This window comes from Astyanax mexicanus, chromosome 14 (assembly GCF_023375975.1).
Source record: "Astyanax mexicanus isolate ESR-SI-001 chromosome 14, AstMex3_surface, whole genome shotgun sequence".
Classification (NCBI taxonomy): domain Eukaryota; kingdom Metazoa; phylum Chordata; class Actinopteri; order Characiformes; family Acestrorhamphidae; genus Astyanax; species Astyanax mexicanus.
Window position 1 is genome coordinate 6,549,084 of NC_064421.1, and position 1,123,417 is coordinate 7,672,500.

The window sequence follows — 1,123,417 nt, forward strand, 5'->3', positions numbered from 1 at the left end:
TTTCAAGTCACTATAATATGTTAAGAAAATTAAAAGCAAAACAAAAAAATAAATATTTGAAAAGCACAGTCCCTGCTTTTAATTTGAATTTTAACTGTGTGAAACTTGACTTGTACTGCCTTCATATTGCCTTTTATTTTATTTTCTTTTATTAGTTTTATTTTGTTGATGCATGCAGCTTCTCACAATCTCGTTTTTTTTGTATGTACACTTATGCTCCATTTCTTGTTTTGAATATTGCCATATTCATTGAATAATAATAATAACTATAATAAAAATAATAAAAAAGGCATAAACACTAAGGTAGTCATGGAAGTTGTGTATAATGTTATCATCAAACAACAGAATCATCATCAAAAAACTGTGTATGTTAGGCCTCAAATAAATAAATAAAGATTTTTCATTCTTTTGACTAAATTTAGAGGGAGCTCTCATAATTTCGCTGATAAATCATATTTTATGAAATTAATCACTTCATATTTTCAGGTGCATGCATTTGTCCACCCTGTCATGCCAAGCTGCATGACAGGATGGACAATTTCAGCAAAAATGTTTTTTTTTGACAAAAATGTGGTTGGTCTATAGGTGCAGACATGTGGAATTGTCAAATGATTTTAATGTATTGTACCGCAACAGGGTGAGCAGCTTAAAGTGACAGTCAGTAAGTTATTACTTTAAATGAACACATTATTGCAAATATTGTTCACATTTTATACAGTTTTCTTTGATGTCAGGGTGTTTTTTTACAATGTCCACAGTATGTTGGCTGGTTTAACAACACATTTCTTATTAAATAAAGTTTAAAAATAAATATTTCCTCAAAAATTAGATTAAAATGATATTTGGCATATTAATTTTTTTTATGAATTAAATTTTTGTCCACAAATTCTCTGTTTACCCTATTATCTTGGGAACCTCTAACATCAGTGACTTCACAACTTTTAATACTGTTTTATACAGTTTTCATACCCTATCACTAGTGATGCCACAACACAAGGAGGGAGAAGCCTAGCACATGCCTCCTCCGACACATGTGAAGTCAGACTCCGCCTCTTTTCGAGCTAGTGCTGCGAGTAGCATCACAGCAGCTTTCGGAGGAAAGTGCAGCGACTCGGTTCTGATACATCAGCTCACAGACGCAGCCTTGTGCTGATCCACGTCACCCTAGGAGTGATGAGGGGAAAGAGCACATCTACTGTACCCACCCAGAGAGAGCAAGGCCAATTGTGCTCTCTCAGGGCTACAGTAGCTGATGGCAAGCTGCATGAACAGGATTTAAACTGGTGACATAATGTTTTATTTTAAAGGCACTTACGACACTTGCTGCTGCATGTTCAGAAATTAACAATATTAATTTAACTTAATATTTCTCTTATTGTCTCTATACTTAGCTTAAAGAGGTAAAGCTTAAGTTTTACCCTATAGTGGAAGAGAGAGAAGGAAAGGAGGGGGGAAGGAAATGAGTTTAGAAGCAGTTAGTTTGTTAGGGGTGTTAAGTGAGTACAGGATGCTGGATGAGATGATCACCACCCCACATCACACACCCCTGCAAATCCATAATTCATCCCATTCAAAAGTATTGGATGGAGCTCCATCATTCCAGAGATCACAGTTTCAGTTCTCCACAGCTTAATGCTGGGGCTTCATACCCCTCTAGCCCATACCTGGCATTAGGCATGGTGCCAATAGATTAATATTTCTCTGCTCCAGACAGTCCTATACTATTATACACTGGCACTTCTTTACTTCTTTTGCACAAGCTGTGTATGTTTACTTGCACATCTGTGTCAACAGCAATGGGCCCAGCTTATTAAATTAAATGCATTCATTAGAAGGGGTGTCTGTAAACTTTTGGACATACAGTATAATATATGATACAGTAACCTGCTTCTGTTAATCTGCCAGGCAACACGGCACACTGGCCATGTTTGAACAGCGCTGCAGGATTCTGTGTTTGCATTTGTTTAATTTGCTAAAATGGGAAAATCAACATGGTCCACATTAAAATTCATAAGATCTCAGTACATACACCCTGTATGCCCAATTACTTGTAGACACTAAATCTACTGTAGAACTAATGAATGTTACATTCAGCCACTTTAAATTGCACCCATTGCTGACACAGATGTGCAAATGCAAACACACATCTTGTCTATTAGCCCCTGTGAAGAAGTGCTTCCAATAGAATAGGACCTTCTGGAACAGATAAACCTAATGAACTGATTGAGACCTTGCCTAACACCAGGTGTTGACTAATAAGGTATAATGAGCTATACTTATAAATATGTTTTTATAGTAGAAAACTTTTCTGGACAGTGGAAACGACTTACTAGTTACTACAATAAAAGCACAATAAACTATTTTAATAACCTTGATTTCAGTATTAACAATAAATAAGCAGGTGTCCCAATACTTTTGTCCATATAGTGTAAATGACATTACATTATATATATAGAGTAGGGGTGTGCCATATCGTATCAGACGTGATCATTTCACCAACATATTTGAATATCGTGAACGATAATATACCCTGAAATATCGTGCCATATAACTCACCCTTAATTATCACATCAGGGTGCTACTTTTTTGCTGTTTTTAGCAAAAGAAAAATTCACACTGTTCTCATTTCCCTTTATATATTTACTAGATACAGATTATATCTGTCCAGTATCATTTATTTTACTTTAATTCTGGATATATGGCGATATTTGGAGTGTATTATTAATATTATGATATTCTGAATCATTGACTAATCTGATAAAATTATTATTATTTTTTTTTTATATCTCAGTTAGGGGTGTGCCATATCATATTGTATGCAATAATAAAATATAATATTCATTTTGTTGCAGTAGTTTATTCTTGAAAACTTTTCTTTAGTTTTTTTGTCATATCGCCAAGAGTATCATTATCTCGAAAATACCATATCATGATATTATTTTAGGGCCATATCGCCTACCCCTAATATAGAATATAGAGTATATGGAATTCTTCAGAGTGACTCACACGTGAACCATATTACACAGGTAGGAATGTAGTGTTAGGACTCCCCCTACAGTTGGGGAGTGTAATCCACTTTTACTTCACTGTCGTAAATACAAATCGTGCTATGAACACCCCCTCATGGACAGCTAGACACTCTCACACTTTTCTGGGCAAGCTGAAAGATCCAGATGCAGCATTTAAAGTGAAACAAACATGTGGACTGAGGTTGCAGAATAACATTTCAGTTTTTTTATTTATTTCTTGGGTTTGCATAATCCTGAAGCTGATATTTTAAGGGAAAAATGCTACATAATGTTGACATGCCAAAAGTCATGGAACAGGTATCATGTCCCATAACTCTGCCTTGTCCCTTTGAAGCTAATTAATGCTGCACTGACCTGTGGATGTGATTTCTTCAAGAGTCGCTTATCTTTTTTTTTTTTTTTGTGGATTGATGAAATAGCATGTCCATTGCCATACTCCAGCTCCTTGTTGATTTTAATTGCCTTGCCATGAGCACACTGGCCAGTGTTCTATTCTCATTTACATACTAGTATACTAGTAAATACACTAGTATTTACTATTTTTTACTAGTAAATACTAGTGTATACTAGTGTGGGTGTTTCCAAATCATTCTCGAGGAAACACTTCACAAACCATTTACATACTGCTATCCCTTGACTTTTGGCCCTCATTGAGGACACATCAAGCAATAGTTTGACTACTTGACTTGACTAGTTACTTAGATATTTAAAATGTGTTTTATTACAAATATAAAAAATACTAAAACTGCAGTCGAACATGGGAAAAAAAGAACATTTCTCTTAAATCACATGAATTCCAGGAAGCTGATCTGTACTGAGCAGTGGCCTGCAGGCTGAAATGAGCTCCAATAGCCTGGTGGTGGCCCTCTAACATCATCTATCTACAGCGTCCTTATCTACAGCAGACTCACTCGGTCCGGGAGCTGTGCTTCCCAGTCCTAACGGCCTGTGTTTGCTTTGGAGGAGCTTCACTGACCCCCCAACAAAATGCACAATCCACAATTAAGCCCCTGTGCATGGACGTGGCTCTAAATTACCAGCCCATCCCCACCTCCGTCCCTCGAGGCGAGGCCCTGTTTTAACATAATGGGTTCATTGTCAGTGTGAACTTGCTGGAGAAAGGCCTAGGAAGAGAAAATCACACGTCCTCCTGCTGCCAGGCCGAGATAAGGTCCTGTTTAACTTCGCATGTATTAAACCACGGCTGCCATTATATTTCTATTTGTGTGTTAAATGATTTCTCTTCCAGGCCGCTGCTCCTGCAGAAAAGACATTAAGGCCCAGTGTACGTCAGCGACGTGCGGGACGTTCATTTGAAGTACAGGCAGGTGATTAGAGGTGTAGGAAAAAATCTATATCTTATTGTATTGTGATATTTTGATATGCAATACTGTATTGGATCATCATCAGTGTCACACAGTGGTTCATTTAGTGTTGAGTTTAAACGCCACCCACTAGAGGGCAGTGTTTTACTCTGTCTTCAGATCCTGATGTTAGAGAAGAGGATGGAGGTGTGAAAGCACACACGATAGATGGATGGATGGATGGATGGATGGATGGATGAGCAGTTTATAACTTTTTAATTATTGGTCTACATGTAAAAATAAGTGTCAGTGGTTTAATTAGTCTTGTGTTTAAACCCTGCCCACCAGAGGGCAGTGTTTTTACTCTGTCCTTAAATCCCACTGTTGAAGGAGAGGATAGATAGATAGATAGATAGATAGATAGATAGATAGATAGATAGATAGATAGATAGATAGATAGATAGATAGATAGATAGATAGATAGATAGATAGATAGATAGATAGATAGATAGATAGATAGATAGATAGATAGATAGATAGATAAGGCAATTGAGCGGTGTAATAAAATTACTTCAAATGTAAAGAAAATCAAGAAAATGTAAAACTGGTGTTAGACAGTGGTTAATTTAGTGTTGTTTTCAAGCCCCGCCCACAATAAAACAGTGTTTTACTCTTATTAGACCCCACTGTTGTGATTGTTTGAAGGCAAAAATTTCTTTTATTTAGATTTTTTTTTTGTCATATGGTAGTGTGTGTTTTTTATACTATGATATTTTCTAAAATTTGATTAAAACATATTTCATCTTGCTTACAATATCACAATATATCCTGATATAATATAGTGAATCGCAATCCCTGTATCATTATATGTTTCACATTGCCAAGCTCCTGCCAATACACAACTCTATAGGTAATATGGTATCATATCATGATACATATTCTTATTGTATTGACAATAAATACATTTTTATGCATATTCAGGATGTATATCATCAGTGCTCAAATAACAATGACGCAACTGTACATAATTACAGAGAGCAGAATGAGTCCAGTTTAACTAAATGAACTGCAGTATATTTAGAATAAAAATCACTGTACTCAGTAAAGGAAAGTATTTGAAAGATGTTTTTTAATAGTCTATCACTGATGCATTTTAACTGATTACATATATTGTGATAAATATAGTTAATCAGGAAAATAAAAAATTCAATTTTTTAAGTATTGATGTAATTTTTTTTTTACATATCGACCAGCCTTAATTTGAACTTGATCTGCAGCTTGTTATCGGACGGTTTGCTCAGATGGGATGGGACTCTGTACAGCTGTGCTGTTCTGGATATGGGCTGTTGGGCTGTTAAGGCCGGGGGCTGTGAGCTGTGTGTGTTATTGGATATAGCCGACACGACTTTCCAGAGAGCCGGATCAGATCAGATAAGACCTCTTAATCCTGAGTCACCTCTGAGCTAACATTTTGTGAGTGTTCAGCAAAATCATACACTAACCTAAGATAATAATAACATTTAACTATATTAATAAACAGTAATACAACAAAAAGTCAAGTATTATTATGATTAGCAGAAATATTACTTTATATTTTACATTTTTCAATTGAACGTTTTAATTTAGGATAGATTGTATCCAATCAAATGAGAATACAATATTGAAAACATTTATTATTAATAAACTATTATTATTATAATTATTTATTTTATGAATCTTTAATGAAATTATGCAACCTCATTCTAAAAGAATATTTGCTTTTATTTGTTTATATAATTTACTATGTTATATATATATATTTACTTTTATATTAAAATATTTTCAATGTGTAAAATATTTGATTTATTATTTATATATTTCACTTGTTGAATTTAGATTGACTTATTTTTCCTATTTATTATTTATTACAAATATATTTAAAATATATATACAGTGTAAATAAAGTGTATGTGTTAAGCAACATCAACAAATAATTATAATACAAATTACATTTATTTGTAATATGATGTAATTGTAAGCAACAATTAACAAATAATGTATTATTTGGTTATATTTATTTAATTTATTTATTGCTGTATGCAATTTTCTTATTCTTTCCTTTTTTAATAATAGCTTCCCCAGTATATATTATTAATATATATGAATAAAATATGTGTTGCGTATATGTGTTGTTTACATGTTTCACTTATTGGATCATTCCTTTATTAGCAATGTATTTAAAAATATACAGTTAACAAACTGTAAATTAGTTTGTAATTAGTCCATTATTATTTAAACTCATTAAAAATTGTTAATAGGTTCCATAATAAAAATAACAGCAATAATAATATGAAATGTATATTATATTTTACCTATTAACATATACATAACATGATAAAATATTAACAAATAATCATTTATCTATTATTCTTTTTTTTGTTTGTTTATTTGATTCATTACTATATGTGATATTTTTTTCTTTTTTTCAGATTATGTTGCCAAATGATCTTAAGAATATTATGTTAAACAAAATGTTTGGTTTATTATTTTATTATTATTTGACTTGCTGGATCTGTTCTTCTTATTATTGATTTACCAATGCTGTATATGGGCAGCAGAACTAGTAACCTAATACTAAATAATTAATATAGATATATAGATAGATTGAGTGGTGTAATAAAATTACTTCAAATGGAAAGAAAATCAAGAAAATTGATTTTCAAATGTAAAACTGGTGTTAGACAGTGGTTAATTTAGTGTTGTTTTCAAGCCCCGCCTACTATAAAACAGTGTTTTACTCTTATTAGACCCCACTGTTGTGATTGTTTGAAGGCAAAATTTTCTTTTATTCAGATTTATTTTTTTTTCATATGGTAGTGTGTGTTTTTTATACTTTGATATTTTCTAAAATTGTATTAAACCATATTTCATCTTGCTTACAATATCACAATATTAATTATTTAATACTAAATAATTAATATAAAGTACTGTACAAACAGCACTAGATACAATTCACAGACAGTCTTCTTGTACGAATGTACTGTTAGTTTGGCATAGACTGGATTTTTATTTGTAGTGGAGCATCACCTGAATCCTGTAAGAGTTAAACTGCTCATCTGCCTGTACTTCTTTCACTCAAACTATAAAGAATCCAGATCTTTTATCTCATATTCTCCATCCTCCTCTCTCTCAGATCTGTGCTTCATTACAAACTGAAAAACAGACAGAGAAAAAGAAGAAGAAATGGGGGGATACCACTGCCCCTGGCATCTCTGCTCCACTCAATCTGCTGGTGTATGGTATGGTCTGCTCCCGCGGATGCTGGGTCGGGGTTTATATAAGCGTTTGGGTGGAATGTGAGTGAAGGAGATTGGTGTCAGGCTGATAAGGCTGCTAAGTGATGGTAGCTGAGATCTCACCACCTAATTACAGAGCCCCTCACCCGGCCTGCAGCTGCCGGCCTGAGATAAGAGCCGGCAGCTGATGGAGGAGAGAGCGGCTCTCAGGAAGGGGAGAGGAGGCTGCCGGCCGGGCGGACCAGCCAGGGATACACACAGCTCCACTGCACTCTGTCTCTCTATCTCTCTCTCTTTCTCTCTTTCTCCCTCTCTCACTCTTCTTTCTCTCTCTTTATCTCCCTCTCTCTTCTTTCTCTCTCACTTTTTATCTCATTTTATCTATTCTCCCTTTCCCTCACTATCTCTGTCTCTCTCTTTCTTTCTCTCTCTCTCTCTATCTATTCTCTTTATCTCTATCCATCTCTCTCCATACCTCACTCTTTCTCTCCCTCTCTCTCTGTATCCATTCCTTTACCTTATCTATTCCCTCTCTCCTTTTCTCTTTCTCACTCTCTCTCCTCCTTCTTTCTTTCTCACCCTGTCTTTCCTCCCTGTCTCATACCTTATCTTTTCTAGCTGTGTCTCTCTCCATCTTCTCTCTCTCACCTTATCTATCTATCTATCTATCTATCTATCTATCTATCTATCTATCTATCTATCTATCTATCTATATTGATTCAAGTCTGTCTCTCCTTTCTCTCTTGTTATCTCTCTTGCTCTCTTTCCATCTTCTCACACTCTCTCTTTCTATTCTCTTTAAACCTCTATCTATCTCTCCCTCTTTATCTCTATCCATCTCTCTCCATCCCTCACTTGCTCTCTCTTTCTCTCTCACACACACTCTATCTATCTATCTATCTATCTATCTATCTATCTATCTATCTATCTATCTATCTATCTATCTATCTATCTATCTATCTATCTATCTTCTCATCACTGACCTCAGCTTCATCATTGAAACACTCCCCCAACCCACCCCCACCTGTCCACCTCTCCCCCAACCCACCCCCACCTGTCCACCTCTCCCCCAACCCACCCCACCTGTCCACCTCTCCCCCTCCACCCCCCACCGTCAGGTGCTTTCACTGTGATGTAATGGAAGTGTCAGGCCTTAATTACCTCTGAGAGTTATAGCCATCCAGTTATGATGCTGTTATGAATTAATAAGTGATTGCTGCACTGCTGATGAGTCGGGCATGAGTCCCACATAACTGCTGAACCAGTATCAGAATCAGTATCTAAACCAATAGGAGTATCAGAATCTGAACCAGAATCAAAATTAAATTAGTATTAGTATCAATATCAGTCTCAGAATCACCTATTACTCAGTATCAGAATCAGAATCATAGCTCAAATGATCTGAGCCAAAGTTAGTATCAGAACCATAAGAACCAGTATTAAAATCCAAATCAGAATCAAAATGAATATTAGTTTTAAAATGAAAAGAAGTAGAAAAAAACAATATAATTATAACTTTACTGTTATACAACAATGTATTGATTCACTGCATAAATATTAAGAGTTTTCTGTACTACTCATATCAGCAACTAATTCCTCATTACTACAGCCCTTCTTCTTCTACTATGGACTACACTACCCAGATTCCCACTCCCTCTCACACCAGAGTCACATGCCCCCCTTCAACCAACCATGGGCAGCTCCCAGCTCTTTTTCACCTGACTTTTAATCCCCTGCTGTGACTGATTAGTGATTCCTTTCACCTGTGCTTGATTGTCTGTGTATGTATATAAGGCCTGTTTGTCTCCTGTGCCCATTGCCAGGTATTGCCGAAACTTTGTAAAAACATACTAAGCGTATTTCTGTTTGAATTTTGTGTTTTTTCATACTCTTTTTCTGTTTTCGCATTAACCCTTTGGATTTGCCCCTTTTCTGTGATTTTCTGTGATTTTTGAACTTTTGCCTGATTTTGACCTGGTCTCTGCCTGATCCCTATGTGCTTGTTTTTGCTTTGTGTGTTTTGACCTGGCCTGGCTTTTTGACCACTCTTTTGGATTACCCTTCAAATATTAAACCTGTTTGTGTTTGCTGGTTTTACATCTGCGAGCGACTAGTCTGTCCTCAGATCATGACAGAGAGTATGAAGTTTTTAGTTTCATGATCACAATTTTCCTTTCACCTTAAAATATGTTACACTGAGCCTGTAGTATATGCTAAGTGCTGTTTGAGTTTTAGACACTTCTGCTTAAGTTGTGCATAACTTACAAACAGTTAATATAAAACAAAAACTGGATTCTTATTTAAATGTTCTGTTCCACCTTAAAATCTGCAGACTAAAAAACGTATCTTCAGCCTGTGTTACCACAGCAGCTTAAGGAAGAATAGTAAATGTATTTACTGAAGGCAATAAAGTGTATTTTTAAGAAAGCTAGATAGCAAGTTGTGCTACAACATTGTGCCGTCACTTCTGCAGGTGCTACCTTAATGTGGATGTAAGCCACGTGGCCAATAATATGAGAAAGGTATGGCAGACGAGAGGTGAAACTGCCAGACATGGATACTACAAATTTATTGTAATATTTAATATTGTTGGTTAGAAGGCTATACGAATTGTATATCCTTCTTATCTATTATTTGTACTACTTTTATTTGCTCGTTCCCATTTGCTTCCACTGTGATATAATATCACTGACAGTTGGCTGTAAAATATTTAGTAATGTCTGGACATCCTATCATGGGACCCATTCTTTCGCTAATATTTGTAGAGGCAGTATCTGCATGACTGGCTGATGCTTTTATTATTATACACCTGTGGTCATGGAAAAGATTTGGAACTTAAACATAATGATTTGGATGGTCGAGCGTATACTTTTGACAGTATAGTGTATGAATTCCTGTCCCATGACATTTGGCATATCAGTGTACTGTACTAAAGTACAGTGATTTTTTTGGTCATTGTAGGCTGAGACACGGTGCTCTGTGGTTTTGCTCACTCTGCTGCAGTCAGTGATGTGGTTTGGCAAAAGCATGTGATAAAGGAATGATGAGAATCCTTTACACGCACACACACACACACACACACACACACACACACACACACAGCTGTCTTATCACACCACCGGGTTACTCCTCCTCCTACACATGACATGCAGCATGAGCTCCTCCATTTTGAGCCCTGCTTAGAAAAGCTATTACACATGGAGGACTCCCTCCATCAGCACCATTTCAGCACAATCTTCAGCTTATGTTATCAAAACACAGTAGGGTCCATATAAAAATACAGTAACATGACTTTGTTACCTTACTTAATTAGAAATGTTGGTTATCAGTACTGTACTGGAGTAAATCATTTCTACTCCTTACATTTACACACAATTATCTGAATACAATTATCTGAACCTTCTCTATCTATCTATCTATCTATCTATCTATCTATCTATCTATCTATCTATCTATCTATCTATCTATCTATCTATCTATCTATCTATCTATCTATCTATCTATGGATTGTAGTGTTGCAGCATTGCGAGCATTGCAGCATTTACTGTTGAAGCACAGCGAGACAATGAGAGCTGTGCTCCAGTGATGAAATTATATAAGATATGTAGATATTTTATATAATTTCATCACTGGAGCACAGCTCTCATTGTCTCGCTGTGCTTCAACAGTAAATGCTGCAATGCTGCAACACTAAAATCCAATTGACGTCGCCTTTATTATCTGTTTCAGCCTTTTGTCTGTTGGCCCTCTGCTTTGTTTCAGGCCCTTCGCGCCTTCTCCGCCTTTATTTCGGCAGCTCTGCGCTCCTTTTCTGCCTTGATCTCAGCAGCCTTCCGGGCCATCTTAACCTTCTCTGCCTTCATTAGTCTGGCCTTCTTCCGCTCCTCAGCTGCTTTCGCTAAAGCCCTGATCTCTATTTCATCCTCTATCATTGTGGCCCTCCTCTGCTGCATTTCAGCTTTCTCTCTCTTTAAAAATGCAGCACTCATCTTCCTCTCAATTATTACATATTCGGCCTGCTTAGCTTTTATAGCTTTGACTTTCTTGTCTTGTCGCTTTTTGATTTTCTCTATTTCTGCAGCCTTAGCCTTCTTTTGGGCCTTCTCAGCCTTCAGTGCTGCAGCCCTCTGCTCCTTTTCTGCCTTGATCTCTGCTGCCCTCCGTGCCTTCACAGCCTTGATCTCAGCAGCCTTTCGGGCCTTCTCGACCTTCTCGGCCTTCATCAGTCTGACCTTCTTTCTCTCCTTCCTGGCCTCCTCAGCTGCTTTCACTAAAGCCCTGATCTCTATTTCTTCCTCTATCATTGTGGCCCTCCTCTGCTGCATTTCAGCTTTCTCCCTCTTTAAAAATGCAGCACTCATCTTCCTCTCAATTATTACATATTCGGCCTGCTTAGCTTTTATAGCTTTGACCTTCTTGGCTTGTCGCTTTTTGATTTTCTCTATTTCTGCAGCCTTAGCCTTCTTTTGGGCCTTCTCAGCCTTCAGTGCTGCAGCCCTCTGCTCCTTTTCTGCCTTGATCTCTGCCATCCTCCTCTCCCTCTTTGCGGCCCTCTCTGCCTTTAAGTCTTCGGCCCTCTGCTTCTTCTCGGCTTCTATGGCTGCAAGCCTTTGCGCCTTGATGGCCTCTTGCTTCTCGCCCTTCTTCTCAACGGACCCAATGTCAGAAACCCACTTTTTCAGGTTAGCAAACACAGGCATCATGTCCTCTATGTAGATACTATGTGTATTCAATAATATCTGTTTGACACAGACGTTCCAAGCACTTGCGCCGATGACGTAAGTGCTTAGAATATGAGCGCACTCCATATTTATACCCTGGGGAATATGACGTCATTAAGCCACGCCCAGGCGCAAATTGGGGGAGGAGCTTCTGCCTGAATAGAACGCGCATTGAATGCAGCACTAGCTGAGACTAAGTGACTTGGTTTGTTTACATGAATATGTGGGTTAGACTTATATTATATTATATTATATTATATTATATTATAATAGGGTAATATAATGTATTCCTACTCAGAATTATAGGCTTTCTGCGCTGATATTTAACGTGTAATAATGAATAAGTCATATTTTCCTCAACAGAGAGACCATTTACTTCATTTAAACTATGGCAAAACAAATGATCAAATGTGGCATGTTCAAATATTACATTTTATTTTACAGAAAAGACGTACAAAAAGACGTACAATCTAGTTTAAAGTTATACATCATGCTAAGAAGCACACAGATATCATATAAACTAAACATATACCCTCCTCTAATCTTTTAGGTTAGCTTATTTTAAATTAGTTAATGAGTCAGCCTAAGCTCCCTTATCCTGTCACACATTTTAGTTAAAGAAAATTTAAATTATAGCCAGCTTGCTTGTTATAAATTAATTCACATGGGAATAAAGGCATTGATAAATGGATTAATTCAGTGTATACGTAGTAAATAAATAAATCAGTAGTGTTCATATTTTTGTACACTGAACGTATTTTATGTAATTTATGTTACTAATTACTCTAATTTATTTTAAGTCTAAGTCTAAGTATTTTTATTGCTACATTTATATATATTCCTCAGTTATTGTTTCTGTATAATTTAATTTACATTTTTATTAATACAATGAATATTTAGTACGTATATTTCTGTGCATATATATTGATTATTTATTTATTAGTTTGTTTGTTTCTGTATTTAGCCTTACTTAACAATAAGGACAGTACACACAAAAAAAATAGTTAATCAAAAACATTTAATGGCCACAAATTACAGTTCTACATGTGGAAAAAAAAGAAAAAATAACACAATTCACAAGTATCATATAGCTAATATACACCCACCTGTTACAATCTATATCTACATTAGCTAGCATTAATGATTCATCCCTTAATTTGCTAATCTTGACCATATGCTAGCTATACACGAGTTTCAACATATAACCATATAGCTCTATTTTAGCTTGGCTTGTTTGTGTCTTGATTTAACTGCAGATATTTCTCAAATGTATTTATTTAGCTGTTTAATGATTGTTTTTTTTTTTAAATAAAAAGAATATTTGACCAATTTTACCAACATAATTCTGTTAGCGTGAGTATTTTAGCTTGCTTGTTGACTCATTAAAAATGTTCGGCCCGGGTGTTCTGTCGAGTTGTGCTACCTTGTCAAACCGTGCTACCCAAGTGTATATTTAAAAAAAAAAACAGGAGAAACAATTAAATAGTGTAGATCAGCGCATGCGCAGTGCCTTTAGGAAGCACGTATCGATGGGTAGCATAACTCGTCAGAACACCGGTTATGTTCCGTTTTCTCGCGCTTTGAGCGGGAAAATCAATAAACGCGAATCCAGCGGCTAAACTCACCCAGCTAAACTACCAGCCCTGTGGAAATAAGCCAGCAGAGATTTAATAAAGGAATTAAACTAGTAAAATAATACCTTAAACTGGATTTATTCCAAAGGTATGACCGACCAGACTAAACCAAGAAATATTTGGACTAAAGAGATTATTTAGTCCTCTTAGTGAGAAATATATAAATATCTTTATACTGGAAAACTATCACAACTTCTTCTTTGGTCTTTCACACGCAATATTGACAATAATAAGTAAGTTACTAAGTAAAAATAATATAGTATAAATATATATTTTTTTCTTAATATGTCCATTATATAATAGTAGGCTATATGTTAACATCTTGCTAAGTTCGTCTGCACTTCTCTGACAGACTGCACTTCTCTGTTTTAGTGAAGAAAAAGTTTCTTATCTGGACAGTGAATGTTTATTAGCACAGTAAAACACGAGCATGACAATAAATACAAACATCAATTTTACAAAAAAACAGTGCTTTAAAACATCTCCTAATCTCTCCTCCTCATCTGAGTTTAATAGAGTTATTTCTAGTTCTCATCCTATTAATCAACACCTGGTTTGGTAAATTGGTAAATATGGTAAATCAGGTGAGCTCCTGACAAGGAAACATAAAAACACTGTTTTGGTGAGTTTACAACAAGAATATATTATTAAGAATATAAACTGCCAAATATACTTCTTCATATACATATTTTTATTTGTGACCCACTTGTACGTCTTATTGTATTAGAAGTAGATGTGTCTCGTAACATTATATGGCAAATAAAATTTAATAAACAAAAGCATAAAAATAAAGTAGGGTATGATATAATAACCAAAAAAATTATTGAAGTGCAATTGAGGATTGACAAGACTACTCAGCTTTTTTAGAATAAATAAATTACATCTTGCTGGAATGGTTGTCCAAGGACACTGATACCATTAATCAGAATATTTTATCCCGTCTAAGCTCAGAAATACTACTGATTTTAATTTAAAAGAAATAAATATTATAGGGACTGCTGCTCTAAATACTACAAATTTATGGTAAAGTAAATAACAAACAGGAAAATTAGTCAAAAGATTCTAATTTTAGACACTAAAGGAAATGCAATAATTAGAGTATTCCACTAAAATAACGTTTCACTTGGAGTAGATGTTCTGTACATCACAACTGAACTTACTTACAGTATAATCTCCTGTGCGCTGGATCTACAAACTGAGATTATTAGATAATTTATAATATTGTAAAAAATGAAATAGTGTTAGTTTGATTGACCCTTACGTCATCAATATAAACACGTAGTATGTTATGGCACTTTAGCACCGCACCGCGATGATCCCCGCACCACGCATCACGCATCGTGGTACCTGAACGTACCGCGAGCCCCGCATTTATGTTGGGTGGTGCGGTGCGGTGCGGTGCTAAAGTGAAAGTAGAGCCGCTTCGGACCAAGCAAAATTTAGATAAGGATCCCTCCTACCTGAACTCTGAGCTAAAATGTGTCATTTTTTTACAGACTTAAGAATAGCACCTGCACTCTAAAAAACAGAGGTACGATATGAGTACTTTTTTGTACTCAAAGGTACACTCTTCATAATTGTACCCTCAAAGGTACAATACTGGTCTTTACAGGGTCAGATTTGTTCCCTCTGAAGTACAAAGTCTTTTTCTAACAGCAATAAGTACAAATTTGTACCATTTAACCAGCCAAAAGGTACATTCAGTATTCTGTATCACAGCAAATATATATTTTAATTGCATTTTTTTTTATTTTGGATCATTAGGTTTTTGAGCTATATTCAGTTGATGATAATGTTTATAATCTTTATAATTTCTACTGGCACAAAAAACATGGGTACAAAAAAGAACTTTTACTGAAAGGTACTAGGTACAGCCCCAGCGACAAGCTTTGTACTCTTTTAAGTACAAATCTCTATTTTTCTTAGTGTGTGTAATTTATACAATACTGTTATTAATTGTATAATCTAATTTCTGTTTTGCTCATCTAAGACATAGAGAATGTTGACTGGCTTGGCTTAGTTTATTTTTAGTTTATTTTCTACATTCATATTAATATTGAAGATATCAAAACTATGAAGGAACACATGCAATTATGAAGTTAACAAAAAAGTGTTAAACAAGCCTAAATATGTTTAATACTTTACTATTTCAAAGTAGCACCTTTTGCACCAGTATTTTTAGGGAATACTAATAACAAGTTTCCGATTTTTTTATTTATTTTTAACTTATGGATTAAGGCAATATATATATACATATATCAAAAGTTTGGAGACACCTAAGTGGTTTTTCATTATTTTAAAATGTTCTGTATTAGCAATTAGCAAAGTCATCCAAACTATGAAGAAAACCATGGAATTATTTAATAAAACAAATCATAAATGTTTTCTTTAATTTCTTCAGAGTACTTCTTGCTTAGATTAGACAGCTTTGCACACCTCGGCTGGATTTTCTCAGTCAGCTTTATGAGGTAGGGTCACCTGGAATTCAGGCTTTCAGTTAACAGCTGTGCTGAACTCGTCAAGAGTTAATTACTTGATTTTCTTGCCTCTTAATAAAGTGTTGGAGAGCATCAGTTGCAAAGTTGTGAAGAGGTAGAGTTACAGGTATACAGTGAATAGTGAATATTTGAGTAATGTTCTAATCTATATGATGGCAAGAACTACTCAACTAAAGAAAGAAAAAAATAAGTGCAGTCACAAAGACCATCAAAAACGTTATGATGAAACTGGCTCTCATCAGGACCGCCCAAGAAAAGGAAGAGCAAGAGTCCCCTCTCTTGTACAGGATAAGTTCTTCAGAGTTACCAGCCTCAAAAATAGCAAATTAGCAGCTCCCCAGATAAGAGCATCTAAACGTTATACAGAGGTATTGGTTTGCTTAACACTTTTACGTTCCTTCATAGTTTGGATCACTTCAGTATTCATTCATCATGTATGGAAAAAAATAAAAACATTAAACGGAAAGTTTATTGTTATCTGTGTTTGACTTTAAAACAACATTTAATTGTTTAATTTAAAAACAGCTAAAATTCAATATAAGCATTAAGCAACACTTATTTTAGGTCTTTATCACTGAGGCCTATATGGAGTTGTGCTACATGCCTCCTGACCTACAGGTGGCACTGGTGGACTTCAGGACCAGATAGAACATTATTTATTTCAAATAATTGGAATTTATCCAATCCCTTTTGCCACATAATAAAACTATACAATCTAAGCTAAATTTTTAACTATAGGTAGGACATTTGTAAAATAATTATACCAGCAATAATTTAACCTTTATTTTTTAATATACTGCAAGATATAGAGTTAGAATTTATTAAAGTGTCTTTAAAATGATAAAATCTCGATAAATGATGATTAAAATCAGCAACAGAAAACAGTAGGTTAAAAAAAACTAACACAGTATATTGTTGCTGTTAATGTTGTGTAAAAGCATAATTTGAATATGACAGTTGTTCTTTGGATTGTGTAAGTTTTTGTTATTTTGTCATTATTTTATGAACAATTGACCAATAGAATTGTTCCAGAATTACCTAAAAATAAATCTCTTTATTTGACATTCATTAAACATTAAAACAACGTTTTTTTTCCTTATCCTTCCTTTATAAGTTGTCCTATGTAAAGTATAATATTGAACAGACACAGTTGTACAAAAAAAACTTAATTCCAAGCCATTTTGGATAATTTCTGTTAAAATTGTGAAATAATCAACTTGACAACTGGTGGTTGCAGAACAAAATATTTTAAATAATTTAAAAAAGTCATTTTAAAATATTACAGAGTCACAGTATTCCTTTCTAAAACAAGGTCATACAAATAAGTATAATAATTTTCCTATCTTAAATGTTATTGTTCATCAATGCAATGTTGCATAAACAAATATATAAGATCTATAAGATTTATTTATACATACAATTATATAATACTTTTATAATATTCTACAGCTGTGGGCTGCAGCCCCCCAGTGGGCCACTGTGGTACTACTAGGGGACCAAAATATTTCAGTTTTGCTCATCTTGAGACATAGAGCATATTGACTAACCTGGCTTAGTTTATTTTTTTATTATTTTCTACATTGCATATTAATATTAAAAACATCAGTTCTCCAACTGTATTAAAGCAGTTCTGGAGGTGCTGAACTCTTGTTAAAGGCTTTTCCTTTGGGTTTATGGGTTTTTATATCAGGTGTTTGAGAAGCCAAAAACATTTTTGTCTGCTACCTAATTGCATGAATTCCTTCATATAGGCTTTCATATTATTGCATTATTATACAATGCAGCAAATAATACAAATAAATACATTTTTATTAGAATGTGTGTCCAAACTTTTGACTTTATTTATTTTTTAGTAGAAATATCAAGCTATTTAAATGTGTAAATAATTTAAGGTATTTTTGCGATAATGACAGGTGATATGATAAAACACTGAATTACCAAAAAACTGAATTTCCAAATATCTCCATATATCCAGGATTAAAGTAAAATAATGATACTGGACAGATATAATCTTTTTATAGTAGATATAGAACAGTGTGAATTTTTCTTTTGCTAAAAACAGTAAAAAAAAAATAGTACCCGATATTTAAGGGTATAATATCGTTCATGATATTCAAAAATGTAGCCAATATTATCGCGCACTATACGATATGGCACACCACTCCCCCGTCTACCCTGTCATCATGGTAAAAAAAACACCCCATCTGTACATAACAAATCACTAATTTACTAATATTTAAATATAATGATATTAAATTTTCTGGAAAAAAACATCTAAATAAAAGGTACCAAATTAGAACATCCTAGGACAGATTAAATAGGTAAAAAGTTAACCATCAGGAGAGAATAATAAACTTTAGAAGCAATGTTTTTATTTTTAACAGCAGCGGCTTCCTCTGTGCTGTCCTCCCATGAACACCATTCTTGTTTAATGTTTTCCTTATTGTAGATTTGTCAACAGAAATGTTAGCATGTGCCAGAAATTTCTGTAAATCTTCAGCTGACACTCTTCCTAGGATTCTTCCTCACCTCATTGATCATTCTGCGCTGTGCTCTTGCAGTCATCTTTACAGGACTTTACCACGCCTAGGGAGAGCAGCAACAGAACGTCTGTCTTACCGTGGACACATGAACATCAAGGCTTTTAGAGATACTTTTGTAACCCTTTCCAACTTCATGCAAGTCAACAATTCTTGAATGTAGGTCTTCTGAGAGCTTGATCTTTTGTGCAAAGCATGATTCACATCAAGCAATGCTTCTTAAAAACAGCAAACTCAAAAATGGCGTGTGTGTTTTTTATAGGGCAGGGCAGCTTTAACCAACACATCCAATCTCATCACATCCAGGTTGTACTCAATAAAACCATGCAAACATATAATTTGTTTGTGTGGTATTAGTTTAAGCAGACTGTGTTTGTCTATTGTTGGGACTTAGATGAAGATCAGAACACATTTAATGACCAATTTAAGCAGAAATCCAAGTAATCCCAAAGGGTTTACATACTTTTTCCTGCAACTGTATATAGTGATGGACCTCACAGGTTAAATTAATGTGAAGATGTGTGAAGAGTATTTGCTGTTCTTCAGTAATACCTGCTGTATGTAATATTATGGAGATGTGGTGTAGCTCTGCGTGGATGTGCTGGCTGTTCTGACTTTGTCTAACCTGTACACAATTACCGGCCCGGGAACAATTACGGGCGCTTGTCTGGCTACTCAGCAGATAGAGTTGCCATGGGAGACGGAGTGATTGAAACAGAAAAATTACAGGCTGCCAAAAGGCTCTGAGAGAGAGAGAGAGGGAGAGACAGACAGACAGAAAATAAGAGAAAGAGAGAGAGAGAGAGAGAGAGAGAGAGAGAGAGCGCTTTCTACTTTCTGCTACTTTGATGATTTTATATACATTACCAGTCAAAAGTTTGGACAGACCTCGTCTTATCTAATGTTTTTTCTTTTTTTTATGATTTTTTTTACATTGTAAATTTTATATTGAATACTTTTTTATTAAGGCTATACAGGAACACATGCTAAATTATTCTGTAAACAGTAAAAAAAAAAAAAAGAGTTAAAGAAACCCGGGAATGTGTTTTTTATACTTTAGATTCTTCTAAGTAGCACATTTTTGTATCATCTTTGAGGACAGTTCTGCACACTCTTGGTATTTTAATCTCAGTGTCTTAATGAGAGAGAATCACCTGGAACAGTTTTCTCAGCTTCTTGAAGGAAGGAGTTCCTGGAGGTGCTGAACGATAGTTGCTGCTTTTCCTTCATGCTGTGAAGCTCCAGCTCACCCCAATTAAATCCCAATTTTTTTTTCTAAGTCTGTAATATTAATCTACAATGTAGAAAATACATTAAATAAAGAAATAAAGAAAAACATTGAATGAGAAGGTGTGTCCAAACTTTTGTTGCATATTGTATTGTGCAATAATACAAACACAATCATTAAGATCAACAGACTGCTCATATATGCTAAATTGTCTTTGAAGGACACCCTGCTGAAAATTCTACCTCAGGACCAGGTGTTGCTAGTAGCTGGTTTCAGATAGTTCATTAAAGATTATGATTAGTTTTGGAAAGGTGGTAGCAAGACAAGACAAGACAAGACAAGATCAAACAAGACAAGACCAAAAAGACTAGACCAAAAAGACTAGACCAAAAAGACAAGACCAAATAAGACAAGGCAAGGCAATACAAGACCAAACAAGACAAGATAAGACCAAACAAAAAAGACAAGACAAGACAAGATAAGACCAAACAAGACAAGATAAGATAAGACCAAACAAGACAAGACAAGATGAGACCAAACAAGACAAGACCAAACAAGACAAGACCAAACAAGACAAGACCCATCAAGACAAGACTAAATAAGACTAGACAAGAACACCATAGTGACCAAACCTGTGTTGGGAGCACAGATGGAATGTGGCCTCAGCCATTAACTATCCACCATGTGCACCAGTCTCCATCTTTCTTTCTTTCTCTCTCTTTCTCTTTCACACACGCACACACACGCACACACACACACACACACACACACACAACAAGCAGCTCTTCACAGTTCTGGCGTCAGCACTGACCGCAGTCTGTAAGTGGGGCAGCAGTAAACACACCAGTGCATCACACGGCCCCCAAAAAAGCAGCGCCCGCTGCCGGTGCCATGGGAACGGGGGCAGGCCAATTAAAAAAAATGTCGGTGCAAATAACATAATGGCCCATAATCAACACACCGGGACGCCAGCGGTTCTGCCCGCTGAAAACCCTCATCACCATAACAACTGCAGCTGCTGCTGCTGTTCTCTCAACATCTCTCTCTCTCAGTATCTCTCAACATCTCTCTCAACATCTCTCTCTCTCTCTCAGTATCTCTCAACATCTCTCTCAACATCTCTCTCTCTCAGTATCTCTCAACATCTCTTACATCTCTCTCTCTCAGTATCTCTCAACATCTCTTACATCTCTCTCTCTCAGTATCTCTCAACATCTCTCTCAACATCTCTCTCAACATCTCTCTCTCAACATCTCTCTCTTTCTCAGTATCTCTTAATCTCTCTCTCTCTCTCTCTCTCTCTCTCTCTCTCTCAGTATCTCTCAGTATCTCTCAACATCTCTTACAACATCTCTCTCACTCTCTCTGTGAATATCTATATCTAAACATCTCTTTCTCTCTCTCTCTTTCTCTCTCTCTCAACATCTTTCTCTCATTTTCTCTCTCGCTCGCAACATCTCTCTAAACATTTAACATATCTCACCTGAACTAAAGAACAGAAGAGATAGAGGGTGAGAAAGAGAGAAAGAGAGAAAGAGAAAGTGAGAGAGGGAGGTGCAGAATATGAAAAGGTGAGAGATAATAAAATGCCATGAACAGAAAAAAAACAGTGATAAAAAGAAGGGGATAAAGACATGGATAGGGAACAAAATTAAGAGAGAAAAGAAAAAGGTGAGAGGGAGAAAGAAAGTGAGAGAGAAAATGAATGAAAGAGAGGAAAGCATTGGTACAGAAGATAAGAAAATTATAGAACCAGAATATATGAGCAAGAGAACAGAAAAGAGAGGAGAGGTTAGAGGGAGAGAGGAGAATTAGAAAGATAGAACAGAAAATAGAAGGAGGAAAGCAAGAGAAATAGGAACAATTGAGAGTTAAGGAAAGCGAAGAAGGAAGAGGGATAGGAAGAGAGATACAGAGAAGAGGAAACAGGAATTCTTACATTATATACCTCTGAGTAACAGTCAATATATCACTACAGCAATTGTTGAGCTTAGGACACATGCTAAAAAGATGAGCCAGGGTGCCTTCTGCACCTTTACATCTGTCACATAATGGCGATTTGGAAGCAAAAATATGATGCAGCTTTGTTTTAGAGTAGTGAAGTCTATGTATAACTTTGAATTGTAGAAGCTGATATCTAGTGTTTATTGAGAAAGAGTTAACTCTTGTAAGACTTTGCTTCCAAACGGAGTGTGTTATATAGGAAGGGGGTCAGGAAGTGTTTAGCAGTGCAGGCTGTTCCCATAAGCCTGAGTCCTGCATCTCAATGTGAGCAACAGCAATTATGGGTAATGGCAGTGATTACAACTGTGACACAGCAAATGCAATTTTGCCCTGATTTGCAAAGCTAATCTTCCCTAATTAGTTGCTGAAACGAGGGCTTTTGAAGGTAAACGCACTCTCTACATCTTAAGGACGCGTCATCTGTCCCTCTCATCGCCACTGAGGATATTATCGTGCAGCATGAAGATGCACGCTGGAAGCATGCATTAAATTAATCTTTAAATTCAACTTTATTTCATTATACTTGTGCAGAGCTGTGAAGTGCAATGAAACACATTTTAGTCATTTTACAGCAATGTCCAGTTCTGGAATGACAAAATTTCTAACACACTTTTCCTTTTTGTAGCTTATAAACTGACTGAGACTATTATACTACATAACGTAATGGCTCTAAAACTATGTATACTTATTTTTACTCTTTTTTACGTACTGCAGTTTTGTTCATTTATTTAAATATTGAAAAAAAAAATGTAACACCTACTGTGATAAAGAATAACACTTTATTGGTAGTGCAGGGTGAATTTTCATAGGCTTGGAACTAACTATTACCATTAATTATGTGTTAAAACAAGGGTACTCTACATAAGTATATACAGCTCTGGAAAAAATTAAGAGACCACTTTACATTCTGAATTAATTTCTCAGATTTTGCTTTTTATAGGTATATGTTTTAGTAAAATGAACATTGTTGCTATATAATATAAACTACAGACAACATTTCTCCCAAATTCCAAATAAAAATATTGTCATTTAGGGCATTTATTTGCAAAAAAATGAGAAAAAGCAAAAAAGATGCAGAGCTTTCAGACCTTAAATAATGCAGAGAAAACAAGTTTATATTTATAAAGTTTTGAGAGTTCAGAAATCAATATTTGGTGGAATAACACTGGTTTTAATCACAGTTTTTATGTATGTTGGCATCATGTTCTCCTCCACCAGTCTTACACACTGCTTTTGGATAACTTCATGCCACTTTGATAGCTTGTGATCATCCATCTTCCTTTTGATTACATTCCAGAGCTGTATATATGTATACGTATACCCTTTTGTGTTATTAATAGACACATTATATTTGTCAATACCCTTGACTTGGATGAAGGTCAGATCACATTTTTTGACATACATTTTCTTGCCACTGTATGATCTCATATATGACATTTCAGTATATAGGGCCTTCATAATAACTTAATGGAAACAAATGTATATGCTATCAAACTCCACTGGATATCCAGTCAAAGTCCAAGCTATTATTCATACGGCACCGTGTGAAAATGAGCAGTCAAGGTCTAGTCTACGGCGAGAGATTAAAAAAATGGATAGAGGTGCTGAAAAAAAAAATGCCTTGATGCAAATGGAGCACGCTGTAATCTAACGTTACGCTCCTTTCTGCACGGTGATGGATCTGTGTAATTGACTTTCCAGTAAATTCCGCAGTGAAAGGAGCTAAGCCGGGGCGATGTGCAGTCTTAGTGGTGTGGAGGTAATTTAGAAAGAAGCCGGGAAGGAAGGAGGCAGGCTTTGCGCTCATGAACCTGCGCCCGCCCCATTGCTCGTACCTGTCAATGACGGGTAATGACAGAGTAATGGGGGTCTGGTGCGGGGAGGGGGGAAGCAACAGGGCAGAAACATGGCGCCAGAAGGAAGAGCAGATAAAATGGCAGCAATAAAAATTATATGACTACATACATCATCCTGACAGTGTATAATTTTATCGGCGAGGGCAGGGCATTTCTGCCTGCTTTGAAATGGATGTCCTACTGAGGCCTTGGCTGCGGCGAGTTTTCTTGAAGGTGGCAGAGAGAGAGAGAAAATCTCAGAGTTCTGTGATTAGTATAAATGTTTCGATACAGTTTTTGGTCCCCTACCCAATCTGAGTACCATTAATCAAAAAACATTATGCAGCAGTTTTACCTAATGCCTGTCCCACACTACAACTTTAAAGCTGATTTGCTCTTCCTGACAATCGCAAAAAGTCTCCAGATTTAAGGATGATTGTGTCACAAACGCCAGACACGGGTGAGACACTCGCGGATTAGAATCCGAGAATTTATTATTAATGATGGAACAGTACTAAAGGGCAGCCGAAGTGGTTGAAGCCAAGGGTCAAAATATGGGCAAGGCAGAGAGCAAGGTCCAAAAACAGGCAATGGTTTAAACCTGAAAACAATACTAAACAGAGGGTATTTAGCAAAACATCAGTATTTAGCAAAGAAACAGGCAGGGTCATACACGAAAGGCAGAGAAGATAGAGAGTACGCAAGGTAGAAGAGTTAGGAACTAGGTTTAATATCAGGCACAGAGAACAGGAAATAAGAGGTATTTATACATGGAAGCACAGGTGAAAACAATCAGACTAATTAGTATGACGGAGAGTTTGTGAGATGCAGTGGCACATGACAGGGAGAGTCCAGTCCGGGGGAGAGAGAGCACAGGGGAATTCTGGGAGGTGTAGTTCTGAGTCACTGAATTAGAGTGCATGGCAGGCAGACAGGAAGTGGCTGGCCTGACAGATTGTAGTGTGTGATGTTTATGATCTACCAAAATAGGGTTGCACTGGCCCGACTCTGCTTCAAATCTAGACCCATTTCTGGCCCCAAATGCTCGGCTTACATCTGGACTGAGTATCATAATTGTAAGTGTTGTAACACCCCAGCTGCAGTGTATAATACAGCAATCGGTCTGATCAACCCTGCTCTGTCATTCTATGCTGACGGAGTAAGTTGCTTTTGTTTCCAGCTGCTTCCACTTTGTCATAATAGCACAGACAATGGTTTACTGTGGAATATTTAGTTGTGAGGAGAAAATTGCACAACTGGATTTGTTGCACAGGTGCTGCATCCTATCACGGTACCACAGTGCTGGAGTTCACTGAGCTTCTGAGAGCCTTAGACCCGTTCTTTCACTAATGTTTGTAGAAGCAGTTCAAGTCACTGAGTTCAGTGATTTGGATGTGTGAATAAATGCTTTTGGCAGTTTAGTGTATGATATAGAGCAGAGGTCACTAATAGGCAGACTGCAATCTGGGTCTGGACCCAGTCGTTGTCCAATGCGGACCCAAACCGATAATCTACTAAGAAGGATTTAATTTTGACATCGTCTATTTAAAGCAGCTGAACTTTTCTTGTCTTTACGCTATACAGTACGTGCTTTGCGGCACCGTAAACTCACAGACCAATCACGGTTGCTGTAAGATCACCAAACGCTCTCCTCTGCCAATCAGATCTGTGCAGGTGCGGGAGGGCGGAGCCACACAGGCAAAGTACACAGTAGAGAAGCAGCAGTCGGAGAATAAAGCGAGAATTCAAATGGTGCGCACCAGAAAAAGAGATTAAAATACTACATTTATAAAACATACTAACAGTATTTTTTTTTAAACAAAGCTGGTATTCTGGCCAAGTTCATTCATGTAATTAACATGACAGGCAAGGCTAAATCTAATATAAATAAAATCAAATAGAATAAATATAGCATTTTAAAACAAAGTTGACAGTCAGATTTACATTAATAGATATTAATAGGTGTTTCCATTTATTGTATGATAAGTCGATAATGTAATTATTGTGACAGGCCTATTTAAAACAATAAATGTTGTTGAAATATACTAAATAGTATTAATATTTTGTTTTGTCTTTCAAAACTACTAGGTTTCTTCAGTATACGGGATTTAACATTGAATCATAACACAAGTTAAAAATGACGACGGCCCGGACTGAATTATAATTAAATACCCCTGATATACAGCAACACTCTAGTCAAAATCTAGTAAAAAGTCTTCTCTGGACAGTAGAGACAGTTACTCAATTAAAAGCAGGATAAACTATTTTTAATACCCTTAAAAAACAACAATTGAACAGGCTTTCCAATATTTTTGCTGCAAAAAAATGTTTCCACGATTGATTTAAGGTATAAGACAGACTGATTGGCATTATATTTACCCAGAGAAAGGCAGGACTTCTTAATAGTTGTTTTTGTCCCGCTGTATTTTTCTGCAGTTAATGGATTTGCTGTTTGTCCTCCTCATTTTATTTCGAGCCATTCTCTAAAGTCAGATTTTCTCTGAAGTGAGATATTTCTGCTCACAATTTTCCAATAATCACCCCACCCAGTGAATACAAATGAGAGGTAATTACCCCAGAGCTGTACTTAATGGACTCCAGCCTGTGAAGGAAAGCAGCATTACTAATCAAATCATCACTGTTGTCTCCAAGTAAAAAAAAAAACAAAAGAAAACAATCACACACTTTTATTTTATGTGCTTATAAACTGTTGGAAAACACACAGTTACGACTGTTCCCTACAGAGAAATATGAGAGAAAAATTACACTTATTTATACACACTTTTAAAACAACGCTGGAACAAAAGCACAGGGTGAAATCTAAGACTGACAATCTGTTCCCACTCATAACAATAAATGTTTTTTGGATTAATGCTAGAGAAAAACAATTGCCACTAATGCCATATTTACCATAATAGAGTGAACTACATCCTTAACTTTACACTTACAGCCCATCAGTTGCCTAAATGACTCCCATAACACTTTACAATGAGGGTAGATTAATTTGTAGTACTTACGACATAATGTCTCAACTAATTATTAATTGAAACAAGTTAAGACATCATTTATAATTACAATTTATTTATATTTACAACATTTTTAAATGTAAAGTGTTTCTAATAGTTTTTACAGCTCTACTGACAGAATGAAGACATTCAAGACCAAAATAAGAAAAACATGGCCAGTTTAAATAAGTTATTAAATAATATATTTTTATTATTATTATCTTTTAATGAAACTTGCTTTAAACTGTCTAGAAATCTTTACATTGTAAGATTATATATATATATATATATATATATATAATTTTTTTTTGAAAATCCAACTTAACAGTAAGGGCGTTGCATATTGTATTGTACACAATATATAATGATACACACTAATATGATTTATGTTTGCAGTTTGTAAACATATTCTGCACTTTAGTATTTGGCAGATTTATTAGTTACATTACATTATTTCTCTGTTACATTATTCATTTTGTTGCATTATTTTATTAGCTTTTATAAATTACTGTTGTTTATTTTACATGTATTTGGTTGCAGTAATATACAGCTCTACAAATTAAGAGATCACTTCAGTTTCTGAATCAGTTTCTCTGATTTTGCTATTTATAAGTATATATTTGAGTAAAATGAACATTGTTGTTTTATTCTATAAACTACAGACAATACTTTCCCCAAATTCCAATTAAAAATATTGTCATTTAGAGCATTTATTTGCAGAAAATGAGAAATGGCTGAAATAACAAAAAAGATCCAGAGCTTCAGACCTCAAATAATGCAAAGAAAACAAGTTCATATTCATAAAGTTTTAAGAGTTCAGAAATCAATATTTAGTGGAATAACCCTGTTTTTCATGCATCTTGGCATCATGTTCTCCTCCACCAGTCTTACACACTGCTTTTGGATAACTTTATGCTGCTTTACTCCTGGTGCAAAAATTCAAGCAGTTCAGTTTGGTTTGATGGCTCGTGATCATCCATCTTCCTCTTGATTATATTCCAGAGGTTTTCAATTTGGTAAAATCTAAGAAACTAATATAACATTTTTTGGTGTTTTTAATAATTGTTTAATTATTAATAATTATTATTTAAGCACCATATCACCCACCTCTAGTTAAACAGTGACTGTTGTTTTGTCCAAGGCACTGATTGTCTTACATAAAGTAACTCATAAGTGGGTTAAGCAATAAGCATTTTTACTGGAAAGCTGTAAACGTTCTTCTACAGTGAATCATCAGCTCCAACAATGGGAGTGAAGACAAAGCAAGTCAAAAGGAAGCTTCTAAGGAGCCAATCTCTCAGCCTCCTCCATCAGAAGCAGCCCGTCTGACAGGAGGAGCTCATTGCCTGGGTAACGCTGGTGCCTCCTGTCCAACAGCACAATGGCCCTGTCAGGCTGTGTGCCTTTGGGGAGCTTGTCAGAGCCAATCTCTCCCTGGTCCAGACACAGGGTGACCAGATTAAAGAGATGATATGCCATCTCTCCTGCCTTTCCCTGAAGGTCAGATCTGTTTAGTGTTATTGGCCAACCAGCAAACATGGCAGCCGCTACAGAGTGGCCAGCGCGTTGGCACGTCCACCGTCAGGGTGGGCTGAATGTCACTCCTGCTTTATGAAGTGCGAGCTGATGTGAGGAAAGACGAACATGACAAGTAACCAAGAAGTCTTATCTTCTGAGGCAAGAAAACATGATGAGAAGATAGAAACCCATATATTTTAGACATAATGCTGATAAACAGTTAGACTGGTCACGATAAGTACATTATCAACTTATGGAAAAATGAATAGACATGACCTTAATAGTATTTGATAATGGTGATAATGTCTAGTGTGTTTATGTGTGTGTTTGTTCACATATATAACAGTGAACAGTATTTAACCAGTCATGCAATACCAGACCAATGCTTCAATAACTGTGGCTCCATACACACAGTAAGTATATTTCCCAAACTATAAACTAGAGGTGTGCCACATCGTATCGTACAAAATAATATTATTGTGAACGATATTATACCCTGAAGTATCACTCACCCCTAATTATCACATCAGGATACTACTTTTTTTTTCTGTTTTTAGCAAAAGTGATCTCAATTCCCATTATATATCTACTAGAGACAGATTATATATCTGTCCAGTATAATTTATTTTACTTTAATCCTGGATATATAGAGATATTCTAAGTGCATTATTATTAGAATCATGACATTCTGGATCATTGCTTAAATATATATATATTTAATTTAGCATTTTGTCATATCGCCAAGAGTATCATTATCGCAAAAATACCATGAAATATTGTAATATTATTTTAGGGCCATATCGCCCACCCATGCTATGAACAACTAAAATTTTGGTTGTCTTTAAATGGGTATAACTGCTTTGTTATGTACTTATATTATCATTATGTCAGTGACATTAATGGTCTTAACATTACAATAATATAATTTATCGCAATAATGTCGTTTACAGAATATATCAGCCACAAAATATTGCTAGTGTGACAGGCCTACAGTTCTTAGTTTATATAAAACAGACAAAAAGAAGGTCTAAAAGATGGTTTATTCACATATTTACATATTAATAATGGTGTATATTAAAATAAATAGCAGTCAACCAAATAACTCCTTCCGTTTCCTGATCAGATATTGCTAAAAACCAAAGACACAATGACCCAACATTCCCCACATGGAACTCTCTCTCTTTCTCTGTCTGGTTCTCAACACTGATGCACCATGCACACTGATCTCAATGCTCTTTACCCAATTTGTGTTACTCTAGACAGTTTTTTTTTTACAGTATTCATCTTAGTCTAAAACAGCCTCTATATTTACTGCACTCCAGAATGTTCTTAAAGTTCTCTCCCATTCCCACAGTTTTACAGTATTGATCTTGATCTAGAACAGGAGTACTCAACAAGCAGACTTGATTCGGACCCGAATTTATATGTAATCTGTGTTTAAAAAATTTACAAATTGTAGTTGAACCCCAGTTAAGGCCAAGCCAATGATTCTGCACTACTGCACCTGCTTTGGTTGAACTGGGTCTACTAAGCAAATCTCCAGGGGTATTCACTTGTCGTTGACGCAGTTGGCTTCGTGTAAACTACATCCATTTTCAGGGACACCTACACCTTTTCCATTGTCTCCTGGCAACATCTGTTTGCATATTGGGCATTTTATTTGTACTTGTGCAATGTATGCCCTTTTATATAATAGTTAACTGGCCTGAGTGTTGTAGGCTGTAAGAGCAAGTTGGTGTGTTGGTGAGTGTATATAGACTATATGCCGGCTGGGTCCAGCTGGTCATATTTGCATTATTGCAATTAGTTCATATGGCCGGCAATATGACATATGTATGTTGGTAAACTAAATGAACAAAAAAAACAAGTGTTAGGCCAAATGCATGAATTTGATTAATGTAAAATGTATAATTTACACTTTTTTGTTGTTATTGCTCCTAAAGGGTAGTTAGCAGACCTCACAATACACATTTAACAGAATTTAATTTAAAAACATAATTATACATATATATATATATATATATATATAAAAAAATGAATTACCTGAACTAAAGGTTTTGGATGCAGAAGTCTGATTTAGCCTCAAAACACAAAAATCTAGTGCAGTAAATTGCCTTAAAAGTTTTAGTTTTCTCAACTTTCAAATTTTTACAGTGTGGGATAGTCTGGCTTTTGAGTCGTTTGCTTTGTAGAACCCACCTGTTTTGGAGAGAGTTCAATAAAGAGCTGAAAAAAAAGGAGGATCTTCCCTCTACCTGACTGCAAAACTTTACCAGAATACCCTTAAATACCCTTAAAGTCCTTTGGAAACTGTTAAGAAATGTTGGGTCAATTTGAGCTGGGCTTAATAAAAGTAAATCAAAGCTAAACGTCAAGAGTCAGCCTCATATCTCGACTCGTTCTTCCTCTTCTTTGCATTCTGAGCTGCATCTTCTGACTCCTCATCATATCCACTCCTGGATTCAGACACTTCTCTTGACTCTCCAGCAGCTGACTGGGTCGTGGGGAAAGTCTGACCTGCTCCCAGTACCTGTCTGACGGTCATATTGACCCGAGATGTCAGGAGGTACCTGGAACACACCTCCCAGTCCTCTTCAGACACGCCCTGGATTATTCCTCCGCTCACTGGCTGCTTCTCCTGCCGCTGGTCCAGGCAGGGAGGTAGCGGTTGGGCAGCAGGGGCCGGTATGATGCAGGGCACGGCGTGGTACAGCAGCCGACTGGAGCCAGACATCACCATGATGTCACCGCTGCGCATAAACATGGCTGTGGGCGGGTCCTGCCTTTTAGTTCCTCCCAGGAGGAAGACCGCTGTCTGTCCGAAGCTGAGAAAACAAGTGCGTGGATGAGAATAGGGGTACAGTGGTAACTGTATTTAAAACTTGGTCTGTTTTTAACAGTGGAGTGCAGTGAATATAGTGGGTGCCCCTTCTGCAACCACCCCCCATACCCCCCACCCCGCCGCCGACCATACGACACATAGATAAATATTACAATAACTACATATTCTCTGTCTGGACGTAGTTATATTAACTTAATTCAAATCAACAGCCCAAAAATACAAACCACAAAAGTACACAATAGACCCAACAATAAATGCTTAATTTTCTTAGAAGTACAGGCGTTCAACAAATATCACTCATTTGTATGTCTACAGTTCGCCAGAGCAGCCAAAACATTAAGTACACACAAAAACTCACCAGTCAGGAGGCCTATTATTGTGAATTAGTTTCACATTGAAGGACAGCCTTTAAAAAGGCCTTTTAAAATAATATGACACAATATCTGTCTCATTTACAGTCACAATTTCATGATAGTTAGCTAACTATTGAACTAATCCAGCATGAGCTTCGTTTATGACTAAGCAACGCGTAGCCCCTTCCGTACAGTACTGAGAAGGGGTTAGACACTCAAGGCCCCGCCCCCGGAGTGAAAATCATGAATCTAATTGGTTAGACTTGCTAATAAATTCATTACTACACCCATCTCAAAATCAAGAGAAGGGGCACGCAGTCACGTGGGGGCAAAAGCCATTTTAAAAAGCTTTGATTGGTTAAAACCACTATCAGACAGATAAGAAAAAAAAAAAAACAGACTAATGCTTTGAAATAGTTGCTGTTTTTTTATTTTAGTTAATTTAAAAAATAAATTCTTACACTTACAATAGCTATGATATATATTTCCTGATTAAAAATTATGTAATTATTTACATGCATTTATTGTCACTCCTTCTCTGAAGGGTTAGAAGGGCCTCACTGCACACCACACCTTTTTATTCAATATTTAAGATACTCCGTGAAGCATTTAGGAGCTCGTATCTGGGCTGCTGTTAAGGCTCATAACTCTGATTAACTTATCCTGTATAACAAAGGTAACTTTCGCTCTTTCTTTCCTTAGGCATTCCTGATAAGGGCCAGTTTCATCATAACGTTTTTGATGGGCTTTGGGACTGCACTTAAATGATATTTTTAAGTTCTTTTATTTTCTTATTACGGATTTACTGACTTTAATTTCTTAAACTATTTTTTCTTTGCTTAGTTGAGTAGTTCTTGCTTCTCATAATAAGGATTAGGACATTACTCAAATATTCACTATTCACTGTATACCTGTAACTCTACCTCTTCACATGTAATCATCTCCTCACAAGTTCAGCACAGCTGTTAACTGAAAGTCTGAATTCTAAGTGATTCTACCTCATAAAGATGACTGAGAAAATCCAGTCAAAACGTGCATGTCTGTCATCTAAACAAGAGGTGCTACTCTGAATCTAAAATATAAAACATATTCTGGTTTGTTTAACACTTTTTGTATAGTAAATAATTTTATTTTTTCTTCATCGTTTGGATGACTATTGTATTAATCTACAATGCAGAATATTGTAAAATAATAAAAATAACACTGTATTTAAGGGTGTCCAAACTTTTGAGTATTAGTGTATATAATGTAGTTTGGACTACTAAAATTTGTGTATAATTTAATAAAAGTAAATAGTATATATACATTAATAAAGCTTTTTATTGAAATTTAAATATACAAATTTTGAATGCTTAGTTTGATTCAGTTTCTTCTTTATTTTGAACTTTACAGTAACCAAAAAACAACAAAAAGCTTAAAATTACTTACCTGTAAGACAGAAGTGGAAAAGTGTGATTGAGTTCAGACTCATCGACGTGGATTCCTAAAGAGGAGTCTGAGCGGTAGTAGTTGAGAATTCCAGCCTCAGATTTAAAGCCAGGGAAGCCACAGGCTGCAGCCACTGTTTCAGACAGAGAGTGAAGGTCCTGAGGGAAGGGAGTGAAGTGATCTGCAGAATATGTCTAGATAGAAACAAAGAAAACATATTAAACATTCATAAATGTACAAATTAATTCACACTAACATTACTGACTGATACTGATTTTTTTTTTAAATAAAACAATTGTAAATACAGCACCAGTCCAAGGTTTGTATACTCGATAAATTAAGTGTTTTTTCATTATTTAAATTTGTTCTGAATTGTAGATTAATACTAAAGTCATACAAACTATGCAGAAAAGAGTAACCTGGAATTATATCTTTCAGTTAACAGCTGTGCTGAACTCGTCAAGAGTTAATTACTTGAATTTCTTGTCTCTTAATAAAGTGTTTGAGAGCATCAGTTAAAGTAAAGTAGTGAAGAGGTAGAGTTACAGGTATACAGTGAATAGTGAATATTTGAGTAATGTTCTAATTCTTATTATGAGAAGCAAGAACTTCTCAACTAAGTAAGGAAAAAATACTTTAAGAAATGAAGGTTTCTAACATTTTTAATATTTTTAAAAACAGTGTGATGAAACTGGCACTCATCAGGACTGCCCCAAGAAAAGAAGAGCAAGAGTTCCTCTGTTGTACAGGATAAGTTCATCAGAGTCACCAGTTTCAGAAACTGCAAGGTAACAAACAGCTCCCCAGATAAGAGTATTTGGTTTGTTTAAGAGTTTTAAGTTACTACATGATTCCTTATGTGTTCCTTCATAGTCTGGATCACTTTTTTCAGTATTTATTTAGGCAGTGACATTGCAAAGTCTTGGGAAATGATACTAGTTTCTGTTGCATGACATCACATGTATGTACATATATACAGAAGTCAGAAGAACAGGAAGAGGCCAGTGGTCTCCATATCTAATAAGAGATTATTGGGAAGCTCTTTCTGGTTTGTGGCTTTTGCTCGTAAGCTTTCGCAGCAGGTCCCGGTGTCGGCGCCGAGGCGTGAAAGTGTAATCAGTAGATAATCATGTGAGCCGTGTCTCTCCAAACAGCAGAATTAGGCAGGCAGGTCCGCAATCCTAACCGAGCCGGCGGATCAGCCGCAGACAGAGGGGAGGGGCGAGGGAGGCGCTGCTTAAAATTCACAGGTTGTTGTCAGACATTTGGCAGTGTCAAACGGAGATCAGGTTAATGAATCCTGTGTGCAACTCCTGACTGATTTAATAGGACAGAAGACTAAACACTTTTATGTAATTAGCATATAAACGAGACAGGTGAGCGTCAGGTCTGTACAATTAGAGATGAAACGTCCTGAAAGGAGGAAACAGTGCTAATAAGATCCAGGACAACGTGCATTCTCTCTGAGAGATACTAACTTAGTAGAACATAGAGTATCTTTGCCATAGGTAAGAGGTGGAGGGGAACAGAATTATATGAGAGAAAAAGTTGACTTTAGACTTGATAATAAAACACAGTGGATCAACACCAGCAGATGACATGACTCTCCAAACCATCACTGATCATCAGTACATTTTACATTTTATTTGTAAATCAAGAGATCAGAGTCTGGAGGAAGAGTGGAGAGACACACAGTCCAAACTGCTTGAGGTCTAGTGTGAAGTTTCCACCAATCAGTGATGGTTTGGAGAGACATGTCATCTGCTGGTGTTGATCCACTGTGTTTTATCATCAAGTCTAAAGTCAGTGCAGTTTTGTTTCCCCACAAAATCTTACAGCACTTCACGCTTCTACAACTTTTATAGAGATGCAGATTTCATTTTCCAGCAGGACTTGGCACACTGCCCACACTGCCAAAAGTTCCAATTAGTCTTATATAATATTCTAAATTTCTAAGATATTGATTTTTTTTTTTTATTGGCTGTAAGTTATAATCAACAATATAAAAGTAATAATAGCTTAAAATAGATCGCTCTGTGTTTTTCGTAATAGATCTATAGAATACATGAATTTCAGATTTTAAACAGAATTACTGAAATAAAGTATCTTTTCAATGATTTTCTATTTTTTTGCAATAAATACAAAATCACACTTTGAGTACACCCTCACAGACAGCTGTATACAGGCATCCACATAGTTCAGAAACTGCCATTTTAAGTACTAAGGAATAAAATAAATAAATGATAAATAAAAGTATGATTTACATTAATGGAAGCTCATGCCACACCAGCAAAACAAAAAACAAAAAAGCAGCAATTTTGAAGTGAAATCATTACAAGATGCTGCTTTAACACAACAATAAATTTGTTTTATTACATTTTATTTTATTGCTTGTGAAGGTCAAATTCTGGTAGGCAGGCAGAATTAAGCACAACACCTGGAAAAGCAAAACGCCAAACTTCAGCAATTTTTTCAAACCACTCAAGGTAAAGTCTTGGGAGATGCAGCTCATGTAGCTGATGATGACACGATGTAGGAAATATATTTAGTTCACCCACTAAATTTACATTTAAGGCATTTAGAAGGCACTTATTTTAAGAGACTTACAAATGTGCTTAGTAGTTTTCTTTGATATAAAAATATCCTTAAGCTAGAGGACATAGCAAGAGTTAAAAGATAAATCAAGCTAGATGCTTCTAAATACAAATGTCTGTATGGATATCTAGAATCAAAGTACTAATTTAGGGCAAGTTTCTCTTTTCTCAATTTCAAACCAGGGCAGATTTTAGTTTATAAAATCAAACCTTAGTGTCCCAGTTGTAGTGGTAGCCCAGAGTCACCCAACGGAGTTTCTCCAGCAGCGTCTTCGGCCTGCTCTTCTCCTTCTTCCTGCACAGCAGATCACAGATCATTCAGACCAGGAGAAACCTCATTTATACATACATTTATCAACAAATGGGGTTAATCTGAGTGAATTCAACCACAAATTAAATGCTGCACACTCAAAAAACTACTGATATTGTTGTATTAGAAAGAGAGATTATAATATTTTTTCCTCCCTATATAGCTCCCAGATAAACTCAGTAACTCAGCACATTACGATATTCTCATTTAAAAAGCATCAAAACTACCCTTAGAAAAATTAAAAAGAATAATCATTTATTCACAAGCAGATGAAACAAAGTGCTGGTCAGCCATAACATTATAATCACCTTCTTGCTTTTGCTTTCCATTAAGCTGGTTTTAATATTACCCTAACAGCATTAATCCTAGATTTTTGTATTAATTATTTGATTAATTGAAATAACTATGCTTTCCTTGTTGTATTGTACATATAGTGTCTCCCATTATTTTATATTATACATCTTATTTCACCCCCCATCACTACTGCACTTTGTTTTCTGTCTCATGTATGTCTATTTGTGTCCCTGCTGTATTGTACACATAGATATAATAAAAGAGAATGGGAGACACTATTATCTGCGATATGGCTCTAAAATAATATCACGATATTTCAGGGTATTTTTGTGATAACTATATACTTGGCGATATGGGAAAACAGAATAATAATTTATTAATTTCAGGAATATAGTATAATAGTATAACAGCATAATAGTAGGGTAGGAGAGTAACGTAATTTGAATTCCCTGTGTGTCCTGTACATATGCAGTATTGACAATAAAACTACTAGACTTATAAATAGAAATAGTGTTGAGCCTATTAAATCGCAGGTACATCATATACCATTACAGATACTTTACTTTAAAAGTACCAAGAAGTCTTGCATCAAGGAACAATAAATCCTGTACAAAAGAAAAGATGCATCAAGATGCTCTTTAATAATTTTATAATCGCATTGCAGAACTCTGAAATATCTTAATTTAATCAAATTGTAAGGTGCCTAAAGATACCCACAATGGAGTAGTAGCATGCTGCCAAATAAATTCACGCAGGACAAATAAATTCAAGTTTTTTTTTCATAAATATTAATGATAAACAATTTAAATATCTACTAATATTATAGAAGAGATAGAACACATTCAATAATATAATTTAATAGTATAATTCAGTGTTCAGTTCTCAGAGCTTACCGAATGCTATCAACACTTCTCTCCCAGATGTTCTCAGTCTCAGCAGGCGACATGTGCATATCTAGGTTACACACGTTGGGTTTCTGTGGATATGCTTTCAGGCACTGCTTTACCCAGTGCTGCTGTGAGCCCGGCAGGAAGGGATTGGAGATGAATAAGAAGCCTACATTTGGGGGGGGGGGTAGAAACAAATTATATTGAAGTCAGATAACAGATAAAGGTCCATATCTGAGGATTAAGTAGCTCATTCTCGTCTCACTACATTAAATTAATACCAGAAGATTTCATACCTGGATGAGTCTGAAGGCTAAAAGCTCTCCAGTCTTTAACAGGCCGAAGTCCTGCTCTAGAGGCAGCTTCATCATGAACTCTGCTGCCGTCCAGCTCAGTAGCAAAAACCTGCAATGCAGAACTCCATTCAGTCCTCTCACTGACTGAGCATTTGGGGAAAAGGGTTTCAATCCTCCTATTTTTTTTTGTTACCTTTCTCCCTTCCCTATGTATTCAGATACCCTGTTTCTTAAGACTGTTGCCCCACTGCAATGCAATGTTTCTGCACTCACAGACAGTATTTCTGCCATTCTCTATAGCTGTGCATATGACTGTATATTTTAAGACATATTTGTCACATAAAAAAACCCTGTATTTTCAAAACTAAAACATTAAAAGAGAGAATGCAGAACAAAAAAAAAACATGCTTTATTATATATTATATATTAACGGAAGTCATGGATGTTAAACGATTTTATTTCAAGTAGTGCAGATCGATAGGGCATAAAATTTATGAGACAATATAGGTTGAAACAGCTGCAGCTGTGATTTTAAGGCATTTGGGGGCCCCTAGCCAAGCAAAATGGACCCCTACACATACCATTGCCTATATTAACATTTATAAGCAATTATATTTATATTTAGTACACAGACATGCACAAGCAGACTTATAAACGCAGGCATAGGGCGCTCGCACAGGGTATGCCGTAGAGAATGTGTTGATTTGACACACAAGTATAAACAAGCCTTTAGGGGTGGACCAGGTTTTCCTCATGCAAAAGACAGTGTTTTAATGGATTTATTTTTTTATTATAAAACTGCAAATTAGAAGTTTTACTTCCAGCTAGTGCTGCATCTTACGAGCGTTTTTTTTTTTTTGCACTAAGGTTAGGAACGACTAAGAGGGATTAAGCATTTGAGTGTACTGTTATGTTAAGTTGAAACATATTGTTTATGAAACAGAAAAATAGTTAATTGCATTGTAAAGCATAGCAAAAGCTTTAAAGTGTGATTTTTGCATGTTTGCATGAAATGTGTGAAAATATAAAACTGGAAAAAAGGAATTAATAACATTTTGAATCAAAGCTAAAACACTGAAATGTGATAGTTCAAACCGCTACTGGTGCTGATGTTGTTCATTCAATCATTAATTTATTTGAATGCTACCCAGCTACTACTAAGTTCAATTGCAATTAAATGAGATTAATTCAGCTTAATCAACCGCAGAGGCTGTAACCAATTAGATTATTATTGTTTTAAAAACCCTGACAGCACTAGTTATTACATCATATTGTTATTGTAACGAACCCCCCTTTTTATCTATAACTGAGGTTAGGATTAAATATAAATCCCTTTTATTACCCCTAGGGGGCTCTTAGCCACTGGATTAAAATGCTGCCACCACCTTTAATTCCCGGTCTGGTCCGGGTGAGCCTGATTCCCACACCAGCATACACAGTAGTCAGTAATTTAAATAATGTAACAATCTTTATTAACAATAATTCATAAAAACAAGTAAAAGGGGCACCAGTTTCACTTAATAGTAGCTCAGGACCAAACTCACTGCAATACGTGTAATATTTTACACCACACCACTTCACATCAAATTCACACACCAATTCACATCAAACTCACTCAAATTCACACTTTAAACTCAAATCCTCAACAACCACACACACACACACATACTGTGATCACTGCACACTATCCTGAGCACTACTTAGTTAAATACTCTAGAAATCCAAATACCCCCTTCTACTCTTCTACAAACACCTACAACATTTACAAAGATACACAATCAACTATCAACCCATACACGCGCAAGCACGCGCGCACACACACACACACACACGCGCACGCGCGCACACACACACACACACACACACGCACACACACACACACACACACTTATAGAAATGATAAAAAATGTCCAGACTTCCCTCGTCGGGTGGCCGTCGAGACCCCCCCGTAAAGTCTCAAGTCCGCTGGTCCAATCCAGGTTCACAAACGGAGTCTTTTATCTTCCAACAGCAGCGTCGCTACAAAGTTCCTCACTTATTTGGCCAGGTGCCAACACATAGTCTCAGTTCATTCATAAAACAAAGGGTATTGCAACGTGTGAGCTCCCAGCGTCTAACTCACGTGTTCCAAACACCCCCAGCAGACTGCTACACACACAGCCTAACCCCCAGCTCCAGCTCCCCGCAATCTCCCTGCCCCTCCCCTTTTCAAACCACCGGTCCCCTCTCTCCCCATGCTCTCCAGCTGATCCTAATTAGCCGATTACACTTCATCACAGCACCTCCTCCCCACCTTCATCACACTATTCCCTCCTTCTTCAAAAGACTCGTCCTCGAGTCACTTAAGCACAAAATCACTTGTCCATCTTGGCCGTCTACGGATCCGCTGAGGCCGAGAATCTCGGACACTCTCTAGTGACGTCCCCACTGATGATGCCACACTGGACATAGGTACAGGAGCAGAAGCAGAGGCGCCGGACGCAGAGGCAGGAGCTGGGACGCCGGACGCAGAGGCAGGAGCTGGGGCGCCGGACGCAGAGGCAGGAGCTGGGGCGCCGGACGCAAAGGCAGGAGCTGGGGCGCCGGACGCAGAGGCAGGAGCTGGGGCGCCGGACGCAGAGGCAGGAGCTGGGGCGCCGGACGCAGAGGCAGGAGCTGGGGCGCCGGACGCAGAGGCAGGAGCTGGGGCGCCGGACGCAGAGGCAGGAGCTGGGGCGCCGGACGCTGAGGCAGGAGCTGGAGCGCCGGACGCTGAGGCAGGAGCTGGGGCGCCGGACGCTGAGGCAGGAGCTGGGGCGCCGGACGCTGAGGCAGGAGCTGGGGCGCCGGACGCTGAGGCAGGAGCTGGGGCGCCGGACGCTGAGGCAGGAGCTGGGGCGCCGGACGCTGAGGCAGGAGCTGGGGCGCCGGACGCAGAGGCAGGAGCTGGGGCGCCGGACCCAGGGATAGGTGTACGAGTCCTCTTAAAGACCCATGTATTCCTGAACCCACGTGTGGAAGATACTCTTCTTGATTGTTGGGGTTTGATGGCTGTTTGGGGGGGTCTCTCCAAACCACAGGGGGGTCTCTCCAAGCCACCATCTTGAGGTTTCCCTCCACCTAGGAATGATGGAACAACGTAAGGTTTTATGCGATTAAAATGCACCACCATTTCAGACCCCGACTCCTCACTCTGAATCCTATACAAAACATCTGACAATTTTTCCAGCACTCTATAGGGGCCCCGATACCGTCTCTGTAACTTAGGACATACCCCTCTCTTCCTAGCCTCATTCTTTACCCAAACCAACTCCCCCTCTGAATAATACTGAAAGTTGACCTTAACATCAAAATTTTGTTTCTGGCCCTCTGAAGCCCTAATCTGGTGCTTCTTAACTGCCTCACAGACGGTTGACAAAATTCCTTCCATCCTAGAAACATACTCATTTGTGGTCTGGAACTTCTCTTGTACACCAGTATTCAAAAGAACATCCACTGGGAGCACAATCTCATGCCCAAAAAGGACCCTATATGGGGTGAAACCAGTGCTCGCATGTACACTACTGCGATATGCCATCATTACAAATGGCAACAGAGCATCCCAGTCCTGTTGATTAGCATCTACAAACAAGGACAACATAGACAAGAGAGTACGATTAAATCGTTCGATCAAACCATCTGATTGAGGTCGATAGGGGGAAGTACGTGATTTGTGCATATTCAATAATCGGCACAACTCACTAAACAAATGGGATTCAAAATTTCTCCCTTGATCAGTATGTATACTCCGAGGAGCACCATACCTACAAATCCATTCTTCTGTTAACACTTTTGCAACAGTTTTAGCTTCTTGGTTAGGTAAAGAAAAGGCCTCTGTCCACTTTGAAAAATAATCTCCCACAACTAGAATGTACCTATTCTTCTGTGGAGTCTCTGGTAAAGGGCCCAAAATGTCTAATGCTATCCGTTCATACGGTCTTGAGGTAACTGATGGCAGCAGAGGTGCACGTGGAGCTGGACCTGATGTTTTCCGTGATGCACAATCAGTACATTCTCTACACCATCTTTCCACATCTTCCACCCATCCTGGCCAATAAAAACGAGTCCTTATTTTTTCCTTTAGCTTCTGAACCCCCAAATGCCCCCCAGTAAGGTCATTATGCAGCATTCTCAAAACCATTGGAACCATACATTTAGGAAGAACGGTCTGTACTAATGCAGGCAAAGATGGGTGCAATGATGTCTTTCGTACTAAACACCCATCCTGTACCTGTAACTGATCCCATATGCGGACATATTTCTTTAATGAGGGATATTGATCAATCCCTTCAACGCCCCCAGTTACCTTTAACTGCATCATTAGACCTATTTCAGGATCGTCCTTTTGAGATGAAACTAAATCCTCCATGCCAGCTTTAAAAGTTCCCTCCCCATGACCATACTGGTTCACTACTTGCACCACTGGGATGTTCCCACCCCCAAGTCCATCTACTCTAATCTCCCTACAACCTGGAGATTTGTCACACTCCCTGCCAGATTCCGTTGCATTCAACAAAGCTGGCGATCTAGAAAGAGCGTCAGCATTAGCATGTTGCCGTCCTGGACGATGTACTATCTTGTATTGAAAGTTTGCCAATTGCTCCACCCACCGAGCTAACTGACCTTCCAACCCCTGAAAATTATGAAGCCATCGCAGTGAATTGTGGTCAGTTCTCAAAACAAATTCCCTGCCTAGCAAGTAGTGCTTAAAATAATTAGTAAACACCACCATGCTCAACAGTTCCTTCTTAGTAGTAGCATACCTCCGTTCAGCTTTAGAAAGAGCTCGACTGCCATAGGCTATGACCCTTTCTATCCCATTCTCCTCCTGTGACAGGACAGCGCCGATCCCAAAATCACTAGCATCTGTATCGAGTACAAAAACCTTTTTTGGGTCAGGATATGCCAGTATAGGGGCTGTCACAAGATAACCCTTTAACTGATCAAAGGCCTTCTGACAGGCCTCATCCCACTTAAAACTTTTCCCCTTTTCGGTCAGAAAGTGTAAAGGCCGGGCCACATCTGCAAATCCACGTACAAAACGGCGATAATAAGAAGCCAAGCCCAAGAAACTTCTAACCTCTGTCTGATTTGTTGGTTGAGGCCAAGTTCGTACTGCCTCCACTTTCTTAGGGTCAGCCATTACCCCTTCCGCTGATATAATGTGGCCCAAATACTGCACTTTAGTAGCAAACAAATCACACTTGGCAGGCTTAACTTTTAAATTAGCGCCTTTTAGTTTTATCAAGACTTCCCCCAATCTGCTCAGATGCTCTCCAAATGTCCTTCCAAAAACAATAATGTCGTCCAAATATACCAAACAAGTAGTCCACTGGAGATCAGCAAGCACTAAATCCATTAAGCGTTGGAATGTACTTGGGGCATTTGTCAAACCAAAAGGAAGAACATTAAATTCAAATAAGCCATGTTTAGTAGTAAATGCAGTCTTATTTTTATCTTTGGGGGCCACTTCAACTTGCCAGTACCCACTGGCTAAGTCCAGGGTACTAAACCACTGAGCATTTGTCAAGCTATCCAGAGCATCATCAATCCTAGGTAAAGGATAAGCGTCCTTCCTAGTTACTTCATTTAATTTGCGATAATCGACACAAAATCGCAGACCTCCGTCCTTTTTTCTTACAGGAACCACTGGAGCAGCCCAAGGGCTGCAGGAGGGTTGTATAATACCCTGCTCTTGCATCTCCTTAATATGATCTGATACCTCCTGTTGAAGATGAAGGGGAACTCTACGAGGTCCCAATTTTATGGGTCTGGCTAACCCAGTATCAATCTCGTGCAGTGTTAAATGGGTTCTCCCCAAATCCACCTCATTTTGACTAAACACTGAAAGATTTCTCCCCAACAAATCTCTTATTGACAGCATCTGGCTAAATGTAAATCCCTTCTCATCTAACTGTAACTGTCTGACTAAGTCATCAATGGCCCAACCATCAACACCAACTTTGGGGTTTACGCCTGCTGTCACTTCCCCAGTCCCCTCCACCCTCACAGCGGTATCAAGGGTACCCAGGGTCATGCCCTGCCTCAATGTCTGAGCACTATCTGCCACATTGAGTACTCTAACAGGAAGAACCCCCCCCCGGGTTTGGCAAACCACCCTAGCAACCATAATGTCGCTCTGTGTCAAAGACATGGGCTCAAACATACATTCTGCACTATCCCCCAACATACCTTCCACAACCCCTGAAATGATTACCTCACTCCTAGGTGGAACGACTACATCATTATGGACAGATACAGAATAAGTATGAGCTCCACTTTGTCTTAATAACAGTGCTATTTTCTTACCCATAATAGTACACTGTTTCTCTCCCAAGTCAATAACAGCCCCATACTTCTGAAGAAAATCCATCCCCAACAAAATCCCCAAAGGTATGTCAGCCACTAGGAATTCTACCACCAAGGCAAGGGCCCCAAATTGACACACTGTCTGCCACTTTCCCAAAATCTCCATCTCTCCCCCATTAGCAACAGCCACTCGACCCTCATAACTTTGAAGATCGGATCCACCCTCTGTAATATCCAACCAAGTCTTTTTAGAAACAATTGACACTTGGGCACCAGTATCTATTAGAAGGTGTTCGTCATTACCCCCAACCTTTGCAGAAATATATACCCCCAATCCCTGGTCCCCTGGAGGAGTCACGAGTAGTAGGCCCTGATCTGTTGAAGGACGGGGAGCTGGCATTAGGCCTGCTGAACCAGCTCCCTCTAGTTTCCCTTCAAATAAGGACAATCCCTCCTAATATGCCTATTGCACCCACATTCCCAGCAAACTCCCCGCTCTGGAGCTCTATCTGTAACCACCCGACCATAGCTACGACCCTCACCTGCTCTGGCACCATCAAACCCCTCACCAGTTCCCAACTGAAGATTTTTAACAGCATCCTGAAGTGTTTTTACATCTTGCCGAAGACCCTCTACCACCCCTAAGAGTGTATGCATTTGAGAATCTAAGCCAGAAGCCGTATTAGCCAACACTTGGGATGATTGTTTAGCCGGAGCCCGTTCTAATTCACGTATAAGTTCCAACTCTGAAGCAATATTAATAGCTTCCTCTAATGTTTGCAACTTTGCAGTGCGTAGCTGGATACGTAACTCAGCTGACCCCACATTAGCAATAAAATGATCTTTAGCTAAAAGGTCTTGAGTCGGGGCACCAACGGATGGATAAGCTTTGACAACTAGGCGTCTAAGGGCATTACCATACTCCCTTGCGGTTTCTTGTGGAAACCGTTTCCTGCCTGTAAAATTTACCCGGTTCCACTCAGCACTATCACATGGCTGAAAGCATTTTGTTAAAGCTGCTTTTAAATTTTGATAACTGCCTTTTTCATCTGTCGCCAACCCACTATATATGTCCCGGGCTCTGCCAGTAAGAAGCAGTGACATAAACTTAAGCTTAAGCACATCAGTCCAGCCATTCACCTCTGCTGCCATCTCAAACTGTTCAGACCAATCAGACCAGTCACGTCCTGACCCTGTAAAGGTCTCTGGCATAAATACAGGACGTTGAACTTGACTTATCTGAGTGGGCTGAACCTGAGGGACATAGTCAGGACTATCAACTGTGTCTGCTGGCTGATCAGGCTCAGACATCTTTATACACTTTTAGGAACAAGACGGATAGCAAAAAAAAAGATCCCACCGCTGCCACCAATGTAACGAACCCCCCTTTTTATCTATAACTGAGGTTAGGATTAAATATAAATCCCTTTTATTACCCCTAGGGGGCTCTTAGCCACTGGATTAAAATGCTGCCACCACCTTTAATTCCCGGTCTGGTCCGGGTGAGCCTGATTCCCACACCAGCATACACAGTAGTCAGTAATTTAAATAATGTAACAATCTTTATTAACAATAATTCATAAAAACAAGTAAAAGGGGCACCAGTTTCACTTAATAGTAGCTCAGGACCAAACTCACTGCAATACGTGTAATATTTTACACCACACCACTTCACATCAAATTCACACACCAATTCACATCAAACTCACTCAAATTCACACTTTAAACTCAAATCCTCAACAACCACACACACACACACATACTGTGATCACTGCACACTATCCTGAGCACTACTTAGTTAAATACTCTAGAAATCCAAATACCCCCTTCTACTCTTCTACAAACACCTACAACATTTACAAAGATACACAATCAACTATCAACCCATACACGCGCAAGCACGCGCGCACACACACACACACACACGCGCACGCGCGCACACACACACACACACACACACGCACACACACACACACACACACTTATAGAAATGATAAAAAATGTCCAGACTTCCCTCGTCGGGTGGCCGTCGAGACCCCCCCGTAAAGTCTCAAGTCCGCTGGTCCAATCCAGGTTCACAAACGGAGTCTTTTATCTTCCAACAGCAGCGTCGCTACAAAGTTCCTCACTTATTTGGCCAGGTGCCAACACATAGTCTCAGTTCATTCATAAAACAAAGGGTATTGCAACGTGTGAGCTCCCAGCGTCTAACTCACGTGTTCCAAACACCCCCAGCAGACTGCTACACACACAGCCTAACCCCCAGCTCCAGCTCCCCGCAATCTCCCTGCCCCTCCCCTTTTCAAACCACCGGTCCCCTCTCTCCCCATGCTCTCCAGCTGATCCTAATTAGCCGATTACACTTCATCACAGCACCTCCTCCCCACCTTCATCACATTATTATTACCTTTAGAATTAGAAACCACACAGACAGCTGCACAAGCACAACACACAGATTATATATCATCCTACAGCAGCACTGTACTGAAAGCTCACCTGCTCATGTTGTACATTTCCGGAGAAATCGATGACCTGGCTGAGGTCGGGGGGAGGATTTCTGCGCCTGTATAATCTGAAGATATTCCTGAACTGGTCTTCTCCATGCTCCAGCACGGAGGCTGCCATCTTCCCCAGCATGCTCCTCCCACTAACACTCTGACCCAGCAGCGCCGGAAACAATAAATAAATAATAAACCCTTATTTAACATTTTTAGCATTTTTATAATTACTTACACAGAGATAGAATTCGACTGATTAGTTTATTTTATATTTATTTCGCCTTAATATTAATATGTATATATATATATATATATATATATATATATATATATATATATATATATATATATATATATATATATATATATATATATATATATATATATATTATTATTACCCGCAGGGCCAGAAACATAATAAATCTGTACTTAACTTCAGAAAAAAACATATTAGCATTTTTATAATTTCTTAAAAAGCAATATAATACGACTAATTTCTTTATTTCATATTTATAAGGCCCTATAAGTAGTCAAATAATAATAATTGTTGTTATTTACTCCTCCTACCACCACGCTCCGACAGCGCAGGAAACAAAATAATTATTTATTGATCCGCAAAAAAAAGAGATGGATTTTTTGTAATCACATACACAACGATAGAATACGATTTATGCGTTTGTTTTATATTATATTACAATATTTTTTATTTTACTGCATAAACACATGCCAGATTATAAATAATCACTTACAAACTGATAAAATACAGTTAAGCCGTATATTATATATATTTCTCGATTTTATTTATTATCAAATTATTATTATTTAATATTTACTCCTGCTACCACCCTGAACCTGCAGCGCCATAAACATCTTTTTAACTTAAAAAAAACATGCCAGATTTTTTATAATCACTTTAAAAGCGATATAATACAGCTAATGTGTTTATTTTATTTTTATTTCGCTTTTTTATAAATTCGAATTATTATTTATTATTATGTATTCTCAGCGTCTACGTAACGTAACGTGACGCGCGTGACGTCAGGGGTGACCCCAGTCACTGACGGTGAGAAACATGGCGGCTCCCAACATGAAGGTGTTCGAGTTGTTCGTGTCTAAAATCCCCTGGACTCTCGCTACCAGTGAGTTTAGAACAGTTGTAGCGGTTGAATGGGTTTGTTAGCTGAGCCGTGGCGCTGCTGGAAGTGTTTTATTTAAACTGGGAGTCTCTCAGTGATCAGAAATGCTCCCGGATTAGCCTGCATGCTAACAGACTCACCATACTCTTAACCAGTCCAGCATGACCAGATGTAGATCTGTGTGCTATTCCTTTATATCTTATTGCTGTATTATTAATATATTTATCTTATATCTCTTACAGAGGAGCTAAAAAACCATTTCGGGCAGTTCGGCACTGTGAAGAAATGTCTCCTGCCTTTTGTGAGTGTCTTCAAAAACCTTATTTAATTTATTAATTAGTTGCAAACATATTTTGTTTAATTTTCAGTCAAAAATACAGAACACAACTTTGAGTGAAATGCTTTGCTGAGAAAACATTAAGACTGGTGTGTATGATATATTTTTTAAAACTCAAAAAAATTGTGTCTTATATATTATATTAGAACAACTTTAGGCAGTGTGGGCAGTGTGCCAAGTCCTGCTGGAAAATGAAACCCGCATCTTCATAAAAGTCATCAGCAGAGGGAAGCATGAAGTGCTGTAAGATTTTGTGGGAAAACAAAACTGCACTGGCTTTAGACTTGATAATAAAACACAGTGGATCAACACCAGCAGATGACATGTCTCTCCAAACCATCACTGATTGTGGAAACGTCACAGTAGACCAAAAATTTACTGATGAATTGGAGAGCCATGTCATCTGCTGGTGTTGGTCCACTATGTTATAACAAGTCCAAAGTCAGTGCAGTGCAGTTGTATATCGTATAATATGCAGTAATATTGCCAAAAATTCTGACGTTGAAAAAAAAACAAATCTCCTTATTGTGAAATTTTCGTTTTGCATTTGTTTTACTATTTACCCACTATATTATATTATATTACTGTATTCCTTTTTAATTGTTCGTTTTTAGTTTATATGCCACACACTATTCAGCACTTTAGTTTTGTGGTAAATTTTCGTTATTACATTATTTTATTTTTGTTACAATTGAATTTTGTGACACTTATTATTGTATACGAAATGGGTCTTGGTAAGTTACTTTTTATATAGACAAATTCTTATATGCGCGAAGTTATTGTGGCTTTCTTGTTATTTGGTTTATTTGTATGAGATGTGCATTTTCAATGTTTTGATTATGTGTAATTTTGTTAATAAAAACAGTGTTAATAATAATCTGCTTGAGCATGTTTTAACACACTGTTGTTTCCGATCGACAGGAAAAGGGAACCGGGTTTCACAAGGGCTTTGCCTGGATCACCTTTTCCTCAGAGGAAGGACAAATCAATGCTCTTCAGCATGATTCTCACGTAATTGATGGAAGCAGGGTGAGGAGTATTGGTCTGACTTGCACACTGTGCTGAGCTTTTATTAAACATTTTAATCAGTCATTTTAGCAAAGTTTTTACTTAAAATTCTCATTAAAGGTGCATCAATAAACTCGTTGGATCAGTTTTCTGCACAGGAATGAACCAAGCCATAGACATTTTTTTCAAAGACAAATTTCTATTCAAAATGCTGTATAGTCCAAGATTATGTTTAAAGTGGGGGTAAAGACATTTTTCCTGAAACTATCCAGAATTAACAGGGTTGTTCTATTGATATAATGGGTAAGGGGTCACTTAGCTTTAAAAAAAAACATATTTTAAAATGCATTGATGTAAATCTAGCTGTTAGATGGTCAGTTTGAGGGAGTAAATATTTAGAACTAGTTGTAACAGTTGTAAAGTTGCTAAATGTGTTTTCCCACATTATTTTTCTGGACATTTACACAGTCAAGTTAAAGTGGCTTTATGTTGTTAGGAATTTGTTTCTTGCTCTTGGGCCCCCTACAGTTGCAAAGTGTAATTTGCCTTAAAATGTTAGGATTTTACACTAATCTTACTGACCAGATTTACGTAGTCGTACTTAACAGCACACAGGGCTTAAATTATTATTGTGTAAATTATTATTATTGCAGTGATTATTGTGATTGACTCTTATAGTATTGGCATGATTTTGAGGCTGATATTTTAAATGAAAGAAATGTATTTACTGTATGTATGTACTGACCAATAATTCATATTTTTTTCCCCCCACATGCAGCTCGCTGTACAGAAGAACAGAAGGCCGTTTTTGCCGACAGGAAGAAACAAAGAAACAGAAGAAATCTGAACAGTTGTGATTTATGTGAAAAGTATATATTATGTGTTTTTTTTTATATTGTTCAGTGTTGCTGTTCTGTAATCTGAGTTTAATTATATGTGAAAAGAAAATGTTATGTATGTCAGAACTACAATAAATACACTTGACAGAAAGGTATTGTAAGTTTTTATTATGTTATGCTTTATTGTTGCATACATACGTTTTGTGTATTATATCATATGTACGATGAATATTATTTGTTTTGTTAATGAATGTAATTTTTTGCTGAACGTTTATTATTATTGGCCTATTAGTCTTCTATGCTTTTGTTTGAAAATTACATTTTTTATTTGCCAGCAAGTGAGATGTTAATACACTGATCATCTGATTAATTCAGTAACATCTGCGCATTTGTTTCAGACATCAAACAACTATTAATATTGAAGTAATTTTTAGAAGTTTCTGTCAGGGAGCTTTAGAAGGCATACGCTTCTTCAGAAACCTTGTTGTACTTTCAGAGCGGGCTTTTATTTTGTAGGCTTTTAAGGAAATGGGACGCAGGCTAGATTGAGATCTAAAAAAACATACTCAAAGCTTTTTTTTATGAACGTTTTATATAGCTATGCATAACTATAGGTTAACTAAGTGTGTTTTATAAGGTTTGCATCTGATTCAGTTCAGGAAGCACTTCATCTGTAGTTAAGACTTAATTTGCAAATAACTAATGCACAAAATAAAACTTAAATTAATGATAAAGCAGTCAATAATAATTACATTTTAATTACAACCAGTGAAAAAACAAAATGATATAAAATTTTCCACATTATAATTCAATAACTATATATATATATATATATATATATATATATATATATATATATATATATATATGAGTACATTCCCAAAAAATATATAATTCAGATTATTACTTTATTATTCGGATTTAGTCACATGATATTGTTGAGATTAGTACAATTATATTTTAAGTGATTGGCACTAATTATACAAATAATAGTTTCTGACACGGATTCTTTTATTCACATTTATATACCAAAAGCTATATTATTAAAATCTTAAGATTATGATTATTCAAAATTATGATTAATCGTTGTTAATCACAGAATTCTGTAATTAATTTTATATTTTTTCAGTAAATTGTCACCAATATATATATATGTATATATGTATATACAAAATATAGAACAAAATATAATGATATAGTGATAACAAACTGGAAAATAATGAAGCTTAAAGTACTAAGCAATAAATAATAATCCAAATCGTAATACGCCTGAAGGAGTGCAAAAACTACAAATCCCAGAATTCCTTGCGGCATGCGACAGTTCAGAGATCACGAGCCAAAGCCGGTGAGTGAATTAGAGCGCGTGTGTGGAAGGTAAACACAGAGCAAACCGCGCTGAAACCGCGAAATAACCGCTTATTTTACCGGTTTCAGCTCCCGTTTAGTGTTTAATCAGCCGTGTGTGTGCCGGTCAGTGTGTGGAGTGTGTGTGTGTGTGGTTAGGGCAGGTTTGCGGACTGTAGTGATGTGTGGAGGTTTCAGTGACTCCTGACAGACTGTAAATAAGATTTATCCAGTATTAACGGGATACAACTGAACACACTGTGTTAAATGTGTTAAACGGCTTAGTTTTGTCTTTAGACACGAAATATTAAACAAACACACTGATACTGTTCCTCAGTAACACCAGTGCTTATTTACTGAGAACTGAGGAAAACCCCTCAGCTCTAAACCAGTGCAAAAATGTTTTTGACTTTGTGTTTATGTTATCTGACTAGCTAATTAACAAACACAGCACTGTTGCTTTGTGGTTTTCCTCTGTGGTCACAACAAAATGAGGAAAACAACAACAAAATCCACAATAACACATCATCAATCGACAGGAGTACCAAACAGAAGAGACTGAAGTGAATACGGATATTTATATTAACCTTACACACTGTATTATTATTATTATTATTATTATTATTATTATTATTATTATTATTATTATTATTAGTAGTAGTAGTAGAGATAATAGTAACTGTAGTTTCATCAGTCCTATTAATATTAGTAGCGTCAATATAGTGTTATGTTTTGTATTATTATTATTATTATTATTATTATTATTAGTAGTAGTAGTAATGTTAGTAGTAGTATCAGCAGTAGTATTCATATTAATATAGTATATATAGTGTCATGTTTTGCTATAGTATTAGTAGTAGAAATAGTAGTAGATTCAGCAGCAGTGTTAATAGTAGTAATGTTGATGTAGTGACATCTTTTGTTTAAGTATTATTATTATTATTATTATTAGTAGTAGTAGTAATAATATTGTTAGTAGTAGTATTAGTTGTAGTAGTAGTAGTAGTAATGTTAGTAGTAGTATCAGCAGTAGTATTCATAGTAATATCGTAAATATAGCGTCATGTTTTGCTATAGTATTAGTAGTAGAAATAGTAGTAGATTCAGCAGCAGTGTAAATAGTAGTAATGTTAATGTAGTGACATCTTTTGTTTAAGTATTATTATTATTATTAGTAGTAATAATATTGTTAGTAGTAGTAGTATTAGTTGTAGTAGTAGTAGTAATAATGTTAGTAGTAGTGTCAGCAGTAGTATTTATAGTAATATTGTAAATATAGTGACATGTTTTGTTGTAATATTAGTAGCAGGAATAATGGTAGATTCACCAGCAGTGTTAATAGTAGTAACGTAAATGGAGTGATATCTTTTGTTTATTTATTATTATTATTATTATTATTATTAGTAGTAGTAGTAGTAGTAGGATAAGCGGTAGTATTAATACTACTATCTTAAATGAAGTGACATTTGTCGTAGTATTTTTAGTAGTAGTATCAGCAGGAGTATTAATAGTAGTATTTTACATGTAGTGACGTTTTGATGTAGTATTTTTAGTAGTAGTATCAGCAGGGGTATTAATAGTAGTATCTTACATGTAGTGATGTTTTGATGTAGTATTTTAGTAGTAGTATCAGCAGGAGTATTAATAGTAGTATCTTACATGTAGTGATGTTTTGATGTAGTATTTTTAGTAGTAGTAGTATCAGCAGGAGTATTAATAGTAGTATCTTACATGTAGTGACGTTTTGATGTAGTATTTTTAGTAGTAGTAACAGCAGGAGTATTAATAGTAGTATCTTAAATATAATGACGTTTTGTTTACTGTTAATAATATACATTTTAGGGCTGTCAACGTTAGTGTGTTAAGCATTCAGTTAATCAGTTAATCTGGAAATTTAACACAAAATTGACAGAGCCTGTTAAAACATTAGCAGCTTTTTTTAGCAATATAACACAGCAGTACTTACTGTTGCATTTAGAAGGTAGATTACCTTTTATTTATGCCGAAACTAGTTGGGATATTATAATACAGTATAAAAAGGTTCTATTCTGACATTTGTATATAATCACACTACACTTTTATTTTTCCCCTTCCCAAAATACAGTTAAGTACCAGCATGTAATCATGATTTTATCAATAATTTCATCACAGAATATTGTTATGATTAATACTAAAGTTTTGTAAGGGGTTGGCAACATAAATACAAATCTAAATGTTTCTAGCACTGATTCTTTTATTCATGAATTTTAGTTATTGCATAAATATTGCACATCCCTAACAGAGGTATTAACATATTTTTTAAGTTTTATCAGATTTGTAATGGAAGTCAATGATCCAGAATGCCATAATACTAATAATATTGCACTCCAAATATCTCCATATATTCAGGATTAAAGTAAAATAAATGATACTGGACAGATATAATCTGTCTCTAGTAGATATATAATGGGAAATGAGAACAGTGTGAATTTTTCTTTTGCTAAAACAGTAAAAAAGTAGCACCCTGATCTGATAATTAAGAGTGGGCTATATGGCTTGATATTACAGGGTATAATATCGTTCACATTATTAAAAAATGTTCATGTATATGACCCTTAATTTTTACATATGTTCATTATTAATCATGTAGAAAATAAAATAAAGAATGAAATACATTAAATAATGAAAAGATGTGTCCAAACTTTTGACTGGTGCTTTATTTTTGTATCTTCAGTGCTGCACATGGCTAGCCGACTGCTAAAAATCTCCGCTGGAGTTTTTGGCGCTGGAGTTTTTTCCTCATCTGGATACTACCTCTACCACCAGAAGATTGAGCTCAATGACCTCAGCATCGTCAGATTTGGCAGGGCGGCTGCGACGGTAAAATAACCACTATTAATAATAATCATCATCAAAGACATCATCATCATCATTACTCAATCTATTAATAAACATTAATCTATTAGCAGTGAGCTGTGTGAGTCTGAGCAGGGGGTTAAAACAATCTTTTGTGTTGTTATGTTGATGGTGTGTATAATTTAAACAGTAAATTTAAACTTCTATTAAAACATTTTTCAGACGGCCGTCATCAGCTATGACTACCTCACCGCTTTCAGGAATCTTCCTTATGGGACAGAAAACTACTGGGAAATCAGATCCCAGGTAAGTCCCATGTCTTCTGTCCAAGTATTTAAAAGCGTCATTGACGTGTTTTTTTTTTGTTTTTTTTTAAGCAAAAATCACAGTTTACTCTGGACCTTTATACTATAATTTAACAGGCATATCAGGAAAAAACGTAAGCTTTTAACTGTTTTTGAGATACTTTATACTCTTAAGCATATGCTCATGTGCGGTTCTCATCAGTTATATGCTGCATATTCTTGTATGTATCCAACCTCATCAGAGACATCAGATTTAAACATGACGTCACACACTACTGCTTGAAGTTTCTTTCTGAAGCCTTTCTGTTTATTTATTTATTTATTTTTGTTAATTGCATGTTCGTCTGAAATTGATTAAAAAAAAATATATATATATATATATATATATATATATATATATATATATATATATATATATATATATATATATATATATATATATAAATATATATATATATGTACGGTCTTTTTTCTTTTTTTTTTTTTTACATTCTTTTTTTCATACATTACATCACCCTACATTGTAAATGAATAGTGAAGTCATGCAGACAATGAGGGAACACATAAGGAATCAAGTGTTAAACAAACCAAAATACTCTATAAAGTATTTAGGTTCTCTTATCTGGGGAGCTGTTATCCTGCGGTTTCTGAGGCTGATAACTGATGAACCTATCCTGTGCAACAGAGGAAACTCTTTCTATTTCTTTTCTTGGGGCATTTCTGGTGAGAGCCAGTTTCATCATAATGCTGAGTATTTCTTGACATCATATGATTTAGAACATTATTAAAATAGAGCTATTCACTGTATACCAGATCTACCTCTTCACAACTTTACAACTGATGCTCTCTTGACGTCACATAATTATGCTGGGGAAATTTATCTATGTAAAACTATATAGTAAAACGAATCACAATGTTCCTAATTGCTTAATTCTAAGTAGGTGTTGGTATTGGTATTCGTAATTCGTAAAAATTCATGTACTCATATTCGGTTAAGAAAAAAATATTTATACATGCCTACTCCACTGCTGTAAATACAAATCATGCTTTGATGATTCAGGAAGAAAAACAATTGTACAGAAAAAAAATCCAGAAGAAACTTAAATCGGGAAAAATAAAATAATATTTAAGAAAAATCTAACAGATTTCACTGTGCTCTGTATTCTACTGCTCTTCCTCTGGCTCTCTTGCTGTCTCTCGGACACACAAACGCACACTAATTTCATGCTCATTTGTGCTGGAACATCATTATAAAGCATGAACTGAAACCTTAAGCTTTCATTTTAGCACTTCAGCCACCAGTGCCAGCGTCTGCCCACGTGCAGTGCTTATAAAAACATGTGGACATGCGTCTTCACAGCAGTGGTCATCTGTAATTACCGTTCCGAATCTGCATCAGGATATTGATCGAACCGTAACGGCAATCTTGGATCTTAAAAACATACCTGAGCGGAGAGTAAACAAGCTGGCAGGCTAATAACACACATAATAACTGTAAATGCCAGGTAATGTTCCCCGTGCCATTTTCACCCTGGTGTGAAAAGGCCGTTTGAATAGCTGGTATGGTGGAGCGTCCAGAGTGAGGAAAGGTCAGCCCCTCTCTCTCTCTCTCTTTCTCTCCCTCTCTCTCTCATTCTTTCTCTCTCTCTCTCTCTCTTGCTCACTTGCTCGCTCGGCTGGCAGCTCTCGCTGGAGGCAGCCGCTGAACCCTGAAGAGCAGCGCCGGGCTGGCTGTTCTCTCCGGCAGGCCTGAGTGTGGCTGATGGGATGCCACGCGCTCCCCCTGGGGGCCTGCTGTCAAGCCTCACTACACACGCTGATTAGAATTAATGCAGGGCCCCAGCTTTAATACAGAGAGGAGATTTGCCTCATAATTATTATAAAGTCGTAGAGGTGATCTAGTTCACTTGATAGTATGAGGGTGTTTCAGATCATTATTAGGGTTTTCAGTGTCATTTGTTTTCCTCTGCCTGCTGCCTCATAAACGCTAGGGGTCGTCAACAAATAAACAGATTATCGCTGTCCGTTCAGCTGCGATTCCAGCCTGATAGACGTGACTCACTTTCCTTTTCAATTGTTGAAGGACAGACCCAGGGGCATCACCTATCTTTTCTCTCACTTTATGATTTTGACACCCAGGGCTAGAGGTGGGCGAAACGGCCCTAAAATTATATCATGATATTTTATGCTATGTTAAAAATTACATTGCATTATTGCATATAATATAATATGGCACACACCTAACTAAGATATCAAGAAATACAAAAATTTGATCAGATTTGTAACAGAAGTCAATGATCCAGAATGTTGCGATACTAATAATGCACTTCAGATATATAAATATATCCAGGAGTAAAGTAAAATGAATGATACTGAACAGATATATGGCACACCCCTACCCAGGGCCCTATTGTACATGCTATGCAAGCTACACCATGATGCTAGTTACTATCTTACACCCTGTCAACAACCATCTATTTTCACACCTTGCACCAGCACTGTTAAAATAGCATCCTAGAGTTTAGGATAGAATAAATCTACACTGATTGGCATGGTGGTCTGGAAAGTAGGTGTGTTCAGGTAAATATCTGCCGTGTTTTTATCTAGGCGGCGAGAAATACAGGTGCGCCACTGTCTGATTAAAATCCTGACAACAGTCAACAGTTAGTCTCCCAATCCTATCTTAACTATGCAAGAGCGTTGTGTGTACTACGTGCCCTCAGCGTGGGTAAACGCCCACAAACTCGACTTTACCTCAACAATAAACAGAATAAAGAATAAAATAACATTGCAGGTTCCCTTAAATGAGCTGTTGGCACAACTTCACAGCGTGGACATGGAGGTCTGTATCCACTACTGAGATCTGTAAGATACCAACACGCCAATCAGCGCGCATCTGGCTCTTAAAGGAAATGACAATTGGCACACTGATTGGTTTATTTCACTTTACGCCCAAAACACACCCATTATTAATTAAGAAAATTAGTACATGCATTTTGCGCATTTTGAGCTTCACAAGGCATATTTTTCGCGACCTTGTTAATCACTACAGATCTCCAAATTCATGTAGCTTCAGATTAGCTCAAGAACAATAGTGTGTACACTGCAAAACCCAATAAGTTCACTAAACTCAAAACTTTTGTTGTAACTGATTACCTAATCAGTTTTAATCAAAGTTCTTGTAATATCGTTTTAAAGTACAGTGAACTTTGTTTTATCAATTGCTTTGCATAATAATTCTACTGAGAATGTGATTGTCAGGTGTATAACATTTGTAGATTTGTATTTAGCCTTCACCTTAACACTCATAGAAAAGTAGACAAAGAAAAAATGCTATAGAGAGAACAGTATTAAGAGCACAGCAAAACAGAGTTACTGCAGCAGCTCAAAAAATAAAAAAAATAAACTCAAATGCAAGTAAGTCAAATACTGAGTAACTGGTCAGTTATGCAGCGAGTTATGATCCGTCAGTGCTGATGGGGAGAGTGGTCTGGCTGGGTTTCAGAAGGACAGGCATGTCTGATTGCTCGGTGAGAAAGGTGCAAGGGTGCATGGGGCCGCTCCCAGCTGTTGTGCCGCTCTAACGACCGATGCGTGCGGCTGCTCTTGTAATGAGGGGCGTTCCACACAGTTAGCTGTCTCTGGGCTCTCTGAAGACCTGGCCAGCTGCTCTTTGTGCCTCTGAAAAGACTTTCTCATAAGCCATTAAATCACCGTTAACGGCTGTATTGTGTTCATCAGATGATGCAAGGTAGATTGAAGACTCATATGAGCCAATCTAGCTTCCACGCCGACCTCCTGCGTCTCGCTTATGAGCCACGGATTACAAGATGCAAGGCTTTCAGAGGGTTTATATAGAGATATAGGAGTTTAGGACTTTCTAGGCTGGACTGAATCACAGTTCTTAATAATGATTTTAATAAAGTAGTGCATGTATACAGTAGTATACAGTATAATGACCCATATACACGTTTTTTAAGCCACTGAGAATATCTGCGTTTTCCACTAGGAGTGGTGTAAGGGAGGCGACAACAGGCCTATGCCTTGTCCTCCTAATGCGTATTCCGTCTTTCCGGTACTTTAGATGAGACTTAGGTGAGATACTAAAATAAACTAATCTGACTCCATTTTATAAATACCAACTAAGTGCAAATAAACAGTTAACAATTATCAGTAGCACACATACTAAGAATTACAATATGTCTAAGCAAAACCAGGTCTGGTTAAATGGTTTAGTGATAGAAGATATAGGCATTAAAAGTACACAACACCCAAAATACTACTTAACGTGAAAACAGCCCAGTGCATGGATTGAGATGTTCAGCGGTCCATAGTCTATACTAGCGGTTACAGGACATAACACTCAATCTTATCTATTTCCCTCAGAGGTTAAAATGTGGCATAGCCTAAAAATACGACATAACATGTGAAAACAGCCCAGCACGTAGGTTGAGATGTTCAGCGGTCCAGAACATATTCTATACTAGCGGTTACAGAACATAACACTCAAACTTATGTTTTCCTTAGTAGTTAAGTGTGTGACATAGTGCCCAGTGAAAACTCACTATATAACTATTGAAGTCTAGAAACTTAAAGAAACTCAGAACACGGACCAATTAGGCCCTAATGCCTACTAAAAAAAGATTCAACAAACACTTACTACAGATTAACAGTTAATGGTTTATTGTGACCTAAATTGACATTTGAAACAATATTCTTAAACAATCCACAAGACCAAGTCAAACAAGATAGCAGTTAAGAATATTGCATAGTATAGTTGAAATAGAATATTGTGTGATATATTTGAAATAGTGGTTACATACAGAGTAGATATGTATCCTGGTTACAGACAAATGTTGGCTACATGCAGAGCATGGGAGGTCTCATACTACCAGACAAACTCAAAGGATATGTCATTGTACTTTCCTTAAATATCCAACCAGAACAATACACTTCAAATTTACATTGAGATTTGAATTTGGCACTATTCACATTTAGATTCCATCCAGGATGGAAATATGTACATGCAATCATTGTCCGATACCGATATAATTCTGATATCATCATGCATCACTATTCAAAATGCTTTCTTGGATTACACTAGACATAATCCCTGTTCAAGTGTGTTTAAGGGTTTATGTCTATGTTACATTGTATATTAACAGATTAAATCATTTTACTACATCCTGTCATTATCAGCTGTGTGGGTGGAGTCTCTCTATACCAGGGGTCGGCAATAGGCGGCCCACGGGCCAGATGTGGCCCGCAAGCATTAAACATCTGACTCGTGAAGATGTTTGAAATATAATTGAAAAATAAATAAAATGCTTCTCTGGCCAGATTTTGTTTACATTCCTCCCCTGTCTCTCTTTTTGGTGCTCGACTCGTTCTCGTCTTTCCACTCGTTTCGGGCTCCCTATCTCCTTATAACAGCTCTTTCCCAATTCATTAGCTGGAGCAGCGGTATTGTTTTTGGACCACAAGCCTGAGGACCCGGGTTCAATCCCGCTCCACGTGATGACTTGTAAAATATCTGGTCCGCAGCCAAACTTAATTGCAGACCCCTGCTCTATACCTTCTATTAATTGGTTTGTACAATGTAGTTATGAGTTGTGAGTTGCTTTGCCAGTTGTTTTGAAGAATTATAGCTCTCTGTCAGTATCCGACTCCCCTTCTAGACCACCTCTCTTGGTTGTCCCAAACTCTGGTGCTTTGGTTTATATCGTGCATTTGTGCAACTTTGGTTCAGACCAAAGAAGAATTATAGATGTTTATGGTTAGGGTTGGTTAGAATTATAGTTAGTAGGTTTATGCCTAGTATTGTTTGAATGAAAGTTCATATGGTTAGGTTTTGAGGGTCAGTAGTGTTTAGGTTTAGTGTTTAGGCAGATCTGCACCAAGAGCTCTTAGAGCTTCCAGTACGGCTCGGCTCGAACCTCCATCACTCAAAACACACAGAAAACAGACATCCAGACTCTTCTCTGTGCTGGCACCAAGGTGGTGGAATGAACTTCCACTGGATGTCAGAATAGCAGAGTCACTCACGGTCTTCAAACGTCGACTGAAGACACATCTTTTCAAAGAGTTCCTAAACTAATAAAAAAAAAAAAAAAAAAAAAGGTTCCTAGGGTTCTTAACATGATTAAGCTCTATGTATCTCTTGATCCTAGTCTACAAACTAGCTTTGGATATCTTAAGTAACTTTGAAGCACTGTTGTAAGTCACTCTGGATAAGGGCGTCTGCTAAATACCATAAATGTAAATGTAAATGTAGGTTAGTTTTTCTGGACAAGCCTGTGAATTCTGATTGGACCCACAATCGCTGCTCCTCATTGAGAGCTTCTGTAATTCCTCTAAGTGTGACCTGCTAGCTGAACTGTTAGGAGAGACAGCTTTTTCTGCAATGTCACAGCAGCCCGTGTGACTGCAGAACAGAGCTCATCAGCCGCTCCAGAGCCACCCTGCAGATTATGCTTGTTATCTCCTTTGGAACAGCCACCGGGGAATAGCGGTGACACCTCCGTTTGATGGCAGGCACATCTAGGAAAGCTCTCACCTGACTAGTGTTTCACTCTCTTCTTCCAAAAGACCCAATTTCACTGTCTGCTGCTGAACGCTTGTGTGAAATGTTGTTAGTTTTAATCCTGTTGTTATTTACCGGAGCATAATAAATAGATGATAATAAATCCACGCAAAAGCGATCGTGATGGGATTCAGGCTCAGTTTCGAGGAAATGGCTGATTCAGATGAAATGCTGCACAACACAAATGTTACATAAAAAATGGCTAATTAATCATTTAAGAGGTTTTAAGAGGTTTTCAGTTTCACTCAGTTAAATGTGGTGTATACGTATATACGTGTTTGTTCTCAGTTTGTTAAATTTTATAGTAGCACACAGTTGTCCACAGTTGGCTGTGTGTGTGTATGTGTTTATAGGGCTGCACCATATTGGAAAAACTTTACATTGCAAATGTTCTTTTTTCGACAATATATATCGCAATATTAAACAGTGCAGGGCTCCTGATGTCACCAGTCCCACCCCCATCCGAGCACTCAAAACCCGAGGAAAACAGCAAAACAACAGTAATCGGCCATTTAAACAGGCATTTAAATGGCTTTTTAAAAGGTAAATAACAGTGTTTTTTTATGCGATTAAAAGCGTGAATTCAGCTGAAACTAGAAATATCTGCACAGCAAAACTGTGCTGGACTGAAGTGCACAGCTTTTCGACAAGCACGTGCCCAGCCATGTGGATAACCATGCGGTTACCTTGTGTTTACTCCTGCCCTCCCACCCCTCGTGCTCCCCCTCCTCCTTGCGCTGCTCAGGCAGCAGCAGCCTGTCACTTACACAGACACAGAGACAGCGCTGTGTATCTACTTCTTGTGTCAAGAATCAAAACATTGCAACATGACGTGTTTGATTTAATTGCCTTAAGTGACATCACACATCCTGTGGTATAACTATTGCGCATTAGTATGATTAGAGTTAGTACGATTTGGTGTTAGTAGGGTTAGGATTAGGGTTAATATGGTTTGCGATACTGTGGTTAGTGATAGTTTAGTTAAGATTAATTTGGTTGGAGTTATTATGGTTAGGGTTGGTAGGCTTAATATGGATAGTGGTGTGCAGAGGTGGAAAGTAACTAATTACATGTACTCACTTTACTGTAATTAAGTAGATTTTATGAGTAATTTGTAATTTTTAAAGTAGTTTTTAAGTTAGGTAATTTTACTTTTTTAAGTTAATTTTGACACAAGTAATTTACTTCACTACTTTGGAAAACTCCCCGTTACTGAGTAAAAAATGAAATGCTGGGAAAAAAACTATTGTCTAAATTAAAAAAAACTAAAATTAGTTTTGTTCTCCGTGGCAGCGCAGCTGAACTTTTCCATGCAGTGTGTATTATGTTTCTATGCCACTTGTGCTTGAAAATGTTTTATGGGGTGGTCTTAACAAATACTGCATGAAAGGCCCAAATTATTTAACTTAATAATTGTTTAAATTATGCTTTGTACTTTTTTACATCAAATAAATAAAAGTAACTATGTAACTTTTACTCAAAGTAAATTTTAAATTAAGTACTTTTTTACTTTTACTCAAATAGATTTTTTGATGGGTACTTTTACTTTTACTTGAGTAGAATTTTAGCAAAGTAAAGATACTCTTATTAATTACAATTTTTCAGTGCTTTTTCCTACTCTGGTGGTGTGGTTAAGATTTAGTATGTTTGGGGTTAGTAGGGTTAGTATTCGGGTTATTATAGTGCTTTTATAGTGCCTTTAATGATCTGATGAGGTGTGGTAGGAGTAATCGTAATCCTCAGCTGCTGTTTAATTTTTGCTAAAGCCCAAATGTTTTTTTTTTTTGTGCTTTTTTGACACCTCCTCCTTCTTCCTCTTCTTCTTCCACTTCTTCTGGTTCTGCTGCTCTACAGAAACAATCATGTAGTCTCTGTTGGAGGCCTCAGTGAGCCGAGGCGCTCTCTGGCCCGCTTTGATTACGGTGCAGGGAACACCTGCCGCTTTAGACAACGGCATCGCTTGCTCGCTGTTTCGTAGCCTGTGTGAATAATGCATGTAGTAGAGGCAGGAGGCCAGGTGTGCCCGGCTCTCCCTCTGTCAGACGCTCATCAGGGCATGTGTATGTAATCTGTTTTTGCTAGTGCTGCGTGGGTATGGGGTAAAAGACACCAGCTTCATCTGCTGCTCCAGATTCCTCACAGTCCGTCCATCCTAACCGCTCACTGTGGAGAGCGTGAAGTCCTGGCATGGTGTACTAAGTGTCCTCCACACATTTACTGTAGCAGAGAGGGGAAACGGGAATGACAGAGCTCAGAGAAGTATCAGACTTCTCTACAGATGGGAAGTAAACCATGTCTAACAATATTTCAGTGTCTGATAACTTACAACTTCAGATACTTTATCTTTATTCAGTACAGAACAGGGCATTTTTAGCATTTCTGTTTAAATTCATTAATGTCCAAATATTTATGGACAACCCTTCTAATAAATGCATTCAGCTTATTGACATTACATCCATACAGTAGAATAGACTCTCTAATGCAGATGAACATTGAGCAGTGGAACAGTGATCTCTGCACTGATGGAGCTCTATCCGAAACTTTGGGATGGGATACGTTGGGGTGGTGATCTTCTAATTGAAGGTTTTGACCCTACCACCACTTATGTTGCTGAATGCAATCAATTCATCATAGCAATGCTCCAAAATCTCGTAGAAAGCGTTTTTTGTACAGTAGAGACCAGAATTTATTATTTTTGACACTGTTGATTTTGAATGAGAGATGATGAATAAGCATACCAATACTCCAATATGTCCATATAGAGTTTTTGTTCAATGTGTAATTTAATATGCAAGATTACTGTAAGGATTTTAATGCATTTAGCCTTTAGAGCATTAGTGAGGGCCGGTACTGATGTCACTCCAGCTTCAACTAATGTCAAAGTTTTAGATCTCGTGCACTTAATCTCTCAGCATTGGGAATGGTTGCACAAGTTGTGTTTGTGCCATTAAATGCTCGTCAGCAGTAGGTGCACCTTAAAATAAGTATCTTAATGTTTTTAGACATATGGAACTATAATTATCTTGTACAGTATCTCACCATTTTTTAAATGTTTTATTATATCTTTAATGGGACAGCACTGAGGATATGAAATGTAGACACAATGTAAAGTAGTCAGTGTACAGGTTGTATATCAGTGTAAATTTGCTGTTTCCTTAAAATGACTCAGCACATAGTCATTAAAGTCCGAAGTGAAAATGGCCAAATATTTTTTGCCGTATTTCTTGGACTTTAAGGAACATTTAAAATCCTTCAATTTTCCCAAAAATGTACAGAGCGCCTTATAATACAGTGCGCCTTGTATGAAGTGTTATAAGCTTGAGTTTTCAGTAAAGTTTCTTCACCACTAAAGCTGGGTGCAGCAGCATTAGCATTAGCTAATTAGCTCTTGCCATTCAGAGGCGTGTATATTGGACTATAGCCTGCGTGTTTGTCGTGTTAAAACAAGCTATGTGTCACGAACCGCTTCCTAAGAACTTGATAAGTGGAGCCATGAAAAAGCAGAAGTTGGTTTCAGCTGGCAAATTTGTTGTCCAATCAGATACTTTCCGACCAGAGGCTAGAGATGTAATGTTACACCTGGCGTCGTAGGGCATCTTCCTCTTCTCTACACTCAGCTCTGCCTGTGATCTACAGTCTCGGGACTACGTTACCCAGAATGTACCTTACCGTTGCATCACACTCTGCACTCAGTACCTTTAGGAAGCTTATCAATGAAATTTTCAACACCTGTGAAGTTTGTGCTCGACTGAGTATTTTGCACTTGAGTTTTGAAAGGGTGGTTTTGACAGTTTGGGGGCGTGGCCGGGGTCACCTCCCTCAGCGAATGCTATTGGCTGATATTTCTGGGTTTGTGACGGACCACCTACCTCCATGAGCCGGAGGAGGGCAGGGAAAGAAGGGCGACAGGAGAGTTAGCTAACTGGCTATGCTAACATCCAAACAACCCGCTCTCCAGCTTGTGGAGGTAGGAAGTCCGTCACGAACCCTGGAAATATCAGCCAATAGCGTTTGCTGAGGACGGCAACCCTGACTCCGCCCCCAAGCTGTCAAAACCACCCTTTTCAAAACTTAAGCACAAAAAACTCAGTCAAGCAGATAATTCACACAGCGCCCAAAGTAAAAAAGCACTCGAGAGGAGAAAAATAAAGCTTGAGAGCAACATTTTCTTAAGCGCGCACACAATTCCCTTGTTTTTGCTCGCTAGTTTTACATTTGTGCTCATGAGAAGTTCATTTTCGCACACAAAATGTTAAAACACGCTGGTTAATTTTTTTCACCTGGTATTTTTGCGCCCCCGACTTGTATTTTTGCGCATTTTTGACATTGATGTGACGCCATACTGTATCTCAATAAAAATATAATACAGTGATTCAATGTATTGTGATATCTATAATTTGTCCCACCTCTACAAATCACAGTGCTATGCATGAAAAGGTATTTGAGTTGCAGTTTTTAAAAAATATACCCACTGCGTATCTAAAATCAGTATCATGATATAATGTATCGCCCAGCTCTAATGCTACCCTTTAGTAGTGGTTTTCACTTACTCAATGGTGAGTTCACAGCAGCTGCCTTTCTCCAGAGACCTGGTGTGTAAAATTGTGTAGGTCTGGAACTTGAACTGTTGTTTAAGTATGTTTGTGTGTGTGTAAGTGTTTGTGTATGTGTGTGTTAGCATGGTCCATGTCGACTCATACGTCCTGCCAGTCTGCTGTAGCCTGAGCTCCTGGAGTCCTTGACCAGCCCTCACGGAGCATTTGCAGAGCAAATTAGACTTCAGCAAGGGCTTATTTCACACGACTTCCCCCAGAGAACCCGAGATGTCCTCCTCGTGCCTCTCTCCAGCCCCAGTGAGCACAGCTGCTGTCTGAGATACTGATTGCTGGGGAGGTGAAGAAGTGCGGAGGCTGCAAGGGCATCTGAGGACTTTTCCTCTCAGCGCTGCTCAGCTACAAGTGTTTTCTCGGGTCACACTTTGGACTCGATCTCTGTAGATAAGGAATTACTCTGGATTTGGGATGTGGTTTACCTCCGATCATGATAAGAGCCACTGTTCCAAGCCTTATAGACCTCTTGAACCAGAGGCCTCAGGGTTTAACCTATCTGTGTGCAGTGAACACACACACAGTTATATTGTGAGCACACATGCCCAGAGTGGTGGGCAGCCAGTTGAACAGGTTGCATGTGTGTCAATGTCAATTTTCACGTGTATGTAATATGGTGAGTTTTTCACATAGTGTGTGTTTATCACATGTGATAGTATTTAAAAAAGTGAGCTGGAGTCGGATGTAGTCCAGTTTATTGTCAAGGGAACAGACGTTTGCCAGAAAGAGCGATGGTATAGCCGGCCGGCTAGGACTAGCCTTTAGCCTCGCGCAGATCCCGGCTCTCTTTCCGTGCTTCCGCTTACGCTCGCACCGCTTGCGATGGCACTTCCGCTGGGCTCCGGCGTCAGGAAACGCCGCGGGCTGGCGGCCTGGGTCTCTTAGCAGGCTAAGCTCAAGTAGCGTCTGCAGAACCTCGTCCGGTAGCGTGTTTTCTGGCTGATTTCTCCACTGTAGCAGGGTCTGGCGGTGGTAGAACATGTGCACGGGTGTTCCGATGCACATATTTGCAGGAAATAAACGGAAAAAACGACAAATAGTAACACAAAAGCACCATTTAACGGACCCGGAGCGGCCGCTGCGTGTTAACGCGCCGCCATCAGCGATCTGCAGAACAAACACCCAGATGGACTGTTTATTATCGCCGGAGATTTCAACCACGCAAATCTCAAGTCAGTGCTCCCTAAATTCCATCAACATGTGGACTTTGCAACGAGAGGAGCGAGCGCGCTGGATCTTGTTTACACAAGCATCCCCAGCGCGTACCGGGCGGATCCCCGCCCCCACCTCGCTTTCTCGGATCACATGTGTGTGTGGCTGACTCCAACATACACACCACTCATCAGACGCTCCAGACCAGTTCAGAAGCAGGTGAAAACCTGCCCGGCAGGCTCTATCTCTGCCCTTCAGGACTGTTTTGAGTGCACTGCATGGGACATGTTTAGGGAGGCTGCTACTGAAGGCGATTCTGTTGATTTGGAGGAGTATGCAGCATCAGTCACTGGCTACATCAGCAAGTGTATTGATGATGTCACTGTCTCCAAGACCATCACTACACGCCCAAACCAGAAGCCTTGGATGACTGCTGAGGTACGTGCGCTGCTGAGGACCCGCGACTCCGCCTTCAGAGTGGGTGACAAGGTGGCCCTGAGGAAAGCGAGAGCCGACCTGTCAAGAGCCATCAGAGAGGCAAAGCGCGCACACGCCCAGAGAATCCACAGCCACTTCAAGGACACGGGTGACGCGCGGCGCATGTGGCAGGGCATCCAGGCAATCACCAACTACAGGACAATGCCACCGTCCTGTGAACGTGATGCCTCCCTCCCTGATGCCCTGAACAACTTTTATGCACGGTTTGAGGCACAAAACAACACGATGGTGAGAAGGACCATGCCCAAGCCGGACGAGCAGGTGTTGTGCCTGACTGCAGTGGATGTGAGGAACACTCTGTGCAGAGTCACCCCACAAAAAGCTGCAGGACCAGACAACATCCCCGGCAGAGTGCTCAGGGAGTGCGCAGACCAGCTGACAGATGTTCTCACAGACATCTTCAACATCTCCCTGTGCAGCGCCACTGTCCCAACGTGCCTCAAGTCCACCACCATCGTTCCCGTGCCGAAGAAGTCCACAGTGTCCTGCCTCAATGACTACCGTCCCGTTGCACTTACTCCCATCATCATGAAGTGCTTCGAGAGGCTAGTCATGAGGAACATCAAGACACGACTGCCCTCTTCACTGGACCCCCTGCAGTTTGCGTATCGTCCCAATCGCTCCACGGACGATGCCATCACCACCACCCTTCATCTCTCCCTCACCCACCTGGAGAAGAAGGACACTTACGTCAGAATGCTGTTTATAGACTTCAGTTCAGCATTCAACACCATCATCCCACAGAACCTCATCAGGAAGCTAAGCTCGCTCGGCCTCAACACCCCCCTCTGCAACTGGATCCTGGACTTTCTGACGGGGAGACCCCAGTCAGTCCGGTTCGGGGGCAGCACCTCCAGCACCATCACACTGAACACTGTTGTTCTGTCTACACTGTGTTTATGTGCACCATGGTCCCTGGAGGAACGTTGTTTCGTTTCACTGTGTACTCTGTATATAGCTGAAATGACAATAAAAACCACTTTGACTTTGACCACCATCGTTGACTTTGAAGATTATTACAAAGGTCTGACACTTATACATGTGTAATTATTTAACCTGTACAACTGTAATGAATTTGTAACTATTTGTACTTCACAGTAGTTTAGGGTGCAATAAAATATTGATCAAAGTATCGCAATACGGTATTGATACTTATTAGCATAGATGTAAAGATTGGAGTCAGAAGTGGTTAATTTTGTGTTGTTTAAACTGTTACCAATAGATTGCAGTGTTGTACTCTGTCGTTAGATCCATACACTGTTCTGACGGGATGAAAAATTAAAAGCTCTTTTATTCAGATTTTATAATTTTTTTATACAATAACAATTTGAAACAATTGCAATATATTATGTTGTTTACAGTATTGCAATATATTGCGATTATATTAAATCGTAACCCTTGTATCGTAATACATGATGTATCACTGTGTTTTTGCCAATACACAGAGCCCTACAGTACTTACATTGTTATAACATGATTGGTAATGTGTAATTAACCAGTTATTAGAGACAATTATTATAAAGTGAGACTATGGTGTCTACTGTGAAATGTAAGTCTTTTTTTTTGGTTTCACGTTTATTTAGCTAACTGGTCCTTTTTTGGCCTCATTTTTAAATTAACAAGTTAAACAAAACTATAGACGTAAACTAATGAAAAGAACGGAAAATGTGCTTAAATTATTTAATTTAGCACAGCCGCTGTTGGCCAGTTGTAGTAACGTGGCCAGCATTGCTTGGTCCTTTTCCAGTATACAGTAAATACATCGGCAAGTATTGGTTTGACAAATCTGTTGATTCTAAAAAAAAAAAAAAACAATTATCAGCCGATATAGATATAAATTACTGATAATCTTGTATCGTGAGATGCCCTGTAATTCCAATCCCTAGTTGGGAATCTTAGGAACATTGTTCACATTACAAGCTGCATTGGCCAAATCCGATTTTTTGCTCAGATCGGATTTGGCTATCCTGACGGTTCACATTCACAAATGTAAGTGATCTGTATCTGTGTGTGATGTGAACTAATCTGTCCCTAAAATGCCTCACATGCGCACATTGATACAGGTATAAACGTCGCCTTCTTCACCAACAACAGAAAACCTCATATTTAAGAGACCACTCGTAGCTTTATGAAGGGAAATGGATGAGTTAGCAGCTCATATGTGCATCATCTTTTGCTGGAGTGGAGAAACAGCAAACAGCTGGTCTGAAGTTCATGCTCAGGTCGAGGAGGTGAAAAAAAAAAGGCCAGGCAGTTTGCTTTTGCTGTTTTTTTGCAGCTATAGCTGCACAGCTGCACCAAGAGATGTGTGGGTACGAGAGAGAAGCGTGTAGTTCTAATTCTAATGCATAAAAGCAGAAAGACGCATGAATTCTGATTTGACCGTTCACATTCGTGTTGCATTTCCATGCATCGGATACATATCTGATTTGATACCACAAAGTGAAAGAGACTCAAATCAGATCTGAACCACATTGAGCAAAAAAAAAAAAAAATATCTGATTTGTGTCACTTCAGCCTGGTAATGTGAACATAGCCTTAGTCATGTGCATAACCTGAAAGTGTGTGGTGTTTTATTCAGGGCAGATTGTGTAGTGTGGGAAAATGTAATTAAGATTCATGCAATATGTCATTAAAATTCTAAGCGTGGGCCAGACATCAGACACATAATTTTTTGTTTTGTCTAAAGTTTCTCACATTTTATTCTCATTTGTTGTAGTGATCATTTCTTTGACCTTTATTGATGTAGGCCTGCTGATGTCTTTTAGAGAATGCTGGGCCAGTGCCCTCTGGTCTGTAATGTTCTACACTTTAGTTTAGCATTCGGAGGCTGATGTTGGTCCTCTGGTATTCTGTAGGTGAGTCACAGTCCTCCTCTCGGCCGATCAGAGTGGGAAATAGATTGAGGCTGATTGGCAGTAATGCACTTGTGTTTGGGTTGACTCATTCGTTTAGCTGGAAAAACAACAGAGAGAGAAAAAAGCATTTTTCCTTCTTTCCACTACCTTTCGACTGCTGATCTCTCCGTCCTTGTCGAAATGATTAATCGCTGCATTGTGCTCGTGACTGTATCTAAAAGCCTGTCTCTTGGCTGGTGGAGATGGACAAGAATACATGCTGATGTTCCTGCTGGCGTTTCTTTGAATCATAAGACTCCCAAACAGAACAGCAGGGTGATGCGTTTTAATGAATGCATGCTGGTGCCACTTTTAGCTACTTTATTTTTGTGTGCTTAGTGAGCCTCCATTCAAAATGGGCCAGAATTGTGTTTGAGGATACTGCAACCTTGGATTTGTTGTAACTACAATGTGCTAGACACATAGGATATGCTGTTACGACTTCCCTAAGCATATTAACCCCCTGGTGTTGATGAATGCACCAGCATGTGTTTCTGAGTATGGAATTTTTTTTTCAGTAATAGCTGATAGAACCACTGAGGCAAGGGGTTATTAAGCCCAAAAAATCCCCACTATTGGAATAAAGGGACCATATTAACCAAATCCTAACTCTGGACGTTCCTCAGGAGTTCTTAAAGGCTTTATATAGGAAATCTACCAGATTGGCTGGTCGGGGCAGATAGATATGTAAGGCAGATTTTTTAGCAGCCAGCAAGAAAGCAATTACTTAAAAATGGCTGCAGACAGACCCCCCTACGATAGAGCAGTGTAAAGATATATGTTAATGAAACATAAGAGATGGAATCTGTTACCTTTGTTCTGCAATTAATACAATTAAAATGAAAAGAAAATAAGAAAAAAATTAAACTACATTAATACCTGACTGCAGCTGGCTGAATTGAATATTGAAGAAAATTCTATTCCAACTCTGGTCTCTTTGCGTGTGTGTGTATGCGCGCGCTCTGGAAACGAAAGAGACCACTGAAAAATGATGAGTTTCTTTGATTTTACCAAATTGAAAACCTCTGGAATATAATCAAGAGGAGGATGGATGATCACAAGCCATCAAACCAATCTGAACTGCTTGAATTTTTTGCACAAGGAGTGACAAAGTTATTCAAAAGCAGTGTGTAGGACTGGTGGAGGAGAAAATGACAAGAGGCATGAAAACTGTAACTTGTTTTCTTTGCATTATTTGAGGTCTGAAAGCTCTGCATCTTTTTTTGTTATTTTAGCCATTTCTCAATTTCTGCAAATAAATGCTCTAAATGACAATTTTTTTTTTGTAATTGACAAAAAGGACAATTTGGAACAAAATAACACTTGAAATACTTTATCACATGGTTTCCTCACTGTCAAACCTTTTTTTCAGGTGTTCTGAGAAGGAATGGCACAATACAGAGAGACTTTTTTTTTTTAAACGTGTTGCCGAAAAATGTTTGTATTTTTCTGCATTGTCTTCCATACTGTCCCACCTATTCTTGGAGTTGTAGAACATATATTTAAGTAATGCCACTCCACCACATTGCTTCCACTGTTTGTTTCAGACCTATTGGAAACACTGAACTATGTACACAATATTATAATATGACATTTCTAATGGTATATTGTAAAGTCCTACCTGATAGAAGTAACTGCCTATAGCAGTACAGTACAGGCGTTTGGGTATCTTGGTGTAAATTGCCGCAGTAACTCATCTGACCCCCTATGAAGGGTCATTTGTTTTCCTGCAGTGTCCCACAGGTCTCTTTGGCCTCTCCTGATCTGACCCTGGCTCGTTAATTGAGGTGTTGTACTGTAATTCATTAAGGCCCACTGCGGTGGCAGGGGTGATGCGGAGGCTGATTATGAAATGCTGGTCAATTTCCAGCTTGATTTATGCTTCAGCTCTCAGGAAAGGAGATGAAGGTCAGGACAGACTTTTCTACCTTTTTGTTATTATTAGCTCAGATTTGCTTGTTTCCCCAGCATTTAACACAGGTGACACTGTATGTTGTAAAAGAGCCAATACGTCAAAGGGTGGGTCCTGATTTTGCTAGTATTTCTGACTGCCTTTATTAAGTTTACAGTGCATTATAAGGAACCAGAAGCTAAGCAGAATTTTTGACTGGACAGTTTTTTTCCAGTAAGTGTAATGTTCCAACTGTACTAGTGCAGTTCATGTATTATTTTCATCAAATTACAAATTACAGTGCTGGAGCTCAGCTCTGTTTGATCTATTGACTGCTGAGACTAACCAAAGCATCTATGATCCAGTTTAGTTTTTTGGTCATTTCTGCAAAGCCAAATATATTTTATACTCAAAAACAGAAGTGTTCTGGTAGGACCAAGTAATTATTCTGACCATGTCAGCCATTTCTGATTACCTGAGCATTTGTTGTGCTGCTAATTGCGCTGATACAGGAGCTACTGCAAACTTGGAGATATCAGAACAGCAAAGTCTACAGTTTATCTGCTCATTCACATAACATTAAATCAAATAAATGCACAATTGGAACTATAGAGAGCTGGCAAGATAAAAAGGAGCATGAGAGAGGGTTTGCTAAATATCACCAGAAAGAAGACCACACCACAATGCACGTTTTAAAAGTACTATTACTTATGCTTACCAGAGAGGTTCTCAAAACTAACAGACTCTCACTTGTTGCAGGTAGTAGTTTAATTCCATCACTCTCTTTTATAGCGCTTTTATTTTGGAGAGTGCTGTCCATGGTAGTGATTTCTGCACTGAATTCTTTTGAATAGGCCAGTAATGATGTAAAACCAGCTCTTTAATTCACAGGTAGAGCTTTTCCAGGCAGGGCTATGCTGGTGTAAAGAAGCTTGTTGTATCTCGGATTAATAGGCTTTAAAACATGAGAGGGACGCTTAGCCGCTGCCTTAAATCTCAGGCCCACAATAGCTGTAGAGTTGGTTCTACAGTGTTCTACAGCCAGTCCATTTGGACCAGATTACAGCTGCAGCATAAAGTATCGCTCCGCTCCTGTGAATAGAAAGGTGTTATTTATCTCCAGGTTGTAATTTAATCCAATGAAAAGACTTTTGGGAATGGAGGGAATGAGGGACACTGCACAGAAGTGGATTGCATGCATGAGGGAACAAAGCTGTTCTCATCAGTTTGCAGGTTCTCTCCAGCTTCACAATGCCTGAGCATATGGAGGAGCTATATTTTCATTTTCCCAGCTCTGGGGTTAGCCCTGATCCTGCTGCCTCAGTTTAATTGTTTCAAAACTTGCCTGTTTGCCTTTGTGTTAAGTTTGTATAGTTATTTATGATTCTGTTACAGCTAAGGAACATGTTTATCTGTGAAAGCTTAGAGCTTAGTTCTCTGTACTGACTCTAGTCAGAGTAATGTTAGCTTGTAATGCTAAGATATATCTTGATTTCCATAGGGTTAACTTAAGTGCACTACATACTCTGTCCTATAGATTGCAATACATTTCACTATTATCTCCTCAAATGGAAATGTGCCACTATACAACACTATTATTACTTCAGCCTCAAAGAAAAACATATTTTTTCAGAGTTTGTGTTCAGTTCTTCAAGAAATTACTGATTTGTCCCAGTGTAGCTCTTTGCAAAGGCATTTATCCTTGGGGACACTTTCTTGAAGTTCTGTAACGCACCTAAACAAGTTTTTCCACAGTTTCAAAACTGTCCTTTAACAGTGTTGTCGGATTCAAATGTAACTCAAAGATCCTCCAAGAACCATAATTTACTTCAATTACACCTAATAATTCTTTAGGAACCTCAATTTAAATTTAAGTTCTCAGTAGAGTTTAAGGTTCTTACATACACTTTTAAAAGCATTGAACAACTTTTAGTCCTTGTAAGAACCTATAGTTTCTTCAAGGTAATACTTCAATATCAAAGTAGCTCCACACTTCAATGGTAGAAGCTTGTTAATGGTGTGTATATATAGTGAATTATTTGCATGGGCAATGCTATAACCCTTTCGCTAGCTTTGTAAGCCTGTTGGGAGCGTCGGCTTGAAGCTCTGTATTAGTTAAAAGTAAAAACTCACCCCAGAGTTTTGTTCCAACAAAATCCCGGGTGGATTTTTACTTTCTGGACCTAGACTACCCATCTGTGTGTGTAACTATAGGTTTACATAGGATCTCCAGTGGATTTTGCATTTTACAGAGACTTTAAGACTAGGTCAGTGGCTGAACCGCACTTAGCAGGGCATTACACGTGTTATAAATTAACATATTTACATTGCAAAGACTGTTATTAGTATAAAAATGTCTTTGTCTTTAAAACGTTTTTCACTGTTGTCTGCCTCACAGTGCTGTTAGCCAATTAGTGACGATATGTTTGCATGTATGAATATTCATGAGCAAGAGCCAAAATCCAATTGTTTCTCCCTGCTCACTCCTCCACTGGACTAAAGCAATGTTATACCAGAACACTGGAGCACTAATTTCACAAAAATCAGCACACATGGCATCATTTATTCTTAAGACCACAACTAGACATTTAGAAATGAATAGAAAAATGATGGAATGAGACCTTTTAAGTTGCTTAAGGATTGTGTTATTTTAACAGTGACATCTCCATTACAAACATGTCTTTTTATGGCAATGAAATTGGTTCTTTTAAGCCATTTTTAGAGCAGCACCTCAGCTTCTACCCAAAGAAAACTGCTGTCCCCAGTGTATTGATGCCTGGAGAACGTCTTCGCTCACCTCTCGCTGTTCTAGAGTTGGTGATCTCGCCGCCGCTGACTTTGCAGATTGAGATAGGAGAGGACACAACACTCACAAACCCATACAGGATAACTCCGGCAGTCTTTATCATAGCATGATTAAGCAAACCTAAACACTTCCTGACTCAGAGGGACTCCAGTGCAGGGAATTGAGAGTCTCCACAGCTATTAGCATATCATTATAGAGAACGTGAACAGCTGATTCGGAAATTAAATGTAGCTTACTTAGTCCTAATGAATAATGCATATCAGATCAGCGCGGACCTGCTGACGGGCAAACATTATGGGAAGAGAGATGGAGAGGCACTGCAATGTCAGACGGGACGGGGCAAAGACGTCATATTTGTCGCAGAATTGACTACGCAGAGCGTTTCCTACGTTCTTATAAGCTTCTCCTCCCTGTGTGGCACCTGCTTTTCACTTTGCGTTTGCGTCAGTCGGCTCGGAGCAGGTCAGATCACACACTGCGCTGAGAGGACTTCAGCAGAGAGGGCGAAAGTGGGGAAAACACAGAACGACTACAGAAGTGCCAGATGTTGGACAGCATAAGTGGCATCAATTGTAATGCTGCAGCAAATGTGGGGCCAGTAAACGTGAGAGCGCAGCAGATGGACACTCGCTTAAAAATAGCCACGCTCTGAGTTGGAGATTGTTTGTGGGCTTTTTTCTGCACTTTTCTACAGGCTATGTATAAATCACGCTACGATGTGAAAATAAGAGCAGTGAGTCTGTTGCCATGACTCCACTGTTGGCAGTATTGACCTAACCATGCTCTGTGCTTCACCAACAAATGGATTTTTGGTAGCAATTGGTGGACACATAATACTAATCCTATTGTTTCACCCAAAAAGAACATAGTCTACTAACTACAATAGTACAATATATTGCTATTGAATTGTTCAAGCATATCATTGTTTTCACACCCATTATCCATTTCTCTGCTTTACTGATCATTTTTTTCTGCATACTTTATTATTATTCTCATTTTACCCTGTTCTTCAATACTCAGGACTTTACAGAACCACCACAGAACCACCACAGAGCAACTATTAATATTATTATTTAGGTAGTGGGTCATTATTCTTTGCCCTGTAGTGATTAACACTTATTAGCATGGTGGTGGTGTAAGAGGTGTTAGTGTGTGTTGTGCTGGTACAAGTGGATAAGATGCAGCAGTGCTGCTGGAGTTCTTAAACACCTTATTGTCACTGCTGAACTAAGAATAATTCACCAACCTAAACAGTATCCTGTGGGCACTAATGAATGGCTAGAGGATGTCCAACACTGTAAACTGTTTAGTAACAGATGAAGAGCTTCTGTCTCTGACTTTACTTTATCTACAAGGTGGAGCTGCTGTATGTAGGAGTGTGCAATAGAGTGGAGGACAGTGAGAGATTAAACACAGTGTTTAAAAACTCCAGCAGCACTGCTGTATCTTGTCTTACCAGCACAACACACACTAACACCTCTTACACCACCATCATTTTAATTAGCCAAATAATAGTAGTTGCTTTGTGGTGGTGTCTCATGTGGGGTCCTGACCGTTGTGGAACAGGGTCGAATGAGGGTAATAAAGTATGCAAAGAAACAGAAGGAGCATTTTGTACATAATATGGTCCATGAGAAAATCTTTGATACTAAAGAAGTATCCTTTGGAGGAACCAAGTCTCTCAAAGAGGGACCGATCCTCCTTTGGTCACATAATGCATAATGCATTCATGGTTAATGACAACCATGTACTGAACTCTCATTATTCACCAATTCCAATGTGTCAACATAGTGCAGTTTTACATGTGCATGATTTAAATGTTGATTTCATCTGATGGAGAAACTGTTGTAATGTAAATAATGTCCTGTTCTGTAGTTTGGTGGTGCTACCTGTTTGCTTTACTCAGTAAATCTTTAGTCTTATGACTGGACTGGATCCTTCAGTGAATGTCAATAAGTAGTTTTACTGCCAGTCATCATTTTTTCCCCTTCATTAGATGATAAATGTTATCCCCGGTCCTAATGGACAAAAGAGGCAATTAAGGCCCTCTGTATGTAGCACGCCTGCAGCATCCAGATTACAGTAAAGAACGGCTCTGCTTTGATTAGGTGTTATCTCTCTTTCCCTCACTCTGTTAGGGAGGGTCTCTGGGGGTCTGGCAGATACAAGAAAAAGGGGGCACCTTTCCTGTTCTTTCTCACCTCTATGTAGAGCTGAGTGGTCCTCCCATCGGACCTGTGTATAGTTGTTTTATATGATGCATGGTAGAGCTGCAGCAATTGGTTAACATATGAAATATAAATATAATATATATATATTTTGAATCTAATTTAATCTTTAATTTTTAACTGCAGCACACTATATGAAATACTGGAGACAGAAATGCAGTGTGGGAAGGGAAAGGGCTCACTCACACTTAGACTTTTACTTACTAAATATATAAACACATTTCATTTTTAGGCCAAATCCTAGTTTTCTTTTGTACCCCTACCCCTTGTTTTCAAGTGTAACCCTTTACCCTGAAACAGATTTAGAGGGCGAAGGGGTAAAATGTCTATTAATTGAAACAACCATTCTCACACCTGATACAGACATTTTCTTTACAAAAAATGGAGACCACTTCAGTTTGTGAATTAGTTTAGCCGATTTTGCTAATTATAGGTATATGTTTGAGTAAAATGAACATTGTTGTTTTATTCTATAAATTATGGACAATATTTCTCTGAAATAAAAAAAAAATATTGTCATTTAGAGCATTTATTTGCAGAAAATTAGAAATGGCTGAAATAACAAAAAAGATGCAGAGCCTTCTGACCTCAAATAATGCAAAAAAAACAAGTTCATATTCATAAAGTTTAAGGGATCAGAAATCAATATTTGGTGGAATCACCAAATATTTTTAATCACAGTTTTTATACATCTTGGCATGTTTACCCAGTCTTACACACAGCTTACACACAGAGTTTTATAATTTGGAAAAAAATCAATATTATCATCATACACATTTTTAAAATAACAATATTAGTGTCACAATATATTGTGTACAGTACAGTATAGCACACCCCTGGTGTTGAGATCCTGTACCCATCTGCAGATTGGTGTTCTTGTATTTTGTGACTGGTGTGAGGTTCAGGCGGATGGTTACTTCAGTACTGAAGGGGCTCGAATGCTCCAGTAGAGAATCAGATAATGTTCTGGCTGATGTGTGTGTACTGCTGTGGGAAAATGGTGTTTTCATCGCAGCTGCTCCGCCACCATCAGATGCCGCTTCGCTTGCTGTCAAGGAAGAGCAGCAAGGGTGCCAGAAGTCACACAGATGTTGCATTGTGCTCATCTTTTTAAAATCAAGCCAGTGAAGAGGCTCTGAAGGCAAGGGAAATGTGCATGGAATGAGGACAAGCAGTGTTGATTTTTTAGATGTTTCCTCAGCTGTGCCATCAAGGCACATATATTTATATATATATATAAATATTTTTATATATATAATAAAGCTGTGTTCAGCTCATTTCTTGTTGGCACAGCTCGATTTACATCACTTCTGGCACCTGTTTAATGCATATGTTCATGTTAAAGCTCCAGGGAATGGAGGCAATAGCTAATTCCAACTCGGGCAGAGTATTTGAAAGCTTGTTTTTGAGTTTAAAGGACCAATATGTATTATATTTTCTGTATGTAATATACCAGGACATATTATGAGATATGGCTAAGGCTGGTATTAAGTGCTGGCATGACTTTACAGCAAAGCTTTATCCAATATAATATTAGTTGTATTCTTCATTATGGATCTGTTTCATGTGTTTTAGCGTCTAATCCTACCCATTCCCTAGTTTTAATTCCACACCATGGGTTACCAGGTATGGACACAGCAGCATGCAGACATGATGTGCTGCAGCCTCAGCATCTGTATAAAAAGCTCAATGAGCAGTGATGGAGTAAAATGCAAGAAGATATTGGCAATTGTTTAATGGAATCAGACAGCTTAGAACCCAAAAGGACTACAAGACAAATTCTGAGCTGGCTTATTTTCTTTTTAATTCAACTAGTCTTTCCTCAGTTTTTTTTTCCACACCCCAGGTTGCCAGGTATGTAAGAATATCTGACCAACTATGGGTTTGATGGGTAGAGACAGCTTAGAGCCCAGAGGGACTACAAGACAGATGCTGAGCTGCTAATTTATTCCTGAACAAGTGAGTATTTGCGATACGTAAAGTGATGCAAACTATTTCTGACTATTGCCATCATGCTACAGCATGCTAAAATAAAAAGAGCATAACAGCAACCATGCTATCTTGGCAACAGGAAACACGGGTGCGCCACTGACTGAATACAACCTAGGTAGACATTAACACTCCATCAGACGTCCATTGCTCTTTTAGCAACACATGCATTATGCACGTGCCCAACAATCATACACCCCTGCTTGTTACACAAACCCAACTTTTACATCAATAATCAACAGAATAGAAAAAAAAATTGCTGTTCCTGTAAATTACCTGCTCACGCACCTTAGCATATGAAACTGACCTGCTATTTCACACTGTTGAGGAAATGTCTGTGTAGCTACACCATTAAAATAGGGAATGGCAAGTGACACACAGATTGGTTTATTTGACGTTATCCCCAAAACACACCCATGACTAATTAAGAGAATTATTACATGCCTTTTGCCCATTTTAACTGTGCATGGTGTACTGTTCCCGTCGTTATGATAGCAAAGACACACTGGCACACCCTTAATCAAGCTGGGTGGTGCATGGTTGCCTGCTCTCCTATAGATCATAAAATAGGGCCCTCATTTTCCTCAACCTGGCAACCTGTGTGTGCTCTTTGTTTAGGGAGGAGTGGACAGGGCAAACAACTCTCTCCAGTGATTTGAAATTAGCCTGCAGTGGCCACTTTACAGGCTTGCTGTCAATTACATTCCTGTCTCTATAAACCTAGGTGGGTTCACGTGAACATTTTCCAATGTAGCAGAAAAATGAAGAGATCTGGCTGCATCATGCTGTAGTGTTTGGAAAGCAGGTTAATAGTAGAACAGCCGAGCAGATATTATTATATTTAGCTCTGAATCACATTGGTTAGAGAGAATGGGTTTGAATTCATTATGGTTTATGAGGGTTTATGAGGGTTTATGAGGGCTGCTGATTTTGAATGCAGTGAATTAGACCAAACTGAAGCATATTTTCATTAAACTCGCTTCACATGATCGGCTCACTGAGACATGCATGATGGATTATTATCACGCTTGACATCAGTCTTTGTAGTGGCATCAGTCGTCATTACAGTGCATGTTAGTGAGGGTTAAGACTGTGCAGGTTCTTCACTAAATGGGTTAGACCTGTAATTTCATTTGTAGACTCTGATGCTACTGGATTTGTGTGGTCGATCTAATGCAAAAAGCCAGTGTAATTTTTTTTCTTTCTTTTTTAAATATTTTTTTACATTTTTAAATAAACAAATGATAGATTTATTTTAACTTATTTTAAAACTATGCTTTAGGGGTGGGCGATATGGCTCTAAAATAATATCTCGATATTTCAGGGTATTTTTGCAATAACGATATACTTGGCAATATAGGAAAACAGAAAAAAAAAATAATTTCAGGAATATAGTATAAGAGTATAACAGTATAATCATAATGTGGCAAAATAAATAATATAGCATAAAATAATATAATGCAGCAAATAATATTGCAGAATATTTAGTGCATGCATATAAACTGCAAACTAAAACAAGTATACAATAAATACACCTAAAGCTTCACAGTAAATAATAGACTACTTTTAAGACAGAACAGCCCTATTATCACGATATTTCTGTGCCACGATATATTGTATATGATATAATATTGCCCACCCCTACTATGCTTTACTGAATAGAATTAAAATAAAATGGGATGACCTGTCTACAAACAAATGTTCTTCCCTTAACTTCCCTATTATCCTCATATGGCCTGTATTACAGTACAGATTACAAATATTCTATTCCTATATTTTCCTATAAGGCTTTGTTTAAGCCTTTCACTAATATTATAGGCCATGTTTCCCTTATTATGATGATTATTATCCTTATCCTCTCTAAGTTTACCTTCCTTATAATTTCAGAAATATGTAAATCTGTATACTATAGTTTTATCAATTTTATAATATGTCTACACACTACGCAAACTGTACTAGTAAGCATTATCATATTGTGTTTTGGGGAGTGTTTGTAAATGCTTGATTTGGTGAATATGTCCTGATCCATATGGAGTATATTGAATACAGTCTATTATATAATTAAACAGAGATTTACTATATTTAACCCTTTCAGACCTGAATTATCTCCAGTGATGGAAAAAATAACGTAAGAATGCTGTTTATTTCTGTAAAGCACAGAAATAAAGACTCTAATATTCTACTATAAAATGTTTTAGTTTATTGCATTTATTTGCTATATAGATTTTATAGTAGAATATTAGTGTTCTTTTCTGTGCATTACAGACAAAAAAACAGCAATCTTGCATTTGTTCCATCAATGGAGATAATAAGGTTTGAAACGGTTAAACAGTAAATTTATATACATTTATATAGTTTATTTATATAATTGACTGTATACCATTTTTTTATAATATGTCTACACAGTATGCAAACTGTACTAGTATGCATTATCATTCTGTGTTTTGGAGAGTGTGTGTTAATGCTATATGCCCTGATCTGATCAAATAAATACATATGTAATATATATATATATATACAGTTGTGGTCAAAAGTTTACATACACTTGTAAAAAAACATAATGTTATGGCTGTCTTGAGTTTTCAATAAGTTCTACAACTCTTATTTTTCTGTGATAGAGTGATCGGAACACATACATGTTTGTCACAAAAAACAGTCATAAAATTTGGTTCTTTCATAAATTTATTATGGGTCTGCTGAAAATGTCACCAAATCTGCTGGGTCAAAAATATACATACAGCAACAAAATTTGTCAATTTTGGTGATGTAGCGAGTTGTGTCAATCAAATTAGCTTCATGTCATGGCCTCTTCACTTCTTGTAAGTGATTCTGATTGACTACAGCTGTTGACTTCTCATGAGCCCATTTAAATAGGGCTCATTTGACCCAGTGATTAGACTCAGCTACAAAAGCTACAATGGGAAAGTCAAAGGAACTCAGTGTGGATCTGAAAAAGCGAATTATTGACTTGAACAAGTCAGGGAAGTCACTTGGAGCCATTTCAAAGCAGCTACAGGTCCCAAGAGCAACTGTGCAGACAATTATAAGCAAGTATAAAGTGCATGGAACAGTTGTGTCACTGCCACGATCAGGAAGAAAACGCAAGCTATCACATGCTGCCGAGAGGAGATTGGTCAGGATGGTCAAGAGTCAACCAAGAATCACCAAGAAGCAGGTCTGCAAGGATTTGGAAGCTGATGGAACACAGGTGTCAGTCTCCACAGTCAAGCGTGTTTTACATCGCCATGGACTGAGAGGCTGCCGTGCAAGAAAGAAGCCCTTGCTCCAGAAAAGGCACTTTAAGACTCGGCTGAAGTTTGCTGCTGATCACATGGACAAAGATAAAACCTTCTGGAGGAAAGTTCTCTGGTCAGACGAAACAAAAATTGAGCTGTTTGGCCACAACACCCAGCAATATGTTTGGAGGAGAAAAGGTGAGGCCTTTAATCCCAGGAACACCATGCCTACTGTCAAGCATGGTGGTGGTAGTATTATGCTCTGGGGATGTTTTGCTGCCAGTGGAACTGGTTCTTTGCAGAAAGTAAATGGGATAATGAAGAAGGAGGATTACCTCCAAATTCTGCAGGAAAACTTAAAACCATCAGCCCGAAGGTTGGGTCTTGGGCGCAGTTGGGTGTTCCAACAAGACAATGACCCAAAACACACATCAAAAGTGGTAAAGGAATGGCTAAACCAGGCTAGAATTAAGGTTTTAGAATGGCCTTCCCAAAGTCCTGACTTAAACCACATTGAGAACATGTGGACAGTGCTAAAGAAACGGGTTCATGCAAGAAAACCATCACATTTAGCTGAACTGCACCAATTCTGTCAAGAAGAGTGGTCAAACATTCGACCTGAAGCTTGCCAGGAGCTTGTGGATGGCTACCAAAAGCGCCTAGTTGCCGTGAAAATGGCCAAGGGACATGTAACCAAATACTAATGTTGCTGTATGTATATTTTTGACCCAGCAGATTTGGTGACATTTTCAGCAGACCCATAATAAATTTATGAAAGAACCAAATTTTATGACTGTTTTTTGTGACAAACATGTATGTGTTCCGATCACTCTATCACAGAAAAATAAGAGTTGTAGAACTTATTGAAAACTCAAGACAGCCATAACATTATGTTTTTTTACAAGTGTATGTAAACTTTTGACCACAACTGTATATATATATATATATATATATATATATATATTATAACTTTTTAAATTTCCATGGCATTGGAAGACTAAGTGTAACATATTTTATATTTAATATTTCATAAATCATTCCTAAACAGTAAAATATATATGTAAATATATATGTATATGTATATATGTAAAAAAGTGTTCTAAAACACATTAAATTAGTAAAAAGTAGCTGTTACTTGGCCTCAATGGCTCTAGTAGTAGTACTGGTTTTCCATGTTACTGTTTAATTAATTTATGAACATGTTTATTGGCTGGTTCATGGTCTATTCTGATGGACAACAGCTCTTAAATAGTGCTATGTGCTACAAAACATTAAAAAATAAAGAAAATACATGATTTGTTTAATAGATGCAGAGTCTGAAAGGGTTAATTAGTTCAGATGTTGTAATCTGTAATCTCCAGTAGAAGCACTAGATGGCAGCACTGTTTAAAGACCATACTTCTGTGAGGATGTGGGTGGGCAGTACTGGCTGCAAGGTGAACTGTGCCGACAATGTCAGAAGCTACCCGTTCTGAGGGACACATGTAAATATCACTATATGTTTAACTCAGGACCTTCACGTGCCTGGGTTTTATACCAGCTGGGCCATTCTGAAGAACAGGCCTGTGCTTCAATCTCTCGGGTGCTGGAGAGAGAAATTGAAGCGTTTAACGTTTTCTGTTCCATTGAGGACTGAATTTGAAGGAATGCTGACACGTCCATTTAAAGGCGTGTGCATAAATACTTAATTTTTCTGTCATGTTCACTAACCTGACAGTCTGAGCAGACTCTGGAGATGATACGGTGCATGAAAAACAGCCCTGCTGCTGAAAAAAGTCATCTAAGACCGAGATGACGCACTTCATAATCAATATCTAATTGAGTTTAGTACCCCGCCTGCGTTTATTAATGGGCAAATGTATTTCAATTAAAGAACACTTTTTTGCATTTGTTTGTTTTTCCCTGTTATCAAGCAAGTGACATTTTAGCTTTATTTTTTAATTTAAAATAGTTCAGAAATCAATATTTAGTGTAATAACCCTGGTTTTTAATTACAGTTTTCATGCATTTTGGCATCATGTTCTTCTCCACCAGTCTTACACACTGCTTTTGGATAACTTTATGCCGCCACTCCTGGTGCAAAAATTCAAGCAGTTCAGTTTGGTTTGATGGCTTGTGATCATCCATCTTCCTCTTGATTATATTACAGAGGTTTTCAAATTGGTAAAATCAAAGAAACTCATAATTTTTAAGTGGTCTCTTGTTTATTTCCAGAGCTGTATATGTGTATATATGCAGTTTCAAAACATTTATGTCTGTCCAGAGTTGCATTCATTTTTCCCTAAGATCTTGTATTGATGTTGGGAGATTTCAGGTCTGGACATACTGTATTTTTTTGCACGATAAGGTGCAAAATTGTTTAATTTTCACAAAAATCATCAGTGCGCCTTATAATCCAGTGTGCCTTATGTACGAATTCTACCAGTTGGTTGTAAGGAGCAGTATGCCACTGATATACAGCGTTCCAAAGGAGTTTGAGTTAAGTTTCTCCAGCACTGAGGCTGGAGCAGCATTAGCATTAGCATTAGCCGATAACCGCAGGGCTAGCTCTTTTTGTCGTTCAGAGGTGAGTATATCAGACTGTAGCCTGTCCGTTTACCGTGTTGAAACAAGCTATGTGGGACGAACCACTAGCTGATAGCACCTTGGCTTACCGAAACACTCAGGGTTCCTCAGTGTGGCGCTATCGAACAACATTAACGAGCACAAGACGCTGCTAACTGCTTCTAGCACTGCTGCTAACAGCGCTGTTGAAATATTGAAAATCTAAGCTTACTGTTAAAAAATGGAAGCGCTTAACTTACCCAAATAAACATTTTTTAGGAGAGAAATCTGTGTAGATTAACAGATTAACATCCAGCTCTCGTTTTACTTTAAAAGAAAGTGTTTTTTATTTAGGAATTACATTTCTTAAAAAACCCCAGCAGTGAGACCTGCTAAATTAGAAGAGAAACATGGCGACACCCATGTTCCTTACTAGTGTCACTTAAAATGTGCCTCATGCTTCCTGAACCTTGCACTTACAACCTTTCACAATCTAAAGGAAATAAAGTAATAGCTAACGACATTTAAAACGCATTAGGAAAAAAGGATGCAGGAATTTTAGAAATAAAAATAAAATACAGTATGTATTAAATAAAATATATTGAATGAATGAATGAAAATGAAAGAAAATGAAAAATAATAATACCAAAAACAAAAATTGAATAGTATATATATTGTCAGTTCTTGAAGGTGTATATTATATAAAATATTTGTTGGTGACTTACTCAGATGTGCAAATGCACATGCACAGTGCAGCATTGCCATTATAGTAGGAGTATTGTCAGCTGTTTTCACCATGCCTAATGCCAGGTGTGTGCCAGAGGGGTATAAAGCTCATCAGAAGGGTGACATCCTGAAAACACAACACAACACAGAGCTGAGTCCAGGATAACACCAGATCTGCCTTTAATCCGGCTCACTGTGCCATCTTGTCTCTTGTTAGTGGACTGTCCCCAGCCTCACAGAGGAAGACAGGATAAATGGGGGAAACCAGAGACTCCTCATCCACTGTCATTACACTGGGCTATTTTTGACGCTTCCCTGCCTTCCCTGCAGTACGTCGATGCGCTTCAGGTGACTCTTTTTGCGGTGATCACTCTGCAATTATCCCCAAGAGACTGTGTGGAAGCTTTTGGCATGTATGTGATTCATCTAAACCTTGCCAAGTATAGAAATTTTATACCGTAGAGATCATCAAATACTGCATTAAAATGCTCTAGAATGTTTTGCTTGATATAGCTGAATAATGAAAGTACAGCACATGGATATGACTTTTTGTGGAACTCAAGCGCTGGTGTTTCTTTTCTAACCATTTTCTGACCATTTCCTAATCCCCAAAACTGTTACATCACAGTCTAGACTTTGGTGTAAAAATTCCCACCGACTAGTGAAAACCTTGGTCAAATAGTTTTCAGGTTCAAGCCGTCCTCCTGTCTCTATAACAGTAGTGTACAGCGACTGAACTTGACTTTACGTAAGTACATCATTGTACATTGTTGCCTTGAAATATTAAAATACCTGCATATTCTCATTATCAGACAGTCAACGTTAGTTGTCTATCAACTTGCCTAAAGCTCGCAAAAGTATTTTCTTTCAAAGTCAAACAAGCACTGGATGTTAATCTACAAAGATTTCCAGATTTCTACTAAGGCTGGGTGCAGCAGCATTAGCATTAGCAGCTAACAGTAAACACCACTTGACAGCACTACACAGAGAAACACTGAGTGTTTTGATAAAGCCAGGGCGATATTACCTAGCGGTTTGTCAAACGTATTTTGTAACATGTTGTAACTGTTGTTGCTGCTCCAGCAGTGATAGCCGGGGTTAGCAGCAGGCTACAGTCCGTTCATACTCACCTCTGAACAACGAAAGAGCTAGCGCTTAGTGCTGTTAGCGGCTAATGCTAACACTGCTGGAGAACTAAACTGAAACTCCTGTATAACGCTGTACTTTAGCGGAGAGGCTTTACTGCTCCTTATAACCTGTCTGTTAAAATTCATACATAAGACACACCAGATTATAAGAGGCACTGACGATTTTGTGGAAAATTAAAAGGTTTTAAGTGTGTCTTTATAGTGCGAAAAATATGGTATATAGATTTGTGTGTGATTAAGTGTTAGCATTTTTTTGTCTACTGTTTTTATCACAGTCATATTTTATATATATATATATATATATATATATATATATATATATATATATATATATATATATATATATATATATATATATAGTTATGTTATGTAAGTTATATACAGCCTATCTGTGCCACGTTTCACAGAAGGGTAGCTCACACTCTGCAAGCAATGTAGTTAAACTGGAAAGCAAATAAGGGGTTGTGCTTGGCTAAAAGCTAATGCTAGCCAAAATAGTTTTAAGATGACTGTTCTCTCCATTTTTTGGCATATTAAAACAAACTGGACTACATTAGCTTAACAAAACTGGATCTAACCACATATTAAAAGGATAAAAGCTAACTAGTGGCAATAGCTTTAGCCAGCTTAAAGCACATCGCACTGAGAGGGCACAAGTAGAGGACAGCAGATCTGTTTTATAGTGGTTTTGTTACAGTTTTCGCGTCTAAAAAGACAATCATTTTGTTTAATTTTTTAGACAAAATAACAGAGTGGGAACTAGCTTGCAGTAATCCTGCTAATCAATCAAAGTTTCTGTAGACCGCTGATTTAATTGTGCTGCTTCCGTCAATAATAATGATCCAGAAGCAGGAGTGCAGTTCCAAGCTATGACTCTACCACCACCATGCTTCACTGATTAGCTTATATGTTTTAAATAATGAGCAGATCCTTTCTGTCTCCACAGTGAGCCATTGCATCTTTGTACTGGTGGGGCTAATCTTGGTCTTGTTGGTCAATAAAACATAAAACATGACCTCTGTATACCCTCGCCCTTGGGTGTTTCTTCACAGCTTGGACTATGTTTATTTTTTTCACAATACCTACATAAAAAGAAAATCAATTTCCTTCTAAGGCAAAACAACAGGGTTGTAAATAGGCTTGTAAAACTGCTTCTGAGCATTTTATACACCAAAGAACAACTTAATAAAAGCGTTGTTTGGTACCTTTAACATGTATTAGTAGTAGGTGTTTGGGATTGCTGGTGTATTTTGAAGTAAAAAACACATATTAGCACATACAGCTCTGAAAAAAAAAATAAAAGAACCACTTTAGTTTCTGAATCAGTTTCTCTTTTTTTACTATTTGCAGGTTTATGTTTGTAAAAGTAAAATGAACTTGGACAGCATTTCTCCCAAATTCCAAATAAAAATATTGTTATTTTAGAGCATTTATTTGCAGAAAATAAGAAATAGCTGAAATAACAAAAAAAATTTGTTTTAAAGGTTTTAAAAGTTCAGAAATCAATTTTTTTGTTGGAATAACCCTGGTTGTTTAAAAGAAAATTGTTAGTTTTTTTTTTGTATGAAAAGAAAACTTGCTTTTTTTCTTTTCTTTATTGTCTTTTTTTAAAGGTTTTCAAAGCTTGTCTAGCATTTTATACCTATAGGCCTGTCACAATAACTACATTATCGTAACATACTTATCGTTCAATAAATGGACATTACCTCAGTCGTTTTAATAATCGTGATATCGTCCTTTGTTTTTGCACTTACAAAATGCCCTCACCCAACACCCAACACAAGCTTAAAGAAACATAGTAACGGCCCAGTGCGTCTCTAGTTGCTTAACTTTAGTGTTTTAGGTTCATGTTGCCTCAGCCTTACATTAAACATCAGCGTGTCTTTAGAGTAAAGGCTGTGGCAGGGTCTTTATGCTGGTTCAACGCGTGCCAGCTGGGACAGACCGGGGCTGCACATCATGGAGTGGGGCAGACATACGGTTCCCCTGCCTCCGCGCTTTGCTATGTGTATGTGTATATATATATATATATATATATATATATATATATATATATATATATATATATATATATATATATATATATATATATATATATAGTACACACTGAAGAACCTACTATAACCTACTTTTGTTCAAGCTGGAACTTTTCAGTTTCCAAATTAGGTGCGTAAACAGGAATGAAAAGTTAATTGTCTTTAAAAGGGTTAATTTGTTTGTTGTAATATGATGTTATTATTTTATTAGTGCCAAATTAGTGGTCTAAAAATGGCACCAATATCGTTTAACGCAATGATTTCTGGCACAAAAAATCGTTTTGCAAATGTTTTTTGTTGTGACAGGCCTACATACATACAAAAAGCACATTTCCAAGCAGAACAAGGATAGGTCAACTCTGTGTCTTGTGTGCATTTGAGAGATATAGAGTAAGAGACTGTGTGTGTGTGTATGTGTGTGTGTGTCATCCATGCTTGGAGAAGTATAGTGTTACATTTCAAGGTCTGATGGGTATTCATAGAGGTGACAGACTGCTAGAGAGCCCCACAGAGGCTCGGTTCCCAGAGGTCTTCTGGCTCCAGCTTTATTACCCCCACACACACTCAGTACACCACACTGTCCATTTAGCCCAGTCCAGCTCAGGCCTGCTGCTTTGATTCTGCATGTTTTCCCAGCCTGCTGGAGGAGAAGAGGAGAAGCTGAGGCTTTCTTTTCTTTCTTTTTTTTTTCCTGAGCATCTTTATGCATGCTGCGCTGCCTGGGGGTGGCGGTGTGGACGCTTTGGCAGGCAGTCTCAGCAGCACGGGGTGATCATTTTCATAATGGACTTTGTTGCTGTTTGTAGCAGTTCTCTCTGGTGGCCTGGAGAAATGTCTGCAGGGCACTGGTGAGATGGGGACCCCAATCACACACTCAGTAATTGGTAGCTTAATAAAAATGAAGCGCTTGTGCCTGCGTGGGCACCATGTGGTGGTCTGTAGTGCTGGACGGTACTAATAAAAAAAAAAAAAATTAAGGACCACAGAATTTTTCACATGCTTTGCAGTATAATAATAATAGTTCATGCTATTTAGGTTGCTATTAATAAAGTTAATGAACTATTATCGTCTTTGTTTTTATGGCCTGTTGTATTTCTTTGTTGTGTGGGCGATATTTTATTATTCATTGTCTTGTGGCTCCATGAAGTGGCTGCCAATCAATGACCGTGTTTCTATAGACGTCCAAATTCATTCTGCTGTCGTTATCACCATGAGTTGCACAATCAATAATGATGATGATTAATTAGCCTGTTCTAGAAGCATTCATGCAAAACCAAGCCATGATACTACCTCCACCATGCTTGACTGATTAGCTTGGAGGTTATGGAGCATGAGCAGGTCCTTTCTTTTGCTACATTTTGGTTACTTTTAAGATTGTTTGCTAATAAAACACAAAGCATGACCTCTGTATTACTGCTTTCATTTTTTTTCAAAATGGTAGATTGTGATACATTTACCCCAGAGTTTATCACCTTTTTCTGGAGACTTCAGAGAGAGCTTTTTGGATTTGGCCATAGTGACATAAACAGTTAAGTTTGTAGGTTTTTTTATTAATTGTGCCTTTTTTTCATTGCCCAATATTGAATGTATCCCTAAACAAGAGCAAACAGGGCAAAGGCTATTTTCACACAGCAGGTAAAACTAGTCCATATTTTTCGCCATATGTGACACAGATGTCACTTTAACGTTAGCTTGTGCTAAAATGCAAAACACAAACGAGCTAGCTCATGCATAACTGCAATAGAAACACAAAACTCATTGTTTGCAACTTATACTTACATCTTCCTCATCTGCTGACTTGCCACATACAGTAGGTACAGATCCCTCCCTCAGACAAAGTCTGCTTACCAATCCTGCTGTGTACTGTCCCCAAGGTTCTCAACCAGCAGACCGAAATTGTTTTTTCTCAACTGATCTAGTGGGTGAGGCTCTGGTGGTTATTGCATAATATCACCCCTGTAACGTTCATTTGGCTGAAGCAGTATATTTGTCAAATTATTTAAAAAAAAAATTATATATTTATATAGTTATCGCAAAAATACCCTGAAATATCGAGAAAGTATTTTAGGGTCATATCACCCACCCTACTGTAGCCATATGTTCCTAAGATTATCTATTTATTATTAAAATAGCCTTCACAGAGGTTGCCAAGCCTGGCATGAGGATCTTTCGATATACATATAGGAAGTCTAATTAAAACCAGACCAATTATTTCATAATTACAAAAAAGTATTCTAATACTTAATATTTCAGAAATAAACTCAATTGCTAAATTCCAAAGTCTTGCTACTACTAAACACACCCCTTCCACAATAAAAGATGGTATCTGCTTCCAGGCTCTGTATGTCTATATTTGCCTGGACTGGATGGTCTTCAGAAGTGAATCTGTCTACACTGAGCCTCAGATTTTACACAATAACAAATAAATGCTGTATGATCTGCCCTGAGGGTAAGTCTCCTGGCCTGAGCTGATCACGCAGGCTAATGTGAGGGGGAACCGCAGGATTATGGGATGGGTTGGGTTGGGTTGGGTTAGGGGGGGATGTGTGTTGGAGTGCTTCAGTGCGCATGCCTAACTGACTCTGAATTACTGAAGCAGGAGAATAAAATGCAGAGCATGAAATTAGCTGTGGTGGAGAGCTAAATTGCCACTGTTCCTTTCTTCCACCCCTCCTCCATTCTCTCTCATATTTGACATTCAGATTGTATATTTTTCTCTCCCTCTATTTGCAAAATGTGGACTCCGCTTGAGTGGTAAAGCTACAGTGTGTAGCATATGCAAGGGGACTTGTGGGGACTATTTTTGGTTTATTTATTTATTTGGTTGTATATTTTGCTGTGGAAAGCATAGCCAGTCTTGCGCTGCACACCCATCCGTTCAACTATGAGTATGTATTAACTCAGTGGTTATCAGAATAAATAGCGGGATAATTGGCCGCAATGACGGAATAAAGCACACATTGTAGTAGCCTGGCTTTTAGCTTCCGTCTAGATTAATTAATGGAGATCTCTTATGATGTGAAACTAGCAGGAGTCTTTTAAAATCTCATTACGAGCTCCTGACAGCAGGCCCAGCAGTGCTGACCAGCGGCGGCTTTGGTAGAGAAAGCAAATGTTTATTCAGACTGGCAGTTGTGTTTACAGCGCTTTTGAAAGTGTGTATATTAGGAGCTATACAGATTTCATTATCTTTGAATACAGCATCTGTCAGGAGGGGAATTGACTCCTGATAAATATGAGCATAATGTTTCATCACTCTTTCTCATTGAAGTGTGAATCCAAATGTTTAGACATAAATTATATCGTTTTGACCAAAACAAGAAATTGACGCATCGTTCCCAATAATTTCCTCATCTGTCTGCATCTAGTAGAGAACTGCGTTGGACAGGCCTTTGTTTCAGATTCATTTGAAATGTTTCAGTAGGGATGTCCCGGGAAGTACAGTGATTCGTGATCAGAGCCAATCCAGGCATATTTAATGGCTTGGATATTGGCTGTTTTAATCCCAATTCAGTTTTTTATTATTTTATTTAATTTTTTGTTCCCCATTTTCTCTCCAATTTACACGGCCAATTACCCAACCCAGTCATCACCCATCCCCATATCACTTGTGATTCCCCAACACCAGGAGGATGAAGACCAGCGCATGCCTCCTCCGATACATGTGAAGTCAGACTCCGCCTATTTTTAGAACTCCTGCTGATGCAGCATTGCCGAGTAGCACAGCACTAACGCTCAGAGGAAAGCACAGCGACTCAGTTCTGATACATCAGCTCACAGACGCAGCCTTGTGCTGATCCACATCACCCTTTGGAGTGATGTGGAGAAAGAGCGCCATCTACCAAGGCCAAATGTGATCTTTCGGGGTTTCGGTAGCCGATGGCAAGCTACATGAACAGGATCCAAATCAGCAATCTCCTGATTATAGTGGCAGTGCTTAGCCCGCTGGACCACTTTGAGCTCCCAGGTCTATGTTTTAATAATATAAGTTTTTATCATGCTCTTTAGAGCATCTTCCGGTGTCCTCAAGGCTCCATTACTGGACATTATTGGCCAGCTGGTGGCTCTTAGGAGAGTTCTCAGAAGGTAAAAGAAAGAAAGAGTTTAGTTAGACTCTGCAGTATGGAATGACGATAGGTAACAACTGTCTTTAGGGAAGTATGTTTAAATTCACTGTTTGTTAGCTCATTTACAGTACAGCTTAATGCAAATTTCTGTCTTGTCTATCTATCTCAGGTATAGTTTAGTATACATAAATTCCTTTAGATTGCATTTAAATTCAGCATGTTTGTGAAGTTTTTCGCTCTGTTATTTAGGCCTGCAAGTAATGACTATTTTAGTTGTGGACTAATCTGACTATTATTTTTTGATTTGTCGAATAATCATGATTATTTTTTATTGTGCCCTCCATTTGTGTTTCCTATTTGTGAGGCTTTTGGCCCAATGCATTTTCTTTTACTATATCTTAATACATATTGCAAAGCATCTAATATTGTATAGAATATTTTTCAGGAAATTCTACTTAAATGTCTTCAATCCAAGTACTATAAGAGGGATATAAATGCTGAGAATATGTTTAAACATATAATGAGCTGATGTACAGTCAGTATGGGTGTGTTCACATTTTTAAAGACATGGAGAGTGGGCTGCCTGTGTGTGATATCACACATTAATGACTCATTGACATTGTCTATTTTAGCATTAGGACATGACCTTAAGTAAAACACCAACAAAAGTAGTGATAGTGTAAAAATCATTTGTTATTCAAAATGTTAAAACATTTAAAAAAGCATTGTTAATTTAAAAAGGAGCTCTTGTATTTTAATTCATATTGGTTTTGACAGTTATGTTTCAGAACTTGATCAGAACTCAAAAAAGTACATCTAACCTGATCTGTACGATCCTTGTTTTTACATGGTAAAGAACCTCGTCTTCAGCTGGTAATAGAGTCAGTTGTGTTACTGATAGACTGACACAATCTTTTATTGCCTATAATGACTCTTCCTTTAAAAATCACAGTTTTACAGACTTCCACACCTCAATCCAGACCTGCAGATCCGAGGAAATACAAAAGATCACACCACTCGTCCATATCTGCGCCCGCTTCAGAGTCAGAAGCAGGAATAACAACTGAAACCATTTCCTCAGTTATAATAGCAGTTCATACAGGCCACTCTCCCAAACAGCTGCTTCGTTCCAGCTATACAGACGCACCCCCAGGCACTCCAGGCTCCACTTGATTGGCAGCGACGCATTTACAGAGTGTCTGGGTTTGAATAAGGCTTTCAGTGCTCTTTGCCCCGTCTACACTCTGAAGTGCTTCCCCGCTTAAATGAGAGTGAGGAGTATGGATATGCTGCTAATTAGCGGAGATTGGTGATGGCATAAGAGGAAAAAAAAGCAGCTAAAGTTTAACTTGTGATGACTCCAGGAATTCAGTTTAAGTTTAATGTGTTTTCCTAGAGCAGTTTTTTCTACTTAAAAAAAATTTATTCAACTGTAATCATAAATAAAATATATACGGTTCAGTTAAGCAGATGAGATGCATATATATTTTAACATATAAGACATTTGATACTTATTTGAATAAAATATCATGATGGAGAAGATTGAAGAAATGTCTTTTAAAATCATGTGTAAAATGTAATTAATAAAAATGCTATTTTATTGTGAGAAAATAGTCTTCCACCACAATTATTGTAACTTGAATGTGCTATATACTAGACAAAAGTATTTTTTATTATTATTAGACATGGATCTACTGTGGGGAAAGTACGTTTTTTTTAAACTGTGACAATATTACACTTTAACTGTGAGCGACAGAATCACAGAAGAAAATCACATTTTATTATTTTTAAATAATTAATTAGCTCTTTATTGCATAAAATAAGTATTTGATACACTGCTGATTTTGCAAGTTTTCCCACCTACGAAAAATAGAGAGGTCATTTCTATCGTAGGTACACTTTAACTGTAAATAACAAAATCTAAAAAAAAAAAATCCATAAAATCACATGGTATGATTTTTAAATAATTAATTTGCATTTTATTGCATGTAATATATATTTAATCACCTACCAACCAGCAAGAATTCTGGCTATTACAGATCTTATAGGTTTTCTATGAAAAGTTTACCTTTTCTGCACTCATTACTTGTATTAATTGAACCTGTTTGAACTTAATACGCGTTACCTGTATAAAAGACACCTGTCCACACGCTTAATTAATCACACTCCAAACTCTCCACTATATACCTAAGAGCTCTCTGAGGACACCAGGGACAAACCTGTAGTCCTGCACAAGGCTGTGATTGGCTACAGGACAAAGGCAAACAGCTTGGTATACAATATACAATAAGTGTGTGTATAGTATGTAATTGAGACATAGCCCTGGTCTTTGTGTAGGTGTTTATTGGCAAAATTTAGTAACGCTAGTAGTCCATTTGTGTATAATCAAATATGGGTACCAGTCTAAATACTAGACATACTAGCCTTATTTTTTTTTAAACAAAAAATCTCCAAATAGTGAGCTGGTTATACTGTATATACTTTATAATCAGATTATAATCAGAATGACTGTATTTCTCTGATTATTTAAGTAGCCATGTGAACAGCATACTCTGATTTATTATTATTTTGTTTTATCTGATTAAAAAATCTGAGCTGGAATTTAGCTCTGTCATAAAATTTCTCAGTGCATTTATTCTCTTTATCAGTGTATTCTGGGATTCCTCAGTATGTGCATGTGTGAAAACAACAGACTGTGTAAGTGAAAATTAGTGAGCAGTTTTTACCACATCACCCATTAAAAGTGCATTCAAAATTGTAGGAAAATATCAGTATATTATTGTATTGTGATATTTTGCTTTGCAATACTGTATTTGATCATCAAATGTAAAGATTGGTGTCAGACAGGGGTTCATTTAGTGTTGGGTTAAAACACCACCCACTAGAGGGCAGTGTTTTACTCTGTCTTCAGATCCTGATGTTAGAGAAGAGGATGGAGGTGTGAAAGCAAACAAGATGGATGGATGGATGGATTGATGGACGGATGGATGGATGGATGAGCAGTTTATAACTTTTTTAATTATTGGTCTACATGTAAAAATTTGTGTCAGTGGTTTATTTAGTCTTGTGTTTAAACCCCACCCATCAGAGGACAGTGTTTCACTAAAACTAAAGGATTTAAATAATGTTTATATTGCAATTGGTTGCATAAAGTATGTGAGGTTTAGATCTGAGAGTTTATTGGCTGGTTGGAAAGCAAAAATCTGATTTATTGCCTGACTCATATAAACTCAGTTTTTCCTATTTCTGATACACAAAAGTCATGTGAATCCATTGATCGGATTGCTTACAAACTCTGACAGTCTGTAGTTATGATATACATTAAAAATGCATTCACTGATACAGTTGCAATATCATTGTGTGTTCCTAATATTTGGCAATTAGGCCACATTACCGCCTATTGTGCCTCCTGGGCTTTAGGTCCATAATGGAGACTCTTGGGCGTCCTGCCTTCTGAGAGAGGGGGAGAACACCTGGGAGGAGCACACAGAGGCAGGGTCTATTAAACCTTCAAATTAAGTCACCCTTCAGTGAATGGTGGGTAATGGTGAGGGGCTTTTGTAATCGCACGTGCAGTCATGCTCATGGGGGCTTGAGGAGGGACTGGGGGATGAAAAGCCACTCTTAGTCTGTTCACCTGGTTAATGCTTGTGCAGATGCTTGGGAAAGCCACTCCACTAGATATTTAGAAATGTGTGTGTGTGTTTGTGTGTGTGTGTGTGTGTGTGTGTGTGTGTGTGTGTTTGTGTGCTGGGGTTGCAAAGGTATGATTGGTATGATTATTATTTGATTATTGTGATGCATTAACAGAATACATAAAACATACATTTAACTGTTTTTTTTTTACCTGTTGTTTTTCTGAGCTAGATTTCTCACTGATAGTTGTTGATAGGCTGAGGGCAACATCCTTAGATAGAGTAAGCCTTGTGGTTTGTTGAGATATTTATATAATGTCTGTAGAGGATTAGTAGCATTATTACTTAGCCATGAACCACATGGCTACAGTGGGGAAAAATAAGTATTTGTTACACTGCTGATTTTGCATGTTTTTTTCACCTATAAAGAGCTCTGTAAATTTTATCGTAGGTACACTTTAACTGTGACAGAATCTAAAGAAAAAGCCAGAAAATCACATTGCATCATTTTTAAATACTATATTTTTTGCACTATAAGGCGCACTTTAAGTGTTGTTTTTCTGAGCTGGATTTCTGAATATAATGTCTGTAGAGGATATTCGGAATATTCTGAATTATGAAGCCTAGAATCGCACCACAATGCTAAAAGACAGAGCAGATGTTGGAGCAGTTTGGCCAAAATGCTAACAGACGGCCTGAGCAGGTTTGGAGCTGGGAGGCTGTTTTTGGAACATAATTGCTCGCTGATAGTTGTTGATAGGCCGAATGCACTGTGCTGCTTTGATAAAGTAAGTTTGATGTTTGCTATTATATGTGTCATGCATACAGCGTATTCTGAACCTGTGTTATGAAGCCTAGTACAGCCACAATGATTAGTCACAGCAGCCTGCCTCTGCAGTGCTAAAGCAGTATAGATGCAACGCTAACTGTCAGTCTCACCAGGCTTGGATTGTGTTAGCTGTAATAATCTGTTTTTCAAGCTGGATTACTCGCTGGTAGTTGATAACCAACAAAAGGCACCATCAGGTTCGATAGAGTAAGCCATGCTGTTTGTCGTGATATGTATGACATGTCTGTAACAGACAGTGGTGTTTAACATTGTTTCAGGTGCAGTGCTAACAGCTGGCCTTGGCAGGCTTGGAATTTTCTTAGCTGCAATGCTACCTGTTTTTCAGAGCTGGATTATTCACTGATAGTTGATGAGCATGTAGATGGAGCCTATGTTTATTTGGGGGGTATCCAGAGTAATTTTCTGCGGTTTGTGTTTTAAATGTGTGTTTCTCCACTGTGTGTATTTGAGTGTGTTTCTCACCTGTGTTTATTAGGTGTGTGTGTGTGTTTAGTGTGTCTCTCTACTCTGTGTGTTTCAGTCTGTTTCTCCACTGTGTGTATTTCAGTGTTTCTTCTGTGTGTGTTGGAGTGTGTTATTCTGCTGTGTGTTTTAGTGTTTTTCTGCTTTGTTTTTCTCTGGGGCTCTGTGTACGTGTGTGTGTAAGTTTTAAAGTGTCTTTCTGCTGTGTGTGTTTGAGTGTTTTTCTCCACTGTGTGTGTTTAAGTGTGTTTTGCCACTGTGTGTGTTTAAGTGTGTTTCTCTGCTGTGTGTTTATTAGGTGTGTGTGTGTGTGTGTTCAATGTGTCTCTCTGCTGTTTGTGTTTGAGTGCGTTTCTCCACTGTGTGTATTTGAGTATGTTTCTCTGCTGTGTATTTAAATGTGTTTTTCTGCTGTGTGTATTTAGGTGTGTTTCTTTGGTGTGTTTATTAGGTGTGTGTGTGTGTGTGTGTATAGTGTGTCTCTCTGCTGTTTGTGTTTGAGTGTGTTTCTTTGGTGTGTTTATTAGGTGTGTGTGTGTGTGTTTAGTGTGTCTCTCTGCTGTTTGTGTTTGAGTGTGTTTCTCCACTGTGGGTATTTAAGTGTGTTTCTCCACTGTGTGTATTTAAATGTGTTTCTCTGCTGTGTGTTTATTAGGTGTGTGTGTGTTTTAGTATGTTTTACTGTGTCTCTCTGCTGTTTGTGTTTGAGTGTGTTTCTCCACTGTGTGTATTTAAATGTGTTTCTCTGTGTGTGTTTATTAGGTGTGTGTGTGTGTGTGTTTTAGTATGTTTTACTGTGTCTCTCTGCTGTTTGTATTTGAGTGTGTTTCTCCACTGTGTGTATTTGAGGATGTTTCTTTGCTGTGTGTGTTTGAGTGTGTTTCTCCACTTTGTGTTTCTCAGCTGTGTGTGTTCAAATGTGTTTCTCTGTGTGTGTGTTAGAGTGTGGTTCATCACTGTGTGTGTTTTAATGTGTTTCTCTGCTGTGTGTGTTTGAGTGTGTTTGGGCATGGAGACTAATTGATGGCAGAGGTGGAATAGAGATGCACATTTCATTTGCAGGTGAGATTCTCTGTTTTCTTGACTTCTTATTTTCACACCAATACTGGTAATAAACAGATGTCTACAGTATGACAGCCATACTGTGAAACACACTCCGTGTGTGTGTGTGTGTGTTTGTGTGTGTATATGTATGTGTGTGTTACGTTGGCAGAGAGAAAGATGGCGTCTCTTGTGTTCTGCGCTGTGCTATGCTAGTTTTTTCTTCATGGCTGCTGCCTGAGAGCACTGCAGGATGCAGGAATGCATTTTTTCTCTGGTATTTTTTCTCTTTCTGCAGCTTTTGGAGGCTGAGGCATTATCTCTGGCCCGCACACCTCGGAGTGTAGCTGTAAATCAGCCGCTGGTTAGGTTGCACCCGTGCATGAAATGGCCACTGTAATGAATTTCCTGGAGAAACATTAGCATGCTCTTTTCCACTCTGATGCAGAGCAGGTGTCTGAGCAGGTATTTCTGTGAATACCCCACAGAACAAACCTGTGAAGTGGTTAACAAGATAATTATAACAGAAATAGACATGAACAGGTTTGTAATGATGCACTTCGAAATTCGCGTCTTGACACAGGTTTCAAAATGTTACTTTGCATCATATAAAGAGGGCTTACATCATATTTGTAAATATTTAATATGCATTAGGAACCTCTACAACTTACTGCAGTGCTATACGTACAGCTCTGGAAATAAATAAGAGACTATTTAAGTTTCTGAATCAGTTTCTCTTATTTTGCTATTTATAGGTATATGTTTGAGTAAAATAAACATTTTATAAACAGTTGTTTTATTCTATAAACTACGGACAACATTTTTCCCAAATTACAAATAAAAATAGTCATTTAAAGCATTTACTTGCAGAAAATGAGAAATAGCTGAAATAACAAAAAAGATGCAGAGCTTTCAGACCTCAAATAATGCAAAGAAAACAAGTTTATATTCATAAAGTTTTAACCAGTAACTCTGGTTTTTAATCACAGTTTTCATGCATCTTGGCATGTTCTCCTCCACCAGTCTTACACACTGCTTTTGGATAACTTTATGCCACTCCTAGTGCAAACATTCAAGCAGTTCAGCTTGGTTTGATGGCTTGTGATCCTCTATCTTCCTCTTGATTATATTCCAGAGGTTTTCAATTTGGTAAAATCAAAGAAACTCATCATTTTTAAGCGGTCTCATTTTTTTTGTATACCTTTCTGGCTGCTATTTTTTTAATGATGATGAGTGTGCATATTTATGGCCAGTGTATTTACTGAAAATTGCAAAAATATAAATAGTTTTCATTTATTTTACCTTTTATTTTTATTTATAGTATGTTTAATTAAGCAACACGTGTTTTTTCCGGTGATATTTAAATTTTTGCACATGGCTATAAATTGTAAAACGTCATGCATACTAAAAATCATTTCAACTAAGTGAGCATATTAGGTTATTGTTAATGTCATTAATAAACCTCCATAGTAAACTTTCCTTTTTAAGAGAAGGGAAAACCTGGTAAAATTATTTGTGGCATTTTCACGCAAAATTAAGAACAACTGTCAGATTCACATTGTGTCAAAAAGTGAAAACAGCAAAGTGGAGATAAAAATGAAGGTTTTTACAGAACTGCCACAGTATGTAAAATCACGTCCACTTGCACAGGTAACGGTAAATGTTGTAGGTCCCCGAATAATTAAAGCTCTCCACCGTTTTCCCTCTTGGCCAGTTCTCCATGTGCTCTGACTTCCTCATGCGCTGCATTAGAGAGAGACGGATTCTAGGAAACCATTTGGCGTTTGCACTTTACAGACTCTGAAGGCTGGCCGCCCGAGCTTCAGTTCTGACCCACAGCCAGAGCTTTAATTACGGCTCTGAGTCTTTACTGCAGGAGGAGATAGGCCTGCCAGCGGACCCTCATAACACACTCGCAGATTAGTCTGAGGAATGATTTCATGCACTTAAAGAGGAGCAGAGCAGGCTGACCGCTCTGCCTGTAACTGCACTGCTTTTAAAAACCACACAGGGTCAGATTTCACACACTTTTAAGGGTCATGGAGTCATGTAAGCTCTGCTGTTTCTAGGTCTATTTTTAATGTTTTTTTTCTCTAGGTTTGGGTTTTGTCACAGCATGTTTCCTGCACTCTTAGCATGATGGGTTTTATATTAATGGTGTAATAATACATATATGCTTACAGGATCAATAATGGATTGGGTCATTGTTATATTTTATGTACAGTGTATTTACAGTAATGTGCAAAGTTTTAGGTTACTGGAAAAGCTACTTATCCGGATGGTAGGTGTTTCTTTTCTTAATAAAACACTGATATACTCTTTCACAAAAAATACCATCCCAAGAAGGAGTTGTTGGAATGTAAAGAGACTGTTCATATGTAAATATGTGTGTAGTAGACTGGAAGGATATGTTTTTTGTGGAAAACTGTACAACTTAATAGATCCTCTAGTACCCTTTTGGGCTCCTCTATATCCTGGATCAGTATTAGTATACAGGTTCTATATGACATCTTGCAGCACATTTACACAGAGATGTTGCAGCTGGGTCTATAGATCCTACTCTACACTCATAGGTTCCTGAGGCTGCCATCACATCTGGTCTCATAAATATTTGATTGATGATCTATCTTGTAACAAGGCAGGCCATGGAAGAGTTGTTGTGTGTGGGTGAGCATTATCCTGCTGAAAAATGCCATTTCAGAGCACTACCAGCACATGTGGCTGCAGTTTGCCTTGCACTTATTGCCGAGATGTAAGTGCCTCTTGTATCACTACTAGGGGTGACTGACTGCTGTATACATTGACTCCCCAGATCAAGAACTTTAAATTATTAAATAACCTTTAAACCAAGTGCAGGAAGGTCTTTTAGAGCACCTTTGTTATATAGAATAGAAGAGTATATTTGGTACCAAAATGGCTTCTTTATGTTAATTACCCTATTTTTTGCACTATAAGGCCTGCTTAAATTCCTTTAATCTTCCCAAAAATCATCAGTGAGTCTTTTAACCTGGTGCGCTTTATGTATGAATTCTATCAGTCCAGTTGTACAGAGCAGTAAAGAACTTTAAACTGTAAACTTAAAACTTTAAACTGTTAAATAACCTTTAAACCAAGTGCAGGAAGGTCTTGAAGAGCACCTTTGTTATATAGAAGTGTCAGGAAATGGGGGTGACCCAGGCAGGGAGACGAGGAGACGGACACAAGTGCAGGTAGGGCGAAATAAATAATTAATTTATTAAATAAATAACAAATAAACACAAAGAAACAAGTAAACACGTAACAAGGATAATAAACCAAAATAAACGAGGGAGACTAGAGAACATAAACAAACAAGAGATAATAAGAATAAACAAACAGGGAATAACAACAAGGAACTAAACTGGATAAAATAATAACTAACAAACAAACCGTGAGTAAATAAACAAAGAAGCAAGCGAGAGACTTAATAAATACAAAACAAAACTGGGCAGGGATAAATACACAAATAACCAATAACCAAAACAAATCAGAGAACCTAAACTAAACCAACTAGAGAATAAAATAATAAACAGGGAATATATACAAGAGAAGGACTAGAAATAAACAAGGAAATAAACAAGAAGCTAAACTAGACAAGGTAAAACTAAACTAAGCAGGGCAAGGGAAACAAACTAGGAATAAACACGGAACTAGGGCTTTAGCAACACAGAAACGCGGAGAGACAGACAACAGTGGAAGGTGCAAAGACCGACGAAGGACAAGAGACAAAGGAAGGCTTTGTAGCACACAAGGAAAGGGAAACACCTGGGGCTAGGGGTGGAGCTACAATAGACACAGGTGGAAAAGTACTGAGACGGGAGACACAGGGGAGCACAGGTCACGTGGGGAAGACACACAGAGACACGAGACAAGACCAGGATGTGACAGAAACCTCCCCCTAAACGCGCAGCTCCCGAGGCGCGTAAAAACGAACCCCGGGGGCTGGCGGCAGGGAGAGGCCGGGGAAAACAGGAGTCGAGACCGGGGACTGAAACGGAGACAGGACAGAGGACAGAGACTGGACGGGAGACTGGACGGCAGACTGGACAGGGCTAGGAGACTGAACAGGGGACGGAGACTGGACAGGGGACGGAGACAGGACAGGGGACTGGACGGTGGACGGAGACTGGACAGGAGACGGAGACTGGACGGGGAACTGGACAGGAGACAGGACAGGACACTGGACAGGGGATGGAGACTGAACGGGAGACTGGACATGAAACTGGACAGGAGACTGGACGGGACTGGACATGGGAACTGGGACGAGGACATTAACAGGGACAGACACGAACTCGGGCAGCGGGAGCTGGTGCTGGCAGCGCGGCGACTCGGGCAGCGGGAGCTGGTGCTGGCGGCGCGACGACTCTGGCAGCGGGAGCAGACACGGAGGCTTGAACAGCTGGAGCAGACACGGAGGCTTGAACAGCTGGAGCAGACTTGAAGGCTTGAAATGCTGGAGCAGACTTGAAGGCTTGAAATGCTTCTGCAGACACGGAGGCTTGAGCAGCTTCTGCAGACACGGAGGCTTGTGCAGCGTCTGAGACGGCAGGAGTCCAGGGGCGTGGCTCAGCAGCCGAAGAGACCTCGGAGATGGGCGTGTGAAGATCCAGCTCTGCAGCCACCATGAAAGCCGGCTCCTCCGCTTGAGGAGCTAGTGCTGCAGCTGCGGGCCTTAAAACTGCGGTTGCCGCAAAAACCCGGACTGGATTAGTAATCCTGGAGAGAGGCTCGGCCACCGCAGCAGTCCCAGAGCGTGGCGTCTCAGCCGCGGGCTTCACGGAGCGCGGTGTCTTGGGCGCGAGAGTTACGGAGCGCGGAGTCTTGGCCGCGGGCTTCACGGAGCGCGGTGTCTCGGCCCCGGGCTTCCCGGAGCGCGGCGTCCCGGCCGCAAGCTTCACGGAGCGCGCCGTCTCGGCCGCGAGAGTCACGGAGCGCAGCTTTAATAATTTAGCTACAATAGACACAGGTGGAAAAGTACTGAGACGGGAGACACAGGGGAGCACAGGTCACGTGGGGAAGACACACAGAGACACGAGACAAGACCAGGATGTGACAAGAAGAGTATATTTAGTACCAAAAATTGCTTTTTAATTTTTATTACCTTCATTTTTATTTGCACAATAAGATGTGCTTAAATTCCTTTAATCTTCCCAAAAATCATCAGTGAGTCTTTTAACCTGGTGCGCTTTGTGTATAAATTCTATCAGTCCACTTGTACAGAGCATTAAAGCCACTTCACTGAGGTACAGCTTTATAAAGGAGCTTCAGTGAAGTTTTTCCAGCACTAAGGTTGGAGCAGTATTGGCATTAGCATTAAACAGGATTTTGGTCATATAAAGTGGCAGTGATTGCCTAACTGGATTGCATAAATGCCAGAGGCTACCATGTTCTTACCTCAGGCTACTGATGCTTAGTTTGCATTCCATGTTTTGCTTTTTAGAAGGGTTCAGAGTCCAATTTGCTCCAGGAAATGACTCGTATATCCATCATAAAAGTGCACTTACTGCCTAAAACGTAGAGAAAACTGAAATATGGATTTTGAAGAGTACCGTTCTAATATAAGTGGGCTCTTATGTGTGTAGCATTGAAGGTAGAGAAATGTTATGATCATGATATTAATAACTGGATCACTCACACTGAAGAATTTGTGCTTTTTAGAGGAACTTTAAAGGTGGAATCCACAATTACAGCTTTCATAATAAACAAGAAATAGACTGCAGATTCACTGAACTGAGTGAAAATCTGCTGTTTGTGTCAAAAGGCTTTAGATTATTGTTACCAGAGGCCTGTATCATGTTTTTTTCAAGCTCTAGGCCAAATTAGCTGGCTAGTAGGTAAGCTTACAGTGGTAATTGGGCACAATATTGTCCGAAAACAGCTTTATATCTGTTATAAAATATTTTTAAACCAAACTAAGAGAAATATGACCAAAATACCAATTCAGGATTCATATAGTGTGTATTAATATAGTTTGACCCCCATGTATATTGTGCAATTTGAACCCACAGTACACTTAACCTAAATTAAGATAAATCTACAAATCAATGTAAGCTTAAACTTAACCTACACCTCAACCGGAACCTAAACTTAACTTAAATCTGTATCTAAAGTTAACCAACACCTTAACCTAAACATAAACTTAACCTCCATCTAAATCTAAACGTAACCTCCATCTAAATCTAAACTTAACCTACATATAAATCTAAACTTAACCTACATCTAAATCTAAGCTTAACCTACACCTCAACCTAAACCTAAACTAAACCTACTTCTAAATCTAAACTTAACCTCCATCTAAATCTAAACTTAACCTACATCTAAATCTAAACTTAACCTACACCTCAACCTAAACATAAACTTAACCTCCATCTAAATCTAAACTTAACCTCCATCTAAATCTAAACTTAACCTACATCTAAATCTAAACTTAACCTACATCTAAATCTAAACTTAACCTACACCTCAACCTAAACATAAACTTAACCTCCATCTAAATCTAAACTTAACCTACATCTAAATCTAAACTTAACCTACATCTAAATCTAAACTTAACCTACACCTCAACCTAAACCTAACCTTAACCTTAATATGTATCTTAACTTAACCTACACCTCAACCTAAACCTAAACTTAACCTACATCTAAATCTAAACTTAACCTACATCTAAATCTAAACTTAACCTACACCTCAACCTAAACATAAACTTAACCTCCATCTAAATCTAAACTTAACCTACATCTAAATCTAAACTTAACCTACATCTAAATCTAAACTTAACCTACACCTCAACCTAAACCTAACCTTAACCTTAATATGTATCTTAACTTAACCTACACCTCAACCTAAACCTAAACTTAACCTCCATCTAAATCTAAACTTAACCTACATCTAAATCTAAACTTAACCTACATCTAAATCTAAGCTTAACCTACACCTCAACCTAAACCTAAACTTAACCTACTTCTAAATCTAAACTTAACCTCCATCTAAATCTAAACTTAACCTACATCTAAATCTAAACTTAACCTACATCTAAATCTAAACTTAACCTACACCTCAACCTAAACCTAACCTTAACCTTAATATGTATCTTAACTTAACCTACACCTCAACCTAAACCTAACCTTAACCTTAATATGTATCTTAACTTAACCTACATCTCAACCTAAACTTAAACTTAATTTACACCTAAATCTAAACTTTACCTACACCTATACCTCAACTAAACCTACACCTAAACTTAAACCTAATCTCAACCTACCTCAACCTAAACAGAACCTACACCTTATTAACCTACAACTTAACCTAAACCTAACCTTCACCTCATCCTAAACATAAGTGTAACCTATTACATCTGCACTTATTTGTTGCTTTATTATTAACCCCATCTAAATATACTCCTCTGCGTAAACCTAAACCTAATTTACAATTTAACCTTAATCTGCACCTCGAACCTGAACCCAAACTTAACATCGATTACTAGGAATAGCAACAACATTATTTTCTCAATTCTTCTTTGAGTACATGGCAGACAGGTTGTGCCACAAGCACAAGTATTTATGTTATAGTATATGGTCTATACTTTACTGTTTACAGTCCTGTAAAATGTTGCACAAAGAAGCCTTTTAGCCCCCTCATATGTAAGAGTGTAGTACAACTATGAGAATTATGCAGTTTAAAGTTTATTAGACATGCTGAGGTATTGGAATAGTGAAGCGAGTGCCTGTGTTGCTCAGCCTGTATCGCTGTATCTGACTGTATCCTCTGATGTCTGATTTCATTAATTGTCTGTGGTATAAACTGACTGATGCTGGTACATTTGATCAGCTGTGGTTAGTGAGCGTGGATCGTCTGTACACAGATCAGGTTCTGTTTCCTCGTTAAAAACTTAATTAAAGCCATTTTTGTCCTGGTGCATCTTTATGATCATTAATAGTAAATGTCCTGAGGTGTAGAGTTTCAGCACCAGCAGGCCACAGCCGAAAGCAATCGAATGGCCGCAGTGTTTCACTTAACTGATCATTCTTACTTAAATGCTTTACACTACAATTGAAAAAGATGGAATAAATGAATAGTTAATTAATTTGATAAAAAAGTAACTATCAGACTTGCTTGTTTGGAGGCCCCTTTTTTGGATGGGAAGTGGGAAGTGGAAGTTTTTTTTTTCTTTCTGCAGAAATATATTTACCAGATTGCATTTCTTCCTCTTTTTTTTTTTTTTTTTTTGCCAATTCAACATTAATGGCATCAGCTACGATTAGGGATGTGCCATATTGTATAATTCATAATAATAGTGGCTACATTTTTTTAATTTTGTGAACGATATTATACTCTGAGATATCGTCCAATATCATCTATCCCTAATTATCACATCAGGGTACTACTTTTTTGCTGTTTTTAGCAAAAGACAAATTCACACTGTTCTCATTTCCCATAATATATCTACGAGAGACAGATTATCTTATCTTATTTTATTCTACTTTAATTTTACTTTAATCCTGGCTATCTGGACATATTTGGAGTGTATTATTAGTATTATGACATTCTGGATCATTGACTACTATTAAAAATCTGATAAAATTCTTGTATTTTTTTAATATCTCAGTTAGGGGTGTGACCTGTATCATATGCAATAATAAAATGTAATGTTATTTTTGTTGCAGTAGTGTATTCTTAAAATATTTTTTAATTCAGTGTTTTTGTCATATCGGCAAGAATATTGTTTTCGCAAAAATACCTTAAAATATTGTGATATTATTTCAGAGCAATATCTCCCACCCCTCTCTACGATGCAATATTTGGCAACCTATTAGTGCACAGTACCTACAGGCCGAGCTGCAACATCTGTGGGTAAAATACCCAGGCTAGAGGAAGTCCAGCATGGTACTAAAGCCATCTTTTCATTTTAGTTTTCCTCTAAAACTTACATACATAACCAATACATTCTCTCTCACACACACATAAAGCTTCATTTTATTCCAACAACACTTTCTTTGAGTTTTTGTTTTGTTTTCTTTGCTTTCTGTTCCTTTGTACCTTTGTCTGCAGTGCACATCGGTGTAGAATTGAATTAAACCCTGTGTACCTGCTCAAGCTGTCCTGGGTTTCTTTCTGTTTTTCTGATGGCGTCGTTTTGACCTCCTGTTATCCTCTTAATCACATCTACTCTTTCATCTGGCTGATCTGGCAAACAGGCAGGTTAACCTCATGACAACAGGAGTTCGCTCTGAATGACAACAAGCTCTCTGAATTCACTTACACAGGAAATCCACCCATTTATCCAAATGCCTGCATAATTAATCATTTGTAAACAGAGTCTTTCAGAGTGCTTTGGAGTAAATAGTTCTGTTCTATATTGTTCAGGGCTGTGGTGAATGGAAGTAGATATCTAAAGAATTTAACAAATTTTAAAAGTTACTTTGTCTGATTGCTAAGATAATGTTTAACGGTAGTTTTAATTTGTGGGATTTGGTCATAAACTAAATATATTTAAAATATTATTTTCTGATGTACCTTTATTACATATAAAACTCGGAAGACACATGTAGGCTCACTGTTTTTTTTTAATAGTAAATAAAATGTTTACATATACATTCTAGACTTATACTGTTAATATATATATATATATATATATTAAGGCTAAGGTTGTTGCTAAGGTATATTTGTTGATTGCTGGGATGTTGCTTTGGCACAGGTGTTCATTTCTAAGGTGTTGCTAAGTGGTTGCTAAGGCGTTGCTATAGTAAATTACCAATGAAAAGTTCGGAAACCCCTTCAATTCTGTGTTTTTTTTATTATTTAAAATGTTCTTATTGTAGATTAGTAGATTGGATTAAACTAGGGAGCATAACCTGGAATGACAGTCAGTTAACAGCTGTGCTGAAAGTTAATTACCTCAATTCCTTTCCATCTTATTGTGTTTGAAAGCAATATTTTGGTTTGCCTAACACTTTGCTTGAGTTTACTATATAGTTTCTTGTGTGTTCCTTCATAGTCTGGATGACTATTCATTTACAATATATAAAAATATATAAATATATATATAAAAACATTAAATGATAACACCATTGGTTCAGTGATTGTGCTTTAATTGGTGGTTGTAGATTAAAAAAAAGGTCTGTAGAGACAATGTATCCAAAGGCTGTATAAAAAAGCACAATATTATTATTGTATTCTGGAGTCAATTGGGTCCGTGTTAACAACTGTAGAAGTAGTAGTGGCATGAGCAAAAATAATGATAAAGACTAAATTTAAAAATAATAAAGAAAGCGGATCTGAGTGGTCCAGCGGTCTAAAGCTCTGCCACTTTGATTTGGAGAATGCAGGTTCGAATCCCGGTCATGCAGCTTGCCATCAAGTCTAAGAGAGCACAATTGGCGTTGCTCTCTCCGGGCGGGTAGATGGCGTTCTTTCCCCTCATCACTCCTAGGGTGATGTCGATCAGCACAAGACATCGGTGAGCTGGTGTGTCAAAACCGAGTCGCTGCGCTTTCCTCCGAGTGCGCTGCGATGCTACTCGGAAATGCTACATCAGCAGCAGCTTAAAAAGAGGCGTTGTCTGACTTGACGTGTCAGAGGAGGCATGTGCTAGTTTTCACCTTACTGGTGTTGGGGCATCACTAGTTATACGGGTCAGAATTCCTAAGGAGTGGGTTGGGTTATTAGAAATTTAGAAATTAGAAATAAATAAAAAATAGTATATAATTATATAAAAAAATAATTTAATTATAGTAATAATAATAATTATAGAAAAATAATTAAAATACTAGTAAAAGGTATGAAGAGCAGTATATATAAATGTAACTACGAATAAATATTCATTCATTGGTCAAGATGAGTCTGTTTTACTGTGTATTATGCGGCTCAGGGATGCTAATCTTCGCTAATCTGTGGTAATCTGTGTGATTTTCGTTCTCTCGTCAGACTAACTGCTGAGATTAGCTCACTCTCCAGTCTGGCCTTTATTAACTGTACACACCAACTGCACATCAAAGCACAGGTACAGACAGTACATCTCCACCTTTGTCTTTTATCTTTTATCACGGCGAGCACGCTTCTTCCGCTCGGTTAGATGGGATCACAACTACAGGGCTAAGTGCATCGACGTTTTACTCGGGCAACTCATTACTTTATGTTAATTTGTTGTCACGGCCAGGAGCTAGCCAAACAGACCCCACGGCCCTCCATCTGGCTCCACAATTTCAAGCTGAGATTGGACGCAGCGGACGAACGGGAGTGGGGGGGGGGAAATGAATAAGAGAGTCTTTTTAATGGTCTAGTTTTCATTTATTGACTGCTGAGAATTCCCTGAGATTGGGCAGCGGCTAAATTGCCCGCTCCCTGGGGTTATTGGTGAAGTCACAATGTAAAGCCGTAATTGCCTGGCAATGCTGGATGCGGTTTCTATGAAAGCATGTCTCCCGTCTTTGCTTACAAAAGGAGTGACTGGCTAAGTCGGCGTGCCACACACAGAGCATCTTTTCAATGCATGCGAAATGGACTGCGGGAGAAGAAAGCTGCCACGTCGAGTCCGTCTCCTCTGGGGCCGCGCGCTGTTACAGGCGTTTTGTCGTCTAATCTGACAGTGTAATGTGATGAAAAAGCTATAAATTGACTGAACAGAGCAAGAACACTCCTGCCATCACTTTGATGATCGTTAATATTTATCAGAACACAAAGCTCAGTCTGTGTACTGCTGTTTATTTCAGGGGGTATTATTAGAATACTGTGACTTTTTGGGCCTCAAAATGTAAAAAAAAAAAAAAAAAAAAAAAAAAATTGATGGTTTAAGATTAAGTTTAATTCTTTCAACTTTTAATATTTAAGACTACACAGACATCATATTTTACAGCTTAATTACTTTTTACTTTTACTTATAGTGAATACTTATACGTCAAATAGTTACAGAGTTATAGACCAGCCGTAAGTTGGTAACCAATGACTTGTTTCCTAAGAAGCGTCACTCTTACACATCTTTACAACATACATTTCATTACATTTATTTATTTTTTGTATATAGATTTATTTTCTTTCTTTTTTTACACTATACATTTTTCAATTTTTTGTTATTTTTATCCCCTACAAAAAACTTGCAGTTTATGGCATGCTTTGTACCATTTATTTAAATTTACTAGACCATGTAGCTACCATTTTTACAATTAACCTATATGACTATTAATTGATTAATTGAATAAAAGTTGTTTAAAGGTTGTTTTACCATCATCAACCTTATATGCAAAAAAAAAAAAAACAACAACAAAAAAAACGTTTGTTCAAAGTTCTTTGCTATGAGGTTGTGGATCACATGTATTAAAAAATGATACAGTAAATAAAATTTGACATTCATTTTACAGTGTATATAATATTACTTTTTTTGCATTTCTTTTGTAATGTACAATGTTAAAATGAAAGCAGTAGTGCTATTTAAAGTACACTCTAAGAAAAGTAAGTACAGATTTGTACTTAAAAGGGTATAAAGCTTGTCGCTGGGGCTGTACCTTAAATTGAAGTACAAAAAAGTATCTTTCAGTGAAAGTCCTTTTTTGTACCCATGGTTTTTGTGCCAGTAAAGATTATAAACATTATCATCAACTAAATATGGCTCAAAAACTTGCAAATAAAAAAATTGCAATTTAAATGTATTTTGTTAATTAGTACAGTGATACAGAATACAGAATGTACCTTTTTGCTGTTTAAATGGTACAAATCTGTACTTATTTCTGTTAGAAATTACTTTGTACTTCAGAGGGAACAAATCTGACCCTGTAAAGACCAATATTGTACCTTTGAGGGAACAATTATAAAGATTGTAACTTTGAGTACAAAAAAGTACTCATATCGTACCTGTTTTTTAGAGTGTAGGATAACACATGTAGCAGCCTATTACCATGATAATAATAATTACAGTACTGTGATGGGTACTGTAATAAACATTAATGATTAAATGTTAAATGTACAGTTTGCATACTGTACTTTAATTTAATACAGCAACTTGCAAAGCTAACTGCTGCCGGCAAGTTCATTTTTACACTGTGGATCGTCTGAAGTTTAGATGCATTGTCCGCAATACGATTAATTAAGGTCTAAACTCGGGTCGGGGTCGCCTGCGTTTGAGTGCCCCTGATTTAGGTGATTATTTATAAGCGAGGCTGTGTTTTTCTCCTCCATGTAAAGGTGTAAGGTGTCGGGACTGCATCTCGCCATCTCTTGCCGTCTCCCAGGAGGTGCAGTACTGTGGTTTGGGATCAATAGAGCTGTAATATGTGTGCTCTCTCATTTACAGCAGGGACACATTAGAGGTCATTGATTAGCGCTTTTACCTCCAGGCCTGCCTGCTATATGAGCAGAAAGTCAATGTAATGCTCACTTAAAATGAGTGGCTCGCTATGCAGTAACAACACAGCCGGCCGCTCTCCAAGACAATAAAGCTGACTGCATTCGACTTTGAGTCACAAAGAAAGCGAGTTTTCCTTTTATTTTAACCTTTAAACTCTTAGTGAAGTGCTGGTCTGTTCCTTTAACCCACTTAAAGAGACCTGGGAGACCTATTGTGCAGTTGGTTAATCTTAAAGGTGCCCTAGAACAAGAGAAATAACAAATAAGCCTCTCACGATAACCAATGTTTTTTAGGATGATAGAATGTTCTAAAAATAATTCAGATCAAAAAATATTATTGTTGTCACTTTAAGATCATTTTATGCCACATTGCATGTATTGTGCAAATGTTCTAGGCACCTTTAACATCACTGTTTTCCTTAGATCTCCTAATCTCTCCTCATCTGAGTTAATAATAATAATAGTGTTATTTCTAGTTCTCATCATATTAATCAACACCTGGTTTGGTAAATCAAATCTTACTGATGTCAAATCAGGTGAGCTGCTGATAGAACTGGACATGCATATGCTGGCTGAGGGCATCCAGGAGAAATGTGGAACTTTGTTCTATAGCATGTTTATTTGCATATGTTTCAATTATATGTGGTGCTTTTTCCGGCAAAAACACTTTATTGCTACGAAATAAATTAGTATAATTTGCTTAGGTGTCCAAAAGTTTTGCACAGTAGTGTGTGTATTTATATATATGTATGTACATATATATATATATATATATATATATATATATATATATATATATATATATATATATATATATATATATATTTATATATACATACATACATATATATTCACATTAATATAAAAATGTGTATATATATATGTATATATATATATATATATATATATATATATATATATATATATATATACACACACACACACACACACACACACATATATATATATATATATATATATATATATATATATATATATATATATATATATATATACATACATACATATATATACACATTAATATAAAAATTTACAACGTATTAGAGGTGTGCCAAAAAATCGATTCACATAAGAATCTTGATTCTCATTTACTACGATTCAGAATCGATTTAAAATGTCCCAAAATCGATTCTGAGGGGCGGGTTTTAGACTGATTTTGGGCTGGGTATTTTTGTTGGACCTGGCAACCCTGGGGATAGCGCTTGTCCCTTTGGAGATCTTCCAGACACACACAGAGCGTAGGTGTTTGAGAATCACCGGTAAGATGGCAGAACAAGCACTATATTACCTTAGATTAACGTGTAGTTTCAATGTTTTATGGCAGAATGCTTCATAACAAGCATAAAAAAGATCGCTAGTAGTTAGTTTCAGTAACTGTTAGCTAGCTAACTAGCTAACTTTGCAGTTCCACCTTAAATAACGCTACAGGTGGCAGCGGGCTGCAGCATTTAAGGCGGAACGGAAAAATAACAATAAGCTAATCAGAGCTAATTTCAGCTCCTCATCACAGAGGAATTAAGGAATGGACCATATGAATTAATTTCTCCACCTCCTGCCCCCTTTCTGAAGAAATACAACCACCTTAAATTAACTAGTTAATCAGCAGCTGCTCCTGACCTTTAGCGCTCCACTGCTATCATCACATCAGCCCAGCAGCGTCACCTACACACCACCGCTAGTAGCCTGGTAATAAAGCAGTGTTATTTATTATTTATTTATTGTTCATTAACGTCATTGTGATATCCCAGTGATTCCTCTGTCACTGAGGACCCACATTCCTGCACATTTTATTGTTTTTGTAACACATTACTTGCTCCAGGACCAGTGTATATTATGGAGGGTTTTTTTTCAATACGATTCATAAGCCAGAAGCAGAAATATTTATAATTCAAATCGTTTTGAATCAAAAATCGATTTTGAATCGAATCGTGGCCCCCAAAATCGGAATCGAATCGAATCGTGAGATAGTAATCGATTCCCACCCCTACAACGTATACAACTTGGTTTTGTATAATTTAATGTTATAAAATGAATAATTTAACAACATAAAAATTGAACGTAATAAAAACACTAAAATGCTGAATATTAAATATCTTTAATATTTTACAATTTTATTTCAGTGTCAAAAATAGCTTTTCTTGTTTCAGAAATAAAAAAAATGCCTGTGCTTTTTGTTTTTGGAAAAAAAAATGGTTAAAACAAGCTAAATTTTAGTTGAGTGAACTGAAACAGTTTGACGAGACAGCATTAATAAATAAATGTAAAATACAGTAAGCTTGAATACATACAATTAATTCTAGTTATTAAAAAGGAAATGCACAATAAACAACTGTTACCAAGCAACCGTGTCCCACTGAAGCAGGGCAGGAACTGCACTGTATTATTGCGTGTACTTGTCACATGGTGCTGTAATTATATAGGAAGTACAGAGGCACTTCAGATGCAGCCTGGCTTTAATACTACTTGAAGCTGCTGTAACCCAGAACACTTCACATGGTTATATCAGTGATGTCATACATTAATCATGTTTAGTTCTATAAAGAAGCATATTTATAAAAGTGTAAAAGAGTGTAACCTTAAATTCAGTGTATTCACACTATGAAGAAAAACATATGGAATTATATGTTAAACTAAAATGTGTTAAACAAACCAGAATATGTTTTATATTTTACATTCTACAAAGTAGCACCTTTCTTGGATAGAGGCAGCTTTGCACATCTTGGCTGGATTTTCTCAGTCAGATTTATGAGGCAGAGTCACATGGAAATCAGGCTTTCAGTTAACAGCTGTGCTGAACTCATCAAGAGTTAATTACTTAATTTTCTTGTCTCTTAATGTGTTTGAGAGCATCAGGTGTAAAGTAGTAAAGAGGTAGAGTTACAGGTATACAGTGAAAAGTGAATATTTGAGTAATGTTCTAATTCAGATTATGAGAAGCAAGAACTACTCAACTAAGTAAAGAAAAAAATACTTTTCAAGAGCTTTTAATAAGTATCCTCAGTTGCAGTTGCAAAAAACATAAAAAAAGTTATGATGAAACTGGCTGTCATCAGGACCATTTGGATTTTGGATAAGTATGGACAGGACCTAAGAGAGGCTCCTGCAATATCCTCCAAACTGTTATTTTAGTAGTGATAAATATGTGTGTCTGAACTGTCCCATCAAAATCTATATTAAATACATAGTACAAATTATTTGCTTATTTATATTACTGCCCACATCTCTCAATACTGTTGATGTAAAGATATAAAATTAATTATCCATATGCTTGTCATATAAAACAAAAATAATAAATCATGCAACTTTAATGTAAAAAATGTAAAAAAAAAAAAAACAACAAAAAAAAAACAGTGTATATATAAAGTATTTTGTATTATGTTTTATATCGCCCACCCCTTACCTCTTAACCACACAGGCTATCCAAAACTGAGTGAAACATAAGTAAGTTACACGATTTTTAGGCGGATTTTGGTCTGAACTTTGAGTTTTGCCTATTGAGCACTGTATTGTGTTATATTTTATATAATTTGTAGCTATTTTATTAAATATAAAAATGAAGTATTTTGTGTAATGAAAGTTCTGCAGTTGATAATTTGCCATTTGTTTAAATCTGGCACTTTTACATTGTGAAATATTGATGATTGATGTTGATTAATGTGTGCTGTCCTTTTTATTTATTCAAACAAATAAAGTCAAAGTCAATTATCTTCCTCATCCCCACCAAGGACACTTTGGCGTCCTCTTGGAATGGGTGTCCTCTTGGAATTGGCCACCCTGCTGCCCTGCTTTCGTCCTCTCAGCAGCGGCGTCCTTCTCTGCGACTCCTTTTGATCGTCCTCCGCGCATACACACACTCACACACACTTACACACAAACATACCGTTTAAATCCCGCTGCTGTTACGTAAGAGGCTGAGGCTCGTTTCTGAGGATGCTTGGCATCGCCACTTCACAGAGGCTCCTAGTTTTTGAGCTTTGAGTGCTCGATCAGTTGTCACGGTCTGTGTTTGCCGAGAGGCTGCCGTGACGGGAATTTCACAGGCCGCAGTGGCGCGGGGTGAGTGGGACGCTCCGTCAGATAGACCGCCACACTCGCGCCAAATTGCCACTTGCGGTGAACTGCAGCTGCCGTAATTCTGTCCTCAGCGCTGATGCTCCTTTTTCTACCTTTTTTTTTCCCTTCCTTCTTGAGCATCCATGCTATCTGTGCTCCTCTGTGGTTCCTTTGATGGTTACCATGAAGAAGAAGAAAAAAGAAAAAAACGGGGCTGGGTTTTGCTCTCCGGCAAGAATCGGTGGTGGAAACCGTAAAGAGGGGATGTTTAAGGGAATGCTAATAGGCTTTATGCTAAAAACGGCAAAAAAGAGGAAAAAAAGAGCAATGAAGAGGGGGCGGGGGGTTTGGTGGCAGGGGGTGCGGCTAGAGGGAGAGGATGGAGAGGACTGAGATGAAGGAGTGCGGCTACAAATCAGCCAATCCCGCGGCGCCTCAGCTTTCACGCCCTATAAAAGGAGACGTAGCGCGCCGGCGTGGGTATTCAGGCTGCAGCGCTGCCCCTGCTGGAGGACGCCTGCATATGCTGCTTATGAAGCCACATGCGGTAAAGTAGAGTAGAGAGACTGGCAGTCTCATGTGGTATGAAGTGCCAGTGCTGTGAGATGACAGGTGGCACAGATTCCACTCCCTGAGGGATTTACCCGAGAAAGAAGTCTTCTACTCTACTTCTACTTTTCTTTCCGTTTTTCTTCATTTTATTCTTGGACGTCAGGAAACATTGCTGCTGTTTTCCTTTGCTTTGCGGTTTAGAAGCAAATGCTTATATTCCAATTCCAGTGACTAATTGTTCATAGTGGTCTAAAGCGCTGCCACTATGATCAGAAAAATGGCTGGTTCAAATCCATCCATGCCATCAGCTGCCGGAGCCCCAAGAGAGCAAATTTGGTCTGCTCTCTCTGGGTGGGTAGATGGCGCTCTTTCCCCACATCACTTTTAGGGTGATGTCGATCAGCACAAGGCATCTGTGAGCTCATGTATAAGAACCAAGTCACTGCGCTTTCCTCCGCTACTCAGCAATGCTACATCAGCAGTTCAAAAAGAGGTGGTGGCTGACTTCACATGTGTCGGAGGAGGCATGTTCTAGTCTTCACTTCACTTCCTCCTTGTGTTGTGGCATCACTAGTGATAGAGGTTATAAAGGTGAGGTGCAGCTGAGTTGGTTGGTCTAGCTAAATTGGGAGACAAATGGAGAACAAATTAGAAAAAAAAAGAAGTTCATTGCATTTTAAAGGAATGTAATTGCATTAATATATTATTAAATGTTTTTTTCATATTTAGTGACACATAATAGTCTTAAAATGATTATATTGTTTATCAAAATTAGTTCTGGAACAATATATGTTACCAAACGTCAGCCATTAATTCAGCTTGGAATCAGTTAGCATTGCCAGTTAGCTGATTTTCGCTTATCTGCCATTTTGAGCTTCATAATAAAAGGTCCCCAGGCTATCTTTTTTTACTTTACCAAGTAAACGTTTGATTTTTTTTTCCATTAAAAGCTAAAATGTGTTCTTTTTGAAGCAATAAAATACCAGTCCTGCTTAAGATTTTTATTTCCTAACCTTTATAAAGTGTTTTTTTATTCCGGTAATTTTCACTTTTGCAGCGCCCTCTCAGATTCAACTGTGCTATAGGCGTGGATGATGTTTCCGTGTATTTTGGTACTGTCATGGTGAGCACAGAATTGCAGACGCGTGCAGATACTGATAAAACAGAATGTTTATTATAAAATAAACAGATGTAAACGTAGTCGATATAGAAAAAATGGGTAATCACCAGTAAGCAGAGCAATGAAGGCAAAACCATACCATAAACGAGAAACAATCCAGAGTTCATACACGAGAGATCCAATGTCAGAGGTAATCCAAGAGGCAGTAATGAAAACACAGTCCGGGTAATACACAAGCAATCCAATAGGCAAAGGCAAAAATCGACGTTGAGAAAACAAAGGCAAGGTCATACACAAGATAAACTGAGACAAGAGATAAAGTAACGCTTTGTAATGAGGAGGACCTACAATACGCGGCGTGGGTGTTTGTGTGGAGGGCTCTTTTATAGTGCCAGTAATCAGTATTCAGGACTTCCTGGAGGAAGCAGGTGAGGTGTCACGTGATCAGGTGAGTGCGTGATGTCAGCGGGTGGTGCATTCTGGGTAGTGTAGTTGTTGACCTGAGAACCTCCGTTAGAGCTGGGTGTGGAAGGGACAGAGGAGCTAACAGCACCAGACGTGACAGGTACGCAGACACACAATATGCAGATCAGTCCATCAATAATACCACCCCCTGCTGACATCCAATCATCTGCTGCTGATGCAGCTCTGCCAATCAGCTCTCCCTCCTGCCCCGCTTCTAAACCCTTACATCACCCAGTGCCCCTCCCAAACTACCTCTCCCATTTTTTTTGTCTTTTTAAATTTGAGCTGAGGGTGGAGTCAGCGAAAATCTAATATTGCATTTTACATTTTAAGCGCGCTAATATTTAATATTTTATTATTACACAGCAACACATTTCAGCTATTAATGTAAAAAAAAAAAAAAGATAAATTTTGTGGTCGTAAAAAGTAATTTACATCATAACAATTTAATTTCTTCATACTTGTAGATAATCTGAATATAAAAAAGTGAAATCCAGTAAACGTGCTGATGGTTGTGAGGATCTCTGTGGGTTAAGAAGAGAGCGGGAGCTGCTGCTGCTGCAGCCGGGCTGAGAGCTCAGGCAGAGATCATTACAGTTATTACTGCTCTCTCTCCTCTCTCATTAACTCAGCCTTCCTCCTCATCTCCTCCTCGCCATCAAAAGCCTGTTTGGGCTGAGGAAGAGAGCAGCACATGTTTGGTATCTGCTGGAATAAAGTGTCTCCTCATCGCCTTCATAATTAGCTCCTCGCTGTCGCATCCTGTTGGCTCGAGAGAGGCAGGGAAAATGGGGCTTCATGGTCCTGGCGTTCATGTGGTGGCAGTGGGGCAGGAAGAGTGGCAGCAGCAGAGACAGCGTTAAGAAAATGCCCACAGGACAACCTTCAAATATCCCACCCACTGCATAGGAGGATTAGCAGCAAATCCTGCCTGAGAAAAAGTGTGTTTACTGTCTCCACAACAAACCCTCGCAAAGATCACCCTGAACATATCACTTATACATATACAGCTCTGGAAAAAAATAAGAGACCACTTAAAAATGATGAGTTTATAATCAAGCGGAATGGATGGATGATTACAAGCCATCAAACCAAGCTGAACTGCTTGAATTTGTGCACCAGGAGTGGTAAAAAGTTATCCAAAAGCAGTGTGTAAGACTGGTGGAGGAGAACATGATGCCAAGATGCATGAAAACTGTTATTAAAAACCAGGGTTATGACGCAGAGTGGTCCAGCGGTCTAATGCGCTGCCACTATGAGCGGGAGGTCGCAGGTTCGAACCCCCGCTCATGCAGCTTTGCCATCAGCTGCCAGTGCTTATAGGGAGCAAAATTGGCTCTGCTCCCTCTGGGGTGGGTAGATGGCGCTCTCTCCCCATCACACTTAAGGTGGCGCTGGGCGGCACGAGGCGTCTGTGAGCGGATGAATCGGAACCTGGCCGCTGTGCTTTCCTCCGAGCGCGCTAGCTGCTCAGGCAATGATTCATCCGCAGCAGCTCGAAAAAAGGGGTGACTGACTTCACACGTGTCGGAGGAGGCGTGTGCTCGTCCACATCCTCCAAGGGTCACGGGAGTCACCGGCGATGGGGACGCACAAAGGGGTGGGACAATTGGAAATCCAAATTGGGAGAAAATAGGGAAAAATCAGAAGAAAAAAAAAAACAAAACAAAACAAAAAAACAGGATTATTCCACCAAATATTGATTTCTGAACTCTTAAAACTTTATGAATACAAACTTATTTTCTTTGCATTATTTAAGATCTGCAAATAAATGCTCTAAATGATGATATTCTTTTTTGGAATTTGGGAGAAATGTTGTCTGTAGTTTACAGAATAAAACAACAATGCAAAACTAATGCAACTGCACTTAAGGATGCTTTCAAACTTCTTGAAATTCTTCTAATTTTATATTGACTGACCACCATTTCTTAAAGTCATTTTTTTCTTTACTTAGTTGAGTAGTTCTTGCTTCTCATAATCTGGATTAGAACATTTCTCAAATAGAGCTATTTACTGTATACCTGTAACTCTACCTCTTTACAACTACTGATGCTCTCAAGCACATTAAGAGAGCAAGACATTCAAGTAGTTAAATTATTTACATTTTATTTTATTATTTTTTTTATTTTATTTTATTTTTGCTCAATGTGCCAAACAACTAAATCAAATTGAGTTTTTGGATGTAATTTTGCATTTTTTTTATATATATAATCCACAATAATTAGACCAATAGAAATGCTCAGAAAAAGTTCTATTGAGATCTTAAGATGTTTTTTTCCCTCCACCTGTAAAAGTGCTGTTTTGGTGATATAAAGTTTTGTTATGACAGTGTTTTTTTTTTTTTTTATATCACACATACACACACACACACACACACACAGTCACTCACTCTGTAACAGTCTCAGCAGGCGATTTGACTCTAATTAGGTATATAAGGCGTTAGTTATTTGAATGCTGATTTGAAGGGGGTGGGGGCTGCTTCCTCTCGCCGGGTCGTTTTGAACACAAAGCCGTGTGTTTTGTTGGGGTGAGGGGTTAAAGGAGCTCATTTCACGCCACTTTATTTGTTCTGGTCCCAAAGGGATGTCCCTCTGTGAATGCTATCAACTCCACCAGCTGGCACCGGGGCCGCGGCAGCACACGCATCTCTGTACGCTGACGTCCTGTTCAATCTCAGTTTAGTACAAATGAGAGGACGCCGTGCGGCCGGAAAACTGCTTTCATTTTTGTTTGTTTTGTTGTTTGTTTGTTTTGTTGTTGTAGTGTTTTAATAAAATACTTTACTTCATTCTGCACCTATCAGACTTTCCCATATTACTCTACAAACAGCATTCTGCACCCTGTACTTTCCACACAACTCAATCTGTACCTGCACTTATATATATATATATTACGTGTTGTAAGTACTGTTTATTGCACAATTGTGGGAACGCATGTATACCTTCACTCTGTGATGTGACAGTAAAAAATAATAAAATATAGAAATATCGAATAATCTAAATGAGTTAAACCAATTGAAACACACTTTTGCAAAAAAAAAAAAAAAAAATCCTGAAAGCAATACGTACCTGAGATATACTTGATCAAAATGCTCTTCATATTCTACTGTATATTATTTTAGATTTTTATACGTATTATTTTTTATTTTTTAAATAAAATTTATATTATATATTTTGTATTAAGTTATCTCTCTGCCTGTAGTGTAAAACATTATTCTTGGATGGAAGTTATTTTTTATTTTTTAAAGGTTAAATATAAAACAAAATACAATACAATTATTATTATTATTATTATATATATTTTTTAATAAACTTTAGTTGTAACACTTTATGGTTATATGTAACGCAGATCATGTCTGGTTATCCATGTGTTAACATTCCTCTTTTAACAAAACAAAAAAAAATCTATCTTAAAATGATGATTTGAAACAGATCTGTCTTTATTACACCTGTGTTGCAGATATATTTTTGGACGTTCTCAACAGCTATATTTTATAATGCCAAGGCAGCAATGATGTGTTTCTGGCCAGATGCCATTAAAGTTTTAAAATGTTAAAGCTTTGTAAACATTTGATGTAAATGTTTGTTTATTATTTTATATAATCTTTATTTCCTTGTACATGTATATGCAATTAACTCCTTGTGCCTTTTTTGGAATGTAGAGGATACTAATTGTAAAAAAATTAATAAACAAAAAAAAAATAAACAAAATTAATAAATAAATTAACAATCTATATGGATTGATGTGTGAGTTTAAGAAAACATCAGGCTGTTTAGTGTCTATCTTACATATGAATCTTAAACCTAATCTTAAAAATGAAAAATCTCCCAGGGTTCTAAAAATTATCAAGCTTTGTGTATCTTTTGATTCTAGTCTCTACAAACTAGCTATGGATAATTTGAAGTAAAAAAACGAAGCACTGTTGTTGTAAGTCGCTCTGGATAAGGGTGTCAGCTAAATACCTTAAATGTATAATGTACATTTAAATGAATAATAATATAAAATCAATAGTCTGAAATAGCAACTTTATTGGTGTAAAAAAAAAAAAAAAAATTTTTTTGATCATTCATATTGGTCTATTCATTATGAAATGTGAACACACCATAGAAAACCACTGCAAGATCCATGTTATGTTTGTCACCACAAAATTACTTATAAAATGTGGGCCTACAAGTATTTGTGCTTTAGAAGATATGTCCTTTAGAACGTAAAATTTGAAACAAAAATAGAATTTAATAAATACACTGGCATGCAGGAAGTCACAATACAGGATCTAGTATCACATACTATCGATATTATAAGAACTATATTAATTTCTTCTTCTAGGTCATAAAAACGCTGTTTTTATCCTGTGTGATAAGGTGTGTGTGTGTGTGTTTTTGTGTTATGCAGGTCCACAAACGCTCGGCTGAGAAGCTCAGGGACGTCTGCTGTGCTAATCGCGGCACCTTCATCAAGGTAGGGCAACACCTGGGTGCTCTGGACTACCTGCTGCCTGAAGAATACACCAGCACGCTGAAGATCCTGCACAGCCGAGCACCTCAGAGCAGCATGGAGGAGATCCAGCAGGTCATCAGAGAAGATCTGGGGAAGGAGGTGAGCTGCTTTGTAACGTTTGACGTTTGAGAAATGCACAAAAAAACCCACACTTTTTCAGCTTGTTATGGCTACTGTGCCTGTGCAGATCTCCACAGTGATGGGAGCATGCTGATGCTTTTCTGCTCTCTGCACAGGCAGCAAGCTGATTGGTGGCTCTTTTCTTGAAGGGTAGGACTTTATCCAAAATCCAGTGCCATGATTTGCATTACGAGAAATCTCAATTATATAGCAGTCAGTTGCCTCCTGCCAGATCTCTTCTCATTAAAGGCTGACTAACCCCCCTGATTTTGTCTAACTCCATCCTCAGCTCAAATTTGAAAAAGTGGATGATGTATGGGTTTAGAGGCGGGGCAGGAGAGAGAACTGGTGAGAGAGAATTGGCTTTGCTTCAGCAGCTACAGTGTTCCTCTGATAGCGGTGAGATGCAGAGGGTTGTACGTCAGCAGTGGTTGGTATTATTGATTACCTGATCTGCATATTGTGATGTGTCTGCGTATCAAAATGCATCATCCACACCTATAGCACAGCTATACTTGAGAGGGTGCGGCAGAGGCAGAAATTACCACAATAACAGTGCTTTTTTAAGGTTAGCAAATGTTTATAACAATTTTTGACAGGTATGTTTTATTTCTTCAAAAGAACACGTTTCAGCTGTTAATGATTAAGTGGCTTTTTAATAAGGCATCTCTGTCTAGGCATGCTGCAATAAGATTGTTTTAATTGGATGATGTATTGTCCCAGACATTGTTGTGATACATGATATTATTATAATTTAAGAACATTGCATGTTATACCACTAATATTATGATAATGTATTAGCATGACAGTGAATTTTTGCACCAGGAGTGGCGTTGTCCAAAAGTTATTCAAAAGCAGTGTGTAAGACTGGTGGAGGAGAACATGATGCCAAGATGCATGAAAACTGTGATTAAAAAACAGGGTTATTCCACCAAATATTGATTTCTGGATTCTGGATTTTTTTTTCTTTGCATTATTTGAGGTCAGAAAGCTCTGTATCTTTTTTTTGTTATTTTGTCCATTTCTAATTTTCTGCAAATAAATGCTCTAAATTACAGTGTTTTTGGGGGGAATTTTGGAGAAATTTTATCCAAAGTTTATAAAATAAAACAAAAATCTTAATGTCAATCAAACATATACCTATAAACTATAAATAGCAAAATCAGTGAAACTGATTCAGAAACTAAAGGGGTGTCTTATTTTTTTTTTCCAGAGCTGTATATTGCAATAGATTGACTCGTCAAATCAAAGTAAATGGAAGAAACTGTGCAGAATAAAGTTACTTTTCTCAGTTCTCTCGTTTTGCTATGTAAAGCATTCACCTCTCAGATATCAGTGCAGATCTCAGGTCAGACAGAGGGAGAGGGAGAGAGAGATGGCATCTGGGCATATCTCTGTAATCGTCTGGCTGACCTGGAACACTAGGGTTAATGTTATCTGAGGGAAATTGGACGGGAGCGGAGTGACTGAAGGCCGAGGCTTCCCTTGTCCTCTCCTGTCAGCACTTTTGTTCTTCTTGTCAGAAGTGCTGTGTGAAAGTGCTCTGCCTCAAGAATGTTTTGACAGGCTTTTAAAATTGGGATCATCGGTTTTGGTGGAGGTAATTGTTCTGTTTCGTCGGGGATGACACTTTCGGGTCCCCTGTCAGTTGGTATGCTGGCGTTTATGCTCATGTCTGCTGGCACGCTTCTTTGTCGTCTTGTTCTTTCATCTGCATTATGGCATTAACTCATATAGCTAATGACCTGTTCAGATGCATAAAGTTCATATTTAGATTGTTTTTACCCAGGTTCACTAGGCCGTAATGTATAGGCCTCTCATTAGCCCTGTATGGTCATGCATACATATCCATATGTAGCCCTATTCAGGAAAGTATAAATAATGTATACTTATATATTACTTTATATATAATAAAGTATATACTTATACTTATATAGCCCTGTTTAGTACCATATGCATATGTATTTTACCTAGCTCTATATAAAAAAATATACTTATCCCTACATATCTCTAAATAGTAATATATGCATGTCTGTATTAACATCAGCCCTATATTGTAATACATACAGTACATATCCTATACAGCTCTAAATTATAATGTAAACAGAATCTCATAGAGCCCTATATAGGAATGTATAAATGTCATTATACAGCTCTAAACTGCTGTAAAATAGCCCTCTATATAATCATATACATACACTAATGTAGCCCTATATAGGAAAGTATGCATATCATTGTATAGCCCAGTATAGTTATGTGTAACTATCCTTATATAGCCATATGCTAGTGCATCTAAAAAAATGAATATGATTTGAAAAGTAAATTTATTTCAGTAATTCAGTTCAAAATGTGAAACTCATATATTATATAGATGTATTACAAACAGAGTGATCTATTGTAAGCATTTATTTATTTTTTTATTATTTAGATGATTATTATGGCTTACAGCCAATGAAAACCCAAAAATCAGCGTTTTAGAAAAATAGAATATTTTATGAGACCAGTTGGTACTTTTGGCAGTGTAGGCAGTGTGCCAAGTCCTGCTGGAAAATGAAATCCGCACCTCCATAAAAGTTGTCAGTAGCAGAGGAAAGCATGAAGTGCTGTAAGATTTTGCGGGAAAACAAAACTGCACTGACTTTAGTCTTGATAATAAAACACAGTGGATCAACACCAGTAGATGACATGTCTCTCCAAACCATCACTGATCATCAGTAAATTTTACATTTCATTTGTAAATTAAGGCATCAGAGTCTGGAGGAAGAGTGGAGAGACACACAGTCCAAACTGCTTGAGGTCTAGTGTGAGGTTTCCACCAATCAGTGATGGTTTGGAGAGACATGTGATCTGCTGGTGTTGTAAGTTTACCTGGATCGATTCTCCGGTTATGGAACACCTGTCTTTTTAGGACATTAGTGGCTCTGTGTTCCTTTTTACTAAAAAGGGAATCACATATTTTTATGTTGTTGGGGTAACAAATGCTCAATGTTTGATACCCATATCACTAATCTCCACTGCTGCTGCTGAGGCATGGGATCAATTCCCTATAAGGGAATGCCTGTTTTTTTTGGACAGTGAGTGGAAAATTGATCAATTGGTTGTGGGTTCGATGTCTGGGTTCACTAAGCTGCCATTTTTTACTCCAGGGAGACCATAGCATGGCTGACCCAGGCATTCTAGGCTCAACAAGTACTGTATATGGGTACGTTTTAACAAAGTGTACAACACGTAAACAGCTCTGCATAGGAAGTCCCATCATATTGTACCCTTATTACAACATATAGCATCTCTGTACGATCTACTGTACCTCGTAGTTTTCCAATTGTTTTTGCAGTTATGATGAGGGTCCCAAACCGGACTTCCACTTCCAGCAAAACGCCCTTGAATGGCAGGACGACACACATTCTGAACCACTGTAATCACTCACAGAGGTAGCGAGTGCTACCATTAGAGAGTGGGCTCAGCAGGTAGCCATTAGAGAGTGCGCTCAGACTCCTCTGACCTTGAGAGGACAGCGGCGCGTATGTGGCGCCGTGGCGAGATGATCGTCACATTTTGTGCTGTTTTATTATTGTAATTATTAGCACTAATAGATCACTCTTTCCCTGCTCTCATCCTTTCTGCCATCACACACACAAACACACACACATGTTCGTACACACACATACACACACACAACGACCCTCCCCGGCAGGCGACAACACCAGCCCTGGCTGCAGCATTACGTAATCTCAGGCTGGTCGCGACTGGTTTGTGGAGGTTTGGGGGAGGTTGTGGAGTATTTTTATTTTTTTCCTCTCTTTCTCTTTTTTCCTTCTTTACACAAACACACACACACACACACACACACACACGTGTTTGTGTGTGTGTGGGGAAAGGAAAGGCATTTCAGACGCTGTGTGTCGGCAGTAGGAGATGGACCCGTCACGGCTCGTTGAGCCCAGTGCAGCAGGAGAATAATCTGTCTGTCTGTGTGTCAAAATAAAAGTCCCTCTCGTTCTTTTTGCACCTCTCCCAGCTTTTGTCTCGCTCCCTCTCTTGCTCAGTCTCGCCGTGCCATGTCTTCCCACTCTGTGGAGTTGTAGATGCAGTGGAGCGGGCGCATTAATGTGGTGTAGAGATGAATTTTCTGTCAGCCAGGTCTTTTCTTTGTTCTTTTCTGTTTTTTTTTCCCCCCTCAGATCCGTCAGCGGAGCTGATTTTTGCGAGGGCTGCCCGTATTAAATGGGCCGAGACTGCGTTTGGCAGTATCGAACACGGCCTGCGCAGGGGGCAGTGTTGCTGCCAGGCCTTTTAGAGCGGCTCTCCCGCGCTCCGGGCTAATCTACAGCATCCCTCTCCTCCCTTCATATTTATTTATGAGCCTTGGCACAGTCGCACGCGAGCTGAAGCTGTTACACACGGCCCTGGATCCATTTAGATAAGGAATTATTGATATCAGAGGGATGTTGGGAGGAATAAAGACACTGGTCCAGGCTTCAGGTTGCTCCCTCGCTATCTCTCTGATTCACTCGCCTTTTAAAGGCTTAAAGCGTGGAAATATTATTCTCTCAGGTTCTCCTCAATTAATAAAGAGGAGCTTCTTCATACTTCTCTGTTCATAGTGCTGGTGGGAGAGTGTGATGTTAGAGGATGGGTGTTTCAACCAAACATTATATATATATTATATTATTTTATATTATATTAATATATACTATATTCTAGAGCAGTTTTAAACAATAAACATATAATTCATTTATTATTAAAAAGAAAAATATTACTGTGGAAGACTATTGTGTCACAAAAAACTATGTATTTTAATATATGTATATATATATATATATATATATATATATATATATATATATATATATATATATATATATATATATATATATATATATATATCCATCTATTTATCCTACAACCGATTAGCCCAGCGATTTCCCTTCAGAATAGTTTTTCGGGCTTCTTTTTAAGTAAGCTTACATTCAATTAAGTTTAATATGTACCATACATATTTCATGTAAAATATACCTATTTTATTGCATATCACTGTATTATGTGGTATTACAGTTGACTATACAATATAATATACACGACACTTAAAAATAAAAATTGCCATATGCAATAAAAGAACAATTTAAAGTGGGTAAAGAAACTTTGGATTAGTTTCTTTAAGTCTGTAAAATGTTCCTTTAATTCCTCTCATTTAAACCACCTTTATTTTTGTGTGGGTATATATCTGTTTTAATATAAGAATTATATCAGTAGCAAAATGTTAATTAAAATGATAAAATATGTAGTTCCAGTATTGACTTGTAATGTAAAATGTAAAAAAATATATAGATACCTGCCTGAAGCTAAAGTTTTTATTATATTATTATCATATTATTACATTCCCATATTATTGACATGTAGTATACTGCACCTTTACATCTATTAAATCCTTTTTTTCATGGAACCAGAACTGTAATAGCTCAAATAATCTTTTATACCATCTACTTATCCACTACTAAGAATTCACATTAATATTATAAAATCCAGGATTGTCATTACATTGTGATTTATTATTGTATTTAGATTTAAGCAACATTTCTAATGATACTTAATGATATGTTTATTGAAACCCATATAAGCAGAGTGTTTAAATGATACCCGACTGTTAATCTTACTTAACGTATCTGCTAAATCTACTAAATAAAGTTTAAATTGCTAAAAAAAAATAGTATCTAGGTGAATTAAGTACCAATTTTCTATATTAATTTTTAACTATTTATATTAATGGCAGTTATGCATATGGAAAATGTCATATCAGTATTGGCCCACAGCTCCCATATTGGTGCATCAATATTCAACAGAACTGAACTGTCACACATATCTTCACCCCCACTTATAGTATATATATTCTATATCTACTTTAGTTTATCTATAAAAGTATAAAAACGTCATTTCATTTTAATGCCTTGTTTTATCAATAACAGACAGTATGACTGCAGTCCTGGTTTAAACTGTAGACTGAACTAAATGATTCAGTGATTTTTGCTTGTCTAATTAAAATGTACTGATCTCATCACTCATGTCTCGGGTAATTTGTGGTGATTGTTGGGTAAAACACACGTCTGCTAACTTTTACTGTTGTCGTGGCTTTGATGTGTATTTTTAGCTCTCCTTTTGTGCTGAACGTTCTTCACTGCGGAGAACAGAACGGGTAATTTGCTGTATGGAGGAGAATGCAGCCGGAGCCCGGCTGATTATATATTTCCCTCTGCATATGGAGCGTTCCGTCTTTCTTTTCAGATTACAGCAGGGAGAAAGGCAGTGCGGAACAGGAGGCCTTTTTTTAGGTTAAGATTTTTATCACTTCTAAGAGAAAAGCTTCAGAGCAGATGCTTCTCTGGAAGCTTTCACAGCCCTGAGTACTCTGTTCAGAAGGAGTTGTACTGTATGTTGTTTTTCTAGCAATTTTCTACCATGTTTCAAGTGTTTTATTGACTACAGTTGATTAGATTGCTTTTACTGTATTAATTAAATTGAATATATTTTCCTCATGGCCTCCTTTGGGCAGATACAACTGTTTAAAAGCAACTCAGTAGTCAGGATATATTGTTCACCAGTAATTAAATATTAATAAAAACTAAGCAGTGAGAGTGTCTACCTGTATCTTACTCAATATAACATTAGAATAAACCCAAATAAACATAGTCAGTGGTCAGTGAGAGTGTATACCTTTAATTAACTCTACATAACATTAGAATAAACCCTAATAAATATTAAGTCAGTGTTCATTGAGTCACTACCATTTATCTTACTCTATGTAACATTAGAATAAACCCAAATAAACATAAAGTGATTGTTCAGTAGGATTGTCTACCTGTAATTAATTTTATATAACATTAGCACACTAAACCCAAGTAAACATAGTCAGTGGTCAGTGGTTATAAAATTGGAATAAAGACAAATAAACATAAAGGTAGTAATCAGTGGATGTGCCAATCTGTAATTAATGCTGTATAATATTAGAATAAACCCTAATAAACAAAGTCAGTGATCAGTGAGAGTGTCTACCTGTGAATAACTCTATATAACATTAGAATACTAAGCTCAAGTAAACATAAAGTCAGTGGTCAGTAAGATTGTCTACGTGTAATTAACTCTATATAACATTAGAATAAACTTGAATAAACAAAGTTAGTGGTCAATGGGAGTGTCCACCTGCAATTAACTCTATAACTCTATATAACATTAAGAATACCAAGATAAATACATCTACATATTAATAAATTACTAAAATATCTACTAGTGTAGTAGTACTCAGGACTATAAATGAATTATGTACTGGTGTATTCAATTCTGTTCCAATACAGAATAAGAGTCCTGCGTCCTTCCATCTTAAGATTATTCACTTGCGAGCCAAACTTACCAAGACCACTATAGTGTTATGACTGGTATTGCAGTAATCTGAGGTCTGTTATATTTCTTTGTGAATTAATTAATGTATTAATATAATTCAAACCTTCTAGAACCAAATCTAAACATAATAGTACATAATAGCCTCTACTGTATTATCTGTATTCATTTGTTTTCTTTCAAGAAGCATAAGAGCATGGTGCTGCTGTGTGCATATCATTCATAACTCACTAACTCAATATACGCACTAAATGTAGTTATGCTATAGACTCATTTCTCTGAGGTTCTGCTTTAGCGTTTTGCAGTCGTTCCTCTGAGAGCTCAGCCCACAGTTTATCTGGTCCCAGCCCAGCCCTCAGCGCCAGGCTCCAGTGGAACTGCCACACAGGCCCAGCAGCTCTGGGTAGTTCAATTATGCAAATATTTATCAGGCGTAATTATCACATTCAGTTGAAAAATTGAGCTAATTACCTTACACTACTTCTTAGGAGGCCCGTAGAGGCTGGGAAGACAAATCTGTTCATGCGGGATGATTTCAGCAAGAACTGGATCTGTGGGCCAGGCCTTGAGCTGCAGTTTCACAGCTGAATTATTGATGCTGTGACAGTCTTAGCTTGTACCCTTTTTTGGTTTTTATGATGTCTTATTTATCAGGGTAGGCAGGGGCTGTAGCCTTCCAGGCATTAATCAGTGCATCTTGTGTTTTTCAGCAGAAGCAATTTAACAGTTATTTTTTCTAACCTATGCAATATATACAGATCGTCAAAAATCAGTTGGATCAGTGTCTGATTACAATGCTATTAGGTAGGAATATAAAAGATACCAGAAACTAGGGGTGTCACAATTTCGATATTTTATCGAAATCGATCAAAATTATGTCATGGTCTCGAGCATCAAAGTCAAAAAGATGATCGACGATCCCTCCCTCTAAGCTACCCTACGCAAATGGCGCAGCACACTGTAGCCGACACCGCGAACATTGTGACTGCTCAAAGAGCAGCCCTTTCTCCAGAGAAAGTGAACATTCTCATCTTCTTAAAGAAAAACTTGAATATGTTAATAGTTTTGGTACCTTAAGCAGCATCTTTCTCTCAGATAAAGTTAATAATATATCTTTGTTAAAGAAAAAAACTTGTCATTCTCAGGGACCGAGTCTTATTTTTTATGTTTAACTGTTATAGTAGGATAGAGTTCAGTTTGTTAAGGCTCTAATTGTTCTATTATTTTGTACATGACTCTTCCTGTATTTTGTATTATTTATTTTGTTATGTTGCACATTGCTGTTTTAATAGTGCACACTGCTGCTATCAAAAAAGCTGGTAGATGGCATTACATATATATCTTAATTAAATTGTTTAAATTTAACCATTAGTGCCTAATGTGGTGTATTACAGAACACTTGGATCACTTTGCATCACTTATATCAAGCCCACCTTTTGAAATAAGATATTGTAAATTTGATGAATCAAACCAATGACTGACCATAGACTAATCTAAAACTGGCATAGGCCTCTCTGCTGTAAAAAAAAAAAGAAAAGAAAAAAGAAATTAGAGAATCGAATCGAATCGTGACCATAAAATCGGAAATAAAATCGAATTGAGGATTTAGAGAATCGTGACACCCCTACCAGAAACAATACATTATTTGAAAATATATATGATTAAAATATATATTTATTGAGCTACACATACAGAAATATTGTGCAATATGTGTGTAACCTACTGAGAAAGAGGTCTCAGCATGGAGAGAGGTGTAGAGGTTCCTAATGGAGTCCTGTGATAGTCCTCATCCAATGCATCTCAATGCTGGAGTGTTAATAGCACATCCAATTTAAGCATCCCACACATTTTTAATCAGGGATAGGTCTGGATATATGTCTGGTCATGGCGAAGCATCTGTGTCCTCAAGGCAAGTTCTTTAAATGGCAGCATTGTCCTCTTTGAATTTCTAAAATCAAATTCCATACTTTTCCATACTTTCCATGCTTGCGTAGGAATCTTTGCACCAGGAACCATGGCACCAGACCTTCTGGACATGTGACAGTCTGGCACAACTACCCACCAAGTTTCATTTCTGTCTGCTGAGTCCTTATACTACAATCTTGACTCTTCATGAAACCCAAATCATTCTTCTATGACAATATGACAGTATTTATCTTTATTGTGACAAATTATAGCACATTAGAGCGCAATATCCTGAGGATCTGAACATATCACGGTAAATGTCTCTGTCAAAGACAAACTGCATTATAATCTTTTTCCTATCTCCATAGTCCCTCTGGTTCATTTAATTTAATTTCCACTGGTTCAGATCTGCCACTAGAGGACTTATGGAGCGTGCATGTTCACACTGCTCACAGCAAAAAAGATGAGAGAGAGCTGTAAGTGTTTATTACTGTATAAAAAATGTGTATTTAAATGTAAATTAAATTTAAGATTGACAAAATAAAAGTATATTTTTATTATTTCTGTTGAAAAAATGTTTCAACAGTACTGATAATTATTGATCATGATTAAAAAAAATGCAAGTACTATAAAGTAGTACTTAGTGCTAAGTGTGTGTGTGTGTGTGTGTGTGTGTGTGTGTGTGTGAAAGAGAGAGAGAGAGAGCTTTAATTCATTTTTCAGCATAAATAAAATGTGATCTACCTTCTGAATTTAACAGTAGTAAAATACCACTAAAAATCCTAATATGTTTGCTAATATGATTAATCTAGGTAAAAAAAAAAGGCTTAAAGTTTCCAGATTAATCACAGTCATAAACTAATAAAAATAAGTGTTTGCTCAGAATATAATTTTTACGTTTGCAGTGTAAAAATTTATTAAATGTAGAAAAGGTTGCAGCATCATCAAGGCTTTGCAGTTTACTGGAAAAAAGTAAATTAATGGCAAAAATGGCAGTCACTCACGCTCCTAAAAAGCATGATTAATCCAGTTGCTATTATTTTTTAGATCTGTGGATAAACTGGACACTTTTACATTTATTATTAAGTCCTGATCAGATGTGTTAAGGCAATATTAGGCTGTGGTACTAATGTTATGGCTTATTAATATAGGATATTTTGCTTTAATACCCACCACTAGTGAATAAGTATAGTATGTCTTTACAAAAGACATACTAAAAAAAAAAAAGTCAAACATTATGATGAAAATGGCTCTCATCAGGATTGACCCAGGAAAGGAAGACCAGGAGTTCCCTCTGTTGCACAGGATAAGTTCATCAGAGTTACCAGTCTTATGGCTTATTACTATACCATGTCTTTACATTAGGGTTGGGCGATATGGCCCTAAAATAATATCACAATATTTCATGTTTTTTTCACGATAATGATACTCTTGGCGATATGACAAAACACTGAATTAAAAAAATATATATATTTCAAGAATACACTACTGCAAAAAAATGAAAATTAAATTATATAAAATATTAGACTTTTATCAGATTTGTAACAGAAGTCAATGATCCAGAATGCACTCCACATATCTACATATATCCAGGATTAAAGTAAAATAAATGATACTGGACAGATACAATCTGTTTCTAATAGATATATAAGGGGAAATTAGATCAGTTAGAATTTTTCTTTTGCTAAAAACAGCAAATAAGTAGTACCCTTATGTGGAAATTAGAGGTTGGTGATATGGAACGATATTTCAGGGTATAATATCGTTCACAATATTCAAAAATGTTGGCGATATTATTGCGTACAATACAATCAATCGACCTTTATTTAAACTCTGAGTACATTGAGGGTGGCCCTCATTATAAGTAATAAAAATACAAAAAAACAGCATTTTAATAAGGTATAACAACTTTAAAAATATAATAATAATTGTAAAAATATTAAGATATAAACCAAATAAGGTAAAAATTATCATTTAAGAGAAGGAATCCTAAAATCATAGGTAAAAAAGTAATAGAACTAAAAAAAAAAAAAAAAAATACTACTACAGATGAATAAATTTAAAACGAAAACAGATGAAAGAAAAAAATATAAATAAGCAATACCTAAAAATAATACAAGAAAAGAAAGAAACTTAAAAGAAATGTTAAAAAAACAGCATTGAAAACTAAAATGTTAACTAAGTAAAAAAATAAAAATAAATGAAAGAAACTTAAAACATACCGAAGATCATAAAAAAAATAATAATACAATATGGCACACCCCTAATTTACATGCCAGTACAGAATATAAATGCAAATTAAACCCAATACTGTGGCTTAAAATCCAAAAGACTAGCTGTATAAGAAAAGTAAAACATGTCCTTAACTTACATTTGGTAAAAAAGTGAATTTATTCTGAGAGAAAGTTTGGATGTGACAGCAGCAGTATTTAAACGTTCTGTGTGGTCAGGAGATGAGAGAAGATGAGCCTCTGTTGAGTGGGCTGTCATGACCCGGCTGTAGAGAGTGCTCTTAAAGACTCGGGTTAACCAAAGAAAGGCTCTGCCATCCATTAGCTAAAAGAGACTCAATTAACCTTTTCTGAGACAATGGGGGCCACACAGGAGCGTCTATAAATGTATTATCTCCACCGCCATTCCACCACAAGTCTGCTAGGGGGAAAAGGACAGCACGCCACTGTATGCTAATGCTAATCTGGGGAGGAACAACCAACCATAAAATAATCAGAGTTTTATTAGCTTTACATTGCTCAAAATAGATCATAAAAAATATCACTCAATACTAGGGCAAAGCAGGAGAAAGTCATCATTAGGGGTGGAAAAAAACACATATACAGCTCTGGAAAAAAAAAAATCAAAATAAGATACCACTTAAAAATCCTGAGTTTCTTTGATGTTACCAAATTAAAAACCTCTGGAATATAATCAAGAAGAAGATGGATGATCACAAGCCATCAAACCATCAAACCAAGCTGAACTGCTTGAATTTTTGCACCAGGAGTAAAGGCATAAAGTTATCCAAAAGCAGTGTGTAAGACTGGTGGAGGAGAACATGCCAAGATGCATGAAAACAGTGATTAAAAACCAGGGTTATTTCACAAAATATTGATTTCTGAATTCTTAAAACTTTATGAATATGAACTTGTTTTCTTTGAATTATTTGAGGTCTAAAAGCTCTGCATCTTTTTTGTTTATTCCGCAATTTCTCATTTTCTGCAAATAAATGCTCTAAATCACAAGATTTTTATTTGGAATTTGGGATAAATGTTGTCCGTAGTTTATAGAATAAAACAACAATATTCATTTTACTGAAACAAATACCTATAAATGGCAAAATCAAAAAACTGATTCAGAAACTGAAGTGGTTTCTTAATTTTTTCATCTAAATCATGTTAAAAAAACATAGGTAATTATTTAGTATATCTTGGCTGGATTTTCTCAGTCAGTTTTATGAGGTAGAGTCACCTGGAATTCAGGCTTTTAGTTAACAGCTGTGCTGAACTCATTGAGAGTTAATTACCTCTTAAAGTGTTTGAGAGCATCAGTTGTAAAGTTGTGATGAGGTATAGTTGGTGTACAGTGTATGGCCTTATTTGAGTATTGATTTTGTTCTAATCCAAAGAACTGCTCAACTAAGTAAATAAAAAAGAATTAAGAACGTGCAATTTAGAAAGTATCCTCAAGTGATGTCACAAAGACCGTCAAAAACATTATGATCATGAAACTGGCACTCATTCGGCTTACCCAAGGAAAAGAAGAGCAAGAGTTACCTCTTGTACAGGATAAGTTCATTAGAGTCAACACCCCAACAGCTCCCCAGATAAGAGCACCTAAATGCTTTACAGAGTATTTTGGTGTGTTTAACACTTTTTTCAGTTACTACATAATTCCTACATGATGTATTCCTTTATAGTCTGGATGACTTTAGCATTAATTTGCAATGTAGGACAAAAAAGAAAATAAAAATAAAATCATTGAATGTGTCCTAATAATCCAGTGCCTTGTAATCCAGTGTGCCTTATGTATGAAACAGACTAGAAAATAGATGTTTATTGATAATTCTGTGCACTTAAGAGAAATATATGGTAGATAAATGGGCTAGTTTCCCAGATTGGGATTAAGCCTAGTTCTGGACTACAGAGCATTTTGAGTATATAAGATAAATTGTGTAGGTTTTGGCTAGGAAATCAATCCAGATTACTAATGTCCAAACACAAATGAGCCACATAAAACTACAACAATGCATTAAAGACAAAATGTTAGGGCTGTGCAGGTCCAGCGCAGTGCTTTCTGAATGTGCATGGTGAGTATTCCTGGTTTTAATGTTATGGCTGACTGTTTTGAATGCTAGGCTAACACAAAGCTAGAGATGTACACCTCAGCCTACTGATGCAACACTGCATTTCCTTTAAAAAAGCTTTGATTTAATACAGATGGTATTTGGCCTCCTGCTTGTGTCCACAGGGCACAGTCAGCTGTGTAATGAAAGAAAGACTCTGGTCCAGTCACTGGAGCCGAGCTAACACACTATTCCAGCAGACGGATCAGGCCCAACACTCACTTAACCTTGTAGGAAGAACCCATCACTGGCTGCCTTGACCCCTATCTTTGTGTTTTTTCCTTAAAAAAAAGAGAAGCTTCCCCATTTCTCACGACTTCTTAAAGTCGGCTGCAGCGCCCTTCACAAGGGCATCCGGGCACAGCGTACTTTTCCACCAACAAAGAGCCGTTTATTTAGGGCAAACTTAGCATATATATATATATACAGTACCAGTCAAAACGTTGGACACGCTTATTCTCAGTCAATGTGTTTTTTTTCTTTTTATGATTTTTTTACACTGTACTGTAAATTTAATATTAATGTCCATGATAAAGTTATACAGGAATACATGCCGAATTATTCTCTAAATAAAACAAACCAGGATCTCTAAAAAAAAAACAGGATATGTTTTATACCTCAGAATTTTAAGTAGCTGCCTTTATCCTAAAGGAGTTCCTGGAGGTGCTGAATAATAGTTGCACGCTGTGAAGTTACAGCTCATCCCGAATCACCACAATTCACCATCTCAGTTCATCAGGTTTAGATCAGGGGATTGGGTCAGGTACTTTTTACTGTTTACTACATGATACCATATGTGTCTCTTAATTATTTTCGTTTCTTTAATTTTAATCTATAATACAAGGTAAAAAAAGAAATTCAATAAATTCTTAAATGAGAATGAGTGACCAGACTTTTGACTAGTAATGCAGAGTGGTATTCATAAAGCTCAATATCACAGTATATTCTTAATACACAATATGTCCAAAGGTTTTTGGACACCCATTCTAATAAAGGCCTTTAGCTGCTTAATTTACTAATTGTATTTCATTCACTGTAAGACATATTGCCAATAGAATAAGACTGATAAAGCTGGTAAAGATGAACCTATTGCCACCAAGCATAATGCCAGGCGTGGGCTATGTAAAGGGGTATGAAGACTAGGGGTGGGACACAATATTAATATTGCATTATATCATATTGTTTTTTTTTGTGATACGTTATCAATAAATGCCATCAAATATCAATATTTTCATTAAAAAATATGCACTCTGAACTCTAGATGATTCGTTACTGCTAAAGTTACTGCTTCATTACTCCACTTCAAATGAATCAAATGAATATGATAAACCTGTGGTGAAGAATATTGGTTGATAAATTCTGTGAAACTAACACCAATAAATCTGTAATTCCTGGTATTTGCTTATTTAGGTGTATTTTATCTTAATCACAATATCGTGGGCAATGTATTTTGATATCATGTTGTGAGATGATTGGTGTGGCGCAGATTGGTGATTGGTGTGGCGCAGTGGATAACACTTCTACCTGCCATTAAGCTACCAAATCATGTAGTCACGTGAGAGACTGGGGTTCAGTTCCAGTTCTGGGTGACTATGCTGTGCTACACCAATAAGAGTCCTTGGGCAAGACTCCAAACACTACATTGGCCAACTTTTTGTAATAGGACTACCGCTGTAGGTCACTCTGGATAAGAGTGTCAGCTAAATGCATCATCCAACATCCTGACCTCACTAGTGCCTTTTATGTTGTTGAATGCAATCAAATCCACACAGCAATGCTCACTCCAAACTCTAGTGTAAAGTTTTCTCTGGGCAGTAGAGACGGTACTTTAAGGAAAGCAGAGTAAGCTGGATACAAGTTTCTACATGCACAGGAAAGTACAGATTGTACACCATATGCCATTTGAATAAGCCAGTGAGCCAAAACATTAAGTCCACCTGCCTAATATGTTGAGGGTCATCTGCGTGCCACCAAAACAGATCTTTCTAGAAGAACTCTGCCCTGTGATGTCTGGCACCAAGATGTTCTTGCAGATCTTGTAACTTCTGTCAGTTGTCACAGGTCTCTGTATTTCAAGAGTTTATAAATGGTAGTAAATTATAAAACAATACTAAAAAGTAAATGATAAATAACACCCTCAAAAGGTATGTTTAGATGAGGTCTGACACTGTGGTTGTTATGAGATGATTAATGGTTCATCTGGTCTTAAAAGTTTTTGTATATCTTTAATTGATTTTATTTATATTGAGACATATACAACAAAAAATACATACATTTTTAACCAAATTTCTTTATAAAGCTCTATCAGACAGGATTGGTTTCTCAGGGGGACGTCTGTGAAAAATATTTCACATTTTTACTCAGTGATAAAACTCTTGCATCCGGACTGCACTTGAAAAACATGAGCACAATTAGCAGTGATTTGTTTGGCTTTCTTGGTCACATGACATCATGTTCAGTAGCTCCTCCATTTCCACTCGCTGTTGTGTTTACGTGAATATCTATGGAAACAGTCGCCCAAAGTGTAATTACAGTGCGTGGCAGTGGACAAATAGCTATTTTATTAAATGTTTTATTAAAAGATGTGGGTCTGGACTGGACTAAATTCAGCCTGTAATTTTCTCAGAGAACGTCTGAGAAAAACACGTACATGGTCGTTCTGGATGGGAATTAAATCACAGAGGACCCCCCATAATAGAGAAAATTACCCCAGGACCCTCTGAGTTGTGTGCACAAATTGTGATGACAATGCTGAAGCAATGTAGTGTATAGCCTTAATGTACAGGGTATATCATTAGTATTATTCTATTATTTTATATACTGTATCTGTATTGTGATATATAAAAAAAATCATTGATTTTCACAAGATTTCCCCAAAAGTCACTGTTTTAAGGATGCAAATAATATTAATAAGCACCTATGTGTTTCAAATATGAGATTAAATGAAATGTAAGATATGTCATGAAGAATGAGAACAGTGTAAAGTTGTTGCATGATGTGTTTGATTTTTAATTTTTGGTACTGTTGCACAGGAACACATTAGCAGGAAATACCAGGAGCATTGCAAAACCTTCTTAACTTGAAGTAGATGTTATTGTGAAAAGGACTTAATTTGAAGTCATTCTGAAGCATTTCTATTGGTCCATTCATCATGAAATTCTGAAAGAATATAAATAATAACTGCCAGCTTTACAGTATGTCATATAGTGAAAAACAGAAAAAAATGATACAAGGTTTTGAATATATATAAGCATATATACACAGTCTGTTGCTTGCAGCATACTGGAGGGGATGTTTTTGTTCTTCTACGATAGCTGTGTGCAGAGATAAAGAGAACTAAAAGCTCATTTTCATATCTTTGTGCTGGAATGCCGCGGCTGTGACTCCTGCATGGCGGATCTGATGGATGGCGTGTGAGGCAGCCAGCCGCTGCTGCTGCGGAGAGCGGGAGTGCCATGCTGATGGGCCTTCATCCATGCCGTCATTACACCACATTACTCCACGCACCTCCAGCCAGGCTGTGACTCCCTGTGGGCGGTCGCTGGAGAAGAGGCACTCAGAGAGAGCTGCGTTTGGATGCATTACTGAAGAGCAGCAAACAACAGATGGCAGACAAGTCTCAGCCTAATAGCAGCGGCGGCAGATCGCCTGACGAGGCTCTGCCTGGTTATGTAAAGCAGAAATGCATGTGCCGGCCTTGCTGGAAGCTGAAGCTGCTGCTTCTGCTGTAGATGCATTTTCAATTACACTGCGGCCGGCTGAGCATGTAAATGTGCATCATTTCCCTAATGATGTGCGGCACGTGCATTTTCCACACGGCACATTTTTTCTTTCTTTCTCTTAAAACTTATCTACTCTCATTATAACCTAAAATCTAAATAGTAAATATGTATTTGTGTATATTCTTGTAATTATGTTTAATAAGTACCTACATATTACTATTATTATTATTATAATTTTTCTCTCTATTGTGTTTCTCAATCTTTTTCTTCTTTCTTTTTTCTGTTTCTCTTATAATTTATTTGGAGGGAAAGTACTTTGTACAAGCCTTTTTTAGGCTATTTTTTTTACTTTCCCTGTATAGTCATTTGTTTGTTTGTTCATTTGATTACTTGATGGCACACTTTATTTGTGCAAATAAAATAAAAAACAACAGGACAATGCTTATCCACTTACGGCTTGTGTTTTAAGAGCTTGCCCTGAAAGACACATGATATCCCTGATTGAAATAAGTGCTACGTGCTATCTCTTTGTCCTATAGCCTGCTGATAACACCAGCTAGCACTACTGGGGCACCATTAACATTAGCCGCTAAACATGTGCTAAGCACTAGCTATTTCTCTATTCTGAGGTGAGTATGTCGGACTATAGCCTATGTGTTAACCATGCGCAAACAAGCTACGTGGGGTGAACTGCTAGTTAATATCGTTCTGGCTTACTGAAACACTCAGGGTTCCTCAGTGTAGCGCTGTTGGACGACTTTTACGTCCTGCTAGTGGTAGCGGTTAGCCGCAAATGATAATGCTGCTGCACATAGCCTTAGTGGAAATCTGGAAATTTGGAAGCTTACTGTAAATAAACTGAAGCACGTTACTTACCCAAATAAATAGTTTTTCAGTAGAGAAATCTGTGTACAGTTTTGTTTACTTATCTTAGCTTTACTTAACTTATTTAACCCAACACCCAGCTGCGAGACCTGCTGAAAAACATGGAAGCACCCATGTTCCTTCCTATTGTCGCATAATGTGCCTTATAATCCACAGATCTACAGATATTATGCCATGGTCAGCCACATCACTAGATCTTTCCCCAATTGAAATATCTAAGCATGTAAATGTGCATCATTTCCCTAATGATGTGCGGCACGTTTAAAGCAAGACGTTTTTTTCTCTTTTTTCCCAGCAGCTTAACTGCTACCGCTTTACCAGCACGGTTTCAGGGGCAGAAGCAGACTGATGCATTAAGTGTGGTGGCAGCTGTGATTAATCTCTCCCTCTCGCTTTGTCTATCTCTCAGTCTCTCTCTCTCACTCTCTCTCACTCTCTGAGACACACCCTCAGTCTCCTCAGGCATGTGATCTATTACTATACCATCTCAAATTGCATCTGAAGGCTACGTGACAGCATTAGTAATGTATTTATTGTTATTTCTGCATACACTGATGTCAAATTATATCTGTGTTTCTCCTTTCTTTGCTAAAATGCACATTAAGAGCTGGATGTTTATGTACTGTATATGTGTATGAGTAAATCTGACTCTGGAAAAAGTCTTTTTTTTTCACAAATTGAACATCAGTATATGTGTGTGTTTTTTCAAATGTAAAAATAGCTACAGTTCATTTGTAAAGGCTATCTTAGGGTGCTTTTACATCTGCTTATTTTAGTAATAATAATTATGATATCATGATACTGTGAATACTGTTGTAGTCAAGACCCCTAAAGCCTAGTCCGAATCAAGACCAATACTTTTTAAGAGTCGAGTCCTAGTCAAGATCGAGGCATTACCACATTAACTGAATCAAATTCTATTCATTTTTATTATAAAATGTAAAACAATCACAATTTGCCCTCAAACAGCTCGTTGCTAAGGTTAGCTAGCTCGTCGCTAGCTTTAGTTCTCTCCCACTTAACATTCGTCACTTAACTAGTTTGCTGCTAACATTAGTTATCTTATATCATGAATTTTTGATGTTAAGTAGCGATAGAAAAAAAGTTTCAGTTTCTAATTTCTAATAGTTTAGAACTTCTATGTTTCAATAGACAAATATTAATATTGTATGCCACGTATCAGTAATGTATCTTAAACAAAACATAATATTGTGATATCGATATTTTGTCCCTAGTCTGGAACTTTATCACTTTTCATTTTTGTTTAAAGGGGCCGTCCCTAAAATATTCCTGCAAAGTTGGGAATATGAAAATTTTCAAAATCTATTTCACTGGAACTAAGCGATCGAGCCCAACTTCTGAAAAACAAACCCACATTATAATCATAATAATCCCCCCCTTAGCCAAACTTTACACTTGGCACAATGCTTTCAGAGAAGTAATTTTTCTATTCTATGTTTTCTTTTTATTAATTTTAAAATGTCTAGTTGTGGTCTCTAATATAAAAGAATGAATGCCAGGTGAGCTGTATTTTTGTGAAAAAAAGTGCTCCAGTGATCTGGTATAACGTTGCTTTAGTTCAGTGGAGAAGTGGGGGGAAACAATATGTTTTCGGGTCTTGCTCATGAATATTCATACATGCATATAACACACAATATATCACCTCTGATTGACTAACAGCACTGTGACACCAGCGAGACAGACAACAGTTAGAAGTGTTTTAAAATAAATACGTTTTTACACTAATAACAGTCTTTACAATTTCATATGTTGCTTTACAACATGTGCAATGCCTTGCTAAGTGCAGCCACTGACCTAGTCTTAGAGTATCTGTAAAATGCAAAATCCACCGGAGATCCTATTTAAACCTATAGTTACACACACAGAGGTGTCTAGACCAGGCAGTTTGGACAAAAGCCATCATGATCCAAGGTGGGCAAGGCCATGACAATAGAGGTTTAGGAACAGTTTAATGTGCAGCATCATATACAACTCAGAGAGACCTACTGTATTTCACAAACAACAAGAAATAGTGGATTTTAGCAGAAGGACACGTTTAATTTGCTTAACCTCCCAGCATTAAATTAGTGATATTGTTTTTTTTGTGGATTTTTAATTTTATTTTAGAAGGTTTTCTTGTGTTACGCTCTCATCTGGCAGATCATATCCTGTCAGTAAATCCTGACGTGTTCCTCTTCATCCCGGACAGCTCCGGTTCTGTTCAGCACAAACCCCCGCGCTCTGTGATGGTCCAGTCAGTGTTTGTTTACAGTGTTCCGGCTCAGTCCATCGTTTCTGTATCTCCACAGCGGGGAGACGGCCTGGCGCGAGCCAAAGCTCCACTCAATTTCCACCAGCAGCTTACGAGCTACAATCTCAGCTGCACACCACCAGCAGGCTTAGAGCAAACACCCAAACACACACAATGTTCTCCGCTGCTTATTGGCCTCAGAGCCACAGCCCTCATTCTAACTGAGCTTCTGGCTGATAAAGGCCTGAGACAAAGCCATTCAAGGGCCTGGCTTCTACAGTATTTCTTCTGTTTTATTTCTTGTGACTCACATTTCTTTGCATTCCACTCTGATATGACAATTTTTTTGGTCATTTTTCATATAAAAAGTTTGTTGGCCTATTATTGGTTGAAATATTTCCGGAACAGCAACTGTGTGTACAAATATGTACAGGGTTTGGACGATAAAAGTGAAACACCTGTTTTTAGACCACAATAATTAATTGTGGTGACGGACAGTTCTGGTGGAAACAGGAGAGTCCCTCCAGACTTCCTCTTGCGTCCACAGTTAATCCTGTTGGATGTGGTTCGTCCTTCTTGGTGGTATGCTGATATTACCCTGGATACCGTGGCTCTTGATGCATCAAAAAGACTTGCTGTCTTGGTCACAGATGCTCCAGCAAGATGTGCACCAACAATGTTCTCTTTTGAACTCTGGTATGTCACCCATAATGTTTCATCGTCTAACCCCTGTATATATAGTTGATACTAGGGATGGGTATTTCCTAAATAAATTTGATTGCAAGGTCCCAATTCGATTTTCAGTTTGATTATTTTATATTATATTTATATTTTTTATCCATGTTTCTGTTGCAATTACAGGTTTTGTTTGGATATAAAAATAGATTTTTAGAGTGCTTAAGTTAGCTTCCAGAGAACTACCCCAAGGTACTTTTTAATGGTGTAACACCATGCCCCTATTGCGAGCAATGTAATCCCTTTTGGGACCATTTGCTAAAAGCGCTGTATTTTGAAATTCTGGGGGTGAACTGAGGTGGACTATTCAACAAAAGTTTGTACACATTCTCATGTTTCACTACAACCCAAGTCCATTTCACACCATATTTCTCAAGTATGGCTTGCTGTTGCTTAAAGGGGCTCTAAACATCTTAATTTTTGCTGACTTCACCCTCTTCATTCTCAGCTCAAATCTGAAAAATGCTAAAAAATGGAAGAAGTAGTTTAGGAGGGGCACTGAGTGATGTATGGGTTTAGACGCGGGGCAGGAAGGGTAGCTAATTGACTGAGCTGCAGCAGCAATATGGTTGAACGTCAGCAGGGTGGGGGGGGGGATTACCACAATACAGGCATTTTTTAAAGGTTAGGAAATATTTTAAGGAAAATTTTAAGCAGGACTTGTATGTATCATTACTTCAAAGAAACACATTTCAGCTATTAATGGGAAAAAATGGTTTAGGGTTTAGTGCCTCTTGTAGATTTGTAGATTTAGGAGGTGGAGCATTTACTTTGTCTAATGAAATTAACACATTCATATAAAGAATTAAAGGTACCACTTTAAAATATGACTACCTTTATAAAGGGTTTATAAATGGTTTATTAATGGTTACTAATTAGGTTGTAAATGCCTTAAAAATAATTAATAATCAGTTATAACACATATATAGAAATGTATGTACACTTGTTGTTTGCCGAATAGTGAACTCACAGCCACATAACTGGTTATTAATGATTTTTAAGGCAATTACAACCTAATTAGTAACCATTAATAAAGTAATTGTAAACCATTTATTAACCCTTTATAAAGGTAGTCTTATTTTAAAGTGGAACCGAATTAAATTATATATATTTACAGTATATTATAAATGTTGTTTTTCAGAATCTAAAGCCTGTAGTCTTTAGTATATTGCAGTTTATGTTTGTGTCCCCCCGTGTTCTGGCAGCAGTAGCAGTAGTAAGTGAGCATGTTGGGAGGGCACTAGTACTTGGCGGTTGTGAGGTTTTTGACCTTGTGGTGTTGGGGAGTCTTCCTGAGCAGTGTAACATGTTCCCAGAGGGCAGGCTGTCCCTGTGCTTCCTGTCCCCATATGGGCTCCTCACCCACCAGCACCCGGCTCCCAGTATCAGAGCCAGTCCCTGCTCTACACATGGCAGCTCGGCCCAAATCCCAGCCTATTAATCAGCAAAGCAGAGCTTTCAGCACTGAGTGAAGCGTAAATCATGAAGTGTATGCATTCAGGCATTTTACTTATACACTGAAAAAAGAGAATTGCTTCATCAGCTTAAAAATACTTCAGTTGGTAAAAGAAATAAATGTGGAATATTTTCTAAATCAAGTTAACAAGTTAGATTAAAATATAATCTATATAATCATTTGATTACTTTCAAATGAACAGTCTGCATCAACTGAGCTTAAATTTAAAGCAAGTCAACTTCTGAATTTTTAATTCATTCATTTAATTTTAATTTAATTGTTTTCAGTAAACCTTATTTTTTCATTTTAGCTTTTTAAAAGTCCATTTCTCTTCAACAAACATGCACAAAAAGTCAAAATGTTATTTAAAAACAGCATTTTCTGCCCCACTATAGACTTAACAACTCAGCATAGTTAAAAGTTTTAGGTTTTAGGTCAAATAGTTTTGCTGTTAATATTGCATATGTACAGGACATATAGAGATTTGAAATTATATTACTCTCCTTCCCAAAAGTTACAGCAAGTACAGAAAATAAGGTTCTAAATATAAAAGAGTGAAAGACACTAAATGAACAATACAGCAAGGTCACAGATATAGACATAGGCGAGACAAATGACACAAGACAATAGTACAATAGTGATGGGGGGGGGGGGGGTTAAAGAGGGAATGACGTTACCAGTATAAACAAAACCCATGAAACAATAGTGCAGATATAGAGTTATAAAGGAAGCTTTAAGGTTGGTAAAGTGAACGAGTGCATAAAGTTCTTTACATTTCACAGTTTTATTAAAGGGGGTTTAAATTGGATATATCCAGTACTGTGTAGGAGGCGAGGTGCGGGGGTCAGGATGCTGAGTGAGTGTGTGCTGGGGGCAGGATGGGGAGGAGGGGTAGAGCAGGGGGAGAGTTGAGCATCCTTACAGCCTGGTGGATGGAGCTGTCCCTCAGTCTCCTGGTTCTATCCCCCAGGGCTTTCAGTTGATACAGTCCACAAAAGTAGAGTGTTATTACTCTATAGTGTTATACTAAAGCCGAAAGCTGAACGATAATTATTCAGAATATGACATTTCTTCAACTACTACTCCAGTACACTTACTGAATATTATCTAAACAAATATTGATATTGTTCATATATATGTGTGATTCACAATTACAATTTAGCGAGCCACACAGCGAGCCCTCCCTGATATATGCAGATGATAAAAGTAACTAAAAATGTAACTTGGAGGTAACGTAGTTATTTTTAAAATCAAGTAATACATAAATTGTGTTACTTTTAAAGGAGTAATCGGTAATTTAATTACTTTTTCAAAGTAACTGTGCCATTACTGTACAACTATACAAAAAACAACAGCAGTCACTAAACTAAATGTTATAAGGTAAAGCTTGCATTTGTTCTTGCAAAGAAACAACCTGTAGCCTACACTACCTACATTTACACAGCAGATAGACTACGTGGAAAATGATAGTGTTTATGGTGGCATATGTGCTCATAAACTGAAAGTCTGGAGTGTGCTTTAGAAACGACTCTACAATCTGCCGGCTCAGCTGAGAGTGGAAAATGCCACCGCACTACACTGAGCAATATGCCGCTCTACAGGATCAAATGTGCTTCCGTAAGGCTTTGCTTCTCTGTATGGAAACTAAACACAAAACACAACTTTTCTGTTTTTTTTTGTTGTTAGTCTGAAGTCTCTTAAAGTCTTTGTGCCTCCAGAATGAAGTGAGCAGTTTAAGGTTAGTATTTGAAATGGGTCGTACACAAATACAGGATGTCAGCTCACAAAAATGGCCACAGGCTTTCGTGTAAAAACAGAAACGCACAGAGTGGGCAGTATTATTCCTTATTCTTCAATTCCTTGTCATGTCAAAACAATGAGAAGCATGGCTTGGGTAGAGTGCTGCTGGTAGACAGGCTGAAATAAAGGGCTTTATTCCAGTATAGATGTCGTATAGAATATTTACAACTAAAAATGAGACAATGTGGATGCAAAGATGTCAGATAAGGTTCGGATAGAAAGAGACTAAAGATAATAAAAAGATGAAAATCGTTAATTTTTAAGAGTTGGAATGGAATTAAAACTTTATATATGTAAATATAACAATATACAGTACCATAATTGTTTGTTTTTTTCCCTACACTGTATATTAATACTGAAGTGATCCAGACTATGAAGGAACACATAAGGAATTATGTAGTAACTGAAAACTGTTAAACAAACCAAAAAATATTCTGTGAAGCATTTAGGTGCACTTATATCTGGGGAGCTGTTAACTTACAGCTTTATGAGGCTGATGAACTCTTGGTCTTTCTTTCCTGGCGTGGTCCTGATGAGTGCCAGTTTCATCATACTGTTTTTTATGGTCTTTTTAACTGCACTTATGTCACGGAACTGCAGGCAGGAAGACGTAAAGATAACATAAACAAGCAGGGAGGAAAACTACGAAACAAACAAGAAACTAATACATGACAGAAAATAAACTAAACAGGACAAGGGAACAAAAACTACAGGAAATAAACAAGATGATAAACGTGGAGTAAAATACAGGAAGAAACGCGGATAGACAAAACAACAGGAGAAGGTGCAAAGACCGACGAGGAAACACTGACACAACCAGACTATATATACACACAGGAAGCACACACCTGGGGAAACGGGTAACGAGAGGGCGGAGCTACAAATTAGACAAAGGTGACTGGAAAATTACTGGGGAACACACTGGAAAATGGAGGAAATAGGACAACAGAGCAAGGGCATGACAACTTAAGGATACTTTCAAAGTTCTTGAATTTTTTGGACTGACTGACCTTCATTTATTCTTGCCATAATATGGATTAGAACATTACTTAAATATTCACTATTCACTGTATACCTGTAACTCTACCTCTTCACTACTTTACAACTGATGCTCTCAAATTCAAGTAATTAACTCTTGATGAGTTCAGCACAGCTGTTAACTGAAAGCCTGAGTTCCAGGTGACTCTACCTCATATAGCTGACTGAGAAAATCCAGACAAGATGTGCAAAGATAAAGTCATCTAAACAAGAAGTGCTACTTTGAAGAATCTAAAATATAAAACATATTCTGGTTTGTTTAACTATTTTTTTGTCTACTAAATAATTCCATATTATTTCATAACATAGTTTAGATGACTTTAGTATTAATCTACAATGCAGAACATTTTAAGAATAACGAAAAAACACTTAATTTAAGGTGTGCTCAAACTTTTGACTGGTACTATATATAGGCAAAGCAATGCTTCCTCACTTCCTGTTAGTAAAAAATGCTTAAGTGGTCAGGTTAATTCTGCCAAATCCACATTATTAAGATGAATATGTAGTGTATATATTGTAGTATTTAAGTGTAGTATGCTTTTGGGACACAGCTTACATGAAAGTCTGAAAGTCAGTTTATTTAACATTTTGTTCCTAAATGCCAGTTTAAAAAAATGCTCAGGTTAATGTATGTACTTTTTAAAAAAGCAAGGTAGCCTAGCTGTTGATTTATGATCTGTTATCACATGCTCAATGTGACCTATAGCAGCTTATTTTAGGTCATAAATCAACAAGATGTGTTTAGTTTACCATAAAGCAGCTTTTAAAAGCCCTGTTTATTCCAAATGCAGGAAATCAGCTGACCAAGAGAGAGGCTGTTTCAGGGGTGTGTGTGTGTGTGTGTGTGTGTACCTGCCCTTTAGACTATAAACACGTTTGTTTGGACTCAGTTTGGCATCATGGGAAATAAGCCTGTGAGAGCTGTAGTTTTTTAACATGATTTTTTAGTAAATTTTGTGGCTTTCAGAGGTGAAGCCCTGCAGTACTGCTCGTCATTTATTGACAGTGTTCGTAGAGGTAGGCGACAGTGAGATAAGCTGCAGTGATCTTAATGTGCTTTATACCTTCAGCCTTTTGGTGATGAATTATATACAGCTGTAGTAAATGTATGTAAATGTGAATGTAAACATCATCAACTAAAAAATCTTCTGATTAAAATGTCACTGTTTTATACATTTAAAAGAAAACATATTCATGTCGACTAACATTCATCATAAAACGGCTGAACATTATTAATATAATATACATATATATATATATATATATATATATATATATATATATATTTTTTTTTTTTTTTTTTTTTAATGTATTAACAATACCGTATTTTTCGGACTATAAGGCGCACCGTATTATAAGACGCACTATCAAAGAACGCCTATTTTCTGCTATTTTTCCATACATAGGGCGCATCGCATTATAAGGCGCGTCAAGTGACACTAGAAAGGGTGCCTATATCAAAGTGAACAGGGGTGGCGCCATGTTTCCCTTCCCCCACCGGGGGTGGTCGCTTGCCGGTGGAGCGTCTCAGTATACAAAATATAGCTCTTTCAAAGTCAAACGAGTGCTGGATATTAATCTACACAGATTCCTCTCCTGAAAACTGTTTATTTGGGTGAGTAACGTGCTTCAGTTTATTTACAGTAAGCTTAGATTTCCAGATGTCCACTAAGGCTTGCTGCACCAGCGTTAGCATAGCTATCCGCTAGCACGCTAGCTAGTCACCTAAACTAGTAAAGTTAACCCAAACTTAAACGACAGCGTTACACTGAGTAATCCTGCGTGTTCTGGTAAGACAGTGAGATATTAGCTAGCGATTCGTCCCCCGTAGCTTGTTTTAACACGGTAAACAAGCAGATTACAGGCTGATAAAACTCACCTCTGAGAGAGTTAGCGCTTAGCATCTAGCTAATGCTAGCCAGGCAAAGCAGCACAGACTTACAGGCCGATAACTCACCTCTGAACGGTGAACGCTTAGCGATTAGCATCTAACTCTAATAATACTGCTCCAGCAGTATTAAAAGTGCTAAATTTAGAAAATACTGATCTCTGAACAGTGAAAAAGCTAGCTAGCTAAGCGGTTAGCATCTAGCTAATGCTATTTATTGCTGCTCCAGCCTCGGAGCGGCACGGCTCTGCACCGGAGTGTGTGTTTACTGCTCCTTACACCTGACGGGTAAAATTTAGATAATACTGATCTCTGAACAGTGAATAAGCTAGCTAATGCTATTTGCTGCTCCAGCCTCGGAGCTGCACGGCTCTGGACTCTGTATATCACTGAAACTCTGTATAACGCTGCACGGAGTGTGTGTTTACTGCTCCTTACATCCTGACGAGTAAAATTTAGATAATACTGATCTCAGTGAATAAGCTAGCTAGCTTAGCGGTTAGCATCTAGCTAATGCTATTGCTGCTCAGCCTCGGAGCTGCACGGCTCTGGACTCTGTATAGCACTGAAACTCTCTATAACGCTGCACGGAGTGTGTGTTTACTGCTCCTTACAACCTGACGAGTAAAATCCATACAAAAGGCGCACCGTATTATAAGACGCACTGTCAATTTTTGTGAAAATTAAAAGTTTTTAAGTGCGCCTTATAGTCCGAAAAATACGGTACATTGTAAACTGATAACCAAAAATACATACTTTTAATGAAGCAATGAGACAGAGCAGTTATGTTAAACTAGTTAAAGTACATGTTGCCTACATCTACATATAGACCCACATCTATTAGTCATGATTCATTATTTTAATGAATGAAAATTTTAATTTCCTCATATAGACTATGTTCCTGCTCAAGCTGGGAGACTAGTGTGACCACATAAACCTATTCTAAAGAAGGTTGTCTGAGACACATTTAAAACAGATACACATTTGATCACTTAAACAACTTTAGAACATGGTCTGAGGCACTCTTGAAACCGATACAAATCTGATCACTTATACCATTTTAAAAGACGGTTTGAGGCACACTTAAACCACTTTAAATGATCGGATTTGTATCTGAGGCGCATTGGTCTGAGACACATTTAAAATATATACAGATCCAGTCACTCAAAACACTTTAAGAGATGGTCTAAACACATTTCAAACAGATAAAAATCCGATCATTCAAACCACTTCAGAAAATGATCTGAGATGCATTTAAAAGAGATGCGCATCTGATCAGTCAAGCTATTTTAGAAGATGGTCTGAGGCACACTTAAAACAGTATGCATCCGATTATTTAAACCATTTTATAAGATGGTCTGAGGCACACTTATAACATATACAGATCCAGTCACTCAAACCACTTTAGGAGATGGTCTGAGACACATTTAAAACAGATACACATCCAATCACTCAAACCATTTTAGAAGATGGTCTGAGGCACACCTAAAGCAGATTCAGATCCGATTATTCAAACCACTTCAGAAAATGATCTGAGATGCCTTTAAAACAGATTCGGGTCTGGTAAATCTTTAGGAGATGGCCTGAGTCGCATTTAAAACGGATACACATCTGACTACTCAAACCACTTCAGGAGATGGTCTGAGACTTATTTAAAACAGACATAAATTCAGATCATTTTGAGAGATGATCTAATACACATAAATTGATACACATCGGATCACTTAAACCACTTTAGAAGATAATCTGAGACACATTTAAAAAACATACAAATATGGTCATATAAACTTATTTTTTAGGACATGGTCTGAGATGCATTTTTAAACAGACACATATCCATATGCATTATCTGTTCAACACAGCAATCAGATTTCTGCCTGATGTTAAAATCTTAAATGCTGTACAATCCAGCTACTAGTCACATGATGGTTTACTTGGTGTAAATGGGATTACAGTGTAAAGTGTAGCATTTAGCATTTTTACACAGGCTCGACTGCACAAGCCGTTAAGTGAGAGTAAAATGGAAGTTACTTGTGCAACTTTTAGCAGAATGAACTTTAAGGAATAAAAGCAGAAACAGTTGGGCGCCGTATCACAAAGAGAGGAAAAGTCTCTCTTGTTGCTTTTTGATATGGTGACACAAAGATGGGAGGAAAGTTTTCAGAATGGTGAAAAAAAATGAAAAAAGCAGTGGTGTGTCAGTTCAAAAGCTGATAAATACCCTTTGGGTTTCTGGTCTATAGCATGATAAGAGATTAGAATATTACCATAAACACAGCACTATCTCACTCTGCAGAATTTCTCCCTCATATCCCCTGCAGCAGAATGTTATCTCTGCATCTCTTCAGCATGAATATCCGCTCCATTAACAAGCTATTCATCCTCTGTATATATTGGCGCTGCGCTGAATAGGACCATAGCATGACTAGAAGTGATTGCTCTTCTCTTTCCTGTGAATGCAGCTCTGAGTGAGTTGACTATTGAGAGCTGGGTTCTGTACAGAGGTTGCAACCATATAAAGAGCTTTTTAATATTTTAGCCCGTTCCAAAGCTCTGCCGATCATTTTTAGGATTAATAATAATTCTCATAAAATATGTATTTTTTTCTACTCTTTCTGTATTTCATCACTAACAGATTCATGGAAGTCATGGCGATTTAAAAATATGTGTATATATACCCTGAAATATGGAATGACACGTTTTTGTGTATTGTTTATTAAAAAAATGCTTGTTTATTTAAAATAAAGCTTCAAACATCTTGTAATTAAGTATTCATAATGTAATTAAGCAATACATATGTAAGAGAGAGTGCTATAATGGTAGATAATGGCACTGGCCTACAATGGCTTTGTAGCCTAGTGCTAAACTTGTGCCTTAACCGTTAACCGCATAGCAACACCAGATCAACCCCCTTGGATACCAAATCAACAACTAAGCCTACACTTAGCTACACCATATCAACCTCCTAGAATACCAACTCAACAAAAAGCCAACAGATTGCAACACCATAGCAACCCCTTTAAGGGGACATGAATACCTTCAAGTATTTAGTATAATTCACAAGATGTATTTTCACTCTAACAAATTTTATAAGTTTAACAGTTGTCAGTGAAGCAGAATTAAAATAATAAGCAATCTAAATGTCATTTTTTTAAGTAAGGGCAGCGCCATCTTGTCCCAGCGCTGAAAGTGACGTCACGAGGTTGGTTCTCGAACGCCTCACTACTATAATCTATGAGAATACCGTAATTTAGCTCCTCAATAGATAATAAAATCCAAATCAAAACTCAATGCAGAGCGGGGGGGCACTTTTGTATTGTCCCTGTGTGTAGTAATACTGGGAGTAGTGAAATTTAATAGGGTGAGGAATGAGAAATATTTACTTTCACTTTCATACCTTCAGCGGGGCTCGCAGCGCTGAAGCGTGAGAATCCTCCGGTTAGCTGCAATGCTAGGGGTTAGTGGCGAGCACTTTCTAGACCAGGACTATGTGAAGGAGAGGGGTTTGAGTCAGGAGCATTAGCGCCGGATAAATAAGCTGCAGTCCGAGGCTTTTTTCCTCCATTTTTTATTTTTCCTCTGATCAGCTGAGATGTACAGACCGTCCGACTGATGGTAACGTTACTATGAGAGCGGCAGCTGTGAGCCGCACGGAACGAGAACAACGCGCTCACCCAGCAGAGCAGCGAGAGGTACCGTTACCGAAAGTCTAGATAAACTGACAATTTAAAGATAACATAGCTAGCGTTAGCTACTTAGCTAGCTATCTTACCATAGCTAGCCAACGCTAGCTAACTAGCTAACACTAACTAGATGAAGCTAAGTACCCAGTAAGCTTTCTAACTTCTAAACTGAACGGTTTATCAACCAAACAGTGCCTTGGTGTTTCAACATCCACTTAAATCATGTTCGTTTCATTCAGTCTTAATGAACTCTGGACTTTACATGTTAAATAGCTAAATGTATATAAAATAGCAGGTTAACTGGATGGTAGTACCTGCTGTGGACGCGCTGCAGGGTTTCTGCACAGCTCCATGTAGAGAGAGAATAAACACTCCCAAAACCCCTTTCTCTCAGAAAAGCATCTGAAAAGTTCTGCTCAGGTTTCTGCAGGAAAGATCTCTGAGTAAATGCTCCATGTTAGCCTAGTTCAGCTTCATCTTCATCCATAATCTCCACAAACAAGAAGCTGTTTTCCTCTAGCTATATGCCTGGGATCTTAAACCAACCAACCTCGTGACGTCACCAGTGCTGCACGGGCAACATGGCAGCGCCCAAGCTCAAACGTAACAAACATAAATATATTATAATTTAGTGTGTAAACATTTTATATAAAACAATTCCCCCCCAAATAAATTCCATTATATTTAATCCCTTAGAAAACTTGCACAAACTGAAATGTTTCATGTCCCCTTTAAGATAACAAAACAACAGCTATGCCAACACTTAGCAACACCATATCAACCTGCTATGATACCAAATCAACAACTAAGCCTACTTAAACTAATTAAATACTATGTTGAAATGCCATAGTGCAACTGAATAACCACATAGCAACACCATAGCAGCCATAAGGAGTACCCTACATTGGAAACCTGCTAAAAATAAGAGGAATTAGGTATCATTTAAGGCAAAGTGGTTGTAACACATTTGCAACCACTTAGCAACACCATTGCAACCCCTCTCAACACCACAGCAACCACCTAGAATAACAAGGCAAAACTTAACAAGCACATGGGGTGCTCTACTTGCTTTTTTATTTTATTTAGTATAGATATAGTGTTCAACCACTATATCAAAAACCTAGCAACCACTTAGAAACACCATAGCAACCATGTTGAATAACATGGCTAAACTCAACAAGCACTAGGAAACCTGCTTAGCCACTATATGAAAAACCTAGCATAGCAACCGTTTAACAACACCATATCAACCAACTGGGGTGCTTTACACACTCTACACACTTTTTTACCCTTTAGCTTGGAAACCTGCCATTAATAAAAGGCTGCAGTGTTTTTCTGTCCTCTTCACCTTCTCTCCAGTTTAGAGAAAGAGGAATACGGAATTAATTTAGTGCAAAACACATAATCAAATATCACCCGAGGCTGTTTTTCCTCCTAATCAGCGTCCTGAAGGAGCGGTGAAAGGGAAAACAGGTGATATGAGAAAGCACGGAGTCAGAAGTTCTTCCCTTTTCACTCCTGGCTAAATGAGCTCTAAATGCGTGTAACTTATCTCACACTGAGAAAAGCTAATGTTTAATCTTTAACATGTGATTTTGTAAAAAAATTCTGCGCTCTCTGATTATAAGCAGCCCCAGCTGTGTCTGCTTCCTTATTCATAGCGCATCTTGTTTTGCAGTTCTCTCTCAGCGTGGTTGAGCTCCTAAACAAACCTCGTCCTCTCTCTCTTTCTCGCCTGACTCTTCCCTGCTCTACATGTGGAGGTCAAAAGCGTTTTCCACATCCTCCCTCGCCGAGCCGCCACCCTCAGCGCTCTGCAGCTTTTCATTTCTCCTCACTAATCTGATCTGTTCCTCTGCGCAGGGAGACGAGACTGGCACAAGATGTGCCTCTTCACTGGAGTGTAAAAGAGAATGATTTACTGGGAGTACTCCAGCGCTTTGATTGATTAAGTCACATTGCGAGTCTGTGTTCGGAGGCATGCCATTAAAAGCAGTACTGATGTCATGCTTTTTTTTGTCTATGATTTTCAAAATTACACAAGAACTCTTGCTAATATAATAAAATGCCTTAAAGGGCCAATGTACTTCCACTAAATGAACATTCACTTTTTGTTCCACATGATTTTTTTTCATTTTTTAATGAAGTCAGTTCAGAATAAGCTACAGAAGTATAGCATATTTTAGTTCAAAGTGCTTTACGGAAAGATTTAAGACATAATTCAGGAAATAAAATATAAAAAAATATACGACATTATAATTATAATAATAAGTATCTAAAAGTGTATGTAAGAAATAATGTTAGCACTTTCTATGAACGTCATGTCGTTAAGACTCTATAAACACATTCATATCGTATTATAATGCATTCATAAGGCATTATAAACATGGGTATAGATTTTCATAAAAATGGATAACACAAATAGATATAGCCACGTTTAATATGTATTATGAATTTTGATTTATATTGCATAATTTACTGAGTTTATAAGGTGTTCAATACTAAGAAACTTAGTCTCAGCATGCAGAAAGCTGAACTGCTTGAATGTTTACATCAGGAGTAAAGGCATAAAGTTATCCAAAAGCAGTGTGTAAGACTGGTGGAGGAGAACATGCCACAAAAAAAAAAATAACTGTGATTAAAAAACAGGTTTATTCCACCAAATATTGATTTCTGAACTTTTTTTTTTTTTTTTGCTTTATTTGAGGTCTGAAAGCTCTGCATGTTTTTTTTTTGTTATTTCAGTCATTTCTCATTTTCTGCAAATAAATGCTCGAAATTACAATATTTTTATTTGGAATTTGGGACGAATGTTGTCAGTAGTTTATAGATTAAAACAACAATGTTCATTTTATTCAAACATATAGCTATAAATAGCAAAATCAGAAAAACTGATTCAGAAACTGAACTGTGTGTGTGTGTGTGTGTGTGTGTGTTTGTGTGTCTGTGTGTCTGTTTTTATGCTCCACTTTAAAGTAGTTCCACACTCTAAACTCTAACTAAACCCTTTTACTTACCTTCTGAGAACTCACCTCTGTGCTGCCGACTGGCCAATAATGTCCGTTAATGGTGCCTTGAGGGCACCAAAGTCTCAGAACAGGATTGGGATTGAAATATCTGATACCTAATTAATTGAATTATCACAGGATCAGTCCTGATCCTAATCCTGATCCACTGGCTTTGATTAGGACCTCCCTAATGACAAGTCATGCTAATCTCTAGAACAGTTATATATATATAAAGTTCACAGCACATCTGAAACACTGTAAATGTACAGAACCTCTACAACCTGTACAGAATTTGTCTCTTATCTCCTCTTCTTCTTCCCCATGATATACTGTGTGAAGTATAACCATAGACTGTATATAGCTGGACAGAGCATTGTCTCTCAAAAGTGAAGCCACCACAGGTTGGGCGCCCCCTGCTGTTCGGTTTCAGAAAGCTGTGTAACTCCACCCATCACTATAGGTTTCAATGGCAAAACAGGCAACTTTCAATCACGTTTTTTCTAATATACTGTAATTCTACCTCCATTATTTAAATGCAGCAGCTACTGTAACCTCTGCTTATATTATACATTTTTTATATCCCCACAGAATTTGTTTTTTAAAACGTTATTCAGCTCTATTCAAAAAGTGTGGTTATTGTAAAAGGGCTGGTTTTGGGCGGGACCAATAACAGACCTTCAGCTTCGCTCCACTCTGCAGCCTGTGACCTCGAGGCAGCCCTCAGGGGCGGGGTTATTTAAATGAGTAGACTGTCTCTCCACAGTCTTTCTCCCTCCTCTGGTCTCTACTGCGCAGACTCAGGTATCAGGATCGCCAACATGGCGGAAGATTTAGCTTTATTTACATTAAATGAATAAGAACGGCGACACGCCGTCCATCTTTTTTACAGTCTCTGAGTATAACAGTTTGACATAAATAAGACGACCCCTGTTCACTCCTCCTGTGAAATGCTAGTAGACTTTGAGCACTCATACCTCTCGTACTTCATGGACACGAGCTTTGTTGCCTTCATCGATTGTTATTATTTATGGGCCCCAGGAGGGCACGAGTGATGCTGAGGAACTGCAGCTTCTGCTTTCTTTCTCTTTTGTTTTTTCAGCTTTCTCTCTGAAAGGAGTTTTAGTATTGAGGCTGGAATGGCTTGTTGTTATTTTTTTTCCAGCTGTTCATATATTTCTCTTTGCTCTTTTCTTTGAAGAGGCGTTGGAAGGGCTTTTGAGAGTGGAGGAACGTGGTGGCCGCCTGCTTGAATGAAGGTTCTTTTACGTATCATTAGGAGGCCTCCTTTCTCTCGGGTTCATACATTAGACCCATTTACCACCATTATGTTGCATTATGGAAGGCATCCCTTGCAGTATCAGTTCGGCCTGTGGTGTTTCATCTACAAGCAGAAATGGCAAGAAAAACATTGAGAGAGAACAAGAATGCATATAATAATAATTTATAATAATAATAGTTTTAAAAATCCCACGTTTCTTACAGTCACTTTGACTTCATTTTGCTTGTTATTATATTCCTGCATTTTAGGTCTGCAGCACATTCCAAAAAACAAAAAAAAAAGCATTTACCACTTTTTTGTGTTTCATTTCTCATTTTTCACTTATGAGATATTTCGCACAGAGATTTCAGGTGTTATTTTCTATTGCCCATTCTTCCTGCAAACACATTTTAAGGTGTGCAACAGTAGGGGGTCATCATTGTCGCATCCATCCCTTTATTACATTTCAAGTTCTCCACACATATTCTAGTGCACACATATTCTATCGGGTTCAGGTGAGGACAGTAGGCAGGTATGCCAGTCCAGTACCTCTACCCTTCTCTTCCACAGTCATGCTTTTGTAATTTGTGCAACACGTGGGTTTGTATTGCCTTGTTGAACAATGCATGAACATCCCTGAGAAAGATGTCATCTTGTAAGCAGTAAGTGTACCTTTCCCCAGTAAGACTCTTATCACAGATGTTTACTAATACTTAATTTTACTAACACCTGACTACAAATCCTTTAATATAAGAGACTGTTGCTTTTGGAATTGTTGCTGAAAATGATCTGACTGTTCCTTTTTGGGTTTGGTAAAGAGGTCACTGCATCAGTTCCTTCCAGAACTGACCTGAAATATTGATTCGTCTGACTGCAATACACGTTTAAACTGTGTATCTAAATTTTCCTAGATGTTTCAGAGCCCCGAGAAGTCAACGCCTTTTGTGTGTCTGTGACATGGTTAATATAAGGCCTTTGTTTTGTACAGTAAAGGTTTAAATGGTATAAGTTAATATAGTAACTCTATGTAATATCTGTGACCCTGTTGTATATTTAGTGTCGCTAATTCTTTTATTATTTATAATTGTATTGTGCTCTACTTTATATATTTTATCTAGATATGCTAAATGTTATCTATATATACTAAATTTTAGTCTATCGTTTTATCTTTTTTTTATCTTTTTTTTTTTTCAATTTCAGTCCTCTGTATGTCCTGTACATATGCAGTATTGACAATAAACTTACTTGACTTGACTGACTTGATGTGGTTCAGCTTAGACCTGCAGCTTAGACCGGCACACTTGCCCTTTAACACCTTTTCATCTTTTTTTACATTCACCTGTTGACATTACTTACATTATTTACAATATTTACCTCCTTACAAGCCATAAATTGACCACATTTTATTTTGGAATGTGATGCAGAGCTGAAATCCAGCGAGAAGATTAATATTAAAGGTGTAATTTTGATAGAAACCATTTAGTACTTGCTCTTTTTAAAATACAGTAGGTGATTCTGAGTGAGTTCATATTCATACTGCATGTTAAACAGATTTTCTGCCCGTTTCCTGCCTTAGCCAGTAAAAGAAAATTGACAGAAAAACGAGTGAATCAGGAAAAGCTCCCAGACTGACGTCAACCCGTAAATTATGATTCATTGCCTTGCCCCCTCTGCTTGCGACTGCCCATTGCAGAACCAATCAGAGATGAGACATTTGCATGCCATGAATATTGAGATGTCATGAGTCAAAGGTGAAATCCTGTTGTTCTTCCTCGCCCACTCCTCCACTGAACTAAAACAGCCTGAAACATAAGCACCGGAGCTCTTTCTTTACAAAAAACTGCTCATATATCATTCACTCATACTCGTATGAGACCACCACATAATAATTTTATAATAATGAAATTAGACCTTTAACATTTGAAGTTGAGCTAAAAAAAAGAGAAGATATCTTGAGTTCCTAATGTCTGCAATGAAATAAAAGCCAAAGTAAATGTAAGAAACAGAGAAAGTTATTTTATTTGCATTGTAGCTCCTGGCCTCGATATAGGCGTGATTATATTATCTGAGCAGCTCATTTTGGATTCTGCAGGCGAGCCGGTGTCGTTAACATGCAGAATCAGAGGGCTTCATGTGCTTTAGCGTTTTAAAGTGCGAAACATGATTACAGCATGTTTTAATTACACCTTAGAGAAATGAGAGCAGCACAAGCCCTCCCCACCACCACCACCCCTGCCAGTGCTGCTACTCTACTGTCAGCAGTGGCATTGCTACTGCCTTTATCTGCACAAAGAGCCAATTGCTCATGATTACACATTACCTCATGCTGTCTTTGTGCTGGGCTGGTTAGAAAGCTCCTTAGTATTCCTAAACGCCGGACTGAGATACCGGGTCATGGCACTAAAACAGGCCCAAATCAGGGAGTGTCCTGATGACAAACATCTCCTTGAATGTGCGTCTGGCTAGATTGAGCTTGAAGCTCCTTGAATTGTAAATGAGCGAGATGTTCCACGTGTAGATTTTAAATGGCACTGGGCTATGCTGATGCTGATTTGAGTGAACGCTGTCTCGGTCATTAGCATTCCACTTCTGCCCTCAGCGTACGGCGGTGGCTGCATTCAAATGACAATTTGAGGTACAAAGAGGTGAAATTCATATTGACTGCCTGTCTCGACGGTACCAATACCACTCAGAGGTCTTGCTGTGTTTGCTCTGTGTTTATAATATTTTTTTTTTCTTTTCCGGTCTATGTAATTGGTGTGCTTTTGTATGTACTCTCCACATGCACTCTCACTGAAGCTCGTAAGCAAACATTTTTAAGTCCGGGGAAGGGCGGGGGGCAAAATGGAAACGTCAGTGTTTGACTCCTTTTGTCCCCTCAGCATTTATTTTTATTACTTTTTGTAATGACTTTCTCCAAGACCCCTGGCTCTGATAGATGTGCTATCAAAAGCAGAGTCTAAGAGCTACTTAGAGCTTCCTATTAAAGCCTCCCCATTTTTCAGCATGGAGCTTACACCTCTCATACGCCGCCGAAACGATTCCCTCCAAGGGCTCGAGCGCTGTGTTCACAGTCTGCTTACTTCACCCCTTTTACTGAATTATAACCAAAGCATTCTCTTTCTTTTCTTCGTCCTTTGCATTCCACACTTTCCCGACACCGCTCATTTTCTGCTTTCTTTCCAGCGCTCCGACCGCATGGTGGCTTTTGTGATCAAAGGAACAACACACTTAACATTTTTTCCAGCTTCAACAAACATTGGCAGGGTGTGATTTTAAATAAAAATGGTGCAAAGTGTAGCCTTTCAGACAGAAGTGCAGGACGGCTGTAATGTGTGTTTTAGTTGTAGCAGCATGGATTGCATCGGTTGTGCCTGTTTAAGCTTTCGGGACTGAGGGCATGATGTGCATATGTTAGCAGGCACATTGCAAAATTAGGGTTGGAATTAAGCACAGTATATAGCAGAAAACACACTCAAACACTTTTACTATTGATTAGGGCAGTGTGAACACCCTCTCTGACCAGTGGGCAACTAACTCAGTACCTAGGGAACAGTTGGGGGTTGGGTCCTGGGGATTGAATTTTGCATTGCTGTGGATACTTATCCTGGGAATGGAGCCAACAACCTTCTGGTCCTAGAAGAAGCACTACGAAGACACTCTGAGCAGTGTGCAGCATCCTCAGCACCCAGGGAATAGTTAGGATTGGGCCCTGGGGATTAAACCTTGATTTGCTGTGAATACTGATTCTGGGGATTGAGCCAGCCACCTTCTGATCCTAGAAGAACAGTAAAAGCGCACTCTAAGCAGTAGGCTGCCAACTAATCACCCAGGGAGCAATTGTTGGTTGGGTCCTGGGGATTAAACTTTGCATTGCTGTAAATACTGATCCTGGGACTGGAGCCAACAACCTTCTGGTCCTAGAAGAAGCACTATGAAGACACTCTGAGCAGTGTGCAGCATCCTCAGCACCCAGGGAATAGTTAGGATTGGGCCCTGGGGAGTAACCTTGATTTGCTGCGAAAAATGACTCTGGTGATTGATCCAGCAACCTTCTGGTCCTAGAAGAACAGTAAAAGCACACTCTGAGCAGTAGGCAGCCAACTAAGCACCCAGGGAGCAATTGTGGATTGGGTTCTAAGGTTTTAGCCATGATTGGCTGTGAATTCTAATCCTGAAGACTGATCCCACAACCTTCTGGTCCTAGGAGAGGAAGTAAAAGCACATTCTTTGCAGTGTGCAGCCACCTTAGCACCCAGGAAACAGTTGGAGTTGGGTCATGGGGATTGAACTTTGATTTGCTGTGGATGCTGATAATGGGAATGGAGCCAACAACCTTCTGGTCCTAGAAGGGGCAGTGAGAACACACTCTGAGCAATGGCCGCCACCTCAGCACCAAGAGAGCAAGTGTGGGTGGGGTCCTGGAGATTGGACCATGAATTGCTGTGGTTGCTGATTTGTGGGATGGAGCCAACATACTTCTGGTCCTAGAAGAAGCAGTGAGAGCACACTGAGCAGTGTGCATACACATCAGCACCAAGAGAGCAATTGTGGGTTGGGTCCTGAGGATTGAATTTTGATTTGCTGTGAATACTGATTCTAGGGATTAAGCCAACAACCATCCAGTCCTCAAAGGGATCTGGGAAAAATTATAGATTTTTCTTTTACTGCCACCTTTTCATCTTTTCAAGTATAAATGTTTATAGAGGTTGCACTGGTCAACTGTGCATGCTGTGCAGTTTTTTTTTTGTTGTTTTTTTGCTAGCAATCAAATCTTTGGATTGTCCTAAATGCATGACGTACTTTGGACATCACAGAACAAACAGACAAAATAGCATGAAAACTAAGCTGGAACCAAACCCTTAGTACATGCTGCACAGTGTGGGGGAAAGCTCTTTTCAGACACCTCATGCTTCTCCAAAAAAAAAAACAAGTGTCCATTGTCATCGATGTGAGAGCCAGCAACATGTCAACTTCATGCAAATCCCTGTGAGGAGCCATGGAAAAGAGCCAGACCAACTGGATGCAGGAATAACAGGGCAAGGTTAAGCCATGCACAAATTGCTTTTCAAAGCCCTCGCCTGTGTTAAGCTGCCATGGTGGGTTTGTGCGATAACCCTCGCCGGTTCTAAGTTCAGGCTACTGATGAAAGATTTCTTTAATTCTTCTGTTTGTTTTGCTGCTTTAGATGGTTGCCTTGAGGTTCAGTGATACATAATTGTATCTGAAATAGGATAATGATGTAAGTTTTTGTAAGATCTCAGGCAAATTAATATTGCTTCAATCAAGTGCTGTTTAACATGTTCACGTATAAGTGCCAAGACAGACAACAGTCCCAAGCCATCCCGCAATTATGGGCGATTAAATTAGCCAGTAGCCTTAGAGCCTCAAGACGGCAGAGTTCATTTAGCTCTTAAACATCCCAGATGAAACAATAGCCTCATAAACCTTCCTGGGGAAAAGGCCGGTGTTTCAGTGTTAGAGCAGAGATTGAGGTTTATCACTGGACTTTCTTTCGCTGAGTTCTGATTTACTTGGTTTAACCAAATGCTCAATATAAACTTTCAAATCCCCAATCTCAATGATATGCTGCAGTCCTGTAATTACGCGTCAGGTAATCTCATGGCCATTGTGGGCGATTTCTCTCTCAGACAATTTCTGAAACTGTATCATGCAATTACCCATCCTGTGACCTTGGATAGTCTTTACAATCTGCAGTATCATCATTTCTTCCTGCCCTACAGTAGACTTTAAAATACTTGTTTATTAGCAAGACAAATTTACATGATTTACACACAAATATGCCCAAAATTAAGGCTTTCAATTGGCTGATGATTGATTAGTAACTAGTATCATGTCCCACGGAAGCTAAAGAACACTGCATTGACCTGCAGGGTATGTGTAAGACATACTGCAATGAATTTGTAGATCATTTTTACTCTAGTTGAGTCGAGTCTCATTAAAAAAAAAGGTATTAAAATCTCTGCTGCATGTGCGTAATGTTTTTATTGTATCTGACTCAAACTGTATACAACTCTCAAGAGTCCATCACTCAGCCTAGTACAGTGAGCATCAGAATACTGACTGGATACCCCTCTCGAGAGAACACTACTCAGCCCAGCACCCTGAGTTTCACACACACAGCAGAGCTGTGGCACTAACAGTACTCGTCAAAGTTGTTTATAGAGCAAAGGAAGGCCCAAGTTTTAAAATCTCCCCTCCAAATGCAAAATTAGTTTCCTTGTTCAGTCACGAGATGGAATGCAGACAACATTCTCGACTACAGAATCTCATTCATTAAGTATTAAAATCTCTGCTATATGTGTGTAATGTTTTTGCCCTGACTCAAACCGTATACACCTCTCAAGAGTGTTTGAACACTAACTGGATACCCCTTTTAAGAATTCATCTCTATTCATTGACCATTACAATGAATATTAGAACACTATCCGGATACATCTCTGAAGAGTACCACATTTAGCCCAGTACAGTCAGTATTAGAACACTAACCGGATTTCCCTCTCAAGAGTACATGACTCAGCCCACTACCATGAGTATAACACACAGCAGAGCTATGGCTGAAACTAAGAACACTCATAATAAAAGCAGTTTCAAGAGCAAAGGAAGGCCAAGTACAGTGTTGTAATAATATTCCATCATGGCTTTTCTGTCTTAAGGTTTTAGTTTAAGCACAGCACTAAAGAAACCTGCATGTCTTGTGTGATTGACTGCACGTGTAGTAAAGAGGAGGTTTTTGTAGTCCCCATAAGCAATTGTTATTGTTTTTAGAGTGATATCTGTTTCATGGCTGCTCTATTAAATGCTGTATATGTGTGTGAGAAAAGCCTGTAGCCATACTGTGGGTGATACCCACATACACCCCCGATGCCCGGGGGAGCTATCGGCTCTTTCTCCACTTTGAGTGAAAAGCTCTCTGGGGAGCTATTGCTGTATGTCAGAGGCATGTGTGAATGAGAGGCCTGTCAAACACACCATGACCAGAGCCACCGCCTGTGGCTCTCACGTTCACACACTCGCAGAACGGCAAAGATAACACACAGCAAAATGACTAACACCTTTCCTCGGAGAGTCGACTTCAGGGGGGGGACTGCTGGCAAATTAATGCTCTCTCTCCTCGTAATCAGTCACAATGTGTTGCGTTTTAGCCGTCCCGAAAATAGAAACCGGCGGCTCAGGGGAAAGACTTATGAGGTGCATAAAAAGGAAGCCTTTTTAGCAGCTTCTCTGCGAGCAGCACTTGCGCGACCTTGATTTCCAAGATGCTTTTTTATCGCTGGTAATTATTGCACAATTAGCTGAATGGGATTAGTAAGAGCCATGCATAGTGGCTGTTAAAGTTAAACCTGCTGCAATCAATTCCCACACGCACTGCTGTTCTATTACTCCGCTCCAGTCACTGGCGGTTCACTGACCCCTCTTAAGGAAACCTTTTCCAAAGAGGCACTTGACGTCGCTCCAACTGCCACTGAGACCCCGGACGGAGGGGAAAAAGAAAAGAAGATAGAAAAGAAAGAGGAATGATACGAGTTAGAGATCTGACTCAACCGGATCTGACTCGACTCGTAATTCAAATTTCCCAAATTCCTGTTGGGTTGAGTTTTTAGCTTCATATAACCGGAAATTTGTGATAACACATTAGAACTAGTTCTCTACTGTAACTACATACATATTAAAATGCTGTATCTGTATCTACTGGATTTACATTTTATAATAAATGACAGTATTTGCAATACTTAAGTACAAGAGTGTTGAATACTTTTTTACTTATACTTGAGTGTAGAGATTAAAAAACACTTAAACTTCTACTCAAGTCACTTTTTTGATGTAGCACTTGTACTTTTTTCCTAACAATTTATGCATGTCTGCATACAACCATTTATTTAACAGATTTTAATGATGCCATGAAGTCTTTTTATGCTTTTTAATATTACTGATTTTGATTTTGATTCTTATTAATTAACACTAGTTAACACAATATTAATCACTAAATTTCTTAATGAATGTCTCAGTGCATTATTATTTAAAACATTCTTGATCATTAACATTATTTACGAATGTTTAATAAGGTCTTAATTACTGTGATTTAATATTTTTATTTGGAATTTTGGAGAAATGTTGTTTGTAGTTATATAATTATTATTCTATAATAAAACAACAATGTTCATTTAACTTAAACATATACTTATATCATATATCAGAAACTGATTCAGAAACTGAAGTGTCTCTTCATTTTTTTCAGAGCTGTATGTTTGAGGGGAGATAAAGCCAACATGGGGTGCTGGAATAAAGAATGCCTAGTAAATTGGATAGAGAAAACTTCTATTTTTTACCTTTATTAAAAAGATTTTCTGATTCATCTGATTTATTAAAAGGATTTCTGATTCAGCGCCGGGCCGCAGCTGATTGCGCCAGAAGTCGGGATCAAACTTGGTTGCGTAATTAACTTGTGCTTTTTTCCTAGCAATTTATGCATGTCTGCATAAAACCATTTATTTAACAGGTTTCAATGATGCCATGATGATTTTTTTTTGCTTTTTTTTAAATATTGCTTACATTTCTTCTTGAAAGTCCACTTTTATTTAAAGCAGTTCTCTTAAGATAAGCATCTCCAAAGGGACGTTACGTATTATTTTACCTTACATTTGCAGCTTCAAATTGATTTGGATTTTGATTCTTATTAATTAACACTAGTTAAAACACTATTAATCATTACATTTTTTAATGAATGCCTCGGTGCATTATTATTTAAAACATTCTTGATCATTAACATTATTTTACTATGTTAAATAAGGTCTTAATTAGTGTGATTTAATAATTAGTTTACACATTACTTTAACCTAACCATTTAACGTGCTTGTTACTGTATTGTAAGTGAAGTCATTTGTGACCCTTATTGTCACCAAAGTGTCACCAGTTGTATAAATACAATCAAATTTATTGAAAAAAGGCTGTATTGTACTTAAAAAAAAGTAGTCAAACCATTTCCATGCTATATGGAGCCTTTACCTAAAATGTTTTATAAAGGATCATCTACAAGATGTTTTTTTAAGTGACAGACTATTTAAATAAAGAAACAAAACAATGAATCTTCAGATGATCCTTAGTTTAAGTTGTTCTGGTCCTGTAAAAGAAGGTACCTAAAGTTAAATATGACTAACAGTGCATAACTACATAAATTATGGCCTTTACAGTATTTTTCACAATAACTATGAAATGTTTACCATGTTACCGGTCTCTACTCATCCAGACTGGTATGCCAGATCTATTATTTGATTTTTATTGTGTCTCTGGTTCAGGATGGGTAATGGATTTATGGTATGTTGTTGGGCTGATTCGTGACTCTGTGCTGTGATTCCGGTCGGACTCTATTCACTGTGATGGGTTTTATTCACATGCTGAAATTCCCAGCTCTCCCGGGATGCCCTTCTCCATGTTTGGAATGTCCTAACAGCAGATGGCAGGGATTGGGCCCTTTGTCACGACCCAGGCTGTTTCCTTCCCTGCTTCTGTTTCTTTAATGAAGGATCTTTTGTCGTGGTTTTGTGAATCACATTCCCACAAGGGAATCCGACGGCTCATTTCACTGTCCACCTCTGCCTCAGATATGTCTTTAGTTAACCCTCAGATGGCCATCACATTGGGGCTTAATGCGGTGTGCAATAACTGCAATAATTAGCTATAAATTATAGTTAGAATATTGTCAAAATTAATCAGATACATTTTTTTTTATCCATTGACACCACCGTCATTAATCAGATAAAATTATTCGCTCTTATTCTTTTTAAGACTCAAGTTTTATAGTGGATATTTAAATGTAAATAGAAGAATAATTGTAAGGAATGCAAATTGCAACTATATTTATATTAGTGGTGTCAGTTAAAATACTAGTATATACTTGTACAGCTCTGGAAAACAATGAGAGACTACTTAAAAATCATGAGTTTCTTTGATTTTGGAATATAATCAAAGAGAAGATGGATGAACTGCTTGAATTTTTGCACCAGGAGTAAAGACATAAATGTATCCAAAAGCAGTGTGCAAGACTGGTGGAGGAGAACATGATGCCAAGATGCATGAAAACTGTGATTAAAAACCAGGGTTATTCCACTGAATATATTTATGTACTGAACTCTGATTGTCTACAAATAAATGCTCTAAATGACAACATTTTTATTTGCAATTTGGGAGAAATGTTGTCTGTAGTTTATAGAATAAAACAACAATGTTCATTTTACTCAAACATAAACCTATAAATAGTCAAATCAGAGAAACTGATTCAGAAACTGGTCTCTTAAAATTTTTCCAGAGCTGTAGGTTTGAGGGGAGATCAAGCCAATGTGGGGAGCTGGAATAAAGAATGCATAGTACATTGGATAGAGAAAACTTTTATTTTTAAACTTCATTAAAAAGATCTTAGCTTGGTTGTAAGTATTTCGTATTCAGTGCGGGGCGCAGCCGATTGCGCCAGAAGTTGAGGTCAAACTTGGTTGCGTAATTAACTTGCGTTAAAGAAAATAATACAGAAATAATTGCAAGCATTGATGCTTTAACAATGACAGTCCTAATTATACTAGAATGCTGTTGAATAACTGGACCAGATGTTTAAACAAATGTTCATCTATGTACGACACTAATTACAAAAAAGTTCGGATGCTGTGTAAAATGTAAATGAAATTGTAAATCAATGATTTGCAAAACTCTTAGACCAGTATTTTATTTACAACAGTACAACAAACAGATATCATTTGTAAAAAGTGAGATATTTGACCATTTCATGAAAAACATTAACTCATTTAAGAACTCATTCCAAAAAAGTTAGAAAGGGGCAACAAAAGGTTGGAGAAAAAAGTAATATTAAAAAAAAAACAAAAAACAGATGCAATATGTGCAATTTGCAACTAACTTATCTAACTGTTTATAAAAGAGCATTTTGGAAAGGCTCAGTCTCTTAGAAGCAAAGATGGGTGGAGAATTACCAATATGCTATAAACATAAAAGCATAAAAAAGGTAAAAGACTTTATATCCCATCATCTACACTACAGAATATCATTAAAATAATCCGACAATATGAATAAATCCCTACGCAAAAGGTACAAGGCTGACTGTTGGTATTAGATGCTGGCGATCTTCGGGCCCTCAGATTTCACTGCATTAAAAGAATGCTGTACTGATTATGTGCTGGAAATCACTGCATGATCTCAGGAAAGATTGTGATTTAACACCGTTTGTATCTTTGTGTAAAACACAAAGTATCACCAGAGATTATAATTGAGATACATTGTTAGGACCAATACTTATGCAGATGGTCGTGCCTCTCGAGAACCCTCATCATGTTCACTTTAATGAAGGATTGATTACATGAGCTAAGTATTGGATGGGAAGTGGGAATGCTGATGGTCCTCAGGGAGCTGAGGGAAATTCTCCAGCTAGAACACATTCTTATTTCGTTAATCAATCATGCTCTCTTCTAAGAGGAAATACTAAGTTACTTACTGATTATTACTGTATAGTGAATTAATGTATACAATTGGAGCAGTGGGGTTTGGCAATAGGTTATTAATCAGGTCAAACAACTGCAAACAAACAGCATTAGTCCTTACAAATGGCATGCTGTGTTAAATGTGGATAAAGCACTTGTTATGGTAGCACATTGTGAAGCAACCACCACGAAAACCATAGCAACACCTTAACAACCACCTAGCAACCACTTAGAAACAGCAAAGCAAACCACCACAGACACCATAGCAACACATTAGCAACCACCTCAGACACCAGAGCAACACCTTAGCCACCCCCTAACAACACTTTAGCAGCACCTTAGCATAGCAACCAACACAGATAACATAGCAACACCGTATCAACCACCGAGCAACTGCTTAGCAACACCTATTCAACCACCACATACACTATATCAAGACCATAGCAATCACCTAGTAACACTTTAGCAGCACCTCAGCAACCATTAGAAACACTATACAATAGCAGCCAACACAGATAGCATAGAAACACCATAGCAACCTTAAGAAACAACATAAAAACCAACAGGAAAGCATAGCAACACCTTAGCAACCACCACATAAACCATAGCAAGACGTTAGCAACCACCTAGCAACCACTTTGAGGCAACATAGCAACCAACAGCATAGCATAGCAACACCAAACACCTAGTAACTACTTAGCAATATCTTAGCAACCACTGCAGACACCATAACAACATCTTAGAATCTGCCCAGCAACCACATAACAACACTACAACAAGCACATTAGCATTAAGAGTGGTAAGAGCCATTTTAGCTGCACAACCAGTCTGTGTTTCCTTCAGGAAATGCACGTTTCTAGTTAATATTACTTGTGTTGGGCTGTTATGTTGTTCTTGGTTGATTAAACTCATTGCAAAAAACTGCAATTAAATGTTTTAAATCTCATAGTGGGTAATTTATTTTGATTTCAAATGTGTTTGCATGTTTGTAACATTGGTATTATTTTGAAGCAGATAAACAACAAGTCACAGTAAGAGCTGGTGAGCTGGTGTATCTGACACGGTGCTGAGAGTGTGTGATAGAGTGTGTGTCCTGCTTGTGGTGGCGACACTGCGAGGCGTCAGTGGTGTGAAATGGTGGGTATTGTGTGTGTCCCACGCGGCAGGGCAGAGATGCTGACCCACATGTCGGACCCCCAGGCCCACGAGGAGGTCCAGCCGGGCTGCGCCTCTCCCAGCATCCTGTGATTTCACTGCAGAAAATGACATGAGCATCTCCAGCAGCCTGGCCTCCGCCGGCGCTCAGCATGGGAGAACGCTTTCTCGCCTTTGTTGCGTTCACTATAATTTCAGCAAAGTGGTCGCGGATGGCGAGGCGAATCAGAAAGCGCTTTGTCGTGTTTTATTTTGGGGGGCCGGTGGAGGAGAGGGGCCGTATGGAAGATAAATACGAGAGATGTTTCTTTGTGATTCTGAGAGAAAGCTGTGCTCTTATTAAAGTCTTTCTCTATGCGTTTGCTACTACACACTGTAGTTCTGAGTGAAACGTGGTATCAGGGAGGGTCTCCTGTGGGTTAATAACATGGAAAAGGAACTGTGTGCCACAGTTTTGGTTTCAGTGTGACTGTATGTAGGCCTGTCTCAACAATATCCAGTTTTTTAGGTGATACAGTTTATATTATGATGGAACATGAACATGGTTCTGTAATGTAAGGTGGATTATCTATAAAATAAATAAAAATAATTTGTACTGTCAGACCAATATTTTATTTACAGACAAACACCTTTCTAACCTTGATGGCAGCAGTTAACTCCAAAAAATTAAAGCAGTTGGAAAGCAGCAAATCCTGTATTATACTTGGCAACCAGGCACCTGACACATATGGCTCAGGTCATTTTCTGTATTATATTCAGCAACCGTGATGTTGGCACGTGCAGCTCAGGTCAATTCCTGCATTATACTTGGCAACTGGGGTGTTGGCACATGAGGCTCAAGCCAATTTCTGTATTATACTTGGCAACCAGGCACTTGACACATATGGCTAAGGCCAATTCCTGTATTATACTTGGCAATCAAAGTGTTAACACATGTGGTTCAGATCGGTTCCCATATTATACTCGGTATCCGGTGTGTTGGTACATACAGCATTTGGCCCAGATATAATTATTATATTATTTTATATTATATTATTTTATATTATATTATATTATACTAGATTGAAACCCGAACCAGCCCAGTGCAATGTAGGCTGTGATAGGAGTGAGATAGGAGTGATTTTTTGCTATCTGGGTAAAGAGATTAGGTAGCTGATATTGCATTTAAATAATCAAATGGTCCAATAAATGTAAATTCTTTACAAATGAAAAAGTAAGTGATACTAATAAAAAAAACAGCTGCAATAGAAGAAATTGGCAACTAGCTCACATGACCATGTGTAAAAGGGCATTTTGGATAAGCTGAGTATGAGTCAGCAATGATTACCAATCAAAGATTACCAATCGGCATAAAAAATTGTGAAATAATGTAAGGAAAATGTTCCTCAACATAAAATAGCAAAGACTTTGAACAAAATACCGTATTTTTTTATCTTACTAAAATCATCAGTGTGCACCTTATGTATGAATTTTACCAGTCAGGTTGTAAGCTTACTGTAAATAAACTGAAGTGCTTTACTTACCCAAATAAACAGTTTTCAGAAGGGAAATCTGTGTAGATTAACATTCAGTGCTCGATTGACTTTAAAATATATATTTTTTAAGAATTACAGTTATGTTTACTTAGCTTGGCTTAGCTTTACAGGTCTTGCCGCTGGGTTTAGAACGAATTAGAACTAAAACATGGCCACACACCTGTTCCTTACTAGTGTCGCATAATGCGCCGTATAATGCACTTTATGTACAGTATGAAGAAAATAGACATATATTTATAGTGCACCTTAAAGTGCAAAAAATATGGTAGTCAAAAGATTTAGAGAATCTGGAGAAATCCCTGTACAAAAGGTACAAGGCCACAGGTCAGTAGATTGAATGCTGGTGATCTTCGGGTCCTCAGGTGGCACTGCTTTAAAAAAAGGCTGTACTGATTCTGTGCTGGAAATCACTAAATTAAAGCACATTAAAGCCTTCTTAATGTTAATATACTAATGCAGGCAAATAACCTGAAAACTTTAATCTAAAGAGTAAATCTACCCACCGCTCTGTGTCTGAACGGTGGTGTTGTGTGTCCGATATCTGCCTCTATCATTTGCCATTGATGGATCCATCCTACATTTTGTGTGAAACTGACCAATAGACACTCTGAAATTCACTAAGGACACGCCCATCCCATTAGAGAGAGAGATGTGTGTGAATAGTTTACAGCTGCTGGAGTTTCTACAGTGCTTTTGGGCAGCAGCAGTAGAGTCATTCTTTTAAATATATACAGCTCTGGAAAAAATTAAGAGACCATTTCAGTTTCTGAATCAGTTTCTCTGATTTTGCTATTTATAGGTTTATGTTTGACTGAAATGAACATTGTTGTTTTATTCTATAAACTACAGACAACATTTCTCCCAAATTCCAAATAAAAATATTGTCATTTAGTGCATTTATTTGCAGAAAATGAGAAATGGCTGAAATAACAAAAAAAAAAAAAGATGCAGAGCTTTCACATAATGCAAAGAAAACAAGTTCATATTTAAAGTTCAGAAATCAATAGTTGGTTCTCCTCCACCAGTCTTACACACTGCTTTTGGATAACGTTATGCTTTACACTCCTAGTGGAAACATTCACACAGTTCAGTTTGGTTTGATGGCTTGTGATCATCCATCTTATTATATTCCCGGAGGTTTTCAATTTGGTAAAATCACATAAACTTTTTTTAATTTTTAAGTGGACTCCTATTGTTTTTTTAGTCTGTGTTATTCACTTTCACTTTTAGTGGTTTTAATGTTCTGGTTGATCAGTGTATTGTACAGCGTCTACTAAAATAGCAGAGAAGTCTTTACTGTTGTGGTATAAACATATACACATAGATGCTTTTGATTGTGTTCTGTTCGTTTAAAATATATTAGACTTTGATAATAAAAATAATTTATATGTAAGGAAGGAGCGTGTCAGCGTTTGATGGTGGTGCATTATTATATTTCTGTAATTAAGATAAACTTGCTGTTCTCTAACTGCGGGAGAATAATATAAATATCCCTGATGGAAGAAAGAGCTGACATGAAAAGAATAATTGAAAACTTGCTTTACTATAAAAATGTTAATGAGAATTGCCCATACAGAGCACAGCTGGGCTTTTACCCGGCGCCTGCGGAGTTTGTGCTGGGAGATTTAAGGAACGCTATTTGCAGTAAATAAAGTCCACGCCTGTGAAAGTGCTGCAGATGTAATAACAGATGTAATATTACATCGTATGATGGCACATGCTGTTGTGTGTCTTGGGCTAGTTTAAGAACGCTTCTAAATAATTTGGTGCAGTGGTTAGTAAAAGGAGCATCAGGGCTGGAACTGAATTAAAAACTTTAAAATAATGTTAAGAATAAAGGTTTATCTCTGGTCTGGTCTTCATATCCTTAGTACAATACAAAAAGTTAAATGTTGGCTGTTAAAAACATATATAATCCATTTTACATTGTGTTTCACACAGACTCGGGGCAGACACTTACAGATACAAATCACTAAGTTTATTTCTAAAGGAACCTATTAGGCTTACAAGGGTAGTGAGGGACAGGCAAGATCCTGAAGACTCCTGAAGACGAAGCTCTTCAAAGAGCACCTACTCTCTTAACACCTCTAACTAACTAACTACTTATAACCTCATTTCCTTTCTCCCCTCCTTTACTCCTCTATCCCATTATTTCCCTTTGACCTTCTTTAAGACCTGTCTCAAAATGTTTTTACCTTTAACTTCTATTACTTCTGTACATCACTATTGTAAGTCACTTTGGACAAAAGCGTCTGCCAAAGTAATGTAATGTAATGTAATGTAAAAGATAAGTAACAAAATTGCAGCAAGTATAAACACCAAACCAGAGAGTAGTCAGGCAAACCAGGGTCATACACAATACATCCATCAATACAAGGGAGAAGGCAAAAAAGGAGTCAAAATTACAAAAAGGTCTACAACAGGTAATGCTACTTCCCTGCTTCCCTACTCTCCTTTTATATTATGTGTATTTTTCTTATTTATTTTCTTATTATTTTATATTTAATTCTATTTTTATTTTATTTTATTTTATTTTACAAACAATTGCTCTTTTGGTTGCAATTGGACCATGAGATTGCAATTTTTCAAGTCTCCTTGAGTCCTTTTAACCATAGCATTCACCTAGCACCCAGTTGTGTTCCTCTTCTGATACTAACTATATCAAATAATGTGTTGTAACAATGCTTCTTGGTATTATTTCATATACCATTAGAGGCCTGTTAATTTTCTTTTAAATCGAGTCACATTTGTAGGAAACGTGCATTTGTGGGATGAGCAGCAGAGCTGAATATGTGGGTTGCACCCATGAAACCTTTGTATCTACTGGACTGGACATGATATCATGTTCTGCAGTGTCATTTGCAGTGACTCAAATCAGGCAGAGAGAAAAGCATGCAGAGGTGTTGTGACGGCTGTTTGTTTGGGGTTCAGGGTAATTAAACTTGCAGTTGTGTGAAAGATGTGAGAAAGTAATTGCCCTATTAATTAGAGGGGCGCTCGGAGTGGCCTGTGCTGACCCGGGTGTTCAGATTTGGATGGAATGAGCTGATCTGAGCTGGTGTGAAAGGGGTGCGCAGCTTCAAAGGGCCGTAATTGAAAGACACTACTGGACCCATTATTGACCTGTTCTATCAGCGGGGAAAAAACAGCACATCCTTCAAAGGCTTTAGAGACTGCAGCAAAAACACATTGTCCACAATATAAAATTGTGAATACTGTAGTTTAATGAAAGCCATTATCTGTTATTGTGAATTTTGATTTATTTTTATGCTGTCGTGTTGACGCCCATACACACAGCTTTCTCTTTTAAACACCTGAAAATTAAAGTCTAACCCCATCTTAAGGCTAGTCTCTGTTTAAATGTAACTTACTTTATGTTAACACCTAAGCATCTATGCAAGAGGTGGACAATATGACCCCAAGATAATATCACAACATTTCAAAATATTTTTTTGCAATAATATTATTCTTTGCGATATAAAGAAAATGTATATTAAATAATAATATAAATAATGTAACATAGGGCGCCGAGTGGTCCAGCGGTCATGCAGCTTTGCCATCAAGCTGCCGGTGCTCAGAGGGAGCAAAATTTGCTCTGCTCCCTCTGGGCTGGGTAGATGGCGCTCTCTCCCCATCACATTTAAGGTGGCGCTGGTCGGCACGAGGCGTCTGTGAGCGGATGATTCGGAACCTAGCCGCTGTGCTTTCCTCCGAGCACGCTAGCTGCTCAGGCAGTGATTCATCCGCAGCAGCTCGAAAAAAGGGGTTATTGACTTCACACGGGTCGGAGGAGGCGTGTGCTCGTCCGCATCCTCCGAAGATCACGGGCGTCACCGGTGATGGGGACGCACAAAGGGGTGGGACAATTGAATATCCAAATTGGGAGAAAATGGGGAAAAATCAGAAAAAAAAAAATAATAATAAAAAATAATGTAACATAACAATAATGTAGTAATGTAGCCAAAAAACTACCAATATACTAAAATGCAGATTATTTAGTGCATGTATATAAATATATGTGCATATAAATATGAACAATCATACAAAATTACCCTTAAAATTTTGACTGCTTTCAAAACAGAATACTGCTATTAAAATATATGGACATTACACACTAAGAAAAATAAATACAGATTTGTTCTTGAGTACAGGAGTACAGTGATACACAATACAGAATGTACCTTTTGGCCGTTTTAAATGGTACAAATCTCTGCTTCCTGCTGTTAGAAAAGGGGTTGCACTTTAGAGGGAACACATCTGACCGTCAAAAGACCAATATTATACCTTTAAAGGTGGGTACAATTATGAAAAGTGTATCTTTGAGTGCAAAAAAAGTACTTATCTATCTTATATTTTCAGTGTGTAGCACACCTCTAATCCATGCTAATGGTTGGAGGACATACATTGCATTCATTCAACTCTGTTAGCTGACCACATTCACCTCTATAAAATACATTATAGTACCAGTCAAAAGACATGTTTTAATGCCAAACCCGTTTTTTTTTTTTAGTCTAAAGCAAAAATAAATGTGTTGACCTAAATCTTCCAATACTTTGGGAGAGGCCTATTAAAATGCTTTAGCCACGGCATAAAATAATCGATGCGTTCATAAGAAATGTTACAAGCAATCCAAGATAAGCAGCAAAGGTATCATATTAAAGTGTGTTATAAGGATTGGAGAGGGTTACAGCTTTAAAGCGTGCCATTCAGTCTGTCCATGTATGAAATCTGAACTGACAACTAGGGGTGGGCGATATGGCTCTAAAATAATATATACTATATATACGATATACTTGGCGATATAGGAAAACTAAAATAATTCATTCATTTCAGGAATATAGTATAATAGTATAACAGAATAATCATAATGTGGCAAAATAAATAATATAGCATAAAATAATATAATGCAGCAAATAATATTGCAGAATATTTAGTGCATGCATATAAACTGCAAACTAAAACAATTATACAATAAATACACCTAAAGCTTCACAGTAAATAATAGACTACTTTTAAGACAGAACAGCCCTATTATCACAATATGGATTTTTAATATCATGATATTTCTGTGTCACGACATATTGTATACGATATAATATTGCCCACCCTTACTGACAACTAGGGCTGGAAATCAAAATTCAATACCAAAAAGGCACTGACTGAATGTCTGGGTACTAAACAGTACCAAAAGGTCTAAAAACAAATTTGGTGCCTGTTTTTGTTACTTTGCATAAACACACCAAACATTGAGAGTGTGCAGCATGGTAAAAAGCAGAGAGCACGCACATAAACGCAGTGAGCATGTTCACTCTGATCATTCAAACTGTTGACACACTGCCGATACGCTAACATCTCAGGCACTTGCTCTCGCGCTGTCTCTCTCTCTATCTCACTTGCGCTGTCTTTCTGTCAGTCACTCTGTCTCTCCCTCCCTCACTAGCATTGTCTTTCTCTCACTTGCGCTGTCTCTGCCTCTCTCACTTGCGCTTGTCTTTCTCTCACTCACGCTGTCTTTCTCTCAGTTGCGCTGTCGTTCTCTCACTCGCCTGTCTTTCTCTCACTTGCGCAGTCTCTGCCTCTCTCAATCGCGATGTCTTTCTCTCACTTGCGCTGTCTCTGCCTCTCTCAATCGCGCTGTCTTTCTCTCACTTGCGCTGTCTCTGCCTTTCTCACTCGCGCTGTCTTTCTCTCACTCACACTGTCTTTCTCTCACTCGCGCTGCCTCTCCCTCTCTTCTTTAACTCTTCTGTCCCTCGCTAACTCACTCTGTCTCTCGCTAATTCATGCTATTAGCATTTCATGATAAATGGACCAACATACATGCTACAAAACTGAGATATGATGTTTTTGTGCAACCCATGAAAGGATGCAGTTATATAGAGTAAGGAAAAATGAAGGTTTACCAGTATACGCTGATCGATAGTTGCAGATCAATGTGTATAAAATCATTGGGAAATGATTTATCTCAACCAATAGAACCAGTAGAAGTTGAAGTCCTGAAGATTTTTTTTTTCCTCCAGTATCATTCCACCGCTGCACTAAGCTCTGATTGACTCTCGCCATTGACCCAATCCCAGCTTACGGCCGCTGGTCCGGTCGAGCAGGGGCTGGGTCTGCGCCTGCAGGAGGTCAGGGGTCAGGCTGTGTTATCAGGCTATCGCAGACGCCGGCTGATGGTCGCTCCAGTCGTCTGTGGCTCGAGATAAGCCCAAGCAGGAAAAAATAGAAATCCAGACCTGAGATTATCAGATCATTTTAGAGAGGACAGATTGGGTCATCAGTGCAGACGCTCCGGCCAAACAGAGTGACACAGGAAGAGAAGAGCAGATATCACGATCGTGGACGTGGAGCGCAAAGGCCTGACAGTGTTTTCATACAGGCCTGACCTGACCCCAGCCGCTCCTCGGGGGGACGGCTGCAGTAGAGCCGCATGGCTGCGCCGGTCATTAGTGTTACGAACATGCTGGATCTAGCTGAAGCTGAAGGTCATGTGGTGTTCATGATCTCTCTGTAGGATAAACATGCTAAAAATGACACAGATGCAGCTACAGAGAGTCTGCAGAGGTTCCTCTATAACCTCTTTGCTGTGTAATTGACAGACCCATAGGAACAGAGATGTGTTACATCTTTAGAATGGAGATACTGTGGGGGCGTGGCTAAAAAGCTAGCTTTCAGTGTTGCTTGTTGTGCATTTGTGACAGCACAAACATTTGAACATTTTTATACTAACACCGTCTATTAATGGCATGTCTATAAGACTCAATAAACTCATTCATGACATATTATAATGCATTCATAAAACATTATAAATTTAACACATTATAGCCAAGTGTATAATTGAGCAATAATAGACAAGAGGGAGTCCTATAATGTGTAATATTGCCATAGATCAGCACACCAGTGCCAATATCACACGTTTTATCACAAACCTGGAGTGTATTATTGCGATTATACTTTAGTTTGATTATCGCTGTTTAAAATAAGATATGTTTGATTATAAACACTCCACAAGTTAAAAAACAATCCATTGCTGCTCTGTTTGTAGCTGCGCGGTTTGGCTTGTAAGTGCTGCATTGTTGCTAGGTTACCTGTATGTGGCGGAGTAATACATGGAGAGCTTTAGTTACAGTGCATTACTGGCTGATAACGGCACTCATAGAACGCCTCTCAGCCAATCACATAGCAGAGTTGGTACTAACTGTGGTATAATGCCCTGTATAATGAATTGTGATTCTAATGCATCATTAGCTGTGTTTTATAAGATGTTACAAATCGATTCCAAGAAACTTAGTCCTAGCTTGTAGAATGCATTATGACTATCTGAAAATCTGCAACTTATAAACACACCCTGTATAATACTCTAATTATGTATTTAGCCACTCATGAATTATACTTGTCTTAAATATATAATATTTGTTAGTCATCTATAATGTGTTATTACATGTCTTTTCACTCCAAGTGACAGTATATTACTATATTTACTATATAGTACTATATTTATTTTTAATGGTAGATACATACTATTTTAACATACATATTAAATGCACAGCTTACAGTGCATTATGTTCACAATTCATAATCCATAATAAACATAGCTATAATGGCTTATACATTTTGTAAGTATTTATAATCATGTTTATAATGCTTTATTAATGCATTATAATATGTTATGACTGTTTTTATAGTCTTATATACATGACATTCACATTCATTTTATGTAAATGTGTTAAATCTGACAAGATAAACATTAATAGAGCTGCAAACAACTCATTTTTATATAATAGTGTAGTGGCGTAATGGTGTTAGTGTTTTTTTATTTTAACATTTTCTGCATTTATAGATTAAGTCATCCAAACTATGAAAAACATGTGAAATTAGTCAGCAAACAAAAAAGTAAAACAGAATATCTTTTATATTTTAGATTCTCCAGAGTAGCACTTCTTGTTTAGATTAGACAGTTTTGCACATCTTGGCTGGATTTTCTCAGTCAGCTTTATGAGGTAGAGTCACCTGGAATTCAGGCTTTCAGTTAACAGCTATGCTGAACTCGTCAAGAGTTAATTACTCAAATTTCTTGTCTCTTAATGCGTTTAAGAGCATCAGTTGTAAAGTAGTGAAGAGGTAGAGTTACAGGTATACAATGAAAAGCTCTATTTGAGTAATGTTCTAATCCATATTATTGTGAGAACTACTCAACTAAGTAAAGGTTAGTCAATCCGAAAATATGATAAAACTGGCTCTCATCAGGACCGCCTCAGGAAAGGAAGAGCAAGAGTTTCACTTTTAAGTTCCTACATGATTCCCTATATGTTCCTTTATAGTCTGAATGACTTCAGTATTCATTTACAGTGTATGGGGGAAAAAAGAAACAAAATAAAAGCATTAAATGTTTAGTTGTTTTGTTGTTAGTCTGCATTTGTAAAGAGAGAGAACAGACAAACCATAGTCTGGTCAGCAATGAAACAAATTTTATTTATTTGCCCGGGGGTACTCAGATCAGCACAGATGCTTTATAATTAAGCCTTTTTGGATGTAGCTGCATAACTGCTGAGCTGTATCAGTTCTGGATGTGATCAGGAGCCGGGCACAGCGTGTGCTGTTCCCCCAGCTGCAGGTAGTTTCATCAGACAGCTTGTCCCTGTGCATCATAGCGTACGTCCGTCCCCCCGGGGCCGCGGCACCTATGAGAGCGGACAGGTGCCACCGGCAGCATCAAGCCGACAGGTCAGAGGCTGTCTGCCTGCTGATCCCGTCTGCATCTTCAGCCAACACTGCACTGAGGGCCACTGAGTGCATGTTTGAGTGTGTGTAGGATTTATAATGGTGTTAAACACACAGTTTGTGTTCACCCGTGAAGCTGGAGCCCACCGTCCAGCAGCTGAGGCCATGAGAGGTAACAAAAACTTCCTGAATTTTGCTAACTCCACCTTTAGCTCAAATTTGAAAAAGGAGGGGGAGGGGTAGTTTGGGAGGGGCACTGGGTGATGTATGGTGTATGGGTTTAGAGGTGGGGCAGGAGAGAGAGCTGATTGGCTGAGCTGCAGCAGCAGCAGTGTGCCTCTGATAGCAGTAAGACACAAATGGTTAGACGTCAGCAGGGAAGCAGTATTATTGGTTGTCTGATCTTTATATATTGTGACATGTCTGCATACCAAAGTACACAGAAACACGATCTACGCCAGTAACACAGTCTTCACAAACTGGCTGTTTTCCTGCTCAGAGACCCAAGCTCTACAGGGCTAGGAGAGTAATATTAGCTAAGCTTACTTAGCATTAGCATTGGTTTGTTTAAAAAAGGCAGTGTAAATTCCACAAATGTCACATGTGGACCTAATAATCTACTTTGGCTTTCTCTGTCTTCAAATGCTTTAACTTAATGTGGTACCATCAAAATGCAAGAAAATCGAACAGTGAAAAATCCCTGCATACATGAATGCACAGTTCCAACGACAGTGTGCGATGGGCAAAAGTGTGTTTAATTGAAACTGTCTATCTTAACCTTGGCTAGTTTCTTTATTCTCTCATCTTATCTGAGATTTGCAATTGTATGATGTTAATGATTACCACAAAAATAAATAAATAAATAAAACGATGATTATTCTTTGGTTATCTAGATCCCTCCTCTAATATTGGTCCTGATCCACTATTTCCAATACATTGTAAAATACAAAAAAAAAAAAAAAAGAAGAAAATTCAACTTCAACAGCGTAATTACAAAGAGTTATATAAAACACTTTTGTGCCACATTGCAGTGCAAATGTAGGGGTAATAATATTTACACACAAAAAAACACAGTTGGTAATAAACTGCAAGTTTTACCAGCACGTCTCTCAGAAGTGAAGCCAACACAGGTTTAGTGTCTCTATCTTATTCTGCTGTATTGCAAAAAAAAAAAAAAAAAAAAAAAAAGATTATTGATCACATGGTATTGTGGTCACTGTTTAAAGCTTTAATATTTCTTTTTTTTTTTTATCGTCGCCAGTGGGCCTGTCATTTCCAGTCACTGGGCACACATGCCAGCTAAAAACAACTGGTGAAACACACCAGTTCTCTTAAACAAACTGGACAGTTATGCAAAGTTAAGGAATGTGTAAGGTTATATAGGGATTTTGTGGTGTAGTATAGTATAGGGTAGTATAGCAAGTAAAATGAGTATGGGTAGTATAGAATAATATAGGTAATATAGAATAGTATAGAAATCATGGAATAGTATAGGGAAGTATAGTATAGCATAGTATAGGGAAGTATATCACATAAAGAGTGAGGGTGGTATAGAATAGTATATGAAGTCCAGAGTAGTATAGAAAGCATTGGGTAGTATAGGGAGTGTTGGCGAGACTCATGAATTTGTTTCCACAACTGTATAGTCAAGTATTTAACATATGACTTTTGGAAAAATGTCAGAAGGTTTATTTCTCAGTAGAGGAGAGAACTTAAGGAATGTGCAAAGCAGCATTAAGGCAACCTGAAGGCCTTGAATCTAAAGCAATGTCAAAGTTTGATCAGTTTCACAAGTTCTGTGCAGTTGTGGAATTTATTTATTTTTTTAGATGAGTTTTAAATTCATCAGTTCAGCATGTCTAAAGAATTATTTGAAAAACTGTGAGTAATGATCGGACCGTCTGGGCCAGTCGTTTTCATTTCCTGGACACATGTGCCTGCTGATGAGAGTATAGGGTGTAGTTTAAAGCAGTATAGTATGTATAGCTAGTATAACATTGTACAAGGAGTATATGGTATAGAATATGGAGTGTAGGGCAACACAGGGTAGTATATAGTACTGAGAGGGAGTATATGGTGATATAGGGCAGCATACTACAGAGAGTATATGGTTCTATATGGTACTGCACGGAGTATATGGTGGTATTGGGCAGTATAGGGTAATATACTTTACTGCAGGGAGTATAGGGTGGTAAAGCGCAGTATAGGGTAGTATATGGTACTGCAGATAGTGTATGGTGTTATAGAGCAGCATACTGCAGGGAGTATAAGGTGGTATAGGGCAGTATGGGTTAGTATATGGTACTACAGGGAGTGTAGGGTGGTGTAGGGCAGTATAGGGTAGTATGAGGTACTGCAGGGAGTATATGGTGGTATAGGGTAGTATAAGGTACTGCAGGGAGTATAGGATGGTATAGGGCATTATAGGGTAGAATGAGGTACTGCAGGGAATATAGAATGTTATAGGGAATATAGGGAAATGTACGCTATTGCAGGGAATTTAGGGCAGTATGGGGTAGCATTGAGAATACAGGGAAGCATTGGGCAGTATATGGTAGTATAAGGGAGTATACTTTACTGCAGGGAGTAAAGGGTGGTATAGGACAGTATAGGGAAATATACAGTACTGCAGGAAGTATAGAGTGGTATAGGGACATATATGGTATTGCGAGGAGTATAGGGTGAATACAGGAAAATATAGCAGGCTATAGCAGGGAGTAAAGGGTAGCACTGAAAATATAGGAAAATATAGGGTAGTATAAGTTACAGCAGGGAGTACACTCCCTGGTGGTATAGGACAGTATAGAGAAATATACAGTACTGCAGGTAGTGTAGGGTGGTATAGGGCAATATAGTGTGGTAAATGGCAGTATAGAGTAATATACCATACTGCACAGAGTATAGGGCAGTAAAGGCTAGCATTGGGAATATAGGGCAATTTAGGACAGTAAGTTTAGGCAATCAAAACAAAGTTACTGGATGACCCATAGGTGCTTAAGGCTTTATTGATTCTTTTCCATCAATCTTTTTTGTTTATGCACATTTTCAAATTCAGAAAAAAAGCTGGAATGTGTATAATCCACTATAATGCATTTCCAGATTCTTGGTATCTTCACGTATTTACAGGCTTTGTAAAACTCAAAGGAACTCCTTCTAGATAAATAGAAATAGATGTGCTCAAACTTTTGACTGCTACTCTAAGTACTGCAGACATATCATGTGCTGCTAGCGTATCATGGCCTCCCTGTTTTGCCTTTGGTCATCATTTCCTGAGAGAACCCTGCTCATCCCAGCCTGCACAGCTGAACTCTCACTGACATTGACATCAGGCTGTGTTTCCTGGCCGCTGGTAGAGAGAGCTCGAGGGCTGGATTCCTCCGGTTCCCGCAGGGCTGCCCTGTCTGGTCAGATAGATGGCCTACGGCTTCGCAAGCTGCATTAGACATGCCCAGTCAAGCAGTGAAGTCCCGCGCTATGATTGATAAGAAGGACAAAGTTTACTCCGCAGGCTGAGCTGTGGGTTTAAAATGCTCAGTGAAAGAGGGGGAAGGATATGGAGGTTCATAAAGCATTCTGGACCATTCCTGACTCACTTAATCTAGGAGAACTTTAACAGGAGCAAAACACACTAGTCCACATTGCTATTTCAGGACACATATATGCCAGGCTTACATGTTGACATGTTAAAATGACTGTTATAGCAAGCAATTTAACCAAGTTTATTTAAGTATTTAATGTTGTGTTCAAACAATGTACTTGAGTTGAGCTTAACTGTTTTTTTCTTACATGATTAATTATTGTTTACACTGTAGCCACATCTTTTAAAATGAGTAATATGTACTAAATAACTCCACATGTGTAAATGGCTACCACAGTCCAAAACAGTGGAGATAACGACTATATATCTGTGTGTACGGTGTACATTAGCCAGCTCTGCTTTCGTCTTGTAGTCCATCTGGGATCTAAGCTTGGGATCATCTTTTTCACATTTTATTTAATTTCATGCATTAAAGTGACAGGGTAGATTAATTGAGTGAAAGTTGATATGGAATAAAATGGAGACAATATGAGATATATCAGTATTCTTAATTTTTAAGTTTGTCATGGACAGAGTGAACTGAGAATTATTTAACGTGTGTAAATAGCTTGACTGTAGCTATACAAATAACTAAATTAAACATACTTTAAAAAATATTTTTGGTTTAACCACATGCTAAAATAGAATCCTACTTTATAAAGCTGTATAAAATGTACAAAAATACCTTAAAGTGAAGGATAACATTTCTCTATATGTGTAATAATATGTTCATTCAAAAAATAAAAGAAGGAAATGTATTGTGGTACATTGTCTGTATAAAAACTTTATACAGCTTATACTGCAACACAAAAGGTATGATATATTGATATATATTGATATATAAATATACATATTGTTCCTCAAAGGATTATTTTCAATACACAGATATTTTTCCACATGTTGTATGTTTTTTATTTTTGGCTGCTTTGTTTGTTTTGTGTCTTTTCCCCAAGCCGTGTTTACTCACAGGTAAAAAAGGAACAATCTAAATGGAGTCGCTTGACCTTCGTTAAGTAGTTTTCACACTCATTTAAAGGTGGGTGGTGTTTGGTGGCCAGCCAAATGAGTAATGTCGTAAAAAATGGGTTTTTATGTGGAGTTATTTGTTTATTTTTTTTATTTGTAATTTATTTCCCTCCATGTCTTGTCTCGACTTCACTCCACAATGTCTCGGCTGCGTCAGCAAACACTTTAACACTGGTGATAATGTTGAAGTTTGGAGGGGCTTCAGCTCGCTAGATTTATTTCTGGGTTGGCCCTCTTGTGGGTGGGAGATGTGTCACTTCCTTTTGGCGTTATATCATCAGCCCATGTCGTGTGGGTGCAGTATTTTCAGTTTTGGCATAATTAAGCCAGGTTTTCTGCATAACGCCCATGCTTGGCTCTCTGCTTTGCTTTGTTACCTTCCTATCAGCAGCCAGGGTTTAATCTGATGCTATATGCACATCTCTAAATCAAAAAAGGTTGGGACTGGATGGAAAATACCCAAAAAAATCAGTGTTTCTTACATTTGCTTTGACTTTTATTTATTTGATTGCAGACAGTACTAACTGAAGATATATTTTATGTTTTGTCTGCTCAACTCAAATATATGCATTAATATACAGTAACAATCAAAGGCTTGAACACATCCTAAATTCAGAGGTCTCTGTGTGCCTCTCCACTCTTCCTCCAGACTCTGCTCCCTTGATTTACAAATGAAATGTAAAATGTACTGATGATCAGTGATGGTTTGGAGAGACATGTCATCTGCTGGTGTTGATCCACTGTGCTTTATTATCAAGTATAAAGTCAGTGCAGTTTTGTTTTCCCACAAAATCTTACAGCCCTTCATGCTTCCCTCTGCTGATTACAACTTTTATGGAGATGCAGATTTAATTTTCCAGCAGGACTTGGCACTCTGCCCACACTGCCAAAAGTACCAATTGGTCTTATATAGTATTCTAATTTTCTGAGACACCGATTTTTGGGGTTTCATTGGCTGTAAGACATAATCATCAACACTAAAAGAAATACATGCTTAAAGTAGATCACTCTGTGTTTAATACTATATAATATATGAGTTTCACATTTCAAACTGAATTACTGAAATAAAGTACTGTAACGTTTCAATGATTTTCAGATTTTTAGAGATGCACCTGTAGAGTTTTACAGGTATACACTCTCACTGTTGCCACTAATGTTTATTTGAATTTATTCTAATGTTACACATTAACATTTAAGGTATTTAGCAGACGCCCTTATCCAGAGCGACTTATAACAGTGCTTTGATGTTACTTAAAATATCCAAAGCTAGTTTGTAGACTAGGATCAAGAGATACACAGAGCTTGATCATGTTTAGAACCCTTTGAACCATTTTTTTTTTTAGTTTAGGAACTAGGTTGGTTTCCTAGACAGAGATTAAGTTTTCCTTTCAGTGAAAAATCTCCATTCAAACTCCATTGGACTTTGTAGTCCAAGACTAGGTTTAATCCCGGTTGAGGAAACTGCCCCATTGAGTTTTACAGGTAGATACATTCTGTGACCACTAACTTCTTTTGTTAAATTGGGTTTATTCTAATGTTATATAGAGTTTTTCAGGTTAATACACTCATATTCTGATTCTTTTTCTCCACAGCTGGAGCAGTTGTTCATCAGCTTTGAAGAGAAACCCCATGGAGCAGCTTCTTTAGCCCAGGTTCACAAAGCGGTCCTGCCTGATGGGAGGACTGTAGCCGTCAAAGTGCAGCATCCAAAGGTCCAGGCCCAGAGCTCCAAGGACATTGTTGTGATGGAGGTGAGTATAAATCGAATGGGCCAGATTGCGGCTAGTTACCGCTAGCTAATTCGCACACTCCGTCACTGTCACATGGTCACATTTAGCCTGATGAGAGACGCTCATACCCCCCATTAGAGTTTAAATAACAAACCCATCATTCAATTCCTGGTATTATTCATGATAAAGCAAAAAGGCATCCAGTCGTGCGTATACAATTTCATCTGTTATACCGACCATGTGATGAATTTATTTTAGCCAGACCAATCAATGCACACTATATGTCACATTATCTAATGAATGCATTCAACTAATTTAAGTTGCACCCAGTGCCATTAGAATAAGACTCAATTTATGTCCACCATGCAAATTTATGTCCTCCCCCCCCCCCAATTCTTTTGGGATGTTTTTGGGTAGTTGGGGATAAGGTGAGTTGGGTGATCATCTAACCTCATCTTAACCTCACTAATGCTCTCGTCACTAAATGCAATTAAATCCTTACAGCAATGCTCCTGAATCTAGTATCTAGGAAATTGTCTTCTACTGTATGGAGAGCAGAGACGGTTACTTTTACAAAAACAGGACATGCTCTTCAAAATCTCTTGATCTATTTGAAAGAAACAATGAATGAGCTGGTGTTCCAATACTTTTGTCCATATAGTTAACTATATGTTCACTGAACACTTTATTACTCATAAATAGCAGGAATTAAGGTGTAATTTTTGGAAACTTGCATATCCCTGTGGATATAGCTAGACAACTTAAATTTTGACTTTAATAAAAGCTATTAACAAGCTGATAATTTGAATCAGGTGTTTTAGAGCATGGAAGCACTAATACCATGCAGGGTTGGAGGTCTCCGTGACCAAGGATGAGAACCACTGCTTCATCATGATTAACAACAATTAGACAATTAGACAAAAGTGGTCTAACCACAAAAGTCAATGCAAACTTAAAAATCAGTGTCTCAGAAAATTAGAATATCATATATAAGACCAATTGTTACTTTTGGCAGTGTGGGCAGAGTGCCAAATCCTGCTGGAAAATGAAATCCACATCTCCATAAAAGTTGTCAGCATGAAGTGCTGTAAGATTTTGTGGGAAAACAAAACTGCACTGATTTAAGACTTGATAATAAAACACAGTGGATCAACACCAGCAGATGACATGGCTCGCCAAACCATCACTGATCATCAGTAAATTTTACATTTCATTTGGAAATCATTCATTTTCATAAATATATATTTAGTATTGCAAAGTATCGCAAGATATCACACAGTATCCTAATATCATAATATTTTTATTTATGGGAAACATATCAAGATGCTGTGTCATGACATTACCTGTGATTCTGACTTTTTGACCTGCAGGTGATTTTGATTGGTCCTGTGTGACAATAAAGATGTTAAGGAAGGATAAATGAGGTAGAGGGTGACTAATACAATGTCCAGAAATGAGTTAATTAGTTACTACAGTTTGTAATTGTAGTATTTATGATGGTTCTCTGTGTGTGTGTGTGTGTGTGTGTGTGTGTTCAGTTCTTATTACAGGTGGTCCACTGGCTGTTCCCTGACTTTGCGTTCATGTGGCTGGTGGAGGAGGCTAAGCGGAACATGCCTCTGGAGCTTGACTTCCTGAACGAAGGCAGAAATGCTGAGAAAGTGGCCAGCATGCTCAAACAGTTTGACTTTCTTAAGGTTTGTGCTGCACCAATAAAGATCCATATACACTACTGGTCAAAAATTTTAGAACACTCCCCTTTTTTCCCTCATTTGGCCATTTAGGCTCTTCAGGTTCAGTCAATAACTGGAAATGGTACAAAATTCAGTGTAAAGAATATTGTTTTATATTTTATATTAAACCTGATTTTTTTTTTTTTTTTTGTAAAAAAAAAATAAATATTGTTAAAAATAAAAGAGGTCTCCTTTCTTAGCGGATGAATCCGATTCCAGGTTATGTTCAGTCAGAAACTTCACTCCTTTGTTTCTTTGGTTTTACTATGAGTAAATGAGCTACTGAGTTCTGAGTTTCCCCTTCTGAAGTCTCCATTGCTCCACCAGCCGCTCGCTGAGCCTGATCCTCTTTTTAGAGGCTGGACGTGTGACGTAAGTACGTAAAGACGCGTGACGTGGCCAGATGAACCTCAGTTATTAGAATTAATATATTAGGCCTAATAGGGATGTTTTTTTCAGCATGCTTGTACCATTAAACACAATATTTTCTTCCTTCTCCACTCAGAAATGCGTCTGCTTTCAGTTTAAAAACAAAATAATATAGACTTCCACTTTAAGAAAAAAAAAGGGCGATATTGAGATCAGCAAAAATGATTTAAATTATTCAGTAATAATTACCACTTAGCATTATTAATGATTGTCACCTATCGAGGCCTATTCAGATTTCTCCTTAAAATGACTCAATTTAAGTTACAGTCGCATGGTTTTGTTAATGTGTGACTCCACAGCTATAAGATACACCTCATATAAAGCAGAACCTAACATTTAAACAGAAGCTCTAATTATCGAGCCCTACACAAGTTAAAATAAGTGTAAAAACAGGAAAAAACACTTTATCTGCAGTTTCATGTGCTAAAATACCGGCTGCAGTTTGAAACATCTGGTCTGTAAAGTCTTCTGTAGCAAAGCTGATGGAGGTTCTTTTTGAGATTTTTGTTAAGGGTTCTGTCAGACTGGCACATTGTTAATTTATAGTTCTAGTACAACTGAATCAAGAAATCAATAGAGTTTGTGTGTAATCTTTCCCTGTGGACCTGTACTCTTTCTGAGTCACTGCTTTTTTTTTGTTTTGTAATCTGATATCCAATAGAGCTCAGCTTTCAATACAGTGGTATGATGAAAAAAAACAGGACACTCATATATATATTTATTTATATATTTAATATATATATATATATATATATATATATATATATATATATATTAAACAAAAAATATATATATATATATATATATATATATATATATATATATATATATATATATATATATATATATATATATATATATATATATATATTTAAGATACTTATTAGGGTTAACCATAGAAGCAATATATAAATAAATATCAATATTATTTTTATTGTTGAAAATGGTCAAATGAAAAGGTGTGGGTTTTTTGTAGTGTCACAGTCTCACAGTTTGTTCAAAAGCCTGATGACCTATGGGTAAAAACTGTTCACTAGTCAGGTTGTTCTGACCTAACCTCTTAACCTTCACCATCCCTGGGTTCTGAATCAGTAATGGCTGCACCATACACCACCATAGTAAAGGCAGTAGTATTATACAGTTTATTAGTACTTTTATCTACTACTTTTGTCTCATTAAATTGTCTTGTGACATATTTTATGGTGTTGAATGGAAAGAATACTCAGTAATTCTTTGTTATCGACTGGTGTGGCCAACAATGCAGTTCTCCTGAGGTAATTGGGACACAGCTGCATCACTATGAAACTTCTGGGAAACTCTGCCCCGGTGATCTCTTAGTTCAGGTAACCTCAGGTGACTTTTTAACATTGTGTAGATGTGTATATCTTTTTATTTTTCTTTTACTAAATCCGTATGTGTGTGACTGCTCTATATAGCAGGAATAATGCTGAGTGTTTCTCACGCCAAGAGCAGTAATTTTCTCTCCGCTATCCGCCCTGCATTACAGCAGCCTATATTTCCCTGCGGTAAGACGACTTTGCGAGGTAAATAATCTGTCATAACAATTGCAGAGTGCTCTCGCAAAGAGCCCCGTTTCATTTTTAATGAATAACAAAGAGACCTGGCTGGCCCTGGGGACTAATCAGGAGTGCGAGGGTCTTACCTGCGGATCTGGAGCTTTACGGTGCAATATTAGCTTTCTCTAAACTCCTGACAGGAGAGCAGCGGCCCTGGTGTTGGGAACAAATCCCCGCTGCTGCGTGACTGGCTCTCGCGCTGTTAAACAAGCGCGATTATACAGCCTGTCGCAATCACATGTCTGCTTTGCCTTTCGGAGCACGTGGCATCTTTATATTTATTTCTTTATTTTATTGCATAGCAGTGTTTATTGCTGCCAGGTGTGTTTATCTCGAGTCTGAATGATAAAGTGCAGTCCTGGGCTTTGTTGCAGAGGGTCAGATGTAAATACAGGCCACAGTCAGACGACACTATCCACCAGAGGCATGGAGGCTTAGTGGGTAGCACATTCGTCTCCCAGCACTGGGGTCCTTGGTTCAAGTCCTTATCTGGGTGAAGTGTTTATGTTCACCCTGTGTCTGCATGGGTTTCCTCCAGTCACTCTGGTTTCCTCTCACAGTCCAAAAACATGGAGATCTGGTAAATTGGTTATTCTAAATTGCCTAGATTGGCCAGGTGGACGGTCATTTCCGGTTGAGAGTATGCTGTGCGTGATTGGCTGTCGCTTCTCATGAATGTCTTTAATTATTTCAAAAGAGTTCTTTTGTGAGATGAATGAAGCTCCAGCTGTTGTTTCTGAGAATAGGTAGGAAGCAAAACCTCAAAAAGCAGAAGCTGGGGACCTCAATATCTGTAAATTGGTCTAGATAATTTGTATGGCATTAATTTGCATATAGTGGAGAATATCTCAATTCAATGTGGCGTACTCCCATAGAAAATGTTAGGTGGTTGGCTGGGTATTGATCCTGTAGGTGCTGGTATAGTGCTTTTCCGCAACCCAGTACTGCTTACACTTGAAAAAGTAACATAAATGTATGAGAATTCATGATAAAAAGTAATTGATACATACTTTAGATTATATCTGCATTCATGCAATGTTGCTACACTTTTTGTTTTTGTTCTTTCACTCATTTTCTCTCATTCAATATTTAAATCTCATCATTTGCATGCATAACTAACTCTCTGTCCGTTAGTAACTATACAGTGTCTCTCTATACCCTCTCTAGTTGTCTCTCTCACTTTCTTGCACACCCTAACCTCTCTTTCTCTTCTCTCTCTCTCTCTCTCTCTCTCTCTCTCTCTCTCTCTCTCTCTCTCTCTCTCTCTCTCTCTCTCTCTTTCCCGTTCCCTTGTCTCCTGTCCCTCTGTTTCACATGCTCGTCAGGAACGCGGAGAGCGATTCTCACTGGGACAGAGAGGCTTATTTTTTGAAATATTAAAACCCTCAGCACCTCCGCTGTGCTCTCGGCTCTCTGCTCTCGCAGCAATCCTCCAGCAGCCCGGCGCTCCAGAGGCTCACGGAGAGATATCCGCATTCAGAGCCAAGACTTCTGTACCACAAATAAACTAACAACTGAGCCTCTGAATATCTCACAGCAGTCCAACCGCTTCCATTTAAAAGCACAATCAGTTAATTAATCTGCCAGTCAAATCAGTGGGATCAGAGCCAGGAGGGTACGCTGGATAACAGCGGCGTGTTTCAGGGCCCCGCGGACTCCGTGCGGCGGCTGCCGAGCCCATCCTTTGGGGTAATGACACTTTTGGGCCGGGTCAGGAATGAATGAGCTGCAGATGCGCTTCAGAAATCGCAGTGTCCAATAGCACTTGATGACATCCTTTAGTAGAATCAATGAGAGTTTGTGTACACTGCAGTGAGGAGACTGTCAATGGCCCGCCCAGTTCTGGCAGAGTTACAGTTACAAGTCCGATCAATAGGAAAGAAAACTATTGTGTGCAGTGAGTCATTTGAGTCCCAGGCCGTGCCATTTCCGTAACTGATTTCCGAATCTTCGTTTCTGTTTCAGGTGCCCAAAATCCACTGGGACCTTTCAACCAAGCGTGTTCTGACCATGGACTTTGTGGAAGGAGGGCAGGTCAATGATCGGGAGTACATGAGGAGACACAGCATAGACGTCAATGAGGTGAGAGAGCCCTACCTTGCAGCTACCTTGTTTGTCTCTCCCAAATAAAGTGGCAAATGTAAAAGGGGCTGTGGGGCAACTTGTCCAGAGTCGTTTGTCTTTTCCATGTCACATAAGAATCTAATATACGCTCATTGTCTAAGAAATAGTTGCACCTGAAAGAAAGTGTCTGATTGTGTTGCTATTCAGAGGGAAGATAGAAGTTACCAGGAACTTATTTAGACTGATTTGGAAACTCTATATATTAAACTACACATACAGATGTTGTGTGTAATGAATGTGTAATCAATCAACCAATCAATCAACCATTTTTTTTTTGACCAGGAAGTACATTGAGGGCGATCCTCTTTTTTTTTTTTTTTTATGTAGCCGAGCATTTACAAAAACAGGGATTAACATGATAAAGATAATAATATCTACATGTAATAATCATTAAAATAACAGTTAATAAAATATTAAAAATATATAAAAATAGAATAGAATAGAACTTATTTGCAGTAAGCTTAGATTTCCAGATTTACACTAAGGCTGGGTGCAGCAGCAGATTGAATGAATTGTGACATTAATGCTAAATGTCAGCCATCTAGAGATTCCTAATGGAGATTCCCAATGGTGTCAACTCATGTGTTATCTAGCTTGCTAGTTAGTTAGTTACTAAAATACCTTGTAATTGGTCTAAGTACAGTCCTCCTTACAGGCTTCACTGAACTACCCTTCTTCATCTTTCAACTTTCAACTAACATCCGTCTTCAACTTTCTCATTCCAACCAGTGTCTTAAAGAAACACTCTTTTCTAAAGTGTTCTGAACTTACTTTTGTGTCCACTTTAATCTGCAATATCAAACCAGACCTAAAGTTAATGTTAACACAACCGTTAAATACACCCCAAATACACCCCAGCTAAGCTTGCAAGTGTACATTCTTGTAAGACCTGGCTCCCCACAGTAGGATATTAACTAGCTAGCTAAGCTAAGCAGGCTACTCTAAAGAGCTATGGCTCTTTGACTAACATGACCCACCACTCATTTTGACTTTAAACTTTAAGAAAATAACCAGTTCAGGGTTGATCAAGTCAAAGCCAAAGAATCAGGTTTACCTAGCTTACTATTACTCTTTACTAACATTCATCTGGCAAGACTGGCTGGCAGTGTTATATTAATATGGCTAGCCTTAGCTAGCTAGCAAAGTAACATACATCTTAAACTGAAATGGCGATCTCTACTGATCTCTTTTGTGAATTAATTTACTGTGAAGTACGGGATCTTTAGGAAAACTATGGAAGGTTTGACCTTTTATAAAATTTCTTTAGCGGTGCAATGCTACTTCCGTCCCCCACAGCCTTGTTTTAGTAGACGATGGTGACAGGTGAATAAAGCCTATGAAGGCCATTTGTGATCTGGCATTATTTAAAATCACACCCCACATCATGCCTAAAGACCATTGATCTTAGTGCTGACCTCGGTGCCTCTACACATAGATTTGTTGGTTGTCTCCACCAATGTGGGATTCGTCACTGAAGATGACCCTCTGCTATTCTGAGTCCCTCCATGACAGTCTAGAACAGGGGTGTCCAAACTATGGCCCGTGGGCCATTTGCGGCCTGTTTCCTTTTTTGGAGCGGCCCGCGAGGTATTTTAGAAATAGAATGAAAGTTGGCCCGCTGTTAAGCAGGTTTTTATAATGTTAGATTCAAAGTTTGAATGCTAGGTGTCAGAAACAGGCCAAAGAGTCGGAGAGGGTGTGCATTTCTAGCGCAGAAAAACGGGGCAAAAGAGTCTAAAAGAGGAGAGAGTGCGCATTTCTAGCGCAGAAAAACGGGCCAAAGAGTCTAAAAGTTGCCGTAATTAAGGAGTTTTATATTAAGAGACATCATGAAATTAAACATCAATTTGAAAACTCTTAGTTTACACAACACTGTCAAAGATAAAGATAGTTAGTCAAGTAAAATGGTGTGTGAATGAAATAATCAGGAAAAAAGTATTATTTAAAGTGGTATATTTCATTATTTGTTTTTTTTACAGAGTGTGGCCGTGACTTCAAATATATTTTTCCTTCTGGCCCCCAACAAAAAAAGTTTGGACACCCCTGGTCTAGAACAACTATCCTCCAAGATGCATTCCTGTCTGTTAATTTCTTCTGAGTTTTCAGGCTTTTCTTAAGCTTTTGTATCTATTCAAACATTTCTAACAGTCAAACTCCTCCCCACTGAACACCTCCACTGTGTGAAGCTGGAGCTCAACCCTACAGACTAGAGTTCACCTCAGCTTAGGCAGGCAATTAAACTGCACTCTTTGCGCCGCTCTCAAATTACCAGTGGTATCAGAAAACTGCTGAATGAGTGATACATGCATTAACCAAAAAAAAAATCTTCATAGCAGTTTCCAACTTTTTTAAATATATAGAAACCCTAAAATTTGTACATAGGATGTCCATACATTTGGCATCAATTATCAGATCTAGCTCAAATCCATAGCTCGTATTTTCCAGATTTACTATAGAAATTACTAGATATTGTTGACATAGTATGATTTGCTATCTTGCTGTAGAGAATGTAGCCAATTTCATAGGCTTAGCATCTAGCATTGTGCCATTTGTGCGGATACCTGCAGTGATGCTACCCACCGTCAGGAAGCCCAGGTTCCAAGTTGTGCTATACAGGGTAGGCTAGCATTTTTACCCTGATTTGCCTTTTTTAGCATTGCCTCCATATTCTCCTGGTGCAGCTTTTGCCTTAAACCACTATGTTACAGTAAGGCTGGTTCAAATCCTGGTCATGCAGCTTGCCATCAGCTGCTGGAGCCCTGAGAGAGCACAATTGGTCTTGCTCTCTCTGGGTGGGTAGATGCAGCTCTTTCCCCTCATCACTCCTAGGGTGATGTGGATCAGCACAAGGTGTCTGTGAGCTGATGTATCAGAACCGAGTTGCTGCGCTTTCCTCCGAGTGCTCTGTGATGCTACTCGGCAATGCTGCATCAGCAGCAGTTGGAAAAGAGGCAGAGTCTGACTTCACATGTATTGGAGGAGGCATGTGCTCCTTGTGTTGTGGCATCACCAGTGATGGGAGATATACAGCTGAGTAGCAGCCACATGGGTGGGACAATTGGCCTAGCTGAGTTGGAGAAAAATAGAAATAAAAGAAAAAAATGAACTGCCTGGTTTATAAAGCAGTTTTCTTTAGTGATTTTTTTATATATAGATGAGTACAAATTGGCATGTATTGCTTTCTGTAGCATTCAAACAACAGTGGACAAAAAACTCCGCACTGGGCTATAGAATAGTGTGTGTGAGTATGTGTGTGTCGCAGACGAGCTGGTGTGTGGCTGGCATAGGGAGGACAGGAGCGATAAACTGGGGAGGCTGAGACAAGACTCTTGTGGGGCCGGCACAGAACAGAGAAGGGATGCTAATGGATTATTGATCGATAGGCTGGTGTCTGTTCACACAGGGGTATTTTGTGGGGAGATTGCCAGTGCATTATCATTTTCTTGTTATTTGATGATGGTGGGAGTAAGCGAGAGTTATCTCCCTGTCAGATAGCCGGGGCAAGACAAGGACCCCCCAAAAAAAGAAAAACAGTAAACACTCCTCCTGACCCTCTGTTCACACTTTTATTGTGCACTCTCTGTTTCAAAGAGAAAAGTCCAATCAGCTCCAGCCTGGCTGATCCTATTAGCGCCTTATCTCTAAAGATAAAACAACAAAACTGATGCAGGAACGCCCTCGCGCCCAGCACATCCAGACATATTGTGCTTTTGGCTGTTTAATTGTTTAGGGAGGCTCACCATTGTGAAACTTTATGAATCTACAATTATATATGTTCTGAATCTGCAGCATTTTGTTGACTGTCAAAATATTTTAATGTTTTTCTATAGTACCATGTTTTATCCCCTCTAGTCAGGATACCAGATAAAATATGATTGATAATTGGACATGGAGGCATACTGGTTCTATATGACATCCTGCAGCATATTTGCCCAAAGATGTTGCAGATGGGCCTGCAGATCCTGCTCTATACTCATAGGTGTCTGAAGTTGGCATCCCAGCTGGTCCAATAGATACTTGGTTAGTGATAAATTATCCTGCTTCTCTCAGTCCTATCATGTGCCCCTTTTCAAGTCCACTTTTGTGGCAAGACCCAGTGTCTAATCAGAACACACCTGTAATAATTTGCATTACTCCTCCCGCTGCTACTCAGCTGTATATGCCCCATAAGTGATGACACAACACAAGGAGGGTGAAGACTAGCACATGCCTCCTCCGACACTTTTTGAGCATTGCCAAGTATCATCACAACGCACTCGGAAGAAAAGTGCAGCGACTGTGTTCCGATACATCAACTCAACGTCTTGTGCTGATCGACATCACCCTAGGAGTGATGAGGTGAAAGAGCACCATCTACCCACCCAGAGAGAGCGAGGCCATTTGTGGCTCTCAGGGCTCTGGCAGCAGATGGCAAGCTGCATGACTGGGATTCAAACCACTGATCTCCCGATCATAGTGGCAGTGCTTTAGACCATTGGACCACACGGTGCCCTTATTTATATGTTTATTTATTGTATCACAGCAGTTTTGCAAAGATTAACCACTGCTTCTGTATTAATGTGCATATATCAGGGATACAGAAAGCTACAGAATATACCATTATTCTATACAGCATCTAATTTAATATTTCATTTATTAGTGTTCAGAGAGAGAGATAAATAAAGAAAGCTGCAGGACGCTCTACACATATATCTGATCTGTGTTCAGAACGATTGTCTGAATCTGCACTATAAATCCAATTCGTACTTGTATAAGTGCTTCACTTCATTGAAATTTAAAGTAATTCGTCTCATAACTTCAAACCCAAACTACTGCACATGCTACCTGTTAACTATTTAGCTTGCGGTTATGTAGATGCTGGGGTTAAGATGGCCTGTTATTGCAGAGCCATAACAGTATTAATGTGCATACATTAGGAATACACCAGCACTTTCCCGCAATACAGAAAGCTACAGAATATATCGTTATTCTTTACAGCATCTAATTTCATTGCTCAGTGCTCAGAAAGAGAGAGGAACAAAGCGAGAGAGAGGAGAGCGAGAATTGGTGCTCAACCGGCTGCTGAAAGCCATTGCTTTTGAGCTGGCTTTTGTTCGATTTAATAAATGGAATCATTTTAGCACCTGCTTTGTTTGCGTCTCACTCCGCCATTATATTTCATCAGCGCTGTTTTTTTGTCTGGCTGAATTAATATGCACTCTCGGCGCAGGTTTGTTTTGCGAAGCCCGCGCAGGCTCTAAACAGCAACCTTTCCTTATCATTGTACGTGCAGGCATCAGTGCGCTTGACAGACAGGTAAATACACAGCGAGTCTGGCCTCATAAGCCACTGAGCCATGCTAAAAGGGCAAAGCACACCTTTGAACGATTGGGGAGGGGAGCTGAGTGGATGGGCATCAGGCATTTATCATACTCTTCTCTCTGTCTCTTCACAAACACACACACACACACACACACACACACACACATTTTTCCTCTCAACTGACTCCAAATACATTTTTCCCACCAGTGACTAGATAGTCTAAAGACTCTCAATCATTTGAGAAGTTCTTAGAGTGTTCAGCTGTTGTGTTACATTGTGAACTTCATGTGGAAATCCATGTGGAATTGTGATAATCGTGCCAAATGTGTGCCAAATACAGTACCAGTCAAAAGTTCTTTATTTCATTAATTTTCTTTTTTTTTCTCAAATTTTTATCCCATTTTCTCTGGAATTTACACAGCCTATTACTCAACCCACTCATTAGGACCCCCACCCCCCCCCCCCTATCACTAGTGATTCCCCAACACCACGAAGGTGTTGACTAACACATGTGTCCTTTGACACATGTGAAATCAGACTCCGCCTCTTTTTGAACTGTTGCTGATGCAGCATTGCTAAGTAGCATCAGAGTGCACTCGGAGGAAAGCACAGCGACTCAGTTCTGATACACCGTCTAACAGATGCAGCCTTGTGCTGATCGGCATCACCCTTTGGAGTGATGAGGGGAAAGAGCGACATCTACTGTACTCACCCAGGGAGAGCAAGGCTAATTGTATTGTGCTCTCTCAGGGCTCTTGCAGCTGATGGGCAAGCTGCATGAACGGGATTCGAATATTTAATTTGTTTTCTTCATAGTAGATTAATAATAAGGACATGAAAACAAATAAGGGACACATATAGAATGGATTTATGTAGTAAACTGTAAAAAAAAAAAAAAAAGTGTTAGTCCTCCACCTGACCAATCCCCTGATCTAAACCTTTTGAACTGAGATGGTGATTTGAGGTGATTTAATTGGGATGAGCTGGAGCTTCACAGCGTGAAGGAAAAGCAGCAACTATTGTTCAGCACCTCCAGGAACTCCTTCCTTCAAGGCGCTGAAAAAACTATTCCAGGTGCCTCTCCCTCATGAAGACAATGAGATTAAAAAGTCTTACAGTTTAGAGTATAGATTTTCTATAAAAAAGATCGATATTTGACACCACATATCAATAATGTATTGCAAATGTAAATTATGTGATTTCTTGCATTATCAGTATTTAGTATCCCAGGTGGTTGCTGAAGTTTTGCTAGCTGGTTGCTATGGTGTTACTTGGTGGTTGCTAATACTTTGCTATTTGGTTGTTAGGGCATTGCTAGACGGTGGGATTCCCATATGTTTGGCTAATAGAGCAGTGTCCACAAACATTTGGACAACATTTAGGGTGCCAAAACTAAACTAAAGCTCAAGCAATACACAGCCATAATACTATTTGAGCAGAATAGTGCTTTATGGTGACAGCAGGGGGCTAAAGAAGGAATTGGCCCAACGCACCATACAAATTAGAATCGCCACTGGCTAGTTTTCAGTAATGCTATACTCTGTTTTAGACTGTAAAACACAGCTAAAACAGGATTCTTCGGAAATGAAAATCATGTAATGCAAAGAGTAGCTGCAAAATCTGACATGAACCAGCACAAAGATCATCATTTAGAACACTCCAGCAGCTCCCATAATCTTACAGCACTGCTTTTACCCACAGCTTTAGTTAAAGCGCAATCAGCGGCTTTTGCTCATCAGACTCATTTAGAGTTCTTTAAAATGTACTTCCTCCCTCTCAGTTCATTTAGTAGGCGTTTCATGAAGCACTTTATATTAGTATGTGTGTGTAAGTGTGTGTGTGTGTGTGAGAGAGTGAGAGAGAGAGAGTGAGTGCCTTTTTTACAGAAGATTTGAGAAGTTCAGCAGAAGTGAGCGTGGTATTAGTAAATGAGACACGTGCTGTGTGAATGGGCTTCGGGTTTGAGAGGAGCTCTCTGCAGGAGCAGGTTGAAAAGGGGAGCGCTGCGGCTGCTTAAAGAAACACTTTGTTTTGAGAAGATGCAGCCATGGGGGGTAAAGCTGAGGCTCTGAGCGGGGGGAAACAGATCAGGGGGGTTTTGCACCTGCGAAGGGTGTTTAAACACCCAGCCTGAAGACTTTATCTCAGACTCTGTGCTTTGTATTCTTGTAGGAACAGTGTTTGAAGAGTTCATTCAGAACTACAGCTCCACGTTTGAAGTGTGTGTGATGGATCTATACACTAACATGCTAAATTTCATGGAACATGGGATTAATATTGTGTCTCGTGACTTGCGATGTTCTATTGAAGATACATTATTCTTGAATGTCCTGTGTGATATGTCTGTAGGATCACCCGCATTGAATATGAATGTGATTTCTATCAGAAAAATTACCGATCTGTACTTTTGGCAGTGTGGGAAGTGTGCCAAGTCCTGCTGGAAAATGAAAATAACATCTCCATAAAAGTTGTCAGTAGCAGAGGGAAGCATGAAGTGCTGTAAGATTTTGTGAAAACTAACTGCACTGACTTTAGACTTGATAATAAAACACAGTGGATCAACACCAGCAGATGACATGACTCTCCAAACCATCACTGATTGGTGGAAACTTTACACTAGACCTCAAGCAGCTTGGACTGTGTGTCTCTCCACTCTTCCTCCAGACTCTGGTTTCTTTATTTACTTTAAATGAAATGTAAAATGTACTAATGATCAGTGATGGTTTTGAGAGACATGTCATCTACTGGTGTTGATCCACTGTGTTTTATTATCAAGTCTAAAGTCAGTGCAGTTTTGTTTTCCTGCAAAATCTTACAGCTCTTCATGCTTCCCTCTGCTGAAGTTTTATATGGAGACGCAGATTTTATGGACTTTGCACACTGCCCACACTGCCAAAAGTACCAACTGGTCTTATATATTATTCTAATTTTCTGAGACACTGATTTTAAAGTTTTCATTGGCTGTAATCCATAATTATAATCTATAACCACAACAAAAGAGATAATCACCAAAAATAGATCACTCTGTGTCTAATAAATGTATATAGTATATGAGTTTCACATTTTAACTGAATTATTGAAATAAAATAAATTTTCAATGATATTCAATTTTTTTGAGATGCGCTTGTATAGTGTATCTCCAACATGGTGGATCACATATCTACCGTCTTTACTTTCATTGAAAGTCAGAGTAAAAATATTGTATTCCAAGTCATTTTGGAGCATTTCCATTGGTCCATTCATAATGGCATTCTGACACAATGTAAATGACAACTGCCAGATTCACATCAAAGCAAAAACAAAAAAAGTCAAAGGGCAAACATGGAGGCACAAGCAAGATGGCACTATTTTGTGTACCATATGTTGATATCCTGTACATATTATTTGCATGTTCTCAGACTTCACCCACAAATCCAGCTTCATCATCTGAGGTGTTTTAGATTTCCAATTCTGTTAAATTTCAGTTAGTTGCCAAGAAATCCTAGCAAATAGGAGAAGACCCTGCGGGAAATTAGTGCTGTGAAATTTCAATCAATGTTAAATTTCATACTGGCATTGGACTGCATGCCTCCCAAAGCATGTGTTCAGACAAATTTTATTAGAGAGGGAGGTTATCGTATCAACACAAACGCTGTGTGTGGAGAGGATAGGAAGCGGGTTTCTGTGTTTGGGTGGTCGGTGAAGGCATGACATTCCTTATTATGGGTTATGAAGTAATTGCAGAAGTAGATTAAAGTCCGGTACAGTGTTTACACCAGCGGATTCCAACTCATTCCATATTCTGCCACTTTCTAGGTTTTCCCTACTACAGCGCACCTCAGTAAATGAAGGGCACAACAATTACCTGCTACATTGAATCAGGTCTGTGGGAGCAGGAAATGCTCTAGGAGGGAGAACTGCTGGGTCATGTTGATGGACAGGTGTATATATGTGAATGGACAGTGTGAAAAATCTGAGTTTATGCTACAGTATGTGCTCAGAATGTGTCTGAAATTGGCGTTGGGTTTGCCAAGGCTGTAGCAAATCACACACAGGATGATGTGGGAATTCCAGGGCACCTTACGATACAATTTCACAAGAACAATTGATATCTCAATATCATGATATCTCTATGATACTTCATGGCATCTGTGTTATTTACGAGAATAAAATTATCCTTAATAAGCATAAATACCTGCAGTTATGGATTTTTTGGTGTTGAAAAATCTCTGTATTCGACGCAACATATTACTAATGTATTGCAAACAAGAACGATAATATAAATCACATTATCTGTGCACAGGACTGTTCACACTGTAGAAAAAATCTAGCATATTTTTTTGTCAGTCACACTGGTTTATAAAGCACACCGGATTATAATGCAACACTAGTAAGGAAAAGGGATGTCACCATGTTTTCCTTCCAATTCAGCAGGTCTTGCCGCTGAATGATTATCCACTAAAAACTGTTTATTTGGGTGAGTAAAGCACTTCCGTTTATTTACAGTAAGCTTAGATTTGCAGATTTCCAGTAGCGCTAGCCACAGTTAGCGGCTAATGCTGCCTGACAGCGCTACACTGAGAAACCCTGATTATTATTATAAGCCAGGGTGATATTAGCTAGCGGTTTGTCCCACATAGCTTATTTTAACGCGGTAAACAAGCAGACTACAGGCCGATAATACTCACCTCTGAACGGCGAAAGAGCTAGTGCTTAGTGCAGTTAGCGGGTAATGCTAATGCTGCTCCAGCAGTGCTAGCCAGGGTAAGCAGCAGAATATGTGCCGATAATACTTACCTCTGTACTGCGAAAGAGGTAGCACTAAGTGCGGTTAGCTTATAATGGTAATACTGCTTCAGCCTTAGTGCTGGAGAAACTTTACTGAAACTCCTGTATAATACTGTTCTTCAGCGGAGTGACTTCATGCATAAGGTGCACCAGATTACAAGATGCACAGAGGATTTTTGGGGAAAATGGTGGGAAAGTGGTGGGAAATCTCAGCCCTTGGGTTGGGTTTGGATTCGGGCAGAGAATCTAAGCTCTAACAGATCGCTAAAATAAGGCCCACAGCTTATATATATAGTGTATAAATTCTTTGCACTTTTCTAATTAATTTATAAAATATGAAGCTAAACATTATTACCATTGCTAATAATTCTGACCTGTTATGTTCTAATGTAACTACTATTAATTGTAGCATGATAGATTTTATTTGGTTATGTTGTAAAACATATTTATAGCCATGTGTTAACTTTATTATATGTTTATATTTGTTCAAGGTTAATGTTTATAGCCCTGTTTATAGTATACAGCCACTCCCACCTCCAACCCCACTTTTCTCCTGCGTTCCAAAAGAGATAACATGAGTGATCCACGTGTACCACGTTAACCGCGAGTGCGACCTGAATAATTTGTGATGATTACAGTCCGTGCAATATATTGGCCCTCAAAGCCGAACCAGACCCTCGGCACCTCGACGAGCCTCTGGATGCAGTTTTCATTAGCGCCACCCCGCCTTACAACACAGTTCATTCAGCGAGTAAAGTAAATAAAAGCGAACACTGTACCCGTGCAGATGATCAGACCCAGAGACAGGGCCTGGCATTAGGCAATGATCAGGAGAGTTATTAGACAGCTGATGAGATAGATATGGAACCTAATAAATGATGGAGTCCTCTTTTGAAAATGAATAGAATTATTAAGCGGCTGTGGCATCTCTGAGCCGCGGCGTGGGAGCTGGCGTGTAAGTAATCAAAAGATTGATGATGGCCGAAATAGACTTTTCGCTCTTCGCTTTGCCGGCGTGCTCGGAATGCCTGAGTGGGTGTTTTGTATTTCTTGCTCTTTCTCTTCCCCTCTAGATCTACAAAACAAAAGTTTTCTGTAAAAGTGAGCCTGTGTGGAGTGCGTTTTTGAAATTGTAATGGTGCTATCAATGTTAATATTACCCTCTGTTCTGTTCAGTGATTATTGATCAACCATGTAATCGTGAATATTGATTTTTTCTTCTTCTTTTTTTCTTTTTCTCTCTGGAGAGGGAACTCTTTTTGCTTGTGAGTGTGGACTATGTCTTTTTAAAGCCCTATTCTACAGTTCCATAGTTGGAACACTGTGTAGAATGCAATGATTATTAAATCTCAAAGACCTCAGTCTCATGTTTTAATCACAGTAGAACATAGAACACAAATTATAGTCATTTTGCATAATTTTTATTCTTTAATTTCTGCAAAGTTAATAACATTTAGTATTTTGTTTAGAATTTGCATTTATGCATTTATGGACAATGAATCCTGAAAGTGTTCCTAAGCCCATGCTGTGATTTCCAGCACAGGATCATACCAGTTTTATTGCAATATCACCTAAGGGCCCGAAGATCATCAGCATCCAATACTGAATGTCAATTTTTTGTCTCTTGCACACAGGGATTGTCTCCAGATTTTCTGAAAGTTTTGATGATATCATACACTGTGTATTTTGGGATATCCAAAGTCTTTACTATTTAACATTGGATAAATATTCTTAAAATACATTTTTGGCATTGTTAACTATGGGGGGGCTCACAAAGTCAATATGTGGCTCAGATACCTTGGGTATCGCAAGTCTGTGGCAAAGTTTAAAACTTTCAGAAGCGTCCAGAAGAGAAGGGTTGCACTTCTGTCATTTCATCTGTCAGGTAAGTCATTGTTTAGCATAGCTAAAGCCTATTTACTGTATGTTTTAGGAATGTGTAACATCTAATTTTTGTAAACTAAAATATTATTATTACAATAAGTGGATCATAAGATTGGTTATCACTTGTTTTTAGAGGTTGCATCCATGCATAAATGGAGTAGCTGCTCCCATCTCAGACTTTTTTGGTGAGATTTCTTATCCAGTGCAAACCAGTCAATTAATTCATTTATTTTACAGACGTCCTGTAATAAATTGAAAACTTATTTCGTTGGATTAGGACTAAAGCTGTACTTCATACAGTTTTTGCTCAGGAAAGTGTGACTATACTTCAGCTCCTTTTAAAAAAGAATATCCCACTGTGTGCCTGTACTGTTATCAGACTCTTTGACCATCCCATATGTTCCTTTATTCCACTCCTCTGTTTCACCTTGTCTTTAAACACCTCTCTCGGTGCAGTCCAGCAGTGAGAGGAATATATAACTCAGCTTTCACACGTTCCTGCCTTTCTTTAAGGGTCTAGGTGAGCCATCTTTGCTGCAGTGTGGGTCCTTCCTGCCACCATGGGGCTTAATAGGATGTGTGTGTGAGAGAGAGTAGGGGGTTCCCTTGACCTCCTGCTTGTTTAGTTTGTTAGTTATTTTATTTTTTTTGTGGAGAAGAGTGTGTGCTAGTTTCTGCTGCCTGCAGGAATCAGTGCTGTACACTTCTGACATCTTAAAGATTTAGTTTGGGTTCTTTACAAACTGATTCAGGTTATTATATATTTATTCTTCAGTTCAGTAGATGATGTGAGTATGATTCATCATTATTCAGCAAAATTTGTTAATTCAATAGGTCGAGCTGCGCAGATGTACACATAGTAAACGGGTTTGCCCAGCTGCGAGCAGTGAACGCTGCACACAGCATGAGTAAACAGCATGGAGCAGCAGAGACAGCGTTTGTTCATAGCTGTGGTCATACCATTATCTGGCTAATATATCCAATTAAACTGCGCCTTATCAGCAGTTTAGCTAAATAAAAAGAAGTTTATTTGATAACTGGTTCAGAGTTTTCTTAAAGACATCTTAAAGATTCAATTCAGGTCAATTCAAGATTCTTTATTTAGTTTATTATACTATATATTTATTACCGAGTTCAGTAGATGATGTAAGTATGATTCAGCATTATCATTCAATATTTAGAAATATGTTGCTAATGCAAATTTTTGCATAAAGTCTGTTGGTGCTTTCACACCACTAGATAAAGAACCACAGAACCTTGAGAAGATTGAGATAAGCATACATGATAGGGTAAGGTACGTACATGAGATAAGGTACATGATATTGTGTCTTTTAGGACATTTTCACACCAGTAGTTTGTTTCTATGATCCAGATCAGTTGATGAGTTTGTTTATTTGGAGCGTTTTCTCCCTCTGTTTGGTTTGGTTTCACACAGGCATAAACTTAAATGCAATAAAATGCGCACAATTAAACCATGCAAGCACATCATCTCCTCTGATTGGTCAGAGCTGTCTGGTGCGGGAGCAAGAAAGTAAATGTAGTGAGAAGATTCTGTGTTTCAGCACATATATTTGTGCAGTTTGAAGCTGCTTTAACAAAAAACACTGAACATTTGCGGCTGCACTTTTAAACACAGTGTTTTCAATAGGATGTACAGCGCAGTAAACAGGTTCGCGCAACTGCGAACATTGAATGCAGCACACACCGCTTGTGTAAACAGCATGGAGCAGCAGAGACAGCATAGCTGTTCATAGCTGTGGTCATTAGCGTTATCTGGCTAATATATCAGATTAAACAGTGCTTTATCAACAGTTTAGCATAAATAAAAGGAGTTTATTTGATAGCTGGTTTGGATTTTCACCACAAGCGCTCCAGAGTTTGTTTGGGGCAGGATCGAGACCACCTCCTCTAGCTGGTTTATGTCTGTTGTTTTATATGCATCCAAATGCGATTACTGTTTTTATATGTACAATCGAACCACACTTAGGGTACAAATTAACCCATTGAGTCAATTTTACAAGAACCAAATAGTACTGGTGTGAAAACGCCCTTCAACCAATGGTTAATTTTTCATCTATAAATCTTAATGAAGTGATGATATATTGACTAAGCAGACTTGGGAGTGAAATTCTTGACAATTCTTGGTTTTCTGGGAAATTGATCTTTTAAAATATAGGTTCTCTAAAGAGTATATGCTAGTTATTCAATACATTCCGGCAAAGAACACATTCTATACTCTGGCATCTTTATTTTTAAGAGTACAAATCTATAACTTTGCAAAAATTATAACAATTTAATTTGACAACTAAATTAAAATACTATTATTTATATTAACTATTTGTTCTCAAAGTGTTGTGGGCTGCAGGAAAGTTAGCAGTGGTTTGATTCTTTCTCCTTGTGAAGTTCTCCTGCCCCGTGGTGTTGGAGGCAAGGAAAGTATAATAGCAGTGTATGCTGTGAGGTCACACAGTTGAACCCTTCAGCAGAACACACAGCAGTAATCGCTCTCTGGGGACTGTGCCCGGTGCCAGTGCGCCCGAGTCTGAAAGCAGAGCTGCATGTTTGCTTGTTGTTTGTCCTGTGTGGCAGGATGACAAGCCTGTGTACACACACACACACTCACAGAAGCAGGGCACTCTTTGCTCTCTGACTGAAGGTGGAGGATGATTCATGTGTGTGGATCTCCCTCACTCTCTTTTTCTGACATACATACAGAGCTCTGGAAAAAAATTAACAGATCCCTTTAGTTTCTGAATCAGTTTCTCTAATTTTGCTTTTTATAGGTATATGTTTGAATAAAATGAACATTGTTATTTTATTATATTAACTACGGAAAACATTTCTCCCAAATTCCAAATACAAATATTGTCATTTAAATAATGTATTTGCAAAAAAATGAGAAATGGCTGAAATAACAAAAAAGATGCAGAGCTTATAATGCAAAAAAACAAGTTCATATTCATGAAGTTCAGAAATCAATATTTGCTAGTTTTTATTCACAGTTTTCATGCATCTTGGAATGTTCTCCTCCACCAGTCTTACACACTGCTTTTGGATAACTTTCTCTTTTATTTTTTAGAGCTGTATACAGACTACTGCATCTTTAAAAAAATAGAACATCATTGAAAAGTTACTTTATTTCAGTAATTCAGTTCAGAATGTGAAACTCATATATTATATAGATGTATTACACACAGAGTGATCTATTTTAAGCGTTTATTTCTTTATTTAATTGTTGATGATTTATGTCTTATAGACAATGAAAACCTAAAAATCTCAGTGTCTCAGAAAATTAGAATATTATATAAGACCAATTGTTTTATTTTTGGCAGTGTGGGCTGTGTGCCAAGTCCTGCTGGAAAATGAAATCCGCATCTCCAAAAAAGTTGTCAGCAGAAGGAAGCATGAAGTGCTGCAAGATTTACTTTGGACTTTATATGTAACACAGTGGACTGACACCAGCAGATGATTTTAAATGCGTTTTAGCCATTACCCTGGATTACACTGCTTACTGTGTGTAACACATTTGACTGTATATGTTGCGAGGCTTTTATAAGCAGAGAGACCCGGCGAGAACACTTGCTCATGCTTCACCGTCCACATGATCTGCGCTGTCACACACATGCCATGCCTGGGACGTTGATGGCTCTGACACTGCAGAATGAATCACCGGCGAGTGAGCCGGCCTCCCTGCTTTTACGTACACAACACACCCAGATGACTGTTTTGGCCCCTAAATGACAAATGGAATAGACATAATTAATTGCCATTAGTAAAGGCAGCCATCTCTTTGAGATAATTTGTTTGCCATGCGTGTCGGCAGCTCCTGGGCTGGAGTGGTGATTAATGGGAAGTGGGGCTGCAGCTGGCCTCTCCGCGGCGCTCGCTGTTGTTTTACATTAGCGCCTCATAATGGAGGGCTTTTGCCGCCGTTTGCTGCCGCACGGCCTGCCTGCTTGCTTGCCTGCCTGCCTGCCTGCCTGTCTGTCTCCTTGCTTTTCTTTTCTAAGGTGACTTTGAGCTGTGTTCCCGCGCGCATGCTGTTTGTACGGCCATGACAGCAGAACTAAAGCCGTCGCTGGATGGAAAAGGGGCTTGTGCATAATGATACAGCCTGTAATTGTTATTATTAACACCAGGCACCCGTTCCCTTCGTTAATGGACAGTGCTGAAAGTGCCAGCGTGGGTCCTCACGCTGTGCCTGTGTTTTTGTCAGGGAGGCTGCTGCTGCTGCTGCTGTGTTGCAGTTGTCAGTATTTAGGTCAAACAGAGGCGTCCTAACAGGAAATCCCAGCTGACAAGCACGGCGGAGGTGAGATATTAGAGGAGACAGCTTGTCTGAGAGTGGATGACATGCCTACAGATTGAAACAAACACTCCTCAGAGTACCTAAATCTCAACCCAGGCCATTAACACAACTCCCCCCGTACTTCCTACCTACCTGCAGGTCCGCACAGCCACCGTAGCTGAACGTGCCCAACCTTCGCTGCTTCCTTCAAGGTCAAAATGCTCCATTTCTGACCATTTCGCAGCATGTGGAAGTCGCTGCAAAGCCTGGTTTTACTCAGGGGAGGAGCGAGCAGTGAAGCAAGTCACGATGCCAATGGAGTGCCATTGTTTGAGGTTGTGCTGGAGGGACGGCGTAGCTGCACTGATGGATGCACTCTTATCTGCCGCAGATATCTGCCTATTCAGCCGCTCACATGCCAGGCTTGCAGAACACGCTCATTAGATTTAGTGCTGTGCCCTGTTAAAAGCCTTTCTCCTCGACTTGCCCAGTATTGATCAGCTCACGACCCGGTCAGATTACAACAGGAAGGGTTGAATAAATCAGCTTTTTTGAAAGACGGTTAAATCAAATAGCATTCAGTGGCATTGTCTGCAGATAATCAGATACAGTCGATACAGAGCTGTGCGGGAATGTCGGGCATGCCTGATGGAGCACTGTGTTTTGTGCCAGGAACTGGGCACGGATACGGTAAATGATGTGGGGGTGGTTGATGCTGCAGTTGGTCTGCAGGTCTAGGTTCAGCAACAGTATGTGCTGAAAGAATGAGGTCAGCTGACTACCTGAATATACTGAATATAGACCAGGTTATTCCATTAATAGATTTTATATTTCTTCCCTGATGGCACGACCATATTCCAAGATGATAATGTCAGGATTCATGGGGCTGGAATTGTGAAAGAGTGATTCAGGGAACATGAAATCATCATTTTCACACAAGGATTGAGAGAGTTCACCACAGAGTCCAGATCTTAACCTCATTGAGAATCTTTGGGATGTGCTGGATGGAGAAGAGCTGCTTTGTGCAGTGGTCAGACTCTACCATCATTAATGCTGCAAGATCTTGGTGAAAAATTAATCCAGCAACACTGAATTAAAATAAATCTTGTGTCAATGCAGAAGCTTATCTAAACAATACCACAGTGAATGCGTGCAGCAATCAAAGCTAAAGGCGCTCCAACCAAATAATCAGTTGCCATATAATTACATTAGATAGTTAGATTGTAATGGCAAAAATAGGTCTCAGTGTTAACCTGAGCAAATATAGAGGGTCAATATTCACGTTTCATACGCCAGCCATGCAACAAATGAACCAAAGCCTAGTATTGTTTAAGTCCCTCTTTTATAAACATTTCTTACCCATGGGATCTTTAAGACATAGCCAACAATAGCTAACTTTTCTAGGAATCTGTGCTTTAGTAACTCTTTTCTAAGATTGGACAAGAGTGGCCTGCCTGGTTCCCTATGAATATTAATGGTTTCTTTTCCACTACAAAATTGGAACGTTTCTGAGCCTGAATGGTGACCATTCTTGTAGTTTCTCCACACAGACATGGCTTGGCACAAAACATAATGATTACACACTGTTCTCAGCACAGTTTTCTCAAAAACGTTAGCTAGCCATGCTACAGAACTTTTCAGAGACTGCATTTAAAAAGTATTCTTTGTGTTTGGCAACACTTTCTATGATTGGCATGTGTATTAGACTTTATAAACACTCATAACAGATTATAACTGGATCGCCGTTGTTCCTTCCTGGATACTGACTACAGCCAAGGTTTTTAACTATCTTAGTTTGGTCCTTTTGAGAGTTTCTTGCCAATAACTGGTCTAACAGGATGAAAAACCTGATGTTTTAAAGTTTGAACTTCTGATCAAGTCATCTAGTCATTACAGTTTTCCTAGTCCAAGTGTCGCTTTTTTTTCCCATTTGACTTGACTGTTCACTTGCTGTCTAATATGTTGGCCAGTTGACAGAGGCCAAGATCATTGGAACAAGATCATCAAATGTTATTTACTTTAATTGTATATGTATACGTATCTGTCTATCCATCCATCTGTCCATCGACGATATCTTCTGACCTGGTACCTCCTAGGAAGAACCAGATAGTGTCCAGGGCCTTCTGCGAGGCAGAAATACCTCCAGGCCTGGGTGCCAGTCCATCACAGGGAATGGCTCTAGACAGTGCCACACCTAGGGGCAAGTTAGGATGGCCAGTTCACCTGGAACTTGCATTTGAAGGCAAAAGATTATCTTCAACGCTGCAAAAAACTAAATCTAAGCAAGTAAAATTTTCTAAATTTAAGGCAATTAATCTTATTTTCTTCTCTGATAAGACTTTTTTGTCTTAGTAAGCATTATGTAAGTGTTAAATTATTTTGCTTATTTTAGGGATAATTATCTTAATCATTCTTACTTAGAATTTGTACCTTATTTTAAATAATTTGAACTCAAAATAAGCACAATCAAGCAGCAATCAAGTTATTTTGATTCTTGTGTCCAAAAACAATGACTTTTCTGCTTGATTTAGGTGTTACTTCACTCATTTTGAGAATTTGCTATTGCTTTTTGTAAGAAATCTTACAAAGAAAATTTTGCTTACCCCATTGGCAGATTTTTGCTTAATATACATATATTTGTCTTAATTTGCATATATTTTGTCTATTTTTTGCCAATGCATTTTTTGCAGTGAAGAAACTTGTTTGGACACCAGAGCAGAAACTGAATCCACAATCCCAGGCAGAGATGATTTTGCTATTTATAGGTTTATGTTTGAGTAAAATGAACATTGTTGTTTTATTCTATGAACTACAGACAACATTTCTCCCAAATTCCAAATAAACATATTGTTATTTAGAGCATTTTTGTGAAGAAAATGAGAAATGGCTGAAATAACAAAAAAAGATGCAGAGCTTTCAGACCTGAAATAATGCAAATAAAGTTCATATTTATATTCAAGTTTTAAAAGATCAGAAATCAATATTTGGTGTTTTTTAGCTGTTTTTTAATCACAGTTTTCATGCATCTTGGCATCATGTTCTCCTCCACCAGTCTTACACCTTGCTTAAGCCTTTACTCCTGGTGCAAAAATTCAAGCAGTTCAGCTTGGTTTAATGGCTTGTGATCATCCATCTTCCTCTTGATAATATTCCAGAGGTGGTCTCTTATTTTTTTTTCAGAGCTGTATGTGTCACATGCACTGCATTTGGCAAAACCATATCACCCAAAATGAAAAAATATCTTCTATGGAGAAAAATATTGTAAAGCGATCATGAAACAGCAATCCAAGAATATCAAGAACAAACCAAGCAGGTCTCTGATTCCCTTTCCCGCCCCATCATGACCTATTCTTACTCAGAAGGTTTTTTTTTTAAGACCCAAGTAATTCACACCCAACTACTCTCAATGACTTTTCCTGAATTGTTCACACACAAGCCTGGCAGGAATCACAGAATAGAGGAACTAAACCAGCAAGCAAGCAGTCCAGCTGGTGCAGTGCAGGAGAGAAAAGAGAGGTTTTTTTTTTTTTTTTTTGGTAATCCATTTTGTGCACTGTCCTTCCACCTCAACACAATGGCCTGATATTCGCTCAGGTGACGGAGGAGGGCCATATGGAGAGTGCTTTTATTCCGTGTCGCAGGCCCCAGTAGATGTAATTGCGTTGTCCCTTCGGAAAAATTCAATCTAGTGGGATGCGACAGGCCAGCTGTGTTCAGGTAATGTGCAGGTAGAAATGATCTGCCTTTCCCTACAGTCGTCCTCTCCAACAGAGTTGGTCTCTCTCTCTCTCTCTCTCTTTCTCCCTCTGTTTTTATGTGTAATGGTGTTAGGGCAGAGTGTGTCAGGTTGACTGCTGTTCTGTGGATGGTGCACGGATGTCATGGGAAGAGCCAGTCCGGGTTTGACCGTCCTTGTGAACAGGAGCAAACTTCTCCTCTCCTCTTCTTTCCTCCTGTCATCTTCTCTTCTTTTCCATAGTTTATGGATTGCTCTTCTCATTTCTTCTCTCTTCTTTTCATCTGTTCTTTTCTCTTTCTCTTTGTGAATGTTCGTGTGTCTTAATTTTTCTTTTTTTCTTCTTCTCTGTATCTTCTCTGTTTTTTTCTATACTTTGCTCTTCTCCATTCTCCATTTTTGTATCTCACTTATTGATCTTCTCATATCTTCTCCAGTTTTCTTCTTCTCTTTCTTCTTGTATATCTCCTGTTATTACCTCCTCTTAATTTATCTTCTCCACTCTTATTGTCTCATCTCATCTCATATCTTTTCTTTTTATTCTTCTCTCGTCTCATATAATAATATTATTATTATTATTATTATTATTATTATTATTATTATTATTATTATTATTATTATTATTAACACATTTTATTTATATAGCCCTTTTCAAGATTCTCAAAGATGCTTTACATACAGAATAAGGCACAAATTAAAAGGCAAAAATTACAACAAAAATAAGGGACAGTCTTTAAACTGAACACAAAAATAATAATATAGGCAGTTTTCCCAATGACAATTTACAATACAATATATACAATATATATATAAAAAATAAAATAATAATAATAATATCTTCACTTATTGTGGCTGGTCATATCTTCTATTATCTTCTCTCCTCTTCTCTTCTCAGTTTTCTTTTCTCAATTTTGACATATTTTTTCTCTTACTTTCTCTTCTTTTTTTTCTTTTTGTTCTCATTTCGTCTCACCCTATTTGTCTTGTCTTCTCCTCCCCTCCCTTCCCTTCTCATTTTGTCTCGTCTCTTCTACAGTCTAAAGTCATTGTCTCATCTCATATTGTATTATCTCTTCTTTTTTCACCTCATGTTCTTTACTCTTCTGTTTTTCTCTCCTCTTCTTTCTTCTCCTTTCTTGCTCCTGTCCCATCTTTCTATCCTCTCCTTCTCTGACCTTAACATTGACCCACATGTCTGATGCAGTGTGTGATGCTGAGCCGTGTAAGGAACAGTCAGGGTGTTGGGTCTTTCCTTCTCTCTGTTTCTCTCTCTCTCTCTCTATCTCTCTCTCTCTCTCTTTCTCTCTCTCTTTCCTGTGCTGGAGTGGCTATTTTTAGTGTGCTGTTGAAAGAGACTGTCCTGTGGCTGTTCCTCAATCTAAACCACCCCTCACCCCTGCCCTGCAGCACTACTGTAGCGTGAGAAAGAAGTGTGAACACAATACTTTGATAGCAAAAACTCCACACACACACTCTATACACACACACTCTATACACACACTTCAGGGATACCTATACTGTGCTAATTGAAGGATGGGTGATGTATCAATAGTAAAGCATCATGATATTTGACCCAATATCATGATATACAGTTAGGAAGCCTTTGTTCTTTTCATATTATAAATCTATAAATGTAAGTATAAAAAAATGCAGTGCAGTGTGTCACAATATTACATTTTTCTTATGTTTGCCGGCCAAATTTAAAATAGGCATTACATTAATTTATATTTTTTTTTATAGTTTTGAGTAATTGATTGAAATAAATGAAAGTTTTGGTATAATCCATGCAGTTTTGCTATATTTTAGAAGTGCTGTTGATACTGGTAAGGTGCAGGTTAGCCCCAGGTTAATTGCATTTTCAAATTATTGTGCAATATACTGCATATTTTATATATAGTAAAACCACTCCAAATGATCCAGAACGCAGCAGCACGTCTTGTCTTCAACCAGCCAAAACGGGCACATGTCACCCCGCTGCTCATTGAGCTCCATTGGCTACCAGTTGATGCTCGCATCAAATTCAAAGCTCTTACAATCGCCTACAAGGTGATGACAGAACAGGCTCCTTCCTACCTGCACTCGCTCCTGAAGGCTTACGCTACCTCCCGGCCGCTGCGCTCCTCCAATAAACGGCGCCTCACTTTACCAAACAAATATTCACACAAAGCAATCCAGACTGTTCTCATACAGAGTTCCCCAATGGTGGAACAAACTACCCTCCACTACCAGATCAGGAGCGTCTCTCACTATCTTTAATAAACTCCTGAAGACAGAGCTCTTCAAAGAGCACTTACTCTCCTAACACCTCTAACTAACTACCTTCTACTACCAGATCAGGAGAATCTCTCACTATCTTTAATAAACTCCTGAAGACAGAGCTCTTCAAAGAGCACTTACTCTCCTAACACCTCTAACTAACTACCTTCTACTACCAGATCAGGAGAATCTCTTGCTATCTTTAATAAACTCCTGAAGACAGAGCTCTTCAAAGAGCACTTACTCTCCTAACACCTCTAACTAACTACCTTCTACTACCAGATCAGGAGAATCTCTCACTATCTTTAATAAACTCCTGAAGACAGAGCTCTTCAAAGAGCACTTACTCTCCTAACACCTCTAACTAACTACCTTCTACTACCAGATCAGGAGAATCTCTTGCTATCTTTAATAAACTCCTGAAGACAGAGCTCTTCAAAGAGCACTTACTCTCCTAACACCTCTAACTAACTACCTTCTACTACCAGATCAGGAGAATCTCTCGCTATCTTTAATAAACTCCTGAAGACAGAGCTCTTTAAAGAGCACTTACTCTCCTAACACCTCTAACTAACTACCTTCTACTACCAGATCAGGAGAATATCTCACTATCTTTAATAAACTCCTAAAGACAGAGCTCTTCAAAGAGCACTTACTCTCCTAACACCTCTAACTAACTACCTTCTACTACCAGATCAGGAGAATCTCTCACTATCTTTAATAAACTCCTGAAGACAGAGCTCTTCAAAGAGCACTTACTCTCTTAACACCTCTAACTAACTACCTTCTACTACCAGATCAGGAGAATCTATCACTATCTTTAATAAACTCCTGAAGACAGAGCTCTTTAAAGAGCACTTACTATCCTAACACCTCTAACTAACTAACTACTCCTAACCTCATTTCCTTCTTCCCCTCCTTCACTCCCCTATCCCATTATTCCCCTTCGACCTCCTTTAGGCCCTATCTAAAGATGTTTTACCTTTAAACTTCTATTACTTTTGTACTTGACTATTTTAAGTTGCTTTGGACAAAAGCGTCTGCCAAATGTAATGTACTGTAATGTAATGTAATGTAATGTAATATGTATATGTTTGTTTCTCTTAATCAAGTCCATTAACATGAATAGGCTGGAATGTCATCTGCATTTTATAACATACTAAATTAATAAATAACAATAATAGGAACAAGGAAAATATGCTGATATATTATACTTATATATGTGGTATAAAATTTCATCTTAAAATGACAATAATATTGTTATTCACAATAGTTAAAGACAAGTATTATCAAAATAAAAGTTATTATGGCAGACACACTTCTGCTGACAGAATAATTAGAATTAAAAAGTGATTTTCTTATTGTGAACTATGACATATAACAACCATGTTTGGTTACATAAAAAAATTGGAAAATGTATACATATTGCACTAATATGCCAAAAGTCATGGGACAACAGTGTGTAACTTGGCTATAAGGTGTTAAATTGCGAGGTTTTATCTCATGAATGGCCAGTGTGCTGATGGCAAGGCAGTGGGAATTATGGGAGTTTGGAGTGAAGTCTGATAGTCTGGGTGCAGATAAAAGGGGCAGCCTGCATCCTTAGTCTTATAGTCTGCAGGCTTAGTCTTATACACCTCTGGTCATGAAAGTGATGAAAGTTCAGGAGCACCTGAATTCAGTGATTTGGATGGAAAATTGAATACTTCTGGCAATATAGTGCAGCTTCACTTTAAACTTTTCCCATCGTGCTTTATTCAGTATTCCCTAAACACGCTCACAGACCTGTGCTAATGTGGTGAGGGGTTTCACCACCAGCAAGGGAAGCCCGCCCCACTGCCAAACACACACACACACCCCTGAACTGTGTGTTGCAGCTTTGGTATGCAGCACTGGTAAAGTTGTCAGTGTGTGCGGATCATCCCTCGTGTCTCTGCGGACGCTGGCGGGGAAGCGGACTCATCAGCCTGGTGAAATGGGACAGAAAATATGATTTATTCTGTGCATGCACACACACACACATACACACACACACACACACACACACACACACACACACACGCTTACTCCAACATCAACCACTCCAGACGCTGAGCGAGGGGAAGAGGAGTGAAGTAGTGAAGGATCCTGGAAAGTCACCAGAGAGAGAGAGAGAGAAAGAGAGAGAGAGAGAGAGAGAGAGATGGGTGGAGTGAATGAGTGAGTGCAGTAGAAGACCTTTGTCACCACACTCAAAGCTAATTTCGCACTTCATTGATGCGCCCTCTAATCAATGGCAAATATTTGTTGTTGTGATGCTGCCTCTTGCCAGCAGCTTCAGTTTAGCTTAGCTGTGTGTACACAGTATGTGTGTGTGTTTGTGTGTGTGTGTGTGTTGGGTTTAAGGGGCTGCTGGAGCATAAAGTGTGACCTGTTTCTGTGTACACAAACACTGAGCTGACCCTGTGTTGCACTATGATGCTTCACCTGTGATCCACACACACATTAATGTTGACACACACAGTATCGAGTCCTCTGAATTATCGTATTTTTTAAAACTATAAGGCTTACCGGATTATTAGGCGCCTTTAGTGACACTAGTAAGGAACAAGGGTGTCACCATGTTTTCCTTCTAATTTAGCAGAACTGTTTTCTTTTAAGGTCAAACAAGCTCTGAATGTTAATCTACACAGATTTGTCGCCTGAAAACTGTTTATTTGTTTGAGTAAATCGCTTCTGCTTGTTTAAAGTAAGAGTAGATTTCCAGATTTCCACTAAGGCTGGGTGCAGCAGTATTAGCATTAGCAGCTAACCGCTAAATGCCACCTGACAGCACTGCAGTGAAGAACCTTGAGTGTTCTAGTAAGCCAGGGCAATATTAGCTAGCAGTTTGTCCCACGTAGCTTATTTTAACATGGTAAACACACAGGCTACAGTCCAATATACTCACCTTCTTCTCTAAACTGTCTTTTCATCACCCGTATACCAACAAATCCAACAGTTAGTTTTTCCCTTTGCTAATATTGGTACCTCTATCTATATTTTCTTTCAGAAATCAAATTTTAAAACAGTATTCTGCTATATTGTAAAAAGGCAGGGCTACACTTAGCAATAAAGTGATTGACAGCTTTGACTGGAACAGACTGGTCATCTACAGTAGATATAATAAACTAGACAAGAAGTAGTCAAGCTTAACACTTTACTTTACTTGGCACAGTGCAGTCAGACAAGTATCGTTCTCCTTAAGTAAGATCGAGACGGTAATGATGGTGAGTGGTAGTGTCTGGCTTGAATTGTCCTTGTAGACAGATAACTGATTGACAGAAATCCAAACACCCTTAAACTCAGCAGACCCCACACTAGAGTCTAGATTCTCCGCCCAGGCCCAACCAATAGCCTGAGCTGAACTCAGACGTCTGTTTTTTTTTTTTTTTTAAATGCTATTTTTATTTTATATAAAGCTATAGCGTGATGATCACAATATAGCAAAGTGATAAATCAAACTGTGTTTTAAAAAATAGTTGCACATGTTAGATTTGTATAATCATGCAGCTCTAGGGCTCAGCTCCTACACTTTTTTTTTTTCGGATTACGCACTTGCTTTGCAGCACTGTGTGCAGTTGTTCTTAATAAACATTGTTCTTAGATAATAGGTCTAATAGATAATAGCTTCTTCAGTGTTGCAATGTTAATTAACATAATTCTGAACAGATTTCGCTCATTCAAACAGCCCGAAAATGTTTTGAAAAGGCTCAGTTTTAACGCTCTACTTACAAAAAAAAAATGTCTGGTTTAAATCGGGCTTGGGCTCATAATAATGAGAGTTTGGTCAGATCAGAGTGGTATTCTTTAGCTCCTGTGGGACATGGCAAAAGTCACACAGTAATATTTCCTGTTTATTAAAAAACAGCAGTAAAAACATTAAACAAAAAATGTGAGTTTAAAGTCTGGCTAATATTTATTAGTATGGTATTTTTAATTGTTTTAAATGGTATACAAATAATGCTTTGGTTTATCAAGTTTGTTCACAGCTTCCAGCACAGTGATATGGACGTGATTGTGCACATGTGAAAATGTAGTGTGTCATGATTGGACGTGTGTGTGTCTGTAAACAGTCTTCCGCCCACTACTTTAGTAATGCTTCCCACCTCTCTCATTAAGCACTTTATTTTTAGCCGCAGACTCACAGACAGCTTACATTAAAGCAGTGTGGAAAAGACAAACAGGAGCTTTAGCTAGATTTTTAACACTAGTCCCCAAAACACACACACAAACAAATAATTTACATAACTAAAACTATTTACATATTTTAATATAATTTACACTGTGTAAGTACCACTCTGGGAAAATCTAACTGTGGACGACGCTGAAGAAAACAACAGAGCGGAATAACACTGCTCCCCTGCTCTCTACGGCTAAATATAAATATACTTCTGCTACAGAAATAAATGAACACATAACTACTAAATGCTTCCCTCGGTAGTAATCAAAATTACATGGGTTCCTGCCTGCCCTCTTACCCAGGGAGAGCTGGACTGAGCAGAATCCTAAGTGTGTGAAATGTGCTGCATTAGAAATGTACTGCTCTGTTCTTACCTGTTTAAAATCACAGATCTTAAAAAGAATATATATCAGATATGAGTTTTGTCAACTGTTGGGGGTAAGCTTTACACACATACAATTTAGTCATTCATGATAATTACAATATTGATTTATTGTGCAATAATATATGGACACACTCAATCATTTTTGATTATCTTATTAAGAAAAAAACATTATAGTTAATAACCGTCAACCTATTAGATTTTACAACACTTCATGCTTCCCCCTGCTGACTTTTATGGAGGATTTCATTTTCCAGCAGGACTTGGCACACTACCAAAAGTACCAATTGGTCTTATATAATGTTCTAATTTTCTGAGATACTCATTTCATGAGATACTCATAATCATCAACAATAAAAGAAATAGACGCTTAAAATAGATCACTCTGGAAAATAGATCTACAGCTCTGGAACAAATTAAGAGCCCACTTAATAAGGATGTTTGATAATTACAAGCCATCAAACCAAGCTGAACTGCTTGAATTTTTGCATCAGGAGTAAAGGCATAAAGGTATCCAAAAGCAGTGTGTAAGACTGGTGGAGGAGAACATGATGCCAAGATGCATGAAAACTGTGGAAAAAAAGGGTTATTCCACCAAATATGGATTTCTGAACTCTTAAAACTATAAAAATATGAACTTTGCATTATTTATTTATTTATTTATTTATTTACTGGATCCCTATTAGCTTGGGCAGATGCCCTGCTATTCTTCCTGGGTCCCTGATGAAAATAATTATAATGATAACAATAATAATACAATCACAACTACAACAGTAAAACACAATGCCTATAGCAATAACAATAAATAATTCTATCAAAGTTATATCAAGTCCACCTACAAAGGCTTAAACAAGGAAAGAACACAACAAAAGAACACACCATATATAAAAAATAGACATTGTCACAGATAATGTAGAATAATACATGAATGCCAAACTAAAAAAATATATGAAACAATTATCTAAGACAATAAATATTCCCCAAATACTTCTTTACATGTGTTTTGAAGGTGATCCTTTGTGAAGGTGAATTTGTTTCAGTTATAAAAGTTGGAATCTTGTTCCATGCAGTGATTGCTCTATATCAAACTGTACGTTGAAAGGAATTCGTATTAGCCCTGGGTACAACAACCCTCCACTGCAGATCTCGTCGTATAAATATGAGTGTTAGACGTTTTATTGAAAAAAAGGAATTGTTTCTGCTGAATTTTGTTATTTAAAATTGACCATGTTGACATCAATAGGACGCCTTCAGTTTATCCTTTTAACCAGTGTAAACTAGAGTGCATATCTATGATGTTAGTATGCAGTGGGCATTTAAGAATTAGCCTAGCTGCTCTGTTCCGTACCAGCTGAAGTTTAGCTAGAAGTTTATTTGAGGTCTGAAAGCTCTGCATCTTTTTTATTATTTCAGTCATTTCTCATTTTTTGCAAATAAATGCTCTAAATGACAATATTTGTATTTGCAATTTGGAGAAATGTTGTCAGTAGTTTATAGAATAAAACAACAATGTTCATTTTACTCAAACATAAACCTATAAATAGCAAAATCAGAGAAACTGATTCAGAAACTGAAATGGTCTCAGATTTTTTTTTTTAACACATTTTAGTCTAATTATAGTCAATTACATTTCTAATATATTTAGTTTAATTTATGTCATGTATTTTTATGGATTTACTATTGTAGATGTGTGTTGCTATCATAGGTAGTTGCCATGACAACACTTTCTAGTGTGTATCTAGGTGCTTGCTAGGCATCTGATACAGTATTCCATGTGACTGCTATGGTGTTTTAACTGCTGCCATGTGGTTGCTGTGGTACCTGAAAGCTGATGGTTAGGTGCTGCATTTTTCCTTTTGTCATAAATTCATTAATGTTATTGTATTTTGTGGCATTTTATTTTGTGGCGTAACCTTGAATTCAAATAGCCTTCATTAAGTATTGAATATTCATGCTTCATGTCTAAATTTGTCTGTGGGCAAATCTAATTGTACTTAATCATCTGAGGGGGCTGAGCGCTGCAGGGTGGTGATGATGATGATGATGATACAGATACATCAGACCTCTTACACCCCACCTTTAGATGGGCACGACTGTTTTGTCTTCCCCTTAGCAAGTTCACTATCACACAGCTGCTATTAATCTGGCGTTTGCGTTCCTCGGAGCACGGCTCCTGCTTCAGAAAGTGTACGGAAGCTCATTTTCTCCAAGGGCATTGTTGATGAGGTCCTTATAAGCTGCATCTCAGAGTGTTTATTGGCATGCTAAACTCCTCTTCCTACCACCGCATCCTCAATCAGGCCTTCAGGGTCCTCTGTCATCCCAGGATGCATCACATACTGTTTCGGGGGTTATTATGGGGAATTAAGGCTAGCTGACTAATAACTTCTAATTCCACGACACCCTTTCAGCTTACAGCACTGATCCTGTACAGAACCAGAGAACGATCTCAACGCCATACACTATATGGACAAAAGTGTTGGGACATCTGCTCATTCATTCATTGGTTCTACTTAAAGGTCTTATTCTGTCATTTTTTATTCATTTTAAAATGTCTAATTGTGGTCTGTAGGATGAATGGATGACGTGAGATTTTTTTGGCGAAAAAATATACCGGTGATCCGGTATAACGCTGCTTTAGTCTGGTGGAGGAGTGGGCGGGGAGAAATGATAGGATTTCAGCTCTTGCTCTCGAATATTCATACATGCAAGTATATCACCTCTGATTGGCTAACAGCACAGGCAACGCGAGGGAGCGAGACGTACAACAGTTAGAAACATTTTAAAGTAAGGACGTTTTTACACTAATAACAGTCTACACAATGTCATATGTTACTTTATAGCATGTGTAAAGCCCTGCTAAATGCAGTTCAGATACTGACCTAGTCTTAAAGTCTCTGTAAAATGCGAAATCCACCGGAGATCCTATGTAAATCTATAGTTACACACAGAGGTGGGTAGTCCAGGTCCAGAAAGTAAAACTCCACCCGAGGTTTTGTTATATAACGTAAACAGGATATACAGTATAACATCTTTCATCAACACCTTAGCAACCAACAACTATACCATGCCAATACCTAGCAGCAGCCTAGCAGTCAGCATCTGGCTAACAACATCTTGGTACCACTTTTGCAACCATGAAACATCTAAACAGCTAACAAATCTACCATAGCAGCACCTTAAAAATGGTTTAGCCACAACTTGGCATCCAAACTGCCAGTAACTTTGCCATCACATCGGTTGTTCAGATCAGCAATTTCAGTTAAATATATCATAAAGCAGATGAACACAGTGATATTTCAGAAGTGAAATTAATTCAGTTTATAGGATTTACAGAAAGTGTGCAATAATTTTTTAAACACAATTAGGCAGGTGCATAAATGTGGGCACCCCAACAGAAAAATTGCATCAATATTTAGTAGATCTGCCTTTTACAGAACTAACAGCCTATAAATTCTTCCTATAGCTTCCAATAAGAGTCTGGTTGAAGCTTCTGGTTAAAGGTATTTTGGATCATTCTTCTTTACTAAACATCTCCAGTTTAGTCAGGTTTGATGGTTTCTGATCATGAACAGCCCACTTAAAATCACACCACAGATTTATAATAATATTCAGATGATCATTACAGAACCTTGTACATGTTCCTCTGCATGAATGCTTTAGTGCTTTAGTAGATTTTGAGCATTGTTTAGTGTTTAGGGTCGCTGTCTTGTTGAAGTATCCAGCCCCTGCGCTTTAACTTCAACTTTCTCACTGATTCTTAAACATTGTTCTCAAGAATCTGCTGATATTGACTGGAATCCATGCAACCCCCAACTTTAACAATATTTCCCAGTACCTGCACTGATCACACAGCCCCACAGCATGATGGAACCACCACCAAATTTCACTGTGCAAGTCTGTAATGATAATAATAATAATAATAATAATAATAATAATAATAATAATAATAATAATAATAATAATAATAATAATAATACATGTCTGCTGCTTATGTAAGGAAATATGGTATAGATTAGAAGTTCAGAATGTATTAAAATATTTGGCAGAAATGTTCTGCTTGTTTAAATAATATTGCAACTGCAAACTGTCAGTTGATTATTCCTGTCTTCTATTAGCGATCTGTACTGTTTCAGAGTTCCTGCAGTACTTAAAGTGTAATATATATGAATTCAGCAGGGTTTGAGTGAGTCATGGATGTTTTACATTGCTAGAATGGCAATACGGGTCCAAAGCTTCTCTCTAAAACAAAGCCACCGTGCGTCAGAGCTGAGTAATTACCCATGCATCACATCCTTTCACATGGACTTCACAATGACTCAGCTCCAAGAAATGCACACTTTTATTTGTGTGTGTGTGTGTGTGTCTGTTTGTGCTGGTTTTGGTCCATTTTCATGTTGAGGTCAACAGGGGTGAACTTTCCTAGTTTTGACCAGTGTAGATCTGAATGGTTCTGAGTGCAGAGTTAGTCAGTTCAAACTCTGCTCAGAGCAGTTTTATGAATGGTATCTAACCATGTTCTCTAAAGCGATGATGCTCCATCCTCTACCTTCAGGTGATCTGGGGAGTTAGGGGTAAGGTAGCATAGTCTTTAGGGCTGCACAATATATCATTTAAGGCAATTAAATCAAACACGTCTTGTTGCAATGTTTTAAATCTTGACACAAGAAGTAGATACACAGCGCTGTCTCTGTGTCTGTGTGAGTGACAGGCTGCTGCTGCCTGAGAAGCACAAGGGGGAGGGGGAGGGGGAGGAGGAGCTGTGCACCTCAGTCCAGCACAGTTTTGCACAGATATTTGCAGTTACAGCTGAATTCACACTTTTAATACCAGAAAAACGCTCTTATATACCTTTTAAAAAGCCATTTAAATGCCTCATTAAAGGGCTGATTACTGTTGTTTTGATGTTTTCCTCGGGTTTTAAGTTCTCGGCGCTGACTTACCTCTTGTTCAGTCCGGACGCGAGACAGCGCGCGGGTGGGGGCAGGGCTGGGTACATCATGGGCCCTGCACTGTTTAATATCGCGATATATATTGTTAAAGTCTTGTTAAAGTATTTTGTTTGTATGTGTGTTATAAGGGTGTAGATTAGTTGATTTGTGTTTTTTGTGCTGCTGTCTTGGTCAGGGCTCACTTGTAAAAGAGATTTTTAATCTCAATGTGACTACCCTGGTTAAATAAAGGTAAAATAAAATATATCACTGAAAAAAGAACATTTGCAATGTAACATTTTTCCAATATCGTGCAGCCCTAATAGTCATCATCCAACGTTCTTATAGTGCTGTTGTTGCTCGGTGCAATCAAATCCTCACAGTAATGCTTAAAGAAAATGTTGTAGAAAACCTTCCTTAGAAAGTAGAGACAGTTACTTCACAAAAGGATGATAAATTATTTTTATTACCCATTTTTATTATTTCAGTTGCAAAAATTAACAAGCAGATGTCCTGATACTTTTGTCCAGCCTGTTTATCACAATGTTATTTTTGTGCCATAATCAACACTGATTTTGCCCGTTTGATTGGGTGGAATCTCTTTTTAGAATTTCCTCTAAAACTGTAAATAACAAGGGATTTCAACAGGGCTACATAATATTTTATGTTTTTAAATTATTATGAAATGTGATGGGGACATGCCCCCCTTAGATTTAATGGTGGCGATGCCATGTATGTTTTTGCTGAACGCAATCAAATCCACACAGCAATGTTTCAAAACTTAATAAAAAATCTTCCATGGATAGTAGAGGCACTTACTCCAACAAAAGCAGAATAAAATCTCCTTTTTATTACCGGTACCATCAATTTGACTAGAAGAACTGAATAAACAGTGTGTCCCAATACATTTACATAAATACATATAGTGAATTTATTAATGTATTCCTTTCCATTGTGTAGCACTAAAATTGTCCACACACAATGGCAGCCCCGTGAGTCAGCACACTCAGAATGAAGGAAGAAAAAAAAAAAACAAGCGTTTTTGAGGTTTTTATTATTGTTTGCTTGAATTGGGTTAGACGTGATTCGTGGAACAAAGCGGGAAAATTGTAACATGACACCCGCCGCAGTGAGTGATGTTTGAAAACCCGCGTGCCGCCGCTGCCTCTCGTGCTCAGCCTCCGCTGACATGACATTTCCATACTGTGCTTTTTTTTCCGCACACTTTATTACACACTTTAAAGGAGATGCTTATCATGGCTTATCTTCAAAGCTGTCGTGTGGGTGGAATAATTGCACGGGGGTTGTTTCGTAATAAACACGTTCGGCGCTGTCAGTTTGTCTGTTTCCTGCTGTAGAACCGACTGTGCCATGTTAACATGCTAATAACACATGCTCGGACTAATAACCAGAGCTGGGTTAAATATTCACTCAGGCCTTTTATTATCTGGAAGGATGAGCAGTTACAGTCTTAAATATAGAAGTGCCGAAATGGTTTATAATGGAAATGATGCTATAGAGAGGAGACCACTGCCTGTAGGAAACAATGGTTCCTATTTTGTTTGCAGTATTAATGGGCCTGGACATGCTTTATGTGTACATTTTGCATATCTGTGTCAGCAATGGGTGCAAATTAAAGTAGTTAACATGGCTTTCCTCAAACATTTGGACCTCGTTGCAGTGCTCATTGCTATCTTACACACCACCAAAAGTCTACATTCACACCAACAGTGCTTGTGAATAAATCTACACCTATGGGCGTGACGGCCTGGAAATAAGGTGTGTTCAGGTACGTTTTTTGGGCGTATTGCTATTTTGGCAACGGGAAACTCCTCATTTGGGGATTTCATGAAATAAGCCAACAAGCGACCTTAACCTAAGGCTTTTAGTTATTTCACCTTTTTTTTTTTGTTAAGTACATAAAACTCCACATGTGTTCATTCATAGTTTTGATGCCTTCAGTGAGAATCTACAATGTAAATAGTTATGAAAATAAAGAAAACGCATTGAAAAAAAGGTGTGTCCAAACTTTTGGCCTGTACTGTATATATCTCTGAAAAAAAAATTAAGAGAGCACTTCAGTTTCTGAATCAGTTTCTCTGATTTTGCTATTTATAGGTTTATGTTTAACTAAAATGAACACTGTTGTTTCAAATCCCAAATAAAATATTGCCATTTAGTTAATATTGCCACCTCAAATAATGCACAAAAAAAAAGAAAACTAATTTTGGTAAAATCAAAGAAACTCATCATTTTTAAGTGGTCTTTTATTTTTTACCAGAGATGTATATCTCTGCAAAATAACAGGGTGGTCAACAGGCTTGAACAACTGCATCTGAGCGTAGGGACAAAAGTATTGGGACACCTGCTTGTTCATTGTTCATGTTTTTATTTATGTATTTGTTTGTTTGATTGTCCTTGAAAAAGTGGGGTTGTTGGTTTGTGGTTTATATTGGGGACCTGGGCTTTAAACAAAATAAGTTAACAAAGTATTTTTTTTTCTTCTAATGTACAGTGAAACTAAATAATTCTCTCTCTCTCTCTCTCTTTCTCTCTCTCTCTCTCTCTTTCTCTCTCTCTCTCTCTCTCTCTCTCTCTCTCTCTCTCTCTCTACCAACAGATCTCGCGGAACTTGGGTAAAATGTACAGCGAGATGATATTTGTGAACGGCTTTGTGCATTGTGACCCCCACCCGGGTAACGTGCTGGTGAGAAAGTGCCCGAAAAGCAATAAGACGGAAATTGTTTTACTCGATCACGGCTTGTATCAGGTGAGACATCGGCTGGCGGTGCGCCGGCTCGCGCCACAAAAGCAAATACATCACATATTACACTTCATTATTCACCCGCTGCCTCTCAGGTCATGCCTGCTCTCAGGCCTGCCCGCGCCACGGCAGCGTAAAAGCATTTCATTACAGCCGACCTGCAGCTCTGCTGTGTGTTTTAGAACCGCACTCCTACACACACACACACACAAACCACACACTCACCACAGTGCAAAGCATGGCCACATCCATTTCCCAGGCCTGGGTAAGATGTGTGGGAGCCGTAAATGCATTCATGAAGATAATTTGGTGATAAATATGCACTTCTGATGCCCGCGTATAAAAGAAGAGAGCGTTGGAGAGCTGTTCTACTCGTTCAGCCCATAATGGAACCAATTTGCGAGTAATGACTTCAGAGTTTAGCGCGGCTTGGCCCGGAATGTTAATTCCTGGCTGTAGTGTTATTTTTGTTCGTGGCCAGTGTGTTCCCCGTACTATACGTTGTAGCCGTATTAATTAAGTTGGCTTGGAAAAGCCAACTTCTTGTTCTTCGTAATCTTCTTATTATTAAGTTGGCTTGGAAAAGCCAACTTACTGTTCTTCGTAATCTTCTTATTATTATTAAGTTGGCTTGGAAAAGCCAACTTACTGTTCTTCGTAATCTTCTTATTATTATTATTATTATTATTATTATTATTATTCCGCGCTCAAATTTCTATACGCATCTCCTCCTAGGGCTTTTGACGTAGAATCACGAAATTTTGCAGTATCGTAGGACCTATACCCGATTAGGTTGCTTGTGCTTTTTTAAGCGATACATCGTACGGTTTTCGTAAAAACTTCGTAAACGTACGCTTTTTTTTCCCATAGGAAATGAATGGGGGACAACTTTGAACGTTTGTGTAGGTAACAATTTTTGACATACAAAGACAAAAATCGGATGGTCTATAGAACTTACCGCGTTCTTTCCGAAAATTTTAACGTTTCGACGATACGTCGTACGGTTTTCGTACAAATGTCGTACGAAGTTTTCCCATAGAAATGAATGGGGGGCCCAGAGTTCCATCTCACACACGAGCAGCTCTGCGCACGGAACCCCTTCTCTCCCCTGCTCCTCCAGTACTGTGAGTGTATGGAGGAGCTGCTGTATGGAGCAGCTATCAGTCAAAAGTTTGGACACCCCGGCACCCCAGCCAGGGCTTAGCAACCACCTAATAACTGCTTAGCAACCACCTTAGCAACCACCTGGAAAACGTTAACAACTGCCTAGCAACCACTTAGCAACACCTTAGCAACCACCTGGAAAACGTTAGCAACTGCCTAGCAACCACTTAGCAACTGCCTAGCAACCACTTGGAAAACGTTAGCAACTGCCTAGCAACCACCTGGAATACGTTAGCAACTGCCTAGCAACCACTTAGCAACCACCTGGAAAACGTTAGCAACTGCCTAGCAACCACTGAGCAACCACCTGGAAAACGTTAGCAACTGCCTAGCAACCACTTAGCAACTGCCTAGCAACCACCTGGAATACGTTAGCAACTGCCTAGCAACCACTTAGCAACCACCTGGAAAACGTTAGCAACTGCCTAGCAACAACTTAGCAACTGCCTAGCAACCACCTGGAAAATGTTAGCAACTGCCTAGCAACCACTTAGCAACCACCTGGAAAACGTTAGCAACTGCCTAGCAACCACTTAGCAACTGCCTAGCAACCACTTGGAAAACGTTAGCAACTGCCTAGCAACCACTTAGCAACTGCCTAGCAACCACCTGGAAAACGTTAGCAACTGCCTAGCAACCACTTAGCAACCACCTGGAAAACGTTAGCAACTGCCTAGCAACCACTTAGCAACTGCCTAGCAACCACTTGGAAAACGTTAGCAACTGCCTAGCAACCACTTAGCAACTGCCTAGCAACCACCTGGAATAGGTTAGCAACTGCCTAGCAACCACTTAGCAACCACCTGGAAAACGTTAGCAACTGCCTAGCAACCACTGAGCAACCACCTGGAAAACGTTAGCAACTGCCTAGCAACCACTTAGCAACTGCCTAACAACCACCTGGAAAACGTTAGCAACTGCCTAGCAACCACTTAGCAACCACCTGGAAAACGTTAGCAACTGCCTAGCAACCACTTAGCAACTGCCTAGCAACCACTTGGAAAATGTTAGCAACTGCCTAGCAACCACTTAGCAACTGCCTAGCAACCACCTGGAAAACGTTAGCAACTGCCAAGCAACCACTTAGCAACCACCTGGAAAACGTTAGCAACTGCCTAGCAACCACTTAGCAGCTGCCTAGCAACCACCTGGAATATGTTAGCAACTACCTAGCAACCACTTAGCAACCACTAGGAAAACGTTAGCAACTGCCTAGCAACCACTTAGCAACCACTTTAGAAATGATAGCAACTGCCTAGCAACCAGTTAGCAACCACTTAGCAACCACCTGGAAAACGTTAGCAACTGCCTAGCAACCACTTAGCAACTGCCTAGCAACCACTTGGAAAACGTTAGCAACTGCCTAGCAACCACTTAGCAACTGCCTAGCAACCACTTAGCAACTGCCTAGCAACCACCTGGAAAACGTTAGCAACTGCCTAGCAACCACTTAGCAACCACCTGGAAAACGTTAGCAACTGCCTAGCAACCACTTAGCAGCTGCCTAGCAACCACCTGGAATATGTTAGCAACTACCTAGCAACCACTTAGCAACCACCTGGAAAATGTTAGCAACTGCCTAGCAACCACTTAGCAACTGCCTAGCAACCACTTGGAAAACGTTAGCAACTGCCTAGCAACCACTTAGCAACTGCCTAGCAACACCTTAGCAACCACCCTGGATACCATAGCAACACCTTAGCAACCACCCTGGATACCATAGCAACACCTTAGCAACCACCTAGCAACTCCTTAGCAACCACCCTGGATACCATAGCAACACCTTAGCAACCACCTAGCAACACCTCAGCAACCACCCCAGATACTATAGCAACACCTTAGCAACCACCTGGAAAGTTTTTAGATTTCAGCATGTAACCAAAAGTTTTAGATTTCAGCACTTAACCAAAATTTTTTAGATTTCAACATTTAACCAAAAGTTTTTAGATTTCAGCATTTAACCAAAAGTTTCGAGATTTCAACATGAAAACAAACGTTTTAAGATTTCAGCGTTTAACCAAAAGTTTTTAGATTTCAGCTGTTAAACAAACGTTTTAAGATTTCAGTGTTTAACCAAAAGTTTTTGGATTTCAGCATCTTACAAAACATTTCTAGATGTAAGCAATTAACCAAAGGTTTTTAGATTTCAGCGTTTAACCAAATGTTTTTAGATTTAAGCGTTTAACCAAACGTTTTTAGATTACAGCGTTTTTGGTATTTAGCTTTTAGCCAAAAGTTAACAGCATAGCAACGACTCTTCACACTCTTCAGACAGAAACAGCTTTTTAAGTTTCTGTCAACCATTTTAACTTTTCAACGTTATTAGCGCTCTTTTCCAAGCCAACTTAAAGTTCGTTCACGAACTTTGCCTTTTCTAGTTATTATTATTATTATTATTATTATTCCGCGCTCAAATTTCTATACGCATCTCCTCCTAGGGCTTTTGACGTAGAATCACGAAATTTTGCAGTATCGTAGGACCTATACCCGATTAGGTTGCTTGTGCTTTTTTAAGCGATACATCGTACGGTTTTCGTAAAAACTTCGTAAACGTACGCTTTTTTTTCCCATAGGAAATGAATGGGGGACAACTTTGAACGTTTGTGTAGGTAACAATTTTTGACATACAAAGACAAAAATCGGACGGTCTATAGAACTTACCGCGTTCTTTCCGAAAATTTTAACGTTTCGACGATACGTCGTACGGTTTTCGTACAAATGTCGTACGAAGTTTTCCCATAGAAATGAATGGGGGGCCCAGAGTTCCATCTCACACACGAGCAGCTCTGCGCACGGAACCCCTTCTCTCCCCTGCTCCTCCAGTACTGTGAGTGTATGGAGGAGCTGCTGTATGGAGCAGCTATCAGTCAAAAGTTTGGACACCCCGGCACCCCAGCCAGGGCTTAGCAACCACCTAATAACTGCTTAGCAACCACCTTAGCAACCACCTGGAAAACGTTAGCAACTGCCTAGCAACCACTTAGCAACACCTTAGCAACCACCTGGAAAACGTTAGCAACTGCCTAGCAACCACTTAGCAACTGCCTAGCAACCACTTGGAAAACGTTAGCAACTGCCTAGCAAACACTTAGCAACTGCCTAGCAACCACCTGGAATACGTTAGCAACTGCCTAGCAACCACTTAGCAACCACCTGGAAAACGTTAGCAACTGCCTAGCAACCACTGAGCAACCACCTGGAAAACGTTAGCAACTGCCTAGCAACCACTTAGCAACTGCCTAGCAACCACCTGGAATACGTTAGCAACTGCCTAGCAACCACTTAGCAACCACCTGGAAAACGTTAGCAACTGCCTAGCAACCACCTGGAATACGTTAGCAACTGCCTAGCAACCACTTAGCAACCACCTGGAAAACGTTAGCAACTGCCTAGCAACCACTGAGCAACCACCTGGAAAACGTTAGCAACTGCCTAGCAACCACTTAGCAACTGCCTAGCAACCACCTGGAATACGTTAGCAACTGCCTAGCAACCACTTAGCAACCACCTGGAAAACGTTAGCAACTGCCTAGCAACAACTTAGCAACTGCCTAGCAACCACCTGGAAAATGTTAGCAACTGCCTAGCAACCACTTAGCAACCACCTGGAAAACGTTAGCAACTGCCTAGCAACCACTTAGCAACTGCCTAGCAACCACTTGGAAAACGTTAGCAACTGCCTAGCAACCACTTAGCAGCTGCCTAGCAACCACCTGGAAAATGTTAGCAACTGCCTAGCAACCACTTAGCAACCACCTGGAAAACGTTAGCAACTGCCTAGCAACCACTTAGCAACTGCCTAGCAACCACTTGGAAAACGTTAGCAACTGCCTAGCAACCACTTAGCAACCACCTGGAAAACGTTAGCAACTGCCTAGCAACCACTGAGCAACCACCTGGAAAACATTAGCAACTGCCTAGCAACCACTTAGCAGCTGCCTAGCAACCACCTGGAATATGTTAGCAACTACCTAGCAACCACTTAGCAACCACCTGAAAAATGTTAGCAACTGCCTAGCAACCACTTAGCAACTGCCTAGCAACCACTTGGAAAACGTTAGCAACTGCCTAGCAACCACTTAGCAACTGCCTAGCAACCACCTGGAAAACGTTAGCAACTGCCTAGCAACCACTTAGCAACCACCTGGAAAACGTTAGCAACTGCCTACCAACCACTTAGCAACCACCTGGAAAACGTTAGCAACTGCCTAGCAACCACTTAGCAACCACCTGGAAAACGTTAGCAACTGCCTACCAACCACTTAGCAACCACCTGGAAAACATTAGCAACTGCCTACCAACCACTTAGCAACTGCCTAGCAACCACCTGGAATACGTTAGCAACTGCCTAGCAACCACTTAGCAACTGCCTAGCAACCACTTGGAAAACGTTAGCAACTGCCTAGCAACCACTTAGCAACTGCCTAGCAACCACCTGGAAAACGTTAGCAACTGCCTAGCAACCACTTAGCAACCACCTGGAAAACGTTAGCAACTGCCTAGCAACCACTTAGCCACCACTTTAGAAACAATAGCAACTGCCTAGCAACCACTTAGCAACACCTTAACAACCACTAGGAAAACGTTAGCAACTGCCTAGCAACCACTTAGCAACCACTTTAGAAATGATAGCAACTGCCTAGCAACCACCTTTGCAACCACCCCGGATACCATAGCAACACCTTAGCAACCACCAAGCAACACCCTAGCAACCACCTATCAACCACCTAGCAACACCTTAGCAACCACCCCGGATACCATAGCAACACCTTAGCAACCACCTAGCAACAAGTTATCAACCACCTAGCAACCACCTAGCAACATCTTAGCAACCACCCCGCATACCATAGCAACACCCTAGCAACAACCTAGCAACCACCTAGCAACACCTTAGCAACCACCTGTAATATGTTAGCAACTGCCTAGCAACCAGTTAGCAACAGCTTAGCAACCACCTGGAAAACATTAGCAACTGCCTAGCAACAGCTTAGCAACCACTTCAGAAATGATAGCAACTGCCTAGCAACAAATTGGCAATCAAAAGATTAACCAAAAGTTTTACGATTTCAGCATTTAAACAAACGTTTTTAGATTTCAGCGTTTAACTAAACGTTTTTAGATTTCAGCGTTTAACCAAACGTTTTTAGATTTCAGCGTTTAACCAAACGTTTTTAGATTTCAGCGTTTAACCAAACGTTTTTAGATTTCAGCGTTTAACCAAACATTTTTAGATTTCGGCGTTTTTGGCATTTAGTGTTTAGCCAAAAGTTAACAGCATATCCACGACTCTTCACACTCTTCAGACAGAAACAGCTTAGCAACCATTTTAACTTTTTAACGTTATTAGCGTTCTTTTCCAAGCCAACTTAAAGTTCGTTCACGAACTTTGCCTTTTCTAGTTATTATTATTATTATTCCGCGCTCAAAATTTAATCACTATCTCCTCCTAGGGCTTTTGACGTAGAACCACGAAACTTTGCAGTATCGTAGGACCTATACCCGAATAGGTTGCTTGTGCTTTTTTAAGCGATACATCGTACGGTTTTCGTAAAAACTTCGTAAACGTACGCTTTTTTTTCCCATAGGAAATGAATGGGGGACAACTTTGAACGACTGTGTAGGTAACAATTTTTGACATACAAAGACAAAAATCGGACGGTCTATAGAACTTACCGCGTTCTTTCCGAAACTTTTAACGTTTCGACGATACGTCGTACGCTTTTCGTACAAATGTCGTACGAAGTTTTCCCATTGAAATGAATGGGGGGCCCAGAGTTCCATCTCACACACGAGCAGCTCTGCGCACGGAACCCCTTCTCTCCCCTGCTCCTCCAGTACTGTGAGTGTATGGAGGAGCTGCTGTATGGAGCAGCTATCAGTCAAAAGTTTGGACACCCCGGCACCCCAGCCAGGGCTTAGCAACCACCTAATAACTGCTTAGCAACCACCTTAGCAACCACCTGGAAAACGTTAGCAACTGCCTAGCAACCACTTAGCAACTGCCTAGCAACCACTTGGAAAACGTTAGCAACTGCCTAGCAACCACTTAGCAACTGCCTAGCAACCACCTGGAAAACGTTAGCAACTGCCTAGCAACCACTTAGCAACCACCTGGAAAACGTTAGCAACTGCCTAGCAACCACTTAGCAACTGCCTAGCAACCACTTGGAAAACGTTAGCAACTGCCTAGCAACCACTTAGCAACTGCCTAGCAACCACCTGGAAAACGTTAGCAACTGCCTAGCAACCACTTAGCAACCACCTGGAAAACGTTAGCAACTGCCTAGCAACCACTGAGCAACCACCTGGAAAACGTTAGCAACTGCCTAGCAACCACTTAGCAACTGCCTAGCAACCACCTGGAAAACGTTAGCAACTGCCTAGCAACCACTTAGCAACCACCTGGAAAACGTTAGCAACTGCCTAGCAACCACTTAGCAACTGCCTAGCAACCACTTGGAAAACGTTAGCAACTGCCTAGCAACCACTTAGCAACTGCCTAGCAACCACCTGGAAAACGTTAGCAACTGCCTAGCAACCACTTAGCAACCACCTGGAAAACGTTAGCAACTGCCTAGCAACCACTTAGCAGCTGCCTAGCAACCACCTGGGATATGTTAGCAACTACCTAGCAACCACTTAGCAACCACCTGGAAAATGTTAGCAACTGCCTAGCAACCACTTAGCAACTGCCTAGCAACCACTTGGAAAACGTTAGCAACTGCCTAGCAACCACTTAGCAACCACTTTAGAAATGATAGCAACTGCCTAGCAGCCACTTAGCAACCACATGGAAAACGTTAGCAACTGCCTAGCAACCACTTTAGAAATGATAGCAACTGCCTAGCAACCACTTAGCAACACCTTAACAACCACTAGGAAAACGTTAGCAACTGCCTAGCAACCACTTAGCAACCACTTTAGAAATGATAGCAACTGCCTAGCAACCACTTAGCAACCACATGGAAAACGTTAGCAACTGCCTAGCAACCACTTTAGAAACGATAGCAACTGCCTAGCAACCACTTAGCAACACCTTAGCAACCACCTGGAAAACGTTAGCAACTGCCTAGCAACCACTTAGCAACACCTTAGCAACCACCTGGAAAACGTTAGCAACTGCCTAGCAACCACTTAGCAACCACTTTAGAAATGATAGCAACTGCCTAGCAACCACTTACCAACACCTTAGCAACCATTAGGAAAACATTAGCAACTGCCTAGCAACCACTTAGCAACCACTTTAGAAATTATAGCAACTGCCTAGCAACCACCTAGCAACACCTTAGCAACCACCTAGCAACACCTTAGCAACCACCTAGCAACATCTTAGCAACCACCCCGGATACCATAGCAACACCTTAGCAACCACCTAGCAACCACCTAGAAACACCTTAGCAACCACCCCGGATACCATAGCAACACCCTAGCAACCACGTAGCAACATCTTAGCAACCACCCCAGATACCATAGCAACACCTTAGCAACAACCTAGCAACACCCTAGCAACCACCTAGCAACACCTTAGCAACTACCTGGTATATGTTAGCAATTGCCTAGCAACCAGTTAGCAATAGCTTAACAACCACCTGGAAAACATTAGCAACTGCCTAGCAACAGCTTAGCAACCTTTTCAGAAATGATAGCAACTGCCTAGCAACACATTAGCAATCAAAAGTTTAACCAAAAGTTTTACGATTTCAGCATTTAAACAAGCGTTTTTAGATTTCAGCGTTTAATCAAACGTTTTTAGATTTCAGCGTTTAACCAAACGTTTTTAGATTTCAGCGTTTAATCAAACGTTTTTAGATTTCAGCATTTAACTAAATGTTTTTAGATTTCAGCGTTTAACCAAACGTTTTTAGATTTCAGCGTTTAATCAAACGTTTTTAGATTTCAGCATTTAACCAAATGTTTTTAGATTTCAGCGTTTAACCAAATGTTTTTAGATTTCAGCGTTTTTAGCATTTAGCGTTTAGCCAAAAGTTAACAGCATATCAATGACTCTTCACACTCTTCAGACGGAAAAAGCTTAGCAACCATTTTAACTTTTTAACGTTATTAGCGTTCTTTTCCAAGCCAACTTAAAGTTCGTTCACGAACTTTACCTTTTCTAGTTAAGTGTTGAAGTTGTAAAGTGGTGCTATTCACTCACTGCATGTTAATGATGCATCTCTGTTTGGGTCTCTCTCTCTCCCCCTCTCTCTCTCTCTCCATCTCTCTCTCCTTCTGTCTCTCTTTGTCTCTCTACCTTATTTCTTATTTATCTCTACCTCTGTCTCTCTCTCTCCATCTCTCTTTCCTTCTGTCTCTCTTTGTGTCTCTCCCTCATTTCTCTCTCTCTCTCCTTTTCTTTCTCTCTCTGTCTCTTCCTCATTCTCTTATTCTCTCTCTCTCGCTCTCGCAAATTCAAATTGGCTTTACTAGCATGACTGTTCTAAAAAATACATACAAATGTCAAAATCGAATCTATAGTTAAACAACAAACAAAATGTTAACATAACGAACATATAAATTAAATAAAAAAAATCACAATAATAATAACAATAATAACAATTGTAAAAACAACAATAATAATAATAACAATGCTTTTATGAAGTTTAATATTTAAAGGTTAGTTTTGATGTAAAATAGGATCAATTTCAAGTATATTTTCTTTACCTAGCACAACATTTCTGTAATAAAATTGCAACTTTTAACTATTAACATTTAAAATAATAATAATCTATTAAATGATAATAAAAAGATAAGAAACTGCACAAGTTTTGAAGTTAGGAAGACTGTATTAAAGCTCTACAGGAACACTGCTAAATGCTAAATTATTCTGTGAACAAAAAGTGTTAAACAAACCAGAATTTAAAGTTTTATACTTTAGATTCTTCTAAGTATGTATCACATTTATCTTTGAGGAAAGATCTGAACACTCTTGGTTTAATTTTAATCTCAGTGTCTTCATGAGGGAGATTCACCTGAAATATTTTTTTTCATTGTCTTGAAGTTAGGAGTTCCTGGAGGTGCTGAACAATAGTTGGGTTTAGGTTTAGGGGATTGGTCAGATGGAGGATAAACCCTTATTATTTTCTGCATGATTCCACATGTGTTTTCATGTCTTTATTATTAATTATTGTAGAAAATAAATTGAATAAAGAAAAATTTAAATATTGAATGAGAAGGTATGTCTCAACATTTGATTAGTACTGTATTTTTTTTTTATTTATAAAAAAATATATATAGAATATTCCAGACATATTTCGATCAGAAGCTCCAGTTAGCTCCCCCTGTTTAAAGTGTCTCCCTGTATGTGTATTTGCCCCTGCCCTAGATGCTGAACCAGGACTTCCGCATGGACTACTGCAGACTGTGGCAGAGTTTGATAAAGGGGGACATGAAGGGCATCGAGCGGTACAGCAGGCGACTGGGGGCTGGTGACCTGTACCCTCTGTTCGCCTGCGTCCTCACCGCCCGCTCCTGGACCTCCGTCAGCACAGGAATCAGCCAGACGCCCGTCACTCACTCTGAGGTACTGCTCTGTTTCAGCACAAGCGTACACAGCCCACCTAAAACTAGTACACAGTATCACACAGGACGATAATAGAGACTGATCTGCTTTAGAACAATGTTAAACTGTATGATGTGAAATAGAAAGCACAAATAATATAAAAGAAGAAAAAAAGAAAACAAAAAAGCTAAATTAATAACAATTATAAAGCACCGGAAAGGCCTCGGCATACTTCATGCGGAGACGACGTTCGCGTGGCTCTAGCGAAAAATGTGGAGTAATTGCGGAGAAAACGAACAGGCGCGGACGTCGCACAGGGGCTTCGTTCGTCGTGTCGTGCACATGAAAGCTGGGCGAACTCCACGGCCGAAGACACAACGCGACAAAGGCTGTGATTGGTCGTTAAAAAAGAGGCGTGCCAAGAAAACAAACATGGACGATTTTGAAGAAATCTTCTAGGGTATGTTTATACACCTCGAGTATTTCACACGTTGCCATACCGGAGCTTGTTTAGACAGAGCGCGATGGTTTTCCGGTAGTCATGAAACTAAGCTTTGCTAACGTAACAGCACCACCTGCAGTTGTGGAGCATGCGAGACAGGCAAAGCGAAGCCGCAGAAAGTATGCCAGCTCGAAAGCTCGCGAAAGCGCCCTTGACTTCGTGCAATGCTCACGAAATTCGTTTCGCTGGAAGTATGCCGAGGCCTTCAGACAGAGCAAACTGAATTTTAGAAAGGGAAAAAATTATTAATTAATTCCATAAACATATACCCCCATACCTGGACATTTACATTACTTTACATTACCCAAAACTTGACCAATACAAAAGAAGTGTTACTATAACTTTTATTTTTTTTTTGTTTTAATAGTATCGGGTTTTTAAATCCTTCTTTGGCCAAAAACAGTTTTAATATGTGTTTTTTATGAAACCATCAAATTATTACTTTGTCAAAACCTGCTATTTATATTGGCACTTTGATGTACATGATGATGAGTACTGTGTGAACATCAGTTTGAGTCACTTTAATACTGTATTTTTTTTATTTTTTATTATTATTATAAGGTGCACTATCAATGAACATCTATTTTCTGGTCTATTTTTTAATGCATAAAGTGCACTGGATTATAAGGCGCATTAAGCAATACTGTTAAGGATGCCTATATCAAAGTGAGCAAGGGTGTTGTCATGTTTCCCTTCTAATGGAGAAGCTATGGCTAAGTAAATAAAACTGTAATTCTTATTAAAAAAAACTAGTCAAACGAGCACTGGTTGTTAATCTGCACAGATTTGTCTCTTGAAAACTGTTTACTTGGGTGTGTAAAGCACTTTTTACGTTTTTTTACAGTAGGCTTAGATTTCCAATATTTTGTCTAAGGGTGTAATTTCAGAAAAGTTTCTCCAGCACTAAGGCTGGGTGCAGCAGCATTAGCATTAGTCGCTAATCGCAGCGCTATGGGTGCGTAAATACCGCACGATAATGCTAGACTGGGGAAGCCTGAGTGTTCCGGTAACTCAGGGTGCTATCAGCTAGCGGTTCTTCCCACTTAACTTGTTTTATCATGGCTAACACGCAGACTACAGTCCACTATACTTACTTCTGAATGGTAAAAGAGCTAGTGCTGCTGTTAGCGGCTAATGCTAAAGCTGCTGCACCCAGCCTTAGTGCTGGAGAAACTTCACTGAAAACTCACCCTTATAATGCTGTATTTCAGCAGAGTGGCTTTACTGCTCCTTAATACCTGACTGGTAGAATTCATACATAAGGCGCACTGGATTATAAGGTGCATTAAGGATTATATAGGAATTTTTTTTTAGTGCATTTTATAATATGAAAAATACAGTGTGAGATCTGATAGGTATCCAATGCATGCAATGTGAAGGGCATAGTATAGTTATTTTAGAATTTTGTGCACATGGAGAACTTACTCTTTTAGCAAAATGTCAAGTAAATAGTTTAGTTTTTAATCAAATGGACATGATTGAAATACCCTCTAGTTTCTAGAAAGATCCAAACTTTTGATGCTGCTGTGGCACACAGCTACTATCCAGTGCGCTCTCCCACAGAGGATACTCCAAACTAATCCAGGACTTCCACTTTGCTCTAAATGGCTCAAAAGCTGCAGCAGCTGCAGCACGTTTATCATGAAGCGAACAAAGCCCACCTGTTTAAGTAGTGCCGGAGCTGCACACCTGGGTGCCCAGGTGGATGGCCTGTTGGCCTGCTGGCCTGCTGGTCGGAGCAGTCGTGTATGAGTAGCGCCGGGCGTGTTTTGGGACGGTGATGGAGCTCTAAAGGCTCAGGGCAGGGCCAGGACCTGGATCTCTCTCCACAGCCGGAGCTGCCCTCTGTGGGGGAGGCCAGGCCATCTGTGGAGTGTCAGGGACATTTATTTATACATCCGTTACATAAGCCTTAACTGCACTCAGCGTGGCACGCTGACTACGAGCAATTCACATCACTTGTGGACAGCTTAGCTTCAAGCGCCAGGCTGCAGGCGTATGGCTAGCTATTAAAAAACACATGTACGGGGCAGAAAAAGGAGCAATTGAATATTTCCGCATCAGACATTTTTGACAGCCTGTGATTGCCTGTAAATGTGACTACTAGGCTTGATTAAAATAGCTATTATTAGGAAAAAAACAAATATCTATCTAGAATATATAATTTTATTTTACTTTTTTATTTTAAACTTTTTCCCCATTTTGTACCTATTTAGCTAGGTCAATTGTCCTAGCCTTTTAGCTGCTACTCAGCTGTATATCCCCCATCACTAGTGAGGTCACAAGGAGGTAAAGAAGGGTGAAGACTAGCACCTCCAACATATGTGAAGTCAGCAGCTGCCTCTTTCCAGCTGCTGCTGACGCAGCATTTCTGAGTATCCAGGACTCGGTTCTGATACATCAACTCACAGATGCATTGTGCTGATCGACATCACCTTAGGAGTGATGAGGAGAAAGAGTGCCATCTACTGTACCCACCCAGAGAGAGCAACGTTAATTGTGCTCTCTCATGGCTCTGGCAGCTGATAGCAAGCTGCATGATTCGGACAAGTTTAGACTAATGTATATATATAAATATTTGTAAACACCCTTTCTAATGAATACATTTAGGTTGTTTCAAGTTGCATGTAATGATGCTGACACAAATGTACAAATATGAACTGTATACACACACAGACTTTCTGTTCTGTGTAGAAACTTATTGCTATTATAATAGGTCTCCCTGGAGGAGACAAACAACCATGAACATGCTGACATCATGCTTAATGCCTCAAAACCTTAAATATTAAACATACGACTGGGTCCAGGAGTCACACGTATGTGCTAGTCTGTCTGCATCAATCAGAGCTTCTGCCACTTTATTCTTTGTTTCACTGTAGACTTGTGGCACTGCTTTATCGCTATAAAAGCTATATGAAGGTAAAGCGTACCCTGGGTCCAGCATATTAACCATAACCTCAAACCCCTTGCCTTTGACTGAGCTGTATACTTGTAAATGGATGGAGTGTGAAATATTCACAGCAGGAAGTTTGTTGCATTGCTCCAGAGTTTGCTGGTCTGTTGCTGCTTTTGGATGCTTTTTAGCTTCTTTTAGCTCATCCATTGCAATCCATTGTGCTCATTTTAAGCTCTCTCTTCCCATTGTAAAATCCATATCCATAATGCCAGCGGACTCCATTAAGATGGAGATGGAGCCGGTTATCTAACTGGCTAACTAGCTAGCTTGCCGTACGGTGGCCTAGACGGCCTTCTTCTACAGTGGCCAAGAGGACGCGTAATGCAGTATGCAGTACTGTCTGGAGTAGGAGCGGCAAAAAATAAAACCTAAACGTACTTTTAAATGGATTTGAATTGATTCAGAATCGCCAGGACTAGGAATCGCTAGGACTAGGCAACCTACGAGTGTAGAGCAGGATCTACGGGCCCAGCTGCAGCATCTGTGGATACATTTACTGCAGGAACCACCATGACCATCCATATCTCATCCTATATCCAGGCTGTAGAGGAACCCAACAGGGTAGTAGAGCATCCTTTAATTTGTACAGCTTTTTTTCACCCCAATAATTGTAATGTTATTTATTACTATTTTTCCAGTTGTGTTCATGTATTTGCAGTTATACTTATTTTACCAACAATCACTCAGCCCTTTTTTTTTTTTTTTAGCTATTTCGCTGTGCTTTAATTGGCTGTTGTGGGTGGTGATTGCGTCTATTGTTATTATATTAATGTTATTAAGTCAGTTTGCTCTGTTCTGTGAGCCGTTTTGAGAGCTCTTTACTGCAGGTGGCTTTTATTTGTGGTTTCATGGCCAGAAAGCTTAGCAGAGATAATTACGGCCTGGTCTGTGGTCCCTCTCACAGGGTGTGCTTTTACTGAGCTGCTTAACCCCCCCACCCTCGCCACCACCCCCATCACCACCACCACTACCTCACCACCCCCCCCCCCCCCCCCCCACTCTTCACAGCAGTTTGGCTTTCTCCACTGAAACGCAGCAGCGTCTTCTCAGTAGCACTGCCCCCTCCCTCCCTTCCACTCCATCAAATTACCAGGATGTTTTGAAGTAGTCTGGTCTCAGATAATTACAGGCAATTATAAAGGCTGTTTCCAAATGTACAGCTGTGACACTTGCAAAAAGGGAGGCTGTCTCATTTGCATAAGAAAGCAGAGATAAGAACATATTGTATTGCGAATGCAGGGAAATGGGCGTTAAAACACAACAGGCAAAGAAAAGAGCCCAGTGCTGTGTGTGTGTGTGTGTGTGTGTGTGTGTGTGTGTGAGAGAGAGAGAGAGAGAGAGAGAGAGAGAGAGAGAGAGAGCTATATGATTTGGTCGACGTTCATGTTTTATGACAGAGTTTGATTTGTCACCATCTTTTTTTTTTCTAATTTTCCTCTTCATTTCTTTTTGTTCTTCTTTATCTTCTTTTACTTGTTCTTTTCCTTCTTCTTATCCTCCCTTTTCTTCTTCCTCGTCTTTTTTCATTCTCTTTCATTATCATTTTTATTCTTCTATTTGTCCTTCTTCATATTCTTCTTTCATTTTATCCTGCGTTTTGTTGTTTTCTTCTTTTTCTTGTTCTTCACATTCATCTCCTCCACATTCTTTTTCTTCTCATTTATTGTTTCTGTTTTGCTTCTTCATCTTTTTTATTTAATCAAGTTTTCTATTTCTTCTTTCCCCTCTCCACCATCTCATTCTTCTCTTTCTTCTCTTGTCTTTCTTCTACTGCTTCTACCAACTGTCCACCAATGTCAATAGGTGTTAATTTCAGGTTAAATGTTGGAAAAAAAAAATACCTCAGGATAACATCTAATACTGTTACCTGCCTGAAGGGCTCCCCCTTATTCTCTCCTTCTTCCTTATCTATGTCTTCTCTTCTTCTTTCTCCTCCTCCTTTTCCTTCCTCATCCTCTTTTTACTTGTTGCTTTCACTCACTCTCTCTCTCTTTCTCTTTCTCTCTTTCTCTCTCTCTCTCTCTCTCTCTCTCTCTCTCTCTCTCTCACACACACACAGCTATCTGTTGAGTCTCATTTGGCTGTGTTCATGTGGATCACCTTGCAGAGCAGTGTGAGCAGATGGGGGCAGTGTTTTGTAGCTGTAGATGATCAGCTCACACCTGGCTGTGGTGACCTCTCCTCATCCAGTCACATTTCCACTGCTGGACACCACTCACCACTCAGACTCACCACACACCCTGTGCCAGCTTGTAGTTGTGGCTAAAAAAATATATATATTTTTATTCAGAATGATTGTACCATTACATTGTAAATATACCTAAAGGAGCAGATTACACATTATACACACTGCATTAGTCAGGCAGAAGTTATGAGATAGCAGTATGTGATCAGGAAGTGTTACCTTATTGAAAGATGGAAGGGACATTGCTGTAGTGAAGTTGTATTCCTCTTACACAGTGTCACATGTACTGTGTATACTTTATAAAAGTCTAGAATTGTCTGTATGAACCAGTGGTGTGTGATATGGTCCTATAATAATATTGCAATATGTCCTGGTATTTTTGGGGAATGACATTTGAGGAGCATTGTATGGTAACACTTTATATGGATAGTCCATAAAATATGACAGATACTCAACTAACATTAAATTGCATGTCTATTAAATGCAACTAAACTCTTATTAGAATTTAAATTATTCTCTATACAAGCTAATCTTATACTCTTACCCTAAGTCTACCCCTAACCATAAATCAACCATAAAACCTAACCCTAACCTTTGCAGCATCCCGCTAATGATGAAACACATCCTCATCAACTGTGCTGCATATAACTATATAAGACAGTCTTACTACCAAGAAAAAAAAACATAAAATACATCAGGGAAGATTTTAAAGTTCTTATCGCATCTGAACCTCAAACACCTAATTTAATACATATGTAGCGAGAAATAGACAAATAGCCAAATATGTGCTGAAGTGGCAGTAAAACCCCAACAACCAATACCCAAAATTTAAATCTAACCATAAACCCTAAAAGGTTAAGATTCCATAGAGAATTATTTCCTTTTACTCTGGAGTTCAGGTGTGTTACTTTGAATAATACACTACTGCAACAAAATTAACTACATTTAAGTTGTCAATATTATTGCATATGATATGACATGGTCCACCCCTAATTGACATTTTTACCAGATTTGTAACAGAATGCAATTATCCAACATGTCATGATACTAATAATGCACTCCATATATCCAGGACTGAAGTAAAATAAATGATACTGGACAGATATAATCTGTCTCTAGTAGATATTTGGCAAATTTTCTTTTCGCTACAAGCAACAAAAAAGTGTTATCCTGATGGGTTTAAATAATATCACAATATTCAAAAACTTACGATATAAGAGATACCTAGTGGGAACAGAATTTGCATTCTTATATTCTTGGAAAGTTGCAAACCAACCACCAAATCATAGCACCATGGAACTGACTGAGCACAAGTTGATATTAAATTAAAAGTAGTTTAAATACGTATTTTAAATGCAGTAGGCTCCGCCCTGCACTCTATACTGCCAAAAGTATCTGCTGGCCTGCGTTGTTGTGTTTGGTAATGTAAGGCTTGTTTGGAGCTGTTCGGTCCATTCCATGATTCTCTCTACTCTTTACTGTTGTTAATCTAATCTGAAACTACATGAAGTTTGGAGGTGTGTAGTGATGTAGTGACTCTGCAGAAAGTTGATTCCAAGGTGTTATAATATCACTGACAGTTGGCTGTGGAATATTTAGTAGTGAGTAGTGAAATTTCACGACTGGACTTTTTGCACAGGTGCTGCACCCTATCACACAGTACCACAGTGCTGGAGTACACTGAGCTCCTGAGAGCCTGAGACACATTCTTTCACTAATGTTTGTAGAAGCAGTCCCAGCATGCCTAGCTGCTGCTTTTCCTATACACCTGTAGCCATGAAAGTGATTTTAAGAACGAAGTTCAAGTAGCACATTGATGCAATGCATTTAGAATTATAATTTATTGTGATGGATTATACACTAGAAAATCAGTCAATTCAATTGACACACTTAAATCAATTTATTTATTTATTTTTTTATCTCAAACTTTTTGCATTGATCTGCCTGGCTGCATTGGGAGTGAAGGCTTAGACTCTATATGTGACTCAACATATTCTTTTAAAAATAGTCCTCTACGTAATGTTGGCTTCAAATGAAGAAATGACTTATGACACATTAATGCAAGAGGCATAAGGAACTAATCAAAGCACTTCAGGAATCCTCTATTACATTTATTATATACTAATTAATGTGATGACGTGCAGAAAGCAAACATTGTAAGGCAAGTAAATAAATGATAAACAAATGTGGTTGGTGTGGTGCAGTGGATAACACAACCCTCTGCCAATGAGTTAACACATCATGTGGGTTCAATTCCCGGCCTGGGTGACTGAATGCTGCGCTACACCAATAAGAGTCCGTGGACAAGACTTCTAACACTACATTGACCCACCTCTGTAATTGAAATAACCTTGCAAGTCACTCTGGATAAGAGTGTCAGCTAAATGCTGTAAAAACTATGGTTCTTTATGGACTCTAAGCTAAAAGGGATATAGTAATTTGACTGGGTTCATCACACAGCGGGTGGCGCTGTTACATGCTTATGAGCCTTCTTTTAGCATTAGTGGACTATTTAAGCATCCCTTTCTTAAGGCATTGACCAAATAATGGAATAATGCAAACACCACATGAAACATCACATGAATAGGACTTTCAATCACAATTACAAAAGCGGCCATATGACTCATATTAGTCTGAATGCCAATTAACAGTATGTGTCAGTTATGAAAGCAGCCTGACAATCAGAGCTTTGATAGGCTCTCAAAGCAACAAGAGGCAGCTGACAGAGTTCCAGAGCCAGAGTGGTCAGAAAGATGGAATACTTATGCAATATGACAAGTAGCTCAATCTTGAAAACCAGCGAAAAATATGTTTATTTGCTTTATAAAAGATAAAGCCCTGGTTTAAATCACAGTTTTCATGTATCTTGGCATGTTCTTCTCCACCAGTCTTACACACTGCTTTTGGATAACTTTATGCCACTCCTGTTGCAAAATTTCAAGCGGTTCAGTTCCCACTGGTAAATAAGAGTTTGTTGTGGCATTCATATGCCCTCATTTTGTAAATATATTTCTGACACGACTTGAAGACAACATCCTTTCAGTGGAAAATCTTCTTTCAATATGTGGTTTAGACCAAGACTAGGTTTAATTATTTTCCAGTAAATTGAGATTAATTGAAAAAGTTTGGTTTAAAATGTTTTGAAGTCTAAGACTAGGCTGAATTTTTGTTCAGGAAACCAACCCTAAGTGATTAAGCCTTGTTGTGGACTATATTTCCCTTTTCAATGGAAAATCTCTATTTAAAATGCTTTGTAGCCCAAAACTAGGCTTAATTCTCGTCCAGGAAACCAACACTTGGTGATTAAGCCATGTTGTTGGTTATTTTCCTTTCAATGGAAAATCTCTATTTAAAATGCTGTGTAGTCTGAGGCTATGCTAAATTCCTGTCTGGAAAACTGCCCCTTAATCTTTTTTGCCATGCACTTTGGTTATTTGCTGCGTTGCACACTAACCACCAAATCACAGCACCATGGAACTGATTGAGCACAAGCTGTGAAGAAATTTAAACTCATTTTGATAAGAAATTTAAAGACCTAGTTTCAGTGCAATTTCAGTCTGGCATCTAAATCCAGAACAGCCTGATATTTCTGTGATTTTTCCAGCAGAATGTGAGATAGAAAAGCGCTGCAGTTGTGATTACCACAGAAATTATTCCACTGTAATCATAGGTGCATCCTCTATAATAGAGCTCAGCAACCTATATAATTGTAGGCTGTATATAATGCACCCTAACAAGCTCAGCTCTTATCTGATGTAGCCTACATAGGGAGAAACATCACGCTGCATAGGACTTTATTTTAGAGCTGTGTAAAACAAAAGGCACAGATGGGCTCCTTCTATTGTCTCTGGCTGTGCACACACTTGAATTTGACTGCTAATTTCTGGTGAATGGGCTTTGTGCTCCTAATTTGCTGAGGTTTAACAGTAATGGAATGTAATATCGCAAAGAGAAAGAGGCAAATATTTGCTCATCTTAGCCCCTCGTGAACAAGCACCCTCCGACTCCTGAGCTGTGAAGCACTCTTATAACTGCACAGAGTGATCCATTTTCATGTTTAGCCGTTGCTCTTAGTGTAGCTATTTAAATGTATGAGCTGAGTAATATGATTGGCTGAGATGATACTCAAGCAATTGAACACGAGAGAGTGTGTTATCACAAATAACACACAACTGAAGAGTGTTATACAACACCGATAACAGTTATTCAATGTAAAGAAATTAATAAAGCAAAGAACACCTGAACCATGAAATATATACACTTTCATATACACTCTAAATCAGTCTATGTCAGTTTGGCTGCCCAGTGCTGGATAAAGTATTTGTCTTTGCTCAAGCATTGGGATAAACAATTATTAATAAATAGAGTACATTTTATACTCTGATTATGATTGGTTGGCTAACATTAAACAACTGCAAAAAAAACAATAAAAAACATAATCCCTGAAGCTAATTTATATAACTGTTTATATAACTGAAAGAGGTCCTAACCCAGCAGCTGAAACTACTCAAAACTAATAACTACCCAACACAAAACTTTCATCTAACAGCTAAACTAGCCAAAACTACTTAAACAAGAGGAACTACCTGTTTAGGTAATGGCGCTGCTATACTCCTGAATATATAAAACCTATGTGGATGTATAAAGACTTTTTAAAATATGTGAGTCTTGGTCCTCCCAAGGTTTCTTCCTCTTTCAGCTCTGAGGGAGATTTTCCTTGCCTCCACGCTCCACGCTCACTGGGGGTTCTGTATTCTGTATTTTCTATGTTTAATGTTTTGCCAGATTCCTTGTCCTGTTGTCATCTTTCTGTAAAGCTGCTTTAGGACAACATCAGTTGTAAAAAGCGCTTCACAAATAAATTTGATTTGATTTGAAGCCAACTAGTAACAATTAACTACCCAACACAAAACGTTCAACCAATAGCTAAACTAGCCAAAAATACCCAAACAAGTGGAACTAGCCAATCAGCTAAACTTGTTAAAACTAACTTCCCAACACAAAACATTAATTCAGAACTACCCAAAAAGAGGAACTAAACAAGCAGTTAATCTGCTTAATACTACCCAAAATCAGGCATTAACACAGCAGCTGAACTACTCAAAACTGACTTTCCAACACAAAACATTCATCCAGCAGCTAAACTAGCCAAAACTACCCAAACAAGAGGAACTAACCATTCAGCTAAATTAGTAAAAACTAATTACCCAACACAAAATATTCATCCAACAGCTAAACTAGCCAAAACTACCCAAACAAGAGGAACTAACCATTCAGCTAAATTAGTAAAAACTAATTACCCAACACAAAATATTCATCCAACAGCTAAACTAGCCAAAACTACCCAACAAATAGAACTGACCAAGCAGTTAAACTGCTTAAACTACACAACCCTGTGGAAATAACCCAAAATCAGACATTAACACAACAGCTGAACTGCTCAAAACTAACTACCCAACACAAAACATTAATTCAACAGCTAAAATAGCCAGATCTATCCAAGAAGAGGAACCAAACCAGCAGTTAAACTGCTTAAACTACACAACCCTGTGGAAATAACCCAAAATCAGGCATTAACACAGCAGCTGAACTACTCAAAACTGACTTTCCAACACAAAACATTCATCCAGCAGCTAAACTAGCCAAAACTACCCAAACAAGAGGAACTAACCATTCAGCTAAATTAGTAAAAACTAATTACCCAACACAAAATATTCATCCAACAGCTAAACTAGCCAAAACTACCCAAACAAGAGGAACTAACCATTCAGCTAAATTAGTAAAAACTAATTACCCAACACAAAATATTCATCCAACAGCTAAACTAGCCAAAACTACCCAACAAATAGAACTGACCAAGCAGTTAAACTATTAAAAACTGACTTCCCAACACAAAACATTCATCCAACAGCTAAACTAGCCAAAACTACCCTACAAATAGAACTGACCAAGCAGTTAAACTGCTTAAACTACACAACCCTGTGGAAATAACCCAAAATCAGACATTAACACAACAGCTGAACTGCTCAAAACTAACTACCCAACACAAAACATTAATTCAACAGCTAAAATAGCCAGATCTATCCAAGAAGAGGAACCAAACCAGCAGTTAAACTGCTTAATACTACACAACATTGTGGAAATAACTCAAAATCAGGCATTAACACAGCAGCTGAACTACTCAAAACTGACCCAAACAAGAGGAACTAAACAAGCAGCTAAACTAGTAAAAACTAATTACCCAACACAAAACATTCATCCAACAGCTAAACTAGCCAAAACTACCCAACAAATAGAACTGACCAAGCAGTTAAACTGCTTAAACTACCCAACCCTGTGAAATTACTCAGCAGCCAAACTACACAAATATCAATCATTGTGTATATAACCCAACAACAGGCACTTACCCAAAAACTAAACTACTTAAAACTAACTACCCAACACAGAACAGTAATTAAACCTATTGTCTTTTGTGCAGTATAGCCAAAAAACACTTCTTTTAGCCTCAAACACTTTTTATACACACAGCTTTTTCTTTATTTGTGTTTACATTTGAGGAAGAGCTAAAGGGTGTCTTCTGCCCACATTATCTGTTGCAAACGGCTGTGGATCCATAATAGTATAGACAGCTATCTCATGGGAGTCATTATGTCAGATGATTGCTCTGTGTGCTCAAATAACAGCATAAAGGAAATAACTCAACAACAGGTACTAACCCAGCAGAGAAACTATCAGCCATTTTACACATGTTCTCCTGGAGAAATGCTCCACTGTTTCACTGCACAGAATTCAGAAATCAGTTGAGACCAGATACATTACATATACTGAATTATCCACCTTATATTTCATGATAAGAATGATGCTGCCATCTTTCTTTGCTTTCAGTGAAAAGCAGTTCACACTGATTAGTACTACTCTTGCTGTAATATATATATATATACTGGGCTCCAAGAGGTCCAGCTGACTGAAGCACTACCACTATGATAGGAATATTGCTGGTTCGAATCCTGGTCATGCAGCTTGCCATCAGCTGTCAGAGCCCAGAGAGTGAGATTACAATTGGCCTTGCTCTTTGGGTGGGTAGATGGCGCTCTTTTCCTCATCACTCCTAGGGTGATGTCGATCAGCATGATGCGTCTGTGAGCTGATGTATCAGAACCGAGTCGCTGCGCTTTCCTCCAAGCGTGCTGTGATGCTACTCAGCAAGAGGCAGTGGCTAACTTCACATATATCGGAGGAGGCATGTGCTAGTCTTTACCCTTCTGGTGTGTTGAGGCATCACTAGTGACTAGTGATAGTAGTCCAAATGAGTGGGTTGGGTTATTGACTTTGTGAATTGGGAAGAAAATGGGATAAAAATTATAAATAATTAACAATAAATACTTTATTTTGCTGGGAGTCAATGCTTTAGCACCAAAACCTTCAGTGTGTCTAATTTCTCTCTTTACTTTATCTCTTTACCTTCTAGTTTTTCTTCCCTTTTTTTCTTTTTTTTTCCACTCATGCCATTCTCTCTTCTTCTCTCTCTCTCTACCTCCCGCGGTCTGCATGCTGCCTGCGCTGGCTGCACGGTCCAGAGGGGCAAAAGGGATTGGAAAGTAATCTGTTTGAAAGTCTTATGAACTCTGTAAAGCCCTTTACTTACTGTGAGGAGCTAATACCTGTGCATATATGAAGCCTGCGTGTGCATGTGTGTGTGTCCTTGTTTATATATAATATCTGGACAAAAACATCCTGACTTTGTAGGACAACCTATTTTGGGCTACTGAGAATGGAGGTAGGTTAAAGATAGGATTAGGGATCATATGGTTTGACTTACATATGTAGTCATGCGTAGCTGGGAGTCTAAAAGGGTTTAACTGGCCTCGTTTGCTCTTCTCTGAGTTTTTTCTTTTAAAATTCTGTACATATTCTCTATTGGGGACAAGTCTGGAATATTTTCAGCACCCATACGTACCCTTTTCTACCTCAGCCATTGCTTTGTGATGTGTGCAGCATATGGTTTTGCATTGTCTGGTTGAACAATGCTTGGATGTCCTTGGTTGGGTTGGGTTGGGTAGTCGAGTTTAACGCCACATCAGCTCGTCGGCTATTTCGTGGCAGGAAAGGTACTGTCTAATCACAAGGTTCTACGATCTAAGCCATCGCAAGGCAGACAGACACAGACAGACACACAGACACATTCACTCACACACTCACACCTAAGGGGCAATTTCAATCAAGTTCCAATTAGCCTGAACGTGCCGTCCTTGGACTGTGGGAGGAAACCGGAGAACCCGGAGGAAACCCACGCAGACACGGGAGAACGTGCAAACTCCACACAGAAAGACCCGGGACGCCCCAGCCGGGAATCGAACCCAGGCCGTCTTGCTGTGAGGCGGAAGTGCTACCCACCGCGCCACCGTGCCGCCCGGATGTCCTTGGTAAATAAAAGATGTTTCCTCGAAGGCAGCATAAGATGTTGCTGATAACAGTTTGAATGGTCCTTTCCCTGTTTGGTCCAGAGCTATCGGGATCCATTTCTTTAAGAAAATCAGGAATGATGCATTGCTTTTAAGGGATCGCTGATAAAAGAGTTTAGCTTAGGATTGTGCTCTGGCCCTTTACATACTGAAATTCCTCTTAATTCCTAGAAACTTTTAATGCTATTGTGCACTATAGAGGATGAAATATGATAATTCCTTCCAGTCTTTCATTGAGGAACATTGTTTTTAAACATTGCAATAATTTTCTCATGCATTGGTTGACAAACTGTATATTTTCTGCCCATCTTTTACTCCTTTTGTGCATGCTGTTTTACAATCACTTATTTTAATCACTTATCACACCTTTTTTTATTCTGAATTAGAACTTTTTTTTTTAATTGAATAGACAAACATGAAATCATTTGAAATCTTATAGTTATGCTGTACTGAAATTTAAAGGAGAACTCCGGTGTAAAATTGACTTTTGCTGTAGTAAAACATGATAAAGAGTACTAACATTTGTTGAATGGCACACCTCCATTCTCCCAGAGCTTTCCGATATCCAGTCATTTTATTCCAATTGTTCAAACATGCTTTAGAATGAATGATATGGGGCATATTTGTCCCCTGCAGATAAATTGCTTTTTACACCATTATCCAGGCTAAAAGTAGCTCCACACCACATTGGTAGAATCCGGAGAGCCCTGGCATTTAAAACAAGGCATTAATAACTTAAAAAGTGCACAAGAAGCGTATTAAATAACGCTGTTTACAATATGTATCATAACCTATATCTCCATAAAGCCATGATCAGTAGAGTGATGAGGTGCGCCCGGAGATGTAGGTTATGCTACGAGTTGTCCACCAATGGAGTGTGGAGCTACTTTTAGCCTGGATAATGGTGTAAAAAGCGTTTTATCTGCATTGGAAAAGCTGTGGGAGAGCGGGGGTGTGCTATTTAACAAAGGTTAGTACTTTTTATCATATTTTACTACGGGAAAAAGTCAAGTTTACACTGGAGTTCCCCTTTAAGCCAAAGTAAGTGTATGGAAACCTGCTCTTATGCTTTCTTTGTACTGTAGTAATATACAGTACATTGAATGCATGCATGACTTCATGTCTAAAAACAAGTTCATAAGTGTGTGTGGGAGAGTGTTTGTGTGTGTGTGTGTGTGTGTGTGTGTGTGTGTGTGTGTGTGTGTGCTCGCGCTGCGACACTAAAGAAGAAGAGATATACAATAGTTCTCACTCTTTGAATCTGGTCTGGACATCTTCACTGTTTTATTGGAGGCTGTTTGTGTCTGAGAGACAGAGACGGAGAGAGGGAGGGAGAAAGAAAAGAGCGAGAGAGGCTGAAAGGAATGAGTAATTTCTTTCTCCTTCATCCTCGCGCAGATAAAACATCCATGGTGAAATTAGGCGGTGACTTAGATGAGCCAGGCTTTGTAGACATCAAATCCCAATAATGAGGGCCGGCAGCCGAGAGAGCGCGCCCAGATTTGGAGTTTGATTGACAGGGCGTCTAGCAGCCCCGCTCGCAGTTATTACTAATGCTTTCAGCATCACCTTTTCAATTACTGCCAGTGTTTTGCCCTGCTGGGCGAGAGGAGCACTGATTGGCTGCATGTACAGTGCGCAGCGAGAGGTAATTTGTGTCTGTGCTTTTAGCTAGTCATACAGTGTTTCAGTGCACTTTGCACTTATACATATGCAGGAATGGTGATGAATCTACTGGGCTCTGCAATGTGGCAGCAGAGACAATCAGACGGAAACAGAGAGAGAGCTCTGTTGGAGTTTACAGAACTGTGGTTATGGTTATGGGTCAGGACGTTGTGTAAAATAAAAATAAATGTAAATAAACCAGAATTCCATGATTTACAGATCTCATAGACTCATATTTTATTTACAATAGAACATAGAGCATATGGTCTCTGTCCAAACAAAAACAAATATCTCCAACTCTTGTTAATTTGTACAGTTTAAAAAGTATTCACAGCCCTTGAATTTGTTCCACATATTTAATGTTGCACCCACAAATTAAATGTAGTTTAATGGGATTTTATTTTATACAAACACAAAGTAGCAAGTAATTGTCAAGTTAAAGAATTAAAAAATATATATTATACAACATTATTAAGAAATAAAAATCTAAAAAGTGTGGTATGCATTTCCATTCAGCATCCTGTTCTGTACCAAATGGATGATGAAGGAACACAAGGAATCATTAAAAAGTTAAACCAAAATACTCTGTAAAGCATTTAGGTACTCTTAATGGGGAGCTGTTAACTTGTGGTTTCTCAGGCTGGTAACTCTGATAAACTTATTCAGTACAACAGAGAAAACTCTTGCTCTTCTGTTTCTGGGGCAGTCCTGATGAGAGCCATAATGTTTTTCATGTTCTTTTTTTGCTACTGCACTTAAAATTTTCTGATTGACTAACCTTAATTCCTTAAAGTACTTTTTTTTCTTTATTTAGTTGAGTAGTTCTTGCCATAATATGGATTAGAACATTACTATATAATAGAACTATTCACTGTATACGAACTCTACCTCTGATGTTATTTATTTTCATTTTCATACTGTCCCTCGTGCATGATGTTTCTGATTTGCACTGTAAAATTTGAGGAAAAACAAACTTACACCCTTACACTCTGCTAACATTATATAAATTTATTTGTATAGTTTTACAACTGATGTTGCAAAGCAGCTTTATAGAAACGTAATCGCAGGACAGAGAATCAGGTGTGTGCGTTCTAAAGTTATCTCTGACGTAACAATTTATGATTAATCTACATTGTCACACTTTTGGCATGAGTAAAAATATTAAGACACCTGCACATCCACAGTCTCTGCTGCCCAGGGAAGGATTTCTACTAATTTTTTTTGGAACATTGCATTATTTCTTTATTATGTTATCATTATGTAATTGGCATAAAAAATCACATCTTCTTTAAACTTAAGCATTTCATCCTTTTTGGGCCATAACTGGTTATATGATGGCACTAAAGAAACATTTAGAGCACCTTTTTTTTGTAAAAGTGTTTGTCAAATTCAATTCTAGCTTCTCTGAAAATGTTTTCAGTAATATTTTGCTTAAACAGCTGGTTTGACGGATTCTGAGTTGTGTTTTTATCCAGTAGAAAAACTGCAGTGTTTTTCAGTGAAATGAATGAACGCACCTTTCAGTTGGGAAATTAGATCAATACCAAAACCAACTACTTCTGTTTTCTTCTTTATTTTCCCTCTTGACATCTCCACTCACTCCAGCTGTCCTTGTAAAAAGAAAGAAATAAATAAATGTAAAAATGAAGCTCGCCTGGCTTCGTCTGAAGCGCGCCCAAGGCAAAAGCACTCCAACATTTTGATAAACACACGCCATTAGTGTTGTAGGCAAAGTGAAGTGCTGGTCAATATGGGCCTGCCCTCTCGTTAGGGCGACTGTGGCAGGCGTCCTCAGATGAAAGGCCCGGCTCGCTCTCCATCAGACGCTCTGGCCTGCCTCTGCAATTATCCGCCAGTGCCTGCAGCCCCGGCCCCTAAAACCCTGGCCTTATTAGCCCTGCGTCGGGCTCTGTGTGCTGAGTGCTGTGCATTACACCCCTCTGTTTGTGTGTCTGTTTGTGTGTGTGTGTCTCTTTGCCTTTTAACATCCAGCCTGTCTATCTGGCTGTCTGTCACTGTCTCTCTCTCATATCAATCTATTTGTTTCTCTAGCTCAGCCCATCATTTACAGCAGCACAGCTGCAGCTTCTCCATATAGGAAATTATTACAGGGTCACATCAGGAATTATGTTTCATTAAAAGCCAGTCTACTCATAAATCTGTAAATTAGGAGATAGCTTTAAATGTATGTATTTAAATGGATACCTTGGAGCTCTATACAGTATGTGGCCTGTGCTAAAGACTGGGACCTGTGCAACCTGACTAGTCTTATTTACAGTATTGTAGTCATCAATAACCAATATTATAACCATTATTGGTACCCAGAAACATTGTAGCAATGTAAACCCACCATATTTTTGACCTTTAGAAAACATTAGAGCAATATAGGCCTACCACATATAATTTGTTGCCAAGAAATATAAATGTGAGGCCAATATAAGCCCACCAAACATCAGGTCAGTGTAGGCCCATCAACATTTTTTGGTTAACCACCACCCTATGTTGGCTGCAAAGAAAATATTTTGCAAGTGGAGGCCCAATAACTTGTTTATTGGTAATTAAATCAGCAAATATCAGGCCATTGTTGATCCAACATAAGAGCAATGTATGGCCCCCTATCAATACTGGTCTTCAGGTAACATTAGATCAATGAATGCTCACCAGCCAATAATGGTCTTTAAGTAACATCAAAGCAATGTAGGCTCACCACCCATTGTCAGTTGCCAACAAACAGTGCTGTCATTTGTCAGATATCAGCAGTCGTCAAAAACAAAAATTGAGCAACCTACTATTATTGGTCAGCAACAAAGGTGGTGTAAGCCCAGGAAACACATTGGCCTTTGCGTTATGCCTTTGCTGGCCAACCAATCTTTACTGAGCATCAGCCAACATCAGGTCAATGTAAGCCAATTATTGGTTGCCAAAAAACATAGTAACCCATAACTAGAAACATAGACACACATGACCCACCAGCCATTACTGATTGACAGCAAACATCAGACCAATGTTGACCCCCAACCATTATTGGTTGCCAAAAACATGAGAGCAACATAGGTCCACTTGCTATTATTGGTCACTATAGGACATCCAAAACATCATAAGCTCACAACAGGAAGGTTACCAGAAAGAAACACTCCAGTTATGAGCCTCCAATCAGAATTGGTTGGCAGCAAACACCAGACCAATGTTGAGCCAACCATGTTAGATCATCAACAAACATCAGGCCAATGTAGACCTACTAACCAACATTGGTCATTATTAGGTTTGCTGAGATTGCGTGGTTTTGCAGGTTGTATGATTGATAACTTCACTATTGATTTTTACCAAAAGAGATGCATTGCATCATGCAATTTTTTTCCCCTTGGTCTACAAAACCTTCTAGCTTCTTAAGCAATTCCCAGCAGTTTCCATGTGATCATCACTTTTGACACCCTGGGGTACCTACTTTTTATATTTTCCCATGCTTTTATATTTTCCCATGTGAAATCTACGGACTTCACTCAGCCAACAGACTGACTTTGCGTCCACATTTGTTATACACAGATAACCTAAAGAATGCATGGCAAATGTGTTTATTTATCTTAAATAACAATTCTGAATACCCCAGAGCATTCATCAAATGTCCACTATTGTAAAGCTTCTAATGCCATTGATTTGCCATTAATTGATGTTGGTCAAATATTTTTTTAACGTTAAATTTAACACACAGTCATGTAAAAAAAAAAGTAGGACACACTATGAAAGCCATTGTCTTTTTAAACATATTCAAATATATAGACAATTGGGATTTATTTGAACAGTTTTGAGAGATGGAGCATATATAATAGAACAAATAGTAGAAGATATTACTTAAGAAATTAAGAAACTTTCTTGTGAGAAAAAAAGTTAAGAAATGTTGAGGCCATCCATACAAACTCTGAAGGTAAAGAATCAAACCGCTGAAAGAATTCTGCATGGAGGAGTGTTAAAACATTCTCCCAGTCAACAGATGGATGGATGGATAGTTAGTTGGTTGGTTGGATAGATGTTTAGTTGTTTGGATATTTGAATAGATGGTTTGTTGATTGGTTGGTCAGTTACAGGAAACATCTAATTGAGGTTATTTCAGCCAAACAGAGAAATAGCAGCTCTTAGGGAATAGGGGGTCCTACTTTTGTTTCTCATAAGAAATAGATTTTTGTCCATTACATTTTACAGATTATGTTTAAATTAAGTCAGTTTCTTCTGATTTTTTTTTTGCTTAGCTTAACTCCATATCTCAATAATTCTCAAATAATGCTCAGACATTCATATTATTAAATAATTTTAAAATAGATAATAAGGTTTGGCAGCTAGTAATTCTGTATCTATGTAGCTATGATCAGATCAAGTTACCCTGATGTAGATATTAACTGATTTATGCAGTTTTGCATGTTGTTGTGTATAGTAAGTCTAGCTGTATTCCTACTGATCCATGGTGAATTCTTATTCAACAGCACTGCACTGAACTTTTCTCCAAGAATGCTGTGTTTTCATTACATGCATGGCTAAATGGAGGGTAATCGGTCACTGCAGAGCCTCCAAATGAAGCGGAGTTATTGTGAGGAAAGGCAAAGGAAGGCGAGCAAAAATAATAATCTGTGTCTTGCGAGCGATGCGCTGTTGCGTTTTTGTTTGTGCTGTGAATCAGGAACAAAAGTCAAGAACATTAGGGCTGCACTGAAATGAATGCAATTTGCATTCATTGTGGCAGCGCAGGGCTTGTTTTGAGCTTGAATAGTGAGCCGCAATCACGGCTGCTGATGGACAGAGAGAGGGAAAAAAAGAGAAAGCGAGGGAGAAACAGAAAAAAAAGGGGAACTGCGGAGCGCACTCTCTTCCAAATAAAGTGGAAAAATACTCATGGTATCAGGCTGTCAGTCAGAAACTCCTCACTGTCTGGATAATGCCAAACTCGTGTGTTCTCTCAGCCAGCCTGAGCCTTTCCCAACCTTTCTGCTTACTCAGGAGATCAACATTAGTTGAGGTGGATTCAGTGTTCGACAGCAGCCTGAATGATAATAATGTGCTGTGCATTTTTTTTTGCAAGGAAAAGGGGGTTCTGTAATGTTACAATGATTTAACAGTGATTTAACAGTGCTGTGTATATCATTTAATAATCCTGTTATAATGAAATTTACCTAATTTATCCATTATTTTTAGAATTTAAAACAATTTAAACCTCCAGAAACTGATTATAATTAAACGTTAGTAAAGTTTATGCATCAGTTATATTGCACTCGTCTTTATTTATTTTTAGAAATAACTGCACATAAAACAAAGTGTTGGATTGCAGTGACACACCAGGCCTTCTGGACAGCTTGTTGTCCCATGTTACACCTCCAGAAGTCCTGCGGCCTCATCATACACCCTGTGCAAGACCTTACACCCCGTTGACAGTCTATTTTCAGGTCTTGCACCCGCGCTGTTAAAAGAGTTTAGGAAAATATTTACACTGATGGGCATGGTGGTCTGGAAGTGAGGTGTGTTCATGTAAATTTCTGGCATGTTTCTATCTTGGTCGTGGAAAACACAGGTGCGCCACTGACCGATTTAAACTCTGACAACAGTCAATATTCACCTGTCCATACCTATCTTCTTAGCTACACAGGTATGAGGACACGCATTCAGCTCGCATACACTTCCACTCTTTACACACACAGATGCGCTGCAACATACAAATAAAATAATTTTGCCGTTCCTGTAAATGACGTGCAAAAGAAATGCGCTATTAAAATAGCAGCGTGCCAAAGTCATAGCACACCTGGCTCTTAAAAGAAAAGGAAGGTGATACGCTAATTGGTTTACTAAGAACATTTTTTGTGCCCTCACGATACCAAAGACACACTGACACGCCCTAAATCTAGGTATGCAGTGCATAATTGATGTCTCGTCTATACAGTAGATCGCTAAAAAAAAGGGGCCCTGGTGTCATTCATGGGTTAGAGAAAGTCTTCCCTAGACAGAAGTTATTCCAGCAAAAGAAGAGTAGATTCTGTTTGACTCTGAAGAATCTTTTTTGGCCCCTTTATTTTTAAAAGTGTGTTGCATTTCCTCTCCTCCGCCTGATACACACCCCTGTATTCCAGATCAGGACCTGACCTGAGGCCTTTCTGAGTATCACCTCCGTCTGCTTCCACTGCACTGCTGTTTCTCACAGTCAGTCAGACACCTCCTTTTAAATGGATCTCCTTGAGCAGGTGGAGGGGCTCTCTCCTCCGAGCGCTCTCTCTCAGCCGCACGGGTTCCCGCCGAACCGCCGCTAACCATTAACCATACCTTCATCTTCATTGTTTTTCTTGTTTTTTTTTTTCTTTTTCTTAAATCGTAAATTTTTAATCATACAGAATATGAAGGAACACATAAGGAATCATGTAGTAACTTAAAAGTGTTAAACAAACCAAAATACTCTGTGAAGTATTTAGGTGCTCTTATCAGTTGTGCTGTTAGCTTGCGGCTAACGGCTTCTGAGGCTGGTAACTCTGATGAACTTATCCTGTGCAACCGAGGAAACTCATTCTCTTCCTTTCCTGGAGCGGTCCTGATGAGAGCCAGTTTCATCATAACGTTTTTGATGGTCTTTTTGTTTCTTTACTTAGTTGAGTAATTCTTGCCGCAATATAAATTAGAACATTACTCAATACCATCTCTACCTCTTCACAACTTTACAACTGATGCTCTCAAACACATTGAGAGCCAAGAAATTTAAGTGATTAACTCATGAAAAAACTGGAAAAGTCATGGAATTTGAAAATAGCACTTTCCAGGCCTGTACATGTTTTGGAAAAATAAAAATGCCCGTAAAGTTTTGGGAAAAGTCATGGAAATTTGGTCTACAAATCTTTGTGTTTCAGTTTTCAACAGAGAAAATCTATTTTGAGCTAACAAAATACATCAGCTCAGAGTTAATTCAGTAATTTAACCTTACAAAATGTAATAAATTAACCCTTTAACCAATTGAGCATTTAGGATCTGACACACATTTTATTATTAAAATTGTGTGAACATTTTATCTAATTCATTTTAGACCTACTATAATAAATTTTAATTATAGTTTTAGTTGATTTTTGTTTTTTTTTGTCCATGTCTGCTCTGATGTTTAAAAACATAAGATGCAGGGCTTGGAAAAGTCATGAAAAATTATGAACATTTATTGGTTAAAAAGTGTATGAACCCTGCTTTTAACAAGTTTAGCACAGCTGTTAACTGTTAACACACCTTATTATATATATATATATATATATATATATATATATTTTTTTTTTTTTTTATAATTGTATATACTGACTACACATATATACAGTTCATGATGAAACTAGTAATGGAAAGCTTTGTAATTGTCTTTCCTTTACATTGTGTCAGAATTCCATTATGAACTATAACTACAAGAAAAATAGTCAAATTACCTGGATTATATTCTTTTTACATTGACTTCCATTGAAAGTTTTTTTTCCTTCAACTGTAAAGTTGTACACATATATATATTTGAATATATATTTGTATATATGTGTTTTTGCACACAAGCCTGTTCTATCCTCATAAAGCTGCTTTAGAGAACACCAGCATATGCAGAGCAGCATTCTGATATAACACGTGCTTTGCTCGCTGCATAAATCCCATATGTGTTAGTTCACAGTTCTGATGTCTTATTATTATTATTATTATTATTCTACAATGTGGAGAAACAGAACAAACACGAGGTGAGTCTTACGTGAGGGGCTGATGTGTACGAGGTTTGCACTTCCATTAAATGACTGTGGCCTTTAGATTCTTGTATAATCCAGGCTACTTATATGTCTGTGCCCACTCTGAGTACGTATATGTTTTTCAAATGCACTGTATTATTTCGTATATATGCACTTCTCACACATTTTATTCAGATCTTGTAATACCTGCCTGCCTCCTGCTGAGCCTGACCACACGTTTGAAGCCTCTGAGAGCTCAATTTGATTTTGCTGTAATGCACTAGACATAATTTCTCTCAAGTGCACAGTGTGAATTGTAGTACATCCCAGTTATGTGAATAGGATATTGTGTGTGTGTGTGTGTGTGTGTGTGTGTGTGTGTGTGTGTCATGTGTGCTGAGAAGTGCATATGTACTCATTATCATGATGCCTATAATGTATAGTGCCTCTGCTGGCTGGTTGCAGTATTATGTGTAGCTCCACCCATCCCCATAGATTTCAATTACAAAACGGCACCGCCCATTTTTCATCTTCTCTAAACAGTTTTTCCGTCTCCAGTGTCAAAATCCTACAGTTACTTTTCCTTGCGCCAATGTTAGCACAGTTTAATCCCCCCCAGAAATCAGTTTTTAAACTCTTAGTCTTCTATATTGTAAGAAGGCGGGGCCACAATGAGGTATAAAGTAATTGACAGCCATGGTGAGAACAGACTGTGGTTCATTATATTAAGTAGAGTTGTATTTAAGCTGTCAGGTGATTATCTAGTTATTCATACTGTTATTGATTATGTAGCTAGTTATTAATACTGTGTTAGCACTTTACTTTACAGATCGCTAATAAGGGGGTTATAATATGGCAATATTATGGTAACAAGTTGTATTTTTTCACAAATTAAATATCAATGTCCTACTTGTTACTGATTAAAACATCAGTAATTATGGAGTTAATAGCTCTTTAACAATTAATTATATAATAATATTAATGTAACAAGTTGTATTCACATATCAATTAATTGACCATTTTGTATTTGTTTCTAAATAATAAATCAGTAATTGTAGAAGTAACAAATCAGTAACAACTGAGAAATGACAAGTTGTATTAGTTATTAAATATTTTCTAATTTTCTAGTTGTTACTAAGTAACAAATCAGAACAAGTATGTAATTAATTTGTAAAATTATGGAAACATTGTACTAACATACTACTTGCATATTGCTTCTAGTTCTTCATGGATAAAAAGTTAAATTTTAGTAATATTTACCGTACTTTTATTTACATAATAAAATATGTATTTTCTGATTGTAGTGTTAAATTTTTGGTAACAAGTAGTACTAACCTTAAATGAATAAAAAGTTTCTAGTGTTTAGTTAATAGAATAGTATATGTTACAGTGCAGTAATTCTGCATCTAACATATCAGTAACAATATATATATATATATTACTGAAGGTGCATTTTTAAATTATCAATTTAGTGTCTTAATTAAATATACTGAAAATAAATAAACATTTGTGCAAATGTAAAGGTACATTAAATACATAATATTTTAGCATACCACAGTAAGTTCCGACACTGCAGTGTGATTGGCTGAGAGACATTCTAGAAGTGCCAGTACTGCACAAAAATGGCACTCAAACCGAAGCTCTTTAAGTATTACTCCACTATATGCACAGATACCTTAGAATACTCAATATATATATATATATATATATATATATATATATACAGCCAATTACTTTGCAGTGTCAGAACTAACTGTGGTATGCTAAAATATTATGTATGTAATGTACCTTTACATTTGCACAAATGTTTCTGTATTTTTTTAATATACTTTTTCAATATATTTAATTAATTACTAAATTGATTAAAAAATAAAAATGAAAAAACACTGACAATTTAGAAATGCACATGTAGCTTGAGCAGGGGTACCTAGGAATTAGCATTAGATGTGTAGTTTGTAATAACACAGTAACAGTAGCATCCTTCTTAGAAAATGGTCATGTACACAAATTCACACAAGCACCGTCATCCCTTCAAGGAGGAAAAAGAAATAAAACACTAACTATAAGACAAACGTAGAATATATAAGCGCTTAATGTTATTTTTATAATCTCCTCAGCTTGTGCTAAATAGCGTAATCAGGTCGTAAGTTTGTTAAAATCATTGTTAAATGGTTGTTGCCGGGAGCTAGCCTCCTCTTCCCCTGTAAAGCCGGCCCGGTTAACGCTGCAGGCTGAGCGCTGTGAAAGGCCTGGACGTGAATAATGAATTGTGGTAGCGGGCAGGAAGAATAGCCTCCCTCCTGTGTAATTGCCTTTGTGTTTGTCCCAGGGGAGCGCTTATTTTGGAGCGTTCCTACTGCTGTCCTCGCTGATCAGCACCATGTCTCATAATGGCTGCCCTGGAGCTGTATTCACAGGGGTAGCAGGCGGGAGAACTGATCCTGGATCAGGAAAAATAGACCATTCAGAAACGTATATAGGGCTGTATTCATCTGTAGCCTGGTCACTTTATCTTCTGCGAGAGAGAGAAAAAGAGAGAGAGAGAGAGAGAGAGAGAGAGAGAGAGAGAGAGAGAGAGGGGAAGGGGGTAAGGAAGAAAGTTAGTGATGGATTATGTGAAAGAGAAAGTGATACAGAGTAAAAGAGAGATAGCGGGAGAGATAGAGAATGAGAGAAAGAGTGAGATATTTAGTGTGAGTGTGAGAGAGCAGGGTGAGGAACAAAGAGAGAGTGGTAGACAGTAAAACAGAAAGTGATACAGGGAGAGAAAAGAGAGAAAGAATGAGAGAGGATGAGACAGAATAAGAGAGATAGAGAGAGTGAAAGAGAGAGAGAGAGTGTGAGAGAATGAGAAAGAAATATGGACGGTGTAAGAGAAAGAAATACAGAGAAAGGGAGAGGGAGAGATAGACTGTATGATGGATAGAGGATGAGAAAAAGAGTGAGATGTAAGAAAGAGTGAGAGAGAAAGTGATGGTGGGTGAGAGATATTGTTAGAGGTTAAGAGAGAGTGATATAAAGTATGAGAGAGGATGAGGAAGAAAGATGAATAGTGAGAGAAAGTGATACAGAGAAAGGGAGAGATAGCAGGTGAGAGATAAAGTGATAGAAAGAGTGAGAGTTGGTGAATGATAGAGAGGATGAGCAAAAGAGAGCAAGCACTAACACTTACTGTCTCTCATTCTCTCTATATTTCTTTTCCTCTTTTTTCACCCTCTATCACTCTTTATAGTTCTCTCTCTCTCTTTCTCTTAGTGATAGATAGTGAGGGAGTGAGGGTAAGAAAAATGTGAAAGAGATAGAGAGAGAGAATGGAAGAAATGATGATGAGAAAGGCTGAAAGAGATAAAGTGATAGAAAGAGTGAGAGAGGGTAAGAACAGAGGACAATGTGAGAGAGAGGTAGTAAATGAGAGAGAGGATGAGAGAAAGAGAGAGCAAGCACTAACACCTACTGTCTCTCATTCTCTCTATATTTCTCTTGTTCTCTTTTTCACCCTCTATCACTCTTTATCATTCTCTCTCTCTTTCTCTGAGAGAGAGAGAGAGAGAGAGATGGCTGAGTCTGGGGCTCTTTTTTCTGAAGTGCTCTTGAGTAGTCTCTGGCCGGCGCTGAGCCTCTGGGCTTTTTTGCTGCTGGAGAACACACTCAGCTAAAACCTCAAAAACTTAAGCTCTCTCTGACCGGCTCCGGCCTTTCCCCCGCGCGACAGCTGGAGAAAACTCTGGGTGTGGGTTGGCACGGCTTACTGTCAGAGGGCCAATCTGGAAATAGCCCTCTCTTACTCTCACTCTCTCTTTCTCTCGCTCCCTCTCTCCCCAGGGAAGATGCAAGTTTGTGGTAAGCAGTTAAATCAATTTCTGATGTGTAAAGAATTAAGTGGCTGCTGCTTTAAAACCTCCGGTCACAAAAAAAAAAAATCTCATAGATCCGCCAGAGCCTGCTGAAATAGCTGACATTAGAAATACAGCAAGCGATACTACTTACACACACACACACACACACACACACACACACACACTGAGATGGGGGTGCTGAAATAATGTCTGGAGTAATTTCACTAGGAATTCATGGGGAAAAGGGGAGAAAAGGGGAGAAAAGATGTTTTGGCTAGTGAAACCATGCTATCCAGTCTGTTGTTCCAGTATTTTTATTCATGAGATCGTAAAAAAAAGTATATCTATTTCCAGACAGTCAGTTGTTGGCTTCTAATTATTTGCTGCCACACAGAAGCGTTGTATCGCCGTTTTGCCATTTTTCACTTTTTGACATTATATCTAAATGCTGTAATAAAGCAGTAGAAATGCTTCTAAAAAGATGTGGAATCAATTGTTTTATATCGACTTCCTTTAAAAGAAGTTAAGAAGGCTTTTCCTTCTACTGTACTGTTGGCCTTTTGAAAAGAAAAAAAAAACAAACAAAAAAGTTCATATGTGTGTGTTCATGCAGTACATAAATGTAAATGGAAACAGAACTGAATTAATTAAGATTGTTTCATTGTGCATTCATTTTTTAGTTTTTTTTTTTTTTTTTAAGTTTTTAATACCCAAAACTGTATCCAACAATTCTCAGCAAAGATTTCCCTCCCCATAGACCCGTCACATTATATTTGAATGCATTCACATCTGTCCATTATCTATATCTTAATAGTAATGTTAGCATCTGTATATAGTTTATACAGTGGTGTAAGCAAGTATCGTAAGTATTATTTATGCATTTTTCAGATTTCAGATTATCAAACAAACTTTAATATTGAACAATTATAATCTGAGTAAATATTTAAAAAAATAAGTTCTGGGTTCCTTTGTGACCTTCTGGATGAGTTGTTAACGCCCTTTTGTAGTAATTTTGTTAGGCCGGTCACTCCTGGGAAGGTCCACCAGTGTTCCATGTTTTCTCCATTAGTGAATAATAGCTCTCACTGTGGTTCTCTGGAGTCTCAAAGCTTTAGAAATTACTTTATAACCTTTTCCAGACTGATAGATGATCAATGACATTGTTTTCTCATGTTTTAGATTTTTTTTTCTTCTTCAGATCGGCATAATGTGTTGTTTTTTAAGATCTTTTATCTGCTTCATGTTGTCAGACAGGTTGTATTTAAGTGTTTTCTTAATTCTACAGGTCTGGCAGTAATCAGGCCTGGTTGTGGTTAGAAGCTAAATTTAACTCAGCTTTCCAAAAAATTGTGATTCATCACAAACACTTTTTTAAAGGGCTAGATTGGTTTGGATAGTTTTTTTTCCCCTACAATAAATGAAATAATTATTTTACCTTTGTCTGAAATAATCTGAAAAATGTATGTATGATAAAAACGCAAAAAACAAGAAATCTGTAGGGCACAAATACTTTTTTTACTCCAGTGTATATTCACACCTATTAACAATTACATAACAATCCTCTGTTTTTACACCCATTATCCCCTTTTTTTAGTTCTACTGAGCGTATAGGAGCATGTTGTAGTTCTATGATTAGATCATGGATTGAAACATGATTAAAAATGTTCTAAATCACATTAAATTTGTAAAAAGTAGCTATTACTTGACCTTGCTGGCTCTTGTACTACTGTTTCTCCAGTGTTTTGCAGTGGGTGCGGCCAAGTTACAGTTTCATTGTTTTTTAAACTTTTTATTGGCTGGTTCATGGTCTTATCTTAATAACAACCATTAAATAGTGTTATATACAATGAAACATTAAAAAAAAAAATACTTGAAGTTCATTGTAATGGATGCAGGGTCTGAAAGGAATATTGAAGACAGACCAGAATATTTTACACAGATTTATACTTTAGAATCTACTATATAAGTAGCAAATTTATCTTTAAGGGCAGATCTGCACACTCTTGGTATAATTTTAATCTTAGTGTCTTTATGAGGGAGAGTCACCTGGAATAGTTTTCTCAGCATCTTGAAGGAAGGAGTTTCTGGAGGTGCTGAACAATAGTTGCTGCTTTTCCTTCACGCTGTGAAGCTCCAGCTCATCCTAATTAAACCACCTCAAATCACCATCTCAGTTCATCAGGTTTAGATCAGGGGATTGTGGTGGACAAACCCATTTTTTTTAAATAGTTCACTACGTAATATGTGTGAAGAAAGGAATAAATATTGTGTTTAATTGGTACCAGTGTCCTGGAACAAACTTCCACGCTAAGCCTGATATATATTTATTCTAAAAACTGGGGTTTCAGATCACTTTTTGCGGGAATTCTTCTGGCCACAACACGCGTCTTTACGTACTTACATCACATGACAGCCTCTAAAAGAGGATCTGGCTTAGTTTTACTAAACGCAAGCGGCTGGTGGAACAGTGGAGACTTCAGAAGGGGAACTCTCAGTTGATCAGGTTTAGATCAGGGGATTAGGTCAGGTAGAGGTCAAACACTTTTTTTTTTTTTTTTTTTTTTTTTACTGTTTACTATGTATTGCCATATGTGTCCGTTTATAGTTTTGATGGCTTTAATATTAATCTACAATGTAGACAATTAATTCAATAAAGAAAATCACTGAAGAGAAACTGTATTTTTAGAGCAGTGTGCTCCTTCTTTTCTTATCTGTAATCTAATCCACATTTCGCTATATCCAGTATCTCTCGTACGCACCTTCTCCTGCATCTATTTAATGAAAAAAAATCAGATGAGAAAGTGACGTTTGCGCTTCACGCCCTGCTGAACTGATATTTCCCCTTTCTTTCTTTAGCCTGTCCCAGATGTAGACCATCTACCAGCTCTCTTAAACCTTTAAACCTGATCTCCGTGTGTCTCTGCGTTATTGGATCGACCCAGTTTTTCTCCGGGCTGCTGCGGAGGCCTGTGGGGCACGGAGAGCAATGACGTGGCCAGCTGCCGGGGGCAGCTAATCCCTTTATGCTACAGTTTTCACTTCTCATGGGGATAAAGTTGAATGAGTATTTCAGGCAAAGTATTACAAAAAGCCTGTCGTTCTAAACCCCTTTCCATTTTACTCACAGGCTGAGCTGAGGGTTATTTTTTTCCTCTATTAAGTGTGAGCGTGTGAGAGAGAGAGAGAGAGATAGAAGAATCATCAGTTTTAAAGGCCCAGCATCAGGCTGAAGCTAGCAGCAGCAGCAGGTCACTCTCTGATAATAATTCTGTAAAACAGTATTTTTTAAACAATACTGTCACTAAATGAAATTAAATCATCACAGCAATGCCTAAACATGTAATAGAAAGCTTTCCCTGGACAGTAGCGACAGTTACTCCAACAAAAGCAGGATAAACTCTCCTTATTGTCATTGATTTTAGAAAAATAATGAATAAGCAATATTATATCCATATCATCACACTTGATAGTTGAAAGATCAAATCAAGGTCAGATCACATTCACCTTAAATTATTTTTTTTATTATTTGTTATTATTATACCATCCAAAATATGAAGAAAAACATATGGAATTATTTAGTAGACAAAAAAAATTTAAACAAACCAGAATATGTTTTATAGTTTAGATTCTTCAAAGTAGCACCTCTTGCTTGTATGGCAGCTTTTTTACATTTCAGTTAACAGCGGTGCTGAACTTGTCAAGAGTTAATTATTTGAATTTCTTGCCTCTTAATGTGGTGGGAAGAAGTAGAGTTGGTATACAGTGAAAATCTCTATTTGACTAATGTTCTAATCCAGGTTATAGCAAGAACTACTCAACTAGTTTAATCGCAAAGACCATTAAAAACGTTATGATGAAACTGGCTCTCATTTGGACCACCTCAGGAAAGGAAGAGCAAGGGTTCCCTCTGTTAAACAGGATTAATTCATACCAGCCTCAGAACCAGAGTTACCAGCCTCAGAAACTGCAAGTTAGGAGCCACCTAAATGCTTTACAGAGTATTTTGGTTTTATTTAACACTTTTCTAAGTTACTACAGGATTCCCCATTACCCAGCCTGAATTTGGGTAGTTCGGGCAGAGACTCTAAGCTTAAATACAGAGTAGGACAATTCCTATCACAATACTCTCTCTCTCTCTCTCTCTCTCTCTCTCACACACACACTAACAGTGTGTTGTGTCACTAGTTATCTAATTGGTATGCGCTTGAGGCCAGACAGTAGATTTAATGTCTCAGCTGTCCAGCTGTGGTGGACCGACGTGGCCAGTCTGTGGCTGGTTTAGTCTGAATCACGCTCACGGAAGGCACAGCGTCTCCCAAACACCATCAGAGGGCAGTGAACACAGCGAGTAGATAGTGAGGATGAGTTAGCACAGTTACACAGCAGCAGGGGCGTCGCCTGCCCTGGGCTTCCGGGGCTATAGCCCTGAACGTTTCGGAACGAGCCCCGAAGATAATATCTATAGTAAAGCCACCAATCTTTTGTAACGTTTAGTTCATCAGCTTGTTATAACGCACATCTTCTCTCCGTGCACAGTAGCGTTTACATACCCCGTCCCAAATCACACCCTGCTGTCTCCTCAAACTGTACTCTCTGGTGACATCACCAACATGCAGCACTATAGGGTGAGAGCCTACAGGCCCCGTCCCAAATCACACCCTGCTGTCTCCTCAAACTGTACTCTCTGGTGACATCAGCAACATGCAGCATTATACGATGAAAGCCTACAGGCCCCGTCCCAAATCACACCCTGCTGTCTCCTCAAACTGTACTCTTTGGTGACATCACCAACATGCAGCACTATAGGGTGAGAGCCTACAGGCCCCGTCCCAAATCACACCCTGCTGTCTCCTCAAACTATACTCTCTGGTGATATCAGCAACATGCAGCGCTATAGGGTGAGAGCCTACAGGCCCTGTCCCAAATCACACCCTGCTGTCTCCTCAAACTATGCTCTCTGGTGATATCAGCAACATGCAGCGCTATAGGGTGAGAGCCTACAGGCCCTGTCCCAAATCACACCCTGCTGTCTCCTCAAACTATACTCTCTGGTGATATCAGCAACATGCAGCACTATAGGGTGAGAGTCTACAGGCCCCGTCCCAAATCACACCCTGCTGTCTCCTCAAACTGTTCTCTCTGGTGACATCATCAACATGCAGCGCTATAGGGTGAGAGTCTACAGGCCCCGTCCCAAATCACACCCTGCTGTCTCCTCAAACTGTATGAACAAATCCAGACATTTGGGGGGAAAAAGAGAGAAAAGGTCCGTCCCCAGAGTCAGAGTTCAGCCACAGCGCTGTTTCAGGTATCTGTCATTTCAGAGTGATAGCACTCTTTATAGCAGTAGAGCTGCAGATTAATATTATTTTGTTATTAAGTTAACTAAGTTAGACTAAACTCCAGGGAGACAAACATTATGCTCCATCATTTTAGTAACTAATCAACAAAGCTGTACATCAGTAATGTTTTATTTCTCCGTATGAAGGTGATGTTTATGGATGGCTAAAATTTAAAGTTTGGAAGTAAATCGGAATCACTGACTAATAACTGAGCCTGTGTGAAGTTCAGAGGAGATCTGAGACCTCTAATATCTCAGATCAGAGGTCCTTTCACTAATTTGTTTAAGTGAGCAACAGTAAAAGGTAACTATAATTTTGCTACTAGAAATTAGAAATAAATTACATTGTTACATAAAATGCTTGAGAAACTGGGAAAACTCTATGCCGAGAAAGCTAGTGATGTTTTTTAATGTTTTTAGAGTTTTTCATTTTCATTTTCGGTCACATGCGATGTTTTCCTTTTGTTTTCAAGTTTTTTTTTTAATGATTTTTAATAAGACGGCAACAATCAACCATGCTGAATTACAGCACACTTTTACATCCATCAAATATAAAAACTACATATTATGCAGGATGCTTAAAAATATATGTTAAATAAAATAGTCTTATAATTGGCTGGTATGAACCCCAGATCTTTAGATACCCAGGCAACGCCCCTGCACAGCAGCCTCAGTTCTAAAGACTGAGCTGACTCTCAGGTGAACTGTGGAAAGGCTGAACTTTTTTTAATAGAGGTGGAGGTAATTCGGAGAGGTGGTGTGAGGGAGAGAGTGAAAGAGAGGAAGAGCACAACTCACTAAAATAGGACATAAAAATAACGTATCGCACTGTGCGTCACATAGTAGCCCTTTCCTAACAAATGATCCCCATAAAGCAGAACTTATGGAGGGAAGCCTTGTGTATTTCGCCCACAAACCGTTCTCAGTTTAGTGGATAGATTACAGAGCAGCAATTATTTGTGTTGACAAAGGAGTAAAACATCGCATAAATCAGGATAACTAGTGTTGTTGTGTCCCATGACTTTTGCTGTGTATAATGGAAATTAGAAGACTCTGCACTGACCTGTGGGATGTGTATGTATGTGTGTGTGTGTGTGTGTGTTGGGTCTCGTGCATTAAATGATGATGTCCCATGTCTGTTCACACGGACAATTATAGCAGGAAGTCACCGGTCACAAACATTATCACCAACTGCACTTGTCCACTGTGGGTGGTAATTGCTAATTTGACATGTTTACAATACATACAGCACTAATGTTTTGATTGTTTTATTTTTTACATTGTAAATTTAATATTGAAGACTAAATTAAAGCTAAACATGGAACACATGCTGAATTATTCTGTAAACATAAAGTGTTAAACACATCAGAATATGTTTTATACTTTGAGGACAGATCTGCACACTCTTGGTTTAATTTTAATCTCAGTGTCTTCATGAGGGAGAGTCACCTGGAATAATTTTATCAGCGTCTTGAAGGAGTTCCTGGAGGTGCTGAACAATAGTTGCTGCTTTTCCTTTACGCTGTGAAGCTTCAGCTCATCCCAATTAAATCACCTCAAATCATCATCTCAATTCATCAGGTTTAGATCAGGGGATTGTGGTGCATAAATCCATTTTTTTTAAATAGTTTACTACGTAATATGTGTCCCTTAATGTATTTAAAGTGGCAGTATATTATTTAGTTTCTAAACTAAAAGCAGAACATTAAGCCTGATATATATTTATTCTAAAAACTGGGGTTTCGGATCGCTTTTTGCGGGAATTCTTCTGGCCACGTCATGCGTCTTTACGTACTTGCGTCACATGACACCCTCTAAAAGAGGATCCGGCTCAGTTTTACTAAACGTGAGTGGCTGGTGGAACAGTGGAGACTTCAGAAGGGGAAACTTAAAGCTCAGTAGCTCATTCACTCATAGTAAAAACAAAGAAACAAAGGAGTGACGTTTCTGACTTGAGCGCTCTCTCTCTTTCTCTCTCTGACTGAACATAACCTGGAATATGATTTATCCACTCTGAAAGGAGACCGCATCACACCCATCCAGTTTAAAATGATTTATTATTAGTCTACAATGTAAAAAATAAATTGAAGAAAGAAATAAAGAGAAGAAACATTGAATGAGAGGAAGTGGTGTACAAACTTTTGACTGGTACTGTATGTGACACTGTGACTATAATAGTGTAGTAGCTCTTTTTTTTTTTTTTCAACAAATGAACCCCATAAAGCAGAACTTATGGAGGGAAGCCTCGCATATTTCGTCCACAAACAGATCTCAGTTCAGTGCTAAAAGATTGTGGAGCAGCAATTATTTGTGTTGACAAAGGAGTAAATCATTGCATAAATCTACAAATGAGGGAGGCGCTGTGCGTCACGGAGCTTTTAATCTGCACTCGCTTACTGAGGGAGGGAGGGATGTAGGGAGGGAGCGGTGGAGCGAGGCCCATATCTCATAGGCAAACGTCCTAGAGTAAAATCAGCCGAGTTAGAGCCAGAACAGATAAGGCAGCAGTCCAGGGAAACAAGCCATTTCTTAAAAAGAGGAAGCACAAACAAGGACGAGTGCTGGTCCTTTTCTCCTGCTCTGTGTTGGCGCGAGAGCCGGGATTAGAGGATGGAGAGAGTGCCGGGCATATGGGCGACTCGCTGGAGCAGCGTTTCGGGTCGAAGAACGTGTGTTCCCTGTCCCATTTTAATCTAAACAATCGCTCCGTCATGCCACCGCCGCCTGCAAATCCCGCCCAAGCAAATAGCAAACTTAAATCCACTTAATTTAGCCCCTAATCTCCCTCGCCCTCCTCCTGTTTCTCCCATATTTGGGGATGAGGATTTGCAGATTATAAGAGAAATTCAACAGCAAACTGTAGCTTGTTTTCTAAGCTCGAGTTCAAGCGTGGAAATCGCTTCCACACTTCAAATTAAAGCGCTGTCGTGACTAGCACAACACTGATGACCAATCATTTGATGCATCAAGGAAGGCAGTGTGATTTAATCGTAATGTGTTTCTGGGAAATCGTCTCAACAAGGCACCAGTTGTGCTGTTAACATAGAACAAGAAGAACAAAATGGTCTTCACTCATCAGTTTATTCTTGTAAACTGTATTTAAAGGCATAATTTTAAGGGAAAGATTGTCCACTTATAATGTTCTTGCACCAGGAACATGATTCATTATTACACAATCATTCTGCACCTTTTCTGAGCCCTGAACATGAGTAAACATACAGTCTGGCTTGTAAATGATCATAAGAAATGGGACTAGTAATACTGTGTCCCATGACTTTTTATATGTACCATTGAAGCTATAGAACTTTGCACTGACCAAGGGAATATGTGTGTGTGGTCTACATTCAGTGTATTTATGATTTCTTCCGGAATTGCTGGTCAGTTCACTCAAATCACAATTACCACCCGAAGCACTGTCGTTGGTGGTATATTAGCCTTCTATAATGTATTCCAGGTACGCACTTGACTCTGTAAATTAAAAAAAAAAAAAATTCCTGCAAATCTTTGGAAATTGAATGTTCCATCTTTCTGGCACCCACTATCTGACCTCACTTTATCTCCGATCATTCAAGTTGCCTTGCCATTAATACACTGGCCAGTGTTCAACCTTAAAAAGTGTACGTTTTTGACATGAGTACAAAACAAAAATCAAACATGGTGGTGGTAGTTTGATGTTCTGGGGCTGTTTTGCTCCTGCAGGAACAGGATAGTAAGAGGATTGGTTATCTGTCAGTTTCTGATCTAATGCTCCAGCACAGTTGGGTTATGCAGCATGACAATGATCTAAAGAATGCTAAAAAAATACCTGAATTAAGTTCATTTTGGAGCATCAAAATTGCAGTTTGAATGTTAATTAATTAAACAGTTGTGCTTAAGGCCTTGCAGTGTATTAGATTTAAAGGAATTTAGAAAAGAAAATCGACAGTAGTGTAAAAGACTCATCAGAAGTTATCTTAGACTTCTGAATCAAATGTTAGTTTGTTTTTTACGGTTTGGCTGGTTTAACAGGGATTCACTTATGGTTTTTAACATGGCAGATTGAATGAAGCTGCATTGTGTCTTCACTCATGAGAAACACAAAAACTCAGTGCTGTCCATTTTTTGATTGTTTGTTTTATTTTATTCCTTTAAATTCTTTTCCTCTGAGAGCAGACACTGGCATGCGTTCCACTCCAGAGACGTGTGTTTGGCACAGCGGTCTCTCTGCACACCTGGCCTGGCTGTCTGAGCAGCTTGCGGTGGACCTGGGCCTCCAGCAGGCCTTCACTGGTCTCTGCGGGCGGCTGCCATGTCTCCTGGCATCGGGCCTCCAGAGGGAAGATTAGCCCTGGGCCAGGTACAGCCACATTGACTCAGCCTTGCTGCAGCCAGCCCTGGGAACCATTCCCAGGTGAGGCCATTAGAGGCCAGACTGGACTCCTGCAGGACTTGGAGAGTAAACAGAAGTTTGGTGTTGGTTTGGATGAATGGCTGTCTGAAGTGAGATGCGTCAGGTGACAAATTTAATGTAGATATTTGTAGTCAGTGATGCTGCAATTTACAGCATTTTACAGCAATTCTGAGTCTGATACTGCTTTTTCTGAATTGTGTTAAGCTGAATTGGTAAAATTTGGTAAACATGAAAAAAAGTTCAGCAATAAAAAAGTAATTTGCTTTCATTTCTTATATATCCTGAAACCCTGTGTCCTCATATGGGGACATTATATGTCATATTATATTACAAGTAATTACATGACATCATTACACTCTGATAACTGATATTTAAAACATGATAGCGGGAATCCCATTCAAAAGTTTCTACAGCCAGTCCAGACAGAAACATGTGCCAGGTTAAAATTCTTATCACATTTTATGTTTGAAACTAGTTTATTTACTTATTTTGTTTTTTGACTAAGGATAATTAAAAATATTAAAATAAGTGAATGTCTTCGTATGTGGACATTGTTCTTTGGAAAAATTACAAGTTCAGTTTTTATACTTGCACACCAAACAAAAGTCTGGGTCACAGGAGGATATTATACATAGGTAACAAATGTGTTTTTAAGGGATGTCAAGGTAAATCATTAACACACACAATTAATGTGTTATTATTATTTTAACACATATAATTGCATCACCAAGTTTGACCCCAACTTCCTCCAGAATCCGCCCCGCCCCTGCCCAATGCGCTGATTTTCTTGGTCTGGTTCTTAATGCACTCTAAAGCAGTTTGCTTGTGGTGAGAAAGTGATCCGGTTTTGATCCGACCCAGCGATCGAATATACTTCTTTTTACATGAGAAAAACTGCTGATTAGGCGCAGTTTAATCTAATACATTAGACAGATAATAAACTGCTATAAACAAACACTGTCTCTGCTGCTCTTCCATGCAGTGTTCAGTGCTCGCAGCCGCGTGACTGTTTACTATGCGGATAATCTGTTTCAGTGTTCTGTGTTAAGGCAGATTTACACTGCACAGATATATGCACTGGAACAAATAATCGTCTCACTATATTTACTCTATTCTTGCTATATTCTTGCTCCTACACCAGACAGCTCTGACCAATCAGAGGAGACAATGTGCTTGTGTGGTTTATTTGTCCGCATTTTGGTGAGTTTAGGTTTATGCCTGTGTGAAACCAAACCAAACGCACTCATCAACTGATCTGGACCATAGAAACCAACTACAGGTGTAAAAACACTCTTCATACACAGCAAATGAGGTTCTAATTCAGAAATCCTGAGAAAAAAGTTTCCTCTGTCCAATTTATCATGCATTCTTTATTCCAGTGCCCCACATTGGCTTTTTCCCCCTTTAAACATACAAGTACCTACTAGTATTTTAATTGACACCACTAAAATAAATATGATTGCATTTTGAATTTATTTCATTCATTCTTTTATTTACATTTAAATATCCACTATAAAAAACTTGTGTCTTAAGAAGAACAAGTGCGATTAATCGCAGTTAATCACAGAATATTGTTGTGATTAATCTGATTACATTTTAATCGATTGACACCGCTAGTTTTAAAAGTCATGTCCAGTGCACGCAAAAAGATGCCAAACTGGCTTTTTGAGGGGGTATCTCTTGCATTGAATGTGGATGGAGTGATTTCTGCTAAATTTACTTGTTTGTTGGTATGGACAGTTCTAGCCAGATGCTGCCGGGGATGATCATTACCACCCTCTCTGACATATTTCTGTTATGTTAAGAAATGTTAAATGCCTGCATAAACATAATCTTCCAACCATCTAAAATCCACTAACAGGCCTCGCTTAAATCAATGTTCAAAATCACTCACAAGTGAGACAACATCTCACAACTTATACAGGTGTGGGCAGGTGTTCCCAAGCCATGCCAGTATATTTATTCAAGTATAACACTCACCAATATCTCAGATTTAATCTGTGCATGATCAAAACAATGAAAAACTACAGCACCTGATTGCTCATTGTTTTCCACGAGTGCCAGTGGTCTAAACAGAATTCGTCAGTTTGTGTTATTTGTCTATAGAGGTGTTGCTGAGGGAGGTTCTTTGATTTACTGTTTTGAAAGTTGCTCAGGGGCTGTTGTATAATTATGGATGTGACTAGTCGATACGCGCTACAACACAGAAAAAGGCGCAATAGGCATATTTGTGTTTAATTTTAGTGTTGTTCTTTGCAGCATTGACGCGCTATTGAATTGCAGCACTGTAATTTGCACGAGCAAGCTGTGATTGATCGCCGTCTTCTGGCCTGTTAACCTGATCATTGATGGATTAATGTAATGAAATTCATTATTGCCAGTGTAAATAGCTGCGCAGACCAATCAACACTGAGGAGCTGTAGCAGACTGTAGTGTTTCCAGTGTCCCTGTCTGAATCATGGGGTGTCTGTAGATCATAAAATAGTCTATATATATTTCTCTATCTACAATAAAAAAAGTCCCTAATTTGTCTTAAATTGTTTAAAAGTGCCACAGGCATTAAATACAATTCTGTTTTTTTTTTGTGTGTGTTATATATTGCAATTTCTAAATTTAATATGCGATCTAGCTGACAGTCTATACTAAGCAAATTCTTAGGTACATTTATTACCTGATTTTACTTCATTTAGATGATTCTGTACCCATAGAGAAGTGTACATTTTGTAATGACCCCTGTTTTCAGTGTACAAATTGTTGAATTTTTTGTTATCACGCACAAGCTTGATCATGTGCTTAATGTCTGTAAGCATAATATGGTCTTAATTTGTCTCTGACTGGTATTAAGAACTCTTTAAAAGTCTTAAAACTAATTTCCCCATCTTGTAATTATTCCTTGTAATTAGTCACTCATTTAAGTTTATACTCTATTTTTCTTATTCCTTCTGTCTACACCCAAAAAATAGATAATGGGAGTAGAAAAAAATGTTATAACCTATTGGTGTATAATATGTGAACTTTTTGTTTGTGAAGTCTGTAAACTTAATATTAGTGGTGTTTTTGATATTGTAAGAATTGTCTTAATTTGACCCAGATAAGATGAGATTTTAACAATATATAATTAATATTGTTTTTATTTTAAAATTTAAAAATATGACTGAAAATATTTTTGTCTGAAATAACATGCAAAACTGAAGGGGAATGTTTCAATATTTTGTAAGTGGTCATCTTGAATGTCAGTAATAAATGTCAATCAGATTTTTCTCTGATTATGAATTATTGCTGGTGCTAGTCTTCACACTCCTTGTGTTGTGGCATCACTAGTGATGGGGTAAAAGGGTGGGTCAATCAGCCTAGCTAAATTGGATAGAAAAAAATGGGAGAAAATTTGAAATAAATCTTTAAAAAAAATAACTATTTGCATAATCCTTCCAGTGAGGGTTGTGTGTTCAACTAGCAGTCCCCCTAGCAATTCAATACAGACTTGGCAACCTATGACAGAATCTCTATGGTTTATAGTTTTGCATACCTGTGCGTAAGTCTCCCAAGATACATTTAACACCTGACAAGAAATATTCTGCTGTTTAATTTCTTGCAAGACACATTTAACACTCAACAGTCTCGTCACACCACTAAATAAAACTCTTCTGAATTTACCCATTGCTGCTGATACCATGTATTCAGCCACTTGTTTAACCCTCCTATTATATTCATTTGTCAGGAACAGCAATGGCGTTCCATGGTCATTTTGAACCGGTGCATGTATAATTATACAAAAGATGTCTGAAACTCAAAAAACCCTTACAAGCAGTGTAAATATTTTACTAACTCCATTGCTAATTATTGTTTCAATATTTATTGCCATGGTGTTTCTTACCTCTAACCGGTGATGCTTCAATTAGTATAATTCACTTGTTTTCATAAAAAATACATGTTTAAACTTTTTTAATGTTTAAGACCAACATATGAAACAATAGTTTTATATAACGTTAAAACATAACATTGCAATTTAGTTTTAGTTTAGTTTCTGCAGGGTTTTTTTGCAAATATGTAACATGAACTATTTTCATATTATATATTGATTACACTAATTAAGGCAAGCAGAAGAAGTTTCATAGTGAAAAAAATACTTTTAACTATTTTCCCTAGAACTTCAAACTTAAAAACGGGTCAAAAACTGGTCAAAGTGTACGTTTTGCACTTCATATCCAGAGTATGCCAATTTAAACCCATGTTTTTCCATCATATATCCGTCATGTCAGGAAGAGAAGTCTGCATGCCTGATTACCAGCAGAAATTAGCTGGGAGTGTACCAGCCGTGGGGGGGCTGACATCGCTGAAGTGGCGGCGCCAACACAGCTAATCTTCACTGTTGCTGTTTCAGCCACTTACTTTCTCAGTTGCAGCGAAATAATCTCCTCCATTTTCCTGCTGCTACTCTTCCACACTCATGAATGTGGATATTTGATGGCAGATGGACATATCCTGTAGCTACTTTCTCTCAGCCTGCTGATAAATCTCAGCACACCCAGAGGAACAGTTCAGTGAAACCTGCCAGTTAGCATTACATCCCACTCGCTTTCATTAGCTGCTAGCCACATTAGCACGTTCTGGCTGGGGTGGTCTATTAAATCTCAGTGAGAGGTTTACTGGCATCTGCATTATGTTTCGTGTTTTTGTTTTTTTGTGCGTCATATAAAGAAATGCTATGATATAATTTGGTGTTTCTATGTAAATGTTCTATGTAAATAAAAAATATATTTAACATAGAAAATGTGGCTAACCTATATTCAACAGAGACAAACGTGGCTACCTTTAAATTTGATTAAAATCTCGTTAGTCATAGATTGCTTTTATTTCCTAAATGGCAATTTTAGTGAGGGGAAAAAAAATCTTAATTCAATGTAAGTCGTTTTAGAACATTTCTATTGGTCCATTCATCATGACATTATCAAGATTCACATTGTTACTGAACAGCTTAAACATAATACAAAAACAACAATATACAGCACATATATGTACTCTTGTACTTAATTACATCACTATCTTGTCTTCACTACTTTTTTAGACACCTCTTGTCTCCAAAATGTTAATTTTAGAGGAGAAGTCTTATAATAGAAATGTAATGAAGTTTTCACTGTTTGTCATACAGTTTTAACAGAATACAGACAAAGCGAAATTGGAGAATTTTTTTTTTACATGAAAAAACATAATAAGTAGTTTTACATTGATTATTTGCACATGTATATAGCATTCTAATATTTATATATTCAATTATATTTATCTTACATCTACAGTGTAATACCATATGTCCATATGTCCAATACCATATATAGTGTAGGTTATTGTGTATATTGTTTAAGTTAATTGTATATTTTCTTTTTTTTATTTTACTTATTCTACTCTATGTGGTAATTACTGTTCTCTGCATACTGTGGGAACTTGCAAGTTTTTTTTTTTTTTAACTCACTTATACACCTATGCTCTATGACGTGAAAATAATTCTGATTTAATTTAATTTAATGAAAAGATTATATTATTAAATTAGTATTATTATGTACAACAACCCAAAAAAATGGATAATAAGAGGAGAAACAATGTTATGCTTCATAATGTTATGCTTTATCTGGGTATATGCAGGGTTCGTATGGTCATCAAAAACCTGTAAAAGTCATGGAATTTAAAAATTGCAGTTTACAGGCATAAGTTTTGGAAAAATAAAAATACCCAAAGTTTTGGAAAAGTCATGGAAATTTAGTTTACAAATCTTTGTTTCTCAGTTTATCGACTGAGAAAATTTATTTTGAGCTAACAAACTACGTCAACTGAGAGTTAATTCAGTAATTTAGCTCTACACAATGGAGCTCTCAGGATCTGACTTACATTTTAATATTAAAGATTGTGTGTCAAATTCATTTTAGACCTACTATAATCAATTTCGATTATAGTTTTAGTTGATTTTTTTTGTTTTACTGTCCATGCCTGCACTTATGTTTTAAAAATTGTATGGTCATGAAAATTTGCCTTGACGGCATGGAAAAGTAATGGAAAAAAATAATGGAAATTTATTGGTTAAAAAGTGTATGAATCTTGTATATGCGACGACAGTATTATCTCATATTGTAACACCTGGCTTGTGTTTTGTGTTTTTTTTTTCCTGTCAGGATGTGGAGATCCGTACGAACGCAACCCTGTACCTCCCTCAGATCAGTGAGCTGTTGAACAGAGTGCCCCGGCAGATGCTGCTGCTGCTGAAGACTAACGACCTGCTGCGGGGTATCGAGACCGTCCTGCAGACCCGCGCCAGCTCCAGCTCCTTCCTCAACATGTCCCGCTGCTGCGCTCGCGCCATCGCCAGGTAACACACACACCTTACACATCGCCTCACACACACACACACACACACACACACACAAACACACGCACACACCTTATTATCAAACCATAGACAAAAATGCTACACATACAGAACCAGACAAAAGTTTGGACACACCTTAAATTCACTAGTTTTTCATTATTTTAAAATGTTCTGCTTTGTATATTAATACTATAGTCATCCAAACTATAAAGAAAAACAAATGGAATTATTTAGTAAACAGAAAAGTGTGTTAAACAAACCAGAATATGTTATGTTATATTTTAGATTATTCTTAGATAACAGCTTTGCACATCTTGGCTGGATTTTCTCAGTCAGCTTTATGAGGTAGAATCACCTGGAATTCAGGCTTTCAGTTAACAGCTGTGCTGAACTCATCAAGAGTTAATTACTTGAATTTCTTGTCTTTTAATGTGTTTGAGATCATCAGTTGTAAAGTAGTGAAGAGGTAGAGTTACAGGTATACAGTGAAAAGCTCTATTTGAGTAATGTTCTAATCCAGGTTATGGCAAGAAAAAGATACTTTAAGAAATGAAGGTTAATCAATCCGAAACATTTCAATAACTTTGAAAGTGTCCTCAAATATAGTCGCAAAGACCATCAACAATGTAATGATGAAACTGGCTCTCATCTGGACCTCCCCTGGTAAGGAAGAGCAAGAGTTTCCTCTGTTGTACAGAATAAGTTCGTCAGAGTTACCAGCCTCAGAAGCCTCAAGTTAACAGCTCCCCAGATAAGAGACGCTAAATACTTTACAGAGTATTATGGTTTGTTTAACACTTTTAAGTTACTACATGATTCCTTATGTGTTCCTTCATATTCTAGATCAGTGGTTCCCAACCTATGGGTCGCGACCCAACCTATGGGTCGCCAAAGATCCACGATGGGTCGCGAGGCCCTCTTGATTTTAAGGGGTTTAATTTTAATACTATATATAGTCTAGGGTAAGCAAAATTCGCCGCGCTGCGCTGCGCTGCGCTGCGCTCTCTCTGTCTCTCTCTCTCTCTCTGGCGCGCGCGCGGGCGCTCTCTCCGGCAGCGCGGAGCTGAATTCAGCACGAGGCTGAATATAATAGTATAATAATATAAGAATATAAAACTCAGTTTAGTTAAATAAATGAAAATGAGTGAGGGCCTGTAAAGTTAATCAATTATTGTCCAATATTTGGACAGGTTGAGGTTTTGGTGAGCTGTTTTACTGATTTGAAACTGAAACTGATATTATTCTTTTTTTTTTTTTTTTTTTTTTTATATAAATTATTTTTTATTCATTTTAAATAGTTGTATTATTTTATTGATCTAATAATTTTTTTCTTCATAAGATAAAAATTCCTTATGTTTTATGTATCAATTTTTCCTTTTTTACGTGTTTATTTTATTCATCTATAGTAAATGTCAGTTTTTATTTGTCATTTCTAACCCCCCCCCCCCCCCCCCCCCAACCCAATTATACACTTACATCTTTTACATTTGGGGGGGGGGGGTTATGTTGGGTCACCAAAGCTTACAATGGTAAAAATATGGGTCTCTGAAGAAAAAGGTTGGGAACCACTGTTCTAGATCACTTTACTATTCATTTATAATGTAGAAAAAAAATAATATGGAATGCAAAGGGACATCCAAACTTTCGACTGGTACTGTATACAGAAGCCACATTACACACACACACACACAAAAAACTCATTCAATATAGCGAACATGTTATTCACCAGGCCATTAGTTCAGCATAACTGTAAACTTGTTTTAGACAAGTTTACAGATATTCACAAGCACATGTGAATGTGTGTGTGGGATTGTGTGTGTGTGATGGTGTGTGTGTGTGTGGTTGTGTGTGTATGTGATTGTGTGTGGTCTAAAAAGTTGTGTTATTAGTGTTAGGTATTATTACTGTGTGGGAAGTAATTCCTGTAGCCTCTTAAACTCATTAAGATAATGCAGGATGTTCTTCATACACACACACACACACACACATACACACACACACATACACACACGACATGCTTTACACTGATTTCTCACGACATTTTTTCACTCTAAGACAGCAACGCCATCTCAAACTCATCACTATTGCATTTATCTGATTTAGCCTGGCATGTTTTCTTTAATTCCTCAGTCATGTTAGCACATTTTACATTTAGCCCTGGAGACATTTATTGCAGTATTTATTATTAATAACTTTAAAGATGGTTAAATGTATTTGTTACAGATAATATTACTCAAATAACCATTTTAACCACTAATACAGCTTTATTACAAGTTATTGTAACTACACTGTAGTAACTACACAGATTTTAAGGTGAAAATCACCTAAAATGACAGAAAAGCATGACAGTAAAAAACTGTAAACTCTAAAAAAAAAAGGAGGCTTAATGTATTTTTGTAGCAGTTAAATACGGATATTTCATATACATACAGATTTTACACTTTTTTCTGGAAAAAATACATTATTTTTATGTTTAATAGGCAATAGTCCCAATCAGAATATTCTGTAATATGTGTCTTACATCCAACAAAGGAATTTGTTCATACTGTTAAATGTACTGTTAGTTTTGTAAACTTTTTTTTACAGTCAAGGAAACAAAGCAGTTTTTCAAAATAAAATGTATAGTTGCAAAAAAAAAAAAAAACACCAGAAACATACTTTATTCTATAGTTTATACTTTGAAATTGTATATTTTCCAGTGAAATTCTGGCAACCACTGCTAGTATTTTAATGTACTTTTTATTTATATTTTTTTTCTTTTATAGTGCATATTCATGTGATTATCATATGATTATTAAATGTATTAATATTTACAGCTGTTGCAACTATTATTACTATGATAAATATTCTAATTAATGCATATTTTAGCTGTTATAAGTATCCTAACTTTTATTTACATTTTTACCATTATAGCTACAGCAAATGTTTTTATTTATAACAAATACAATTATTTCTTTCACAAGTATTACAGCTAATACTATGCTATTGTTACACTATTATTAATTGATCTATTGCAGTGCTTTTAACTGTAGTTATTGTAAGACCTCTATTTGCTATGGTGATTTTACTACTATTACATATTTTATAACATAAATTATTCTGCATAACTACATAGGTAATGGTTGCTATTAATATTTATTAGCAGCTGTTAACAACTTTATGACAGCTAAAATATCTGTAATTTTGGTCAGTATATCTAATTTAATTCAATGACAAGTATTATTATTTTGTCACCTATATTTACCATATTAACCATTATTATTATAATATTTATAAAGGGGTAAGATCAGTTTTAGGAGGAGCACTTTTTTTAAATAAAGTTTAGATTAATTTTGTGCTGGTTTCTGCTGTGTGACTCTAAGGTGTAAATGTGTGTAGTGTGTGTGAGGGAGATCAGAGTTGATCTGGGTGTGTGTAGAGCAGTGTGTGTAGTGGTGTGTGGAGTAGAGGCCAGCTCCCAGGTGTCACCACGGCTCATCTCATCTTCATGGTCGCACACCAGTGTCCCACAGGCTCCATCACCCTCAGCACCGGACGGGTGGGTGAACAGAGCCCTCTCTCTCTCTCTCTGTCCTGCACACAGAGCAGCTCCTGCTGTACGGGAGTGAATTATGCATGTGCTGAAATTAGAGATGGCATGACACCATGTTTTCATTTCCAGTACCGATACTGAAACTCAGAGTCAGCTGATGCTGTACTGATCTGATTAATGTTGTGGAGTAAACTGTGTGATACTGGATGCAATGCATACAGAAACTAAAAGTGCAGAATGGTTGGGCAGCTCAGATAGTCCCAGGCAGTTGCTAGAATGTTGCTATGTGGTTACTGCGGTGTAGCTGGAGAGTTTCTGTGATGTTGCTGTGTTATTTAAGGTGTTTAGTATGTTGATACTATGTGGTTGCTATCTTTTTCTTATAGTATCCCAGGCGCTACAGTGCAGCAGTGGTTGCTAGGATGTTGCTTGGTGGTTGCTATGGTGTTGCTATATTACCCCAGGTCATTGTTAATGTGCCTAGGTGGTTGCACCTGCCCCATATAGTTATGACTAAGAATCAGAGAGAACTTTCTCACATGCTTTGCTGTGACACATTTTGGTACGCTAGAATTGTTATTTGTATAATAAATTATATATATATATATATTTTTGTACCTGGTTTTGTACGAAAGCACCAGAAAAAAAATATGCGTCGATACACTTTGCCAAAACCAAACATGGTACTGAAAGAAAAAAAAAAAAAACATATTTTAGCGTGATTGTATGCATCATTAACACCGTCATTGTTCAGTTTACATGATTTAGCTTTTTTACTAATTTAGCCAAACACAAAAAAAAAAAAATTTAACCGTTTTTTGACCAAATATTTGTTTTGCCAAATATATTGTGATTTAGGTAGCCTGTAACACTTGTAGCCTCACACGATATTTAAACCTTTTAGCTCCATATCCAGAGATAATTAATGTCTACAGTTGACCTATCCAGGCCAGTGGTCCCCAAATCCTCCATCGTGGAGAGTTGTAGGATAACTCAACTTCTTTTTTAAACTATGTTCAGGGTACTATTGTACCTTTAAAAACATACTACTCTGTGTTTAGACACATGACACCCAATCCAGTCAACAAAAAATGTGAGATATGAGATAAAACTAGCCCAAGTATGCATTGAGTGGTCCAGCGTTCTAAAGCACTGCTCCTATGATCAGGGGTTCGCTGGTTCGAATCCTGTTCATGCAGCTTGCCATCAGCTGCCGGAGCCCAGAGAGCGCACAATTGGCCTTGCTCTCTCTCTGGGTGGGAACATGAAGCTCTTTCCCCTCATCACTCCTTAAGTGATGTCAATTAGCACAGAACTGAGTCCCTGCACTTTTCTCCGAGTGCGCTGTGATGCTACTCAGCAATGCTGCATCAGCAGCAGTTCGAAAAGGGGCGTCGTCTGACTTCACATGTATTGAAGGAGGCATGTGCTAGTCTTTACCCTCCTTGTGTTGTGGCATCACTAGTGATAGGGGGATATACAGCTCAGTAGCAGCTGAATGAGTGAGACACTTGGCCTATCTAAATTGGGAGAAAATTTTGAAAAATTTAAATAAGTCTTAAAATAAATGTTCCAGTTTCAGACAGTGGCTGTAGTGTTGCTATATGGTTGCTATGGTATTCCAGGTGGTTTCTGTGGGGTTGTAATGAAATTCCAGTTCATTGCTATGATGTTGCTAAAGTTTTTGCTGCTCAAAAACCAAATCCAAATGAGCAACTCCAAATGAAAATGTTGTGTTCATTATTCAACAAATGGTTCATAATCATAACCACGGCAATATTCAGTAGATATTCAATTAATTGTGATATTGATCTGAAGTCATATTACCCATAAACCCTTGGACTTCAACCAAATCCCCTCTGCCTATATTATCAGGTGTTTGCTAAGTCTAGGCTGCCACCCTTGTGTCTAATAGAGTAAGTGAATAGCGTGATTACACTGCGCTGTTCTCTGCAGTCAGCAGTGATCGTATTGATTTACTCATGTCATTTTAATGAAGAACTCTGTGATTGTGTGAGAAAATCATTGAGATTTGCAGGGGGGCGGATGATTACTGTAAGGGAGGGAGGATGGGGTGGGGCCTGTGTCTTGTCATAAAGGGTGCCGGAGCGCCGCAGAAAGAAGGAGGCAGCCAGACATGAAACTCAATGTCATCCGCCTCAGCACCTCTTTATTAAAACCAAATATCAGCAGAGTACAGAATGCAGATCTAAAATCCATTACCAGTCCCTGAACAGAGAGAGAGAGAGAGAGAGAGAGAGAGAGAGAGAGAGAGAGAGAGAGAGAGATGCGCTTGAACATGGCAGCATTGTCACACTGGTTTAGTTTGATGTGTGCAGTTTTGCAGTATCATTATGTCATGAGTTACTCACAGCATTTACCATTATAAGCTCACTTTTGACCTTTGCACTGCACTTCTCTTGTGAAAAGGAAATACTGAATGTATCCAGACTATGAAGGAACACATAAAGAATCATGTAGTAACTTAAGTGTTAAACAAGTCTTTCACAATTTGTGAGACTGGTAACTCTAATAAACTTATCCTGTGCAACCTTTCCTGTAGCGGTCCTGATGAGAGCCAGTTTCATCATTATAACCTTTTTGATGGTCTTTGTGACTGCAAACTATTTAGTTGAGTAGTTCTTGCCATAACATGGATTCCAACAAATCCAAATTGCTCAAATAGAGCTATTCACTGTATACCTGTACGCTTCACAATTTTACAACTGATGCTCTCAAACTAACATTAAGAGACACGAAAATCAAGTAATTAACTCTCGATGTAAGGGCTGGCTCCAGGGCTAGGTGCCCTCCGACCACCAGAGGGGGGCAACGGGCAGCCTCAGGTAGCAATCAGGCCTAATCAGGAACACCTGTGGGTTGGTTTTAAAAGAGTGAGGAACACAGACCAGCAGTTGCTGTGTCTTTGTGTGTGTGTGAGAGTGTGTGTGAGTGGCCAAGTGGCTACTATTCCTTATACTTTCGAGCTCTCGAGTCCCTGAGACATAATTTCTTTCTTTCCCTCCTTTTCCCTTCCTCTCAACAAAGAGAGAGAAAAAGAAATAGTAATAAATAAATAAATAAATAAATAATTTATCTGTAAAAGGCTGTGCCTTCCTTTTCTCCTTTATTTTCCCCTATCTCAGTTTTTCAGTTTTCCTTTTGTTGGAGGAGCCGTTTTGTTTGTAACTATTTTTCCCTACCCCTGGGAAAGCCAGCATCCTTTGTTCTCTTTTTCCCGCCAAAACCCCCACATTGGGTGCAGGTTGTTATTTGGTTTTCTACCTCCTTTTTGGACCCACCGCCTCTAAAACAATCCCTACCATTTCTCACTGCTTTGGCTAGAAGAGTGGTAGAGCACTCTTCTACCAATTAAACTTTGGTTTATTTTTTATTTCCAACTTAAACTGCTCTCAGTCTTGTCTACACTGCCCTTGGGTCCTATTAACTGCCTTTACTAGGTAGCTCACCCAGTAAGGTGGTTGTGTTGTGATCAAATAACCTAAGTTTGATTCCCTTTCCGGGTGAGCCCTTACACTCGATGAGTTCAACACTGCTAAACAAATGCCACGGTGTGCAAAGCTGTTATCTAAGCAAGTTAAGAGGTGCTACTTCCAAGAATCTAACTAACAGTGGAACCAAATGAATATGAATATAAACGTATCTGTAAATATTAAAAATAGAACATTTTATAAGCAACTGGTACATTTGCTGTGTTTCACAAACCGTACAAGTGTCTTTGAATTAGCTGCATTAAGAATTGGTCTCTCAATCCACGTTCAAGGAGAATAATTATTTTTGCTAGTCCCGCTGCCGCCATTCAGATATAATGGCATTAGTCTTCATTGTGCTGTTAAATACTATTTCCAGGCCTGACTGTACTGTACTAATGACTAATCTTGTTTCTGTGTTCACAGCTCTGTAGGTGTGCCTCTGCTTTTGAAACTGTTAAACGACGTAAAATAATCTGTGTGTGCTCGCTTTTCAGCTCATATGGTGCTGTTGGCACATTTTACATTGCTGTATCATTAATTAACTCTATTTATAAAGGGCCTGAATCTTTCATTCTCCTCACATTTCCCTCTGTCAAAGTTAAATTAGCACAGATTTTCACTGACATGCTGAAAGTTTCTTTGCGGCAGGTAAAAGTATCATGTCCCATGACTTTTGCCATGTGCCATACTATGCATGCAGGGCCACCTCTGTTGTCTTTGGATTCAGTATCTGCTCTAGGCAGTCCTATTCTATTGGCAGTACTTTTCTACAGAGTTCTATTATACTATAACCACATAGATATAAACCTGGTACTGTCCCATTTATCTGGCACTCACTATCAGACCTCACTCCAACTCCAATAATTTACATAGCCTTGCCATGAGCACAGTGAACAGTGTTGAACCTTAATCACAAGATAACACCTCACAAGTTATATAGGTACAGGAATTCCCAAGCCTTTCCCAGAGGTAACAATTCATGATCACTTTATTTGCTTCTAAGTACTCTGACTCTGACAGGAAAAATAACAAGTCACTTTAAAGTCACTTTTTTATTTTAATTTTTCTCCCCAATTTACGCAGCCAATTACCCAACTCACTCATTAGGACTCCCCCCCCCCCCCCCCCCCCCAGGAAGTTGAAGACTAGCACATGCCTCCTCCGACACATGTGAAGTCAGACTCCGCCTGTTTTTGAACTGCTGAGTAGCATCACAGCGCACTCGGAGGAAAGCGCAGCAACGTGGTTCTGATACATCAGCTCACAGATGCAGCCTTTTCTGATTAACATCACCTTTTGGCGTGATTAGGGGAGAGAGCACCATCTGCGCACCCAGAGAGAGAGCAAGGCCAATTGTGCTTTCTCAGGGCTCCGTCAGCTGATGTCAAGCTGTATGAACAAAGATTCGAACCAGCGATCTTCTGATCATATTGGCGGCACCTTAGTCCGCTAGACCACTCAGAGCCTCATTAAAAGTAACTTTAATGCAGACAACACAAGAAATTGTTCTTCCTCATTGTAGCATTTTAAGCGTAAGTATGAGGTAACAAGCAGTCGTTTGGTCAGTGCTAGTTGTAAACGGAAGAGATGTAAAAGTAAATCAAATCCAATTTTCTGACCATTACTAATGTGTATTTGTTTAATATGACCTATATCTGACATTTGGCTAAACGATCTACGCTGTGTAACTGACATGCATTCACTACAGAGCAGTGCTTAACATTAAGTTTCAGTTTAATCCACACCAGCATCCCAGGAGCTCTGAAGGAGTTCAGTCTGACAGCTTGGTTTATCACCAAGAAGGCGTTTGAGCGCACTGCAAAAACTGCATGCTGTTATAAAGTGAATGCTATTCAAGCTGTGGTTGTGAGAGAAGTCTTCTAATATTATTGGAACAGAGACATCAGTCCAAATATATTTTACAGCTCTGTTACCTCATTTTTCTGCCACTGAAGCCCTGACTCACTGCTACTGTCCATCTGTGTCACATATGTTGTAAAAGATTGGATTTCTTTCAAAATGTTGAAAGAAGAATGACAAGTCACTGTATTTCCTTTAAAGATAGCAGAGAAATTAGTTTTCTGCATTTTGACAGCTATGATTTAGTGGATAGTGCTTAATGTGACAAATTGTGTTTAATTGTAGATGAATAATAATAAGAGTAAGGTCCAAGGCAAAGCAGGTTTATTTATACAGCACCTTTCATACACAATGGTCATTCAAAGTGCTTTGCAAATTAGAAAATACAAAAAGAGGTCAAATTAAATCATAAAGATGTAAGAGAATAACAATAAAATGGAAATTAATTAAAATAAATAATTAAAAAAGAATAAAGCATGAATAACACATGATTTAAATAAATGAAATAAAATAAAAATAAGAATAAATTATGAATAAAACATGAATAAATGAAAAATGATTAAAACAATATATTTAAAAGAAGAAAATTAACTAAATTAATTAGAATATAAGTTCTGTTACACTTTTATTTAAGATGGTGATGTAACAGATACAGCTTTACTAAGTAAAACCTTGAACCTTGCAAAGTCTGAATAGGTGTTTTGTTAAATATTTAAAAATGAATGGCAGATGAGTATAAATACAAAGTAGGTGTAACATTTATAGACACTGCAGGAGTTTAAAAATACCCAAGTCATTATCAACATTGCAGAGACACTGGCATGGAGTAATGTGTTAGTTTGTGTTGTGCTGATACAAGTGGATCAGACAGAGCAGTGCTGCTGGAGGTTTTAAACACTGTGTCTCACACTTAACATCAGGCCTTCACAGATATATGCGTCATTAATAAGCACACACGGCATCGGTAAAAAAAAAATCAATATTGATACATCAGGTATCATATATCTGCATGACATATGAACAAATCTCCTATTCCCCAACTCTCTTGGGAATCAGAGTGAAGAACAAAATTTGTCAGAAGCGCAAAAAATGGTCTCAGAATCATGTAGTGTGTGCTAGACTTTAGTCAACTCATTTGCACTTGAACTTTACCTGCTCCTTTCACTGATCTCAGCAGAGAGAGTGAGAGAGTGAGCATTTCATGCCCTGAGGCAAAGCAGTTAAGTGCACACTCCCCACTGTGTCCACATCAAATATTCTTATATATATTCTCAAAAAAAAAAGGGATTAAACTGCACCTTTCAAGCTCTATCACATCTCTTGTCACTGGGTTAGTATCTTCAAGGGTACCTGTTCAGTACATTTAATTAGGGGATGTAATTGCACCATTTTCTGCTGCAGTTCTTTTTTGTTATAGTTACTTATTTATTTTTTATTGACAGCACAAGGTTTATTTATTACATCTAATAAAAGTTAATATGTGAAAGTCTATGAATATGTACATTTCCCTGGGAAAAGGAGATGATCTGTTTTCTTATGAAAGTTAGCTTCAAAAAGGTTTATAAGTGATTAAATCAAACACATACACTTAAAGCTGATTACTTAAAGCTGAATACTTCAACTTCTGCTCTAGTAGTTCTATTTTAGGATGCTTTCACACCTACCATGTTTGGTCGGGGCTTACAACTGGTGTGAAAGTGGCTGTGAACCTCGGTTTTGGACAAGAGTTTAATCCAACCAAAACTGTAACAGTAGATAATGTTTTTACTGTACCAGTAGATTAACCCTTATTTATAAGTAAAAATAAAAGGAAGCTCAGATTCTGACAAAAAGCTAGAATTTTTCACAACACTTGGCAAAGCAGCTCACCAAACTCATAAAAGCACGAACCTTGGTGCGGATTTTCAGGTTTATTGGCAGCAATGCTTTAAAAGTAACTAGACAAGCTGTGTGTGCACATTCGAGCATACAAACTTACAGTACTTTAAAGTAGTGTATATATTAGAATGTGGCATGTCTAGAATTATTTGGACATAATGGTCAAACCAGGTGTAGGTGCTTATTCTGTCACCTGTAACATAAAGAACTATATTTTAGCGATATATAGTGCACCGGTCAATTGCGGATCATGCAGCTGGATTTAGTGCATGCCGGTGTGTCCTTGGTATCTTAAGGCCACAAAATTATGCCTTATGTGGCTTGAAACATGCAAAAGTCTTGTACTAATTCTCTTAATTAATTGGTTTTTGGTCGTCACGTGAAATAAACCAATCAGTGTATCAGTTGTCATTCCCTTTAAGAGCCAGGTGAGCTTTGACTTTGGCGCGTTCGTATCTTAACAGCGCGGCACCATTGTGCGTCTCAGCAGAGGATACTGACCTGCACGTTCACGCTGTAAAGATACACCAGCAGCTCATTTAAGAAAACAGCAATGTTATTTTATTCTTTATTCTGTTTATTGTTGGGTTAAAAAGTCGGGGGTACATGCGTTGCGTGCACATAGCTCACCTATAGGAATGGACTCTGAGGATTGACTGTTGTCTAGGTTAATTTCAGTCAGTGGAGCACCTGTTTTCCGCCACCAAAATATATAGCAACATGCCAGAAATTTACCTGAACACGCCTCACTTCCATCAGTATAGATTTATTCCTAAACTCTGGCGCTATTTTAACAGTGTGGACGCAAGGCGTGAAAATAGCCCGTTGACGGGGTGTGAGATAGCAAAGAGCAGGCTGAATGATAGGGCTCTAAATGGTCCATGTCTGGCATTAGTTAATTAAGCATTGTGGCAAAAGGTTCATCAGGTTCATCTGCTAAAAAAAGGTCCTGTTCTGTATTCTGAATTGATATTCAACAGGTATTTGAAAATAGGCTGAAAATAGAGCATCAAAAGGGTCAACCCAGCTGTAGGTGCTTCTTCTGTGACCCCAACAACAAATGGCTGTGTGTGATGGACAGACAGACGTAAGGGAGGACGGATATTATCAAGCCAGGTCTGCTGAGTGTAATGAGGCGTCTGAGTCCACAAGAGGACAGTGGGCTTCCTCTCGAGCTGTCACTCTGAGCCCCCGGCTCTGAGGCTCGGACAGGCAGACAGGCTTCTCCCAGCATGCTCTTAATAATTCATCAACCCCTCATGAGCCGCTACTGCATGCACCATGTCTGCGCATGAAATATTAAACACGCTTCATTCAAGGGACGGCGGCAAAGTTATGCAATCCCGCTCAGGGGTTGCCGGTAACCTAATCCACGGCCGTGCGTGATGAATATGCAGCGTGTAAGTGTGTATGAATATGTGATATGATAAAGCGGAGGGGCAGGGAGTCGTGTTTTGGTGAGGTGTGTGTCGGCGTGTGTCGGTGTGTAGCTCCGGCCTCGGCTGCCGGCCTGCCGGTGTCGTGTCAGTGTGATCGTATTGAAGTTGGGAGGAATGATCCGGGCAGTCTGACACTTCAAACCTGTCATTGCTGGAATCCTGAGGTTGTGTTTCCACACTTGTTTGCCATAAAAATAAGAACACTTGCATTAACGTTTGCCGTTTTTTGGCGTTTTTGTCTTTTCTTCGTGTCTCTTTTTGTTGGGTTTTGTTCATTTGTTGTTGGAGTGTGTGTAAATGTGTGTGACATGATGAATGTGATGGTGTTTGCTGGTTGTCAGTTCAAAGCTTTTAGGTAGGGAGAGTGTGTATGAGAGTGTGTGTATGAGTATGTGTGTGTGTGATGCATTCTGGAGAGTCATTGTTTTCCCCTGGGGGCGTTTCAGTTCCCTCTCTCTCTCTCTCTCTCTCTCTCTCTCTCTCTCTATCTATCTCTCTATCTCTCACTTTCTTTCTGGTTCTGTCCATCCCTCCCTCTCTCTCTCTATCTCTGACTGTGCTGAGAAGACACTGTTAATATTGTATGACCCAGTGTCCCCTGTCTGATTTGCTTCACTTAAGAGCATGAGGCCCGAGTCAACACGGTCTGAATCATTTACAGTCAACTTACTTAATCTGCTGTAATCTCTCCCCCGCTCTCCTTCCTCTTCCGCCTCTTCATCCTCTACCTCCTCTCAGCCCGTCCCACTAGAAGATAATAACAGAATACCTCATCAGAGCAGTTTATCACACACTCCTGACCTCCACAAGATCACACAACCATTACGAGAACTGTGGACTTTGAGGGAGGTCAAAGTCCTTAATTTCTCTCTCTCTTTCTCTGTACAGTGGATTAGACACAGTAGTGCTGCTGGAGTGTTTAAACACTCACTGTTCACTCACTGTCCACTCAATTAGACACTCCTATTGTACATAGATGCTGCATTTTGTAGAATCAGGAACTTATCTAATGCACAGCTTGTGTTGTTCATTCTCTAATCTTTCATCAGTGCCCACAGGACGCTACTGGTGGACTTTTCTCAGTCCAGCAGCATCCACAGTCCTCAGGTGTTTAAAAACTCCAGAAGCAATGCTGTGTCTTATGCCCTCGTCCTCGAGCACAACACACAATGTCACTGCAGTGCTTTGGTGATCCTGTGAGATCCTGACCCTTGAAAATCAACCATTGAAATCCGTGTGTGGAGTCACTGTGGTCAGCGTGAAGATGAACAGTTTGTTGGAACAATTATATCACTACAAAAAGATAATGGGTGCAGAAACAAGGAGGTGGTCATGATGTTATTTATGTTTAAACAGTGTATATACTATTCATATGGTGCCAAATCACTTTTCACAATGCAGACTCAATTTTCAAGTCTTCATTACAGGCATATAATACATTTTTGCAAGCAGTGGTCTGACTTTTTTTTTTTTTCTGAATGCACATCAATGGTTATTCACATACTGCTGCCATCTCAAGAGCTTGCCCTGAAGAAACAAATGCTGTGCCATGGCCTTCAGCATCCCCAGACCTGTCACTGATTGAAAATGTGTATTAACACTCCAGTACTACTGCACAATCTGCAGAAACTGTGTTACACCCTACTTCTGAATGTTTATATTTCTGCTGATAACATTTATCTTTCTTCTGAATAGGATTGCAATTTAAAACTTTTTTTTTTAAATACAACTATTTTTGCAACAATCTTTTGTGTGTGTACATTAGAGATTAGAAGTGTCAAATAAGTAAGTAAAAATATTTAGTTACCTTTTCACACAATTATCTGAACTTTCTACTCCTTACATTTTAAAAATATTCTCATTACTCCTATTTCATTTCAGCTTGTTTTAATTCCGGCTTCTCATCGTTCAATAAAACCCCAATCCAGATAAATCTCTCCATCCAGATAGAGTGAATCTGATTGTGATTGGATGTAGAGAAGTATAAACATATACCATTCCAAATCCCTATTAGTTTATACTGTGATCCATCACACCTGCACATGTCACGCCCCCCCCCCCCCCCACTCCAGCAAGAATGTGTTATTGGAAAGGGAGGGTAGTGCAATATAGGACTCTATGGTTCAGCCTAAGGTTTTTTTCTTAATTACATTTTTCCCCATGTTACATTAATATTACTTTTATACTTTAAGTAATTTTAAAACCAGTACTTTTACACTAAAAGAGTAAAAAACTTGGGTTGATGCTTCAACTTATACAGAAGTATTTTAAACCCCAGTATTTATACTTCTACCTACAGAGTAATGAATGTAAATACTTTTGACATCTCTGTTCATGATCAATATTTATCAATAAATGTCCATCTCTCTGTTTCACAGGTATAAAAGAAGCAAGACCAATTCGAGGACCCGGCAGCTGCAGATATCGTTATCAGAGACTGTTACTCTGTGGCAGATCAGCCTGTATGAACTCATGCTGTGGATCCGGAGCTCAGTGTTAGCCAGCTGGATCTACTCCCTGCTCAGCTATTTGCCCTACACACACTGACCGACCCAGACAAGAGCCAGTCCACTGCCTGCCTCTCAAACATACAGACTTACATCACTACTAGCTTGGCTAAAGATGAATGGAGAGGTAATGCTGCTGGAGAAGTGTTGTCCTAGCAGGTGATCTGAGGTCAGCTTCACAGTGGCTGCTGTATGTCAGAGGGTCAGCAATCAGTAGGTCAGTGAGTTTTTAATGTTAACAATTATGTAATATAAGCCACAAGATGAAATGCAGGAGACTTAATGCTGAAGAAAACATAGTATATGTACACTCATTGACAAAAAACGTAATGCACCTAGAAGAAGATATGTTATATGTAATAAAACGTTATGTGTGTTAACCTATTAACATGCCTTGACCTATATACTGGCTACAGGTGTAGGTGATACAAAAGCCTTTTTCTCTGCAGTAAAATAACTTATTTACACTCTAAAAAAATGTGACGGCTTTCACATCTCCTACAGAACACTTAAAGAAGCTGCCTGTTTCTTCTCTACTTTACTTAATAATTGCAAATCAGTAGCAGGAATCAATCCAAATTCTGCAGGTTTGAAAACAGACATTAAAAACTAGACAAACAAAATGAAACGAAAGGTTCGGAGGCCATACACTGGTTGATTTGTATTTAGGATTTGTATTGATTTCAAAATAAAGTTCAGGAAAGAGCCAATTTTATGATTTTATTCAATATATTTTGACAGTCTTAATATATACTTGACTAATTTTCTATACTTTCTATTACAATTACAATTTTGATTTCCAGTAACGTTCCTTATTAAATATGAAAGATTTTTATGTAATGCTTGAATGGAAATCCTGTAATGTCAGGTAGAAAATTAACAAAAGTAATGAGTAATGATAATATATAAGAGGAAAATTATATGTTTATTCAGAAAAAGGTAGAATAGAAAGGAGGCACTAATGCACCGTTTAGTGCTTTTGGTCTGGACACATTTGGTCATGGAGATATACATGTTTTGTATGGCATCCTGCAGCACATTAACCTACAGGTGTTGTTACAGCTGGGCCTGTAAATCGTGCTCTATATTCATACGTTGTGAAAGCTGGCCTCTGCTTCCCTCTACTTCCATAAATACTTAATTGTTAAAAAATCTGGCAACCAGGTAGGCCAATCTGCTGCAATCTAGCAGAGACATTCCTGGAAATGCATCCTTGCTGTCTGTGGGTGAGCATTATCCTGCTGAAAAATACCAGTTGTAAGCCATGTCAGTGACCCTTCTATGACTACTAGGGGTCACTGACTGTTGTTTGCTAGGAATGGCTCCCCAGATCATTACAGCAGATTGAGGAAGTGTGTCGATCCAAAACAAAGCCAGTATTGATGCGCTTAAAACAATGCCTCCATACTCAAACTTGAAAATTGCTGGATTCCAAATATAATCTCAATTAATTACTAAAGACTATAAAGTCCTTTGCAGTCCTTTTCAGCAATGTAGCATTTTTTTGTAAATGAGTGTACATTTACAAAAACAAGACAGAGCATCTTCTACTATAGCATGTTTACTTTTATAGCAGTGTTCAAGACGCACAAGATTTCTGGTACTGTATGTGTATTTCTGTGCATTATTTTAGGAGTGTCAAGTGGTGTTAATATCATTTTTAGACTCTGTGTAATCCCTGAGATATTTTCAGCTAATCGTGGGTTGTGTAGGTGTGGACATACACTTGTGGCAGGATCTGTGGGGGAACCCTTCTATTCACATTCCTTCATTCTTCTGCTCTTTTCTCTCCACTGCACAGCCTTTTACAGATCACGGCACATCTATTTAAACCCACAGTGGAGTCCTACAGTCCTAAAAATAACGGTTTTAAAAAGCATTCTTAGAGATGATGCAACAAAAGAACAACTTTGGATTCTCTAAGGATCACATTTTTCGTGGATGGCTCTTTATTTATAAGTTGTTATCCTAAATGAGATGAAAAATGTAAAAGTTTTTCCAAATTCTAGAAAAGTTCTTAATTGATAAAAACCTTTCACAATACACTGACATACCAAATGTAATAAAACAGGAACTAATATTGTGTCCCATGACTTTTGCCATGTCTCATGTTGGCATGGACAGTTCTAGCCAGAAACCACCATTCACGATTATTGCCACATACTGTGCTGTCCACTGTGGATCTTAATGATGTATTCTCCATAAACACACAAGACACTGTGGGTTGAGGAATATTAAATGCCCAAACAAATTCAGACAATATGCCTTGCTCCTCATATTCAGTTTCACTTATAAGATAACACCTCACAACTTGTACAAGTGTGGGCATTCCCAAGCTGTCACTGGAGGTAACACTTCATGACCAGTTTATATACTGCTGTCCCGAGACTTTTGGCATGTCAGTGTGTATTTGGATATAATATTAGGCTATATTAAGGTGGGCTGTAACAACACATATACAAAAACCTATAAAACTACCCAGAGACCATGCCTGCCTTGGTGTTGAGATAATCATTGTTTTATTGACATGTTAATTGACAGTTCAGTGTAGGATCCAGACATTAAAAGGTGTTCCATATATGCCATCACTTTAAATAAGTGTTTTAAGGTATGTAGACCTTTGGGAGAGATTACTATGTACTTTTTTTTTATTTATAGTAATAATCATTGTTGAGTTTTGGTTTTATTCATCTCCCTGATTCAGTTGGGAATAAGTTATTTTTTCTTTATTATGCGTTTTATAGGAATGGGAATAAATGGGAATAAATAAATAAACAAAAAATCTTATAACAACAACAAAACGCTCTTCCGGATTCAGACTGTGTTTCTTTTTGCTATTCTGATGACCACAATGACTACACATCGATGCCAAGAGCCACAGGTCAGGATCAGTCATCCCACTTTATTGCTGGCCGTAGCTCTGACCCCGGGGGCAGGTTTGAATCCATTAACCTCACGCTGGGCTTTTGTGGTCCTGATGAGCATCATCAGGTAAGATCATCCCAGCAGGTATTCATGGTGTGGGAATTGCCCTGTTGTTCAGTCCGGCCCAGAGGCAGCGGCAGGCAGTTGGGGAGTCCACCAAAGCCGTAAATCCTCCAGAGCCGGGAGCACCGAGCTCGCTCCTGGCACCCGGACCTTCTGAGATGGACGCAGTTATCTGTCTGCTCAACAGGTCCACCACCAAATGGCTTTCCGTACAGGCAGAGCGCCGCGCTGAGCTGCCGAGCTGAAATGAAATTGCTGAATCCCAGCTTCACGCCCCATAACAATGTGCCATTTACTGCTTCCCCAGTTAATCCTGTCAGGAGCAAATCTCAGCTCGTGCATTTCCAGGAATCTCTGAGACTGGTAATTAATATTTTTGTATGGACGGGACGCTCTCAAACTGCATAATTGCGTAAATGCATTATTTGTCCTCCCTTGATATTGATTGTTTTCACATATTGTGTTTTTTAATAGCGTGCTATTTACGCACAGTGCCATTTCCAGTTGTTTGCACGGTTTGAGTATTGTCATGCTGAGTTAGAAGAGGACACAAGCCGCTCCCCTTCTTATCGCTCCCTCTCCATTTCTTAATTAGACTGGACCTCTGTAGGCAGACTCGGAGCCGGCTCTGAGCCAACGTCTGGCTGGAACGAAAAACCCATCCGTCTTTATCAAAAAGCTGAGGCTGGCGCTGCCAAATGTAATCATCTAGGTAATGGGCCTGCGGGCGCAGTAGGTAGGGGGCAATGTGAACACAGCCACGCTTTTAGTGTATTCTCTCCTGATAGTTTACCTTGGACCAACCAGCATTCCTAAGAATAACCTACGAAATATCCTAAGAAATGCAGAAAAATGTTAACATGGTAACACAGTCCCACGTTATAGTAAGTGCATGTAGTAAGAAAATATACTTTAAAAAATATATAGGTCAGACAATCCAAAACTTTTCAAGAAGTTTCCTTAGTATCCTCAAGTATCATCAAGTGCTGTTGCAAAGGACATCAAAACATTTTGATGAAACTGACTCTTATCAGGACCACCCCAGGAAAGGAAGAATGAGAGTTTCCTCTGTTGGACAGGATAAGTTTGTTAGAGTTACCAGCCTCAGAAACCGCTTAAAGTTAACAGCACTCCAGATAAGAGCACCTAAACGCTTCTTCACAGAGTATTTTGGTTTGTTTAACACTTTTAAGTTACTACATGATTCCTTATGTAACCTACATAAGAAATAAATGTATATATATATATATATATATATATATCTATGTATATATATCTATGTATATATGTAATAAATATATACTTAAGGGCTATAGTAGAAATCTATGAACAGGTTTGTATATAATTAGTTTACATATGCAGATAGTATGTTTGTAGTTAAATTAGGTGTACGCTTGGGCCGATCAGAAGAGTACCAGGATCGCTACAGAGCTCGGATGACTAGCTACTCAAGGAAACAACTTGGCACTGTTGGACATTGGAAAAGTGCATTCACAATTTATTACAATCAGGTAAGAAAACAAAAACATATAAAACAAAGAATATAGATAATTCTAACCCGGGTAGAAAAATAAATATAAATTCTTAGGAAAATATTCAAAATGTTCAATGTAACAATATAATTTACTCAATTAGAAATGAATTTAGAATTCAATAACAATACAAAATGTGTTTGTTTGTGTGAGTGTTAATGTCCTTTGCTCTTTTGTTCCACAGGTGATGGATTCAGTCCATGGAGTTTACAATGGTAAGTGTTCCTCCTACCAGTTCACAGAGCTCAAAAACAAGGATCAGTTCACAGGGAGTCCACGGAAAGTAGAAACCCCTCTAGGTTAGGGTCTGGGAGGCTCGCCATCAAATGGTTTGTCCAACTTGATCGTCCGATCAAAAAACCTGACCTATAATAAGGCCATATTTATCACATTATTATAATATCTATTATAATACACATAAACAGTAACATCAGCGAATATAATACTCACTTAACTTCACTTATATACAATATTTCTAGCATTTATAAAGAATAATAGCATTTAACCACCATATTTCCAACTTTTATACACAAAAATAACAATATTAGTGCTTATTCAGCATGACAAAGAGTTAATTTTTGCAGCACTAGGCGCCAAAACTCAATCTCGCGCATGCGCTTACAGCACGCAGCTTAACTCGCGCCAAAACTCTTATAAACTCTCAGAAAACGGGAAAAATAACCCTCAAACTTCACTGTAAGTTCACAGTAACAGTATTAAACATGTAAACTGACCATAAGCCGACTATAAAACACTATATTATAGAGATAATCACTATTTAAACTCAAACACACATGTATATATACGGTTTAGCATTAGCTTCTACATATTATTTCAATACAAAATTAGCATTTCTGCTCACCAGTGTAAAAAGGGTAATAAACTCGTCGTTCTTCGACGAAACACTCTCCCACTCGCGCTTCCTGCTCAGCGACAGGTTAATAAAGTTAGAAAATAAGCTGTCAACACTTAATTTTAGCCTAAAACTGTGTTTTCTCTCTTTTGCAGCTGGAGAACCCTCCGTCTCGTCTGCTGGCTGGAAGTGAACAGAGCGCGGATCTCCGTCAGAGTGAATGAGAACTCCCACATCTCTCCAAGCCGCCACCCGATTGGCCGGCTGGATTTAGTGTAAACCAATAGGAAAAATGCTACATAAAATAAATACAAATATTATTTTGTATTCCTGTATTTATTTATAGCGAACTATTTCTTTTCTTAATTAGCTTAGTAGTCACACTATTTAATAATATTATAATAATTAAATTATATATATGTATATTATATTTAATTAACAGTTTAAACAGAATTATGTTACTCTGGTTTATAACCTGGGTTACATCCTCCCTGCCTGAATCTATGCACGTCCCTGGGCATGAACTGGCTGGACCGTAATAGGTTTTTGAGGAAAACTAGGTAAGGGGTCAGAGTCTGGTAACTCAGTTAAAGCGTCAGTAAAAGCTGTGCTCAGCCCATGAAATAAAGCTTGGACAATAGAAATCATTGGATTTCCCAATTGAGCATACTGCAAGCGGTTAGGTCTTTCTGTTGTACGCGTAGATCGTCTAACACACTCAGGGTTATTTGAGCTTGTATCTTTGCTCGAGTTACTTGGTCTTTCTTCCAATGCAATGTCAGCGGTTTCATTCTCAGTTTCTTCTTGAACACTTGGTATAAGTTTGTCAGCTCTTAGTGCGACTGATTCAGTTGAATCTTCAGGTGTTTCAACTCCTTCAGTACATTCAGGTTCTGATGGTTGTACTGTTAGGTCTCCATCATTAGTGTCTGTTGTATCTTCAACAACTGGATCATCGACGGGAATATCAGGTAAGTCTTTTTCAGGTAAGTCTTTGTTGAGTAGGTCTCTTTCAGGTAAGTACTCATCAGTTTGGTTTCTTTCAGGTATGTACTCATCAGTTTGGTTTCTTTCAGGTATACCTCTCCTTGAAGGTATCTCATAGACGGTAGTAAAACGTCTAGGTTGCATCACTGGTAGTTCTGTGAAATCTTGAGACAAGATCTCATCTCCTTCTTCTGTTTCAGGAATAACAGACTCCTGTTGGACAGAGCGACGAGTGTTGTATTTTCTTGGACTACATGAAGCAATTGGTTCTTCACCATGTACCGGTAGGAAATTGCAAGGTAGAAATAAGTCCCTGTGCAATGTCCTTACAGGACCATCAGCAGACTCAGGCTTGACAGTGTAGACTGGCAAATCTCTAACTTGTTTCACTACTACATGAATGTCTGGTTCCCACTTGTCTGCAAGCTTGTGTTTACCACGAAGTCGGACAGCTCTTACAAGAACTCTATCCCCAACTTCAAGCTTGGAAGCGGTAACATGCTTGTCGAATCTTGTCTTGTTAGCTTGCGCTACTTTGTCTGCATTCTGTTTGGCTAGTTTGAAACTTGCATCTAGACGTAGCTGTAGTTCACGCACATATTGGGAATGCGACTTGTGATTACCTTGTCTCAAGGGTAACTTGAAGGCTAAATCTACAGGTAACTTGGGTTGTCGCCCAAACATCAATTCGTAGGGAGTAAATCCGGTTACATCATTCTTCGTACAATTGTAGGCGTGTACGACAGGCTTGACAAACTGTTTCCATTTGGACTTGTCTTCTTCAGAAAGAACTCCAAGAAGGTTTAACAGTGTTCTGTTAAAACGTTCAACAGGATTTCCACGAGGATGGTATGATGTTGTACGAGATTTACGAATTCCCATGATCTGGCATAACTCCTTTATGACGTGAGACTCGAAATCGGGACCTTGGTCACTGTGTAAGCACTCAGGAATCCCATAATGAACAATAAAAGATTCCCAAAGACACTTAGCAACCGTCTGGGCTTTCTGGTTAGGTGTGGGGATTGCAATGGCATACTTGGTAAAATGGTCAGTTATTACAAGGATGTCTCTGGTGTTACTCCGGTCAGGTTCCAAAGATAGAAAATCCATGCACACTAGTTCTAGCGGTCTGGTGGAAGTAATGTTTACCAAGGGTGCAGCCTTTTCCGGTAAACTTTTTCTCCTGACACAGCGTTCACAGGTTTTTATTTTCTTTTCCACATCTTCAGCCATCTTTGGCCAATAAAATCTGGCCCGTACCAAGTTAAGGGTTCGTTCTAGCCCCATGTGACCCATGTCGTCATGTAAACTCTTTAGTACGACAGGCCTTAAGGACTCAGGTAAGACTAGCTGGTACATAGAGTTGTCTCCATCCATACGTTTACGATATAGAACATTGTCTTGCAATTTCAGCTTGTTCCATTGTCGCAGGAAAAAGGTTATCTGAGGCATTTCAGCTCGAACAGTGGGAGAAACTGTCTCTCCTACCTCCAACTGATGTATGACTTCTCTTAAACAAGGATCTGCTCTTTGATGGTTTTGAATTTCCTCATTGGAAAGAGGTGGAATGATAGGTAGACCACTTTGTTCTGCGTCCAAGAAACAATCAGGTATAGCCCCAGGTGGAACTGTTAGGGAAAGAATTTGAGCCACTGTGTCACTATCTTGATGGTAATCATCCACAATGTGTCGAACGAAATGTTTCTCACAGAGTGCTTTCACAACATCTGGGCTCATGCAAACTTCTGTTTCATCCAAATGAGTGTGAACAAACTGATCAATTCGCTCTTGCTCCTTTTGAGAGACAACATCATTGTTTAACCCACCATGGGGTCGTCTAGAGAGACCATCAGCATCAGAGTTTGCTTGTCCTGCTCTGTATTTGAGTCTGAAATGGAATGTGGACAAAGCAGCTAACCATCTGTAACTGGTGGCATCCATTTTGGCTGTTGTAAGGATGTATGTCAACGGGTTGTTATCTGTCACAACTGTGAAAAGACCTCCATACAGATAATCGTGAAACTTTTCTGTGACTGCCCACTTTAGCGCTAAAAACTCTAACTTATGTGCAGGATACTTGGACTCACTGCGTGATAAGCCTCTACTTGCGTAGGCGATGACTCTCATCCTCCCCTCCTGCTCCTGATACAAGGCCGCTCCCAATCCTGTAGCACTAGCATCAGTATGCAGGACGTATGGACGTTGGGAATCAGCAAACCCAAGAACAGGTGCAGAAGTAAGTTTCTCAATGATCATTTGAAAGGAATTTTCACAGTCAGAAGTCCAGCGATCAGCAAATGGCTGTTTTGGATCATAATACTGCTTGTGACCATTTTTGGATTGGTCGGATTTCTTAAGGGGTGGATAACCAGCGGTTAAGTCGGTAAGTGGTTTGACAAGACTTGAATAGTTCTTTATGAAACGCCGGTAATACCCAGAAAACCCTAAGAAAGACCTCAATTCTTTCAAGTTTTTTGGTCTTGGCCACGTCTTCAGGGCCTCTATTTTACCAGGATCAGTTTCTACTCCATTCTCGGACACAATGTGGCCTAAGTACCTGACAGAGGTTTGGAAAAATTTGCACTTGCTTGGTGAAAGTTTCAGTCCATACTCTTTTAGACGGTTTAGGACTTTGAAAAGTCTTCTTTCATGTTCTTCGAGTGTCTGAGAAAAGACAATCAAGTCATCCAAAAAAACAAGAACCTCTTTCAGATTTAGGTCACTCATACACTTGTCCATTAGTCGTTGAAACGTACTTGGTGCGTTCGTGATCCCTTGCGGCATCCTCGAGAATTGCCAGAACCCAAGTGGACACACAAAGGCGGTTTTAGGTCTATCCTCCTCCTCAACCTCTATCTGGTAGTATCCGGACTTTAGATCTAAAACAGAGAACCATTTGGAACCTGTAAGCGTGGAAAATGTCTCTTCCATGTTAGGAAGGGCATAAGCATCTTTGACTGTTTGAAGATTTAACTTTCTGTAGTCAATACAGAGACGAACTTCACCATTTTTCTTTCTTACTACCACTATAGGAGATGAGAAGGGAGACTCAGATTCTTCAATTACACCAGCACATAGCAATTCCTGAAGATGTTTTCGGACTGCATCCAGGTCTTGAGGATGAATCGGTCTTGCTCTGTGCTTGAAAGGGGTTTCATCTGACAGTTTAATGTGGTGCTTGACTTTGTCTGTTCTTCCGTAGTCTAGATCATGCTGTGCGAAGACCTCAGGCATACTGTTCAACTTTCTTGTGATCCTTTCTTTCCACTCAGGTGAAATGGGAGAATCTTCAAGGTTAAAGGTCAAGTTGGAATGTTCTGAAATGACTTTAGCTGGAATTGACGATGAAGGTAAGACAGCATGGACGGCATTCAATTCAGCAATGATGCTCTGCTGAGGAATCACAATGTCATGCTCAGACTCGTTTTTCACCATCACAGGAACTTTGTAGGACGGTCTACTTGGAAGATTAATCAAGCAAGGTTTCACTAATATTCCTCCAGGTAGAACTGAACAGGATGGATGCTCCACAACCATGACAGTTTCTAGCTTATGTTGGCAGGCTACAATATGACCATCCAAAACTACGCTGTCACCAGCGGAAATGACTTGGGGTGTTTTCCCTTGCAGCTTAACTAACCCATGTGTAGGACTTTGCTGTTGTTCATGCCTAGCTTCAAGAATTTTCAAGACAGCTTTGTACCCATAAGAAATGGAATCTCTTTCTGGAATATTTCCACTGATTGACATGTACAGGACATCAAGAGTATTCATGCCAACAAGAACTTGGCTTTGTGTTTCAGTATTCAGATCAGGAACAACAAGGACTAAAGTAGGAATTTCTTCTTCCATGCCAGTGAATTCTTCTGGAAAAGTAATACTTAAATTTGCATATCCCAGGTAAGGTACAGCTTGGCCATTTGCCCCTTCTACCTCAAGTAAATCACCTAATGAGTTGATCTGAAGATTAGGCAGATGCTGGTTGAAGAAAGATTGCGATATTGTGGTCACTTGCGACCCAGTGTCTAACAGACAGTTAGTCTTGACTTGGCCAATCTTTACTTCAGCAGTACACTTTGTTCCAACTAACCCTTTAGGAATAGTACGGGAAGATTTGGTCTGTGTCTGTTTTAGAAAACAGGTTTGTTTTCTGTTTGTGGAGTTTCTACGTTTAGTGGGACAAGAATAAGTACCAGTTTCTGTCTGTCCCTTGGCAGAAACTGATTTTAGTTTAAACGATTCTGTTCATACTCCCAGATTCTTTGTTTGTCTTTCAGCTCTTTTCTTTTAGCAGCAACCAAAGCAGGATTCGCATCAGCTTTACAGTTGGCGACAATGTGCCCGTCTTCACCACACTGGAAGCAATACCAGGGCTTTGGCTTGACATTAGCATCTTTCTTCACTGGTTGTTTAACACTTAGTTTCTGTACACGGTCAGGTTTTGCAGATTCAGAGGGATCCCATGAACCTTTTGTTTTAGGTTCAGGCTTTGGACTAGCTCTTTGGTCTTTTCTTTGTGCCATGATCGATGTTAGTTGGCTCTTGAGTTGAGCTAACTCCCTTTTTAACTCACTCATTTCATTTGACACTGGTTTAACTTCAGTGCTGTTGCAGATACATTGTGACTGAACTGTTACTTTGGGTTTGAATCCAGCAAGGTGCTTTTTCTTCCGGATGACCTTAGTCTCCTGCTTGTTCTCTGCTGTACGAAGCAGTAGAAGCAATTCAGCGAATGGCGGTGGATCTTTCGCCCTGTGCTCTAATTGCAGGTCTGTAAGCAATCTGTCGTTCCAACAGCCTCTGCAGAATTGTTTGAGAAGATGCACATTCATATCGCGGGTAAGAACTCCTCCAGCTCTTTCAGCAAGACTCAAAGCAGATTGCAAACGCTGAAGATAAACTGAGGGTTTTTCATCTACATCTTGTAGTGTACCAATGAATCGAGCAAACAACTCTTCTCCGTCTTCTACTGTGCCGTAAGCTGAATCCAACAGCTGCAGGTAAGTAGTCGCTTCTGCTTCAAGAGGAATGTGCTTAACAAGATCAGCAGCAGGTGGAAGCAAGCTCTCCAGAATTTTTCTTATTTTCTCTCTGTCTGGAACTGATGGAACGTCGAGCATCAGTCCGACTTGAGAGCGCCAAGAATCATAGTCCACTTCACTATAAGGTTTGGGAATTTTCCCAGAAAATGCTCTTAATCTCACAGGTGAACAAGAATACAAGGAATTGTCGTCACTCCTCACAATGTGTTCCACTACAAGTTTCTGAACCTCAGGTGGATTAAGAGTGGCAGGATCAAGTGTGGAAGAATCAATCAATGATGCAGGTTTGTACTTTGATGTTGACAGACGACTTTCATAGTCACCTAAGACAGGCTTCATTGAAACATCAGACAAGCTCTGGGACAAAGTTTCAGACCTTTTCTTCTCTGGAGACTTGTCAGAATGCATCGCAGGTTGCACATCAGTAGCACGCTCACTAGCTTCAGATGAATCTACAAGTTCACCTATTTGTTCCAAAGCGTCTTTAAGAACTGCTTCAAGCCCTTTCCCACTTAGCCTAGCTACACGTTGTAGTTCACCAAGATAGTTGTGTGTAAGTTTACTGCTGTACACATCAGCTAGTGCTTGTACACAGCACATGTCTTTAGGATCACTGGTAAGTGCACGACGGTAGGGCAAGAAAGGCTCTAGTGTTTGCAAAGCAGAACCGTAATTATACTCTACTATGACTTGAGAGTGTAATTCTGAGCTAGCATCATCTATTTTAAGCGTTCTGTTAATTGAACCATGCTCTTTTAGGAATGTGAACACTTCCTCATCTCTATCAGACCCAGTTAACCCACTAACTATGACCGAGTTAGGGACCTTAACACTATTACTCTCAATAAACTCCATTACTCTTAGCTTAATTGCATAGCAAAGTACCCCTTGTTAAACAACAGTGCAAAGAAGTTCTTGAGTATTTAAAACCAAGCTCCTGGCTGGCTCGCCAAACTTTCTTTATGTAACCTACATAAGAAATAAATGTATATATATATATATATATATCTATGTATATATATCTATGTATATATGTAATAAATATATACTTAAGGGCTATAGTAGAAATCTATGAACAGGTTTGTATATAATTAGTTTACATATGCAGATAGTATGTTTGTAGTTAAATTAGGTGTACGCTTGGGCCGATCAGAAGAGTACCAGGATCGCTACAGAGCTCGGATGACTAGCTACTCAAGGAAACAACTTGGCACTGTTGGACATTGGAAAAGTGCATTCACAATTTATTACAATCAGGTAAGAAAACAAAAACATATAAAACAAAGAATATAGATAATTCTAACCCGGGTAGAAAAATAAATATAAATTCTTAGGAAAATATTCAAAATGTTCAATGTAACAATATAATTTACTCAATTAGAAATGAATTTAGAATTCAATAACAATACAAAATGTGTTTGTTTGTGTGAGTGTTAATGTCCTTTGCTCTTTTGTTCCACAGGTGATGGATTCAGTCCATGGAGTTTACAATGGTAAGTGTTCCTCCTACCAGTTCACAGAGCTCAAAAACAAGGATCAGTTCACAGGGAGTCCACGGAAAGTAGAAACCCCTCTAGGTTAGGGTCTGGGAGGCTCGCCATCAAATGGTTTGTCCAACTTGATCGTCCGATCAAAAAACCTGACCTATAATAAGGCCATATTTATCACATTATTATAATATCTATTATAATACACATAAACAGTAACATCAGCGAATATAATACTCACTTAACTTCACTTATATACAATATTTCTAGCATTTATAAAGAATAATAGCATTTAACCACCATATTTCCAACTTTTATACACAAAAATAACAATATTAGTGCTTATTCAGCATGACAAAGAGTTAATTTTTGCAGCACTAGGCGCCAAAACTCAATCTCGCGCATGCGCTTACAGCACGCAGCTTAACTCGCGCCAAAACTCTTATAAACTCTCAGAAAACGGGAAAAATAACCCTCAAACTTCACTGTAAGTTCACAGTAACAGTATTAAACATGTAAACTGACCATAAGCCGACTATAAAACACTATATTATAGAGATAATCACTATTTAAACTCAAACACACATGTATATATACGGTTTAGCATTAGCTTCTACATATTATTTCAATACAAAATTAGCATTTCTGCTCACCAGTGTAAAAAGGGTAATAAACTCGTCGTTCTTCGACGAAACACTCTCCCACTCGCGCTTCCTGCTCAGCGACAGGTTAATAAAGTTAGAAAATAAGCTGTCAACACTTAATTTTAGCCTAAAACTGTGTTTTCTCTCTTTTGCAGCTGGAGAACCCTCCGTCTCGTCTGCTGGCTGGAAGTGAACAGAGCGCGGATCTCCGTCAGAGTGAATGAGAACTCCCACATCTCTCCAAGCCGCCACCCGATTGGCCGGCTGGATTTAGTGTAAACCAATAGGAAAAATGCTAAATAAAATAAATACAAATATTATTTTGTATTCCTGTATTTATTTATAGCGAACTATTTCTTTTCTTAATTAGCTTAGTAGTCACACTATTTAATAATATTATAATAATTAAATTATATATATGTATATTATATTTAATTAACAGTTTAAACAGAATTATGTTACTCTGGTTTATAACCTGGGTTACACTTATGTGTTCCTTCATAGTCTGAATGACTTCAGTATTCATTTATAATGTAGGGAAAAAAATAAAAATATTGAATGAGAAGCTAAATTTTCATATTATTATGTAACAGATGCATCAATAAATGATAGTTGCCCGTCACCCCATATATCTGCACACACAACAAAAGAATCTAAAAAACACTGATATCAGCATCCCTCTGGCTTATGTAGGCTGTAGTGTATAGTATAGTATCAGGGTGATAATCCTATCTCAACATGTCTCCCGTTACTGTAGGAAGGAGATGCTGATGTATTCAGTTGTAAAGGGCACATGTGTGCCACATATCATCTGGCCAGCTGCGCTTATCAGGAGCATTATCTCAGGCTTTAGCCGAAGGAAGAGAAAATGCTGGGGGAGTAAATTAAATGCCACAATCAATTGCCCCACATAACAGAGCTTAATCTCTTCCCTTCAGCTGAATTGAGTGGAAATACACTTTTGGACCATTACCTGATACTGCAGCTGGCTTCAGCAAACACTGCAAATCTGCTGCGTTTTCATTTGTCCTGAAAGGTGCCCATCCTGCCCATTATCACTGTCCTGCCAGCAAGAATGCGCCTTACGTAAGGAGCTGTAAGGGAACCTGGTAGTGTCAGTTTTAGAGACAAAAATGGACACAGACATGGTGTGCTAACAGTCCCACAACCGCAGTGTAGATGGGTTTTGGAACCCAGCCAACAGTCTCATAAATACTGTTCGTCCTGCTATTAGAGACACAACCACTAGTCATGCTATTGGATACCGTTTTGGGTCTAGAAACAGCTTTTTTTTTTACCGTAGAGGGGTGCTTATGAGCAGAAAAAGAGAAAAGGGAGAAATTAAGGGAGGTTACACTGCAAAAAATCAGGGTCAAAAAATAAGAAAAATAAAAACAAAATAAGAAAACAATGCTTGAATCAAGCAAAATTATCTGCCAGTATAGTGAGAAAATTTAGCTTGTTAAGAATTCTTGAAACAAGAAAAAAAATCTTGCAATGTAAATTATCTTGTAATCTCAAAAAACAGTAATAATTAACCAATTTAAGACATTATGACTAGATTTAAGCAAGACTTGCTTGATTAAATATCATAAAAAATGTCCAAAAAGTCCAAAACTAGCATATTATTCTTGTTTTAGTAATGTTCATAAAACCATTTGGTCAAAAAATATCTTAAAATAAGAATCCTTTAATAATTTATTTCTCTTAAATATCTTAAAATAAGAATCATTTAATAAATTATTTTTCTTAATTTAAGACTGTAATTCTTATATTAAGTAATTTGTCATAATGTTGTACTCTACTTGAAAAATTGTAAAAACAACCACATCCAGTCATTCCACCTTTTTTTTATTTATTATTATTTCCAGAGACATGAAATACATGCTTACAAAAATAGTTCCAATGAGGCTACATAGAACTTACTGAGAAACAAGTGTGAAAGTATGCTGGGTGGTGGCAACTCAACCTTGGTATGAAACGTAAAACAAATAGATACATTTCTCTTTTAGCTTAGATAAACAAAAGTAAACCACGTTCATGGTAAGGTGTTTTATTCTTAATAGTTAAACTAATCAAAACTTCCTTATGCACATGCCTCAGAGAAATAGCATTTTTATGAACTAGAGTATCTAATGCAGTTTTTTAACATGAAACTTAAACTGGTTAAATAACCAGTTATATTACTTAAACATGAAACTTGGTAAATAACCAGTTCTGTTAGTACAACATGAAACTTGGTAAATAACCAGTTATTTTATTCAAACATCAACCAAAGTCATCCTGCACCACAGGATGGATAGGGTTGTATAAACCCAATTTAACTGAATTGTCTGACTACACCAAATAATGATATCAGTAGTATAAATCAAATCACTATTTGTTACACCCCTACTGATAATGATAGCGACTGCTGCATGGCCATAGGGCACTTTTCACTACTCCCCAATGAACTTTTTCCACTCTGACAAAGTTTTTTTGTAGGATGAAGTTGCATCCCGATCATGAATGGCATCCTGCAGAACTTCTGTCTGAAGTATTGACAGGAGTGTTGCGATGCACTTTGGATAGGTCAGATGAAATGTGTAGTAGTATGCTAAAAGATAGAGCACACCTGTGTCAATGTTTTCTTTTGGAAAAGTTGTCACAGGTGTAGACCCAATGGCCAGCATGCAGTTGCTATCACAAATGATCAGAACTGGACTGAAGACTGGTCTTCTCTGAAGGTAGGTGGTTGGGTTTTCTGTGGGCTGTAACAAAGAAAATCAATATGAGTATGGAATAATGCTGAAAAATTAATTTAAATCAAAAGTTTGAATCTAAATTTGGTTTGTAATTTTTATGAAGTTTAGAACACAAATTGTAATTAAACTACATTTTAGGAGAAATCTGAAACTTGATGCGGAAATTAAATTTATATGGAATTTACTGTTAGAATAGAGCACACAACCATGGCCCTCCACACAAGGGCTTAATTCACTACTCATGCAAGACAATCTATATTATATAATTTGCAGACCACAAGCAAAACATATTTCAGAAGGCATTCCCTAGCTCAGTTTTGTCTTAGAATTCATATACATTTCAAATTTGAGGGCTAAGCCATTTCCTATACATTTCTTACCTCAAGAACATGCACCACTGCCTCACTTGCATGTCCCAACTTCTTAGGTAGGGCCACGGGTGAAGGGAACATCTCAGGCAGAGCCTTCATCATAGCTACAGAGCGTGTCACTGTTCCAAACAAAAGTAGATGAATTGTTTAGTATATTTTTTGTGTTAGCCATTTGATTCCTTTGTGTTTAAATCAGTGTGATATTTTGCACAAAAAGCTGGATCCAATTCAACTGGGGAGCAGGGTAGTGTGTAATTGGTATTAATGAATTTACATCTTAATATTCGCACATCATTTCATTTAAACATCAAGCTCAAGTGTAGGATAGTGGATGCCTAATATGTTCTGGAGTAGCACAACACAGTTCTGGATCTGTTTTCATTTCTAGCAACATGAAGCTCTGCAGCTCATGATGTATAAGCTTAAGTGTTTTAAGCGGTTGGAATTTCCTGAAAGGTTTCTTACCTTTGTCTTGTGTTGTTGGTGGTCTCAGAACCTTTTTAAAAACTCCATAGAACTGAGCTTTGCCATAAAAGCTCTCCCAGCGGGTCTTCAGGTCAGCAATAAAGTCAGGGTTAGATCTGTCAAGAATGCGGCGAAGTTCATCCATAACCTGTTCCAAATAAACAAGAACACAAACACACACAGAAAGATTTAGCACAACATGTTCAAATTCTAGTTAGGTGCATACAACAAATAAATACATTTGCTTACATGATCTACTTCTCTGAAACAGGGGTATGCTTGCAGTATGTTAGCTGGTCTGTCCTGGTCTCTCAAAGTGTCAGAGTTGATGAAGGCTCTGCGAGCATCAAACTCAAGGTCAAGCAGCTGGGCAACTGCCTCCTTGTTAGGTTTCTGCCTTTTATACATCTCTTGCAGGGTACGGTAATGCCTTGCTTGACTTTGCTGACTATCAGTGCCAGAATGAACTCCTAGATCTTCAGCAGCTTTTCCACTCTGGTCAACAATTTCTGTTTTTAAAAACAAAGGAGTCAGTTTTTTGTTCAAATACAATCTATAATAAAAAATATATAACACATCACACTTACCAGCAGGTGAATTCATGCCATCCAAAGATGATGCGCTGCTTCTTGTTCTGTCTAAGATTACAGTTGATGCCGTGCTTCCTGGTGACTCTGAGATGGATGTGCTTGAATCACCATCAGCACACTCAAAATTCAGCCGTCTTCGTTTCCTCCGTCTTTGTGGTGTAGGTCCCTGTCGCTTTTTTGGTGTCTTTATGTTGTGGAGTCTTTTCAGTAATTGTTTGAAAAGCAATTCCTGTATGTGAAAGACATTGAAGTAATGCACTCATTTAATTTTACTATTTACAACTAAACATTTAGACTGCACAATTTGTTTTAATCTTGGGACACTTATTTTGTATATCATGAATTCTAGATCCTAACTAGTACAAATTGTGTTTAAAAAAAAAAAGCTATACAATTAATCAATAATTTAGCCAGCACGATGGAATACTTCATGACAGCTGAATTAAATTACACTGAAATTACACAGATTTTTACCTTATTGCCCAGAACCTATTCAAAATATGTATCTTTAATCTATATAAATAGAATTTATAGAAGTTTTCATTAACAATCACGGATGGTGTACTGTGTCTTTGATCACTGAAACTTAAAAATGGCTTTTGAGACATTAATGAAAAGGTGATTCACAAATGGAACAAACACTTACCCAAGTGTGTTTGCAGTTCACAGAGTTATCACGAAGCATTGGATAATACTCCACAAGCCGCTTTGCCATAGCCTGGACATCATTTTTGGATGGATACATGAATTCAGTAGTAGTTGCTCTGATGATGGACACCATGTTGGTCACCGTGTTCCTCACTAATCGGCAGCGAAGTTCTTTTGAAAGAGTGCATCCACGTTCTTGGCCAACACGCTGCATTTCAAAATACTGCTTTCTAAAATGTTCCAGCTCACTGTCAGTATACACAACATACTCAGGGTTGGGGAGCCCAATGTCTCTTGCACATCAGGTTGGGGAGGTGTAGGATCACTGGACCGAGGAGTTTCTGAAACACAGGGGTTGACTTGTACAGTGGCCAGCCCTCTGCCATTCGAACCATTCTCTTGATTAGGAGATGCTGTCTGCTGCCCCTGCCAATAAACATTTAGCTAATATTACAATTCATAAACTAAAACATTAGCAGCATTACTTGGCTGGTAATCACAAGTTACTATAGCTGTAAACTTCACATCACACAGTGATGAAACAATTAAGAGAAGATTATGTATTGGAATAATTATGATTTTGTTTAAAATTATTTGTTACAACTGATTGAATGCTGATGATGATGTGCAGTGTAGGCTGACTTAAATTACTGTTTACCTCTTGATCTGTGTGAAACAGGTTCCATATTGCTTTTCTCCTAAGAAAATGTTCAGGTCCAGGGAAAAGATCACGGATATCTTCACGGGACAGAGTTGGTAACAAGGCTTCACTGATGTTTGCAGCTAAAAACAAAAATATAAAAAAATATATTTTTAAACTTACCATTAAAATCCCCTGAATATAATTTTTTACATGTGTATTACTTGCAGCGCTACAGAATGTGCATCAACAGATTAAAAAAAAATAATAATAAATAATAATAATAATAATAATAATAATAATAATAATAATAAATAAAGATAAAACTCAGTACAGGATTCATATATAAGCCTAATTCCCAAGTTTTATCTTTTGGGGTCTTAATATAATTATTTTAGATACATCATACTATATGCTTTTAGATAAATCATACTATATAATGCATACATTCTAATTAATATTAATTATGGGAGAGGAAAACAATATGCATGCAAAAATAAGCTTACTGTGAGTATTAGTAAGAAAAATATGATATAAGTTACACCCCTGCACAACTTTAAATATGAAAAAGCATGTACCACAGTTATTTACCACCACACATGGGCAGCAGCACATGCAATTTAACTTAATGTTAATTATATTTTACCTTGCAAAGTAGCCGCTGACACTGCGTCCAGTTTTTCCATCACTGACATCTGGGAGATGTATCCAGATAACTACTGTCCCCAAGGGTGTCCTAGCAAAAAAGTCAGATTCTTTTTTAGCTAGCTGGCTCACAAAGATAGCGTTAGCAGAGCTAGGAGAGCTAGGTTAACTAACTAGTTAGCCAACGCTAGCTATTTTCATAGCTAACGGTACACAGAAAAAAACATAGGTAACTACTAGCTAATCTAGCTAGCTAAGCTAGCGGTTAGCTAACGGTACACTAAACATTAGGTAACGTTAGCTAACTACTAGCTAATCAAGCTAGCTAACGGCTAGCTGGCTGAGTGAGGTAAGCACTTAAGCTGGATGCATCTAGTTTACCGCAAATGTAAAAATAAATATACTATTAAAGTAACAGTGCTTTTTGGTTACATCATAGAAGCTAATATAATTAACTAATGTAGCTATATACTGTACCTTAGAACTTTAAGTTAGCATTACCCTCCGAACCCGTCTGTTAACTGAGGTTCCCGCTTTCTCGGAGGACGAAGGGCGCTACTTATCCGCAGTACTACGTCCGTCGTGTCTACATCCGCTGTTAAAATAATTGGCTATAAAATGTATTATTTATTTAAAATAAAACATAAGCCAATTATAGTAGTATTAGAAACTAAAGCCCTTGTTTTTTGTTGTATCCACTTAAAACATTAACGTTACATACTTTATACGGTTTACAACGTACCACTCTTTCCTACTGATGTAACCTTCCGCCACTACAACAATCCTTTTCGCGGTCTGCTGTGGGGTCGAGGGTTGTGTTATGAGGGTTGTATTTACACAGTAAAATGATTTGGCGCTGCTTCATCTGCTGCCTTTTTGTGGCAGTGACATTAAGAGCATTGCTGAACCACATTAATACCGTACACAGCCGTAGTCCGAATTTCCGTGTCATCTGTGGCATTGACGGCTGCACTCAGGAATACAGAGTGTACAACTCTTTTTACTACCACGTCAGACGGAGCCATGCCTCGCATCTTCTCAGCCGCAAATGTATGAGGCACAGTGGAGACCGAACGGCGGATAAAGCCACGGAGGACAGTGCGGGGCCGTGTACATCTAGATATGTTCCAATGCAACCGAGGGAAAGATGTTTCGAGAATTTTGATGTACCTAGCATTCAGTCAGCACTTGAGGCAGGCGAACCCACCACAGAAAGCATACCTGGATGTGTTGTTAGTGATGCTGGCCGCTCGACCGCTGAACATGGCCGAGGTCACGCCGCTCCAGCCCCGGATGGCGCTCCGCCAGCTTCTACTGAAGACGCAACGCTTACAGTCCAGGAGGAACAGGACGAAGCATTACCTGAATCTTCACAAGTAAGTTACAGACATTTTTTTAGCTAGCAGAGTACCGGTGCAGCTTATTTGTTAATTTTGTCTAAGTTAAAAATTCGCCCGTAACTTTCAGCTGTCTCCACCAGTCTGTTTATTTGCTATTGAGTCGATTCTTTAATGAGTCGGTGTCGACTCAACCAATGACTGCACGTTGGCGTGCTTGGAATCGACTCACTGTTCTTTCAGAGTACTTCATTCAGGCGTTTATCCGACTGTTTGTGGGGTGCGCAAGTTTAATCACTCCTGTATCAGTTAATATTTTTCCTTGTTAAAGTGGATTTAACTGCCGTATTCAACATATATTCGAATCCCACCTGTGTCCTCGTGAAATAATTAAGATGTTGATATCAAATAAATGTGTTATTTATTAAATATTAAAGATGATTAAATAATGTCTGTTTTTATTTCTAGCTAGGAGAAAGTGCTATACATGAAGATACTAATGTGGATCTACTGAAGAAACATGCCACTGCCTTTGTGCTTTCTGCAAGAGAGAAACACCATCTATCACAGGTAAGTTAATATGTTGTTTATACTGTACGTACACACTGCAACTGCCTCTTGTCAGGCGATTGCTGTTAATTTGTTATAATTATGCAGTAATAAGTGTGAAAAGATGTGTGTTTAAGCTATTAGGTAGACTGAATTAATGATTGCTATTATGTTGAAAGGTACCAACCATACTGTTTTTCTGAACCAACTAAATTATGTTGTGTGGTTAATGTCAAGCATTACATAAACAAAATGAAGAAATCATGCAGTTACATTATGGACTGATTAATACAGGTACTGCATAACTTGAATAAGGTAAAGATACTGTTAATGAATAAGGCCTTTTTGCTTTCTCCCAGAGTGCAGTCAATGATATTGTAGCTGGAGTGCAGAACTACCAAGCTTCACTGCTGGACACTTTGAGGAATCAGATGACACGGGTATTTCAGAGACATCCAGAAGCTACAGATCAGCTGCTTAGTGAGTCATTGGACATTTTTAATAATTTTGAAGACCCATTTGCCAGAGTTTCAACTACATATATGCAAGACTCAGCTGTCAAGGAGCTGTTTGGGGTAGTGGAAGCACAAGAAATTGAGATTGCCCAGTCTGCATGCTATAAAGGACAAGGACCCGCTCGTGCTCTTGCTGTTAGATCTGAGTGCATTTACTACATACCTTTGATCAAAAGTTTGGAACAGTTACTTTCACATCCTGTTGTTCTATCCATGTTTGACAAAGGTGTAGAGACATGCAGGGCTGGATTTTTAAAGGACATAATTGATGGTGATATTTTGAAATCGCATCCATTGTTCTCTGTTAGACCCAATGCCCTACAGCTGATACTGTATACTGACGAAATAGAACTGTGTAATCCTCTGGGGTCACATGCCTCAAAAAACAAACTTCTAATGGTGTATTACACTTTAGGGAACATACATCCTAAATATAGGTCTAAGCTGGCTGCTATCCGTTTACTTGCTATTGCAAAAGCAACTGATATTGCTCAGTGTAGCATTGATGTGATACTGAATAGAATACAAGAAGATCTGAATTTGCTGTACAATGGTGTGAGGATCAAAACAGTGGCGGGTGAGAGAGTTGTATATGGAGCATTAGTCTCTTTTTGCGGTGACACCTTGGCTCAGCATGAGGTTACAGGGTTTAAAGAGGGAGTTGGATTTTCATTCTGCAAATGTAGACATTGCGAGTGCAGTTTTGAAGACATGCAGATTTACTTTGATGAGGACAGCTTTGTTCAACGGACATTAGGTTGGCACATCAGACAGTGTAATGAAATTGAGAGAGCCTCTACGGATTTCCTAAGAAACAGTTTGAAAACCACATACGGAATTAACAGGAAAAGCAAATTAGTAGACTTTCCATCATTTGATCTAATTAAGCAAACTCCGCAAGATATCATGCATGTAATACTTGAAGGAGTAGCTCCACTAGAAATAAAAAGTGTGTTGAAACATCTGGTCCTGTCAGGACAGCTTGACCTAGACACATTCAATAGTGCTGTACTAGGATATCCGTACTCAGTTGATGTCAGAGACAAGCCATGTCCCATAACTGTTACAACACTGTCATCAAATGACAACAAATTGAAGCAATCTTCTGGTCAAATGCTTGTCCTCCTCAAGATTTTACCATTTGTATTGGACAGTTGTGAAAGAAGTGAATACACTGAAGCTCTTACTGAATTAATACAAATAGTACAAATGTTGTTTGCACCAGTAATTTCTCTTGCAACCATATCAAACCTCAAATCACTTATCAATCAGCACTTAGTTAACATGAAGCAATTGTTTCCTGAGAACAAAATAACACCAAAGCAGCATTATCTGATTCACATTCCAGCACAGATTAAAGCTTTAGGTCCAATGGTGAGACATATGTGCATGAGATTTGAATCCAAACACTGCTTTTTCAAACAGTGGTCATCAAAATTAAATTTCAAGAATGTATGCAAGTCTCTAGTAAAGCACAACCAGATGTATGAAAGCTGTCAAAATGTCAGCAGCATGGACCACCCAATTTTTTCAAAAGAGGTGGTAATGGGACCAGTGTCTTGTGTGAGAGATGCACAATATGTACAGGGTAAACTGAAGGATTTTTTGGGTGTAGAAAAGGTGCACCATATTGTGTCTGTAAAATGGCTCGAGCTGAATGGCAATAAGTTTGTCTGCCAGAAGTCAGTGATTATTATTAATGAAGTTGAAGGTTCCCCTGTATTTGGACTTATAAAAGACATATTCATTGCAGATTCTTCATTGTATTGCTTTGAATGTCAAGTGTATGACACTGTAGCTTACAATCGTGGTTTTCTTTGCTATGAAATTGAAGTACCAAATCTTGCTCAGGCTACTGAGTTTGTTGATGCTGATAAGATTGTTGACTACACATCTTATTACACCATTAGCTTTAAGAACCACACTTACGTTCCTCTGAAATATTATCTCGGTGATGTAATTGGCTTACACAGATGCACTACTGAATAGTATAGAAGCAATTAAGTTATGAGAAACAAATTAAGGGAACAATTGAGTTTTTGAAATAGAGTAGCTGTTCTGTCCTGTTGCATTCTTTGATTTATGCTTTTGATTTTTTATTATGTCAAGAATGCCTGTATGTGCTCAGGCATATGAAGTGGCTGGTCAATGTTTGTAATAAACATATACATTTTAAAATGTTCTGAAGATAAGACATGTGTTTATAGAATGTTTTTACCCTGTTGTACTAATGTTATTTGCTCTGTTTTTTTATAGAAGCTATGCACTCTGCCCCAATTGCAAACAAAATAATAAAATACTTTTCAGTCAAATATTGTCTTTAGTTTTTATTGGAAAATATGTTAAAACTTAAGTCTTGTATTTTTCGTCTCATACACGTTTTAAGAACATTGTATTCTTAAATTAAGTAAAGTTTTCTTGAATTTCTTATTTTATAGCGGAGGGCCTCAGACACTTTCAGTAATAACAGTAAAATTTCTTATTTCATTTTAGGAATTCCTTATAATTGGAAAAAAAATCTTAATAAGATAATCATAGAAAACTTTTCTGAAAACTAGAACATTTCTCTTACACATACAAATCTTGTCAAGTAAATTATTCTTAAATGAAAAAAAAACAAGAACTATTATTGATTTTCAAGATTTTTTTGCTTGTTAAGATTTCATTTTTTGCAGTGTAGAGGTTTATTGATGGAACAAAACAAGGTATATCTGATATATTGGCTTTATAAAAAAAGACTACACAACAACCCTAAATCAGAAAATGTAAAAAAAAAAAATACCAACATACAGCTCTGGGAAAAAATAAGAGACCACTTAAAAATGATGAGTTTCTTTGATTTTACCAAATTGAAAACCTCTGGAATATAATCAAGAGGAAGATGGATGATCACAAGCCATCAAACCAAACTAAACTGCTTGAATTTTTGCAACAGGAGTAAAGCAGCATAAAGTTATCCAAAAGCAGTGTGTAAGACTGGTGGAGGAGAACATGATGCCAAGATGCATGAAAACTATATCTGATTAAAACCAGGGTTATTCCATCAAATACTGATTTCTGAGCATTTATGAATATGAACTTTCTTTGCATTATTTAGGGTTTAAAAGCTCTGCATCTTTTTTTGTAATTTTAGCCATTTCTAATTTTTTCATCTCAAATAAGTGCTGTAAATGACAATATTTTCATTTGGAGAAAGTTTGGAGAAATGTTGTTCGTAGTTTATAGAATAAAACAACAATGTTTATTTTACTCAAACACATACCTATAAATAGCAGCCCTATATCATATTTTGTCTGCTCATTAGAAGCTCCACCCACTTCTCTACTAGACTCTGAGAAATCAGGGATAATGAACCATCACACAGTGGAAACACAGTCTGTTGTAATCAGAAAAATCAACATTCCAGATCTTTTTTTTGGAATGCTGATTGATACCCAGGACCAAAGACAAAAAGGTGGTCCAGACTTTTATCAGCAACAAGTCCAAAAGCCAGGATCTGTCATGGTATGGGGTTGGGTTAGATGCAGAATTATTGCAATGCATTGCTAAACCACATGCTGCACACATTGCAAAGGCCTGGCTGCTGAAAAAGATGGTACAGAGGTACTGGACTGTACCACCTGCAGTCCTGACCTTTCACCAATAGAGAATATGTTGAGAATTTTAAAATGTAAGATGCAACGATTATGATCCCACCCTGCTGCTTAATTTAGGATGTGTTTACAGGAAGAATGGAACAAAAATAATACCTAAAACTCTTCATCTCTTGATATTCCTGTTCCATATTGTCTAAAGGTGTGTTACCATGTGTTAGGGTCACAAAAAACGAGATGCAAACACTGAACAATGCAAAGGGAAAAGCAAGAATTCCAGATTAACTATAAACTATATAATAATACCCCCTCCAGCACAGTCATGCCCAGTGCCACACTCGATCCCACTTTAAAATCCGACTCCGCTTCAGTTTCTCTTTAGGTTTAATGAGATTTTAGTCAGAGTTCGGAAAAGCTTGTCCAATTTCACAACAGTTGCTACCAAAGAACACATTAAAGAGCGGAGCACGGATAGGACAATTCCCGAACAAGCGGCACACTGCAGAGGAATATTCTGCGCCCTTTTGACATTTTGAGGTTAGGAACGAGGAAACCCTGGTTTACTGTGAGCACAGAACCAGATTTAAGTGGGAAGGCAGCCATGAAAGACATTTTTAATCTGCTAATGGAAAATCACATTACATTTTTTTCCCTTCAATTTTGCTCTTCTGTGAAGCGATATTATAGACTCGGGCTCGTACAGAGGCTCGGATGGTGGCACTTTTTCTCGCTGTCCACATGTTTGAAATGTTAAAGCCCAGCATTCGAGACGGAGATTACTTCTCTCGCAGTGAGTAATTTTCCCCTGGGATTATGTTCATTTGTCCTTATGTAGCCTCGCCACCCATCTTCATCATCCATTATTCGGCCCTGACGTGGCTGGTGTGTATTAACAGAGCGAGCTGCTCTGGAAGGTGTTTCAGCTGACTGATGTCTTTATAATGAGAGAATGTGTGAAGTCTCGCTAAGTGCGTGTTTCAATTTTTAGGGGATGGGGGTGTCTTTAAATGCTCTTTGCTTGTACTGTACGATTACAGACTGTATGATAGTTAGAACTGAGGGGACGTGTATGTAGTTTAAGTGAATGTGGGTTTATATTTGTACTTATTTCACTTTTCACATTTTTAGAATTGAAAGTGCTTCAAGGGTTATTTTTTTAAGCAATGTTATTAAAGAGACATTTCAGGTTCCATATATACAGGTGTAATCCACCCATCCAAATCACTGAGCTGTTTGAGGTGAGGTGTTTTAATCACTTCCATGTCCACAGGTGTATAATAATAAAAGCAGCAGCTAGTCATGCTACAGACTGTTTCTACAAACATTATGTATTAAGAATGGGTCTCAGGGGGGCGCCGAGTGGTCCAGCGGTCTAATGCGCTGCCACTATGAGCGGGAGGTCGCAGGTTCGAACCCCCGCTCATGCAGCTTTGCCATCAGCTGCCGGCGCTTGGCTCTGGGGTGGGTAGATGGCGCTCTCTCCCCATCACACAGAGTTCACCAACTTTCTGCAGAGTCAATACATCACTACAGACTTCAAGTACTTCATGCAGCTTCAGAGTTCATCACTACTCACCTCCAAACTTCATGTAGCTTCAGATCAGTTCATCACTACACATCTCCAAACGGCATGCAGCTTCAGATTAGATCATCACTACACACCCCCAAACTTCATGTAGCTTCAGAGTTCATCACTACACACCCCCAAAGTTCATGTAGCTTCAGAGTTCATCATCACTACACATCTCCAAACTTCATGTAGCTCCAGAGTTCATCACTACACACCTCCAAACTTCATGCAGCTTCAGATTAGTTCATCACTACACACCTCCAAACTTGATATGGCTTTAGAGTTCATCACTACACACCTTCAAATGTCATGTAGCTTCAGAGTTCATCACTACACACCTCCAAACTTCATGTAGCTTCAGATTAGATCAACAGCAGTGTTCAAACACAATGCAGGCGAGATTCTGGCTTACTGAAACCTTTTTACAGTTTAAAGAAACATTTAAATATGTTTATATAATATAAATGTAAAAAGAAAATATAATTGCAGATAGCATGTGGAAATGATTTTAAATGTGTGTTAATGTAAATAAAATGCTGTGTGAAATTCTGTTCGTTTTGTTCATGTATGAAATACTATCAATATGTAGAGAGCAGGTTCATCCAACAAACCTATCAGACCACTCTGTTTTAGAATTAATATATTAAACATTGTTGGGATGGTTGTGCCAGGACACTAATACCATTTAATTAGAGTATGTTGTCCCCTTCCAACTCAGGAATACAGCTACTTTCAATTAAAAGAAAATATATTGGTGGGTACTACTTTATTTTTACTTTTAGCATTTTGATGTGAATGTTCTTTTTTTCATTCTTGTTTCTTAGGGAATCCATTGTATGACACTACATAAAGGCATGTTTGCCAAAAAACTGGATTTACTGTGTGTACAGTCAGACAGTGACTGAATAAAGTAAAGTCACAAAGGGCCGGCAATCCCACTGACCACTACATATGTTCTGCTTGGCCTTGGGCCATGTAATGCATTTGTGTGTGTGTGTGTGTGTGTGTGTGTATCCTGTCTCTCTGATTCTTTGAACCCACAGTTTAATATCCTGCTGACCTGCAGCCACTTCACCTGCCTACAAAGAGTACCAGCTGAGAAGTCAAGTGAAGTGCACCCAGACAAACATTTAGCTCGCTCTCTAATCTTCCACCAGTGAGTATTATTCAGCTAAAGCTTTTCTAACCTCCACTCCAGCTCCTCTAAACACCGTGTTTACTGTGAAACCCAGCAACTACCTGAGCAGGTCACTCTCATTTCTCTTACAAATGAACACTGATAATGTCCAAATACACTCATTGTCAAAGAAAGGGGTGCAAAAATAGTTGCACCCAGAAGGAAGAGTTGGATTGTATATAAAAGTTAGCTGGAAACGCAAACTTGCCAGTCGTCAGCATGTGGAGAGTTGTTAATATTGGGCTGTCACTGTTCCTATAATGAAGATCAAAGATGATCTGGTGTCATATGAAATGGTACCCCACACTAAAGTACCAGGCCTTTTGAACTTGGAATGGTGGCTTAGCACGTTAGCATGTTCGCCTCCCAGTGCTGAGGTCTGTGGTATAAGTGTCTATTTGGGTGGATTTTCTATGTTCTCCCTGTGTGTGCAATGGTTTCCTCTGGGGACTTTGGTTTCCTCCCACAGTCCAAAAACATGGAGATCAGGCAAATTGGACACTCTAAAAAAAAATCGCCCTGGTTTGTGAATGTGTGTGTCACTCTATGCCCAGACATGGATTGCCACTCTGTGCTGGGTCAGTTCCTCCAGATGGACAGTTGTTTCCTGTTGAAAGTACACTGTGTCCGATTGGCTGCCGCTTCTCAACGGTGTGTGTAGAATGTAATTGAGTTTGTGTAGAATGTAATTGTAAGAGTCCTTAAGTGCTTTGAGTGCAAACAGGCACTATATAAGTGTAATTGTAAGTAAGTAAGTGTGACACATGATAACAAACCATTTATCTTTGCGCTGAGTACAGTCATCTCCACTAAGACCAAAGCAGGACTGCCAAGCTGCCACACATAGTCACACAGTTGATTCCTTTTGGGTACAACTATTTTTTTGATGATGAGTGCATTCGTACATGCAGTTCTCCAGTTTAGTATCCATTACATTACATTACATTTGGCAGACGCTTTTGTCCAAAGCGACTTACAATAATGAAGTACAAAAGTAATAGGAATTAAGATAAACCATTTTTTAGATAGGGCTTAAAGGAGGTCAAAGGGAAATAAAGGGATAGAGAAGTGAAGGAGGGGAAGAAGGAAATGGGGTTAGAAGTAGTAAGTGTGTTAGAGGTGTTAGGAGAGTAAGAGCTCTTTGAAGAGCTCTGTCTTCAGGAGTTTCTTAAAGATAGTGAGAGATTCTCCTGATCTGGTAGTGGAAGGTAGTTAGTTAGAGGTGTTAGGAGAGTTAGTGCTCTTTGAAGAGCTCTGTCTTCAGGAGTTTATTAAAGATAGTGATAGATTCTCCTGATCTGGTAGTGGAAGGTAGTTAGTTAGAGGTGTTAGGAGAGTTAGTGCTCTTTGAAGAGCTCTGTCTTCAGGAGTTTATTAAAGATAGTGAGAGATTCTCCTGATCTGGTAGTAGAAGGTAGTTAGTTAGAGGTGTAAGGAGAGTAAGTGCTCTTTGAAGAGCTCTGTCTTCAGGAGTTTATTAAAGATAGTGAGAGATTCTCCTGATCTGGTAGTAGAAGGTAGTTTGTTCCACCATTGGGGAACTCTGTATGAGAACAGTCTGGATTGCTTTGTGTGAATGTTTGGCAAAGCAAGGCGACGTTCATTGGAGGAGCATAGCGGCCGGGAGGTAACGTAAGCCTTCAGGAGTGAGTGCAGGTAGGAAGGAGCCTGTTCTGTCATCACCTTGTAGGCGATTGTAAGAGTTTTGAATTTGATGCGAGCATCAACTGGTAGCCAATGGAGCTCAATGAGCAGCGGGGTGACATGTGCCCGTTTTGGTTGGTTGAAGACCAGACGTGCTGCTGCGTTCTGGATCATTTGGAGTGGTTTTACTACACAGGCCGGGAGGCCAGTTAGCAGGGCATTGCAGTAGTCGAGGCGTGAGATGACGACTGCTTGTACCAGGAGTTGGGTGGCCTGTTTGGGTGTTAGTTTTTTGTCTGATTGGATAGGTCTTGTGTACAAAATCTCCCTACACCCTCAGCTGGTCAGACCATTTTATTCTACCCTTTTAGGATAATGGCCTACATCAGGAGTGTAAGAGTTAAGTTCTTAAGCTAATATATGAAGCTTTATTAATAAAGACTGTATATATAGCAGTTTTTTTTGTTTGTTTTTTAAGACACAAGGAATTTCTTTGACAGCAACAATAGTTATTAACATAACAATGGGAACACTTTTTATGAATATCATGTCTATAAGGGTGTACTCACACTAGGCAATCCGTGCCATGCCCAAAGCATGACTCGATTGACTAGTGTGATCACTCCAAACCGTACCCTGCTACGATACACTGAAATGTTCACTTGGACTTGAGCACGGTATGCATGCAGTGTGAATGTGATCTGTGCCAAAGCATGGAACAAGATGATGTAAGTGATGCAACATTCCTGTAAACAAACATGGCACAGGCATTAGGAAAATCACCCTCTCTCGGGTGCATGTGCTGTATCGCTCTGTATGTAACATTGACTGCGATAACCGTGACTTTTGATGATGCGCTTCTGAGAGAGGGTGCTTTTCATGGCGGGGTGTTCGAGTCGGCAACAACACTGGCAAGCCCACTGAGCAATGAGTGAGGTAAGCATTCTCGGGTAGAGATTTTTTAAACACAGTGTGAGTGCAGACTAGCGGAGGAGGTGGCAGAACCGTGCCTACTGTGAGTACACCCTAAGACTCTGTAAACACATTCATAACATATTACAATGCATTCATAAGGAATTATAAACATGCCTATAACTATTTATGAAAATGCATGACACATTAGAGCCATGTTTATTATATGCATTATACATTGTGATTAAAATGCATCATTAGCTGTCTTTATAATTTGTTAGGTGTCAGTTTCTTTTAAACTTGCAGACTTTCCAGCTTGCAAAGTGCATTGTGACTCATGAATTATACTTGTCTTGAATATAGTGTCAGTTAAAGTCACTTATTATGCATTATAAAAGGTGCTCCAAGTAAAGTCACAGACTTTCATTGTGGGACTAGATTATTATTGATAGATATATACACTTTTAACATACATACTATAAGCACAGCTTATAATGCATTATGATTAGAAGTCATAATGCATAATAAACATGGCTATAATGTGTTATACATTTTATAAACATTTTTAGACGTTTATAATGTGTTATTAATGCATCATTAATGTAACATTTTATAAATGTGTTTCTAGAAACATGATATTCATAGAAAATCTTACCATAACAATATAAAAATATTATAACTGTGGATTCACATTCCGTCCCATTGCTTTAGTGTTCTTTATAAGCTGCCGGTCGGCTCGAGAGATGCTGATCTCCTCTCTGAAACCTGGCACACACCATCCGAGCATTGATTGGCTGGAGTAGGCTAATTAAAGAAGAGCTTGCTTATGCAAAGCCCAGTAAACTAAGCACACAAGCATTAATTAGAATCAAATGAAATACATTGTCTCTGAGCTCCTCCGGAGATTCCTGCACTGATAACAGCAGAGCCGGGGGGGTGTAGTGGTGAGGGACTCGGGGGGTGATTAGTTGTACTGCCACTCCGCCGCTGCAGGAATCAATAGTGATCTCAGTTATTCAGGCTGGAATCCAGAGCATCTCAGTAAACACACACAGATACCCTGGCTTGTTTGTCTGAGCAGGGGTGTGCTGGCCTTGGAATAGTGTTAAACTGGTTTTACATGATGCAGGATTCCAGTGACTGGGGAATCACTTGACTATCTCTGAGCTCTGACCACAGAGAGAAACTCTTTCTAAGCAACTGAGCTTCAGCTATGTAAAATCACATAAACCCATTTAAATTTACAATTAGACTTTTAATTCACTTTATTTTGTTGAGTTTCCAATTTGGAACAGTGCTGCACTGCTGAAATAGCCTCTGTTGACATTTGTAGCTAATGAAAGCTAACCATATTGAAACGTTAACCAATTTAGCGACTTTTCTTTCTTTTATACATTTATTTCTAATATACTCCCATTTTTTGCACAAATTAGCTATTTAGCTGTGATGCAACAACACAAGGAGGGTGAAGACTAGCACATGCCTCCTCCGACACATGTGACACATGTCAGACTCCGCCTCTTTTCCAGCTGCTTGTGAGTAGCATCGCAGCACACTCTGAGGTAAGCGCAGCGACTCAGTTCTAATACATCAGGTCACAGATGCCTTGTGTTGATTGACATCACCCTAGGAGTGATGAGGGGAAAGAGCGCCATCTACCCACCCAGAGAGAGCAAAGCCAGTTGTGCTCTCTCAGGGCTCTGGTAGCTGATGATAAGCTGTATGACTGGGATTCGAACCAGCAATCTCTCAATCATAGTGGCAGCATTTTAGATCGTTGGACCACTCTTTTTTCAAAATAAGGGCGTTTTCACACCAGCACTATTTGGTCCGGTTAAAACAAACTCTGGTCCGTTTGTAACTTTAGTGAGTAATCGCACTCGGGTGCGGATCAAAAGAACCGGACCGAGACCAGCTAGAGGAGGTCTCGGTCCGGTACCATACAAACTCTGGAGCGCTTCGCTTTGGTGAGAACGTGATCCGGTCTCGATCCGACCCAGCTATTAAATATACTTATAAACATTTCCCTTGCCTTTATATTTATAGCATTTAGCAGACTTTTACAAAAGTGTTTATTTGTTCATTTGGAACATCAAAGACAGATATCTAAAGTATTACTAGAAATGAGACACACATGCTCTAAACCACATAAATTAGGATAGCTAAATCATCCTTACTTCCTAAAGCATTTTTATACATATTAGCATTTTATTTTCTTGCATGTGTACGACTATACAACCACAAATAAGATAAACTAGAGAAAACAGTATGGAAACAAAAAAAATACAAATATAAAGTAAATTTTAAAAATGTGCCCTACATTTAATTTCTCTGTTATAAGATCACAGACAGTCTAAACACAATATATGTAATGTTTTATCTGTTCAGTTTTATTTTATTTGTTAATATACAGTACCTGTCAGTAGTCTGGACACACCTCTTCTCATTTAATGTGTTTTCTTTTTTATGATTTTTTTTGCATTGTAAATGTAATATTGAAGACTGTATTAAAGCTATACAGGAACACATGCAGAATTATTTAGTAAACAAAAAGTGTTAAACAAACCAGAAAATTGTAGTTTTATACTTTAGATTCTTCTAAGTAGTAAATTTATCTTTGAGGACAGATCTGCACACTGTTGGTTTAATTTTAATCTCAGTGTCTTCATGAGGGGAGTCACCTGGAATAGTTTTTTCAGCATCTTGAAGGAAGGAGTTCCTGGAGGTTCTGAACAATAGTTGCTGCTTTTCCTTCACGCTATGAAGCTCCAGCTCATCCCAATTAAATCACCTCAAATCACTATCTCAGTTCATCAGGTTTAGATCGGGGATTAATGTGGAGGACAAACACTTTTTACTGTTTGCTACTTAAATCCATGTGTGTCCCCAGTCTATGTTTTGTTTTCATGTATTTAAATTAATAATCTACAATGTAGAAAACAAATTAAATAAAGAAATAAGGAAACACACTGAATGAGAAGGTGTGTTTAAACTTTTGACTGGTGTTCTATATCCAATTATTAATTTCAGGCCTGTAATACATACTGCAATACATAATACATACATAATGTTAACAAATATGGAAATGTATATTGTATTCAGAGAGATCAATATTCTGGATATTTATTTGAAAGAAATGGTCCAAAATCCAGGGTGGTTCTCTGCATACCCGTACACCTCTCTCATGCAGCACTAATGGGAAATCCATGCATTATCAAAAAAGACAATGCAGAACCACATGCTGCTTACAATACAAATGCATGGCTGTGGATATAGAGGGTATGGGTACAGTCTTGACCTGTCCCCTATAGAGAAAAATAACCCTAAACCAATGACTCCAGTGCTAAAATCTCTCTTAAATGTAATAGAGAATGGAAACGTTACAAAATAACCTTTTTTTTTGGAATGTGTTGCAGGCCTAGGAAGCAGGAATGCATCTATAATAATAAATTAAAGGCAAGGCAAGTTTATTTATATAGCACCTTTCATACACAACGGTCATTCAAAGTGCTTTACAAATTAGAAAATACACAGAGAAGTCAAATAAAAGTAAAAAAAAAACATGTAAAAGAATAACAGTAAAAATGGAAATAAAAACTAAAATAAGAATCATGATTAAAACAAAGAGAAGTACAATTAAAAACATGTAAAAGAACAACAAGGATTCGGAAATAAAAAATAAAATAAGTATAAAGCATGAATAAAACATAATATAAAAGTGCCGTTACAGAATAAAAGTGGACGGAGGTGCAGTGTTTTAAAACACTAGCTACCGAGCTAAACTCGCTAACTAACAAGCTAAGATAGCTAGCTAACTACCCAGCTAAGCTACTTAACTATCCCAGCAAAGCTAACTAGCTAATTACCGAGCTAAGCGAGCTAACTACCAACTAAGCTAGCACGCTAAGTAACTTTACCCAGCTAAGTGAGCTAGCTAACTACCCAGCTAAGCTGGCTAGCTCTTGTATGATGTAATTATGCAGATAAAAGCCGGAAAAACTAAATATGATCACATTATTTCACAGCCTATTAAAAACTTGCCTAAATTTTAGCTACTAGCTAGTTTAACTGTTGGAATTAGCTTGCTAATTAGCTATGCTAGCTAACTAGATAGTTAAATTCTCTATATGTAGCTATCCTAACATAACTAATTTGACCATAGAGGGTTCAAAATTGCAGCTCACCAAGTACTAACCTTCCCCAGAAAGCAGAGATAAAGGAGGAGATGTGATTATTCATTATTAAAGCAAAAATACAGAACGGTCTCTGTATTTTGTATTAAAAACTTATATTCTTACTGTAAATTTATAGATATTTATTTACATTGTAAAACTCATGCAATAGAATTCCAATACTACCACTACTATTTCTACTCCTACTACTACTACTACTACTACTAATAATAATAATAATAACAATAATAATAACAGATTTAGTTGATTAATTAATTTATGCATGAATAATCACGTATAGCTATTGAGTATAGTAACCAGTTAGCTAGTTAGCTTTTAGCCTTTTTTATTTTATTTTTTGATTTTCTTGACTATATTACTGGTGATAAAATAATCCAGTGCTTTTACTCTGGGGTGTGTTTACCTGCAGTTGGGTTCAGTTTAAGGTCTCTACTTTGTTTCTGAGGAGAGAGAAGAAACAGAGAGGAGGTGAAAGCTAGTATAGGCTAGTGTTAGCTTTTAGCTTAGCTTTTTCCTCTTTTCCTATCTGAAACGCATGTAATGTTTACTTGGTGCCTTGCTGCTTACACTAGCTATCTCACTCAAAGGGCAGAGTAGTAATAAAAGTCTCTGTATCTAAAACAAAAGGGGAACATTTTCCTTTTTCATGTATTTTATCATTTAATTGTATTATCCTTTATCCCTTTACCTTTATTTTATTTATCATTTTATTTATTTTATTTCCTGTTTTACCTTTTGGCCTTTTACCCTTTCTATTTATTTAATCATTTTATTTTATTACCTGTTTTATCTTTTGGCCTTTTCTTCAATCTTTATTTTCTTAAATTTTTCATTTTATTTATTGTTCTTATTTTGGCCTTTTTATTTATTTTATAAATTTATTTTATTAACCGTTTTATCTTTAGGCCTTTTACCCTTTTTCATTTATTTTTTAAAAGTATTTATTACTTGTTTTATCTTTTGGCCTTTTACCTGTTTTTTTTATTTTATTTTTATTTTATCATTGAGTTTTATTACCCGTTTTACCTTTTTGCCTTTTACCCTTATTTTATAATTTTATTACCTGATTTTCTTTTGGTATTTTACCCTTTGTATTTATTTTATAAATGTATTTTATTAACTGTTTTATCCTTTGGCCTTTTACCTTTTTCCATTTATTTTATAATTTTATTTATTTTATTACCTATTTTATCTTTTGGTCTTTTACCTTTTTCATTTATTTTATTATTTTATTTATTTAATTACCTGTTTTATCTTTAAGCCTTTTACCTTTATTTTTTTTTTTATCATTTTAATTATTTCATTACCTATTTTATCTTTTCACCTTTTATAATTTTTTATTTGTTTTATGATTTTATTTTATTACCTGTTTATCACACAAAGAGTTATTTTTTTAGTTTCTTTTTTGCTCTCCAAACCATCACTGACCATCAGCAAATTTTGCATTTTATTTGGAAATCAAAGGACCAGAGTCTGGAGAAAGAGTGGCGAGACACACAGTCCAAGCTGCTTGAGGTCTAGTGTTAAGTTTCCACCAATCAGTGACGGTTTGGAGAGACATGTGATCTGCTGCTGGTGTTGATCCACTGTGTTTTATTATCAAGTCTATAGTCAGTGCAGTTTTTCCCACAAAATCTTACAGCACTTCATGCTTCTTCCCTCTGCTACTGACAACTTTTATATGGAGATGTTGGTTTTATTTTCCAGCAGGACTTGGCACACTGCCCACACTGCCAAAAGTACCAACTGATCTTATATAGTATTTAAGTTTTCTGAGACATTGATTTTTGGGTTTTCATCGGCTTTAAGCCATAATCATCAAAAGAAAAAAAAAAATGCTTAAAATAGATTACTCTGTGTGTAATACATCTATATAAAATATGGAATTCATATTTTCAACTGAATTACTGAAAAAAAGTAACTTTCCAATTATATTGTAATTTTTTGAGATGCACTAGTATGTTAATATTGAGATGCCAGTTATTAAAATAGTTGATGCCAGTTAACACATACAACACATGGAACACATTTGCATTGTTTCTTGTTCCCACTGGATTGTATAAAGTAGTACCCAGACACAGCAGAGATCAATAAGGATTCTCCTGCCCCTGTTTATCCCCATCACTCACCATAGATGAGCTTTATCTACTATATTTATATTGATTATTATAGTAGTCATCAACTATTTTAATAATCAATTTTTATTTATTTATTTATTTAATTGATTTATATTGATTCTGCTTTGTCTCCCATATGCTTTTTCCTCGGTTATCACATGGTTATTGTTTATTCTGATTTGGAAATATTTGGAAAATATTTTTTTTGCTTTTCCTGATAAATATTGCTATAAATATAATCTAAAAAGAAACCTAAAACATCAACAATAGTAACATGACAGTCTTACCCAATATGTCCTGTCTATGGATAGTAATTGGTTATAGTGTAGGTAGCCCTGTGTGTGTGATGTGTGTGTTTATGCTTGATTTTGTTCAGCTTAAGACAAACCTAACCGTTCGCATTACCACATACTCTAATACCACATATTAAAGTGGTGACATATTATGCAAAAGATCAGATTTAGGCCACTTTCACATGCTGTGTGGCTGTGGTCTTAGTTTTCAAGATCCCATCTTGACTGCCACAGTTCCCCTGAACTGCCTTTCCTTAATAACATTTTGCCCTGTAGAAACCACAAGCTGAAAAATCTTTGCTATTATTCTACATTTATCTTTAACTTTCCAGTGTGAAACATGATTATGAGTATGATTTTTTTAATAGCCCACCTCTGTTCACCTCCAGCATTTCGAAATACTGAATTCTGAGGACCCTGACATTTAAACCTAGGAACTGCAAGCTTTAGAAGTGCCTTTATTATGGAAATGCATGCATTCTAGCTGTTGATGAAAATGTCTCTTTAATATTTGTGCATTCATTTTGCAGTCTGTTCCCTTATTCTACCTATTTGTTTTTTGCATCAGTCAACATATTGTGCCTTAATTTTAAGACGGTGGTGCCTGAATAACTAAATAAAGGTACTGTGTGTGTGTGTATAAACAGTGTTTTTAATAAACTACCTGTTCACTTTCAAAGTTCTCAGTACCTCATTTGAAATGTCAGGGCTCTCAGAATTCTACCAATGAAGTGCGGAGCTACTTTGAGCTTGTTAATGTTATATAACACTGTGCCACTATCAGTAGCATTGTAAACCTGTTGGGAGCATCAGCTAAAAGCCATGTATTTCGGAATGCTAGGGGAGGTGGACTGTACTACATAAGTTCGCACTGGTTATTATATCATATCATATATCACTAATTTCACACTGGATTTTCCCTTTAATTTACATGGCATTAATCACATTCGTGTTCAGATCTTTAAACAGTTACATAAGGAGCCCAGTGTTTGCTGAGCGTTAGTACACAGAATGAAGTATTGTCTGTAGACTACAGACTATAGTTGTGGCCGTCTGATGCAGCACAATTTTTCTCTTTAAGTTGCAGACAGTATACTAACAAATCGATCTTTTTAATGCACCTGAGTTTAATGTACAGCCAGTGCACTCACTCAGCCTGGGTTATTTACACACTCGCTCTGTGTCTTTGAACGAGCTCCGCTTGCAATTTAGCTTTCAGAAAAGTAAATGAGTTTTTTCAAAGTATGGATTTGGTTACCCACTCTGCTCTTCCCAATGTTTGGTGAGTTCTTGTAATTATACATCTCTCTCTCTCTCTCTCTCTCTTTCTCTCTCTCTCTCTCTCTCTCCACCCATCCCATCCCATCTCCTCGTCTAACAGATTAGAAACCTTAATCAATTAGATTTGTCTGAGAGCTCTGTCCTCATGGGAAGCTCCTCAGTGGTAGAATTAAAGTCTGTGACTGTGTTAGGGCAGTGTGCAAACCTCTGAAATTCGTCCACACACATCTGGCCTCCCTGCTAAACTGACTTAAACCACATATAGGGTTTTGAGTGATGTATTTTACGCCATAGAGGAAATGATTTTGAGGTCTTCAGTGAATGCTGTAATTATTTTATTAATGTAATTATTGCTCCCCTGTTCATGTGCTGGTGTCAGACTTGCATTTTTTTATATATTGTCATGTTGGCGTGTTGATAGCCCTGAGTATGCAATGTTTGTTATGAGTAATTCTGTAAAATGCACTGCTTTTAAAGGAATGATTATAACGTTTGCTGTTATTATTATTGATTATTTTTTATCTATTTTTGTTTGTTGTATAAAAAGGGTTTGGTATTGTTATTTATGCTGATGATATGTTTAAATTGACTAAAATCTGCAAATTAAATATTTGTCGAAGTAGTTTTTTCCAAATATTGAGATAAAGTGGGCATGTATGCCACGTGTTACAAAGGGGAAGTATGTGAACAATTACATTCACAGTACATCAGCCAGTCATCTACGTGAACACATGGCCAAACAGCAAGTATACTGTATCTCTAGCCTTAAAGCATGACCAGGGATCATAAACACCCTCTCAAACCGACTGAAGACCCATTATTTTTAAGAGTGTTGGTGATGGCTCTTCCTTTGCTTTGCTCAAAGTTCCATTTTGCCACTATTTTGTATTTATCTGTATTTTTAGTATAAATAACGAGTGGGGGATTCTAAACTGAGAAGCATTTCCAGCTCTAAATGGGACTGAATATTTTTCCTGTGGAGCGAATTTCCATCAGGTGGTGAATTGTCATGCATTGCATTGGCGTGATTGCGGCACGACTGTGCACTGAGTCAACGTCGTGATGAAGGTGAGCTGGAAAGTGGTGTGGCCTGCTTTTGTGTGGGCAGCTCTTTCACATGAACCCCACTACATCAATCATGTTTACGTGAGCTGCTTTTCCTGCGAGGGCTTTTAATTAGGGCGGTGTTTCCCGTGCCACATGTCACTGTGGCATTTTGTTCAGCGGCACTATGTCTTACTCCTATATTCTTGGGTTAAGAGGTGATATATGAAGGATGTGGGTGATAATGTGATGTAGTGGACTGGAAGCAATAGCCGATCATCATTAAAGGTCACACAATACACTGAAACAGCCAATGACTCATTTAGTCAAGCCTTTGTGTTCACACAGCATAAAGCCCATGAGGACCACCAGAGCGCTGGCCAATTTTAGGTGCAGTTATGTGTGAATAATCCGATTTACAGTACTGTGTGGTACTGTTTAACAGTTTTTTTTTAAATATTAAAGTAGCTAGTTGTCAGAATGTGCTGTTCGTCAGTAAAGTTATTGAGAGTTGAAGAGATGGTTAGAAGAACACATGTCTGGGTGCTGATCTTCTCTGTGACTGATTTACTTAAATGAAGGATTGACTGGTTAGATACTAACCAGTAATTTAAAGGGAAATAGAAGTCATTGGTTTCTTTGATGCTTTCAATCACCTTGACCATGAAAGACAGAGCATACAGCATACAGAGATCAGTAGACCCAACACAAAGTGTCATTCATCCACTCATATATACACACAATAGACTGTATTTTAGCGATCTATAGGCGAGTGGTCAATTGTGCACCGTACATCTTGATTACGAGGGTGTCATTGTGTCTTTGCTATTATAACAATGGGAAAAGTACACCCTGCACAGTTTGAAACATGCAAAAGGCATGTAATAATTAGTCTTAATTAGTCACGTGTGTTTGGCCATAATGTAAAGTATAAAGTCAGTGGTGCATCTGTGTTTTCTGTTGCCAAGATAGCAATACACCAGAAATATACCTGAACATACATCACTTCCAGACCACCACAACCATCAGCGTAGATATATTCACAAGCACAGTTGCTTTTAAAACAATGCAGGAAGAAGGCATAAAAATAGACTGCTTGTGGGGTGTAAGATAGCAATAAGCATCACAACATGCCTGGCACAGAGTGTAAGATAAGACACTTTATAATCAATAAGTACTCTGCCGTCTCATGGATTTTGGCATGTCAGATTGCATTACATATAACTTAGGATAACAAATTCAATATTTATGTGTTTTAGATATAAAAAGGTGTAAACTGGAGTCCCAGGAAGAACATACTGGGATGAGGAGAACATGGAAACCTTACCCAGAAGGGGACTTGAACCCAAGACCCCAGCACTGAGAGTCAAACATGCCAACAAACAAAGCCACCATGCCACCTACTAAGGTAAAAAAAAAAGTACTGTCACAAGAAAACCTAATTTACAGTATTATTTACATCAGGACACTTAGCCTTTTAGTCCTTAAAATATCCAAAACCCTGTCATGTAGCAAGCTGCCCAACAGGGTAGACAATGACATGGTTGACAATAGATAGAAAAAAAATGAAATTTGATGAAGGCATTTTGAATTGCTCATGATCACATTTGAATTGCTACGTGTTCTGTACTGTACATTTTGATTATTAAAATTATTTTGAAAATTATTTTAATTACTGTGATATTTTAATATAGTAGGGTGAACAACTTAAGCTTTACCTAGAGCTATACCTTACAGCTATCAGCTAAGTATGGAGACAATATAGTAAATATTGAGTGAAAGTAATATAACATGCAGCTAGTGTCTTTAGTCCAATGAAAATAAAACAGTATAAAGGTTGTGATATTTGGGTGTTTTTCCCAAAGATGACTTTGAAATAGCTTAGTATTTTAATGAAAATAGCTAAATGAATAACACATGAAATTCCTAACTTACTAAAAACTTTGACAAATATTTAAACTTTATCAAAATATAGGCAGGACTGCGGTACTTTATAATGAATAAAAAATGAAGCATTCCTATAGAGTAAATCTTACAAAAAATGCACAATGTTTGTATGAAATTTAAACAACTGTGCTGCGACTAAAAGGGCAATGATATGCCCTATAAGACATACAGGTATTGACCCAATAGTGTTACAGTATCAGTATGAGTAGTGAGGCTTGTAGCCTTCAGCGTTTGGCTTATTACTGCCTCAAGTCATCCAATTATCATAACACACACACAGTAAATATCACCAGGGCATTGCATCAATGTTTGTAATTCCGTGATGTTTGAATATGCTGTGATTATTTAGCTTGTACCTTTCATGGGCAACAGAATTCAATAACGCACGAACATGTTCATCAGCGGCAGATTAGGCGTCTAATGTGCACAAGGCAGCGCAGCCTCTATTTAAAGTAGGTAGCATTAGCACTGCATCCATAAGTTCCACTTGGCTTGAAAATTAATAGCTATGTTGAAAAATGAGCCAGTGAAGGCTCTAAAAGATGGCAGTGTAATTATTGCAATTAGCATGAAGGTAGGAGGACAGAGAGAGCAGAAATGAAAGAACTCGAGCAGCCGTTGGAACACGCTGAAACAGATGCTGTGTCCCAATTGTATTCTAAACACTAATACACTAATACACTGTGTGCTAGCCTTAGTGGTGTATAATGTTTGGCAGGTTAGCAAAATATGAACAAATTGCTCCATTTTGGAAGTAATGAAGAGATGTTTTTATGCCGACATGTACCATATCAAGCTGCCATCTCGCAGGGTAGTTATGACAGCAGGTTTTGTAAGAGATGTTGTTTATGTTTGTTCTGTTCTTTTTAATGTACTTTTGTATTTAATTAGAAAAGTGTTTTTTTAATTATGGTAATTAAATAAAACAAGCACTACAACTAAATTTGCTAGTGTTAAATTGATTTTGTTTGTTAATTCAACTGTGGTTTGTTGTGTAGTAGTTTCTCCTTTTAAGCTTTACATTAAATTATTGGCTGTTCTGTAACATTAAGATAGGATCTAACAATTTCTAAAAAAAGAAAACTTAATTTAATGTTGATATTTTTTAGTTTGAAAAGAAAATGACTAAAACCTAGCAATAAAAATCTAGGTATCTACTGAGTCAACATCAGTAAGATTTAATATTTGTCAGGTGAACCACCAACATCATTAGGAATTGGTAGATGAATAAACCTGTCACAATCTGTTGGAACTAATTTTATAAGAATTATCACTCTTGTCATTTTATTTACATTTATGGCGTTAGGCTGATGCTCTCATCAAAAATGACTTCCTTCTAGAAGCTACTAGATAATGTAAAGTTATGATGCTTAGGTAGAGATATATGTACTTGCTGTTACCTTTGTGTTGGCTTAAACATCATGGCTGCTTTGCGTATTCTGCATTTGTATGGATCGTTGGTTGTGCACGTTCTTAATATATTATTGTGACGTGTATGTGAGATGTAGTACACACAAAACTGATAGAGGCAGTGCAGCATGCAGAAGCTCCTGGATTGAAAAAAGTTTTAAGGAGCAGCTGTATAATGTGTCCTTGCTTCTGGTGGTTTACAATTCTTTTTTTTTTCTATATTTTCCTAAATCTCAACAGTTCACACTCTAAACTGATGCTCATATGCAAAAAAAAAAAGAATGCGTCACATAAAGTTTTGGTCTTATCTTTGCCAGCTTCACAGGAGCTATCAAGGATTTCTAGTGGCTGGCAGCTGGGTTTATCGATGAGAATGCATTTAAACTTGTGTGAAAAAAATCACATTATTTAGCGTTATTGTAAAGAAGGCTTTTTCGTTTTTTTGACATTTATGGCTTAGCCTTAAGTCACAGTTCAGCAGTGGCCTAATTGACTAATTTAAGGTGTTTACATTTTATTTTTTGTTTAAATTAGATTTTTAAATCAGTGTTGAAATCACAGTTTGATCATCCGTTTAATGACAGCTGTACACATGCATTTGTTGACAAGCTCAGAGATACAGAAGCATGATCTGATGTAAATGAATCATGTAAACTGAGGAAGTAACGTAATATTACAGGATTTTTATACAACTTTTATACAGTACTGTGAGATAAATCTCACTGGCGCTGACTCCAGAAATGTGTAATGCTGTGTGCAGCGTCAGTGAGATTTATTATTTGTCAGATGAACCACCAACATCATTAAGAACTGGTAGATGAATAAACCTGTCACACTCTGATGTACAATAGGTGGAACTAATTTTATAAGAATTATCACTCTTGTCATTTTATTTACATTTATGGCTTTTGGCTGATGCTCTCATTCAAAATGACATATAGTTAAATCCTTCCAGAAGCTACTAGATAATGTAGAGTTATGATTCTTGTTCAGGCACTGTAATGGTAGAGATATATGTACTTGCAGTTATCTACGTGTTGGCGTAAGCATCATGGCTGCTTTGCGTATTCTGCATTTGTATGGAGCGTTGGTTGTGCACGTTTTTACGTGTACACACTTTTTAGTACACACAAAGCCGATAGGGGCAGTGCAGCATTCAGCAGCTCCTGAATGGCTAAAGATTTTAAGGAGCAGCTGTGTAATGTGTCCCTGGCGCTGCACAGTGAAAAAACTGATTTTCCTGTATAATATATTTGTCTGTACATGAACTCATGCTTATGTGCAAAAGAGTATTGCTTCACATGAACTTTTGGTCTTATCTTTGCCAGCTTTACATGAGCTATCAAGGATTTCTAGTGGCTGGCTGCTGGGTTTATCAACGAGAATGTATTGTCAGAAGGGGTGTCATAAACATACCCAAAATGAACTAATTTAAGGTGCTTAAATAATTTTTTTTGTTTAAATTATATTTTTAAAACAGTGTTGAAATCACCCTATTATGGACAGCTGTACACATGCATTTGTTGACAAGCTCAGATATACAGAACCATGATCTGATGTGAGTGAATCATGTGAACTGAAGAAAGTAAGTAATATTAGAGGAGTTGATCATTTTTATACAACCTTTATACAATACAGGGTTACACAGCATCACACATTTCTGGAGAGACATCTATAATTCAGCAGTAGCGTTCTGACCTGGAATGGAAATGACACCATTCAGTCAGCATACTATTCTAAATCTGCTATTTTAATGTGTGTTAATGTGTTAATAATGTGCATATATTATATAATTATATTTTAAGTATATTTGGGCCATTTCCTCTGGTCCATTCATTATGAAATGTTCACATAATGTAGTTCTCCATTCATTTACTTTTCATTTCTGCTGCTTTCTCTGCAAATCATCCTGCCATTCCATTCCATTTCCAGTCACAGATTTGATGTTACAGGGTTTAAAATGCTATCACTTGACACAGGAGCAGTGCTGGAGTGCAGCGCTGGCCTTCTGTCCGTCCTTTTAGAGCCCAGGCTGGATGGGAAGCAAGAGGGCAGCAGATGAATTCAGATAACAGCAGCCTGAAAACAGGAAAAGCCGGAGTGAGATAATCTCTGTCGAATCAGCAAGCAGAGGTTTAATGGGAGATGGACCAGTCTGAGGGAAAAGACGTGTCTATTGGAATGCACTCATGATAACAGTGTGACCGTGGAAGTAATGAGCCACTCAGACATTAAGCAAATGAAGCCTTGATAATGTGCCTATTCCTAGAAACCATGCACTGCACAGGCTTTTAAGAGGATATGGCACAGAGAGAGAGAGAGAGAGAGAGTGAGAGAGACAGAGTGAGATGCACTTTCGAGCTGATATTGTCATCATATGACTGTATAATATATATGTGTGTGTGTGTGTGTGTCACAGCGAAGGAATGAACTGAACTTTTCCGTAGAGATAAACTTTTACATTAGACTTAAAGATCAACTGCTCGTCAGACATTATATAGCATCACATTTAAATACATACTGTACTGTATGAGTGTATTCACTGTGCATAGCAAGATGTGTGTTATAACAATACGTTAGTTATAAAATTGGATTAGAAGATTATTGACAAATATAATGTGTCTAAATTATTTTCAAAACAAATAATTAAGATCATATGTCTTCATTAGATTACATTACATTAGAACAACCATAAAAACCTCTGCTAGTAGATTCTATAAAAAAGAACTACTTTTTTTACAATCCCTGGTGTTTTCCCTATTTATATTATGGCTACTTGGATTCCACATGGTTCGGTTCCTCAACATCAAAGGGTGTTTCAGCCACTTATCATAAAACACCCTTTCCTGAGCATTGAATAACAGCTTAAAATGTGTATAATAAAGTATGCAGAGAAACAGATACAGGACTACAGTCTGCAATTTTAGAACTGCATAGTGTTCAATATGACTGGAGTTGAAAATTGATAATAGGTGTATAAAAAAGGGTGTGGTGATAATGTTATGCTTAATCGGTGTATATATTCATATCTTTTTATTTTTATTTAAGATTGTGTAGTAGTGAACTAAATAGTGTGATACCTACAGTTAAATTATCACGTATTGCCCAGTGAATCCGTCCTCTTCAAATTGCTGTGGAATATGTTTGTGATGGTTTTATTCATAGACACTCTTTAAAGTGGAGTCTGAGCTTATAAGAAAACAAAGAAACCAGTGGCTGGAATTCCCGCTTGGAGAAGGTGTGACGAGCGCAGTCTTTTATTTTGAAATCAGATGTTTTAACTCTGTTCACCTGTGATCTCTGCTGGTGCTGTGTTCATGTGTGCGACACTCAGGAGATGGAGATGTAAATGAACTGTGATCACAGGCTTTCTCCTGGTCTACGGATTTACAGTCAGTTTTTCTAAATCACTAATAAAGATTCGGCTCATAATAATTACTGTTAAATGTACCACTCAGTGATGAATGTCAGAAGCATTGGAGTGGCATTTAGGGCAGGTTGAGACTTTGTCTTAGGTCAGGGTTAGGATTAGCGACAGGGTAAGAGTTTGCCTTATATTAAAGTCAGGGTTGGGATTAGGGACAGGGTGAGGGTTTGTTTTATGTTAAAGTTAAGGTTGGGGTTAGGGCAGAATGAGAGTTTGGTTTATATCAATGTCAGGGTTGGGATTAGGTACAGGGTGAGAGTTTAGTTTGAATTAAAGTCAGGGTTGGGATTAGGGGCAGGGTGAGAGTATAGTTTAAATTAAAATCAGGGTTAGGATTAGCGACAGGGTAAGAGTTTGCCTTATATTAACTTTTTATCTATCTATTTTGTATATTCTATTTCTTTTATTGTATTCTTTTTTTATCTATATATCTATTAACAACAGCTCTTGGGGTGTAAAACTGGATCGTGAGATCACAATTTCGTTCCACCTCATGTACCACATGTGATGCGAATGACAATAAAATCTCCTTGAATCCTTGAATCCTTGATATTAAAGTCAGGGTTAGGATTAGCGACAGGGTAAGAGTTTGCCTTATATTAAAGTCAGGGTTGGGATTAGGGACATGGGGAGAGTTTGTTTTATGTTAAAGTTAAGGTTGGGATTAGGGGCAGTGTGAGAGTTTTGTTTAGATTAAAGTCAGGATTGGGATTAGGGGCAGGGTGAGAGTTTTGTTTAGATTAAAGTCAGGGTTGGGATTAGGGGCAGGGTGAGAGTATAGTTTAGATTAAAGTCAGGGTTGGGATTAGGGACAGAATAAGAGTTTTGTTTAGATTAAAGTCAGGGTTGGGATTAGGGACAGAATAAGAGATTTGTTTAGATTAAAGTCAGGGTTGGGATTAGGGACAGAATAAGAGATTTGTTTAGATTAAAATCAGGGTTGGGATTAGGGGCAGGGTGAGAGTTTGGTTTAGATTAAAGTCAGAGTTGAGGTTATGTTCAGGGTGAGAATAAGTTTTAGGTTAAAGTTTTGGGATTAGGGGCAGGATGAGGGTAAAGTTTAAGGTTAAGAGTTGGATTTATGTTAAAGTCAGGGTTGGGGTTAGGGGCAAGGTGAGGATTAGATTTATGGTACAAATCATAGTTGGGATTTGGGTCAGAATAATGGATAGGTTAAAGCTTTAAATTGGGATTAGGGACAGAATGAGGGTTTGTTTTAAATTAAAGTCAGGGTTGGGATTAGGATTAGGGTAAGGGTTGCATTTATGTTAAAGTTAGACTTTGGATTTGGGTCAGAACTAGAGTTAGGTTGATGGGTAGGTTTAGGTTAAAGTTTGAGTTTCTTATATGGATAAAGATAGGTTAGGTTAGTTCGGGTTTTGTTTCTGAGATTAGGATTATTGTCAGGATTTATGTTAAAGTCAGAGTGTGTATAAAATTATTGTATGTGAGTACAGGTTGAGATAGAGAGGTTCCGAAACCTCTCTAGAAACCAGTGGCTGGAATTCCCACTTGGGGAAGGTGTGACGAGCGCAGTCTTTTATTTTGAAATCAGATGTTTTACCTCTGTTCACCTGCGATCTCTGCTGGTGCCGTGTTCACGTGTAGGAGACTCAGGAGATGGAGATGAAAATGAACTGTGATCACAGGCTTTCTCCTGATCTACGGATTTACAGTCAGTTTTCCTAAACCACTGTTTAAGAAGCTGCTCATAATGATCACTGTTGAATTCACCACTCAGTGATGAATGTCAGTATTATTGGAGAGACATTAGAGGCAGCGTGAGACATTGTCTTAGGTGAAAGTCAAGGTTGGGATTAGGGTAAGAGTTAGAGTAAGGCTTAGGTTAAAGTTTTGCCTTGGGGCAGGATGGGTTGGGATTAGGGGCAGAATTAAGAGTTACAGGGGTTGGACAATGAAACTGAAACACCTGGTTTTAGGCCACAATAATTTATTGTGGTGACGGACAGTTCTGGTGGAAACAGGAGAGTTGAGGTGCACATTGAATTCTGCCGTGATTTGGGCAGCCGTGGTTTTATGTTTTTTGGATACAATTCGGGTTAGCACCCGAACATCCTTTTCAGACAGCTTCCTCTTACAGCGTCCACAGTTAATCCTGTTGGATGTGGTTTGCCCTCCTTAATGGTATGCTGACATTACCCTGGATACCGTGGCTCTTGATACATCACAAAGACTTGCTGTCCTGGTCACAGATGCTCCAGCAAGACATACACCAATAACTTGTCCTTTTTGAACTCTGGTATGTCACTCATAATGTTGTGTGCATTGCAATATTTAGAGCAGAACTGTGCTCTTACCCTGCTAATTGAACCTTCACACTCTCCTCTTACTGGTGCAATGTGCAATGAATGATGATTAGCCACCAGGCTGCTCCAATTTAGCCATGAAACCTCCCACACTAAAATGACAGGTGTTTCAGTTTCATTGTCCAACCCCTGTAGGTTACAGTTTTGAGTTGGAACTAGGGTTAGGTTTAGATTAAAAGTTGGTGTTAAGTATATGGATATGGTTAGGATTAGGTTTAGTTTAGGGCTTTGTTTCTGAGATTAAGATCATAGTCAGGATTTGAGTGTGTGCATAATGAGTGTGTGTGAGTGTGGATTGAGATAGAGAGAGACTCCGTCAGAAACGTGGTGTTTCTCGTCAGTCTAAAATTGCGAGGAGGTGAAAATGCAGTCTATATAGGGAGCAGAGTGAGTCAGAAGCCTGGTGTGGTGTGAGTGTGATCTGAGCTGAGTGAAGTGTGTGAGCTGGAGCTGGAGCTGGATGTGGGCTGTTCTGCTCTGCTGCTGTAAATGTCTGTACAGAACTGTAGAACGATGATCGCACAATCACACAGCGAGAGAATGACCAGGTTATCCTTGGCAGGAGAAATGCCTGAGACCTTCCAGATTATTCATTCTCTCTCTTTTTCTATTGCTTTTACTTACGGGCTCTCCCATACTTTCACTTTCTCTTACTTTCTGTTTCTTACTTTCACTTTCTTTTACTTTCTTTCACTCTCTAACTTTCAGAAGTAATCGTTTTTTTGGCAATGTTGCCAAACTTCACAACATGGATCATCAACAGAATAGTAAACTGGAATGGTTGACTTTTATGTAGTAATAGTTGGCTTTTATTTGATTGCAGACAATATGAAGCCATACTGTCTAATTTTAGCCCTGAAATTAATAAAAACTCAATTTCTGCATGTCAGACTTGCAACAAATCCTGAAAAAAAGGTTGGAACTGGTACAATTTAGGGCTAGTGATGAGGTAAAAATTTTTTTTGAAATCTATAAAAAAAAGGGATATCTGTAGGAATTTCAGTGTATAAAGAGTAAGAGAACAAGCCTAAGCTGAACACCCGTGTTCTCCGATCCCTCAGATGCACTGCATCAAAAACAGAGTTAAATTCACTAATACTAGTTGAGATCAAGACTTGCTAATCATTGCATTTAGCATTTATTTACATTTATTAACATTTCACACTGCGAACCAACTTTTGTGGAATTTTGGAATATGGGGTTTACTTTATTCATATATTTATATAACAAGCATTATGGTACATCATGAAGCAGTGAGATATGGTGGTGTAGGTGTTTCCCACTCTCTCCTTCTTTTTTCTCTCTCTCTTTCATTGTCATTTTGTATTTAAGTAAATACATATATGCAATCCAGTAAATACAGATATTTGTTGAGCGGAAATGTGTGGTATGGCTGGGATTTTAATATTTACTCTATAGGCTAAGAAATAAGTCATTATGCAACATCTGAACCTGTTTCCTTTTATTATAAAGCCGCCATTGTTGTGTCTGATTGTCCTTTGACACCTACATATTTCAATAGCATAGAGAGAGAGAGAGAGAGAGAGAGAGAGAGAGAGAGAGAGAGAGATAGAGAGAGAATGTGTAATCCAGCCACTGCTGAATGAACAGCAAATACAGCAACAGTGAGGCGGAGGAGAGCCGAGGCCTTTTGGGGGAAAGATGAACTTATTAAAAGAAGATAAAGCAGAACCCAGAGCTGAGTGACTCAGTTGCCTGGATTTTCACAACTGGCTCTGTTTGAGCGCGAGGATGAAGGCATGCACAGCTCACCCTGGTGAATCCCTCTCTCAGCAGCACTCTTTTAAGACGCAGAGTCATCGTTTGCGGCGGAGGAAGCGCCTTATAGAATATGTGGCTCGGTCAATACGTCGACTCACGTCAATCTGACTAAATCTGCACTTAACGTGTAGCTGTGGGCACTGAATTGATCCACTTGACCCAGGTGGCTTCCAGGTTTAATTGAAAAAGAACAGCAGAGACCTTCACGAATAACTGCGAAAATCAATATTTGCAGAATGGCGTCCTGTGAACCCATTCAGAATAAGGGAAAGGTGCCAAAGCAGTTTACAGGGAGACTGCATTTACAGGAGTTATAGTAAAAGCAAACAGATGGCTCATTTCCAGAGACCAGTGTTCATAGAGTACAAGGGTGTTCTTATCTACTGAGCGTGAGGACCATTAGTCTGTATGTGTTGTTGAACTAATAATGCTTATTACACCCTAAGGCAGTATCAGATTCTTCAGCTCTAAACTAACTGGGGCCCAGTTTCTCAGCTTAGATTTTGTAATCACTAGTAGGTACAACACTCGCTGGTCAATCAGTTCAGCTGACTGACGGAAAGAACATTTGTCCAACTAAAAAAGTGTAGATCTGTGATTTAGTTTTTCACACAGGTTTTATATTGTCATAGTTTACTTTATATCAGTTTTATATGCCGTTAAATCCACAAATATTCTGAACTAAACTATTGGTTTTGACACTGACTTTATTCACTAGTAAGGTTATGACAAAAATGGCAAATAAAGCATGGACACTGTGATTCTGTTCCCTTCCATTCTACAGAAACAAAGGCAAAATCGTTTGCCATGTTGTCAGATTTGGTAGACCCTCCCCTTCTTGCATGTCTCAGACTGTCTTCATTGACAATTCAGTGCAGTTCAGTAAGTGTAATGTTTCTTATGGTATCCACCTCATTCTGCCACTCCCACTTTCAAAAGTTTGTTTGCCTCTGCATTTATGTTAGAATTTCCAGTCTGCCATATCTTACACTCTGCACAAGGTACGTTGCGAAGCTCTTTGCTATCTTACACCCCATCAACAGTCTGGTGTAAATGTCTCGTTTAAATGGCAACAGTGCATGTGAATACATCTACGCTGATGGCCACAGTGGTCTTGAAATTAGGTGTATTCAAGTACATTTATGATGTGTTGCCATTTACTATAAACTACCTAGGCAACAGCCAACAGTCAGATGTTCATTGCTATCTTGGCAGTGAATTATTAACTTGCCAACTCAGACATGTGCCCCCGCTTGTTATGTGCACAGGGATATGCAGCAGTGCACAAAGCCTACATCTACAATAAACAGAATACAAAGACTAGGTAGCTGTGAAGTCGAAGTGCACCTGGCTCTTAAAGGGAATGGCAAGTGACACACTGATTGATTTATTACACATTACACCCAAAACACACCGACGATTAATTAAGAGAATTAGGACATATCTTTTGCACAATTCAAGCAACACAGGGCATACTTTTCCCATTGTTACGATAGCAAAGACACACTGACACACTGCCCTGAATCAAGCTGTGCAATATGCATTAAACTGTTGTCACTATGCCAAAAGCTAGGTGTAGGCTAGAGGGGTATAATTAAGACCCCAGCATTGAGCTGGTGAGCAGTGGAACTGTGTTTTTCAGAATGATGGTGTTCCATATAATACTTTTGGGAGTTTTGAGTTGGGGAGTTTAGGATGAAGTGGGGTGATGATCATACAAAATACTGACCTTGCTAATGCTCCCATTGCTGAATGCAATCATATCCTTACAGCAGTGCTCCAAAATTAAGAAGAACGTTTCTACTGGGAAGCAGAGACAGTTACTTCAACAAAAGAGAAAAAAAAACAAAACATTTTCATATAGTGTACACTTTTTTTTAGTTTCAGTTCTGTTTGGGGTGTTTCTGGACATTTTTGTACCAGCTTACTGGACTGTCCTTTTGAGGTCTATACATAGATTAAATCAGAATAAATAAAACTTTTATACACTTAACTATTCACAGTAATGCAAATTCTGACTGGTGTGCCCAAACTTTTGCATGCCCCTCTGCGACCTTTAGCTATATGAGGACAATTAATATTGTTACATAAGTAAATAGGCCACAGTGACATCCCATGACTTATACTATATTTGGTACCTCATAATCTTTGTTTCATGCAGATATACATATGTAACTAAATAGCTGCCTAAATAGCTGTGTCTCATTATTTGGCTTTTGATTTAAAAGAAATCTTAAAATAAAACCATATAATCAGAATGCATTACTAAAATTATATAATACTTTAGATTACATTGCTGATTGCCATTTTAATCAAGTAAGCCGTAATCTGTATGGGAATACATTTTTAAATAAGCCCCCGCCCATATTCCTCCCAGTGCATTTAATTTTATTACATCCCAATTTAGAATGATCTGTGACTGTTCAGTTCAGGTTATATAATCACAATATTAGTGCTGAGATGTGCAGTATGTACAAATGCCTGAGCTAAAAATGGGTGAGATAGAGAAGCATCACCTTTAAAGAATGTTGTTCATAGAAAGATTTCTGGTAACATTAGGAAGACTAGCATGTGGAACCCATCCCAGTCAAAGAAGGTTTTATATTATTAGTTTGAATTAATAATTAATTATATTTAATGATTTATGTATATATTTAAATTAGAGTGCACTGGATATTTGGCAGCTAAATGTAATTAGCAACCAAAATATTCAGCATCCAAAAATAATGTTTTTCTCGCTCTAACAAGTGAAAATACCTCACATTTTATATTAGACCTTTGTTCCCTGGCCCCATATGTATCAGAATGCTGCTCTATAGAATGTAATAAGGGAGAGCTAGTAAACAGCCAACAAATGCCAGGTTTAAGTTAAATGTTACACTTTCCTCACATCAATTAAATAAAATAAACCATTCAGCATGACTTATTACACTCTTTCAGTTTACTATCACTTCACAAGCTGGCAGGAAAGTAATGTTAGCTGAGCTAGATAACTTCGCCTCAGTGTTGCCAACTTAGTTATCAATTTTGTAACTACTTTTATTGACTTTTCAGACACATCCAGTGAGTTAGTTAAAAAAAGAAAAAATCTTCATTAAATTTACCAAATAAAATATATTATAGTAATGTGATTTTATCACCTTTATTGAAGTAAATTCAATAAATGCAAAGACAAAATACGAGACCAAACTCTCTGGACTCTGGGTGTAGTAAAATATGATAAAGGTACTTACCTATGATGAATAGCTCACCTCCGTTCACCCAGAGCATTACGAGATCCAGAAATTTTAACAATTTGCCCAAACACCCTCCAGACTGGGTGACACGGGGCATAATTTGCCCGGATATATCGTTTTTTCCACCGTTATCCAGCTCAAAGTAGCTCCACACCTCCTTGCTAGTATCCGAAGAGCCCTGACATTTAAAACGAGGCATTAATAACTTAAAAAGAACAAGAACCTTTTTAAAACCACTGTTTACTCCTGGCGCAGCCGGTGCCAGCAGTAATGGCGGCGCTCAGAGCTGAAGCTCTCGTTATAGGATGTAAACAGTGTTTTTTAATAATCTTCTTAATGCCTCGTTTTAAATGTCTCCGGATTCTAGCAAGGAGGTGTGGAGCTACTTTGAGCTGGATATCGGTGAAAAAAGCGATTTATCAGGGCAAATTATGCCCCGTGTCACCCAGTCTGAAGGGTGTTTGTTAAAATTTCTGGATCTAAGAATGCTCTGGGAGAACGGAGATGTGCTATTCATTAAAGGTAAGTCATTTTTATCATGTTTTACTAAACCAAAAGTCTTTTTACACCCGAGTTCTCCTTTAAATCTGCAAAGTATGTTCAGTATTTTTCCTTTGGTCTTTGGCAAAATGTTTCATTTTGTTCGGTTTTGCTGAAACATTTTTTTGTTTTCATCCCTAATTTACATTATTGGTAATAAAATGTTACCTCAGGGCTCGTGGGAACAGCCACACCTGTATAAGTTGTGAGGTCTTATCTTGTGAGTAAGCACTGAACATTGGCCAGCATGCTCATGGCAAAGCAAATTGTAAGAGTTGGAGCTCTGAATAAGATTTATACAGCACCAGTCAAGGGTTTGGACACACCACCTCATCCAGTGCTTAACCAGTATTTCTTTATTTCATTTAGTTTCTACATTGTAGATTAATATTAAATACAACAAAACAGTTAGGGGACACATATGGAGTTAAGCAGTAAACAAAAAGTGTTTATAAAACCAACTGGGATGGTGATTTGGGATGAGCTGGAGCTTCACAGCGTGAAGGAAAACTATTGTTCAGCAAGAGTGTCTGTCCTCCAAGATAAATGTGCTATTTAGAAGAATCTAAATCTAAAGTATGAAACATATTCTGATTTGATTAACCTTTTTTTACAGAATAATTAAGCATTTTTTTCAGTAGAGTTTGAATATAGTCTTCAATATTAAATTTACAATGTAAAAAATCATAAAGAGAAAGGAAACACATTGAATGAGGAGTGGTGTGTCCAAAACTTTAACTGGTACTGTATATGTGACTTTAATGTCAGTTTAGTCATGATGGGCTTGATCTTGGCAGATAGTACCAGTTTATCTTGAGAACATTCTGGGCTCTCTGTGAAGGTGGACCAGAGCTGGAGACCCTATATTTTGTAAGCATGCCGTGGGAGGTGTCCTCCAATTTTGTTTCTGGGGCGGGATGTGGATCAGTTTTGTTCAGTTATTTAATATCATGGGGAATATTATGCTACTCACTGAACTGAACTTGGCTGTAGCTCCTGCGATCTGCATAAAGGTGGTCCCTATGAGATTGTGCTGAGTCATGCCAGGTTTCTTAGGCTTGGAAACTCTTGAATGGGCTGGGGAATAGATGCATAGGTGTCATATTGTACCCTGTCTCTCACTTAGTAAGCTGGAGAAAAAAAATCTATTGGTTAAACAAAAATATGAGTTATTGCCTTGGTCCTGTAGTACAATGGAGCATGACGATGCATGATGTTGGCCATGCCACGAAGGGCTATTTAATTAATTTATGAGTTGCATCAGCCATGTAAGGAGCTGGGGAATCTCAAAAATATTCTTGGCAGCAATACACCAGGACCAAGATTGAGAACTGCTGTAATAGAACATCTATCTCCATTTATCTCCTCACTGTAGCACTTGTTTTTTCACTCATATTAACATTGTTGGGTAGTAACGAATTACATGTAATGGATATGAAAAACAATTACTGTAATCCGTTATAGTTACAATGACGTTTCTCTGTTTTTGCTATTTATAGGTAAATGTTTGAGTAAAATGAACATGGTGGCTTTATTCTATATCCTACGGACAACATTTGTCCCAAATTCCAAATAAAAATGTATTTGCTGAAGAAATGGCTGAAATAACAAAAAATGTGCAGAGCTTTCAGACCTCAAACAATGCAAAGAAAACAAGTTCATATTCATAACGTTTTAAGAGTTCAGAAATCAATAATTGGTGGAATAACCCTGGTTTTTAATCACAGTTTTCCTGCCTTTTGGCATGTTCTCCTTCACCAGTCTTACACACTGCTTTTGGATAACTTTATGCCACTACTGGTGCAAATGTTCAAGCAGTTCAGCTTGGTTAGATGGCTTGTGATCATCCATCTTGCCCCTAATAATATATTTTAGAGCTTTTTAATTTGGTAAAGTAAAAAAAAAAATCATAATTTTTAAGTGGTCTCTTATTTTTTTTCCATAGTTGTATATAATATAGTAGACATGGGATTTGTAAAAAGGGAACACAAGATGTTTGATGTGGAAATAAATGAGATGCTCGGTATGTAGCATAAACATTATAGTTTACAGTTAGCCTCCCAATGCTACTCATAAGAAAAGATCAGACACTGTAATCAGTGCTCTACTGAGCTATTTCTCTGACTTTAGCTTTTCTGGGTTCAGCAGTAGATCCCCAGAGAAGGGGGTTCCTCTGTGCAAGAAGGTGTAACATAGATTGAAATAAAAAATTAAACTGTTCATATGACTCCTCACATATCTTCTCATTGCACTATTCAGAGATAGCTGTAGGCCACTTCAGGATAGCAAAGAGATAACAAGGGCTAACGTGACAGATTCAGTGCTATACCTTGCAGTGTTCATAGTAAGGTAAAGGGAAACTGCAGCATCAAATCCTGGTATTTCTGTTCTGCTTTCATGGAGAGCTCAACAGGGTTCAGATTCCCTGAAGATATTGGCTTTGAAGGCACCATGATAGCACTGTAGCACGTGTACCAGATGGTGAGCAGTGGTGGTAAGCTGTTGGTGGTGTTCCTACAGCTGCCTCAGGGGTTGTCTGGGTTGTCTGTGGTTGGTAACTAGTCAAATCTCTGCCTGTGTACTGTAGATTATAGATGTAATTGTTTACAAAGGCCATAGTTCAATACATATCGTGGTTTGGTACACTGTAAGCCCGGATAAGTTGAATTTACTTAAAAAAAAATGAGGAAACCAGTTGCCTTAAAAAAGTTAAGTAATGGGTGATGAAAACTTAAAGCAGCACTAGGTAGGATTTCCTTGATTTTTGATCTTTTTAAAGAAATAAAATTACAGCTTGAAACTCACTGCAGTGCTGCATTGAGGTGTAACAGGAGGAATAGCGGTGCTCTCATGTCTGTGCCGGAGCTCCTCTGAGCTCAAACCAGACTCTGTAAGTTTTCCGAGGCGGCCGCGCCCAACGCTTGCAAGAACTGCGACCTGCTTTCCGACCTTTAGTTCTAACAGTTCTACAAGGACTACTGGTTCATTCGTTACAAACTAACATACAGGCGCTCTGGCAGAAGCTGGAAAGAGACTGAATATGTCTGTAAAAGCCAGAAAACGAGAAAGAGAAACTAATCTGCCTGAAACATTTATTACACTCTGCAACTGTAGGGGGAGCCCGCAAGCACAAAATCTCAATCCTACCTAGTGGAGCTACATTAAGTTATTACTTATAATTAAAGGGGAAGTTGATTTATCTTTTTTATTTTTGTTATACTGTAAGACCAGATAAATTGAGTTTACTTAACTTTTTTTAAGGCAGCCGGTTTGCTCAATTTTTTTTAAGTAATGGGGAATGAAAACTTGAGTTAGCATAAATTAAAACATCAAGTTTTTACAACTAAATGGGAAGTTGATTTATTTCTAAGGTATCCCAAGTGTAATCACTACACACTGATAGTAAGTGTTTGTCAGAAACAGTTGGACACAACCAGTATGCAAATAGATTGTGACAGAAGCCAATGGAAAAGAAGCTGTGCCAATGGCAACAGTGTACTCCACAATTTTGCTATTTCAGTTTTTTAAACTGTTCAGTTACAGCAACAAGTGTGTGAGGCTAATTGTTTGTAATAGAGATGTGTAGGTGTTTAGAACCAATAAATTGTTAGAGAACCATAACATCATGTGATGGTTTTGTAGCCCCTAAAAGTTTTTTCCACACATCCACTGTACCATCACTATTACAAACATATGTATGTATGGAATTTATGGCATCATTTAAAGAACCATTTGTCACACCCTTACTTTCAAGAGTGTACCATCAAATATGTAAAACAATGAAAATGTTTAACATAAACTAATAGACTGGGGAGAATGATATTGTATATATAAACCCAAATCTGAAAAAAAAGAACAGGAAAATGCAAAAAATAAAATTGTCTGGACCCAGAATATTTCATGGTTTACCTGCTTAACTTCATTTTTATTTATTAATATACAGTACCAGTCAAAAGTTTAAGCTTACATCTTCCTATTATTAATGTATTTTATTTATTTTTATGATTTTTTACATTGTAAATTTAATATTAAAGATATTAAAGCTACACAGGAACACATGCTGAATAATTCTGTAAAGTGATAAACAAAACAAAATACGTTTCATACTTTAGATTCTGAATTCTTCTAAATACTTCGATGACATATTGGCATCATGAGGTAGAGGACCAACAAAGGTTAAGGGTTTTAGAGCAAATTTTCATTGACGTCCATATATTTTTCAACAGAACAATAAAAAAAAAAACACATGCTGCACACATCACAAAGGCATGGATGCAGAAAAAGAGGATATGGGTACTGGACTGACCTTCCTGCAATCCTGACCTGTTGCTAGAAATAAAAATAAATGCAACCAAAATGACCTCCTAGTGTTGAGGACCCTAACACGTTTGATGGAAGACTAAGGCAAATTAGCCTTAACAGTAAATGTTAAAGTAAATGTAAGAGACATTATTATTGCTTTTTCCATTCTGTCAGTTTTTTTTTCTTCTGTTTTTGGTGCTGTATTTATATGTACATTCTTATGTTTATATATCATTTATGATTGTAATAAAGCACTCCTGATAATGACATCCTGAAATAACATATCTAAAACAGCTGGCATCTGCTCCTGTCGTATGCTGTTTGTAAACGAAGCTGAAACTGGGGGTGTATATCTACAGTAGCAGCTACCTGACTGTGATCAGGTGACAACAGGTGGTGAACTTAATCAGTCTGTCTCATTATAAACTTTCTGTTACCTTATAACCTAATTAGACACTTCGAAACATATGTTCATCCTGCCTTGCCTGGTATGTCTATAGATTCTGAAGGTATGGGTGTACCTGGAGTACAAAACTGGCACTTTGTGCTTGAATTCAGTTGTTTTTCCTTTGGTTGGAATTACTGCCTCTACTGCTCTTACCTGAAAGTTCACACCAAGGTTAATTTGTTTGTTACACTGTGGGCATTTGCTCCAGTAAGCTTTGGTTACACACTTAAAAGTTAACATAGATTGGCCTGTAGAATAATTTTTCAGATGTTTTGGCAAATTTTGCCTCTTTGACAGAATTCTACACCCTTTCGTGGGCAATAATGTCAAGCACCATAATGAGCATTACAGATTCTCCTCGGATTCCTTTTATTTCTGTTAGTAAAAAAGGGTTAATCTACAGTTACAGTAGATACAGGAATCACCAGTGTAATTTGTTGATTTCATACTGCTGCATGATGTACATGCAGGTGAAGGAGAGCTGGATTTTGGCACAACACCTGTTCTTTTTCCTCTTCTATTGTTTACCTGGTGATGACAACCTGCCTCACCTTACTGTAATTAGCCAGAAAGTCCGAACCATCTCTAAAATTGTGACACAGACAAATTTAGTGTGACACAGCATGTTAGAATTTTTGGTATATTATCGCCTAGTTTGACATGCTGCTCCGTGACCTGACGCTGACCAATAGGAAGACAGAGCGTTCTGTAGATGTCCTGCAGTTTGCTGGACCAGCAAAACAGAAGAAAAGTTTTTTGAGCTGTGGCAAAAATACCCCTGCCTTAATTCTGTTTATTCTTTATTTATTTATTTATTCTGTTTATTTCCTTATACTGTTTGTTTTCACTGAAACCTAGCTAAAGTAGCTACATCTTTACCACACCTCAAGTTCTCTCCAGAGTACACAAATCCTGTGATGTCCTCTTTGGGTCACGCAGGACGCCCACAGTCGTTTCTTCCTCTTCTTTTTGCATTTTTCTGAGCACAAAAGCACTACCATCACGCAAAGCGTGATTGTCAGATTCTTTGCTTCTCCCCCATGATGACCTACGATCTCACGAAAGGACGTGGACGATGATTGGTCGGTGACTAACGTGTAGTGTTGCCAGTTCCCCGAATACGACACGAAACGAAGATAACTACCTAATCTAACTTAGTGAACATCGTGAGGGACAAATATGTTGTGTAGTCTGAGCTTGGCATTAAAGTATCTCAGGTAAAGTAGCATTTATTAAAAAAATTGTCTACAAACTTTTGGACATATTGGGGAGCGTACAATTATTTAATTAGTTATGGAGTTAAAACTGTTTTGAGGTTATAATTAGTTGGATAATGTTGATGTACTAGACGAAGGTGCATCTGCCTTACACAACAGGAGCCAAGGGACTGGCATCTACAAATGGCCTGGGGTCCGGCACCACATGGCCTGGGGGTGGGCTAGCGTAGGAGGTACAGGACAGGAAAAGAGTGGAACACTGTGCGTGTGTGTGTGTCTAAGGAAGACAGAAAGAGTGTGTACAGGTGAATGAACCTGTATGTGGGGGTGGTGTGGAACGCTGGTGCTCTTATGTGATAAATCTTGGTACACTGTGTGTGTGGGGGGAAGGTGAAATGAACAGTCTGTTGTGCCGACCTCCTGGGCCTGCAGCAAGACCTCGTACCACGTGGCTCCTGAGCCGTGGGCGAAGACAGACACCAGTGGCCAAAAAGCTTCAGGTCGTGATGGTTTGTGCGTGCATGTGATGGTGTGTGTGTGTGTGTGTGTGTCATAGGTATTTTTGTTGGTGTGATTTTTTGTGTGTGTTCGTATGTGGCATAACATTAAAGTTATGAAAGATACATTTCTTGACATACAGAATTTGCCAAAAGTATTGGCTCGCCCAACCAATTCATTTAATTCAGGTTTCAATCACAATTTCAATCTATGGTCATAGATTTATAAAAGCAATCACATAGTCATGCAGACTGCTTCTACAAGCATTAGTGAAAGAATGGGTCTCAGACTCTCAGGAGCTCAGAGAATTCCAGAACTGTGGTACCGTGAGAGGATGCAACACCTGTGCAAGTCCAGTCGTGAAATTTCCTCACTACTAAATATTCCACAGCCAACTGTCAGTGATATTATAACACAACAACACAGTAAAGACAACTTTGAAAGAAAGCAACTCGCTCTGTCAGTGTAAAATGAGAAGAATAGTGCACAGAAGAACCAACTATCTGCAGAGTCCATCACTACAGACTTCATGTACTTCATGTAGCTTCAGATTAGATCAAGAACATTACATTACATTACATTACATTTGGCAGACGCTTTTGTCAAAAGCGACTTACAATAGTGAAGTACATAAAGTAATAGAAGTTAAAGGTAAAAAAAAAACATTTTTAGACAGGGCCTAAAGGAGGTCAAAGGAAAATAATAAGATAGAGTATTAAAGGAGGGGAACAAGAACATACAAGGTCCTAAGTTGCATGGTGCCTCCAAGCAGACAATGCTCATTATGGTGGTGGTCAATGAGGTGTTAGTGTGTATTGTGCTGATGGTACGAGTGGATCAGACACAACTGTGCTGCTGGAGTTTTTAAACACCTCATCACTGCTGGACTAGTAGTAGTCCACCAACAGTGTCATTTTTTAAATTATTTTTATTTAAATAACATTTTGAAAAACATGTATTATTTTCATTCCACTTTACAATTATGTGCTACTTTGTGTTGTTCTACCACTTCAAATCTCAATAAAATGCATTTACGTTTGTGGTTGTAAGGTAACAATATGTGAAAAAAATCAAGGGCTATGACTACTTCTGCAAGCCACTGTAAAGGAATGACACTTTTATAGATTTTGTAAATGCAGCACATTTTGAGGTCATCTTGCATATCGCCACCTTGGCATCCTTTGCATACCAGGGTACCACAGATTCATAACCACTTAAATATATGATATGTGGGTGAAGTACAGTGAGAAAAATTAATATTTAAACATCCTGCGACTTTGCGAGTCCCATTTAAAAATCTAAGAAGGGGTCTGAGATTTTCATCTTAGGTGCAAATGATTTTTTAAAATAATTTATTTGTGTTACTGCTGCAAATAAGTATTTGAACATTGAAACCTCAAATACCTGTTAGTTCGCCTCTACAAAGTCCACCTCCACTCCACTTATTATTGTAAATTAGAAGCACCTGTTTGAAGTCGTTAGCTGCATAAAGGCACCTGTCCACCCCACACAATCGGTTATACTTTGTACTTTGTCCTATGGCATGGAAGGTTCCCGTGCTTAAATCAGCACATTTCCAGACCCATTTGGATGATCCAGAGGAGTCATGGGAGAAAGTTCTGTTGTCAGCTGAGACCAAAATAGAACTTTTTGGTCTTAATTCCGCTCGCCGTGCTTGGAGAACAAAAAATGATGAGTACCATCCCAAAAGCACCATCCCTACTGTGAAGCATGGGGGTGAAAGCATCATGATTTGGGTTGTTTTTTCTGCACATGGGACAGGACGACTGCACTATATTAAGGAGAGGATGACCGGGGACATGTATTGCGAGATTTTGGGGAACAACCTTCTTCCCTCAGTTAGAGCATTGAAGATGAGTCTTGGCTGGGTCTTCCAACATGACAATGACCCAAAGCACACTGCCAGAATAACCAAGGAGTGGCTCCATAAGAAGCATATCAAGGTTCTGGAGTGGCTCAGCCAGTCTCCAGACCTAAACCCTGTAGAGGGTTATATCTTATATCCTATATCTTTGGTGACAGCCCAAAAACTTGGCTGATCTGGAGAAAATCTGTGTGGAGGAATGGGCCAAAATCCCTGCTGCAGTGTGCAGTGCAAACGTGGTGAAAAACTACAGGAAACGTTTGACCTCTGCAAAACCAAAGGCTACTGTAACAAATATTAACATTGATTTTCACAGGTGTTCAAATACTTATTTGCAGCAGTAACCCACAAATAAATTATTTAAAACTCATACATTTTGATTTCCGGATTTTTTTTAGATGATGTCTCTCACAGTGGACATGCATCTAAGATGAAAATATCAGACCCCTCCATGATTTCCAAGTGGGAGAACTTGCAAAGTTGCAGGGTGTTCAAATACTTATTTTCCTCACTGTAGGTGATATCTACAGAGGCTTTGGCTGAAGAATATCGTTCTCCAATCGCAGAGCAATGTCGGATCAGCACTATGGACAGCGCGCACACGTGGTTTTCGGTCCCTCTGATAATTTGACGTAAAACAAGCCATAATAACGTAATAACGCAATAAAAATAAAAACAAACAACAAACAAATAAACATTCCTTCAGTTACGCAGAGTCCATGCTTTTTCTCCTTCCTCTTTCCATCCTGTTTTTTTCTGAAAGCTTTTCTCCGAATACACCTTTAAATGGCGAGTATCGTACTGAGCTGAGGGCGGAGCGATAGTGTGTGTATGAGTGTGTATGTGTGTGTGTATGGGAGTGTGTGCGTGAAAAATCTCGTGCTTGCCCAGCGAGCGCGCGCGCTGCTCTCTCTCTCCCTGTGATGCGCGGGACGGAAAGCCTTCTACCCGGGTGGAAACCAACCTGAAGCAAAACCCCACCGAACCGCCGCCAAACCCAAACCTTTCAGGAGCTTCAGCAGCTCTAATTCGGATTATTATTGGGATTTTTTTCTGGGGGACGCTGCGCTGGGAAAGCTGAGGTTAGTGCCTTCTTGCTTTCTGCCTTTCTGCAGTTACCGGAGAGCCGTAGCGCTGCCATTGGATGCACGATGCAACTTCTGAAAGTGTCGGATCGTAGCTGGACGTTTCGTTAACTTATCTGATCTGGGGAAGCTTTGGGGGCGATGGGTAGTGATGGAGAAACCAGTCGGGAGCTTAAATGGAAGGTTCAGTAGGTTCTGACAGACAGCAGTGCACGTTTCCTTAGACGATTTGATCTGGACGTCGGAACGAACGTCTGTAGAGGAGATTCGCTTAAAGCGTGAGAGCGCGACCTCAGACACCCCCGACATCTCCGGCATCTCAAACATCTCTTAGACTTCTAGAATTTCTAATAAAATACGCCTTAAAATATAAACTACAGCATATCCTAAAGCCACCATACCCACCAAACACACCCCATGCTGTCCAGCATGTTACAGGGTTATTATATTCCCAGCTGGCATTTCAACGTTAAATCAACGTTGATGTTATGGTTGAATTAATGTTGGATTTGGTAACAATAAACTTACATCACTGCAGTAAATCTGAGTATAATGAATTTTACCCACCACCACTACCAATCTGATTCAAAAACTGATCTCAAAAAACACCAAACCGTAAAACAAATGGAAAAAAAGCAGTTACTGCAAAAAGAAGCAAAACACTTTTTCATTCCTCCACCCAACCGTTTTTAGAAATTATACGGAGATTAAATGTAAAATGCTAATTCACAAGGCAAAAGGTTGAGGACATTATGTTGATTTTAACGTTTGCTCAACCATTTAACATTAAATGTTGATCAAATGATGTTTCAACGTTAAAACAACAACAGACATTACTTTAATCATATTTCAACCACATTTCAACGTTCAACGTCAAGGTCGGTTGTGTGCCAGCTCGGTTATAATACACACATATTTTCATTTTGGTAAACAATATTCCTTAAATAAAACGATTGAAATAATAAACCTCAAGTAATTAAACACGAGCAAACATCCATTTATTGCAAAACGTGCTATTTGAAATAAATAAAGAAGAAAGAAAAAAACACAGGCGTTTACATTTACTGTTCTGTCCCTAGAGGCCGAGCAACGTTTGTCTTAATCTGTAAAGTAGAATAATGAATAATAAATAAACGAGCTCAGGTTATACTCTCCGGACTCCCATTGGGAGCTTCACATGTACACACCAACAAACCACACCAAACAAATGGAAAACACCTTACCGAATTCAGATCAAATGCTAAATGCAAACTAGCATAAAGCTATAGATACACCCCGAATGCCAAATCCTACACCAATGTATCCTACACAATTTCGTTTAATTTAAAATAAACATAATTTCCATTCACATTTCAAACGATTATATTTAATCGCCAGCTAATGCCCTGACATTCAGTTGATGCTTATCTCGATTCATCTCCATTTACTGTGTGTTTTTTTTATATATTATTTCGTTCAAATTTTGCTGCACCGATCAGTTTATTATAGGGAATTCACATAGAGATAGATGTTGTAAAAAAATAAAAAATAAAAAATAAAAAAATAATAAAACATAAGCGAGATTAGATGATACATGTTTGGTTTTTATAATAAAAATAATAAAATGTGTCTTGAATATAGGGAATATAAGAAACAGGAAAGGGAAATAAAAAAAAACAACAGCAGTGCACACTTTTATAATTCTTTTATAACACAGCACATAATTAAACGATTATAATGGCTTATATGAATGAAGTGAGATATATAAACGATGGCGCGTTATTTACACACTTTTAAAAAACGTGTTTTTAAAAAACGTCTTTTTAAAAACAAAAACACCAATTCTAATATTAAATGAAAACAGCTGCATTTCTGTGCTGTCTACGTTTGGAAATGGGCAGCAGACATAGAGCTGATAGAGCCAGCAAGGCCTGAATCGCACACATTTACAGAATATAAAAAATATATCTTATATTTTTCTCAAATAATGCGTGTTTCTATTAAATCCGTGTTTATTTAATTGAAGACAGTCTGAAGAGTCAAAAACAAATAAATTTTGGTGTGATTAGGTTTTTTTAGAGAAAAACGAAAAAAATAATACAAATAATTACATGAATTAAATTTTATTTTGATGTCTAATTTAAGTTTAGAATTTGTACATTATGTATCTGTTCATTAATATCCTGTATAATGTCCATTTACGCGTTTTGGCGTTAGGAGTGACCTCTACGGAAACCCACCCTCTTTTACCCAAACATGAGGGTGTGTGTGTGTGTGTGTGTGAGAGAGAGAGAGAGAGAGAAAAAAAGAAAGAGAGAAAAGAAGAGAGAGAGAGATTCTGTGTGCAGCAATTTTGTAGCAGCCTGTAATCCAACGTGAGGCCTTTTTCCTTTTTCTGCCTGTGCTTAATATACAATATTTTATAGACTATTTATTTGTTGCCGTTATTGGATATAAATATTACATATTAAACGCTTGTGATCTATAGCTAATACACGTGTTTATATCCGAAAAAGGAAAGAAAAATAACGTCGTATATCCTGTATAAACATGTGTTATTATTAAAAATAATGACAGCTAAATGATGGAGATGTAAAAACGAATCGCATTTATTCTTTATATATTTTTTTAATTCTCATAATTTTGATAATTTCGATTTGGGTTATGATTTGTACGATTAATAGGTGTCGTCACTCACCCTTAAAACCTTGATAAAACCCTTGATTTTAAAGCAAATGCAGAGATGTGTGTGTGTGTTTAATTCTTTCCTTTATGTTTTTCCTTGCTTTCAAATTGCCAAACTATTACACGTTTCAAAATATTAATTTACCTTTTTAAAAAGCGGCGTATTTTTATATGCGCTGTTAAAATGCAAAAAAAAAAAAAAGACAAATATGAACGCTACTGTTTTATAAATTGTTTTATATATAAACGAAGAGTTAATACAAAAAAAACAAATACGTGCTCTGTATTTGAAACACATTTTTCTGTTTTATCTATTATATTTGCAAATGTTTGGAAATGTCCGTCTTTCAATTTTAAACCGTTTTAAACAGATTTATTTCAAAGTAAATCACTTTATTTGTAAATGGTATTTGTAAAAGCATTTCCACCAAATACAGTTGTTTTTAATACGGTTTTAAAACTGTTATATCACGAATTATACGTAAAATAATTCTGGTAATAATAATACTACTGATAATAATTAAGTGTGGCGCGCGTTGATGTTGCTGCTTGATGTTGTGGCTGCTGATACAGCCGCAGTGTGACGTGATCATTTTGGGTAGATAACCCCCCTCCCCCTCAACCACCACCACCACCACCATTACCACCATCACCACCAACCAATGCACACTCACAGACAAACACACACACACCCTCTCTCTCACACACACACAATCCAACGTTTACCCCACCAGTGTATGAAAGCGCAACACTAACACTGACCGCGCTAATCCGCAATTAATGATTTTGAGCTGATGATGAGGTTGTTGTGTGGAAGGAAGGCAGGTGTGTGTGTGATTGTGTATATATCTATGTGGTGTGTGTGCACATTTGTAAGGTGATGTAATGTGTGTAATGCAGTAGGTAGCTGGTGCAGAGGGGGTCCACGGTCCTCCCTCTCCGCCGCAGTGGTCTTTAGTGCTTGTGCGTCCTGGCCGGGGAACCTGGCATCCTGTCCGCGCGCAGGCCGGATCCCCACCTTCCTTCCCCCCACGCGCCTCCCTCGCACCGCCGGCTGCCAGCCCAGAGGGGTGTGTGTCTCTGTGTGTAGGGGATGGGACGCTGATGTCATCCTTTCTGGCCCTGAAACCCGCGCGCGCCCAGTGCTGCCCACACCTCCCCACACCTCCCCGTCCCTGCCGTCGCTTCTGTGCGTATAGACTCGGCGGCATCTTGTAGTCGGGACTGAGCGCGCGCAGTGCGCAGCTCTGAAAATGGCGCGCGCCTTTTTTAATACCCACAGCAGCCAGTGCGCAGGGGTAGCAGTTTGGTGGAAGGGTCTAAGGGTTGACATTTTTGCACACATTTTTAACACAGCTGGTGTGCTCTACCAAGGGTGCCATTATTGTGCCAGATATTGTAGGCCTGCAATATCTGTGGCGAACAAGGCCGAAAATATATAAAATATGAAGATGTTTTATTTTAAAATGAAAAAAAAAAGACGTTAAAGTTAAACATTATTTGTATTCTATCAATAGTTAATAAGTGATTTTATAGAACCTTAAGAGCTAAAGATCTGTACTAAATAACCCCTAAAATGACAGTTTTTTTTGCACATCACTTGATATGAAAAGTATATTTATGTTTAAATGAACATTTAACTAGACAAAGAATCATTTAACCAATGAAAGAAATGCTTATTAAGTAGTACCCCTTGTTTGTAATATAGAACCATTTAACCCTAAAAAATCCCCTTCCACAGATTGCTGTTTTATATAGGAGCAGGTGTTTCGAACAGATATTTGTTTTTAATTATACACTTTATCTCAAATATATATGAAGATGCAGGGAATTTAATAAGCAGTAGCATTACAGAAACATTAAAATTTGGCAAAAAAAGAGAAAAAAAGGGTTTGACTGAAGGTGTAGGCCTAAAACAACTGAACTGATTTATCCTTTTTTTCATTATATTCAAACCCTTTAATAAGATAAAAATAAATAAATAAATGCAATAGCAAGACTTCTTCAACTAAATGACCTTGCCCAAAAACACCTTTTTAAACAAGTTGAAATTGATTATTTTTATTCTAACATGGTTTTATAGAAACTTAACCTTAAAAGACCTTTACTGGAAAAAAAAAACCATTTTTTACAGATCACGTGATCATATCGGAAATATAGAATATATTTCTATATAGAATCATTTGCAACAATTTGAGTTTTTCTTGCATCTGAATGAACATGTAACCTCACACAGAATAATTTAGCCATTAAACAAATTGCTTATTAAACAGAAACACATTCAGAACCAACAATGCCTTAACTAAATACTGAATTTCCACAGATTGCATGATATGAAAAGGGTTTTTTGGCATTATGGTGTTAAGTATAACCTCCCAGCAAGAGCTTTTTCCTGTGTATGAAGAATCTTTCACCAAGAAATAATTTATGCTTTTGAATCGTTTCTGTTGTTTAATATATATCCCTAAAACTTCTAAAGAACCGACCTCCTCCCTCTTTACAAATGTTATGACCTTGAGAAAGTGTTTTACTCAAAGCAGTAGTGGCATCTAAATCATTCACAACAGACCTTGTTAAAGCTTTATACAGAACCATAGAGCTCTTTAAACCACCCCCTCATTTTAAGAACTGTAAAGTAGTAAGAAAGGACTCTTAATGACACAATACAGTCACCTTCATGGTGCTATGCAGAACCATAAACTATCAAAAGGTTAGTTTCTGTAGTTAAAGAACCATTTAAGCATTCAAATGGTTCTTTAAGTTGTTGTAGTTCAAAATAGAAAAATGCCATACTAAATTACTCCTAAATAACCTCCTTTAAGTAGTGTAAAATATTGGAAAAAATGTTATTTATTCTAAAACCACACTGGCAAATTTGTGGTGCTATATAGAGCCATCTATAAGAGGTTTTATTCAGAAGAAAAACATTCCAGCATTTGATCGAACTCTTGAAGACATCTCCTCCTTTTTGAAGACTGTATAGTATTAAGACTTATAACAATAGAGGCATGTTATATGTTCTCAAAAGAGAACCGTCTAACTGGCAGTGTATAAATAAATGTCATAATTAATATTGTCTTATTGCAGGAACTAAACATGTGTTTTTGTCTGGAAATGTTTTTTTCCTTATCTCAAACAACTAAATAATTTATTACAACATATTATACTGTATATCGTAATTTCTCTCAAGCATAGTCATATCGCCCAGCCTTAGAACCACTTTCTTAACTAAAGAAGGAGCCATTTATATTTGTATAGACAAAATAACAATAATCCAGGAGATGGTAAAGGAGGAAGGGGAATGTTATTTTTTCCTTTTTGTCCCCTTGGATCCACCTTCAAGTCTTGGCCTGTTTTCTACACTGAACTCTAATTATATCTGGCTTTACAGTAATTCACACATGCCAAATTTGAGGAATATTCTAGCATACATAAGCTGCTTATCAACACCAGCCTATTTTGATTAGGGCCTGATGGATTACCACTGTCACTGGATGTGTCCAAAATCAACCTAATACCATACATTACACACCCCACACTACTACACTACTGAGAGCTAGTGTGCTATTTTGTTGCTTGACCTGCTATTTTTTTGCTGTTGTGTAATTTTGGATGCATCCGCACTGTCCTGCAGTGCAATGCCAAGTGGAGGGGGAGGGGCCTAGTGGCATTCCTCTAGGGGAGGGGCCTTGCTGTCTTGTGGAAATAAGGGAAGAGTTAGTTCACTTCTCACTAGGACAAATTGGTGCAGAATGTCAAAATTTTGGGTACTGTCAGATCTGTAAGACATGCCCCTTTAGGTCTTAAGGCAGCAAAGGCTGATTGACAGCTGATTTTATGGTGGATTTTGAAGGCCATACAAAATACACTAGAGGAAACGTGCTGCACTTGTGCTTCTAGTGAAATCAGGAGACAGGGTTACTTCTGGGAAACACATTGCAAGCAGCTTCCTAGCTGTCCCCCAGTGCTAAGGTGGGAGTGGCCTAATTTAAAGGTCCCTCCCACCTTGAGGGTGCTTCATCAGACACTGTAAGATTAGTACATAGACAGTACACGCGTTGATTTAAGGGCAGTTTCCCAGACAGTTACTGTATTAGGCCTAGTATTGAACTACACATCATTTTTAAATTGAGATTTTTCATTAAAAGGAAAATATCCTGTACGACTAGGTTTTAGGGTTTAGTGTACAACAGGCATACAGTAAGGCAGTCTTGAAAAAAATATATATTTAGAGAGTGGTACTTTGAACTGTAAGATTGGTGGCACCTTTATTATGATATATAGAACAAATCTCAAGAGCTTTTCTGGATTGGGGCATCATTTAACCAGCACCAACATATCTTGATTTTCTAGAGTGTATAGGATTGGAAAAGAGTTATTTGACTTATGACTTGGAACAATAATGGCACATTTATGATGCTATATACAGTAGAACAATCTGCAAGAGCTATTGCTTTTATAAAAGAAAAATTAAATATAATATAAGAACCCTTATAGAAGGCTTTTAAATGGTGTATGCTATTAAAATTTGGTTTGACTTGTTTTAACATCACCTTTATAGTGGTACAGTATATAATGGTGCTAGTTTATATGTGTTTGCATATGTGGAACCATTTAATCATCGGTTTTATTATGAATTACTGCTTAAAGCTGAAGCCCTAAAGGCTTACAATGCTAGTGATAGGGGCAAAGCGTTGTCCTTGCAAGGTAACAGCCTTTTTTTTATACACCATTAACAAACTCAAAGTAGGTCCACATTGGTTGAATTCTGAGGGTCCTGACGATTAAAATAAGATACTACGAACTTGGAAAGTGCACAGGTAGTTTATTAAAAACACTGTTTATACACACAGTACCTTCAGGTAGTTCTCTGGTCACCACCATCTAAAAAAATTAAGTACTATAAGTTGACTGCCGAGCATAAACAAATCGGTAGGGTAGGAGAACATATTGCAAAATTTATTGAGTGAAAATGCATAAATATTATAGAGATATACATCAACAGCTGGAATTCACTTTAAAGACATCTTCTTTAACTAAATTGCAATTAAAGAATATTGATGAGCTATTTAAAGCAAATAGCAAATAGAAAACGCGCTGCAAATACAACCACAACACAACGGAAGTGAGTCACAACACAACGGAATTTTCCCGGGGGAACTTAAAAGATGCTGTACCAGCTAAGCTGCGTCTTCAGTAACGTCTCGGACTTCACTATGTGTACAAAGGACAATAAGTGGCAAACAAGGCGTTTTGTGAAGCAGAACTTTTAATAATATGCACACAACCGTGGTAATCACAGGTAATAAACATAACTTACTTTTCAGAAGCTTGTTTGCCACTTATTGTCCTTTGTACACAGCTGGTACAGCATTTTTTAAGGTCCCCCGGGAAAATTCCGTTGTGTTGTGACTCACTTCCGTTGTGTTGTGGTTGTATTTGCAGCGCGTTTTTCTATTTGCTACGCCTGTGTTGTAATTTTGATGGATGTGTTTTGTGCTTTTGCAGCGCTTTTCAATTTGCACTGCGTTGGGCTTTCTCGGCCACCGTAAAGAATACATGTACATGTAGTATGTTTAAGGTTATACACAGAACCATTGACTAAACACTGATTAACCCCTAAAGATCCCCTTTCAAAGAGTATATAATATTTAAAAAAGAGTACTTTGTTTATTCGCTGACAACACTGGCATCTTTTTGGTGTTATAAAAAACATCTATGAGATATTTTCTTTGTACCAGAATAATCATTTAAGCAGGAAAAAAAACATCTAAGCATTTTATTATGTAGACCTGCTGACTTAACTACAGGAGAACCCTTGCTTATTATATAGAACCATTACCTTAAGCAAAGATCCCTTATAGAACCTTGTATTAATGACTGCTATGCTGAACCATCTACAGGAGGATACTGAGAAAAAGAACCATCCATAAAGAAGCATCCAGTCAGAATCCTTAGTATGTAGAACCACTTATATAAAGAAACCTTAAGAAACCCATTGTTTTGAGAAGTGAGAAGTGTATGATAAGTTGTAAAAGTGGCAGCAATTTTATGGTACTACATACAGTAAAACCATCCTCAAGAGCTTCTAGTTTTGTATAGGGGTGGGCAATATGGCTCTAAAATAATATCATGATATTATTATATCAGGGTATTTTTGCGATAACAATATACTTGGCGATATAGGAAAACAGAAAAATAATTAATTAATTTCAGGAATATAGTATAATAGTATAACAGCATAAACATAATGTGGCAAAATAAATAATATAGCATAAAATAATATAATGCAGCAAAAAATATTGCAAAATATATTTAGTGCATGCATATAAACTGCAAACTAAAACAATTATACAATAAATACACTTAAAGCTTCACAGTAAATAATAGACTACTTTTAAGACAGAACATCTCTATTATCATGATATATATATTTTCAATATCACGATATTTCTGCGTGACGATATATTGTATACAATATAATATTGCCCACCCCTAGTTTTGTATATGACAAAGCATTTAAACATGGTTGAATAGAACCACTGTTTTAACCAAGAATAAATATTTATACGGTAGTGGAGGCTTTCTACAATGTTCACAGAGCCCCTGTAAGACGAGTGCAGGGTACGTGGAGCACACCTTGCTATAGTGTTTAGTGTACACGCAGCAGGCACAGCATCCATGACATCCCCGAGCTCTGCGGACGACATTTTGTTGCGGCACCTGCGGTGCGACGGCAGCGTTTGTCCGAGGCACCTGCAGTAAAACTGGGCTTTGTGCGTCTGATGAATGGGCAGGCCTGCTGCTGTCATTAATGTGGCTCGGGTTCCTCTCCACTGACTCCCTCTCCCCTCCACGCCCACTCCCTCTCCCCTCCCACTCATTGGCTTTAGAAGTGGATCCAAATGCACAGGCTTTTTGTGGCAGCGTGTGCCGCTGTCAGCGGGGCGCGATGTTCACATATCAATGAGGACAATGATGTGTGCAGTTTAGCCTTTTCACCTCAGACCCCCCCTGCCCACAGAGCAGGCCCTCGCCGGAGAAAAGAACAGAGCAAACACACACTAAATAGACTGCTGTGTTTTTAGGGAGTGGTGTTTAGTTCTGATTTAGTGGAGCTGAATGCGGCCTATCCTTCACCTCAGGATCCAAAAGATCAGATTTTAGACTTTATCTTTTTCTAACTTTCGACTTTTTAAAAATAGGGTGAAAGATAAAGGTGGACAGTATGACTATAAAATAAAATATCACAATATTTCATTGTTTTTGCGATAACAATGTTCTTGGTAATATGATAAACTATTGTTGTTGTTTTTTTGTATTCATTTCAAGAATATACTACTGCAAAAAATTGATTCAAACATTCAGTAGTAACTAAAAATTCTATAATCGTTTGTCTGTTACGTAATTTGCTTCGTAAATCCACCAAAACCCTGGATTTGTACAATATAAAGATAGTGTAACAAAATAAAAGATAAAGTAATCTTAGGACAAAAATATACCACAAATCTAAAGTGCAGCATGTTTAGTGTTTGTATATAAACTACCAACAGACAAAAGTAAATACAATAAATAGCAAAACAAATACAAAATTGAATACTTTCGGATTTATTGTGTCAAAATGTTTTTGTTATAATTCTGTATAGTACTATATGTCACGCCACCAGTACAAGATAACATTTAAATCATATTAAGGTTGCCAGATATTTAAATAAAATATAAATATATATTTTTTATATTTTAGCATATTTTAGCATTAAAGAGATGTTTAAAAGCTTATACATACTCTGTGAAATTAGTTTTTGAAAGAATTTGAATCTGGCAGAAATCCTTCACATTATGAGTGAGTATTTCAGGATTAATGGACCAATAGGAATGCCCTGAAACAAACATCAGTATATCTGTATACTTGGCAAGGTAGATTTAAAAGACCAGATATTGTGATACTGTGGCTTTAAATTGAACCACTGCATTAACTGAAAGAGCATTTTTTTACAACATTTATAATATTCAAGAGAAGGTCTTTAAGTTTGAAAAAATGGCATATATACAACCCTGACGACTCAAAGATCTCTGGATTCAACGATTTCTTCATACTTAAAGTAACGTTCTTGCAGATGGTTTTATATGGTGCCATAAAGGTCAGACAGTTCCTTGTATATGGTTGGTTATTTGAATTGTCATGGTTGTATATAGAAACACTGGTCCAACCTGAGAAACATTGATTATCCATTTTACATCTTTACATCTTTAAGAGTGACTTGACCAGTGAAGGACACCTTGCATATGAAGAACCCTTAAAGAGTGTGTGATACTGAAAAAGGGTTGGTTAATGTATAAATAATGTGCTATAAATGAGAAACATATCAGCTGTTGGAATTATCCCAGAATTCCCATTTAAGAAAATCCTTAAATATATATATATATATATATATATATATATATATATATATATATATATATATATATATATATATATATATATATATATATATATATTCTTTAAGGAATATCAAAAATAATGTTCCAATTTGCATCATCTACATTTAAATGCACACCCACACACATGCACACACATTCGAGCCAACACAGAGTATCTGTTACCAGCACCCAATCTCCCAGCTCCTGCGGTTCGAGCAGAGCCGGCAGCTGGCTCGGGCTGTCCGCATTGTGTTCTGGCTGGGTGGAATTGTGTGGGCTACTAACGCTATTGTCCTGCTGTACTCGCTGCCTGTGCTTCTGGCAGGGAACACAGGCTATATTAGATCCCTATTAGGTTACACCTCGCATGTCGCATGTAATCAGAGCCGATTTGTCTTTGTGGACCAGGTCCTCATGTTAAGAGGAACCAGCGCTGCATTTAGTCTCCCCGCAAGGCCTTAACCAGTGCTGGGTAAAGGCCAAATTGTCATTCTTTTTTTGTTAATCCTTTTCCACCTCCATGGAACAATAGATGATGGGGGGGAACAAAACCCAGTCTTTAATTCAGTAAGGCTGCACATTAATGCAGGTTGTATGATGGAGAATTTGGGTAAAACATTGTATTGTACTGCATTTGTACTGAGTATCACACAATTCTAAAGCTTTTTCAGCTATATACATATTTATATCTACCTAAATATAGGCACTTAACAACTAGACCTAATAAGGTTCTACTGTATTTTCAAGGACATGTCCCTTCACTATGTATATGACACTGTAACGAAAATGTGGATGTTTCTTCGTGCACACAAGGCCTTTTCATTTTCCCATTAGCAACTTAAGCAGGTTTGAAGCAACGGAGTGATTGCCAGAGTTGACAGGAGAATAATTAGAGTAATTTACACACCAGATGACCGATAGCACAGGACAGACTGTGGCTAAAATTGCTGAACAAAGGAAACTTTTAATCATATAAGAAGCTGTTCGTTGAATAAAGAGTGAGGTGTTGTAAGATGTTGCATTGCATGATTTAACCAGGCATTGCATTATTTTGTTTAAATGATAAATTAATTTGTGACTTTTGTTGTTTATTATATTATAGCTATTGTATTTCATGCTCATTATTTAAGTATAGATGTATATTTAATTATAGATGTGAAAATGTGAAATACATACAGTCTAAGCAGGGCATCACAGAACCCACAAAAGTAAAATGAACTCTTTAATTATTTGTATTAGATTTTGGTGGTTTTATTCAACTTCTGTAAATTATTAGTGTTCTCAACCTTTAGAAGTTAATGGACGGTGGAATTTGTCCACTATAGAATGGGGTGCGACTGGTGCAAAGGTTTGTGCACCATATTTGAGAGCAAATAGACTTACAACCAATAGCATGAGCTACCATAGCAAGTATTTACAGTCGCAACACCTCATCAACCACCTTGCCCACCTTAACAACCAGCCACGTCCACAAGTAATCAAGGAGAAGTTATTCAGAAACACAAACACAAAGGTCTTATAACTATTTAAAGTATAAGTCTTTTTTTTTTTTTGAGAAATTACAAATGAAGCCGGAGAGTGGTGAGTACTGTTTCCTACACCTTTAAAAGATTATTGGAAACTGGAGTAAACGGGGTACAGGAAGAGACACGTCTGGCTGACCCACATGGAAACAGCTTTAGCCTTTAGCTCAGCATATCATTGGATTAATATTGGCCTGACAGGTCAATTGCAGGCTGTACAGCACTGCTACCGGACTATAAAACAATAGGAGTGTTCTAAAATTTTTGGCTGGTAGTCTAAATGTGTAAAAGGGTAAAATAATGTTCTTAGATGTTAACAACTTCTAAACTGTACTGTCTATGTGTGTTTTTACAGGTAAAACATTTATTTTTAATGTAATGTTTCTTTTTTGTTTCAACAGCTACAGCCCCCGCTATAAGAGCATATCAACTACAATACCCGCAAGGCAACATGATGGTGGTTTCCTCAGAAGGCAGAAGAGTAAGTGCGGTGGGATCTGGCTGGATGTTTGACAGTGTGTGTTCAGTTTGAAGCGAGTTTGTGAGGATAGCAGCTGCTCAGCAAGCACACCACCGTCTGCACACATCTTCTCAAGCTTCTCGAGTTAATCTGTGCCAGAACAAGAACATAGAACACAAACAAAGAAACAAAGAAACGAACAAGAACCTAAAATACAACAAACGAATAAACCAGAACTTTGTCGACTGACAGAGAATATATTATTGTGCAATGTGATTGGCCTTACGACTGTTACTTAAGACTGTTCTCCCTCTCTACTGCCCCCTGTGTCCTCTTTACGGATATTAATCGTCGTGTCGTTGTTGAACCTTTTTTCGCTCGCTCACAGTGGGATGTACTTTGGATATACGGACCTCTGAACCAAAGCTGTTTTCAATGGTTTCCTATTGTTCAGGATTATAACCCTCCCCAATCTCCAGCACTTTCACAATGACTCTGCTCAGATATCCTATCCAGTTGCAGCTGCTGCTCAGCACTGTGCTTGGGCCCTGCTTGGGCCTGGAGTTTACAGGAGCACGAGGCCAGTGGGCCCGCTATCTCCGCTGGGACGCCAGCACCAGAAGTGACCTCAGCTTCCAGTTCAAAACGGACGCGTCCACCGCCTTGGTCTTGTACTTCGACGACGGCGGCTACTGCGACTTCCTGCAGCTCATGGTGGTGGAGGGCAAGCTGCAGCTGCAGTTCAGCATCGACTGCGCCGAGACCACCGTGGTTTCGGACAAGCGGGTGAACGACAGCAGCTGGCACTTTGTCAGCCTGGGAAGGTACAACCTGAGGACTGTGCTGGGCGTGGACGGCGCCAACAAGGCCGACGAGGTGCGGCCGCAGAGGCAGTACATGAAGATCGTCAGTGACCTCTTCTTGGGGGGACTTCCCCAGGACATTCGCACCTCAGTCCTGACCTTACCCACAGCCAAGGACCTGCCACCTTTTAAGGGGATTATCAGGGACCTGAAGTATGGCAGAAAGGTGCCCACCCTACTCAGCAGCCAGAAGGTGCGGATGGACATGGAGGGCATCTGTACGGAGAACCCGTGTGAAAACGGAGGGATATGCTCCCTCGTGGATGGAGAACCTCTATGCGATTGTTCCAAGACTGAGTACATAGGCCGATTTTGCAGCGAAGGTAAGTTTTGCGCAGTTTAAGTGTCTAAATATGTGGTTGTTCTACAGATTTACTGATTTGCAGTTTTGCATCATTAGCAGCTCTTTTTATGTTTCATGCTCCTCCATGTATAGTGTTTTATGTAGCAGCCATTTATGTCCATCGTGTCCAACACCTCCACATCACATATGGTTGGTTAAAATGCATATGCTTCCATGCTTTCATGCCTCTTCACTTGTTTGCATCCTTGCACCATTTGTGTGTGAATTTTTGGTACGAAATTAACATACTACTCCAAAATAGGACTGTTTCTTTCAGCGCCTTTGATTGCTAGCTGTTTTCATTGCAGTGATAACCGATGCAGAGGTGCTAGACTGCTAGAAATCATGGAAAGCCATCCCCCTCCTGAATCCCTTTTTTCCCCCCCGTACAATCACAAGATGGCAGGTGTCTGACTCTCACTCGAGTGTGCTAAGAATTCCAGCTTTGATTCAATCACAACAAGCCCATCTCTTTTCTTTCTCTGCTGCAGCTTACATTGGCCGGCTGAAAATTGATTTTGATGAAACACATTATGCTTTAATATGTTCTTGGAAAGCCTGCATTTTCACTTGTTCTGGAGGAACAGGGCTGTCTGTCGACTACTCGCTTCTTTGTGTAAATCTCCGCAGCCCGGAGGTGTTAAGCTGGATGTTAAGGTTTATTTTTCTTATCAGTTGTCTTTTTTCCCCCCCTGAAGTAGCCATTTTAAGTCCTCTGGGGATTCCGAGGAGGCCATTTCACAGCTTTATGCTCTGCACTTGTGTCTCAATAATAGACGGCGACTCTGGACGCTCGATTCTTGACTCTGTTGGATGTATTGAATTCTTGCAGGGAGGTTAATTTATAGAATGCAGTCATTTACATTAAGCATATTTAATGAGGACTTAGATTACGAGTTCCTGACCAGTAGAGCATGATTTGTTGATGACTGTTGATTGGTTTATATTGATATTTTACATGTTTACATATTGATTATATGCATACATGTGTGTGTGATATAGTAAATCTGTGTCTGTGATATAGTAAATACTGTAACTATATGCTTTGTGATTGTGAAGTTCTGCCCTAAATTACCTTTAGCTTTTTTTAGATCCTGGTTCATGATCTCAGCAATTTCAGGTACCAGAAGTGTTCCTAATGTATGTGTATCTTCTTGTTCCTCTCTTGATGCTGCATTTCTACTGTAGATTTACCCACTGCACAAAGATTTTGTATGTGTATGCACTGTAATAAATTCATTCTTATTTGGTAGCTGGACAGATTACCAGAATACCAGAATACCATGAACCTGCTGTAGGCAAAGGCTAAAGATGGGGGGGTTTCGTTTCGATGAGACCCGAGGCTTTTTCCTTAAAGAGTGAAATGCTTCAGTTGGGTGGGTGATGAATGGCGAGTGTGCTGTGCCGTATTGGTAGTTCTTCTCACTGCAGACACGACGCAAGCTCTCCAGCGCTGCCTCAAACACAAAATGGCTGAATACAGATTACTCCTCTCGTTGGCAATTGTCTTCGCTGCTGTTTCTTTAATGTGGAAGCTTTTTGTCTGTTCGCTGTGTCATTTCTTTTTTTATTTAATTTATTTTATGTGTTAATCCGTGTATGTGTGTAGATGTGTGTACATGGCGGTGTATAGGCAGAATGTGTGTATTGTCTCGCTTTCGGCTCTATCTATGTGGAACAGCGCTCCTGCAGAGATTATATCTAGCTTATATCTAGTGCCTGCTGCTGGTCAGCACTGGCAACCCAGCCAGCCAGTTCGGAGGGGCACTAGGCTCAGATTTATAGGCACTAGGCTGAGTAGAGTTTTAGGCTTGATTTATTGTTGTTGTTGCTCTCCATCTTGTTTGGCTGGCGGGGTCCTGCAGTCCACTGATAGGGGCCAAAGCCAGTAAAAGCCTCTCTGATGTCTCTGAAGCTCGAGAAACAGTGCAGACAATCATAAAAGAATAAATAACCTCATTTATGGGGCCAGGCACAATTTATATGGATGCCGTAGGGAGTGTGCTCTTAAATGCTTTGCCTCAGGTCATGAAACGTTCACCCTCTAGCCTATTGCATCTCTTAGATCTCTTTGGGGGTCTGTTAATACAGATATATTTGCAGATGAATTGACAAAATCAGAGATTAGATCCAAAAATGAAGGCAGGTCCATAAATCTTTGGGCACAATTTGGCTTGTGTACACAATGTAAGTGGATTTTAATAAAACAAATAGGCTGTTGACTGAAATGTAGACCTTTCAGTTTTCATTTCAGGGGTTTAACAAAATATTACATTACATATTTAGAAATAACAGCATTTATTATAGATTCCCTCATTTTTGACAGGCCCAAAAGGATTTGGCAGTTTTACGGCAGTCAAGTACAGCCTGAACCAATTTAAAGACAATGACATTTTAAAGATACAAGTGCTGTCATTGATGTGGTATCTATGTATTAAAAGCAGATGTAATTCATTGTGAAGAAAAAAATTAATGACGTCTGGACAAGGCAAGAACAATTTAAAGATTGATTTCATGTAGAAGATTTTTTTAGACATATGAAATCAAGATTAACTTAATTAACTAAAAGTAAGGAATCTAGAAATAGGAATTGTCCAGAGAGAATTGTCACTCAATGCTAGTTTTTCTCAAACCTGGTCCTGGTGCCCACTGCCGTGCAAATGTAGAGCTTTTTCTGCCACCAACACATCTGATTCAACTAATCTGCTCATTAACAAGGCCTTTCAGAATTGTATGGGTGTGTTAAAGCAGCTTAACCTCCAAAATGTGCAGAACAGATGGGCACTGGGGACTGGATTGTGAAACACTACTATATGCAAAGCAATGTGGAGATCCAACACAAACCAGACATTCTTAAAATTACATTATGGTCTTTTGAAGAGGTGGAAACATTCCTTGGATTGGTGGATGATGAAGGAATCCATAGAAAAAGTATGTTTTGGGGGTTGGGAGCCTGCTCATGCACCTTCACAGTGTGATCGTCAGGTCAGTTACCTGTGCTCAGAAGCGTTGAACACGTCCAGATAGCTGCACCATTAAAATAGCAATCTGCTAAGTCAGAGGGCATCTTGCTCTTAAGGGGAATTGAAAGGGACACTTTTATGTGTTTCAATCCATGCGTGGCATACTTTCCACATTGTTATGATAGCAAAGACACACTGACACACCCTAAATCAAGCTGTACTTGTGCACATTTGGCGGCTCACCTATATATTGGTAAAATAGGGCTATCCTAACTTTAAGCATTTACCAAAAAGTGATAAAAGTTAAGTGGAGTTGAGTAGTGTTCAGTAATGTACTGTAGGTAACATGCAGTGGAGAAACACCAATATAAAAAAAAAAATAGCAAAGTGCAGCTCTGTTTCTAAGATGTTTCTAATGAAATGGCCAATTAATAAACAAGAAATCTAGATATCCTATGACCGACCTAAACTTCTCTCCCAGCGAGACTGGAAAGTCTTTGGAACGTGAGCAGAACAGTTTGATTCAGGTCCATATGGCAGCACTTAGTCAGCAGAGCAGAAATTAGCCCGCTATGTGTGTTAGAAAGGATACATTTGCTTCCAAGTGCAGAGGCAGCAACAGGAACTTGACACTTCCCTGGATGGGCAGATGGTTAAAATGGCCTCAGAACTATTTGCTGTTGCTGTAGCGTATGTTCCTCTCTCAGTGGCAAGCGCGATAGCTGCACCGCTACATCATTTGTGAATGTGGGTAATCTTTTGGCGGCTTAGAATAATAAACATTTGGCTGCCAAGCAAATTCTCAATCTGTCCTCCCATGTGGACGCTGTTTGAATTAGTGCACTGGGGCTTACATTTAATCCAGCCACTGTTTACAAATCTACTCACATGTTCATCGCAAGTTCAAAAGAACCTAGACAGCATCGCAGTGACGATTTCTAACAATTAATACCAACATAACCCTGCTGAAAAATCCAGCTTGGGACCAGCTGGTAGCTGCTTCCCAATGCTCTAAGCCACTGGTGGACATAGTGGGAAAGGGTTGTGAGCAAATTTCCATATATGGAGGTATCAAAATATTTTTTTAATGCAATACTGTATCATTTTTCAAAAACACAATATATTTTGTTATTATTAGTTTACAGTGCATTTAAAAATGTTAGTTTTATTTAGTGTTGTGTTTGACCATACTAGATAGCCTTCTTGTGCTCTTAAACACAAGAAGAAGTTTTAACACACCTTAAATTCAGTTTTTTTTATTATAATTATTATTATTTTAACATTTTCTGCATTGTAGATTAAAACTAAAGTCATTCAATATATGAATAAACACATATTGGATTGTTTAATAAGCCAAACAAGTATTAAACAAACCAAAATATATTTTAGATTTTAGATTCTTCAAAATAGCACCTCTTGCTTAGATTAGACAGTTTTACACATCTTGGCTGGATTTTCTCAGTCAGTTTTATGAGGTAGAATCACCTGGAATTCAGGCTTTCAGTTAACAGCTGTGCTGAACTCCTCAAGAGTTAATTACTTGGATTTCTTGCCTCTTAATGTGTTTGAGAGCATCAGTTGTAAAGTAGTGAAGAGGTAGAGTTACAGGTATACAGTGAATAGCTCTATTTGAGTAATGTTCTAATCCAGATTATGAGAAGCAAGAACCACTCAACTAAGTAAAGAAAAAAAAAATGAAGGTCAGTCAATCCTAAACATTTCAAGGAGTGCAGTCGCAAAGACCATCAAAATGTTATGATGAAAACCTCTGTTGCACAGGATAAGGTCATTAGAGTTACCAGTCTCAGAATATTGTATATTGCAATATATTGAATCATAACCACTGGATTGCAATACATTTGGTATCACCAACATAAAAGAGTAAAAAATATGTTTTATGCTTGAGTTTGGTGGTTTAGCCAGTTTACAGTAGGGCTGGTTGACCAGTATGACCAAGCTGGACTAAATTTAAACCTGCTAAAATATCAAACTCAAACATAAAACATATACTTTGTTTGGTTGTCAAACTTGGTCAAGTAGATAATGAATCCAAACCTGTAGACCTACTTAACCTTAAAGCGCAAACAACACAATATACTATGCTAAGCTAAGACGAGTTGGCCAAGCTGTGTTTTTTTTTTTTTTTTCAGCAGGGAATCCACCGGTTATTCCTAGAAATACTACATTATTTATGTCTTCAAGTGTCTGTCACAAGTCAGAGTTGATAAATTTCAGTCCTCAGCTACGAGAGATCAGATTTGAAGCCATTTCAGGAGAGACTTTCAGTTTCAGTAACAATTTGCTGATGGATCCTGAGCTTTGACAGAAGAAGCTGATGGAACGTTCTATGTTTATTGATCTTTGGGGGGACGAATCCTACTCCTCGGTAATCTCTCAGAGAAACTGGGTCAGGAGAGAAATGTGAGAACAGCTTGAGGAGAGGAGGCCAGGTCAGACATGGCAGAACAGGGGCCATTATCTAGTCAGACATCAGAAAACCCAGGCAGAATTTAGCCTGAGCCGGACCTTACGGTCAAGAACACAAAGCAATACCATTATAATCAGACCCCTCTGCCCTTCAGCCATCTCATCACTGCCTTAATATCCAAAAGCACGCTCTGTTAATGACCAAAACGGACACAGACAGCCCTCTCTGTGCTCCTACATGGTCTGGAAATGAGTGTCCATGTGTGCCGCCATGTTCAGACAGCAGGCGGTACAGGCAGCAATATGTGCAGGACTAAATTGATTTCTAATACAGCTCTGATTACAGTGAATTAAAACCATTTAATGGAGATCTACTTCGTCAGGTTCTTTTTAATTTGCGGCATTAATTGCTATTTGCCCCCTCGATGAAGCAAAGATCACAGAGTGCAACTGCTCCAAGGGCCCTGAGATTGCCTCCCAAGATATTTGTTTTGAAATTAGAATATTAAAGTTACAGTTAAATGGTTTAATCGTCTAATCAGCTTTTGTTTAATCACTATTTGCGAAATCTTTCGTGTTTGGCCTTAAAACTAGCAGTATTTAATGCTTTTCTGGGTTTGGTAGGAAATTAATGCTTAAACAATGCTTAAAAAAAAAAATCCAGCACTTCTATTTAACAGAAACATAAATGCAAAACTGTCCATTCAGAGAAATAAGGATAGTAAAAAAAAACAAATACATACAATATTTAGATGGCACTGACCCACGGCACTTAACACAATGCCAAATGCTAAAATACAAAACAATATAATAGAAATAATTGCAAAATAATGCTTTCAATTTCTTGTATTTTAATTTCCATATAAGAGGTTTTGTAGGTGTACCATGATAGGAATAATCTGCTGGCATCTTCAAAGATGGATATGAATATTATATATATATATATATATATATATATATATATATATATATATATATATATATATATATATATATATATATATATATATATATATGTCTTTTATTTTTAATTTAATTAATAATTTAATTAAGATTACTGCTATGCAATAAAACATATACATTACATCAGAATTCAACTGCATTTAACCCAACCGTAAAAAAAAAAAAAAAGTTTATATATTGTGATTATATATATTATATACGACATCATTTGGTGTAATTACTGTGCATGCCCACTAGTGCCGTATTATATATTGAAATATATAAAAAAAAAATTGAATTTTTATTCAATTTTGCCAAAAGTCACTGATCCAACATGTCATAATACGAATAATGCAGTCTCTTTATCAGTGATTGAAATAAAAGAAATAGTATTGGGTAGATATCACTGTTATTCAGGCATATGTTATCAGGTAAAATAATAATAAAATAAAATAATAACTTTGAACTACTGTGCATGAGTACATTCTGATGCCCACATTGTGATAACAATGTTAAAACAATATATTTCTCACCCCTATTGTTTAAGAATGAATGTAGAGTATAGACACTAGCAAAAAAAATCAGTGTGAACACACACATGGTACAATTATCATTAACTTAAACATTCAGGGATTATAATCTTTAATTCTGTCCCCTACTAAACTAGCTTACCTACAATAGCCTCACTGTACAGTATCTCTTAAGTGGCAATGGCTCTTAAAAAAACAAATGTGCCTTAAAAATATTAATAAATAAATGCATATAGAGTAGGCAAAAAAATCGTTTTTGGAGCATTTCTGTTGGTTCATTTATATTTAAAAAAACATCACAATGTGAAGGACAGCTGATGTGTTCAAATAATGCAATAAACTATCATCAAAAATCGACAAAAGTAGAGCTAGAGGTTCTAAATTTGAACAGTGACTATAGGAAGGCACTGTAACTATACAGTGTATAATGGAAGAGTACAGACTATAGGCTACAGTATGTATAGGGATTAATTTTGTGGGTTGGGTTCAGAGTTAGTCGTGTGTGAAGTCATGAGTAAGTTGAAGAGGGCAGTGTAAAGTTTGTGAGCAGTGGCAGGAAAAAAAAGATAAAATAGATGTTATTATATTGAGATTATTTTCGTCATTCATCTGAAAATGGATGAAGTAGAGGGAGGAAAGGAGGTCACGGGTTGCTGGCGGCTAAACATTTAATGGCTGAGGATATGAGTCAGGCAGTGTGAGTGCAGGCTGGTGTACACCAGTGATGCTTTGAACTTACGTGATTCAGTCTGTGTACATCATTTATTTAAATAAAGATGTTTCAACTTCATTTTGATATATTTATCAACAATATATACATATTTATATATTTATATAGCAAGCCAAATCCTCCTCTTAATTAATTATTATGTGTGTAACGTTCAATAAACCAATCAGCGTGTCACTACTACCATTTAATTGACTTTGGCAGATTGCTATTTTAACGGTGCAGCTACCTGGACATGTCCAATGCTTCTTGTTAGAGGAAACTGACCTGCACTTTCTAGCTGTAAAGGTGCACAAGCAGGTAATTTACAAGTGCAGCTTGCCTGTGTTGCCAAGATAGCAATGAACGTCTGACTGATGGCTGTTTTCTAGGATGCTTTCACTGAAAGAAGCAAGTGTGTTTTCCGATTCCAAGATAGCAACACGCCAGAAATTTACCTAAACACACCTCATTTTGAGACCATCACACACATCAGCTTAGATATATTCATAAGCAATGTTGCTGAAGACATAAGAAATGGCAGGGTGTAAGGTAGCAGTGAGCATTGCGACATGTCTTGCGCAGGATGTAAGATAGGACCCTATGTGCTGAACTCAAACTAGATTCAACACTGCATTTTGTGTCAAATTGAAGGTGAATGTATAAATTAGGAGGTGGTTACGATCAGTAATGTGTGAGTTAGGAGTTATTTAGTTAGCAAATGCTAAAAAATATATATAACATATGCACCAAGCATTATTAATAGTGGAAAATTAAGGCAGTTAAACAATTACAATTAGGCACAAGGCCTAATATTACATGTTATAGCACAAACCTCAAATGTATTATTGCGATTATGGCACAGTTCCATTATCTTTGTTTATTAAAAGATTTTTAGTTAAAGTGGACGGGAAAACAAGATCTGTTTGGTTATAAACACTCCGCAAATTAACTCCGCAAGTTTGGCTTGTAAGCGCTGCATCATTGCTAGGTTACCTGTATGTGGTGGAGTAATACATGGAGAGCTTCGGTTACAGTGCATTACTGGCTGATAACGCCACTCATAGGATGCCTTTCACATTGCAGGGTCAGAACTAACTGTGGTACAGTTGTGATTAACTAAAAATGAATTCAGTGTAGCATAATTGGAAATGTACCCTAAATTTTTGAATTTATAATGACTCCTAAATATCTTTATTATTATTATTATTATTATTATTATTATTATTATTATTATTATTATTATTATTATTATTATTAATTCAATTGAATGGACTGCTTTCCTTAAAATATTGTAGAAAAGAGGTGGCGGCTGGAGAGAGCTAGTGCATGTGTCTATGTGTCTGCAGTGAGAGAGAACTCGGACAGGCTGGGAGTGTGTGTGTGTGTGTGTGTGTGTGTGTGTGTGTGTGTGTGTGTGTGTGTGTGTGTGTGTGGGATCAGTGCTTCACACAAGCATCAGCGCCTCATAAATCCACGACCCACTCTACAGGGAGCAGGCTCCGCCCCTATAGCGCCTGTTTGGATTTATGGCTCCGGCGTGGATGTGGGTTAGAGAGTGTGGGACAGGGGCAGGACATGGTTCTTTCAGAAGTTCTGCTCATTTTGTGGGTCATTTGCCCCATATGACCCCTGTTGACCTTACTATAGTGTTAATAGGGGTTTATAGGGGGTCTATAGGGGGTTTCTGGACATGCACAGGACAATATGTTACTGGTGCATGCTAGAGAAGTGTGTCAGGGATCTTTTTTTTTTAAAAGATTCAGCTTTTTAATTTTGTGGGTCATTTGCTCTTGAATGACCCTCATGACCTTACTGTGATGTTTATAGGGGGTTTATAGGGGGTCTATAGGGTGTTTCTGAACATGCACAGAGAAGAATGTTACTGGTGCATGCTAGCAGGAGTGTTAGAGTTTGCATGATTGTATTTCATGCAACGATGATACGAGTGGACTCTAATTTTGGAAATCTTTCTCTTTTCTTGTTTTGTTTTTTTCCCCTTTATATCCCATCTGCCTTCGCTGCACCAGAGGCTAACAGCATCCCAGGTGAGTTCACAGAGGAGTTCAAGTTTTGACTTAACATTAAGAAGAAAAAAAAAACACAAGCCAGAAGAATAATAAGAATAAGAACCGAGTCTTTAAAAGATATCCCCGGGTCTGTTCTTCTCCACTGCGCATTTACAATTATAATTCTGTCAAAACACAATAATTCACTTTTACTAAGGGACGTTTTTCCAACAGCAGAGCGCAGGTGAAGTTAATCTTATATTTATGAAAGGTTAACACTGACGTCCCGTGATTATTTTATTATTTCAAATTTAATACTGGAGAAATACAAGACTTATAGTTAAGTCTTTTAAACGCTTTGGGCTTAGAGTCGCACAGAGCCCTTTTTTTTGGTAAATTAAAGGCTGTAGCTTGTGGAAAAATGTGATGTGAAATATGTCCAGAAAAGTAAAACACTCTGTATTTGTCTTCTCTTCTCTCTCCTCCTACTCAAAGGCTTGGCACACATGATGATGGCCGACCAAGGTATGCCCCTCTGTCCTTTTCTGAACAGCTTGGTTTGGGTTTTGCATGCTTAAAAATACCACACATGCATTTGCTGTGCAGTGAATGTGTGAATATGAAAATGATACATAATACACTCTTTCAAATAAAGGTCCCACAATGGTTCTTGAATTGGAGGAACAGTTCTAGAAAAATATTTTTTAGCTGTCTTTTTGTTCAGTTGTTGAGAATATTTGATTAGTTTTATATTCTTATGTTGATATTTACTGTAAACCATTTGGCTAATGGTGAGGAGAGTCTCCAGATGTCTTATATTCATCATTTGTATGGGTTTGGGTCAAATATTTAAGCAAAATCTCTTGTTTTTTTATTTTATTTAAGTACAGATCATAAAAATGTATTTGTTTAAAGATCTTTTTGAAAATCTGTTGACTACATATTTAAGGATCTTAATATTAGTTCATTTTATGGCTCATTGCCTATCATAGTGATCAAAAACAGGTGTGTAATTTGGCTCTTTATATTTTAATCACATTGCTTAATGTACTAAGAAAGGGCATCTGCTGATACTAAGCATTTACAGAGCCCACATATGGAAAACCTTTATATATATAACTTATATATTTAGTTCAAAAATAACTAATTTTATAGTATACTAGTTTTAAAGATTTTTTTGGCAAAAACCTGAAGCAGCATTATGTTAGAACTCACAATTCACTTTTACACCACTGTCATACATACATACATACAACCTGAGAAATCCAGATGTGGCATCTGAAGTGAAAAAAGCAAATTCGGCTGAGGTGGTAATATTACGGATTATTGGTTTTTCACTTATATGATAGTATTCACAGAGTTCTGATGAAAGATCTTATGCAGTTCCACCGGTGCTGCTTTAACCTTGAACTCTTTGCACAAGTTTTCACCAGTGTTTCTGAGAAGTTTATGAGGTTAAGTATAAGCGTCCATATCAGTAAATTAAAAAAAAAAAAATGTGTAGATGTTTTAAACTTGTAAAGTTTCTAATCCTGTACATATCTCAAAGTTATAAAGTACATTTCAGACAGGCATCTTTGTGCAAATCTTATAAAATTCTTAAATTACACTTTTATTTATCAACTATGAAAAAACTATGAAAAAAACACACAAAACAAAACAAAAATCCCCACCCCAAACTATCAAAGAGCGCTGCAATATACATCTCTGTGTGTACAACTATAATAAAAATAAGAGAGCAGTTAGACCTCCTCTTCCAGAGACAAATAATAAATCATAGTTTCTGTAAATAGGAATGTAATGGTTCCCAGATTCTGCAAAATTAGTCTAATGTGTGGTTAAGGTCCTAAGTCAATCTCTTGAGAGGTATAAGAGCAAAAATCTGTGTTAACCACAGCCAAGAAATAAAGAGAAGAGAAATAAATGAATAGACAACAAAGATTTGGTGTCTGTGAGTGTGATTGAGGAGACATAATGAAGGATTAAGCAATAATTGTTTACTAGTGACCTCTTGGATTCCAGAAAGAATACACATTTTTAATAATATACAAATTTACTAATTTAATAGTATTTAATAGCATCCCTCCAAAGAACCATTTTACGCACCTTTATTTTTAAGAGTGGTACAGTACACTATGCCTGTTTCTCTAATTTGCTCTGCTTTTTCTTTCTCTTCGCCAACGACTTCATTCTTCTGGATTCCCTCCTCTTCTCTTTCACCTCCGTGACCTCTAGCCAAGAGCAAAGGTACAGCGCTCTCTTTTCCCGTATTTCTGCTGTGTCTGGGTTGAGAAGTGAAACATGCTCTTGTGCAGTGAGCCCCGGTGTGCTGTAGTGTGTTTGCTTTGTTGCGTTTAGCATTCTTTGCTGATGGCTGCCCACCACGGGTGCCTGGATTAAGCGGATAATTAAATGAGCTTTAATTGAAGGCGAACAGACAAAGGGTGTTCTGACTCTGAGAGTGAGTGAAGCTAACCGCTCGGCTTGGTCTTACGTCGAGCAGGCGGCCGAGTATAAAGGCAATCTCTTACTCGCAGCTTGATTATAGCGTCCTGAGAGGGTTCGTGAAGCTCGTGCCAGCCTTTTCATGTGCTGTTTTTGCTGTGCTTTGGGTTTCTGATGGGGAATATGGGAAAGGACTTGCTGGATGAAGTTGCGGGTTTAAATCGTTTCTCGATTGGACAGTACTAGGAAACAATATCTTTGTTTTGGGTGTAGGAATCTGAAGGCCAAATAATACTTGGCTTACCGTATTTTCTGCATTATAAGGCACACTATCAAAAAACGTCTATTTTCTGGTCTATTTTCACACACAAGGCACACTGTATTATAAGGCACAGTATGCAACACTAGTAAGGCACAGGGGTGTCGCCATGTTTTCCTTATAATTCAGCAGGTCTTGCCGCTGCCGCTGGGTGGCCGCTGTACTGCTAAGTAAAGTTAACAAAACTGTAATTCTTTATGTTTATTTATATCTAAGCTGATGTAGTGAAAGAGCTAGTGTTTAGCGCAGTTAGCGTCTAATGCTAATGCTGCTCCAGCAGTGCTAGCCGGGGTCAGCAGTGATGATTTTAGGGAAAATTAAAGTATTTTAAGTGTGCATTATAGTGCAAAAACTATGGTACTGTATCTTATTAAAGAAGGTGTTGAACTGAACTCAATCTAATTGCACCATCTCTACCAATCAACAGAGGTATGTTAGGCTAACAAATCCATTATTGTTTTCTGTGTCTTTAGTAATATTAAATTTTAGTTTTAATATGGTGGAATTTCCAGTGGTGAACATATAACTTTCAGCATATATTATGGTTTTGATTCATTAATTAGCAACTTCGTAGAGCTGGCTTTTTATAATTATTACTTTGTATTTGTGTATTACCATTAAAACATGGGTCTTTATAAAGGGAAAACACACACAAATGTTGTTGTAAATAGCCCTGAACAAATGAATGCAAAAATAATAATAATTTATTGCTTTCTGTCTTTGTTGAGGATATTAAAGTACTTGGAAAACTTGGAAAAAAGAGAGTATAATAACTGACATAGAAAAAGAGAGGGCAGTGAAACAGATAAAGAGATATTTTTAGCATCAATAGAAGAACTTGGGTGCTGTCACTCATCTCTGGTTGGGTTCTCTGGAGGTTCCTTTAGATGAAGGTTGATTTAGCGTTGACCTGCATCTGCTGGGGGAGGCCCAGTGGGTGCCCGGATGCCTCCAGCAGTTTGTACTTGTCATTGTGGGCCCTCATATATCTCTAAAATGGAAACTTTAGAGGAGAAGTGGGAAAACAATGGGTCATAATCATTCCTGACTTAGTGTATTTTATTTTTTACAGTTTATTCCAAGCAGTGTTGGATAATTTAGCTATGCATTATTAAAAAGAGGCTTGTAAATGACAGCTGGTCATTTTAGACTGAGAGAATTAGAGAATTAATAAGGTATTGACGGACAGAAAACATTCATAACCTTTAATTTCCATTAAATAGTCAAAAAATGTACTATTCTACTATAATGTTACCATTTGGGAATTTTTGTTTTAACCTGTGATTTTACTAACTTTAGTCTTAGAAAAACTCATTTTCCCCTTCAGTATGATTTCTTTTCACTGTCATTACAGGTCTTTAGTATTATCTTACTATATTTACGTAGTGAGGTTGCACAATTGTTCTTCTTTTCATTATTATTTTCCTCTTTATGATTTTTCATAAGTGTGTCTATGCTACTATGTCTCCTACAGCTGTTGAGATATCAACACTTTTCAAAATCTGTAATATCTACAAAAATGTGCTTGAATACAGCTTTTGGAGAAGTGCAAACATGTTTCCACACACTTTTAGCCCAAACAATCCTGTGTAAGTCACATTTTTCAACCACCAGCCACCACATTTGGCAAAATTATAGAATAATAACTTTGCAACACCTTAGCAACCACTTTAACAGCACCTTAAAATCCACTTAGCAACACCACGACAGCCAACAACTAAAGAATAGCAACACCTTAGCAACCACCTAGCAACATTTCAGCAGGAACTACAGATTCTAGTTTCTTCTGGTTTCATACCTGTAACACCAATAATGAAAAAAAAAAAAAATCTCCCTGGACATTTACTAAAGGCATGCTTTGTGAGATCTTACTCCATTCCTGCTGACTGTAATTTGTGTGTTTTGATCTTTTTGATGGATAGATGAGTTTGGACTGTAAAAGTCAGTATGCTTCAATAATCATTAGCCAGGCTGAATAGACACGAGACATATGCTTCTGTATTTAGACTAACCAGCCCAGCTCCAGTCCTTAAGGGATCTGAGGACCTTTACTGAAAGAGAGAGAGAGAGAGAGAGAGAGAGAGAGAAAGAAAAGAGGGTGAGAGAGAGAGAGGGGGGGAGTGAGAGCGAGTGAGAGAGAGCTGCTAAGTGCTGCACGTGTTTACATAGCTATAGAGGGAACAAGAGGGGGCAACAGAAAAACAGACAAATATAAACTATAAGAATGTACATATTCTGACCTATTATGCATGTTTTTTCTTAAATACATATATTGTATTTGTTCATTTTTGTTACTTGTTACTTTAAATAACTGTCTTAATCTTGTTATGTTCTAAATATGTTGAACACAGCTTTGGCAATACAAACATAAATATTCACCATGCTAATAGAGCAAGTGCAAATTTGAATTTAGAATTTGGAGATTAAGCTAGACACTTAGACAGAAAAAGAAGAAAAGAGATACAGATTGAGAAAAAGAGAAAGAGGGAGAGTAGAGAGGGATGATGCTTTAATCTGTGTTTAAGAGAAAGAGTGATTGAGGTAGACTTATAGAGAGTCAGAAAGAGAGCAGAATGAATTTGTATGTGTGAGAAAGAAAAAAAGTAAAAGAGAAAGGGGGAGAGAGCAAGAGAGTGAAAGTGTAAGATAGAGAGAGAAAGGAAGAACTAGACATAAAGAAAGAGAAGAGAATGAGCACATTTTAATCTATTTGCTAAAGAAATGGCAAGATCGGCCAATTGATGGAGAGAGGGAGAGAGCACATTTATGAATTTGTGTAAAAAAGAGAAATAAAGTGATAGATTGAGATAGTGAACGAGATAATGAGAGAGATAGAAAGAGTTAGGAAGAGATATAGTGAAAGAGAAAGAGAGAAAGAGAGAGCACATTTCAGTCTGTGAGGTAGACAGAGAGAAAGAGAAGGAGAGAGATACAGATTGAGAGAACAAGGGAAAACAAGCAGGAGAAAGTAAATAAAAGAGAGAGAGAGCATGTTTCAATCTGTGCATGAGAGAGACAGAGATTGAGGTATATACATTTAGAGAGTCAGATACAGAATGTCAAAGGGAGAGAGCATATCAATACATTTGCGTGTGTAAGAGAGATAAGAAAAAGTGAAAGAAAGAGAAAGGGAGAGGAAGAAAGAGAGAGAAAGTAATTTATGATGTTGTGTGTGCGTAAGAGAAAGACATAGTGAGAGATACAAAGAGATACAGAAGGAAAGAAGTAGTGAGAGAGACAGAGCAAGAGAAAGAGAGATATAGTAGGAGAGAGAGAAAGAGGAGAGATATAAAGAAAGAGAGATATAGTGTGAGAGAGAGCGAGAGACATAGTGAAGGAGAAAGATAGTGACAGAGAAAGATTGAGGGAGGGAAGTAGTGAGAGAAAGGGAGAGAGAAAGAGAGATATAGTGAGAGAGAGAAAGAGGAGAGAGATAAAGAAAAGAGAGGTAGTACGAGAGAGAGAGCGAGAGACAGTGAAGTAGAAAGATATAGAGAGAGATTGAGAGGGAAGTAGTGAGAGAGAGGGAGAGAGAAAGAGAGAGAAAGAGGAGAGAAATAAAGAAAAGGGAGGTAGCACGAGAGAGAGAGCGAGAGACATAGTGAAGTAGAAAGATAAAGAGAGTGACAGAGAAAGTGAGAGAGATTGAAAGAGGAAGTAGAGAGAGAGAAAGAGAGAGAGAGGTATAGAGCAAGAGAGAGAGATAAAAAAGAAGTGATAGAGAGAAAGAGAGAGAGAGAGAAGTAGAGAGAGAGAGTTGCTAAGTCAGGCTGCAGTCGGTGGGAGGGTGGCAGTCAGACTGTACAGTAAATTCAGGCTGATGTATTAGTGCATATTTGCCGGCGCTGCATCACAGGCCCTGTCATATTGTAGTGCTGTCTCTGCCACTGTGTGCCTCTGTGTGCCCGCGCCCTGTGTTAAATCCCTCCGTGGGACATTATTACAAATCAGCCCCGCTGTCTGCCCGAGTTAAGACGATGGGGCTTCCATTTAGGAAACCATTTGCATTTCAGCTGCGCCGAACAACGCTAAAAATGTTTATTCATCCGCAGTCACTTCTGCTGCCGCACCTTTCTCCCCCCGTCCTCACCTGTCAGCAGCCCTACGAGACAGAACTGTGATACGTTCCTTCTCCTAAAAGTGCTGCCAGGTTAATGTGCGGTTCTTCAGCACACCCTGACATGCGACTTCACCGGGATACTGTCACAGCTTTTCACTGGGTGAAACTCTGTCTGCTTTACTATATAACTGTGTCACAGAGTGTCAGAAACCACAGAACCACATGCTTTCAGATATAAAACACTGCCAGATTTAACAAATAGCATCCAGAACAAGGATCAGCAAAGGGCAACAACAATGTGTCTCCAAAGCAGTAACTTTACTGCTTAGTTGGTAAAGTCCTCTTAAATCTATAGTTAAAACAAAACAAAAAAAAAATTGTTTAAGTATTTTTTGTTTAAGTAATTGAAATAAAAAAAATAAAAATAAAAATAAAAAAAATGTTTAAGTAATTGAATATATTGAAAATGTCTTATTTCATTGACATATATATATATATATATATATATATATATATATATATATATATATGCTTGTTTTAAGCTTAAAATCGTTTGCCAGAAAAAAAAAATAGCTGTTATTTCCTGATTTAAGGTAAATTATTTGGCAGTACAGTAAAACACTTTAAGTGGATTAGATCACTCAAACCAACTACAGTTAGAATTAAGGTATTATTTCTTATAATTTGTTTTAATATTGAGAAATGAAAAAAAAAAACAATAGATATTTAGATTACATTTAAGAGGATTTTACTTGCTGAGGTTTTTTTGTTGCAGTTTTTAAAGATGAAAGCAACAACCGTAACTTAATTTTGGCCAGTGTGCTCATGGCAAGGCAAGAAGGGAAGAAGGTACCGCAGCATCCGGTCCAGCACGACCAGATTCTGCAACAGCTTCTACCCCCAAGCCATCAGACTCCTTAACTGCAGAGACTGAACTGATGGTTTTTCTGTACATGCACACACACTCTTACCCCACTTACCCCAGAAAATGGAAAGCACTAAAAACCCTACTACCTCACTGGACTCTATTGCACACTGTGTAATAGAGTAATTACTACCTCACCTGGTCTTTTTTGCACACTGCAAAATTTGCACACTGTCTTGTTATTTATTATTCTTTGTCTGTATGGTGTTGTATTGTCTGTCTGCACTTTTGTACTGTTGCACTATTGTTCCGTCTACACTGTGTTTATGTGCACCATGGTCCCTGGAGGAACGTTGTTTCGTTTCACTGTGTACTCTGTATATAGCTGAAATGACAATAAAAACCACTTTGACTTTGACTTTGACTTTGAATTATGGGAGTTGGAGTGGGGCCTGATAGTGGGTGCAGATGGATTTGATGTTCTATTTCCAATTTAACAATTGATCCACAGTGTTGTGTGCACTGGGAATATGTCATAGAAGGCGAATTGTACCACCCATAGTGGGTGTTAATGATTATGACTGGTGGTGTCTGGCTAAAATTGTCCCTGCACACTGTTGAGAGAGCGAGTTGCTGTCAATCCCAGTTGCTTCCATTGTGTTATAATATCACTGACAGTTGGCTGTGGAATATTTAGTAGTAAGGAAATTTCACAACTGGGATTCCTTGGAGTTCTCTCTCTTTCTACTAGCTCAATTCTTCTCCCACACTCATTCTTTCTTTTTTCTTTCTTTTTATCTCTTATTCTGTGATCAAACTGTTTATCACTCTGTTTTACTCTTTTTTTCTCTCTCTCTCTCTCTCTCTCTCTCTCTCTCTCTCTCTCTCTCTCTCTCTCTCTCTCTCTCTCTCTCTCTCTGTGCGTCTGTGCCTATTTCTTTCTGCCTGTATGAACACTGAGGGCTGTTAGAACTGTGTCTCGTGGGAAGGGAAAGTAAACCACTGGTTTAATTGATCTGGGGAAGCAGCTCAGAGCGCGAGTTTTTCCAGTCTTTTCCTTCTTTGCACCTTTTTCTGTGTTTGCCTGGCGTCTCGTGGCTGTGTGGCTGTAAAGCTGAGAGTGTGTCTAAGCAGATGTGCTATTGTAGCTGGAAATGATGTTTTCAGTGATTGTACTGCTGCAGGGGAAATACAGCTGTTCACGTTAATATCCTCAAGTGTCCGTCTTTTACATGTGCTGGTTTTATGAGGGTTAAAGTTTGGTGTGTTATATGATATTGATATTGACATTGATATCGTAGTGTATCATATTAATTTGCTTTGCAATTCTGTATACATTTCCAGAAACACAGTATCAAATAGGTCTGTCACAATAAAACATTTTTGGGGATGATATATCATCCTAGAAATTATTGCAATAAATTGTACTATTGTCATTTTAAGACCATTTAAATGCCACTGACATATTCTACAATAATAGAATAGCATAACAAAGCAATTATACTCTTTTAAAGTCAACACAATGTTGTAATTAATCATAGTTTGGGAAATATATACTTTTTTTCTCCTTAAAGCATTGGTCTGCATCACTGTCTAAAATACAGTTTGCTGTTATATATGTGAACAAACATACAAATAAACACAATCAACAATATCCTGATTATATTATCCAGAAATATTTTTGAGCTAATGTCCATTTATTGTACGATAAGTTGATGATGTATTATTGTGACAGGCCTAGTATAAAATTTTAATTGTTATTTTAGATGTAAAGATTGGTGTCAGAAGTGGCTAATTTAGTGTTGTAATTAAGCCCCGGCCACAAGATAGTAAGGTTTGTATGCTACGTGTTGTTAGATCCCACTGTTCTGATTGGATAAAAATTCAACATTTCTTTCATTCTGATTGTATAACTATAATGGTTGGTTTATATACAATGACAGTTCTTAAAATGAACATTTTAGTACTGAAAATTTGCTTATAGTATTACAATATATTGCAATATATCGGATCGTAGCCCATGTATCGTCTTCTGTATCGTATCGGCAAGTTCTTGCCAATGCACAGCTCTAGTTAAAGCCCAGTAGGCTTTGTTTGAGGAGACGAGTGAACGGAAACAGTGGATCACGCTGGACTGATGAACTCACATGTGAGATAATGAATTGCAGGCATTATGCAAATCGTATGCTAATTATCTAATCAGATTTGATTCCATTAAGCGTGTGCCCGGCTTGCTAACCTTGAGGAGGCCCTGATAATCAAACACTGATCATCTCTCTCTCGTCTCTCTGCATGGTTTTCTATCTCGGTGAGGGACAGATGCATCCAGGGCCTGCTGGGTATTTGTCCATTATTTGTCCTCGTTTTTAAATGTGAAGCTTAATAACTTAATAATAAAATGATGGTACTGTACCAGTTAGTGTATATTAGCAATGTATCTTTCTGAAACATACAAATTCATTTTTGGTTGGTCTGAGACTCTTTATGCAATGTGGGTGTGGCCAACAGAGCATAGGGACTTTTCTTTCAAAATAAAAGCAATCACAGCTTTTGCATTTTTTATATTATTAATTATCTTTCTGTTGCTAATAATCAGTTATTACCTACAAAATAAGATTCTTAAATTTGGTATTATAAGTTTTTAAGCTTTTAATCAGTGTCCAATATAGACAACAGCACTGCCTTCCTGCCTTATACAGAATTTTATTCAGAATTGTAGAGACAATTTTTTTTATTTATTTTTTTATAGCACACAGCCCAGCAGAACTGGCTCCTATCTCATATATAGGGGAAGCCTTTTAGAGTTCAAATCATGTTCCTGTTTTTTTTATTTTCATGAAATATTTTATAAATATACAGTACCAGTCAAAAATTTGGACACATGTTTTTTCATTTAAGGTGTTTTCTTTTTTTAAGATTTTTTTCCTTGTACATTTAATATTGAAGACTATAGATAAAGCTATACTGGAACACATGCTGAATTATTCTTTAAACAAAAAGGGTTAAACTGTTGTGTCTTCTTTTTCTTGTGGACTCCTCTTTGGGTGTTCTTGGAAGGCTGTTGTTTCTTGAAATAAAACTCAGTGCACACTGTCCTCTTAACTGGAATAAAATTTATTTCAATCAGAAGCAAAGTGTGGGAGAGAGCTTGTCAATTCTCGGTGTCCCAGGTTTTTCTCTCTCTCCCAGTCTTGTAGTCTAAACCGTTTAAATAGTCCCTCACAGTCACTCCTATAGCTCTCATGCCTAAAGAATTCCAACCACCCTATTTACAGCTTTACCATATATGTAAATATGACCTTTTGAGAAGTGGCATGTTGTTTACCTGAAACCACTTGTGACATGCCAATCATGTATAGAAATGGACTTCTCAAAAATAGTTTAGCTGGACACATGAACTTCTCTGGGCTAAAGGCCTCTCAAACAAGAAGTGATAAACATCCATAGTACAGAATACACCTCAAAACAAACCAGAATGTTTTATACGTTAGATTATTCGTATTCAGCTTTGAGAGTCACCTGGAATAGTTTTCTCAGCGTCTTGAAGAAAGGGGTTCCTGGAGGTGATGAACAATAGTTGCTGCTTTTCCTTCATGCTGTGAAGCTCCAGCTCATCCCAATTAAATCACCTCAAACCACCATCTCAGTTCATCAGGTTTAGATCAGGGGATTATTGTGGAGGAATAACACTTTTTTTACAGAATGAGAAGATGTGTCCAAACTTTTGACTGGTACTGTATATGTATACAGTATTTAGAAAAATCCACATGAAGATTAATTACACAAACAGTGCACTGTAAAGGACAAATGCTCAAAAAGATATATATTTTTACTTCTTTTATAATAAAATCTATAATAAGTCTAACATAACATTAACAATATATAAAAATAGATTTTTTTCCTGGCTCTAAGGTTTAAACTGAATGACATATAAACATATCATATAAACATATTGTTTCCTCTTTTTATAGTAAATTACCTTTCAAATTCTCTATAAAGAAGTAAAAGACACCTTGCACTTTCTCTATGCCTCCTCTGTGGTTTGCTCTACAATGCCTTGTTGTTTCCTGCTACTGCTCAGCACCTCGCTCTCCTCTGCCTTGGCACCATTTCCATTTTTAGCTGTTGCATTTAGTGCAGTTCTTTAAGTGAATGTGACAAGTAATTTGATTGGCAAAGAGGGTCCTGATTTACCCACATCCCTTCTGTTTATGCTCTAAATCTCTCTCGCTTTTAGAGCACTCACCTTTAGATGCTACAGCACTTTTTCAAGTATTTTATTTTTGTCCATCATGGATTTTAGTTTCTCAGGAGGCTTTTTCTTAGAATGGAGAAAATGAGAAATGTTGGCAGTATGGCTTACAATGATTTACAGTACAGCATAAACTAAAAACTCAGGACTAAACTGAGTAACTGAATGTACTGAACTGTCAACTGATGAAACACCTCATACAACCCACCCAGCAAACACTCTACTATATAAGACTATATATTCATATATTTATTAAGGAGCATTTTCTCTGCTTACATAATATTTTGTTGTCTCCAAAACCAATAAAATCATATGTTTTGTCCTTGGTCATTTAGTACAATATGTTATATTATGTTATACTGTATATTAATATTGGGCTCTTGTAGATTTGTTTGAATTAAATTAAAAGTAATGTCTCGTGGAGTTTGGCCTTATCAGTAGGGACTTCTGTTCAGCAGCACAGCTGTATAGAAAGAATGATCCTTGTAAACCTACCTCAACATACCTTACAGACATTTGATCACCATGAGCAATACAGGCATGGATAAACTCTCTGCCAGAGTTAAAGTTTCAGAATTTCTGCAAAATGTACATGCAGTAGATAAACATTTAGTAAATGCACTGTTCTAGTTACTAGATTGCATACTAACATTCTTTTAAAGCAGAAAAAGACAACTGTGGTCCTTTCCAAATTCAACATGTCTTACAATCATTGGGCAATACAACTGTGGGCAGTACATCCTTGTATTTAAACACAGAGTACACTGATAGGTTTACTGGGCACAAAGACAGACTGATCAAGATGTAAATCCCATCCACAAAGAATATTGATAGGTATTTGTACACAGTACCATGAGAGAACAGTCAGGATGCTCTCTATCACACTTTCGCCAAGACCTTCTGGGGTATTGATTCAGGGTTCCTGCGGGTCCTTAAAAAGTCTTAAAATGTCTTAAATTAAAATCCGAATAATTAAGGCCTTAAATTGTCTTAAGTTTACTGTAAATTTGCTGTAGGTATTACATTTTCTGACAATGTGTTTAATGCCAGTGGGAAAGCACATACTAACTTTAGCAGTGAGTTAGCTAATGTTACCGGGGACAGCTAACATTAGCAGCTAGCTAACATTAGCAGCGAGCTAGCTAACGCTACCAGGGAAAGAAATAAGGTTTGTGAAGGGCTAGCTAACAATATCAGCAAGCCAACTAATGTTACCAGGGACAGAAATGAGGTTAGCGGCGAGCTAGCTAACAGTAGCAGAGAGCTAGCTAATGTCACCAGGGACAGAACTGAGATTAGCGGCAAGCTAGCTAACATTAGCAGAGAGCTAGCTAATGTTACCAGGGACAGAACTGAGGTTAGTGGCGAGCTAGCTAACATTAGAAGCAAGCTAGCTAATGTTACCGGGGACAGAACCGAGGTTAGTGGCGAGCTAGCTAACATTAGAAGCAAGCTAGCTAATGTTACCGGGGACAGAACCGAGGTTAGTGGCGAGCTAGCTAACATACTAACGTTAAAGGCGAGTTAGCTATGTTACATTTTACAGCTGCGGTTCTCAAACGTTGCAGTTGGAGACCTCTTTGTTGGTAAGTGCATCCCACCCTACCTAGGGTTAAACCAAAATCAGCATCTCTGTTTTGCATCACAATGAAAAAAATTATTTTCAATACAGTTCATTATTTTATACCAAACAAATTATGAGTACATTTTTGGGTCTTAAATTATATGTATTGAGGTCTTAAAAAAGCATTAAATTTGACTTTTAAAATGGGGCAAGAACCCTGTGATATGATTTGCAGGCATCAGTGTGCATGCACAAATATTAAGATGTGGAAGAATCCTGCAAATCCTGGGAGAAATGAGATGTCTGTCATTTAGAGTTAAAGTTTTAGTATTTTTGTAAATCGTGCCTGTAGGAAATGTACTGCTGCACTGTGCCAGTTGCTATACGCTGAAATATTGTTATTATTATTTAGATATACTATTCTCTTCTAAAGCAGAACAAAGAACTTTGTGAAAGCAGAACTGTGGTACTTTTCCAAGTCCAGCAGGTATGAGTCCTGGACGGCGGCAGGGCCTCTGATCCTGTTCTGTCTCAGAGCCAGGGCCTGTGTTCATTACCATAGCTGCCGGTGCCTCCACGTGCAGCAGCTGGCCTGCTGAGGAGAGCACTCCCTGAGAGGGAGGTGCCAAGCAGAGTGTGTGAGAGCGAGATAATGAAATCTTTATCACATGTTTGGGAAGCCTGTAATTCCATTTGCTCTTCTAATCCCCAAGTTGCTTTGTTTGCCTGTCACTCAGCGAGAGGGGTGTTGGGTGGCGGGGGGTTATAGAGGTGGCTGAACACTAAACTGGGGAGAGTGAATGTTTCCCCATATGGACCGTGCCTTGTAAACACACACACACACAAAAACATGAGACACAAATCATAGGAGTGTGTAAAGAAGTGGACTACAGCCAAAACTCAAGTCTGTGCAATAGGAGAAAATATAAGGAAAAATCTTCATGAGCTTATTTAATGTTTTTTTCCCCACAGACTTATATAAACAGTTTATGACACAATTTGTTGCTGTCACACAAAAAACAATGGATTTTCATTTTGACATAATAATAATAATTAACATTGTGAATTTCATTTCATTCTGAATAGACCAATAGAATTTAATTTTCCAAAGATTTTAAATCAATACATGTAATTAAAATCAACATCTGTATTTTTTCAAAACCTAAATATTTTAATTTATATGGAAGAAAATTTCCTCTTCTCCTTAGTAAAGTTTGCTCTCAAATCTAGGGTGTTAAATTGTTAATTCTGCTTTTTTGTTAAAGTAACTGTCTTGAGAAGACTTTTTACTAGATTTTGGAGCATTGCAGTGGAAATTGATTGCATTCCGAGAACATCTTATCTCCAAATGCCTAATTTATTAATTTCCCCTAAAGTATTGGTTGGAGCACCATAGCCCTCTTACCCACATCTGGCATTAGGCATGGTCCCAATTCGGTCATGTGTACTAGCAGTCAAACGTTTAAATCCAAATTACATTGTGTTTTTTTTGTATTATTTAAAACAGTTTTACATTAATGCTATTAATTAATACTGAAGTCATCTAAACTGTGACAAAACATATGTAATTATTGCAAAATGTAATTATTTAGTAAAAAAAAGGGTTAAACAAATCAGAATATGTTTTATATTAAAGATTCTCTCAGTCATCTTAATGTGTTTGAGAGCATCAGCTGTGAAGAGTTAGTAGAGTTGATATACAGTGAATAGCTCTATTTGAGTAATGTTCGAATCCATATTATTGCAAGAACTACTCAACTAACTAAATAAAAAATGACTTTAAGAAATGAATCTCAGTCAGTCCGAAACATTTCAAGAACTTCGAAAGTATTCTCATTCCGTCAGCAGCTCACCTAAATGACCAAATTTACCAATTTACCAAACCAGGTGTTGATATGATGAGAACTAGAAAAAACTCTATTAAACTCAGATGAGGAGGGATTAGGAGATCTTTAAAGGAAATCAGGGCTGTAAAAGATCTAACATTCAGTGCTAAATAAACCTACTCTGAACTGCTTAAAATCACACTCTGTCCACTTTGAATACAAATAAAATGTATGCTGTTGAATAAACACAAATTTTAGCATCAGTGTCAGTAAATATCCCTACGCCAGATTTCTCCGTGTTAATGCAGTGATACGAAGTGTGAAGTCTTGGCCTCCTTTGGCCTCATCAGTACAGCAGCGGCTCTTATCCGGTCTGATTGAGGAGCAGTGTGAGGCGTCTGCTGATCAGCAGCACGATGGCCCCTCTCCTGTAATCAGGGCCGGCCATGCAGGGCGCCCTCCAACACAATCACCTCATCACGCTCCATTCTGCTCTTCTTTCTCCTCCCCCACTGTAACCGAGACGACAGGACCTCACCCCGCCCCCCCGGCCTTCTAGTCCAGTCCTGTTTAATTCATCGTTCCATGAATAATTGTGATAATTCATATTATTTTCACTTTAAGACCATTTTATGCCACTGATTATGACATTTTATATGCCAATGAGAATTCACTACCATAATAATGCATTTACATCCTTTTAATGATCACTGGACATTTAATTATATTTAATTATATGTTTTTCTGTATCCTAAATAAATAAATAACATAAAGTAAGTAATGTTAATGTCAGCAGAGATTGTTGAGGTTATGCCCACACAGCACCTCTAAGAAGTTTGGACATGCCTCTTTTCATTCAATGGGCCTTTTTTAGCTATCTATAGGCAAGCCGTTACCCACACTCCGTGCAGCTTGATTTAGGGTGTGTCAGTGGGTCTTTGCTGTCATAATGACTGGAAAAGTATGCCTTGTGTGGCTCAAAAAGTGCAAAAGGCATGTACTGCTTCTCTTATTTAATCATGAGTTTGTTTTTGGTATAACATAAAATATAACAATCAGTGTTTCACTCGCCATTCCCTTTAAAAGCCTGGTCCGTTCTGACTTTGGCAAATTGGTATTTTAATGGCGCAGCACTTCTGCGCTCCTCAGCAGAGGAAGCTGACCTGCTCGTTCACACTGTGAAGGTGCATGAACATGTAATTTCTAGGAACATCAATGTTCTTTTATTTTGTATTCTGTTTATTGTTGATGTAAAAGTTGGGTTTGTGCACTGCTGCTTGTCCATGTGTGTGTAATAAGCGGACGTCTATGTGCCTACGTTGCCAAGATAGGAATGAACATCTAATTGCTGACTGTTGTCTAGGTTCATTTCAGTCAGTGGCGCACCTGTGTTTTCCGTTGCCAAGAAAGCATCTCAATTTCAGACCACCATGCCCATCAGTGTAGATATATTCGTAAGCACTGTTACTATTTAAAAGACCCAGGCAGAAGGCATGAAAATAGACTGTTGGTGGGGTGTAAGATAGCAATGAGCATAATGTAGTGTCTTGTGCAGGGTGTCTGATAGTGCCTTATGTGTTGTCTTTCTTTATAATGATTTTTACATGGTAAATATATCAAACAAACCAGAATATTTAAATTTTATTCTTTAGATTCTTCTAAGTAGCATATTTATCTTTTATCCTTCACGCACCATGTGGCCTCGGTTGCTCGGTCCTGCCGCTTTGCGCTCTATAACATCCGAAAAATTAGACCGTTCTTGACGCAACAGGCCACCCAACTCCTGGTGCAAGCGGTCGTCATCTCACGCCTCGACTACTGCAATGCCCTGCTAACTGGCCTCCCGGCCTGTGTAGTAAAACCACTCCAGATGATCCAGAACGCAGCAGCACGTCTGGTCTTCAACCAACCAAAACGGGCACATGTCACCCCGCTGCTCATTGAGCTCCACTGGCTACCAGTTGATGCTCGCATCAAATTCAAAGCTCTTACAATCGCCTACAAGGTGATGACAGAACAGGCTCCTTCCTACCTGCACTCGCTCCTGAAGGCTTACGCTACCTCCCGGCCGCTGCGCTCCTCCAGTGAACGTCGCCTCGCTTTGCCAAAAACTCACACAAAGCAATCCAGACTGTTCTCATACAGAGTTCCCCAATGGTGGAACAAACTACCTTCCACTACCAGATCAGGAGAATCTCTCGCTATCTTTAAGAAACTCCTGAAGACAGAGCTCTTCAAAGAGCACTTACTCTCTTAAACACCTCTAACACACTAACTACTTCTAACCCCATTTCCTTCTTCCCCTCCTTCACTCCTCTATCCTATTATTCCCCTTTGTCCTCCTTCTATCCCTATCCAAAGATGTTTTACCTTTAAACTTATTTTACATTGTACTCAACTATTGTAAGTCGCTTTGGACAAAAGCGTCTGCCAAATGTAATGTAATGTAATGTAATGAGTGCAGATCGGCAAACTCTTGGTATGTTAATCTCAGTGTCTTTATGAGGGAGAGTGACCTGGTATAGTTTTCTCAGATACCAATTTTTTAAGGCTATAAAAGGCATGATTCTAACTTTTAGTTTTTCTTATTTATACATAAAATATGTTAAGTTTTTACAATTTCATATACTTTCAAATATAAAATTGGTTCAGTGTTTTAAGCACCGGGTTATTGATAACAGGACTGTTTCAGGTTTGATACCCTGTTGGGTCCTTGAGAAAAACCCTGGTATCGAACCCACAACCCTGTTATCAATAACTCGGTGCTCCATATAAATGTGATGTAAACAAAATCAGAACCAGAAACACTCTTAAACAAACACAAATACACACACACACACACACAAACACACAAACCCCTCCCTTTTGCAGCTGAATGCAGTTGGGACTATAATTGCCTCCATTTTCCCCAAGTCACACCTGACAAATTCAGCTACTGTACACAACGATTTCTTTTGTGTTCCCAGAGGGAAAAAGTGCCATTTGATTATGATTGAACGTGATTATGTCCTCCCCTCCGACTGCGCCGCTGCGTCTTTTGTCTCAGGGGACCGGGGGACCTCCCTGATTGCGAGGGGCTGGTTTGACCTGAATGCAGCCAGATGAACAGCAAACCGATAATTATTGGCTCAAATAGGCAATCACCAGGCTGAGTGCACAGAACTAATCCAATGTCTTGTTTAATTTCCATTCAGAGGTGGAGTAACCTTCTCCAGTGAGGCTTCAGTAAACAGCTCACAATGAAACATCACAAGCAGATGATGCTAAACATCACCAGATGACTGAGCATCAATCTTACGTAATGCACTCCTGCATGTCTTTCACTCTTAGTAACCACAGTTCTGTATAGTACTGAAAAAAGAGTGTCTTAGACTGCTTAGACTGGTAACAACAATATCTTTTTGGTGCGACAAAAGGTTTTCCACCAGGGTGAGAAACCCTTTAAAAAGGCAAGTAGTGCTGGGCGATATGGGAAAAATCATATATCACAAAATGGATTTTTTTATATTACGATAACGATAAATATATATATATATATATATATATATATATATATATACATATATACATATATGTATATATGTATATATATATATATCATGATATACCACATTAAAAATATGACAAAAAAATAATATAATTGCTTACTTGTTTTTCAACTTTTTTTCGAAGTGACAACCAAACTTTCACAAATGAGAATTACTACCTTTTAGTGCAGCAATATATATGTATTAAATGAAAACAGATGAGGTAGATGCAGTAGCAATTTTTTTTCAAATTATACATGTATTTAAATTGAGTTATCAAAATAAACTCAATTAACATTTTTTAAAGTGTCCGTCAAATAACATAAAGCAGCGTCACCTTGCAAAACCACATTATGAAGCTTTTTTTTGCAAAGATTACTTTATTATCACTTATATAAACCGAGTTTATGCAGAGTGACCACGCCAATACATTTCATCATAGCCTACTTTGTATATTTGCATGAATGATTGATGAAATTACTGTAGAAACAATATTTATCGTCATATCACACAGCACTATGTGTAAGCATTGAGTATTAAGGATTGATGCTACGCTATTCAGCTCAAAATGATAGTTGTCCTGTGTAGAACCAACTACAGAATTATTCCCACCAATTTGATGAGTGCTTTTAAAAGGGTGTATGACCTTATATATGAGCATTATAAGGGTTTTTTAAGCTGTATTTGTTCTATATTGAACTATCCACTGTTTAAGAACCTCTTTAAGCATGATCTTTTTATAGTACTCTCATAATAACAACATATTTTAAATAAAATTATGTTAAATATGTTAATAGATATAATAGTATCATATTTGAGATACTAAAAACAGAAAAAAAACAAGATTTACAGCTCAATAAACTTAATTTAGCCACAATTAATTTTTTTATTATATAAAATTAAATTAAAAACAGTAACACTTTCTATTAATGTCATCTCTATAAGACTTTATAAACGTACACATTATAGTGCATTCATAAGGCATTATATACATGACGACAGATATGCATTAAAATGTATAACCCATCATGGCCATGTTTATTATGCATAATGAATTATGATCATAATGCATTAATAGCTGTTTATAACGTGTTTTACATCAATTCAAAGAAACTAAATCCCAGCTTGCAGAGTTATGCATTATGACTACAAAAGCTGCCAACTTATAAACACACCATGTATAATACTGAATATATTTTTAAATCGCTCATGAATTATACTTACCTTTAAAATTAAATTAGTTATAGTAACATTTTTGTGTATTATAACAGGTCTTTGTTTGCTCCAAGCAAAGTGACACACTTTTATTGTGGGACTATATTTATTATTAATGATAGATTTAAACTATTTTAACACAGCTTATAATGTATTATGATCACAATTCATAATGCATAATAAGCATGGCTGTAATGGGTTATGCATTTTTTATATGTTCATAACCATGTTTATAATGCCTTATGTATGAATGCATTATAATAGGTTATGAATGTGGTTATAATAGAGTCTAATAGAGACGGCATTCATATAAAGTGTTACCGAAAATACACCTATTTTTAGGTTAATTCCACTATATTTTAAACATTATGTTTTGTATAGAGTACAATATAAAGTCTTGTTACAGAAGAAAATTAAAATGCTTATTTGGTTGTATATAAACCAGAGTCTTGAGTCTATAAAATCAGCAAATCTAGCTGTTATCAAATGACACCATTAAAATAACAAAGAAGATATTCCATACTATTAATCATAGTAATATAATACAGGAAATTGACAAATCCTGCACCTAACAGCTGGGGTTATGCATAGGGCTCAGCCAGGATCTACTACTCACTCAACTAACAATAATAGCAAAGCCACCACAATCTGATACTGGCTCGACAAGAATCCAGAAGCACAGCCTAACACTATGTTCATGGTCCATTGCCTCAACTGCCAAGTAACAGACCTACCAAAAAATAACCTATGAACACACAGAATCCCTCCTTAATCTAAGCTCACTTCCTTTAACTATGGCAACAACACACTTACCTAAGCACAATCACACACAATAAATCACATTATAAGTTGCGTGAGCAGAACACAGCAACCACTACCATCCGATACTGGCTCGACAAGAATCCAGAAGCATAGCGAACTATGTTCATGGTCCGTGCCTCAACTGCCAAGTACTCAGACGTCTACAAAAACTCATGAGACAAATTATTACAAGAGCAGGACCACACCAATCCCCTTCATCCAAACTCTAACACAAACTTCAGTGCAAGCTCTTCTCAGGGGTCATCAGGCAGGCACCTTCCTTCGTCAGTGTTTCGCTGAATTAGGCCCACGACACCTCCAGAAGGCTCAACAGTGAAGTCTGGCGTCCCAGACCCAGCCCCCTCCAAGCCTGCTGTAGAAGCACAAACTCATTCCCTTCCCCACGTAGCCTCAGCCCTTCTGAACCACAACCACTGACTAGATCTTTCAGCTACATCTAACAACTCCAACACAAACTTCAGTGCAAGCTCTTCTCAGGGGTCATCAGGTAGGCACCTTCCTTCGTCAGTGTTTCGCTGAATTAGGCCCACGACACCTCCAGAAGGCTCAACAGTGAAGTCTGGCGTCCCAGACCCACCCCCCTCCAAGCTTGACGTAGAAGCACAAACTCACTCCCTTCCCCACACAGCCTCAGCCCTTCTGAACCACAACCACTGACTAGATCTTTCAGCTACATCTGACAACTCCTTCACTACAGTCCTTAGCACACGACCTCTAATTCCGAATTCAGACAGCAGTCTTGTGGCAGACTTCGCAACAAAGCCTCTAGTACCTACCTCTACCGGTCTAATATACGCTTGCCACCCACGCTCTCTCACCTCAGCCACCAAGTCTGTATACTTCAGCCTTTTCCTTTCATAAGCTCCATCTACCTCGTCTTCAAACGGAACAGTCAGCTCTATAAAATACACTATCCGCTTACTTTCAGAGTACAACACTACATCCGGCCTCAAGGTTGTAACCAGAATGCACTCTGGGATCTGCAGTTTACTACCTACATCCACTAATAACTTCCAATCTCGTGCATTGGCCCACTTACCAGCAGTTTTCAAGCACTGTGCTGTTTCTCCACTATGCTGCCCCTCACGCACAAACGTGATTACCCTACTGCAACCTACCACGGGCATGTTATTAACTTCTAACCGTTTCTTATCAAGTGCACCTGCAAGAGATCTAAGTACCTGATTATGCCTCCATGTGTAGCGCCCCTGGGATAGACTCACCTTACATGCCGACAAAATGTGCTTCAGCGTGCCACTTCCTGCACATAGCTTACAACTTGGATCCTCACCCACCCACTGAGCAAGGTTTTGTGGCGTTGGCAGAACATCATATGTAGCTCCCAAAAGAAACTTTATACGGCCTGTATCCAATCCCCATAACTCTCGCCAGGTGATTCTCCGCTTCTCTACACTTTCCCATCTCATCCACTGCCCCTGTTTACTCTGCCCTGCTGCTTTTGCCCTCCTTGCTTCCTCCTCCTGCTCACGAATAAACCCTGTAACCATACGCCTTTTCTCAGGTGATGTGGCCTTGCCGAATGCTTTCCAAGAATCACCTAAACCTAATCCTGCCCTCCCATTTTGCACCTGCCCCACAACATCCCTGTGCTCCAGTGCCCTCCTTGCGGCTTGAGTAGCTTCTCGAGCATTCCACTTTCTCCCAGACCTAGTCACTGGTGCTGTTGCTTTAACCAGCCCGTCTTTTGACCCTAACAACTGCATTTCACGTCCTACCTTAGCACATTTGAACTCCTCAACCAAGCTCGTCAACGGCAGTTCCAGCATCCCTCTCCCACACCACGCCACACTACTAAGGCAACGCGACACCCCCAACCATGTCCTTATAGCCTTGCTCATAACCCTTTCTAACCTCTCAACCTCAGAAATCGGAATATCATAAACTGTAAGTGGCCACCTTAGACGAGGCAACAAACCAAACTGCAGACACCACAATTTTAATTTACCTGGCAGAAAAGACTTATCAATTCTATTAATGGCCTCCACCATTTCTGTCCTCAACCCTTCCACCTGCTCTTTATCATTCAGTGCTGCAGTATACCACCTACCTAAACTCTTAACTGGCTTTTCCAATATAGATGGTATGACTTCTCCCTCCATCATAAACCTTTCTTGTATCAATTTCCCTTTAACGATTGATACACTCCTAGACTTGCTTGGTTTAACTTTCATCCTAGCCAGCCTAAGATTATCATTTAACTTCCCTAGCAGTCGCCGGGTACATGGCACCGTGGTCGTTAATGTTGTCATATCGTCCATAAACGCCCTAACTGGTGGGAGCCGGGTGCCATCATGCAGCCTCTCCCCGCCTACGACCCACTTAGAAGCCCTAATAATCACCTCCATTGCCATCGTAAACGCTAGCGGTGAAATTGTACAACCTGCCATTATACCTATTTCCAGTCGTTGCCAAGATGTGACACACTCCCCTACACTAAAGCAAAACTGTATGTCTTCAAAATAGGCTTTAACTAACCTTGAAATCTCTTCTGGAACCCTAAAAAAATTGAATGCCTTCCACAACAATGCATGCGGTACCGAACCAAAAGCATTAGCCAGATCTAAAAACACCACATGTAGATCCTTTTTCTCGGCTCTTGCTGTTTGAATCTGATGCCAAATCATACTATTATGCTCTATGCAACCAGAAAAACCTGCAATTCCTGCCTTTTGTACAGACGTATCAATTAAATTATTTCTTTTCAGGTACGTTGCTAGTCTACGTGCAACCACACTAAAGAAGATCTTACCCTCCACATTCAACAAGCTTATGGGACGGAACTGATCAATAGCCACAGAATCCTTTTCTTTTGGGATAAGAACACCACCTGCTCTGCGCCACTCCTTTGGAATAATCCCCTTCTTCCACACTATAGCCATTAGTTTCCATAGAAACTTCAAAACATCTGGTGCACTTTTATATAATCTATATGGAACCCCATTTGGCCCTGGGGCAGAACCTGCCTTTGCAGCCTTCACCACCTCCTGAACCTCACTCCACCTAGGGGGGTTAACATCCATTTTCCACTCTATATCACCTAACGGCGGCATGTCTGCTGGTAGGTCCAGGTCGTTAGACCTTTCCTTCTCTGTGTAAACACTCTTAAAGTGCTCCTCCAACTCCCTCTTTCCGACCTTTAGATTTCCTGATTTCTCCTTACTAAACAGACTCTTAACAAACCTAAATGGATCTCTAAAGAACTCTATCCTAACACGCTCCTTCTTCTTCCTCCTTTTCCTCATAGCCTCTGCTCTCCGCAATTTTACCAACTTACTTCTCAACTCCTCCTGCAATAACTCAATGCCCTCTCTTTCTGCCTCATTCCCCTTCTTCCACTTCTTTCTGAGTAACCTTGATTCCTTAACCAGTTTTTCTATTTCTACCTGCCGCCTTGATTTAACTACATCTTGACACTTTACGTTCCTCTGCACAACACCAAATCTTGCCATTCCATAATCATAAATGACTTTACCTAGCCTGTTCAATTTACTCTCTGCTGTTCCCTTCAAACCCTCAAGCATACCTTTCAAATCATCATTAATACTCCTCCATGCCATCTTGTCTCCTGTGCCTGGCCATTTAACTTTGGATCTTTGACCGATTCCTTTCTCCCTACCCATCTGCTTTCCCTTAGCCTTTGACCTATCAACACCTCCTTCATCCTCCACTCCTTCTGTGCTTAAGTTAGCCTCCCTAGTATCAAAGGTATTGATATCCTGCGGACTGTGGCACGTAACCTGCCGCTGGACTTCAGCCGACTGACTCAAACAATTCTGTTCAAAGTATTGTTCAATGCGGGGCCCCTGCACTCCTTCACTCAAGCACCTCATCTTTCCTTGGTGTATCCTCAGCCCTCTCACTGATGTGACCTTGCTCCACCCACACACACAGGTCAGCAACTCCTTTCCACTTACCATCCCACCTGCCTCTATGCTTAACCCACTTCTCGTAGTCATGTCCGTTCCAGAGTCCGTAACCATGTTATCCGCCTGTGAGTCATCTTCCACCCCTGCTCTCGCTGACTCCTGGGGTATTGCTTTTTTCTTTTTCAATGTAGCTTGCTTGGTTGCACACACATGGTTAACCATGGTGGCTGCTACCATGGATTGCCAGCCCATGGCAGCACCGTTAGGGTCTATTCCCTCTTGTCAGCTGTCTTTCCATGCTGTCACAGGGTCTTTCCTCTGTTGTCAACTGTTCTCTTCACAGCAGTCACTAGCTTAACTAGATATCAAGTAATATAATACAGGAAATTGACAAATCCTGCACCTAACAGCTGGGGTTATGCATAGGGCTCAGCCAGGATCTACTACTCACTCAACTAACAATAATAGCAAAGCCACCACAATCTGATACTGGCTCGACAAGAATCCAGAAGCACAGCCTAACACTATGTTCATGGTCCATTGCCTCAACTGCCAAGTAACAGACCTACCAAAAAATAACCTATGAACACACAGAATCCCTCCTTAATCTAAGCTCACTTCCTTTAACTATGGCAACAACACACTTACCTAAGCACAATCACACACAATAAATCACATTATAAGTTGCGTGAGCAGAACACAGCAACCACTACCATCCGATACTGGCTCGACAAGAATCCAGAAGCATAGCGAACTATGTTCATGGTCCGTGCCTCAACTGCCAAGTACTCAGACGTCTACAAAAACTCATGAGACAAATTATTACAAGAGCAGGACCACACCAATCCCCTTCATCCAAACTCTAACACAAACTTCAGTGCAAGCTCTTCTCAGGGGTCATCAGGCAGGCACCTTCCTTCGTCAGTGTTTCGCTGAATTAGGCCCACGACACCTCCAGAAGGCTCAACAGTGAAGTCTGGCGTCCCAGACCCAGCCCCCTCCAAGCCTGCTGTAGAAGCACAAACTCATTCCCTTCCCCACGTAGCCTCAGCCCTTCTGAACCACAACCACTGACTAGATCTTTCAGCTACATCTAACAACTCCAACACAAACTTCAGTGCAAGCTCTTCTCAGGGGTCATCAGGTAGGCACCTTCCTTCGTCAGTGTTTCGCTGAATTAGGCCCACGACACCTCCAGAAGGCTCAACAGTGAAGTCTGGCGTCCCAGACCCACCCCCCTCCAAGCTTGACGTAGAAGCACAAACTCACTCCCTTTCCCACACAGCCTCAGCCCTTCTGAACCACAACCACTGACTAGATCTTTCAGCTACATCTGACAACTCCTTCACTACAGTCCTTAGCACACGACCTCTAATTCCGAATTCAGACAGCAGTCTTGTGGCAGACTTCGCAACAAAGCCTCTAGTACCTACCTCTACCGGTCTAATATACGCTTGCCACCCACGCTCTCTCACCTCAGCCACCAAGTCTGTATACTTCAGCCTTTTCCTTTCATAAGCTCCATCTACCTCGTCTTCAAACGGAACAGTCAGCTCTATAAAATACACTATCCGCTTACTTTCAGAGTACAACACTACATCCGGCCTCAAGGTTGTAACCAGAATGCACTCTGGGATCTGCAGTTTACTACCTACATCCACTAATAACTTCCAATATATAACTGATATCACTGTAGCATTTTGAAGTAATGGGAACTCAAACTGGTTTTGCATAGACCATAAATTGTAGAATCCTATAAAACCATCAAATCAAATTATTATCAATTGACACTATTTAATCATTGAAGAATCCTTTCCATACTATTAGAAAATGTGTCCATTGGTTTTTTTAATAAACCAGAATTTGATATACTGAAATTTTGTTAATTTATAGGGCACCACAAAGCATTTGTGCATATGGCACACAAATGGCAGCAGTGCTCCAAAATCTAGTACACAGACTTTACTTGATAATAGAGACAGTCACTCATGTGTGTTTTTTATTCCCTTTTAATATAAAACATCTATACCACTGACCACTGGTGGACAGCAAACTCAGTTTTGCTGCATTAACATATCATATCTAAGTAGAAGATAAAAAGAGTGAGGGATGGCGAAAGTTGAGGATTTATCAATTTATCAGTTACCAGTCTGCTGGTTTACTGTCATTAAATCAGGAGCTTTGGTCAGGGTGGCAATATTGAATGTTTAACAGTGCTGTAGGAGTAGAAGCGCTGTGGCTAGTGTTCACTTAAAAGCACTTCAATCAGCAAAACCCAGCACTTAATAGGAGAGAGAGAGAAACAAGAGAGAGAAAGAGAGAGAGAGAGGGATGAGGATGATGTAGAGAGCAGTAGAGGAAGACTGGGACAGTGCCAGGCTGATAGATCAGCGGAGCGAATGGTGGCCTGCACAGACAGAATATTAATACACAGCAGAAGTGTATTTACATGGATTAATGCGGGCTTAACCCACGGCTGTTTACTTTGATCTGTTAAATCTCAGATGACCCTTTAAAGTTGTGTTTTCTTTCACTTAAGGCTGTTTTTTAAAGCTATCAGGAATAGCCTGCTGGTGTCCTCGACGTCAGTCTAGCAGTCTTCCTCTTCCAACCACATCCAAAAAAAAAAATCCCCTCTTCATCGGTTTACAGCTCTTCTATCCTTCGCTCTGCCTCTTTGTAGAGCGATATGATGGGGTTGTGACCGATTTGGGAGATTATAAAAGCAGTGATGGGATTATTTTGTTTATTTCTTCTGACTGAATGGTGGAATAGAGAACAGAATAGGATACAGTATCTTAGATGGACTGATATTCGTCATTTGGTAAACGTCATGTTTCCAGTAATGGGAATTGGTTCAGAAATGACACTACTTGGCATTATGACATCCGCAGAATAAGAGCTGAGGTGATATCTAAGAGAGCGTCTTGGTTTTTATATAAAACATCCAAGAATAAGGGAGAAATAGTAAAATGGAAAATGGTTTTATTTGCAAGGTTTGCCTTAGAAGTGACTGATTTGTTTAAAAGTTACAATAAAGGCAAGTCACATTGTTTAAAAGCTATAGTAAGTATACCTTATTTTTTATTTATTTATGCTTCTTCCTAGAAGATGTGAAAGGTAAATGGCTATTTTCTAGGCTGGGAAATCTACTTTAGCTATATGTACTTTGCCTAAAGTATAAGGAAAGCTTTTTTAACGTATAGTAAATCGAGTAAACTGATTACATGACTATGGTGGTTCCAGACTTGTTGATAAGATCCATGGAGGTTCCACCTCACAACTTGCAGTACTAAGATCTACTAACATTACTACTACTACTACTACTACTACTACTACTACTAGCATCTGCTGCTAATGTTAGTCTTGTGAAATTGTGAGATCATGTCTTGATAAGACAGAGCTGTTTTGGCAACAGAAAACAGAAAAAAGGATCTATACGCAAAATTAAGCAGGTGATTTTAATGTTATGGCTGATTTCACAGGTGAAGGCAAGTTTATTTCTATAGCCCCCTTCAAACAGAGGCAATTCAGAGTGCTTTACAGATAAATTTAAATCTTAATGCAATACAATGTTAAAAGAAAGTTACAAGACATTATAATTGAAGGTATAAAAAGTACTGGAAACTAAGAACAAAAATAAAATTAAATAATAAAAAAAAAAAACAATAAAGAAAGCATTGAGCAAGTTATACCATACTGAAAGCAAAAGTAATTATATATGTTTTTTGCTTGTTTTTAAAAGAGGTTACAGTCTAAGTAAAACATCTCACAGCTTCTGGTAGTTTATTCCAGCTGACTGCAACATAAAGGCTGAAAGCTTTCTTGTTTACTATATTTAGTTCTAGTTCTAGATACTGTTAACAGATCCAGTTCTGCAGATCTCTACAGATCTGAGGAGTCTAATAGGCCAGTGTTTCTCCAGCATATCAGAGATGTACGCTGGTCCAAACCCATTTATTGCTTTATAGACAAGGAGCAGCATTTTAAACTCTATTAAAAGTTAAAAAGAGATCTTTAAAAAGATTTTGTTGATTGTTTTCAGATGCAGGCTTTTTAAGCACCACAAACACTGCAATTACGATGGTTCACATTATTCAGCAGGCAGTTCTTCTAATCTCCTTAAATTCTCATTGCCAGAGCCAATAGATTTGTACTTAATCATACTTTCACTATGTGCAACAATGGCAGACGGGTTTTTATGGCATTTTAATTTCGTACTCCCGAGACCATGTGTGCGCGCTGGCGTCCGGTCGGCCCGAGGTCAGGGAGAGCCGTGGACTGTGCTGTAATTGCATTGTTGGACGTGGGCAGAGGTGAGCATATGGCGGCTGCGAATGCTCCTATTGATCCTCATTACTCTGCGCGAAAGGAGGCGACAGAAGGCTTTCATCTCCATAGCTGCTCTTTAATTGTGACGTGAATAAAAAGGGCGTATTTAGGCCTCGTAATGATTATTGATCTGGAGTCATTCGAGTTCATGATTGTTTGTGCAGTCCTGCGGGTCGTGCCTTGGGTGGATAAAGCGCATAATGGAGAGTGAATAGAGGGGAAGAGACAGGCAGATAGCACATAGATACGTGTTTGAATCAAGTCAAATCAAGGGTTATTTGTCATTAATATAAAGTGTCAGGACACTTATGCATTGGAAATGAGAAACTCAGATAATTACCCTGCAACAGGATTGTAGTAATATATAAAAAATACACTGACATGCCAAAAAACATGTGACAGCAGTGTGTGAACTGTTTATTAAGTGTTAGAACAGGGCATGCTTAGGAACATCCACACCTGTATAGATTGTGAGGTGTTTTCTTGTGAGTGAGGTTTAACACTGACCAGTGTGTTCATGGCAAGGCAACATAAATTATCAGAGTTTAAGCGAGGTTCGATAGTGGATGCTGGGTGGATGGGACAATTTTTTCATTAATATGTGGTAATGAATGTGACTGGTGGTGTCTGGCTATTGTTGTCCTTGCAAATAGACAAGCAGAAATCACATCCACATTCAATGCAAGAGATTCCATTGGACATCGGAGGGCAAAATGAGAATATTGTGCTATATAAAGTATTGTTTTCATTACACTTTGGTACATTATCTATATGTATCATGAAATATGGATTTTTTGAGGCGTATGTGTTAAATTCTGTATAACTGCCACCAATAAATCCACAAATTCTAGTATTTGCTTATTTAAGAGTATTTTATTGTCTTCAGTAAGTATGGTAGATTATTTTCTTGTGATATATTGAGTATCACAGAATCACAGTGTTGTGTTTATAGCGTTATCATAGGAAACATATCCTGATAATACCATATCAATAAGGATACCCCTTTTAAGGGTTAAGGGACATAATAGTAGTTCACATGAATTATGGCATGTACTATAGTACAGGCCCACTAATGCAAAGCTGTTGATTATAATACTTGCTTGAAAAAAATGCTTTAATCTATTTCCATGACAAAGCCTTGTACTATTTCTGAAATGCTATCTTTGTAAGAGTGGGATCAGATGTTCTTAAGATTTTTGTATATCAAGATCTAAGATTTCTGACAGATATCAAATATCAAATATTCCAATTGTGATATTTGGACCTTGTATCACTATAATTACAGTTAAACAGGAGAAACAGACGAACAAAAATACAACTTCAATGTGATAATTGTAGGATATAAGGAGCAATCTTTCAAATTCTTCTTTTGTTTCAATATCACACCAGGAAGTAATAAAAAATGGAAATAGAAAGTTTTTGCATTGTAGAAAGGATATACTGTTTAATATTAATAAATAAAAGTTAATTTATGAAGCTTGTAGGTGGATTAAAAGTTTTGAGAATTTTCTTTGGGTCCAATAAAGTGTCTGTCTGTCTATCTATCTTAATTTGTATATGGTCAACCTCAGGTCCTTTCATTGTGTGCCAATTCATAATATCCGCTCTGATGTGTCTCTATTACCTGGCTTACACCTGGTCACTACATATGATTAGTGTGTGAATTGATTAGTCAGATTCATTTCCGAATATTTTGTCTAATAAATTTGCTTTTGTGCTGGAATTAATACAGATGTTCCTGTTATAAGTACAGCTGTTTCTACGCTTGTGCACTTATAAACTATATTCTGTCCTGTACAGTTTATTATATTCCTGTTTTGTATGCAGGGGAGTAACTCTTTGTTCCTTGGTTCCAATGATACGGTGATACAGAACACATGTGATTGTGTGTGTGTGTGTGTGTGTGTGTGTGTGTGTGTGAGTGTGTTTTAGGCAATGTGTTGGACGTGTTGTTGAACTCACTTGTTCCTGCAGGTAATCAATACCCCTCTCAAGCAGAAAGTGGCTGCCAGGGTATCCCGTCTTGTGCTGGTGGGATTTCTTTTGTCCGCTTTCTCACAGCTCCCTGGCCTGGTTTGGCCTTGCCCAGAATAAATCTGAGTGGAGTGGACACTCTGGTGGCCTGGTCTGTGGGCCACATGCTTTTTCTCACTCAGACCGGCCCAGACTAAACGTGGGAACACTTGCGCTTGGCTTAAGGCAACGCTGCTTCCTGACCTCAGATTCTTCCTCTGTGCTGCTTATAATCTGCACATGCAGGCTAAAGGCACTGAGTCAGGCCGTGACTCACACACCCACATTACTGAAATCTCACAGCCCCTTTCGCGTTAACATTTAGCTTTTCCAAACAGCACTTTCTTTTTCCCGCAGTACTCAGAGGCTAATAATGACTCTTTGAATCAGGGCTGGGTTAGAGCAGGTACCGGCTTTTAAGTGCTTACGAGCAGTAATTCAGATGAATCGTCTATTGTGTGGAGAATTCCTTTTTTGTGCTCAAGGTTGGCCATGCTGTTTGCAGTTATTTTTATTCAGGATCAAGTGTGTCTAATTTTAAGCACTGAGGGATGTCCTGCAGAGCTTTCACCAACCTTACTGCCATAGTAAATAAATAATACCGAGGCTGCTGGCACTGGAACAGCAACACCTCCTTTATTCATACCGTGCTGTTATGTGATCAGAGTTTATGGCTTATATAATACACTCATTGACAAATAAAACTACCCTGCAAATTTGGCATGTGGTTTAATCTCAGCTATGAGAGAAATGATTGATTGAACACTGGGTCTTACCATATGCCATTGCATGAAACAGTCAGTCACCCCTAGTAGTGATAGGAGCAATCTGTGGCCACATGTGTTGCCTCCCAGCAAGGGTTTTCCAGGAATGTCTCCATCTGATTGCAGCTTCTTTGGCCTACCCAATCACCAGATTGATCAATGATTCAGTCAAGCATTTGTGGGATCAGCTTTAATGCCAACTCCTACTAATAAGTGTAGAGCAGGATCTACAGACCTAGCTGCAACATATGTTAGCAAATGTGCCACAGGATATCATACGGAACCTGTTTCCCTCTTTTTTCCAACATAAAATGCAATTGGCAGTTGCCTATGCACCTATCCAGCATGACATACCTTTGCAAAAGGCGTTGTTTGTTTTGGGCATAACGTATAATGTACCAATCAGCAGGATTAACCAGCAGACTTTGTCTGAGTGAGGGATCTGTACCTACTCTCTGCGGCAGGCCAGCAGATAAAGGAGATGTAGGTACTTTCAAATAATGAGTTTTGTGCCTCTATCGCAGTAAAGCATGAACTAGCTTGTTCGTGTTTTACAATTTAGCACAAATGCTTACACTAATGTGTGGTAAATGATCAGCGTATACATGGCTTGGCTTATTTGCACAAAAGTGAAAAAGCCCTTAAACGGCTTATTCTGAAAGGGACTGAAACTAGCAAGAATTGAACTGAATCTCTTAATGTGAGAGGGACTAGTCTTAGACCTATTAAACTCCAAGTATTTGGAGTTGTAACCACTGAATTATAAGGTACTTTAAGTTTATTTTTATTTAATATTAGTTTGTTTATTTCGGTTTTTGCAAAACATATACACACATAAAAAAACAGATAATAAAGAAAAGAGAAAAAGAAAAAAAAAATCACATCCTGTATCAATAAAAGGTAAAGGCTGAAGCTTTAGCTTATTTTACCTACCCTTTTTTTTTGCCTAGCTAATATATATATATAACCATATATATATATATATATATATATATATATATATATATATATATACACACACATATACATACATACACATACATATACACATACATATATACATACATCTATATCTACGTACATATACACATAAGTAACCGGCATTGGGTTCCTATTATATCACTCTAAAAACACACTTTCAGACCCTTTATTTTAAGAGTGTCCATTTAGTTACGGTTTCTCAGTTCGCTCTGTACACATACATATAAAGAGTACAGAGTAGAGAGGTTGGTGCCTTTTGTGTGTGTGTGTGTGTGTGTGTGTGTGTGTGTGTGTGTGTGTGTGAGTGTGAGTGTGTGTGTGAGTGTGTTTAATAATGGATGGTCCTTCCTTTTTGGGCAGAGAGCCACGAGAAAGCAGGTCAGTGCTAGACTACTGACCGTAAGACCTGCTCACATGCATTCAAACATGCACACACACACACACACACACACACACACACACACGTTCTGTACATATACCTGATACATGGTAACTCGCAGTCATTCTTCCAGACGTTACTCAGTGCAGGAAAGAGAGCCGGGGTCATTTGATAGAGCCGCAGCGGGACATTTCCCTGACATGTTGTCTTATTAATGACATCAGCACAAATAAATGTGGCTCTTTGATCTGATGACTATCTATTCATTTCAGTTTATCTCCCGTCTCATGCTCGGATAAGCTGATATGTTTCCTCTGTGAACATTAACCTTAATATTTAGACTACTGACACAAAGTAAAAACATATCCTTCAGATATAAAACATTAAATTATCATGACATTTTAACAGAGCTGCACAATCAATATTATATGTTTATTAAAGCATTAAAGTGCTTACATTACAGTGTACACATTTTTAGTGTGTCCGTTGCATTGACAATTAAGTTACATATAAAATTAAAATGGTACATAATCTGGGACCAAATATTGACCTTATTTGAGCTCTTAGGTCAGAACATTTCATCGGTTTATTTATTTTATGTATTTATCTATCAATATTTCGACACTGCTGTTTCTGACCTTGCAGTGTGATTGGCTGAGAGCTTTTCTATTAGTACCAGTATCTCCACATAATGGCACTCTGAGCACATCTCTGTAAGTGTAACCCTAAGTTTCCTGTATCCTAGCAACAGCCAGAAGCCCTAACAGTACATTTTTGCACTGGCATGCCAAAAGTCATGGGATATCAGTATGTAAATTGATTTTGAAGTGTTACTTCAAGGTAGCAGCTTAGAAACTTAAACAACTGTATAAGGTGTGAGGTGTTATCCTGTGAATGAAGATGGACATTGGACAGTGTGCTCATAGCAAGGTGACGTGAATTATGGCAGTTTAAGCGAGACCTGACAGTAGTTCCCAGATGAATGGTTTATTTTTACCAGTAGTTTGTTGGAGAGTGTTTTTAAACCTCTTAATCTCTGTAAGTAAACCCACACTTCATTACTGTCATAAATTACATCAGTTTTATAGTCCCTAATATTGTATCCTGTAGGGACCCACAAACTTTAATCAATCAAACAATCAATCAATCAATTAGCTTATTTAAACTTGAGTACTTAAGTCAATACATAGAATATAGGATGATAAAGAAAATACAGCATATTTGATCATTATAAAATAAGATATAACAAATAATGCAAATTTAAATTGTCGCTGTCCAATGAAAAACATTTATCTCTATTTTTGTTGATTTTTAGTTTACTACATAATAACTGTCCCTTACATTGTGCCAAATTTTCTTTATGAAAAGACCAATAGAAACTCTTCAAAATGACCTGAAATAAAATCTTTTTACATTGAAAGTTTACAAGGTTTTTCCTCTCTCCTGTAAAGTTGCTATTTTGAAGACAAGTGTTTTTCATTGGACAGCGACGAAATATATATCAAGAATAAGAATATACTATAATATAAGCAAACCATAAAATACTAACAATGATAAAGTAATAAAGTGATTAGTCACAGAGCAACAACACAGGTAAGAAATAACTAAAATCGTAAAAGAAAAGGAAAAAAAAATGTAAAAGGCAACATACATATATTTAATATATATATATATATATATATATATATATATATATATATATATATATATATATATATATATATATTTTTTTTTTTTTATCTAAAATCAAATAAAACTGTTGCAATAATAGAGATGGCTAGAAATTAGAGTTTAAATGACTCAATGACGCCAGCATGTGGTGCTTTAGAGTTTCCTGATGAGCTTAATAACTATTCAATATTTATTATGATTAATAACTGAATCTCTAACTTTAGATTTCAAGGTTTTCGCTTTTCCTCAGTTTTCATACCAATAATTAAAATAATACCAAAATACTCATATAACTCACAGAAATATAATAGTGACAGCCTTACTGACCTCTTACCTATCTAAGTTTAGTTTGTAGTATCACCTGATCACCTGTGTTTGTGTGAGCGGATCTGTGCTTTGTTGTCGACACCGTGACCCAGAGTACTGTCGGTTAAACGCTCAGCATCTTCTCTAAGCAGGAACACGCTGGACCAAAGTAATGGGTTTGGGTTTCATGGCAGAACGGGCCAAAGCGGGTTCAGAGTGACCCCCCTGAGCGCCGGAGGAACCTGAGCTGGTAATGTAACCCAGACCTGCTGAGAGAAGGTGGAGTTTATGACCTCAAGCCAAGTGAGACGCCTGGCAACGAGAACTGGGCCAAACAATAATGGAGATGACAGCTGAGTGTGTGTGTGTGTGCGTGTGTATGTGTGTGTGTTTTTTCCTAAGGAAAGCAAGTCAATATTTTATCAGAGGGCAATTACTGTGTAAACGTCTCCAGGCTTAGATTAAATGTGCTGTCAGAAAGTCAGCGTGGAGTTTAGAGCAGAGCTCCGGCTGCACCTGCAGGACTGACGCGCAGCATGCGGACGGGGATTTTAACATGCTGACTAGGAGCGATGTATTGTGTTGCATATTTCTGAGCTGCTCTTCCACAGATACTGTAGACATACTGTAGAATTAGACACTCGCCGGCTGGCCTGAATGCGGGTGCAGGTCTTGCCCTTAGTGCTGCTCCGCCACTGACCCTTACAGTCGGTCAGGCCTGTTCTGAAATATAAAGTATCTCTGCTGAGGCTGGAAGGTCAGGAGGGCTTTGGTTTGCATCTGAAGCTGAAACCCATGATGCCTACTGGAATATAGATTTACTCACACCACTGAATTTAGACGTGATTCAGCACTGGGCTGAGCCATTGAGAGGATTTGACTATTTCTGAACCATTAAAAGCCTGAAATTTTAAATAATTGGCAGAAATATTTTTAAAACTAGTTTTTACTTCACCTTATGGCCAATTGTATGCATGTTTGCTTTATATACAGACGGTATATTACTGTCTACTTGCACAGTTCAAACTTTCATTTGCATTGCTACCTCTATCACAGGCATGTATATATGTATATTTATGTATATCTCATATACAACTCTGAAAAAAATGAGACCACTTAAAAATGATACGTTTCTTTGATTTTTTTTTTACCAAATTGAAAACGTCTGTAACTTAATCAAGCGGAAGATGGATGATCATAAGCCATCAAACCCAGCTAAACTACTTGATATTTTGTACCAGGAGTGGCATAAAGATATCCAAATCAGTGTGTAAGACTTGTGGAGGAGAACATGATGCCAAGATGCATGAAAACTGTGATTAAAAACCAGGGTTATTCCACCAAATATTGATTTCTGAACTCTTACAACTTTAAGAATATGTGCTTGTTTTCTTTGCATTATTAGAGGTCTAAAAGCTATGCATCTTTTTTGTTATTTCAGCCATTTCTCATTTTCTGCAAAAAAGGCTTTTTTTGTCATCCGTAGTTTATAGAATAAAACAACAATATTCATTTTACTCAAACATATATCTATAAATAGCAAGTAAATGTAGGGCAGTAATATCCTGTATTGCTCACAGATATTGCAGCTGGGCCTATAGATCCTGCACAATTTTAGGTTAACAATGCTGGTATTCTACTGTATCTGTTCCCATAAATACTTGATTAAAGATAAAGCTGGAACCAAAGCTCACTCTCATCAGATCCCAAATATTTGTCACTAAGGACGATTCTTTTCCACTCTATAACAGTCCAAGATTCTTGTTCAAGACACCACAACAAATGCACAAAAAGTCACCAGTGGCTGAATGAAAGATAGCCTAGATGGTGTACAAATCAGCAAAGGGACTGTTCTACTTTTGTCAATTGAGTCAACTGTGCAGAATGTCTTCCTGAGGCATGTCTTGCAGTCAGCTATCTCTCACCAAGAGGTACACTACCCAAAAGTAGCCTTTTTGTAGGGCAGTATGGAAAACACTTTTATATCCATTTGTTGGAAAAACCCATTGTCTAATTAGACCATACCTGTAATCATTTACATATGTGCCTGGGATTTACAGTAACAGACAAAAGATAGAACACAAAATGTTGCTATTTCATAGAGTTTACAAGAAAGAAACAAGGAGGTGGTATTAAGTTTATGGCTGATTGGGGTATATCTGAATTTGTTTTCTTACTTATGTAATCAATTAGTATTTGTTTGATACGTTATTAGCATATAATGTTGGTATATTGAAAATATATCATCACCGTAAACTTCCAAAATTGGTACACCTGACTTTAAAATGTTATAATATAAGCGCAAACAGACCTTGACTCAAGGGCAAAATGCCAAGGAACATTACCTCAGAACTCACAGGAAGGACTGTACTCCGGTCCTTCCCTTTCCGTGTGTCTTTTTATGATAGATTTCAGTGAATTCTCCTGAGTGCTCACAATATGGTGGCACAGGCCCATGGCAACAGCAAGAACAAAGTGCTCTAGTGCTGTGCCTTTAATAGCGTTATGATATAATCACTCGTTTCAGTAAATCAGCAGAGAACTCCCCTCGGCCCAAAGGACAGTTTTACCTCAGGCAAAGTCAATAGCAGAGGGCAGAACATAATTTATCTGGTGCTCGCATCTGTTGTAGTTAGAAAACATAGGGGGCCGAACAACAGGAGGTCCGCCATCGAATACTGATGCACGCACGCTGGCTGAGGTACACTTCAATTTTGTTGCAATAAATACATTGTACAGTAGAGCTAGCTGACTTATGACATCAGTCTCTTTTTGTTATTTGTATTAATAAACAGCATTAAGCATACAAATAATATTATATACATCACTGTGGCTGTGGGTTTAAGAAGCTCCCTGAGCCTGAGATTAAGACATTTATGAACAATACCATAGAAGAATTACTTTCTGATTCTTTTGTAAACCATTTTTTTGTAAGAGAGAAGAGGAAATGTAGGTGTGTGAAGATTGTTAAATGAAATTGGTAAATAAAACTTAAGATAAGTTAAATCTTCTTGAAATCATTAAACTTTTAAAGGGTTCTCCACACTCACACACCAGTAATACAATCAAACAAGCCTTTATGGAATGAAAAATAGGCCTTTGATGGCATTAAGTTTAGAGCCTTTTGTTGCATTTTATTTGAAGCAGCTCCTGCTCCTGAAAAACAGTAAATTCCAAATAGTCACTTTGGTGCATTTAGTGTGTTTCCATGAAAATTAAAATCTAAAAGTTTTATGTTACAAATTCAAGATTTTCTGATGCTTTGAACTTTTCTTGACTGAATAATAATTGAGCTTATTGTGAGTGTGATCTGAGAAGCACCTTTCTATAGAATTCCTTTTAAAAATAGATCTAAACTTGGAGATTTGTGGAAAAAGGCCCGCAGTATTTTTGAAAAAAACTACCCACCTACCCTGTGTAAGACTGAAGTGGAAATGTCAGACCTTAGACTGTGTTTGTTTTAAACGTAAAAGCTATATCACTGAAAAAATTATCATTTACAGTCGGATCAGGGAAAGGCTTTGTCCTGTGTTAACCCATGGCTGAATCTCAAGGCTATGGTCTTACAGCATGATCTAAATCCAAAGCCCATCAATTCCACCTTTTTAAGGTACAAATCAATGTTTAAAGGCCTTTGGATGCACCGTCCCTTTCCATTTATGCACTCGGAGGTAAAAAAAAAAGACATTCCCTATTAATAAACATTGTCTGCCTTCATCTCTCCAAAAGCTCTATTTATGAAATGAAAGACTTCAAAGGCAGTGTTGTGCCCTTTCATGTTTTCAGCCAGAGCCGATTAGAGCACCGCTCTGCTCTGGCTGAGGCTCGGCTATGTTCTCCACACAGGGGAAACGGCTCTGATGTGTGTTCACGCCTATAGGTGCTCATGTTCTCATGACTCGCTGCCTTTATAAGACTTCCACACTCTTCTACCTGGATATTATATTCAGAACATGATGGATTAAAGAATAAGTGGACGATTGAGATGTTTCTACTGGTGGAGTTTAGAGATGCTTTTGACATTGAAGTTGTTTTAGGATTTGTTGGATATTTGATATCTCAAATAGTTTATGGCCAATAGACATGGGGACACTAGCTAGTCAGCTTTGTCACACTGCTATCCCCTGACTTTTGGCATTTTAGTGTACATAAAATGTATGACCTCAAGTGAACCTATGACCTTCCAGGTGGTATTTTAACACTCTTACTGATAAAAGCACCCCATCGTCAGGAGAGATAAACTGTATGTCATATTAAGTAAGTTATTTGCTTGAGAAACCACTTCAGTTTTTGTAGGTATATGTTTGAGTAAAATAAAACGTGTTGTTTTAATGTCATTTAGAGCATTTGTTTGCAGAAATTTGGCTGAAATAAGAAAATATGCAGAGCTTTTAGACCTCAAATAATGCAAAGAAAACAAGTTCATATTCATAAAGTTTTAAGAGTTCAGAAAACAATATTTGGTGGAATAACACTGGTTTTTAATATCAGTTTTTATGCATCTTGGTATGTTCTCCTCCACTAGTCTTGCACACTGCTTTTGGATAACATTATGCCGCTCCTGGTGCAAAAATACAAGCAGTTTTGTTGTGATCATCCATCCTAACCACATTAATATCAGTATATCAGTAGCAAGGTGTCCTCTCATTATATCATGCCATGCCACCAATGACCAATGCTGAAGTAGAGTGAAAGCGCATGATGTAAGCAACTGCATCTTCCCAATTTCCCTTAATGCAATATTATTGTAGAGCTCAACACACTTTGAGGAGAACATTAATTGCCATGTTGTATTCTTCAGTTACAAAATGTATGTACTGGCTATCACCATCCTGGTTGATAGGGGAGATAGAGAGTCATCAAACGTACACAGAGATAGTGATGCCAATTGAGCTTTTTGAGACTCCTGACCTTAAATGTCTGAATCACTTTTGGAGGTGGGGAAACTTTATGGAGGATAAATATGATTTTACTTACGTTTTTTTTTAAAAGTATAATTCACAAATGAACCCATAACTCTATGTCAGTGAATGCTCAATTATTAAAACTATAGTCATACAAGACCAATCTACCAAGGCTCCAATCTATTAGAAACTACGTGAAACTTAAGGTCAAATTACTGTTTTAAAAACATATTTAAATCAGAGTGTTTGTCTCATTATTGCACAAAACCATGATTTTTTTTAATCTTGTTTTGGCTACTGCGCTTGCGCAGATCTCCGCACCAAGTGAGGACCTTCTCTAATAGCACTGCATTTTTGTCAATCGCCCTTTGCTCATGACATAAGCAGAAACATAATTGACTTTTTTTGTTTAAAGATGGGGCTTCATCTGTGAAGCAATTTATATTTTAACCATTATATTGTGACCATTTTCCTCATTTATAAAACGCCATTGCTGGTGTGTACTGGTACCATAACAGCTGCAAACCTAATAGCTGCAGTTCTCTTCCAGTATGTGCTTTATCTGGACTTCCCAGCTATTCCATTAGTGCTGCTATCACAATAAGGATCTTCAGGCAGTCTGAAATGAACTTGGTGCAGAAGTTTGAAATGGAGAACTTGACACTGTAGCTTTCAGAAGGAGAAATAGGGTTCTGGCCGGGACAGTAATGTGTATAAGCGTGGAGAGAGGAGTGGAGATGAGGTCTTGGAACGAGTGCAGACCGTTTCTTTATAGAGGTCAATCTGTATACTTGAATCTCTGGAGGACAGCACCTAGTTCTGCAGTAATCAGCCCTACAGCGGCGGGGGGTGTGCTGTATGGAAGAGGGTGATGGATGTTGTAAAGAGAGAGTTTAATGCTCAGAATTGTGCCGTCTGATGTATAGTATTTCTCATTTGATGTTGGATTGGATTTTAGATTTTCTTTTACTGAAAAATCCTCTGAAAGATGAGTAATAAGTAATTCTGCGTTTTGCACAGCTATATTCATGTACTTTATTTATTTAAAATCTGCATCTTTATACGTTCAATCTGCCTTATTACATTTATTTAAATATTTGCTACTTTGCATATCTAGTGAGATTCTAAAAGCATTTCATTTGTTGTTTTGTGCTTGATCTTTTACAATAACAATTAAGTTTAACCTACTCTAATCTAATATAATAAAAAGCCATAGAATAAGCATTGATTCCATAATTTACCTTGTTTAAAAATAATATTGAGTGTGAAGAACATTTTAGTTCTGAAGAACTTTAATTGATTGAAGGATTTTTTTTAGCTCATGCATCTCTATTACATGTACCGTTCTTTATAAATTATTATTATTTTAATTGCATTTTAAATGCACAGTCTAAACTTTTAGAATCCTAGGTCATGATATTTTGATAGTTTGACATGCAGCCATTTGTATGTCGAAAATTACAGTATTATTTGAATAAAGTCCATCTTTTCGTTTGAAATATAAATATTAACCTTAATGTAGATATTTGTATACATTTGAAAATATTTTAGTCAAAAAATTACTTCCAACCTGAAATTTATTTGGTATATTTAGTTTTTTTTGCTTGCAAACACATTTTTAAGCTGTACATATAATCATTTAGGGAATTATTGGGAATTTAGGGAACTTGCAGTGGGCTTTGAGCAGCCTATCTCTTCTCATATTTCCTTTTAAGACATTAAAAAGACAATGCGCAACTCCTCTTTGTTTCTCCTTTAGAACTAGAAAAGCTTCCAGCTGAGTTGATCAGTGATATAATTAGAAATATAAATTTTGTTGTTAATTAAAAAAAATGAAGTCAAAGGTACACATGCATGCAAAACAATAACGAACTAATAGAACTATTACTTTTATTTATTAATGTATTTCTGCAAAAACACAGTAATTACGCTGGACTCTTTGTTGTAAAGCAATTATGGTAGATAGATGTCGGATTACAATGCTTTAATACTGTATCTGTCCTACTGACTGAATGGACATTTCCTTCCACCTCCTTCATCTCAGTGAAGGATGACCTAATTTTTTAATGGCCAGGTAAGCAAAGCTCTGCTGGGTGCAGATGATAGAAATGTCCAAGGGTAAAAGGAGTGAGGCGCTACTGTCTGAGGGCCTGTGGGTGGATTTATTCCTGTTCACCTTGCGGCTTGATAAGCTTGATGAAGCCAGCTAAATGTGGGTCAGATTTTCAGCACGTGGGGGAAGATCTAGCTATATGGTTTGCTGAGGAACATGGCTGCATTTATTTACTACATTTACTGGTGGTCAAAGGGACAGCATTTCTAAAGTGCATCTAGAGTGGGGAAAAAAAACCAAAGGCCCCAAACTATTTCTCATTCAATATTTTCATTTCACCTCTGGAACTTCTGCGGCACCATTTAAGGTGGAACAGAAAATGTAGCTATCTAGTCAGCTACCATACATTAAAACACAATACATTGATACAACGTTAAACTAAGACAATGCAATGGTTATTGTAATTTTTGAATGAAATATAAAACAATTGGGTGTTTCTTCCATCGCTTGCACTGCCATCACCATCCGTTTGGAGTCTGGCTATGAAAAATCTGTCTGTCTATTTTCCTATCAGCTTAATCACTTTAGATTTTTCTTTTTTATTTCCTGTCATTCATGTGTCCATTCTGTTATGGCAAGCGGCATAACAGTGATAGGGTGAACAATGTTAGTTACTATTGGAATTGTCAGATTGGATCTAGTTGTTTCTAGAGTCATAGACATGTTGAATTGTTCACAGTGATATTGTTCTGTTTCAAGAATATATGTATGTTTTCTAAATTTAATGATTTTTAATTACCATAATGTTTTACCACAACAGGGTGGACAGCTTAAGCTTCACACTAGCCAAGTGTGAAGAAAATATGATAAATATTAAGTTCAATAATGATCATTATTATTTGCTGAGCATGCAGCCAAGCAACTTCAGACCAAAAGTTACTTTCTTAAAGAGGCAGGGTTATACCTTGATATTTTAATGAAAAAAGATCAAATGGGGCGCAGAGTGGTCCAGCACACAAGTGCTGTCACTATGTTTGGGAGATAGCTGTTGGTTCGAATCCCGGTCATGCAGCTTGCCATCAGCTGCCTGAGCCCTGAGAGAGCACAATTGGCCTTGCTCCCTCTGGGTGGGTAGATGGTGCTCTTTCCCCTCATCACTCCAAGGGGTGATGTCGATCAGCACAAGGCTGCGTCTGTGAGCTGATGTATCGAAACCGAATCGCTGCACTTTCCTCCGAGTTTGCTGTGATGCTACTCAGCAATGCTGCATCAGCAGCAGTTCGAAAAGAGGCAGAATCTGACTTCACATGTCCTCCATGTGTTGTGGCATCACTAGCGATACAGCTGAGTAGCAGCTGAACGAGTTGGACGATTGGCCACATAAATTGGGTAGAAAAATGGGAGAAAATAAAAAAAAACAAAAAAAAAGGAAAAGTGTCCTATTAATTGTGTAGTACGGTATGTGCCATTTTTATGTTTTCGTCCCTGCCCTTCAAACAGCCTGAGTCATCCAGTGACTGTTTATTTATTATGTTTACTTTTTCTAGTGTGATTTAGCATTCATTCTTTCATTCATTCTTATTTACCTTCGTACAGACTAAACAGATTTGACGGTTTGCTTACAGGAGCCGCGTTCACCCTCACTGTCGGATATTAAGGTCAAACGACCTGTCACATAGATTATGAGTTGTCATACGGAAGATGTAAACAAGTAACCTTGTTTCACCTCAGAGCTAATATCTTCTGTCAGCTTGTTACAGTGCAAAGATGGAGCCCCACCTCATCTACCCCCACCCCGCCCCGGGCACACACACACGCACACACACTCTTGTACACACTCTCGGTCAGAAGACATGTGTTTGTCCAGGGCCTGCGGGGTGTGCTTGGCTGATTGATGCCCGGGGTTTGGGCTGCCCTGGCTAGGGGTCAGCACTTTGATCAGTTACTCTTTTGGTTATGACACATTGATTTCCGCCGGCCACTTCCTCCACCGGGCCGGGCAGCCGGACAGACGTGAGAAAGGAGCGCTCAGGGCGAGAGCTCTGCACGTTAATGCATATGGAACAACGGCGCACCGCTGTTTGGATTTCATGCCCGTGTGTCCAGTTTGCTGCCAGGTTTTTTTCCTTCTCTTTTCTCCCGACTGCAATCTCAATCGAGGCCCGCGTCCATTTGCGCCCACTGGCTCCCACCGTGGCTCATGAATTTAACATAGTTGACCTCTGGTGTGAGAAAGGCTGCGGAATTAGATAAGCTGACTGTGCAGATTAAAACAAAACAAGGGATTTTTCACATTTCCAATCGCGGCCTTGCACCATGCTGTTAGAGGCTGCTGCTGATGTTGAGCCCAAATCCATTTTGATGGCAGCGCAGGCTTATCAGCGGGCTGTGGGGGTCAGACGCCGAATTGGATCGAGGTGCTTTTGATGGCTGATGTTTGCTCGACACTCTGCTGATAGTAAGCAGCACGGGAATCGTGGATCTTGCTTTGAATAAATTGTTTTTTCAATTCTTCTTCAACAGCAAGACTGTCTGAGTGCAGAGTGATTGGGATAGTGTCTAAAAGTTAAGAAATGATACTTTTAACGTGTTGTACTTTTCACTATTGTATAGAATTTATATTTTTCCTAATTTTTGTTTTGTGTGGTTGTGTAATTCATGCTTGTTGACTGGATTTCTTTTGGATGCACTGTTTCCATGTACAGTAGAAACTGAATTTCTATTGAACTAGTAGCATACCCAAACAATCATGTGGTACCTCCCCACATGATTGGCACCACTTGGCAACCCCCATTGATACCAACATTGGTTCCTGGGTTTTCCACCATTTTACATGTTAGGGAACATTAAAATTAGTCAGGGAGAATAAAGTCACCCTAGACACCCTTTGGGATCATAGCAACCACTAAGGATACCCTAGCTACTGTACAGCAATCCAATTATATATCCAATTTATGTGATTTGGTGATTTTCTGTTATGTTTATTATGTATGTTTATCATGTAAAGCATCTTTTCTAAATTTCTGCCTTCTCTCATCTTCATTGGGAAGCTTTTCCAGCCTCCATTGCTTGTTTTTGGCTCGTTTAGGGTTTTGTGAAGCCTGTATTGTACAACTGTAAAAAATATATATAAATCTGAACCATATCTGAATGAACTGTACACTGACGATTGTTCATATGGCTGCTGTGCTGCTTTGTGTGTGAGCGTATTTATTTAGTGTTGATTGTTCCCATAGGCTGTTTTCTGAACCGTTCCACGGCTTGTTTATGGTAAGGAGCTGTTGTTCTCACGTAAGATGGAGCTGAAGCGTCAGTGTGGCACTTACGTGGGCGAGATGTTGTCATTAAAAACACCCTCTCTATGTTTTACACGTCAGTGTTGCATCAATAATGAGAGCTACATTTGTCGTGCGTTTGTAGAGACGGCCTTCATTCTTGGAAGTTATGGAGATGAGAGAGCTCCTGCGAAAAATAGCCCACATTTGTTTTACAGGACTGTCTCTTCACTGATAGTTCTTACCTATGCTGATATTTGTAAAACTAATAAGTGAAAGGCAGTATTATGCAAAATAATATGATTCTAACAGCATTTCTTTGGACCTATTACATACAAACGGTCCGAGGTCCTTAAACTTCTGCTTTATGAACTTTTGGTTCCTTTCACATTTTTTTTCTACCATCCTAGAGAAAACATGCTGCATTTCCAGCGCAGGTATATCACAGAAACAGCCAAACAGTCTGGCAAGCTCAGGAGTCATAGTTGCAGAATAAAGTGATCAAGCGATTCCTCATATTTGTACCCTATTTTCCCTCCAAAATTTATATATTTTTAAGCGGGACTAAAAATGACTGGATGGTGAATGTTATATAAAAAAAAAAAAAAACATTAACTATGTTTTATCCAAATCTATTTATTTTTAAGATTTTTAGTGGTCTTAGTTAGGTTATCACATACATCTTTAATACAAACCCACATTTAATAAATAATATTTTTTAGGGCCGTTGAAGCAATACAATTTTTTGTGCCTTTTTTTCACGCACGTTGAGCTTTGACACGCCCACAAGCGATAAACGAAGGGCAACATGAGCAACCCAGTGTGAAAGCAGGGTAAATTTGAATCAAATTAACCAACTTTTGAACCAACAAAGGACAAAAAACTTTTTTGAGCACTTTCTAAACAGTTACAAGAAGTTACAAGAAGAAGTACACAGACTTCCATCACCAATTAAACACCAGAAAAAAAATAAAAAACTCTGATCGTATTAACTGATTCCTGTATCTGCTGTAACTGTAGATTAACCCTTATTTATAACCAAACCAAACAAATTGCAAACCAAACAGTGTCAAGTATAAAGCATTTGGTCTGCAGACTTTGGTCTGTAAACTTTATCCAGTGCTCTTAAATACATTATAAATTGCTTTAAATAGTTAACTGAGTGATGTCATAAAAAATATTTTTTGACTCTGTGAATAATCATGTTGGCAATAAAGATTGGATGGTGCCAGACATGGTGCCAACAGGTTTATGCTTAAGAAAGTCCTGTTAGACTAGCTGTGTGTGTGTGCATCTGCACATTAATTACATGGGTTTATTATAATTATATACATTTTTATAAGAGATGGTGTCCACAAACATTTGGACATGCTAAGTCATTCCCACCCCTTGAAGCATTTATTCTGTTGATTCCAAGCTTTTCAACCTTTGCCCCATGCTGACACATCTGTTATGGGTAAAAAGATGAGAAGCCCCCTATAGCGGACCCCCAACACACTCATAAATGCTTGAATGCTGTGTTTGAAAGCATCTATAGCCTCACGTATGACAGTATGCAGACTCATGGACACCACACTGACCGCTGGCTACACAATCACGGGCAGTCCAGTGGAACATCAGGGTGAGCTCTGGACGGCCTGTGTGTTTTGCTCCTCTTCTGCTTCTTCTATTTTTATTTTGGACGCTAATGTTAACAGTTTTGTCAACTGCACTGAGCCCCAGGCAAAAGCGCTTAAGGATATCTTTTGCAATTTAAGTGACCTGCTTTCCGGCTCTGGCTTTTCCCATTACTGAGAGTGACATTTCATTTAGGCTCCATCATTCATCTTCTCCCCGCCTGGGCTCAGGCCACACTCACCCGGCCCTCTGCCTGCCTCCTGCATCTCCGAGCAGACTGCCACCAGCACCTATACACACACACACACACACACATATATAATAATACATATATAATACATATATAATACATATATAATTGCATTTTATATTTTACATTCATTCTTTTATTTACATTTAAATATCCACTATAAAAACTAGGGTTAATCGCAGTTAATCATAGAATATTGTTGTTATTAACCTGATTTTTTTTTTTTTTTTATCTATTGACACCACTATGTGTATATATATATATATATATATATATATATATATATATATATATATATATATATATACATTTCTTATTATTAATTTTCGGCTGTTGAAATATGTTTTTACAAATGTTAATTTAGATTTATACTGCCGGTCAAAAGTTTTAAAACACCCCCATTTTTTGCCCTTTATTTTTGTCATTTAAGCTCTTCAAATGTTACAAAATCCAGTGTATCAATTGCCAGAGCCTTTAAGGAAAATAAGTGAACTTAAATCTTTATAATGTAAATTTATATTGTAAAAAATGTATATAAACAAAAAAAACTTTAAAGAGGGGGTGATTTTTAACAAACAATTAATTGGTTTATAAAGTATTTTCTTTAGAGAAATTACAGATAAAGCCAGAGAGCAGTAAGTAGTGTTTCCTATGCCTTCAAAAGACTCTTGGAAACTGAAGAAACTGGTACAGGAAGATGTCTGGCTGACCTGCATGGCAACATTGCTTTTAGCCTAAATGCTTATGACAAAGCGAAATGAATTATGCAAGTTTGAGTGAGGCCATATTTATGAATGTTTGTGTACTATGGGTTTAGATTAGTTGGCATTTAAGAGTTATGCATGGATTTTACAGGCTTATAAAAGCTGTCCAAAATAAAGTAATACAAAAATTAACTTATGTAGAGTTGTTTATAGATACAGTTAATTAAATCACAGGATGTGATGTGCTATCCCAGAGACTGTAAAAAAAGATGGACGTTGTGTCGCTGTTTCCATTCATTCAATGAAAATGAAGCCAAAATCTTCCGCCATGTTGGCGATCCTGACACCCGATTCTGCGCATTAGAGACCAGAGGAGAGAGAAAGACTGTGGAGAGAGAGCCTACTCATATAAATAACCCCGCCCCTGAGGGCTGCCTCGAGGTCACAGGCTGCAGAGCGGGGCGGAGCGGAGCTGACCGTCTGCTATAGGTCCTGCCCATAACCAGCCCTTTTACAATAACCACACCTTTTTTGAATAGAGCTGAATAACGTTTTAAAAAACGAATTATGTGGGGATATAACATTTTGACAATATAAGCAGAGGTTACACTAGTTGTTGCATTTAAATAATGGAGGTAGAATAACAGTATATTAGAAAAAAACGTGATTGAAAGTTGTCTGTTTTGCCATTGAAACCTATGGGAATGGGTGGGGTTACACAGGTTTCTGAAACCGAACAGCAGGGGGCGCCCGACCTGCGGTGGCTTCACTTTTGAGAGACGATGTTCTGTCCAGCTATACACAGTCTATGTGCTATTCTATGTGCAGTGCCATGCTGGATTTCAGTGAGCTGTTTAACTCCGCCCATTATTTCTTTAATGTATATAAGGGCAACCTGCATGGCTAGGAGCTTGATGTATGTTATGTGTTTCCCAGTAAGTTTGTCCATATAGTGGATTTGACACATCTTACCTAGTCACTTGTGTTTCCAAAAGAATAAGCGTTATAAACATGTTATATAGCTGTCATTTCAAGTGGGATATAAAATATCTTGTTGTTTTTGTTTTCATTTCTCAAACCAACTCTGAGCCTTGCTTTTTCTCTCCTAAAATATGGCTTTTTAGTGTTTCTGCATCGTCATTGCATTACATATCGCAGTGTATTCTGTGTATATTTTGACATAACAAGCCTAGACTGGGCTTCAGGATAGGCTCTGGGCCTTTTTCTCACGTACATATGCTTTTGTCAGCTAATTATAGCCAGGCTGTTGAAGAGTGTCATCTGTGGTGAAGAGCACTTCTTCATGCTGCCACTGAACTTGGAGATAAACACCAACATCAACATCATAATGGCAAACCGAGCCGATCCCGGCGCTCTCCGGCCGCTGCGCACTGAAGGTGACCTTATTAATGGTGGAAATGTATACTGGCATGTAATGACAGATTAGATACTGCGGCGGCGTACGTGTGACTTTAGAGGATGGGACGGGGAGTTGATTACATGTTACAGATATGGTGGCAGTCGGTGCTGCCCTCTGTTTTAATCAGCGTCATTTATTTCCGAGAGCAGCTTCGTAATGATTTTCGTTTTAACCTAGCTGTGGAAAAAGGCTCCAATTTGCTGTGGGACAGGAACCGTTGTTCACCTGTGTGTCTGGGAGACAGATTCTGGGATCTGTCAAAAAACAGATCCGATTGCAATGATATTCAGAAGGAAGTAAAATAAATACATTTAAACTGATATAGAAACTCTTGGTCATATTATTGAGCACATACAGAATTAGTGTCCAAAATGGGTAACACCACATGGAGTAGTAGAGGTTCCTAATGGAGTCCTGGGATAATCCATTCTACACAGCTTCAATATGTTAAAAATGGAGTGTTGATAGCACGTTGAATAGCATCCCACACTTTTTTTAATCTAGAATGCAGCGGGCCAAGGTATAGCATCTGTATATTTGAATAGTGTGTTTAGACAAAGTAGGGCCACTGGTTGCAGTACCTTGTTAATGGTACGTTGGGCTGTCAATGTAATGATGTAATGATAACCAAAGGAGAGCTATGTATGATCATATCCTCATTAAAGCCATGTCATGTCAAATACAAAAAAAAAAAATCACTCATTATCTGAAAATAATTGTGATATCTATATTTTTTACTAAGCGTTTTACTTTTTACTACTTCAACATTGTTATTAAAACCAGGGCTTTAAACTGCCATAGACATCATCACAATAGAAATGAAGTCAAATCACCCTGGTATATCCTGTCATGTGATGATCAATCTATTCATTTAAACTATCAAATAAAACTCACAACAATACCATAAAGCAGCTTTTTGTGAAAATTGATTAGGCATTTGATTTTTTGCACCTCACAACACTCCCCCACAATTGGGCAGTGTAATTCATTTTAAGACCACTGCTGTAAGTTCAAGTCACTTGAGTGATCACTACTAATTGACAGCTGTACACATACCGTATGCATTTCTGGACAAGCTGATAGATACAGAAGCAGCATCTAATGTAAGAGAAGCATGTGGAATATGTAGACTTTTATAGGATTTAAGACTAATATGACTCATATTACGCAGACTTACACCCCCCATTACAATCCGTAAGGCATTGACATGATTCGAAAACTGATATTTTAAGATCAAATAAATAATAATAAATAATACTATTAAATAATACTGCTTATTATGCTTTATATATCATCCATTACACTGGTTCATTTGTCTTTAACCATGTATTGTCGCTGTCCAGTGAAAAAAAATGTATCTCCAAAACAGCAGCTTTATAGGAAAGAGAAAATGTAAAAAGAGTTTATTTCAGGTCATTTTTTAAGTATTTCTATTGGTCCGTTCATCAATAAATTTTGGGACAGTGTAAAGGACAGTTATTCTGTGCAAATTATGTAGTAAACTAAAAATCCACAAAAGTGGAGAAACTTGTTTTTCATTAGACAGCGACGATAAACAGTTTTTGCACTTATCCTTCTTATCTTTGCCCTTTATCAATGTGTGTGTGTGTGTGCGTGTGTCCTTGCTGTATTCCCGCTACTTGAGGCAGCAGTAAGTCGGACCCTGCCTGACTGAGCTGAGTACTGCAGGGAGTAGAGCATTCTGGGAAGGAGGCCACCACTTCAGGGGATTGGCACCCGTCATTGATAGTCTGATTTTGTGGGGGTATCTTAATGCCTAACACACACTCTGAGAAGTTGATGTGTGCGGGCCTGAGGACTGTTTCAGTTCTGTGTGTGTGTGTGTGAATGTGTGTGTGTTAGTGAGAGTGTGTGCGAGTCATGGTGGCTAAGCTGCTGACCACTCAGCAAAACTCCCAGCCCCCGTGCTGAGGCAGATCGGCTGACAGAGGCAGCAGTTTTCTGGCACTCCAGATGGACGCGTGGGGCAAAGCTCCATCTTTACTGAAGGAGAATAAGCCCCCAGAAAGAGAAAAAAACAGCCCACAGCCTTTTGTCAAAGAACTGCATCCTCTGCGGTGCAGCAGCTTCCCTTTTAAATCTGAAAGTTTTTGACAAATTAAGGAATTTTGTGCACGTTCCTTTTAAGTCCTGCCTGCGACAGCACGCCACTCTGATTAAAGTGTGTTATGATCACAAGCAGTCATTGTTTGCATTGATAGTAGCTTTTATTCTGCTGTAGATCAGTGGACATGAATGACAGCAAAGGAAAAAAAAGTGTGTTAACAAGATGACAAATATCAAACATTAACGACTTCATTTGTACAATAAAATATATATATATATATATATATTTTTCTCTCTATAGTCTTAAAAATAAAAACGTGCTTTATTTAAATGGTTCTCTGAATTATGCTGTCTTCTATGAATCAGGCATTTAGCAGGCATGTTTATTAGGAGTCGTTAAATTGTCTAAAGCTATTTAATGTGAAGTAATGTAAAAAAAAGGTTCCTCACACATTTACAGTATTTTGGTTTAAATCATGCAGACTTTAAAACTTTAATACAGTGAAAATCATAGTGAACAATTCAAGGTTTTTTTTTTGTTGTCAGACAAAAAACATTTAATTTTTATAATGTGTCTAAGTCTGCATTCTTTAGGCCAAAATTATGTAAATACCTTAATTCAGCAAAAAGCAACAAAAAAAAATTAATGTGCTAAAAATTGTTCTCTGAGCAATGCCTTACAAGTACCACATTTGGTTCAATGGAAAATAAAATATTGTTATTGGTTGTTTTTTAAAGATGTTTTTTTTACCAATTATCGATTACAGATCTTAGATCATATCCTATCTACTGGGGTTCTATTGTAGGATTAGGATTAACTATATTAAATAACAATATAAATCTTCTCTCTTAATTAATACCTGCAAGTTGTACAAGTAAAATAATTTGAAAAATATTAATAAAATATATATATATATATATATATATATATATATATATATATATATATATATATATATATATATATATATTCCTGTATGCCAATGTAAATAATATAGAACTACAGTATGTGCACATAAAATGTAAGCTGTGGCCAACTGACTGGAGTTGGGAAGCAGTTTGATCAATGGTTGATATAGACATGGACAGATATATGGATAGATTTTGGTATAAAGCTGTTAAAAAAAATGTGATCTTTAGCAGCAAATCTCGACTGAACACATATTTAACACCCCAAAATTAGAAGCTTTCTTAAAAAATGAGGATGTACGGTCACACTTTACTCTTATTCGAGCCATAGTGCTTCTGCTGTGGAATTGCTTTAAGAAGCATTTGTATCACATTTATTTATAAGAGTGTAGATAATAAAGTGCATTGTGTTGGTCTGAGGAGATGGAGTGCGGAGTTGGTCTGAGGAGATGGAGTTGATATTGTCTTTGTTTTCTTCGTGGAGCCTTTTTATTTTCTTTTTCGAGACTGCCTCGGCCCTGCCTCGGGCTTTCAATCAGGTTTGCCAAACAAATGGCTCATCTAAGAGCCTGTCCGTTTCCCTCCGAATGACTGCAGGGACATCTCCTCCCCGCCGGATCCTCCACAGTGGAAAACCCTCCCAAAGACAAACACTTTTTCAGCCTTTGTGACAAATAAAAGAAAAACTATATATTAGAAACACTCTTTCTTTGAAAGACTGTGTTATACAGCAGTCGGCCTTATTTGTTGGTAGACATTTTCTTTATAAATATATACGATAATACATCATGCTGGATGTTTCTGAGCGCTGTTTGCACTCAGCAGAAAATTGAAGACGGAGCACTTTGTGCTTTGAGCAATTGGACCAGAGATAATATAGTAAATCTCTGATAATGGACGTCAGATGGCCGTGTGTCTTCTTTAAAATGAAAGGCCTTGCTCTTTCCATTTCCTGCTAAAATGACTGCATGCATAATAAGCGTAAGAGTGGTCCTGCTGTTCTGGAGCAAATCTGCATGATTTAGATGAAATGGAGGTCTTTGGGGGACACACTTCATTTCTCTGACAAATCTTTCAATTAATCTTCCAAAGGAGACTTTCTGAATATATCAAGAACATCCACATAGTGTAAAGGTTCTACAGTATATTGATTAAAGTGCAGAAAACATGTAATTCTCTATATGAACTATCATAGCCCTGTTTTTGTTGGAACCTCTGCTGCCCAGGGAAGGCTTTACAATAGATTTTGGAGCATTTGCTGTGAGCATTTGATTGCATTAAGTATGTTTAAAATGTTGGCATGGCACCAATAAGTTTACGTACTGTATATCTCCTCAGAAGACTCTTATTCCATTGACAGTACTGCTCTACAGGGACTAGATCAGCTGTCTGTGTGTGCATTTGCACATCTGTGTCAGCAAATATGGTGCCAAGAAACACAAAATGATTACTGTTTGTCTAAGCCAGGGGTGTCCAACCTTTTTTTGTTGGGGGCCAGAAGGAGAAATATATTTGAAGTCATGGGCCACACTCCATAATAAAACAAATAATGAAATATACCACTTTAAATAATACTTTTTCCTGATTACTTTCATTTACACATCATTTTACTTGACTTACGATCTTTATTTATATTTGACAGATTTTTCAAATTGATGTTTAATTTCATGATGTCTCTTAATATTAAACTCCTTAATTACGGCAACTTTTAGACTCATTTGCCCTTTTTCTGCGCTAAAACTGAGCACTCTCTCCGCTTTTAGACTCTTTGGCCCAATTTTCTGCGCTAGAAATGCGCACTCTCTCCGCTTTTAGACTCTTTGGCCCGTTTTTTTGCGCTAGAAATGCGCACTCGCTCCGCTTTTAGACTCTTTGGCCCGTTTTTCTGCGCTTAAACTTCACTCTCGCCGCTTTTAGACTCTTTGGCCCGTTTTTCTGCGCTAAAACTTCACTCTCACCGCTTTTAGACGCTTTTGCCCGTTTTTCTGCGCTAAAACTTCACTCTCGCCGCTTTTAGACTCTTTTGCCCGTTTCTGACACCTAGCATTCAAACTTTGAATCCCACATTATAAAAACCTGCTTAACAGCGGGCCAACTTTCATTCTATTTCTAAAATACCTCGCGGGATTGCTCCAAAAAAGGAAACGGACCGCAAATGGCCCGCGGGCCGTAGTTTGGACACCCCTGGTCTAAGCCTAGTGTTCACAAACATTTAGACACACATTTGGACTGTATGTTGACTGTGTAATAATGAAACCTTGTCTGTGTAACATAAGCCAAGATTTTTTGCATGTGTTAGTTCATCAAAGAAATACTCCTCTGTGATTGGTCAGCTCACAACATTCAAGCTGAGCCTCATTTGCATGTTTAAGCCTCTAGCTACAGCATCACTTTTACAAAATCCAACACTGCAGTAATGATATATTGTGTAATTCTACAAGCATACTTAATGCAAGTACCAAAAAGTTTTCTTTGAAGCATCAAAACAGCATTAAATCACTCCAAAAAAAAACATATGCTTATATTTAACAAGAAAATCTTCAAAGATTTTCAAATTTTAAGACTAAAATCAAGCAAAAATGCATTTTTTGTATAAATGTAGACACAGGAATCATGTGCACAGGAATGTATAATTCATCATAGGCATGTTTATTATGCATCATGAACTGTAATTATAATGCATTAATAATAGCTGTGTTTATAACATGTTATACATCAATACCAAGAAACTCCCAGCTTGCAGACTTTATCATGACTAAAAAAGCTTCCATCATAAGCACAGCTTTTAATACAATGTATTATGATCACCAGTCATAATGCTTAATAAACATGGCTATAATGGGTTATGCATTTTTATAAATATACATAGCCATGTTTATAATGCCTTAAAAATGCATAAAAATATGTTATGAATGTAGTTATAGCGTTTAATAGAGATGACATTTATAGAAAGTGTTACCAAAAAAAACATTCTGTGCTTTTAAAACTCTAGAGTATTGCAAAATAATAAAAAAATGCTATATAATATCAGTATCACTATTTTCGTATATACCCTTCAAATAAAGTGTATTTCAGATATAATGAGTAAATTACTCACTCTCAGTGTTCTGAATATAGCAGGGGTGTGAATGTATAGTGGATGAGGAAGATTCCCCTCAGTGTGAGGTTTGGGCTCTCCCCATGTCTCTGGTATGGAGACAGATGGAAGTCTGTCGGCTCAGCGTTGGCGCGGCTGACTGCAGGTGAAGCTTACACACGCCCACCTTTATGTTTGTGTGCGCTGGTCCAGAAACACTTCCCCTAATCATCAAAGAGCTGCATGTGCTCCAGGCTAGTCGAGGGCTGTCGTGGGGTGAAGAGGCGGCTCAGACGCTGACTGGTGGAGTGATGTTGACGCGAGCATTGATGGCACACTCTGGAGGCTGGGAGCCGGTCCAAGCACACAGCTTCCTCCTCTGAACCCCGGCCAGAACGCTGATGTACCCCTCAGCACATCCCCAACAAATCTGTGCTTTAGGTGAAGCGCTGATGAGCGCAAACTGATGAGGTTACCTAGTGTTATAAAGACATGACACAGATTTACAAATCATTGTGTAATGTAATTATATTCAAACCCTCCCACTCAGCGCAATAGTGCAAACTGACTTTCTGAACTCAACAGAAAACACTGTTCATTTCTTTTGATCCTATTTTCAGCTTTTTAGGTCAAACAGAACTGTTGTTTTTTTGTTTTAAATGCTAAACAAGGGGAATTAAAGTGAGTTTATTAAGTTTAACTACTTATTTCTCAATGTATAACAGTTTTCTTTGTGTTATTGTTCTCTAAAACACTTTTGATTACACATTTGTACATCATAGTCTGGTTGTGATTGCTACAAATTGTGCTTATGCTTTATGCAATGAAAATATACACTGGCATGCCAAAAGTAATATGACATGATATTAGTATCTTTTTTGCTTTGTCTCATTAAAGGTATAGAACATTGCACTGACCTGTGGGATATCTGTTTGAGGTCTCCGACATTGAATGTAGATGTATGCATGGACAATTTTAAGCAAAAGCCGCTTGGTCACAATCATTACCGGCCGTTACACTGTTTTAATGGATCAGGAAATATTAAATTAACATGAAGTTTGGACACCTCCTCTCATTTAATGCGTTTTCTCTCTTTTTATGATGTTTTTATATTGTACATTTAAAATGAAAGACTATATTAAAGCTATACAAGAACACATGAAGAATTATTCTGTAAACAAAACTGTTAAACAATCCAGAATTTGTTTTATACTTTAGATTCTTAGATTGTTCTTTAGATTCTTCTGCCACATTTAAGTTTGACAGATTGACAGATTTGTACATTCTTTTTCAGCGTCTTGAAGGAGTTTCTGGAGGTGCTGAACAATATTTGCTGCTTTACCTTCACATTGTGAAGCTCCAGCTCATCCCAAATCACCTCAAATCACCATCTCAGTTCATCAGGTTTAGATCAGGGGATTGTGGAGGACTAATACTTTTTTTACAGTTTACTACGTAATTCCATGTGTGTCCCTTTTTATATCTTTAATATAATTTTTTAATGTAGAAAATGAATTTGAATAAATTAAAACATTGAATGAGAAGTAATTTTGACTGGTACGGTATATATGAATCATTACTTAAACTCATTTTTTGAGTATATGTGCATATATGCATTCAGTTTAACTATAAAGTATACAGTTAAATTGTAATAGAATACCAGCATTGGGAATGCACACAATTGGAATAACAGTATTTTAAAGATGCAGTATTCAGCATGGCAGCTTTTCAGGAAGGAAGCCTCAGCTGTGATTCCCTAGAGAGCAGGGGATGTGCTGAATGTTTCCTAGATAAATTCTTTATTATAAATAGTACGTATCACTCTTTGAGTGTGCTTTTGTTTCATACTGTATTTTAATGTAACAGTGTAATGGTGAACAATGGTGGGTTGGTTGGGAGCTCTCCGTGGTGCTGGACTGAAACATGGTGGAGCTACACAGCAGTCTCCCGCTCTTCATTTAGGATAGTCCCTCAGGACAGATTATCAGACCTCTTCACCCTGCCTCTTAATTTATCCTGAAAGGGTGGATGGGGTTTCCTTCAGCCTGTCTGTCTGTCTGCCTATCTGTCTGTGTCACACTCTCTCAATCCAGTCATTTTATAGGCAGATGATTGTGATGGTTAGATGAATTGTTGTAGGTTAATCCTCTTTCATCCGACCCCCCACCACATCCATCTGCTTATTTTCACTGCACCCACTGCCTCTTTGGACTTGTGTTCTTTGGCTTATATTCATGCTTTACAGAGGTTTATATGATGTAGGGCTGAGTACAAAAAAAGGCATTTTATGATACAATATGGTGAAATGCTTAGCAAAGTATCAGCATTCATTTGTACTGCTAAACATGCATATATATATATATATATATATATATATATATATATATATATATATATATATATATATATATATATATATATATATATATATATAGAGTGACGTGCAACTCTTGCCATATTTATTGAGCTACACATGCAGAAGTCGTGTCTAAATCATGAGTAATGCATCATCACAGACAGACGTCTCAGCATAGAGATGTAGAGGTTCCTAATGGGGTCCTGTAATAATCCATCCAATATGGCTTATAATAATAAACTAGAATATTCTCACACAGTTCCAGCAGATTTTCATTAGGGTTGGAGCATTTATGGCACTTCCAACAGCAACAGCATCCCACACATTTTCAACCAATGATAGGTCTGGAGATGTGTCTGGCCATGGAATAGTATTACAGTATATCTTCAAAGCAAGCTCTTAAGAGAGCAGCAGTATGTGGATGAGCATCGTCCTGATGGAATTAAAAACATCTACAACTTAATGTTGAGATGTGAATATTTCTTAATCATTTACTGTTCTTGGTAACATTTACATTTCTTTCTTATATTGCAATATGACACTTTATTCTGGGTGCAGCTATGTTTTTGATAATGGCTGTATATATTTTAACATGTCATGATGAATGGACCAGTGGAAATGCTGCAAAATTACTAGGATTAAATATTTTTATATTGACTTCCATTAAAAGCTTTTTCTTTCTCTTTTGTCATTTTGGAGATATAACTTGGTTGTTTTTTTATTCTGCTCTTACAAATATTATATTCTTATTTATTTCTTATTTATTTGTGTTTTGTATTTCTTACTCTGGTGCTCATTCAAAAAAATGAAATGTAATATGTACAGTTAAAGATTGTTTAAATCCTCGCTGGGTTTTTCAGGACGTGTTGTGGTAGTCTTTGTTCCTTGGTCGTGCTCTTATCATTTTACCGTCCCGTCACTTTTGTGCTCACTGTGTGCCCAGAGAGACCCCAAGGCTGTTTTTTATGCAGGAAGCCAATTCAAGCACACAGACCAAGAGGAAATTAACCCAATTATGCCCCCTAATCAGTACCCTGCACCCCTCCAGAAGGGCCTAATTGTAGGCGATGCTCAGCGCTTTCTAAAGGAGGGAGGTGGTGCACCCCCTCCCCCACCCTTGACAGTTTTAGGGACTGAGACATTTCACAAAAGCTACAGCCAATTACAGTAATCATACCCAAAACAGCTCCTCTTCCATTCATACGGGGTGGTTTGAGGGGGTGAGGGGTCGGGTGCACAGTACACTAGAATATCTCTTTTTATATTTACATATATTTTTCTTATACTTATGCTGGTTTTTAACCCAGAAATACTGACAATTCAGGGTTTGAGAATGGAAATATAGCTTTATCGCTAATAGTACTACTATATTATTAATGTTATTATATATATATATATATATATATATATATTAAACTGAAAAACACTAACAATATAATAAATACAGTTAAACAATTAAACTAAATCATTCCCATTGCTGAAAGTAGACCAGTATGCACCTAGAACACCACAGATAAACACAAAATACAGGTTTCTATGACACTATGTTTATTTAGATTTATTCTAATTTTAAATATATCAGTGTTTTAAACAGGCACATCCTGTTATAACTCTTTTTTGTAGTAATTTTGTAAATATACAATATTTAAGCATATTCATTATATAGATATCCTATCTGATAGAACAAGGTTAGATAATCCTTTAAATAATCCGTTAAATAGGAGAATAATAGCCTTGTAACCACCTGTACCTGATTAGATCCCCAGTCAGAATGTTTAAGTATGTATTGCGCATGTACAGGTGCAGCACGGCGGAAGTTTACAAAGCTGAACATTACTCCTCACTTTCATACACTGGTTCCTAGTCATGGGCGGGAGGACTGGCATCCAGCTCTTAGTCTCGCCCCTTATTTAGCAAGAAAATTTTCTCCCCATTTTACACAGCCAATGACCCAACCCACTCATTAGGACTCCCCTTAACACTAGTGATGCTCCAACACTAGAAGGGTGAAGACCAACACATGCCTCCTCCAACACATGTGAAGTTAGACTCTGCCTCTTTTCAGACTGCTCCTGATGCAGCATTGCTGAGTAGCATCACAGTGCTTACGCTCGGAGGAAAGCACAGGGACTTGATTCCGATACATCAGCTCACAGCGCCTTGTGTTGATCGACATCACCTTAGGAGTGATGAGGGGAAAGAGCGCCATCTACTGTACCCACCCAGAGAGTGCAAGGCCAACTGTGCCCTCTCAGGGCTCTGGCAGCTGATGGCAAACTACATGAACAGGTCCTGATAAGTCTGCCACAATTTTAACGCTGTTAAAGAAACAACTCTCACGCTGAATTGCATCAGGTGATGCTCATTGTTATTGTTGTCATGGTTACTTGGATACTACACATGCTACACATACGTCATGTTTGATCTGATTACTTGTAGCATGCATATAAATGGAGAGTTCATTCAGACTATTGGGGAAAGAGTACATATGAATACCTCGGTTAGATTCTAGAATTGGAATGATTTTATTGATAACCCCCTTTCTGTCTGTGCCTGGATGAGCTTTTAAACTAACTATATCTATGCTTTGGAAAAAAAAAAAAGTTAGCTTTGATCACAACACACTCCAATATTCAGATTAAATTTCAAATCAGATAGTGATTAAATGAAAAGGTTTGCCCTGATGGAGATGTAATGAAAAGCTGTATTCTGAGCCAGTGCTGAAGGCAGAGAGTGTGGTAAAAAGTGGTAAAAATTGCTGTTCAGATAAAGATGCCATGTCTCGACAGCTGTTAATGTATGACTGACTGGGAGGGGTGTTAACATCTACTGGTCTAAACACTGTACTGTACATTTCATATCCTGCTCTCTGATAGGAGCATGCTCCTCGCTGGCAGTGTGTCTGACAGTGTGAGATATCTTCAGTCAGGAGCTCTGGAAGCCCTCACACTTTCACAGCCTGGAGCAGCACTGCGCTTTACAGCCTTACATATTTACCGCTGGAAATCCAGAAATATCAGTGTAATGCACACAGTCAGCAGTTCTAACCTACTCAAGCACGAGGAAATTGAATGGTGTGTGTGTGTGTGTGTGTGTGTGTGTATCTGTTTGAGTGTGTACTACATGAAATAAACCAGTGAAAATCAGGGTTTACATACAGTATGGAATATACAGTCCTGTCAGGACTGTTTATTAGAACATCAAACGAAAACATGTTCTTTCAAACGCATTTAAACATATGTATTATTGACTTTCATTTGTACAACATTGAGAAATGGAGGTAATATAACTAAAAACAAAAAATATATATTTTTATGATTCTAAAAAAAGTGTTAAACAAGCCAAACTATGTTTTATACTAAAGATTCTTCTAAGTACCAGATTTATCTTTAAGGACAGATCTGCATAAACTTGGTATTTTAATCTCAGTATCTTCATGAGGTAGGGTCACCTGGAAGAGTTTTCTCAGTATCTTGAAGGAAGGAGTTTCTGGAGGTGCTGAACAATAGTTGCTGCTTTTCCTTCACGCTGTGAAGCTCATCCCAAATCCCCTCAAATCACCATCTCAGTTCATCAGGTTTAGATCAGGGGATTAATGTGAAGGACAAACACTTTTTAACTGTTTACTATTTAATTCTTTAATTAATATATTATGACTGGTATTATATTTACTAAACGGTTTATACAATGTTATTGTAAGGATTTATTACTTGTATTACTACTTAAAATGTCTAAAATTAGAAAAAGCCCTTTGTGCAAAACAAGCAATTTTTGTGGATCCTTGGTACAATATGAATATGGCCATTGTTCTTTAAATTGTACAAATTCTATGATGAATGAACCAAAAAATGGTCCACAATAACTTGATTAAATGCTTTTGCATTGTTTTCCATTGCACAATTACAAGGACATGCCAAAAGTCATGGGATATGAACTAGGAACTCTCATGTCTTATGTCTTTTGTCATGTCTTATGGAAACTAAAGAACACAGCACTAATTGTATTGAATGTAGGTGTGATTTCTGCCTGAAACACTTCTGTTTCTGTGTGTTCATACTACTCATACACAAGTGACACTGTGGATCAAGTTATGTTAAATACTCGCCACACGACTTCGTAAATCATACATTTAAAAAAGTGCCAGACCGCACTCCAACTTTCATAATTCACATGACTTTACCTAGAGCATGCTAGTCATTGTGTTCAGCCTCACTCACAAGATAGCACCTTACAACTTATACAGGTGTGGGCTTTTCCAAACTGTTCTGTAAGAGGACACTTTATGATCAATTTACATACTGGTGTCCCGTGAGTTTTGGCATGTACTAGGATTAGTGTATACAGTAATACAATATATTTGTGTAATGCATGCATTAAGCTACTTTAAGTGGCACCTATTGTTCTCACAGATTTGCAAATGCACACCCACAGCTTGTCTACTTCCTGTAGAACCATACTGCCAAAAGAATAGGACCCTCTGAAGCGGATATAAAACATTAATATACATGCAGTATTTGCACCTTGTCCCCATACTTTTGTCTACGTAGTGTACTATACACACATACTATACACACACTCTGTCTCACATACAGAGATTAGCATATTAAAAGGATCTCTGTAAAACACATTACAGGAAGCGTTGTGTGTTCTTTCTGCTGTCGACTGCATTCTCGCAGAGCGTGGCTTTGAAGTGAGCGAGGTGTGGGGGTGTGGAGGGTGGCTGTGCCCTGTGGGGTTAATGAAGGACCCGTACGGCGACAGTGCGTGTGCTGGAAGTTTGGTTTGATTAGCTAATATTTGATTTCTGCGCTGCCACGGCCTCTCAGGCATGTAGCTCATTGTGTTTGTTGAGGGAAGTGATTGTAGCACACCTGCAGAATTTCTCTTCGCCTTATTTTCATTCTAAGACTGCCCTTGAGAGATGCGTCTGTTAGAGCAACAGTCAGCAAAAATATTAATACAATTAGAGCAAAACTCTGCACTGATTTACGCTACTTTTTCTGCCTTTCTTTCCCTTTCACTGAGCTTTTTCTGCAGTGGCGGTGCTTTATTCCTTTAACCCTCGCTGTCTTACCACACATATCACTGACAGAGATGTGCCTCCTGACCATGCAGGGAGGGTTATGGTGTTGACAGGATTGGATCTTATGCTTTCCTGTCTTTAATAAGCAAGCTGTTAGACAGTTGCACCTCTATAGATCTCTACATATACTGGGTGGCCCTACGGTCTAACTGCTTGAATCTAGTCATTAAGCCATTTAGCAAATAAAGTTAAGTTAAGTTAAGTTAAGTTAAGTACTAAAATGCTGTATGTGTATTTTCTGCATATTTTGGATGAGTTTAATACTTTTACTCTGATACAATTTTTAAGTGCTGCATTTTTACTCTTTACATTTATAAAATTGTTAGGAATTATTCCAAACACACATATCACTAAAGCCAGAGCATTAAAGGTGCTCTGCACTATCACCTGGTTTGATGAAGCTTCTCATCATTGAGATTGTCAAGCGATCAATCTGATCTTATGAGAAGACCTTGCTGCTCCTACATAACACAGTACTTTACTTTTCATTTTAATACTTTAGTACTACATTTTACAATAAACTACTTCCAATACTTGAGTACAAAAATCTTGAATTACTCGCACTTAAGTTTGGAGCTTAAAGAACACTTTAACTTCTACTCAAATCAATTGTTTGATAGAGCACTTTTACACGTCTTGTCTTTAATAAGCAAGCCGTTAGACAGTTGCACCACTGTAGAGCTATACAGAATTTGCGTGTCCCTATGGTCTAACTGCTGCCAACTAGTCAGCAATCCATTTAGTGTGTTAATCTTGGTCTTTTTTAAGTGATTAAAATGTGCTGCACTCAATGACTGTAGAAAAGCATAGACATTGCAACGTCTCTCATAATCACGCCACCACGGGTCTAGTGCCACTCCTTGCTGGTGTGTGACATGTCATATTTATGCTTTAAATTGTCTTTCCATCTAATTCCAACATATAAAGCAGTTTCAACAAGTTCATTTTCTGGTGTGGGCTGGGCCGATATACTATTTAGATTTTTTGTTGTTGTTGTTGTGCTAACTCTCTCACAGCAGCTTGTCCAACATAGTAGCTTTGGTTTGTTTCAGCGTTAAATCATTTTCGTTTCATCCCGATAAAACACCCACCAGAGTAGTGTTAAGGGTGGTGTTCATGTCCATATTGGTCAGTAAAATTGAAAATAAAATAAGCTACATATTTGTCTTGTTGTTTGGTACGCTTATGAACCTTTACAGGCTTTTGACAGACTGTTCTTTAGCTCTATCCAATTATAGTTTTTCCAGTCTGAAATGTCCAAGATTCGACCTCTGCTGACCGTTTACGCACATTATCGTGTTCCATTTTTTTTTTAGAGCTTGACTCCTGGGCCTAAATACTATTTCTCCTTTGTACAGTCCTCTTCAGACAGTTATGCAATGTGTAAATGGCACAAACCTCAATGACTTCTCCACTTCATGATAAATTGTCAGAGGGACCAGCACTCTTCAAGTATAAATGAAGTAGAGATGATCTGAGGTAAAGCAAGACTATTGGAGAAGAAAAGCACTTCACTGGGCACAGGAGAAGGAGTCTTCTCCTTTTGTATCTGTCTGTTCTTGACAGTCACTTTGAATCTCTGACAGCTGAGCAGACAGACAAACAAAGCGGCTGTGTCTGCGTTTCACTGCCGCTTTTACTGGGGCTTCACTGGGAGATCTCACTTCCCTCACATTTGTTTTAGAAGCAGGTTTACAGCAGCCAGCTCTGCCCTGCTGGACCATGTACTCCCTGGCCGCGATTCATTTCATTCAGCATGGAAATCAGAGCCAGCATGCAGCAGAGTTGGCACATGCCAGTGCTGATATTGAAAGCTTCATTTTTACCTATTTACTCAGTGTAAGGAGCAGCTCTTGTTCATACAGTTCGTGGATTCTTGTTATAGTGCTGGTTCTTAAGGATCTCCATTGTGCTGATGTTTTTGTTGATTTCTCATGGTTTAATCATTCATAGAATGTCTACAAGTGTTTTCCAGAGACTGCTGAAGCTTTAAAAAGCCATACTTTCTTTTTTTTTAATTAGAGAAGCTACTGCTTGTATTTACATTACATTACATTTGGCAGACGCTTTTGTCCAAAGCGACTTACAAGTCAAGTACAAAAATAATAGGAATTAGACCATTTTAGATAGGGCTTAAAGGAGGTCGAAGGGAAATAAAGGGATAGAGAAGTGAAGAAGGGGAAGAAGGAAATGGGGTTAGAAGTAGTTAGTGTGTTAGAGGTGTTTAGAGAGTAAGTGCTCTTTGAAGAGCTCTGTCTTCAGGAGTTTATTAGAGATAGGGAGAGATTCTCCTGATCTGGTAGTGGAAGGTAGTTAGTTAGAGGTGTTAGGAGAGTAAGTGCTCTTTGAAGAGCTCTGTCTTCAGGAGTTTATTAAAGATAGTGAGAGATTCTCCTGATCTGGTAGTAGAAGGTAGTTAGTTAGAGGTGTTAGGAGAGTAAGTGCTCTTTGAAGAGCTCTGTCTTCAGGAGTTTATTAAAGATAGCGAGAGATTCTCCTGATCTGGTAGTAGAAGGTAGTTAGTTAGAGATGTTAGGAGAGTAAGTGTTCTTTGAAGAGCTCTGTCTTCTGTCTCTGTATTTCTGTACTACTGGTTGGAATGTCCATACTACTCCTGAAAGTGTTATCCAGAGTCTGCTCAAAGTAATATTTCATGTTTGAATAAGAGAAGCTACTGCTTTTATTAGTTTACTACTGATTGGAATATCCACGGCATGTTGGCTTAGTGGTTAGCACTGGGGCATTGGGTTCAAGTTCCTGTCTGGGTGGAGTTTCTATGTTTTTTCTGTGTCTGAGTGGGTTTCTTTCAGGGACACTAGTTTCCTCCAACAGTCCAAAAATAAGGAGATTGGGTAAATTGGATTCCCAGATATGGATTGGCACTCTATCCTAGGTAAAACTGATGGAGTCCTCCAGGTGGACTGTTGTTTCTGGTTGAGAGTATGCTGTGCATCATTGGCTGGTATGAATGGTTGTGTGTAAAATGTGATTGTACAGCGTCCTTGGGTTTCTAGAAGGGAACTATTTTTAAGTGTGACTTCATTCATTTATGTTTGATTGAGAGACGTTACTGCTTTTATTAGTTTGCTACTGGTTGGAACAGCCATAGTTCTATTGAAAGAGTTATCCAGAGTCTGCTGAAAGTAATATTTCATGTTTAAATAAGAGAAGTTACTGCTTTTATTAGTTACTGCTAGCTGAAATGTCCATAGCTCTTCTGAAACTATTATTCAGAGTCAGCTGAAGGTGTAAAAGCTATCAAATAAGGTTTGAATGAGAGGAACTACAATCTCATTTTCTATTAGATAGGACAGCAGTGCTATATGTCAATACAGTATATGAGACAAACATATTTTCCAAATATGACACTTATACATATGTATACGAACAAATACATACAGACAATTGTGTGTCTTTCTCTCCTGGGCTAGTCCTGATGAGAGCCAGTTTCATCACAACGTTTTTGATGGTGTTTTTGACTGCACTTTCAAAGTTCTTGATTTTTTTTTCTGCAAGAGGAGCCACTTTGTAGAATGTAAAATATAAAACATATTCTGGTTTGTTTAACACTTTTTTTAGTTTAGCAAATAATTCTGTATGTTTTTTCTTCATAGTTTGATGACTTTAGTATTAATCCACAATGCAGGACATTTTAAATAATGAAAAAAACACTGAATTTAAGGTGTGTCCAAACCTTTGACTGGTACTGTATATGTACAGTCTGTGTATATGTGCCTAAAATGATAACCAGTGTATTTATTTGACTCACAGATAAAACACAAACATTTTGGCCCTTGGGCCTTCCTTATTTTCGGATTATCTATTGCGGATTCAGCACGTGAGAATTTTGAGAGGATTTGGAGGGCAGCCTGTTTGTTGACTTTGTTGACCTAAAATATGATATGCACATGCTGTATATGTGTACAGTGGATATATGGACATATTTAGTCATGTACTATAATATGCATTATAATGCATATATGGCCACAAACAAGATTTCAGTATACAGGATGCATAAGCTGCTGGACTTCAGCCTGGGATGCTATGCGTAGCTCCCAGGGTCAAACTAGGAGAAGGCATTAAATGAACTTGTCAAACGGTTTTCCTGCTCGGCCTGAATCTGATGACTCTGAAGAAGTGTGCAGAGACTGATGCAGCGTTTGTCAGGTAAAGGTCAGTGTGGATGCTGGGAGATGGTCATGCAGATGTTTCCAGCAGATAAGCGCTCCTTTCATCCTGTCCCTCTGCGGATGTTACAGCCAGGTGTCCCGTCGGAGAGCACGGCCGCCGCTATCAAGCGTCTCTCGTTTCTCTTCACTCTGAAGTGGCTGTTATGTAAATGGCTCCTCAGATGTAATTAAGTCGCAGACAACCTTTGACCAAACCTGCAGGATCCAGTCCAATCTAGTTCTAACCACAGCTCTTCTTTCAAAGACTGATAGTCTTACAGGAGCACACGCCTGCTCGGAGCCATCCACATTCAAATGCTGCCATAACTCATGAATTAAACACTCAGAGATTATACCTGCGATTACACAGAGTGAGCAGAGCACAAAGCAGTGGATCAGTAAGACTGTTCTGTAAGAACACTTCTGTAAGAATATACAGTAATTGTGATAATAACACTGAAAACAGAACAGTCTGTTTAAAACCATTTATTTGGGCAAAAAAGTGTGATTTTGCATTAAAAAAACAACGTACATGAGCCACTACAAACAGTAAAAACACCTCTCTAATATCTTGCTGCAAAAAAAAAAAACAGCTCTGATCCATCAAGCCATGCCCTCCACATGACCTCTGAAGGTGTCCTGTGATATCTGTGACCATGACCAAGATATCAGCAGATCCTCTTAAGTCCAGGTTCTTGGTTGTGCTCGTTTGAGCACTGTTCATAAGCACTGAACAATGCATATCAGGAGCAAAACCTGTCTGATGTTTTGGAGATGTCTCAGTCTCTCAGATTTTTATGCTTGTCCATTTTTTTCTGCTTTTAACACATTGAGCCCTAGATTACTCCACGCCAACAGTAAATTTTCACACCTTCCATCTGTGTCGTTTAAATAACAATAATGCTTGTGAATGTATCTACGCTAATGGGCATGGCGGTCTGGAAGTGAGGTGTGTTTAGGTAATTTTTTTTCGTATTGCTATCTTGGCAACAGAAAACACAGGTGCACCATTAACTGAATACAACCTAGACAGTCATTAACAGTCAGACGTTCATTGCTATCTTGGCAGTGAATCGGCAACACAGGCATGTGCCCAACACATGTACACTCCTGCTTTTTACGTACACAAATAGACATACAGCAGTGCACAAACCCATATCTTGTGCCAATTGCCAGCTATTGCAAACTTTTACTTCAAAAATAAACAGAATTGATGAGTGTGAATGAGCAGGTCTGTTTCCTTCGCTGAGATGTGTTTGACACGTCCAGGTAGATGCGCCATTAAAATAGCAATTCGTTAAAGTCAGAGTGCCCCTGGTTCTTAAAGGGAATGGCAAATTACACGCTAATTGGTTTATTGCATATTATGCCCAAAACAAACCCATGATTAATTACGAGAATTAGTTCATGCCTTTTACACATTTTAAACCAAACAAGGTGTACATTTCCCATTGTTACGATAGCAAAGACACACTGAAAGACCCTAAATCAAGCTGCATGCTGTGCGCTAAAGTAAGGATGTTTATCTTTAGGAACTAACTGAATAATGTATTCTCAGTAAAGACAATAATATTTCATATACAGGGGTTGGACAATGAAACTGAAACACCTGGTTTTAGACCACAATAATTTATTGTGGTGACGGACAGTTCTGGTAGAAACAGGAGAGTTGAGGTGCACATTGAATTCTGCCGTGATTTGATCAGCCGTGGTTTTATGTTTTTTGGATACAATCTGGGTTAGCACCCGAACATCCCTTTCAGACAGCTTCCTCTTACAGCGTCCACAGTTAATCCTATTGGATGTGGTTGGTCCTTCTTGGTGGTATGCTGACATTACCCTGGATACCGTGGCTCTTGATGTATCACAAAGACTTGCTGTCTTGGTCATAGATGCGCCAGCAAGACGATTGTTGCACCAACAATTTGTCCTCTTTGGAACACTAAGGGCCTAGGAATGAGATAAATGAGTTTATTCTGTTGATTATCTAACATATTTTAGAGCTGCTCAGTGTGTAAAGATTTAAAGTATATATTGTTTCTTAAAATGTAATTTATGGTGTTTTGTACATAGCCTGGATGCTGGATGTGAATTGTTGCCAGGGTCTGTGGTCATTCCTGATTCACAGAGTTTACTATAGGGTCTGTTCTTAAGGTACATGCCTTCTCTACATGCTTTTTGCTCCAGGGCTCTTAAGGTCCATGCACTGTCCACGTGTTCTGTAAGAGCTCCAGGTCCCCAGGGCAAGTGCAGTCTTTTGTCTTGAGCAGCCCACTGCTTCCCCTGAACCATACATACTGTATAGCGATAATACAGTGAATACATTTGCATTATACTCTGCACAATCATGCAAAATGTTTAAGAACAAAATTATAACTAAAAATATAAACATGTTATAATAATAATATAAATAATGTTATGTCCTTGCTATTTGACAAAAACCTTATATCTTAAGTTTAACAGTTATTGTTTATGTTTTATTGTTTAGCATCTATATTAATATCTATATTATGCACTGTCCTACACACATGCTTAAATAAGCTATAGGTTTATTTATTCATATTTATTTGCTTATTTACTTGTTCATTTTATTTATTTTGCTTTACATTAATACTTTTATTAACATTTATGGTAACACTTTCTATAAATGATATGCCTAATAGACTATATAAACATATACATAGCACATTATAATGCATTTCTTTTAACCTATTAAGCTTATTAAATGCAGTAAATGTACTGCCTGTATGCTTATTCGTGTCCTTTATGCCCCAGTGCAAAAGATGGGCATCATTTATACACAACACCAGCAGAGCTATGGATTTATATCTTTATATATTTATTACTCTTTCTCTATAGAACCTTTACACTGTATGGAGGTTCATTTCTTCACATTTGAAAATCTCATGTACAAAAAAAACGGCTCTTCAAAGCAGAATACGCAGAATGCGAGGTTCTTTAGAGAATGAGTGCTGGTGATTCTGTGGTTTATTTTTAAGATCTTCAGCTCTCCCGGCGTCGTTTTGTGCTCGCCTACATTTAGATTGTTAGCGTGAATAAACCCGTAAACAAGCGATGGTGGCGGGGCTCAGTAAAGCGCACATTCAGGTGCATTCAGCAGTGAAAGGGGTGGGCTGGTAGAAATGTCTGTGTCAATCTCGCCTTTGAAAAACTACAGGCGAAAAAGCAGGCAATCAAGCCGGGCTGAGGAGCGTCACACATGAGTGGCTTCCACTTACCCACGGCTGTCCATCTCCAGATGGAGGCGGGCTGATGCAGAGCAGGCCGGACTCGCCCTGCTGCGGCCCCTCCGGCCCCTCCAGCCTCTATGAGGGTGGGCGATACGACATATAATACATAGTAAACATCAGGATATTTTACAATATACTGATACACAATTTTTTATCATAATTACGGATTTGAATTGAGGTTTTGTTTGGGACTTAATAGTTGAACATTTACATGTTTGTAAGAAATGTGTGACATAAAGAAGATTTTTTTTATGGAGCCAGAAGTGGTTCTTGTTTTATGTCATCACTTATCACTCACAATAACCCTTAAATAGTACCTTTATTTTTTTTAACTGTATTTGATGACATCTCAGTTTAAAATATACTACACATAATAGACAAAAGCATTGGGATCAAATCAACATTAACGTATAAAGTTAATCCTCTTTTGTTGCAGTAACTGTCTCTACTGTCAAGAAACACACAAAAAGGCATGTACTTATTCTCTTAATTAATCATGGGTGTGTTTTGGGCTTAACATGCAATAACTCAATCAGCGTGTCACTTACAATTCACTTTAAGAGCTTATCTCTGATATTGGTGGATTGCTATTTCAGGGGCGCAGCTATATGGATGTGTACAACACTACTCAGTAGAGGAAACTGACCTGGTGATGTAAACGTTGGGTTTGTGCACTGCTGCATGTCCATGTGTGTTGAGCGTGTCTGTGTTGCCAAGATAGCAATGAACGTTTGACTGTTGATGTCTCTCTAGGTTGTTTTTAGTTAGTGTCACACCTGTGTTTTCCATTGCCAAGATAGCAATACGCTCCACAGTCTTATACTAAAGGGCTTTATAGTTCTCTAGGCCACACTTGGCATTAGACATTGTTCTGATATGTGCAATACATTCTTTTTTAATTATTAATACATGTATACAGTGCTTTTGAACATCTGTGCCAGCAATTGATACAACTTGTGGTGCAATGTAGCTGAAAGCTGTCATTAGAAGGGGTGTCCACAAACCTTTGGACATATTAGATCATTTCAACACATTAAAAATACAAGCTCAATAAATAATAATCATAAATTTGACAAAATCTAACAGACCTATCACAGATTATCATGGAAATGCAATAATGCAAAGATTCTGTAGTTCAACTCAAAACAATATCATATATTATATGGATATATATTGTATACTGTATATTAGACATGCAACAATAATTACAATATTGACTTATTGTATAATACATATGTATATACCTCAATAATTATTGCTGACATTAGTTTTGTCCCTTATATGTTCTTAGACCATTGATGTTTATGAGTCTGTATGTTTTTGTTTTATTCACATTTGATGTGCTTAGAATATTTCAACATGTTTATATTTCAATATAATATATTCCAAGTATTTTCCTTCCCTTTAAATGTAAAGTGTACGTCTATTATAATTCTATTCTCTTATCATTATATTAGTGCCAAAAAAAGTTTTTTTTATTATGTTGGTGTCTTTTATCCCAACTATTTTAGAGACAGTATATCAAACAAAAAACTATATATTAGTATCATTACAGACATATTGTATATTTTACATGCCTCATAATCACTATTAAATCTAGGTTGTCTCTATAATTGCTCTAAATATGTATTCATCAATTGTTTCATGTAGTTATACAGTATTTTATGAGTACTCAGGACCCCCATGATATAATTTAGCCATAATCCATCATAATAAAGGCTGTCCACTCTCACTGACTCCATCCTTTAGCTTTAATTCAGCCGGGGGGCTCCACGGGGGGGCTCTGAGATGACCCGCTCGCCTTTGTTTGGTGAGGAATGGCCAGGGCTAAAGGAGAATGGCGCTGAGGCTCAGGTCATGGGTGAATATTAGCCTACTTATGCCCTGCTTTTATTCTTTTCCCCTTCACTGAGCTTCACCCTCAGAAAGTGGCCTCAGACAAGCCCGACCAAAGCCTAGATAGACACATTAGCACCGCCCAGGTTCATTTTATCTCTCCTTCTATCTCTCTTTCTCTCTTATTCAGTCCGAGAGGAAACTGTTATTAATCAAACACTGATATTTAATAGCATTGGAGGAGCTCTATATCTTTTTTGTTTTTCAGATTTTCCATAGTGGAGAATGCAATACATATACCACAAATGGAAGCATGCATTTATATATATATATATTACCAGAATTGATATTAAAAGATGGAAGTAATAATGCTTATTGATTTTGATGGCTGGTAGATATGCATTATGTCCAGATATGTATAGATTTAATAATACTGTATATAATGTTTCACAGTACCATACATACAGTAAGTACATTAGACGGTAGATAGATGGTAAGGTACAGTGGTGGTCATTCAACATCCTGACCCTGTTAACGCTGTTGTAATTGAATGCAATCAAATCCTCACAGCACTCTTCCAAAATCTGCTATAATCTATCTACCTACCTACCTACCTACCTACCTCTGTCTGTCTGTCTGTCTGTATTAGACGAGTAATATGTTTTTTTTTAAATAATGAAAAAAAAAAAAAACAGAATTAAATTACAATGGTCAAAAAGGTGTCAATATTAACAAAAACTTGCAAATAATTTGTTTTCTACTCAATATTTAGCCCAAATCTTTAATTTACTTTAATTTTAACCAAATATATTTATTTTGTTACATGCCTACTGTATTATCTCCTAAATGGCAAATTTACCTTTTCTAAATAAGTGTACAAAAAAATCTGATTTTACTGATTTTTGACAAAATGTAAAGAACAAAGAAATATATAATATATGTATATAGGTATAGGTACTGTGTATAGTAGAGGTTTAGCCTTTCAGTTCCACCGAACTGAGATTGCTGAATAAATAGCTGAATGATAGACTCGTCTAAACAGATAAAGGAATGTCCAGACTGTATTTTTTCATCCTTATATATTTTTTTGACATTTATCTATTGTCCTCTGTGCTGTCCATGCCTGGCTGGAGCGTGTAGAGCAATGTGTCGTGGGGAATTCGGGCCGCGTTGTGAGAGTCTGTGTGTGTGTAAGGGCTGTCAGACGCTGGCTGTCGGGTGCGAGGGGAATGCTCTGTGAAAGGACATGATTATGGGCTGCCTGGGGACCACTTTTGTCTCGTTCTCATGAGAGAAAGGGTTAAGAACACTTAGCCTGGGGGAGATTCGGGGGGAAGGGGGAGGACGGAGGGGAGGGGGCTGCGGGGGGGTCGCAGGGGTTGTTTGCTTGACTGAGGGGGGGTTACTGCTCTCAGAATTCAGATCCCTCCTGGTTAATATGAAAAGAGAGGGAGAAAGAGAGAGAGAGAGAGGAAGTATTTGTGAGGTCATGGTGTTTGACATGCTCTGGCTGAAAGGTTCTCTGGCCCTCTGGTGTTGGACTGCTGAACTGCAGTACCTCTGAGGAGCTCCTCACTGCTGCTCCTGTCCACCAGCATCTGACTGCTTGTCTCTTTGAGTTTAGTGTGTTTATGTGGGTCCAAAACCATGACGTCGTGCATCACTGTCATCTTTTCTGAGAATAGATGCTTTTAAACCCAAAATTTAGTCAAGAATTTACATAGTGGACTGTGTAAGGCGCATAAAACTGTAGTATCTGATGTTCCAATTAGGGGAATTTTGCTCCCCAATACCGTCCACCTGGAGGACTGCATCCAGCACTACAGCATTTACCCAGGACAGAGTGCTAGTCTATATCTGGGCACAGTCATACACACACATTTACACACACACAAACTTACATACATACCACACACTTTACACATACACACCAGATCAATTTAGAGTATTACATTTTCTGGTCAATTTAGAGTATTTAATTTACCAAATTAATTTAGAGTATTTAATTATCTGTGGTGGTTGGCTCTGATTTAGGTTTCTGTAGCGTGTATTATCATGTATTAGCATATTAGCATGCTCTGCACAACCTGCTAATTAGATCTGTTTTAAGGAAATATAAAATAAAAAGAAAGGTTTGTGGTTTTCCTGCTAGTAAAACAGATAATTTGGGTGATAGACTTATATAGTTTCTAGTTTCTAGATATTCTGGTATGTTTCGATGCTAAACTACAAAATATCTCCACACTGCAGACTAGAACTGAGCTCTTTTATTTACCTGCTAAAAAAACTATCTATGGAAGGTAACACAATCATATACTTCACTGATTAGCATTGGGCTAACTGCATGACAAAATTAATATACACTGGGTATACTAAAAGTCTAGCTATTGAATAAATACATTTTCTGACAGTATATGACAAACCATTTTCTATATTAATGGGAAATAGCTGTTTTTAGCTATGTGTTGTACTTTTACCATTTGTATATATAACTGATTAGCTATATTTACAGTGAAGATATTTTTTTGTAAATTGGGTTTTTGGACAGATTCTTGCTTTAAATGAGCCTCATATTGAGAATAAATTAGATTTGTTTTTTATGATGTGTATTGGTGGCTGATTTTCATCAACATGGCAGTTTTTTAGCATCTTGGCTCCAGATTTCGGGGTCACTGATACTCCACTGCTATGCTGTGCTGAGTTGTGAATGTCTATCACTGTCATTAGAATTGATGTGACTGAATTGAGGCCTCGTGGCCCCTGGCACTGCAGTGTGTGGCGTCCCTCTCCCCCCGAGAATCTGAATGCAGGGGGTCCGGGCCTTTCTTACAGGCCTTGGGGCACGACTGGCATTTCCACCACCACTCCAGAGCCTGTCAGTGTGTTGTGACTGATTCACAGTGCTGGACAGCTCTGCGTGTGTATTTTATATCTTTTCAGTTTAATGTATTTTCTTATTTTGAGATAAAATAGTATTGAACTAATCCACTTTTTTGTTTGCTGTTTAATATTGCCAAGTACATACAGTGTAGTGTGTAGTTCATATAGAATATAATGTTCCTATATATACAGCTCTGGAAAAAAATAAGAAAGCACTTCAGTTTCTGAATCAGTTTCTCTGATTTTGCTATTTTATAGATATATGTTTGAGTAAAATAAACATTGTTGTTTTATTCTATAAACTCCAAATAAAAATATTGTAATTTGCAAAAAATGAGAAATGGCTGAAATAATGAAAAAGATGCAGAGCTTTCAGACCTCAAATAATGCAAAGAAAACAAGTTTATATGCATGAAGTTTTAAGAGTTCAGAAATCAGTATTTGGTGGAATTACCCCTTTTTTAATCACAGTTTTCATGCATCTTGGCATGTTCTCCTCCACCAGTCTTACACACTGCTTTTAGATGACTTTATGCCTTTGATGGCTTGTGATCATCCATCTTCCTCTTTATTATATTCTAGAGGTTTTCAATTTAGTAAAATAAAAGAAACTCATAATTTTTAAGTTGTCTCTTATTTTTTTCCAGAGCTGTAATGTGAGCATGTGCAAAAGTCACATTGCAGGAAGTGATATGTCATATAAGACTTAATAATGCCCAGTATCACTAACAGTATTTAACATCCATGATAGACTGATAAAATATATAACACCCTTAATACATTACCCCCATTGCTGTTATATTTGTAATATAGGAACATAAAATGACATTCCATTGATTTATTTCTGTGCTTTATACAATACAACTGTAAAAATGCAATGATTCTCAAGTATGTCCAAATTTTGAGCAAAAAAATGATATTGGCCAGGAATAATCTGCTTATCTGTAGCAGATATCTAATATCCAGTGGATTAGAGTTGCCTTACATGACAATGCACACCCTGCAATGCAACTATTGTGCATGATCATGATGATGCTGCTGATAAAAGTAATAAAAAATAGTTCTGTATGTGGTCCTTTTTAGCTTTATATTGTATTCAGTATTAAATGTACAATGTAAAAAAAACCAAAATAAAAATAAAGCACATTGAGCAAATAAAACTCATTGGGAAGAGTGTCCAAACTTTTGACTTGTACTGTATATAATATGATTAATGTTGTTAAATATGAGAGAGAGAGAGAAGGAAAGAGAGAAAATCAGAGAGAGGGTAATTTTGTGTGCATTAAACACTGCTACTGAAGTACACTGGCAGTCTGTGGATATGAATGCTGTGGTAACTCAGGTATTTATACAGCTTTTGTCATCCTGCATTATATATGAATTGAATTATATATGATATGAATGCATGGATATATAACTATATACTGCATTGTTTCTCAGCCATCAGCTGCTGTGTATCATGACTACATTAGACAGCCTGTAGCATCATATGGGATGTTATTGTTACATACAGGCACTTGCAATGCGTCACTGTTGGAAAAAATTAAACTGTGGGAAAATAAAGAAATAAATATATAGATAAATAAAAGTATTTTTTTTATTGGCTGATGTATTGTGAAATTCAGACAAAAATTCATATAAAGAACAACTGGTGATATGCACACCACGGGAATGCCAAAAGTCATGGGATAACTATGTAAAATGATCATCAAGTGCTAACATAACAGATAGTTTTGGAATGCCCATGCTCGTATAAGTTGTCAGGTTTTAGCTTAAGATTTTAACATTACTTGTATGTGTGTGTGTGTGTGCTGATAGTGGATGCCAGATGAACCAGAATTTTCAGTTTTTTAAGTCATATGGGCATTTAATTAGTGTATTATTGTGTACCAGGAATGTGTCATAAAAGGATTGCTACCAACAGTGGACAGTGCAGTGGTACACAGTGTTCTTTAACGCTAGTTCCTAACTCCTATATGTGTTCCATATAATACATGTGACTAGACTAGAGCTGGGCAATATATTTTATCACATTGTGCTAAAGTTTCCTATTGTACGGAAAATATACTTTAATAAGCATATCAAGGATATTAGATATTATCAGTGCTTAAAAAGAACACTGACCCAACGCTACATTTTATTTAATAGAGTGTAATATAGCCTGTTAAATTGGAAGATGTGCAGCAAAGTAGAAAAAAACAGTGTACTATACATTAAAGTGTATTTAAATAGTATTGTATAGTAAATATTATTTTTACAATATCACCCAGTAATTTATGTTGTATCTAGTGTGAAAAAAAAAAAAAACAGTCCAAAAATATTGTTGTCAGTTATTCAATTAATCTTTTTGACAACTCAGGGTTTTTGGACCTCAATGTAAAATTAAAAATGAAGAAAAATAAAAAATATGAATTTAAGGAAAAAACTGCAACACATTGAAACAGTGAGGCTTCAAAGATCTGACTAATGCAGAATAATCAGACTGTATTTCCTTGGTATGAGCCAGCATATCTCAGCCTCCCCCAGTCTAAACTTCTGTCTGTGCTGGCCAAGTCTTAATGCCTTAATTCAACAGCCCTTATCACCCACCTTTCCACCAATCACAATTGAGTGATGAACATGTTTGAGGTTTCTGTCTATAGTTAAAATGCATAACCAGCCCTCATGAAACCCACAAATATCTCAGATAGTCAACAAAATACTGATTCATTGTACAGTTTTCACTTGAAATTTAAAAAGAGGCCTTGAAGCCTATCTCGACCAAAGTAAGATAAAGCACACATGATTTTTTTTTACCCATGGTTACATATGAACCACTCAAAATAACAAACCAGAAATCATAAAGTATCAAGATTCAAGATTCAAGATTTTTATTTTCACATCACAGAGTACAGGTGTACATGTGAGTGAAAAACTTGGGTGCAGATTCCCAACATATGCAGAGAACAATATTTACAAGAAGAATAAAATAAAATACAATATAAAAAAAATACAGATAGCTTTACAGTATAAACACTATACACAATACACTCAATAACAATAAACATAATAACTTACACTACAGACAAATATTGCACGGAAATATGTTAAGTAAGACTGAATAAGTAAATATACATAGCGATGTGGATGTGCAGATATCTAGAGTGTTTGTGTGGAAGTGAGGAAATAGTCCAGTATGTGACAGAATAACTAAGAGTAAGTGCAGGTAAGAAATGAGTTGAGTGGGAAGTGCAAGGGGCAGAATGCTGTATAATATGAGAAATTATTATAGATGCAGTGTAAAGTAAAGTGCAGGGTGCAGAATTTGTATGGGTGTCAGTAGGGTGGGTTGGGCAGAACACTGTTCTACTGGCTGTTCCACAGCCTGGTCACCTGGGGGAAGAAGCTGTCTCTGAACCGGCTGGTTCTGGTCTTCAAGCTTCTGAGCCTCCTTCCACTCGGCAGCTGTGTGAACAGGGAGCGGCTTGGATGGGACGGGTCCTTCATGATCCTTCTGGATTTCCAGGAAAACAGAATAACATATTAATTATGCTATATATTGATTTAGATAAAATACTGATTACTTAATGGAGAATAGCACAATTTACTAAAGGACATTCCTCCATGTTCTTTCAGTATTAAATATACATTGATATCATTTTGGCCCTTATCATCCAGCCCTACATGGGACTTTAGTATTATATCATAGAGCAGCTAATTCTTCTTTCAGTGCACACTCACACTGATGATGCAATTATAAAAGAGAAGAAGCAGAGAACAGGGGCGAGTGTAACTGCTCTTACAGCTTCCATCTGGTGGGCCATATGACTAATATCTCCTCGTGCCGGATCGGCAGGCGTAACTTTGAAAATAACAGAGATGAAGAGGGGGAGTAAGTGGCTGCCTGTGGTCCGCTGTTCTCTTTAGTGGACTGAAAGCAAGCTTTAGAAATGCCAAGTGATCTACACAAAATATACAGCAGGGAAATGCCAGGGTGTTTAGGCTGCTTACCTGGAGCACCTTTATCTAGTGTTCATGCCCTCGTGTGTTACACTTTAGATTTATCGTGGGGTTTTCTGGCTTCTAGGTCTGATAACTTCACCCTAATGTGACTCAACATCTGAAGAAGCAAAACATGAAGACATTTGTTTTTGTACTTTAAAATGATGTAATCGTTTTAACACTACAATGACTATAATGGTGGGGAAAACAATACCCATTTTATTCCCACTTTGGGCTGGAACTCTGCTACTGCACTATGTAACTTTGGTTGAGCTGCACAGTTTCTCTCTCCAGAACTGCATAACTTTGCACAACTTTTGGCATATTAAAGTAAAATTCTGTAATATTACTCTCCTACTTTTGTCCACATACTTCTTTTACTGTATCTCACAGCTTGTCCACAAATGCACGTGTTGAGCTATTCACAAAGAAGCATTTAAAGTGCAAAATTGTATTTACATTACCTGTGGTTTAAAAGTGAATTACAGCCAATACAACTGTAGGGAGTGCCCAAAAGCAAAAAAGGCAATTTCTTACAATAATACAGTGATTTGTTTTGGTCGTTTTTAATAGACACTGTCACAGATGGCAAAGAGGCCGGATGTAAATGCGAGCTCTTTTATTATATTGAACTCAAAACAACCAAATAAAAACACGGGAAATCAAACCAGATAATACAAATAAAACAAAACTTGAAACAAAACGTAAGCGCACATCTGTGAAGGTTTGGGAAACAAACTTAGACATGGAGTATCAGGAAATAACACATCACATCACACACAAACAAAGACCTGACAAAGACTGCAGGACACAAGGGGCTACATATACATGGAGCAGATGAGGAACACCTGGGGAACTTAACGAGAGGGCTGGGTAACAAATGTCATTGACACTGAATAGGCGTGCCTAGGGTAGAGCCAAAACAGAAACAAACATTGCCATGTGTTTGAAGCACATGCTGAACAAAAAAACAAAGCTATGAGAAACAGAGGGGATAAAACAGGACAAAAGTGTGACATACACAATAAAAAAAAGTTTTAAAGAGTTATACTGATTACTAGTTACATGTTATTAACAATATAAGAAACAAACAGCTTTTTTGTGGACATGGACTCATTGGAAGACTTAGAGAGGGGGTGGGAATGAGCAAATTATGATAAACTATAATTCTTAATCAAGAATAGAGGCTGTTTTATCATACATTGTGCATCATAGGATTCAGCATATTAGTTAGGCCCTGTTCTATGCAGGTCTTTCCCCTATTTATTTTTTCACCTTATACTGCATGAAAATGAGTTTAAATTCAAGTATTTTATTTTAATAAGACTGGTGAAAAGTGCCAATATAAATACAGGATGCAAGGATTTATTGAAACTATTTTCCATAATACCATTAACACACATGTGACTACCATGTTTTTTCAACAACCCAATCACAAACTTCCAAAATCCAAATCCAACTATTTTTACATCTATACCCTTCTGATTTGCCATTGGGCAATAGGTTCCAATAGGATAATATCTGCATTATCTGCTCTTATTCTATTGGCACTGCTAGGACTTCTGTACAGGGACTGGACAAGCTGTTTGTATGTGCATTTATTTGCAGAGCTGTGTCAGCAGCAGTTTGTGGAACTGAAAGTAGCTGAATGCATTACCTAAAAGGAGTGTTCACAAATATTTGGACATATTAAACATATGTATTTTGTGTGTTATAAATGTAATTGTAATGTTTCTTTATTATTCAAATTAGATATAATGTTGCTGTTGTGTTCAAAGTCCCAAATGTTTTGGGAAACATGATATAACTCTCTGTAATAAAATATTTTTGATTACAAAACTATGCAATCAAATAGTATTACACAATAATAGTAATAATTCTAAGCTTATCGTTTTTTTGTATTTAATATCTGCTTTTTCGTTTTAAATCAGGAGCTTAACAGTGACTTTTAGAAAGGTGGCGAAGTCAGCCTCTTTAAATGCATCTCCATTCGGGACATAAATGACGGTCATTTCCACTCAGCACTGTGACATAACAGTATTTTGACACGTTCAATAACGTGGAAATTAGCATTGATGGAGAAATGTGAAATGTACAGTGGCTGCGGCTGTGGCTCGTCAGGCGCCGGTTTAATATGAAATGACCTTTCCACTGAACTGCTAATTGTTCTTTCTCAGAACTCTCCCCCCTCCCATCCGTATTCACTTTAACCGCCCACCCCGGCCCTGATATCTGTAATTCATTACAAACATCTCAGATCCTTCTGTAAATTAGTTTAACATTTTGATCAGTCTTAATGTGTGTTCTCTCTCGTGCCCAAATGCAATTATTTCATTTCTCAGGAGGATCATCGGACAGACATTATGAGAAATTATGGAAATATCTGTCAGCTTGTGGATAAACTGTGGGCACCAATCACACTTGCGAGTGAAAGCTTGTGTCATATCTCATCCCGACTGATATCAGCTATGGTGCACGCTATGGTCATTTTTGTGTGCATCATTAAAACTAGTTTTAAAACCGCTGTAGGCTACAACCTGTTGCCCACATTTTTAGCAAAAATTTAATAGGCCACAAATTCACAGTTTTTGCTTTAGGATTTAAAACTTACTAAAGAAAACTATGGGTTTAAAAAGTTAAAGAGTTTACAATTATATAAAAAAAAAGGTTAGAAAATGTGTCATATTATACATATTTGTGCATCCAACAATAAAGGCAACATTGGTGCTTTTTTATTCATTAGTCATAAAGACGCAGTATTTTATAAAAAATCTCAAGTTCCACATAGTGATCATTTAGTCATAGTTTTATGACTTATTTATTTATGAATTATTTTGTTTCCTAAGGAAATACTTGAGATTTAGCCAGAAACATATATTCCCTGTGACTTTACTAAGCATTTTATAAAGCTATGGAAGTATTACTGTACTGTACTGTAGCTTATATTTAGATGCAGTTCTGCTGAAACGGACAGATTGTTCAGCACTTTTTTCTCATCTGTGGACAGAAGGATGCATGGACGGTTGATTAGGTGGTTGAATGGATGGATGAATGGATGAATCAGTGGATGAATCGGTGGTTTTGCAGACGGCAGATGGGTCTCAGTGGTAACCAGTGCCCCCCTGAGTTAGAGTGTTAGGTAGACATGCTCTGTTGTGATGAACAGGACTGTGTTTAGCGGTGGGTGTAATGAAGCTTGCTGTGCAGTGGAGGTTTATTGACAGCTATCTGTCATGGATATCTCCCTGAGGACACTGTGAGACGGCTGTGTCATTTTGGTGATGTTCTGTTGGTGTGACTTGTGTTTTGTATTGGTAGAGTGTAGCAGACATACTGTAGTATAGACTCTATTTTAAGCACACTTTTGGAAAATATCCAACATTTTGGGGCGTTATTCGTCTATTAATTGTGATTGTCATTATGTTTATGCTGAGAAAAGCCAGAAAATGTGTTTTGTTGGGCATTTTTTAAACATAAATAATGCAATATCATTTCAGTAAGCCTCTTGCAATGTTGTGCTGCAATTTGACCAGTTTCAAATCTTTAAATTGCAGGAAAAATATGTTTTAGTTATTAGTTACTAGTTATCTTAAAATTAACTTTAGCTGGGCTTAGTTAGTGCAATGAACATGTTCTGTAACTGAAAACAAATTACTAAATTATCTTTTTTTATATTATATGTTTTAATATGGGTTTATCTTACACACACAACCACACATCTTTAATTTCATCTTTAACTGATGAAAAACATTTCTTATACAAATTATTGATTATAATCTTATGAATATAGCTAAAACACTATTTAAAATAAACTATTCATTCCAAATAGCTACATGAGAAAATATTAAATAAATAAAATAAAAATATATATATATATATAATTTTAAAGCAGTAGTGCCTAATTTCTATTTTTTCTTTTAAATTGAGTTGGAGGGGTACAAAATATTGTGATTAATGCTATTAGTGTCCTAGCATTACCATCCCAGTAACTTCTAATATATTTATTCTAAATACAGAGTGGTCTGGTAGGTTGTTTAGATGTAATTGCTATGTATATGTTGATAGTATTTTATAAATGAACAAAATGAACACAGACAGTACAGACTGTTGCTTTAAACACATATAAAAACACAAAAACGGCACAAAAATAGCATGCATTTAAGTCTAATTCTAATTCTTAAATAGCTTTACATTCCAAACTAATATTACTCCAATGCATTCCTACACAATTTATGATAATATTGCACAGTTATATCTCACGTACTTCACCGTCTGCCCCCTCGTCTCCCTCGTTTCATGCTTTAAAGTTCCCACTCTTTTTTTTGTGGATCTGTTCTCCCCCTGTCCCTCTCTCAGGGTGTAACATTTGAAATATATGCAGGATGCAAATGAAGGGGGCTCCAGAATAAATATTGAATGTGGGTTCTGGCACTAAATGCCTGTCTTATCTGGTTCAAGTGGAAAATTATGGGCCAGGCCCCGCTGCCCTCCGCCGCCGCGTCGCCACGGCAACGGCAGGCGGCTGAAAAATGGCATCCAGACGTAGATGCCCCTTCATTAAATATCAACATGGCGGCTGACAGCAGAGATAATGGCCAATAACACGGTATTATGTTGGGAGTAAATGAAATGCTCCCGGGACTTGCAGACATGCTTCAGCGGGCGCTGCTGCACTGGCCGGGCGCAGGAACAGCAGCAGACGCATATATGAGCACTGTATACACGACTGCACACCTCAGCATTATTAACACACAGCACCGCATTACACTGTGGCACAGTGTGGGTCAGGTATATATATGAGCATGATGCATTTACTGCTGGATTTATTTATATAGCTACATTGTACATAAATAAATTACTATTTGTATATATCTATTAAAATGTGTGATCTAAAACCTTAAGATTTCTTTAAAATGGATAAGTGTGTCATAATAAATGATACAGAATGGCTAACAATTAAATTTCATTGCATTAGGAAGGCTTTCTCTAATCAGGAAGATATACTTTCATGTTCTGTTCTGTCCTAGACCTGACCAAATGCAGCAACCTGCGATTTTTTTTATTTTTTTTGACCAGGCAGTGTAGATGACATAGTGCTGTTGGATTGTGTGTATTATGGTTATATATAGTAGTATTTTCTCTAAAGTGTTACACTAGATAATGAGTTTTATTAGTTTTTGTCCAAATGACCCATAATTCACCCCGTGTTTTAACTTGTTTTATAGATTATGTCCTATTTAAATGCTTACATACAATAGAAAAGCAGTATTAAGATGTGAATGATCGAAAAGGAATGCAGGAATGCTGCACCTTCATCTACAGCACCATGTTTTATACAAATCAAAATGGCCGCTGGTGTTTCCACACTGTTCCAGCGAGCGGAGTCGCGGCGTGGCGACGTGTGATGTTAAATTCATCCACATCCGGGCTCTGCAATGGTCACAGCCACTAACAAATGAGGAGTGTAGTGTGTGCAGAAATTGCTGATGGCTATCAGGGTTCTGCTCCATGGAGGAATGTCTCCCTCTCTCTCGCTTTCTCTCGCGCTCCCTCGCTCTACCCCCACCCTTATTGTGGAATACAGTCTGCCGTGCTTTAGCCCTGCCTAGCCCTGAAATGATTCTCTTAGCTTTGTGCGAACTGGCTGAACATCTTTCTCTCTCGGCGGGCGCCAAGCTCGCTCTGCTTTCTTCTCTGTTTGAGAATTACATCAAGTGCTGTGTGCTTCTGCAGCCAATAATGGCAGCGGGAGCCACACCTGTCAGCGTGGAGGGAAATGTCACGGTAACTCTGGATGGAGTGAGCGATGTGACATTTGCAAGAAAATGAGATGAAGAAGAAGTGATCTGGAAAATTCTCGGCTTTGGTCTAATGATCATTTACTCACACATTCACTCACAATCTCTTTTTTATATTTTTCTAGTGCTGCAATTGCAAATATAATTGCTGACTGTAGCTTTTCTATGCTGCACTTTTCCCATTCAGACTGTATTATTCTGAAACTCTATAGAGTCGGGTATATGATTTATGAGGAAACTGAACTATATAACAACAAGTAAATCTACTTTTTTTAAAATAACAGTGTAGCTTTTCTCATTTTCAGATTATTTCCTACATTGTAAATTAATACTGTCTCTCTCTATATAGGATCACATAAGGAGTCCTGTATTAAACTTAAAAGTGTTAAATTAACATTATAATGTATATACACTACTGAATATGTACTATATATTGAACACAGTTCTTAAAAATGTACATTAGCAGTCAAAATTTTAATTTTTTTTTGTATTTTAATTTGTAAATTATTGTCTTTTATTGTAATAAAGTCATTTAGACAATGAAGGAACACATAAGGAAACATAGTAAATCTAAACATGTTAAACAAAACCAAATACTTTGTGAAGTATTTTGTTGCCTCTTATCTGTGGTGATGTTAACTTGGTGGTTTCTGAGGCTGATATCTGTGAGAAACCTATTCTGTGCAACAAAGGAAACTCTTGCTCTTCCTTTTCTGGGGCGTTCCTGATGGGAGCCAAATTCATTGCAACTGTACTTAAGGATACTTACATGCAAAGAAGAAGCAATATGTCAACAATATGTCAATGTCACCATGTTCTCTGGTTTAAAACAATATAAAATTTTAAATGGGATGAGGTGAATGGAAAACTGTTCTCTTCTTTGTGATTATAGACGATACATTTTGATAGTGTTCTTCAGACAAATTATAACCAAATAAGCATAAGTTAGTGGCCAGTTAGAATGTCTACCTGTAATTAACTCTATATAACTTTAGAATACTAAACCCAAATGAACATACTGTCAGTGGTCAGCAAGAGTGTGTATCTGTAATTAACTCTTTATAACATTAGAATACTAAATCCAAGTAAATATAAAGTCTGTTTTCATTGAGTGTCTATATATAACATTCTATATAACACTCTATATAACGTTGGAATAAACCCTAATAAACATAGTCAGTGGGAGTATCTACCTGTAATTAAAATTAGAATAAACATAAATAAACATAAAATCAGCAACTGATTAGTGTTTTTACCAGCAAAACGTGATATAACATTTCAAAATAAAGCCAAATAAAATAATAAGTCCATGCTCTTTAAATGTAACTACCTGTAAAATACCTCTATATAGATGTGGTTATATCTAGAAATGGCGAATCAGAAATGCTCAAGCAGTCACCCCCATACCTAGAGAAACAGCTTCACATATCATAACATACATATTTTCTGGGATGCCTGTGACATGGGTACAATAGATATTCAGTTTTTCACATAACTTGAATCTGGCAGCTGCCTTTACGTGTAAGAACTTCACGATGAATAAACCAATAGAATCGCTTCGTGAATGATCAGATTGAATGGAGATCATCGCCGATGACTGAGTGCTACATTCTTTATCACAGAAAGATTTGATGCTGCTGGATTGAGTCTGTAAAATGGCAATTACATATCTCAAATGGGTTTACATCTCCTGCACTCGGTTCATCTGAGCTTATTTCTTTGAGGAGTGAGACGAATAAGAACACACGGTTTGCATTCAGCCCGACTTCATACACGTCGAATTTAATTCCGTTTGTTTGAAATATATACGTTTGCTGCTTCGGCCGGACCGGCGAGAGAGTAATGGTTGTATTTTCTCCTTCAGATGGCCTCTGTGTCCCAGAGCTCCTTACAGCAGTCATACCTGTAATTGAAAATATCAGAGAATTAATGAAATACAGCTAATGGCACAGATCAAAAAGAGCTGGCAAATTTAAATTAGCTGGGTATGAAATTGCTTTCTGTGGCTGGTGAAAGCAAGGCTTAAAACCTGCAGCTTTTTCTACAGAAATGGAATAACAGTTTGCGGAGTTGGAGCTGAAGCAATCCTCCGAGTTTGGAGAGGTGATCTGCGCGTAGCTTATGAGCTTTCTCGTTTGCTGCACGGAAAGTCTATCAGGAAGCGGCGGTGGCACAGACGCGATAACGCACTCTTTTCCAACTGATGACTCAATAGAACATGCCCTTTTAACAATGTGCATTTTCTCCTGCTTTATCTTTCCTCATCTCGTCCTTTAGATGTATGAGCAAAGGCTTTGCAGGCACATGAACTTGGTTTAATCTGCCGCTGAATTTCTGAGCAGTTTAAATTGCAGTAGCTCTTGGGCTTTAACCCTTGCAGGGCCTTTTTGTACCCATTGTGGGTTTTGATCAGCTCAGAAAAAATCTGATATACTTCTAAATTTTAAACAAAAGGCATAATTATGCTTTATTTTAACTGTGATGATGACAAAACTGCAGATTTATTTTTATTTTATCTTATATAAGTGTATTACATTTCTCAATGAGTTATTAATCAGTAAATGTAATTAACAACTGTGGCTTGCACACCTTTAATGAAAATTGATGTCAGTTTTTCAATTAGTATACAGTGTTATTTTCAATTGCTTGAATTGTGTTGAATACACATATGCATACATACATTGCAGCATTTCCTTTGCTGTTGGTTTCAGAAATTTGCACATAAGCACACCAAACAATATGGGCACATAATGAAATACAAGTTTTTGATCATCAGCTTGTAAAATAGAATAAGTTGCCCTGTTACCTACAGGAACGGCAATTGTTGCCCTGATTTGAGAATCACATTAAATTGAGTCGAAGACTGCATGCAATATTCTTGCAGCTTGTTAGTGACTACTTACTGTCAAATGATTATATGAAGGGAACAAAATAGCTATGACTCAAAGATAAGCTGTTTGCTTTGCATGTTTGCATGTGACCTAGAAGAACACAGAGTGCACACAGATGTTTAGATTAGATTTAACATTTACTTACTTACTTGCTATATCAATTGATTTGCACAATAATTATATTTAAAATTGCATTGTCAGGTTTTGAATGCATTTAACTGAAATATAGATTTGAAATGCTCATAGAAAATTAGAGATAGAAAGAGATAGAAAATGCTTGCTCTTACAGTCTACAACATAGAGACCAGGCAGTTAATATAACTGTTGAACTATATATGATCTAATATATGATCTACAACTTTATCTAAGGTAGCCTATAGGGAATTACTAAACACTAATAGTAAGTGTCATAAATTAGGGGAACACACTGAATATGCAAACAGATTGTGCCAAAAGCCAATCAAAAAGAAGCGGCCAATAGCAACAGACTAAACTCTTTGGAATACCCAGTTTTATGTTAATCAGACAGGTTAGGCTAATGCAATAGTGTTACGCCCTCTCATGAGTTGGGTACTTTTCCTGTATGAAACTTTCAAAATCAAATTTTTTCTCATTCTTCTGATGCCTTATTTTAAATCTCACTATTCACTGTTCTCAAAATTACCTTTAAGGATCTTTGTGGAGAGATTTTTATCCTTGTGATGTCTTTCCTCTCAGTATACAATATGACTGATGTGACCCAGAAAATGTGGTGTAATTGGTTAGCTTTAAACTATACTTTTCAACCATGGATTAAGTTTGGGTCACATTGACCCAGGAGATATATAAGGATCATTGTAGGACTGTAGGAAAATCACCCAAGGCTGGGATTTATCGAAATGTAAGTTGTTCATGAAGTGTTACCTCAGGGAAAGGCTTGGGAACACCCACACCTGTATATGTCATGAGGTATTATCTTGTGAGTGAGGATGGACAGTGGCCAATCAGAGTTTGATTTAGTCCTGATGTAGGTGCCAGATGGACTGGAGGTTTCATTTTCAAAGTTGTGCAGAAAATCAAGATTTTTCCTTTCACAGTGTCATGTAGTGCTGGGCAGTATACCAGCTCATTCAGTTTACCATGGGGGGAACTAGAATCGGTATGTGTTTCTCTCATACCTCCATACCACTAGAGGCACTGCGGAGTGCCCTTTTAAATATATTAATACTGTAGCTTGAAAGGATGATTTGAATGATTTGTATATTTTTGACTGGAGAAAGAGGGGAATTGTAGCTGATTTAAATACTGTAATGACTGTAATAGCTTCAGGAATAACATATAGTAAATTGACATGAAATTCATGCTATAGAACTTTTGATAAATATCTCTTTGAATACTTAAACACTGAGTATTTTAGGTCCATTTATAGTGTTTATGGAACTTTTAAAATATATATTTTTAATATTTTGTAAAGAAAGTTGTGTTGAAGTTGTAGGAGTATAACAATAATAATATAATAATATTTTATTTATATAGCACCTTTCCTGAAAACTCAAAGCGCTTAACAACACAGCCATAGACAAAAGGCAGAGTGAAAAAAGACAAGCATGCATACAAGCACTTACACGTAACAGTGCAAGTATTTATATATAAAAAAGAGACAATAAAATAAAAAGTAAAATAAAGTATGCAAGTAAAAATATATTAACAGCAGTAAGCTTCCCTAAAAAAGATAAGTTTTGAGTAAATATTTAAAGGAGTTTAGGCTGTCTGCAGCACAAATATTACTGGGGAACTGATTCCACAATTGTGTATCTCTTTTTAAGGTCTATTGTTAAAATTCTTCAGCTGTTTTTCTGATAATAAAGTATACTTTCTTAATATATTGTTTATATATTTTATGTGACAAAGTAAACCCAATACTAATCAAAGCCTTAACTTATAGCCTTATTGTTTTATATTTTATGTACTTCTAACAGTACAGTAACTCACAAACCTTTATTAAATCCCATGCAAAAAATAATTTAAAAATATATATATATATACTGATAAAAATGTTGTGATATAATGTAAACCGTCAGAATCTTGAAAAATACAGTGATATGCATTTTTGGCCATACCACCAAGCACTAGTGTCATGTATATACAGGGAAAACATTATAGAAGACAGTGTACAGTGCCATGGTTGATAATAATTGTGATTGATGGTGTTTGGCCATTTTGGTAATTTTGCATGTTAACAGACAAGCGACTATCGATGAAATCACTTCCACATTCAATTTTGGAGCCCCACACACACACTGTATGTCCTGTACACTGTATATATAGCATACTTTATCTTCTAAGGACATAGCAAAAGTCCTGGGACATGATATTAGTTACTATACCATGACTTTTGGCATGTTGTTGTATTTTTCTTTTCTATAGGCCAGTGTAGTCCCAGCATGTGACTTGACATTACATAGTGTGTGTGTGTGTGTGTGTTTGTGTATATGTGTTTATTTACGGTGTTTATTGAAAAAGACCAGCAGATGGTTAGAGCTGGAATTCCTGTCTTCTTTCTCCTGGTCCACGTCCAAATCTTCCTGCTGCTCTCACACCCACACGAGTCCAAACCTGGCATAACACACTCACAAACACACACACACACACACACACACACACACACACACACACACACACAGACTACTGTTACACATAGTGCCACTGTTTACTCACCATACTACACTACTGTTTCCTAGATTCAGGCATTCAGCACATCATATTCCATAAATAATTATTTAAATATACCTAAACATTTTTCAGTCGCTATGTAGAAGTATTGAAGATGCATTGCTCTAGAACTGCATTACTTTATTATAAGATTAGTGGCATAAAATATGTCTAAAAATTATAAGAATATAATTTAGAAGAAAATGCAGCTCTGAAACAATATTAAGTAATATTACGTTTATGAATCAGTTTCTGTGAGTTTGCTATGCATAAGTATTTGTTTAAGTAACAACGGACAGCCTCCCAATGAAAAATGTTGGTATTTATTTGCAGGAAATAAGAAATGGCTAAAAAAACTAATTAAAAAAAAAGATACAGAGCTTTCAGGCCTCAAATAATGCAAAGAAAACAAGTTTATATTCATAACGTTTTAAGAGTTCAGAAATTAATATTTGTTGCAATAACCCTGTTTTTAATCAAGGTTTTCATGCATCTTGGCATCATGTTCTCCTCCACCAGTCTTACACACTGCTTTTGGAAAACTTTATGCATTTTAGCTCGCTTTGATGGCTTGTGATCATTCATCCTTTTCTCTCTATTCCAGAGGTTTTCAATTTGGTAAAATCAAAGAAACTCATCTTTTTTAGTAGTCTCTTTTTTCAAGAGCTGTACTGCTGTTAAAATAAGACTCTTCATCCAAATATACTCATTTTGGAATTTTATATGAGTTGGATATTTAAAAATATTTAAAAAAATAATAATAAGTCTGTATAGCGTATTTATAAAAAGAGAGAGAGAGAGAGAGAGAGCTAATAGTAGCAGCTGAGTGCTGCAGAAGGGTGGAGCAAACCATCGAAGCTGAACGAGTATTGCGGCAAGCACCAGTCATCTACTCCAGATGGGGAGAGGGGGAGGCCTCCTCACACGTTTTGTAATGAAAGTACAAAAATTTCATTACCTTACTTAAGTAGAAATGTTGGTTATCTATACTTTACTGAAGTAATTATTATTTTTCTGACTCATTTTTACTTCAACACATTCAATTTTCATACAATTATCTGAACTTTCTACTCCTTACATTTTAAAAATAGCCTCGTTTTTATTCCGGCTTCTCATCGTTCAATAAAACCCCTATCTAGATAAATCTCTCCATCCAGATAGAGTGAATCTGATTGTGATTGGATGTAGAGAAGTAGACATTGTACTAAAATACATTCATTATCATCAATGGGCATATATGCAGCTAAAAACAGGGAGCCTAGTTGTATTAATCAACATTAACATTATAATATAACAGTATACTCTTTTTAGAAAAAGCAGTTTTGCCTTTCAATCTGAGAGCTTTCTTCTGCTTTCTGTAATAACTACAGAATAAGTACTATATTCTACAATATACTTAGAATACTTACGTAAAAAAAAGGTTGAATACTTTAGTATGAATACTTAAAAAAGTGTAAAATTTTAAGTACACTTCAACCTCTACACAAGTCATTTTTTTGATATACCACTTGTACTTTTTCTTAAGTCTGGGTCTCTAGTACTTTATACATGTCTGATCCCATCTCATAAATATATTAATACGATCATAACCTACAGTTGACCCCAATCTTACACATTAATCCAAAATTATGAGATGTTAAACACCATGCATTTGATTTTGAGTTTAGCACATAGGTTATCCCTGATATTTCTGGTTGTCCTCCACAGCCAGTATAAAACACACACACACGCACACGCACACACAAAATACAAGCACAAAATCCGCTTTGCCTTCAATCAGCAAATGGATTCCTGTCAATGAGGGGTCAATGGACATGCCTCCAAATCCATCTTAGTAAATCGAGGAATTAATGACATCAGTGGCACTTATCATGACGCATGCATTTACAGAGCTTTATTATTCCACCACTGTATTATCTATCATTAGTTTCGATTCTAGCCTAAAACCACTATTTAATATAATATTGTTGGATAAACTTGATTAATTCTGAAACAGCACAAACTGCAGTAATACAGAAATCAGCTTTTCGGCTTCCTCAGTCTGTGCTCTTTATCCGTGCTCCATTAGAACTGTACTGTAATGTAATATTACGTGCATAATTTAATTGAATTGTTGCCGTGTGTTGTTCTTTTAACAGTGTGTGTGTGAATGTGCCTGTTTTTACACATATTAAGGGATCTTTGCTAATGGTATAGGGTGTGTATAGCACTAGAGATGGACCAATCCGTGTTTTAGGGCTGCTATTGATCACCAATCATCTTCCAGTGTCGAGGGCGGGTTTGTATGCCACATAATGTATATTCAGGCTTCTGTAATGTATTTCATTGTCTCTTAAAGTAAAATGTATTTTACCATTGAAATCAACCACTTTTAAAACACTGTGGCACTCATGGAAGTGCTCTTGTTCTCATCTTCACTGGACTGGACTCCAAGTGAACTCTCGAGAGAGCTATCTGGTTAGTGGTGTGACGAGCTATTAGAATGGCTAAATTATGGACCAATTACATACTTGGTCTAAAAATCATTTGATATTGATGACATAGTTGAATGATCTCTCCTTCCCTTTCTACACAATGGAAGTCTATGACAGCTACTGACAGGTTGTTTTGGTCTTTGATGGTTGTTTGACTGGTTAGTGTATGCATTATATTGCAGATGAATTTGTATATGGAGACTTTTGTATAAAGAACCTTTACAAAACTCTCTCTCTCTCTCAATTATAATATTCACTATTAAAAACTTAATTCTTAAGAAGAACTGTATATACAGGGTACCAGTCAAAAGTTTGTACACACTTTCTCTTTCAGTGTTTTTATTTGTTTCATTATTTAATATATTTTCTGCATTGTAGACATGAAAACAATTAAGAGACACATATGGAAATTGCGTTGTAAATAGTAAAAAAAAAATGTTTGTTCTCTTTGAGATTAACATACCAAGAGTGTGCAGATCTGTCCTCAAAGATAAATGTGCTACTTAGAATAATATGAAATATAAAACTGAAATATTCTGGTTTGGTTAAATCTTTTTGTTTACATAATAAATCTGCATGTGTTACAGTTTAGCTTTAATACAGTCTTCAATATTAAATTTACAGTGTAAAAAAATCATTAGAAGAGAAGAGGTGTGTCCAGACGTTTTACTGAACTTTCAAGCTAGTTTGACCCCATGTCCTAAAACTGTGTAAAACAAAAGCCGGTGTGTAGCTGTATTTCTGTCTGTGTGTGTTTTGGGTGGATGTAAGGGTGGATGTGAGGGCTGCTGATGCTGGTGGTGGTGTGTGTGTGTGTGTTTGCTGTGTGTTGACTCATTGCTCTTCTAGAGTGTAGGAGCCACTCCAGGTCAGGACTGAGCGAGACGGTCACTCACTCTCCCTCACTGTCTCTATCGATCCATCCCATCACTGCTGCATGACGGATGTTCCGGCCACACTGTCTGAAGGCTCCCCCTGGACCCGCTGCAATGGATTAGCCCCAGAAATGCCTGCAGAGAGCGAGAGAGAGAGAGAGAGAGAGAGAGAGGATGGTCCTCACTGATTAGCTCTGATTGCACACTCCATTGGCAGGACTGGCTTCATTTCTCAGCACTCTAAATGAGTGGCTTTACGTCTGAAACTTGGCTCCTGTCTTTCACTGTGTAAAGGAGTAATGAGGCTGATGTTCAAAGACAAATACACTCTCCTCCAAACAGAGAGAGAGAGGCTTTTAGCTGTTTCTGTAAAGCAAGTACTGTTCAAACATCCTAAAGAGAAATTATATTATAAATTATCTTATTATTGGGGTGATTTATTGATTTGTCTTTTGTTTTAGACATATCGAAGTAAATATTGTTCATGTTTGCCTATGAAATACCATACCAACCGCCGTAGCAACCACTTGGAAAGGAAACACTTGACACCATGGAATATGGAATATGATGCAATATGTTGGAAACACCTTAGCAACCACCTTCTACCATACCAACCACTTTAGCAAAACAGTTTTACCCTGGTGAACATATAGCAATGGTCTATAAACTGAAATGTTGAATCTTTTATTTATTACATATGCGCAAACATTTATAATAAAAAAAATGAATATAAAAAAATAAGATACAGTATGGTGTAATAACCAACATTGTTAAGGGCATAACTGTGCCATAGAGTATTAAGGTATTCAGTATCACTTTATGAAGTTGGTTTGTTATATTTGCCCCATAAATGCTCAAATAACATTCAATTGCATGTGTATTAAATGAGTCTCTATTGAATGTAATCTTAAACTTAATCTTAAACTTAGGGTTGGGTTTAAGGGTTGATTCATGATTGAGATTAGGGTTAAGGTTGGGGTTAGATGTAGGTTAGAGAGAATCAATTTAATTTAACTTAATTTCTTATCAAATTCTTATAAAATTCTAATTATTTTAGGAAAAATTAATTTGGTTCTGGAGCCACTTCTGGTTTCATGTTATAAACATGGTAAAATCCACCTTATTTTTAGACGCCATGAAATATGAGAAATGAGTTTCAACAAGTCTCGTGCTAAAATGCACAGATGTAAATGGTTTGTGTTAATTACACCTTTTAGAGTTATACTCACCTCACTCACACCCGGGCTCATCACAGCTCATCACCTCAGCCGTGAATAGCTCACTCGTCTTTCTTAACGTTTCCTCTCCAGACTGTGTTCCAGCTCTTATTTATGACCCCAGTTTGATTTCCCATCTTTCTTATGGCGTGCATTTGTACATGTCCGCGCCATAACCCATTATAATAATCCATTAAACTGGAGTTAAAGTCTGGTACAGAGAGCAACTGGCAACTGTCCATTTTGTTTCATGAGCGCTGGAAGTACCATTGATCAAAATGTTGCCTGCACTCTCCCGTATCTGAATGACGGACTGAGGGCTCTTGTCTTGTAATGGCCTCCATCCTAAAGCTGGCAGGATTTATGGCAGCCATAACTACAGTACTTCTCATCTACTCTAATACCTGTGGCACCGTCCGTGCATTCGTACAGCGCAGACCAACCGGCTGCCATCCATGTACAGTGTGGGTCAATATTCTCTATAACCTGCCGTTTGTGTTGCAGCATAGTTTAGTATTTAATCTTCATATACCGAATTTTAATCTTTCATATACCAAATTCGCACTTTAAGGCGCACAGTATTATAAGGCACACCATTGATGAATGTCTATTTTCTGGTCTATTTTCATACATATGGCACATTTTAAGAGACACTATAAGGAGCTTCCAATTCAGCCGGTCTCGCCACGGGGTGGTGATATGGGGTAGCTAACTAAGTTAAGTAAAGACAAGCTAAGTAAAAAAAACTGTTATTAAAACGACTTTATTTTAAAGTCAAATAAGCACTGGAAGTAAATCTACACAGATTTCTCTCTTAAAACCTGTTTATGTGGGTGAGTAAAACTCTTCCGTTTATTCACAGTAATACATTTTTAAGTGCAGTTTATAGTGCGAAAAATATGGTAACTACTTTGTAACAATACATTTCTCAAGCTGTACTCTGAATTAACCCATTTTTACACATATAGAGGAATGTTAATCTTCACTTTAAATAACTTTTGTGTTTTCTTCCTTCTTTCTCATTTAAATAAATACACTAGAAAATCATAATGTATTTGTAGAACAAAGACATAAAGCACAATTCAAAATGATTGCAACACCAATTTTGGCTACAGTTGTCCACCCTGTCGCATAGCTTACCATGACAGGGTGGACGTTTGTATGACACTAACTAAAAAGTTGATGTTATTTTTTTTATATATATAATTTAGTCATTTAAATTATAAATTTGCTATTTTAATAAAATTAATATTTAAGTTATTTAAATGTGTCCAAGAATTACCTGTACACCCTGTCATCTTATCTATATCATATAATCTCGTCCCATTAAGAAAGAAACATTTGACAATCAGTAACACCAAAACCTTCATTCTGTATCATTTTCAATTGACTGAAGATGCTAGCTGCTGCATGTTCAGCAATTAATAATATTAATTTAACTTAATATTTCTCTTATTGTTTCTATACTTAGTTTAAAGAGTAAAGGCTTAAGCTGTCCACACTGTCATGGTAAAGTATCAAGATATTTAAAATTATTTTGGAAAATCTAAATGTAACAGAACAAGAAATTAAAATGTAACATGAGCAATTCACTTTCTGCAACTTCAGAATTGTCGACCCTCTCACTGTCCACTTTGTTTCACAGATTACCATAACAGGGTGGATGCATGCAATACATGATGTTTAACAATAAGTGAAAATAAAAGCTGGAAAATGTTATTTCTGTCTAGACAGAGCTCATATAAGCATGAAGAACAGTATATAAAAAAAAAAAAAATCTTAAGCAGTTTATTTAAGACATCACTTATGAGATGCCAAAAGCCACAGTTATTTGATAATGAACTGTGATCAAAATCAGCCTGTGTGTTTCGAAAATATTAGAATGGCGCAAGAGTACACAGTGCCAATGATACACAGCACCAAAATCAAAATTTCAGTAATGGCATAGCACCCCCTTGTGGAGAATCATCAGCCTGCTAAATGTGAGAAAGCAAGTTACACTGCAGGGTTATTAGATGCTTCACATCTAAACATGACTATTAAAAAATCATTATACACAAACCTACATAAATATATTAAATGGATAAAAATGTATTGAGTATGTGTGTGTGTGTGCTTTAGCAGAAAAACCTGCACTGGACGACCTTAACAATTATGGTCAGATATGAATCTTGGTCCCCGGTGTCCATTCGTACTAATAATGATGTTTTCATTAAGATTCCATAATTCAGCACATTTGCTATCTCGCATGTGACCAAGAACTGCAGCGTCTCGTCTCCGTCCGTTTCCACATTACGACGCAGATTAAAGCCCTTTGGCCCCCCTGAGGATTTTCATTAAAAATCTCTACAGATAAGGTTTGTTTTGAAAGAGGTGCTGCTCTGAAAAGGAGCCTGGGGGAATCGTGCCGTCACTGTTATGGACCGTTTTTTCACACTGCCTCGTGCGAGCTGGAGACAGTTGGAGGCTATAAATTGTTACTAGAACATAAAGAAGTGTGCATGCATTGTTTAAATGTAGGGACCCTATAGATGTGCCAGTTATACTCACATCCACATGATGCGGCCATTTTACTGTAAGGCATGCTGGGCTTTGGGTTTATTTTAAAGATATTTTTATATTAATTATATATAATAATGCATGACTGTGTTTGTTCTGCTGACAAAATTTAAACACATATAGCAACACGAATGTGTGGTTCTGCCTTTGGGGCATCTTTCCATGTTTAATTATTGTTTTCTTTAATAAAAAATAAAACAGGGTTTGTACAGTCATGAAAAACCTGGAAAAATCATGAAATTTAAAAATAGCAATTTGAAGGCCTGAATAAGATTTGGAAAAATGAAAAAAAATTGAAATTTAGTCTACAAATCTCTGTGTTTCCATTTATTGATGGAGAAAATCTATTTTGAGCTAACATATACATCAACTCAGAGTTAATGCAGTAATTTAGCCATACACAATGGAGCTCACAGGATCTAATACACATTTTATTATTAAGAATTGTGTTTCAGATATATTTTAGGTCTAGTATAATCAATTCCGATTATGGTTTTAGTTGATTTTTGGTTTTATTGTCCATGTCTGCACTGTTTAAAAAATGTATGTTCATGAAAATTTGCCTTGAAGTCATGGAAAAGTCGTTTTTCCATTTTAAATGTATTGGTTAAAAAGTGTATGAACCCTGACTATATGTCCTTTGTAAATTTTTTTGACATACTAGTAATGTAAGTGCAGCTGTAATTCACATTACCATGTGAACATCAGTAGCGTAGTGTTGCATATCAGTGTGCTGATATATAAAACGACAGTAGAAAGAGGCAATAAATATCAGGTACAAGTTTATTTTAACTCTCTATTTGCATAAATTGTCACAATGGTCAGTTTTCTACCTTTTCTCAAACTGCCTTTACCCCAAACTAAACATAAATAAAGCTAACTTAGCCTGAGCATTTGTTTGTTTACCAAAAGACTGTGTGCCTGTGCTTGTGTCTTGTGTGCACTCACGTATAATGTCCTGAAGCTTTCTGTGTCTACAAATAGCTTTAATTGAATGTAGTTCTGTCATAATGCTGCATGGTGCATTATGGAATGTTAAGGAACATTCATGAAGTGCTTGTGTGTGCGTCATTGATTTACGCAACATTGTGTATGTTATTTTTAACTGTAAAAAATCTTAATATCTTAAGCTAGTTTAATCTACCTTTTTATTCTTCTCCTTTTTCACTTCAAGTTAACCCCCCTGCTAAGTTCGGTTATCATATTTAATGTATTTCAATTTACAATTGTATTTAGATTTGTATCTATTGTATCTATTTAGAGAAATGGCTAAAGAGTTTATTTTTCCTGACGTTTTGGAAATGCAAGGTGCTTGTCCAACAGAAAGAATATGTTAATAATTTGCATGCCATTACATGTCAATTTTGGCATGACCAAAACCACTAAGATCTACTTAATTGCTGACATATAAATATAATAATTCAATTTACAAGCCAGCCTCATGAGATGCTTGACATCTGAACATAATTAATACAATTCGTTATACATTAACCCACACAAATTATTTGGATAGTGGATAAAAGTGAATTATAAAAGAACAAATCTATATCTATAGATCTAACAAATCTATCTATAATGAAAGTTTTTTTTTTATCATTTCAATACTAATTTGGGATGAATAAGCAAAAAGATCTGCTTTAAATTACTTAATAAACTTATTTTATTTACATTAACTTACATTTCCAATAGAATAACATTTTTGCTTTCTCTTGTAAAGTCACCATTTTTGGAGATATACGTTTGTCATTGAACAAAGATTATATTTACCTTCTTTTACACTTTCCAATAAAATCATAGAAGCAGCCAAATCGGGCCAAATGTCCTCACAAAGTCAACATTTACTTGTCAGCGTTTTCCTTGGGGACAGCTGGTCCTCAACTGAGCTAAATACACTCACACTGATCCTTCCCCTGTGTGGTGTGATCTATAACATCTCACTGGTGGCTTCAGCATGCCCAAGGACTCATTAAATATTAAGTGGCGCAGGATTAATAGAGGCGGCAGCAGCTGGTGGTAAAGCATGGCGGTGTCTTTAGTAAAAACAACACTTGCTTTAATTAATAATTGATCAGCGCTGTGTCCGGGGAGACGTACAGGGACACTTGAGCCGTGCGAGGGGGTTAGTGAGCCTCTCAGGCCGAGGGGGGAGATAAGGTTCTGAGCGATAAGGTTCTGGTAAAACCCTGTTCTCTGTGAATCGGTCCTGCTCAAGGCTATTCTTGTCTCTTAGGCATTTTATTGTTTTAGAGAAGTCTGCTGGGAATTTGTACAGATCAGTTTGCTGAAAGAGCTAAACAGCTATACTGTAGCTTGCTGAGAATCACCTCTAACACAGGACACAGCATAGGTTACACTATAGCTACATTTACTATGTTCATTTTCTCTTAAGTAGATTTTTCAGCATCATAGCCACTTTCTGCAGGCCCCTAGTTGACATTGGAATAGCTTACCTAGTTACACTAAGCCCACCTAGTGAATCATGTGACTCTACAGATTTGTATAAGTATCAGAGCTCTGTTACAAAGTTTTTACCACGCTGAGGTCCTCACTCACTGCTGTTATCCATTTTACTGTCTCCAGACTACCACTGTCCCACCATCCAGGGATGGTAAAAGTAGCACATGTGACAAAATTAAAGATTTTTATGTTGAAATATGACTAAAAACTTTTCTAATGCTTAGGGCATTTATCTGTAAAACATGGCATGTGATGTGTTAGCATTTGAATTATTTTTTTTTGTACTTGGTAATTTCACCTAAATCGTTGCTATATTTTGTTGTACTGTTAAATATGCTTGTTAAAATCAATGTGCTGCAATTTCTTTTTATCTATATAATGTTATAATGTTTCTTTATATAATTCTATACTTATAGAATTATATTTATAGTTGACAGCCAGATAGCTAATGTAAGTGTAGTTAGATGTAGTGGACTTGACAGATTTTGTACCAAGTCCAAATACCACTTAAAACATATATATTTTTTATTTTAATCATCATCAGTGCATACTGACTGGATTGTAGTAGCTTAGTAGTAATTCATAGCAATTTGATAGAAGATTAAAGATTTTCATGTTAAAATATAACTAAAAACCTTTCTAATGCTTAGGGCATTTATCTGTATCTGTATAAAGATGAAGTCATGCCTTTCAACATGGAGCCAATCAGCTTGCTTGTAATGCTGCAAGAGCAGGAGGTGCATATCGTCGCTGTCCTATGAAAAACACTTATCTCCATTTTTGGCGATTTTTAGTTTACTACATAATTTGAACAGACAAACTGTCCCTTACAATGTACCAACATTTCTTGATGAACGGACCAATAGAAACTCTTCAAAATGACGTGAAATAAACTCTTTTTACATTGACTTCCATTGAAAGTTTACAAGGTTTTTTGTCTCGCCTGGAAAGTTGCTGTTTTGGGGATAAGTGTTTTTCATTGGACAGCGATGATTTAGTTAAGAAAGTCAATTATGACTTTAGAAAAAAAAAATTCTCATCCCTTTTTTTCTCCTTGACATAAAAGTTGCTTGAATTCTGATCTGGCCATTATTGCCATGAATCTGATTTGTAGCTTATTTCAATACCACATATTGAAGTGGCCTGAATTGAATCTAATTGGAAATATCAGATTCACTACTTTTTTTTTTTTTTTCATTTTTTGCTGTTTATACAGCCACAAGAAGGACACACCTGTGTCATATATGATGTAAAAGATCAGATTTGAAACACAGATTTGTGTGAAAGCAGCCAGAAGCTAGTCTAGTAGGGCAAACTTTTACACATTTAGACCATTTAGATTAGAACTCTGATTGACTGACTGTCTATTTGGTGAAATATCTCTTTAACTAGTGAAGAAGGCTTCTATTTAACAGCACAGACGGCAGATGAAGATTTTAAGATCACTATATAAACTAATGTTACAGCTGTGTGATGTAGTAACTGGTCGTTCTGCCGTTCTCTGGTATCTGTTTGGTTGGTATCTCCTGGATTCACAGGATTGTGTGTTATGTTGATGGTTGCCCTCTCCTGTGCTGCCCATGCTGAAGTATTCTGGGAGCTGTGTGACTCAGTTTGGCCTAATTCCATAATCTCCACCGCTTTAACATGAGACTCTCGCTGCATTGTTGTGGAGGCTCGCCAAAAATTCATGGATTTGGGAAGAACGTCAGTGGTGCAGGATTTGAACGCAGAGCAATGGTGCAGAGCTCTCTTGACACATGAATCAGAACCAAACCAGATTTGTTGCATTTTCCTGTTCAGAGAGCCTGTAGAGGGTTTTCCATCCAATGAGTTTTTGCAGATTTTTTTAATTCTGAAATGCTGAATCCAAAGCTGATCTGAAAATTTTTTCTGAACCATGTTTTTTTATTCAAAAAAGTCTGCTTCGTTTGACCTCATCAAATGTGCCAGTGTAGTAAATGGAAACACATATTAAGCATTTATTTCTGTTGATATTTTGACATTGTACATGACTTTTTCTAAGTATTTGTATGAAAACATGGCTTGTGATGTGTTAGCATTTGATTTTTTTTTTTTTTTTTGTGCTTGGTAATTTTACATAAATCGATGCTATATTTACTTGTACTGTTAAAATATGCTTGTTAAAATAAATGTGCTGCAATTTCTTTTTATCTGTGTAATGTTATAATGTTTCTTTATATAATTCTATACTTTAATTATATTTATAGTTGCCAGCCAGATAGCTAATGTAAGTGTAGATAGATGTAGTGGACGTGCTTTCGTGCTGAAAAAGAAAGTATTTTGTAGTATAGACCAAGTCCAATTACCACCTAAAACACACACACATATATATATATATATATATATATATATATATATATATATATATATATATATATATATATATATATATATATATATATATATATATATATATGAAGGCAGTCTGAGATTTGGTCTTGGTCTGGGTGAAAGAGGTTTTGTCTAGCAAATAGTAAAATAGGTATGCAAGCCTGCTCCACCTCTAGTCTCTATTGTTCAGACTTTGGTTGCATATCCAACAATATAACAGACATTTTTGGCTTCATTTCTAAAGAAGGGAAGATAATGGAACAACAGTACCCATCTTTTTCTACAGTCATTGGATTGGATGAATGTTTCTAGGGCAATCTTATACTTTTGATACAGAACCAATGTTCTTCACACTCTATTCACATTCCTCTTCACCTACTGAAAGATTCCATAGGGAACCAAAGGTAGTTCCACTATGGCGTCACTCCAGAAACCCTTTTTGGCACCTTATTGCAGCATTTTTAAGAATGTAGCTTGGTTTGTTTGCTACAGAGGCTTTAAGCCAGAGAAAAGCTCTAGAGCTGCATTGGAAGCCTTTATGGTGCTGATCCACTTCAGGGCTGGCCGCACTGCATTTCTATGCAAAGTGCATCACAGCTGGCCACCAGCCCCGGCCGTGATGGGCGAATCACCAGCCCCGCAGCCCTAGAGCCACCACGCAGCCTCCCAGCCAGGCCGACTGGAATGTACAGAATGTGGGCATGCATACTGAAGCACATCCATTAAACCTCACACAGCGTTTATGGGTGTGGATTAGTCTGGTAGCGCATGTTGTTGGATGCGTTTCAGCCGTGTTTAGGTGTGGAATATATTTCCCTCGCACTGGATCAGGTGAAGCACTAATAAATCAATCCCGCCGCTACTGCTCGGGCACTATTTCAGCAGCTGATAGAGTCAGAGCGTTGGCGCTGTATGTTGATGGGCTATTTTAGCTTGTCCACACTGACCCAGTCTGGTGATTAATGGACTGGGGACTACAGGGACTGAGAACAAACTTATTTCCATAAGAGTTAATGCAGTGGCTTTCACATGCAAAGTACCTCAGAACCCAACCATCATCCAACCCATTCATACCCTCATTCACTCCTAATGCCTACTACAGCCCACCTCAGCTAAAAGTTGTGAAAAACACTATTTCACTTCAGAAGCTTGGAATCCGTGTTTGGTTGAAGATGAATCAAGTCAAGTTTATTTATTTATTTAAAAAAAGGTTTTTAACTGTATGTACAGTACAAGTCAAAAGTTTGGACACTAGTTCAATATTTTCCTTTATTTCTTTATTTAATTTGTTTCAATAGATAAATAAATCAAAATAATTAAGGGACACTTATGGAATTACGTAAAAAAAATGTTTGTGCTCAACAAACCCCCTGACTTAAACCTGATTATTTGAGATGGTGACTTGGGATGAGCTGGAACAACAATTATTGTTCAGCACCTCCAGGAACTTATAATAATTCTAATAATGATAACCTGGGAAACAGTGTATAGGCCTCTTTATAGTGTTCGCTCTCTTTTACAAAGCCACTTTTAAATCCTGCAAATTATGTAAGAATTAGTATTTTATGTTCATGTGCTCCCCTTAGAGAGTGTAATCAATGTTGACACCACTGCTGTAAATACTATTTGTGATTTTGTGATTCCGTGCACTTTACACTGTACACATGCATTTGTTGACAAGCTAAGACATACAGAACTTTAAAGCCATTTAGTGAAAGTGATAGTGAAAGTACCGTGTTGACTGTCGTAGAGTAGCATTGACAAGCTTTTTGTTCTCTTTAATACAGGCAATCTATCTTGGTTTAAAATGTTTGTAAAGCTGTAATTTCAGGGTATAATGGTTGCATAACGATGCTTTAAATATTTTATATGATTTTTTTTGTCTGTGTTGAACACAAAGTGTAGATTAGTGTAAAATATAAAAGTGCAGGGTTGTTGGGACTGAGTAAGCAGGCTGGTGTTTTGTTGTCCTTTCAGGACAGGGATGTAATTGAAGATGATTTCACAGCTAAGCGCTGCAGACCTCTCCAGGCCGGAGTGCCTCACTCAGTCTGAGCGAGTTTAGAGGCATTTTTACTCCCCGGCCGGCCTCGCCTCAATCTGATCTCTCTAGTTCTTGCTCCACTGCGTCTCAAACATCGCTGAATCATTAAGAATTAATTGCTCCACAAATAGCATTTCCAGAGGCTGAGTTTGTGATTTTTCCTTTTTGTTTCGGAGGGTGATGTTTGTGGGCAGTTTTGACGCAATCCTTTGTTTTTTTCCTCTTCAGCACGCGAGGAGAACGTGGCCACGTTCCGGGGCTCGGAGTACTTCTGCTACGACCTGTCCCAGAACCCCATCCAGAGCAGCAGTGATGAGATCACGCTCTCCTTCAAGACCTGGCAGCGCAACGGCCTCATCCTGCACACGGGCAAGTCGGCAGACTACGTCAACCTGGCCCTGAAGGACGGGGCCGTGTCCCTGGTCATCAACCTGGGCTCCGGAGCCTTCGAGGCCATCGTGGAGCCGGTCAACGGCAAATTTAACGACAACGTCTGGCACGATGTCAAAGTCACACGCAACCTCAGACAGGTAATGCTAAACAAGCAAAGAGCTAGGGTCCCTTAAACAGGCCCTGTTCAATATACTGTATACACCTGTGGTAATATGAAGGCCTGTACACTGCCTAACAGCACTTTGGATACACCTGTACCTGTACCTTTAGTTGGTTTGCTATAACGTAAAGTCAGTGAGGTGTAGGACTGGATAGTAATTCAATTGAAATATATATTGATATAGAAATGTTTCAAAAAGGTGTTATGTACACCTTGAATGTCCTTTTTTTAATATTCAGTACACTAATCACAGCATCTATCACTTATTAATGTCCATTACAACGAATTTCATAATTTGGCAAATTAATTTTACTTGAATTTATACAGTAGGTAAATGCATCCCTTGTGTATGTTTATGGCAGTTTTTAAACAAATATCAAAACTATAATGTGTTCCCTAAAATCTTAAAATAAATATATTCGTGTATTGTAAAATGGACATTTACATCTCAGAATAGCTGAAATTAATACAAATTATGCAATTCTTCGCGTCAAAAAAAGCAAAAAAAAAATATTTTTATAAGAGAAAAATTAACTAAATTTACTACACATCATTTGAGTGTTTTAAATTACAGCTTCACAATGAAGATACAGTATATTCCATTTGGAAAATTGTGCTGGTATTTAATATCATTTGATCCACAGTATCTCTTCTGTATTGGTATACTGTACATCCTAGAAGGCTAGTATAACTACCCACTGTAGACAGTGCTGTGGGTAGAAATGACTGTGACCAATAGATCAGTTCATTGATATTTAGCTTACTTGGGACATGACAGAAGTCATGGGACACTATACCAGTTCCTTTATTAGAGTAACACATCATTCTATGCAGACAGGCAGATCATTTTACTTCAAATAAGCCTGATGTCACTTCAGTGGATCACACTGAAGTTAAATTAGCAAAGATAATAGAAATTTTCTCTTAAATCATGTATTAAATCCAGCCAGGTGTCCTCTATTTTCATGTCAAGCAGTGTACATACATAGCTCTATTTTAATATTCTATTTATGTTGTCTCTTGTTTAGTTTTTATCTTAGTTTACTTATTTTTCTTTCTATATATTTTATGCTAAAGTTCTGGAACAGCTGTCTTTTGCAGAGGGTCTTCACCACTTTTTACCTCATGTTGCCCCTCCTTAAGCGATATCCTCTGTCAGAGGCCATCAGCAGCGTGATGATGGCTTCAAGAGTCTGCCAGTCTTTCTCCCTCTCTCTCTCTCTGTCTCTCTCTCTCTGTGCTGTAGACATTTTCCTCACTCGGTCGGGTAGTGCCTCTTATCAGGGTGGCAGGGAGACGCTCCAGCCAAGCTCAACCGTTCCATTTACCCTCAGCCAATTTCTGTCCAACTGTTAAATCACTCAGTGCACTGCATTTTAAAATATGTAAATATTTAGGTTGCTTTTGCCCCTCAGGAGTGGGAAAGTGCCATGCGTTTGCGTGGGTGTGAGCTCCCCCTTCTGAGCTCCATCCGTTTAATTCAGCACACTTCCACCAGCACTTCCACCATTTTAGTGGAATTAAAATAATGAAGATGCAGCTGGAGGTGATGAATAAGTGCAGCAAACCAGCTGATAATGAAAGGATGCTCAACTTGAAAATCCTACCTGCTAAAATCCGTCTGGTGTGATATCACACACTAGCAGGTATCCTATTTGTGTCAAACATTGTGTATACTGTGTCAGAGGAAACAATTAAATACAGTGCAGTTCTGTGCAAAAGTCTTGTTTAAAACAATTTACACTGTCTCTGTGCTTTAGGACACAGAAAATACAACACTGTTAATGAAAATCACTGAAATTAACAGGGTTAAAATCAGTTAAATGGTTGCAAAATAATGACATATGTTAATCAAACACAGCTACTATTATTACAGGTTTTGGCAAAACCTTGAGTTAAAGCACATTTAATATAACACCAAATTTAAATGATGTAGCTATATTAATTGCATTCTTTATAACACTAGACTCAATAGAAATAAACATAAAGCCAGTGGTCAGGGGTGTGACTTGATCAGTATGTTTATTGACCTTTCAATCCTGGTACACTTGTATGTGTTTTTCCCTGCTCCCAATATATCAGCTCATTAACAGCCCATTATTGAGCTGTTAACATGATTTTAACATTTTTTTGCAAACATTTAAAAAAATTCAAACATTGCGCTTGTAAATATGCCTGCTAAGTTTCAAACTAAAATTTCATTTTTACACTTAAATATCCCACATGGCTGAAACCTTGGGATGCAATAGGGACATAATTTTATTTTAAATACTTAATTAAAGCTTGATTAGTCAAAAATAGATCACATTTTTGCAAACCTACAAAAAACTTCTTCAATCCAGGTGTCTACAGATATTTGTTATAATTATATATAGCTATCTTTTAAAATTCTAATGAGATGAGAAGGTTTTCTGCATTCTGTTTTGATTTAATACAGTCTGTTGTTAAGTCTTCCAAGTGTCACAGTGTGTAAATCGAGTAGCCACTCCCATCTCAGTCATGTATACTGAGGTTTCTCATCTTGTGTGATTCCCCGCCTTCACAAGTTAATTTAATCTTGTCCAACTAGGATATCAGACTTTTGCACAGTGCTGAACATACAATGTATTCTCCTTTACACACAAAAAAGAGTAGATTTAGGAGTGTTTGAGGTAATATTTGTGAAGCCTTTTCAAGTAAGTATACGCTCTATTTTATACCTACATTCTATACACTTACACACACAGACATGAAATAACAGAAGGAGCTAAGAGATAATAGAAACACATCTGAGCTCTTCTTATCTTTCTTTCTCTCCCTCTCTCTCTCTCTCTTTCATACTTTGCTCTGCAAAGGGAAAAACGACATCATGTTGGATCAGAACTAACCACCCATTGGAATGGCTCATTGTTCTACTAACCGTTACGTGACTAATGTACTAACACCCAAATTACTCACCATTGTTTCATTTTGGTTTATCTCATTTTTACTTAACAGCCCTTTTGTTCACTCTTTAATTTCCTTTCTCCCCCCCCTTTCCGCAAAGCATTCAGGCATTGGACACGCTATGGTAAACAAACTACATTGTCTGGTAGATATCATTCTAATTGTCCTTTTTTTGGGTTTGCCGTGTGCTTCCCTCGACCCTCCTCCTTCTTTTTTCTTTGAGTTTTATTCTAAACTTCATTAAAAGCTATCGACTAAAAAAGGGTTTGGTTTTCGAGGAGTTTCCTCTCTTTGTTTTCCCCTCCCTTCCCGGTATAGTTTTGTCCCTTCAGCTTCTACTCCTTTTTGTTTTCGGCCATTATTTTTCAAATTCCTCCTCTTTTCGGAAGACCTGAAGATGTGTTTTATTTATTTTTTTATTTTTATTTTTTTTTCTGTAGGGCTTTAGTGTTTTAACAAAAGCCTTTACATTTTATTATTTTTTTTATTACTTTCTCATTTTTTCGCTGAATACTGTCGACGAAACTGGCAGAAGCTTTCCACAAAGAGACAAGAGAGAGATCAAAAATGAAACAATAGACCAAGAAGCATTCAGCACGGGAGCTCTGACAGTTGTTTCCAGTAAAACAAGTGTGTGCATGGCGCTCCAAACCATCTCCATCATTACCACTTCAAATCCCTTGTGGGTTCCTTAACCTTCTTAACAACTAACAACTTAACCAGCCCTGCCTCATTTCCCCCTCAGTGTGCATGCTGTTACACTGTAAAATCTAATTAGCTAACCATACTTTAAAAAAACCTGCAGGTGATTGCCATAAAAGCTAAGTGGAATCAGTGTTTTATTAACCAGTGCTTTGAGTATAATTTACTTACACTTTAGTTTAATTGAACTTGAAATTTTACTTCAGACTTAGTGTAGACTACTTAATTACTATTTCAAACAACTAAATCATTTAGAGAGGGAAATAATAGAGAATAGAGAATAAAAACTGCATTTTTATTCATGACTATTATCAAATTTCCTGACACAAAACTGAAATAAAAAATAATTTATTTAAGTTGTTGCATTGACTTTTAATAAACTTTTTAATGACTTCATTTCATAATTCTATATTAGTACTATTAGTATTAGTATTAGTCTATAAGTGGTCACTGTAGCTTCAGCTAATATAAAGCCGCTCTCATCAACAGAGAAAGGGTTAACTTGTTCACATGGCCTTTAACACTAACTCAGGTTAATTTTACATTAAAAGAGATCGTTGGTTGAAATCCCGATTATGCAGCTGGCCATCAGCTGCTGGAGCCCTGAGAGAGCACAATTGGCCTAAAACACACCCTAAAGATCACTATGTTAACCTGCAACAGCTCAGTTCACAGAAAAAGACATTATAAAACTATCCATGCATCCTCTATTTCTTACCACAGCTTCCACAATATGACCACCAGTTCTGCCTAGAATGGGAGATTAAATGCTGCTACTGAGCATGCACTTGTTTCTTAATACTTAATTGTACGTAAAATAACTCAAAACAGTTACTAAAGTCGTTTTTTCTCACCTTGCTAATCACTCATTTATATTTATAGGTCATGACAGCTATTCGATTTTACAGTGTACAACCTTCTCATTATTCACCTTATCATACACTGTACACTCTGTTTCATGGCGTTTGCTGTGGTTTGTGTTTGTGTGTTCTTGTGTGTTCAGCTGGGCTTTGCATGCTGCTTTAGCCTGAATTAGCAGATTGGCTGCTAATGTTTGCATGTCTCACTTAAAACTATATGTTTATATGCTATGAGTTTCATTAAAAACCCCACAGCTAGCTTCACTCAGTGTGGCTTGCTCATCAGTAGTGGTAGTAAACCATTCAGCACATGTTCAGCATGCTTATCAATGTCTGAATTCAATGGACTAATCTAAATTATAGTCTATAGCTTGTGATGTTACAGCTACTAACCCCTTAGAATCAACCAGAATCCAACCAAACAGTAGAGAACACTCATTTCTGATACCATCAAAGATAAAGAAAATATACCGACAAAATATTTTCTTTACCTGTCCCTTTTACCTGTGAGATTAACACACCTGATGAGAGAATCCAGGGCTGCTAGTGAGTCGCAGCAATCCCAGTCAGTGTCCGCACTGGCCACTGTACATCAACAGCTGTTCCCACTCCTGCTAATGGAATAACGTCTTTTAAACATAGGCCAGAAGGTCATCAGTGGATCTTTCCCCTCCCCTTCTCTCCTTACAACCCTTCATAGGTCACCATCTCGGTGGACGGGATCCTCACCACTACAGGCTACACGCAGGAGGACTATACCATGCTGGGCTCCGATGATTTCTTCTACGTTGGGGGGAGTCCAAGCACTGCGGATTTACCTGGATCACCCGTCAGCAACAACTTCATGGGCTGCCTGAAAGAGGTAAGAGTTACTTTTAAATGTATGTAGACTTACACAGGCTGCCCCAAATGTTGTGAAATAGTAGCATGCATCACTCTGATCATAAAGTGCCACCTCTTGGTCAGACCACATTGCTCTACCGTGCACCCTGCACAAGGCACGGCAAGATGCCCTTTGATAACCCCCCCCCCCCCCCCCCCCACCATTAACAGTCTATATTTTTGGGTAGCATCAGAGTTTAGGAATAAATCTACACTGGTAGATGTGGTGGTCTGGAAGTGAGGTGTTTTTAGGTAAATTTCTGGAAAACACAGGTGCGCCACTGACTGAAATAAACCTTGACACCAGTCAATCATCAGAGTCCATTCCTATAGGTGCTCCCAGTGCTTGTACACGCACACACACTGACACTCTGCAGAGCACAAACCTGACTTTTGCCTCAACAATAAATAAAAAAAGAATAAAATAACATTGCTGTTCTCTTAAATGTGCTGCTGGCGTATCTTCACAGCGTGAACGCGCAGGTCAGTATCCTATGCCTAGATGCACAAAGTGCTGCGCTGTTAAGATACGAACGTGCCAAAGTCAGAGCTCACCTGCCTCTTAAAGGGAATTGCATGTGACACCCAAAACACACTTATGATTAATTAAGAGCCCTTCACGATACCAAAGAAACACAGACATGCCCTAAATCTAGCTGCTTGAGCAATTGAACGATGCACTATAGATACCTAAAATAGGGCCCAAAATCTCAAACATTTGTAATTCTCTCACTTGTCGCCATGTTAGGGCTACAAATTGCGCCCTCCTATAGGAATTGAATGGGTGCTGGTCGCTCTGTCACCTACCAGTGTGAACACAGGGTAACGCTGCATTTAGACTGCTCCCTTATGTCGTCTCTTCATGTTGTATCAAATTAATTTTCAATTAAATTAATAATGAACATGAATAAATGAACATGAATAAGCGTTGATCTAAAGTTACAGTAGATACAGAAATCACCAGTACCATGCCACAGCTGTGCATCATGTGTCTGGCACATCAAGTCTTGGGGATGCGGTGCAGCAAAATGTTAAGACAACTCAAACTTCATGCAAATTAATCCGATGTAAAGCTATACAATCAGAAGAGAGCCTGTGTTTGTCTCATACGTGCACTCAGACAGTGCAGGGTATGAAACATTTGTTCCATTTTTTTACTTTTTAGTGGTGGAAAAAATACTGCCGTTTCAGGTTTCCTGTTCTTTATGATCCATCCCTGCTAACTTACAGAGATTGGATAGACGCAATACAGCAGGGAGAGGAGCTGCAGAGACTGTTTTGGTCTCTTGTGGGTTTAAAAAAATATATATATAATTTAATTATAAAAAATTGGCTTTTGTTAGCCTATATGTTGCTCACTTTACAGTGTTATAAAACTCAATTAAACATTTATAGGCTAAAGTATACATGTTTATCATGAATAATACATGTATAAAACCGCTTCTTATTTAAACATGATTAAACACACACATGTAATGTAATTGGGCGATGCAGAGAACACTGTTGGTAATGTCCAAATGCATTCATTTCCATTGACTCAACGGAGCAGTGTAAATGCAGCATAAACTAAAGATCCTAAAAAGCTTCATTTTTCAAAGTTTCATTTTTTATCAGCATTGGCTGGTGATGATATTGCTATTTTATTGGTCAGTATTGTGATAACAGTTAACAAATGATATATCGTTCTTCCCTAGGCATGTATAGTGGGCTATTACTCTCTCTCTCTCTCTCTCTCTCTCTCTCTCTCTCTCTCTCTCTCTCTCGTGCAGCACATCATGTGTCCTTGTCAGGCTGCTGAGAGTAGGACAAGTTGGAACAGAAAGTTGGAGCAGAATAATAGATTTAATAAAGCTTATCTGCCGAGAGGGCTAGAGTGGACATCAGTATCTGTAGAGCTCCCCTGTAATGAAATTCACTGGACTTATACATTTTCTCCCCACTTGGAATTGTTTCAGCTGTATTTAATTTGGCTTTTCAATTGTGGTAAATCATTTGATTAAGATTGCAGTGGCCGGAGAAGAAGCCTGTGTGATTGGGTGAGATGAGATTCTGCATGCCGGTATGCATCAGGCTCTGAGTGTAGCTTTGGCGTCAGTGCGAGGGAATTTATTCTGGAGAGCAGAATCCTCCGAGTGATAAGACCGAGCTGTAATCTCACAAAGTAAGCTATGGGCTGCATTACAGCGTTTGTGCGGTATTGACGTAGTGCGGTGTCCTGCTCTTTGAGCAGCTGTTCTCTATAATAAATGTAGTCTACCCTCCGGCCTGGAGACCATAATCACTAAATGGATTGTTCCTTAATTTAGGTGGAAGTGGGCAGTTAATCTATAGTTAGGATAATCAGTGTATTCTGAGTAAATCTTCTCAGGTTTACATCACACACTATGTGGCCTGTGTCTCAAAGTGAGTACCTTCACACACACTCTTAAAAATAATGGTCCTTCAGATTGAGTTCTTTAAGTGAGCAATGCCACAGAATAGCTCTAAATGTGTTAGCTCTAAATTTATTTAACTTGATGTTATGATTAAATATGATATATGACCAGGGACAATTGTACATTTCTGGTGTTACACAGTTCCAAAGAGAGCTCTTTTTTAACTCCACCAGAGTTACATAGTGCAGAAACAGCGTTCTGGCCCAAAGAGGGAATGAGTGGGCCATCTTTCATACCGACACATTCCCAAAATAATCGCTCATTTTTCAGGAAACACAAAAAACATATGACAGTAGTTGTGGCTATTTAAAAATTAGCAGTGATTTAAGATAATAGTTTATCATACAGTAGATATAGTAGATAACCAGAAACCTTAATCCCAATTCATAATTATGAAAATACTAATGTCGTTATACTAAAAGGGGTAGAATCAAATGATCAGCTGAGGGTGTAGAGATTTTACCACAGGTGGCCATACACCATCATGTAGGGAAAAAAATATATATTTTAAGAGGGTGACAAAATTACAGGCAATGGAGCATCAAAAAATGTTGATGGATCTGTGTAGAAGCCCTGTCTTTACTAAACCCTCAAAGAACTTTGCTTTTTAACCTCTTAGGACTTGGCGTCCAAATGTGTGGACATTACATACATGTGTGGACACAACACTAGATTTTGCTCTATAAGGGCCTGATGTCCACTTATGAGGCCATTATACTGTCACCTAGTGGTGGCCGAAGAGTTTAACATGTTACAGTTTATAATTTTTTACTTTTTTTTTTTGCTTTATGTTGAAGCAGCACTTCAAATGAGCCATATTGCTCTAAGAGGCACAATTGTTGTTTCTACTTTTGTTTTGCATCCAGGCTAATTGTGATACTAATTGCGACTTTATTGTGTTCTATTGAAATATAAAACTAAAGTCCTCATATGTGGACATAATTTTTTCTTAGAAACTACAATTATGTAAAAAAGATAATTCTTTGTTTTTACACTAAATAGCAAAGACAAATAATATATGCATGCCATGCCAGAGTTCGGGAATTCAAAGTGAACATAACCTTTAGTTTAGTAAATGTTAAAAAAGAAAGTCATTAAAACAGTGTTGCAATATCAGCATTTATTCAGCTTTGATCTGACGCTGATTCCACTGTGAATAAACATTGAAAGGCCAGAAAGGCAGGCTCTAGAAATGTAAGAACACTCATTTTCTTCTGAAACTCTAGAAAAGTTTTATCTGCTGCAGGTGTTTGGAATGCTAACACAGTGGTGTTTGAATAAAGACTCATTACGAGACCCCTGTCTCACCCCGAGCTCAACAAAATAAGAGCCCATTTCTGAGATTACAGTAATCAGTTTTATAAGTGCTGTGATGTAACCGGTGCTTGTGCAACACTGGTACCTGCGGTGCTGGCAGGATGAGCAGCGCGTTTGGAGCTTCTAGAGCCAGACGGATCAGAAAATGTGGCCTTTGCCTGCAATCACAGTCTCTCACTCTGGTTTATAGGAGGGATTTGCAGCAATTATGATGAAAGGCAAAATGTATGGCACAGATTATGTTCCGATTTACTATGGAGCTGAGTACAGGCGTGAAACATGCTATATAATACCAGCTGAAAGATCTATGTTTTATATGTTCCCATACTAAGTTATGTAATTTGAAGATGCTTTCTGAAGTACTGTGGTCTCCAGCACTCTGAAACACACGCACACATGGACTGGCACATGCATATAAAGGCTTTGGACTGACATCAGTTGGTGAACAGAGGCTCGTCACAAATGTCAGCGCAGTGCCTCAGAGAATATGCGAAGCCAAACATTTATGCAACACATTTCTGCTAATTGTCATCACTGAATCACACTAAGCTGATAACAGTGTTGTTTTGCTGTGTGCGGTCATTAATTTTAGAGCACTGTAGCCCTTAAGCCTGTAGCGTGTGTTCTCTGTAGTCTAGTGAAGCATGCATATATACATACAGCACATGCTGTCATCTGTAGATTGCACGTACGCTAGCATTTAAACGCTTTTTTTTTTTACATGGAAATGTCATGTACTTTTGAATAGTATAGGAAAAATGTGTACTAAATGTGCCGTTTTGGCACATTAAGGATAAACTGAGACATATATGACTCAATATAGAGTCAAAATTTAGGTTTCTGATGTACATTTCTGAGGTAGTAAATGACTGTGGCCTGTCTGTGCCTTCATTGTTATTGATAACAGGTCACGTTAACATTTTGTGGCATGGCGGCATTTGCCAGCACTAGTCTGGATCACTTTACCTATCTCAAGGAAAATTCTTTAGGTCCAGGTCAAACAGACTTTTAAACAAAAAAAAAAAGTGGTATCCAGAATGTGTTTTAAATTTTAGATTTAAAATATAAATCTTGCTTAGATGACAGCTTTGCTTACTTTGGGCCCTATTGTGTGCAAAGTGTGTAACGATGCTCAATGCTATCTTACACCCTGCCAACAGTCTATTTTCTCGCCTTGTGCTTGCAACTTTAAAATAGCATCAGAGTTTAGGAGTAAATCTACACTAATGGACATGGTGGTCTGGAAATGAGGTGTGTTCAGGTAAATTTCTGGCTTGATTTTATCTTGGTGGCGGGAAATACAGGTGCGCCAATGACTGAATAAAACCTAGACAACAATCGTCCGTCAGCCACCCAATCCTATCTCATCAATGCAAGTGCGCTGTGTGTGTTGCACATGCACACTGACGCAAATCCAATTTTACATCAACAACAAACAAAATAAAGAATAAAATAACATTGTTGTTCCCTTAAATTACCTGCTGGCGTGCCTTCACAACATGAACGCGCAGAGTAAGTGTTTATTAGAGTTGCCAGCCTCAGAATTCATGATTCTTTATGTGTTTCTTCATAGTTTGGATAACTTCAGTATTTACTTACAATGTAGAAACAAAAAAACACTAAATGAAAGGGTGTGTCGATACATTTGACTGATACTGTATACATCTTTCCTACATTTTAATATGAAGTTTCAGAAGCTGCTTTTGAAGTGTATAATGCTTGTATATCAGAGCTCCAGCTGACCAGACTGTCACCCTGTCCGAAATGTTCACAGCATGACCCTCCCTCCCGAACTCAACACACACCCAGCGTCAGATCAGTGCTGCCTTAGGCCTGAGAGTACCCCCTCAGTGACTCCTGCAGTCCCTCTCTCAGCAGTGTGGCCTCCGCTGACCTGGAGCACATCTGCATACAGCACATCTGGAGAGGCTAATAGATTTATATATGGGCTTAAATACGGATTTATATCATTATTTATGTTTTTGTGTTTTGTTGGTTTGTTTCATTTAATGAAGCAGCAGTGATCAACAGAGGAATGCCTTTAGTTACAGTGCTTGAGCTTTTAATGCACAGGGACTTGAGGAGCACTCCACCTTGTGGCCTGGAATACTAACTGCAGTTGCAAAACAATACAGAGAATAATACACTTTAACAATGCACTTGTAACAATGTCTATTATTAAAGACAACATCATCAAACATAAAAATTAGGCATCCTCTAATATAAATATATTACTATTAATAAACAACTATTAATACTACTACTACTACTACTACTACTACTACTAATAATAATAATAATAATAATAATAATAATAATAATAATAATAATAATAATAATAATTCTTTAGCATTATTATCATAATTATAAACAGAGTCATTTGTAACTGACTGCTTATTAACCCAATAAAGCCCAGACCCATTTCAAGACCCAATATTGATGCCAATGATGATTTCAGTGAGCAGCTCATCCATGTTTATTTTTTATTATTGTGGGAACATGACTATTCATATTTTAAGGTTAAAATCCTGATGTTAATGTGTATGAACATTACAAGTTGTATTTTAGCATGTAATTCTATAAATCAGGTCAGCAAAAAAAAAGTTTAATAAAAAAAACAGTTAATTCAAGAAAGTGACTTGTTAAAGTTGTTGTAAAAGAGCTGTAGAAGCTAAAAAAAATGTAAAAGTAGCTAGTCAAATAAATGAACACACATTTACACACTGTCCAGTGATGCTTTCACCATGTCCAGTATATGTCCCGTAGTGACCTTATAAAGCACAAAGTGTTCAATGGAATTGCATTACCTTTTAAAAGGGTCTGTGACACATACGTCACCATGGGCACTTTTGGGTTAAGAACCACTTTTCAAAAAAAAAAAGATTCATGATGAATTGTCCAGTAAAACTGCTCCAAATTGAATAAATTGGGATAAAATAATATATAGACTTAAAGACCCCTATTTTAGCGATCTATAGCTCACTAGTCAATTGCAGATCATGCAGTTAGATTTAGGGCGTGTCGGTGTGTCTTTTGTATCACGTCCATATGAACAGACAAACTCGGTGCAGCGTGATTTAGCCTTCATGGAAAATGCCAAAAGTCATGGGACACAAATATTATACAGTAATGCAGCAAAAACAGGCTTGTATATACTGTGAGTGTCTTTTTTATAATAAATACCTAATATATTTGCAGTAATATGTAATAAGTAAAATGTGTAAAAATGAAAGCATCAGCATTTATGCAAATATTTTTGACCAGCTATGAAACTATGGTGTTCAGAATAAAGTAGGCTAAAGGGAAGCCCACTCCCACTACAGCTTTTGGGCCGGAGCCTGAAGGGCATTAATCAGCATACAGCTAGGTGTGTGTGTGTGTGTGTGTGTGTAGGCACAGGGGTCTGCTGGCACTAATGACTAGTGAGGACTTGGAGCTTTCAGCACCTCTGAGCTGAAGTCAGGCTCTTCCCCGAGGCGCCGCCATCACACTCACTGTCTCCAGCATGTTCATGGTGCCTGTCATTTGTCACTGTACTGGGCAGCTCCTCTGAAAGCACGCTCCAGAGCCTCCTGAGCCTGTCCTGCTCTCTCCAGCTGCGAACTGGGTCAGAACAGTAGCGTTTTGACAGATGGGTCGACCCACTGTGTAACCCTGCCGCTCCAGCTGATCCGTTTGGATGAGCGCCGTAGGAATGGTAATATCTGGCGTAGGTTTATAGAAGGAAGAGAAGCTCGGCCGACTCCAGGAACAGCTGAGTTGATTTAATGCTGATGTGTTATTGGAGGGATGTTTAATGGAATGGATCTGCGAGTAAACGGAAGTAAGTCAACACTTCAGCAGGGTTGTTGAATGAGAATTCTTCTAAATTTCTACTCCTGTTTAGCTCAGACACAACTGGTTCAATTCATCTTGTAATTGTCAGCTTTGGTGGATCTATTTGTGCTAGGAGATTTCTAATCATGCTGGATATTTGCTCTCCAGGAGGCAAGCAGCATACACGTAACAGTTTTGAGCTACAAGTAAGGACAACTTAAGACTATTCATTCATACAGTCTATGCATGCAGTTTGCACAATGCTAATTGGGAGGGGGTATTAGCTTCTATTACCTGTTTGCTACATTTCCCTTATAGTGGAATTACAACACTATTCTGCTAAAAAATAACAATCTGGGCAGTTTAGGCTGGGGTTGACAAACATGTCAGCATGTGAAATCCAACATTTCCAATGTAAATTTGAGGTATGAGGTATGCCTATAGTGAAGTATCCATCAGTCGAATTTGGCTAATTAAGTTAGGGCCCTATTTTATCGACCTTTTATTTAGCCAGCAACTGCGCACCGCACAGCTTGATTTAGAGCGTCAGTGTGTCTTTGCTATCATAATGATGGGAAAAGTATGCTTTGTGCAGCTTAATATGTACCAAAAACATGTACTAAATCTCATGGGTCTGTTTTGGTCATAACGAAAATAAAAATCAGCATGTCACTTGCCATTCCCTTTAAGAGTCAGGTGCTGTTTCAGGGTTGTTTCATTCTGTTTTTTGCTTAAGTGTTTGCATAGCTGCCATTGGGCATATGCTATGGGTTTGTGCACTGCTGCACAAAGCAGGTGGGTGTATGAGCGTTGGGCACATGACTGTTGCCAATTTACTGCTTAGACGTCTGACGGTTGACTGTTGTTTTGGTTGTATGCAGTCATTGGTGCACCTGTGTTTTCCGTTGCCAAGATAGCAATATGCAGGAAACCTGCACACACTCCATTTTAGGATAACCATACATATCAGTGTAGATATATATAGATACATAAACAACACAGGCGGAAGGTGTCAAAAGAGACTTTTGGTGGGGTGTAAGATAGCAGTGAACATCACACATCAGTAATATCATTTTACACTTAAGCTGTTAATTAAACACTAGCAGTATTGATTTTTACACTGAACAATTTGTTAACCGGCGTGATTAGCTAGATCAAGCTGGTTGAGCTACGTGACCAAGCTGTTCAACCAGTATAACCAGCATCACCAGGGTTGCTGACCAGCATGACTAGCATTACCAAAATTAAATGAATCATCTTTAGAAACATTTAGAGGCCTTGTGGGGTCCATGTCTGCTATGCTTAGATCTGTTGCGGGGGACTTATTTTATATTAAGCAGGTGATGATGATGAAGCCAATCATGTACAGTGCACTCTTAACCGGAAACAACCGTCCACCTGAAGGATTGCATTGGGCAGAGTGACAAATCCATATCTGGGTATACAATACATTCACACATCCACACACCAGAATCCAATTTTTCACGACAATTTAGCGTATCCATTACAGGTGGTGTTAATGTAATTGCTTATTTACTTACTATCACTCACTTCTTCTGAAACTCAGCTTCAGTTGGTTTCGTAAATCCATTTTTGGATGTTGTGCAGGGTGCATGTACTGTAGATGGACATCAGATTGCTCCTTGATCCATGACGCCCCACCACAGCAGGCCATCAAGCCACCCTGTACTGGGTCCTCATGCAAAACTCTAACCGAGTGCCACCTGGCACCCTTGACTGGTGAATAATCTATACCAATTTCCAACTTTTCTCCAGTTTGACCCAGGAGCCATTAATTCTATGAGAGCGGTGGGCAGGCTGTGTCGGCAGAGATTTATAGTATGCGCAGACAGCTGTGGATGATGAATGGGCGTGTCATTACGGGCCCACCGCAGACCGAGGACCGAGCGGGGGCCAGGGGCACACGCTGGACCTCGCTAAAGCGCATGGCCACTCTTCCAGCTCGCTCTCTTCTCACAACATGGCTGCCTCGGCTAAGCTGCAGCCCTAAAACCCCCGTCAGACATCTCAATCTCTCGCCGCTCTCTCTCTCTCTCGCCGACTTTATCAAACTGGCACGAGCAGCCAGGGGCTGATGGCCTTTCTGTAGCTGCCGTATTACGGCCAGGGTTTATGGTGTCTCTATGATTGTGGAGAAATGTGTGGTAAATGGCTTGTGGGATAAATCGCCTCCTGTTCAGCCAAACCTTACATAAGAACTTCAGCTATCTCCACACAGGGTGCACCCCCACCACCCTACCCTCCCAAACACCACCACCACCAGTTTATTACAGAGTGAGTCTGCAAGGCGAGATAACGGCCTGATGAAATTCTACTCCGTCCGCATATTCAAACAAGTTTCATTCTGCTTCCACACTCAGTCAGCCTTCATATTCACTCACGGCTGAATCTATTTCATCTACAGACTTTAAATAGGCAGATGCTCAGCCCAAGTCTGTTCCTGGCTATCTACGGAATAAGGCTCAATTACGCCCGCCCCTATTTTCTCATGTCCCGGCAGACGCACCTTACACCAGGTGCCAATAGATAAATCCCTGGCATTATATTTAAATGCCGTGATTGCGTGGATGCTGTTTCAAAGCGACAACTCACCAGTCCTCGCCCCCGAGGGAACAAATATTTGTCCTCAGCACTGATGTTTCTCGGCCCTGAGTGACATCCCTAACCTTTCGCCGGCGATTAATCACCGCTCTCGCAAAGTCAATTAATTCAATTTGGGGCTCCTGAGAGGATCATTGCGCCGAAAAAAGTCTGAGCACTTTCGACACGTAAAATGTGATTTCAAAAGTCCACAGCAGATTGGACTTTTCAGGTTCAGAGAGGAGAGAGTGGACATTTTGCATTAGCAAAGCAGCAGCTCCCCAGCTGGAATTAGCCAGCTGACATTTCGTGTGCCAGTTTGAGTTCATCAAAATGACAGCGCTTCAGGATGGCATTAAACGCAGGGGTATCAGCTTCTGTCATGGAGCGCCAGCCTCTCGTGATGAGCAGAGATTTCTGAGGTGAAACCCGATAATGAAAGATAGCGGGGGGAAAAAATGCGGCAGGTAAGCTTTTCTGAGGATAAATAGGAGACCCAATATTATTGATAACAACACCTCCTTTTGCAGCTCTTGTGGAGCTCTGTAAGAAGGGGAAGAGGGGATATTGAGCATGGAGAATGCACTGACCTCATATGGATAATTAGGATTGACCTGGAGACAGATAAGCTCGGCCCCCGTGTCATTTGAATATTACTTTGTATTAAATGGTGTGTAAAGCAGCGGAGACACAGACATACTGAGAGAGGACACCATGCATGTATGAGTATGTTACACTATATTATCTTTGGACACCTCTTCTTATGAATGTAGGTTGTAACTATTGCTGACAGAGATATGAAGCTTATCTAGTCATTGTAGAGTGGCACATAGCGGCCAATAGAATAAGTCTCTCTGAAGTAGATAGACATGAACCTATGGGCGCCATTCTCAATGCCAGGTGTGAGCTATGTAAAGGCGTTTAAAGCCCCCTAGCACATGGCATTAACTTGGATCCCCCTACACTTAATATAAACTACTACTTTTCCCAACACTGTTTTTAATGCTTTACAAAATAATCCATTCCAGTTGTTGGATAGGAGAATACACTTATCACTGAAAGTCCTCTCAAGGTTTTCCTAGCTGCCTACAACCGCTCACCTCATGCAATCAAATTGTAGTCAGTGCAGTCATTAAATAGTCAGTGCAGGCTGCTGAATACTGGAGGAGGTCACGTCAGCCCCATTGCTATCTCCCAATATAAAGTTTTTTCTAAAATCTTATTCATTTTTTTATATCAATTACCCTAGCCATGTTAAATGAAACAATAAAATAAACAATGAAATATTAACAGTAAGCATTGCCTTGTTTAATTAGGGTATTATATTATTGGTTAATGATCAATTATTTGCAATATTTGCTCCCTCCCCATAAACAATGGACAGAAAGTCAGAATTCTCCCAAAGAACACTTTTTTTTTCCAATGGAAATGCTACGGCTAGTCAGATCTATCAGTTAGCATAATGTTAGCTATCATTACTTCCAAATCACTCTGATGATATTTATTGATATGTGAAATTGCAGTGAGTGACCAGAATACTTCTGTAGCCTGTTTTTTTTTAAGACTAATATAGTAATTACATTAAGTAAAATTTGAAGATATTTAACAATCTGTTAAAATACACTAGAATGCAGGAAATGACATCTAATTCATTAACATTATAAACAGACACAATAAAACTCACCCCTCTTAACAGTGTGCCTTCCCTCCACATTACAAATACATCTGATGCCCCTGCTCCAGCATTATTTCCAGCATAGCCCAGTATTTCAATATTTTCAATAATTCTAAAGGACCCATAGGTACAGAGGCACGATATGCAATCTGTTGCTGATTACATCGATGTGTTGACCCAATCTATTGTAAATACCTTTGATTTTAGTAGAAACAGTTAAAAAGCCGCTCCACAATACTTTTGTCCATATAAGGTACAAGTATCCCCAGGCTACTATTGATTTAAGGTGGAGAAATAATATTGTATATAATATACTGACCCCAGATATTTGCAGTAGTTGTGTTAAACATGAGGCCCTCAGGGTATGTGTGAGATTTAACAGAGTCAGTGGAGGTCAATACATCTGAACCAGCGTAAATTACGTGCTGAAAGTGCTGGCTGCTGTCTGAACCAACAGTAACGACAGCGACAATCTGTTTCCTGTCCTGAGAAAGTGTTTGGAGCTGGTGTGTGAGGAACGCGATGTGCCTGACCTATGCATGGCTTTGTTTGAGGAATGGATCCCCCCAGGGATGGCGATATTTATGATGTGGCTGATAAGGCTGGTGAAGGAGGCTTGTCCTCCGCAGGGAAAACAGACAATCTCTCAGTGCTGCACCTTCCTCCAGGCCAGGAAGAGAGAGAGAGAGAGAGAGAGAGGGAGAGAGCAAGAGAGAGAGAGATGGGCTGATTTACAGCCGCATCCAGAAGGATTATCTGTAATCTCAGGCTGAGAAACGGGACTGATTCCTGCGACTGTGGCCAGACTATATCCAGAGAGCTATAAGGCTCCAAAACATACCCAAGCACAGATCCACCCTTCAGAGAGAAATTTAGTGAAATTGGACTTCAGCTCCACACTTTAGATCATCTACCCTACCCATCTAATATTTGGGAATACAGTAAATCTATTCTTACTGAAATTTAACATTTACAAAGAAGGCATTCTTTTTAAATGATACATTTTAATAAGATTGTGACTAGTTCAAACTCTACTACCTTTGCATATTACACTTGCATATTACCTGATTTGGACATGGCCTCATCTGTTCTTTGGCAGGTTAAGTAAATCCATTGACAATCCTACTTTTTTTGTTTATTATGAAAAAAAATCCTGCAGGAGTTTTGTTACAAATCTGATGCAAATCTGAGAGAATTTAACTTAAAGCTTATGCACATGTCTTCAAAAGCAATGAAAGCAGGTTTCTTATTTATTTAATACAAATACAACACCATTCTCATGACTACGTTTCATAACAATAAATATGGTGGTCTCAAAATGAGGTGTGTTCAGGTAAATTTCTGGCGTATTGCTATCTTGGCAACAGAAAACAATGGTGATCCACTGACTAAATACAACCTAGGCAGATGTCAAACGTCAGACATTCATTGCTATCTTGGCAAAGCAGGCTTTCCACATGTACACTCTGACTTGTTACACACACACATGGACATGCAGCAGTGCACAAACCCAAATTTACAAATCAACAAAAATTTGAATACAAATAAAAGAATATTGCTTCTCCTGTAAATGAGAAGTGCTGCACCATTAAAATGCTAATCCACTGATTTGGCTTTATTGCATGTTACAGCCAAAACACACCCATGATTATTTAGTGAGCCAAGCAAGGCATACTTTTCCCGTTGTTACGATAGCAAAGACACACTGACATGCCTTAAATCAAACTGCACAGTATGCGGTTGGTGGCTCACCTATAGCTCGCTAAAATAGAAGTCCAACAAAGCTGATTAGTTCAGCATATATTTGGTAAAATTCTCCTTTGTTTGTGGAACATTGATTAATTGGAACGATCATTGATTGGTATTGTTGCCAAAAACACCAATCAATCCATCTCAAAATGCATTTTGATTGCCCGCCAGCCAAACTACTTTTTACCAATCATTGACTTCAGGTATCCACTGAAACAGAAAATATCAATACAGTGTACATACTGTGCTATTACACTACTATGGCATCACTGCAGAATGCAAATTGGCATGTACAGATGCAGATGTAGGGATGGAGAGTGCCCTATTTTTGTTATTGTAAATCAATTTTTATTAAAAGCAGCATATCAATGACTGATAAGCTAGATTGCAGGGTTTTGGTAAACTTTTTGTAGGTGATCAGTTACTACAGACATAAAGAGCCACAACCTGATAAAAAATATGATCTGGCATATCTACCTGTAGTCTCCTTAAAATACATTATAAGCATATTATACCCCCCTTTCTCTTTTTATCTCTGATCTCCATCATTCAACCACTGATTCGGAACTTTTGTAAGTATCTTAGGGAGTAAGGTTCCGTTCAATGGAAATGCTATTTAGTCCAAGACTAGACTTAATTCTTGTCTAGGAAACTCATATTCTAAACCATAATGTATTAAGGTACCCTGACTTATTGGCATTAGTGTTTGATATTTTGAATAAAATCAACAATCTCCATCTTTCAATTGAACTCTATCACCACATGTTGACCTGTAGCCTCCTAAAAATACCTTATAAGCATTTAAGCATCCAATTGTTCTGTTCTTTTGTCTCTTTCAATGCAGGTTGTCTACAAAAACAATGACATCAGGTTGGAGCTGTCTCGACTGGCTCGCATCGTGGATCCTAAGATGAAGATCCAGGGAGACGTGGTGTTTAAGTGTGAGAACGTGGCGACTCTAGACCCGATCTCCTTCGAAACACCCGAGGCCTACATCAGCCTGCCTAAGTGGAACACCAAGCGCATGGGGTCCATATCCTTCGACTTCCGCACGTCCGAGCCCAACGGACTCATCCTCTTCACTCACGGAAAGCCCCAGGACAGGAAGGCCACTGGCAGCCAGAAAAACACCAAGGTGGACTTCTTCGCTGTGGAGCTGCTGGATGGAAGCCTGTACCTGCTGCTGGATATGGGCTCAGGCACCATCAAGGTGAAGGCCACGCAGAACAAGGTCAACGATGGGGCATGGTACCATGTGGACATCCAGAGAGATGGAAGATCAGGTAAGAGAGTATGTCTTTAACAAATACAACTGTCAACTACTACTACATTTGGTCCCACAACATGGTATTTTCATTTAATTCCAATTTCCACATTTAATTAAAACCATCACTTATTTTTCAACAAGGAAAACGCACAGCTTGTTGGTTAGACTAATCTAACAGGCATGAAGCAGGCACACAAAAAAAGTGCTATTTTGCGTTAGCGTCCACTTTGTCTGTCCCTCATTGTTATCTCATACTTCTTAATATGCTACTCTTAGTCTCTCTGTGTTATCAGCAAGTAGCAGGAGATCAGCGCATGCTGAATAAATGCTCGTCAGTGCTGTAGTTAATCATTCCGCTTCTCCAGACATCGCTGAGAGAACACCAACCAAATTACACATACGCAGTGCCATGAAAACAGACAGATTCCAATGCAGAAACACATCCCATACCATTTTAGACATGTTGGTAACCCTTTTGTGAACACCATGTCATGTCTGTGAGACTCATAAGCCATTATAAACATGGTTATAAATATACAGCATATAAAAAATGTATAATACATTTGAGGAGTGTCTACAAATAATCATAATGCATCATAAGCAGTGATTATATTCATATGTTGATATCAATACCAATAAACTCAGTGCCAGCTTGCATAGTCTATTATAATTGTAAAAGCTACTGGCCCATAAACACACACTGAACTATGCAGACTTACAGAGTATAGCTACTATAGCTATAGCTATAAGCCACTATAATAATATTAATAATAATGTGTTCATAAGCAGGCAATTTTGTTAGTCATAAATTTCTATGCTCATAGGGCCTTATAAACATGGATATAAGTGCATAAAACATTATTGCGTATTTATAATGCATTATGTATTGTAAACTTAATGCATCTATCTATAAACACACACCAATATATGCTATAATTACATTTAACCACTCATTAATTATACTTATTCTGAATATGTTAATAGTTTATAATCGTTTATATTGTATTATAGCATGTCTTTTATGCTCTAAAAACAGTGAAAGGCGTTCTTTATTTAAAACTATTTATATTAATTATAGATATACAGTACCAGTCTGGACACAACTTAATTTCAATATTTTTCATGCAGTAATCCATATCATGTCAAGAACTACTCAACTAAGGAAAGAAAAAAATATGTTAAGAAATGTCAAAGACTTTAAAAGTATCATCAAGTGCAGTCGCAAAGACCATCAAAAATGTTAAGATGAAACTGGCTCTCATCAGGATTGCTCCAGGAAAGAAAGGGCAAGAGATTCCTCTGTTGTACAGGATAAGTTCATCAGAGCTACCAGCCTCATAAACTACAAGTCTTCACAGAGTATGTAGGTTTGTTTAACACTTTTAAGTAACTAAATGATTCCTTATATATGTTCATTCATAGTCTGAATCACTTCAGTATTTATTTTTATAATTTAGCAAAAAAAAAAAAAAAACATTAAATGAGGGTGTGTCCAAAATTTTCACTGGTACAGCATATCTATCATTAATAATATATTGCAACAAGGAAATGCAAAGACATGCTATATAATATTTTAAATGACTATAACATGTTATATTATATATAAGTGCCACATGTTTTGGTAACAGTTTCTATGAATTTACTGTCTAAAGATTTTCTGAACAATTTAATAGCATGTTATAATGAAAATAAAATGCATTAGATTCTTATAGATATGACATTAACTAAAAATTGTTACTGAAATGTTTAGCACTGCAGAGGAGAGCTCAGGTCTGAGTTTAAGTGAATGATCTTCCACAGTACATGTATGTTAGTTAAACGCTTAATTCTTTCTGCTTATTTGCATTCAGTCTATCTCGCGCTTTCTTTTTCTCTCTCTCTCTCTCTCGCCCTTGAATCTCTGCACTGGGCCAAATCGATCAGCAACTACTCCATATCACTTCATAGCACAAGGTTCTCCGGAAGGTCTCGGGGGATATTAATAATGCAGGCTATTAGACAATGGTGTTCACGGGACTGGGCCGATGTCACTTCAGCAGAGATTAGCCCTATTGATCCCTTCCTCCCTGCTTCGTTTACACTTTACATCTGTGTGTATCTGAGGGAGGCGGCTTTACACATCCCCAACAAGGTCATAAACACAGGATAAGCCCCTAATGCAGCACTACTGCTACTGCCCTCTCTCTCTCTCTCAGTATCTGTCTCTGTCTCTCGCCCACTCTCTCCATATGTACTACCCTTCTGGATAAAACTGTGCAGTAATTCACACAGAAGTTTGGAGTTCAGACCCTCCCCTAATCCCCCCGCTGTCAGATGTGGTCTCGCAGGACGGCTGTGTAACAACTTTGTTTTCCTACAAATCACCATGGCATTTCAGAAAACAGGATTTACAACACGGCTCGTCCGAAGCAGATGGAACACAATATCCACAAAGCCAGAACTCATCTTCAGACAGACAAACTTTCCAGTTGATGGTTCAGAATAGGGTGTAATTTAAGCATTTCTGCATTTTTGTGTGAACCAGACTGAAGAATGTGATGTTTACAATGTTAAACATCAAAATTACATAACATTATACAATGCCTGTCCAAGAAAAGGTCACACACTCTCTGCCTTTGGCTGAGACATCGTTTCCACAAGCTTCTGCAATGTCACAACATTATTCCTGTTCAGAAATGCATACATTTTTCTTCAAGATCTTTTATTGATGATGGAAGGTTTGGAGTACTGCACAAAGTCTTCTCCATCACATCGCAAAGATTTTAAATCGGGTTCAAATCTAAAATCCTGTCCCCTGGACTCTACACTTTTTCACAGTCTGAGCCCGATGAATCCTAGAATCCTTGTCACCTTGGAATATGCCAGTGACATCAGGGAAGAAAAAAAATTATTGATGAACCTTTTAACATAGACTTACATTAAAAAAAGCTGAAGCACTTCCTTCTCCCAGTATAACATTGTGTAAATTCAATTGGCACCTTCTGTGTTCATTGCAAAATGTGTGCAACCCAAAACCACAGTGCCTCATCCACTGATGATCTTACTCCATGCCTACTTCACATTTTCCACTTGCACTTTTTAAAAAGCAACAGTGCTTGTGAATATATCTACACTGATGCGAGTGGTGGCCTGAAAATGAGGTGTGTTCAGGTACCTGTACATTTCTGGCGTATTGCTATCTTGGCGATGGAAAGCACAGGTGCGCCACTGACTGATTTGACCCTCAGACGTGCATTGCTATCTTGCAGTAAATTGTCAATGGTGGTTGGTGATTTCACCTTACGCCCAAAACACCGCTTTGCCCATTTCAAGACCCTCATCGTTATGATAGCAAAGACACAATGACACGCCCTAAATCAAGCTGCACGGTGCACGATTGATGGCTTGCCTATAGATGGCTAAAACAGAGAATCCAAAAATCCACCTAAAATCCTGCCCAAAGTTCTTTCCCTCTCCTTCCACATGATTATATGCTAAGATTAATGGTTTAAACTAACAAACGTAAAAACTGAAATGAATTGAAAGTTGAAATTTGATTGTTTTTTGTCCTAAAATTGAAAAATTCCACATGTGCATCACTGTAAAGTCAAAAGATTGCTACTGTTTGACTCTGAACATGTACTGTTCTTTCTGTCCTGCAGGAACTATCTCAGTGAACAGTCGGCGTACGCCTTTCACTGCCAGCGGGGAGAGTGAAATCTTGGACCTGGAAGGAGACATGTATCTGGGTGGCCTTCCTGACAACCGGGCCGGTCTTATCCTACCCACGGAACTGTGGACTGCCATGCTGAACTACGGCTACGTGGGCTGCATCAGGGACCTGTTCATCGACGGGCGCAGTAAGGACATCAGGCAGATAGCGGAGGCCCAGAACGGAGCTGGCATCAAGCCCTCCTGTAACAAGGTGTCGGGCAAGCAGTGTGAAAGCTACCCCTGCAAGAACAAGGGTGTCTGTAAGGAGGGCTGGAACCGCTTCGTCTGCGATTGCACCGGAACCGGCTACTGGTCCCGCACCTGCGAGAGAGGTGAGTAGGGCTGAGTGATACTGGAAGTCACTTTAAAGCAGAGGTCACTAATAGCTGGACCGATAAACTACTGAGAAGGATTTCATTCTGACAGTTTATTTAAAGCGGCTGAACTTTTCTTGTCTTTACAGTATATACGGTGCTTTGCAGCGCAGTAAACTCACAAGCAGACCTATCATGTGTGCTGTAAGATCACCAAGCGCTCTCCTCTGCCTGCTGTTTGAGAATAAAGCAAAAAAGGCTAATTCAGATGGTGTGCACCAGAAAAAGAAATTAAAATACTACATTTATAAAAAAAAAAAACATACCAACAGTAATGATATTAAATAAAATAAATCTGCTGTTTTTAATCAAAGCTGATATGCTGGCCAAGTTCAGCAAACATTCCTCCATATATTGTACGATTTGTCATTCTTATAATTATCATGACAGGCAGGGCTAATATAAATCTAATATAAATAAAATCAAATAGAATAAATATATCATTTTGAAACAAAGTTCACATACAGATTCAAATTAATAGATATGAATAGATAAATGTTTCCATGTATTGTATGATAAGTCAATAATGTATGCCACAATAGTATATACTTAATATACTGAATATATTAGTATTTGTAGTTTGTTTTGTCTTTCAGTTGTTATAAAATGATATAAAACACTGAGAGAACTACTAGGCTTCTTCAGTATACAGGATATAGCACTGAATCATAACACAAGCACAAAAAAAATGACGACAGTCCAGACCTTGGCCTGACTAAATTTTCTCTGACTAGACCGTACTGAATTAAAATGAATCTAAATTAAATTCCCCTGCATTAAAGGTTTTACCCAAAATTCACAAATTCCGCCAGTTGTGACTACAAGGCAGTAGAGCCTTGGATAAATTTGTGCTGTGGGTGGGTGAGCATTATCCTCCTGAAAAAGTAACAGGTAACTTAACAAACATAATCATCCTAACTCTCTATTTCTATTTATTGTGTTTGCCTGTAAAAAAAAAATTCTCATCCTCATCAGTATTCAGTGTGTGTGATTTATTGGTGTTCCCTGACATTTTAAATGCTTTACTTTAATCTGATATTTTATTACAAAGTGTCACCGTGGTCTCCTTCCAACTTCAAGCAGGTCTCAGCATAAGAGTCATTAAGATATTTGTTTTTTAATAATCGCTATACTGAGTTCAATAGTCTTTTGAAGCAATAAGGTTACATTCACATAAAAAAGCCAATCAGCTTCATGTTTTAATTCTGCTTTTGACATACAAAAATCCAATCTGGTGCCATTTGTAAACAGAGGATTAGTTCTCACCTAATCGTAATAAATAAATAAGCTCGTTAATCTCCCAGAGAACGCTTGACCTGAGCTGGAGTTGAGTCTGACTCTAAGGGGATTCCAGCTTTCAGACGTGGCCTAACGTGCAGCTGTAGATGACGGAGTCGTACCTCGAGGTGATGTCATGCAGTAAGCTGTAACAGTACATGAATAATAAAGAGAATTACAAGGCTAATGGTGGAACTAATGAACTTACCTGAGTCATTACCAGTGTGAGTTTTTAGTCTGTTCTACACAGACTCTGGAGATACTGGAAAGTGCTGTAGTCTTTTAGAAACCAGTGTCATGGGTGTGTTGGTTCCAGATCAGCTAGGTCATGAAGCCAGGAATACAGTATGTGGTTCATATGGTCTTCTTACAGTAATGCTTGGTAGGTTATATTATACTGTATTGTATCGTATTGTATTACAGCATTTCCAGATATTATTGTGTTTTTTTTTTTCTTTTCTAAAATAAGATGGCCATTTTCAAGCCAGTTTAATGCTGTTTTTCAACATGTACCATTGGAAAAGCCAGAAATAAGGTCCCAAATCAATCAATTAACCTTTTTTTTGTATAGCAGAGCATTTACAAAATCATTGATTGAAGTGCCAATAAAAATGCTAACTTCATTTAATCATTTAAATTAAAATGAAATGTAAAATAACACAGTGAATAAAATATTAAAAATAGATATAAATCAAACTTGAGGTTTAATTGATAAGAAATTAAGAAAAAAAGAAGATAAGAGATTAATAAAAAAAAACATAATACAATAAAAATATAATTAACAAAATAATAAATCATAATGGTAAAATAAACAAATTAAAATAAGTTAAAAAGTAATAATACAAAACTATTCAAAATAAAATAATGAAAAAAAAAAAAGAATAAGTAAGATTAAATAAAACAGTCACATATTGTCAGCAGATGGAATATAAGGAATGGTCTCTGCAGGAGAACCATAAAACATATACCATATACTTCATACGCTTCTACTGTTCCTGGAACAGGCAGCAGTAATGTGGTGTATCACACACTTTCTGAGATACTGAGAGAGTGCAGTACAGCGTGGCCTCTGCATTCGTTTGTGTTAAATGTCAGTTATGGTGATCAACACAGGCATCACACTGAATATATCAGCTCTTATTATTCTGAATGTGCAGGCGGAGAGAAACACAGTGTGCCCACATGCACAGGAGACACGGCTAAACATTGTCATTCATGTCTGCAGTCCTGCCACCGGGCAAATAAATGGATCTGGCCAAGTGTTAGTCTCTCTCATACACACTCACATACCTGCATAAATTTGGCCTCGTCTGGTGTGTGTGTGTGTGTGTTTTGCTTGTTTACTGTTTATTTGTTTTCTGGGGGGGTAATGATGGGTATGCATTTGTTTTGTGGCAATTTAAAGTCTTTTTAAAACCCAAAAGCCACATATACTGCAACTTTGCATAAACTAAAATATATATTTTAGGTTAGGGTTTTTTTTTTTTTTTAAATTATTGAGTTTATATGCTGCCATGCCAAAAGTCATGGGACAACAGTATGTACATTTTTCTTGAAGTGTTTTCTTAGGGAATGGCTTGCGAACCGCCACACCTGTATAAATTATGAGGTATTATAATACTTTTTTGGGTTTAGACAAAATAAAGAAGGAATGAAGGAAAATAAAAAAGAGAAGGAAAAAAAAATAATACATCCATGTAAAAATAGAACAGTCCCTAAATAGTTATTTTAATATACGGCTCTGGGAAAAAATAAGAGTCCTCTTAAACATGATGTTTCTTAGATTTTATTGAAAACCTCTGGAATATAATCAAGAGGAAGATGGATGATCACAAGCCATCAAACCAAACTGAACTGCTTGAATGTTTACACCAGGAGTGGTGTAACGTTATCCAAAAGCAGTGTGTAAGACTGGTGGAAAAGAACATGCCATGATGCATGACAACTATGATTAAAAACCAGGGTTAATCCACCAAATATTGATTTCTGAACTCTTAAAACTTTATGAATATGAACTTGTTTTCTTTGCATTATTTGAGGTCTGAAAGCTCTGCATCTTTTTTGGTATTTCAGCCATTTCTCATTTTTCCACAAATAAATGCTCTAAATGACATTATTTTTTATTTGGAATTTGGGAGAAATGTTGTCCGTAACTGATTCAGAAACAAAAGTGATTTCTTCATTTTTCAGAGCTGTATTTGTTAAATCCCTATTCATAATATAGCTTATGTGCCTCATAATTTGTAACTCGCTTTGGATAAAAGCATCTGTTAAATGCAATGTAATATAAGGTAATAAAAAGAATATACTACAGTATATTAACATCTTGATTGCTGCATCTTAAATTGGGTTGTTTCACAGAGGCAAATTTACAGTAATTTTGACACTGGATAAATACTTTTAAACTTAACTGTCTATAACTCTTATTAGATAAACGAGAGAGTTTAGACATCCATATAGCCATAGCTATGCCCATCCAGCGTTGTGTTCGATTCTGCCATGCTTTGGCCATCATCAAAGTGAAAGGCCCAGCGGCTACATTCCTACCTTCCCTCAGAAACCCAAACCCAGCGCTGGCCAAAAGCAGCCGACCTTTTCCTGATACGCATCCAATTCCATTATCTCTGGCTCCAGCTGCCCACGGGCTCGGCCCTGTCCCCAAGCATGAGAGAGACCAGCTCTTTTTATCAGCACTCTCAGATTTGCCACTTTGTCTTGAGTACGCTGGGCATTTGGCTCCACCAAGCTTTTCTGCCTCAGAAAGTCTGACTTCCACAAAGCAAACGCTGCCCATCTGTATTTCACATTTCAGCTGCTCATCGTCAACATCGGCGTGGGTTTCAGGCGGTCTCAGGGTCCCGGAGCAAGGAGATATAAGCTTTACGCACACCTGTCTTAGAGGTTTTTATTTACTGTCAGAGTAACAGTGGTTTTGTACAGTGTTAGATGATGCAATGATGACGTAAATGAGAGTGGATTCACCCACAATATTAAACAAGTTAAAATGAGTATACAAACAAGAAGGAGTTTTTATTGTTATGGCTGATGTATTCAATGTCTGTATACATAGAACTGGTTTTATTGTTTTGGCTGATCACTCTTTTATTGGCATATGATGGCATTTGTAGAGTTAGACATTTTAATAGGCTTGGTAATGTAGTGTATTGCTTAATATTTAAATGCAAGTAATTTTGAGGAATTTCTCTTCTTATGATAATAATAACTCAAGAACAATAAGAATGCTATTAATAATAAGCATTCTTAATTGTTTGTTTCACAATTATTAATACAATGCTTACAAAGTTCAAGAGTAAGTGAAATAGCTATTATAGAAATGGACAGTGGTGAACTCTGGCTATTTATAGAGCAGGATCGAAAAACAAAAATTAAGCATATCCTCTACACAACACGGGGCATGTACATTTTAAAAACATAAAAGGATATTAGATATAAATTGAATGGATTTTTTAGACTTTGTATCATCAATGGCAGCAATGTAATATGTCTTGTACCATCAAATTTAATTTATCACATTGTGACTGGCTCCTATAGGGCACCACATCACATTTAATCCAATGGTGGGCATGTTTTTTTCTCACCTGTAAGCAAACTCTGCACAGCACTTCAGCCATCTTCCATTCTCTCTACTGGAAAGGTGCCCTTTTGGACAGTGTCTAGACGGGGTGTCATAAAAGCTACTTCATAGCAGCACCCTTTTCTTCTGGAAGGACACAATATAAAATTTTCCTGATCTGGAGTTCACACCATCATAATTTATTGCAAGAATGGGCACTCCAGCAGGTACTAAATCACATTTTTGCACACTAAAAAGGGCACTTTGTCTCTTTTTTTGTCACTCTTAAAGGCACAGAGTGCCGCCACATTGAGTTTATCAGAGGGTGTGTGTGAAGTTTTTGGCCAAGGAGGATTAAGCTCTATACATGAATTATACTTACTTTTACAAACAGGAAGCTAGACTAAACATCTAAAGGAAATACATCATGCACCCACCATAAATAAAGCCTATTGAGGAAGAACACGTTATCAAGTTTTCCTGATATAGAGTTCACACCATCATAATGTATTGCAAGTATTGGCACTCCAGCAGGAACTAAATCACATTTTTGCACACTAAAAAGGGCACTTTGTTTCTTTTTTGTCACTCTTGAGGGCACTTTAGCAATGCTTTTTTAACCAGAGGGGCAGTTGCCACCCCTGCCCCCACATTGAGTTTATTACAGGGTGTGGGTGAAGTTTGTTGCCGAGAAAGATTAAGTTATATACCTGAACTATGCTTACTGTTACAAACAGGAAGCTTAACTAAACAGCTAAAGGAAATACATCATGCACCCACCAAACATAAAGCCTATTGAGTCTGTAGACTGAGATTAAATTTACTGTAGCAAACAAGATACTCATGAATAGAAGCATACGAATCGATTTCACAATTTCCTGTCAGGTTGATTAATACAAATGTGGTCGTTCTGTTCCACAGCAAACCTGCTTTCAGCTGGTTCTACAAAGAAAAAGAGTCTCCAATAATGTATTACCAGTAAGAATAAAAGAAAATTCGTACGCTCTCCTCTGTCTACTCGTTCTCACAGAGATAAAGAGCATGGTGCTATCACCTCCCAAGGTCATCTCCTATCATTTAAAATGAAGCTATTTCAGTGCCATTATTGAGCACAAGCTAAAGAATGAATGATTATGATGAGAATGGGCATGGAGGAGATGGATTTGGCAGACAACACTAATTATGTTTGTAGGCGCCTTGCCAGGCCTGAACGAGTGTTGAGGGTATATTCTCTGTAAGTAGAACAAGATTTATGGGATATTTGCAGGCCAACTGCTTTCTCTAAGATTTATATTGGATAAAATAATACTATGAAGTAAAAACTGTATGTTTTCACTGAAATTTTATAATCAAATGAATTTTATATGTCAATTTAATGGACGTACAACTTAACTATGAACAGATGCAGAATATATAGATACGTTGAGAAAATTCTATTTGTAAACTATTTAATAATAATGTTTATTATTAATATACATAATCGCAATTATTATTTTAAAAAAGTACATTTTCGTGTAGGAAATGTCAAACGGTTATGCCACTAGAGTGGATTCCATAGGCAGTTCCTAGGCTGTTGGTGCTTTCCATTGTCTTGCTAGGTGGCTGTTACGGTATTCCAGAAATTGCCAAGCGGTTGCTTGGGAGTCTCTTTGATTGCAATTGTTTGGTATGGTGTTGCTGCGTGGTTGTGTTGTTGTTGCTAGGTGGTTCCTAGGTACTTGCTATGATATAGGTAGTTCCTATGATTAAATGGTTGCTGTGGTATTCCAGTTTCTTGCCATAAAGTTAGTATATGGTTGTAGGTAGTTGCTATGGTACAGTATATGTGGTTACTGTGGTTTTCTGAGTGGTGGCTGTGTAGTCCCAGGTGGTTACCAAGGCATTGCAAGCGTTTGCTTGGGAGTCTCTTTGGTTGCAAGTGTGTTGGTATGATGTTGCTTGGTGGTTACGGTGGTGTTGCTAGGTGGTTCCTAAGTACTTGCTATGATTTAGCTGGTTCCTATGAACAAATGGTATCCCAGGTTCTTGTCATGAAGTTGTTGTGGTAGGTGGATGCTATGGTACAGTATATGTGGTTGCTGAAAAAAATATATATTTTTATTTATTTTATTTATGTGCTCAGAATGAGCTTTTCTAGTTTATAGTCTATAAAGTCTATCAAGATTATATTGTGTATTAATAATGATTTATACACAATTTGACACAATATCATTAATAACATAATGTAGACTAATAAAACAGTATAATCTGCAGTGAGAACATGTTTTCTGTTGCTGCTGAATCTTACGAGTAAAGATGAGTCAACCTATGTTGTACAATTTGATTGACTCTGATCCTCAGTTTAAATTAGTTTAAAACATTATTATAAAATTACCAGAATGATCGGTGATTAGGTGAAGGTGAGTTGCGATATATTAGATATTTAAGTCAGGATTACTGCAATAATTGGCTACATTATTCAGTGATATGCTGTGATTCGGGCCATTGATTTTTCTACTGGGTTATGTTGTGTGTGTGTGTGAGTGTGTGTTTGTTTGGGCAGATGCCCATGGCAGTGTGTATGGTAGTGTGGTTGTGAGGGTGTGTGTGTGAGGGGGGTGTGTGTCCATGCCTGTCTCTCTAGGCTCCGCACTGCTGGCCACAGCACCTGGGTTAATCGCTATTGATTCAGGCAGTGTGAAGGTCATCAGTGCTGGCCCCAGGACTCGGGGAGCCAGAATGACCCTCAAAGCTCCACCGGCCCTGTTCACCAGCACTGCAGCTCCATTCACCACACATGACACTTTTAGTTTTTCTGTAGCCTGCTGTTGTATCTAGTAACATGTCCTTTGTTATACAGAATTATATTTTAGGCTTTATTTCTGCATGTTATGCTTGTAATTGAGAGTTATGAAGTGGGGCATTCATGCTACAGTCAAATTTATGTCGTAAGATCATGTTTGGAAGCATACTGAACAAATATTAGAACATCCTTACAGCTTTAGCAAGGCTATTCCACAATTTATGGCCATAATAACTGAAGGAAGCTAGTCCAGATGTCTTGGTTATTTTTTCCTACATTGTAAATGAATAGTAAAGTCTTCCAGACTATGAAGGAACACATAAGAAATCATGTAGTAACTTAAAAGTGTTGAACAAATCAAAATGTAAAGCATTTAGGTGATCTTAACTGCGCTGGTAACTCTGATTAACTTATCCTATGCAACAGGAGGGAACTCTTGCTCTTCATTTCCTGGTGCAGTCTTGATGGGAGCCAGTTCACAGCCACTGCACTTGAGAATACTTTCAAATTTCCACTTGTCTGATATAATATTAGCTCCAGTTTGGTTCAGCTGAGGTAGTCTTGGTAGGTTTGTTTTAGAGGGAGTGGAGAATGAAGCTTGTCAACTAGCATTAGCTTTTAGCATAGTGCAGACTTTGAGTTTGCTTTTGAGCTCTTGTTTTTTGTGGACACTGGCACAGGAGGAAAAGTCACAGTCACAATGCTAGGTGCCAATAGTAACCCCTATTTATCATAAATAGCAGAGACTGGATGTGAATAGCTGCTCTCCAGTATTAACAACACATTTATAAACCCATATTCCACTGAAACAGGTAAATACATTTGACCAGAGTTTTTGTTTTTCCGGTACTTTTGCTTATATACTTCACTTAGACAATGTTCAAACATGTTTGATAAAAGTTTCAAACACTCTAAAAACTACTTTAAGGTAAATTGTGATGATACATGGACTGTTTTGCTTCAGAAAGCTTTTAGCATATTGATTTCATGTTCCAACATCTCTGATTATGTTAGAAAGAGCACAGAGGGATGACACCCATGGAGGTTTTGCTCGTAATTACTCTTTCAAACCTAATCTGGGTAATTATGTCAGTGATTTTGGTTCTTCCTCAGGTTGTCATTTCTTTTGATTGCCTGCAATTCTCTCTTTTTTGCCCTCTGGAGATGATGAGGAGGTTGTACCTCAGAAAAAGGCACAATAATTAGTCTACAACTCCTAGATAAAAAGAAAAATAACACACACATACACACACCTACAAAACAGAATAAAAATGATGCAAATACTCTAGCATTCAGGTACAGACAAGGGCTGAATGCTAAACATTTTATTATACATTGATATGCCAAATATCATGAGACAGGAACTAGTGTAACGTCCCATGACGTTTGCCATGTCTCTTCAAAGTTAAATAATGCTTTATCAATAGTGTTTTTAACTTGTTAAACTAGCTTGTTTTTAATAATAACATAAATATTTCTGTAAAATGTCAGAAAATGTTTTCTTCAACAAAGAGTGCTTTTTATTTTATGATTTGTTTGTTAAATTTAACAACTAAACACTGTTAAAATGGTATTCTTGCCATTTTAATTGGATTTTCCAGAGAAAAATATTGTACAATTTATTGGAAAAAACGTATTTACAGTGCCCATTCAAATTTGCAAAGGTTTTTATCTCTGTGTAGGCGAACATTTTTTTAAAACAATTTAAATCTATAAATATTTTCAAATACATGTTGACATAGCCTTGTGCAAGATAATTTTCTTAAAAAAAAAAAAAAAAAAAAAACATTTCTGTGCCTCTGAAAAAGTTCATAATGAGAGTTATCTTGTATTTAAGGATACCTAGAGTAATGTATAATTTATTTTTTTGACAAAAAATATTTGGTAACACTTCCTATGAACCCTGTATTCATAATGTATTATAAATGCATTTCTAATGCATTATATGACATGCATAATACCTTATAATGACTGTAATAAGCCTGTATATTAAATCATAAGTACTTACAGTGGCATTCATAACACATTATAAACTAGTATATAAGGGTTTTTAAAGAAAGGGCTTATAATGCCTAATAATATATGTTCATAAGAACTTTTTTTTTTGTTTTGATATAATGCATTAAAATATGCAGCTGTGGTTTCTAAAATTAAGCTTTTATATAAGTGCGTAACACATTATAAAGCCTTATATACAGTCATTACTGTCAAGACATTATAGTAAGGCATAATAAATTTTACTTCATGTTAAAAAGCATATGGAAATTCACTTTACTTAAAGTCAGTAATGACTGTATATAAGGCTTTATAATGTGTTACACACTTATATAAAAGCTCAATTTGAGAAATTATAGCTGCAAATTATAATGCATTATACCAAAATATATCAAATCTGTGTTATAGTGCATTACAACACTAAATTGTACACTATTCTTATGAACAGATATAATAAGGTAGTTTATAATGTGTTATGAATATTGCTGTAAATACTTGTGAGTTATTATACACTCTTATTACAGTCATTATAAGGTATTATGCATGTCATATAATGCACTATAAATGCATTCATTAGGCATTATGAATACAGGGTTCATAGGAAGTGTTACCAAATATTTTTTTTAATAAAAATTGGCAGCTAAAATCAGTACAAAAAATATACTTAATTAATATAATTTATACAGATTTTTGGTAAAATCACAGTGTATTATTGTCATAATTAAACTTATTTGGAGAAAAACTTTATTTTTATTTTTTTACAGCATGCTGTCACCCAATACAGGGCTAGCATGCCCTGTATGTACATGGAAATGGAAAAACTAAGGGAAAAATATCTGTATATCTGTGAACATAGCCTTAGAACAAGAACATTTTCGAAGCTGAAAAAGGTCAGATTTGATTTCAGCCCTCAGCTCTTCTTCTCTTCCTCTCGTTTCTTGGCTTCGGTATCTCCGTCTGATTTGACGTTGTGAAGGAATCAGCCCGCATTCTCCGCCTCCTGCTCCATCATTCTTCTCAGTTTGAAAAGTGTCTAATCAAGCTGAATAGCCAATCACGGCAGCGCCTGAGAGGCATCCATTTGACTGCTGCAGCGTTCTCCTCGAGTACGAGATGAAAAGGGGGTCTGCATTTCCCCCTGAATTTATCCGTTCCTCTCTTTGTGAGATGCTTCAGTGTGTTGATATTTCAAAGCCCCATCGATGATGCGTGTATAACACCAGTGTGTACACAACACGACAGTGTGTGAAGAGAGAGAGAGAGAGAGAGAGAGGGAGAGGGCGTCCGGGCTGCTGGAGAGACGAGGGGATGTGCTGATAATTTTGCTTCTCTTTACAGTTGAGGATATTGGATGTTCAGAGCTGTCAGATTGTTCCTCTGCTTCTTCTTCTCCTCCTTCACTCTCTCTATCCACAGCTTAAACCTTTCTTTAAAAACAGGCTGACACCGGACCCCCATAAAACACTCTACCACTCACTCCACCGCTCAGAGAGCCCACCCTTACTTTTAAAAATAAGAGCACCTACAGTATATTAACAACGCCTTTAGAATTAAGCACACATTCAGCTCTGAAAAACAAATAAGAGACCCCTTAAAATAAAGAGTTTCTTTTTATTTACTAAATTGAAAACCTCTGGAATATAATCAAGAGGAAGATGGATTAACAAATGTTATCAAACCAAGCTGAACTGCTTGAATTTTGTGCACCAGAAGTGTCATTTTTACTCAAACATATACCTATAAATGGCGAAATCAGAGAAACTGATTCAGAAACTGAAGTGGTCTCTTAATTTTTTTTCCAGAGCTGTAAACTAACAATATCCTTCACACATGTGTCAACAGAGCCTAATTTAGGGCAGGTCAGTGTGTCTAGTACTAGTACTAATTCTCTTATTTAATCATGGGTGTGTTTGTGCATGAAACCAGCAGAAGATTAGCTGATATTGTTTAAGTGACAAAACGAAAAGTTTTGATGGGAGTGAAGTCATGATGCTCCTGAATGCATCCCTTCCAGGAGGAAAAAAAAACACTGCCCGCCCACACTAAAAACTGATTGGCTAACTCTTTGCAGACTCTTTGCAGAGAACAGGCCATTCGGAACCCTTTCTGCTTTGCATGGGCGCGTCATGAATATGCGCAAGAGGGGTGTGCCTTTTTCTCTTCTCTCTCTCTCTCTCTCTCTCTTTCTCTCTTTCCTTCTCTTTTCTTCTCTTTCCCTCGCATGATTTGGGAGTAAAGTCTGTGTCTCCTGCGTGCACGTTCGTGTTTACTCTTGGCCTATTCAGTCTAGATTTCAGGAGATTTTATCCGACTTGCGATCATCAGGAAGCTGTTATTGATATGCAGTAGACTCCAGCAACTTCCGGGAGACTTGGGAAGTTTGAAAAAGTGGATGGTAAAGAAGATATGTTGCACTTTGGAGCTGAAAGGCTGAACAATTGTATGTTCGTATGTTCTAGTCTGTTAAAAACTGAACTATGGCTTTCCTAGCTAATGAGCACTTGTCTGAAGGAGGTAATGAAAGAGAGCAGAAGTGGACAGAAAGCAGAGGAACAGAAAGTGGGGAAATTCTAGAGTGTCATGGAGTTTCTAGCATAGGTTACAGAACACAGTAGACACAGTTGCATTACCCTGTGTGAAATGGCCTTTACTCTAGTGTGTACTTTGTTGTGTTGTGTGGTATTAAACGCTCCACTGCAGGAAGATCTGGAGTAGCCCGCTCTGCCCACAGGCCTGTCCTGCTGCTGGTTGGCCGGTCCCTGTCCCCCACACTGGGAGAGTCAACCATTTGTCTCAATTCAGTTTAATACACACAGGGACTGTGCTCACTCTCTCTATCTCTTTCTGTCTCTCCACCACTCTTTGTTTTTATTTTAGTCTTAGCTTGCTTATTCTGCCTGGTTTTCTCTTTCTGTCTTTCTCACACTCTGTTTTTCTCTTTCTTATAGGCCCTCTTTCGTTGTGTGTGGTTTTCCTAAAACACTAGGGGCCCTATTTTAGTGATATCTAACATACTGGTCAATTGTGCATCACACAATTATGTTTTTGGTATAGTGAGGGTGCAAAAAATATGCCTTGTGCAGCTCTAAATGTGCAAAAGGCGTGAAATTATTTTCTTATTTAGTCATAGGTGTGTTTTGGGTGTAATGTGAAATAAACCAAACTCGTCAGTCTCTTCAAGAGAAAGGTGTGCTTTAAACTTGGCGTGTTTGTATCTTAACATCAAGATAACATCAATGTAGTCTTATTCTTAGTTCTGTTTATTTTTGAGTTAAAATTTTGGTTTGCATGGCACTCCTGCATAGCCAAGATAGGATTCAGTGGCTGTTGACTGTTATCAGGGTTTTAATCAGTCAGTGGCACACCTGTATTTCCCTCCACCAAGATAGAAACATACCATATATTTTCCTGAACACACCTTGCTTCCAGACCACTTCCAACTGTATTTTAACACAAGGTGTGACAATAGACTGTTGACAAGGTGTAAGATAGCAACAAGCGTCACTATGCACCTTGCCCAAGGTGTAAAGTCCATAACAGAACTGCTGTTGAGGGTTAAATGTTCCAGTGCAAAATGTAAAAATGCAATGGTATAGCTATCACAATGCAGGGTGTTACAATTCTGTATATTGTAATACAATGATACTACAAGAAAGGTGAGAAATTTAGATTTTTTATATTAAATAATACTATATAATATAATACTAAATAATACTAATAATAGAGTTGAACAGAAACTGACAAAAGATAAACTTTAAAATATATGAGGTTCATAGACAAGTGGATACAGGTGAATCCAATCTGGAGAACAGATGCTGATTGGTGGATGATGAGAATGTGGTTATCATGTGAATAGAACAGAATAGAATGGTGGATTCTGGGAAGTGGAATTCAGTGGAGTGACAAAGTTGATAGGAGTCCTGGGAAGCATGACAATTTCAGTTTTCTAGATTTCTCTTCTATATTTCTATATGTATGTATGTTATGCATGTACATAACACAATTATAAATTATAACTCTCTTAATGTTTGATAAGAAGGAGGAGTGTTGCCCTTAAGATCCAGGAATGTCCGTCATCCTAATACTAATGCATAGTGTAGATACGTCATTTAATATTTTTATTTTTTTATTTATTTTCTCATGTGTAATGTCACTAGAAATGTTACAGGCTTAAATCTTAACGTGAATAAAGTGCAATGACTAAATTCCTAAATTTATTATTTGAAAAAGTTTGTATGAATTATTCAGCAGGCTTACTCAGGCTTCCTCACTCTGAATATACAAAGAGTGGTAAGGATTAATTAATCAGTACCACAAATTATTCCAAACATGTTTAACATCTTTCAGATGAGATCTGTCTTTAGTTTTTAGAGAATTAGGGGTATTATTATTATAATCAGTTTTTAAAAGGCCCTCTCATAGTAAAAGGAGTCAGGCATCCATCAGATATGCAGTAAAAGTTTTCTGCTTTAATCAGACTGAGAGCTGAAGAGGGAAGAATTGTGAACTCGTACTGTGCTGTTTTTCTAGAACTAGAGTTTTGACAGATGAAAAATGCTGTATTTGTTCTGCTGCTTTGTAGAGTGTGAAAAGGGAACACAAACTGGATACAGCTGAGCGGAAAGACTAAAAATTGGTGCAAAAATAAAAATTCTTTCAGGGATGTCGTGATTACTTGATTAATTAAACTCTACTTTTAAATCAACTAAAGATCAATTACTGTGTTAAACATTTAAATGAACAACTCATTTTAAATAATTCTGCATTATAATATTAATATTCTAATACCACAGTATAACATACATTTATTTTGGCAACGTGCAAACAGTACTGTTGCAGATACACCAATCAGCCATAACATTATATAACAATTATACAGGTATAACAGTTAAATAAATGCACATATTAAAGGCAGCAATTAAACTTAAAACGTTTTAGGGAATTTAGGGCTTTTTTTCTCAAATTCCATTTAATTTTTTCTCATTTTCAGAAGCAATGTTAGCACTCATAGCTTGGGTGCGCACCACTTGAAAATGAGTGAAATACATCAGAGAAGAACAGGCACATTTTTGCAGCAACTAAGTAAATGTATACAACATCCGACACAATATATATTATATTTAATATGTAGCAATAAAACCAATAATAAGAAACTACTAGTCTGAAGTTAACATCAACTTTCATTAGGATTAAATAGGATTTTGTTATTAACAAAATTAATAATTTTGTTGTTCACTCTGCTCTGTTAAGTAAATAAATGTTTTTCAATCTATTTTTGTTCAAACCTCAAATCTGATTGTATGCATCGATCTTGCGTCCATGTTCTCTGCATTGCGTAAATGATATTAGCTATTAATTATATAATTTGAGCATATGCTAAACTACACTACACTAAGGCTAGCTATTTAGGAACGTAGGCCATGGTTATCCCTCAGTCCAAATTACACTAAAACATATTCCTTCCAAAAGGTAGAGGCTTTCTTCTCCACGTTTGTCTTTGAAAGCTTATCTTAAAACCCGAGTGAGTGTATGTGCAGCTCTATCGCTGGACCAGCAGCCACTAGGCTGCAGCCGATAAGAGCGGAGGACGAATTCGCCGCTCCCTCTTTCCTTCCTTTAGGTTCTGTCTGACTCCAGCCTCCCCCTGTAATTATGTGTCAGAGCTCTTTTGTGATGTATTGCACAGCGCTGTAATCAGACAGCCCGAGATGCTGGAGGAGTGTTTAGGACACTAGTGCGTGTACATACATGCAGGAGTGTGTCTCCTTATGTAGCTTATGTCTGTGTTAATACAGCCTGTAACTGCCATAACTTTATAACCACTGACAGATTGAAGTAAAGTGAATAACACTGGTTATCTAGTTACAGTGGCATCTGAGATATCTGATATATATATATAGTGAGTGAACAGTCTGTTTCTGAAGGTGATGATTTAACAGGGTAAGAATCTGAGAGTTCGATAATGCCTATTTATAAATTAATATTAATTGATGAAAACTTATTTTGAATACTGCCAATAAAAAAAAACAAAAATCAGTGTCTCATGTAATTTAAGTATTATATAAGACCAATTGGTACATTTGGCAGTGTGAGCAGTGTGCCAAGTCCTGCTGAAAAATGAAATCCGCATCTCCATAAAGGTTGACAGCAGAGGGAAGTATAAAATGCTGTAAGATTGACTTTAGTCTTGATAATAAAACACAGTGGATCAACACCAGCAGATGACATGTCTCTCCAAACCATCACTGATTGGTGGAAACTTCACACTAGACCTCAAGCAGCTTGGACTGTGTGTCTCTCCACTCTTCCTCCAGACTCTGATCCCTTGATTTACAAATGAAATGTAAAATTTACTGATGATCAGTGATGGTTTGGAGAGACATGTCATCTGCTGCTGTTGATCCACTGTGTTTTATTATCAAGTCCAAAGACAGTGCAGAGTTTTCCTGTAAAATCTTACAGCACTTCATGCTTCCCTCATGGAGATGCAGATTTTATTTTCCAGCAGGATTTGGCACTCTGTCCACACTGCTAAAAGTACCAATTGGTCTTATATAATATTTAAATTTTCTGAGACACTGATTTTTGGTTTTAATTGGCTGTAAGCCATAATTATCGACAATAAAATAAAAAGGTCACTCTGTGTGTAATACATCTTATATAATATATAAGTTTCATATTTTAAACTGAATTACTGAAATAAAGTCACTTTTCAATAATATTCTATTTTTTTGAGATGCACTAGTATTTTAATATATAACATAACATAACATAACATATACTAAGTGCTGCAAAATATATCACAAATCTAAGCAAGTAGCAAATATTTCTGCTAATAAAACCTGTGCAGGTAATTATCTTTTCTTAATTTATCAAAAAGTAAAAGCCAGAAATGTTATATTTTAAAAGATATCAGTATGTCGTACAGCATTTGACAGGCAGTGTAAATCAAACTCTGAGGTATCCAATAGGATGGAGCGTTTAAATGGTATTTTTATCACGCCACAAACTCAGCCTGACACCATGTAAATTAGTCATCAGTGGAAATTCGCTCCCGCTGCTGAGCTTTCCATTCTACATCAGCGCTGTTCTCCACCCCGCCCCCGTTTCAGTGCGTGGCCGTTCCCTGGCCTGTCGCTGCTGCTTAGGGGAGCTATAGGTGAAGCCCTCGAATAACCTCTCACTAGCGTTCACCACCAGAGCCCTGCGTTCGCCTGCTACTGAAATATTTCACATCTCAGGTGTTCCCAGCGCCCATGAATTATTGCAGGATTGAAGTCAAGACAACATGGAGCAAAGGCTGTATTGTGCTGTTGTTTTAGTAATCACTGCTCCTGGTTTCCAGCCTGGGAAAAGGTTTAAATGAGCCATGAAAGGGCAAGGACAGAGAAAGTGAGAACAGATATAAACTAAAGATAACAATAATAATAAAAAACACACAGCACCTGAACTTTTATTTGATTCAAATGTGTATACAGTAGCATTGCATGGGATTAATATTAATGCATGTTTTAAAAAATAAAGTACGGCAAACTATTCAGTACTTTTATTGTAGGTGATTTCAAGAGTAAAGGTTCCAGATAAGAGTTTACATCATGCACTGAGAAAGACCAATACTGAGCAAATCAGAATGTGCTGTTCATATTACTACTTCAATATTCAGATAGCTTGACAAGTCTGTTTAGAATTGCATTATAAAGTGGATAAGAACACTTGGTACCACTTCCTATGAATCCTGTATTCATATTGCGTTATATTGCATTCATAATACCCTATAATGATTGTCATAAGCTTTTATATTGAGTACTTTTAGGGACATGCATAAAATTATAAAGTATGTGACTTTACATAGAGAAATGTTATAATGCCTTTTAATAATGTAGCTGTTCATAAGAACATTGAACATTATAGTATAAGAATGTATGAAACCTGTCTTTATGACATCACAATCTGTATGTTTTAATTGCCTTTAAGCCATAATTATCAACAATAAAATAAATAGATCACTCTGTGTGTAATATATCTATAGAATATGATAATCATAATACCCTATAATGATTGTCATAAGCTTTTATATTGAGTACTTTTAGGGACATGCATAAAATTATAAAGTATGTGACTTTACATAGAGAAATGTTATAATGCCTTATAATAATGTAGCTGTTCATAAGAACATTGAACATTTTAGTATAAGAATGTATGAAACCTGTCTTTATGACATCACAATCTGTAGTTCATAATATGTTATGTATGTCACTAGAAGTTCTTATGGCAGTCATTATAAGGTATTATGTATGCTATATGATGTGTTATTAATACAAGATTCATAGGAAGTCTTACCGAGTGCAGTTACATCCACTTTATCATCCAAATGATAAATAGATTTCTGCAGTTTTTTGATTATTTAACTATTCATATGAACAGCATCCTCCGAGTAATCTAATAAAGAGAGCTAGATTGTCATCTCAGTAATGAAATGCATATTAGCTCAGAATTTGAAGTGCATATATACACACTCAATGAATTGTTTAAATAGGGCACTTATACATTGGTGTTATAGGGGAATTAAATTGTGTACCAGTTTGATTCGCATAGGTAGAGAAATACTTGTGTTCAATCCTCTAGGTGGTGCTAGAGGTACTCCATCCCTGAGAGGAAGCTGGCCTAGTCCAAGTTTAATCTAAATCTAGGCTCACATCCCTTTCTTAAATATCTCTTAATTACAGTATTTTGACCTTACCTGCAGTTCAGTTTAGGCAATCAAGCTAAATATATTTTTATGCTTCTTTAATACTTTTTGCACTTTTTCTTAACATTTAACATGATCCCACGGTATATTTTAAATCTGACAGTTGTTCTTAGCATTGGGTTTGAAATTATAATTTAATAGACCAATGTAAATGCTCACAAATTGACTTCCATCTGTTATTTTTATATATATTTGCCCAATAGCAATTATATGCATATTTAACATATTATGGAATTTGTGTTCACTTTGTGACACGTTCTATTTGTGTATACAACATTTAAAAAATAAATTCCCAATCTTTTAAGTTTATATATATGTAAACATATGGTTATATATGAGATTTTCTTATATAGGGACCTATACATTAGGTAAATGTATGTGTGTGTGTACAGATAGGGGTAAATTCAAAGCACCATTTCTGTCTGTAAGTATATAAAGTGTGTGTGTGTGTGTGTGTGTGTGTGTGTGTGTGTGTTTGGTGTAAATAAGGTGAGGCTGTGTGTTTGTTGGTGGAATATGTTGGGGGATAGTGCTGTATTTCCAGTGCTGCTGCTAATCCTGCTTTATAGTGATATTTCGTGCTGGAGAGAGAGCAGCCTGCGAGCGCACGGTTACACAAGCCCCTGCAGAAGCTCCACACAGCCAATCCCTTTGTGGCGGAGCATGAGGAGAGACAAGGAGGCAGCGTGTGGAGGTGGATTCGCCTGATTCTGGCCCCGGCTCCTCTTTCTGGGAGGCCCTGAGTTATTCAGATTGTTGCAATAGAGTATCTGGCCAGGCGGCTGATTTGCAGTGTATTTTGGGTAAGCACAGGATGTCACAGTTTCCGCTCTAGGCTGCTGCACTGGAATAAATACGGCCTTGTGCGAGCCAGGCTGTGTAGCTGGGCGGAGAGACGCCGTTTGAATGAATTCTGCAGAAATGTGGCACAGAAAATGTGCAGTGTCTTGAATCGGGGAGAAAACAAGTCCAGCTGGAACTAGGGGTGTATGGTTTTGTATGGATGAAAAATGTGATGTGAAATAACACTGTTGGATATGTAGATATCTATGTGGAACAATTTTAAATTAGTTTAACCTCCTTATATGTTATGTCCTTATATGACTTTTGACTTTCAGGCTAAGACGTAGTAAAGTGTGTTTTTACACTCTACATTGCTCTACCTCATTCTGACCTCCAACACTCCTGCTTTTGCAAGAGAAGGAAATGGTATAAAGCTGCTGTTTATTGGATTGCACTTTGTTGCATTGCGCTGTGCAAAAATTGCACTTTTTGTTCTATATCTGCAATGTCATGCTACATAATGCTAAACTGATGCAGTTGTGCAGTGCATCCACTACCTGCTGTATTGTAGCTTCAATGGAGAAACTAGAGTTTTAAGCTATTAATCACGACTATAATATTTGAAAACTGTAGAAAAACAGTTCAGTCTCTAATTTACATTACCTTAGACAGCAGGCCCCTTGTAAAAAAAAGTGCATTTAAGTAAATTTTTGAAAAGTATACTTAACGTAGAAAAATACATACTTTTAACATTAAAATTAATGCATGCTTAAATAAATATTAAATGTATTATTCTGGAACAACTTATGGCAACTTAAGTTTATTTGAAGTGTAATTAAGCTTTACTATTAAAATACAACATAAAATCATTAGATTGTGCTTTTAAGTGCTTTTTTTCGTATATCTTTTGCAAACTTGAGTAGATTTAAATATGTTTTTTAAACATCATTTTGTAAATGATGTTATATTGTTAATGTACTACTTTGTATATTTATGCACAATTGTGTATTGTGTACACCTTAATGACACTGGAAAAGAAAACTACACTAAAGTGCACTTTAAACAGTATTTAATGCCACTACATATATTTTCTATCAACACAATGTTTCATTTAAAGCATATTGCTTAAAAATACATTTGATGAAAATACAGCGAATGTATTTTTAATGTGGATTTTCATTAAGTATATTAAAAAGAAAATGTACTTTTTTTAAACTAAATTAACATACTTTCAATGTTCTTAAGAATACTTCCTTTTAAACAAGGGGCAGCCTCTAAAACACAATTCTCAGTTTTTGGTCTTGAGTACTGTAAAACTAACACTAATCAGGTGTTTCTGGAGCAGGAAAAACACTAAAATGTGCAGAAATTCCGCCTTTAGCATCAGGGCTGACAATACAGCTGTCTGAGTTTGACTCAGTAAAGCAATGCGTGGGCTCTGTCGCCACCTAGTGGACTTGAGGTTGTCCTTGCAGATGTTTAATAAACCAGGACAGAGGGCTTAAAGGGTGCATGAAATGTTCTGGTTGTTTATTGCATTTTCTGCTCTAGATAAACACACCTACACACGCCTTTGAGTTCTGAACTGAGGAGAGGTTATGTTCAAAGCATTTCTACATTTTTTATGCAGAATGATTATTTTTCTTCTGTGTCAGCAGTATATATATATATCATTGAAAATGTGTTTATTTCAATAATTCAGTTCAAAACGTGAAACTCATATATTATATAGATGTATTACACACAGAGTGATATATTTTATATCATATTATCGTTATATTTGTCTTACAGCCACAGTGTAAAAAAATGAACTTAAAATTGATCTCCTTAATGTGATTTTTAACTCAGCTGTACCCTAAAAAACAGCAAAACTAATTTCCTCAACTAACTTTATTAAGTTTCTTGTTAAAAGTTGGTGGAACTAAATAATCTGTGTTGGCAAAATTAAAAAAGTTGTAGTTGAACCCTATTTGAGGTCAAGCCAACTACTCTTCAGTACTGCACATGCTCAGTTTGACTCTTTAGTTGAACTGGGTCTATGGAGCAATTCTGCAGGGTTTTTTCGGACTGCTGTTGGTCACGCTATTTGCATATTGGGCATGTCCTCCCACCTCTCTCTTACTGTCAGTGTGTAGTCATTCCCCACAGGCTGATGCTGTCTTCTGTATGTATACAGTATGTGTTATATAATAGTTAATAACTGCCTGGCCTCAGTGTTAAAGGTTATAAGAGCAAGTTGCTGTGTTGTGTGTATAGATTATAGATTATAAGATGGCTCAGTCCACCTGGTTACAGTTGCATTAATTGCAGTCTTACATGACTGTCAATAAGGCAGATATAAAATAGTCATTCATTCCTCTTAGTCATTTAATTACTCTTAAGCGATCTTATAATTCAGATTATCCAGTTATTTTCATGGTTATTACCCCCAGTGAATGGACTGAAGGACTAAAGTATAAAACATGACTTTAGTAGTCTATAGGTCATCAGTATCATCTTCAGAGGAACAGTATGTCTGTAGGTTTTCATCTGATTCAGGCAGGAACTCACCTTATCCTGTTAATGGAGTGTTCTTTAGGGCTGGAGAACAGTGGAACAGTGGCCCTGCAGCAGGCGTGTCCTTGTCATTCTCTCTGGCTTTTTATCTGTCGGGGACGCTCGGGAGACTGACAGTTTAATGAACATTGATTGGCTTTTTATGCCTGCTGTTTCCCTCATTACGGCGATGAGATGGACTTCAGTGGGCCCGGCCTGCCCTCGGAACAGTGTGAATCATTACACAGCTTATCTCAGATACATCTTAATTAAGATGCCCGCTCCAGCTCGATATTAGGAACGTAACTAATAGATCTGTTTATCAGCGCAGCGTCTATGGCTTTGAATTCAAATATGATAAAGCAGTTCCCAGCGTTTTGTACAGACTGCACAATATATTGTTTATTAATGATTATTAAAATGTTATCCTGCTGATTTATACTGATGAAGGCTGTTGTAGACGGCTGCAATATCAATACGGAAATATTTAATACACTCTACCATTGAAAGAGGAACAAGTATCGTGTCCCGTGACTTTTGGCATGTCCCATGAAAGCTAAGGATTGTTGCACTGACCTGTGGGACATACAGTATTATGCAAATGTTTTAGGCACCTATGAGAATTTCAGTAAAGAAAAAGCTTCTTATCTGAGAAGTAAGTGTTTATTAGCTCAGTAAAACACTATTAAAACAGCATTACAATGAATGCAAGCAGCAATTTTACAAAAAGCAGATCTTTTACAGCCCTGTTTCCCTTAAGACATCTCCTAATCTCTCCTCATCTGAGTTTAATAGAGTTATTTCTAGTTCTCATCATATTAATCAACACCTGGTTTGGTAAATAGGTAAACGTGGTAAATCAGGTGAGCTACTGACGGAACTGAACATAATATACACATGCTGGCTAAAAGGGAATCATCCGGGAGAAATCTGGAATCTCTACACTTTGTTCTTCAGCTCGGCTCACAGGATATAACATACTTAGTAAAAAATGAGAATTCCTTGTTTTTGTTTTACTGTATGTATGTTTATTTGCATCTGTTCAAATCATATATCTTTTTTCAGGTAAAAACACGCATATTGCTGAGATAAATGGATTAGTGTAATTTGCTTTGGTGCCTAATACTTATGTATGTGTGGGGTCTTTTGCACTAAATATGCATGTGATTTCTGTTTGCATGGACAATTCTAGTAAAATGCTGTCCATGTCATGATCATTACCACCCATTGCAATGCCCACTGTGGGTTGTAATATTGGCCTTTTGTGACATATTCCTAGTACAGACTTTGCACTGTGTATTGAGGGCTGTTAAAAACCCATACAATTTCGGAAAAAGGAATGTACCATATATCTGCCACCCATCTATCAAGCCTTGCTTCAACACTTATGCAGATTGCTTTAGAAATTAACACACTAACGTGGGTTGTCCCAAACACAGTGACCTTACTCCAAAGATAACACCTTAGAACTTAAACTGATGTAAAATATAACATAGATATATACAAAATATATTAATAAATACAAATAATAATAAAGCATAAATTTAAAAGGGTTTATTCTGCTTTGGTTTGAGTAACTGTCTTTACCTTCCAAGCACAACTTTCTACTAGATTTTGAACCATTGCTGTTAGGATTTGATTGCATTCAGCTGCAACAGTGTTAGTAAGGTCATGATGCTGGAAGAGCACATCCCCAAATCCCATAACTCAGCCCAAAGCAATCATCATTCCAGAGAACACAGTTCCACTGTTCCATAGCTCAATTCTGGGGGCTTTATAGTCATGATGACAATAGTTTCATGTGTATCTGCTAAAGAGAGCCCTGTTCTATTGGCAGTTCTTCTCTACAAAGACTAGACAAGACATATGGGTGTGAGTGTGCACTTGTGCATCTGTATCAGAAATAGGTGCTTAAGTACTTAAAATATCTAAATAATATATTCATTAGAAGAGCAACAGTCATTTTTCAAGCCTCCCGCCTGCATCGTTTAAATAGTAACAGTGCTTGTGAATATATCTACGCTGATGGGCGTGGTGTTCCGGAAGTTAGGTGTGTTCAGGTAAATGTCTGCCCTATTGCTATCTTGGCAATAGAAAACACATGTACACCACTGACTGAAAACAACCCAAATAGATGTCATCAGTCAGATGTTCATTGCTATCTTGGCAGTAAATTGTCAACACGGGAGTGTTCAGGTAGCTGCACCCCTGAAACATAACTGTCAAGTTTTAGATTTAAAAATAAGGGATATTTTCCTACGTCCGATTAAAGGCGCCCCACCAGCCCAACGAAGGTTCAGTATCCCTTACATTTTAAGACAGGTTTACAAGAAATCTAAGATAACCACATGTGAACCATTAGACATTAGACCACAGACTACAATTAGATTATCAGAACCTACCTTTGTTGACACTGAAATTTTGTGGACATTCCTACATATGTCATTCTTTTAATACAGCCAAATGAATAACCCTTTTCTAGATATTTAAAAAAGTTAAGATTTCATGTCTTTTTTGGCATAAATGCACTCTTTTATATGATATATGTTTTATTTATTTAATGGATTTAAAATTGAACAAAGGGTGCACAAATTCTGCAAAATGACTGTTGGTGACCTAAAAATAGTATCATGAGCTTTTACTAAAAAGACATGGACCAGATATATTCCATCAGTAAAAATTAGTTCTAATGGGGTCTACATAATTAATACTTTTTAATTAATACTTCTTTCTGATCATTTCAGTTAATTTCGGTCCTCTCCACGTTTCACAAGCTGTAAATTTTTTAATTTTTAAAAGGTTTAATCTGTGTGTTTTTATTCGGAGACGAGTATTTTTAAGCAGCTATCAGAAAAATCTCCTCACAGTTTACATGATTAGCCTACCCTTACCTTTCTTTTAGAAAAATCTCCGTATATCCATATATGTTTTAACATCAGCTGCTCCGACTAGCTGCCTGAACTCACAGCGGGGGGCGGGGCGTCTTCCCCACACTGACCCTCATTTGCGCTTCGCAAAACCAGCAAGCTGATTGGCTGTTTCTCCTGAAAGGCGGGACTTTCTCCTTGAACCGGTACTACGATTGGTTAAGAGACACAGAGGGGTCAGTGCCCTGTCTCCTCAATAATAAAGTTTTTAAAATTTTATTATAATACGGGAAATTTACGGGAAAATACTAATACGGGAGGACGGCGGGAAAGAGGAGTAAAATACGGTAGTTTCCCGGCCAAAACGGGAGACTTGACAGGTATGCCCTGAAATAGCAATCAGCAAAAGTCAGAGTGCACCTGGCTTTTAAAGGGAATTGACACACTAATTGGTTTATTGCACGTTACCCCCAAAACACACCATTTTTAGCCGCTCAAGCTGTACTTTTCCCATTGTTACGATAGCAAAGACACACTGACAGGCCTTAAATCAAGCTCTACAGTGCACAGTGGTTGATGGCTCACCTAAAGATCGCTAAAATAGGGCCCACAGAGTACATATGTAAAGCTCAGCACTGGAAATATTTTAAGTACAGATGCACATCTATTTGACAGGAGCTCACCAGTGCCACTGATTGCAGCTGCTGTCAGAATTGATGATCGAATAAATATTCAGATACAGGAAATAAAAGCTTTTTGATTAAGCATTCCATCTCTCCACTCATCAATTAGAGGAATGGAATGTCAATTAACCCCCTTTATTTATTGAATTATGTCTCTCCCAGGAGTAATCCTCCCTTTTATGCAGCTCATTTGACTTTCATGAAATGTGTTCCATTCAGGCATGTGATTGGATAAGTTTTGTGTTCATTATTTACACGGGAACACAAAAGCGCAGCTTAATTAATGTACTGCAGCTTCGGAATGGGTGGGAAAGTGGGATTTTTTTGTAGCAGTTACTGTGCAGTCATTCGTATGTGTTGAGAAACGTGTGAATTTATGCTGCTGTGGTGTATTATTCCACTACACTACTTACACAAACACTCACTGACACCATTCTTTAATGTAATGTTATGTTTTAAGAGGCAGTGTTTATAATTATAAGTGCGTATAGTAGTAGTATATACATTCCTTAGGAGGGGAGTTTTACTCTTTTTGGCATAATTTTACACCTAAGGCTCTGTATATATCCCTACACTTAGGTTCTTTACTGTTATAACTGTAGCATTACTGTCATATCATTCATATTTATAACATGTACCAGATTATTCACAATAGCTCCTGCATATGGTTTATTATCTGAAAGAAAACTTTGGTCCCTATCGTACACCCCACCAACCATCTATTTTACACCTTGTGCCTGAGCCGTTAAAATAACGTGGGAGTTTAATAACAAATCTACAATGATGGGTGTGGTCTGTTGTGGTGGTGTAAAATACAGGTGCTCCACTGACTAAAATAAACATAGACAACAGTCAGTCATCAGAATCCATTCCTATAGGTGCTCCCAGCGCTCATACACTTCAGCGCACCCCTGCTCATTAAACACACACACTGCAGAGCACAACCCGACTTTTAACCCGACAATAAACAGAATAAAGAATAAAATAACATTATTGTTCCCTTAAATTATCTGATGTACCTTCACATCATGAACACGCAGGTCAGTATCCTTTGCTGAGACGCGCAAAAGTGGCGCTTTGTTAAGATATAAACGCGCCAAAGTCAGAGTGCACTTTCCTTTTAAAGAGAATGACAACTGACGCACTGATTTGGTTTATTTCATGTTACGCCCAAAACACACCCATGATTAATTAAGAGAATAAGTCCATGCTTTTTGCACGTTTCGAGCTGCGCAAGGCATGGTTTTTGCACCCTTACAATACCAAAGACACAGACACGCCCTAAATTCAGCTGTGTGATGTGAAATTGACTGGTACGGTATAGATAGCTAAAAAAAGGGTCCCTAAACAGGTTAAATATACCAGTAGATCTGCAGCTAATTATTTGGAAAACACTTTTTTTATGTTGACTATAAATTATAAAAATATATGGTCACGCATTATTATTATTATTATTATTATTATTATTAGTAGTAGTAGTAGTAGTAGTAGTAGTAGTATTGGGCATTTTAGGCAGAATTAGGTGTTTTAAAGGATGTGTAGAGATGTGGTGGTCCTCCAGACAGAAAGCTGAATAAATGATAAGATGAGAAGCTGCCAGTGTGGTGTAATTTTATTTTATTTATTATTTTGGTGAAGCCCTGTCCTCCGAGGCTCCCTCGCTGGCCGTGCCGAGGCAGAGCAGAAGCAGTTACTGCCACTCACCCTCACACGCTCATCCCTGCTGGCATGGATCTGTCTGCTGGCATCAGCCTGCTCCTCAATAACACTGAGCCAAAACTGTTTTGATTTGCTTTCACTCAGATTTAATAGTGAGATACTGTCTAGAGGTCAGTCTCTCTCTTTCCCTCTCTCTCTCTCTCTCTCTCTCTCTCTCATTCCTTCACACACTCTCTCTTTCTCATATTGCCAAAGCAACAACAGCAATAAAACAATAAAATAAAGTAACAATAACATACAATAACAAAATTATAAATATGGAGTGACACCAGAATCTAATAAAGATAGTGATAATATAATTATAAATGTACAAAAGGATGTTCATAAAACATATACATAATAGGCATGCACTGAATATTTGGCAACCATAAATATTAGGCAACCAAAAAGTTTCGTTCACTAAAAAAAACTATTTAAAATGAAAAGAAAAAACAAAACAAACAAACAAACAATTACTTATATATCTATACACACATTACTGTACTGAAAATGAAAAGAAAAATACACTAAAAGCAACATGAAGTGATTAGTGAGTTTTGGTGAGGTAGGTTGTCTGGGAGATAATATGAATGTGGTCCACCTAGGGTGAGGCTCAGCAATTACTCTCTCTCTTTCTCTTTTCTCTCTCTCTTGCTCTCTCTCTCTCTCTCTCTCTCGTCTCTCTCTCTCTCCCTCTTTCTCTTTCTCACATGCTGTCTCTTTCTCCATTTCTCTCACACTCTTCTTCTAGACCTCTCTGTCTCTCTCCCTCTCTCTCTGTCTCTCTCTCTCTCTCTCTCTCTCTCTCTCTTGCTCTCTCTCTCTCTCTCTCTCTCTCGTCTCTTTCTCTTTCTCACATGCTGTCTCTTTCTCCATTTCTCTCACACTCTTCTTCTAGACCTCTCTCTCTCTCTCCCTCTCTCTCTCTCTCTCCCTCTCTCTCTCTCTGTCTGTAGACAGCTCTGTTTCCTGCTCTGTGTGGTGATCAGGGTGTAAAATTAGAGTTGGCGTGGCCCCAGGGACGTCTGAAAAGCAACTAATCGCACATAATAACATATTGATCGGGGAGTAATTGTAGACTTTGTCAGCGGTTTGTTTGCTTCAATATTGAGGGCGGGCGTTTTTCGGATGGAGTTTTCACAGCTGTGAGGACTAAATGAATATTTGTCTCTGCTGCCTGCATTCTGCTTTGTGACAAGTGTACAACTGCATTTGCTGTTTGGTGTATGTGTGTGTTCATGTTCAATACACAGTTGTTCTATTACGTTAACTTATTTCTTTTTAATTGAATACTTTCATATAGTCACTGACACTATAGGAAAAAAATCAGAATACATATAATTGCTTCAAGTTTCTTGTGCTTTTATTGATGGAGAAATCTGTTTTGTCATTTTGCTCTGGCTTTCACAACACTTCTATACACTCTAAAATCTCTTTGCACAAAGATCTTGCTGATCATGAAAAAAGTCTCCACTTAGATTTAAGTAAGTAAATGATGTGGGGTTGATGCTGCAGTTGGTCTGCAGGTTTAGGTTCAGCAACAGTATGTGCTGAAAGAATGAGGTCAGCTGACTACCTGAATATACTGAATATAGACCCGATTATTCCATTAATGGATTTTTTCTTCCCTGATGGCACGGGTATATTCCAAGATGACAATGTCAGGATTCATGGGGCTGGAATTGTGAAAGAGTTCAGGGAGCATGAGATCATCATTTATCATTTTCACACATGGATTGAGAGAGAGTTCACCACAGAGTCCAGATCTTAACCTCATTGAGAATCTTTGGGATGTGCTGGATGGAGAAGAGCTGCTTTGTGCAGTGGTCAGACTCTACCATCATCAATGCTGCTGCAAGACCTTGGTGGAAAATTAATGCAACACTGGATTGAAATAAATCTTGTGACATTGCAGAAGCTTATCGAAACAATGCCACAGTGTGCAATCAAAGCTATAGGCTTTCTAAAGAAATATTAGAATCTGTGACCTTTATTTTTTGTTGGCGACATTTTTTTTTGGCCAGGCAGTTAATGTATTAATTAAATCAAATCGAATGTATTTATATAGCACTTTTTACAACTTATTTTGTCATGAAGCAGCTTTACAGAACAAAAAGTCAGACAAAACACTAAAAATATAACACAGAACTCGCAAAGAGTGCGGAGGCAAGGGAAATCTCCCTAGAGCTGGAGGAGAAAGAAACCTTAAACCTTGCAAGGACCAAAACTCTCATATAGGTAGGGACCATCCTACCACTGGTCAAACAGCTTTTAAATGAATATTTAAGTCCTTATGCATTCACACAGGCCTAATATATCCAGGTGTATAGCAACACAAGTAATGAAAGCAGTTAAGAGTTCATGTAAAAAAAAATTGATGCAATCAGTAGTGGAGAGTAAACAGCTAGTCCGAGGCATGGTGTAAAAACTGAATGGTGAGCAGCTGATCTGTGGTGGGTGATGGATGGGGAAGCCTCACTTTAGAAACTTCCATCAGTCTGGCTGGAAAAGGGACATGAGATCCTGAGGGTCCAACATCCATCTATAGAGGATGTAGAGGATGGTATGTTTTCTGTGAGAGTCACATGCAGCTTAAACGTGTGCAGCGAAACATATAATTTGTGTGTGTATGTGTGTGTGTGTGTTCACATCAAACAAGCTTTTTCTCATCATGCTAGAGGACCATAGAGGAATTTCTAATTGGATTCAGTCTCCGTGTGAGTGTGGGAGTGTGTGTGTGTTATCCCAGAATGCCGTTCTCTCTTGCTCCCTAGTCTTTTTTCCTCACCTCTCCACTTACAACTTCCAGAAGAAGCCCCTCGCAGACGCTGCAGCATAGCTTTGATCTGTGTCTCCTTTGTCTGCTATTTTTATTCACTGCTGCCCCCTCCCCACGCCCGCGAGTCACAGCAGACATTTCATGCCCGGCTGCTCTCTCTAATGCGCTCCTGTGAAGCGTTTCGGAGCTCTCTGTGTGTGGAAGGACTGGTGCGGCTCTCGCGCCGGAGCCCTGCACCCTCTCCTGCACGGCGTAATCAGACCCGGGCTGGGTGTGCCAGCATGCAGGTGGAATTCAGTTTAAACGGTGGATCAGATCTGATCCCTCACCTGTCGAGGTCTTTAATAGGGAGCAGCGTGGGTTCAGGACAGGGTTTAGAGGCACAGGTCGGGGGCGTGACGTCCTCTTTACTGAAGTGTAGGGAGTATGTGACTGATGCATTATCGTAACTAGCACAATGTGATTTTTTCTTCATCTGAAGTTTGGAAAAAAGTTTAAAAATTGCTTTGCTACCAAATATCTATGTTATGTTAAAAAAAATAGCATCCCTCTCTGTTTTTAAGAAACTCCTGAAGACTGAGCTCTTCAAAGAGCTCTTACTCTCCTAACACCTCTAACTAACTACCTTCCACTACCAGATCAGGAGAATCTCTCACTATCTTTAATAAACTCCTGAAGACAGAGCTCTTCAAAGAGCACTTACTCTCCTAACACCTCTAACTAACTACCTTCTACCACCAGATCAGGAGAATCTCTCACTATCTTTAAGAAACTCCTGAAGACTGAGCTCTTCAAAGAGCTCTTACTCTCCTACCACCTCTAACTAACTACCTTCCACTACCAGATCAGGAGAATCTCTCACTATCTTTAATAAACTCCTGAAGACAGAGCTCTTCAAAGAGCACTTACTCTCCTAACACCTCTAACAAACTAACTACTTCTAACCTCATTTCCTTCTTCCCTTCCCCCTTCACTCCTCTGTCTCATTATTTCCCTGTGACCTCCTTTAGGCCCTATCTAAAAATGTTTTTCCCCCTTCTTCTATTACTTTGGTACTTCACCATTGTAAGTCACTTTGGACAAAAGCATCTACCAAATATAATGTAATGTAATGTAATGTAATCATCATCTGCAAATATTAAACAATTGTCAATTAGAGCTGCAACGATTAGTCGATGTAATCGGCAATGTCGATTATTTAAATTTGTCGACCACAAATTTCTATGTCAATTAATTGTTTATTAGTGACAGTACCGCATTACACAAAATGTTGGGGACATAATCACAATGAGAGATGGGTAAATACAGGTTACACTCAACTTAGGCTGTGCCCAAACACAACAAATTACATATTTACTTACTAATTATCAGTATTTCCCACATTTAAACAACATCCAGACATTTAAATGCCCTTTAAATCTCATGTTCAGCTGTTTCTATCGTCTTTAGAGATGGAGGACATGACAGAAATAATCGTTGACTAATCAACTAATTAGTCGACTGCCAAAATAATCATTAGTTGCAGCCCTATTGTCAACATTCTGCAAAATTAAATCAATGTTCAGAGTGATGTGCTGTGTTCTATCTTTGCGAGGCTCCAAGATTTCAGTTCTGGTATTGTTGGTTCCTTTACTTCCATTGTCTTCTCAATCAATTAGTGTTAAACCCTTTATATTCAGCCAGTGGTGAAGGGCAGAAGAGCAACCATTGATGGACACTCATTAAGACACATTATCAAAACTTTTTAATCATCATAATTTATTGCAAGAAGGAACGTTCTAGTGAGCACTTTATTACTTATTCCCAGTCACGAATTGCAGCCAAAACTGCACTTTGTCTCTTTTTTGCTTCTTAGAGGGCACTTTAGTTATTCTTTTTTTTAGAGGCAGTTGTCCCCCCTGCCTCCTCCTTGAGTTAACCAGTGCCTTGAGCAGATATTTCTCAATATGTTTCTGATTTAGAGACCCAATAAGTGCTATTCACATCATCTGACTTCTTCAGTTACTCCTGTGTAGTTTTATAAATGTACAGTTCCGGTCAAAAGTTTGGACACATTTTCGCATTTTTCCTGCATTATAAATTAATGCTGAATTAACTCAGACTATGAAGGATCATATAAGGAATCATGTAAAAACTTAAACATGTTAAACAACCCAAAATACTCTGTGAAGCATTTAGGTGCTGATAAACTTATCCTGTGCTACAGAGGAATCTCTTGCTCTTCCTTTTTTGGGGCGGTCCTGATGAGAGCCAGTTTCATTACATTTTTTTTTTTTTTCAATTTGACTGACCCTTATTTTTGAAAGTATTTTTTTATTTACTTAGTTGAGTAGTTCTTGCTATAATCTGGATTAGAACATTACTTAAATAGAGCTATTCACTGTATACCTGTAACTCTACCTCTTCACTACTTTACAACTGATGCTCTCAAACACATTAAGAGACAAGAAATTCAAGTAATTAACTCTTAATGAGTTCAGCACAGCTGTTAACTGAAGCCTTAATTTCAGGAGACTCAACCTCATAAAGCTGACTGAAAAGATGATGTCTAAGATATGCAAAGCTGTCTAATCTAAGCAAAAGAAGATTTGAAGAATCTAAAATATAAATTATTATTTTTGCATTTTTAACACTTTTTTATTTACTAAATTATGTCATATGTTTTATTTTTAATATGGATGACTATTTTATTATTAATCTACAATGCAGAAAAAATAATGAAAAAAAAACACAAAATTTAAGTGTACAAACTTATGAGAGGTATTGTAAATGATCTCCAAGTCCTTGCCAAAACACCACTCTAATTGACAAACACTTATTTTTTTTTATACTCCCTGACCTTTATAAGACCCTAAGGATTACTATTTAATACATACAGTACATGCAAAGCAGTTCAAACTGACAAGCTGAGTTGTTTCTGAGTTATACCATTGTGGACAAAAAGTCAGAAACCACTGGAGGTTCTGCAGAGTTTAAGAGGATTATTCTTATTTTTAACCATTTTAATGACACTGTCTCTCCCCCTCCTGTTCTCTTCTCTGTCCACAGAGGCGTCTATCCTGAGCTACGACGGCAGTATGTACATGAAGGTGGTGATGCCCACAGTCATGCACACGGAGGCGGAGGACGTCTCCCTGCGCTTCATGTCTCAGAGAGCGTATGGGCTACTGATGGCCACCACCTCCCGCGACTCGGCCGACACCCTGCGGCTGGAGCTGGACGGCAGCCGCGTCAAGCTGACGGTCAACTTAGGTATCGTATACAAGCCCCTCCTCCTTCAGGATGCAGTGTGTCCTTTCTTTCTATGTGTCTCTCTCTATTTCTTTCTCTCTTTCTCTCTTTCTATCTGTCCTTCATTCTCTTCCTTTCCCCCCTCACGCCATGATTACACCGCATCATCGGTAAAGGCTAAACCTGGAGGTGTTTTTGTTTGTAATTTGTTTGTTATTTGTCTTAAGTGCATGGACTTCCAGACGAAAACTAACTGCATTCATTTGATCTTTGAAGAATTTGATGTTACAATTTTTTCAGTGCAGTATTTTTCTTTGTTTTTCACATTTCATGAACCTAACTCGTTGATCGTTGAAGTACTAATTGACATGTTTGGTCCATCTTTTGAAACTTTTTGACCTTGATCATTTTCATGGTTGTGAAGAACCAAAAAAAAGTATATATTTTTTTTGAGACAGTCACACCACTCGTCAACTTCAAACATTAAAAAAAAAAAGTACAGATTAATTATCAATATTATGAATATCCTGATGATTTTTAAACTTTGATTTTCTATAGCCCTACTACACTCATCATACAATAAGTGTTGTGACTTTCTACAGTAATTATCAATGTAACACTCTTTTTTCAACTTTTTCTCTAATTTTGTCTGTTTTTCAAACTCAATAATTCAGTATCTTTCCTCTCATAAGTCTCAGTTTCCGTCTCCATTTGTTTCCAGCTGTATTTCGTTGTATTCTGTTGGTTGGTATTATTGGTTCTTATCATTTCTCCTCTTAAAATTTGTCTTCTTTAAAGCATCTCTATTTCTCAGATACACATTCTCCATGCTTTGTCAAAAGATGGTATTCACCCCTTCAAAGGCCTTTAGCCTGCGGCCCGGTCGGCAAACAGCCCGATAACAGAGCGCTCAGTCTGACCTGCAGCTGGTAGCACGTCACCGTCCTCGACTTTTTACACTTTTATCCAAATCAGCGCCCATCTAAAATCCTTTAATAGCACTAAACTTGTCTAGCACTACTTAAGCCCAGCTGTACATGATCACACCGTCTATGTAGGCCTAAATGCAAGGCCTAGATACTCAAGACTCAAGAGTCAGATTTAGCTTAAATTGTGAAGAAACACTCGAAGCTGGACTGCTAGACTGGAGATTTTATTCTTATATACAACTTCTTTTGTACTTTTGTACTTAAGAAACAATAAATTAAATATAATGCTTAAAAAAAAACATGCATATCCTTCAGTCATTCCAAATTTACGTCTTGAATTTATTCAGCGTGTTATTCTAAGTACCCTAAGCAGATTTAAAACCACCGCAGCAATTTTCCTTTTATTTACAGTACATGCTTTCTTGTACATAGCTTCAGCTAGACGTAGACTTAAGCAAATTTCAAGCTGATTCTCTCAGTGTCGTATCGTGTCACTCTGGTCGGCTCACTCCGCTAGCTGCAATAGGAGGTACAGTGGCCACTGCATGGTGCTGGTGCTAATTGGATCGAGGCTGTTTGCTCCCACTTTTCTGTTGCGGTTGACGACACATGAACAAATCCAGCCAGACAGAGCCCAACCCAGATTAACAGAGGCCTATGAGCGCCCATCACTGGCTGAAAACATCATCCTGGATAAGTGCATCACAGCCAGGTTCCTGTAGAGAACATTCTCAGGGAGCAGAGCCAATGAAAACGGCTCTCTGCTCTTTATTTCCTTTAGATTTGATGGTCCAAAAAGATTAAAAAACGTATTCTGTCCAGGATTATTAAGAGTAAACATGGTGTAAAAGCTACAAACACAATCAAAGCTGCATTGCCCCTGCACCATCTTCTTGCTAAATATCAGACATATGAATTAATAGCCTGTTTAGTCAACAAGTTGGTGCGAAGACTTTGGGGCTTGCATTGAAATGTCAGACTGATAATGAAATGAGATGATAATAAAAACGAAAGACTAAAGATCTGGGTTGGAGAGTCTGTGTGGTTGGTAAACTAAAAGTGGCCATTTTATGAACCATGCAGAGATTTCACAATCTGCTCTATAAATCGAATTGGAATTGAAAGTGAATTTTTGGTTTAAAAGGTAAGTTAGATTAAAAAAGTAAGGTAAGTAAAGTCAATCTTGATAATTTGTATCTGCAAAATGATTGTTAGAATTGGCTTGATTTTGTAATAATTTTCAATTTTTTGACATACTAAGTTAAAGCAAATTTAAACAAATGACTATCATACGCTTGTACATAGAGTACAAGATCACCAATTAGCAGTTATGAAAAGTGTAAAATGGCCGCGTCTCTGCATGTGGACGTCCCCGGAAGGGTGGAATTATTGTTTTTGGATGTCTGCAGCTGTAACCTTGAAGGATGCAATTTCATCTGTCATTTATTCTTCCCCATCTAGACTGTATCAGGATTAACTGTAACTCCAGTAAGTTAACACAAGTTTCATTTTGTTTCTAATGATTCTCTTGTTAAAGGAAATGTATTGAGTCTCTTTGCTCTTTCCTGTAGTGCCAGAGTGTGCACTTGTTCTAAAGGTTGGATGATGAGTCTAAGGTTGCTGATACTAATGATTTTATCTAGTGGTGACTTAATAATCGTATTCTTTTACAAGGTATTTTTGCTTATATCAATAAATAAGGTACAAATAAGAACTTTTATTGTAAGTGGTCAGATTTTAATTTATTCCCATGGCTTTTTATTGTTAAAACATAGAAGTTATTCTTTTTCTCTTGCATATAAAGCAATATGCTTGGAAAGCAGGGAAGAGGATGTTGCTTAGGGCCATTGAATGTTCAGAAACAAGTATTTTTATTGTACGTACTGATCAGTACAATACTGCAAAAGACTAGAAAAACATATAGAAAAACAAATATGTTTGATATATTTGGTGGAGCTCAAATGGTAGCAGCTCAGTGCATATATCACTGCATGCAAACTGTACATGAACATATGTGTATATATAATACTTTTGCATGAAAAATGGTATTTATGGTATTGTGTATTAAATATAGTATTGTTTCAGGTGCAATAATATTTGTGTAGTTAAATCAATGAGAGTCGGATTAGGAAGTCACCACTTATTTTAACTGTTTTATACGCACTACTCCTCTTGTAAACAGAGCTTTCAGTATTCCAGAACCAGATGCACCTTTATATTCATCCAATTTACACAGCATTTTCTCCAGATTTAACACTAGCCATGTTGATTTAACACTGACTACATACAATAGAATAAATTGCTATTTATAGAAGCATGAATGTGGTAAAAGAAAAACTGTTATTTTTGTCAAATTTAGTGAGAAATGTAGTTGACGCTCTGTTTCAAGAAGAAGTGCCCAAGTGTTCACTCAGCAGACTCAGTCTGCATAAAGCCTGTTATCTATACCAGTGGTCTGGTCCCCACCCCTGGTCCTGGAGGACCCCCTGTCCTGCACATTTTAGAGGTTACCTGCTCTAACACACAACCTTTAACTCAGCAACAGATCAGAAGTGTCGGGAGCAGGGTGAGCACTAATATGCGCAGGGCAGAGGGTCCTCCAGGTCCATGGTTGGGAACTGATCTGTACTATACATGCTTTTTTCTTTGTGCTTAGAGTTCCACAAAGAAACATATGTTCATTCTGAGTGTTCTATTTCTTTTGTGTAAATATTCATGTAAAATCAACTGCTTTTACTCATAAACTGGCTTTGGGTACCCTCACTGAAGACATTTAGATGTTTTCTGCATACATCTGCAGCATACTTTCCTAAAAATTAAGTTGCTACAATGTGTTATTTGAGTAATGCTGAACAACAAGTAGAATTAAGAGATTTAACATCTCTACAGCCATTTACAGTATTTTTATGGCTGTTGCTGGGCAGGATGAGCATCTCTGAAATCTCAATTCCACCCCAATATGTCCACCACACATATGGGAGTGCAAACACACTAGAGAGCAGTGTAGATAAAATCAAATCATATCAAAAACAATATTTGAAAATCTGCATGCAATAACCAGACCATGCATAGGGTCCTATAGGTAGTATAGGGAGTAGCATAGGTACTTTAAGATAGTATAGGGTAGCATAATGTAAGTATATGGTGAGTATAAGGTAGTATGGAGACTATTGACTAATATAGGTAGTATAAATAGTATGTATGTAGAGTGTGTAGAGTGTGTAGAGTGTTGTAAGGAGTATAATGTAGTACAGGGAGTTCAGGGTAGTATAGGGAGTACATTGAAGTATGGGGGAGTTTAGGGTATAGGGAGGTACCTGGCGTATACTCTTGAGTATTGATTAGTATAAGGACTATGTTCCAGTATAGGGGGAGTATAGTGTGTATACTGTAGTATAAAGGAGTATAGGGCAGCATATGGAGTGCAAGGTAGTATATTGTAGTATTGAGAATATATGAAAGGGTAGTATAGGGTAGAATAAGGTAGTATAGGAAATGTAGGGGTAGTATAGAGCTTTATGAACTAATAAAGTGGCATTTTTAAAAGATTTTTCAAATGAAAAAATCCAAGTGTTAATTTAGTTCTTTTGTTTAAAAAAGTTCATTGTACAAAAGCCTCAATCCCTAAATCTAATGTCAGATGTTTCAATGTTTGAGCTCCACTCTTTCCCTTTATTACAGCTTCCGTTACTCTAAGGAGACTCACTGAGTTTACTTGCATGAATTTTACATTTTACATTTTACATAATACATTTTACTGGCAAATATGTAAATTATTATTATTATTTATAAATATATATTTATATATATATACATATATATATATATATATATATATATATATATATATATATATATATATATATATATATATGTATATATTATAGTTTGTACTACTCTCATACTGCTGTTGTGTTTGTCAATCAGCGAGCGAGGGATGGTAACAGCGTGAACACGAGGAGAGATCAGGAGAGCGTGTGCATCAGGGTGTACTAATCTGTAAATGGCTTGTATGACTTATGGAAATTTATATCAGTGTAATTGAAGTCTGTTAGTGAGCTGTGTGTGTTTATGCTGTCCGTAATTTGGCGGCCACTGGGATGTCATCATAAACTGTCTCCATCAATCACGCGGCGCGAGCGGGAGATAGCTTGTCATATCTGCCACCGTCGCCATGCTAGATTAGCCTCGCGTCCTTTACCTCCGTCAGATCCTAATTTCCATCTTTCAGATCAATGTAATTTCTGCACTGCTGTGATGGAATATCTTTTAATCAGGTTAATTAATTGTGCCTCAACATCACCCCCCCCCTCCAATCCCTCCACACACACACACACACACACACCTTCCCTGTGCTTACATACATACGCTCGCTACAGTGCCTACATACAGCTTCAAATCTCCTAAGACTTTATTAAATACAACACTTATTTGAAGTCTCGATAAATAAAGACTTCATAAAACATGTATCTTTCATGAGTATCATATTCATATAAAAAACAGATGTTTTAGAATGAGGTAAATGACATTGTATTAATAGAAGTGGTCTTAAAAATAAAGGTCATTACTTGATTAATACTGAAGTGCAACATTAGTGAGGTTAAGTAGCATATAAAGTGTAAAAGCCCTTTAAGATGTCCTACAATTTATACAGATTTGTTTATGTTAGCAGGCGTTATTTGTCATCAATCAATCAATCAATCAATCAATCAATCAACCTTTATTTTCACTTACTAATACATTGAGGGTGGCCACAGTTTGCACACACCTTAAACATATGGAGTTATTTATTAAACAAAAAGTATTAACAAAACAGAATATGTTTTATATTTTAGATTCTTCAAAGGATGACAGCTTTAAACATCCTGGCTGGATCTGGATTATTCTCAGTCAGATTTATGAGGTAGAGTCACCTGGAATTCAGGTTTTCAGTTAACAGCTGTGCTGAACTCGTCAAGAGTTAATTACTTGAATTTCTTGTCTCTTAATAAAGTGTTTGAGAGCATCAGTTGTAAAGTAGTGAAGAGGTAGAGTTACAGGTATACAGTGAATAGTGAATATTTGAATAATGCATAATGACAAGAACTACTCAACTAGTAAAGTAAAGAAAAAAATACTTTAATTCAAAAATGAAGGTCAATCAGTCTCAGTCTCAAAAACCATAAAAATGTTATGATGAAACTGGCTCTCATCAGAACTGCCCCAAGACTTATCATTTTGCACAGGATAAATTCCAGCTTTAAAAACAGCTCCACAGATAAATGCTTCACAGAGTATTTTGGTTTGTTTCACACTTTTAAGTTACTACATGATTTCTTATGTTTTCCTTCATCATCTGGGTTTACAGTTTATTAATTTGCAATGTAGGCAAAAAAGCAAAAAGAAAAAAATAAACATACCAACACGACATACTGTCCAGTAGTGAAGATTTACTAACTACAGTAACTAAAGTTGTGTTATTCTGTTTTTAACACTGTGATAAATCATAATTCACAGGGAGTAGGTATTAGAGAATATTGTTGGAGTATGTTGACTTGTAATTACTGGCATACAGCATTAACTTTCAACTTATTATGCTCTATAAATACATTAGTTAACTCTTATGGATATGTTCTAATGTCTCTAATGAAGTGGCCATCAGAAAAAGTGCTGCCTACTTTTCTACAGACTGTCTGTAAGCATGTTCTCTGTACGTCTGAGAGCTCTTTACTTGGAATCTGAGGTCGTTTATATAAGCATGAGCCAGAGAGCTATTTCTGAGTTCTAAATGACATGTATGATTATGTTTCTAGAATATACTGCACTTTCTGGCTGGTAATTTGTCACCATGGGTTACTTTTCAAAGACTCAATCATTCCTGAATTAGAACGTCCTTGCAGTGTCCATCTGAGCCGCTGAGTGAGTCAGTGTAAAGCAGTGCTGTGACTTTAACTGAGAGCTGGTTGTGAACAAATTGCTTAGTTTCAGATGTGAAATTACATTTAGAAGACGTAAAAAAGTTGGTTTGCAATCTGTGAACTTAGAAAAAATAAGTTTTGGAAATGTACTTTAACCTTATATCATGCACAGAATGATAAATCGTGTTTTAAATTATTCATCTTTGTAATGAACATGAATATTTCAGACATTTATCTGTTCTTTTTGCTCTGATTGAAGAAACGTTTCTCCGATCTAAATGAACTGTTATGTACTTAAATGCAATCAGAGCTGAAACCCTGTAACTGTGTAAACCATGCAAATAGTGTACAAATTTGGCAGCTTTCTTTTTACCAAGAAAGATTATTTTGTCAGTAAAGATTCAGCCCATTAGAACCCTCCCAATTAAATGTGTACAGTATTCATTCGCTGCGAGAACAGAAGAATACTAGGTTCTTCAGTGTGAACAGTGTTCACTGCTGCTGTGCAACACTCTCAGTTGAAGAGTATGATGTGATGTTTTGACGGTTCCACTAAAGCTTTGCTGAAAAGCACCACCGTTCTTATAAGCCCAAACAAAAATGATTCAAGAAACAGAGTTATTTTGGTGGAAAAGCACTAACAGGGATTAAGCCAAGTTCTGGACTACACACCATTTTGAATCAGAGGTGGAAAGTAATGAATTACATTTACTTAAGTTACTGTAATTGAGTAGATTTTTTGAGTAATTTGTTATTTTTAAAGTAGTTTTTAAAATAGGTAATGTCACTTTTACTCAAGTACATTTTGACACAAGTCATTTACTTTGCTACATTGGAAAACTCCCCATTACTGAGTAAAAAAATATATGCTGGGGGAAAAAAAACAATTGTCTGAATTAAAAAAAAATAAAAAATGGCACGGACGCTCGCGCGTGGAATAACGAGGCAATAACGTCCTCATGCAATACAAAATGTGCCCCGCAGGACAGAGCTGTCAGCTTTCAAAACGTCCACATCAAACCTGAGAAAGCATGTAGTTGTAAGTAATTTTATCATTAAACAATCTGCTTAAATGTTAAAAAAAAACATGTAAATAGCAGTTAAAGCACAGCAATGGCAAGTTAAAATATAATAATGAACTGTAAAACTATAAATTTCAGTTTATAGTCACCTATATTACCATAACTTTTTAATAGTAAAGAAAAAAAAAATGGTTCATAGAAACCTATGCCACTTGTTTTATGGGGTGGTCTGAACAAGTACTACCTGAAAGGTCCAAATTATTATGTGGAATAATAGTTCATTAAAAACAATTTAATTTATGATTTGTTTTTACTTTTTTACATCAAATAATTAAAAGCAACTATGTAACTTTTACTCAAAGTACATTTTAAATTGAATACTTTTTACTTTTACTCGAGTAGATTTTTAGATGGGTACTTTTACTTTTACTTGAGTACAATTTTAGCAAAGTTAAGGTACTTTTAGGTAATTACACCTTTTCTGTACTTTTTCCACCTCTGTTGTGAATTGAGACTTCCCATTAAAAGGATAATATAGTCCAGGATTATGCTTAACACCTGTTTCAAAAACTGATTTAACATGAATTGAAGTGTATTATTTATTTGAACAATAACAGGGAGACCTAAGCTGGCATGCTACAATTGAGGAAATACTTATTTGGAGGTATTTGGAGGACTGTATGTCCAGTAGGAAGACAATATGTCCAGAAGGTGGAATATATGACCAGTAGAAGCACTGCCTGTCAAGCAGAAGGACTATAAGTCTACTCAGTGTACAGTGTATGTGAACCATGTCCAGCAGGACAACAGTGCGTCCATAAGAGAACAGCGTGTGAAGTAAAAGAACAGTATGTTCTTCAAAAGTTTAAATAACTGTTTAAAAACCTTCCAATAGGATAACAGCAGTAGAACTGCGTGTCCAACTACAGGACTGTGTGCACATCCAGCAGGACAGCGTGTCGAATTGGAGGAAAATGTGTCCAATGGAAATATATTACTGCATATACAGCAAGAAAGCACTTCAAAACATTTGATTAAATGTAATTTATTAATATAAATTATTATTATTTTATTTGTTATATACAAATATACATTTGTTTTATTGTTTATTGTTGATAATATATATATATATATATATATATATATATATATATATATATATATATATGAAGAGTTTGGTTCCAAAACACTATAAATCCATTTTTATCAATTTGAGTAAAAAAGGGTTTTCTTTAGCGAGAAAGTGGTAGGCTGAAAACCAATGTTTTCTGTTTCAAACTATCAAATACCATACTAAGGTTAAAATAACACAAACAAATCAAATCAAGATTTTAATATTTAAAGATTTATTTAAAAAAATAATTCGTTTTTTCGCAAAACGCAATAAATCCATGCCAAGTTTTTTTTTTCAAAATGTCTTATATATCCTTTGGCATCAATAGATTTTTTTTTTACTAATAATGTGCAAAATACAATAATAAATAACAGTAAATTGTACATCTGAATATAATAGTTTAACCATTGGGCCTAAAAACACAAATTTCAAAACATTTCTTTTCGAAAAAGTGCAAAATTTCATTAAGGAACAAGACATTAACACTATAATATCAATAATATCCCCAAAAGCACGTTACACACAGTGTGTGTGTGTGTGCCTCATTTTCTTTAGCTTTTCACATACGAGACTTTTTTGATGGCTTTCTCTTTTTTCAATAACTGCTTCACGAACAGGCTCCTCTATACCATCAAACCCGTTCATTTTCGCGGACTTTTAGAGTGAAAAACGGAAATGAAAGTAGGCTACACGAAATACCGGCACGCTCGACAGGGCGCATGTTTACATTCTATAGCTCGTGGAATGCTGCCCTGTGATTGGATGAGTGGAGATGTGGCGTTCTGTATCATGTATTTGATTACCTTTTCTCTTGTCACACCGAACTTCCAGCTTGTCCAGCTATAGGAGTGAGTGGTATGTCAGAACCTCTTTATGAGTAAAAGCCATTTGATTTGATTTGCAGATGTATCAATTTAAGATCAGTCTTTCCCAAACTTGAAGTTTAGAAATTATAAATATCAGTATGTAGCAGTATTATAAACATTCCAGACAAATGTTTTTTCTCTGTACTATAATTAAATCATTTTGAATCAAACTTCTGCTTTCTGTTAATGGCATATATGTTATGATTTAGACCAAAAATATTACAAATTACATATTTTAATAAAATTTACAATGTTTTATCCTCATCTCTGAGTTTGGCATAAGATTATACATTATATTACAGCAATATAAATACAGAATATGCAGTTTTCTGCTGTAGAGACAGTAAAGAAAGCAAAGGTTTGATTGAGAGTGAAACGATTAAGAATGAAATTAACTTTTCACGACCGTCGTTCTCAGGCAAGGGACCAGAGACACTGTATGCTGGACAAAAACTCAATGACAATGAGTGGCATACGGTGCGGGTGATCCGGCGCGGTAAAAGCTACAAGCTCACAGTTGACGATGACGTAGCTGAAGGTACTTCCCTTGGATTTGAATCTGACAGACAACAGAGTTACACAGTTACATATATACCATAGTGTCTGAGTGAACTGTGTATATTAAGATTGCTTTTCATTTCAATTTAATAGCCATAGAAAATGGTATCAAAAACAGTGGTACTGTAGGGTTTAAAGGGCCCATATCAGATGTTTCCCATGTATAACAGTTGCGTGAATATACCAATATGGTCACATTTCTTTATATATACTCACTATATCCCTTTAAATTTTGACTGATACATTAATCTGTTGGATGATACATCAGAACTGGGGAGCAGGCACTTTCCTCAGTGTGTATCTAGTGATGCATTTGCAGCCATTTGACTTTTCCACTGCACGGTGTCTATACTAATGAGCTATTTTTCATTTAGTGGTACTTTTTTAGTATCTGTTCGATCATGGTGTCTGTCTTGGTGTATTAAAGGAGACACATGCTTGCCTCACCCTACTAGTTTCAGGAGCACTGCAAGTCTCAGGGCTCACAGCTCTAATGAGTGAATGGGTTAATTGGCCTCAGCTAAATTGGTTGGGAAAATATGGTAAAAACATTCAGTTGTCCTTGATATGGGCCCTTTAAAGAGGTTTAGACTTTTAACAGAACCATACATCCAGGCCAAGAACCATTTGGAGACCTTTCTTTTTATAGAGTGAGAGTAAATAGAGGTTTATCCAACAGGCTTAGCCGAAAATCCACATCATCATGATCTCCTAAAACCACAGAAAGTCATTAAAGTTAGAAAGAGCTCTTGGCTTTTGTGAAAAGTTACACAATGAGGTCTTTACTTGGATTCCACACTTAAATCATCTCAAGGTTTTTGGGCAATAAAGTTTGGAGTGACTCTGCTACATTGAAACTGCTTCAGCTTTATCATTAAAGCTGCAGTTTAAAGTCATTTGAAGGAATAGTATAGCTGCCTTTCTCTTCCCTTTCCCCCACGCCCCCCTCCCACCCCGCTCTGGTTACAGGTCAGATGGTGGGTGACCACACCCGGCTTGAGTTCCACAACATAGAGACGGGCGTGATGACCGAGCGGCGCTTCGTCTCGCACATCCCGTCCAGCTTCATCGGCCACCTGCAGAGCCTGAAGTTCAACGGCCTGCTGTACATCGACCTGTGCAAGAACGGCGACATCGACTACTGCGAGCTGAACGCACGGTTCGGGATGCGCTCCATCATCGCTGACCCTGTGACCTTTAAAGCCAAGAGCAGCTACCTGAGTCTGGCCACGCTGCAGGCCTACACATCTATGCACCTTTTCTTCCAGTTCAAAACCACTTCTGCGGATGGCATCATCCTCTTCAACAGCGGCGACGGGAACGACTTCATCGCTGTGGAACTGGTGAAAGGGTAAGGAAGTATGAAATTCCATGTGTTGAGTCCACCAATCACATTTCTCATTTGTACCCCTAAACCTGTGTCACAGGGGGTGGGAGGTGAGATGCAAAAGTTATTCATTATTGCCCATTATTATTGTCAGTATTGTCAGTTCTGTTAATTAATTGAATCCAATATATTCATCAGATAGGCCTCTCACAATAATTATGTATATGCTATCTACTTATCATACAGTATCAGCCTAAATGTTGTTTGCTGACCTCTGTATTGCCCATTTTGTTTACTTGGCCAACAACTGATATTTATTTAGGATATTTAAACTTTTCTAATCCCCTTTAATTTAGTATTTTAATGATCATTATCATTATCATTTAATTATCATTTTAAAATTGTGAGATTTCATTAACATTTTATCATAATTTTAGTGGCAAACATTTGGTGTTAAAATTACAGTAATATTATTAATCACATTAATTTCTATTAGTTTTATATTAGTTTTGTTAACAGACCTATTATTATAAGAAGCTTCTGCTAAATGGACCTGTTTACATATACTCAATTACATTTTTAATGATATAATGTATTGTATTAAAACCTGTATCATAGAAAATAATACAAAACTAATTTAATACCTATATTACTAGTAGACTTTTGCCCAATCACATTTCTCATTTGTACACCTACACTTGTGTCACAGGGGGTGGGAGGTGGGATGCAACAATCCTCTATTATCGCCCATCCTGTTCATTGCTTGGTGATTAAAAGCTGAAGTTATTCGCTAGTTTCTTGTTTAATTGTTTCATGTAGCTGTTACATTCTTTCACCTGAGGCTGCTGCAACGTTTAAGTGCTGAGATGTACTACTGGATATATTACTAATACTAGTAGTACGCTGCTAGTACTAATCGTCATTCACTAGTTTCTTGTTCAAAATTTTTCATTTCACCTTAAATGATGGAGCCGTCTCAGGTGAGAGAATGTGACTGCTACTTTATTTAAGGTGGAAAGCGGGAATTTAGCTATATTTAGTTACTGAGACATACTACTAGTAATTTTTGTAACTTTTTATGCTTGTTATAATGAAAAAATACACTTTAATAATACAATTAATACACTTTAAGTGTTTATTTGGTTGCTTGTGCGCAATCACGCAAATGTGAGGGGTACGGTTAAATGGTAGTGGCAGGGGGTGAAATGGGACTGGCCTTTGGTCTGGAAAGTCATGCATCATTTGAACTCTGTAAAGAGAGACTCTAAGCCACACCTCTTCATCTTTTACAGGTACATACATTATGTGTTTGACCTTGGCAATGGCCCAAACCTCATCAAGGGTAACAGTGACAGACCTCTGAATGATAACCAGTGGCATAACGTGGTCATCACCAGAGATAACAGCAACCTCCACACACTGAAAATAGACGCCAAGGCCGTGAGTCAGGTTGTCAATGGTGCCAAGAACCTGGACCTAAAAGGTAAGCAGATAGAATCTGTACAGCAGACATCATCCACTTCACTAAAGATCCTATTTGTGCTTCAGTTCACTTTGTACTTCCACTTAGCTGATCAGTAAAAAAATATCTAGAAGATGACTAACACAAACTGTGCGTCAACGGACTGGATATAGTGGGAAAGTGTGATGCTGCGTTGGGGATGTTTTTAATAAAGTGTCCAGTTATCTGAAGTCTCTAACAGCCATTAATAATACTCGGACCTTTCCACACTCTATCTGAATGATATGTATGTGTGAACATGAATGCCCATGTCAGTTGTACCAGACATTATCTGGACTTTTTCCTTCCAGCTCTCTTGTGAAAAGTCCAGGTAATGTCTAGAACTTTGCAGAAGGTGCGCCATGATGCTCATTGCTATCTTACACCTTGCTAGATCTTAGATTGTTCCAAAAAAATCTAGCCTGACCCAGCCCGAGCTCATGCACGTTCTGCCATTATGAGCTCGAGTCTGATTTAAACCTAACATTTTTTTAGTAAGTAGAGCGTTAAAACTGAGCTTTTTAAAAACATTTCCGGGCTGTTTGAATCAGCCAAATCTGTTCAGAATGATATTAAGTAACATTGCAACACTGAAGAAGCATAGACCTATTATTTATTAAGAACAGCTACACACAGTGCTGCAAGTCAAGTGCGAATTGCGAACAAGTGGAGGAGGATTATCACGCCATACCTTTATATAAAATAAAAATACCAATACTACATCACAGGCCATTTTCTTGAGCCTGACCTGAGGAAAGTGGTGGGAAATTTGTTCCAGGGCCCTAGTTCAAGTCGTGTATAGGTTTGGGCTCAGGCTCGGGTAGAGAATCTAAACTTTACACTCCGCTAAGTCTTTTTATTTTATTTTTGGCTTTCACCTGCGTTGTTTAAATAGCCGATGGGTGGTCTTGAAATGAGACCTGTTCAGGTAAATTTCAGGCTTATTGCTATCTTGGCAACAAAAAACACAGGTGCGGTATGTGCACTATGTGTACATTCTGGCTGTCATGCTAATTGAGAAATGTATCAGTATATGTAGAAACAAAATTTAACATTTATGTTGAATGTTAAAAGATTATGCTTTAGTTATGGTAGATCAGTCATGCTAATAATATAATTTGATTAAATTTGAAAATGTTACCAAACAGTGGTAACTCATTGTTTATTTATTTTTATTATTATTGATTTTTTTTAAGTAAAATTGTCAGAAAAAAGATGATGAATAAATTAATCTACCTCTGATCTGCCTGTGATCCTCTTCCGTGTAGGAGATCTCTACATCGCCGGTTTAGGACCGAACATGTACAACAGCCTTCCCAAACTCGTAGCCTCGAGGGAAGGCTTCAAGGGCTGCCTGGCATCAGTGGACCTGAACGGCCGCCTCCCCGACCTGATAAACGACGCTCTGTTCCGCAGTGGACAGATTGAGCGTGGATGTGAAGGTACACCCTCTTACAACTCCAGCTCCAGGAGCCCTTTCTTCCTCATGAATGCTAACAGTAGCTCCACCTCCATCTCACTGAGCCATCACTCCATCCTACTAACCCTGCTCGTTTCATCTCTCACCCAGCCGGCTGTCTGTTAGACCCATGATCTGTTGGGCTACTTCACTTGAGTCTCATTTATTTATTTATTTATATATATATATATATATATATATATATATATATATATATATATATAGGCCACATTGGTCATACAGTCAGCCAAGCTTACATTTCTACCCAGTAACCAAAAGGTGACATAATGAAATGATCTGTTCATGATCTTTTATTGTATTTTTGAAATAATATTTACCACTCTGCAGTATTCTAAGGCAAGTTGGAGCTCTGATAGGTCTTTAGTGTACTTGATTAGTTGATTAGTTGGTCCACAGAATGTATGGGTGGCTTGTTTTGAAGTTATTTATAAATTTATTATTTGGAGATTCACATACAACCTAAATTTTGCAGTAGAATAAATGACTATTGAAAAAAAGTAATTGTTTCAGATACAGTGGGGTCTAAAAGTCTCAATAAATAATTATGGCAAGCAAAATTAGGATAAATATTTATATTTAGCATTTTACACAATTTTAATATCAGAAATGATAGAAAATAGTTAAATTATAACATTATTAATTTAAAAAATAAATAACTGAGAGGGGCATTATTGTCAGTTCTGTTTTGAATGTCTTTTTCGATTCATTTTTGATCAATTGAATGTAATCTACTCATCAGCCTCTCACAATAATTATGTGTATGCTATCTACTTATCATACGGTATATGGCCTAAATAATGTTTGCTGACCTCAGTATTACACATTTCGTTTACATTTTGTGGCCAACAACTGATATTTATTTAGGATATTTAAATTTGTCTAATCTCAATGATTGAATATTTAAATAATGTAAGGTTTTTAGGTTAGATTTCTTTAATATATTATTATAATTTTAGTGGCAAAAAATGGGTGTTAAAATTATTTAATACAGTAATATCATTTATCACACATAATTCCTGTGACAATATATCACCAAATTATATTAGTTTTGGTAACAGACCTATTATTACAAGAAGCTTCTGCTAAATGAATCTGTCTACATTTACTCAATTTAATTTTGATTATTCAATGTATTATATAAAACATTTATCATAAAAAAAATAAAATTAAAAACTAATTAATACACATTTTACTAGTAGACTTTTGGACCCTACTGTACGTGATTGATTTCCTAAATGAGTTGTATTTTCATATGTAGCATATCTAATACACTTAATTAGTATTTAATATTTATTAATAAAAAAAAATGTTTTAAAAAGGTGAGTCCACTGTATCTTACTCTTGTGTAAGTTACTATTAAAGAAAGGTTCCTAGGATTTAAAATATTGGTTGGTACACTATATGGACAAAAGTATTGGGACACCTGCTCATTCATTGTTCAAAAATCATGTTTTGTCCAAAATCAAGAATATTAAAAAAATAAATAGTTTGTCCTGTTTTTGTTGAAGTAACTATACCCCACAGGCCCATGTCTGGCATTGGGACTAGACAAGCTGTGTGTGTGCATTTAGTTGCACATCTGTGTCAGCAAAAACTTTCTTTTCTTCCTTATGTGAAAGGCAAATCAACCAATACCTAATCATTTGAACTCCCCCCTATCACTAGTAATGCCCCAATGTAACACCAGGAAAGTAAGGATGAGCGCATGCCTCCTCCGATACATATGAAGTCAGACTCTGCCTTTTTTTCAAACTGCTGTCTATACAAAGGAAAGTGCTGCATTCCCACTTCTGATACATCAGCCAACAGACACCTGTGCATGCCAGCATTACAATGGGAGTGATGAGGGGAGAGAGCGTCATCTACTGTACCCACCCAGAGAGAGCATGCAAATTATGCTTGATTAAAATAACATTCAATGTGGTGTCCACAAACATTTGGACATAAAGTGTATTTTAAATGAACGGTTGCTGGATGATAAAATGAAAGCCACCACATTTAAAATCATATTGCAATCAGCATCACATCAGCCCCACCTGGTCATCCATTTGAATGTAAATTCATATCTATATATTATTTTCTGTATGAAATGCCAAACATTTGCATGAGATTCCCCAGCCTTTATAGTTTAATGCATATGAACTGATATACACTGATCATGTATATAAGTCATTTATTTATTTTTCAGTTTTCTGTGAATGCTACCTGTTTTGTTGATTTTTTTGTTGGTTTTGTTTACAATTTTCAATTTCCTCTGTTACTTTATATGGTTTTATTTTGTTTTGTTTTGTTTTTATTTATGTTTTGTTTTATTTTGGACAAAAATAATTTCTTCATCCATCATAAAATAAAATATTCATCATGTCTTCCTCATTTGTCAGGCATTTCAGTGTTGTCCTGTTGGAGGGCTTTTCAAAAGCCCTCCCTTTTGTCATGTTTTTGGTGTAATCATTTATTCGTTTTTTCAATAAAATCTTGTCACTCAACTTTGTTTTGTCTTTCGTTGTAGCCTTCTGAACTCCAAGAGTGTGTGTCCTGAATATATGTGTCTAAAATACACAGATAATAAGATAAAATATATATTTTTTAGTTATATGGATATAGTCTGCATAACCCTCCTGTTATGTTGCTTCTGTCAACTGACTTGTTTTAAAGTTTAAAAATACAGTATGTTGTTTTCTTTACCATCAGCAGTCATGCTCTCTCTGGGTGGGTAGATGGCGCTCTCTCCCCTCTTTACTCTCCCACCATTGTGAGGCTGACCAACACTGGTGTCTGTTGGCTGCTAAGGCCAAATCTGAGTTAAGATTACTACTTTTAGTACTCAAGTCCAAGTCGAGATCAAGACCAGAATGATAATAATGAAAATGAACAAAATAACAAATACAATAAAATGAATATATAATATATAATAAATATTCATTTAATTTAAAACAAAATATATTAAATATAATTTCTAATTTATGTAATTAATTAATTATGTTTTATTAATTAATGTCAAAATAGCCTTATGCTAATATTAGGGATTAACAATATTTTTCCAAACCAAATATTTACATTTTGTATATTGTATATATGTAATGGAGATTAGGCCTATGTTAATTAAAAAAAAACTTGTTTAATTAAATAATTAAGTAGGCCCTCTAAGACCACCCAAAATGTGCTCTGGGCACTACTGAGTGAGTCCTAAATGACTGGGCTCATGCGGAGCAAAATTCTAGTTTATTAACGTTATACTGGAAAATGTTCACATTTCTTATATAAGTATTTTAAACTAATTATAAGTATTTTAACCAAAGAAAATAGAAGCTAACGACTGAAAACTTAAATTACAAATAATCCCAAAGATATTCCTTTAATTAAAGAAAATAGAATAAAATATTTGATTAAAAAGTACTGATAAAATACATAAAGTATAAGTTTCCAGCATCAGCTCACAAACCTGGCATCACACGGTAGCAGTAATGCTAGCGTGTCTATTGCCCTAAACTAGTTTGCTGTTAAATAATTCAATACAGAGTGAAGTTTAATTTTTACTTTTTAGCAAAATACTTAATTCTACTGTCTTAAATTAAAGGAATATCATGATATTATTTATAATTTAAGTTTTTAGTTGTTTAGCTCCATTCACCCCATTCATTGAGGGCTCACTCGCTCACTCGCGGGCGTACTCTAGGGGTGTGCAGTGGTTTTGCAGTGCGCATGCTCGCTTTAACCTGCGTTGATTAGTGTTGATTGGTAACTGGCTCTGCAGCGCTTACAGTTTACAGCGGTTACAGGACCGGAGCTCGGCATTTCTACTGTTATTTAAAGAGTTTAAGGTGAGCTGTTTGTTATATTATGTATTTTTATGCGCTGTTTGTGTATTATAGCCTGTTTTTATTGTGTTTTGGTGAAGTGTTTGATCAGGTTAGTCCCTAATTAACCGCAAATTAAGCCGGAAAAACAAGCAGAAACTACTCAAAAACCCTGTTTACCCAACAACTCCAGATTTCTCGGATTTCCCTAATTTTCTAACTCATTTAATCAGTTTAATAACTAGCTGTAGTCAGCATTCTGACATTACTACAGTAAATTAACCTCAAATTGAGGCTAAAATCGCGGTAATAAGAGCTGGAGTTAGAGGTTTAATATTACACAGAAATTTAAATATTAACGGTCGTATTATCTCACCTAGCCACTTAGCTAGCTAACCTAACTAACTAGCTAAGTAGCTAAGTAGTGCGTAAATTTAGATGTAGGCTGTTTATAAAGTAGCTAAAAGTTTAGAATTACGCCTTCAAACTGTAAAGTTACACATACATTAGCTAGTATGCTTACAGGAGCTATTAGCTACTCACTACTGAATATTTACACCTTTCCTGAGCTCTGTGAAGCACTGTGCGTACAGTTTACAAAACACACATCATTAGTTATTATGAAAACAAAAAATAAACAGTAGCCAAATAAAAACAGACCCAAAGCTTCAAACTTTTCCTTATATTTGGTTGTAAAAAAAAAACGCCTTACCTTTTTTGAGACATTCTAAGAATGATATTTGATACTTGCAGTATTAACTTACATTGTTTGTGTAGTATAGCCTGTTTTTATTTTATTTTCTACTAAATGTAGGTTGGCTGGGTTGCCATTAACAGTTTTTCAAAACCAGTTTGGAGTGAACTTTGTGCCAAAGCATTTACGAAAATTAAAGAAAAAAAATAAAAATAAATAAATAAATAAAATCCGCAATCAAAATTTTAAGAATCAAAAGTAAAAAGTGTATGTTGCAGAATCAAAAGAGGAAAAAAAAGTTAACGTTACTTGAAAATTATTTCTGTTTGGTTTGTTTGAGCCTTTGCTTTTATTTTTGTGTTTTTGTGGATTTTGTTGCTAAAACCTTTTGTTTCTGGAATCTCTCGTTTGCTACTTCCTAATGTTTTTGCCTGAGTTTTGAGTTTTGGCACAGTTTTCACATAAGGATGGGGCTCATTAGAAGGCATTTTACTTGAAACAGGCAAATAAGAGATTACAGAAGCAAAAGTCTTTAACAGCAAAATCCACAAAAACACAAAAAGGAAAGACTGACAAAAAATAATAAAGTTACCAATTATATTTAAAAATATATTTTTGCTATATTTTTTTGCTTTTGCAACATAAACCTTATCCTTTTGCTTCTTAAAATTTTAATTGCAGATTTTACTTTTTGCGGAAAACCTTTAGCCCATAATTCGCTGCATACAGTTGGATCACACACATTAGCTTGTTTGGTAGGAGCTGTTACTTACTAGCTACAAAATTAAACATTTACACCATTCTTGAGTTGTGCAATGCACTGTGCAATTCCAACACTTAGTTTACTAAAACATATAATTAGTTGTTATTAAAACAAAACTAACAACAACAAACAACACTAAGTGGGGAAAAAAACAACACAAACACATTTTGCTTTTAGTTTATTCATGTAGTTGAACTTCTGAATTTAACATATTTGGGCTGCTCCTGTCTGATAAATTAATAAGTATAGGGTATATAGATTAATCTGAAAAAAAAAATATATATATATATATATATATATCTCATACACATTCTCTGTTTTTTGGGTTTAAGGGTGTATTTTAAAAAATACACAGGGGTTTTATTCGATACTTAAGGAAACACTTAAGGGGTTACAACAATTTTTCATAAGAAAACCCTTAAAACAAAACACGTAAGGCATTTTTTTTAACAAACTTGTCTTAAAGAAATAGTTAAGGACAATCTTAAGTTTTATGCAATCGAGCTCTGGGGATTACAGAGGCCAAATTCCATAAAAACCTAATTGTTTTCATAAGTTGGAGGCCACATTACAATTTAAAGAAATTATGTGGTAGGATTTTATAATTTTTTTAATCCTAGGGTTACCTTATAAACAGGTTAATCTATGACTGAAACTAACAACAATCTTATACAGCTTGTTCAGAGCTGATCTCAAAATACAATGCTGTTTATTAGGGTATTTATTTAGTCTTTTAATATATAAAAAATCCACTGACACATGCTGACTTTAAGGCTGTGGCAATCTCATGTTCTTGGACTTGAATACTAAAACATTATAATGTATCAGAGCTGCATTGATTGGCAGCAGTTTAAAAAGAGGCAGCATCTGTTTTTACATTTATCAAATGAGGCATGCGCTTGACCTTACCCTCCTAGTGTTGGGAGACTTAAGTTAGTCCTGATAGACTGGGGGGAAAAAAAAAACTTTTATTCACATAAATTTGACTTAATTGGATAATTTTTGTTGTTCCTTTCTGTTGAACATAACAGGAGGATTAATAGAGAGCCAGTCTAGACAGAAGTAGAAATGCACCAGTTTTATGACCTTTTTAAGTTTAAAATGTACATACATTTTGCATAACTTGCATGCATGTGTTTTATAGCTCATGGTTCACTACACTCTAGTAAATGTTCTCAGCTAGTAAACCTTTTTCTTTTATAGTATTTTTAGTTGTTTTGCATGTCTGTCATTGCATTGCATTTCTTGTGCAACATCAGCCACAGCACTGTGGTGAAACACATGACGTCTGTTACTGAAGGACGGCGAGACGGCGAGCAGTCGTGGTGCTCTCTGGGCCGAGCTAGTCTCTGCCTTAGCTCCAGTTTTTCCTGTTTTCTTGTTTCCACATGTATTTAAAGTGTTGTTAATATATTTCCATCGAAAGGCCCTGCTGCTAACGGCTAATCCACAATAGCCTTTCATCTGTTGCTCAGTTGCTTTTCACACATGACGTGAGCCTTTTGTGTGTCTTACATTTATCTCTCCTGCACAGCGTCGAAAAGCGAACGTGAGTAGGCATTTCTGTTCAGTGAGAGCATGAGAGAACATGTATGTGCACAATCTATAAAGGCTGAGGCCTCAAGAATGGCTCAGTATGGACTGATCTTGGCTGATTGGTATTGCGGTGAATGCGCACCATGTTGTAATGGGGCTTTTCATTCACTAGATGGCAATGATGCGCCACAGCTTAGGAAGGAGGGAGCTCAGCTTGGTTTTAAATAGTGGCGTTTGATGCTGAAAAGCTTTTCACTGCAAAAAGATTTCCTGTGGGCAAGTGAAATCGTCTTAAATTTAGTATACATATTGAATATAGATTTTTGTTATAATTTCTTGTTCTTTATTAAATAATATTAAAGATTAATTGAGTCTTTCCAATGAATAATCAGGTCTGTTTTGTGTCTTATTATAAGTTGTTATTTTAAGTACCATCATAATAAATAAGTATATATAATGTGTCTGTATAGTAGTCTAAAATGTGTCCAAATTAACTTATTACTTTAAATGATTATAGTGATTATATCAACTTTGGAAGGCCTTAATTAATGTTTCTTTTAATGTGTAATTATTGTGAACATTTTATATTTCTAGGCACTTTTAAAAGTGATTGTATTGGTGAAAAGTGTCAAAGTATTACAGCAAGAAACAAAACAATAGATTGAGACACTTTCACTAAATAAAATTACTTGAATCTTGTAAAAGTGTCTATTAATAATAATACAGTAATTCGTATTTTAGTAGTAGTATTATAGTAATATTATTTTAATATGTAATATGTATTTTACCTATTATTACTATTATTTTGAACTAGATTTAAGATGTTGTCACTTGCCAAAAAAATCATTGTTGCAGTGTAGGCTTAATAATAATCATAAAAGTGAATAATAAACGTAAAACTGAATGTTTTGATGTTTTTTTAGACCATAAAAGTCCCCTACCATGTCATCTGTAATAGCTCACCTCATAAAAAAAGTACTATAATGTAAATTCTATGTTTGCTTAAGCAATCTATTCAATATTTGTTAATAATTTTGTGCGTATATATGTGCACAAAATGTTTTCTGCTCAGTTTGCAGGTCTACACAGAGATAAAGCATTGACATTATTCTAAAATATTTGCTCAGTGGTTGCACATGTCCAAAAGCTTTTATTTTTAAACTAATCTTAATTACGCAGCTAATCCATGCTAATTCATATGCTCTTATGCAGCGATTCTTAGTCCTGGTCCTGGAGTATCACTTCCACTGCTTTTAACACACCATCAGAACTACTGAATAGTGAATCAGAGGTCTTTACCCCTGAGATCAGCTGGCTGTGAAGAAGCAGGAAAATTGCTGCAGCCATATTAGGAGTGACGGAACTGAAATATGAAGGATCCTCTACATTAAGAGCGCTCTAAGTTGATGTACAGAGCTGTCTTGGCCATCCAACCTGGCCTATAGCTTTATTTTTGCACATTGAGAAATAAGTACCAATGTTGTACCAGTGGTCACCGAACCTTGGTCTTAGATATCTACAGTACCTTCAAACAGGCTTTTAAGTTCATCCAAGTACCATTAACATTTCTATTGTCCGTCTCACACCTGGCATTAACTTGTGTTTTGGGTGAGCCAATTACAAAGACTTCAATTTTTTTTGAAAGAGATGATGCACTTAGTTTCACAAGTATCACCTTTATCCATTAGCTTGATATTGAAGCATGCTCAACTAAACCTTGTGGGTGGTAAACTGGTATGGTTAATATGGGCGTTGCTTTGCTGTCTGGGATGCATCAAGACACGTTGGTGTTCACACTACAATAATAATGTGGTCAAATGTGTCTCTGACAACCTCCAAGGTGATTTAAGTGATCGGAATACCATGCATCAACTAAATGCACTGTATACAGGTTGCATAGTTTATGCTGCCCACTTATGATCAGATTTAGGATGTATGTTAATGCCAGTTGTGAACTATGTTTCAACTTTTCAAACTAAGACGAAGCAGGTGTGAAAGGGGCTACGAAACATGGTCTTAACCACAGGCCCAACATTTGGTCCGATCAGTGGAAGCGATTCAATTCGTATCAACTGAATGATAGGTTGGCTCGTTTGCGAAAATACGTTTTAGAAGGATCAAATTTTCATGCTAATCACGGGACATTCCCATAAAATATTCTTGCTTTTTAAAATATAGAAGAAGAAAAATAATTGGTGTTGTGCTGAAAGCTGACTTCAAGTTACGCTATGGTATGGACGCAACACTTTCAGTTATTAATTAAACAAAAGGAATTTGAGGCTAATCTGCTGAGTGACTCACCTGCACTTTAGAGTTTAAAGTCAGATTCTGGTAGGGAGGCAGAATTCAACACAATTTGGCAACAAACTAATGCATAACCTTCTACAAACCACTAAGTATAGGGCGACTCAGTAAGTGAAGTCAAAACCAGAGTTCACTTCTTAACACATTCAGTAATGTGAGGTCTGGATTCTGGGGTGGCTAGTCCATTGTTCTGAGAACACCAGCAACTTCAGCAGTTCTATTTGTTTGTCTGTGTTCATTATCAGTAGCGATTCTTGGAGTTCTGTAAGAAGGTACTGCAGATATCCAGGAGCAGGGTTGGTGAACACTTAAACACTAGAACCACAGTTCCAAGGCAGTGGTACTCCAGGACTAGGACTGGGAACCATGGGTCTAATGCATTTCTGCATTATAAAAGACATTCACCAGCGCACTGCATTTTGTGTTCAACATCAACAGTAGACATATAGGACACCGTGTGTAGCTCCGCTTATCTATATGAGGAGCTTCCTACGATCTCCTTCCAGCCATTTAGTGTCAGCTCATTGTTACTGTTATTGTTCTTCTTATTTCTAATCCATAGTAGAGTAGATTTCTTGTGCAAACCCTTCCTAAGAATGGTAGTGCATGCCTGTTAGTAAAGCGGTCGCTTTATTAACGAGAGTCATTGACCACCTACTAACCTGTTTGTTCGATTGTTTTTTCGCTTTCCTGTTTCTTTTGCTAACAAAGTTGGTTTCATCAAAGCAGATCTACAAGGTAGAAGGTTCAATTCCATTCTGAGCTCGGCTGAAAGCTGCTCTGTGTAATGTCTCGTGTCAGTTTGATTATTTTTGATTTATTGACTGATTTATTTTCTCTAACACCTAACACCTAAAGAGGACCCTACTCACCTCACTATTACAATATCTTGGTATAAAATGGTTCACTTCTTGGTTCTTTCAAACTAGGGATGCACCGAAAACCTAAAAGTTTTTTTTTTTTTTTTTTTTTTCCCTTCTCCCGCATTTTTTTATTAAATTGAATAAATTAAATAGCCTAAATGTAGTTTGCAAGTTCTAATCATGGATTTTTTTCAGCAGCGTCATTCTGTTTACACGTTTAGCTAGCTATGTCAGCAGTGCTAGTCTAATCATACATTTAGTTTAGTTTACAGGCACTACTCAATTCACCTGAATTTAACTAATTTGAAATTTACACAGAAAATTATGCTGTTTTTCGGTTAACAAACAAATGCTAATACTTCTGTCCTATGTCTGTATAGCTTATATCTTATAACGGATAGATTGTGAGCATGTTGGTTAGTAAACTGATACCTAGGTTGATATCTAGAACACTTGATTTAATTTATATGACTGGAGTGCAAAAGCGAAGTCAGTTCTCTCCTTCTTTCTCTGCATTGTTACATAGAAGCACATTGCTGCCACTGCTGAAAACAATCCTTATATTAATGTAAATACATTAGTCATTATTCACTATAAATCAATGTTTGACTTTTTTTTTTTCTCATTTTCAGTCAAATATTTTTGGTTGCCAAATTTTAGGTGCATCCTTATTTTAAACATTGTTTCCTTCCTTGTCTCACCTGAGGCTGAAGTACAATCGATAGATAGAGTGATGTTCAAAGCCATTGTGGCAATACAAGAGCAATACGATACATAAATAAAACATTAGCCGTCCCATATATTTATGCCTCCTGATCTTGTTTTGCTGTATCGTGTCTTGTTCTCATTTTATGCTAATGCCGCTCATCCAAGAGAGTCGCTGCTCCAGACTGTCCCGGCTCGCGCTGGAAAATCCATTAAATAGCTCACCATGGGTCGCTCCTCAGCCGCTTTCAGTGGGAAAGAGGGGCCGTCTGATTGGGAATATGATTTGCAAACTAATTAAAAGGACAGTTGTGTCAATTCAGCTTCCAAATGCCAACCCACTTGGTCTTTAATCAGAATTCAAAGAGCGTCCCGCGTCTGCGTGCACTTTTAGCTGCAGCCTGTGTGATATTGACAGGCTCAATTAAAGTGGAGATTGTACAAAAGTGCATTCGGAGAAAGAAAAACAAGAGTGAGCGCGGGTAAACAAAACAACTTTGGAAGTGATCAGGAGAATAAGCCTTCGGCTGAGGCGTTTGGCTTGAAACAGAGCAGTCTGTTTATACCTCAGATAATGAGATATTTGACCTTAAGAATTGTGAGGTTATTGTTTTGTTATTTTTTTCATATTTCCAAGTCAAAAAGTTAAATTGAAAGCATAGTTTAGGAGCTTTCTTTCCTCAAAATATCGCTGGCGACTGATCCCTAATGGAAATGTCTTTGCATAAGTTCAGTACATCTAGTATTTTATTAGGGGATGCAACAATTCACACGATTCACAATTCATAATTAGTTCAGAACAGTGCATCAGATTGATATGTTATTGAGATACAGCAAACAATTAGGAGTTCCACAAAATGTGCCTTTTCTTGATAATGATAAAATGTATATTTTCCCTTTTATTAGAACAGCTAACTACACAAAAATAGCAATAATATTAGAAATTCTTGGCTTATCGTAACATCCCTGCTGATAAATCCTGCTCAAGGCCAGATTTTGTTCATTTCATAACGTCAAAGCTGGCCTTTGATGGACAAGGTCATTGCTAAGCTGATCATTCAGGCAAAAACATACCCTATACTGGTTAACCACTTCTTGACCTGCATGAGGTATGTTGCACTTAATACAGACTGATCACTCAGCCAAACTAAACTGGATGACCAATTGGTCATGCTGGTTGTCCAGCTTGGTAATGCTGGTCATAATGGTAGACAGGTAGACAAGCTTTTAGACCAACTTAACCACCATACTCACTCAAAAACTATCCTGTGCTAGTCAAGAGCTGGCCTAGCTGGATTTTTCAACAGGGACAGGGAATTTAGATATATTTACATAATATCATAGCCAAAAATGCAAAAAAGTGTCCTATATTAGGCTCATTTAATCAATTTTTTTTCTTCAGTCTGTTGAACGTGGTGTTCAATACATGAACAGATTGAGTCAAGACAAGTTATCAATACTGTTAATCTTTTACAAATGAATGAATTCCATTAATTGAGCCTGTCCAATGAATAACTGTATGTAAACCGTTTGTCCACATTTTGTGCTGACTCTTTTGGGATAAATCAGTTATTATTATTATTTTTTTTAACTGTTTCTTACTATACTGTAGTTATACTTTATGGTAACTTTACTGTAGATATGACTGTGTATAAATAGCTTTTCTATAATTATTGTATCATAAGTGCCATAAGTTTAGTTTTGTGATGTAAAAATGTTGTCCAAATGAAATAAATAAGTATATGAATAACTGATTTCTCCCAAAAGGAAGAAAATGGTTGATGTATGGTTTTTCATTAGAAGGGCTCAATTATAAAGAGTAAATGTACACTTTTTGAGGGGTGAATCATTTTATATTGTAATATATAACCTTCATTTTTAACACACTAAGCATTACACAAGAACTGCACTTTTGGTCTTTTTGAGTTCTCCTCATTTGTGCGTGTTTAACCCCTATTAACACAAATGTCTTGCTTAAGAAAACTGCACTTAACCAGCGTTACTCTTGCGAATACCCATTCCCACGTGGTCATTTCCTGAGGGAATGCGCTGCCTCTCCCTACTGCTGTTAACTTGGGTTGCCATATGTTTGCCCCCCTCTCCCCTACCCCTCAAACCCCCCTTACCCCAACCCCTCGCATTCCCTCTCATGGAAGACAAAGTGTGTCGAAAAGCACACAGCGTGTTTGAAACATGCTGAAGGTTACACACACGGCTGCTGTGTAGACACTGCTCTTCATTTAGACGTTGATAACAAAAAGTACATACTGGAATATGTACAGACTTTTGCTATTAAATGTTGTTTTCTGACCTCTGCGTGTGTCTCTACGTGGTTTCGGCCTCTGTATGAACCCACCTGGATGAAGCCACTTGGAGAATGTCTGAAGCACTGTGCTTTGTCTGTGTAGCACCGTTACTGTACTCTGTATCTGACTAAAACCACAGAGAATGCCACGGCCCAGTGTGTCCAATAACGTTTTTTGGGGTTTATCGAGTACCACTACTAACCTGACTGCATGCCCACTGAAGTGCACACCTGCATGGCACCTAACGCCCCTCCTCCGGCTCTGCTCTAGTGTTACATCCCTGTGCTCTGCCGTCGTAGGTCCTAGCACTACATGCCAGGAGGACTCCTGCGCCAACATGGGCATCTGCATCCAGCAGTGGGAGAACTATACCTGCGACTGCTCCATGACCTCCTACACCGGCACTCAGTGCAATGACCGTAAGTCAATCACCTTACCTTCTTCTTACCTGTATGACTCCTTTCACCCACATCATGCACACACATCCACATGTATTGCACATATATTTTGATTATGAAGACATTTCTAGACATTTCTAGATCTGATGTATAGGCATATGGGTTATTTCAGTGCATATCAGATGTACATTACATATATTGACATAAATATCAGACAGTAACATATTACACATACATGTTAAAATATTTATATGTTTGTATGCATTATTTTCTAAATTTAAATACTAAGACAATGCACATAAGATATTTCTAATGTAAACAGACAACATATGCTGACAAAATAGTTATTGCACAAATATATATTTAGCTAAAACAATAATCTCAAAATGTGTAAAATGTATATTTGTATATTTTTTCCATATGGTGTTTGAATTATTTAAGTTATACAATTATATCAAATGTAGTCTCCCACATCATATACTGACAAAAAAAAACGCTTGCATTGTAAGTATACACGATTGTATTTCATGTAACACATTACATCTTCATGACAAATAAAACCAATTTTATTATTTTAAAAATATATTTGTTACACATTTAATACATCAGATATACTGACACGCAATGCACATATATTTTGAATATAAGGAAATGCAGTGTATGCAGTATCATATTTTGACCTGTATTATATTACTTCACATATATGGACATTGATGTTGATCTTAAGTCTCGTTAAGTCTTGTGGTGAGTTATTTGGAAATGAAAATCTAGAACAAGGCATTTTAGCTTTTGTAGACGTTATACATTACATATATTCACATACAGTATGTTGTAACAAATCACAAGTACATTAACATAATGAAACATATAACTTGAATATTAGGACATCCTGTACATGTAGCATAAAGTCATGAAACCCATGTGCATTCAAACATAAAGTGTATTGACATAAATTGCAGAATTTATTGCTCTTATTATTTTATCCCATATAGAATTTCAGTTTTTGAGGCTAAGATATATATTGTTGCATTTACCCAACTATTAATTTATTTGGATGCAAAAGTATGGCACTTGTATACAGACAACAACCCACATATACATACGTGAAATAGAAATAGTCAGTGGTTGCAAACATATTGAAAAACTCTGACAGAACACACACACACACACACACACACACACACAGAGGTGCTGAAGAACTGCTGGGAGGCCTCTAAAGGTAAGTGCTGCTGGATTGTTGATGTTATGTCTGAAAATGTATATTTACCAAGAATGCCTCAGCAACAATTTCACCTGTGAATTGAGCAGAGAAATATAGACACTCTGCTTGGAATCTCAGCTGTGTTGGTGTTTGAAAGTGGTGTAATGATATTAATACAGCTATAAGTATCACACAGTGAAAGTGTGTGTTAATTAAAGAGTCACAGAAGTGAAATCAGAATATATTTCAGAACACAAATGCCTTTTAGGGCTCTTTCTGGACCGGCCTTCAGAACCGTTCTTAAATAATTCACTCTCAGAGACCTGTGGAACTTCTTAAGGGTTTTAAGAGCAAATAAAGCATTGTTCAAGAGTTTACAATCACTGTTAATAAGGATACGAATTGAATTAGTAAACTATTTTACAATATAGGCCTATATCTATATACATGAAGCACTGTTGTACTTAAAGGTATGGTTAATTAAATAAACAGCCAATAATTTACACAAATTATTCTCTTATCCTCTTAGTTTTATTTTAACAGAAGTCTGGGCCACCCTAAACTATTTTAGATCATTTAGGCCAGACCAAAAAAAAAAAAAGAGCTTTTCAAAAAACGTCTAGGACGAGATTTTAGAACTTTTCGATGCTAGTGGGGCCGTGTGGACAGTGTAAAAGCAGCTTTATGATAAAGCTGACTCTACACAGTGAATCTGCATGTGTCTCTTTTTTTTTTTTTTTTTTTTTTTTTTTTTTTTTTTTACATTAGCTTAGCTATTTTAGAATGAGCCTTCAACCGGAGACTCCTGTTATTCTCCAGTACAATTGTTATGTTTCATAGTTACTGACCGCCAGGGCGGTGCTTAATGTGAATGTATTCCCTGCCGTGCCCACGGCGAACCGAGAGTTGTATACCAACGAAGTCACTACACGTGACACAGCGTGTGACGCAAGCGGGGTATAAATGCCCCCTGGCACTCGCTGCTCCTCCTCTTTTTCTTCTCGCCCAGAACCGATTGAGCGCAGCTCGCTTCAGAGCTCGGATCTCTAGAGCTGTTTTTTTCATCATCTTTTTCTTCTCTTTTTTCTTCTCCTATTTTGGATTACTCGTCGCCAGTACCCACACGAAGCTTGGGGCTCCAAGCTTTGGGTTATTGTGCTTTTCCCGTCGAAGCTCGAAACCAGTGAGGACTCCCACCGTAGTTCTAACCTAGCTTCAGTACCTGTCCGCTGCCTCAGCTATCGTGCGCTCGGTACACCGAGTTCACTTAAACCGCAGCGAAGCGCTCGGCGCCGGGATTAGCCTCAGCTAACGCCTCCACGAGCGGCTATCTACACTGTGGTGTCTTCGCCGGAGCAGACACGGTGAGTACTCTCTCCTTAGCTCTACTAGCGTTACGCCTCGCGAGCTATCTGCCCTAGCTAGCTAGTGCTCGGTACACCGAGTTCATTTAGCCGGCTACGAATCGCTCGACGCCGCAGTTAGCCAGAGGCTAGCGGCCCCCACGAGTAGCTATCAGCCGAGTAGCTATCGCCGGAGCCTGACACGGTGAGTACTCTCAACCGTAGCTCTAACTAGCGTAAACTCCTCGTGAGCTATCTGCTTCAGCTAGCTGGTGCTCGGTACACCGAGTGACTTAGCGGGCAGCGAGGCGCTCGACGCCCGAAGCGAACCAGCGGCCTACCTAGCGCTGCTATGCTATCCTCGATTAGCTGCATGCACTGCCAGGCCGTCCTGGAGCCCGACGACGGACACTGACTGTGCCCGTCGTGCCTGGGCTTGGACCATCTGCGCGAAGCGCTCACAGGCCCATGCATCGACTGCGCGATGATTCCCATGGCTATCCGCCACGAGCGGCTAGCGGGCCTGGAAGCACGAAGCGAGGCATCCCTCCCCGCGACAACGCCCAAGGCTCGGGGAAAACGGAGAGCGGATAGCTCGTTAGAGCCACCGCGGAAAAAGAAAGGCTATGGAGCTCTCTCTAACCGTGTGGACTCGGTTGTATCGGAGTTACACCAGCTAAAGAACCTGATCTTAGCTATGAACAGCCAGACACAGGTCCGAGCAGATGAGAGCCCCTCGGTCGAGTTTAAAGAGTCTGTTTCGCCAAGGCGGGAGGCTGAGTTTGACGTTCTCTCAACGGCTGCCTCCAACGCGAACTTTACGCAAGGGTCGGCTCTCGAGCACGAGATGGAGTTCGGATCTTTTCCGACCGATAGTTCTCCTGCACCCCCACACTCCCTGTCTTCGGATGGAGCCAAGGGAAGTGAGGACACACACCCCGCAGCCTCTCGCAGGGCTTCAGTGGAAGAGACACTTAAGTTAGCCTTAGCTAGGCTAGGCCTGGATACACCAGCAGCAGGGAGCGTACGTTCTAACGCGCTGTTTAAACGCCTAGAAGCGGGTGCTTTTGCGGTGCCGCCTTGTCAGGACTTCGTGTCTGAATTCTCGGCTGCCTTTCAGAGCGAAAAAGCAGGTCGGCCGACGGAGACGGCGCGCTTGCTAGCATCCATGGCCGGGGCGGCTGACTATGGACTGGCCTCCATGCCTGTGATCGACCCCTGTGTGGCTTCCACGGTGGTTTCGCCAGACGAAGCGCTACGGCCGGAACCTCGCTGCCCGAGCGCGGAGTGTAGGCGCACGGACGAGCTGGTTGTTAAAATGCACAACTCAGCGACACGGATAGGGAGACTGCTGAATTCCCTCTGCATCCTGCTCATTGCGCTGCAGAATTCCCCCGCATCCACGGAGGACTCAAATAGCTCGGAGGAGCTTCTGAATCTAGCCCTCTTGACCGCGGGTTACATGACCCACGATACTGGTCGGCTCGTCGCTACGAGCCTGCATGCTCGGCGCCAGGTGTGGCTGGCCCAATCCTCTCTGCCCGAACCTTGCCGAGCTACGCTACGGTCCGTGCCTCTCAAACCCGGGTCTCTCTTCGGACCAGCAGCCAAGGAAGCCCTGGAACGGCGATCCTCCCTGACGGAGGCTCGAAAGCTGCATAATACCGGGCAACCACAGAGTTTTCGTCGCCCACTACAGCGGGCTCGAGGACACGATAGAGAGAGGCGACCCCCCCACCCTTCCAAGCCGCGCGCAGCTGCCGCTGCTGACCGCCGCTGACATGCTACGGCTGGTGACGCTGTTGCTCTCACCATCACATTTGGCCTACTGGACAAAGATGATCTCAGACCCGTGGGCTCTGAGCACCATGACAGTGGGTTACAGACTGCAGTTTCGCCGCCGGCCACCAGTATGTTCTCGCCCTACGGTGACCAAAGTTCGGGATCCCGTTCGGGCTGCAAGCCTCTCCCAGGAGATAAGCTCCCTGCTGGCCAGAGGAGCCATAGAGTTAGTAGACCCTCAAGTTCACCCCGAAGGGTTCTACTCCATTTATTTTGTTGTTCCGAAGAAAGACGGCGGCTTGAGACCGATCTTAGATCTCCGTCGCCTGAACAAATTTTTGAAAGTTCTTCCGTTCCGGATGTTACACACCGCGACTGTTCTCCACGCGGTTTCCGAAGCGGAGTGGTTCACCCTAGTGGATCTCAAAGACGCCTACTTTCACGTTCCAATCGTTCCAGAACAGACAGTTTCTCAGGTTCGCCTTCCGAGACAGGGTATTCCAGTTCAGAGTGCTACCGTTCGGCCTTTCACTGGCACCAAGGGTGTTCACGAGATGTATGCGGGCGGCCCTGTCCCCCCTTATGGCTCAGGGGCTGAAAATCTTGCCCTATCTAGACGACTGGCTGCTGTGTGCCCCCTCGGAGCAGAGGGCTCACACAGACACACTCAGATTACTGCAGCACACGCAAGCGCTGGGGCTCGCGGTGAACTGGAACAAGAGTGTCTTAATTCCTGCTCAGTCCATAACCTTTTTAGGCATGGTCTTGGATTCACGTCGCATGTTGGCCGCCCTGCCTTCAGATCGCGCTGCGGCTATACTATTGGCCATTCACAGCCTCAGGTGGGGCGCCAAGGTGCAGTATGTGAGGCTTTTGCGACTACAAGGTCTTCTCACCGCCGCTGCGCAGGTGGTGGCACTGGGGAAGCTCCACATCCGACCATTTCAAATGTGGCTCATCAGTCTGAAACTGGATGCGGCACGGCACAGGCACACACGCGTTCGCATTACCAGCGATTGCTTGGCTGCCCTCGATGTCTGGAACTCTACTCCGCGGCAGACATGTCTTGGTGAGATCGGACAATGTGTCAGCAGTCTATCATGTAAACCACTTCGGCGGAACACGGTCCTGCAGGCTATTAATGCTGGCACAAGAACTCTGGACGTGGGTTCACCCCAGAGTGTTATCTCTGAGAGCATCTCATGTGGCAGGCGCCACCAATGTCACGGCGGATGCGCTATCTCGCCGTTCTCTTCACCCAGGACGATGGAAGCTGCACCCACGTGTGGTACAGCTGGTGTGGGAACGGTTCGGGGAGGCTCGAGTAGACCTCTTTGCCTCTCCAGACACGACACACTGCCCTCTCTGGTTTTCGGAGATGGCACTATACAGCCCATTGGGCCAGGATGCCCTGGCTCACAGCTGGCCGAGAACTCTGCTCTATGCCTTTCCCCCTTTGCCTCTGATTCCGGCTGTATTGATAGAATAGATAATTATAATTATATATAAATTAGATATTTTTACTTATTTACTTATATTTATATATCTATTCCTCCCCCACACCACTGCACCTTGTTTTTGTCTCATGTATGTCTATTTGTGTCCCTGCTGTATTGTACACATAGTGTCTCCCATTCTCCTTTATTATATCTATTATCTGTACTTGCTGTAAAATTGGGAAGGAGAGTAATGTAATTTCAATTCTCTGTATGTCCTGTACATATGCAGTATTGACAATAAAACTACTTGACTTGACTTGACTTGACTTGACTATTGGACAGAGTACGCCTGGAACAACATCGGGTCCTCTTGGTAGCCCCGAAGTGGCCATATCAAACATGGTTTCCAACGCTGCTGTCATTACTCCATGGGGTTCCATGGGAACTTCCATGTCGAGCAGACCTGCTTTCACAGCTGAACGGACAGGTGTGGCACCCACGTCCGGAGCAACTCCGGCTGTGGCTGTGGCCCTTAGGCCCACCAGCACATTAGACTCGTGCACGGTCCAGGTCAGACGCACGATCGATAATGCTAGAGCTCCTTCTACGCGGGCTCTATACGAGGGCAGGTGGAAGGCTTTTGAAGCTTGGTGTATTAACCAAGGTGTGGTACCACACCTCTGTACACTACAGACTGTCTTTTCCTTTCTCCAGACGCTACTGGAGGAAGGCAGAGCCGCTTCGACGCTCAGGGTATACGTGGCGGCCTTAGCCTGTCACGTGATGCCGGCGGACGGCACTTCCTTGGGCTCTCATAAGCTTGTGACTGCTTTTTTGAAGGGAGCTAAGAGACTGGCTCCCCCTCGTAAGCCGCGGTATCCCCCCTGGGATCTTCCGCTAGTCTTGAATGCTCTCTGCAAGGCTCCTTTTGAACCGCTAGAGCGGGCAGAGCTGAAATGGATCTCTCTAAAGGCTGCTTTCCTGTTGGCTGTTTGCACAGCAAAGCGGAGCTGTGAGCTGCATGCACTGTCTATCAGCCCCCTGTGCTTACAGTGGGGCTTGGATGATTGCAGTGTGAAACTGAGGCCGAACGCTGCGTTTCTGCCTAAGGTGTTGAATCCTGCTTTTGTGAACCAAACCATTGATCTTCCAGCCTATGTGAACGATTCTGATACCAGGAGGCTAAAGTTATGCCCTGTAAGAGCTCTACGGGCATATGTTTCAGGTACGACGGCTGTTCGTCAAACGGACCAGCTGTTTGTATGTTTTTCTGCTGCGAAGTGGGGAAACCACTTTCGAAGCAGCGGCTATCCCACTGGCTTGTGGAGGTTATTCAGGGGGCCTACAGGGCTGCAGATCGCCCTTTGCCTGCCCCGACTACAGGACATTCTGTTAGAGGCGTCGCCACATCTTGGGCTGCGCTTCAAGGAGTGTCTCTACTAGAGATTTGTGCAGCGGCCACATGGTCGTCACCATGCACCTTCTCTCGTTACTACAGTGTGAACGTGGCAGCCGCCGAGGGCTTATCTACGGCGGTTCTGTCTGGAATCTCCTCGTGACATCGCTGGTATGCATCATCCACATTAAGCACCGCCCTGGCGGTCAGTAACTATGAAACATAACGCTAGTTACGTATGTAACTGTGGTTATGTGAATAGTGGATGACCGCCAGGGTTCTTGGTCACTTGGATTGCGAGAAGAACCAAGTTTTGAGGAGGAGCAGCGAGTGCCAGGGGGCATTTATACCCCGCTTGCGTCACACGCTGTGTCACGTGTAGTGACTTCGTTGGTATACAACTCTCGGTTCGCCGTGGGCACGGCAGGGAATACATTCACATTAAGCACCGCCCTGGCGGTCATCCACTATTCACTTAACCACAGTTACATACGTAACTAGCGTTAGTTCTCTTTTTTGATGTGTGTTCTGATGGATATTTTTATATTTGTAGGAGGTATAATAGCCTCAGCCCTCTATTGGGCTGGCATGCTTCAGCATTTTTGAGTGCTATTGTGTTTCTGTGTTTGGACTGAGAGATTTTCCAAAAATGCTGTTGGTGTGGGGACACATTGTAAAAAAATTCTGACAAAACATGTTTTTTTTAAAACATCCGGACAGGGTAACATTTGGCAGTACTTGTTACCTCTTTATCCGAGTACATTTAAATAAATAAAGATGCTGCAAGGGTTTATTTAAGAGATGACATTTAAGAACCATTTTCGGTTCCCAAGTACCATTTTTGTTAAAGATCTGTGAAGGTTTGGTAGAAGTTCCTCTGCAAAACACAAAAAGCAAAAAATACATTTAAAAATGTACTCTACTCAAGGAACTTAAGGAAAAAAAAAATAACCTTATGTTTTTACATTTGCCTCCTTTAAAATGAATTATCAGAATTTTTTTTAATTTAATTTATCATGAAATACAATATTTACTACACATTTAATTCAGATTTACACTTTGTTTTTTTTAAACCAGAGAACCTTTTGTAGCACCCAGTGTAATTTCTAAACCAAAAAAAAATCTTTAAACCCTTCCTTCAAACTAGGCTGATTGACCAATTAAGAGTGGGATAATCTGTCTTAATTACATTCCTAAATAGTCTGACCCATCTAATCTATTATAATCTCTGCATCACAGTCCCTGCACACAGTCACATCAGATACACACTGTGGCTTATAAGAACAGGCACCATATAACCTGTAGCTGTAATAGAAAGGGGTCAAATCCCGTGCTTTGTCATCTCTCCAGCACAGCGCGTGTGGCGATGGGCTGAACCCTGTCTGTGCAGTTAGACTCAGAGACAGCTGATGTGTCGTGTGCTTTTCTGTCACTTTATTGCTGCTCCAACAACAGAGCTGACCTTCTTAAGATCTGAGAGCGACACCTGGAATAGTGGGAGTGGTGTGACAGTCTGCTAATCTGACGTGTCGTATTTGTGTGAGACAGAGCGCTGAATTTGAAGGCATGTTAGTGGAGATAAGGACAGGCTTAATGGAGTAATGTGGGATGAGTGATGTGAAGGTGTTGGAAGTATGTGATTTTGTGTTGTTTTTTCTGTGTATGAATGAAGGCTTGTCATTTTTCACTTTAAGTATTATGGAAGTGGACTGAGTGAGGGTTGTAGATATCTGGCCAAGACAAAAGCTTGGAAATCTTAGGAAAAGCCTTTAAGCGTATTTTTACATAAGTGTCTAGATTTATTTTCAAAAACAACAGAGAATACACAACACGTTCTTTTGTTCAAACCCCAGAAAGCTATTAAAATTATTGAGCATTTGTTGTAATCAAAGAGATATTACAAAGAAAAAACAATAACAGCAGTGGTGATAAAAGTAAATGAGAATTAATAAATTAATCTAGGTCATCTGTGTATGTCACCATTTTACAAACAAGGCAGAGCTTTTAGTATTAAAGGGAACACCCACTCTCTATTGGAGTGTTTTTACACAAAAAACTATTTGGTTTGGTTAAAACAGACTTTGGTTCGGTTTTACAGTTGACACGGCTCGCTTAAACAAGTCTCAAAAAACAGTAATTGTACTCTGGTGCTGACCAAAAAAATTCACAAAGACCTACAAGAATGTTTGACTTAAACGGCTGTTCAGGTGCAGTGTATACTGATATATTAGCCAGACGAATACTATAGCTATGATGAAGCACTTTCTCTGCTGCTGCTCCATGCTAAGCTGTATTCACATTAAACACCATATGTGCATTTTTACTGCTCATGGTTTACTATGTGAATATTTGTGCCACATATCCCATTTGATAACAATGTGCATTAAAGCACAGCTTCAAATTTTCTTAATTCAGTATTGTATAGATATATACGTGCTGGTCTGAAACACAGAACCTTCTTGCAGTGTTTACTTTCTTGCTCCCACACCAAACAGTTCTGAACAATCAAAAGAGTGTGGTTTGTTGGGGCACGTTTTGGTGCATTTAGGTTTTTAGCTGTGTAAAAATAAACCAAACCAAGTTAGGGGAAACGTTCCAACTACATAAACTCATCAACTCATTCAGACCATAGAAACAACTACAAGTGTAAAATGCCCTGAAGTCCCTTCTGCTTCAATTAATGTTAAATTAAATCAAAGTTTGTCTTGATTTATTGCAAATCAGCAGTAGTAAAAACAGTAGTATTATACAGTTCATAAACTACTATCTATTAGTGTCTCAAGTCATACACACAGTACTGTCCAACTACTATATGTGGATACATTTCCATGGTGTTTCAATGTGCAAAATACTGTCAAATTTTTACCAACTGGTTTAACTACCTTTAATTTATCTGGGATGTGAAAGTCTTAGACACATATTGACTGTATTCACCATAAAGCACTGCTAAATTAGAGGATATTTAAAAGGATTTTTTTTATTAACTGAATTATAATGTGTTTTTTGTTGATGTATCAAGATACCAAGGATTCCAAGAATCACAAACCCAGAATGTTTTTCTCCAAATAAATACAAAACAAACACTGTATTTGATATTTATGACCTTGAAAAAAGTCTAAATAGCACCATGACGAAGATAGAATTCCAGCCGAAAATAAACTGCATATTTTTTGTTCATGAGCGATTACAAAATGCCTTACAGCCTACCAATGCCTCTTCAGGACTCCCTGCAGCAACACTAGGTGGCAGTAATACATTATCTACCGCCGTGACCGATTCCACAGTGTTGATCCAGCAGAATGTGAAAGCTGTATTTCCTCACACCCCTTCCCTTACATCCTCAATGTCATATCACATCAGTAAATAAATTGGAGAAAGTGCTCATATTTTCTGTGGCTCAGTTTATGCAGAATAATAATGTGAAGACAAATTCCGTGTCAAGTGACCTGGCACCAATTTGCCGCTTTCTGCCGGGGACTGCTCAGGAGAGGAGCTTCCCTTTTGTCAAAGAAAAGCAGTTGCTTTGAAATCTGTCACTGTTGGGCCAAGTTCACTAAACACACATTTAATAAAAACTGAAATATACTGGGCAACTCGTTCGTATGTAAATAATATTTGTTTTATTTATATTAATATCAATTTATTTATATCTCAACCACAGGTATGGTTGGGTATACACCTGTGTGTACATGTGTATGTACATACACCTATATGTACATGTATATAGGCACACCATTTAATTTAATCTTACAGTAACCAATGTCATTTATACCCTTTGGATATCTACGTACCTTTTCTCCTGGGTATTATCTGGCTGTATTGATCTTTTTGTCTTGTTTTAAGCTAATAGATATTTATTAAATAAGGATGATGGTAAAACATAAGGTCGAGTGAGAGTGTAGCTATACAAGGTTTATGTACCAAAAAGAATATCTTGTATGTATGTATATATATATATATATATATATATATATATATATATATATTTATTTAGCATCTTCAGTATTAAAGAACTGGATAATTTCTTTGGCTATTTTGCACCATCTAAGAATGGGAAAAGTTATCCTACAGTATATTTCCAAAAGTATTTCCTCACACTTTCAGATTAACTTCAGCTAACTGGAGCTAAGTGAACGCCAGCACTGTGGTACCATGATAGGATGCAGCTCCTGGGCTTCAAGTCTAGTCGTAAAATTTCCTCACTGCTATAATTCCATTAATATGTTAAATGTTTTTTTTTTTTTGGAATATTTAGTAAAGTGGAAGCAACTGAAAAATGACAACTGGCTCTGTCAGTGTAAAATAACAGAGCAGGGTCAGTGATGGCTGAGGACAATTACTAGAGACCTTCATGTAGCTTCATATTAGCTCCAGAACTGTAGCGTGTAAAGAGCTTCGTGGAATAAGCTTCCCTTCTAATGGCCATGCCTCTCTACTCTGGAAAGTAAGTATTTTTGGTAGTATAGTGTATATAATTCTTATGATTATAGAGAAGCTTTGAGTGTGTTAACTCTAAATAGACATTTTAATAGATTGACATTTAACAGATGCATTCAATTTAACAGATAACAAATTCTCTATTGCTGTAGACCTTTATGTCATTATACATAATAATGGAATTAGCGTTCAGGTTTATTATCATATAATAAGTTCAGGTCTGTTTTTCTGTACAGCAGTATTGCTGCAGAGGCAGAGATGAAGTATATTTATGTCTGACGCAGTCTGATATCACTGCAGTACCTGATTATTCTGTTGACTATGGAATGCTAATATTGCCTCCGTGTATGCAGTTATAGGTGCTCTAATCCAGTCTGAATAATAGAACTGAAGGATGTCATTAGATTATATTAAAACTGTTTCAGACGCTGCACACTGCTCTTCACCAGCAAATCCTTGGCTTGATGTTCTAAGAGGAGATAATATGTTTAGTTTTTTTGGATGAAGTTAATAATTGTATTAAACTAACTGCTGGATTATGGTTCTGGTTTTGGTTAGTGAAGCATGACGACTGAAAAAGCTTGAAATAAAGAAACAACCAAAGAGGCAAATAACCTTGAGACATAGTATTAAAATAAGGTTTATATGGGGTCCCCTTAAACTCTGGTTTAATTAATCAACTATTAATCATTATGCAGAAACTGTTGAGAAATTTCTGCTGTTGGCCCTATCAATGTTAGATGTGCAGGTATAGAACAATATGCACTTATGATAAAGAAATAACCCCTAAGCACAATTAAAATCTAAAGTTATTTATCTTACAAATTACACATATTTATATTTATTATAATCTTATAATTAAATACTAATAGGATTAGCATTTAATTACATTGACATCTAGCATGCCACAATAGACTGATTTGTGTGAATCTCATTGTTTCTTATAGACTGTTTAACTGGACTGAGTTTTCTATGAAGAGTTTGTGTTTTCTTGGGTTTTATCAGCGCTGTGACCATTTCTGATCATTGCTTGAAGCGGATCCGCGGATTTAATGACGAGTTTGTAATTGAATTAGCCTTTGCCATCGTTTAACCTTTCAAAGGTCAAATCCTATTGTTCATAAACAAGCTCACAGCCTCCCAAAATGTAATTATTCAGTAATTAGTCACGCTCCTGCTCACAATTGATTTTGCGACATTTCTGTTGGGAAGCCTGTAACAAATGGGCTTTAAATGGAATCGCAAATCCATGTGTTCCTGTATCTTCATGCTAATATTCGGCCTCTCTGCCCAGCAGTGAAAGCTGTTGATAGAATAGCAACCAGATCAGGTCTCACACCTCCCACTCTTTGAGGTAGATGGACTAGAGAGTGGTGTACTGTAATTTAGATGACCCTCATTTTATGAAAGCAGAGGGAACAGGACATTTACTCATTCATGCAGAGATGGTTCTGTCCTTCCCTATCATATCAACTCAGCTAAAATCAGATGGATCTCATGTTGAGTTTTTATTTTGGATAGAGAATATCACTGGCTTTTAGTAATATCATGCTTTTATAACTTTAAACAAAAACAGAAGACTTTTCCTGGTCTTCCAAAACCTTCAGAGAAGATTTTTTTTTTCTAGTCATAATCCCATAAAGTCTGAAAGGAAACACATGGTACATTTATGGGACTCCAGTAAACTCTCTTGGCCTGTGTGTGTGTGTGTGTGTGTGTGTAGGGTTTGTTTTATTGTTATATATGCAGTAGCTGAATATGCAGTATATATGCAGTAGCTAAATGAAACTTTTAGTGGCTGGCTACATTTTTAGGTTGCTGAGAAAATCAGCTGATAATTAAAATTTAGATTTTTTTAAAACGTGTTTTTGTCAACCTTTTATACTGTTTTATACTGTTATACTGCTATAGGTATATAGCATCGAACAGTGGTTTTAAAACTGTGGGCTACGATATAAAGATATTTGAACAAACTATATATTGTGTAAATATATATAGTCTAGCAAACTACAGTCACATTATTGGGAAAGCTAGCTGGTGGATTAGCAAGATAGATATGCTAATAGTAGTGCAAGGATTATGATAGAATATATTAGTACTGTGTAAATTTAACCAGTGAATAAGTGGTTAAAACGGAAACTTTCAAAATGAAAGGTCCTAAGACATTTCAAGATAATCAGTCAATTTGTTGGGCTACACCTATTATGTATGGAACATTTTCGGGTGTGTCACCTCGGATGCAAATTGCAAAATGTCTGAGAATGCCTGGCATAAATTATTGATATCATTGGTTTGTTGTATTTCCACTTATTGGACAGTTTTCTTGCACAGTTCACACACAATGGCCCCACAGTTGCCCCAGCTTCCATTCTGGCAGGTCCTGTTTAATCCAGTTCACTTTAGACTATTTCTGTTTTTGTTGAAACCAAACTCTACACTTGTTAAATAATGGCTGCTAAAATATCACTCCTACATGCTTGGTGTGTGCTGATTAAAACCAAACTTTGTGCATGTGTAGCTTTTACCAAAGATTGTACAAAAAAAACAAACATTTGCTGTTGCTATAGATTATATGAATGTTTCTATACATTTTGGTGGTATTTTATTTATAGGCCTATTATTTTTATAGATAACTGTCTGCTATACAGCACCAGAAAAAGTCAAAGTTTGAAACCAAAAGCTTTTATCCTTCAGTATTTTTTCCAACACAGTGTTTAGTTTTAGTTTGTTTTGCAAACATCAGACATTGTAAGAACAATTGTAAATATCCTGAAATTATCACTTTTAAATCCACAGTCAGTTAAAATTTTATGTCCTTGTTTTTAGCCATTTTTTTCTGAATACAAAAGCCAACCTCTTGACTGCCAATGCCAAGATTGTTCCTGTTGATTTTCCATTTTAGGGGGCAGCAGGGAAGAAGCATAACTACAACCTGTGCACTAGAGCTCCAGTATGAATTATTGCATATGAATATTTCACCCATGTTGCTCCTGATAAACAGCCAGCCAGCCAAACAAACTTGTACTCAGCTCCCGTTCCCCTGTGCATCTTGGAGCCATTCCTTATTAACAGGAGCGCACCAAGCAATCATGTTGATTGAGCTGTACTAATAAATTACTTGTTAGCAGCTCCATTGGCTGTTAAATGAACTTGCTCCAAATTAATATTGCTTGGAGGAGTTTACTTGGTGTGACTCGCTACAGTTCTGTGCGGTTTAGCCTCTGGTTTCTGACTGTGGCTTACTTTATAGCCTGACCTTAACCCTGGCTCTACCCGTAAGACCAGCATTTACAGACATTTATGTTGATTTCTCGGAAAAGCGGCTGAAATATCAGGAAAGCACGTTCGGTAATGACTTTTGAAGTGAGTTGTTCTCGGAGCCCTGATGGTTTCCCCCCGCTGCACTCAGGATGGCTGTCATTTTGTCTGACCACACGCTGTGCCCTCCTACTTCCATTTCCTTTGCTGTACTTTTAGCTCTAGATATGGTTAGAAAAGAAATCTCAGTAAAATTGATGCCCTGGAAAAAATCAGAATCTTTTTCCGAGATGTCGGTTTAGGAAAATGCAGAGCCCTCGTTACTGCGGTTTTGCAAATCGCTGCACTTATGCAGTAAAGCATTTCTCCTCCATTATTTATTTCTTCTTAATTCTTCTCCCACAGCATTAATTACTGGGGTTAATATGAAACGTTTTTTCCTACTATACCAAACGACGCCCCAGGGTATCCCCCCGCTCCACTCTCATCCCCACAGTGCTGTAAGTTTTTGAATAAATATATAAATAAAAAGATAGATGCACAAATAAGGAGCTGGAGGGATGGATTTGTTTTCCTCCTTGCGTGTCTGACACCAACAGGATCTCCGTAATTAAGGAGCATCTTTTTCCCTGTTTGAGCCGGAGCTGAGCTGCCAGGGAGGACGGAGGCAGGCGAGCTGCCACCACCGCTGCTGCTGCACCTCCTCGCCGCAAAACTTCATCAAAGCGTCGTCCTCTGCACACCATTAGAAACCGGAGAAGCAGTCTCCCAGCCGGGCCATCAATTAAGACAACAACAAAAGCAAAGATGCACTTTCAGCTCGCTGGAGTCTAATGTACTGTTACCCAGACAATACGTATCTGCCAGGTGAGAGACACATTACGGATGAACACAAGACCCCGCGTCGGCCTAAGTAACATTTGTCTGCGGAGAGAAAATGCGCAGCAATTTAATTACCAATAGTCTTAATGCACCTACACTGCAGTTGATGCATTAACATGTTCCTCTGTGTAATGATTTTTTTCCCTTGCTAATGGAATTAATAATTTATTTATATACTTATCATTTTCTCTGGCCTGTTTTTCTAGGATAGCACAGATTGTTTATTTGCTTGTTTATTTATTTATTAAACAGCATCTTGTCTTGTTGAATAAATAATTCATGTGGGGCTCAAAATGCCTGCCACAAAAAGCTAACCAAAAGTCTTTTAGTCGTAAACTGTAATCAAGCAGGACCAAATGTTCTTAACCAATTAACCGATTAACATGTTATTTAATTTGTTCTGGTTCAGTTTACTGGACATATCTGTTTATTTACCTATTCAGCATCTACAATTTAAGCATTGGGCAACCTTTAAACGACACATTTTTTTTAATTAATTTATTTATTATTATTAATATTATTTTTAACAGTTTTTAGTTGTAATTCTTTTGACACTTGACAAGGCCTGATGTCACATGTCAAAAGTCATGGGTCATGGGACAGAAACTAGTATTCTGTCTTATGACAAGGAAGCCTGCAGGATATATGTGTGGGTTCTCCTGCATTTTAATGTGGATGTGCAGACAACTCTAGCCAGATGCCTGACAGTCATTACCACACACTGCACTGTCTGCTGTGGGTGGTAATACCAGCTTTCCATTACATATTTCCAATACATGTGACACTGTGGATCGTGGAATGTAACAACCTTTAAAACGTTAGAAGTTCATCACTCCAACTACTTTAATTTCCATCGTCATGCCATGAGCATGCAGGCCAATGTTTCACCACCTCACTCACAGGATAACAGCTCAGTTCAGTTCAGTTTGTGTTCTGCTTTTCCGTAACTTATAGTTTGTATTAATTTAATATTAATTTAATATTAATCATTATATGATTGAATTATATTTTTAGAACATTGCTTAATACTGCATCAGTGCTATCTATTTAAGAAAAGTTCAAAAAGTTTTCAAAAGATAACTCTCAAAAGTGTTTGTATTTCAATAAAGTGTTTTAGAAGCTTTTAATTTCTCAGATCTTTTGACTCTTTTCCAAAAGCAATACACCACAGTATTACACAATAATAAGTTCACTCCAGGACTCCTAAAGCAGTAAGTTGAGCTGCAGAGCGGCAGAGCTCTCCCAAGTCGGCGGTGTGATGTGAGGTGTGATTGAGTTTTTAAAACGTAAGCCGAGCAGGGATGAGGGAGGGCTTGCCGCGATTCGGCCGCTGAGGTAAACGGGCAGGCAGTGATGAAGGGCCTGTAGAGGCGGAGAGATGAATCACTCATGTGAGCTCATATTCATCACACAGTGTCCCGCACTTCCGATGGCCTCTGACACAAGATAAAGAGCCGTGGGACAGGGGAATGACCTCAGCTGACAGCCTCAAAGAGAACCAGCTCCACAATCGAAATGCATTCGAGTGCTCTCAGGAAATATTACAGCGCCTTGTATTCATGATTAGTGTGATGTGCTGTGCCCCGCTCGGCCCACTGGCTGAATTGAAAGCGTTTTATTATTTTATTTCAGTTTATGGAGAGCGGGCGGCCGTGCTGCTTGGGAGGAGCTGTCTAAAAAAATATGGCCGAATCGATCTGCCCAGGTTTAATGTCTTTCATTTCTTTCAATCGACCAGGTGGCCCTCTTTTTGTCATCCCTCCTATATACAGTATGCATTAATGCACTCACTCACTGGCTGTGTGGACGTATGCTGGCACTGGACCATGCACATCTATATACTGGCCACCGTCCTGTAAACAGCACCTGAGGAAGTAGAGAATAGATGGACAGTAAGCCAAATGGAGCCCAGCGTTTACTGTCTGTGGTCGGCTCAGAGCTGCTACAGCCAGCCTAGATAATATATAGATGTTAATGTTTATAAGGAACATCCTGAGCTTCATATATTACCCACACTCAACCTTAACCAACCTTCAGGCCTAAAACGAGCCAGTAAAGAGCAGTGGTCTTGATATATTATTGCTAGTAAATCTCCATTGACCCAAGTGTTAATGGGACTAGTGTGCGTGTTGGGCACATTGATAAATGACCATAATTTAAACAACATAGAAAAATCGTACATCATACACACTGTATACGTATGTTCACACACATATACACTCCAGGCAGGTGCTGATGTTCACTAATAAGATGTACTGTGATGTTCAACACACAGTATTGTTGCAAATTTAACAAAGCTTTTGTGTTGTTTGTATAGCTGTTTCACTGTATTATACACTGATCAAACATAACATTATGACCACCACCTTGTTCCTACAACTTTTATACACTGTTCTAGTGGCTGAGCTTCCAGTAGTACATATATGTAAAGCTCCAATATGCAGTGCAAATAATGCAGTCTTATGCAGCATTATTTAGGATTCGGATTAAGAGCTGGACAAGAAGAGTTTTACATAACAAGAGCTGGACAAGAACAGTTTTACACTTAAATAGTACAAGAAAAAAGGACACAGGGTCACTATTTAAGATGTAGTATGTCCACTAGTCTGAAGATTAACACTGATCATAAAATCTGTCTTCCAAAACAGATAAATTTTTGCCTTGTGGTTTCTCATATTCCCTGGCGATACCTCTCCATCTACAATCCAGTTAGAGTGTGTGGACTGCGTGGAAAATCAATAGTGCTATCTGAGTCCTTTATTTGATCATCTTGGAAGGGACACTGGTTTGTTGTCAACTGACAGACACATTTGACACTATCATCAAACATAATTTCCTGTGAGTGACTTCATTCAATTGGGCTCGTGGAGGGAACGTAGTGTACAAAAATCCATTATTTCTTCCGTTGGTGGAGCAAGGTGACCTTGAGCTACTGAAATGTTCCTTGCTTTAAGGCCTAATCGCTCAAGCGGAGCCATCCATCACTGTACATTTCCAGGAAAAACAAATTATTGCCCCGCGCTGGCACATATACATGACCGATCAATATCTCTGGCCCTACCTTAAATGCCACACATTTTAGATCATTTCTAATCATCTTGTTGTCTTTCCACTTCTGCCAAGTCAATGGGCTGTGTCATAGCCCTTTTTATTTGTATTTTTTTGGTTGTGCTGACAATGTATTACATTTTGTTTTATTTTGAAAAACAAAGAATAGCCTACTGATATGATATATACTTTGTAATGAGTGTTCCCTCACCAAATGTACACCCATATTCATTCTTTATAAAGGGGAATACTCAGCACTGCGGGCTATTGTAACAGTGGCAGGGTTAAGAACAGTAAGGCTGTTGATTAGGATTCAGACTGGGTTTCATAGTTGTTTCCTCTGGGCAGTTTGTTTCTGTTTTGGCAAGTCTTAACAAACAGCACGTACAGTATAATATATGTATATACTACTCATGTATCTTGAGGCCTTTTTTTTCCCTGTACTAAAAAGTGATGTATCACAGTGGGGTTTCCCAAAGTTCTTGAATACTTGCTGCAGTGCCATGCAGGACTTCTTTTTTTTTACTGCTGATAAATGCTGCAGTGACTCAACCAGTGGATACGCTACATGTCCAAATGTTTCTTTTGAAGTTATGGGGTTTAATAGGGAGTTTGTCCCCTGTTTGTTGCAGTAATAGCTGCAAATCCTTTGGGTAGCCTTTACACTAGACGTTCGGAAGAAATGTTTGATTGCATGCAGCCTCTGGAGCATGATTAGTTGTGGGGTACAAATGGCATAGAGCTCCATCACTCCAGAGAATTCTGTTTCTCTGCTTCATCCCAGTGATTTGTCCTATTCTACTTATTGGTTTTGTGCATTCTGAATTTAGGTTTAAGTTGCTTTAAGTTGCATCATCTCTGATCTTGCAAAAACTAACAAATTTTCTCTCATTTTATGTTACCAGATTTAGTGGTGTGCCACAGAGTTCTATCGTAGGGTCTATGACAAATAAGTTATTGATGAACTGTGGGCCTTAAACAGTAAATGGTTTGTGGGTTTAATATCATAAAATATTTTTATATTTAATATTATCAATAACCTTCAGGCACATGATTTCTAGATTGGCACAATTTTTCCCTTTGTCCATTTTATATAAATGCAAACTAAAGGCACTTTCTAAGCATACAGGGTTCCTGCACTGTGGCATCAAGTCATGCTGTAAGTAAAGTGAGGCATTTCACATTGCTGAAAGATTTAAAAGGTGGTCAAAGCCCCTCTTGTGGCACCTTATCTGCACACTCCAGCTTTGATTGAAGCACTAACTCTTGACTGACTTTGATCAAGCCTGTGTGTCAGTTCAGGCTGGAGTAAACGCTGCACTCTCCTCCCTCGCAGTTTCCTGTGCTCAGCTTTCATTCTCCAGCACAATTAGAGACCCATTAGGAATCAAAGTGAAGATGTTGGGCCACGCAGGCTTTAGAGAGACTTGGTTTTGCTGTTCATCAGCTGTTTCCCCTTCTGTTCACTTTTCTCTTTAATTTAACAACTGTGTTGTGTGTTGATTTAAAGAGATAACTGTTGAACGCCTCCCCTGTTTTGTGGTTCTAACAGAATGTTTGATGTGAAATCAGGCTCAGCAGGTGAATTGACTGATGCTGGCTGGTACTCTTTGCATTGTGCACTACAGGTCAAAGTTTTAGAACACCTCCACTATTGGCATTGTTGCTTTCCCAAAGCAAGCCTGTTTTTGATATTTTGCCACCTATTATCACCATGTCTAATGCCAGCCATGAGCAAAATAGAGGAATAAACTCCAAATTGATCTGTGGAGCAGTGAACCTGTGTTCTCTGGAATGATGGTGCTCCAACCATTACATTTGGGTTTTGGATTTGAGGATGGGATGGGTTGGGGATGGTGATCTTCCAACATCCTAACCTCTCTAATGTTTTTGTCACAGAATGCAGTCAATCAAATCCTTACAGCAATGCTAGATAGTTAGTTACAGAGACTTTTCAATACTCTTGATTTCAGAAGAACAAGTATTGAATAAGAAGTTGTCCCAGTGCTTTTGTCCATGAACATACTACCTTTTATTCACTTGTTCCCTATAATATTTTTTTGGTTAAAATTTTATGTTATTTTATTTTTTCCCCTCAAAAGCCCTGCAGGTATTGTTTCATTTTATATTTGTGGACTTTGTACTGTTATCTTAACGTTATTCACTGAACTTGAAGTGCTTACATTTTTAAAACACTACAGATCTCAGAATATCACACAATTACACACATATGCTATAAACACCCAAACAACCACGTAGTTTTCTGTAACAACCATTAAACAGCATCATGGCACCTGGCTGAAATACCACATTAACCACCTTGGCTTCCATAGCAACTGCTGGCAACTGCTAAGCAGGATCATAGCACCTGGCGAAAGTAGTGTTCATAAGCTTTTGTCCAGCAGTGGAGAGATTTGATAGACCTCAGTGTCTGAATATCCAGCTGTCAATTTCAAGCAATTTTTGATTTTTCAGTTTTGTGATGTGACTTTTCGATTGTACCTTTTAGCCTTTACCTGTGTGCCAGGGCGAGAGGGAAAATTGTTCCTGGAAAGACAGGCAGGACTTCTGGAAAGCATTAATTACAGAGGAATGGGACCATCAATCAGACCTGTCTGTGCCAGACAGAAGGAGAGAGGGAGCGAGAGAAAGAGGGAGAGAGGGAGAGCGATTGAGAGTGTCTGTGTTGGATATTCCTTTCTCTCTGCCTCAGTGTTGCACACTGGAGTCATTCTCTCGCCCGGTAGGCTAGTCCAGAACACAGGAAAAGCCTGCCACTGAAGTAGGACACTGATATAATTAAGATAGATTGGCTTGAGGGACATTATTATTGCATGTGGTCCTCACAACGAAGGGACGTACCAGGCTTGAGGTCCCCAAATTCATGTTTCCTTTCTCCTGTCCTGTGGAGCCGGCTTAAATAATTCCATTTGCATTATAAAAGATTGAGAATGGCTCTGGTAATAATGTAGGGGACTACATGACTCAGTGTTTCCACAGAATGGGCTTCACTTTACTGAACTGAAAGAGATATCATTAGAGAAAATTAGCCAGAAGTCTACTTAGAAACAGGTGATTTAGTGCATTGTGAGATTCAGGTTCTTTAGACTACTTTGGACTGTCAGTAATTAGATTGGATTGCATTTGAAATGGTTCTTCTAAAGCTTTACATTTTAGCCAGGCTCTTCTCAAACTGTTTGAATGGGTAGGTAGACACTTTGTATGCTGTATCAGTAGATATTGTTAGGTAATACATATTAAAAATGGTACTGTGAAACACTGACAATAGAACTACGATCAATTGCAGATGTTAAGTGCCTTATTTTTCCATGCTCTCTCATGCAACAAGAAAAAATAAATCAAGAAAACATGGAAAGTGTAAAATTTGGCAGTAACTGTCATTTCATGTTACATATTTTACCTACCATACTCACGTCAATGAACATCTAATCAAAGCAAGCAATTTTTGTTTGCAGAAAAAAGTAAACGTACTGTAATACATGCACTTTCCCATGCTAATCAGTTGGGAGCCGCAGAGCTGTAGTTGAGATGTTAGTAATTGTTAGAAATGATAAGCATTGCTGCAAATAATCAAATGATATCAATGACTTATCTGGAAGAATCCATACTGCTGAATACCTACTGATTATTTTTTATGAAGATGACTTGTCAGTCTAGTATCTCTTAGTGAGGATATCATCAGTCCTGAGAGCCAGCCTCGTCTCTTTTGTGGTATCGACAAAGCCTCACCCTGCCGCACATTCAACTTGATGGAGCACCTCAATACTGACCCTTATTGAACCCCTCGGCTGTCCCGCGCCTGCCTAAAGCCAATTAACCTTGCTAAAGCTGCTGCTGACATCTCTTTCTGCTCAGCGTTACATCCCTGCAGTGTGTGTTCTTATGAGTGTGTCTCTGCAGCTGCCATTTGTTCCCTGTATTGTCAATGCCTTTATGGTTATAAATGAAAACTCCAATAACCCAGATTTACTGGGACATTTCCAGGCCGGCGGTTAGGAGGCGTGAGTTTCACGGCTCGTCTTCCTTTAGTGCTTTCAGGTTGTGTCTTTCTTTCTGGCTCAGTTAAGCTGCATGCCGTTTTCATGTCTATCCGTTTGATGTGAGACGGGTAAGAAGCTGAAATGAAAAGTTAATTGAATCTTAAACTGAGTTTAAAGCTGTGATTTCAGTAGAGTCTTCAGCACCTAGAAAACCACAGTCTGTTGTCTACATAGTCCAAATGCTCACCATCACACCCAGTTTTACAGAGGCTGGCAACTTGTTAGAGCCATTTATATAGTTCCTACACCCAATGGTTATGTATGTAAGGGTTAGTCCTTACATGCAATGTGATATGGTACTGTGTTAACTTTTTTTTTTTTTTTTACTCTAAGTGTAATTTATAAATACAATTCAGACTTTTCTTTCAGGATTTTTTTTTAAACATTTCTCTTGTAACATTCATCATGAAATTTGGACACAAACAACCTTAATGTGATAACTAGGGGTAAATGCTATGGCACGATATTTCGGGTATAATATAATTCACAAATGTTGGCGATATTATCGTGTACGGTACGATATAGCACATTCCTGTGTTTAAATAGTACACCAAAGCATCTTTCCTATTTTCTACGATGTATTTCGAACCAGTCTCTGCCTCTGAGGTAAAGGAGCATTTTTGGTAGCTTCTTTCACTTTCTAGGTTCACAGTTACGGACTGTAGCCTATTTGTTGATGCTCAATTTATCATCCCCCCTCGACCCCATTCATCATTGGAAAGGAACCATCACAGGACCACCACTGACCACAGATTGTTGTGGTGGTGTATAATTTTCTCAAAAAGCAGTGAAACCTGCAGAGAAGTTGCGTAGTAGAGTTTTTGTGTGTATTTAATAGTGAGATGCTGGCAAGAATGAGCATTACTGAGGAGTTCAGGCTGGTGGTTTGGGCGGGGGTGTTTAAACACAGCGTACACTACAGCAGAGATTTAATGTTGTTTTTGCATCGCTGCAGATTTAGAGTTAATTTAGAGTTATTTTAACATACATCACTGGCATATATCCTAGTGTCAGTCTTCAATACTCTGTTTATGGTCTCATCCCCTCCCTGCTCCTAATTATCGGATATCCGTCCGAGGCAGTGATAAGATGAATAGCGCTTATTTACAGGTCCCAAGGACTTCGCTTGGCAGGATTTGATCCTTGCCAAAAAGCTCTGTTCTCTCTTTCCCTGGAATAAATTCATCTCCTTGTAAATTCATTAGCACTGTCCCAGCACTTTCAGAGCAGACTCTGGCAAGAACGGCTTCCCTTCCCTTTTATGATTATATTATCTCTTCTGAAGAAGGTCTCAGAGGTGCTGTCTTCTCTTTTTTTCCATTCTTCCACAGCGGTTGTGTTTGAGTGCGAGCAGAGCCGGCGGACTGATTTACAGCAAGTCGTTTAATGGCCGCTCACTTTGGAGCCAGGACTGGATAATGAGTCCACAATAATTAGCTGAGCTCCACTGAGCGCTGCCAGTAAAGGGCCAGCTGGTGTGACTAATTACAAAGGTGTTCAACCTCTTACCTACACAAGAACAAGAGAACCCAGCACCCCAACAATACCTTAACACTGGAGTCAAAGACAGGGCAACGGGCTCAGTATGACCTAAGGAGCAATCTGAGGCCTATTAAGCAAAAGCCACTTAATTGCTCTGCTTGTTCAGTATGGACTAACTAGAACTTCTTGAAAGAATTTGAATAAACCACTTAAAGCAACAGTATGGAGAAAAAGGGAGAGTAACATCTCTGTAATCGCCAGTCCAGGTCTACAGAACTTTGGTGGAACTTCATAAGATCTCTTCAGAACTGTGTAATGCTGCCTAACCTAAATCATATTAGAGTAAAAATATTAATACATTGGTATTAGGGGTGGGCAATATGGCTCTATAATATCACAATATTTCAGGGTATTTTTGCAATAAGGATATACTTGGCGATATAGAAAAACAGAAAAATAATTAATTAATTTCAGGAATGTAGTATAAGAGTATAACAGCATAATCATAATGTGGCAAAATAAATAATATAGCATAAAATAATATAACGCAGCAAAAAATATTGCAGAATATTTAGTGCATGCATATAAACTGCAAACTAAAACAATTATACAATAAATACACCTAAAGCTTCACAGTGAATAATAGACTACTTTTAAGACAGAACAGCCTTATTATCACGATCACAATATTTCTGTTTCACGATATATTGTATATACGATATAATATTGCCCACCCCTAATTGGTATTAATGTGGCCTTCGCCCACATGCTTCTTTCAGTTTAAATTTATCTACTTAAAAAAAAAAAAAAAAAAAATCAGCATGTCCAGAAATGCATGTTAACAGCTGTCCATGAGGGGCTTCTCAAAACATGATTTGTATGTATGTCAGTGGTGTAAATATGGCTTACACCAATATTCTACACTATGTAAGTATTAGGACACCTGCTCATTCATTGGTTCCTTCATAGTTAAAGATTTAGTCCTGCTTTTGTTCGGGGTTATATGTTTCTACTCTCTGTGAGGCTTTCTAATAGACACTTACTAGCATTGCTGTGAGGATTTGATTGCATTCAGTAACAGATGCATTAGTGAGGTAAGGATGATTGATGATGACCCCCACTCCACCACATCCTCACCTACCCAACTCAAGTATTGGATGGAGCACCATCGTTTTAGAGAACACAGTTTCACTGCCCCTCAGCTCAATGCTGGGGGCTTTATACCGAATAGATCTGTGCCTTTCTGCTCCAGGAAAGCTTTTTCTACTGACAATAATTGCAATAAACTGGCAATAATTAATGTTTAAGCCTGAGGTACCATAATGCATTTGTTAGAAGGGGTATCCACAAACATTCAGGTTTATAGTGTATAATAAAGTACTTGGTTTTTAGCATTACTACTGTTAGTAATTTCTAGGGTTAAATTTAAGCACTACTAAATAAAGAACACTTAAATCAATTTGGTTGTTCTGCTCATTAAGTACAGTGCTCGATTAACAGCACCTCACTTCATTTGTATGGTTTATTAATTGTAGGAATTAGTGTTATGAATTTTTTGAGAAGGTGCCATGCCACTCTCATGCACTCCCGCAAGCCCAGCCAACCTCATCCGTTATTAAAGATCATTGTGAATAATCAGAAATAGTCAGCTGACAGATACTCTTTAGACACACAGTGCATTTAGAATATTAAAGAAATATGAAAATTTCCATAGCTTTCAGCCACTGTGCAGAGAGGTGCTTAATTTATGGCTGTATATTGTAAGATTTTACATTCTAGCTGTCAGCTTGGCTTTGGATAGTTTTTTTTAGGTTCCTTTACTGAGGGCTTTTCTCTTTCAGGTTCTTTTTTGAGAACAACTTAAGATGAAAGCAGTGGTTCCCCTCTAGGATTATATACTATGAATAATTTAAGGGAAGAAAGAAAGCTCAATTCTTTTAACCTTGTAAGTTATTTATTGTTTTTAGATGGCTGTCATGTTTGCTAATATCTCTGCGAGCCAGCCACAACCTAAAATGAAAATTTGGCGAAGTCATTTTAGGGCCGTCATCTCCATGTGCTTGCAGCTGCTGATGGATGACTCTTCCGGGGTCGCTGTTTTTACCCAATGAGGATGAGAGGAGGACAGAAGAACCTTGAATATTTAAGTATTTGTACATTTTTCTGAATCTAACCTGTAACATCTGGAAAATGTAATAGATGTAGGTGGACAACCCTAATAATATGTGTGCTGTGCCAGTACAGATAGACCGTATGTTATTTCAAAGGAAATTCGTTTGACCAGCAGTTTCCTTCCTGCTGTTCACAGCATGCAGTGATGTATGTTGAACTACAGCTTGGATTATGCATTAGTTTCTCACTGACGCAACTAATTGAACTGAAATCAGTGTGGTTGGAGTTTATGATTGCTGATTGCTCAAATATGCACTGTGTGACCTCTAAATAATATGCTTTTAACTGTTCTAATGGAGCCATTAAGTGTTTGAGTGATTCCATAGAAGACTTAAATTTGTTTCCTATAAATCAGTAATAAAATATAATATATCAGAGTAGGGTTTGTTTGTTTGCGTAAAATTATTGACACGTGGCTAGATATACATTTTTTAATCATTGGCTCTGCTTCTGATACTGCATCATTACTCCATGTGGTGACACTTATCAAATGAATATGGTAAACTTGCAGAACTTGAAGAATTGTCTTGTGATATATTGAGTATCTCCGTATCATATCACTAATCACTATTGTGGGCCATGTATAAGATATAAAAAATTCTGTGGCATTGTGTAAATTAATGTTTATTCTTTTATAATGTCTAATGTTTCAATAAACTTAAAATATAATCACGTACAATAATTTATCACAATATCTTTGCTTCTCGTATTTCGGTAGGAGAAAGATGAAAGTCAGTAGAAGTTGTTTTAGAGAATGTCTATTGGGTCATCCTTCATAAAATTCTGACACAATACAGAAAAATATATAATGTATGCCTATATGTCATTGGATAGCAGAGTGTCAGTGGTAATGATTGACACTGGCAGTGTCTGTGTAGAACTGAATAGTCTAATGGCACAACAATAGCTTATACACTACGCTGCAGTCCAACACGGCCCCTATGTATGTAGTGTTTTCTCACTTTTTATTTATTTATTTATTGTTCGACTAGTTCTTTAATAAATTATGCTATTGCATTTCTTGTTCCACACATATTTGATGTGCCACCTGCAGCAAGAAAAAAAAATCCATCTGTCAGTACATTTCTGATTCATCATTCATGATGCAGCTCAAAGTCCTCAACCTTCGTTTTAGCCTTTCTCTGCTAAGCTGAACACATCCTCCCTCAGCTGCTGAAATGAAATGAAATTTCAGAGCACATCTCCAGCAGATGGTCACATTTTAGGCTCGCTGCTGCTAATTTCAGTGTGGTGATAAAGGTGAGATGTAGCTCCACACTGGTGGAGGAGGAGGAGGGTCCTGGCTGCTGCAGGTGCAGGAGATACAAATCTGCAGGGAAAAAAGAGCAGACCTGGATACTAAAACGGTATTTTTAGGCCAGAGGGTGTTTCTGTGAAAGAGTGGTTGATAAGGCAGAAAGATATTACTGATGAGAGGGGATATGTCTGAGAGAGAGAGGGAGGACAGGGTGATTGTAATGAGGAGAGGGTGAATGCTGCGTGATTAGTAAGGCATCTTTCTGATTTTAATGGTCTGAACAGTGAAGTTTCTGTCTAGTCTTGGCTTTTATCCCAGTAAGAAAGCCATTCTGGCTGACTTGTTCTTTCTTAATCAGTTCCTTCTAAGTTGCTGCTGGCATGCCTTACTGAGTTGACAAAATTCTCAGCTATCAAAAGCTACCCACATGATTAGTATAGTATTTGTCATAGTTCATTTTTGCGTAATTCCAACACTCTGTAGGTACAGAGTTAAGGTACTGTTGGCTGGGTACATTTCAGTCAATATCCAATCATTTTTCATGTCATTACAGTTAGGGGTGGGCGTTATGGCTCTAAAATAATATCACGATATTTCAGGGTATTTTTGCGATAACTATATACTTGGCGATATAGGAAAACAAAAATAATGCATTAATTTCAGGAATATAGTATAATAGTATAACAGAATAATCATAATGTGGCAAAATAAATAATATAGCATAAAATAATATAATGCAGCAAACAATATTGCAGAATATTTAGTGCATGCATATAAACTGCAAACTAAAATAATTATACAATAAATAAACCTAAAGCTTCACAGTAAATAATAGACTACTTTTAAGACAGAACAGCCCTATTATCACGATATGGATTTTTAATATCATGATATTTCTGTGTCACGATATATTGTATATGATATAATATTGCCCACCCCTAATTGCAGTGTTTCCTGATGTTTAAGTAAGAATTAATGAAGTTAATGAACCCCTACACTGCACAGACCGTGGCAACATGCAGCTATGTAAACGTTGCCATAGTACTTCAATTAAATTCTGGTGTCCCTTGCTCAGTTTTGTCATTCAGGACTAATATAATAGCAATGTGTGTACGCTAGATATGTTTTTTTAATGTGTGTAAAGAGGTGGTTTTTGTGGTACTCAAGTACATTTCAGTTAATGATTTTTATTTTTATTTATTCTAAAACAAATAAGAGAACAATTTTTTTTTCTAGTGTTGGAGACAGTAAAAAAAAACACAACAATAAAATAGATATTCCTTTTAAGTCCATGGTGAAGTGATGCAACTCAAGTACCACAACTGGAAAGATGAAAGATATTTATACCTTTCTCCAAAATAAAAGCAAAACTTTATATCTAATAGTAGAAAAAGAGATTAGGAAATGATGATACAATTTTTGTCTAGTTTTGACCACCTAAAAAAAAAAACATAGGATAATCTAAAGTAAATAAAACATTGTTTTATTTGCTTTAAAAGCACACATGCTTTGTGTTTGGATGCAGCTGTTTGGCCATGGAAACCCATTCCATGAGTCTCTCTATACTCTACTGTTTGGAGGTATGTAGTAATGTAGTGACTCTGCAGAGAATTGGTGAACTCTGTGCACTATGCTCCTCAGCATCCGCTGAACGTTGCTGCTGTTCCCAGACTCTTCCACTGTGTTATAATATCACTGACAGTTGGCTGTGGAATATTTAGTAGTAAGGAAATTTCTTGACTACTTTGTTGTATCTTAGGTTCCGTTGAGCTTATCTCTTTCAGCACGTTCTCCCTCAAAATAGGCTTTGATCCTTCTCAGTGTCTCAGTTATATAGGTATCAAATGGCTAAGATTAACCCACTTCCCTAATAATCCTTGCTTCAGTTTTCCCTTAGAAGCCATACTAATAAATCTTACTGGTTTAAAACCTGTGCTGCTTATTTGGGTTCCTGGAGGACATGCAGAGCCATTTGGGCATCACCTATTGCTGCAGTTGTTGTTGCTGCTGCTGTTCCTTTTGTTGTTGTTGGTGTTGTTTTGCTCTTTGAGCAAATGGCTTGTCATGCAACACTCCTCCTCAGAGAGCCTTTGGGGCGGAAGCTGACTGACTGGCTCTCTGGCTCTCTTTATTTCTTTCTATATTCAGCAGCGGAGGTATTCAAGTGGTTATTGTGTGGCCGAAGCCCAGTGTGCTTCCGTCCGGGTTTGTTTCTGCTTTGACGAGTGAATAATGCATGGCATTGGCCACATTTGGCCAGACGTTGCGGGTTCGCCTCTCCTGATGGTGTAATGGGAGGCAGAAGGAGGCAGGTCGAATCGCACTGGGAGTGAGAAGAGTTCCATATGGATGGACGCCAAATCCTTTCCCCATCCCTGGGCTCGTGTTGTGTTGCGGCGAGCGAAGAGGAGAGGAATAACCAAGCTAAATTTACCTCTAATGTCTGTCTGCCATCCACCATCCAAACCTTCTGCTCAGGTTAAAGCGTGTTTACCCTCAGCTCTCGGAGAGAAGCTGCCACTGCATGTATATTCAGCTCCCATTCATTCCTCCTTAAGAGGCTTTGTGAGTGTATTTTTGTTCACAAACTCCAAACCTTGTCTTCCCGAAACACATTATTTATCATGTGGAATGTAATCGGAGACCACAGGCTTTTTTTCCCCCCTTTCTTTTTTCTAATGGAATTTTTATAGAATACGACAGCCTTGTCAGATCAATACAACCGCTGGGAGGGAGGGATGAGTCTGGAAGCCAAACAAAAGAGCCCCCGTATCAACTGCCTAGCTATCACTTCTGATCTTCATATCATTAGAACGTCCCACTCAAGGCGTGAGATGCAAACTGACGGGCAGTATGTAGCACATTTATGTAACAGACACGTTCGTCCATGCTGTCATCTCCACAGCCTTTCTGAAGGGGTCCCTGAATGGCCGTCTATCGGACGACGCTATGGCTGCGACAGAGCTCAGGGCTCGCTGAGTTCATTAATAACTGACTGATGTGTGATGAGTTTGCTGGAGATTATCCTACTACAGTTATTTGAAATGTACACAATAACCCCTTTGGTTAATGCTCCTGTGGATATTATTAGGCCATTGTTGTTGTATTGAGATGTATCATGCAGTAATATATTGAATTATTGGTAAAACCTTACTTAGATGGTCCATTTTATGGCCTTGTTCATGGAAATCTAACCCTAAACCTAACCCTAACCTTAACCTAAACTTAATATCTAACCCTAAACCTAATCCTAAAATATGAAGATATGAAAATATGAAGCGTTTGGGTTAGAGTTGAGTGTAGGGTTATATTCAAAAGAGAATCATTTACTTTCACCTTTTAGTTCATTTGCATTTAATAGACATGTAGTTGAATGTTAATTGAATGTCAGTTGAGCATCAAAGAGGCCATCAAATGGACCATCCAACTAAAGTGTTACCGAATTATTTAAATGAATTAAGTCACTATTTCAATGGATATTCCAATTGACATGTGTTCCAGTGGTGGCTCTGAAGGCATCATACACAGCCTTACATAAAGGTAAAGCTAGCTGGCCAAGTCTAGACTATTAATTATCTATCAAGTTTACTTTAAAATAGATTACATTGAACAAGTTCACATTTGACAAGTTCACTGTGACAAGTTCACTGTGATGTCAAAAACTGTACAGAGCCAGACTACTCCAAGTCTCTCTTAAGATATTTGAATTATTGCATTTCATATGTATTTTAAGTTATTATCTTATAATAGTTTGTATTTTTTTTTATTAAATGTGATTAATTTAATTACTAAATGTAATTATTAAATGTAATGAATAAAAAATATTTCAGGTCACGCTGTCACACCAAGGAAAAAAAAACGCTTGGAGTCCTTTAGTGCCAGCACTTGTTTACCTATGCTAAAAATGTTTTTCATTTTTTGATTGTTTTGTATCCCCAGTTCTAAATAAACTGTTTTAATTCAGTATTAATTCTCACTTGATGAAGAGATTCTTTGGAAGTGCTGATTCTGGACTGTTTTAGACCATGACATATTATCTAATGTATTATATAAAGGCTGTCTACATTAAGACGAAAGACGTGCATTAACCATGAATGATATATGTATAAACCCAACCCTTTTAGGTGGTTTGAGTTAATGTTAGATGAAGTAACAGACATTGTATTATAGACCAAAAAAACAAAAAGACGTGCATGCAATGGATAAGGTTGGCAATACTTTGCAAAACGGTTAAACAGCTTAATGGATCTTGATGGACTAGAAAACAGTTCATAATTGCCTGTTAAAGGTGGTTTGACTGTACAACTTAAGCAGTAGGATTTTGGGAAGTATAGTTCAAGAATTCAGTGGGGCATAATGGATGCCACCAATGATAGTATTATTTAAATAAAGGTTACCTAAATTTAATTAGGGTTCTAATTTAAGAAGATCGTATATGTAGACTTGAATATGTCATTATAGAATTAAAATAGACATTAAAATGTGTAACTATCATTTCTAGCATTCTCTATAACTCCTGTCTTCTTAGTGCTAGCTTAGGGTTAATGAATAGAGCTGGAAATACTCCAAATAGAGGCGGTGGAGGATTTAGCATTTCTCGTATCGCTTCCCTTCATTACTGATCAAGGAGGGCCGCAACCTCGGCTCAGAACATCCCACAGACATGAATGCACATTCGAGAGACGTCTTAATAACCACTTGCAATTACAGAAGATACTCAGTAGAGGGGGTGGGGGAAGGGGGCTTCAGACAGCATGACCTGAATCTTCTTTTCTCTGTCATTTTCTCTAACAAACCACAATTCTCTAAATGATTCCACTCTGCTTTCATCTCCTCACACTGCAGACCGCTCGCGATATTGATCCTGAATGAAGCTGGCATCTACATCCTGCTACACAAACTTCGCTCTGTGCACACAGCCTCGCTTACCCTGACACTGTCATTCTGCCACATTCACACTGTCCTTTTGAGTGTCTTTAAAGGGAATGGCTTTTGAGCTGCGTGAATTTCATTTCTTGCAGATTTTTCACTGTGTATCAGGAGAGTAAATGTGTTGTGTTTTGTGTGCATGGATGAATGGATTGATGGATGGTTGGGTATGAATGTCCACCCACCCACCTACATACATACCAACAGTGATGTGGATGAATGGATGGATGGATGAATAAGTAGATGGCTGGGTATGTAGATAGTGTAGATAGATGTATAAATTGGTAGGTAGATGGGTGGATGGATGCATGCATGGTGGGTAATTGTGTGTTGCTGAAATATTGATGGATGGATGGATGGGTGGATGGGTTGGTAGTTGAGTAGATCACTGGATAGGTTTATTGGTTGATGAATGGATGGACTGTTGGTAGGAATGAAGGTGGATGGATGGATGGATGGATGGATGGGTGGGTGGGTGGGTAGTTAAATGGATGAACACAGTAGATGAAAGCTGCAGGTGTAGGTAGGTGGACATATGAAATGGATAAATGAGTGATAGGTGGATGGAGAATGTAGGTTTGTAGGTAAGTGGAAGGATGCATTGGTAGGCAGGTTGATAGATTGATGGATGGATGGATAAATAGATGTGTTGGATGGATTTGTGGATGGCAGTATATATGTGTGCACAGAAGGATGGATAAATGGGTAGGCAGATGAATGTATGGGTAGAAGGTCAATGAATAATGGTTGGATGGCTAGGAGGACTGATTGAAGGGTAGGGAAGTAGGTAGAATGATTGATGGATGGATGGTTGGATGGGTGGTTGTATGGGAGTGTGGGTAGTTAAATAAATAGTGGGTAGGCAGAAAGATAGGCAGATATTATTGATAGATGTATGTGGGTGGATATGTGGGTAGGTAGGTAGATGGACAGATGTGATTGATAGATGTGCTGGTAGGTAGGTAGATAGACAGATGGGATGGATGTAAGGATGGATATGTGGATCGATGAATAAGTAGATAGATTAAATAGAGATGGATAGATTATCCATTCATTTTCTTTTATCTTTATTTACAGAAGTAGAATATTAGTAAATATTTGAACATGGAATCAATCCAGTTACAGCCCACTTCAGATTAATTACAGGAGCTTGTACAGCTGAGTGCATCTCTGCAGCATCCAAGCTTCTGAACTTAGAGGCTGTAATACGGGCAGTGGGTAGTGCTTACTGCAGAGTTTACCCATCGATTGTCAGCAAAGAGTAGCAGTAAAACATCTGCCTGTCTGCTGTTCCTCTCAGTATTTGATTATAATGATATAAGCCTGTCATATTCTTCACCAGACCCTGAAAAACACACACACACACTGTGCCTACTGCTCTTCCTAGCTTACTACCACAAAGGGGTGATGTGTTTTAGTTTAGAATCACAGTAAAGGGAGAAATTCAACGTTTTTTCTGGCATTATTAATAATGGTATGAATAATAAAATTAGTATAGTATAGTAATAATAGGATATATATATATATATATATATATATATATATATATATATATATATCCCATCTCCCATCTCCCATAAACAATTAAAACATGGCTAAATATGGCCTGCAGTAAATCTGCATGCAGGGATATGAGCAGTACTGCAGCTTTGTGCAGTTAGAAACCTTGGCAGATTCTAAAGGGACTTTTTAAAATTATAACTTTACACAGGCATGCTTCCATCAACCCAGACCACACCTGCACATCAGAAGCTTGCGACGCTCTGGGAACGCAGGAATAAAATTTTATGGGTTTTTAGGCTGAAGTGAAAATGGCACAGCTGCTCGGATAATAGAACAGAAGGCAAAAAAGGTAAATGTAACCTTCGCCACAAACTCCTGAATCTTATTCTTCCACAGCTTGGCTATAGAGGCCCTCTGAGATATTAGGATATTCATAAGTTAATGAACTTTCAGGCCGTCGTGTTATTTATGCTGCTGAGAAAAAGGGTTTGTGTGCAAGGTCAAATGCTAGCTACACAACTACAGAGATATGGTAATACATTGTGATTTGTTCCTGTAAACAAACTGTGACATTGAACAAATATCCACAGAAAAAGTCTCCATTGAGACATTCAGCAGATAATTTACTACACTATTTGGCAATCGTGGCAATAGCATTTTCTAAAGATTTGATTGTGTTTATCAGCAAATGTATTAGTGAGGACAGGATGTTGGGTGATTAACACCCTACCTCCCATCATCCTACCATCCCACCACTTCTAAAATCATTCCAGATTATTGGATGTTGCACCATCCTTTCACAGGGTTTGGTACCCCTCTAGCACACCTGAAAATAGCTATGGTGCCAATGTTTATCTGTCTCATAGAGTCTTATTCTACTGGCAGTACTGCTCCACAGGGATTAGACAACCTGCAAATGTGTGCATACAGTATATTGTATTGTTTTTATAATGATTTGTTTGTGTTATGGGACCGATTACTGATCACTGATAGTCTTTCAACTCTCAAGATTGGCTGTGTAGAGAAAATCTGCTGAAACATAGTTGAATGATTTTTTCATCACATATTGATATTTTATTAAAACAAAGACGTTCTGAAGACTCCCCCCCCACCCCAATTTGACTTACTAAAATTACTGCTTTATTACTCCGTGTGAATGGGGTAAACCTGCAGTTAAAAATATTGCTTAAAATGTGGGAAACTGACACCAATAAATCCATAATTTCGGGTATTAATTAAACAGGAGTATTTTATTCTCTTCAGTAGCAGATGTCATGAAGTATCGCAGAGAACTTTTTGCAATATATCGAATATTGCAGAATCACACTTTCATAAATCACTGTTATTGTGGTTAACATGATACTATCGTATCGTGAGATGCCCTGTGATTCCCAGCACTAGTCAGCAATGGGTGCAATTTTAAGAATCTGAATTCATTCATTTGAAAATATGTCCAAATATTTGGATTGTAAAGGGCACCAATTAGCCATTGTACATTCTCCAGATTGATGATGGAAGTCAGAGCATCCCATTTTGCGCAACATTGGTCACGTGCAGCACGTTGAGCAGCTTTCTCACCTCGGGGAAAGAGGAGGCTGTGTTTGCCCTTGCAAGTCAGAGAAGTCGACAGTATTCCCTCAAGTAAAGATAATTCAGAAGACAGAGCGTTAAACAAACGGAGATAGTCCTTAATAACCTCCGTAAATATCGAAACGATAAGGCCACTCTGTTGCCTGACGATAATGGCACAGCTTGAGTATGAGCGCAGTAAAACCAAACTGGCAGCTTTATAATGACATCAAGCTGAACTGCTCTGTATCTGCTGCCCGATCCTGCATCTCACCGCGTTTATGACTCTAGCGATAGAGGCATCGGCATATCAACCTCTGACCCCGGCGAGTGATAAGCGCAGTGTGGAGGTTCTGGTCGACGCCGATGCTTTTCCGTGCATTTGTTAAAGGCGCCTCATTTCTGGGCAGTGCACATCGAAGGCAGCGGGCGTGGTGACAGCTGGTCACAGGAGTGGCTATCGGAGACTGTATCTGGGAGATAAATGCATGCATGCAGTGAGCCTCCTCTGGCCTCCTTCCTGCTGAGAGACACTGGCGTAATTGAGAAAGATGGCCCGGGCCGGGGAGGGGACGCCGAGTCCTCTCTGCCTCAGCCCGTTCCTTCAGTCACAGAGCAAGGTGATGTTCTCGCTGAACTCACCGCAGAACTCAGCTATGCCAGGCTCTGAATACGGCAGACAAATGGCCCCATCTTCAGGAGGTGGGGAAGGTGTAAATTATGGGTAATTAATGTGCCTCATTGAACGCATATTTATATCTGAGTGAGGAATGGGCTGCTCATGCACCTCTCCTGCAAACACCTCCAGATGAGCTGTGCATGATCTCGCTGTTCCTGTTTTTTTTTTTTTTTTTTTTTTTTTCCTCTGCCTGTCTTATTCTTTTGTTCAAACACATCTGTTTTCTCCATTTCAGTCTGTCACACATTTCAAAAACGATTGGACCCTGAAGCATTTACCACTTTGTAATGTTGCAGTTGCTTCTCACAGCGCTTGAATGATATTTAGGCACCGAGGATACCAATTCATGAAGTGTTCCATGCAGTCATTTCCCCCATTCCTCCTGCAAACGTGTTTTAAGGTGTGCAACAGGACTGTTTATAACTTACAATTTTAGTTCAGATCAGTACCCAGACCCTCTTCTTCCTCAGACATGCCTTTGTAAAAGGTGTAGCATGTGGTTTTGCATTCTAGACGAAAAGACGATGGTCTTTCCCACCTAAATCCAAGCTCAGAGCGTCTGAACAGGGTTAACATAAGCCCTCTGATTTTCACAGTCATGTGTGAAATTGCAATGAAATCAAAACATTATTTAGGGTTTTTTTTTTTTTGTTGGTCTTTTTGAAAAGTGTTGCAGGCCTTCAAACTCCGGACTAGAAGTATGTTAACAAAACTTGGGTTTGTATCCTTTCTGTATTTTTCTGCTTTCTCTTTTCTCTCAGTTTAGCTCACACTCGGTTCAGGAGTGTGATCAGGGTGATTATGTCAGGGCCTCAGAATTCCACATTTGCGTACGAACGCCTCGTGTTTTCGGCCCTGCCGTCACCGCTCCCCCCACGCCTTCCTCTGCACGTTTTGACCTAATTGTGCTGATTCTGAGGCTCAAGCTGCAGCATGCATAATCAATTATGATACTTTGATAGAGGATCCACAGCTTTTCACACATCAAAGCCGTGGAAGCAGCCAAGACGAGCTGGTTATCCATGCTATAGCGTTCTGCATGATTCTGAGTACGGGGAGGCTGAGGACAGCCATTTGTCACAAGTAGTGTGTTTGTGTGGAGTGCGTTTGATGCAGTGTGAGCACTTCCGTCCCCCATGAACAGTCACTGTCTCTCCATTGATGGATGGGTGGTGTTACTGTAAAATCATAAAAGAGATTTCTGGCTTAATTTCCATTCATATGCAGACGTTGTTATATGGCCTCTTCTTTAATGTTGTCTCTTTTGGTCCTGTACCTAGGGAGCTATAGACATAAAGGACATGGCTTATTGTGCCAGTAAAGTCTGTAGATGAGTGACTCATATCAAATGACCAGCACAGTGAAATTGAGGCGATCCAGATGGTGCCATCAGTGCGCTGCTGTCTTCTGCGGCTCCATTAAAAAAGTACAGAACTCCTTCAGAACAGTTTGAGTGTCCTCAACTCTTAAGTGTATGTATGCAATCAAACAGGTTGAGTAAAATGTCTGTTTTTTAGCTTGTGAATTTGGTTTTTAACTTGTGTTTGAACGAATGTGAAAAATTTCTTGCATTGTTTTAAAAATTGTTGGGTAAATGGAACATTCTGTCCAAAAGTTTGTAGACACCCCTTTTAATGCGTTCATTCGGCAACTTCATTTGGATTCACCAATTGCTAAAACTAATGAACACTTGTCTGTTTTCTGCTTCTCTGCTGAACGGTGATATTAATACAATAGGACAGATAAACATTAACCAATTGGCAGCATTCATAACGCTGGACCTGGTCTACAGGGGTATATTTAGCCCTATAACATTGTCTTAAAATGATTAATTTAGGCTATGTACATAAAGTATAAAAAGCACTTTATGCAGTTTGTTTTGTAGATTGTTGAAAAATATCTTTAAAATCAGTATCAGGTTGAATCGGTTCAGCATTTAATGTAGCTTGAGGGGCAAAACCTATTAATGGCCACATGGATTAATCAAAAGAATATGTTTAACTGAAGAGTATTGTGCATTGAATGGATAAACATTTTGGGACACCTGCTCATTTATTGTTTACTATTATTATATTATATTATATTATTATTACTGTCCATAGTTTGATTGTATTTAGTAACGAGCATTCCCGAACTGCAGTTTCACTGCTCCACAGCTCAGTGCTGTATAACTTTATACTCTCTCAGACTGTAAAGCAACGAAAAGTAGCTGAATGTATATGTTGGAAGAGGTGTCCACAAACAAGTATTTTTTTTTTTCCATCTTATTGATCATAACATTTTTGACAGCACAGGTGGGACCTAACTGTAACACGCACACAAGTGCAGAGTGTACCGTGACAAATGTGTCACGCAACATGTGGAAAACATCGGAAAGTGCGCCGGTCCAGTGTTGCAGTCTTTGTACTGTAGTGTGTTCCTTCTTACTCTCGTTCTCTCAGCTCTGTCTCTCTGTGTTAATATCAGACTGACTGTTTATTGCACTCATTTTGAGTGTGTTAACAGAGTGCTGCATCCTCCTAAAGCACTAAACACACACTCTTCCTGTCTGTCACTCGCTTTGTTGAGGCGGGATTAGTCCTCCATTGCTCTTCTTCTGTATTCAAACCACTATCCGCCCGTCGAGCGATTTGTCATTTATCGGGAGTTATGAAGACAGATGGGACGCCATGTCTTGGAGAATCTGCTGTGTGTCCCAGGCTCTCTGGGAGGTAATCATGGCTTCATATCATCATCATCTTGTGTAGGACACACATCTCACACAGCCACGAACAGGTGTGCTCATTTTCTTACACAGATAGATAATGAACTGTCGTCTAAAGGAGCAATTATGTTTGGAAGCCCAACCAGGGTAAACACGACTATCTGACAGGAAATGATATTATACTCTCAATTCCATCCACGACTGAAACAGCTCAGGAATGTGGGCTGTCTGCCTGCTGTGCTTAAAGCACACTTTCAAACGGGTTCCTAAACGGCTTTTAGCTGTGATGCATAGTTAGGAGAAACCTTTAATTGTACGCTCACTTGTGTACAAATTGTTCTTTTTAAGTAAACAATCTTCTAGGAACCCTGAAATAGATTTATTCCTCAAAGAACCTTTTTAAATGTGCTAGACATTTTGTGAGCATATTGGATGTGTTATTTGCAGCAGGGGTATTTTTCACATGCCAGAGGAATTTTAAGCTGTGCACTACCCCCTACTGAGGTGATATTGGCTTGGGTGGGTTTACACCACCGTGATGGCAGGAACATCAGCCAATATAGGTTCCTCACTGCACCAGAACACCTGCCAATACCAGTGAGCCTCAAAAATACCCCAGTTTGTTTATAGTTCCGCTTTCTTTCTGCTCATTTACTGACTGCTTATCAGTGTAGGAAACCCTTTCTTTCTTCCTGAGCGTAATTTAAGGCTGGAACCGCCAATTTCTCTCCTCTGTTTTTGAAGAATTATGCAAGGAAAGAGGAATTTCAGTTTAGCAAGGGATTTAACTCCCCTGCTGTTTTTTTCCCTTCCAAATAATGCCCTCTTTGATGTCCAGAAGACGTCAGGGCAGTGAGACATTTTCTGTTTCCGTAGATCCACGAGTTTTCTTTTGCCCAAGAAAACAGCAGAAATCACTTACTCCAGCGGTGGGGCAGGTTTTGCGGCTGCAGCTCCGGGCCGCTCTGCCTGTTCCCTTGCAGCTCCTGCGGTTCCTCCGGCTCCCTGAGGGTTGAAAAGATCAGCCTTGGAGGTGGTTTTGCCTGAGGCTGTGAATCCTTTGACATAATCTTTCCACATTTGTGGGGGGCTGAGCTCCTTTTCGGTATTATTAGAGTGACATATTATCCGATTTGTGAAGTTAAGCAGCCTTGCAAAATTAGATACACCAGAGGGGTGCGAAGACTGAGATCAGCATATTTTGGGGGATCCATTGCTAACGTCTCACTGAGATTTCAAACTTTCTTCACAGTTTCTTACAAATGGCCGTGCTGTAGTTAAAACTAACATTACATCATGTGATACAGCTGCATGGTGCACCATTTTATTAATCATTCTAATATTGGCAGTGTTTATTATTCTTCCAGGGTACTTTATACTCCGTGCACCACATATAAGTTTTCACCAGGAGGACCCACTAGGAGTTTCTGCTCTCCAACAACAGATTGTCATTAAAAAAAATATATATAGTTTACATTTGGTCTGGTTAGTTTCGGTTTCCCACAGTAGATTAGTGAGTGCACTAAAGAGCCTAGATGTTTGTCATCGTTTCTCCCTGTACAAAATTGGTTTGTAGAAGGAAAGGTGTCAAACATTGTTGTATTCTTAGTTTGGCAAGTTGAATATCCACCTGTTTTGCTGAAATCTTCATGTCAAACTCAATCTTCGTTCAAGTGGCAGCATAATAAGTGTCATGAACAGATAACACTTGTTTTTTTCTGTCGTTTTTTAATGTACAGTTACAGTAGATACAGAAATCACCAGCATAATCTGCTGTAACCACTCAAAATGGAGTTGGTTTTTGGCACAACATTGGTAATTTTGGTTCTTTTGTTGTAAAATGCATGACAATAGCCTGCCTTAGTTCCCCACAAATGACTCAAACCATGGTCCAGTGTATCAGGACCAAGACCACCTCATTTGATTGGACCATGATTTGCTTAAGTTGTTATTCTGTTACTTGTTTATTACTTGTTATTCTGGTTTGGGCCAAACTGAAAAAAACATATCCAAATCTAATGATATCTCTGTAAAAGCACCATTTTAGTTTTTTAATGATTTTGAATGAGATTCTCTCATGTGTTTTAGTCTTGTTGTGGAATAATTCCTCCAGCACAGCAGTCCACCATGCTGCCAACAGCCTGTCTGGCTGCTAAGATTCGGTTAGGCTGACTGCAGAACAGACGAATGTGTTTTGAACGATCAATGGCATTTGTTTCAGCTACACTTAGAGCAAACCATTATAATATTTAGTCATGCAATTTGGACCATGGACTTCTTTGTGACCAAAGGCTTTGATTAGATGGCAGAGATCCAGTTAATGGTGCTGTGTTTCCTGCAGACATGGATCAATAAATTGCATTAAACTGCTGAACACTGTCAACAGCACTGAAAGGCAAGGCAAGGTTTAAATGCAGACCTGTATTCATGAGATTATTCAGCGACCGATCAGCTATAACAGTTCAAACCACCTGCCCTGAAGCGCTCTGAACCATTGGATCATGGTTTTCACAAGGTGTTCTGTTCTATTTGGCAACATTACAAATGTTAGCAGCAGATGGTTCAAGTCTTCCAGATTGTATAAATCAGGGCTTCCGTTGACTGAATCCCTATTCTCTTGGTTGTCCTTTTTTGGGATGCTTTTGTTGGCCACTGACCACTGAATACTAGGTACATCCCAAAAGACCTGCCAAATGTTTTTGCTTCTAATGCTCCTAAAAGCTGTCTTAGATTCTAAACTTGTTCATTTTTCTGCCTTCATTACATCACCTTTACTTACTGCCTAATATAGCAAGCCCCTTTACAAGTGCCAACAGAACTATGACATTCATATTGTTCAATTAACTTCTAGTAGTTTTAATGTTGATTAAACTGTCAAATGTTTAGGTGTACATTTTATTTATTTATTTATTTATTTATTTATTTATTTTTTAAGTGACACACTCATTCAGTCTCTTAAAAAAGTAGATTTCTCCTCAGACACACACTGGAATGGAAGGATACACTCACTCAGACCCCATCTTACAAGTGCAAGCTTGTGCTGCTGCTTGTTCATCTCATCGCCACCTGTTCCCCTTTGAACAAACAGACATCTCTTCCCTTACAACCTCTAATTAAGTTAGTCCCATTAATCTTCATCACATCTGCCTCCTCACTTTTCACTTCTTCCAACATGGGGGAGCAGAGAGCTCAAACACTGTAGAGAGCTGTAGAGCAGATCCACTGATAAATTCTGTGTCACTATGTGCTGTAGAGATTTTTTTTTTCTTTTTTGTTACACCAGGTGTTCACACATCAGAGGCAGGACATGCCAGGGATGCCACCCTGTTTTTCTGTTTTCATGTCTCTCTGCAGTATGAAATAATATGAAGTTCATCATGCGTATATAGCGTCTGTGTTTATACAGTGCTATTGTAGCACTAGATTTTTCTGTTCTGTTCAATACAGGACATCTGCACATCTGGACAACCTACTTATTATCTGTCTGTCCAGATATCCATCTGTCCATCCTCCACTGATGTCTGTTTATGTTTCTATGTTCATTATCAGTGCTTTTAGCCAGCCATTCATCGACGCATTCCATCTTACTCTCTGTATGGACATATACACAACATGGCAGAATGATGGCAGACAGTGTCCATCCATAAATCTGTGATCGTCTATCAGTCCAATGATGTGTGGTTAGTGGTTAGCACGTTTGCCTTCCAGCACTGGTGTCTTGGGTTCAAGTCCCTATCTGGATGGAGTTTCCATATTCTCCTCCGGGGACTCCGGTTTCCTCCCACAGTCCAAAAACATGGAGTTCAGGTAAAATTGGATATTCTAAATTGAATAGTCTAAATTTATCTGGTGTATATGTTTGTGTGTGGTTTGTGTGTGTGTGTGAATGTATGCATGATTGGGCCAAATATGGATTGGCAAATGCTGTATTGCCTGATGCAGTCCTCCAGGTGGACGGTTGTTTCCAGTTGAGAGTACGCTGTGTGCTATTGGCTGCAGCTTCTCACCGGTGTGTGGATGAGTGCTGAGGATGAATGGCTGTGTGTAATACATGTAAATTGTCCAGATATTGTAAAGTTTCCTTGGGCTTCTAGAAAGGTGCTATATAAGTTTAACTTCATTCATTCATGATTAGTCCATCTATCTATATATACATGCATCCATTTGTACACCACCTGTCTGTCTATACATTTAAAGGCAGCTTATCTGTCTTTCTATCTGTATTTACGTCTTAATCAATCTATCTATAGGTCTGTCTGTCTTGTTCCTCTATCTATCTGGCCATCTATGAATCTGTCTGTTCATCAGTCTGCTGGTCTATCCATCCATCTGTTGATCTCACCATCTTTCTTTTATTTACGTTATTTAGCTCATCCATTCATTCTATTTACTATTCACCATTCTTTCTGTTCTGTTGATCATTTGGTCTGTCCGTCTATCTAGCAATCTGTTACTGCACTTGTCCACATAACTGTGCATCAGACTGTCCATTCATCCATTTATCAGTCCATCTACTGGTTGATCTATCTGTCCATTATCAATCCATCTTTTGTACATCCGTCCATCTAGCAGTCTGTCTGGCTGTATATATGTATGGATGGATGGACAGTTAGACATTCATCTTTCAACGCTGGGTGCTTATCTAAATTCAGTGCTGCATTTTTATGAATTCAGAGTGCGTATTATAGAATCTACAATTACTACAATTACCGCTGCTGGGCCAAACTTCAGCTGTTCAGCTGATAGTTTGAGAGAGAGCGAGAGAGAGAGAGAGGAAGAGAGAGTGAAAGAAAGAAAAGAGTAAAAGAGAGAGTGAAAGAAAGAGAAAGGAAGGAAGGAGAGAGAGAGAGGCTCATTCTCTCTCCCATTCCTTGCTCTGCATTATCTGATTCTGTGATAATGGAAAATGTAAGATTACAAGGACCTTGCATGAGCTACTTGTTGAACAGCCTTATCAACTATGCTGCATAATTATTCTCTCTGTTCTACATGGTTTGCATGATTAATATAATTTTTTTTCTTCCTTTTTTTTACGGAGTGCTTGTTTTATCCGCCGCAGCCCCCACAAAAAGCTGACAGGGCCATGTGCTCTCTCTCACACATGCTTGGTGAGGGATGTTCAGAGTTGCGCAGAATTGTGTAAGATTAATTAATCATTATATATTAACAGCACACTAATTTTCAGGAACATATCTGAGAGCGGGGTGTTGTGACTGCGGAGGAGATTGCCTGTTGATAGGATGGCTCAGGCGGCTTCATGTAACTTTTTTTTTTTTTTTCTTTCTTACAGCCATTAATTAACTCAGCAGTAAATGTATTCAGTACAGATATGTGATTCAGTTCTGGGATAAAGGATACTTGGGTTACAGGTACGGGTTTAAATTGTGCATTATATTGTTTCCCTATAGTTTAGAAGTCGTTATGTATCATTACTGTTACTCTGCCAGAAACTATGGACTATTTTAAATATGCTAAACTTTTTTTTGGCTCTTGGTTTATTTCTGGATGTGGTGTTTTGGGTTTAGTCTACAGCAGGACTTTTAACAACCCAGAAACTTTAGTCACTTTTCAGTTTTCATTTCTTTAGTTTTCCATGTATTTCTCTTTCTTGCCAAATGAGACAATTTTGGCAGTTGTAGATTTAGTAGCCTGCTAAAAAAAAAAAAAATGTAAATGTGTGTTTATTAATTCTAGTTTTATGGATAAGCATGTCAGATATTAGTGTGTAATTAAACAGCATGTGTGTTAATTGAATTAAAATGTTATTAAAATTATTTGAATGGCACTTCAGCACATATTTGCTGGAGATCTCATCGCTGCACTGGTTCATATTTACAGTCTTTTATTTTCACTCTCTGCACTGAGTAAAAGTAAAGAAATTAGTCCACATAGTGTTACAGTATTTTAGCTCTTGGACAAAATCGTGAAAGATGTACTTGCACGGTTGTCCGATTATCTCAATCCATGCATACTTCATAATGTTTACTGGGCCTCTTCTTTATGGATTATATATACTGTAATGTGAGTGAGTGAGATGATGCATATTGCATGAGTACGTTATTGTCCCATTGGAGCCGGGCTTAATAAATACTACCAGGTTTTAAAACATACTAATATTGAATCACTGCAGCCTGGGGACGTTATCTCTATCGTACTAGAGTGAGGAATTAAATGTTTTCTTGTAAACAGACTTTTAAATATTTAATGTTCTCCAAAATAATAAAAATAGACATGCTGATGCCAGTAGTGTGAGTGTGGAAAGCTCTGTGATTTCCATAATGCGGGGAATGCAATGAAACCGCAGATTTGAGACCTTTAAATCAATTTCAAAAAGTGCAACAAAATAAAAAGCTGAAAAATGTGTGAAAAAAGTGAATAGCAAAACTTGTACTCATATACAGTTGGATATCTTGTCCTCTGTAACCCAATGTTAAGTATTAATTTAATCATTAGCTTTTTTTTTTTTAATCATGGTTGACTGTTTTTCATGATTGGCTCCCAACATACACTGAGTGATCAAAATAATTGAGATATACCTTTTAATCTTTCAGTTACCCCATAAATTAGCTGTTTAAGTTGGTTCCATTGTCTCAAGTGTATAAAATGCAGTACCTAGCTGTCAAGTCTACTTTTAGTGAGACATTAGTGAAAGAATGGGTGGCACTAAAGAGCTCACTGAACTCCAGTGTGGTTCTGTAATAGGACTCTACACTGCAACAAGTCTGGTGTAATGCTTTGCAATTTTAATCATTCTTAAATCCAAAAGACTTAAACCTGCTGTTATTTTTACTGTGCCTCTAGGACTGATGTGTTTAAACCTAAGGTGTGTTCTAAGTGGCTGCCATGCATTGTGCTTCATTTGAAAAGGTTTTTATACAGGATATATACAGAACAATGACCTTCTTGGACCGTTGGCTCACGGTTAAAATAAAAATGTTTCATTAAATTAAATGTGGGCTTTATCTTCATCTTATGTACAGTTTTTTTTTTTTTTTTTTTAATGTAAAAGTATTTGCTTTAAGGCAGTCTTAAAGTCTCTGCTTTTTCCAGAGCATGGCTGCTCTTCTTCAGTGATCGTCTTTTCAACTCTGGGATGCAGACGGGGCCCGGCTGAATATTTTAGCAGCTCTAATGCAGTACTCCTTCATTACTGACCCTGGATTCCTGCTCTTTGGAGCCTTGTTTAAAAAAAAAAAAAAAAAAGCAATAACACGAAAGACTCTCCACAAGACGTGGCGAATAAAAATTCCAATCTTCTTCACTGTGTGTCTGACTGGAAAGAAAAAGGCATCACTCCGGGACATGAGGTGCATCTGTTACAGCGAGTGGCCTCGTGTCACGCTAAGAACAGCAATGTGCGAACAGACATGTCATGATCTGAAACCTCAGGAGGCTGCACTTTCTTATTCGCTTGTTTTTTTTTTCTCTCTGATCGGCGTGGAGAGGAGGCCACGCTCATCAGCGGCTCACAGGAGTCAGGGGAAGGCGCTGCATTCGGCGCTGGGGTTTGCAGGTTATTGTGCGTGTTGATGGAGCCTGCTTGGCTATCGGTGGGGTGACAGCGAGTCTATTTTCTACATGACTGCGCTTTATTTCAACCCTGCCGTGCGCTAGATCACTCTGATTGATTATCCCCCGCCGCCATAAAGAGGCACGATTATGCACAGCACCCAAACTTTAATCAGAGCTAAGTTCCTTAATCCATTATTTCAGGTGTGGGTATGGAGGGCATGGAATCGTCCTAGTCTGAACTCGGTTTTGTTTTTTTTGTGCCAGTATTGTGGCAGACTCCACAAAGGGACGCTGCTGCTAGTCGTCTGATGCCGTCTCGGGCGTCTCTGGCTTTCTCAGGTGTAATATAAGCGGCGTACCTCCCACCAACACCACCACCACCCACCACCACCCACCTCCCGCTGTTAATGCAGTGTTGATAAGAAGCGGATAATGTGTTCGCTGACCTTCACCTTGCCTTGTGTTGTGGAGAATGTGCCGGAATAAGGCTTCAGACTCCGATGAGTCTGTGCATTTCTATTCCAGAGAGCATAAATCTGGAGCCAGGCGGGGGAAAAAAGAAAAAAAAGAAAAAAGGGGTGGGAAAAAAACAGCCATGCATCACTATGGACAGGTCATTGGAACAGTGCAGTGCTGCGTCTGAGTGTTTCAAGATTAGAAGGGCTAATAATTTCTGAGGGCCATGCTTTATGTTAATGTGGCAGCTCTTGCTGTATATTTCTGCTGAGACGGTGCCTTTGTGGCGCTTAATTTCGCTTTAATAGAACTGTTGTGTTAGTATCTGCTTCGTGGCCTAAGATTTAGACCCGGCTGGAATTAACTGGCTTTATTACAGAGGACGTCCTGCGATTATTTATCGACTGTCTGTGGACATCAGAAAGGACATGCTGGGGCACGAAAAAAAAAAAAAAAAGTAAAAAGTCCTGCCCAGGTTGTTTTACTTCAGAACTGTGATGGCAGTAAAAACACTTAAAGGCAGATTAGGTACTTCTAGTGACTTTGAGAAAAGTTTGAAAACTGTTGCTTTGTGGATTTGTGTTCTTTCATTATAGGAACGTAGATGGTTTATTTAGACATATCAAAATGAGAAATGATGTGAGGCATTAGTATAGAAAGCTGTGTTTTTGTTTTTTTTTGTATATGTGATTAATTGTAGTTCAGTTTTGAAAGGGTCAAACCCCAAACCCTGTTGTGTACATGGAAGAGATGGTCAAATACTATTATGTTCTTTCTTGTATTATATAATATAAAGAGTTCTGGAAAATAGTGACACATGTTACATTTGTATTTGTAGGGAGAAGCTGGATTTTGTATGTACATAGACTTTCACACACCCAAAAAAACAAATTTGGCAAATTAACATGGAAGTAAATAGGCTAGTATCATTCTGTCTAAGCATTTTTCACCCAAACAAAGTCATATACTTACTGTTTACACATCAGACAGCAACTTTAATTGACATTTTAATGACAAAATTATTACCAAAAGACACTCTAAAGCTGTGCTCTTTAAGTTATAGTGTAAAATACTCATGTTGTTAACACAATATCCGTTGTATAGTCAGTTGATTACAACATTGAACCCAGTAGTCACTGAATGCAAAATATGAATCCTTTGAATTTTTTTAAATGCTGGTTCAAATTAATTAATCATTACAGTTTATAGGGGCCAAGTATTGTGAATTGCACTGACCTCTTAACACTACCCTGTGCTGCATGTGCTCATAAGTTTCATTGTTCACACATCTCTTATTGCTGAAGGTGATGAAGTTGAAAATGTGCTGATTTAAAAACCAAATGACCAAAGCATGATTTTAAAGCTTTTTATTTTTAACACAGAAGCATAATCAGCTACACACGCACCGGATTGACCTTGGTGCTCCATACAAGTTAGTTTTAAAGAGCTGTTCTTGACTCCCAGTGCTTTGCTTTGCCGTTGCTAGGTTAGACCAGCTTTACAAAACACTGACAACGTTTATTTTAGAGGGGAAGGCATGCACCTGAGCAACCACCTACCAACATATTAGCAACCAGCATCTTACGTATTGCATCACATTAACAGCCATCAAGCAACACCTTAACAACCAACACCTATACAATGACAGTATTGCAAAACCTTAGTAACCTCCCAGCAACACATTTGCAACACACACTTGTAACACTTGAGCAACCACTAGCAATACCTGAACAGCCACATCTATACTAAAGCAACATCTTATCCACTGTCTAGCAACAGACCACTGCTGAGCTGCATTTTCTGCAGGAATTGCAGTCTTCATCTACTTTAAACTAATCATTAATGGTGACTGTGTTAAATGATGTGTGCTTTAATATAGTACATTATGTCCCAAAGGTTGTGGACACCTACTTATCTAGCAAGGGGTGTTGCCCCTTGTTTTCTGAAATTACCACCTTTGACATCCTAAGAAAGCTTTACCTTGGGATGTGAAACCTTTCTGTGAGGATTTGTTTGCATTCAGACATGCAAGAGCATTAGTCAGGTCAGGTGCTGATATTGGGTGATTAGTTCTGGATCATAAACACCACTCCAGCTCATCCCAGAGGTATTGGATGGGGCTCCATCCCTCCAGGGAACCCAGAATTACTTCTCCAAACCCGATGATGCTTGACATGGTGACCTGAGGCTCACATCTGCTCAAGAGTGTCCCATTATATCTGCAATGCTTTTCTTTAGAAATTATTCAAGGGTGAAAGAAGCTACATTGACTGACTTATTTCCGGAGTGTCCACATGCATATAAACCTGTTATGTTACTGAGCTTTTCATTGTAATAGACATTATATGGATATATATTGAAACACGCTGCTCATTCATCGTTTCTGTTGAAATTTGTGGGAGTAACACTGTCTACTGTCCAGGGAAGACTTGTATTAGATCGTCGATCATTTGCTATGAATATTTGACTGTATTCAACAAGACGAGAACATTAGTGAGGTTAGGATGATAACATACCACCTTATCCCAGACTCATCTCAAAACAACTAGCCATCATAAAGCCATGTCTGGCATTAGGCATGATACAACAGTCCAATCCTTTTCAGTAGCCTATTGTTCAAACATATATAATAATTTAAAATGGCTTTGAGCTGTCACCGGAAAGATCTTGCCTGTTTACAGAAATAAATTATAATTATAAAACACTGCTAATTTAAACAAACTTTTCTTTGGAGGCTTTATTCTGTAATATTTCATGTCCCTATGTGCTGTTTATTTTCCTGTAAATGCACAAAAAATATGGTTCCTGGACAGATACATCAGTTGCATCCTAGAAAGTGAGTTTTTTACAGGGCAATTTACATTGGAACAGAAATTTTAAATGATCTAGTGGACACAACTAATGTATCCTTCCACCCTAGGCTATCCACAATTCTCTGCCTTCTAGCAGTGTTCAATTTGAATTGAGTTTATTTTGTTATGTTTTTTTTTTTTTTTTTTTTACTATTTAAGTTTTATATGCATACAGTAAATATTTTGTACTTAATTGCGTAGAATTGTTGAGACATTTGCATTAATTTTGTTACCTTGGTATAATTTAATACGAAATCAGGGTCTTTGTAAGTTCCTGTTCTTTACAAAATAGAGTTCATAGATTTTTTTTTTTCTAAATGTTTGAAACTGTTAAATACAAGTAAACCTTTTTCTTTCTTTTACAATAGTAGTATTTTCTTTGTTTTTGTATATATTATGCCAAGAATATCATTATCACAAAAATATCCCTGAAATGTTATTTATGGACCATATATGAAAGGGGGACAATAAATACAGCACAATGAAAAATGTGCACAAGTAGCAGAAAAGGAAACTTTGTTTGAAATTTGTTTAAAATTAGTAAAAAATAAATTGTATGACAAACGTCAAATATTACACCTCAGACATCATGTGACAATCGAGCATGACATCACCACACAGCTTCACTATAGACTAGTCTGTGTGTGTGTGATCAGAAAACTACTGAAATAAAGTCCCTATAGGGTAGCCCTACAAGGGATCTGTCCAAGCTTGGCTGCAGCCTTAGCTTTGGGACACAGCTATCATGCATGTAATATCTGTAATATCTGCTGTAGCTGAAAGCAAATGAGTATTTTGCCTACTTGTTTTCTCCAACAATGTTCTGAGTCGAACCATTATACTGAACTCTAATCCCTAGCTGTGTTTTCTAGAGGCTTCCACTGCTGACTGTCATGAGGAAACTACTTTCATATTCATATTCAGTTTACTTCACAAACAGCTGCACCTGATCCCAGCACTAGCATCTCTTTAGCTAAAGCCCGGCAGTATCCTCAGGTGTGTGTGTGCATTACATTTTGTTTTTAAGTCAACACCTTGTGCGTACACACACACACGCCGCCTTCATATGAATGGTGATGAAGCATTTTTATTTTCACAACCTCCAGAGCTTCTCGGCTGCTGCTAAACTGTTATGTGGTAAAATGCAAATATGGCCTACTTAAAAAGGAAAAGGAAGGAGAAACATTTGACACATTTCATTAATTGATCTGCATTTTGCCTTAGACTCTATTAATTACCATCTCGAGCACATCCAATTCCTGTTGCACTGTCTCGGCAGCGGACATTTATCAAATGTTCATTTTTCTCAGTCAAAACTCAGAAGGACTGTTATATTGGGGGTGATGAATTATTCATATCTCAGGTATTAATAATGCAGCAGTCATGATTATGCATGCTGCACCTAAATGGTCATTAAATAATGTAGTTTATCTTAAAATCCAGGAGCCATTAGCTCTATGAAGTGCAAATAAAAGGCAAATCTTTGGGCTTAAATCAGTTAAACAGGGAAAGTGAGTTTTAGAAGTAAGTCTACAGCTACTTATATCATAATACTTAGTCATAAGTGCGGTAAATTAGTGTAGAAAAACATGGGCAGTGGAACGTCTCTCAAAACTGAAGCCACCTCAGGTCTAGTGCCTCTAATTACTGGTTGTGGTATGATGTTTAGCTCTGCCCATTTTCATGTTTCAGTTTCATGTTGACCACATGGCCGACATGTGTTGTATTTGGTTGTATTTCCAGAAAGAAAAGGAGTAGATCCCTGGTGTTTATGCCTGTATGCAGTCATTATGAAGGTATAATACATGGTATAGTGAGGAGAGCTGTACTGTGTCTGTAATGGGCAGATTACTCTGCCTGGTGTTCTAGGGGTGTACATTAATTGTTGGTGCAATTAGTGTAGCAAGGTAAAGAAAACGTATTCTGCGTTGGTGCTGGTACACAGTCTACCACTTCGTATACACACACACACACACACACAAGCCACTAGTTTTTGAGAAAAAGAGCCAGACGATAAAGGTCACTCACTCAGAGACCGTTTCATTAGCTAGTGAACCAATTTTGGCCGTTTAATTTAAATAAATGGAAAACTCATTATAAGAGCACCCTTGGTTTGTTCCTTTAACGCTGTTGTATTCTAATTCATATGCAAATAAGCCATCAGGAAATGCATTTAACAGGACTAAATGCAGAATGTAGCAGCACCACTTTTCATCAGAACACTTTTTTTTATTTTATGCGATTGTAACGAGCAAAGAAAAATAATAATGTGAAATGGTAAATGGCTCTGAAGTTCAATTTGTATAGGGCTTTATCTGCTCTCTGCAGATTTCCCACAGTCTATAATGACACTGTTTTAGCAGGCCGGCGGTGAGCGAGACAACAGCAGAAATAAGGAGATTCTGTGGGTTGAATAGTTCACGGATGGTTGAGTACTATTTAATACGAGGAGTCACCCCATCTGCTACTGAGCCTGCTCTGTTTATTTATTTATTTACTTGTGTTTGCTGTTGCGTTTTGTTGCGTTTTACTAGCAGTCTAAATATGTTGGGAAGGCAGAAAAGGGAGAAAGGGCACATAAAACAGGCCAAAATACAAAAAGGGCCAGAATAGTACACCTGTCTGTTCAGCATCTTTCTGGTGATAAACACTTGTGTACTCCTGATAAATAAACATTTTAGGATTTTTTGCAGCCTTTTAAAATCTTTTCAATTTGCTCCTAAACTCTTCTGCATTCACAACTTTTTTTTTCTAAAAGGCCCCAGAGAGCTTTTTGGAACTAGCCCTGTTGATCGACTCACTTCAACAATCAAAATCGTTGCAACATTTTTGGATGGAATGAATTTTACATGGGGAGGTGGAGTCATTTTACTACAAGACTTGTGTAAAATAAATTACCGATTTGCAAGGGATTAAACATTTCAGTAAATATGACTGAGATGGGAGTGGCTACTCGATTTATGTACTGTTGTCAGCAGCATCCTGTAAAAATACCCTGATAAAATATTAGAGGGCTTAATAATAAAATTGTAGTTAGAAAATTAGCAGCTACATGTTTATAACATGTATGTCGGTTATAGACTATGCTAAACGGTGACTAACTTTCCCAGACCTGCCAAAAGTGTTCATCTTCTAGATTTAAGATTTGTAAGATATACGACACTTGTTTGTCATAGACTTAAAAGAGCTGCATTGTCTGTGCCACGCATAAACAAAACTAAATACTCCTTTAAGTGCCTCAATGTTTGAGAAATGTTGATGTTCTATATTGATGTGAAAAGCTAATTTTCCACATATGATAAATTCTCCCATGCCATTTTGCACAGAATTACAAAAATCTGGGGTTATTTTTACTGCTTGTTTTACACACTGAAGTATGTAGTCCTTAGAAATGATTGGCACATTAGTAGTACGATCACTGTCTAAAATCCTCCACCGTATAAAACTAATCCTGATCTGATACAGTTTAAATATCTGAGTTCCAGGCTCCTCCAAAAATCTTATGGTGATGTGCTGTACATGATACGAGTCTTTTTTGATTGTTAATAGAAATCAAAAAAGCTATATCATGTAATTATGTTAAAAGTAACAGGAAGTGTGTAGGGCTGTCTATCGACTTATTGTACAATATATGGAAATAGCAGAAAGCAGTATTTTAGGTATTGAACAACATTGTGAATTGTTGATGGGCAGTGCAAATTTACAAATTATACATTAAATTAGTATACATTTAAAGTTATCTTTTCTTTAAAATGGTGCAATTGCATTATGATATCAATGTATCAGTGGCATAAACTTTTGAATGTCTTAAAATGACAAAAACCTTCATCACAATTATTTCTGGGATGAAACTGTATACTGTCCATAAAAATAGTTATTGTAACAGGCCTAGTTTTATGGGATGTCCTAATATTTTCACATGGCTGTATGCCTTGTTTACAGTAGAATCTTACTAGACCATACAGTCTTTATTCTCTGTGTACTCCCGAGAGCATTTCTGCAAATGCTGCCTGAGATCATGTATGGTTATTGTATTCCTTGTAATGGATACTACATAAGGAATCCTTAATGTATTATTAATAGCTGTATTTTTCATGTAGTAAACGAAACGATGGGATTACAAAAATCTGTACAGTATCTGGAGTGTATATATTCTATTTAATGTTTTTTGGTCAATGTTAAAATGGTAAATGATTAATAAAAGTATGGAATAAAAATACAATAAATAGATAAGTTATTGTATGTTACAGTTTACTGTGAACTATCAGAAACTGACCCTTATCCAACCCTGCCATTACTGCTGACACTTTAACCTTTTGGTAAAGGCTGGTTTGTGTGACTTGAAATATAAAAGCTTGACATCTTGTTGACCCGGCTCTGCAGCTGCTTCTGCTTCTGCTTCATTGCTTTTTAAGCAGGGTGGGGGTGCTGTACCTCTCTTCTCTTTGTACATACACAGTGATGCCAACCAGCAGAGGATGTGTGATGTTGTGTGATGCTGCCTTTGATTTTCTATGGGCTTGGAAAGATGCATTGACTGATTCCACATAATGCATGTTTTAGCCCTGACTGCCAAGCTGGTAGATGCTGTTTGATGGGGATTATTTCCTTATATCCAATCAAACTCAATTACACCCATTCCCTGATCCTGTAACAGGGAGGATGGGATATGTCTGACAGTAGGATTAAAAAAAAAATCTTCTTCAAAATGCGGTCTTCATTCTTGATCTGATTTAGTGTTAATAAATTAATATATATATAATATATATAAATCTGATTTAAACCCTTTAAATCAATATAATATAAATAATTACAAAGTGCAGTGGACAGCTTGTATTTAAAATTATGGAGGAAAAAGTGGGGGTTTCTTATGAAAGTGACACTACACTGCTTTTATCACATTTTGCTGTTAACACAGGCGTGCCAAAATCCATGGTATAGTTAAGGAATGTTACCTCGGAGTATAGCTTTGGAGTACCTATGTAAGTTGTGAGGTGTTATCTGTTTAAGTGAGAGAGGCTGAACACTGGCCAACATGCTCATGGCAAGTATATGTGAATAATTGAAGTTTAAGTAGTAAGGCCTTATAGTGGGTGCCGGATGGATGGGACTTTCTATTTCTCTGAAGACATTTATTATTTCATGATCCAATATGTTGTATTTCCAATACATTATCTTTTTTGAGGTGTTCTTACTTAAATTAACATTTTATGAAACATTTTACCCACTAACCTGTAATAGATAACTATGTATTTTTGCATAACTCAATTCATATTTGTTTAAAATCCTATAGTGTTAATCTACTGCCTGAGTCTATGTACTTCTTTCACTTCAGAGGAGTCGTTTTTGTCTCTGAGCTTGTCCAGAAATGCATGTGTAAAATGTGTTCTGAAGAATTACAAAACACAAACCCCACTTTCTGGCTATAGGGAAAGAATATACAGGAGCAAGACATGACAATTCTTTTAAAGTACTTTATTCTGAAAATATTTTGCTTTCCTGTCCTCTGTTTAAGTCTGGTCATAGTACTGTACCAGCTAGCATGCTAGTTTCCTCTCCATGATGCCTCCTAACACACCCTTCCCCAACACCCTCTGCACCGGCCCACCCTCCACGGGCCCATGTTACACAATCAATTCAGGCACTCAGCCGTGGCCATCTCACCCTCTGCTTGTTGTGTTGTGAAATTGCTGAAAGCCATTCAATTCATTCTGAGATTGAGAGCAGAGGCACATGTTTACATAGAGCTGTGGGTATGGATGTCCCAGCAGATCCCTCCTATACTGCAAACAAAAGCACACACAAAACTACCTGCTGGGCTGTTTTACAACATTGTAGAGATTAAATGATCTCAAAAAACAAAGAAATATAAGTAATGAAACATGCTTTTTACCTGTTTTGATGTAAAAACAGTGTGTATCTTACATAGCATATACATAAAAACATATAAAGTGTAAATCGTAGACCACTTGTGAATGTCAAATTGTGTGACAATGTATTGTAGATATGAGCAGGACTTATTTAACAGTACACAATTGTTTTTATAGGCCAATAATCACCAATAAAAATGAACAATATCAATCCAGACAGTTATACTTCTAAATCCTCAACTATAATCACTTTATGTTTAGTAAAATTTTATATAACGAAACATTCTGCACTGATTTGCTTAGTTTACCCGTAAATCTATAAATTACTTTTTATATTTTTAGTACTTTAATATGTTATAATTTAGTCTGAATAACCTACCTGATTGTTACCTGGCCCCTAATGCCTTTAACTTCTTAACACTCAGACATGTTTGACAATTTTCTGCCTGATATGATGATTGATGAATGAAAATCATAATTTAGCACTTTCCTGAACTTTTCCTGAACATTTTAAAATCAACGTTTTTTTTTTTTTTATACAATCAAACATTTTATGTCCTTCAAACCTTTTGTTTATTCAAGGTTGTTGTCTAGTTTGTATGTCTGTTTTTAAACATGCAGTCTTTAGGGTTGATTCCTTTTACTGATCTATAATTATTAAGTGAATTAAAGATTTAACATATAGCTTCTCCAAGTGTCATGCTGTAGAGTCTCTGAGTGTAAATTACTTATTTCACTGCAGAAAAAATGGGTCTTGTATTACCTACACTTGTAGCCTGAATACGAGGTAAGGCCTGTTTAGGGGTTGAGAGACTGTATTCAAGTCACTTAACGTGTTTAATGGTATTCACTTCTAAACATGATATCAGTTGTATTACATCTGAAGTTTACAATATGGGAATTTTAAAGTGTCCACAATTAAATATTTATATTCAATAGACTTTAATAGACTAAACAACTGTTCAGCACCATAGGAAAGTGCTCACTACACCCACTGCTTTAAAAAAAGAGCATTTACATAAGTTTGTAACTTTCTAACCAGCTATATATGAAATAGACAAACAACTGGAGGAAAAAATGTCTCAAACACAGTAAATCTTTTGAAAATGATAGATGCTAGAACAAAGTGGTAAAAACAAAGGATCCTACCTGAATAGAGGTTAAAAATAGATGATGCCAAGTCCATTAAAATATGCCTGAATCTGCCCTAGCCATTGGGCACTGAATAGGACTTCCCTACGTTTAACAGTTCTGAAACACATTCTAGAGCCTTTTAGAAGCAGTTTATTAAAGCATAGTACAAACAGAGATCTTAGACTGACCAGCATTTGAATAGAGAGAGAAGAAGGGAAGGAGTTTTTTTGTAAGTATACATTATCTTAAATTTTTAGAAACTCTAATTATTGTGTTTAATTTTTAGCTTATTTACAGCTGTGTTTTAGAGATTTCTAGGACTGCTAGACGTGAGAGTAGAGATTTGCAGTCAGAAGCCCAACGAGATTAACCTGCTATCATCACTGAATTACCTTTTAAAGATCAGATAGATTTGGGCTTTTGGTTCACGCAGCTTGTGTTCCTGGAGGAACAGGAAGGCATGGATGGAGGGTTTGATGTGCTGCTATTGACCGCTGCACAGGGTTTGTCAGTTAGCTGCAATAGGATAGCTCCCGCTGAGATTCATCTCACTTTGACTAAGCACTTCAGCTAATTTCTGAGCCAATATCTTCTCACTCCTGACAAACTGATCAGAGCTCGGCGCCGCCAGTGCAGAGCATGAGTTACAGCTGGTCTGCTGTAAACGATCTGAGGTAGAGATATGTGAGAGCTGGGTTCAGTAGAACCGTGTTTCTGTAGGTGCCGGTTGGAAATACAGTGACCTAAGAACTGTATATCTTAAAAGAAATCAATACATTACTATTGACCATTCAGGAAAATCTACAGTACAGTTTAATGCTCTATTAAGGTCTAGTAAAGATTATTTCCCAACATGTGCTCTGTGTTAAATGTTTGGAAAGTCTTTTTAATGTTTTACTTCGTCTCTAAACTGTGGTTGTTATTACATTTATACACTTTAGTGGGAAAAAAAATGTTTTATATGTTTCTCTAAATAAAATGTTTCTGTATAAATCCTCAAAATACTCAAAAAGCCTATTTTTTATGGTATAAAGTGTTTTACTAGTGTATCTCAAAACCACCAGAACAGTCATTCTATTATGATTATATAATCGTATCAATTAGACCTAGACGATATGACCAAAATTTCCATTTTTCCAGTATCGATGTGAGTAGTAAGCTAGCGAAAAACTGGTAAGAATGTCCACAGTGGGTGACTGTACCTGTTAATTCATAGAAATAAATTGGACAATTCATGTAAAGTGCCCTCTAATGTGCCTCAGTCAGTGGCAGAAACTGTAAATAGTGTAGTAAAAGTAGTATTTTTATAAAACCTAAAAAAATCACCACAAATTAATACAAATCATAATTTCATTTATATATATATATATATATTTTTTTTTTTATAATTTCTAAATGTATGATTCCAATTTTTGTAAATGTGATAATGTAAAATAATAGAACAAAATTACATGTCTCATGTAGTGTCATATGTTAGACACCTGTACTTGCGTACTGTCAGTGTTTTTGATTTCACCTTATGAAAAAAATAAAGAAAAAAATAATATCAAACTAACTTTTAACTCTAAGTCATAACTTTTACTTCTACTTATAATAGAATCAGCCTGTTGACTGACTAATAAGAATGTTGTGTTCCTTTTTATTTTAATTAATTTGAAGATAAATGCATCCATTAAGATTTCAGTGTTGATGCTTATTTATAGTTCAGTGTACCCATCACTTCCTCCTGTCTTTTTAACTTTTAATAATGCAGGTTGTGCTGCTTTGCAGTAAGTTTAGGCGTGGATAATGTGAAGCTCTGCTGTCGTCTTGAGGTAGAAATGAATGGCTTCTGACTGCATGCAGCAGAGCAGAGTGAGAGAGTGGAGGCGGAGGTGACTGTGCTCAAGGTTAGCCTAGAGGCTAGGTTAGCCCCACTGCTGGAGAAACTCCACTTTGATGGAGAAAGTCCCAGGAGAGGAGGAGAGAGTGCCAGAGTCAGAGGCTGGGGGAAGGAAAGTACAGAGAGATATGATGGCACTACAGTTAGCTTAACCCTTCTGTGGAAAATGGAACAGTCAGAATTCGTTCTTTAAACTGAACATTGTTTAATTTGTTGATGTTTTGTAATGGTTCCTATATTCAATGCATGAAGACACCCTTTATAATGGACAATATTTATCATAATTGTTTGTATTTCTGGGATTTAGGAGCCTTAAATAGATGATTAAATGGATATAATTGAATGAATACACTAGAAACCATCTGTACCATCACATTTAAATTAGGCTTACAGGCTCTCTATAATTGGTCTAAAACTACATCTATCATTGATCTAGAAATTCTGAGAGGCATTGTACACTACCATGCCAATAATCATGGAAAAGCAATTTAAGTTGTTTAAGATGGTTTTGTTTATCACAGCAACATGAATTTATTGACCACGTTTCACCTTGCAATTTTTGGAAATATTGATTTTTTTTAATATCACTAAATGTAATCTTTCCCCTGAACAACTATGTTGAACAATCTTTGTTTTTAGATCATTTGAGAGTTGTTGTGATGAGCCCATGATGCCACTCTTCAGAGGAGATTCAAATAGGAGAACAACTTGCAATTGGCCACCTTAAATACCTTTTCTCATGATTGGATACACCTGGCTGTGTTTTATTTGTGTGACTAATAAGCAGGAATCTATACAGGACAGACCTACTGTCCTGTCCTGCAGCCTAGGCTTTGGAACTTAGTTCCTTATCTTTACACTGATAAATATGTGTGTGTTTGATGTAGAACAGATGGAATATCTGTATTGATAGACATGATCAAAGGATGTCAGCAGAAAATACTGGATCAAATGTCTTCTTACATGGGTCATCTCCATGGGTCCCTCTTTTTGTCCTTTGCTTCTGTGTCCAGCTGTCCCTGTGAGTAGTGGATCAGATATCAGAGAGGGAAAACGGTGAATCCGATCCTGTAGGAAATCTATCCTGAAGCAGCTCATGATGTGATGGTTGGTTGTGTGTTTCTTCCTGTGGGACAGTGGAGTGTTGGAGTATTTTTGAGTTTTCGATGATCTTAAGGGAAGTGCTTCAGTTACAAACAGCTCGTTTTAAGGCATAGTAATGGGATCAGTATCAGTATCGGCTGGGTTTCAGTATCAGTATCAAGAGAAATTAGCTGTTCGTGAGCTGAAGCAGACCATGTGCTGGAGCAGGAACACATAGATGTAATAAAGGACTGTATTAGTATTTTGGGTGTAAGAATATATCAATATTTTCAAGTATTGCAGCATTAATTTGTCTGATTTAAAAAGAAAATCACCATAAATTTTTAACAAATAGTTTAGGTGCTTTTATTTGGGGAGCTGTTAACTTGCGAGGCTGGAAACATTTGCTATTCCTTTCCTGGGGCGGTCCTAATGAGAGCCAGTTTCATCACATTGTTTTTGATTGTCTTTACAACTGTACTTGATACTTTGGGTTGCCTTACCTTAATTTCGTAGTCATTTTTTCTTTGCTTAGTTGAGTAATTCTCGACATAATATGAATTAGAACATTATTCAAACTATTAATCTTGGCTGGTGTGTGCAACCTTTTTATTTCTTTTTTGTTTTGACAATAAATAGAAGGTTTAAGTAATCTCTTATTGGGCAGTGGTAAATCAGTTGTTTTCAATTCAGTTTTTTTAGGATGCTTACATCGAAGTGAGCAAGGGTGACACCATGTTTTCCTTCTAATGGCGAAGCTGGGGAAAGTGAAAGTTAACAAAACTGTAATTCTTAAAAAAATATTTTCTTTCAAAGTCAGATGTGTGCTGGATGTTAATCTACACAGATTTATCTCCTGAAAAACGTTTCTCTTGGTGCATAAAGCGCTTTTGTGTAAATACAGTAAGCTTAGGTTTCCAAGGAGAGTTCTCAGTGAAGTTTCTCCAGCACTACGGCTGGGTGCAGCAGCATTAGCTGCTTACCACAGCGCTAGCTCTTTCGTCGTTCAGAGGTGAGTATATTGGACTGTAGATTGTGTGTTTACCGTGTTGAAACGAGCTATGTGGGATGAACGGCTAGCTGATGATGGCGCCCTAGTGCTGGAGAAACTTCACTGAAAACTCACCATACTACACTGTACTATAGGGGAGTGGCTTTACTGCTCCTTAATACCTAACTTATAGAATTCATACATAAAGCGCACTAGATTATAAGGCTCACTGTCAATTTTTGGGAAAATTAAAGGGAATTAAGTGTGCTATATATATTGTTTTTATTTGTAAAAATAAATGCTGGAGTTTTAGTCCGAGATGCCAAACATGGACCCACTCATTTAAGACAGCACCCATACTGCTAATGCAGACTGTTGATAGTCAGCATAAACTACAGTATAGAGAGGGTGGGAGGCCGTGCTTTCTGAAGCAGCCCACCCCCGCAGGGAGACAGTGAATGTGTCTGTGTGTGCAGCACGCTTCATTGCCTACACACACATTGCTCAGCACTTCCAGCGTTCGCCAGACAATATGCAAGATTTATGCCTTTACAGTAGAGCCGTTCGCTTCTGACCAGCCGAGTAAAAGATTTAAAAGGCTTTTGTGAAGAAAGTCGTTGTTCTCTCTCTCTCTCTCTCTCTCTCTCTCTCTCTTTCTCTCCCTCTCTCTCTCTTTCTTTCTCTCTCTCTCTATGTAAGGTAAAATATAACTACTTTATATATAAAGTTGCGCTTTAAGGTCCATCAGTGCAGTTTTTAAAATGGTATAATGAAGATTATACATCTCTCCATATATAAATTGACTGTCAATAAGCCTGTGCTTCTATCAAAAACTTGTTAAGAACTATTTTATGTGGCAATGATTGTAATATTTTAATACTTTTCCTTTAAAGAGGATGCTGTTTTTGCATCATATTGATACAAAAGTAGATTGCAAGCTTAACTGAGCTAAATTAAAATGGGGATTTTATATTAGTTTTATGGTAGTTTTGCATGGGGTAAAGAAACAATAGTTGGCTCTAAATGGTGCTGTTTTTTTTTTACTATTTATACACGTCTACAAATGAAAAAAAATGGATAATCAAAATAATTAGATTGTAATTGAGAATCACTTAGATGTAATAATTAAATAATATAAATATTGTTTTTTTTTTTTATTTCGCCTGCCCCTAACTTAGACTATTTCAGGATAACCAATATTTACGGTGATTTATTGTGATTTGTTGTGATATTTTGACATGTAAACCAATACTATCCAATACTAAGGAGAGTTTAAAAATGGCCATGGCATAGTATCTGTGTATTTAAGCTCTTGAGCTTGCAGCAGTATATGGATGAGCATTGTCCTGCTGAAATAGTGAACCGTTATGTGAATTCCAAAAGTTAGGGTTCACTGGTTATAGGACCTCATTAAAATAATAACGTTGTCCTGTCCAAGTGCCTGTGATCAAGTTGAAAGGTTGTCTGGCATCGTACAGACTTACATTACTTTTTTTCAGTAAGTGTTCAGTTTATAAAACGTAGTAAATATTTTATCACAGAGTAATTTTAATGACAATACAATAAAATACTTTCATATTGCTCACCCCTTCTCTCTGCTCATCAGACTAGTTTCTGTGCTTCCTCAACGTTTTGCATTTTATTTTGAGGTGCTAATTTTGGATATTAATTTTTGGCTGTGTGAAGAGAAGCTTCAGCTGAAGCTATGGCACTGCTCAGAGGCTGGGGTCGCTAAAGCTGCCTCCGCTCCACAGGGAGACTGGAAAAGTGTCTGTGTATGCAACACACTTCATTTCATCACATACACACACACCCACCTTACACACCTCACACACACATGCTCACCTCTCATCACACATGTTACTCAGCAATTCTAGCATTGGCATGTGTTGAGTATGTGCATATATAATCTACGAGACACCAGCGCAACATTTATGATTTACAGTGGTACAGTGGGAGCCATTCATTATTAACCGAAGGTATAAAAGATTTACAAACAAGCTTATAAACATACTGTTGTGAAGCTCTCGCCGCTGTCAGGCTTCCTGCACATCTCGTTTGGAAGCAGGATATTGCAGATGTATATTTAATACATTTACAGGAGAATTAAAAACCTTAACATTTAAAAAAGAAGGCAGTAATTATAATTAGTCATGTATTTTGGTCCATCCATCACAAAATTATTGTCTTTGTGTATACAATTATATTTAATTTTATTTAATATCCACAACATAATGTGTTTTCAGTCTTTAAAAAAAAACACACTTTCCCACCCAAATCCTCATTTGTAGTATCCCTTTTATTAATATGTGGCAACCAGATGCAGTTTCTAATGTGCTCACCCACGCCAATTGTTTTTTCTTTCTAAAAAGTGTGAAAAAAAGAAAACATTTGGCATTCATAGACATGAATAATGTCTACAAATAAACATGTTTATTTTGTTTTTTTTTTTATGTACCACTGCAAAAAATAAGAATTTTATTTAAAATATATAATATATTGAGGGTGTCAATGATGGCCTTCTGGACAGCAGTCAGGTCGGCAGTCTTACCCATGATTGCGGAGTAATGAACCAGGCTGGGAGTTTTTAAAAGCCTCAGGAATTTTTTGCAGGTGTTTAGAGTTAATTCATTGATTCAGATGAATTATTATGGAAAATAATTAACTTATCTCACAATATGCTCATTTTTTTTTAGAAGGACCTGTATTACATTGTAAAAATGATTAAATATAATATAATACTTAGAATTACTTAGAATTGGTATTATATATGTTGTGTAAAAAAGAATACGTAAATTAATAGCTTTAATCACATTAAACACACACACACACACAGACGCACATTTTTTGTTTATTTCATCCTATCTAAATATGTGGTTGCAAATGAGATGTTTAATAGAATGTCTCATCTATAATTAATTTAATTAGTGGTCATTTTTACTGATTTAAAATTGGAATCAGTTTAAATGTGCTTTCCACTACCACATGAGCACATCCATGCACATCTGTGTATACAGTATTAAAAAAATAAATAAATAAAAACTTTGACTTAAAATAAGCCAAAATAATGCCATATAAATGAATGCTGCTAAAATATGAGGTGTAATAACTTTTTGAATGGTTAAAGAATCTTTTATTTATTCATTATGAATTAAGAGCTTTACACCCTTACAAGATTAACCACCATCTGACTCCTGACAGGAAGACCGAGCCCACCGTTAGATTTGGAAATTGATTTCTGCAGCGCAGCGTTGAGCGGAACCCAGCAGGCCTCAGCTGGAGCAGTCATTAATCCTGGATGGCACGGGGTGCTGTTGTTTGACCCCTGCTAAACTGAGGGGTATATCAGCGTGTCCTTGAGAGTGCAGGGAGACGGCGCTGACAGACAGAGCGAGCGCACTGGTCATCGCCGTGATTGGCTTTAATCTGAGCTCCAGTGCACTCTGATTTTATGGGTCAGTGGGCTTCTACTGCACCCGTGCCAAAAGCCCTCCCTCCCAGTCTCTGCACGAGACCGAGCCTGTGTCCACTCTCAACATGCCTGCACACTGGCTCTTTATATAACGTCATAATGTGGAGTTTGATCTTACTGTGTTAAATAGATTTATATATTATAATACTGTGTTGCATTAATATTATACAGAATCAGTTTTTTTATGATTTTTTTTTTTAACATAATAAATTTAATATTGTAGGCTACATTAAATCTATACAGGAACACATGCAGAATGATATTACATTACAGAAAATGTTAAACAAACCAGGATATTACAGTTTTTTTAAATTCAGATTCTTCAAAGCAACACATTTATCTTACTGGTATTTGATCTCTCTGTCCTCATGAGGCAGAGTCACCTGGAATAGTTTTCTCAGCGTCTTGAAGTAAGGAGTTCCTGGAGGTGCTAACAATAGTTGCTGCTTTTTTGCTTCACGCTGTGAAGCTCCAGCTCATCCCAAATTACCTCAATTCACCATCTCAGTTCATCAGGTTTAGATCAGGGGCTTGTGAAGGACAAACACTGTTTTCATGTCTTTAATATTAATCTACAATGTAGAAAATAAATTGGATAAATAAATAATAATAATAATTAAAAAAAAAAAAACGTTGAATGAGAAAGTGTCTCCAAACCTTTGACCAGTACGGTATATAGGAAAATATGTAAATGTTTCTGAATGGTATCTAAATTCCATGGTGAATGGACCATTCCATGTTTTTGTATATGTATTTTACACATGAAAAGAACACAGGCAAAAAGACTACATAAATGTAAATGAGATTCTCATTTTTTAACTGAATTTATTAGTAATTAAGTCAAAACCACATAAAACAGTAGAACGTTTCTAGATGCAGCTTAATCGGTTATGATACAAGCTTAACCCAAAATGTAACCATACATCCAGAAGAAAGAATGAAGAAAAATAATTGGTTTAACACTTCAATTTAAAAAAAAATAGAGAGATAAAAATAACCTTTTAATTCACACTGGAAACAGATATCAGATGAATGACGTACATGTAAATTTAATACATTCATTCACACACACGCACACACACACACACACACACATACACATGCGCAAATAGGCTACATTTTCCCACACATAGAATATTTTTACATGTAAAAATATACAAAAACAAACACACCCACACACACTTACTCACATTCATGCATGCACGCTTCTGCCACTCTCTCTCCTTTCATCTCCTAAGACTTCCCCATTGGCCTGTTGCCTTTATCTTGTGTTTGTGTGTGTGTGTTTATGTGTGTGTGTGTGTGTGTGTGTGTGTGTGTGTGTGTGTGTGTGTGTGTATATGTGTGCTCTGCTGCACATTTGTATTGATAGAAATAATCAGACTAAACATTCTCTCTGTTTTACATTTGATGTAAATGTCACTAAAACACACATACATAAGAACCCGGCTCCACACACACTTAAAACAAAACAAAACCCAACGACCTTAGAAATATACACACACACACACACACGCACACTGAGAAGTGCCGGCAGATATCCCTTAATCTTATGGCTGCTCTATTGGACACATTTTCGCCACAGTTAATCTGGGTTTTTTTGTGTTTGTGGCCGCCACATGCTGCCGCTCTGAAGGAAAGGGATCTAACTGGGAGCAAAAACTCTATTTACACAGTCCTCCCGCAGTGGCCTGCCAATGACCAGACCTTTCCTTTCCTTCTTCTTTTTATCATTTTTATTTATTCTTTTTTTTTTTTGCTGGACCACCTAGCAGCCTGGCCTAGAGGATGCAATTTCACTTACTGACTGACTTAAGTGTCTGACCAGCTTTGATAAAACACACTTGTGCGAAGACATTAGCATTAGCTTCGCCTAATGTTTGTCTGTTGTATTAAGATATTATTGTGGGAATCAGTGAGGAAACAGAAATGTTTTAGGGTTTTTTTTTTTTTTTTTTTTTTTTTTTTTTAATACAAAAAATAAAAATAAAGCTGAGATTTGCATCTTTCTTTCTAATGGAACTAAGCCATTCCACCTTAAATGGTCATGTAGTTACGACACAACCTTTATATTAGCTTGTTACGCTAGAGGCATGTAAAAACTTTAACAGCATGTTCTCCCAGTATAACTTGCATTGTATTAGCCTTGCTGCTGCTTCATTAGCATCACTGATTCAATGGAATAATTGCCACTAAACCCATTAGATTTGCTATCTTGCTGGCTGCCGGTCTTGCTAAGCATCGCTATTCCTACTGTGATATAAGCATGCTATCATGGTTAGTGTAGCATTAGCATTGCTACTGTGCTAGCTGCCAATCTCGCCCAGCATCGCTACCCCGGTGTTAGTTATGAACAGTGTTCTTCAGGTAACATGATCTGCATATTAGGACTCCAAAAGCAAGGCTTGAGCTACTTACCAGGCAGGTTTGCATGACAATTATAAAACAAATGTTTCTTGATTTTCAAGTGGCATTGACAATCCTATACAGCCAATTGCGGTCTTTAAATTTGGGCTTTCCTTGTTTCTCTTGTTATTTTGTTTAGGAAAAAGCTGTCCAGACATGGTCCATCGACAAACAGCATTATTTTCTATGTAAGCTGCGACAGAAAGAAGAAACGGGATGAAATTTTAAGTCTAGAATACAGAAACCTTTAATATTGGTGATAAACAGACTCATTATCAATGGCTCTTTGTCTTAGCACTTTCGAAGCAGTTAAAGGATGAATGATTACTCATTTACTTGTTTGTCCCTCTGTGTCCATACATAAATATTTCATCAGCAGAAAAGTTGCTCGTTCTAATGAATGTAATCAGAGTCTTATGACTTCCTATTACACTGGGCAGAGATGCTGCTGGAAAATGAACTGCGCTTTCTAGAGACCAAATCTGAAGATAACGTATCGTACCGTCCCTTATCAAGCAAACGCAAGCTTCAATTAAGCGAAGCACACGCTTTTCTGTTTTTCTCCATTCTCCATAATGAATCATTGTCAACCACATGGTGAGGAAAGAAACGCAGAATTAGAAATCGAAATCCCGGGGTGCTGTAATACGACTTGGGTGTGACAATTCAAATGATACATATTAGCTGTGAGATTATTAAAAATTATACGACAATGATTCCACTGCAACAAAGCACAGAAAATATTAAATGTCATATCACGCTTCACTGCATGCATTAAAAACGGACGTGTATGAGGCTGGACTGGGTGGGATTTGGAATGGGGGTCTTAAGGGGGGGAAGCCCAGCTATCTCACCTAATTGAGACTAAAGGTTTAGGGTAGGGCTCTTAAATGAAGCATGCAGCAGTCCTCCCAGCAGCTCATCCCGCACAGCACTCTGGGAGCAATGGAGCTGCTCTGCTCTGTCAAAACACCGGCCTATTTTGTCAAGTTCTATATTCGAGCCTAGTGGTCTGTGAATGCGGAGATGCTACTTTTCGCCAAAGTCTAAATTTAAACAAATGTGCCCCTCTCCTCCTCAATTACCCAGAATCCATCCACTCACTTCCTGCCTCTGCATGCGTGTCTGTGACTTTAGATATTCCTGCATTTGGGTGCTTGTGTAAATATTGTCGCTGTCACATACTTTAAGTCATTTTGGAGCATTTCTATTGGTCCATTCATCATGACATTTTGACACAATTCTAAAAATATTAAATTGCTTTTTAAAAAAGAAAATGAAAAAATATCTATAATCTTGAAAAACACACTTTTTTTAAATATGCCTATAGCAGCCTTCGCTCTTCTGTAAAGTTTTTCCTCATTTTATATATATGTATTTTTTTTATAAACCCATGGGGAATTTTACAACTCACCAAAACTTGCAGCACAGGACTAATTCTACTTCTACTAACTATTCATATTATAGTTATTTAATAGTACTATTTTCAATAATTAAAAAAAAGAAAAAAAGCTCGGACACTTAAACACTTACATGCACTTGGCTTTAGTGCACCCCACTCTTCTGTAAAGGGTTTCTACAAGATTCTGCCCATTAAGTAAAAAAAAAAGAAAAAAAGATCATTTGTGAGGTCAGGTGCTGATGTTGGACAAGGCCTGGCTCTCAGTCAATATTCTTATTCATCCCCAGCCTGTGTTTCTGTTCTGTCTCTCTGCTTTTGCTTTTCCAGACCTGCCTGTTCAGCCTTAAGGCCCAAAAGCAAAGCAGATTTTTCCATTGAATGGTGATTTTTCTCAAGTAGTTGTAATGTTACCAGTAAAACTGCAGTTTGTGCAGTTCGACTATTCTATGTGATGCAGACAGTTTTTTTTTTTAGCCAAGACTGTCAATTATTTTATTCCCATAAACTGTAACCCGTTAATGTAACATTTAAAAAAGAAAAATATTGTAATTTTAGCACAAGGTAAATATTTTCTAACTAGGCACTGGAAATAGAAAAAGACAGTTTAAAGGAGAAAAACATGATAAAAAGTGAATGAGGGAAGCATATGCGGGCTGCTTGTGTGGGTTTAAACAAGTACTCTTGGCTCTGCCGTTTGCTTGGTTTTCTTTATACTGGTACTCACCCAGCTGTTCACAGATGCTGCAATGATATTATTGCACTGAATAGTGTTCATACGTTCTGCTGCTGTATCTGTGTCATTTGTAGTGCTAACAGAACACTGCTCATAAATACTGCAAACATATCTGTACCACATGTGCACAAATAACACATTTCAGACAGTGGGCTTCTGTAACTTGTCCACTGAAACATACTTAATACAGGCTGTTGTTTATATGACCTTGCTATAAATGTTTAATAGATAAAGGAACAGTGTGTACTAAATGACAGCAAGCGTGTGGAATGGCTTCCATGGTTCAATTTCAAAACACTGGAGAGAGTTTTTTTTGGCTCATCCCCCCCTCCCCAGACCTGAAGCTTATGCAGGTTGCCAGGTTTAGAAGACTGAACCTACACGAACAAGAATAAATGGGTTCATAAAAGAGCACAATGGTGTTATGCACACATTTGGCAACATATAATCACAAACATAGCTAAATATAATTAATATAGAGTTACAATTTTATTTTTGAGGTACTTTTCTGTCATGCTGGTTACTTCAAAAGTAGTAAAGAGCTGTGACCTGTCTGCTCCTCTGTTGTGACTAATAGCAGTTTGAATGCATGTTTAGCATGTTGTGGAATGACAGCATTAGCTAGCAGCACTAGTCTGACTCACTTTACTGATTTTACTCAGCCCCCATCTATCCAAAGCATTTCCAATACATTACTATTTGCACCTGATATTGTGTTCCATACCTGGCAACCCCGCATGTGAAAATGGGAATGGGCGGTGTATAGGATCAGAGGCTAAAACACATAAAACAAATGCCCACTCTTGAAAAAAAACAGTTCAGAGACAAACATACTAGCTGAAGCTTGGCTGTCTAGAGATACCAACTTTTAAACTTTAACTTATTTTCGTAATATATGGTCACACATTCTGATCATTTCCTGAGTTCATGAGTACAGCAAATACAAAATTAAAAAAAATATATATGTATTGTAGCTTTTAATGGTGGGGGTGTATAATATGTGCAGTATAGGTCTCAGAAGCATGTACAGTATACAGTATATGTTGCTTCAAAAACATGATATGACTGAATTGACCCAAAGGGACACTAACTAGCTTGTTAGTGTGATATAATGATGATGGCCGTCAATGCTCTTTGCTGTAGCCACAGGAGGATATTATCATGCTGCAGTAGATGAGGTGCATGTGTGTGTGTTCGTACTGGGCGGTCGACGAGCTTGACTATGATAAATATTTGAAAGATGGGCCTTAATAGGAGCTGCTGGTGTCTGCATCTCACCCGGCTGCATTATTACCGCATGTTTTATTTAGCAGACTTATTTGTAGCATCTCTCGCCTGCCGTTACAATAGAACCCTTTAAAGGCGATGTGTCCTCCCGGCTCTCCCGGCACATGCGGAGTGATGAAGCGCATGCTGGAGCGCAAATGGAACTGGATTAGAGTCTTTAAAAGCCTAAACTTGTCACCGGCTCATGAAAGTTGGAGAAGTCCGCAGATGTTCTGCTCTCCGGCGTGATTGTGCCGATGCTCTAAATTAGAAATTGCACTTAGTGCCGACCAGGCGCGAGTCTCGGCTCCGAGCAGTCCGAAGTTAGGATGTGTTCACGTGTTGGCGAGAGTGTTTGGGACAGTGTTTTCTGGATGCCTAATGGTCATAGTGAAGTCATTGTGTTTTAGTGTTCTTTATGTGTATGTAATGTATAGTAAATTAGTAAAGCTTATTTAAAACTTGTTTATGCTACTTCATATTTATGTATGCCTCAAAGAAACTCAACAATTCAAGCTGCAGAAGTTCATCAGGGTTTGTATGAGGAGTGTAACAGTACTCAGAATTCCTGATTCATTTTTCATTGTTGTTTGGACACTACAAGGCAAAAGACTACCCTTAATTTATTTTTATTTATTTTGTATTTATTTTGAACTAGACCTGTCATGATGATGATTTTGTGGATGATATATTGTCACAGAAATGATTTCTATAAACGATATTATATAAGACCATTAAATGCCACTGATATAATGATATTTTAAAACATTTAAGCAATTATACCCTTTACAGTACAACCACATTGTACTTAAACATAATTTAGTAAATATGTACTGTATTTTTCACCTACTGCAGTTTACACTGTGTGTATGAAGTTACAGGAATTAATGCATTGGTCATTGCAAGATTGTCTAAAATAATGTTCACTATTAGATATGTGAACAAACGTGCAAATAAACTCAATTGATATCACCATTATGAAATATTATTGAGGTATTTTCCATTTGTTGTACAATAAGTCGATAAAGTAATTATCGTGACGGTCAACTTTTGAACAGATTCTACAATATTTTGGTGCTTTGTTAGTCAGGACAGGAAGTCGAATAATCATCTCATCACCACATCATCCCTAAAATATTTGACCAAGCAAAATCATTCCAAAGAACATAGTTTCACATCTTTACAGCGCAATGCTTTGGGACTTTATAGACCACTAGCTCTCGCTTGGCATTAGGCACTGCGTGAATAGGATCATGTTTTTAATGCTTCAAAGAGTCCTGGTCTCTATTAATAGTACTTCTCTAAAGGGACCAGACAAGCTAAGTTTGTGCATTTGCACATCTATGTGAGCAACGGTCTTTACTAAAGGCACTGTACATTTCGAAGACATAAAGAAGATTCAAAACCTCATTCCAGTAGGAGTGTCTAGAAACTTTTGGACATGTAGTATATGAACCCCTAGCCTATACTCTACATTTTTACATACAAAGTTAAATTTTTGTATAATTAGTATTATTTTAATGACGACAATTTTTTTTTTTTTTCAGCAGATTATTCTTTTTTATTTGCTCAAGATTTTTTTTTTAATCAGCTCAAGAATAACTAGCTGTTCAGCTGTATTTTTTGACAAGCTGAGAGATACTTAACAGGGGACCAGCCACTTCCTGCTGGTTCAGGGAATTGATCCAGCGACCTTCTGGATCCAAGCTCACTTTTTTGACTTGTATGACACACATGTCCTCAGTTAGATAATGCATAAATAAAAATAATATTAACACACCTGTACTTCAGTTAGATCAAAGGGAGTGATCAAAATCTACTACTCTGGCTTCTGTCTTTTTCTCAAATGTTTTTAGCTTTTTAGATCTAATATATTACCGTTTCTTGGGTTCATGCTAATTTTTTGCATTGTCAGTGCCCAGCAAAGCTGTGTGCAGGACCACTTTACTGCTTTATAAGACTAGATCTACAGCTTTTCATGTCAAATTGGTGCTTGCCATTGGGTAACCTGCGCGTCTGCCCCTCTATTGTTTGTGCTTTTAGGTCATTCGTCATATTATTCCAAAAGATGTGGCGGGCGAGATCTGAGCACATAATTGCGGAAAGCTCTTACATATTAATGAGCAGAGCACAGAAAAAAACACTCACGCCGGCAATCTGGATGCGTCACCCCTCGGATGCCCTCGCATCTTGTACACCTGGTTTTGTTATTTATCGTTTTTGCCTTTTTTATTTATTTAGCAGTAAAGAAAGTGCCGTGGATGTTGTATTGCTTTTTCTTTCTTTTTTTCCCCCCACAGGTTAAATGTCACTTGTTTAACACTCCAGCTTGGCTGATTAATAGTCAGATGACTCATCAGATGATTAATTGTAGTTTTTTGAATGGTTCCCTTTAGGCCTTATTTTTTGTACAGAACAATGACATCACTGTTCACACTGCTGTCTCATTAACAATGGGCTAATTTTTCAATTCACTGTGCCTTTTTGGAGATATTTGTGCTGAGCACTTGGAGGCAGGTCAGGAGCTTTGAGTAGTGAAGACAGCAATGTCAGATTTAAGTGCTTTATTATATTAGGATAATGGTCTGCTATTATAGAGACAGAGAGGGAGATGGATAGAGGGTGATATGGACAGTGTAGGATGGAATAAGACTAAATATGCAATGTAATAAATGTCTTGAACGGAAATATTTGTCTGAAGTCCGAATACTAAAAATCTAACTTTTTGTAATCAGTTTTTACTTTTATTTCAATTGAATACATTAAATAACCTGATTAAATAACCGTTTTTTTTTTTTTTTTTTTTTTTTTTTTTATATATTTTTTTCCCCTTTACAAATGACTGTTTAAACATGTTTATTGAACACAACCTTTTTGATAACTCATCATACAAACCAGCAAGGTCCAATAAATGTACCTCGGAAGTGTTATTTTAATTATTAATTTACAACATCAAAGCAATTTGTTATAAATTAACTTCAATAGTGCTATTTTAATCATAAATATAGCTCATTAGTGCTACTCTAGTGACACATTTTCCTCAGCAGTGCGGTTTTAGTTGTATACTTACCCAGCAGTGATATTCTAACCATAAGTATGCATAAACCCTGCTGCTTAAAAAAATATTTATATTTATTTGGCCATTTTTCTGACTAATAATTGTTACCAAATATTCAATGAATCCTTATAAAAGACATTGTCTTCAAGTTTTTTTTTTCTTCTATCACAAGAACTCACTTGGCAGTGACAGAAAGTGGAGAGATGTCTAAGAGATTTGAAAGATCAGAGCACAAGCACATCTCTGCCAGACTTGAGCCATAAGACTGAGAGTTGAGGGTTGAGGGATGAATACAGCAGTACAGTAACGGCTGCCAAAATCTTGCGTGCTGTAGATAGGGGGTCTGTTTTATAGAGAAGACACCTGAAGATTTCATTCTGGCGAGCAGCTCATACTTACACCACCAGTTGTTCTGTCCTTGGATTTTCTTTTTCTTGAGGTTAAAAAGAGAGAAAAGAGAAAAGGGTCTGTGATATGAATTGTTAAAAGAGTGGAATTGCATTCATGGCTAAGTCTTATTCGGTAGCCATCCAATCACGGCCCCCTGAGGAACGCCGGTGCCAGACGCTCCTGGGCTGTCTATGATGCCTCCTTCTCCGAGCTGTTGATTGTGCATTATCAGTGCCCCTCACACACCGAAAATTACATGTACCACCGGGGTAGCCATGACAATGACATCCCGTTTCCATGGCAATCAAAGGGACCTATTGGAAAATGGGGAGGCCTGTCGCACAGTGATAATAGGTCTACTCATTTCAGTCTAATTGAAAAAACAAAACCTATTGGAAAAAAGAGAAAAGGAAAAGTTTCCAGCTCTGAAATGTGGGGCTTTCAGGATATAGAGCTGATATAATCCTGCAAGTTAGTTTTGCTGGGCTAAAACCTGAAGTTACTGGTTATTTATTTTTTCAGTCATAATTTTAGAAAACATCTGAGAGCCTAAGAGCTGACTTCTTCACTACATGGACAAAAGTATTTGGACACTTTCTGATTCATTGGTTCTTTCTGGCTTAAAGGAATTAATAAGGTGGAATTTGTTCAGCTTGTGTTTTTTCTCTACTCATTTCTACTAGATTTTGGGACATTGTTATGAGGACATAATTGGATTCAGCGTAAGCAGAAGCATTGGTGAGTTTAGGATGTTAAGTGAGGTGATTACCACCCATTTTAACCCATTCTGGTTAAAAAATAAAATTTATATTTGTCTACAGCAGCATCTGTCAAAGGATGGGGTATACATATTGGGCATTAAGTGAAGTCAAATTCATATTTCTTGTCAACCTTAAGAACAAAGACACTTTGACAAGAAGCAAGCTCTGACGCCGATATGACTGAGTCAGAACATCTCCAGAACATTAGGCAGGACTTGTGTGGTGTTCCTTTTATATAGTTTATGCATTGGCCAGAACTTATCAAAAGATTATCAAAACCTGACTAATGAATTTCTCCTTCAGAATCATTTGAAGAACCTGTTCTATCAGTCCATTTGCCGTTAAATGTCCTGCTCTCACCTGCTATATGCTACTTTTGGATCAAAGCCTCAAGACTGCCTTGTCAGTAAAGCTACCCTGTGCTGATATTGCGTTAAATAACGATTAACACACTCACACAGTTTCATACTCACACCAGTTGTCTTGTATTCAGGAATTTCATTGGCCGAATATCAACTTCAGGTGAGAATTCTCAGGGCAGTTGACCTGCATACAATAGTAGTTTTAAAGAAGCGGTGAAGTGTTGCTGAAAAGGCAGAGCGACGGGTGCTGGGTGAAGTGTTTACTCTGCAGTGAATAATTCACCACGCTCTGAGAGAATTCCTGATCCAGTGGCCAAAACTCACAGACAGCATCTGTTCTGTCGGAGCACCTTGTGGGAACAGGGTTCATTTACAGCATCCAAAATGACTCAACAAAAATATTCTGGGTAATTGTTTAATGCCAAGACACCGTTTAGTGTTTCTTTACCACTTAGTTTTCTCCTCACTTTTAATAGCATAATTGTTTGTTGAAAAAACAGGATTCAACAATTAATTAAACTTAATTGTTGAACTTAACAGGTGAACTTACAGTCTAATAAGTCATGCAGCCTAAAGGGTACGCATTTTCATAAGCTGATGTTGATCAGCAGTGTTGGGCGTGTTTGGACTCTCTGTGTCTTGTTTTTTAGTGGAGAACCACAAGAAAGACTCACTTTGAACACCAAGAGAATGCATGGCCCCCACATTGACCGCTTATCAAGTCATAGAGTGGGTTGAGCAGGGAGGAAGTTCAGGTGATGTCAAGGATTTAAACCCCACTGAGAGCTTGTAGAACTGTGTCAGGAAACATGTGGAGAATAGAAAAATCCAACCTCAATAAGGGGTCTGTGGACAGCAGTGAAGAATCAGCAAGTGTGAGAAGCAGCAAGTTTTAATGCATGGTGGCCAATAAGATCCCATAAAATGTGTCCATATAAAACTTAAAATGAACCCAAAGAAATGTGTAAAAAATTCCATACATATATTATGCTTCCCCAAAGTTGGCGCTGTTTTGCTTAATGTATGCAAGACACACCAGCCTGTTATGTACTTGAAGAAGAACTGAGAAAATTATTCACTGCTTCCATTTAGTTCAGTTCTATAGAAATTAAATTAACCCATGCTGTCAAAGTCTTCACAGTAGAGGTTAGAGGCGGAGCCAGACTCTCTTACTCAGTTGGTGAACTGTCTCATTTTCCTCAGACCAAGCATCTTACAGATGAGTTTTCATTGCAGTCTAAAGAACCAGACACAAGATCAAGTATGCTAATGTTAACTGACTGACTGTATAACAACTAGTTAATCAGACTTACCAAAAAAAATACAGATAACTTTCTACAGAGTATCTGTTAGTGTCAGAAAGTGAAAAAGTGTAAAAGAAGATTATTATATATGGTTAGTGATGGAGCATGCTTTGAGAGCAAAAGAACACGCCCACTCTGTTCGGGAGTGTGGAGGAAGCGTTCATGCGCCGGTATGAAGCTCAGGCTGAATTTCCAAAGTCAGACGCGAGCACAGAAGCCTGCCAACCTCGGACAATAAATCAATTTCTATTTAGATCAAACAGATTCAAATGTGAAGGCCTAATGTGGCACAGAACAAACAGGCCGAGCAGATGATGAATGCGAGGCGAGACGTGATGGGCGGCCCGACTGATAGCCCGCTATCATGAGCATCCATCTTCCTTAATGCCTGCCTCAGTCTGCTGGATCCTGTCCAACACACTCAGATGAATCGTCAAAGACACAGAGAAGCTCTCTGAATCATCGGGTTTGAGTTATAGCTGCCGGCTCGCTCTTCCCTATGTATGCACACTTTTTATATATATGTATTTATATATTTATTTATTTTTTATTTTATATATTTATTTATTTACTATCAGCTCTGTTCTTTTCTTGAGTTCTTCTGGCCGTGAGTGGAGTTTTTAATCTAATGGCGTAATGGAGCCTAAAGGAAGGTACAGTTCCTCTTTTGAAGTTGTGCTGATATTGATGAATTTGTGTTCGGCACTTTCTAAAGCTCGCAATTCATCCCGGTGACAAGTGGAGAAAAGAGATGCAGAAGACATGATTAAGGCACTCTGTCATCGCCTGTAATAGGTTTGTGATGAATGTCTGTCAGAGGGGACGTGATGGCTCCAGCCCTGACTGCTTTGTCAGGGTGATCATTAGTAAAGGTTACTGATATCCGCTCTGCTTAATCTGATTTCTGGGAGAAGCAACAACATTTCATCACAGGTGTTTGCTAGCAGGCTACTTTTAGTCTTATACCCTTGAAAGAAGGGATCTCTGAAGGGTTCCTTGCCTGGTTTAGGGCATTTTCACACCTGAAAGAATCATGCTTTGGTTAAATTTATTATGGCTACTTATGGTTTGGTTATTTTTGGTTTCACATTGCAGTTAAGTTAAGCACACTAAATAACTTTGCTATGTTGTGTCGTCGTCACCTATGTGGAGTGCATCTCCCTATACTTCACATTGATTGATTGGCAAGTTGCTTTTTCAAATTCTGCTCTTTTGCCATAATCGGACTTCCTTCAAGTGTATGTCTCTTATGTAGCAGAATGTGTGTAACAGATTACTTTCATTTACTGTATACCTTTAAATTCTGTATTTAAATAAATCTTAACAAAAAATAGGATATAATATATTGCAGTGGAAATATTTCAGTAATTATAATAAATGTGTCTATAAACATTTTTTTTTAAATATATATTATGGCATTTTAATATTTAATATTATTTACAGCATCTATCACTGACTGACATTCATTATGTAGATCTTTATAGGCATCTGGGTTATTATAGCTTGCTTCAACTTTCTGTAATTGGTCCCAAAAAGTTTTAACCATTTAAAAAAAAAAAAAAAGTGTTTTTCACATTGCAAAATCAGTTGATTTTGGTCAGATCCTATTTTTCTTTTTCCAGATTATGGAAAGTGCAGTGCAGTGCTCCACCATGTTGAATGGTTCTTCTGGACAGTAGAGGCAGTTACTCCAAGAAAAGCAGTATAAACTCACTAAATGAGCAGATGACCCAGTGCATTTTTTCAGTATGCAGAACGGTGTTTTTGCTACAGAAGCAGTTTTAAAGAGGTGTATTGACCGGACTTTCACTGCAGGGATGTGATGTTAACCTGTTCTTCATGCCTGATTTCACTCAGGCGAACTCGTGTTGCTTGTAGGCCACAGTTTTAAACTTATGCAACATATTCTCAGCAGGCCGGGATGGCTGAGGTCAGGATGTTGACTGGGTCTCTTGGTGACATTCTCTTTTTAATTTGCGAGTGACAGCGGTGGACCTGTGGCGCTGTGCTTGGCTGCGGCGACCTGCTGTCGGGTCACTGCAGTTTTGATGTGTTGGTAAAAGTGAATATTAAGGGTGAAAAATTAAAAGATTATTATTTTTATTTTGATATTTTAAATATCACTACAATGTCTGTGTTTTTGAGCACCAGTAAATAGTACAGTATACAATATTTTAATTTTATGTGGATGTAAATATGTACTTAATTACTTTGAAATTCTAAAAATCATGGCTTGAGAATGTACACTTCTATACTAGTTGTGAGATGTTATCTTGTGAGTGAGGTTGAACACTGGTCAACATGCTCATGGCAAGGCCGTGTAAAATATGGGAGTTAAAGCAAGGCCTGATAGTGAGTGCCAGAGGAATGATGTGTACCATTTATAAACAAGGCATTTAACATTTTCATCATTCACAACAGGAATGCATAAAAAATTGTCCATTTGAACAAACTGAAGAAATTCACTACAGAAAATCCCATACACACAATCCACAGGTCACTGCTGTGTTCTCTAGCCAGACTCACTCACAAGATAACACACCGCACAGCTTATACAGGTAACTCAGTTTTTACACGGACATGTCTGCGTACTTATCAATTTTCTGAAACCTTTTATTTTATCAAATTTAGATTATGTAAGTTTATGTATTTATTATTTTTTGTATTGATCACCATCTTCAGTTCTAGTAATGCACTTACCCTGCTCTGTACTGCACTTCAACCCATATTTAAGTACAGTAAATTAATTCTAATTCATATCCAATATTTTTCAACATATAGCTTACATGTGATCTGTAATGCAGAAATTAACATTTTTTTAACAACTTTTTTTAACAATATAATCCTTTTTAAACTATTGAGGAACGATCTCCTCTGTGTGACCCTGAGCTGTGGGATTGTGTGTGTGGTTTGAAATGTTAAGCGTTCTATTAAATAAGAAGAGCGCATTTCAATCCGCAAATCAAATAACGCATGAACGCAGACGCTTTGCTGAACATATTCGCGCTGTAAAATGAGTATCTATCGCCACGTTCAGAACCGTTCTCCATCTTACTGCCTGCTGAGATTCCGCTCGCTGTCGGCCACTAATAGCAGTTGAGGATATTGCTGGAAACCCAGCACGATCTATTTATGAAATAAATCAGCTTGCTATTGTCAGCCTAGAGCAATAATACACTCAAAATCAATGGGCTATGGAGATGCAAATAGCTTTTTTTTGTTGAGCACAGTTTTTGTTTGTGTGTGTGTGCACGCATGGGTATTTGTGTGTGTGTCTGTTTGTGTTTATTCATTGAGGCTGTGTGGTTAAAATGTTCCTTTAAAAATGAGGTTTAGTTAAAAAAAAAAAAAACTCCAGCAGCCTTTTGTCTTCCATTGTGTAGTTTATTTAATACTAGTTTACTGATTAATACTGATAAAACCAGCTCCTTGTTCTGCATTCATTTCTCTGTTTTATCAGTCCATTTACACTGATGATATAGAAATATGTGTAATATGTGTAGTTCTATATTTACCGACTTTCAGGGTTCTTACGGTCATGCAAAAACCTGGAAAGTCTTGGAATTTGAAAATAGCAATTTCCAGGCCTGGATAAGTTTTGAAAAATTAAAAATACCCAAAAAGGTTTGGAAAAGTAATGGAAATTTGGTCTACAAATCGTTGTTTTTTTGTTTATCGATGGATTAAATATAATTTGAAAAAAATATATATATTAGCTCAGACTTAATTCAGTAATTTAGCCCTACATAATGGAGCTCTCAGGATCTGATTAATTTTCTGCTATAATACATTTTGATTATAGTTTTAGTTCGCTTTTGGTTTTATTGTTCATGGCTGCACTGTTTTAAAAATCAAATGGTCATGAAACAGTCATGAAAAGAACATGGAAATTTATTGGTTAAAAAGTGTATGAACCCTGGACTGTAGTCCTGTATCTGCGTCTCTGTATACTTTATTATTCTCCTCCTTTCACCCTGTTCTTCAATACTCAGGACCCCACAAGACCATCACAGCTGTTATTTGGGTGGTGGGTCATTATTCTCAGCACTACTGTAACACTGGCATGGTGGTGGTGTGTTGGTGTGGGTAATAAGGATGTAGTCATAATATAGTGGCCGTGACTGTTTATAACACAGTAATGGTTCAATATTCTCTGTTGTTCTCTGTTTCTGCTTCGAAGCCATGATGTCACCTTCCTCTTAGATCCTCTGGGCCCGTTGGGTCCGATCGTATAATGGACCCTAATGCTCGATGGAGTTTTCAGTGGGTCGGGAGTCTTTCAGTTTGGCTTGGTTTATTGCAGTGGCACATCTTTTCCCCAATCCTTGAAACGTTAGCCACTGTGGTCTGAGTGGCCAGGCCCAGGGGAATCACTCTGAGGTGAGCCCATTGAGGAGGTAATGGGATATGTGGTAAGAAGACATTTGAGCATTAGCTTGGACTTTCTGTGCCCTCAAACACTCGCCAGGCCTTTTCGCCTGGTTGACTCCCAGTGATACAGAGAGACATTAGAAAGCATTCATAAGTGATGGCGTCCATTCATTTTTAATTTGTTAAATTAAATGTTATTCTAATATGAACTGTCAGCTTTCATTTTTACGTTGTGGCCTACAGAGTGTGACTGAAAGAATCCTTCTCTGTCTGCTGGAGCTTGGGCTTTGTGAAGCGTTTTCTTTTTGTCTAAATTCCTTTAAATCCAGTGTGCTGTTTTTATTTTTTACAGACTGTATAATCCAGTTGATCAATAATGTGTCACTCTGTGTTTCTCAGCATTCTATAAGAAATAGAAATAATTACTGCTTCCTATAACAGATACTTCCTCATTGCTTTTAGTAAATAAATCTTCACTATGGCATGATTTAATTCTGGTTATCATGCCAAAGACCTTGACGGATACTGTTGGCATGAAAAAAATTAATACAATAAAAATAAACTCATTGCAGTTTATTGCACTTCAGGATTCAGTGAAGCCTTCCATTAAACCTCCACAGATTTTATTTAATGAAACACAATTAAGTATTTATTAATACATGAAAATCATGCTTTCCCAAATTATAGCAACTCAGTCTGATTCATTGAGTGTGCCTATGCTGGTTTCATTGGCAAAACTGCCTCACCCGTTTCCCCATCTCTTTTTTTTTTTCCTTTTACAGACTTTTAATCTTTCCATCCACCGTGTCTAATTCCAACAGTTAGTTTTGACTCTGCTAATACTGACACATTTTTTGACAATTTCCTGAATGGATGGTAATTTAGAGGTTTAGAAATTAATTGTTAAAATCCTAGAATTGGATGGATCACCATTATTCCAGAAACCAGTATTTTACTCCTCCACAGCTCAATGCTGGGGGGCTTTATACCCCTCTAGCCCATGCTCTGCATTAGGTGTGATTGCTTTTATAGGTTTCTTTTTATTTATCTGATTTAGAAAGTCTTATTTTGTTTGCAGTACATCTCTACAGAAATTCTGAAAAAAAAACATGTCAACAGCAATGAGTAAAACTTAAAAGTATCTAAAAACATTAATTTGCTGTGCAGTTGTCGTGAGTTTCTTAATTGCTTTCAGAAATTAAATCTTCAGAATGTCAGTTTTTAAATCAAGGTTATCACATCAGAGACCTTGACGTTTGTTTCTATTAAACTTTTAAGATTAACTCAATGCAATTTATGCCACTTCAGGATTCTGAAAAGCCTTCTGTAAAACTTTCTGAGATTCACGTTAATTAAACACAATTAAATATTCATAAATGGCTGGAAAACGTGGCAGCCCAAATTATAGCAGCTCTTACTCTGGATAAATGGCCGACCGTCCCTCATAATAAAATGATCTCTGCATGCTTTTGCCACAGCAAGCATCTGGCACCATCTTAAATGAAGCGCAGAGATGTCATCTGTTATTGAGATTTTTGAGTCCAAATCAATACATTAAACCTCTAATTAGCCCCAAATTAATAACGATCATTTAGTGTGTCAATTATGAACTGAGCCGGAGCCAAAGGGAGCCCTGCAAATAGAATGTAAATGAGCTTCCATGCAGTCAGGGGTCTCTTAGCATGTGTGCTGCTGATAATTGTATCAGACGCTCTGCACCACCAAACTTCCAGCTCCCTTTGATTCCGCTCTCTGTTGACAGAATATAGGGGACGCAACAAAGCTGTGGGCATGAAGGCTGCATATCAGCGCGCCTCAGCTACAGGAGCCCGATAACGCTAAATTAGGTTAATTTCCCCGTTTCTGCATTTCCTGCTCCAATTCAGGTCAGCTCATTCCCCCTCGCTTGGCAGGAACGTCAGCGCGAGATCAAATTCATTTCTGAGGAGTCGGCACGCCACTGCCAGGCATGCATTCTAAAGAGTCCGGAAATGGCTGGACGTCAGTGACCAGCATACACAGAACCAGAAGAATGCTTCATCAGACTTAGACTGCGGTGTTTTGCTGAGTGTAGACCAGGGGTGTCCAAACTTTTTTTGTTGGGGGCCAGAAGGAGAAATATATTTGAAGTCACGGGCCACAGAATCTGTAATAAAACAAATAATGAAATATACCACTTTAATTAATACATTTTCCTGATTATTTCATTTACACACCATTTTACTTGACTTGACTATCTTTATCTTTGACAGTGTTGTGTAAACTAAGATTTTTCAAATTAATGTTTAATTTCATGATGTATCTTAATATTAAACTCCTTAATTACGGCAACTTTTAGACTCATTTGCCCTTTTTCACGGAACAACTGAACACTCTTGCCCCTTTTAGACTCTTTGGCCCGTTTTCTTGTGCTAGAAATGCGAACCCGCTCCGCTTTTAGACTCTTTGGCCCGTTTTTCTGCGGTACAACTTTGCACTCTCTCCGCTTTTAGACTCTTTGGCCCGATTTTCTGCGCTAGAAATGTGCACTCTCTCCGCTTGTAGTAGAGTCTTTGGCCCGTTTTTTTGCGCTACAAATTCACTCGTGCCGTTTGGCCCGTTTTTGACACCTAGCGTCCAAACTTTGAATCTCACATTATAAAAACCTGCTTAACAGCGGGCCAACTTTCATTCTATTTCTAAAATACCTATTAGTACACCTATTAGTCTATACCAGGGGTGTCCAAACTACGGTCCGCGGGCCATTTGCGGCGGGTTTCCTTTTTTGGAGCGGCCCGCGGGCCGTAGTTTGGACACCCCTGGTATAGACTAATAGGTGTGTATATTTTATTGCAATAAAATTGCTACAGTATTGTGAAAAACACAGTATTGATTTTAATAAATAGTTTACATGTAAAGATTAGTGTCAGACAGTGGTTCATTTAATGTTTTATCTGATCCCTAGAAAGTAGTGCTTCTATTATTTATTTTTCTATAGAGTAATTAGTCTTACAGTTTGGTAATAATTGTGATTCATCTTAACGCCAAGTTCTTGCCAATACACTGCCCTATAGACTACACAATGATGCATATACAGTACCAGTCAAAAGTTTGGACACGTTCAGTGTCTCATTCAGTGTTTTATTTTCATTTCTTTTCCCCAATGCAAATGAATACTGAAGTCATCCAGAGTATGTAGGAACAAACAAGGATTCTTAAACTTAAGCTTAATCGTAAGCTTAAATGTGCTGAATAAACCAAAATACTCTGTGTAGATTTTAGGTGCTCTTATCTGGGAGGCTGTTTTCTTGTGATTTCTAAGGATAGTAATTCTGATTAACTTATCCTGTACAGAGGTAAGCCTTGGTCTTCGTTTTCTGGGAGGTCCTGATAAGAGCCAGTTTCATCATAACGTTTGATGGTCCTTGCGACTGGACTTGAAGATACTTTTCAAAATCTTGACATTTCTCGGTATGGCTGTCCTTCATTTCTATTATTATTATTATTATTATTATTATTATTATTATTATTATTATTATTTATTTTCATTCTATTCTATGTATGTTTTATGATTTAAGTCCATGTTTTTTGTTCACATTTCGAGGTGTAAGATGATCAGCAACCAAGACCAGCAAATGAATGTGTGATACAGGCAACAACAAGCTAAAGAGGCATGTATGAATGGTACGAGTACAGTAGCCTGAGGCATTGGAGGAGCTGCTCACTGATTGCTGGCAAATGTGAGTGCCTTTATAACGGACTTCAAGGCACTCACTGTACAATTTTACATCAGCGTGCCAGTTCTCAGTAAAAAGCTTTTCAAGCTCTCTGCAGAACAGAATTTACTAGGAGCGTATTCATCCACAGATTGCCTTTCCATTTTAGTGCTTCCCAGCCAAAACACACTGGGCCAGATTCATAAAGTGCACCACCCAGATTTGTTTATTTGTGCTGTGTTTCCTCCAAAAAGTGCTTCTGCTTCCTTTATTAGAGTCTGAGTACTTATTAGAGTCTGAAAACCAGCAACAGAACCACAGACACCTCAGATACGCCACAATCATGGGATGTCAGTATGCAGGCGTTACCTCAGAGGGACAACTTGGCTTGGTAATGAAGTTGAAGTTGTGAGGTGTAATCTTGTGAGTGAGGCTAATCAATGGCCAGAATGTTCATGGCAAGGCAATGTGAATTATAGGATAGGTGTTGGAGTGATAGGCCTATTAGTGGGTGCCAGAAAGATGCGGCATACCATTTCTGATGTTAAAATAGTAAAGAAAAGTGTGTATTTCAGGTTTTACACAGTAAAAAGTCAGCTCACAGCAGCAGTTACACTAGCATCTTGCTAGTGTAATCTAGTGAGCTGATATTTATATGTGTTGAGGAAATGAGTACAGTATAAAATATGTGTGGTATATGATAATACATTCATTTTTCAACTAGCAGTGATTTGGGGCTAATGATGAAGGGGTAGAAAGGGGTTCAATTGACAAAATATAGCAGTCAAATTATTACAGGGGGAAAGAAAAAAACAAATGAACGTGAACTAGTATATTTTTGGAACTGTAAACTTTCAGGGGACACAGCAAAACTCATTGGACACAGTGTTTTTTTTTCAATCCCTTTACTTGTGTCAAATAAACCAAACAGCTAGAGATGAAAAGCATGATTAGGAGCTTTAGAAGCAGAGTCTGAGCAGAGTGGTCTAATTTTGGCAATATTGCGCAGGTGGACAAAAAAAGACGTTTTGACGAGTTGACGTGGGCCCTGACGGTAACAGTCGAGTCAGGCATGACACCCAGATATCTCAGCAGAGAAAAAGGAGACACGTCCATGTCATCAATTAAAAGAGTTATAAAAGCAGTTTTTGAGGGTTGATCTTGAGCTGTAAACATGCTGTTTTGCTGCTTTTCAACATGAGATTGATACTCTTATTTAAAAGTTAATGGATTCATGGATTTATTTAATAGAAAATTGTATGTCCAAATGTGTCTGTATTAGCCCTTTTGACCAAAATAACTCTGGTCCTGTAACTGGTTCTGTTTAGGCTTAAAAGAATCTTGAGGCTTTTCAGTGAACCAGCCTGCATTTGCACCAGTTTTAGTGGAACCAAGAAAACATGACCGAATACGTCATCAATGTGGGAATTTGAACCTATTATTCTTTGGTTTCAGCTTGGAACAAACTTTTTGGGTTCCAAAACCTATTTTTCTTGATCCCAGTACACGTGTATAGCCACTAAAAAAAAAAAAACACTATTCAGACCATGCCTAATACAGGTTATGGGTTATATAGAGGTGTATAAAGCCATCAGCATTGAGCTGTGGAACAGTAAAACTTTGTTCTCCAGAATGATGTTCATACAATATTTTCAAGATAAGCCAGGAAGTTGAGTGAGTTAGGGTAATGATTTTTTAACATCCCGACGTTAATTATTCTAGCATTTGTCACTGAATGCAACCAGATTCTTACAGAACTACTTTAGAATGTAATAGAAATTCATTTTATGGCAGTATAGAAAATTAGTCCTATTATTATTATTATTATTATTATTATTATTATTATTACTTTTTAAATACCCTTATTTTTGGAATAGGCAGCTGTTCCAATACTTTTGTCTGTGTATTTTTTTTTTACGTTTGGGCCAAGGAGTAGTAAACAGTCAACAAGGGAGGTCCAAGCACTGAGCCTTGAGGAACCCCTTGAATTGGACAGTTGAGGTAGAGGAAATAATAAAGCCAAAGAATGAGCTGGCAATGAAATGCTCTGTATCATTTAGGTAAGGTATGAAACAATCCAGAATGGACTAGCTCATGTAGATAGTATGAAAATATTAGTAGAAGCCCAGTAGTAGAAGAGTGCTTTGCCCACCAGCAGTCCTCAAACATGAGAAGATCATTAGTGACCTTAATTAAAGCAGTAAGCCTATTACTTCTGATCTGGCTCAAACTTCTCTCATCCCTTTATCACATGTAAGTGGTAATATTTAAGAAGTAAGGCATCATTAAATTCCCTAATTCACAGTTCACGAGAGAACATGTATAAGAATTAATAATAATTTATAGTTGAACAAAATGTGTTATTTTTCATGTGTAACTCATTAGTGAAATGTGGAAAGTGAAGCAAATTGAGGAATATAAAACGAGACACATTTTGAATAACATTTTCATAGATTATTCAGATTTCCCAGATGGGTAAGAGCTGAGACTCCAGGACTCACTTTGCTTCCAATAAAAGCAACCACTCTACTATTAAACCCAAAATTGCTGTGAATGCGAGTGAGATTTTTACAGGATAAAGGATCTGCCATTGCTAAATCTGAAGAGTTGTGCCAAAACTGTACTTGTGTAGTAATAATTTCTCTTTGGAATGTGATGCAGGCCTGAAATATAGGAATATATGTATATTAACAAATGGGATATAGGTAACCAGACAAAATGTGTTAATTTGGATTTATACTAGTAATACGTAACCATATTAACACTAATTATTGTAGACCATACAATGCAGATAATCATATTTAATTGGCAGTACATCTCTTGGATGTAAAGTGGAAATTGCAGAAGGTAAACTCAGTTTAATGCAGGTGTTGATTAATTTTGCCACTCGTTTCACCTCTGAAAAAATGTAATAGACCAAATGTATTTTGTATTGTTTTTTCTTTAAAAAAAATAAATACTGAACATTCCAACAAAGCACACTATGACTTAAAACAATTTAATTAATAACTCCATTGTTTGGCATAAAGGATTTGGTCTTTTTACGTAGTCAGCTAAACTCCAGACAGTCTTTTCGTGCATCCCTAGCATTTTTTTTTTTTTTTTTATAAAATGTTGAAAATTGAGTTTGTGTTTTTGGAAGCTTTTTCTCCCAGCATCCCCCATCTGATTGTTCCAGGCTTTGTGTTTGTTCAGAGGCGTGATTACTCTCTGTAGTTCTCTGGCTCTCACTGTAAAGCACTTTTTGTTGCTCTTACAGCAGTAAAAGGCTCTGTTTGTTTGGTCTACAGATCTTATTGATTGGTCCTTTAGAAAAGAACTCATCTGTCAGCTTCCAGTGAGCTCTCAGAAAGCGATCACAGCGTGCACTAATATGATCTCTGAGCCGAGGTACTTGTTCAAACATAGAAAAGAGGAGCACAACGTGTTTAAAGGAGGAGAGTGATGGGAGTGTACGTGAGCAGCGATGGCTGGAAAGCAGATTCTTTTTTCAGTCTGGTGTAAAATTGATTCATCAGACATGTTTAAAGCTCCCGTTTTGGAGTGCAGAGCTCACGTTCATAAATTTTAATCTGCTGTATTTTACCCAAATTGTCAGAACACCTGCCTGCAAGATAAAACCACTCTGCGGCAAGCGTCGCGAGCGAGGCTGCATTTTAAGCAGCTATGGCAAATGCACTTAATCTGCAGAGTAGTTCTCGCTTTATCTACTTATTTTTGCCACATTAATTTGCCATTGTGAGGTGTGTGTGAGATGTGGAAAAAAGGGTGAAAATGATCGTGAAAAAAAGCTTATTTCCTTTTCTTTTTTCCTTTTTTTTGGGCTGCAGTGTTGTCTGTGTAAATGCAAATCCAGACTTTGTGAGACTTGAGAGTTCTGAGTGAATAAATATCAAATCATCACTGTTGCACAAAAACCCTGCATCTTAATTTTTGCAGTTTTTGCACTTTGACATCGTCACTCTTGTAAATGTTTTTAACATGGTTTTACATGTTGAACATGGTTCAAAATTAATGGACCAATAGAAATTCTTCATATAGTGTGTATATATATATATATATATATATATATATATATATATATATATATTGAATTTAGATTAGTGAAGAATAAACAAACCTATAATGATTATTAAACTTGTTTTCTATATGCAGAGGTATCTAGGCTCTTCTTTGTATTGTTGTATTCAACTACTATACTGTGCACCCTCTGCTAACACAGTTTGTGTATAATCTCCAAAAGAAGTGCCACAAGAAATGCCCTGGCAACAGAATAAAATGTTCTAGGGCAGCTGCAAGCACATGGCTCTAAGGTCACCATGCTCAGTACCAAGAGGTGTATAAAGACCTCAGGTTTAGACAATGTGGAGCAGTGAGTGATATAACCGAATTCAGTACATTTGGGCTGAGGCTGATGAGTGTTTGTGATTCAGAACTTGACTTTGCTAAAGCTCTCATGACTGAATTCAGTCGATTCCTAACAGCAGTGTTCTAACATCTGGTGAAAATGTTTTTCTGAAGATTAAACACTCTTCCTGCTGCAAAGTAAGACAAGTTCTATTTGATTTCAGAAGAAACTGTTCAGGTGAGTCATGGGAGAAAGTTCTGCGGTCGGATGAGACCAAAATAGAACATTTTCGTCTTAATTCCACTCGCCGTGCTTGGAGGACGAAGAAGGATGAGTACCATCCCTAAAACACCATCCCTACTGTGAAGCATGGGGGTGGAAGCATCATGCTTTGGGGGTGTTTTTCTGCACACAGGACGACTGCACTGTATTAAGGAGAGGATGACCGGGGACATGTATTGCGAGATTTTGGGGAACAACCTTCTTCCCTCAGTTAGAGCATTGAAGATGGGTTGTGGCTGGGTCTTCCAACATGACAATGACCCAAAGCCAGGATAACCAAGGAGTGGCTCAGTAAGAAGCATAACAAGGTTCTGGAGTGGCCTAGCCAATCTCCAGACCTAAACCCTATAGAAAATCTCAAACTCTGTGTTTCTCAGTGACAGCCCAGAAACCTGGCTGATCTGGAGAAGATCTGTGTGGAGGAATGGGCCAAAATTTCTGCTGCAGTGTGTGCAAACCTGGTGAAAAACTACAGGAAACGTTTGACCTCTGTAAATGCAAACCAAAAGCTATTGTAACAAATATTAACATTAATTTTCACAGGTGTTCAAATACTTATTCGCTGCAGTAACACAAATAAATTATTAAACAATCATACATTTTGATTTCCGGATTTTCTTTTTTCTTTTCTTTTTTTTTCTCTCACAGTGGACATGCATCTAAGATGAAAATTTCATCTTTCATTTTTCTATGATGTCTTAGTGGCAGAACAACTTAGTGGGAGAACAACTTAGTGTTCAAATACTTATTTTCCTCACTGTATATGGAATGATGGAGTTCAACTCAGCTGTTGTGACATTTAGAGTGGACGTGCACAAAATGGACAAAAATGCAATGTACAAGCTGTTGGATATCCTGATCCTGTGAAGAAAATGGGCCACCTTAGCTGCCTTTATTTTTTCCAGGATAAGATTTAGTTTGGTGTGTGTTTAGTGAGGACTTCTACCTCATTGCACCTCACTATACTTCACTCTACCTCGATCTTCCTAAATTTACCACACTCTGCTTTTCTCTACTTTATTTTTCTTATCTTTACCACCCTCTGCCGCGCTTTTTCCAACTTTTCCACACTCTGTCTGTCTAAACTCACTCTACCTTTCTCTACCCAATTTCTTTACCATACTCTTCCTCTCTCTACCTCGTACTTCTTCCCTTGACCTCGCTCTATCTTACTCTGACTACAGCAAAGTTATGAGATTTGAGTGTTGTCTGCAGCATGAAACCTCTTTCTGTTGCTGCACACCGGTAGTGCAGTTTGAGTTTGCTGCTGTTCACTTCATTATAACAGCTCTTTCAATGTTTTTTTTTTTTTTAAACTGTTTTTTTTTTTTTTTTTTTTTTTTAAGTGTTCACTGCAGTATTCTGCCAGCATATGGTGAAAAGATCTGCTTAAAAGAGATCCATATTAATTACCTTGATTTTAATGAACTGTGGAATAGCAGGTATCTACAAACTTTTGGACATGTGTGTCTGTGTGGTGTGTGGGCAGTAAACATTTTTGTGAGTGTGTAGTGTTGAGTTCAGAGTGTGTGTGTGTGTGTTAGCAGTGGTAGGTCCTGTCACTGGGTTGTGTGAGTGAAAGCCCTGTAGACCGCAGTGTGTAATTAGCAGCAACCCACCATGTGCTGCTGAATGCTACTGTCTCCGCGCACACACTCCCCTCACATGCTCACACACACTCCGTACATCCTCACACACACTCCGTACATCCGTGCAGCCTCTCTGCTGTTTGACTAAAGTCAGAGCTGTCATTATTTCCTCTTCCTTATCCAGCGAGGACACAGAGGAGCGCCGCTAGCTTTGCCTCTGTCAGACTTCTCTTAAGGCTGTGCAGGAACTCAAAGCAGGTCTTGGCAGTTCCTCCCGATGGAGCTAACACATAAGACTTCATGTATTTACACCACTTTTCACTTTTTTACCGACCAGACCAGGATTCCCTGAGTCTGAAAAGGAATTATACAACTGAAGGTATAGTCGAGGAAGCTGACTAGCTTCCTCTAAGAGCCCAAAACTTCATAGGTAGCTTTACTGCCATGTCAAAAACATCCCTTTTTTCTCTATTTTTTGCATTTATTTGAATATGCTGGGTGCCACCTATGCTCTGCGGACGTTTGATGATGAAGGAGCTAATAGAAATTGTCCAGAATGACTTAGAGTTATTAGTTTATTAGTTTACTACTAATGTACGATACAGTTGAGTTTCTTCAAAACAGTTTTGACAGTGATGTTGAGAACGGCGTCATAATTAGACCAATATCATCAGATTATGATGGTGATTTGCTTAATGGTGGGGTAATAGTGTGTTGGAGTATGAGCATTATGGCTCATACTGTTAGACCTTCATCTTAATTAGGGTTAGGACTCTGCAAAACTTCACTGTTCTGCAATATGTATTGCAATAAAAAATATATATAAATATAATATAATGTCATGTCCATTTTAAGCTAGTCCCAATTTATTATCATATATGTATTAATTGCAGACCAATTTTTCTTGGGTTTGGTTAAATCGGTAAATATATAAAATATATATTCAAAAATGTCAGACTTTCTGTTGGATGGAGCCTCTCTTTCCAGTTCCTTAATTTTATACATTTTCTAAGATAGTGTGTTTTGGGATTTTAGATTATTGGCTTGTTACATTCTGTTTTGCAGTGCTGTAATAATTTTGAACAGCACAGTAGCAATTTGTAATTATTAGTTTGCATGCAAAGTTTGGTGGTATTGGTTCTTTTTTTTGTTTGTTTAATCCTGGACTGCTAGAGATCCTTCAGTTCCCATTCTACTGATTTACATAAAATGTAAACATTTATTTTACTCAGATTTTATGCATATGATCCACTGCCAGTTGTTTTAAAGTAAGATTGTTTATTATCAGAATCTTTCATTACGTATTTAAAATCAGAACTCCCAATAGACAGTTGTCAAAATGCTCCAGTTGTATCATAGATGAGCACTAGCTCTTATTTGCAGTTTAAAAGCTCCACCTCTGCCAGTGTGCAGTTGTTCAGGCAGCAGCCGATCTGTGTTGGACATGGTCTGTGGTGGTCAGTTTCTGACCACAGAGCTGCTTTTGGCTGAAAATGCTTCGGTAGTAGACCCACACTCAACCTAGCAGTTAAGCTGCTGCCTGATACACTCCGTATCTACTTACTAGCCCACCTAAATAATGAAATATGTATGTGTTTGTAATGTGTATAAATATGCACACTGGCCCTATATGATAGTGTTTCCAATAAAATGTCCCATAAGTACAAAGTGTGGGTTTTAATAAAGCAGTTGTTGAATATATGCAAAGTATGTAGCTTTATTTAATTTTATTTTACTCTAAATAATCCTCGGACTAATAGGATTATCCGCAGTGCAGCATTGTTTTGTCTTCCACATCGGGATACTGAATCCCTGGAGATTCTGTTAGAATTTAGCAGATCTGCACTGTAACAAATCAGAGCTAATTCTTCATTATCAGCTCCTGCAGTCTTGATTACACTATAGATGTAATAACACTGGGTGCTGATTGTAATTTGAGTAGCAAGCTGCCAAATTACCCTCTGTCCGTGCACTTGCCCCCAAAAAATAAGTCGTGATGAAAAGCTCGGCTTTGGATAGTTACCAACTCTTCCTCTTTCTTTCGTCATCATTAGTTAAAATGCAGCACCGCTCATGGTTGCCTTTTTATTTTTTTCTTCTTTTTTTCTGGGCTGATTCATGTCAGTCAGGGCCAAAAAATTTAATCATGAATTCATCATACATTATTTTATTATTTTTCTTTTTTTTTTTTTTGCAACATATGGTGTTTAAATGTTTTTAGAATTTTTTTTCCCTCGACTGCTCTGTAAATGTGTTTTATGGTGTGATATAAATAATTCAATTTTGATGTATGCTTCTTGGAGAAATGTACATTCTTTATTAGGCAAATGTTTTCAGAACTTGTTTTATTGAATATGAAATTTGAAAAAACCCCAATGAAAACATTAGAATTTTTGTAAGATACAAGCATACCTTATGCACTTGCCATGAGCTTTACGGGAAGTCCTTGAATTGGGTCCTTTGACCAAATAAAGTTGTCCCTGGAATTACACAAGTTAAAATCAGCGATGTCACACTAGAGGAAGTGTTTCTTGGAAACAAGTAAATGAAACAAGTCCAATTCAAATCATTTGGAAAGTTAGCAAAGTATGAATGTTTTCCAGTCCACTCACTTTTTTGCTGTTTATTTGTGAGTGAGGGGGATGTTGAGTCTGGAACCCACTCAGAATTATTGAGTTCATCAAAGCACTCTAAATATATACAACGTAAATGCATCAAAATAAATTAAATCCATTTATATTATAAACACGAGGTAAAAACAACAAAACCCTGGATCACAACTTTACATAACTGTCCTGAGTGTATATAGGGGGCTGCTCTTGTTGCATTAATTTGAAGGCTTAGTTTCAGCAGTGTGGTAAACTAATCCCACCGTGTACAGGCTGTACTTTATTCTGAATAACTCTTCTCAGTTCTGAGTTGTTTATCTGAATCAAACTTAAAATAGACGCTCAAGTTAAAGTAAATTTAGAGGACTTTGTGACGAAAAAAACTGTTGAAATATGTTACCTTTCGATAGTCCAAAAATATATTTAATCTTCAGAGTGAATCTAGATGAACATCTATCAGTATTCTGGTTATGTTGCTATGGGAACCGGAGATGAACAATTATTATATTGTTATATATATGTTATATTCAGTCTGTTAAATTTCACACTCTTAAAAATGAAGCCACACACACAGTTCTTTTTGTGATACTTTATAACAAATATGACTGTAATAGAGATGTAGGAGTGAGAAACTATTAATTGAAAAGGTAAATAACTGACATTCACTTCTTTCACGCTTGTCACAAATGCATACCTGTGCACCCAGGAGCGATACCGGATCAGGCTTATATGGGAAAGGCTCATTAACACTAGGTTGTTTTCTCAGAGAAGATTTTTATTCAAATTGTGGATCAACTCTGCAATTTTGAATGCTAACCTTTTTTATTATTTTTTTTATTTAGAGCTTTGGTTAGGTTCGTTCAGTGCAGACTTTGGTCCAGAAAATTGGCCATGCTCTCTGTGGTGAAAGTGGCTGATGCACTCGCCTCCCATATAGACTGGTAATACCCCGTCTGTTGGCTGATGTGTCAAAGCTGGGCATTCAGCGCTTTCTAAAATGTGTTTTTTGCCAAGCAATGCTGCTTTGGCAACAGTTCAAAAGAGACCTAATCCTTATCTTCCTGGCCCCACGTGTTATACATTAAATATTGCTTTTCACCACCTTTACACTACCTTGACCTTTCAGTTCGGTCCAAACCAAAATTGCTTTTGTGAAAGGTGCCGTGAACCACAGTCCAGACCAATCGACCAGTATTCGGTCCAACCAAATATTGACTAGAGCTGGGTAATCCAAAGCATGATCTGATTCATTTGCAGTTTGAAAACACTGTTTTTTTTTTTTGTTGATTGGAACTTTTGAACCAATTACAGGGAGTTAAGGCAAACTATAACCAGAATCAGAAGCGCACAGTTCACTAAGCGGATCAAATGTACACAGTGTAATACATAAACCTTGGTTCAGATTTGGCAGAGCAGAGAGAATTGGGATCATACCATTTGTGTGGATAGGTGAGACTGCTGTATTTTTGTTCTTAAAATTATGTTACATTTTTTACTTTCCAAGGTTTAAACTTTGTTTCAGCTCATCAGAAAAACAGATCTTTTACTTTTAGGGTGCTAGGACTAAATTTAAAGGCCCTTGAGCACACCTTAAGGGCTAGCTACACCCATGCTTAACACATGCCTTTTTTGTAGAAATGGTTGAATGTGAAACCAAATGTTGTTATTTATGGCATCATTCCTATAATGTAATACATTTTATTTGTAATGGTACAAACGGAAAAGATAAATGTCCTACTCTTAATTACTTATATAGAATACTTTTTCTTATGAATGTAGATCATTTTAAATATGTTAAATATTCCTTCAGATTTTACATTATCAGTCATGTGTGACTGATGTGTCAGAGTTGAAGAAAATCATCTTCCTGCTGCTCTAAAATAACTGTTGTGTAATTTCGGATGCTGTTTGGCTGCTTGTGTTGTGAGGAGAATGTGTGAATGGAATGTTTAACGCTGGCTTTCACAGCAGAGGCAAAGCAGCTGTTTATACCTCACGCCTCGAGATTAATAGACTAATATTGTGGCCAGGAACGTAGAACGTCCATTGACTTCCAGTGAATTTAAAACGCTTGGTTGACTGCATTAGGGAGACTATGGTCACATTTGCACTTCTTTAATTCATTAACAAACTAAAACATTTGCACTGCAGTTTTCACACCTCCTCGAGCAGTACGGTTTTACAGTTCATGTAGGAAGATCCATGTTATTTTATAGCTTTCCCAGTGGGCTGTATTCTGTCTGTCTGAAAAGAAGGGATATCCTGATCTGGTCCAGTGGACTGGGATTGGCATTGGCATTTTTTTTAATGATTTGGATATTGGCTATTTTAATTCCATTCCTCTTCCACGTGTTTTTAAAAATGGCGTTCAAAGCACCATCATTTATTTATCTCTTTGCACCATTATTGATTTTTTTTTTTACTCAGCAGCAGCACTGAGGAGAGTTCTCAGAAAGTAAATGAAAGTTACTTGTCGTGTTTGCATGGTCTGTTCTGGACGACTACTACTGGGCAGGCACTATCCACTGCTCTGTCCACTATGGGTGGTAATGTTTAGCCTTCAATGATTGATTGTCTGTACACAAGTGACACTAAGGATTGAGGACTGTAAAATGCCCAAATTACTTTGGAAATGGAGTGTCCTATCCATGTGGCATCCACAATCAGACAACGCTTAAACTTCTTGCCATGAGAACACTGACTGATTATCTATTGAACATGTTAATGCATCTTTTTTCTTTTCTTCTATATAATTTCTATTCCCTGGAACTGCACAAATTGTAGTCCAGCCCACTTTCTGTGTTGTCTTTGCCGTGAAGGCCATGTTTTCTCATTCTGCAGTGTTTCAGTATACAAATACTGTATGTATGTTGCTGAATCTTCAATTAAAAACAAGAAAAGTAAGCCTTTTGGTGTAATTTGAAGACCGAGGGTAACTAGGTGTCTAGTCCTGCAAACTCAGGTAGGTCTTAATCGATTCAGAATCGTCTACATCTGAATCGAGATGCATTCCGAGGTTTCCAAGGCGCCTCCTACTGGTATCCTACTGGTGACTTTTGACATGTCACTGTGGTTGGACTTTACATGAACGAATACACTAGGGCTAATTCCTGGTACTTGGTGAATAAAGCGATTCGGTTTCTGATCTGCTGCCGTCTGTTTAACTTTAAGTAAGTGCTTCTCATACAAAGTGGGTTAAGACTTCCTTTCATAATTGTCCTTGCTGGTTCAGAGCAGACTTTCCAGTGGCCTCTGTGTTTTAATGTGAGCTGGAGACGGTGGGAAGGACACGCTTCTCCTTCTGGTCATATTGAATTCTCTCCGCATGCGATGAGGACAGTGCCCTGAGGCTAGAACAAACACCAAAGGCCAGCCAGCCAGAGTTAGCACATGCATAGGAATACCAAGCAGCCATTAGAGTCGTTCCCCTGGTCTGATTTCAATGGTCTTTAACTATGCCGTCCTGTGATGCCGGCGGAGCAGCTAAGTGGGCGATGCCCACGCCGCTCTGGGGGAATTCTCTGTGTGTGTGTCTGCATTTGTGTGTCCACGCGTGTGAGCCCACTCTCTGACGTGGTGTGAGCATGCAGGGTGTGTGTTTGGAGTGTTTGTCGGGCGTTACCGTGTGCGCTGAGAGTGCTTAATGACAGTGAATCAGACAGGACTGAGCGACGAGTGAGTGAGGGAGTGAGTGAAGGGGAAGCTGGAGGATTGTGTGAGCTCAATAGAGAGACAGATCATTAAAGTGGGAATTAAATCCACTCCTGGACAAACTGAGACAGACATTAAAGTGAAAGTTTGACCAGAAAATCTCTTTCAAACACTATACCTTTCTTAAACACATAGATCAATTATATTATATTTTTATTTGGGATGAACCGGAAATTTGCAACTAAAATGATTTGGCTAAACGAGGCACACATTCAGTGTTTCAATTTGTTTTGTCATGTTGTGCTTTGCTGGCATATCTGCCGGGATGTTCATGTTCAATTTAGGTGTATCATTAAGTGTATGCACATAAGCATGTAAATAAGTAAACAAGTCTGCTAGAGATTGTGTAATATTTCATCATGTAAAATCACTACAGCGACACCATATGATGAACCCCACAGCAACACCATTACAACTACCCCAACCACCTGAAACACTCTTCTTACCACATGAGATACATAGTTGCTGCATAACAACCACCTAGCAACAGCCTAGCAACCACTTAGCAACACCATATCATCCGTCTAGCATCTACTTGCCTGTGCCACCTGTAAAATGCAAAATGCAAACCACCACCATATCAACCACTTAAGATAATACATCTGTAATTTAGCAACAGTATCAACCACAGGAAACATCATTAAAAAAAAAACACTTGGCAAAAAGTGCCCATAGCAACCACCTGGAATACCATAGTAACCACATAACACAATCTAGACACTGCATGGATGTAGGAGCCACTTACAATGTGCAATCTTCATGCTGCCTTTGCTGAATTTTATTTTAATGAAATAACTCCAATAATGAAAACTACATCAATGGCAGTTAATCAGCACCTTGCAGAGAACGATATTGTGTGTTTTATTTGCATGTTTTGTATAAAACGTTGAAATTTTCTGGGTGGTATTTTCTGTGGCATGGACTGGAGGCTATTAGAAGTCAGTAGAGTTCTCCACTTTCCTTTAAACTGTGTTTAAAAGAAACTCATTCCCCTGCCTTGATGAATCACATAACCAACCAAATGACAATCATTTCGCTGCCGATTGTGCCAAAAATACTCCTAAAAGGTGATTTGAGAGCTGGCAGGTGGCTGACAGCATTCAGCCTGTCATCTGAATGTAGAAGGAAAAGAAAGTCGACTAATGCACCTTAAATACCAGTTTACTTCAAACGATGGAGAGTATGGGGCATTTACTCAAATCCTGATGGTTCTGACTGGGCCTTTAGGCCAAAGGTAATTATATAGTAGTGTGGGTAATGTAGGTAAGCAGTACAGCTATTATAGAGAAACCGTGATTAGGTAACATCTTTGTGGATATGCTTTTATTGTTTATATAATTTGCTTTGCATTGTAAAACTGTTGCATTCTGATTTTTTTTTTTTTTCTTTTTATGTTATATTCTTAATTTTTCGGTCTCAATCTTACGGTCATGAAATAAGGGGCCACAAATACACTAATAACACTATAAAGTTAACCTGTCAATGCTCTAGCAACCACATCATCAGCTTTTTAAAATTCAGTAGAATTTTAAGAATGTATGGCTCCCACGTAGCAATAATTGGCAAAAGGTTTTATTCCCTCCTTCTGCACTGATGGTTTAAATACATAACTAACACCCAATCCACCACATTTTGTACCACAACAACCACTTGACGCACTACTTCTTACTACCCGAAGTTTTATAACAACTCTTTAGCAACCACTATTAACACTCAAGACAAACATTCTGGTATACCACTGCAATCGTCCAGCAACACCGTAACTGTGACTTAACAACACTTGGTATTCAAATAGCAGCACCTTAAACACTTAAGGTACCACATCAACCACCTAGCAATAACCTAACCAACGCCATAGTAGCCCATGCCAGCACCATCCTAAGTTAACCACAGCAACACTATACCATTAAGCAACACTATATTAGCTACTATATCTAGCATAATACTTCAACATCGTAGAAACAGTATCTACCAACTAAGATGCAATATCATATCAACCGCTTAACAACAATGTCCTTAACAACCCCCTGAAAAAACACAGCAACCACAAAGCAACAACCTACAAATATATACATTACTGTGCAAAAGTTTTAGTTGCCTGTGGGAATTTCAGTAAAGAAAAAGCTTCTTATCTGTGAAGTAAGTGGTTATTATCTCAGTAAAACACATTACAGCATTTCAATAAATACAAACATCTCCTAAAACATCAAACATCTCTCCTCCTCATCTGAGATTAATAGAGTTATTTCTAGTTCTCATCATATTAATCAACACCTGGTTTGGTAAATGTGGTAAATCAGGTGAGCTGCTGACGGAACTAAAAATAATATACACATGCTGGCTGAGGGAAATCATTCAGGAGAAATCAGGAATCCCTGCACTTTGTTCTTCAGCTCGGCTCACAGGATATAACATACTTAGTTAAAAATTATAAATCCATGTTACGTTTTACTGTATGTATGTTTATTTGCTCAAATTTGTTCAAATCATATGTGGTGCTTTTTTCAGGTAAAAACTAATAATATTGCTGAGATAAATGAATTAGTGTAATTTGCTCTGGTGCCTAAAACCTTTGCACAGTACTGTAGAAGAGGAAAACTTTCCTTTTAGAGGAATATGACCTTTTTAATTATAATTACTAACCATTTAGTTTGAATTTAGAATAGCTTCAGTTTAACACAGTTTCAGCAGTTTTACTCTGTTTACACTGTAATACTTTGTACATTGATTAACATTAAACATCAGTGCTGAGCTCCTAACAGTCGTTTTTATGAATAACAGGAGAGACATGCAGGCATGTAATAGTTAAAAATGAAGCTGATTGTGTTGTCTAAGCTGAAATGTTATGATTTCTATGTTTATTGGGAAAACTGTGCATCAGTATTCCACAGGATGCTCCACCGCATGCGGTTTCTAACACATGAGACACATGAAGGGGAGATTTGGAGCCCAGCAGGAAGTGGGCCGTGTGTTTGTATGCGGCGGGCTTTAGCTGATCTGCACTACAGAGGCAGCTCACACACTGCGGCCGCACACACACACACACACAGCCAGCTCCGGGCAGGTGCTGCAGAAAGCGGCTTTTGCTCGGCTGTGCAGGCGCTCACCTCGCAGCCTGCAGCCAGGATGGTGTGTGTCCTCCAGGTGGCTCCAAAGCATGAGAGCTATCGTAAAGCCCCCACCTGACTCCAGATCTGCACTGCAAAACGGGTCAGAGCGTGTTTCAGTGCAGACTGAACGATATGGAAATACACTGTCGTGATATTGGTGTTTAACAATATGTGCAGTGAGAATAAGAAGTGCTAATTTATTCCATGTATGTAATAAGGTTAAAGGATAAAATTGTATTGGATTAGACTGCCTTAGATTGAATTAAATAAACACTGATATCCTTAAAAAGGAATTGCTTTGAACATGCACTGTGATGCTGCAATATACTAAAAGTAAACTAAAAGAAGACTTTAGTTATATTACCAGACAAATATAGGCTATATATTGTACTGTGCGTATGTTTTAGGCATCAAAACACTTTATTTAAAAAGCGTTTGTCACAAAAATCTGAAGTTAACATGAAAATAACAGGCGGATTTTTCAAATACATAAGGAGTCGCTGAAGTACACATTGCTTATATGTGAAAATATTTCATATTTTTTCGTGTTTGTTTGTTAGACATATATGTAGCCTGTGCATTAAGATACTCAGAAAACCATATGCTTCATCGTAGTAAAAAAAAAATATATATATTTGTGTCCTTTCATGAAGCTGATTGCTCCTGGGCTCCCCCACTGACAAGAAGTATGATTTCTCCTTTGAGCCATACTGCTGCTTATTTTCCCAATTTACACGGCCAATTACCCTACTCACTCATTAGGACTCCCCTATCACTATTAATGCCCCAAAACCATTAGGATGAAGACTAGCACATGCCTCCTGTGACACAAGTGAAGTCAGACTCCACCTCTTTTCAAACTGCTGCTGATGCAGTATTTCTGAGTAGCATCACAGCACACTCGGAGGAAAGCGCAGCGACTCGGTTCTGATACATCAGCTCACAGACGCAGCCTTGTGCTGAGCAACATCACCCTAGGAGTGATGTGGGAAAAGAGCGCCATCTACACACCCAGAGAGAGTAAAGCCAATTGTGCTCTCTCAGGGCTCCAGCAGCTGATGGCAAGCTACATGAACAATATTGATCTCCTGACTATAGTGGCAGCGCTTAGCCCGCTGGACCACTCAGAGCACTAAAACGATTGTTTCTGAAACAGATTGCCGTTTGCTCGGTGCAACCTCTGTCACTATGTGTGAACTGCTGAAGAATGCATTCTGAGTGATTGCTGAGTGATAACAAAGTGATGGCCAATGTTTCTATCTAATTTCTCATCCACATTGTTTTTATTTACTTCTATGTTTTCACTGCAAAACAGAGCATAAAAATACCTTTATCACTGACATCTATTTTATAAATAAACAATATTCCGCACTCATGACATTACATCAGTTTTTGTGTATTTTTGAGCCTCCTGGTGAAAGGTCCTTTCATTTTTGTCCCCATATCACTGATTAATTGTGTAGCATGCAAACTGTCCACAGCCACTGTAAAATTCCCGATTACAAAACAACTCAATTCAGTTTTATTTCTATAGCGCTTTTTATAACAAAGTTGTCTAAAAGTCATGTACTTTAAAGCTGGCATTAAGTAAAACTCAGCCAGTTTGCATGTAGTTGCCAATTAGCCATCCTTACTGTGTAATGAAAGTCCTAGCACGTAAGGGGTTACTGTAAAAATGCTGTATAATGCTGTTTTGAGACAGTGGAACTGTTGGAGTGTGACTCATTTGTGGATTATGAGTCTCTTGTTTAGTATAAGAGTAGATAGCTCTGTGTGTGAGTGTGTGAGAGAGCACAGCAATGGAAAGCATTCATGTGAGGGCTGCCTGAGGCTAACTGTATTCAGATGAGAGGATGAGACTGGGCTTTAATGAAACTGGAAAAACAGGCTTTTTGATAAATGAGTACCTTTCCAGCACATTTTTCCCTCTGCTCGTCTCTCTCTTCAGCCGGCTGCAGAATGAATGTGTGTGATTAGAAGCACAGCAGCTTTAAAATAAGCAGTTCTGCTCTCACAAAACGGCTGAATGTTTTTCACCAGAATAATATCAATGAAAAGTTGATTTGCCGGTGTCGTGTGCCGTTCTCTTTCTCTGCTATTGATTTGCTCCAAATGAGGAGGATGGTTAGGAATTTCAACATTATTTTTGGGAGAAGAATGTATTTAACTGCTACATATTCTTCTGCGGGCGATGACTCTGAATTTGAATTCCCATTAAAACAATTCACATTTTGCGGAGGATCTCATTTCAGTCCGTGGGTGAATTTCCCATTAGTCCCCCCCTCACCCCCTTTCTTTTTACGAATAAATTGTGTTGTCTGTTTATGTTAAAATATGCATGAAGACCCCCTGAAGTCTTGAAAAAGGAGAAATACCAGAAAAGCATTTGCTCACAAACATGCTTTAAAAGTAGTAGTAGGCAATATGGTACTCAATTTATATTACAGTTTTTAACCATACATTGTATTTTCACAGTATACAATATGTGTCATGAGATTTTGACCCACAAGGCAAATTGCATGAGTAGCAGCAGATTCTTACAATACTGTCCTATTACTCCATCCACTTAAAGAGGACTGATTCCCCTCTTTGTAATTAAAGGTGTTGTTGTTTAGTATTCTTTAAGCACTGACTGTATTAGTTGGCCCTGTATTTGTAGCCTAACTGGAAAACAGAAGGTTTCATGTTGTACTCTTGTTTAGATGTCATTGTATGGCCCCAATCAGAATCAGTAATGGGACCAGGAAGGTTTAGACATGGGTCAGCTCAGTGTGGCTCAGCAGACTAAGACATTGACACTGAAGGGTCCAAGGATTGCTAAATAGAGTCCTGGTTCATGCATCCGCATCAGCAGCTGGAGTCTGAGAGAAGCACATTGGCCATGTGTTTTTCCTCATCCTAAATAGAGAAATAAGAGAATTGTGGCTGATTTTAAAACTGTAATGCCGCTAATGGCTTCAGAAAAGATTGTAAATTGATATTAAACTTGTGTTACTTGTGCAATAGAGCTTTTGAAAAATATCTCTTTTAAATACTTAAACATTGAGTATTTTAGGTCTGTTTATAATATTTATGGAACTATTTAAAATATTAAGTTTAGTAAAGGAAGTTGTGTTAAAATTGTTACAATTTAAGTGTTTTTCTGATTTCCTTATATATTGTGTAATTTTGTTTGACGAAATAAATCCAATTAGTGTTTTATATTATATGTACTCCTAACAGTAGATTAATTCACAAGCCTATATAAAAACTTAGTCGTGCAAAAAAAAAAAAAAATAATAAAATAAATAAATACATAATATAATATAAAAATATATGATGTACATTTTTGGTCATACCGCCCAACACTATGTAAGTCCCAATAACATATGCATTTAGCTGCTCAGAGCCCAGTCCACCTACTTAATCCCCACATTATGTTGCAGGTTGACTGGAATACAATTTACTATTTATAAAGATTCTTTAAAATATTGCAATTTTATCGCATCGTGGTACTTAAAAGTACTGTAGTGTCAGGTTAATTGGCACGGCTAACGTTCTTAGCACTTGGCAATGCAAGAGAGTGTGTTTTAAAACAGAATGGGGTACAGTTTTATCATTGTTACACTGTTTTACTTTCTTTGCACCTCAGTGTGTGTTTGTGTGTGAGATAAAGTAAGTGAATTAGAGCTCAGAAGGTGTGTTTACAGTACCGAGGCAGCTCAACCACACAGGCCAGGGAAACAGCGCAGTCAGGGGGAATCACCAGTTCACACTACCGAATATTCTGCCGTCATGTTCAGTTTTTTGTTGCAAGCGTGATTGTGTGTGAGAGTGTGAGTGCGTGAGTGTGTTGGGAAATATGATATTGTCTAAGACCAACCAGGTAACTTGAACTCAGACCAAGTTTCTGATGTTATCTCACTCTCTCACACTCACTCTTTTACTCCCTTCTTTGCTGCTGCTCACTTCTTTCCTCGCTCTCGTTTTTTTTTTTTTTTTTTAATCTGCATTTTCCCTCCCCCCCATCTGTGGTCTTACTCTCCTTATCTTTTTTCTTCCTCACTCCTTTCTTTCTTGCTGTTGTTGGTTTTGTTCCTTTATTCCTTGTTCTGCTTTATTTTTACCCCCCCCCCCCCCCTTTTTTTCCCTCCCCCGCCCCCTGTCTCTCACTCTGTTCTTTTCTTTTATTGATTATTTTTTTGGGGGTTTTTTTTGGCCATTCTTTCTTGCCTCTCTATCTCATATATGTGTCTTTCTTTCTTTCTTTTGTTCTCCCTCTCTCCCGTCACCTAATGTTTAATCTGTTTTCCCTTTCTTTTCTCTTATCCTCCACTTCTGGCCATTTATTGTTTACCTTCCTTTCTAATCCCTCCTCATCTTTCTGTCTTATCTTTCTCTCTCCCTTCCTTTCTTTCATTCTCTCTTCTATTTTGTATTCTCTTTTCCCCTTTCCTTTTATGTATCTCTCATCTATCTCTTCATTTCTATCTTTTATATTTTTTTTATTTATTTATCTGTCTTTTCTCATTTCTGTCGTTTCTCCCTGTTTTTTTTCCTTCTCTTCATCTTTATATTTACCCTCCCCATCTCTCTCGTCTTTCTCTCTCCCCCTTTACTTATTTTTTGGTAAAAAAAAAAAAAATCCTTGCAGTCTCTCTCTCTCCTTCATCTCACCCTCCTTCTGTCTCTTTTTAAGTGTGTTTTATCTTTTTACTTTATCCTACTAATCCCCTTTTCTTTCTTTCTTCCATCACTTTCTTTTATCTCTCTCTCTCATCTCCCTCTCTCGTCCTCCTCTCTTGTGAGTAATGTGCGCTAGTTGTTGTGCAATAGCTTTGCTGCGTTTGCTCACCGCTCAGAGGGAATTTGCATAGGCAGCCTTGTGTTGGTTTTGTTCGTGATCTCTCTCTCTCTCTCTCTCTCTCTCTCTCTCTTTTCCTTCTTTTTCTCCACATCTTTCTCTTTTTCTGTCTCTCCTATCCCTTTCTCTTAATCCATACCATCCTTTCCTCATCCCATTTGCTTTGTTTCACCTGTCCCCCTCCTCTATCCCTCCCTTCCCTTTTCATCCCTCTCCCCATCCATCCCTCTACAATCTCACCCCTCCCTCTCTCTCTTTCTCTCTCTCTCTCTCCCCCTCTCCCACCCTCTCTCACTTTCTCTCTCTCTCCCTCTCTCTCTCTCTCTCTCTCTCTCTCTCCCCCTCTCCCACCCTCTCTCACTTTCTCTCTTTCTCTCTCTCTCGCGCGCTCTCTCTCTCTCACTCACTCACTCTCACACACTCATTGCTGAGCAGCGCTGCTAGAAGTGCGTCAAGCCCCTGTCCAGAAACAGAGAGCAGACAGGCAGAGCGGTGCTGAGGAGACACAGAGAGCCAGAGACAGAGAGAGAAAGAGAGAGAGAGAGAGAGAGAGAGAGAGAGAGAGAGAGAGTGTATATGTGTGAGTGAGTGAGTGAGTGAGTGAGAGAGAGTGTGTGTATATGGCTGTGTGTACGTGTCTCAGTGTGTGAGGAGCCAAGGCTGATTTCATCCGCAGCTTTTCGTATTGCAACACCTTTCCTTTCGGATCGGGAGGAGCAGAACAGGGGGAGCGGCGCCTGGGAACGAGAGTTTCGGATTGGTGCTAAAGTCGCTCTGCTTTGAAGAAAGACGTGGAAAGAAAGTCCAGCCGCCAGCAGCTTCCTTTGTGAGGGACGGTCAGTGAGTAAAGAGGCTCGGGTCATGACCCTCTTTTACCGCTGGGTAATTGGCATCACTTTGGCTTCGGCTCCTTTGAGTGGCGGGACGGCGTTGCGGAGCGCGCACGTGTACGAGTAAACAGCCTCGTCTGAAGTGTGCGAGAGCGGGTGGGCAGTCCTGCTCTGGACTCTCTCTTTTATCGCTCTTTGCTCTTAAATTAGGGAAAGAAAAATTAAGATAATCATTCAGACGGGAAGAGGGGAGTGTGACAAGCGGGACAAGCCGTAAGAGAGGGAACACAGGGGTGGGTTGAGGCTCCTAACATGGGGCTTTCTCCATCATGAGAGAACCCCCCTCTTTGCCCCTAGTGTCTGAGTGCCAGCCGGGCGTGAGTCATGCGTCCCAATGGAGGAGTATTCCCGTTAGTCCCGTCCCGCTTCGGCTGGACCCTCTGGATGTGGTCTCTGACCTTGGGATGTATCGCCAGTTCTGTGTGGAGCTCCTCGTCCTCCAAGTCTGCTAAGTCGGATAGCGCCGGGGCTGTTGGGGCCGCCAGACCCCCGGGGGCATCGACCTCCACCTCCTACACCCGCCCTGTTGAACAGCACTTTCACGGTGGACAGATACACCACTCCGCACCCATCTCCATCTACCGCTCACCTGCTTCGCTCAGGAGTGGACACGGTGAGTGAGTGAGTGCTTGCTTTGCTGGATGATTTTGGATCTTTCTGTGATCCAGGTGGTTCATTTGGGTTTGGATAAGTGGGAAGTGTTGGGAAATGGGCAACAGAGGGGGTGGAATCTTCACACTTCACAATCATAAACCACTAAAACTTGTTTGTTTTCTTGGGCTATTTTTTGACTGGTCCATAAAAAAAAGACCAAGCTAGATGTTCTCTCAGCACTCTGTGAAGTGTGGGTAAACCAGGGGTGGTCAATGTGATATGCGATAAATTGTACCATGATGCACAATATACTTTTCTGAGCATATTTTCATTATCTTTTGGGCTTTAAGAATGTTAGAAAATTTGTAATTAGTTCTATTTAATTAGAACATTTGCGTACTTGATTTCTTCTTTTGCCGCTGCTACTGATACATTTGTCTGTTGAAATAACGAAATATTAAAGATTGCAATACAGTGCAAATCAGTGGCACCCCCACTTACACCTACACCTGCACTCTCTAAAAAATCAAAAAAGCTCAGTTGCAGAGGGACTGCAGAGGGCATTGGACAGAGTTAGCAATCCTTTATTAACTATTTTAAACACCTGGAGGTGTTTTAGACTAATCTAACGACTGTAATGTATTGCTCAGAATTAGATGGCGAGTTGGGGGAGCTTTAAGTTATGCTAACTACTAGAGAGGGATGCTGATTTTGTTTCTTTTTTTTTTCCTTTTCACCAAGAACTTAAAATAGAATACCAAACAGTTTTCAAAAGTTTCCATTCATTGTGTCACGTTCACAATTAAAAAAAGCAATAACAAAAGTACAATTTATGAAAACTTTTATTGGAGATTTTTACCATCCCTTCAGAGAAACCTTGTGAGCACATTGAATCTTTACATAATAATTAGCTGAACAAATATTTTTGTCCTTTTTGACAAGTTTTTTAATATTTAGTGCATTTATTATTAATATTTAGTGTATTTTGCGCTTGCTCTGATATGCTTTCTTTTTTATATTATGGTGAAAAAAAATATATATAGTTATATTGTGTATCGTTAGAATGTTTCTAAATATCATGTTATATTGTTTTTTTTTTATCTCTTCACCCCTTATAATGTCATTCCATCAGAAATCTCTTTATTTTTTTATTTTTTTTTTTTTTTATCATAAGTATGACAATGACCGTATATTTCAGTTCTATACCAGTATATCAGATCTCCTGATGAATAATTGAAGGCAGTTTGAGTTGAGTGCCATCCATGTATTCCACCAGGTGCGTTATCCAGCTGATAACTAACTGCGTACGTTAGCATTGTGTCGTGTTCTAGTGGGGAGAATTAGCGTATTGAAAGGAACTCGTGTCTCAGACTCTCTCAATAGCGCTTATCAGGCTCTGTATCTTTGCCAGCAGTTTAATTACATGCGGTAGAGATGGTTTATCAGTGGCGCTGTAATAAAACTGTGTTTTTGTAGCAGAGGGGGATCTGATAAGTGTTTAGCTATTTTGCAATTATTGGGAGCTTTCTCTCCGGAGGCACGGCAGGCAATTATTCCGTTACGGGCTGAGCCACCAAATCCATACTACCGTACTATGCTGTGTTCGCTCGTTTGCAACGTTTCAGTCAACAAAGCAGAACCCCCCCCCCGAGCTCAGCTCATCTGGGGAGACGCTGGAAACCTGAACGCTGTTTCTGGATGTAAGAAAGGGATCAGAGCAGCCACGGCCGGATCGGCACGGCTTGGAGCGAGCTGGCATATGACAGTGGAGAATCTCTTTTTTTTTTTTTTTTTTTTAATAAATAATTTTTTTATTAGCTGTCCATCCATCTCTACACACTTCATCTGACCTGTGGACCAGTTTTTGAAAGTTTGATGCAGCACTGCAGTCCTTTCAGACAGTTTCCTATGCTTTTTCATTAAGGTTTTCATTATTTTTTCTGTTATTATTCTGTTATAATTGCGTTATTTCCTTTTAATAGGACTTCTAAACACCACTAATCTCTGAAGACCAGTGCTGTTTGTTTTAACGCAGACACAGAGGCTCAATAATGCTACGGTTTAATTACAAACGCAGGAAATAAAAGTCCTTGGCTAAAGCGCAAATATTTTTATTAGTAATTCATTAGTTAATTTATTTATTTATATTGCCAGTACCCTCTCTCTCTCTCTCTCAATCGTTAGCTCTCTTATTTTACCTCTCATTTTAATTATCTTTATTTTTCACTGCATTTTGGTCCTCCTTCCTTTTTTTTTCTCACCTTTTCTCACCATTTCTTCCTTGCTTTTTTCCCTTCTCTCTCTCTCTCTCTCTCTTCTATGGATTAAGAAAAATATTAAAAACATGGTCATTAAGTCCCTGCTAAACTTCAAAATGTCCAAACTTGATGTGGCACTGCGGTCCTTTTAGACTATGCTCTCTTCTTCTTTCATTTAGTTTTCTGTTATTTCACTATTATTTCACTATTATTTAATTCTAATTCCATTCTTTCCTGCTAATAGGAATCCTAATCTCCGTTTTAGATCAGTGTTTGTTTTTACGCAGCCACCGAGGTCGAATAAGGCTACGGTTTAATTACAAGTGCAGGAAAGTCCCTGGCTAATGTACAGAGATTCATTTTGGATTACCAGGGTGCTCTTTCTCTCTCACTCCTCACTCTCCCTCAGACTCTCACCCACTCTCGCTTTCCAATTGTGAAGCGGCTGGGAACAGTCTTAGCTGAGCTTTGAGGCAGTCTTATCCAGCCCATTAGAATAGAAGAGGCTGTAATTTATTTATTTAGACTGATGCGTTGCGGCTTTCCTCACCTCACTGCGTTCCGGCTTTACTTCTCACCATTAAATGGGCTTATTTATCTTGCACAGCATGTCTTTACTACTTCCTCTGACTGTGTATGAGTATGGAAATGTGTGTGAGTGTGTGTGTCATACACAACCAAATTCTCTGGATTAATTAAGGAAATGTAAGTTTGCATTTGCTGAAGATATTTGTCGATATGGGCTCAGGCTCACTACTTGATAATATTTATTATTATTAAAATGTATTCTTTCTGTTTTCTATTTTATATCTCCTGAGATCTGACAGTCATTTTTATCCATTGTAGTGGACATAGATCTGGAACCCTTTAACTCAAACACCCTTTATACAGTGTGTCGAGGATGTCCTGGGTTTTCCAATAAGGCCTTAATTGTGGGGGTGTGGCCAACAGAGCACAGAAACTTTCTTTTCAGAATTCAAGAAATCTTTCTCATCTTTCACATTGTATAGTAACAAGAGGGACAAATGATTAATTTTTGTCAATATTAGTTTTCTGTTGCTGTTAATCAATGTGTTTTCTTCAGAATGAGATTTTTAAGTTAAATTTCAGAAATTCCCAGTAGTTTTAACCCTTTCAAATCACAGCTTTTATTCAGTGTCTTCAGTGTATCTCTAATGAACAACAGGAATTAATGTCTCCCATTTTACAAAGTTTCGTCAGGTACCGATGAAGCAGATGATGAAGTGGGGTTAAATTTTACTCCGAATTGTGGAGCAGGTTTCTGGAAATGTCTTCGAGCAAACCGGCAGGGATTGGCTCACCTCTGAAAATAAATACATGAAAATAAATACAGCATCATTAGATAACTCTACTTCTGATGCCAGGCACGACCCATTGTTCACTTTTTTTTTTTTTTTTTTTACTTTTTTTTTTTTCAGAATACTAAAATTAAATAACAAAAAAAATATGAAAACTCATAATAACTAAGTATTTAAGTATTATTAATAAATCAGTTTAATCACCTGTCCTAAGTAGTCCTAACATTCAAAAACATCTAAAACTCATATACTGTAGCTCTATCCTTCAGGTACAATATATATATATATATATATATATATATATATATATATATATATATATATATATATATATATATATATATATACAATATAATTTAGCTTACTCTTTATTAGTGCAGGGGCAAAATAAACCCCAGCCTGTACTAGCTTATTATGTTATGTTCTGGTTAATAAACAGAGCCATTTTGCTTGAAAGCTTTCAGGGTTTATGAAAACACACGCTAATCTGGAATTCATTTATTTCCGTTTTTCTCCTGTTCCTTCTTCGGCAAAAGCAGATAATTTCTGGAGCAGTAATCAGGTAACTCTGCAGCCTCTGCCACAGCAATTAGTGAGCTGAGTGGGTGAAATTGGTCAGTTTCTATCCCTCTAAAAGCCCCGGGTCGGGCACCGTGTTAGATGACTCTGTCCACTCGCTCTGAAAGGCCTTGGGGGCCTGGCGTGGTAGCGGTATTAGTTATGGATGACTGGCCTGTACTTGTGCCCTCTTGTAGTTGCGTCTCATGCCGAGTGATCAGATGGAGCCTCCAGAGCCAGACTTTTTATTTATTTCTCCTTCAGCATGGTTTACTTTACTCCTCTGATTAGGTTTCTCTCGCGCTGCAGTGTTACTAAAACTGCCTGGAAGTTGTCGCGTTTCAGCTTTCTTTGCTGCTCTCGAGTATGAAGGGAAGGTTCAGGCAGTTTTGATGCTGTATGAAGGAAATTCAGTGTCCACAGTTTCATGTATATATGCAGCAGGAATTAGTCATAAAAGGCTAAAATTACTGCCTATAGTGGACAGCATAGTGAGTGCGGATGATCATAACCAGTAGCCTCTGGCTAGAATTGTCCCCGTGTACAGATAAGCGACTCTTGCAAAAAAAAAAAAAAAAAAAAAACTTTCACTGCATGACAGATCAGTGCAGCATTCTCAAGCTTCAGTGGGACATGGGAAAAGTCATGGGATGCAATCCTACCTCTCGTACCATGACTTTTGGCATGTCAGTGTGTGTATATATTCAAGAGGTTTAAAAAAATATTTAATTTAAGAATTACAGCTAATTCAAACATAGCCCCTTCAGTTTTACAGGCTCAAAATTTAATTGCATAATTAAATGATAAGCAGTTTCATGGCCATATTTGGCCCATTCCCTCATTAATTCAAGAAAATTAAGGATATAAAAAGGTCTGTCTTTGATTCCAAGAGCTGACTCAACGTTTTGTAGCTGTTCATGGGAACTCGCAATCTGCAGTCTAGATAAGCTCAGTCTGATTCTTTCTTTGGTAAAAGACAAAACTTTTACAGTAAAGCTACATTTTTTTTTCTTCTAGAAAACACCTAACAGACAACATCCAGCTCAGTCCTGGTACTAAGACTCCTATATTAACTTGAACAAAATGTAAAAAAATATGCGCATATTAAAAAAGAATGTCTTGCCTTATGATCTGAAGCATAGTACTTCATCTGTCAAACATGGTGGAGGTAGTGTTATGGAATGGATGTGAATGGCTGACAGTGGAACTTTATTCTTTGTGTTTGTTGATGATTGAACTGAAGATAGGAAAGCAGATAAATTCAGAAGTGCTCTGCCTTCTGCTCTGAATCAATCAAGTGCAATAATTATAGGTCAGAGCTTTAGTGCCAGAACAGGGTATAATGCCAGTGATGTTGATATTTTGTTGGTTTTAAGTTGTGATCATCATCTGATCTTCATAAAACTCACATTAACAGGACTATTAACATTATGGACATTAAAATCCAATATCTGCCAAACTTTAAAATTTCATATTGTGTGGACGTGAACATTACAAAATTGTTAGTGGTTGATAACAAAAATTCAGTCTGCCAATCATTGGAGCTTAATGTCAGTGTGGGCATTTTTTGTTTGTTTAAACCTAATGTCCTTTTTTTCAATTTAGGGTTTGATATATCGTTTTATTTTTTTTATTATTATTATTATTATTATTTGTAACTAACATTTAAAGTGGGCCTAGTGTCTTTTTCACATGAGATTGAAGTACACTGTCTCCTGAAAATATTTTAATTTTAGATATTTTTGTTACAAACATAAACAATGTTAAGTACATCCACACAGCATGTAATTCTATTGTTAGATATATGTTGATATATTTTTGTTTCTAAGACCTTCTTTTTTACAATATTTCCTCATTAACAGAAGAGTAATTATTGTTTTTTAAAATGTTTTATAAAAATATTCTGCAGAACAGGATTCATCACATTATCATTAAATGTGCCATTGGTTAGTGTTCCTTAAGAACTAAAGAATAAACGGTAGGAGCTTCTCAAACTTCAGATTATGCTTATATTACTAGTTTAAAGGTAGAGTGAGGTAGAGGTCTACAGTGAACTACTTCTTATTCTGGGGAAAAATTAGTGCAGTCAAACTAAGAGCTAAAAAAAATCTTAGAGGAGCTTAAACTAATTTAAGATCTTAATTTATTTATTTATTGATATTGGGTCATCCAACAGTGTTGTAGTACATAAAATGTTTAAGCACTGACAATAGTGTTCGCAGTATTCTATTTGGTTTCATAATAAAACGCTAAAATATTGTTAGATTTTCCTCTTCTACGTCTAGGTACCTTTTGTTGAGTTTTCTAAAAATATACCAAACCTAACACAAGGTGTGTATGTGTGTGCGCGCATGTGTGCATACTCACATTTGTAGACAAGACCCAGTGTAGGACTCAGAAGGCATTGCAGAATTAATTTGGCCCGAGGCAAAGACTTCTTGGTTTGCTGTGGTTGTGATACCACCACCAAGCATCAGGCGCTTTTCAACAATACAGCACTTTTTTTTTCCTTTTTTCTTCTTCTCTGTATTAATGTGCTTCCTTATCTGCACACGCCTGAAGCATCGTTTCTTCACACACTTATTTATTGAGGTTATTGAGAATCAGTTTTCTGGACATAGATTAAACCAGTGCAGTTCTCAAAAACTGCCTATCCTGTGTTTGGGCATCTACCACCCCGTTACATTAGGACTAGGGCCAGTCTGTGTTTTTAAAGACCAGCCCTCTGGGTGTTGATCCAGGAAAGATTTTATTTAATACGGTCGAGCTCCCAGTAGTCACTGAAATGGTAGATCTAATGCCCCCCATATCCCTCCACCCACACAGTGCTTTTCCTGGAGGCTGTGACCTCTTCCCATTTCAGTTTACTCATACTTAGATTTGTCATTAGTGCTTGACCTTTAGCGGGACAAGCAGAAGTAGCTATTCAGGAAAACATAGAACAATAAAGGGACAGAGTGCCCCTGGCGTTCAGGTGGAGAATACAGAGTGTGTGTGCTTGTGTGTGTATGTGAGAGAGACAACTAAACAAAAACTGGCAATTCTACAGCTACTACTACAGGTTATACAGCTCACCTGACCTTTTTTCCAATTTCACTTTTTAACTTTTACATCCCCAGGTGATAAATTCATGTTTTTTATTACTTTATTACAAAATAAATAGCTTAATTATATATAATTATAAGGAAAAAATAGTTTAAATATAATTTTTGCTGCATCTTTTTACTATCAATGCCCCCTAATCAGGATTTTTAAATGTCTCAGTTCATCAAAACAATACAATCACTATCTGATATAAGGCAGGTGTTTAATATATTTTGTTTATAACAAAAGTCTGTATAATTTGTTTTTAAGCAGCCCACAATAAAAAAAAAAAGTTTTATACTTTTGATTTTTCAAATTCCACCTTTTGCACTAATGAAAGCTTCATATGCAGACATATAAAGGGACTGTGTTAAGAAAATGTGTAGTAAAAATATACGTATATACTGTTACATAAAATGTTTAAAAGAGTCCACCGTTGATGAGTCACCTATTAATGCAAATCAGAACCATTCAAGATTGGTCTAAAGTAGAGTGTTAGTTGTTTAAACGTGTTTAATTAACACCCAGTAGCCCCTGCGTTTGACTAATTTAACGTATCTCTTCTTATCAAGCTTGACAGAAGCATACAATCATAATTGCAGTAATTGCTTGCCATTATAATCCTGATAAAGACGCTTAATACACCTTGCCATTATTAACATGCAATAGTTTCCTTTTGCTTATTATGTCTTCTTTTTTTTCGCCCTGTTCTATAAAAGAAACCACTTTTACCTCATTATCTCGCTTTTTCACTTGCTTCAAACTCCTGTTCGGATGTGATTTCGCCGCCATACATTTTGATTAGCCGTCCGGCGTCTAAGTTAAAAGGCTGGAGCTAATGTCCGCTTCGGAGCCGGAATGATTGACTTGCACCGAGACAGAGTATAATTCAGTTACATTAATGTAAGTGAGCGCATTACCATGCAGTTTCACCTGTCACTGCCTGTACTTAAGAGTTACTTTATGAACTTGTCGAATGTCACACGCCTTGGGAAGTGTAGTTTGCTGGACCTGGCCACACGTCCGGCACCTGTGAGCCGCTCTCTGTACCCGTCCCTGTGATTGCCGCTGTGAGGCTCGCAGGACTTGGCTGCGCTGGGTTAATCTGGTTAGAGCAGAACCGAGTGGAGCAGGTTCGGAGGAGGAGTCCGGGGGCAGCTGAAGGAGCCAAGGTGGCAGTGCGGGCCCTGCCGTTGGAGCCTCGGTGACTGGGGCTGCTCTGGAGCCCCGAGAGTGTCTCGCTGCGAAATGAAATGGGGATCAAAGGGAAGTTTAGACCTGTGTCCTCAGGATAGGGATTATTAGAAACAGCAAGCATAGGGAGGAGTGCCAGATAACGGGATTTCACGAGGCCTTAGCACAGAGAGAGAGAGAGAGAGGGGAGAGAGAGAGTGATGCTGAGGAGGCTTGTGTAAGAGCCACTTTGTGATGCCACATTAACATTTTGGATCACAAAACGTCCCAAAATTGTTCCAAAATTTCACTAAATCTGAACTGCTCTGTGTTTATTTATACACTTTCGCTTTAAAATGTGAGCAGTGTTATTGAATAAACATAACACTATGGATTGAGGTCCGTAATCCATGTCCAAAAAAGTAAAAAATCATCCCACGATTTTGGTCCACCTGCCTGGATGGCATTATGTTCAGTTGAGCTGCAGCAGAGCCTCTCAGGGTGTTGGAACCAAATTTCTGTGTTAAACTTTTAGAATTTCTAGCATCTTTGATCACAGTACATAACGATCAGTTTACCAGTTACACACAAGGTACTGTAGCGATGCCTACTGCATCTACACTCGACAATATAAAGTAATGTAAATGCACTTTAAAGGAATAAAACAGGAATGTTAAACTGCAACGGGAATACGTCATTCCAACTTGTAGAGCCAAATCTGGGACGATGATCTGCTGATGCCGATATACACTGTTAGTGCTTTTTCACCAGCGTGGAACTGGCACCATTCTGGTTCAAAAACCTAATTTTTAACTGTTAGTGATGTATGATTTGACATTTTGGTTCCACTAAGAACTGGTGGGACTGCTGGTTTGTTAAAAAGCCCCATGGTTCTCATAAGCCCAAAAGAAACTTGTTTAAAACACATGCAACATTTATACCTTGCATCTTAGCTTTCAACTAACTAAAAACAATCAATAAAATAAAAGATGTCTACTGAGAATGTTGGTTTTGGATTCACATCTATTAAGCTAACTGGTTCTTACATAGACTGCTCACAGCTTTAAACCCTCTTTTTTAAATTAACAGGTTAAATAAAACTATAGATTAATTGAAACTAATACAAATAAACAGAAATTTGCTTAAATCAACCTCTTGGAAACCTGCATCTTTATATGGGGACATTAAATATTATGGTGCATAGACGAAAATGTAATGTTTTGAACATTGACCCTTTAGCCTCCTACAGAGACACTGCCCATACTTTCTACTGGTTACATGACAACATTGCAAATCCCAGTCAAAGGTTTCTACAGCCAGTCCAGACAGAAACATGTTTTTTTTTTTTTTTGTTTTTTTTTATATATATATATATATATATATAAGAAAAGGCATTTATTTAAAGCTCTGTGTACATGTCTAGAGAACCAGCCCTCTCATTACTACTGCTTACTACTAATTAAAGAACACTCAAAAATGAGCTTTTAAGTAAAGATATAAAACAAAAATTTTATAAGCTACCTTTCAGACAGCTCCTTGTTGCTCTATAGCTCATGAATTTAATATACTATGGTTGTTGTTTTGTAAACATTCTCTATATTTGCTTTAAATCTCCATGGTAAATGTACTGAAGAGCTTAATATTAGAGAGATGCTCATAATATATTTAGTAAAGCACATTATGACACAGTTTATCACTTTACCGCTACCATATCGCCATATTCCCCCACCCCTGCCGTGCGTAAGAATTTCTCACAGTGCCATCCACCAGATCAGTAATGCAGATTACACTCCGCCGTTTGTTTGGTTAGATTGTAATGCTTTGTGTGACATGCAGATGCTCTCGCTCGTGAATACGGGCAAATGAACCTCCAAAATGCTTGCAGTGATCTGACTAAAGCATTCCACATCACTGAATCCTCCTATGGCACAATGTTGCTCTAAATAGATACAAATAAAAGGCCGAGAATATTCCCTTGTTAGACATGACAGATACATGCAAGCCCTCCACGTATCTGCTTTGCATATTCAGAGATCCGGTTAAAAAGCATCAGCAGAATTGGGAGCTTTGCTGTGACACCCCAGTGGATCCACGGCATCTCGCAACATTGAAACATCTCCTCTGCAGAATCTTATTGAGATGGCATGTGCGAGTGTGTGTGTGTGCGTGTCGATCAAAAGGACGTTCGCCTGTGTGTGCCTGTCATAGCAGATGAATGACACTTTAAACTCAAGTTTAAACGCCTGATAAGAATGTAAATGTTTCCTCAAGCGGCCCATGGATAGGCCTGCACGCGCTTGTTTCACTGTAGGGGTCTCTGTTTGAACACACTTCCCCTTTCTGTAGGATTCTCCACTCTTACTCTTGTTGTTTATATTAGCGCTGGGATTGTGCCTCAAAAATAGTTATGTTACAAAAGAAGAAGCAAAACAGTTAAAATTTATAATAGATTATTTTAAAAGAAATGTTTATAGACGTGCTTAAGATACCTAATAATTAATACAAATATACTCTAGTACCATATTTTTCACCCTATAATTTTCCCAATAATTGTCAGTGCGCCCTATAATCCGGTGTGCCTTATATATAAATTCTACCAGTCAGGTTATAAGATGCAGTAAAGCTGTTTAGAGTTAAATAAGTGTGGCCTGTTTGTTTACAAAAACAGTTTTCTGCTGAATTAGAAGGGAAACATGGTGACACCCCTGTAAGGTGTAGTAAGGTGTAATGTAAGGTGTAGTTCTTTTTTAGTCCCACATTGTGGAAATTCAGTGTTACAGCAGCAGTGAATAATCATACACTACCATTCAAAAGTTTGGGGTCACATTGAAACGTCCTTATTTTTGAAGGAAAAGCACTGTACTTTTCAATGAAGATAACTTTAAACTAGTCCTAACTTTAAACAAATACACTCTGTACATTGCTAATGTGGTAAATGACACATAATGTGAATAAGTGTGACTTTTCATGGAAAACACAAAATTGTTTGAGGGACCCCAAACTTTTGAACGGTAGTGTATATCAGAGTATTGTGATACCATCCTTCAGTGAAGGTCAGTCAATTCGAAACAATTCAAGAACTTTAAAAGTATCCGCAACTGCAGTCACAAAGGCCTTCTAAAACGTAATGATAAAACTGGCTCTCATCAGGACCACGCAAGAAAGGAAAAGCAAGAGTTTCCTCTGTTGTACAGGATAAGTTCATCAAAGTTACCAGCCTCAGAAACCGCAGGTTAACAGCTCCCCAGATAAGAGAACCTAAAGCTTCACAGAGTATTTTGGTTTATTTCACACTTTTAAGTTACTACATGATTCCTTATGTGTTCCTTCATAGTCTGGATCACTTCAGTATTCATTTACAATGTAGGAAACTAAAAAAAAACACACACACAAAAAAAAAAAACACATGAAATGAAGGTGTGTCCAAACTTTTGACTGGTATTGTATAATGGTCAGAAACTCTCTAAATGTTTAAGGAGACATGCAAAACACATTACTGTCTCCACTGAAAGCATGTTTTAATGTTTAACACATGTGATATTATGATTAAAGTTAATGTTAATCTACAACCCATGTAGTTCATTGTGCTGAAGCATCGCTGCCTTTACTTGGACATGTGTGTGTATATACATGCAGGCTCTCTCAGGGAGAGTAAAGGAGCTGTGTTATCGTCAGACAGATGTCATGTTTCTGTCATATTTACAGTGATGGAGTCTCTATTCATGGCAAGCTCAGATATGAACAGTGCCTTTCTTACAGAGATGTCTACTGAACTGAGCACTGAGGTCTAACTCAAGATCTCCAAGATGGAACTCTGTATGTAGAAATACATAGATGATAAATCAGAAATTTAAAACTGCATGTCTTTTACTGGGAAGTTCCTTCCCTTTTGTGCTGCCAAATAAGCTTTGGCCAATTGAGGCACGGACTCCACAAGACCTCTGAATCTGTCTTGTTTTATGTGGCACCAAGACATTAACTTTAGCATGAGATCCTTAATAAGGAAGCTCTGTATGTTGTGAGGTGTGACCTCCATGAAACACATCAGTGAGCCTTGGGAGTCCATGATCCTTTTGCTGGTGCACAGTTGTCCTTTCTTGGAGCACCTCACAAGACTTGTCTGATTGTTTGGAGATGGAAATGTTCTGAATGGCCAATCTACCACCTATCACAGTTTGTTCTTCTTGAACCTTCATTACTGTTAAAGAATATTGAATCTTTTAAAACTGCTGTGAAAACAAGCATAGACCTGTCAATCCTTATTAATGTAGACAAAGACTACTTTATATGTTGTACTTACATTTGTACCTCATGTTTTGTTGCAGGTTACATTGTTGCAGGTTACCTACTTGAAAGTTTAAAAGTACAGATAATAATAAAAATTTATGTAAACATAAAATACATTAAAGGTTTCATTGTGAGTAAAATTGACCCATATTTCACTATTTGTAAAGCATGAAACATCAGCTGCTATTCTTGTTATAAACATGTAAATGCACATTGACTAAATCTTGTATTTTGCACACACTGTTCAGGTTAAATAGAATTGAATAGTGGCTAAAAAGAGTAGAAATAAATGTTTTGTTTTCATAAATATTATTGCTGATACTTGACAGTGAAATATTGCACATATCCAAGTGTTTCTAACATTTGCATCATTTTTTGAGCCCTTAGTGTGGAAAAATGTAAGAGTGAGTTAGTTATGAGATTTAATCCATATTTTAACAGAAGAAATCTAACTTCTAATCTCAACAGTAACATTGTTTTCATCGTGACATTAAACCACTAAGGCTTTGTAAAATTAGTGAATTACAGACAAAAGTATGGGTGACGCTTCGTAAAATGCGTAAAAATTACCATTGACAGTACTAATTATTTGGCATTATTTAGCTGATTTGTGGTTCAGCAGTGTCAAAATACTGCCATTTTAGGGGTCTATAAAGATCATCTTAAGTTATTCTGATTTAAAAATACTTAGCACAGCATCTGCTAAATGCCTTAAACGTAAATGTCAATTTGTACTTAAATAGAAAAAGATTGTAAGTAAAGAATGAGTAAGAAAGGAAGTGAAGTAAAATAGATTAGAATGCCCCTCCAAAGACTTCTTCCTAAACGGGATATCTTTACCGCTAATTCTAATAAGTGGTCGTGCTTTCTCACGTATTTGACTCTTCACAGCTCATTACGGCGGCTGAAGCAGATTGAGGGGTTGAGAGTGCACCTGGTCCGGCGCTTCAGAACCGGCGGCGTGTGAGGGAGGAAGATCATCCTGATTGTAATTATTACTGTACAATCAAGATCAAACAGCTCGCTGCAGCAATCACCGACTGCGCTGCTGTACAGACGCCTGCTTTTGATAAGGGATTATTTTACAACATCAAATTACTCCTCGTGCACAAACACCGAGCCAGGCTGCATAATGAAAGCGCATAATACCGAACGGCGGTGCGGCGCTGCGAGGTGATGAGTTTGTAAAATCGCTTTAGCGTTCGCTGTAACGAAAACATGAACCACTTTATTACATCTCAAGATATATTTGTCTGGATTCATCGCTCAGCCTCTTCCTGGCTTTGCGTGCGTCTGCAGAAACGTCATTATGATAAACACGTCTTATTGTCGTGAACGCATGTATTGGAGCTAATAATTTTGCTGAAGACAATGGGCAGACGGTAGGGTTCTAGAGCCGGAGAGGCCCCTGCAGGAGATACTGAAGGGTGGAAAATGAATGCAGATATTAAAATTAAGACTCACACTTTCTGTCTGTGCTAATCACTAGCCCTAGCCCAAGTCCAGGCCATTGCAATCAATGCAGCGAAATGGGCTGTGATAATCAGTGATATCAGAGACCACTCAGGACTTAAACTGCCCATATTGCGAGTAGGGATGCAAGAAAATACTGTGTTTCATCATAGTATCACATGGTATCATTTTAGCTAAATAGTATATATATACATATATATATATATATACATATATATATGTATATATATATATATGTATATATATACATATATAGATATATATATATTTTTTTAAATATATTACATGTAAAGATTGGTGTCAGTCTCAGTGGTTGAGTATGTGTTGTTTTAAAACCCTTTTATTTTAGTCTTGTTATATATATATATATATATATATATATATATATATATATATATATATATATATATATATATATATATAATAGTATGTGTTTATACTATGGAAGTTTTTTCCTAAATTTTGATTTAAACTTTACAATATATTGTGATATATTGAATCAATCGTTTGGCTAAGACCTTCCCAATATACAGCCCATCTCCTGAGTGTGAGTTCCATTAGAACAACAAAAGTCTTGTTGTTTTTTATACTGATTCTGGTTGTGATGCTACTGTAGGCAAAAATTTAATCTCATATGAGATTAGAGCGCTGAGAATAAGAACTATCCATCAAGCCAAAGACCCTATTTTCACACCGTCATTACGACTATGTCAGCCCAAATCAGATTTTTTACATGTACAGTTCTGGAGCGTCTTTTGATTTTACCAAATTGAAAACCTCTGGAATATAATCAAGAGGAAGATAGATGATCACAAGCCATCAAACCAAACTGAACTGGTAGAATTTTTGCACCAGAAATGTCATAAATTTATCCAAAATCAGTGTGTAAGACTGGTGGAGGAGAACATGCCAAGATGCATAAAGATGCATGAAAACTGTGATTACAAACCAGGGTTATTCCACCAAATATTGATTACTGAACTCTTAAAACTTTATGAATATGAACTTGTTTCCTTATTTTCTCATTTTCTGCAAATAAATGCTCTAAATTACTATTTTTATTTGGAATTTGAGAGAAATGTCTGTGATTTATAGAATAAAACAATGATAATTTTACTTAAACATATGCATATAAATACCACAATCAGAGAAACTGATTTAGAAATTAGAAACTGAAGTGGTCTCTTCATTTTGTTTCCAGAGCTGTATATATTGTGTCTAGATTGATTTTAAATAGTGTGAAGCCAGAAACCGTATATCTGATTTCTGCAAATAGGGTCCAATGCATTTTTATGTGGCTTGGCCTTATCTAGACATAATCCCGATACTTTTGATTAGATGCATGTAGTGTAAACGGGGGGTGAGAGCTTGGGCCTAGGCCACCAGTCGCTAAATGTGAACTTTTAAAAACTTTAAAGTAGCGACTTAGTGAGAATTTTCAGATTCAGATTTACACATTTCCTCCATCTTCCACAGATAGGCGATCACTCAAGACATCTTTTGCCTCGTTTGCTGTTCGTATCGGAAGCTTTGCTTCAGTGGATGCTGTGATGCTAATGTCGCTAACAAGTAATTGAAGCTCATGCCAGCCAATTACCATCATGCGAACTGCATGACTAAATCATCACACGCTCGACTCACACCACTTTGAGTTGTTATGAAATGCTGTTATCTATGAAATTGGATCTCAAAACTTGAATTTTGTCTGTACAGTGTGTCTTGCAGGGTACAAAGCATCGCTTTCTAAAAATGTGTGCAGTCATCAGCTCAGTGCCATCAGAAAGGGAGAGGGGTATACACAGTGCATATACGTACAGTGGCTGTAAACTTAGATATTTTCCCTTTGTTTATTTCTGCTAAATGTATCATTAAGAAAAAAATATGGCAAATGGATAAATCTTCCTACAGTAACTGGTCCTACAGTTTAAACAGTCTTATTCCATTGGCAGGTATAGTTGTGGTGAGAACATGGTGGACATGGATGTCATGGCAGTATCGGGCCATAATGACTATTTAAATAAATAAATATAAAATAATTAAGAATTATAATTATAAAATCCCATGATTAAGAATCATTTAAATAAATTATATTAGCATTTCTTATTTTATATATTTAATTCCACTTTTTAGGACATTTTTGCATGTTTGCTCAGTGTAATACTGGCCAGCAGTTGCACTCTAAGTCTTGGAAGTAGTTTATAACAAGAACATCATGGAGGATCAAACAATTTAAATTGTGGGTGATGCAGAAGCAATGTTTTTGTTTTTTTATCCATTTAATCCATTTTACTCTGGTCTACTCCTTTAACAGTAGGTAAACAGATTTTTCACATTCATATTATTCTATTTCAAGTCTTTTATCCACAGTCCCTATCAGCAAATCATATGTTACATTAGCATTAACCTTCTCTATTGTTTACCTTTATCATCATCACCTGTTTTGCTTACTTTCAGCTACGAGTCTCTTTCACGCAGAGGCAGCACTGTATTCTACACAATGGGTTATGCTGAGCGTATGGCTGCATTAGTAAAGTAAGAGCAGATGCTGGATCTGATCTACACAGCACATTATGATTCAGCACAGGTCACCCGCCAGCCCTGATCAAAGCCTGTGCTCCAGAAACAGCATTCATGTTTATGTGATCCAGCAACACTTCTTAAGATTCCCTCACACACTCTCACTCTCTCTCTCTCTCTCTCTCTCTCTCTCTCTCTCTCTCTCTCTCTCTCTCTCTCACACTCTCCCTCTCTCTGTCTCACTGTTTTCAGCGCCCACTCAATGGGTATCTTATTTAAGAAGTGCTAAAGATAGCAGCCTTTAGCTTTACTGAGGGATGGACTGTTTTCGAGATTTAGTTTTCAGTCACTGAGCTGATTTTTGGCTTCTATTTTGGGGGCACATAGTGAAGTCCAGGTGTTATATTTTAACCCTCATATTATGTTAATTTGTCAGGAAAAGTAATGGTGTTTCAGGGTCATTTTGAACCCGTGCATATTTAATTATCCAAAAGATAAAATATAATATTTTTTACTTACTTCATTGCTAATTATTCTATCAATATTTAGTGCAATTGAGTTCCTTAACTAACAGTTAATGGTTCAGTTAGGATAGTTTACTAAAAAATACATGTTCAAACTTTCTTTTTTCTTTGTTTTAGTACTTTATTATATAAAACAATAGTTTTACATAACATTGAAACATATTGTGACAGATGGATGTGATTTCTGCCAGCATCACTTGTCTATTCACATGGACAGTTTTAGCCAGACACCACCAATTGTGATCACTAACAACCACTGCACTGTGCATTGTGGGTGGTAATATTACCCTTCTCTCATATATTTATGGTTCACATGTGATTCTGAGTATTGGGGAATTTTAAATGCCCACCCAACTTCAGAAAAGATTGAACCTCCAATCCATCTGACTCCCTTGGCCTTGTTTGGATGGATGGATGGATAGATAGATATGAACGGAGCAGTGCAGTAGATGTTGCTAACAGTCTATAAATAATTGAAAGAGCAAGGTGCAACGACATTGGTTATAGAAGTTGAAATTGTATATATTTTATTATAATCTACGTGTTTAACCTCACTCACAAGGTAGCAGCTCACAACTTATACAAGTGTGGCCATATACATATACACAAGCCGTCTCCTGTGGTAACACATCAATATCAATGTACACATGCCTATTCAGATTATTGCTCAGAGGTGGCTCCCTCCTCATAATCTATCACAATAGAATCCTACATTGGCCAAAACAGCTTCTTAATATAGTAGTGTTAGAATTTTCCATAGCTAGAATCTATAAAGACAAATTATCTACTTTTGAGACTTTAAGCATTTTTTTTAGAATGTAAGATTTGGCAGATTGGAACATACATGATGCATATTAAAGTATGTGTTTATTCATTAATTCACTTTTACTCCACTGCAGTAAACGTAAATCACAATTGTACAGCTTTACACATGCATTTGTTGGCAAGCAGAGAGATTGAGAAACAGCATCTGAAGAAATTGAAGCATTGGGACTGAGGTGGTAGAGTATTATTACAGGATTTTACACTAATATTATGACTTATCTTGTGCAGCTCCACCAAACTTTCTTAATGCAGTAGCAGCGTGCCAGCCTGGGGATGGAATAACAGAGAGAATATTTTCTCTATTACAGTTAGTGAAGCATGAACTTGGCTGCATAATCTTGTTTTAACAGAGCATATTTTAAACAATGAGCTATGTGCTTTGTTTTTCATGATAGAATCTATTTAGCTAAACTTTATTAGGCCAAGTTCAATTAGTAGCATTAGTGTTTCTATTATTTTAGCCAGAACAGTGTGTTCTCTGATAAAGCATGACTGTAATCGTGCAGTTGCAGATATTCCAGTCTCTCTGTATCACACTAAAGGAATCCAGAAAGAGATGATAAGTGGCAGAGCTGCTGATAAGATCAGATGTGATCAGGTAAGCCCTGAATGTGATGATGCTCATATTGAGTTGTCACATTCTTTCTGTCTTTATTATCTGCCCCCTCCCCCTCAGCCTCACTCTCTATCACCTCCTTTTTCTCTGTCTCACCCACCCACCACATATGTTCCAGTTTTGTAGGTTAGCGCTGGCTTTGTTTCAGCATTTCAGTAAATCTATTGCTGTGCTATTTTCAGACGCTAAGACGTGCGCTGAGGTGCTAGCACACTGTTTTCCCTCCTTCTTTTCCTTCTTCCCTCTGTTCTCTTTTTTTGGATTATGCCCTTTTTCGCCACATGAAGTGTAAATTTAAACTCATATATTGCTTTTTAACAGTACATCAGCCCTATTCATAAATCAGGGGTTATTTGTTTTGAAGAAATAAACCTTAATTTCGCAGCAAGTTAAGTTACTTTTCAAATGAGCCCTGTCAATGAATATGAATAGTTATTAATTATAAAACTTTTGTATTGAATTATAAGTCTGATTAAATCACATTATTTTTTTTAATGCAAGGTTGTCAAATTATATAGTAATATAATTTATTCATAATAAAGTCTCAATTAAAGACCTAATTTCAGCTAAATGTCTAAAACTTGAACAAATTCAGTTTTAAGGTGTTCCAACATGACACTGACAGACCCCTAAGCACACATTAATGGTGGCTTAGATTAAAGTTTTGAAGTGTTTGGAAGTCAGGTCTGTATCAGGGAAAACAATACATTTAATTAAACTGTCTTAATAAAACCAATTCTGCCAAGAAAAGTGTTTGAACATCCAATGAGACATCTGTAAGACGCGTGTTGATTGATACCAGAAGTGTTTAGTTAAGGTTAAACTTGATATGGGACATTTTTAAACAAATATATATGGTTTTGTCCTTGCATATCACATTGAAACCAAAGTTAGTTTAAAGAACCTTGTTCGCGATATTCTGTATTATTTCTATTTAAGGTGAATGCTGTGACTTATTTAGCCTGAGGAAATGAGCAGTTAAAAAAAAAAATAAAAATCATTTAGCCCAATATTGGCATAACTTCATACTCAACCACCGTATTCTTACATCTGAAAAGTTTGTAAATGTAAAAGTCTAAAGGTGCAAACCAAGGTTCATGTCTGTGTTTCATTATGTACATTTGATCGGGTTAGTTTTTTTTTTTTTTTTTTTTTAGTTTAGTTAATTTGAACACTTTATATATTTATGGTTCATCTTCATTGGTTTATTACTGTCCACTACACTTCTAAATTGCAATCAGATACCTTATGTTCATCCCCATGTGCTCTTCTTTTTTTTTGGTACTTTTTCTACTTCTGTTGTTTAATAGGTGACAAAATCATGCCTCAACATCCAAAAATTATAATCCCCATGGTTTTGCACTGCAGACAAACCCGAACATGATTCAGTTTTGGTGCTTTTCCTTTACATAGTAACTAATAACTCCACTATTTGGTAGGTGTGTTTTTTAGGTTTTGCTGCTTGGTTTGTTTTCCACTGCCACAGCTTCACACTTCAACTAGTTTAGGTACTCGTAGGTAGAGCACCATTCTATCTAGACTCACCTTTTTTTTTTTTTGGTTACACTAAACTGTGCAAAGGTGTTTCAATCCTTTAGGTATCTTTAGCTTAAAGGTCAGGAGTTATTAGTTTTGAACACTGGTTATATTTGTAGATACCCCAGCTTTCCAGTGAATTACGCTGTGTGGCTTATGAAGGAACAATATGCCTTTAATTAAAGAAATAAATGGAAAATCAAATAAAAGAGGTTGGGAATTGAGATAACAGAGATGTCTGATCACACTTTTATCTTGCTAAAAGTGGCTTGTTGCTTTTGAGATTTCAGAAAAAGCTCCCAGAAGGTGTTGACTTGAGCGCTGATGGGATGAATTCATATGAAAGCCTCCCATGCATCTGTGTCGCAGCACCCACCTTGATTTGGCTTGTGTAATGGCCTGAAGCACATTGTAATAGCCCCAGAAAGACCTGTGATTACAATCGGAGGAACCGTGGGGCTCATAATCCAGTGCCCGTCACTCCGACTCCGCGGTGCGCTCAGAGGAGCCGGCGTAGATAGAGAGCTGCCAGTCTAATTCTACTTTGAAAATTAATGAGCTGCCACTGTGGCTGTAGCACTGTTATCTTGCTTCTTGCTTTTGTCTGCTGTGGTGTGTATCAGTGGGAAGTTGGAGTGTAAGAAGTGTCGGAGCGAAGCGTTCCCCCACACCCACTTCTATCTTTAAATAAAAAGAGAACGAAACACCCGGGAAGCTCTCATTGGAGCTGTGTGTCTCTCTAAAGTGATTAGGAATTTCAACTCCAACACTGAAGGCGAATGATACTTCACGTTGTGATGATTTAAATGGCTCAGATCCTATATGAAACTATATATGAAACTTATCTGTATATTTTACACGTGTAGATTGTCTATTGGTTTACGTTGTGGCTTTTTTTGCTCTGATGGTATCCATGTTGCCTTTGCCTTTTTTTTTTGCAAAGGCAACATGGATACCATCAGAGCAAAAAAAAAGCCACAACGTAAACCAATAGGCAATCTACACGTGTAAAATATACAGATAAGTTTCCAAAAAGTTTCCTTTTTGGAGTGATTTTTTTTTTTACTGTGAGTTTAAGATGTTAGGTGGTAGTTGGATCATTATGTCAAAGTAAAATGCCAAAACTGATGGTACAGGATTTGTGTCAGACATCAACACTGTGCTAGAAGCCTTTTTTTCCAATAGAAATATATCAGTGCTCAACATTAGGGCTGTGTATTGGCAAGAACCTTGAAATACCAGAACATAATCATAATACATGTCATGATTTAGGAGTCAGAATTCAATATATTTTTTATATATAGCGATACTGTAAGCAAAGTGATATTTTGTGACTTTAAGGAAAAACCATTGCATTAAAACCAGAGTTGATTTAAAGAACATTGTTTGCTGTATTCTGGTTTGTTTTTATCGAAGGGGAAAACTAGAACTTAATTAGCTTATGAGCTAATTCAGCCCAATATTGATATAACTTCACACTCAACCACCGTATTCTCACATCTGGAAGTCCAAGGTTTATGTTTGTGTTTCATTGTGTGCATTTGATCAGGTTAGTTTTGGTTTTATACTGCAGTTCAGTTTAAAACTTGATATATTTGTGTTCTGTCATCATTGTCTTTACTACTTTCTACATCACTACTAATGCTAAAGTGCAGACAAATACTGTATGTTCATCCCTATTTGCTCTTCTTTTTTCCTGTTACTTTTTCTTCCTCTGTTGTTTAATGGTTGAGGAAATGGTATGGAAATGGAAATCAACTAAAATATATAAATATTTTTTATATATTGCAATATTGTAAGCAAAGTGATATTTTGTGAATTTAAAAAAAAAACAGTATAAAAAATACACAACCGTATGCTTAAAATCTGATTAGAAGTAAAGTTTTTATTATTTAAGCAGAACAATGGGATACAAAGACTGTCTTAAGTGATCAAGTGTTAAACACAACACCAAATTTACATCTGAATTCAATCTTTATCTGTAAAGTAACACAGTTAATACAGTATTGCAGAAGAGAATATTGGATATTTCAATATATCACTATTTTCTTACACGGTTATTTAATATTACAATTTACAATTACATTCAAACTGTTGTCCAGTCCTTGTGCATCATTTAAAGTCATTTGGTAAAAGTGGCCGTTCTGAGGTTTATCCTGCCTGGCTAAACTAAAGAAGGGACTGACAGGATCAGCTGATATGGCAGAGCATTAATATGGAACATAAAGCAACAGCTCGTGTGTGCCTGCATGCACCCTACTGCTTAATTACCAGCCAATAGAGAAGTCTGATGGCTAATTTTTTGTTTCCCCGCTTGCCCCCAGGGACCCGGCGAGCATTCATATTCTTAATCATTGTGATCATGTCTCGTACACATGCAGACTGATGAGGAGGGTCTCGCGGCTGCTTTTATTTCACACCGGCATGTCCGCCAGGCACTACCGGCCTCAGCACTGACACCCTCAAGGACCGCGGGGGATTTACAGGGCATACATCAGTGTAGGACCACACTCAGACCGCATAGCAGATGCAGCGCTGCGCTCCGACTGCACCGACTGAACCCAGCGCTGTCTCTTTGATTATGCATGATGCTGTGCTTTAGTACCTTCCATCTGACAGCTACACCTGCCACCTTTATACACAGTCTTCTAAACATGACATTAAATTTAAAAGTCCATCGAATGCAGTATTTAAACTGCACGGGTAGCAGAGTCTAGGATTGAACCACATGGCAGCTTACAGTAGATTGCATATTTACTGGGTTGGGGAATGACCAACTATCTTACATACAGTAACTGACCAATGCAAATCCCTCTTCTGCTTCTACTATAATGTACTTTATAATATTAACAAAATTTGTTTTTTGTTTTCGGCATTTTTCTTTTCCTTCCTACAAATAAATCAACTAATCGAACTTGTCCAAGTATTTTTGCTGCCTTCTTAGTCCACTCTGATTTGTGCACACTAGGGGTGGGCGATATAGCTCTAAAATAATATCATGATATTTCAGGGTATTTTTGCGATAGCGATTTACTTGACGATATAGGAAAACATAAATAATTCGTTAATTTCAGGAATATATATATATATAATAATTTAACAGTATAATCATAATGTGGCAAAATAAATAATATAGCATAAAATAATATAATGCAGCAAAAAACATTGCAAAATATTTAGTGCATGCATATAAACTGCAAACTGAAACAATTATACAATAAATACACTTAAAGCTTCACAGTAAATAATAGACTACTTTTAAGACAGAACAGCCCTATTATCATGATATTTCTGTGTCACAATATATTGTATACGATATAATATTGCCCACACCTAGTGCACACCCTAATTAGCAAATTAGCAAAAACAAGCTGGAGCAAAATTTATAAAATTTAATATTTATAAAAGTTTTTTTTTTTTCATTATGAAACTACTTCTGCTTATCTTAATTATTGTAATCAACATATTTTATCTTTGCAATCACCCCCTGCAAAAAACAAACGCTAAAACAACATTGCAATGTTATGTCCTAATGTTATGTAAAACTATTGTGTTTTATATGTTGGGCTTTCGAAAGTAATCAAGTAGTGAAACATTAAAAAAGTTTAAACATGTATTTTTTATATTTAAAAAAAGGGAATTATTCTAATTGAACCATTACCTGTTAGAGGTAAGGAACATCATTGCACTAAATATTAATGGGATAATCAGTAACTGAGTTAGTAATAAAATATTTACACTGTTTGTAGGGATTTTTGGACATCTTTCAGACATCTTTTGGATAATTAAACATGCACCAGTTCAAAATGACCCTGGAACACCATTGCTGTTCCTGACAAATAAACATAATAGGAGGGTTATTTACTTACCAGTCAGAACAGCGGTCAATAGCCAATATTAAGAAAAGCCTCAATACCAACATGTATTAACAGATTTATCTTTACTACTGCTTCAAATCTTTTCAGGAGACTCATGAGACATTTAGGACCATATCTCACACCCTGTGCAAGGCCTGTTGCCATGCTCATTGCTATCTTACACCCCACCAACAGTCTTTTTACACCTTATGGATGTGTTGCTTCAATAGCAGTGTTTTTTGTGAATATATCTACACCTAAGGACCTGTTGGTCTCAAACTTGGGTGTGTTTAGGTATATTTCTGGCATATTGCTATCTTGGCAGGAGCACACCTGGCTCTTAAGGGGAACTGCAAGTGACACACTGATTGGTGTATTTCATGTTATGCCCAAAACACACCCATGATTAATTAAGTTAATTAATACATGCCTTTTAGGTGTTTTCTGCTTCTTTATCCACAGACTGGCCTACAATCAATCATGGAATTGCAGTATAATTGCCAGCGTATAATTAATGCTTTTTTTTAATGTTTGTTTATTTTTTATTTTTTGCTTTTCATGTAAAAACAGCAATGGATGTTATCAGCCAACTGTTCTTAAGAGTGAATTTCTTCTTAAATCCTTAAATCCTTTTTGCACAAAGGTTTTGACACCGGAACAATTGGATCCATAAGAGAATAGTTATGCTCAGTGTTAATATATATGAAACTAACAGATTTTTTGTTTGGACTTTTCTTAAGAACAACTTTTTTAAGTAAACATTGATGAATGAGGCACAGTGTTTGTGGTGGGAGTAGACTCCAGCTGTTAAGCAGCTTGTATTTTAGCCATGCGTTAGCACCATAACAGTGCTTCTATACTCACAAGCTTTGACTAATATGGCAGATCCATGCCGTAATGGGTTTACAGGTCACGAAATTCATTTTTTTTTTTTTTTTTTTTACTTGTATCTTCAAATAAATAAAGAAAAATAAAAAGCATATTGAAGACACTTGTATCAGAAGGTTTATGAGTACAGTGCAGCAACGTGTTTTGTTCAGACCTGCACTTGAATAATAGAGTCGGTGAACAGAGCACTGCAGGTAGAGGAGCTCTCGGTTATCCGTGTGGATGAGAAGCGAACTGGCAGCCACGGCATGTTTCTGCCTGGGCTTCTGTTTCTGCTGCAGCACTTCCTCTGTTTCGCCACAGGCCATTCTCCTCCCGAGCATGGCAGCGTCTCACTCAAAGCCCAGAAAACAGCCCCCTCCAAGCCCCCTTTCATAAGCCAACAAAAGAACTCGGTGTCATCCTTTTTGTTTGAGGAACATGGTTGGGGAATATTACCAAGTCTCTAGTGTTATTTTCTCTGTTTTCTTTCTTTCTGCCTCTGTCTCTCCCCTCCTCAGCCACCCATCCACCCACCCTACCACTGCAGTAAATGAGTCAACAGAACCGTACCCTGTAGTTTTGTTCACATGGTTCTGCGAGATGTTCTCATCAGTATTTTGTCTCAATTTAATCTTCAGTGTGTGATGAGAGAAGCACATGTCCCGGTACACTTCGCTGAAAAGTAAATAACAGTGAAGACAACTTTAAGACTTAAAATTAACTCTGTATGTCTGGAGGAAGACCAGTATTTCCGGTTCTAATCCAGATCTAGCTTTGTTTTTTCAGACTTTTATTAAAAACCAATCAGATATGCTACTGCTGGGCTGAACAGATCCATCTACTCTCCAGATGTTGGAAAATATCAAGGAAATGCAAGGCATTTCCAGAATGTGTACAAAGTCCCCAGCTTTGAGTTGTGGGCCAGTGGGACTGTTTTCTCTGGAATGATGGTGCTCCATCCAATATTTGGGGAGTTGAGGATGAGGTATACTCAGGTAATGATCTACCAGTGTTCTGACCTCACTAATGTTTTATTACCAAATTCAATCAAAGACAGTAGAGACAGCTACTCCAACAAAAGCAGGATTAAATTTGATAAACTTTAATACCCTTGATTTTGGAATAAGCATTTACCAGAAGGAATTCCAATTCTGCTGGCGTTGTAAGCGTATACACTCATAATATATGCTTTGAGAATGTTATAGCTACTTGAGACTTGACTTGGACTTTAGCTTAAAGACTCTTGTAGCTTGACATAAACTCTAGTCTAAGGCCATTTAACTTGAGTTGTACTTAAACATTTATGACTGTTGACTTTCATTTGGCTCTATCCTGAAGACTCAAAGCAGACTCTTGATTTGACTTAAACTATAGCCTAAATTCCTGTGTCCGGACTTTGAATTTTAGCCGAAAGGTCCATGATAAAAATTGTATTCTATCCTTAAGACTCGGACTTGGACTCAACTCAAATTGGAATCTAGTGTAAAGACTTATGTAAGGCTTGGAGTGTAGTCTAAAGGCTTGTGACTTGAATTGGACTCTAGCCTAAAACCTTGTGACTTGACTTAGACTCTTGCCTAAAGACTTGTGACTTAACTTGGACTCAAGCCTAAAAAAAATGTGATTTGATTTGGACTCTGGCCTAAGGATTTGTGACTTGCTTTAATACATTTTTTGACTTAAATTTAAGACTAGTAATTTGATTTGATTTGACTCCGGCCTCAAGACTTGTGACTCCTGTCTCTAGCAGTTCATAAAAAAAAAAAAAAAAGGTTAATTTTAGTCATAATGAAAATAAAAGGTTTGTGACTTGTCACGAGGTGTGACGTGTCAATTGTAATATTGATTCAGAGACATATTGCACAGAGCTACTGTGTGCAGTGGTTGATTTACGCTAGATTAAGTACAAGGCTGCTCTAGTGACGAGTTGGACAAGTTATTCCAAGTAATTCCAGCAGCCTGATAACAGTGCATCTCCTGCCTGGATCTACTGATGAGCTGCAGTGGGACAGATGGCACGATCAAACTCTGTACGCTGTGTCCTGGATATAGAGAGGATATTCAGCAACCAAAGGTTCAGTCACATGTCTAGCAGAAAACACTGATTTGCGATAGTATGTGTGTATGTGAATATGTTCATATTGGTGTGTTTTAAAAAGAATGAGAGTTGAATGAGTTGAAATGAGGGGGAGTTTCTCCTGTGTTTCATTCCTCTTTTTGCGAGGTGTGAAATTTTAATGGAATAGTCTAGTTAGGGCTACGTTAATGGCTTTCGCGCTGCCACTTAAACAGGCTTTCTTTTTTTTGTGCGCGCCTCGCAGGTTTGCTCATCATTCTGAAATTGTGACTTTACTTAATGGATGTACTCGCATGCATAAAAGTGCGGCAAGTCTTCTGTGCAATGTCTTTTCCATTTCCATAAATTACTTGCAGTAGACTTGAAGATGGATGTAATACTGCCTGACAGACAACCACTCATTTGTTCTCTCAGCCTCATAAAGTGTACAGTGGCTTTAAATTGATTTTCCTTGTTTTTTTTTTTTTTTCTCAAGCATGCTGGCTGGTCTGGTGCACTCGTCTGCCTACAAGTCATGTTATAAAAGTGGTAGTGACTTCCTGAGCTGTTCTTTTGATTGGTCAATGAGTTCGTTCTTGTGGGGATTGTTTGGCCATATGTGACCATCTGTAAAACAACATAACGCTAACTCTGCCACAACCTTCGACCAATCACTAGGAAGTTTTAAGGATGCACTGAATATTTGGCAGTCAAAAGTATTTAAAAATTCTGCTTCTGATTCTGATATGTCCGAAAATGCAAGATAGTTGATGTTCAGCCAAATTAAGGAAAAGATCAACTAATTCACACAAAATAATGACATTTATTTTAAGTCATATTGGGGTGTTTATTATAATGTTTATACATTATTTTTTGTTTAAGACCGGGGTCAACCCTACACGAGCAGGGAGAGTTGAGAAACAACAGGTTTCAAGTTCATTTTTATGCTCAGCTATGCTGAACTGTAGTTACAGGTGCATCTCAAAAAAAAATTAATATCATTTTTAAAAAGTCACTTCATGCTTCTCTCTGCTGACAACTTTTAAGGAGATGTGGATTTCATTTTCCAGCAGGACTTGGCACACTGCTCACACTGCCAAAAGTGCAAATTGGTCTTATATTAATATTCTAAATTTCGGAGATAATGACTTTTGGGTTTTTTATTGGCTGTAAACCATAAACAACATCAACAAAAAAGAAATAAACACTTAAAATAGATCACTCTGTGTGTAAAATATCTATATAACATGAGTTTCACAATTTAAATTGAATTATTGAAACTTTTTTTTTTTTTTTTTTAGATGCACCTGTTTTAAGTATACTTGTTCAGTTTAGGAACAAAATTTTAATTTTGGTGTCTATAATCTGAGATTTTTCTTTTTTCTTTTTAGTCTACAAACATTTTCACACAAGTACTATGTGTCGTCATCCTTGTTGAGTAAAACAACTGATATGACCAACAGTAACTATTTTATGTTTATACATTACAACTCTCACAATGAATAAGTCATATACTTAGCAAGCCGGCATGCAGCACCATATGGCAAGCTCTCACCTGGAACCCACTGGGGTTGACCCAAGAAATACATGATTCCATAAACTGAAGGTAGACGTGAAAATGGATAGACCATACTTTGGCAGTTGTTAAGTTGATAAATTACACTTTTGCTTTACTGGACCTGGTTAATGTGCCCATATAGGTTGAAAATTCAATTCTGCTCCCTCTAACTCTGCCTCAATTGCTGCTAAAATGGAGGCGATTTTATCCCCTATTACATGGCGCTTGACATTGACCTTCCAAACCTTCTGGTTCCAATAAAGACGACTAAAGCAGAAACGCCTCTATTGGCTGATTTCTACTCTGCCCGTGCCTCACTAGGCTCCACCCCTGCAGAATGATGATGGAATCTTTTGTACGTCAGTGGAGATGTTGTGGATGTTGCGTAAATATGTGTTTTTGTAGTAATGAGATTATCCACATATTCATATCATTGGTTTTACCATCCTTGCTTTGTTCCTCTCGCTGCTTTTTTTTTTTTTTTTTTTCTTTTTTTTTTTTCTTTTTTCTCTCTCCCCTCTGAGCGTCCATTGTAGTATTCCAGAGCAGGGGGGCTGTTAAAGTCTGAAGAACACCCTGATCCTGGGTCAGATGGAATCTGTGGGGGATTCCACCGAAAGGTCATCTAAATGGAGCCCAGATCAGTATCGCCACATGGCTGAGCATAAGCCAATCAGTGAAGTGTAGCCAAAAGGCTTTATGCGACACAGAAATAAAGAGCGCGTTCTGTGCAGAGCGAGAAAAGCAGGCCAATTCCTTTAGAGACTGAAATTCTCTGGCTCCTCTGTGGTTCTATGCAAATGTTACACGTTTAGAGGTTTAAAAGAGAGCACCTCCGCAAGCTGTGAACTGTGAGTTCTTCACACCTGTAATACCGGCTTCGGCTGAAAGTATGTGAGAAAGCTGCAGCAAACTACCAGCATTTGGAGCAGATGTGCTTTTGGATTTGAAGAAAGAGGGTTTTTTATTTTTTTTATTTTTTTTTTATGAGAAATTCTGACAATGTTTTCAATGTGTGTTGCTTTTTTCTGTCTCTCAATGATTCCAGTAACATTTAGTGCTGAGCTGCCTACTGATCATTCCCTATTTTTTCCTAATAGCTGATGTTAAAAAGGCAAAGTACTATAGAATAATTTCAGAAATTAAATTTATTAGGTATATCCAGCTTAAATAACGTGTTATATTCAGTGCCTTACGTCTTCCTGATAACTAGAGTGTGTATTTAGCTTTTTTTTTCTACATGTATCTGATTCTAGCAAAGCTTTTACAAATCTCTTAATTCACTCCAAAACATAAAGACTGCCTAACAAAGGCTACAAATAGTACTTTAAACAATGGTAAAGAAAAGAAAGAAAGAAAAAAAAAGTCTTTTTTTTTTCTTTTCTTCACTGAATGGTACCGACACTACTGGACTCGCTTTAGTTTACTGCCTTTTCTTTTGGCACATTTGACACATGTAACTGCTCACTTTATGGTTCCAAGTGAGCCAAGTATGGACTGAAACATGAAGTGTGAACTTTGCAGAGCACTAATAGGATGATTGGCCAGATATAATCTCTGAAGTCTATGCATATTGTCATTTTCTATCTCCGAAATGGTAAAAACAGTAGAAGAAAAATATCTATCTATCTTATTAACGTTCAATAGAAATCCATGTAAAAAGCTTGTACTCCAAGTCATTTTAGACCATTTCTGGTCATAACATAAAAACAGCGTGTTACATTCAAACGTTGTAAACCTGTGCACTTAAACCTGTAATAAGCAGAAATAGAATCTATTCTAATGGATAGAAATTGGTTGGAAAATAGCCTTGTGAATAATAGTGTTATAGGTAATTCAAGTAATACAATTATTCATATTTATAAAAGGTTAAACCAGACACATATAGACCAACAAACATTAATCACACAATATCCTCTGACTGCCTGATTATCTGTTCTTATCAGTGATTTAATTTCACTGCTTCCCACAAATACCATAACCTCACCTGAACTGCCTCATTTAATCTTCTTCCCACTCCATCACTCGGGAGTAGTGTTGGTGGTGTTTCAGGACATTGTTTGTGGTCTCCCACCAAAAGAGAACTAATGGATCCTTATCATTCTGAAAAGAAAATCAGTACACAATATCTGTACATCAGAAATTCAGATTACTTTAACCCTCCTATTAAGTTCATTTGTCAGAGCCAGCAGTGGTGTTCCCAGGTCATATTGATCCTTCACATGTTTAATTATCCAAAAGATATCTGAAAAAAATCCCAACAAGCAGTGTGAATATTTAATTACTAATTCAATTTCTAATTATTATCAATATAATCAATATTTAGTGCAATAGTGTCCCTTACCTCTAACGAGTAATAATTCCCCCTTTTTAAAGAAAAAAAAAAACTACATGTTCCCACTTTTTTTTTTTTTTTATGTTTCACTACTTTATTACATTTGAAACACCAACATATAAAACAGTGGTTTTACATTAAACATTGAAACAGAACATTGAACTTTTGTTTTAGTTTTTTGCAGGGGGTGGTTGCAAATATGTGAGATGAACCATTTTCATATTATATGTTGATTATACTAATTAAGGCAAGCAGAAGAAGTTTCATACTGAAAAAAATACTTTTAACTATTGTTTATGGATCTTCAAACTTTAAAACGGGTCAATTTGACCCGTAACGTAACAGTAGGGTTAATCAAAGTGAACTGTTTTTACAGTGATTGAATATTATCTGTTGATAAATTCCCACTACAATAATTGCAATCAACAGTTTTATCATTTTATCAGCTATTATTCTTTGTAGATGTTGATGTAAGAAGCTCCCAGCTGAGCTTCAGCTCAACAAACTTTACTCAGTGCTGCTGTTTAACTGTGTTGTTTGGTAAGAGGCGTGACGTGTCTCAATAAACACATTTTCTTTGTGTATTTGCCTCAACTCTGCTGATGAAAATGCTCCCCATTTCCATTTGCTTTGTTGCAGTGTAATTATTATGAAACCTAATAACTGGAAATAATTGCAGTCAGCTGAAGTAATTGTGGTCAGGCGATTATGTAATAATTGTGGCAGTGTACTGTCAGGTTCTGGAGACCATGCTCGAAATGAACAAAACAAATTTTATAATAAATAAATGAAGGAAATACTGTGAAATTAGAAGCAGCACTGAAGTTAGAAGACTAAAGTACATCTGCTTTCCTGTGTGATGCTCTATCCACTTTTGGGGATTTTGGCTTGGGGTGAGGTGGGATATTGTTTATCCAGCATCCTGACCTTACTATTCCTCTTATACTCTTGAGTGCAGTCAATCAAACCTCACGGCCATGCTCAACAATCTGGTAGAACAGCTTTCCTCAAAACTTGCTTACTTACTTACTTACAAAAGTATAAAACACTTAATTTAAATGGCCACTAAACTCCCTGATTTTTTGCTGACTCCATTCTCAGCTCAAATTTAAAAAAGACAAAAAAATAAAAAAATGGAGGGGTAGTTTGAGAGGGGCACTGGGTTGATGTATGGGTTTAGAGGCAGGACAGGAGGGGAAGCTGATTGGCTGAGCTGCAGTGTGACTGATAGCGGTGAGATGCAGATAGTTGGACGTCAGCAGGGGGATGGAATTATTGATTGATCTGCATATTGTAATGTGTCTGCATACCAAAGTACACAAAAACGTTATCCACGCCTATAGCACAGCTGAACCTAAGAGGACATTGCAGAAATTACCACAATTGTTTTTAAAGGTTAGGAAATGTTTATAAAAATTAACATTTTTGTTATTTTTATAAGTCAAAGGAACACATTTCAGCTAATAGTGAAAACAATATGGTTTAGGCTTTAGTGTCTCTTTTAATATCCCTTATTTCACTAGAAAAAAATTTATTAGTATAAATTAGTAAGTCCCAATACATTTTTCTGTACTGTAAACACGAAGACTCTCTTGGTTTTGTAGTATTGTTCAAAGAACCATTTAAAGCATCTTTACAGTGACATGCCAAAAGTCATGGGACAGTAGTATGTAAATTAGTCATTAAGTATTTCTTCAGAGAAAGGCTTGAAACCCTCACACTTGTATAAGTTGTGAGGTGTTATCTTGTGAGTGAGGTTGAATACTGGCTAGTGTTATAATGTCTACGCAATATGAATTAGAAGCAAGAGCTGATGGTATGTGCTAGATGAATGGTGCATTCCAATTCTGAAGTTGCGTGGTGTTCATTTAACATTCCTTGACCTACAGTGTCAAGAAGCCATATATTACCATCCACAGTGGACAGTACAGCTGTTGGTAGTGATTGTGACCGGTAGCTTCTGGCTGGAATTGTCCATGTGAGCAGACAAGCGACTCTCGCATAAATCACATTCATTATTAATGCAGAAACTCCCCACACACATCCCAGTCTGTGCAATGTTCACTTTTGAACACTTTTAAATCACTTTTGCTATTTTGGTGTATGTTGAAGAATATGTTTGATATCATGGCCTGACACTAGTTTGGGTATAGTGGTATTGATGATGATATAGTATTGCATATCTATATGTGGATGTTCATTAAGTTTTGTCTTAAATATTGTAATACATTCATGTTTAATAAAGTGTATGAAAGTCCTCTGATCTTGCAGATTCTACTGAAAGATGAAATAGTTTTCCTCAGCTTTGGGACTGTTCCCAAATTACAAATTACAGCTTTAATATGAAATTCACAATTTTCAACTCAATTAGGAGAATGTGTTGCCAGGCATGCCCCCCCTCATGGAGAACGCATCTGGAATAGTGCTTGGTCTTGAACTTGAGATTGTGTGTTGAATTTTTAAAGAGAATGAAATTAGTACGCTCCCCAAACTGATTGAGGGGGGCATTAATAGCTCCAGGGCTTCGCTATGCAGCCGAAAAACTAAAGGGAAAAATTTGTGTGTATGTGTATATATATATCCCTGTAGACATACAGAGTAAATAGACAGCAACTTTGCAGTTTTTAGCTGTGAATTGCTTTGTTGATGGTGTGTGATTTTTCCAGATCGCCCAGCAGATCAGCCTAAAAGATGCTTTCTAACCGGCTTATTGAGTGAATGGCTAACATTGTTAAAACATACATGCACAATAACTGGGTTTTTCCACCAAGCTTCAGTTACAAGAGGTAACGTTACCATTAATTTAGCAACGACATGTGTCGTTTCATCTATATGTGTGTCATATAATATTATTGCATAGAGAAACAGTCTAAAAATAGAAATGTTACAACAAAAAGAGTTTCTTGCTAATAATGCTTTAAGAATCACTAATAGACCATTAGCATCACTTCCATGCCATTAGCAACACTATCATGCTGTTAGCATCACTACCACCCTGGCCACCAGCCTTGCTTAGCATCACTACTTTGAGCGCAGCTGAATTGCTTTGGACCATCACTAGCGTTGGGTATAGACTGTATGACAAGTTTTGGAACCCTTCTTTAATTATACAACATACAACATCACATAAAATAAAAAAGGTAACATGGATGATGACTCTAAAAAAAGCAGAAAAATGATTGGAAAATCAGGTAATCCTTAACAGGTAATGTCCTAACAAAAAAAAAAAAAAGAATGCTGCTGGGAACTTGTTTTTTGGTCCACCCATTCCTGAGACATGTGAGCGCCTGATTTAAACACAAAAACACAAACATCAGGTAAATTACACCCATAAAATATCTTACTCTCTATCACTAACGTCAGATAAAAATCACCTGAATGCATGTCTCTTAAAAAAAAAACATAGATGGGAGGAGAGACTCAACCATAACATTACTGACCTCAATGATCGCCCTAAAGCTCCCCAAATTCCTGTGCAGCTCTAGGGTTAATTGGCCCTGCAGCTGTGGATTAGCCTTCCTGTTAGCTTTTTCCACTGTATAGGTTGAAATTTGTACGAATCAGTACATTAGCTGCGTGCCAGTCACTGGCCTAACCCAAGCTTGCTAGCGCATTGTTGGTGCACCAGTCACCAGCCTCAACTTCCACTGCAGTTGTAGCGTTAGCAGCAGACTGCTGTTGCCCAGCATAACTCCCACATCATTAACAGCATTAACATTGCTACTATACCATTAGCACAGCTACTGTGGTATTAGCATCACCACCAGAGCGTTAAAATACCCAAAATGATGTTACTATTACTATGCTGAGTAATGCTAACACTGTAATAGCAACACTAATACTACAGTAGCGATGCTGTGTGAGGCCCGGTAACCTGCATGGTACTGATGCTAATGATGATGATGTAGCAATGCTAATGACACCGTAGTTATTGCATCACTACCTTGGAATTAGTCACAAGCCATGGTTACAGCCTTCAGTCTTTTATCAGACTGGCACATGAAATTAAAAGTATATTTTTACCATTAAAAAAAGAGCATTTTTTGGGTAATGGTTTATAAGGCAGGTGTGGATAATGCTCAATACTTCAGCATGCCAGCATTGCTGTACTGTGTCCTGCCTGAGAGCAGAGCGAGAACACTGCGTCGTGGCCCACGCCTCTCATTCCAACACTGCCGAATTAAAGAGGTTACATTAGATTTTTATCATCAAAGAGAATTAACGTCTGTAAATGGAAGCATAAAGCTCCCCCTGGGCTTTCTTTCTCAACTATTTTAATCAGGCCTCGGCTCTGGAGCGCTGATGAAACGGGCTGGCACGGGGCAGCGTGAATGACAAGAGAAAGAACAGACTTGGAGAAGGGGAGGGGGGGGGGAGGGGAGGGGGGAGGGGGGGACGTTGATAATGGCGTGCAGGCCTGCTTTCTTTTTATTATTCATACTATACTGTGTTGTAGTGGATATGTAATCACTTTGATTTGAAGCAAAAAGGAAGTGAATGCGTGGAGCTGCTGAATGCTATTACATGCTTTCATCCAAAAGTTATTGCTGTTAGTGTGGATGATTAGAATTCGCTTTCTCTCAAGTAATTTCAGCTTTGGTCAGGCTTCATTTTCCTCCGATTGTGCTACGAGCCGTCCAGGTAGCTTCCCAAAAGGAGCGTTTGTGATTAAAAAGTGTTCAAAAGGAATAAATGGATGCTTTCATACCTTGAAACACCATGTCATCTTCAGCGCTGACAAAGAGGAAGGTGAAATTGATCAGGACTCCAGTGGAATTGGCTTTAAAACAAACTGATAATTCAGTGTTCTTACATCACTGTCAGAAACTGAAAGAGAAATACTGTTTCTGAGTGGAGCTGTAAATATTACATTTACTGTACATCCATTCACTCTTATAAAAATGAGGCATTTCAAATAGTTCTTTCATGAACAGTGCTTTCATGAAATGAACACGTTTTTAGTAAAAATAATTGCATGCAAGTTCCTCATGCTTACACACTTCCACCTTTGCACCAACCTACCTCTTAAAAAACCTCTTAATTGGTGAAAACTTTTTTTTAATATATATATTTTTTATAATATTCCTGCTCAAGGTTGTTCTCACTCACACATCTCTATAATACTCATGGTTCTTAACTTGGTTTAACCTCACACATTTTATTAAGTGTGAAAACCTTCATAATTCATTTGAGTTTTGGTATATAGAATAGAATAGAATAGAATATTCTGAACCATGTGAAGAGCATTGTCTTGGATCAAAAGAACTGTACTTTATGTATATATATGATAAATAGTTGTTTTTTTTTTTTAGCTGGTAGCTGATTTTATATGGTCTGTGCTAGTCCTGGTTGGTCAAAGTGCTGAAAACATACCCTTAAAATGGTTAACAAGCTGCTTAACCAGCCATTGTACAGCACAGTGCATTTTAAATGTTTTTTTTTTTTATTATTTTATGTTTAATCATGCTAATTAACTGGTTTGGTCATGCTGGTTGTTCAACTTGGTCAGGCTGATGATCATGCTTGTAAACCAGCTAAACCATCATACCCAACATACCCTAAACTGACCAAGAGCTTTTCTAATATGAATAACCTTGTAAAGGTTTAAATAACCTATACTTCCTGTGGATTTTTCAATTAACCGTTTTCCCACTCACATCTTTTATCTGTCTCCTACTACAAAGCATCTCTACTATAATCGTGTTTTTTTATGGTGTGAATCACAGTATTTAAAGCATTTTTACTGTTGGTGTATTATATTAGTTTGATAATTATGTTGATGATTTAATAAATAATTTATATTAAACAAACGGCATTAAAAAAATATCAAAAATCAAAACAGAAACCTCATATGATTTCAGCCCCTATCTTACTATAAATGTTTTTAAAGGATCTGTTTAAATCCTGTGAACGCTCAGTTATCTTCATGTAAATTGTTTATTCTACATGCCTCAAAATGAGTAAACATCTACAAATGTCAGCATATTCTCTCACATTCCCTCAAATCAGGAATGGGGAAGCCACAAGCATTGGCAAGATAAACTATTGTACTTTAAAAACCTGATAAAACACAGTCATCATATTTTAAATTAAGCGTAAACACGTTCACTCGTGTTTAAAGAAGCTCACTCTTATCTGTGGCCATCGCTGCTGGTCCAGAATCCAGAATCCCCCGTATTCCCTGCCATCTCTTGTGTAGGTGGGCAGCCAGGCACTGAATTACAGACCCGTGCGCTTTAATTCCTCACGAACACTCGAGCACCTGGCATAGATTCTGGACAGTTTTGAACAGATTGTTTTATTGTGCCAGCTCTCTGCGTTTGTGTTGGATGACTTCCCTTTAAACGAGGGAGACCCAGTATGGAGTTCTGGAGGGCTGGAGTCCAGCTCTGTTTGGTGATTTCTTTGTTGTAATACAACTAAACCAGTGAGTGTAGTAAAAGTAAATTACACTCCTCATCTGTAGACCGACCAAGTAGCACAATAAAAAAAAAATAATAATAATCTCACAGAATGCTGCTTTAAAGCAGCTGTCATTTTTCTCATGTATAGTAACTTTTGATTTAAAGACTTTCACTGATAATATGTATAAGACTACAAATAAAGCTTAGCAAACAATCAAGCTTAATAAATAGGTATCAAACTAAATAGAGTAATCTAACAAACATATACAATATTTTACCTTCTTCAGAGTAAGACTGTGAAGCTCCTGTTCTAGTATTGATCAAACCAACTCAGTCTCAGAGTTTCTACAGATGCACAAACAAAAATATTGACACTATTGACAATGGTTTTGCAATCTCCAGCAATAAGAGTTTGTTTGCAGTGGCTTTAAAGTCATATGATGTAAGTGTCTTAAATGTATTGTTTTGCCTCAATTTGCATTAGAACAGTTTTAGTGTTAGCATTGTGCAATTATTTAGGCACCTGTGGGAATTTTAGTAAAGAAAAAAACTTATCTGTGAAGTAAGTGTTTATTAGCTCAGTAAAACACATTACAGCACTACAATAAATGCAAACAGCAATTTTACAAAAAGCAGATCTTTTCATTAAAAACATCTCCTAATCTCTCCTCCTCATCGGAGATTAATAGAGTTATTTCTAGTTCTCATCATATTAATCAACACCTGGTTTGTTAAATAGGTAAATTTGGTAAATCAGGTGAGCTGCTGTTGGAACTGAATATATGCACATGCTGGCTGAGGGAAATCATCCAGGAGAAATCTGGAGTTTCTACACTTTGTTCTTCAGTTTGGCTCACAGGATATAACATACTTAGTTAAAAAAAAATAATTTCTTGTTCTGTTTTACTGTATGGATGTTTATTTGCATCTATTCAAATCATGTGTGGTGCTTTTGTCAAGTAAAAACACAAATTACTGTGTAATTTTAATTAACTCTATATTGCAAAAAAATATAGAGCAAACCAGCTAAACGGTTCCTTCAATGGTCGAGCTGTGTGTACTGTATTTCTGTGTTGTTTTCCGCACTTCTGTGTAAGTGTGTGTGTGTGTGTGTGTGTGTGTGTGTGTGTGTATATATATATATATATATATATATATATATATATATATATATATATATATATATATATATATATATATATATATATCACTGATCTCCCTGATCTTCTTTACATGCTTTTGCTTTTTGCACTTGAATGTGGTTTGTTCGCGCTGTGTTCTACACACTTGGTGATTTATCTGTTACTTGCTTTAATGTGATGTTGGACATGCCCACATCAGCCTCTTTGTCATGACACAGGCAGCGTCCCGGCGGGGGAGCGCCATGTTAGGGCACCTGAGCGGGGCAGACGTAGCCAACCAGGTGGAAAATCAGCAGTGCCACAGCCCAAATGCCCAGTGACAGCTTTTCATGCTCCACATCTCTCGCTCAGCGTCCTCCCCGAACCCTCCCCCTCAGCCCGAGCTCTCCACACTACAGCTCCTCCATTTATCTCTATCCTACCAGTCTCACACACACACACACACACACACACACACACACACTCACGGTCACGTACAGTAGGCTGTAACGAGCTTGTCCCGCGGTCCCTGTCATCCCAGCTGATTGATTGATTTATTAACTAACTTTAGAGAGGAGATTCACGGCTGTGCAGTTAGAACTCTTTGTGTTCTGACAGTTTTACACAAAATCATCCGAGCAGCAAAAGACTTCTTTTCCTTTTTGCAAGAAAACTGCTAGCGCACACTCGCTCACTTGAAATTTCTCACTGTAAGTGATAAATATACACCAGGGCTTAAAGCCAAAGTGTAGTCCAGAACTTACAGGGCCCTGTGTGAATGTACCGTAGGCTTATATATAATGTATATAGACAGTACTGTGAAAAATTATTTATGGATACAGAAATAATGAAACCCATAATAACTGTACCATACCAGGCACACCTACTGCCTCCTATCAGATAAACAGCGCTGCTTCTGTTGGAGTAATTAATTACACACTATACTATACCTCCTCTACTGTCAATCAAGAGGTTCCACAAGGCTCAGTCCTTGGACCTCTCTTGTTCACTGTCTGGTATAATTTTCCTCATCAAACATAATGTACATTGCTTTAAAAATATATACATATATTTTTCTGTTACTCAGACAGCACCTAGGTCTGTATTATATGGACAGAAGTAATAGGATTTCCATTACTTCATTATTCCATTGTTTTATCTGAAATCAAAGACATTTAAAAAGATTATATCCTGCTTAATTGCTTAATATTCACCAACAACAGGAACATTAGTGTGGTCAGGGTTTAAAATACCTTCATGTTTTGTTTATATCTAATCCAGAGTCATTTTCGTGTGGCAAAACTTTTGTGTTATGTCATCTTGTATAATGGTGTAATATTTAGTTTTTGCCCATTTTAGAGTTGACACAAATAATAATCGGATAATGAGAGGTTTGAGTGTGTAGAGCTCCACTGTCTACCTCTACCTTTATTATATATCTTCCATTCTTCTGAGAAGTTTCACTTTCAGTGTTTTTGCAGAAATCTGCAGGAGATCCATCCACACCCTCAGAGTTCAGTCCGGTCAGTGTATTGTTCTGAGAACTCCAGCGATGCCTGTCTTTGATTTGATCTGATGTTCTTCTTGTTTGTTTCCTTTTCCCAGCAAGAGCTTCTTGCTCAGCTCCACACTCGTCTTCTCGTGGTGGAAGGTTGGCTGCAAACATCCATCTGTTGGATGTTTTTTTTTTTTTTTTTTTTTGGTTGTAAATCAAGGGAAAAGTTGTCTTTTTCTCCTCTCACAAAATATTAAAAGCCTTAGCTTTTTAATATATTGAAGCTGTGAATTTAAGCCTTTATTTCACACTTCACTACAGTAACAATTGACAGCAGTTTTATAGGCCCTAAAATAGAACTCTGTGGGACGATATGCTAAGCTAAAAGGCTTAAAATAGTATTTTTTCCCTCAAGAAATTAAAGTTTTGTTCATTAACCTATTGTTGACTTTAAAGGGTTGGTTACTTTTGATTTCAGAAAACAAAAGTGAGTGCATTTACCTGCATTCTATGATCTGATTAATACAGAGTTTGTTAGTATTCCAGGCAATGCTTGAATTTATCAGACAATGAAAAACTTTGAGTTTATTTCAGTTTAAATCAGGTAGTAATTAGATTTGTGCTGTGCAACCAGCCAATATAATATATAATATATGTAATATAAGTAAAATATAATATATAAATACACGTGAACTCTTTAAAGGCGGAAACTAAGATTGGATGCATTTGCATTTTCTGTATAGCACACTTACCGATTTGTGACATAAATGCTTTACAGAATTACAGAGCAGTTAGTAAGATAACTAATAATAGTAATGATGTGTATCGTGCATGCATTGTTTTTTAAAGCATCTGCAATCAATGTGTGTTATGTAGTATTCAAAATTGAATGGAATAATTTTAAAACTCCTCTGTTTCTTAAACATTCTGCAGAACCACATGAATGCATGAATGCAAAGTCAGATGAACAAGTTTCACCATGAAGAAACTTACCACCTGAAATGCTCTTGAAACCTAGAGAGTTTGGTGATTTGGTGTAATTAAAATAGGTTTGTCCACCAAGCATTTTGTGTTGTGGAGAACTAAAATATTCTTTAATCAAGCTTCAGTCCTGAGTGAGAATTTGTGATCAGTCTACTTTACCTATACAGGGCGGTGGGTGAGACCAAAATGAGTTTTCCAAAGAAACCACGCCGGACTCGCATCTGCCATAGCAGGCTGCCAAGCCTTTGGCTGTGTTCTGTTTCATCCCCTTTCTTCTAAGTACATCTTCAAAGGAAGCCGGCTTTAGCATAGTGACTGCTGCTTCAGTATGGGGGGAAAAAGGGAAAAGAGGGAGAGAGGTAGAGGATATATATATATATATATATATATATATATATATATATATATATATATATATATATATATATATATATATATATATATGTATATATATATATGTATATATATATATATATATATATGTATATATATATATATATATATATATATATATATATGTGGATAAAATGCAGTTGTGGGAATGAAAAGCTGTTGAAACACATACATATGAACACACACACACACACACACACACAGGTGTGCACACATCTCTCTGCAGCTGCTGCAGTCGTGATGGCAGTAAAGCCATTGTTACTTAGGCGGAGAGGCTGAACAACAAAGCAGGTGCTATCAGGAGCTCCCACGCTCTGCCTCCTCTGGCCTGCGCTCTGTTTAATTCTCACACAGCTAATGCGATAACAGCTCCGGCACGTGCCACACCACATGCCTCACCCTCCAGAGAGAGAGAGAGAGAGAATACAGGAAAAGAGAGAAAGGCAAGAGAGTGGCAGAGAGAAGAAGAAATTAAAATGGGGAAAGGATAGAGAAACAGTGTAGCAGTGAGATATAGGGCAATGGAGAAGAATATGGCAATAGATATGGATAGAGGGAGAGAGAGTTGCAGTAGAAGGAAGAAAGGAGGAGGGAGAAGTGGATAGAAGAGAGAAAACAGAAAAAGGGGAGAAAGGGGGAAAGAGTAGCAGAGAGAGAAAAGAAGAAAGTAAGATAGGGAAGGATGGAGAAACAGAGTAGTCGTGATGTACAGAGAATGGAGAAGGAGTGAAATAGAGAAAGAGGGAGAGAGAGTAGCAGTAGAAGGAAGAAAGGAGGCTAAAAATGTGATTGAAGAGAGAAAACAGGAAAAGAGAAAGTGGGAAGAGAGAATAAAAGAAGCTGAGAGAGGGAAGCATAGAGGAACGAAGTAGCAGTGAGATATAGGGCAATGGAAAAGAATAGGGCAATAGATATGGATAGAGGGAGAGAGATTAGTAGTAGAAGGAAGAAAGGAGGAGGGAGAAGAAAAGTGAGAGAGATGCAAAGTAGGAGAGAGTACAGTGAAAGAGAAAAAAATGGAAAAAGAAAATAGGGACACAAATGTAAAGTGAGAAAGTTTAAAGAGAGAAAAAGAAAAGAAAGTGGCATGGGGGGATGTAATTCGGGAGGAGGGAATGAAAAGAGAAGAAATTGAAAGATGAACAGTTACATAGATGAGAAGAGAGAGAGTAGAAAGAGTAGCAATGCAAATACCAAAAAGATTAACTACAGGGATGAAAAAAGAAGAGAAGGAGTAAAGTGACAGAGCAAGTGAGAGCAAAATAAGGAAAAAAATACATTTATAGTAAGAGAGTATGAGAGAGAGGAAAGGCAGAATGGAGTTAAAGTAAAATGTGAAGAATGAAGGATGCAAGGATTGAAAGAGAGAGAGCAACAAGAATAATAAAGATAGGAAGGTGGGACATGGAGGAAGATTAATATAAGAAAGAAAATAAACCATTAGAGAAAGATAACAGATAGAGCACAATGTAAGGGGTGAGAAACAGGGAAGAGGAAGATGAAAAAGGGAAAGACATGCAAAATAGAGAGAGGAATGGAAGAAGAAAACAAGGAAAGAGAGTGAAGAAAGGTGAGATATAAAGAGAAACGAGAAATAAGAAAACAAACATAGGCCAAGGAGGAAGAATAGAGAGATAGAAATAGAATTTGAAATGAGATAAAGGAGAGAGAGTTCGTTCCTCAGTTCTTTCTGTCACCCTGTGTGAATTCCTCTGTCCTCTAGTGTTAGTTCCTCTATTGTACCTCCAGAATGACGCCCCTGGTGGAGCTGGACCATTGATGATAACTGGCTTGTCTCGTTCGCCCAGTCGCTCCGAGATGTTCTGAGACGTTCCACGCTTCTACAGAAACCCTGTTAAAATCAGTGTGAGGCTTTGTTCCCTGGCGCTCTGTTTGATTGGCGCTTGCTTGGACGCTCTTCTTAGTTTGGCTCTGCTCGATGTACCCGCTGTACCCTCTCTGATCCTTCATCGTTGTTTTTTGCTCAGGCAGGTTTTCTCAGAACGTGCAGAACATCCTGCAGATTCCAGGCGTTCGCTTTCTCAGAGCGGACGGGTTTGTTTTGTATGCTTTGCCTCGAACTGGAGGCGAGCGAGGGAGCGAGCGCGAGAGCAGCAGAGCGAGAGACTGATGGATTGTTAGGTTTGTGTTTACCTCGAGTGTATCACCGGTATGAATCAAGTACTTTTATAGAGATGCTGCCAGACTTGAGGATCACTTACAGTCCTTATATCCTGCTGTCTGTCCTGAGTTTCTCGGCTCGGCTCGAGCTGTGGGGGAGCTGGAGTTATGATGTGGGAAATCATTCATTTCTGTTTTCGAGTTCTTATCACTTTTTTTAATCCTTGATTTACCAACTCCAGTTATACAGAAATGATTGCTGGCTGCATTGCTGTAGATTGCACTTATATAAGTGCTGAGGGTCCTTTATATATGATTAACAAACTGGAATTGAGTAGATGAATATATGAATATGATGAAGATGCAGATAAACAACCTTTTCATTATGAACTAAATATTCTGTATTTACTGATTATTTAGTATGTAGTAAATAATATGTACCTGCCAATTACTCTGTGCTGTGCCTACAAACTGTAAAAAAATAACAAGTATTTAATATCATTCACTACCTATTAAGTACTCAATAAATAAAAAAAACTATTATTCAGTAATACTTAGTAATTATTCAGTACTTATCATGGAGTTAATTTTTGATAAGCACTTATTATACAGTGCCTTCTTTTCATCCAATAAGTTTGATAAATACTTTAATATCTACTTATTTTTAGTTTATTTGCTACCTGTTCACTATCTACTTATTCAATTAGTAATAATGATTCAGTATATACAAATTATTCAGTATCTACTTGCTATTTAAGATGTTCTCAATATTCATCACCTACTGGTTTTCCATATTTGCCAAATATTCAGTATCTGCTTATTTAATAATAAGCTTGAATTATTCATTATCTACTTTCTGTTTGATAAGTAGCTTTTATTAATTATTTCATACTGCATTAATGTTTGCTTACTATTCAGTTTAGTTAGTACCAGTTTTGAGCAGGTGTCCTAATAATATTTGCATTGATTGTATATTTTTGCCTTTCATACAAAGCAATGCACTAAACTGATAATGTATTAAAGCAATCACAAGCAAATAGACAGTTTTACCCAAGCAAAGCTTCAGTAATTCAGAGCCTCGGAGTGTGAATGGCTGCACTGATTGCTTCAGATATTTATTTTTTCTCTTCAGAAGCATTATTGTGCTGATCAATAGAGAAAATTAGCTAATAAGTATCGGGATCCTTGCTTTGCTTCTAAAGCGTTTGCGGGCAGCCAGTGTGAAATACAGCGAGTGTGTTATTCTGCACTGAACTCCAGACTGAGTCATTACTGTTTAGTCCATACAGCATGGCTGCATGACGGTAATTATTCGCAGTTGACAAATTATATAGCTTAGCCATGATACACTTTCTGTGAATGGAAAATGTCAAGACATGGAGCCTCTGGTGGCAGAGTTCTGTATTCAGCCGGAGAGACTGTAAAGCTCCGGTGTGATGATACGAGTGTTTTGGGAGAGAAGATCAGAAGATGACTAACTCAAATAGACGGATAGAGAAAGCTTTTCAGTGCTCGCTGATAACCATCGATCCTGCTCCTGAACCTTTGATCCATCTGGAGAGCTCTCAGGACGACTCAGGGAACGAGAGGCTCGACCTTTACTCCACCGTTCACAGCAGATAGAAGCGAGCTCTGCTGTGAGGATTTCTACATCTGCTCCGTCAGGTTCAGCTAAGAATTTAACCTGCAGTTTTCTGATAGATGCATACAGGAGTTTAGATAAATACACCAATAATGTGAGTAAGGTAATGGGAATAGACAGCTTTGATAACCGAGTAATGATATGACATTTTCTCTCCCTTTGTGTGTAATTATATGTGTAAAATCTAAAGATATGTAATATATTCTGACATTTGGAATTTGAGACGTTTTCCCAAATGAAAACAGCTGTTTATTATTGAAATAAAACCTAGTAATAGATCATGGCATTACATTATTGGTGAAATATTACAACTTTATCTTAATCAGGGTCTTGCCTTACATTATTAGGCATGTTTTATCACATTTTTGACAAAGATAAGTTCTCATTTTTTTGGAAGTGATTGCAATCCTAAGTGCTGCGTATCTTCAGCTGATCTGAGATCATAATAAAAAATAAAAAAACTCATTCTTTTTTAAAATATAACAGCTATAGTGATTAAGTTTTTAGTGTATATAAATATATGCTCTTGTGTAGTGTAGTTAATTCTTCTAATTATTGTTTTTTTTTTTATACTCAATGTTTCTAAATTGTAGTTCAATAATTTTCGCTTTTCAATTTTGGCAGTTGTCTTTTACACTGTGTCCAAATTTTGTAATGAACAATCCGATAAAAATGCTCTGAAGTGGCTTGGAGTAAAACATCACCCTAAAAATATACATTAAACTGTTGTAGCAAGTTAAATCTTGTCCAGAAATGCAGAGTAGGAAAGTTTTAACGCCATGAGACTTCACCCTAAGCTCAGGGGGAAGGCTAGCACAGCTTATTTAAAGGGCAAATTATAAATTGCAATAACAGAGGTTTTGCCAATACATATTTAAGGAGCCACTTAAATATCTTGCTTTTCTGGAGTTCAACAAATAAATCAACATATTAAAATAATTAGTAAAGACAATTCTTCCATATTTCTTCTCTATAATAGAAAACCTTATTCATATAGTTATTTAAACCAGGGGTTCTCAACTGGTCTCAGCCTGGGACCCACATTTTCTCATGGTCATTACGTCATGACCCACTTTTATAGAATATAAACCAAAAATGCAAAAAAAAGCCTTCAAAACCCATTTAAACATACATATGCATGCAAAGTGAATTCAAGAGCATTTTTAAGAAACTAAGGAGGAACATGACAACTCCATGTATAAAAGTTACTACAATAAAGCTAAATATCAAAGCTGCACATAATGAATAACGCCCGACTCACCCAGTCCATTGATAATATATATATTAAACCTATAAACCTTTAATTTTGAAGTGCATTAGAATATAATCATCTCTCTCAATATAACCATGTTTGATATTTTTTTAGTTATCTGCAGATACCTGCATGGTATTTAGTTCTACACCCATGGTAATCACTTGATTGCACTTGCAGAAACAAAGTAATCATCAACAAGAGCTCTAAACTTCTCAGGGTTATGAAACTCAGGCCGAATTCAGGCCTGATTTGCTTGTATTCAATTGGATCATGTCTGGTTCATTTCCAGTGGAGAATGCAGTTGACTCCACAGCTATTTGAGGAGAGTGAGCAGTGAGACATGCTTGTCTGGACAGGGCCAGCTCTACGGTCTATCGACCCTACATTTAGAGTGCTCTCGCTCTTATATAACACACACAGCTTGGGCTGGATTATGGCTGGAGCTGATGGGTATTGACCAGACATTGTTCTCGGTGAGCGGACGAGAGATGTAGGTGGCAGATGTGAGGAATCCGAGGTGAGGAACGGTCAGAGGCGACCAAGTTTGGAGTTCAAGAACTTCAGGCATGACAGCTCCATCACACCTCTGCTACCTGTGTACAGTCCAGCAGCTGTTGTCATGACAACAAGCTGGCCAGACGTGGTTGGGTGGGCCGGGAAGGTGGAATAATAAGAATTTATCACCCGCTGGAGAGCGGAGCTCGGAGACTGTGACCATTACCGCTGACATTATCTGACAAAGGGTCTTCTGAAAGAGAGGGACCATCTTGTATCATTGTGGATAAAAGAACTCATCAGATCAGGACTTGTAGGCTTTTTCGAGAAGAGATAGGGATGTGCAATAATACGACCCTACAATAGCATCACTGATATTAATATTTCAGTTACAAATATTTTGACCACCTCATTGTTTCTACACACCACTAAGCATGTAGGACCCTTTGTAGTTCTATAATAATTGCATACTGTAGTCTAGGGCTGCAATGTTGATTATTTAAATTTGTCGACTACAAATTTCATTGACAACGAATCGGTAATTTTTAACACAACCACATTACACAAAGTACTGGGGACAAAAAAAAAAAAAAACGCAATGGGAGATAAAGTGGGATAAATGGGAGGTAAATGGCTCACTCACACAGGTTACACTCAACTGTCTGTCTCTAAAAGTGCCCAAACACAAAAAAAATTACACATTTACTCACTAAATATCAATTCTCTCCACATTTAAACAACATCTAGATTTTTAAATGCCTTTTAAATCTCATTTAGCTGTTTCTATCGTTTTTAGTGATTGAGAACATTGCAGAAATATTCATTGACTAATCAAAAAATAATAGCAAAATAATCATTAGTTGCAGCCCTATTGTAGTCCTGTATTTGTTTCACTGCATATATTATTAATCCACATTTCACCATATTCTTTAACCCTTTAAGACCCTTCATCCATTGCAATGGACATCACATATTTTCTTTTTTGTTGCACCTAACACTATTAGAGAGCTTTTTTCCATCAGAATACACCATGAACCAGCCAATAAACAAGTTTGTAAACCAGTGAAACAGTAGCTCAGCCTCGCCCACAGGGGGGAAAAAAAAAAAAAAACAAAAAAAAAAAAACTGTAGTACTAAAGCCATTAAGAAAAAAACAACAGCTAATTTTACAAATTTAATGTAATTTAGTTACTTAACACTTAGTCATGTTTTACTTATATAAAAAATACATGAAATGTAACATATAATACACTGGCTCTCAGTGCAATGGACATAAACTATTTTATGTTTTAGTTAGATTTATTTACTATACAGATTTTATAGAAGAGTATTAGTGTTTCTGTACATTGCAGACAGAAAACAGCATTCTCTGTGTCCATCACTGGAAATAATTCAGGTCTGAAAGGATTAATGCTCAGGAACCCACAGGACCACCAGAGTGTAGCTATTATTGTTTGAATGGTGGGCCATTTATTCTTAGCATTGCAGTGATTAGCACTGATGAGCATGGTGGTCGGATAGGAGGTGTTAGTGTGTGTTCTGGTACCAGTGGATCAGACACAGCAGAGCTGCTGGAGGTTTAAACACTTCAGCTAGCTGACAGTTATTAAGTTTTTTTTTTAAATGTGTATGGGCTGGTTCATTTTTAGAATGTGAACAATAAAACCATTGCAAACGTTTAAAAAAGTTCTTAAATGTATTTATCTTCAAATCATTTGTGTAGTTTAAGTGTCTTCAGCCTGGCAACCAATGTGAGCTTCAGATAGCACTCTCCAGTGTTTGTTTTTAAATGAAACTTCATTAGCCACTTTACACACTTGCTGTCGTTTAGTACATATGGTTCTATTAAAACGATTAGGATCACTAATGTTTAATTTATGAATCATTTAATTCATATACATAAACGCACATATTGGTGTATGAATCATTTGTTACTCATGCCAGATTGTGTATTATCCTGCAGCCATTCAAACTAGCATGAAACTCTTAGCTCTATTTATTCAAGTATGGAGCAAATTGGATAATTTGTCATAATATAACCTTAAGAAATGTGAAGGAGGGACAATGAATACAGAAGTTAATGGCGAGTTACCCACAGTGAGCAATCAGGAGCACATGGGTTCGGAGGGGAAATAATGCTAACAGTGTGAATTTCTCTTGGGCAAATGTTCTACTGAGAAGACGAGGGGCTGCAGCTTTAATTAAATTCGGCAAAAGAATTCCCATCAAATCAGAGCACTGCACTTTAAATATCACATTGTTTACCTGTGGGAAGTAAAAGCAATATTACAAGTGTTTACTGAATATTACATGCGAATACATTTTGCCAGAGGTTTTAAATAGAAGGTTGTTTTGAGCATGTTAATTAATTTATCCATGAATTCATTTCTTAATTCATTGATAAGAAATATATTCTTAATGATGTTTTGACTTTTTTTTTATACTGATCTTTATTTGTCCATTTTTACAGAAAGTCCACTAAAAGGATGAAGGATCTTTTAAAGGTTGGAAGAACCTTCATATGATTTATATAGATGCCCTGTTTCCATTACAGTGTTCTTCCAAGGACTCATATGTAGCAGGATCTTTAAACTTGTACAACAAACATATATATCCAGTGTCCAGAATCCATAACCATACAGTGAAATGTCATTACTGAACCCTTCTTGGCACTTTGTGTTTTAGTAAATTGTTCTGTCTTGTTTGGTTTCCTTTTGTCTTTGTCTATAGGTAAGAATTAGGGGTAGGTTTAACCAAAAAGAAGAATATTAGCTAATATATAATGAACTTTTTTGCTGATAGATAGCAGATAATTCTGTGGTTCCTTTTTAATAGTGCTTTTTGTCTTGTAGTTGAATCATTGTCATTGCTGAGTAAAGTTAGGTCTTTTCTTACTTACTTTACCTTATTTGGCTCTTTCTACAGTTGATACAGAATGTTGAGGGAGTTGCCATGATCATTATGTGGTTGTCTAAAGGTTTTACCCTCACACAGCTCATTTACTGTCAAACACACATTTTATTGGCTAGTTCTAGGCTTTTATCTAGTGTTATACCTAACCCAATAAACTTCACTTTTTTTTGTTTTTCGGACCTGATACTGTTTAATAGTGATTAAGTGTCATTGACCCATTGTTTCATCAAACTGCTCTTAGTTTTTAAGGATTTTTCTCTCACCTCTACTTATTATTATGATGCTACTGTGAGTACCTATTTTAAGACAGCATTGTACCAATTAAATAATAATATTGATAACATATATTCTCCATAATGTGTTTTTTTAAATGCAGTTTTTTAAAATAGTGTTTTTACACTAACTATGGTAACCCTAAACCATCAGAAAAGAGGATTAGAGTTCTTTTAAACCTGATTCTTTTTGGTAGTATTTTTTTTTCTTTTGTTCTTGCAGTTGACTCCTTGTTTCATCATTGAAGTAGTAGCAGATTTACTTTAGCAGTCTTACTTTGGCCTTCTCTTCTCACCTCTTCTAATGGGTGCCTTGTTACCATTGAATAAAATAGTTATTTATATGAGTGTGAAGAATCATTTAAAGGTTTGAAAAAGCCCTGTCCTGTACCAAAAGAGAGGTTTTACCCTTAAGATCAATTCTGACTTTTAGTTTATTAATCTCACTTTTTGTGCTCATAGTTATGGGTTATACATCAGCAGTTCTTTAGAACTTGATCATTTTTGGTGGTTTTTTGTGGTTGAGTCATTATTTCATCATTGAAATCACAACAGTTTTACTCTATGGAGTTCTTTACCCTTCTGTTATTTTTTATCTTTTGCTACAATTGATAAATAAACTAGATTTTCACTGCTGCTGATACACACTGATGATCTGACCTGGCAGTTTCGTCATCATCTGAGCATCTTCATTTTTAGCTCCTTCATAAAAGCATGTGAAGGATGGAATCTCCAATAACAACAAGATCTATCTGTGTGAGAAAGCACTTTTTTTTTTTTTTTACAGCACAGTCATCAATCATTCCTTGCGATTATGATGCTTCTCGTTTGTCTCTCTCCTCCTTTTGTGTGGCGTACAGTTTGGGATTATTCACAGGAGATGAGCATTGTCTGCATAAAGGATGTGTTCACTTCCATCCAGCTGGCCATGAAATAGCACCTGACAGTTATTTGGAAGCAGCGCTCAGAAGCTTCTCAGCCTCGCACAGGCACAGAGAGCTCATCATTCAGGGACAGGCATTTCAATCAGGCACTCGCAGGCCGGCGCTCGCGCTGTGCTTACGAAACGCCAAGGAACTTTGAAGTATGAAACACGATTCCCCTGCCCAGAGAAGCCTTCAATAATGGATGATGCCAGGGCATGATTGTCATATTCATCACTAGTATATTTCACTCACTTCTGTTTTACTACCAACCTGGCAGAAAATGATCATTTTAGACTTTTCTGTTGGATTTTGTGAGCGGAGTAGGCCGACGGTACGTCTGCAGATTTGATTGCCGTTCAAACAAGGACAGTACTGTATTTAGAGTGAGATTGCCTCTTATTGATTTACAGCGAGAAAAGCATAAAATTCACAAAGACAGAGCAGCCAGAGTATGAAGTGATAAAAATAGACGGGATATTTTGATATCCCCAGAGCCCTGGACTTCACTGGCAGGCTCAGAAAGGAAAACCAGAGCGAAATGAAGCCTTTATTATATTTACATTTTCAGGCCTTCCTTTTTGAAGTAGAAGACCATTATTCCAACATAGAGTCGCCAACTGAGAGGAATATTAAGTAAACACATTATCCTGTCCTAGTTTAACTTGGAAGGAGGTCCTCGCTGCTGGACATTTAGAAGTTGGGGAAGTGATTGGCATGCTGAAATCAAAGTTCAAGCAATGTTTTGGTAATATTTTTCCATTTGTCCAGGGATTTCAGGTGTAATAGAATGAATGGAAGTAATGGAAAAGCTGCAGGATTCAGACATCGTAGAGAACTCTAATCAGACAAAAATGGCTGTACATGATTTTCTTTGGAAAGCTGAAGTATGGCAGATAAACTGAACCATGATCCAGTTCATTTATAGTGTGAAAACTATATATATATATTTTTTTTTTTTTTTTTTTTTTTGCATTGATTGGACTTTCAGACCAAATACAAGTTAAGGCAGTCTATTGCCTTAACCCATTAAACAACAGAACAAGAAAAAAGAACTTGCCATCTTGCAGCAGTAAAGGTGTAACACTGGTCATTTTCATATCTACTGTAACTGTAGATTAATCCGTAATTAAATTTAATTTAAAGAAGGAGTCAGAAAGTAAACTGATATGCTCATTTTGTTTCATGATGTCTGTGCACTTGCAGGATTTACAATCTGATTTTGTCAGGGAGTCAGATTTGGTACGACACATGGAAAGGTATCTTGCCAAATGACCAACATTCTACAAACCAATCTGTGTAGCAGGATGTAGACAAAATTTTAAGCTTCTTAATTGCTAAACTGCAGTGTAAAACCAAACCTGCACCAAATCTATTAAATCTAACAAACAGATAAACTTTGGTTCAAACTCTGGCTTAGACTTTCAGGTGTGAAGTCCCCCAAGAACTGTCATTTTAGCCAATAGCTACCTGCCTTTCTTAAAGTCCATAAGAAGTTGGAGCACCAGATAATACCTTCAACAGGCTCCTTTCTCCCCTTTGGAATTTACAGTCATGAGGTATTGCAGTGTTCAGCAGCCTGACCTTCAGTCTCTATGTTAATTAACAACCCACTATGTTAATTATCAAAATTAATCCGTATTATTCCACTGTCTTTTGAAGATAGACACTTTACAGTTTACAGAGTGTCAGAACTGGTCCCAGTTGCTGCTGTTTTTGCTGCCATGTTTAAACCCCATTTATAACCCTTCAGTTGCCATATCTTAGGAAATAGAATTGTCTTGGGTCGCATATCACATCAAAGGAGTCTTGAGGTGTTATGAAAACATTGTTACAGTTTCAAAGCGTACCATTCACTCGCTCCCCAGTCTGTGCAGTCTAGATATGGAAATGATCGAGGCAAGGTGTTGGACAGCCAATCAGAAAAGTAACTAGGTAAAGAGAGTATAGAAGTGAATATAACAATAAGCAGAATTATATCATTTAATCACTAACTAAGTAATAATTATTGAAAATGTGCCTAAAAGGCACAGTCATTGACCAAACTAGCCGTCCAGAAGCAGCCTGTCATGAGTGCTTAGTTAATGCGTGGCTAGGGGAGTGAATCCTGTGCTACACTTCCACCCACAATGTATCTGATAATATTTTCATCAAACCCAATATTTTAAAATTAAATTTTAGTAGTTCTAGATTGGGTACATATTTAACTCATAGACACATGTGAATAGCCAAATATGATTTCATACATATATTTGGCTGTACTCACTGAAAGTTGGTTCACAATGTTTACGCCATATTAACAACACCCCTAGTTTTTTTTTTTTTTGTTTGGTAGTCACATAAGACCATGCTTTAATATCTATAAATTGATAGAGAAAAAGGAAAACTAAAAATCAAATGACCATTTGAACAACATTTTTAAAACAAATCTGATACAGTTTGAGAAAACAAATTCTAATCTTATGAGAAGTTGCTAGTATTTGGCTCAACAATACACAATGTTTTTTTCATTTATTTATTTGTTATTATTATATATATTTATATATATATATTTTTTAATATATTATTCTGACTGTTGCCCTTGCGCCGATCTTCAGAGTAAGTCGACTTTTTTAAATTGCAGTCTGATTGGCTCTTTTTTTGTTGTTGAGGATAAGACTTTATTTTTTCTTAGACAGCATTACTATAACTCCAATTCTTATTTAAACCAGTAACCTGGTTTCTTATTTATATCGTCTGTGTGGAGGCTGTGTGCTTAAACCTAATTATTAGAATGCATTGTACACATTCATACCATACATAACGTTTTAGGAGCACATTCGTTCACATTAGACAGATACATATCACTTTCATATATGAATGTGAATCATTAAGATCTGATTGAAGAATTTGATCTGAAACGCCTATGTTTATTGTAATGTAAACATAACCAAGGTGTATCATCACCAACATTACTTTAATTACCTCTCAAACTCAATGTCAGAACACTGCTACAATCAGGTAGTTTGTTTCACAGTTAAAACAGTCAGAGCTGAATTATTCATGCTGATGTTCCACAGCTTTATACTCCCATTGGTTTTTAAATCACATTCAGTGAAGTGCAGCACTATCTAAAGAACAACTCTCTCTCTCTCCTCTCGTTTGTATTCTGGAAACAGCAGCCTGACTGGACCGTTATAGGAGGCATGCCAGCACTGTGGTGTTGTCTTCCTCTTGGAGTGGCCCTTCAGATGTTTTCTTTAAACTCTGACCAGTTTTCTGGCTGTTTATTTTCAGCTTAAAAAAATCGACTCGAGACAATCTGCTCAGGATGCTGTAAAGTGGGTAGATGCCCTCTCTTGCCCCCCTGTATTTGGCTCTAGTTTTTTGGAGCTGTGGACTCTACTGTAACTGTAGACCCGCTCAGTGTAAGCAGTGCTGCATTTTGGGCTGCAGTGTAGAAAACGGCACTGAGGCAAGTTTCAAGCCCTTACTGTCCACAGTGACCTTGGCTTAACATAGCCGTGCTAAAGACTGCGCTAATGTACTCCTAATCATGTTGTTGCTTAATAAACAGTGGCTGCAGGCTGTGTATTTTAGTCCTTTTGCCTATTCGAGTGTATGTGAGCCGTCCAGGATCTGTGAGTCATGCTCTATTTTTGTATGCAGTCATTTTGGCTTTTAAAAATAATGCAATCAATTAGGCTTGTTCATGTATTTTGTTCATAGTTAAGGGGAGTCATTTTTAACCTTATGAGGTAGGCCTGTCAGAATAAATATCGACTGTTTTGTACAATAAATGGACATGACTTCACTAAACTTCATCAATATTTTAGCCAGTCATGCAATGACCAATGCTTCAGTAATGGCCCTTCCATACACATGGCGTAGACCCCAGCATCAATTCATTAATTGGTCTACTATCCTTTCAAAGTCTGTATTTGCATTCTAATGATGTTTATTATCATATTTATTAGCATGTATAGAAATTGTATCATGCATACTTTAAGGCATCAGATCAGATTTCTTCGTATAGCACTTTTAACAACTCTTATTGAAAAGCATCTTAAATCTAGTAATAAGACAAAAAAACAATACATGGTCAGACTTCCATTAGTATCAGATCAGAGAAGTGGGCGATCATTAACCTTCATTGATAGATAATGATATATAATTAGAATGTTATGATAATGATAGAAATCATTCTGATTGGATTTATTGAGTACATAGAATCTGAATGTATAGTATGCGTCCACTGATTAACCACAACTACAAACATGAGTGATCACTTGTTTGTAGAATTTGTAAAACTAGCATGCCTCTCGGGAGAAGCACATTACGTACCTTTAACACCACTAAACTGGATATCCCTCTCAAGAGATACATTGAGTATCAGCAGAGCTGGCAATCACCACTAACAACACTTCACAATGCTCCACACTGCAGTTCTGAGCAGGAATTCAGACTGTCTAAAGGAATTCTCAAGGAGTTCTCAAATGTTTTAAATGTAGTTCATTACAATAAGTAAATTTTGTTTACATTTTAAAGACAGTGCAGAACATTACAAAAGCCCTGCACGATGATGCATTACTTTACTAAGTTTGCTGTGACAGTTTGATCTATTTTTACGCTTTTTCGGTATGTGTGAACAGTTGGAACGTATTGAAAGTTGATTCAAGTCCATCTCTGCAGTCTGCATGGTCATAGTTAAAAATAAAAAAAAAACTTTAATCTTAAGATTGAAATTTCTCTTGTTCTTATGGAAGAGACTTTTTTCAATTTCAGTAAATCTGGTGTGCAGCATAAAGAGCTCTAACTACTATTCTATAGCTGTTTGAGTTTGCTGTTATTAATGGTGCAGCTCTCTTCTGTGTTTTTTATTGTAAAAACTCTTAAAACTATTGCTGTAGTGATAAAATACTATTTATTAAACAGCCCTACTCTGAAGCATAAACTATACGCTGGGCAACAGGGAAACTCACTATTTTCTAATTGTTCTCTCGTTTGTGTTGTTTTTCCTTAACGTCATTAATTTCCAATTCTGCTCATCGCCGCTGTGCTGATGGTGTTTTCAGCTGCGGGTGGTTTTCTTGAGTTGGGCTGACAGCATCCCACTTTTGAGTGCTAGTCCTCACTCTAATGATCGCCTGTATTGAATTTTGTTCTCTGGGGAAGGAGAAGGCTGCCAAGGCTTCTGGCCTCAGTCCTCCTGTGTTTCAGTCACTGAGCAGGAGAGACCTTTCTTGTGCTCGGTAACTGTTCCCTGAATAATGTTTGTCACTGTGGTTGGGAAAATGATTTCTTTTTCTTTTTTTCTTCTTCTTTTTTTTGTTCTTCTCCCCGAGTGTGTGCGCATGAATGCGTGCATGCGTGAGCGTGTGTTTTATGGCCCGAGGTAGTGAGAACAGAGCAAGCTCTATCAAAATCTAATCTCCTCTCTCAGCCATGCCAGTTTAGTCTCTATCCTCTATCTCTTTGATGCTACAATGTGCTCTGACACATTTGATATTAGCCTGGTATTCTCAGGGCCTATCTCTCCGCTCCATCGACACGTTTACAGTGGCGCGGGGAGGCCAACTGGATGGAGGAGTTTGGAAATGGAGGGATATGAATGCCTCTCATATTCCCTCTTGTGCGCTGCCTGTTGTCCTAAATGCATTATGGCGACCCACAGATGTTGAAGATGAGGTTCCAGGCCGCCTTTAAAAGCATTAGCATCCAAAAAAAAAAAGAAAAAAGGAAAAGAATGGCTTAAGTAGATGCGACGGAAAAGGCCTGAGATGCATTACATCATTACATCAGGTCACATCGAGATTCGCCTGTTGTTTGAGCAATCACCATCAATACTGTCTGTTTAATTTAAACCTGAATGACGGTGTAATTTTCTAAACAGATTAAATTCATGCCTCCATTCCACTCGACTGTCTAATCTGTCTTATCTGGATAGTTGAAGCCTAAAATGTTGAGCTGAATATACTATATATTTGTTCTAAATTATTCTTGTATATCGAGTAAATGCAGGTAAAATAAGATTACAGATTACAATTAAAAAAGTGAATTTTGTGGTGGAAATTCGAACAAAGGAGTAAGAAGAAAATGGAGTAACAGTGTCGCTGAAACAATGAACAACCATAATAAAGTGCACAAACAACCACTCTAGAGTCAGTTTGGAAAGTTGTACAGTCAATCACTGTAAATAATTAATGGTATAAATATATAAATATAAATAGGCGCTGTTCACTATTCAACTTTGGCATTGCTGCATGCCATTCTTTTGAGCTTTTGATTCATAACATATATACCACATAATAATTGATGAGGTTGTCCTTGACTTAGTCAAATCAGATTTGCACATTCATATATTCAAGGCCAAGTCACGTGACTAGAATTTCAATTCAAATGTCATTTTATTATTTCTGTTTCTGCTTAATATACAAAAAAAGCCCTGAACCACCTAACTTGAATCTCATTCAACTTGTCTTTCAATGGGAAGTCTTAATAAGCATTAAATAGCCTGTGTGAATTTTGTGTGCAGGCTCTTTCAGAAGCTACCACAATATGGGCACCTCCAACCATAAGGGCAGCGTTAAACTTAATTTATACAGTCATAGAAATACGGTAGCTCAGAAATCTTCAATTCCCCAAACTGATTCAATTTGGAGAGTTTTTGACCAGAGTGAACTGAGTAACTGACCCACTACCCTAAAAAGATGCAAATTTTAAAGAGTTAAAAGTGACTAAGCCAAAGTCACTGAATGTATCATTGTAAGATGGGGTTAAATACAATTGCTGGGCTGATGGATCTGAAATTGTCTGGCACCCAGTGCTGTTCTACCAACCCTCTCTCAATATCTCTCCACTGGGAGCACCTGAATGCGCTAGTATTTCATTTCAGATACCATTTTGTCTGTGTGTGTGGTGTGTGTGTGTGTGTGTGTGTGTAAGAGAAAGAGAGAGAGAGAGAGAGAGAGAGAGAGAGAGAGAGAGAGAGATGGAAAATGAAAGAGAAGGAGGGAAATAGAAAATGCACTGTTTGGATGGAAAGTAGAAAACCTGATCAGCCCCACTGTGCGCATATTTTTATTCTGCAATCAAATCCAGAAGGCCGAGTCCTGTACTTATCAGCAGCGTTTCTCTCGTGCAGGATATCATATGAGTGCATTAACAGGATGATCAGCTGAATACACCACGCTCAGCTCCTCATTACACCCTGTTCTGTGTGTTTAGACTCTTACAGTACAGATTTCTTGACTGTACAGTTCTTGGCTTGGGTTTATATTGTGTATGCGCTGGATGTACTGTATACATGCATATTGTATGAATGTACCATTGCAAATGATATGGTATCTATACATACTGCCATGGATATAGTGCTGCTGTTGGCTGGATGAGGTTAAAACCCCTTAACAGACCAGGATTTTTGTAAATTTTCTGCCTGATATTACATTATAAAAATTTGAGGATTTCTATTCATTGCCTAAAAAAGTTTCATGTTTGATAAGGAACATTACTAAAAATCGTAATTGTAATTGAAAAATAAGATATTAAAAATATATATTTAAGTAAATCTGCTAATATTAAAATATAATGAACATAAAATCATTAAAATAGATAAAATTAGATCTTTCCTGAACTTCATTTTAAAATCAATTCAAATCCTGAATACAAATCAAACAGTTCATGTCCTCCAAACCTTTAGTTTCGTTAAATTTGTCTAGTTTTTACGTCTATTTTCAAACCTACAGAATTTGGGATGATTCCTGTTACTGATCTGGAATTATTAGTGGAATAGAGAGAAAACAGGCAGCTTCTTCAAGTGTCCTGTAGGAGTTTTGTGTCACCTACACCTGTAGCCTGTATATGGGACAATGCATTTTAAGGGGTTAAGTAACATTGTCACCTTAGTCTATGAAAGTTTTGAGGCCTACTAATAGATACATTTATGTATACTACATAAAAAATAATGGACGCAACACAACAAAGCAATTATCATTCATTCAAATTCAAAAGAAGGAAAAATAGAATTGTTAAGAATAATACTCTAGATATCCTAGAAAAATTGCTATTTTCAGAAAATGAGGAAATGGAAACTTTTGTGTACTTTTTATCTGTGATACATGCCAAATTATACTTAAAAAATGTTTTTTGCTAAATTAAATACTGATACACTAAGAAAAATATTGATTCAATAAGATAAATAATGCTGCACTCTGTATTTCTAAGATAATAATCTCCTGTCATATCCTGACAGGCTTAATTGTCAGTTTTTAAAGAACATGTTTCATTACATAGAGAGAGCAATTAGGACTTATTATTATTTGAAGGGACTGCAGCTAATAAAGTAAAAAAAAATGCACTAAATATATTAATCATAGGAGAGTATTTTTTTTTTACTGTCAAAGTGTTGTAATAAATATTATGTACATTAGGAATGGCTTTAAATATCATGATATAAAACCATTACCAAATTGTCCAGCCCTAATTAAACCAGTGGGAACAGTTCATAATAGGCTTATAAATGAAACTGACTGTTAAAAGAATGTTTTTTCTTCTCCTTTATCAGAAACAGAACCCTTTATGGCATCATCCTCATCCTCTGTGGCCAATAATTTTTAAGCCTGTATACCTGTCCAAAGCAAATCCTCTACTGCTGACGTTTCCGAATGATCTGTCCCTTTTCTGCCCCTTCACCCACGCGCCCTGTGATGTGTTGACCGTCCACCTTCAGTCCTGATGCAGGTTTAATAGTGCTGGAGGTAGCAGAGGTCTTCTCCACGCAGCATATGCCACATTAACGTTTCATGATTGATGCTTTTTTCGGGCTCCTCAAGCAGGCGACTTCAAAGGGATGCATCCTCTTCCTCGGTGATCCCTTTCGAGGATTATAAACCAGTGCTTTTGAACCAGAAGAGGCTACAACGGCACAGATTATTTTCGGGCTGGAAGATAAGCCGAGTTAAGGTTGGAAAAATGAAAATATATCCCATCTGCTGGGTATTACCTGTGGTTCTGTCGCAGTCTGCAGTGTCACACTGATGAACGCAGCATGGAATTTCACTCATTATTCTCGGGTTACATGAGCATATCTGCAGAAAAATGAGATCACTCCGATTTAGTACACGACCACGTCACGATTTGAGGCAGATTAGACCGACAGACGCCGCAGTGTTTACTGTACTGAGCTCCGTAATCAGGGTTTTGCCAGCGGAGATATGGCTTTTATTTTTGGTAAGACGATTTACTGGTGTAGTATTATTGATGACTCACTGGTGTTGTGTTACTTTAGAAGGACTGCCCAGTTAAAAAGCCATTGATTCCAAAGAGAGCGAACCTGAGCGATGTGGCGTGTTTCTCATTATTCTCATAAGCCTACGCTTCTTCCTAATGAAACATTTCACCCATGGCAACCATTAGAGCTAAGTCCCTAAAACCCTAAAACCCAATCCTAGAGATTTGAGACATTTGTTTGACATGTTCATATAAGCCCTATCTCCCTCTCTTCTTATTCACTCTCTCTCTTTCGCTCTGTTTCTTTTCTTCATGTTCTTTCACTGCTGTCCTCATTTGAATGCTTATCAGGTTAAGATTTCCATTAGTGGTTTGTTTCGAGCTAACAGGATAATTGATTAAAAGCATCTTTTCCTAATATAGACGGTGCTCAGAGTAAATCGCTGATACGTCTTCCTCTTTTTAAAATGTTCCGCCACATTATTCCTTCAGTGCTGAATCTGAATCACCTTTTGAACGTGCGCTTCAGCTTATCACTATGCAAAAAGGCAGGGCACACTTTGGCTTTTTAATTGTTTTAAAAGCTTCTCTCTCATTACTCTTCTGACGTAAGGTAACGCTAAAACACTCCAATACCATTTAAATGAAGCAAAACTTTATAAGTGCTTTTAGTGTTAAGATTTCTTCTGGTGAAAAATTGAAAAGAATAATAAAAAAAGAAGACGTGCACACTGCAGATATTGAGGTGTGACCTTGAGTGGTTTAAATATGTCACATATGGATATTACATACTATTCAATTTCAGGTGCCACTTTTCGCACTGTAACTCTAATGTGTGAATAACATTTAAGAACGTGAAGCATTTTTACATCAAGTGAAGTTTCTAAAGACTTTTTACACACGCATTTTTACTACAAACTTTTTTTTTTTTTTTTTTTTTTTTTAAGGAGTTCCAGAACCTAAAGTGTCTCATTTGTGGCATTCCTAAATATCTATTTGAAGCCCTTATGTTTTAAGGGGGAGTGTATCATCAGTATGTCATATATATTTTTTGTTTGTTTGGATGATATGTTGTCCAAAAAAAAAAAAAAAAGACATTGTCTTCTTTTAAGACCATTTTACCCCACTGAAATAATGATAATATAATACAATAATAAAGCAGTTGCACCCTTTTAAAGAGCAATGAACTTACAATTCTTAGTGTTAAATGCATCCCATAAATAAATAAAACAAATGAAATAAAACCTTTATTCTTACACATTTCAATCACATTAATGAGGCTCCCACCACTGAAAAAAAAAAAACATAATAGACAATATATTCGTATGATAAGTTGATTAATGTAATTATTGTGACAGATCTACATTAACTGTCCAATTTATTGCAACACCTGCTCTTTACTTCCTGCTCTATATCTCAACCAGGTTCACTGCGTTTTCTCCATGGTGCTGCTAGTTTGACAGCAGATCCTCCATCTATAAATATTCACTAAAGAAAAGCTCTACTATCAAAACTGACCATGTAAAAATGTCTAGAGGACGACTAACATATAGTGTGTAATATATGTTATATAGAGTCTTTAAGTTTACATCAGAAATGTGGAGCTACAATGTAGGAGGTCCTGGTGGTGGCCAATCATTGTACTTAACAGGGGATAAAGTGTTGAAATCCCCCTTGAAGGTATGATCAACAGCTAATTGACAACTGTGATAGTTGCAGACTAAGAAATGGTTGTGTAGCAGTGTCTCATGCAATGTGAGAAAGAAGCAAGTAATATTTAGTTGGACCGCCTTTAGCTTTGATTTTAGCATGAATTCACTGTGGCATTGTTTCTATAAGCTTCTGCAATGTTACAAGATTTACTTAAATCCAGTGTTGCATTACTTTTTCATCAAGATCTTGCAGCAGCATTGATGATGGTAGAATCTCACCACTGCACAAAGCAGCTCTTCTCCATCCAGCACATGCCAAAGATTCTCAATGAGGTTAAGATCTGGACTCTGTGGTGAACTCTCTCAATCCATGTGTGAAAATGATAAATGATGATCTCATGCTCCCTGAACCCTGAACTCTTTCACAATTCCAGCCCCATGAATCCTGACATTGTCATCTTGGAATATTCCTGTTCCACCAGGGAAGAAAAAATAAATCTATTGATTGAATAACCTGGTCTATATTCAGTATATTCAGGTAGTCAGCTGACCTCATTCTTTCAGCACATACTGTTGCTGAACCTAAACCTGCAGACCAACTGCAGCATCAACCCCACATCATTTACTTACTAAAATCCAGGTGACAACAGTGTACAGTTAATGTACTTAATTGCTGATACTTATCACTACTTTTCATTTTTTCAAGAAAATGACATGGACATTTATTTATCTTTTATATTAGCAAGAAAGTTAATTAAAACTTTTTAAAGTTAAATTAAAGGTCTCATTCCATCATTTTAAAATCCATTTTAAAATGTCTAGTTGTGGTATCTAGTATGAATGAATGCCATTTGAGCCGTTTTTCTGGGGAAAAAAAGTGATCTGGTGTTTCTATTTAGCTCTGCTTTAGATCACTGCATTACTGATCTTTTGGGCTCTTGCTCATGAATATTCATGCATGCAAATGTATCACCTCTGGTCGGCTAACAGCACTGCAGCAGAGAACGCCCGGGCGAGGCCATGAAGTCACTGGTTGACTTAGACACCTAACGTCTCTCTGATCAACTTGTTTTTCTGAAGATTTTCTTTTACTAGCTACTGCAGACAGTGGAGGCTGAGGAAGAGTTTCATATGCAGCAAGAATATATATATATATATATATATATATATATATATATATATATATATATATATATATATATGAACTCAGAGACCTATAGTATTTCACAAAGAACAAAAAAAAGTGGATTTTAGTGTAATGAGACCTTTAAATATTTATCTTTACTCTTCATTGATGGTTATTAAATGCTTAAAAAATGACCTCAAGCTAAATTTTAAAGCTGATCGATAAATACGTTTAGTAATTACTTGGCTTATATGAATTGTTAGATTGTATTTGTGACAATAATCAATAGACTCTTCAACTATCATGATAGTCGTTTGTTGCAGCCCTACTATACGCAGTATGCTAAGCAGTGAGGGTGTCAGAGAGAGGTATGGTGCGGTTCTCTCTGCCCGGTGTTGGGCTAATGCATTGTCAGGGAAGCTGCTGAGCTCCAGGGCCAGATGTTCCACTTGACATGGCGCTTGACTGTGGAGCCGACCAGCCAGCTGTCCCTTCTATTTCCACCGCAAGAGGGTTTTTTTTTTTCTTTTTTCTTGGGCTGAGGGATGAGGTTAGCGCTCTGAGCTCTGTACTCTACATGATCCAAAGTAAACACTTCTTAGCCGTTCGCTACCTCACGTTGGCCCTTTAGCCGCGGCGCTCGCCAAGATAAACACACCCGTGAGATGTCAGACCATCCAGATTGCCTCCGTTTGCTTAAGACAGTATTAGCATTAGCCCACGTCTTCACCCTACTGCGGATGCCCCTGTCAAATCAAACCCAAACAGCCATGCTTTGATCTCTCCGACCACGCCACGACACGTTGGGATTCATGTAAAATGCATGATAACTGAAGAAAATTCATTCATCAAAACCTCCCACTGTTATTCCCTGGATGGAGCTATATTTAACTAGTATAGGTCACAGCATTTTCCCGCAGCCCCTTTGGAGATTTCCAGCCCCAAGAATTATGGCTTGTGTGACCCAGGTGCAGGCATTATTCATGTTAAAGCTGCAATCAGAAGTGGTACAAGGTGCAGACTAGAGGAACCTCTGACAACTTAAAAATGCCAAGCTCATTCTCAAACAAAAAAAGAGAGAGAGACTTTGGCCTAGTTGTCCAAACTTGAAGAGGACATTTTATTGGTGCATCATTATTTTTTTTCCCTCTTTCTTATCGTCATTAAGTTTCAGTGTGACTGGAGGCCATTTGTAGAACTGGCTGGCGAATAGTCTCCACACATAAAAACAGAGGGCTATCTGTTACTGTTTTACAGGCTGGTTATGTGGCTGTTATTATGAACCCCAGCTTATCCATCAGTCTTTGTGCTGTGTTCACTCTTTGCTGTATGTAAGAGAGACAGTGCATTAAATGGATCAAATTAGTTGCAGTCCAGTTAGTTTGCTCCCTCTATCCTTTCTGGTCTGAGTTGCTCAGATCTTATTGCTGAGTGTTAGCTGCTCATACTGGTAGATGATGCATCCTCACGGTTTAGATATGTGTGGAAAAATCCTTTGTTTAGTAATAGTTTTATTTAATGATATGTTCTACACTGATTTACTTTGTTTAAAACTAGTTGTGGTGTTGATCACATTAACAGAGACTCTGTATGATGTCCCCAGTGTTTGCTGACTCTTTTGCAGCATCTTTGGGGTTAAACTAGACTGTCAAAGCTTCACAATAAACAGAGTTGAGCTCTGATGCTTTGATTTAATGAAATACTGCACTTTTACTGTTGAAACATTAGTTACTTGGCAAACTGGGTGTTCATTGGAAAATCGACTTTGTTTATGGTCCTTTAGGCTACACTGTAAACTCAATGAAGGCAGTCTGAGAGTTTTATTTTAGAAAAGGAAAAAAAAGGCTCTACCAAATACTATAATAAGTCTCTTTTGCACACACTCCAGTTGCAAATTTGGCAACATAGAATATAGAATAAAAGACAGTGAAACCACCACAATAGTAATTTACTACATTCATTGAGTTGATTTGTTTAAATGAGTTAAATATGTAAAATACCTACTTTATTGTAGTTGAGAATGCTATGATTTGATTTTGACCATACTATAAAGCTTTTTTAAATCCTTTTCATCACTGCAGGCTGAAAATAATATCTGTTATTAGTGTTTTGCAAATGCCAGAGGATGCCCCGAACATTGTCATTAAACAAAGCGTAGGAACCTGATTGGGTGTAAAATAGCAGATTCTCAATCGATTATAATATGCCTAAATGGGGACTCATCCTCTGTTTCCAACTATATCCAGTTAAAATGATTCAACAAAGCTTAAAGTTGTGTTTCTATAACAAAAGAATCGCTTTCTAGTAATTATAGAGAATTAGTAGCTGCATACTTTGCTTGTGCTGCAGCTCTTTTGTTATTGTTGTCTGATAACGAACTTCAAATAATAAATGAATTGTTACAGTTCCATAATGTGCAGGTTTGTTTAGCGCACTTTTAATGGGATTACTTTTACGTCTCCTAATCTCCCGTTGTCTTCTCTTGTGTTTTTCCACAGCTGGAACCACGTATATCTTTGGGAAAGGAGGAGGCACCATCACCTTTAACTGGCCGGCTAACGAGCGGCCGAGCACGCGCACGGACCGGCTGACCGTGGGCTTCAGCACCTCGCTGAAGGACGGCATTCTGGTGCGGATCGACAGCGCCCCAGGCCTGGGAGACTACCTCATGCTGCACATTGTGAGTAACGTCTCTGAGTCCTCCTCCTCAGTGTCCTTGTTGCTCTGTGTGGGTGGACAGTGTGTGAGGTCATAAGATCCTTAATATGTTCTGATTTCCTGAACAAGCTCGCTGAACATTAGACGCTATTATGGGGGCATGCAGTGCACATGTTGTACTTGAGTAAAAGTAAATGTGTTTTTGATAAAAAGAAAAATTACATAATCTGAAAAATAAAACTAGACATTATATATTCTATATTTAGACTAGGGTACAGAGTGAATGAGCTATGGTATCCTGGAAAAGATTAGGTAATATAATTGTATTGGATTTTTAACAATGATACTGCCCTGTTTATTAAAATTTTTGGCTATTTTAACATATTCTAACTGTAACTCAGTAGAGCTTATGTTACTCCTCTATGTTGGAGCCAACTTGAGAAAAAGTTTATGTTTATGTGTAGGTTTACTAATTAGATGAAAGGCATGTCTTATGTTCCTTTGGACAGTCCAGTTTTTTTCCCATTTACAATAATAAATAATAATAAATGCTGATGAAATATTTTACATTGAAATGTAATGGAGTGGAAGAACAGTAATCCAATCCATATGTCACAATGTTGCTGTCATGTTCACACACACACACACACATGCAAAAGATTGAGACCAATCAGTTTATCTAATTTTGCTATTTATAGGTATATGTATGAGTAAAATTAACATTGGTGTTTTATTCTGTAAACTACTGATAACATTTCTTTAATTCCAAATAAAAATATATTATAAAAATATATAATATTGTCATTTACAACATTTATTTACAGAAAACAAAAAACGATGCAGAGCTTTCAGACCTCAAATAATACGAAGAAAACAAGTTCATATTCAAGTTTTAAGAGTTCAGAAATAAATATTTGGTGGAATAACCCTAGTTTTTAATCACGTTGTGTTCTCCTCCTCCACCAGTCTTACATACTGCTTTTGGAAATCTTAATGTCACTCCTGGTGCAAAAATCAGTTCAGCTTGGTTTGATGGCTTGTGATCGTCCATCTTCCTCTTGATTATATTCCAGAGGTTTTCAATTTGGTAAAATCAAAGAAATTCATAATTTTTAAGTGGTCTCTTTTTTTTTCAGAGCTGTGTATGTATGTATATGTGTGTGTATATATATGCACTAATGACACTGTGCCTAATGCCTAATACTTTTGGGATGAGTTAAGGAGTTTAGCTGTTACTGATGGTTGTTTCTTTACCTCATTAATGAGTCTTCCTTGTAACTCCCTTGTATTTTGACTAGGCGCCCATTTTACAATCCTAAACTGTCTCTGTTTGTAGATTGTCTGCCTTACTGTAGACTGAACACTGTTGAATTTCTAAAATCTTTAAAATCAGTTTGTAACCCTTTCCAACTTAATGTAAATCAATAATGTTTGATCGTAGAGCCTCTGAAAACTCTTTTTAGCACGGCATGACTCAAATACACATAATGATTCTTGCACAGAGCAAACTCAAAATTTGAGTGTTTATTAGTCAAGTAAGCTCTAGGCCACACCTCTACACTCTAAATATTCTTTCAAATTCTTTCACATACTTTTTACTCTAGCAATGAGGTTTTCATGGTGATTTTTAATGAAGGCATAAATGATCATATTTTGTGTGTGTAATTATTTTTTTGTGCATTATATTTGTCAATACTCTTGATTTTATGACAAATTTCTGCAAAAACAAACAAACAAAAAAAAATCAAAGGGTTGAGATACTTTTCCTTGCCACTGTATAGTAGTATGATAGTACTACACAGGATTAAAAAAAAGATTCATTGTTGGAATATCTTGAGAACTAAACTTTTAAGACATGTTTATGTTATGTATAAACTTAAAACTTCTGTTTTAAGTTAAATAAAAAAAAAACAGCTGAAGTGTAATGATTATATTTTTTCACAAAAACAGCATTGTGTTTATCAAATGCCATCAAACTGTCATTAAATTCAAATCATAGTAACATCCTGTGCAATCTCTCCTACTCCTTCTAAATGTGATTTAGATTATATGTTTAATTTCTGAAGTTTCTCAAGTTTTGTTTTGTGTTTTTAGACCATAAAATTATGACACGGTTGTAAAACCTCTAGAAATTTCAGTCTGCTGCTCATGCATTAGTATCCAAAATCCATCGCAACTGGCAACACTTAGAGCCCACCTCCTGTTCAGCATCATCTGAACTGCTGATGTCTCTGGCACTGTCATTTATTCCACCCTCGCTTACATCAGAGCCATTACTGCAGCAGAACTCTCACTCAGAGCAGCGGAGTTGGCTGTGTTCTGACAGAGCGCGAAGGCTGAAGATGCTTTTAGTCTTCTCTAAGGCATGTCATTTGCATTGGAGCACCTAATGAAAGCTATTTGACTTTCATTTGAGCAAAGCACCCCCCTCCTACCCCGCCCCACTCCCCCACAGTCGGGCAGATGTCAGTTGGGAAGTGCGGGCAGATCCGGGCAGGGCTCCTGCCTGGAAGCGATGTGACAATCAACACCCTGACGATTACAGAAATGATTTCGATCCAAAAGATCAAGTGTTGCCTGTTGTCGTATCTGATGCAGGTGTGGTTTAATCTGTGGCTAATCTCTGCTGCAGATGGGAGATGAGATGTGTTTGCACGTTCGCTAGTGCTGTGTGTGTGTGTGTGTGTGTGTGCTGGATTCTTAGAGCAGTGATGACGTTGTACGAGCTCCCCTACTTCTCTGAACTCTCCACCACTTAGGTGTCTTCGTTTGGGTCATATTAATGTGTCATTTTGGCCCTCTTGGCTTAAAAAAAAAAAAGACTTTAGAAATCATATTTTATGAGTTTACCACTTTTATGTTTTTCCTTCTGTGCTTGTGCCCACCCTGTTATGATGAGCTATATTATAGGTTGGACAATTCTACTGAAAATTAGTGTTTGATGAACTAAAATTGCATAAAGGTGTGAATTCAAAGAAACCAATTATGCCCAATTACCCAGATGACACAACTAAAATCTTTTATCCAGTGCTGATTGACACAGTCTAAAGAAATTTGACTTTTGGCTTCTGAGGTTGGAACAACATGTGGGTAACTTATTTATCTAAGGAGCACAATTGACCTTGCTCTCTCTGTGTGAGTAGATGGCGCTCTTTTTCTCATCACTCCAAAGGGTGATGTTGATCAGCACAAGACTGCGTCTGTGAGCTGATGTATCGAAACAGAGTTGCTGCGCTTTCCTCCGAGTGCGCTGTGATGCTGCAAAATTAGAAATTATGAATAATAATCTCATTTCACTATGTGTTTATTCTTTTTTTGTGTGTTTTAGTAAGTACATACTCTTATTTACACTTACTGTGCAGATCACTAGCCTAATTATGTAACTATCTGTGTGAATAATTATGTAACACTAATGTCTAATAACAGTAAGAACTCTGGAGGGTTAATATTCTTGCCGCTAACCGTCTGCTCTCTAGAACGTGGTGGTCTTTGTGTGTGGAGTTTGCCGAGGGGCCCAAGCGCTCTCAGACAAGCGTGAGCAACATTTATTTTCTGGCAGGACCGTTGCTTATTAATAATTAAGCGGTGAATGATGATGTATCATAGTGCTGTGGGGGGAGGCAGGCTGTTGATCTCTGAATTGGGTTTTAATGTGTCAGAATCGATGCGAGTCTGAGAGCCCAGCTGCAGACGCGCCTTCCTTAATGCTCTTCAACTGCGAAGTAAAACACCTCGCGACAATAGGGAAGCACTGGCAGGATACCTTCATCTGCTGAGACGTCCACTGCGCGACTCAAATAACCCATATCAGTATATTCGAAATTCAGATTCTCCCCTTTTCTTCAGCTCACTTCGCTCGTGACGAGGTCTCTTCTCAGGCAGGAAGTGGTCAGGCTGTGAATAATTCAGCAGTCATGCAATGGACGCTGGTGTGGTAATTAACCTGCTGTTCTCAAAGACAAAAGGAGACATTTTTAGACATTGTTTATCAGCAGGGGGAGGCTTAGCTCATACATAATGGATGGGTTAGAGAACTGCCTCTCTTTTATTTCTCTCTCTGTCTCTCTCGCTCTTCCTTTCTGTCTCTCTCGTTTTCTCTGAAGGGACGTGGGGCGTACAGAACACAGTGTGCATTAAAGTGACATTAAACCCCTCCAGGTTCACTGATATTTGGTTACACGTTTTTACTCCCTGGTGCATTTTTGTGGCGTTGTGACATTCTCAAAACTAATGGATTTAACTCTTTAGTGGCTAAACAGAAACACTTTTTAAGGTTAATGCGCTTTGTGTATTCATTTAGATGTACACTGATATTAGCTGCATGTCCCATGATATTTGCCATGCCCATGCAAGATAAACAAAGGTTTCTAGGATGAGAGATGAGACAATGGATGATTTTAGTCAGACACCACGATCTGGTCCTGATTATTACAACTCGTTGCCCTATATTACTGGTATACATGACTGTAGGATTTGATTAATGCTAAATGGACACAAAACTACAGAAAAACAGTGTCCCTGACTTTCGGGCATCACTTAAACTGCCCTAATTCATTTCGCCTTGCCTTGAGCACTCTGGACAGTGTTCAGTCTCATTCACAAGATAACACCTCGCAACTTATACAGATGTGGACATTCCAAAGCCATCCCCTAAAATAATGCTTCATCCTTTTACATACTACTGTTCCATGACTTTACCCATCTCAGTTTAAAAGTGGCGAAAGCAACAATTCATAATTTTATTGCAAAAATCTTTAAAAATTCATTTTTTCCCACTTTTTACCAAGTTAGAAATATAAGCATTGTGCATTACAATGACAAAGTTCTCCTTTAAACCTTTACATACATTTAACAACAGCGCTAAACTTTAACATTAAATACTGTATATAATTGGATGCACTTTCACCTGCATGATCATTTTCTGCATGAGGCAAAGTTCAATTCCCAGGAAATTAAGGGTAAACAGAAGCCGTTGAATTACTGGGAAACAGAGAGATATCTAGATAACAGCTGGTAAACATTTCTGTGATTTTGTTTTGATTTTTTTTTTTCTTCAGTTTAAAGGGAAGAGATAAGTGTGTGTGTGTGTTTGTGTGTGTGTTTGTGTGTGTGTGTGTGTGTGTGTGTGTGTGTAAATTGGTTCTTTTCTATTTATAGTTTGTAGTTTTCAGTTTTCACAAGTCAAAAAAATTAGGAAGTATTTTTCTGCATGATGCAGAAATTAACGAAATGTTGCCCATTCATGCTGAAAATTATATTTACCTGTACTTTAATAAGGAGTATGAACATGGCAATTATGGTAAAATTCAGTTTAGAGCAGTATTGTGATTTTATTTTTATTTTATTTATTTTTGCGCTCCTGAGTTAGGGACAGTTAGGGAGTGTAAACCACTTTTACACTACTGCTGTAAATACAAATCACACTTTGAGCACCCTTCTTAAATGGCGGTACACATGCATGTTTTGACCAGCTGAGGGATACAAAAGCAACATCTGAAATAAGAGAAGCATGTGGACCGAGGGAGCAGAGTAATATTACAGGATTTTACACTAATAAGACTATGCGGTGGTGCACAATTCTGGAAAGAGGTCTTACAGCTCCACCAAAGTCACATAGCGCAGAAGCAGTGTTCCCTATTACAGTGAGAGGAGCATCAACATTATTCTGAAGGCAAATTTGCTGATGTAAGGACTGCGAATGTGTATAACACAAAACCTGAATATTACTACAGCGACCAAAAAGAGCATTTCAGTAATGTCACAGTATATTAAAGGTTATACACAGTACACAGAATGCTCCAAAAACACATGCCAACCCCTTTTTACAATGAAAAACATGGACAGCCAGTGCACCAGCTACCCTGAGGGCATTCAGTAATGGTTTAAAGCAGACAAAGCCTCCTGTATGTAAGGTTTGATGGGGTTAATTTGATTCTGCACCACATTTGTACATGGATTCACAGAGTTCGTGCAAAGCTACACATTGCTGGTGACATTGGAGTCGCTTCCCAAAGTTTTTAGCTTCAGGTTATTGTCACTAGATGCAAATTAGCGTGGAAAGAGAAGAAACAAATGCTTCATCTAGTTACATTTGCTCGTAAACGAGTGACCTTGTAGTTTAATGGCAGGCTGGCTCTCCATTTTTTTGTCACAGGGTGAACAGGGAATTTTTCTCTTTCTGACTCCATCTGTCCACTAGTTTTATTGTAGCTTGTGGCGATCCAGAGGGAGCCCCAGAGCCCTAGAATGGGCACTAAGACCAAGGGCAAAGCACTAGACTCTTAGCCCTGCTCCAAGCCCTCTGTTTAACACACACACACCCCATTCTGCCACTTTAGCAACCATCTATGGGAAAAAGCAGAAAGCTCCCACTGCCAAATCAGCTCAGATCTGGAACACTGTTTAAGAGCACATAGGGATTGAGCTGACCATTTTCTAAGTGCCCCTTTTAACCTACATAAGGAGCAGTGGGTACTTGATTTCATAGTGAGCTTAACAGCAGCTGATTGCTGTTTAATACACTGTATTTCAACTAATACGAGTTAAACTAATGAAACGTTAATTTGTATTTCCAGATATGCTAGAGGTTCTTACAGCTTGATACATCATATATATATATATATATATATATATATATATATATATATATATATATATATATATATATAAAACTTAGAAGTGTTTAGATTTTTTTTTATTATTATTATTTTTATTTGGATATTTTATTTTATTTATTTATAAAATTTGCAAGAACTTGGTAGATGAGAAACTCAGAATGTAATCACATGCTGTTGTATTTTGTGCCCAGGTCCCTGCTTATCTTTAAGTAGTTTTTCCACTACAGGGTTTAGGATAAAGAATTTACAAACTGTGGATCTTTGTTTTGCCCAAAAGAGCTTTTGGTGGTGCTTGTGTCACAGTCCCTTGTGTGAAGTTCTGTACAGAGTTTTGTACATCATTTTAAACTTATAAAGCCCCTAAGTGACACATACTAAACATCCTGAGAGCATCATGGTACACTGTGTGTGAACATGTTCATCTGAACTTATTTACAGAATGTAGGACTGGTGGGTTAATGTTTTAGATCAAACTAGCTTCTTTTAAAAGTGAATTTTAGCTTATATAGTTCTACTGTTCCAGACATTTTAACAAATTGTAACATTTTAATAAATGTTTTACGCTCCATATAGAGTTTTGACACCAATTTTTAGAGCAAAATGTTACAACACAACAAATTTTTGTTGGACCATATGTAAAATCTTAAATGGTAAATCATGTGCTGTGTTTAATACAACAAGAAAAATATCTGGATGAGCTTTTCAAAAAATTAAAACTAAACAAAATGTTATTTTAGAAATTGAATCAATATTCAGAAACAGTTAAAACAGTGTTAATATCTGCTTAACTTATTTTCAAAAAACATTTAGAGAAGACTTCTATAAAATGTATAAAAGAGTATAAAAACTGCACATCTGACCAATTCAAACCTGACTATTTAAACTTTCTTCCTCCTCAGCATTATCTAAGCTTTCACAGCTTCACAATATGAGAGATTGAGAGCTTGATTCAGTTCAAAACAAATAAGGAATAATAAAAGAAAATCAGAACTAGTTGAGTTACATGTTGTATTGTATTAATCTTAGAGAGAGATCTCCTAATCTTTTTAAGAAATAAGAAAATGCTATTTACATGACTACTTAAATAATCTGATAATTGCAGTAATTTTATACTAAATGGATGTTTAAGTAAATGTAAACTCAATTATAAATTCATTGGTTGCAGATGAGGTAGTTTAGCAGAGCAGACTGTACTGTAGCTACTCACCTTCTCTAGGGTTCTTAATGCTAGTGGACTCTTACCAGCTCCTGTCAGGCTGAAACTGAGAGAACCACTTCACCATTTCTGACAGTAAACGTCCATCCTTTGCCCTTTTGGAGCGGCTGGTAGCTGTGGAATACCTTGTTGGACCGTGTCCCAGAGCTATGGAAATGTCAGCACTGCCGCCCTTCAAACATGCCACCTCTGAAATGGCAAGTCCAATGATGGAGTCTGCTAACAGAGCGCCATAAGGCTAGCATTTTACTGTCGACTACACGCCTGTAAGTGTACAAATCAAGCTGTCCAGATTGTAGCGCAATACTAATGGCTGCCTGCTTCTTAAAAGACGAGGAAAAATCTTTATTCAAGTCTCGTAGACCTCGCTAAGCTCCTTTGTGCTGTCATTGTCCTGTCAGGTTGAGTAAGGTATGGTTTATTTGTTAACTCCAATTAGCCGAACAATCCAGAGTCGGTACATAAAAGCTAAGAACATCTGTCCCCAGCATGGCTGTGGTGCTTTAGCAGACTGTAGTTTTCTCTGCACTTCACTCCCCTCAATGCATCTGAAGCTGCATCAGTAATGGGGAGTGGGTGTCCAAATGCACCATCTGCTGCTGGTCACACTTGCCAAGGATTTCCTCTCGATGTAGTCGGTAGAGAGAGAGAGAGGGGGAGAGAGAGAGAGAGAGGGGGAGAGAGACAGAGAAAATGACACTAGTTAAGATTTCCCTGATGTTAGCGCAAATTCCCCCACTCAGCACATTCGTTTGAGTGCCAGTCTGTGTTTTGCGAGCTGTGCGCTAATTGGAGAAAGTTTCGTGAGAAGAAAGCAAAACTGCATTTTTAATCTAGTCTAGCCTCTCCTCTAATGCATGAACAGCCCTCCCTCCTTTAACAAAGCTGCGTATTTGGTGTTAGAATACTTTCTAGTCATTAACAGCAAATGCCTTCATTCCTACTGCTTAACAGCGGGAGGTAACTGTATAATTAGGGTACAAAACTAAATGGATCTACAAATTGCTTTTGCTCAGCCGCAGTTTTGCACACACACGGGTGGTCAGAATCTTTCAATTTGCTTAAAAGACCATCCAACACCCCGCTAAGAAAAATGCACAATAATACCCAACCTGTTAACCAGAGCATTTACGGTATTTTCGAACATGCAATTAATATCAAAATATGCGAGAGGCAATAATCAAGCTCTGTGCTTTTCACACACATTAATATCGATGCAAAAGGTCAATATGCTGTTGACTAAAACCTTTAGTTTATCTTATGGTTTGGGTGACTATGATATTCAACAGTAATAAGAGTCATTGGGCAAGAATTTTAACACTACGTTGGCCCCCCTCTGTAAAACTAGTACTGTTACAATAAATAAAGACGTATTGTCCCTAGGGGTTATTACAATAACTGTTTTTGTTTGGACAATATGTTGTCTCAGAAATATGTACGATAAATAGTATACACCCTTTTAAAGCACAACAAACTTATTTATAAAGAATATCCATATATTGGAATATAAAACATTTTAAGCCAACAGTTTATGCAGTTCATCAGTTTATTCATGTTAAAAAGGCTCTATTTGTGGGAAAAATTGAACGATATTGAGGTCAGCAAAAATTATTAAGGTTGTGATATATTGTGCGATAATTTGATTATTGTGGTAATTATTGTGACAGGTCTGATTGTCCTAGAAATAATTGCGTTATGATAATGATAACACTGTAAAAATCACTTTTACAGAGCAATGAACTTTTGATTATTAAGAATACTCAAACAAGGTAAGGGGAATGCATACAATGTTGAATATTCTAAATAATTAAAGTACAATAATACATATAGGTGCTATATTGAGATCAACGAAATTTAATGTTACAAAAAAAGTTAATGGACAAAAAAACTATGTATATTAGTTTGCTTATTTAGTTATAGTCCATCTAATGTAGGATAAAGTCAAATCATTATGACGAGCTGATGAGTAACCTTGTAAGTTGCACTAGATAAGAGCATCAGCTTAACTCACCTAGTTCTGCTAAACATAGTTAAGCCATTTTTTAGATGTAAGCAAAATTCTTATGTTTCTGACATTTCTTTCTTTAGAAAAAAACTTTTGATTGTCTCATAAAATAAAAATGATTGTGACGATAGTGTCTTACAAGCTGTTTTTTTTTATTCATCAAGGTTTTTTTGTGAATTAAAAAATGCATTTAAAAATACAAACGTCACTCAAAGGTGCAAATTCATAATCCTGGTTACAGTTAGAGTACAGAACTAAATAAATCTAAAAAATGTTTCAAAATCTTTTAATTTGCTTTAAAAGTCCATGCCACACCCCACAGAAAACACTCTTTTATATCTAACCTGTTTACCACAGCACTTGTGGTATTTATGTATTTATAAACATTCAGTTACTGTCCAAATATGCAGGAGATGGGATATAATCAAATAAACTCAGTGACATGGCAGTCATTTAAATTAGGCAGCTATGAGCTTTCAGCACATATCAATATCAATGCAAAAGGTCAGAATGCTTCTAAAAGCAGCGAGACTGTGAAGAAAACCTGTTGACTGAAATCCTATAAGTGGGAATGATCTAAATGTACAGCAAATCAATGGTGTTGATCTCTTTTAATCAGCTGGCAGCAGAGCCACACGTAACTTGTTGATTTTCAATCCTGCTAACCTTTCTGTGTTGAGTCTCGGCTGCCAAAAGACTCCCACTCTGGTGTCGGGAACAGGCTCAGGGGGAAAAGGGGCATAATTAAAGACGTCGACTACAGTCGGCTACTGCCTGACGTCTAGATCTGAACATGCTGCGTGCTGGATTACAGATTTGTGCCAGCATTATTTTTGATTGGTCCTTTGTGAAAGGTTAATAAACTCTTAACAGAGAATCATTAATAGAGTGACAACTTATTAGACGAGCAGCAGTATTCAAGCATTAAAATACATGGAGTTAATATTTTCATTAGTGAATTAATTAGTTAGATTACTTACCATATTTAACAAACTGTATTATAAGGTGCACTGTATTATAAGGTGCACTATCAATAAATGTCTATTTTCTGTTCTACAGTATTTTCATACATAAGGTGCACAGGATTAAAGGGTTAATTTTAAGTGACAATAGTAAGGAACAAGGGTGTCACTATGTTGCCTTTCTAATGAGGAAGCTGGGGGAAGCACCTAAGTAACCAAAACTCTCATTCTTAAAATACAAAAAATATATTTCACAGTCAGATGAGCACTGGATGATAATCTACAAAGATTTCTCTCCTGAAAACTGTTTATTTTGGGTAAGTAAAGTGTTTCCTTTTTTTTTTTTTGCAGTAAGCTTAGATTTACAGTATATTAGCGCGATTAGCAGCAGCATTAGCCGCAGTTAGCAGCACTTAGTGCTAGTAAATGCTGTCCGATAGTGCTACGCTGAGGAACCCTGAGTATTTTAGTAACCCAGGGCGGTATCAGCTAGCGGTTCATCTCACAAAGCTTGTTTAAACACTATAAACTGAGGCTACAGTCCAATATACTCACCTCTGAATGGTGAAAGAGCTAGCGCTGCGTTAATCAGTACTGCGTGTTGATGTCACCTGAATAAAACTGGAGATTTTCTGCTGAAAAGAAAAATGGTGTACGACCTAATCCACAACCTCTAACAGTCATCCTGACACTAACATTAGCCTTGCCCATTATCCTGGTCCTAATCTCAACCAGTAATCTCAACTCAGTGTGTTTAATATTGATAATTCAGTTGGAAAACTGCCTAGTAGAATTTTTTTGGCTAATAATTCAATTAGAAAACTGCCTAGTACAAACCTTTTTGGCTTTATTTGTACTTTCCCTGAACTATTTTATATATGTACTTTTTGCAAACATTTACAAAAAGGATCACAAATAACAGTACTTACTAGAGTAATAAACATTGTTTTATTTATTATTTATTGTAATTATTTAAGACATTATTAAACATAACTAAATCTTAAGCTTTAAAATGCTTACGAATGTTGTAAATAATGATTTGGGAATTAATTGAACGATGTGTAATGATTATATATTTGATTATAATTATTTGTAAGTACTGTTAATTAAGGCACCCTTATTGGTAAGCTTTAATGAACTTTCTGATATCCTACAGATAAGTTTTGCAGCTTTTCAGCAGGTACTCAAAACTTTGTGAAGATTTTTTGGAGAGTCCGTTGTGCGCAACAAAAACTCTCTGCTGTCTCCGGGGACTAATCAAAGCTGAAAAGTCTCTATTCTGAAGTCTAGGCCAGGAAATAAGATGGAGAAACTTTTAATGAGTTTGTTTATGGGGTGCTAAGCCCTTCCTGTCTGCTTCTCGGGGTCAAAAGTTATGTGGGTCAAGCAGAGTTGGGTTTTTCGAAAGACTTATTTTGGCACAAACACAGCAGTATCAGAATTAGGAATCTGTCTCACACAAGTCTTTAGATTGTCTGTGGTACAACGGACATTGAGTAGCAGAGCATTTATTCGGACTGAACTAAGCATCAAGTGCTTTCATTGAAACATGGTTACGAATAAATTCCTGAAGATGCTTAAGTGACAGTCTTGCAACAGCTGTTTAATCACCGCAAGAACAAAGAAAGCAATTATATTAGGAAATATTTTTAAATGTGTGACTTCTCCATTTTCACATTGTTTTAACTGTGGATGGAGATTTAAATGTCCAAAGAATATATGTTTAAGTTTTTTACATCTTGCTTTGAGTCTGTATGGTGTGAACTGTGCTCAGATGTGATTTTACAAGCATAAATTACAATATCATATTTGGCTTTTAATGAAACACACTAGATACATTCTATTTGGGTGGACAACACAGGAAATTCAGATATTGTAAGTGAAATTCAACCATTGAAAGTATAAGCATTCAGTTTGAAGGGAACTGCAGACTCTGTTATGACTAGTGGATAATAGTATCACTACGCAGGAATTGGACAGTTAAATTTACTCATGAGAAATGAAATACAGAATCTTATTTTAGGCTTGTGGCAAAAACTTACATATTCTTCTAAAGTGAGCATTATGAGTCAAGATACTTAACATTTATCAGGAGCATTATATGATAGTATAGTTCATTTTAAGTAGGGACATTTTGTTATTATGAATACAAAGGTACCAGGTACCCGATACGATATTGGTAATAATGCATTTGTTATTAAGATAATTACAGTTTTCTAAGGGTGCCTTTAATGTCATTGGGAAACACAGACTTTCTTTTACTTTGTGTGATGATTTTTTGATAAATGGTCCAACATTCCTTTGAATACAATATTAGGGTACTATCACCCATACTATGCTTGGTGTGGACCTTTGACCCTTTTAGTTTGGTCCAAACCAAATTAGCGGTCACAGGTGACAAGGAGGCTGGATGTAATGCAAAAAAAAAAAAAACACATAAATTGGAAGCTACAAACAAAACTTAAAACTTTAAATACAAAGTATTAGCTTACACTAAACTTACACTTTTGAGTAAAAAGAACACTCAAACATGCAGCTCTCTCTCTGTCACTCATTCACACACATGACCTGACAAAGACTGCACGAAACAAATGCTACTTATTTTCCCAAGACAGACAAGAAACACCTGGGGTAGATAACAATACGAGAACAGATGAAACAAAGATGGTAACACTAATCTATAGGCAGGGCTAAGACAGAGACAAGACAGAAACAAACAAACAAAAAAATACCCCAAAAAAAAATAAAATTAAAGTAAAATTCTTCAGTGTGCTCACTAAACTGCAGTGTGAAATCAGAACAAACTGGAGCAGGTTTGCTACACAATGTCACAAAAGACATTAATGTTGGTTCTGACTTTGGTTCCAGACATTCTGGTGTGAAAATGTCCTTAAAGCATGGATTCAGTGATTAAATTTTCATTATTTTGTTTTCTTAATGGATTAATGGATATTAAGTTTGTCTGTATATACTACGAGAGTTTGGTTGATTCGCTTGTTTGTTTTGTAGCAGTGATGATTGAATTAGTAGCAGGAAATCAACCTGAGCCGAGCGACACCGAAGCACACACTGTTGCTGTGACTCAGGCCGAGCTAAATGATGGAAATGAGAGAGAAATGACAGCAGTCTGCAGGCTGCAGGGAAGAAGCAGAGGAGCATGAAAGGACGGCAGGCGCAGTGGGAGGCTGATGTACACCACGCTTCCCCAGGAGCCACTTTCTAGCGACTTCCCTCTCTGTCTCTGCTTTACTCAAAAAGCACACACTCTCTCTTCCTTCACAACCTCAAAAAAAAGTACGACACCAGCATTTCTGCTGTTTGGCTAATACAGTTATTAAACCGCTGCTCTGTCTGAATAGAACAGCAGGCTGGTAGTTTCTGCTGCTGGAACTGCAGGCTTATCGGCGGCAGGCGCTGCAGCAGTGCGTCCCAGCTGGCTAAGTGAACTTGACATTGGGGTAGATTTGTCTAAATGCGTTCAGTGTCCTCTTTCAAGACCAACCTCATGAAAGGAATCCAGCATTAATCTCTCATGCTGTTGGGTTATGAATCAATATGTCAGGGTTTAACATTACCTTCTAATGCTGTTTGAAAATCAAAACGCCTGCTGCCTGAGCCCACGTCTGGCCACGTACGTACTTTTCTATAATCATAATCGCGTTCCCAGTGATCAGGTGTGACCCTGACACATACAGACTCATGAATACGCACCCAAACACATACTGTACATAGACATCTGGTCATAAAATTAGTCTATGTTTTTTTTCCCAGTGTTCATTTTAGTGCTCTGTCTGTACACAATGGCCCAACTCGCTCTCAGCCTCCACCCGTCTCGTTGGCGAGAGAGAGAAAGAGACATGAATGGCGTAATATAATCCCCCTAAGGTATTTTTGATCTGGCAGTTGCTTTAAATTGGCCAGCAGTTGAAAGCATGAAAGATGAACGTGAGCTATATCTGAAATGGAGCATAATCTGAGCGCAGATGGAGAATAAAAAATGCAGATGCCCACAAAGGTCATCCTGACCAGATCGCATTGATTCTCCCAGTTCCTGTTCAGTTTAGGGATCTCAGCTGCATAAAGAGAAGGATGCTGATGCTTCCTGATGGTTTTTCTTCAAAGAGGTTTGGATTTCAAGCAACTGATCACTGCTATTTTTTTCCCCCGTTTCTCATTAACCTTGACATTGATGGATATATAGCTTATGCTACAACAATGGACGTCCTACAGTCTGCTTTTCAACCAAGTCACGACTGATATCTCCCCATTGTTGGGTTTATTTCAAAGCCAAAACCTGAGAATAATAAAGGCTGAAGTTGAAGCGAGTGCTACAACTGGCGTCTACAATTTTAGGGTGTTGCTTCCACACCAAGTACGATTTTTGTGGATGAAAAAATGTACATCAGAAATGAACACGCGTATAGTAATGTTGTTTATTGTCTTATTGGAGCCTGTTTGACCAATTAAAGCGTCGTTATCATGCCTGCAGATCATGTGAAGGAAAATTGCATCTCTTTTTTCGTACCCTGTGGGAAAGTGTGTCCACATCACCTTTTTTCACATTTTTTCTTCCAGAAGGATGTTTGTCTGGCATTGGTATGTTGCGTTTTCACACTGCAAACCAGTATAAATTTTGGCCTTTGGTTTGGACTGTGGATTGCAGCACATTTTACAGCTGCTATTTTAAACCCATACAAAAAAGTCTGGATAAGACTATTTGGGTGTGAAATCACCTTTAAAACATGACATCAAAGCTTTTTTTTTGAGTGATGCCATAGGAGAAACACTTTTGGTTCCATAAAAACACAAAATAGGATAAAATATTTTTGCCAGTAACGTTGGTTTATATTTGCAATTATGTTCCAAAAACTGAGACCTTACAAAACCTTACAAGATTTAAGATCTTGTACAATAAAATCTGCATCTGATAAATAAAACTCTAAACTAGCATGCAGTAAGGGGATTTATATTTATTTATTATTATATAAAAAAATACAGATAATTAAAAAGTTTGTTTAGGAACTGGAAGTTATCAAGTATTGCAAAAAAATTACATCCACAGTTTGAAATTTACGTCACATTGATCTGTGAGATTAACGGCAGTAGAAATCAGATTATTACCTCATTGGCTCATGTAAATCCAGAGTTGTCCCATTATCTGATTACCCAAGTGCATGTAAACAAATTATAAATTGGATTACTGCCAACGTCTAATTTTAAGCAGTTGTATATTGGATTAATAAGTGCGTATGAACACACTCTGTTACAGAAGAACAGTTCCCTGAGCATCACATTTTGTAGCTCCTTTCTTTCTAACAGTGTATATTTATAAGCCTCCACCCACCGTTAAACATGTCTAGCAGCCACAGGGCTGGAATTTGCACTGCAGCATCTGGACACACGTTTTAATACGACTCTGACTAGACTCTGAGGGCACGACCCAAACTGCACACGCAACGTATGCTGCCACCGCTCACGTTCACATTCTGCATCCAAATGAAAAGAAAGCGCTGTAGTCTGATCTGGTCATGCTAAACAAACACTCCCTGGAGGCTCGGCGCTGCTTGATGTATATTTTATGTGGTGAGGCAGGGATGCTCTGAGACATAAACAGCTGGTCAGGATTGAGGAGGTGTTTTTTTATGGAGGAACTGAGGTGGAGTTGTTGTTTTCCATTGCAGAAAGTTGGGTTTGGCTTGTTTTAAACCACTAAAAAGCCCAAGTCAAGGGCTTTTCGCATGCTAGAACCAAAGTACAGAAGGTGCCTTACTATATCATATTGTATGCGATAATATCACACAAATTATTTAACATCATTATCACAAATATATTCTAAACATTGTGATATTTTTATATGGGTTATGTGGGCCATCAGGGCACAACTTTTTGCTGTTTGTAGCAAAAAGGAAAATTTACACTTACACTTATTTCCCATTAAATACCAACTTCATATAGATTGTATCTGTCCATTATGATTTATTTTACTACCGTCCTAGATATATGGAGTGCTTTAGTATAATTAGTATCATTGACTTATTTTACAATCTGGTGAAAATCTCAATTATGGATGTGGCATATCATATACATGTAATAATATTCTCCAATAAAATATAATATATATTTTTTGTTTTCACATCGCCAAAAAATACTCTGAAATATTGAGATTATTATCATATGGCCATATCACCAGCCTCTAGAAGATACACACTAAACTAGTGCTGCACACAATATATTGTTGCAGTATTGCCATAATAAAACATGTTAACGTTTTATTTACTATAAATTAGGGGTGGGCGATATGGCTCTAAAATAATACCACGATATTTCAGGGTATTTTTGCGATAACGATATACTTGGCGATATAGGAAAACTAAAATAATTCATTCGTTTTAGGAATATAGTATAATAGTATAACAGCATGATCATTATGTGGCAAAATAAATAATATAGCATAAAATAATATAATGCAGCAAATAATATTGCAGAATATTTAGTGCATGCATATAAACTGCAAACTAAAACAATTATACAATAAATACACCTAAAGCTTCACAGTAAATAATAGACTACTTTTAAGACAGAACAGCCCTATTATCACAATATGGATTTTTAATATCATGATATTTCTGTGTCATATTGTATACGATATAATATTGCCCACCCCTACTATAAATATGACAAAATAGAATCTGAATTTTTAATATTGCAATATATACCAACCAAGCATAACATTATAACCACCCCCAGCCCATTATTTCAGCTCTACAGAGCATATTGAAACATATTTTGTAGGTCTGTAATTGTAGACTGAAGTCATTCTTTTCTTTTCTTTCCCCTGCATAACATTTTACTCTGCAGTAGTGACACTGTGGTGTTTAAAAACTCCAGCAGCACTGCTGTATCTGAACCACTCAGAGCAGGACAACACACACTAACACCTCATACACCACCACCATGCTGATCAGTACTAAACACTACAGTGCTGAGAATAATGACCCACCACCCAAATAATAACAGCTGCTCCTGAGTATTAAAGTAACTGGGTGAAAGGAGGATAATACTAAAGTATTCAGGTATGTGAAAGGTGGGTGGTCATAATTTTATATTGTATTGGTGTGTAAAGCAGAACAACAGATTATTGCAGTGCCTGTTTTTTCTCCCAGTATTGTATACAGACTTCCACTAGAAGAAGTTGCAGGAAATTACAGTGTGAGAGAAATCAGCAGTGCTGCTGTGATTGCGTGTGGATTTGATTGATTCAGTTGAATCTGTTGAGTTGTTGAGATTGTGCTTTTTTCTTTTTACCTCTCCCACATCTCCATTCCCTCTGATGGTGTTGTATTTGCTGGAAATGCATGGTGGAGGTGGGGAGCTGGGGGCCGAGTGTCTGATGTTAGCTCTGAGTTTATTGTGTGGCTCTGCATTTGCCTGGTGGGGATGGTAATTGCATGTTCTTGGAGGGAAAAATTGCAGTCTGTCTGACTGCTACCCCTGCAATTCTGGAAGCACGGGTGCAGGCAGAAATCAGGCAGGAAATGTGTTCATTTGCAGTGACCTCCCCTTTGAGCTCTGAATGGGTTAATAGCGCGACTGTTTTATCCTGAGAAACAGCGTGCCCCACTGAAGAAAACCATCAAACTCTCTTACAGCAGCCAGCAAACAGAAACCCGGCTTAGCTTCCCTGTTTACTTTAATAGAGACCATCTTGACAGGGTTTATATTAATTGTAATAGCATTAGGCACTGCTTGTAAAATATGAATTAATGTACTTTATATTCATTCCTGAGTGTTCAGGCCTCAATAATAATTTTATTCACTAGTTTTATACCATATTAAAAGCTAATGTGGCTTATCTGAGCAGTTTAACTGGATTTATTCTCAAATTAACTTAACTTTACTCCTTAAACCATATTTTTAACATTTTAAAACCTGCCAGTAGTTCAGGAACCACTGAATTATTCAGTATCTATTGTAAATGATGAATCATTTGCTTAAAATTCCAAATCATTTATTATCTACAAAGATTGATTAGATTTTTTAGAATAGATAATATAGCATTGAGTATAAAGGCTCTGCTCAGTATCTGCTCAAATAAAGCATTTATCATGGCTATCTCTAACATTTAGTATAAATTATTCTGTATCTACTAAAAATACATTGTATCCACAGTAGATTATTTAATATTTGGTATAGATAATTCAGTTTCTACTAAAATAAAATGATATTGACAATAAATTACTCAGTATTTGGTATAAATGATTCAGTATCTACTCAAGTTATGTGATATCTACATTTATTGATTCAACATGTGGTTTAAATAATCTAGTATCCACTTAAATAATCATATCCACAACAAAGAATTCAATATTTTGTAAAATATTTTGGTATTGACCAAAGTGATGTCATTAACATTAATTGATTCAACATGTGGTTTAAATAATATCCACAATAAACGATTCAATATTTGATATGAAACATTCAGTATCTTCTAACAGAAAGTGATATCTTCAATAAATCATTCTATATTTGATATAATGGATTTAGTATCTACTAAAACAATGAGTATCCACAGCAAATGATTCAATATTTCAGAGTCTGGTATAAATGATTTCTTATTTCCTATTAATGATTTATTAATTGCTATGAAACAAATATGTAATGTATGTGGTTTGAAGTATATGCCCACATGCAGGTTAAATATGCAGATCTAGTATTTTAATTATTACTCACAAATTAAGTCCTTGTATACTTTATATGTTTTTTTTTTTGTTTGTTTGTTTGTTTTTTTTCCAGTGATATGTTAGGGATAATCATGCGTTTATTATCATCAGCAGACATTTACAAATATTGGATGATGATGATTGGATGACGTATGATCTGTGGACACTTTAGTGTCCACAAAGGCCGAAGACCCCAGTCAGTCGAGTGCAGTTGTTTCTTTATGTTCTTTTTGATACTTAATCATTTATTACACCAACACCTTCAGCGGAGCCTTCCCCTGCTGGAGTTTATCAGGAAAACAGAGCAAATCCATTACTCTGCGTCCATCAGTAATTCAAGAAATATTTATTTATTCATCAGTTCGCTCCAGCTAGCCTTGTCTGCACCCTGACTAATTCTAATCAAAGATCAAAACTTTGGAGAAAGCAAGAACACGGATACCGTTCTTTGCTAAAATAATTAAATAAATAAACCCTATGAATTAAAAGGTAGGGGCAGTTTTGCACTACTTATCCAAGCAATTATACATTTTATGAATATTTTAGCACTTTGCCTTCGTCTGGCGCTGAAATAATGAAACAGTATAGCTGCGTTTCGCTTCAGGTGTCGGGAGTTACAGAACCCCTTTACAGCTTTCTTTTATTTATTTAATTTCCATTTAAAGATCAGTCACAAAAGAACACATACAAATCAACAAGCACAGGTTGAGCGACAGTGGCGGAGTGAGGTAACTGATTGGTGGAGTGCCAACCGCTTTGGTCCAGTCATTAAATAATCAAAGATGCAGAACAAGCAGGGATTTGAAGAGTGGAAGTGCAGCCCTGGTCAGGGGTAAATTGAGATAACTGCAGTTAAGAGTGTTCGGATGGAAAAAGTCATTTTAACGGCATGCTGTGATGTTTCTAAATGTGTGTAGCCTTCCGTCTCAGCTCTGTTTTAATGCATGTTATCAGGTGTTCTGATGTGCTTCATGCTTTGTGGCAGAAGTTGTGAAGTGCTCTGGCCACTAAATTGCCTGAGGTTCCACAGCAGGGAGGTATAACCTCTCGGCAAGCACTGCTCTGTAGTTCAGCAACTATCAGACTTTTAGACATTAATTGTCACTCTCTATGTATATAAATAAGTAAACTTTACTCAGTTACAGACAAAGCTTCTTACTACTCGTTTTTAAGACTTTGAAAAGACTTTGAATAGACTAAAGTCTGACACCTTTTTACATCTAAAGATAAGTCACAGATTTTTACTCACAGATTAATCACAGACCATGATTTTGCAGGGTCAATATTTGCAAGACTGCAACTAGATCCTTTCTGAAATTATTTTCCATCATGCTTCTGGTGGACTATAAGCTGTTTAACAATGGAGCAGAAACAGAAGCACCTTTTGGCCATAGCTACCTACTTCAGCTGGTTTGCTTGTATTTTTATATTTCATCTAATTACCTAATTAGATGTTACAGTGTATTTTCCAGCAGATTTGAGATGAAACTTTTTTTTTTTTTTTTTTTTAGAAGACATGAAGAATCTCCTTTAAAAGCTGTTCAGAGTGGACAGATGTGTCATGCAATGTTTCTTCACAGCCAGGAAAACTCACCTATCTTAGTGTTAATATCTCAGGTTTTCTCGCTTATTGATATCTGAAAAGTGGAGTGAAAAGGCTTGATTCAGGGATGCTAACCCTGAGGTGGCTTCATTCAACTTTCCTCTTTTAGGGGAGGACGATTGAGAATCTCTTCAGCGCTCAGACTGCGCGCCAGACTCTTCGGGTAATTGCGGCAGCCGTCTCTTTCATTGATTTCGAGGCGGCCAAGCCGAGGCACCAAGAGGAGGAGGATCCAGACTGTGCTGACCCGGAGAGCTGTGCTGAAGACCTCCAAATCTATCTACCTAACGTATTGTGCTAAAAGTGAGGAGAAGATATCAGCAGCTAGAACTACGTCTGCCAGTCTGACGGAGGCTTTTCTTCCTCTTTAGACTTCATGCCCTTTTCCAAAGAGTTCTGAGGACGAGGACGTAAATGAGACTTCTCCAGCATATGTGGCATCACGCCGAGTTCTAGCTTTAATGAAAACTGAAACTTTAAATGTGCGTTTTTGTTTTTTTTTAACAGCTGGTTGCTTCTGAAAACCTGAAAAGCTTAATTTTATTTTCGGCCAAATTTGGGCACAAATGGGTGTGCATAGCAAAGTCATGCACATGTATGTATAGATTCTTAAAGCTTAAAGCTTAAAGCTTGTTTAAATGTTCTGGACACCCCAGGATTGTGCTGTGCAGCTGTGGGACTGCTTTCCCTGGAATCATTTTGATCTGTAGAGTACTTTTTGGATTTTTGTGGAAATGGAAAGCTTGGGATGTGTTGGGTGGGGTGAGAATCCAACATCCTGACATCACTAAAGTTGCTCTTGTTGCAGAATGCAATCATCAAATCCTCACAGCAGTGCTCCACAGCAATTTACTTAAAAAAAAAATATATATATCCTTGGACAGTAGACACTTATTCCAACAGGGTACTACTTGTCTTTTTTTTTTCTCTATAGTATTTTTAGCAAAGGAACAATTCACATTGTTTTTTATTTCCCATTATATATCTACTAGAGACAGATTATATCTGTCTAGTATCAATTATTTTACTTTAATCCTGGATATATGGAGATATTTGGAGTTCATTATTAGTATTGTATAGTATGACATTTTGGATCATTGACTTCTGTTACAAATCTGATAACATTTTTTTAAATATCGCTGTTAGGGGTGTGCCATATCATATCAAAATGATGTATTCTCAATTTTATTTATTTGTTAATTCAGTGTTTTATCGTATCGCCAAGAGTATCGTTATTGCAAAAATAACATTAAATATTGTGATATTATTTTAGGGCCATATCGCCCATCCCTACAGTAGTGCACTGTTTGTTTTCTCATCAGGAGGAGTAAAGGCTGTTCTGTAATTACCGCAGATGTCTGTTTAGCTGTCCTGCTCTCCTCAGAGTTGTCTGCTCTTCATTGTGTGTTTACGTCTCTGGACAATGTGTTTGCTTTCGCTGTCAGTCCTCTCGTGTTGATTGGCAGGCCGTGTCGCCCTTGTTTTGTTGGCGGAGTTTAGAAGCGGGTGAGAGCCAGAGCGCGAGAGGGAGAGCGAGAGAGAGAGCGAGAGAGAGAGAGGCAGACGGAAAGATCGACTTGATCTTATTTGTCTCCAGCTGGCTATGGACCCTTACACTCTCTCACGCCCAGAAAGTGCATCAGATTATTCCAACATAGATTGCGACACTGCCAGTGCTTCTCACTCATATTGATTAGTGTGTTTGCCAAACGGCGCCCCCTGCAAAATGGCAGCACTTCATGACTTTACATAATGCTGAATGATTCTTAATCGGAGGGTAATGCTGCGTTTGGTTTGAATTCAGATATTGGATGGAACGCCCCCACAAAGTGGATTTCCTACCTTCCTAGAAAGTCAGGAGAGCCTCGCCAACCTAGAGTTCATAATCTAGAATGGCAAAATTTGGTGGGTGGTCATGCCAGTCTGTCATGGAGTGACTCAGCAGTAGAATGGCAGTAGGTCATGTTCAGTGACGAGTCTAAATATTGCCTTGCTAGAGATGACCAATGGATCCATATGTGGAAAAGGTTTGTTGTGTTACATGTCATAGGATCAGATCAGATCTTTGGTCTTCATTACAGTACAGGCACTTTGACAACCTAGTGTGACATTTCTTGAACCCGTGGACCTACCTTTTACCTAACACACACTCTGCCGCACTATTCCAACAGTAGCTTTCCTTGAAGGCATATTATCACATGGTCAGATGCATCGCCAGACCCATCCCTAATGGAAAATGTATGGGGTGGAATTGAAAGTTTGGGGTAGATTGTAACACAACATTATTAGAATTCCTCAACTGAATACCAAGATGGAGTCTGGAATGCTGCATTACTCAATACTTTTGTATGTTAAGCTTAATAAGTATAACCAGCGGTTCCCAATATCAGTCTGAATTTGTATCTTTTTTTTTAAACCTTTATCTCCCTTCTGTATAGCAGTATAATCTGACAATTCCATTTTTTTCAGTTCTTTTGGACAATAAGCGTGTTTTGGTTGGATTCGCTATAAAACCCTGGTAAATGAGAGTGAAAATAAGCTCCAAAGTATTTTAATAGTGTACAATTATCAGAATGTTTAACTGGAACATTCATATGGCATTCATGGCATTCATATCCCCAACATTCAACTTCCAAGGTAAATTGGCATCTATTTCAAGGAAAAAGACAATCATACGGAAACTGAGATGATTGCGGCTACAGTAATAAAGGAAGCACCAACCTAGGTATCTCCTCCATCTCATCCATAGTTTAGGTCTATCGTGATGGTGGCTGACAAGTGAATGATAAGGGGTCCAATCACACTCAAGATGAGTTTACACCTTTAGCAAATGCAGTTAGCATAGATATGTTTTTGATGACATTAGAATAGAGATGAGTGAAGACAAAAACAGCCTCATGTCTTTCGTCAACTTAAAAAAGAAAGAAAAAGAAAAAATACAGAAATAACTGAATGAAAACAGCTTCTCTGTATATGTTCTCTGAGCTTTTGTGCTCTTGCTTGTAAGTCTTCAAAGGTGGCTTGGCTGCAGCCTTCTGTCTCAGTACGCCTGACCCCAGCTCAGCAATCACCTCGCCAACACGCTGCTGCTCATTTAGGCTGGTCCACAGAGGACCGGGTCTTTGAGTCAGAGACAGAGAGAGATAAGTGGGAGCTACTGTCCGTCTACAGATATAAAGCTTTTCTGCATGGTACCTCATGCATTGTGTTATGGGTTCTGTGTCTTGCTGAAAAACAGGGTGTGCCAGCTTAAGCTGGTCAAGATGGTTGAGTTGGTTGGCTAGCTTAGCTGTTGACCATCAAAGAGTATGATTTTTTTTTATTATTATTATTTGAGGTTTATGGTTAAGCTGCTCTACAACCAAGCTAGATATACCTGTTTTCTTCTGGATTTTTACTCCTTCATTCAGGGTTCATATGGTGCTTGAAATCCAGTAAAATGCTTGAATTTTTACTTTTTTTTTTCAGGCCAGAAAAGTGCTGGAATTTTGGAGAAAGTGCTTAAAAATGCTTGAAATTCTAAATACATTTACTTTACAATAAATGATCTATCTGACTAAGTAAGTTTGATTGAAGAAAAAAAAATAAAAAAGCAGTAATTTCTCCTCCTTTTATTATCGAACACAATTTTGGTTGTGTTTACATTAACATAATACCATCTCTTGCATTGTGACACAAAAAGCAAATCATTGATTATCGCCAAATCGCAGTTTTGAGATATCACCATTATCATTAATCCATTATCATTAATTACCACAACTGAAAGCTGCTGGAAAAACTTCAAAATGAGCCTTGAAAGTGCTTGAAAAGTGCTTAAATTTGACCTTGAAACGGTGTATGAACCCTGTTTATTACTCCATGTAGTAGCACTAATCAGATGAATAGAGTAAACCTGCAGTGAAGAATATTGGTTGTTAAATTGTGTGAAACTGACACCAATAAATCCATAATTTCCTTGTATATTAAGATATTTATTTAGGAGTATTTTATTCTCTTCAGTAGCACAGATGCTGTAAAATATTGTAGAGAATTTTCTTGTGAATTGTCGTTTGTGTTTTTTCCAATCTAATCAGCTAATTTTCAAGTCATCGTCTCACAGCAGAGATAAAGGTTAACTTTTAAAGCAGGGGTAGTGCAGGAGCAGGATTTTGGGCGGAGTGCCGTAAACTCTCTGCAGTGCCGACGTCTCTGCATAGTAAGAGCAGCACTGATGTAATGACTTTGTGGTTTGAAGCTTGTGATGTGTTTTGATGGGGCGGAGCTCACATAATCTGTATGCTCCCTCCAGGCCGTGGTGATCTAATTACTGTTAAAGCTTAATGAAGCATCGGAGTGTGAATGATGTGATGATGGCTCAAATCTTCCCGCACCTTTTAAAAGTCTCTCTGGAGCACATACATTACTGAATCCTGTTGACTCATGTTGTGCTTGACTTCAACAGTGGCATGAGTCTGAGTCTGTTAAACACAGACAGAAAATGAAATTATAATTAATAAATGCATTTTTCTCATTATCTGAAATGTGCTTTTAAACGGAACACATTGTTCAGGAACACATTTGTTGCACTTCAATTTATGTAGCAGTTATGAGCCCTACCTAAAACATAGGTGTACGGTTACAGACTGTGGGCCATCTGCTGTCATGCACAATTTGCCATTGTTGGCCAGTTTCTGACCACAGGACCATTGATTGTCAGATATTATTTGGTTGGTGGAACCTTCTCATCAGCTGTGGAATTGTCATGGTGGTGGCATGGTTTTGTGTGGGGGGGTTTTACACACATCATTGTGCTGCTAAGATTAAAAACTGGACCATTATCCAAAAATATCCATCCAGGAGCAGCACTCCAGTCAGGACCTGACTGCGAAAGATCTGTTCAAAATAAAAGTGCTAAAAATGTTTCATATACCATAAAATTATGAAATTGGTTTCATAAATAACCATGTTTAAAAAGAAACTTGAGAGTTGCAAGAATGGAAAACCTTAGGTCTAAAAAAGCTTCACCTAATATAAAGGTCCTTCACACAAACCTCTATAATACATAAGTTCCTTATGGTAGTAAGTGGTTCTTCTGGAAATTTTCTCAAAGAAACATTTGAAGCACCTTTTTTTTTAGAATGTAGAAGACAGAATATATGTACAAAGATATACAGGCAATTTCAGAACACTCACCGATACTCATCAATACTCATAACCCATCTGCCATGCACTAGAAGAAGAACTGATAAAAAGGCAATGGGAGATAATGATCAAAATCCTGTTTAGGAACTTTTTGGAGTTTATAAAAAGAAATACATTACATATTCTACTTGAATTCAGAAACTTTAATGGATGAGAATCAGGGTGTCTACACACATTTGGGCTCAATGTGTAGTTAACACAGGCTGTCCATCAGCTGATATGTGCATCAAAGCAAAGTGGGGCTACCAATACACAGCCTCCAGCAGGAGTGTAAGGAAATACTGGTATTGTATCATATCGGAATATTTTGTTTAATCACATTGTTCTGATTGCATAACATTTTTTTTCAGGTGTTTAAATATTATAGAGTTTTAAACTGTGACAGTTTTCCTAAAGTTTGATTAAAACAGTTGCAATATATCTCCTTGCTTACAGTAGCGCAATATACTGACAATTAAAAGCCATGTATTGTGATGCACGTCTTATCACCAGTTCTTTCCGATACACAGGCTTCACCTCCAGTACAGCCACTGGTAAAAGTGTGTGTGTTCTACAGTGTAATGTATGGTATGAGATCGATGTATGTAAGGACCTAGCTGTGTCCTCTATGTTTGCTCAGAAAGGAGGGGAAAAATCCTCCTTGAAAACATCACATTCTGAATGCCTGAAGGACATACGCTCACAATATCAATTCCCATAATACACCATTTTTCCCTACTGCACTTCTCTGTACTATATATATATTTACCAAAGAGAAACTGCCTTTTCACACCGTCAGCAGAGTCATTTCATACTGCGACTCTGTGCCTTTACGACGTTCTCCTCGTTGCCTTGTAAGAATGTCGATGTTGCAAGTTCTGGCCAGATTAAATGTTGCCTGGCAGCTGCCGGTGTTTTGTAGCCCCAATAGCCTTGGCAAGCAAATCAGCAGCTAGAAGTGAATGAAAGCGCTCTTTCTGCCTCATCGCCACGTTTGATATCTCCATAAGCCACTCTGGAGACTCACCAGCTCCTCAGCACAGATGCTCTCGCTCGCACAGGACAGCAGGCTCTTTTCCCTAAAACTTCTATTAAACGACCAATATGTATTATAATTTCTGTGCTAACTTATAAAATGTCTCCAAAAAGAATATTTCCTCAGATATTAAGCTAATATGCCAAGTTTAAGCACTGGCATCCTTTTAAATATGTCAGTTACAGAGCAGAAAACTGTCTTATGTGTTTTAGCCTTTGATCCCACCCATAACCCTTTCCCTAGTCCTATTTTCACACCGCGGGTATGGAACAAAATAGCAGACAAACCCAGTGTGCTTCAGCACTCTTGTGAAAAGCTTTTACAGATAACTCTTGTGAAAAGAAAGATCCATGAGCAGAGACGGAGTAAAATGTGAGTAAATACTGGCAGTGTGTTTAATAGATAGAGACAGCTTAAAGACTATTAATGAGCTGGCTAATTTTCTATACAACAGGTTTGCACTGAGCTTCAGCTTAGGTTACCTAATGCTAAATAGTTTATCACAGCCACTAACCTCAAGTAGGGATGGGCATTGTAAGCATATTCAATATTCGAGTGCACAGATTCATACGTAGTGGTCAGCTGGGTCAAAGTGGCAAGTAGTTGAGTTAAGTAATTCACCCAGACTAGTGCTAATGCTATTTTGTCACAACATCCTACCGACCAGGGTGACACAACAAATTTATATCAGAAACCATTTTTTTTTTTTTACTTTTTGACTTCAGTTTAGCTGGATCTCATTTTTAAACCTTATGAACTCATCTAGTACACATTAGTGTTCCTTTGATTAAAAGAAACAATCAATAATAAATGAAAGTGAGAGTGTGAAATGGCTACAGGAGTCCAATTCTATTCAAAAGACTGGATAAAATTTTCTAACCCACTCCTCCCCAGATGTGAAGCTTACACAGGTTGCCAGATTGACAGAGAGTGGCAAGCGACAACAAGTCTTACTCTGTATCTGATCAGTGAATATATACGGTTTAGTGTCTAAAATCCCCATTTCTACTCAGCAAGTAGTGGTGGTAAATTACCCAGCTATGTTTAGCAACCTTACTGAAGCTCAGTGATTACCTGTTCAGCAGAAAAATACCCGACTTGCCCATTTCTACAGGCACACTTTGTACGAGCTATTATCTATAACTGGCATCCCTAAATGTAAAATACTAAAAAATACTGGCTTAAAGCTCTGCTGTCAAGAGCTGCCAGTGGTTAAACACAGCTTGTTTCCTTAACATCTGATAATACATCCTAATCATATTATGAGTTACTACAGAAAATTTTATAAACCTTAATGGTCCTTTAAAAAATTAACTCTCTTCAATAACTCCTTCGACTGCTAGTCAACAACCGAACGCATTAAACGTGCAGCGCAGGCCTAACCGCTCCCGTCCGCTCTGACCGAATGCCTCGCCGCATACTTCTAGCAGAGGATAAGCATATGCTTTATTGGAGTTGCCGTTTGAACACTTAAAGAGGATTAGAGCTGATTTTCAAAGCACTGTGTTTTGAATCAATTTGCCGTGCAGCTGTGGCAAGAGGCCCGTTGTTGATGTGTGTTTGAAAGAGGTTGTTCAGGAGTCTCCATTTGCTCTCTCTCTCTCTGTTTCTCTCTTTTGGTCTATTTGTGTTGTTTTCCCCCTCTTTTCCTGTCTGATGGTATAATTACCGGGGAAGCCTCCCCTTGTGTGGTGCCTGTGATGTGCTTAAAATCCTAAGCACCGTATTGTCGCTCCTCGTTCTCCTCCGCCGTCTCGAGACGCCTCTTTAAAATCGCATTTCAAGCTAAATTTTAATCACATGTTTATTTCCCAATTATAGTTCCTTGCAACTGGAGGAACTGACAGCACATTATAAGCTGGTAAATCCAGATTCTCCTGCTGTTAAATGCTTTTTTCTTACCGTTACTGTGAAGGCACCGTTGACCTGTGATGCTTCATAGCATAGTGACTCCAATTGGCTCAGCACTGACACTATGGCCTGAAAAAAAAATGCGGGTTTAAGTGCTGGAACGTGCTGCTTCGTCATCAGCAGCCGAAGTCCGAGTAAGCACAATTGGGTGGTGATGCTAGGTGGTGATGTCTGACTCAAGCATCTTTTGGTGGATGTGTTAAAGCTAGGGGGTCATGTTGGATGATGTGCTCACCCGCACCTTCCTTGTGCCAGAAGCATCCACTGTTTAGAGTCCTAAACAGTGAGTGGGTTAATTTAGAAAGCTAAACTGGGAAGAAAATTAAGTAAAAATTACAAATAAATTGAAAATAATATAGTGGCATGTAAAACATTAAGGACACCCCTTTAAAAAAAGAATCTGGATAAAATGTTTGAGGTTTTTGTCTGTTTTGGCTTATGATCCACATAAAAATATTATTTTTGTTTACTATAAACTGAACTTTTTTTATTATAACTATGAAAACTGGACGTAACAGTGCAAGCATGTTTCTGACAGCATCCCAAATACCTCTTTACATCCATGCACAGTGAACTACATAAGAAAAAAAAATAGAAAGTATACAATTAGATAGCACTAGATTTAAGATTTCAACATATTAAAATGTAAATACTGTTATATTACAATTATATTATAGTGCTCTGTTTAGATTTAGATTTAATTTTGTCATATATGTTTGTTGATAAGTCTGGTAAAGGGTTTGAAAGATTAGAACAATTGTAAATCAGCCACTCACTGGAGAATAATTTACAATTAAAGGGCATTTTAAATCTGTCTTCAGATCAGACAATCTTAGCAAGTTTAGCCCAAAAGTAGAGCACAATACAAATTCTTATCACAGGACCTGCAGAATCAGGTTTTACCACAGTTAATGTTGAAGTAGTATAGCAGCTACCATCAAACAAAGACCCACCATGTTTGATTTTTCTTTGCACCAATAAAAATCTCTTTCTGTCAAAAAATAGCTGCATCTTGAACTCCATGTGTGGTTATTTTGACGATGGCGGCTGTACGATGTGCTGCTGGTAACAAAACTCTGTTTCTGTGTTGCTGTTTTCTCAGACTGAGCTGCTCAGTTTAGCACTAGGCTTTGAAAATATTGACTTTTATCTGACCTCACCCTTTTATTGATGAAACAATCAGGTGCAAAAAATCGTCACTGTCACTGTCTCTTTACTGCCAATTGTGGGGCGCTTTCCTTATCAGCCGCGCGCACATGACTCTCAAAGAGGGAGGCAGTTCATTTTTTATCCTCTTATCAATTTCTGCAGGTGATACAGAGCAATAGGCCTCTATCCCTCACACGAGTCGCAGCAAGAGTGCAGTCTCTGCACAATTGATGACTTTAATGACTGGAGTATCCTATAGCCAGAGCTTTAAACGTCAGTCTATTAGAGGGGGGATACACAGAATACAGATGAGGGCTCGCCTGTTTGTATAGAAGTAGAGTTGGGTGTCGTTCAAAAAGCTCAAAACTATACCAGAACCATCGCTGAATAAAACTACTTTCAAATCTCAATGTGATAGTGGGAATGACTTGGGTGGTGGATCATTATTAGCGTTACCATGACTGGGGCTGCAGTGACTAATCGACATAATTGACATCATCAGTTAAGGGGGGAATCACAGGGCATCTCACCAATCAATCACAATACGTTACAATAATGATATCACAATAGAGTGATTTTGCTGTACTTTATATATAACCTATATAAGACAATTCTCTACATTTCTGTTACTGAAGAAAGTAATACAATTCTGAATTTGTTGGTGTCAGTTTTATAGAATTTAACAACCAATATTCTTTACCTCAGGTTAATCTTATTGATTAGATAAGTGCCACCACATGGAGTTATGAAGCAATAACTTTAGTAAGTCAAATTGGGGGTTGATCTTTGGGGCTTTAGAGCACCTATGCATATATTAAATATAATATATATTTGACGTTGTGTACCAGTGTGTTACAAACGGACAATTAAATCTATACAAAATGTTGTAATAGTAGAATATTTATATATTTATTTTAATTACTGCCCTTAAGGTGAATTATAAAAATGCATTGACTTGAAATGTCATTGTTGGCTAATTGTTACCTTCATTAAGAAGACTAATTGCACTTTAATTTGTATTGCTCAATTCATGTATTAGTTATTACATATAAATTATGTATTAATATAACAAATTGAGTTGAGCCATTTCAGTTGAGTAAGCTGTCAAGCTTAGGATTTTTATTTATGTAAACTTTCTGTAAAACCTGCATTGGAACAGAAACCATGTCCACAGAAAGCAGAGATTAATCATAGATATAAAAAAAAAATACCATTAGTTGTATCCCTAGCAATCACAGACATTGTGTAGACATCAGTGTACCTCATTCATAGATTTTGAAACATTGGTGAATGTCAAACATTTTCACAAAAGCAGAGTAAGAGGGTTTAAGAAGAAATGTTGGTGCGGAATTTGGAAAGATTTCTTGGTTCTATTCTTAAAATTGCTCCGAACTTTAACTTCATTTGTGGTCTGTGTACAAAGACACCTTCAGTTTAAAGCAGCCTTCTATAACATGACTGCCGAAATGTGAAATGCAGCATTTCAGCAGCATCCAGTGCTTTGGAGAACACAGCTATTGTCTCAGTTTTCTTAATTCTTCTTCAAGTACAAGGCAAATATGTTGAATCTATTTGGCCAAACTGTGCCACTGGTCGATTGTAGCTGTAGTGTTTTAAAGGCACTTAAAGTAATTTTGGCCCCTTTATAATGGTATTTTGACATATTGTAAAGACCATCTGGCAGATTCACATGTCTAAAAGACACTAGGATTTTATGTGACATTAATGATGTATGCCACTGTAGCACGATTCTCTAAGCGCTTCCTGCTGTCATTCTTACTTTCCAGTCATACTAGGACACTGTTGCTTTGTGTTTGGTGGTTGTAAAATCCATTATTTCTTCTGTACTTTACATCTACTGAAAGAAAAGCGTGTTTTACTGGGTTAAGGTTAGAGCAAGAGCCAGGCTTAGCTTTTTCTTACCACTTCATTCCTATGAAATGGAGTGAAATTGAATTCTTTGTGTGATCTGATTTTCTCCATTCTGAAGCACTGAGGTGTCATAAAGCTGTCAGTTAAGGCAGATTTAGATTTCTTTCCAGCGGTTATCATAAGGTTGCTTATCTCATAAACTGGCATGTTTACACTATAAAATAAAGTGAAAGGGTTTTTAGTCTGTAAGCAGAAGCACTGCTCTGACTGGTGCATTCCTTCGTTGTACTGGCTGAAGGGGATTACCGGCAGCTAACTTTGTTTTCTGTGAAATCATTGCGAAGCCTTGTTGCTTCTCTTCTAACAGCATAATTTCAAATAATCTGTCATTGTTTCAGACTCTGCGTGACAATCAGTGTTTTCTCAGCAGTCCCTGGTCCAGAACGGATACATAATAATAAGTAATTGGATGTGTCAATCATTCTGGGCCTGGGCCGAAGCAGGAGCATGAATTTTCCGCCGAGCGAGGATGTAAATGGACACTGTTGAATAAATTTTGTGACATACATCTTACCAGAAGCGTTTTCACACCAGTGTGTATCAGACCACAGAGAGAAGAGAAAACACACAGCCAGATACATCTGTGTCAAAATCTGACATGATTATTAAGAGCTGTGCTGTGCTCAGATTAGCAAATTGCACTACATTCGCTTTTTAATTGCTTTTCCAACCTAATAAAGCAGCTCTATCCCAACATTAAACAGAGTGAACAGTTTTTGGTACTAAGAACGTTCAGTCCGTCAATTTTTTTAGACATTCCTTTGCATTTTTATTGAACTTTTTATTTAAAGGTAAAAAAAAAAAAAAAAAGCTTAAACTTTTTCGATTGTAAATATAGCAGAAAACAATGTATTGCATGAGAACGCTTGTTAGTCCCACCATATGTAATGTAGGTCTTTCCCAAGAGACAAGACAGGGATCACCCACATCATACTGTACATTCAAGATGGCAGAGTGCAGTACTGTCAGAGTGTGACCAAAGACAGGGCAAGGAGTCAGAGTTGGCAATTTATTGGCTTTAGCAGAGTTTAAACTTTCTACAAACATATTATGCATTTGGGAGAACCTCCAACGTTAAAACCCCATTATATATCAAATCTTCTCATGAGCTGTTTGTTCCTTTGTTCCTACGAGGCCTAAACACAGCCGCTCTAAATTCCACTGAGCTTTAGAGAAACTGTGTACATTTTAAATGCACAAAATGTTTACGCCACCCTCTGCATGTGTGATATTCTATACGCCAAGCTTTTAACACACTGTTTCCTTTCATGTATCGCTTGCCAAGAGCATTTTTCTACCCTGAGCCACCATCATATGAGCAGTGGTAATATTAGAATTGGAGGAGAGAGTGAGAGAGAGAGAGAGAGAGAGAGAGAGAGAGAGAGAGAGAGGCACTTAAAGTGAACTCTTTGAAGCTAAATGTAAAAAGAGTGTTTCTGTGATCAAAAAGTAATGCAGCAGTTGGGGCTTTTTCAGACTACAAGACTAGAGTCACTGTGAGTGGAGAGGAATTCCTCTTTCTCAGGGAGCTTTCAGAGGAAGCCTCTCTCTCACTAGTAGCTTTTTTTGTGTTTGGAGTTGTATTCAGTTGTTGTTTTCGACATGAACACAAGTATTCTGCAGCTTCTTATGTGGGATGTCTTCACTTGACTTCACAATTCAACCTTAGACCTTCAATACATTTATTTTTTAGCAACTAATTTTAATTTAAGAACTTGGTAAACATTTGGTTTAGCATACCAGTCAAAAGTTTGGACAGACCGTCTTATTCAAATAAATCCCCTTGAATCCTGCATAGTAAATTAATAGTGAAGTGATCTATTCTTGGAAGGAACATATAAGGAATCATGTAGTAACTTTAAAAAGTTACAAAAAACAAAATACTCTATAAAGCATTTAGGTGATCTTATCTGAGGAGCTGTTAACTTGTGATTTCTGAGGCTGGCATTTATCCTGTGTAACAAAGGAAACTCTTGCTCTTCTTTTTCTGGGTCGGTCCTGATGAGAGCCAGTTTCATCATAACATTTTTGATGGTCCTTGCGACTGCACTAGTTCTTGGATTTTTTCTTATTAACTGAGAAAAATTCACTTCATTCCTTTAACATTTTTTTATTTGCCTAGTTGAGTAGTTCTTCTCATACCATGGATTAGAGAATTACTCAGATAGAGCTATTTACTGTGTACCAACTCCAGGTGACTCTACCTTATAAAGCTGACTGAGAAAATCCAGCCAAGATGTGCAAAGCTGGCTTCTAAGCAAGAGGTGCTACTTTGAAGAAATTAAAATATTAAAATATTCACAATATTTTGTTTATTTACTACATAATTCCATATAATTGAGTACTTTTGTTTGTTTTTCACTCTTAAGTTACTACATGATTCAGTATGTGTTCCTTCATAGTCTGGATGACTTTTTTTCATTAACATTGTAGGAAAAATTAATAAATGAATGAATGAATAAGAACATGTCTTTATAATAGCAGCTTCACAGGAGAAGAGCATAATCAATTGTGATGTATTATAATGACAACCTGCAAAAATGTCATTAGATCAAAGTTTTTGCATGTCATTTAAAGTATTCATAGACAATGCACACACAAGCAGGATCACTACATCACACTCCTTTTATTATAAGCAAACTTTATTGTGTGCATGAAAATCACTACAGAAAGTCTTGAGTTGTTGGGAAAGGTCTGATCCAGTCATCCATTGCCTTCTTTGGGAAAGTCTTCCAAATGAACTTGAGAGCACTGGCCTAGATTTCCCATCCCGAGATCTGCAGTGATAAATGCACTGCATGCTGATAAACATCTCCCCTGACGCTATTTATCATCTGTCGTCATTTTCTACCCTGCTACAGATAAGAACAATGCCAGATCTAGTTTAACATAACCATAAAATATGTCCCAACAGCTCAGAGAGCCCGACAGAAAGACAAGGGGAGGAGGTGGAGGATTGAGAGGAGACAGGAAATAGTATGATGGGATTGTGTGTTAGCGTGTGTGTGTTAGCGTGTGTGTGTTAGCGTATGCGAGAGTGTGTGAGTATGAAAGTGTTCAAAAGATGCAGAAGGATGGTTGTACTTCTGTTTATGCACGATCAGTCTCTATATATCATAGAGTATATGGTCACAATCTCAGTAATTTTTGTTTTTTGAGGAAAGCCTGTTAATATGGATGATTCTGTAAATCAGCTTTAATAAAAAGTTGTATGTTTTATATTCAGGATATTGGCCTGTCATGATGATTATGCTATTGTACAAGATATGGACATGACCTCAATAATTTGACACAATATACGATTTGTGGATTGGTGAAAACCTGGAGATAAAACACAGGGCTTACAATTCAGAATATCAGAATATATTATGTTACTGTTGTCAATGCAAAAATATATATAATTTTTTATAAAATCTGAATACATGAAAAAATTACCTTTTTTATCCAATAAGAACAGTGGGATTTGAAGACACCATATTTACATATAAACTAATCATCAAAATAAAGTACTGTTTTTGACTTAAATGAAAAAAAAACATTGATTTTAATTATATGTCTGTTTAGAGTTTTAAATATGTTTCTATTTCAATTCTAATTTCTAAGTATTCTTAAAAGTCCATTGCTGTTTAAATGTGTGTAATTTCACTATTATGCTACTATATTATAATTTAATTAGTATAATCATCTTAAATAACAATTTTATAATTTAAAAATATATTTTTTTGGACATTCTTAGGGATGCACAATGATATTGGAATTACATCGATCTCCATTGATTATTCTTTTTCTTGTTTAATAAACAGTGGATTTGGCTGATATTTCAAACCAATTATTGCTGGCACATTAGTGTGTGCTAGAAAAGGGGCCACACTACTTTAAAATCTATTGATTTAAGCTAATTGTATTTATTTTATTAGTTTCAATAGATTTATAGTTTTAGCTAACCTGTTGATGATTTAAAAGAAAGGGTTTAAAGCTGTGAGCAGTCTATGTAAGAACTGGTTAGCTAAATAAATGTGAAACAAAAATGTGAAAAATTTATCAGAAGACACCTTTAATTTGATTGTTTGTATGCAGTTGATTGAAAGCTAAAATATAAGGTATATTAAAATTAAATTAGATTCTAAAGTTATACCTGGGTGTCTAGTCATTCTATTTTAAGTGTATATTTATAGCTGTATTATACATATAGTTATAAATGTGTATATCGGCATATATATATATATACATATGTGTAATACCGGCTTCGGCCCAAAATTCCCACATTGGTGCATCCCTAATACAAACGAATAGTAGGCTAACTATGTAATTGTGTCGCAGTCTGTTTATCCAGTTTATATTCAATGCTTTTCACGGCTGTGGTGGCTGGAGTGTTTCTCACCCTCGCCTTCTCTCGCTTGCTCTCGCGCACTCTCGCTCGCTCTTTCTCTCTTCCTGTTGAGGCAATGCTAATTAATTTATGGCTAGCTTCCTTGCTGCCATGTTTGCACGTAGCCGCTCACTTCTCAGAGAGCGAATACAGCATGCCTCACTTTACCATTAATCTTCCTTATCGCTCTATTTTGGCTAATGCCATTGATTTAGTCCACTTTCACAGCATTATTTAGATCAATGAGGCTGATTCCCGCAGCCCAAAAGGGGGAGGGCACAGTGGGCTGATGAATTCTTTTCATTAAGCGGACAAGTTTATCAGAGGTCGCCAATGCAAATGGATCATTCTGGATCCAAAACAAGGACAATGGCTAGCAGACTCCAAGGGCGTCCATTCATTAAAACACTGAATATAAATCTAAACAACTATTATTAACTGTACACAGAATGCGGGAACGAAGCCACATTATGGGTCTCCATTTGTTTTTGTCTGCTACAGGAACAAGGCAAAATCAGCGTCACGTTCAACATCGGGACAGTCGATATCATTGTGCAAGAAAACAGCATCCCGGTGAACGATGGCAAGTACCACGTGGTACGATTCACGAGAAACGGCGGCAATGCCACGCTACAGGTGGACAACTGGGCCATCAACGAGCACTTCCCCGCAGGTAAGACTGACCTGACCACTCACTGAATGTGTTTAACCTTTGGCTGATGAAGTAATGAAGATTTATGGACGGTGCAAAAGCAATGGACAGCAACTGCTTTAAGGCTCTTCTGCAATGAAAAGTCACATGTAGGTGTTAACATGCAACATGTGAGTTTGAACACACACTCAACAAACTCAGATGTACAGTTATCTATTCAATTTTATAGGCCAATCAAAAGGGACCAGTATAAAGGGACCACAGCAGACCATAAATTTCAGTAACACATCATTCTCAGCATATTAAGCCCAAAACACAACCATGATTAATCAAGAGAATTAAAACATGCCTATTGCACATTTTGTGCTGCACAAGGAATACTTTTCCCATCATTACGATAGCAAAGACACACTAACATATTAAGATATAGGAGATGCAAATGGTATAGTGTATTGTGTTGGTGGGTAGCTCCAGCTTCCAGGCACATTGGGATTCAAATCCCTGACCAGGCAAGAAGACCACACTGAAGAAATCAAAGTGCTATCTAAGGGCAATCTGTAGTACGGTTGCTATCTTACACCCTGCAAGGTGTGTTGAGAAGCTTATTGCTATCTTGCACCCTGCCAACAGTCTATATTTACGCACATAGCAACTATGCTTATGAACATATCAATGTTGATAAACGTGGACTTTTTAAACACACACGTGGACTCACAGCAGTGCACAAACCCATAGCACTTCCCTGTCAGCAGCTATGCAAACGTTTTACATCAACAATGAACAGAATGAACGAAATTGAACAAGAAGATTAGTTTCCTCTGCTGAGAAATGTTGGACACATCAACGGTAACTGCGCCCCAGAGATAGCAATCCGCATTGTCAAAGCACTCCTGGCTCTTAAAGGGGGTGGCAAGTGACACACTGAATGTTTAGTTGGGAGATTAGTTAAGAGACCCCTGATTAGTTAAGAGAATGGGTTCAAGCCTTTTGCGCATTTTAAGTAATTTTTAACGATAGCCAATGCACACTGAGAAGCAACGTTAAAAAAAAAAAAAATAATTAAATAATCTACCACAGTAGTGAAGTTCTGTATATAGCTGGACAGTACATCGTCTCTCAAAAATGAAGCCACCACAGGTCGGGCGCCCCCTGCTGTTCGGTTTCAGAAAGCCGTGTAACCCCACCCATTCCCATAGGTTTCAATGGCAAAACAGATAACTTTCAATCACGTTTTTTTCTGATATACTGTAATTTTACCTCCTTTATTTAAATGCAACAGCTAATGTTAACTCTGCTTATATTGTCAAATTTTTATATCCCTACAGTATTCGGTTTTAAAAACGTTATTCAGCTCTATTCAAAAAAGGTGTGGTTATTGTAAAAGGGCTGGTTATGGGCGGGACCAATAACAGACCATCAGCTCCGCTCTGCAGCCTGTGACCGCGAGGCAGCCCTCAGGGGCGGGGTTATTTAAATGAGTGGGCTGTCTCAACACAATCTTTCTCCCTCCTCTGGTCTCTACTGCGCAGACTCAGGTATCAGGATCGCCAACATGGCAGAAGATTTTGGCTTCATTTTCATTGAATGAATGGGAACAGAGACACGGCGTCCATCTTTTTTTACAGTCTCTGAGATATAAGGTCATCATGTACAAGACAATAAAGCACAGCCCTATCGTATTCTATATCACTTTCTCTTAATCATATTTTACCCAGACCTAGTGTGAACACAGGATAATAAAGTGGTCAGTAGATGTACTACAGTATAAACATTGTCCAGCAACAGATTCATCCATAGCCCTTCTGTATCTTCCCAGTAGCTTTATAATTAATAAAAATGTAATGTCACACCAGAGCACTGCAGTGATCCTGTTTCCACACACTGGCAGTAAATGACTCTGTCTGCTCTCCAGCCTTTATTACTTCATTGTTGTCTGGTCTTTATTAGTATTGGAGTAGCTCTTCTCTCTTTTGGGAGATGTTAGTCGTAGCAGACGAAACCAATTTTCTTTACACGTGTCCGGATTTAAACCCTTTAAGACATTTCGCTTGCCTTTTGATATCTTCTCTGTTGCTTTGTGCCTCGTGCTCACTCTGAGATAAGTCAGAAAAAGAAAAAACACAGAGAGGAACATTGTGCTTTTCAGTCTTCCCTACGTTCTTCCTTCTGTTCATAAGTGGGTGGACAAGTAGTCTCCAAAATCACTTTAATGGTCATGGCGACTTAATGCACCCCCATAGATCTGCTAATGCCCCCCTGCTTCTGCTACACTTGCATCTGTGTAATATTCTGTGAGGTCTTCATGGTTTTGTGTGAAGGACCTTGAAAAATAGGGTCATTACAGTAGATCAATCTGATTTTACAGTATGTCCATGTTTGTGGACACTCCTTCTGATAAATGCATTCACCTAAGCACCCATAGCTGGCAGTATTTGATGTGCAGTACTTGTTCCTGTAGAAGTAGCAGAAAGGTTTCCTATTGGCAGCATTGAGCTGTGGCGCTTCGGAACTCTTTTCACTAAAATAAAGGTGGGCATAACATCCAGTATTTTATAGTATTTTTACAATAATGATGTTTTTAGAGATATGACCAAACACAGATGATAAGATACCTTAGTTATTGCACAGTGTACAATACAGTAAGCATACAGTACATAACAAAGATACAGTGATAGATCTGTTTACAGCTCTAGAAAAAGAAATGAGACCACTTACATTTCTGAATCAGTTTCTCTGATTTTGCTATTCATAGGTATAGGTTTGAGTAAAATTAACATTGTTGTTTTATTTCTATAAAATACGGACAACATTCCTCCCAAGTTACAAATAAAAATATTGTCATTTAGAGCATTTATTTGCTTTTAATTTCTCGTTTTCCGCAGAGCTTTCAGACCCTAAATAATGCAAAGAAAACCATGTTCATAAAGTTTTAAGAGTTCAGAAATAAATATTTGGTGGAATAATCCTGTTTTTAATCACTGTTTTCATGTATCTTAGCATCATGTTCTCCTCCACCAGTCTTACACACTGCTTTTTGATAACTTTATGCCTTTACTCCTGGTGCAACAATTCATGTAGTTCAGTTTGGTTTGCTGGCTTGTGATCATCCATCTTCCTCTCGATTATATACCAGAGGTTTTCAATATGGCAAAATCAAACTCATTATTTTTAAATGGTCTCTTTTTTTTTCCAGAGCTGTATATATTTATTTTATATTTATAGCTGTGATAAGTGTACATTTTGCTGTTTTGAAAATAAAAGTATGTTTAATTCGTAATGTAACAGAAAAGAATACAACAATATTAATGCATATAAATGCATATAAATTGCACATGCATATAAATTGCAAACATGTCAGTCATATCAATCATAAAAATAGCCTTAAATCTAAACAGTTATTAGCACTACAAACACAAAGTAGACTTCTTTCAAGACAGAATATCACTATTATCATGATGTGTTTTTTTTTTGTATGATAATTTAAGAGTGCATTATTGCATACTGTATGATATGGCACTTTGAAATGATTGTGCTCCATCCAGTACTTTTTCCTATACAGTAATTGTTAGCTAATTCATTGTAATATCTCACCAGCTGTAGACATTCAGAATGTAATATGAACATTTGAAGTTTTATATAAACTTATAGTAATGCACATTTGTAGATGTGTGGAGTTTTTTTTCGGTGTCCTTGGTTTTCGTAGTGTGCGTTATTCCGTTAATGTGGGCAAAGTGCAGACTGCTGATTAGCTGCAAGCTGGTTAAACACCTTTGCTCCATCTTCACTGCTGAGTCAGACACAATCGAGTGACTCACAACTCCGTATCCTCAGTGTGTGTGTGTGTGTGTGTGTGTGCGCTCAAGCCTCGGGCCATCTAAACACACTGTGGCTGTGTAGCTGATGTCTCAGGACTGCTGAAATGGTGGCCCCTGTGAGGAGGATGCAGTGGAGTTTAGGTTTGACAGAGCAGAGCGGGGGATAGCGGTATTCTCACGCTAACGTCATTCTCCTGCAGTGTTCACTACATCAGCCCTAAAAAACACCACTATAGGTATTGCAGTATGAGTTTTGACTGATAGTTGCTTAGCATACGCAATAGTACAGTGCACTTACAAAGTTTGGGAGCTTACTATTGTGTCCCATGACTTTTGGCATGCCCCATGGAAGCTAAAGGACACTGTGGGATGTGTGTGGGGTCTCCTAAATTGAATATAATTACCATGATCAGGCCCAAACAGCTTTCCGTGGAAATACAGGTATAGATGCAGATGAGTCTGGAAAGGGTTTTAAATAGATACATTTTTGTTGCTGAATGCAATCTAAAATCTAAACTTTTTTTCAAATACTTTGCCACTGTTAGTTAATTAGAAAACAACTTGTTTCATATCATGTTTTAAACTCCTTTAATTGTAAAAGTACCCATAATACTCAGCAAACATTACACTAGATAACACCTCACAACCAATACAGGTGTGAGTGTTCCCAAGCAATTTGCTGTGGTAGAACTTAAGGATCAGTTACATACTACGGCTTATGGAGATGCAGATTTCATTTTCCAGCAGTACTTGGCACCCTGCCAAAAGAACCAATTGGTCTTATATAATATTCAAGTTTTCTGAGACACTCATTTTTGAGTTTTCATTGGCTGTAAGCCATAATCATCAACAATAAAATAAATAAACGCTTAAAATAGATCACTCTGTGTGTAATACATCTGTATAATATGAGTTTCACATTTTGAACTAAGTTACTCGAATAAAAAACTTTTAAATGATTTTCTATTTTTTTTATTTGATTATATATTTTTTTAATGTAGTAGTAGTTTATAGTTTAATCAGTAATTTACTGATTTACTACTATGCCTGTAATGAGATAAAACGATCTTACAGCTTTCTATCAGCTTAATTCATTGTCCACAACATTTGTGAAGTGAAGAACATTTATAAAAAATTGTTTAGTATGGCCAAATGAGACTTCTCCAATAATCCTAAAATACAATCACAGGATCTTCAGTAGAGCTTAAGATAGATAAAGTAGAAGTTTAAAAGACCTTCCTTCAGTTCTGTATCAATACTGTTTAAATGAAAAACAAATTTCCCCATGTTTAAACAGACAAAAAAAGTCACATTAGATTTTATGTAGCATCATTCAAAGAACTGTTTGAAGCACCTGTATTTTTATAAGTGTAAGGAAATATGTTTTAAAATGACAGGTGTTGTGTTGTGAAAATGTGTTGGGTATATTTGACTTTAACACTTTAGATCCAGACAGATTTGTCTCAATAATGATTTGACAGGCTCTATTGTTAAAAGCACAGTTTGAAGCTCTTTTTGGGCCAAAGGTTCTTTAAACACTTGAAATTCTGAAAGAAACTACAGCAAGGGAATAAAATGCATAGCCTGTGGCATTATTCCCCAGATACCACTGTGACTAATACTGTCAGAAATATTTATATGACTGATATTGTTTCCTCAGAAAAACTTGCCTAATCTTTAATTTATTATTTTCTGTATGTAAACCTGTTTGTATAGATTGTTTTCACATGTTGGATGGCCAACATGTGGCCAGAATTTAGTATAGGCAATTTTATCCAACACAAGTCTATATATTTTTTAAATAAAATGCATATATTTTCAGGAATACTTGAGGCTTTTTCATGCTTGACCAAAATACATACATATTCTGGGCTTGTTTGAGGAAGGGTTTATTATTGCACACACAAACACAAAAATGTACTGAAACATGGATTCAATTTCACAATCATATGCGTCACTTTTCTGCATGCAATTTAAAAAATTAGAGTACCTTTGGCTTTATTAGGTATTAAGTGTTATTAACTTGTGGAAAGGGAACCTCAGAGCACTGGTTTTAGGAAGACCTGAAAGCAGTTTTCACACTTGATCAAAGGTAGTGAACACATGGAGAAAGCTTACCTGGAAATTCAGTAAAAAAAAAAATGCTTGTGTGAGAATGCCCTAGGATTAGGATTATGGTTGATTTGATGGGGTCAAAGTAGTATATTAGTATATTATCCAGGCTAGTTCACTGTATGCATTTTAAATTAAAAAAAAGAATTGCATTTTTAATTAAGATTAAAACGTTTATCATGCTTTTGTTTGAGTAAATGTGTTTAGTGTTCAAAAATGCTTTTTATTAGCGTGTAGAGCATTGCTGTGAGAATTTGATTTGATTTGCATTGATTGCTTTTAATAGCATTTAGTAAGTCAAGATGTTGAATAATTATGATCATCACTCCACCTCACCCTCAGTTCCCAATTCCTATTGAAAAATCCCAAAGATATTGAATGTAATTACAGCATCATTCCAGAGAACACAGTTCCACTGCTCCACCAGCTTGTGTATCTGCTCCATAGAGTCCTATTCTACTGGTAATACTTCTCTACAGATACTAGACAAGTTCTGAATGTTGCATTTAATAAAGGGGTGCATGTCCACAAACATATACAGTATATTATGTGCATATTGTGTATTTATGAATGATAAGGCCTGTGGAACACTGAGCTGTTACATACAGGTACATTATATTGCGTGTATTCTCACAGAGAGGCAGCAGTCCATGTGTTTTAGGTCCCTAGTCTCATTTGTGCTGACCTTGACTATGGCTACAGTGTAGCATGACAGCTGTGGGAATAGATCACGTCTTTTATGAATGTCACAGGTATATAACCCATCTATATAAATGCCAGTGAAATTGACTCTCCCTCCCAAGGTTCAGGAGACTTGATAAAATATTTAGATGTTAGTATGGCCTCTTGTGAGTGTGATTTAATTACATTTTAAGATGGATGTTCCTGCTAGGCGTCGCTTTAACTGGCCTTCGTGTTCTCGCTTTAATGCTCGCTTGGTTTGTAAGAGTGGAGTTTTCAGTCGGAGCTATTGATGAAGAGGAAATCTCTTTATCTTCTTAATGTGGGCCTAATCTCTGCAGAGTGCTGCAGAGAGATTGGAGAAACCTTATTAGATAGAAAGGGGAAATGAGGCAAGGTGCTGAATGCTTGCACAGCCCAGTCAGCCATGCCAAACAGCTGTGCTTTATTTTCTTAATGCTTGGAGGTATTAATCCTAAATGGCTCCAATGCACCAATTCCTGAGGCATGCAGTTGCCAAGTTATTATAGCTCACCTTGATTGTCTAATCATTTACACATAACAAGGGCAAGTGAGCCCATTACACCTTGACAGTCCGGCGTGCCGATCCCTAACTGTCTCTGCCCTCCAGACCGGCCAAACAGAAACATCCGCTGACCCACACATGCAAACACCTGAGCGTACGACCCTCGTTATAATGTGACCTCGGGCCATTCGTAGATGACTGCCGCTGTTTTGGCAGCTGTGCCGGTGAGGCAGCTGTCTGATTGAGAGTAGATTGTGCTAGCTAACGCGCTCCCCATTCTCCCTACACATTACCAGCCATAGAAACCAGAACATGCATGTAGGACTGTGCTCTTCACACTAATGAACATCCTACCTGCTGCCTGGTTAGCCGGGCTCTATGCAAGTCACGTATCGTCACTGTCGTGTCAAAACCTGGTAGGACATTTTTCTGTATCCAGCTGCCCTTTACATTGTGTGAATGCTAGACGAGTGGGCCAGCATGAACCTCTATAATGAATTGTGGAGTCTAAGTGTGCTTTTACATTTGAAAGTCTAGACTACCAATGTCTTTGTTATACTATATTTACATTTGGTCTAAGTAGGTTCTAAAAAAAAGAAGTGTTTTTACACTTTAGACTGTGAACTGTTGTTTAGATTATCTGAACACCTTTTTTGGTTGGTCTTTTGTGGTTGAAATTGTGGTCCTTTAGCCCACAGCACCGTTTATATCTGCCTTTTTTGTTTTTAACCAAACTGCAAAGGCTGACAGTCTGCATCCAACAATGTAGGTGTGAACGCGACCTAATACAACCTAAATAGCATAATGTTACTCTGTAGCAATTGGTTTAATTTATTTAATAGATCTCCCAGCCCAAAAAGGCATGTAATCAGATTTCATGTCTTGAGTTAGGAAGCAGGCTACTTAAAAATAGCCTACTTTTCTCCCCAATTTACTCTAATTTATTTTTACCAAATGTACTCCCCATATAACTAGCAGTGCTAGTAAAGACTTGCACATGCCTCCTCTAATACATGTGAAATCAGCCACTGCCTAACTGCTGTGGATGTAGCATTGCCGAGTAGCCAGATTGTTGCATTACATCGGCAAGATCATTTGTGCTCTTTCGGGGCTCTGGCAGTTGATGGCAAGCTGCATGGCCGGGATTCAAACCAGCGATCTCCTGATCATAGTCGCAAAACCTTAGTCGGCTGATACAATTGGAGCCCCTGTATAATGCACTTTTTACTCTACTGCAGTAAATACAAATATTTTCCGTTTTGAGTACACCCAGCTGCATGGACAGCTGGACACATGCATTTCTGGACAAGCTGACGGATAAAGAACTGTTACCTGAACTGGCCCCTGATGTATTAGAGTAATATTATAGTGCTTTTTCCTTTACCTTTACCTTCCATTAAAAGTTTTTCACACATTTTTTTTTCCCCACTTCTCCTTTCAAGTTGGCAAGTCTTTGTTATGCCAGTGACAGTACACAGCGGTTGAAACGTGGGTATCATTTACGCTCCGGTGTGTGATCACAGCTGCAGTTGAAAGCCCTTATCAGTTATTTAGCCTCATTCTCCCCGGACCACACACTGTAAGCCAACATTAAGAAGATTATCCTCCCACACTTTTGCATCCCCTGCTGCATGAGAGGCCCAGGCATAATGGAAATGCTGCATTCCAGCGAACACTGGAACGATCCATCGCTATCAGCACATTTGAGAAGTAGTTGGAAATCAGCCGCTGTTTTTTTTTTTTTTTTCATCAAAGTTTTTGTTCTTTCATTTATTATTTTTTTATTATTCAGCCGTGCTGTCGAGAGTAAATATAGGAGGCTGTGAATTCTCCCCATGGCTTTGTCGTACACCCACCTATATCTCTCAGCGTCCTTATTAGATTAGGTGTCTTAAGGGTGTTGTATTATAAACCTGTTGATGACTAATATCCCTTATGTAAGCGAGGCCAGGCCGGCTGCAGCCGCCACCGAGCCGCTGTTATTCACGTCTGCCGGGCCGCCGGTCGATACTGACAAATGACATTGATCAGTGGAGCTCTTAGCCCTGTCAGCAGTCTTAACGCACACAGGATGCTGCTGATATTCTCCTTCTGTAATCATGTAACTATCATAGCCCGCTTTATATCTTTCTAATCTAATTTATTGCTTTGTTCTGGGTTTCTCTGTACCGGGTTATAATGTGCTGCGCTGTGCTATATTCTGCCGCACAGCTGGCAGTCTGAGTCTGAGCACCGCGAGCGCTGGTGAAGTTTGCTTCTAATTACAGGTACAGAAGGAGGCTAACGTGATTGACAGTTGACTAATATTAATGATGAAGAAAACGAAGAGTGATCTATATGCTGTAGCTGAAAACATAGCTTAATAAGAGCCCAAACAGCTCCTAATGAGTTCGTCTCATTCGGCTGATCGTATGCGAGTGTATATACAGGAGAAATGAAACGGCAGCAACACAATTATACCCGTATGCAAGGCCAGGACGTGTGCGGAGTTTTAAACATCTCCGCTGCACAGCCAGAGCAAGTAATCGGGAAGTTCGGCGGGAGAATTCCCGATGGGCTGCTAATGTTTTGGTCTGGTTGGGCTAATATATGCAGCATATATTAACACACACACACACACACACACACACATATTGCGAACGTCACAATCGAGTAGGGTGTAAAAAGTACAGTAGGTAGAAAATACATTTAAGTGAAAGTATGAGCACAGGATCACAAAATAGTCTTGATATGCCAAAAGTCATGGGACAGCAGTGAGCAGGTTCATCATGAAGTGGTGTTGCCTAAGGACTGCTTGGCATTTAAAAAAAAATAAAATCAACACACACAAAAGTTGAGTTGTGAATTATTAACATTGGAGGGAGGTCTGATGATAGTGGGTGCAAATGGATTTGATATTCCATTTCTGAAGATGCTATGTAACATTCCTCTTTCCGCAGTGTCGAATGTACTGGGAATATACATCATAAGAAGTTATATATCACCATTAGTGATAATGATCATGACCAGCAGCTTCTGGCTTGAATTGTCCATGTGAACAGAGAAGTGACTCACTGCAGCACTATTTATTTTCCATGTGACAAAGCAAAAGTCATAAGACACAATATTATTAATTATTTTCCCATGTCTTCATTTGAACTCACGTGCTTGTCCAAACAAGAAATCAATCTATAGATAACCACAGCAAATGCAGTGTTGTTATCCACTACTCTACGCCAACCACAAGGTAAAAGTAACTTGGATATTATCAGTAGTGTCAAGTAACAAAGTACTTATCCTACTCTATTTGAAATGATCTACACTTTACTAAAGTAATTATTTTAAATAAGACTTTTTAATACATTTCCACACAATTATCTGAACTTTCTACTCCTTTCATTTAAAAAAAAAATAGCCTCGTTACTCCTATTTCATTTCAGCTCGTTTCTTATTCTGGCTTCTAATTGTTCAATAAAATAAATCTCTCCATCCAAAGAGAGTGAATCTGATTGTGATTGGATGTAGAGAAGTATAAACATGTACCATTCCGACACCCTATTGGTTTATGCTGTAATCCATCACACCTGCACATGTCCCGCCCCCTCCCCCACACTCCAGCAAAAACATAGCAGACGTATGTAGCCTAGCATGAAGATGATCCGTGCAGAGACTCGAGAGAACTCCAGACAAACTCCAGTCCAACTAAGCTTATTTATTATTTTTACATTCTACTAAAATACATTCATTTACAATCAGCATATATGCAGCTGAAACACTAGGGAGCCTAGTGCATCCCACATTTATCAATATTAACATTTTAATAATATAACATTATAGTTATAATGGCTTTTAGAAAAATGTGTTTTGGGCAGGGGGGTAGTGCACTATAGGACTCTGTGCACTGCTTTTATTCTCAATGGCATTTCCCACCATTTTACATTACTTTTACCTTCATTCTTAAAGTAGTAGTATAACAAGTACTTTTACACTTTTACTTAAAGAGTAAAAAGCTTGAGTTGATCCTGCAACTTCTACAGAACCCTAATATCTATACTTCTACCTACAGAGTAATAAATACAATTGACACATTTGGATATTATTAATATCAGGCATTTCCTCAACAGAATGCTTAATTAACTGCATATTAACTGGAACTATATGGACAAAACATTGGGACACCTGTTCATTCATCTTTTCTTATAAAATCAATGGAAATTGATAAAATTCAAAATGCTTTTGTTGGAGTAACTGTCTCTATTCTCTAGGAAATGCTTTCTACTAAATTGTAGAGCATTGCTGTGCGTGGATTTGGTTGCATTCAGCATCAAGAGCATTAGAAGTCAGGGTAGGATGATAACTACCCCATCTCAGAAGCTCCACAACTCAATTATCAGTGGTTTATACAGCTGTAACTCTCACACCATTAACATTGTGCACCAATAGTTTATGATTTTTTATCTGCTCCAGAAAGTCCTATTCTAGCAGTAGTTCTCTAGTGCAGAAACTAGACGAAATGTGTCAGCAATGGCTGCCTTAAAGTAGCTGAACACATTCATTATAAGAGGTGTCCACAGACATTTGGACATATGGTGTAGCTCACAATAGCAAATAAAAGTAGGCCAGGTAAATGATGAAATAAATAAAGATAGTTACTACTGGAAAACTGAAATTGAATCATAAAACTCCTGATGTAAAAACACGTCCCATTCAGAAGTCCAGTGCGTTTCTGTAATTGTGCTGCTATGCGGAGTTTCTATATTTGTGTGGTATTGTATTGCAGAGTTGTTTCCTCACAGTGGCGAGAGTAATAAAAAGCAAATCATCGTGTTCAGCATTTAAAGCAGCAAACTCCCCCAATGCAATAAATCATCACCAGCTTCATAAGCTGGAGCCTAGGCCAGAGCCTGACCAGTTCCTGCATGATAATACTGACACACACCTGCTGATCTCTTCATTCAGCTCACGCCAACACGTGAAAGAGTGAGCAAGCGGACAGCGTGAGTGCATTCATCACTGATTTTACAGCAGAGGACAGTCCGCCCTTTTGTTTTCTGGAGTGTGAGGCTCTGAAGGGCTCAGGGAGTCATTGAGGCCTGAATTTAACGAACAGTTTAGGGACATGGTGGTGGTGCGCTTATTAGCAAGCAGCACCTGTGTGTTAGAGGGGATACACACACACACACACACACACACACATACACACACTCTCACAGAAAAACAGAGTCATCATTCAAGTTCAAATCTAAAATAACAAGATCTCTGTTTACTGGTTCTGGGTGACCAAAAAGGGAAAAAAGGAAATGGTATCAGTGAGTATCGGGTATCAGTCAATAAATCAATAGATACTCCAGTCCTTGATCTTGAGATGTGGTGGAAATACAACAGGCTAAAAATAGCCTATGTATCTAAAACTTTTATGATTAGTATTATATTTTATTTTATTTTTGTTGTTGTCCTTTAGATTAGAACTGCCATGATTAATCATTTAAACCTAATATAAAAAAACATAACACCTAAATCGAAGAGCAGTTTTTATAAAGCTGCATAACACTGATATATACCTTTAATGAGACATGATACTCGTTTTAAAAAATGTTAATTTAACAAGTGCGAGTTAATTTAATAGTTTTTGCCAATTCTGAGATAATTTTACCTCAATTAATGTTATGCTCTTATAGCTTAATGCAATCAAATCCAAGTCTGTACAGCAATGCTCCACTAAACCCAAGTAAAGATATTTTACAGAAAAGTAGACAGTTACTGTATTAAAACAAGGTTAACTCCTTTTCATAAATACTGATTTCAGGAGAAACTGAATAAATAGGTGTTCCATTATTTTATCCACACAGTGTATATCAAGATTCAGGTTTTGCATTCTAGAAGATCATACTTACAATTCTGGAGTTTATAAGTACAACATGAATTATGTTTAAGTGCATTTGGTTGGAAACACATACACCCTCTAAAACAGTTTGCTTTAAATCAACTCATTTGCCTTAAAACACTAATTTCTGATACCCAATTTTCCAATGGTAATTACAAATTTGAAAGCAGCATCAGGCCACAATCCCCATATTTGAAATACAGTAGGTGATTCTAAGTGAGTTCATATTCATGCTGCACATGAAACTAATATCTAATACCTTCATAAGCCAATAAAAGAAAATAGACAGAAAAACGAGTAAATCAGGGAAATGACCCAGACCGACATCAACCAGTAAATTAGGATTCATGGTCTCGCCTACTTCAGCTTGTGATCGCCCATGGAGGGAGACAAGATGTTTGCATGTCGTGAATATTTGAGTAAGAGCAGAAATTCTGCTGTTCTTCTTTGCCCACTCCTCCACTGTACTAAAACAGCCTGAAACAGAAACACAAAAACACACACAAAAAAAGACGACTCACAAGGCTTTCATACTAATACAAAATTGATGAGAAAAATATGAAATGAGACTTTTAAGCACTATTTAAAAGCAAAAAAAAAAAAAAAAAAAAAAAAAAAAATATATATATATATATATATATATATATATATATATATATATATATATATATATATATATATATATAGTAAGAAAATAAGAAGCCAAATTTGAGGTCAGAATCAGTATAAAGTCTTCTGTACCTTTGCCAATAAAGAAAAGAGCAAAGCGGAGGGGGTCACTCCAGATCTACATCATAACAGACTGCAGCCCCAATCCGTCCCACACACCACTGGAGTTTGGCATAAGATGTCAGAGTGTGTCGTCCTGATGTTCCATTCAGGAGACAAGTGCTTCTATGAGCCAGGGGTTGCAGAGGGGGAAGCTACATACACAGTGTGATGCCTCAACATGGCGGCGAAGCTGTATGTGTGTGTGTGTGTGTGTGTGTGTACGTTCATGTGTGTGTGTGTGTGTGTGTGAGAAGAGATGACTCTTTTTTGGCTTTATGCTGCGATAGGGCTTTTTGATGTCCTTGTGTCTTCTCTGGCAGCTCCAGGTCTCAGACTGGGTAATAGCGAGTGGCAGCAGGGAAAATGGCAGACGATTACATGTGCAATGGGCTCTGCTATTCTGCTACCCCAGTGACAGTGGTCCAGGGTTGCACACTTCAGTCAAATAGCTGGATAATTTTGGTGTCATCAGGGAGGCTGGGAGAGAGGGAGAGATGCAGCTCTCTGGGTACCTTTCCTTCTCTTTCTCTTACTTACTGGCTGTAAAATGCTCCACTGAAGCAGGTTCACTTCACTGTCTGAGGTGCTTGGGCTTTGCACCACTGAAATGGACTTGTTCCCCCCATGGGATTCACACACACAGCAGAATCTTATGTGAAAATACACTCATTAAACTCATTAAAAAAAATAATGTACACATATGCAATTGCATTACAGGAGTGGTCTGGATGTTGCCACAAGAGAGTGTAAAATTGTTTCATCTGCTGCCCTTTAAAAAGGCTCTCAGAGGCTTCTCACTCTTAGGTAGTGTACCTCTTGGTGAGAGATCATAAACTGCTAGAGACATCAGGGTTCATGAAAAACCTGAAAAAGACATGGAATTTCAAAAAAAGTAATCCCCAGGCCTGGATAAGTTTTGGAAAATGAAAGATGCACAGAAAGTTTTAGAAAAGTCATGAAAATTTGGTCTACAAAAGTTGGTGTTTCCATATACTGACAAAGAAAATCTTTGTTTGAGCAAACAAATACGTCAATCAGCACTGAGTTTATTCAGTAATTTAGCCCTACACAATGGAGCTCTCAGGATCTGATACACATTTTATTATTGAAGATTGTGTGTCAACATTTTATGAAAATTCACCTTGAAGGCATGGAAAAATCAAGGAAATGTATTGGTTAAAAAGTGTATAAACCCTAAGACATGCACGACTTAGTGAGGGATTATTGTTATTGCTCGGATTAAGAATAGTAGACTACTTTAAGAGGGTGTGCATCATTGGTTGGTTGGTTGGTTGGTTGGTTGATTGGTTGGTTGATTGGTTGGATGGATGGTTGGATGGATGGTTGGATGGATGGATGGATGGAAATATTAACTATACACAATCTCAGTTTAGAATTGAGAAAACTGCACTTCTCAGTTTAGAATTGAGAAAACTGCACTGCTACAGAAGACTCTTAGAACCTCTGCATTCGCCAGTGTTGTCCGAAGCCGAATTGGCCATTTACCAGTGCTGAAATGCAGTGTCTGTAGCTGTAAAGTTCGGCCAGCCTCCATGTGCAAGCAAACGTCATCGCCACAGAAAGTATTCTAAGGCTTTTAGTCTTGTATGAGGAACAATTAAGTCTAATTTATGGATTAGTATTGAAGTATTACCTCAGGAAAAATATCTGAGCAGCTGGAGACTTAAGGATGTCTCCTTTATCTTGCCATCTGATCTCATTTTTACCAGAGAAACTACAGAGATGTGAAATTGAGATGGATTTGTCTTCCCTATAAGTAAGTAGAGCAGCAAAGGCAGACTGAACAAGAATATTATAGTAATTATGTCTCTAAACATCCCGCAGTGTTGCTCATGTTGTTCTGTTTCCTTGCAAAGGTTTAAAATCTGCAAAGAAAGTGGTACTAATTTAAGCAGCACAAATACTGTACAAATAATACCATTTTTTTTAGTTTATGGAAAAAGTGAACTTAAAGTTTAACACTGAAATGCTGCCATAATTCTATGGTTCACTCATAGCTACAGACTGTTTTGGATGTAATTGGTTCAATATTTCCTTAATCCACAGGATTTACCAATTTATTTTACTCGAGAGCCTGAAAATATTATCCTACAAGAAAATATGAAAAAGGAGCTCAGAAGACTCTGGAGAGATAACCTACTTGAAAATGAATATTTCAAAGAAGTAGTGGATTTGGTTCATAGAAGAACAATGCTTTTAGCCTGAAGACGCTCTTAAGCGTACATTAAAAGAGATGATGTGCATGAAATACAGTAAATTTGTCTATAAATTGATGGATTATAACCAGCAGGGATTCCCTGTTGTCAGTATTAAAGACCTAGGCTTTAATAGACTAGTCTTGCCTGGATTCTTACAGAATAATTGATGATAGGATGACATACTATTTTATAGAATTTAAATATATCTAAACTCTATGACTAAAAGTAGAATTTGCTTACACAAAGAGCTTGTAAAAGTAAAGCCGCCATGTCTAGTGCCTGTGCTGGCTGTTGCGGTATGATGTATATAGCTCCACACATCCTTAAATGTTCCAATAACAAAACAACTTACATAAACAAAACATACATTTTCTATATATGTATCTCTTCCAAATTGTTTTTCCATCTTCAGTGTCCTAACAATGTGTTTTCCTGTGCTAATATTGGCACATAGATGAGCAGATTGGCAATTAGCTAGTTAATCATACGTAAGTAAGCATCCATGCTTACAGTTTCAGTCAAAAGTTTGGACACACTTTCTCATTCAATGCTTTTCTTTATAATATGTATAATATTAGATACATTAAAACAATTAAAGGACACATATGAAGTTGCATAGTAAACAAAAAAAAGTTTGTCGTTTGGGTGTTTTGGGATGAGCTGGAGCAACAACTATTGTTCAGCACCTTCAGGAACTCCTTCAAGACTCTGAGAAAACAATTCCAGATGACTCTACCTCATGAAGAGTGTGCAAATTTGTCATCAAATAGAATAATCTAATGTATAAAGCATGTTCTGGTTTGTTTAGTGTATTTTGTTCGGAAAATAATTCAGCATGTGTTCCTGTAAAGCTTCATTATTAAATTTACAATGTAAAAAAACTTAATTGTATATGTATACAGTCATTGTACATTGTACACTGTAGCGCTTTTTCTTTGGTAGAACATGCCAGCTGGAGATTCTTTAAGAATCTGTGTGTCTTGCCATATTAGAATTTCTGATTGGGATTGCTAATACGCTGTTTCAGCAATGTCATGTCCTGTAGGCCTAAATAACATGAGGTCCTGTCTGGATTTTTCTATTAAAGCATGGGTGTAATGTTGTGATCCACTGATCCATTGGCTGTTTTTGTGACCTTGAGGTCAGGCTGTGTATGTTCTCCTATCTGTCCACCCTCTGCTAAAGCTATCAGTACAAAACACACTCACTCTGTTGCTTTGTCTCCAAGTTCTTCAGGGTGGTCCCTAGGTCAGGCTTGTTGCTAAGGGAAGAGGCATACTTGATGCAGTGATTCGCAGAGGGGAGAACTCCCACAAGTTTCTGTAGCAGCTCAGCCTCCATCATGCTGTGATTTAAGAAGATTGCTCTCATTTGTGTAGGCCTGTTTAATATGAATGAGCCTCCTTGTTCTGGAGAACAATATGACTCATATATGGCTCAGTATAGACGCTGGGAAATTCTGCTAACGCAGTTTTTTCTTCCCCTTTCTTCTTCTTCCTCCCTCTTCCTCTGACCAGAAGGCAGTACAGAAGGCTCGCCGTATCTGGCAGACCTTCAGATATATAAAAAAAAAAAAGTTATCAAGTCAGCATCTTGGTACATAATGCGCACAAAGATTTGACCCCACATCATCTGTAATCAGATTGAGCAGCCCAGTGTCTTACAGCACACTCCATAAGATGATAAGAAACCCCTGGGGCGTTGTGTATAAGCTGCAGGCTGTAGTGTGCCTTTGTAACTGCTGTGGGGGGAATATTGATAGAATGGCTTGTGTAAGGCCCTTCAGAATGACAGTAGGACAACCAGGGCGCAAAAACAGAGCCGACACGGCTCACTTTTGGCTTTTAGAAGCAGGAACGGATCCTTTATCTTGGGAAGATTTAAGGTGGCCAGTTTCTTAGGTGCCAAAGAGATACCCATGTACCCTACCAGCCAAATACAATTACTCGTATCAAAAACAAAATCTCCTGCCCTTATAAATCTCTCCAGAGGGGGAGAAAGATAAGCTTTCAATATGAGCCGCTCCTCTAATCCCGCAATTAAATGAAACCACCAAGGATGCCCAGATAAATGCTCCCACTCTTATTGTGTGTGAAGATATTGAGGAGAGCTCCTCTGGAGTCACAGCCACATTTCACATTTGGGCTTTTGGCTTTTTGTAGACGTGGAAGATCAGCAGAAGCTCTCTACTGGGACACCAACCAACCTACGTGGAAATGAGCACTGTTAGCTTTGCTTTGAAATAAGGAAGAGAATTTAAACTCTTCAGAGATTTGTGTGGTGTTCTTCTTCCACACTGAAGTTAAAATATTCATCAGGAGTGGTTTATGGGCTTTTCTTGTTGTGGTGTATACTTAAATTTTCATGTGAGCATTTTAAAGATGTCTTCTGTGTTTTCACTGTCCAGTGCTGACACTTTATTTGGACACTCCAAACTGGTTCTTGTGTAGCATGATTACTGTATTATTCATGCTGGTTGCATTTACTTATTACTTTTAACATTAGCACTCATTAGCACTCAACAATATTAAGTTGGTCCTTCTTTGTGCCACCCCAACAAGTCAGACTTTTCTAGACATTCTCTCGCCATATTTGTGTTGGACACAGTTAAATTTGGTCTCTGTTGTAACTCGTCAATGCAGTGAACATAAACACTCTTGAGCACACATGCCCGGAGTGGTGGGCAGTGTTCACTGTGCCACCTGGGGAGCACTTTGGGTTAAGAGCCTTGATCAAGGGTCCAACAGTGGCATCTTATTGAACTTTGGGATCTTACCCACAACCTGATGAGCCTTCATTCCCTAACTTAAGGTATCTGCAGGTGTCCTGTGTTATCTGACACCAAGATCTGCCCATTATATAAGTAATAAGTTATTTTTTTTCCTGGTCATCGGTTTTGGTCATCACAAAAAGTATGCTGAGATATTCAAGTTCCCTTGACTCTTTTGCCTCCTTTTAGTAGGTACTGTTCACTGCATACTGGTAATAATACATTTAAATTCGTAGGCGCCTTTCTGTCACTAGACTTAACAAATAGACTCAACACCCCACAAGACTTTCCTGATGTTTTGGAGGTCATCTAACCATCACAATTGAACCCTTGGGTGTAACACACCACCTCCAGAAATTTATTTATCCAACTCCCTGACAGGTACCACTGTAGATAAAGGTAATAGGTGTTTTTCACTTTACCTGTAGTTCTGATGTTATGGATGATCGGTGTACACTGATTGCTGTATACACACTCCTAAAAATTCTCAGGTCAGTGATTTATTGATGTGTTTTGTTAGAAGATCAAAGAACAAAAATGGCAAAAAAAAATAAGTTGTTCTGCACAGTGTGTGAAAGTTTAATGATGAGTAAGTTAACAGAAATGATCAAACAGTAGGGCTGCAACGATTAATCGATATAATCCACAATGCCGATTATTTAAATTTGTCAACTACAACTTTTATTGTCGACTTAATCGTTAATTTGCAATAGTACCACATTACAAAAAAGGGCTGGGAACAGAAGCGCAATGGGAGACCTAGTTTGTGTCTCCAAAAGTGCCCATATACAACAGATTACATATTAAATCACCAAATATCACTCATTTCTATGTTTGAACAACATCCAGATATTTAAATGCCAGTTAGACCTCATGTTCTGCTCTTTCTATCGTTTTTAGATATGACAGAAATAATCGTTAGATTAGTCGACTACCAAAACAATCATTAGTTGCAGCCCTATCAAACGGTACTTGATATAATTAATTATACTCCTATAAGCATACAGTAATGTCTTTATTTAAAGTTAATAGGAAAACTAAGTATATGTCAGGGAGGTGCAGATGGTAGTATGTGAGCTGCACAGCTAGCTCCAGGGTCTTGGATTGTGCATTTGATTCTCGCTTCAGTATCCGGATTTTGAGCTTTCCTCCGGGTACTCCTGCTTCCTTACAGCTCCCAAAAAAACACATGGTAGATAAATTGGCGATGCTAAGTTGCCCCTAGGTGTAAATAAAGGTGTGGTATTACTACAGTGGAGTGTCCTGCAGCATGTTCCTGCATTGCACCCATGGATATAAAGTGTAAAGGCTCAGGCATAGGACAAGACAAAAGCAGAGGAGTGTTTAGTTGAGAAAATGAATAAAGAACGCTGGGGAACAATTACTGTGAGAAGTGCTGGGAGGAGCATAGAAACCACAACAAAAGCACATGGCAGGTATATTAATCTAGGGAGAAGAAGAGGGTGGAGACATAGTAAACAAAACACAAATGCTCATATCTGTGCAGCAAGACAGGAAAGGAAAAGGGGTGGATACAGACTAAAGCATTACAAGCCCAGTAGATAGGATGTATGCTAAATATATTATCATATATTTCTATATATATTTGTAACAACTTATATTGTTGCTGTGCTGCTTTTTGCATTTACTTATTGACTGGTAGAAAATGACTAAAATCTCTTTACCTTTATTGTCTACCTATAATAATTTACTATAACCATATAGTAACCAAGCGTATACTTGAATTATCCTTCAAATCCAAAGATTATTGAAATGATCTAAGAATGGCCCTCATTCCCCAATATCTTTGTAGAATTTTAGTAAAATCTGCATTAGATTCATGATTCAGATTCATGCAAAACTGTTCACAGGCCTGCTTTTTTAATGATTGATCACATTGTCCATGTACTTCAACTCAAGAACAGTCATATTTAATATCACTTTAATAGGCCCCAAAATCAAGCCCTGTGGAATGCCATGAGATACGCTAAACCAAAGAGTTCACAGTAGTTTTAGCATTAGAATTAATGACCCTATATCAAACCTAAGGTGGTGTATGAGGTTGGTAACAGTTCAGAGTTCAGAAATTAATATTTGGTGGAATAACTCTGGTTTTTAATCAGTTTTCATGCTTCATGGCATGTTCTGCTCCACCAGTCTTACACACTGCTTTTGGATAACTTGCTGCTTTACTCCTGGTGCAAAAATGTAAGCAGTTCAGTTTGGTTTGATGGCTTGTGATCATCCATCTTCCTCTTGATTATATTCCAGAGGTTTTTAATTTGGTAAAATCAAAGAAACTCAGAGCTGTACATAAGAAAAAAGATGTGAATGTTAGAATATTTTTGAGAACTTTTGAGTGGAAACAAATGTGCAAGAAAAAAAAACAAAAACATGTTCCTTGCCTTTATCCACAAATTTAAGCCCACACTTCAGTTTTCACTCTAGTATTTATATGACGTCGTATTTAACACCTGTTCCACAGGCTCGGAACTAGAACCCTGTGTAATGCCATAAAATATTTTGTTTAATGTTTAGTTTAGTTTGTCTGCCCATGGTTTTAATGTATGTTAAAAAAAAAAAAATCCAGTATACGAAACAGCGTGTTGAGCACAGCACCAATCAAGAGGGAGCAGCTCTGGAGATTCCTGCGAGAACAGTCAGCTGAGAACCTTTCCAGCATCAGTATTCAACTCCAGTATTAACAACTATCTGCCTGCTTCGTTCTGAGATGATAAAGGTGTTGTGCTCTGAATAAGCTTCCATTCATTCCTTTAAAAAAGTTGTCAAAAGCACAAGCAAAGGCATGTGTAGCTTCTAATTATGTGACAACATGACCGTGCCAGTGTATCGCCTCATGAATATTACATTTCGGAGCTGACTTCTCTCCTGTAGCTTTGGTAGGCTTTGCTATTTCTTATTTTATTTAAATGGAATTGAAATGTTCAAGACTTTCGCAGCACCTCTTGGATATGTTTGTAAAAGTTAATCGCAGCGGGAGAGCTATTCCTCGCCGGTGTGTGATCCTGTGCCCGTGTTAACACCTCGTGGTGCTGTTTCAATTTCAAAGAGACTCCCTCATGTCCCCGGGAGCTTGCGTCAGTGTCGTGCCCTCTATTCAAGCGGATCAAAGCGGCAGCCGTCGGAACACGTCTGCGAACTAGATGCTCGTCCGTGGCACCGGAAAAACAGGAGAGTGTCGAGCGTGTTCCTCTCCAGCGCTGAATACCTTGGCCTAAATAAATAGTTGATTTGTTTTGTTGGAAGGCTGACGTTTGCATAAATGATGACCCCGGCTAGGCCTCGGCCGTAGACTCGGAGAGGAACTGAGCCGGGGGCCCTGGGGAAGCTGGAGAGGAGATGCAGGAGCAGGTGCAGGGCTGCGGCAGGTGCTCTCGGTATCAGAGGGGTTATTTTTAGGGGGAGCTGTTCTGGATGAGTGTCCGTAACGGCAGCACAGACGGGCTGAACCTTTTAATGAAGTCTGGATCAAGATCCTGGAACACTGGAACCACAGGCCTGCTGAAAACCGTGACGGGAAGAGATGGTCTTTTGGAAAGAGAAAAAACATGTTTTCAGTGGAGAAGGTGTTGTGGGTGGGTGGGGTGTAGAGTGTGAGTGAGTATAAATAATAGAATAAGAGGGAACAAGATGTGATGAGGATGAGCTGGATGGATGTTAGGATAAATACCCTGTGTGTCTGTATCCTTCATGGTAAATATTAATACATGTACAGTGCTTCACTGAAATTCTCTACATGCCATTGGACAGAAACCAGCTCTATGTTCCATGATATTTGCCATGTCTTATGGAAGCTAAAGAATGCTGAACTCACCTGTGGGATGTATAATATACATTAAGGGCTTCCTCCATGAAATACGGATGTGATTTCTGCTAGAATGACTATTTACACAGACAGGTCTGTCCACTGTGGAGGGTAATATTAGCCTTCCATGATGTATTCCTGATGCACTGTTGGGGATCAAGGAGGGTCACATTGCCTTGCCATAGTGAGCACACTAGCTGGTGACGGTAGTATACTAATATAGTTTTTTTCTCAGCCATCAGTCCTGTGCAAATGTTTTCTTGTGTTCACTCTTACTACTTATTATTCAATCAATACATAAAGGCTAGAAATTGGATATAAATGTTAAAGGGGACATATTATGCAAAACTTTCAATTTAGCAGGTTGCCTTTCCAGGTGTTGTGCAGAATTCTGCCTCCTTGCCAGAATGTGACTCCTCCCTTTGAGTGCAGGTTTCTCCTAATCTAACAGTTACAGTAGATACAGAATCGCCAGCACCATAATCTGTTGTACCGTTACTGCTCCTTGATGCACCTGCACAACACCAAGGGGAGCTGGATTTCAGCACAACACCATGCATTTGTATTTTTTAACACTCATGTCTCAACGGCCCCTATAAACACTGTGCAAAAAAATTGGTATCAGAAATGATATGCTTCTATGAGCCGTTTGGATGCTCCCTTACTGTTACGTCACAATAAGGAAACCTTTATAGAACCATCCTGGCTCCACCCACCCCACCAGAGCCCCTTCCACAAGACCCGTTAAAGAAACACCATTTGGAGCAGCTGGTTAAGAACCTCACTCAGCAGGATTAACCAGCAGATTTCGTCTGAGGGAGGGATCTGTGCCTACTGTCTGCAACGAATCAGCAGATGAGAAAGATGTAAGCACTTTCAAATAATGAGTTTTGTGCTTCTGTCGAAGTTAAGCATGAACTATCATGTTCGTCTTTTGCCGTTTAGGACAAGCTAACACTAACGTGCTGTAAACTCTGTGTGAAACTGGCATGACCAGAAATAGCTTATTTGCTTAAAGGTTACAGAGCTCATAAACGGCTCATTCTAAAAGGCAAGAAACTGGCAAGAATTGAGCTGGTGAGATCTTTTGTGAGAGCCCATATACCTATTTTAACTTAAGAATAGGTATAATATGTCCTCTTTATGCTAGTCCAAGTGCCCTTATGTATTATATATAGTATATACAGCTCATGTTCAGATAAGTGTCCCTTTTTCAGGACCATTATGTATTTTCTTTGGTTCTCAAGGCAATTCATACAGAAAATACACAGTGTGTGTTGAGAGTAAGAAAGAGGTAGAAAAAGAGAGAGCGAGGTCATGACTTCTGCATGCTGCCTCTCTCTGTGTGATGCTGATAAGTGACCCACTCGCTCTGACCAGCTGCCCTACCTGCTCCACCTCTCCCCCTGACCGCCACTCACACACCTGCCCCGGCCATGCCTCCCACTCCACAGATGCTCCGCTCACTCAGTCATGCCTTCCCGAGACAAACCGGCCAATCTGTTCACTGAAGTGGAGTCCATTCACCATCCCTGTTAATGTGAATTATGATGTTAAGTGTACTACACACACACACACACACACACACTGAGGTTTGTGAATGAGATGGGACAGACTAAATACAACAGCAATACAGGAAAGCTTCATTCAAGAATAGTAAAAGAAGAGTAAAATCCTAGTTTAGCGATGTGCTGTACTATGTGGCTGGGTCACTTACTCACTACTAAGACCAACCTTCAGCACTGTATATATATATAAATTAACCACGTAAGGCTCTGCATCTATTATAATGTCCTATCTAACACCCTGTGCAAGGCGAGTTGGAAAAATTAATGAGATCTTTCACCCCATCAACAGTCTATTTTCACGCCATACACCTGCATTGCTTAAATAGAAACAGTGCTTGTGAATATATCTACACCGATTGGCATGGTATTGCTATAGGGCTGCTCGATATATCATTTAAGCATCATCATTGCGATGTGCGCATGTGCAATAGTCACATCGCAGGACATGCAGTGTCACTTAAAGCAATTAAATCAAGCACATCATGTTGCAATGTTTTGATTCTTGACACAAGAAGTAGAAACACATCGCTGTCTCTGTATCTGTGTGAGTGACAGGCTGCTGCTGCCTGAAGAGCGCGAGGGGGATGAGGAGCGCGAGGGGTGGGGCTGGACTAAACACAAGCACAGTTTTGCGCAGATGTTTCCAGTTACAGCTGAATTCATGCTTTTAATCCAAGAAAAATGCTCTTATTTACCTTTTTAAAAGTCATTTAAATGCCTGATTAAAGGGCAGATTACTGTTGTTTTGCTGTTTTCCTCAGGTTTTGAGTGCTCGGGGATGACTTCACACTTGATCGAAAAAAATACATTTACAATGTAGATTTTTTTTTTTTTCCCCCAATTTTGTGCAGCCCTATATTGCTATCTTGGCAGCGGAAAACACAGGTGCACCACTACCCGATTAAAACCCTTTGTTCATGCTATCTTGGGATAGATGTGCACTGCATTTAAAAAATGAAAATCTGCACATTAGAGTGAAGCATGGTGGCATTCCAGCTAATGAGGCACAGTGATCACCTTTTTCCCCTCGGTCATGTTATGAGTTGTTTTACTGCTTAGGAATGATTTTTGAAACAAATTTACATTAAATAAATGATTCCACTGCAATCACCATACATATCATATATTAGATTGTTTATTTATTTCTTAAAGCTAGTTTTTGATTGCGTTATACACAAAAGCATTTTCATCTTATCTTATTGTTTTTTTTTTTTATTACTGGAACATAATTCAGGTCTGAAAGGGTTATAATAATGTATTAATGTCACAGTAATGATGTTTGAGAAGGGTTTCGAAAGCTATCGTTTAAACGTTTGGCTCTTAAAACAAGGACACAGGAAGTGGTGGTACTGAGGTGGCTGCAGTCCCGCTTAATTATTGTCAACAGTTTATTTATACCTGGAAAAGAATAAATACACATTATTTGCTGAATCTGTTATAGCCGCATAGAGATTATTTTTGTTTACTGACTTGATTTTTTTGAAACCTGTACTGATGCCTATAAACAGAGATCCCACCCATCACGTTAGTTCAGCGAGTCTCTCACATTTTAGTAGTTACTCTCTGATGTCTGCAAATTGACCTTTACAGCATCCTGATTTGCCTCACAGCATGCTTTGTTGACCAATGAGGTTTTTATGTGTCTAGGGCTATGCAGTTTCGTTTGATTCAACACAAAATGAGACCCACAATATGAAACTATGCAGTGATATGGAAAAGTGCCAAAAAAAGTCTCCACCTGGATTTAAGTGAGTAAATGATGTGTGGTTGATGCTGCAGTTGGTCTGCAGGTTTAGGTTCAGCAACAGTATGTGCTGAAAGAATGAGGTCAGCTGACTACCTGAATATACTGAATATAGACCAGGTTATTCCATCAATGGATTTTTTCCTCCCTGAAGACACGGACATATTTCAAGATAACAGTGCCAGGATTCATGGGGCTGGAATTGTGAAAGAGTGATTCAGGGAGCATGAGATCTTCATTTTCAGACATGGATTGAGAGAGAATTCACCACAGAATCCAGATCTTAACCTCATTGAGAATCTTTGAGATGTGCTGGATGGAGAAGAGCTGCTTTGTGCAGTGGTCAGACTCTACCATCATCAATGCTGCTGCAAGATCTTGGTGAAAAATTAACGCAACACTGGATTGAATTAAATCTTGTGACATTGCAGAAGCTTATCAAAACGCAATCAAAGCTAAAGGCAACCCAACAAAATATTAGCATCTGACCTTCTTTTTTTTTTGGTGGCGACTTTTTTTTGGTAGGTTACATTACTTCGATAGGCATGTGCCACTACTTGCTTCTAATAGCCATGATTATCCAAAATATGTCAGAAGTACACGTTTTGCCCTTTCCATTGCTTCAAACATTTCTTATAGATGGAGAAACAAAAAGAGTTCAAAATCTAAAGGAATATTATCTGTTCACATCTGTTAACTTTCATTTAAGGCAAGCACAAACCTCTGCTACAACATTCGCTCACTTCTGAGGAACCCCTTTAAAAAACATCCAACTACAAAGTGGTCCATAAGCTCTCAGCCCTTTGTCTCAAGTCTGTTTACATGAATCTGAAAGCCTGTTGGTTTGGAGAGATGCATTAGACATGTTTCCCTGCTGTGTGAAAGCAGGAATGACTGTGATAGTGCCTTTGTTGGGACCCTCACTCACCCTCCGGTGGTCTTCCCTGGTGTAGTGGAATTTGGCTCCCACTGTGACCTGGAGCATGGCGCCTTTCCCTCTCCACTTGACTCCGTTGTAGGAACAGCATGGCTTGGCAGCGCTTCTGCTCGGCCCCTCGCTGTTCCTCCTGTGTGTAGAATATCAGGGCGAGCGCCGCGGGCTCGTCATTAAAACAAACACCCCGAGACAAACCATCACAAAGCACACAGTATCCCAATGGCTTTCTATTAGCTACCGGTACTTTCAAACGCTAAAGCAGTTGCTGTTCTGCTCGCACATGTCCAGCCTGTGATGTCTGAATTAAGGGGTGGGCAAAATTATGATGTCATAATAATTCACCAGGTTTTTACAAAACACAATATGATATATACCATATTTAACTTTTCTAAATTGGAAAAGGTTCCATAAATCAAACAGAGTGGTAAAATAGATTAATAAAATAAAATTGGACTGATCTACACTTTTAAGAATAAAGGTGATTCAGTGGTTGATAATTGTTTCCAAACAAATATTTAAAAACTTCACAAACATCTGTTTTGCAAATAAGGTTGTTTATATATGTAACATCTAAAGAACCATTTGAAACATTAATATATTTAACTTTTAGCCTTCATTATTACTACTGAATCAACTTGACAGGCTCAGTAAGCATTAGTTATAAACAAATATTACCATAATATAGTAACAATTAAATTCTTAGGTTAAGGTTTGAAAATAAGTCTTACAAATATATTTTTTTCTGTATTTTTAAACAATAAAATAACAGGATATCATATGTAAAACTGTTGTTTTTAAACTGACATTTTAATTTAGCAAATCTGATTGGCTAAGCTTAATTGTATTGCTCAAGTTAAGAATGTTTACATAAAAAATCACTTTTATAAATAATTTCTGTCCCAGGATTAAATAACTGTTTTTAACTGTGTAGTTACACATTAAAACTACATGCAATAACAAAATATCTACTAGTGATGTATTTACTGTTATAGATCAGTTACAGTAATGCACCTTGTATATCTATCAATTTTACTGTTGAGTTTATTTTGTATCTGAATAGCTGTAACAGGAAAAGCAGTAATTTATACATGTGAATACAATTATCCTTATGTTAACACACATGTATAACCACATATGCAATAAAATGCTGATACAGCTATTAGGTGCACTTATAAATCTGATTTACGTGTGATTATTTACACAAGCTGTACTACTACAGTATGATGCATCTGTAATGTGATGTTATCTCTGACCCTTAAAATAAAGTGAGACCAGTACAGTACAGAGAAGTACAGGTGTAAATGTGGCCTGTTGTTAATTACACTGTTTGACAGATTATGATTGATAATGTTCATCATATTGTGTTTTAACGTTAATTACAGCAGTTACATGACAATATTTTAAAAATATCGCCCACCCCCAGTTCTAGTTTGTGTTGTCTTGTTGTACTGTGTTTGCTGCTTTGTTAATGATTTTACACATGAAACAATACAAATGTATGTTGAGTTTTTCTTCTAAAAATGGAAGTCCATCTCTAACATCTCCAGAAAGTGTGTTCCAGCATGCATGCTTGTGGCGTGAATGATTTATAAGCAGATGATACTGAAGCTGGATTGACCTCAAGCATCTAATCATGTCAGAAAGTGTGTGGAGCCTGCTGGTGTTCATTACGCTTCTATTCTGAATGGACTGACTTCAAACCCACAAGAGGCACTTTTGATAATGACTGATACGTTCGGCAGAAGATGATAACGAGCCTCTTGTTCCAGTCCATTTCTTGTCACAATACTGATGAGAAATGAACGCCAGCAGATTCCCGCCACAGCCAAAACAAGCTGCGGTCAAAAAAAACCCCTAAATGTCTTTTTCTAAATCCCTCTAAAAGTGTTTAAATGTCTTTTAAAATATTGAGAGCACATGCTTTCTGTATAACTGCCTGTCGTTCTGAGTGTTAAAGCTGTCTTTTAAACTTTAAAGGCAACAACGATAATGAGAGATTGCAAATGGCAAATAAGAAAATCCCATTCAAATATGCCCGGCCCGTAGAGGAGTGGCTACAGGAGAAAGGTAAACTCTGCCATTCTTTAACTTTCATTTTACCATGCAGATTACCCATCAGCTATTGTCAGTCTATATAAACACGCCTTACACACAGATTTACCATCCACTCATTCCTCTGCTCTCTCTCTCTCTCTCTCTCTATTGTTTCTGTCTATTGCAATTCCTTCTCTCCTGACTAACTTGCTCTTATTCGCTCCCTTTCCCCTCTCTCTTTTGTTTTTCCACCATCCTGCTCTCATTTTCCTTTTCTCTCTTACCTTCGTCCTGCACTCTTGTCTTCTTGCACTTTTTTCTCTCTTCATTATCTTTTTATTTTCTTCCTGTTCTTTTCTCCCCCCTTTTTTCCTCTCATTCTCTTATTCCATCTCTCACCCTCTGATTTTTCTTTCTTTCCTACCTGTCTTTTCTTTTTTTCTCCCATTCTTTGTTTTTTTGTTATTCTATCTTTGTTCTGTTCTTTATATCTCTCAGCCTCTTTTTATTTCTCTTCTGTTTCTATTCTCTTCTTTAGCTGTTCTAGATTCTCTCTTCAGTCTCTTCTTTCTCTCCTGCTTGTTGTCTGTTTCTCTCACTGACCTTTTTCTTTATTCTCTTTTTCTGTATTTTACCTTAATCTTTTGATTCCCTCATATTCCCTATCTATCTATCTATCTATCTATCTATCTATCTATCTATCTATCTATCTATCTATCTATCTATCTATCTATCTATCTATCTATCTATCTATCTATCTATCTATCTATCTCTGATTCTCTCCTCTCTTTCTCTCTCAATACAAAGAATGCATGTACATTAATTGAATCTCCAGTTTAGTTGCTAACCCAGTCCACAGACTCTTCTCACTATTTTGTCCAGATCTCCAACTAAAACTCCCATAAAATCAGTGTTGAAGTTACTGATAAAAATATTATAAGTACATCATAAATGAGCTTTATAATCTAAATGAGCATTTGTGTACCTGTGACGTGCCTTCTTTGAGTCATTTTAATTCACGTTTTAAATCACTTTCATTTTTTATTTTTCTACAGCCATATTTGTATATATTGGTTCATAGTAGACGATTTACCTACTGTAACCCCAGTACTGTACTGTACAGTATACAGCATATTTCATCTGATGTTACGTTTTAATGCCCAGCTGGTAATGCCTGGTGTGCTTTAGGCACCGTATTGTAATTTCTCCACAGGAGCATGTTTAATTCATGTAGTGATATACAGTCAGCTCATGCTGTTCTCCTACAGGCTCTCCCACATTAGTGGACTTTCTGTTAACAAAACTGGAGGATTAGATGAGAGTGCTTATAGATTCCTGTAATTTGCTCAGATGTATAATAATCTTTGCCATCATTCATCCTGTTCTAGTCATCCCTTCAGGAATATGTTCTCACGTAGACTCGTCCAGAACCGAGACGTCTAATGACCCGTTTACGGCCTGACCTTATAACTTTTTACAGATCCTCTAATTTGACATTTTGCGAGGTGCGCTAACGTTAAAACAATCATTAATCTCTGCAATGGTCATGCTGAAAGAGAGCCATGTGGAGCTTGGCTTGACCTGCTTTTCTAATGAATGTGTCTGGGTCTTCCTGTTGCTCTCCTCTCAGGGCGGCAGCTAACGATATTCAACACCCAGGCCACCATTACCATCGGAGGCAATGACCGCAAGAGGCCATTTCAGGGCCAGCTCTCGGGCCTCTACTACAACGGCCTGAAAGTGCTCAACATGGCCGCCCAGGGCAACCCCAACATCCGGATCAACGGCAGCGTGCGGCTGGTGGGGGACGTGCCCTCAGCCGGATCGGCCAGGACCACGGCGCTGCCCCCGGAAATGTCCACCACTTTCATCGAGACCACAACCACCATGTCCACCACAACCACCAGAAAGCACCGCTCGCCACCTACAATATCGGTACCAGAGCATTTAAACACACAAAGAAAACACACACACACAGAAAACACACATACGTAGTCAGAAGCTCCCAACGACTGACCATCAAAAGTGTGGGGATAAAAAGAGTAGTGAAATTGGTTTTAAGGCAAGTTTAAAGGTGTTTCCTTGTTTTTTCAACTGTTCTCCTTTAATAACAAGATTTCTCAATGCTAGAGGTGAGCCATATGGCCAGAAAATCATATTTTTCTAATAACGATATTCTTGGTGATATGGCAATATGACAGACACTACTGCAGCAAAATAAATATTAGTTTAATTTGACAATATTACTGATAAATTATATTATAATTTTTTACCAGATTGTAACAAAATCAATGGTCCAACATGTCATGATACTAATAAATTCACTCTATATGTCCAGGAGTCAAGTAAATTAATAGTAATAATAGATATTTAATGGGAAATGAGAGTAGTGAGATTTTTCCTTTTTGCAACAAACAGCCACAATAGGATCATATTGGTCAATATGAGCCTAAAATAACATGCTTATGTTTAAAGTATTTTTGTGACGGCGATATTAAAAAATATTATATATATGATATGATATGGCACACCCTTACTTAATGCAGTTGTTGATTTTTTTATATACATTAAAATATACTGATCTGGACACCCTGTAATTCATATTCATAGAGTTAAATGAGTTTCTAATTATATCTTATCATAAGCAAGATTTTCCATTTCAGACATTGCAGGGTTTTCCTCTGTAATGTCAGGAACCTTGAGCACTACACACGTTTCATCTGTCTAAACCACCTTTGGGTCAAGTCGCAGTCTTGTTTTTAGCAATTGTCTTTATAAGAAATGGGTTAAATTATTATTTTGACAAAAAAAGGTGGATGGACAGCAGCACATCCATTCTATTCATTTTAGTGAAAGCTAGGTGTCCCCAAACTTTTGACAGGCATCGCATGTAAATGAGCCTAATGTGGGTTGTCATATTCGATTGTAGGACAGACATGCTTTAGGCTCTACACCACAAATAACCACATGACCCACATTTATGATTCATGTAAATGAGGATATTAGGTCTGAGACTATCTTTAAATCTATAAGACATGTGATACCTGATCTGACTGGATTAGTAGGTGCTGCTTTCTAAAGCTTAATGAATTCCTGCTCAGTGTCCCAGATCGATTTATGTGGATGGAGCTTCATAGGTAACACTTAACATTTTACTGAAGGGCTGTATATATATTTAGAGCTCTGAAAAAAATGAGGGACCACTTAAAATTATGAGTTTCTTTGATTTTACCTGAAAACGAACTGCTTGAAAGCTGAACTGCTTGAATTTTTGCACCAGGAGTAAAGGCATAAAGTTATCCAAAAGCAGTGTGTAAGACTGGTGGAGGAGAACATGATGCCAAGATGCATGAAAACTGTGATTAAAAACCTTTTAGGTTATTCCACCAAATATTGATTTCTGAACTCTTAAAACTTTATGAATATGAACTTGTTTTCTTTACATTACTTGAGATCTGAAAGCGCTAATATTTCAGCCATTTCTTATTTTCTGCAAATAAATGCTCTAAATGACAATTTTTATTTGGAATTTGGGATAAATGATGTTCATAGTTTATAAAATAAAACGACAATGTTCATTTTACTCTAACATAAACCTATAAATAGCAAAATCAGAGAAACTAATTCAGAAACTGAAGTAGTCTATTAATTTTTTCCAGAGCATTGTATTTTATCGAAGGAAATTTTCACTACTGGGTAAGATTGACTGGAACACTGTGTGTGTGTTTAATGTACAGATTAATTAAACATGTTAAAATAGTTACTAAACACATTTTAATTTAAGCACTAATTGGTTTCATGCTCAAAAATGAAAATATATTTTTTTTCTGTAACCCAACAACAAAACAGAATGGTTTAAGAGATGTAATATAGTAGCTACTTTTGCTTCACAATTAACCATTTTTTGTAAAAGAGAAATATTTAAAGGTTTAAAGAAGTGGATCTAATGTTTTTTTTTTGGAGTTAAAGAGGGCAAACAATAACAAAACAAAGCCAAGTGAGGCTTTACTATTACAATGTAAATCTGAAAAGCATGAATATGTAAATAATAAGGTGCTGTTGCTTTTACGCATCTCCAGGTGCGCTGGAATGAATGCCAGACAACATGCAAATGATGGTTCAACTTCAACTGTCAAACAGGCCATTTGACCAGAGACATGTTTTTAAGAGGGCAAGGGGTTATTTTGACCTTTTCTTGTTACTGTGTCATATAATTATTGTGTACAACATTAATGCTGTACTTTCATTACCTTACATTCTGTGGAAATTAAGCCACAACTGTCTGCCAAATTGTTGTGTTTCCACAGGTCTCGACTTGCCTACTAGTTGATAGACTCGCCCCTCCCACTCCAAGTGTCTTAGACCACCTTTACTGAGTTTTAAACAGGGCAGCTCAAAGGACCAGGAACAAAATTATTTCTTTAGTTTGACTGGATACACAGTTTGTACATTGGGTACAAATTTTTTTCATGTATTTAATTTCCAATGTATTAACATTTTCACTGAAATGACCCAAAGCTACTATGGTTTAGTCAGTTCTCGAGCTGCTGCAAGAGTCAGGTCAAGACCATTAAATAAATTTGGTGAGAGTGTTGGCCAAGATTTCAGCATGTCTAACTACACTAACATTAGCTAGCTGGCAAACAGCTAAATAAATCCAGGGTTCATACATTTTTTAACCAATAAATTTCCATGATTTTTCCATGACTTTTCCATGCCTTCAAGGCAGATTTTTAATGACCATACAGTTTTTCATGACCAAATCATCAGTGCAGACATGCAGACATGGACATGGTATTTTTATTTTTCCAAAACTTATCCAGGCCTGGAAATTGCTATTTTCAAATTCCATGACTTTTCCAGGTTTACGAACCCTGTAAATCACAGTGGCTATTATACGGCAACATTAGGTTTGTTAATATGACCAACACAGCAAAGTCAGTATTAGTATAATTATTGTTAGCTAGTTTACAGCTCAACTTTAACACAGCTACTCTATTTAATGCAGATGGTCTGCTCCAGCCAATGCTGTCTATCTCTTCACTATTACCATCTTACAGTATATAGTAGAATAATGTTATATGGCTGTCTTTGTCATTGAAACATACAGTAAATGGAGATAAACTAAGATGGTTGGAATTATTCATCATACTGCAACCAGCCTGCAGAGGCACCAGATCTGTCAATGCTGTGTCACTGGTATCATCAAACACTGCTGTTTAGCATGGAAATGTGCTTTAATCTAAAGGGGGCAGCATGCCATTTAGACATATCTGTAACATAAAAACTGTTAACACTATTACACGTGAAATTTTATTCCGTTGCTGCAAAGTCTGAGTGTGGTTTGGTTAAATTGGTTAAATGCAATGGGATGGGGCATTTCATACGCATCACAGGACAAATGGAGCTGGCCATCTCGATATTAACACCATCAGTCTCCTCCACAGTGCATGTGACACGGAACGGAAGAAAAGCAAAGAGAAGGACATTTATATCTACAGGCTTTACTGCTGACCTGAGAACACACACACACACATACTGACACTCACATAAAGCTAGGCTAGACCTGTCTGTCTGACAGTCAGACTTTTTTTTTTTAACAATGAAGGTGTCAAAACAAGCCTAATTGCTCATTTTAAACAGCCTGCTCATGGTATGTATTATAGTATTTAGTTTTATTTATTTATTTATCTGTTTGTTTGTTTCCGTGTCTGCGGGTTTAATTAGAATGTTGATTAGCTCCTTTACCTGCAAATCACTGCTTAATTACGAAGTAATTTCTCTTAATCCCAAAGACAACACCGCTGATTAAATGCGCTGTCGTCTCCGCACCGTGCTGCCGCTTATCCGCCACATTTTCCCCCGGACAGATTTGTTGTCACTTGGCTATGTCATCTGTTGACAGATCGAGAACATCTGACAGATGACGGCTCTTTCCCGACCCTGGGGTCAGCAGAAACACGGGTAGCGAGTGGTATTATTAAGACACCAGCTTGTTGCTGGATTCCGTCTCTGTCTCACAGCTGCCCTGATCTTTTAACGTGTGAACTGCCAGTTTGTTTGAGTGCTTGAAGGAGAGCAGAAGTGCACTTCTACACGTCTGCACTCTTAAAAAAAAAAAAAAAAAGGTGTTAGAAAAGGTTGTTTGTTTTTGGAGTGAAAAGACTTAATAGAACCAATTATGTGGTTCCAAAGAAAACCTTGGTTTAAAGCTTGGTTTAAAATGTCTTCTTTTGTTTCTTTTTCAAGAAACATCTTTTAAACAATCCATTCCAGTGCTCCAAAAGAAGCCCTTTTTGGACACCATTCCTTATAAAAGTGTAGAGCTGCACAATATACTGTATATTGTCATCATAGATCAATAGAAGTACTTTATCAGTCCCGGAGGAAATTGCAGGTGCCGCACTACAGGTATCTCAGAATGCTCATAAACTGTAATATTTTATATAACCAGAACAAGAAATGGTGTTCTGCAAATAGTGTGAAAAAAAATCTGACAATATTTTATTGAGTTATTGAGTCCAGTCTCAATGAATGTAATCTAATAAATGTAAATGTAATAATAAAAAAAAGTGATTAATTATTTTCATGTCATTAGAGGTGAAAAGTAGTTGAGCTCTGACCTTCCTAAAGGGGCCTGTCTGACTGCACTCACTCCCATTGCATGTGGTGTGCATGACAAATGAAGAGCATGAAGCAGTCAAGTGCATACTATAAGAAAATGATCAAGACAAGTAGTTTTATTGTTAATACTGCCAATGTACAGGATATACAGAGGGTTGAAATGACGTTACTCTCTTCCCAAAGTTACAGCAAGTTTAAAGAGGAAATGACAATACAAGTATGAACAGTAGTGCAAATATAGCGGTATAAAGTGAATGAGTGCATAAAGTTGTTTAAGTGTCACAAATGTAGGAGGAATTAAAATAGGTATGACAGTGCAAGTATTAGCAGTAGTGCAGGTATTTGGTGAGAGAGTTTCATAAAAAGTTCAATATTCAAATTTTTGGAGAAACTTTTTCCCTATTCTAATGGTTAGATTATTTTAACTAAGGGCACAGACAAAAACATTTAAAAAGTTATAAATTTGATCTATTATCCAAACAAATTCAAGATGCTACTCATCTGATTATTACAATTTTAGTTTTTTTCATTTGAATTGAAATGGTTATAGAATATTTGTGTGAATGAGATCCATCAGGATGAAAGACTTGTATTTTTAAGAGCCTCCATAAAAATGTTAAGGATCCACCCCAGTTCCCTAGAACTGCACATCCAAGAGCCACTTATGACCCTTTATTTTTTCAAGAATGTGGGTCTGCACCAGCTGAAGCATGGAAAATGGAAATTTCCACTAGCTCTGGCTCTGAAGTTGACCGTGTCTGACTCTTGCTGTAAACTGTAAGTGCTCAGTCAAGCATCCCATTCTGAACACAGCAAGCAAACGACATGCAAATGCAGCGCACGTGAGAACGAGAGCGTGTCGCTGCCCAGAGCTACACAGCAGAGACACAAAAACAGTGCCCAGTGACACAGTGAAGAACCCAGGGAGAACGAGGTCGACCTATTGTTCCTAGCTGTAGAAAAGCCCGCGTTGTTGTTGGGATTGGTGTAGCGTTGGCATTGCTGCGTCGTCTGAAAGTGTGAGGGATTTGTTCTGGTTAATTCGGTGACTCACTGCCACGCTTGCATCATTTCTACAAGTATTTAAAAATTTGACGAGGGATGATTGCACACCCACTATCAGTATCTTTTTCTCTTTTTTTTTTTTTGGCCTCCCAAGCCCTTTTCCTCCCACACAAATACGCAAAATGCAAAAAACACTGCTCTTTATGAGATTCTTTTCCTTCTAGCTAATGTGAGTTGTGCTAAAATACGCTGTGCTAATGTAATGCGAGAATATGTGATACCGTTCCTCTTGGGCTGGGTGTCTGGGTGTTTTTCTGTGCTGCAGTGATTATAAATTAAAACATTTGGTAATATACATACAGAATTAATGGGGTATTTTAATTATTTGTGTCCTGGATTACACCTAATGCTGCAAAAAAAAAAAAAAGCAAAAAATGACTTTTAAAGCTGTTTTTCCGTGCCGCAGCTTGCTGGATGGTTGTGTGTGTGTGTTTGCAGTGCTGTATATAAAGGTGATGCAGTCTCAGCAGCATTCTTGAAGTGAGGATTAGGAGGGAGTTTAGCAGCGGGTGCTTCTCTCTCTCACTCTATCCCTCTCTCACTCTATCCCTCTCTCACTCTATCTCTCTCTCTCTCTCTCTCTCTCTCTCCTGGCCTGTATGGAGTGCTTCAGTGGAATTGGCAGGGGGATTCTCATTAAGACTTAGCAGTCTGGTAGGTCAACACGCTGCCGGTCATGTTTGCTTTCCCATCTTAATTTGTGCAAACAGGATCAGTAAACAAACTGCCTGTTACAGTCGGGGAAGTAATTTAATTGTGCGCTGCAGTCCCATGTATTATGTTGGGAGAGAGAGTTCAGGGGGATGGGTCTATTTATATATCATTTTCACTGCTGCTTCACATACAAATGGGAACAAGGCCTCTGCAAGGTTTTCAGCTTAATTAAGATCAAGGGGGCAGAAAAGGGAAAGCGAGAGAGAGAAAGCGAGAGTTGTACTGGTTGCACGCATCTAAACAGTGTAGATCTCTGGAGATTTAGTGGAAAAACAACTATAAATCCGATGCACATCCCCAAGGTGACGAGCCAGCGAGAAGCAGCGAGAAATAAACAATTTAGGAACGAGTGCTTTCAGGAACTTTACTGGAAAATGTAAAATTCCCTTGATCTCGCTGCGAACATCACTGGCAGTTTGGTGTTTTGGCACAGAAGGTTGTCACAAACAGTCAGAAATGTTCAGTCAGCCAAGCAATTTTGACCTCCTGATTGCGGTTTAGACCAGAGTTAGAGTATTTAAAAGTGCTATTTTTTGGATCAAGCTCAGAGGGAAATCTAGTAGCTGGTAAGCGACCCAGTGTAGATCTCTTAAGACACAACCCAAGTGTAACAGGCCAGAGAGATGCAGAGAGAAATATACATTTTAGTAACGAGTATTTTCTGCACTGCACTAAAGAATCTAAATAATATTAAAAGAAAAGTACATTTAAGACCAGTATGAGTATTTCAAACATGTGAATTTTTTTCAACCAGACAGACAGAAGGTATTCTAGTAGCATAAACTGGTAAGCAACAATTTCCAAAGATTCCAAAGACAAAAAAAAACACACACACACCCCACAAATAACAGGATAGACAGATACAGTGAGAAATAAACATTTTTGAAATGAGTATTTTTTGCACTTGACAACAAAAGAAAATAAAAAGAGAAGTAAGTAAATTCCGTTGATCTTCCTGCGGGAATCACCGTCCGAAACAGTCAGAAATGTACACTTAGCCAAGCAAGCTTTCTTTACACTACTCAATTTTTGCACCTCTCTGTCTGTGCTAGTTTGCTCTAGTCTGCAGATTTTCATCACTCTAAGTTCAATCGGCTGTCCAGTCATAGTTCAGGCCAGTCAGAGTATATCAAATATTTGATTTTGTTGACCGAACTCTTGAGCATAATCTGTAGTGTATACTAGTCAGCAACTTAATCTTAATCTTAATGGGTCCCATCAAAAGCCAACCTAAATTGAGCATTAAAAGTAATCCTGATTGGAATTCTGCTTGCTTTTTTCAGTTACCACCATACAAAAACCTAAAGCCTCTCATTACACAGTTTCTTTTTATTATTTTTCCGTTCCACCTTAAATGATTAAACAGCTACATTCAGGCACTGGTACAAGTCCTATACTGCAGCACCATTTAAGGTGGAATGGAAATTTCAATAGCGAACAAGAAGCGAACATCTGCCTTGTATGTAGGGTTGGCTACAATATATGCAGTCTGTGCAGAAGATGCTAACCAGCTTTCTCTCCTACAACATCACCCAAAGCTGTTTTTTAGCAACAATAGCAGCCAGCTGTTGGCTTTCCATGTTTACTTTCAGTCTCAGAGGTAAAGCAAGGTACAAAGTTTGAGGTGTATCCGGTTCAGCAGCAGGTTGGAGACTTTAGAGTGTGATTTTTCATTTGGCATAAAAAAGCAGGAAATCTCGATGGGGAGGTGTAAAATACGCAATCTGTTTATAGTCTGCTGCAGCTTTAAAAGCCACGTAGTGTACCCAAGGCTAAAGGATCTCTGGAGGTCGATTGGAAAAAAAAAAAAAAAAACAAGTGTAAATCTGACGCACATCGCTAAAGTATCAGGCCAGCGAGAAGCAGCAGGAAATAAACATTTTAGGAACATGTATTTTCAGGAACCACACAGAGAAAATATAAAAGGAAATCAAAAGAGGAAAAAAATGATTTCCCTTGATCTTGCTGCGGGAATCACTGGCAGTTTCACTTTACGGCACAGAAGGTAGTCGGAAACACTTAGCCAAGCGATTTTCCACGTAAGAGGAGCAAGATTCCGGGATTACAGACAGCGAGACAGATTTAAAATGAATTAAGTTGTAGAAGTTGTAACGACTGAATCCACTTAAAGCCTTGACCTTAACCCTGCTTAACGTTTCATACAAATTGATCCACATGATCTCTGACCGTCTGACTCACAGTGACCTCTCACATACATCAATTATTGATTTAAGGAGTTACTGATGTTAAAGGGGGACATTCAAGAGTAGAATTATGTTCATTTGATAAAGAGGTGAATCAGAGGTGGGATAATAATTTAAGAAATCAGAAGGAGAGCAATGTGAGCTATTTTTGTTTTAAAATCAAGAATCTTTATCATGTTACCAAAACCTATTGAAGGGAGAAAATCTTAAATTCTTTGTTTCTTGATTTTTTTTTCCAGATTGACTGACCTTCATTTCTTAAAGTATTTTTTTCTTTACTTAGTTGAATAGTTCTTGCTTCTCATAATATGGATTATAACATTAATCAAATAGAGCTATACATTGTATACCTGTAACTCTACCTCTTCACTACTTTACAACTGATGCTCTCAAACACATTAAGAGACAAGAAATTCCAGTAATTAACTCTTGATGAGTTCAGCACAGCTGTTAACTGAAAGCCTGAATTACAGGTGACTCTACCTCATATAGCTGACTGAGAAAATCCAGCCAAGATGTGTAAAGCTCTCTAAATATAAAATATAAAACATATTCTAGTTTGTTTGACACTTTTTGACTGGTACTATATCAGGTGTGGGAAAGAAGTGATAGAGCTGTGTACATATTTTTTTTTTCTTTATTCTTGGCAGATTCAGACCTGATGTTATTAAAGTTAATGGAGCTGCATAAGCTTTACCTTTAGCTGCAATGAGACAATCAGTATTCAGGGCGGTGGTTTAGTTTCAATCAGTCTGACCTCTTTAGCAGTCTGAGGGACTGCCATCAGTCTATTAGCTCCTCTTCTTCCTCTCTTTACTTGCGTTCTTACTCATGAAAAAAGGATTCATAGCCAGTTCTGAGGTTTAAGCTTTGTTAAATGATACAGTGAAGACTATATTAATGACAAATAGGAGTGTATTAGGCACGCTGTGATTAAATGACTGTCAGTTGGGGCTACGTTATAGGATGAAAACGCAATTAGTTTGTCCTGCTAAATGGCCATCATACAGCCATTTTTTTCTCAAGTGCTCTAATTGCTGGAGCAGTGATGAGCGCAGTCTGAGTGGTTTGGTGAATGTGAGGAGGGATAATGGCTGATAAAGTAGTGTTTGGTCACTTGCTTTAAGAGGATATAAGGATGTGATTTAGTCTCAGTATCAATAATAATTAGTGGATGAAGTTGAACAGATTAAAATTAGAATTAACATGGTAACCCACTATACAACTGAGTTTAAACAAACAGGTTTTCAACATGGAGAACACACTCTGTCCATCAACTCAGCTTCACCGATCATACAGCTCTGAAAAAAAAATCAGATTTAAGAGGTCAGAAATCAATATTTGGTGGAATAACAGTTTTCATGCATCTTGGCATCATGTTCTCCTCCACCAGTCTTACACACTGCTTTTGGATTACTTTATGCCTTTACTCCTGGTGCAAAAATTAAAGCAGTTCATCTTGATTGGATGGCTTGTGATCATCCATCTTCCTTTTGATTATATTCCAGAGGTTTTCAGTTTGGTAAAATCAAAGAAACTCCATTTTTTTCAGAGCTATATGTAGTTCTATAATTATTATATTATATATTTTCTACCTATTTTATCATCCTCATTTGACCCTGTGTAAGTTGCTACAGGTCCTGTCTCCTAACAGAGATAGAAGTAGAAGGTAGATGTTTGTAATGGACATTTAAGGCACATATTCAACCCAGAGCCCATTGAGCACAGCACCATCCATACCTCTCACTGTGTTATTGCACAGGAATACATGCAGAGAAACAAACTCTGCAAAATTAATTACTTATTAAGCTGTTGTCTCAGAGAAACAACCCGATTCTCCTGGAGATAATTAAGCTTCCATGCCTCCGTTGTCTTAATTGTTCGCACTGGGAGCTGTCGGTTACAATTTCTTCATATTAGACTGTTTGTGTAGATTAAAATAATGGTAGAATAACAGTACGATGTCTGAAGAAGTGTTGAAGAAAGTTAATTGAACATTATTATTTTAATAAAATCATGGTTAAAATTGAGATAAAAAATAGTGTAGACCAGTGGGCAAGATCAGCTTTAAGTGACTCAAATATATCTCAAATACAAGGTTCTTGCAGGTTTTTTAGTGTGTTAAATTTAAGACTTTTTGAGACTTCTCAAAACCATTCTTAGTGACATTTTAGACTGAGTTCTTTCTTTTTAGCACCAATCTCAGCTTGTGTCAAATTGTGTGATTGCTTGAATCCGCTGAGGCTTTTCATGGCAAGCTGGTGTTTATCTTCCTTGGCATGAGACTCGAGCTCCTTCACACACAACGTCTCTAACTGGATGCAGTTCAAACGATGCAAGGCTACAAAGGTGTTGCTATATTTTCTGTTCATTCTTAATGGAACCAATGTAATTAAAATTAAAAGTCGTACATGCAAAGTATCATTTAATTTCTAATTTTAGTACTGCTAGCTTTGTAAGCCTGTTGGGAGCATTGTCTAAAAGTGCTGTATTTAGGAATTCGGGTGAATAGTTTTTTTTTTATATTTTTTCTTAATGTTTAGTCACATTTTTAAAGAGTTTAAGCTTTTAACGGTTTAATAATGCTTGTGTATTATGTGTGCACACAAAAGCCTGCACACTTTTCTCAACATCACATCTAAGCAAAAAGATTACAGAATAACGGAAGAACCTACAGAGACAGGGGCGGAAAAAGTCAATCAGCAAAAGGAGTTCCTACATTAAATCTAGTAATTATTAACTAAACACAATAGAGACTAATAATTTTTGTTGTTTCTAAGATCGAGTTTGGCTTCCTTAATTTCTAACATTAAAATTCAACTTAATCTCATGTATTTAGTGAGCCTGAACTATTTATTTAAGCTTGGTTTAGAGTTTGAGACTCCTTACTGAGCTGACTGAAGGCTAAGAAGAATTTGAACTAGAATTGCAATGGAAATCAGAATTTACTGAAAATGATTTGATTTTTCAGGCATTTATGGGTTAAAAAATATATATTTTTTAAACAAGGCATGAAACACTAAGAAAGCTTGCTTATGTGTGCACAGATCTTTGTAAAAGCCCTATATGTTTCTTAACATCTAAGCAAACAGTTCACAGGTTAACAGAAGAACCCACAGAAACAGGGGCGGAAAAAAGTCAGTCAGCAAAAGGAGTTTCTGCACTAAATCTAGTAATTAATAGCTAAACACAATAAAGACTAATAATTTTTGTTGTATTTAGGATCGAGTTGGGCTTCCCAAATTCCTATCATTAAAATTCAACCTAATCTCATGTATTTAGTGAGCCAGAACCATACATTTAAGCTTGGTTTAGAGTTTGAGACTGCTTACTGAGCTGACTGAAGGCTAGGGAGAATTAGAACTAGAATTTCAATGAAAATCTGAATTTACTGAAAATGATGTGATGTTTCAGGCATTTATGGGTTAAAATATATATATATATATATATTTTTTAAACAAGGCATGAAACACTAAGAAAAAAAGAAATGCTAGCTTGCTTATGTGTGCACAGATCTTTGTAAAAGCCCTATACTTTTCTCAACATCTAAGCAAACAGTTCACAGGTTAACAGAAGAACCCACAGAAACAGGGGCGGAAAAAAGTCAGTCAGCAAAAGGAGTTCCTGCACTGTCAAAATAAAGACTAATATTTCTCCAGAGTTGTGTTTAGAATCCAATTATACGGAGGCAGGACGCAGCAGAAAGCAGCCATGGTGCAGAAGACTGATACGTTTCAGAAGGTGCTGACAACCCACGTGGGTGGAAGGATATTAAGAATGAGCAGACGTCGCTAACCTTAAGAGACGCCGCTCGCGATTTATTGAAATGTGTGGCTTCCGCAGCTAAACGGACCTGAGTTAGAGCAGCGCTGGAAATGGAGCAGCGTGGTTAGATGAAGTGAGTCCAATCTCCAAGTCCCGCAAGTAAACTGAAATGTAAAGTGAGTTCAGCCTCCACCATTTATTTACCGAGCCTCTCTCAAGGTCAGCTAGGAGTGAACTGCTAAACTGAGCTGACTGAAGACTCTCTAAAAGGAGAGTCTGCTTTAGAGCCCCAGCATCAGTAAAGAAATGTGTTGCAGCATTTAGTGCAGAAATGCAAATTTGCCTCTGCTTGTAGCTGGAGATTTTTGGCCAGGATGGTTATATCAATTATGGGTATAAGCAACCAGCTTGAACGATTCCAACCTCATTAATATGATAACATGGAACATAACTGAAAATGCAATTTTCCATCTCTTGCCAGCCAAGCCACTACACTTGTAGTGGCTCACATTGGTGGAATATTGGCTAGGTAGGATCCAGGTGGACATTATGGACTCTATGTGTGGGATTTTACTGTATATTGCTAGTTGGTGTTCTTAAATTGGCCCCATCCTGACAGCTATGCTTAACTTAGTGTACAATATAGAACAAGTTAAATTTAGTGTTTTTTTCATTATTTTCTAATGTTGTTATAATTGTATATTAATATTAAATTATCCAAACACATGAAGAAAGTTAAGTTAAGTTAAGTTAACAGCTGTGCTGAACTCTTCAAGAGTTAATTACCTGAATTTCTTGCTCTCTTTTTGTGTTTGAGAGCATCAGTTGTAAAGTTGTAGAGAGGTGGAGCTGGTTTACAGTGAATAGCTCTATTTAAATAATGTTTCACTCAACTCAAGTGAAGACAAAAAAAACTTTGAAAGTATACTCTAGTTATGATGAAACTGGCACTCATCAGGACCATTCCAGGAAAGGAAGAGCAAGAGTTTCCTCTGTTGTACAGAATAAGTCAATCAGAGCTACCAGCTTCAGAAACCTCAAGTTAATAGATCCCTAGATAAGAGCACCTAAATGTATTTTAATTTACTGTATAATTTATTCTATGTTGAGTTGGAATTGGGTCAAAATGTTTAATACATTTTAACATGTATACAGACTTATGTAGGCAGTATAAATATTCAAGTGGAAACTTTACACTGCAAAAAAAGGGTGATTTTAATGGTTCTCCAAGTGATGCTAGAGAAGAATCACCTTTGGTTCTGTAAAGAAGTGTTAAGAACCTTTTTAAAGATCTAAAACACTTTCACTTGATTTTTTTTCTCAAAATGTTTTTTTACTCACAAAAATATATAATTACAAACATGGTTCTGTATATAATTAAAAGTGTTTATTTTATAGATCACCCAAAGACATTTTTGTAGCATATTAGTTTTTACCCTAACCCTAAATACTAAATAAGATTCATACGTATGAACCAGCACAGCATGACAAACAGCAAAACCCTCCTCATTACTCAGAGTTCACACAGCCCACATCCATAATTATCTTTCTACCCACTCTAAAACAGCTATTTCTGTAGCAGCTAGTAGTTTCTGCTGCTATATCTGTGTGACTGTGTTAATATTGTGATCATTGATAATGCTGCGTACTGAATGGTTCAGTTCATTTAAAAAAAAATACAAATACAGATATAGAAATATGAACTTCAACAGATTCCTAATGTTTTATACTGTAATAAAAATATAGCAGCACAGAAAAGCACTGATTCTACACTTCAATATGTTTGGCAGTTTTAAACCTGTAGCAGTGATATTTAACACTTTATTAAATACTGAATAGCCACTATACTGGTCCTGTTAAATGAGTGGGTTTTGAGCTGTTAAAGTTTAACTAACCTCTCAATTGAGATATGGGTGTTTTCACACCTGCAATTCTTAGTCTGGTTTTACCTGAATCTTGTTGCTATTTGTGCATGTGTGTATACATACAGTATATACAGTGTATTTACAATAATCACTTTTAGATATAGACCAAAACAACTGTAACAAAAAAAATAAAAAAAACCTTGAAGAGTTGGTCTCATTCCGCTCCCAAACAAAGCAGGTTGATAGAGATGAGAATTCGATCTGACATTGATTTGATTTAACAATCAAGTATATTCCACAAGTTTGAGTTAGTGCTGGGTGATTTTTACGATTAATTTGTTTCATTCGAATTACAGTTCAAATGCGATTTTCAAAATGAAAATGAATTTTATTAAGATATTTTATCTTTTTAATGTCAAATATTTGAAAATGCTACTTATTTCTGAAGTGTTCATCTGTCTTACCTTGGTTACCGACGCCTTCCACAGACTAACATGCGCATATTTTTTAAACATTTCTTCGAGGACTGAGCTTGTACCAATAAAAGTTCCAGCACTGTTCCAGCACTTGCGACACAAAGACCCGGTGGGATAAAACTTTTATTTAGCTAAAAATAAATCCTACAGTTTCTAAAAACTGCAGCGTCATCGCTCTCTGTGCAAACCTTGATCCATTTATTTGTCATCTGTAGTTTGATTTTTAATAGGGGGAAAAGAAATCTAAATAAAAAAAATCAGATTTTTTTTTTTTTTTATGGCCATAATCGTCCAGCACTAGTATGAGCTACACTGCATTTGCAACATAAATAATTACTGTAGGTATTAATTAATACCATATCTGCTGTTGCTTCAATGGTACAGATATACAGTACAGAAGTCCAGAACACAGGACCTTCTTTCTGTATTTACTTTCTTGATCGACATCTGAGAGTTCTGACCAATAATCAGAGAGAATGTTCTCATGTGGTTTATTGTGGTGCATTTAGCTTGAGCTTGGATTCCTTTTTCTTTTTGGAAGGCAAAGGGGAAGATGCAGAGAGGAAGTTTACAATACAGTGTTTTACTATATGGTGCTAAATTAGCGTATGACGATTTTTGAGCATATCAAAAAAGTTTATTTCAAAATTGTGATACAGTATTTTTACTATATTTTAATAGAAATGTATGGAGACATTCAGGTTATGGGTTAATCAGATATTCTTAATACGTATCTACAGATTCTGATAGATGAAATATAGTGTGTTAAACACAGTAAAATAAATGCGTTGCAGGTCTCATAGTTCCATAATTCATTATCACTTAAATCCTCTGTAGGTCCATAAATACATTAAATGCATCACCTGTCCAATACCTATAAGCAATTATCTTCCTTTAACAATGTGATCCAGTATCATCGCACAACCCTGGCCAACATCAGCTCATATGAAGCTGCGATAAGTGCATTAGCTACATTTTAAGCTGTGTACATTGAAGCTACACTGCATGTGTATGTATGTGTGTGTGTGTCAACCACCTCAATAACTCCAGTGTAGTGAAAATTGGATGCTGAAGCACTTCAGCTGCACTCTGGCTTCTTTTTCATTAAAAAACGCAGTGGATTGTGATGTGCTCAGGAGCTCTGGGTGTATTTCTCCACACGCCGTGAGAGAGAGAGAAAGAGAGAGAGTTACGCGGGAACAATCGCTCGGTACTTCACTCAGCGACAGCAGCTTTCCAATAACAGAAGTCGTCTGAACGTTTGCGTATACGAGACGCCTTCAGACGAGCCGCAGAGTCGACGGGTTTCCAATTCACACTTGACTCCTGAATCTGATTCATACCCTGACAGATAAAGTAGAGAAGAGAAGAGGCTTTTAAAGTACAGCGTACGTGCGGCGGAGTTTTCCTTCTAATCTAGAACTCCCTGGAACACTCCGGACGTTGGTCTTCTTCGTGAGAAGATGCGCAAAGTTTCTCATCTGCCGATGTCAAGGTTTCGCCGATGTCACTGTCTGTGTGTGTTTGTGTGTAAGGCTGTAATAAAGTCAGGCTGGCGAGTGGCACGCTGTGCATAAACCTGATACACTGGTAATGTTCTTGTCCTCCTTCGCTATCTCCATCTCCTTCACTGTCCCGCTCTCCAGAGCCTCGCCTCGGAGACTGCCTCTTTATCTCCCTGCCTTTTCACAGCCGCAACTCAAATTAAACAGCCGCGCCGTAATGAAAGACGCCGCTTCAGATTTGAATCTGTAATTGAAACAAACTGTGTATTGCTTTCTAATTTTAGCGCGGGGCACAATGGGGAGTGCTCCGACTGACTGTTAGTCACAAGGTCCCCGGTGACCTTGCACTTGTGGCCACCGAAATGATTAAAGATCAAGGCCCAGAACCATTTCCTTTCAAACGGGAAGATGAATGGTGCCTGCTAGAAGGCTCCTCGCACATCGCCGGCTAGCAATTAGATTTTGGCGTCAGGCACGTAGCTGCTACTCTACGTTAAAAGTAGGAAAAGGAACAAAGTGGCCTGGTTTGCCTTTTTGCTGCGGGCCGTATTCCGCGCGAGACGCTAATAAGCAATGTGCGCCTCCAAAGATGTATTGTTCCGCAGCAAACAACGCGAGCGGCTACTCAGGGTGCATAACAGTAGTCGCCAGATGCTTTTGTCCCTGCAGGCTATTGCATCTGAATGCGAACCGCAAAGCAGCACCTGAAACTGCAGACAGGTCGGTTAGGGCGGTTGTTTATTTGACTGAGAGACTTATTTCCCACTACGCAAACTCAGTAAACAACCACGGCCGCTCTCCAGCACATTCTGAGGCTGTGTTATATGTCTCAGTACAGTACTCGCCATCAAAATCATGGGTTAAAAAGCAGTAAACGTCATAAACTTTTATTAATTCTAGGGACATACTTCCAGTACAGTTTTTTGCTGGAATAGGGTATGTTTTTGTTTAAGTTGACCATGCAGGTTGATTAGCATCACCAGCATGGTCAACCAGGATGATTAACCATCAACAAGCTGGTTGACCAGCTTGGTCTTTCTGGTCGACCAACGTGGTTATGCTGCATATACTAGTATACTAATATCATAGCTTAGCCTAGCCTAGCATTGCTTTAAATACTGCTACCAAGTACTTTTTGTATTTATTCTTGAATCTTACTAGATAATGATGTCCAATTATTACAATGTACTGTTAGATAGCTGAAGAGATAATGGTAGAGGCTGCTAGTCTTAGCTTTTAGCAAAGCATCATAATTTTTTTTTTAACAAATTATTAATAATATTTTAATCAGTGGCAATTCATAATTAGTTGATACCTTCTATCATAAGTATTGTTAATGTATTCTTACTGTAAAATGTTATCCAGTATAGGGTATAGGGTATTTTGCCTGGATAACCATTTTTTTTGCCATCAAAGACCAGTTTAGACATCCAAAAACCAGCTAATAGCCAAATGTTTTTTTAGGTCAAGTGCAAACTTAAACAATTGAACATCAAATCTATGGACATTTTAGGGTAATTGCCAAACTACCAGTTTAAAATTGTAGAAAAGAAAGTGGACTGCAACAGGCTGGTTAAATTCAGAGCAGGGCTGTTGGGTTGAGCTGCGTGAGATGAAATGGCAGAAGACAGAGATGGCCAATGAGGGACAGTTCCAGTCTTTTTGAAACAGATCTTCTCCCACTTTATTGATTCGGCGTGTAAGACAAGCTGCTCGCTCTTCAGCCGTCAGAGATGGACACGATATCATCAGCCGCTCATGCTGTGGGGGGGATGTTGGGGGGGGTTAGATTATTATCTCCTGAGAAGAGCCAAGAAAGTTTGCCTCTCTGTTTGGCCTCATGTTTGAAGCTCCGTTAAATCATTTGACACGATCCCAAAGAGCACAGCGAGAGAGAAGTCTTCATCACTTAGCTGATTGAAATCTTATCTTAATAATTGGGGTTGACATCACCACTTCCTCCAACGAGGCCACGGCTCGTTATTTTAATTAGTCACACACACGTCTGTTCTGGAGAGGCTTGGATTTGAGGGAAAAAGGTGTTAGAGACTGTGAAGCTTCTCTGGCTGTCAAATGCATGAAAAATTTACATTAAAATGCATTATTCAAATTTTATATGTTAGAAATGTGCAAATAAAAAAAATAAAAAACTACAAAAAACTACAGGGTAATTGATTTCTTTTTATAAACTTGTTAAATATTAACACACTTTTTTTTTTTAGAGCTAAATGCATTTTAGACAACCTAAAGAGGGATAAGTGTGATGATGAGAAGGGGAGAACCGGTGAAATGTTTGTTTTAATAGTTTTATTGTGGGGTGTTTATGTTTCTCACCTATCAGTGAGAATATGCAAATGGAACAAAGAATGTAGACTTTACAGTTCTCAAACTTATTTATGAATGTGTGTATATATATATATATATATATATATATATATATATATATATATATATATATATATATATATATATATATATTCTAATAATATATGAATATAATAATATTCATATAGGTACATAAAATATAGGACAAATCTATGCAATGTAAAATGCATGATATGTATATACATATATGACTGTGTAACTGTAAAACTGTAAAAATAATAATAATAATATTCATATTCATATATATATACCTGTAGATAGGAAATGCACACAACTTTTGTTTCAGCAGTTATAGTCTATAGTTTTTTTTTGTTTTGTTTTGTTTTGTTTTTTCAAACCAATATTGGAAAAATCTAAAGTATAAAACATATTCTGGTTTGTTTAACACTTTTTATTTACAGACTATTTCAGCATGTGTTGCTTTATAGCTTTAATATAGTCTTCAGTATTAAATTTACAATGTAAAAAAAAATTATAAAAAGAAAGAAAACAGATTGACTGAGAAAAGGTGTGTCCAAACTTTTGACTGATACTGTATCGTTGATGTTGTGTGTGAGGTTAGTTATAGCTATAAACACAAGAGAGTTTTCTAATGTTCCAGATGATAAATAATTCACGTATTCTGTTAAGTAAGAGTTTATACAGCCCTGTCCTCTATCTGGATCTGTGATAATACAGTGGCACCTTTTCACAAGCCATGCCTAATACATCCCCCGAGAAGAAGTCAGATATTACATCAGTGTTTTTAACCCCTGTCCCCTGTAATTCACAGTTAATCTATACATCCTCAAACACATTGACCATCCCCGCACCTTAAATCAGGGGGGGCATAAAAACATGACACTGGGAACTTCTTAAATCTCCTGGATTATTCCACTGTCAGCACTTTCCTTGGTACTGTATAATCGATTAGGAGTTGGGGCTGCTGTGAAATGAATGATTCAACCGCTGTCTTCACTGTAAATCACATTGGGGTGCTATATCTGTGTGATGTACATCCGCAGGCTCTCTGCTGAGGACATGCTGATGTATGTGGCCGCGCTGTTTGAGCTGAGCTCTGCTCAAATGCGTTATTTGTAAATATTAGTTGCTTCATTTCGAGAGCGTTGAGTGTTTGCAAACATTTTCAGTATGAATCACACAGAGCCTGCAGCGTCGATCAGAAAGCACTTACAGCCACCACTATATACATATGATGTACTGCAATATACAGTATAATACTGTGTGTGTGCAAAGACTGATGTTTATTTTTAGGATTGGGTAGTAATGATTACATTTTACACCATTATTTAATCAGGAAACAAAAAGAATAAATCAAGGTTTCCCAATGAAAATATGGTAAATTTAGTTTATTGGTTTGTTTTGAATCTTTATCATGTTTTTTGGGGGGTTTTTTTGGTCCATATTGTGCGTTCCTAATTTCATTACAGCCTTTATATGATCACTACTTTTAACGCCATTTTCTAGTCAAGTAGGAAAGCGTGGATATGTGTTTTTCTTTTTTTTTTTTCTTTTTTATATATGGGTGACGTGTATGAAGTTCCTCTTTTATACAATTATATATAGAGAGTGCCTGTCTACAGACACACCTTAAATTCAGCTTTTTCATTATTTTAAAATGTTCCATTATAGATTAATACTATAATCATCCAAACTATGAAGAAAAACATTTGTAATTATTTAGCAAACAAAAAAGTGTTAAACAAACCAGAATAAGTTTTATATTTCAGATTCTTCATAGAACCTCATCTTGCTTAGATCACAGCTTTGCACACCTTGGCTGGATTTTCTCAGTCAGCTTTATGAGGTAGAGTAGAGTGGAATTCAGGCTTTCAGTTAACAGCTGTGCTGAACTCCTCAAGAGTTAATTACTTGAATTTCTTGTCTCTTAATGTGTTTGAGAGCATCAGTTGTAAAGTTGTGAAGAGGTAGAGTTAAAGGTATACAGTGAATAACTCTATTTGAGTAATGTTTTAATACATATTATGGCACGAAATACTCAACTAAGTAAAGAATCAGTAAAGAAGTTAAGATTATCAGTCAATCTGAAACATTTCAAGAACTTTGAAAGTATCCTCAAGTGCAGTCGCAAAGACCATGAAAAACACTGATGGAAGTGGCTCTCATCAGGACCGCCCCAGGAAAGGAAATGCAATGGTTTCCTCTGTTGTACAGGATAAGTTCATCAGAATTACCAGCCTCAGAAACCGCTTAAAGTTAACGGCTCATCAGATAAGAGCTCCTAAAAGCTTTACACATACGAGTATTTTGATTATTTAACACTTTTAAGTTACTACATGATTCCTTATGTGTTCCTTCATAGTCTGGATGACTTCAGTATTCATGTATAATCTAGGAAAACAATAAAAAATTGAATGAGAAGATGTGTCCAAACTTTTGACTCATACTGTATAATGTCGCAAACTGGATTTATTTCAAGAAGTAATCCTCCCAAACCCGGTTTATTCTTCGTATGCCAGTCGAACGTAAGCACTCTTTCTTACTGTTTCTGACTGCAGTAACTTTATTTTACAGAGTTTTGAAAATTCAGGTATGATATTTTATTTCTGAGTCTAATGAAAGCAAACTCTTAGTTTCCAGCTCCTTCGTCTTTATTCTGATTTAAGGAGACAGGTTAAATAGCAGGTTTAGTACTGATGTTGTCAACTCAATAATAGGCTTTCTGTGTTAATGGGCTTAAAGCTTCCTGCGTGTTCATATAGCACTAATTTTAGTTTAAATGCTCAGCATTGCACAAAAGAAGCTTTCTGACCTCAATTAAATTACTTAGCGAGACAAGGCAAATGGAACCAAACGACTCAATAGAAATGGCTAATTTTGAGGTCGCAGGGTCACCAGTGCTGTGTTTGCTGTGCAATTTGCTGCACACACGAATGCTTCTGTCACTCATAACGCACTGTATAGTTTTCTTAATTCCAGAACGGCATGAAAAAGATCATGTTCTGAATATAGAAATTATGAAGTATATAATGTGTGCAATGGTTTTAGGGACCACAAAAGTACAAAATACAGAAGTTAATGGAAGGCATGTATTAAGAGTTTTTTTTTTTTTTTTTAAATATCGTTTAAATTTGTATTCTGTGACTAAAAGGCTTTAAAAATGCCAAAATGTAAAATAATAGTAATTTAATAGCTGTGTTCTCATTGGGGCAAAGTGTGGAGTTAGGGTTAAATTCGAAGATTACCAGCTAAACCTTGAGTTCTAAGATTTAATAAGCTTGTTTTTGTTGTGGTTGGTTTGTTTTGGGGGATTTTGACTGGGATTTGTTCACTTAAATTTTCAATACATATTAGCGATGAACAGTTTTGCCCACTATCTAATTCCAGTATGAACCTGACATATAATTAATACAATAAATCAAATAAAATTACATACATATAGAACATTCTTTAAGTTTCAGCATGTATGTGCAACATTCTAAAATGTATAAGCCATGCTACATTTCAGACGTTTTAACATTTACAGAAATTTTACATTCTATAACAGAAAATACTTATTTACTTAAATGGCAACTGGCAATAGATTTTAATTATTCTTGGTCTATTCATCCATTCACAAGGATTAAGCCTATTTTTTTTTTCAATTATACAATAGGAAAATCTCTGTTCAGATTTTTATATGGGCTCCCAACCATATAATGCTGCCAGTGCTTGGTGAATAAAGACCAGCATGAGATCAGCATTTATCCAATTAAAAAGAAGCAGCATTGCATTTTTAATAGCTTCTAAACAGCATGGCTTTGAATAGCTAACCACGCTTACAGGAGAACACTAGCTCCCATTCTGTTGTATCAGCTAACTGATTCCAGCACTGTCTAGAGACCACTGCAGTGAGTGATTGTCAGTTTACTGTCTTGGATTACTAGGGATTAATGGTGGTGCCATAACCTTTCTAACGACAGATGGACAGTTGTGCCAATTGTAAGCCTTGACTTAGATGCCCTGTTATAGCTGGTTTAGGTTTCTGCAACCCCCAAATAGAACAATAATAGAACACTATTTGCCTTCTTCACTTTTTCTTCTTTTGGTGCATTCAGGCTCAGAACCCAATGGAAAACCAGGATTTGGCAAAGTGTATATTGTTAATGGATATAGGTAACACGCTTACTGTTAAATTCGATATATAATAAAACTCCCACAGTCTTTTAGACTCTATTCTGTAAATGTTTTTCACTTTGTTGTGTCCACTGTTGCTCCGACCTGCCTTGTTGTTTATACTGAAGATGTCTCTCACGGCAAGATTCTTCAGATTCATATTTCTTTGACATTTCGTTTTTGGATCCCCACTGTCAGCCATCATTTTTCCCTGCCTTCTGACCGATTCGTTGCTCCATTCAGCAGCTGCTACACAGAAAAATAATAAGAAGCCTGCTCTGCCAGCCATGTCCTGCTTCCAACACACGGCAATAGCTGAACCTATTTACAGGGGGGAATGAATGCAGAGGGCTTTATTTTGGCTGCATTTTTCAAGGTCAGCAGTCAGCAGAATGTAGCGTTTTACAGGGGATGATAATGTCCAACCGAGACACTCAGTTGTACATGCGAACAGTCGAGCAGTTTTTCATGTTTTAAATTTTTAAAGAATTTGGCACTTTGTTTCCCATTTTCATCTTTTTTCAACTTGCACTGAGCTCACAGATACAGTGGAGCTCTCTCTCCCTGCCCCCCTCCACCGCCGTTTTCCCTCCATGTGGATCCTGAGGGTTGCCAGAGTAGTTAAATCTCTCTAATTGAGATGCTGCCCCGTCACTCTGCAGCTCTCTCCTGCCTCCTGCACCCAGTAGGACGCTAATATTTCCTGGCACCGCTCGGCCAGGCTGTCAGTTATCTCTCAGCAGAGCTGCAGTAAATATCCTGCATTGATTAAGCAGATTTGCATAGGCAGTGCAGGGCTCAAGGCGAAGAGCTGAATGCTAACCAACACCATCCACAATGTGACAGACCCAAAATATCACCCTTCCCTGTGGGGCCGCCAGGAAGGCCCGAAGTGAGCTGCACAGCCGAGGCCTGCCGGGGGCAGCCAAGACGCCTGTTCTCGGCCAAATCACAGTCTTTACACCTCAGCTCAGATGCCCTGTGATAGTTTCTGATAGTAGTTTGACTCCAGTGTAAACTGGTTCATAACTGCAACACAGAAAAGAGAGCACTCATCCTCCTTTTGTGCCCTCAACACTTTTTATTTTTAAAATTATAAATATATATATATATATATATATATATATATATATATATATCTTATATATATAAATATATATATATATATATACAGGTATATATCTTTTGCGGTGCTTTCAGGCCGGATACCACGAGGACAGCCATCTCACATAGCTATGCATTCACTAAAAAACAGAGTCAGGATAATTTAGTGGAGTGTATCCCCCCACTTTTTCTCTTCTTCTTCTATTTTTTCTGCAGAGTGGCCAGCTTTTGATGCAGCCCGCTTGATGACAGTCACAATGAGCTTATCTCAGTGGGATTGCAGTCGCCGGCCTTCAAAGGATCAGGAGCGCAGAGTTAGCAGCTTCTCTACGCTTCTTTACCTGCTCAGGATTTTCCCGGCATCCACTGCAGAGTTGTTGCTCTTTTCTTTATTTTGGGTGCTTTCGTTTTATTATATTTTATTCCTGCTTGAAGTAAACCTCCCGTTTTCATCAAACCTACTGAATGGAAGCATGCTTGCTAAATGCTAGCCTCAAAGTTCTTAATCCTCAAAGAAAAGCAATGGTAGCACCTTGTTCAATGGAACTACTACTGCACTTTCTTAATACTCAGGCAGCTTAAACAGAATCTCTACCTTTCTCCCTTCTCTGGAGGTAATGAAAGTGATCCCAGAGCAAAAGTCAGTATCACATGTGTAACAGGAATATACAGTGGGTGGATATGATTGTGACTGGTAATGTCTGGCTTGATCTGTCCATGCAAACAGACAAGCAGCAGAAATCACATTAACGCAATTATGCATACGTCTCCACCTGCACATCCCACACGTCAGTGCAGAATTCTTTAGCTTCCTTGTGATATGAGACACAATTCTAGTTCCTGTCCAGTGACTTTTGGCGTTTCATCTGTGTGTATATATATAGATTCTCTATATCCGCACTCAGGGATGAACCAATTGGTGCAGAGCTACAAGACACAGGGAGTCACCAGAAGGCCTAGTCAAGCTTATCAAGAAATACGGAGCGAAATCAATAAACGGAAGAATCTTGATTTAGGGCTGCGAATGGTTTGTGCTTTAAATAATGCATAATTTCTTCAAGACTGAAAATAAATTGAAAGGATTTAGGCGGATTTGCTTATCTGTCGGACACCATGAAGCATTACACTCTCGAGGCTTTGGGAAGCATATGAAAAAGCGCTAATCTCGCAGGAGTTCAATATTAAGTTCCCGTCACTGTCAGGCCTGGTTTAAGAGAGGGACGTGATTAAGCCCTTCTGCAGAGATGAATGTTAAAAGCTTATGCACTGCAGAAACATATTCCGCCATTGTTAATGGGCGGATTAGGGCGTTTTCTCCTTCCTAACAAAAGTATCAATAAGTGATTACAGAGTGACATAATACAACTCACCACCACACCGCTCGCACTGCTCTCAGTGTCTCGCACGTATATAAAATGGGGAAGGTAGTCGTGTGGAAAACACACAATAGAGGGACGGTTGTGTTTAAATTTGATGGATTTTCTCAAGGAGATTAAGTGATTTGACCTACAATACTCTGCGGTATATATTCAGAGATCAACCTCTGAATTTATTTTCCAGTCAAAATGATCATTAAACCATAATCTGTCAGCAAAGATGCCAGCTTGTCAGATTCTAATTTCTTGAGTTTTATATTACCTTTGCAGTTATACAGAGTAGTTAGGAAATCCTCTTCAGCTTCTGACCATGTCTAACGTCTAACTGCTAGATTTGTGTTTGTCATCCCTCTATTAGCCCTTTTTGTCCTGCTGAAAAACAGCATGGCCAGCTTAAGACAGTTAAGGTGGTTAAACAGGTTTACCAGCTTAGCTCTTGACAAGCATACGCAACAACTTGATCAAGATATAGACAACCAGTATGACTAAGCTTGACCATGTTGGGAATGCTGGTCAATCGGCATAATCAGATGTTACTGGCTGTCAGATGCATGGGATGTTTCATTTATGAATCTCTGAAGTTGATCCACATTGTTGTGTGTTTGTGTGAGTGTGTGTCTGTGTGTACACTGAGAATACATCATAGAAGGTATTACCACCCACAGTGAACAGTGCTGTGGGTGTTAATGATGGTGATCGGCAGTGTCTGGCCAAAACTGTCCACGCGTATAGACACTCCAAATTACTTGTTTTCATTGAACATGGCAAAAGTTATACGACATTGGCAGACATTTAATTGTGTTTAGTTTTACACTGTTTCACCTGTTTTTCACTTTTTGACATAATATAAATCTGCCCGAGAATTTCTTAATAAATTAACTTAAAAATTGCTCCAAAATGACTTTGAATACATTTACATTCCATTGAAGTTTGTTTTTTATTTTTGGCAAAAACGTTGGCATTTTTGGATATAGGAGATTTTTGCTCAGCAGTCGGTTTGCATTTGCAGCATGTAACACTGAATAGCAATTGTGGAGCAGGCTCTGCGTTGTTTATGACATCTGACACCCCTCTGTCATTCACTGCGGGTGGGGCGGGGGGGCCAAGATCATTTCAAATTTTCTCTGGAATCAGTCAATTACTTCTCTCACTGCTTTTTGCATCTGTGATCTGCCCCTCTTTCAGCCCAAAGATGAGGCGTTTGCCACACTAAATATAAATTCAATGAATAATTTTATATTTACTTAGAGCAATATTCCACAGTACTCTGGCGTGGAGTCACCCTGCCTGCCGTCTCACTGATGTGCATTTGAATGCATTTTTATCGCACAACTTTTTTCATCCTCAAACTAAAGTGCGGGGAAAATCTCTTCCCCGGCCAAGTCCACTAGGAAAGTGTCTGTGTGTGTGTGTGTGCCCGAGTGTTTGAGTGTGTATGTTGGGAAGCATTTTATTAGCACGTCAAGCCCAATCATATTTATGGTTCTGCAGCTTCACAGATGAGAGTACTCTCCATTACTCCTTGTGTTATTTATAATTTCATGAACCTGCTGCATGACAGTGCTTATTTTATCCTGCATTCTAATCTGCTCCTAATAAAGACATGCCAGGCTCAGGGTGTGAAAAATGAGCGCTCTGCATTGGCTGGCGCGAGTGCTGGGGGATAAATCAGAAGTGGGGGCGATGCAGGCACACAGATAATCTCTGACTGCAGTGCTGCATTCACACACTCCGCTCAATAGCAGTGATGTACAGTAATGAAAATCCATGCAAACTACTGAAGGGGCTGGATGGAGGTGACTCTCTGAAATGATTGGGGTCTGCAGTCTTTCACATAAACAATCCACCCCAACGTGAACGGCAGACCCCCGGACTGTGGGGAAGTGTGGTGAATTATTGCTTAATAAAAGCCAAAAAGACAATTACACTTGTGATTACTTTGACTGATTTGATTAGAAGCTGAAGCTCGGTTGTGGAGGCGGCCGATATGATGATGATGATATCATTAACGCATAAATTACATCACATGAGAATCCAATGCAGTGGTCAAGAGCTGGTTAACCAACAATCTTACCAATCACCTTGACCATTAAAGACCAGCTTATATCTTCTGAAGCCAGCCAACAGCAAAATCTGTTTTGTGTGAAACTAACCAATGGCACTCAGGAAATCAGTCAATAATAAAGACTTGATTCATTGTAAAGTTATGGAATGACTGTAGGAAACTGTGGTAAACTATTGTTAAAAATCGCCAAAAAGACAATTACATTATTAACTGTCATATAGGGTAAATTATATGTTATAGTTAGCATATAAATTACATCATAATCATGAGAACAGTAAATTATTATTGTATTTTTCATTTAAAGACTTATTTCAGCCCAGAGTGACAAAATATTAAAACATACGGATTCATTGTTTCTTGCAAAATCAAGAATATCTGAAACAAAAAAAAATAAAATTATATATTTACATTATTATATATAATTGTTCTCTTCACTGCTAAAACTGAGACTTAGTTCACTGTTAAGCTAAAGGCTAAAGCTGTTTCCATGTGGGTCAGCCAGACGTCTTCCTTTAGCAGGTATCTTCAGTTTCCAGGAGTCTTTAGAAGGTGTAGAAATTTCTCTAAAGAAAAGACTTTTAATAGTTACAGAGTTCTCTGTGTTTCTGTGTCTTTCTCTATTTATTATGGTAAAAGTGTGAACGTGCTGTGTGTAAGTGTAAAGTGTGTAAATGCTGCAGTACAGAGTAACAGCAGTAACACCATCTGTTCCACCAATGCTTTACTACATACAAAGACTTTGTAATTTTTTTTAAAATCCATTTTCAAAGCTCAGTTTATTTCCATTGCTACTTACTAGCTGTATTCTGTTAACCAGTGAATTGTTTGCTACCCCCCTCCCTTTCTAAACAATGTGTACTTTTACAAATCATAGAAATATAAATAACATATAAAGGATGTATTCTGCTTCTTATTTATAGGAACTGTCTACCGTTAAGTGAAGTCTTTCTAATAGATGTTCTACTTGATTTTGCAGCATTGCTCTGACTATTTGATTGCATTAAGTGATTGAATTCATTAGTTAATCATCCCCCAACTCCCAAACTAATTTCAAAAGTAATGGACTAAGTTTCACTGCTCCACATTTCAGTGCTGGGGACTTTATACCTCTCTAGATTAATTTAACATTAATCTGTTCCATAGAGTCCCATTCTATTGTCTTTACTTCTCTACTATGGCAAGACAAGATGTATATGTATTTGTGCATTTGCACATCTGTGTCAGCAATGGGTGCATCTTAAAGTATCTGAAAGTGTTTATTAGAAGGCGTAATAATAATAAGCTAAAGTCCAAAGACAGTGTTTTGCCTTAATATTGTGAAATTCAGAAGTCAGTACTGTTAGGTAGAAACTACACTGTACCACTGCGCCTGACTGTCAAAAATATCAGGTGCAATCACAAGCTTTAATAAGTGCGAGATTAGAACTGAATTAAGCGCTGTTGAAAGATTTGGGTCTTCATATGCGGCATATGAAGGCAGCTAGTGATCAAACACCCAGGGGAAGTTCATTACACCACCTCAGTGCCAGACCTAGCCGTACGGGAAGCTCACAGGGCTTAGAGCCTGGTACAGACCAGGTTTTGACCATTACCATTAGGTTGAGAGGGTTCATGTTGGGTTCACGATAAGAGTCAGGGTTTTATATCTGTTGGGCAGATGTCAAGAGGATTTTATTGTCATTAAATTTGAGTACAGGTACACAGTTTACTGAAATTATGTTCCTTCAGAACCATGGTGCAACATGGAACAGCAATACAATAGACAACATAAAGTGCAAAATGTAGCAATAGTGCAACATAAAACTATAACACTACAAAAATACACTAAATAGAATAACGTAGAGTAAGAAACTAAAAAAGACAGTGACTGTAGTAAAACACTGGAATAAAGATTTCTTGAATTTGGGCTACTCTGATTGGTCATTTGTAAGGCTGCAGCTATTATATATTTTAGTAATCAATGATTCTACTGACAATTCCATCCATTTATCAAGTAATTGGATAAAATATTTTTGCTTGGATAAAGAGAGTAGTTGTTATAAATACACAAGAAAAAATAAGACACAAGTGGTGTGCCATATATCGTATCATACGCAATAATATCGGCAATATTTTAGAATATCATGAATGATATTATACCCTGAAATGTTGTGTCATATCACCCACTCCTAATTATCACATCAGGGTATTATTTTTTTCAGTTTTTATAAAAAAAAAAAATCACACTGTTCTCATTTTCCATTATATATCTACTAGAGACAGATTATATCTGTCCAGTATCATTTATTTTACTTTAATCCTGGATATGTGGAGATATTTGCAGTGCATTATTATTATTAGTATCATGACATTCTGGTTCCTTGACTTCTGTTACAAATCTGATAAAATTCTTTATAACATCTTTATTTTTTAATATCTCAGTTAGGGGTGTGCCATATCGTATGAAATAATAAAATGTATTTTTTTATTTTGTTGCAGTAGTTTATTCTTCTTTTTTTTTTATGTAATGTTTTGTCATATTGCCAGGAGTTTCGTTATCGCAAAAATACCATGAAATATTGTGATATTATTTTAGGGCCATATTGCCCACCCCAATAAGACACTTCACTTGGTAATAAATGGCCAGTTGGATTTCTTTTTCTGGTAGCAGTTTCATTTATTAAATGCACATTTAATGGTTCACGTTTATTGTTGTGATGTATCAGTTTATATTTTAATTGGTTAATTACATTTTTCAGGCTTTCACAAGATACTTTTTGCAATAACAGACTGAATCACATGATGTACAGAATGCTGATGTGATTATAATACTAATAACAGTAGCAATAACATAACTTACTTCTTCCTTTTCTGTTGTTTTTTTAAAGAGCACGGACGACATGGGCACGTCCGCCGAGTGCTCCAGCGACGACGAGGACTTGGAGGAGTGCAACCTCGAACATACAGGTGGGCTAGGTCAGTTTATTTCTGCTTGCTCCTATGTGGTGGTCTTTCATTTGCAACAGAGGATTAGATCCTCAAAGCATCGCCGCCCCCCCATGGATAGAATAAGTGTAACTTCTCCTAGTCGATCAAACCAAAGCCAAGCATGCTGACACACGTAGTCATTCAGCTTACTGAGCTTTACTTCTAACGCTGACCAATTTCCACTCAACTGATCTCAGGATCACTTTCCCCTAGAGCTACACTTAAGCTACGAGCTACACTTGCCCATGGGGTTTTCCGAAGTGGTTAACATGCTCACATTTACTGCTAATTTTGTCTTCCCTGCTCCTCACGAGGGCACAAGCACAAAATTAGTACAGACACGTGACATGTTCTCTGCATTGATGCTTCAAAATGTATCATATTCAGAGGTTTTTCCTGCAATGTGACAATGGATTGCATTTTGGTCCATGATACATTTTGAGATTTCTCTCTTGAAATTTGCTTTCAGCCAACTTTACAGTGTGATGATATGTAGAAGAGTAACTGTGATGGAAGTAGTGTTTCTTGAGTTCCTTTTGGTTCCCTCATCTTTCGAGGCCTGAGTTAAGCATTATTTAATAGAGAACAGATATCATCGAATTTCTGTGTACCAATTTTCGTTCGATTTCATTTTGTTTTGTTTTTTTACTCTATAATTTTGATTGGTTTAGTGTGAACAAGTTATTCTGCTACTAGTTTTTCCCGATCCAAAAAAAAAAAAAAGATGTAAAATTTCTACAATAAATATACAATTCAATTCATATTGATTCATGTTGGGTTTTGAAAGAAGTTGGGTGTTGGCTTTTTGTTAAAACTTTAGTAATGCTTAAAAAAAAAAAGACAAGTCTGTCATAAATACTGTAGGTAAAAAAAAAAACAAATTCTGACTATAAACAATCCCATCCAATATTATATTATAAAATATATATATGATAATCCAACCTAATCTTTTGGGCATATATATTTTTTTAAATACAAATGTCTACTTCGTCAAATACTGGGCACAAAATAAATACATTTTCTTCGAAAGAAAATAAAATAGCTAATAATACCTAATAATAATTGACAAATATATGAAATGGCAAAAGTCATGGGATGGGAAATATCTGTATAAGTCCCATGAAAGCCACTGACATCTTGGATATGCACGCAGGGAATCCTGCATGGAATGTGGATGTGATTTCTGTCAGATCAATTTCAGACAGACAATTCCAGCCAGATGCTGCCGGTCACGATCATTACCACCCATTGTACTGTTTAATGTGGGTGCTATTAATAGCCTTCTATAATGCATTTCCAGTACAAAACACATGGATTGAAGAATGTTAAATGACCACAGAAAAAAAAAGGCCCACCATCAGGATTCACTCAAACTCTGAAAGTTCCTGTCCCTCTGCAATGAGCCCAATAGCCACTGTTTAACCTCCCTCACAAGATAACACCTCACAATCCCCAAGAAAGTTGACCCAATGGCAGGACTGTTGCTCTGATTCATGCTCTAAAGCAGTAGGTAAATTATCCTGCACTTTTTCTTGGAAATAACCCAAGAAAAAAAAGCCTGAAGTCATAGCTCATATCAGCCCCTTTCAGCACAGTAATGTACAAATAATATTAGCATGCACAGTCCCATCCATTACAGTAATGGTCATATGTTCAGGGAGATGATAATTTATAACGCTGTAGTGTTCTACGCTACAGCCTTCGCTAACAGATCGTGCCCCGCAGTTCTTTCAGCTCAAACACCCTCATCACTTCTCGCCACAAAGAGTGCTTTATCTTTCACCTTACACATACGGCACTCACTAACGGCCCTTTGTCCTGTATAAATTGGATGTGATAAATATTTTACGTGGACATGACAGACTGACAGACTGCCGAAAGGCTCGGTTTCGCTTGCCGAGCAGCCAGTTTTCACTTTTCACTTTTCAGCACTGCCTACATTGTCAATCCCAATTTCTTTCAAACGTTAGTCGTAGGTAGATGTAGCCACGGAGGAAGTCCTGGTACTTCTCGTTCTGTATCTCGATCTTTATGTACTCATAAAGAAAGATATTGGCAGGGACCCAATCATCCAGTCACGTTTACACAGAAATTCATGCCATTCTAACCCAAGCATCAGTTAACGTGGACAAGCTGCATGAGACGCTGTTGTTACAAACGGTTTTCTGTAAAGCATGTCTGGCTGTTTCTCTTCAGTTCTTCTTTGCGTTATCGTTTGATTGTGGTCTTTTTGAGTTCTGTTATTTCTTTGTTTTTCTGTTTGTTTCTTTTTTTTATTCAGTTTTATTTTCTTTAGACGGTGTCCTCATCCGTTTCCCAGCTATCCAAAAAAACAGCAACATTCCTGTCGTCTCGCCTCATCGTGTGCCGCATGATTTTTTGGTGTTGAAATGGATTTTTTCCTCCATTATCTTGAGCATTTGTGCCATCAAACTTCTACTTCAGCATTCCCATCTCTTGATTAACAAAGCAAATAACTGGCAACAAAATCTTTTCTTGCCATCCGATAAAAAAAAGTTGTTTTTTTACAGTAATGTTAAGAAAGTTGTGTTTGAAGAATGATTAAAATATATATATTGATAACCACTCCAGTCCCTCCAAACCCCACTCCCCAACCCCTCCCTGCTTACAGCCGGTCTGCATATAGAGTAAATTTTAAATGCAGATGGCATAAAAAGAATTTTATTGCCACAAAAATATCTGTTTTTATCAATTTCATGTTCTATCGAGCAGTCATTTGTGGCATGTTATACGATAGCTTTTCAGCTAGACTCATCCTCTGGAGAGCTCTCTCTCTTTTCTGTCTCTCTTCCTCTATCGTTCTCTCTCTCTCGCTGTCTCTCATCCTTTAGTGCATGGCGCCATTTCGTGTGCTCCACACATAACCCCCCTCAGTGTTCTGACTAACCGGATTGGTTTATGTATGAGCCAGTTTGAGTTTAGCATCATCCCGTGGTTGCGGTTGCAAAGACTGCTGCTCCATTTTCTCTCCCTCGTGCTGTGTTTGCGTCCGTCCACTTGTCCGTGTCTTGAAGTATCGTCATGTGATTCTGTTCTCTGTTTGTAAAACTGTTGGATTTCCCCCCTTTTCCCCCTCTCTTCTTTCAGGAATTCCATAAGAGGACTCAATTTTGACTCATAAAGACCATAATGGTGCAGTTCTTTAAAGTGAAAGCTCTGCTGAATAACTGAATATCTGCCGACTTTAAACTATCCTGCTTTTATAAACCAATGCTGAGCACATGAACAGTTATAGATATACACTATATAATATATAAGTATGAACAACTTTTTAATCTCTTTTAACAACAATTAATCTGTTTTACTTTAGAGTTTGGATGACTTTAGTATTAATCTACTATGCAGAACATTTTACAATAATGAAAAAAACACTTATTTAAAGGTGTGGTAAAAACGTTTGACTGGTACTCTGGTATGTATATATGATTTTTGCTGACTCCATCCTAAGGCTAAAAAAAAAAAAAATAAATAAATAAAAACAAATAGTGGTAGTTTGGGAGGGGCACTGGATGATGTATGGGTTTAGAAGTGGGGCAGGAGGGAGAGCTGATTGGCTGAGCTGCTGCCTCTGATAGCAGTGAGATGCAGATGATTGGACGTCAGCAGGGGGGCGATGCTATTATTGATTGTCGGATCTGCAGGTTGTGATGAGTCTGCGTACCAAAGTACACTGAAACATCATGCACGCCTATAGCACAGTTGAACCTGAGAGTGCGCTGCAGAGGTGGAAATTACCACAAATAAACTGAACTGGTATGTTTCATTACTTAAAGGAACACATTTCAGCTATTAATGGAACAAATATGGTTTAGAGTTTAGTGGTTCTTTAATGCTATAACTTCTACTGAAGATGGGCTTTGCCAGTTGAAGAGAAGTACAATATCTACAGTATTATGTACCACAGAATTACACATTTTAACACAAACAGTAAACTTACAAATTAACTAACTTACTAGACAAAAGTACCTAATGATTACTCAGTATTAGGGCTCTGTATTAGCAGAAACCTGGCAATATCTTATTGTATCTTAATAAAGGCATATCAGTTCAATGTATTTGAACAGTGGTACTGTAAGTAACTTCTTTAAATACATTTTGGCAAAACCATCACAGTATGAGAACACATAATCTGCCATTAATATCAGTTAAATATTTTCATTATTATTATTACATTTTAAACAATCAAAACAGTTGACAGAGTAAAATAATGCTTTTTTAGCTGCTACAGTTTGATCACAACCTAACACCAATCTTTACATGAAACTAACAATTAAATATCCAAAAACATAATATTGCTATACTCAGTGGCAGGTACCATACGTGTGTTTCTCTGAGGCTTCTGAACTTGTTTATAAAAGGAGCCAATTGGTCTGAAAGTGTTCATTTAGATCGCAACAAAAGTGAAACTGACTCACAATTAGGAGCAACAAGACCCTCGAGACCTAATTATCTGTGCAGCTGGAAGACCTGAACAGCTCCAGTGGTGTGCCTCGGTCAGTTTAGGGTTCTTACAGTTTAGTTTATTACTGTTAGTATATAGGAGACAGTGTCTAGCGTACGACTCACCCTGAGATTACTCATTCCTCAAATACTACTTTTGACAGTTTTCTTGAATTCCTGAAATCCTGACACAGTTGAGGTTAACATGGTGCAAAGAAGTGTGACACGATGTAGAATTCTTATGATCATACCAGCTATGATTTATTGCATTAAACATATTTGGACCCCAATTTGGTCCAAGACACTACAACATGTATTTACTGATCATTTAGATGCTTTACAAAGAAGTCCTTAATTTTACAGACTGGATAATATCATCAGGTTACAGAGATTGCACTAGCATATATGAATAGGTAGTTGTTCTTTAATTATGATTACAGTTGTGCTAGTTATTATTGTATTAATAAAGTATTATATATTGTCATCTACATTCTTTAAAATAAACAGACATACAATTTACACAGTGTTCTTACAGCAGTGCCATAAAAGTTTTAATGTACCAATTTTGGACCAAAACAGAACCAAATGTAACATTTGGGCAAACATTTTATTTTAGCTATTTTTCATGTATTATTGCCATTTTGCATATATTAAACAATCACAAATAATACATAGCCTACATATATTTTTGTCTTGTTTTTTAAAGAAAATACAAAACTTAACAAATAATTAATATTTATTGCAAATTTGACATGTTTAACATCCCAGCAGACATACCAACAAAGCACAATATGGTTTTTTTTTTTTTTTTTTTTCAAAACCCTGCAAAGGGCTTTTATTATGAAGTAGTAAGATCTAGTGAGCTGGACTGGTGGTAAATAGTCTGTCCGTTGGTAGCTTAAAGGTAACTCCTGCCTCTTATTTGCTTTTTGTCTTAGAAGTAAGTAAGTAATAAAGTGCCACCACTGCTGAAAACAATCCTAAACTTAGAGTAAACACTGTAATATAACCTAAAATAAAATATTTAGTATTTTATTTATTTATTTTGCCATTTTTTGTTGCCAAATATTCGGTGCATCCCTACAAAGAAGAACCTTTTTAAGGCTTAAAGAGACATTTCATTTCATATATATATAAAAAAAAAAAGTTCCTTACTCTGCTCTCAGACTGCTCTATTACGAACATGGTTCTTCATATATAAACTTATTCTCCTATGGCTACATTTTAATAACACTTTGTAGGACTTTTATATGTATTTTTAGGAGTGTAGAGACATTATACTAAATGAAAGATTTAATTTCAGTGCTCAGTTCAGAAGGATTTTTAATCCATTCATACTTTTAAATTCCTGTTCTCTCTGCGGGTGTGTGGAGGTCTGGTGGAGCTGATTAGGGAGGCGGTTTCACTTTCACTCCCATGTCTTTGGTGACGGCCATTATGGCAATTACACATTCTTATCTTTCCTTACTCTGAACAGCAGATGGCATGATTTGTTAAACTCAGGCCTTGAAGTCTCACAGCTCGTGCCTCCTGTATGTAGGTCTGCTGTAATGTACATAGGCCTTCCCTTAGTTCCTCAAGACGCTCCTCTATATAGAGTAAGAAGCTGTCGCGTGCTTTGAAGTGAGCTGAGCTTGTTTTTCGCCCCATGCTGCTCAGGCGGAGGTGAAAACCTTCAGACTCAAAGGCAATTAGGCACCTCTGCAATGCATGAAGCGAAAATAAAGACAGGAGATTGGGAATAATGGTGGAGATTGAAGAGCCGCTGTTGTTTGGCTCCATCCTGTGCTGGAGGGGTTGTGGTTATAACATGCCAGCAGGTGGTTGATCAACAGCGGAGGATCGGCTTAATTGCCCATCTATCGTGTAACCACAGATAACACACACTGCAGAGATCCACCCCACATACATTAAAGGAGCAATAACTAGAATCGTTAGGTTTCCTTCGCCACCACCGACGGCCATTAAAGCAGAAATGAGACAACAAATGCTTTTGTCCACCTGTGGGTCTGTGATCTGATCTCAATTAGAGGCACAGCGCACTGCATTTCATATTAATAGATAATATTTATGGGTCTTATTCACCAGCTGTTCTTCAGATTTGTTTTTTTAAGTTTTATGTGGGTACATAGTGCAGGGACAATTTAATACAAAAAATGAAAAGGGTTGTTAACATTAATATGTAAAAACTGTAACGCATTATAATATATTGTTTTAAATGCAAATGTATTACGTTAAAATTGATAGAGAGAAACACAGCTGATGACACATTCCTCTTTTCAAGCAAAAAAAAAAAAAAAAAAATTCTAGTCTGCCAGGTGTATATTATCATATTACACCATTATTTTTGTCCCCCTCCCAAAAATTTCATGATTTCGTCACAGAATATTTGTGACTAATTGTAATTAATACACCTCTAAGTGTTTGGGGGGCAGAATAAGAGACCATGTCAACATTTTTTAAGATATTTTATTATTTATATGTATATAAGTAAATGAACATTGTTTTATTCTATAAACCACTGATATTTCTTCCAAATTGCAAATAAAAATAGTTATTTAGAGAATTTACTTGTAGAAAATGAGAGAAAGATCCAGTAATGCAGTGGTTTCAGACTTGAAGTACTGCTAAAAACAAGTTCATATTCAATTAATATTCATTTGGAAACAATACTAGTGTAAAAGCTGCAATAAGAACAATCTAATTTTCTGCAAATAAATGCTCTAAATAACTTTGTTTTTGGAATTTAGGAGAGATGTTGTATGTAGTTTATAGAATAAAACAACAATGTTAATTTTACTTAAACGTATACCTGTAAATGTTAAATATATATATATATATATATATATATATATATATATATATATATATATATATATATATATATATATATATATATATATATATATATATTAGGAATCTGGTGGTGCCAGACACCACAGGGTTGATCTATCCCAGTGGCACAACTGAGGCCTACTCGGTATTAAGCAGATGGTACTATTGTTATGGCTGGTATATACCACTGAGAAAGTATAACTGTAATGTTGGGCTGGGCAACATAGCTAAGAATGTATATTTTGGTATGCTTAAAAGAAAAAAAATATATGACAGTGGGTTAAATATATCTATTTTTTATATTCTGTAATTAATTAGAGAAAATAACATGTATAATAAAAATATCTGTGCTGTGTAAATATAAATAATTTCATTATGTAACACATATAGCATCTGTTTGTCACTATACAGCCTTTAAATGTAGACGATTAAGCCCAGGCCTTGTTTAATTACATTATAATTGAAAGTGACGTTTCTCCGATCAGCCTCGAAGACCACAGGTTAGCTGTGACAGTAAACACTTTTCTCCTCTCAGTTATTATTTTAATTCTAATAAAAAAAATAATATAAACACACACTATACAGTGGTAATTCCATGTATATTCAATATTTGATATAGAATTCATTCAATATTTCTCCTTGCTGTTTTCGTTTGCTAGAGCTCACACATTACGCTAGAACTGATTGAGCGGAAAAGGTCACATTTGCATGCTGTGATGCGCGCTCTCGTTTCTTCATTTACCGTGTGCCATCACCTCATTACACTATCGATCCATGCATAGAATACTAGTTACAATGCTTGTGGATTAGTAATCCAAATTGAGCAAATTTACATTTGATCACAATGTGAAGTAGAATATAGTAGAATAGTGAAGAATGATTACAAAGATGGATGTAATCATAAATTAATAATAAAGAATGCAACGCATGGCAGTATTTTAAAGACTCTATTAATTCCCTAGTTAAATGCTAGTTACTTTTAAACTATCCTTCTACTAAATCAGAGTTAACTAGCAAAAACTAACTTGTGCAAAGTTAAAGATTGTCACTTTTACATGACAAAAACAAAATCAACATGGTGCCATTAAAACTCTGTTGACCACCAAAACCGATGTTTTTATAATTTATAAAAAAAATATTTTAATAATTATCAACGCCTTAACACCATGTCTTATTTATTAATATATAGTATATGGGTGATACATGTTTGCGTTATCTAAGCAAACGTAGCCTGTAACCCAAACCTCCTGGCAGCGAAAGTGAATTTTTAGCTCAAAATGTTATTTTATTGGTTTAGCTACAACTTCCTCCTGCCCACACATAATATTTAGTAGTTAAAAAATATTAGCATGTTTGTATGGTGCAATCCGTTTTGATTTAGTAATGCATAAATCTAAATTCAATAGACACTTGTGTTACAACTAGCCTACATTTGAACTTCTGTACAACCAGTGTGACCGAACCCAGCTCATCTAGTGTTGGTGTAATGTTATCATAGACATTATATATGTGTATATTTAAGCATATTAATGATATCTCACCTACACAGCCCAACTATACATTTAAATTTAAATTGTGGTTTTAAGGCTCTGTTATTACTGATGCACTTTGACTGCGATTATTTGTATTGAGAAATAGTTTATATTATATTAGTGTATGTAGTGTATACTAGTGGTTGGGGAAATTATAGAAAAAATATATATATATATGTATATACGTATATATTTATTATTTTTTTTTTCTCTATCATTTCCCCAACCACTAGTATACACTACAAGATTTTGAAAATCTTAACATGGATAGTGGATTGTTTTAACAGCATTGGCAATCTTGGCCCAGCTTCTCTATTTGTTTATTAATTTATTGGAGTTTTCATTTGAGTTTGTCAACATTTGTGCTTTACTACTGCAGCCTAATTTCTGGAGTCTATTGCACATGGCAAGTGTTTGTTAGCGTTGCTTTACATCCCTGTAGCTGACATTTCGTAACAGTGACCTTAGCTGTGCTGCTTCCATATGTAGTGTGGCATTCATTAGGTAATGCTGTTCTGTCAGAATTTTACTTATCATATGCAATTTCTGGATACTTCCAACCAGTATATGACTGTACAATGAAGGCCATGTGTTTACCTGATGTTTTAGCTGAAAGGTTCTTTATAAAATACAACTGTATATGTGTTAGAAGACCACTTCAAGTTTAAAGGACCAACACGATGCAATGGTTCAAATAGTAATTAAGATTATAGATTTCTATATATCCAAGAGGGACAAGAAGGAACCATTTAGGAGACTTCATTATTACAAGTGAAGACATTTATTGATCAGAGTATTATTAAGTATAATTACTCATATAGTAGCCATCAATAATATTTACTGTGAGCTGTGTAATATTGATTATATATAATTGATGGTTCTTGTGTACTATAGTTACATTAAACCCACTCAATGTTCTGAAAACATAGCCTTGTTAAGTTTATATGATATAACCATCTTAAATTGTATATTTTCATCAGAAACAGGAACTTAATACACTCAGATACCATTTAATTTACTTTTTATTCTATTACGAGAGATGATAGATTAATTGCACAGGCCTAATTTTAACTTTACTTAATTCTTACACACTGGGGCTCTTGCACCATTTTAAAAGTCAAATTTAATGTTTTTAAAGACATTTTTAAGACCTCAATAAATATAATTTAAGACCTAAAATATAGTCATAATTTAATCTTTGGTAATTAATTTTAAAAACTAATTTTAGCTAGCTTGCCTCTAATAACATTAGCTAGCGCTCCGCTAACCTTAGTTCTCTTGCTGGTAATGTTGGCTAACTTTACACTAATTGTTAGTATATGCTTTCCCAGCTAATACCTACAGCAAATTTACACTAAATTCAAGACTTACAATAATCAGAATATTTGGATGTCAATGATCCAGCATGTCAGGATATAAATTATTGTTGTAAATTATCATTAATACAGTATATAGTCTCGCTGCTGCAGCACAGCGTATATACTAAAAGCTGCAGTACAGGTTCACCTCACTGCTGATCACCTCCAGGTCCATTAAACAGGATTCTTGCTGTCAAAGACCTTCAGAATGTAATCTTCATGGTCAGGGATCATTTGATTTTTATTGCGGTTTTACCGTGTACATGGATTTGCACCGAGATCAACAGCCCTCTTAAATAAGTGTGGAGATGTGCTGCCAATATTGACACTTTGGTGCTTAGTAGTCAAATTCATTACCATTCATGCATTCATTAGTTTCATTTTAATAGCGTACATGCATTCGTTAGCTTTATTTTAATAACAGCAGCAGTTCTATTTAACTCAGCAACTTTCGAGTCCTCTGTCCTCTGTGGAATTCCTAGTTGAGTACTGTACAGCCTTCAAACCAAAGTCTGTGGGTGTCAAGCATAACCATCACTTTCCCTTTTTATTTATTTTTTTTATAACAGAAACAGGCTGGAATTTGAGATTCATTCAAACCAAATGACAGTGGATTAAGACACTATCTATACATTGATTTTTGTATTTTTAGTAGCATTAATCAGCATTGAGAAGCAATTAGCAGCACTCAGTAAAGGTTAAAAACCTTCCCAAGAGTGCTTCTGTAACCTGCAGGCCTTGGTTAGATGGCATCTCTGATCTTTAACCTCTAAGACTTTCTTTAACGTGTTACCTGACCCCGGCTTGCTGTGTTGTTTGTCTACTCTCCCTAAATGCAACTTACTTTAAGCATGCATCAACAACATCTTGCAGTAAAAAATTAACCCATTTTCAGCCAATTTTCTTCTCTCTTTGACGTACATCCAGACTGCACGCCTGTTTACATGTTTAAGACTAACAATAACAGATATATTTGTCTCCCGGATCACATGACAGAGGCGGCAGTTGTCCATCAGCTGTCCCTCTCGACTGTGTCTGTTTATAGTTTGTGCATCTGGTTGTAGTGTGTGAAAGTTAAAATTGCTTTGTTCTTTTGTCTCTGGGATTTTTTTTTTTATTTAAGTTTTTTGTTTACACACTCGAATCAGTTTCATTATTTGATTTATTTATTTTTGTTTGTTCTTGATTTTGGTTATCATTTTGGAATAGCTGAATTTTTGGGTTTGTTCAAAAATTAGTGTTGCAAAATTTAAAGTAGATAAAAATGATCATTAATTTGATAAAATGCTTTTGATTTCAAGTCTTACTTTTTTATTAGATTTGGAACTACTTCAGCGAATGTTTTATGTGCTTACATCAGATACATTTATACCAGAGGCAAAATTTAGTGTGATAATCTAGAAAGAATAAGGACAAATACAGAAAATAATAAATTTGTATGCTTATATAAAACAAAATCCAAAAAAGCACATATGATTGTCGTTGAAACTGTTCCAGATCTTGATCTTGTTCTCTTGTTTTTTGTTATCTTTTTCAAATTTGATGGCGAACCTGCTAAACAATTGACTTAAATTAAATGAATGTTTTTTTCAAACTGCATGGCGAAGAAGTTGCAGTTTAGGGTTTGTCAGATTGTCAGTGTTAGAGTTTTGTTCTTTTTCGTAGATGGGCATGTATATGCTCATTGTTTGTATATCCCCATCCCTTCCTTACAGCCAAAAGCTCTAATGCCGCCCGACCGCTTCGTACTGCCTTTACATGGACATGGCAACTGACTTACACAATCACCCCCATCATTGTCATCTCCTATGTAGTATGTTCATAGGTCCCGCCCCCTCTCCTCACACCCCCCCTCCCCCTTCTAGCTATGCTAAAATATGTACAGCCATCCATTCATTCAGACTTTAAGAGTAAAATCAATCCAAGCAAAAAGTTTAATTACTAGAATGTAGATATTTATTGAAAATGATATATCAAATCCAAGGCTCAAATATGTACAGTTTTTTGTATGAAAACTGGATGATTTAATGAAGAAGAAACAAAAAAACAAAACAGAATAATGGTGAAGTTTATTTTTCATGTTATGTGGTGTGGATGTATGTGTTGTTGCCTCCCTGTATACTCATGTCTGAAGAATATATCTAACAAGAAATACAGTGGCTAGTAATTTTCTTTTCACAAGAAAAAAAACCTGTCCAAGGACATTCTTACACAACTTTCTTTTGTGCACTTTTTTCTTCATGCCAAAATCATGCGGGCAATTTGTTGATGTAAGTTAACACAAATCTGGTCTACTTATTTTTGTATTAACCTTTTTACTTTTGTGTATATGGTGTTTTTTTTAATGAAAAGCTTGTTGTTTTTGTTTTAAATTATGAAGTTAATAATGATGTTTTTATTAATACCATGTTTACAGTAGATCGTTGTTGATTTAGATTACTGTGCTTGTCTGTGATACTGTAATGTTTTGCAATGACTAGCTGCTAATCATTTCATTCTTTGATAATTGCATTGATGCCTTGATTTGTTATTTATTATTTTTTCAGTCTGCATTTTACTTGAAGCTGCCTACAAGTCTTTTTTTATTGTGTAGTTCATCTGTGCAAACCTAAATGGCAATCGAAGGCTGCCGGCTGCAATGACAGTCTGAATATCCGTCAACCAGAGCTTCTAAAGGGGGAATTTGTAATCCCTGTAGCCGTGCTATTTTTCATTTTTTGCTCAGATTCTGACTTGCATTAGATTTGTTGAACTGTGCTACACTCCAAGCAACTACTCCTACCTAGCTGTGCATTTGCAATGCTAATTTACAGTCGGCACAGTAATACTTTATAATGTTTTATTAGCTACATGAAAGTTCTTTATTACCTTTAGGGTGTTTTGTCATGTATTTGTTAGAAATTCACTGAGGCTGTAAGTATCAGTGACAGAATTTACATCTGAAGTTAGGAATGGCCTTTAGTGGCGGCAAGATTTATAATGCGTGCTAGGAACTAAATAGACCCCATTAGGTGTGTACATATATTATGAATTATGTAAAATTTTTATTTACCTTAGACTTGATTAAAATTACTAATATGATTTATGAAAAAATATGTGTAGTCACACTTAAATCAAGCTTTACTTTTCTGACTATGCTAGGATTCTCAAAAGGTCGAATAAGTCCAACCCTGAACCCCTTACTCTTCCATGCATCCAGCTTCTGAGTAAAAATAATTTCTCATTCCACACGAATGTTAGTATTCATGGAAAATTATTATTATGAATAATACAAAACATTTATCTTTGTGTATACTAATTTCAAACTAGTGAAGACCTCAGGTCACCTTACTGTAATGCGGAAAGCTGTTAATTGACTAAGAATGGGTCGGGGAAGAGGGCTTATGTGGGCTCTGGGATCATTCGGCTGTCACTGTATCGCCGAGACAGGCCTGCCATTTTGGTTTCAGTGTAAAAACGTTCAAAAGGCACGAGGCAGGGGCAGCTGGGGAGCCAGATTTTTCCTCTGAGAGATTACAGCAAGTTCCAGTATCATTTACAAAAAGCTTCACCAAACACACTGCTCCTCATCTGTGTGCTGGAAGATATTTTGTCCTTTTGAAACGGTTTACTTTTGTGGCAGTGACTCAGAGTACATTAAATATTACTGCTGAGTCCTGCTGGATGCCACAGTTATTATGCAGTAGTCGTTTATTTATTGGACACTGTCCAGTTTTTATGTAGGAAACTGCAGATTTGCACAGGGGTATGGTTTTGTAGACATGAGCTAAAAAAAATGTAAAAATAACCCAGTAGATGCTTTTTAGACACTTAGTTCAGTATTTGTTTAAACACTAGCAGCTGCAATGTTCAAAACATGACTTACCTGAAGGTGCCCTTGTCTTGTCTTCTTGACTTGAACAACCTGAGGTGCAGTGTCTTGTGCCATCCGTGATGAACCTAAATGCATCTGCCATACTTGAGAAAATCTGGGAAAAAATACCAAGATAAATATAAAGAGCCGTATAATAAATTGCCAAAGAACCTTTCCGTCAGGTGTTGGTTCTTCTATGGCACTGGTCAAATAATCATGGAAAGTTTCTCTTTTTATTTTCAAACCTAACAGCACTAAGCTTGATCCTATTCTTTTGAAAATCCACCTCATATAGTTTAAGCTTTTGGGGATGACACACCTGCTCAAGCATCAAATTTAAGATTTTTTTATTAATCTATTAATATATTTGGAATAAAACAATCCACTCGTGCTTTGCTTTTAAATTAATCTTAATAAGTGGTAGATTAGTGTGTCTTTCAATTGACCCTCATCTGATACATAATGTATAGGTATATTATTTCAGTGCTAATATAGAGCAATTGGGAACTCGACTTCTGCCACTTGGTCATTTTCACAAAAACATTGCCACACAAATCCACCAGCTAAACCAGGCGTGAGACAAATGTTGAGTTCCTAAATGTTCTATATTATCACATTAAATTTTACCTGTTGCTGCATTTGTCAATCGCAGAACGTTGAAAGAGAAATCCGATCTGAACTGGACTTTAGATGTAGTGAAACATATAACAAGTGCAGACTTTTGTCAAATATCCCACCAACAGTACCTTGAGGAAGTTCTCAGGCCACCGCCATCTTGAAATTTAGTCCTGGTCGACTGGAAAGAAAACAGAAATTAATAGGTAGGATAGGGAAACAGATGGCAAAATTAGTTCTGTGGAAATGCATGAATATTATAGAGATACAGCTGGAATTCATGCATTTCATCTAAATTAACTTTGTAATCTGTTCCCCTGTTAACTGTGCTGTAATGATCCAAACTAATTTTTAAAAGAGACATTAAGAAACACTAAATTTGACCAAACGGCACATTAATCAACCCAAAACGCTTAGTGTATTTTGTTAAACTGAACCTCAACCAAATACCAGCACTAACCATGATCCAGTGCATTTAAGAATCGCCTTATAGTTTAATCTGAACATCTAACATAAATAAAGCAGCATGTTTCCTTTTAATTTGATAACTGGCTCACTTACCCATTGGTCGGTTTCACACAGTTGGACACAGCAAGAGGCAGAAGACAAGTTTCCTAACTGCGCTGGGTTATCACAAAATATTATTCATAAGAAACAGTGTATTCAATACTTGATATAGAGTAATGCTAACATTAAGTTTAACCTCAATATAAAAAAAAACTTCTACCAGTGCTAATCACAGTCTTCTGCATTTCAGAATCACTTTATAGTTTAATCTAAACATCTAGCAGATTACCTACAGTGGGTTAGACAAAAAGAGAGCAGGACGTGTCCGTTTAATTTGATAACTGGCTCACCTACCCATTATTAGTGCATCTGTCAACCTCAGAATCTTAATAGTGTATGGCTAACCTTAGGTTTAACCTAAAGACAACATCTTATACCATTCACAGTCACATTTATTTAAGAATCACAAGATGTTTGTCAAGTGTGTCAATAATAATCGAGATATCTAACATATTACCACAGTTGGCTATCTAAAAAAAAAAAAAAAAAAGATAACTGGCTCACTTACCCATTGGTTGGTTCCAAACAAAAAATACAGATGCAAAAATCCACCAATTACAGATGAGAGGCAGATGACGGACACATGAATCCACTAGTTGGACACAGCAAAAGGCAGAAGACTGTTTTTCAAAGTAATCAATATTAAAAACATTAAAAAAAAAACATTGCCGTATTTATCGACGCAAATAGTGTAATGCTAACCTTAAGATTAACCACAATGCAAAATCTAATACTTGTGTTAGTCACTGTCCTATGCATTTGAGAATCGCTGTGTAGTTTGATATTAATGATCTAAACATGTATCAGATTACCTACAGTGGGCAGGACGTTTTATTTTAATTTGATAACTGGCTCACTTACCCATTGGTCGGTTCAACATAAAAAAAATATGCAAATGCACGAATCCACCAGTTGGACACAGCAAAAGACGATTTCCTTAACTGTGCTGTCAAAAAAATATAATTAATAGAAACATCAAGAAACAACAAATTTAAAATTGGCACATTTGTCAATCAGAATGCTAAGTGTAATGCTAACCTTGACCCAATGCTTTTGAGATCCACCTTATAGTTTCTATAGTATAGTAATCTGAACATCTAACAAAAATGTTCTAGAGGGGCCTATTCAAATAAAGCAGGACGCGTTAGTTTATCTTGGTAACTGGCTCACCCACCCATTAAGACCTTGTGAAGCCTTTTGAGATAACCAAGTAAATGCTTTGTTTGTTTGTTGATTTATCAAACAAACTTTGTTTACTTTGTAATTTTTTTTCTGATTAATTTCTGTTCCTTTTAATGTATTTCTGTTGCATAGTACCAGTTCCCTGGTTCTGTTTTGTTCTAAGTCTTGTTTGCAGACATTTTTTTTTTGTTGATTTTGTGTCTCAAATTCTGTGCTCTTTTCTAACATGTTCTCTTGTTGCTTTTCTTCCATCCTAGGAGGTGAATTAATTATCCCAGTACATGTAGAAGATCCCTTAGAACTCCCTCCTGTAGCTACACGTGCACCCTCCATTCCTCTCCCCCCAACCCTCCGTCCCCCCCTCACCATTATTGAGACCACCAAAGAGTCCCTGTCCATGGCCACTGAGGCGGGGGTACCTTGCTTGTCGGACCAAGGCAGCGATGATTGTGATGATGATGGCTTGGTGATATCTGGGTATGGCTCTGGGGAAGCATTTGACTCTAACCTGCCCCCTACTGATGATGAAGATTTTTACACCACCTTCTCCTTGGTAACAGATAAGACCTTGTCTACGTCGGCCTTTGAAGGTGGCTACAAAGCTCACGCGCCTAAGTGGGAAGCCAAGGACTTTAGGCCTAACAAAGCCTCCGAATATGGTAGGACTACTACCACGTCTTTATCCCCCAAGCTGAGCCGCTCCACAACTGCGTCCACGCCCGCCACGCCACCCAAACTGCCTGCAGGCAAAATGAATAACCGCGAGGTTAAGCCCCAGCCCGACATAGTCTTGCTTCCATTGCCCACTTCGTATGAGGTAGACAACACAAAGCTGAAGAACCCATTAATAACCTCCCCCATGTTCCGTAATGTACCCACAGCAATTCCCACGGAGCCAGGCGTCAGGCGGGTTCCGGGGGCCTCCGAGGTGGTCCGTGAATCTAGCAGCACCACCGGAATGGTCGTCGGGATAGTTGCTGCTGCTGCTTTATGCATCCTTATTCTGCTGTACGCCATGTATAAGTACAGGAACAGGGACGAGGGATCGTACCAAGTGGACGAGAGCAGAAATTACATAACCAACTCAGCACAGAGCAATGGTGCGGTCATGAAGGACAAGCAGCATAGCTCGAAAAGCAGCAACAAGAAACAGAAAAACAAGGACAAGGAATATTACGTGTGAGTGAAATGGTGGAAAAGCGGAAAAAAAAAAAAGACACAAACTGAGAAAAATCCGAAAGAGACAGAGACGCTGTAAAACACTGACCGTATCGGGAGCTGCACTGAGAGAGCGTGAGAGTGAACGAAAGCGAGAGAGAGAGAGTGAACAAAAGAGAAAAAGAGTGAGTGGGAAAGAGAGAGAGAAAGAGGGGAAATGGCACTGTGCTGAGGTGCTGACCACTCACATGAACTGTAATATAAAGCACACTTACTATTGTAAGCATACCGAGAAGGTAAAATAGCGACATTAGTGACCTTATTCTTCAATCTGGTCGAAGACGTTATCAGTGTAGATCAAAAACAACGTGAAAAAAAAAAATCTTCTTCACAGCTACATCATTATCCTAAGTGACTCTTAGAGGTATGTGATCCTTGGCGTAAAAAATCTGGTTTTCTTCTTGATTTTTATTTTCTTTATTTTTTGGTTTCTTTTGTAATCCTGTAAAGAACAACAAAAAGAAAGAAAAAAAACAAGAGGAGAAGAAAATTATTCCGGCCATTGCAAGCATGTGAGCAAGACGTAGTTGGCATCTTAAGAGAGTGGGACAGATTTAAAAAAAAAAAAGAAAAATATTTATTGTACAAAAACAGAGAAAGATGAGAAAGATGGACTCCTGCCAAAAAAGATCTATATATGAAAAAAAAGATTTGTATTGTTTATACATTAATTATATGTGGTGTCAATTTTTTGCTCTCTGCAAAAGAAGAAAAATACGTACTATGTAGTAAATGAAATGAAAGTTGAGTGAAACTGCTGAGGACAGATCAGCCAAGCTCTTGCAGCACTGTTATATTCGAACTCGACCAAAATTATGTTTTTAGTCGTTTTCCAACCGACTGTGACATTGCAGATTTGTGAATTGAGAGAAGTGGTGCAGTTCTTTTTTTTTTTTTTTTTTTTTTTTTTAGTTTTTTCTTTTCTCGTCTCGGTAAAGCGACTGATTGTAAATGCATGCCATCCTACACGAAGACGATGTGCGATGTTCGAGTGAGCTCGAGCAGACGAGGCCAGTTCGTTCATCATCAGACACGCCCTCTTTTCCCCTCAAAGTGTCAAAAAGTGACCACTGCAACAATATCAACAGAAAGCACAGCGACAATGAATACATCAACAACAATGGCAACAACCGCAACAAAAAAAAAAGCAACAAAAAGTCCCTGCGAACCCTCCTTTGTTTCTTTTTATTATTTCATTGCGGCCAGTGCTGATTTTATCAGATCTTTGGTTTTATGATCACATGTATGTTGCTCCATTTCCTCTTGTTTTCCTCTTTTTTATGAAGCTGTCTGGTGCAGACTGGCACTCTACTATAAACGCTGTTACGGATGTCTATACGGAAAAATAAATCTAATGTGAAAAGTGTGAATTCTATCTGTTGTCACAGTCAACTGTGTCAAACGACGATGATGAATTTGTTTACATATTTTACTACATTCTAGCAGTTGTACTTTTGAGGTAGATACTGTACATATATATACGAACTTAAGTTGTATTTTTTTTAGTGACTATTGTACAGAGAGATCGTTTGCTTTATCGGTGTGTTTCAATGGAGAAAATCAGACCTTGTCGACATTGACGTGAAGAGAGACTTTGCAGTGCTGGAAAAATCCACACTTATTTTGTAACGAAAAGCAGAGAGAATATTGTTAGATTAGAGGTCTAATCTTTCTCACAGATTTGTTTCTAAGTCGCATGGATATTTGACTACTTGACGCTGTCAATCAAATACAAGACACACTTCTTAATTGTACTGAGACTTCCTTGTTATCGGTTGTTTTTATTTATGGAAGAATCAACAGAATATGTATAACAATAAAAACAGAGTCATATGGATGCGGACACGCAGTTCACACCATCTACATCCAGTGTGATTCTTACCGTCGGACCTCGGTGCGGGCTGCCTCTACCACAGTGAACCAACCAGTCGCTGCTCATGTTCATTATTAAAGCTGTGTGTTTAGTACATAGAAATGTCATCATGCTTTCTGTATGCTTCATTAGTTCTTATCTTTTAATCACATTATTTTTTTAATACATGTTTTGCTTTGCATTTTGAGCTGTGTTGTGTAATAAAACATGTCATGGAGTTTGTTAACATTCATATACACAACCATATGCATACATAATCAGCAGTCTCATACAGTATTTCAGCTATGATCTTTAGCTTCAGTTTTGTTTTGCACTAAATTGTATTGTATTTGAACATAGCTATCTAGTTTTAAAATAAATAAAAAAGAAGGTGCCAATAATGGGGCTTTGAGCACTACCATAGAAGTTCCAAATGAATCAAAAATTGTGGGTGGTTACCTAAAATATTTCTTAAGCTGCATTCAGAATTACTCCTAACATTACATTCAGCGGACACTTTTTTTCAAAGCAACTTAAACAATGATGTACAAACCACAAATTTACATACATATTCTCACGATTATACCTGGAATCAGACAATATACAGTAAAATAGTGCTGGACGATATGGTAACAATTTATTTTGCGATATATTCCTTAATTCCGGTCGATAAGATATAATTTCGATATCGATATAAATACTTTAAAGGTCTTAGAAAAACTGCTAAGAATTCCTGCAGTGGAAATCTGTACCTACTACTGTCTGAAAATGTTAAGTCTTTAAAGCCTCCTCTCACAAAAAAACTACATGATACTTTAAAAATAATACGGCAAAATGGTCAAAATTAATCAATGCTCACTTTATTTGCATATAGCCTTTATATACAAATAAAACATGACATCCCTGTCAAACATACCTATAACCTATGAACATATTACTAACATTAATAACTTAAAATTAAAACAGGGGCAGAGCGTCTTATTCTTTTGTGAACAAATTTATCAGATTAAAATGTTAAATTAATATATCAAAGAGGGGCTTTATCCAGGATACCAATCCAATACAAAAAAGGCCCTCAAATACATAAAAAGGAACATGATATCCCCGTCAAATAAACAAACCTATAAATAACAACTATAAATAACTCGTAAGTTACAATTTAAGCTATAAAAATGCTTCAGACAGAATAAGGAAAATAGTGTATGTATTGGAACTGCTTGAGGTGGTGGAACAGATTAGATGTATGAGCCTAGTCTAGCCTATCCGGCTGCGTGCCTGTGTGATTACGTCATTACGCACTGACCTAGCCTAGCTACGGAGGCTGATTGTGTTCAGCTCCGCTTTAAAGCAGCGAACTGACAGCAGTATAAAAAAAAAACAAAAACAAACGCCTGTCCGTGACAGATTATGTAAATAATACATATAGAAATACCACAAAAATGATCACACAGCTATTGAAACATTTATCGCAATTAATACCGATGTCAAAATTATTGTCCAGGCCTACAGTCAACGATTTTTTAGATATTTTAATATACAAACTATTTACTAAATATTAAATTCTGGAATAAAATTAAGCATTACATATATTTACATTCAAAACAAAACTAACCCTTCCCACTAGTCCACAATACATTATGCTGAAATCATTAAAGTAATGTAGAAACATTCTTTCTACACAATAAAAGCTAGTGTTTTACAAGATGCAAATAGATTTTTTTATTTATATATATATATTTTTGTGTTTGCGAGTTTTAAAAGGGTCAAATGAATTACTAAATGTACGTACACCTTCAAGTAATAGGTTAGTTAACGAAAATATAGTAAGTTTTATAATAAAGATTATAAAGTAAAAGTAAACCTTTTCAAGGGTCACCTACAAAACTTTTAAGGCCTTCCAGACACTTGAGGTATTTTGACATTAAGTTTACACTTAATAATGTTCTGTACACTCACACAGACCACAAAGTGGTTCTTCCATGGTGCTGCACAAAAAAACCCTTTGGTACCTTTATTTTTACGAATGTAAGACTAGCTACAAGATCTTTTGTTTGTGTAGATGAAATGAAAAGTGTCCACCAATATCTCACAAACAGTCGGAAGTTTGTACTGTGGATTTCCATCTCATTCACAGCTGATGATGGCATCATCTGCTGTCTCTCTCTATTCAAAGCCTGCTCCTGTTGAAGGCACAGTAAGTATGCAGGATGATGGCAGTGTCTCTCTGAAATACAGGCAAATAGATTCATGCTGCACTGACACAGGCCATGAAAGTTTAAATTCACTCAGTCTCAGTGCACCACAACAAGCATTCTGGCTGGTATAAACATTGTAAATATGTAATATTTCTCATTGTGAGATTGTTGTCGGAATATTATGGCACTGTTCAACTTTTCAGGGATTTTCACTAAGTTTAGAGACATTTTATGTAAAGAAATTACCTTTAATTGTCGATTTAACTTAGGAAATCTGACTTATTTCAGAATGTGACATAAATAAAATTAATTGTACATTAAATTACATAAACAAGGTAAAAGAGTTTAAATCTCAAAATGAGAACTATTGCATATTTTAACTAATGATTTCACTAATGAAAGATCCCTTTTTAATAAATATATATTTGCTCCTAGTCAGAGTTACTGTACGTGGCTTCAGAATGTACACAGAATGCCTCGTTTTAATGTTTAATAACTCTCTCCACCCCCCTCTTCAGCTACTCTTTATGTTAAGCGAACACACACAAATTGTCCAAAATACCTGGAAAAACTAAACAAAATATTTGTGCAGTTAACGTTTTGCAGGCCATTTTTTATGTTGTTTTGACTTCAGCCCTATTCAGACTGGATCAACTTTACAAAAGTCTTCAAAAGGGATCATTTCCTGAATCTACGGAGCTCCTCTATTATATAAATTTATTTTATATATTATTTCTTTGTTTCCTCCCTCCTCCTCTGAGAAAATTACAGGCCGAATCATCTACTGTTTTTCATTGAACTAATCATTTAATTTTCTAGAGATTTTTCATCTAAAATTGCAAAAAAATGAAAAGTTTTGGTCAAGATTAACTGACACATTTAATCTCTAAGATCAAAGATCTTGTAGACTTGAATAAAAAAAAAGTACCAATCGTCACATTGTACACAACTGTTGTGAATGTGATCATATGGCAAGGTGCACACTTTTGGGCTGATGCTCCCTCCTTGGTTTTATGTCTGAGGAAACATGTAAAATTATTATATCACAGAATATGAACTTGTTTTATCGATTGATTTATTCTGAGTTATACAGGTAAAATGACCTTCATGGAACACGGTGGTGCCCCAAAGATGTTAGTCCCTTCCAGTTACACAATCTATTGATTTGTTTGACTGCTGCAGCTTAAAAGGCCAATTTCTACTTCTGTGTCGAACCTACGCCATAGCCTACACGTCACCGTGTACCCTATGCTGTAGCCTACGCCATAGCTTGACATGCACCTCCCTGGAAATGTAACTACACATCACGGGACACGGACAGTCACAGCTGTGATTACTCAGACAGGCCTTGCGTTCCCACCCACACAGTCCCTCCTTTGCAGTTTAAACTGCAGAGCGATGCAGAGCCACTAATACGCGCATGTAGAAGTTTAAACACGCTCTGCTGCATAGCGCACTGTCAATTGAAATGAATAGGCCGCAGCATAGGTTTGACGAAGAAGAAATTGGGCTTATCTATACACAGATCCAATCAGTTTAAACCAAATATACGGATAGATTTCTTCCATCTAGACCTGGATAATCAACCACTGGTATCAGGTTATGTTAGCGATGCCATGTAATAATTTTAGTAATAATACTAATTGTAATAAAATTACAGTCCATTATACAACATTCTGCGCTCTCAACGAGCATGGAAACATGTCCACAGATTAGCTGGATAGAACTGTATGTACAACTGATTTAAATGAGAAATCAGGTGTGAAATAAACTTGATAACTATTACAAACTTCAATATTTCATCTCAATTTACCCACAGCAATTTTAACACCATTCACAATCTCACACTTAAATGGTAGATGTTAAAACATACAAAGTAGGGGTGTGACGAGATTAAATATGACAATATTTCTCGTCAAGCTTAAACCTGTCTGCGAGAGAAAAAAAAAGTTTAATGTGGACTTTTTAAGAGGAATCTGGCAACCCAGTAGCAGCGAGTGTGAGAGCAGCTCTCAGCAGAAGAGGAAAATGGGCGGACAGCGGTCCGGACCCAAACGTTGTCCAATGCGGACCCAAACCGATAAACTACTGAGAAGGATTTAATTGTGCAGCGCAGTAAACTCACAGACCAATCACGTGCGGGGTAAGATCACCAAACGCTCTCTTCAGTCAATCAGATCTGTGCGGACGCGGTAAGGAAAAAAATAAGTGCAAACACACCGCTCCTCACGCGGGATCGAACCCGTGTTATCAGGGTCGCGGTACCGCGGCCGTGAAAAACCGCCTTTATAAGTAGATAGGGAGCCCGAGATCGGGTGGAAAAACGAAAACGGGCGGAAACTAGTGACGCCGCGCGCGACAGAGAGACAGGGGATAAATGAAAACAAAATCTGTCCAGAGAGGCATTTCTTCTTCTTCTTCTATATTTTTACATAATTCAGTTCAAACAACCTTACAGGATATAGCACTTAATTATTTAATATAATTAAATACACCTGATATAGAAGATGCTTCTGCTACTTTTAAGTTGTATGTCTGGCTGCATTTTGGCTCCAGTGGAAACAATAAACGGTAACATAGTGACCAACAAGACACAAACCATATATAAATACTGTAAGTAAATCCTACACATGACTTTCATAGGCAGTTGTACTTATCCCTTAGCTCTGTACTGTATTAAAAAAATGTTCTGTCTCTGTTTGCACTTCAAGCATAATCTTAATATGACTGGTTATGGTTATACATAGTTAAATTACAAGAGATTTAGGAGAAAAAAACACAAACCATAGGCTTAATATGACTGGTTGTGGTTTGTACTTATTGTTTGCACTATATAAGACCTAGAAAAGTTGTATTTTTATTTTTTATTCTTATTTCTATTCCTTATAGAATCAATGTGTGAGAGAAACCAGTCTGTTAAGTTTGCGGTATATGATTTTGTCCAAAGAAAAAAAAAAGTTTTCTTTAAAATTTTATTTTTAAATCTCGTCTCGTCTCGTTATTGTGAACCCAATATCGTGTCTCGTCTCGTCTCGTGGTATTAGTGTCTCGTCACACCCCTAATACAAAGTTTAATAAAAACTTGTTCTCCAGGCACTGCTATCTTGACATTAACTCAACAGGTCGACTGACAAGCAGGAATGCATAGGTTGGATAGGGAAACAGACAGCAAAATGTGGAAATGTATGGGCAACTCTGCCATATCACTAGCATTGTAAGCCTATTTGGAACATGGGCTAAAAGCGATGCATTTCTGAATGCTGGGGATGAACAGAAAGTTTATATTCGTTATCATGTTTCACTTCACCCCAAGTCCATTTCACAACAGACTAATCCTTAAAACAAGACTCAGATACAAGTTATACATGTGTAAATTACTACTGCTTTTATTACCACTGATGTGCCTTCTCTGATTTTGAACTGATTTTGAGCATTGTTAAGGCTCTCCCAACTTTCCCAGTAGAAAATCTAACTTGGGGGAGTTTCAGTTACAATTACCTCCTTAGAACTCTTAACTAGATTTTAAACACTTTACACATTGAAAGTTTAATTTTCAGTCTTAAGAAAAAAGAAATCTAGAGGAGTTTAATCACTGAGGAGCTTATGATTTACAGATGTTCCCTCCTGATAAACTAATCCAGTCTGAGTAGGGCTAACGTCTGTCTGTTCTTTCTTTCTTTTTTGAGAAAATGACTGAAAGAAATTACATTTTTAATGTAGCTGCATTGGTTTTAATCCAATTGATATGTACATCTCTAGTTTTCCAGACTGATTTGGCCTCACAATGGAAACAGAATGTCACTTTTTGTTCTCTGCCACCTGCCATAATTGGTGTCAGAGGTCCTTCAATGCACACTTAACACTTTCTAATTTGCGAAACAAAAATTACATCTAATTGTTGTTAATCACTTTGCTGCAAAATAAAAAAAGAGCAATAAGATCTTCCACCAGGTACTAAACTCATGTAATCATCTTGCTATCTAGACACAAAAGTTTTATCACTGAGGAGCAAGAGTGTTAAATGTATTTCTATTCATTACTCTGTAGGTAGAAGTATAGATACTAGGGTGTAAAGTACAAGTATCAACTCAAGCTTTTAACTCAAGTAAAAGTATGGAAGTACTGGTTTTAAAACTGCAAAAGCTTCAAAAGGACAAAAGCTTAGGCCGAACCAAAGGGTCCTATGGTTCACTACTATGGTGTCCTATTTATATGGTGCAGTTGAGATGCATCAGTTAAAAACCAATAAACAAAGTTTGCTTTGCTTCAAACTGAAATAATTCAATTCAATGAAATTTATTTACATAGCGCTCTTTACAACAAATGACACAAAGCAGCTTTAGAGGTAAGCACCACACTGATAGTGGTAACGGTGGCAGGGAAAAACTACCCGTTACACTGAGAGGAAGAAACCTATGGAGGACCCAAGACTCTGTAAGAGAATCCAATCATCCTCTAGCCGACACGAAAAGCACAATAAATAACCAGATATGTATAAAGTACTAGAGACTAAGGTTGGGCGATATGGCCCCAAAATAATATCACAATATTTCATGGTATTTTCACGATAACGATACACTTGGAAATATGACAAAATACTGAATTTAAAACATTATTTCAAGAATACACTAGTGCACCAAAAGTAATAAGTTTTCTTATTGGACATGATATGATCTGGCACACCCTTAACTGAGATTTTAAAAAATACCAGAAATTCAGAGATTCTTCAAACAGCATAAAAGTAGTACCCTGATGTGATAATTGGGGTTGGGTGATATGGCACGATATTTCAGAGTATAATATAACTCACAATATCGAAAAAAGTTGGCTGTATTATCGAGTACGATACGATATGGCGCACCCCTACTAGAAACTCAAAACCTGAGTAAATGTACAACTGCCCTTTCAAAAAATACTTGAGTAGAAGCTGAAGTGCTCAAGTTCCAAACTTCAGTGGATGTGCTAAAGTAATTAACATTTTTGTACTTAAGTATTGCAAGTAGTTGATTGTAAAATAAAGTATTGAAGTACTGAAAGTAAAAAGTACAGTACTGTGGTGTGTAGTTATTACAGAAAGCAGTTAAAAGGACTGAAAGCCAGACATTCTGGCAGTGATAATGGTGGTTTGGAATGATTTGTAACATTTTTATAATAAAAAAACTTAAGTTAAAAGTATTAAACCAAAATATGCAGTGAAGGAGAAAAAAATAATACTCCAGTAGGGTACAGATAAGAGTATTTTAGTACTCAAGTACAGTAGTGAAGTAGTTCTACTTCCTTACTATACACCACTGCAAACAGCAGAGTAAAACTATTGAACAGAGAGATAATGGGCAATTACAGCTAATGCTATGAAGTAGGAGTTATGAATTACAAGTGTGAGTGGGTGCTGGGCACATGCTCAATGTTAATGTTAATGTTAAAGTCCAGGCAGTTTAAGCATCCATATATTCAGCTATGAAGTGTGGCAGGAATAGATCAGTTCATGTTCAAAGTTGATGTCAAATAAATAAGACCCATAAGGTCCTATTCCAGTTAATTCCAGTACTAAACTCTTACTACACTACAAGTCAGATGCCATTTTTATCTACTACGGCCCGCGGGCCATGTGCGGCCCGTTTCCTTTTTTGGAGCGGCCCGCGAGGTATTTTAGAAATAGAATGAAAGTTGGCCCGCTGTTAAGCAGGTTTTATAATGTGAGATTCAAAGTTTGAACGCTAGGTGTCAGAAACGGCCAAAGAGTCTAAAAGCGGCGAGAGTGAAGTTTTAGCGCAGAAAAACGGGCCTAAAAAGAGTCTAAAAGCAGAGAGGGTGCGCAGTTCTAGCGCAGAAAACGGGCCAAAGAGTCTAAAAGCGTAGAGTGCGCGCAGTTTTAGCGCAGAAAGAGGGCAAATGAGTAAAAGTTGCCGTAATTAAGGAGTTTAATATAAAGAGACATTATGAAATTAAACATCAATTTGAAAAATCTTAGTTTACACAACACTGTCAAATATAAAGATAGTAAGTCAAGTAAAATGGTGTGTAAATGAAAGTAATCAGGAAAATTTATTATTTAAAGTGGTATTTTTCATTATTTGTTTTATTACAGAGTGTGGCCCGTGACTTCAAATATATTTCTCCTTTTGGCCCCCAACAAAAAAAACTTTGGACACCCCTGCTTTAGAGTGTACAAACGTTTACAGATATCCCTTCTTAATAAACTAATTCAGTCTGAATAGGGCTCATGTGTAGATTTTGCCTAAAAAAAGTAACATTTGGAACTTGCTGTACTTTGGCCTAATCCCATTTTACCCCTTAACCCTACTACGTAGACCCATCACTTTCTTTTGTGTGTTCACGCCTTGTGTAGGATGTCTGATTCTTGTTAGGCTGGAAAGGTAGGGGGAGTTGATAGGGCTATATGGCCCTTCAGACAGAGTATTTTAGAGGCACACTTTACACAGAGGGTTATAAGAATCACTGGTAAAATGGTGGCACAAATTTGTTTTCTTGTTAAAAAAAAAGCGTTTTTCTTGTTAAAATCACTATCATATCAAAGTTTAATACGTAGTTCTAATGTTTTATAACCATTTTCTCCATAGCAACTTTTCAGTTCAACCAAAAATGGTGCAACAGACAGCAGAGAGAAATTAAGGAATTAACATGAATAATATATTGCTGGTTGTAGAACTTTAGTGCTCCACTGCTTTAGCTAGTTATATCTGTATTGAGCGCTTGAAGGGTTGTACATTTCGTACATCTGTGCCAAGGTGGGGAATTGCACTCAAAAACAAGGGTCGGGTACAAAAAAAAATTGGAATTGGACCTCAGTCTCTGCAGTCCACTAATAAATATTAAATGAAAATAAAAAATGAAAAAGTTGGCTTTACTACAAAGTAAAATAAGAGCCATAAAGGACTTTAACCAAGTACATTTTACAGATGCATCCTAAATAAGCTTAACAAAAAAAATAAAAACATAAATAATTTGAATTGGGCTTATTTGTTTTGAATTTCTGTACAATTAACTGTATTTTAACTCAACAAAAGTAAAGCTGAAAGGTTTCCACTAGTGTACCAACTATTACAATCATTATAATTATTTTTAAGTATAGTTTTCATGCTATTCACACTTTCTGAACTTGTCATGAACATGTCCATTTTATCTCATTTATCTCTTTTGTTCCACAGCCCCGTGTATGAGTGTGTGTTTCCAATATCAGTGCCAAAAGTCATCGGAGAAGGTTATTGATCTTTAATACGTTCCACCACAGCATTCTGGTCTAATGTAAAATCTGCATCAAGCTGAATGGCCTGCGGAGCAGCCGGGCTCATTACCATTCCATAGTGCAGATTCCCACTAAGTATGCTGGGTGTTCACCCCGGTCCCCAGTTAGGCACTCACCGGCAGACCACGGAGCCTCCTCTGAATGAAAGCAAAGTGTGAAATGTACAATTTCAAAATGAACATCTTATTACATGGGTGGCTGGCTTATTGAACCACATTGACTGAAGCAACCCCTTTCCAGGCGATGAGAAAGTTAATTAAAATTCTGCAAAGGCTTAAAATTCAATAATCCCTCCACAACTTCCAGATGAGCTCTGGTGATTAGGAAGATTCATTATAGCGGGCCTCCTTTATGCTAAGACTAAATCCTGCGTTCTGTGTGTGTCGGAGGCAGACATCTAATCAGCCCGCTTTCACAATGTACACTTTCATTCTATTCCCCGCTTATGCAAACTACTTGTGTTGAGTGATGGTTTAAAAAATGTTCAGATAAGTATTTATGCACAGAGTTGCTTATTTATAAGGTTTACCCGTCTTCTAGCTACTTTTAATGACCATTTTATCAGAAACACCTGCCATAGAGGTGCATTACTGTGGCTTAACTGTTGCTGCACTAGTAATTATCCCCTCACTAACTTGTCTTTCATTGCAAAGGAAAAAGGAGCACTGCTGACCACATGTTGCTCTCTGTGGTATTGGACTATTCCTACTGAACGTCAGCACAGCAGGGCCTGTAAGAGCCCAGAGTGTAAGTATTGGGCACAGCAAACAGTGAATGGATTTATATGGTTTACCTAATAAACTGGCAACTCTGGAGAAAAGTTTGCACATCAACCAGCCAGAACATTAGCACCACTGACAGAGGACCTAAAAAATATTGAATATCTTCATCTAGACTGGTATCTGCACGCTAACTATCAGGAAAAACTGAGGGCAATGGCTTGACCACTGGGTCAATACATCTCCAAAACATCAGGACAAGACAACCATAAACACTAGGGCTGCAATGATTAGTCATAATAACCAACAATGTCTACTATGATAAAAAAATGTGGACAGAATTGCATTGTAAATGTTAATAAAGTGATGATGTTGACTACACCCTGCCCTGTCTCTAAAAATGTAAACACACCAGATAAGGGACAAGATAACCCCCATTCTCACTTTTTATCAGCTCATTATACATTTAAACATATTTTCAGAGTTTAAATCCAACAAATAGTAACTTCTGTTGTCTTTGGAGTGAGAGAGAGGAGAGCACACAGTGAGTTACCATAAGCTACTGCTGCACAAAAAGCAAGTAAGGAGACTGGCCAAGGTATTGGTTACGGAGGCCAGGAGCCCCAACAGCACAACGATACCAAAACAGTAATACTAAAAGATGTAACTAATAAACATGAATATTTTTTCCTTTTTAAGTTTGTCAGTTGTTATTAAGCACTTATTATATGCTCCCTGTCAATATACTAAAAAGGAGATAAAAGTTTTGAACAAAAGATTGTCAAATTAAAGCTAATATATACGTTTTCTTAATATTTACATCTTAACTAAGGAAATAAGTACCCTAGAATCTCATAGAAATAATATCTGGTCTGTGTGGCTGTCTACTAGAATTTACTTTGTATTTTTTATCTTAATGTAAGTATATCAAACTACCCAAATGTCGTGCAAAATCTGTCTAGGGCCCTAAAACTTTAGCGGCCAAGGTGGGCTAAAACATTGGCAACACAATTGTGACTAATAAAAAAAAAATGCAGGTAAGTCACCTACTAACACTAAAATAGACTTATCAGTACATTAATAAAATAATGTAAAAAAAAAAAAAAAAGTTAAATTGGATGATGTGTAGCAAAAGTTGAATAAAATGCTAGAAAATACTAGAATCTGCTACTGCTGATTGTTTATCAAAATACATAAGGTGGTCTTGTAAAAAAGTCTTTAAATATTGTGCTAAAATAATTTTGCCATATCACCCATCTCAATCATTGTGTATTTACATACATTATGGACAGTGACTATGCTTTTTATACTGACATCAAAACTCTTTTGACCAAAATTAAAAGAGCATATCAGAATATAAATGTTGTCCATATCGTCTAGCTCTAGGAGATTTTAATGAAATGGTTATTACTAGACAAGAAACTAATATCAATGGCAAACTCAAGAGTATAAATACTTATCTGAATATTTTTAAATTTAACACAAGTCTATCTGTTCTAACACACCTGAGCTATGTGTCCTGAAGTCTAGACTGCAGCCAAATTAGGACAGACCCTGGCCAGCACTGTCTGAATGTCCTCTTAGGACTGTCTTCCCCTCATGCACAGAGGAGAGAAAAGAGTGCCTCGCAAAAAATATGTAAAACACATGTAGTCATGTATTGCTGTAATGATTCAAGGACCACTTGTTACTCTACCAGGACCTCACTTGCATTTGCAGAGATTTCTGAATATACCTTTAACCCCAGCCACCCTTATTAAATGCTCTGTGTTCACTGGAGCTCAGAAATTGGTTGAAGTTCCCTGGTGCCGCCTTATGTAACCACACAATTCCAATTACCACACAATTCCACACCTGATTAATAAACAGAATGCCTGTGTATTTAAACTGTTCTAAATTTAAATTATTACTATGGTTGCTGTCCAGTTCAATATAGCATATACTGACAAAGGCTTTGGGACACCTGCTCATTCTTTGTTTGTAAAATAAAGAATATTAAAAAGAGTTTATTCTGCTTTCATTGGAGTAACTGTTTCAATTGTCCAGGAAAGGATTTTTAATAGATTCTACCAGGGCTGCAGCTCTCGATTTTTTTTAGTAATAGAGTACTCTACTGAAAAATCGTTTTGATTAAATCAAGTAATCGGATAAAATATATTTGTTTGCTTTAAGAGTAATTAAAAATACACAAGAGAAAACAAGACATTTCAATTGATAACAAATGACCAATTAAATTCACTTTTTTAGATAAGTTATATTTCACAACATACATTTCCACACTGCAAACACAAATAGAAATAAACAAAGGAATAATAATACTAATTTAATAAATATAGCCGCAAGCGGCAATCATCGGGTTCAAGCACCAACTTGCACAATGGTGCCTACTGGAGCATTGAATGGTGATGTGTAAGAAGGTCTAATATGATTGGAGATGCCCTGTCACATTTAGAAATTATCAAGTTTTTCACCTGTTATTAATGTTGAGCAGAGGCCTTTCAACCTGATCAGTGCTTAAATTCACATGTAAATCTAGTGAACTTTGTAGGATATTCATTAAGTGAGTTAGAACTAGTCAAAAGGTGTCTACATGTTATTGGTATTGATCAGGTGGCTTCAACCAGAATGTTCACAAAGTGGTATTCAGATTGACCTTTGAACCTTTGCAGAACAAGCTGAAATGTTTGACCAAACAAGTTTAAATTAACACAAAGGAGTGAATGTTCTGATATGACATGTAATTACGAAGTTATTATAAATCTAGCTCTGAATTAAATGGCGCTTCATCAAGCACCAACTAGCACAATGGTGCCTACTAGAGCATAGGATGGTGATGTGTAAGAAGGTCTAACACAATTGGAGACATTCTGTCACATTTAAAATGATCAAAAGTCTTTCACCTGTTATTAATGTTGAGAAGAGGCACAAAGGAGTGAATGTTCTGATATGACATGTAATGTCAAGTTATTCTTAATCTAGTTCTGTATTAAATGGCGCTTCTTCAGAGTGATATTGTACAGAGGTCTTTAACATTGTGAGATTACAGCAAATACTGCAGAGTTACAGCAATTTAGGTTAGAAATTCCAAGGACGCACAGATTGCTTGATGCCTGGAGAGTATTGTATGTGAAATTTTCACAAATGTTTTTAATGAACATTTATCTAGAGACTCTACAGTGTGCAGCAAGACTGAAATGGAGGTGATAGGCCAAATATCCAGAGAGTAGTTTCAATATAGCTATTTTCAAACAATTAGCAATTATGAATGAACAAAGCTAAATATGAAATATGGCAAAAACAATTAGATGTCAAAATAGTACAGCATGATTGACATATACTCGTTTTTTTGGAACAGCGCCCCCCAGTGGGCGGATTGTTTCAGCACTTTGCAGGTCACTACAGTGTCTCCACCTGAACATAACTGCCAAATATCATCCAGATTGGGCAACATTCAGCCTGCCAAAATGTCTGCTGAATGCTGATTGGCTGATGGTGTTCAGCCATGTTGATTGATTAAGTTGCCCTTTGAACATCCTTTAGAGGCTGTATGATAGATTCTGCATGCAAAGTTTCAACTTGCTAGGTTGCACGGTTGCTGAGAAACAGTGCTCCAAATTTACCTCTTGAAGTGAATGGGGCATATATCCGGAAGGACTAATTTGCATATGGCGGCCATATTGTTTACATATTTCAACTTTTTCTTAATGAATATTGAAGCGCATGCTCTCACGAGTGTTTTGATACCAAACATGCCAGGATTGGTCAAAATTCCTAGGACTAGTTTGCAAAAGTAGGTTTTGCATATTATGCAAATTAGCACAAAATCTATATAGACGGAAGTGCATGGTCCAAATTGGAAAGTTGTTGGTATTGACCCAAGGAATCCATCAAAAAAAAAGAATTTTGAATGTAGGTCTTATGGTTTTTGAGTTATTGAGAAAATTGTGAAAAATGAATTTCCTTGTTTATAGCGCCACCACTTGACCAATCGGTGCCATTTTTGTTGTCCACCGAGATGCACTGATCCTACATCTACCTACCAAGTTTCATTTCTCTATGACATACGGTTTAGGCTGCACAACTGTTTTTACAGGAGAAAAAGAATAATAATAATAATAATAATAATAATAAGAAGAAGAAGAAGAAGAAAAATCTTAGCAAAAACAATAGGGTTCTACGCACCTTCGGTGCTTGAACCCTAATTAGTACTTGAGTAAATTAAGTTAAATTATTTTCAACAAGGATTACCGCACGCTGAGTTTTTAAATTAAATAAATGATTACTCGAGGCACAGAAAAATAATCAATCAATTTTTTAAATCGAGTAACTTGAATTACTCGAGTAATCGTTTCACCCCTAGATTCTACAAAGGGTATTTGATGGAGTACCTTCATTTAGAACACTCCTACACGCCACAGCTCAACACTAGGGAGCTTTATAGCATTCTAGCAACTTGCACTAGGTATTGCACCAAAAGAGAAGGTACATGTTTTTGTGCTATTGAGTTTGAGTCCTTTTCTGTCATCTGACAATATTTCTCTATAGGAACAAGCTGTGTGTGCATTGACATATCATACATTCTACATTATTAATATTAAAGACATGACCACAATTAAGGGACACAAAAAAGGGTTATGTAGTAAACAGAAGTGTTGGTCCTCCACAATCCCCTGATCTAAAACTGGTTAACTAAGCTGGTGATTTGAGGTGATTAAATTGGGATGAGCTGGAGCTTCACAGCACGAAGGAAAAGCAGCAACTATTGTTCAGCACCTCCAGGAACTCCTTCCTTCAAGAGGCTAAGAAAACTATTCCAGGTGACTCTCCCTCATGAAGACACTGAGATTAAAATACCAAGAGTATGCAGATTTGTCCTCAAAGATAAATGTGCTACCTAGGAGAGTCTAAAGTATAAAATTGTATAGCTTTAATGACTTCTATTTCAATTTTCAATAATAAAAAAAAATAATAAAAAAAAACACAAATGGGGAGTAAAAACTTGGAATGAGAAGGTGTGTCCAACCTTTTGGCTGCAACTTAAGGTAGATAAATACATGTATTATAAAAAGTGTTCACAAACATTTGAAGATATGAACGTATTACTATTAAGGAAACCAAAGTACAATCTTTTCCCCAAAGGAACCTGAATAGCTGTGCTAGTCTATATTTCTTTGGCACACTCAGTACAAGAGCAAAAATCACAAAATTCAAGGCAATTTTTAAAAATAAATAAATACAAATAAAATCAATGAAAATATGCCCTTCTTGATTTGTAAGAGTACTTCACAAATGGGGAATACTTTGCTTTTTTTTTTTTGCTGTAAGTGCAGAAAGGTCAGGGCTGCACTTCAAATGTTTGCTAAGAACCACTATGGAGCTACACAGAGATACACAGGTAATAAATAAAGGAGGCAGCAAAACACAGGGCTCTTCTGAAAATCAGGTGCTTTGCCAGAGGAAGAGGAGTCCAATAAAACCTATGTATGTTTATTTGCATTTTAAATAAATATTTTCTACAGTTATGTACATCTCATGTAATGATTTATATTTTACAGAGATGACAACAGTGTTGTCACGGCAGGAACACGGTACTGTATAGAAGAATCATTGAAAAAACATGTTTGAAAAAGCGGCATACCACTGAGAAGCCATATGCGCGTTTATACATAAAATGCCAAAAGTCATGGGACTGCAATACGTAAACTGATACAGTAAGATGAAGTACATAGGTAAAAGTTGCTGGGTATTAAGTTAAGCTAAAACCTGGCCAACGTGCTCATGGCAAGGTAAAGTGAATAATCTCAGTTGGAGCGAGGTCTGATTGTGAGGCCCTACCCGGTATATTGGCAAGAACCTGGCACCCTGGCATAAATCACAATACAGGGGACGTTATTCAATACATAGGAAAATATTGTAATATTGCATTTTTTTTTTATATATATATATATAAAATGTTAACAAACCGATCACTTTGTAAAACACACACCATCATATGCATACCAATACTTTTTATCCAATCAGTACAACACATCTTGTGGCCGAGGTTAAAAGACAACACTAAATGAACCACTGTTTGTCAAAAATCTTTAACAGCTATACCATTAACTAAAAAATAAATGCACGGTTTAATAACTGATATAGTATTGTACTGATATAGTACTGATAAAATACACATGTCAAGCTACTTCTGTATATCAATATTTTCTCATACAACAAATAAATTTCTCATTAAATTACTCATTTGCAGTCGCAATGTGAATAGCAGTGCCAAGAATTATTGTTCAGCCCTAACTGTTCACAAAGTGAGATGATTAATTATAGAAAAGTGGGACTGATCTAATACTGAAACCTAATAATTTTACCTCTCATATACTTGAAGTACTTGTTTGGACAAACAGGTAATTCACTTACTTTATACGTAGTGGATTGTCCAAGACAAAGTCTGCTTCTTTAGTCCTGCGGCAAGTATGGGCCACTTATATCCACTGATTACAGCCAGTCAACCTACAAGAATAAACAATAACACTTTAGACAGAATTAAGTTACATAATCTCAGTAGACTTGCTTATGTGGTTTCTGACACTAGATGGCATACTGTTATCTAAATATAAAAGTATACACAATTACAGACAGAATTCAGACTTCAAAAATAGCTTGATTACTTTATTTTACCTACTATTTGTACTATTAGAATCATCTGTAAATAAAATGACACTGAGTAAAAATACATTTTACATTTACAGGATTAAGCAAACATTCTTATTTAGAGTAAAGAAAATGTATTAAGCTTACTTCTGATAGTAAAATATTTTTTGTGAAATTTATTACAGATTTTTCACTGTTAAAAAATGTCATGTCAAACAGACCAACAGAAATTACTCTAAAATTAATTGGAACAAATAATTTTACACTAACCATCTACTCAAATGAGTTTTAAGACGTTTTTAAAAAGTGGCATTGCCCAAAGAACTCATGATAGCACCTTTATTAGCGTGATTTAAAACAAAAATCCTAGATTATTTATAGTGAAAATATTGATTCACAAGAATAAACTCAGTTTACACCTGTTCACTTCATGTTTAAGAATCAGAATTAAATCAGTATAAGGTCAAGCCACATAACACTATATACAGTGTAAATTAGGGCCGCACGATATTGGAAAAATTACAAATGTTATTTTCGATGCCAATATATATCACAATATTAAACAATGCAGGGCGCATGACGTCACCAGCCCCGCCCCCACCCAAGAAGCATTTAAAACTGATATAAAAATGACTCAAATCACTTGACGAGTGATTGAGATGCAATCCACCATCCAAGAGGCATTCAACCCAAAGAGTGAATGTGTATATTTAATCCCACACAGCATTAAGAATTCAGTCTGATTAACCAGAAATGCAATAGCAAGAGCTAAAAAACTGATAAAAACAAATTTAAAATAGATTAAAATAGATAAAAACACAATCACAAAAAACATATGGGCCATCAGAGTACAAATGTTTGCTGTTTGACACTAAATTAATTTTACAATGTTTCCTTGCCCCTTTAAATATCCACTAGAGACAGATTATATCTGTCCAGTATAATTTATTTTACTTCAGTTCTGGATATATGGAGTGCATTATTAGTATCATGAGTATTTTATTGGATTAATGATTTCTGTTACAATCTGGTGAAAATCTCAGTTGTGCGTGTGCCATATGTCATATGCAATAATATCTCTAAATAAAGTTTAATATTCTTTTTTTTGCAGTAGTGCATTCTTGAAAGTCTTTTTTTTATTATTCAATGTTCTGTCATGTTGCCAAATATTGTGAAACCATTACAGGGCCTTATCACCCAACCTGCAACAGTAATTATCTTTTAGGATACAATCCAAACACTAATCACAGGAAGTGACCAGGTGTACCCAATGCCCCCCCTTCACAATCAGGAAATTGTTCTTTATTTTGTGTCACATTTTTGATGAATAAACAGAAATGCTCCAAAACTGACCTGGAATAAAATCAATTTGCATCAACTTCGACTGAAACTTTCTGAACATGAATCTCCTATAAAGCTGCTAATGTCAGAAATACAAGTCTTTTAAGTGACGATATGCTAGATCTGACACCAGTGCAAGATGTACGGGCAATGTTCCAAGCTCTGGGAATATGGCTAATTTCTCTGTAAAACATGAAAATGTTAACTCTCCACATATTTTACCATCAAACTGAGAGATTTCCATAAAAACAAAGCACTTTCTGCTTATATAAGGCTGCAGTCTGAGTCCATGATTCAGACCCCAATGTGTGAGAGCTAGTTCTGAGCACACAGCTCCCTCTAGGGTCCAAGCCAGTGTGTGTGTGGATTCATTGTGTTTGGGCTCACTGCGTACTTGGAGGACGACTGTGGGCAGCAGGAGGGCACCGTGGATGCCAGGCCTGGTGCCCAGGGGAAGCGCGGAAAAGCGTGACTGGAGTTTCTCTGGCACACTCAGGCCGCATTGTCTGAGCACAATGCCAGGGCTCTGTCCTGGGCCAAGGAAGTGGAACACTTTGTTACTGGATGAAAAAATAATGTCATTTCTGTAATGAACACCTCCTCCCATTTCCCCTTTCACTGGGGACAGATTGTAGTGGCATCACTAATCTTTTGTCGCGTTTGACAGGGGAGTCCGGACGTCGATCCTAAGAGAGTATGTCCATGCAAAATAGCAAAAACAAAACCGTCTTTACCGGCCGTGTGGAAAAAGCACAGCCCGGTCACCTTCACATCCCAGAGAACAAAAGGGTGATTTTGTAAGCACTCAGCGCTCGGACAGGCAGAAGTACGGGCTGTCCTGCAGGGAGCAGCTGTCACACTGTTCTAGTTCCACTAATCAGCAGGGTTGGACTAAATCTCCAATAAAGCAAAAATCATCTAAGCAGATAACCGAGGGGAGCTGAACAAGGGATACGAGCTCCTGACCTCAGATGGCCTGGCCCAGTGTGAGAAAATGGGTGTTACAATTAGGGCCTATTTGGCTCTGCGACAGCAGAACTTACACCAGGCCTGTTTTAGATATGCTCCAGACATGCATGACACCATGTAAAACACTGTAGCTCAGAAAAGTAAAAAGTGCCCTCAGTCTGGGCGTGCTCCCAGACGTTAAGTGCCATGCCCAACTACACTAATGCAACATAATCCTTCCAATAATACACTCAATAATATTTTTCTCAGAGTGCCTTCACACTGATGGAGTCGTTGGCATGGCTTGACGCTTTGTATGTACTGTACATGCATGGGCATAGGGTTTCTGTTGGCAGAGAACCCTTCAGGCTTTATTCTGCATTGAATTTCTGTCTATGGTTCGTTTATATCATTCATCGTCATTCTCATAAAGAAAGAAATAAGCTTAGGGATTAGTGTCCATTATGTGTGATTGAATTCATGTGCCCTGGCTACATCTTTAACTGAAATTCTGCACAATTTACCTAGTATTGTGCCAAAATACTGTACAAAAAGATGACCTCATTTTCCAGCAGAAGTCCAGTCAAACAGAACACATATAAGAATTTACTTCTATAGGAAAGAAGAAATGGTTTTAAACCGTAAAGAGAAATGCATAAACCTTGCATTAATTGGTATAAAAAAGGAATTTAGCAAAACAGCCCATCCAGATTTAATAGAAAAACTAAAATTCATGCAAGACAAGAATTTTCAAAGGAATTTTTAGAGGGATTTTCAGAATGATACTAGTTCATGTGCTCCCATGCACTTTTGGCATATTAGGCCACCTCAACTCATCCCAAATTAGTGGATAGGCTGGTCAAATTCAGAGAAATACATAAATTCTGTAAATAAAAACATCTTGCCCATCTGAATGTCTCCTATAGTTGGCTATGTAATTTTTAGGTTAATATAAGTATGTCAACAAAATTGGTCAAGGGCCCTAAATGTTTAGCTGTCAAGATGCAGTGAAACATGCATTGGACCCATAACCCTGACCAATATGAACAAATGGAGGAATAAAAACATGAAAAAAGTAATTGTGACTTATCAAAAAACAAGAATTAGTTGACTACTAAAATAATCATTATATGCAACCCTTCTGGACAGAGCACCATTATTCTAGGGAACAACGTTCCACTGCTCCACAGCTCACTTACACAAACATTACACACAAACAAAAGTGCCCACAAATATTTGGGCATGTATTTATGAACCTGTCTGTAATTTCTAATCTCAATTTACACATCCTTCTTTCTACAAAGACCCAAAGTGGATGGAGCTCCTTTAGAGCAGAAAATAGTTCCACTGCTTCACAGCTCAATGCTGGGGGTGGAGGTCGGGGGTGCATCATACCCCTGTAGCCCACATCTGGCATTGATCATGGTGCTAATAACTTCACATTTACTGTATCTGCTACACACTGTCCTATTCCACTGGCAATACAAAAACTCTGAGTCCTAAACAAGCTCCATTGCATTTGATCGTCTGTGTCAGCAATGGGGATAACTTACAATAGATAAATGAAGTAATAAATGAAACAGAAATTAACTAAAATACAGTGCCCTCCATAATTATTGGCACCCCTGGTTAAGATGTGTTCTTTAGCTTCTCATAAATTGAGTTTTGTTCAAAATAATATAGGACCACAATGGAAAAAAAAGAGTAAAATACAACCTTTAACTCAAGTGGGAAAAAAAAATCCCACATTAAGAAATAATTATTTAACATCAAATCATGTGTGCCACAATTATTAGCACCCCTGATGTTAATACTTTGTACAACCCCCTTTTGCCAACAAAACAGCACCTAATCTTCTCCTGTAATGTTTCACAAGATGGGAGAATACAGAAAGAGGGATCTTTGACCATTCCTCTTTGTACATTCTCTCTAAATCATCCAACGACCTGGGTCCTCTCCTCTGCACTCTCCTCTTCAGCTCACCCCACAGGTTTTCAATGGGGTTGAGGTCTGGGGACTGAGATGGCCATGGGAGGAGCTTGATTCTGTGTGCGGTGAACCATTTCTGTGTAGATTTGGCCACATGTTTAGGGTCATTATCTTGCTGAAAGACCCAGTGACGACCCATCTTCAGCTTTCGGGCAGAAGCCACCAGATTTTGTTTTAAAATGTCCTGGTATTTTAGAGCATTCATGATGCCATGCACCCTAACAAGGTTCCCAGGGCCTTTAGAAGAGAAACAGGCCCACAGCATCACTGATCCCCCGCCGTATTTCACAGTGGGCATGAGGTGCTTTTCTGCATACTCAGCTCTTGTGTTACGCCAGACCCACTTAGAGCAATTGTTGCCAAAAAGCTCTATCTTTGTTTCATCTGACCAAAGCACACGGTCCCAGTTGAAGTCATAGTACCGCTTAGCAAACTCCAAACGTTTGCATTTATGATTGTGAGTGAGAAATGGTTTCTTCCGTGCATGCCTCCCAAACAGCTTGTTGGCATGTAGATAGCGCCTGATGGTTGTTTTGGAGACTTTGTGACCCCAAGAAGCTACCATTTGTTGCAATTCTGTAACAGTGAGCTTTGGAGAACTTTTTATTTCTCTTATCATCCTCCTCACTGTGCGTGGTGGCAAAATAAACTTGCGTCCTTGTCCAGGCTTATTTACCACTGTTGTTTTAAACTTCTTAATAATTCCTCTGACAGTAGATATGGACAGGTGTAGGCGAGTAGTGATTTTCTTGTAGCCATTGCCTGACTTGTGAAGGTCAACACACATCTGCCTCACTTGAATGGTATGTTCCTTTGTCTTTCCCATGTTGAAGATAAATGGCCTCTGTGTCACGTCATATTTATACCCCAGGGAAACAGGAAGTTGTGAATTACTAATTAAATGTTCCTACATACTCTGATCAACTTCGTAAACTACTGTAGAAGTGACAGAAATACTTTTATTAAATTTATTTCCTAAGAATTGTTAGTGGTGCCAATAATTGTGGAACAGGTGATTTTATGAAGAATAATTATTTCTTAGTCAGGGATTTTATTTCCCCCTTAAAATTTACTTGAGTTAAAGGTTGGACTTTACTTTTTTTTCCCATCGTGGTCCTATATTATTTTGAACAAAACTCAATTTATGAGAAGCTAAAGAACACATCTTAACCAGGGGTGCCAATAATTATGGAGGGCACTGTATAATGCACATTCCTCAAAAAGATGGACACATGCAGTCATCACTTACTATAACCTTTATAATGTAGCCAAATAAGATAAACCTTCCACCCTGTTTACTTCACATAAATCACAATGCATTATAATCTACAACGTGCAGAACCATAACTAATAAAGCCCATGAACCACCATGCTGTTTATAGGCTTTGGCATATGACAGAGTTTTTGTTAGGTGTGTAGGGGGTAGACAAGCTGGCCAAGTAATGCACGTTATTAGAACCCCCAGTCTGGCTGGTGGGCTGGCGCTTTAACAACAACAAGATAAACTTTAGTCAGTGCCGTTAGCGAAATGATTCCAGCCGGCTATAATGACAACTTAATACTTTGTGAACCTAAAACTCCCGCCCCCTTCTCACGATTATGTCCAGAAAGCAAATATATATCTAGCAAACACCTGTTTCTGGAAGCTTAACAGCTCTTGTTAATACATGTATCCTGCTATTTGAGTACAGCTGAGAGAACGCTCCTAATTTGTGTGGTCAGCATGAGGCTGGACACTTTATGAGGGTTACAGAAAATACACTGGCTTGTGCACTTGTCCCTAGGCTGTTAGCTCTTATACAATAGCGGTCCAATGTTTGGATTAGTGTGAGTCACGGCCAACGCGTGCCGAAATGTTTAACTGTGGTGTTTAGTTTGGATGGGACTTTTTAAAAGGAAGGCAGATCGAACATTAAGCCTAAACATAAAAGTGTAGAGGGAAATGGGCTATTACTGGCAATTTATTGTGACTTTTTTGTGATTAGAAATCACAGCATGGTTTTTGAGATGGATGGAAACTATTAAGAGCACAAAAATAAAAGGTGCTATAAAAGTTTCTTTCAGTTATGCCATAGAGAAGCCCTTTGGAATGGAGATGTATAGAGAATTTACTGCTGAAAAAAGCCTATACAGCAGTTTGTTAACCTAGCTTGCTTGGGGCCGACAGCTGCATTCTGGTGTTTTAAAGAGTATTAACTAAGGTCCCGAGTAAACTATTGCCATAATTCATATATCATATCCAAAGACAGAAAATACCCACTCTATCCTGCAAAAACACATCGACCTGTTGTTAAAAAACAATGATTAATTGAGGCTAAATATAAGAGATAGCATTGCCAGTTAGCTATCTCCATTGAATGCATCGATACCCACAGGCGCTCCGCGGCTCCTTAAAAATATCACTATACCATAATACAGAGATTTTTCTTTTATTGTGTCAGAATTTCTGATAAAATAGCTCACGACAGGCTATGGCACACCCCGATTCAATGCAGAAAAAAGGTGTAATGCAAGTAAATAATAAGTTAAATATCTAAATACATTCATATTGCTTATTCATGACCACTGTCACACAAAAACCTTGTATCTCCAAAATGATGACTTTAAAAAAAAAATGAAAACTATAAGAGGAGGTCAATGTAAAAAGGTAATTTTAAGTCAATTTTGGAGCATTTGTATTGGTCCATTCATCATACAATTCTGAAAAACTTAAAGGACAACTGCCAGATTCATACGATGTCAAAATGTGACGAAGACACCAAATTTGCATGTCAATACTACCTGCTCTGGTCTTCACCTGCGTGGCAGGGAATTTTAGGCTGGTGCTAAACACACACTAATAGGGACTTTGCCACATGCACCCCTTTTTAAATGGCATTTCTATTGGTGGATCGACTGAGATACAATATGTTTTTTCCCCCCAGGTCAGTAAAATTGTACACTGAACAGCCGTAACATTATATATACATATATCCACTATATCAGCTCCACAATTTATAGTTGTAGAACTACCTGTAAAGTCTGTAGTACAGTGTAGTCCTTCTGTTTCTCTGCATACGAAACCTTGGTCTTCAGTGGTGAGGAACCCACAGGAGGGTGAGGAACCACCACAGATCAGGTACACTCTAAAAAACACAACATTAGCCATTAAAATTAAGGTCATTTAGTTTGGAATTTGTCTATTTGAGTTTGCCAACTTACAAAATAGTTACACTGTCCTGCTAAAAGAATTACACAGTATCTGCTCTGGTCTTCACCTGCATGGCAGGGAATTTTGGGACGCTGCTGAGAGCACATTGGTGAAGACTTTGCCAAAGGTAGAATAGAGGGCACTCATTGACGCTTTCAATTGGCAGAAAGAGAAATAGGACACACTGTGACCTCAAGGTCCTCTCAGGCGAAAGCAAATGAGAACCACAAGGCCACAAGTGTGCCAGATGGGGAAAGGGTTTAAGTCTGGTTCGCTACGGGTTGAGTTCCATAACACAAATGGCTGCCAACTTGGACATGAGTCGGCATCACCTGATGATGTAGTAAAATATAATTAGGCATGAAGCAGGCTCTGGAGGACAGGGTGTTCAGATCTAGATAAAGTTTTATAGTCAGTAGATCAATGTATGAGATTCATTAACCTTTTAATACCTGGATTATGGGATGTGGATACACACTTGAAATATTACACAACCTATCTATTAATCTTAAGGTTGTTGCTGAATAATTTACAGTATTAACTTGTTACAGTTAGATTAATAATAAAATTATTAAGGCAGAACATGAGAGATTAACTTAATATCTGCTATGTATTACAAACCTTCTCCACATCATGAGTGACTGGTATATTCTAACATACAGACAGACAAATCTTAATAATGCGTGACCTATTTTGTAGGGGTGTGACGAGACGAGACACGATACTGGGTTCACGAGAACGAGACGAGATTTAAAAATTAAATTTTAAAGAAAACGTCAAAAATGAAAAATGGCCACCACACTCTATCGCTACTGGGTTGCCAGATCCCTCTTAAAAAGTCCATACGTTTTTGTTTTTTTTTCCTGCGAGACAGGTTTAAGCCTGACAAGAAATATCGTCACGTTCTACACGAGATCTCGTCAAACCCCTATTATTTTGGCATTTTGTTAATATTTAATTTTATATTATCTTTCATTCAAACTAGAGTTTAAACTTTCTACCCAGGCTTAAAAAAACGGTCTGTATTTTTTACATTTTTCCTACTATCTTTTATGTTATATAAAACTATGCTGCAGGGGTGGCAATCATCAAGGAAAAACCCTACGACTTGATTTGATTATGATTCAGAGGTCTACAATACAATTATAAAAGATAATCGATGCATCCTGACTTAAGTTTTAAACCGCATATCAGTAGGAAGACAGGCTTGTTTTTCTCTCGATAAACATTGCCAAATGTATCCATTTTTAACTCCAAAGATGCTGAGAGGCTAAATTATACTTGTATTTCAAATAGATTGGACTACTGTAATGCTTTGTTTTCTGGTCTTCACAAAAAATATACATATTGAAAAACACAGCTGTCAGACCAGGAAGAGAGGGCTATTATTAAATTGATTTTATAGTCATTTTACCTGTATATAAAGCTGTACATGGTTAAGCACCATCTTACCTTGCTGAGTCTCTGTCGTTTTATGTTCCTTGTAAGCCCTCAGGTCCTCTACCTCAGCTAGTCTCCTGAATTTACTACACTGTGGAAAAGTCTACCAAAAATATAATATAGCTTATAGAGAAGCAGGTTCTGTGAATATTTTTATATGACCGCTTTAAACATTCATTTTTAATGATGGTTTATGAAATACAAAGTTCAATATGAAATATATAAAATATTACACACATGATTCCAAAACCATGGAAATACAAAAAAACTAATAAATATTTTTATTTAACTGGATTAAAGAGCTATATAGATTTTAAAGAAGAACATTACAGTCTATATTACAGACAGATAACAGCATTCTTACATTTTACTCCATAACTGGTAATAATTCAGGTCTGAAAGGGTTAGAAATTTAGTTAAAATGGCTAATAAACATATAAGTGAACAATTAGTTAAAGTTAGTTAGCTAACCTAGCTAATTAGTCACCTGAGCGTCTACTGACATTCTACACGACCGCTAAACTAAAAAAAATACCGCATTATATAAGCAAAACAACTGTGGAAATCATTAAAAAGAAATAAAAACGATTAAAAACCTTTATTAAAAGCTTAATTTGGCTAGTTATCCAACCTAGTTAGCTAGCTAGGTTATCCGGCTGGCTAAGCTAAATAACGCTAGCTAACCTAATCTAACCAGTAACTACGTATCAACTAAGTTAGCTGCCTACCAAAGTAAACAGTTAACCGTTAGCAAGTTAGCTTAGCTAACCAAACTAACTAGCATAGCTTAGCTGACAAATTCGTACCTGCTGACCTTTGACACGACGGCAAAACGCGCAAAACTAACCGTAAACACAATAAGAACACCCGTAAATGTCATAAACACGACTTTAACAGATTAAACGCGGTTTATTAACGTTAAATAAGTTACTCAGCTAGCGTTAGCTCCCTAGCTAACGTTACATAATCTGACCGGACGGCTAGCTAACCTAGCTAACTAACTAAGTTACGTAGCAAACCCTGCCCAACTAATTCAGTACCGACCTTCAACACGGCCGCAAACCAAACACAGTTAATTATATCACTAAATAAAGCCCCTTTAAAAACCATAACACGTTTATCTCGTGTTTAATACTCACCGCGCTTCTGAAAAACGTCTTTTAACAGTTTTTTGAAGACGTTTTTGCGCTGAGAGAAGCTGAACTCCGGCGTCCGCGTCCACAGTCAGGTGTCCCAGTGGGCGGGAAAATACTAATGAGTCAGGAAACAGCCCTTCATGCTGCTATTATTACAAAAATTATTAAAAATGATAATAAAAAACATATTAAATACATGTTAAATCACTGTTAAACTAGCAAGATTAACTTTGAATTTTACATAGATTTTTTTTAATTTAGTGTTGTTTATTTTTTAATTAATTAATATTTTTTTGTAAATTAATTAATTGCCATAACAATACTCAGAAAACTGCCCTTCGTGTTGCTATTATTACTGCAATTATTAAGAATAATAATAAAAAAACATATTAAATACATGATAAATCACTGTTAAACTCAACATTAACATTTACGTAGATAATTTTTTAATTATATTTTAAAACTGTAGAAAAAAAAAACGTTTAATATTTTATTAAATATTTTTAACTCACAAAAAATTGTAAGAATTACATTAACTACAGTAACTTACAAAGTAATTATTAAAAAAGGAACCGAGTAAAACACCATAGATATATCAGAAGAAAGGTAATATTAATGATAATGATAACATTTATGAATATGTCGAAACTCTTAAATATTATTTTTAATTTCTTCGATTTTATTAGGCAAAAGTCAATCATGCACATCCTTCTAAAACATTTCTGTAAATTAACAAAAAAGAGCAAATGCTGTAGATATCATATGTTAAACTATATTAAAAATACAAACATGCAAAAATAACATTCTCCAATCCATTATATATAGATATCAATATTTTAAAATTTGTTTCTTTGACTTAGGGAACAATGTGACTGTAACCCATTTAATATTAAAATTCAGTTTGATATGAAAAAGTAGGTGAGGCAAAATAAACTAAATAAACTAAAGAGAGAACACTTTTTTAACTTTTTTTTATTTATATTTTTTTAACAAAAATGTTTTTGATTTTTACAGGCCCTCATTACTACACTTAACATTAAGTGTTAAAAAGGTTCTTGGGGCAATGCCACTTTGTCTGACTCCAAAGAAGTTACATTAATTTACAGTTATCATCAAAATCTAGTTGCATCCAGAAGGAATGAAAATGACAGGATTAAAACTTGGTGGGTAGTCATGCAAGACTGTCATGGAGTTGCTTAATGGCAGCAGATCATCCTCAGTGATGAACCCTGCTTTTTACGTGGTGGAGACAACCAGCAAGTCAATCAGTTTGTGGAAGCAGCATGGTCAGCACCAGTATTAAAGCCTGGTGTCATGGTGTGGGTGCAATTTTATTACTATGCCAATGCCAGATCACCTTTATAACCAGTGGTCTTATATTTTCAGAATACACACCAGAGTGCGCTATTCCAGCAGGACAATGCTTGTCCACATGCTGTAGCTGTCTTAAGAGCTTGTCTTGAAGAAATAGATACTATGCCTTGGCCAGAGTTATCACCAGACTTATCCCTGATTTAAAATGTGTGTGATGCTATTGGACATGCTATCAATTTCCCATACCTACTGCACAATCTGCAGGAACTCTGTGAGAATATAAACTGCATGGAATGGATAATCACAGGACTCCCTTAGGAATCACTACAGCTCTGAAAAAAAAACATAAGAGACCACTTAAAAATGATGAGTTTCTTGGATTTGACCAAATTGAAAACCTCTGGAATATAATCAAGAGAAATATGGATGATCACAAGCCATCAAACCACCAAGCTGAACTGCTTGAATTTTTGCACCAGGAGTGACATAAAGTTATCCAAAAGCAGTGTGTAAGACTGGTGGAGAAAAACATGCCAAGATGCATTAAAACTGTAATTAAAAACCAGGGTTATTCCACAAAATATTGATTTCTGAACTCTTAAAACTTTATGTATATGAACTTGTTTTCTTTACATTATTTGAAGTCTGAAAGCTCTGCATCTTTTTTTTATTTCAGCCATTTCGCATTTTCTGCAAATAAATGCTCTACATGACAAATAAAAATGACGATTTTTACTTGAAATTCGTGGGAAATGTTGTCTGTAGTTTATAGAATAAAACAACAATGTTCATTTTACGCAAACATTTACCTATAAATAGCAAAATCGGAGAAATTGATTCAGAAACTGAAGTGGTTTGTTAATTTTTTCCAGAGCTGTATATCTGGCATGTTGCATTACACACGCTTTTTAAACTACTTTTGTATGTGTAGCTCAATAAATCTGAACAAAAGTTGCTTATATTAGTCTAAATTTTTAAACATTTATCATTCCTTGAAATCTTTATCTTACATCCAGATTGCTAATAGCATTGCAAACTGACACCTTTTTTTCTGCGCAACAATTTCATTGAGAAAACCTGTGTTTTTCTTGGACGTGTTCTTCAGTTAAGTTATAGTGCAGATAGCAGTGACCCTAGAGTGACTCTCTGGCTGATTTTGGTGTCTTCTCTGTGATTACCCTGGAAGTGGACTGCATCAGTAGTCTGTACTCAGTGTCCAAGGCTGGAAAAAGAGCCTCCAGAGGAATGGTTCTCACTGCAGCTGGAACCCAGACAGCACTACTCCAGAACACTATTCAGCGCAGTCTGTGAAACTGAGAGGTTTTCCTGAATACTGATGTTAAACTTGTGTTCCCGAGCCAACATCAGTCCGTGCCATGGACCATGTGCGTGCTGGCGTGCATGTTTGCATGCATGAAATGATGGAAGGTTGCGTCAGCGTGATGTAACGGTTATGAAGCTCCATATGGTGAAGTGCTATACTCTAAAAGAGAGAAAGGAGGGGGTTGTATGGGTCATAGAGAATAATTATCTCAAATGCTGGAAATACAGCTTGGAATCTGTCCAGTACTAATAATGATCTACACCTTTAAGTGCCAGTGGCAAACGGATAAATGAGCCATGAATGAATGAAACGAGCGCTCTGTTCTGATTAGTTTACGTTTAACTATTAGAAGGGCGTATACCATGGAAGACACTTTTCTTTTAGCTACTGATACCTCAGAACAGTTTGATGAAGTGTGTAAAAACTATTAAAGTTGAATTAATCAAGTTACAGGAAGGTGATGTGACTTATTGGAGTTGTAGTGAGGGCTGACTGTGGGTGCCAGATGGGTGGAACATTCATTTAAATACTGTATAGTAGTTTAATAAATAGTTTAGAGCACATGAACACCACCACAAACTATATGAAACTGTTTACCAGTGTGAAACTCTGGATTTTTAGATAAGCCCTGAGTGTCCCAATTGGGGACGTGTAAGTAAAAAGAGGTGAATAAATAAATTAAATTTGTTTAAATTGATAAATAAATCCAATATATTGTTGTTATTAGCTAACTAATAAAATCACAAGCAATATGCAAAAAAAACGTCTAGTATGATTCACGGTTCTAATAAGATAAAAACATTACTCAACTAATGTGTGTCTTATTCGCTTCATTCTCTTGGAGTAGAGCAAAATAAACCTGTAAAAAAAAATAAAAAATAAAACTGTTTTTTATGATAATAGACCAAAAGTATAATTCTAATAGCGTCCATTTTTTCACCAGACCAAAAAACACTCGAGCACATGTCAAGTCGTAATTACGACCTCCAACCTCGTAAGTAGGAATTTCCGAGGAGGGCTTGAAGGCAGAATGGAAGCACATCACAGAAGGTAATGATTGTGATTGGTGGTGTCTGGTTCGAATTGTCCATGGGAACAGCTACTCACATCCACATTTAATATAGACCTACTCACATAACATTCCCCAAGTCACTGCAGTCCCATGACGTTTGGCATGTCTGTGTAGTCTGTTACAGACTTGTGCTTGTGAATTCTTTTTTAGTACTTACTGTTGTTTTAAGTAAGTCTTGAGATTTAGAAGAGGATACCTCCACATTTTAAGTAGATGCTATCCAATGTACAATATATATACAATAGTATATGGAAAAAAGTATTGGGACACCTGCTCATTCATTGTTTCCTCTGAAATCAGGCTATTAAAAAGAGATACGCATTGCTGTGAAGATTTAATTGCATTTAGTGACAACTGCACCTCATTTCTAACTCACTAACTCATCCCAAAAGTATTAGACATACAAATTACCCTTGACCCACAGCTTTAATGTTTGAGGTTCCAGATAAAAAATACCTCTTTAGCCCAAAAGCTGGTATTAGGGATGATGCCAATAGGTCTACGTTGATCTACGACTAGGAGACAAATCTTTGTCATCAATCAGTGCAACTTACAATAGGTGAATGTGTTAATTTAAAGGGGTGTCTACAACCACATATTGCAAGAAAAAGTATGTGCCCCTTTGGGATTACTTGAAAACATAGAAGTAAATTAACAACCGAACGGCTTCAACAGAAGAAAATAAGCCTTCTGGAGTGTCCTGACCTCAACCCAATTGAGATGCTGTGGCCTCATGACCTCAAGAGAGCGATTCACAACAGATCTCCCAAGAATATTGCTGAACTGAAACTAAAAGTTTTGTGAAGAGAAATGATCCAAAATTCCTCCTGACTGTTTATTGCTGCCAAAGGAGGGTCAACCAGTTATTAAATCTAAAGGTTCACAAACTTTATCCACCCTCACTGTGAATTTTAACATATTGTGTTCAATAAAACCATGCAAACATATAATTTTTTTGTGTGGTATTAGTTTAGGCAGATTGTGTTTCTCTATTGTTGTGACCTAGATGAAGATCAGAACACATTTAATGACCAATTTCTGCAGAAATCCAAGTAATCCCAAAGGGTTCACATACTTTTTCTTGCAACTGTATATTTATCTGGTTTGTATAACCAGAACTTCGTCATATCTCTCTGTCTGTATGGAGTTAGTGAAAGGAGATCAGCAGAACATCTGAGAGGGAAATGATGGTGAAATTTAAAGGATCTCTTTCTCTCACTCTCTCTCTCTCTCTTCTACTCCTACAGTGTTGTAAGCTCTGATGGGTCCATTATCCAGCTGTAATTATCTCTAAACTAAGAACTGCGAGGTCTGGCCTTCAGATTGTGGACAGTCTGTTTTTAGAGCAAGGCAGAGGAAGGTTTTTTTTCTCATCTTTCGGATTTATATTTCCAAGGAAGAAAGGGGCGGACCAAGTATGAATAAAATGTTTGGTATCTCCAGGGGAGAGTTGGAGTTGATTTATAAGAGATATTGATACCAGACATGGGATAATTTGGCCATCCAAATCAAATAATCTGTTGTATAAGGAAAGACATAAAGGCCTTATCTTCAGAGCGCAGACGCATACGTTTAAAAGCTTGTATCAACATTTTGTTTTGATTTATATACAGTGATTTGGCAAACTCTGGCCATTACTATGCTTTATGTCCTTGCTGTAGCTAAATAAATGGGAGCAGCCTTTCCGACCACCACAACCACCCTGCACCACCACCACCACCACCACCAACCCCCTCCACCTTCCCAAACCCCCTTTTCCTCACTTCAGGGGGTTCAGTCCTTGTAAATGAGGACACTTCCTAACGAGCTGCTTATGATTCTGCCCAGCACCTGTTTACCACACATACACGCTAGAAAGTACTCTGTGAGCCTCCTTCCTGGAGTGTGTGGAGTCTGTATGGTGCTGTTATGTGAGTCCTGTGCCCTACCACCTCCATCCTTGATGCTGGCAACCTCCCTGTCACACAGTGCTGTGCTTTCTACTTTCCAAGATCCAGGCAGTCCATGAATAACGAGTCCAAGTGCCTCCATTGCGCCCGTTCCGCTCGGACAAATGGTGCCCGGCCACAACAAGGGTTTCTGTTTCATGGCGTTTCCCCAAGACAAGTTCTCCCCGAGGCTTTGCTCTTTGGATACTGGCAGCCTCAAAGGTGCAGAAGTTCAGCCAGGACTCATCTGCGTCACACAACTTTATAGTGCTGCACATGTTCAGACCCATCACCGAGAGCATGTCTGCAGCCATGGCTCAAATGGAAACAAAAACACTGGCGTTAAGAAGAAGCTGGTTCCTCCGAACGCAGGTCTGTTTTTCCTATCTCTTTTGCGCGCTCTAGCTCTTTTTCTCAAAACATAATTCGTGCTGTCACCCAAAGGATGCCTCCATCTGGACTCATCCGCTCGCCTCCACCCTATACCCCTCATTGCGAATCTCTCACAGCCATACAACCAAGAGTCAAACCATAAAGAGAGAAAAACTCACGCAGTCAGCGGCAAAAAAAGTTGAGCTTTATTTTTCCTTTTCCTTTTATTTTCTTCTCACAGTATGAAAGCAGCTGCTTCACACAACATGGGTCTGAACATTTGAATATGCGACTGAAGTCAGTGTGTAAATATGTCACTGTGTAAATGTGGAGCTCCCTCCGTCTACATGTACGCTCGTTTGGATCAGGACAAAAAGGTGTGGCTATTCTCATCCAACCACAGACAGGACCCGAGACCCTTTCGTCGGTGGCCTTCATACACACACCGGTTTGCCATGGACACAAACGAGTGTGCCTGTAGGTGGGAATCTGTATTATACCGGATACAAATTTAACAAATGGTTAGCTACTTTCTGGAACATTTCCTCCAAACATTCAGATTCAGTATTCTTATCATCAGCCTCCCTGTACACTGTGTCACAATGCAGTGTCTAAACAAACCGTGCAGCAAAGGCATTATTTCCAATTAGGGCTGGACGATATGGACAAAATATGTATTATGATACAACTTACTGTCATTCTGCTATCAATATCAATGGTTTAAAAGCCACCACCTTTGGGCTATGGCAAGGTTATTGAAGCTTACAGAGTTCTGCTCTTTGTAATGAACATCAGTCATTGACAGACACATTTTAAATAGTCTCTCTTTTAGGATTTTTTTGAACTTTTGGCCAATTTTGGATAGTCTGATGTAGATTTATTCACCTAAAAAATGACAAATAACTTTCAAAAGCTCAGCGAAAACGATAGATGTTATTTTCAAGAGATCCTGGAATCTGGATGCCCTATTAAATATGATCTGCCTTAACTGACATTATCACGACTCATGATAATGAAGCCTAGAACAGTGAATTAACTGCAAATTAGTCACTGACAGCTGGAATGAACCAGGTTAGCTGCTATGGTTAGCTGTTTTTAACTGGATTACTGGATTAGGTAGATAGTCTGAGTCAATTGGAGTCAGAACACCAACATGTAGTTGCTGGCTGGTTCTGATTGATATTAAAGTGTCAAAAATATTTTATATTACAATATATACAGTATTAATATTAAAATATTGTCCAGCCCTACTTTGAATTGCCTGCCACAGTCTACGCAGTCAAGTTTCTCTTAGTTTGCATCTGCCAATACATCCATCACCCATACCATCTCTGACCATCACTGACCATGACTTTTTAAGCACTTTAAATATTTCTTTAAATGCCCAACAAGAGCAACAAAAGCTCAATTCATCTACTTTACATTTTTCACATGTGCAGAGATTGGCAGAGAACGAACTGACCTAATAATTTTTTCAGTCCTGGGTTTGAACAGATGTGCGACAAAGTGTATCAGGCATGAAAAAGCTGATGATGCAAGAGCAGTAAAATGGAATATGAACGATTGTCAAGAAGTTCAAGACAGGGAAAAAACATGGTATTACATGTACATAAAACAGGCCACATATTAAAAACAGAAAACATTAAATGTTGACAAAAATAAATTATCTTTTTTATATATATATATATAAAAGCTGGGTATTTGTGCTTTCTTCTCTGTTCAACAATTTGGTTTGTTTTGAAGCAATGAATGTTATTTAGTGGAAAGCGTATTACGGTGTAATACACACTACATTAATAGCCAACTGTTACTGATAGTGCACATACAAATCGGGTTTCTGTGGTCAGCAAAATGTCATATCAAAAACTGAAGTGCAAATCTTAGTGTTTCTTAGTGTCTCTATTCGCTGTGTATAAAAGAGGTTAGGAATGTTGGATTCCACCCAGGAGACTCGTTGATCATTTCAGAGAATTCAGGAAATTGACTTGGAGCTTGGCCCATGTTGCCACTGGAGCCACCTTAAAACAGTTCTGAAAGCACTTTACCTTCCTTTTTTCTCCATTATACAAAAATAAACTATTCCGCCATTCATAAAAGAGGCTTTCTGACGTCCCGGGTTCAAAATTACCGCTTTCCGTAGCACTGTTCGAGCCAGCGCTGCACATCTTTAAGGTTGTAGTAAAATGGACCCTTTCCCCCCAGATAAGCTATTTTCTTCTTCTGCACGATGCACACCCTCTCGTAGGACACGCCGTATGCTACGTTGGCATTGTTATCCATGCAGTCCGCCACTAGCTGGCACTGAGGGGGTAAAGAGAAATGCTCCAGGAGGTTTCGTGCTGCCGTCACCCGGTCCTCCAAATTCCGGTGCTTCTTAACCTTGAACGAGTAGGGCTTCATGGGCGGCGCCGCCCAGCCGTCCGAGGGGTGAGCCTCATCGATGTAGACCAGCAGAAAGTCCGCCACATCCGAAAAGTCCTGGACCAGCCGCCGGAAGATCGGTAGCTGGCTCAGGAATGGGGGTCAGGTGGCCGAGCCGAAGTTGACCACCAGGGGTCGGTCAGACGACTCAAAGTCCAGCAGGTTGCACTCGTCCGTGCTTTTTCCACCGGCGCTCCAGTGGCAGCTGCTGATGGGGACCTTCACTACTTTAGAGTTTGGAGCCGCCTCGCCCAGCTTCACCTGGAAAACAGAAGAATCACATGTTAAAAATTAATGTACAAAAATGGGTTGTAAGATTGTACAGGAAAAACACTTTGGGCCCTATTTTAGTGATCTTTGCAACATTATGTAAAACTTTGGATAGCTGGCTATTGGCATGCGCTATGGGTTTGTGCACTGCTGTGTATCCCTGTCTGCGTAACAAGCAGGGGCGTTCGCATTTGTTGACAATTCATTGCCAAGAAAGCAATGAACGTCTCACTGTTGATGTCTGTCTAGGTTGTATTTAGTCAGTGGCGCACCTGTGTTGTCCGTTGCAAAGATAGCAATATGCCATAAATATACCTGAACACTTCTTAGAGATCACCAAGCCTGTTGGCGGGGTGTTAGATGGCAATGAGCATCGAAACAGGCCTTGAACATGATATAAAATAAGGTCCTTATAGTTCCATAATAAGTGCTTCAATGGATATTAAATCTTAATAGAGATGTAATGATATCAGGGTGAGTTGTGAGTTATATATTACATATGTATAACATATATAGCATACAGAAACTAGGTCCAACTACATCAACAACTAGATTAGCATTGCAGCTACTCTTGGGGAGTTTGAGTTTGAGTATATATATCAAGATGTTAGTAGACAGCCCTTCGAGCCTTCACCTATTGCTAAAAAAGACATGCAAAAACACCTAAACACATATTTTTAAAGCTTGCCTAGTGGCTGTTGAGAAGTATAGCCAATAAAAATGAATCTCTGGAGCAGATAAAGATATCCCAATGTGGGCTAGAGGGTTAGGGAGTTGGGTTAGGGGATGAGGTAGGGTGGTAATCATCCAACATCTTGACCATCCTCACTAATTCAACCTCTTGTTAATGCTGAATGCAATCAAATCAACTATTTTTGGTATTTTGAGTTGGGGAGCAGAGGAAATGAGCTCTAAAATTTTGTAGAAAGCCTTAGCAGCTCAGTAGGTTCCCTGAAAAGCTAGATAAACTCGTTTAAATCCTTTTAATACCCTTGATTTCAAAAGAAACGATGAATAAGCAGGTGTCCCAATACTTTTGTCTCTTTGTGTATTCAGTCCCTTGTTCTATACCAACTCAATGCTCTGTTTCAGAATCCTACATCCATGCCAAGAAGCATTTAAGAGCTTTTATTGACTGAGTGCACCCATTCACCATTCACGAGACAGTACAAAGTGTAGGCTACACAATAACACCCCCAGCATCTACAGTAACAGGAGAAGGCCTGTTAAAGCCGTGAAGGTGACACACAACAACTATACACACACCTGTACTACACAGCCCAGCGAAGTGTGTCAGAAACTTGAGAAATTATTTAAAGAGGCTCAGTTTCTCTGGAAACTTTAGAAGTGTCACTAAAAGTATAGCAGTGTACACTAAGCCAAAGGTCCACTCTCAATCTCCACATCTCCACATATTCAGCATCAGCTACACAATTTACCCACAACAATCCACTAAATACTGTCTGCCAATCTCTCAAACTTTCCATGCATGTGTTTATTTGTGCTCTAGCTTTCTTAGAATCAGTTTAAATTCTTATAAACTGCACTGGATGAACAAACCTAACAAAGCGAGATGTCCCAGTCCAAATCAGGCCAAAACCAGGCAGATTTTAATAGATCTGGTGTCGGCTGTTTCAATCCGAAATCCAGTTCCAAATCTTTGTTTTAACCACAGTGTTTTAACCACCATATTGTGTCCTCAAGTATCAAATAACAGACATTACTCTCCAGATAGCAGCATTGAGGAGAGTTAGAAGAGTTTTCAGAAGGTAAATAAAAGAGCACAGTTCTAGTTTGCAGTGTGAACATATTTCACCTCGTTGCATCAAAAACCATATACCATACCATAATATTGGAAACTGTATGAATCTGTTGTTCAAATACTCTGATTTACTGTATGAAGAACTGCACGTCTTTGCCTTCTTTGTTTTAAACCATCATTAAACAGCCTGTTCAGAACCCAGTCGAGGCTAACGCTAATGCTAATACACACACTTACTATGGAAACCCAAACCACACCACATATACTTCACTGTAAAACAGTAATTACACATCAGTAGTAAGTATACAACAACAGATATTATGCCAAAGTGAGTAGACTTCAGTCTTTTTTTTATGAATTGGAAGCTAAATAGTGAGGTTGATGAGTCAGACTTTATACTAAACTAAATAAATCAGACCAGAAAGTCAGTTTATATGAACTGTAATTAAACATAAAGGGATTTTACTTTAGTATTAATTTTATCTAAACTGCAGGGCTATATTATTATAATTAGATTAGATTAGTTTTTATACAGTATACTCATTAACAGACCACATAAAGATCACATAAAGAGGCAAAACAACCTGATCAGAACATCTCTACTGTATACCCATAACAGTCCACTAAATACTTAGGAATTTAGTTTATTCCAGTCTGCCAATCTCTCCAACTTTCCACGAAAGTGTTTATTTGCACTCTGGCTTTCTTAGAATCAATTTAAACTCTTATAAACTGCACTGGATAAACAAAGGCAATAAAACACGTGTAGGGCACATGACCCTTTTTATCCATTATAAACCCAAACAGGACAATCTTATTCAGAGCTGGTGAGAGATTTACAGCACTGAAATGTTGAAACATGAAACCCATTCAGGAGCTGATCCTGACTGAATTAATCTAAGATAACTTAGATAACAGGGAAGGCCTGTGTCAGAAAGACATAGCATCACAAAAAAGAGTGTTTTTACAGAAGAGGGCAAAATGTTCTTAACTTTGAATGGAACTTAGTGTAAAATATGAATTTTTGCAAAGTTATTTTATATCATTTTTACTGGTACATTCATTTAGAAAGGGACAAAAGTGGAAATACACGATTTTCATAGCTTTTTTCATTGGAGAACATTGATACTTTATTTATTTATTTATTTATTTATTTTATTTACTCTTTTTCACTACTCTTTACTCTTTAAACCCTGGTTCATGATATGGACAATAAATGTGATATGCGATAACGCTGTTGTATCTCTCAATATAAATGTGAAAAGCGATAAATTAAGACCACAAATTAATTTATGCTCCTCCAAGGTTTTCCTTTTGATGTGTTCATGACAGAAACTCAAATTTACTGTATATCTCTACTTTACTTCTTCTCTCTCATAACATGGCATAATAGCATTACTGCCATAAAAACATAAAAACACAGTTTAATAGGCCCTAAAACTGAACCCTGTGGGACTCCGAAAGCTATACTAACCCATGCAGGTACAGAATCATTCCAAATAGATTCTTCATTAAGACTAATAGCTGGATAATAAACCTAGGGTTCCAGTGGTAAAAAAAGAGGCATTCACACGTGCTCCAGTTGCCAAATTCCCATTCAGCCTCACACTCTACTCTCAGCAGAGCCTGACTGCATGACTCAAAGTGGAAATTAAACACGATACAGAGTTTTTGCCTGACCCAGAAACAAATAACAACAAATGTATTCCCCTGCCTTGCTTTAATTGTTTCTATTGTGCCACTAGTTGAATGCCAGCTGCATAAATCACCCTGGCGCTCATCAGCCAGGGCATCCGGGCCCTCTATAAAGAGCTGGCAGTGAGTTAGAGAATGCTGAAAGCATTAAAAGTGACAGACCTATAACTTACTTACTACGCTAAACTAGACACTCTTTAATAGATGTCGGGTTAAAAAGTAACACCAAAGGGGACCCAGACATTTGGCAAAGTGTCCAAAAATTTAAAGGCCATTGCCCTGCAGGCCCGTTTACTGTCTGTCTAGAGAGCAAAGTTCAAAATTCTTTATATTGAATGGAATCACCTGTCTGATTCAATAACAATAAGAGAAATAGGGTTTTCCTATCTATTCTTTTTACTGCTTTAAAAGTGTAAATTTTAATGTTAATATAATAAGAAAGTTGTTAAAGTTTGTTTAGAAAGTGTACTATTGGGAAGATAAATTCAGTCATGAATGCACAATAGAAACACTGAAAAGTAGTAAATGTAGCCCAGCCTGGGGCATACAGTTATGCGTATGCGTTTAGTAATAAAGGCAGATGCAGATGTGCTTGAATCCATGCCAGTAAGTAAGTGCACGTGTGCACACTGTACGTATGCATACAGTAAAAAGTCAGCAAGTTCAGTAGTGTTTACCTACTCTCATGCATCCCACCGTAAGTTCAACCCCTGGTTACTTACTAATGTGCATGCAGGATATACTGCAACCATGCTGCCTGTGTGCACACAGCAAAACAATGGAGAAGGGCTTAATATACTGTACATACAGTAGAGAGTTTAATTGTGTTTACCTACATGTAAAACAGTGATATAGTGATAATGCTGTTCTATAACATATAGCGCAATAATAAAATAATACAGTAATAATTAATAATTCAATAATTCAACTAGAGGAGCATGATATGGACAAAATATGTAACGTGCAAAAATGCTATTAGATATCCAGTTATGGATGTAAAATGTTATAAATCAAGTATAATTGATTGATAAATCAATGTTTTTTGGGCACTTGGCTTGGCTGCATTTTCCTCTCTAACTCACTCTGCCTTACACTACCTCCTTCTACTCTACCTCGCTCTGCCTCACTCCCCCTCACTCTACATCTCTGTCTTACTCTATCACACTCGGCCTCACTCTGCTTTAATAGTAGTGTAGATTGATGATAGATAAATTGATCCCAAAGAAAATTTAGTCCGGCATACTTTGCTCTTTCTTATGCATGCAGCAAATTTATGCATGCAACAGTGCTGTTTTGTTTGCATTTTATATTAAATTTAATACTGCTTACTTTGCGCATATGCACGCAGCAAACTTATGCATGCAATAGAACGTTTAGTAAGTCTTATATAGCAAGCTTAATCCTGCTTCCTTTAATTTTATAAATGCAGCAAATGTATGCATGTATACTCTCAAGCTTCCAGTAGATTATTATTAGTTTAGATAGATGATTATGGAAGCCCATTTCCGCCACCTGAAGAAAAAAAAACGTCCTCAACTAAGTCATAATTATGAGATAGAAAAGTCATAATTATGGGATAGTAAGTCATAATTATGAGATAAAAAAGTCATAATTATGAGATAGTAAGTCATATTTATGAGATAAAAAGTCATCTCATAATTATGACTTTCTATCTCATAATTATGACTTTCTATCTCATAATTATGACTTAGTATCTCATAATTATGACTTTCTATCTCATAATTATGACTTTTTTATCTCATAATTATGACTTACTATCTCATAATTATGACTTACTATCTCATAATTATGACTTACTATCCCATAATTATGACTTTTCTATCTCATAATTATGACTTAGTTGAGGACGTTTTTTTTTCTTCAGGTGGCGGAAATGGGCTTCCATAGATGATAGATTAATTGATTCCAAAGGAAATATAATCCTGCTGACTTTGTTCATATGTACTCAGCAAACTTATGCATGCAGCAGAAAGTTTAGAAGTCTTATATAGCAAGTTTAATTATGATTACTTTGATCTTATGTTCGCAGCAAACTTATGCATGCAACAGAAAGTTTAGTAGTCTTATATACCAAGTTTAACCCTGCTTATTTTGATCGTATGCATGCAGAAAACTTATGCATGCAACAGAAAGTTTAGTAGTCTTATATAGCAAGTTTAACCCTGCTCCCTTTGATCTAATTCATGCAGCAAACTTATGCAGGCAACAGAAAGTTTAGTAGCATTATATTGCAAGTTCAATCCTGCTCGTTTTGCTAACCTGCATGCAGCAAACTCATGCCTGCTACAGTGCTAATTTTATTGCATATGCATTCATTGAATGCATCAGCAAGAAGTGCTCCGCAGCTGTGCCGGTACACCTAGAGGCACACGCACGCGGCAACAGCAGTAGCAGCGGCAACAGCAGCAACACTAGCCTGCGTGCACCTGGCTGCTGTGCGTACCTGTGCGCGCACCTGGCTAAGGTGAGTGCGCTCGTGCTGCTTACCTGTTTGTAGGCGTCCAGCAGGAAGCTGTTCCAGATGGACTTCAGGCCCGCCGCGGTGAGCATGCGCTGCCACTCGCCTCCGGAGCCCGAGCAGCTCAGCAGGGACACCACGCGCTTCACCAGCACCACGGAGTCGTAGAGCACGAAGAACAGGCAGTTGGAGAAGAAGCCGGGCAGGATCTGCAGCGTGATCAGCAGGTCCACGCTCAGCGCGCTCATCTTCCGCCGCCGGACCCCGCACCTCACCTGTCTGTCCAGGCTCATGCTGCCGGCTGCCGGCCCTCGCGCACCCTCATCAAACTCTGGAGTGGAACGGGACAGGGGGCAGGTCCGAGAGGCGCGCGCGCGCGCGTCCTGCGCAGGCTGGAGAGTGAGCGTGCCACTTTTTGCACCCCTCCTCCCCTCCTACTCCTATTCCTCCTCCTGTCCGGCTGCACTTCCAAACGCTCCCCGGTGAGAAGCGGCCCTCTTTATACCCCGCGCGCATTCCCGCCTTTCACACTAACCCGGGTGGGTTAGGAGCGTTACGTCACGAGGGGAAGAGGAGGAGGTGTGTGTGTGTGTGTGTGTGTGTGTGTGTGTGTGTGTGTGTGTGTGTGTGTGTTTGGGGGTGTTGTAAGAAAGGCGATGGGACGGAGCACACACACTTTCTTCTGATATCAGAGTTCGGCAACACACACGCAATACACAAAGTAAAAAAGTTTGGACACACCTCTCCCCATTCAGTGTCTTTTATATTACAGCTATACAATAACTATATTACTTACTATACAATATGTTCAGATTATATTAGATTCTTCTAAGTAGTGCATTTATCTTTGAGGACAGATCTGTACACTCTTGGTATTTTTATTTTAATAAAATTCACTCTATTCTTCAATAATCCTCTCTGTTACCAGTGTTGTACCATTTTTATAATTTTTACCTGAGAGGAAAAAAAAAACTCTCCATTGCTCTCTGTCTTATCTTGCATAGACAGACAGACAGCAGATAGACTGATAAACAGACAGATAGGAACTAGTATTGTGTCCCATGACTCTTGCCATGTCCCATGGAAGGTTATATCTAGCTGGTCACGATCATTGCCACCCATTACACCAAGGTGTCCACTGTGAAGCAGTGGAGTGGCATTATGTTATCCAAAAGCAGTGTGTAAGACTGGTGGAGGAGGACATGCCAAGATACATGAAATATGTGATTAAAACCAGGGTTATTCCACAAAATGTTGATTTCTGAACTCTTAAAACTTCATAAACATGAACTTGTTTCCTTTGCATTATATGAGGTCTGAAAGATCTGCATCATTTTTATTTCAGCCATTTCTCATTTTCTACAAATAAATGAAATAAAATGTAAACACAGTAAAACACACAATAAAATATTACAATCAGAGCTGCTTAAATCATATATTTTCTAAAACCTATTCAGTACATAGATGCAGAGTTATTGCCTCTGTCAAGAAAATTCCCACACCCACCTAAAAATGATTGGGCATAAAATCTCAAAAAAGCCAAAAGGCCATATCTTCCTGTCCCCACTGCAGAAATTGGCTGGAACATCGTGCATATGGGGGCACTGTTAACACTGAACTCCATTTCAGGCTGTAAAAATGGAGGCTGTGTGTATTACAGCATTACTGGGCTGGATTTCAGGCCTCAGTCTCACCTGGGCAAACAGAACTGAGCTGCAGGAATCAGCCCTGTCATTTCAGGATGAAGTATCAGATACAAACCCATCAATTTCTCACAGCAAATCAAAACCTCCGACGTGTGATGAGGGGGATTTATGGCCTTTTTCCTCTGTGTGTGTGGGGCACACATCCAATCAGACCGGCTCGCCTCAGCTCTGTGGAGAACCTGCAGCAAATCCACACATTACTGGATAAAAAGCAACAGTGGAATATTCGAAGACCACAGCAGTTCCAGAGAAGTGATTTTGAGACTTTAGTAAGTGTACTGAATGAACTAAAGGTCTGTAACACTTTATAATAAATGTACATTAATTAATTAACAGTAAGCATGACAATGTCTCAACTAATTATTATTATATATGATATATTATTAAATATTATATTATATTATATGTTGTTATATTCACAGTAGCTCTTGTATCAGCACCAATAGCAGCACCATGTTTCAGGTAACCAGCCAACACTTTTCTACATTTAATATGTATGTGCATTTATTATATACAGCTAAAATACAGCCAAATAAAGGGCTTTTAATGAAAAAAGAGCAGTCAATCAGAGGTTTTTTACAACCAGTATCAGTCTGACACAGATATTAAACTACGTTCTATTACGTCCCCATGTATCCGAATATATATGAAATAACAGCTCTAGAAAAAGAGACCACTTCAGTTTCTCTGATTCTGTTATTAATAGGTATAAGTTTGAGTAAAATGACATCATTCTTTTATTCTATAAATACAGACAACATTTCTCCCAAATTCCTAATATTTTTTTTATTTAGAGCATTTATTTGCAAAAAATGAGAAATGGCTGAAATAACAAAAGAAAGATGCAGAGCTTTCAGACCTCAAAAATGCAAAGAAAACAAGTTCATATTCATAAAGTTTTAAGAGATCAGAAATCAATATTTGGTGGAATAATCCTGATGGGTTTAATCACAGTTTTCATGCATCTTTGCATCATGTTCTCCTCCACCAGTCTTACACACTGCTTTTAGATAACTTTATGCCTGCACTCCTGGTGCAAAAAATCAAGCAGTTCAGCTTGATTTTTCTTGATTATATTCCAGAGGTTTTCAATTTGGTAAAATTGTTTTTCACAGCTGAATATGAGATTGACCTCCCTCCATATTTATAAATGTTTTTTTATTCTTGCTGAGATAAAAACGCTTAACATGAACTCATACGTGGAAGACTGCAATCTATTCCTATCTGAATATAGATGCTGTTGTTTTATGCGTAATTCATTTCACTATGCAGAGAGTTTAAAAAATACCCAATGCTGAGTAGGCAGAGCAGTAAAGGTCCATCTGTAAAAGCTCCTTGTTATATGCGTACAGTGTATAGAGTCCTGGGATATAGATCCCAGGTTTGAGGGTTTGATGTCCAGGTTTGTAAGATGCGACCGTTGAGCATTTGAGAAAGATTTAATGCTTAATCTTCTGCTTCCTGTGACCCTGTGCTCTAACTCTGACTTTCTGGGATATTCAAAAACTATAATTCTGCTGTGCTTTATAAATATAATGCTTTTAAAATGCCTTACTCAGCTAATACTTTCTTTATTTAGCTAAAGGAGCTGTTCAGAACATCCCATCCAAGTTGTGAGGAGTTAAAATCAATATTAAAGGAGCTATGAAGAGTTATAAACAGCCACTCGGAATAGAGGCTTTTACATACATCAGTCTAACTTACATATACAGTATATACAGTTCTGTGTCTTAAGGGCAGTGGTTGCTCAGTGCTTAGAGCCCTTGGTTAGAGCCCTGTTTTTATGGTTTTGGGTTCCATGCTCAGGTTCAGTAAGCTGTCACTATTGGGTATTTTATATTATAATGCCAGTAAAGGTACTTAGTTTAGACTTTTGTGATTCATAACAGTAATAAAAACAGCCTATTTTCAATTCAACACATTTTCACATAAGCTCTTATTAAGCTAATGGCAATTTATGTTCAAGTTATAAGAAGTAATGAATATTTAATTTTACGAGTTATAATGGCTTTATTTATGGTATAACTAACAATGCAGGACATCCTATCAGAACAGAAGTCATATATATATCATATATCATATATCTCATTGATCACAAGATTTTGTATTCTAATCTCAATGGTTTGCTATTTTGCCACTATTGGGCTTTTTTACTATATATATATCAACATATTTCATAATTTACACAAAGCCAATTAAAATATAAACAAAACACTTGGTAGCCAAATGCATTTTGGTTAAACAGAAAAGTGATGGGAGGGAATATGCAAATGCACATTTTTTTCAGCATTGTTACTGGTGTTTGGGTTGCAGTGGAAGGTCTTTGGTTGTTGAATGCGTCTTGTAGAGATGGCTGTGTTTGCCCTGTTATGATATATGTGAGCAAAAAGCTTATCAGATTACCTAGTAAAGTGGTTTCAGTAATTGGATTTGATCAGATTTGTTTTAAATGCATATTGGGTGTATTTACATTTCATTTATATATATTTCTGATTTCTGACTTAAGAATAAGATGGCATGAAGTGTCTATGCGTAAATGAGTCTAAATGTTTTTAAGTCCAAAGGCACAGTAAGAAAAGCAAGAAATCTGTTTCTAAGGAGTTCTAAAGGATAAAGAGAGGTTAAAGAACGGTCAGGTCAAATGTATTATGACCGTTTTTTGTTTCTATTTTAAACAAATAGGAGATATGATATATGTGTGAGATATGGTTTACTTTAAATAGCTGGAATATGAAAAGTCTTTTTAAAAAGTCTTAAAAACTCTTTAATCTTTCATTTATTTCTCAGAGCTACACAACACAAGTGATTGAAATTCGAATTTACAAAATTCGAAGTTACAAAATAATGAGTTAATTAAATGTTTGACAACACTGCGTCCCTCATGCAGGTTTATGAATAATTACGGAGGTCCCTCGAGGTCAGAGGGCCGCTGCCACCTGATTTTGAAGCTGTAATGATGTTAGACTTGTATTGTTGCGTACCCCACTGACCCAGAAACCCCATCCAAGCCAATCAAGGTCAGCCAGACAAGGATTCCTTTGTCTGATGTGCATTTGCATCTCAAACACACATATCAATCTCTTCGTGCACTCACAGTGCTTATATGAGATGTTCCTTATACACATTTTCAGCCTTAGATCTTTGTCCAAAAGAAAGCAAGGAGGATAGCGGGGGATGGAGGAATTATGAAAATATGTTTTGCTTAAATATCAGTGACTCCCAGATGAATAGTGCCATAACAATAGTAGGATTGATGAGAGGGGTGGACAGCGGCCGCTGCTTTCCCTTTTAGCCTTTTCTTGTCACCAGCTGTTTGGTCCCATTTGACTTGACAGTCCACTCACAGGCCTGCACGCAGTGGGTCAGTGGGTTTATCCGACTCCCAGCTCCTTCTTTAAGAAAGTATTTGGAAGGCCGGTCCAACGTCGCTCGTGCAGGAGAACCGTAATAAGGCTGCAAAGATGCAAAGCGGAGGACGTGCTCGGCCAAACGCTGCTATCGTGTTTTCAGTCCGGTCTGGTTGGTGCGGCAGGATTTGTTAGTGTTTTGGGGGATGTAGCACTCTGTGAAATGTCACACAGCAGCACATTAGAGCAGCATGTGAATGCAGTGTGTGATGGACTTTATGTTTACATGCAGATATGCACATATAGCGCATCCAAAGGCCTGAGCACACTGAAAATGCAGTTTATTTTTATATTAATGAATTTACAGCAGCAAATAAACCAAAAAACATAAATGAAAACATCTAAACAAATTAAAAATAATAATATTATTTGCTGGAATAACCCTGGTTTTTAATCACAGTTTTCATGCATCTTGGCATCATGTTCTACTCCACCAGTCTTACACACTGCTTTTAGATAACTTTATGCCTGCACTCCTGGTGCAAACATTCAAGCAGTTCAGCTTGGTTTGATGGCTTGTGATCATCCATCTTCCTCTTGATTATATTCCAGAGGTTTTCAATTTGGTAATTTTTGGTATTTTAAAGAGGTCTCTTATTTTTTTTTCCAGAGCTGTATACCTGCCAATGCTGGCAGTTCACAGGCCTACCCCAATACAAAACATATGATATTTGATATACGGTAATGGGTCCAGAGAGAGAATGATAATAACACAATTAATCTGATTGTTTATCTAATTCTCGTAGTCCATCAGGATATAATGCACATCCTGAGACTCCCATATATTAAACATGTTACGCCCTTAAGATTTCCCTCATCTTGCCAGCTCATGTAGGTAACACCGCCTCTGATTTAAAAGGTCTCCACGGAGTTGAAATCATAACTGAGTAAATTATTCAGTGGCAAAATTCCTCTTAGCTTGAATCTCCACGGTGGAGCTCTGAACTTTTTAATGCCTTCTAATCCATCTCTATCTACAACTGCTATGGCAACAAAGATAGAGATAAAATATATTTGCAAAAAAAAAAGTGTTTCCAATCCCAAAGCTTCTCCTTCCAGCTGCAGTGTATTATATTTAACATTCCCAGGAGGTCATAACCACACATCATCTCTGAATTCAGCTGACAGGACCTTTGCAAATGGTACTAATGGGCTGGAATGGGTGCCATCCTGATACCATGCTAATATTATACACATATAAAATACACACATTTCAGTTTATTGAACTAATGATCTTTCAACTGTGGCTCCACAGGACTTTTGCACCTTTATGAAGCTTAACAAATCCTACAAGCAGAAGTCTTCTACCAGTTCTACCAGGCTTATCAGGTTTTTAACAGGCATTCCAGGCTTTTGTCGTTTATCATGTCATATTTCTCAACATTATTGTTTTAAAAGAATTCATGATATTCTAGTGTTTCGTGCTTCTCTTTCATTTCAGATGCTGCTTCTGTTTTTTTTTTCAGCTTGTCCACAAATGCATGTGTACAGCTGCCAGTGAGGGGGCACTCATATCATCAGCAGTGGTGTAAAAGTAAATGTTTTCTGTATTACTGTACACTAAACAGCAAAAGGGGGAGCCCATATATACTGTCTGTTTATTGCTACCAGATTTACCCATGTATCTTCCATGCTTATCTGACAAATCATCTTTCTCTTTTAGTTACCCTCCTTTACTTCCTTTCTCTCCACAGCAATGATTATTTGAAGGTAATCAAACTTAAATCACCTGCTAAAGGTAGCCTATTTAGATTACAGGTGATACATCTATTAGATTACAACACATTTTTGAAAACAAAATATACTATAATATTTGATGTAAATAACGACTTGTTTTGATCTGAAAAGTTTTCGGCATGTTAGGATGTATTTCTAAAACTATAAACTGAATTTACTGACAGGAAAATGATAGGTGTAAAGAAACATACAGAAAAAGAGCAATAAAAGAGGAATATACAACACGTGCAGACCAACACGTATCATTTTAATAAACATAAAAGAAAACATTAATAGAATACCTATTCATCTTCTAATCCACTTTTTTATCACAGGCTTCAGTATATATATATATATATATATATATATATATATATATATATATAGCTGCTCTGGAAAAAAATAAGAGACCACTTCAGTTTCTGAATCAGTTTATCTGATTTTGCTATTTATAGGTTTATGTTTGATTAAAATGAACATTGTTGACAACATTTCAAATAACAAAAAAGATTCAGAGCTGGAGTGACCCTGGTGGGTTTAATCACAGTTTTCATACAGCTTGGCATGTTCTCCTCCACCAGTCTTACACACTGCTTTTGGATACACACTGCTTGTGCCACTCTTGGCATAAAGGGCTCCGCAGTCGAGTGAGAGCTTCGAAAAAGGACAACAAAACTTTCTTTTTAGCAGAACTTATGACTCTTGATTTTCCTATGGAGTAAATAGATGCTTAATAGTAGTTTTCCGGTTTTATAGTGATGTTTCTATAGTGTTATATAAATAATATGTGTTATTTTTATTCTTATTATATATATTTATATAAATAGTAATAAACAGCAACACATTAGCAAACAGAAAACGTGGCAAATATTTATACAGAACTACTGCAAAATAATATACATACAGGAACATAGAAATATAGCAATATTATTTACAAAAAATAGGACAAACAGGAATTTTATAGAATATACGTAATGTAAAATAAGTACACTATGGGTCCACCAATAACACCAGAAGTGCTGTAGCAAATCTGCTGCTCCTGCTACATTTGATAAAGACAAAGATAATGCTAGCTACAGATTATCACTACAGGAGCTTCAGCAATTAGATCAGTGCCAAAAACAGTTGGCTCTGAACAGAAAAATTCCACAGATTCTTGCGTCTTATTTCAGAAAAAAACTTTTGCTATCTTACCACAACATCAACAGAACTTAATCTACTCCACCGCCAGGGTGTGCTGACCCTGAGGTCGACATACCAATGACTGTGATAAACTGACAAGATGAAGAGCCATCATTTGCATGGAATAGATTGTTTAATGCTGTTTTCATTATCCTTTGTATTGCTGCTAGCATGCAAACTACAGCCCGGCCAACCAGAACTCATGTCTTTGCATGTCTTTGTGTAGATGAGACACCAGTGATACATCTTCTAAATCAACACAGAGGAATGTTGGATCAGAATCAGTCCAGACGGCTTGGATGCTGAGCAGGCTAGCTAGGGTTTGGTCCCTTACAGATGCACAATCATTAGAGCTGTAAAAAGCTGGCCAGCTCTCCTCTGGTCCGGCCAAGTACTGACTCTGTTGTGCTATATCACTGCATTATCTCAGCCCAGTCCTACATGCTGACACATGACCAGTACAACCCAGCTGCAGCGAAACGGCAATGAAATTATATTAAATGTTGTTATCGTATACGTACCGAACCTCTGGAACCAAAGCTAAGTCTTTATAGTTGCTAATAAGACATATAGAGGGGAACATCTAGACTATGTGTTTAAATACTTGTGGATACCACTAAAGAATACACATTAGTGGACACTGATGAACCTAATGGCAGCATGTTTAATGCCAGGTGTGGGCTGTTCTCTGGAATGATGGAGTTTCATCCAGTATCGTTAGAATAAGGCGTCCAACATTGATTGCATTCATCCACATGTTGAATGCAATCAAATCTTCACAGCGATGTTCCTGTAAACCTCTAGTAGACAGGCTTCCCTGAAGAGTAGAGATAGTTACTCTAAATTTTGTCCATATGGTGTAAGGGCTGTTCTTTGGAATAATGGTGCTCCATCCAGTATCGTTGGAATGAGAAATCCAACATTCTGACATCACTATTGCTCTTGTCGTTGAATGCAATCAAATCTTCACAGCAATGCTCCAGTAGAGCCCTTTAGTAGACAGGCTTCCCTGGACTGTAGAGATAGTTACTCTAACTTTTGTCCAAATGGTGTCTGAGAAAAGAAAAAACTGAGTGGATTGACCTGAGTGGATGCGGTCAAACTAAGACATCATTGAAGCTTTAAGGGCTATTGGTATGGATTGGGTTTTATAAAAAAAATGTTTCTAATTTTTCCCCATTTTCTCCCCAATTTTGCTCAGCCAATTACCCAACCCACTCATTAGGACTCCTATCACCAGTAATGCCCTATAACACCAGGAGGGTGAAGACTAGCACATGCTTCCTCCGATACATGTGAAGCCAGCCACCACTTCTTTTCGAGCTGCTGATGCAGCATTGCTGAGTAGCATCACAGCGCACTCGGAGGAAAGCACAGCGACTCGGTTCTGATACATCAGCTCACAGACGCCCTGTGCTGCAGACATCACCCTTTATTGATGTGGGGAGAGAGTGCCATCTACCCACCCGGAGGGAACGAGGGGAATTGTGCTCCCTCTGAGCGTCGGCAGCTGATGGCAAAGCTGCATGAGCGGCGTTTCGAACCTGCAACCATCCGCCATCACCAATGCCATCAAGGCAGAACCTTATGTGTCTTTGTAAGCCAGAATCAGGGATTTGAGTCTGATAATGGCAGCTTGTAGAAGCCAGTGAAGTGAAGGAGAACTCTGATGTAAAATTGATTTTGGGTGTAGTAAAACATGATAAAGAGTACTAACCTTTGTTGAATCATCTTCTCCAGCTTTCCAAGATCCAGTAATTTTGTGTTTTTTGCACAGGACTCTTTACAACAGGTGCTTCAGGGAATCCTCTTGCCCCTGCAGATAAGTCCCTTTTAACACCATTATCCAGGCTCAAAGTAGCCCCACACCCTATTGTTAGAATCCAGAGAGCCTTGATATTTAAAAAAGGGGCATTAATAACTTTAAAAGTGCACAAGAAGCTTATTAAAAACAACTGTTTACAACCTGTACAACCCGTACCCGTACCTGTAAGCTAAATCTCTGGGTGCCGCCATTTTAAAGTAAAGTCATGATCAGTACAGTGATGGCGGCGCCCAGAGATGTAGCTTAAGTTACGTGTTGTGAACAGTGGTTTTCAATAAGCTTCTTTTAAAAGTTTAAGCAGTTTTAAAAGTTAGTAATGCCTTGTTTTAAATGTCAGAGCTCTCTGGATTCTACCAATGAGGTTTGGAGCTTCTTTGAGCCTGGATAATGTTGGGGAAAAAGGAACAAAATGACTGGATTACGGAAAGCTGCAGGAGAGCGGAGGTGGGCTATTCAACAAAGGTTAGCAAAGGTTAGTACACTTTATCATGTTTTACTACACTCAAAAATCTATTTTACATCAGAGTTCTCCTGTAACACATCACACATGTATGTTGTTTTATATGTTAAGCTTATGTAGCCTTATAACCACTACCTTTCAACAATGTCACCTTTCACTGACTGACCTCATATTACTGGCCTAAAAAAAAAAGGTTAACATAAACTGCTGCCTTATATTGAGTTGCGGAGGAGGAGGAGGAGGAGGCAGATGCTGCAGCTGAGGAAGTTACTGTTTCACCTTACTCAAGGATAAAGAATGTAATTTTGTTTATTGTATAAACACCACTAATTTCATGGAGATTAAGCGACTCTCCACTGTAAACAGTGTCCTATGGCTGCTCCTGACAAATATTTACCCTCATCACCACAATGTATACAAGCAGGACTAAAGCCAAGAGACAATGAGTGCCAATAATGCAAACTTGGCTCACGATATCTATATAGAATGTTTATGCACAACAATGTGTAATGAAAATTTAGCCAAGAATTCAATCACTGCCACTGGAATGAGTGCAAACAACAAGAGGACACGGCCTAAAGCCCTGTGCGCATTGCCTGTGGTCCTGCAGCCTGTGCCTTCAGAGACAGACACTAACCGATCCCTCTGGGAGGGCTTATTCACTCCGATGTGGAATGTTAAGATGAATGCAGTGTATATAGTATTTACAGGGATGGAGATAAGAAATAACATCTCGGCCGGCCAAAAGTAAAGTCCGAATACGGGTCATCCGGTGGTTTCCGAGCATCGCTGACCCAGTTCCTACAAAAAGCACTCTCTCGGTCTGGACTCTGAACATCGTAGCCAGAACATTTAGTACCTATCAACACATAGTTAAGTACGGCTCACAGTTTTCAGGATTAGGATCATCTCTATGATACCAAGAAATATGAGTTATGAGAGATTCTAGATTCTTGCATAAGAGGATCAACACCCAGACACATTTTGTGGCAAAACATCAAAAATGAATAAATAAATAAATAAATAAATGAATAATGTCTGGACAAACTGTACCAGTAGGTCATCTGCTCCCCCCAAAAACTCCAGCCCACAGCTCAAGCTCGAGGGGATAGGGGATTAAAGCTTACGGGCTCCGAGCATGTGACATAAGCCCAAATCTCATCCATTAGCCACATGCAGTCGTCACTGCAAGAGTGCATGCACAATGAGCCTGGCTTATGTTCTTTAAATGCACCGAGGCTTCAGCAAATTAAATCTTGCACCAGCACAGGCAACACGCGTCATTGTGGTCTGCCACCATTTAAGCTAATTTGCTGCTGAGTCAGACTACAGGGTGTACAGGGTGGGTGATGCGGTAAATCTAATTAACCGCAGCAAACTAAAACTTTGTAACTTTGGTATCACTTTTTTTGGACGGTCCATTGTAGATGCATGAATGTCTGAATGTAACTTTCTTTGAATGTCATCTCTATAAAACTCTATAAACATCCTTATAACACATTATAATGCATTCATAAGGCATTATAAACATGGCTATACATATTCATAAAATGTATGATTCATTCTAGCAATGTTTATTATGCATCATGAACTGTGATTATAATGCATTAATAATAGCTGTGTTTATAACATGTTATACATCAATACCAAGAAACTCAGTCCCAGCTTGCAAACTTTATCATGACTAAAAAAGCTTCCAACTTATAAACACACCTTAAATAATCCTATAAATATATTTGGTAACCTTTTCTTTGAATGTCATTTCTATAAGACTCTATAAACATTCTCATAACACATTATAATGCATTCATAAGGCATTATAAACATGGCTATACATATTTATAAAAATGTATAATTCATTATAGCAATGTTCATTATGCATCATGAACTGTGATTATAATGCATTAATAATAGCTGTGTTTATAACATGTTATACATCAATACCAAGAAACTCAGTCCCAGCTTGCATACTTTATCATGACTAAAAAAGCTTCCAACTTATAAACACACCTTAAATAATCCTATAAATATATTTGGTAACACTTTCTTTGAATTTCATCTCTATAAGACTCTATAAACATACTCATAATACGTTATAATGCATTCATAAGGCATTATAAACATGGCTATACATATGTATGTATATGTATTATAGCGGCTGATAATGTATTATGATCTCAATTTATAATGCATAATAATGGCTATAATGTGTCGTAAACAAGTTTTTATAACATAATAATTAAGCAAGTTAATGTATAATCAATGTCCACTTCTGATCATGTTTACTTCAGACTGCGTCCACTTTTATTATGACTATTATGAGCCATTAGATATGATATAATATGACCTGACCGGAAATTCTAATTCTAACAAAGGTGAAAGGACTCTTTAAACTGGGCATGATGGAATAAGGTGGACTAGTCCAATTATCACAAACTTCTGACATTCTTTTTCTACTTTTTAACTCACATTAAGTCAAAAAGTAATGATTTATAAATACATTATAACGTGTTATGAGTATGTTTATAGAGTCTAATAGACATGACATTCAACACATAGAAAGTGTTACCAAAAATTCACTTGAACAATAGTTTACGAACACAACTCAACAAAAAAACTGAAGTGTTTAAGGGCACCTTATAACTTATATCCACTACCTTTCAAAAAAGAACAGCTGTGTCTATGGCTGAAGGCGCTAAATTTATCATTCAAGTAGTCTCCATTATTATAGCCCACACTAATATCAGACGGGTCCACAATACGGCCCCAGATACAATCCCTTTCTGGACCCTAATCACTGACCCTGATGAGGCCATCACTGGTGGTGATATTTAGGGCCCACATGGAACCCAGGTGGGTACCAATACAGGTCCCATATGGACATGAAATCAGGGCTGTGTCCAACAACCCACCACAGTACAATATGTGGGGTGGAAGGTGGGCGAGGTGGTGTGCCCATAGGACAAAAATTGACATCTACATTTCTCTGATTTTGCTATTTATAGGTATATGTTTAATACAATGAACTTTGTTTTATTCTATAAACTACAGACAGCATTTCTCCCAAATTCCAAATATAAATATTGTCATTTAGAGCATTTATTTGCAGAAAATGAGAAATGACTGAAATAAAAAAAAAGATGCAGAGCTCAAATAATGCAAAGAAAACGAGATCATGTGCATAAAGTTTTAAGTTTTAAGTTCAGAAATCAATATTTCGTGGAATGACCGTGTTTTTTTATTGCAGTTTTCATGCATCTTGGCATCATGTTCTCCTCCACCAGTCTTACACACTGCTTTTGGAAAACTTTATGCCTTTACTCCTGGTGCAAAAATCCAAGCAGTTCAGCTTGGATTGGTTGTGATCATCCATCTTCCACCTTTTGATTATATTCCAGAGGTTTTCAGTTCAGTAAAATCAAAGAATATGTGGGGTCAAGATGGAATCCAAGAACAAAACTTTCTCTTCCTCAGTTGAGCTACCAACACAGGCTTCACATGGGAATGTTAACTAGGAGGAATGGGGCTAAACAATCTGAATTTGATTGTTGGGTTAACATAATAATTAAGTTAGTTAATGTTTAAACAATGTCCACTTCTGATCATATTCACTTCAGACTGCATTCACTTTTATTATGACTATTATGAGCCATTAGATATGATATAATATGACCTGACCGGAAATTCTAATTCTAACAAAGGTGAAAGGACTCTTTAAACTGGGCATGATAGAATAACTTCTGACATTCTTTTTCTACTTTTTATCTCACATTAAGTCAAAAAGTAAAAGAAAAAAATAGAGATGCAAAAAAGCCAAAAATAAAGACTATGAACTATGGACACCATCAGGTGATAAGACTGGACCTATGAGGATGTAAACAGGCCATTATTACGCAATAAGGATAATGAAGCCATGAGATAAGGATAAACGTATTTATTAGATTAAAGCAACACTCACTGATGAGAATAGGGCCGCTGATTCGAGAAGGTTCTCACGAGAGGCTGAAGGAAAATGGAAAATGTGCTTATCTAAAGTTTATTGATGGAGTCCCCTACTCTCCTCAGGGGCTTTTTAAAGTCAGCGGGTTCACTATAGGAAACTTTTCCAAAAGATTCTTATATAGGGCTGATTTAGGTCCATGCAAAACATAGTGTGTCAAATGTCTACCTTCAAAAGTGTGGAAATATTTTGCTCTTGGTCTGAGTATGAGTTCCAAATCCGAAAACCTTTAACACCCGCCTTCCTGCCCGTGAGTTATGACATTACTTTAGACATAATGTGGAAATATAACACAATTCCCAACTCAAGCCAAATCCACTCCCTGAGCTGTATGCACTATAGAACTATTCAGTGTAATTCCAGGCAATATTCAGCTTTGGCTGGAATCACTTATTAAACATTAACATACAAAGCAACTCTAAACTATCAAAAGTTCAAATGTACAGTGTGTCCAACCTACTCTCTGGAATCATTGCTAATCTATCCTTTAAACTTTTATCAGAGAAACGCGTTCAGCTAGGGGGGATCAGGTACAGCACAGTTAAGACGTTTGCTGCTTCTGCTTCCATCCTATATGTGTACCTATACGTTTCCTTGTGAGGGAGAAAAAAGTGCTCAGTCAGCTGCCAGCAGTGAAAGACGGATTCAGACAGTGCACAGCTTACTGTGTCTGAGCTCGTCCAAGTGAGGGACCTCCTGCACATTTCCTTGAAATGCTGGCAGAGGAGCTTTGCTCTCCACATCAGCAGTTTGTTTTTAGAGAGATCCAAATGGGTTATCTGTGCGACAGTCTGAGTAACCACAGCAGACTGAACACAGAGATACATTCACTTCCAAACTACAGCCTGAAACATCTACTCATAATACTCATGAACGAAAACTGGGGCGTAAACTGCCTAAACCGTGCCAATATACAGCTCTGGGAAAAAAGACGTTTCTTTGATTTTAACAAATTGAAAACCTCTGGAATATAATCAAGAGGTAGAAGATGGATGATCACAAGCCATCAAACCAAACTGAACTGCTTAATTTTTTGCCCCAGGAGTAAAGGCATAAAGTTATCCAAAAGCAGTGTGTAAGACTGGTGGAGGAGAATATGATGCCATGATGCATGAAAACGGTCATTAGAAACCAGAGTTATTCCACCAAATATTGATTTCTGAACTCTTAAAACTTTATGAATATGAACTTGTTTTCTTTGCATTATTTGAGGTCTGAAAGCTCTGCATCTTTTTTGCCATTTTTAATTTTCCGCAAATAACAATATTTTTACTTGGAATTTGAGAGAAATGTTGTCCGTAGTTTATGGAATAAAACAACAATGTTGCTTTTGCTCAACTGCCTAAACTGTGCCAATATACAGGTCTGGAAAAAATACGTTTCTTTAATTTTAACAAATTGAGAACCTCTGGAATATAATCAAGAGGTAGAAGATGGATGATCACAAGCCATCAAACTAAACTGAATTGCTTGAATTTTTGCACCAGGAGTAAAGCAGCATAAAGTTATTCAAAAGCAGTGTGTAAGACTGGTGGAGGAGAACATGATGCCAAGATGCATGAAAACGGGGATTAGAAACCAGAGTTATTTCACCAAATATTGATTTCTGGACTCTTAAAGCTTTATGAATATGAACTTGTTTTCTTTGCATTATTTGAGGTCTGAAAGCTCTGCATCTTTTTTGTTGTTTCAGACATTTCTCATTTTCTGCAAATAAATGCTCTATATGACAATAATTTTATTTGGAATTTGGGAGTCTGTTGTCTGTAGTAAAATAGCAAAATCAGAGAAACTGATTTAGATAAATTAAGTGGTCTCTTAAATTTTATAAAATTTACATTAGGGGTCAAGATGAAACTCATCTTTTCTCAAAACTTTCTTTTCCCCAGTTGGGTCACCAATGCAGGCGTCACATGGGAATGTTAGCTGAGACTAATGGGGCTAAACAGGTTGAATTTGTTTGTTGGGTTAACGTATTAATTAAGCTAGTTAATTTATAATCAATGTCCACTTCTGATCATGTTTACTACAGACTGCATTCACCTAATAAGACCATAAGTCATTAGATATGATATCCAGGCAGGCTTGGACCCAACAATGTCCCTGACTACAAAGAAACATCACAACTCCAGGATCTTGTTATTGTATCACCCTTAAAACAGTAAAGATTGAATCTGAATGATGAATGATTGACACATCATACGCACGAGAGGCGTATGCCAGGATGTTGATACACAAAGCTGAACATCCTGGCATACACTGCTGGTAATAAACACCAAGCTGGCCAATGATTAGCAGCAGTGCTTTGTCCTGCCGCTTGTTCGGTCAGTGCCAACGCACGGAGAGAACATCTGAGGCAGGAGCATCCATTAATACTGTATGAGAGGTCATAAGATCTGCTGGTTGAGGTTTAGATACACGAGAGATAACTCAAAGTGCATTTTTACAACCTGCGCAATTGACCCAGCCTTAAAGATCAGCTTACCTTCTCCCCTTTCTCTCTCCTGCTGAGCAGAACAAGGAGACTTGCACCTGTCTACTACATAATCAGCAATTGACTAACGTAATTATCCATTCCACTGAAAGGTCATTGACGCAACAATGCATTGTACAAACGCATGTTTTCCTGGGCACAAGCTCACCTGCTGATCGGATCTTTGTATCCTCTTGCATTATTTCTGTTAGTACGCTCAACTGCATTGTTATTCAACACAAAAGACCAAGGACGTGGACATTAGCTAAATCAATAGAGCAAAGCGTCTGTGATATGAGTTCAGATAAAGGTTCTGTTCCAAGCATAATGTTTTGGGACATTAGAGCGCTCACACGAACTCTGAATAACAATATTGAAGTTTTGCATGTGCTTCATCTGTCAGTAAATGTATTGCTTGGCTTCACTGCCCTTATTTTACATTGTCCCACTTTTCCATTCTATATCCCTATTAAAAATCCAGCTCCAGACTGATAGACAGATTAACAACTTTTAGTTGTTGTGCCTAAATTGCCTAAGGTTAATTTCAATGATTTTTGTTTTTGTTTTATCAATTGATTTGCACAATACAACGTTTTGGTCAGGTTAATAAAAAAAAAACTTCCAATGTGATGAATTATTTTATTAAGGTTGTACAAATTCTAATGGTCTTCCTGTACGAAAAGCTTGGTCATGATGATCATACAGGTCAACCAGCCTGGTCATGCTTGGTCAGGATCTAGGATGATCAAACCCTCACAGTAATGCTTCACTGTAAAAAAAAAATCCTATTTTTACAGAAAATAACTCTAAATGTTTACACTATTTATCCCTTTTCTTTTACTGCAGTCTAATTCTGTCAAATTACAAACATTTTCTGTTAATTACAAGCCCCTGTTCTAATTTTACATATTATGACATTAATGAGAGATTACGGTTAAAACTCTTATTTTTAGGGCTATATTGCTATATTATTTTTATGGTATTTTTCCATGTTCTTAAGTTATATAGATATGTACGTTAAATTACTTATTATTATATGTAATTATATGTGTGTGTTATTATTTAAAGGTTTATTTCTTTCCCAACATCTCAGTGTTTTCTTCATAATTGTAAGGTTCATTTATTTATTTATTTTTTATTCATTGTTAAAAAAAAATACAGAAAATAACCATAGAAATAAAACGTTTTTTTCTTTCTTTTATGTAAAAGAAAATATACCTAAAAAAAACACAACTGTCTGTGGGGCGTGGCTATGTTAATTAGATGTTCAGTTTAGAGGGCTCACCATGATGTAGTTTCATAGCAGTTTTATCCACCTGGCTGGGTTTTAGACTGTGCTAATATAAGTGATTTCTCTCTCTGAGCACTTTTTATTGCTTTAAATGAGCAGAGAGCCTGTTAATAAAGAAATTCTCAAAAGATCATACAGTTTGTCACTGAATGTCACTGAATGAGTCAAATACACATTAATTTGTGAGTCATAAAACTCACAACTTGAAAGACAATAAAGTTAGTTAAAAAAAAGGTAAAATAACAGTTTTTCCCTGCAGAACATTGATTGAAATCGCTTTATTGAAGAAATTGAATTGTAAATATGCTCTGAAAAAGTGTAAAATAACATTTTTTCCCTGCAGAACGTTGATCAAAATCACTTTATTGAAGAAATTTAATTGTAAATATGCTCTGTAAAAAATGTAAAATACTGGTGTATGTATGTGAAACCTTTAATGAAAATGCATGTGAATCTACTGGTTTTGCACTTCATATGAATGAAAGTATTTTACTTTAATTTTAGGGTTTTTGTTTGGCAGCCGCTGCTGCCAGTAATTTGACCGTTTTTTTACGGTTTTATTTTTTACAGTGTTCCCTGAGAGAGATTTTGTTGAAGAGAGTTTCTTCAACAAAAGCAGGATACACTATTATATAATATCATTGATCTCTGAAGAAATGGAAAAAGAGAAGGTGCTATTACTTTTGTCCACACACAATATATATTAGTACATCTCAAAAAACATCTCATTAAAAGAATATCATTAAAAAGTTACTTTATTTCAGTAACTCAGTTCAAATTGTGAAACACAAATGTCAGAAGTTAGAATATTATAAAATCAATTGGTACTTTTGGAACTGTGGAAGTGTGTCAAGTCCTGCTGGAAAATGAAATCCACATCTTCAAAAAAGTTGTCAGCAGAGGGAAGCATGAAGTGCTGTAAGATTTTGTGGGAAAACAAAACTGCACTGACTTTAGACTTGATAATAAAACACAGTGGATCAACACCAGCAGATGACATGTCTCTCCAAACCATCACTGATCATCAGTAAATTTTACATTTCATTTGGAAATCAAGGGAGCAGAGTCTGGAGGAAGAGTGGAGAGAGACACAGTCCAAACTGTTTGAGGTCTAGTGTGAAGTTTCCACCAATCAGTGATGGTTTGGAAAGACATGTCATCTGCTGGTGTTGATCCACTGTGTTTTATTAGCAAGTCTAAAGTCAGTGCAGTTTTGTTTTCCCACAAAATCTTACAGCACTTCATGCTTCCCTCTGCTACTGACAACTTTTATGGAGATGCAGATTTCATTTTCCAGCAGGACTTGGCACACTGCCCACACTCCCAAAAGTACCAATTGGCCATATATAATATTCTAATTTTCTGAGACACTGATTTTTGGGTTTTCATTGGCTGTTCGCGGTAATCATTAACAATAAAATAAATAAACGATGAAAATAGATCACTCTGCCTGTAATACATCTATTTAATGAACTGAATGACTGAAATAAAGTAACTTCTTAATGATATTCTATTTCTTTAAGATGTACTAGTAAATATACAGCATATATGTAAAGACAGCATAGCCTTTTAGTTCTTCTTTTCCTCAATATGATCATTCTACTATTTAACTGTAATTTATTACATTTCCTCACATAACAGTAAAGTACAGTATATTTTTATCCCTTCCTGTTCTAAACCACACGGGCCCAATAAGACCTAATAGCTTCCAACACATGTGACATAATAGCTGAATAATGCTGCAAACCTATACCCTGCTACTGACAGCCCTGCTGCCAACCTATGGAAAAGAGGCCTAATGATGTTAAAAGTTTATGAAAAGTTTGGAGACAAAAACTGAAGCCCCTTAGTGGAAATACTCATAACAAGAGACACCTCCGTATCCACAGACAAATAACAGACCTTTCTACACACAATCCAACAATACTCTGAAACAGTAAACCAGGTAAAAGTAATGTAAAACTAAAAATAATCTACAGTTCTTAATAAGTTTTATTTTTGGAATCTAGGAATGTGAAAGCATACACCATGATAAAATATCTGCCTTGCAAGTGATGTACAGGATTAGAAAAGAAAAAATCCAAATTCAAAGTTTTTATTAGTATTCTAGGCATGCTAGCCACCAACATTGATAGACATTATTACTATTATATATTATTTCCTAATTCTATCCCCTTTCCCCCCAAATAGGGAGACTAATTACCCAACCAACTGATTAGGCCTCCCCCTGTCACTAGGAGGGTAAAGACTATCCATCTACACACCCACAACCAGAGAGAGCATGGACAAATTTGCTCTCTCGGACTCCGGCTGCTGATGGCCTCTCATTTAGTCCGTGTGTAATGCTGCATTGCATCCCCGCTAAACAAAATTGCAATGTCATGTTTCAATATTTAAAAGTAGTAAACCTATTGTGTTTTATACGTTGGTAGTGAAACATAAAAAAAAGAGTTAAAACATGTTTTATTTTTTAATATAAAACGAGTGAACTATCCTAATTGAACCACTACCTGTTAGAGGTAAGGAATACCATTGCTCTAAATATTTTACATTTACATTTAAGGTATTTAGCAGACGCCCTTATCCAGAGCGACTTACAACAGTGCTTCGATGTTACTTCAAATATCCATGGCTAATTTGTAGATGAGGATCAGAAGATACACAGAGCTTGATCATGTTTAAAACCGTACAAGTTTTTTTTTTTTTTAGTTTAAAAGCTCTTTAAAAAGATGAGTCTTCAGTCGACGTTTGAAGACAGCAAGTGACTCTGCTGTTCTGACAACCAGTGGAAGTTCGTTTCACCACCTTGGTGCCAGCACAGAGAAGAGTCTGGATTGAGCTCTTGGTTGGTACAGATCAGGCTTTGACCATCAGTGCCATCAAGTAGGAAGGAGCTGGTCCATTTTTGGCTTTGTAGGCCAGAGTCAGGGTTTGGGATCGGATGTGGTCGGCAACAGGAAGCCAGTGGAGGGAACGCAGCAAAGGAGTCCCTTGACTGAACTTGGGAAGATTGAAGACGAGTCGTGCTGCAGCTGATTCTGAACTAGTTGCAGGGTTTTGGTGGTTCGCAGTGGAAGACCAGCCAGTAGAGAGTTGCAGTAGTCAAGTCTTGAGATGACTGAGAGACTGTATAAGCAGTCAGATTTGCCTCAGTCATATATTGATCAAATAATTAGCAATTGGGTTAGTAATTAAATATTTTTTTGTGGTTTTAGACATCTTTTGGATAGTTAAACATGCACCGGGTCAAACTGACCTGGAAACACCATTGCTGCTCATGACAAATGAACATAATAGAAATGTTAAAGCTGCCAAAGAGAGCAAACTACTGTAAAACTCCAGATCCATAAAACCCCTCATAGACATTTTCTTCCAAGCCACTGTATTACAGATTTCCTTCCTGCCAAACATAGTTAAAAAATCCCAAGGCTATTATTAATACGAGTTAATCCTGGCGCAGTGATCGAGCACGAGCCGTAGATCCGAGGTGCAGGACTGGAAGCCAGAGCAGACTGGCAGGATTGAAGAGATCTGGCTCTTGTTTTTTACACACATCATTTTGTATTGTGAGTGATGCTCTTCAGCTAATGATGCATAAGAGCTGTCAAACGTTCGGCCTCTTATCTGCCACTCATATTTGCACCTGGGAAAAATCCTGCATGGGACACATAATTACAATTACTGTTTCCCTCTGCCTGCCTTGCGCACGCTTATTTTTCTTGATTAAAATCCAAGTCACTGTTGTGTGGGAATAATTAATTACACTGGCAAGTTTGGCAGGTGCAGTGACTCCGCTGCAGATGTTTTCTCCCGACCCACTGACGCTGCTTGGAGGTGGAAAATTCGAAAATGTAAAACAGTAATTGTGTCTGTGTCATCTGCACTTTGTTGTTTTTTTAAAGAATGTAATGAGGCAGTAAATGGATTAAAAAGAGTGTTACAAACCGAGGCAGCTACCCAATCACTTCAAACACCACCATACAAACATGCTACTGACAGAAAGCAGTGAAAAGAGAGAGAGAAAGAGGAGGAGGAACAGGAACATTCTTTTTCTGTCAGGGTCAGAGAGCAGACAGGTATTTTACATAAAACATAAAAGCGTGTACACCAATCAGTCATAACTGTTTACCTGCTGTATTTATGATATAGCAGCACTTTATAGTTCTATAATAATTACAGATCTGTTTCTCCTTTATTAGTTTATTAACCTCTATTCACCCTGTTCTTCAATACTCAGGAACAGAACCCCAAAGTAGTTCTACCTTCTTTTAGGTATATAGGTATTTTTTGGGCGGTGGTCTATTATTTCTTAGTAATACAGACACATCGATTGGTGGTGTATGAGGTGTTAGTGTGTTAGGGTTGTGCTGCTATGAGGGGAAGAGATACAGCAGTGCTGCTGGAGTTTTTAAACACCTCTCTGCTGTCTACCATACTGAGCAGTGTCCTAAACCATTGAGTGATTAAACAGTGAGTGATTAAACACAGTGTTTAAAAACTCCAGCAGCACTGCTGTATCTGATCCACTCACTGTACCAACAGCACAACACACACTAACTAACACCTCATACACCACCACCATGCTAATCAGTGCTAATTACTGTAGTTCTGAGAACAATGATGACCAACCACCCAAATAGTAATAAGAATAGCTGCTCTGTGATGGTCTGGACCATTAAAGATGAAATAGGGTGAAATGAGGATAATAATAAAGTATGTAGAAAAAGATATACATGACTACAGACTGTAATTATAGAACTACAAAGTGTTTCTATACAATCAATGGAGCTGAATAAAGTGGTCAAATTATGCATATGGTCAGCATACTGTAATAAACTTATACTGCTGTTCATATGACTTGGGACTTGGAAAAAGGCTTTGAATGTAGACCTACTCGATTAAACTTGATTCAAATGAGTAAACCACATTACTTCACAAACAGTACACATTCTCTGACAATATTGTTGTTTGTGTAATATATATTACTCATATTTACCTAATATACATATTTAAAACATGTTGAATTTAAGTTTATTTAATTATTTTTAGCATATATCGTCATTGTCCAATGAAAAAAAGTATCTCTATTTGATTTTTGTTGATTTTTAGTTTACTACATATTTTAAACTGTCCCTTACAGTTTACCAAAATTTCTTGACCAATGGACCAATAGAAATACTTCAAAATGACCTGAAATAAACACCTTTTATATTGACTTTCTACTGAGCCCCTAAGGTAACATTAAGTGGCCACAACTTCTTAAGGCATGGGAACAAGTTAATTTAATCATAGCCATTAAGGCGTGGCCAAAAGGTTCTTTAGTTTCACAGTTAACAAATCAAGCAGCTCTTAGGGGTTGGGCTCAATATGACTGCGTAAGGAATGTAATCGGATCTGAATACTGTCTGCATCTGAGCCAATCAGCTTTTAATATGAGAATTAAATGTCTTTTACTTAGAATTATAACATGTCTCACTGCAAGAGACTCCAAAAATATTACCATAATTTATTCCAAGATAAAAAAAATTAAAAGAAACCAATTCACTCTTCATTTTCTTATTAAAGATTATCCTTGGATTAAAGAAGTTTTGATGTAATATTCTGTTTCTTCATGGGCATTAATTTATAGATAAGCAAGCTCTATTATTCTCCAGCTAGAAGTCATTTCCACGCCTTACTAAGTTGTGGCCATGCTTTAATTATCTGCTTCCCATGCCTTAGGATCTCGTTCATGTGTTATCTTTAGATTTTTTATTTTTTTGTCAGCTTAGAGGCTCTGTGACTTCCATTAAAAGTTTAGAAAGAGATACTTGTTTTTCATTCTTTAATTTTTATTTGCCTCTTACTTTACACTACACTTACTTTAATGGTGATACACAAGTTAAAGAATGTAGTGTAAGGAGCATAGCCAAATAACTATATTATGTTTGGCCAGGTGAAGAAGAAATCAAATTCCAGTCTACCCTGAGGAAGACAGTGGTGTTACCCAATACGCTGCAGCACCAGGAGCTCCGCCTCAGATCTGATAGGTGGTGTTTCCACTTCAATACACCAGTCAAACACAGCTGACACATTTACACTGACACTGATGGTATTTGGCTGATTCAGATGCTCTGATTCAGAGCGCTGTACAGTTCAATCATGTTACTGGCCAGGGAATTTAAATCCCAGTCTGTCATCAGGAAGCTGGTGCTGTTACCCACTACGCTACACCAATCACTACACACCCGGCACACAAGGAGCGCCAAGGGGTCAGCAGAATGTCAGCATGAACATGTAAAGATATTGCCAACAGAATAGGACCAATAGCTATTGGTAGTATTTCTAAAGCCAGGCATGGAATATGTATAGAGATCTTCTGTGGAATGATGGTGCTCCATCCAATATACAGCTCTGGAAAAATAAGTCCACTTTACAATGATGAGTTTCTTTGATTTTACCAAATTAAAAACCTCTGGAATATAATCAGGAGGAAGATGGATGATCACAAGCCATCAAACTAAGCTGAACTGCTTGAACTTTTGCATCGGGAGTAAAGGCATAAAGTTATCCAAAAGCAGTGTGTAAGACTGGTGGAGGAGAACATGATGCCAAGATCCATAAAAACTGTGATTAAAACCAGGGTTATTCCACCAAATATTGATTTCTGAACTCTTAAAACTTTATGAATATGAACTTGTTTTCTTTGCATTATTTAAGGTCTGAAAGCTCTGCATCCTTTATTGTTATTTCAGCATTTCTAATTTTATGCAAATAAATGCTCTAAATGACTATTTTATTTGGAATTTCTGAGAAATGTTGTTCGTAGTTTATAGAATAAAACAACAGTGTTAATTTTACTCAAACATATACCTATAAATAGCAAAATCAGAGAAACTGAAGTGGACTTTTAGTTAGATTTAGTTGTTGAGTTGGGAGGTGAGGTGATGATCATCCAACATTCTGACCTCAATGAACACAATCAAATCCTCACAGCAATGGTCTAAAATATAGCAACAAGTCTTTCTTGGACAGCAGAGGCAGGAACCCTAACAAAAGCAAGATAGATTATTTTTATTATAATAACTATATTGAACAAATGACTACCAGCTGTAACATTTTTGACTGCCTTCGCCTCCTGAATCATATATACAGCTTTAATAAACATGGAATAATCTATTTTTTATTTTATTAATAGTTATGAAGTCAATCACACAGAATATCTATGTCCTGTAAGACATTACATTTCAGTGATAAAAAAAATAAATAATAATAATAATATATATATATATATTTTTTTTTTTTTTTACCTTTCTTCCATTGTTCTGGTCAACCCTGTTTTCTTTGATTTAAAAACATGTGACCTGCACAGGAAGTGATGTCACTTCCTATGTAGTGAAACATGTGGATTGCAGTGAGAGATATCAAATGTTTAATCATATTAAATTATTTTGTATAATATATTGAGGATATCCCAACAGTATATCAATTATTGACTTATATTTTATTGTTATATTGAGTGAATATCCCAGTTTATTTTTAATAAACAAAAAAATATATAAATATTTTCTGCTGTGTGGAATCTAGTATAGATCAGAGATTAGCAAATAAAAGTATGAGAAACATTGGTAAAAACGTCAAACTCTGTTTCCATCAAGTTTAAACGGTTGAAACAGATTCATGATAACAAAGCTCTGCATCTTTTTTGTTATTTCAGCCATTTCTCATTTTCTGCAAATAAATGCTCTAAATGACAATATTTTTATGTGGAATTATCATTGATAAATGGGGCATATGTACAGTACATACTCTAGTTTATACATACTCTATCTTTATTCCTTGCTGTTCTAGTACTAAAAACACTGCATGGCTATGGACATATTATTTATTTGGGCTTAAATTATGAATGATGTCAAAATATTGAAATATTGCATTACACATGCATATACAGTACCCGTCACATATTTTCATTTAATGTTGTTTTTTATTTTATTTCTGTATTTTATTGTTTTTTTATAGTGTAGATTAATATTAAGGTCATAAAAACAATTAAGAGACACATATGGATTTACGTAAAAAGTGTTTGTCATCCACAATCTTGTGACCTAAACCTGATCAACTGAGATAACTAGAGAAAACTGAGAAAACCATTCCAGGAGACTCTCCCTCATTAAGACACTGAGATTAAAATTAAACCAAGAGTGTGCAGATCTGTCCTCAAAGATAAATGTGATACTATAATATTCTGGTTTGTTTCACCCTTTTTTTGTTCTGTTTACAGAATAATTCAGCATGTGTTGTTGTATAGCTTTAATATAGTCCTCAGTATTAAATTTGCAATATAAAAAAATCATACAAAGAAAGAAAATGAAATGTGTCCAAACCTTTTTACCAGTACAGTGTCTGTCTTTATCATCAACCATTCTTTCCAAATCCAATCCACTTCATAGCTTCATCATTTAATATTATAATTTCTTTATCATATAAAACTCATCAATGTTCAGAAGCAGAGCAGGTTTTTTTTTGGAATGTATGTATCTGTATCTGTGTTTCTGTGTGTATCTGTGTGTGCATATGTGTGTTTTGGGGGGGTTCATTCAACTTTTGATAAAGCGTAACACTTTGCACTGATGTTTAATCAGTAAACTCTGTCTATCTGCATGGTACTTCCAGTGAGAGTAAACACTGTCTGGTCGAAAATCGTCCAGCACGATCACAAATAGTCCTTCAAACATCATGCCATGCAGTCTCTGGCTCTGTTCCACTCTGAATGACTGGGGAAGTGCACGAGGCCTTTGTAAAGTACCCTCAATAAAACGGACCTATGACCTCTCAAACACGACGGCGCGGGGTCGGCTGTAAAGCGAGTCGGCGCGCAGCTGACGGCTCGGACGGTCCTTGCGTAGACGTTTCCACGCTAGAGACAGGGTCGCACCTCGGGAGGGGACAGTTTTAAGCCGGCGTGACCGCCACACACACATTGATTTATGTCTGACACGTTATATGACCCTGGATCACACGCCAGAAGGATTTCGTAAGTTTTACAGATTGGGATCGTCAGAGTGTAGGCCAGAGGATTTGGCAGCAAACCAGTAAACATGGCCTTCCCGTGCACGCTCAGGCTTGCTACACAGTGAAGCTCACCCTCTAACCTGCTGCTGCTCTTTCCCTTTTTTTTCCTCTCTCTCTTTTTCTCTCTCTTTTTTGGATCCACCCACTCGACTCGTCATGTCTGCACACTTCCAGACACAGTTCAAATAGTAGCATAGTAGCAGAGTGTGCCTTTAACTTACACAACCGTTCCACGGGGTCTAAACATTTCGCTTTCCCTGAACTAGGCCTCTTGTTCCCGTTCTTCGAGAGCACGCTGGGCCGCGGTGTTTCTATGAAGGACATGTTTGCCTGCAGACTCTGGTGTGGAGATTTAATTTGGGGTAACTGACCTGTTACTTGGTGACACGCCATTGTTACTCTGCAGTCATGGTTCAACAAGACAAAACAATGGTGCGGTCCGAAATGCAATTAGGAAGCAGATGCATGAATTAACACATTTTCTGCCACTGGTGCCAAAAAAACAGCTCATACAAATAAACACACACACACGCACGAATACACGAACACACACATGCACATTAAACTTACTCAACCACCCCCCCTCTTACTCCCCAAAATCAGTGTCTTCCTGTCTCCCATATCTGGGCCAAACGCGTCGTGATAAATGGTGTGCTTTTTACTTTTCCAAAGAGTGCTTACCTGCCTGACCTTTATCCTGTTAATCTGAATACACCAGGCTAATTAAACTCTGTCTAGGGATCCATTCATTTCACATCGCCGGATTATTATAAACACTGCGCACTTACACACTGCTGACAAAGCAGTGGAACCAGAGGGAGGCCAGGATAATGTTCGCTAAATGTATACAAGTAATATAAGTCATGATCTAACTGCCAAGAAAAATGTATACACATTGCTGATTCGATGCATGCAGCTTGCCATCAGCTGCCAGAGCCTTGAGAGAGCACAGTTTTCCTTGCTCTCTCTGGGTGGGTACAGTAGATGCTCTGACCTCTTATCACTCCTAGGGTGATGTCAATGAGCACGAGGCGTCTGTGAGCTGATGTATCAGAACCAAGTCACTGCGCTTCCATCCGAGTGTGCTGTGCTGTGATGCTACTCAGCAATGCTGTGTCAGAAGCATTAAAAAAAAAAAGAGGTGGTGATTGGCTATCACATATGTCGGAGGATATGTGTGCTAGTCTTCACCCTCCTTGTGTTGAGGCATTACTAGTGATGGGATATACAGCTGAGTAGAAGCTGAATAGGTGGGACAATTGGTCAGATAAATTGGGACCAAATATTTGATTGGGGCACCTTTATCTTCATCTAAAGTTTATGGCTTTATGCATTCACTGTGGCATTGTTTCCACAAGGTTCTGCAATATCACAATGGGATAAAGGGAGATTTGGAGAACTAATCAAAGTCTTCTCCAGCACATCCCAAAGATTCTCAATGAGGTTAAGATCTGGACTCTGTGGTGAACTCTCTCTCTCAATTCATGTGTGTAAATGATGATCTCATGCTCCCTGAACCCTGAACTCTTTCACAATTCCAGCCCCATGAATCCTGACATTGTCATCTTGGAATATTCCTGTTCCATCAGGGAAGAAAAAATAAATCCATTGATGGAATATCCTGGTCTATATTCAGTATATTCAGGTAGTCAGCTGACCTCAATCTTTCAGCACATACTGTTGCATCAACAGTATCAACCCCACATCATAACTCCGCCCTTCACAGGCTTGTACAGTAGCACTGGTCACGATGGATACATTACGTCAACTGCCTCTCTTCTTACTCTAATGTCCCATCACTCTGGAACAGCTGGGTAGATCTGGACCTATTAGATCTTCACATGACCTTCTTTTATTGCTCTAGAGTCCAATCTTTATGCTCCCTATAGCACATTGAAGTAGTTTTTGATGGTTATCCTGACTGATAAGTGGTTTTCTAAAGGATACACAGCTGTTTAGTTGCATTGTGTGTGTGGCAATGCTCTTACTTTCACTACTAAACATATCCCTGAATTCTATACTTTCTAGATTGTAGATTTATATTGAAGATGTCAAAACTATAAAGAAACACATTTGGAATTATATAGTAAAGTGTCAAGAACTCTTAGAAAGTTAAATCCTCTTAAATGTAGTTTAAAAATCTGACTTTTTTTTGCATTTTTATAGGATAATTAACTTATTTACAACTGTTTCTAAGTCATTTAATGTACCAAAAGTGTCTTTCCATTTTTTAGGAAATTCAGATATTCTAGAATTTCCCCTCAGGGATCAATAAAGTATCTATCTTTGTTTCTGTCTGTCTGTCTGTCTGTCTGTCTATCTGTCTAGTTCTTGACAAAAAGTAATAGACACTTTTAGTAGATTAAGTAACTTAAACCAGGTACAATAAAGCTACTTATATTATTACTTTAATAATCTTAAAATGAGACATATTAGATATTTAGACACCATTAGAGAATATTTCATACATTATACATACTTCCGTACCATAAATCTATGCTTTGCAGAAACAACAATTGTGTGTATGTGTGTGTTTTGTGCATGCAAGAGAGAGTGAGAAAGTAATCTACCTTCTGGACTCAAACTGTCACTAGGCTTTGTAAAAATATTAAATTACAGCAGGATGTTGGGGCCAAAATTATTAAAATGATTAATGCTGGGAAAAAATGATAAGCCTTCAAAGTTTCCAGATTAATTGTGAGTGTTAATGCGTCAACGCTGACAGCCCTAAACACAAATAAAGCATTAAACGTGAAGGCTTTTGCCCAAACTTGTGGTTGGTACTGTACTTGTGCAAACATTGTAAGTGGAGCTTATGAAACAAATCCAAAATTCAAGGAAAATGTTGGATATGGGCCATTTAAGGGCAGCAGAAGGCTGCTAATAATGAAGCCATACTAGAAGAGGACATTTATTAATAAACCAAACGGACTAACTCTAGATATGAGATAATTAAATACATAATTGAAAAAGTACTGATGTAATTGTCGTATGCATACGCAGTGCATTGTAATTAGATATGTCAGGAACATAATCTACCCTTATTAACAAGCACTCAAATCAAATCCATCAAGTAATCTGGCACGGCTCAGCGTATTATACACACACACACACAAACGCATCGAGCCCCAGACAGTCAATTACTGATTTCCAAGTATTACAGAATTTCAGGGAACTTGACGGCTTCTGTGAAGAGATTTAAGTTTAACAGAAATGTTCTCATAGGCCGACCAATGTCGCTCTGTTAGCTGTGTACTCAACAAACACGCCAGCTCACTACAACACTGCAGGTTTTAGAGTTCTGTCCAAGTCCGAGCCCAAGACCGGGCGCTGCCAACTTTCCTGAATGAGTTGGCAGAAAGCTCCCACGCCTCTGGAGCACTGGATGAAATTTGTAGTGTGGACGAGGAGACCTGCCAGCTCTGTTTGTCAATAATGATGTGAAGTCAGATTGCTGTGGCTGCAGGAGGCCATCGAATCGCAAATATCATAAATATCATAAATCATAAGTCTATCTGCCTGCGTTTACAGACAAGTAGGTCAGTCATACAGCCAGAACATGGGCAGAACTGCTTTTATTTCCTCATAGATAACAGGAACGTTTTAATTGTGATCAGGCCCCGAAGAGGATTTGATAAACAGGGATTGGGTAAAGGGATGATAGCCGTTTTATGGCTAAACTCTTTCCACATGCCTCTAAAGAAGAAGGCCCTGCCTGATCATGTTCCTCATAAGGGGATATTAAAATGCATTACCAAATATGATCTGTTTTCATTTGCTCTGCAACAGTAAAAAATAAAATGCTGATCCCACATGAACGTTAAAAACGAACGTCGCATTCCAAACGTCACGCTCGGAACGGTCTCACCAGATTAAGCCCAGGCCAGGAACGCTGCTGTTTCTGTTTCTAATGTCATGCAAGCTTTAGCATATTGCATAAATAGCAGAGGGTCAACACATGAGCCATGCAGACTTTTATTATTAGTATATTCAACTCATGGGTGTCAGTTCAGCCCGACAGAAGAGTGCCAAGAAAAACTTAAGTCATGGGACTTACATAACATTCAATATTCCATATATTACAAAATATTCTTGGCAGGGCAGCTTAGTGTTGTAACAGTATGAAGGCTGCAGGCTGGATGCTGAAAAGAATAACAGGGTATCTGCAAATATGAGGGAATATCATTTAAAAGACTTTTAAAGACATTTTAAGACTCATATCACTCAGAGAAAACATTACTAACACTTTTACGACAACACAGTGGCAAAGAGCACATTACATCATGGGTGCATCACAACTGCACACTTATAATTACTTATACGTTGTTAGGGTATACTCAAATATTCACAATACATACAGCTCTGGAACAAAATAAGAGACCACTTCAGTTTCTGAATCAGTTTCTCTGATTTTGCTATTTATAGGTTTATGTTTGAGTAAAATGAACATTGTTGTTTTATTCTATAAACTACAGACAACATTTCTCCCAAATTCCAAATAAAAATACTGTCATTTGTAGCATTTATTTGCCCATTAATTTGTTTATATACTTTAGAATAAGTTTCATTAATTCCATAAACAGTTTTGCACACAAAAAAGAAAATACCTACAGTAATGTTAACACTATCTTAAATAAGCAAGGAATATACCTGAAATAGTGCCCCTAGTGCCATAAATACTGCTATTGTTCCCGCTTAGTTTAAACTGCTGTTAAATCAGTAATGGCTAGTCCATAACACAGGATTTATTTTTAACTCTTAACCAAAGTTAAAAACATGAGAAATATCAGGCATACAGACACTTTAACAGATTTTTCTGTCTTCAATTGTTGTTATTTATCAAACTCCCACTCTGCACCATCTGCCCCGAATAAAACACCACACACTTCAAGATTATAGACATCCAGCTCACAGCTCCCATCCACAAAACCTCGCAGGAGAGTTTCTCTCAAACTGGATGTTAACAAAGATAGCAGATGATATTACCAAGCTGTTGCTATGCTACACTGTAAACCCATATGTTATTTGAACTCAAATGATTTAAATCTGTTTTACATAAAATTGGATATTTCTAAACAATACTCAACTACTTTGAGTTAGTTGAACATTTGTGGGCACATATACTGTACTATTCAAACTGAGATCTTTGAGTTGAACCAACTTATAATAACTGAGTTTAGTCTGTTGCCATTAACAGCTTCTTTTCTATTGGCTTCTGTCACAATCTATTTGCATACTGGGTGTGTCCAACAGTTTCTGACTAACATTCACCGTCAGTGTGTAGTGATTCCCCCTGCGCTACCTTACACTGTAAAACCCGATAATTTAACTAAACTCAAAACTTTTGTTGTAACCGATAACCTAATAAATTTTAAGTTCATGTAATATAATTTTTAAGTACAGTGAACTTAACAAAAACTATTCATATATATTTAAAATTAATATTTTCCTGAACTTGTATTTAGTCTTCTTTCTGGTTTCATTCAACTATTTTTTTAAATACTCATAGAAAAGTAGATGAAAGAAAACAGTAAAGAATTAAAAGTACTGAGAGCACAGAGAGAACACAGAGTTACTGCAGCTCAGTAAATGATGCTTTTTCTACAGCTACAAGAGACCAAGCATTTAATCATATTATGTGATCTACAAGTTTACCTAAGGTAGCCCCGGGTGAATCACTACACACTGATGGTGAGTGTTAGTCAGAAACTGTTGGACACACCCAGTATGCAAATAGATTGTGACAGAAGCCAATGGAAAAGAAGCTCTTAATGACAAAAGACTAAACTCAGTTATTATAAGTTGTTTCAACTCAAAGATCTCAGTTTGAATAGTACAGTATCTGTGCCCACAAATGTTCAACTAACTCAAAATAGTTGAGTATTGTTTAGAAATTTCAATTTTATGTAAACAGACTTAAATTATTTGAGTTCAAACTACTTCTGGGTTTACAGTGTAGAAATAAATCAACTTCCCCTTTAGTTGTAATAACTTGATGTTTTAATTTATGCTAACTTAAGGTTTCATTACCCATTACTTAACTTATCCGGGTTTACAGTGTAGTTGTGAAACCAGAATATATTTTATATTTTTGATTCTTCGCCGTAGCACCTCTTGCTTAGATAACAGCTTTGCACATTTCAGTTAACAGCTGTGCTGAACCTGTCAAGAGTTAATTACTTGAATTTCTTGCCTCTCAATGTGTTTGAGAGCATCAGTTGTAAAGTTGTGAAGTTGTAGAGGTACAGATATACAGTGAATAGCTCTATTTGGGTAAAGTTCTAATCTAGTAGTGGATCTAGTAAGAACTACGCAACTAATTAAAGAAAAAATATATTTTAGAAATGAAGGTCAGTCAATCTAAAAATTTTCAATAAACTGAAGTATATTTTCAGCATATGTATTTTCTACTCAAGCACAAAAATACATAAGTCTACACCCATGTATCATATTTTGTTTGTTTTTAAACGGCCAACTGCATAGGTATAATAATGGGTGAAAAGTAGTGTTAATGCTATATGAGGTATAGACTATAAGCGAGTGAATTAGGGTTTATACATAGGTAATCAGGCCCGTAGCCAGCATTGTGATGGGGGGGGGATCTTTTTCCCCCAAAAGTGGACTTCATTTGGCTCTCTACTCCAATGCCCCCTAAATACACGAGCACACTTCAAACCTTTTAATTTAGACATATTTTATTTATTATAAGTTTGTTGTGAATCTGTTGTTGCTGTCCTTATTTGTTCGTCTGTTGCTCCCCACTGTTAACATAAATTTGATATAAATGTAAGTGTTCCTCAAACTTCCTACATCTGTGATGTGACTTCATTGTCTGTCTCTGTTGCTCACCTCAGTTGTCTGTTGCTTTGTTCCATTGTCTCTGTTGCTGCCCTCCATTGTCTGTCTCTGATGTTGCTGTCCTTTATTGTCTATCTCTCTACTATTGACATAAATAGATAAGAATTACTTCATTAGGAACACTATCGGTATGGTCATTAAAACTTAAACATGAATTAATAATACTATAAATTGAAGTGTTCTGTCTCATTAAAATCTTCCTATAACTGTGCTGGGACTTCGTTGCCCCCCACACCCCCCCCTCCCCCTCCCTTCAGCTCGCTGAACTCGGCGCCTGATTGGCTGACAGAGCTCATTTGCATACCGTCTGGTCTGTGAGGGTCTGCTGATTCATTAGATATGCGTGGATTCGTGGAGCGACCAATAATCCGCTTTTAATAACGCGTTAAAGTTGATATTATTTTTTTCTGCCTCAAATTATTTCAAGCACTGTTTGGATATATGTGAGAATTACTGGTGACTGGATTGATGGATTTTCTTAAGTTTGGAGGCGTTTTGAAGGTAAGAGTGTGGGGGAAGCGCTGGAGGGGGTTGGGGAGTTGGGGAGTGTCCTGAGGTAAACACAAAGCGAAAGACAAGCAGATTTAAACTCTAAACACAGTTCCGTAATCCGGAGAGGCAGACGGTTCGAATGGTGTATAACATGTCCGCATTCAATCAAATATGGACATACGAAAAACGTAAATATGAAAATAATATTTCATAACTTTCATAAACCAGGCATATTTTGCCCTAAATGTTTATTTTCTGAAAGGAGATACGGCTAAATAGGCTAGATAACTGAAAAGCTTTAAAATGGCATATTGGGTGTCTACACTGAACCTATAAGTATTCATAAACACAGCCAGATATTAAATATGATATTTTTCTGGCCCGCCGGCGGGCCAGGGCGTGTTAAGAGGTTAACCCCCTTTTTACACGTCTATACTGTATTTTATATATGGCCTTAGGAGCAACAGGCATGTTGAGAGTAAAATACACCCTAGCTTGATCGTCAGAATTGCAAAGTGAGTGACTGAATGTTATTGTCACTTAACCTACATTTCTTAAAAATCAACTAAAATCCAGACTTTGGAGTTATCGCAATAATAACAGTAATAACCCGGTGTTACATGTACAATATACTATTGGGCTAAGCCGAGCCCGGCACTTTTAACGCAGGGGAGTTGTAAAGAAATAGAAGCCCTGCACTCAGCAGCTTACGGATTTTGGGCCTTTTTTTGAACAAGTCACCAATGTTTTGGGACAATGTTACCGCCGTTTTCTTCCGTTTTCACTCCTTGTCTTCTTTTTTACCCATTTTCTCAAGTAACTTTCCCCTGATTCTTATTCTTTCCACAAGCTAAGAACAGAAATGGGGATATTACCGCCACCTACTGGATTGGTGTAAAACAGTCTGAACAAAATGTGTAAAGAGAAACATTAACAATTTTTCTTACTCGTCACTTCTCTGGGGGCAGGCGGGGGGGGGGGGGGGGGGTTGGGGTGGCTGAGGGGGGGTTGTGGGGGATGGGGGGGGGGATCGAACGAACCCTTCGATCCCCCCTGGCTACGGGCCTGGTAATATAGATTCTCTGGTGTGTGTGTGTGTGTGTGTGTGTGTGTGTTTTATATAGGAATCATGAGGTACTATTTATAAATCATTGAAAGATGAGCCAACTTTTTTTTTATTTTAAATTTGGATGAGGTCAGAGACACAGTAACCAATACTGGAATTAGCTCTATATCTTGTCATGATAAATAAATAATAAGTAAATAAATAAAAGTTGGACGTATAAAGTGGTATTTTTAGGGCTTCCATCATAAGCACACCATTGGAGAGTTTAATAATATGTTGAAATGGGTTTATTAGGAGATGAATATGATAGATGGGTGTAGACTTATGTATTTTTGTGCTTGAGTAGAAAATACATATGCTGAAAATATACTTCAAAACTTTGAAGAAAGTGCAGTTGTAAAAACCATCAAAAGTGTTATGATGAAACTGGCTCTCATCAGGACCGCCCCAGGAAAGAAAAGGAAGAGCAAGAGTTTCATTAAATCACCATAGGGGGCAAACACTTTTTTTCACACAGCTGTAGGTTGTTTTACTGTATGTATATACTGTATTCTATATGAGCTCAAAGTATTGTTTCCCATCAGAGAATCTGCTCCACTCCTCGCTACAGGATACTGAGTTGTAAATATTAAATATGTTTCATATTTACGATTGACAATCCCCGCAGCTCTGACTGCTCTGGGAGAAGATCTGAGGACTAAACTTTGGATTATAGACACCAAACACTACAGGATCATCTGGCATCCGCTTGATTATCCTGAAGCAGTGATGTCAGTAAAGAGTTACTTAGTAACAAATAATCTAATGCGTTACTATTTACAATCCAGTAATCAGATTAAGGTTACTTATTCAAGTCACGTCTTATCTGAAGCAGTGGATCAGCACCAGCAGATGACATGTCTCTCCAAACCATCACTGATTGGTGGAAACTTCACACTAGACCTCGAGCAGTTTGGACTGTGTGTCTCTCCACTCTTCCTCCAGACTCTGATCCTTTAATTTACAAATGAAATGTAAAATGTACTGATGATCAGTGATGGTTTGGAGAGACATGTCATCTGCTGCTGTTGATCCACTGTGTTTTATCAAGTGCAGTGTTTTCCCGCAAAATCTTACAGCACTTCATGGAGATGAGGATTTAATTTTCCAGCAGGACTTGGCACACTGCCCACACTGCCAAAAGTACCAATTGGTACTTTCAATATAACATTGAATTTAATATTTTCTGAGACACTGATTTTTGGTTTTCATTGCAAAAAAAAAAGAAAAACGCTTAAAATAGATCACTCTGTGTGTAATACATCTATATATTTCACATTTTAAACTGAATTAATGAAATAAATTAACTTTTCAATGATATTCATTTTTTTTAAACGCACTAGTACTGAACATCCTGAGTACATCAAAGGAACATTAGTGTATTTAACTTATTTACCTTCTAAAGGTCTGTTACATCCATTCAACCGTTCAGATCCTTTAATAAAATCTAACTTATTACATATTACCAGTTCTGACAACATTTCTGAAACTAAGAGATGAATTATAGGTTATGAAACATATTTACTTAATATATTTAAGTGAACTCTTTATCACAAGCACAATTCAATTATTTAGATCAATATCATCAAACTTACATAACCAAAACTAAATTTAATTTTAGACTTTTAAAGGATCTGCTGATACCCAGGAATAAGGATCTGAATCCTATCTGAGGACAATACTGACCTTTCACTTTAATTTCAGTGTAATCAAGATCACCATCTACCTCAGATACTCAACTCACTCGCATGAGTTGGCAGGGCTCAGTAATGAGCTGGCACCAAGGCTCAAAACTCTGCTCTCTCTCTGCCTCCGTCCAGACACGGATTAGACCTTCCTCACCCACCCAGACAGTTCACTCCTATGCCAAGTTTATGGATTAGCATATAACCCCCTCCTCCTGTGTCTTGTGCCGTGCCCTGCTGCAATATGTGCCAGGTCAGGCCACTCCGCTTCTATCTCTTTTATTTCTCTGGCTCCTTTTCTGCTTCGGGGGATTAATTGAAAATGGGCTCCCCTGGTGTAATGGTTCTGCAGGGGAGGAGTTGAAATGGCTTTGGTCAGCAGCGTTATATAGACTAAGACTGAACAGAGTGTTCCCTACTGAATGAGCACTCAACTGAAACTAGAAGGAGTCTGAGATCACACAGGCGCTGAATTCAGGTCAACACGGCCTAACCAGCAGCACTTTATCACTCCAGCAGATAAAGTCATAAGACTTTTAGTAAGAAACCAAATATAGAGGCACAGATCAGCCGTAACCACCTCACCACTCATTGGACAATAAAACTGAAACACGTCATTTTAGTGTGGGAGGTTTCATGGCTAAATTGGAGCAGCCTGGTGGTCAATCTTCATTAATTGCACATTGGACCAGTAAGAGCAGAGTGTGAAGGTTCAATTAGCAGGGTAAGAGCACATTTTTGCTCAAAATATTGCAATGCTCACAACATTATGGGTGACATACCAGAGTTCAAAAGAGGACAAATTGTTGTTTCACGTCTTGCTGGTGCATCTGTGACCAAGACAGCAAGTCTTTGTGATGCATTAAGAGCCACGGTATCCAGGGTAATGTCAGCATACCACCAAGAAGGACCAACCACATCCAACAGGATTAACTGTGGACGCTGTAAGAGGAAGCTGTCTGAAAGGGATGCTAACCCAGATTGTATCCAAAAAACATAAAACCACGGCTGATCAAATCACGCAGAATTCAGTGTGCACCTCAACTCTCCTGTTTCCACCAGAACTGTCCGTCACCACAATACATTATTGTGGTCTAAAACCAGGTGTTTCAGTTTCAGTCATTGTCCAACCCCTGTATTTCTACTAGTATGACTCCAGAAGCAAAGGTGTTATAAAAATCATACATTAGACGGCTTTGAAAAGACTCTGAAAAGACTTTTAATAGACTAAAGTCTGACACCCTCTCACATCCAAAGACAAGTCACTGACTTTTTACCTATACATTTGCTCATAAACTGAAGTGTATTTCTCAGCTGTGCTAATGTTCTCAGCTATCTCTTCTTGGCTCTTCCTGTGTTATTTATTGCAAAGCAACAAATGGGATATTTGATGTGCCACAATCTAATTAACACACTACAATACAGCCTGATTTCAGTTTATTTTTACTGTATGTTGTTTCAGGTTTGAGACATCAATAAGAACTGAAACGTCTGTGACAGATCACAGTGTATCATTTACAGCACCTCTCCTGTACATGTGCGGGTCACTGAGGGTAAATGTGTCTGCAGTATGAAGGATGAGCGAGCAGAGGTCAAGAAATTCACTTCCCATTACATCTATGGCCCAAATAAATTCCATGAAGGGTATCAATCCTGTCACAGAATTGGTCTACTGCCCATTGAAAGTCAATTTACCCTTTACTGGCTTGAAAGATCTTATTTAAGACGTTTCCAACTTAAACACTGCCTACATATGGCACTGAATCACTGCTGAAATACTGTGAATCTGAGCTCATGTGTTAAAAGTGGAAACTCACTGTCCCACCAGCACAACACACACCACCACCATGCTAATCAGTGCTAATCACTTCAGTGTCTATATTTTCCAATATGGTAAAAGGAGATGATATAAAGGACAGTGAGCGCAGAAACAAGGAAATGGTCATAATGTTCTGACTTGACTGTGGAGAAAAACCTTGAGGATCTTCTGTCTCTGAGCTATTAAATGGCTTTCTTTAGGCAATTTTTCTTTGAGAACAGTGTTAAACTGATTGTTCTGTCCAATCAAATCTCATGCTCCGTTCCTGTCGCTGATGTTGGCTAGACATGGTGTTCAGTTACTGTGTGTCCTGATTACTTCCCATGACCGGTAAACAAAGAGCTAATAATAACCTGTTGGCCTGAAACTGACCAACAGAGTGGAGTGTATCTGAGTTTAGCGAGGTCTGGCGTTATTACTTTGCCAAAATCTAATATTGTTCTTATCAGGTTTGGAAAGCAGGAAGTGTACGAGCTCTTTAATAGTCACTGATGCTTCTGGAAGCTGGAAGCGTTTCATTGTCACAATACCCCTCTGTGTCGGCCATGGGAATAAAATGATGAATGCTATTGCCTAGCCCTCTCCAGCCATGAATCACTCACTTGTTCTAGTTTTTGTGTGAATGTTGTAATGAGAGTCTCCATGTACTTTCCTTTATTTGGTGCTGGTGCTGGTGCCGCTGTCTCTGGGCACAGCTCAGTCCTTCATTAGAGAGAGTATTTGGGCCAGCAGTGATCTGGGCAGGAGGGCACTAACACATACCAAACAGGGCCTTTGACCGAATGAGATCATAGGAGGTGTTTAATTTCAAAACAGATCATATCCAACACACAGGTTTACGTATAAACATGTGCAGAACATTAGAATATGAAGGTCCGGTGCTGTTTTAAAGCCTGGGAATCTGAAACTGGTTTAATGAAGCAATTACATTGATAATAATCAGAGGATTACATCGATTCGTTTCACAGCAATCGTGCACCTTGGGTGTTTCAGCTTTCAGAGAACAATGACATATTTGACTCCTCTCCCTGGTGGGCTAAATCTTAGGATTCATCACTTTCAAATTGATTCACATCAAAAAAAAGTCAGAAGATTCAGAAAGTCAAACTTACAAGTTCTTACCAGTAATTATTCTGTAGTTTTGATGTAAAACTTATCATGGTCCAAAAGCTATATATGGTTTGTCAGTAAAAATGTATACATTTTTATGATGGAGAGATCGCTGGTTCGAATCCCAGTCATGCAGCTTGCCATCAGCTGCCAGAGCCCCGAGAGAGCACAATGCACAATTGACCTTGCTCTCTCTCTGGGTGGGTGCAGTAGATGGCGCTTTTTCCCCTCATCAGTCCTAGGTTGATGTCGATCAGCACAAGGCTGCGTCTGCACCTGTATAAGTGGTGAGGTGTTATCTTGCAAGTGAGGTTGAACACTGGCCAGCATGCTCACGGCAAGGCAGCATGAATTACTGATAATTGGTTTAGATGGACAGGACATTCTGTTTCTGAAGTTGTGTAGCCTGCATTTAACATTCTTTAACCCACAGTGTCACATGTGTATCAGGAATACATCATAGAAGGCTTATATTACCACCCGCAGTGGACAGTGCAGTGGGTGGTAAGGATCCTTTAGCTTCCATCAGACATGGCAAAGGTCATGAGACATGATACTAGTTCCTTTCCAATGACATTTATAATGATCCAGAACAACATTTCATAAGAACTTATTTTTCAAATATTAGATTTATGTCCTTTATGATTTGCCAGTTATTGGCACCCCATTTTTAATCCTTGAAGTAATTCCACCTGTCAAAGGATAATGGCAGTAAGTATTATTTTTATAACATTTAACAAGCCTGCGGATCACAGTGTGTGGAATCTTGGACCACTTGCCCAGTCAAGTTCTTTGGCACGACTCGGTTTGTGTTTATAAATGGCCTCCTTCAGTCCAGATACAGAGATGACTCAGTCAGACTTTGTTTTGAGGTTTCTGGCTTCTTGGAATGTCTTGGGAAGTCAAGCCAAGACTCAAAACCATGTTTTGGTTTAAAGGTTTGGGAATTTGGTAGAGTTTATTGTGAATTTGACTTTATCAGATGTCTGGGGACGATCCCGGCACATGGTTTCTGTTGGCTTTGCCTTGGAAGCATCGACCTGGTGCTCGAGTTAGCCAATGTTTTCAGTAAAGGTTTGCTCTCGCAAAACAGTCAAAGACTCTGTTGAAAAGGAAGAGACATCAAAGGGTCGGTTTTGAGATTTTTGAGACCACCCAGGGTCATGCTGAAACTTCCTCAACCACTTTACAAAAAGACAAACCTCATAAATGGTGTGTGAATTATTTGAAATTAGCTTATTGGTGAGTATTAAATCACTTATATTCAGTTATAACACCTAAATAAATAGAATACTATAAACCTGTTGCTTGTCAAATTGTATGGTTGGTCTGGTGTAGTGGATAACAACACTGCCTTCCCAGTAGCAAAGTAGGGTTCCATTTCTTGGCCAGTCAAGCCATACTACATTACACCAATAGGGGTGCTTTGGCAATACTTCTTACTACAGTACACATTACACAACAAAAAAAAAGATTTTGCAGGTAATTGCTACCTTCAGTGAAAGTTCTGTCAGGAGTCTGCATTACCTTTATTTCAACCAATTACCAGCCTTCAGCTCTATTTAAAAGACCTCCCCTGATGAAAAAATATATATACTTAACTGTATTTAAAACAGTATGCTGTTAATATACTAACAGATTTATGTACTTACTTTAAAAAATATATACATAGTACTCTAATGTTATGCTTTCTTCCAATGTTTGAAAGTAAAATTTGAACATACTTTTTAAAAAGTACAATATAGTGTATTTTTTTTAAATAGACTACTATAAAGTACACTTTTCGTTTAATGTGATTATTTCCAAATATACTTTTGTAAATTTTTAGCAAAGTGTTTTAAAAACAACTGTTACAGTGATTCACTTAAAGTACAATGTATCATGTAACTTTTTAGAAATATATACAGACAAAACCAAGTCTCCCTGAAGCTGCGGGAGTCTCCCGCATTTCGGTAGCGGCTCCCTGATGCCCGCGAGTCACATATAATCTCCCGGAATTCAGAACGAGCGCCCCAAACGCGCACACAGACGACAGACTTTTTTGCTCTAATCGCGAGTGGGAAGGAGAGAGAGACAACAGAGAGGGTTCTGATTGGCCTGTTCTCTGCAAAGAGTCTGTGAGACAGCCAATCAGTTTTTAGTGTGGGCGGGCAGTGTTTTTCCCCCCCTCCCAGACGGGAATTGTTCAGTGAGTGAGAGAAAGCAAATCATGGCAGAGGCAATATTAATAATTATTGTAATATGATATGAAATGTTTTTGATGTTGTGCAATTTCTTATCATATTACAATAATTATTAATATTGCCTCTGCCATGATTTGCTTTCTCTCACTCACTGAACAATTCCCGTCTGGGAGGGGGGGAAAAACACTGCCCGCCCACACTAAAAACTGATTGGCTGTCTCACAGACTCTTTGCAGAGAACAGGCCAATCAGAACCTTTTTTGCTACTTTTTCTCACAGACTCTTTGCAGAGAACAGGCCAATCAGAACCTTTTTTGCTGCTTTTGCTACTTGGGATATATATATATAGTTAAAATGTGTTTCAATGCTCTGTAATTATAATTAGGAAAATATAAATGTTAGTAAATTATAGGACACAGTGTTAATGACACATTTAAATGTCAGATAAAAATATAAAGTAAATTTGTAACATGTTAAAAAAGGTTGATTGATATTATCTAAAAAAAACCTCCAATAAAATAAGGAACTAATGCAATGCATTTTTTTTCAATTATTAACAATATCCACACACTGTAATTGTAACATAATATGTTTAAATACCCCACAAAATAAAGATAAATACTTTTTGTGAAATAAATCTATTGTTACAAACTTAACCGCACAGACAATACTGAGGCCAGCTCTCCACCACACTGCTTGGCAGGAATACTTTTAGTACTAATGTGGTGCTGCTGGAACATAATAGACTCAGGACACAAAGGTGGTACAGCTGTAATCACCAGGGGGTTTGGGTGGCATGTACTTTGGGGTGGGATTCCAGCTCTGAACAAGGGTAGGCGTCATTTCATTGGAAAGAACACACTGAACTAACAATCATTACCACCCACTGTTTATGGTTATAGTATCCTTCTATGATGTATTCCCGGTACACTCGTAACACTGTGTGTCTCATCCATCTGGTACTCGCTATAAAACTTCTCTCCAACTCCCATAATCCATGTCAACTTGCAGTGAGCACACTGGCTCATGTTCATCCTTACTCTAACATCTCACAACTTTTACTGCACTGAGTGTTTCCAAGCCATCCAGGCCTACAACTCATGATCAATTTAATTCTACTGTCCCATGACCTTTGGCATGTCATTGTAGTGTACCACAGAGTGCTGAAATAAGGAGAGATGGAGAGAGGCTTGAACATTTGGTTACTTTCTGAGGTTCTGACCTCAGCCATGATGCAATCTCATCTCTGATGAGAGAACAACATATACAGCTGTTGATAATAAATAAGAGAGCACTTAAAAATTGATTGAGAGCACACCACAAATTGATTTTACCAAATTGAAAACCTCTGCAATATAATCAAGAGGAAGATAGATCATCACAAGCCATCAAACCACCAAACTGAACTGCTTACATTTTTACACAAGGAGTAAAGGCAAGCAGCAGTTTGAAAGGATTGAGGAGAACATGAGTCCACGATGCATGAAAACTGTGATAAAAAACAGGATAATTCCTCCAAATATTTTATATTTCTAAACCATACCAGTCAAGTCTCCCGTTTTGGCCGGGAAACTACCGTATTTTACTCCTCTTTCCCGCCGTCCTCCCGTATTAGTATTTTCCCGTAAATTTCCCGTAGTATATTAAAATAAAAATATATATATTATTGAGGAGACAGGGCACTGACCGCTCTGTTTCTCTTAACCAATCGTGGAGCCGGTTCAAGGAGAAAGTCCCGCCTTTCAGGACAAACAGCCAATCAGCTTGCAAAGGAGGGTCAGTGTGGGGAAGCCCCCCGTCGCTGTGAGTTCAGGCAGCTAGTTGGAGCTGCTGATGTTACAACAGATCTGGATATACAGCGATTTTTCTAAAAGAAAGGTAACGGTAGGCTAATCATGGAAACTGTGAGGAGATTTTTCTGATAGCTGCATAAAAATACTCGTCTCCGAAATAAAACACACAGATTAAACCTTTTAAAATAAACAAATTTACAGCTTGTGACTCAGTTTAACTAGAAATGTGGAGAGGACCGAAATTAACTGAACTAATCAGGGGTGGAGTGATCAAAAGAAAGAAGTATTAATTAAAAATTATTTTGTAGGCCCCTTAGGACTAATTTTTACTGATGAAACATATCTGGTCCATGTCCTTTTAGTAAAAGCTCATGATACTATGTTTAGGTCACCAACAGTCATTTTGCAGAATTTGTGCACCCTTTGTTCAATTTTAAATCCATTAAATAAATAAAAAATATATCATATAAAAGAGTGCATTTATTACAAAAAAGACATGAAATCTTATTTTTTTTTTTTTAAAAGAAAAGGGTTTTTAATTTGGCTGTATTAAAAGAATGACATATGTAGGAATGTCCACAACATTTCAGATTCTTATAATCTAACTGTAGTGTGTAAGTGGTTCACTTGTGGTTATTTTAGATTTTTTGTAAACCTGTCTTAAAATGTAAGGGATACTGAACCTTCGTTGGGCTGGTGGGACGGCTTTAAGCGTACAGAGGAAAATATCCCTTATTTTTAAATCTAAAACTTGACAGGTATGTTCTAAACTCTTAAAACTGTATGTATATTAACTTGTTTTCTTTGCATTATTTGAGGTCTGAAAGCTCTGCATCTTTTTTGTTATTTCAGTAATTTCTCATTTTCTGCAAATAAATGCTCTAAATGACAATATTTGTATTTGGAATTTAGGAGAAATGTTGTCAGTAGTTTATAGAATAAAACCACTATGTTCATTTTAATCAGATATATACCTATAAATAGAAGAATCAGAGAAACTGATTCAGGAACTGCAGTTGTCTCTTATTTTTTTCCAGAACTGTATTTAATTCCATGTATTTAATATATGTGGTCCCAGATCAGATAAACAGAAAACAATCCATGAAAATGAAGCTCAAATTTGAGGTTCCAAAATATCCATCCACTGTCTACTGCTTTTTATGGGGTGCAGGGGCCTCATGTACTAAAAACATTGCGTATGCCATATTTCACGCTCACGGTCAGATGCACTAAATGTGACTTGAACGTGAGAAAGTGCGTTCCCCCACGGCACATTCGTTTCGGGTGTACACATGTTTTTTGTGCGTATGTATTGTGTTTTTGTCATTTGGCGACACTTAGAGGCGATGCATTGAAGTTACAACTATTGAGATATCCTTTATGCACACATTGTAGTAAGCATTATTGGGTAAAATAAAGTAAATTAATCAGAAAATTTAATTGGCTTACTGAAATAATCGTTCAATGTGTTTCCTCTTAGCCTAGATTATAGAAACATGCATACAATGTTGCGCTGGAGTTGTTGAAGATGGCAGCGTTGGCGTTATTGGAAAATATTACTAATGTCCGAATTCATTGAGAGCGCGTTTTCCGTGACTATTATGTTTTTTGGCCCATGATGTGGCTCATAAGCCGTTTTGGATTTCCAAGAACATAAGAGGATAAGACAAGCTGAGTGAGTGAAGTTCGGCTTCTTGGTAAGCAACATTTATTATCCATCCTAGAATAATACATTTAAAACATGGGTAATTATTAGTTATTACTCTACGCGTCTTGCAACACTTTTCTTTCTTGACTTGCATATAATCTCTAACATATTATTATTATTATTATTATTATTATTATTATTATTATTATCATTATTATTATAACATTATACTCTGTGAAATTGAGGGAGGATTCGTGGCAGGTATGATGTTTTTGTGCATTTGTGCTTGATTTCAAGTTCAAGTTGAAGAGAAAGTGTGTGGAACTCTGCCTACGCATGGTTTGATAAATACAGATTTTTTTGTGCGTACGGAACATTTCCAGTCTGAGCGTACGGAACATTTTACACCACGCAAGTCTTAGTAAATGAGGCCCCAGGTCGTGTGGGCAGCAGCCTCAGCAAAAAGGTCAAGACCTCCTCTCTCCTCAGCTACCCTGTCCAGCTTTTCTGGGGGCATAACAAGGCCTTCCCAGTCAAGCCGAGAGATATAGTCCCTCCAGCATGTCCTGGATCTTTCCCAGGCTCTCCTCCCAGTTGGAAATGCCCCCAAAAAAGCATATTTTAATAAAACTGATTAAATCTAATAAAAAAAAATAATATTCCTTACAAATTATAAAGTCTTGTATTTAAAAAATGTAATTATTATTAATAAGGTAGGTAACAGAAATAAACATATATTTTGGTGATGCAGTGTATAGGGGGCTTGGGGGCTTACAAGGGAGCTCCCAGCATTATCTATGGGCTTATTAGGAGGTTATAACTTGTTTGTTGGGGTATTTTGTGTAGGTGTATAGTTAACAACACGTCTTTTCAGTACAAATCTCTTATTCTGACCTTAAAACTAAATGCTTCTTCTTTACCTGATTCCTGGTTTGGCAGGGCGGCCATCACTCATTAACCATAGAAATTGAATAGAAATCGCCATGGCAATAGAGCCTGGGTTTTCCAGTTACCAGGAGAATGGTAAATGTCTGATGGCATTGCGCCAAGTGTAAAGTTTGGTTGAGGGGGGATCATGGTTTGATGTTGTTTTGTAGGAGTTGGGTTTGGTTCGTCAGTTCCAATGAAAAATCAGAATTGACTAATAAGGCGTGTAATGTGAACATAACCAAAGTGGCAAAGTGCATCAGTAATATCACAAAAGAAAAATAATACCAGGCTAAATCCAGGCTTATTTTTAAGGGATAAGTAAACATTTTCTAACCAATACAAAGGAAGCAGAGCTTTGTCTTCCACACATCTCTCCAGTACAAACCTCTTATATCCTGACCCCTTAAAACAAAACGCTTCTTAACCACCCATTTCTCTCCAGCTGTGGGGCTTTCAAGCAATGCAGCCAAAACACCTTATTGATGACTCTCCTGATTCCTGGTTTGGCAGAGAGCAGGACATGTTCGCCTGTGTCCCATGAACTACCACACAATATAGAAATCACTCATCAGCTACAACTCATCACCTACAGAAATGGAATAGAAATCACCCGTCATCCTTCATCCTGAGGTCAGTCTAAAGTGAGTGAAAGAGGTATGAGGGGCAATGACCCTTCAGTAGCCAGAATTGTGCCCTTTGAAAGATCTGGCTTCATAACCTGTTTTGAGTAAAGCCTATATCTAGAGTTTATTTAGGGTGAAGATATTTTGTTTTTCAGACAAAATAGGACACTGGGGGCACCTGGGAGTTGGTGTGGATGTTGTGGAACGTGTCTGTGTCTGTGTGTGAATGAATGAAGGAGTAAATGTTGCTACAAAAAATTACATTTATACTTTGCCAATACTAATAATTATGTAAATCTACAGAAACCTGAAATCCACAATGCTGGGTCGCAATAACATTACAAATCTTTAATTAAAAAAGTTAGATAAAGATAAACTGATTTGTATTTATTCTAGTGGTGTCAAAAGGACTAAAAAATCACAATACGATTAATCACACTTTTTTTTTAAATGTTCTTAAGTGTTTGATAATGGTAATTTAAATGTGAATAAAGGAACCATTGTTTAAAACTAAAATCTGCAGAATTGGTGCCAATCATTAATGTAATAATTGTATTATTCACATCAATATTCTGTGACTAAATCATGAATAAAATCCTTTCTTTTATTAATTTATTTTTGCTGAATCAATCATTTCTATTAGTAACCTTTGCTTAATTTCTGCATACAATATTACCTAGTTACAATTACTTAATTTATACAATATTACTCAAATACTTTATGATACATAATATATTATAATTCCTGAAATTTTAATATTGTTGGTTAAAACACACATACTACACTGTCTCAACACATGGATGGCATGTAATACATTCTTTTTAGAAAAATAAGCAAAAATAAATTAAATAACGTTTACTAAAAGAAAGGATTGACTGAAGTTCAGTTCACTTATTTACTCTATGTAACATTTAAGTCTTAAAACCGAGTTGAACTTTCATTTATTTATTGTCAGAGCATTTTATGTTTCATTGATCGCTAAAATAATGAAATAATAATTCAATTTTATATTTAGTGCTGCTGGGCTTCCCTTACAATTGTTTAGTGTAGGTTACTTTAACACCACTGCAGTAAATACAACATATTACACTTTAAACTCCCTTTTATAGGCAGTTCTACACAGGCACTTGTTGGAAAGCTGAAACACCTATATGCATCAAAATGTGCTCCAACAAACCACATGAATATGTTGTCTCCTCTGATTGGTCAGAGATGTCTGGTAAGAGAGCAAGAAAGTAAATACAGGCTCCTGTGTTCCAGACCAGCATAGTTGTATAGTTGTGCAGTTTGAAGGTGCTTTCATACTGAATACAGAAAAATTGCTACACCCTTTGCTATATTACATCCCGTCAACAGTCTATTTTCACGTCTTGCGCCATTAAAATAGTGTCAGAGTTTAGTAATAAATCTACACTGATGCTGTGGTGGTCTGGAAGTGAGGTGTGTTCAGGTAAATTTCTGCTGTGTTTCTGCTGTGTGCCACTGACTGATTAAAACCCTGACAACAGTCACTCATCATAGTCCATTCCTATAGTTGATGCGCTGCAGAGCACAAACCCGACTTTTAACTCAACAATAAACAGAAAAAAGCATAAAATAACATTACTGTTTGTTTAAATGAGCTGCTAGTGTATTTTCACAGCGTGAACGTGCAGGTCAGTATCCTCTGCTGAGACACACAAAAGCACTGCGCTGTTAATATACGAACGCTCCAAAGTCAGAGCTCTCCTGACTCTTAAAGGGAATGGCGACTGACACACTGATTGGTTTATTTAATGGTAAGCCCAAAATGAACCACACTAATGATTAATTAGGAGAATTAACACATGCCTTTTGTGTATTTCGAGCTGCACAAAGACACACCAACACGCCCTAAATCCAGCTGCACAATCCAAAAATTGTACAGTGAGCTATAGATCGCTAAAATAGGGTGTGTAATTGCATAGGAGTTGGTCAAACATGAGCAATAAGCTCTGCACATATAGTATAATATTCAGTGTTAAAACTGCTCAGCATGAAGCAGCAGAAGAAATGGCATTAGGTAAAATTTGTAGTGATAATCTGGTAATAAATCCCTTTATTTAGTATTGAATGAGTGCATAAAAAAAAACTGCAGGATTAAAATTTATGTTATTATTTTAGGCACACTATATTTGTCAATTCCTCTTGACCTCGATAAAGATAATTTTGGCACATTTTATGACAAATTTATACAGAAAACCATGAAATTCATTTACTTTTTCACACACTTGCCATTATATAAGGATGGAAACAGACATGACTGTAAAATTCCAGTCTGTGAACTTGGATAAAATGAGTCATCCAAAGTGTTTACATCACCTGACTCACCTGAATCACAGATAAACAGTGTTTATAACACTGGGACTGGGTCATATCAGGTGAGCAGCTATTCATTTGCTAGGTGTAGCTTTAGCTTTAGCTTTAGCCTAAACCCTCACAGTCCATTTGAGTGGGATTATCAGGAATTATAAGATGTGGTCAGAATGATCAGCCTCTCAGCTAACGCTTTCAAACAGGCCAAAAACAAATCTCCAACCACGTTTCAAAACATAAAATTAAAAAGGAAAGAAAAAAAAAAGTTTTTTCAGGAATTTGCTAAACTAGATTTAATTTCTGGGTAAGAATCTCTTTAATAATTGAAGTGTATTATCAACAGCTGCTAAAATCTGAATAGCTGAAATATACTGTATTTAAAGCTGCAGTCCCTAAGTTTTTCTTTTATTTTTAATTGAAAGCAGTAGGATTATTCGGTTTAAAAAGGGACAAAATAATAAAATTAATGGTGTAACGTAGTGTCCTGGCATGATCATACATGCACAATCTAATATATTAATTCTACAAATAGTGTGGTCTGGTAGGTTTGTTGCATGTACTGTAATTCCTCTCTATTTTTTTATGACAATATTTCTTAAATTAACAAAATCAACTAATAATATAAAAAAATACATTTACATTAACCTGCTATAAAAGTACTATTCCACATGCTGGGTGCAGTTACACATTCTCACCAGAGGGGTCTCTAAATCCCCAAATCACCCAAACCTACAGACTGTTGCTTTAATGAAGCTCAAATTATAAAGAATAAGCATCAATCGAAGAAACAGAAATTATAAGGCTTGCTAATTAATTACAGCAATCGATGCACTGATGTGCCAAAAGTCATGAGATAGCAGTATATATGTAAATTGTTCAGAGTTTAAGTTTACCTCAGAGGATGACTAGACGGTTTCAAGGCATGGGTACTTTGTGAGGTATTATCTTGTAAGTGAAAATTAAAAAACTAACCAGCATGCTTATACCAACATTCCTCGAGCCACTGATTCATGTTTATTATGTAAAAATGTGTCACAGAAGGCATTTTTAATTATTGTGTAATTATTGTGACCAGCGGCTTCTGGCTTGATTTGTTCAAGTGAACAGACAAGTGACTATATAGTATATCCTGCAGTTCGTTACATCGTTCTACAGACTAAACACAGAGATGTAGCATGCCAAAAATCATGGGACCCATTAGGCTTGACAACTAGAAAAATCGATCTATTGTAATTTTCCGAAGAAGGGGATGAATGCATGAATTAATTGACATTAGTCCCACTAGTACCACTGAAGGACTCAGTGGAGGACAGGGGGTCAACTGATATTATAAGGCACCTTCTATGTATGCCACCCCTCAAAAGTAGCCCTCTCCAATAGAGAAAATAATTCATGTAAAATGTAGCGTTGTATGGGGATCTCCTATAGGTAGAAAAACGAGATGATAAAGTACCCGGTTACATGCTTTTCTAATGGAAATGTGCTTTTCCAGTGGGGTTAACCCTTTGAACTCTAGGCTGTTTTGGTGTGTTTTTTCTCTGTTTTTGTCAGTTCCTCTTTCAGGTCTTATTACACAGTAATTATATCAGACAGTCACATGCCCTGATCTCTTTTATTCCAAAGGCCATACAGCTGTTTAAAAATATAATCATTTAAAATGTAAAAGGAAGTAGAATTGTTATATTTTCCTGGAACTGATCATGTTTTGGTCAAAATTTTACCAAGCGCCTGTTTTTTTTTTTTTTTTTTTTTTACTTATTTTTGAATGTATAGACTTTAAATTTATTCACACCTTCTCACACATCTTTTCAAAAATGGTTAGACTAGAGTGTTTATGAGTTAAAAGCATAAGAATATTGATGATTTGAGTTCATTACATGGTTTATTAATTATTACTTTGATAAAATACATGGAGAAACAGCATCAGGCGGATTTATTTTTCTTGATAATCAATAATCACACCTCTAGGATACATGTAGATACTAAAAACCTGACACTCAGAGCAGCCTCTGAGCTTTCAGTATTTTAATCAGGACACACAAAGAAAACTATATACTATAAAAATGTTAACTTTTTAGTCTAAATAAATAAAAATGTTTAGTGCAAAATAATTACTTAGTAAAGATGTGCAAGTAAAATAAAACTATATAAAGTAGTGCGCACACCATACCTAGCTTTAGTTTGAGTAAAGCAGGTAGTTTCACACTTGTATTTTTGAGTCTGATATTTACTGATATTATTTGGTTTGAAACATCATATAAATATGTTTGAAGCACTAAAGGTAAATAATACTGGTTAAGGAAGGAGATCTCACTTTTTTAGATGTTTTTCTATGGGTTTCTTGTAGATTTAGCTTTACTGCACTGGCATGTGATCACTATTTTTAGAAAGAGTAAGTTCCGCCCTTTCTAACCATATATGGATTATGTTTATGTGTGAAGGGATTCCTGAGTAATTAAGCTGAGAACACTAGGTGAGATTTTGGATGGAAAATCTGTCTGTAGCGTTCTAAGGGTTAAATGTTAAAAAGTGGTGTCCTATAGGTGAGTTTACAATGTGATAAACTGTATTTGAGTATACAAAACAAAGTTTTAGCCACACCCCCTCTAGACTGTACAGGTTACATGTCATGCAGTTGGTGCTCCTGCCTTTCAAACAGCTTGAGTTCATCACTGGTGCATCCTACAGACTAAAGACCTTCTGGTACTAAGGGGGTTCTAAGACACAGCAATTCCCTGCCTGCGTTCCTGCATGAGCAGAAATACGATCAAATTAATGCAAAAAAAAGAAGAAAAAGAAAAGAAAAGAAAGAACAGAAGACTGAAAGAATGGGAGGCTTAAAACAGAGCGAAAATTCCTCTTTCTATCGCCATCCTAAAGGCAAAAGATAAACTCTGACCTCCTCTGAAAGGTTCCGGAGCTTCTTAGATTACCTCTCTCTGCTCTAAAACTCAATCACAGGAGCTTTTGTCAGACTCCAATGTCTGGAGAGAGAAGGAAGAGCACCAGAGTGACCTTTCCACAATAGCCGCCCGTTCCAAAATATGAACTGTTGAGCTTAACGGCACTGAATGAAACCGCTTCTATTCTGAAGCGACAATTGCATTCACTGGCTGGACTAGTGTCCGCTCGGCAGTCAACCATCAAAAACATCAGCTCCTGAATTAAAGCGCCTGGGCTGGTCATCAAGGGGTCATCATCTTGGAGGAGAGAGGGAGAGGGGGGGTGGCCCAGACAAACAGGGCCTTTCCATTGTGAAGCCTTGATGGCATCGTGGCTATCGCAGATATTGCAGCTATCGAAGCTATCAAAGCTATTGCAAAACCAACAGGCCAACACTTCTAGTCCCACTTCTATTCCACAGTGGTGGACCCTGTCTGTTCATTACAGACTGTAGTCATTCTGTTTCTCTGCATATTTTACTATTCTTCCCACAAAGGAGGATGTTGATAAACTGTCTCAGTCCAGCAGTGAAACTGAGGTGTTTTAATGTCTCATTACGCTAAAATCTAATTTTTCTTGTTCTATGTGAAATACTATACACTGAAAAAAAATTCTTAAAAAAAGTTTCGCAACTTTCTGCATTTGTTTTTTTAAGTAAATTTAACTTTATGTAAATTTAAGTAACTTCAACTTAGTTTCAAGACTTAAATGTTACATAAAGTAAGTAAGTGAACTGAACTTCAGTCAATCCTTTCTTTTATTAAACTTTACTTCATTTCTGCATACAATATTACATAATTACAATTACTTCATTTATACAATATTACTCAAAAAATGTATGATACATAATATATTGTAATTCCTATAATTTTAATATTTTTAGTTAAAACACACATATATTATTATATTAAAAAGAATGTATTACATGTCATCTATATGTTGAGACAGTGAGACTTGATCTGTTTACAAAATAAATCTTTGAGATTATGTAAATATTTGAATGTGTGTTTTAACTATAAATATTTACATTTGAGTAATATTGTATGAATTAAGTAAATGTAATTAGGTAATATTGTATGCAGAAATGAAGTAAAGGTTGCTAAAAGAAAGCATTAATTCAGCAAAAAGAAATGAAGTAAAGTTTACTAAAAGAAAGGATTGACTGAAGTTCAGTTCACTTATTTACTCTATGTAACATTTAAGTCTTAAAACCGAGTTGAAGTTACTTAAATTTATCTGAAATTAAATTTGCTTAAAAAAAAGCTAATGCAGAAGATTGCGAAACTTTTTTAAAGTAAATTTTACGCATATTTTTTTTCAGTGTAGGTCTCTCTGAGTTGTATACGCATGCTGCATACGAAACTGTTTCTCAGTCCCCACTGTCTGCAGTAGCTAGTAAAAGAAAACCCTCAGAAATACGAGTTGATCAGAGAGACGTTAGGGTGTCGACATCAACCAGTGAGTTCATAGTCTCGCCAAACTCGGCTCAAGATTGCCCACAAAAGAAGCTTACAGCTTCTGTTTACAGAGCTAGTTAGCGTTAGCTATCATGTGTAAGTACCTGTAGGTTTCAATCAGATATCTGGATGATTCCACGTTTTACCAAGACCTTAAATATAGACTAGGGAAGCAGAGTTTGACAAGGTGGCACAACTTGACAGTTGTGTCAGATTTTGAGTTTTAGAGCTGTAAAATTGACTATAGGGGGAAGACAGCGGGTAGGCCTTCCCTGCTGCTGTGCTGTTAGCCAATCAGAAGCAACATATTTGCATATATGAATATTCATGAGCAAGAGTCAAATCCTGTCTTTTTTCAGAGACCACTAATTCAGTGATCCAAATCAGGGCTAAATAGAAACACCTGAACACTTTTTTCATTTTTTACAAAAAAACAGGTCACATGGCATTAATTCATACTAGAGACCACAACTAGACAGTTTAAAATGAATAAAAAAATAGCCTTTAAAACCTCCAGCATTACTGCTGTGTCTGATCCACTGACAAACACCACTATTCCAGTGTCATTGAAGTGCTGGGATTGAAGAACAGGGTGAAAGAAGGATAATAGTTTAAAAGTTAAATTTTTTACATTTGTACCGTCATTAACACAAAAAATACTTATAATTAATGCATATGACAAATAGTAAACCTCATGAAGTTCACACTCATAACCCAGGGATAATATCATGTGGGAAGTGAGGGATGTAAAGTGGGCTAGGGCAACAGTTGTGGGGGGCTGAATGTATTATAGAAATTATATAAGCCAGTACCTCACACAGTGGATGGTTGGGTGACAGTGATCATAACCGGTGGTATATGGCTATAATTGTTTGTGTGAACAGATTAATAAATCTGTCAAATTACATTCACATTTACAGAACACATATATCCTGTACGTCAGTATGGCATCCTATAGCTCTTTATCATCACTTTTTCAATCTTAGGGGCGCTGTGGGGGGCAGTTGCCCCCTCTGTCCCCCCTCTAAACCCAGAGCTTCAGTATTTAAACCGCCATATTTTCATTAGACGTGTATTGCACATATTAAACATTACAATGTCCATACTAATAACCCATGGAAAATATCATAAGCAGAGGGAGAGAGGGAGGGAAGGTGGGCTGGGGCAACAGTTGTGGGGGCCTAAATGTATTATAGAAATCATATCAAGCCATTACCACCCACAGAAAATGGTTCAGCAATGGGTGACAGCGATTGTAACTGGTGGTATCTGGCTATAATTGTGTGTATGAAAAGACAACTAAGTCTGGCAGAAATTACATTCACATTTACAGTACCCATATATCCTGTACATTAGTATGGCATACTATAGCACTTTATCATCACTTTTTCAAGTATAGAGGCACTGGGTGGGAGGGCAGTTGCCCCCCACCCCCCCCCCCCCCCCCTTAAACCCAGAGCTACAGTATTTAAATTGTCATACTGTCATTGGACGTTGCCCCCTCTGCCCCCCTCTAAACCCAGAGTCTTCCAGTGCCAACCTGTCCATGACATGCTATTTTCAATGTCTATTTAGCTACACAGTATTTAAACCGTCATACTTTCATTGGACATGTATAACACATATTAAACATCCTGAAGTCCATACTAATAACCCATGGAAAATATCATAAGCAGAGCGAGGGAGGGAGGGAAGATGGGCTGGGGCAACAGTTGTGGGGGGTTGATTTGGACGGCGACTGTAAATGCCATGAGATCAAATACACTGTAAGAAGTGTTTGAAAGACGGCTTGAGGTTTCTCTCCTGGCCGAACATCTCGAGTGGAATAAGCTGCTATTGAGTTGGCCTGCTCATACGTGAATAAATGATGTGTGAACGTCTCACTCAATTGAGATATGCATACGCAGGCCAGCATGAAGTCATGCAACTCTGTGCAGTCCAATCCCAGGATGGAGAAGCGAGAGCGGGGGCTCGGCCGGGAGGAGGGATGAATGGGGTGAGTTGTGGTGGCTGCGAGGTGTTGTTGTGCTGGCAAAGAGAGGGTGCAAACTTCCCAGTCGATATTGGGAATGACCCTCGGATGAACTCACCTTCCTTTCCAACCTTACTGTAGAAGGAAGGAAACAAAAACCTGCTCTCTTCAGTGTCCAACAGCAATCTGTCCCCGAATCCAAATGCCTTTAACGGGTCCGGAGTTTGGGATCCGGAGGATGTGGCGGCCTACATTCGGCAGCTGTGAATGAGATCGGAAAAAAACAAAAAAAACAGGGGAGACAGAAATGACGGACGGGTTTGGAAATATTTATGTCTAATACTAGAGATACTAGACATTCCACAGAGATCATCACGGCCCGATATTGATGCGTGGGTGACATTGTTTCTTTCGTTCTGCCATCTAAATGGTCAAAAAAAGGGGGGGGGGGGGGGGGGGGGTTCTTTGTAAATGTTTTAATTTTTTAATTTATTTGTTCTCTATCTACTTTTTTTTTTTTTACTAATTGGTTAATGTAAACCAGAGCTCAAATACATAAAGAATGATGATGATTCTTTCCATTTCAAAGGTTATGTTGGCATTTTGCCATTCCTCAATCCACAGTATTAAGTAAGTACTGGGAATATGCCATAGAAGGCACAGCACATGATGGTAATGATCGTGACCGGCAGTGTTTGGCTAGAGTTTTCTCGGAATCTAAATGTCCTTAACAATTCCAGTGTTTTGGATCAGGGTAATGTGGCAGCCAACAGTACCAGTCAAAAGTTTGGATACACCGCTTCTCATTCAATGTGTTTTCTTTCTTTTTAGGATTTTTTTACAGGGTACATTTAATAATTAAGGCTACATTAAAGCTATACAGGAACACATGATGAATTATTCTGTAAACAAAAAGTGTAAAACAAAACAGAATATTACAGTTCCTGGAGGTGCTGAACAATAGTTGCTGCAAAAAACTCCAGCTCATCCCAATTAAATCACCTCAAATCACCATCTCAGTTCATCAGTTTTTTTTTTCTGTTTACTTCATAAATCTATATGTGTCCCTTAATTGTTTTTTTTTACTTTAATATTAGCCTACAATGTAGACAATAAATAAATAAAAAAATAAAGGAAAACACTGAATGAAACGGTGTGTCCAAATATATATATATACGACAGCGGTGAATGAGATACAAAGGAGAGGTTGTAACTGTTTAGGTTGACTATTTTATTTTTTATCTTTTTACCTTTATCTATTGATTTTCTTGCTGTTGTTTTTCTTCTTCTCCTACTACTTAATAATATTATATATATATATATATATATATATATATATATATATATATATATAGAAAGATAGATAGTTTATTTATCCCGAAGGAAATTTATAAAACGTTTACTCAATTTTGTCTACTTTATCCAAGTCTGTGACAATATGTCATTCCTAAAAATGTTATTAGGCATTTCCATCTATAGTGGACAGCAGCGCAGTGTTGTAATGAGACTGTGGTAACGGTAATGATCGTGACCGGCAGTGTCTGGCTAGATTTGTCTATGTGTAATCTTGTCTTGAATCCTAACAAATGCCTTTAATGTTTCCAGTTTCCAGGAGTTTTGTATGTGGAGGATGTGGCGTCCCACGTTCAGCAGCTGTGAATGAGATTGGAAGGAACCCAAGGAGACAGAAATGAAGGACAGGTTTGGAAATATTTATGTCTAAGCAAACTATAGAGATACTAGACATTCCACAGAGATCATCACGGCCCCATGTGCAGCGCAATCTTTGATCCATGGGCGACGTCGTTTCTGCCATCTAATTGGTCAACAAACGAGGGGGTTTTTGTCCGGCTGGCTGGCCGCCTTCCCCGACCTTCAGCACGGCGCACCAGACAAAGAGCAAACGGACAGATGGAAAGAGAGATAAACGGACAGACAGAAAGACAGATGGCTCGATGTGACATCTGAACACACTTGGACCGACCCGGACTCGTCGCTCGTTCTGGCGAGGCCTGGGAGGCGGCTGACGTTGAAAGCTTACGCTCGCAATCTTGGCAGCACCTGCTTTATGTTTCTGTCGCCCAAAACCCAAAGCACACAGTAAATTAATACCGGCTTCACCATACTCCACACACTCCCCATAGCCCAGAGCATGCCCTGCCGGTGAGGCAGCCACAGCAGGGTGGTAAACCCTCCAGCACACACACACGCGAGAACGTACACGAGGCTTACGCTCATCCTGTTTTCCACGCCATTAACCGAGGCAGCTATAGGCTGCGAGCTGAAGCCCAGCCAAACTACATTTGCAAACAAGAACCTGCTGACCCACTGCTTACATTATATATAGTGCGGATGATTAATAGCGCACCAGTATAAACCACTTACAAAAATCAAGGCCAAGAAAAGCATCCTCGTCCATATGGGGACAGCGAGGCTGGAGCAGCTGTGTTTGAGTGGCGCCCTCTGCTGGGTGGAATTCAGCACTATTCCATACATCACTGCAGAAATAATCAAATCTCAGGAGTCCTAAAGTCCTGAGACCAGGGCTGCTGGAGGAGATTCAGAGCACCTGAAGGCCTTCTGTACCATGATCTGGGTCTCTGTTTTAGACCAGGAAGCGGGATTGGACTCTGGGATGGTGGTAAAATATGCAGGGCGGAGAATCAGGATTAAAACAAGGATTGTCTCTCAGCTGTAGACTTTTTATGCTTTTCCTAAATAGCCTGAGTGCTTCCTTTCTAACTAACCACAGGTGGCCATAATTCACTAGAGCTTCATTCATAAATGCAGTTTACATAGGTGTGTGTGTGTGTGTGTGTGTGTCCTTCTGTCTGGGGGTGTAATGTCTGTGGTGGATAAATGGCACAACAATGAATTGGTAACATTTAACTTTACAATAAGTGTCTCAAACGACAGTATTAACAACAGTAAAAAATCGTTGATGGTTAAATAGATAATGTCTTAACTAATTATTAATTTACAATAATTACTAAACATTACTAGCCTTAAATTTACAACACAAAAGTGTTGTAAATAATAATGAATTAAGACATTAGTAAAAAATCTGGTATTGACTAGAAGTTGATTATTTAGTGGAAACATACATTTCGTAATTACTGTTAAGTATTGTACCCTTATTAAAAAGTGTTACAAATAAAATCTATGCAATTATGCTCAAAATTAGAAGGTAGGAAGGTTTAAAATTAAGTTTTTAAAGATATCTTATAACACTGTACTATATACAGTTTAATAGTATTTTACAGGATTGGTTAAACCCCTATAATCTGCCTTTATACAGATACAGACATTTTAGGGTTTACTCCCTTTTCACTATAATTTTAGCTTTGTTTATCCATATGTAGTTGCATTCTTATAATTTTTTTTAATACCTTTGATTTTCTTTTTTTACGTATGATTTTATGATTCCTACTAAATTCATATTTTTTATCTTATATGCTTTATAGCTTATTATAAAATATCTTATGTCATATTAAAATGCTGGGTCTTTTTCTTTGCTAATCCCTTTCCTGTGCATTGGCTCAGCTGCATTGTAAATGAGGGTCACTTTCAATTGATTGATTGATTGATTGATTAACTGATTGATGGTCTAGTCTTCTGGAAAAGGGATATTATTTGTCATTTCAGATTTAAACAAACAATATATTCATATGCATATATCTATATAGTCTGTAAAAACAATACAAGCTTTCACCATAAAATTTCACTGGAAGGAGTCCCTAGTATCAATGGAAAACATGAACTGTGTTTTTTTACTGATTCTCTAATGAAACAAAATATAAAAAAAATATTTGCTAGTACTTTGGTTACAAACCCAGTAATGTTAAAATGAATAGTACTTACCACAGTAAAAAAAACACATGTTAACTGTTAAATACTTCAGTGATGCCTCAACTAATTATTTATTAACACTAGATAAGACAGTGTAAATTAGCTGTGACCTCAAAAATAACTTTAAAAAAAAGGTGAAATTGTGCCCAAAGATGTCCCACAAGTGCTCAATTGTGCTAAACCCAATTGAGCACCTGTGGGGCATCCTCAAACAGAAGGTGGAAACATCTGGCCTGAAACATCCACCAGCTCTGTGATAACGTCGTGGAGAAGTGGAAGATGATTTCAGTGGCAACCTGTAAAGCTCTGGTGAACTCTATACCAAAAGAGATAAGACAGTCCTGGAATATAACGGTGGCCACACATAATATTGACACTTTGGGCACAGTTTGACCTCTTTTTTTTTAACTTGTTGCCAGCGGTTATAGAGCTTAGATTCCCTGCCTGAACCCAATCCCACCACTCTGTTTTTAATGTAATTTTATTTTATATAAAGCTATGGTGTGATAATCACAACACAGTAAAGTAACAAATCACACTGTGTTTTAAATAATAGGTCTATGCTTCTTTAGTGTTGCAATGTCATCATCATTCTGAACGGATTTCGCTCATTTAAACAGCACAATAAAAAAAAAGTTCAGTTTAAATCAAGGTTGGTTGATTGATTGATGGTCTAGTCTTCTGGGAAAGGGATAATGTGTGTCATTTCAGTTTTAAATAAACAATATATACATATACAGTACTGTGCAAAAGTTTTAGGCACAAATGCAAATTACACTGATCCATTTATCTCAGCAATATGAGTGTTTTTAACTAGAAAAAAGCACCACATATGATTTGAACAGATGCAAATAAACATACATACAGTAAAACACAACAAGGAATTCTCATTTTTAACTAAGTATGTTATATCCTGTGAGCCGAGCTGAAGAACAAAGTGTAGAGATTCCAGAATTATCCTGGATGATTTCCCTCAGCCAGCATGTGTATATTATGCTCAGTTCCGTCAGCAGCTCACCTGATTTACCACGTTTACTAATTACCAAACCAGGTGTTGATTAATATGATGAGAACTAGAAATAACTCTATTAAACTCAGATGAGGAGGAGAGATTAGGAGATGTCTTAAGGAAAACAGGGCTGTAAAAGCTTTGCTTTCTGTAAAATTGCTGTTTGTATTTATTGTAATGCTGATTTAATAGTGTTTTACTGAGATAATAAACACTTACTTCTCAGACAAGAAGCTTTTTCTTTATTAAAATTCCCACAGGTGCCTAAAACATTTGCACAATACTGTACATATATCTATAAAGTCCGTAAAAACAATATACCCTTTAATGGGGCGAGTCAGGCTTGGGCAGAACGTGCACAGGCTCGGGCTGGATTTTTATTTTAGTTTTATATGTAAAATATAAATGATAATGCTTCTTCAGTGTTGCAATGTTAATTATCATTATTCTCAACGGATTTCGCTCATTCAAACAGACTGAATGTTTTAAAAAGCTCAGTTTTAATGCTCTATTACCAAAAAAAAAAACTTGCATGGGCTAGGGCCGGGTTGGGCTGGATTATTTGGGCCCGATCTCAGCTCTAGAGGGGTCTACTCAGTTTTGATATATAATGTATACACTGAAGGAACATCAGCTAGGCCTAAATGCCTGTATCTATGGTCCTGTATCTTACTGGTGTCTCAAAGCACATGCTTTATAGGAAGAAATGTATTGTAAAGAGAGGGTGTATTGTAAAACACTGCCCCCACGTGGCTCAGTCTTACCTCAGCCCTCCCCTCATTTATTTATGTCAATGACTCAGCAGCCTTTCTGCAAATTGAAGCATTTATCCTCACGGTCAAGCAGCTCTAGCTGTCCGTCCACGAGCAGTGAGTAACTCTGCATCCTGTGCTCTCCGCCTGCTTTCAGACATAACATCCTGTTCTCAGAAACAAGCTTTAAAGCAAAACCTCTTACATTTAAAAAGAGCTTCTTACCCCCAAACCAGTCTATAGCTCTATAGCCCCTCTTAGATCTCTCTTTGAGATTCAATGAATCAAACTGCCAAATTTTCCAGGCCTGCTGCACACCGAGCTCCTTTACTCACAGCTCACCATTCAGTGCGTTAAAGCAGCGCTGAATAGGCCGCAGTCACACTGCGTTCTGGGGGTAAAATGGGAATTAATGAGTCTGACAGAAGCTATTTAAGCCATAGCGGTTACCTGAGGTGGGAATACCAATTTACAGGCTCTGTGGGAGAGTCCGGTTACATAAGAAATGAAACATTTTATTATTTTAGATGCTATTTAGCGAGTATTAAACAGATCTGTGTGTAACAGGTGTTTTTTACATTCACTTTTATTGTTAATCATTGTTACAGACAGGCAGACGGTGAATGAACTAGTTTTTAATCAAGGCCATGACCTCTGCTTTATCCAGAGTTTGGGTCAGAGTGTCTTGGCCAAACAGCGCGAACACACACACACACACACACACCAAGCACCAATCTCATCTAATGGATTTGGCCACCAGTCGTTAAAGCAGAAATCCAGTGTGAAATAATAGACTTAGGCTGTACTGAAATATGATGACGAGTACAAACTTTTGTCGAACATCCCACTTCTATTATCCCCCATAATAGAGGAAAAACAGCGCTTTTATTTGATGCTCCCTACAGGCTTACAATGCTAGTGATAGGGGCATAGAATATAAATAAAATAAATAAAAAAAACACTATTTTTACATCATTAACAAGCTTAAAGTAGCTTCAAACATCATTGGTAGAATTCTGAGGGCCCTGACATTTAAAACGAGGCACTGAGAGCTTTAAAAGTGCACAGATTTATTAAACAGTTTATTGAAACTACCTTAAGGTAGTTCACCTGACAAACACGCACACATAGGTAGAATAGGGGAACAGATTTTACCACCTGACCTAATACCTTACACCCATGTTTTTTTATGCCAGTAAAGATTATAAAGATTATAAACATTATCATCAACTAAATATGGCTCAAAAACTTCATGATGCAAAATTGTCTCGCTTTCAAATAAAAATAAGCAATTAAAATATATATTGTTTATTAGTGCAGTAATACAGAATACTGAATGTACCCCTTGGCTGGTTAAATGGTACAAATCTGTACTTATTGCTGTTAGGAAAGACTTTGTACTTCACAGGGAACAAATCTGACCCTGTAAAGACCAATATTGTACCATTGAGGGTACAATTATGAAGAGTGTACCTTTGAGTACAAAAAAGTACTCATATCGTACCTCTGTTTTTTAGAGTGTACTCTTAACCCTCCTGCTATGTTCCGGGTCAATTTGACCCGTTTTAAATTTTGAAGATCAAGGAAAAATAGTTAAAAGTATTCTTTCAGTTTGAATCTTCTTCTGTTTAACTTAATTAGTATGATCAAAATATAATATAAAAAATGTTTCATCCCACATATTTGCAACCACCCCCTGCTAAAACTAAACTAAAACTAAATAGCAATGTTATGTTTCAATGTTGGTCTTTTAAAATTAATAAAGTAATGAAACATTAAAAAACGTCATTTTTATGAAAAACAAGTGAATTATCCTGAGTGAAGCATTACCTGATAGAGGTAAGAAACACCATTGCACTAAATATTGATATAATAATTAGTAATGGAGTCAGTAATAAAATATTCACACTGCTTGTTAGGATTTTTTTGTGGTTTCAGACATCTTTTGGATAATTAAACATGCACCGGGTCAAATTAACCCCAAACACCATTACCGTTCTTGACAAATGAACATAACAGAAGAGTTAAATATAAACTAAAGACATGGATGAAAGCAAACCAAATCGGTAATCATTGATAACCGTGCATATTTTATGGAATGTTTGTGGTACTGTGTTTATATGTATATATGTATGTATGTATGTATGTATGTATGTATGTATGTATGTATATATACGTATGTATGTATGTATGTATGTATGTATATATGTATGTATGTATGTATGTATGTATGTATATATGTATGTATGTATGTATGTATGTATGTATGTATATATGTATGTATGTATGTATGTATGTATGTATGTATGTATGTATATATGTATGTATGTATGTATGTATATATGTATGTATGTAAGTATGTGTGTATATATGTATGTATGTATGTATATATGTATGTATGTATATATGTATGTATGTATATATGTATGTATATATGTATGTATATATGTATGTATGTATGTATGTATGTATGTATGTATGTATGTATGTATGTATGTGGTGTTATTGTGTGTGGGTGGTGGTGTTTTGTAATTTTCATTGAGCTGTTGACACGGGTTTTTTTACAGCAACCTGCCTAGGGACTACAATGAGATGAAACGCCTTTTAGCTAACTCTGGCACATTTACATTAATATAGAAACTGAAATGTTAATCAGTGTGCATTATCCCTGTTGAATAAATCAATAAAAAATATTATTATAGGCATTTTCTTTCTATAACAAATAAATATTTTCAGCAATGGCTGGAATTCCTGCATTTCTACAGAATTAACTGGGAACATTGGATAAAAGCACTGTATTTTTAAATACTGGGGGGTTGAATGGAGGTGGGCTATTGGACAAAAGTTTGTACTTGTTATCATGTTTCACTAAACCCCAGGTCCATTTCACACCATCTGTGTGAAAAGTGTGTAAGACTGGTGGAGGAGAACATGCCAAAACACATGAAAGCTGTGATTAAAAATGAGGGTTATTCCACCAAATACTGATTTCAGAACTCTTAAAACATTAGTTTTGTTTTAATTGTTGATTTAATTGAATATGAACTTATTCTTTGCATTATTTAAGGTCTTAAAGCACTGCATTACTGCATCATGTTCTTAATTTATGCAAATAAATGCTTAAAATGTCAATATTTCAATTTAGAATACAGTAGAAATGCTGTCAGTAGTCAAATCAAATAAACTGATGGTGGTTCTTAATGTTTCCAGGGCTGTATATCGTCACTGTCCAATGAAAAACATAAATGATTGCAGTATTTAAGGTCTGAAAGCACTGTATTACTGCATCGCTTTCTAATTTTTCTGCAAATAACTGCTCAAAATAAGAATATTTAAAATTTGAATATATATATATATATTCAAATTTTAAATATTCTTATTTTGAGCAGTTATATGAGAGAAATGCTTTCAGTAGTTTACAGAATAAAACAATAATGTTAATTGTCCCCATTTCAAAATCAAATAATCTGATGGTGGTCTCTTATTTTTTTCCCAGGGCTTTATATTGTCACTGTCCAATGAAAATCAAGTATCTCCAAAACAGCAACTTTACAGCAAAGAGAAAAAAACCTTCTGAACCTTCAATTTTTGTGTGCTCAAATTAAGTAGTAAACTAAAAGTTGACAAAAATGGAGATACTTGTTTTTCATTGGACAGCGACGATATACAGAATTCAGAATACAGAAACAGCACAGTCATACATGAAAAGCTTTAGAGTTTATTCCCCAGAGTTAGAATTTAGGCATCCTAATCATAAAGAGCTCCAAGGCTGATTACAGTACCTTCTTTATCTTTCTGATCAACAGCAACACAGAGCTGCTTCAGAGTGCAGCCCGCAGTCACGTACACTTTACAAAAAAAAAAAACAGAACCAGAAAAACAGTTAAAAAAATAATCTATATCACAAACCTCTCACTAATACACTATTCAAAATAAAGGTCCTACAAAAGGTTATATGATACTGTTCACCTCCCACATTCTGCGTTAATACAAAAAGGGGGCCATATTTGCAGCAGTGGGTTATATAATGACGTCTCATATGTGATTGTAGTTGTATCAGAGTAACTGGAAAAAAAATGAATTTTTGAGTTTTAAAGAAAATACCAAAAATACCAAACACCAAAGTGCTGAGAAGCTCCATTTTACTTACATCCACTGCTCTCCACAGAAGAGGAGCTGCGTCTGTGGTTGAAGGCACTGAATTTAAAAAAGAACTGTGTAAAATTGACTAAAATTGACTTTGGGTGTATTAAAACCTGATAAAAAAAGTACTTACCTTTGTTGAATAGTCCACCTCCACTCTCCTACAGCTTCCTGAGATTTTTGCCCAGCACTCCGTACAACGGCCATATCGGCATATTTTGCCCCGATAAATAGCTTTTTATCCAGGCTCAATTGGGAATCCAGAGAGCTCTGACATTTAAATTGAGGCATTAATAACTTAAAAAGTGCAATAAGAAGCTTATTAAAACTGTACCACTGTTTACATCCCATAGTGCTGGTAAATCTCCGGGCGCCACCATCACTGTACTGATAATGTCATAGACATATATACATATACATAGGCTCCAGAGGCATGCTATGCAGAGTCTATGTACACTACCGTTCAAAAGTTTGGGGTCACTCAAACAATTCACACTTATTCACCACCATACGTTGTGAAATGAATAGAAAATAGAGTCAAGACATTGACAAGGTTAGAAATAATGATTTGTATTTGAAATAACATTGTTTTTACATCAAACTTTGCTTTCATCAAAGAATCCTCCATTTGCAGCAATTACAGCATTGCACACCTTTGGCATTCTAGCTGTTAATTTGTTGAGGTAAGCTGGAGAAATTGCACCCCACGCTTCTAGAAGCAGCTCCCACAAGTTGGATTGGTTGGATGGGCACTTCTGGCGTACCATACGGTCAAGCTGCTCCCACAACAGCTCAATGGGGTTCAGATCTGGTGACTGCGCTGGCCACTCCATTACCAATAGAATACCAGCTGCCTGCTTCTGCTGTAAATAGTTCGTGTACAATTTGGAGGTGTGTTTAGGGTCATTGACGAAATTGGCTCCGATCAGGCGCTGTCCACTGGGTATGGCATGGCGTTGCAAAATGGAGTGATAGCCTTCCTTATTCAGAATCCCTTTTACCCTGTACAAATCTCCCACCTTACCAGCACCAAAGCAACCCCAGACCATGACATTACCTCTACCATGCTTAACAGATGGCGTCAGGCATTCTTCCAGCATCTTTTCATTTGTTCTGCGTCTCACAAAGGTTCTTCTTTGTGATCCAAACACCTCAAACTTGGATTCATCCGTCCACAACACTTTTTTTCCAGTCTTCCTCTGTCCAATGTCTGTGTTCTTTTGCCCATCTTAATCTTTTTCTTTTATTAGCCAGTCTCAGATATGGCTTTTTCTTTGCCACTCTGCCCTGAAGCCCAAAATCCCGCAGCCGCCTCTTCACTGTAGATGTTGACACTGGTGTTTTGCGGGTACTATTTAATGAAGATGCCAGTTGGGGACCTGTGAGGCGTCTGTTTCTCAAACTAGAGACTCTAATGTACTTATCTTCTTGCTTAGTTGTGCAACGCGGCCTCCCACTTCTTTTTCTACTCTGGTTAGAGCCTGTTTGTGCTGTCCTCTGAAGGGAGTAGTACACACCGTTGTAGGAAATCTTCAATTTCTTAGCAATTTCTCGCATGGAATAGCCTTCATTTCTAAGAACAAGAATAGACTGTCGAGTTTCAGATGAAAGTTCTCTTTTTCTGGCCATTTTGAGCATTTAATTGACCCCACAAATGTGATGCTCCAGAAACTCAATCTGCTCAAAGGAAGGTCAGTTTTGTAGCTTCTGTAATGAGCTAGACTGTTTTCAGGTGTGTGAACATGATTGCACAAGGGTTTTCTAATCATCAATTAGCCTTCTGAGCCAATGAGCAAACACATTGTACCATTAGAACACTGGAGTGATAGTTGCTGGAAATGGGCCTCTATACACCTATGTAGATATTGCACCAAAACCAGACATTTGCAGCTAGAATAGTCATTTACCACATTAGCAATGTACAGAGTGTATTTGTTTAAAGTTAGGACTAGTTTAAAGTTATCTTCATTGAAATGTACAGTGCTTTTCCTTCAAAAATAAGGACGTTTCAATGTGACCCCAAACTTTTGAACGGTAGTGTATATATCTCTGTCATTATCAGTACAGTGATGGCGGTGCCCGGAGATTTACCTGCACTATGGGATGTAAACCGTGTTTTTTAATAAACTTCTTATTGCACTTTGTGCAAGTTATTAATGCCTTGTTTTTAAATTCTAGCAAGGAGGTGTGGAGCTTCTTTGAGCTGGATAACGGTGTAAAAAGCGATTTTATCACCCAGTCGGAAGGAGGTTTGGACAAACTGTTAAAATTTCTGGATCTCAGAACGCTGTGGGAGAATGGAGGTGTGCTATTCATCAAAGATAAGTTTTTTTTTTTTACCAGAGTTCTTCTTTAAGATTCCTTAAATGTCTCATTCCATCGTTTTTTTATTCATTTTAAATTGTCTAGTCATGGTCTTTAGTATGAATAAATGCCATGTGAGCCATTTTTTGTGTTTCTGTATAGCCCTGCTTAACTGATTTTTGGACTCTGAAGAAAGACAGAATTTCGGCTCTTTCTCATGAATATTCATAGATGGATGGAGAACATATCGAGAGAGAGACTTATAGTATTATACAAAAAACAAAAAAAGTGGATTTTAGCAGAAGGAGATCTTTAAACCTTTAAAAATATATTTTATATGTACATATCTATATTACAAACATGGTTCTTTATAAGAAACACAAAAGTGGTCCACTATGGAATATAAAATAATACCTTTGCAGTAGGGGTGTGCCATATCGTATGCAATAATATCACCAACATTTTTGAATATCGTGAACAATATCAGACCCTGAAATATCGTGCCATATCACCCACCTACTACTTTTTTACTGTTTTTATATTAATATTATATGCAATAACATCATTTTATTTAAATTGTCTAGCAGTAGTGTATTCTTGACTTTTTTTTTTTTATTATTCAGTGGTTTGTCATATCGCCAAAAGTATCGTTATCGCAAAAATACCATGAAATATCGTGATTATATTTCCGGGCCATATCGCCCACCCCTACTTTACAGGACTATTATTTTAATAGTAGTGTGTAAAAAAAGTGTGTGACTGGCTCTGCAGCTCTTGTGAGAGCTCTGGCTTTTACTGAGGTTAATGACTTTGAGTCAAGTGGGTCAATAAACTGTGCGCCTGAATGTTAGTAATCATAAAGCCTCAGATAATGAACCAATTATAAAAATTCTATGATCAATTAAGTATTAATACTAATACACAAATATACTGTAAGTTCATATGAAAATATATGGTGTTCTTTCTGGATTTTTCATGTTTTCATCCAAGCTGTACGTCAAATTTTGTGTATTAGTTACTAGAAAAATGTATTCATTTCATTCACTTGATTCACTTTTAACTCAATTGAATCATCCCCAGATTCACATACAACTCAAACTGTGCACTGCAAACACTGCAGCCCAGAGAAAACTTGTTTTAAAAAAAAATAAACTTACAAAAAAATAAAAAATAAGATCAAAATCTAGTAGTGCAACACCTCCCTACAGCCCCAACACATTAAAATTACAGGTTAGTAAAAATAATACATCATACAGCTAAAGCACATCAACACAAATCAAAAAATCAACTCCACTGATGCAAATTGTGGTTGATTAGCAAAATGTACTTTGAGCTTTGAGCTGTTTGAGGTAAACCAATCAAACAAGAACAATTTAAACGGCTTAAAACAACTGATTTAGCAAATGATTTCTCTTAATTCAACACAATACACCTCTATTAATGACTACTGCAGTTCTAGATTTATTCAACTAATTCATAACAAGCTTAAGTGTCTTTAGTACTCAGTAGAACTGCACATGGGATGAATAGCCAGATAAAATGTTCTTATGGGCAGTGACCACTAGAGTTCACTAATATTCATGAGTTTTTATTTTGCAACAGCTTTCTATAAATCCCACCAAAGATTTTTACAGGGTTCAAGTAGTGCTGGACGATTGTGACAAATCTTTTTTTTTTTTACCAAAAAAATCTGATTTTTTATTATAATCGATTCCCCCCCCTAGCCAAAATTAAACAACAGATGACAAAGAAATGGTTCAAAACTAGGTTTACGTGTAAAATATATATATATATATATATATATATATATATATATATATATATATATATATATATATATATATAAGCACACTGACAGACACTGGATTATACTGGATTATAGTGCGGGTTTGTGACTGAAAATTGAGAAAAAACGCACTAAACAAATCAGAAGAAACTGTGAAGGAGAGATTATTATTGTTTTCAGAATTAATCACAGATCCTCACCGGAGAGTTATGACACTGTAGTTTTTAGAAATGGTCAAATTTATCTCTAGATAAATATATATGTTTTATCCCAGTGCTGGAACTTTTTTTAGTACGAGCTCAGTCCTCGGACTGAGAGGAATGTTTAGAAAATATGCGCGGGTTAGTCTGTGAGAGGCGCCGGTAACCAAGGTAAGATGGAAAAACACTTCAGAAATGAGTAGCGTTTTCAGATATTTTAGATTAAAAAGATAAAATGTCTGTATGTACAATTGCGATTACTCCATTTTGAAAATTGCATTTAAACTGTGATTTAAATTAACCATATTAATCGTAAAATCGCCCAGCACTAGGTTCAAGTCATGGGACTATGACGGCCCCTTCAGAATCTTCCAGGACTTCTTCTGAAACCAAGCCTTGTAGTGGAATTTGAGGTATGCTTGGGTTCACTGTCCTGTTGTTTGGCCCAATGATGCTCAAGCCTCAACTTCTCCAGAAAAGACATAATAGTTCCTTCTGTTCTGTTTTAAATCCATGTTGCGGTCCACACACTGCAGGACTTTTCAGCATATGCTTTATTTTTCCTTTTCTGGTCATACCACTGATCCACAGACTTGAAAAATGTTCCAGTTTTATTTAATATTTCCATTTATATCCATTAATATACATTTATATTTATATTTACAGCATTTAGCTGATGCTCTTTTCCACACACTTACATTAATACAAGGTTATTTCTGTTACAGATTTGGCCAATGTAGTGTTAGGAGTCTTGCCCAGGGACTCTTTGTGATGTGGTAGTTAGCTCACTGGCAGGTACTGGTGTTATCCACTTCGCCACACCAATCACTCAACCACTCAACCAATCACTCAACAGAAATATTGTTGATTGTAAGTCTTTTCTAGGGAACAACAGAGCAAACTTGAACTTTTTGGGCCTATGGATCAGCGGTCTAAGGGTGCTTCACTTTATATCTAAGATGCTATGCATGAAGGGGTTGAATACTTCTGCAACAACAGTTATTAAAAAGTGGTATTTATTTTTAGTGTTGCATTTGGAGAAATCACTTGTTATATATTAGATTGTAGCTGTTTAAACTGTTCCTATTAAATTGGTTTATCGCAAACAGCTGAAAGTTTGTATATTTAGCTAATAAACCTAATTTGAAATGGGGGGTTGAATCATTTTAATTGCAACAGTCTCCTAAAAATAAAATATTACAGCAGTTTCACAGACTTAACACTAACGTTAAGTCCTTACTTATAACATTAAGACATGAGTAACGATTTGAGGCTGTAATGTAAGACAATTACTGTGCATTGCAATATGCAATACAGCCCCACTTTAACACTTTAACACCTTAAGTGATTTACATCTATCAAGATCCCCATCTGTAACATTATTTCACATGCGGTTTGTCGGCAGCGTTTATGAGTTATTATGAGTTACTGAGTTTATGAAGGGTTACTGATGATACAAGGCCTAAAATGATTATGTTATCCATGAAATTAAAAATAAAAAACAGTGAACAAACAACTCCCAATGATATACATGTAAACAAAGTCTTAATTAACGAGCAGCCAGATTGTAATGACTGCGTTTTTTTTTGTTTGTTTGTTTTTTTTAGGAATCATACTGTAATCATACTTTTAGGAATCAATACAGTAAAACAAAGGTCAAAGTCTGCTTTATTTAACACTGCTAGTGTTATGTAGACAAAAGTAGTTGTGATTAGTTATAATCAATGTCCCCATTCTACCCATTCCAATATGTTTCCATGACGAAGTAGTCCGACCATTAAACTGTCTGTCCTTCTCCAGTGTTTAATTCCAATAACTGCATAAACTCAATGAAGACAGGCGAAGACACTTGGTCTGACTTTCTGTAGTTCTGGACAGAAATAAATCTTGTGATTTTGGCAGAAGCTTGTGAAAATGATGCCACAGCAAATGCTTATAGCTGCAATTAAGGTGCTATAAGGTGTAATATTGGCACTGCTGTGCTGATCTACAACACTCTGCCTGCAGCAGTGCCAATATTACACCTTATAGCACATTAATTGCAGCTATAAGCATTTGCTGTGGCATCATTTTCACAAGCTTCTGCCAAAATCACAAGATTTATTTCTGCCAATATTACATCTTACAGCACAGACCTCGAGTGCATTATTGTGATTATCCCACAGTTTCATTATCACTGTTTTTTAAAAGATTTTGAGTTAAAGAGGACGTGAACATACGAGTTTTATCGTTCCATTGCTGCTCTGTTTGTAACTGCACTGTTTGGTTTGTAAGCACTGCATCGTTGCTAGGTTACCTGTACGTGGTGGAGTAATAATAGTAATGGAGAGCTTCGGTTACAGTGCTGTTACTCTGTAAACTCAATGAAGGCAGGCGGAGACACTTGGTCTGGCTTCACCTCTTGACCTCTTCACTTCTACTGTGCAGATTATGGTTGCAGCTGTCAAGTTATAAATAAAGCCCTTTTATTTTCCACACATTATTATTATTATAGAGATTACCCAGACTTTATCTTGCCAGCCACCGAGTACAAAGTGAATTCAGCCAACAGTTCTCTGAAGAACTCACATAGCACTTTTCCACCAAAAGAATTATAAGCTTCAGCACCAGTTCTAGCAGGAAACTCCAGTGCTCGTCACTTGTATCTCAACCAATCACCAGCTTCCACCTGTCTTTATAAGACCTCCCCGTACATGCCATTCTCTCCTCTCCTTTTATTCCCACCGTCCCTGTTTGGTGCCACCTTTTTTTTTTTTTTTTTTGCAGATGCTTCATTTTTCCCTCTCTGGTCATACCACTGATCCACAGACCTGAAAAATGTTCCAGTTGTCCTGTTTATTCACTCAACAGAAGTACTGGAAGCCTTTTCTGAGGAATAGTGAAACAAAACTGGAACTTTTTGGGCCTATGGATTAGTGGTCTAAAGATGCTTCACTTAGTACCTAAGACGATAGGCATGAAGGTGTTGAAAAATTTTGCAACAGAAAATCTCCAGCTATTTGCTACATGTCTAAAAGGCAGAGGTGGAAAGTAATGAATTACATTTACTCAAGTTACTGTAATTGAGTAGATTTTATGAGTAATTTGTAATTTTTAAAGTAGTTTTTAAAATAGGTAATTTAACTTTTACTCAAGTACATTTTGACACAAGTAATTTACTTTACTACATTGGAAAACTCCCAATTACTGAGTAAAAAAATATATGCTGGGAAAAAAAACAATTGTCTGAATGAAAAAATAATAATAATAATAATAATTGGCGCGGATGCACCGGCGCATGGATGCTCGCGCGTAGAATAACGAGGCAATAACGTCCTCATGCAATACAAAATGTGCCCCGCCGGACAGAGCTGTCAGCTTTCAAAACTTCCACATCAAACCTGAGAAAGCATGTAGTTGTAAGTATTTTTATCATTAAACAATCTGCTTGAATGTTAAAAAAAACATGTAAAAAGCAGTTAAAGCACAGCAATGGCAAGTTAGAATATAACAATGAACTGTAAAACTATAAAAATACAGTTTATAATCACCTATATGACCATAAAATTTTAATAGTAAAAAAAAAATGGATCATAGAAACCTACCAGTGCCACTTGTTCTTAAAAAAGGATTAATGGGATGGTCTAAACAAATACTGCCTGAAAGATCCAAATTATTATGTGGAGTAGAAGTTCATTTAAAAAAAATAATTTATTATTTGTTTTTACTTTTTTACATCAAATAATTAAAAGTAACTATGTAACTTTTACTCAAAGTACATTTTAAATTGAGTACTTTTTACTTTTACTCGAGTAGATTTTTAGATGGGTACTCTTACTTTTACTCCAGTAGATTTTTAGATGGTACTTTTATTTTTACTTGAGTAGATTTTTAAATGGAGTACTTTTTACTTTTACTGGAGTAGAATTTTAGATGGGTACTTTTATTTTTACTTGAGTAGATTTTTAGATGGGTACTTTTATTTTTACTTGAGTAGATTTTTAGATGGGTACTTTTACTTTTACTTGAGTACATTTTTAGCAAAGTAAAGGTACTTTTACTCAATTACAATTTTTCAGTACTTTTTCCACCTCTGCTAAAAGGAGAGCTTAATATAAAAATGTTAACACTGTAAATAAAGTGTTTTAAATGAGAGTGAATGGTTTACTTGGTTTTCTTGGTATGCTTCCCTTCTTTTCCACTTTTCCAGAAGAAATTATTATTCTGTTTCAAGTATTAAGCAATAATAATAACTTATATCCAATCTGAACCAATCAATTTCCATTTTAGAGGTCATCGCCAGCTAATGATAATAATATAATATGTTGTGATGTGGTTGTGATGTGCTGAAATACTGTTAGAGTTAGCTGAAGTTAAAGCATCCCTCCACCAGGCAAAGCTAAAACTTCCCTGTTTCTATTTGATGCATAATTAAACGTTTTTAGCAAACAAAAAAACAAATGTAGTAATTAATAATTTCCCTGCTTTTCATCACAATCATTCTAAAAAATGACCAGGCCTAAATCAATCATCATGTGACAGCTTTTTAAAACAGCGAATTAAAAAGTGCCATTTCACTCTATCCCTCAAATACTTCCCTTGTAAGCCTGATATATGTGTAATCTGTGTTTCAGCCTCGTTATACATGTATTAAATATGTATTAAATACATGTATCATCTTCCCTGTTATAATTACAGCATATGTGTACCATACTTCCAGGTCCATGTCTGTTCAACGTGTCTTACACTCAAAAAGTTCATACCAAATAATTCCCAAAGCAAAGCAAGCTAAGTCTGTTCATAGAAATGATGGACTTTTACATTTCTGGATTTTTCAAAGTGCAACTTTTCCAAAGAAAAGAAAAAAAAAAAAAGAAAAAAGGAAGAAGAAAGAAGAAGGCAATTCTGGATCAGTTCTTCCTCACTGATGAGCACACTCCCCAGGCTTCTCCTGATCTGCACTCTCCAGCATGCCCTCGCTCTTTTGCTCTATCCCCACCTACAGGAAAACAGGAGACATTAGGAAAAACAGGTTGTAATGAGAAACATCTTCCACTGGAGGGCAGTCCCTTCCAAGAGATAAAAATGCAGCCCATGTTTGGGAAGGACTTAAACACAGGCTTTCAGACCTTCTGAAACCTTAAACTACCATCAAAATCAAATCTGTGCTCATAATTCGTGGACTAAAATTTAATGTTGCACTTTAGTTGATTATGGAATGAGATTGTTTATGAAAGACACACTCTGCACTTCTGACTACTGAATTTATGCTTTATCAACATGTGAGATTTTATATATATTTATACAAAAACCCTTTATTTCCATAATGCCAACTATACAGAATAAGGAAAATCCTTCTATTTTATTCCAAGTCACTTGAAGCATTTCTTTTGGTTTGTTCATGATGAAATTTTAAACTAAGTAAAGGACAACTGTCAGATCATTACAACAGGAAGTTAAAAAGTAAAAAAAATGTCACACAGTATTGGTCCCACTTCATAATAAATGTTTTTTTCCCCTAAGCATTTTACTGGATGCATTTCAGTGTTTGAGTTCTTTTGAAGAAATTTTGTCAAACGAGATCATTAAAATTAAATTATATTAGTGGTGTCAATCACCTAAAAATGAATTCAAATCAATTTTTTAATGCTGATTTTTTTAGTATTATTGTTAGGAGACAATATTAATAGTGTAGTATGGTTTAGGACTGGCAGACTAGATCATTTTTACTGTATTATAATTTCTTTGAGAGAGAGAGAGAGAGAGAGACAGCAAGAGAGAGAAAAAGAGGCGGCGAGGAAGAGAGAAAGAGAGACAGTGAGGAAAAGAGGGAGAGAGAAAGAGAGTACATTCATTGGTTCCACAAGTCTCCTACAGACTGCCTGTACTGTTTATTCTGTGCGTGTTTGCGTGAACCAAATCGTGACCCTTATATTGTGACGGTTCATAAAGAATACACGTACCATTACACCCCTTATAGTTACACATAACATAACATAATAACCCTTGTAATAACTGTGTAACTACTGGCAAAGCACGCATTGGTACAGAGTCAGGAAGCTATTTTAAAATCAGCACTTTTTATTTATGCAGTTCAGGACAGAAATATTTTTTACATTTTGGCAGAAGATTGTGGAAATGATGCCACAGCAAATGCGTAAAGCCGCAATTAAGCAATAATACACCCGAAGGGGTGCTATAACGTGCAGGCCGATTATACCACAGTTTCATTATCACTTTTTATTGAAAATATGATCTGTTTTGTTATAAACACTCCGCCAGTTAAAATAGTTCCATTGCTGCTCTGTTTATAGCTGTGCTGTTTGGTTTGTAAGCGCTGCATCGTTGCTAGGTTGCCTCTGTGTGGAGGAGTAATACATGGAGAGCTTCAGTTACAGTGCATTACCGGCTGATAACGGGACTGATAGACCGCCTCTCAGCCAATTACATTGCAGGGTCGAAACTAACTGTGGTATAATAAAATATAAAGGCCACAGACCCAACCAAATAATGGAGTGTGTGATGTTTTTTTAACCCTCCTGTTTTATTCTGGGTCAATTTGATCGGTTTTAAAGTTTGAAGATCTAGAAACAATAGTTAAAAGTATTTTTTCAGTATAAAACCACCCCTGCAAAAACTAAAACAAAATTCCAGTGTTATGTTTTAATGTTATGTAAAACTATTGTTTTATATGTTGGTTTTTAAAAGTAATAAAGTAGTGAAACATTAAAAAGGTTTGAACATGTGTTTTGTTACGAAAAACGAGTGAATTATCGTAATTAAAACCTTACCTGATAGAGGTAAGAAACACCATTGCACTAAATATTGATAGAATCAAAAGTAATGGAGTTAGTAAAAAATATTTACACTGCTTGTAAGGATTTTTGGGGGGTTTCATGCATCTTTTGGATATTAAACAATTGAGCGTTTGTACAGTCTACACAGTAATCCCTTTTTTCTTTGCTTTAGAAATCGAGGTATGTGGTGCATAGCCAACATAAAACCCCACAGGATCCAGTCAGACAGAATAAGAATGGGCTGATCAGTGATGTCACACGGACGTCTGCTCCAGAAGCTCATCCCGCAGCAATCTGGCCCCTCTCGCAGGGGATTAACCCCACTCAGGTGAGGACCACCTGCTGCCACAGCACACCTCAGCTCTGGTAATAACATCACACCAGAACTTCCCCGCCTCTCCTGTCCCGAGGGTCCGCAGTGAGAGAGTGGGAGTGAAAGTCCTGCAGGTTCTCCGGCCGGTTTAAAGCGTTCCCGCGCGGAGGAGCTGATTCCTCAGCACGGCTGATGAGAGCTAATGGGAGCAGATGCTGGGGGGAGACAGCTCCAGCCACCTTAATGACATGTTTGGATTGCAGAAGGGAAAACAGCTCTGGCAGCTGAGACAGCAGGTTGCTGTGGGGTGACTGCCTGTCGTCCAGTCACTCCGTCAGACGGCTGATGAAGTTTAGCAGGAAGAGACTCATCCCTAAAGGCCCCGCAAATCACTCTAATGCAGCCAAATGTGCAGCAAATGCAGCAGCATCACAGGGGGGGTTATTGTAGAGTGAAGAACTAGGCAGGACTTCAGCAGGGTGTGGAAGACTGCAGTATAAACACTACTGTATTTACTGTGCAAACATATGCACACACACACATACACACACACACACATACACTTCTGACACTGGCTCTACACTTTATCAGGGTGTGTGAGGTACAGTAGGTTACATATTGCCAAAAACAGTTTGCCAACTATACAGAATCATAGACATATATATATATATATATATATATATATATATATATATATATATATATATATACATATACATACATAGACGCCGCATAGGCTGCCTCCTGGCAATTCAGCCGACCGCCATATTGGAGGAGTCAACCAAATGACCCCAGTTCATGTATTTACATTGAGGAAGGTGTTTAATACACCTATAATATTTACAACTTTTTCCAAAATTTCTACCCAATTTTCACACGGTTTGGTGTATTACAAATGGGAGAGATGTAGAAATGATACAGGATGCTGTCACACATTAAAAATATGTGAATTTATGCTAAAATACTTTATATTATGCTCTTTAACAAAGACAGACATATGCATATGGTATGGCATATTAATAAGTGTATAAATTAATTAAAGAATATATTAGTATATTAGTATAAATGTCTATGTACAGAATATTCCAAGTAATTTGGAGCATTTCTATTGTTTTTTTCATGATGATTGTCAGATTTACATTACATCAAAAAGGAAAAATAATGAAAAATGGCAAAAACAGAGATATAATAATAATAAATATATAATATTTTGGGCCCGTTTTAATGAAATCTGTTCAGATTAACATCCAGCTCTCGTTTGACATTAAAAGAAAATGTTAGCTTAGGTTAGCTTAACAGAGACCTGCTGAATTAGAAGGAAAACAAAGCGACACTCCTGTTCCTTTCTAGTGTCACATAAAATGTGAGTTATAATCTGTTGCGCTTCGTATGAATATAGACCATAAAACACATTCATTTATCGTGTGCCTTATAATCTGGTGTGCCAAATAGTGCCAAAAATACGGTAAATGTAATCAATAATAATAATCTACTGGAATAATAAGGAAAAATAAATAATATGCAACCTTAAAAACAGTATCTTTAAGGTTCTCTGTAAAGACAATCCTTATATACATAAGAAACTTCAATTTCACCACTTTATGAACAAAACTATTGGGACACACAATTGTTTGGGTATTAAAAATGAGTCTACACTGCTTTTGTTGTAGTAACTGTCTCTACTACCCAATGAAGATCTTCTACTAGATTTAGGAGTGTTGCTGTGAGGATTTCAGTGCATTCAATGACAAGATCTATTATGTGGACAGTAATGGTATGTGCCTCTCTCTCTCTCTCTCTCTCTCTCTCTCTCTCTCTCACACACACACACACAGGTAGAGTACCTGGTAGGAGTAATGTGCTTTGTAAGTGATCCACTTCTTCAGATCGGTCCTGTCCTCCACAGACAGCGAGCGAACCGTGGCCTTGGAGGCAGAGGCAGCAGGCATGTCGAACTCCACCTCCACCTGGCACTGGAACTTCCGCGGCACCTCCCAGTCAGAGCCCAGCTCCAAACGGCAGAAGAAGGTGTGAGGGTGTCCCAGAGCTGCACAACACAGAACACACACTTACTGACAGCCTTACACACTTACACACACTTACTAACATAAGAGTGCTGCTGATAGAGAACTGCAAAAGATCTTTGTTTTATTGTATTTGTTTTATTTATTTAAGATATTTTAGAAATTAAATATAATTTATTTCCAAGTCTTTATATTTTTAATAATTTAAAGTTTAACTATGTAATGTGTAAACGCATTGCTACTGTCTGTACAGTTTTATCATTATAAAATTTTATGATAAGTTTAGGCCATTTTGTCATTTCTGCTATTAACATGTAAGAGCTGATATGCCAACTTTGTTTAAAAACAATTGGGACAACTTGGGTCAATTTGGACAACAGACATATTTTTTGTAAGCCAAACCATTCATCTTCTCCGTCTATCTCCTGTTGAGAAGTACTCTGTGCCTATTTGTCAAAATCACAAATTAATAAATGTAATAAATGTCTCAAAATGTGATGCTGAAACTACTAAAATTGGGTTAAGAATGGTCAGAAGCATTATTAAAAAGTAGAAAGACAGTGGGGGAAACATCATCTTTGAGGAAGGAATGTGGTCAGAAGAAAATGTTGAGTGATCAGTGAAAACTTAAAACGTTTTGAAAAATGAAATGGTAGAAAATTAGCACTAGAACTCAGGGATATGTTTAATTAAAACATAAAAGTCAGAGCATTTTGTTACGGAGGGAGATTTTTATATTTTTCTCTTTGTTGCCTTCCCTTTTCTAAGCTACCTCACTCTTGCGCTCTCCTTAACTCTTTCTATCAGTCCTGCAGGTTACCTGTGAGAGGGAGGAGCTGATTAATTGATCCTGGTCCTGCGTCACAATAAAGCGCTGGCCGATGTGGAGTGCAGCGCAACACCCGACCCATTCAACCACCACGCCGCCCAGACCAAACCACCTGTCTTTCTATTTTATTGTTTGTGCTGTTGTGAGTAAAAACCGAGCTGTTTAGATAACTAAAGTAGACGCATGTTATTTAACTTTGTCATAATATCCTTCTGTAAATACACTTCAAATAATACTAAAAGCCAATGTAGCACTGTAGGGGATAAGGTCTGTTTCTTTGGGAGGGGGTTTCTTTTCTCCTTTGTTTTGTTAGTTAGGGAGGGAGGGAAGATTTATGTATTTTTGTTTCTTTTTTTATTAGGTAAGTTAGCTCTAAATTTCTAAGTTAGTTTTGTTTGTTTGTTATTTTAGGCATTTCTTATCCCCGACGTAAATGCTACTATTTATTCTAAATAAATCATTTTGGCTTGTATTTTTGTGGTTGGTATCATCTTTGGTCTGGGCTTAAAATGCGTGAGCGGGTGTCGTCCTAGCATATGTTACTGGTCTGGCTTTCCAGGCTGTAACAATTTTCACACACACAATGAGAAGGGAAGTCAAGGAATTGAAGAGAAGCACTTATCAGTGAGGATAACTGGCAATAAGGACTTAAATTTGCTAGAGAGCATAAAGATTGAACTCTGGAGCAGTGGACGAAGTTCATGTAGTCTGATGACTCCAGATTTACCCTGTTCCAGAGTGACGGAGCATCAGGGTAAGAAGTAATGCTGTATTTTATGTTATTATTTTAGAATGACCTTACTGGTATAAGTTATAGCTTACATATTGTAAAGAAAAAATAGTTATTGTGACATGCTTACTTATGCTCATTAATCGCAATTATTTCTATGATAATATATTGCCAATATGGTTGTTGTGCCCAGCCTATGTCTAGATAGTCGTGTAGCTCCAGTGCAAAAACAGAAAGAATTCAATTTGGATCTCCCACCATGTCTGAGGCATGATTTATTTATTTATCCATTTTTATTAAGCAAACTATCATTTAAAAAAATATATATATTAAATTGCAGAAAGTTAACCTCAGCAGCGCTTCATTACCCAACGCCAGTGGACTGCTGAACTGCACAGTGAGCTACTTTTCCAGCTCTGCCACCCCAGATTCAACTCGTCAGATAATTACTAAGCCCTTCATGAGCTGAATCAGGTTCGCCAGGCTGAAAAAACACAAACTGTGCACTGCAGGGTTCCCCGGGGACGGGCTGAGAAGCACTCTGCTAAAAGCACTAGAAGAGTTGCTCCTATTAGAAGTGGGATTCCTGGGTTTCCAGGCCGCGGCGTGACGTTACAATGCCGGGCCGGTTTCCCAGACGCAGATTAAACATGGTCTCAGCCTACATTACGCTCACAGTGGGGATCCTGTGTTGCAAACTGTTTTCAGCCTAGCACTCAAGACTCCAGTATAATACATCTAAATGAAAACATTTTTCCACTGGAATCTTTTTATTAAGAGAAATGAACAATGATGGGAACAGTCATACTGAACAGCAGCCAGAACAGACTGTGTTTAGGGGGAAAAAGTAAAGTCATATACAGTACCAGTTTAAAAACACTTAAATTCAGAAAAAAACTAAACATAGCATATTTTTATTATTTAAAAAAAAAAAAAATCTGCTTTATACCACAGTTAGTTTCGACCCTGCAATGTGATTGGCTGGGAAGCGTTTTATGAGTGACATTATCAGCTGGTAATGCACTGTAACCGAAGCTCTCCATGTATTACTTCGCCATATACAGGTAACCTAGTAACAATGCAGCGCTTACAAGCCAAACAGAGCAGCTACAAACAGAACAGCAATGGAACTATTTAACTTCGCATTTGTGTTTATAACCAAACAGATCATATTTTCTCATCCTCTTTAACTCAAAATCTTTCAATAAATATCAACAATGGTGCCTACGACCACAGCACAGCAGTGCCAATATTACACTTAATAGCACAAACTTCAAGTGTATTATTGCTTAATGGTAGATTAAAATTAAAATCATGTAAACCATGAAGAAAAACATATGGAATTATTAACTAGACAAAAAAAAGTGTTAAACAAACCAGAATTTGTTTTATATTTTACATTCTTCTCTTTGCAAATCTTGGCATTTTCTCAGTCAGCTTTATGTTCAGTTCATGTCAAGAGTTAATTACTTGAATTTCTTGTTTGAGAGCATCAGTTGTAAATTAGTGAAGAGGTAGAGTTACAGGTATACAGTGAATAGCTCTAATTCAAATGCTAATCCATATTATGGTGAGAACTACTCAACTAAGTAAAGAAAAAAAAATACTTTAAGAAATGAAGTGCAGTCGCAAAGACTATCAAAAACATTGTGACGAAACTGGCTCTCATCAGGACCACCAATGGAAAGGAAGAGCAAGAGTTTTCTTTTGTTGCATAGAACAAGTTAATCAGAGTTAACAGCCTCTAAAACCACAAGTTAACAGCTTCCCAGATGAGAGCTTCTAAGTGTTTTGGTTTGTTTAATAATTTTAAGTTACTTTATGCTTCCTTATTTGTTCCTTAATAGTCTGTAGCATTAATTTACAATGTAGTGAAAAGGAAAACTAATTGAATGAGAAGGTGTGTCCAAACTTTTGACTGCTACTGTACGTGAAAGCGGTTACGAAAGTTGAGAAACAGAAACAAAGAACTACAGTCTGTTATTATACAGTACCAAATTGAAGACCTCTGGAATATAATCAAGAGGAAGATGGATGATCACAAACCATCAAACCAAACTGAACTGCTTGATTTCTTTCACCAGGAGTGGTATAACGTTATCCAAAAGCAGTGTGCAAGACTGGTGGAGAAGAACATGGCAAGATGTTGTTTGTAGTTTATAGAATAAAGCAACAATGTTCATTTTACTCAAACTTAAACCTATAAATAGCAAAATCAGAGAAACTGATTCAGAAACTATGTGGTTAATGTGGTTATGCTTGATCGTTGTATAATTCATACATGTAATATATGATAACGTAAAGTTAGCCAATCAGCTCAAAGAAAAACTGCAGTCAAAACAAAGAGGAAAAAAAAAAAAACACAAACACCAACAACTCAAACCAAAGGGCCGTCTGGCAGCTATGCGTGTTCTGATTGGATATGTGAGCGAGAGAAAGTTTGGGAGCTTACACAAAAGAAACAGAAAGCTAAAGAGTCTGTGACCTAATGAATAATGACAGCTAGGGTTTTGTCCAACCAGTGCCCTACAGAGAGAACCCTGCTGATGAGCTACTGAAAGGCCTGGAGCACTGGCCATTCACACAAAATACCAACACAGGGCTACTGAAAGCATATGGCAAGAGCACAGAAAAGCTGTATACTGAATAAACAGGGGGTTCTGTGCCACCCCACATGCTGCAGAATGGACAAAGACGAGACACAATAGCCCAAATCCATTAAAAACTAAACTTCAGAGTTGTGCTCTTCAGGATTTTAGTCAGCAGTGTGCATGGTTAAATCTGTGGGTACTGTTAATACCCAAAGAGTTAATTACACTATAACAGGCCATACAGGTTTTTATCAAGGTTTCTCAAACAAGAAAATTATACATTGTAATAATATGGAGCTCAGCAGTAAGTGTGTGAAAAATATACAGTTTTTACAATGTATTGTAAATTTGATTTGCTACAGTTACATTTTAATTCGTCCCTAAGACACTGACACTCTAGTCTGAGGCAGCCAGAGTCCGAGAGAGCACAATTGGCCATGCTTTCTCTGGGAGGGTAGATTGCACTCTCTCTATATGTCTAATCACTAAAGGTAATGTTGACCAGCTGATGTATCAGAGCTAAGGGACCTGTCGCTTTTTACTGAGTGTGATGGCTGCCAAGTGGTGCTAAGTTATATTTTTTCAATATGTTGTGTGTGAGAGAGAGAGCACTTTGTTTTTACTATGAGTAAATGAGCTACTGAGCTCTGAGTTTCCTCTTCTGAAGTCTCCATTGCTCCACCAGCGGCTCATGTTTAGTAAAACTGAGCCGGATCCTCTTTTAGAGGCTGTATGTGTGACATAAGTACGTAAAGATGTGTGACGTGACCAGAAGAACTCCTGTGAAAAGCGACCCGACACTCCAGTTTTTAGAATGAATATATTTGGCTTAGCAGGGACGGTCATTTCAACACACTGGTACCATTTAACACAATATTTTTGTCCCTTCTCAGCTCAGAAATGATTCTGCTTTCAGTTCAGGACTGCCACTTTAAGAAAACTGTCATAGTATAAAAATAATTGTCATAAAAGAAAAAACTTTGGTAACACTTGCTATGAGCCCTGTATTCAAAATGTATTATAAATGCATTTATAATGCATTATCTGACATGCATAATACCTTATAATGACTGTAATAAGTCTGTATAATAGCTCATAAGTACTTACAGCAACATTCATAACACAACATGAACTACAAGTATAAGGGTTTATAAAGAAAGGGCTTATAAATGTTCATTGTACAAGAACATTGTACAATGTAGTGTTGTAATGCACTATACACAGACTTGGTATATTTTGGTATAATGCATTATAATATGCAGTTACGATTTGTCAAATTAAGCTTTTATATATAAGTGTGCACATTATAACACATTATAAAGCCTTATATACAGTCAATACTGTGAAGACATTATAGTGAGGCATAATAAAATTTACTTAATGTTTAAAAAGCATATGAAAATTCACGTCCCTTAAAGTCAGTAATTACTGTATATAATGCTTTATAATGTGTTACACACTTATATAAAAGCTTATTATGTGTTATAGGGCATTACGACACTACATTGTACAATGTTCTTATGAACAAATATTATAAGACATTACAAGCCCTTTTCTTTATAAACCCTTATACTTGTAGTTTATAATGTGTTATAAATGTCGCTTTAAGTACTTGAGTACATGAGTTATTATACAGACTTATTACAGTCATTCTATGGTATTATGCATGTCATATAATGCATTATAAATGCATTTATAATACATTATGAATACAGGGTTCATAGAAAGTGTTAAAACTTTTAAATAAATCAGATAATTACAATCGAACAGCAGAGTACAATACTGCTACAACTAGTGGGCGGGGATAAAACATAACAGTAAATAAACCAATCTTTATATGTAAAATAATAATTACAAATTGACACACTGTTTTTGAAAATCCACACAGTATTGCGAAACAAAATACTGTGGTACTTTGACACGTCAGCATTTTCTTACACTCCTAATTGGTGGCAGTTTGAAAAGAGGTGGTGGATGACCTCATATGTATCAGAGGAGGCATTGTGCTCGTCCTCATCCTCCTATTGTTGTGAGTAAGTTAATTGGGTAAGCTAAATTAAGGAGAAAGTTAGGCACACACACAACATGATTATTCTTACTTACTTTTACAAACTGCACTAACAAAGCCAGCACACCAGGTTAATTGGTAACAGTTTATAATAACGTTTTATTAATATATTTTTAACTAAAGATCAGTAGATGTGAACAAAGCAGTAGTTCAACAGAATTTGAATATTAACAAATGCTCACACATGACACTTATTTATCAGCGTGGATATTCATATTAAAAAGTTAGCAAATAGTGGTAACACTTTCTTTGAATGTCATCTCTATAAGACTCTACGAACATACTCATAACACATTATAATGCATTCATAAGGTATTATAAACATGGCTATACATATTTATAAAAATGTATAATTCATTATAGCAATGTTTATTATGCATCATGAACTGTGATTATAATGCATTAATAGCTGTGTTTATAACATGTTATACATCAATATCAAGAAACTCAGTCCCAGCTTGCAGACTGTGTCATGACTAAAAAAGCTTCCAGCTTATAAACACACCCTAAATAATCCTATAAATATATTATTATATAAATTATTCTTGCATTGAATATAATATTAATTATAATCAATTATAATGTATTATAACAGGTCTTTGTGCGCTCTAAGTGCCAGACTTTCATTGTAGGACTAGATTATTAATGATAGATATATACTATTTTAACATATATATTATAAGCACAGCTTATAATGTATTATGATCACAGGTCAGAAGGCTTAACAAACATGGCTATAATGGGTTATGCATTTTTATAAACATTTATAGCCATGTTTATAATGCCTTATGAATGCATTATAATATGTTATGAATGTGGTTATAGCGTCTAATAAAGATGACATTCATAGAAAGTGTTACCCAAATCATTAGCTCATCAGAGTTTGAACATAATAAATAAATTGCTAGTAAATACAAATTTTAAACTAGGCAAATGTTTATCAATTGCAGTTCATGTTGCCAATGTGTCTAAAAATGTACACAAATAACAGTTATTAATCATTAGTGAATGGTATATTAATGAAAGTTATTATAAAGTGTTACCGGTTAATTTATATCAAACCAAAGCTGACAACTATAAACACCTAAAACAGTAGAGTTATACAAATCTACAGGTAACACTGTAAAAAACTGGATAAATTTGAGAGTGAAAAATACACATATTAGCTGTCAGAGTAACAAATGGAGCCATTCCAAACGAATGGCATATCCTTATGATTATTTAAATTACTATATACATATATATATATATATATATATATATATATACATATATATATATGTATATATATATACACACACTATAGGCACTGAATGTGTGTGATACAGCCTGCCAGCCATGATGATATTTTCTAAAATGTGTGAAACCTGAAGGAAAAATGGAGTCTGGAGTTAACGGCTCAAACCATTAGGATCGTCTACTCTGATTTCAGGTGTATAATCAGAGAAATACAGTACAGCTGTCTGAGGATCTCTATCCTTTAACTTTATCTTCTGTAAATCTCACACAGACAGAGGCATGTGGATTACATTGTTTCCATTGAGAATAAATCAGTGAGTGACCAGTTGAAGCCCCTGTAGGTGAGGGGTATCATGCATCTTGGCAGCATGTTCTCCTCCACCAGTCTTACACACTGCTTTTGGATAACTTTATGCTGCTTTACTACTGGTGCAAACATTCAAGCAGTTCAGTTTGATGGCTTGTGATCATCCATCTTCCTCTTGATTATATTCCAGAGAATTTCAGTTGTACCCCCTGTAGGTGAGGGGTTTAAGACATCCTAAATAATGCTGCTTTAACCTACATAGTCACCCACATTTTCTATTGGCATACTATCCATTATTGTCCATTATTAACTTGATTTCACAGTGCTGTTCTACCAATCATGATAGAGAGATTTAGGGGTGATTAGTACATAAGGATAAATGGGGTATTTTTACTTTATAATGTTTATTTTCTTGCATTTTACTGAGCCCTATCTGAGAAACCACAAAATCAATAGTACATATCGCCAGTGTCCAATGAAAAACAAGAATGTCCATTTTTTCATTACTTAGAGATAGACATATTGCATAATTTTCTGAACTGAAAGAATAAGTATCCAGTTCCCTCTATTTTTAGTTTACTTAATAATTTGAACAGAAAAACTGTCCCTTACACTGTGTAAATTTTTTTTTGATAAATGGTCCAATCGAAATACTTCAAAATGACCTAAAATAAACACTTTCAACATTAACTTCCATTGAAATAATTGATTAGAAGGTTTTTTTCTCTTTCCTGTAAAGTTGCTATTTTGGAGATACTTGTTTTTCATTGGACAGAGACGATATATAGAACTACAGAAATGTAGCATTTGTTTGGCTATTATTTTCCATCAATAAAGCTCAAAAACAGTCACAGTCACCTTTAATTCACCCTATATATGGAACTAAATCTAACTAAATCTAGTCACAAATTCTTGATTTTACTGTGTGTCTCAAGACCTACTGTTGTGGAAAACAGAACACATGAACAGCAGCACATTTCACAAATTAGCAGCACTGTATAATTACTTGAACAACAAAAACAGTACCTACCCATCCATTACACTTATTATTTACTGACCTTTCCAAGTGCAACAAAGTGTGCTCTTTCTACACCTAAATCATCAGTTTCCAATTACGAAAACAAGCAAGCAGGGTTTCATACTAGTAGTGTACAGCTCTGGAAGAAATGAAGAGACCACTTCAGTTTCTGAATCAGTTTATCTGATTTTGCTATTTATAGGTTTATGTTTGAGTAAAATGAACATTGTTGTTTTATTCCATAAACTACAGACAACATTTATCACAAATTCCAAATAAAACAATTGTGTCTTTCAGAGCTTTTATTTGCAGAAAATAAAAAGAGAAATGCCTAAAATACCAAACAAGATGCAAAGCTTTCAGACCTCAAATAATTCAAATAAAAATAAAAGTTTATATTCATAAAGTTTCAGAAAGAGTTCAGAAATCAATATTTGGTGGAATAACTCTGTTTCTTAATTAGTTTAATGCATCTTGGCATGTTCTCCTCCACCAGTCTTACACAATGATTTTGGATAACTTTATTCTGCTTTACTCCTGGTGCAAAAATTCAAGCAGTTCAGCTTGGTTTGATGGATTGTGGTCATTCAACTTCCCTTTGATTATATTCCAGAGGTTTTCAATCTGGTAAAATCAAAGAAACTCATCATTTTTAAGTGGTCTCTTATTTTTTTTCCAGAGCTGTATGTGATGTTACTGTAAATATGTGGCAAAAAGACAGTGAAAAAAATGGGAAAAAGGCTGCTGTGTAATTAAGTAAAATTCTAAACAAAGACTGTCAAAAACTAAAGAACTAAGAACTGGATTGCCACAATTGGTGGAAGCAACTAAAACCCAGGCACTGAAACCGAATATATGCTTTCTGGCTCTGCTTAGTGCATAAGTTCTCAATCCTGGTCCTGGACAACCACTGTCCTGCTGGTTTTAGAGCTCATACTAGTTACAGCATACCTGATCCAACTAAGGAACTAACAAACAAGCTCTTGATAAGATAAACTGTGTGTTTTACAGCAGGACAACACTAAAACCAGCAGGACAGTGAATCCCCAGGAGCAGGATTGAGATCTACTGCCTTAGTATAGTTCCCTGCTGTAAAAATAAGGTACAAAATATGTCAGGAAACCCAACCACATATCGATGTCCATGGATAATTGGTTCTTTGGTGATTTTGAGGGATCACTGGTGAGTCTGACTGCCTTTAATTCAATATAATTGCTCGTTTCATTGCTGGTTTGGCCTCAACTTTATAAAAATGAACAATGTGTGTGTGATACTGACAACCAATCAGAAAGCAGCATTGCAGATTTAATCAAAAATACTCCACTGGCTTTGGTTCAGACTGAAGATTTGTTCCCTTCATTAATGAAAGTAAAACATACCAACAGTCAAGAAAGCAATTTCTCTAATATCCAAAAAGCTATAACACGTTTATTATTCAGTTCCATATTTTAATTGTATTTTTACAGGATGATTTCCCTCCAAAAAAAGAGGAATGCCGCATATTTGTTTTAAACATCAGCAGTCAACATGTACATATATTTACTTTCTCAAATTATATAAAAACTTTGGAAACTTTAAAGAATAAATGAAGTCTAAATCGTCTGTTCGTTTATACTGTTTGCTCAACAATGCGATTCAGTTCAGCACAATGACTGCATGCTTGTTAGTGGACACGCCTGCCAGAGACTCATCGCCTGCTGGATGGTCGAATTAGGTAGATTTTATTGCTTGTGGTTTATTTATTGCACACAGGTAAGAAACGCAGCCATTTTGTAGAATGTTTGTCACTCAGTGTGACTAAGGAGGAGTGTTCCCCCTATAGAAAATACAGTTACAGAAAATAACCAACACAGAGAAACTGTAACAAGCGTTTAACAACCTGCCACAATAAAGCCTTACCTGAGTTTTTGTCCGGCAGTCGGCTAATCCTCCACACCACAGATTTAAAGGCCTGTTCATACTTGGCAGTTCCCAGAGTGACCCTCATGGCGGGTTCTGAGCCGGAACTGCTCGTAGTCCCGAAGCTGGCTCCTTTATTGAAGCGAGCCTTAAGGGACTTCTCTCCGGTGACACTCTCCCTGCGGAAGTTCTTGGCCCATATTTCAGGTAGCGGGTAACGGACAGCTACGTTTTCACACGGTATAAGTGTGAGAGGGTCTCTGTTGGACGAGAAGCCGGTTGACATCACCAGCCAGGACTGGAGCTCCACCTCTGCACCACGAATGCTGACAACCGTTCTCACGGTGAAGGGAAGCGTCTTTTCCGCGTAGGTTGTTCTGAATCGCAGCAGCTCGAATCGACGTCCAGACGGAGGTTCAAAAGCGATGATCCTGGATTCGTCAAATTCCGACTGATCCCCACACTCGTTGAGCCTACAGTCCTGCAAGCGTATCCAGCGTGTGGTGGTGTTTGGAACGATGTCATGACGGGATACCACCTCTTTTCCTCTGACCTGGACGTCGTTGAGTCCGATGTGACATATCGGTGAGCCCGTCAGGAACGCAAGAACATTGACTTGGGTCGTAACCAGGTGTTCTAGAATACGACTATCACCTTTCGACAGGACCCCATAAAAACTATCGATCACTTCTACCTGAATCTCTTCTTCAGAGTAGGACGCAGGTGAACTGATGGACTCTGGGTCTGCAGACAGGTTGGCCAGCTTTTCTTGCAAAGCATACCTGAAGCTTTGGAAGTCCTGGTATTCGACAGTCCCAAGCTTGACCAGTTGCTCCTTGACAGGCATGTGAACCACGGTCACTTTGGGCTGGATCTTACGCTTCTCTTTGTACACCACGTGGTCCAAGCTGAGGGTGTGAACTCGCCCGTTCTCTTCATAGTTCTGCAGCCTGGGTTCAGAAACCTCGAGCTGAGTGTTTAGCTGGAACTCCTTGAAGGGTTTCTCCAGGCCCTTTTCGTAGAAAAGCTGCAGACTGCCAGCATCACTCAGCCTGACGAAGATGGGTCCCCAGTGCCGAGAGGACATGATGTTCTTTTTCTCCGGGATGCGGAGAAGCATGGGCCAGCCATTCTGGGGAGCCATGTGAGATGGTTCATACGGTGTCGCCTCTTCGTCCCCTGTGTCCAAAGAATCGTCTGGTAAAGTGGGACTGCCGACTTGGTCAGGGTCAGAGATCTGCATGTTTTTGAGCTGATCCAGGTCATCTCCAGGAGGACCTGAGGGGAAGAAGTCCTGGCCACCGGTGCTAGACTCACTATCAGGGCTGAAGAGCAGCAAGGATTCCCGTTTGATGTCAGAAGGATTGGGTTCAAAGACAGGGGAACTGAAGGAAAAAGATTTGGGAGTGGCTGAGCCATTGCTTTCAGTGGATTTTAACTCAGTCTTGTTAAAGTAGGCACTGAAAGGGTTGATTGGCGAAGGCTGAACGTTAGAAAACTCATCATCCAGGAAGGGGTTCTTCTTGGTGTAAGGAGTGGTGTTGTTCAGCAGTGGGCTGTCTAATGTAAATGCTGGGTGTGTGCTATCGGGGGTTAAGTCCAGGATGTGCCTGTCGGTACTGGTTCTGTTCTGGATGGGTGAAACTATCAGGTTGCTGTTGGCATCTTGTAACGGAGAGTTGTTGAGGTTGTCAAGCGCGATGTTGGATGGTTTCGGAGCATATTTGTAGTCTGTCGCCTCGTCATCATCATCAAACGTTACCCAGCTGGCGAATCGGCCGGGTAGTGTACTGTTGGCGTACTGCTGGCCGTTGGTGTGTGGGTTCTTGGCTGTCCAGTTAAGTGTATCCATGTTTATTCCTTCATCGTCTTGGCAAACAGACGAATCTGCAAAGCATAAAGAATAAAATATCAAATATAAATATTAAAATATCAATGTTGTCCACCTGTTATGAAGGATTCTTGTCTTAAGACTGTCTGTTTAACTTGTCAAAAACACAAACAAGACAACTTACAGCTCCTGTTCGCCTCCTGCTGTCCAGAGTGTTTATTTGTTTCCCATCACTGTAACAAGCTAAATGGGTGGAGTTTACTGGACTAATGAGCAGAGTTAACAAATGAGATGAAAGCCATTGAAAGCCAAGACTCAAAAAAATGTATGTATGCTTTCCTCACATCAGCTGCAAACTCAAAATGGGACAGTATGAAAAAAGAAAAACAAAAAACAAAACAGTATGAACCCAAGATATCTTAAGTTTTCTGTGGTTAAATTAATTTCATTAGTCAATTTACACCCATTTCTGCTTTTTAGGCCTGGGTCATGTTTGAATAATTTTATTTAAATGTTTTATCCAATTTTCTCCCAATTTACAAAGCCAATAACCCAACCCTATCACTAGTGATGCCCCAACACCAGGAGGGTGGTGACTAGCACATGCCTCCTCCAATACATGTGAAGTTAGACTCCGCCTCTTTTCGATCTGCTGCTGATGCAAGCTGCATAACAAGGATTTGAACCAGCGATCCCCTGATCATAGTGGCAGTGCCTTAGTACACTGGAAAGTCTGAGCCTTACAAAAAAAAGGATCTCTACTTTGTAACAGATATAAGTCCTGTCTTTCTTCAGAGACCGGTAATTCAGTGATCTAAAACAGGGCTAAATAGAAACACCAGAGCACTTTTATTTTCACAAAAAACGTCTCACATGGAATTCATTTATACTAGAGACCTAGTATACTTACTATTACTTTCCTTAATTTACTTTTTCATAATTTAATACATATAAATATGGTGTACAAGAAGGAACTGGATTCTTATTCTTTCAGTTCAGACAATTATGCAATATGTCCATCTCTTGGTTATGAAAGGATTTGGTTTTAGTAATGCCTGTAATGCTGACTAAACCACTTTCCATTCAAAAGCATAAAGCCTGGCAAACATGTTGACTTTCTAATTTAATTTAAATCATTCTGCCTTCATATCGGCATATTTCAGAATTTACCTCCAGCTCTTTTAGCAGCTCATATGAATGTGTGTTTTCTCTCCACAGGAGAGGCGAGGCCCCATCCAGCATAAATTCAGCGAGTTCCTGGGCTTTCTGAGCCCAATCTCTAGGCCATTCCAGCCCTCCGAATGCATCTCTCTGCTGCCAAATTGGAAAAAAGGCTTCACCTGTTGCTAGGCACCAGCATTCTGCACCTCAGGTCCACATCTTGTTCTTTGGCAGGGAATTTGCTCTTACAGAAACACACATTTATAGAGTAACAGATACACCCAAATGTAACTCCTTGCTTTCTGAGCTCTTACATTCAGCCAGGTTTAAATTATCTTTCGTTTTCTGTTCAGGGACACCATGTTGTTGCTTTGGCACAAAGCAATATTGTGTCCCATAATAGTATTGTCCTAAAAACACTTTAAATAACCTCAATAAAAAGAAAGAATTAATACTGTAAACATACAGTTACTGGCAAAACAATAATGCCTCCAGCATTAAACCCAGCATACATCAGTATTTCTCAGACAGATATATAATATAATTACAGGCGTGGTCTGATTAGAGCAGGGCTATACATTGTTATTCCATTGTGCTTTTTAAAGAATACCAATCAGGAGGTCATCAGTGCTTAAAGCACATTGACACAACTGACACATTTTATTACAATTACAAAATAACAGAATCTGCCACTGCACAAGCATTTTGTCTGCTTGTCAAAACATGATTAAAACTGTCTGTTGTGAAAATGTCTGTCAATAATGTGATACAAACCATCAAACCAAGCTGAACTGTTTGAATTTTTGCACCAGGAGTGGCATAAAGTTATCCAAAAACAGTGTGTAAGACTGGTGGAGGAGAACATGCCAAGATGCATGAAAACTGTGATTAAAAACCACCGGGGTTATTCCACCAAATATTGATTCCAGAACACCTATATAGACCTATATATTCCTATATAGACAATTCAGTACCACTTTAAAATAAGACCACCTTCATAAAGGATTTATAAATGCTTTGTAAGTTAGAATATTACTTATTATTGATTAGGTTGTAAATGCCTTAAAAACCATTGATAAGCAGTTAAAACACATCAATTAAAAAAAGCAACAGTGGCAACTGAGTCATTTAATTTATGGTAAATAGTTAAACATACTTATAAATATATTAATATGGCAGGTTTAATGCTGATTGATGGAAAACACAAAGTATAATCAGTATCTAGAAAGATCTGAGGACAGTATAAAAAAAGAGTGTGGAATCACTACTTTGCTCATTTTTAGCTCACTGTTGCCATTTCTATTTATGTTATATATAAACTTATAAAGTTATAAAGTTTTAAAGTATTTGTAACCTAATTAATAACCATTAATAATCTTCTTTATAAATCATTCATAAACCCTTTATAAAGGTAGTCTTATTTTAAAGAGTTACCGAAAACCCTAAGAGGTCAATCACCACTGTAATCCCAGTGAACAAAAAAAACAAAACCTTTGGTTGGCAAACAACAACAGCAGTCTCATATTTACCTTCAGTCCCAGCCTGGACTCTTATCAGTCAGAGGGAGGGGCTAAAAAGATTAGCTGTGAGTGTCAGCCGCTCAGGAAAAATGTGCAGTACTGTACGAAGCGGATTCTGCAGGAGTCTGCAGCAAGTCTTTTCATGTTCCAACAAAAGCTACTGGAGCCTGAAGGTGAGATCTGCTGCTCCATCAGCAGCTGTTTACGTTGAGGTTCAGTCAGTTCTGAGAGCAGGTTACTGTAACAGCAGCATTATTAAACCAACCAACCAGAACAGTGTCTCACTTCCCTCCTCCTCTCCATCGTTCCCCTTTTATAAACTTCGGGAGGACCCCGGGACCACTGAACACAGGGTCTAATCAGCCAGCGCTGAGGCCAGGCTCACTGGCTAGCTGCCTGTTACTAAGCACCCAAGCTTCTGTGGGGATCTCCTCAACCACAAGTGTGTTTTGTTCAGCCGGAATTCAAAAGAAAAGACAAAAAAAAAAAAAAAACTAAAGAATGAAGTGTCACACAGAACAAGCGTTTTTTCCTCTTTGACAACACTAAATCTCTGCACCCTGCACTGAAAAAAAGTAACGTAAAATTTACTTTTTTTTTTACTTAAAAAGTTTTGCAACTTTCTGCATTTGCTTCTTTTAAGTACATTTAATTTTATGTAAATTTAAGTAACTTCAACTCGGTTTCAAGACTTAAATGTTACATAGAGTAAAAAACTGAAACTGAACTTCAATCCTTTCTTTTAGTAAACTTTACTTAATTTCTGCATACAATATTACCTAATTACAATTACTTCATTTATACAATATTACTCAAATTGAATTATTTTTAGTTAAAACACACATTCAAATATTTACACAATCTCAAAGATTTATTTTATAAACAGACCAAGTCTCACTGTCTCAACACATGGATGGCATGTAATACATTTTTTTTAGTATACTACAAAGAATGTATTACATGCCATTCATGTGTTGAGACAGTGTAATATGTGTGTTTTAACTATATAAAATATATTATGCATCATAAATGATTTGAGTAATATTATTACTCAAATATACTATTACATATATATATTTATACTATAATATTATAGTATAAATTAAGTAATTGTAATTAGGTAATATTGTATGCAGAAATGAAGTAAGGTTTACTAAAAGAAAGGATTGACTGAAGTTCAGTTCACTTATTTACTCTATGTAACATTTAAGTCTTAAAACCGAGTTGAAGTTACTTACATTTATCTGCCATTAAATTTACTTAAAAAAAACAAATGCAGAAGGTTGTAAACTTAAATAAATAAATAAATAAATAAATAATCATCATTTTTTTCAGTGTGCTCTCTTGCACAGTTCCACAGCTTTGCATTTCAAACATCCATCCTAAAAAATAAATTACAGCAGGAAAAGCTCAGACTCCAGAGTTCAGAGTTTCTGATGCTAATTCACTCAGTCAGCATAAAAAAGGCACGTTAACTCCCACTGTCAAAGAGGAATAAAGCAGTGATGAAAGGAAACTAAAACTTCTGAGCCACTTCCCTCGTCTACATGCGTCCTCAAGACAAAGGCAACGTTTCCATACTGACAGAAGCTAACGCGCTTTCTCACGCAGCAGATAAAACAGTAACTCAGCCCTGCTTTATGAAGGCATCCACAGGGACATATAAAAAAAAATATATATATATATATATATATATATAACAGCAGAACAGAGAGAGAGAGACTTACCGGTGTGTTAGGGTTAGTGTGAGGGTGAGAGCCGAGGGTAGGGTAGGTTCAGTAGTGTAGGTGCTGAGGAACTGCCAGATGGTTCCCTCACTCTAACAGCTCAATCTACTGCACTGCAGGAGTTAGCAACAGGTCATGTGACCCGCTGGCCACAAAGTCGCCTGCAAAGCCGACTGAGCTGAGACGTGTAGATGCCTGTCTGTCTACCCCTGCTGCCCTACTGCACGTCTCTCTCTCTCTCTCTCTCTCTCTCTGTCTCTCTCTCTTTCTCTCTCTCTCTCTGTCTTTATCTCTCCCACTCTTTTTTTCTGCTGCCTCCCTCCCTCTCTTTCCCTCCCTCTCTGCCTCCCTCTCTCCCGCACTCTTGTATTGTATCTACTGCAGATAAAAGAAAGCAGGCTGACTTCTTTACAACAGGTAACTGTTAGCTTAATATTATAACTGCAAACACTATAGAAAGCTACACAGGAGAAGTGTATTTCTTTCCTTCCTATTGTATCTCATTTTTGCATGTGTTGCTCCACTGACTACCAAACTGTAAGTGTTAATACTGATGTCATTACTGTTATTTAGTAGTAATTATTAATTGTGTAATAGACTTGTAAAGAAGCCAATGGACATTTCTTTGGGCAATGTTGCTTTGTTCTGATGTGTTATCTTGTAAACTCTGTTGAAATAAAAAAAATTGGATCACAAACAAATATATATAAAAGGTACACAGGGGGAAATTGGTGGGATAAGAAGGTGTATTTAATCATGATATATATCATATATATCATGATTAGTCAAAAAATCACGATGGCAATGCTATTCAGAAGGAAGATAATAAAAGGTTACCAGGAACAATGATTGCTAAAACATTTAGACTGATATGAGCTACACATACATTAGTACAGCATGTGTAATGCTCTTTTTAATTTTTTTTTTCTAATTGTCTCCCATTTTTCTTCCAGTTTAGCTGAGCAAATTGTTCCACCCATTCAGCTGTATATCCCACATCACAAGGGGGGTGCCTCCTCCAACACATGTAGTGTTAGCCACCGCCTCTTTTCCAACCGCTGCTGATGCAGCATTAATAAGAAAAGCGGCAATTTGGAGGAAAGTGCAACGACTCGGTTCCAATACACCAGCTCACAGACGCAGCCTTGTGCTGATCAACATCACCCTAGGAGTGATTAGTGGAAAGAGCGCCATCTATTGTACCAACCCACACAGAGCAAGAGGACCAGAGGTTTCTAATGACGTCCTGTGATAATCCATTCCTACTAATTTTTTGTACGGGTGTTGGGAATGTTTATAGGTTCAAAAGCATCCCACACATTTTCAACTAGGGGTATGTCTAGCCATGCAGCTGGTCATGGCATAGAATTGTGTTATTGTCTTCAAGGCAAGCTGTATAGATGGCAGCAGTATGTGGACGAGCACTGTCCTGTTGAAACACTGGAGTGCACTGGAATGTGCATTAAAAAAAAGGCAGGGCACTTGTCTGCAGGACCTCTATAACGTCCTGAAACATTGCCCTGTCAAAATAACTGTAATAAAGACCAAAGTAAAAACAAACTATTGGTGATCTTGTTGCTGATAACGGTGTCGCTACACATATGGGTGGATTTGTTGGTCATCTCCTCCATATCTGATTCCTTCTAGGTGCAACCATATTTTTTGATAATGCATGTAACTGAAGAACAATATAAATAAGGTAACAATAGAGGTGTGTTTCGTTATCCTGTGTTCACATTTCTGCATCACCATAAGTGTTGAATATTTGCACCACAAATCTCCAAATAACTGCATCCCTAAATGAAAAATAAAGCCACAAAGAACAAGCGGAAACCCAACCTCAAACACAACTCTGACCTAATTCTTCAACAATCTGCTGTTGTACTGTAAACACTACCTGATGGAAGCCATCCAAAGCCTCTCCTCTATTCTCTCCCGGCTCTCGCTGGCAGGATAGAGTGATTCTTCTCTATAAACTGGACTCAGCACAAAGCTGAGCAGTAAAGACCTGAGGATTGAGAGAAATGCTGGGAAACTGTGGGGAAAAACACTGGATATTAGAAGCAAACTGCAGAAAGTCTGCCTGTATTCTCTCTGCATAAACACACACGCCATCATGTATATTTAGAGTGGTAGTTGAATTTGAGCTTGGTTTGAATAATTTCTTTATTATTATTATTATACTCAAATTTAACTACAGCTTAAATTCTTTTTTTTATTTTGTTATGTGGTGCATCATCAGGCAGGAAGGGATGCACAGGGTCAGCAAACAATTAAATTAAAATATGGCTTTTAAGCAATTTAAGCAATGGCTGATTGATATTAACAAGCCAGAAGTAGACAAAGTGCATCAATTAAAAAAAATCCTACACCAATACACCATCTGAACCACCAGCCTGAACTGTTGCACCCTGAATTCAGGCAAAAATTGAGATTCATTAGACCACATGTTTCTACTGCAGCCTCAGCTTTCTGTTCTTGGCTGAAAGAAGCTGAATAAAGTGCAGACTGATGTGCTGATAAAGCCCCTCTGTCTTATGGCTCAGAACCTTCTCATCAACAAACTGTTTTTTGTTTTGTTCTTTTTGCACACTTATACCACACAGAGATCCCACATTTTCACATTCTGATGGTTGATATAAAAATAATTTAAAGCAGAGCTAGGCAATATATCAATATTTTAATGCATTGTGATAAACTTCTTAAAGGATACCGATCAGGGGATCATCAGTGTTTAAAGAACTCTGAAACAGCTGACACATTTCATTACACAGTGTGCAAAAAACCCTATTTAATTACTTGACATGCTGCGAAAATGTAATAAAAATCACTTTACTCTGCAGGAAAGAGTATTTAAATAGCAGAATATCAGAATCTGCTTGTCTGCTTGTCGAAACATGACGAAATACTGTCTATTGTAAAAATGTCTTTAAATAATACAATATATCTTGACTATATCACACAGCATCATTAGTGTAGGATTACCAACACTAAGGATGGGGCTAATACTTTCCATGATAAAATCAGAAATCATATTGTATCGACATATATTTAAGAAATACAGTATCTCACAGAAGCTCATCCCTTCGAGTACATTCCTCACATTTTTGTAAATATTTTATTGTATCTTTTCATGGGACAACACTGAAGATATGACACTTGATATGATACAATATAAAATAGTAGTCAGTGTGCAGCTCCAGTATAACAGTGTAACTTTGTTGTGCGCTCAAAATAACTCAACACACTGCCATTACACTAAACCACTGGTAACAAAAGTGAGTACACCCTCAAATGCATAATCTGTGCCCAAAGTGTCAATATTTTACTGTATATCGTGATATACATTTTGGCCATATAATCCAGGCCTAATTTAAATAGAGTTAAACTTGAATAATAGTTAATGTTTAATAATAATAGTGAATCAGTTTCACACACTGTCCGGTTAAACAGCTTACACTCGTTGGTTGTGGTAAGAACAGGTGGTCAGCAGCAGGCTGTCAGTCACGGTCTTTACGCCTTAATCTGCTCTGAGACCTCCTTAACCCTTTCTCCTGCTTTCTCTCAGTGACCAGTCTTTAACCCTCCACTGCCACAATAGCACTGTCACACTAAAAAAAAACATTTTGTGATTTTTGTGTTTATTGCAATTATTATTATTTTATGATAATTAAAAACACATACTATTACTACTACCATTAATACTACTACTACTACTACTATTAATACTACTACTACTAAAACTACTACTACTGCTACTATTATTACTGCTACTACTACTACTATTAATACTCTTACTACTACTAAAACTACTACTTCTACAATACTACTACTTCTACTAATACAAGTACTAAAACTACTACTACTACTACTACTACTTTTAGTACTACTTCTACTAATACCTATACTAAAACTACTACTATTATTACTGCTACTACTACTACTACTACTAATAATAATAATACTAATACTACTACTAAAACTACTACTATTACTACTACTATTACTACTACTACTACTACTACTACTACTACTATCAACATTACTGATACTACTACTACTACTACTATTATTACTGCTACTACTACTATTAATACTCTTACTACTAATACTAATACTACTACTTCTACAATACTTCCACTTCTACTAATACAAGTACTAAAACTACTACTACTACTACTACTACTTTTAGTACTACTTCTACTAATACCTCTACTAAAACTACTACTATTATTACTGCTACTACTACTACTAATAATAATACTAATACTAATACTACTACTAAAACTACTACTATTACTACTGCTGCTACTACTACTAATGCTACTAGTAAAAATATTACTACTACTACTATTAACATAACTACTGCTACTTTTAGTACTACTTCTACTAATACCTCTACTAAAACTACTACTACTATTGATAATATTAATACTGCTACTACTACTACTACTACTACTAAAACTACTACTACTACTGCTACTATTACTACTACTATTATTAATACTACTACTAAAACTATTAATACTACTACTAATACTACTACTAAAACTACTACTACAACTGATAATATTAATACTGCTACTACTACTACTACTAAAACTACTACTACTAAAACAATTAATACTACTATTATTAATACTACTACTAAAACAATTAATACTACTAATACTACTACTAAAACTACTACTACAACTGATAATATTAATACTGCTACTACTACTACTAAAACTACTACTACTAAAACAATTAATACTACTATTATTAATACTACTACTAAAACAATTAATACTACTAATACTACTACTAAAACTACTACTACTGATAATATTAATACTGCTACTATTACTACTACTATTATAATACTACTACTAAAACAATTAATACTACTACTAATACTACTACTAAAACTACTACTACTGATAATATTAATACTGCTACTACTACTATTACTAAAACTACTACTACTACTGCTACTATTACTACTCCTATTATTAATACTACTACTAAAACTATTACTATTACTACTACTAAAACTACTACTGCTACTGATAATATTAATACTGCTACTACTACTATTACTAAAACTACTACTACTACTGCTACTATTACTACTCCTATTATTAATACTACTACTAAAACTATTACTATTACTACTACTAAAACTACTACTGCTACTGATAATATTAATACTGCTACTACTACTATTACTAAAACTACTACTACTACTGCTACTATTACTACTCCTATTATTAATACTACTACTAAAACTACTACTACTACTGATAATACTGTGGCGGCTCTGGGTTGTGTGTGTGGCTGCCTGTAGGCATGTTTCTGTTCTCCTGTGTGCGAGGATGACAGGGGTGGGGCATCTCCCTTGGGAGGGGTTATGCAGAGAGGGTGGGCACCACTCTGGATCTGCCATCTGGGAGACACACAGCTGGGTTGGTGGCCTTTGGGCTGTTTGAGCTCTGTGGGGTAATGGTTTTAGCTCTCCTAGTCTTGTTAAAGACTGTAAGTCTTCCACGCCACAATATTAATACTGCTACTACTACTACTACTGCTACTATTACTACTACTATTATTAATACTACTACTTAAACTATTAATACTAATACTACTACTACTGATAATATTAATCCTGCTACTACTACTACTACTACTAAAACTACTACTACTACTGATAATATTAATACTTCTACTACTACTGCTAAAACTACTACTACTACTACTACTAAAACTATTAATACTGCTATTAATACTACTACTAAAAATATTACATAACATTTGGCAGACGCTTTTGTCCAAAGCGACTTACAATAGTGATGTACATATAGTAATAGAAGTTAAAGGTAAAAACATCTTTAGATAGGGCCTAAAGGAGGTCAAAGGGAGATAATGGGATAGAGGAGTAGAGGAGGGGAAAAGGGAAATGAGGTTAGAAGTATTTAGTTTGCTATTACTACTACTATTTCTGTTACTTCTACTGTTTCTACTACTACTATTAACGACAACAACAACGATTTTCAAATTTGCTTTACAATATCAACAAACCACCTGATATTCAGCATGTCTAAATCTTTCCTGAAACTCCAGCAGCAGCAGAAGCAGCAGCGGGCTGGTTTACAGGGTGGTGGAGGAAGTGAGGGGTGGGGGGGATTCCGTGATCCTGAGGGATGGGTACAGGTGTGTCTCTGGGGAGGTGTGGAGGTCAAAGGTCACAGATAGAGAGGAAACGTGTGACTTTCACAGCAGGATGAGCTTTTACCCAAACAGCTGCAGCTCTGTTAACCATCACATAACCACACAGCTCTCTGCTGTAAATTACTACAGGACCTCTGTTCCTGACCATTCTACAACAACTGATTTACACAGAGGGAACAACACAGTACTGTGAGATCACAGGGCGCCTCACAAAACGATGTTATCACAATACGCTGCCCACAATAATGATAATATCATGATACTGTGATTCTGAGATACTCAATATATATCACAATATAGTTCTCTACGATACTTCACAACATCTGTGTTACTGAAGAGGATAAAATACTAAGTAAGTATGCCAGGAATTATGAATTTATTGGTGTCAGTTTCACAGAATTTAACAATGAATATTCTTCACAGCAGGTTTACTCATTCCATTCCTTTTCATTTCATTAGCGCCACCATGTGGAAGAATAAAGCAGTTACTTTGGAAACCAGGGAAAAAGGTATATAGGGGAAAGGCCTGCCATAGCATAAGGGTTAGAAATGGGGGCACTGAAGGTTATTGATCACAGATTAAGATTAATATTAAAGATTTTTTTAAAATAGTTTCTATTACAATTACATTATTGAACATGAAAGCTTTTATGTAATGCTTGTATAGAAACCTTCAAGATTTAGGTGCGTAATATCAGGCAGAAAATTTACAAAATTTACCAAATTAAAAAACACTGTTGAACATTAAAATCTTTGTGAAAACTGTGTAAAAACTGTGAATACTAATGATTATCAATATAGGCAAATTGTCATTATTAAAAAACCCACAATAAAAAATACCTTTAGGTAAAGAATGTACTGTAGGTATGCATAGAAACTGTAAATACTGCACTTCCTCTAGTAGAGCTTTGGAATAGCCCAGCATATCTTTTTATCAGATTACCAGAAGCCCAAGACTTGCAGACAAAAGAGAAGAATGGAGAAAGCAGATATATATATATATATATATATATATATATATATATATATATATATATATATATATATATATATATAGAGAGAGAGAGAGAGAGAGAGAGAGATAGAACAGCTGAAACAGCTGGAAAACTGCAGGTCTTTATCTGCCCTGTGCACCACTTCTACACAAAGCTATCATAAAGACCCAACACTCCATCCCACCCCCAAAACCACACAGCTGCATCAACATACTACACACACACACACACACACACACAGTGTGCCATACATTTGGTCACAAAAAGTACACTACTTCATTCATGTTCAGAAGCACAGTGAGTGCCCACCCAAACACAGACAGTAAATACACTGGCAGCGGGACACATGTGGTATTGTGTGTGTGTGTGTGTGTGTGTGTGTGTGTGTGTGTGTGTGTGTGTGTGTGTGTGTGTGAACACTGTAACACTGATGTAAAGGACTGAGTCATACAGAGTCCAGAAAAACAGAGGAACATGTGAACAGAGGCTATGAACTAGAGGTGTGCTGTATTGTATAGTACGCAATAATATTGCAAAAACGTACAAACTCCACATTGTTTTAGTAATGGAATATATATTGTTAAAAGTAATATTTCTAATATTTTATTATCTAATATATAATGTTTTGCCATTTATTGCATTTACTTTAAAATGTAACCTTTGTGATAGATTTTGTTGTTACATTATTTTTTATTTTGTTACACTATTATTATTTTATATAATAATATAGGAAAATCTAGGGAAGTTTCAGGTAAGAAGCATGAAGAGGACGTTTTTTAACAAAAAAAGAACCAAAAACTGAAACTAAAAGTAACAAGGGTAACATAGACGACATGAACACACATAACCTGACTGATAGTAGGACGTACAACCAGATACGACAAACACAGGAACAAGAAGGAGAATTTAAACACATGGACGGGGACAGGAAACGGGAAACACCTCGGACCAGATAACAAGGGGGCGGAGCTACACTTAAGACAGGGATGGAGACACAGGATGAACACACAGGGCACATGCAGAGGGGTAAATAAACAAACATGAGGACAGGTAAGACACAAAGACAGAAAAAGACAAAGGGACACAAAACAGCAGAAGAACATTTATAAAATAGTTATGAAATAGTAATGAAACTGTTTCAAAGGAATGTATGAAACTGTTGATATTTGATATTTGTACTTGATATTTCTTTTGTTGCAGTAGAATATAACTGAAATTAGTTTTTCCAACAATCAAATGTATTCTAATATTAGCAAGATTATCGCAATAACTGTAAATTGTGATATTATTTTGGGGACATAACACCCACCCTACTATGAACAACTGGGGTCCTTAAAACTTTCCCGATGAGAGGGGAGTGAAGAATAGGGTTGGGTTTGGGGGAGGAAGGAAGGAGTGGGGAAAGGAAATATACAAAAAAAAAAAAAACAAAAAAAAAAAACTAAATTTAGGGCTGGACCCCTTTATTTTGTTTTGTACATTTGTTTTGTCTATTATCTTTGTGCTTTTTTACTGGATATTGTCAACGCTTCTCTCCTCTTCTGGTTTTACTATTGTCTTTTTTGTCCTCTTCTCTCGTTTCCTCAATAAAATATAAAACAGAAAAAAAAAAATTGTCCCGAATGAGTTCATACACAAGACAGATTCTGGGCTTGTTTGAGGGAGGGGCTCATTATTATATTGCTGGTTTGTTTTCACACATAAGAACTCTCTCCGAACCATTTGTCTACTGTCACCCTGAGATGAGCATTTATGACCATGCTGTTATTACACACACTCACTCCACAAAGCTGAGCTTATTACAGTACCCTCACTCCAGTCATCACACTAATCACAGTGTGTTTTATTCGGACATTCTGATAGAAAGGGAAGTAACGCATCAAGTCAAAGCAGGGAGCACATAGATTCCACATTTGCAGCAGGACTGACTGCATCAGTGTCTGCTTGATGTGAAGGCCAGACCACCAGGAGGACCATGGATCAGAACTCTGGACCGTTCCCAGACTCAAAAGCAGCTTTTCACACCTGATCAGATGTACAGAACTCGTGGAGCAGGCACTGCTGGGTCCAGAAAAATGGCTAGTGTAAAAAAAACACCATAAAATAACACTGACTAACATTAACTGCTGCTACCACCCGCTACTTACAGCTGACCACAAACAAACAGCAAACAGCACTGTACCAGGTGCCTGGTGTGACCTGTGTGTGTAGAAATGGAGCGTGTGATCAGCAGAGAAAACAACAGCACTCAGACGCCATTTGGTCCAACCAAACCAACCAAAACTTAAATCACCTGATTACAGACTTAATTTCTTCAGATAAACCTGAAATCAAAAATCAACCTTTTAAAAACTAGTTTCTGCTTGCATGTCCCATGACTTCTGCCATTACCAATAAAGGTTAAAGATTACTTAATTTACCTGTGTGACATACAGGGGTTGGACAATGAAACTGAAACTCCTAGTTTTAGACCACAGTAATGTATTGGTCTGGTGGAAACAGGAGAGTTGAGGTGCACATTGAATTCTGTCGTGATTTGAGCAGCTGTGGTTTTATGTTTTTTTGGATACAATCCGGGTTAACACCCGAACATCCCTTTCAGACAGCTTCCTCTTACAGCGTCCACAGTTAATCCTGTTGGATGTGGTTGGTTCTTCTTGGTGGTATGCTGACATTACCCTGGATACCGTGGCTCTTGATACATCACAAAGACTTGCTGTCTTGGTCACAGATGCTCCAGCAAGACGTGCACCAACAATTTGTCCTCTTTTGAACTCTGGTATGTCACCCATAATGTTGTGTGCATTGCAGTCAATATTTGGAGCAAAACTGTGCTTTTACCCTGCTAATTGAACCTTCACACTCTGCTCTTACTGGTGCAATGTGCAATTAATGAAGATTGGCCAACAGGCTGCTCCAATTTAACCATGAAACCTCCCACACTAAAATGACAGGTGTTTTAGTTTCATTTTCCAACCCCTGTATGTGTGGGGCCTCCTGAATTAAAGATGGATGTGAAATTAACCAATGCTGCTTGTCTGTTTGCACAGACCATTCTAGCCAGAAGCTGAATGGTATATATATATATATATATATATATATATATATATATATATATATATATATATATATATATATATATATATACTTCAGTGCCGTACCCTGTATATTAAAGTAGCCTCAACAATTAAAATAATTTCAAATTACACTAATTATAAATATTAGTCAACTGAAATGACTTTCAGTTGTTGAGGCTACTCTAATATACAGGGTACGGCACTGAATTATAAAAGTAAAATATAACATTTGGAACATGTAGCTTTGTCTCAAAAGTATCTTTTTGATATTACCTTATGGGATAAAAAAAAATTAGAGATATATATTGTCTATTGCAATTCAGAAAAAATATCGAAACATAGTTTTTGATCCATATCGCCCAGTCCTATCATGTACTCAGATCTTAGAGGCTATGTCAGACTCACATCCAGTGTAATTGGCTATGACTAGGCATTCTGGACTCTTCCACTCTTTCAGCAAACATAATTTTGTAGTTTTAAATTAATCGTACAGCCTTCATAAATGTGCACATGTAAATGTATTTATTGTACTTATTATCTGTGCACCTGTCTTCATGTCTTGTCTATTGTCCTCTAATGAACCATGCTCTAACAGTGTTTTGTTGTAGTGAACAACCCTAAAGTATTTCAGTAAAATCGGAATAAACTGAAGCTAGAATTATGATTTGCAGTAATGTAGAGGCATACTCTGGTAGCAATAGCTCAATAGAAAATTATTATCCAAAAATTGACACTTACTTTATGACCAAAATACAGGCTACACCCACTTTTATAGCCTAAAGCACACAAATCTATTAAAGCAGAATGGAATTATTCCCTGAAATTTCTAAAGCAAATCTAAGATAATAACTTAAGAGGCCTTCAGTCGTTAGTTATTGATCGACCCGAGCTGAAGACTTTAGCGATAATTCCCTCACATATCTCACAATGACTAATTCGTTCATTTACTGCCGCAATTCTCTTCACTCTTCTCAAGGTCACTTCTCTCTGCCCACTCAGAAAGTCTGCAGCGACGGCTCAGCGATGGCTCAATGCTCCCTCGGATGGAGGCAGAAAGAAGCTGGCGCTGTTTTAATAAATAAAACTTGTCAAAAGCCCCTCTGCCAGCTCCGGTCTCCATAGAAACCCGGTGGTGAGTGAGCTGTTGGCGGGCGGGCGAGGTGAGCGCTAACGGCTCGCCGGTGAATTATCTCCGGCGCAGGGAGAGATTTCTGACTGCAATCAGCGGCGCGCTCCTTCACAGCCTCATTACTCAGCGCAGAGAGAGCGTCTGAGGAACACCTGTCAGGAGCCCCGAGAATTTCTGCATCTCAGTTCATCTATCATTTCCCCATCAACCTGACGGCTGTTCACTCGCCCCGCACGCCCGCCTGGGGCTCGGCCCGGCCCGGCTGCCAGCCCATTCACTCCCAGTCTCATTCAGCCTTTTCTGTGTTTTACTCAGCTCCTGTGGGGCTTCTCCAGCCCTGCGGGAACTGTGAAGGTGAACAGTGGAGCACAACCAGAGAAAACAGAGATAAAACACACACCTCACACTACAGCAGCATTAATAGACAAAACAAATAAAACTAAATTATCCACCTGGATATAACTAAGTAAATGATCTGTCTAGGTTTAGGTTCAGCAACAGTATGTGCTGAAAGAATGAGGTCAGCTGACTACCTGAACATACTGAATATAGACCAGGTTATTTCATCAATGGATTTTTTTTGGTTATTCCAAGATGACAATGTCAGGATTCATGGTGCTGGAATTATGAAAGAGTTCAGGGTTCAGGGAGCATGAAATCATCATTTTCACATTGGATTGAGAGAGTTCACCACAGAGTCCAGATCTTAACCTCATTGAGAATCTTTGGGATGTGCTGGATGGAGAAGAGCTGCTTTGTGCAGCGGTCAGACTCTACCGTCATCAATGCTGCTGCAAGATCTTGGTAAAAAATTAATTAATGCAACACTGGATTGAAATAAATATTTTTACATTGCAGAAACTTATTGAAACCAACAGTGAATCACTAGGGTACACATTGCTTTTGGATCACTTCCAAATTCTCTTGAATAATAAACACATTAAATAATCATTGTATCATGTGTCAGAAACAACAAATTCGTTTTCAGCCCTGTTCTGTCCCTGCTCTACTTACTCAGTGCATAAACATTTACTCATTTACTATTTTTTTTTCAGTTAATGCTTATTTCACCCCTTTAAAAGTTAAAACATTTTGCTAGCTTTGAAATTTTACCTCCTGGTCTGGCAAAGGGCCAACCCTTAGTCCTAACTGCCCTTAAATAGTGCCTGAGCAAAAATGAAGCATGCTCAGTGGGCCCCATTTTGGGCCATACCATTTTGAGGGGAGTTCTTTGGGGTTTAAAGATTATTTTATTTTGTTAATTGTGGTCTATGGTGTGTACAATGACTATTTTGAATATTTTGTTTTTAATTTAATTTATTGTTTGTTTGTTTATAATTGTATTCCCCTGCAGAGGAAAAATACTTGGTTTTGGCTGGGTTGGCCTATTTATGGCTTCATTTTCAAGTTTGTTGAGGGATGGTATGGTTGGTTGAGGTATGAGCCAATGTTACAAACTCATCTATTTACAGAAAAATAAAAAAACAAGGAATAAACATTTTTTTGGATTTGGTTATTTTTTGTTTCCTTTCTCTTTTGATATTTTGCTGATTTTTTCGCACCTTTCACCTAATAAAATCACTTGCACTGGCCATCGTTTTTTCCAACAACCCACTGTCTTTTTGAGGCACAACTACCCTCACCTGTAAACAAGGTGTGACAATCAATTGTGTGTGACTGTGTTTTTTCTTATAAGTATAAGTAAGAAAGCTGTTTGTGTATATGATGGTGGTGATGCTGGTGTGTGAGCATGTAGAGTGAATATGGATGCCTATCCCACTGAATTAACTCTTGTGTGGTGTTCGGGTCTGTGGGACCCGTTTTCATTTTTCATCAAATGATACTAAAAAAAATATTTTTTCTAACTCAAACTCATTGGCATTGGCTCATTTTTTGTAAAAAACATATATCAAAACACATTTTCGATAAACACACACTGTACACCCCCCCCCCTCCTACACATTTATATTACATACAGTATGTTTGGCCAAGGGCTAATAAACATTGCTTCATTTGTAAATTTGAAACTAAACAAATTTTCTACTCATATCTTGAGTTTAATTCATTTTCTTTTACATTTTATTAAAAAACTAATAAAACAAAGAGTAGCACTTTTTAAAAGAAATGTAACATAAGAAAGGAAAAGGGCAAATATTAACCATGTAAGCTGTTTATATTGCTTGCAATTTAGGTGAAGCGAGCATGTGTAAAGCATTTTAATGTAAAATTGCTTAATTTTGCTGGATTAAATACAAGTAACAAAGTAAACGAGTAACAAAAATATGAACACCACACAAGGGTTAAAAATACATCCTGCAGTCCTGCTGCATGTGTGTCAGTGTGTCAGGGCTGGCTGTACTCACTGGGTGAATGTGGGCGGGAGGTGGTCTGGCTGGGCGGCTCCTCTGTGGTGAGCGAGGGCAGGTCACTGGAGGACGCCCCCACGCTCATTGAACTGCGCTCCTCAGATTCAGGCACCGCACTCCAGAAACTGACCGAGGAACACACACTGTGTCTGGGTCCTGAAACAGAGAAGAGCCGTGAATATACACACCACAACAATCTCCAAAATCCTCACAGGGTCCATCAGCAACGAACAACCAGTGCCTGAGGACTCATCGTATCAAACGAGATACAAAAGCATAAACAACCATCAAAGGACTTGCTTTATGTTTTTCCTGTATGTATTGTTTGTGCATTGTTTGTCCCTAGGCGTATGTTAATGCTTTGATATGCTTGTTTTATGCATTACGCACTTTTTTTAATGCCAAAGACAAATTTCTATGTTTGTTTATAGTAATTTTTTCTTTTTTTAATCCATATTCATAGACTAACTAACTTAATAATCAAACAAATAAATGCATTAATAATGCTTACAAGTAAAGCCCTATCCAGACACTTCTGTGAAAAATATTTCACACTTCTACTCAGTAATAACATTTTTGCATCTGGACTGCAATTGAAAAAAAAAAAAAAAACAGGAGCACCAGTGAGTTTTTTTCTGGCTTTCTCGGTCACATGACATCACGTTCAGTAGCTCCTCCATTTCCACTCGCTGTTGTGTTTTTAACATGGATCTCCATGGAAACGGGCGGCCAAAGTGTAATTACGGTGCGTGGCAGTGGACAAATAGCTTTTATTTTATTAAAAGCAAGGTGACGAAACTCAGAGATGTCCATCTGGATGGAACTAAAATTGCTGGAGGACCACGTAGTTCAGCGAAAAACACTAGATAAATTAGCCTGTAATTTTCTTAGAGGACGTTTAAGAAAAAAACACATACATGGTTGTTCTGGATGGGAATAAAATCACAGAAGACCCCCCCCCATAAAAGAGAAAATTACCACAGGACCCCCTGAGAAACTAATACCGTCCAGATAGGGCTTAAGATTCTCAGGAATAGAATGAATCCTAAACTTTTTTTGTATTAATCTTATCATCTTTTGATCTTAATTTCTTAATTAAAACAAGTTTTATTATTAATATATTTTTATTCTTATTCTATTTTCATTTACCTTTTATTTACTGTTATTTTAAATGATTAAATGTAGTTATTATTTTCTTTGTCATATCAATCCCTGTTTTTGTAAATGCTCGGCTACATTGAAAATGAGGGTTGCTCTCTATGTACTTACGAGTTAAAAAAAAAAGGTTGATTGATTGATTGATTAGTTTGAGTCGTTTCCCAGCAAGCACTACCAGATTCCATCCAGATTTCAGGCAAAACTGTTCAAGCAACTGAAACACTCCAGATCGCCCTGAACCCAGTTCAGGAGGTAAGAAACTACAGTGTGCCTTTAAGAAACTTCTCCAGAAATCATCTCTGTACTACTACAGCAGTGTGAGAACATACTGAGGGACATTTCGTGCTACAGTCAGTCTACTCACACACATACATTATCTCATAAGAGCTGAAACAGTGTAACTGTGCTGGTAAACAGTTTTTCAGCAGGTCTTTGAGGCTGGTTTAAGGCTGGTGTCTCGTTTAGCCACTAGTCTGCTGCTGCCTTTGTTCAGGGAAGTCTCATAATAACACACCATCGACTGAACACCACTAATTTACACCGGCTTTTAAAAGGCAGAGGAAATTCCACACAAAGCTGGCTGCTGCCAGTTTCTTCAAACTTTGAAAAAATATACTAAAGCAAAAAAAAGCATCACAGTTTTCCTAAGAAATGTATATTGTAGCTATGGGTAAAAAATAAGAGACCACTCACAAATGATGAGTTTCTTTGATTTTAACAAATTGAAAACCTCTGGAATATAATCAAGAGGAAGATGGATGATCACAAGACATCAAACCAAACTGAACTGCTTGATTTTTTTTGCACCAGGAGTAAAGGCATAAAGTTATCCAAAAGCAGTGTGTAAGACTGGTGGAGGAGAACATGATGCCAAGATGCATGAAAACTGTGATTAAAAAACAGGGTTATTCCACCAAATATTGATTCTGAACCCTGAAACTTCATAAATATGACCCTGTTTTCTTTGCATTATTTGAGGATCTTTTTTGTTATTTCAGCCATTTTTCATTTTCTGCAAATAAATGCTCTAAATGACAATATTTTTCATTGGAATTTGGAAGAAATGTTGTCTGTAGTTTATAGAATAAAACTACAATCAGAGAAACTGATTCAGAAACTAAAGTGATCTCTTAATTTTTCCAAATGTATTTGGAAAGCCTTTAGACACTTACACTTTGTCACATTTTGTTATAATGCAGCTTTGTGCTTAAGTCATTTCCCAACAGTCTGCACTCAATACCTCATAATAAATGAATAAGTTTTGCAAATCTATTAAATTGGGAAAACTTAAAATTTTACACAGACAAGACAAGTCATATACACCATATTTGTGCTGAGCACAGATGTAATTTGGCTTCCAACATTCACCCATCCATGAAGTGAACACACACTTACACAGTAGTGATCATATTCAGAATACACACGCACACACACATAGTGATACAGTAAATAAAACCTGAATAAAGCCTGGAGCGAAAATGTTATCCTCTTCAGTAACACAGGCAACATGAAATTGAATAGAGAATTGCAATATATCGAGTATCACAGAATCAAAGTATCGTAATATCATTGTTACTGTGGTCAGTGTATCATATTAATACTGTATCATGATACAATCAATACACTAAACATAAGAGAATATCATAACTGATGTGTATATATACATTTTGGAAAAGTCGCTGAATTTCTTAATGATGATTTTAAGATACTTCGTAAGTTTTTTCCAAGAAAAACTGTGATGAAATCAGCCTCTAAAACTCACAGTAAAGATCTGAGATGCTACAGATGCACAAGGATACACACACATATAAACACATACACACACATGCACACACTCAAATACACAAACACACACAGCAAGAGAGCTCATTCAATAAGCAGGTGTTATCATTGACTAACAAACAGAGTGTATTAAATATTCACAGTGGGTTGAGAAGTGCTTTAGTAAACGGATTACACACCATGAATGAGAGAACGTTCAGCATGTGCTGATGAGTATCAGACCCATTACACAGCCCTGCAATCAATCAGCTCAATGGTGTTACTGTAATTAGCATTTATTTGAATGCCATCAAACACTAGAGTACTTTCATTCTGAATTACAGCGTAATAGAGAGCTAGATTTACCAAAGGAGACAAACATTACACAGTTTTACACATCATTAAAACTACATACACACCATTTCTGGTCTCAGTCAAAATGTAAGAGGGGTATAACTGTATGTGTATACAATAAACAACACAATTAACCTCTAATCAAAGAGAAAATGCCATTTGTTCAGCTAATTGTTGAGTAATATGAGTCTAAAAGTCAGTCTTTAGCCCTATCCGGATGGGATTAGTTTCTCAGGGGGACATCTGTAAAAAATATATATATTTTTCACACTTCTACTCAGTGATAAAACTTTTGCATCCAGAATGAAATTGAAAAAAAAAAAACAGGAGGACCAGTGAGGGTTTTTTTTAGCTTTCTTGGTCACGTGACATGGTGTTCAGTAGCTCCTCCATTTCCACTCGCTGTTGTGTTTTTACATGGATCTCCATGGAAATGCGCACCCAAAGTGTACTTATATACTAAATATATAATATATATTAAATAGCTAATTTATTAAAATATTAAGTAATGAAACTCAGAGATGTCTTCCTGGACAGGAATAAAATTACCGGAGGACCACAGAGTTCAGCAAAAAACAGTAGATAATTCAGCCTGTCATTTTCTCAGAGGACACCTGAAAAAAAAAAACGTACATGGAGTAAAATCCCCCATAAAAGAGAAAATCACCCCATGACTCCTTAAGAAACATATCCAGTCCAGATAAGGCTTGAGAGTTGCTGGAATAAGATGAATCTTTATATGCATATATGATATATGGATATAAGATAAAGTACGAATGAAACAAACATACTGGAATCTTGAGGTCCAATAGTTTTACAGACATATTGTTAAATGTGATGAAACCTTGTAAACATTTTTTAGAGTTTTTTTTTTTGTTTAATAATGCACTAAAGAAATTGAGATATTTCAGCTTGTTATGGCTGCTGCACTTGAGCAGATCTCCACATCCAGGGCCCAGACCCTCCCCCATTCTCAGCACAACCAGCAAGCTGATTGGCTGTTTGTGTTGAAGGGTTGGACTTCGTTCGTAAATAGATGCCACGTTGAGCAATTAACACAAATACACAAAAAATGCCCCAAAAGTAGGAGTTGTTGGAATAAATTCAGCTATATGGATACAACATGAAGTGAAGTTCGACATGGAGGCATACAGGTTCTGTATGACATCCTGCAGCACATTTACCCATTTACACATTTACCCATTTACGCGTACATGGTGGTTCCGGATGGTAATAAAATAACAGAGGATCCACCCATAAAAGAGAAAATTACTCCAGGACCCCCTGAGAAACTCAACCCATTCAGAAAGAGATTTTTCTAAAGTTCTACAGATTAACAGAAAAGTATCACAAACAAATCAGTGCAGTTATTGTCAATAATTTAAATCTGACACAAATCAACAGACATTTTAAAACCACCTCAATCATCTTCTATTGACATTTCTACACTGATTATACACTGAGGTTCCCTGCTGTCTGGTGTCAGCCTCTACTACAGGAAATAGATGCAGATAAAGCCTGGGATTGGCCTGTACTAATGGACTTGTCTCTGTCTACACATCTGTTCTTATATATATAGAGGTCATAAAGACACAGGGTGTGGGGGTGTCCAGTCTTATCTGCAGAGGGTCGATGCTACTGCAGGTTTTTATTCCAGCCAAGCAGAAACAAAGGAGAGATCAGTTGTTTAAAGATTCAACAATTAATTAAACAAGTGGAAATAAATGCTGCTGATTATTACAATGGTAAAAACCTACAGCTACAACAGCCCTTTACGGATTGGACACCCTGCACTAGTGCTTCATAGCTGTGATCCTATGGCAGAAAATAATATTAATACTTTGACTAGGCAACTTTATATTTGGCATATTTGGCAACAATAAATAATTTACATATTATTTGACAAAAATGAAAAAAAAAAGCATCACTTATCACACTCAACTTCAGTTTACTCACCCCTAACAAACTGTCAATTTTTCCGCTGCAAAATACAAGCTGTACAGGGCTAGAACAGTATCATTATATGAGCTAACTACTAAAGCAAGCAAGCTAGTTTGGTTTCATGTAAGACTGGCTGTCACAAATTTTCTGTTTTACTCATGTGATTTAAGCAGCACTACTGAGGTAAATCTATGATCAATGGCACTGCTGAAGTATGATGATTAGAATAGCACTGCACTGTGTTTTGTTGGTTCATCTGCTGGGATGATATACATGTCCAGTGTTCAAATGTCCAATAAATATTTTTAAATATCCGTTTTGTAACAGCTTTTACTTTGAAAAGCAAGATGAATTTACATTTTGGTTGTGTAATGGATTCAATGGTAAAAGGAACCAAAACATTACCATTTTGGTGTGCAACATTAATCAGTGTCAGGCTAAATTTGAAAATAGAAAATTAGGTATAAAACTGCATTTTAAAACTTAATTACTATTATTTTCTATTGAGTGTAGTGAAGAGTACATTTATTTCATCCATTTATTTTAGAATTCTAGAATTTCCTCTCGGGGATGAATAAAGTATCTATCTACCTATCTTTATTTATTTTTTTGTTTTTGCTTTTTTGGACCCCCTGAGAAACTGATCCCGACCAGATGGAGCTTAAGAGTAGCTGGAATAGGATGAATCTTTATATGCATATATGATATATGGATACAAGATAAAGTACGAATGAAGAAACAAACATACTGAAATCTTAAGGTCCAATAGTTTTACAGACATATTGTTAAATGTGATGAAACCTCGTAAACATTTTTTTTAGTTTTTTTGTTTAATAATGCACTAAAGCAGATCTCCACATCCAGGGTCCAGACCTTTCTCCATTCTCAGCACAACCAGCAAGCTGATTGGCTGTTTACGTTGAAGGGTGGGACTTCGTTCGTAAATAGATGCCATGTTAAGCAATTAACACAATTACACAAAAAATGCCCCAAAAGTAGGAGTTTATATATTCTGAGTGAGACAGAATATATCTTTATTCAATTTTTTGTTTTTGCTTTTTGGCCTTTTGCAAACTTTTGCAGACTTTTCTGCATTTTTTTCCATGTTTGCATTTTGTAACAACAGTACATAGAATTATATCATCAGATTTGTGTATGTAAAAATTGATTAAGAATAGATTAGCTGTAGAAAATATAATTTTGTCCAGAACTTTTGATTAAAAGGTACAGAAATGGAAAAACTAAAAATTCAAAAACAACAAAAATTTTTATCTTAGTCTAATTTTGCTTCAAATAGTCAGAAAATCGACTAACAAACCTTACACTGATTTTGGTACATCCCTAAATTTGACCAGTATTAACACAAGGCAGATGTTAGATGCTGTGTTCATGTTCCTACATAATATTGTAGAAATAGAGAATTAAGAGTGGGAGGTAGGACAAATTTGATGACATGATTAATTTGTGTGAAAAATAATTTTGTGTCTTTATGAATTCAGATTAATCGAATGCATTAACATGTTAAAATTGACAGCACTAGTTTTTAAATATTGTGATGGAATATCTGTACAAAATCGTTCAGGCCTAAAGTCACCTCAGCCCTAATTTTGAAACACTGAAGGATGTAAAAAAAAATCCCTACTTAAGAGACTTAAACACTGAGTGTAATAACACTGAGCAAAAACACTCAAAAACTCCAATAAACCTGTGAACAGAGAGTGAACAGTTGCCTTTTCACACTTTTCACAAAAATGTCTCACAGACTGCTCCTCCTGTCCGCGGCGTGAACGGATTAGTCACTTCCCCACAGCTTTCCACTCACGCAGGTTGTCAGAAAGTTGTCTGGAGAGTTGAGTACATTCACAGCTCTCAGTGAGGCGGTTACCACTCACTCCCTGTCTGATCATCTCCACAGCGTGCTTTCAGAGCACATGATCAGACTGAAGGGGGAGTTTTCAGCATTTACAATGACATGCCACACGTTACAGGACAAGAACTACTTATCCTGTCCCATGACTTTTGCCACAGCCTGAAGCTGTGGGGTCTCCTACATTTAATGTGACTCCTGTTCACATGGACAATTGTAGACGTGTCCTGAGATAACGCTTCAATGTTACATAGTCAATCTATCTACTGCTCTGCTATCCCATGACTTTTGGCATGTCAGTTTTTAATCGTTTTAGTTTGTCTAATTACTTTTGAGCCTATAAAAAAGGAGAAATACGTTATAAATTGGCAGCTGTGGGCTAGAGGGGTATAATTAAGACACTGATTGTAGAAACTTCACACTAGACCTTGAGCAGTTTGGACTGTGTGTCTCTCCACTCTTCCTCCAGAATCTGCTCCCTTGATTTCAACAAGTGAAATGTAAAATTTGATCAGTGATGGTTTTTGAGAGACATGTCATCTGCTGGTGTTGATCCACTGTGTTTTATTATCAAGTCTAAAGTCAGTGCAGTTTTGTTTTCCTGCAAAATCTTACAGCACTTCATGCTTCCCTCTGCTACTGACAACTTTTATGGAGATGTGGATTTCATTTTCCAGCAGGACTTGGCACACTGCCCACACTACCAAAAGTACAAATTGGTCTTATTTAATATTCAAATTCTAATTTCTGAGATACTGATTTTTGAGATTTCATTGGTTGTAAGCCATAATCATCAACAATAAAATAAATAAAAGTTTAAAATAGATCGCTCTGTTTATAATATATCTTTATAATATATGAATTTCACATTTTAAACAGAATTACTGAAATACAGTAACTTGTTCAATGCACTAGTTTATTGCTGAAATCATTGCCATATCGCCAAAAATATCAATATTGAAAAAAAATTACACACAACATTGTTATATTAATTTAGGGACATATTACTACTAACTAATACTAACTAGAGAGGTGTATACAGGTGTGGGTGCATCTCCAAGGCATCACATTGCTGTCCCATGACTTTTGGCATATCAGTGTTATATTACCGGCCATACTTCCAACCCTATCAAGCTATAAACTCTACATACTCTATTTGCAATGCTGTTTTGTCAATAACTGCATAACCGGCCAACCAGAAACGAGACCCTGTGCTGCAGCAGAAAGCTCCAGAAACCAATAAAGAAGGTTGATTCATTTTCACTGGTTTCCTGAAGTCACCGCGGCTCAGAAACCGGCGCGCGCCCGTGAGGGAACAGCGTTCCGTGTAACAGGATTGCGAGGCTTTCCAAAAGCCGTTATCTCAAAGCAGCAAATTTCAAATGGATCATTTTTCTTCCATAACGCTCCTTAATGGAAACTCTCTCTTTTTTTCCCCAGTCAGGCATAAAAATGCATTGCGCTCGCTCATATGAAGCTTTAGCAAATGAAGTAATGGTGTGATTTACTGAGATCACCATGGCAACACAGTGTCTCTGGCATCCCACACTTGGTCAATTTGTGAGCGCTGTGGGAGATGTTACTGAGATCAATCTCTCAGCGCTGCTAAGACAACCAATATTTTTAACTGCACTAAGGCAGATGTCACTGCGCTTCACTTGAGGCTGAGCGAGGCTGTGTGAATCACATGCAGGTAGTTTAAGGCAGATTTAGAGAGATCTCCAGAATCTACTGGAGATTAGAACAGAGTTGCTGACAGTTCTGTTCGTACACCACCCTAAGCAAACTTACAGTGCATTACACCATCTAAATCAACTACATTTATTGTAAAAAAAAAAGTTGCATACAGAAGGAATCAACTATAAGGATTGAAACTTGGTGGGGAGTCAGGCCAGACTGTCATCTACTGACATCCATTGACAGCAGCAAGATCAATTTCAGACACTTTGAGAGCCCAATATTATGCTAATAAGGTCCTGCAACCAGTGATCTTTGCTTTTCTGAATGCACACTTTAGTGCACTATTCCAACAGGACAATGCTGCCGTCTCAAGACACAGATACAATGCCATTAACAGCAACATAGCCAGACTTATCAATGATGTGTGGGATGCTATCGTACGTGCTATTCACACTCAAATTCATGCAAAATCTGCAGGAACTCTGCATTGGAGGATTAATGTTTCTGCCAAGATGAACACTTAAACTTTATTCTTACAAAAAATCCTGTCATAAAACATTATTTTAGAATCGCTAACAATGATGTAAATCTCTGCGTAAAAAACTGTACCACACTTTCCTAGCGCGACGGCTATTTTTCTTGATTTTTTGTATGTTGTACACGTCTTAGGGAGCCAAAATCTAAGTGAACAAGGGCGTCGCCATGTTTTCCTGACGTAATCAGAGTATGAATGCCCACACAGGACAAATGTAAAGTCATTATACACCACTGGGAGCTGCTGGATCCCATAGGCTCAGTAAAGAAGACACGGTCCACTCAAATTAATAAGCCCAGCGATTCGAAAACACGCATTATTACACACATTATCAGCCATCGGCATCAGGTTAAGAGTTGTTACTATTAAAATAAAAGGTTAGGTATATTTTTCAGTTTATATAGGGTATTTTAAGCTGAATGTAAGGTGGACTCCTGTTATTCCGAAGGTCTTGCTGCTGGAGGGCACTGAAGCAAATATAACTCTAATTCTTTAATTTAATTATTTCGGTGAGTAAAGCTCTTAAGTTTATTTACAGTAAGCTTAGATTTCCACAATTTTGACTGAAATGGCCAAAAATAGAGGCCACCACGCTTTCTATCACAGGACACAATTAGGAACCTCTACAACTCCATTCTGAGACAACTGGCACATGCATTAGCCTACAGAAATGACTTTTAATCATTTATTGCTCCTCGTGACCTTTTTCTTACTTCCAAATAGCATTGCAGTCTAACACTTCTTTCTGTGTAAAAGTCTATTCTGTTAGTTCTTTGATGAACAGCACATTAATAATAATAAAACAAGATAAACTAAGAAAACAGCTCTGAGACAGAAGAGATGGACCAGTTGAGAATCCTGCATGCCCGAGCACAATCCTGCAGTGGCCTTCTCTTAAGAGACCTGATGCTACATCACCCTTCCCTCAGGCAGACTGGAAGCAAGTGCAGGCACACAGACAAACTCAGTGTGGCGTTAATTAGAAGGGTTTGGCCATTTGAGTGCTGCTGCTCCCAGCCCTCTCATGAGGGATTTGCTCAGAGTCGGCTGCTGGCAGTGCACCAGGGTACTGTGTGTGTGCAAGCGTCCATGCGTCTATGTGCGTGTGTGTGTGTGCGTCTGTGTGTGTGTGTCTGAGACAAGGAGAAAGAGAAAGACAAACAGAAAAAAGAAAAAAAAAAAAAAAGAAAAAAGGGGCAACCCAACACTCAACGTTTCATATTGAGTATTCCACAGTGTGTCCAAAACCACCTCAGAAGCTTCAAATATACAAACAAAAAACAAGACAAAAAGCCGGTAAAGTGGCCCATATCTCACCAAATCTGATGTTTATTAAAGGGTATTCACTATAGCTTTTTAACGTGACCTATATCCAAATCTGTCTAAACAGTTCCATACTACTAAACTGACACAATTCAGCAAAAGAGCAATGCTTCACGTGAAGATTCGGTTTCATCTTCTGAAGCATCACAGGAGCTATAAAGTTGTTCCAGTGGCTAATAACTGTGCTTATTACCAATAATGTGTTTGAGTTTACTGTAAAAAGAGCAAGCTATTTAGCCACAACCACTTCTTTTGTCTGTATACTGAAATTTGTTACAATGTTTTTATAGCTACAACCAAGCCCACCCCTGATCATATTCTGACTTTTTTTTTTCTATTTTTCAAATAGATTGAGCGGGGCTCCAAGTGGTCCAGCAGTCTAAAGCACTGCCACTATGATCGGGAGATTACTGGTTAGAATCCTGGTCATGCAGCTTGCCATCAGCTGCCGGAGCCCCGAGAGAGCACAAATGGCCTTCCCCTGTCTTGGTGGGTAGATGGCGCTCTCCTCCTACATCACTATAAACGGTGATGTTGATCAGCACAAGGTATCTGTGAGCTGATGTATCTGAACTGAGTCGCTGCGCTTTCCTCCGAATGTGCTGTGATGCTACTCGGTAATGCTGCATCAGCAGCAGTTCAAAAAGAGGCAAAGTCTTCACCCTCCTGGTTTTGGGGAATTACTAGTGATAGGGGGAGTCTTAATGAGTCGGTTGGGTAATTGGCAGTGTAAATTAGGGAGAAAATGGAAAAAAAAAGAAATAAAATTAGAAAGATGGAGCGCTCGTGACAACAGCGCTCTGTTTTAGTTTGAACAGATAGATCAGTCCAATTATTTATCAGGTCTGATAAATAAAAAAACCCTCTCATTGCTGTTGTGCATTTTTCCTTCTCCTTTTGTCTATTTACGAACTTTTGGCTAAAATGTCTGTACTGTGCTCACAATCAACACTGCTCATTCCCAATCTGTTAAATCTTGCTTGGAAAGCAATCCCAACAGAATGGGATTCATTATAAAAGAAAACTATCAAAAAAGTTATATAAAGGGGGTGGTAAAAGGTCTGCAGAAAGTAGTCTTTCCAGCCTGATACTGATAGAAGTCTCTGGAAGTCAGGCTTCCCCACCACCCACCACAGATCAGCTGACCACCCTCCAGTTTATGCCAACGGCCTCAGACTGGCTGTTCACTCTCCATTACCGATTACATCAAAGTTTATATAAAGTCTACCTAGAATTTTTCTTACTGCTTCCACTGCTGGTGTGGCTATTCATCTGAATATATTAGACATATGTGGATGTAAAACGACTTTTAAACATTAATTTTTGACCAGAGGAGGATGGGTCCCTCCTTATATATTAGCCTTGATAGTACATGTTATAGAATAAGGTAGATGAGAGAGTCCTCCAAAGAGTTTTTCCTTGGCTCTGTTACTCACTGTAGGTTCTGTAAGGTTGTACCTTCAATGTTTTGTCTGATTTTCTGTCCTTCTACCACATTTCTGTAAAGCTATAATAGTCTAAATCTTAAAATCTAGATTTGTCAATAATAATACAATCAATAGAATGTAAAAAATGTTATATTTATCATCAGGCAACAGACTAGAAACAGTTCTTCAGGTGTCATACCTTTTACCTGGTGTGGAGGTGGAGATGGAGACCAAGGCTTTTCATCAAACTGCACCCAGCTGTCACGCTGCTGCATAGCCACCAGGGGCGCATCTGACCAGGCCGAGGAGTCCACTGCAGACGGAGGGATACTGGACATCTCTACGACACCAGGGACTTCTGCTTAAAGTAACGAAAATGATTTATACTTGTTAGAACGTGGAGTTGCGTAATATTTAGTAACAAGTTATATATATATATAACTGCTGCAACAATCAACAGAGATCGTCAATAACTAACAGAAAGGCTTCAGTACCTTTAATAAGCACTCTGTGCAAGTGTGGAGAGCTGAACATCATCTCAGAATTAACAATACATCTAATTTTAAAAGAAATGATCTACAACAGAAAGAGACCACATCATGGTCCACTTCTATCTGCTAAGAACAGAAAGCTAAGGCTGCATAACCTGAACAGTTAAAGGCTGGGAAAGCCTTTTGAAGATGAAATTGTTATTTCAGCCATTTCTCATTTTCTGCAATTCGGGTCACAAAGTTCATTTTACTCAAACATATACTGTACTGTATCTATAAATAGCAAGTGGTCTCTCTATATATAGCTACTTGGTAACACTTTCTATGAATGTCATCTCTATAAGACTCTATAAACATACTCATAACACATTATAATGCACTCATAAGGCATTATAAACATGGCTATACATATTTATAAAAATGTATAATTCATTATAGCAATGTTTATTGTGCATCATGAACTGTGATTATAATGCATTAATAATAGCTGTGTTTATAACATGTTATACTTCAATACCAAGAAACTCAGTCCCAATTTGCAGACTTTATCATGACTAAAAAAGCTTCCAACTTATAAACACACCTTAAATAATACTATAAATATATTTTCAACCACTGATAAATTATTCTTGCCTTGAATATAATATTAATTATAGTCCATTATAATGTATTATTACAGGTCTTGTGCGCTCTAAGTAAAGTGACAGACTTTCATTGTGGGACATAAGCACAACTTATAATGTATTATGATCACAAGTCATAATGCTTAATAATTAATTATAATTCCTTAAGATTGCATTATAATATGTTATGAATGTGGTTATAGCAACATTCATAGAAAGTTTTAACAGATGATCTTATCACGTGTAAGAGTTATGAGTTAGTTATGAGATTTAATTCATATTTCAGCATGAATAAAAAGTAAACTACCTTCTGGACTCGTCAGTAGCAACACTGTGTTTACAGCATATCACTAAATACTGCTTACATGTCACTAGGGCTCTGTAAAAACAGTGAATTATGGGAGACAGTTGGGGACAAACTTGGAAAAATGATTAATTTGTGTTAAAAAAATCTAGGTTTCTAGAAAACCAGAATTAATACTAGTCTTAAGTCACCACCTGGATTTAAGTGAGTAAATGATGTGTGGTTGATGCTGCAGTTGGTCTGCAGGTTTAGGTTCAGCAACAGTATGTGCTGAAAGAATGAGGTCAGCTGACTACCTGAATATACTGAATATAGACCCGGTTATTCCATCAATAGATGTTTGTTTTCTTCCCTGATGAACACGGCCATATACCAAGATGACAATGTCTGGATTCATGGAGCTGGAATTGTGAAAGAGTTCAGGGTTCAGGGAGCATGAGATCATCATTTACACACATGGATTGAGAGAGAGTTCACCACAGAGTCCAGATCTTAACCTCATTGAGAATCTTTGGGATGTGCTGGATGGAGAAGAGCTGCTTTGTGCAGTGGTGAGACTCTACCATCATCAATGCTGCTGCAAGATCTTGGTGAAAAATTAATTAAGGCAGCACTTGATTGAATTTAATCTTGTGACATTGCAGAAGCTTATTGAAAAAGGTGTTGCAAATTTTTTTTTCTTGGCCTGGCATTAAAAAAATACAGAATCCTGTGTATAGAGTTCTGTGCATAGGATTTAGGAAACCTAAGCACATTACTGGAAATCATTTACTGGGGTAAAATAAACTGTTTTAACAGTTGTAAATAGTTTGAACATCTTATTGACAATAAAATGACAATATGTGCAATAAAACCTTTCTCTCATGAAATGCTCACACAATAAAAATGGCAGCTGAGGAGTTATAAAATATTCCAGTGTCGGCAACAAATTGAAACCATTGATAAATTCTTGGCCTGAACTGAGACCAAGCAAGTCAGAACAGCTGTGTTCTGCAGAACTGTATATTATTATCATACCATTAGGATACGCAGAGTTTTGATTATACTGCTACTCGCCACGCTGGCATGAGAAACACTGAGTGATGCTTTTACACAAGTCTGAACACCAATGCTCAAACAATACAAAACACTGATGGACTGCAGATTGCGGGAAACGATCAAATTAGTGCCAGATTTCCTCATATGGATGAAAAAAGTCTATTTGTCTGCATGTCTATGAATATTAGAGCTATAATGGAGTCACAAAGACCAGTGTACAATTCAAGAAGAACATGCAGTATAAATACAGTACAGCACACAGACTTAAACCTATATATTTAAACCCATTTCCTTCAGCAATAATAGAGATTTCACTGGAAAAACTCCAGATCCAAATACAACAGATTCAGATTAAGGTAAATTTCTCATTTTGAATAAAGTAGTTTAGATCTTTTGAGAGCGAGTCTGAAGAACAGAGCTTCGTCCAGATTTCTCCTGGTACTCCTGTTAGTTGATTTGGTGTTCCTAAATGATGGCTTGCATGGTTGCTATGGTTTTGTTAAATGATTGCTGTGGTCTCCAATGTGGATGCTATGATATTGTTAAGTCTTTGCTGTGGTCTCCTAGGTGGTTGCTATAGTCTTGCAAAATTGTTGGTGGGTGGTTCCTAAATGGTTGCTATGGAGTTGATAATTGATGGCTATTATATTGAAAGGATTTACAATGGTAATGCTAAGTGGTTGCTATGATATGTATGGCAGTTGCCACGAAGTTAAGTTAATGGTTGCAAGAGAATTGCTATGGTCTCAAAGCTGGTAGCTATGGTGTTGCAAAGTGGTGATGAGGTGTTTTGCTATCTAGCTGATCATTACTGGCTATTGTATTGTAGGTTTTTACAATTGTGTTGCTAAGTGGTTGCTATGATATGAATAGCAGTTGCCGTGAAGTTGACTAATGGTTGCTTTGGTCTACCAGGTGGCTGCTATGGCGTTGTTAAGTCCTTGCTCTGGTCTCCCAGGTGTTTTTTATGGTGATACGTCCTTGCAATGGTGTCCCAGGTGGTCGCTATGGTGTTGTTAAGTCCTTGCTCTGGTCTCCCAGATGGTCGCTATGGTGTTGTTAAGTCCTTGCTCTGGTCTCCCAGGTGGTCGCTATGGTGTTGTTAAGTCCTTGTTCTGATCCCCTGTCCGCTGCTATGGTGTTGCTAAGTGCTTGCAGTGGTCTTCCAGGTGGTTGCTATGAAATTGTTATGTCCTTGCTCTGGTCTCCCAGATGGTCGCTATGGTGTTGTTAAGTCCTTGCTCTGGTCTCTCAGGTGGTTGCTATAATCAAGACAGTCGATTGCAATTGTATTGCAAGTGGTTGCTATGATTATAAATAGCTGTTGCAATGAAGTTGATTAATGGTTTTTATGGTCTTCCAGGTGGTTGCTATGGTGTTATATCCTTGCTCTGGTCTGCCAGGTGATTGCTATGGAGATGAAAATTGATGACTATTGTATTGCAGGTTTTTACAATGGTGTTTGTAAGTGGTTGCTGCGATATGTTTGGCAGTTGCCAAAATGTTTCTTAATGGTTGCAAAAGGGTTGCTGTGTTGTCTCAGGCGGTTGCTCGGGTGTTCACATTTAAATTGTGCAAAATGTTGTGCGCCCATACATTCCCATAGGAAAAAAATCTGTTGCTACACAGAAACCATATGTCTGATTAAAAAGCTGTATAAAAGCCTGCATCACACAATCAGACCAAACAATCTGGAGGCGTGATTGTGCTGATATTTCAAAACCTGCAGGACGAGATATGCAGCGATAAACTTGCAGTGCTTTGAAATGCACATCTATAATAATTCTCCCATGAAGAGAGCTTTGGAGATGTTTTTATAAACACAGTGATATAAAACCCCTACTAAGTTAACAGAGCTGCTGAGTTACAGAGTTCAGAAGGCGGACTGTTTTTTAGTAATGCTGAATGTAGTAATGCTCTCTCTCTCACACACATTCATACATACCCATACGCACACACTCACATTCTGAGTGCATGGCTTTAGCACACTTATAGGGAATTTGCTCTTAGGACAGTAGTGTTTTACAGTGTGTTATTAGCAGGCTTTACACAGCAGAGACACAGAAAAACACCCCCCTGCCCTTAAACCACAGTCTGCTGTGAGGAGTTAAGAGGGCAGGTGAGGTCTTCACACCCAGCAGGTATTTGTAGAAGGCAAGGACACGCTCGCTCAGTGAAGCCCGCGGTCAGTGCCAGGAAGTGCTCTGAGTAAACCAGCCCGCTGGTTCATACCTGTCTGCTCAGACTCCTCGCTGAATGCCACCCAGCCGGGCCGGGCACACGCGCCGGAGCTGCCGGCCGCGGCCGCCATGGAGCCGACGCCCAGCCGTCTGTCCCTTTATACTCCACCCCTCAGTCCCTCAGAAACACTGCATCCATGTAAAAACGACGAGACTGGAAGAAAATAAAAACAGCCTGGTTAATGTTCAGCTCCTTTCAGCACTGCTTTTACTGTCTGGAACTGGAATGCTTTCTTAAACATGACGTAAGTGTTATAAACACGTGGACTCACACTTAATGAAAAACATGCATATCAACACTTTCATATAAAAACATACCAATCTTTCATGATTCAGCACTGCTCAAATAGAAACCATGCAATTTGCTATTGGGCGAAAACGCTAGATTATTCCAACCAATGAGTGTAAAAAAACATGGATAGTGAAACATCTTATAAAACTGAACCCACCACAGGTCTATCATCACTGCTGGCTTGTTAAAGCATGATGTCTAGCTTCATCATAATATTTTTTTTATGCAATAGCAAATTGCATGTTTTCTATATGAAAACAGCTAAATCCCAAGGATGGGAATCATAGAAAATCTCACATTTTGATGCCCATGATAATAATGATGATAATGATGATTTCTGGATACTGTGATCTTAAATATCCCTAAAAACTCTTAAATAGAGGATAAAATACTCCTAAACAAGAACCGTATTTTTCGCACTATAAGGTGCACCCGATTATAATGCGCACTATTAATGAATGTCTATTTTCTGGTCTATTTTCATACTAAGGCGCACCAGATTATAAGGTGCAATTATGCGACACTAGTAAGGAACAAGGGTGTCGCCATGTTTTCCTTCTAATTCAGGAGGGTGCCACTGGGTGCCGAGACCTGTAAAGCTAAGCTAAGTTAAGCAAACAAACTTTAATAAAAAAAAAATAATAAAAACTTTTCTTTCAAATGAGTGCTGGATGTTAATCTACACAGATTTTTCTCTTGAAAACTCTTTATTTGTGTGAGTAAAGTGCGTCCTCTTATTTACTGTAACCTTAGATTTCCACTAAGCCTGGGTGCAGCATTAGGAACAGAATGCACAATTAACATCACTCTCTCACTCGATCACATGACACTGCACATGACACTAACAGGAAGCTCATCACCTGAATATTGACTAAACCTGTGCCACTCACTATATATACACCTTCACCTCACTCACTCATCACTGAATATTGATGGTTCTCCACTTTACAAAGTGTTTATTTCTTGTCTGTGTTAGCTCTCCCGTCACGACCCTGTTTTTGTATCTCTTCGACTCTGTCCTTCATTATTGCCACACTGTGTTTGACCCTTGGACTGTTTTGATATGTTTGATTGCTGCAACTTTGCAAATACATGCTTGGTTTTAGTGTTTAACAGGATATTAATACTGGAGTTTTTCTGATCTTTTATATTAGTGGAAAAGTAAATAAAAACATGTATGATACATTGATAGAAAATAAATGCATTTAATATCATCATGCTACACTTAAAAACTGAAAGCAACAAATTATACAAAAAATATTGAATATATTTATTATACAGCTCTGAAAAAAATAAGAGACACAGTTTTTTTATTTTACCAAATTATAAACCTCTGGAATATAATCAAGAGGAAGATGGATGATCACAAGCCATTAAACCAAGCTGAACTGACTGATTTTCTGCAGCAGAAGTAAAGGCATAAAGTTATCCAAAAGCAGTGTGTAAGACTGGTGGAGGAGAACATGATGCCAAGGTACACGAAAACTGTGATTAAAAACCAGGGTTATTCCACCAAATATTGATTTCTGAACTCTTAAAACTTTATAAATATGAACTTGATTTTTTTTGCATTATTTGAGGTCTGAAAGCTCTGCATCTTTTTAGTTATTTCAGCCATTTCTCATTTTCTGCAAATAAATGCTCTAAATGACAATATTTTTATTTGAAAATTGGGAGAAATGTTTATCGTAGTTTATAAAATAAAACAAGAATGTTCATTTTACTTTAATTTAACATTTTACATTTTATTTAAGTGGTCCTTTGACTTTTTCCCAAAGCTGTATTTAAATAAATGATAATCAAAAACTTCTTCAACAATTAAATTATTGTTTTTTTGCAGCTCTAAAACCAATTTAATTTATATAGTTTGGGAAAAAAAATATGTATAAACTAAACATACAGTGAGATGATCAATTATTTACACAGTAGTAAAAACTAAACATTATTTTTAGTTTATTTTAAATAAAAAAAAATGAAAAAAGAAAAAATACATTCTGATCAGTGACCCCTAACAGGAATTCCAGGAAGCAGAGTGATATCAGTACACACTCATGAACTCAAACACATGATGTAAATGTGTCAGACGGTGAGTCTGCAGAGAGCATGTCCAGGCAGAGCCCATTACACAACACAAACAGGAGGAAGCTCCTAGAAAACCAAAGGAAAGAGCTGACAGCGTCTGATAAACGCCTAACGACACAATACCACTCACTACATCAGCTACACATGCCCTGAGGTTATAGACTTTAAAGGCTATACAAAGAAAAGGAGGAATGAATGTAGGTTATATATAATGTATAAAACATTCTCCTGCCATTCTACTGTAAAGCCTCCCATTGGTCTCCAGCACCATCCATTATCAGGCTTTACTGAGAAGCGGGAAAAGCGTCAAGGCAACTGAGACTCCAGAAAGGATAAAAACAGGGAAAACATCCTGAAAGTGGTGAGATAACCACTCTTCTCCATTATAGAGGGTAAAAAAGCAGCTGTCCTCATGGCTAAACTGGGAGATGCTACAGGAAACACACTTTGGCTTGTTGAACTGTGCAGTAACACTGGGGGCTCTGGGAGATGGTGTTGTGCAGATTTGCAGTCCAGACACACGCAGGCCTGACAGCCCCCTCCCTCCCTCCTTCCCTCCCTTTCTCTCCTGACACAAAGCTTGCTCGCCCCTCCCTCTCTCCCAGGACTTCATTCAACATTTCCCAGAGACACTTCACACCCTCTGTTTGTTGACCAACTCCGGGGTTTCGCTTGCTGAGCGAACACACCCAGAAACTAAAGCCTGACTTAGTACAAGGTGCTGCAAGACAAGAGCAAAGTTCACTTCTTAAACCACGTACAAAAGCATTTTCCTCTTTAACAAAATAATCTTTATTTAAAATAAAGGTTTCTAAACAGTTCTAGTTTGGAAGTATGACTCTAGAAAACTGGTATAGATGTTTTGGATTACTTTACACCCATTATCAACTACATCATTGCAAAAATGGATGCATCTTTCTTGTTATCATGATATATTTTATATTTACAGTGAGGAAGAACTGAGGCAGAGTGAGGTACAGCAAGGCAGAGTGAGGTAGAGCACGGTAAAGTAAGTTAAATGAAGATGCAACTGAGATTGAATTGCGGTGGAGTGAGGAAGAGAAGTAGAAGTAGAAGTAGGTTTGAGGCAGAGTGAGACAGAATGAAGTAGAGTAAAGTAGAGTGAGGTAGAGTGAGGCAGAGCAAGGGAAAGTAAAGTAGAGTGAGGTAGAATTGAGGTAGAGTGAGGTAGAGCAAACTCTAGCATGGTAGACTAAGGTAAAGCGATGTAGACTGACGTACATTGAAGCAGAGTAAGGTAGAGTAAGGTAGAATTCAAGAAGAGTGAGGCACAGTGAGATAGACTAAGGTAGAACGAAATAGAGTGAGGTAGAGCACGGTAGAGTAAGGTAAAGTGAGGTAAGATGCAGTAGAGTAAGACAGAATGAGGCAAAATTAAAACAGAGTAAGGTAGAGAGAGGTACAGCATGGTATAATATAGTAGCTGGGTGATGCAGATCGAGGTAAAGTGAGGCAGAGTGAGGTAAAGCAAAGTAGAGTGAAGTAGAATGTGGCAGAGTGAGGTAGAGTGAAGTAGAGCAAGATAAAATGAGGCAGAGTGAGGTAGAGTGAGGTAGAATTTAGGTAAAGTGAGGTAGAATCGAGGTAAAATGAAGTAAAGTGAGGAAACAGGCCATGTTATGGAGTTACAGAGGTCCCGGATGGTGTCCGGTGGTTATCCATCTCATACAGCTGGAACAGCCACTAGCATCCCACACATTTTAATCAAGAAGTTTGGTGATGTGGCTCTCCCTGTGCACGTTCTGCCCGAGCCTGAGCCGACCCCCCCCACATATTGAGCATTTTGAGCCCGAGCCCGAATTAAACGTGTCAATTTTTTAGTAAGTAGAGCGTTAAAACTGAGCTTATAAAAACAATTATTTTCGGGATGTTAGAATGAGAGAAATCTGTTTTAAATGATGTTAATTAACATTGCAACACTGAAGAAGCATAGACCTATTATTAAAAAATATATATTAGTAAAAATTAATATTATCAAGAACCGATCTACGAAAGATTAAAGATTAAAATTTGATTTGTTACTTTGCTATAATGTGCTTATCACGGCATAGCTTTATATAAAATGAACTATTTAGCACCTTTATTTTTAACCCATCTAGACTCTGGAGTACACAGTGCTTTTTTTACTTTAATAACCACATTACAGTCACAATTAATGTTAAATTTCATAGGCCCTAAAATAGAGCCCTGTGGCACGCCATAAGATCATAATATATGCTAATCTAACTAAATAGTAACTAAATTTGTGAGCATAAGTTACAAAAAAACATTCTCAGACCTGCTACTATCCTATATTTCAAAGCTCCCTCAGCTCCATGGTTCTCCTGCGGCTGCAGTACGTTCCTCTACACTTCTCTCAAACTTCAACAAAAACAACTGCAATAAACAATGTTTTTTTGCCATTTTAAGACTATTTTCTGCCACAAAAAGAATGACAATCCAATTAAACAGCAATGAATTTACACATTAGGAATATTCAGGAAATGGATTTGTATAATGTATAAAATGTATAAAAATCATAATTAACTAAAACATACAGTATGTAATCATAATGGGCAAATTGATGTCTTCGAGCACATGGCCCTGTGTTATTGTTTTTTTTCTATTGCCTTAGCTCTGCCCTGTCATCTATATTCCCACCCTTCTTGTTTGTTACCCCGCCCCCTTTGTTACTGGTCCCATGTGTTCTTTACCCTTATTGTGTATATAAGCCCCGTGGAGTTTTTTTTTTTTTTTGCTTTATATGCCTTAAAAGTATTCTGTTCCTGTGTCACGTTTGTTTGTTTTTGATCCCAGTGTGATTTACAGCTTTCAATTTATTGTTTTCTTAGTTACTCTTAGTCTTTTTTAATAAGTTATCCTAATCTTGTAATTTTTTTTTTTATCTTTTTTTGTTACATTAAAAAATAGCTGCATTTATACCTGTTCTCTCATACCTCCTGCATGACAGTTTAAGGCCACAGAAATTATTAAGAGGACTCCAGGTGGTCCAGCGGACTAAGGTGCTGCCACTATAATCTGAGTCATTCTGCTTGCAATCAGCAGCCAGAGTCCGAGAGAGCACAATGGGTCTCATATCACTCTCCACTATAATCTAATATAATCTAATTAATCTAATCTAATTTTATATAATCTAATATAATCTAATATATTGGTGTGTTCCACTCTTGTATGCAATAATATCGCCAACATTTTTGAATATGGTGAACGATGTTATACCCTGAAATATCGTGTCATATCAACCACCCCTAATTATCACATCAGGGTACTACTTTTTTACTGTTTTTAGCTAAATAAAAACACTATTCTCATTTCCCATTATATATATTTATTAGAGACAGATTATATATTGATTATATATTGTATAATTTATTTTACTTTAATCCTGGATATATGATGATATCTGGAGTACATTATTAGTATCATGACATTCTGGATCATTATGATTTTGGCATATTGCCAAGAGCTTTGTTATCATATATTATTTTAGGGCTATATTGCCCACCCCTAATAATATAATATAATATAATATAATACATTTGAATATATTAGACTTCTGAATGGAAGACTAACTCAATACCCCAATAAAAGTTTTGACTAATAATAAGCATACAGTTTATTATCTGCCAGTTGCATTGCTAATACAAAACCTACACAGTAATGTAATGACACAACTACAATACTCCAGCACTCACAGTTACTGTATTCTTGTGGTCTGCAGTATTCTACTTCCCTCTCCAGAGCACTCTTGCACTCTTGCCCTCAGTGGCACATACTCATATCATTATCATCCTCCTGATATTGATTATGTAATGTGAGAACGTGTTTGTCATCCTTCCTCTGTCTGTGGTGTTTACAGCAGATGGAAAGTCTGACCAGCGGCCAAAGATAACGCTGAGTTCTGTCCAGCTCCACTCAGAAAACTCAAAACACAAAACACACAACACGCCAAGCAAACCACCATTTCTCACCTTATTTTTAACAATAATTTTTACCATTTAAAAAAAATAATAATAGAAATGTAATTGTCTTACATTATAATTAAACTGTGTTAAATTAGATTCAGGTGCACCACATCTGCTGCACATTTTGGAGGAGCCTGTCTTATTTCAACCTCAGACATTAAGTCTGTGTCTCAACTGCGTACCACACACTAACACATCTATAATATACAGTCTAGACTGTATAGTAATCTTAATAGTGCAGTTATGAGGCTTTCAGTTGTTTTGGTAAACGCCGACAAGAATTTTTGATGGTTGATCATGTGGTTCTCTCTCTACACAATCCCACTGGCTGTAAGTAGTGTCTTCTCTTGACTCTCAGTTGCTGCCTGGTCTAGATATTCAACCTGCTAGATGTTCACCAAGCACCCAACTTGTTAGCAACAGTATTATTATCATGTAACACAAATTTTATGCCTCTTACACAATTGTGGTCAGAAACATTTATTGGGATTAGGAACGCACAATGATTTCAGAAATAAAATAGTACTGGCCGATGATTCATTTTTTTTAATAATCGGCATCGGGCCAATGATTAAATTTGGCTGATATTTCAAACTGATATTTGCTGACAGCAATCTGGCTGTGCTAATACAACGGGCCAACACTGGATGCACTGCTTTAAAATTCATTGATTTAAGCTAAATTAGTTTTTTTTTTTTTTTAGTTTCAATAGATCTATTGTTTTATTCAATCTGCTAATTTAAAAAGAAGGTTTGAAGGAGAAACAATTTCATTTTATTAATTGCATGCAGTTGGTTGGAAGCTAAAATATAAAATACAGTACTGTGCAAAACTTTTAGGCACCAAAGCAAATTACACTAATCCATTTATCTCAGCAATATGTTTTTTTTTACCTGAAAAAAGCATCACATATGATTTGAACAGATGCAAATATACATAAATACAGTAAAATGTAACAAGAATTTATCATTTTTAACTAAGTATGTTATATGTGAGCTGAGCTGAAGAACAAAGTGTAGAGATTCCAGATTTCTCCTGGATGATTTCCCTCAGCCAGCATGTGTATATTATGCTCAGTTCCGTCAGTAGCTCACCTGATTTACCAAATTTACTAATTACCAAACCAGGTGTTGATTAATATGATGAGAACTAGAAATAACTCTATTAAACTCAGATGAGGAGGAGAGATTAGGAGATGTTTTTAAGGAAAACATTTTGTTTTCAGTTTGTATTTATTGTAATGCTGTAATGTGTTTTACGGAGATAATAAACACTTACTTCACAGATAAGAAGCTTTTTCTTCCCTAATTTAGATAACATAATTATAATGTAATTATCAGTACAGGCTAAATCACAGTACTGAATTTTATCAGTACTGCACAGCTCCGGAAGCGAGTGAGCGAGCGACAGGAGGAGAGAGAGAGAGAGAGAGAGAGAGAGAGAGAGAGAGTTTCAGAACTTGCCAAACACGAGAGACTGTAATCAGGCCTGGCCCGGCGAGCTTTATGACAGTTGACTGAAGCAGATGAAAGAGATTTTCACTCTGACAGTACCAGCTGCTCTGTTTCCCCTCAGGTGATGTACTGTGATGAATAAAGATTAGCGGAGATGACCTCTCTTTGTATCTGTCCCGTACGTGTTCACACGCAGAATGCTGAGAGCACGCTTTCCCGCCGCGCTCAGGAAGTGTCATCAGAGGGTTCAACAGCAGCCCTTTACAGCGCCAGCCGGTGGGATCAGCGCGAGAGCAGAAGCAGAACAGAGGGAAAGCGTGTGTCAGACTCAGGGCCGTTACTCAGCGGCCTTCTCGACCTGTCGCGCCGGCCTTAAACCCATCATTTACAGTCACAAACCCAGCTCACACTGCTCTCACATTGCTCTCACACTGCACTCCCATTGCTCTCACACTGCACTCCTATTGCTTTTGCATTGCTTTTGAACTGCGCTCACATTGCGCTCACACTGCTCTCACACAACGCTCACACTACGCTCGCTTCCCGCGGAAACCTCACAAATCATAAGACCATACAGAAATCACGAAACCATGTGATGCAACATGAAACAGGAAGACAGATATAATCCGTGTATCATTCGTTAATTTTATATTCAACTGAGAATCAAAATCAGAAACTTAAAAAAAACAATTCATTATTTCGTTTTTCTTTTTCTACAGTTTCTACAGCCAGCCCCAAAATAAATGTGAAAAAATTCTCATTGAATTTTATGTTTGAAACTTTGTATGTTTAGCATCATCTCTAAGCTTCATATGGCATTTCTGACACATTTTAGCAAATAATAGGTAGCTACAATTAAAAAAATTATAATAAATAAAATACACTACTGTCCCCAGATGAGGACATATTTGTTAAGTCTTACCAAAATCTTCCGCCATGTTGGTGATCCTGATACCTGAGTCTGTGCAGTGGAGACCAAAGGAGGGAGAAAGACTGTGGAGAGACAGCCTACTCATTTAAATAACCCGCCCCTGAGGGCTGCCTCGAGGTCACAGGCTGCAGAGCGCAGCAGAGCGGAGCTGGCGGTCTATTATTGGTCCCGCCCATAACCAGCCCTTTTACAATAACCACACCTTTTTTGAATAGAGCTGAATAACGTTTTTAAAAATGAGTTCTGTGGGGATATAAAAAATTGACAATATAAGCAGAGTTTACACTAGCTGTTGCATTTAAATAATGGAGGTAGAATTACAGTATATTAGAGAAAAACGTGATTGAAAGTTTGAATTGCCATTGAAACCTATGGGGATGGGTGGAGTTACACAGCTTTCTGCAACCGAACAGCAGGGGGCGCCCGACCTGTGGTGGCTTTACTTTTGAGAGACGATGCTCTGTCCAGCTATACACAGTCTATGAGTCCTACTAATTCCAAATAGCTAGGAGAAATGACATTAAGACATTATCCCGAAGGTCTTTAAGTTACTATAATTCATGTTAAATGGGGAAAAATATAAGTTATATATATCTAATCTGCTAGAGATGATTGAACAAACATGAACTAGTTTTAAACATAAAATTCAATGAGAATTTTTACCTGACACATATTTATTTTTGGGCCGGCTATAGAAACTTTTGCCTGAGATTCACGTCAATTAAAAAAAAAAAAAGAAGTATAATGGTGCAGAGAAGCAGAAAGCAGGTTCTCAAGAGGTTAATAACTGTATAGGACTCTGTGGCGCCACCTAAGCTTTTGTCCTTAATGGCTTTCTTTTTTCCCCTTACATTACTTTTACTTTTAGTTTTAAAAGCAGTACTTTTACACTTTTACTTTTAAGTAAAAAGCTTAAGATGATACAGAAGTATTTAACCTCTACTATCTATACTGCAGAGTAATGAATGGGAACACATTTTCCTGACCAACAGTTAAGAGAGTAGAAAGTAGAATCTTTCTACTCTACCATTGGTTTACCACATGCTTATACACTGTAATTATTACACTCTTAAAAACCAAAGTAGGCACAAAGAAACTGGAGTACTCAGAGGAAACCCATGCAGATACAGGGACAGCACACACACTTTCTCACAGATAGTGACCAAAACAGAGATCGACCCCACATCCCTAGGCCCTACTTGTGCACTACCGATGCCACTGTGTGATTAAAGAGCTGAATTAAAAAAGCATTAGTTGAAAACTACAGCTTTGGAAAAAAAACAAAAAGACCACTTCAGTTTCTGAATCAGTTTCTCTGATTTTGCTATTTATAGGTTTATGTTTGAGTAAAGTGAACATTGTTGTTTTATTCTATAAACTACAGACAGCAATTCTCCCAAATTCCAAATATAAATACTCTCATTTAAAACATTTATTAGCAGAAAATGAGAAATAGCTGAAATAACAAAAAAGATACAGAGCTTTCAGACCTCATATTCATAAAGTTTTAAGAGTTCAGAAATCAATATTTGGTGGAATAACTCTGTTTTTTTATCACAGTTTTTATGCATTTTGGCATGTTCTCCTCCACCAGTCTTACACACTGCTTTTGGATAACTTTATGTCTTTACTTCTGGTGCAAAAATTCAGGCAGTTCAGTTTGGTTTGATGGTTTGTGATCATCCATCTTCCTCCTGATTATATTCCAGAGGTTTTCAATTTGGCAAAATCAAAGAATCATCATTTTTAAGTGGTCTCTTATTGTATGTGCATTTGCACATCTGTGCCAGGAATGGGTCTAATTTAAATTAAATAAAAGCTTTTATTAGGAGGGGTGTCCACAAACAATTGGATGGACGTGAACTGAATGTACTGAAAGTTAAAATTAAAGTTTTAAAATTAAAGACTACTCAAACATAAATGCAGTTCCATTGAGGTATGAATGGACTTTTAATAAATGCATTTTCAAGTAGATTCAGGAATATTTGATACCTGTAACTGCACTGATTTCTGCAGTGCCAAGAGTTTATTCACACATATTGATATTTTATCCACATATCTACTCAGAGACTGATACAACAGACTACTGTCCAACTCTGAACAGAACACTGTGGACAACACACCACTAGACACCAGTCCTGATCCAAACACAGGCCTGATTAAATCAGACAATGTCCTGCTTATGCAACTGCTGAGCAACTGTTTTTCTCCACTCCTGCAGCCGGTAATATGAATACATCACCAAACAATGTGGAACTGATGCTTCATCAAGACAAGAAGATGAGCTCTGGGTAAGGAATGCATTACTAAACTGAGGCAGATTCAATCAATTACTGTGACTTTTAGAAACTTCAGAGAGTTTATTCAGAGAACTGAATAGTTTACATAATATAATATTAATTATACCACAGTTAGTTCCGACCCTGCAGTGTGATTGGCTGAGAAGAGTTTTATGAGTGACATTATCAGCCGGTAATGCACTTTAACCAAAGCTCTCCATGTATTACTGGTAACCTAGCAACAATGCAGCGCTTACAAGCCAAATACAAATACAAATGCGATATCATTATACACCACTGGGAGCCGCTGGATCCCATAGACAAAGTGAATAAACACCATGTCTCCAATAGGCGGTGCGGACAAAGACGCGGTCCCACAAATAAATAAGCTTAACGATTCAAAAATACACTTTATTACACACATTATCAGCCACCAATATCATGTTAAGAGTTGTTATCAATAAAATAAAAGCTTAAATGTATATATTTTCCAGTTCATTCAAACGATTGCTAATCTTTAACCACTTATAAATTATGAGTTTCTTTGATTTTACCAAATTGAAAATCTCTGGAATATAATCAAGAGGAAGACGGATGATCACAAGCCATCAAACCAAACTGAACTGCTTAAATGTTTGCACCAGAACTAGCATAAAGTTATCAAAAGCAGTGTGTAAGACTGGTGGAGGAGAACATGATGCCAAGATGCGTGAAAACATGTGGGTTAATGCACCAAATATTGATTTCTGAACTCTTAAAACTTTATGAATATGAACTTATTTTCTATGCATTATTTGAGGTTTGAAAGCTCTGCATCTTTTTTGTTATTTTAGCCATTTTATTCAAACATAAACCTATAAATAGCTAAATTGGTTAGACTGATTCAGAAACTGAGGTGGTCTCTTAATTTTATCCAGAGCTGTATACATGTTATTTCCTGGGCACAGAAATGGCACTGATTCGGTGGAATATGTCATGTACTTTTCCATATTACGTATACTTTTAAAAAATAACTTAAATGCACTTTTCTTTTCCAAATGAATGCCTCCAGCTATAAACCCATAGCAAATAGAAACAATAAAACAACAGATTAAAGCAAAACTCAGTCTGAAATTCGCGTATATCGTAAAAATAAGCTGGAAAATGATCTGAAATGCTGTAAAATGATGAAAAAGAGAAGGAAAAATTAAGAAAATCTGTGAATATAATCCATATATAAACTATTTCTCTAAAACAACCTGTTCAGAGCCGCTGCTGAGAGCGACTTCAGCGCTAAGCTTTAACCTGACACACAGAGACTCCGCTAAATCAGTTAAAATCCGCCATAAACCGCCAGAAAACGACAAAACACGCGAAGTTTTACAGCAAATAAACAATAAACAGGTAAACACACAGCGCGCGCTGATCGGGCTTACGCAGCGAATCTCCCGGGTAACCTCCGCCAGCCTGCTGGAATGTGATTGGCCGGTCGCCGCCGCCGCTGCTTTACGTCACCGCCGGGAGAAAAGTTCACACTGTTGCTCCTAAATCGACGAATTTCACGCAAATATCGTTAAAACGGAGGCCCTGCTCCTCTCCGCGCGCAGGACCGCGGGCACGCGATCACGCTACGCCGGATTTACTGCCTTTATCCGCGGTTTCGCTTTAAACCCAGCAGTTCCCGCGCGCCCCCTGCCGGCTGCGCTCCAGCACTGCAGCCCCGCACTATGCACCGGCTTACAGTGAGCAGTGCATTACTCAATACTGCACCAATAAACTGTTTCAATGTGAATATAAGCTGTTTTTAATGAGCCAACACACTTAAAATATACTTATTTGTCAAGTTTTAGAGTTTCTTCACTTGCACAGCCATAGATTGTCCAGAAGGTGGCGACACAGTTCTTAAAACCATACATTATGTGTACATTTACCCTAAATATTTAATATTTACAACGTGTTTTCTTTCTTTTTATGATTTTATACATTGTAAATTCAGTATTGTATTGATGTGAGTCTGATCATGGATTTAATTGTATATATTTTAATTAAAGTGCAGACTAAACTTTCTAAAATTATTGTTCATAATAATTGAGGTCAAACATTCTTTTTTTGTTTACTACATCATTTTATATGTGCCCCTTAAGTGTTTTTACTATTTTTTATGTCTTTAATATTAATCTACAATGTAGAAAATAAATTAAATGAAGAGATAAAGAAAATAATTGAATGAGAAGGTGTGGTCAAACTTTTAACTGTTACTGTATATAACTAGTTATTATGAACAAATAAAACATAAAACAATAATAAAAAATGCAGACACATTAGGCTTCATTGTTTTTTTTAATAAGTTTGTTAAAATTGCATCATCATTTCTATTTTAATTCTAAGGCTTTGTATATGTTTTACTTCAGCCAAAGAAAAAAAAATAGTGAGCATTCAGAAATTTTCTTTATGAGTATAATATAAAAGTATATATAAAGTACCAGACAAAAGTTTCATTAGTTTCAAAGTGTCATGCATAATTAGCAGATATCCTACTATAACTACTTTTAATCGCATCAGTTATACTTATGTTAAATATTATACGAGTTTCTATTAATTTATAGTATTCTGCACAAACAGCTTAAGGTGGAATTTAAGATGGAATGGGGTAAAGGTGGAACAGAACATTCTGGGAAAATGCTAATGCTAACTTCAGCATATTTTAGAACTGCTGGTCTGTAATTTCTGGCCTATAGCTGCAGCTGCTCTCTGGCTCTGCTGATGGCAGCCTGTGTGTGTGAGTGTTTAGGACGCAGGTAGAAGGGGCCACAGGGCTTCCTATCCCATAGTGCACCACTGACCCACTCTACACTCTACCAGCTAGAGCCAGGAATTACAATGTTAAATTAATAATAGTGTTCTGGTTTGTTTTGTTACACTCACCTTGATTTTTTCAGTGCTGTAAAAATTAGGAACTATGCTCCCTTGTGTGGATTCTTCCCCTCACCTCTATATGAATCGATATTGGATCATTTAGAAGAATGAAGACTGATTTGAATTTAAAAAATGATTTTGAAACACACCCTCATATAGCCCTATCCGGACGGGATTAGTTTCTCAGAGGGTCCTGGTGTCATTTTCTTTTTTATCTAGGGTCCTCTGGGATTTTATTCCAGTCCGGAGCGACCATGTACGTGTTTTCCTCAGACGTCCTCTGAGAAAATTACAGGCTGAATTAAATACTGTTTTTCACTGAACTCCTTGGTCCTCCGGTAATTTTAGTCTTGTCCGGAGTTTCATCACCTAACGTTTAATAAAATAGCTATTTGTCCACTGCCATGCACTGTAATTACACTTTGGGTGCACGTTTCCACGGAGATCCATGTAAAAAAACACAACAGCGAGTGGAAATGAAGGAGCTACTGAACACGGTGTCATGTGACTGAGAAAGCCAAAAAAAACTCACTGATCCTCCTGTTTTTTCAGTCGTAGAGTAGAAGTGTGAAAATTTTCACAGATGTCCCCCTGAGAAACTAATCCCACCAACATTGAGTTTGAAACACACCCCTAATATAGCCCTATCTGGACCGAATTCATTTCTCAGGTATTAACTGAGGTAATCTTTTATGGGGGTCCTCTGTGATTTAATTTATTCCAGTCTGGAACGACCATGTACGTGTTTTCCTCAGATGTCCTCTGAGAAAATTACAGGCTGAATTACCTACTGTTATTCTCTGAACTCCGTGGTCCTCCGGTAATTATAGTCTTGTACGGACTGCAATCTCTGAGTTTCGTCTCCTCGCGTTTAATAAAATATTTGCTATTTGTCCATTGCCATGCACTGTAATTACAATTTGGCCACGTGTTTCTGCAGAGATCCTCGTACAAAAAAAACACAACAGCGAGTAAAAATGGAGGAGCTACTGAACGCGGTGTCATGACTGAGAAAGTGTAGAGTAGAAGTGTGAAATTTTTCACAGACGTCCCCCTGAGAAACCAATCCCACCAACATTAAGTGAAACATAATATAGCCCTATATTTAATGGGGATCCTCTGTGATTTAATTTATTCCAGTCCGGAACGACCATGCATGTGTTTTTCTCAGACATTCTCTGAGAAAGTTACAGGCTGAATTACCTGTGTGTCGCTGAACTCTGTGGTCCTTCGGTAATTTTAGTTTCGTCTCTTCACATTTAATAAAATAGCTATTTGTCCACTGCCATGCACTGTAATTACACTTTGGGTGCACGTTTCCACGGAGATCCATGTAAAAAAAACATAACAGCGAGTGGAAATGGAGGAGCTACTGAACATGGTGTCATGACTGAGAAAGCCAAAACAACTCACCATTACTCCTGTTTTTTCAACTGCAGTCTGGATACAAGAGTAATCCCATCCAGATAGGGCTTATGTGTGTAGATAGATTTCCGGTAGCACTTTATTTTAAGGAACACAAATTAGTCACTTACTAATGTCTTATTATTTGCTTAATAAAGCCTTAATTAGACATTTATAAATGATTTATTCACTACTTATAAGGCTTTAACACTTCTGTGTAAGTGTTATTGGTGCTTAATTAGCGGTCTGTTATGTGGAAATTATTAATAATGGCTGTATTAGTTCTTATAGCACAATAAATGGCTCATATTCTTGGGAATAATTTACCAGATTTCTAAGTTTGGCCCTTGTCCTCCAGTCTACATGGTATGTGGCATGTTGTGCTTCAGTCTGCGGGAAGACCAATTAGGTAACCACACACTGCTGAACATTAGGGAAAGTTGCTTTGCCAAGTCTAGTCTTTAATAAGGGACTGTTTACAGTGCGGTGATGGACTCAGGGCCTGGTCCAAGATCTAAACATTGCAGTGTGTGTGTGTGTGATCACTGCTGCCCGAGCCAGCTGCCTTTTCTAGATGAGAGAGCGATCCTCGTCCTCCTTAACTTCTCTGAGACTTTCTGCCCTGCCTATCGGTCATGCTTTCAAAGTCAGAAACATTTCTCTAAATCCCTCCGCAAAGAGAAAACTGGCTTTATTTATAGCAGTGGCGGCGGCAGCAGCAGCAGCAGGGTGAACTCTGTGTCTCTGTGTGTGTGTGTGTGTGTGTGTCTGTGTGTGGGTGTAAATTTCTGTGTGGAGTCGAGGAGACCCCTGTTGGGCTCTTTGAGTCCTTCAATGGAACGGCTAGCTCGCTCTCCGGCCACGATCGTCTGTGTTAGCGCGTTGCATAACCGCCAGTGACGCCTGTGCTCTAACACTGTTGCTAGGGACAGCAGTCGTCTGCCCCACAACCCCCCCAAACTGTCATCACTCGCACAGAGAACTTTTACCACCCCGTCACGCATCCCTGCCAGCGGCGCCTGTGCCAGGATGTTTTGGATGCAGGAAGGCAGGGGTTCTATAAACTGTAAACTCTGCTTATTATTATGTAAAAATGAAGAGCTGGAAAACAGAGCTGGAAAACATGAGCTGGAACATTATTGACAGTAGTGCTGGCGGAATGGATTATTCCCCTGAATGATCATTTATGATCTATAATTTTGGTCTGTTGAATACTTTAAACTCTCCAGCTTCTTCATCTTTGCTGTGTAAGCACTCAGACAGTAATGTAGCATGTCTCAGAACTCAGACGAAATTAATCCTAGTGTAACCAATGAAATGGGTGAAGCATAATGATGGAAAAGGCTGAAGCATAACAGTGGAAGTGGATGAAATATACAGTAAATATATGGAAAGGTTGTACCATTACAATGAAAGTGGATAAAGCAGTACTAACGTACTGATGGAGCATGATGTCCCATTCTAAATGTAAGGTTTTGTAAAATAACTGTACTAATTGTATTAAATTAACTGTATTCAACTTTAAGCATTTTAAGTGTTAAAGCAGCTTCACAATCATAAACATGCAAGTGTGGAACACAGAACCTTCTAGATATATTTTCTTTCTTGCTCCTGCGCCAGACAGCTCTGACCAATCAAAAGAGACAACAAGCTTTCGCATTTAGGTATACGCACCTGTGTGAAAACAAACCAAACTCCCAAGTAAACTAACTAATCAACTGATCCGGATCTGAGAAACTAACTACAGGTGTAAGAACACCCTTAGATTTAAGTTGCAGGAACCTGCAGGAAGGTCATTTTTAGGGACATGATATACTGTATGTTGTAAGAGCGAACCACTAGTAGAAACTGTCATATAGTACTATAAACGAGGGGGCAGATTTGGAGCTGGTGGGAGAAACAGTATGTTCTTCTTGGCTCCAATGGGAACTTTTACACTGATGCTGCTGTAGATGAACTTTTACTGCCCCAACATACGAACATCCATCTCAGAGCTCATCTTCAGGGCTTATGTTCCATTCCATGCCTCATTGTCCATGTTGTAGGTTCAGTATAAGATATGATGTAGGTGTGTGATGTGGTGATGGAAGGGTTTTGAGTAGAGGGAGAAGACTGCTAGGAGGCAGGGAAATGGATTTCTCTGAGCAGATGCATGAAGCACATCAGCAGTTCAAGGTTAGAGCCTCCTCATCCCCAGCCCTTCATCCATTCTACATTATGACCATAATTTATCCCCCGGTTAACCTACTTTCATAGCAATTAAAAACCCAAGGCAAGTCTGTCTCTCTCTCTTTCACTGTCTGCAAATCCCCTCCTTCCTCACCCTCTCCTTGGCTCCAATGTCGTCAAAATGATGAACACGTTATGGACTGGCCAGGGCACTGATTCAGTTGTAGAGTATCAGAAGACAAGCGCTGAGTAAATTTCACATCGACACCACAGCCTGTGCCTCACATACATATTTATGCCTCCCCACAAACACTTCCGCCGCTCGGCGAAGACAATCCGCTGACTCCCAAGCCGCCATCAGCGGTAAGTGAGACATTATGACTCGTCCCCGGTGAGGTTTAATTCGAGAGTTGATCTAATAAGTCTCATGCTCATTTTGAATCCAGTGTGGTTCCCTCAGACCCCCCAACGATATAAAAGTCTGATGAATACAGCTGGCCACGGAGGGAGAGTAAATCTGTCCGGTTAAATGAGATTGCGGCGCAAGATCTGCATCTGTAAACAGGCCCAAATGAATCCATCAAACAGCCTGATTTTATAATGGCACTCTGGATCGCCGTAACTGCAGCTGCGCGCCAAGACACATTAATTCTCTAAATAAGTTCTCAATTAAGTCACGGCAAATCTATGAGCCCTCCTTTGTCGGCAGGTGGCCGACTGTACGAGGAAGGGACTAATAGGCTTTGCTCCAAGTTGAGGTGTGATCAATAGTGCAGAGCGTTTTCCCACAGGCCTCTGCTCCCTCACCCTCACCCTCACCCTGCTCTGGCATGGCATGGCTCAGTCATAGCTTTTACCCTCTCCATCCAATTGGGATAATTTCCTGTTGGAACAGGTGGTTGAATGCATAACCATGCTGGAGAGCGGTTACATAACTCTGTGGATTCGGAGATTTTTGGCTCTGAGTCTGGATCACACCCAGCATGACCTTCTGTGCGCTGATAATCTCCAATCTTTTATACTCTTTATGTCCAAAATCATACACACTGCAAAAGGCACTGTACACTCTGTCAACAATCCATTTTCACGACTTGCGTCTGCACCGTTAAAATAGCATCAGACTTCAGGAATAAATCTACACTGATGGGCGTGATGGTGGTGTGGAAGTGAGGTGTGTTCAGGTTAATTTCTGCTGTGTTGCTATTTAGGAGGCGGAAAACTCCAAAAGGTGATTAAAACTGATTAAATCCCTGACAACAGTCAATCATAATTGATTCCATTCCTATAAGTGTGCTATGCACGCATACACTCAACAATAAACAGAATAAAGAATAAAATATCATTGCTGTTCCCTTAAAAATGAGATGCTGGTGTACCTTCACAACATGAACGCACAGGTCAGTATCCTCTGCTGAGATGCACAAAGCGCTGTGCTGTTAAGATACGAACGCGCCAAAGTCAGAGCTCACCTGCCTTTTAAAGAGAAGACAACTGGCGCTTTGCAAGGCATATTTTTGGGTCCTCACGATACCAAAGACACACAAACACGCCCTAAATCAAGCTGTGCGATGCACAATTGAACAGTGCGCTATAGATCACTAAAATATGGCCCATGGAGACATTCTAAGGTGCGAATTCAGCGCCCATTGCTGACACAACTTGTAAAACATTATAGAAAAGCATTTCCAATAGATTGTGATGCCCATGGTCCTGTTACACCAGTTTCTGTAAGCATAGACTAGTTGTAGCATAAGTCTTTAATAAATTCAGATTTACACATTACTAAATCAAAACGGGTTGCACCACACAAACTATTATATATGTAGGAGCTTATAGCTACTAAATATTTACACCCAAATCTGAACCTGGGTAAGTTGTAACTAAACTAATGGAAAACAACATGGCTTGTTTGGAGCTTTAAGTAGAATGAAAATCCACTTTGTTCATTGGGTGTGGTGAGAAAGGCTACTTACTTACATACATATATGTAAGGCATATGTACATATATATAATGATAACGCTAATAATATATAAAAAACCCATATACTATCCAATAAGGCATGCTGTTAAGGCTGTGATAACTATTGATTTTTTTTAATAATAGAAACATCTGTGCTGGTTGACTACCATGTTTCTAAGACAACATGTTAATTTGAATGTAATACAAAAGTTATTGTTACTAGTTAAGACACAGCGTATGGTCTTATGGTGCAAATAGTTTTGGTAGAAGGGTAGTTTTAAACTAACTAGTATAATCTAAGGACTTAATAGAGACTTTAAACTACTGGTGGACAGTGCAATAGATGGATGCCTGTGTTTCAGAGTGCCCTCATGTCTATGTTACCTTCTAGCTTTTATAGTCAGATCTGCTAAAGTCTCTAGCCTCTCATTTGTAATCAGTTTGTGTTCTCTGTGAATCCAGTCTGAACCAATTTAATCTCTGAGTTAATGTCTCTGCACCTGTCCAGCCTGACACTGATGGGGGACTCTTTCTAGCCTCTTTATCTGGACTGTCAGGGTCGCCAGCTACCAGCTGTGAGTCTTGGTTCTTCCTCCAGCTTTGAGGGAGTTTTTCTTTGCCACTGTTGTCTTTAGCTTACTCCCCAGGGTTTTCTGCTTTGTTGATCTTTTGTCCTGTTACTGGATTCTGGATTCTGAGCTGCTTTTATGTCCTCATACACAACCGTCAGAAATAGTTCTTAGGAATGACACCATTTCAGAATCACTTTTGGTTCCCTTTTAAGCATCTTAAATGGACTGGACATATATTCATTTCTTTACATAGGGGTCACATCAGGATTTCGACACTTACTCGTGAATATTCAACATCTCAGTGCTGATTGGCTAACAGCACTCTTGGGCCAAGGTGGGAGAGGCCATGAATCCAAAATTACGGGTTGAGGTCAGTCCGGAGGGGTTTTCCTGATTCACTAGTTTTTTGTCTGTTTTCTTTTACTGTATAACGCAGGCAACAGGGTTAGAAGAACAGTTTCAGGCGCAGCATGAATATGCAACTCAGAGTGACATAGTGTATTTCAAAAAGAGCAAATACTAAAAGCTTTCTAGCAAAATTAATCATTTAAATGTATAAAGAACTGTACAGTATAGGGTATTGGAGTCAAGAACTACTGAGGAACCTTTATATAACAGTGTAAACCTTACGTCTGTAAATACCAGTGTAAACTGCATCATTCCTCATATAAAACACAGTGTAAATGTAGTGGAACAAACTGAACTCTGTTTACAGTGGAAATTCATTTTTGTCCACAGTCCAGACAGAACCTTCTGGAAGAGAGATGGAGGCCAAGTTGGGCAGTGAAGGGAGAAGGACAGTGCGAAGTTTGATGACTCTCCATTTTTGAAGGATGAGAGGATGGCCTGAGCCTGGTCATATCTCTTTCTCTCTCTCTCTCTCTCTCTCTCTCTCTCTCTCTCTCTCTCTCCCTCTCTCTCTCTCTCTCTCTCTCTCTCTCTCTCACTCTGCACTGTCCTCCGCTCTGCTGGTTCCGGCTCCCCCTCAGGTGCTTTAGGTAGAGTCCTAATGAAAGATCAAGGGCATTAGCTGCACGGAGAGCAGAAATGTGGTACCTGCAGTTAGCAGAGCGGTTACAGAACATTAATTTTACCGCAGACTCATTTGTAAGAGGAGAGAGAGAGAGAGAGAGAGAGAGAGAGAGAGAGAGGGAGAGAGAGAGAGATAAAGATGGAGGGAGAAATAGAAGAGGTGGAGAAAGTTGGAAAGAAGATAAAGGATAGAAATGTAGGGTTTAAGAGAGAGAAGGAGAGAGAGAGAAAGAGAGAGAGAAAGGAAGAGAGAGCGAGAGAGAGAGAGCGAGAGAGAGAGAGAGAGAGAGAGAGAGAGAGAGAGAGAGGGAGGTCCAGCGCAGTGCGGAGCGGCCAGTGTGGAAACTTCAGCTGAGCCGTGGTGGAAATGGGAGTCATTCAGGCTGGCATTTCCACCTGCTTTGTCAGCAGAGCCTGCATGGAAAATGTCAAATTCATTACCTGCAGCACCCCACCATCTCTCTCTCTCTCTCTCTCTCTCTCTTTCTCTCTCTTTCATTTTCTCTCTTTTTGCCCTCTTTTGCTCTCTGTTTCTTACCCCTCTCCCTGTTGTTTCTGTTGTATGTGTTATCTTTATCTCTCTTTACAGTGTTTTTCTTTCTTTCTTTTTATTTGTATTTACTCTCTCTCTCTGCTAACCCTCTTTTTTATCCCCTCTTTCAGCTCTAATGGGTTTGATGCCCAGGTTCAGTGAGTAGCCGCTCCCTGGGCTCCGCAGTGGTGGCTGCCCCCCAGGGTACTTTTGCTAAAACTATATTATTGGTGTTATGATAAAACATGGGAAAATATGTGAATTAATTAATTTCAAGGATTTATTCATTTCTCTCTCCCTCTTACTCTTTTTTACTGTTTCTTTCTTTCTTTCTTTCTTTCTTTCTTTCTTTCTTTCTTTCTTTCTTTCTTTCTTTCTTTCTTTCTTTCTGTATTTACTCTCTGCTATCTCTCTTTTCTATCCCCTTTTCCGTCTCTTCTGGCTCCCTGGGCACTGCAGTGGTGGCTGCCCCCTAGGGCTGGGCGATGTGGCTCGAAAATGATATCATGATATTTCAGGGTACTTTTGCTAAAACTATATTATTGGTGTTATAATAAAACATAGGAAAATATTTGAATTAATTAATTTCAAGGATTTATTTATTTCTCTCTCTCTTACTCTTTTTTACTGTTTCTTTCATTCTTTCTTTCTTTCTTTTTTTCTTTCTTTCTGTATTTACTCTCTGCTATCCCTATTTTCTATCCCCTTTTCCGGCTCTTTCGGCTCCCTGGGCACTGCAGTGGTGGCTGCCCCCTAGGACTGGGCGATGAGACTCAAAAATATTATCACAATATTTCAGGGTACTTTTATTATATTATTTACATTATCATGAACATAAAAAACAATTTTATTTAATTAATTTCAAGAATTTATTTTTTTCTATCTCCCTCTCACTCTCTCTTTCTCTCATTCTCTCTCTCTCTTATTTTCTCTCTTTATAGTTTCTTTCTTACTTTCTACTCTATTTTCTCTTCTTTCTCTTCTCCCACTTTCCCTGCTCTCTCTCTCTTTCTCTCTCTCTAAGTGGGGTATAATATAAGCTGTAGTTTAACACTGCTGCTATTGTCTGGGGGTCAAATAAGGTCATGCAGACAAAACCAATCCTGTGAGGTTGTGACCCGGTCAGGTCAGCACAAGCCTCAGTGTGTGTGTGTGTGTGTTTAACCTAAGTGAAAAAAGAGAGATTTTTTATTTTAAATATGTATATATATTTGTGTAGCACATCAAAACATGACTGCACCAGACACCCAAAGTAAGTAGCTTTAGTGATTCAGGATCACACAGCCCAAAGTTACTTTTACTCTGATGAGTTTGAAACAGACGTAGAGCAAATAATAATGCTAATTACTGCATCAAATTTATATAAAGTATGTATCAAATAAATGGGCTTTACCTTCCAGTATACTGTAGGCTAAGGATTGTATATAAGCATGGACAATGTGGTTTAAATCTCTTCTATTCTATGGAAATTAAGCTAGAATTGTCTAGTTGAGCAGTTATTACCAGGGGAGAGACCGAAATACTCAAAACTGAAGGCCATACACCATGTATCTGTAATGTTTGCCTCAATAATGCACAAAAAAAACATGATTGTTTGGACTGTTATGGCTACTGCGCCTGCGCAGCTCTCCTCAGCCGAGAAGAGATTCCTGTACTACAAGTTTGTCAACCCTCTGCCTCTCTAAGCACAACCAGCAAGCTGATTGGCTCTTTTTGAAGGGTAGGATTATGAGAACTACCATTCATATTTTAGTCAGAGGCTTGTATCCTCATTAATAACGTCTCTTGTCTGCAGTAAAGCCGAATTGAGCCTAGCTGAGTCTGAAGCTGTGTGACAGTTCAATATTTCAATTTAGATGTTGAACACGGAACTACAGCCTCTACAAAGATCTACATACAGAAGTCCTGTAACCCTAAACCCCCGAATATGATCAGATGGGTTCACAGAATCAGCTAAATTAGAAAAATATAGACACATATGATACATAGCAATCAATACTTCCATCTCAGCAGGACACAAGAATCAGAAATAAAGAAGTCTGCACACGTTTCCAGACACAATGATTCTAATTTCTCCTCAAATCCCCAACCTGCGGCCTCCATGCAAATGAGGCAGATTAAGGCCAGGTGTATAGATTTGCAAATGTATTCAAACAGCCGACCCTTAATGCCACAGATCTGCTGTAATACCCCCATATTTGTGCCTGACTTACAAGGACCGAGGGACAAATTAAAGGCACGGCGCGGCGGATTTGGACAGTTATCAGCTCTCCACGCGCTCCTGTGCGGGAGAGCATTTATTGATTTGCTCCTCGGAGGAGAGCCCCCGTTTCCTGCTACCTTGGAAACTGAATAAATGAGCTACTAATTACTGAAGAGTCTGAGTATGAGCTTCAAACACCCAAACACACACGCTTCCCTCCAGAAGTACTTTAGGAGGATGGAAAGTGGCCCACAGCTGCAGTCTGAGCTCGGCAGTTAATAATACACGCAGAAATATGGCTGCTCTCAACCTGCTGGAAACATTTAGCTCGAGAGCAAGCTTTAGGAGAGAGCTGGTTTCAGATGGTCAAGCTGGTTAAAAAGCTGGTCATCCAGTTGAAAACAAAAAAAACCCTAAACTGGTGAGCAAGCTGTGGACCAGCAAAGCATTTGCCAGGGGTCGGCAATATCTGGCCTGCGAGGTTGTTTGAACTATAATGAACGATACTGAAATAAATAAAATAAAATGCTTTCTAGCGAGCTTTTGTTTACATACCTCCCCTGTCTCTCTCTCTGTTGCTCTTGACATGACTTTAGTTTCCACTCGTTTCTCTATTTCCGATTCTTGGGCCCCCTCTCTTCTTATAAGGGCGTTTTTTTACCCGGCCGTGTCCCAATTTACTAGCCGGGGCAGCGGTAGTGTATTGGTCTATGACCCTGATGACGTGGGTTCGATCCAGACCTAGATCCAGACGTTGTCCAATGCGGACCCAAACCGATAAACTATTGAGAAGGATTTAATTCTGGTATCGTTTATTTAAAGCAGCTGAACTTTTCTTGTCTTTACAATATACGTGCTTTATTGCGGTGCAGTAAACTCACAAACAGACCAATCACGTGTGCTGTTAGATCACCATACGCTCTCCTCTGCCAATCAGATCTGTTCAGATGCGGGAGGGCGAAGGAGCACACACAGTGAGAAGTAAGCAGTGAGAAGATGCAGTCGGAGAATAAAGCGAGAAAGGCTAATTCAGATGGTGCGCACCAGAAAAAGAAATTAAAATACTACATTTATAAAACATGCTAACAGAAATAATATTAAATAAAATAAAACTGCTGTTTTTACACAAAGCTGATATTCTGGCCAATTCTGGCGCAAATCTAATATATATAAATAAATATATATATATAATCTATAATTATTCTATTTGATTATATATATATATATATATATATATATATATATATATATAATCAAATTATATTATAGAAATTATAGAATTTACAACACAGCTGATCAACAGATTCACATTAATAGACTCGATAAGTTAAATTATTGAGGGTGTTTTCATTTATTGTATGATAAGTCAATAATTTAATTATTGTGACAGGCCTATTTAAAACTGGAAAAGAGGATTCAAAAGCAGGAAGAGGATGCGGAGGCGGACACGAGTGTGAGTATTTATTAAAATAATAAATGAAGAAACAAACTAAGAACAAACCAACAACTGAAACAAAACCGAAAATGAGGAACATAGAGAACACAGAAACCAATAGAAACAACTTAAAAGACGATAAACATAAAAGAACCAATACTGTAATAGACAACACACGGACTATAAATACAGACGGACAAGAACAGGAAACAGGAAACACCTGGGGGTAGGGGGTGGAGCTACAAATGAAACACAGGTGAAGACACTAGACACAGAGGAGCACGGGTCATGTGGGGAACACACACACACAGACACACACACACACACAGGAACACGAGGGAGAATGACAGGTAAACAAACACACAGAAACAGAGCACGGACAAAAATCACAGGAAAACAGGGCAAGGACGTGACAAAAACAACAAATATTGTTAAAATATACTGAATAGTATTTGTAATTTGTTTAGTCTTTTAGTTGTTGATGATATAAAGCACTGACAGAACTACTAGGCTTCTTCAGTATACAGGATAAAGCACTGAATCATAACACAAGTTTCTCTAACTGGACCGTACTGAATTCTAATTGTAAAATTGTAATTAAATACCCCTGGTATAAACTGGTATATCCAGAACTAGTATCTACCAGTTCCTCAACCTGCTCAAACATCTTTTCTGCATCAGGTCTGTCAGGTACATGAATAAAGTTGATAGTGTTCTGGTATGAGCCACCTCTGTTTCCTTGGCAACAAAAACACGCAATATGTCTTCTGTAGCGGCGTTGCTGTGGTGCCGCGTGCTCGTTTCCCTCGGGAGTCTCTCAAGAAAACATTTACTGAATAAATGAAGCAGCCTTTTGATTGCCATGGTGATATTTGCTGTAAATATATGTGCCTGTAAGAATTTCACCTGATCATTAAAACCCGGTGAGTGTAAACGTGATGAAGTCAGGCGTGTGCTGGTTTAAAACTAATTCAGAGCAGAGAGAACTGGGTAATCACCATTTCCACTCCTCCAAACCGGTAAATAATCCACTACAAAATAGATGAAGTCGGTCCGTCTGCGTCTGGCAACCCGCTTCTCCTGCGCTTTCTGTCTTTCTTTCCCTGCAGTTGCATAGCAACCCAGTGGAGGCTGGGTGTGGTGACACTGTACTGGAGGTAGTTTGTGTCTGATTTCCAGACTCTGCCTCTTTAATTAAGAATGGACCTCAGCGCTCGCACGCTGCCTTCAGATGGCATCTATGAATAATACAGCGAGAGTAAACAGGGTCACAGTGAAAACCACACATTCACCGCCAATATAAACACCTCACTATATATATATATAAACTCCAGCTTCAGGAATGTGGGTCACAGTCACTCATATATGTTTGGATAGCCCACTTTAGTTAGGATGCATTTGCGTATGATTACACTGCATTTAACATACATTTAACATCTAATTCTACTCCATGTCTTTTAACCCTTTCATGCAACAATAATCAAACATTTTTTTTGCCCCCAAACTTAGAAAACTTAAAACATGTCAAATTGATTTATAGATACTGTACCAGTCACAGGTTTGGTCACACCCCTTCTCTTATTTAATGTATTTTTATTATTTTTATTATTTTCTACATTGCAGATACTGTAAATATTGGACATCAATACAACAAAGGAATGCATGTGCAATTAGGAAGTTAACAAAAAAAAGTGTTAAATAAGCCTAAATACAGTTACATCTCAAAATATTAGAATATCATTAAAAAGTTACTTTATTTCAGTAATTCAGCTCAAAATGAGAAAAAAAAATGTAAAAAGTGATCTATTTAGAGTGTTTATTTTATTTACTGTAAAATCAGTGTCTATTTTGTTTTTCATTTGTAAATCAAGGGATCAGAGTCTGGAGGAAGAGTGGAGAGACACACAGTCCAAACTGCTCGAGGTCTAGTGTGAAGTTTCCACCAATCAGTGATGGTTTAGAGGAGAGACATGTCTGTCATCTGCTGGTGTTGATCCACTGTGTTTTATTATCAAATCTAAAGTCAGTGCAGTTTTGTTTTCCCACAAAATCTTACAGCACTTCATGCTTCTCTCTGCTACTGACAACTTTTATGGAGATGTGGATTTCATTTTTCAGCAGGACTTGGCACACTGTCAAAAGTACCAATTGGTCTTGTATAACAAATATTCAATTTTTTTGAGACACTGATCTATGGGGTTTTATTGGCTGTAGGCCATAATCATTAACAATAAAATAAATAAACAATTAAAATAGATCACTCTGTGTTTAATACATCTATATAATATATGAGTTTCACATTTTAAACTGAATTACTAAAATACAGTTGTTTCTTTGTTTTTTTCACTCTGCGCTGCAACTCCCCCAAAAACCACCTGGGTTGAGTTTTTATGTCAGGTGTTTTTATAAGGCCAAACACATTTTAAGTCGTTAATAATAATCTACAATGTAGTAAATAATACCAATAAAGAACAAATATTAATGAGAATGTTTGTCCAAACTTCAAGTTTTCCAACATTAGTTATGCTAAATGCACTTAACATTCTATTTTAAAATCTATTTAACTCTGCACATGTTAGATTAGGTTTAGTGTAAAGTGCAATATTTGTAGAGAAACTTCCCCAATCAGTTTTCTTTACTGTAGTTCTGATAAGAGCAAGAAATAATGATTCGAATTCAAATATGCCCATTATTTAGTGAACCTGAACAATGTTCGAGTGTTAATTTATGTTCACTTAATGTTTCTGCTACTTTCCTACTCTCCTTTATATTTTTTTGTATTTATCTTGATATCTGTTTTATTGTATTTTTTTTTCTTTATATTTATCTATTTTACCAATCGCTATTTTGGGTGTAACTGGACCATGAGAATACAATTTTGTTCCACCTCATGTACCACATGTGATACGAATTACATATTGAATCCTGTATGTAATGTTGATTATGAAAAAATGTGCTACAATATATAAAAAAATACTCTCTAGAGTGTCTCTAGAGTGGAGAATTTCATTGCAAATGACTTAATTAACAAGCCTAATTAGCAATTTAAATATGTAGTGATAAAACCCTAATCCTTACCTTCACTAGATGAAAAGTTGAGAAAACAGTGCTGCCTCAGCTACAGTCATGCTGCTTTTTTTCCATTCAGGAGCTTATTAAAAGAAAATAAAGGAAGAAAACCACTTTTAAAAAGTGTAAGAAAAATCAAATTCACATTTTACATACTATGGTTAAGTTTAGTGTTAGGGATAGGTTTAGGGTTTAGTTTACATTAGGCTAAGTATAATGTTAGTTTAGGCTTGGTTGACGTGCGGTTAAAGTTTAGGATTATGTTTATATTGCAAATCCTGGTCTGCATAAGGGCTCATCATCTAAGGTTTTGAGCTTATAACATTCTTATATTACTAAAAGTGAACAAAAAGTAAAAAAAAAATGCTATAATTTGCACAAAAATGTTTCCTATATATATATACAATTCACTAAAAACACCAAGAACACACAGCTAGTCTGCCATGTACTTGAAGAAGAATTGAGAAAACAGTATTCTCTGTTATAAAGGTTAGGTTAAGGTTAAAATTTAGGTTTAGTTGTAGATGTTAAGTTTACCTGTATGCTCTCTCTTCTCAAATACACCTGGTTTGGTAGGTTTGTTAGGAGAGAAATCACCTGGACTGGACAGAGCTGATCTAAAGCCCTTTATTACAAGAGCTGTAGAGCTCCGGACTAAATTCATCAAAAATATCACAAGCTTTTCCAACAAGTAACCATATAACAACCATTCCCCTTCTTGGAGAAAAACTGAAAAAGTTAAGTAGCTCATTAGATTAATTATCTGTTAAAAGCCGTTAATGTTCAGTACTGATCCTCTCCACAGTGTGAATTATAAAGACAGAAGCAGTAAAATAATCCATATTCACTCTGATCCTCAGATAGATCTCTGCTCTGTTGATGATTCTGTCACACTGTATACAGTTTGGCAGCTTCGGCACGACCCAGACAAGAGTCTCACTTCTCCTCTGCATCTCCTCCAGCTCCTCTTCCTCATCCTCAGTGTTCTGTAGTTCTGTACACACTGACTGACAGGCTGCCTTCACCGGCACGGCAACAACACACCGCAAATAACATTAAAAAAGAAGCCTGGGGAAAGTTTCAGCCGGAAGATATTATTCCAAAATTTACAAATATTGAAAATATTGAAAACATATTATTTTTATTCTGTGGGCTCTGACAGTTTGGAACTGTTTTTATTTATTTTTGTTTTACTAACTTGTATTTCATTATACAATTTAATGGGAGAAATCACATTAAATTGTATCATGAAATACAGATTTTAGTAAAAAGTAAAGAATTTACAGTTTTTAATCTATTTGAACATTAAAGTCACCATTAAACTAATAATATACATTCTTATTCTTCAACAACAACAACAATAAAAAACTACTAAAAGTGAACAAAAAGTAAAAAATGGTAAGATTTGCACAAAATATTAGGTTAAGGTTAAAATAATTGTGCTAAAAAAAAAATACTAAAAGTGAACAAAAAGTAAAAAAAAAAAAAAAAAATTCTTATATATTTTACAATTCACTAAAGGAGCTCCCCAAAAACACACAAGTGGTCTGCCATATACTGGATGAAGAATTGAGAAAATCCCATTAAATTGTATTGTGAAATACAGATTTTAGTAAAAAGTAAAGAATTTACAGTTTTTAATCTATTTGAACATTAAATTCAACATTAAACTATTAATATACATTATTATTCTTCAACAAAAAAAAGGAAACAAAAACGGTAAGATCTGCACAAAAATATTTTCTATATATTTTACAATTCACTAAAGAAGCTCCTGTTCACTGGTGAGGTTTTGCCAAAAACACACAGCTGGTCTGCCATGTACTTGAAAAAGAATTAAGAAATCAGTCTTTTCTGTTATAAGGGACAGGTTATGGTTAAAAAAATCCCATTAAATTGTTTTGTGAAATACAAATTTTAGTAAAAAGTAGAGAATTTAAAGTTTTTAATCTATTTGAACTTTAAAGTTAACTTTAAATTAATAATATACATTCTTACTCTTCAACAACAACAAAAAACTACTAAAAGTCAACAAAAAGTAAAAAAAAGGTAAGATCTGCTCAAATATATTTCCTATATATTTTACAATTCACTAAAGAAGCTCCCATTTACTGCCAAAAACACACAGCTGATCTGCCATATACTGGAAGAAGAGTTAAGAAATCAGTCTTTTCTGTTAAGGGTCAGGTTTAGATTAAAAAATATGTATTTCATATCATCATTTCATATCATTAAACTATTAATATACATTCTTATACTTCAAAAAAAAAAATCTGTGACCAAGTAACAGGATTGTAAACAAGTTTATAATAAAACCACATCTAAGGATTTCTCACTCCATTAAAAACAACTTAATATGTTTAATAAATGCATTATAAGGCAACAAAAAATTTAGCATTTTTATTTTTCTTATGATATGAAGTAACTTTTTCATAAATTAAAAAAGATTTTTATCATGTTCCTTACACCCCTTAAGATTCCTTAAAAGTTCATTGCACTGAGGCTCATTATTGAGAGATTTTAAAGGATTTAAACTGATGAAAAAAGCAGGATTCATGAATCACCTTTGCAACTCTTTTTTTTATTGCAACTGGAAGACAATACAGCACAGAAACTCGATGTCAGGTTGGAAAAAAACAAACAAACAAAAAATAAAAAGTAATCTTTTTTTTCTCCATTGTGATGGACAGAGTGATATTTACATATTGATGAAATTGTCTTTGGCAATATGTTTACACGTCAAGGAAATACAGAGTGCAAGTAAGCCTCCATATCGACACTTCAGCCGGGTGCACATGCCTTCAGACCTCTACTGTATATTCAGAGCAAAACCCAATGGACTGAGCTGCTCTTTTCTTTTAAAAACCACAAAACGGACTCGCCGAAACAGTTTCCGTATTTAAAAAAACGGAGGTTATCAACGGGAACCTTGGAGAAAACAAACGATGATAAAAAACACAAGGAAACACAAGGAGAAGACCACTTATTGACCGTTATTTGCCTGGCTTGGGTTAATGCTTTCTGATTGGTGCTCCACTCTTCGCCTCTTCGTCATTTCACAGCCTTTTATTTCCCCCTCTGACGAGAATCGAAAGGAAAAGTTACGTAGTGAGTGTTGCCTTTTTCTTTAGTTTTATAAAGAAGAATGGGTAGAATTTTCTTTTCTTGTTCTTTTGTTCTGTTTTTGCCCAGAATGTCACATTTCTGTTCTCAGTAACAAGGTGAATAATAATAACGCTGGCTCTGGGGTCTGAGGATGCAGAGATGAGCTTCATTTACACGAACAGGATGACCAGAAACAGGCATGCACGCCAACCGGAGACACCAGAGACACCGGAGACACTGGAGACACTGGAGACACTGGAAAGACTGGAGAGATCACAATGGCACTCACTAATGACCCGGATGACATTCAACAAGCAGTAGACATCTGAATAGAGACCGTAACCATGAGGAGGAGAAAGACTGGGTGATGTGGAGAAACACCTCGATGAGCAATTTACAGCTGACAATGAGACTTTTAAGAAAAATGGTAGAGGATCTGGGTGTCGTATTATACACGTGTTTTGTTTTATTTTTTATCTGAACAGAAACGCTACGGCTCTTTGATTCTTTGAGTTCGTCTCCTCTACTGCCGAGTACGCGCTGGGCGTTCTGCTGTGTACAGAGTTATTAGCTATTACAGGCTTTGGCACTGAACTGTAAAAATAATAAGTAAGTAAAGAGAGTAAAAGGTAAAAATTACCTTCAGATAAATCAATAAAAAGTGCAATACTGCAGAATTTAGCAAAATAAAATACAACTGCACTGTATTTGTCTGTGTGTAGTACAGCTCTGGAAAAATAAATAAGAGACCACATCAAAATGATGAGTTTCTTTGATTTTACCAAATTAAAAAACCTCTGGAATATAATCAAGAGGAAGATGGATGATCACAAGCCATCAAACCAAGCTGAACTGCTTAAATTTTTGCACCAGGAGTAAAGGATTAAAGTTATTCAAAAGCAGTGTGTAAAACTGGTGGAGGAGAACATGATGCCAAGAAGCATAAAATGGAAGATGTTATTAAAAACCAAATCATGATTCCTGAACTCTTAAAACTTTATGAATATAAACTTTATGCATTATTTGAGGTCTGAAAGTTCTGCATCTTTTTTTGTTATTTCAGCCATTTCTCATTTTCTGAAACAACAATGTTCATTTTACTCAAACATACACCTATAAATAGCAGAATTAACTGATTCAGAAACTGAAGTGGTCTCTTACTTTTTTTCCAGAGCTGTACATTATGTACTGTATCATTGCTATCATGCAAAAACCATGTATCATAATCTTTCTGTTTTACTTTTAGGTTGGCATAATAGTAATCTAGCATTTGTTTTTTACATTTAGTGCTTGTAGTGATACCAGTACTTACTCTTCAGGTTTCTAGTTATAAACTGTGTCAATCAGGATAGAAAAAAAACACTCAATGTGGAGATCTGTGCAAGTGCAGTAGCCTGATCTAGCCAAAAAATAATCATGTATTTCCTGCATTATGCATCTACAGAGGTTGGACAATGAAACTGAAACACCTGTCATCATTTTAGTGTAGGAGGTTTCATGGCTAAATTGGAGCAGCCTGGTGGCCAATCTTCATTAATTGCACATTGCACCAGTAAGAGCAGAGTGTGAAGGTTCAATTAGCAGGGTAAGAGCACAGTTCTGCTCAAAATATTGCAATGCTCACAACATTATGAGTTCAAAAGAGGACAAATTGTTGGTGCACGTCTTGCTGGAGCATCTGTGACCAAGACAGCAAGTCTTTGTGATGCATCAAGAGCCACGGTATCCAGGGTAATGTCAGCATACCACCAAGAAGGACCAACCACATCCAACAGGATTAACTGTGGACGCTGTAAGAGGAAGCTGTCTGAAAGGGATGTTCGGGTGCTAACCCGGATTGTAACCAAAAAAAAACATAAAACCACGGCTGATCAAATCACGGCAGAATTCAATGTGCACCTCAACTCTCCTGTTTCCACCAGAACTGTCCGCCGGGACAATAAATTATTGTGCTCTAAAACCAGATGTTTCAGTTTCATTGTCCAACCCCTGTATGTGCTACACACCGTTCACTGCATTTATAGCAGATTTAATCAGTGGTTTAAAACTGTTCTAAAACCAGTTATTTGACCTTTATTTTATAGTATTTTGATCATTGGCCCATTCAGAGAGATGGGAGCCTGCTCTTGTGTGATTGGAAAGATGGCTGCTGAATAGATAGTGAATAGATGTAGCTACTGCTCCACTTAAAGCACTGTTCACATTGTATCCATGTCAATTTAATGATGACTGGACCAATATGAATGCTCCAAAACAATTTGCAATAAAATCTTTTTTACATGCACTTCTATTAAAGGAGAACTCTGATGTAAAATTGACTTCTTTATCATGTAGGTAAATATGATAAAAAGTAGTTATCCTTGTTGAATAGCCCACCTCCGCTCTCCTGCAGCTTTCTGATATCCAGACTTAAAGTAGCTCCACACCTCACTGGTAGAATCCAGAGAGCCCTGACTTTTAAAATGAGGCCTAATCTTGGGCGTCGCCATCTTAAAGTAAAGATATTATCAGTACAGTGATGGCGGCACCCAGAGATTAGGTCTAAAGTGTGGAGCTACTTTAAAGGAGAACTCTGGTGTAAAAGGACTTTTGTTGTAGTAAAACATGATAAAAAGTACTTAACTTTGATGAATAGCACACTTTTGTTCTCCCACAGCATTCCGAGATCCAGTATTTTAACAGTTTGTTCAAACAACCTTCAGACTGGGTGACACGGGGCATAATGTGCCCAGATAAATCGCTTTTTCCACTGTTATCCAGCTCAAAGTAGCTTCACACCTCCTTACTAGAATCCGGAGAGCCCTGACATTTAAAATGAGACATTAATAACTTAAAAAGTGCACAAGAAGCTTAATAAAAAACACTGTTTACATCCTTTAATGCTGGCTTCAGGTCCAAGCACTGCCATTATTTCTAGCGCCGGCTGCTACGCTATGCAGAGTCTATGTATATGTATGTCTATGTTATTTTCAGTTCACTTTGAGATAGATAACGGTGTAAAAAGCGATTTATCAGGGCAAATTATGCCCCGTCACCCAGTCTGAAGGGTGTTTGGACAAACTGTTCAAATTTCTGGGTCTCAGAACGCTGTGGAAAAACGGAGGTGTGCTAATCATCAAAGGTAAGTACTTTTAATCATGTTTTACTACAACAAAAGTCCAAAGTTCACCTTTGAGCCTGGATAATGGTGTAAAAAGAGATTTATCTGCAGGGGGAAGTGAATGCCCCAAAGCGGCTGTTGTAAAGAGTGCTGGGCAAAAAGCACAACATCACTGGATGTTGGAAAGCTGCAGGAGAGAGGAGGTGAGCTATTCAACAATGGTTAATACTCTTTATCATGTTTTACTACACCCAAAAGTCTCCTTTAAACATTACTATGTTTCTTTGCTTGCTTCTCCGGAAAATATTTTCTTTCTAAAGATACAAGGTTTTTGTATGACAACACTAACGATATGTGTGTGTGTATATATGTATATATGTGTGTGAAGATCTGCAAATGTAATACTGATAACTGATCTAAGTAGTGCTACAATGTAAATCTTAAGACGAGCCATGGCAGTGTGGAGGTGGAGGTGGAGTCCTGTGCTGTGTACATGGAAGACCCCCGGAAATCACGACTGGCACCAGACACACGGAGCACAGCACACGGAAGAAAAGCAGGTTCGAAGACCCACACTCACTACCAACTTCTCCTTCTGACACTGACCTCCCCGACGCCGGAGCGACACCGGCCGAGAGAGTGAGAGAGCCGAGCGAGGGGCCGGGAGACGTAGACGGAGGCCGAGCCCTACTCGAGTAATAAATTCCCATATTGCACAGAGTGTTGCCCAACAGTCAGTGTTTGTCCCTGAAGAAGGTTATTCTTGAAATGCCTGCTTCAAAACAAGTACGACGACGAGGACGACCCATCCGATTAAGACGGAAAATGAACAAATAAAACAGAACGGAACAAAATAAACCCCAACAGAAGTGACTCTAGGCCTATGGGCATAGAAATTAGAGGCGGTGCCTTGTTCTCTAGGATCTATATTTATATGAAAATAATTCATGCTCCATGCTAAATACATTATTTACCTTACATGAACTTTTTGAATAAAAAAAGAAGGTTTTTCTTTTTCTTTTTCTTTACAGAACCCATGCAACACGATTTGGAAAAATCCTGCTGGCTACATTGCTTAAATTAAGAGAGGAAAAGATGTCTAGTGTAACTTTTATACAGTGTTATCCTGACTGGATGAAATTGCTTATTACATCTTGAGGGTTAGGCAAAAAATAAACAACCGTAAAAAATAATAAAATAAAATAGAATACAAATAAACAGAACAAAACCAAAAGACAAAAACCAAAAACCAAAAAAACAAATCACAAAACATTTCCACAGTCATCTTATTATTTTTCTGTATCACTAAAACACAATTGGCAGGTTCTGTAGCCCATATTGACCATTGTTATTGTGCCACAAAGAGAAAGATCACTGTCACGTATCAGTCAAGAACAATATATCACTGGTTTTAATTGCTTAGGGAAGAACAAGGGCAGTTATTAGGACGTCTCAATACATACACTAATATATAATATATAGTACATTATTTGTGTCCGAAGAAAAGCACTTTGACAAAGTCTTATGGCTTAGTCAACTTATTTCACTGATTGAAGGTGGACTCCAGCCAATACACTCACTCACAGCCGCTGCACCATCATGATCCCAACGACCCAACCTGACCCGACCCAACCTGACCTGACCAAACCCAATCTGACCGAAACCAGCCTAACTCAACTCAACCCAACCCAACGTCACCTGACCCAACCCAACCAAACCCAACCTACCCCACTCCAATCTTGCTGAATTGGATCACTGACTGTATATAAGCAGGGACAGTGCTCTCGAAGACTCTCAAACGTGAACCCACCACAGGTCTAGAGCCTCTGCTGGCTGGTTGCAGTATGCTGAGTGTCTCCGCCCATCCTCATATGTTTTACTGACAAAACAACCCCACCTATGTTCAATAGCATTTTTCTCCTGTGTCCAATTACATCCATCTTTTTTGTGTGCTAATATCAGTATCTTTTTATTACCCCCCATCTTTTTATCACGCATTTTAAACTTGGTCTGAGACACTTGTTCTTGGAGAAGGAAGGGCGGGTCTACTAGTAGATTACTCTGGTTACAAATTCTGGATTGCTTTCTATTAAACGAAGTGAACGGAACCAGAGTGTCCATGCTTAAATACAGTCATACAGCTGGACTGGATCAACGATCAGGGCAGCGAGTGCAGTCTTGCCTCCTCAAGCAGCCCAACCAAAGGATTGTCTTTGGCCCTGCCTCTGTCCTGCCCTTGTGCTCTGCTGAGCTTCTCCACAAAGAAGCAGCAAGTCATGGCAGGAAGGAGCCCTGCGCTAACCTCCATATTTCACCTACACAAGCCCTTTTAGTGCCCTGCTTCATGTAGCATGTAGCATCATCATCTCAGCCACTCATCTCACTCAACTCACCACTGGATAGTTAAGATACTGATGGGATGAGTCCATGCATGTTGGACTGGTGTAGAGGGGCAGAAGGTAGGGGGCAGGGGGCAGGTTTCTGCCTATTTCAGTCACTTTTATATTTTATATTTATATCAGCCAAATAAAACCCGTTACTGAATTAGCTAAACATCTTAGAAAGGTTTCACTATGGCTTTAATCTCCTTTGAATAAAAAGACAAAAAAAACATAAGAAAACAAAGAAACAACCAAACAAAACCAAAAAAGAATAAAAACGAATAAAAGACAGAATAAAATAAAGAACCCTCAACAACATTACCTATAAAGATAGGAAAACAAAGTGATTGTTGATATTGCCACAAATCAGTAGAATTCACCTGATGTCCTGGAAAAAAATAGTAAATTCTATTAAAAGTGATGTTTTTTTTTCTTCCTTAGAACACAGTCAATTTTAGTTATTTTTCATGGACTCTTTTTGCTCTTTCTGGCCCTTGGCCGTCCGGTTGGTGATATTGTTCAAACAGGCCCTGACGCCAGCCAGGTGCAGCAGAGAGCCGGCCGCCTCCTTCATCTCCTCGTCGTCGCTTTCCGGAGGCTTCTCCGTGCGCCTCTTTTTTAAGGGCAGCGTGTCACTGGCCACTCTCTGTTTGGCCTTTGTTAAATGTTGCCGTTTCTTGTGCTGGACCTGGGCCAGGGCCAGAGCGTCCACTGACCACTCCTTGGGCTCCTTCTTGATCTTGTTCTTGTCCTCCTCCTCCGTGTCGCTGCCGGCCTCGGGGCCGTGGAAGCTGGCCTGGCTGCAGTCGAGGGGGGGCTGCTCTCCGGGTGCGGAGCTGGAAGATTTGGCGAAGCTGTAGTTGTGGTCCTCCTTGGGGTCGCTGCTGACCAGCGGAGAGTCGCAGGACGGCTCGCTGTCGCTGCGCATTCTGCAGCCGGCCAGGACTGACCTGGTTACACAGAGGAAGAGAGACGACAGGGGGTTAGAGATTTTATTCATTGGATAAATGTCATGTTCATAGATGATGATTTATGACTGCATCTGATATTTTAAAAGGGTTCATACGCTGATTAGCCATAACATTAATACCACCTGCTTAGTACTGAATAGGTCCTCCTTCAGTTCATGTTCCTTCAGAGATCACCAAGACTAATGATAACAAAATATTTTATCTTTTAGTCCTGTAAGTTGTGAGGTCAGGCCTCCATGGATTACAGCCAATGAAAACCCAAAAAATCAGTGTGTCAGAAAATTAGAATATTATATAAGACCAATTGGTGCTTTCGGCAGTGTGGGCAGTGTGCCAAGTCCTGCTGGAAAATGAAATCCACATCTCAAAAGTTTTCAGCAGAGGGAAGCATGAAGTGCTGTAGGATTTTGTGGGAAAACAAAACTGCACTGACTTTAGACTTCATAATAAAACACAGTGGATCAGCACCAGCAGATGACATGTCTCTCCAAACCATCACTGATTGGTGGAAACTTCACACTAGACCTCAAGCAGTTTGGACTGTGTGTCTCTCCACTCTTCCTCCAGACTCTGCTCCCTTGATTTACAAATGAAATGTAAAATGTACTGATGATCAGTGATGGTTTGGAGAGTCGTGTCATTTGCTGGTGTTGGTCCAAAGAACCAATTGTTGGGTTTTCATCGGCTGTAAGCAGCATAATCATTAACAATAAAATAAATAAATGCTTAAAATAGATAACTCTGTGTGTTTAATACATCTGTATAATATGAGTTTCACATTTTAAACTGAATTACTGAAATAAAATAACTTTTCAATGATATTCTAATTTTTTGAGACGGACTAGTAGTTGTCTTGTCTTTTCTTGCCTATGGAATACATTCCACTCATTAAGATTTCTGTGGCAATTTACTACACACTTTTATTATCAAAAAAGATTATTTAACAATGAAAGTGTGAAATGCTTATGGTGCTTTTGAGAGACATTAAGCCACAGCAGTTTCATCACTTAACAATGGAAAGAACAACTTAACCATTGAGATGCTTCTATGAATTGCTATTGTTCCATGCATCTAAAAAAAAAAAACACTCCTTAAACTCCATTAATGGTGTACTACAGGATACTACACCAGTATTACAGCTTGCTTTAAATCAGCATTACATGGACTGTCCTACTGAAACAGTCCATCGTCTCTTTGTGTTTCCACAGGTCGGCTTTTTTGTAGGAGCAATGCAGGCAATTTGCCGCTTGGCTGAAGGAGCTTTATTTGGCAACATTTCACTCTTTACTGAACTAGTCAACCTTGCTCTGACTCTCCTTTGATTCTGCTGAGAAACACCCGTCTTTATTCAGCACATTAAATTTACAGCTGGATTTAGGTCATTCACTAACTAGGCCAGTCCAGGTCCATTTGAATCCTGCTTGCTGAGCACCTGTGCTTCTAGTTCTGTGCTTAGGGTCGATATGAAGCTAAAAGACCTTAAATAAGTGCACCTTATTCACTTATTCACCACATATTCATGCCAAATCTCACAGTACAGGAACTTGCATCATGTTCCATGACTTTTTTTATTTTATTTATTTTTTTTATTTTATTTCTAATTTTTCCCATTTTCACCCCATTTTACACGGCCAATTATCCAACCCACTCATTAGGACTCCCCCTATCACTAGTGATGCCCCAACACCAGGAGGGTGAAGACTAACAAATGCTTCCTCCGATACATGTGAAGTCAGCCACCGCTTCTTTTCGAGCTGCTGCTGATGCAGCATTGCCGAGCAGCATCACAGCGCGCTCGGAGGAAAGCGCAGCGGCTCGGCTACGGTACATCAGCTCACAGACGCCCTGTGTTTTGGACATCACCCTAGGAGTGATGTGGGGAGAGAGCGCCATCTACCCACCCAGAGGGAGCAGGGCCAATTTTGCTCCCTCTAATGCCGGCAGCTTGATGGCAAAGCTGCATGAGCTGGGGTGCATGTTCCATGACTTTTGCCATGTGGATTAAGGAATGTCAAATGGTACAGCGCTCTAAAGCGCTGCCACTATGATCGGGAGCTCGTTAGTTTGAATCCCGGTCATGCAGCTCGCCATCAGCTGCCAGAGCCCTGAAAGAGCATAATTGGCCTTGCTCTCTGTGTGCTCTGATGTTGATCAGCACAAGTTGTCTGTGAGCTGATGTATCAGAACCAAATCACTGCAAAGATTTTATTTGAGTTAAGTTTCTGCCTCAGTGTGTTTGATTGCTCTGGCTAGCCCGGGCTGAACTTTCCAAACACGTTCCCCATCCGCTGCGTAACCAGCAGGGGAGAGATTCAGCACATAAGAGTTATTTAAGCTATTTGAGTGACACACATTAAAGCAAAGTCATATATTATCTAAAAGAGGTGCCGCTGTGGCCCGGCAAACTGTAGCGCCCGCAATAAGTCATGAGCTAATTAAATTAAACACTTCTCGTGGCTTTGAAATGCACTTCAGCTCTGAAGTACCTCTCTAGCTGACCAACAATGCTATTATAAAGCTAATTAATGGAGGTGGATTACAAAACGGCCTGATTTTCAGTGCGGACGCAGTGCAGGCAAACGGCGACGGAGCTCAATTATTTCCATTTATGTCCCTCATCAAGAAAAACAGCATTAAAATAATGAAAGGACTTTTCAATCAGCCCTGCCGGTCATCGTTTATTGCACTCAGCTACTCTGGTATCCGGAGACGCTGGAGCCGAAGCTTTCTGCTGCCCGTGCCAGCGTAGCCATAAACATTAAAATTCCCTGCAAGCTTAGAAAAATAAACCTTGAGAGCTTTTCCAGTTCCTGTCTCGTTTCTGCATTTATGGCTCATGAATTATAGCCACAGAGCAGCAGGATAAGAAAACCGCCTCAATTATTAATGCCTAAATGCAGCGTCACTCATTCGGGAGCGAGCAGAGGCTCGGCGTCGTCGCCCCTGCTGCCCACAACACAATCTGTCAGCCACCGTGTTAACACACCACATGCTCTACACTGACGTGCCAAAAGTCACGAGACAGGAACTATCCTATCCTATCCTTTAACTTTTATACAGTATATATAGAGAGTTCAGAAATCAATATTTGGTGGAATAACCCTGGTGTTTTTTAATCACAGTCTTCATGCATCTTAGCATCATGTTTTCCTCCTCCAGTCTTACACAATGCGGCTTTATAAAACACTTAGAAATTATGTGTTTCTTTGATTTTACCAAATTGAAAACCTCTGGAATATAATCAAGAGGAAGATGGATGATTACAAGCCTTCAAACCAAACTGAACTGCTTGAATTTTTGCACCAGAAGTGGCTTAAAATCAATCAAAAGCAGTGTGTAAGACTGGTGGAGGAGAACATGCCATATGCATAAAAACTGTGATTAAAAACCCAAGTTATTCCACTAAATATTGATTTCTGAACTCTTAATTCTTTGCATTATTTGAGATCTGAAATTTCTCATTTCATTTCTCATTTTCTGCAAATAAATGCTCTAAATGACAATATTTTTATTTGGAATTTGGGAGAACTGTTGTCTGTAGTTTATAGAATAAAACAACAATACTCATTTTACTCAAACATAAACCTTTAAATAGCAAAATCAGAGAAACTGATTCAGAAACTGAAGTGGTCTCCTAATGTTTTCCAGAGCTGTATATATTTTATATAGATGTATTACACACAAAGTGATCTATTTTAAGTGTTTGTTTTATTTAATTGTTGATGATTATGGCTTTTTGCTGCACCTTTTGTCACATTTATTTAAAGAGGGTGAACCTACAGTATCAGTCAAAAGTTTGAAAAACACTGTGTTTTGTATTTTTTATGTTCTGGATTATAGATTAATACTAAAGTCATCCAAATATTGAACAAAAAAAAAACATATGAAATTAGTTTAGCTTAATTAAGTTAAGAAATGAAGGTCAGTCCATTCAAATCATTTAAAAAACTTTGAAAGTATCCTCAAGTGCAGTTGTAAAGACCAATCAAAAACGTTATGATGAAACTGGCGCTCATCAGGACCACCCCAGGAAAGGAGTTGGATCAATTCAACATAAATTTACAATGTATTAAAAAAAAATAAATAAATAAATAAAAACACTAAATAATAATGTGTCTCCAAACTTTTGACTGGTACTATATATATATATATATATATATATATATATATATATATATATATATATATATATATATATATATATATATATAAATGAACTTTTAGTCATATGTGCACTTTTACACACTCCTATCATTTTCACAACAGTATATTACAGTACAATATCCCTAGCAAGCAAGTGAACGGCCTTTTGGGTAAAGAGTGTCCAATGTGCACACCTGCATGCCCAGAGGCAGGTATGTCCACACACACACACACACACACACACACACACAAACAGAGCCAGTCCACACCTGTTTCTCTGTGGACCTGTTTCAACTGGCAGCTCTCTCTTTTATATTCTGTGCCACTCGGAGCACCGTGTTCTAAAATGCTGATTTTTACGATCTTCCACATGGAGGAAACTGCTGATTATTTAGCGAGTGGATGGAGCGGGCCGTCAGAATCACGGGCGTGATGCTGAGAAGACATCTGTGTGGGAGCTGCAGAAGCGCAGGACCTGATTTAGAAGCCCAGGCTTATGAATGTTTCACAGGATGAAAGGCAGTCCACTCACACCACTCAGGCCATTAAAATACTTAGTGTATGTGATCAATTATTCAGCACATCGCAGACGCAGGACCCAGGCTTGTGCTTGAATAAATAAGGTGAGGTGATGTTTGCCAAAAGCGTAGCTGCTCTGACCGAAGGTACATAACTGCTGGAACGGGGTCATAGAGGGACACGAGCACTGCGTCTGATGTGGGACGACTGCACTGATAGGCTGGTTTACAATTCTCTCAAGCCTCATCCTGGCTTCTTATTTAAAGTATTTTTCTGGTATTAAATTTGTGTCCAAATATTTGTGGACACCCTTCTAAACAATGCATTTAGGTACTTGTCTACACTGATCGTCTAGCTCCTGTAGAGTAATATTGCCAATAGATACATAACCTATACCATGAACCTGTTGGCACCATGCCTAATGCCAGATGTGGACTAGAATGGTATAGAATGGTATTCTATGGCTTTACCTGCAATCTGCAGCCTACAGACTACATTGTCCAGGATGCACCATATACCGACATTACACCCAATCCCGATCACATGGCACAGCACGTGACACTTTCAAGAAGTAGATCACCTGAGTACTAGCCACATTATTTATCCCTATAAAAGGGGCTCATTTGCTCAAAGTCAGTGCTGAGTATTGACGGCTCTATCCTCGTACAACACATTATCCTATTGCCTGTATTTATCTCTCGTTTTGTCCCTGTTTTGTTCACCGACCTCAATTTTTGTGATTATTTTTGTAGACAACTGGGCTCTGTGGTACACTATACTGTATGTTCACAAATATTGGGACAGCTATTCCTTCATTGTTTCTTCTGAAATCAAGGATATATTCTGCGTTTGTTGGTGTAACTGTTTCTACAGTCCAGTAAATACTGTGGTGACAGGTTTTGTTTCCTATAACTCCTTTAAATTGGGGGCTTATCTGGGATTTCTTGTTTCTGGAAAAGGTTTAGCTTAACTAAGATTTGACTTCAATTGCTAAAATCAACTTAAAGAGCTGTGGTGAGAGTTTTTGAGAATCCACCCTAGTTTGGTCTAGGAATATCAAAAAGAGAGGAGATTAAAAACCAGGGTTATTCCACCAAATATTGATTTCTGAACTCTTAAAACTTTATAAATATGAACTTTATTTCTTTGCATTATTTGAGGTCTGAAAGCTCTGCATCTTTTTTGTTATTTCAGCCATTTCTATTTCTATTTCTACTTTAATTGAACAGTTTAATGCATTCATTAGTATACAGTAGATGTCTACAAACATTTGGATATATATGGTCCATAGTATTTACTCAGAGAAGAACGAACATCAGAATGATGCACAGCAAGGACACCTCAGGCCTGTGTAAAGAGATCAAATCCAGCAGAGATTGGTGGGTTAGTGTAAAGGGGCGGGACTGACCTGACTGCGGCCGTTCTGCTGCTAATCGGACTGATGGGAAGGGGCCGGATTCCTGGGAAGAGGCCCTGGCTCATCATGCGAGCTCCGTTATGGATCACTCCCTGAGGGACTGCAGAGGAGAAAAGGAGAAAAAGTCCATTAATGTGTATCCACACCAGGGTCTACCACACCAACACAGCACACACACGGTCTCACACACGGTCTCACACTGTCTCACACACACACACAGTCATTATCACCCATACGCACACTGTAGCATGCGAGCGCATATTATTATTCATCAGTAATCACAGATGGCATAATGATGAATGCTAGTCATAAACAGACATACCAAGCGTGGTCGACAGTAATGTGTTCTACAGAGGAAATCAGTGGATGAGGGAAATATTGATTCATTTTAAAGATACTGCACCATATTTGATCATGGCTCAAACAATTTCAACAACATTAGCTGCACACGCTGCTAAAATACTTCCATCGCCTGCATTTCTTCACAAAGCGAGGACACGTTTTTTAATAGTGAAAAGAGAAAATGAAGACTTTCTGCAACTAAACACATGTAATATGCCTTCTTAAAGAAGAAAATAAAAGAGAAAAAGGTTCACCCAAGATACATAGTGCAGTTAGCAATGTGCTGTGTCCAAATTAGCAATAATATGGATGAGTTGCATGTCTGTTGGCCAGTCACGATTAATAAGACAGAGATATTCCCGGTACACGCGTCCATTTAACTTCTCAAACAAAATGTTCCATCCATCTGGTACCTATTTTCATACTTCGATAATTAATGTTGTCTTGCCTGATGCACAAGATAGCACCTTATACAGGTGTGGGCGTTCCCAAAAGGCCCCGACGGTAACACTTTATAACATATGTGCAAATGCACATTCACAGCTTGGCTAATCCTTGCAGAAACGTATTGCCAACAGAATATGACTCTCTGAAGCAGATAAAAACAAACACTTTGGTACCAACAAGACACCAACAAGCACTTGAACTGTGTTCTCTAGAATGAGAATGCTCCATCCAATACTTTAAATCAATTAAATTCTCACAGAAATGCTATAAAAAAAACATTATAAAGACTTCTCATAACAGTAAAGAAAGTTACTCCAAAAGAACCCAGGAAGAACTCTTTTCCCTCAATACATCTGTCCATATAGGACATCTCCTCCAAAATATATCCTAAAACATAAACTCTAATAACTGGAAATACAGTAGCTGCAGATAAAAAAAGGTGGTCTCTTATTTTACACAGTACTTCTGTACTACTTGTCTGATTGTTATGTGACCCCTCAGGGCTGATGCTTTTCAAAGCCATCATACCGATGGTCGTGTCTATACCTGGGTCTACAACATTGAAAAGACGACCCCGACTCCACACTGCTTTGTTCACACTCATCTATTAAAACTGACATTTGGCCGCATCTGAAACGTCACGTTTCCCTGAAAGCATCCGTTTATCAGTCCGCCCCAGAGACCTACATCAGGCTTCCAGAGTGGAGCGATGGAAATGGGAGAAAGCTGATTTTGGAGCTGGAGAGAAGATCTAAACGGACCTGACAGCTCCTCTGCTTTTGTTGATCCCAGTACGAGGCATCATCTCGCCGCCGTACAGGAAATGGACTCTGATTGAAAGCAGATGGCAGAACGCGGAGAGGGAAACTATCCGCTCGGAATCCAGCACACTCCTCTGCCCATTAGGCAGAGGCATTGTTGCCGTGGCAACCCCCTCCCTACCCCTATCCGTCCTCGTTCCCCTCTCTACGTACGCCATAGTTTCCCCCGATTCACTGCTAGGTGAGAGTGGCACTGCAAGTGCTGTGGTGGTGCTGTGGAGAACAGCTGTACTGGCACTGGCACTGACACTGGACACTCTCATTTTTCAAGGCCCAACTTTATTTTCAAGTGTCACCCTGCCTCTTTGGAACCGAGTTACAAGGACAAGTGGTTGAAATCCTCCCAGTAGGAAATGGAACAATGCCTAGTAAGGAAAATGTAGCTTTTTTAGGGCTGAATGCCACATGCCTAGCGAGATGCATCAGCCTGACTCTGGGTAAATCTAGCCCAAATGCCCGGCTCACATCCTGTCAGAGTGCTGGCAAGTGTCAACACCCCAGCTGCTGAGTATAATATGGAAAACAGCCAGAGCTGCAAGTGCCAACAACTCAGTTGCTAAGTATTATATGGCAAGTGGCCTTATCTGCTAGTGCCAACATCCCGGTTGCCGAGTATAATACAGCAGTCGACTCAAGCTGAATACGCAAAATCTACGGTTGCAGAGTATAAACCACATTTAGCCCGATTCTGCATGATCAATTCCAACTTTCTCAGCTCAGACTGATTCTTCATGCTATCTGGAATCAAAATACACGTATAAATAAATAAATAAATAAAAAAGAAGTATTCTTCATTTGCAGATACTAGAAGTGTTCTCTAGGTGACCCTGACAATCTATTGTAAAAGAAGAGGATCGGTAAGTTTCAGCCTTGCTACTATTGGACTTTAGTAAAATTTAGTGCATCTTATCTCTACGAAAGGATTGGGGGGGGTTCTTGGTGCAGGTATCAACATTTAAATAGAATACAAAAATCCACTTTATATAAGCACAAGATAGACTAACTAAATATGAATATGAATCTGATCTGAGTACACATGCAAAAGTCCAATAAGTTATGCGCAATGTAGATGGTACAAGCAAACACAAATACAAACCACAATATTACCAAGTGTAAGTAAAATTTACATATGCAAAAGTGTATAATACGTATATAGTAAAGTGCACTGTGTGCTGACTGCAGTAACTCTTTGGAAGAAAGTAGATTATACATTTGGACAGGAAGCTGAAATGAGCTATTCTCTAGCTTCTTCTTCAGATTTACCCATTACACCTTAAGTCGTGCAGCAGCCTCAGGTTCCAGAAAGTAACTGCAGCACAATTTAACTGGAAAGGAACAGGACATTTAGCTTACTAGGTAGCTACTGTCACACTTTAACCAGTGACTGTCTTGTGTCTTTTTTGAACACATGGCATTGTTTTGTTATTGTTCTGTCTCCGCCCTAGTCCCGCTCTAACCCCACCCTGGCCGTTAGTGTTGTCACCTTGTGTCTTGTTTGTAACTCCGCCCCCTCGTTTCCTGGCCCAGGTGTTCCTCACCCTCTGTGTGTATTTAAGCCCCTCTATTTCTGTGTTTCAGTGTGGAGTATTTTGTGTGATATTTTGCTGTCTATGTGTCAGGTTTGGTTTTCATTGAAGTATTATTGGTTTCTTAGTTTTGATTGAGTCTTTGTTCTAGTCTTAGTTATTTGGTTTCCCAGTTTAGTTTTTTTCAGTATTTTGCATTTCCAGTGTTTGTTTTCTGTCTTCTTTATCTTGTTTCTTTATATTAAAGTTAAATATTGCATTAATATCCGTCTTCTCACTTTCCTGTGTGACATAAGACTCCACCTAAAAAATGGACGTAGCAGTTAACCTCTTTGCTAGGTGTGCTATAAGATGGGCTCTTCTCCTCTTTCCTGCGTGGCAGCTACAGAGATGTACTGTTAGCAATAATACTTTTTATGAAGATATGGGCCATAATACACTGAAAGAAAATTATACATTGGTGGGTTTCTTTTTGTGGGCTTGCATAGCCAACTTCCTGATGATTTCTCATAACCATCTTGTGATGTATGAAGTGCGTCTCTAAACAAATCTCCAGAGGCTATGTAGCTCTATGTATCACTTAACCCTAACCCTTTAACTCAACACAAATCAGAACACACTACCCCTAGACGTGAACATGCAAAACGAAGAGATAGGGTTAAGTGGTAGGTGACAGGAGGAAGTGCTGCTGTGGCGGTGTTGAGGAGAACCGCTGTGCTGGTGCTGGCTATGGCACTGGCCCTCTCTCATCCTCAAACTCTCTCTCTTTCTCTCTTTCTTTCTCTCTCTCACTTAGTGTCTCTCAACCCTCGGGGACTGCAGCCTCAAAAAAGAAAAAATGGGTCCGGCCAAGCGAACAGACGATACAAAACGACAAGAGGGACGCAGCCCTCCTCCAATTAGCGTGGATGGGCTGGCAAACTGAATGTCTAATGAGCTCGCTCCATTGTAGACCGTTCATGTTGAGCCATCGGCCGGGGCATCAGAACCAGCACAAAACAAAAGGCCACTCTGCTCCCTGGGCTAGGCCACACCACAGACAGAGGCCTGTGGGCTTTTGTGCCTGAGGAAGTCCTCTTCTTTATGGAAGTTAAGAGCTTTAGGTACAAAAACGTGCTTAAAAGCTAGTCCACATCTAAAGTGAATGGCTACAGCAGCGGCACTCAGTGGCATTGTATTGGGGCAGCAGCTACTGAACTCATGTAACCGCAGGGGACAGAATAACTCCAGCAAGGCACTTCTACAGCTTTTGCACACACTGAAAACAATGTTCTACCTCTCTGCAAGCAAGAAAAGAGCCTATACTGTCAGTTCAGAGCTCAGATGTAGCCATTAGCCACAGCACTTACTGTCACGCTCACAGATCTATTGGACCTATTGTTACTGAATGAAGAGCTTACAACTGGCTACAGTATATAGGCAGGCATGGCTGTGCAAATGCAGGAAGAAGCTTTAGTTTAGTATATAACATTTACATTATGTACACATTTTTCAAAGTAAACTGACACTAAGGGCCCTTTTTAACCCTTTTAGACCCTGCATCCATTACAATGGACATCATGTATTTTCTTTATTTTTAAATGTTTTGTTGCACAGAATAGTGTTTGAGAAATGCTGTCTATCTAAATAGTTTATAAACCAATGAAACTTGATCCCATCCACAGCACTGGAAAAATTCAGTGATACCAGTGGCATTGAGGGAAAGTAACAGCTTATTTTAACTAATAGAATGTGTTTTAGAACACTTCTATTTATGTTTTTTTTACTGTTTAGGTTTATAAAATAAAAAGGTCAATAAGAAATATAAAATACAGTATGACACACAGGCTTCCTATGCAATGAAAGAAAAACTATATTATCTTACATTTTGTCTATCACTTGAGAAAATTCAGGTCTGAATGGGACTCCACATAATAACTCCAGATCAGTAACAGGAACCACACTAAATTCTGCATGTTTGAAAATAGACAGAAAAATAGACAAACATAATGAAACTAAACGTTTGGAGGACATGAACTGTTTGATTTGTATTCAGGGAAATATTGATTTTATTATTTTATTCATTATATTTTTTGACATTAGCAGATTTACTTAAATATTATTATTTATATTTTCTATTACAATTACAATTATGCTTTCAATTACAATTACAATTATCTTTCAAACATGAAATATTTTTTATTTAATGCTTAATTAGAAATCCTTAAGATTTATGGGTGTGAGGTCAGGTAGACAATTGACAAAAATTGTAGTAGCATGTAGTAGCAACCCTGTAGATGTAGATCCAACACTGAAGAGCTAGTAGGTCAGAAAGTGCTGAAAAAGCTGATGCTGTCAGGGAGAGTTACTCCACATTACAGAGGTGGTTTTAATGTTTATGAAAAGAGCAGAAAGAGACAAAAGTCTCTCTCTATCTCTCTCTCCCTCTCTCTTTCTCTCTCAGTGAGTGGGACGGTGCCACAGGGCCGTTCTCCCTCGTTCTCTCTATCCTCTTCCTCTCAAGCGTATTAATGTCCTGGGCAGATGGCCCTGCACACATTCACTGCTCCCACACCACTAACCTGCACAGCACTGATCTCTCTCTCTCTCTTTTCTCTCTCTCTCTCTCTCTCTCTCTCTCTCTCTCTCTCTCTCTTCTTTTCTTTTTCTCTCTCTCTCTATTGAAAACACCAGTACCTTTACATTAACTGCATTATTTTTAATATTATTACTATAAAGCTGTAGTTGGAGGAGGATACTACTGTCATGTAGTTAAGGGTGAGTGAGTGGGAGTATAAAGTGTAGTAGTGGTATAGGGGAAGGGAATGTGCCCTATGTATAACCCTAGTTGTAAAATGCAGGACATATTTTTTTATTTTATCAATCATGATAAACACATTATACATTTATATATATATATATATATATATATATATATATATATATATATATATATATATATATATATATATATATATATATAGATTGTGCTGTGTTTACTTCTATGTATTCTATTGATGGAATCAAATGTGCAAAGCCAAATTTAATTTAGTGTCTGCCAATTTAGCTGGTATGACTAGTCAAGTTTTCACACAGTTCCTCACATTAATAAAGACAAAATTACAAGAACATCCTGTTAAGTTTAGTCATATATTATATAGTACTTTAATAATGTCATAATAATAATGTACTGTACATAAAATGATATTGGTATACACATGCTCAAAGCCATTGCAAAATTATCTAAAAGATAAATACTAAAAGTGTATTAATAATTTAAATACAATATACATGTATATTCCTTAATTCTTTCATTAATTTTAAATTAATTAATAGCATAATATTATATATATATATATATATGTATATATATATATATATATATATATATATATATATATATGTATATATATATATATATATATACATATATATATATATTGTGGCTGTTTGTATGTGTAACAGAACAGCATTAACCTGGTAGCGAGAGGCTGTGCATTACTGTGATTTTATTATGGGTAAGGGAGTTTAAGACCCTCTGCTTTACACTGTGCCAAAGAACAATCACCCGCCTTAATAAAATCACAGTAACTCACAGCCGCTTGTTGCTTATTCCTTTTAATAGCTGTTATTTTATTTATAAACTCACGCAGATTATAAATGGACCTCATGTGCAGGATATTTTCCCCTTTAGAGCAAATACAAATTTATTACTTATTCTTTTTAATACATTCATACATTACATTTAATAACTATAATATCTGATCAGCCCACACACACTAAAAACAGGAGTACTTTGTTTGTACTCAAAGGTACATTTGTTTTTTAATTGGACCTTCACACGTATAATATTGGTCTTTAGAGGATCAGATGTGTTTCCCCAACAGCAGGAAGTATAGATTTGTACCATTTAATTAGCAACTAAAGGTACATCCGGTATTCTGTATCACTGTACCAATAAATATATATATATATATTTTAATTATATATATATATTTTTTTTCATTTAAATGCCAGACAAATTTGCATCATCAAGTTCTTGACACATATTCATTTGATGATAGGGTTTATAATCTTTATAAAAAAAATTTACTGGTACAAAAAATGAGCACAAAAAAAAAAAAAGATTTTCACTGACTTTCTGTTATGTTCTGGGTCCAAAAATAGGAAAAATAGTTAAAAGTATTTTTTTAGTATAAAACTTGTTACGCTTGCCTTAATTAATGTATTCAACATATGACCCCCTCAATAAACAAAAACTAAAACAAAATTAATTTAGATAATGTTTTAATGTTATGTAAAGTTATTATGTCTAATATGTTGGTCTGGTAACACTTTATTTTAAGGAACACAAATTAGGCGCTTATTAATGTCTTATTATTTGCTTAATAAAGCCTTAATTAGACATTTGTAAATTATTAATTCACTTCTTATTAGGCTTTATTCTGTGTTATTAAGTGTTATTGGTGCTTAATTAGGGGTCTGTGATTGATTAAATATGTATTTATTTCTTTTTAGTGTCTAATTAGTTATGAACAGAACCTCACTTTAGAATATGGTGCACATCTTGGTCTATTAGTGACTTATTAACCCCTTATTAACTCAATATATATAAACTCCAGCACAGCCATAACCTTACCAAACTCCTAATAGATCAAACTGCTGCCAATCATACATTAATAACATGTAGAATTTGCTAGTTAATAGTTAATGCTTAATAAACTGCTTAACAGGGTGCTGACATAACTGTTTATTGTGCACTATAAGAACTAATACAGCCATTATTAATAATTTCTACATAATAGACGCCTAATTAAGCACCAATAACACTTATAGCACAGAATAAAGCATAATAAGTAGTGAATAAATCATTTACAAATGTCTAATTAAGGCTTTATTAAGCAAATAATAAGACATTAATAAGAGCCTAAAATAAGTGCCTGATAGAACCATTACCTGTTAGAGGTAAGGAACACCATTACACTAAATATTGATAGAATAATTAGTAATGTAGTTAGTAATAATATATTCACACTGCTTGTTTGGATTTTTTTTTTTGAATAATTATTGTTTTTGATCATTATTATTTTGAATATTAATTGGATATTTAAACATGCACCGGATCAAACTGACCCAGGAACACCATTGCTGTTCTTGACAAATGAACATAACAGGAGAGTTAATATAAAGTACAGCCCCAGAGACAAGCTTTATACTCTTTTAAGTGTAAATCTGTATTGCTTCAAATGAACAGTATCTATCTCAGCAACACTAACAGCTACAGCAGTCATTCCACACTGTGTCCAGCAGGGGGACTGTGCTTTATAATCCAGGATCTGAATGAGTTCTGCAGTTCAGCTCTCCAGACGCCTCCCCGGCCGTTTACCTAATTAAAGTAAGAAGTGACTTTGAGACTAATATAGCTTTCAAATGGAGACGTAAAGACTTTCCTTCAACCTGTTTGACTCCTGAGTGTATTTTTCTCTGGCCTGCATAAAACCATAAAGCACAGAAATTCAGTTCCAGCCCCCCAGAGCTCCTGTTAATGGACTTGTTTACGTGCACATGAGCAATAGCCTGGTCTCGCCCATGTGCTGATCAGATTTGAGCTCTATTGACAGGTCTGTTCCTTAGGCAGAGTGGGCTCTCTAGTGAAGGGGGGGGGGGGGGAATGGCTTTAAAATGTCTCTTTAATAGAGCCTCTCTCTTTTGACTGTGCAGTTCAGGAGTGCTCTGGGTCTTTGTTTTTTTCTTTACACAATTGTGTGTATTTGGGTCTATAACATGCACGGCTGGTTCTGTATAGAGTATAGGTGGTATAGAGGGGGTGTATGGTGGTCTGGGTTATGGTGCTGTAGTGGTGTGTTAGTTTGTGTGGTCCTACTTTATAGTAAGTGTAAGGCTGGGTATCGAAATTCCATACAAAAAAGGCACGGACTGAAATGTACTAAAGGTTAAAAAAGTGCATGTTTTCGTACATTGTATGAAACGAGCCAAAGTGCAGTTCAACAGTGTGGCGATCATTCAAATTGGTGATGGTTTAAATGATCAATTCTGTGCTGAAATTAGCTGTGCTAAAATGTTATGCCCTTGCTCCGCGCTCTCTCAAGCTGTATTTCTCTCACTCATGCTGTCTCTCCCTCTCTCACTCCCTCTGTTTCTTGCTAACTTGTGCTGTCTTTTTTTTTATTACTTGCGCTGTCTCTTCTTTTCTCACTAGCTCTGTCTCTCACTAACTCGCGCTGTCTGTCTCTCACTCACGCTGTCTCTCCCTTTCACTCACTTGCTCTGTCTCTCGCTAACTCCCGCTCTCTCTCCCTCTCTCGCTAACTTGTGTTGTCTCTCACAAACTCGCGCTCTTTCTCTCACTCGCTAACTCGCACAGTCTCTCGCTAACTTGCTCTCTCTCTCTCTCTCACTCACATTTTCTTTCCTTCTCTCACTCGCTGTGTCTCACCAACTCGCGCTGTTAGTGTTAACGTGTAACTACACAGTTTTTATAAAGTGTGACTGTTTGTGTTGTTCTGGTTCGAGTGGATTAGGCACAGCAGTGCTGCTGGAGTTTTTAAACACTTTGATGTCACTACTGAACTGAGAATAGTCCATGAACCAGAACAGTGTCCTGTGGATGACATCCTGTGAGCACTGATGAAGGACTAGAGATAAATAATAGATAATGTAAGTAGAAAAACAGAACTACAGGACTACAGCCTGTAATTATTATAGAACTACAAAGTGCTGCTATGTATAGAGATAATGGGTGTAGAAACAAGGAGGAAGTCATAGTGTTATGGTTGATAAGTGTATAGCTGCTCTAAATGGGAAAATAAATATATTTAAGCCCTGAATGTTTAAAATGTCAGACTTTTCTTTGATAAGAGCTCCTCTTTTATCATACAGAATCTGAGTGGTGGGAATCCTCTGACTGGATCTGACCGTGTCCTCACTGACCGCTCCGGTGAAAGAGGCGAGCGAGGCGCGTGTGTGTTGGTGAGCTCTCCACACGCCGGGGGTCAGAGGGTACGAGCAGAGCTGTCCAAACGACTGAAGGAAGGCCCGGTTTGTTTATGGCTTCAGTCCAGAGAGACGAGAGCTTTGCCTTTAGGGCACGGAGCCGCTGCACCACTTCAGTACTGCAGAAAAAAGCCCGTAGAGCAGAGCGATCAGCGCCTTCGCCTGCGTGCTGGAATCTGGCGAGACACTTCCTAATCGTAATGAGATGTTCAGAGCTTATCTTGCCAACGGTAGGAATCACAAGGCTGGCTTCTTCGAAAGGAAAACAGGATGTTTACTGAAAGAGCAATTTAGCGAGCTTTGATATCATGTATCTTTAATTCTCCTGATAATTAGGAGCTATCGAAAAGATTCTCCAGCTTATGAGTTTTAATTCAATTCAGAACGACATGCAAACATGAGCAAATCCACATAAACACACACAGACTCAAATACACTGGAGTGCTTTACTGCTGAATATTTCAGGATATACAGTCATACATACTGTATATTATATATTAAAAGGGTTATATATGTAAAATATTTATTTATACTGGTATTTAGATTTATTTCTACAGAAAAATGCCAGATTCACTTTATGTCAAAAGTGAAAAAAACAAAAAACAGTGAGCAAATGGAGATGTAATGTGTTAGTGTGAGTACATGAATAATATACATATCCTGTGCATTAGAACTTATGCATAAAAACAGTATGCCTTATACTGTATATGGTATAAACCCTGATAAACCAACACTCATGATATAGCATTTCTGTATGTACAGTATTGTGCAAATGTTTTAGGCACCTGTGTGAATTTCAGTAAAGAAAAAGCTTCTTATCTGTGCAGTAAGTGTTTATTAGCTCAGTAAAACACTATTAAAACAGCACTACAATAAATACAAACAGCAATTTTACAAAAAGCAGAGCAGCTTTTACAGGCCTGTTTTCTTTCTTAAAAACATCTCCTAATCTCTCCTCCTCATCTGAGATTAATAGAGTTATTTCTAGTTCTCATCATACTAATCAACACCTGGTTTGATAAATTATTGGTAAATGTGGTAAATCAGGTGAGCTGCTGACGGAACTGAACATAATATACACATGCTGGCTGATGGAAATCATCCAGGAGAAATCTGGAACTACACTTTGTTCTTCAGCTCGGCTCACAGGATATATAACATACTTAGTTAAAAATGAGAAACTTTTGCACAGTAGTGTATATAATAATAATTATCAAAAAAAAAAAATCAAACACTTACAGATTACTGTGGGAGAGGGACACGCCTACTTCACCTTATCTAACTATACCTCACTGTTCACTTGAACAGCAATTATTACATCTATAGTACAAATAAGTGCTATTTTTTTCTTTTTTTCAGTAAGTTTTTCTTGTGATATATAAGTATAGCAAAATTAATTAATGCAAATTAATAATTTTACACAATTTTCTGCCCCAACTTTCTTCACAGAGCCTGGTGATGTAGATTAAATACAATTTTATTTATTTTTTAAATATGGATTAAATTTCATAACTAACTCTCACTTTCTAACCCCTTCCCTCCTCTTCTTACTCTTTCCTTCTCTCTATTCCTCACACGCACACACACACACACACACACACACACACATGCAATCTGCATTCAGATGCCTCTGTCATATCACTCCTGTGTCTCCTTTACTTTGTCCTCTACTGTAGAGCCTCAGAAAGAGAGAGAGAGAGAGAGAGAGAGAGAGAGAGGAAAGGCAGGGAAAATGATAGGGTGTGCAAATGACAAATTCCCAGCACTCTGTAAACTTGGCACCAGCTGGTGGGCAAATAAAGCCTGTGCATTTAGCTTAATTCTGTTCCCTGAGGAACGATAGGCTGCAGATTGGATTTGGGGAAATCGCTTTTCAGCTTAAATATTTCTGTGTGATAAATGACAGCATTAGGCAGAATTAAAACGCTGATGCAGCCAACAGATACGCTCTCTTCAGGGCAGGGAAGCAACAAATCCAACGCCCGGCCATGCCAGCGCCCTAAACCAGAGCTCTGAAACAGAATTAATACATAATCTATTCAGTTCAAGCAGAATCAGTGTGCAAAAAGAGAGATATAGCATTTCAATAATAGTTTATCAGTTCTGCTATTAACCATCTTTGTGTCTGCTTCGTATACACCGATATATCAGCAGCTGATATATCAATCAGCTAATAATGGGGTGTCAAACTCATTTTCCGCATACACACTAAGAAAAGTAAGTACAGATTTGTACCTAAAAGTGTACAAAGCTTGTCGCTGGGGCTGTACCTTATACTGAAGTACAAAAAAGTATCTTTCAGTGAAAGTCCTTTTTTGTACCCATGGTTTTTGTGCCAGTAAAAATGATAAAGATTATAAACATTATCATCAATTAAATATCAAATAAATAACTCTGAATGCAACATTACAGTGGCATGGAAAAAAATGTATGCTTGTTGCTCTGTTTTAACATAAATCCTTTTAATTTAGCACAGTTATGAAATCTACAAACTCCATCAATCAAGGATCAAACTATTCAAGTGAATAAAAAAATTACATCAAACACAAGTTATAATATTAACTTTGATCAAAACGTTTGACATACTGAAAACAGGCTTTAGTATAAAATTAAAAATTGTGAGCTGCTAAGAACATGTGTACCAGATGTAGCATTTCACTTTTTTTTTTTTTACTGCAACAGCCTTGCATCAAACTATCGAGATGCTTTGATTACAATAAATATTTGTCTGCAAAATTATGGCAGCGTTTCCAGCATCATTGACTACATTGTAGTGTAGTGCCAGAAAGCTGTAACTTTGGGTAACACAATCGATTCCCACATGCATTGTGGGAAATGTAGTTTTTGGTCAAAGTACGCTTCTGACCTATTTATTTTTAGACAGTAAGACCTTTCATTTGAACCGCGGGCCTCGAGTTTGACACATATGGGCTAAAACATCTGCTAACAGACGCCTGTGTTAGCCAGCATCACAGCGCTATAGAGTACCCACCTATAGAGTGCAAGGCTAATTGCACTCTCTCAGACTCTGGCTGCTGATGGCAAGCAGCGTGAGCCAGGATTTGTACTGGAAATCCTCGGATCATACTAGCAGTGCCTCAGTCTTTTTGGATTACCACTCGTAACCCCAGAAATATTTAGAAATAACCTTTTAGAAAAGACTGAGCAGGTGTCCTAATACTTTAATCTACTGAGATTGGACAATGAAATTGAAACACCTGGTTTTAGAGCACAATAATGTATTGTCCCAATGGACAGTTCTGGTGGAAACAGGAGAGTTGAGGTGCACATTGAATTCTGCGTGATTTGATCAGCCATGGTTTTAGTTTTTTGGATACAATCCAGGTTAGCACCCGAACATCCCTTTCAGACAGCTTCCTCTTACAGCATCCACAGTTAATCCTGTTGGATGTGGTTGGTCCTTCTTGGTGGTATGCTGACATTACCCTGGATACCGTGGCTCTTGATGCATCACAAAGACTTGCTGTCTTGGTCACAGATGCTCCAGCAAGACGTGCACCAACAATTTGTCCTCTTTTGAACTCTGGTATGTCACCCATAATGTTGTGTGCATTGCAATATTTACAGCAGAACTGTGCTCTTACCCTGCTAATTGAACCTTCACACTCTTACTGCTCTTACTGTTGCAATGTGCAATTAATGAAGATTGGACACCAGACTGCGTCAATTTAGACATGAAACCTCCCACACTAAAATAACAGGTGTATGTAGAATACATTTAGACACCATTTTTTTTTTATTTTGGCACTTATAGCAAACATATAACATTGTTAAAAAGCAACAAATATGTGAGCAAACATGAACTTTACTGTTCTGTTGTTTTCGGTTTGGAGCCCTGCCCAAAACGTTTCCACGCAACAGCAATGAAATAAAAGCTCTCAGATATGATGACGGATTCAGCACGAGCTGCTGTGAGCCACCCTGTCAGAGACATGCCTCGCAGATTAACCATCTCTCTCTCTCTCTTTCTCTTCTCCCTTCTCTCTTCAGAGTCGACATAAAGCGTCTTCAACACTACCAAGTAGGCCTCATTTTGAGCCTCCATTGATCACATGAACAGAAGCCTGAGAGAGGAAGACGTTCTGTTCTAGATCCCTCTCTTCTCCCGGCAGACTGTGACACAGCGCACCACGCTATCAAAGATCGGGAAAAGAGGGAGAAGAAGAAGAAGAAGAAAATCTGTTTTTCAGGATAACTCCAAGTGTAAGGATTTGAGTGTGAGATGAGAGGCTGGAGGAGCGAAGCTGGAATGGATCTGAGGGGCCTTTGTAGGGCACACAGAGACAAGTGACCTCCTTAGGGAACAAGTGCACTCAAGTCGCCTTCACAACTATTTACAATGCTGCCATGACAACCACGACGCCTCGCCGTGCACACAGCCGGCTCAGAGGGGTTCAGGCGGGGGGGCGGCTGGAAATCTCCCATCTCTCCCTGCAGCCCCAGCCCAGGGTAATAAAACTACCAGTGCTCCAGTTGGAACAGTTCAGCCAGAAAACAATAATGTTGGACATAAAATACTTGAGTCTGGAAAAGCTATTGTTAATGGAACAGTTCAGTCAGAAACAGCTAATACTGTTAAATTGACAGTTCAGTCTAAAATTTTAATATTGCTAATGGAACAGTTTGGTTAGAAACAGCCAATACTGTTGAAGAAACAGTTCAGGCAAAAAAATATATATTTTGTTAATGGAACAGTTCAGTCAGAAACAGCTAATACTGTTAAAGAAACAGTTCAGTCTAAAATTTTAATATTGCTAATGGAACAGTTCAGTCAGAAACAGCTAATTGTCTTAAAGAAACAATTTAAACAAACATATTTTAATGATCATTATGGAACAAGTTCAAGCAGAAACTGCTAATACACTTAAAAGAACAGTTCTGTCAGAGCATGTTAATTTTGCTAATAGAACAGTTTAGACAGAAATAGCTAATACTGTTAAATGAACAGTTCAGTAAAAAAATAATATTGCTAATGGAACAGTTCAGTCAGAAAAAGCTAATACTGTTAAACGAACAGTTCAGTCAGAAACAGCTGATACTGTTGAAGAACAGTTCAGTCAAAAAAAATATTGCTAATGGAACAGTTCAGTCAGACATTTTATTACTGTTAATGGAAGAGTTGAGTCAGAAAGAGCTAATATTGTTAAAGGTACAGTTCAGTCAGAGCATGTTAATATTGCTAATGGAACAATTCAGTCAGAAAAAGCTCATACAGTTAAAATAACAGTTCAGTCAGAGAATGTTAATATTGCTAATAGAACAGTTCAGTCAGACACAGCTAACATTCTTAATGAAGCAACTCAAAAAACATACTTTAATGACTGTTATAGAACAGTTCAGTGGGAAAAACTAATATTGGCAATTAAATAATTATGTCAGGAACAGTAAATACTATTAAAATAACTCTTTAATGTTGCTAATGCAACACATGAGTCATGAAGAGTTAATATTATTAAAGGAACAGTTAAAATGTAAAAAAATAATGTTTCTAATTAAACAGTTTAATCTAAAACAACTAACATTTTCAAAGAAGCAGTTCATTTTAATTTGACAAAGGAACAGTTTTGATAAACGCTGTTAAAAGACAATCATCATAAGGAACAGTTCATAAAAAATCCCTAATGTTTACAGAGGAACAGTATCAAAATGCACTGAGAGATCTTTGGGACAAACAAGGAATGGTTTAATAATAAAAAAAAAAAACAATGTTGCCAATAGAACAGTTTAGTCAAGAAGAGCTAATGTGGCCAGTGAAAAGTTCATCGTTAGATAGAGCTAATGTTGCTAGCAGAACAGCTAGCATTTGCATTATGCAAATTTCTGGAAGCTAGAAGCAGCTTGACCATGTTCCAGGCTTTATCAGCCACATTAGTGCAATTAGTCAGTTTGAAGGGAACCACAGGCAGTGCGGCAAACAATTCAATTAGAAAAGCATTAATGCTGCTAAAAATAACCTAAATGAACAGCCACTAATTAGAATTATACATATCAACTATCAATCACTGTTAGCCACATCAACACATTCAGATTCTGAATATATTTATATCAGAATCAGAATTAGATTCATTGTGCACACACACTATATGTGTACAGGGGTCGTACAATGAAACTGAAACACCCGTCATTTTAGTGTAGGAGGTTTCATGGCTAAATTGGAGCAGCCTGGTGGCCAATCTTCATTAATTGCACATTATTGCACCAGTAAGAGCAGAGTGTGAAGGTTCAATTAGCAGGGTAAGAGCAATTTTGAGTTTTGCTCTAAATATTGCAATGCACACAACATTATGGGAGACATACCAGAGTTCAAAAGAGGACAAATTGTTGGTGCAAGTCTTGCTGAAGCATCTGTGACCAAGACAGCAAGTCTTTGTGATGTATTAAGAGCCACGGTATCCAGGGTAATGTCAGCATATCACCAAGAAAGAGCAACCACATCCAACAGGATTAACTGTGGATGCTGTAAGAGAAAGCTGTCTGAAAGGGATGTTCGGGTGCTAACCCGGATTGTATCCAAAAAACATAAAACCACGGCTGATCAAATCACGGCAGAATTCAGTGTGCACCTCAACTCTCCTGTTTCCACCAGAACTGTCCGTCACCACAATAAATTATTGTGCTCTAAAACCAGGTGTTTCAGTCTCATTGTCCAACCCCTGTGTATATATATATATGTATATAAGCAGCATTATGCGCAGTATCTGAGGGAGTATAGAGTCTGGTTACAGTGCGCTACAGTGATATGAAGAGTTTTACAGTAGTGAAAAGGTGCATTTATCATCCGTTTCTTTCAGAGTAGAATATAACCACAGGCAGGTGTCAGCGCAGCCGCGCTCCAGCTGAACTGGCCTTCAGTAGAAAGCAGCTGTAAGCAGAGTGTGAATGCTCTTTTTAAGTCTGTTTTTTTGTTCTGGCTCTTTGGACTGGCTGGCATCAGTTGAAGAGAGGCAGGCTCGCTGCCAGCAGAAGTTTTAGCGCTCGCCGTTTGAGCGCGCCTTTGATTCCGCAGACACCACAAATGTGCTCCAGTGATGATAAAGCGCGCGTGAGGAAAAATCTATTATTCACACGCCTCACAACCTGCCTTTCATAGCAGCGCAGGCATCTGATGGGCTTTTAGCACACGTTCATGAGAGCAAAATTAACAGCACTTCAGTCTGAATGCGCATCAGCGGAAGCCGGTTAAGCCTTTTAAGTGACACAGAAACAAACACAACAGGTACTCAGCCAAATAAACACATGCTGGCACTGTGATAAAGCATGAGTCTCTTAATCCTACAGAAAGTACACAAATTAAAACTGCAGCGTGGATTCCCTTTGACCGGTAATATTTAATTATAATACTTATTCAAAATGCTGAAAAAAATATTATAAGTAATAAAAAAGATAATATTATAAAAAAAACTGTATATTATCTGAACAAATCCTGCATAAGGACCAATTTCAAAAGCCTAAAACTGGTACACAGTGCAGTTTAATTTGCTATAGAGTGACATGCCACATGTCATTTTCCCTTTAGTGACCTGTTACTATTTCCAATCCAGTAATCAGATTACAGTTACTTATCCAAGTTACTGTGCGTTACTTTTATATAATTTTCCTCACACTTAGAAAAGTAAGTACAGATTTGTACCTAAAAGAGTACAAAGCTTGTCGCTGGGGCTGTACCTTATATTGAGGTACAAAAAAGTACCTTTCAGTGAAAGTCCTTTTTTGTACCCATATTTAAACATTATCATCAACTAAATATGGCTCAAAAACTTGATGATCCAAAATTGCCTGGCTTTCAAATGAAAAATGTGCAATTTAAATATATATTGTTTATTAGTGCAGTGATGCAAAATATTGACTGGTTAAATGGTACAAATTTTTACTTATTGCTGTTAGGAATGACTTTGTACTTCAGAGGGAACAAATCTGACCCTGTAAAGACCAGTATTGTACCATTGAGGGTACAATTATAAAGAGCATATTTTTTAGAGTGCTTAGTAAAAAGATATTGTAGCATCTGGCTAAACACGGTAAAAGGACAGCAGAGAAAGCAGTTTACAGTTATTGGGAAAGTAAAGGGAATAATGCTGAGAAAAATGCATTGTATTCTGGGAATTGTAGTGTGGGTGACGCTGAGGCTGGAGCAGCTTTAGCTATATGCTGCTAACCACAGCTCTAACTTATTCGCTGTTCAGAGCTGAGTATATCAGACTGTATCCTGCACGTTTACCATGATAAAACAAACTACATGAGACAAACGCTAGCTGATACCGCACTGGTGCTACCGGAACACTCAGAGTTCCTCAGTGTGGCGCTGTCGGGTGGTGTTTACTAGCGCTTAGCACTGCTAACCGTGCTGTTGCATATATTGTAAAGATACTGTAGAGTAAGTAGAGTTTTTAGGAGAGAAATCTGTGTAAAGTAACATTCAACGTTTGTTTGACTTTAAAATAAAATGTTTTTACTACAGTTTTGGTTGACTTGCTAAATTAAAAGGGAAGCATGGCAACTCCCTTGTTCCTTACTATTGTTGCCTTAAATGCGAAATATTATTTACTTTTACCCCACAGCCATAAAGGCAAATCAAGCGTTTTACTCCCTCTACATGGACAGCTGTACACATGCATGTGGTTTAGAAGCAGTATCTGAAGTAGAAATGTGAGAAGAATGTGGATTGAGGCAGCAGATTCATATGATTATAGGATTTAACAGGGTAACACAGTTCTGGAGAGAGGTCTCTTGCAGATTCACTAAAGTTACACAGTGTAGTGCACTGTAAGCCTGGATAAGGTGAATTTATTTAATAAAAATGGAGGAAACTGGTTGCCTAAAAAAAGTTGAGTAATGGATAATAAAAACTTAAGTTAGCATCAATTAAAACATCAAGTTATTACAACTAAAGGGAAAGTTGATTTAACTTTTTTTAAGTTTTTGTTATACTCTAAGACCAGAAGTTGAGTTTACTTTTTTTTTTACGGCAGCCGGTTTGCTCAAATTTTTATGTAATGGGGAATGAAAACTTGAGTTAGCATAAATTAAAACATCAAGTTATTACAACTAAAGGGGAAGTTGATTTATTTCTAATGTAGCCCAGGGAGAATCACTACACACTGATGGTGAGTGTTAGTTAGAAACTGTTGGACACACCCTGTATGCAAATAGATTGTGACAGAAGCCAATGGAAAAGAAGCTGCCAATGGCAAAACAGACTAAACTTAGTTATTATAAGTTGGTTCAACTCTGAAAAGATCTCAGTTTGAATAGTTCAGTATATGTGCCCACAAATGTTCAACTAACTCAAAATAGTTGAGTAATGTTTAGAATTATCCAATTTTATGTAAAACAGACTTAAATCATTTGAGTTCAAACAACGTATGGGTTAACAGTGTAGTGATTTTCCCACCTGGAGTGGAATTGATGCAGATGCCATTCTTTCCTTTATTGTAGTCAGTGAAGCATCAACATGATTCAGAGGCTGCTATTTTAAAGCTACATTTAAATGCTACATAATTCTGCTTTAAAGGAAGTTTTAAGCTCTAAATCATCAGAAAAAGCATCAACACGAAACCAGCGCAGTTTATTAATAAGAGACAGCGTTTCTATTGGAAGCAGAAAATCCTGTAAAAGGTCAATTACCATTTTTATAATGATGTGGACTGGGATTTGCTTGTTTGTAGCAATCACTGTGTCTAATTGTGCAGTTAATCACATGAATCGCCTCCCCAAAATATTGTGTTTGTGAAGAAGAAACAGAAACAGAGCGATAGAGAGAGGTAGAGGCAGATGAAGCGAGAGGCAGAGAGATAGCGCGAGTGCACGTCAGGCTACCAAAGCCAGTTATTTCTGCCGCTTTCTCGCGCTGCTGTATTGTACGCTTTATTCCCATAGCAGGGGAAGCATTAGACGGTGCATATGAAAGGCAGCGTGAGCTAAAAACAGAAAGCGCGCAGTCGGCGGTGAGCCGCTTCATTTTCATAAGATTAAAGCAACTTTCGCATCTACAGTAGGTCGCCTCTCCGCCGCGCTGTAAACCAGCCTCGCAGCCATCTGCGCGCTCGGTGTTTACGGGGACCGCGCTCACGTGGCCTCGCGGTGGGACCCGGAGACGAGCCCGTGATTTCCCTCAGGTTCCCGCGGCAGGACCTACGCTGCTGCTCAGCCTAAAGGAATGCTGGGAGATTAGGGGCTTACAGCCGCCACATTAGCTGCTAAATGAATCCTGCACTGTCACTGGTAACAAGGCCACCTAGCAGTCAGATCAATTTCACTCTGCTCCAACTCCGCCCAGTTCCCAAACGCCTCCAAACACACACGCTCAAATACACACAATACAGTTTCTATTCATGTTTTTTCTGCCTTTCCACAGAAAAAATGTTGAATACTGTGCTAAATATTGCTCAATTCCAACTTTAAAGCTTAAAAAGCTTCCAAATGGGTTCCCAAAAGAGTTGAGGAGTCACTTTTGGAGCCCTGGAGAACCTTTCTACCTTTAGAAACTTTAATTTTAAGTGTAAACTACACACATATATATACATATATATATATATATATATATATATATATATATATATATATACATATATATATATATATATATATACATATATATATGTATATATATATGTATATATATATATATACATATATATATATATATATATATATATATATATGTATATATATATATATATGTATATATATATATATATATATATGTATATATATAAGGAAATAGCAGTGCTTGCAAAGCAAAAAAATACAAAGTGAAGTTTTTTTTTATCAATTACCAATTATTACAGGTGCTTACTATTGTGTTATTACTATGTTGTCATTATTACATTGTTATTACCAATGTGCTTTCCAGTTGCATAGAAATTAAGTTAAATTAAAGTTTGAATAAAGTTCTGATGTCAAATGTTCAAGTTATTGATCTTGGAAGAAAACAAAGAAGTAGAAGAAGCCAACATATATAAAAATACAGGGCTTTAATTGTAAAAACTATAATAAGCATAAAACATACATTCTTTACTCTCAATTTCTGTAAATGAGATATGAGATATTTAAGTGTGTGAGGAATGCATTTAAAGTTTTATGTATGTAACCCCTCCTGTCTCATTTGTGACCCCGCCCTTTCTCGTACTTCCACAGGTGTCCCTTGTCTGTGCCTGTTCATAAATACCCCATGTGCTCCTTTGTTCTCTGCCGTGCTTTTTGTTTGTGTTTGACCCTCTGTCTGTATGTGAACTCTAGCCTGTGTAGACCCTGTCTTTTGTTTAATATCTGTTTGTTTGTTCCTCGATCCTGCAGTCCTGAAGTTTAGTTTCTGGTTTGTTTTCTTTAGTTAGTTTCTTTGTTTGCTTATTTTGCTAGTTTGTTTTAGTCTTATGGTGTATCCTTTGTTTTATAGTTTTTGTGTTAGTGGCCTTAGTGTTTGTATATTCCATTCCTAGTGTTTGTTCTTTGATTATTATTTAAAATATGGAAAATAAAAGAGACCTGCATTTGCATCCTGTCTCCACTGTGTTACAGTATGGATGTGGATTCAAAAAATCATGCACCAACAGGTTCCTTAGAGAATCAATTGTGCTTTTTTCTAAAGAACTGCTTCAAAAATCTTATGAAATACAAGTTAAGCTTTGGTTAATATTTTTTTCTGATGCAAAGCAGGCAAACATCTCCACCACTGAAAAAGATCCACGTTTTCATCACAGCAGTCCCCATAAAAAGCTAAAAACACGCACAGAAGCGGAGAGGCTGCTACTGTAAGTAAGTGTGGTGTTAGCAGGGCTGTGGAGAATGGTATCAGTGCAGGAGCACCCCAGCAGCTCCCAGCAGGGCGGCGTACTGTTGTCACTGCGTGTTGATCATATTGACGTACGTAAACAGGGCATGAAAAGCGCCTGCAGCTAAAAACAATATCCACTGGCTGAGTTCTGTTAGTTATTATTTTAGCCTCCCGCCTCTGCCTGCGCCAGAACACAGCCGTCCTGTAGAGCCTGTGTTCTCAGGTATACAGCTACGGATCTCCCGCACTTCATAAACAGCGCACCGCAATGAGGCTGAGACCCGCCCATCTAACACAGCTCCACTGTCTCAGATCATCTGAGAGACCACCGTCTGAGACCCTCAAAGACCCACCATCTTCACACATGAGTGGAGCTCACAGCATCACAGAGCACTCCACACTACATCATCATCCACCCCCCCACAAACACACACACACACACACACACACACACACCACTGCATGACTGTTCCACCCTACACACAATAATCACCACTGCAAACAAACACACACACATACGTAAATGAATGTACAGTACATCTCATATACACACCAATGCTAAATATATATATATATATATATATATATATATATATATATATATATATATATATATATATATATATATATTATTATTATTATTATTATTTTATTTATTTCACTTTCTATTTTTGCGACCTATAGTGCACTGGTCAATTAAGGATTGCGCACCTCGATTTAGGGCGTGTTATGTATTGTGAGGGCACAAAAAATATGTACTAATGTACTAATTCTCTCTTAATTATAGGTGAGTTTTGGGCGCAGCATGAAATAAACCAATCAGTGTGTCAGTTGTCATTCTCTTTAAGAGTCAGGTGAGCTCTGACTTTGGCGCGTTTGTATCTTAACAGTGTGGTGCTTTTGCACGTTTCAGCAGAGGATACTGACCTGAGCGTTCACACGGTGAAGATAAGCCAGCAGCTCATTTAGGGGGACAGCAATGTTATTTTATTCTTTATTCTGTTTATTGTTGAGTTAAAAGTCTGGTTATCGCTTCTGTGTGTGTGTGTGTTTAATAAGCAGGGGTGTATGCAGTGTGCTGGGAGCACCTATAGGAACGGACTCCGACAATTGACTGTTGTCAGGGTTTTAATCAGTCAGTGGCGCTTCAGTCAGTGTGTTTTTCACTGTCAAAATAGAAACACGCCAGAAATGTACCTGAACACACCTCATTTCCACACAACCATGCCCATCAGTGTAGATTTATTGCTAAACTTTGATGTTATTCTGACGATTATGAGCTTATTGCTAAATGCAATCAAATCCTTACAGCAGTGCTCTCAAACCCAATATCTCTCTCACTCTCTCTTTATGAATATAAAGCTGGCCATGCCATTGCATCTGTCTTAGCATTAGTCGCTAACTGCTTTTTCCCTGTTCAAAGGTGAGTATTATCAGCCTGTAGCCTGCTGCTAACCCCGGCTAGCACTGCTGAAGCAGTATTATCATTAGCATTAGCCGCTAAGCGCACTAGCTCTTTCGCCGTTCAGAGGGGAGAATATCAGCCTGTAGTCTGGTAGTATGTTTACCATGGTAAAACAAGCTACGTGGGACGAACTGCTAGCTAAAGTCACCCTGGCTTACTGGAACACTTTATTAGGTTTATTAGTGCAGCGCTGTCGGGCGGCATTTACTCACCCAAATAAACATTTTTCAGGAGAGAAATCTGTGTAGTTTTAAAAGAAAGTCGTTTTTATTACAGTTTTGTTTACTTAGCTTAGCTTTACTTTACTTAGTTAGCTAATTAAAGATTTGGGGATATGTTGGGCTGGTAAGCATTCATTCATTTATTTATCTTGACCTCACTGAAGCTTCTTTGGACAGTGGAGACAGTTATACATATGTTTTCATAAGAAACAATGAATGAGCAGGTGTCCCAATACTTCTGTCCATACAGCGTATATATCTCTTTGATCTGTATAACAGATGATAATAGAGAGGCTCTTTAGGAAGCGAAGGTGTGCGATGAGTCCTCCACTGTTGGTCTGAGGGCATCACCTGTTCTGCCCATCTCACGCTACTACACCCCCCCTACCCCCCCACGCGCCACTCCGGCCTGGGCATTACCGTCGCCATGGCAACCCCTCGCTGGCATTCCACATCCTTCAGAGCGGTACATGAGGCATGAGCCGGAGCTAAAGCAGGAAACTTAACACTGTCTCAGAGAGAGAGAGCGAGAGAGAGAGAGAGAGAGAGAGAGAGCGCTGTTTACTGTCAGTAATAGAAACCAGACACACACACACTTATACACACACACACAAACACTGTGTGTCTCTTACACGGACTGGAAATCACTGACCCCTGACTTCACACACAGTTACACACATATATTTATCCACTTGTACATGCACTCTCTTTCACACACACACACACTGTGTCTCTTCACACAGACATACATTTATATATATTTACCTAACTGTAAATGCATACACTCACTGTCTCTCTCTCGCACACACACACACACACTGTGTTACTGTCTCTTCACACAGACATACATTTATATATATTAACCTAATTGTAAATACATACACTCACACACACACACACACACACACCCTTGTCCACCCACCCACTCACCCACAAATGTACATATACAGTACACTTACACCAACAGATTTACAAATATACAATCCAGCCCACTTATACACACACTTACAGTACATACACACACATACTGAATCACACCAATAGTTTAACAAACACACACACACATACACACACACACACACACACACTGTGTGTCTTTTTTCCGCACTGGAAATCACTGACCCTTGAATTTACACACAGTCACACACATATATTTATCCACTTTTACATGCATACACCACAAACACACACACAAAATGTGTCTCTTCACACAGACATAGACTCATATATTTACCTAACTGTATATGCATAACACACACACACACACACACACACAATGTGTCTCTTCACACGAACATACACTCATCTACAAATTTACACATATATAGTATACTTACACCAACAGATTTACACACATACAATTCAACTCACTCATACACACATATACAGTACATACACACATACTGATAGTTTTACATGCACACGATCAAACACAACCATTTCCCTTACCCCACATACCCCACTCATATACACATCCAGTCCGACCCACTCACACACAAACACACACACACACACACACACACACACACACACACACAAAGACACAACCCTCTCCCTTATCCCACATACCCCACTCATATCCACACCCACACACACACTGTTGCTGTGTACCAACAGCCTTATACACACACACAATCACACAGACTCATACACACTCTTTAACACACAGCCCTCCCCCGTCTGACTTTGCAAAGGAAGGCGATGTAATATTGTAATGCAGAGCCTCTGACTTCAGCGGCTATTTATAGAAGTAACTGGGGAAGAGAGAAGGATAGACTGAGGGGAAAAAGAGGGGAAGGCATCCAGCAGAACAGAGCAGAGAACACACAGCCGATAACAGATGGACCTGTGTTTAAGAGCGGCTCTTTAAAAGCCCGAGACTACGGACCCGAAACAGGACCTTTAGGGTACGGCAATCACTCTGAAACCTGCTTCACCTTATCTCAGAATGCCTACACTGAGGCTCAGAGATCTATATGGAAAAAGACTTATAGTTCACACACCAAATCTCATCACACATAGACTAAATAAATGCTTTAATTGGGCTGTGCAGTCCAAAAAACATTATCTGTACAAGGTCAACCTGATAAGACCCTAGAACCAGTTGGGTTGCATTTTAAGTCTGTAGACTTAACTGTAGACTTAAAAATCGGTCCAATCTGAGTATAGACCAAGGTCAAGATCAATGACAATTGACACCAAGGACACTCTGACAACAAGGAGTCCTCTAAACTGGATTCTAGGGCACTGAACCAATGACCTTTCCAGTCCCAAACCACTTCTCTAACCTTTAGACCAAGGCCGTCCCTAAAGGCTGAGAGTCGAGAACTACAGCAATGATGGTCAAGTGCTTTCTTTGCCATTTTGCTCAATTTTACAACCAGCAAAACCCAGTCAGTCCTGGAATTTAAACCTATGACCTTTTGGTAGGTGACTTATCTTTCTTGCTCTCCCTACAGTGTTCCAAATGACTAGGGCTATGGGTTTCTTACTCTTTGTTCTTTGCTCAAGCGTACACCCAATAACACACAGTCAGTCTTGGGTCAGTATTGGAACTTAAACCTATGACCTCTTGGCCAGTATTGAGCTGTAGAGCAGTGGAACTGTGTTCTCTGAAATGATGGTGCTCCATCCTAAACTTTTGGTATTTGAAGCTTCTCTAGACAGTAGAGACAATTACTCCAGCAAACGAAGGTCTAGATCTTTATAAAATACCCTTTATTTCAGGGGAAACAATGAATGAGGAGGAGTCTCAATACTTTTGTCCATATAGATTCCATGGGAATTAAACCAATGACCTTTCCAGTCCCAAACCACTTCTCTAACCTTTAGACCAAGGCAGCCCCTAAAGGCTGAGAGTCGAGAACTACAGCAGAGCCACACTGCCGTGGGCAATGAGGGTCAAGTGCTTTGCTTTTTGCTTAATTGTACAACCAGCAAAACCCAGTTAGTCCTGGAATTTAAACCTATGAAGCTATGGTTTCCTTAATCTTTGTCCTTTTCTCAAGCTTACAACCAATAGTACACAGTCAGTCCTGGCTCAGTCTTAGAACTTAAACCCATGACCTTCTGGTAGTTGACTTACCTCTCTTGCCTACAGTGTTATAGCCAGGGGACTAGGGCTATGGGTTCCTTACTCTTTTGTCTTTACTCAAGCGTACAACCAATAATTCACAGACAGTCTTGGGTCAGTATTGGAAGTTAAACCAATGACCTTATGGTTGCTGACTTACCTCTTTTGTCCTACAGTGTTACAGTGGACTCGGGGTATAGGTTCCTTACTCTGTGTTCTTTGCTCAAGTGTACAACCAATAATACACAGTCCGTCCTGGCTCAGTATTGGGATTTAAACCCATGGCCTTCTGGTTGTAGACTCATCTCTCTTGCCCTACAGTGTTACAGCCAGTGAACTAGGGCTATGGGTTCCTTACTCTTTGTTCTTTGCTCAAGTGTACAACCAATAGTTCACAGTCAGTCCTGGCTCAGTATTGGAATTTAAACCTATGACCTTCTGGTTGATGACTTACCTTTCTTGCCCTACAGTGTTACAGCCAGGGGACTAGGGCAAATGGTTCCTAACTCTTTTTATTGATCAATCATACAACCAATACTACACACTCAGTCTTAGGTCAGTATTGGATTTTAAACCTATGACCTTCTGGTAGTTGACTTATCTCTCTTGCCTACAGTGTTACAGCGAGGGGACTAGGGCTAATGGTTCCTAACTCTTTGTTTTTTGCTCAAGCGTACAACCAATAATATGCAGTCAGTCTTAGGTCAGTTCTGGAATTTAAACCTATGACCTTCTGGTAGTTGACTTACCTCTTTTGCCCTACAGTGTTACAGCCAGGGGACTAGGGCTATGGGTTCCTTACTCTTTGTTCTTTGCTCAAGTGTACAACCAATAATACACAATCAGTCCTGGCTCAGTCTTGGGATTTAAACCTATGACCTTCTGGCTGTAGACTTACCTCTCTTGCCCTATAGTGTTACAGCCAGTGAACTAGGGCTATGGCTTCCTTACTCTTTGGTCTTTTCTCAAGTGTACAACCAATAGTACACAGTCAGTCTTAGGTCAGTATTGGGAATTTAAACCTATGACCTTCTGATTGTAGAATCATCTCTCTTGCTCTAAATTGTTCCAAGGGGGTTATGGGTTTGATCTTTACTCTTGACTATTGGTACTTTGGTTTTCTTCTATCTTGCAAAACCACACAGTGTGTGAACTGACCATGATTTCCCCCTTGGTCTGAGTGATTAAGTGTAGTTGGTACCATTTGATAGTTAAGTTACTTAGCTGCCAATCTTTGCTCAATCTGGAAGCACACCAATGGACTGTAGTAAAAAGACTTTCTGTTTTATTAAGAGGTTCTTATGTGGCATTCTTTAAATAATCATTTGAAAAGCCTTTATTAGTAGGAGTGTACATATGGAGTCCGTTAACTAATCTTTAAGTGATTCCAAATGTTTTGTCTTTTAAAAACTAATTTATGAAGTATTTTAATAGTTAAACTACCTCCACATGTTCATTTGGCAGACAATAATTTAGGTAATGACATAATTAATTACAGAGTACAAAAAAAACTGCATATGTGTTTCATTTACCAACATATATCTACCAATCTGAGTCTGCCCCTCTGCACTTTCTCTTTTTCCATTTGTTCTGATGTCAAATTCTAATAAAATATACTTACAGAGACAAATGTGGCAGTTTTCCAGTTTTGCAATTAGCTAAATCAAACAGGAACAAATGCAACCATTGGTTTGATTAAGTACAAGTCATACAAGTCAGGGTGTGTTGGTGAAATTTAAAAGATCTAAACACTAAGAAATAGTAGTTAATGGATTTTTATTCAATATTTACAAAGGGAAAATCTTATTCTTATTAAAAAGTTATTCTTAAGCAGTTCTGTGAAGTGTAAAAGATTACATTTGATGAGATTAATGTCTGAAACCAAGAATAAATAGTAAGTACTGGTCAATATATCCTCATCCTCAATATTTTTACCCTGATTATTGTTAATGAGTTCTTATTAGTTCCTGCTCCCCCAGTTACTGATTGTTCCCACCTGGCCTGTACTGTATAAATACCCCTCAGTGTGCTCTGTTCCCTCCCGAGTATTACATCTAGTTATGTAGCTCTTCTACAACATGTTTCCTTAGTTTATTACCTTTTATTATGACTTGTTTTTGTTTCAGACTCTTGATTTTTGCCTTGCCCTCTCTATTGTTTATTACGTTGCAGACCATTTTTGTGTATTTTTGACTACTCCTTTGCCTTACTATGTATGACCCTGTTTTTGCCAGACTGTGCTCTGATATGTTGTTTTTATATTTGCTGACATAATGTTACTGACCCTGCCTGTCCCATACTACTCCTGTAAGCCTAGCCCTATTGTTAATAAACTCTGTTTTTGGGTATCTGCGAGTGTCTGGTATTGTGTCTGGCCAGTGTGACATAGTGTTAAACTGTGTTGGAGTTAAACATAGGCAGGATTACATCAGTTTGGGGGCTGAAGGATAATATTAAAATACATTGTATAATAATATTTACAGACACTTTCATGATATTCAATAAATAGCATAGTGTTTTATGCATCAATAGTAGAAGATTCACTGAGTATTAATTAAAGATGGATAAGTACAGTCAGTAAATGTGCAGTTGATCAGTGATCTGTAAGCACTGATGATATCTACAATATGGTCAGAAAAGTGTATTGTGCTGCAGACAGCCGAGAAAACACCAAGTTCAGCCTCAAGAACTACAGCAGAGCAGTGCCGCCTGGGGCAGTGTGGGGGGAGGTCAAGTGCCTTGCTCAAGGGTATAACCAGGAATTCCCATTCAGCCCTGGGAGTTAAACCCATGACTTTCAGGTTCTGGTTGCAGACTCTTTTCTCTTTCCATGCAGTGAGCTCAATGCAACACCTTACAGATGTATGTGAGAAATATTAGAATGGTGGAAAAGGTAGATGCTTCTTTACACTTACATCTCTTTTACAAAAAGGATTCTTATCATCACAATGTGAGACAGATGGATGGATGGATAGTATATCCCATAGACTGTGTATAGCTGGACAGAGCATCGTCTCTTAAAAGTGAAGCCACCGCAGGTCGGGCGCCCCCTGCTGTTCGGTTTCAGAAAGCTGTGTAACCCCACCCATCCCCATAGGTTTCAATGGCAAAACAGACAACTTTCCATCACGTTTTTTTCCAATATACTGTAATTCTACCTCCATTATTTAAATGCAACAGCTAGTGTAACCTCTGCTTATATTGTCAAATTTTTATATCCACACAGAATTCGTTTTTTAAAACGTTATTCAGCTCAATTCAAAAAGGTGTGGTTATTGTAAAAGGGCTGCTTATGGGCGGGACCAATAACAGACCGTCAGCTCCGCTCCTCTCCGCTCTGCAGCCTGTGACCTCGAGGCAGCCCTCAGGGGCTCGGGTTTCAGGATCGCCAACATGGCGGAAGATTTTGGCTTCATTTTCATTGAATGAATGGGAACGGCGACACCGCGTCCATCTTTTTACAGTCTCTGGTATATCCTATTTCCAAAGAGTACATACAGTACAGCGCCTTCCATAATTATTGGCACCCCTAGATAAAATGTGATAAAACCCTTAAAATAAATGTTTATTGTATTTTAATTGCAGAAGCATAATCTCAATCTGAAAGAAAAACAAATAGAACCTTCAACTCAAGTGAATAAAAAAAAGCCTGACTAATACATTTTTATTTTTTATTCATTTTCATATTTTTATTTTTAAAAATATGAATTGTTCCATAATTATTAGCACTACTAGTTAAAATGTGTTAAAAGCCTTAAAATAAATTTTATTTTTATTGCAGAAGCATAATCTCACTCTGAAAAACAAATAGAAACCTTCGACTCAAGTCAATTAACAAAAAATCCAGACTTATACATAATTTGTTTCAATAAAATGACCTGTTCCATAATTATTGGCACCCCTGGTTAAAATGTGTTAAAAACCTTCAAATAAATTTTGTTTTAATTGCAGAATCTCACTCTAAAAAATGAGAAAACCTTCAACCCTAGTGATTAAACAAAAAAATCCTGACTAATAAATAAATATATATATATATATATATATATATATATATATATATATATATATATATATATATATATATATATATATATATATATATATATAGTATATAAGTATCTAGGAATCTTCAGATAGTAATTCATCACTTCCTGTTTCCCTGAGGACGCCTGTTTCTCTTCCTCACTATTAAACATAGAAAAGACAAGAGAACACACCTTTTCAAGTAAGGCAGAAGTGTGTTGACCTTTATAAATCAGGCAGTGTTCGAGAAAAAAAGCCACTCCTCACCTGCAGATGCCCTTATTTACAATCAGAGCATCATCAAAAAGTCATCAAAAAAGTCATTAAAACATCTGGAATAGAGACAAACAAGCCTGGAACAAAAATGTATTAGAAGCCAAAGAACACTTCTTAACCAGGGGTACCAATAATTATGGAGGAAGCAGTATGTACTGTATGCACTGAGAATACAGTATAGTCATAGAATGCTAATATTAGCAGCCACAGTGCACAGGACAGCGGGTGGTAATGATCATGACTGGCAGCATCTGGCTAGAATTTTCTGAACAAACATTCAGAGATCCCACACACATATCCCACAAGTCAGTGCAGCATTCTCAGTGTTCCATAATAACACAAACACAATATCAAAAGACACAGAATACTACTACTGATACTAGTTCTGGTTCCATGACTTTTCCATGGCATGTCAATGTAGTTTGTGGCAGGAAAATCAAATCGTAAAATTAAGAAAAGAAGAGTCCAGGCCAAAATCTGTTATAAACCAGAGCCAAAACAATATCTGAGAGACTGAACGCAAGCCCGTGGTGTGTCCCGTCAAATATGGTCTGGAGTTTTTGGAGGGTGCTCATCACTAAGATTGATCTGTGTTTTTTGTTGTCTCTAATTGCCTCCAACCAAACATCTTCACCAATCTGTTCAGCCTGAATAAAGGAGCCAAAACAGAGGGACGGCGGCGCATCACCAGCAGGCCAGACAGCTTTACAATAGCAGCCTCCAATAAACTTTACACATTCCACACAGCAATTAGCATGAGCCACGCCACTTGACAATTTCTATTTGCTTCGCGAGACACGCCGCCCACGTCCAGCACGTCCGAGATGAAGGAGGGAAAACAAAGCAGTCAAGAGCAGCCGGCAATCTCCCACCCTCCGCCGAGACACAACACACACACTGCCAGTGTGCTCTTAGTGGGAGGACCGAGAACTCCATCCTGCTTATTCTTTATCCCTCGCTTTCCCCTTCCCTCTCTCTCTCTCTCTCTCTCTCTGCCAGTTCATCTTAACGTCTACACTAGCCCCACAGAAAAAACAGGGATTCTCTCGCTTCTTTCATCTGAGTTACACAGACACGGGTTTGCTACAGCCTCTCCTTATATAGCGTAGCGAGTGTGTGCTTGTTTTACAACATTTTCTGGACAAAAAATATCTTAACTTCGGAGGAAAAACTAAAGACAAACTGGAATATTTTGAATTATCAGGATCATAAAAGTACTCCACACTTGAGAAGTGATTTTACACAAGTATTTCGATACTATTTTATAATAAGGGTACGTTAATTGACAGTACTTACAACAAAATGTCTTAACTAACTTTAAAAATATTAATTAACACTGATTAAGACATTATTAGTCATATAAATGTCATGGCTATGCAGATCTCAGACACTCACAGATACAATAAAACAGGTTTATTGGCAAAATGGGGAGAACAAAAGGGTAGTCAAAACAAGCAGGGTCAAAAAATATGAACAGCAGCAAGAGAGAGAAGTATACCATAAACTAGTAACAGTCCAAGGGTCATGGAGTGGAGTGAGGGGTTTAAGTAGGCCAGTGAGCAGGTGTTCAGGAGTATTCAGGCGATTGGTTTCCTGGAGGTGCCGTGTGCAGTGTCATGCGATCGTGAGAGTCAGTGTGTGGTGCATACTGGGTGTTGTAGTCCATAGACTGGAGAATGCATTATAATATGTTATGAGTCTAGTAGAGATGACATTCATAGAAAGTGTTAGCAGAAAAAAAAACATTTCTAAAGCAAGATGCATGGCAGAAAATATATCTGAAATATATAGAAGAAATTAATATAATACAACAACATGCTTTGATTTTTGGTTTTCCCTACACTGTGCACCAATTATATATTATATAGTATATATTATTATATAGAAGTGCCTCTATAAATAAAACTATATAATAAATATGTAAGACTTATGCAAGACAGTGTGTCTTGGCACTAATACAAAACAAGCGAATGTGTGTGTGTGTGTGTGTGTGTCTCCTCCCTGAAGCAGCAGCGGTGGAGAGAGAGAGTGAGTTAGACGGTAACTCCAGGCCCGCGGGTGATTGGTGAATATTCAGATGTGCGGGTCAGGAGGTAACAGTCAGTGGAGTCAGTAAATTGGCTGCACGCGTTCCTCAGATGATTGTCATGGAGTTCACCTCCGCCTGAGACAGACGTTCTGCAGACGTTCCCCCACGAGAACCCAGCAGCTATTAGTGCGCCCCCCGCTGACACTGACGGAGAGAGCGCTGCGGGCCCGATAAAGACATTTCAATGTGACTTCTTAGTCACCCATCTGACTCACGCTCAACTTCAAACAGCCACACAGCGGAGAGCAGGAGAGGAGGAGAAAAGGAGGACAGACTCACTCGCTCCGGAGAAAACAACTCAACGCCCACCTCCATCACCAGCCAGGTGATGTCACTGCTCTCACAACATCCCCTCTTCTCTCTCTCTCTTTTCCTTTCTATTCTCTATTTCTCTCTTACTCTCACTCTTATATCTTTTATCTCCCCCTCTTTCTTTCTATCTCTATTTTTCCTTTATCTTCTCTATTTCTCTCTTACTCTCACTCATGTCTTTTATCTCTCTCTTTTTCTCTCTTTCTCTATCGAGAGAGAGACAGATACAAGTAAGAATAAAAGAGAAATAAAAAAGATAAAGGAAAAAGAGTGATAGGAATATAGAAAGAGAAAGACAAAATGAGATACAAGTAAGAGAGAAAAAGAGATAGGATAAAGGAAAAAGAGTGATAGAAAGAGAGAAAAGAGATTAAAAAATACAAGTGAGAGTAATAGAGAAATAGAGAACATAAAGGAAAAGAAAAAGAAAGATTTATATAGAGAGAGATACAAAAAAGAATAAGGGAGAAATAAAAAAGATAAAGGAAAAAATGATAGGGAGAGATAAAAGAAACAGAAGTGAGAGTGAGATAAAGGAAAAAGAAAGATATAGAGAAAAAGAGAGAGATAAAAGAGATAAGATTGAGAGTCAGAGACAAACAGATAAGATGAAGGAAATAGAGACAAAGAAAAAGAGAGAGATAAAAGATATCTTGCTCTCATTCTTATCTCTTTTATCTCTCTTTTTTCTATCTACTGTATCTCTCTTTTTCCAATATATTCTCTATTTCTCTCTTAATCTCACTCATATCTCCTTTATGTCTCCCTTCTTCTCTCTATCTCTCTATTACCTTCTCTCTTACTCTCATTCATATCTCTTTCTTTTTCTCTCCCTCTCATTTTCATGTCTCTTCTTTATTTCTCTCTTTACTCTTTACTTTTTATCTCTTTCTTTTTCTCTATATATCTCTCTTGTTTCTTTTTCTTCTCTATTTCTCTCTCACTGGTACCTCTTTTAATCATTCTTTGTCTCTCTGTCTTTTCCCTTATCTTCTCTATTTCTTTCTTATTTGTATCTCTTTTAATTGCTGTCTTTCTATCTTCTCTTTTCTATCTCTCTCTATTTGTACTTGTATATGCCTCTCTGTCTCCCTCTGTTTCTTTTCCTTTATGTTCTCTATGTCTCAATTACTCAACTTGTATCTCTCTCTGTCTGTCTCATTCTTTTTTCCATTATCTTCTCATGTAATCTCTTACTCTTCTTTTGTATCTCTCTCATCACCTCATTTGCTTTATTTCTTTCTGCCGCTTTCACCTTTCATCTCTCTTTCCATCTCTCTTTTTCTTCTCTCTTATTCTCTTTCTTTGTCTATTTCTCTTTCACATTCTCTTTTTCCTCTTTCTTATTCTCATTCATTTAAATACAGACCTTGGTGTCCCTCAGGTCTTGATTCATGGGCTGCTCTTATTTTACTTTATATATGCTTCCTCTTAGTGGTCCTGACTGGCAAACAAAGTTGCCTAACTGTCTTTTTCTTTTCTCATCACTTTCTTTTCTCTCATGTTCTCTCTTCTTTCTCTGTATATTCTCTTTTTCATACTTAATATCTGCTTTCCTTCTCGTTTTTTGTCTATCTCTCCTTTTTCTTCTCCGATCTTACTCTAATCTTTCAATTTCTCTCTTTCTCTTTTTCTCTTCTTTCGTTACACATTTATATCTGTCTTTTTTACTGACTCATTTGCTTTGTATGCCTCTTTCTTTTTCTCCTTACTCTTCCCTTACTATCTCCTATTGTCTTATTTTTTTGTCTCTCTCAGAAAAAAATTGTGGACAGATGGTTTTGAAACAACACCAGCACAGCAGCTCCGACCAAAGCCCATTCATCATTTCTCACTGATGAGTGTACCTGTGTGTGTGTGTGATTTAGAGACAGGTGGAAGGTGTGAGGGATGAAACGCTGAGATCATACTACAAGGACACAAACACACACACACACACACACACACACATTGTTGATTTTGTGGGTCGGTGGCGGTGCAGTGTGGGAGATAAAAGCTGGTCTTTATTGCGTTAATACGATAAGTATCACTTAAAGCTCCTCACACACACACACACACACACACACACACAGCACTTCACACATGCTGCAAGATCACATGATCAATCACATGAAAGCATTACACTCAGAGAAAGAAGTAAAAGTGTCAAACACACAAAAACACACACATTTAAAATACTGTGCTGAAGTCATAGAATAGCCTTCATTTATTTAATATCCAGTCAAAAAAGCCATTCAACACAAGTTGAAGCCTCAAGGAGGTGAACACCAGGGTTAGGGTCACATATAGCTCTGAAAAAAAAATTAAGACCACTTCAGAAAACCTCTGGAAAATAACCAAGAGGAAGATGGATGATTACAAGCCATCAAACCAAGCAAAACTGCTTGATTTTTTTGTTTGCACCAGGAGTAAAGTCATAAAGTTATCCAAAAGCAGTGTGTAAGACTGGTGGAGGAGAACATGCCAAGACTCTTAAAACTTTATGAATATAAACTTGTTTTCTTTGCATTATTTGAGGTTTGAAAGCTCTAAATCTTTTTTTGTTGTTGTTTCAGCCATTTCTCATTTTCTGTAAATAAATGCTCTAAATGACAATATTTTTATTTGGAATTTGGGAGAAATGTTGTCTGTAGTTTATAGAATAAAACAACAATGTTTATTTTATTCAAACATTTACCTATAAATAGCAAAATTAGAGAATCTGATTCAGAAACTGAAGTGCTCTCTTAATTTTCACATTTTGCTTTCATCTATAAAGTCACTATTTTGGAGATACTGTACATCATTTTCATTGGACAGTGATTGTATACACTGTATACACAGGTATATATTTACAAGTATATACTTACCCACTGTATACTGTATATACACCCCTACTCTCTCTCTCACTAACACACACACACACACACCTCCACCAACAAATATATTCAAACCATAGCTTAGTTTTGTCACGTCCGTTTGATGCAACTCTTGTGGAACAAAAAGGAGATAAAAGAAAGGAATGTGCGAGGCAGGAAGGGAAAGGAGACAGCACACACTCGCTCCAGCACACACTTCCAGCGCTGAGAATAATGCGGTCTGAAAAGCATTACCCAAAGAGTTCCACAACTCTGTCCAATCCTGACAGCCTTTCTTCTCCACAAGCAAAAACAACTTAGCTCTGAATTTCAAACCATTAAAGAAGAAGCTCCGCTCCTTAAACAGCAGACAGGAGCGCGAAGGCTGATTTCTAACCAGGCGTCATTTTCAAGACGTTGGACGGATGATGGATGCGAGACACAGGCGGTAATGGTTTCGTGTTGCGTGAGTCATTTCAGCTCTATTGGAGATTATAGTTTTAGCAGAGAAGGTTGTGTAATGTAATTTGAGGGATTATACTGGCTGATTCATACGGGATATAAAGTATCTGTGTAATTTGTTCCAGATTCTCAAATTGAAAGGTCATAGTCTGGCAGATCACATCAGCGTTACACCACAGAACACACTTAGGGGGTTTTCACACCTGTAGTTGGATTTTATGGTCCAAATCAGTTGATGAGTTTGTATAATTGGAGCCTTTCTCACTTTGTTTGGTTTGGTTTCACACAGGCATAAACCTAAACACATCAAAATGCACACCAATAAACCACACAAGCAGGCTCTGTCCTCTGATTGGTCATAGCTGTCTGGCATCAGAGTAAATATATATATATACAAAAAAAGTATATAATATAAAATCTGTGCTTTAATACTGAAACGCTACACTTTCAAACACAGTGTTTGGATTTGCAGTGCAGCTGTACACATAGTAAACTGCATCACACGGCTGTGAGCAGTGAACGCAGCACAGACCGAGTGTGCATGAACACAGTGTTTGTTCATAGCTGTGGTAATTAGCGTTATCTGGCTAATTTATCGGTTTAAACTGTGCTTTTTCAGCAGTATAGCCTAAATAAATGGACTATATTTAATAGCTTGGTCAGATCAAGATTTGAATTACCCATATTAACCATTAACCACAAGTGAACCACTCCAGAGTTTGATTAGGACCGGACCGAGACCACCTCCTCTAGCAGGTCTCAGTCCATTTTTTTAAATCCGCACCCGAGTGCGATTACTGTTTTCACACCTGTTTAATTGAACTGCATTCAGGGTACAAACGGAACAGAGTTTGTTTTAACTGGACCAAATAGTGCTGGTGTGAAAACGATGCTGGACTGCAGAACTGTATCAGAACTGCTATTACCAGAGCTCTGATTAGTCCAGTGGATTAAGGTGCTCTCACTATGATCTGAGTACAGCTTGATAAAATCCTGGATCATGCTGCTGGCCATCAGCAGCTGGAGTCAGAGCGAGCGTAATTGGCCATGCTGATCTCTCTGGGTGGGTAGATGGCATCTTCTCTCTACATCTGTACTCCTCTTGTGATGTTGGTCAACATAGACTGTCTGTAGGATCAGAGCTGTGGAGCCTCTGAGTGTGATGGTGTTGCTGCAGTTTAATAAAAAAGAGGTGGATCTGGCTTCACATGTACTGTAACGGAGGAGGCATCTGCTGGTCTTGAGGGCATTAAAAAAATTGTTCATATCTAAGGGAACTACAGGTCCAAGGAAATAAAAAAATAAAATGTATTATTATTTTTTTAACTTGTGAAAAAAACTTGTGAAAAAGTATCCCCCCCCCCCCCCCCCCTATAAAAGTATTATTCTTATTATTGAATCATTAACACTGACCTTAACTGAGGCGAGTGAGACCTGCAGTTCTTTAAAAGTTGTTCTGGGTTCTTTTGTGACCTCCTGAATGAGTTGTTCATGTTTTATAAAAATATATAAAATGACCTCTCCAGTCTTTGTAAAATCTTAGTCTGTGAATAAAAAGTATGTGAATTGTCTTTAGATGTGACAGAGTGTCAGATTTCAGTCTTTTAACATTCTGTTCAGAGTGTTTTCGAAGTCGTCTAGTGTATGATTAGCATTATTTAACATCCCCAAGGGTAATTTTAGACCCCACTTTTGGTGAACCTGGTATATTTGTACTGCTTTAAAAACTCTTTTATTATAATTTCACAGATTTTAGCCCTTTAACCCTCCTGTTATGTTCTGGTTCAATTTGACCCATTTCATGTCATTTTAGTGTGGGAGGTTTCATGGCTAAATTGGAGCAGCCTGGTGGCCAATCTTCATTAATTGCACATTATTGCACCAATAAGAGCAGAGTGTGAAGGTTCAATTAGCAGGGTAAGAGCAATTTTGAGTTTTGCTCAAAATATTGCAATGCACACAACATTATGGGAGACATACCAGAGTTCAAAAGAGGACAAATTGTTGGTGCACGTCTTGCTGGAGCATCTGTGACCAAGACAGCAAGTGTTTGTGATGCATTAAGAGCCACGGTATCCAAGGTAATGTCAGCATACCACCAAGAAGGACCAACCACATCCAACAGGATTTACTGTGGACGCTGTAAGAGGAAGCTGTCTGAAAGGGATGTTCGGGTGCTAACCCGGATTGTATCCAAAAAACATAAAACCACGGCTGATCAAATCACGCAGAATTCAATGTGCACCTCAACTCTCCTGTTTCCACCAGAACTGTCCGTCACCACAATAAATTATTGTGCTCTAGAACCAGGTGTTTCAGTTTCATTGTCCAACCCCTGTATTTGCAACCAACACCTCCAAAAACTAAAACTAAATTGCAATGTTATGGACAAATATTGTGTTTTATATGTTCCTGATAAATGAACATAATAGAAGATTTAACTTACAGGTCTTTCTATTTTTAAAAAGTAAATCTGTTCTAAAATGTCTTAAGATCAGGTTACAGAGAGCATCACTCTCATCACTGCTCTACAGGGAGGCACTGCTGTCATTAGCACAGATCCAGACTCTACAGTATAGTGCTATTCCTGCCCAGTACTGCACCCTGAGGTACTGTATTGTTTGTCTCACAGCACACAGAGTTAAAAGGCCAGCTGTTCTTCCTCTGACCCGCCTGATCCTTCATACTGCAGAGACACGGAAATCACTTTCCTAACACCGGACACGTGAGCGCTGAGAGCGTCTGCGTCCGGACTCGCTGCCTCTAATGCGTCTCGGTCAAATTAGCCCTGAATGATTGAGTAGATGCAGAGCAGAGGGGGTTACTAATGGCTTGTGGGGTCACACCCTCCGGGGGCTCGGGGACAGGAGGGGCCGCAGATTCCACCCAGAAACCAGAAACTGGGGCACCTCCAGCACCATTGTTCTTAGAAGCTCAAGACAAAAATATGCACTATATGTATTTATTCCTGTCCCTTATATACAGTGCAGTTCATATACCTATAAGTGGAGCCACTGGGAATGCACATGCTCTTTCTATTGTATCCAGAGAGTAATTACACTGTATTTACATTCCTGTACTGATTCACATACAACAACACCATTTCTAAATAGATACAGTGTTAGTACTAGTCTCTGTTTTTAGTCTAGCCAGCTAAAATTCAATTCAAGTCCAATTAATATATAAAGCTTAAATTTTAAGCCGAAGATGGTTACAAAACTAATGTGACATTTAAAAAGCATGTTTAAAAGCAAGTCCACTAATTCCTTTGATTATCTATAGAGAAAGTATTTTATTTAATGAAATGATTGACTGCAAGTTCAAATAATTGATATTTATGACAAAAAAATATCACTCTTGTTAATGGCACTCATTCCTGTTACGTTTTTATGTTTTAAATAACAGGAATTAAAGTAACAGAAATTAGTTTTTAGCATAGAATTAGCAAACACTAAATAAAAAAAGCTAAATGGCATGAGGACAATGAGCACATTCTAGTGATTTTTCCAAAATGTGCATTTTAAAAACAAACAAGATCTAAGAATTAATTTATGTAACAGGAAAGAGTGTTGAGATTGAGCTCCTCAGTTATAGTTACAAGTTATAGTTTGGTCTTCTCATGGTCTTCAGAAAAAAAACAACTGATGTCACTTCCTGTTGTAGATGTGACTTTCTGTTGTAGAATGTTCTAGATGTTTCAGAAGATCAGGGTAATGTGTTATGGTAACAGGACTCCATAAAAAGCTCTGGTAATGCAGGTGATGCATTTTGGACCCGTGGTTCTCTCTTTCTTTCTTCATAATTTCATTGGCTGTATATAGCCGCTGCTCCTGACTCCCAGTCGCTGACTGGGTCAGATATCTAGCATGATAAATATTTGCCAGGCATCGGAGACTGGTGATTAGTCGGCGATGGCTCACGAGCGTCTTACCGTAGTCCATACTATGTGACTGTGCTGAGAGATCCCTGATTTGCCTACGGACAGTGTTTTTGTTGGCGATCAACAGAAAACAGTCGGCGACTGAAGAACTGGGCTAGTGGGAACCTGGCATTTAATGTCTTATAGCATTATTTTGTCATGTTTCTGCCATTAAACTTACGTATTGCACATTACTGTTAGTGGTGAGGAACATGGAATTTGACAGTTTTATAATGAATGTTTCTGTTGAGCAACATGCCATAATTCTTCAGCTTTTTGTTTTGTATTTTTTTTAATCAATTTTTACAGTGCAGTTACATTGTCTGTTTAAGGGTTAATCATGTGGAGTTAAAGGTCTGGCATGCAAAGGCCTGGGCAGAAGGTACTTTTAGGCGTGTGTGAGCTGAAAGAATACCAATGGAGTCTTGTTCAGCAACTCCCTCAAGACTTGCTGAAAGATACTGCTGTTAAAGATGAAAAAGCAGTCAAATCAGTGAACAGACTTGCCGATATGTTGTAGTTGTACATGTAACAGCTGATGCAGTCTGCCTCGTTCACTTACCAGCCCTGCGTGACTGGATTAAAGTGAGGGGGGAATGGGGGATACAGTACATATCCCGTTTCTAAACCAGTCTTTTATTTTTTACCAGCTTTGGGTTAAAAAAAGGGAAAAAAGCAGAGGAGAAAAAAGCAACAGCTGCTGCTTTTCTCTTTCCCGGGGTCTTAATCACTGCCGCTCTGATATGCCGCTCTCTCTCTCCAATTCTGCACCAGTTGCAGGAGCTGCACGCCATTCCTACGCAAGGCACGGCTCTCCCGCAGCCCTCAAACTTACAATCCAGCACTCAACATGAAGGGGCAGGGAGGAAAAAAGAGGAGAAGAAAAGAGGAGAAGAAAGGAGGGGGGGGTTTATTTGGATCACTTTTCATGGAGTGTGAAAAGGGCTTCCGCAATCCCCAAATCAATCCTGACCTGCTGGAAACCGAGCTGGAGGTGAGAGGTGCTTAGCTCTCACTGCTACATCACAGAGAACTGAGGGACTGTGTGTGTGTGTGTGTGTGTCTCAGACTGAGAGAGAGAAAGAAAGAGGGTGAGAAATTACAGAAAAAAATGAAAAATAGAGAGAGTGCAGTGGTGACTGTTGCAAATGTTTGTGTACAGTAAAATTTGTAGATCTCATAGTTGTGCTATTGATTATTAATTGACTTTTAACTTTCAGTTAAAAAAGCAGATTATTTTGCACCTGTTCAAACTTCCTGTTAAAGCTAAGCATTAGCTAATACTGATCTGTTCTTTGGGTTTGTATAAATAGTACAGCTCCACAGTTTAGATAAGATGAGAAAGATCAGTGAAATCATTTCATTTTAGTAGCAGTTCATATAATTCAATTCAATTCAATTTATTGTCATTATACTGATACAGGGTTGTACAGTAAAATGAAACACTATTAGGCTAGATCTCCAGTGCAGACAAGAAAAGTGTAGGACAGAGTAAATAGTGCTCAGACGATAGATACAGAGAAGTGCAAAACAAAACACACAGTGTAGGGGCAGAAGGTACAGGGGACATCAAACACACTTATAGGGCAAAAGTACAGGGGACACAAACAATAGTTACAATAAGATTATTGGTATGTTTATGTTTGTGTGATGAGGTACTGTTTAAAGTTGCAGTGCAACTAAAGAACTCAGTGCAGAGTTCTTTAGATTTGATGGAACATGGCAAAAGCCATTGGAGACAATAGAAGTTCTAGTCCCTATCCTATAACATTTGGCATGTCAGTGTACAGTATAGACCCAGCAAACATTATACTAAAATCACTGCAAAATTTGATGACTCACTCTGACTTTCTCCAAAATATTCCAACACTAAGTCAACATTAATCTTTTTTCTAACAGACCACACACTCTGCGATCCCAGCAGTCAGAGACTGCCCTTCTATTTCAAAGGTCTTTTATCCAATAGACAGCTCTAAACAAGCTCTGACCCGTTGAATGAAGCCATCACACGCAGATCCCTGATCTCATCCCCACTTAAAACCCAAAATAAAACAAAGTGAACGACACCATAAATAATTCCCGGCTCCTTAGCTCTGATACACAGCGTGTTATCCTGCACTGCTCCTCCAGGGCACAGGAATATCTGAGAGTAATGGGGAGCGATATGTGAGGGAAGGAGGGAACCAAGCACCTCTGAATAAATAATAAACTGCTCATTTGTCTGTCGCTCCCTCAGCCACTCCGGGTAAATCCCTGACATCTCTCCCGCACACTCCAGCAGCGCTCTTAAGGGCCTCGGCGGCAGCAGCGCTCTAATCCAATGGGCTGCTGCGATGACTCTGAGGCTACAGTCAGACAGGCACCAGCACATCCGCCATCTTCTCAAAGTTGATAAACTGTCTCAGACTGTCTCTCTCTCTACAGCACTGGAATTACTGCACTCAATGATATCTACTGTTCACACAGCACTTCAGACTTTAACAGAATCTATCTACCCAGCTCCCTACCTACACTGTGAGACCAGATAAGTTGAATTTACTTAAAAAAATTATGGAAACTGGTTGCCTTAAAAAAGTTAAGTAATGGGTAATGAAAACTTTAGCATAGTTAAGTTAGCATAACTTAGAACATCAGGTTATTACAACTAAAGGGGAAGTTGATTTAAGTTGATTTTTTTTTTTTATTTAAGACCGGATATGTTGAGTTATTAATATTTTTTAAGGCAGCCAGCTTCCATAATTATTTTTAAGTAATGAGCAGTGATGGTATAGTTACTTTGAAAAAGTAATCCGATTACTGATTACTGATTACTCCTTTAAAAAGTAACTTAGTTACTTTATGGATTACTTGATTTTAAAAGTAACTAAGTTACTTTACAGGTTACTTTATTAGTTACTTTCAGCAGCTGCAGACACCACCTCCCGCCGCCTTAACATAAACATTATAACCAGTTTTGCCAATACTCCCTTTATTGGAAAATGCATTTTTAACAGCAACAATTTATCTCTATTAAGTTGAACTATTTCCTAAAAAAATAAGTTTTTTTTTATAAAAATAAAAAAATTAACTTAACATTAATATTTTTTTTTATAAAAAATTAAATATGGTCTTTCTTGATTTTACTAAACATAAATACTTGTTTTTATAACAAATATATAAAATAAAGAAAGTCTTTCTTGACCTGACATATTTAACACTGTAAAACTGAACATTGAACTTGTTGTTCTCTGCAGGGCAGCTTTTTATTAAAACAGAACCGTGTATATGGTCTAGACCAGGGATCACATATATGCGGACTGCGGTCCGGGTCCGGACCCAGACGTTGTCCAATACGGACCCATACCGGACCCAACTACTGAGAAGGATTTAATTCTGACAGTGTTCATTTAAAGCACCGGAACTTTTCTTGTCTTTACGGTATTGTGCGCTCTGCGCCACAGTGAACTTACAATCACGTGTGGTGTAAAATCTTTAAATGCTCTCCTCTGGCAATCAAATTTGTGGCAGACCGCTGCCCTGGCTAGTGAATTGGGACGCGGCCTAAAAAAAACGCCTTTATAAAGAGATACAGGCGAAACCCGAGAACTGGCGAAAAACGAAAACGGGTGGAAACTAAAGACACGCCGAGCGCGAGAGAGAGAAACAGGGGAGAAAGCGTTACTAAGTAACGCGTTACTGACATCACTGGTAATGAGGAATGAAAACTTGAGTTAGCATAAATTAAAACATCAAGTTATTACAACTAAAGGGGAACTTGATTATCTACCTGCCTACCTACCTACGTACCTACCTACCTAGTCACATGCTGGTGAACATAAATGTGTATGTAATCTATTGGTATACTTCTTTTGGTATCTACCTACTTACCTACCTACCTACCTACCTACATAGCTTACTATCTACCTACCTACCTACCTCACTACCTACCTACATAGCTTACTATCTACCTACCTACCTACCTCACTACCTACCTACATAGCTTACTATCTACCTACCTACCTACCTCACTACCTACCTACATAGCTTACTATCTACCTACCTCACTACCTCACTACCTACCTACATAGCTTACTATCTACCTACCTACCTACCTCACTACCTACCTACATAGCTTACTATCTACCTACCTACCTACCTCACTACCTACCTACATAGCTTACTATCTACCTACCTCACTACCTCACTACCTACCTACATAGCTTACTATCTACCTACCTACCTACCTACCTACCTACCTACCTACCTACCTACCTCACTACCTACCTACATAGCTTACTATCTACCTACCTACCTACCTCACTACCTACCTACATAGCTTACTATCTACCTACCTACCTACCTACCTCACTACCTACCTACATAGCTTACTATCTACCTACCTACCTACCTACCTCACTACCTACCTACATAGCTTACTATCTACCTACCTCACTACCTCATTACCTACCTACATAGCTTACTATCTACCTACCTACCTACCTACCTACCTCACTACCTACCTACATAGCTTACTATCTACCTACCTACCTACCTCACTACCTACCTACCTACATAGCTTACTATCTACCTACCTACCTACCTACCTACCTACCTACCTACCTACCTACATAGCTTACTATCTACCTACCTACCTACCTCACTACCTACCTACCTACATAGCTTACTATCTACCTACCTACCTACCTACCTACCTACTCACATGCTGGTGAACTCACCACTAGTGGGTTGTGAATAGAATTTAAGCATAAATATAAATGTAATAGAGATGAATAAAAAGTTGTCAGCTCCCTCACAAGATAACACCTTACATCTTTTAAAAGTATTGAAATAATGAATTGATCAAATTTCCATAATACCATCTCAGTAAAACGAAAGTTGTATGATTTGTCCAGAAACCTGCCTGCATTGAGACTACAGCTTTCTTATAAAGCTCAGTTTTCCAGTTCACATGAGAACACTAAAAAACATGCTGTTTTTAAGAGGACATGAGGTAAAAACACAGATAAAACCCCTTTTATAACACTTTTGGATATGTGTGTACAGGACCGTAATTCTATAGGTGATATATATCCTGTAAGGCCGTGACCTTAAAGAGAGCATTCCCTCCACGAACACAGGCCGGTTATTCAGCTCACGAAGGTCTGGGTCATTAGCTGATTAATTGAAGCAGGTGTGTTGGATGAGGTGGGGTGTTAAACTCGGCAGCGCCGCCGTCCTCCAGGACCTCAGTGTCCCACGGCTCTCATTCAGCTCCACGGCAAACAATTAGCCGCTGATAGCAAAGACTAAGCAACCTTCACTACATCACGCAGCCCAGCCAGCATTCAGCTCTCACAGCTCTCCTCCACGCCTGCAACCTTTACCCAACATTTTACAGCTCCTTACCGCACAAAGCAAGAAACAAAAGGCAGGAATAACAGGTTTGTGTTAATGAACTGCTCGCTGAGACACGCTCCGGCGGAAAGAATGCTAATTACGAGCAGCTAGCATCTTAGCACTTAATTAGAATAGGGGATAATGGGCAATGGATGTGCAGTAATCGGGCTTCAGATGCAGATGAAAGGGAGGGTTAGGAGGCCCGCTTTGCCTCTTGAAGTCATGGAAAAGGTACGTGTGGGTTCTTCGTGTGTTAGCGTGTGTTAGCGCGTGTTAGCGTAGAATCTCTGCACTCAGCAGATGTCCCGCCCACGCGCGTGGCAGCCGTTACAGGTGCATCCTGGGCCCCTGCCACCTCCCTGCGCTCCATATAATATCACAGCCACAAAGGAGTTTACAAAACACTCGTCTAACTGCCAATTACAGCGAGCAAGCCACCGCCTGCACAGGCGCCGCTCCACAACTCTCTGAAGGTGCAGTTCCCACCAGTGTGAAATGGATGTTGGGTGAGTGTGAATGTGTGTTGAGGAGAGATACGAGGAGGATGGTGAGAATATGAAAAATAATGATTTTGAGGTTTTAAGACAGAAATATACGCACAAATGTACAGTACAGGGATCAGCCATTACATTATCACCACCTGTCTAATATTAAGTTGATCCTGCTGTTCCCTTAATGCCCAATATGTTGCTGCCACTATTAAACAGATGGCACTGTAGATAAAAGATAATTAAATATATACAGTACAGGCCAAAAGTTTGGACACACCTTTTCTTTTTCAATGCGTTTTCTTTACTTTCATGACTATTTACATTTTAGATTCTCACTGAAGGCGTCAAAACTATGAATGAACACATGTGGAGTTACGGTATGTACTTAACAAAAAAAGGTGAAATAAGTAAAAAAAAAAAAATATATATATATATATATATATATATATATATATATATATGATTACTGCTTTGCACACTCTTGGCATCATTCTCTCAATGAGCTTTAAGAGGTGGTCACCTGAAACACCTCCAACAGTCCTGAAGGAGTTTCCAGAGGTGTAATATATAGTATATGTAGTAATGTTATGGCTGCCCTTGTAGAAGAAAAGTGCATCTAAGTATATATTTTAAAAGTGTACTTAACATTACATTAATGTTAAAAGCACATACTTTTAACATTA

General features: G+C 37.7%; 9 protein-coding genes and 1 long non-coding RNA gene across 39 annotated transcripts in view; 4 read left to right on the plus strand and 6 right to left on the minus strand.

Annotated features, from left to right (window-relative positions):
- Window positions 1-29,612: 29,612 nt before the first annotated feature.
- alkbh1 (alkB homolog 1, histone H2A dioxygenase) lies at window positions 29,613-46,652 on the minus strand. Its single transcript, XM_007248481.4, has 6 exons — window positions 46,419-46,652; window positions 37,596-37,704; window positions 37,306-37,468; window positions 36,019-36,103; window positions 33,215-33,408; window positions 29,613-31,416 (listed from the first exon to the last, which is right to left on the minus strand). The coding sequence occupies exons 1-6, from the start codon at window positions 46,557-46,559 to the stop codon at window positions 30,963-30,965; spliced, it is 1,146 nt and encodes a 381-aa protein (XP_007248543.3). The 5' UTR covers window positions 46,560-46,652; the 3' UTR covers window positions 29,613-30,962.
- A 794-nt stretch (window positions 46,653-47,446) lies between these two features.
- On the plus strand, window positions 47,447-49,891 carry LOC103037491 (SRA stem-loop interacting RNA binding protein). Its single transcript, XM_007248482.4, has 4 exons — window positions 47,447-47,559; window positions 47,799-47,857; window positions 48,815-48,922; window positions 49,680-49,891. Exons 1-4 carry the CDS (start codon window positions 47,493-47,495, stop codon window positions 49,746-49,748), a joined length of 303 nt encoding a protein of 100 aa, XP_007248544.1. The 5' UTR covers window positions 47,447-47,492; the 3' UTR covers window positions 49,749-49,891.
- A 1,177-nt stretch (window positions 49,892-51,068) lies between these two features.
- On the plus strand, window positions 51,069-299,230 carry adck1 (aarF domain containing kinase 1). The gene is made up of 11 exons (XM_049463856.1): window positions 51,069-51,085; window positions 53,798-53,943; window positions 54,142-54,225; window positions 122,577-122,780; window positions 187,266-187,424; window positions 188,942-189,100; window positions 193,108-193,224; window positions 227,633-227,782; window positions 238,263-238,460; window positions 281,641-281,834; window positions 296,416-299,230. Exons 2-11 carry the CDS (start codon window positions 53,806-53,808, stop codon window positions 296,582-296,584), a joined length of 1,572 nt encoding a protein of 523 aa, XP_049319813.1. The 5' UTR covers window positions 51,069-51,085; window positions 53,798-53,805; the 3' UTR covers window positions 296,585-299,230.
- A 12,680-nt stretch (window positions 299,231-311,910) lies between these two features.
- Window positions 311,911-317,488, minus strand: LOC125781121 (uncharacterized). Of its 2 annotated transcripts, none has more exons than XM_049464243.1 (9): window positions 317,405-317,488; window positions 316,185-316,274; window positions 315,557-315,681; window positions 314,897-315,324; window positions 314,248-314,479; window positions 313,910-314,169; window positions 313,661-313,808; window positions 313,205-313,314; window positions 311,911-312,830 (listed from the first exon to the last, which is right to left on the minus strand). In XM_049464243.1, the coding sequence occupies exons 4-9, from the start codon at window positions 315,110-315,112 to the stop codon at window positions 312,519-312,521; spliced, it is 1,278 nt and encodes a 425-aa protein (XP_049320200.1). In that variant the 5' UTR covers window positions 315,113-315,324; window positions 315,557-315,681; window positions 316,185-316,274; window positions 317,405-317,488; the 3' UTR covers window positions 311,911-312,518. The 2 variants fall into 2 exon arrangements, with proteins under 2 accessions (XP_049320200.1, XP_049320199.1); XM_049464242.1 differs by lacking the exon at window positions 317,405-317,488 and adding an exon at window positions 316,661-317,032.
- Window positions 317,029-320,626, plus strand: LOC125781133 (uncharacterized). The gene is made up of 3 exons (XM_049464272.1): window positions 317,029-317,559; window positions 317,989-318,090; window positions 318,429-320,626. The coding sequence occupies exons 1-3, from the start codon at window positions 317,029-317,031 to the stop codon at window positions 320,571-320,573; spliced, it is 2,778 nt and encodes a 925-aa protein (XP_049320229.1). The 3' UTR covers window positions 320,574-320,626.
- A 39,658-nt stretch (window positions 320,627-360,284) lies between these two features.
- nrxn3a (neurexin 3a) lies at window positions 360,285-864,412 on the plus strand. 24 transcript variants are annotated; one of them, XR_007424264.1, is made up of 26 exons: window positions 360,285-360,509; window positions 373,522-374,766; window positions 384,385-384,402; window positions 384,859-384,888; window positions 386,599-386,610; window positions 489,012-489,313; window positions 492,362-492,385; window positions 494,524-494,685; window positions 509,143-509,581; window positions 513,207-513,590; window positions 546,404-546,607; window positions 548,977-549,003; window positions 556,833-556,952; window positions 557,942-558,323; window positions 559,592-559,782; window positions 561,069-561,242; window positions 568,069-568,083; window positions 571,086-571,112; window positions 574,548-574,667; window positions 746,113-746,294; window positions 783,454-783,625; window positions 812,414-812,503; window positions 814,101-814,405; window positions 844,602-844,689; window positions 856,603-857,157; window positions 861,362-861,452. XR_007424264.1 is itself a non-coding variant. In XM_049464234.1 (25 exons), the coding sequence occupies exons 2-25, from the start codon at window positions 374,070-374,072 to the stop codon at window positions 862,285-862,287; spliced, it is 4,467 nt and encodes a 1,488-aa protein (XP_049320191.1). In that variant the 5' UTR covers window positions 360,286-360,509; window positions 373,522-374,069; the 3' UTR covers window positions 862,288-864,412. The 24 variants fall into 24 exon arrangements, 21 of the variants coding, with proteins under 21 accessions (XP_049320191.1, XP_049320193.1, XP_049320188.1 ...); XR_007424265.1 differs by having other exon boundaries at window positions 844,602-844,680; XR_007424266.1 differs by lacking the exon at window positions 568,069-568,083.
- A 15,462-nt stretch (window positions 864,413-879,874) lies between these two features.
- Window positions 879,875-891,156, minus strand: LOC111193149 (uncharacterized). Its single transcript, XR_002650289.2, has 5 exons — window positions 891,048-891,156; window positions 889,921-890,011; window positions 888,291-888,403; window positions 880,767-880,859; window positions 879,875-880,217 (listed from the first exon to the last, which is right to left on the minus strand). It is a non-coding gene; the product is annotated as an uncharacterized LOC111193149 (long non-coding RNA).
- Window positions 891,157-897,237: 6,081 nt separating this feature from the next.
- On the minus strand, window positions 897,238-906,163 carry dio2 (iodothyronine deiodinase 2). Its single transcript, XM_007248471.4, has 2 exons — window positions 905,711-906,163; window positions 897,238-899,736 (listed from the first exon to the last, which is right to left on the minus strand). The coding sequence occupies exons 1-2, from the start codon at window positions 905,972-905,974 to the stop codon at window positions 899,179-899,181; spliced, it is 822 nt and encodes a 273-aa protein (XP_007248533.3). The 5' UTR covers window positions 905,975-906,163; the 3' UTR covers window positions 897,238-899,178.
- Window positions 906,164-971,052: 64,889 nt separating this feature from the next.
- ston2 (stonin 2) lies at window positions 971,053-1,044,981 on the minus strand. Of its 5 annotated transcripts, none has more exons than XM_022673240.2 (7): window positions 1,044,776-1,044,981; window positions 1,032,329-1,032,490; window positions 1,027,840-1,027,998; window positions 1,015,592-1,015,750; window positions 995,582-997,468; window positions 984,721-984,923; window positions 971,053-980,765 (listed from the first exon to the last, which is right to left on the minus strand). In XM_022673240.2, the coding sequence occupies exons 2-7, from the start codon at window positions 1,032,405-1,032,407 to the stop codon at window positions 980,688-980,690; spliced, it is 2,565 nt and encodes an 854-aa protein (XP_022528961.2). In that variant the 5' UTR covers window positions 1,032,408-1,032,490; window positions 1,044,776-1,044,981; the 3' UTR covers window positions 971,053-980,687. The 5 variants fall into 5 exon arrangements, with proteins under 5 accessions (XP_022528961.2, XP_022528962.2, XP_022528960.2 ...); XM_022673241.2 differs by having other exon boundaries at window positions 1,044,754-1,044,981; XM_022673239.2 differs by lacking the exon at window positions 1,044,776-1,044,981 and adding an exon at window positions 1,037,010-1,037,097.
- Window positions 1,044,982-1,063,191: 18,210 nt separating this feature from the next.
- foxn3 (forkhead box N3) overlaps window positions 1,063,192-1,123,417 on the minus strand; it is a 198,776-nt gene continuing 138,550 nt past the window's right edge. For both annotated transcript variants that reach the window (XM_007248464.4, XM_022673236.2), the window contains exons 5-6: window positions 1,076,259-1,076,367; window positions 1,063,192-1,070,167 (exon numbers count right to left, since the gene is read on the minus strand). In XM_007248464.4, coding sequence (XP_007248526.1) covers window positions 1,069,672-1,070,167; window positions 1,076,259-1,076,367 — 605 coding nt within the window. In that variant the 3' untranslated portion in view covers window positions 1,063,192-1,069,671. The remainder of the gene's footprint in view (window positions 1,070,168-1,076,258; window positions 1,076,368-1,123,417) is intronic.

What these genes read in the sequence shown, in the direction of transcription:
- alkbh1 (XM_007248481.4), bottom strand. Translation starts at nt 46,559, where the DNA reads ATGCTGGGGAAGATGGCAGCCTCCGTGCTGGAGCATGGAGAAGACCAG. An exon ending in GAAATGTACAACATGAGCAG is followed by an intron (nt 37,705 to 46,418) that starts GTGAGCTTTCAG and finishes TCTGCATTGCAG; the next exon opens with GTTTTTGCTACTGAGCTGGA. An exon ending in AGAAGTGTTGATAGCATTCG is followed by an intron (nt 36,104 to 37,305) that starts GTAAGCTCTGAG and finishes TCTGCTGTGCAG; the next exon opens with GAAGAAGGAGAAGAGCAGGC.
- LOC125781133 (XM_049464272.1), top strand. Translation starts at nt 317,029, where the DNA reads ATGATTTGGCGCTGCTTCATCTGCTGCCTTTTTGTGGCAGTGACATTA. An exon ending in CATTACCTGAATCTTCACAA is followed by an intron (nt 317,560 to 317,988) that starts GTAAGTTACAGA and finishes TTTTATTTCTAG; the next exon opens with CTAGGAGAAAGTGCTATACA. An exon ending in AGAAACACCATCTATCACAG is followed by an intron (nt 318,091 to 318,428) that starts GTAAGTTAATAT and finishes GCTTTCTCCCAG; the next exon opens with AGTGCAGTCAATGATATTGT.
- ston2 (XM_022673240.2), bottom strand. Translation starts at nt 1,032,407, where the DNA reads ATGGCGGCCGCGGCCGGCAGCTCCGGCGCGTGTGCCCGGCCCGGCTGG. An exon ending in CGAGGAGTCTGAGCAGACAG is followed by an intron (nt 1,027,999 to 1,032,328) that starts GTATGAACCAGC and finishes TACTTTAAGCAG; the next exon opens with AAGTCCCTGGTGTCGTAGAG. An exon ending in ACTGCCGGACAAAAACTCAG is followed by an intron (nt 984,924 to 995,581) that starts GTAAGGCTTTAT and finishes TGTGTTGTGCAG; the next exon opens with CTCTGGGACACCCTCACACC.
- LOC103037491 (XM_007248482.4), top strand. Translation starts at nt 47,493, where the DNA reads ATGGCGGCTCCCAACATGAAGGTGTTCGAGTTGTTCGTGTCTAAAATC. An exon ending in AGAAATGTCTCCTGCCTTTT is followed by an intron (nt 47,858 to 48,814) that starts GTGAGTGTCTTC and finishes TCCGATCGACAG; the next exon opens with GAAAAGGGAACCGGGTTTCA. An exon ending in ACGTAATTGATGGAAGCAGG is followed by an intron (nt 48,923 to 49,679) that starts GTGAGGAGTATT and finishes CCCCACATGCAG; the next exon opens with CTCGCTGTACAGAAGAACAG.
- adck1 (XM_049463856.1), top strand. Translation starts at nt 53,806, where the DNA reads ATGGCTAGCCGACTGCTAAAAATCTCCGCTGGAGTTTTTGGCGCTGGA. An exon ending in AGGACATTGTTGTGATGGAG is followed by an intron (nt 187,425 to 188,941) that starts GTGAGTATAAAT and finishes GTGTGTGTTCAG; the next exon opens with TTCTTATTACAGGTGGTCCA. An exon ending in ACAGCATAGACGTCAATGAG is followed by an intron (nt 193,225 to 227,632) that starts GTGAGAGAGCCC and finishes CTCTACCAACAG; the next exon opens with ATCTCGCGGAACTTGGGTAA.
- LOC125781121 (XM_049464243.1), bottom strand. Translation starts at nt 315,112, where the DNA reads ATGCAGCGTGTTGGCCAAGAACGTGGATGCACTCTTTCAAAAGAACTT. An exon ending in TGAACTGCAAACACACTTGG is followed by an intron (nt 314,480 to 314,896) that starts GTAAGTGTTTGT and finishes TTTCACATACAG; the next exon opens with GAATTGCTTTTCAAACAATT. An exon ending in ACCAACAACACAAGACAAAG is followed by an intron (nt 313,315 to 313,660) that starts GTAAGAAACCTT and finishes TGTTTGGAACAG; the next exon opens with TGACACGCTCTGTAGCTATG.
- nrxn3a (XM_049464222.1), top strand. Translation starts at nt 374,070, where the DNA reads ATGACTCTGCTCAGATATCCTATCCAGTTGCAGCTGCTGCTCAGCACT. An exon ending in GCTCGCCACCTACAATATCG is followed by an intron (nt 814,406 to 844,601) that starts GTACCAGAGCAT and finishes GTTTTTTTAAAG; the next exon opens with AGCACGGACGACATGGGCAC. An exon ending in CGAACATACAGGTGGGCTAG is followed by an intron (nt 844,690 to 861,361) that starts GTCAGTTTATTT and finishes CTTCCATCCTAG; the next exon opens with GAGGTGAATTAATTATCCCA.